The sequence below is a fragment of the Achroia grisella genome, unplaced genomic scaffold (genome assembly GCF_030625045.1).
Source record: "Achroia grisella isolate CSIRO2021 unplaced genomic scaffold, CSIRO_AGI_Agris_v1 utg770, whole genome shotgun sequence".
NCBI classification, from domain to species: domain Eukaryota; kingdom Metazoa; phylum Arthropoda; class Insecta; order Lepidoptera; family Pyralidae; genus Achroia; species Achroia grisella.
Genome location: NW_026713016.1, coordinates 1,996,066 through 2,947,273, shown reverse-complemented (window position 1 = coordinate 2,947,273; position 951,208 = coordinate 1,996,066). Strand labels below are relative to the sequence as shown.

The 951,208-nt window shown below is 32.4% G+C and overlaps 34 protein-coding genes and 1 long non-coding RNA gene across 42 annotated transcripts; 14 read left to right on the top strand and 21 right to left on the bottom strand.

Annotated features, from left to right (window-relative positions):
- Positions 1-26,439: 26,439 nt before the first annotated feature.
- On the top strand, positions 26,440-32,759 carry LOC131850545 (xaa-Pro aminopeptidase 1-like). The gene is made up of 10 exons (XM_059200797.1): positions 26,440-26,679; positions 27,032-27,238; positions 27,816-28,032; positions 28,178-28,439; positions 28,790-29,054; positions 29,548-29,752; positions 30,538-30,771; positions 31,170-31,241; positions 31,784-31,938; positions 32,490-32,759. The coding sequence occupies exons 1-10, from the start codon at positions 26,446-26,448 to the stop codon at positions 32,715-32,717; spliced, it is 2,079 nt and encodes a 692-aa protein (XP_059056780.1). The 5' UTR covers positions 26,440-26,445; the 3' UTR covers positions 32,718-32,759.
- Positions 32,760-38,302: 5,543 nt separating this feature from the next.
- On the bottom strand, positions 38,303-49,773 carry LOC131850485 (STAM-binding protein-like A). 2 transcript variants are annotated; one of them, XM_059200718.1, is made up of 10 exons: positions 49,703-49,773; positions 44,058-44,331; positions 43,154-43,421; positions 42,445-42,573; positions 41,991-42,127; positions 41,171-41,333; positions 40,520-40,657; positions 39,899-40,011; positions 39,418-39,520; positions 38,303-38,783 (listed from the first exon to the last, which is right to left on the bottom strand). In XM_059200718.1, the coding sequence occupies exons 2-10, from the start codon at positions 44,180-44,182 to the stop codon at positions 38,721-38,723; spliced, it is 1,239 nt and encodes a 412-aa protein (XP_059056701.1). In that variant the 5' UTR covers positions 44,183-44,331; positions 49,703-49,773; the 3' UTR covers positions 38,303-38,720. The 2 variants fall into 2 exon arrangements, with proteins under 2 accessions (XP_059056701.1, XP_059056700.1); XM_059200717.1 differs by lacking the exon at positions 49,703-49,773 and having other exon boundaries at positions 44,058-44,347.
- Positions 44,754-49,976, bottom strand: LOC131850574 (uncharacterized). The gene is made up of 3 exons (XM_059200857.1): positions 49,292-49,976; positions 45,897-47,818; positions 44,754-44,816 (listed from the first exon to the last, which is right to left on the bottom strand). Exons 1-3 carry the CDS (start codon positions 49,974-49,976, stop codon positions 44,754-44,756), a joined length of 2,670 nt encoding a protein of 889 aa, XP_059056840.1.
- Positions 49,977-52,591: 2,615 nt separating this feature from the next.
- LOC131850541 (uncharacterized) lies at positions 52,592-66,659 on the top strand. Its single transcript, XM_059200793.1, has 7 exons — positions 52,592-52,787; positions 54,304-54,358; positions 62,416-62,587; positions 63,171-63,307; positions 63,939-64,095; positions 65,197-65,263; positions 66,003-66,659. The coding sequence occupies exons 2-7, from the start codon at positions 54,319-54,321 to the stop codon at positions 66,006-66,008; spliced, it is 579 nt and encodes a 192-aa protein (XP_059056776.1). The 5' UTR covers positions 52,592-52,787; positions 54,304-54,318; the 3' UTR covers positions 66,009-66,659.
- A 1,457-nt stretch (positions 66,660-68,116) lies between these two features.
- LOC131850530 (CDGSH iron-sulfur domain-containing protein 2 homolog) lies at positions 68,117-72,155 on the bottom strand. Its single transcript, XM_059200779.1, has 3 exons — positions 71,942-72,155; positions 70,729-70,931; positions 68,117-68,512 (listed from the first exon to the last, which is right to left on the bottom strand). The coding sequence occupies exons 1-3, from the start codon at positions 72,036-72,038 to the stop codon at positions 68,414-68,416; spliced, it is 399 nt and encodes a 132-aa protein (XP_059056762.1). The 5' UTR covers positions 72,039-72,155; the 3' UTR covers positions 68,117-68,413.
- Positions 72,156-72,799: 644 nt separating this feature from the next.
- LOC131850573 (PH and SEC7 domain-containing protein) lies at positions 72,800-99,516 on the top strand. The gene is made up of 20 exons (XM_059200856.1): positions 72,800-73,126; positions 82,488-82,554; positions 84,505-84,558; positions 84,958-85,042; positions 87,791-88,060; positions 89,933-90,049; positions 90,937-91,054; positions 91,405-91,565; positions 92,048-92,155; positions 92,671-92,774; positions 93,291-93,661; positions 94,460-94,635; positions 95,099-95,292; positions 95,677-95,875; positions 96,438-96,637; positions 97,038-97,164; positions 97,645-97,746; positions 98,140-98,284; positions 98,648-98,770; positions 99,397-99,516. Exons 1-20 carry the CDS (start codon positions 72,992-72,994, stop codon positions 99,514-99,516), a joined length of 2,976 nt encoding a protein of 991 aa, XP_059056839.1. The 5' UTR covers positions 72,800-72,991.
- Positions 99,517-102,405: 2,889 nt separating this feature from the next.
- Positions 102,406-103,515, bottom strand: LOC131850471 (BRISC and BRCA1-A complex member 1-like). The gene is made up of 2 exons (XM_059200693.1): positions 103,342-103,515; positions 102,406-103,265 (listed from the first exon to the last, which is right to left on the bottom strand). Exons 1-2 carry the CDS (start codon positions 103,395-103,397, stop codon positions 102,482-102,484), a joined length of 840 nt encoding a protein of 279 aa, XP_059056676.1. The 5' UTR covers positions 103,398-103,515; the 3' UTR covers positions 102,406-102,481.
- Positions 103,516-103,669: 154 nt separating this feature from the next.
- Positions 103,670-107,541, top strand: LOC131850455 (RWD domain-containing protein 1). The gene is made up of 5 exons (XM_059200676.1): positions 103,670-103,917; positions 104,001-104,203; positions 104,384-104,527; positions 104,856-105,042; positions 105,879-107,541. Exons 1-5 carry the CDS (start codon positions 103,848-103,850, stop codon positions 105,989-105,991), a joined length of 717 nt encoding a protein of 238 aa, XP_059056659.1. The 5' UTR covers positions 103,670-103,847; the 3' UTR covers positions 105,992-107,541.
- Positions 107,542-107,552: 11 nt separating this feature from the next.
- Positions 107,553-151,755, bottom strand: LOC131850456 (tubby-related protein 4). The gene is made up of 15 exons (XM_059200677.1): positions 151,594-151,755; positions 137,917-138,081; positions 132,490-132,672; positions 121,082-121,255; positions 119,992-120,253; positions 118,296-118,396; positions 117,781-118,005; positions 116,738-116,954; positions 116,143-116,313; positions 115,298-115,419; positions 113,265-114,885; positions 112,168-112,378; positions 111,327-111,483; positions 110,634-110,852; positions 107,553-110,078 (listed from the first exon to the last, which is right to left on the bottom strand). Exons 1-15 carry the CDS (start codon positions 151,687-151,689, stop codon positions 109,962-109,964), a joined length of 4,041 nt encoding a protein of 1,346 aa, XP_059056660.1. The 5' UTR covers positions 151,690-151,755; the 3' UTR covers positions 107,553-109,961.
- A 1,163-nt stretch (positions 151,756-152,918) lies between these two features.
- LOC131850499 (DNA polymerase theta-like) lies at positions 152,919-162,785 on the bottom strand. The gene is made up of 9 exons (XM_059200732.1): positions 160,499-162,785; positions 160,291-160,415; positions 158,064-159,991; positions 157,276-157,459; positions 156,364-156,545; positions 155,885-156,054; positions 155,198-155,525; positions 154,514-154,778; positions 152,919-153,476 (listed from the first exon to the last, which is right to left on the bottom strand). The coding sequence occupies exons 1-9, from the start codon at positions 162,640-162,642 to the stop codon at positions 153,184-153,186; spliced, it is 5,619 nt and encodes a 1,872-aa protein (XP_059056715.1). The 5' UTR covers positions 162,643-162,785; the 3' UTR covers positions 152,919-153,183.
- Positions 162,786-163,534: 749 nt separating this feature from the next.
- On the bottom strand, positions 163,535-168,206 carry LOC131850501 (UPF0415 protein C7orf25 homolog; the record flags this gene model as incomplete). The annotated part of the gene is made up of 8 exons (XM_059200739.1): positions 163,535-163,767; positions 163,966-164,108; positions 164,627-164,761; positions 165,263-165,474; positions 165,894-166,057; positions 166,281-166,417; positions 167,554-167,737; positions 168,048-168,206. Coding segments are annotated over 8 exons (1,215 nt in total), but the record flags the coding sequence as incomplete, so codon positions are not given.
- A 630-nt stretch (positions 168,207-168,836) lies between these two features.
- On the top strand, positions 168,837-175,256 carry LOC131850439 (proliferation-associated protein 2G4). Its single transcript, XM_059200655.1, has 8 exons — positions 168,837-168,984; positions 169,180-169,414; positions 169,889-170,042; positions 170,398-170,619; positions 171,685-171,777; positions 172,505-172,618; positions 173,724-173,870; positions 174,230-175,256. The coding sequence occupies exons 1-8, from the start codon at positions 168,900-168,902 to the stop codon at positions 174,317-174,319; spliced, it is 1,140 nt and encodes a 379-aa protein (XP_059056638.1). The 5' UTR covers positions 168,837-168,899; the 3' UTR covers positions 174,320-175,256.
- Positions 175,257-176,022: 766 nt separating this feature from the next.
- On the bottom strand, positions 176,023-176,980 carry LOC131850547 (MICOS complex subunit MIC13 homolog QIL1). The gene is made up of 3 exons (XM_059200799.1): positions 176,850-176,980; positions 176,615-176,771; positions 176,023-176,319 (listed from the first exon to the last, which is right to left on the bottom strand). Exons 1-3 carry the CDS (start codon positions 176,855-176,857, stop codon positions 176,122-176,124), a joined length of 363 nt encoding a protein of 120 aa, XP_059056782.1. The 5' UTR covers positions 176,858-176,980; the 3' UTR covers positions 176,023-176,121.
- A 124-nt stretch (positions 176,981-177,104) lies between these two features.
- On the top strand, positions 177,105-179,919 carry LOC131850537 (uncharacterized). The gene is made up of 5 exons (XM_059200789.1): positions 177,105-177,752; positions 178,417-178,539; positions 178,633-178,779; positions 179,011-179,232; positions 179,622-179,919. Exons 1-5 carry the CDS (start codon positions 177,294-177,296, stop codon positions 179,892-179,894), a joined length of 1,224 nt encoding a protein of 407 aa, XP_059056772.1. The 5' UTR covers positions 177,105-177,293; the 3' UTR covers positions 179,895-179,919.
- Positions 179,920-180,069: 150 nt separating this feature from the next.
- Positions 180,070-193,432, bottom strand: LOC131850528 (DNA polymerase zeta catalytic subunit). 2 transcript variants are annotated; one of them, XM_059200777.1, is made up of 20 exons: positions 193,153-193,432; positions 192,920-193,041; positions 192,412-192,540; positions 191,866-191,960; positions 190,835-191,625; positions 190,436-190,616; positions 190,145-190,239; positions 188,951-190,062; positions 188,124-188,240; positions 187,149-187,833; positions 186,871-187,062; positions 186,345-186,465; positions 185,836-186,080; positions 185,441-185,601; positions 184,416-184,553; positions 183,893-184,030; positions 183,303-183,493; positions 181,213-181,437; positions 180,859-181,081; positions 180,070-180,496 (listed from the first exon to the last, which is right to left on the bottom strand). In XM_059200777.1, exons 1-20 carry the CDS (start codon positions 193,166-193,168, stop codon positions 180,335-180,337), a joined length of 5,139 nt encoding a protein of 1,712 aa, XP_059056760.1. In that variant the 5' UTR covers positions 193,169-193,432; the 3' UTR covers positions 180,070-180,334. The 2 variants fall into 2 exon arrangements, with proteins under 2 accessions (XP_059056760.1, XP_059056759.1); XM_059200776.1 differs by lacking the exons at positions 180,070-180,496; positions 180,859-181,081; positions 192,412-192,540; positions 192,920-193,041; positions 193,153-193,432 and having other exon boundaries at positions 181,345-181,481; positions 191,866-191,958.
- An 891-nt stretch (positions 193,433-194,323) lies between these two features.
- LOC131850450 (protein Lilipod) lies at positions 194,324-223,276 on the top strand. The gene is made up of 10 exons (XM_059200669.1): positions 194,324-194,692; positions 195,133-195,397; positions 196,448-196,675; positions 197,662-197,727; positions 208,341-208,493; positions 211,965-212,164; positions 217,238-217,399; positions 219,068-219,299; positions 219,804-219,960; positions 222,957-223,276. The coding sequence occupies exons 1-10, from the start codon at positions 194,630-194,632 to the stop codon at positions 223,105-223,107; spliced, it is 1,677 nt and encodes a 558-aa protein (XP_059056652.1). The 5' UTR covers positions 194,324-194,629; the 3' UTR covers positions 223,108-223,276.
- LOC131850452 (tetratricopeptide repeat protein 12-like) lies at positions 200,138-206,597 on the bottom strand. Its single transcript, XM_059200671.1, has 3 exons — positions 206,256-206,597; positions 204,077-204,322; positions 200,138-200,513 (listed from the first exon to the last, which is right to left on the bottom strand). Exons 1-3 carry the CDS (start codon positions 206,535-206,537, stop codon positions 200,304-200,306), a joined length of 738 nt encoding a protein of 245 aa, XP_059056654.1. The 5' UTR covers positions 206,538-206,597; the 3' UTR covers positions 200,138-200,303.
- Positions 223,277-223,320: 44 nt separating the features above from the next.
- On the bottom strand, positions 223,321-224,285 carry LOC131850451 (ribonuclease P protein subunit p30). Its single transcript, XM_059200670.1, has one exon. The coding sequence runs from the start codon at positions 224,170-224,172 to the stop codon at positions 223,393-223,395; it is 780 nt and encodes a 259-aa protein (XP_059056653.1). The 5' UTR covers positions 224,173-224,285; the 3' UTR covers positions 223,321-223,392.
- A 592-nt stretch (positions 224,286-224,877) lies between these two features.
- Positions 224,878-236,875, top strand: LOC131850436 (putative malate dehydrogenase 1B). The gene is made up of 6 exons (XM_059200650.1): positions 224,878-225,046; positions 225,242-225,798; positions 225,869-226,340; positions 234,578-234,698; positions 235,436-235,667; positions 236,650-236,875. Exons 1-6 carry the CDS (start codon positions 224,909-224,911, stop codon positions 236,651-236,653), a joined length of 1,524 nt encoding a protein of 507 aa, XP_059056633.1. The 5' UTR covers positions 224,878-224,908; the 3' UTR covers positions 236,654-236,875.
- On the top strand, positions 235,677-401,155 carry LOC131850435 (uncharacterized). Its single transcript, XM_059200649.1, has 15 exons — positions 235,677-236,176; positions 366,087-366,225; positions 382,276-382,397; positions 387,086-387,895; positions 387,972-388,112; positions 389,153-389,277; positions 390,076-390,204; positions 391,488-391,656; positions 392,159-392,322; positions 393,345-393,512; positions 394,338-394,540; positions 395,435-395,600; positions 397,315-397,448; positions 397,922-398,039; positions 398,122-401,155. The coding sequence occupies exons 1-15, from the start codon at positions 236,071-236,073 to the stop codon at positions 399,751-399,753; spliced, it is 4,326 nt and encodes a 1,441-aa protein (XP_059056632.1). The 5' UTR covers positions 235,677-236,070; the 3' UTR covers positions 399,754-401,155.
- Positions 401,156-402,698: 1,543 nt separating this feature from the next.
- Positions 402,699-410,066, top strand: LOC131850444 (uncharacterized). 2 transcript variants are annotated; one of them, XM_059200661.1, is made up of 7 exons: positions 402,699-402,937; positions 403,219-403,423; positions 404,327-404,400; positions 404,609-404,692; positions 405,534-405,644; positions 406,266-406,391; positions 406,587-410,066. In XM_059200661.1, exons 1-7 carry the CDS (start codon positions 402,767-402,769, stop codon positions 408,258-408,260), a joined length of 2,445 nt encoding a protein of 814 aa, XP_059056644.1. In that variant the 5' UTR covers positions 402,699-402,766; the 3' UTR covers positions 408,261-410,066. The 2 variants fall into 2 exon arrangements, with proteins under 2 accessions (XP_059056644.1, XP_059056643.1); XM_059200660.1 differs by having other exon boundaries at positions 405,534-405,650.
- LOC131850442 (contactin) lies at positions 408,701-415,611 on the bottom strand. The gene is made up of 3 exons (XM_059200659.1): positions 412,005-415,611; positions 411,741-411,926; positions 408,701-410,353 (listed from the first exon to the last, which is right to left on the bottom strand). Exons 1-3 carry the CDS (start codon positions 415,449-415,451, stop codon positions 410,042-410,044), a joined length of 3,945 nt encoding a protein of 1,314 aa, XP_059056642.1. The 5' UTR covers positions 415,452-415,611; the 3' UTR covers positions 408,701-410,041.
- A 1,556-nt stretch (positions 415,612-417,167) lies between these two features.
- LOC131850454 (uncharacterized) lies at positions 417,168-488,563 on the bottom strand. Of its 2 annotated transcripts, XM_059200674.1 has the most exons (9): positions 488,328-488,563; positions 480,438-480,490; positions 452,355-452,613; positions 434,792-434,870; positions 420,660-426,267; positions 420,409-420,575; positions 420,106-420,317; positions 419,779-419,969; positions 417,168-419,179 (listed from the first exon to the last, which is right to left on the bottom strand). In XM_059200674.1, exons 5-9 carry the CDS (start codon positions 426,237-426,239, stop codon positions 418,955-418,957), a joined length of 6,375 nt encoding a protein of 2,124 aa, XP_059056657.1. In that variant the 5' UTR covers positions 426,240-426,267; positions 434,792-434,870; positions 452,355-452,613; positions 480,438-480,490; positions 488,328-488,563; the 3' UTR covers positions 417,168-418,954. The 2 variants fall into 2 exon arrangements, with proteins under 2 accessions (XP_059056657.1, XP_059056658.1); XM_059200675.1 differs by lacking the exons at positions 480,438-480,490; positions 488,328-488,563 and adding an exon at positions 452,727-452,809.
- A 10,158-nt stretch (positions 488,564-498,721) lies between these two features.
- LOC131850466 (angiomotin-like protein 2) lies at positions 498,722-519,059 on the bottom strand. The gene is made up of 18 exons (XM_059200688.1): positions 518,967-519,059; positions 518,609-518,778; positions 516,272-516,441; positions 515,654-515,808; positions 515,024-515,231; positions 514,330-514,553; positions 513,195-513,375; positions 512,508-512,657; positions 511,996-512,104; positions 511,415-511,560; positions 510,956-511,095; positions 509,815-509,997; positions 509,214-509,348; positions 508,820-508,944; positions 508,047-508,220; positions 507,266-507,339; positions 502,652-502,867; positions 498,722-502,107 (listed from the first exon to the last, which is right to left on the bottom strand). Exons 2-18 carry the CDS (start codon positions 518,679-518,681, stop codon positions 501,850-501,852), a joined length of 2,721 nt encoding a protein of 906 aa, XP_059056671.1. The 5' UTR covers positions 518,682-518,778; positions 518,967-519,059; the 3' UTR covers positions 498,722-501,849.
- Positions 519,060-519,416: 357 nt separating this feature from the next.
- On the top strand, positions 519,417-521,546 carry LOC131850533 (rhodanese domain-containing protein CG4456-like). Its single transcript, XM_059200781.1, has 4 exons — positions 519,417-519,721; positions 520,253-520,444; positions 520,927-521,089; positions 521,227-521,546. Exons 1-4 carry the CDS (start codon positions 519,625-519,627, stop codon positions 521,276-521,278), a joined length of 504 nt encoding a protein of 167 aa, XP_059056764.1. The 5' UTR covers positions 519,417-519,624; the 3' UTR covers positions 521,279-521,546.
- Positions 521,547-522,702: 1,156 nt separating this feature from the next.
- On the bottom strand, positions 522,703-523,045 carry LOC131850552 (uncharacterized). Of its 2 annotated transcripts, none has more exons than XR_009357843.1 (2): positions 522,921-523,045; positions 522,703-522,844 (listed from the first exon to the last, which is right to left on the bottom strand). It is a non-coding gene; the product is annotated as an uncharacterized LOC131850552 (long non-coding RNA). The 2 variants fall into 2 exon arrangements; XR_009357844.1 differs by having other exon boundaries at positions 522,703-522,835.
- Positions 523,046-524,485: 1,440 nt separating this feature from the next.
- On the bottom strand, positions 524,486-526,032 carry LOC131850427 (peroxiredoxin-2). Its single transcript, XM_059200637.1, has 4 exons — positions 525,751-526,032; positions 525,558-525,675; positions 524,810-525,215; positions 524,486-524,630 (listed from the first exon to the last, which is right to left on the bottom strand). Exons 1-4 carry the CDS (start codon positions 525,920-525,922, stop codon positions 524,574-524,576), a joined length of 753 nt encoding a protein of 250 aa, XP_059056620.1. The 5' UTR covers positions 525,923-526,032; the 3' UTR covers positions 524,486-524,573.
- A 401-nt stretch (positions 526,033-526,433) lies between these two features.
- On the top strand, positions 526,434-571,765 carry LOC131850572 (histone-lysine N-methyltransferase 2C-like). Its single transcript, XM_059200855.1, has 52 exons — positions 526,434-526,495; positions 526,656-526,743; positions 527,443-527,653; positions 527,891-528,028; positions 528,226-528,573; positions 528,756-529,032; positions 529,117-529,231; positions 529,721-529,840; positions 530,365-530,537; positions 530,806-530,996; positions 532,620-532,753; positions 532,957-533,051; positions 533,148-533,403; positions 533,528-533,688; positions 533,896-534,139; positions 534,764-534,923; positions 535,243-535,565; positions 536,440-536,514; positions 537,035-537,271; positions 537,599-537,733; positions 538,134-538,312; positions 538,672-538,924; positions 539,656-539,810; positions 540,255-540,379; positions 540,956-541,107; positions 541,755-541,957; positions 548,067-548,202; positions 548,472-548,738; positions 549,188-549,313; positions 549,452-549,565; positions 549,919-550,025; positions 550,494-550,696; positions 551,047-551,281; positions 551,497-551,625; positions 552,346-552,462; positions 553,034-553,241; positions 554,153-554,256; positions 556,228-556,287; positions 557,919-558,425; positions 558,589-558,747; positions 558,825-559,889; positions 559,976-560,035; positions 560,113-560,206; positions 560,366-560,466; positions 560,720-566,554; positions 566,647-566,865; positions 567,331-567,486; positions 567,937-568,075; positions 568,533-568,911; positions 569,308-569,437; positions 570,001-570,183; positions 570,570-571,765. The coding sequence occupies exons 2-52, from the start codon at positions 526,656-526,658 to the stop codon at positions 570,660-570,662; spliced, it is 15,474 nt and encodes a 5,157-aa protein (XP_059056838.1). The 5' UTR covers positions 526,434-526,495; the 3' UTR covers positions 570,663-571,765.
- A 1,874-nt stretch (positions 571,766-573,639) lies between these two features.
- On the bottom strand, positions 573,640-578,557 carry LOC131850459 (GTP-binding protein SAR1b). Its single transcript, XM_059200680.1, has 5 exons — positions 578,382-578,557; positions 578,040-578,089; positions 577,406-577,525; positions 576,193-576,494; positions 573,640-575,724 (listed from the first exon to the last, which is right to left on the bottom strand). Exons 2-5 carry the CDS (start codon positions 578,080-578,082, stop codon positions 575,608-575,610), a joined length of 582 nt encoding a protein of 193 aa, XP_059056663.1. The 5' UTR covers positions 578,083-578,089; positions 578,382-578,557; the 3' UTR covers positions 573,640-575,607.
- An 801-nt stretch (positions 578,558-579,358) lies between these two features.
- LOC131850481 (small ribosomal subunit protein uS11) lies at positions 579,359-581,332 on the top strand. Its single transcript, XM_059200712.1, has 3 exons — positions 579,359-579,449; positions 579,627-579,871; positions 581,066-581,332. Exons 2-3 carry the CDS (start codon positions 579,635-579,637, stop codon positions 581,282-581,284), a joined length of 456 nt encoding a protein of 151 aa, XP_059056695.1. The 5' UTR covers positions 579,359-579,449; positions 579,627-579,634; the 3' UTR covers positions 581,285-581,332.
- A 547-nt stretch (positions 581,333-581,879) lies between these two features.
- LOC131850472 (cytosolic carboxypeptidase-like protein 5) lies at positions 581,880-603,216 on the bottom strand. Its single transcript, XM_059200694.1, has 18 exons — positions 602,703-603,216; positions 601,422-601,573; positions 600,919-601,044; positions 600,091-600,301; positions 599,284-599,405; positions 598,565-598,836; positions 598,087-598,180; positions 597,558-597,746; positions 595,787-596,037; positions 595,005-595,146; positions 591,094-591,186; positions 590,599-590,703; positions 589,838-589,997; positions 589,312-589,450; positions 588,581-588,809; positions 587,826-587,882; positions 586,569-586,706; positions 581,880-585,435 (listed from the first exon to the last, which is right to left on the bottom strand). The coding sequence occupies exons 1-18, from the start codon at positions 602,803-602,805 to the stop codon at positions 584,788-584,790; spliced, it is 3,231 nt and encodes a 1,076-aa protein (XP_059056677.1). The 5' UTR covers positions 602,806-603,216; the 3' UTR covers positions 581,880-584,787.
- Positions 603,217-606,885: 3,669 nt separating this feature from the next.
- LOC131850536 (uncharacterized) lies at positions 606,886-687,982 on the bottom strand. 3 transcript variants are annotated; one of them, XM_059200786.1, is made up of 7 exons: positions 687,614-687,982; positions 611,825-612,021; positions 610,908-611,036; positions 609,823-609,942; positions 608,265-608,427; positions 607,633-607,761; positions 606,886-607,210 (listed from the first exon to the last, which is right to left on the bottom strand). In XM_059200786.1, the coding sequence occupies exons 1-7, from the start codon at positions 687,682-687,684 to the stop codon at positions 606,967-606,969; spliced, it is 1,053 nt and encodes a 350-aa protein (XP_059056769.1). In that variant the 5' UTR covers positions 687,685-687,982; the 3' UTR covers positions 606,886-606,966. The 3 variants fall into 3 exon arrangements, with proteins under 3 accessions (XP_059056769.1, XP_059056771.1, XP_059056770.1); XM_059200788.1 differs by lacking the exon at positions 687,614-687,982 and adding an exon at positions 647,997-648,158; XM_059200787.1 differs by lacking the exon at positions 687,614-687,982 and adding an exon at positions 647,892-647,990.
- Positions 687,983-688,380: 398 nt separating this feature from the next.
- On the bottom strand, positions 688,381-689,438 carry LOC131850549 (uncharacterized). Its single transcript, XM_059200801.1, has 2 exons — positions 689,195-689,438; positions 688,381-688,563 (listed from the first exon to the last, which is right to left on the bottom strand). Exons 1-2 carry the CDS (start codon positions 689,369-689,371, stop codon positions 688,405-688,407), a joined length of 336 nt encoding a protein of 111 aa, XP_059056784.1. The 5' UTR covers positions 689,372-689,438; the 3' UTR covers positions 688,381-688,404.
- Positions 689,439-696,250: 6,812 nt separating this feature from the next.
- Positions 696,251-704,992, bottom strand: LOC131850469 (sorting nexin-4-like). Its single transcript, XM_059200691.1, has 10 exons — positions 704,807-704,992; positions 704,618-704,724; positions 703,439-703,577; positions 702,183-702,360; positions 701,488-701,626; positions 700,814-700,941; positions 700,025-700,187; positions 699,443-699,604; positions 698,217-698,331; positions 696,251-697,219 (listed from the first exon to the last, which is right to left on the bottom strand). The coding sequence occupies exons 1-10, from the start codon at positions 704,882-704,884 to the stop codon at positions 697,169-697,171; spliced, it is 1,260 nt and encodes a 419-aa protein (XP_059056674.1). The 5' UTR covers positions 704,885-704,992; the 3' UTR covers positions 696,251-697,168.
- A 104,416-nt stretch (positions 704,993-809,408) lies between these two features.
- LOC131850449 (tachykinin-like peptides receptor 99D) lies at positions 809,409-948,102 on the top strand. The gene is made up of 10 exons (XM_059200668.1): positions 809,409-809,484; positions 918,967-919,119; positions 919,547-919,700; positions 922,335-922,509; positions 927,524-927,679; positions 936,122-936,181; positions 941,589-941,739; positions 945,985-946,181; positions 946,608-946,747; positions 947,534-948,102. The coding sequence occupies exons 2-10, from the start codon at positions 918,985-918,987 to the stop codon at positions 947,590-947,592; spliced, it is 1,227 nt and encodes a 408-aa protein (XP_059056651.1). The 5' UTR covers positions 809,409-809,484; positions 918,967-918,984; the 3' UTR covers positions 947,593-948,102.
- The last annotated feature ends 3,106 nt before the right edge of the window (positions 948,103-951,208 follow it).

The following is a 951,208-nucleotide window of genomic DNA, read 5'->3' as shown; positions in this document are numbered from 1 at the left end:
AAACATTTGAAATATCAAATAACTCGTTAAATTGTCATTTATAATGTATGTAGAGAAATTTATGCTCATGAATTATAATACTGAGTATCTAGGTAATATTTTTTATATTGGCTCTAACATTATATTATCGATTGTAGTAGATTAACATGATTTTCATATAATCTCTATTGTGCATCGATAAAACAATTTAATGTCACTTTCCTTAATTACTAATAATATAATAACCGAACCAGTTGTTTAGTATAAATAGAAATTAAAGCTATTGTAATTTATTAACTTAATTTTTTATAACTTAGTATAAATATATATTTTATTTATATACCTATTTAATACACATACCGTCTTTATTGTATTAATTTCTAACAGATCTCGTATTTAAATTTTGAAACGTAAATATTTTGAAATGTATCATAATAATTTTATTTATAGAATACATATCTTTTTTGTATGAACTAGTTTATATGTGTATAACGTAGTATTTAGTATTACACTACTAATTAATAGGCACACATGCATTTTACCGGCCTATTACTTTAAAACAAAACAATTTGTGTTTGCAATTTGAATTTCTGTATAGTTTTGTATTTATATAGGAAGATTGTATAAAAAATTGTGGACCCTAACTTGAAGCCATGAAATGCTAATTAATAATTTTTTACAGCCAGTAATAGGTATAATAACAATGTTCTTTACTACAATGTGTAATTTTATTTAAACACTAGTGAAAAAAAACAATATTTTTTTAATTATTTTTGTTTTCTGCACCTGTTAATAAAGCATTACAGATTTATTTACATCGTACTATGATTTGGTGATAACAGAAATAGGCGCAATTAGTAAATAAAATATTAGGGTGATTCAAGATATTTGACGGTCCCTCATTATATTAGGAGTAGAGATATATCTGTAAATTATGTATATAATAGGAAGGTCCGACCGAATAAAGCTTAAATATTAATTATAAGTATTTACCGGCTAATCGCGTGAGTGCCTTTTCACGTAACACCCGTGGCGATGTATATGGGCATACAAGATAACTTTTACAGGTATAATTTATCTGCTGTGCCCATACGCTTCCCCGCTAGTAATTGGCGTTTGGTGTCTACCCGGTAATTAAACATGTGAAAAGGCATTAAGTCCATATAAAATGACTGCTTTAAAATAAATATTAGGGAAATATATAAATACCTGTTTTTTTTTATAATAACTAGATCTTTAGAGTAACGATTTTATAAACTATTACTATATTCCATCAATGAGTAGATGATTAGAGTTAAGCTTTTCACTGCTGCTGATTTATAGGTTTGACATGACCCTAGATTCAGAGGCAATATCGGAGCAGTAGTGGTGGAGATAGTAATAATTTGAAATCCTTAAAGGTAATATACCTAACGATTTGCATACACAAGGGGATCTAGTATATTAACCAAGGCACTCCCCACAAATTCAAAAATGATTTATTCACGTAGGATACTTTAGCCGCTTATGAACGTCAATTTTTTATATTATAATTTTTTCCAATTCTTTCAATTGAGAAGAACTGGCAAGATACTCAATTAAATTTCTTATTATAATTTTTACTAGATATTCAGTTTATTTACAATGTTTATTTATATAGGTGTCTATGTCTAACATTAAATGAAAATCCCCGTTCATGAACAACTTGCCATGCACGCTCGTCATTCAAGTAATCGTTTAGTGAGTAATAGGCAATAACTGCTATTCACCCTGATTGTAGGGTCTTGTATAGACCGTTTCACATCATTCGTAGCTAATACCGAATTCTCGGTCGGGCCTTGCCTAATAGTCATAGACAGTAAATATTCTAGATAGGTATAGGGTTTCTGTGTGTAGTAATATTGTTATTTTTAAACTAATATAAATATGTGAGCGAGAGTGCGTCTGTTGAATGTGTTTGTTTTTATAAATTATTATCATGTATCGAATACTGCCACTTAGGGTTTATAACAAATTAATATTGTTTGGCTTTTATATATATATGTATATATAATACCTCATGGAACTTGTATCTTTCTAAGCCTCAACAATATCCGATAATCATCACATATTTTTATGAATTTGCTTTAAAAGACGGAGAATTAAGTCAAACTTCATTTATCTTTGACGGTTGATGTAGTAGAATTAGAAGTTGTATGTTCTTGAATTTACAAATGTAAATCTTGCTCTGTAATCTTTTTCACTGTGTGATATGTGGATATTTAGTACATTATTATTTGTTTTTATAATAATAAGTTGAGCTGAAAATTTGTTATATTTATCCATAAGTTATTTTCCCTTTTATTATTGACCAATATTTTCAAATTCGTATTCCTTTTTTTTCTCTATTCCATTATCTTTTACTTAAACTTTATGTGATATATCTAAAGAAAATAATACTTTTCAATGTAATGTAACAATATTAAGCAAATTCTCTTTCTACTTAAATATCCTCAATCTTTTACTAATAGGTATCTCTACCAATAATCGTATTACATATTAAGGAATGTCCTCTTCTCCCATTTAATACATATTTATAAAGATCACTCTATCAGTATTCTTTGCATCCCAATTTGTCTCTCACTGAAGCACACGGCACACCTAACTATTCACTTCAATATGAAACGGCCATTATATATATAGAATCCATTATTTTATACAGCCATAAAAATAATCTTTTGTCACACGAGATACATGTACTTAACTGAATTAAAAACATTTTTACTTGTTATTAGCGCATAATTTAGCCAAAAATAGAAAGTAGACGTTAAGTGCATGTTTCTCGTTGTTATTTAAAGTCTTTGTTCCATTTATGAGATATTTTTGGTGACTCGATTTCTATCACAGTCAAACTCTTAATAAATCATATCAATATAACATCATTCTCTTCAAAATCAACAGGAATATCACACAAATGGGATCATATCCCGAATTGTTACTGAATATGTACTGCCTGTTATGTAATTTATGTATGGAGTTGTAGTATTTTTAAATGAATAATGTACATTTTTCAGTTATTAATAAAACATGTTTACAAAATTATCTCTTTTATTGTCGTTTTCCTAAGTTTACCGATCTATTATTACATGGTTGAAGTTTTGATTTTATTATTATAATAATAATTGTGTGTATTATTATAATGCATAATCATTAGGGTATGAAATAAGTGTAGTGTTGATATAAAAATGATAACTTCATTTGTAATAAAACAATAAGTTTAAGGCTTCTAAACCATAAACATATGATAAATTTTCCTAACCTAACGTAATAGATAACGTATTCTACGTGGATATAATAAAATAAATATACCTTCACGTCTTATCCAAAATAGAATAGGTAAATGCAAGGGGCCATTCACCACTGTCGATGAGACGACGTGATGAAAGCAATACTTGACATGCCTACATATACTCGCTGAATATGTTTAATTACAACATGACAAGGAATGAGCCAATCATCTCGCCTGTAGTTTGATTTATTATCTGTCCTTCATCATTGGAAAGCAAGACAGAAATATAAATTTACACACAAAGTTTTGCTTGGTGTCGACCAGTTTTTGTATTCATATAAAATCTTAAACGTATTACCAACAATTTATTTGCAAGCACCATACAAGCTTCTTTCTTGTTCTTCTTGTGATAAGTCTGCTGACCCAATGAGTGGTAAAATAAAATATTTTCAGAAGTGCTTATATTAAATTTATTTGAATAAATACTAGTTCTATTTCACAGATGTATAAAAATGGTACAAAATAATAAGTTTGTAAATACATCAATTACCTATAATTATTACCAATTCACCATGGTAATGATGCATTCCAACATTTACAAAGAAAACTTTATGGGTACATTACTCGCCTATTTCGGACTAGTGGATGGCCTATAAAGGGGGTGGCGAAGGGTAACAAAGCCCATAACCGTCGGGTAAATGTCGCGACTTGATTGTCTCTGGACTAACATTTGCGTCGGGCCATCCAATTAGGGGCCAAATGGGTGGCCTCGTTGTGTTTGCATAGCTCTGAACCCCAAACCTTGAGAGATGATGGCTTGATAAAATAAACCCCCTCAGACTCTCTCGGTCTGCCTGGAAATCTTTTAATACCAACTAAGTAACTATCTGAAGCATGTTAGTACGAGGTACCTAAGTAGGTACTATAATTCTAGAACTAGAACCTGTTATAAAACTTTTATAATAATTGAAATCAATTGTTCTTTTTTTACTAAATGTCCTTTTTCAAAAACGGCGTCTGTCTATAGATGTTATATAGATATATAAATAGACTATCTGATCCTAACAACTTCATCTACATTCTACATAGCAAATTAGACGCCGTTTTTGAGAAATTTTCATTCACGCTCTACTTCTATTGTCGTGGTGTATTTTATATAGCCTTCCACGAAATTGGCTATCGAACATCAGCCAACATTAAAAGATTTTTTAATGTGAAATTCTACCAAACAAACAAGATTTTCAGATTTACAATATTTAGATATAGTCTAGATATACCTACATAAAGCTAACAGCTCGAATTAACTTTTTTAATAAGAACTCTCACTACTGCATCCTAACATTAAAAATTTTAATCATTGAAAACATTACAGGCGCTTACTTAATCCTAATAGTGTTGAAAACTGTCAGTTAAAGTTATTTTGTTTATCTGTCATTTACTTACTATTGTATCAGCTACTGCGGGCCGTGAGCGAGTGCGAGCCTTATTAACTGCGGCAAAGTATGGTTTTTTTCACCTATTTCCATTAACTCTTACGTCACGTTACATTTCCGTAAATAGTTATAATTATAGAAGTTCCGACATAACCGTAAATACATACAGATCAATACAAACAATCATATTCATGAATACAAATGTTTGTAACGTGCGAAACATTGAATAGAATAGAATAGAAAATCATTTATTCAATTAAACCTAATGTAAGCACTTTTGAATAGTCATAACAATTTTTTTATCTACTGCTCGTTAGGAAAACTGTCTCATTACAAGAAGAACGAGCAAGAAACTTGTGTGTTGCTCTTTTAAATAATCCTTTACGATACAATACAAGGCGAAACGTGTGAATACAAACTACCAACCAGCACTAGTCTATTTGGATCAAATATAAATATACAATAAGATTAAATCAGTCGTCGTGATAAGAGCAGACCAGTCCCTACAGGCAGCACTTGTTCACGAGTATGACGGATGAGCCAGCCATCACTGCGCTCGCCCATCGGAAATAAAGCGGTGAGCAAAACCACTAGATCACCAAGGCCGTCAAATTTAAGTATCCATATGTAATATCGTCTTCTTTCATAAATTAAATGAATACGGGCTTACCTACTTAAATAAATGAGTGCTCTCATACTGGTAACTTTAAAAATTCCTGTAATATATTTATCAAACTATTTTAGATTATTTACCCTACTAGGATAGCCTTGCTGCCGCTAATTGCTAGTTTTTATAGCCTGCTATATTTAGCAAATTTTTACAACTAGAATGCTACCAATGTTTAACTACATTAAACTGTGATTCGATCGGGTAAATTACAACTGCCATAGTTAACGCGATCAATGGTTGACTCGCTGAACACCTTAATTTTCCTTTCGAGGGAAACAAATATTGTTTCAATTAGTAAAACCAAGATACTTTCTTTATAGGCGGGACGCTCCCTGTCCCCATTTTGCGGCACACCACTAAAGGGTGGTGGGGTTGTAAGGGGCGCTGAAAGCCATGGGGCGGCTTCAGTCAGCGCTGAAATAGTTGCACCACCATCGAAGTGACGAACGCGGCACGCGCCACAACCACTCACGGTGCATGCCGGAGGAAATTCATGCAAACTTTTACTTTGAATTCATTAAGAAAACAACCATATTACTGTGTAATGAAAGTTCTCTTTTAAATTACTTTATTATATACCTACTAAATCGAATTTATCAGATATTTACCGATAGCTATTAACGAATTTTTCGCGAATATGACATGAATTAACGAAAGGATATCAATATCCGCGATAACTAATGTGACGTTTGTTGAGAAACAATAAAAGTAATAAAAGCAATATTTGTGAGTTAAAGAGCCACCCAATATCCAAGCATGACAGTTACGAATTGTTTGCAGATGTTCACTTTGGCGATATTTATTACTGGTAAGTAAGTAAACGTTATTCTATTTATCGTGATATGTTTTATATGTTACGAGATTGAATAATATAGAAGATAATTTATGTGATAAGCAAATATTATTGAGATAGATATTTGTTTATTTTTGTAACATTATCCTCTATGATACGTTTGGCCGGCCCGGCCAGATTTCAAAATGACGTCCAACATAACTTTATTTCATTTTGTAGTGGTAATTTTTTTCTGTTATGTAAAAATTGAAACTATTATTAATTTATGTGTGGCCTCAATGTAGCTATTACAGCAATTCTTTTATGAATTATAGCGAGGATTCAACGTAAAGTGGTCCGAAACCCTACATTACTATAAATCGGCTCAAATATCCTGATTACTGATAAAATCAATACCAATATTTTTTTATCTACTGTGTAGGTATTATATATATATTTTTTTATACCACAAAGGTATTAAGCATATGGGCCATATGGATGTTACCTTAGCCTATGGATGCCTGAAACAGTACAAACGTATTTTATTCTAAGTAATAAACCCAGATTTTATATATGACTTGACGATTAATGATTATTTCAAATACCACATATAAACTTAACAAAATATTAATTTTTAATACATATATTTTATTAATATACATATATTACATTGTACCTTTCTTCTTCTTCTTCCTTTCCTTTCTAACTTTATAATAATATATTTTGGCATTATTTATACAGTTTATAAAAAAAATATTTTAAAAAGTAGAATAGAAACCTATGTACCAAGAGTAGACATTCATAATTTGGCGCCATCAAATCATCAATTTGTATAACAAAGCAGCGCGATCGCGTTGCTTTTGGGTCACTTCCGCGGGAGTTGGGTGGTGAATTTCCGATACATTCGTACCGCAACATAAAAGTTATTTCAATTTTATCAAAAATATTCCAAAACCTTAATCTTGAAATGATAGACAAAATACGTCTCTGTTCATAGTCAAAAGTCCGACGGTAAGCAGAGCTTGGGTTATGGGTACTAGACAACTGATGTAAATACTTAGATGCATTGTTTTCTAAGTACATATATAATATACGTAGAAGTAAGATAACACCCAGACCGATAAAAACAATTATACTCATGAATACAAGTGTTTGCACCGTGCGAGGAATCGAACCGCGACCATCGGAAGTATAGCGGTGTACTAAATCGCTAGACCACAGAATTCTTCAAATAAAAAAAAACATTAAATAAGTCTGTAGTTTATAGATTCTTAAGTCCATAAGTACCTTATATAGCTCTTGGCATAGCGGTTTAAACGCTGTCTTGTCATCGACTGGTTGCGGATTAGAGCCCCGTATAATAGAAATAGGAATATTCAGGTATGATTAAATGTTCTGGCACTTTTTTAAATAAAACACGAAAGTAAGTTTAAAGAAAGAAAAGTTTTAAGAAAAAGTAAGTTTTAACTCTATACAAAACTAAAAATAATAGTGGTAAAATAGCTCGTCAGAATCAGACCTTTTTAGGCATTCAAAATATTTTTTTTTTTAATATTGACGTAAAATTATATACTACGTCATAACTAGATAAAAAAAAACCATCAATAACGATAACAGTCGAGGCCAATCTAAACCTCATTTAAAGAAAAAATATAGAAGCCTTATTCTTGAAATTGTTATAGCGCACGTTAAAAAAAATTCATGAACAATCCTTGTAAGAAACACCAGTTAAAGTTCCCACAATACAACCTGCGAGTGTGAATGATGCGTCCTAGGGATTAAAAAGGGACAGAAGAGATCCTGAGGGCTCGTTGGGTGCGAGCGTGAGAAATATGGGATGCTGATATTCCTTAGTCATCAGGGTAACATAAAGTGTAGTAAGTTTAAAATGAGGCTGAACTTTTTTATATTGGACTATACGCTTGTTGCGAGATAATACTGAGAAGTTGGCGCCTTATTGGATTCGTGGTACCGACACACTCTTTCTTTACCTTTCAGTTTCCATAATAACGTAGTCAAACAGTAGTGAGAATAGTTTTTCCATGTGTATACTTTAGTAATAGGATGTATATGTGTATACCGATAAAATAATAAAGAATTTTAGGGCTTTTTGTGGAAGAAATACGGTTTATGTTAGCAATTGATCTTTTAATTTGGGCCATTTCAAAGGTCATGACAGCACCTAATTTTCACACTTCATAGTTATGGCCTAGCCTAACGATTGGAAAAAAGCAAGCTATTTCAGTTATATTGTAGGAGCGTAAAGCAAGTCATAACGCACACGAATGCCCTAGGCGCGGCGGCACTCCCCTGACATTTATCCGTAGCCCATAAAAAGAAATATCTACCAGGGAAGCATCACATCGAAGGCTCACTTTGTAAAGGCCTCGCCGCGCCCTACATGGCGCCTGTTCGCCCGTTCCGCTCCGCCGGCGTCCCACTAACCTGTTTCACGACTTTACCTGTGGCTTTACCTCTTTTACTCATTGTATCTGTCCTGCTCTGCAGACAGAATAAAACTTGGGAGTTTTTTATTTTTCATTCAGCTTTTACCCCGCCCATAGCCCGATAGTAGACAACTCCGATTGGTATGATACAAGGTACAAAAATATGTGTACATATATATTCTAATTATTTATTATGTCACATAAAAGTAACAAAAAACTAACTATTTTGAATAAGTAATATTATATGTACTACTAGCTGTTCCCACGACTTAGTCCGCGCGGAATTTTTTTTTCTAAAATAAAAGTAGCCTAAGTTAAGTACTTCTTATTTAATAAGCTACCTGCCAAATTCAGAGATTAGCCGGAACAAACAGATCGACAAACAGACAAACAAAAATTGTAAATAATGTTATATTTGTGTATGTACCGTATTTACATTTATACGCATATAATAGTAAAAAACTGTTATTTGAATATTACAAACAGACACTCCACACATTTTATTTATATGTAAAAATGAAAAAATCAAACATAATACATGTAAAATATTTAGCAGTATAGTATTTCAGAACCGATATGATTTTGAAACCTTCAAGAAAATATCTTATTCCAACTTAAAGGCCTGCACGCTCTTGCAATTCCCTTGGGTGCTCATGGGCGGCTATAATCACTACAAGTTTGTTTGTCCCCTATGATATAATAAAAAATACAGCAGTATGTATTGTGTCATATTCGTAATACAACTTTGTCTTTAATTTCTGAATGTGCTGGAATAAAATACCGAAGCCCCATTATAATATTAAGACCATTTTTTTATGGAGAAAGAGAATGTCCTCGAAAATTAGGCTTTCTCAAATTTAATATTAACAACTTAAGTAAAATAATATCTAAGAACAATCACTACGAGTTATTCATGATGCTGTGATTCAATACCATCAGATGGGCCGTCATTTTGTTTGTCATACCAATTACATAAACAAATGTCTAATTAGGAAACAATTGAGATCATATTGTATATGTATATATACATATGTACATATTGTTCGTATACAACGAGATTTCATATACCTGCATGTTCTTTGAAAAAAACTTATTGATTTAAATAATCATTTAATTAAAATCTCTAGAATAAAAGTAGCCTAATTTACTCCTTATAAAATTAACTATCAGCGAGTGAAAATCCAGTAATTATCGGTTTCAGAGATTAGCGAGAGCAAACAGACAGACAAAAAATGTTTTAATCATTTTTTTTATGTTAATACTTTCTTATACATTTAGTGAAAAGCTGTTAATTTGAAATTACAAGGAGATACAATTTTATTTATAATTTTGTCAGAAATAAATCAGGACCGGTGAGCGAGTATTCTTGGTTATGACGTAATTATGGCTGGTTGGTTGATCTATATATAAAATCTGTCGACTGTAATCTGCGCCGAGGTAACCCTTCACTAATAAAGACAATGGGAGGTCATTTATCACCCCACCCCCGAGCCATGGGCCGCACGCATCACCTGAAACCATGACTGACCTCGTTTTGTTGGCTATATTTTATTCAAATTGTGACTTGTTGTTGACCTATCAAAAACTGTACATTTGCAAGTTCTCATACAGTAATGCAGAGCAGGGATGTTATCGGATATCCGATATAAACAAATATTCGTAACCGTAACCGAATCCGAAATAAAATTATCCGAAGTTTCGAATAATATTGGACAAGGGCGGAGCCTAATTGAGACACGTTACGTAACTATGTTATAATTTAATTGTATTTTACTTTTGAAATTCCTTAAAAAATTAATGTCCGTAACCGAAAATATCCAAAACTAACGGATGATCCGAAATAATGTAATATCCGCACATACGGATATTACATTATTATATGTATGATATACCGTATCCGGTATAATAATCATTACTACATACGAAATCTATCCGCATCCGAAATTTCATATCCATAACATACCTGATGTAGAGTCGAAATGGATAATGCTCGCTTATGCACACTAGTTTCGAAATTCAATCATAATTAGGTAATTTAAATTATTAGTTTGAACATTATTAAGATTCTATTGTCAATGACTATAGACAAATAATACTAAAGACAAACAATATCTATTCTCATTTTGACCACATACTTTAACAATAAACAAGAGTATATATGCGTGTGTGTGCCAAATACACGGTAGTGAATTTACTTATCATTTCATTTGGTATTTCGGTATAACATGCGAATTCAATACTAATTATTTTAAATATTGCCAATCAAATCGTAATAGATTTTTTTACCTACTACATAATAATAATACCCCTGGACAATTCAGAAGCGCCAATCTAATCCCAAAGTAAAACAAGCGTTATGGGTACTAGACAACTAAATATCTACTTGGATCTTTTAAATACACCCATAATATACATAGATAAGCCCAGACATCATACTCATGAATACAAATTTTTCTAGGCCACATACTTTTATAGTTCATATATCATATTTTTCGAATTTTATTATATATTTTCGTATACAGAACATTTTAATGTCGAATAAAGATTATGACAGACAACAACACAAATGTTTGTACCATGCGATATGTCGAACTCACGACCATAGCCAGTAAAGCTAAGTGCTAAACCATTCGACCACCGGGCGAAGGCCTACCATAGATAGTATACATATATGAATCTCGTGACGCAAGTGATAATGTAGCATATCGCCGCACCCCGCATACAATCAGGCGGTCTGCTACAAAATAACTCCAAATTTCGAGTTTTCGACTGTTCAAACGTTTATAATGGTATAATATGCATAATATAGTTCTACATTATATACATTTTATATACATGTTCTGATTGATTTTTAATATAATAACTAGGTACTTCATTTCACTGTTAAGTGTGGACTATCACTCAATCAGTAAAATACTTATTTTCCGCTATATCCGCGAGAATCTAGGTATTTAAGTAATTACAATAAATTAAAAATGAAAATAGAAATATATAGTTTATATTTATTAGTTTACACTATTATTATATTATAATAAGAAAAAAATTCAGTAATGGAATTCATGACACTGAATTCTTGTATTATTATTATTATATATGTATAGATATATGTAATACTACAAAAATCATCCTTTTTTGTACTAACATCCTTTATTATACTAACATCTAAATACCACTTCTGTAATTGGGCCTCAGCACTAAATAATAATTATTTATTTATTTCTCCTCACAAACATGATAGAATGCATATATTTACTATTAGTGTCAATAAATACATTATATGTATTAGGTATATACCTACTATGATATCGTAAAGACTCAAAGTCTAAAAGTCTAAAGTCTAACTCAATGGCTAAAAAAAGTGAAAAGCATTAGTCATAAAATAGAATACAATTTTATGTCTAAACTTTGTATACACAAAAAATAGGAATTGTAATTATTTATACCTCTATTGTTGTTAATTATTATAACAGTCCTTATTGTATGGCGAATATGAAATGTTACATATTCAACTGATATTGGCAAGTCATTTATTTTTTTGCCAAATGTATATATTTTTAATTCAATAAAATCATACAAAGCAGGGATGATGACTCAGACTATCGACGTCAATGTCCGACAGCACCGAACAACCGACTGTTCGTCCTCGCTTACTTACGTAGCGCCCCGATCAAATGCAAAAGACGGGTGCGATGCGATGGGTGAATGCACTGTTGCACATGCACCGCCACCGCCTCAGTTATCTGAGTGCCTGGTACCGTGGCCGCGTCAATGGGCCTGCTGCGCTGGCCACTTGGCAACCAGACAAACAAACAGACTGTCCGGTTAAAATACCCACTCGACCAGTACAATCTTCCCTTTTTATTTGTGGAATATTATGGACAAATATAGTGCCTAAATTTTCTTTGTTTTATTGCATTTCTTTTTATACTATAGTTGAAATGATTTCATTATAATTATATTAACAAAGAAAATTACGGATCAATGACTTAACTTTACAATGAATGTACATATATTCTGTACGTTTATCTTTCTTTATATTTCAAAATAGATGCATACAGAAAATATAAAAGGTATTTTATGGAGATTACAGGACCCATATTTCATTATTATTTATATTATTATTCCATAACTAGCTACTCATGATCATTGCAATTGTTCACGCATTCAGTGTAAGATTTTAAACTATCAGTTACGCCCTTCAGAACACAGTCAGATCAATCATATCACAATTACTAAATATTTTGAAAATTAATTGCTTCTATATCAGCAGAATTAGATTGCAAATAACAAAATTAATTTAACGGCAATTTTTTTCAATACATTGTAGAAACTAGAACCAGAACCGCAAGTTTTAAGTCATAATATTTCTTAGAAGTTGATAGATATTTTTACTAGTACACCATATTTTATGCGGTCCTAGTAACTTGAATTCAACAAGTTTAACCCTTTCGTCTCATGAACACTTAGGTATTTGACCTATGAAATTATTCAAATTTATTTTGTGTATTAAAATGAGGAGTGATGCTCCTCATTTTCATCACAGTTATCTATTATTGTAAATATTCATCACATTATTTCCATTTAGTATCATACTATTGTATATAATAATAGTATCTTTGATACTATTCAGTCTCAAAACATATGTTTTGATACTGGATAGTAACACAAAATACATCATATTCATCTCTAACTGAAATAACTATTTTCTCCTGCTCAGGTGTTCATGTATGAAGAACACAAACAAAGCAACAAGTTCAGGCTCTTATTCGAGAAACCTTCTACAGTTTATTGTTCACCAGTAGGCAGGCAACACCGTTTCCATAACGACACCCACGCGCGCGCATTTCTTCTCCGTCTCCGCCTACTCCCTTGCCCTTTGGTATACATATAGATACACGACACAACCTCGGTTGAAGCAATATTTTTTTGTACTGTTTTAACTTTATCTCCTTCATGAGGCCTTAGTTAAAGCAGATTGCAAACTTTCAGGAAGGAAAATAATAGACCTAAACTCACACATGTGAACGAATACATGTTGGTGTAAACTAAAATGCCCTAACAACAATATACATTCCACTTTATGAAAATATACACATATATTATAAGTCTTGAGATGACATTTTACGTCAAGTTCAACGCACTACAAAAACATTCATACCTGGATGTACCCAAAAACGTACCAAAATCGTTTATCCAAAATTTTCACATAGGTACATAATTTTATGTTCAAAGATATTCATTTTATTATTATTACATTACTGACTGTTTGTATTTTAACATAGTAAAGTTACCTTCGACGAGCTGTGTAGTCTCTTTAGTTAGGGACACGTGTAGAGTTACCGTTTAAATATTTGTGCGCCCTTGCTTGCTTCACACATGTGCCTACAGAATATGCTGCCCTGTTACTTCTTCGATCTAATTACGCATATCATTATGGGTTCGCTTTTTTTTAACAGCTGTGTTTAGTTAAGGAGATTACAGTTATTTAGTACTTGATTTATTATTTGATTTAAAAATTTAAATTATTCATGATTTGATTTTTAGAAATTTTTACCTATTATTTTTTCCTTTGGCAACACATAATACAGACTTCGTCTACTTATTGTATTATATAATGAGATCTGAGTAGAAGGAGATAAATCATTTTCCAAATTTCTAAGCGGATTGCTAACAAATTATTATATATAATTCTCAAAACATAAAAACAAATGAACACCATTTCATCATTATCTACTAACTTACTTACTTAACTTCGTACCTATATTATTAGTCTCATTCGAATCAATCGACAGTTCCAGACGACTCGTAGTACAGACGCATTAATTTCTTTGCAACTATATCAATTTTTTGCAAACTTTCCATTTTACCCGAATTACCTAGTCATATAATATCCATTACAAAAAGGTAAAAAAATATTTTTTATAGGTATCTAATGAATCCATTTGAAAAATTATCTTACCTAATGAAATCATATAATAAATTTCATTTAAAATAAATTGAGATCCATGTAAAGCTTCGTACGGTAAACCTCGAATTCATATTATGGAATATCGATTTCTGGTCAAGTTAACTTCAGGATATTCATGTAGCCTTGGTATTTTCCGAACGGTTCGACATTATCGGCAATCGCCGATAGCTCGTATCGACAACAGTCCCGTTCCCTCCCTCTCATACACGCAAGCAGTTTTTATTGAACACGTTAACTTGCCCTGCTCTTTCGAATTTAATTATTAGGAATGTACTTAATGCATACATATTATACGGTTGTGCTCTTAAGTGACTAAATGAATTAAAAAATTAATGTGAAAAGAGACAAAAATAAAATACCTACCCTATTTATATAAACTTATATATGATATACTAATTTATAATGGTCCACATAGTACACTTATTAATTCTTCTTAGTCCTTATAATAGGTGTCTAAGGCAGTGATTACTTTCTCAGTTTCTCAGTTTTTTCTTTTTAGTACATACCTCGAATTTAATATGTTTGATCACGCTGTTACCAACTCAAATTAAAACGATATTCAATTCATAATAATATAACATACTTAAGTACACATAACCTAAAAAACCGTTGTAATTAAATTCTGAATAAATATTTCAGGCGGAACATTACCATTTCTTTGTAATGTCAGAATACAAGTAGACAACAAGGAGACGACTAACGAATACTCTCTGCTCTAATCTATATAAAGATGGGTATGTGTGTGAGTGTAAATTAGTGCGAACTTTCGTACCACTTCCGAACCGGATATTGATTTTAAAGAGGAAGCCTACTAGCTAACGCCCCATCTTGCTGTTATCCTGGCATCCGCTGAAGTATTTCCGGTTTGTTTCAAGCAAAAATTACCAGATACCTACAGGAAAGATTCTTGGGTATATTTACAATAAGTAGATAGATATATTATAATGATGTAATGGAATGAGCTTAAAGTCAGGTCAGTCATAACCACATCACAGTATAACATTTGTTCTGTGGTTATAACTTAACCTATGGTCGCAAATCCATCAGGAATAAATACGATGTTTTCCATGATGACACACTGCTAACAATAGAGGCTCTAGTTCCGATTACTAACAATCCCAATGCATTTATATAAACACACGATTTATTCTATTACTTTATTACATATAGTCTATCCGAAATAAGTATATTTGAATTTGTGCACATGCTACAAATTAGTTTTTACACATATGATAAAAGAACAAATTGTTTTATTAAAATCAAGTATTGTAAACTTTAACTCTATTTACAGTTGACTCTATTTTATAGAAATAGGCTAGATATCTTTATTCAAATAAACTTAATATAAGTACTTTTAAATAGCATTATTGTATTTTACCATTCGTTCGTAACGCAAACTCATCACAATAAGAATAAGCAATACACTTGTGTGGTGCTCTTTTGAATAAATGTTATTTTAAATAAATACATATTTAACAAGTCTTCTACAAAAACATTACTTTTGAATCTTTTTTCAAGCAGATTTAAGACAGACCTGACAGTTTGTCATAAAACCTTACGCAAAATAAAATAAAATTTATGATGATTAGGCTCAAAATCCAATGAGAAAGTAGAGTGGGTGGCATTTAAATGGGCCAACACTACCGGCACCATCCGCCTTGCGTTGCCGGGAGGCGGACCGCAACGACACCACGCATAGAAGTACTAAGCTAACAGAACTGATGAAGAGTATAATGTAAATTATCTGACACACCCCGTTGCTTTTCAATCTATTGGGTATAGTAACATTATAAAGCTTGATTAAACGAGCTAATCTCAGGAAGTAGGCTGTTCTCAACCAATTTCGTGGTAAAACATACTATTAAATATTACTTCCCGTTTCCATTAATTAAAATCTATTTTTTAATGAGAACATAAATGAGACTTTTCATAGTTTTATCAATTAATAACACATTTTAGACAAATACACTTAAAAATATATGTTTATTTCAATATAATCTTCGACAATTATGTGATAAATTATGTTATCACAAAATTACGTAAAATTTTAGTTTTTTGTAATTTCAAAATTAAAATAGAATTAAATAAGTAGAACTTTCCTTATCATTTTTAAGTAATGTGACAATTTTATTTTAAAATCATCATCATCTTCTTGTTATAAAGCACAGATACATAAGCAAGCATTTTTTGCTTTACAGAAATACTTAAACTTTACAAAAATAAAATACACCCTTACCCTTATAGGTGACATATTTTTATTATTTTGATAATTGTATAAAATTATAATATTATTCTGCTATTCGCATATTTTAACAACATCTTTAGGTATATACTAAAAACAATGTAGCTTAATAGTGACCTAAGCCTCTACAAATAAAAAGTTCTAAAACCTAAACAGATTTTAGGATTGTATAAACTCCTCACTTTTAAGTAGCCAAACAGCTTGCTTTGTAAACTGTATTTCGAAATAGAGAGTAAATAATGACCGTGAAATTATGAAGTAGTGTGAAGTATGACGGTCACCTTATTTCTGAGGGATTTGACATATGACAGCAAAATTAAGTGGTATGAAGGCATGGTACCTTAGTTCTCCGAAATGGCAACTCCGAAATGATGTGTTCGATTTACATTTCATTACAATTTCAGATTCCCATTAAAGTTGCACAATAAAATAATAACATCTTTACCTACTAGGTATTATTAAAATAATATTTGATCATTTCCGTATTTATAAGTATCTTTTCAATTTTAGTATAAGTATATATATGCCTACTCTATACATAAATGATCTCTAAATAATACTACTAACTACTGTAACTAATACTCTACCTACTAAAAAATATGGCCATTAAGTCACTATAGTACCTACCTACTATCCAGTCACGTTGAGGTATAAAATTAAGTATATTTAGATATAGGTATGTCAAATAATCTATAGGTTACATCATTTTTTAATGATAATTTTTCCACTTCCTCCTTTATTTGTTTTTTTCCAATTTTTTCTAAGCTTTAAGCTTCTTTTCTTCTTTTTATTATCATTGAGCATAGCCAATTATTAACCGTCTCTACACGTCTTTAAAAACCTATAATTACGGGATTTTTAGTAATGTGGACTCATGAACCCATTACTAGCAATGTACCATGTCAGGTTGACCTCCACGCGGTTCTCTCTGGACACCATCGTGATAAATTCCTGGTGAATTTCCTGGTGAGTTCCAATTATTACTTTATTAATCATTTAAAAAACTTGGTCCTATACATTGACAAATATATGTGCGAATACAATTAATTACAGAATATATTAGCATTTTATGAATTATTAGTTTTGTTTTGTGATTTTTAAAAAATATTTCTTTTCAAATTCCCAAATTCTTAATTTAAATTAAAAACCAAATACAATAGAAATGCATCACAATTAGATTTCGATTTCGTTGAAAACGATATTATTTCTATTAGGTATGCCTTTGCTTTCTCTTTTGAATCTCAGTATAGGTATATTCAGAAGGGCCAGTCGGTGTGCGTAAGTTCTTGCGTAAGGTACTCTCTTCTGATTGGTTAAAGAGTCTCCGCCCAGTGCGTATCCGAACCTTGAAATTCGGCAGGCCCTTATAATGCCCTTTTTAACTCCTCAAGACTTTTGGATTCCTAGTAAACTGTGTTATATTATAAATAATTTAAAAGGGCTCTTCGATAATATTTATTTGACAACAAACAATAAATTTTATTGCACTTATAAATTCTCACTACAAATAAAATTGAGCAATATAAACGAATATACACGAACTAAAAGACCCAGAAAATGTCTTCTTAACAAACGATATCGAGTTTATGCCTCTAACATAAATGTAAGAATCTAATTAACAGTAATTAAAAATGTAAATCAGGGAACCCATCATAGGCCCTTTACGAAGGTGTAAATGACAAAAGGGATTCGTTGTAATAAGAAATAATGGGCATGTCACTCCCAATGACTTTGTATACCAGGAAAACATACTTATAGAGGAACTGACAGAAAGGGCCTTTTATCAATTATACCACGCAAGCAAGCAACCTTCGTAAATATACTACGACGGCTTACACACACACAAACAACTAAGGGTCGATTATAACTTATACATCCAAATAATAGGTAAAAAAGATAGTCAAGAAATTTAGATAAAATGACCAAACTTATCTACATTTAGCCTTAAAGGTCGACTGAATTGAAGAGAAGTTTGCACTTTGCGTATAAAATGACATGTGTAATTATTACAATGATTATTTTTATTTTTTTCACTCCGTGAAATTTGGGATAGATATTACAACTATAATGCCGTAACAAATAAACCAAGAACCGGACTTGAAGATTCCCTCTTACTTCTTTGGTTAGAAATCTTAAAAATACCATCTAAATTAAATGTAAATAATATATGCATTTAAAATCTTGAAACATTATATCGTAAGTATATGTAGAAGGACAAATCTAGATCTGGAAATTCAAACAGTACCTACGAATATCTTATATTTAGATTGACATTGAAATCTTACACTAGTTTCTTAATAATAAGACAAATTTGACATTTTAGCTATATTTTAAAGTCATGTCTGTCATTCACTATGCTAAATGGTAGCGAAGCAATGCATAATAATTTTAATACACCACATCCAAATAATAATTTCTAAGTTGAACATATTCCCATCAAGAATTCTTTTGAAAAAACTTTTAAGTGAAAGAAAGAAAGCACCAGATGAAGACGGAGAGAAAAGAAAATTACTTTCTTGGCACAAGATGGCCTCACTTGAATCTCAATTACTAGGGGAGCATAAAGTTCCAACAAGTTGAATGGAATGTCGCTGGTTAGGTTATTTACGAAGATGCGTGTAAAAGTTTCTATTCTAGTAATTTAAATATTATTTGAACAAAAATTTAGAAAATTAATGCTACTGATAAATTTATACATAGATATTCAAATACAAATCCAAATATCATGTATAAAAACGACAAGTAAAGATCACTCAGTAAAGGATCAATATTTTTTATTTTATAGATTCATAATCAGTCGCATAATATTATTTGTTATTTATCTAATCATGATGTGATAGTTGATTTGAAAAAGTAATAAGTACTATATCTACAATAAAAGTACGACTTGGCTAGGCATTACAGGTAAGTTGACTAATAAGTTCAAAAATATTCCGACTAGGTGAGAACTATTTTGAAGTTTTGAGTAACCATTTTGCAAAGAAAAAAAATATTTCTATTATTTTTCTTGACATTGAATCTTGAGTCGACAATATGTAAAAACCTCTTCAAAATTTTGCGTTTATAAAGGCGCGGCGGCGCGGGGCGCGGCGGCGCGGCGGAGCGAATTTAAATTTAAATAACTTATAGCTTAAGCCAATTTAAATAACTTATAGCATAGTTTTACTTAAAAATACGATCCAAATAATATTTCACACAATTTAGAATAAAGTGGAGGCAGGCAACATGTCCAACAGTAGAATCACATCAGATTAAGCTCGAGTAGAGAGCTAAGAACAATCCATTGTTTATTTTATGGGATAAAGTATTCGTAAAACCTGAAAATAATAAAAAAAAGTTGTTAAAAACTGTTAATATTTAAAACATTAATTATTACTTTCTTCTTTATGCATAAGTACCACTACTTCTATAATGCTCATTACATTATGAAATATAGGTGAGTTATCAGAATATGATGAATTAATCATATGAATATTCTAACACATTTTTAATATAATTTGAAAATATTTATTATAATAATTACCTAATAAACAAAATATTTTTATTCAACCAATCTGTTTTCATGTCCTTCCTTTAAACTCCCAACATACAAATGTGATACAATATAATCCCCTGTAACGAAAATTCAGCGTATTTTATACATATTATATGTGTATGTATGTATGTATGAAACACGTGTCAGAAAGGGTTGCACATGTGGGCTACATGAACCAGGAAATCATAGGGTGCAAAGAACTCGAATATCACATATGCGGACAGAGCGGGACGTACTGAATCTCCCCTTGTGAGCGTGGGGCTTGGGGTGACGTGTAGCCGTAGAGACAACGGTCGATTCATGAAATGTTAAAATGGGAGAATGTTATGACGCCGACACACCGTAATATTAATATACTCTTCTTATTTAATATTTACATATACCTATAAGTATCTTATACTTTTATAAAGAAAATACAAAAAAAAAATGTAGTAAATATCCATAATATGCCAACAGCAGCAGAATTTTAATATTGTTCATAATAAACTTAAGTATAAAAAAAATAACCAAATCCTTATTTTTTTATTTATTAAAGCTCCATTGATTTATAAATAATCTTGTTAATGTCACCTTTAAAGATATTATTATGTATATGCATAATAATTTTATGTATACCTATTAAAATTTATTTCATTATGTCATAACGACATAAGCACTGACTCGTAAAGATAAATTAAAAACCGATGACATTGTGTTAATTTGGTAAACCTCACATATCGACAATAATGAAAGACCATGACAGACAAATTGAAAACCTATGACACTTAGGCGATAGTCCAAAATGGAGTGAACAACAAATATGGGCCACCAGCCCGCCTGCTTTACCTGTCACAGCCCCAAGCCACGACAACGCAGTGACATGCGTCAAGCTCGAACATTGCACCAGAGTCGCAGCTCAACGAAGAGGTGCATCGCCCTTCAGCACCACCCACTATGGGACAAACATAACTAGACCCCTCGTTTTACAAAAGGTTACACAGCTTCGCGTTTTCTCCGACTTGCATTATGCATCGTGTGAAAGTGATGCACGCAGTTACAGTGATCAAAATATAGTGGCTGCTGATGTTTGAACAGCGATCTCTGTCCACAGAACACAGTTTCACTTATTTAACAAATACGCACACATGTACATATATAAATCTATACTACTAGTACAGATTAATATTATTTATAGATGTTGATTTATCTATAAAATATAATGTCTTCTTTCAGGTTTACATTTAATGACAATAAGGAGAATCTTTTATCAATTATTAAATGTATTTTGAGAATGTTTCTAGACTTGAAATCACTTTAACGAAAGTACGAACATTCATATTTTTTTAATCATAAAATTTAAGTATGGAATAAATTGCACATGTTGTAGTTTAAAAAGACAAAATGTAGGTTACTATAAAGTTTACTCTTGACTTACCACAATAGTTAAATCTTTATTTAAAATTTAAGCTTTTTGTGTTTTGTATTACTTTTAATACAAAACACAAAAAGCTTAAATTTTTTTTTAAACTTTTTTCTTTGCCTTTTGAAACTATCGTGGTATAATAATGTCTTTATGTAAACTTGCAAAATATAACTTGCTTAAAACAAAATATAATTACATATTCATACCTTTCGGGCATGGTATTTATCATTATTATGCCTACCGTCCAGATCGGCTAGCCACTTCAGTTTAAACTGCACTAGAACATATTGTAGTTACTAACGACTAACAATATTTATCTAAATACCTTCTCATATGCAATAGACACCTAATACATAGATCCATGATCGTTCACCTTCTGCGCATTTAGTTGCTCCTAGTAGTTGTTTAGAAAAGAAATATATAAATTGTATGAATAATCTACGCGTAAATAAGGGCATCCAATAAGAAGAACTTTCGAACCATGTTAAATTGGCAAGCTGGTATTTGGAATCTGAAGCCGAAGGCGTTGTAAACCATCTAAAAATAATATAAATAATATAACCATATAAAAATTGTACAATTAAGTTTATTCTGAACATTCATCAATCACCAATTGCATTAATCGTATGTCATGATAGTAAGTACATTATCAGTGCTATTACTGGCCATAAGAAGTTTCAACATCGATAAAAACAATGTGATTAAGTATTCTCTAGTGTCTATAATTTCTTTATGACATTGACAAAAAATTTAAAAAATGTGGGTATGGTACATTGAGTAGAATTAAAATGGTAGTAAGGTAATAAAAATCATTACATATAAAAAATACCATAATTAATTTACTTAATAAATAGGGATGAATAAAACAATCTTGGTGTTTCAAAAGTAAAAAAAATCAGAGATTATGTTAGCAGTCGTGAACCATAACTAGGCTCACAGGATTTGCTAAGAACACATTTATAAAAGATAATCAAAATCAAAGCCTTTTTAATTCATGTTGAAATAATAAGATCGTCCAACCAATCATCAATCTTCCACTTTTTATAAAAAAAACTCTGTTTAATATTAAATACGTCTAATTTTTTAGTCAAATAAAAGAGTTTACTAAAAAAGATCAAACTTGAAACACAATCGGTAGATACAATAGTATACAATACGCCGCGCTAGCTCGAACTTTTTATTTCTTTTGCCTGTCTGTGTCCCTGCCTCTGACGTAGTCGGAGCCGCTCGAGCCACTATTACAATGTTACCCCCACATAAATATTGCTGTAGTCGTTTCAAAAGCTTTATCTCCACACGACCCATATATTCCTGGTATAAAAAGGGGGCAAACCATTGTTCTCACGCACACGCACTTTTTTCTTGTTTTGTTTGACAATTTCATCAGTTGTTTGTTATTTGAATAGATAGATGTGTTGTACATGTTATATGATTTCTAATACATAATAGAAATAAAACATTATGTTTTCAAAAATTAACATATTAGTTATTTATGGAATTTATTTTAAGAAATATATATATAGGTAAAATTGTTTTTTAATTTTAATAGAGTTTTTTTTTATACTCATGCAAGTAAAGGTTTTTTAAAGATGCTAGTTTCGTCTGTTTCTTTCCGCTATGCAATGGATTTTTATACGGTTTTCACTGTCATTATGAATATTTCTTCTAGATTAATATGTATATAATATATGCATATAGACTATGTCGCATATATTGGCACATTCGTGCAAAGCCTGGACACTTGCATTAACACTCAACGTTTTATTGTACTATAATAATTTTATTTTATTTAAATCTTATTCGTTACATAATAATTTAATGAATCCTTTTTCTACAGTCTATAATAATATTATAAAGTGGAAAGACTACATTTTTATATTATTGGATAACTCAAAAAAACTTGATTAACTTAAAAAAATATTTATTTTCATATGTAATTAAATTATACAATACAAATTTTTACATACTACAATGACTAATAATTTAACATAAGTAATGTTACTAGTGGGCGGAAACAAACTGCTAGTTTTAATATTTTATTTATACTATAATTTTCACCAAAGATGTTAACAGATATATTATATTTGTATTTTTATCTCATCAATGGTAGGATATTTCTTACCGCGGCAACAATTATATGTTAATAATACGAGTTGCAATTACCACTGATGAGATGCGTGTACAGTCGGTGCATATTGTACTCGGTGTAGGTGACCAAGTGAACGGCTGATGCCATTGCACTCTGCGTGCGTTTGCCTTTATCCTTGAATTGTCCTTGCTCAGGACAATGCGTCATAATCAGTCTCTGTTATTATATGTTGCCCTAGTAACTCGCAGGATATTTCGTCCCTTTGGGAATACGGGATTCTGGTAAGGGATACCTACAGACTGGATCATGTTGACTAACATTGACATTTATTTATCCTTACGCCTTTAGATAACTTGGTTTCACTTGATAAATAAATGAGTTATGAAAATGACTGCTGCCCGCCACTTCGTACGCGTTATATTATGAAATTATGTATTTCTTCTTTGTGAAAATTTCAGCATTTTGTCGAGCATTATCAGTCAGTACAATGTAACTTTATTTAATATTTAATTTATTATTGTACTAAGAATTAATTGTACGTTTTATACGTACATATACTTTAAGTTAATAATAATATCTTTCATATTAATAGTATATTGTTCAGCAATAACACGCAAATCTCTAGCCGATACAAACACTCATACTCATGAATACAAAATGGTTACATCGGCGAGAAATCGAGCCCGTGACCATCGGAAGTAAGGCTTTGTACTAAACTACTACACCACTGAGGCCGTCATATATGTATTAATAGGAATTATTACCGTTTTTTTTTTCTATTTGTCATGAACTTCGGCAATGTCATTGGTATTGGGCCGACGACAGACCTGTAGCTACGTGTACATATAAAGTCTGATATCACACATATATTTTCTTTAATATGTGGATTACGTTTGTGTAACAGTTTTATTTTAGCACCAATGAGTCTGTTACAAAAATATTTTTACAAGAGTTCACATTATTGCGCAGTTGTACGATGCCTCGGAATTACCTTCATAAATATTAAACACTAGTTTGGAGTAAGTAATCAGAGATATAATGTTTATATACTGAAATAAAAATATGAGTTTAAATAACGAATAATAACCAAAAATCTGATGTCCAATCTGTACCTATGTGAAATGTGAAGTCTACTTGGCCTTTGCTGAAGCATATATCGGTAGACAAACTTATGTGTAATACTAATAATTCATAGTAGGGAATATATATACAACTACTATACAATACATACATATCTATACACTGCAGGTATAGTTGTAAGTTATAAAAGTGTTTTGTTATTATATATGTACTTAATTCAAAAGACAAATTAAGAAAATGTGGTAGTGACATCACATATATAAAAAAATGTTTATTCTTTCTTATAGTGCGGAAATATATATAAAAGTGTTTCTATTAAACTGTAAAATCACGAAACACACACAAACAAAGCCATATGGATTTGGAAACGCGGGGTTGTTTTGTTTCTTTTTAACTTGGTTCAGAGACTATCGATATCATCGCTTCAAGCTTATGTTAGCCTAATAACATCCTGCGTCATATCGACCATTTCGGAGTAACAAATTACCACATTATCCAGGTTTCTCTCTCATCCTTCCAATTTAGCGTCAGTCGAGTCTGGGGGTGTGGTAAAATGTTTGATGCAAAAGCGGCTAAGGACTAAACACACTCCTAACAATTTCTGAAGTCCTGCTAGTTGTTGACGTCATTCCAATAGAACCCACATCCCTTGGGTACCTCTCGGACATTGAACTTGCACATTTGTTTCACATTACTTCACCCCAGTTTGGTTCTCTACATTATATTTCAAATTTTATATTATATTATTAATCATTTAATTTCGAAATCAATAAATAGTTGCTGTAAATGTAGGTAGATAAATATTGTAAGTACAAATTATTTAAATAATTTGTCTGTTAATATATTTTATAATATTTATCGTAACACATCATCCCTCCTTTATACTTTTATTGTAAAAAGGTGAACTGTCAGTAGGGAAACGCCCCTCGGTGCGACTAAAAGCTCTTCAAGGAATACGTAGTGGGAGGGTGATATTGTATCCCTTGTTATCCCTTTCACACTCGCACAAGAGTGTACAGTGCAAGCTTTTGAAAGCTCGTTCAACCTCTTTAGACGTATTGCTCCCCTGGTACATTCCCGCGCCACAAACGCTGTTGTCGCTAGCCGCTTTCTTTTTCTGATATAACTTTTATATAGGTATAGGTCTGTAAAAGAGAAGGGACGATATTCCTTAATTCACACATGCAATACAGTATTATACTACAGTGTTCAAGCAAGCGGATATTACTGGTTACTTTTGTATGTGAGTTTATGCAATGTAATGCTTGTAAATTAGGAAGTAACAGAAAAGTTGTGTAACAAATATCATTGAAATTATATTTATACGCTACCTAAAATCTTACTTAAATAAACAATTTTGCGATTATGGATGGAAGGACGGTTGGGTGTTTTTCTCTTTCACGCAAATACTACTGAACGGATTATGATGAAACTTAATCGTAATATAGTGTATTCATTAGAATATATAAAAATTGTGCGAAATAGATATCAACTAAGTGAAGTAAAGTGTAGACGAAATTGCGTGGGTCAGCTAGTAATTTATAATACATGTCGCCTATTTCAGCATGTGTCGGGTTACAAATGACGCCGTCAACGTTATCGACGACTACACCATCGTCACGATTGATGACGCCAGCTCTCACCACCAGAGCGACCAACGTTGACATGCCATCATTGGCACCGGCGATGTGCTCGGACGCAACCAGCACCACCACTCCCCTCGGCAGGCTGCGTAGCGCTATGAGAAATAAAAGCTACACACAAATGAACCTTTTCTTTGATGCTTTCCTTATTTTCTACAGTGATGAACATTTGGTAAGTAAAGTTTATTATATTTAAAAATCGTAGCTACTTGCTTAGCAGCAGGCATAGGTAGTTAATTCTTCTACACGTTATATAAAATTTAGACTCTTTTTCAAGAGAAATTACCCGACGAATCTAATAAAATTGCTATGGTCTAAAAATTACTCTTTTATTCATAAAAAAGTCTGTAACGAAATATGTTTTCTTACTGGCTTTCATAGATGGATTATATTGGTAAAGATAATACACACATTAAAAATAGAGAGGTTTACTAGATCGCCCTCAGAAATCTTCAAATTAATGTAATCGATCAAATAAAGATTATTTCTATTTCTAGTAATACTAATAGCATGTTCTATCATAGAGTGAAGAGCCATCAACCGAGGAGCGTCGGTTAGAATACTTCAGTGGTTGGGACGGCGCGGGAACAGCAGCGGTACTCAGCGATGGCGGTGCAGCTGTGTGGGTATCGAGCGGCGACCTGCGGAGGGCGCGTGCTACACTATCATGCGCCTGGGAAGTGCTAGATGGTGACGATGTTAATCAACCAACCATTCCTGAATGGATTGCGGTAAGTAATGCATACATAAGTCTAAAACAAAAGTCAGGCTACCGTCAAAGAATTACAGAAAAAATGCAAATCCTACACCTATAGAAAGTATACACACAAGCAGTGCTGTAACAAAATGTTTTAAAATACTTATAACATATGCTCTATAAAATAATGAATGAAAAGCTTTCATTAATTTTCTTAACAGAAAATACAGTTGTATAAATTTGCATTAATTATGATCGAAAGGATAAATTTGCATCTGGTTGATTTTGAGTTGCAGTTGATTTCAAAGTAATATAGACGAAGTATATTGATGGCCTCGGTGGTCTAGTGGTTTAGCGTATCGCTTTATTTTCTAATGGTTTCGGGATCGATTCCTCACACGATACAGACATTTTTATTCATAAGTATATTTGTACCAGTCTGGGTGTTTTCTGGGTGTATTGTGTATATATTTACAAAAAATATGTATATACATATATATGTATTTATATCAGGTGTCTAGTACCCATAACGCAATCTCTGCTTCACTTGCGACTAAATGGTGCTGTGTGAATTGACCTGAGATATTTATTATTATTATTATTTGCCCCAGGAGCGTCTAGCCCGTTCAGGCCGCATCGGAGCAGACGCGCGTTTAACATCTGTCAAGGAATGGCAAGCACTGTCCACAGACTTACAGCAAATAGGTCTACAGCTGTTCCATACACCTACTATGCTGGACCAAATATGGAATGAGGAACTAGACCCCGCACGTAGACGTCCAGACTTTTCCAAGATCGTTGCTGTACTACATAAACCCGATTATACAGGTAGAGCTCTTTTATATTTTTTTAAAACTGTTTTCGTTTCATTTGAAGATTACTCTCCCCATTCACAATATAATAAACTTACAAAATTTATTGAATTTCTTATGTATTTGGATGTCATGGAAAATCTTTCTACATTCGTCTTTAGGAGTGACATGGCGAGACAAAGTGTCTACGGTTCGAAACGAGCTCCGTGCTATTGGTGCAGATGCAATGGTGGTAACATCGTTGGATGAAGTCGCATGGTTGCTCAACATTCGCGGAAAGGACTTGCCGTACGCACCCCTCTTGAAAGCTTTCGTGATAGTTAGCACAAGGGATGTAAGAGTATACGCTCCGCCTGGAAAATTGTCCATGCCCGTCCGGGAAGCTCTGGCGGTTTACAATTGTTTCAACAATAACTGTACTAGGTAAGTTGTATGCCATATCTCGTTGATTTTAATACCTCTAACAATAAGTACTTAGATGCGAGTTAGATACATATTCTTACTCTCTCTATTTTGGATTCTATGAAAACTAATTTATTTTTGGGTCTCCAGTCCAACAAGTCTTTAATTAAACGGAGTTGAGTTGATACCCGAAGGATATTCAAATATCTAACTTGAATATTACTCTTGAAGTTACCTTCTTAATTTGTAAATTATAAGTAACATTCGTTCAGAATTTACCCCTCATTTGTCTGTAAAACGATAAATTATTAAAACATACCTATATTATAATAGATTTTAATTTGTTTATTTATATTATTTTTTCCACTTAGGGTAAACGACTATACAAATATTTACTCCGATTTACGAAGAGCCACAGAGAGTAAAATTCTGATACCTGCATCAGGCACCTTCCAGCGAGGCGCTTCAGCCGCCATCGCTCAAAGCGTTCCTCAAACCAAACGTATGTTCTTGCTGTCACCGATTATTTACTTGAAAGCTCAAAAAAATGAGGCCGAGAGTAATGGTATGAAGAAGGCGCATTTGCGAGATGCTGTGGCTATGTGCACGTTGCTTAGCTATCTTGAGGGACGGCGTGTGAGTATTGTACCGTTTTAAAAATTTACTAGTCATACTTTCGGATTTAGAAAAGAAGTTGTTTGATGTTATCCGAACTAATTTTTTGATGATACTTTTTGCTTCAGAAAGGCTAGAGCCGTAGCCCAATAATTTCAAAATAAATGAATGTTGTCTATGCCCATGAAAGATATTATATGAACAAAACTATTATTGGTGACAGAGCCCGAAATAATTAAGTATTAGTAGAAGTTTTATTTGTTTATCTGTCTTATTGTCCTAATCTCCGAAAACGATTTGATCGATTTGGGTGGAGAATAATAGGAAAAATGTTTGTTTTATTTTTATCGGTTAACAAACACTTATGTTTTTTTACATATTATTAACATTTTAATTTACATTTTTGTTTAGTTTGCATCAAAGATGTGACGTGTGATCATGATCATAGATCATAGATCAAGATTAAGCAGATATAAATGTTATCCTTATACGAATTTCACATTTCTTATTGTAGGGTTCATCACAATCCGAGATGTCGATCTCCAAGACTGTGGAAGTTACACGTGAAACGCAGGCGGGGTTCGTAGGCCTATCGATGAAGACTCGTGTAGCGTTTGGACCTAACGGTGCGGACCCATACTACGTCCCCACCATACTCACAAATAGACGTGTATTCTCCAATTCTACGCTGATTATACGCTCCGGAGGACAATACGATGGTACGAATTTCATTAATATGTTACCTAGATGGAATATCCAGATGCAGGACATTAGCGTCTCTTTCAGAATACTTGCTAGGCAAAGGGATAGATATAATGCAATTTATGAAGAGAAGGAACCATGCCAGCTGTATGGCCGCACAAAATGGTTGTGAAGAAATCTAGAACGGATGAATTGAAATGGATATTGCGATCACTTATTTAAAATCGTTTGTATGGTGTATGTTCGTATGCTATACCTACTTGACATTACCTTCTTACTAATTTCATCTGCATGCAAAATAGCAATCTGAGTATAGTTGTTCACTCTGGATCTACGATGATCATTTATATATTTCGTAATTACCTGTATTTTATACGTTTGTGCACGTTAGTCTCAGAAACAAATGTTAAATAACACACCAGTGAAACCGATTTCACTGATGTATTATTTAACATTTGTTTCACTCCAATTGGTCCAATTGGTTCACTAAAAAAATAAGATTGATAAGTAAACCTAATGTATAATATTGTATTCAGATCAACACTTATAAAACTACGAAGTCACCGATCAATGTAGTAATAGTTAATAAAACATACAATCTTTCTTAATGTTGTATACATTTCTTGATATTCCATGGGAACGTGGCATACGCTATAATTGATTGATAGCGAATATAGCGGTTTAGACACCGCTTTCCTTCCAATGGTTGCGGGTTCGATTCCTTCCACGCTACGAACATTTGCATTGATGAGTATGATTGATTATTCTATTTTTAGTTTAAGTAGCTTGGTATATCTTTCAGAGGGCACGACCGTAGTAACCCGTACCCTACATTATGGTAAGCCGTCAAGAGACGAGACGAAGTCGTACACGACAGTGCTGCGCTCGCTGGCTGCGCTATCCACGCTGCAGTCGCCGGCCTCACTGCCGGCTGCTCACGCCGACCCAGTCGCTAGAGCCCCATTGTGGGCTTATAAACAGGACTACCCTCATCCTACCGGGCATGGCGTTGGAGCAGCGCTTAACCGGCATGAGGGTAACTATTGTAATTTTTTTTTATATATTATAGCGGAATTTAAAACTAAGCAGAGTTTGTCAAAATTAAAATATTCTAATTCATGTAGGTCTATCACCGATTCTTATGATATGTGAAAACAGCAGTCAATGCTTTCGAGAAAAATTGACTGGAAACACAGCTCTTATTCTTTTCAAATAAGCATGTATATGTTTATAAAAAAAAACAGATTCATTTTTAAATTCAAATTTGGGAGAATATAGTGACCACCAGCATATGCTATTGCAATTCTGCCAAAAGAAAAAACCTAGTTCAATGAGTAACCGTAACCCGGACAGACCAGCACAAGCAGCATCCGTTCACGAGTTTGTATTATGTATAATGTTATTTTGACTTTACTACTTATATTTTATTTTCAGATCCCGTAGTTATAGATTATAGACAAGACGTCATCCTGCACCCATTCCGAGAGGGTTATTATATTACTGTTGGTAAGTATGTAGCTCTCAGCATTTTTAAGATCCTATACAAACATCCCTGCCCATCTATCAAAGGATAGTCACATTTTGACAGATTATTTATATACACGAATAATTAAATTGTAAGCATTAAACTATGGTTTATTTATGTTAAAATAATTTAACATGAATATAAAATACCTACTTAGTAAATTTGTATAACACTTTTACAGTTCGTTCAAGGAAGATCATTGTATAAATTTATAAATTTTATATTTTTCTTAATGAAATGGAACGGTCTATTAGGCGGTTGGGACCTTTAAACTGTCGTAATAATGTCAAATAAAAGGCGAAACCCTGTGTCTGAGGTCCTTCTATTAATTACATCACAACTTAAGGGGGGCACAACGACATTGCGCGGGAGAAGCGGGAGTGGAGTGGGTCAATTGTTCTTTTTTGTTTCTCATGTTATTATAATAGCCATATAAGTTATAAGCGGTCAGTGTCAGCCAGCAGTCCGTTCAAAGATGGCTCAACAACAATTAAGATGTATATATCACTATTTTTGTCCACAGAACCGGGTTGGTATGAAGGAATGAAGTTTGGCGTGCAGTTAGGCAACGTTCTAGAAGTGATTTCTAAACCCAGCGGATACATAGGGTTCCGTGAGGCAACATTGTTGCCTTTTGAGCCAAAACTTATTGACAAAAATATGTTAACAGATTATGAGGTAACTCCACATTTTGTTATCAGTTGATTTATACATAATGATTTTAGAAATAGAGTACCTAGTTCGGTATTACCTAACTTTTATTATTATACCTCTATACATATAGATACTGTACCTACAATACAACATATATTTGACAATCCATCTTCAGTGTAAGTTAAATTTTCATTTTCTCAAACTTATTTCGTGCATTAAACGTAACTTGTATTATTAACATTTTGGACTGAATCTAATTTTAAACCAATATTTTAGTTTCGTTCAGATACGTAGAAAAATTGGGAGAAATTATAGATACAAAATCATTAGGTAGGTATCATATTCCTGAGTAGTTATTACCTATTTGAATTTGGTGATTTATCGTCGATTGCTATATTCGGTACATAGCAATCTAATAAAATAAACCTACTTACAATATTATTTAGGAAGGCAAAGTGATTCAAAATTTCTTTCATGTCAATTTGCTCTATAGTGGCAAGGACCAATTTAATGCCAGGATATTTAATATACTTAAATATAATCTTTATAACTGATGCTATTATGTTTAAATTTAGATAAACTGGTTGAACTCTTACAACGACCGGATAAGGAAAATAGTGGGACCAGAGCTCCAGGCGCAAGGACTCACCGATGTATATTACTGGATGTCTAATAAGACTGTGCCCATACAACTGCCATCTAAAATCAAGAAACTCAACGTGAATTGTGCATCATCAAATAGTTTTAAACAAGTATTGGCAATAATAATTTTTAACTTCGTATTTGTTATAGCAATTATTTAAAAGTTTAACCAAATGTAAACGTACCTATCTTAGTAAATAGGACACCCGTTTAAAATAGTGCTTAGTATAGAAACCGTTGGTTGGTCTAAACAAATAGATTTAACAAAATTATAATAATAGGTACCTATATCGACGCTTTGAGTGATTAATAATAATTAATAATTACTTATTTTTTAAGCTAATGTAATTATTTACTGGAATGGATAATAAGCTGATGGAAAATGGTTGACTAGATACATACTTATGAATAGCACCACAGAAGACACAAAGTAGGTACATTGTGACATCTGCAGAGCTTCTAATGTGTTACCTTTCGTGATACCTTACCTTACCGTACCTTGTGTAACCTCCATACCATGTATAATTCAGTTGCCATCATAATTAAGTTATAATTTGAAGTCAATTTAGCTTAAGTAGATATAAATAAGTATAGGTGCATACCTGCTAACTTTTATAGCTGTGTATAGTTAAATAGCTATGCATATTAAGAACTGGATTAAGTAGATGCTTAGAATAGTTGGGTACCTACCAGTGCTGCCAGAAAGCTAGCTATATTCTTTGTGGCTATCCGAAATGGTGCCTATTGCCGGTTATATATAAACAAATTTATCATGCCTGTAGCTGTCATATTCATTTAGTAGTCGTGGTGGCTAAATTATAATTAATATTTATTACATTTCGTGAAATATTGAAATTTTATCCTTACTAATTTAATAATACCTACTAAAAATGGCCTTAAAATATAGGCAATTATGATAAGGTTAGATGACACAAATTGTAAATCTTTATATAGATATGTACGAGTATAAAATGAAGTTGCTTCCGCTGTCTGTTCGCTTAGATCTTTTAAACTACGCAACGGTTTTTAATGCAGTTTTTAGCAATAGATAGAGTGATTCAAGACGAAGATTTATAAGTATAATACATGTACCTACACCCGTATGAAGTAGGGGCGGGTAGCAAGTGAAGAGTACAATTTCTGTTTAAGAACAAGCCTTAGTCCGTTCCTGATCTAGAAATTCTTTGACAACGTGATTACTAAGATATCTATTAAATTCTGAATGTAAAAAAATATCACGTTTTGTTGTTATTTAATGATATTATTTATTAGCATTTAAGCATATCAAGCACCGAGTGCCTTATTTGAATAGTAGTCTGTATAATTGCTTTCAATATAGATATTCATACTAAATTAAGTTATGGAAAGATATAGCTTTTATGAAAGGTAAGAGAACATAAGACACTTGTATATAAGAGCTGTTAGTCAATTATGAAGCTTGAAACGTCGTTGTAGTAGATACCTAAATTAATCATAATATTCATATAAATTAATATAGTAGGTATATTATTAAGTGCATAATGAATTAAATTATTTATTTGCGTAATTTTAGTACAGTAAGTTGTTAAGTAAAATTTTATTGATCTCCAATATTTACCAGTACCTAAGTAGTTAGGACTGCACTAGTTCAATTAAATAATTTACCTAATGTGTAGATGAAAATTAGGACATGGTAGATAATGATTAGGTATAAATACAATTCAGCATTGATCAGCGTTGTATCAGATGGATCGTATACTTGTATTTAGTATAAAAAAATATAAGTATAATGATTTTGAATTAACTGCCATAATATATATAAGTAGCTACTTTATCTGCCATTGCCAACAAATTCTTGTTTTTGATAGAAATATAGACTCATTTAAAGGTAATATTCTATTATATAATATGTGGAATGATTTGCTTAATTTTTTTAATTTAATAAACAATTAATTAGTATCTAATGTGTCACGAGAAGTGGATGAATGTATTTCAACAAAATTGTAAACAAATAATGCAGAAATATGATTAGTAAGATTGATTATGCCTGTAGGTATCTAAATGTTTATCTTATATTCATAAAAACCTCGCCTTGACTTTTTTAAAGTATGGATGTATATGGAATAGGCAGAGCACTCGTCTACGCTAACAGAATACGCAGGCGAACAATCCTCAGAGTATAACAGATTGAGCCTGAGTCGATAGCCCGTTAGTCGTCGTCGGCTAGCCCATCGAGGCGATTACACCCGGATATTTTATAAAAAAAATATTTCAAGCCGGTTCATAGCTAGTAATGAGGCCAATACATTATACAAAATGGTTTCAAGATAATCCATAGCCAGCATTGAGTCGAATAGTTTTCATTAATCCTCCCTCCGCTACTATTAGCGGTACATCACCTTTAAAATTATGAAGATAGCTCGAAAGAAAAATAGCAAAAAAAATTTATTGAGCTATTTGATCCTTTTCTTATTTCTTCCTCTACTGCTAAAATAGTTTTATGTGAAGAGTTTTTGTAAGTATATTATATTAAATACCTATTTTAAATATTTTCTCGACACACATTTTAGTATATAAAATAAACAACATACCTATATATATTGTGCTAAATGATTGTTTTAATAAATTGTCATAAATAATAAGTAATCAATTGTGGATGTGTTCAGAAACTATCTATGTGGTTACCGACGCATATGTCGTTGGATATAGAGATACTATGCTATATTCACATATCACACTGTTAAATGTTTAATTAATAAAAGATAATATAATAAATGAAACTAATCTTGAATTTAATAGACTTTTATTCACATTGGTCCGTATTAGTAATTAATCGTACAAACATGAGACCCAGACGTTATTCGTAATACAAATATTGCACACTGATTCACATTTAAAGTAGGACTATAGGTCATCCCAAATAATATAGTCTACAAAAAAAACTTGTAGGGGCCGTAAACATATTTAAATTTTATTACACAAGATACTTTTTTTCCTTTTCTCATAGCTTATAGGCTTATAGTCGTTAAAGGGTCACATTTGTGATGTAACAAAACAATGATATCTTATGAAAATGTATTAGATATAATTTTTCGACATTAGTTTTTTTTAATACTAAAATTATTACCGGTACTAAATTAAACGTGTCACTTTGTGGAAGCAGCCCACCCACCCCCCCCTGCCCCGCCTTTCACCTCTCTCAGTATAAAGTGTGGCCTGGTTTATGGTGATGGCATTTAATCGACAAAATATATATAGTAACGTGGTTATTTTATATTCAATTTAAGCCAAAACTACTGTCTTCTATAGAAGTAAAAAAATACATAGAAGAGATGTAATTATACTCTAAACTTTACTCGAATTACAAAAGCTTCAGCCTTACCAAAGTAGAAAACAGCATGCTAACAGCCGCTCGCGTTTGTTAGCCTAACTAGACGCCCTAAGTCTTTACCGCCTATGATTACTAATAATTATTAATATAATATTGATTTGACTTCTCAGTACAGGGGATCTTATATGACCAAATAACCACGATGTATCCACCATAACAGAATGGTTCCTGGTACTTGCAAAACTTTAATTTATAAAAACTTACGAAAACCTGTTTAGTAAAATTGAATTTAACAATGTACTTATAGAAATATCCTATAGAGTTAATTTTGCAATTCAACATCTAGAGAGTGGCATTTAGATGATACATGAATGTGCAAGTTCTACTAAATCATTTCATATAATCTGCCGATGAAATGATCCCAATCTGTTAATATCTCATATAAAATATCTATATCAAGATGACAAATCACAAAATGGTCATTTTTAATCCCCAGCCTAAAATTCACATGTGAAAACTATACGTACCATCTTCTATTTATAAAAGGAATAACAAATCATATATTATAATAATTAAACAACATAATTATTATTTACTACACAAATGGCACATAAATGTTTCTTGTATTTATAATATCAGTGTGCAAATACCCGTGCAAAAAAGCAAAGCATTAGGTGTGATGAATAAAATTTACATTCATTTTAAGTATGACAGTTAAAAATTACATTAAAAAATCTTTTTATAAGAACATTCCTTTTACTTGGATGTTTTATTAATGTCTTATTATGTTTGCCATGGTTTTATCAAAGACAACCAAATCTTTTAATTTAGAACAGACAGTTTAAAGGATTTTTCACATATATGTCTACCTAAGATGTTAATTTGTATTATTGTTTGGTACATACATGCGTTTTGATTGATTTTCTGTTACTTTATTTATTAGGCTGAAGACTCTTTAATTATTAAAAAGTTGTTACAGCTAGCATGTGTTAAGGATGTTAAAATATATATTTTTTTTACCAATTGACCGATAACTTTCCATATGTCTTTAAAAACCATAATCGGTCTACTCACGATAACAAAAACACATTGTAAATATTCTAACGACTAAACAGTCAACGCAGAAATCATTCTTGTTGTCTCCATAATTACATTACAAATAAATATAATATTATCATATAACATGTGTATAAGCTAAAACTTTTACAATTGCAACAAATTATTTATGTTATAAAATATGTTATGTTCGTTAAACGAAATTGAATAATTAACAGATATTATAATTATTTTAATTATAATTCCATTGAATTTACAAAGACAGAAGAAAATTTTGCATCATCCATAACGTATGGAACTATGTAATAATACATAAATAAAGACCGTGCAATTCAAAATTTACAAATTGTTTTTACTAAATACATATAATTACGTAATACCTATTAGAAAACAAAAACCAGCTTGGCATTCCCGAAACTGCTGTCATCCTAATCATCTAGAGATCGCTACATACACACAAATTTCATCTCCTAATGTAGAAAATATCAAGACATACCAATAGCATGGTACTACATTTTCGCGTTTACAACACTGACCTTACCTCAAGCAAACAAAACTTTAATAAAATTACAATATTCGAACAACAGTTATATTAAAGCATCAGTCTTCGGCTGTGATTCACAGTAAATACATCATATCACACATATATCCTTATATCTCTAACATATATATATTTCCATACATAATTTTCACAAATACATATAAGCAGTGTGCTTTTTGCAGTATATAAGACCTTAACGTATAAAGTGGTTGTGGTTGTAAACGAAGTAGGTAATATGAATGTTGATTCAGTCTACAGAGGCAATATATCCATAAGAGATATACTATCATATATGTATGTATTTAAACGGCGTTGTCATGGCTTGTTGGGGCTAAACCTGATAGTGTAATCATCATTCTATACGGTCACATATTATTCGATTTGTCAGTGTATTAACTCTCGTTCGATTGGCCTATTTGATCGTTATGCTTCGCCCTCTTTGGAAATGCGCCAATCGGAACAGGTCTGCCTACGTATTTATACGTGCAATAATTCAAACATCTAATTACAAGATTTAACAAGTACATAAACCAATTTTTCTTTCTTATACAACGTTTAACAAAATTAATACAAAGGATAAAATTATAGGATCAGAAATGATATTATATTTTAGCAACGCATAAGTTGTAATACGGGTTACAAACACCCGTTATATATATATATATATATATATTATATAGACGATGCTTACCACTTACTTTCAAGTGGAACAACAATATTATTACTATTCCAATTATATAAAAAAACAGTGTTTTCTTAACTTCAGATTACAGATGTTAAATCGATATCAGTTGTACTAATACCTTATGAATTCGTATATATGGTTTTTCAAAATTATGTATTTTCAAAAGTTATACCTATGGCTTTGTAGCTCATTTAAAATAATTACACCAAAATATGTAATATAACAAAAAATATACTTTTTCATGTAATTAGAATAGCAAACAAGGTGACATTCATGAGTAAGAAATAATTCTGTTGTTATCAAAAATTGTTATTAAAAAATTGCGAAGTCCTAAAAAATCAATTTGGTGTCTTGACTAAAAAATGACTTGTATTAATTTTGCTACCGTTGTACAAAACCTAAAAATATGCATACAAATTTATGATAGAATTATTCAACTAAAACTAATTTGTCTCCCAAACACGATATTAAGTAGAAATTCACGAAGTGAAATACGAAATGAAATATGAGTAGATATATTCATAATAAGCGCTGCAGTGTGATGTATACCAACTAAAATTGTTATTTTGGGTTCACCTCCTGAGATCCACCATTTCCACGGATGCTGAGTTTTCCAAGCGTATATGTTTAACATCCTGTAATACAATACATAAATTATTACAACGGTCACCTACTTATACAGCCTAGATATAGTCTATACGAATAGACTAGCTATGACAAACCGTAAAAATCACTACAGTATTGTTTTCTTGCAATTTACATCAGTGATAACTTAAAAAATTCACAATCACTCTTTTATTAAAATTGATTTTAATAACATAATACATAATCTAGTCGTTTTTGTATGAAATTACTTTTATGGTTATAATAATATACTTTTATACCAAAGCATACACTGGAATTACTTTTAAATAAAATCAAAACATCTGTTAAATCATATTTACTGAGCAAAGCTCACTAAAAGATTACTTGAAAGACGAACGTGCATGGCAACAGTTGTTCCAACATAAGTAAACAACAATGTAAATCAATAGGATTTTTTTTTCAAAAAAGATGTTCAATTTACTTTCTTGCCAGTTCTTCTCAATTGAATCTGTATACTGAATTGGAATGTAGGGAAAAAATTATAATACAAAAATATTTTACGTTCGTAAACGCCTAAAATGTCCTACATGAATAAATGAATTTTTATTTAATTTGAAACAAAAATATATAATGTTTGTGTTGCTTTTATAAAAATTAAACAACAATATATAATGTTATATTTACATAAAACAACGGCGGGTCGTTGGGATGTGGGTGGAAGCCAGTTTGCCTACAGTTCGATATAAAGTCCATCCCATAGTCGGGTGTCAGCGCGAAATAGCCAGTTCTGAAAAATAAAAGAAAACAAATTTAAATTATTCACCCATAGATTTATGATTAATAATTAAAATATCATCTAACAAATTCAATAACTCTTTTTTAATCATGAGTCTATTGTTTAATATTTTACTTCCTTTATCTTTCTCGCTTACATTCTATCTCTGTCTCTCTCTCTATCCCTTTCACACATTATTCTATCCAATCCCACAGGTTTGGCGCGTGTATATCAGGATAAATAATATCTTATGATTTAATGCAAGATATAATGTTCATAATGTAATTTAGTACACGAAATTATATAATATTAAACCGCAATTGAGTAAAAACATCTTTAAAATTCATAAATATTTAGAATTTTAATGAAATATTAAATATTCATACATACTCATTATACTTTGGTGCGCACACAATTGCAATTGCTTCGGGCATCATAAGCTGATATGAACACTGTGTGTGGAGGTCCACCGATGAAAGGAAAGCGGTCTGAGTTGGGTGAGTCTGCACATAAAGATAAAAATATATTCACATTAATAATGTTTCTAAAATTAATTTCATTTACTCCAATACGATATTTTATAAAACTATATCTGCCATACAGTTTTGATAGCTTATTCAGTTTAAAAGAACTGACAAAAAGTCAAAAGGTTTATTTTTAATTAGGTACATTAAAGGAATTGACACGTCACATCATTGCCTGCCTTGATCGTTAAGGTACAATGTTAAGTTTTAATGTAATTCTATCAGTTCTCTAGTATCTATGGGCTGTACCAGGATTATATTTATGTATTTATTCAATAAAATTGCAAAGCAAACATATATATAGTTTAATTTTCTAGGAAACAAACAGTTGACAATTATCAGTGACGCGAGCAGCTTTGCATGCGCGCTCCCTATACCTGTTTATATGAATACTCATAACACAAACTTTCTTTGACTTGGGTAGATGGCGTTGTGTGAATTGTCTAAAAATATAATTATTATTATAATTTTTATATTTAATACTTACATGTATCCAACCTAGAGTGATGAGGTTATGTTGGTCCTGATAGTGGAAAATCTCTTCTTCATTGTTAGTGCTACAAGAATCTGGTGTGCCTGTTTGTTTTGGAACAATAACATGAGTGATCTTCAGTTGGTCTCGCTCCTGTAACAGTTAAAAATGTAATATAAATTCTGTACTCTAAAATTATAATAGTGAAGCATCATCCATCGATGTATACACAGTAACAATTACATAAAACATGAACAAACCATGGGGAGGTTTAGTTACGTATTATTGCATTACGCCACAAAAAACTAAGGCAATGATGATGCTTACTCAATGTAATAACCATTCACTGACATGGAGAATATATGTTTGTAAAGGTGTAATTAAGTAAAAGGAGCCTCTGAGTCAAATAATGTCGAAAATGATGATGATGACATTTTTTTGATTGAGAAATTAATTTATAGTATGCCAAAAAAACATTTTAACAAACTGTAAATCCCTAAGAAGAAATAAATCCATAGTGGGCAACATCAAAGTTTAACCCAGAGAAAGTTATTGGAGGCATGTGGTTAACATCATTAACTTCTCCCAAATAGGTCATATCTTTAAAAAATTCAAGTTAAAAGTATTTAGAGCCGACGAGCTTAAATGAATAGAGTATGAACTGACCAGTTTCCCAGCTAGTATGCCACAGGTTTCAACATTACGCGCTGTATTCGCAGAAGCCAGCTGCAGGAAGCGAGTAAGCAGCGCCGCTGGCACCAATACAGGACGCATGCGTTGTGACGCCGACAGCGGTGGAAGTGTCGGCTCCGGACCGAAGCCGCCCTCGCTGCATGAAAAGCAATAAATATTACCTCCGCATGAGCAATGGCAAGAGATAGAGATAAGAGAATTATGGAAAATCGTGGAAAATAGCAAGATCGCCACCGTCAAGAGCATGGCTCTAATTCTATATTCTTATTCATTCCTAATGAATGAATGAATGTATCAATAATGGAATTAAATATGTTCATGAGACATCTATTTCAGTGTTGCACAAAGTTTGACAAAACTCTTTACATAAGCTGAAACCTGTAAATGTATTATAACAACAAGTAGGTTACTCTCATTCTTTGCGATGTGACTGCGTTCTGAATGAGTGGTAGAATAACAAATATATGACTATTTAAAATAAATAGCCTTTACACGTACGCTCTTTCACGGGAATCTGCTTTCACGCAGGAACGAATGTATGTAGACATAGAGAACCGAGAAAGACCACGCGCGTCGCCAGTTATAAGTGCTTTGTCGCCTTTTTATAATAAGTAATATTGCAAAACCACCTGACTATAGAGAAAATACATACTTAAACTGTAAGTTTATTTAAAGAAGTATTTCTATTAGAATTGCACTTCATTAAATGTGGCGCGAAAAACAAGCAAAATGAAAGTTTCATTTTTCCACTTATTTCTAAAATATACGAGTTGATATAAAAATAAATGTTTACATAAGTGTCTTGGGCGGTATGAGTGGTGGTACGGCCCGGTAGTGGTGTGATGGTGCGCGAGGTGGCTCCGCCGCGAAGTCGTCTGGATATAGTACGCCGTCCATCGGGGGCGCAGAGGGACTTACTGCCCATTCCTCCTGCACAATATGGATATTGATAAAGTTAGGAAGAGATTTTTTAAAATAAGTTATATATAAATGCAGGCTCTTGCAATATTTTAAAATACTGCTTTATTTTATATATAACAGAACCAGTATTCTATCACATCTCCTTGAAAGTGATTTATTTATCTTACTAATATTATAAACGCGAAATCTTGTGAGTATGGATGGATGGATGTTTGTTACTCTTTCGGCTGAAAGATGACTGCATGCAACAGAAATGCTGAATTATTATAATTATAAACATCTTGTGCAATATGCATGAATAGAATAGTATGGTAGTTAGTTTATACCGCATGTAATAAATGTGGTGTGTTGGGTTGTCCATCTCGCCTGTTCTCATCAGCCTGTAGACGCTCTGCCAACTTGGCGTCATCATGTTCCTGTTTTCTCCTTTCCTCTTCTGCTTTACGTCTTTTACCCTGACACATAAAATTTATATGACTAATGTCAATGAATTAAAAGTATTTATTAGTATAGTATGTGGACTAACAACCTCATTGCTAACAATGTACAATATCAGAGTGACCTCCACACGGGTCCCCCCAGAAACCATAGTGGTAAATAGCCATTTTCCAAGATGGCCTGACTAACCTCACCTCATTCTTATATAAAATAAGAATGAGGTGAGGTTAGTTAGGCCCTCCTCCACTGTTGCCCCACCAGCATAAACTATTAGAGCAAGCATGTGTATCATTCCATTATAATCCATAAAAAAAATATATCAAGTATAAATCTTTTCCAACAGAAGTCTTGGAGACAACAGAGACAGAACAGAGTCTAGGACACATGGTGGTAATGTGTCCGTAGGTGTTTGTTATTGATTAGCCAGTTTAAATACTATTCTTAGAACTGATTTTATTTCACTATGAAAGGAATTAAGTTTCATATTCTACTTGACTTTTGCTTGGTATACCAATTACAATTTTAGAATATAACTGTATTACTAGTACATAATCACTGCATTTTAATAACAATGAAAATGTATTTCAAAGTTCTTACCTCATCTTCTCTATACTGTGCATGTTCTGCAGTGTAGTGATTTAATAGTTTTTGTTTAAGTTTCTCTGCTTTTGGTACAACCTCTTTTAACATGGTTTGATTGACAGCTTTCACTTGTGCAGGTACAGTGCCATACTCTGGGTGCTTGCGGATTTTCTCCAAGAACAGTGTCATATACTTCATATACAAAATGTATGCATTTTCATAACTCCCTTCTTCGAGGTAGACATTGGCCATTCTCACCATTTCCAGGCCTGATCGGAAATATCTATAAAATTGAGGAATCACTATAGAGTCATTTATTAATACAATCCCTTAGAATCCTAACATGATATATTAATTTATTACATATCAATTAGTTACAACCATGGAAAAACATTAAGGTACATAAAGACAAAAAATCACAGAACAACACAGTGACACAAATTAAATTCTTATAAGTTTCTATGTTTACAAACCAGTAATTCTAACATGTAGCGCTACATAGCAATACAACATTACTAGCAAATATATTATGTCCAAAGAACTACAGCTTTTGTAATTGAATTCTTATTCTCATTTATGAGTATTAAAAAAACTTGCAATGACAAAACTGTTAGTAACCACATTGAATTGTGAATTCGGTAACTAAAATAACTATTACATATACCAATTTTTTTTAATGTTTGGGTAGAAGGTTCGGATAATGTAATACACAATGATGTGATGTTGTGGTGTTGTGTATGTATATAGGCGACAGTTACCGCTTACTATTAGGTGGGTGATAGGCTAGTTTGAAATTGGAATAACATAAAAATCGTTATACAATGCAACTTAATATAATAATATACTAAATATAATGAACTGTGTGAGTCACTAGTATGCAAGGTTAGAAGTATGTTATATTACACAATGTTTACTATACCTTCTTGGAGGAATGTTTGGATCAACATCCACCATGGTTCCATAATTTGCTAATTGCTTTACTCTCACAGCAGGTTCTAAAGATGCCAGGTCTAGTGTCTGCTTCGTTTTTTTCTCAGTCGACATAATAATGATATACACTCGGATCAATTAACAGAGTAATTTCTAGTAATACACAAAATACGAATATCTTTACTGATAATTCAATATTGTCCTCTGATAATTCAATATTGTAATCTGTATTTGTTAATTTATTATGAAGAATATTGAAGAATCTAATATGATAATTTATGACATAAATAAATAATAAGAGAATGAAATTGAGTGAATGACTCACAGATGCTCACAGACTACTTATAGAACTACGGATTGAATGTTATCTAGTGTTGAGAACTGGGAGTGAAATTTCTTGGAACAACTGTCAAATTCAAATCAAACGTCAGCTGTTAAAATACATCGAAGAGTTCTTACACAAAAATCTATATAAACATTACTAACATCACAGATAATATTACATCTAAATGGAATTTTGATTTTGTGTGTGTGAACATCACATTTTGACTCATTAAGCTACTAATTAGTAAGAAGATATCGAATTTACAAATGTCAATTGGACATTTTGCATATAGTATTTAAAGTGACCCCGTGGAGGTCGATCCGGGTGCTATGGAAGATAGAGGTAGACGTAAAATGTCGTCTAAGTAGGTACCTCAGTCTCTTCTATTTCAACCACCAAGCGGCTTGCTTCGTAAGCTGTATTCTGTTAAATTTCAATTTAATCGAATCAACAAGATAAAAGGTATGACATCTTAATTATCTGAAATGGCAATGAATGAGTGGTGTCACGAGTATCATATAATAAAGTGATGTTCAATATTCTGTTAAACTACTAGCAATGAAGTTGTTCCAGTGGTGATGATAGGATAATAATGAAATCAGATCAAGTTACGCACCGCACCATCCCAAATCTAGCAGAAAATATCACTTAGACTTACTTAATAGAGTTCCTATTCATATAAAATAATCCCCTATCAAGATTTAGGCTAATGGATCATAATTTATTTAATGGTAATAAACTTTCCATTCACTGTTTTTCTGTAATGTTAAACAAACTGACGGTAAATGTCAACCATGGCCTATACACATGAATAACACTATGGATATCAAGAGGTCAAATTACGCCCTTGACTGGACTAGTCAATATTAACATGCTTCTATAGTACTTTATACACTATAATTTCACTACCATATCTCATCCTTCACCAGAACCAGCTTAAAAGGCAAGCTGCTGAGAAGTAGATAAGACAGATGTGCCCACGTAGATGACTTTGCCTTTGAGTCTTAATAGACTCAGTCCCGAGTACTAGACGACCGTCGGTTCCGTAGTTGAATTTCGAAACTTGTACTATTTCTTTTGTTTTTATGTACCACAGTGGTGGCAATCAAGCATATGACCTTTGTGAGGGTAAACAAACAAGTTATACACACCGAAACCCCAGGGTATCACGTGTGCGTTAATAACTTTTAATATACCCTTACAAACAGCTATTATTAATTAGGTATCTATACTTTTAGGTACAGACGACACATTATATATAAACATATTACAATAATATTATAATTAATAAAGGTTAGTATATTCTCACAAACAACATTTGCAAAATAATTCACAGCATATATAAAAACAAATAATCGTTGGACACCAAATACAAATAGTGACCATGAACATGAAAAAGTGGACAACATTTTCATAGATCCTATACCAATTTAAGAAACATGGGTACTTCGATGGGCATAATCGATATATCCAGAACCAAGGTCGCCGTCTAAGGGTATGTACGTATAAATTCTCACATTCCACACCATCACCCCAAGCTGCAGTTTCTGCATCACTCACAGCCTTTTTGAAATCACGACCGAAAGTCTGGCATAGATAACATAGTCTACTTCTAAATGACGGTCGACAGCATTTGTCTTTTTTCTTTTTATTAACTTTGCAGTGTTGTAAATACCGTACTGCGTCAGGATTAAAAGACTTTTGCGTTTTCTTATGAAAATACGGACGACGATAAGATGGTACGGGTTGGTAATGTAAATTTGAATTGGGCTTTATGATATTGCATTTGCTGGACCGATTGAGTTTCTTAGCATTTATAGAGCTAGTTTCTTTAGGTACAAGTTTAGAAATTAGCTCTCGCTTAGAAGTGGTTTTATTTGTAGATGATTTTACAGAAGTTTCTGCAACTGTAGTCGTATTAGCGGGAGGATTTTCATCATTACAATCAAATTGTAATGGTCTTGCATCCAGTTTGCCAGAAATGTTACAAATTTCTTTTTTATGTTCAATTTTCGTTTTACGTTTAATATTTCGCAATGAAGGTGTACGTGAACACTCACATAGGCTTTGCTGACGACTTATTTTAGTGTTGTTTTGTCCCTTCTGAACTGAAGTTGTACATTGATCAAATTTCACAAACTTTTTATTTCTGGGCTTAGGTGGACATTGACAACTCTTTACGTGTTGAACAACTTCTGTTCGACATGAGAAGTTATGGTCGCCTGATCCGACTATTGGTTTTATTACCCATCCTTTGTCATCTTCATATTGCAAAGTATACCTTTTATTTGGATTTGGGCGTAAATTCGGTTGATATGGTAAGCGCGAACATGAATACGATTTTTTCGGAATGATCTTTTTAATATTGCATTTATGTATTGACTCCGAATATTCATCACAGAGCTGTTGGCCGTTATTTAACGAAGAAACAATGGAGTGACCCTTCTTTTCCACAGTGTCTATTACTACATTTAGATAATTATTTTTACATTGATTTAGAAACTGCACGACATATTTTTTTAAATTCGGAGTACACAGACAGTCTTGCTTATACTCCGTTTTTTCTAATGTTGTGCAATTAGGTCTCATTAAATAATTTATCAACCAAGACAATAATATAGCGACAATACATGGAGACCATACTATAAAAGTAATAATAATTATTAAATATTTGAATGCTATTTTTGAAGTGGAAAAACAACGTGTTATGTTAGATTTACTATAAGAACACTTCGTTTCACGTGTATTGTACAAGTTTGGATAATTTATTTGAGTGGAATTCAGTAAAATGCTACTTTTAACTGCGATTGCATCACATGAGTTACATTTAGTATTGGATTGAATTAATTTTTCTAGTACTTGCCGATCTTTAGATTCATAATGTTCGCAAACACACGAGTGTCTTCCACCATTCTGATTGTATTTTTGTTTGTTATTAGATTGGAGACACCCCACTAAGTTATAATGGCTGCTACACGTATTATATGTTATATCAGCTTCAGACTTACTTTTTCTTAATTTGTCTAAAAGAGAACTTTTGTAACCGTGGCAATTGATGCAGTCTGCTTTCTTTTTCTTCCTTCTGACTTTAGTAAAGCGGTAGTTATTACTGTAAGTCTGACACAATAGATTTGGATTAACTTTACGAAAATTACTTTGGAAACTCAATATGCTACATGGTGATTTTGTTTCATTGCCCGATTCGTGCTTATTATTTTTCATTGTTAAACTCGGTGTTTGACGAGAATAGAGAATATTAATGTTGTTATTCCTTCGACATTTTTGATGTTGTTTCTTAACTTTGGGTCGAAGTGTACTTTTTTTATTATTATAATTATTTCTAGTCAGACACAACTTAGAAAAATTATCAATACATAATTGTTTCTTTAATATTGTTTTGTTATTGGAACGTTTTAGGGGCTTACCTGAAAAAAAAGACAAGAATGTATTCGAAATAGTACTGTAACCAGACGTTCCATATCGAGATACCTCTTGGTCGTTTCTCATATATACCTGTTAGCGACTTTTGTGTTTCTTGCAATTTAGTACACGTACAATCATTATGCTCTGAAATAAATTTATCAACGCATGATATTCTTTTGTTGTCAACGTCTCTGTTTTGATCTTTCGTTACAATTTTATTATTTGAATATCTATGAACTGACATTAACCTCATCATGTTACGTCCTGTCGGTTTCTTTTGGTATATACCTAGCTTATGCTTTTCAACACCTCGCTTAGCACACGTGCAATCATCATGCCCTTCAATAAACTTATCAACGCAACATATTGGTTTGTCCTTAGTGACACTCATATTATTCGTTTTAACATCAACTGCTAAACAACTTTTATTTTGAGTATCTTCAAATTTTAGCACGCGTAATCGATGGGTGTTCATTTCTCCAGAAGTATTCACGCACTGTGTTATGATAAACGTTCTCTATTTATGAATTCTGTTTCTATATATACCTTTAGGTAATTTTTGTAAATAAAAGTGGTCGTCTTATTCATTAGTATATATGTATAATGTTAAAAAATAACTTAAAAATAACGTACATAAATAAATATAAAAAATAAAGATAAGAAATTGACATAATATATAATATGTCAAATAAAGATATAAACAAAGACTCATAGACAGTTCTCTACAGACTATGTAGAAAAAGTAAGTCTGTCATTCTCCTTTCCTCTTCCTGTTCGAAAGAATTTAGTCCTGAATACCGTATTACTCCCAAACTATTGTCATGATTTTTTAAAATAAAATTCTATTTAATTAATTGTCTTTAGTATAATATATATAAAGTTTTTGTAATTTACATTACTGCTAAATTAATAGACTAAGCACACTAAGTACGTAGCACTATACTAGTAGAGGATGATAAAGTGAGCATGGAGTCAGATCAGTTAGCCCATATTAGCCAATGACAATTTACCGCGATGGTTTCGAAGAGGAACCGCGTAGAGGTCAACCTGACATGGTACTTACCTACCTTGGGGTTATCATCCAATATATATTTGTACCGAGTTTAAATATAATACAATAACATATAATTGTATGTTAACAATCTATGAATCATAGTAAACGTATTATTGGTATGATAACAAATTGTTCTCGAGATAATAGAGAGTCGGTATTTATAGAAATATAACTGACTTACCCATTTACCTTCATACATAATTACCTAGATAAACGTAGGCCAATGTTCCCAACGGAATAATAATAATTCTCGTATTTACCTGTGCGCCTTCACTAAAATATATTATGTACAGTTAAAGCCGCTATAAAACAATATTTAAAATATACATACCTATTTGTAATTGCTAATCAGAAAAGCAGACACAACACAAACATTTGCATAATTCCAAGCATAATAGACACGGTATCCAAAACAATATACCGGTTAGAAACAATAGCACATGACCGAGATTTTTCCATTGATGCAGAGCACTCAGATAGTGAGGGTAGAACTGCGGCCAGCGATGATAGATCCACGGCTGGGGTGTCTTTCGAAGCGACATCAAGTAACAATCGCCGGCCGCCCCAGATAACTTGCTCCTACGCATATCTGACTGTTTATGACATCTACAAGGATGTATTGGGAACATTATTTTAAAAAGTGACTCATTTGGGTGTCTTTTGACAGATTTACAACCACATGGACCTCGAAATATGCTGTTAAAGCATGACTCTGATTTATTTTTAAGAACACGGTTTCGTCCAGGTTTAATTGAACTACATGTACACGGATATTTCAATAGCTCGCTAATATGCAAATGGGGATGTTTCAGGGATAACATAGAATCTTTACAAGTAGATGCTTTCCTTTTTTCTTTAGTGTACGACTTGCTTGTTTTGCATTTATTGTTTTTATCTCTTTCTTCATCTGCATCAAGTAGTGATTTCTTTTTTGATCTTGCTAATTCTGCTTCTGCTTTCCCTCTGTGATTTTTACATTTCAGTAACCTCTCCTTTCTAGATAATTCTTTTTCCTTCAGATTCAAAACAAATTTCTTTCTAGTTAATTTATTAAGTTTGCGAATCAAATTGTTGAAATTGTTTTTAGAAAAGTAACACCTCAACATTATTATGTGGATTCTGTATAACAAAGTTCCTGTAAATTGTTACCTAACAATGTTTTTTTCACATCCTTTATTATGATTTTACAATTTTTTTTTAGTTTTCATATTTTATTCCATTACAATTTTATTGAAACAACAAAGATCTGAGTTTCAAGCATGTTTTATTTTACTTTTGACACCCATAGAAAAAGGCAAACCATAAATAACTACATTATTTACTAAAGCCATAGGTTCAATATATTAGTTTGTACCATAGGCGTTCGTTGTCGCGAAATTGGAAATTGAACCTAACCTGATACGTTCGTAGCAATTTTAACAATACCTTACCCCACCCCAGCCATAAACTAGATTTTAAAAGTTATAATACTTTTTCCTAATCAATACAAATTCATTCGCGGTTTTTCAAATTAATTGAAATAAAAAGTACGGTAGGTACTACGGAATGTAGGAAGTCTATATTAAATAAGATGCATATTCCAGAAATATCATCAACCAATTGTATTTAACTTTAGGATCCAGCAGCTTACCCAGCAAGGGCGAGCGATATGTGAACTTTTTGACGGTATTACCGGGTCGCGTTACCATTCTACCGGTACTTATTGACCCCACTTCTATTCTTCTATCTACGTTCTTTGGGAAATATAGATAAAAAAATTATAGATAGGACGTACTACCTATAATACCACATCCAACTTGCTTTTCATCCATCTCCGGTCAGGTCACCGGCACTGAGTCCTAGTCCTACAGGGTTAGAATGCCTGAACCGTAAACCCTAATTACATCTTGTCGCATACTGATTATTGCTATACTACAAGTCCATTACTGGTTCTGACTGACACTACAGCAAATGCTATGACTATTGAAAGGGCATTGGATATCAAAGTAAATTAATTTAGAATTCTGTCGTCTGTTTGGCATTATAAGGAATCTGAGCAAATAAGTATAACTCGGTGTAGGCTAAAGAAAAAAAGCGATCCAGTATTAACAAAGGAATATAAAAGCAAAGTTTAATAATCAAGTCCCAAGACAAGCAGAGCTTGTGGTATGACAACTGATGTAAATCTTAGATACATTTTTTGTAACTACATACATAATATAGATAGAAAATACCCGGACTGATACAACAATCATACTCACGAATTCAAAAATGTTTCTACCGTATAAGAACTCGAACCCGCGATCATCAGAACTTAAGCAGTGTTTTAAACCACTACACTACCGAGGCCGAAAATTATATAACGCAGTTTATTATTTTCAAAATATCTGATAAATAGGAACCGTCGCTTATATAAATGAACAGCACCAAGGGCATCATACATCATTCCACGCCAATGGATGCCATTCCGAAGGACTTAAGTATTATGCTTTCATCCCCAATAATGTTGCTATCATATCCCACCCTTTAAACAAACTTTGAGCGCCTAAAATAAGTGAGATAGTGGTCCAGACTACTTTATAGAAAGTCTACTTCGATAAAATTAGTACTAGTTACGTGGGTATATGTTGCTAACAATTCTAATATCTAATTACATCATCTCAATTTCCGAATTGTAAAGGATCATTACAGGTTAAAACTGTTGAATTTGGTGTGCAAATGTTGAATGGATTTATAGAAAATCGTAAAGTTATTTTTTTAAATGAGCAATAAATAGTAGATAATGTCTACCATTTATTGTACTCAGGTATTTGTATTTTAATTGTGTGTATACAATTAAAATAAAAACACACCAGTACAGTATTATTACATTAAGAGTACATATATGTATTAGTAATGTAATGATCTGCCTGCCTTTTAACATAATTAATAAAATTAGCAGTGTGCATTACTGCATACTAAATGTCCCTAAGTGTAGTGCTTGAGAAGCAGGCTTAGTTGGAATATCAAGTTTTAAAGTATTAAGATCAGTTCAGGGTGATGTTTAATTACAATTGGTAGGTATTGGTAGAATTGGATGGTAGAGTTAAAAATATTTTTTTTTAATATTAATAAAAAAATTATGGCGTTCTTAAGTAGAAAAAATAGTCGGTATGAACAAATGATATTTCAAAATAAATTCTACTTTGATGACCATTTGAAACAAATAAGAACATATGTACATAAACAAATTGAGACTTGAAAGACATTGAGCTATCGTTTTCTATACTTCTCAAATAAAAAAAAAATATATATCCGTTTTATTATTCTTTTGTTGTATGATAAAGAATACTTCACATGTTATTATAATCAATATTTTTTTTTATAACTACATAATAGTATACCCTGTTAGACACGCCATTAGTTCACAAACAAAAACGACTAAAACCGTAACAAAATTGGTAGAGAACAACCCGAAAGTCTTTTAGATTAAAAGATTATTTAAAATTGGCTTATAACAAACAAACAATTTTCGTATTGACCATTTTCAATATCAGTTCATTTTGGACAACTTTACTTTATTGATATGTTACTTTACTTTACTTTACTATATTATTATATTGATATGTACCTATATATTGTTCAAAAATATATAAACTTGACAATCTTCAAAATATGAATTTCATTTAGTAGTGAACCGGGCCTGATTCGGCATCAGTACCGCATCCAACAGTGGACTTCCTGCATCAGTGAGGTCAGCGGCTCGCCGATGTCAAGCGTCGCGGTCTCCGCGAGTGCGCTAGCGCAGAATACCGCACGTCGCGACACTGGCCGCACGAGAGCGCTGCGTACCTCAAGTCGGCCACCGCACATACATCGCAACAAAAAGTTATTAAAACCAGTGTACATTAAGTGTCTGGACGTGCAAACCACCCACCGGATTAAAACTTCAGGATCAGGTATTTTATACTGCCTTTTGTGAATGCACGGGAACTGGTTTTCTAGTTTTACATCGCGAAAGTGTTTGAATCGTGCCTAGTGGTTATACCTGAGTTTCAAGAAAGCATGCCTACTGTATTTACATTCTAAAATGAGTATTTAAGTTGCCAATTCATGTACTTAGTTATTTTATAAGAGGTATATCATTCTTAAGTTAAGCTAATGAATTATTATACTATAAAATACTGCACTGCAGTTACTTCGGCATGTTTTTTTATTAACAATTATAGTCCACAATTCTTTTTTTTTTTACTGTATTTATTTGCTTCGAAAGATTTATGGATGTAGATAAAATCATATCGCTGAGGATTTGTTTTATATTGAGGTAACTACAATGCGATTCGACTAGACATAAAACACATAAAACAATGTTTGCATTGAATTGTGAGAAATTACCCAGTACCGACCATGGATTTTTTCTATACCGAAACTCAATGCCTAGGCAACTAGGTAAGTTTTCGTAATCAGCGATAAATAAGTCAATGACCGTTTATGCCTAGATTACTAAATTGATTGTTAATGCTTTGCTTTCTTATCAAGCTGCTGTGACATTTACTTAGATAAGGATATAAAGGTATAGGTCAACTGTACATATGCTGTTATTTTAAATAAAAAAATAATTGTATCTTACTCTTAGTATTCTTTCCAAATAATTTGACAGTATTTTACGCTTTTAATATTTAGTAGGTTCAGAGAAGGGTTTAGTACCTATCTGTGCTACTTTATTAGCCTGATCTAGGCTTCTTTAATATAATAATAATTGATTGGGATAAATTAACATACAATTTTTATCCTAAATAAATAGATAGTTCCCATAGCTTCCGACAAAATATGAATGAGGCAATTGTGTCAAATTATTCATTGTTTTTTAACAACAATATAAGACCATTATATCATATCTAGATATTCGATTCTATACTAGATTATTTTAATTGGTTGAAACATTGATTATTTATAGACATATAATTCTATAGTCCAGACACCAGTAGATCTTTAATGGTAGAGCATCATTGCGTAGCTACTGTTTTACTCATTAGGACCCATGATTGCAACAAATCACGATCTCTCTTCTCTATTATATCTTTACTTTGCCATTTGGGTCCTAATAATTATGTTTGGTTAACAATTATTAAAGTCAGAGAACACAGTAGTTCTCAGTAAAGACAGAGAAAACAATTTCTTAATATTTATAATATAAAAAATATCCAAGTATAAAAATCGATATTGCTTGAACACTAAATATAAATGAGTGTAATACCTACTGTATTACACTCATTTAAATTTAGTGTTTAATACTTTTGTTTATTATTGCTTATCTACTCGTAAGCATAAGGTGACATTATAGAACATACGAGTTTTATAGACCGTGATAAAATCATGCTATTATTACTTATATTATTATTAGTGAAAACACAAGTGTAAATACATAATGGACTCTCCATGAATAATTAATTATAAGTAAGATGTTTATTACAGGACTAGACTTCAGAAATGGCGCTCTACCAGTCATGTTTATTTCTCACAGTTTTAGGTAAGTTAAAAACAATATTATCTAAATTATTACATAATACTAATTTTTTTAGTGTTTGTATGGAACATAATTAACTAAATGGGTTTCTCAAATAGTTTAATAGTGACTATATAGTATTATGCCGTACGCATAGGTACTATCTTGTCTGATCTGATCCGGCACTGATTTTGATCATAAATGTAGCTTCAAAACTGAAAAATTTTCTAAGTAAATAAATGTTTGTAGGTAATCTTGAGTTGAGCCGGTCTATTCTGGAAACTAAGTTCAATAACATACACCACATTTTATACTTATTTCGAAAATTATTTTAAATTTTAGTGCTAGATTATTTTTAAGGTATTAATTTCATATTACATGTACAATGTAAGAACTAACACATATTTATTATCGTTTTATTTATATAGTCTTGATTACATTTTGAAATCTATATTGAGTTTAGATTCCAGAGTAGAGCCGCAGACCCTGGAAAAGCGATTGTTTATATTTTTCAGAATACCTGATTTCTACGTATAATGAATACACAAAGGGGTTATAGTGATAGTTCAATACAAATTATCTCAATTCATTATTATCGTCTTCTGAGAACTGCTACTTACGTGGGCGTGATTCACTGTTATTCCACTAAAATAAGTATATTTACATCCGGACATCAGTCGGAGCAATACTATAAGATTTAAATTTATTCATACAAAAAATCATATAGTAATATTCCTTTTATGTGAAACAACTATACCTCTGTGACTCTACCGTCTGTCGTATTCGTAAACAGAATAGTGTAATGTAAATTTACATAATGATTCATGGCTTGTCGATGGCCGTGAATGAGTGACGATTTAATCTTACCCATTTACCTTATTGTTGAGATCTTTCTTCATACTAGGTAGTTTCATATTTTTACACATACATTTTTGAAGTACCTACAGCAACCATGAAATTGACGAGATTATTCATGATGGGTATAAATGGCCCAACGGAAGATATCGTGGTTATGTCTTGGTAAATTATTTATTTATTTATTTATTTAACTTTAATGCACACAATATAAAATATAGTATAGTACATTTGGCGGACTTAACACCATGCGGCATTTTCTACCAGTCAACCATTGGTGGTGCAGAGAATAATTGTTGGCGGTGCAAAATTATAAACATAAACAAAATGCAACAAAATATAAATATATATACAATATATATATATACTTAAGACATACAATAATATATAACATAAATATATACAAATATGATACCTATATACACAAATACACACATATATATGCAATAAACTTAAATATATACCAAATAGTCTGACAGTCACAGAACTAAAGAGAGTTAAATGGAAAAAAAGTGAATTCAGAGAAGAGAGAAAGTTATAAATTCAAATAATATTCCCGTAGTTTACATAATTATACTAGAATATCTCCAAACTATCTTCACTGGTGCTCTGCCAGTGTATCTATCATACCATTATGTGCTAATTCATTTTAATTAATCAATATATACATATAAATAATCAGTAGGAACTATACCATCAAAAATCATTTTTGTATGTTCCTTGAACAACCTAAAAGTTCTTGACTATTTTTTGTTAACGTATGTACACCATTTCCTTCTCATCCATTATAAAAAAAACATGTAATTGTAGACCGATAGGTCAAACAGGTCATAATGGTTTGAGTTTTCAATTCTTAATCCTGAACATGTTACACTTAGTTCAATTCATACGTGACTTGCCTCGCATAAACTCGTTCCCACTGTGTAAATATAACTTGATATTGCGAGTTATGTTTATACAAGGAACAAGTTATACTGTCTCTATAAGTGAATCAAGAATCGATATATAACAAATTACTTCCAGAAATCTCAGCGTCGATTATGACCATCACTTCATTTTTAAAATAATAGATCATCCATGTGAATTTAGTTAATTTTGGTCATAGAAACTACAATCAATGTTCTTCTTGAAAGAGAATAAACTAAATACAGAGAATACTTTAAAGAACAGATACTTAAAGAGTAATTTAAAAAAATATTCATTCAAGACGAACATTCACTAAAGTTTATACACTTTAAGATAATTAATCTTCAGTGTCCTACTGTACATAAAATATATGTTCATATCTATGACTTCAACCGTTTAATTATTTGATGATGATTTAGCCAGTACTTGGAATAAATAAAATATTAATGAAAAGTTGTCAATTCGTGCAAATATAATAGCTAAAAATTTAAATAGGTATACAATTAATTCTACATGATAGTAGCTATAGAGGAAAGGGTCGGGTCAAACTTCGTTGTCAGAATAAGGCAAGACTATCTATCTCTCCTTTTCAGTGAACAGTAATACCAAATACAGTCCCTGCATCCAATTACTGCACTCTCTGGCTAACATTTATCCACCCACAAAGGAAATAAATTCCTAATTTAGAGATTGGAAATGCAATATTTTTGTTAGGTACATATTATTTCTAAAACCTTTTGCTAATTAACTGAGTGAACTTTTTGCGCGGATGCAACTGTAAATAAATTTTATATATAAACAACAAGCGGATAAATTACGAAACTTTAATCGACTGTGAGTCAGTCGATTCCGAAACTTAAGCATTTTTTTGTCAAATAACTGTACCCGCAGCTAATAGCCAAGTTCTGACTCAATAAAAATACCAAGAAACAGAAACGAATGCAAAAAAACTAAAAAATATACATAACAGAGAAGGATGAAGTGATTAAATCGTGTAATGTGATGGGAACTTTTTTATAGAAACGTGCATGAGGTCATAAGTTTAGAGGTCAATATTTTTTAACATATCTAAAATATTGATGTAAAAACGATCATTCTAATGTTATTGTATTGTAAAGTTATTACCAATTATAAAAGAGAGATATAAAACGGACTATCCGATACGCTCCGATTTTCAACAAAAAAACAAACTCGGCATTGTTCAGTTACATAATTAATTCTGAAACTTTGTGATTTGTTTATCTAACATATTTTTATTATATCAGGACTTAAGATCCAGAACACAAAATTGTATTTAGTACGAAGGTGCCTATTATAGAAACTTCAAAAAGTCAAACACATATTTACCTATAGAAATAGGAACTTATTAGTTTTTAAAACCTATACATCATATCTGTTCTGAAGTAATGTAATTTAATTCGATTTAATTAGACAATAAAAGTAAATAAAAACTACAGGTGTAGGTACTAGTCTGACTCGCAACTATTATTTACTGGTTATTATTTCACTTTTAAAAGCTACATTATCCACGACAAGTGTGGTATATTCATAGCGCCCGACTTGTTCCAAATTGGTTAAGTGCCTTGTTATCTTTTTAATACTGGTCGTCCCAATGTGACTGGACTACGTATATCGACATATCACTTTATATGTATAGACATTCCGTAGACAATTTTTTTTATCCTATGCTCAATTCTATAAAATTATAAATATCTTTTTATAATTTTATAGAATTGAGCCTATGCTCAATTCTATAAAATAGGAATTAGATAAAAAAAGGAAAATAGATGTCTTCAAATGCCACATTGCACCAATCATAACAGCGTTTGCATTATCTTAGATTATTTAGAGTTGCGCTATCTGTAGAAATTAAAAAATAATCTCTTTGTACACATTTATCAGAATAGTATTAATTCCTAAAGTGAAGTAAAAATACCGGTTACAAGATAGTATACAGCATCTGATAATTCTCCAAAGCATCTAACCTTGAGAATAATGATATTTGTTAAATTCGTACCACTGCTCTTACTGTAGTACCTAACCTAACCTAACCTAACCGAAAAACTGGCTGTTCTACAGTTACCTAGATACCCAAGGTAACATTTCTTATACCCCTGTGGCACACAGATTGTAAACTATTAAAATATAGGAATAAGTAATGTACCACAATGAGCAAACTGACGTGACCTCATGCTCATCTTATTATTCACCACTGGTGCCACCATTGATGCAGGAGCACCGTTCCATGATCCTTCATTAAAAAACATAGGCTATTTCACACGAGCACGGCCACAGGATACACCCCGTGCCTGATATAATGAAGTCAAACTCAAACTTAAGTTTATTTATTAACATAGCACCATTCGGCGTCTTGTATACGTCATATTTTTATTACTATCCCTACCATCTAGTTCTGCTAGCTGCGTTTAGTTATATGCGTTAACCGTGAGAAGAACTGGCAAGAAACTTAACTGGTGCATTTTTTTATGTTATTATTATTTTAGTAGTCAGTTTTGTACAATCTTTAAATATTATATGTTATTTAGATAATGTATGAGTATATGTCTAACATATTTTATTGTGCCACTGATAAGGGAATATGACATAGTTATACTGAATGATTATTAGTAAGTACTACAAACTACCTATAAGCACTGTACTTTGACAAACAAATACAATGAACCTATAAATACATCAAATAAACAGTACAAGGCTCTGAAGCAACTCTATAAACTGATTGAACACGGAAACCCTGCAGGCAGAACTCTTCCGGTATCGTAGCAGCCAACCAGGGTTACCAACTTTATATCACTTCTAAAAATCTAATGAAATCTCAATTTAGCTTTTAAACCTCATACTTATTCTTAAATACAGTATTTGACTGATTTTCGTAGATCAAAATCGGAGTGTTTACGATTTTGATCAAAGATGATATGAGAGTTAAAATAACCTCGCATGAATATCGTGTTGTACTAGAAGGACGGGTGGCATCCCTGCAGCCATCGCCTCTATAAATCGACATAAATTCCCTGCTCTAAGTAAATAAGAGATAATTCAATGTTGAAGAATACAACACCACGGAAAATACCTGACATTGTTTAGTAATGTTTACGGCCATTACTGATACCATGCCTATTCTGAGTGCTTGGCGACCAATTAGATAGCACTAATGAGTAGCGTCGCTCTGAGAATCATGATCTCACTGTTATATAGTGCCTATACATATACAAATAATGAATCTATTACATACAGAAGACAATTTCATCTTTCTTGTGTTTATGTAAATCCACTGTATTATATGTAATTACTACTCGTACAGGATGCTGGTAATTTTTATTCCTTGGTGGGTGCATTGTACCTGTAATACTCGCCAAGAGCAAGTACTTTATAAATAAATAATACTTTTACTTTTTAAACCGCGTTTATTAAATATATCTATAAATAACCCTGGACAATTAACACAGCGCCATCTAGTCCCACAGTAAGCAGAGCATGTGTTGTGGGTACTAGACAACAAATATCAATACCTAATTTTTCTTTTATAAATATATACGTAATTACATAGAAAATACCCAAGCTGACACACAATTATACTCGTGAATACAAATGTTTGCACCGTGCGAGGAATCGAACCCGCAACCATCGGATGCAAAGCGTTGTGCTAAACCGCTAGACCACCGAAACCGTAAAATATGTCTAGGTATAGGTACAGGTATAGGTATAGGTATAAACAATAATGTTAAGAGATATTTAATGAGGTAAATACTAGCAACTGCATCTCACAATATAAACAGTGGAATGCTATGAATATACCAGTCTATGTTGCTTACTCACTGATAATGTCGCCAACTATTGGTAAAATGTTTTTTATTAGTAATTTTGTTCCTTTTCGTAAACCGGATACGCAGGAAAAGAGCCTACGTATCATATGCGCCCCAGCCAGGTGCAAACTTAAGTTTTGCTGTTCATTTTGTTTTATACGTTGCAGACTGTCAATATCAAATTAGTTTATTTTTTAAATATATTAATATTCAAATTACTATTTGAAATGAATAAAAACTTCCTCTAATTAATAATTTATCTTGCCACAACTTTCACTGGAAATTATGAGGCTAGCAGGCTATCTCCATGCCAATCAATGAGTACGAAAAATGACTCATTCGCCTCCAAGCATATTCATATAACTACAAAATCAACTTCGGTTTGTATTCGTTCATCTGAGAACTGGTTTTAAACAGTTAAGCATATATTAGCTTAAAGTTACGCCTGACCCACTAATTGAAGTGTGTTAACGCAGACCGACGATAATGTTTGCATTTCGATAAGTTCTTAAGCTGCTGCAGTTCGAAGCCTACATGTTAATAGTTGGTAAATATAAAAATTGGGCTGGGTGATAACGGCTTTTCAATAGCCCACGCACGGTGCCGTTAAACCATACATTATATTATGTCACAGTGAGAATATTTTAAGCGTTTATTCATTATAGTTTATGCATATGACATTCAGAACAATTTTGTATACCCATACTGTACCTATTTGCATAAGTAAAATATGATTTCCATGTCTACAACAATGAGAAACTATTAAAATAAAAAAGCAATTTGTTTTTTCCAAACACTTAACTGTTATTGGGTGTTAGTATGTTCCGTATAGATAGATATGATGTTAAATCGAATTCTTACAAATCACACGCAATTACATTTATATAAATGTAAACAATAAATGTGTACGCGCTAGAATTGTACTATTTCTCATTTACATTTCATATTTGACCAAAAGTCAGTTCACATTTAGTAATGAAGAACGCTGTGCGTACTCATTTTACATTTTAATATCAGTTTTAATTATTACTATCTTTATTATTATTACTTATTAGTATATTTTTATAGTTTCGATACAAACCGAAAATTGGTCCTTCGAGCCGGAACGAAAAGGTTCTAAGCTCAGAATCAGTGTGATTCTTCATCGGGAACAAAACACTGATTTTCAGATTCAAATGTATTTAATTTATTACTCTAATCTAAATATTATAGAATAGCTACATAATTTTATGTAACGAACACGAAAGACCTAGTCTGTTTATGTATGTATGTAAGGTACATATCAGTAAGTATTAGTAAACAGGTGTAAATTTTTGTACATAGGTACTGGTATAATTAACACAACTCCATTAATAGTAATCTACGAGAGGTACGCTAATTTTTAATTTATTTATTTTTGTCATAAAAGTACATATAGAAGATGGTAATATTTAATAGATAATTATTGAAGTTATCTCGTTCTCACTTTTTGCTTTACAGATATGCAATTATTCTAGTGTTTTATGTGTACCTTTATCCTGCCATTTCAGGCAGCTGCAAAAACTGCTTGTTTCTAAGCTTTATTTTGGTTGAGGATATTATTATCACGGTGGCATAATATCTTAGTACTCCGGAATAGCAATGATTGAGATGTTACTGGTGCTCTTCATGTTTATGTGTATTTAAATTAAATAAATATAAAATATCTATTGTCTTTGGGTTACGCACTCTCTTTTGTCTTTTTGTTTCTGTCTTTATGTTGAGTCAGATATATAATATTCCGTAGACTTTTGTAATAAAAAAAATGAGAAAGTATATGTATATAGGCAACAGTTGTAATTGTTACAACTTACCACCAGGTTATCCGTCAGCGACAGGTTGAAATTCCGGTTACAAAAAAATATAAATTGCTACTATTACAAACATAAGGTCAGCTTAGTTCTTTAGTTTAGTCGACCAAACGGTCTGGCATTTCGTGATCAGAATCTTGGATTATGGATTATTAATTTTAGGATAGTAATGTTATAATTTAATGGACCTAGTCTCGTTTCAAATGTAATAAATAACTTATCGAAATGGACATACGTCCAACTAATAAATACTTATTAGTTTAATATATACCTACTTACATTATTACATCAGCAAAAATATCATTCTCAGATCATCGACCGCGCTCATGTTTATTTTTAATTTTATTTCAATTAAATTCCAAGAATATCTGCTACGAATACGTGGTGATAGTGCCAAATTCCAGGCCCACATATATTATTGTCTATTTTAGTAATTTTATTTGTCTTCGTTAGTACGTAATAGATAAATAACTTGAATGTGGAAACTGAAAGTATATTTTTTACCTTTATGTAGACACCATACATTCTAATGACTATAACATTACCAATAGGTATTAGGTATCACATTTTGTAACATAAAAAAAGGATACAATCTAAAATCCAAACATCAAGATCATAATACAAATTACATAATATACCAGAAATACTCCTAAGTTGTTTACTGTTACAGGTATTGGACTATGCCACAGCCAGAGCACAGACACACTGGATACTACAAGATTAGAAGAGAACACTCTTCCCAGTCTGGGGAAAGAAATAGAAGACAACAGCCGATACAAAACACTCGAAGCGAACGCCACGCTTTGGAAGCTTCTTGTAAACGACAAACAAGGAGTTAGCAAGTATGAATATTGATTTTATATTACGAAACAGGTTTTAATGAGCTTGATGGAAGCTTCTTAAACGTTTACTTTAAGAAGCTTTGCAGAGACAAGAAGTTTGTTATATAGTATATTTTTACATATACAACGAAACTATAATTTGAGGTAAATCAGTGCATAATTTTACATTTATTTCTATTCAACAAAGTACCTACACTTTGTTTCTATTATCTTACTTTTTAACGTAACTACACAGGTACTATAATGAATGACGACGTTGCATTCTGTCACAAGGAAAATTCTGATTAGAATAGTTAATTTATAAAAATGTAATTTGTAATATTTTTAATAAATAATCCCACAATGTGCGTTGTATACTATATCGGTCTTTATTAATATCGTATGCAATATGGGATATTGAATACTAGGTTTCTACTTTTCTTTATTCTGTAAATAAAATTCTATATATTTAATTTCTTTACCATCAAATTTAAACCACAATAACATAGTACAATTCTAATATACTGAAAATTGGGTAGTCCTACTGATAAATAAATAAATTATAATCTCTAAAAGTAACGATCATTATTATAATTTTCGTCAGGTCGGAAGTATTCGATATGCTACATTCCCGAGATGAAAACCAGGATCACATAGACCTGCCTGTATTTCCAGAAGACAATGAAGAGTCAAGAGCAGATGTATCTGTAAGACCCGATTCTCAGGTTGAACTTTTACAAGGTAAAAATAATTGTTCTTTTGTTATTTCCAAGTATATCGTAAATTCTGAAAGATTCATTTATAGATTTCTTATTTCAAAGGTGACAGTTTTGTAAATGTAGTTTGTGTTCCCTGTTTTCCCAGGACGTATCCTTGTTTTTGTAGTGTATCTATAGGCACTAGGACGTCTTGAATTTGAAGATATTAAAGAACTTCCTGGATTTTTAAATTTTAGTATTTACGCGGCACTTTTGAATTCTAGTATCCCGTATAATTTTATTCAAATACGATTATTACTTGAATTTCATTTCGGCTATTTTCCCTACATTTTATTATAAATATTTCAACTCTATTAAAGCGTGCTGTTTTTTTAACTTTATATACTGTTTTCTTTTAATTTGGGGTAGGCAACCATTTCGATACAAGAATAGTCGAAGGTGATTGAACTGGATAATTTTCACCAAGAAACAAAGTGGAAATCCAACAGTAATGAATCACGTGACTGCGCAGTTTGAAGATTTTCAAATACATTTTCAGTTTTGCAATTAGTTTCTTTTAGAAAGTTGTATTAAATTTGTTCTTCATTCGTAAATACTAGCACTGACTTATTATTATGCCAAACTTGTATACATATCGTTGTATTTGCTTCCAGCTGATGCGGCAACAGTTCGCAAAGACTCAATGGGGGCTCGATACACGGCATGGAGAGGTGAGCCTTTCGGTAAAGCTGCAGGGATCATGGTTGTGATCACGTGCAGTATCGTATGCCTCGGATACACAGGCCTAATAGTTTGGAGGAGAATATATCTGTAAGTAGATTATGAACTAATACAAATTAACCCCATCTGTACTAAATTACAAACACTATCCGAAGTATCAATTTATATGCATATATATGCTGGTAGTCACATTTTCCCTAATTTAGTTTAATTGATTTGTATTTGTTATCGCTGTATTAAACTGTATTTTTTTAATCATGTACACTTACATACTAATTAGTATGAGGGCAGAGTTTGTTGTCGTATCTTTTTTTTTAGCTAGCTTGCTTTATCCACCCTCTCTGCTATGCTCTATTAATTCATGTCTTTGATTTGTAGGTACATGAAATTAAAATAGAAAATATTAAAATCCTACTGACTACTATCCGAATCCCGCTGCCCGCGTTGTACACATCCTGTTATTAGCTGACAATGTAATTTTCTTTATGTAATTGTAATGTAAATGAAAGAATATTTAAATTGTTATTTTATACTTTATAATATTAGACACAACATAAAAAATAAAATCTTTCCTCTTCATAATATTTTATTCGTGTGTACTAAGCACATGAATGAAAAATATGATTTTATCCGACTCGAAGGCTCATAAACAACTTGTAAATAGACGGGCCACGAGTGCGTCTCATAATGTAGTAAACTCGAAATAAAGCATTATGGCTTCCAAGTTTATTGTGAAGCCCTCATTGTGTTGGGTAACCTGATATATGCGCTCCAGGGGACCGCTGCGTAGGAAGCGGTCAGCTGTCACGGAAACTGCGCCTAATGTATAATGAATTTACGTCGGAGAACTTGCACTGAGCGGAACAAAGAATTAACGGCATATATGTTTAGGGAACTCAACTTTTGTTAATTTTGTAGATATATCACTTCCAATAGACCCACACAAACATAAACAAAGTTAAACTACCATCTTTTTACGATAGGGCCTAATAGTGTACATGTTTGTTTATTGGAATAATTTGACTCAAATGGGTTATTAATAATATCATGAATTAGTATTAAATATCTAGAGTATTTTTGATTAAGGTCAGTAATAAGTCAGAAATTTATTTATTTATTTTATTAGGTACCTACACTAATTTGTGTATTAATAATATTAACCTATATAATTTCGAATTAATCCTGTTTCAGAAAAAGAAATGGACTCAAGCATGAATTGCTCAGAAATGAAGAAAACATTGCTGAAACACGAATTGAAGTAAGCACGTAAAGTAAAATTTTCTTTAGCAGGTAATGGAACAAATTGGACACAGTCGAATTTCATTGGAAATTGGTTAAGTAGTTACGAAATATCATGAAGTTACGAAGTACCGTGAAGAAATATCATCATAATAATAATGTTTAGACTAGGATTGTGTAGTTCGCGAACTAATGTTTTGAAAGAGTGCTGCTAGAGATGTGGTACGCAAACCAGTTTGAAATAATACTCATAATCCTAATCTTGGTACAATAAGCTACTGACTTTCTTTGACTAAAATTTGTAGCAAACGACTTGTTCTAGAGTTGCGAACTAAATTGAGCAATCCCACTTGCGAACTATTATGTTCAAGACTAGTTAGGTCTTATCGCATTCAGTATTACTTTCTGTACCTACCTATATGTTTTTGTGGTACGCACTATAAATATCCCAAACTGACACTGACCGCTTGACAAAGGACATAATAATATTAAACCAGGATAGTTCACACAGTGCCATCTAGTCCCTAACTAAGCTAGACTGGGTACTAAACAACTAATACAACTATTTAAATACACACATGATATACATAGAAACAACTAGAGAATTTTATTTAAATAGATGATAATGGAATATTATAACCGTCTACGCTAACGGTTTACGCTGACTTGTTCATTTTATCATTCTTCACCAGTGGAAGATGATAAGATGTAGTATGTGCTAAGCCCGTCAAATAACATATTTGTATTTTTCATTTCAGTTGTGAGAACTTCCGCCGCTCCTGTTATGCTTCAAGTAACGTGGTTACTTCGACGAAGGGACACGAATGAGATAGCTCTTCGTTCTACGTGAAATACGTAAAATCTACAGAAGTATTTACTTCAGTATATTTTAAATTATATTACATTGATCATTAATAAACAAGATGAAACTGACAAAACTTCAGCCAATCCGTAAATTAAATGACAATATTCATTCATTACAAATATAATCAGATTATTTTAAATTATTATTTAAGTACTAACTGCAATTAGTAGATACTAGTATATACCCGCGACTCCGTCTGTAAGAGCGAGAGCTATTGAGTAACTGGAAAAAGTAGAATATAACTTCTGCAACAAATATCGTTACTTTTATATTTATATTATAATTTTAGTAATAAGGTTTAAAAACAGTTTATTATTGATCAATGATAATAATGTGACAGCCAGATATATAATTTGGACTGTTTTATAAATTCTGCTGTCATTGTTGTGGTATTCTAATATAAATGATTTTAGATGATTGATATATGATAATCATTAGTCTACGAACAAGTTATATTTCGTTTCAAGCGCGACCAACTAAAGACTGAATTTATTAGATTTCCTACACAATAGAATTATGAAAAGAACGTGGAGGTCCATAGGTTCACTATTTACCAAAAACCCCTTTCCCCACCAAGTAATAATTAATAATCAGTTTTTGGTATTTTTTTTTCATGTCCGTATCTTGCAATCGGCTCATCAAGCCTTTAACAGATTTGTTGTAGGAATCTGTTGACGAGAGAGAATTGCACCTATAGTGAGGAAACTGTCTCATTTTACTTTACTATTTTTCTTTTGCTTTAGTGTATAAAATCCCAAGCATGATGTCTTTAGGCCTTCTGTAGTTCAATGGGTCACGTCGTGCTGTTGCAAGGATGTTAGTAAGCACCCCTATACGTTCTCTGTATGTTCTTGTTCTGTGGTATATTTTTTTCTCTGTTTGTTCTCAGATCGGTTCTGTGCTGTTTTGAGTTTTTGGTCTTATGGTTTTGCTATGTATCTATTCTTAATTTGTTCTTCAACATTAAGTGAGTTAATAGGAAGCGTTTAAATTCATAACAAAAATGTTGTCAAGAAATACTCCTTCAATTATAATGTACCAGTCTTGTGTGATACACACTCATAAATATGATTAATTCACGATCTGACAAATATAGCATAATAGTCGTACAATGTGTGTTAAATATAATAAATAAATGAATCACAGTTAAATGTTGTGCCATAATAGATAGCCAAACTGCCAGGGCCATTAGTTAATCACATGTAACTAAGTATCATCGTATAGTGGCGTCACAATAAATTATGTTTGTCACTGTATTCACCCCGTAACTTGAACATTTTTATTATAATGATGTAAAATCACATTTGAAAAGAGTACAAAACTTTAGAGTAACAGCTTGCTTGGTAGATACTAAAAGGAATCAATTAATTGCTTAGTACATAACTAAAAATCAATTTAAATTAAGAGTACAGATTTGTGTATGATATTTTATAAGACTACGATGAAAGAAAATATATTTATATCGTAACATATATATGCCGAGGTAGAATTTATAGTTCTATTAAAAATAGTTATAAAAATGTTAATTGTAATAAAGGGGCGCCACTAGACCGATAACATTTTATTACAGATTAATAATTTATTAATCTAAATTGATATTTTTTGTGTGTAAATTTTGATTGGCATGTTGAATGTTATTTATTTATATTTTAAAGTCAAACATGTCTGTGATGTGATAACATAAGGAACCAATATTTGGTAAATAAATCTATAAGTAATATAAAAGCCTTTTCATTTTACCATATTGTAGTGGTATTAACGACACGATTCCTTTTTTTATATATAAGTAACTCGCTATTTAGTCAGGTTAACCGTTAATAGATAAGATAATATTACATAGTTTTAAGTCTAAGTCTAAGTAAAGTCTTCTGTGATACAATCTGTATGTTAAATTTCATTAAAATTCTTTCAACAAACAAACATAGGTACACACTATTAATACTGTTATGAGTTTGACAAACATTTGAAATCCCATGATATAAAAGAAAACAGTTATGTTGGTAACAATCCAAAAATTTATTGCATAAGTACGTAATAAAATCAAATACTATTTCATCACTGATTTAACTACAAAATTGTAAGGTCATAATAACATTAAAAAAATAACGCGAAATAATACAATTAATATTAAATCACACTTTACAAACACTTGAGCTTAAAAAACAATTGCTGCAAGTTACAAAGTAACATTACATTTAAACAACATTTAAAATGCATATTTTTACCATATTCCAACAATTTACGCTAATTAGTATGATCACATTGTTATCACTATTGTCGTTGTTCTGTGAAACTGGCATGGGATTACTTGGTCTCTTTCTCCTTGTGTCGCACGACGACTGGGCCGGTGTTGTCGCCGGTGATTTTATTGAGGAGACCGTGTGCTCCGTCGCAGTAAGGCCACTGTAAAATACACACATACATTACATTATGTTGGACACTATTTTCAGCGTTTGCCCTCCCGTTTGGGACGTAGTGCGTTTAGTACATACTCATATAAGAATAATAAAAAACTTAGACAATTCACACAAAAAAATATCAAATCTATCTATCTATCACCCAAACTATGCTAAACTTGTGCTAGACGTTTTCGCTAAACAACTGTATGCTTATGTTCAAAACCATTTTATTTTATCCGCCACAGCTTCGCATGGGTGTTCACTGTTCATGTATTATACATATAAACCTTCCACTTGAATCACTCTGTCTGATAAAAACTTCATTAAAATCCATTGCGTAGTTAAAAGTCTACAGTTAAGCGAACAGAGTGCTGTAGCGACTTTTTTTTAATTCTATGTATATCCAGTCCCAACCTAAGCCGTGCTTGTAGTTTAGACGACCGATGGAATACTAAAACACATTTTTTTTAATAAACACATACATAATTTACACAGTAAAGATGACAAGAATACATATAGAAATACTCATAAAGATCGGAATAACAACAGAGTTATCACTGTGCCAAGATCAGTTGAGACTTAAATAGTCAATAGTTTTATCGTAATTCATCGGATTCAATTCCCGCCCTTTCGTTCAAAGTTGGTTAAATACACCGCTAAGCCATAACGCGGTTAATGGAATATATAATAATATAAATACATCTCAAATTAACATCATTGTCTGTTTAATTAGTATATATATAGGTTGTGTCTACATGTAAATAATGCAGATAAGCACAAGTAACTGCTGAAGAGTATTTGTTATATTATTGTCTAATTTACAAAGCAATCAGTAAACGAGGCTGAGTTAAATAATATATAAATAATAACAAATAAAATTTTAATGTTTGTATGTGTTGCCAAACTATTTATTCAATTTTAATGAAACTAGTCAATTCTTTATCACATATGTACCTGGGCAACACCTGAAAGTCAGTGTTTTACAGCTTGAGCCAATAATACAGAAGTCTTTTTTGCATATAGGTGATGCACAAACACTATTTGTACATTTTGGTACCTATATTTTGCTTTAATAATGTACCTTGTGTGTATGCCCTTTAAAACAAAAAAAGTTTTTATCTATCAATTCATTAATTTTTCATCATTGTTATTTCAGAGTTTAGTTATAGTAATTAACTTAGGCATGTATGTAGTATTTGTAATGTCACCGGTATTTGTGACAAACAGATATCACAAATATATTAAATTAAATAATACCTACAGATTTGTTATAGTAACATTGCATTTTATTATAGACTAATTTATACTACAAAACTAGTTTCGCAATGTAACAGGGTTCATGAAACCAAATCTGAAAGTATTCCTTGTGGTTGGCAATATTGGCGAAATCATAAGTGCAGCAATACATTATGTAATTAATTGCATAATATAATAATATTCCTATATTATTTTATATTTTAAAAATAAGATTTATATTGGCCATAAAAAATAATAAATATATTTCCAAATATACAGACCATAAATATGCCAGTAAACCAAAACTTAATTTTAATAAGAGTCATATATTGGTGCAATGTGGGTCACAAGTTTCGTAATATTTTCTTGTTTCCCCTGTTGTGTTTTATATATTGTTGTTCACCTCTAAGTTTAGAGATTTCTATTTTAGGTTTCTAAACCATGTAGTCTATATTAGAGACAAATAACATACAATTTATGCAGTTTTTTATGTAATTTATGTCATGCTCTTCTTATATATATATACAAAAGTTATTAGTATTCATCATCATCATCATTCAAGAATACTGTAATTTTTATTTTGCTTTTTAAATAATTAAATTTAGAAACTACTGTATGACAATTTGTTGCCTACATAATTTTTCATAACATGCTAACTCATGTTTGTTATCACTATTTGGTTTTAGTGTTATCATTTATCTTACAAACAGTATTTTATTTCTGATGTGGTGATAAGTATAATATTATATAATTGAACAAAATCCAACACAAAACTTAGTTTGTTGAATAAAAACAAAAATTGAAATCTTTTGGAATATCTAAATTAATCAAAACAGATTATCAAAAATAATGTTATTTCATAATTATGATAAGAAGGAATCATTATGTTTATTGTAATTAGTTTATTAAATAATATTGTGATAATGACACATACTTAATAAATAAATAAAAATTTCATTATGACAGTTATAAAAAAATACATACATTTTTACTCCTCCAACATCTGCAAAGTACAGCTTTTTCTGTGATATCTTCAATGTCAATAAAATCAACCACTTTATTGATATCCTTTCTAATACTTGGGTTGATCTGACCAGCTTCCCTCGATTTCTTTATAGTCTGATATGAGACATATGAAATGCCACCAACTGCAATTGTAGGAGGCAGCAAAGCAATCCAGTCACGCACTGTAAATAAGTTAGAAATTATTATTACTGTTACCTTACTACATGACGCTGACAATTATCATTAATGATACTTATCAACCAGTAAAATTATCATAATCATGTGACATAAATTTATATGGTGCTTAATATTTATAAATGGAGTATAAAAACCTACATAATACTATGTTCCTATACATATATGTTTCACTCCTAAAATTAAAATAAAACATCTTAGACAGCAAAACTCACTGATGGCATCAGACTATTAATATTTATTTTGAAAAAACATTTAGAAATGATATAGCATAAATCAATTTCTAGATGTAAACTTTGTTTAATAATTTATGTAATCTTTCAATAATATATCTACATCTAAATATAATATGTTTACAATATTTATTGATAAGGTAAGAATACTATACTGTAGTAAGATCACAAATTTGTATGCTTTCATTGCAGAAGCCAGTGAAACATATTATTTATTCTAAACTCTTTGTTACACAACCTTCACAAAAAAAGAATTTGTATTTAAAAGCAATGGTAAATTAAGGATTTGAGCATACATAAATAAATTTGGAAATGCCACCATACAAATTTCTTGGGCATTTCCTGAGGAGAAACAACAGACATGTTTTATATTCATTGAATATAAATGTAGTTAACAATAACATAGCCAAGAATAAGAAAGTTACATATTCAAAAATAAATAAGAATAGTGAGATTTATAAATAGTAAAGAACAGAAAAGATAGACAACCATTTGGTAGTATATTTGTTAAAGTAATCAATAATACAATTGTTTATTCCGACACTTAACTACCTTTTTACATTGCACGAAGAGGACAAAATTGTTACAGGAAAGTGTGCCACTATAAATTCAAGGCTATTTTACAATAAACTACCTAACATGCTAAAATTACTATTGGACATTTCACCATCAACAGTTGCGTATAGTAGTCATAAAGATTATATAAAAGTATATTTGTGAGAATTCATCTACAAGGTGGTTGGTGTATTTAATGCAGTTCATACCTCCCAATTGGAACCAGCCTCCAAAAGTATCAGGGATGGGTAAACTAGATAAATAATTGGGAATAGTATTTTTTACTAAGTTGGATATTATATACATTTTCACTTATAAAAAATAAAAATTACAAGTAAATAAAAGTAGACAGAGTAACTTATAAAAATAAGTTTAAAAGATAATACGTAGCAGCCTTTTAAGACAGTACCACAAACTAAGGAAAAGTAGGAATAGACAAAATTAAGAACAGATAAATCAGTGTGACCAGAATTACACCTGTGATTAAGCGCAATTACTGAATTATATGCTAAATTCAGATATTTTTGAATGTTGCATTTTATCAGGCGAAAAGGCTTATTACACTATCACAATATTATCCTTATCATAACACAATTTTAATTGTAACAGTTATTTGAAGCAAAAGGTATCCAAATTATATTGCTTTCATAACTATATTATTTGATACCTACTATTAAAACGAACATTTTTACGGTATTATTTGATTAGTTATTGAATACACCTATACAAAACACACTTAGACATACTGTAGACTTGATACTAATGCAATTCAAATTGCTTAATTTCTATATTAAAATAATATTGTGTGTGAAAGGAACAGAATCACTTCGAGCTTAGATTTCACATGAACTTACGATTTGACAAATTGTTAGATAAGTGAAAATATACTTTATCATTTACGATTAAGCTTTAAATTTCTATTATTAACCATTGTAACTTGTAACCGAACAAATTTCCATACATTCAAATTGTCGTGACACTGATGACAGGTGCGCCTCTAAGGTTTAACAGATTGGTCACAGAGTACTATAGCTACCTTTCTTTACCTTCTTTTCTCTTAATTTTATTAATCATGGACATCGGCGAATTCGTTTCGCTTTTGGTTGAATATGCTGACTTTTTTTTCGTGCATTCCTATTAAGAATCTTTTCGTTTTTTATAGTAACTATTATTCACTGTAATCCTTCCGCGAATTTTCATAGACGTGTTTCTAATGAAATCCTTCAGAAGTTCCTAATCAATGCTGCTGTTCTCTGAATATGGCTGACGAAAGACTAGTGGTCTTAAAACGTAGTGACAATTTGGGATTCGGATTCTCTTTGCTGGGTGAAGCCGGTTTGCCACACATTATATACGAAATCGAAGAAAACTCTCCGGCAGCTCGTAGTGGCGAGGTAAGCTGGATTTGACTATATCCTTACATATTATTAGCTGTTTAAAATATAAACAAATTAGACATACCTTCAGGGTTTTAGACTTCCCTTTGAATGTTATAAGTGCACTATTTATTTTAATGGTACTACTGTGCTACTGTCGTATTAGACAGTAGTTTATTGTTAAAATTATATTTTTTATATGTAAATTTAATTATATTAAATAAAATATTGCTAATAAATAAATTTAAAATATAATAGGCAGTATTAATATATCCAAATAGCTTAAATATGTTTTATTATGTTATTGAAATATAGCAGTAACCCAAACAAAGATTATATTGAGAAAATTTAAAGTTTAAAGTAATATAGAATCTTTTATATTGATAATATTCCTTAAGTTTATAATCAGGCAAACTGTTTCTTATGACATATAGTTTGTATGTTTATTATTAATTTATGACAATTTAAGTATAACTTCTCACACTTTTCTATTAATTTATAGTTAGCATATTTATATACTAATATTTGTTTAAAAACATTCAGCTATAAAAACATTCTAAGATTGTTTACTGGACCTAGTTTACATGGGGCAATACACAATTTTAAATATGAATTTAATGTTTTTTTTAAAGTTGTTTCAGCTGTCAATTTGACTTTATTTTTAATTTTTATATATGTTTTATGTGTGTTACCTAAGACCTTTTCTAAATGTTAAACAATTTATTTATATTTTTTTTATTTGTGATGCTTCTCGTGTAGTCCCATATAAATTTTATAAAAGATCTGTCTAATTGTTTATAAATACAATCATCAATAATGCAATTAAAGTCACGTTTCTATATATATTATTTATTTATGTGAAATTACCACTTTTTTAGTCAATCACAGAACTATGTTTTCATAAGTACATATGTTTTGATATTTGTAAAAAAATGTTTCTTAATATCTGTTCTCTACAAAATTATGTTTTAACAAGCGATATGGAATATATATACAAAGTGTCATTGAATATGGATTATATAAATTTTGTCATCTGTGAAACATATGAAGGAAATTGAAACATTTAATTTAAGCAATGTGCATTATTATAATAATAAGAAAATATCTGCAGTAGTTTTTATAAGAATATTTTTTAATTAACTACATTCATAATTATTATATTCTGGAAAGTAACAGAGAATGTATACTTCAGTATTATTCTTACAAAAGTGGTATTCTTGAAGACAAATATATTTTCAATTGCAGGGTTTTCATTTTCATATTTAATTATGTATTTGTTAGGGATTATGTGACAAATTAAGATCACTCGCAATTCTCATGCTATTAAAATATGTGTAAAAATAATATAATACAATTGAAATACTAAAAATGCCTGAGTTTTATGATCTGATATAGGTTAAATTAATGTCTTGAATATTATTGCTCATGCTGATCGAGTTTTTCATATCACTTATTGTAACCACAGACTATTTCGTCCTGTATCTATTAATTGCACTTGGAGTTTATCCTTACAGTATAAAACAAAGTAAATGCTGCTGTCTACACACTTCGATCTTTTAAATTATGCAACAGATTTTAATTCAGTTTTCAGCAATACATACAGAGTGATTCAAAAAGAAAGTTAACATGTATAAATATGTATATTATGGTACAGAATGGCAGAGAAATTTAAGAATTAGTTTATTAAAGCTGCCAGCCAAGCAGCCAAATTATAGAATGTTCTTAAAATTATTGGGATTGCTTCATTGTATATCGGAACTAGAGATTATTAGTGTTGGCCTCAAATTTACTGACCACAGTGATATATTATCAAACTTACAGAAGTCCTAATAAGACTGTTATATGTTTAGTTAGCATATTATTTGTGAACTTATTATTTCATCAACCTGATGTTTATTTTAATAATGTCCTAATTATTAATTCTGTCCATAATATATATTTATACACGCTTATGTGTTATGGCTTGCCTTTATTTCAGTAGTCACTTTCGCTCCACGCATATTCATGGATTCATTCAAGCGATGATCGCCCGTCGCGTCTATGAAACTATGGCATCAATTTCTTCACAACGTATACCTAGATGTTATCTACTATTCATTATAAAGGATTATAAAATTCAATGACACTCACGTTTGTCAATGATTCACGTTGAAAACCATGCTCGTTAGTAAATTTATCTTCGGTCTTACTACCTAATACTTACGGTAAACATTAAGTAATCCTAAGATAAGCTGAATTACCCTATAATGATATTTTTAACTTAGGAACGCGTATTTACTACATGTTTTTTATAAAGACGCCGGTCACATCACGGCTTTGACTGAGAACGAGTATATAACACAATTACAAATAGTTATTACCCTTAATTACCCGTGTATTTAAAGCGTATGTGGATTTTAGACGAAAAAAAGTATCATCAACATCTAAAGCCATACAATTACATATAGGTACATAAAAAAAAAATAATGATCATAGATATATATGAGATATGGGAAAAAGACTATCATAGAGAGATTTTATCAATGTAATTGAACCGAAGACAATGATTTTTAGAATATTAGTCGGTGCATTTTACGCACTAATCTCGGAAATCTCTTACTAATACAGATTTGAACTGTAAGTTCTCTTAAAAATTTGTAATAATTTAATTCCAGTAGACAAAATATATTCGGCTACAAAGTCGGGATCATCTTGTTTATCATATGATTGTGTGCATAATAAAAATATATTTAACCTGTTTAACTTATGCCCGTTTATGATATTGCGTAACATATATTTTCTTCACATATATACTTTTTTATTTAACTTTTAATTCACTGAACTCAAGAATATAATAAATAGAAAGCGTCAGAAACACTCTGATTATTGTACAATGAATAGAATTCGCATGTTTGTACTAAATAATTAACTGCGACCACTTAGTCTAAATTCAAACAATCTTCAAGACTCGAATCTGAGAATGATCGCTATGTAAGCACCCACTTTCGCTGTATATCAGCTGAATGCACTTACATCATGTTCAGTCTACATGTCGCCCCGCATCACCACGCAACTTACAATGAATGCTATGTAGATGACGGTGTATTTCAAACGATACATCTCATTACATATTCGATGTTTGTTTGTATGTATAACGTTTACATAACATGTTAGTTCACATATTAACCATGAACTCTTCTACATGTACTTAGTAAGTCAGTAGGTTGGTACGGTTTTTTTTTTGAGGGATGATAATGGAATGGTGCACCCGCCTGCGCTAACGGTTTACGCTGGCGGGGCACCAGTGGAGGATGATAAGATGAGCATGAGGTCAGGTCAGTTAGCCCATCGTGCAAATTCGTCAGGAATTTAACACGATGGTTTCCAGGGGGAACCGCGTGGAGGTCGACCTGACATGGTACATTGCTAGCAATGGGGTTATCAATCCACATTACTGGCAATCCCCTTCCCCCCAGGTTGGTACGGTTAAGAAGACGGCCTTGGTGGTGTCCTGGTTACGTACTGCAAGTTCTTCCAATGGGCGCGGGTTCGATTCTTGCAAGAACTGGTTTAAACTAAATCCGAAGTAATTTTTCCGTACACTAACATTGTTAGTCTACTCATTTAATGTCTAGTCTAAAGCTATATATATAGTTATAATGAAGTGATGTACACTTGGTTGCTTCTTTCTGTCCTCTCCAGAGATGTCCCAATCGGGATGTTAGTTGCATTCCGGCTATTTGATAACCGACCGGCAGTATCCCACCATAATACATACACCGGTTGCTGATTAAACCCCATTATTATCTTAGTTACAATTCGCTTACAGATTTCGCTAGTCCTTAAACAAATCCAAACTCTCAAGATTTCAAAATTACTGTTCAATATACTATTTGTTATGATTTACTAGAAACAAAACATTGTTTTCAAGGAGAATGACTCCAGATAATACAAATCTACATTGTGTATGCATTCAGTCGTGTTTTTTGATAAATGTCGATTCATTTTAATGGACTTTCGTACTTTTACGTCACCTTTATTTTAAACTGCAAAATGAATATTACCTCGTGGTAATTGTAATTTATGAGTCACTTGTCGTACAATTGACGGCTGTTATTGCATGTAACAAGTACTGTACTGTGCCCGTACAAATATTTGGGTATAAATTCCTTTGTAATTAATGAAGGCAGCTTATTAGAAACTACAACTATTTTCCTGTTCCTAAAGAACGTATAAAATAATTCACTATTATGACTGGTATCCTCAATTTTTCATCCAGTTCGGTTGTTATATACGATTTAGCCTATTTTAATATATTTTTAGAAAACAGATACTATATTAGATTATATATCATATTAGACACCTATATTTATGTTTTTGCGTATATTACTAATAGGAATGATACATATTTGAATTTCTTTTGATTTCGTAGAATTTTTTTTGTTAGGTCTATTTGGAAGTATAAATCATTCTCTGACAAACAAAGAATTAACATTTACTGTTAATATTTTACTGTAACTTTAGTCTACAAAAAAACTGTTTAATACTACCGTGCAAGGCAACAATGCCGTATGCTGCGTTATGAAAAATGAGTGAGAGTGAATATCAAAGCAGGTGATAATGCTGAGTGCTGTGACTTTGCGACAGGTCGGTAAGGTGTGAGTAACGCTTGTATTGTTGCATGCGTTGATGAGCTTTTTTTATGTAATTGGAAACAACCTAACGACTCACCTGATGAAGTGTAACCGGTAATGAACTAGACATCGCATTACTATACGATACCCTTTAATACCCGTATTAGTAAGTCGTCACGCCTCTTACTTATCCTTTATTTTCACTGACTCATTGCACCCTACAACATATCGAAACCAAACAAGCTGCTTGCCAACTGAAATAGGAAAAAAGGGGTACCTATCCATTTGTAGGTTTCATGCTAGTTGCGATTTTTTTTTTTGTAAATAATAATTATTTGATAATAAGCCGCAATTCTGGTGCATTAAATCCGCCTTTTGTACTGTTTTATTAGCTAGTAGCTACGCCACGGCTTCGCACGGATGTACATGTATTATATATATAAACTTTTATCGTGAATCACTCTTATCTATTGCTAAAAACTGTATTAAAATACTTTGCATAGTTTAAAAGATCTAAGCGAATACTATGTAAATATATGGATTAAAAATAATAATGATGGTTCAGCAGAACCATTAGGTACACTGCTTGATGCAACAATATTTGTATAGAATGTGTGAAAAAAAATCCTTGCAAATAATAATTTGATATACATCGATTACGCTTCATCGAAGTACGTTGGTCGTAAATTCTTAATGCACTGCGATAAACAAATAATGAAGATGTCGACCTTGGTTGTGATCCTGAAATAAATCTAAGCGAAGAAGAAAGTAGACTAAAAACGTGTAGGTGGCACGCTGTGGGTGGACACGGTGTGACTGGCTGGCGCCTTCGCACCACAGCAATGGCGCCTCATGCATTATTCTAAAGAAAAATAACTACTTTTGTTTCGTTAGTCAGCTTTGAACCTTTCGGTAATAAAAACTAACAAAATATTACCCTAGAGCTGATTTGATGATAGTTATATTTCTATTTTCTCACCAACCGCATTATGTTTTTGATAACAAATCAAGTTGCATACATTGAAATCGCTGTTTATGTCCATCTACCTATTAGATATTGAGAGCGATATGGTCTAAGAAAGGACTAGTGGCCTTTCTTACACCAAAATGGTTGTGATATGAAATCTGAACGAAATAAAAAAAAATGTTTCAATATATATATCCGACTGATGGAAACACCAATAACAAACCAAACTACTCCGAGAAATAGCGGTAGGCTGCACCTGCCACATTGGATTCAAATAGACACGGCGAAAATGACAATGTGTTTGCGTTCATCTCGACGTCGATAGTTCAGGTCATCTCTGCCGACCCCATCTGGGATAACAGTCGTGAGGGTAGGTACAAGTATATGTGGTATGTGGACTATTAGGTATATAGCATGCTATGATCACTAGATATTTACAAAGTAACACACCCGACCATGGCGCCCGTTATTTATGTATCAGGCCCAATCGCTAAACCTATTTCTTCAATTTAGTTAATTGCAATTAAGAAAGTGAGGCGCCCTATACAGTTTATTAGATTATTATGTCCACACTAAGTATATGAATATGAACTTCTAGTTAAGTTTATATTATGAGATTTATGGTAATTATAATTGAGAACGTCGTAGCATGGTGGTTGACTACCCTGACTTACACTCAAGAAGTGAGTTAAAAGCAAACCGACACAAAAAAAAAGGTTTGTGTGTCACTTTATATTTCTGACTGACCTCAGGTGTAGTAAACACCTATATCAAACTAAAAACTCTGATATTGGCGGTTCGCCCCCTGCCTAATTCAACAAAATGTACGCATAGGTACAAGTGTTCCATTCACCACAACTCACACAATACCTCTGATTACCTCATCTGATGGACTATCTATATATTACGTACATTACGGAGAAGAAGGGAGGGGAGGGGCAGTGTGACATCAATCACAACGTGACAAGGTCTCGACAGTGTGACATCGTATAGCAGTGGTTGAAAAGTCACATACTTCGTATAAAAAGCATGAAATCTAGGCTCTTCCCACCCTCGTCGATGAAATTTTAGATTTTGCGACATCACATTTAAATGTTACGAGTAGTAACAGAATACGAAATTTTAATTATTAAAATGTACTCTAAAAATGCTATGTAAAATGTGACAAGGGAATAATTATTTAGAGTAATTATTAGAAATTATTGTGACGTAAAATGTACAACGTAGGATGGTCCTAACTGTCGTGACGGTATGTTGTTTTATCATAATTATATTCCATCGCAATACATCTCGAACTGTCATGTAACTGATGAGTATATAACTACAATGTATGTTCAATCACGTGGAAAAATCTTCTACTGCTACATACAGCCGTTTACATAATTTTACAATATAACACAAGGAGCTACAAGCAGTAGCTATACTCTCGTACGATATGCGCGGTTAATATCTAAAGTTATGAATCATAATGTGACACTTACGACCAACATAAAATGTATAAGGGTTAATCGTTGGGGTTGTAACTAAGGTGTAAAATGTCGACGAAAAGGCTTACGTGCGTTTAAATCAATTTGTTCTAATAAGTATCACACTAGTACAGTACACTATGCTTATTTGATAATGCTATAAATCTTGTTATTGCCTAATGGTGAAACAAGAAGACAACCATTGTAAAATCTATGTAGAGTATTTTTATTACGACTGCCGCTGTAACACAGTGGTAAAGAGCTATAAGTACTTCCCATAGTAAATATAACCCCGGGTTTCATTCTCGGTTGGTGCAATTTTTCAGTCTGTTAAGTATGGGCGGTGTTTTTATTAATGTCGCTGTGTGATAGAGAATAAATAAATAGATCATTATACACTTTATAACAGAAATTCTACACGAATTGCCAACTTATTATAGTAGTAAAAATTAAAAATAAATTTATAAAAGTAGTACATTTTCTTGTATATTTAAAAAATAGTTGTATGTGTTTATAATAAGTTCATTGAGTGAAGTGATTGTTGATTAAGTAATTATAATATCTATTTTGTTTCTGTCTACAAAGATTTTTCAATCATTAGTCGTAGTCTAAAAATAATAAACCTATACGTCAATAAGTGGGTCGTAACCGTAACGAACTAATTCATATTTCCGCTGCGCCCTTCTGTCGGGGTTTGATCTAATTTATCTCCTAAGCTCAATCCATTAGCGGTCCCTCCGGCTTCTGTCCTGTGATAACAAGTTGACAGTAGCAGGCGGTCGCTCGTCTCCACCGCACTCGTTTACAGTTCACCAACAGTTTACAATACTTTGTGTAAATAAAGCGACATTTCTATTGAATTGTGTCGCGTTTGGACGCAGTCATATAATATTTACAACATATACATTTGTGGATTCCCACAGAATACACGTGTGTACTCGTTACACAAGTGACCGTTGTCAAGAAGTACGTAGTAACGAGTTTACTCTGATATTTTTCAAAAACCAGTTATCTATAACGTGCCTCAGTGAATCATAGGCTGCAGCGCGAGGATGTAGTGATTCTGATTAGCTAGTGGTATCTCTAATATTATTGTGATCAGCGAGCGGCTACTTTGCAGAAAGCAACAGTGGTGTATAATATTTTGACACGACCAAAGGCACGGCAAATGTACGGCAAACATTCGTTCAATTAAAAATTTAAAGTGTTTATATTTGGTGGACTTTACACACTAGATGGGAGTGTCTTTAATAGAATATGATTGATCCTAATAAACGTAGTAATGACAAATCGAATCGTGAATAATTGTGTTTTAAACACAAAATATCAATGTTTCTGGAAACATTGTTTCTGACCCTTACGACTTTGTTAGGTATAATATATAAATTTAAATAATATTAAAAATGATATTAATTTACCATGTTCTATATGATGTTTTAATACTGATTTAAAATCAAATACCACATAATGCGTATGTATTAAATACAAAGTTTTTCCTTAACTTATGATAATTACAACGTTGTCCATTTAACTGATTACATTATGAATACTGGTATATAAATGTATTTTATCAATTTTATTTGTAATTTTTAAAGGAATCTAGTAGTGTATTTTATGTGATTCTTGTGGTCTTAAACATCAATTCTACACCCTAAATTGATGTTTAAGACCGCAAGAATCACGTAAAAGTTTGCCAAAAGTGTCACTAAAAGACGTGAGCAGCATGTAACTTTTGTAGAGTGAATTTCTGAACTGTTTACAAGTCGTAATGGTGAATTACGACACGCCGTCATGCCTCTCTTTCCCCTTTTACAATTTTTGTTTTATCGCGATATATATACTTTTATTTGAAAACAGTAATATTTGAGTTTTGGTATGTTCTTCTCTATTAAATAAATATATAATAAATTCACTTTACTTTTGTACTTCATTCGATTATGATAAATTCATACTTAAAAATACTGCTAAAGTCATTGAAATTAACTTAGAATCAGTCAGTATATGTATAGTCTCGAATAACGTATAAAGAGAGTTTTAGTATGTATGAATAAAATTATAGTTTTGCATAAATGTTGATCCATATTGCCTACTAGTATCACACGGGTGCACTAATATAGAAAACTGTCACGCGATTTTGAGGTTTTAAATCCAAATTTTTTTAATATTTTCATTTACACAGACAAAATAAGAATTAACCAAATAGGTGCAAGCGTTCGGATGTGATAATCTTACCTACATATAGTCTAAGATTTGTATTTATGTTCATAATAGCGTATTCAATCACACATTGATTAACAATATACCTATTATTATTATACGGTGGTCAATTGCAGGTTGAGGCGGGAGACGTATTGCTCAAGGTCAATGGGACTGATGTAAACCGGTTCACTACCCGAGAAGGTAAAGAATTTGCTATTTATCACCCACATGCTACTTATTTATCTACAATGCTTTTATTATACAATAAAATGATGTACTTAAACGCACACATTTTTATGTGCTATCAAACACCTCCTGGCTTCTGTTTAGCTGTTTTCGTATTGTTCTGATTGTGCTCAGTGTTACCAGGTTATTTTAGTTTACACCGAATCCCTTGATTTATCTCACATATTGCATACTACATATATGTTTTTTTGCAAGTGAAATAATTGTCACGTGATGTTATATGGCTTGTTATGTTATGATCTATACATATAAATAAAATTGAAGTGTCTGCTTGTAATATTGAAATAACCATTTTTTCCTACTTGCATAAGAATATAAATACGGTGCATACACCAAAATAACATTTCTTACATTATTTGTCTGTCTGTTTGTTCCGATTTTGACGGGACTTTTATTGGCAGATAGCTGATGTAATAAGGAGTAACTTGGCTACTTTTATTTTACAAAAACTCCTTTATTTTAGACAAGGTAAATTCTACGCAGACGAAGTCGCGAGTGCAGCCAGCCTTATTTATAAAGCTTTCCTAGATAATTGGGCTATCCAACACTAAATATTTTTATAAATTCGAATCAGTAATCTTGATATTACCCGTTAAACAAAATGAACAAAGTCTTCAGCTTTATAATATCGGTTTAGATTTAACAAGTATAAGGTCTTGAATGTAAATTATTTTTGGTTGAATTTATTTTTGCACTATTTATATCTTATAGTAATACATCTATCACTTAAACTCACATCCGAAAAATCGCTACTAAATAGGTTTTACCTTAAATTTAAAGGAAATTGCTGGTTGGAACTCTGTATTCTTAAGAATGAAAAGAATCGGGTACTGTGTAACTGTGCTACCATTTGTGAAGTAGGTCACCTAATTTTTTAATGAAGGGCCACTGTGACAATAATAATGATATGCATGTTCATGAATTGGTTACTCGCTTTAACTATATTAGAATTGTATTCGATTATGAAAACATCAAACGCGGCCGTTAACTGTGACGTTATTAACACTAATTCAATGATCGCGTTATAGCCGCCCCAACACCGACACGTAGAAGTAGAAACAGGGTTGCCAATCATTAAACATTTAGTCTCATACGATGAAATAAATTAAATAACAAAATCTCGTATATTAACTTAAATATAACTACTCTGATGTAAATCATAGTATTTTTGACCGGTTTTCGTTGGTCAAAAGATTTTGACTCGTACGAACTTGTACGAGGGTGAAAATATCCTCGTAACGAATGTCAAAATCTCGTATTTGTACAAGGCTCCTCGTACGGTTGACATCCCTGAGTAGAAATGTAGCTTGCCGACACGCAACCTCGCAATTCATTTTTGATGCTAGTACAAGTCTGCTTACTGCTTTACAATCAGAAAATAACCTCTTTATTGTCGATGCCAAAATTGATTTCCGACAACGTGTAATCAAGATGCTATCTTCAAAGTAAATATACAAATGATTCGCTACTGTAGCAATCCTTCGCTGTTTTGTTAGTTGTAGTCGATAAAAATGTTTAACATAGGAATAGCTATAGTTTATTATACTTATTTAATATTTGTTTTACCTATGCAGACTTTGTAAAAAATCGTCTGCGTGGGTAAGTACCCACGTAGAATGAAAAGGTAAGACTTAGGTCAGTCTTACCTATTTCAAACGCCAAGCAGCTTGATTTATAAGCTGTGTTTTGGTTAAAGGGTGCAAATATGACAGTGAAATTACACGATATGGATAATATCATCATAATATCATAATACGTTAGTCTACCGGAACTCAAACGCATACGTATCCGTGGTTCTTGACATAAGCGACGGTTACCGCTTACCATGACAATTGCCAGATTATGTACATTCTGTTTACATAAGAAAATAGTTATGTTATCAATTATTATGATTGATTGTTCCAGTTTTAAAATGCTTACGACTGTCATCGGATCCTGTCACTTTAAGACTGAAAAAGGGTGAGTTCTATTTAAAAATATCTTTTTGAGATATGGCCACACGTCAGTTATTCAGTTGAACTGTACCAGTACATTCAGGGGTTGGAATGTGGCGTGGCGGCTGCAAGTAATAAAATTCGTTTATCCCCGAGTGATTTGGTCGAGTTTGCGAAGTAAGCCGCCACAAATAAGAATTGCTATACGCGCGGTAATTTTATAGGTGACTCTCGGGATCTGGGTTAGGATAACCCTCGTTCACAGTGGCTTTGTTCCTTTAATAATCTAATCTCCCGCAATGTAACGTGTAGAAATTGACCCCGTGTAAGTTACAACGGCTACGTACTGTCCAAACTTAGTTAAAATATTTTCTAATAAATACATAACTTTATTGAGATGAATAGTATTGTGTTAATGTTTCAGACCCACAAATAAAAGCGAGCATACGGCGGTACCTCTCAGCAGCGGCGGAGCGACGGACCAGTCTACCACGTGTCAACCACGACAAGTGAGTATTATTATTAACCTACATTTTTCCACTGCTGGGCACAGGTCTCCCTCATTAAAAAATAAGAAGATAAAAAAGATGACGTAATCAGATCATAGCGAACTCACGACAAATTAGCCACGACGTCCATGTGTTTAGGACGTTGCCAACTACACGGCTTGTTGTTCCCATTACTAACAATCCCCTCCCCCCAGCTCTGTTTAGTTAGCCATTGAATATCTTATCTACACTTGAATGTAATAATTGTTTACAAAACCTTTACAAGTACTTTGTCACCAGTGCTTACACAGAACTGTATAAAATTACTCGGCGCGTTATAAAGTATTAATTAATCGATTCATTGTGTCGAACAACCCCTTTTCAATTTAAACCACAGCTAGTGTTTACCAATGAATCGCTCTGATATTTCTATGTAAATACCGTACGGCCCTCGAGTAACGACAACTCGTCAATAAAATGCTCATTTCCCCTACATCCCTTTCCGCTTTCCTGGCTGACAAATTTGTGAAGTTTCCGTCGATACATTATTTTGTAATAAAAGTTAACAGTACTATTCGGGTTACGAACACTGATTAGACTATTTGCTTTAAAAAAAAAAATGTACCAGCATTTTTTTTTTCAGTCACTCTATTCTCCCAAATTTGAATTTAAAAAGAAATCTGTATTATTGTAAACATATACAACATTTATTTGAAAAGAATACGAGCTGAGTTTCTTGTCTCAAAATTGACGGTAGATTTGACATATCATAAGAGTCTGTAATATACCTACATGAATGAAGATATTTTGAATTTGAATTAAACTATCTGATTCTGTGCAGCATGTTTAATTATAACTCGTTGTTCATATGCAATAGGAAGCTAACCCTCGGCTGCTTGACAGCTGATTTCCGGCAGCGATAACAGTTCACCAAAACCATATGTGTCCCGTCTGGGGCTAGCGGCACCCCCGTACTTTTCTAACACGCAACTGGCAGGGGGTTGCCCGACGTAATTAGTGATGTGCATTAAACCAGCCGCGGTTGTTTTATTGCTAGATACCGAGAACATTCTGATATTCTATATTAAAATGTAGGCGTATATTTCATCTTTATCAGGGGCGTTGCTTATATAAACACGTTGATAGTTCTACTTCTCGTGTGCGTACAGTGATGATTGTGGTGGTCATTTTATTACAATTTAATAATAATAACAATCTGTATATTGATATGTAAAACACAAACTTTATACCCTTTTTGCGAAAATTGCGCCGACGGAGGGGTACGAAATTTTACACACTTAGTTTATATAGACAAAGACCAAAGAATATGTGTTTGTGTAATTTTTCACAATTACACAAGGTAGTATGTGTTTGACACACATGCATATAGGTATATACTCTTTTGTTTTGTTATTCTTAATTAACTAATTTGACCACAGAGTTTACCAAAAACTCTGTGGTTAAATTTGTTAATTAAGAATAAATCAATATTATTTGGCTATAGTCTTACTGATTTGTTATGTTCGAATTTCGACCACTGGCGATACTGGTATAAAAATTTTATTTGTAAAAGATTTTGAGTAGATATATGTAACATGTTATAATTTAAAAATTTACATGAACAAATTGAAGACACGGGGGTTAATTGGTTAATGTAATTAGAATTGCTAGCATAGAGGTATTCAGTAGTTTACAATTATAAATATATTGTGCATAATGAAGGGTGTCCAGTGGAGTACTCGAGTACTATAGCGGTCCCCGAATTCGGAAGCACTTTAAAACTAACGACATTACATGATTAATTCTTGTAAAAAATATATAATGCTGACAATATTATCTGTGTGCACAAAGAATGAGTGCATGGATTTCTATGTTCATTGTCGCATGCCCCCTACTTAATGTTTATTTATTAAAAATAATATTTATTCAAGAGAGCATAAGCGCAATTTTGATACTCATTATTCTTGTGATGAATATGCGTTTCGAATAAGAAGTTGAAAAAAAATGTCTATTCAAAGTGCTTATATTAACATTATTTAAAGAAAAATTATTTGTATTATGTTCTATTCTAACAAATTGCATACATAGAGTTCATTAATTAATTTAATACAACTGCTTAAATAGAATCTTTGTTGCAAAACTTTATAGCTCTATTTGTATGTATTGAGCATAAGTTGTACACTTGTAAATAATAATTGTACAGGAAAATTGTATACCGCAATTTTATATATTAGATATTGATAGTAATGTGGTGACGCGTAGGAAACTTTTTACTTATATATCTATAAATGTATATAATAAAAATGTAACTGATCGCTGTCTGTACATGCACAATATGCCAAACACTATTATTAGGAGACTGTTTTAACAAAATAATACTCAAATGAATTATTGTTACAATAATTAGACGGCATCGGTGGTCTAGCGGTTTAGCACACCCCCTTACTTCCTATGATCGCGAGTTCGTTTCCTCCCACGGTACAAACATTTGTATTCATGAGTATGATTCTTCATATCAGTCTGGGTGTTTTCTATATATAATATGTATGTCTTTACAAAAGAAAATATCTATGTATTCATATCAGTTGTCTAGTACCCAAAGCATGCTCTAGGTACCTTAACTTGGGACTAGATGGCGCCGTATGATTGTCCTGAGAAATTATTATTATTAATTGCCTGTTTATCTGTCTATTTGTGTGATATCACAGATACGAAATCGGCTTCAGCTAGTACATAAATGTATTAATGCATATTATTTTAATTCAACAGATCTAGTTCACCGCCATCGAGTAACTCCAACAGCAACAGCAACAGCAACAGTAACTCGTCGAGCAACTCGTCAAGCAACGGATCGGGCGTTCAGTCCGGCGACAGCTGCGAGGCGCTACTGACTGAGGAACGGACGCCGCGGCGGCCCCGCATCGTCCAGCCTAAGTTCGAGGCCTACATGATGACCGGGGACCTCATGCTCAACCTGTCACGTATCGAACACCCGCACCACAATCATCATGCGCCTACACACCGTACACATTATCACAGGTAATGACTGATCATTTTTATTTGTAAGATGTTATGCTATTTTTGAAGTGTGAAATAATAATAACTAGCTTACCCGCGCAGCTTCGTCTGCATCACACTTACTTAACATGTTTAATTATATTTTGCCCAATTTACAATCTTTTTACATTATAGCCTATGTACTATTCTGATGAATATAGCTTATATGTATTGTAAAGTTTCATTAAAAACCGTTTAGTAGTTTTTGCGTGAAAGAGTAACAAACATCCATCTAACCATCAATCCATCCATCCATACTCACAAACATTCAAGTTTATAATATTAGTAAGATAAGTACATTCACACAGCGCCATCTAGTCCCAAGCTATGCAGAGCTTTTATTATGGTCAGTAGACAACTAATTTCAAAACATAAAACTTTTTTTTTTGTAACTACATACATAATACATAATAATCACCCAAACCACTGCAAACAATAAAATTCTTTAATACAAATGTTTGTACCGAACCAGTTTGGAATCGGACCCGCGACCATTAAAGCGGTGTGCCGAACCGCACCGAGGCCGTCACACCATTGTGGAATAGCAGGACACGGGAGACATTACGTCTTAGTTACTTCCCAGAAGTACTAACTCTATCTAAGCTGTGTTTCCTGTTATAACAGTGAAATTATAGAGTATGATGATCATCATAACACTAACTTATTCTAAGCTGTATTTCGTGTTATAACTTTTGTGTAATTATAGAATATTATGATCATCATAATGCCTTAGTCGTCAAATAGTAAGCAAAAGCGGTACCACAGACGTCAAATAATGCTATTAGGGGTGCTATTTATATTATAGGCGGCGGTTGCCAATTTCGATCAGATATAACACCAGCTTGTTTGCAGTTCATGTTAGAATTTTTTTTAAATTAAGGGACCTTTATACTATCTAAAAATACATGCCAGTACCATTGTACCATAAAACTAATTACTCCATTACCTCACCAGTGAACAAATTTCCTTAGCCGCACTATCTGAAGGATCTGCTAAAACTGTTTGTATGGCACCAATATCCAATATATTTATATTTTGGTATTCCAACTAGATACAAAAGATTTGGTTCGGTTACAACAATTTAATTGCTCCTTCTTTCCTTAGTCTCCCAATCTTTATTGAGTGTCCATTTGGACCGAATTGGTATGGTTTCTTTCAGTCTCAACCCAACCTGTCCTTGGTCTATTCTGTGCTTTTTAAGTCTACGGTTTTAATGATTTCAGTAGTTTTTAAATTCGCCACTAATCTGTATAATAAATATTGTTTATGGAGGTTTCAATTTTTCATGACTAATGAAAATTTAAATAGGTGTCATCCAGATGATAAATATAATTCATATACATAAACATAATGTAATTCCTTTGTATCTAAAATAAATATGACGCGTTACTTACGTATACACAATTAAAAGACATATATTGTATTTAATATTATAATATCCCTAGACAATGCATACAGTGTCATCTCTATAACGACTGCAAAATGAGGTATGTGTGAATAGTTCTATTCATTTTCAATACAAAATATACGCCCGATCACGTGGTGTGGTTCTTTTTTTCAAAGGATAATAATAGAATGGTGCACTCGCCTGCTCTAACGGTATACGCTGGCGGAGCACCAGTGGAGGATGATGACTTTGAGATCAGGTCAGTTAGCTCTTCGTGTCAAATTCACCAGAAATTTGACATGATGGTTTCCAGGAGGAACCGCGTGGAGCTAAAGCTGACATGGTACATTGCTAGCAATGGGGTTATTAATCTACATTACTAACAATTCTCTTGCCCTTGCCCTTTCTCTTGCCACGTGGTGTGGTCCGTGTGGGTCGACCCTTAGTGGATAGTAACGTATGCGTAGATACAACTCGACTCCGGCTTCGCCGAGTGATGGCCGCGCGTGCGGGCGAGCCGAGCTTGCTCAGCGGCACAACTCCTCGCCAGACACCGGCCTCGTCGGCGAACACGCCGCTAAGATGTACGCTCACTTACCTATATGTATAGGCATTAGCATGTGCTTATATACGTTTATCATGACAATTTTCAATTGTAAATTGTCTTGCCATTTCTAATTTAAGTCAGTAAATTAGAAGACTAAGAAAAGTGAAATTTTTTTATAGACTCTCACGAAATTCAAATTTTATTTCGATTATACTAAAAATTAAATCAAATAAAGTTAAATCTCTTCTTTTAAATTTTTTTTTTCATAGTCGTTTACAATTACACATATCATATAAACGAGATATTTACAATAATAATAATTCTTAAAAATATATAATACGTACAATAGACCTTCGTCTTAGATGGCCTTATTAAATCTTTATTGCACGTCAGCTTTTGAACAATAAAAATCGTTTGGGAGTTATTTTAAGTTATAAATGCACATTTTTATTTTACTTATTTATGCAAAAAATAAATGCTTTAGTTTTAACAAAATATATATACGAAACAAAACAAAACGGATGACACCTCTATGTGACGAATATGTTATACCTTCTATGACTATTGCTAGCACTTTAGTTTTGTCGTTGCTTATATCCGACCAGAAACCTGTCTAATGCATGCTCTGTCTAATATAGTGCATGCTGTATTCTGCTTTAATTAGTGAAATTTCTTGGTGCTATGATTTAAGATTATCGTCCATGTTGCGCGGACTCAGAGACCCTAAAGGTCCGAACACCGTCATGGCATGTAGAGCCTTGTATTACGACGTACTTCTAAATGCATTACAATAGCCCGTCACTTAAGTGTATTGTAGAATGCAAGTGAGGCAGAATAGCGCGGCTCTGCCCTGAACACCGCTTTCCTGAGTAGAAACGAATCCCCGCTGATTGTACATGTAGACACATGTCAATATTTTTTCAGGTTTATATCTCAGCCAGCGTCTCCAGCCGGTGGCGGGACAGCATCCTCAGGCGAGATATCGTCTTCGGGACGGCCGTCGCACACTGTACGTACCTCGCGATCTGAAGATCATTTACAGGTACTTGTATTCATTACTTATGTGTCATATAGGAGATATACATTATCAGATATCGAGTTCAAATGTTACCTTCGAAATGAAGGATAATTATTATAAATATTTGTACGGCTGACGGGTTTAATCGTAAGTCATACAAGGTATTGTAAACCTTTCTAATGATTTCACCTGTCACTTTGATTATACATTTTTGGTGTATGTCTTTGTATTAAACAGTTGAATACCTCTGAATGTAACACATTTAATAAAAATTACATAACAGTGAGACATTTAAAAAAATATATTTGATATAAATTATATACACTTTTTTCTTGTATAATTCAATCTAACACCTGAACTGTTGTTTGTCACAGCAGCTATATGAGCCAAGAAAGTTTCAGAAGGAGTCCTCGTTAAGTGCAGTTGCAGTGGAGATGGAAGAGGATGTGACGTCATCGCTAAACACGTTACTAGACGCGCGGCCGGATTCTGCCACGCCCGCCCCTCGGTCAGAATCTGAAACTGAGCGAGACAGGTATGTAATATTGTTCGCGTGTTCATCTTATACCTACACATATTTCCCTTAGTATACATTAATATTTATTTCCATACTTCATCGAGTGTGTAAAGAAATACAATTACAGTTGCGAAATTTCTTTCTACAAGTTTGATTTTAATTTCAATAATTGTAAATTATATAAGGAACTGGTACCAATAACACAGGTTTATACTTAGTTTAAGTACCAGGGATGTAAATAAATTTTAAGTCTATTTAAGACCACAGTTGTAATGGTATTTTGTTGTTATGTTATGTAATTATGTAAAAAAATTATGTATTTGCGCATCGTACAAGCTCTGCGTGGTTTGGGACTAGATATTTATTTAATTCAGGCTACTAATTGCCCATATTTTAAATACCTTATAGACTAAGACACATATGAGATAATAATAAATATCTGATATCGCTGTGTACCTTGTAAATAGTTATTTATTTATTTAATATAGCAAATGTCGCAGGATTGTGTGGACGTACAACGCACCCGTGTCGTCTTCAGCAGAACGGGCCTGCAACGGTTCCGCCCCTACTTCCAACTCCACCTCTATATCAGACGGCATATCGCAAAGGCATGTTTTTATATTTATATATAAGTCATGTACATGTAGTGTAATTAGGGAGAATTCTGTAGAATAAAAAATAAGTTATTAAAATGACTACTAGATTTTATGGAATCCGAAGTGATCCTATAAAATAGTAAAAGGCATTCACACACGTTTGTTCTCGCTGTCTGTCGCACTAAATCGCTCTTGCACGTTCCGATCGATCCCCGTTTTAAACAGGGGTCGAAATTTGAACGCCCAGAGCCGTGGTTCAAACCCCTAGTAGTGCTCTCAAAACTTAGTCGTATCCGTCTATTAGGAGTTGGCCTTCAGCCGCTCCTGAAGTCGTTGCACAGTTTGGAGGGGATTTATATATGAGGTCCACATTACTAACAATTCCCTTCCCCCCGGCTTGGAGTGTCATCTGTACTCGCCCCCTATGTTCCGGTTAAGCTGTAAAGGATAACAGTATCACAGTAATCCGACAAAAACCAAACTGAAAGAATGTGTCGTGCACAGACAACTAATTTTTTTTAATGCAGGTCGTCGTCGCCCGCGTCGCCGACGTCGATGTCGTCGTCGGTGATGTCGTCCCGCGCCACGCCGCCCCACCGCCCGCCGCCGCACCCCCACCGACCCCTTAATGGTCAGATACTACTTACTAATTATAACCATCACCCTTGTGTTCAGAGCTGGAACAAGCTATTCCCGATTTATCTCGGTTTTATAGATCATAGAAATATAAATAATCTTTGTCAGATAGAAGCACTTTTTAATTGTCACATATTATTGATTCCGAACGCAGTCTCATCACTAGAAGAATGAGTAACTTGCGTGTTGCACTTAATTCATCTTACATACTACCCTGTGTTCTAGCAGCATGTACATAGATAGATCTATATAGCGTGTTTCGCTTATACAGAATTTTATACTGAGCGAGTGTACATCTATCAAATATATGTGCTATAAACCAATGCTTGTCGACTATGGTAGAAATGCCTAGACATTTTCGGGCAGAGCTTATTACAATATTTTAAAAATAACATGTTTTTCATACAAGTACAGTAATAGTTTTTTTATGTTGTATTATTTATTAATATTTCTATATTTATACCTTTATAATATTTTTCTCTATGTATTAATAAAACACATCATCTTACAGGAGACATGAGCCTTTCAGAAGCTGTATCCAACATATCTAGTCCAGACTATCAAGACCAAGACGACATGTTCGAGACTGGTCGAGACTGTCCCCGCATGGAGCTCTCAGACCCTTCAGACTCAGACTCAACTATCCTAGTCTCAGAACCTTGTCACAAACGAGTGAAATCCAACTCTTCGTATTCGAATGAGCACGGAAGTGATGTCACGTTGAACGGTGACCACAACACCGACTATAGAATAGTAATACAAGTGAAAGGACCGGACAAACAGAACGCCAATGCTAATGAAAATGTAAATAATAATAATAATAATTATACACAGAATGGAAAGGAGAATGGCCATAATTCACCAGAGAATCAAGGATACCAGGTCAGTTCCTTTATTTAAGTACTGCATTTGTAATATGTATGTGTATGTTTTTTACTACTATTCAATTTAATGATGACCCTTAATTAGGATTGCATAATATAGCCTAATTGGAGCGATGAGTCAAAGATAGTTTCAACATTTTGTGTGCTTGTTTCACACTATTGATAGTTATTTAAATATAAATTTCGTGGACTAATTCTAGTATATGAAGTATGTAGATGGACAATTGTTTGTAAAATCTTACAAAACATTTTCAATTGTATGATTTCATTCCATTCAACAGGTTGGTGTTGACCGATATTACATATCAAAGTTACTTCGACATTATCCTTTCTTTTTGTATGTCAAGCCTCCGTATCCTATAATTTTGCTGCCTAACTATGTAATAGAGATGCTGCATGACGGCAGAAATAGGTGAGACGCACACAGACAAACTTTATTGTAACAGGAGCTTTTTTTGTTAATGCATTGGTGCATCTGCCTTCGCTGATGGCACCAGTGGAGGATGATAAGATAAGATGAGTATATGAGGTTAGGTTACTTTTCCCATCATGACAAATTTAACATGATAGTTTTCCGCGTGGATGTCAACCTGACAGTACGTTGGTAGCAACAGGGTTGTTAATTACATTACTTACAATCCATTTGTTTTATTACGCAGGTGTGTCTGTGTGTGTAGTATATTTATACATGCTCCTAATTTAATTAATTCTATTTTTTACATAACAAATAGAATTGACGTTAATGTCAATAATATTTGCTAAAGTAATGTAAAAAATATCTGCTTCCTATGGGCAGGAGCTGAATAGCGGCTCAGACGGCGGCTCGGACGAGGGTTCCGATGGTGACTCCCTACACTCGTTCCACTACAGTCCGAAGGCTGTGGACATTCCTTCCGCTGAGCGACTTGCAAAACGTCTTTACCACCTCGACGGCTTCAAGAAGTCAGATGTTTCCAGACATTTGAGTAAAAAGTGAGTTTAATTTTCATTTCATAATAGTATTGCCCGGTTAATTTATACCATAGATATCCCATCTGAAGATGTTTTTTATCTATTCTCAGTTTTATTCAATAGATATAGTATAGTTTTATACAGTTCGTTACATTGTTAATTTTGCAGTTAAATAAGATATTAATATATAATAGTATTCAATTCCAATATAAATATTATAGCTATAATTGGAATTCAACCCTAATTTTTTAATAGCGATTTTAATTTATAAGGCAAAACAACGTTTGCGGGGTCAGATAGTCTTATCTTATTAATATTATAAATACGAATGTTTGTGAGTAGGGATGTTTGTTACTATTTCACGCAGAAATTACTGAACGGATTTTGTTGAAGCTATATTTTTTATTGAAATTGAAGGCGGGTGAAACCGCGGTCACAGCTGGTATTATATATATAATAAGACGTGTGCGGTGGTGTTCGTCAGCAACGAGTTCAGCCGCGCGGTGGCGGAGGAGTACGTGCGTCACTTCTCGTTCGGGGGCGCGACGCTGGACGCGGCGCTGCGCGCGTTTCTGGCCAAGTTCGCGCTCAGCGGCGAGACGCAGGAGCGCGAGCGCGTGCTCGTGCACTTCTCGCGGCGGTACCTCGAGTGCAACCCGGGCTCCTTCCGCTCGCAAGGTACCTCCCGTACAATATGCTCAGTTTTTTATTTTAAATAATGGTTTCCTCTTATATTTAAAATCGTGTCACAATGATCGTTACCATACTCATCCGAAACGGATTAACCGATTTTTATGAAATTTTATATGTATATTCTGTAGGTCTGAGAATCGGCTACTATCTATTCTTCATACCCCTAAGTGATAAGGGTCGTCCACCCCTAACATTATTTTTTTATTTTTTGGGCGATTTTATTTATAATGTGGCATTAAAAATAAATGCAACACCAAATTTTCACCCTTCTACCGTCAACCCCTATTTTTTAAAAGCGATTTTAGTTTGTATAGCATAGCAAGGTTTGCGGGGTGAGCTAGTTTCATGTAAATATGTATCGTTGTACAGACGCGGTGCATACGTTGACGTGCGCGATCATGTTGCTGAACACGGACCTGCACGGCGGCGGCGCGGGCGCGTTCCGGCGGATGGCCTGCGCGGAGTTCATCGACAACCTCGCGGACCTCAACGACGGCGGCAACTTCCCGCGGGACACCCTCAAACACCTCTACCAAGCCATCCGCACGCAGCCGCTACAGTGGGCACTGTTAGTACGCACTCTGCACTACACCACATACCGATTATGTTTTGGTGACATTTTTTTATTTTGACAATTCACACTGCGCCGTCTAATCCCAAGTTAAGCTTGTTAAAGCCTGGGTACTATAACTGATACAAATACATAGAATTTCGTAAATATATACTTATTATATATAGAAAACACTCAGACCGATACAAATAATCATACTTATGAATACAAATACCGTGCGAGAAATCGAACCCGCGACCATCTGAAGTAAGGCGGTGTGCTAAACCGCTAGACCGCCGAGGCCGATAATTGTTGGTATAATGTGTGGTGAGGACGTCATATAAAATGATAAAAAAGTTGTGAATATATAGGTATTATAAGAGAGTTGCACGCTATACTTGACTTACACTTGTTTAAAAGAACAGCACGCAAGTTTCTCACTCGTTCTTCATGTGATGAGTCGATGAGACAGCTTTCCGAATGAGTGGTAGATGAAAAAAAACTATGACTATAAAAATGTTTATTTTAATGAATGATTTTCTACTGCACTGTATAAGTGATCATACCGTGGCCGTTCCAGCGACACGGACACGAGCACGGAGGCGAACGCATCCGGCGGGCCGGACGGGGCGGCGGGCGGCGCGGGGCCGGCGGGCGCGGCGGGGGGCGCGGCGCGCGGCGGGAACCCGTTCCTGGACGTGCCCGACCAGAGCCGCGCCGTCGAGTACAAGAAGGGCTACGTCATGCGCAAGTGCTGCGTCGACGCCAACGGCAAGAAGAGTCAGTACCACCTCTCATTCTATTTTATAGTGATCACTGGCTGACCTATATATTATTTTACTAAATGCATTATTTCTGGATAGGACTAACGTCCTAAACAATAGCCTACGATCTATTTTCAAACCTACCCGAACCGGAGGGACAGAAATGTACCATGTCAGGTCGACCTCCACATAGTTGTTCCTGGAAGCCATCGTGGTTAATTTCTGGTTATTTAATCACAATGGTCAAACTAACCTGACCTCATGCCCATCTTATCATCCTCCGCTGGTGCTCCGCCAGCGTAAACCGTTAGCGCAGGCGGGAGCACCATTTGGTAAATTGAGATATATAATAGACCGTAGGCTATTTTTAGCGCGTTATTAGTCCACATTACTAACCGTCCCCTCTCCTCCATCAGCACCATTCGGGCGGCGCGGCTGGAAAATGTTCTACTGCACGCTACGAGACTTGGTGTTGTTCCTACACAAGGACGAGCACGGGTTCAGGCGGAGTCAGATGTCGGACAATCTACACAACGCTATAAGGTAATATACTTGTACTCGTATATACATTGAATATATATTCTTAATATAATTAAACACATATATTGTACCTAATGATTATTATTAGGATATATTTAACTAGATGTTAATTGTGACTTCATCTGCTATTTTTGAGGCCCTTGTGAACTTCCTGTTAAATTTCAATAAAATTTGTTCAGCCATTTTGTTGTGAAAACGCAACAAATGAAGAGACAAACAAACATTTTCATATTTATCATATTAGTAAAGTATAGATGAAAAATTGAGGCTAAGTCACCGTCATTCTATCGCATATCTACACCCAATGAATGATTGCTTAATATTAGATAGTGATTTAATTTAACTACGATACATTAGATTATGTTATTTATATAGTATGTACAATAATACAACACTAATATCAAAATTCTTAGCAACTATAATGACAAGTTGTTGATCTCCAATGATATAAGGAGTTAACCAAGAACCTTTATATATTTTCAGAATACATCACGCGTTAGCAACTAAAGCGACTGATTACACCAAAAAGCAACACGTCTTCAGATTGCAAACTGCTGATCAAGCTGAATACTTATTTCAAACAAGGTAAGGATATCCATTGGCGCAAATATGTAATGTATAAAACAAGTTCGATTAACGGTGAAATTATCTTAATGTATGTATATAACATATACTAAACATATTGAACATCTACTAAGTCCAAAAAATATATAAAAAAGATTCATATATTTTTTCTGCAGTAGATAGATAACGCGAAAACTAAAGAATTCATTTTAATGAAACTCTATAATAATATTACTTTTACATCAGATAACATATAAATTTCACGCGAGTAGCGGATATAACTGCGTACTCAACTAGTGTATATGTAATAATTAACAATTTTTTAGGGTTTGCAAATTATGTATATTGGACACTCTTTTAACAGCGTAAAGTGAATGGTTTTAAAATAACGCATGTCGGTTTGTGTGTGTGCAGCGACTCAAAGGAGTTGTGCTCGTGGGTGGAGACGATCAACTTCGTGTGCGCGGCGTACTCGGCGCCGCCGCTGGCCGGCGCGGTGGGCTCGCAGCGCAAGTTCCAGCGTCCGCTACTGCCCTGCACACACACCAAGCTCAACATGGTACACGCACGACTCACTCCGCATCCCACACACCACATCCCATACCCCATACACCACAACAGTGGCGGACTAAGACTAAAGCGGGCGGCTAGGTTGTCTAGGCCATAAACCGCCTTTGCCACAGCACCACACTTCCCACCAGTACCACCACTCCCTGTAATGTATTCGAAAGACGGACTTATTACTATCATTAATTTAAACAAAATATATGAACATAGAGATGACATTTACTGATTTTTCATTTGATATTTACAGTTTTTTTAAGATTTTTTCAAGCATATCTATAGTTTTGCTCTATGCTGAGGTTGGCCTTACACTAGTTGTGTAGAGTAGTCTGTACAAGTTGTATTTAAATGTGCGCAGCGCGACCAGTTGAGCGAGCACGAGGAACGCGCCGCGCGGCTCGAGGAGGAGTTGGCGGCGCTGAGGCATGCACGAGACCCTGCGCCCGCAGCCAGGGATAAGGACCACTACCTCGCGCACGAGGTCAGCCCCCTTTTTATTACGAGTTCAAATACTGCCTAGAAAACCGCCAGCCTATTTGAAGGGGTACGGATTGTTACTGTGGGATTCTTACCCATTAAAACTCCTAGGGGTTCCACTCACGCCGATTAATCGTCGACGTCCCCGGATCGATTTCGCATTCGGCCGAGTTGTGCGAGGTCAAGACGGACGGCCAAGCACATGAGTAATTGTAACTTTCCATTAGCATTTCACAGGATTTGCCATGCCTCCATATCCGGTAATTATACAGTGAGATGAGAATTATAGAGTATGGTTTACAAAATGTATCTCGATGATACAAGACTGATAACAAATGAGCTTGAATGTTTCTAAAATTAAGATAATAACTGAATAGCTGATCGATGGTGACATGCATAAATTTATTGGTAATCTCAAAAAATAATTACTCAATTTAAAAAAAAACTATACAAAAATTAGCAGCGAGTACTTTGAGCGGTATTTTTTTTTTATTTTACATCCCTATTACGTAAAACACCCCAAAGTGGGTATTTTGAGCAAAAAACAAGTCTCGACTTGTGCCGTTTTGTTTGCAACAAACATGTGCTCAAATGTTTGGTCGAACTTTATCTATTGGTGTGTTGGCGCAGGTGAAGCGGTACCGCACGTACGCATGCGCGATGCGGGCTCGCGCGGGAGGCGCGGGCGCGGAGGAGGCGGCGCCCGCGCTGCCCGAACGCGTGGCCGACAGGCCCGCGCCGCCGCCCTGACGCGCCATGGCGGTGTTCGCCGCCTGCGTCCTGTGACCGTGCCTCCGCCTGCGCCGCCCCCGCGCGCCCGCGCCCGGCCCCCGGTAGTGGCGGAGGAGGCGGCGCCCGTGTCTAGGCGGTGTTCATCCTCGACGACCGCCGGGCGCCGCGTTCCCCTCGGCCGGCGTCGGAGCCGTACCGACTGCGGAGCGTTTATCGTATCGATTTTAAACCGACACGATGACGAGTTCCACGTTTCATTTAGTGTAAAAACAGTTTCGGTTCCATCGAAACGATAGATCCCTCCGCGCGAGGTCGTTAGTTTTCTTTAGATATAAGGAAATTAGTCTTAGTGCAGACCGGCGAAGATCGGAGGCGGTCCCTACGGAAATCGAGCGTGTCTTTCGCTGTCGCTTCGAGACCGATGCTGAGACACGAGTTACATTCCTTCGAGTTGAAATGTTCACGAGTTCAGGCAGCTCCGCGATTTGGCGGCGGTGTGCTTTACTAATTAGACACTATTAGGTATGTGTTAAAATTAAAAATTTTAATATTGAATCATCTAGTCTTGTCTTCCTTGCGATATACATATTTCCGATGGATATTCAATGATCACGTCATCAGTTTACCTATTTTATTATGAAAATGCATCATACTTTATATATTGTAGTGGTCAAACTGCGAAGTTCGTGGAGTGTGGGGATGCGAGTCTTATACTGTAATACTCAAAAAGTTTACTTAGTTTTGTATCGTGTTGCAAAATTATTTACTTGGCCTTGGTGTTTTAACGAATTTACATTATTTGATATTATTAAAATCAAAACTATTGTGATGGAGATGCATTTTGATAGATGATGGATTCTAAAAAAAATATGTAAAAATGTGTGTATGTAAGGAATCATGGTCACTGTAATGTGATGCCAGGACAATCTGGCGATTATACGCTTTAATTATTCTCTTTTATAATCACGTACATTGGCTTCATGTTGTAATAAAATCATTACCATTCCATTTATCCGTATTTTCTTAGATTACGAGCGAGGGAGTGCTGGCTAGGTTTAGGTGTTGAGAGTGGCGTTGGAAGTTTTTGACTCATTTTATATAGTTTGAAAACACCTAAATTATTACAATATTGTAAATACATTTTAAAGAGACTGATATAAGTGAAGTTATTTATTTTGTTTGTAAATCCGCCAGTGTCAAATATTAGATGTCGATAGTAAATGATAATTCATTACAATAGGATCTCAGGTGTAATAATTACAGCTCTAAAAGGGAATGTGCCAGATGTATGTCAGAGATATGACGTGGAATGTTGGCCCAAATGGTCGTTTGGATATTATATAACTAAAGCTGTTAATCTTTCTAGATATTTCAATTTGATTATGATCAATGAATTTTGTGCTGGGATCTTAGCTGTTGTAAGAAATCGAACAAGTTTTTGTTCAAATTCATCTTCAATATTATTACACACAATACATTAATTAATTAGATACCCTCATGTTTCAATTATAAAAAAATAGCAATAAGAAACCAAGAAATGTCCTTACACCATTAAATGTTGTAGTATCATAGTATAGCTATTATTGATTTTTGTAGATCACCGACAACTGGACAGCTTACATAATAATAATAAAGTCTTATTTATTTGAACTGTACTTATTTGTGATAGTGTTGCATTATAATAACTGGATGTGATAAAATTGAATACAAATATAGTGTATACAAGTCGCAAATTGTAATGTACTATACAAACAGCATGCAGCTCATATAGTTTTAATGCGATTTCAGAAATGTTATGGTGAATACTTTATTTGTTAATACATTTTGTCGATACAGAAACTATATATTTTTCATCATTTGCTTACATGTTTTGTATAATCTTTTGAATTAAGTAATAGTTGAAATCCATTAAAGGATGCAGCTTACTTTCAAAGCTATTGCATGGATATAATTAACACCGTCATTTAATGGCTATTTTTAAATTATTCTACTTGACATTCAACATTATTGATATAAACAAATTGATTTTAGATGCAATCCTAATCATTGTACTGTACATATAATATTTATATGAATTTATTTACATTGTTACTTACATTTTTTAAATCAATGAAGTATATGACTTGATGAGTTTTGTTTTATATAAAATGTGTGGGCCTTTAAAGTTATTTCAGCTTTTTTATATAGTAATCATTTATTGTCTGAGAATAAACCATGTTTTTACTGTAACTTATAACTTTACACTATTCATAGAATGTTTAGTTGGTGTTCTAGAGCCATTTATTATTTTTTGTATTTGTTTATATTCTGTGTATAAGATTAATGAAATTTTCTTTAAAAAAATAAGCTGAGCAAGACAATTGAATGTTTTAGGTATTGAAGCTTCTGGTCTATGAATGTACTATTGTGCTCAATTTGTTATCAATGTTAGGGAACATGTCTGGATTGTGGTTGTACATATGTCTATTTTTTCATAATCTGCATGTTATCATTCATAGCACTCCTATATACTAAATGTAGAACAGACACAAAATTATTTTAAAAATTAATCACTATTAATAAGTACAGAATCAAAAGTTGGCTGTGCCGAAAGTATATACTGTATTATAATTTTAATTCTTAAAAGATATTAGATATTGGGATTGTTATAGATAGAAATTTCGACATAAATAGACTTGAACACCTCCAACTGGGTCACTGAGGTAGGAACAACAACCACTATATTCTGCCTTCACAATATAAATAGGCCAGATGTGACAGTGCCCTAGAATAATGTAATCCAGGAGAGTACATAATATGTTGTTTATAACTATTAAAATACCAATATATATATTGATATATATATAGTAGCATTAGATTTTTTTTGTACCAATCGTAACCCCTTTTGAGAGCTGAATAAATACAACAAACTATATAATGTTTTATTCATATATTATTAAGGTACTTAATTAACTTACTAACACTTTCAATAATATTATTGTTTTCATGAAGTTCTATGACCAAAACTATAATTGGTTTGTTTCTGCAGAACTCGTTGTAAGGGATGTGCAAGCAGCTTTGCAGCACAATCATGGATCTTAGTGGCATTCCTTGATACTTCATAAACATATGAATATCCATTGTCTAGGTTTTGCAAACAATCATATATCTCTGCGCATTTGTAAAGTGAACATTCTTCTTCATGTGTTAATAATATATCAATATAAAAATACAACTGTTTCTTTAAAAAGATAAAGTATGAGTCATCTTGAGGTATCACTGGTATGCAATTAGAACGTCCATATAAAATAATCATTCGCAATACAAATGGAGGTGGTATTATACAATCATCCTGTTTGTATTCTGGAATATCATCAACTTTTTGTTTTAATATTTGGAAAATCTTTTTGAAATCAAAATTTTCTGTAGTACTTTCCTCTGCATTAATATAATCAATCATATTTATAATATCCTTCACATTATTAGTGAAGTTTTGTATCCAACATGGTTCTGTATCTTTCATAATCAATAAAGCAAACTCAGTTTTATGGTTGATAGCATGTTTTGAATGTATGAAAAAGTCGAGTATTCGTTTCATCATATTAATTGGTGTGAATGTAGTCCCATCTGCTAATCTATACAGAGAAGTATTGTCATCATAACAAGTATCCAAACAAATAATAATCCGTTCTGGTATGTTAATATTTGGTACATTCGGCTTCTCAAAATTGGCTAAAACTTGTCGCTGTAGATCAGTGAAATCATCAGTACTTTTGGAGGGTAAAGACCTGTAAAATAAAGTGTTAATGTTTGATTTAAGGATTGGAAAGTTAGGATAAATTAAAAGAACAACAATAAACATACCCCAAGTCAGATTGGATAGCTGATTGCGAAGTATTCGAGACCTCTGGCAGGTCCATTTTAAGTATTTTTATATATATTTATACAGTAGTAATCGCACTCAAAAAATAAAAAACATAATTATCTAACAAAAAAATATTATTATTCAATATTTTCAGCGGTTGACAAACTGGAGAGCACAGATCAGAAAGATAGATATAATATAATATATAGACTAACGGTGACAAATAATTCGCCTATCAATTTTATACAGTGTGAGACTGACAGATTTCATTCAGTTGTGACATTGAACATCAATGTCAATATTACTGAATTGTCAAATATACCGCACTGATTGAAAATCCGCATTGACATTTTTTTTGTTATAAAAAAGGAATTAAATGAAATTTATATTATAATCAATTTCTACATGATATTTCTAACCAAAAAATACAGTTCCAACGAAGTGGTCGAAATAAATAAATGCAACGGTAATTAGATTTTTAGAAAAGCGATTTTTTATCGAAGCAATGGATTATAACTACGAACAGAGTAGTGAAGTAGAAGCCTTGGATTCCATATATTATGGGGACATGCAGAGTAAGTTTATAACATATTTTATTTATGACACTACAGACGTTAAAATTTTTTGATATTATCTTGTTAACATAATGTTATTTCAGTTTTAGAAATAGAGCCAATTCACAAATTTAGTATACCTATCAAGTCTGAAACCTTTGATGAAGGAGAAGGCCTGTCTTGTCAGCTTGTGTTTACATATACACCGAAGTATCCCGATGAGCTACCTATTATAGAAATAGACAATGACGAAAATTTAGATAGTGTGGTTGATAAAAACGAGCTTCTAGCGCATTTAACTGAACAGGTGAGTAATATTTTTTTTTTATTACTGAAATGGCAAACAAGCCTGCCGCTCACCTGATGGTATGTGTGGCGATATAACCGTAGCCTATATGCATGAACAGAACCATAGACAATTCCGTTTTACATAATATGCTAATAATTAAAGTATTGTTACTTATACTAATATTGTTATAAATTCCAGGGCAAAGAGAATCTAGGTATGGTGATGGTATTCACACTGGTATCAGCTGGTCAAGAGTGGCTCAATGTTAAATGGGATAGCATTAAAAAGGATAGAGAAGAAAAGGTGCTTGCAAAATTAAAGGCTGATGAAGAAGCAGAACTGGTGAGTTGGATATAAGTAAAATTATATTAATTTTTTTATTTATGTAACTAGTATAGCAAACTGCCACCTAGTAGTAAGTGGTAAACATGTATATATACAGTACCATGGTTATGATGGCCAAGGTAGCCCTTATGCATTGCATTCAGTGGAGCTAATGTGTCATTACACTGTACCCTTTAATGTCACTGCTATTTTTCAACTGAAACATATCAACAAATCAAGCTGCTAGGTGGCTGAAATTAGTGAAGAAAATAGAGTAAGTAAAAAGTGTACATATATTTTGTAAACAATTCCCAATGTAAAATTTCTGATTTGTTTCACATTACAGAAAAGGTTTGAAGGCACTAGAGTCACAGTAGAATCCTTCTTAGCGTGGCGAAAGCAATTTGAGATTGACATGGGTATTCCAGCTAAAAGGGAGAAGGAAGCTAAAGATAAGAATAAATTAACAGGCAAAGAATTATTCTTGAGAGACACAACACTCAATGAATCAGATTTGCAATTCCTTGATGATGGTAATTATAATTATTTTAGAATAGTCTAGGGTTTTATCACATTGCCTAGAGTAATCAAACCTGATACCAATGGAAGTATTCTCAGTCTTTAGATTTGATTTCTCACACTATGCAACCATTTGTTACTTACATACTTATTGAAACTAACTATAAAAATATTGTGGATTATATTACTCATTACTCTCCTGTGATGAAATATATGTTAATAAAACAAGTGAATGCAAGAACAGATGCGGGACTGGCCATCTAATAATTACCATTTCAACTATGCTCAGTACAATATAGATTTTCAAATAATCTGTTTACTACAACAATAATGATTAATAATATCTCTAACTATTCAATTTGACATAACAGTCCTGAGGATATTTATGTATATAAATTCATTCTCAAGTACTCATTGGCTTCACACCATGTAACAGGAATATGGGAAAGGTACTATTAATAATGTGGACTAATGTCATGGCTAGTAATGTATGGTATATTACTCGCATCATTGCGTTTAGTCAAATTTACCTACTCGTAAATGTGGTTCCCCCTGGAAAGGAGATAAATTTCACCACACTGGGCTAACTGACCCGACCTCATGATCATCTTATCATCCTCCATTGGTGGTCCGCCATAGAATTCCGTTAGCGCGCAGGCAGTGCACCATTCCATTATCATTCATTGAAAAAAATATAGCTGCATAAATTTATTAATACTTTAAATTTATTTTTTATCATTTTCAACAGTGAATCATTCAATTCCGTCAATTAGTGGACCAAAAATAAAAAAATAAAATTATATAAATTCAAAATGTACTATGCTCGAAACCCTGGTTTTATAAATTTCAGGTGATGCAGTTAAGGTTGACGAATCTCTATTCCAAGACCTGGATGACTTAGAAATATCTGATGAAGATGATGAAGATTATGTGCCAGGCCAAAGTGGCAGTGATAGTGATTAGCAAACGGCATTACGCTCCCATTGAGAGTGAAGTGATATCATGTAAGGACATTGGTGGCTTAATAGTGGACTATTTAAGTATTATAAGTTATTGTTTTCAATAAAAGACATGTTTGTCTGGAGAATATTATTTTTATTTACACTTTGTCATTACAGTAGGTATATACATTTGACAAGTGATAAATACTATAAATGAAAAAGCAATAGTAATTATTATAATAGTTATTGGTACAGATATTGTTGGAAAGATATACTATTTGGATAATTAATATAAATAAGAAATTTGTAATTATTAAGACTTCAAACATCTTACTTGTTTTACAAATATGTATAACTTATTATAATACTTGTAAAAAAAGTATAACTACAATAAAATTGAATCAATCGATAATAAAACGAATTTCAATAAAATTTTATAATGATTACATGAATATTTTACTCAAAGTTAGTGATAATGTTTATGATTTAAGAACAACTTTCTCTATGCCAACATTACAGTTTAAAGTTTCAACACTTTCAACCAATGATTGTGATTAGGGTCTAGATTATGTAAGGATCTTATAGACAATACTCAATTGCGAGAAACATTTGCAATTTAACTCGCATCTGTAACTCAACCATATGAGTTGCAGATACCTTTTTGAATCTGTAGGAATGCACATATCCATCAATTTTTATCTGTTACAATTGAGAATTGTAAGCAACTTCATTACATAATTAGGGCCTAGGTGCAAACACGTACATACAATAGATTATGTAAACGAGATTTTGTGATGTTAAAAAAATATTTTCAAAAAGCACAACCTTGGTACTGGTCAGTTGAATATTATAATTGAGTTTTTGTCTTGTTACAGAAACATTACAATTAATTCTATATAAATAATGATACATCCAACCAAAGTATGTTTTATAACTGGTTTGAAAAAGATGCATATAATTATTTATGTCTCTTGTTTAATCGGTTGCATTATCTTTTGAACTTCGTTTGTTACATTTTATAGATGTTTTTAGTTTGAAATTAATATGGTTATGTAAAAGTAAATGTTTCCATCAATTTCTGCATCAACGGCATCTACAACATTCAATCAACAAAACAGGAAACTATGACACTGAGCAAACAAAACAAACTCACCTTACAATTTTTACCACGTCACTTAAGATAACTCAAACATTATAACCAATATATTATCACAAAATATATTTACAATGTGCAGTCTTAAATCAATGATTGATAAATAATAATCTAGTAATATATTTAATAATAATAATTAACCACAGATATGTATGTTTCAATAAAACAAAATTATTAATGTGCAATGGCAAACAAATGTAAATCAGCCTTTTTATTGATTGATGCAGGCCTTGCCTGACAAAGAATAGTTTTTAAGTGTCTACATATGACTCTAAAATCGGAATCGATATCAGAAATTGGTGAGAAGCGTTCTACATCGTCAGGTATAATAATGATTACGCCTAGCCTATACATGAGATCAAGTAAGCGATCTAGGACACTCCCTACATTCATAAGACATTGCCAGCAATTTTAGAGTCATGTGTTTTAAGAACGAACGCTATCGAAATCTCGCAACTTCTGCGTTATGTGACTATTTTCAATATTTATGAATGAGCACAAATGATTTGGTGGTGATAATTACAACGTTACGGGACTGTTAGTAACTGGAATAGTGACTGTTGCTATCAACGTATCACGTCAAATGAGACTCCACGCGGTCCTCCCTACAAATCCCATTGTGCCTAATCGCTGACACCAATAAACTGACTTCACGGTCATCCTGTCAGCCACTGGTGGTTTGCCAGCGTACGTCGTTAAACCGGCAAAAGCACTATTATCAACTATTAAAAAACTACAACGTTAATCATGCAATGTTGCCATTATTAACAAAAAAATAGTTTTTTATAAGTAATATATTCACTTCTTCATTGATACATTAAAAGCGATTAGCTATATAGAGGTGATGTTATGCCTAACAGGTTCTATTTTCATAAATACTGAAAATGTATCGTTTTTGATAATGCATAATTTACGTGATTCCAACAGTGAAGATATTAAGGTGCTTACATATCTGCATAACCTGGATATAAAGATAAAGTGAACATTCAGAATACAACAAGCGAATGTTTATTTTATACCTTCTAAAAATTAAGTTAATCCTGGTATAATTAAAGATAATTAACGATTATATTATTCATGTCAACTTTATCCACTTTTCAGTTGCATATGTACAAAACAAATATTATTTCTATCTTTTAACATTTATCAAGCATATCTGTAAGCACCTTAAGTATTTACAATAAGTCACTTTAATAATTTTGAATAAAATTTAATAAAATGTCCTATGCAACAGGCATGATAATAGTACATACAACATTATGATTTTAAACAGTAATAAAGTAAGCAAGGGACTGTTATGATATAAAAAACGTTTACACATAGTAATTTGAATTTCTATAGAAAAATTTGTAGAGAAAAATAAAAATCATTCCAATACAGTAAGAGTATGCGTAAACATAGGCCGACATTTAGCAAATTAATTCATACAGGGACAACATATATTTTCTTAATAATCAAAATAAAACATTTTATATTCATATGTAATAGAGAAAACAACAAACATGGTGTATATGAATAATTCAGTGCATAACATTTATAAACAGATCAACTAATAATTATTTAATTGATGAAACTAAACAGATACAACAAGTCACTCTAGTGGCCTTTACATAATGTTACAATTTCACTTCACTTCAACACTGATTAACAAATACTGAGTGTTTTAAACAACGTCAAATATAGGCCAATAGACGGATACTATATTTGGGTACAAACGGAAAATCTAATATTAAGCCTTAGGAGTAGGAGGATATTGCCAGTAATGGACACCAGTGGCCGCATTGCTAACAATGAAAGAAATGTACTATGTCAGCTCAATATCCACGCGGTTCCCCTGGAAACCGTCGATAACTCTTAGTAAATTCACTACGATGAGCTAACTGATCTGACTATACGCATCCAATCCTCCAATGGTGCTCCGCCAGCATATGTCGTTAGCGCAGGCGGGTGCACTATTCTATAATCACCCAATAAAACAAAAATAAGCCATACATGTAGATACCTATTTGCCTGCAATATCTGTAGCTATATAGATGGATCGGTAATGTACTAAATATTGTTTTATTATTCTTCAATTGGTTGGTTGTATCTATGGTGATTTTAGTCAAAATATAATCAATGAAACCAATTTAACACAGACATGACAAATATTTACTATTCAATTCAGAATTTAAATTTGATTTTGTACCTAATGTATTGTTTTGCATAAATTAGTCTATGGGCATTATAAGACACGTTTCTTTATCTGTGCTGATGGTCCCAATGTCTTCGAAAATATATTTCGTACTATCGGCATTGAGACAATGAATTTGATACTTTACATAGTTACCTATCTAATTGTAAGCTTGTGTAAAAAATATTTTATGGATGGGTTTGCTCGCTGATCAATACGATTATGATTTACAACCTACTGACCTGCACGGAGCGTCAAGAAGCATTTGCCAAAAGTGGACATCTTTCTATTGCATTCTAAACGAATATATACCCGGAATCTATCCACATCTATAGGTTGCTACAGGAATCTAACTTAATTGTCTACAATCTAGCTTCGTGCCAGCCAGTTGGTCAAAACCCAATCACTATAACGGTACTTGTCAAGCTTATATATTACAGTGTAGGCATGTGTTACAGGAATTTACTATTGCCAGCAAGCAGTCTGAAAATATCAAAACCGACTATAATGAACCGTAACTATTTAAAGAATTAGACCTAGATCGAGGCGGTACCTCGGATATAATCAAAAGTCGATATTCAAATAGAAAAATGATATTTTCCGACTGGCTCGCATCGCCTACAAGAACCGCACGCTATTGTCGACTATGAGCTAGAAGGATGGTGCTCATTTGAGTCTCTGCGTCACATTAGCTAGAGCGACGGCGAAGGCCTGCAACGCCGAGAATGGATACTGGAAGTCAAGAGTGTAAGCGTTCCCATCGATACGCCCGAACTGCATCACCTAAAAATATAATTATATTAAATTAAATCAAAGCGTTTACTCATGTAGAACTATTTAGCCGGTTATGAACGTAAATTTTTTTGTAATATAATTTTTTCCCTACCGTCCAGTTCAGTATACAGATTCAATTGAGAAGAACTAGCAAAAAACTCAACTTAAACGAATGTACTATTTTAAAAAAAAGATATTTTATATACATTATTTACTTCTGCAGGTACATTCATATGTAGTTAAGGTTCTGGAATTCATCGAAAGGCCGACAAAAATTGAAATCTGACTGATAAAAAAAATATTATGTGACAATTTATATTTCTGACTGACTCCACGGATGATAACACAGAGAAGCTACTACAGCCGCTGCTGCCATCATGAATTAATATGTCGTGCGAAATGTGTCATTTCAAGTTTTACGTTCACAACAATGTCGGAAGTTAATAATGTTTCCAACTTGTTTTTTTTTACATAAAAAGATTAGTAATATAAATATTTTCAGAAATAAAATGTAGTACGATTATAGGTAAATTGACTTGCTGCTTATAGGACCTTGATATTTACCTGTTTACCATGATATTCTATTTGGAAGTTCTTGGCGGATTCCTGCGTGACCCGACCACCGAAATCAAGTTGGTACACTTGGCTGTTCTCGTTCCACATGGGCGCTTTGTTGTGCATGACGAGTTGCCGCCGCGAGTGCGGGCTGCTGCGGCCGTCGCCGGCGCCCGCGCCCGCCGCCGCCCCCGTCACCGTCACCCCTGTTGTCCCCGCGCGTTTTAACTGCAACCATACTCCCAGCTTGAGGATCTTATACTCTATTCATTTAGAAGAATTTATAGGGCAAAAATACACTGGTACGTGGCAGTCAATTATAAGAGTTTAACCGTACATGTACGCTTAATTTGGATAAATGTTCGCTGTTAATTCAAAATATTTATACCAAAGTGTAGTACGACATAAGCGAAATATAAAACGAACTAACTATGAGTTATTTACACATATCATTTTTTTTAAATATTTCTGCCTATAGGTCTATTCTGGCATTTATTTTTGTATTATTATTTTAAATGTAATCTTAAATGTCCTAACTTAACTCACGTACCTAATACTAAACATCACTGTATACAATTCAAAAATATAAATAGGTGCAAAATGAAGGAATGCAATGTAACTGTAGTAAATTACAGGGTAGAATGTCTACATAGTTCCGCACCTTAATTGCATTTACATATTAAAATAATTATTATATCATACCTTATTTCTAAGTTGAGCCTTCTGGAAACTCTCCAGGTCTCTATAATTTTTGCTATTAACTTCGTTGTATCCACTGCCATTCGAGTATTCGTCGTCGGAGCTTTCCGATGGTTTCTTGTTCCTTCTACGATTTAATAGTGGCGAGTTGAGCAGTTGGCTGAAACGAATTGTAATAGAGCTCATATTTTGTTGCATATTTATTGGTTTGGTGTTTTCTACGTATCTATATTATGTTTGTGTTTACAAAAATGAAATGTATTGAAGTATTTTAACAGTTTTCTATTACCCATAATACCAGCTCTGCTTAGCTTGGACTAGATGGCGCTGTGTGAATTATAGTAAAAAAAACCTTTAACAATGCGTGGAGTGTCTTCTTTGTCGATTCCTCAAGGCTGTGAGTCGTGAACACCAGGAATGCTTCTTCCAACCAAAATTCTCCAAATGGTGGAATATAGAGGTAAGATTACAGAAAACACCTAGACCGATACAAACAATTATATTCATGAATACGAATGTATATGTCGTGCGAGGAATCAAACCTACGACCATTGGATGTAAGGCGGTGTGCTAAACCGCTAAACCAACAAGGCCGTCATATTAGATGCACTATAATTAGTAAACTTTATATAGTATAAAACGAAGTTTTATACTATATAAAGTTTACGCTTGCTCTGTCTGATCGCTTAGAATGCGTATTTTAAACTACGCAACGCATTTTAATGCAGTTTTTAGCAACAGACAAAGGATTGAAGATGAAAACTTATATATATGATACATATACACCCGTGTAAAGCCGGGGCGAGTATCTAGATAAGTATCAATAAAGGGAAACTGAGTTTACCGTATAGGGGAGGCGGAGGAGTATCTGGTGCGGCGTGGCGTGGCGGGTGTCGGTACAGGAGCAGCACTGCGTGCGGGACGAGGCGACGCCGGCGCAGAGCTGCTCTCCCGCGCGTCTGCCGCGCCCCGCGCACCCCGCGCCTCCGCCGCCCTCGCCCCGCGCCGCGACGACCGCGACGCCAGCAGCCGCAGCGCCAGCTGCTCCAGCGAACCTGTGCAGCGACAACATCCGTCTTACGCAATCTGTGAGACGCGTGAGTACCTATACCTATTTCATGCCTACATTGTCATTAGAGTCTACGATATACTTGGCGGATATATCCATTAAAATCGTTCGTTAGTGAGATCGTACATACACCCCTCTCTACCTCTATAGATATGAAACTAAAGGGACGAGTAGAGGGACCTAGGTGATCTATATCTATAGACCCACAAAATCACCACGGACGATTTATATGAACTATAGTATTTATGTGTTTACTTCATGCAAGGTTTTATTATATGTATTTATTCGAAGCGCTTAGGCGTGTTTGGAATTGCAGGGGTTTATCAAAAATTTGAGTGACGTGGCAAGTCCTAGGCGACACTAATATTTATGTCCAGTGCCTCGTGAATAGTAACAGCATTCGAATTAAATATAGATGTGGTCAACTAAATAAACTTTAATATACTTAATAAATACCGAACTCCATATCAAGAATAATTTTGAAAAAAAATAATAGAAAATCCATAATATAATGAGAACTCATGCTTTCTATGATGTTTTGGATCTTAAATTGAACAATGGTATATATATATTTCCTATTTAGTTGACAATACCTATATTTTATGTACTAAACCAATAGATCTGCTAAAAATAGGATAAGTGCAAATCGTGTATTGTACCTGCATACGTCGTGGAAGTCATCGCTTGCGGGTCATGCGGGTAGCGTGCGAATTCTATCTACCAACTCTCGAGCTGACTCTACAGCACATACCTTCACTCGGCGAAGTCATAGAATCGCATCGAGCAAAGATCGAAGTCGGGTACTGCGTCGTCGGCGAAGTACGCCAGAACGAGTCGCAGGCGAGAGCGAAGCATCTACTCATAGTACTAACTATAATACTTGCTGTAGTCGGAGTCGGTGTCGGCGGCGCGACGCGAGGCAGGCTCGGGCGCAGGGCCGGCGCGCGGCCCGCACGCTCCGCCCGGCTCGCGGCGCCCGCCCTCCTCGGTACTCACGCCGCCGTTGTCCTCGCCCCCTGTGCTCGTACAACGGCTGCTCGAATTCACCGACGTTGCCTCCCTCTGGCTAGTCGACTCGGCTTTCAGATGTTTGGTGCTCTTCTCCGCGGCAGCCGACATTTCGGTGGAGTCGAGACTTTTTGACTTCCCGCACTTCTTTAGGCTCGGGGTTCTCGTATTCTCGACCTGTTTTATATCTGTCGTTCGATGGTGTCGTCTAGGCCGGCGTTGCCGCTTGTTATTGACTAGAATGAGACGGCGAGGCGGCTCGCCTCTCAATGCGGTCAGGCTGACCTGAGCGTGCAGAACTTGAGGATCGACTAAATCTAAATACCCAACGCTACAACTTCGCGTCATAGTATCGTACACTGGCAGGTTGGCACAAACTGGACTGATTGGCACCACCGTGGTCGTTCTTTGCACTCTCACTTCTTTACTTCTTTCGGTTATGTTAGTAATTGTCGTATCTACAGGGGTCTCCTCATCTATAAACTTTAGATCCTCTCCCTTTTGAAGATTCTTTAATGTTTCTGTTCTTCTGGTCATCGCGTCCGGATGCACTTCGTGTTCGTAGTTTTTAGTACATAGTGACTTTAATATTCTAGTGTTCATATCGTAAGATACGGATTCACCTCTGCTACATATGTTTTTCCGTAACTTCGATAGACAATTGTCCGTGACATGGGAATCGCATTTCTTTATGGTGACTTGTCTACTCGGTTCTAAACTTAAATTTAAACTAAACGACTGCTGCTCTATGTTGGAGAGATTCCCTTTAAGAGACACGTTGTCTCCTCGGACACCGTAGTCGGCCCTGCCTCCACAAAAGTCGCCACGGCCACCGCACGTAACCGTTTGCGGGGAAGGCCTTTCAAAGATTATGTCAGTTGGAGCCACTGCGTTCTTCGGCGACTGCAAAGTGGGAACAGAGCTCTCGCACCTAAGCGGGGAAATGGCGTGTCGGTTGGGCACGCTGGCGTTGTTCATCCTACGATCAGCCGCCTGCGTTGTGTGCCGCACGGGCGTCGAGTAAACGTTCTCGGGAACGTTATTCATTGTGTCGCTAGTATCAATGTAAGGGAACTCGTCATAAGACTCAGCCCTCGCTAAGGAGGGACTGTTTGTATTGTTATTGTTAGATGAGTACGTGTCATTTTGATTTATAATGTTATTAGAATTATTTATTCTCTCATTGAGTGTTACCTTTCTTCGAATATTATTATTGGTGTGTGACGGAGAACTATTAGAGTCATTAGAATGGAATACTTCCTCTTCATCTTCAGAAAATATGTTTGGATTAAAATTGGGATCGGGTCCGACTGGATAATCATCACGAAGCTCAGTGATCATGAGAGTCATCTGTCGCGGCTGGAGGTGAAGTAATGATGTTTTGTACGTAACTTGGCCCAAATTAGCTGGCACATTTTTAGCGAGGCCATGCATTTTAAATTTAGTGCCCCAAATATTTGAGGTAACTTCTACTAAGCGCACATCCTGTAAAACAATTGTTATTATGAAGGATTAATTTGTAACGATAATAAACATAGAACAAAGTAAGCAAAATATAATAATACATATACTATAATGAAAGCCATTGATGAAAGGTGAGAAAGAACGAATAAGAAAACATGTTTAATCGATACACGTAACAGTAAGCAATAATAATAACACAAAATAAATATAAACACAGTTGGAGCTAATGGTTATTATCGAAAAGGTCACGTATGCCGTGACGAAGTGTCATGATCCTAGTATTCTGTGGATACCTTCATATTATATAAACACAATATCTGTAATAAATTCTCTGCTAATAAATATCAGTGTGAATATTTAAAGCTGGAGTTTGGAGAATTATTTTTCGTATAATTATGTGGAATTGTTTTTACGAATCGTAAAAGGTGCATACCTCTGGCAATGAGTCAATATAAGCCAGTTCGTCGGGCGTGTCATCCTTTTCGCTCGAATTTCGTACCTTTCTCCTCTCTCGGGCACGTCTACGTCGCTGCAACCTCGGTGATCCAGAACAACCTGGAATGAATAAACAAGATTATGTCGATGTTCGAAGTAATTATGAGCGCAATGTACACGATAAGTACACAAATAAAGCCTAAAACACCTGGACTCAAGTCTTGTCTATGTATAAATTAGCTATTCGTCGGCTATGTTAGGTATCTATTAAATTAAAAAGAGCGATCATACGCGATATGAATAGTGGGATGAACGGCCCGACCCGCCCGTACCAAATTATGGTAGATAAACAATAATAGCCAGATTTTAATTTAATAAAAAGAATCCTTTATACTTTCAAACCAACTTAACCAATACAACAATACAGTCGAAATACGCACGAATACACATGTATGTAGTTTGAGAAACTAGTAAATCTTAGGATGATAATGGAACGGTGCACCCGCCGGTGCTAATGGATTACGGTGAATCGATTTGACCTGGTATATTACCAGTAATCGTACCATTATTCCTCAACACTAACACTACTTTTCCCTTAAGGTGTCATTGTCTTTTTCGGACTACCTACTCTAATGTTTTTGGCCGCAGCTGGCCTTTACAGCTTCACCATAGTCAAGAAAGGATTTACGAAGCGGTTGAAGGCCTACTCCCGCCTGATGGATACGAATTTAGTCTGAGGACACCGCTAGGGGTTCGAACCTCGGCTCAGGTCGTTGTAATTTCAATCCCCGTTTGAATCGGATGGGAGGGGATTGTCGAACCTGCTGGTAGTGTTTAACTCACCCTCCTCCCTGTCGGTATCGGAAGACGAGGAGTGCGCGGGTGGCGGGCGCGGGGCTCGGCGAGCGGCACGTGGTGAGGCGGCGACGCCCGCGCTGCTACTGCTGCTGCTGGCGGCGCCACTGCTGCTACTGCCGCTGCTGCTCTCGCGGACCACCAGCTTGCTTACTCCCTCTATGTTACATAAAGTAGGCATCATTGTGTAAGTTTAAGAGAATATATGTATCTGAAGCTCCTCTATAGATCATTTGACAATAATAATAAACATCTCGTAATCATATATAGCGTATTTCCGTAACGTTTATATTGGAAATGAAGTCTGTAACAGTTATCTATGCTATCTCTCTTTTGCTACGGCTGTGTATAACGGATTACAAATGTTCCGAGGTGGAGATGAATAAACTATCTTACTCAAATTTTTTTTAAGATTGACTATATTATTTTTATAGACACTTTGTGCGTAGTTGCTGTACAATTTACGACAGTAGCCTAGTTATTAGTTGCATTCGTTAACTCGCTGCAATTTACATTCAAGTCGAGGACCTTTGCTACTAGCAAAATTACTTACTTTCCTTGCTGTCTCTTATCTACTAGTTACCTTCGGCTTGGGGGTCGAATATAACGAACTCGGGCCTGATCTTGCTGGTGCGGCGGCCCTTGAGGAGAGGGACTAGACCGCCGAGATGCTCAAGGTAGAGCGTGTAGGCGCCGGCCTCCTCGTCGTCATGGCGCAACATAGTGCAGTGCAGGCGACCTCCCGCTGCTGGAGGTCTGGATACGAACCGCCGCAGTTCACTACTCTCCGGCACTGTGCACTGTTCAGACATATACAGATATTTTTTAAACCTTTTAATAATCTACAGTAACTTTTAAATTTGGTTTTCTATTATTTTATTTATCTTATATATAAAATTCTCGTGTCACAGTTTTCGTTTCCATACTCCTCCGAAACGGCTTGACCGATTCTCATGAAATTTTGTGAGCGTATTGAGTAGGTCTGAGAATCGGCCAACATCTATTTTTCATCCCCCTAAATGTTAGGGGTAGTCCACCCCTGAATTTTTTTTTTATTTTAATGAACAACAACGTTTTCCGGGACAACTAGTATAATATAATTGCTCAAAATTATTAAATACGAGTATATGCTATCAAGTTAATAAACGCTTAGTTACGTTACTAGTCACATACTATATACAACGTACTTACGTTCAAGTCGTGCAATCTCCTGAAGATATATCGAATTTTCTTATATTTACTGTTACCCGTAACGGAACGGGAGTAATTGAAAACCAGTGATTTATAGTTAGTTTTTATTTAATGTGTATGCATTTATTTCTGTTGTACAAATATTATTTTTCATATAGATGAAAATAGTAATGTTACGAGTAAATTATGGATGCATTTTGATATTACCTCATCTAGGCCGTGTATTACTAATTGAACATTACTATACTAGCTGGCCCGCGCAATTTCATCTGCGTCACACTTACATGACAATTATTTTATATTTGAATGATATATAGTTTCATCACAATGCGTTCAGTAGTCTTTGCGTGAAAGAGTAACAAACATCCATCCATACTTACAAACTTTCGGGTTTATATTTTTAAATAAGATAACATTGATAACATAATGGGGTACCCGTATAGTGTGAGCGAAGAGATTGGCGAGCGCAGGCTGCAAGCGCGGCGGGAGCGGCAGCAACGCAGCGAGGCGCGGCTCTCGCAACGCCTGTGCGGCCCGCACCCGCGCCAACAGCTGTAGCGGCGCCACCACGCGCCACACGCGCGCCGTGCACACCGCGCCGCCCACGCCCACGAACAGCCGCCGCGCCGCATGCCCCCACGTCAGCGCTGACACGCGTGCCTGAACACGACACAAGTCTTTCACAAACACACGACACCATCCTCGCCGGCGTAGACGATAACCCCGATCACATCGTCCAGTGATTACACTGGACGATGCGCTCTACACCCGTCAAGGTCTAACTTCTAACAAATCAAGGATAAAATTTTGACGCAATAGCCTAGGTCAATAAAATTACTTTAATCCAAAACGTTTACTAATCGAATACAATGAAGGACTCGCGGGTCTAGGTACTGATTACTTTCATAAATCTTCTCTTAAAATTACGTTCTCATATTATTAATACTGACCTGTGTGTATGGTATTGGCACAGTGTAAATAAGAACTCCGGTGTCCGAGTAGAATTTGACGACGTTCTTGTATGGAGGCGAATCAGGAAACTCTTCTCCTTCTGTTAAAACACACGAATTTATGATTATCAATATGGTAGATAAAATACAATGTCTACATTGAAACTAGTAGTTTTTCAGACTTGACGTAATGACAATTGTAGTATATATAGTTTTTAGCTTCCTATTTAAATATAATACAATAATATTTGCTATTTTAAGTAGGGACAAGTATCTTCGTTTTTTCAACATTTTTGAAGAATCTTTTTCAGAATGCATTATGATATGGTATGGTAGAAGCTACCACATGTTCGAATGTATTCCAGCGTGTATAGATAAGGTTTAAAGCAACTTCGTCTAAAAATATGTATGTGACGCATTGTTTAGTCGTAGTAGTATTGAACAAGTAACAAGTCATGATGATCAATACACAATACATTCATCACATAGCGACCTTGTTACAATCATAAAAAGAGAGATGAATATCTGACGGTAGAACCATCAGTACACATTGTTTGAAAAATCATAGCATTATTTACATCTGGGGAGCTTCACTGTAAAAAAAAATATCGTTGAACTGTATTACATTTATAATTATTTTTTAAAACAAATCAAATATATTTTTATGATATTAAGTTCCAATGTTATCTCAGAATACATTGTGAAAAATATAGTGAATTCATTGACTCGACGAAGTAGTTTAGTTAGTAGACACTTATTTTATAAGGAAATTTCTAATGAAAATAATAGATTTTGTAGTCATCAGTATTCAGTATTGACAGATCATCTTATATAACTGAAATTGTCGATTAATTTATAACGATAACTTTCAAATTGAATTTAACCGTCTCCGTTTACAGTGGTACGTGCAATGCTGTGGAGGATTATACAGCATTTATTAACTTGCGAAGAAAGGTATTCCTAAGATAGGCATCAATATAAACAAAACACGTGAATGCTGCAAGTTTTATGAGCCAAGGGTCTCGTATAAAAGCCAGCACGAGCTATATAAAACACTATTGTAACGTAGCTGTTTTACATTCGGCAGGGAGCCGCCGCGACGCTGATGTCCTGAAACTATAAACTTTCATAGGTCGTAAATTCCTCGACGGATTGAAAAGGAAACGTCGCCTGCATGTCGTTTATCAAGCATTGTAATAGAAACTCCCATTGTATCTATTTTCCACACTTTTCAAAGAAAGCACTTATACGAAACCTGTCTCATAATGATAAAAGGATTATCTATTTACCTATTCGTACTCTTCCTATTCAGAGACTGGAAGTGTGGGATTTTGAACAAGGTATAATAGAGTTTTAATGACTGCAATATGTCCTTAGGTACCACAATGTTATATATAGAAATTGTGTTACAATAAGTGTGCAAAGAAACCTGAAAATTGAAAGAAGGTACCTACAAGTAGATTAGAAACTTGTGGCCTCAAATTTTAATCGTGATAAAATTAGTATGGCGCCTATCAGGAATATGTCGTTTCGATTGCAAAAGATTATTAATAATGATAAGTATTACTGGAGTGGAAACCGAATAATAAATAGTCATAATTATATCATCATCACCATTCACAATTGTCATCATTCAGATTTTTAATAAATTGATTTCCGTATTTTTAATAAATTGATTTTCTTCATTCTCACTCACCAGGTACTAAGGTGCCAGCAACAGCTAGAAGTTCCCGCGAATTTGCCCATTCCATGGCTAGTGTGTTCCCTCTTAAGCCAGTATGCACCCGTATTGGACTGACGTCGTCGTGTCCTCGTAAGAGTACGATTTCCCCATTCCCTAAGGCGACGGCCAAAACGTGTCCTCCATTGGTGTCAGTGATTTCCTCGCCTTCTTCCATCTTGAACTTTTCGCATGACCACGCCATTGATGTAATGCCGCCCTCGGCAACAAGTTGCACCTGTTAATTTATGGAGCCCCATAAAGTTATATTGTAATGATTGCAAACGAATAAATAGTCACATAAATAAAGTACTTTTTTATACGATTAGCATGGTAAACTCGTGAACTGCCTGCTATAATGTGTTAGTCTATAAGTAAAGACAATAGGTGGACTTCATTGTTTGATGATACACAATATGTTGGCGGATTCACGCAGACGACTTTCCATACTCTAAAATACTTCACCTAGTTCCTATAGATTCCTATAGATTATATGAAGACTACCTGATCGATTGTAAATCCATCAATCGAATTGTAAGTATTAAAACTTTGCCATCGTCGGGGCATCGTCGCTTAAAGATTTGGAGAGTTTAACAATTATTTATGAATCAGATAACCGGGTTAGTTATACCGTACTTTAATTGAACGTCTGAAAGTTCAGGATAATCTGTCTATCATTAACGGAGAAGATTTATTGTCAGTCTGGCCTCTACAAAATTAATCTGAAATACCTACAGGGGAGCGCTGGAATAAGCAGATTAAAATAGACTTTAGAATTATAACGGTCGTAGGTACAGGTCGACCGGAAGCCTAAAAATCTGCTGTATCCCTAGGAATCTTACTTATTGTCACGTTGCCGAGGGTGGATACAGAATATATAAATAATTTTCATAATATTAAAGATATTTACATTAAATGTTACAAGATTTCTTGCGTTTATGAAACAAAGTAAATATCTCCGATATAATACCCAATGAGCCGATATAATAATAATATAGGTTTTGAAGATATCATTAAATCACATAACTACGTCCTATAAGAGATAACAATTCTTTGACAATGTTACCTGCGAAACCATCGCGCCATGAACGTCCATCACCACCAGTTGTGCGGAGGCGGTGCCGAGGTATACTTGGTTGTCATCTGGAGTCCAACAGCCGCAGGTGATACGTGCGTCCAGAGATAACATCGATGACCAGTATCGCTGACCAGCTACAGAGCCCACGAGAACGAAACCATCCTGAGAAAAATGTTATTCAATAAATTACAATATGTACTACTTGGATAAGATTGGCATTGTCTACTTGTACAGAATTTTGAATCTGCATTAAATTTCGTATATTTCGAAATTAAAGTGCTAAAATAACAAGTCGTTAGTACGGTTTTTTGTAACTGGAAAGGAAAACAGCTAACGGCCAATGGTAAGTGGCAAGTGGCCTATTAAGCGCCCATGATGTTCATCATGCGTTTCTATTTTGGAGGACAAGGATATTGTATCCGTATTTTTTGTCGTTTGTCTGTCTCTTGAGAATATGATTCTTGATTTATTAAAATCGCAAATCAAAGTTTAAGTTTTGGTGATAAAACGGGGATATAAATAACAGAAATGTTGCATAGTACCTGCCTTGATTAGCATACACCTTACGATATCAAACCTCGCCAAAGATCAATGATATAAACTACGTACCTACGTACGTACTTACGTAAACTACCTGATAGTTAGTGTAATATATCAGAAATAGTACGTTATTCCGTGGGGTTGTGTAAAAGTAGGTAATAGACGTAATTATATTTTACTACGTAGATAGCTAGGGTGACGACTTCAAATTACCGTGTGCTCTACTTTCCATTTACAATACGGAAGTCACCGGTTCCCTCGTTATAACTATCATGTCCTTGGTTCAGAGACTTCACCTTAATTAATAGTACTGAAATGTTGAAAATAGCTGTTACCTAAATGTTACGCACGTGTACACTAGTATATAAATATATCAAGTATGTAAATTTATATATAAAATGAATATTTGGGGCTCTTTTTTTTCTAATAGAGTATCGCCTTTATTTCGATTAAAAAGAACGAATATATTTTAAATACATTTTACTAATTATAATATAAAAAGTAAATCCAACCTAAGAGTCATTGGTGGGGGGATTGTCAGTAATGTGTCAGTTATTATGTATAATGTTAGTCGATCTCCTCCTTTGTAAACCACTGTGGTTAAAGCCTGGCTAATTCGCCACGAGAGAATACTTGACTTCACGTTTGAATGCGCACCAGCGCAGGATGGTAGGAATATCATCCGCCATTGCTACCCCGAAAGCATTCGCCCGTTAACACTGACTGGCGCTTAGTTTAATTATTTAAATATGGAATGGTGAATGAATAAAAAGGTAACCAATTAAAAATAACAGTCAGCTACACCTAAATTACCGTGTGTGGAAGAAACGTATGAAGAAAGACTGCTCTGATGTATTCTTGAAATAGAGTTATAGTCTTGTTCTCCTCTTTTTTGAATGCGTATAATGTATACAACATTATTCTCATTCAAAGAGGGACATATTTCCGTCATATTTGTGCAGATATTGTTCAATTTCAAGGTCTAACTCCTAAACTAAGTAATGAAACAGCAAAACTTATTAATGAGAGCCAAAGCAGTCTTGCTACCTTTAGCTGCATACTAATATCCAGGAGTTCATAACGTGGAGCAACGCTTCGGGTACCTACGTCAGGGATGCCAACCGTCCCGCGTTTATGCGCAGACTGTCTGAGGGAGGGAGAGGGGGGAATCGCCGGACACCTGAGTTAAATCAGCGTGTGCATCGGTAAACGATGTGTAGGGTTAACCAAAGTTCACCAGGGACACTTTGGGGGCAGGGGGTGACGTGCAGAGCGTATTCCCTGCACACCTAGATGTGAGGACCTTTCGATGAGTACATGCCTCGCAGGTTTTAGTTAGTAATAATCCCGCAGTTCCCATCGATTCCTAAACCGGTGGGGCACTATGAACATTTTTCTGAAGTAAACTAAAATATAGGGATGCCAAGTATCAAGGACCATCGTACAAAAACGAGATTTTTACCCTCATATAAGATTTCACAACATGTCGACGAAGGTAAATCGGTCAACGTAGGTACTATGTTGACTTGATGTGGTTAATTGGAAAGCCAAGTTGAGCTATATTTTATCAGATTTTTATTTCTTACAAGATTAAGTGTTTTAAGATTGGCAACCCTGACGTACGTAGAAAGTTATGAGCAAGTCTCGAGCACCCGACTTAGCTAAACAAAAGCCTGTCTCATTTACGCAGTCGTAAATCTCACTGCGTATAACTAGTACACTTTGGTACAGTGCAGTAGCGGACGGCTTTTGCCATAATTAAGAAAACTATCCTATAAAATAAGGGTTTTTAAAATGAATCGATTATTTATTTATAACATATATTACATTACTACACTTTAGGGAGTCAACTTATTATTTGGTCTTAACAAAATTCAACCATAACCATTAAAAACTAAAATGTACCAATTCAGTTCCTTGTGCAGTAACGGTAATGATGAAAATATTAAAATGCGTAAGCGACAAAAAAGTAATTATTTCCACTTTATGCCACTATGTGTATACTGTAATTACAAATGGGTATTTTTTTTATATCAGCAAAATTTAAACAAATTTTCTCTAATCTTATTCTTTCGTTGTAAATAGCAACAAAAACTAGACTGGATAAATGATCTCAAAAAGTTTAGTGAAAGAATAATATATGAGTCCTATAACGGGTGAGTGGTCTGAAAAAAACAAAGGTTTTATAAGCAGCTATCAATCAGGCCATGCCAATAACAGGACATAAATCTATACGCTGTCCTGTCAGAAAGATTTCATCCCTTTTAACTAAAGGGTGTTGTCCGTCATCGCACATTGATGACATAATAAATTGGATCGGATCCCAAACCGCTCTGAATTATAATGATATTTAGCTAATGTGACAGCCAGATCGAATATGTTTTTCTTCACGTAGACGTAAATAATTGGATTCAAATATTTATCACTTGGTATATATTGTAATATGTCGACCACGGTGGTCTTGCGGTTTAGCACACCGACTTACTTCCGATGGTTGCAGGTTCGATTTCCCGCACGGTACAAGCATTTGTATTTATGAGTATGATTATTTGTATCTATCTGGGTATTTTTAGTATAATATGTATGTACCTATTTACGAAAAAAAAAATATGTATTTATATCAGTTGTCTTGTACTCATAACACAAGCTTCAGCTAGCTTAACTTGGGTCTAGATGGCGCTGTGTGAATTGTCCTGAGATTAGTATTATTGTTATTATTATCACTATAATGAAATGACAAACAAGACCAATCTGATGGTAAATGCTATGATAACCGTCGCCCTAGAACCAAAATATATTTTACAAAGCTAACTACCAGGCAGCTGAAATAAGATAGACTGAGGTACCCACAAACAACTTTTAACAATCAACCTTGGTATTATAATTAAATCTCATAAATTGTGAGATATCTACCATCTCAAATAAACATATCTGTCTGTGCTGTCTACATCTGTTTTAGCGACTTGAATGGAAGTAGTAACAATTTTATCAATACTCATATGTATTGCTAATCTCACCTATATTCCCCTATTCCTTGCAGATTAGATTCTTTACTCCCTTGCCAATATTGAAAACATAATCTCTTTTTATTAGCAAGAAGACAGCTAAACCCGGATAAACTCACGTTACACTTTGCTTTAGACTTTTGTTAGGTAGGTTTGGAGGTGTCTTTCTACTTCATTTCTACAAGTTACACACTTATAATATTTTCATTACTGTTATGACTTCTTTCTGCTAATAAAAAATACCAGACGGAAAACGGTTTCCTTCTCCTATACCTACTTACGACCATGAAAATTAAAATAAACGGTGATGATAAACTAATAGTGGTATGCTTGGGTATCTTGTAATTTCAGTGACGTGTGCCCTTCAGAGTATTCATACCAAATGTTGGTCAATTTTAAGAAACAATTCAGTAATACATTATTTATTTATTTGTGGTTTTTATTTATTTACTTAATATGATCAGACACGCTTATAAAGGGAACTAAAATACAGTTCCATATAAATAAACTGCTTCATATTTTGTTTCTATAATAACTACGTGTTTTATAATGGAGTAAAAATAGGCATAACAGAAGATTTATCAACATATGTAAATTAAGTGTAACAAACAAACGTATATTCCCATTTATAATATTAAGATGCGGATGACAATCTCAGTATAAACCTATCTACTTAATGATTGGGAGGTTATACCAATCCTTGAGCTCAGGAAAGTGGAAAATTAACTCTAAATTGCAAATGTTAACTACAACACTAAGCTTTAAACTTTGTGTTCGAGACAGAGGCTTACCTCGATATACTTAAATGCTACGAACAATAGAAATAGGGAAAATACTGTTGCTAACCTGAATTAAAATCAGTACTCGTAAAATTAACTAAGAGCCGTAAACTGCGCCCCGTAAAAGGCGTTACACAAAAGCGAATACCTATAAGGTTAACATTGAAGATGTTGTAGACATTTATAATGTTGGGTACACAGTAATACGCCTTCAAGACTCGTAACCTACGGCGCACCCATGTATTACATGAATAAGTACCCAGTGTGTTTGTGTATAAAAACGTCACGTAGAGTCTCATTGGTGAGTGTTAGCAAATAGGTTTTTTTTTGCTCCAACCATTTGATAAACTATGGTCACGAAATTGTACGATATAATATCTATATGAGAGACATCGTTAACACATTCTGATTTAATAAAAACCTTACCAATATTAATAGAGTCACAATCGTATAAAATATCTTCAAATAGACTGAGTTTATTCAAAATATACCATTGGCCAATTAGTTCGCATTTAGTTGGTATACTCTGATCTCTCGGAGATGCGCCAATCTGAATCATCATCAGAACCTTAGCCGTATTCGGGAAAACTGATCCCTAACTGACTGTATATCAGCGGCCTATGCGTACATATTTTATTGTCGATTTACGATATATACCTACTTGCACAGAAAGAAAATGTTATGCTTAACCTAAATACTAGGGGAAGAGAGAGCATTGACAGTAATTAGGATATTCCTAGTAAGTTAGGAGTATTTCAGGCTCATTCTTTTAATCTTCACTGTTTTCCCACTGCGCATATCATTACATCGTCATCGCTCAATTATCATCCATAAAAAATCTACCAAAGGTTTCCTGCAATAATAGTAATTTTTACGTATATATTGATAATACGAATATATTACAGGTACTGTATTTGTCATTGTCTCTACTTTGTCAAATAACTATGTTGTCACATTTTATCTTATCCCCTCCGATCGATCCCCCGTCCAATTCAAACGGGGATCGAAATTACGACGGCCTGAGCCGAGGTTCGAACCCCTAGTGGTGCCCTCAGACTAAAGTCGTATCCGTCGGGCAGGAGTTGGCCTTCAGCCGCTCCATAAGTCCTTCCGCGGGTTTGGAGTGCCATCTGCACTCGCCGGTGAAGTTACAGCTTCACCAGACGTTATGGCCAGCTACGGCCAACAGCATTAGAGTAGTCCGAAAAAAAAAAAATTTATCTTATAAAGTATACTACAAAAGCTTTCATTTTGTGAATATGTTTCAGTCTTGTACATAAAATGTCGAAATCAAAAAATAACAGGATGGGATAGCCAGAAAAAATATATTAGACATTCTGCATTTATTTTTGCAATTTAACATTGTTGTGTTAGGCTTCTTCTATGTATTGCAAAAATAGAATGTATTATATAATCACATGAAAATACATGAATACTTAATACCAAATGTTTCTAATTATTTTTGAAAATACCATCCTATTTTCAAAAATAATTAGAAACATTTGGTTAACTTTTGGTCTTAAACAGCGAAGGCGGTCTAGAAACGACTGGCAAACCTTATATATGTTTACTAACAAATAAGTATAAGTCGATTAATAAGGAGAATTTATCCTGTCCCTAAAGTGAATTCCAAGTAACGAAATTATCGATATCACAAAATTTGTTCAAAAACACTTAAAATGTTATACAAATTCTCCGCAAAGTTGCAAGATTAAAGACTGTACAATTTTCTACAATAAGCATTTTACTCAAAACATAGTCGAATTTTAACTGGGTACACCGTAATGTAAAAAGTTGTATAATAAAAAACTGCTAGTATAACAACAATTGCCTTAAAGTAAAACTTACTTAATGTTACTTAATTTAAAAATACAGTATACGTTTCTAACATTTCACTTCTACCTATCATGACTATTTATATAAAATTTTTGTTTCATATAAATAAGTTATGCTAATTTATTTAGTGAATAGTCAAAGTATACATCAAAGAAAGGTTAATTAAACAATCGCGGGAATGTCCCAAATTTAAGTAAAGTCTCAATTAAATTATGTATTCATATCATTAGTCTTAAACAAACATGGTGACAAAAAGTAAATACATCTTACGTGCTTGCTGATAATAAACATTAAACAGTACAGTTTACACGATTCAGGTTGTTTATCTTTGAGGAGTAGACAGACGGTTTGAAATCCATATGGCTGGGACAACAGGAATATGTCATATCAAGTATTTATATAAATACCTGCCTATTGATAGTGACGAGTATAAGACATATAAAATCAAGAAATATAAAATAAAAGTGGATAACTACTTTCCCCAACTACAGTTACTTATTTTTGTTCATGAAGTATAGGTGTTGTGGACTTCGTAGTATATTGCTGGCCACTTAAAAGCTACTTTATTACCTTTAAAAAGTATTGTACAAATTTGATTTGTTAATTTTGTAACATAAGAAAATATATGATTTTATTTTACTCTTTTTTTTGCATCGATTTGTTTTATAGAGTAGATGCAATAGCTTTCTGCACATAAAGAACCGACATACAAACAATACACTAATACAATGTTAAATAATTACAAACATGTTAAAAAATACGCTGATGTTTAGACAGAATTTCTCTTGGTTTTGGATTTTTCCTTTGTTTTTTCTTTGTTCTTCCACTTATTTAAGAAAATTGAGTCAATTGATGAGGACAACTTACTACAATCCACGGTAATAATTATGTTATCTGTGGTAATACCTTGTGGCGAGGAAACAAACCACACCCAACCCACCTGTCAGACAAAACGTAATTAAAAACCCCTAAAAATTCACATTTTTATATTACTTAAATAAATGTTTTAATCCAAATTACATCCAGACAAAGCTTTAATAATAAATCAGTCAGATCTGTCAGAGTTGCTCACGAAGATCATATCTTATAAACTTCTGCTAAATCATTTTCAAGCAATCAAATATAAGTAGGTATAAACCTACACGTGTACAACCTACAGGTATATAAGACAAAGTAAATAACAAAGCGTATTTCAATAGAGATTTCCCTCAGATTGCCTTATGAATATTTAAGTAATACACTGAAATAATTATAAACAAAATGCTTGTTAATTTCTAAAGGTACTGTACATACGAGTAAATATATTTTGATACAAGCTGTTATCCGCGACTTAGTTCGCGTGAAATTTAAATATTTCATTTCTGTAAAATAAATACCATTTCTAAAATAAAAGTAGCCTACGTTACTATAAGCTGTCTGCGAGTTAAAGGCCCGTCAAAATCAGTCAAGCCGTGTCAGCATCAAATTAGCAGGAACACATATTTTTTTTCAATTACATATATTTTTATGTATGTAGCGTATATACTTTCATATACCATTAGCGAAAAGCTATTTTCTGACGTGAACCCTCAATGAGAATGTTTTTGTTGGTGGTTAAAAGCTTTATCTACAAAAGGTTAGGAACAGACAGACGACAAGGAACTTGGTAGGAGGAAATTATTATGAGGGAAGTGGAATTAAAAACACTGCAGTTATAGAGGTGTTGGTAGAAACAGTACTTGCCCTGGAGACCGGGGTGTCTTCATTTAAAGACTGAACAGATCAGAATGGTATAATCCAGTGATACAATATTAATAAGTTCTTAAATAATATACCAGTTAGATAATCTTCCAGGATGTCTGTAAGAAATTGCTTATAGCGATAAGACCGCGTTTTATTATTTATTTTCTATTTACGGTTTAAAATGTATTTACATCTAAACATAGTACAGTATACACTAAGTTTTTTTAAAGGTGCGCTACGCTACTATTGCTAAAGGTTTAAGCTAGCGAAACACTAATGGATGATGATAGGATGAGCATGAGGTCAGGGCAGTCAGCCCATCGTGACAAATTAAACAGGAATTTCTCACGATGGTTTCCAGGGGAAACCATTGTTACAATCCTTTTTTTCCCCAGGATAGACTAAATAATAATACCAGAAGTCAGCAGGTATGTTCATTATTTATATTTGGAATGGTGCCAATGTTCTTTACTTAGCGTGGACCTAAAAATGTTTAAATGTTAACCGCTACCTTTTCAGGTAGCCAATTCTGTTTAGTCTAGATAAAACAGTCGAAAGCGCGGTATTGTTTAAATGCCGAGAAAGGTCCGCGGACAGGCAGTAACTTATCCATGCCCGTGCCAACTCCATTGCGGCCAACTCTTATGCAAACAAGACTGTATATGCCTGTTCATAAATAATATATTTATTTCTCTTTTTACCCGCAACAGAACGTTTGGAACGTGATGTTTGTTTTATTTACAGTCACTAATAAGTGTTCATGAGTAAGCATTCCTAAAATGGGTATACACTCATGTACCTACTAATATTATAAATGCGACATATATCTGTTTGTTTGTTCCATTTTTATGTTTGATATGAATATAATATTAATAAGTCTTATTAATATTATAAACGCTAAAGTTAGTGAGTATGAATTGTTAGATGTATGGAAAGAATTTTGTTACTCTTTAACGCACAAACTACTTAACGCATTCTGATGAAATTTACAGTAGTATATGTAGACCATGCAATTTATATCCCATGTGTTATTCTTATACATCAGAATAACACATGGGCTATAAATAACATGGGGGTGAAACTGCAGGCACAGCTAGTAAATTATATTTGAACTCATCAAAAGTAAACATAGTTCCGGGTAACATGTAATATACTACTAATATATACCTAGTTCTCTTCATATATTATAAATATAGTATTGTTTATGCATAAGTATAAATTCTGAAGATTCTTTACAAGCTTATTATCTTGTCTTCAAGAATTCTGAAATGTCACATAAATTTTAGTTCAATCATAGACTAATAAGTCTTATATTATTGTATTCCTTGATGTTTAATTATAAACATCTAAATATGCTCGATTTAAAACTATCCAGTTGTCACGTCAAATAAAAAAAGTTATATTCAGTTATACTTGGCTACACACAACTGTGCAGATTAACTAATTAGCTGAGTTGTTAGGAATGCAGAAAGGAAACTGCTTAGTTTCCTGCACTTATATCCGACTATGGTTAATTGATAATGGCAGCACCCTGCATATGTTGCTGTTGCAGACCCATTTTCTGCTCCATTACCGTATTTCCGGCGAATGGTAGCGATAACATCGGCAAACCTTAAATGAAATGGGTTGACATAAAACGAACAATTATATATACCTATTAAAACCATTTATACACATTTCTCAGATTTAATGAATTAATATAGAATTAAATTTCGACTTATTAAATCCATCATAGCCACGTACACCTAATGAAATATATATATTGTTCATGTTTTGCGAAGATTCGGAAACTATATAATAATTAGTCTTTCTATGGTTACAATAAATAGAAGTAGAGGGAAAGATACATATATGTTTTGATGTTTTTACATTGCATATTAAAACCAGTCAATCAATCAAAGTATCTTTATTCAAGTAGATCTATTAGAGACTCTTATGATATGTCAAATCTACCGTCAGTTTGAAATGCTTTCGAGATGAGAAGAACTGACAAGAAACTCAGGTCGTGTTCTTTTCAATATATAATACAGATTCATTTTTAAATTCAAATTTGGGAGAAAAGTAACTCTATTCTCCCAAATTTTCTGCGATGGTATTTTAGTCTCACATATATATTTCAGTCCTCAAGCAGCTAGCTTTGTAGGCTGTGTGGAAACATAAGAATGAGCGAGAAACATTACATAGAATATGGAGACATTATTATGTTTTATCGGCATTTCATTATAATTATTATTGCCTACATGAAACGGTTACAGAATTCTAAAACAGAAAATAAAAATAAAATGGAGAACGTGTAATCAAAACGTGGTGAGGAGAGGCCAAATCAAGAGTACCCACAACCGACGAGCATTGCATGCATAACGAATATATGAATATGGAGGAAACAAGGGAAATGTGTCAGCACGGATACCGATTTTTTGCCGGTATTTTTTTTAGTCTCAGCAGTTTTTGATTAGTTATATAAGCTTAGATAATCATTTTTTCGCTTTTTTTATACCACATCTTCTGACATTGCATTCGTATAATTTGGAGAACTATACCAGTACACATTTATTATATCCACCCAAATCTATCTTATAATTTAAGTTAAACACATTGTTCCGAATATTTAACAATATCACATGTTGATATTTGAATATCCAAAGTAAGAGGAAGTAATGATTTACAGTTAAAGTTTTTATACTTATATATTCCTGGTTTTTTTTAATATTTTTCTGATACTTTTTCCCATCCATTGTCGCACGTCCAGTCCATTCTTGTGCTCGATTTTAAGAAAATTCTCGTACAGAAAATGATTAAGTATTACAACATTGTAATTACTTTGAATATAATAATAATTATTTCATAGAGCTGCACATACACATACACTGCTGCGGAGGGTCATGTAAGTACTTTCTGCGGCAAATACATTGTATTCAATTGAATAAGACTTTCGGATGAAATCGAAACAATTGCCATGGACAAACATAGTTATTGAACTAAATTCACGTACACCTAATTATAAAAATATCGAAGTCACTATGATCTTCAGCGTGACCTTAAGTTATTCATGAGATAATATTCTAACAACCATTATAAAATACATTACCATTACCATAAACAAGTATATAATGATTCAAGAATATGTTGCTTATGGTATCCTATCGTGTTTATTGAAGTTAAAGCAGATTTAGTGCTTCATGTACCTTCCTACACTTCCGAGTATAACCCTTTTACACAATGTTAATTAATTAGATTATACTCCCACTCAAGTCAGATAAAATTGTTTAAGTATGTATCGTATTTTGGGCATTATACTCGTATTACACGGTTAACTAACAACAAACTAACTGACAACAGTACCAGTCAGTCATTCATTAATTACTGCTGTTTCTTCTGATTTCAGTAATAAACAGCAGCATTATTATATTCTTCTAATATATAAAATTCTCGTGTCACAGTGTTAGTTGCCATATTTTTCAAAACGATTTTGATGCATACTCTAATAAATATTATTATAACGTGGGGTACTAACCTGGTAACAGATAAGGGCCATCCGCCCATCATGTGACCATGAGAAGTGCGTGACTGGCGTGCTTCTGTCGTTGATCAATTCGATGCTCCATCTGCCCTCGTACTTGATCCACACGAAAATAACCCCAGAACTGTCACAAGATGCCAACTTTTGGTACGGCTCGTTCCATTTCACCAAAATAACCTATAAAGAAATATAGTCTTAAGTACTTATTATGTAAAATATATTCAGACATGAGACATTCTGAAGATAGATAACACGTATTCTCATTATTCCCGAAAGGAATAGAACGACGGGTTAAAAATTTGTGAAGAGAATTTTAAACGAAAGTTCAAGATATGCTATGATTAGTGTCTTTCACCTGGGTGCTGCACCAGCTATATAATATAACACTTTAGTTAGAATTGTATATATAAGTAAAAGTAATTTAAGTTTATGGATTGGCCCTTCCATATTTCATAATCATTATCATAACAACCCATTGACCCGTAACTTTAATACACGAACCCATAAAAGCCTCCTTATACCTTAAACCTTATAAATTAGCCCATTATAAGACATATACGAATCTGAAACATATTCATAAAAGTACCTATCTTAATCATGTAGGTATATTACAGACAATTACGTAAATAAGTCGAATCAATCTACCGTCAGTTCGAATCGCGAAAAACTAACAAGAAAGTCTGCTCTTACTATTTCCAATTGTATTACTTTATTTATTATATGCATAATTCGAACGCACCCACTTAATTTATCGAAATAGGGGAGGGTATACTAATAATATAACAAGACATCTGTTTGGAACTAAGGGATGGTTAGTAGACATTCCGTGACCTCGTCCCCATTGTTAAGTGTCCCCCGGGCCCGAGAAAGGCTTCATATATGAACCATTTATTTAAGACAAAAGGTTCATAATAGGCGTTATAACGCAAATTTCAATACAAATCAACACTGAAACATACTGATATAATATAAAAAAGGTTGCTTTAAAAATTTATAATAATAACCCAGAACAATTCGCACAGCGCCTTCTAGTCCAATAATAAGCCATTTTTACATTGATTACATTAATTTAATGCTTACATACAATTTTGTAAGTACACAATGTGTACTAAATACCTATAAACCTAAATATAGAAAACATCATATCACTACAAATGTTTGTTTGTATGTTACGAGAATCCAAACCAGACTTTTGGAAGTAAAGTAAAGAGGCAAGAAGAAAAACATTTTTACTATTTCAGTAACAAATAAGTTGCAAGAACGACTAGAACACGCCTCAATAGTTGTTAAAATAAAATGCAAAAGTTCTGTCTGAGTGATTAATCATACATAGTTGAACTGACACTGCTGGAGTTATAAATATTAAAAGAAATTTTGAAAGTCAATCCATTGTATACACAAGATAAAATATATTCACATATTTTAATTTTGTAATTTGTAGATATTGTTAATAATATTCTTATTGAGTTATTGTGCCTTGGTGGTTATCATAATTTATTATTAATTTCGTTCATGTTTAAAATTCATATACAGATACTCGTATAACAATCATAATCTACTTGTACCACAGATAACATAATCTTATTATAAACGCGAATCTCACGCGTTTGTGAGTATGGATGGATGTTTGTGACTATTACACACAAAAACTACTGAACGGATTTTGATGAAACTTTACATTAATATAGCTTATACATCAGAATAACACATAGGCTATAATTTAAAAGATATTATGTAAATTGGGCGTAACTAGTTTGGGTCAGCTAGTATTACATACATGTACTTAATTTACTAAGATAAAAATCATTATTTACTCATGTCAATAATATTAAAGTAATTTAAAAAATTTTATCGTTATCCCAGAAATGGCGTATACAAAGTCGAGAGTACATTTAGTTGTAAAATTAAAATATGTTAATGACCTACTCAAAAGACTTTCAAGAAGAGCATATCGTAAGAAAAGGTATAAAATGAAATATTTTTTAGTAATTTGCTACGCTCTTATTCTTTGGGCAGCAGTAAAAACAAGTTACGTGTGAATTTAATTAAAACCCCTATCTCATTTGCTTTAGAAGCCGGTTTCTGCGACAGACACCTCTTTTGTATAAAAACATTTTGGCACGAAACTCTAAAAATTAATTGTCGTAATATTAGTTACAACATTCAGTATTACACTTTAGGAACAAGAACAAACATTCAACTAATATTAAGTGAATACAAAAATAAATAATGTGATAGTTAATGAAAATTATGGATGAATGATTGAAATTGTGAATAGAATAGAATAGAAAATCATTTATTCAAATAAACTTACATTGAAGCACTTTTGAGTAGTCATAACATTTTTTTTTTAATCTATCGCTCATTCGGAATGCTGTCTCATCACAAGAAGAACAAGCAAGAAACTTGTGTGTTGCTCTAATAAATAATTTAGTCTTACTTACAATTTAAGTTTAAGTGTGTGAATACAAACCACCGATTAGCACTAATTCAATGAAATAATAAAATAGAAAAAACATTCAATATATAACAACTGGTTAAACAATTAATAAGAGAAAATAAGTCATAGTGATTAGAGCAGACCAGTCCACACAAGCAGCACCCGTTCACGAGTATGACGGATGAGCCAGCCACCATTGCGCTCGACCATATTTTAGGGAGCCCAATGACCCGGCCCACCACGCCGCCACAAGTCTGGACATTTTAGTGAGCATGACTACTCAAAACACCAGACCACGTCATAGCTACTCACTATTGCCATCTGATGGTTATAGTATTCACATTTCACATAAGAATGCATGCGGCAATCAATACAAAAACCGCTACGCTTTCATATTTCTAAAATAATTGAATCAAGAAAGCAATGAGATAAACAAATTATAACGTTGTATGCTAATAAACTAATTATTTACTTGATATTTTGTCGTCTATGAACTCGTCTATCCTGTAATAGGCTTTCTTAATAATAATAACCCGTTTAACATTAGTTACAGCGCCATCAATAGGTACCGAAGTTAAGCAGTGCTAGTGTTATGGGTCCTAGATAACAGATATAAATACGTAACTATATACTGTATTCATAATAATAATACATAGGAAACACCCAAATCAATACAAAGAATCATACTCATGATTACAAATGTTTACTGGTCGAGGAAACGAAACCGCGACCATCGGAATTAAGTCGGGGTGCTCAACTGCTAGACCACCGCAGGCCGAATGGAATTCGTTAACGTTTCCGGCAAGAACTGCTGGATCGATCCGAATGATATTTGGTACATAATTAGATCGTCTCCTAAAATTATGGCTAGGATCTTTTGTACCTGAATCCATGCAAGTAAGGCTACGGGTTACAGACTAAATAGTGAAGGCGACATCAGGTGTGCCGTCAGATTGTTTGTCATTCCTAATACATTAAAAAATATAACTAGTAGTATATAAAGTGCCATTTAAACTTTGACTGTCGAATTAGGTAATAGCATAAAATAGAAGTCATTGGAACTAAAATTATCTATGTTTTAATTACATAGTTTATTTTAGTTCTAAGGACTTCATTCAATGTAAACAATAGTTTATCTCTTGGTATGTTTTAATATTTTTGTAATGTCATAAATAAATATAATATAAAAGATATCATACAATACCCAGCGCTTGTTATTGCATTCCGAGCGTTCTGAACAACAACTTACACTCACTTAAACATAACACTTGGGACGCAGAGGCATCCTCCATGAAATAAAAGAGGGTCTATAAATAATAACGAAACACGCTAGAGACCTGGCCGTTTTTATAGAATAATAACATGTATGCGTTTCACATATGTCATAATTATATAAAATCGCTTATACAAATTCACCGAAGAACTGGCTATATGATCCAGGGCCATTAACCTGCCTGAAAATTAAAAAAACTGAATGAAATAAAGAAAAAATATTCTTATAAACATTACAATAACTTTTTTCAAATTGAAACAGTAATAAAAAATAAGAACTACCTATAAACAAAGGGTTGGCATATAAAACCGGAGTGTTTTACATTCAATTAAAACACTCGTATAATATTGTACAGAGCTAACGTGAGGCGACCGAGGGTTGCGGTAAAATATTGTTATTTTTCTCGCTTAAGGCATTAAATAATACATGGTACGGAGCCGAGTAATGCCTATTATAAAAAAACTTTATTAAGTTATAAAAGTAGCATAACTTTGCCTGATTGTTATTGCCGGCTATGATCGTTGTTTAGTTACAAATATAAAAAAACTACAACTATAAATATTCTGACGACTGCAATTTTATACGCGGCATTATAAAATATTGTTATTATAATTAATGTAATACTTGATACGTCAATATTTTGCTAAGAATTGTCTTCTCGCTGATTATTTTGTATTAGTTTGTAATTATTAACTTAACTGCATGGCTTAGGACTAGATGATGCTGTCGGTAATTGTCGCGAGAAATTATTCTTACATTACTGAAATTAAATTAAAATAATATAAAGTATATCTAATGCAAATAATTTCATTTAAATAGGAATATTTTATTTACACTTTGATAGTAGGTATACTATGAAATTCAATCGAGCTTGTAAAATACAGACTTATGCGGTTTATTGCCAAGTAAGGTTACGAAAATTTGATTACGGTCGTTTCCAATACTGTGTACAATTTTGCGCTACGGAGCTTGGAAGTCGAGTTTATTGTTATTGTACCGAAGAACGGCATCGTTTCAAATACTAGCTTCTGTGCGGTAAGGCACAAGCAAGAAAATCAAATAGTAGAAACTTAGCAAGTTGCTCCTAAGAATATAATATGCTAAAAGATACTTACCTCAATCACAGAACAGTACTCTATAAACGATAGATAAAGTACTGTTCTGTGATAGCTACGAATATTATAAAGCAGAAAGATTTAATTTTTTACTGGTTTGAATGGAACGCGGAGAACGCCGAGGGGCATATCTAGTAATAAGATATACCTACATATTTAATATAGGTAGGTACAATATTTATTAACCAGAAAAAGTTACTTCGAATACCATTCCACATAAAAATCTTTTTAGGAATTTAATTTTGTAGGTTTTAGAGTAGATTCAGCGTTACATGAAATTATCTTTACGTTATCATTTATTTAATTATAGTAACAATAATATTGAACTATATAATCATCTTCAGTCAGAGAATCATAAGACACGTGTTATGACTATATCTTATGTATGTAAAATCAAGGCAAAAGGACCGCAAATGCGGGCACTATTCGGAACATTCTAAACTACATCGTAATAGGGTCTCCACATTAATCAACACTCCGCTTTAGATGTTGTGACAGTAACTACTCACAACATCTAAAGCGAGAATGACGATGTCCTCAAACATCGTCATTCTCTTGCCTACTTAAAACGTAAATACTTAGCTGGTACATACATCAGATCTATGTCCACGCAGGTTGTAGTTGGTGCGTAGCGGCAGTTCATGAGGGCGACGTGCATGCGAAGACGTGAACGTAACGCCAACCACACCGCGCACATTACCAGTTGCCAGCCATCCTTCCTGGTAATAGTTGTTGCGATTCAGCTTCCAACCCTCCTCCTATAGAAATAAATAGCATTTTGAATCGCATTGCTTATGTATTTGTGTAGACCTTGACATTTGTGCTCAAAGACTTTACTGTTTTGTAAATTAGGCGTTTTATACACGATTGTGTTTTGTTTAACAAGGAGGACGAGAAGGCGGAACATTGTAGAGATATACAACATTCATTGTAGAGAATGTTAGGAATAGCAATCTGGGATCAATTAATCAAAAAAAGATTAAGTTGGCGAAAACAATATCCAAATATATTATGAATCGATTTATCAAACTTCGATCAGAATTATTCAAAAACAATTCTTTCCTCAAAGAATAGTACAGTACCGGTATTAGTATTAATATTTAGGTAGCTAGTAGTACCATAGTATTTTGTACAAAATGTATACAAATAGGTTTACCATATCTTTAGTGCCTACAGTATACAAACTCTACTTAGTTTGGAAAATATTACGCTACGAGCTATGTCAGGGTTTATTATACTGGAATCGAGGTCTGAGTTTACCGATTATAAATGTATTTACAGTAAAATATGTATAGCTTGACATTATTATTAAAAATATAACAAATCTGAATTAAATACGCTTATGATAGTTTCTATGAAATTAGCTAAATGTTAGCTGCTAATTATTAGTTGTATATAAATTTTATATTTCTCAGATGTTAATGAAAGTTACAAGTTGTAGGTATATACTTAAATTCGTTCTTCTTTTCAAACTGGATAGACATAATTACATATTATTGTACATATATTTTTTTATTTAATACTAACCCGCCTCGACTTCGCACGAGTGTACCCACATGTATTATACATATAAAACGTAATAATGTATAGAAATTTTGCACGCCTGTATGCAAGCTGTATGTATTCAACATTGTACATAACATTCAATAATGTAAGACCTACTTGTAACTCTGCAAACAAATAAATAAAAAAATCTCTTAAATCATTCTATCTATTGCTAAAAACTGCATTAAAATCCATTGCCTAGTTTAAAAGCTCTCAGCTAAGCTAACAGACAGCCGACGCCACTTTGAAAGCTCGTATTATGATGACTATGACGAAATTTATATCGTCGATATATGTTAGCATTTGTTTTAAATCGTATAAAATATATATATATTATAAAAACATGTTATACATACAGATATCACTACATTTCTCAACGTTGTAGGTATAATAGTAAATAAATACTACGCAATGCTACGCGTGTAGAGCAATACTACAATAACAACTAAACTATACCCGCCCGTGTACATTAAATAAACAATTTACTTACACGGAAACTTTACTCCCAAGTGTAATTCAAACAATTTATAGGTACAAGGGGAAATGTGCAATCAACAAACTTAATAAAACAAGTCTAACTGACTAGAAATGACGCCGGTCCGGAGATCGAAATCGAAATTGCCAATTAGTCAGATCAGTATTTCCATTATTCGTTTATCGACGCCCATTTATTAATAGTGATGACTTGTCACTAAACATCCAGGATTAAATGTCGAATCCGATCAACAGGTTGTAAGGAAAAAGTCTTCGATTACGCGAACAGTTGGCCCTTATCTGACAATATATAATAGTTGTTATATCTACTTTCTTCCTCTCGTACATACCTATACAAGGGAAAAGCATTGTCGATAGTCCTTATCTGATCTGGAGTGCAGTAATTTTAACGTTGCTATGTAAGTGTGTATCTATCTTTGTTGCATCGCAGCTCTTCAACAGATGGACCGATTTTGAGAAGTTTTCTTTTTAAGTTTTCTAGTATGCATAATATGCATACTATCTTACTAATATTATAAACGCGAAAGTTTATGAGCATGGATGGATGTTTGTTACTCTATCCCGCAAAAAACTACTGAACGGATTATGATAAAACTGTACAGTAATATAGCTTATAAATCAGAATAACAAATAGACTACGATCTAAAAAGTTACTATTTTGGTTGGGCGGAATATAATGATAAATGTCAAGTAAGTGGGATACAGAAGAAGTTGCGCGGGTCAGCTAGTATAATATAATATATTTACATATACATTTGTACACAGATGTTCTTACATTCGTAAAAATATAATGCGCGATAATGTAAGTGGGTAAATGGCCGAAATTTGGAGTAAGGCGATCGAAGCGTTATTTTCTCCAACTTTATTAGGAGCCTTGGCTATTCTCTACTACAATTACATTAAAGTGGGACGGACAGTACAGATGGACGAAATACAATTACAGCGTGGGTGGTTACGATCACAGAACGGTATGTACGGTCGTAGTATGAGAAGGAATTTAATTAAATTATAAGATTACATTCTAAATATAGCTCATGTATTTCAATCACTCAATCAATTTTGTTGATTGAGTGATTGGATAACAGACAGTATAAAGGGCTAACCTTTCTGCTTACGTCAAGTTAGACATTCTAAATATTACTCTTCTGAGTGACCTCTTTTCATCTACATATAATAGCCATTTCAGCCGCCAAGCAGTCTCTGTTGATTGAAAATAAGATAAGGCAGTGAAATTACAGGATAAGAACAGGTGACAGGTGAGAGGACATCTTGGTCCACCGGAATGGTAACATATAAGTGGGCGTCGCATGATAACATGATGTCCATAGTGCTGTTCATGTATATAAGCGATAGTTTCCACATACCATTAGTTGGGCCGTCACCATGTTTGCCATTCTAATTACAATACAAAATCTCTAACGGTATATACAGTGTGTGCCAAATCCAAGCCTAAAAGCCATGTAACTGTTTTTTTCCCTATTTGACACTATACCTATAGAGTATATCACATAGTTATAATATCTATGTGTTATTCTGATATATAAACTATATTAGTGTAAAGTTTTATTAAAAAGAACTAATATAGTAGGTATTACTCAAAAGAACAACAAAGATCCCTTTGTCCATCCAAACATACTTTCCCCTTTAATAAATAATTAATAAGATTAGTAGGATTAGTTTGGTATTTCAGTAGTATACAAAAGAACAAAATCACGCTTGCATGCAACCCGGCTGCGACCCGAAATGTTGAGAGTTTAAATACCGGCCAGGTAGTAAAAAAGTTGCGTTGTATGTCAATTTACATTTTTGACTACGTTGGATTCTGTATAACCCACGAAGTATGGACTTGTTGTACCCTCCTCCGCTTGATCCCCCGTCCAATTCAAACGGGAATCGATATTACAATGGCCTGAGCCGAAGTTTGAACCCCTAGTGGTGCCCTCAAACTAAAGTCGTATCCGTCAGGCGGGAGTTGGCCTTCCGGTGAAGCTGTAAAGGCCAGCTGCGGCCAACAGCATTAGAGTAGTCCGAAAAAAAAACGTGTTGTACACACTATAATGCCGGCAATCTCCAACGTCTGACCTGACTCTACTCATATAACTCATCGACGTCTCTACATGGAAGATATACGAAAAAAACTATTATTAAAGAACTTTATTTTTTACTTTATGCTAATACTAATGTTAACGGACGAACATTAATCCGTTTATAAGCAAAAAAAGTATAAAAGAATAAATTCGCGGGCAACGCGGGCAACTTCAACTAGTAAGAGTATATAATAAATATGATCTAAAGATAACAAATGAGACCATATTTTGAAACATGACTCGGTTAGACCTCTTTGTAGTAATATATGAAAGCTCAGCGAAAATTAGGTGCTTCAATTTCTATTGAAGCTGAGACTCGTCATTACCAAAAATAATAATAGAACAAAAGCATTTTACATTCTTTTGTTAACTGTTCGTTTCATAAAATACAAAGATTATGTAGTACAAATACAGTGTAAATACGAATACGAATTTTCCTTTTAGTATTTTTTATAATAGCTCTATATATATATATATATATATATATATATATATATATATAAATATCCCCTTGGGCACTTTGTGGCTCAGACGTGCCGTATAGGTAGTTTTTTGTTGATCCTTTTTCACTTGTTGATCCGGAGGCCTTTTGTTGATCTAATGCCAGCTGACGATATATAAATGTTGATCCTTTTTGAGCCACAACTGTCACGACGAGTAATAATAATAATTAAGCGATTTATACACGATTTTATACAAATCCACCTTTTTGGCATTCGACCACTTCTTGATCCAATTCAAACGGGCCAATCAGGGTGCAGCATTTGCCAAGGGCTTCCTCATTGGCACGTTTGGACTACTACATTATGGCTACAGTAACTTAATAATGTCTAGCTAGTATTTCAAGAATAATAGTCTATCTAATCTAAATATTTATAGAAATCAGTCTAGAGGAACGTGACTCCAGATCAAACCTCAATACTTGTTATTTTTTGGACGGGAATTTTTCCTTTAGTAACAACGTTACTGAGCGAATGAAGAGAAGACGTAACGGCGGATCCAGGGGGAGCGTCATGGAGGTCTTGGGAGTCATGGGGGCGTCATGACTCTCCCCCCTTACCCCAGGACTTAGGTAGACCACTAATTGAACTAAAAAATAATGAAACAGCAAATTTTTTTGCACGATCGGAGTGTTGGTGCAGTAGTATTAATTATAATTAAACATTGTTACTTAAAATATAACAGTTAAAGTACTATAACACTAAAAGCAAAATAGGTATTTTCAAAATACTTTTTCAAAATAAATTACCCTTTGAGTTTTTGTCCAAACCTCAGATATTTTATTTATTTTAGGTATATCAATCATTACATAGTATAGTATAGTATAAAACAAAGTCGCTGTCGCATCTAACAAGTACATAAATAAAGAAAGAAGACTTTTTGGCTCTGAATATATTTCAAAAATCAATTACTTGTGTTAATCAATTTATATACTCTTTCTTATTTCATAGTACTTGTTTTGATCCGAGTATATACAGATACCGTAACGGTCTATTAATTATGAATTTATTATACCTAACCTAGATATTCTATTTTGATGAAACTCCGTGTAGTAGTAGTATCCGATAAGGGTATGCGAACCCTAAGTATTATTTCAAAATGACCAGTAACTTTGAATTTTGAATTTTGATTTTAATAAGCCTTTGAATCAACTTACCAAACGGACGCTCAAGGTTCGATTCCCGCCACCGATTTTTTTTGTTATTTTTTTTTTGTCTTTATTCTAATTTTAAATTAACTATTTTAATAATTAAATGAATTTAATCGAACAAAACGTTGTTAAGTATTCAATTAATTTTAATTTACATTACCTATTGTACTTTCTAAATTGTAAAGCAGCTAACAATTATAGTAAGATCTTATAAATAACTAACACAACAAGTAAAATATTTTAAATGTATTTTCTTTATTATTACAAATATTTTTTATGCATAATATAATAGTTAATATCACTTACAATTAATTTAATACTTAACAACGATTTTATCGATTAAATTCATTTAAATATAACCCATAAATGTATAAATATTATATATAAATAAATACATAATGATCTGATAATCAAATTATAAGTACAGTCTCAAATTGAAAGTAAGAAAAACAGAAAATATAGAGAGAACTATAGGGATATAACAGAAAGATGTGAAAAATGGAGAAGGACAGTAAAAAAGTTACAAATTTAAATAAATTTGCCGCAATTTCTGTTTAAATGAATTTATTACATTATTATATATATTAGGCATACGACTAGCCTTATGACTGTTACTTTTTTTTTAATCTATACATCTATACATGTAAATAAAATTGGAGTGTCTGTTTGCAATATTGAAATAACCGTTTTTACTACTTGCATATGAATATAAATACGGTACATACACCAAAATAACATATTTTACAAGTTTTGTCTGTCTGTCTGTCTGTTTGTTCCGGCTAATCTCTGAAATAGCTGGACCGATTTTGACGGGACTTTTTTTGGCAAGTAGCTGATGTAATAAGGATTAACTTACGCTACTGTTATTTTAGAAAAATAAAATAAAATTTCACGCGGACGAAGTCGCTGGGGCCAGCTAGTCTATAGATATACCGAGATTTAATATTTAAGTTGCTATTATGTTGTTGACAAAATTTTACTGTAATGTTACTATTACGTTATCCTACACAATTTGTATTATTTTGGATGAAAAAAAAAAAAAATAAATAATAATCTATACATATAAATAAAATTGGAGTGTCTGTTTGTAATATTGAAATAACCGTTTTTTACTACATGCATATGAATATATATAAGGTACATATACCAAAATAACAATTTTTATAATTTTTGTCTGTCTGTCTGTCGGTCTGTTTGTTCCGGCTAATCTCTGAAATGGCTGGACCGATTTTGACGGTACTTTTTTTTGGCAGGTAGCTGATTTATAAGGAGTAACTTAGGTTACTTTTATTTTAGAAAAATAAAGTTTAATTCCACGCGGACGAAGTCGCGGGAACAGCTTGTTTTTAATAAAAACGGTTTATTTCATAGAAAAAACATCTTTTTTGTGGTACTTGAGAATGTTGAAGCCTGTTGTTTGTATTATTGAAATAACCGTTTTTTACTACTTGCATATGAATATAAATACGGTACATACACCAAAATAACATATTTTACAATTTTTGTCCGTCTGTCTGTTTGTTCCAGCTAATCTCTGAAATGGCTGGACCGATTTTGACGGGACTTTTTTTGGCAGGTAGCCGATGTAATAAGGAGTAACTTAGGCTACTTTTATTTTAGAAAAATAAAGTTAAAAACCACGTGGACGAAGTCGCGGGAACAGCTACTGTATAATATATTAGAGATACCAACGTGTTTTTTTATTGATGACTAGCTGTACACGGGATTTCGTCCGTGTGGAATTTCACTTTATTTTTATAAAATATAAGAAGTTAAATTCCACGCGGACGAAGTCGCGTGTACAGCTAGTTGTCGGTAGTCTAGCGATTTAGCTAGCACACCGCTTTGATTCCTGCTTGGTGGTCGAGGGTTCGATTCCTCGCACGCTGCAAACATTTGTATTCATGAGTATGATTGTTTGTAACGGTCTGGGTGTTTTCTATGTATAGATAATATATATGTATTTACGACAAAAAATCTTTGTATTTATATCAGTTGTCTAGTACCCATAACATAATCTTCAGCTAGCTTAACTTGGGTCTAGACGAAGCTGTGTGAATTGTCTTGAGATTACTATTATTACTATAATAAATCTTTTCAAATCAGCCGATGTTTATTTTTGCCATAATACGTGCTGTTACCATGTGATAATATTACGTACTTATTACTGTTTTAAATGTGATGCGTTCATTATTTGTATTTCCTTTGAATTAAAGACAAATGTATATATATATATACATTTATATAAACTTGCACACTTAGTTGATCCAGCCACGATCCGTAGATATTGCTGATTCCACTGTCTCTCTCTCTTTCTACCACTATAACGGTAGCGTGGCGGAACGGCAACATGTTGCCGTTCCGCGTTCTACCACTATCTTTGTATTCTAGTATGCGATGTTGCCGTTCCGGCCGAGACCATGCGTTGTTGCCAAATGTATTCGTCGATAGTAGTAGATACTCGATATATATTTTTTCAACAATTTCTTGCAATAGTGAATCCGTATCGGCAAAATTTTTTAAATGCACAAAGATTTTTTGGCTCTGAATATATTTAAAAATCATTTACTTGTGTGTTGATGAATTTATATACTAGTAAATGAAGTACCTAATACTTGTTTTGATTTGAATAGGTAGCGATATTATGAATTTATTATACGTAATCTAAAGATTTTGACGAAATAAAAGTAATTAGTTATCTGTTAACCTTGACTTCATGCTGGCACCAGTATTATCAGATGATGAACATACTCTTCGAAAACTTACAGCAGAAATATCGTGTTTGGACTCATTAGATAGGTCTCGATGAATAGAGTTTAAAAAACTTAAAATAAATGGTAAATTAGAAATAATGTATAAATACCACTTACGTAAAATTCAACCACTTTAAACTTAATAATAATAATAATTAGGAAAAGAGAAAAGCTATACATGCACTGAAAGTAATTGATGCCTTCCACACAATATTTTCAGTATTAAACAACTCTGTTTGTTCAGTAAAAGTGTAAATACACTGGTAACCTTTAATCATATTTTATATGCAAACATTACATATACAAACCCTAAAGTTTTATTTCAGAATAGCCAGCAGTTTTCAAGAAATAAGTCTTTGAAATTGTACGTGTAACTTATATATATACTAGTTTTTTCACCATAACAAACAACACCAATATGGCCTAGTTAGTAGTTTACCTGTGTACCAATTAATAATAATAGTAATCTCAGGACAATTCACACAGCTTCATCTAGGCCCAAGTTAAGCTAGCTGAAGATTATGTTATGGGTACCAGACAACTGATATAAATACAAAGATTTTTTTCGTAAATACATATATATTATCTATACATAGAAAACACCCAGACCGTTACAAACAATCCTACTCATGAATACAAATGTTTGCAGCGTGCGAGGAATCGAACCCTCGACCACCAAGCAGGAATCAAAGCAGTGTGCTAAATCGCTAGACTACCGACAACTAGCTGTACACGCGACTTCGTCCGCGTGGAATTTAACTTCTTATATTTTAGAAAAATAAAGTGAAATTCCACACGGACGAAATCCCGTGTACAGCTAGTCATCAATAAAAAAACACGTTGGTATCTCTAATATATTATACAGTAGCTGTTCCCGCGACTTCGTCCACGTGGTTTTTAACTTTATTTTTCTAAAATAAAAGTAGCCTAAGTTACTCCTTATTACATCAGCTACCTGCCAAAAAAAGTCCCGTCAAAATCGGTCCAGCCATTACAGAGATTAGCTGGAACAAACAGACAGACGGACAAAAATTGTAAAATATGTTATTTTGGTGTATGTACCGTATTTATATTCATATGCAAGTAGTAAAAAACGGTTATTTCAATATTACAAACAACAGGCTTCAACATTCTCAAGTACCACAAAAAAGATGTTTTTTCTATCAAATAAACCGTTTTTATTAAAAACAAGCTGTCCCCGCGACTTCGTCCGCGTGGAATTTAACTTTATTTTTCTAAAATAAAAGTAACCTAAGTTACTCCTTGTAAATCAGCTACCTGCCAAAAAAAGTACCGTCAAAATCGGTCCAGCCATTTCAGAGATTAGCCGGAACAAACAGACCGACAGACAGACAGACAAAAATTATAAAAATTGTTATTTTGGTATATGTACCTTATATATATTCATATGCATGTAGTAAAAAACGGTTATTTCAGTATTACAAACAGACACTCCAATTTTATTTATATGTATAGATGTATAGATTATTATTTATTTATTTATTTATTCATCCAAAATAATACAAATTGTGTAGGATAACGTAATAGTAATATTACAGTAAAATTTTGTCAACAACATAATAGCAACTTAAATATTAAATCTCGGTATATCTATAGACTAGCTGGCCCCAGCGACTTCGTCCGCGTGAAATTTTATTTTATTTTTCTAAAATAACAGTAGCGTAAGTTACTCCTTATTACATCAGCTACTTGCCAAAAAAAGTCCCGTCAAAATCGGTCCAGCTATTTCAGAGATTAGCCGGAACAAACAGACGGACAGACAAAACTTGTAAAATATGTTATTTTGGTGTATGTACCGTATTTATATTCATATGCAGGTAGTAAAAAACGGTTATTTCAATATTACAAACAGACACTCCAATTTTATTTACATGTATAGATGTATAGATTAAAAAAAAAGTAACAGTCATAAGGCTAGTCGTATGCCTAATATATATAATAATGTAATAAATTCATTTAAACAGAAATTGCGGGAACATTATTTAAATTTGTAACTTTTTTACTGTCCTCCTTTTTTCACATCTTTCTGTTATATCCCTATAGTTCTCTCTATATTTTCTGTTTTTCTTACTTTCAATTTGAGACTGTACTTATAATTTGATTATCGGATCATTATGTATTTATTTATACATTTATGGGTTATATATTTATGTATGTATATTGTTATTTTTTTATAGAAATGTATATTTTGCTTATCTTTATTATCTTTATGAATCTTTTTTTGACATTTCTTATTTATATTAGTGCACCGCCAATAATCTTTCGCTGCACCACTCATGGTTGCCTGGTAAATAACGCGGCAAGATATTAAGTCCGCCACATGTACAATTTTTTTTGTGCATTAAAGTTAAATAAATAAAAAAAATACAATACTGTTTAATGAAAATGCGTATTGTCTAGTGCTTTGAGATGTATCAAAATAAGGTCAACAAAAAAGTCCGTGATGGTATATGTCTATCTCTCAAGGATAACCAACAATAACCATTTTTTATCTTTTACATTTTACGGGAATTTTTTTTATCGTATGTTTCCCTTAAAATCATGTAAACTATGCTATTATGTCATAATCTAAAGAAATAATAATATTTTATAGTGAAATATCCACTATAAAATACCAAAAAGTAGCAATGTAATTCGTTACGCGCGAATCAGGTGTTATAAGGTCAAAGGTCGGTGCACCCCGCGTATTTGATAAATCTAAAGCTTCTCTGGATGTCTTTAAGAGAAAATGGCAGTATGTACGTGTATATGTCACACAAGTCCTTAAGTGATAAGTTTTTCAAATGTACAATATAGAATAAATATTTTTAAGTACAGTACTTACGTACATTAATATAATACCTACTTTTTACTTGTATCTATTGTTATCAAAATTAAATTATAAGTTCTTAACTTGACCACGACTATGTGACCCTCTCTTGGCGCCAAAACGAGTGAAAAAATGAACAGCATACGACGACGACGCAGTACCTATAGAGTGGAGCAACTGCTTATTCAGTTTTATTCAACTATTTAGTCCCTCCACCGTTACAATGAATGGAGGCGGATATTACAATGTACGTAGCATTGCGAATATAAAATATCTAGATTAGGTATAATAAATTCATAATTCATAGGCCGTTACGGTATCAGAGCCAAAAAGTCTTCTTTCTTTGTTTATGTACTGTTAGATGCGACAGCGACTTTGTTTTTATATTACTATGTAATGATTGATATACCTAAAATAAATAAAATATCTGAGGTTTGGACAAAAATTCAAAAGGTACTTTATTTTGAAAAAGTATTTTGAAAATACCTATTTTGCATTTAGTATTTGAAATACAAAAACAAAACTATTATTGTTTTTAGAGTGACATTTCTATGAATTCACTGTCGATAGCGAGCGGTGGGATGGAAAAAGATAACCGTTTATAAATATATAATAAATAGCCCTGGACAATTAACACAGACTGATACTGAACTGATATAGATATTTTTATTTTGTAAATACATATATAATATACATATAAAACACCCAGACCGATGAAAACAATCGATGACCGATGAGTACAATTGTTTGCACCGTGCGAGAAATCGAACCCGCGACCATCGGATGTAAAGCGGTGTGACCACCGAGGCAGTCGAAATATATAAATAATCCTATGAATTTAATTTATTCTAATTTGTTTGTGTGCGCGGGGTGCGGTGTACGGTGCTCCCCCTTGCCTCCACCGTTGCTGGAGCTTGCATGTATGGAGCATTGCGAATATAAAATATCTAGATTAGTAAATTCATAATTGATAGACCGTTACGGTATCTATATATATTCGGATTAAAATAAGTATCGCAGTAAGGACCAGTATAAAAAGTGATCAACATAATTAATTGATTTTTGAAATATATATACAGAGCCAAAAAGTCTTTGTGTATTCAAAAAATATCTAATTTGTTTGTGTGCGCGGGGTGCGGTGTACGGTGCAGGGGGGACCCTGCCTCCACCGTTGCTGGAGCTTGCATGTATGGAGCATTGCGAATATAAAATATCTACATTAGTAAATTAATAAATTCATAATTGATAGACCGTTACGGTATCTATATATATTCGGATGTAAATAAGTATCGCAGTAAGGACGAGTATATAAAGTGATCAACATAATTAATTGATTTTTGGAATATATTCAGAGCCAAAAAGTCTTTGTGTATACCAAAAATTTAGCCGTTCGGAGCCATTCAGTCACGAATTATTAGTAAAAAAAGTGTCGAGTATATCGTACTATCGACGAATATATATGGCCACATCGCAAAATAGAATGCGACGTTGCCATACCGCCTGAGATATACGCGATAGAGGTCAAGTTATTCAGTGCAAAAGGTGGAATCGGCAAGTGTTTAGGTTGTGGCGTGATCAACAAAGTGCCCAAAGAGGTGTTTATATATGTATATATATATATAACTTATTGTATACGAATATTGCTACAATGTTCGCTCAAAATGTGGCCAAATGACTGTGCTCAAAGTGCGAAATGTCTGTATTTTCTAATATAGCATCCCTGATACACTTGCGCATATTATTTTTCAGTTATTATATTTACTAATGTAGATACGTCAGCAAATAATAAAATCATATGTGCTCCGACTGCCTAGGAAGACTATGTGCAAAGTAGTCTGTGTACATCTGTTTCACCTATTTCAGCCATCACGCAGCTTATAGGCAGTGAAATTATTAGGCACTGAGGGACGACCCCTTAGTATACCTACTTCGTAATGACTACTATGATAGTTAGGCTTTTTGTAATTCCTTCGAGTAGGAAATTATCATACCAACATTTTTAATGTAAAAGTGTGTTTTTATGATTGTTATGTTTCAAAACTAAACGACGAAGATTATATCATGAGGACAGACATAGGTTATCTGTTATACCAAAAAGCAGATAAAGTTGCGGGTAACAGCTAATTATAAATATTTTATATACCTACATTATTTTTAATACCTACAAGCTAGATTTACTACCTATTAGAATAAAAATTCTATAATCATAGATCCATTATAAACTTTGCTGTAAATACATTATAAACAGGAAAATTGTTGAGAATTTTCCACAATATTGAATCACCGGGGTCCCATTTAAACTGTTGGGAATCCATAGGAAACAAAAGCGTCAGTAGGTGGTAAGCTTTGAATAGAAATGTAAATAAATAGGTCAAAAGCCGTGGACACGAAGGAAGGTTAATTGAATGGGGGTCTCTAGTTCTCTGGCCCTCACTTCGTCGCTGTAACATAGATTACAATTGCCGAGTTTCCACCGTCCATCCACAAGTCTTTCTAGCCAAAGTACGGCCCGCACAAAATTGCTTTCTTTCTACGTCGCAGAGAAATGGAAACTTAATGCACTGTAATAATGCGCCGCAATTACGCCTGACGTGACTTTGATGATACTGTAATCTATTCGCGTTTTACCAAAACTGTTGCGGTTTCTGAATAAAACGTAATTACTAGGTGGATTAGTCAGAACGATTGTATTTGGAATGTAATTACCTAATAAGTTTTCCATTAATATTTGTCTATATATTTAGGTACTTTATTAACCTATTACTGTCTAAATGACTGAAGTTTACAGAATATTAAATTGTAATTTGTATTAAAGCTTTATATTAAGCTAAAAAGAAATTAAACAAGCAAGTCATGTACGTTCAGTAGGTATACCACTTTAAATAAGTGATAACAAAAATAAGCCTCACCTCCGGCAACTCATCTGGCACCTTCCCCATCCACGACAGCGACAATATTGTGCAGTCGCATTTAGCGTTCACGTTCCTCTCAAAATGTAGATGCATTTTCGATGTTTCTATTAACACTTAAAAGTAAATTCGATACATCGTTAAGATGTAGTCACGCGCGCGGTTGCGACGTCCGTACAAGTTCTAGATTTAACGTAAACATTGTACAAAAACTAAAGATGATGCATTTAAGGACTGGACGCGATATTTCATTTATGTGGTTGTGTGATATGAGTCGTAGACCGGACGGGTGCGCGTCTCTGGGCACTCCGTTAACTTGACGGAGGGTGACAACCGAAGGGCCTTCAGCCGTCGCCAGTCGGCGCAGGTATTGATTACGCGCAGGGGGTGCCGCGCAGAACCTGCGACCTCTGTCGCTATGAGCAAAGTTACGGAAAAGCGGAAAATCCAATGGGGAAATACGCGGAGATGGCGCTGAGATGCTTACCTCCATTGTTTTTATATACCACTAAGAACAATAACTAAAGCAGGTAATTGCTATATAGTGCTTTAGTTATTGTTCGCAGCTGCTGACTAGCATTTCATATATTCAGGTTTTACCTATTATATTATATTAATTTTATTGTTTTTCTTTATTAGAAATGTATATATCTTATTACTTTAATGTAAACACCCAACATTAAAGTAAGTTAAAATATTGTCTCCCACGTAAAAACGTGGGACATTATTGACATAAGGGTTACAAGCCACATGAGATAAAAATCTCATGTGGCTTGTAACCCTTATGTCAATAAATGTCTTAGAGTTCTATTAAAATACAATCCCAAGTAAACAGTAGGCATTTTTTTTAATTCGATAAATATTGCTCTGGATAGTTAAAGTCGTATTTTACGTGATTTTGTTTTGACTATTTCCCGATACTGTCTGTATTATTTCATTCTAATTCCCCAAAATAATATCCAGAATATTATGATACTCGTGTGATATAACTTATATAAATAAAAAAAAAACTGATTTTAGAGTCGACGGCTCGGTGTTTTGGCAGTTTAGTACACCGTTTTACTACCGATGGTAGCAGTTTAAATTCATCGTCAGTCTGGGTATTTTCTATGTATATTTTGTATGTATTTACAGAAAAAATAAATCTATAAATTTCTTTCACTAGTTTAGTGCCCATATTACAAGCTCAGCTCATATCTTAGTTGGATTAGATGGCGCTGTGTCAATTGTCCTGAGATATTAATTATTTTTTATAGGGCACTGAAATTGCTTCACTCAACTTTATAGCAAGTTCTATGCGAAAATGCCGCTGTATTTAATTTATTCGATGTTTCAAAAGAACAGTACAAATCTGGATGAGATTGAAATAAACAGTGCAGAGAAGACTTGTCGCTCTATGGAAATACACAAATAAAAACTATAAAAATTCCAAGATCATAATAACTTTATTCATAATAGTAGACAAAACCAATAAAATATCACAAGAGTAGGAATTAAAATATCACAGGATAACAATTCATATACAAGTTCATACGTGTTATAACATTGTATGACGGTCTAAAATGCTATTACACCATACAAAAATATGTTTTAGTTTCCTTTTACTTCCTCCAGAGAACCCCATGTATATCCACATTTAACTTTAACTGGTAAAGGAACTTTTAAATGTACTGTCTGCTCCATAACCTCTCTTATCAAAGTGATAAACGACGCCTTTGCTGATTCGGGTACTTCATATATAAGTTCATCATGCATTTGTAGAATAAGGCGTGGCTTGGTTATACTTCCGTTAGTTCTATTGTCTATGGCGCACATGGCAGCTTTCGCGATATCAGCAGCTGAGCCTTGTATGGTGGTGTTTACAGCTTGACGTTCCGCTGCAGCTGTTTGAAATATAATTTAGAATAATTAATTATAAAGTGCTAATATTGGATTTAAGGATACGAATATAGGAATATAGATTGTTTCAAAATTCCTTTTTATTTTTTTGCAACTGAAATGTGCAAGTGACGGTCCTGATAGAAATCAATAGAATAGCAACCATCACCTATATACATGAACAGTTAAAATAAAACAAAATGACCAAAAAGAAAAATCCACTAATATGTCATTAGGTCTTAGGTTAGGTTAAGCCTCGTTTAGCGGTAAATATTGTAATGCCCATAATATAGATAAGTTTATTTGAAGTAAATTTTCTGTCTATAGGGCTCAAATCCAGTCCATAAAATAAATAATCCAGTTAAAGTTGTTCCCGCGGGAATTGATGCCGGGCTAAAGGGGCGCGCCCTGAGGCCCCAACATACATCCTCGTAGGGGTGTGCGAAAGACTTGTGTACGTCTGTCGTGTCCGTTGCCGTTCCGAATGACGAAGGTGTCATCACTCCTTAATTTGGACGTCACTAATTGTCTTTTCACTGTATGTAACCGACAGGATAAAAACTAACATATTTTAATTACATAATACTATAATTATGATATAACTAATGAGGAAAATGTTAAGAACAGTCCTCTTTAAAAAATAAAAATTAAATAGGTACATACAGTCAGTAATAGAACATTCGACTCCTTCCAATTCATGTACATCTATCAGATCCTTCATTTATTGAAACCAAAAGCAAACTTTATTACTAATAATAATTATTAAACTATATTATTAGATTAATAGAGATAATATTAAACTATACATATTTTAGACAATAATAAATTATTAGTCCTTTATATAAAATGGCCGGATCACTGTAAACATACCTTGCGGAAGGGAAGGAAGGGGACTCTTAGTATTGTTACTACTAGAACGACCTCAACGCAGCCCCCCTTGGAAACCATCGTGGTACCCAGTCAGCGAAAACTATTAGCGCAGTGGGTATACCACATCATTTATAGAAAAACATACCTTACATAATATTAAAGAATAACTTACATTTCTTATGAACAAAGTGGCTGTTGATATCAGGTAGGAATCTCTGGCGCTTCATCAAAGTCTTTACGTATCCATTCCTCCTACAGTCGTTGATAACGGACTGCGTGAACGCTCGCACGCTCGGGTACGTCTTGTAGAACGAGTCCATAAACATGGCTGCTTCTAACTCAGTCACGTCAAGGTGTTGCGCGAGCGTCCTGTTCCCCATACCATATAATATCCCATAGCAAAGTTGTTTCGCCTTCTGTCGGAGGTCATCATCTACCTAATAACATATAATCCGTGCTTATAAACAGACACATTACTTTTTTACAGCATAGAGGGACTCAACGACCTTTCAGCACAACCAATGGTAAGTATCCGCAGCAACGAAGGAATTGCAGGTGAATTAACGGACTTTCAGGGATATATGATATCTCAGCATTTTCTTGAAGGTCAAAATCGACCGGTAAGGAAATACACAATGTAGTTTTAAGTGGCAAAAAGTTTTTTGAAAAATGCACCATGGAGGATCACCATTCCATCCAAGCGATCAGGGTGGTATTATAGTTTCTAGCTGGTTGCATGATCATGGAATTCAGAAGCTGGTATCAATCTGAACACTCTCCATGACATGTACGGTAAAAAACGTACAAAGATGGAATAATTAATGGAATAACTTACTTTAAAATTCATTTACTTTACCTCTTTCTCGGGCAAATTACTCCAAGATGCAGCAATCGACTTGAAAACGTCCACATCTGAATTCATTATGTTCATGAGTACGGGGTCCCCACTGTAGTGAGTCAATATTCTCATTTCCAACTGACAGTAATCAGCCGACACCAGCAAATGTCCTGGCGCAGCCCTGAATATGTTCCTACAGTTGAACTCCATGACGTCATCGGTGTTCGTTTCGTTTGTTGCCAAATATTTGACGGGTATTGTGAAAGTGCGCGGTACATTCTGCAAGTTCGGTTCGTGCATGCTGACTCGACCAGTACACGTGAACATTGTGTATGAAGGGTTTATTCTGGGAAATAGTATTATTTTTAGGATCATTGTAAAAAGATATAATAGAAATTTATAAGTGCAGTATATAGAGCACTCTATATACGTCCGTATTGAACGAACTATATATATCTTCTATACAAATAAATAAAATTGCAGTGTCTGTTTGCTATTTCAAATTAACGGTAGTTATATAAAAAATATAAAAAAGAATTCTCTTTGTCTGTCAGTTTGTTCTTGCTCTGAAACGGCTGGAAAAAATATTGCGAATATATTTGAATAAAGATAAAAAATATTCAGGGCTTGTATCTGTACAGGATTGAAAATATATTGAATATCAGTGATGCCCTAGAGATACGTTTGGGAAATAACAATGATTACCTATCGCCCGCGCTGTATATGCATGCTCTCTGTGTGAGTGGGTACAATGTTTTCGTCAATATAGAGTTCAGTTTCCTCCAATATATTACAATGCTTGATATTGGAGTATTGTGCGATGTAAGCACGCATTTCTTTGTGCTCACCTTACGACCCTTATATATTCCTAGAACCTAAAATAAAAAGAGAAATAGATATTAGAAAGAATTGTTAAATTAATTAAACATACGTCAAAAATCACTTATAATTAGAGAAAACTAATCTAAACAGCGCCTGAATTGCATATTTTCTAAACAAAATTAAAAATACAAGCATGTTTTTTAAATTTTAATGGTATTTATAAAAACTTAAGATGCAATATTTACGAATTAAAGATTTTGCTATATTTAATTCGTAAATTTTGCATGTAACCGTTATAATGACTAAATACTAATACATAGTAAATTAAATATAACAACTAAACATAATATAACTTATCATACCTTTGCAACATCTTTGGATGAATTAAAATTGAAATGATATCCACTAATTTTATATGCTTTCTTTTGAAGTGTTTCTTGAGAGTTTTTTACATCAATCAGCAGCTGCGAAGCAAGATCCTTATCCACGGTCAGTCCGTGAAACTCACAACTTGACAATATCCTTAAAACTTGTGTTTCTAAGCCTATTTGAAAAATGTGTTATTTGTAATCCATACTTCTACACTAATATCATAAGAAGAAGTGTCTTTCTGTCTATTTGCTACTTTTTCACGACTGAACAGCTATCGGGTCTTAATGTTTGACGTGAAGATAGATTATATCACTAGACGTTGGAAAAACACAAAAACACAAAAAAGAAGAGGAAATCGCGATTAACAGTAAGTATACTATGTTTAAAGTTTTATATCAATGCATAAAGATAAATAAGCCTTTCTTTTTTAGTGCTGTTAATATCAATAAATTATTGTTTTACCTGTTTTATTTTTTGCTTAAATTTAAATGTAAATAATATTTATCATATATCATAGACATTTATCATAGACGACAAACTGCGCTGACATTAAATAATGATATAAAGGTAAGGCGATGATGATGATGATGATGATGATGATGATGATGATGATGATTATGATGATGATGATGATGATGATAATGATAATTACATAATTTATCACCACTACTCGATTCTCAATTTAAAAACCTGCTAAACCATGCAAATGACATCAAAGTAACATCAGATCGGTTCTTAAGGAATGCACTGGTGAAACTATCAGTTAGTCGTAATGTGGTCATCGAAAAAAATTGATTGATTGACATAAAATAAAATTTTGGAATTAAACAAAAATTCGCTTCCGCATAATAACTCTTAATTCGATTAAATATATCTAATTAGAAGTTAAAAAAGGTACTAACAAAGTGTTTCTTTTATTGTATCATACTGCTGCAGTAAGATTTTTTCCTGCTTTTCTGCAACTGTCCACACACACCATGCGCGAACACAAGCCTCTTCAAATGTGTCTAACTTATTAAATTTCTTCTCAATGCCATTAATTTTTATTGAAATATTCGACAAGTCTACATTACAATATTTCTTTGTCTGTAATATACAACATTTATTACTGAAACGGCCATAGAAAATGTAATACACACAGAAAAAAAAAAAGTGGTACCTAATACACACACAGTTACAACTGTTATACTAGATAGGGTACTCAGTATACATATATACATCCAATGTAGCAGGTGATAAGGCTACGGCTGTCTCTCGAATTATTTTTTTGTTTTATATTGGTGTTTCCTTCACAGTACGAGATAGTGATAAAAAATTCGTACAAAACGTCGCGCCGATAGGTCTTATCTGAATAAATATTTTTCAGTTCAAACAAAGTAGAATCTAAAATAATTATTTACAGGTACGTAAAGATTCTAATCGTGTCATATAGCATTAGGGGTTTTGTGACTGCCTTTAGAAATCCTCGTACTTGACGTAACTTTTATTACCAATTTATATTAGAAGTACAAAACAAACATTTAACAGCAGAACGACTGCTGACAACGCTGGCACAGATATTAGGAACAATACGACACATATAGTGACTTGAGATGACTGCGAACAGGGATAAAAGGAAGACAAAAACATATTACGTCGACCTCAAATAAGTAAATGGGTAAGGAAGAAGCAGATGATGACAGTAACTTACCAAGTATATAATGTCCGGAATCTTCTCATCGCTATTGGATAGCCATTCAAATAAACTAACATCAACTCGGGGTAAGATAAGGTCGACATGGAAATACTTTTTCACATGCATATAAATATGTCTTAAAGACATAACTTTCAACCTGAGTAATGGATTTTGAAACCAATGACTTAATTTTTGTTTAAGCATATTATCCAGAAACGTTAAATCCAATAACACACATTCATGACCAAAACAGATAGATATTACTTGTGCATCTTGTATTATAGTATTGACTGCTTTATCATTATCATTAGCCTTTCGGTCCTTCAAAACCCTAGATCCGATCACTTCATTCTTAGTTGTGTTTGCATAAATACGTACATAAACGGAAGCATCCTTCAAAGTCGTCAAGACATCTACATTATCTACAATATCCTTTCCTCTCAATACGACATAATCAAATTTAAAATTTTCAAGTACAACTGTACACTTCATTGATTGGCCACTCAATTTTAAAGCACATAAGTTTAAAATATTTTCTATCTTGAAGTTTGAATGGCATTTATCGCCGTCAGTTTTTAATTTCTTCGCTGGTTGTATATTATTGCTAATAAAGTCTGCTTGCCGTTTAATTGGAGTAATAGAAACGTTTCTAATCGAAGTCTCGCTAACTTCTACGGTACTTGGCACCTCTTCAGATTCATTGAATGCAACTTCTAATTCGTTTTCACTCATTTTATTTTCATCATCATAAATCAATTTTATATCTTCATCTGATTCTATTTCAATGATAGTCGATTTGAATGCATTTAGTAAAGTATTTGATTCTATATTGATATAATCTGAGGTTGTTTCTACTTTTTTTAATTTTGACATTTGTTCTGTTGACTCTTTATCAAACAATTTACTTGATATAGATTCAAGTTGTAAACTTTCTTCAAAAAGACTGGAGTTATCACCGTCTGATGAAAATAAACTAATATCATTTGCCGGTGACTTTTTTAAAGAGACAATTTCGGCAATTAAAGTTTTATCTTCTGAATCACCAAAACTTAAATTAGGAGATTGTATATTGATTTGTGAAAGTAGCTTAGTGCCATTTTCAGGTTCAGTAAAATAAAGAGAATCCCAGGTAAGGTCGTCTTTGGCTATCGTCGATAAACTGTAATTTGTTGTCACTTTAGAACGCTCAATGTCCTGTATAACTGTAATTGCATTGTCTGAAATATTACCATTGTTACTTATTAGGAAAATTTCATTATTATTAATTAACTTAGAAATTACATTTACATTGTTTTTTTCTTCTAATTCAATTGATTTAGATGTTGTAGTACTATGCTTATCTTCATCGTTTATATTTATCGATGAGACCTGCAGATTATTACTACCATTTAGTTTTTGTGATAAATATTCATTCGTAGCAGATATCAAAGGTTTAATTTTGTTGCTGAGATTTGGTTCAATACAATTGTGCCTCTCGTCTGTATCTGTTGTTTGGGAAACATTTATTTTTTTCATACTACTATCTTCCCATTTGATTTCAGCGACGCCTATTTCAAGTTTTAAATATTTTCTAGCTTCCAAAATAAGATTTTCAGCAGCTTCTTTAGCTGTCATTCCACAACAACCAGTAATCCAAATATTTCGTATTTTATTACGTTTCCTTATATCATCATGGTAGTCTCCCTCTCTTTCCTTAGAACTCTGAAATGGTACTGACTTGTGAAGAGCATTTTCTATTGCATTAATACCAGCAGACGCAATACTGGCAATTGTCTCATAACCAGAATCAAATAAAGTCCGAGCTCTAACGCCATTCAAAGTAGACAACTTCATTAATTCCACTAATTCTGAATGTATTCCAAAATGTAAGCGATCTTGAAACTGAGTTATCAGCATTTCCATGTTCTTCCAACCCAACTGACGACAAAATGCCGTAACCATACCTATAATACAAAAAAAGTTGTGTTTTTCTATGTATGTCTTGTACTCTAATATGCCTTTGCCTACGCCTAACTTTCACTTTTGCACTTTCATGCGTTTATGATTTATAATAATGTGACATACATTATGGTGATTGTTTATGTCATTAAGGCTTAACATTGGGTAGGCTTTTTATTACGGGCAATCATTATATGAAAGTCGGAATATGGACAGACCAAGGCGTTTTTACTTTTTTATTCATGCTAGTTCATAATATTATACATCATGAACTGTTACAAAAGATTCAAAAGGTTTTAATTACCTGCAAATGTCGCTGCTGCTTGTTGTAGACTTTGTAAAAATCCTCGTGCACATTGAAATTTAGCAGCTACTTCTGACAGAGGTATTTCACTTACTAAATCTTGTAAAGCCAGAGCTGTATAAAATCTAGTAACATAAATATATATTTTGTATTAAGATCTTTAAATTATAAGACAAAATATATTATAAGAAATATACTTTATTATTACCTTTTGTGAATGTTCATTTTATTCTGTATATTATTTAGTTTATTATTACCTCTGAGGCATCGAATAATAAAGCTTTCTTGTACTCCAACCAATTCCCCTACTCTTTTCATAGATCTTGTCAAAGATTCCCATAATGTCAGTAAATGCAGCCAGTCTATATTACCCCATTGACTGCTCACACTGTATGGTGTTACTAAATATATAAGATGAAGGTCTGTTTCCAACACCAAGCATTGACGAGCTTTTTGTAATTCACAAAATAATGACAACCCATCATTAGGTGCCATTGATGATGAAAGACATGCCTTCCCCAGCGGAGTAGCAGCATAATGATTATCTTCACCATCAGCTTGGACCCTTACCAATTCATAATTTACCAATTGATCTAATGTACTATTTAATAAAATATTTTGAGATAAAGATTTGTTTTGCTGTACAAAAAGTAAAGTGCACTTAGAATACAAATCTAATTCATCCTTTGTACTAACTACTTGACTAGCTATCATTTCAAGAACCGCTCTCATATACTTGTCTTCAGTATCAATACAACTCAGAACGGGATCTAAGGCCCCCATCATCAATTCAAATCCTATGTTCTTTTCAGCTTCAGTGCATATCAATATGCTTTCACCTTTTGTATCTCTGCCCATTCTCCCTGCTCTTCCAATCATCTGCTTATATGTTAATATATTTATTGGTTGTCTCTGAAAAACTGGTGATCTAACAATAACTTTTCTAGCAGGTAAATTGACGCCAGAACTTAATGTAGATGTAGCCACTAAAACTCTTATTGCCCCAGACTTAAATCCACCTTCTATTATATCTCTCTCATCGAAAGTAAGACCAGCATGATGATATGCAACACCGAAAGATATAGTAGTCTTCAGAATTTTATCTATACCCACTGAACAGTTTTTCAACTGTTCTAACACTTCCAAAATACTGTCTGTGTTTAATTGTTTCCGTAAAATTAATCCCATATCAACACCACTACAACCGAGTTTGTAAAATGATGATGCTATGCTTTGTGCTAAATTTTCACATCTATTTTTTGTCATACAGAAAATGAGAACTGAACATCCATCTTTTATTGTGTTCAGACAGATTTCTAAAACATTATCACTTTCTCCAGTTGCAGTATCTTTATCCATAATGTTGACTACCTTACCAGTTTTGTCAAACAGTTTAGTTCCAATCAAACAATATTCATCTAATGGTATTGGTCGGAATTCTGTGATAAATAACTCAGCATCCAACCAATTAGCTAATATTTTTAAATTAGGTAATGTAGCAGACATACCAATAATCTGTATAGAAACATCCAACTTTAAACATACAAATTTAATTTTGGTTAAAAGTAGCTCTAAAATATATCCTCTATGAGGGTCTCCTAATAAATGCAGCTCATCAACTACAACAGCACCTAATTCTGATATATTTCCATCATCCAAGAGCTTGTTTATTATACTATTTGCTTTTTCTATTGTGCAGATTGCAACATGGACTGCCTGTAAACCACCTGGGGGTGATTGCGAACCCATAAAGCCTTCCACTCGTATGCCAGAGCTAGACAATATATCTTGCAAGTAAAACATTTTCTCTCTTACTATAGACACAAAAGGTAATATAATAATTACTTTTTTCTGTCGCTCCAGAACAGTTTTAATAGTTAAAATCTCAGCAACAAGAGTTTTGCCAGCAGATGTTGGGGCTGAATACACTAAATTATTACAATGTAACAAAACTTTTGGATTTCCTAAACATTCTACTTGCCAATCAAACATTTCAATAATTTGTCTCTCCTCATACTTCTGTGCAATTGCAAGAGGTAAACCCCAGTCTTTTAAGTTCTTGCTTATTTTTGTACCTGTTTTACACTGTGACAGACTATCTCTGCTACGAGTACTGGCGTCCAGCACGGACCCTGTAGCCTGAGAGACATCATTAGTCTTTATTTTCTTTGATAAAGAAGTTTTTCTAGTTTCTTTAGGCGTGTAGAAATTTTCTTCAGTTACATATTCCTTTACAGTGTTTAGTGTAAATTGTAATGAGAACGATGTTTCGAAGTCGTTCTCCAAGAATCCAACATTTTCAGCTATGAATTGTGAGTCGATTACCTCTTTAACACTGCTAACTTTCTCCATATTATTATACCCTTTTCAACTTTATAAAATCTTTAAAGACATGATTATTGTAAAACTCAAGAACATCAAGAGAACTGATTTCTTATTCCTATTCTATAATGTCCTATTGAAAACATAATAATAATATTTACAAATCAATTCGAAAGTTTGTTTATTCAAAATTTAAAATTCAATGTACAGGCACAATATTACAATAACAGCTGTACAATAATATGTCAGTGTCACTTTCATGAGTTGACATTGAAGTTAGCTGTATGCACAGTTCCCTTTGCCTTTCCGTCACAGGATAAACAGAACAAAAAAAGATGACATTGAAGTTACAATTATCATCGATAAAAATTGCTTTTTAAAAAACGTTTTATTATACACTGGCTACTCGCCCCGGCTTCACCCGGGTGTACATGTATTATATATATAAACCTTCCACTTGAATCACTCGTATCTATTTGAAAAAACTGTTTCATAGTTTTAAAGATTTAAGCAAACGGACGGACAGACAGCGACAGCGACTTTGTTTTATACTATATAATGATAATTTTCTCTAAAAGTCTACATTTCAAGCGGATGAATATTTTTCATTTGAATTCTCAACTTTTAATAACTCATCATCTGGATTTCTTTATCCATTTCAATAACTATAACTATTCATATGTGTACTAATTACTACACTCTGACATTATTATGGCATATTGGTATTGTTAGAGTGTAACAGGGGGAGTGCAACTTCAAATGTCCATTCTCTTGCCCATGATAATATACTATACTTGCTCTTGCACATGCCATTCGCTTTGCTCCTCTACTCAACTCTTAATTAATATTGAAAAGGAATCTCGGTGATATGAAAACATATTATTTGATATAAATTAAAATAACATCATTTCAACATTTTCTATTATATATTTAAAATGTATAATAATCACAGCATTAGTTATACCTATTATTATATAAATTAATCAATCAAAATCAGATTCAAAGATGTCACCAATTGTGGTAATTAATTACTTTTAAATTAAAAAAAAATGCAGTAGTAATAGCTCCAACGGGTCATAATATTCCAGTGGCAGTGGCTTCTTTACTTTCTGTGAGTGCTCTAGACTCGTGTATAAATGCGGCATACGTCACACCCTTGAGAAAAAAACATTTTAATTAGATCAACTCATTCATATTAATAATATTACAAAATAGAAGGTTCTATTATTTTGATAGATATGATACGATAAACAAATTATAATAATACTAGCTGTACCCGCGGAATCACCCGCGTGAAAATTATAACTAAAAACTTTGTAATCACAAACTACACATTGTTTAATTAAAGATTACCTGCTGCCGGGCCGCTCTAACAAAACCTTCATTTGCCGACACTGTAAGAGCCTTCATTCTATGTCCAAAATTAAATACAATCTTTGATCTTAAACGAACATGACCCCTTACTTTAAGATTCCTTCTTGGGTAATCATCATCACCTGTGGATAAAATATACCAATAAATATTTTGTTATTGCAGTAAAAAATAGTGTATAAAAACAACTGCCTTAGACACCTCAGAGGAATATTAAATGATAAGTTACTCTGCCAAATTCAATTTTATATAGTAAAAAGCCCATTATACAACAATATGCTTTTTTATATTATTTATTTTGCTTTTATGTATAAATATAAAGTGGTGCACCCACCTTCTTACTACACTAATGGTACTCAAACAAGGAACTGGGACAAATAAGGCTGAAGTCAGATCAGTTAAACCATTGTAGCAAATTCCTCAGGAATTAACTATGATTGTTTTCCAGGAGAGGGCTAGAATGACATGACATACTAAATTACTAGAGGTTCTAGTCCCCATTACTCTCCCTCCCTCCGCATATACTGTCCAAGAAATGTAGTGTATATAATGTCTTTTGGAGTGGATATAATTCAAATAAATAATATCTTTGTGACATTAACATACAAAGGAAGCATTTCTTATCAATTTCAACTATACTTACCACCAAAATCATCTGGAATCACTTTAATAATTTCCTTTAATTCTTCTGTCCTTTTCTTTTCCATTGGTCCACCCAAAGTGTCAACAATCTTTTGAAAATCATCCCAAGCTGTAGTACAACAAATTAATATCTTTCCTGGATATAAAATAAAATTATATTAATATCATAAGTTTAAAATGAAAGTATGGTTATTATTTAAGTATCCATTTCTCCTAGTTCCACAGTTAACAGTGTATTTTATTGATTGTGCAAAAATATTACTTCAGAGTCTTAGGCATGCAATGAATCTGGTATCAGATAAATTGAGTAATAATATTTTCTTTCTTTGATATGTCCTTTTGTTATAAACTGGAAAACTGTAGTTACAGAAACATACATTGGCAAACCACCTGATGGTAAGTAGTAACCATCACCTATATAAATATATTATCAGCTCCGTGGACATAACATTGTCCATAGTACCACTTGTGCTGTCATTCTAATTGACTAAAATGCTGCCAAATTGCAATTTCACTGCCTTATATCATCCCTTCAACTAAAATAAAGATCACAAAGCCACTTGTCGGTTGTAATAGGCAAGATTGAGGTACCCACACAGATTACATTTTACAAGGTATTTATACAAACCAAAATTACCTTCAAAGAATTTATCCAAAACAGGTTTCACAGGCCTGTCTGCTTCCCATGCAGACTGCTGCGTTAGTACATCTTGTTTAAAAACATATTTGCAATGACCATTGGTCATGTTGCTGACATATGCCATCATAGCAGTGACATCAAGGTTCAGTGTTGTAATCTCTGAGTGTTCTTCTATGCATTGTTCTATGTCATGCAGTACTATTTCCTGACTGATTAGAATAAAATAAATTTTATTCAAAATTAGGTGTACATCAAACAGGATTAAGTCTATTATTTTTACCCAAGTTATTCTCTATATTCATCTTTCTATACATATTTTATTGTGTTAATTATATTTATGTTCTCTATGTTCAAGTGATCTCCCAGTCATACACGTCCATCACCTAATCACTAGAACAATAACTCATTGACTGTTTTGAGAACTCACAATATATTTATTTAGTGCACAAAAAAGAATAGCTTTCAGTGCATTAGAACAATGTAACTCATGCCCATATCATTCAGGTTTAACAAGTATTTTAAAGTGACAGTCTAACAGTTATATTAGAGAATATTCACCTCATGCTAAGAAGTTTTAGATAAATAACATACAAGTAAAAAAGGACACTATCACTAATACAATAATTACCTTTTACATACAGTTTCTTCATCAGTATCTTCAGACTCCCATGAATCATCACAGTCCTCAATGGGATTTGAATCAGGCAAGATATTTCCTTTGACTATAACCCCTACAGCCTTCAGCTTATTAGCTAGATTTTGTTCTATACCACTCATAAATTCAAATATTACCTGTAATTTTTTTAAATTACTCAATTACAAATATATAACAACTAAATATAAGTTTTTTTTAGTTATTACTTGATATTTTAATGAATCAATCAACTAGAATTATTTTTTTTAAACTTGATACACATTTAATGTCTTAAATGAATAAGTCATGCAGAAGAAAAAGTAAGCATGTAAGAACTAGGTAGTTCATATTATATTACTTTTATTTAAAGCTAAGACATACCTTTGGTGACTGATACATACATGGATATAGTTTAGCACACTCTAAATAATCATCAGCCTGATCAAGAATAGATCTTGCTCCATATGATGCATTACCAGTACTCAATGCCGTGAGGGATTTTGGATTTCGTGCTATTACTGCAATCAAATATGTCAAATATGTTCAGTAGCAAATTAGAATGTTTGTATGCTTATAATTCAATATTTTATTACTTTTATTATTTCCATAGCATAATGTCTTATGGCATACTGCTGTGGGGTAAAGCAGCCGATATAAATACTATTTGTTTTACAAAAGAGAGCCATACGTTCTATTTATGGTATGGGTTCGAGAGAGTCATTACGTCAGTGCTTTAAAGACTCAAATATCCTCACAGTTACTTCACAATACATTTATGAAAATATTATGTATACCAGGAAGAACTTAGAGAGTTTTAAAAAGACTGTACAAGTAGAAACTTACGCAATATAAATAAGCTTATTTTACCTAAATGCCGTCTGCACAAAATCAGTAATTCATTCTATGGTAATTGCATAAGATTTTATAATAAACTGCCAGAATCTGCATTAAATCTGACAGAGAGGCAATTCAAATCTTATATTAAACAATTTTTATGTAAGAAAGCCTATTACAGGATAGACGAATTCATAGATGACAACATATCAAGTAAATAATTAGTTTATTAGCATACAACGTTATAATTTTATTTTTTCATTGCTTTCTTGATTTAATTGATTGATTTATAGAAATATGAAAGCGTAGCGGTTTTTGTATTAATTGCCGCATGCATTCTTATGTAAAATGTGAATACTATAACTATCAGATGGCAATTGTGAGCAGCTTTGATGTGGTCTAGTGTTTTGAGTAGTCATGCTCACTAAAATGTCCAGACTTGTGGCGGCGTGGTGGGCCGGGTCATTGGGCTCCCTAAAATATGGTCGAGCGCAGTGATGGCTGGCTCATCCGTCATACTCGTGAACGGGTGCTGCTTGTAGGGACTGGTCTGCTCTAATCACTATGACTGATTTCCAAACAGGCATTGCACATGTAATAGTTCTCCTTCTCTTTGTGTATATTATATATGCATTCTCTTTTCCATGTGAAAGCAGATTCACATATGTAAGTACATATATAAAAGCAGCTATATGGTAGAACATATTGTACACATTGTCTAGACATATATTCAATTAATACTATTTGAGTCAGACAACATTGGTTCTAATTCATACAAGAGATCAAATATATTAACTTGGTCCTTTCTTAACTTAGTTACCTTTAGTCCATATCTTGCCATCTTCACTAATGATATCAATAACTAATTTATTATTATCATCTATGTGAAATATTTTGCACACAGCTACAACTCCTGGTCTCATGGTACACTCCACCATGGCACCCAGATGCCGCAAATTGGAACATGATAGTTGTTCAATTTTAACTTTCTTTGATTTCTGTAACTAAAAAAAAGGTATAAATATTTTTAAGGAACATACAAATAAAAATAAATTACTTTATAGACAAATTTTACACTAATTGGTCAAATGAATTCTTGAATAAGTCGTGAATAAAAGAATGATGATGAAATCAAGTCAGTTGGCCCACTAAGGAAAATACACTAGAAATTTACCACTATGTAAATAGAACAAAGAACTCTACTTGTTTCTACAAAACAAAACAAGTTCTCAAGTAGTGACAAACTTTACTTCACAATATTTTAATCCACAAAAGCTATAACTATTATAGTTTTTTATTGTCATTTAGTGTCACCTTTTTTAAGAACTCTACTTCTTGCCGGATTTTTCTTTGTAATTTCATAACTCCATCTAAGTGTTGCACCAAATTCAGTTTTGAGATTAAACTCTCGCCAAATTTTATTTTTTCATCTAGCATGCCTAAAAGATCTCCGCAAGACATTTCTATTGCATTTATAAATCACAGTACAAAATATAGACGTGGTTTTAGATTTTGTTTTATATGTATTTAAAATTTCGGGACAAATATGTTGACAACAAGCAGGAAAAAAGACTATTTTCTTGTTTTATACAGACTATAAAAGTAACACAGACTCATTACAATTAATTTGTAATGTCAAAATATTCTGGGATAAGGTTAAAATTATTACTTGCCAATCTTAAAATTGTCACTACGTGCTTAGAACGCAAAAACTAAAAGAACTCGCATTTGGCTCAATTAATTTTTTCTACCTCTTTCTACATATCAATTAAGTAAGAGAGTAATGTGTATTAACGCTATGTACACGATATAAGCTATAATTCAATCAATTTTGGATAGAAAGAAAGAAAATTCATATATTTCCTTATGTCAAAATATCATACATAATTATAATACCAAAAATTCGATATACGATTGGCATGTATTAAGAGCATCTAGCGTACGAAAAAGGCACTAAGTAAATAATCACTACGAAGCCCACAAAAGAATATTTAGTCGGAAAGCGAAGTTCACACCCCATGCACTTATCTGGTTTAGTAATTAGTTCAGTAAAACGGATATTCCGGATTTGCCCGCCATTTTTAGTGATTTGTCGTCGTGGTCACGTGACTGACATTTGATTAACCAATCACTATACAGTAACTGGCCAAACCACGATTTTGAGAAATGGCCGACGATAAAGAACTCGAAAAAACCATTGCAGAAGACTTGGTTGTGACCAAGTACAAGCTTGCAGGACAAATTGTCAATCGTAAGTTTATCTCCAAACGTTGTTACATGTTTAAACATGTGGAACTTCTCTCAGCATAAGTATATTAAATGCTATCTTTGGTATGGACGCGTGTCATCGCCATGCGGTGTCCTAAGGTTTACAAAGAGTCCCTAGCTGTCTGGTTTGATTATTATTATATATATCAGCAACTATATAATGTAATTTCTTTTGCAGGTGTCCTGGAACAAGTGATCGCAAAATGTGTTCCCGATGCTTCAGCACGAGAGATTTGCGAGTTCGGTGATAAGCTTATCCTGGAAGAAACGTCTAAAGTTTTTAAAAAAGAGAAGGACTCCAAGAAGGGTATTGCGTTCTCGACATGTGTATCAGTTAACAACTGTATATGTCATTTCTCACCCATTCCTAGTGAATCTGACTACATTCTAAAACAAGGTGATCTTGCCAAGATGTGAGTAAAATCAGTACTGTAAGCCCTAATTCTAATACAGTTACCAATTTCTACTAGCTATGCACGCCGTAACAACTTCAGACAATAATTTTGTCATTTGCTCAAATTGTGATAATGAGTCTTATGAAAATTCACAATAAGATGTTAAATTTAGAACACCTTGACATGAGCCAATTTATAAAAATATATTATTTATATATTATTCAAATATATTTCTTAATACAACAGTGTATTTGAAAAATTATTAAATCTTGTTTGTACTTAATACTTATTCTTATTGAATTTTATTCTTTATTCCACTAGAAACATTCAATTGGCTATTTATAGAATACCATATGTTTATTTTATGATATATTTAATACATATACATTAGTGAAATTGTCAATCTTAGAAATTAGTTATTATTGTATGGTATAATATTCTAATGTATAAAATTAGCATGTGTTTAATAATGTATGTCAATTCTTTTTACAGCGACCTAGGTGCACACATAGATGGGTTCATTGCTGTTGTGGCGCACACAGTTGCGGTGGGTGGTGCAGAGGTGACAGGTCGAGCAGCTGATGTACTTTTGGCTGCACATCTGGCAAGTGAAGCAGCCTTAAGACTGCTTCGGCCTGGCAATGAGGTATCTTTTGTTAGAAATGTTAATTAGTGTTATTTGTTATGTTAGAATAAACTTTTATTAAGTATTATATAGTCAAATTATATAATACAACAAAGTGTATCTAGTCATCTCTCCTCTACCCAATGGTAGGAATAATACCAAATAGGAAGAGATTGGTTATGTGATAAGACCATCTTTTGTATCTTACAACTCTAATTTATGTTCCTTCTTATTTATTTGTAGGTCATTAAAGAGGTAATAAATAAGTAATAAAGCTACTAATAATTTATAGTACATTATTTTTATTCTGTACTATATCTAGAGTACAGAATCACTAATGTGCTAATTGATGTGTTAATTTTCTCTTTTATTTTAGAACTATGCTATCACTGATGTTGTTCAAAAAATTAGTGCTGAATATGGTTGTAAACCAGTAGAGGGAATGCTATCACACCAACTAAAGCAATTCCGAATTGATGGTGAAAAGAGTATAATACAGAATCCATCGGAGGCCCAGCGCAAGGAACACGAGAAAGCCACTTTAGAAACCTATGAAGTGTATGCTATGGATGTTCTTATTTCCACTGGAGAGGGTGTGGTAAGTTATAACTTACATAAGAAAAGGCCATATCAATTAACAGAATTACTGATGTCTAGAATTCTCTAATGTTCATTTTTTTTTAATACACAATTTCTTTAATATATGTATTTATAAAAGTTTGTAGAATATGACCATATAACACCAAAGAATTTCTAAAATTGTTATGGGAATAGTAGATTGATACAGAAAAGTAATTAAAGACATTAAATAATTCATAAATTAAGAGAAACTACATTTTTAATGTGTTGTAGCTTCATTGTTTTGACTTGAAAAGATTACCATAGTTTGTTCCTATACATTACAAGTGACTCAATGCCTGGCATCAACAATATACATAACATATGGCTTTAATTATTGTAAACAGTATGCAGAAATGGGGCCTTCGAATAGCTAAGTAACTCATAAATTTTACTCTCTCTATTAATACTACTGTAGATAAGTTTGTAACTATAAGTTAGCAATAAATATACAGATAAAAATAATACAGTATAATTTGATAAAGTATTTAAAATATATAGTGATATTTGATAGCATGAAGGTTCTTCATTGCAGTATAAATTATTATTGTAATATAATATTGTAGACTCGGCCTTACATTGACAGTGAGTGTCTGTTAGTGGTGGGTCATGGACAATTTTACAGTGGATGCAACAAGACTGTTTACCATCTATGGTGAACTAGTCTAACATGCTGTATAATTTTCGACTAGTTTATGTTGTCGTCGAAATGACTATTTCTACACATAAAAGACTAGTAAAGTAAATGAAAGAAAACATTGTTTACCAGAGTGATCATCTCAATCAGCTCTTATAGATAATCTATAAGAGCTGATCGAGATGTATATTTTTACGCACTTCTAAATGCCCTGAATTCTTTCCAGATTGCTTTCTTTATAACTTCTCTGGCAGTACTCAGGGAATAGTATTCCAGTAAAACTCTGAACTAATATGTTCATTTAACGTATTGGTTTATTGAAAGTTACTGACAAAACTGTTCTTTTATTTAATGGATGTACTCAAAGAAAATAAATTTAAATAAGTTTATCAGAATTCATTATTTTAGGGGCGAGAAATGGACACTAGGTGTACAATATATAAAAAAACTGATGAAATATATCAATTGAAACTCAAGGCATCCAGAATGTTCTACAGTGAGGTTTGTTCAAAATTATGTGTTTATTAAAGTTTGTTTTTTTGCTTATAAATTATTATTTACCCAGTTTTCTTTTATAGTACATAATTATTGCTATATAAAGCAGTACTGTTTTGAAATCTGGGAATAGCATTGTGATGTGTTTGAACCACCATACACATATTGTATGTGTTGGTATAGATCATTACTACACTTAATACATCTTTTAATTGACATATTGGTAGAAACTTCTATGGGGCAAATATTTGAATTTCGCACTAACAATCTTAAAATTTTATTGTGTTTTTAAGATTACAAAAACAATGTTTCTGCAGAAAATGAATTTTAATAATTAATTATTTTAGTTATAGGAAACTAGCAATTTATTATATATTAAGTCTGGTAGGACTGCAGGTGTCACTGTTAGTACAAGTAATGCAATTCAATTGTTTAATAACTGATATAATAAACTGCTTGAACACAGTTCATGATTATGTCATAACTGTAGTGAAAGTCTATTTTCTGGTTGAGCATATTTATTCCCTATGACCTTTTTTTATTACAGTTTCATGAAACTTGTTGTGTTCTAATATATAACCTGTATTTAATAGTTCTTGCTAGAAAGAGTAACATCCAACCATACTTTTTTTTTTTTAACTTTCTCCTTCATTATGTTAGTAAGATTTTCTTTGTTCTAGAAATTTTATTCCGATAATTTTTCTGTGTTATTAAAAATTGTTAATCATTTCAGGTTCGTAACAAGCATGGTTCAATGCCATTCAACTTACGCAGTTTCGATAAGGAGACCAGCGCTAGGCTGGGCGTCGTTGAGTGTGTCAACCACAAACTCATTGAACCTTTCCAGGTATTGTAGATTATTTACAATAGTTCTTTATATTTTAGATTGTTTTGTTCCCTCAATTTATACTGCTTTCTATGTGTATATAATTTATCTGTCTGTCCTTTTGTAATTTATATTTAGATTTCTTCAGCAGTTTAGTAATGAAAGCTAACAATCTATGCTTTTACATTTATAATTTATAGTATGTTTCTAAATAAATACATTTTTGATGGTCAGTACAAGTGGTCATCAAAAAGTAATTTTAACTTTTATAGTGAAAATTGTTATACAAAATAAGTCTACCTCTGCACATAACACATGGCATTTGGCAAAGTCCCTACTAATTGACATGTAACATCTTTTGGTCAGGTAGATTCATTATCAATACTATACTAGTACGTCATGTTCATTGGCGACAGGATTTATTTCCGCGTACGATGTTGTTGCCATCATGTAATCTATATATAAAGCCAATCTTTTTACAATGTAAAGAGGGATCTATTTGAATCAACTGACAAATCCCCAACAAAAGTTGTGCTTTTGCAATATATTAATATAATAAGGTTATCTTATCATTGTGTTTGTATCGTATCATTTGGGGTCAGGTTTATCCTGTCGCACTTTGACACGTTGGAATTCATTTTGTGCTCTTTTCTTTATTTGGGAATTAATTAAATTATATATAATATAGACTATATAGACAGAAGACTAAAGTGGTTAACTTTAGTCTTCTGTCTACTTCTGGTTTCATAAATGGTACCCCATAGTCTCACAATTTAAATGTTGAACCCGGTTAGTGTCTCACTGGTCACACCACCCTTATAAAGTGACATATTAAAATTACACACTATGCTTGTAGAGTGACATTAAAAGTAGTATAGTATGTATCTTACTGGAAGCTGTCTCTTACAATGAACAATGAGGATCATATTATTGATAGTCAGTTACAAGGTGTCATACAACAAAATATTGAAATGATACTCCATAATGAAATAAAAAATATATGACTTAGAATTATGTAATAATGTTCATAGTCTTAATATATACCTTAATTCCTTAAGGTCATAAAAGTTACTTATGATAAAATATGATATTTCTAACATAATTATATTTTTTATATTTTATCCAGGTCCTGTATGAACGTACTGGGGAGCTTGTGGCACAGTTCAAATTTACAGTGCTGCTCTTACCTAGTGGCACCCATCGTATCACCGGCTTGCCTTTTGACAAGAGCCAATGTAAAACTGAACGTAGCATAAAGGACCCTGAACTAAATGTAAGATTCTATTTTCTCTGTTCACATGGCATGTAGTTACATCCCTGTTTAATTTCATAATACTCTATGTATGGAGTGTTTTGGACAAGCGCAGGGTATATTATAAGTCTTTTTTTGAGCCAATTTGTTTTATTTACACTTTGGTTTGAATAATCACGACATTATTTTATATTAATCTGAATTTTGTGTGTATTGATAACATTTTCGGAATTCAGCCATTTAAAATAATTATAAGGCATTAGAATGTTGGTTAATCCGTTTATCAGTCACAGTGGCATGGTACAGAAATTACTTGTTGTCTAATTGAAGTATAGATGCTATTTAAAACCAATATGAATGGTGTATGTGTAATTTTCCAGTCTCTTCTCAACTCATCCGCAAAGTCAAATAAGAAGAAGAAAAAGAAAACTGGTGCTGAGGAACCAATGGAAGTTGAAACTGTTGCCTAGCAACTAGCTTATCAACCGAACCTGGAACGAAATAATTAAAAATTACAGCTTTCCTCAGCCACAGACTTAACATTCAAATTCAGCAATATTATATACTAATTTCAAGCAAGCCATTAAAAACATTTTGTGAGCATAGTAAATTAAACTTGTACATGAGATGAAATCTTTTAGTAATATTGTGAACATCCTTACGAAGTTATAAATAATGTCAAGTTACTGCCTTCTTATGCTAGTTTATTATTGAAAATTGTTGAAAGATTCCATGTCATAAACAATTTCTTTTTGTATCCCATTGACATTATATAGTGATTTGTAATAGCATAGAAAAGTTGTTATATATTTAAGTGTTTACATCTCAAAATCATAACAGCATTCCCTGTTGTAGATTCAAATAATGTGTAAATTCCTTGATGATATAAGTCATAGACACAGTATTTTCTAAGCATTTCCCTAGTGACGTTGAAATTTCTAAAGATTGTGATGTGCACAAAATTGGTTGCGTGTAATATACGATCTCGATGTGTTGACTACTTCTGTAACTGCACACTTGTGTTTTTGAGAAACCTGAAAAGGCCAATTTTGTAGATATAATTGACTTTACACTGATTAATTTTTTTAATATTCTGCATTTTATGGAAATAAATTTTAGTAAATGGGGCTAAACTTTCAGGTTCTTCAATAACAACTATAAATGTTTATTTATGTATAATCAACTGCACAACTTATACATTGTTATCTACTGTATATTAAAATTTTATCGACAATTGAATTTCATCAGCATAACTATGTAGGAAATCTGCAAATAATTTCATCCATTTGATGAAATATTTGTTGTGCATGTGATTATATATGTAATAGGAAGAGATGTAAAATATGTGACACTGTGAGACTAAAAAATAAATCAAACTGTGCCACGAATTGTGGTTTTTGTAATAATTTCTTTTATTTTTATTGAAATTCCTCATTTAAGTTGTGCTTACAACTTCATCTACATACCAAATATTTTTATTAGGTTTAATTTCAGGACTCAATTCCTTATGATGTTAAGGGAGTAACAGATATGACTTCAATATCATTAGGTGTTTCAGAGTATTATCAAGATTATTTACGTATCATTAAAGAACTGGTGGTACTAGGATTTGTTTCCTATGAGGACAAGGCAACTCTATAACCCTAATTACTGCCTTCAGACATGATTACAATATATTTATTTGTATGTGCTGTTATAAAAATGACAGTAAAGGTTTTGACTGTTCATACCACATACAAATGGACAATGTTAACAACGGACTTTAAAAAAAAATCAGGTGAGTGCCAGATACCAATTGAAATAATACTGAGAATATTGAACTGGACCATGGGAAAAAAATAGTACAAAAATCTTGGCATTCTTAAGCTGCATAGTTCGGCAAAAATATTTTTTAATTTTATTATGTATGCTGCAGGAAAAAGTTCTTAATATTTAAGTATCTTTTACATAATGGTAAATTAGTTGGGAAATAACTATTGCTTTTCAATTCTTTTGGATGTTGTTCTGATTAAGGTTAAACAAAAATATTTAAAAGATTGAATGTTTAATTTCAGTTGAAATTCTCCCGTAACTAAATTAAAACCGAATATCTATGGCATATTGCATCTTTCCATCTTTACATTATTATACAGTAAAAATATTTTTAAACTATGAAGTTCAATATATTTAACCAATTCCTAAAATAAAAACTATGCAGTGTTTATAATTTTAATAACCAATAACAGTAATTATACATACTATGAATAAATAAATACAATTTGTCTAAATCATCTCATTTTGCTTTCTCTTGATTGGGACTAGTGCTGGGCTCAACAGCTAGTGATGATGATATCAGGTTGTATGTCTTAGTTGCTGCATTGCTAGTATGTGTTGGAAGATCCACTAGAAATTGGAATGTTGTTTTCACTCCACAGTTCCAATAATACTTGAATAAATATGATATTCTATCATTTGAAGGAAGTGGCGGCAACTGAAACAATCAATATTTTTATGTTTCTTAATATAAAATTATAGAATTTCTAGGTACTTTTGTTTGTCTAAATGTATTATTATATTTTGTGATAAAGTATTCATTGCCAGTACAACAATCTATATTTATATGTTAAAATATAATTTAATCTTTCCCATCATAATTTAATCTGCAATTTAAAATGGAAATGGAAAGGAATTATACCTTTATAATATAATAAACTATATTAACATGTGACATTGTGTGATATCATGACAAACAAAATAAAGTAAAAACTTATGGGCTTATATTTTACCTCATAGGGAATTTGCTTCTTAAGTTCGCCAACATATGGGGAAACGCCTTTCTCAAGATCTTCATACAATGCTGTAGTTGTAGAACTATCCTTCCAAATGCCTTTATCAACCGTGTAATAAACAGCAGAGCCCAATATAGCAGACTTTAACCCAAACCTAAAATAAGAGGACAACTTAGTTAACACTTCTCTAGGTTAATGTAAAGAATGGACTTTTTTATAAAACCAAACTTACTTCAACATTATTGAAGCTTATTAAACATTAATTCAGCGTATAATTTCGTTTTGTTTATTTATTTATTTTTCAAATTACGTAATTTTTCAAATAACCTATAACAAAAGTGAGCAAGAAATGAAAAATCGGTACAAATTATTTTATGAGATGACATGACATGATATGACATTGACAATGACAAATACAATAGACTATGAAATACAAAAGGAGTTAAAATCTGTATTGTTTTGTATCATGTTATTTGACTTAATTCAAATGTGATTTTTATTGCTTTGTTGTTTATATTTGTATTGAAATTTTTAAAATAAAATAATATATTATCGGCTACAGTGCTTAGTTACTTGGTCATTTAAAATAATAATTATTGAATCTGTCCGTAACTTCCAACTTTTTATTTAGTAATAACTCGGATTCACAGTAGAAATTTATTATTTAGAATTCACAATGATGACAATGAATGAATTAGACGAAGTTATTTCGAAGTGTCTATTACAAAAACTTTCAAAAAATGTCGAACAAAGTGAGAACCACGTCGAATATAAACTTAGAGAAGATATGCTAGCCTCTCAATTTAATACAATATTAAAATATATAAATGATGAGTCTGAATCAGAAATAGCACCAGACATGTTGTCACAACTTTTAATTTTAGATCTTGAATTACAAAGTATTGGCCCCTGGTTCTGTGAATTAAGTAAGGAGTGTTCGGAAAAGTTAAACAACCTATTTGAAAATTTATACACTTTTAAATTAAGTACTGTATTGCAACATTTGGATGTTGATGATGCTCAGTTAGTATTTGATATTTGTTTCGAGGATTTACATACAAAATTAACATTGGAGGATTTTAAAAAGTATCCTGCACTACATGACGTGTATTGTTCAATTGTACAACACATACCGGTATACCATTTATATATTTCATTGAGCAATATGTTGTGTTTGCATTTATAGAAAACAGTATTAATATTTAATCATATTACAATTTATTCTAAGCTCCGTGGCAGGCCTTGGACTGTGAATGGCAAAAATTATAATGATTCTTTACTATAATCTTATAGAATTTAAAATTTATTAGTAATAAGGATGTGTAAATGACAAGGTTCAGAACTTGTATTGTTATATTTTATCCTTGCAGATTTGTTACTATAATGGCTGGACTAATTTGAAAATGGAATATGATACTAAGTTAGACCTTCATGTATACTGTACTAATATATATAATATAATACTTTGTGTCCAAATAAATTATGTCAACAACTTAAATAATAGCAGTAAATAATTAAGTTAATGCCCACCAATTATTAATAATTTTTGAGTATTTATTATAAAATCCACATCATGAAAATGAATACAAGTCTTTTTTTCATATTATGACTTGCTGCCCACATTGATAACATGTATTATATATATAAACCTTCCATTGGAATCACTGTACCTATAGCTTAAAATTGCATTAAAGTCTGTTGCTTAGTTTAAAATCTAAGTGCTCAGCCTACCAGAGCTACTTCGTTTTATACAATATAATATATAAATATTACTTAATATAAATATTTGTTTTTTGCAGGAATACAATGTTGTTATAAATCCAATGAAAATAATGCCAATTTGTTTACTTCTAATTGATGACTACATTGTCAATAATAAATTAAAAGGTTTAAAAAGCTGTTTAATTATATTAAAATGTTTGGTAAGTATTCCTGTCACACTAAATTTGTTAAAATATATATTTATTGAACCAATTTCTCTTACTTGTTAAACTTATTTTACATTTTTCTTACAGACTGCCCAGAACTTTCAAGGTGGCAATTATTATGAAGTTATTTATGGAAGCCTTAACAAAATCACACTTGATAAAGAGATTGATGTGACTAAACTTACTTTGGAATGTTTATTACAGTTGATGAAAATATTGCCACCAGAAATTAAGGTACATTTGTTTAGACTTTTTAAATTTATGTTTACTTTGTTGGATACCCTTCTCTGCTGAAATTAGAAGGGAAGGTAGAAAGGACTAAGTTTCAAAATTAAATACTATGTATAATGTTATTTTCAATACACTTCATATTCTATGAATGCATAATAATATTTTTTATTTTTTCATCTATAAGTCATGAGAATATTTATATTAGTAATGTGTATAAATATAGTATTTTATTAGGTAAAAAAATTAGATGATATATTCAAGAGAGGACTTGATCAAATTAACACAGAAGCCAACTTGTATAGAAAAGCAGCTTGGTTCAATTTCACAACAAATTTGATTGAAATGCAAGGAGTTAACTGTGTGGATCAGAAAATATTAAAATCAATCCTTTGCGATAATATAGACATGTGTTGCAATGAGGCTGTTGGAGAGATACTATTATCTGATGTATTAGAAGTAAGTTCCTACATTGTTACTACTTATTATCCAATTTTATTTATTAATATAACTTTAATATACCTATGGCCGACTTAACACCTTGCGGTGTTATCTACCAGTCAACCACGAGTGGTGGAGAGAAAGATTGATAGCGGTGCACTAATACAAATGAGACATGTAAAAAATATACATAATTAAATAAATATGTATAAGGTGAAATTTATAAAGTAATACATATATAAATAAATACTTAATGACCTGACAATCAATTTATAAGTACAGCCTCAAATTGGAAAATTTTTATGATTCAATGATATCATCAAACAATGTGTGTATCATATATGTATGTATTTAATTCTTCTCTAACCAATTCCAGTGAAATTTTGTGTATACATTGTTATTTTCAGTGTCTGGAAACGTGGATAAAATATTGTTGGTGCATCTGGAGATTTTCGAGTGATCAGAAAATTTTATCCACTTTATTGAAATTACTCTATGTATCATCTGGGGATGAACAGAAAGCTTCAAAGATACGAATAGTGATCATTACACTTGTTTGTTTATGCACAAAGGAGGAACAAAGAATTATATATAAAAATATAGAAGATGCAACACAGCAAATAAACAAACCAGAATTTGTTAGTAGTCTAGAAATAATAAAAAATAGTGTTTGTATATAATAAATTTATTCATTATTATTATTAATACAAAAATATATAATTTAATAACAATATTTTTTTATAAAATATTGAGCTTGATTATTAATTATCGTTAAAACTGCCTCACAATTGAATGAAATCATAATTTTATCAAACAATAAAATATGTACATTAACTTACTTAATATTAAACTGATGAAATTACCACAGATTATATGCTGAGAAAAGGCAATACTTCATATTCAACATAATTATATAAAATGTTAAACTTCTAAAAGCAATACATACATATTTAGTTTTGTCTTGCAATGTTATCAGTAAGTAAAAGTGTGTCTATAGCTTGTCTCAATTATTTTTGACATGATTCTTATTTTGACACTTTAGGACAGTAATAAACTATCTCCATTGTTCTTAAAAAATACTAATTTGTAGTGGAAAAGTTAATATTAAGACCTCACTAGATCAAAAATCTAAACTTCCATTGTTGAACTGAGATGGTAAGTGTGTGACCACATCCTTTATATCCGCGAATTTTTCTTGTGCAGTCAATCGTCGCCACAACACAGGACACTCAGTGTTCTCGCAGTGGAAGGACTGAGAGTGACCGCAACAAGAATTGCATATCTATAAAAAATTAATATAATTAGGATCGCCTGTAGATATAAATAACCCATGGATTCACGATCGTGTAATTGTCATGGACCTATAACTTATTAAATTACACATTTTTCAATGTATGAATACAAATAAAATAATTAATAATAACTGAACAAGCTCAAAGCTTGTGTAGTTATTATTAATTATTGTTATACTAACCTTTCAATTGAAGTATATTTTACAATGCAAGCTGTAGCTGCTGCTTGCAGCTAAGATAAGTGAGACTGAACTTTTTGTACAAAATCACTGGTTTAACACTGCATATGGGGATCGGCCTACTGCATTTGTGTTCATACGAGAGGCCTATTAAATCGAATCATGACACTAACCAATGTGCAATAGTGTAGATGCGCATGCGCGGTGGCCAGACGCGCTGCGAGCGCAGCGGAGGTGGGTCCCCCGGGGCCCGAGTGCGCACACATCGAGCACAGAGCACGTGCGGCGCGCGCACCGCACACCGCACATCGCCGCCGCCACATGTAGCGTGCGATACCGTCGGGGGCCACTCGTCTGCTAGCCTGTGCCACCCGGCTGTACCCTAGTTCTGCCCACCTGATTATATAATTCCTGCTTTAAACTCCTACTAGACCTAGCGTAAATACGTCAATACGTTATAATTTAATTATGGTCGAAGAACTTCGACCACTGAACGTCAAGTACAAGAACTTGTAAAAAAAATGTACCACTTGAAGACGTCGACGCCGAGCAGCGAGAGGCAGCGGTGCAGCGGCGGCAGCAGCACGCGCGCGGCGTAGTACGCGGTGCGGGCGGGCGCGGGCCGCCGCCGCAGGTCGCGGGGGCTGCGGGCGCTCCGCCACAGCGGCTCGTCGGGGGCGCCGCCCGTCACCGCCCACGACACGCGCCATCCGCGCGGAGGAACCGCACGCGGATCCGACGCCGCCACGCGCCTGCGTATACGCATCACTTCAATATATGCGATTTTTTCACGTAACTGAAATGGCGGTAAGTGGTAACCGGCGAATATATACGTGTGGGATTAGATATGCATGGCGAGGAACGTTGCGTGAAATGGGAACATAGATGTGTGCAAGAAAGAGAGGAGAAAGTGAAAGGGAGAAAGACAAGAAGTAATGAAGCACATTTTCTATCTTATTAATATTATAAACGCGAAAATATGCGATGGTGTTTGTTAGTCTTTCAGGCAAAAAGTATTGAACGTATTTTGATTCAACTTTACAGTAATATAGCTATAATATCATCACAATAAGATACATATAGGCTGTAATTTTACGCGGGTGAAACCGCGGGCACAGCCAGTGTATTGTAAGATGTAGATCTTAGGGATACATACATAAGATAATAATTAATAAGAACATTAATGATATACTTGTACATTGCTTTTATCGTATCCTTTTTTTATTATTTTAATAATGAATAATCTATATGATTACATAATTTATCATACTAATATTATGAAGAGGAAAAGTTTGTTTGTTTGTTTATATTGAATAGGCTCCGAAACTACGTGACCGATTTGAAAAATTCTTTCACCATTAGAAAGCTACACTACACTACACTACTACACTTCGTGAGTTTCATAGGCTATATTATATTTCCAAAAAAGTTAGGGATCCTTACCAAATCTCCAATAATGTAACCCAAGGTGTAAAAAATTGCACAAAAAATATCTAACACCGCATGCGCTGCGAAAACTATTGATGATAGAAAAAAAATTATGTACTACAACTTTGCAGAGCACATCATTATCTATAAAAAGTGTCGCGACGGCATGTGTCTATCTATCACAGTTACGTCACAATAAATGTTTTTTTTATTTATAAATTTAATTGAAGCGCCGCCGCTAGAAAAGTATCTTTATTTTATTATCTTGGTATTAATCCTTATCAAAATAAATTACCTCATATTAACGACTGCTTCAATACCTGTATATAACTTTTTGAATTTTTCCATTCGGACATTCCATTCGAAAAATATCACGTATGTGTGTACAATGTAATGTAATAGAAAAAAACCTACTCCTCTGTTAGCTATAAACCAAATGCGATGTAGGGGCGTCACTGGGGTACGGGTACACAGGTAGGAGGATACTTGCTAAGATAATACAATCGGGGTAGATAGCGATAGCACTTTCATTTGATGTGATCTAGGGCGAAATCAACGAAATATGATCTACGAAATAATCTATTATTCAAAAAGTAGACAGACAAATAAAAAATTACAGCGTGACTAATATCGAAAACGCAGTTCATTATCCACAGGAATTTTTACTAAACCCTTTTGGACTACTACCATACGATTTGTGGTCATAAATCTGAATTTGAAAAATTCTGATAAAAAGCATGATCCAATCATGATTTTTTTAAATGTAAACCCATCAGAGACTCCTTACTAAGGAATTGAACAACAATTTTTGTAGTGACCATTACCACTGGCACGGACCACGGCAGCCGGGCAACTAGCTCATATACCAAGAATATCGATGATCCCAACTGATCTGCAAATACCATTTAAATGGCTTCAATTTCCGATTAACATATCTTCTATGTAATAGACCTAAGTATGTTTTGATCTTAAAAAAAAACGCGGATTTTGATGCGTTTTTGTTTAAAAGACAAAATAGATAGAGTGACTCAAGAGGAAGGTTTAGGATATATAACGTCCCACTACTGAACATGGATCTTTAAACGACCGATAACCTACATATTCTATGTCCACGCGGGCGGATATCTAGTAAATAAATAAGTATATAATTTTTGTGACATTAACAAAATATTGTATATAATGGTTTTACTTAGCGATCTCATTTGGCGGCGCGGTGGCCCCGGGCCTGTAGCCGGCCTGCCCGTGGTACTCCCGGGTGAAGAACAACTCGTGTAGTGGCAGCGTGCCGCTCGCCAGCCGCGACAGTGTCGATACCACGATACTCTTCACACGCGACATGTCGCCGCTATCGAACAACTCGCATAGTGATTGTTGCAGCAGCTGCGTGTAATTAAACAACCATAATCGCAGATTTAACATATCATAGGAGACTGTAATAGACCTACATGAATAAAAATATTTTGAAATTGAATTTGAATAAACTCAATATCGATTAGGACATTTTTTGGCATAAAAAGAATGTAAGAAGAAAATATTGTCAAAACATGTTAGATTCTTATATATACATTATTTATATTATTATTATTAACAACCGGTGTTAAAACACGGTTAATATTATAAATAATGTATATTACACACAAAAGTAAAAAAAAAAACTATAGTTAAATATGTAAAATAATACCTAATACAATTTTAAAAAGAAAAAGCTACTCCAAACTACATATATATAATGTTATAAATAAAAGAATATAAGGAAGAAGCAGATAATGATATACTCACTTTGACACCGGCTGGACATCCATCCCTGCGTACCGTTTCTATCCCTTTAGCCTCAAACACAGGCTTCTCTTGATCGGGATTCTCGTACATATATCCCACGTAACGCTTTTTCGTTTGCAAGATACACGGTTGGTACACCTTTAAAGGACAATACCAAGCAATATATTAATAATAATGAACAAACAGACATTGGCTGATTTTGTAGAAGCTTGTATTATTTATACTAAAATATATAAAGTGAAACAAAAATGGTCCCTATGCAATTACTTCCAGACTACTATATATATAAATCTATATATCTAATATATATCTTTGTATGTAGTATTTTATTATGTATACTATTATACATATACCTATATCATACATTATTTAATAATTTTATAAAGTAAACCTCCTTCGAGTACCTCCGCACTTCCTAAGGTTGTCTGGTAGAGAATGCTATTAGCATAAAGTCCGTCTATTATACAAAAATTTATTAATAAATTATTTAAATATAAAAAAGTATAACGCTGTTATAACTTACCTTTTCTAGCTTAAGTACAACTGGTGACGGGTTGTCAGCTGTGACAGCGTCTGCTATCTGTTGTCCGAGCGCGAACGCCTCAGCACGCGTCCCTCCCGGTACAAGCACGAACATCGAGTCCGTATCGCCATAGATAACCTGTATTGTGTATAAACAAATAAAAATAATAATATCCATGGGCAATTCAACAACGTCATCTAGTGGGACTAGCTAAATACTTATGATTTATATATTTTTTGTACATACATACATAATAACACATAGAAAACACTCAGACTGATACAAACAGTCATACTCATGAATACAAATGTTTGTACCGTGCAAGGACTCAAACCCGTGACCATCGGAATTAAAGCGGTGGTGTTATCGTGTATATTATATATCTAATTTAAAAATATTATTTTAATTAATGTATATCAGTTGTCAAGTACTTATATGTGCTGCTACACCGACCACGACGATGTACCTGTCCCGTCTACATTACGCCACTAAGGACAGGACATTGTCGATTATATTCTTACCAAGAGTAACCTGACATTGATGGTAACGTAGCTGAAGTCGAGTCACAACGCGAGTTTCAAAGCGTTTGTGGCCCTGGTCCCCACCGACTTGCTGCCCACCTTCATGAAAGAGGACTACTGGCCGAAAGGTGTGGTATATCGGCGCTACCGTGGCAGATTGCCGTCTTCAGTGCCGTGATCACACAGACAATATCATTGTATTAGTTTTTAAATATTATATTATATGTATGTTAGTCTATAAGGTATTTATAATATGGGCCTAGTTGCCTGAAATAAATGAATAAATAAATAAAATGTAACACAAGCTCTGTATAAATTCGAAACAGAAACTGCCTTATTATTAACTTTTCAAGGCAAAAGGCTAAACGGATCATAATGAAATCTAATATCAAGATTGTACCGCAAGGACAAACGAAGGCTATCTTTAATTTAATAAAAAACAGACGATGGCGCGGGTAACAGTTGTTAAGCATTCATAATAATAATAAAATTGTTCATACATACCTTGGCATTCCACTGCTTATTGTCGCGAACCAGCTTTATAGCTCGTTCTAAGGTCTCCCTGCCCTTAGAGACGACACTGTCTCCCACCTCCACGCATGGCATACGGCCGCTGAAGTTAGCCGCTGTATATCCATATGTTACGTTTGCTATTAGTTTCAAACCTAAAATATCCACAACAACAATAAAATTAGAACTAGGTAATCGAGGAGAGAGGGAACTATTTATTAAAACAGGTGTTGACATGTTTGGTGACAAAATACCCAAAATCAATTTAGATCTTTTAAAAAAATGTACTTAATGTTGGTAAAAAATATATATTTAGGAGCTTAGGTTCATAATAGTGAACATGTTGGCTCTGACATAGCTTATCAAATTGAAATAATTATCAAACTTACCCAGCTGCCTCGAATGCATAGCCTTTTTGATTGCCTCATCTGTCTGCACCTTCATATTTTTCTTAACGGCTTGCCTAGCAGCTAGAATTCTTCTTAAGAGTGCTGGTAGAACTCCGCGACGGACAGATGTCTTCACGAAACCAACACCAACCGGAGACCAGTGCACTAGGCCGTTCTTTATTAAGGTTTCTAGCTTTGTTTTCGGTATCCGTAAACGCCATGCGCCGAATTCGTAAGCGGAATCACTGGAGAAATGACGTTCAATTAATAATAATAACTCTGGACAATTCACATAACACCATCTAGTTCCAAGGTTGTGTTATGGATACTAGACAACTAATAGAAATACTGAGATATATATTTTTAATACATACATGATATACATGGAAAATAACCAAACCGATTCATGAACGTTTGTACCGTGCGAGGAATCGAAACCGCGACCATTGGAATTGTAATAATAATGTAGTAATTGTAATATAAACATAAAAGGAATATAAAAAACATACCCATTTATATTCTGAACACGGCCGATGCAAGTAGAGAAACAATAGTTGTAAGCAATCATCATCGAAGGGTACAGACTTTGGAAGTCCAGTACAATAACAGGATCAGAGTAGAAGCGAGATTCTGTAAAAAAAATTGATAAATACAAATGAGGTAAATAGGCATAGAATCTATCCGATAGTGTAGCCTATGTCATCTATAAGACGGGGGCACTATATGCAGGGGTATGTATTGCCAACAATGTAGAAAGGTTTAAGAAAGTGTTATAATTTAGATTAAAATCAAACATAAAGATAAACAAGTCTCATTAATCTTAAGTGGAACTATATTGTAGCTATATTATTCATATTTAAAAAAGTGTAATTATGAGTGATTGATGTCTAAAAGAATGTAGTGGAAGTATGAGACTAATGTTATAAGAATAGCAATGCATTTTTTTACACTTTTTTTACAGATTAAGAAAATTAAACAAAAAAATTTTGTAATAAATATCTGTAATATTATATAAAATTGTTTTATAGTACATACCTGGTTCAAATATAAGTGGTAGACATTCAGGTGCTCGCATACTGGCCCTCTGTTTGACTGTCGGCGATAGCGCTATGAGGTTCAAGGGACGAGCGGCGCGCAACATTAATGACTCCACTCGGAATTGAGAACCGCGGGAAAGCACCTCCCACCATTGCAGGCCAAAAAGCCGAGCAAGCTCAGATGTGCGGTCTAGTAAACAATAATAAACAAAATCAATTTACATTATAGAGCTCTTATACAACTAAAGGAAAAAAAGAATTAATGTAAATACTCACTTATTATGTCTAATTTCTCTAACATTCGAACAGTACCAGACAATCTCGTCATATAATATTCTACTGTTATCCATCTAAGTATCCTAGATTCTTCATTCCACCACGCCGCTAATTGAGCAAAGCTAAACTCGGGTACTCTTTCATTCAGTACTTGGTACATACAATTCTCAAAACTGTAGCTAGAAAGCGCTAGCTCATGACGAAACAAGCGCCAAACATTGAATGTAATCCTCCCAATTATTTTTCCTTCGAAATCCTTATCTTCACTCCTCCATCGTTTTTGCCTGTATTTCGCTGTTATTCTAGATATTTCTCTGACCATTTCCATTCCTAAAACTTGAGCTCTCTCCAATATAAAACCCCAAGATTTCATATCTATCTCATACCCACACATTATATCGGGGTCATGTTTCTTTACTAATTCAATAAGCTTATTAAGAATATCATTTTCACTATTTACATATGTTATATTAGCCTTGAAAATACATCTATCTAATAAATTTGGTGGTGGTGTATTATCAACGACTATTATTTCTGTGGTCGATTTGACAAGTGAATGGTCTGCAGGACAATCATTTGTGACCATTATGAATATTGCTTGTATAGTGTCTACTGATGGATCAGGATGTAAATCACCTCTTACAGTTGTGAATACTTCAGTGAGCATCAGAGTAAGGAAATTCACCTGGGTAAAACAACACATACTTCTGCTTAACATACAAAACTATATTTTTTATTAACTGTATCATATATTAATTAACTACAAAATAAATAGCATTAGTGTTGGAAGCGTTGAATGATTAATATTTTAGAGAGGTTGTTATCAAATCCGTTTATATTAAAATATTTTTTATTAACTTCATAAATTATCTTTATATGTTGTTAACAATTTCTAAGCCATTGAGTAGCAAAGATTCAAGTGTAATTTTTATATATTTTAATTATAACTCAAGTATATTAATTTTAGTAACTTACTTCCACTGATGGGCTATCTAAAATACTATCACTTTGAGTTTCGTTGGTTCCAAAACATAAGAAGGAGCCATTGGGTTGCATTGTCACTTGGAGACTATTGATTTCATTCAGCTTTTCCTGCAATGATATTTTGTTTTGAATAAATGTAACTACTAAACTTAGATTCTTTTGACAGTAAAAATCAATGAATGTATGTAACATTGAAAGGTAATAAATATAAAATTTTTTTTCTTACTATTTCTCATAACTACATTGTTATACCTCACCGGCGCCCCCGGGCGTCCCTCCGATCGATCCCCCGTCCAATTCAAACGGGGATCGAAATTACGACGGCTTGAGCCGAGGTTCGAACCCCTAGTGGTGCCCTCAGACTAAAGTCGTATCCGTCAAGCAGGAGTTGGCCTTCAGCCGCTCCATAAGTCCTTCCGCGGGTTTGGAGTGCCATCTGCACTCGCCCCCTAACGTCCGGTGAAGCAGTAAAGGCCAACTGCGGCCAACAGCATTAGAGTAGTCCGTTGTTATATACAAAAATTGTTATATGTTACCTAATGTAAAAAAAAATAAGTAATATATTCCATAAAATTCATATTTTCTTACGCACAAAGGGTTTTTTATTCAATAGGGAGTTTATTTGCTTACATTACTTATATTTTTAGTAAACATTATATGACACGGATTTATCTCGTGACTTCATAGTACTATTGTCATGATTAGTCAGTTTGCTAGCTTTTTGAAAGAATGGAATGTACATGCAAATTTTGTTTATAATTGTTAATATTCCTGTAATATATTTTTCAGAAGAAATAGGTAAGCAAATTTATATCTACCTTATCACACTCTAAGCTAACATTAGTATTAATTGTATCTTCGTGTAGTCCTATTATTTGGGAATTATCTATCTCGTCCAAATTTTTAGCTACATGAACATTTTGAATTGTGTGCTTTTTAAGCTCTTCTTGTTTTTGGTTTTGTATCCATTTCATAACTTGGCTCCTTGTTGGTGGCGTTTTTAAAGGTTCTAATATAGTTGCCTTATTTCCAGCTAACAATAATTTTAGAGCTTCAGGTTTGGAAGACTCCTCAGACATGTCATTCGTCTGTAAAAATAACATATGGCGCCATTCCTCTATGCTCGTAGTATCAAGCACTCTATCGTAGGGTTTCTGGTCTCTAGCTACCTTGCTATGTAACTTTATTATCATTTGGCCAATTTCAACTCTATCGCCAACATCTTTGGGATCTGAGTAGTATGGTTGAGGATGTTTTACTTTAGGAATGCTATACTTTTCAAGACTAGACACAACATGTTTCATTGTAGGTGGTCTTATTTTTGGGGTCAATATAATACAATTATTATCTTTCGATTCACTTGTTCTAGAATATCCCTTAATATCATAACGATCGGAAATTATTTCATTATGCTTTTTTATAACATTTTCAACAGATATATTAATACTTTCTTCGGACACATCAAAAAATTTTGAAGTGTCATAAAAACTTATAAATCCGACATTATTGTCATCAGGAGAGGATTCGAAAGATTTATTAACAGAGATATCTTTAATATTTTGCACTGATGAGGATCCAGCTGCAGGTATAAAATTATTTTGCATGTCATAAAAATCAGCAGCTTCTTGTTTTATTGATATTTTGTTAACAAGTTCTGCAATAGATCCAGTTTCTATTTTATATTTAACATCTTCCTCTTTAGCATCCACTTCAGAATTTTCTAACTTGGTTTCAAGTTCTGATTTTATTGATTGTTTAAGATGCACACTACATATATTATGTACAGGTTCCTGTGAATCATTAATCTCCGCTATATCATTCACATCTAAGGAAGGATTTCCTTTATGATCATTTTTGTCACGATTTTTCTTAGGGCGTGATAATCCAAGTTTCATTGATCTCATTTTTCTTTTTCTTACTTTTTTAACATCTAAAAAATTTTAAAATGTTTTTAAGCACATGCTTCTCACAAATCCAATATAGTTTTTTTTTTATTTAAATAACACACTTACGATCATCATCGCATGTTCCATCAAGTTGTGGAATATCTGCACCATCCCAAAATGAATCATTCCATTCAGTTGAATTTTCTTCACTAGTATCACTGCTGTAAACAATATTAAAAATCTGTTGTAACATAACAAATTATTGAAATTTAAGTAAAATGTCTTAGCTTTACATAATATCATATAATACGAAAACAGTTCAGAACTGATAAATGTATATTTCAATTTACTGATTATTATTAAAAGAAAAACCTTATAATTAGTGATTATTAGTCAATAAAAATGAGATTGATTTACTTTTTAAATAATTGTGTAAGTACAGCTTCTTCATCAAATATTTGTGAATATTCAAAATCATCTAATTCAGCCTCTACATCTTTGTTAGATTCTGCTGGAGTTTGTATCACACTGTCTTCATCCTTCACATTATCATCCATATCTTGTAACATGTCTACTAGATCTAAATCTTCATTGTTTACTGTAATCAATAAATTTATTTTAGAACTAGACAAAAAATACATATCTAACAAATATATATAACAGAGTCCACCATTAATTGCTTCTTTATTTTGAAATATTTCCTTTGTATTTTTATTTTATTATAGACACTACAATTTATTTATTTTGTTACAATTTACATATTTATTCCATGTATCTTACTTTTATAATTAAATAATTAACTATTTATTTACTTACATAATACCTGACTATAATGCAAACTACAATTCAAAGCAACATCTTCATCAACAATGGTTTCATCCAAGTCTACTGTGAGAGTTTCATCCAAGCTTCCCCTTAAAGTCTCATTAAAACTAATAGCAACCTGGTTCTGAGGTAAATGTATACTCACATCCACTGCATCGATAAATTGTGAACCTTCTAAACTTTCAGCTGGATAATATATTTTTTCTGATTCTGTATGAACTTCATGCTCAGTTTGCACAGGTTTATCTATATCACCAGTCATTTTAATTAAACACATTTGCTGGTATTTATAGTGTGATTCAGTCTCGTCTGAGCCAATTCTGGCTTGAGACAAAGATTTTGAGGCTATAGATATATTTAATTGTTTTCGTCTTTCATTCTCTTGATTCCATACTTCTTCAAGTCCAGGATTTTCTATTCCATCTCCTTTACCTATTCTTTGTCTGTTAATAATATGAGAAGCAACACAGTCTGCTTCATAAAAACATATGCTTTCAGGTTTCAAAGACCCATCATCAACACTCTGTACTGGTTCATTACTACTTTGTGATAATCCTGATTTACGAAATTTTACATTTTGTAAATCAATATAGCTCATACCAAAAAGATTGAAATCAATAAAAAATTGGAGAGTGAAGTTAAGATGGGACTCATGTGGTTGTAACACATGTCCAAGTATAGCTCCATTACTACAGAGTTCAACAGCTTGTTTAATCAAATTAGGACTGTACAAAAAAATCTTGAGATATAAATGGTTTTTGTCATGGAATCCATAAAATGGTCTGAAAATAAAATGTAATAAGTATAATACTGCCTTTTCCGAATGTACTTGAATTTCCTTACCATATAGCATAGAATATAGATAAATTTGTGGGTATGTATATTTCTATGACTACACTGGATTCAATCAATTATGAATGGTTACCATAGACACCATGTCTGTGTGTAAAAGATACCATGTCAAACCCTTAAGATGTAAATTGATTATGCTTATTTTAAAAAATTAATGTAAATTTACTTACAATCCTTTAACCATTGATATTCTGTATACATGTTGGTTTGTTGATGTTGCCTGTTTTAATGCAATGTTTAAAGCTTTATCCAAGCTGGCCGCAATCTGAAAATATATTTTACAACATTGATTCAAACTTAAAAATCCTTTTTTCTTGCATCACAAAAATAGTCTGTTTATTTAGTGGGTCACATATAATATAAAGATAAAGAAGCCTCTCTGCACTTTGCATTACTTTTTTTTGTCTTTGTTACATATGTTAGTTGTTTCAAATTTTACAATATACAATTTTTATTTTTACTATTATAAGTACACAATCATTCATTATTTTGATTTAAATATGTATTTTATTAATTATATTATATCCCGCAATACACATTGTCCTTTAGCAAATGCCTTCTCTAATTTTTTCCAATGTACTCTATTTTGGGCTGGCTTTCTCCAATAGTGCCCCTATTGGGCTGTTAGCTGTACAGTTGAACATTACATATAGTTTATAATTATTATAATAAGAAGGATTAAAGGATAAAATTTATAAACATAAAAAAGTACATACCTGATAGAGTAACTGAGGTTCAGGATTTGTTGATGGGCATGGTACATAGAAGTATGGGAACACACCATGCACATGAATACATGCTTTATAACCATCTGATGCAGGACCAAATATCCTCAGAATCGGAACCTATAAAAAATAAATAACTTTGGACAATTAACACAGCACCATCCATTCCCACGGTAAGCAGAGCTTGTGTTATGAGTACTAGAATGCTTATATAAATAATTAGATACTTTTTTGTAGATACATACATAATATATACAGAAACACTCAGACTGTCACAAACAATCATACTCAAGAATGCAAATGTTTGCACTATACAAGGAATAGAGCATGTGAACCATTATAAAAGTGTGGCATAGGGTATATATAAACAATACATACAATATTCGCAAAGTTATGAGCACCAGAGCGAAAATGTATATGTTATTGTTTTAGTTATTCTATGTTCAAATAAGGAAAATGTTTTTATAAAATTAGTTTACAGTTATGAACAAGTTAATACCTGTTTTATGTCAGCTCCTCTGAAGTCTGAATAAATAACGTCAAGGTTTGGATCAGGTCTAGTCAGATAATGATCACAAACAGCTATACGAACAGAAAAATCTGCTTTTGGTAGATTTGTAGCTGTAAAAAATAACGTATATGTATCATTGTTTACCACATTAATTTTAAAAATATTTTACTGATAACAAGAATGTAGCGACTAAGAACATCGGTAGTATGATAATTACTTACAGCTTGAGTGGCTCATAATAGTTTATTATTGTAAGAAAACCTGTCTGTATTGTTTTGGAACTAACTTATTAAATTCCCTTTGAAAACTATGAAAAAAGTTAAAAATACCGCAAACTCGCAAAGCAAAATCTGTGAAATATAAATATTTTCTCTATAGTACACTCATTAGTCTATTTTCATTTTCATTATTTCTTGGATATAAATTTGAACAAATATGACAGATTTGAGAGCTTTTAGTGAATTACGCGAAAAAATTACGTGCTTATTACGGCATAGGTATTAATAATGAGACTGTTTATATTTTTTTTATTAGTCGGCCTGTCAGAAAGAAATTTCGATAATTTTTAACTCCTTTATAAGAACAGAAATTTTAAGGCTTGCAACCCCGCAGGTATGTCACTAACGTCATCCCATTGTCCTAATCACACCTGTCTTAATCACAATTCAATTAGGTATTTCAAAATGGAAGAAATATCGATATGTCGATATTTATTTTAAATCTTTATGAAATCTATTAGCCTACTAATCGATATAACACAGTGTCTATGAATTTTAAGATATACTATTTTTATATGTTTCTCGAATAGCTAATTGAATTTTTTATAGATACGGAGTAGTTACAAAATATTATCACCTTACAGTCCTTAAGTGAATTGTCAAACAGAGCGTTACACTTTGGTAAACTGTTTAACTTATTTTGCACTAACTCCAAAATATATGAATTCCCACGACTTCGATCTAATTTTGCTGGTGTTGGAATTGGCATTTTAAAAAAACTAATATTGTAAAAGTTAAATCATTGATAAATGGTGTACTGTACATATTTGTATTATAATCATTTCACATAATTACCTATGTTCATGACAACTGGCTACTTACAGACAAGACAGACACGTTCCCCATTTCACATATAAAATATTCTCACCTCACTCGCCTTATACAGCTCTGTTCTATATATATATATATTTTTTTTTTTAAGATAATCTATTGTTAATATTATTCTTTTCAATATACCAATTATTAGTTGAGGGTCTATTTTATTTATATATTTATTGTTACCGACCCCACAGATATATCGAATTATTGGAGTATAAACGAGTATCGATGAGTGTACGTCGTTATGTCAAAGCAGATTGATTTATCGACATTTTTACAAGCCTAGTATAAAGTAATTTATTTTGTATTGTGATTAAATTTGGTGTTGTCGTGTTCGTGTTTCTTTGAAAAAAATCTATCTGTTGAGTTTCTCGTATTAATATAAATTTGTAATGATTTAAAAACCTAAAAGTAAAGGTTTTGTAAAATGAATACAATGTAATTTAGTTTGGTTCATATTGTGTTAACAGAGTCAGTGTTAAGTGATCGTTCCATTTGTAATATTATGAATTTGTCGGAAAAATGAAGTGTTACTCTAACGTGGAAGCTTTAGAAGAAAATTCAATAACAATTAAGAGATAATTTCTCTGTCATATGGACGATGGATGATGAAGAAGCGGATTTACGGGAGCAGATATTTCATAACAATGTCAGAGAGCAGATTGTGAGTTTATCTTTTTTCTTCATTTAATATAAATAAAAAAATAACTATTGCACTCTTTGTTGTGTGTCGGGTCTATTGTCTAGACAATGTTTCGGGACCTCGTAATATTCATACAATATTTCACATTGTTTGTACAAGTTATGAACATTAAACATTTTTTTCTTATTTTCAATTGAATTGGTACTTAACTGTCGAAATGAATATTTCAACCTGTTGTGTATCTTATAAACTTAAAAACACTAAAAGTTATTATATATTTTTTATATTATACAGTTATTAACTGACATTTAAAAACATCAGATGTACTTAAAAGGTGAAATTGAAATAATTACTGAATTATTTACTACCTCAAAATTTCAATTAGTTCCAAAATTCTAAGTGTCAATTTCTGTATTTAAATTATGAATTATTCTTGTGGTAAATATAATGAATTCTTTTAGATTTTCCTGCTACTCTTCATTTTACTTTACCTCTTCTCATTTATGGTGATTGAGAAGTTTAGACAGCGTGATAGTGAGGACTGTCTTACAGCAGATGAAGATGAGGTGAAGGTTTACCGCATAAGCCTGTGGCTGTGCACTTTTGCTCTAGCCGTATCACTGGGATCAGCACTATTGCTGCCTGTGTCAATAGTCAGTAATGAAGTGCTGTTACTATACCCGAATAGTTATTATGTGAAGTGGCTTAACAGTTCATTGATACAAGGTAATTCATATTTATTTCATTACATACTTATTTATAATAAGCTGAAATATACAACACTCTGTCCTCACTAATTTATTTGGTATATAAATGGTTATTAAGTATTATTCATTACTAGATACATTAATATTACTTAATTACTTCAAAACTATCACAGATATCCATTACTATAAATATTTACTATGTTTATGTTATAATAATTATCAATATAAACTAAAGTAATATCTCAAATAATAAGACAGATCTAACTAATTATAATAAAAACTGTCTAACAGCATTTATCATATTTAATGGAATTCAAAGGCTTATTTTCTTTATGTAGTAATAATTAAATGTTTTAATAAAGATATGTACTAAGAAATGTGAAATAATTACACATTATATAAAAAATTAACTTCTGTAATATAAATTTTCCAATTAAATAACAGAAATGTATTTATTTGATGCAGCATGGCAAATTGGTTACAGCTCTGCAAACAAACCTCTGCCAACAGAGCAATTGTATGCAGAAGTGTGAAATCACTGATGTTTAAATTCAATGGCATCTATATGTTTGAGTGCAGAGACACATGCACTTTCCTATGAAATATGTTAAGACAAGATTTCTCACAGATATTTTTAAATTTATTTATTATATATACTTATGAACATAATGATGAATAAAGCCTATTGTTAACAATTATTGGAGAGACAGCCTAGTTTTACCTGTTCAGACAAGGAATTATCAATAATATAAATATGTTACACATATATACTATTTTAATGCTGTTATTGGTTTTAAGATAGAAATTGATTAATAAAAATATTAACATAAAAAAATGGACCAGTTGAGTTTCATGTCAATTCTTTTCAACTGAAGTAGCTAGGCAATCCAGTTGGTAAGAACAGTAATAAAAAGTTATCATGCAAAAGTGTGCCAAAATTATAACCAAAACCAAGCTCAAAACAAATTACATATATTGTCTTGTGTATGTCTCCATGTCAACATTATGATGAATATGTGTAGAATCCTTATGTGTGCTACATAACTAATAATGGTTTTTTTTGTTACAGGCCTATGGAATCATGTGTTTCTATTCTCAAATCTGTCAATGTTTGTATTCCTGCCTTTTGCATATCTATTTTCCGAGTCATCCGGTTTCCCTGGATGCAGGGGGCTAAGAGGACGAGTGTATGAGACATTTATTGTCTTGGCTTTACTCGGTGTGGCCATGTTAGGCCTGGCTTATGTAATCTCAGCATGGTTGAAAGGAGACCGCTCCAGTATTGATGCTTTACTTAGTAAGTAATATTGTATATCATAATATTATTTACATTATGTGCCAGATTTATTTAATAAGATAAAAAAGTATATGACATATACTGTTAACCACTGACTTCGTATAAAGTGATTTCCATGGAACTGATCTTTCTCAGCAACAACATCGCTTTGCAGGCTGTATTCTGTTTACAACATAAAAGTACACTATACATAAAAATGGGAGAATAATAAATAAATTTGAAGATTAATAAAGAAGAAGTATTTGCGTCACTCGCGACTTTCTTTTTATACAAAGTTAAGCCTATGTCTGTCGTCTAATACATATAGAATTTATAATATTAGAGTTATAGCAAGACATTGAACAATGTATTATCAGTAGTCAATTGTGCGTGAAGAGGAGCGTAATAGGTTTGTTTGTAAGTCAATGTTAGTAGGGTGTGGTCTTTAGGCGCCTGGGCGCAGGAAGTGACAGTTTTACAATAGTAGTTTTTGATATTGATAGTAGTTAGCCTCCTGGTTTTTATTTGTACTATATCAAGCACCTGGACCTTTGTGAAAACTAATTATGTTCAATTGTAACAGATACATGATAATTTCGAACGGCCTATGGTCTAGCGATGTAGCAGACTGCCTTATTTCCGATAGTCGCAAGTTCGATTCCTCGCACTATACAAATATTTGTATTTATGAGTATTATTTTGTATACCTGAATTTTGCATTGCGAAATGTATTTTTGTATTATTTACTTACATTACGTCAACATCGGTTTCGCGGTGGTAAATGATTAAAACTGTATAATGGCCTATTTTTAAATCGGTCTAGTCCGTATCGGATAATTGGTAGTAGAAATAAAATACCTACGCAGGAGTACAAAATCTACCTCTATTGGGAAAGTTCCCTCCTAACGTATCCCGGAAATTATATAAAGATTTTAAGGAAGGATTATGGCATAATGATAAAAGTTTATTAGTTTAATGGTATCTAACTTATTCTTTTTTGTTGACAGATCTGTGGACATATTTACCTTTCCTGTATTCGTGCGTGTCATTCGTTGGTGTTCTGATGCTGCTAGGTAAGTCCGTGTGTACAGAGTGTTAAGTGTTAAGTTAGAGAATAATTTGTGGTCTCTACTATATGGTAATAATATGACATGATGCTACAAATCAGCTTTAAATTTTCAAATTATAGAGTCTCAAGCTGGTAACGAAAGATACACTGTTTTTAGAAATTATAACCTGGGGATAGGCAGTTATTATCCGCGGAAGTTATTCTAACGCGACCTCGTGAGTCGTGACTTCGCCAATGGCTGTTGTAGGTTCATAGTGCGGTTTTTAGTGGGTTCACCGCCTAATCACCGGCGTCACCGGCGAGGGAACGGTCCTTAGAATATTTTTTCCACACGATTAAAAAAAGGCATTATCAAATGTCAATGTTGAGGAGAAACCAATACTTGACATACCAACATTTCTGCTGGGTATATTGGAATGCAACGTGGCAGGGGGCGAGCCTAATGCCGGTTATTGCTTAATGTCTGAACTAAGACTGCATACAAACGATATAATGTGAGATATACGCAAATAATTTATGATAGATTATATATTTATCAGTTAATCCTATCAGTATCTGATATTAAACAGACATCATAATCGATGTTTTAAAATATAATACAAACAGCGAACTAACATTGTTTATATTTCTTAAGAGTTCGTATATTAAAACTAAGAAAATAATAGAGTTTAATATGCATGCACTTATATTCTATAATATTACAACCGACGCGACGGTATTTTAATTAATTTACGCGAAAGCGAAATCTGCTCCAGAAATGATTCTATTTATGGTTCAGAACTGCATAGAACTCCGTTCAGTGGTTTCCGAGATTATCACAAATATACAGACAGTCGCGGCGGTATCTTTGTTTTATAATGTGTATAGTACTTAAATAGCTATAAAATGCACTTGCCGTTTGGCAAAAAACATTGCGTAGGTATCATTAGAGGCCTTCTGTTGGTCAACGACCTTTGTTAGTGCAGTTATAGTATCTATCTATCGCCTTCCTAGTAGGTACTAAGTAGAAAACTGTTAATCTCAGATAAAGTCCAAGTCGAAAGCATTTGTTATCTACTGTTGGATATAATTTTATGTTTGACTAGATGTGCTTACGAATTCGTACACAAGTTATACTGACCTTGACCAATTAAAGAAAAAAAGATTCTAGCTTCAAACATGCCTAATTTCTATACAAACTTTCATCTCCTCTTTATTTTAATCCCTTAAGGGTAACATATTTACAAACTTTATACGTCATATTTATTTATATTTAATCAACAGCCTAAAAATAAGTTTAAAGCTTCTAACATTAAAAATGACGATACTTCCATACAAATATTTATCTCCCATTTCGATCCCTTACAACTCTTTTCTCGCATTAAAAAGTAGCCTGTGTCCTTTCTCAGTTTCTGTTCTATGTGTGTACCAAGTTTCATTTAAATCGGTTCAGTAGTTTTGGCTTAAAAGCGAGACAGACAGACAGAGTTACTTTCGCATTTATATTATTAGTAAATATTAGTAAGGCTGTAATTGGAATGGCAAACTAGCTAATGGCCAACCTGATAGTAAACGGTAACTCATGCTTTGCGATTCAAGAGTACTATCATATCATGCCTTTATATATAGTATAATTTCATTGAGTTCTACAATGCTTCAATAAATTTTAAGATTCCGTCGTGGTTTAGTAATAGTAGTGATTTTCTATTTATGTCTACATGATTATTTTATTCTGTAATTTGTTCAACCTTTGTACCTTCAGACATTGACGGCGTTATCTCAATTATTAAATTATTATAGATTCTGTTTTTATGTTTATTTATCATTTCACGGGAAAATTTATGTATTTATTTCTTTTTTTCTATTAGTCTGTTAACATACACTCAATTGTTACATTTTAATAATATATTTACGTTATATTTAATATTTATTCCCGTGTTATGTATCGTAATGTAAATTGATATCATGTATAACGGTTCTAATAACAAGATCTCAGATCGTCACGGTCTTAGTAACAAGACCACCAAGTAGTGATTAGGATCTTAACTCAAAGACCCTAAAGGGCTGAACGCCGACATGACATGTAGAGCCTTGTATGGATTGAATAGTGCGGTTCAAACACCGCGTTCTCGAATAGAAACGGACCCTATAGAATATATAGGATTGAGATTAGAAATAAAACATTTTGTATGACTTCTAATTTATAACGCAGTATTTTTTCAAAATCAAGAAATAAAACTATGTTTTTGTCTACAAAAGTATAATTAAGAAATAAATGAAGGTTGCATAATTAAACTTATTAATTATGCAAATTCTGCAAAGCGCATGCAATCCATTATTAATATGAATCATAAACGAAACTGTAAACTAAAAACATACATATATTTGTCGGTGGATAACAAATAAAATCTTAAAAAACTGGGCGAAGAGTTTTTTAGAAATACCAGATGTAATGAATTTTGCCTTTTTATTACCATATTTTTCGTTCTTTGTTGTATGCAACATAATGCTGACTGTACCAATTTCTGTGTTAATAAAAAGTGCTAGTTCTGTCTTTCATCTGCATGCGTTCTTAAATCAAATATCATCTTTACCGATTAGTTATTCATTATTATCCTCTTCAATTTCTTGTTTCTTATCAAGAAAGTATTCGATAAGGTCCTGGTGTTGCGGGAACGTCTCCTCTAATTCTTTTTTGCAGTGCTCAAACTGCTCTATTTCGTCTAATTCCTTATATGCCTTTGTTTTATATAAGCGGGCTTTGAAGCTCTTCTCATTAAGACGCAAGGCAAGATCACAGTCGGAAAATACCTGAAACACAATTTTCTTAACTTAGTGCATGACTTGTTTGAGTATATTTGATATCGGAGAATATGATGACCTTTATTAAAATGTTTTAGGTTTTCTACGGCGTTGTACGTAACGTATCCATTTTATGATGCTAACGTGATGATGATGGAACAGTAAAGGATGGTGAGCAGGAAATACGCATGACTGCAATCAATTTATTTTATTAATATACAATTTTAACATCTACTTTTCTAAATAGTATTATGTTTAATGGAATCCCCCCCACCGGTGTTCATGGATAACAATTAAACGTCATTGGATAATGCGCTATAATTAATCAACTAATTAAATAAAATTTATTTTCTATCTTATAATTAGTGACATAGGGTATTTACTTCGATATCATATATTAGATTAATTGTAATCTCCATTATATCTTTACGTACCTAATATTTATATAGATACGTATATAATTAATCAAAGATAACATTGCTAATTTCCCTGGAGGTGCATACAATAAAGCCAAATTAAAGATAGCCATGATAAATTTCCATTTCGTAATTGACGTCATTACTAAAAACTAATTTACATTCTTAAGTCCTCATTGATATACGTACATTGACATTGTAATCGGAATTGACAAATCGTTTACTGGTAATTGCCTCGGAAAGTGAGATTTTGTCTGGTTAGTCAACGGAACAATCCGCTTTCTTTTACCGATGTTGTCTCAAAAGCACTAGTTTACCACGAGGCGACATTGCCTTGTCTAGAACTTGTAAGGTGTCGTAGTTTTCCGCAATTCGTAATTGATATTTATGATAGTGTCATCACGATTTTTATACTACAGTCATCTTCGGTAACATTAAATACACACTAAACTTTATTAAAATAATGTTTGTTCTACTTTATTTATGTGGGTACCATCTAAATATAAGCTTGTGGATGTGTATAAAGCCTTTCGAATACTTAAATTTACCATTCGATAACAGTAACTGATTTGGTTATATTCATAACCATAAGTCCATATGGTGTATGATATGATATAATTTTGAATTAACATAAGTGTTCCGTCTCTAAATATTCGTATTAATTTTTAAAAAGTTTTATTTCATTAGCTGCTTGTCCTCAATACAAGTGATCAATTTATAATTATGAATACGCACTTTAATCAATTATTTTCTAACACGAATAGAAACCAATATTTTAATATAACTAATGGTAAAGTAACTGTTGCTAGATTAAATGAAAATAACTCATTTATACAAAATAGGTGGCAAGTAATAAAATTTAAAGCATTTGAAGGTCAATTTGATCAATAAATGTTATCAAACTAAACGATATCAGTTGCTTGTTCCGTGTAATATTTTACTGTGTCGACATACATATTATGTATACTTTGCATTTACCATCTACAACTTCATCTAAATTAATGTAGTCTATCTAGCGCCGTTAAAACATTAAACATGGTGATCTAATATGACCTGCGAAATGACTTTTGTTACAATTGAATAGGTATGAAATTGAAATCGCACAGAATAGATGACAATTGAATATATATGACTATATTAAATGACCATCATCATCATAACAAAAAATTTCCACTGTAGTATGCTGTACTATTCTAAGGTACCACCATACTTGATATGATAGGAAGTGGTGACAATTTGTCTTCCCTATTATTAATATATGCCTATTCTCTTTCTTGTGTATTTATATTAGACCCTAATAAATTAGTGCTAGTCGGTAGTTTGTATTCACACGTTTCTACTTAAAATTGTGAACGATAATTTAAAAGAGCAACACATAAGTTTCTTGCTCATTCTTCTTGTGATGAGACAGTTTTCAGAAAGAGCGGTAGATTAAAAAAAAATTGTGATGACTATTCAAAAGTGCTTAAATTAAGTTTATTTGAATAAAGCATATTCGATTCTATGCATCTCATGTTGGTAGAGTCGGTTTTCCTTATTCTTCCTTTTATATAATAAATTATTTTCCTTGATTATAATAAATAATCCATCATCTTATAATCGTATATACTCGTATTATATCCTCAAATAGCTTTATTAAAGTAATAAAATATATATACTATTTGACAAAAATTATGTGGTCATGATCTTACTTTTATTTGGGTTCGATCGCGTCATAGTCATCCTACTGATAGCGAATCATTAGAGAGGTCACGCTCCTATACCCCACAATGATGATATGATAGAATGATTGTATCAAGGTCCTGTTCAATTTTGCCATTCTGAGCAACATAGAGACAGAAAATTCTTAAAGTCAGTTATAAAGCATATTGAAAGTGTTTCTCTATCTTGTGGGGTTATTAAACAGATAATATAAACGACAATTAATGTTTCTAATCTATTTATGGATATATCAAGTATTTTTAAATTGTATAACGTTATCGAAATGTATCAATAACTAACATAATTTAATAAATTTAAATTTGAATTAATATTTTAAAAAATATATGCATATTAAACTTATGCGATCTCAATAGAAAATATAATATATTTTAAATCTAGCGTATGACACACATTGTGTTGCTATTTAGGTTTCAAAACACTTAAGGTGTAAGCGTGTAGCGTGCAAATTTTTCAACGACTCAATAAACTATAGTTGACACACATAAAAGTACTGTTTGTCTATTGACACTTTATTATATAGACTCAGATAACGCGTTCAAACAGTCAACAAGCGCTCAACGATGCAGAAAGAGGACCTTGACCATAAATAAAGTACCTACTCTCTGTAGGAATGTTACATAGAGCTGGTACAGACTGACTGACTGATCTCAGAATGTTCTAAATGCATAGAGTTACAAATTTGAAATTTTGAATATGGAATTCTATAATGGTGAAGGTACCTACTGTGAAAGAGTTTCTCGAAATTCCGTGGACGCACGTGATAATGGATTCCGCTGTTAACATCGTGGTAAATGGCTATTTATTCTAGTATAGTTGTTCCTATAGATTTCAATGTCATGTATAGTAGGTATTGTCGATGTTTTGTTAAGTGAACAGGTGACTATTATATGTATTTACAAGAATTATTAAATGGACACTAGTGCTGGATGTGTTGTTTGTTTGGGATAGGATAATAATGAATAAAAATTCTAACATATAATCGATCTGCATGTTCTTGTACAGCTTTAGTTCTTGTATATTACTTTACTATTCTTGTCTAGATTAGTCCGATAGCTCAATTGACTTCCGATCAGTTACGGTTTGATGATTTTAATGCATTCTCACATATTCTCACTTATACCTCTGCATTTTAAAGTTTATTTTCAAATTGTACTCTACATCATCCTTTTGAAGGCATGGAAATATTGTTGGTTAATTAGTCATCTCAAGGGCACCCTTGTCATAACACCGGTAGTATGGAAAATATTAAGGTGCCAAATGGAGTATTCATTTTAAATCTAAATTTTAGTATGCTATGATTACGGTCGGATTACAGGATTCATTTGACATTATATATATGCTTAGTGTGTTCTTTTGTACTTATAGTTTCTGTGCGCATTAAACATTTTTTATTATTTTTAATATATTATTATTACTGTTATTATAGTCACTTACCTTTTTAAAATTTCCCAACTTGATATTCGTTAGAGCTCGGTCACAATACAACATAGGGTTATCCCTGACTTGGTCTATCGCGCGGTTGTAGCAAGAGAGAGCTCTATCATATTCACCTCTGCGGAAAGCTTTTATAGCTTGGGTATTTAGTGTATCGGCTTTTTCGCGCCGGATTTTACGATCCAGAGCCCTTTTTTCAGCGTCTTTGCTCATTTCGGCCATCCACGAATCTTTGTCGATCTCATTCTAAAAAACACAACGAACTAATGTTTTTATAGCTATATATGAGATTTAATGAACATCGTAGATTTTCGTCTTTCGCGACAATTACGGTGTAGCGTCTCGTTCTGCTGCGGATGCAGTCAATTATCTCGAAAGGCGAAAACGTGCTACGAATAAATAGCACTAATGCAAAAAGGACTTTGTTTTAAAAATATTAAAGACGGATCTCCTATGAATAAATATTCGATGCCAATACCGTTTTAAAATCTTAATGACGTTAAATCTGTGGTGACTCTAATGTGACTGTATGGTATCACTAATACGCTAATATATTTGTTTGATTCAGATGGCATGTACAAAGGAAATAAAAATCTTTATTAAAATTGTAATATGAATATGTAGGTTGGACATGTGTATCATAAACTTGGAACAGAACCAAGTAACGTTTTTGTCTTTCAAGTAATCAAAATTCATACAGTATCTACCTATTCTAAAAATATTTGCTAAGTAATATAACAATATTTATGATAGAATCATAAAATTTAAGCAATTTGTCATTATAAAAGATCTGTGTAGAGAATTATCATGTATATTAACTATACTTTTATATTAAATTCGAGAATTACACAAAAATAGGATAGTACATGAGAAAATAAAGCTGTGGACAACTAAGAAGTGTCTACACCTTGTAAAATCTAATATATATTACTGTGTTTGAGTTCAAGAATATACTCAAAATTACCTAGAGGAATAGTTGTACTAATGCCATAGACTGTGTATGCCACCAAGACACTTTATTTTGGGTTAGTGTAATTTATAAAAACCAAAAAGGTCAACAAAGCTTAAGTGCGGCCTGTGGTATTTAAAGCCATAGACTGCGATGGGCAGTTACCAAAATACATTATGTATGTTTTATTGTTCTCTTTAATTAAACGTGTGTTTTGCAATGTAAAAACCTATACTGCCGTTAAATGTATATTTTCCTAACAGATTCGCCTTTTTGTGGCATTATCAATTGCATACACACACATTGTTGTGCTATCAATGTTATATACCTATTTACTTCTGTCTGTATAACACTGATGCGTTCAACTGACAGTCAAAAATAAAATGGGTGTACTCCGGAATTTTAATGGGATTGAAAAATTAAGCCTCTTTTATGCAATCGGAGCGCTTTGGAAGTCATGAACGCAATTTTCCAAATGGCTGGCAAATTGAGGTCGGGTGTCAAAAAAGTGTTAATATTTAATTGCGAATATTTAAATCAATGTCATAAAATACTTGCTAAATAAAAGCCGTATGTTGCTTTGTCGGTGATATAACATTCTTTAGCAATGTTACGTGCGTTCGTCAACGCAAATAGAAAGAACAACAAATATAGGTGAACATGAGCGAGATGTTTATTTATAGAGGAACGGGAGCCAAATTGCTTTCACTGATAAAGTGATGATAGTATAGAACAGTGTACACGGCCGTCATTGTATTTATAACTTAAACAATGAGTGTACTCAATCTATGCCGTTGTAGATCATTATTATGCGCGTTATTGCATTTTATTTGGCATTTGATCCATGACGAGTATGTAAAACATGTCTCATTAATATAGGGCTCCCAGTATGACCTACTTATATAGTGATTGTTGTAATCGGTGTTAGAGATTACGTAGTTAAATAGTTATTAAGGGCAGTACTACAAATATTGGTTCTCACTAATAGCACAAATTGATTTGAACAATGCAGTCATTCACGGCAATAAATCTACTACGCCGCAGTCTGCAGATCGAGCATAAAACAGAAATATGCGCAGTAATGTTTATATATTGTGTCGTTTGATTCACGTCAATGGGTACCTACATTATTTATATAATATTCATTATTCTAATCGTATATTAGTTGAAGGTCAATAGATCTTAATTTAACTGGACACTTCTGCATAACAATGCATGTTAATTGCTCACCGCATCTTTATTTTCAATAAACCGGAAAGCTTTGTCATTTATCACTGTCCGGTCGTTCTTTACTTTTAATTGCACATCTTCGTCTATGATTATTTTTCCTTCGAGATATTGGTCTGCTAGATTCTTCGCCGCCTCAGCTTTTTCCTTATCACCGCTGGCCAAATCTTTCACTATATTGGAAACGTCGCCGATTCTTTTCATAAAATTGTTCCATTCTTCATTTAATTCAATTTGGTTATGATCTTTCAAGGCAGGGTTTGACAGTATGCTTCTTAGACTCATGTTGAATATTGAATATTACGATAAATATTATTGAGTATATTGGCAGTGACAGAATGTTTGTTTACTAATTCCTGAAGTATTGATGTAACGGTGTTCATAGCAACCGTTGTCAACATTTTGAATTATTCGGTTTTATAACCATACTTCTTAACATAAAGTTCTGTAATATATTTTATTAAGTAATTTATAACAATGATGAATTTTGGATTTAAAGATTTATTAAAAATATTTTTATAATTTAGTATTTCTATATCTTGTTTGTTATTTAATTAATAAATAGTCGTTTATAATATACCATTCGGTTTAATCATATGAATAATTTTCTCACGATAAATTGTCGTAAACTCTATATTTAAAGAGAAAAAATATATATTCTACAGTTTCTTCGTCGTATCTTTCATAGAGCCCTTACAAAAATAAAAGACGACCCCTCGAAATTAAAGTAGGGGAATACAAGGCCGGCTCGTTTCAAGTATTTCTCACACGTAGTGCGAAATAATAAATTCTTTTGTCATTGAAATATAATTATTATTGTACTGTATATTTGGGGTGTATTTTTATTTACAATATCTTACGATAGTTGACGGCAACAGCTCCGTTAATGCAGAATTTATCGTTGTATTGTGTAAACCGATATTTTTTACTGAGGTAGAGATTGTAAAAAGGTATATGCGTGGGTTACTATCTCACTCATTTCAGCGGCCAAACAGCTTGCTTCGTAAGCTGTGTTCCGTAGAAGAGGAACAAGGCAGTGAAATTACAGGATGTGGAGACATGACATCTATCTTCATGATAATAAAATTATATATATACATATATAGACGATGGTTACCACTTACAATCAGGTGGGCTGTCAATTATTTTTACCATTACAGTTACATAAAGAGTACAATAACCTACCGATCGTAAATGAATTATATTAAACACTACGTACATATTTATTCCTTGACTTTTGGTAATGCGTTTTATCGTTGGTATTTAAACTATATGCAATAGTTCTATTTCATAGAGTACATAAATACATAGGTCTTAGGTGCATTGAATTTGGCAAGGAATGTTTTTATACATGCTTAGTAGTTAGTTAGTGTAATCGGGTATCATCATAAAACCAATCAAACCCACCAAAAATAGACACTAAACAATGTTTCACAATGTCTTGTCTGGATTGCATCTATAATACTGCACTAACATGTACCTACTGCAAGCAAAGTATAATTAAATTATCAAAGTAATTTAGTAAATAGATTTCGTGGCGTGACGTAACGTGAACGTCCATTCAATCACGTCAAGGAACTGAATTTTCCATGAGATCGGAAATATTTGTCTTATAGATAGAGTAAAAATAATAATGACATATTTAACCTTGTGTGTGTGCCTTTTCCCATGTCTGTCCTTCAACCGTTTTCTGTTTTTAACCAATGGTTTTTTGGTATAGAATGCTATGTGGCATTACGCTCGCAATTTGTAATGTATAAAAAAAACGTATTAGGGTCACTAAAAACCGATTAAAATAATATATATACTACTGGTCATTTCTTGATTCAAATTTATATGAGACCCACATGAGAATACCAACATAGATATAAAAAAAGATACATCTAAATTGGTACACGTAGAAAGAAGTTCCGAACTAACACACATAAAAAAAGTACAAATAATTGAGGGCCTCGTTCTTTTTTTAAAATTTCGGTTGAAAAAATGACTTATCTTAAGTGTGTAGTTTGGATTGTATCTATACACATATATTTTTGAGTTTCAACTATGTTTATTTGATGCATGTTAATAAAAAGTATATTGTTTCAGTGTTCACACCACTTGGATTCGTCCGTTTGTTTGGTGTGGTGGGTGGTGTTCTGGTGAAACCACAATTCCTGAGAGATCTCAACGAGGAGTACTATATGTATTCGTTTGAAGAGGATACGATAAAGCGGCGGATAAATAATGCTGTTTCTACAGGTATGACCGTATTAAATAAAAAATAAATATTCGTGCTTTTGATATTCATAAAAGCACTTTTTATTTATTTATTTTATATTATTATTTAAAAAAAAAAATAATAATAAAATAGTATTTATTATAATCTCATATGTATGTTACTTTAATGTGGGCTATAAGTAGTCTGAATAAAACAAAGAAATTAAATAATCCTGGACAATTCACACAGCACTATCTAGTCCCAAACTAAACAGAGCTTGTGTTATGGATACTAGACGACTGATGGAAAGGCATACCTATTTTTTTGTAAATATATTAATTATATACATAGAAAACGCCTAAACTAATACAAACGATTATATCCATCAATACAAATGTTTGTAAATGCTAGACCACCGAGGCCGATAATATTTATTAGTATAGATTAAAATAACTCTCTTTGCTCGATAATATATTTATAGTCTACATATATTGTAAATGTACTGTTTATTACACAATATTTTTGTCTATAGTCTATGGCAGAAGTGCGCTTGATTGAACAATTGTCGACGCCGCATTATTTGCGTAGGTGTGCGTAAATTTACAAGGATCACACTCTAGGTTATTAGAGTAAGGTTTTTTACTTGAGTATAATTGTATTTAAATGAAGAAATATAGGATTTTGTGATAATATGACCAAACCTAGTTCACATATACCATTTCATTAATTCATATTACATTAGAATAAATCAACTATTACTGTTATTATATTATCTATACTAATATTATTAATTCTAATGTGTCTATCTGACTAAACGGCTAAAGGGATCTTAAGAAATGTTATATGAGGAATCTATCCTTATATAAAATTTCTTAAGATCCCTACAACACGAGGACAGACAACATATTTTATCTTAACGAAAGAAAACAAAGTCGCAAGTAACAGCTGACTGACTGTTATTAAGTTAATTATAATGAATATACACAGATTAGAAACTTAAATATAAATAGAGTCTTAAATTATAAAACCATTTGAAACTTTCCGACTGCAATTATTATTATTATGTGATACTTCCTATTACGTGACTCTAATGACCTTAAATCAGCTAACGTTGTAGATTTTACGTGACGGATGTGGTCTTAGTCAATATCGTAAGATGCTAAGTTAAAAATTCTGTACACATTTTGTTTGTTTTTTATATGAATAATGATGGAATAGTACACCTGCCTGTGCTGACGGTATACGCTGACGAGGCACTGAAGGATGACAGGATGAGCACGAGGTCTGACCTGATATGACCTCGTGCTCATCCTGTCATCCTTAGCTGTTACTGTTAGCCCATCGTAGGGATTCATCAGGAATTAAGTGCGATGGTTTTCAAAGGGGACCGCGTGAAGGTCAATATTTATAAATAGTTTATTCTTTTCACTTTTTCACACATTCAAACTTTCGCCCGCTTCTGCATGACTGTCAGTTTGGTTAGCTTCAGTTGAGAAGAATTAGTAAGAAACTAAAGGTATTTAAAATATCAAAAATCCTTTGTCTAAACAAGTGACGCCATGCAAGGTCGTTTATGAAATTATTATTTACAGCGTAATAAAGTTGAGCTTTATTCAATAAGAATTTATTAATAAAAAAATTGTAAATGGCCGATTTGACATGCTGCATTGTTAGCAAAACTATGCCGAAAGACAGGTAGAATACTCATGAATCTGAATCACTTAGTAATAAACGAAGTGGAAATCTGAAAATAAATTTTGAACTTCCATACTAAATTGATCATGTGACCACCATATATGAAGGTTTTAAAAAGAATACTATAATATGTCACTATTTTTGGATTAGTTTTACACCATTTACAACTTCGTCGAAAAATAAATCGCCCTGTATTCTCTTGTATAGTTTTTCGAGCTGTACTTACTTGGGAGGATGTTATCTTGCATACTCTCTTCCCAAGCCTCGTCCTTTAAGGCTATTATGTCTGAAATAAGTGATGATGACATATCTTACCTTTCTTTCATCACCGCACAGAGAGATATGACGTACAATGGCATGCCGACAAATATCACCAGCGGCGTACATGTGTTTTTAATCCCACGCACCTATATTATTCGTTGGTGTAAGTAAATAGTGTGAAAGTCTATTGTCATGAAGTACCAACTGATTGGAAATGTTAGTAATATTAATCATGTTTCAGTGATCCCTATATTACTATATAGTGTGAAGTTTATAGAACTGTTTGTTATAAAATCAGAGGTATATAGTTATCTATGTAATTTAGGTCTTAATAATATGTAGTGTAGTAGGTACAGATTCAATTGACAAGTAGTAGCAACTCTTTTGTTATTTTTTCAAATATGCAGAAAGAATATTCATAAAAAGTCAGGTAAAATCCTCTTGACACTGAACCAATTTTGGAGAGAACATAATGGAGATCTAAAAGTAAATTCAGACTTTTTCATACTACATTGATATCGTGACCACGCCAGTTTATACTAGTATGAAACCACTGAAAGCCAGTAATAATATATACTTAAGTATATATTATTACTTATTATATACTTTCAGTTTGGTATATAAAATTTATGCTTTTTTTTCATTTATTTATCATCTAATTACATACGTATATTATTAGTACAAAAACGTACAATGTCTATTATTACAATTTGTTAAAGGAGTTCAATTCATCAGATAATTATGCAGGCCAAGTTCGAATACTACTGTCTTATCATATTGAAAGTCAAGTGACATCGTATTCTAACGAATTGTGGGACTGTTTGTAGATTTTATACGAATATTGTAGAAATTTCTAGAATAGAATTGTTACGTTACACGACTTGCATTCTTAAAGTACCTATATCGAAATGTACTAGAATTTCCGGTTATACTGCTACTGATTCATTAGGTTGTGTACATGATTTGGAAATCCATTGCATACATTTTAATCCTTACTCCTTACTAATATTATTATTGCTAAAGTAACTTTGTCTGTTACTTATATTATAAATGCGATAGTCTATCTGTCTGTCGCGCGTTTGATGTCAAAACTACTGAATCGATTTAAATAAAATTTGTTACACAGATAGTCTAGACCCTGCGAAAGGACATAGACTTCAGTTTAATTTTACACCCGTGATACCACTCATGCTCTCTGTTGCCATTCAGAGGACTAAGATGTCATGATTCTTATCCTGTAATTTTAAAATGGTTTCTTATGATATATATAATAATCATGATAATGCATAATTGCAGTTCTGGTCTATTCTATACGGAAAACAGGAAAACAATCGCTATAAATTCCTGGTCAATTTGCCACGATGAGCCAACTGGTCATGCTCACATTATCATCCTCCACTGGTGCCTCGCCAGCGTAAACCGTCAGCGCAGGCAGCGGAGCACCATTCCATTAAAGATCTGTTTTATTTTATTTAATATAAAACAGATTTTTTACATATAAATTCCTTATTATATAAAGAGCTGTATCGACTTATGTCCCATATTTTGTTCAACAGGTGTTGGGTACATAACCCCCGAGCCCATGTACCCTGACCGCGGGGATATTTCGTTTCCCGTGGACGCTGACACGTCCCTTTTAAAAGACGTGAGCGATTCAGTACTGCAGGGCAAGGAGACACCTTTGCTGCGGTTGAGAAATGGAGCGCTGCAGGCCGGACTTACGGACAGGTTGGCGAGGGTCGTCACTTTAAGAAAGGTCAGTTATAAATCCAGGTAGACTATGTACAAAATCTGTTTCACCTATTTTTTAAGGATGAATATAGAATTTGTGCACTCTTCTAAGTTAATGATATACGCTCGCGGGGCACCGGTAGACAATAATAGTATGAGCGTGAAGTGAGAACAGTTAGCCCATCATGATTTACCACAATTGTTTTCTGGAGGGAAGGTCAAACTGACATGTACATGGCTAACATGGGACCACTAGTTCCCATTATTGACAATTCTCTCCTTTCCAAAAAAGATTCGTCCTTCTAAAAGGACTTTATACAAAGTCATATGCGAAGTTACCTCTATCTCACTTATTTCACCTGCTACTTATCGTGATGTTCTGACGTGAAGATAATAGTTTAGTTTATAACATAGAATATTGACGCTTTTCAAATAACTAGTGGTCGTGATGGTCGAAATTCGTTCATAATCAATTTAAATTATTATTATATATTGTTTATTGTCAAGACTATACTTCTATGCATGTGTGCGTCAAATATAATAAAACTATAACATTCTGCTCTCAGTATAAATGTGTGTGCGAAAATTAATACTCCTCCATCCGCACAATCTTCATAAAAAAACGGTACAAAATTTTTGTTTTACGTATTAATACAGTGTTTCTTACGAAACTTTAAATTCTACTAAGACCGTATATGACCGCATGTTCGATTCTATAAATGCTTGTTATTGTACAATCAATTAAGGCGGACGCTTTCGTAATTTTTAATCATAACATATCTAACATATAGGAGTGTCTTATGTACAAGATCGTTGGCACATTTCGTGCAGTGTGATTAATTATTCCACGCGGCAATCTTGGCATTACTTTCCGTTTCATGTGGCTAGCGCACATAAACATTAGACTATACTAATATTATAAGTATAGAATAGAAATATCTCTTTTGAAACACTCTATCCTGTGGAGATAAAAACCATCGATCCTAATGTCCTTCAATTGTTGTCTCTCGCGGATCTAATTTGTCGGTTTCTCTGTCTGTTACCTTATCACGGCTATAGACTCTATAAAAAAATATGGCATAAAAATCGTACAATAGAACGAATAATAAAACGCTCTAATTGAATTTGACATGAAGACGGATTCTTATCACGAGGTCATATGTAGTTGCTATCTAAGGTTATATGTATAGGCTATCTTTTATCTAAAAAAAAAAGGCAGATTAAGTCGCGGGTAACACCTAGTTGCAGATAAATCAGAAGTATAACTTGTCATTTAAGTACAGTGTATGTTTATATTAGCATTAAGACCGTATCAATATAGAAATGTTTGTTATATCAATGATGTGTTGTATATGCAAATAGAGATAACGTTTTCGTTTAAGTTAATTTAGTTACGCTCTGAAAACTAGCGATAAGTTGTATTGTATAAATATTTTAAAATATTCACGTTACTTACGGTAACGTGTTTATACATTTATTCCCTTCATTTGATAATAGCATAGATTAAAAAAATTATATAATAATAAACCAAATTCAGCATCACTTTCTAAGATTGTTATTTTTTTTATTATAAACGCGTTTGCGCTTGGACTTTCCTCAACTGATATAAAATTATAGCAATACCTAGGATGTAGCGCTATAGACGTAAGAATTTTATTCACCATAGACTTGATGAATCCGGGCTTGTTTTTCTCTGGAAACACGGAAGCTGGAAGTGTGTTCAATTCTTTAGCAGTGCGTATTAGAATGTATGTATACTCCCAGTCCAGTCCCAAACGTCTATATTTCAATCACCTGTAACAATTATTACTTATGTCAGGTGTAATACGCAATAACTGCTACAATATAGGTACCTACACACCATGTTTTCCCCTTAATTATTAAAGGAAAAACATGGTGTCACAATATGAAAACATTATGCTCCTATTTCGATTAAAGGGAAAACCTAAACAAATGTATATAGGTAAGTAAGTTTTAAAGTATTAAATGTGTATAATGACATATGATAGCTATATGAGATAGTGTACAATAAAATATACTGAACAATTTTTTTAAATGTTAAATTCAATGACGAAAGTCAAATTCGAATTAAAGAATAAAATAATTTCTTTGTAAGAAAATGTCTAGTCTAATCCAATAATCTTTAAATTGTTTACATTGATAATCAATTGCCTTTTTGAATGCTCTGCTGCCACTCATCAAATCATAAACTAGTTACTTTTCTTAGATAGATAGAATATTCTAAAGAATCTATCTAAGTTGCAATATATAGTAAGCACACAAATACATATTAGTTACACATGTATAATTTCAAGAAGGCGGCCTTATTTGCTGAAAGCAATTTTCAATCAATTTTCTTAGCACTTGTTTTCTGAATATAGGTACCGTGACCTTGCACGTAATATGAACGTATTTGCGTGCACCCACATGCCTGCTTCTTGTCGTCATCTCTTTCCTGATAACAATAATGTTATTTTAAAATAAACACGCGAGAGTAGGCCAATAAACTGAGCTGACGACATTTCACACGTTTAACAGAAAAGCGTGCCGTACCAACGTCAATAGTGTTCCGTAGTTAGTTAACAATATTTGTTTTAAAAATACACTTTTTTTCTTTCGCGTAACAATTCCATAAATCATGATCTATAGTATAAATGAATAACTATTATTTGCCTATCTACTACCAATTTCACATCTTTTTATATTCTTGAATTTACTTAACGTTTTAATTATATACGTCCTGATTATTTAAAGTACTGACTGACTTTCTTATTGATTTACATGGTTTAGTATTAGTTACATTTTAAAATAATAGTACAAAACAAACTAGCTAGATTGGTTCCATATCGATATTAAGATGATACTCAACATTAGTGAATTGGTAAATATGTAGTCTATTGTTAATTGTACACAATAAGAATATTATTATCATTATTATTATCTTATATATAAAAATCCCGTGTCACAATGTTAGTTACCATACTCCTCCCAAACGGCTTGACCGATTTTTATGAAATTTTATATGTATATTCTGTAGGTCTGAGAATCGGCTACTATCTATTCTTCATACCCCTAAGTGATAAGGGTTGTCCACCCCTAACATTATTTTTTTATTTTTTGGGCGATTTTATTTATAATGTGGCATTAAAAATAAATGCAACACCAAATTTTCACCCTTCTACCGTCAACCCCTATTTTATTATAGCGTTATTAATTTATATGGCAAAACAACGTTTGCCGGGATAGCTAGTATAGTATAAAACAAAGTCGCTGTAGCTGTCTCTCCTTCCCTATGTATGCTTAAATCTTTATAACTATGCAATGAATTTTGATGTGGTTATTTTAATAGATAGAGTGATTCAAGAGGAAGGTTTATATATATAATACGTGTGCACACCCGTGCGAAGCCGGAGGGAGCAGGTATATAATATTCTTGTATATAATATTCTATATACGTATATATATTATAGTTTAAAAATGGCATAGCAGCATTGGAAGATCTGAAATATCGTGGATTAGGTCAATGTCTATTTTTGTACTATCAATTGATTATGCAATTACGCTCTCAAGACCACGTTTGACCTTTCCGATTCGTATTAAGTCATTATCTATATTGGAATTAAAATCATTACATACTTACGTAGATTGCTACCTAAAAAATATTTTGTGTCGCCCACATATTCTCAAGACAGTAATCAAAGCATAGAAATAATCATTATTTAAGTAAATTAAATATAAACGCTTTTGAACAGTCATAAATATTTTTTTTATTATACGTCTCATTCGGAAAGTACGAAACTTGCGTGATACTCTTTTAAACAAATGTTGTTCTTTATTACATATTTAAAATTTGGTGTCAATACAAACTTCCAAATAGCAAGATTGAAAAAAGAAATGAAATAATCCTTTTACGCTGTTAAAAAATTGGTACCTACTTAGCGTACGTAGCGAATTAATTGATTCTTTACGTCAACATAATAATTAATTATAAATATTTAATTAATATAAATAAAAGTCTACAATTGATGTATTATATAGTATTCATCAAGAATATAATTTACGTGTTTTAATTTAAATCCTTTAATGCCGTTAATCCTTTAATAAGGTTAGGATTAACTGTGTATTAAACATATTAACATGTTTACAAATATTCAAATTTATAATATTATTATAAATACTAACAACCCGCTCCGTCTTCGTACAAGTACAATTATTGTTATCTTATTTTAGGAGTATCAAGTAATTTAAGAGTTTATACGTTATACAAATAAAAATTTATACCCTCTCTTTATTTTCTTCTCCTTACAACCTTATTCGGTATAGATTTACTACTATAGAAATTTAATTTAATGTGTCGTATTACTGATTATCAATTTTTATTATTGTTATTATAAAAGGGATTTATAAAGGTGATAATAGAGTAGAGCATTTATTTGCACTTACGGTTTACGCTGGCGGGGGTCTACGTTATATTGTCTATGAGTTTCTTGTCAGTTCTTTTCAGCTCGAAATCACACAGATATGACGGTAGATTTCAGATATCATAAGAATCTGTAATAGACCTACACGGGTAAAGATATTTTGATTTGATATGTATTTTATTTGATACGTATGCATTTATATATTTCTATGCGTTGTTCAATACCATTTTTATTTGTATGGTTAATTTTGGACTAAATAACACTTTGTGAAATTATATATTAACTATTATAATTATAAATCAATTATGAAATATTGTTTGCGCTAGAAAAATTCTTTTGAGGTTGGTTAGGAGGAAGGCTTTATCACCTCATGCTATGACTAAGTACTCAGAAATAAAAAAAATATTAGTTGTTAATATTGTAATGAAGATCAACAAGCTGACATTAATTAATATCAATATTATAAAGATGTAGAGGCGCCTATGTCCAGCAGTGGGCTAACGATGATGATAAAGATATTTTTGCATGTCGAATAGACTGAATATTAGGGCTACGAACAACAAATACAAGTATAATTACCACATTCATTGTAATACTAATTTCATTTCAAAAACAGGGGAAAATTGATACAGAATAAGCTGCGCGTGTCATATAGTTATTATTATATGCTTTTTCAGGAGGTTGAGAGTCAAAGGAAGACGTCGTCCCTGCAACGCAACGTGGTGTACCCTCTGGCGATGCTCCTGCTGCTAGCACTCACCACCATCACGGTGCTAATGGTGCTGCAGAATATTCTAGAACTGTTGATTGGAATTAAAGCGTTGCCACTTAGCACACGGGTGAGTATCGCATACAGAAACATTTATCAAGTTTCCCTTATTAATCGGGTCTTAATGTGAATAAACTTGTGGTCGTGGCTAGTGCAACCTAGTCGTATCGTTGAGAGACATAAATATTTACCATAAAATTATTCGTGTTAAGACCCAATTATTCGAGTAACTGTTTTTATAATGTGTACTAAACGCGAAAGTTTAAAAATTAGTTACCCTTAATTGTTAATTTGTTGTTTGTACTTCTTTATTGACGACCTCGGTGGTCTAGTGGTCTAGCACACCGTTTTACGACCGATGGTCGCGGGTTCGATTCCTCGCACGGCACAAAAATTTGTTTGTCATGAGTATGATTGTTTGTATCGGTCTGGGTGTTTTCTATGTATAATATGTATGTATTTACAAAAAAAAAAATATAAAGTATATGTATCAGTTATCTAGTACCCATGTACTACAAATTATACATAGAAAACACCCAGACCGATACAACACAAGCTTTAGCTAGCTTAATTTGGGTCTAGATGGCGCTGTGTGAATTGTCCTGAGATTATTATTTATTGTATAGTATAAATGTGGGATATAAGATATAGACTTAAGAAATTTCCACTCTAATTAAGGTATTTTATCTAATCCATCTTTCAGTGCTTCAGAGAAATTATACTTTAATTTCTCTGAAGCACTGAAAGATGGATTAAAATATTTTAAAATAATTATTGTAATTTAGTAATATTTTTAATTAAGTAAAAACTTTTAGTTTTATTAATGAAGTCATTTTATTAGTTTATTTACTAAATAACATTAGTATTCAATACCAATAATAAATCAATGTATTTGGTCATGACTGATGTCATTACTGCAAAATCGAATAGAATCTTTTACTACGCTCTCTGAATCCGGTAGTAGAGACGCCGATAGCCACGAAGCGGATTTTAGTACTATCAAACTGCAATGCGATAAAATTTATATCAAATATATCTTGTTTATGTATTTACATGGCGACGGTTAGGACTTAACATAAGGGTCATTACGATATCGCTATATGTTAGCGTCAGTGGAGAATAATAGGATGTGCATGATGTTAGAGCACTTTACCCCATCGTGACGAATTCACCAGAAATTTAGGTGTATCAAATGTACCAAATCAGGCCAAACGTGGAGGTTGGCCTGACTTGGTACATTGCTAGCTATGGGACTACTAGTTCCTATTGTAACAGAACAGGGACTGTTCTGTCCCGGGGGGAAAGGGGATTGCTAGTAATGTAGTAAATAACCCCATTGCTAGTAATGTACCATGTCAGGTTGACCTCCACGCGGTTCCCCCTGGAAACCATCGTGGTAAATTGCTATTTGCCAAATTGAACTATCTGAGCTGACTTTATGCTCATTTTATCAGCCTCCACTGGAGCCCTGCTAGCGTAAACCATTAGCGCAGGCCGGTGCATCATTCCATTATCATCCATTAAAAAAAATGTACCATGTCAGGTGCACCTCTTATGACCTCTTGAGCATAAAGTCAGGTTAGTTAACCCCATCATGATAAAGTTCGGTGGGAACCGCGTGGTGGTCAACTTGACACGGTGCATTTCTAGCAGTGGGGTTATTTACTACATTACTAGCAATCCACATTACTAATAATCCCCTTCCCTCATTAAAATAACGTTGTACCTTGGGCCATAGCAATTCTCCCTGGGCATCGCATCGCTATCGAAGCTGGGGTGGGCAGGAGCGACCCTGGAAGCGGGGCTGATCCTGTACCTGTCGGCGGCATCGCTCACAGGGCTGAGTGCGCCCATACGCGCTGCCAGATTATTGCCGCGCGCGCGCCGCACGCCTCTTGCGCGCATCATCGCACTCTGCGCGCTCCTACTCATGCACTCCACCGCACAGCCGCTCCTCGTCAAGATATTAGGTTTGTTGTTTTTTATATGTTAAGACGCTGAGAGGTATCTAATGAAATTACAGTTATAAAACTAGCTGTTTACCACCGAATTAATCTGCTTTTTTGATATGCAAAGAAATAAACAGTTACAATATTACAGTCCCAATATATCTTCACGTGAAATTTTGAGGATCTGTTCAGTCGTTTATTCGTGAAAAGGTAACAAACAGTTTCGCATTTATAATATACTAATATTATGTACTACTGATATATGTTTAGTAAGAAAAAGTAATCAACTCTAGTTAAGTATACAACATTTCAATTAAAGGATCCCAGATCCAAATATCATTTTTAATGTATTTATTAAATTTGTAACGTGTGGTGATCAAACATACAGTATTCAAATTGTGAATCTGTTTTTTTTTATTTGGTTGAACAACAAATAAACTGTGTATACCTAAACAATCTATTGCAATTGGATATGTGTTTCCATCAACGTTGCGTATATTTAAAACATTATCTATATTTTGATAGGTATAACAAATTTCGATTTACTGGGCGAGTTCGGCCGCATCGAGTGGCTGGGCAGCTTCAAGTTGGTGGTGGTGTACAACGCCACGTTTGCCGCGACCGTCACGCTCTGTCTCGTCAGCAAGTTCACGGCTAGCGTCCGCCGCGAACTGTACAACAGGTTGGTCGAAAACGTCAACACAGTCGCGCATTGCGTGTCTTTCCTCAATAACTGAGTACGCAACGGTAAACTGTCGATCTGCCAAATATATATGCTCAATTGTAACAAATGTCTTTGTTCGATCGTATGTTACGATATTACAAGTTCAGTTGTTATCAGTGGACGTCGGGACAAGGACATTACATGCGATAATATGGATACAACTTAATTAAGAACAATATTTTGACATTAGGATATCATTAAACTTGACATTGACATTAAAATTAAAAAAATAGCAATATCTAAATATTATGCATTTATTAGGTTTAAATTAAAAGTAGATAGGTACGTAGTTTTTTAGGTTTCCAATAATAATATCATAAATATATTTACGTAGTTAAAATGTCTATATATAATAATCTTTAAAAATAATTCAGTATTATTACTTGTAACTATCAATTATGAATATATATATTGTTTCATAATTTTACACATTTACCTATTAATTGCTGAATATAACCTTTGCTAATTAAAATAATATACCGTCATATACCCATGACCTAGCCGCCTCTTACTTAATCCTGGAGGTGAAAGGAGTAGTGGAGTACTAACAGTCTTGCTATTAGCTGTTTCATTAATAATAAACTGTATATGCACCATAAATTTATGATGAGATTGATAAACATTTAAGTTAGTACTAGCAACGTCATATCAATTCAACAATAATGTGTGTTAATTTTAAAGGTGTATCCATAGTATTTACATGTCATATTCTTGCCCAGCTGAACTCAGAGTAACATAATAATAGAAACAATATTAAGTTTCTATCCTATTCTCTGTGTCAGTCTTGATATAAAGTCATTGTATAAGGCAAATGAGCCTTAAATACTTATTTTACACTATACAAGTAATTGTAAAAGTATTATTTACGTTATTTCTTGCAGATTAGAATGAATTCTACGAATGAATGGGATGTATGAACTTTACATATGTTTTTATATGAATAAGTTATTACAAAATGTATGTTAGTAATACAGTGTGTGTAACAGATCATTAAATATTTAAGGCTGAGGTAAAACAAGTATTAGGTATCTTACGTTGCCCATAACTTTTCATATATTTAGTTATTTTTAGCGTTTACATAATGAGAACTGAATAAACTGAATAAATAACTATTTGGTTCTTTTGTTTGCTAATGTACAATATTTGGCAGATTCAGTTACTTCATATGTGTCATGAATTAAAAATTAGTGATATGAATTCATAAAAAAATGAAATGATAGATGGTACAGTTAACAGCAATAAATTAGAATTGTATACTGTAAAAGAATTGTCAACATTTACTATTTTAAAAATAAGGGTTGAATACCAATAATAATTTGTTTACAAGTACATATTGGATTTCTATAGTGGCCTAGTTTACAAGCTGCTGGAATTGTAGTTATTTTTATAAATTGAATTCAAGTAATAATATGTAAAATTATTATTTACCATAATGTACTTATGTGGTATCTTTGTTATTGTTATTAATTTATATATTTAACAATTTTACTTTTATCGTAAAAGTATAATAAAAATAGTAAAAACAAAAATTTGTTAATATAAATATAATAAAATTGTAATCAAATTAGAATAATACAGAATGCATTTATATTGTTTCCCTTATTAGTTATAATTATTAATTATTATTTATCAATTGACAATTCCTAATTGTTGTGTCATAAAAATAATGTTATGTATTAGTGAAGGTTCTTGAGGAAAGACTCATTATCATTAGAGATAAAATTTAAATTATTTTACGACTAATGAGACTGAATTTGTTAATGTTACTATTAGGATCAAAATATTATTTATTTTATTAATTGTATGAGATTGGTAATTTTAATTCGAAATAGTTTGTATTTGAGAAAACCAAATGCCATGACATTAATTCTTGTGATGTCCTATTGTAAACATATTGTGAATTTCAAATGACAAAACCACATTTGTTTTTACCTGTATCTATTATTGAGGCACAGATAACATATTACTATGAAATATAAAATGGTAAATGTATAGTAGTAATACAAGCAACATGATTATAGTTGTTGATGATCTTATTTCACCACAAAAGACATAGCAAGACTGTTTTTAACCTAAAATAATGTAGAGGTAGAAGAATATTGTATGTATGGTGTTCATTAGAGTTCCAGTTCGACCTGCATTTATGAGAACAAACTGCAATCCATTTGTTCTTTGTGGTTTGAGGCTAATTTACTTATTTTCTAGTCGTAATAGTTCTCATACAGTTTTGTAACTCATTTTATGGGATTTGAATATTATATGTATTCAAAATTAATGAACAATTAACTGTTTATAATAAATTCGTCTGCTATCATTACTAATGTGCACATAACACTATTTCTATTATAAACATGCATGTAGGTCTGTTAGAATGTTCTACTTAATATATAGTTTTCTTAGAGATGTTAATATGGTTGGCCATATGGTGCTATCGGTGACATATTATATCATGACAGTTAGGTTAGATACAATGTATGATGTATAAATATGTTCTGATTAGTACCTAGACCTAAAATGTAGGTATGGCTTGTATTCTGTGTGAATATTTTGTTTGTGAGCGAAAAATTATTCTGTGTGCGGATTTTATACATTTTATATTAACTTGTACTAAATGTTGAGATTGCATTTGAAATAATATATATAAAAATTCAATCAGAGCTTTTTATTTCTATCCTTCACATGTAAATCATACTATGTTTTTTTATAATGTTATGAAGATTAGACTACACATTATTTGCACGAAAGCAAAACATATTTTTTTTATTGTCTTTTGTATATAATAAAACATGCTTCAAATGTTAGTACAGCTTGCCTTTTCATCATCAGCTTACTAATTACATTGCTTGTTTAACTTTTGTTTTATTCTATTATAATTCCACAAACCTGTATTCAGTCTCATTAGTATTTAAATGAGTATTATTTAATATGTTAATAATTTTATTTTTTCCATTTAGATTCAAGTGGATAATGGATGTTTTCGTAATTGAAGATAAGACTCCAGTAAATGTATCACTCATAGGCGGCAGAGCATCAGTTGAGAAAATACTTAATGGTGAGAAGACAGAACACAAAGACAAGATAGAGCAGCATTTAAAATCAGAATAAGGTAGCATCTAAATATCTCAATGGTGACATAAGACAAATATTGTGATAATGATGTATTATGGTTATGTATATTTGTAAGTGCCCATTTTAATTAATAATGATGCCATTTTTTAAAAGTGCCTTTGTGAATGGCTACATATTACATATAATAAAATGTATATAAAGTAATTATTGCCAGTTTTTTATCTGTGATTTTCATTTTGTATGTTTTTTATCATAAGTAAATATTTATATTAATGTAATGAATTAGTTTTTATATTTAAATAAATAATAAAAAGTGATTTATTATTTAGATATTTTATTGTCACATTCTTTTATTTCAATATAGTGTTTACCACTTCGCCTCCCCATTGATTTAAGGATTAAACTTCTAGCATTGTTCCTTAATACCTCCAGGCTTTCATTACTATTCAAACCCAAAAGAAATCCTATATTAATGACATCATGAACATGTCGAACATGGATAGGGTTGTCAGCACCACTACTTATAATTATATTTTTTGATTTGCCAATAGCATGATACATGTGTGCTGTACTGATTATATTCTTCCTAGAAGTTGCATCACGGATAGCCGGTGAGTACATGAGTTCAAAGAATATACCTCTTTCTGTAGCCTGTCTGTACAACTTACGGTTTATTTTGAAAGGTATTTTACTTTCTGGTTGAAAAGTGATTATATCAATGTCCATAGTGCCACATGCATACTGAAATGCTTGTAATGTTTTTGGTATCACAGCAATAATATCGTACTTTTTCAGATTCTCTGACTGATTCATCTTATGAGATATACTTGAGTCCGAAAACTCGAGTGTCAATCTTTGGAGAATGTTCAATTTTGTGTTGTCTTGTATATCTTTTGGGATGTCAATAGGCGAAGGTATAGAATCTTTCTTTTCTTTCAAGTCTCCTTTTTTTCTCTTTTTCTTAGGTTCGTCACTAGTTTCTTCCACAACAGTATTTATTGCTATTGTATTATATTCCAGTTTTTGTATCGTATCTAATTTAGAAAGTTCATAAGTATTATTTACAGATAAATCGCAAAATCCCCAATTACGACAAGCCATGATAATTACATTAATTTTGTATTATAACTAAAGTTTTTAAACTAAACAACAGTAATTAAAAGAAATAACCATAAAATTGCAATAAAATACAAACGTGAGTATATTGACAAGCAACAACAGCCGGTGTTATTTGGATTGACAGCTACATATGTTGACATTGACATCACTCGACTTTACGGCTTGACAGTTCGTTCAAAAACAATTTGTTTTAACTTCGTACATATAAAGACATCGATTATTCAACCACTCGATTGTTGGTTTAATAGTAGTTATTCGTAAAAATTATTCAGTGATTCATTGAAAGTTGAAATATAACTGCAACTTTAAATTTTTAAATAATAAGAATGCTTAAATAATCTTACGTGTGCTGGTTATATTTTTAACCTTTTATTATATTTTTAGAATACGATTACTTAGTGTAATTAGCTTAGTAATTAAATTTAAGTTTAGCAAAATTAGCTGTAGTAACGAAATCGTTGATTACATCTATGATAACCTTCTAATTTTGTTTTAAATGAATACTAAAAAGGAGCAAACATGTAGAGTGTTTTGAACTAATAAACCAAATTTAATACTCTGTGATAAAATGGCATTAGAAATGACTAAAAAACGACGATTAATGTATGAATGTGAAAAAAACTGTCATTTTAAATGGCCACGTTCACCTTCTCTCAAGTTTTTTATAAATGATTATTATAAATAATATCGAAATATATTTTTAACAATTAGAACTAAAATGGTTGTACGAATTATAATTGCTGGAGAGTCGCAGTGTATTATATTTGCGGAAGTTTGTTTAGTAGCTGACCATCTCAAAAAAAATCTACCAAACTTTTGTTATGAACGTATAGAAAAACCTATATTGGAATGGAACGTAAGTAATAATATTTTGTGCTCAATTTGTTTTAAATCGATAGTTAAATACCTACCCGTACATGTATTTAGTTTCACTATAAACTGATGTCGTCACTCTGGTTACAATTTTTTATTGAAATCTATTGGACCGACATTGTCTAATATTTTGTCATTACAATTATTGTATTAATACTTTATGTAAAATTGTGTATAGATGTGGTTGTGCAAGATAAATCAAAAAAATAAATGGCATCATAAAGGATCCCCTTTGATCTGGAAAGAGTTGTTTTCTAAAGGTAGTAAACCACACTATATAGGTGGATCTTCAGAATTTCTTGATTACTGTCATTCTTATTATAAATTTGATGTTTTGCTTGCTTCGGAAAAAATTGAAACCTTAATAAAGAGTTATAAATCATATCAGACAAAATTAAAAAGTGATAGAAAGAGTGTTAAGCGTATTTTAGAGACCACAGAAGAAATTAGAGAGCAGCCTAAAACAAATTTTGTGGTATGTATATCAGGGGCTAGATATCCTTTAACTATGCATTTAATATCAGGACTATTAGATATGTCTCAAGGAGAAAAAACTATTTATAAAATTTATATATACGATGAAGAATGTACTAAAGGTTTTATGGAATTCATAGAGCAAGAATGCAGTTACATTAGTACTAATCATCCTGGAAAAGTTGTTAAATACATAGAAAAAGTTGGCGTAGCTTTAACTCATTCGGATTTATTTATCATTTTGGATCATGTACCATTTCAGTAAGTATTGTGGAATTATTTATTATAAAATAGTTCTTTAATCAAAAAGTTAATAGATATAATTTCACAGGGTAGAATCGTCTATTGGAGATTGGATTCAAGCCAATAAGAAACTAATGGAAAATATGGCATTGAAAATAAACGCTTCTGCTTCACAAAAAATGTGCATTCTTCTACCTAATTTAGGTCCAGCGTGTTATAATGCTACAGTTTTAATGAATTCAGTTACTTATATAAATAAAAACAATATTGTTGTGGCAACATCTGACCTTGGATTGGAAATATCATCAATACTAGCAGAAATAGCTGAAGTTTCAATGAGAACTATTTTTTGTCCACCCGTTTGGGGATTTGTGGGTATTAACCATTTAGTGGATATTAGAACAACTGTTCATAAGTATGACTCTTTTACACCATACGATAGATATATAAAAGTAAAGAAATCTAGTTTGACCATCGGTTCGCTTACACCAGAAATGCGCACAATGCAATATTTGGTGCATTTTGATAAGTCTCTATGGATAAAACACGTTGAAAAAAAGGTCAGTTTTATTTTAATGGATAAACAGTGTTCCGGACCACCGCTTAAAGATTATGTATAGTCATAGATTGTAGAAATTGTTCCGGACCACCGCTTAAAGATTATGTATAGTCATAGATTGTAGAAATAAGTCGATTAGATATAGCAAATTTATACATAGTACAATTGTTACATAGTAACACCTTAAGAATAATAGATTTGATAGGGATAAGTTTATAGAGATTTAAGTACTTTATGTTATTATTTACGAAAATGCTTGGATATATAGGATAAGATGACAAATAAATGATTATAATGGTTGTGGTTTCAATCCCCTAAAAATAAATAGGTCGGCAAATAGAAACAGAATAGAATATAGTATAAAAAATAGATCCCAAAATACATAGGGATCTTTTTATAGTATCATTTCATTTATAGATATGTAATAATAATTGTAATGTGCGTTGCGCGGCAGCATTCGTTCGACTGACGCGCGACCTCACTCTCCCGCGCTATATATATATGAGGGGGAAGGGGAGCGAGGTCATATAAAAGGCACGATCCGCGAAATCGCGAATTATTCCTAAACCGCACGTCACGCAGCGCACACATCATAATAAAAATGTAAATTAAAGATGATATTGTCGTTTGATGCACAAATTGTAAGCATAAATTATAAGATTGTTAAAATATAATAAAAATTGTATAAAGGGGTGAGGAGAATAGGGCGGCCAAGGGTCCGCTGGCTAGTAGCAAAAAATCGTATATAAGTAGCGTCCAAAAGCGCTACAATTCATAGCGAATCTGACCTCAGAATAGCGAAATTGATCTCTGAATAGCGAAATAGATCTCAGAATAGCGAATCTGACCTCGATTAGCGAATAGCGAACTCGACTTCTGAATAGAGAAATCAACCACTGAAGAAATTCTCCTCGCCTCTGCATTCTGAACCACAAGAACCGTTTTCTCATTTACTGCCCGTCCATCATCGCCATCGTCAAGCATAGTCGTCACAACCCTTTTCACGCATCGTGTCATCGCATCGTGTCACCGTCGCATCAGCATCGTGTAAACGTCCTTCTCAGGACGAATCATCGTGGTGCCTATAAAGAGGCACCTGGTCCTTCACCCGCAACGCGCCCGCGGCGTTGATTGAGGCCCTTCAGGTAGGGAGTGCTTTGAAAAGGGCACTCTCTCACCTCGAGGAGGATAGATTGACGTCCGGGCGTACCAGCGACTCGGTGCCTGCCGACGCGCCTTCCGACTCCCGGGGGCAGCGGCCAGCACATCTGCTGGTCCTTCGAGCCGGATCAAGAAGAATAGAAGATGCCCGTCACACGAAGCAGAACTGGCAAAATGCAAGAGGAGAAGACAGAAGAGCATCAAACAGATGCAGAACAGGTCCCAGACCCACCGCGGAGGGAAAACCCGTTCCCTATTCGACATAGCATACCGCCGAGGTCGCCACAAGGGACACAAGACGTCGAAGAAACCGTCGTTCAACAAACAACGGCGCGATCACAGCTCTCCGATAGAGAAAAGGAGAGACGGCAACAAATCGCTATCGCCCGAGAAGAGGTCATTCGCTATCGATTACAGTTGGCGGAGGCCAAGCTAGCCCGACTGGAAGCCTTCGGAGAAGAAGACGAAGAACCGTCGGAACCAGCATCGCAAGACGGCCACAATAGGGTCGTCGAATGGCTCGGGCAGCAGTCCGAGCCACCACCACCTCCACCAGAAGCACCACCGAATCCACCGAAGAGGCCCACACCGGCGAGAATAGAGGAGCCGCTTCGGGGTACCATAGAAACTCACCAACGATTGGCACCCACAGACACCATTCAAGTTGGTGATCTCGCAACTGCAGTAACCGAAATCGTCAGGGCGACTACATCGTCGCTAGCGGCCGTCGCGCCGCACCCACAAGCGTCAACGTCGGGTCCCCTAGCAGCACAGTATAGAGGGGAACTCACACCGTTCTACGGGGCGCATACAGATTGGCTGGCCTTCAAGGCAGCCTACGAAGAATCTGCGGGGTATCTAACGCCGTCGCAGAACATAGAAAGGCTCCGGAGAGCCTTACGAGGGGAGGCTAGGTCAGCAATGAAGAGCCTCCTAATAGCAAACACGCCGGCCGAAGAGATCATGCACGAGTTGGAGCTCACCTTCGGTCGACCGAACAACATAGCAGAAGTCGAAATAGCAAAGCTGCGGAGTCTTCCACCACCGAAGGACACACCGGGGGAGTTCTGCAGATTCGCCACAGCCGTCAAGAATAGCATCGTGTCATTGAAGACGTTGAAGAAGATCAACTTCCTATACAACCCGGAAGTGGCGAAGTTATTAATAGAAAAACTACCGCCGAACATTCGACATAGGTGGTATGTTTACTGCCAGCAGCAAGCCCACGAAGACGTACCGGATTTAGTACAGTACTACAACTTCGTGAAGATAGAAGCTGAAATTTATAGCGTAAGCGCCGAACCCATGAAGATAGCAAGCATGGACGACAAACCGAAGCCGTCGGAAAGTCGTCGTGTTCAAATCCGTCCGCAGCGAACACATACAGCGAGCAAGACGGACAGCCCACCCCGCCACAAGCCAACGTGTCCCGTGTGCAAATCAAATTCGCACACGGCGGCGCAACAGTGTGAAAAATTCAAGAAAGAAAATAGCTACGGGCGTTGGGAAATAGCGAAGGCGCAACGTCTGTGTTTCCGATGCCTACAATATCGAACACAGACACATAACTGCAAGACTAAGACTTGCGGAATAGATGACTGCCCACGTATGCATCACAAATTGTTGCACTACAGGGCAACGAGCGAGACACAGAAGACAGAGACAGCAACAGTATCGACAGGCGTCTCGCTCACACGTTCACCGCGCAGTTATCTCAAAATACTGCCGGTGAAAATAGTCGGACCTCGGGCCAGCATCGACACTTTCGCCCTCCTCGACGATGGATCTACCGTCACCCTCATAGATGAGGAAATAGCCACAAGAGTCGGCGCGGAGGGGCCGACAGAACCACTGAAAATAGAAGCACTGGCCGGCGCAACGGTTCGAACAAATAGTTCGAGACGCGTAACTCTAACGTTATGCGGACCAGAAGAGGAGTATGAGATCTCCGCCAGGACAATGAAGGGACTCAAACTCGCCAAACAACAAATAGAAGAAAAGGATATCCGACGATGTCAACACCTGGCTGGCATCAAGAAGATACTGTGTTACCACGACGCCACACCAACGATCCTCATCGGCCAAGACAATTGGGAACTGTTACTGGCCATAGAAGTTCGCCGAGGATCTTCGTCACAACCAGTCGCATCGAAAACTCCGCTCGGATGGGTGCTGCATGGAGCGTCCACTCGCAGTCTCGGCCATCAAGTCCACCATGTATATCATATACGTGAGGGGGCCGAGGATAGAATAGAAGAGGAATTGAGAAGATATTTCTCTATAGAATCACTAGGCGTGCTGCCAAGAAAGACACGCGCCGACCCTCAAGAGCGAGCACTACAGATACTACAGAAGAAGTCTCGCGCTCTGCCAGATGGGGGATATAGTACATCGCTACTGTGGAAAACAGATAAAGTCGAGTTGCCGAACAACTACGATGCGGCGCTCAACAGGCTGTACAGCACAGAGAAGAAAATAGATAGGAATCCACAGCTGAAAGAAGAATACGAGCGACAAATAGCGCTCCTAATAGAAAAAGGCTACGCAGAAGAAGCCGCCACCACCCCATCGGACGCCCGCACCTGGTATCTTCCGCACTTTCCCGTGCTTCATCCAGCTAAGCCGGGGAAAGTTCGTCCAGTCTTCGATGCAGCCGCTCGCGCCAGGGGGACGTCACTCAACGATCATCTGCTGACCGGTCCGGACTTGCTTCAATCGTTACCAGGGGTGTTAATGCGATTCAGACAACATCCAATAGCCGTCGCCGCAGATATAGAAGAAATGTTTCTACGAATAGAAATCAACGAGGAAGATAGAGATGTCCTGCGGTTCCTGTGGCGACAACACCGGCGGGAGGGACCACCCCGCGAATATAGAATGAAGGCAGTGATCTTCGGCGCCGCCTGCTCACCGTGCATCGCTTTGTACATCAAGAACCACAACGCAGAACAACACAAGGAACAATATCCAAGAGCAGCCGACGCAATTATCCATAACCACTATATGGATGATTACCTTCAAAGTTTCCAAACGGAGGAAGAAGCTATGAAAATCACCCATGAAGTTGACACCGTACATAGGAAAGCAAAATTCCATTTAAGGAAGTGGACATCGAACAGCCCACAACTACAAGAAAAATACAACAGCACAAGAATAGAAGATAGGACCGTCTCCATAGATAGAGCCGACAAAGAAGAGAAAATATTAGGCCTCACATGGAGGCCCGCCACGGACACATTGGGCTTCAACTTAAATATGGCCCGAATTCCGCAAGAGATAGTCAACGGAAGTCGCACACCGACGAAGAGAGAAGCCCTCCGGACGGTCATGTCTCTCTTCGACCCACTAGGATTAGCATCACCCGTCACCGTGCAAGCGAAAGGCATTTTACAAGAAACATGGCGAATCGGCATCGGTTGGGACGAGAAATTGCCTGAGAAGTTAGCCGAAGACTGGACGAAGTGGACACAGCACTTAGTCAATTTACGCCATATCAACGTGCCACGATGTCACCCGGAGCTGAGCAGCGCGTCATCCAGGGAACTGCACACATTCGTAGACGCAAGCGAGAACGCCTACGCCGCCGCCGTGTATTGGAGAGTGCAAGACAAGGACGGCAACATTCACGTGACACTCGCCATAGCCAAGGCGCGAGTTTCACCTCTGAAGATAGTATCTATACCAAGACTCGAGTTGCAAGCCGCTGTCCTGGGTTGCCGGTTAGCACGTACGGCTACAGAAGAATACCAGATTAAACCGGACCGTCGATACTTCTGGAGCGATTCAAGAACAGTATTAGCGTGGTTAAGGGCTGGTCCACGCACATTCAAACCATTCGTGGCGCATAGAGTCGCGGAAATAGAAGAAGAAACGAAAGCGAACGAATGGAAATGGGTACCTACGCGTCACAACGTGGCCGATGACGCAACTCGAGGAGTGCCCACGGATTTCGACACGGAACATCGATGGTTCACCGGACCCCAGTTCCTGTACAGGCCGCGGGAAGAGTGGCCCGGGCAGGATGAGTCTGGTGGCAGGGCAACAGACACCGGAGAAGAACGCACGCACATGGTATACACAGGCGATAGCAACACAATAGACAGCGGCGTACTCCCTGACATCACACGCTTCACGTCATGGCTGCGACTACTACGAGCCACAGCACGCGTGTTGCAGTTCATCGACCGGTTACGCGAAGCGGTCGAAAATAGAAAAAACACCGCCTCACAAAACGCTGTACATTATAGGCGCACAGCGCGCAATATAGAGAAGGACCCGGCGTGGAATAAGAAGACAGCTCGCAAAATAGTACGGACAGCGCCGAGGTTCGACAATAGTGAAGAAAGAAATTTCATCAAATTAACTGCGGAATATATACAGCGCGCGGAACAATTGTGGATACGGGCCGCGCAACAAGAATCGTTCAAGAACGAAATAGAAACACTCCGCGGTAAAGGGACAGTCGATAACAATAGCCGACTGAAACCACTAGCGGTGATCGAAGAAGACGGTTATATCAAGTTGAAATCAAGAATAGCAGCAGTCGTCGATGTTACAGACAGCATGAAGAAACCGATAGTCCTGGATGGGAATCATCGATATACCCAGTTGTACCTGGACTGGGTGCATAGAACGCATCACCACGCCGGAGTCGAGTTGGTGATGAACGAAGCTCGACAGCATTATTGGATACTTCGAGCGAGACCGACAATCCGCAGCATCGTCAAGCGATGTCAACTGTGCCGACTACGACGCGCAACAGCATCGATCCCGCCCACCGGAGACCATCCGGTCAGCCGACTCGCCCATCACCAGAGGCCGTTCACATACACAGGCGTGGACTTCTTCGGGCCTCTTAGTGTCACCGTGGGGCGACAACACCACAAACGCTACGTCGCGTTGTTCACATGCTTGACAACGCGAGCAGTACATTTAGAGTTAACCACCTCATTGTCTACAGACTCCGCAATATCCGCACTCAGGCGGATGATGGCCCGACGAGGGAAGCCAACCGAGATCTGGTCCGACAATGGGACCAACTTCCACGGCGCAGACGCAGAGCTACGTCGCGCCGCCATAGAAGCAAGTCGCGAAGACGCGGCTAATCATCGTATACGCTGGCGGTTCATCAGCCCCAGCGCACCATTCATGGGCGGAGCGTGGGAACGTCTCGTCCGCTCCGTGAAAACAGCATTAGCCGCCACACTGCATGAGCGGCACCCTTCGGAAGAAACATTAGTTACACTGTTGTGTGAGGCGGAATATACCGTGAATAGCCGTCCGCTCACACATGTGTCAACTGAACCGGACGACGAGGAAGCCCTCACGCCTAACCACTTTCTACTGGGAGGATCGGGCAAAGTGCAAACTCCGGGAAGCTTTGAAGACACCGATATCGATAGCCGGAGTCACTGGAAGAGAGCGCAGCGGCTAGCAGACCACTTCTGGAGCCGATGGCTCCGGGAGTACCTACCGGAACTTCAACACCGGCGGGAGCCCCGCGGCACGGGGCAACCTCTGCGCATCGGAGACTTAGTCCTGATCGTCGACTCCAATCTCCCGCGCAACACATGGCCGCGCGGGAGAGTAATAGCAGTGTTTCCCGGCCCAGACGGCGTCATCCGAGTGGCCGACATCCAGACCAAGAATGGCGTGCTGAGGAGGCCAACCAAACGACTCGTGGTCCTGCCAACGGGAGTTGCTGATAGTGAAGAGCGGGCTCCGGAACCAGACAAGGCTCCTGCAGCGCCCTCGACGACCGCTGCAGCGGCGGGAGAATAATGTTCCGGACCACCGCTTAAAGATTATGTATAGTCATAGATTGTAGAAATTGTTCCGGACCACCGCTTAAAGATTATGTATAGTCATAGATTGTAGAAATAAGTCGATTAGATATAGCAAATTTATACATAGTACAATTGTTACATAGTAACACCTTAAGAATAATAGATTTGATAGGGATAAGTTTATAGAGATTTAAGTACTTTATGTTATTATTTACGAAAATGCTTGGATATATAGGATAAGATGACAAATAAATGATTATAATGGTTGTGGTTTCAATCCCCTAAAAATAAATAGGTCGGCAAATAGAAACAGAATAGAATATAGTATAAAAAATAGATCCCAAAATACATAGGGATCTTTTTATAGTATCATTTCATTTATAGATATGTAATAATAATTGTAATGTGCGTTGCGCGGCAGCATTCGTTCGACTGACGCGCGACCTCACTCTCCCGCGCTATATATATATGAGGGGGAAGGGGAGCGAGGTCATATAAAAGGCACGATCCGCGAAATCGCGAATTATTCCTAAACCGCACGTCACGCAGCGCACACATCATAATAAAAATGTAAATTAAAGATGATATTGTCGTTTGATGCACAAATTGTAAGCATAAATTATAAGATTGTTAAAATATAATAAAAATTGTATAAAGGGGTGAGGAGAATAGGGCGGCCAAGGGTCCGCTGGCTAGTAGCAAAAAATCGTATATAAGTAGCGTCCAAAAGCGCTACAATTCATAGCGAATCTGACCTCAGAATAGCGAAATTGATCTCTGAATAGCGAAATAGATCTCAGAATAGCGAATCTGACCTCGATTAGCGAATAGCGAACTCGACTTCTGAATAGAGAAATCAACCACTGAAGAAATTCTCCTCGCCTCTGCATTCTGAACCACAAGAACCGTTTTCTCATTTACTGCCCGTCCATCATCGCCATCGTCAAGCATAGTCGTCACAACCCTTTTCACGCATCGTGTCATCGCATCGTGTCACCGTCGCATCAGCATCGTGTAAACGTCCTTCTCAGGACGAATCATCGTGGTGCCTATAAAGAGGCACCTGGTCCTTCACCCGCAACGCGCCCGCGGCGTTGATTGAGGCCCTTCAGGTAGGGAGTGCTTTGAAAAGGGCACTCTCTCACCTCGAGGAGGATAGATTGACGTCCGGGCGTACCAGCGACTCGGTGCCTGCCGACGCGCCTTCCGACTCCCGGGGGCAGCGGCCAGCACAAACAGTTAAGATATCGTGTCAAAAGAATTCTGATTTCTTTTCTTTCGGTAATTTCAGGCAAAAATGACGGAAGATAAAATTTCTATAAATAAAGCCATATCTGTTTTGGAACTAATTAAATTATGGCTATTTAATAGCAATGATTCTTGTATCATTAATTTAGGTATTCGATGTAATGGTACGTTATTTCAATATTTTACATATAATAATAAGCCAGGATAATTAACGCCATCCAGTCCGAAAATAATTACAGCTTGTTCTATTTGTTAAAATGGATCGTGATAGAGAACGATATGATGATGGTCAGCAACAAACTAATATGTAATGGGTCATGCTGTTAAAAAAATTAATTTAACTCTACTGTTATTAAATCATCGATAGAGTATCTAAACATAGCTTTTGTAAATACATACTTAATGTACATAGAAATTGCTCAGACCGATACAAAACATTTACACTCATAATTTTTAAATCTTTCGGGAAATCGGTCCCACGATTACCGAGAGTAAGGCAGTGTGTTAAACCGCTAAACTAACGAGGCTGCCGAGTTATACATATTTTTAGAATGTAGATGTCAAGGTTATCCCAACCCGATAAAGAACGGTATGTCTTATGTAATTTTAAATTTAAAAAATATTTAATCATATAGGATATTTTAGTCACTTATAGAAGTCAAGGTTTTTGTATTCATTTTTTTTATTACCGTACCATGACATTAATTAATATTATATATCTCTGTAACACAGTAGAATATTAGGAGACAAAATTAACTTTCGTTAATCTAACCTGCTTCTATTGTATTATTTGAGGGTAAGGTGGTAACGATGCTTTCTATATTCCGGAGTTAAATATGTATAAGATGTTTGTAGCAGATATGGTCATATAGGCTAATATTAATATATTGCATGTTTACAGGTTCATTTGGTTTAACATTTAGTGGTGCATTTTCACAACCTGCTCACTTTGTAAATGGAGAATGGACTCCAGCATCTAATTACATATTACCCAAAGATCCGCAAATGAACATAAAATATTTACAGCAAATGGCCGAAATTGTGATGAAAATGAATAAAAATGAATTACCTAAACTTATTCCATATTTTCCATGCACTTGTAAGAAAAAATATTATAAGAAAAAAGGAGTTTGGTGATTTTTTTTCGATATATTACAATATTCGATAACTTTTAAATCGATACAATTTCATTCGATTCCTCCATTTCTGAACGTTCTCATAACATCAATGAACTACCTCTAGTACTGAACGAGAACGAGACGTCAAAGGTATATTTTCGTTCGTGTTTTGTGGAAGAATGTTATGACGTGCAACTGCTGTCTTTGTTTCAATAACAATCGCCTAGTTTTACGTTTTATTTAGGAATATCACTAAGAATGTGATACATTGCTTTCTTAATGCAGAAATACACTAGTATTACGATATGAATTTTTCCAAAGCATGATTGTGCCAATAGCAGTTGTTAGCATAGTTAGGTGTTCATATTGGTTAAGTTGTGTGAATGTTGTGCCAATAATGAGATAGTGTAGTGTTGTGATGTGGTTGTGGGACATGTGGGGCGTCCTGTGGGCCATGGAGGCCGTGGCGCTGCTGGTGGCGGTGGTGGCGTCACCCCTGGAGCCTACGCCACCGTATCCGCAAGGTGAGAGGAGAAGAACCTTCCCACCTACGTCGCTTACTAACATTGCATGAACCAAGCATGCCTTTTTTATTACTTTTAAGTATTATTTTCTTTTTATTATAAACAATTCTAATTACAAACTTATTTTATATATGTTGTTTATTTTCTTTCATTTACTTCTTAGTAGGCAAATGTTATTGTTATGTTAAAATTATAATTTTAAACAGGTTACAGTAATATGTAAATAAATTTAAAAGTTAATAGAATTACTTAACACCTAAAATATTTGTTATTTTATTTCATTTTGTACATAAATAATTTGAGATTCTGTAATAGACAAGAATTTGCTGAAGATCAAATTTTCAATTTATTTGCAAGTGTATGCACTATTATTATATTTGGCTATTATTTCATGATTTTTCATAGTTTTGTGTAGTGTTTAATGTATTTTCTCCTAATTATTGGTAATATTTTAAATTATTGTTCTTGTTTAGGTAGTACTTTAAAAGAGAAGTACAAAAAAATTTAGAGAGAATGTTAAAAAGAAGAACATTGCTTATACTTAAATACAACATTAATTAAATGAATATCTTGCAAATATTAAGTTGATCTGTGGATAAATTTTTCAATAAGTATCGTAACATCATGTCCTCAAATTACACAGGAGTAATTTTTAACTGTCCAAAGTTTGTTATGATTAAAGTATGATGTGATGTAATAATAGACGAATTCTGAGAGTTTGTGATGTTTTATTTAATGTTTTTAATATTACTTAATCTTGAATGAGTAATTTTTAATGAATTCGGTATTCAAATACATTATATTAACACAGGACACTTTTATATTAATACTAATTCATATATACAGTTAAGTACATACAATATTTTACTAAACTTTTAGCTGATGTACTGAAATTACCAATATGCAATAACAGAGAGTGGCGAAGATGTAGTATCTATTATGTTACAAAATATGGAAACCAAAACATAATTTAATATTTATCCAACAGTTTAGTTACTTAGTCATGTAATTTATTTTTGACCTATTACCTAGTACAGCCTGAAGTTTAATTTCAGAATGAGTTAAATTTACTTAATATATTAAAGATATATATATATATATATATACATCTTTAACATATTGAAAATTCTGTGCAACTTCCATTGCACTTTGGTATTCTAAATAGGTATAGAATATTGGACTTTACTCAATAAATACTCTTCAATTATTTTAATTTATTGAATTTAGACATTCAATAAATTAAAATAAATGAAGAACATTTTATAAGGACCAGAAGAGAATATTATTCTTGTATGAAATACTCATTATATATACATATAGTGAATAGTTCAGTGTTGATTATTTACATTTGGTGAATATAGTGAGAGAAACCTAAAACTTAAAATTTTTGTTTTGCCTTCAAAAGTAATTTAAATGCTTCTGGGTACTAGGAATATAATAAATAATACTAGGAATATATAAATGTCATCTTAGTCTTGAGTGTGAGGTGTGTTGGTTTTTAAGAAAGCTTATTTGAGCAAATTTTCACTTTTATGTCAGTGGAGTTCAATCTTGTCATATTAAATAGCTGAAAATATAATATTAATAAAACCATATATGTTATTAGAGAAATATAAACTCATTTATTGGAACTAATTGAATGAAAAAACCAGTAAAGAACAATTTAACATAAATTCTCATATTAAATTCTATTTCTGTCTGTGTATTGTACTGCAAAATTTCTATTGCAGTAATTGTCAACAGCCTCATTATTGTATGTTGTGTGGTTTCCTACATGGATGCTATTATTAAACATCTGGTTTCTTCTGAGAGAGTACTCTTTCACAGATTATGATAGATATAGGTAAATTCAATATGACAGTAACATATTTAAATCTTATATAACTTTTTTAAAAACTTATGATGTGTGTAAACTTAAACTTTCTCATCTATTACTGGGCACTGTGACATCAAATATTAGGTTCTTAAGATATCTCAAATTAGTGTAGTAAGAGTGCGGGCCCGTTTAATGACGGGCGATCGCCTTATTCCGGCCGAAGGTCGTCGCAAATCCCCACAAATTGCTCTGAGAGACGATAATCTGGCAGCTATTGGAGGGTTGCGGCCGTGGGGGGTACCCTTCCGAATATCTAGTCCGCGCATTAGTTTCTGTTACGGCGGATTGCTCTCGTTCGCTTTAAATCGATTTAGGCGCGTATTCTCGGATTTATTTTAATTTTTCTATTGATAGTGTTAGTATTACATTTTTAATTTGCGTGACAACAGATATTCAAAGTAAACTATTTTTTTAACAGTAAGAATGAAATAGTAAATCACTATTTCGGTTAGATAAGAAATGTAGATTTTACCAGAGGTAGACTTTGCAAAAAGTCGTCTGCGTGTGTATGCAATCTCACCTATTTCAACCTGCAAATAACTTGCTTTGTAAGTTATGCTCCGTTGTAGGGCGGAAGATGGCAGTGATATTACAACGTAAACGCCATGATATCCTAACCCTTGGAATGGCAACGCATCAGTCGTATCACGGGCGTCTCATTATAATGTGTTGTCCGTGGTGCTGTTCATGGATATAAGGTTACCACTCACCATTAGTTGAGCTGTTGTCATTCCTATTAGATAAAAAAGTATTACGAAAAACATTTATTAATACCACAGATAATATAATATTACATATTAATACTTATGTATACCTAATCTATACATATAAATAAAATTGGAGTGTCTGTTTGTAATATGAAAATAACAGTTTTTTTACTACATGCATATGAATATAAATACGGTACATACACCAAACAAACATTTTTTTAAATTTTTGTCTGTCTGTTTGTTCCGGCTAATCTCTGAAATGGCTGAACCGATTTTGACGGGACCTTTTTTGGCAGGTAGCTGAAGAAATAAGGAGTAACTTAGGCTACTTTTATTTTAGATAAATTCTTTTATTTTAGAAAAACAAAGTTTAATTCCACGCGGACGAAGTCGCGGGAACAGGTGGTATTCAAATAAAGACGAAACCGAAACCGAACCGTAGGTCGCAACTATGATATGTCCAAACAAATCCAAATGGATATTAACCTTAACGATGCGTCCGTACCCCATCTATGGTTAGTTACTGATTCTTCTATATCCGGCAATTTCTGGGTTTGACGTAGCATACGGGTAGACTAACAGCTTTGCGTTTACCCGTGAATAAAGAGGCTCTATAGTACATTTATTTGTAACCATAGAGCCTCTATTTACATATACATATACATATGTTATATATTTTATATGATTATGAACAACATCTATCTTAATTCTCAACGTGATGAAAGATTAAGTTCGGAAATTGGAGTACAGTTTAGACACAAAAATATGCAAACATCTATACATATAAATAAAATTAGATAGTCTGTTTGTACCTGAGTAACCGTTTTTGTCTGTCTGTCTGTCGGTCTGTTTGTTACGGTTAATCTCTGAAATGGCATGACCTATTATGACGGGATTTTTATTGGCAGGTAGCTGACGTAATAAGAATTAACTTAGGCTACTTTTATTTTAGAAAAAATAAAGTTAAATTCCACGCGGACAAAATCGCGGGAACAGCTAGTTACATATAAATCTTTATTACTCAGATTTACACAATGACATTGGTACAGACGGACAATATTCTATATTACACAAAATAATTTAACTTAATAGTGTTTCAATTAGAAATTTGTATAGCCACGAGTTGCAGACAGTAAAAAGAAGTGAGGGTCGGCAGACGGACAATATTCTACATTACACAAAATAATTTAACTTAATAGTGTTTCAATTAGAAATTTGTATAGCCACGAGTTGCAGACAGCAAAAAGAAGTGAGGGTCGGCATTCCCATAAAAATTATTCATGTTCTCGTCCCATTTTCTCGCGCCTCAGGACTTTTAAGACACGTGTTTCTGTGGCGCGAGTTAACTAATGAATGTTGTATAAGCGGGTCGGTCGGTCACACGTTCGTGGCTAGCTGGTTGTACTCTGGTAGTTTGTAATTAATCTCTTTGTACATCAGTGGACCGGGATTAAAGTGTAGGTAACGTTATCAACGAGGCAATGTTTGAATAAATGAAAGGTTTATGTAGATATAATTTTTAATTATAGCAGTAGTGTTTTATGCATTTAAGTTTCTCAAAATCCTTGATTTTTAGGGCAAAATGTGTTACAACTATCAAAAGAAATTCTATTGATAAAAAGTTATGCATTTTAGTTCACCATTAAAAGGGACACAATAATTTTATTGACACAATAAAGAATTTCCTACACAATTGGCTAAAGCCCAAAATTACAATTCTGTTTAATGAAAAAAATACAGTCAAATTAATAAATTCTTCCATGCTAAAGTTGGTTAATAAAGTACATAGAGGTCTCGACCAAAGTAAAAGTTCCAACAACAAGCTATTGCAGATATATTGCGTCAAATGTTTCTGAATTGTGATGTGGCTTACGCTCGCCATTCTCCGAAGGAAATAAACATTAGTTGCATAACAAGCGGTCGTCTCGGCATCCGTCTAACGGGACTGTGGCCAGTTGCGATCAGGGGGGTTAAAAAACCACTTTAAATGAATCCTATTAGGATTAATTTTATTTGACCCCTTGTGAATGTACTTATTATGCCTGCATTACAATTAATATATTGCCTCTAGAAAAGTATTAAACCTAATGGATTTTTTAGGTAAGTAGACTTTGGCATTTCTAAATAGAAGTGCCAAATAAAAATTTGCATATACCTATGTAAATTGCGTTTAATTTCAAGGACAAGTTATGGCAGTTCTCTGGAATGGCAACACATAAGGGGTACATCGAACATAAAAATACCCATAATCAAAAGGATGATTTGATATGTCCGTTGTACTGTTCATGTATTATAGGCGACGGTTACCACCTACTATCAGTAAGATAGTATCTGTGCTAGACACAAAAATAACAGGTATATAAAAAAATAGGAGACCTGTAATCTCCTAAACGACACTTTGTGCCATACAAGCGCATAATCCTCATGCTATCGATGACTACTATGGTTTATATTGGATATTTGCGTTGAATCAATAATTTCATTGATCCTTTGTTGATAAAATCCCACGATACTTCCTAGTTTCATAATTGGTTATCACGAACTAGCAATGTTCATAGGCCGTCTGTTGATAGGACGCGTCGTGCGGTCATGACCGAGCAGCGCCATACCGTAGCAGATCCGTGGAATACAATGTCGCTGATTGAAGTAATGATGGCAAAACTTTTAAAATTGCAAAGGTAATTGTAATGAAATGAACTTCAAACTGGTATTTATTATTACGTCAGAGCATATTCTTTAATCGAGACACTGCAAAACAAAATATTCTAGACATAAATTATAAATTTTGGTCTAGTGCCTTTATTATTATTTTTTTATAACACAGGGAACAAACGAGCATGCGGCTCACCTGATGGTAAGTGATTACCGCCGCCCATGAGCACCCGCAACACCAGGGGAATTGCAAGTACGTTGTCGGCCTTTTAAAAAGGAATAAGCTCTTTTCTTGAAGGTTTCAATATCGTATCGGTTCGGAAATACCATTGCTGATTGGTGATTCCACATTGTGGAATTACCTTCCAGCAATGGTATTTATTATGTATCGTTGTTACTAATTCTTTTTTAAACAGATTAAAATCTATAATTTTGCAATTATGTACCGACTATAAAAGTTGCATCTGCAACTCTCAAATAGTTCTTAGATAGATCAAAGATACAGACCACCTTTAATAGCATGATAAAAGATAACTCAAAAACTACTGGCCAGACCTTCATAAAATTTATATTGAAATATGCGGCAAGCGCTTGCTGTTAAATAATAAAAAAAAAGTTAAAATCGGTTCACGCGGTAAACAGTTCTGAAGTAACACCAAAAAAATTTTTGGCAAAATTTCCTCTTTTATTCGGAGGAAAATCGTGGATCCTCGATGGGTTCTTGATATTTTAATTTGTTACAATCGATTATTAAGTATACGCTTATAACAGCGCAGATATTCACAAAAAAGGCACTTATAACGTTTTTGGAAAATTCAGAATAAGCTGCGCTTAGTAAAGGGGACTAATGACATGGCAAACAAATGTACCTTGTCAAGTCGATGTCGAATGTCTTCCCTGGAAAATATCGTGATTAATTTCTAGTGAATTTCTCGTGATGGGTTAACTGACCTGACTATCCTGTTATCATCCACTAATGACCTGCCAGCGTGTAGTGTTTGCGTGGGCGGGTGCAATATGCCATTATCCTAAAAATGAACTAAATACAGACTTTTCAGAATACGTAACGTAATAAGTGATAGTGATGATTTAATATTTTGACCCTAATGAATTAGTGATAGTTGGTAATCTGTATTCACACATTTTAACTTATTAATGTAGAGTTACAACATTTATTTAAAAGAGCAACACGCAAGTTCCTTGCTTGTTCTTCTTGTGAGACAGTATTCCGAATGAGCGCTAGATTAAAACAAGAAATAGGTTTATGTGAATAAAGAATTTTCTATTCTATTACTCTATAATGATAATTTTGTGCTGATTTTGTCTAATACTCATGTCAGATAAAGTGAAATTGTTGGACCAACTAATGCCACAGCTAGTACTTTAGCATTGTTATGTGCTCGTATTGTTGCATGTCCCTCCAAAATTGAATCGTAATTCGTGCAGTACGGAAGGCGCCGACCGCGATTCCTGTTTATGACCGCGCGTCCATGGAACTGGTTTGGGGGGCAATCACGAATCTCATTACATGCTAATTGATCGCCCGCGCTGCTGGGGTTTGTTAATTATCATTACCAATTAGCTAATTTACATTTACAAAGTGCATTACAATGTTTCAAGTTACATATTTATTAGATTAAAAAGCACTGACTACAGAATAAACCACTTCTGATGAAGGTATTGTTAGAAGCCATTTGTGTAAAAAAACATAAATGCTAGTTTTTCTTCATTGTGTTACGTCACTATCTGCGTCTTTCCTTAGAATCCCATCAGCCGATTCGTAAAACAGTAACAAGCAGACTTACCTACATTCTGATTTATAATATTAATAATAATAATAGTGAATAATAACAGTAAATCAAAAGCATAACAATATTAATATTTATCAGTTTATTTGTATCTAGTTGTATATAAATATTACAAACAACTTACTAGAATATTACTTAAGGCTAATTATTCATCAATGGAATGTTCTCTGTAGACACGCCATGGAATAACTAACTGAAAACGGAATGTCTCTACAAAGTTTTAGCATTCCTTTGTGACAATTCAGATGCACCTAGAATATTTTAGTTTCGGTATCAATTAAATACTATTTATTAGCAGAAATAGTTTAGTAGTACCTAGCTAACTAAAAGCATACTGTTTATCCAGGTAATCGTTCCTAGACGAAATAGTTTTAAAGTACTTGGTCTTCCGCTTCTGGATTCGACCATTTGTTTTGCATAGAACACGTATTATATTGTATTATCTTTATATATAAAAATTACGTGTTACGTTGTTTTTCCGCGATGGACTCCTAAACTACTGAACCTATTCCAAATATGACACACACAATTTGCACATTGTGTGCAATTTGATTCAACTTGAAACATAGGATAGCTTACATCTCAATTAATATTATTAGTCGCAATATTATTTTATTCAAGAACCTTAGCCACAGCAACGCGTGGCGGGTCTGCTAGTTGTATTATAAATTGTTGCATGTGAGCTTAGTGACTAACTACCGCAACTTACATCCAAAAGGTAGTAAATTGATCTCGCTCAATTCGATGATATTAACATACAAAATACATAAATAAAATAAGCCTAACAAAATGAGTAAAATAAAATACATGTACATACACAAAAAAAATATGTAACTAAATATGCTATCAACCATTATTCTGGTTGACATTTTGTCTCATATCAATTTTGTCAGAATAGATACTTATGATATATTTTGCCGCATAAAATATTAAATACTTATATCGATTATATTTTTTTAATAGAATCGTTTAGTGTTCGGCCTTTATTAATTTTGTCATTATTTATTTTTTGTGGGACAAAATCTTAATTTATAAAGGTATTGGGGCTTTGATGGTCAGTGGGTGGATAACGCCGTTACATCGAGTTTTTATGTAGTGCCCGAGTGCGGCGACTGGTTAGACTCGATTTCGAAAATATTCTATTATAGGTAGGTACGTAATACAACATGGTACAGCGTTATTAACTAGTAACCTGTTGCCTGTGGCCATGCGTAATATGAGATTCTCTGTTACGAATCCTGTTACTGGTATATAGTATTTATACCTGTTATAAATACTTATGCATATATATGCAATTTTTGGAAATACATACATAGAAAACATCCAGACCGATATAAACAATCATACTAATAAATACAAATGTTTGTATCGTGCAAGGATCGAACCCGCCACCATCGAAAGTAAAGCGGTATGCTAAACTACTAAACCACCAAGGCCGTCAAATATGCATATATAGTCAAGCATGCGTGTACTTAATAAATAAGTCGTTAAACACTAAAAAATAAAAAGTGTGTTGATAACAAAATGTCGCTTACGTATACTAAAGCAGTTTAGTTATTGTTCTTAGCATAAGCATGGTACAAAAAAACAAAAAAATAACGTGTCACTTACTCTTTTGACATTACACTAAATTAAGAATAAAAATATTGACAAGAAAAAGGTAATTAAAACGTTGCGTAGTAACTTCTTATATCTTAACAACACTGAGTAAGGAATCACAAACCTATATAATTATAATAAATTTGTCTATTTTAATGTACTACTTCATTTCGTAATTACGTCACATATGTCATATATTTTTAGACATGAATAAATTTGAATTATAAATATGTTTAACGTTAAATATACCAAACACATTACTCTAAATAGACTATGGATGAGAACATTTCTGTGTAGCAATTAAGTCGTAGGCTGCTAGATCCTGTAATACATGCTGTTATATGAATGTCTAGGTAATTAGTCCAAGAGCTGACGCAAACCTCTGAATAGCGTTCGTCTACAACAGTTATGAATGGTAAATTGAACTGCAGTACTCACTTAGGTATCTACTCTGTGCACTCAACGTTGAAATGTCTACATTCTATTGATATTACATATTCAGAAGTTTTGATACGTTATTGAATTGCTACGAATATGGATTGGCATTCATCATCTTGAACAACAAATACTTGGAAATAGACTAGTTTTGGATCTACTTATGTGTAAACAGAAATAGCAGACGGGCAGGGTGTATTTTTTATGTATTTGTCATTCATTCACTGTTATTATTTATCAATTCTGACGTTAAATTGCCAAAACAAAGATTTTTAACTTCGATTGAACACGAACACAATGTCATTGTAAGGGACTATTAATGGAAGGACAAATAAAAATGAGTTAAAATTGTTATTTAATGTTATTGCAGCATAAAGAATTTCATTCGTTTGATGTTGGCTGGGCTTTGTTCGTACTAACGAGCTTTGCAAGGCGCTCGCCGTGTGATCTGAACGAGCGTTAAAAGCTGCACGTGTACGGGATTCTAGAATGAACGCTAAATTTTGTTTTCATCTTAATACAGGTACGGTCGACAGCGGCATTCGCTTGTACATCATGATGCTTATTCCCTTGGGATAAGGTTTAGATGAAAAGCATTATCCCAATTTTCTTCCTTGTTTCGTCCTTGTGACAACATCAAAGTTCAGTATTAAATATGTTTCAATCAACAACGAGCAGCCGCCATATTGTACTGCTTGAAAATATATTTAGTAAACGATCTATACCAAGTAATAAGATAGTAGATGGGTAGTTTCAAATTAGAAATTTAGATCATTTACGTATATCTCCCATGATGATGCATACTATGTGTTATAAGTATAGGTTTTATATTAGTTTAGTTAAGATATATTTTGTATGTTGTTTAATAGAAGATGTTATATAAGGTAAAATAGATGACACTATAGAGCTATGATATGTAGCCTTTGATTTCCACGCACCCCTAATGTCGAGAATCAGTAACATAATTCCGCACTCAGACACCTGCCTCGTATCGCTTATTAAATACTTGTGTACCGGAACACAACATTCCCATTTAGCTGCGTCTATATGGAAACAATAACATATTGGAGAGACAGATCCGTTCAGAAGCATAGGACGTGTAATTTCATACGATTACATATTACGTAACTGTAACAATAAATTTTAAATTCAGAACAATAGTAGAACAATTCTCTATTACATATTACGTAAATGTTAAATTTAGAGCATCATAAGATATGATCGTACATTTCTTGTTGGAAATCATAGATTCAACAATAATTAGTTAAGGATCGTCACTTTTTGATAATTATTATATTTTCTTCAGAGTTTACTTCCTAAAAACTAATTAGTTTTAAATAATTTTTAAGTTTGCTAAACCACGCTTAAAGTTATATTTATAAATACATTGTTTCATAATCTGCTTATCACTTCCGTATCGTGATGACAAATACCTAAAAATATTAACTAAATACTGGAATATTATGTTACTTCCATACGAGCTTTATTAGTAGTATTTTGTTTATACACATAGATCTAACTTCTTACTCAAATATATTCTTGTACACATACCAAATCTATTTAATTTATAAGTGAGGGTGATTTTATTGGTTTTTTTTTTGTTGCCGTACTCGGGACTTGAGAATTAATTTCGAAGTCGTAACCTAGTTTTTTGAACTGTCCTTCAACCTTCCATTCCTGACTTAAAAAAAAACAGTTTAGTATTCCTGTAAAAAACGTGTCCATTCTAATGACGATTGTTTATTGTAACTACCAGAATAACATAAATTTATATACATAACAAATCTATTTAATTTATGTGAGAACGATTTTTTTGTTTTTTTTTTGCCGTACTTTGGATTGGAGGATTATTTCGAAATCGCTACCTTCCATTTACAGAAGACTTTAAAATTAAAAAGCATACTAGTGTTCTTGGCAGAACCGTATGAACTCTAATGACGATTATTTGTTGTGTCTGCCATAATAAGGTTACATTTACAACACAATTATCAATGATGCGAGCATTACGAAAGGTTTTGTCGCTAGTGATTGTATTAGAAGCTTGACCTCGAGGCTTTATCTAGCATTAAGGCTGCATATGTACAATGAGCTCCGAGAAACTGATGAAGGCGAAGGTGATCAAGGGTCTCACAATAAGTGTTGATTTACTTAAGCGCATTTATTTAGAATTACCTTGATTAAGAACCTAATTCGAAGTGATATTACTAACGGCATTACCATCGGGTAAAACCGTTTAATGCTTGCTAAATAGAATTAAAGATAAAATAATTTAGTTCTAAATTATGCAAATTTTGTGTATTGAGTACCTACTAGATAAATATATCTAAATATCGATTTCCTAAATTGAAGTATGCTATGCTATACATTGAAGTATGCCTAAAATAATACAAACAGGTACCTACTATCTACTCAGAGAAACAAGTTTTAATGAATATATTAGCGTAACATATAATTAGACAACAGTTTATAAAAATAAAGCGTTAATAGCATCAAAATATAGAGTATATGGAACCAACACAGGACTTAATATTATATCAATTGAAAAGATCGTTATGCTCGGTTCAAAATTAACGAAAATATAAGAGTAACATACACAAAAATAAATCTGAAATCTACCAGTTTCTTAATATCGTTTGAACACTTGGTTACGTGGTAGGAAATGTTATAATCAGAACAGCATTCATATGATTGATGGTCAGATGGCGTGGACGTTAAACTATAAAGATAAAGATTTAATAGTCCTCTGAGGGTTTTCAATAACTGCTAGTTTCACTATTATTATAAAATACTTATTACATTGGCTTGGTTAAAATCTTGCGTTTGTTGTTGTCATGGGTAGAGTATCTAATTTAACAGTCAGACACACACACACACACACACATGAAATAAATAACCCTAGAAGAGATTTCAATAATATATTTTTTAATTATAGCCTATGTGTTATTCTGATGTATAAGCTATATTACTGTAAAGTTCCATAAAAACATATTCAGATGTATTTGCGTGAATGAGTAACAAACATCCATCCTTACAAACTTTCGCGTTTATAATATTAGTATGATGTACCTAAGGATGGTTATCGTATATTATTAGTTTATATATATATATATATATATATTAGTTTTAACTTACCTGTCTCCAAGTTTTTTCTGTACTTAATTACGAAATTTTGTAGTTTTCTGTAATAGAACCTTAAATCATAAGATGTCACGCTTAGAAACTACTATCGAAAGTACTCGTAAAGGTCATGATGTTTCAGATCAATGTTCTAGCATCGATGCGAAACAGTTTTACTTATTATTTCGACTATCTCCCTCTATGTTCCGTGTTCATTTCCGTTGAATTCATGTGACGTTATAATGCCCATCACGTGCACGTCATGTAGCCGCTTCTTGACTCTTGAATGAAATGTCCTTTTATGAAAATACTTCTTCAGAGACAGTGACATATATATGTATATATACGTACGAGCTTCTGTTGACGTTATACGCTGTTATTTCTATCTATTGTAATCTTTTGTATGTAATTGGAGTGTCAAAGAAATTTACGGTCTACCATGGTGATTAGTATTTTATTTTATTGAGGGTTTTGGGCTATTGTTATGTGTTAAGACTTGTGACACTGCGACCTGCATAGATCTATTGTGCTCGCCCTTTTTCAAAGTACGCTACCTAGATCCGTCTGGGACAAGAATTGAAGGATATTCTTAGGAGCGATGGTTTTTCAGGATAAAGTGTATACTTTCCAAAGGAGATGTTTCGTTTCTGCATGAGTAGACTACCACCACATAGGATGTGTAGAAGCGTTTCTTCTACTTGGCAAAATCAAAAGATTGTCATTATGCTCAGGATAGTAAGTAGTAACCGTTATCGATATACATGAACAGCCTCACGTATTTTAGTATTGGTGATCTACATTCACTTTTTTATATAACAAGCCTGACCTTTTGCGAGTACTTTCGATGGTAAGCGTAACGTCTTATAATTTAAGGTTTTATTATGAAAAACTACAAAATATCCGATTTCATAATTAAATTGGTACAGAAACAAGTTGGAGGCAGGTAAACTAAACTGAACTCTATTGATAGCAAAATTTACAGTGCAAAATTTACGAATATTGAATAACTATACAAATATTACACAATGAAATTCGGTACTTATTCGTGTTACATATTTTATGAAGAGTATTAAAATATTCATAATTTGCCTCTCCCACAGATAACTATACAGCGTTGTCTATGTTTTTTTTTATTTTACCTTTGTGAAGGAAAACATTGATGGGTTTCCCCATCATGTGAATCACGCGTAGAGACTTGAATGCCCTATAAATGGTAAGCTTGCAATATTAAACACAACTCACTAGTACATTCTGTATTCTAACTTTATTACTATTGTAGGTATTGACATATCACAAAGTGTTATTCATTTCCAAACAAAAGAAAGCCTTACTTCAGACGACCCAATTAGTAACAATCCAATATGTGGAGGTAACCGAATCGATTTCAAAGAGAATGATCAAAACTGACGGATAATTACGGATTGTTGGCTAGGTAATCCCTGTATTTTTTCCAAAAACTTTTGCTTTATTATTGTTGGCGACAGACCTTTTATAATTCTTTCTTATTTTGAATCATGTTATATGTATATATATAGAAATATATATAATTTTTTACTTTTATGTTTTTGTTTCTGTCTATGGTTGTGTCAAATATACCTATTCTACAGTTAAGAATTGGTGAGTTAGTTATTTATTTTAAAATAAATACGACTTTCTATCATTGCCAGCCATGTTAATTATGAAAGAAATAAAAAAATGAGCGCCCTTAATTTAATTTTAGATATTTCTTATTATTTAACATCTTCATTCAAAAAGGTTCAATGTTTATTTTTGTGATTAAATTATAATTCGTTGTTGTAATGCTCACACTTCCTTGTTCTAAGTACGTATATATTATTATGACTTCTGTTTTAGTACAAGTAATCAATGATGTTGAATTACATCTTCAAGGTTTCATTAAATTGTTGAATTTGTTTTTTACCTGCAACAACTGCCTACTTATAAAAAAAACTTTAAATTACTATTTTGGAATGATAAGCGATCTTGTTTTTTAATAATTATTTTGCTTGATTATTTTACTATTCTTAAACATAGTAGTAGTTACTTGGTCAGTAAAAGATATTGACGTCCTCGGTCGTCTAACGGTTTACGTTTAACGGCACATAACTATAATTTCCATGGTTGCAGGTTCGATTCTTCGCATGGTAAAAATATTTGTATTAATGAGTATGATAGTATCGGTCTTGGTGTTTACTATGTATATTATAATGTTGTTGTTGTTGTTGTTATTATATTATATGTGTTTACAAAATAAAATGTATCTAAGTATTTATATTAGTTATCTCGTACCCATAAAACAAACTCTGCTGATCTTGGGACTAGATGGCGCTGTGTGAATTGTTCATGGATATTATTATTTACTGACTTTTACCCTGATAAAAATACTTCCGTGCTTTGTAATTTCACATAGATGACATACGCGATGCTATTTGCCCTTTTATGGCATTATCAAAGGATTAAATCAGATTGCTTATTTAGATTTTTACATTTACACATTTTGATAATGGATGAAGCGAGTTGGGTCTCTATATTTACATAGACAAGGAACAATAACAAATAACAATAATAGCACAGAACACCATCTATTATCGGTCTAAGCTTAGCTGAACTTGTGTTATTACTAAATGACTTGTGTGGTACTAAACGACTGATAGAAATACTAAAATATATTTTTCTGTAAAGGCATATTTATTTTTATTAAATCACAAAAACGATAAATATCTAGCGGCGTAACACTGGCAGTTTGTTAGTGCCTCATTGTTTAGACGTGGGTGTATAGCAGGGCGTAATTAAATTCTGATCACTATCTGTGCGAACTCGCATATTTTGTTTTTGTTTATGGCAACCATAGAGTGGTTTTTGGCGGCCTACCGCTCGCAGGTATATTTATGGAGGTTAGTTCTAATATGATTTTTGAATTAATTAAAAATTATATACCGACACGACTGATTCCAGGTGGGACAGCCAGGCATTGCCAACTTTCGTCATTCTATTCGGCTACGATGCTTTTACAGATTTAATAATGAGTAAATATATTGACGACAGTCACTGTAACAGTAATCACAGACAGGGTAAATTTTTGGAATACTACTATTGTTGTGAATACAATACTGGACATGGCTCCATTTGCTTTCAACCGGCTTAGAATTCTTAGAATACTAATACTTCTATTAGTGATGAATTCGCTTGATTATATCAGATTATACCCAGCGGCGCTCCTTGCGTGAAATTCAGCTCTTGTAACTCACGGCTAAATTAAAATCGGTGAAGTATTGCTTAGTTATTACATTACCAACAAAATCAACAATTTTCCTTTATAATATTAAATTGTATTTTCCTCATACTATGATAATAGTTAGATTGGAGACCAATGTCACTGATATACAAAACCGGCTTATGTAGATTATAATATACTTAATTGGCAAAGCAATTGATTCTCTTTTATTCACAGAATAATTGTAATGTAAAGGGATCAATAAACTTTCATTTCAATGCTAACAATAACTTCAGTAAATTAAATACGTATATAAAACTTATTGTAAAGAAGCGTTATTTACATTTTCCTGGGTGTATTGAATGAGAGTTTCATTGGAATAATCGGCTCGCTATAAACGATTTCACTAGCAAGGAAAATAATAATCATAATATTTGTGATTTCGCTATACATGAGGCGTAATAGGAAGCGATCTTAGGAGCTCCCCAACACTGCTGCAATTATTGCCCCTGAATTCGAGCCATGTGTAGGCAGTCAAATAAAAAAATCGCGGCTATTTTAAAATGCGAAGGTAAATACTTAATTTTAATAAGTACTTGCTATTAGTAACAAGCAAAACCACTTGGTTGGGTAGAGTAGAAATTAATTTTAAAGATGTGAGTAAATTCATCTCCATTAGCAGAGGTGGGTGGAAAATAATCCACTCTTCCTCAGCAGTAATAGTAGGTATTAGTTAAACAGGCACTAACATTACCTGACTAGTGCTTTAGTGGTGCATATTACTCAATAGCTAGGTCCGCAACTTGGTACCCATACAAAATTTTTGTTTGTAAACGGTTTGGAACAAAGACTAAATTTTAATATTACCATAATACACTAGTGAATATCACAGCTAAATCAGTTAAGCCGTTACTGAGATTAGCGCGCACAAATTGACAGACAAATAGACAAAAACTATCAATCGTTGGTTTGGGTTTTTACATAGTCAATGTCCAGACAAAGATGCTCTGCCAAGCCTCGAAAATATACATATTTATATTTCAGTATTTTTACTTGGAGACTATCACCAATTCCATGATGTTTCATGGAGTTGGTGATAGACAGTACAATCAAGTACGATATCTAACAGATATGATTTTTGCATTCTCTAAACTCATAATTAGATGTGGATTTTGTCTCGGTAGCTGTTGTTCCAATTATTTAAGACTGATTTATTAAATACTCATAGACCAGCAAATGAATTATGCGATTTCTCTTTAATTCCTTGATTCTCTAATTGATTTTCTATACCAATTTAGCTATATCTTTATTGTTTATGACCCCAATTGGTTATTTGAAATTTTTAAATATATTTATAGACGTTCACTACTTATACTATTTACAAGACTTCTTCATTCCACTACAGATTGATCATATTAATTGATGTGGACAACTCTATGCGAGATACAAACCAAACTTAAATAAGAAGTAAATAGCAAAATTTTGGGTTATATTTATAAAATATTTGTACATACTTTAAAACAAAGTTCTGTCGCTGTCTGTAAAAAGATCTTAATTTCCAAGATCGAAAAGAAGATAGTTTAAAAGATATTTAATCTTTTAAATTACAATAGATTTACTATAATAGGTTTATATATCTATAATACATGTACACCATTATGAAGCCGGGGCGGGACAGCTAGTTTGTTAATAAATTGCCAAACAATACTAGACACTACTACAACTACAGTAGTATGAGTATGTCAATCAATACTTTTCAGTAAATAGTAATCAATGTGAATTATTAATATTGTAACTTTTTCCAGTATAGTAAACTATATATTTTATTTCCATTACATCATGTTATTTGAAATAATGGAAGTATATTTAAATTGCATTTTAGGTTCACTTCAAAAAGTTATGTATACATATTTTATAATCATGTATAAGGTATGTATGTAATATTTATTCTTTATTTATTATGTACCTGTATGTATATATTATGTGTCTATGTATGTGTGTGTATACCTTTGTCCTATATGGATATTATTACCAAACTTAGAACAGGTTGAACTAACTCCTTTGAAACTGTCAAGGCTTTTCGAAATGCTAAAGTTGAGTAGATGGTTACTTAAGCATAGGGTCATCTTAAATTACTGTACCCACGGTATTTACGTTTAGTCGATGGTTACGATGGAAAAGATTAGTCCAATCAAATTAATACAGTGTCTGGGGATGCTGGGTACATAATAAAAATTTGCTAAGACATTTTTCCTTTAATATTTCATCATCGCACCAAATTAATTTTTGTAGGCGAAGCTATAAATATTGAACTTCAATATATAATAAATAATAAAAAAAACTAGTTTAGGAAGCTATTAACTATGCTTGGAATTATGATGATAAGATAAATAGTTATTTCATTTAGTTAAATAGTTTGAGTGCCATTCTGACTTGACTTACAACTCTTGCTTCATTCAACCTCGTATTTTGCTTATACGCACCAGTTGTAATCCAACGTATTAACAAACTGCTTCACTATTCGATGGTTGCGGATACTATTTCCGAACAATGCATACTAATAGTTATAAATATGTCCGATTATAGCGATAAAGATGCTTCTCTAAATTAATTAAGTATGTAGAATTCATCGTCTATTTGCAGTATTTTTGAGGTTATTGTAAGTCGTCGAATTTCTAGCCTTCAATACAGACTTTATTCCACTTTAAGTAACATTCTTTAGTGTGCTGATTTTTCTGTATCGACTATTATATATGAAGATATTGTTATATAATTGCAAATTTCATAGAACAAGGCGAACTTATTTTTGAATCGGTCAAGGTTTTTTGAAATGTTAAAGTTGAGTAGTTACGTATAAAAACAAAATGCACGATGAATATAAAGTGTATTTATTTTAGAAGGATTAATGAAGTCATCGATTGAGCATGTACAATAACGTCATAGTGGTGTTACCGGTTGTTGGCCTGTACTATACTTAGAAGAAAATTATTAAGGCGGACATGCAATTCCTTTAGTGTTGCGGATGTTAATGGGCACTAGTAATCACTTACCATCAGGTATACGATATATAAAAAAAGCTAAATTATAACTGGTAGAGGTAGTCTGTGACCTGTAACCTACTGATGGGTTTGTAACAAATCGTAGTCCTCGATGCATACAAAACACATTGAAATTAAAGAAGGAAGGAAGCGTTGCAATATATCTCTTTCCATTATTAATTAACGCTGTTCATTTGCTGGAGATCTCTATAAATAACTTGTACGACATTTTTAGTTACATAGATAAATCGTTTATTTGATCGTTACAATGTAGTCTTTGTCCAGCAGTGGTAATAGGGTTTATGTGAAAACTACCGAAATATATACACAGTTGTTTATGACATGACTGTAAATGTTCTTTTATTGTTTTTTCATTGCCACAATAATACTTTCTTACTGATTCAATGCTGGTAATAAGTCCTTGACTACAAGAGGCGGATTCTCATAAATACTTAGTTTATTACTTGTGTTATTACTATATTTTTGCTCTTGTTTTTATACTCCCTTACTATTGTATGGTGATTTAATCTTCAATTATAATAATTGAAATGGAAAACTTGTATAAATGGTATAAAATACAATAGATACAACAATAAGCTGAAGATAAAAGACCAGAAGAATATCTACCAAATGGGGATCAAGGGAGTAGGTCAGATGTCGAGTGTCAAAGCAAGCCATCCATTTCTATTCCGGAGGACTAAGATCTTATTCTTCATGCCCTATAACTTTGCTGCTTTTTATGACCCTCAAACTAAAAATCGCACTACAAACAAGGCGGCTGGCTGAAATGAGCAAGAGATGCAGAAGCAGATGACTCTATGAATCATACTGGTTGTACAGTATAAATTCGAAAGAAAATTGAGAACGAGAGAGCAAAAGATAGCACACAAAATCAGAGACAAAATATAATATATATGTTTATATAGTACTAGCTACCCACCCCGGCTTCGCATGGGTGTACATGTATTATACATATACACCATCCTCTTGAATCACTCTATGTATTAAAAAAAACCGCTTAAAAATTCGTTGCGTACCTAGTTTTAAAGATTTAAGCATACATAGGGACGGACAGACAGCGACAGCAACTTTGTTTTATACTATTATATATGATTAACAAAGTCGCCGCCGCTGTCTGTTCGCCTATATCTATTAAATTAGGCAACTGATTTTAATATCATTCTCAGCAATAGATAGAGTGATTCAAGTGGAAGGTTTATATGTATAATATATGCGTGTTATAGTATAGAACAAGCCGAGAAATTCAAGCATTTGTAATGCATCAGTGCGAAGCCGGGACGAGTCACTGGTATAAAATAGTTTACAACAATCGTACTCTGCTTACAATGACGAGTTTAGAGTCTCCATAATTTTATTTATATTTACAATATACGAGTGCTCATAATCTCTCATCAATTCCAGGGCAGTATGTTTGCCATTCACATTGGCTTAAAAAGTACACCGAGAGTAAAAACTAAATGCAATTATTTATTTAACAAGCACTCAGTATGTAGGCGTCGAAAATAAATTGGGTATCCGTAGTAACAGCAAACAAAGCGACATGAAACATAATTCAACGTAACCATTTAAGGCAAACGAGATTAAATAACTGTATACCTGCAGAGATCCATTAAAACTGACCATTTAACTTATACAAAATAATTTGGACATGGCCATTGTAGTTTTAGCGGTACTTGCTGTTATAATAAACGATCTAAAACTTATTATGCTTTCTATTAACTGTAAAAAAATGTTGATACCTAAACTAATTTGTTTCGATTTTTCCTTGACAATTTGGCTTCATTGCATTTCTACATTTTGTGATCAGGAATCATATATTTTGTGTTTACTTATTATCTTAGTATTTCTTCCTCTTTCCCTTTGATTCCCTCTATATTACTAAGTATGTTTGTTTCACAAGACATTCATACATATATGTCGTTACGCCTGTGACCCATTGAGGTAGCCAGAGACAATTTAAGGCGAAATGATTCGATTTAATCACCGTTTGTTTTCTCTATATCAATTAATCTAATTATATTTATATGGCATATATTTATATGGCATAACTTAAGGCGGTTATACACATGGTAGTGTTATAACATGCCATGATACAACTCTGCTTAGCTTGGAACTAGATGTCTCCGTGTGGGTTATTGTTTATTATTATTTATTTGAAATATTACTTGATTTAATGGGAATGTAATGGGTTTTAAGGTACAGTATGATATTAATGTAAGGCAGGTTCACATTGTGTGCGTAGCTTATTGGATTTAGCATTACCGAGGCTTCCATATGACTTAAATCTCTCATAATATGTATCTACCCTTGTTACTAGCCACGTATGGCTGTTAACATTACATTATGTAAGCAAATCTGTTAGACAGTGACTTAATGGTTTAGTTTAGTGTAGTACCACATTTTATACCGAAATGTAGCGGGTTCAAGTCTAACAACCGTCATAAAACTTTGTGTGTAAATTTATATTTCTGTTGACTCTCCGGCGATAAAAAGGCTGATAATAAACTAATTTAATAAGAAAGACGGCTATGAACTCTTCCTCTGTTTTTATAAGACTGTCTAGTCAGTATAAGACTTATCGAAACATAGTTCACTCTTAAAAAATAATTATAAAACTAATTCATTAGTACTTTTCAGTTTATTATTATACAATACGCAATAAAACATTGATGTTTACCACAGCAGTGTGCTTTAAATGTCTAGGATCATAGCTAAGGTTGTGAGAGTGCAGACTATACCAGTTTTCCTACAAAGGTCAACTGCGCGTCACGACAAGATGTAAAAGGTCGTGAATATGTTGTGATTGTTAATATCGCTAAATAAAATAACACATCAATATTAGTTGAGTAAATATATTTATCAACAAAAGTACATTTTACTGAATAAAAAATACTACTACTAATTAACTACTAATTTGAAACACGGAAATAAACTTTAACGATTCCCTTAGAAATGACACATCCGATATTTTTAGTTTTAGGAAAGTATTGCGAAATATATTTCACAAATTTGTTACTAGTATTATTTTTATTTGATAATTTACAACATGTAGTTATTATCATTATTTTTTCACGATTCCTCAACATATATGTAGTTGGTAGTATAGTGATAACAAGGACGGGCTTACACCATATTACCAAGACTACAAATTTCGTTATTTATATTATTATTACTGAGAGGATTATTATTATATTGATTTAGATAATAATTTTGGTATTTAAATTCGACCGATAGTTATTGTTAAGGATAAATAATAAAGCTTTTCTTTATGGTATTTGTTCTAAATAAGTAACTATCTCCTAGCATGGATATAAACGTGTTCTTAACGCTTTATTTTCTTTAAATACTTTAATGTGATTTCTTTTTCAATTACAGGTATGTTTAAAATTCAAGAAATATTTACATTCATATTCATCACTTCCGCTGCAAAATTACCAAAAATGTAAGTACAATTTTATACAAAAAAATCTTACATGTAGAGGATGACATTAAAACAATTGGCGGAAAATGTCAATAATTTAAGTAGTAAATAAGTTAAATTCAGTAACAATAATGGCGAATCCACATAGATTTTATCCTCAATGATTGTTTCCACAATAATTGGAATACCTGTATGAAAACCTCGTTAGCCGTAATGCCTCGAGACACTCGTTGTTATTTCAAGTAACTATTAAAGTTGTTTCGTGTTCTAGAGTCGTCCTAATTGAAATACGAATGAAATATTTCAACGTAGATAGCATTTCACCGGACCCATTTGGGGCGGTCGTAATTTCAGGGAACCATTTTGGTAGGTTTTTACTCGCGCGATATTTCGAAGGCAATCGTATAATTACTCAATTAATTTTGAAGCATTCGAGTAGCGTTTGTGTGAGGGTTTAGTTTGTTTGCTCTGTTGCATAACTGGTTATTACCTTGCTCTTGTTTGTAGTACTGTTCTCACAGCTTTACAACACGCCCAAAGAAAAACAACTGTGGGAAAATTCGATGTAAAGATACAGTAAACATATGGCTCGCACGGCTCCGCCCTCATATTACGGTGCGCTTGCCAATAAAATTAAATCTTAATATACGTTTTGTAAATAGAAAAATAATGTAATTACCATTCAAAACAATCATGGAAGCAAGTCGTGAATGACGTGCGTAGGGAATACTCAAGTTTAAACGAAAATTTTGAACAAAAGTAATTATTTGTTCTGAAATTGCGGTGAGCGTGCCCGCAGCCGTACCCTACCGCTGACAACCTAATTGTTTAAGGAAACAGCTTTCAATTATAATGTGTCACGAATTCCGTTCGGATTACAATTGCAGTCTAAAAACCTACAACGCATCTAAATTACAGAATTGGAGACTAGAAACGGCTGAAAGGGGATAGAATAATGCCCTCTCGCGGTTTTGTCCCTCCTGCTTCGTGGAAATTTGGCATTTTAATTGTCTCATTAAAGTCCTATTAATTTGTTTCCTTGTAATTGTATAGCCGGGAATGGGTTGCCTGTCTTCATTTAATACACAAAGGCTATTTTGCTGTCAAGTTTCGTGTCTACAGAAGTGTATAATTTTCACCAATTTTCCTTCGTCCAATTCTTAACCGGCTTCTTTGGATAAGTTTTATATTATATTTTGAAGTAGACTATAAATTGTTTTATTTTGAAATAAAGTGTATGCAGTTATAACTCTGTTACAATATATTTAACTGCCCTCTGTTTTATTAGTTCAATGACATGAAAATGATTCAGAATAATTACACCTACTTGCACAATATTGTTTCATTTTGCCGATACAAGTTCATTCATCTGTATTTTTTCGTCTTGAATGTAACGAAGCATTTTTGTTTCCGTGGCGTGTGGGTGTTTCAAGTTGATCATCATTAACTGTTGTGAGACAATTCGACGTGCGTGAATCACCGATCGTTAACCTATTTCCGCCCACTCGTGTTATTGCGAATGTATAGGAAAACTTATGGTGTGCATAAATGTAAAGAGTTTACGTTGGTTGACTATTGTGTTGAGGGTACTGACCCATCTCGTTGTTTTCGACTTGTAACTCGGTTAGTACATATCCAATAGCCCAATGCTTGTGACAAATAACTTTTGTGATTTTTTTCAATCGTACTCTATTGTTATTTAAATTATTCTGTCACTTATTCACTACATATTTTATTTTTGCCGCTGAAACCAGCTTACAATACTGAATTTACTGCTGATTTTCGTAATTTTAATAAGTGAATAGATATTGTAATTCATTGAATTTATTATAATAATAATATAATACTGGCTGTTGCCGAGATTTTGCCGCGTGAAATTTATCTTATTATTTTATTAAAACTAAATTTCTAAAATAAAATGATACTCCTTTGCACCTAATAACGTTAGCTCCCGGCGAGTGAAAGTCTTGTCAAAATCGTTTCAGCTGTAATAGAGATTAGCAGAAACAGACAGACAAAAATATTGAAATTTATTTTTGATTTAAACTTTATTTATATATATATATTACACTTCTGTTTTATTTATATGTATAGATAGTAATATTAATAAATATTATAAATAGGTTAACAAATAGTTATAAGTTTTTACAAAGGATTACTTTAAATTACTATACTCTGCGTTAAAGCACTGTGCAGATGACAGGCCCTAAATTACTATATTTATAGGTCATTTGCGAAGGTTCGCTGTATTCAACAACAACAACAACAAACAATTAATTGTGGGGAAATGTTAATTATGACTACTACATTGACTCTGATTCCAAATTCTAACTACAATCAGTTTAATTTCAGTTGCTGAAAAATGAGCAAAAATCGCTAAATGTACATATTTAAAAAAGGGTAACAACGCTTGATAACTGTTTGTTCAATTTTATTAATATTATAAACGCAAGAGATTGTGAGTATGGGTGGATAGACGGATGTTTATTACTCTTTCAAGCAAAACCTACTGAACGGATTGTGATGAAACTACAGTAATATAGCATCAGAATGTAAATGAACAAATAAGCTATAAATTTCATGCAGGTGAAACACGCGGGCACAGCCAGTTAAGTTATATAACACAGCTGGTATTCTATGCTATAGACAGGAATACAAACATAACCTAAAAGCATTTCTTTATAGACTTATCACATTACTATGTGAAATATATCTTGTATTTGAATGGAGCTCGTTAAATTTAAACCCCTCCAGTTACATACATGTAATTGATATATCATTCCAGTGTGTATAAGTAAAGGGTTATGTTGCTATGTTAACAATATTGTTAGTACCATAAATACATTTTGTATTTTCTATTAAGGGAAGCTGATTGAAATTATACATATTATCATTACAGCATAATGTTGTATTATTAAAAAATCTAAGTGAACAGACAGCGAGAGCGTTCATTTTATAATATCTAAAGGATATTTTTAAACTACGCAACGAATTTTAAGTTTTTAGCAATAAATACAGTTGAATCACTATTCAAGAGGAAGGTACACGTATGTATATAATACTAGCTACTCGTGTGTATCTTAATAATGTAATGTTTCACGAGCTAACTATATCCTACGGCACTCTCCGTATGGAATACACAATATGATATGCAATAATAATGTAACTTTGTCTATATCAAAAATTTTTTTTAAATCAGTCACTACTTTTTTTTATTACCTACATCTAATCTTTTTTCTGTATAATATTAGAATACAAACAGTTCTTGTAATACGCCAAGTAGAACAGCTCTTTCCCTCCGATGTTCGCAGGTTCGATTCCCCGCACAGTACATTTCTATTCATGAGTAACATTGTATTAACATTTATATTGGTCTGGGTGTTTTCTATATCTATTATGTGTGTATTTACAAAGAAAATGTATCTAAGTATCTATCAATTGTCTAGTAGCTATTACATTAGCTCTGCTTAGCTTGGGACTAGACTGTCCAGGGACATTATTGTTATTCGTCGTACATTCAACCCACCTGAAAAGACGGAATAACACCAAAGAAATCTACAGCGACATTATCGAACCAAACAAATACATATTATTCCGTTCGTAAGTACTATAGCAAATTGGCTTTTATGGGATATAACTTTTTGTAACCGTCGTATACCCCTTTATTAAATACTATTGGAGCGGATCAATCGTTCCCTTTATGAGACCATAAGGAGTAACGTCCGTAATGTCCCAGGATATAAGTGGATCATAGGGGATTGGCTACGGCACAGCTATAATTTACCCTGACCTTTGTTGTAAAATTACTTTGCTGACTTTATTACAACGAAAACTATTTTCTTAGATGAATGCTGCCGCAGAAATTGCTATGTAAACATTTTCCAGTTACATACATTTGCACATACTTGTTTAATTTTTAACGTTGACGACTTACCTGATGCAATGATAGGAAGGAGATCAAACGAAAATTTTGTACAAAGTTGTTATATCAGGTTCGCTGCTTCATAGCAGATAGTGTTGGGGTAAAACTTACAGTTATTACTTTGCTATTAAGCAGTTTTTTGACATTGCACTAGCTATCTCATCTTTAAGTCTAAAACCCGACAATGATGATGAAAAATGCTTTATCGCGGCAGATATTTTGATGTATTTTGCCAAATTATGTATTAAGTGGACAAAATGTTTAAATCCTATAGGTATGTTGTCCCTGAGTGATTTTTAAATAGTATTATTGAAACTACATTATTATAGCGAATTGAATTTTCGTTCGCGAACAGGCGTATTCCTGACAAAGTAGATTAAATGTACCTATACTTTTAGATGTAATCTAAATGGATGAATAGGGTTGACATTTAAAATATCTCCTGGGACAAGTTCACGTTCGATTTTTAAATTAATTACAGATGTCTCTAGTGTCGCATCGGGCGACAGTTATTTAATAAATTATCGTGTAGGTAGGGATGTTCTGATACAGCTCGATACTGAGGACTTTTGTCTTTGAATCAATCTTCCTATACTTACTCGATATTGAAAAAACTAGTAGCGAATTGAGAGACATCGATATTTTGAGTAAAAAGGTTTCCATATCTGATGACCTAAAAAACGACATTCGAAACACAAAATGACTGGGAATGAGATATAAGTATGTACCTATGTTCTAAGGATACTCTTGAGTTAAAGTTTTTGTTATTCATATATGATCTGGCCTCTTATGCAAATCATATTTTTTTATTACTATCCTTACAGTTCGGCTAGCTACTTCAGTTGAGAAGAACTGGCAAGAAAGTCAACTGATTTTCTTTTCTCTCAACATTTTTTTGATGTTATTATGTTTTTAACAAATTTAACAGTTTAGTACTATAAAAAGTGATTTCAGTTCTCATTAAAGCATGAGTAAGTATCGCAACATCCCTACGTGGAGTTGCCAACACATATTTTCTGAAGGTGAATGAGGTCAATCGTAAGTTTGTCTCTGTATTTTATTTATTGTTGTCAATATAAATTCTTACTACATAGGGCAGTAATAAATACAATAGTAGTAGGTTATAAAATCAAATTCTCTTTTGTAGCTTTCGATTTCTTTAGTAAAATTCATTTGAAATAGGTTTTTCTATAGAAAAGCTAATAAGTAACAATGTTGGATATATGCAATGTCAGCTGCATGAGCAATACGATGTATCCATGGTCTAACTAGTTCCACTTTATAGTTTCTAGACATTGATGAAGGCTGAATATTTTGAGCTATCTGCATATATACATACATCATTGCCTTGTCTTAATTTCATTATTTGAGCATTGCATATTTGAGCATTTTGGCATAGTATGCCATCTTCCATTGAAGATTCCGTCCCTATCGGCCGTTACATCTGGGCTTTTATGCATACATATTTCACACTGTCCATCGATCTTTTTCGGTCAACCTCTCCCTATACATGGACTATAACTATAACACTAAAACTTTTACTATAGGTATACTAATATTGTAAATGGGGAAATGTCTGTTGTATATTTATCTATCTGTATGTTTGCTAGATTTTCGTCACTAAACGCCTGATCAGATTTTAAAATTTGATGTGAAAGGAAATATACTTCCTTTTATTTGATCAAAGTAGCCGAAGTTACGGGTAACTGCTAGTTTTGTATGTAACTATAAAATAACGTATTTTCAACTACTTTCTATGGAAATGGTTGTGTCACCGTTAGGTACACTTTTTTCCCAGGTCCGTCCCGTTTATAACACTAAGCCCGGCCAATATTATCCGTTTCACTAAATTTATTCCCTTCTATCGGATTTCCTCTACGAAGTCATATTGAATATTTATGAAGCGAACTTTTGTTGCCTACTGCTTTTTAAGCAATATCTTTGCTTTGGATAATTTATTAGTCAGGATATTATAAAACGAAATTGCAGCGAGACTTTATTAATTTTGCAAATACTTAAATATAAATCCGTGTGTTTGACTGTCTGCTTAGTTCATGATAATCTGTGAGTGTTGATTAAATTTGATACAAATGGGAAAATCATGAAATCTGGGGTGCTGCATAGTTTCTGCGAAAAAAAAAATATATCTCTTGAAATTATAATTATATTTGGCCAATATTGTCTTGTTATATTTTCATCACCTTGATAGCATATGTTAATTAATACTTTACAACACTTAATACCTTACGACAAATTTAAATAGACTCTTCAATATATTATGTTGAAGTTTCTTTATAAGGAATCTCGAGATCTTTGTGGAAAATTCCCTGGTTTCGTAATTATAGCACCAGCCTTCTAGGGCAATTCACTCGCGCGTAAGTTTTACTCTTGTGTTTTCAGGCGAATGGTGTCGAATTTCATGAGAAAAGTTTCTAGTTTAAAGCAGTTTTTATCTTCTTATTATAATTAATCACTGGGGCGTAGTAACTTTAAAGGACAAAAGGCAACATTTTTTATCTATATCACTTGTATAGTTGATAGATTATCTTTAGTTATTCATGTAGTTCAATATTAACTAACCTTAGTATGTCCATAAATGTAGTGTATAACTTAATTGTCATAGTTCTTTTGACAAACCCTGTCTCGGTGTATCATCAGCATACCAAATATGAATATCAACCTTGATGTTACTATTAATAATACTGTGTATTTATTGGTTGTAATCACCAAACATCGTTTTCTTTTATACATACCAGTCTTTTGTTATTATAATTTCAAGTTACAGTTACCTAGAAGTTTTAATAATAAAAGAAGCAATATCTCATAAATAACAGTTTATGTGTGAGATATCGCTTCTGTTATGTGTAATATTTAAAAGAGAGAAATTGACATTAATTCATTGAAATATATTTAAGGACTACATCCATTGCATATAAAAAGTATATGTTTACAGCTGATGCTGTTCAAGCTGTTGTTATTTTGTAGGTATTCTTGTGAATATGTAAAACAAACTAGCAACCCACCCCGGCTTCTCACACCGTATTCAGAGCATATTCTCTAATTGCTATTGATAAACGAATCAAAACCTAGTGCACTATTTAGAGATTAGACCTCATATTCAATCGTCATTTAGTAGCTATTCGGAAAATTGTGTCAGAGACACAGGGGAACTGAGGCAGATTTTGTACATCACCTACTTCAGCTACCAAATATTTTGTAAACTGTGGTTTGGTTCACGGGAGAGATGAGGCAGAAAAATTACAGGATACGTAAGAGTAACATCTTAGTTCTCAGAAATCACCTCACGGGCTTCATAATAACACTAAATGCATATCAATGTACATGTGTATGGTACTTACATAAAAAAATAACAAAATTGTTCTATTTGTTCTTGTTGATTTTTGAAACGGCTAGACTGATTTTGACGGGCTTTACATTACATTAGTCTTCCAAATTTTATTTAAATAAAAAAAGTCACACGTCAGTAACGGCGAGTAACAGCTAGTAAAAAAAATAGCACAATATTGTATTGAGTGTATTAATGTGTTTTATCAGTGTTACAATTTATTTCTGAATCATTGAAAATACCTTCACATATCATTCCAAACGGTCGCTCAGTTCGTTTACCAGTCCATCATTCACCGTTATTACATACGTACATATATATATGTATATACCATAGATCATAATGCATGAATGGATTGTTAGGTGAACTGCGTCGCACGCTCTACAAATTGTGCCACAAGTAATGACAACACTGCTGCCGTAATCATATGTGCATTATATGATATTATTTAATACTAGCTGTGCTAGCGGTTTCATCTGTATGACTTATATACCTTGTGTCTTATTCTGTACAAGCTATATTACTGTAAATTTTCATCTAAATCCGTTTAGTAGTTTTTGCGCAAAAGTGTAATAAACATCCATCCATTTTTTAAACCATACTTACAAACTTTCGCTTTTTTGTTATATGTTCGATTTTAAATTATAACAAAAAATATATGAATAGGTACAGTTGAAGTTAGTTAAAGTTCTGCACAATAAAAGCATAAAAAGATAGGTAAGATCCGAAACTGTACCATGTAGCAAGCGAATAAATAAATAATTATTATTTATTATTATAAAATAACCAAGGTACTATTATATGTATGTATGTATGTAGCACTGTAATAATTTGTGCAAATACCCAATACGTTTCTGTTTTATTATCTACTTCACTTCTGTTTCACACAAATCAGTTAACGCAGGTAATTCTAGTGGTGTATATGATGCTCATAATGGTCTCAAACTCAATTGTTCGTGAACAGTTAAATGTTCCCGTAACATCCGTGTAATGTGCCGCGTCGTCATTTTTACTACGGCATCGTGTCGTGCGAGGCGACGCGCGATACGACCGCGACATTCTCACGCGATCGACATTATAAATTAATCGATCGGATGTTTCGATGAAATTATGGGAGAGCAAATGGTATCAGAATAAGAATTATTATGAAAGTGTAGGGATGTTACATTCTCATTATATATCGATTTCGTGTCGCGTTTCCATAATAATCCATAAAAATGGAGATTTATCTTAATTACATCGATTTTTTTGGGCCTCACGGCCTCAGATTTTGATGTTTTTTTTGTAACCATTTGATTTTATTTTTTTATTACTTGGTTCGTTATTAAATTAATTTACACAAATAAAATCGATATCTCTTTGAAAAATCTATTTTTATATAATTCACATCTCTATGAAAGTGTAAATTACACTTGCATGCTGGAAAGTGTAAATTACAGTTACTCGTACTCGACTCTACTCTGCTATTATCAATTATTATTGATAGCAAAAAATACGTGTGTTACTACTCCATTTTCTTACTTCAACAGAAAGTTGTAATTCACATCGTAATTATCTAAACACAAAGTCCCCCAGAGTGAATCCCTAATTTCCCAACATCTGCATTTTAATTCATAACATCCTTGTTCCAGGTGCTTACGTACGCGGTATGTAAAAGGTCGCAAAGCTTTGTCGCGTTTAAAAGCGACTTAATGAAACTCGGCAAGGTGGCGTTTCTATCCAAATCCCCCCTTTAACTGGAACTCGTCGAGGGCAGGTTTAGGAGGATTTCCTTCTTCGACTTTGTAACACTTTCATGCCGAGATTACGTCAGACTCGCAGCCCCGAATTATTTCAGTTTATTTAAAAGGTACAATAGTAATGCCTTATTTAACTGTTTATTCAGGTTTCAGGTAGCAATTATTTATACTTATATAAATTTCTAATTGAAATGCTAATTAATGGTCTCTTTGTGTTGTGTTGAATTAATTCACTGTAGTTTACCTAGTTTACATAAATACAAAATTACAGCCGTTTGCAGTTTATGTTTCGGTATTGATATATTTATATTAATGGCTCTTATGACGCAAGATTCAATTTACTATAGCATTTCTTGTTACATTTATATTTTGTAATTTAAGAACATAGTTTTTCGTGGCACGTGAGAGTTTTCTTACTTTGGTACTGTTAAAAAATCCATCAACAATTGCTTGTAAAAGAAGTAACATTTTTATTTGTATTTTTTTCTGATTAAATATATTCTATTCTGTTGTCTTAGAAGTTACTGTAACAAATATTTTTGTATTCGCCTTAAAGCAGTCATCGCGCGCCTCCGCGAACATCCTTGTTGTACTGTGACGCCTATACGTTATTGCCCTCTGTGCATGACGCACTTTTTAAACTTTTATAAAAAAAAATATAAACATTTTAAACACCTTATTTCCTTTGTAGAACAATTTATAAAATTATTATAAAAGTTTAGTTTTTCTTAATATAAAATTATTATGAAATTACATCATACATCATCCTTAAGAAACTCAGTCAATAAAATCCTCATAAATAATCAAAGACAATTCACACACCGCCATCTAGTCCCAAGCTAAGCAGAGCTTGTGTTATGGGTACTAGACAACTGATATTAGTACTTAGATATTTTTTTGGTAAATATACATAGAAAACACCCAGACCGATAGAAATAATATTCATGAATACAAATATTTGCACCGTGCGAGGAATCGAACCCGCAACCATCGAAAGTAAAGCGGTGTGCTAGAAAGCTAGACGACCGAGGCCGTCAAATATACTTAATGAATTCAAAATGTATACGTACATCATGTATTTAACAAATATACTATATCGGTATACAATCTAAGTCACAGACATCATTAAGATACGTAATAAGTACGTACTCATCGAGATTTTTAGAGAAGCTGTTTATATCCGTAGTCCATATGAGCGCATATACGCGGAACCAATTATCGTTCTATCATGTTCGATACGCGTACAATCCACTTTTGATTGCTGTGGCCAATGTTTAATTATTACGATACAATTAAATTTCGGTAACAGAAAATGCTGATCAAAATGGATACTGATATACGTATGTAAGTCATGTCGAACCATTGAGCTATTCTAATAAACGTCTTGAATAATCTTACTAAAAATATACATCTAATATATATGCTAATATTGTTAGTTATTACGATAGAATACTTTGTATGTGTGTATTAATTTTTCGTTATAGTCAAAATGTAATATAACTCTTTTCGTAGTACGGAAGATTATTCTTGTAGCGTACAGTAATATGTAATAGACAGCTAATAGTGTTTTCAGTTTTTAGTATACAGATAGTTTCAAAGTGTTTTTGAAAAACCTTTTTATATTTAAGTTATGTTTTGTGTACAACTGTCCATTACCCGCGACTTCTTCAATCATAAAATTACTCAATTATAAAATTTCTAAAATAAAAGTAGCCTAATTTACTCCTTATAAGTTTTTAGGAGTTTCACATGCAGCTACTCCCGTCTAAATCGGTCCAACCGTTTTACAGATTTACAAAAACAAACAGACAGACAAAAGTTTTTAAAATTATGTTTTTGATGTAAGTACCGATATATAGTTTCATATGCATTTAGGGAAAATCTGAAATTACAAACAGACAATTTCTTGCTATTGTACACAATTATGCAGTCTCTTAATTTGTGTGCTTGTTTTTTCAAATAATTAGATTTCAGAAATGTACGTTTTCGAAATATCAATTCAGCTTACAGGATAGGCGGAGAGATAAGTGTCATTGTCCTTTTGACTCTTTGATTATAATATGTGATGATACTGTATACTTATATTTGTATATGACATTATGGCGAGGTTTATTTGTTATTCTCGTTCGCCACTCTTGCTGTAAAATGAGTGGTAGTGTGTATGTACTGGACTTAAGTGTATGCAGATACAAGTTAAATATTTACTCTGTGTATATAAGTAGACAGCGGTTAATACAAACACGTACGAGAGCCAATGTTTTTAGAGATAGAAAATAATTTTTCGTCTCAATGCTTGTTAGCACAATCTCCATTGTATTACGAGTGAAAATTTGTTTTTGTTAAATAAATATGCATATTATTATTATTTTGATAATAAATAAGTACTCAGATATATGGATATTCGAGATACAAACAAAATGTTTGCTTTTGTTTGAAATTAACACGAACATTGTACTATAAATTAGGAGGAAGGAATAATAGTGATAGAATATCTATAAATATTTAGAGTCAAGAGAATTTTGCCATGCAGATAAAATAATTAAAATTAACTTAGTACTACAAATTAGGTGGAAGGATTAATAGTGATAAATTAGCCATAAAATAATTATTAGTCATTAAAGAGTTTTGGTATACAAAAAAATGTAACGTTAACGTGTTCCAGATATATTTATATATTTTTTATCACCTGTGTCAAATTTTTTTCTGGTGTGTAAATTTAGTCCTTACATTGTATAGTACGTTGTTGTTTTTTTTTACACCACGTAGGTGGCAAACAAGCAAACGGCCCATCTGATGGTAAGCGGTTACCGTTGCCTATGAACGCCCGAAACACCAGGGGTGTCACATGCGCGTTGCCGACCCTCAAGAAACCTTAATATACCCTTCTTGAAAAACCCCATGCTGTAGTCTCTCGAGAAAATCTCGGCAGGTAGTTCATTCCACAATCTAAGTTTACGTTGTAAAGATTGATGTGTGTTTATAATACACATTTTATTTTTCGGGAAAATAACACAGAAAAGGACTTATTCCTTTACCATATTAAAGTAGTTACAATTAAAAACATTATTGACTGCATTTTGTGTAATAACATTATTTTTTGTTTCAGGTAAACTATCTACATTAGATCATATCCCATGATCTGACGGCTTCGGTGGTCTAGCAGAGTAACACACTACCTTACTTCCGGTAGTGTAAGGTAGTGCAGGTTTTATTCCTCGCACGGTACAAATATTTCTATTAATGAGTATGATTTCTCGTGTCAGTCTGGGTATTTTATATGTATATTCTGGAGATATTTAAAAAAATGTATATATGTATTTCTATCAGTAGTCTAGTACCTATAACACAATCTTACTTAACCTGGGACTAGATGGCGCTGTGGGAATTATCAAAAATATTACCGAACACATACACATATTTTGTAATATATCCTCTAAATTTTATTTTGTACTAGATATTTATTAACAAAAACACACCACCGCATTGTGTATTCCAACTTGACATGTTTTTTATCGAAGTGTCAAGAAGTTTAATAATTCAACGAAATGGTTATATAGGAAATTTATTACCGTCTTCGAAATAACGTTTTTATTACAATAAACAGACGGTTTGTCATTTACTTTTTAAGGGTGGAGTAATAAAGAGGACATAATAAAATGTTGACCTCGGTGGCGCAGTGGTTTAGCATGCTTACTTCTGATGGTCATGTATGCGTTCTCCACGTTAGAACATATATTTATTTATAATGGTCATTTTAACACTGTTCATGCTTTGTTTAGTTTGAGACTAGATGGTGAAGTCCGAGTCGTCCAGGGATATTCATTATTTATTTACCTACGTTTTAACATCACTTCAATAATACGTGAAGCAACAACTTTGTACCCTTTTTACGATATTTGCGCGGATGGAGGAGTATGAAATTTCGCACAATTTAGTTTAATATATTTTATATAGAGAAAGACTGCAGAATGTAAATTTTGAATTATGCATAAATTTACATTAAATCAATAATAAAAACATGACACACTTTACCGTGTATTTGACACATAGACGAATATAGAAGTATATAATCATCAGTTGGACTCGTCCACTCTTCTTTCTCTATTAAACTTTAATACGAGATTTAGATTACACAACCGTAATTTATAACACCTTCTATCATCAGGTTTACTCAAATAATACTTCATATTATAACCCGATAGTTCGAATGTGTCGCCAATACAATGAAATTCTTGTCTCGAATAGAAATATAGATTGTCATTCAACACTGGTCCAGTTCCGGAGACAATTAAATTTCCACCGTAAAGAGACAAATTACATTTAATATTGTACCAATTTTTTTTTTTTTAATATAAATAAAATTCTATTTACATGATAATTCATTGCATTACGTAGTTATATATTATTTTCTATTAAGTTTACTTTTCATTATATATCCTTATCTAGCTATCTAGTGTATATTGAATGCGTCTATATAATTTAGCTTTTAGGCATACATAGTGTTGGATTACAATCCAGTTTTGTACCGAACTACACGCTCCTAATTATATTATTATATTGATTTTAATCTGTTTTGTATGCTAATTAATAAATAAATATGCTTTGACAATAGAATCTTAATAATTGTTCAAATTTATAATTTTAATTAATTATGGCCGAATATCGAGCATAAGGCGACCACTAGTTATTTAAAGATTATATAAAGTAAAGCGCATTAATTTGTTTATCAGGTGGTAATATTTGTTTTGTGGTTAATCATTTGATAATTACAGCCAGGGAACAATAACAGAGGAAAGTCTTCGCAACACGCTTATAAATCTGTTACTACGTGAATTACGAGTATAGACTTACCTTACCTTACTTACCTTACCTTATTCCAAAACCGTGACGCACTTGACTGGTTTTTATTATTTAGCATTCTCCCCTGCGGGATCTTAGGATGGGATACCTATCTTCCGCAAACTTTTTTGTTTAAAATTCTTTAGGCATACTTCGTTTGCGAAGGACGTAAAGCCTGAGATGGTTTTATGTATTTACCGTAGAAATATTAAAGACGGCTTTGAACTGGCGATGTTCGGATTGGATTGTGATGCGTAGCAATATTGAAATGAGATATTAACTCTCAAACTCCGGTAACTGCAATTTGGTAAATCGAATTTTCCATTGATTATACGAAAACTTTATGTTAAGCCGTTGTATAATTTTTTTAATAAAACTTTCTTGTGCGAGCCTATTTTTAAATCTTCTTCAATGTATTTTTTAATTCTATAATGGACCTTGTGATTGACAAACATAATGACCTTGTTATACATTTCATAAGAAGTCTATTTTATAGGGAAATGTTTATTGTATGTAAATAGAAATATATTGAGAATTGTTAAGTAAATAATTAACAAACAAATTAAACTTCCGACCGGTCGGGTAGATTTAGCAAAACGACACGTGGTGGGGAGGTTAGTTTGCTACTTTACTGGCTTGTAGATTTGTGTTTGTTTGTGTGTATATTTGTGAAAATGGACGACCACAACTGCCATCTGGGATCCAACAGCCAGTGGCAAATCATATTTGGTTTGTGAATTGTGTTTAATGTCACTGCCATAAGGCCCGAAAGTAGTTTACATTTATTTTTTTATTATATAATTTTTTGCAAATAGCAGAACGGATGGATTAGAACAAACAAAAATTAATCAAAAAAACTTGTGTAAGCTATACTGTGCATGTGCTTTTAATGGATAATACCTTGTTTAAACGTGTGTTTTTAACACTTCAAATCTAATATATTAGATGAGGATGAAATCGGCCAGGCCAGTGAGCCCATTGATGCAAATTCATTAGAAATTAGATGTAAGTGTGAAGGTCGGCCTAACGGCTCACAAAGCTACCAACGGAGCCATCAGATGTCATTAATAACAATTCTCTACAAACACACTATGTGTATATATCAACCGAAAACCCTATTACATTGATACTCAAACTTAATTGACACTACAGTCAATTACGTTGTATTGTTATTGACCGTGCCGAAGATATCTCATTGAAAATCGTTGTAAAGACGGCATCCAATCGGTATTCCAATAATGTACGTACTGTTAACGTTAATCAGTCCACGATGCTAGACACTTTAATGAGATTTCTTTTAGGAAACAAGTTTAAGGTACCCCGTCCCTGTCCCGCCCGGGTTTTATTGTGCGATCAGTTTTATTGAGTGACAAAGTTTTTATTGTACAAAGTTTACGCCATGAGTTTCCTGTGCCACCCGTTTGCAATTATCTGTGTCGATTTTCTTGTTAAACTTTAAAATGTTTCTTTGATAACTGTGTCTGGTTTTAGATTGAATACTGAATATGTTTGCGTTTCTTATTAGCAAACACATGTGTTACAAACCTATTTCGATACTCTTTTTTTTATTAATAATGGGATTCCGCTTAGTCTTACCTCATCTGATGGTAAATGATGGCAAGACCTAGGATGTAGCGCGCTTACCCAGAAGATATCTATTCACCATAGACTTGAAGAATCCGGGGTAGTATTTCTCCGGGAACACAAAAGCACACTTTCAGTGTTCCACTCTTTGGCAGTGCGCATTAGGAAAGACGATGCGAACCGCTCAGTGCGAATGTGCGGAATTTCCGTATTTCCAATTTATACTAAGATTTTACTACAATTTTGAGTAAAAGATTAACAGATTTAAAGGTAATAAAATTTGAGATATAAATAAATAATACTAATGCCTCGGTAATATAATGGTTTAGCCTTCCTTCCGACGGTTGCGGGTTCGATTCACCGTACGGTACAAACATTTATTATATTCATGAGTATGATTCATCAGCACCCAGACTGGTATTATCTATGTATTTACATAGAGAATATAAATAGAAAATAGGCTAATTATCGAAGGTTCAATTGAGGGCAACCGTTCTCGGGGTCGATCACCAACACGATGGACGACCTTTTAAAAACGGCTACACAGCAGCCCATTATACAATGTTCTCGTACAGCCAAAAACCATATCTCTGTTACCAAGGAGGACAACGAAGAGATACCGTCATGCCACGATCACTCTGTCAAGAGTTTTGGAAGTAGAGACTTATGGAAGTAGAGAAGTATTTACGAAAAAAAAGTATTAATGTAACCATAACACAAGCTCTGCTTATCTTGGGACTTTTTTTTATGGATGACAATAGAATAGTGCACTCACCTGCGTTAACGGTTGACGCTGGTTACGCTAGCACCAGTGGAGGATGATAAGATGAACATGAGGTCAGGTCAGTTAGCCTATCGTGATATATTTAGCAGAAATTTATCACGATGGTTTCCAGGGGGAACCGCGTGGAGGCCAACCTGACATGGTACTTTGCTAGTCGGGGTCATGAGTCCACATTACTAACAATCCCCTTCCCCCCTATCTTGGGACTTGATGAATTGGTCTGAGATATTATATTATTTATATAGTCTTGTAGAAGAGAAGCAAAACAATAATATTAGGTGGGTAGTTGGCTAATGTAATAGCAATTGTACTCAGGAGCTTACCAATCATTCTTTTATACATCGTCCTATTATTTTATTACTCTTTTTTCTATCACTTTTTGACTTTATAGTGAGCCCTTTTGAGAGGAATTTAGACATATATTTATTATTATGATTTTTTTCTGAATAATAGTATATTCATCTCGCTTCAGTCACAGCAATCATTAACAGAAGTGTCTTAACAGCTTAATTTTCTGATGTGACAATGAATGAGTGCTATAGAATAGTAGTAAAAATACTCTTGCAAGTTTTATGTTGTGTGTTAAAAAGTCACTAAATGTGTAGATAGAGAAATGAGTTCGCATAACGAGTTTATTTCAATACGGTTATTATTAATAGCAAAATAATTAATATCCATAATGAGAAATGTTTGTCCCTGCGAATCATTTTATTCATTAACGAGGAGGCATAATTGGAAAATAATTAGTAATTACGAGTAACGTTTTATGAAGCAGTCATCTGAAAAGAACTTCGTTATATGAACCGTAGGATTTTCTATTAGGTACTTATGTATATAGAACAGAGTGAAATAAAAATCGAATATGGAAAGAAGATGAACTTCTTTATAATAAGCTAAAACTAGTTTTGATACGTTGTCTTTATACCTGATATAGCGTTTATCCATTACAATTAATATATAGTAAATTAATGATGAATTATAATAAATAATGTTACTTTTCAAAGAGTATATACGTGAATAGTTAAATACGTTAGATGAACAGATGATGAGATTATGAATGGAAATCAACTTTACAGCTGTATGTAAATTTTTAGCCTGATAATTAAGCACCGAAATGGCCAATTTAATTTGGATTTAGAAATCTAAGAATTTAAGAATTTAGAATTCTAGATATTATAATGAAAATAATTCCCACAGTGAAAAGAAGGATTATACTATACTATATGATCCTTCTGCTACTCTAATGAGTAGGATTCAATATTTAAATAAAATAAATAAATCTGTGTCTGTTTCTGCCTAAATGTATATCTATTATAATCTTAACTTTTTTATATACAATTTGAAGTCATTCCAAATCATATTTAATAAAGTTGAAACCAAGATATGATGTTGCGTGACAGCTATGAATGCTCGGTAAAATTGATATTGATAAAATGTACTACTTTTATTTTTCCGCTATAATTATTTTGTTAAATCAACACAAAGTACCGTAATTAAATTATATTAAATTGAATTAAATCTGTGTAACGAAGCGCTTTGGTACATTAAGATTGCGTTTACAATAAACGCGAAAGTCATAAACATTCCAATAAAACAATGTTAGTCGAGTCGAGACCCCTCAAATTCCATATCTCTGTTACGCAGGATATTCTGAAGCGGTGCGGGTGGTCATGATAAACAGTCGGCAGTTAATTTCTCTCGTAATCTGAACAACGTTATGATTGGAGCATTGGAGCAGAGCGCTGTTGTCGCCGAAGTGCCGTTCTTATTTATTGCCACTCGTGCTGCCTGTTTGCCTTTATTTCGAATTCCAACCCGATGCCTGACGTTAAGCGAATATCTCCTCAGTAAACACGTTACATTTATTGTTTTCTACAATATTGCGACTTCGTTTCCTAATCGAATTATCGAGGTTTACTCTAGTAATGTTAATGTGGGGATTGAATATGGAACGTAATAATAATTGTAAGAAGGAGAAGATCGTGGAAAATCTCAATATAGGTACTTAATGTGTTCAAAATCTTATTCAGCACCATATATTAAACTCCGTCGGACGGTCGTATTAATTTATTCCATTTTATTATCAACCTTACTGTTACAATACTTTTAATTAATTTTGTATGTCTTCTTGCATGGTTTACAACGATTCCTTAACTCCTGTCGGTCCTACCTCCATAAGTTCGTGTCTCAAGACTTCTACCATCATACGTTTCTATAAAGCCCTATACAAACCAGCACAAAAAATGAATGTGAAATACATAAGCTGATTTTATATTATTTAGTATTAACATTAATACTAAAAACAGTGTTACTACCGAAGCTATTCAGTTTACTTTACTTCTTTAATTCAGTCACATAAACTATATGTAAGTACCATACCGTACTGAACTGTGGCGGTGAAAATACACAGAGCAGATATTATATTACAACAAATCGTGGTATAAACACCTGAGGACCCCACAGTAAACACACAAGTATTTATTCACAAGTCATTCTCGTTATGTCAACTTGTATACATAACTTGTACACTTTTGTACAGTTCGTTTTCGTCGAGTTGTACAATGGTGCGGATGAAGGCGCAGTCTTCCGTGCCAACTCGTTAGGGACTACTTCCAGCTCGGTGAGCTCCCGAGCCTTGTGTTTATTTCACTTCCAACTATAAGATGGGAAGAACAAATCTGGTTTATTTGTATGAACACGTTTGTTCGTCAAAGCGTTACCTTCATATATATATTCTTTCATCTATATATAGTGATGGCTGGCTCACCCGTTGTAGTCGTGAACGGGTGTTGCTTGTAGGGACGGGTCTGCTCTAATCACTATGTCTGATTTATTTTGTACACATGTAACAATTTATTTAATATAATGACTGTTGCTATTTGACAATCATAAAAATGTAAAGTTTATCAACATTTGTTAAAAAGAACTACACGCAAGTTACTTGCTCGTGCTTCTTCGACTAAGTGGCAGAATATAAAAATAATGTCTATTTAAAATCGATTATATTATGTTTGTTGAATAAAGATAATTTCGTTTTCTATTTTCTGTTTTTGATATAATTTATATTATAACAGCCGTTGGCTTAAAGCATATTATTTCTTAGTGAAAGCTTCTTGTTAAACTTATGATGTAAATATAATTTATATTTAAACTTCATAAAAGGACAATTTGTTTGAAATGATTGAAAATGCTTAATAATAGGAAATTTCATGTTGAACAAATTTTCCGGGAAACTCAGGTTAAAGGGTATGTTCTTTGTTCGTAGTCGGTAATTTAGCATTACACGCGTCAGTTGTTTAAATTATTTCTTCAATATCCAGTGTGTAGAATTTTCTCGTCCCCTGTACCTGCTGTTTTTATTTGTTTTCGTAATGGAAATCATTTTCTAAACTAGAATTTTTTTTCGTATATTTTTTGCCGAGGTAGACTTTGTCCGAAGTTGTATTTGCCCTCTGTCTCATCTATTGTAGCCTTTAGTAGGACGTGTTTTAGTATTATGTAATAAAAATGGATAGTAAGCTAGTGAATAATGAAAAATACTAATGCTATAATCTATAATAACTTTATAAAGAGAGGGAAAGAGAGGATTTAGTTACGAGAAATGTAAACTTGGGAACTACTGCACCGATTAGGAATTCCTTCACTGTTTGAAAGGTACATAATTCCAGAGTGACATAGACTATATTTTAACATTTACAAAATTCACAAAGTTACGAGCATCAGAGTTAAGCCGGTCCAGCTACTAGTTTAATACAATTTATTATTAGTTTATTTCTTTACCCAGAGATGCAGCAAAATAGGACGGTTAACTAAAATCAAAGCATGAAGCCAGTCCCCGAGGACTGTTGTAGTACAAATTGGGTTAAAAGACAAGAGGACGTCGCCACACTACCCTTTGGAGGGAAGTCTTTGGAAATCCTATTTACTATAGCCATTAAAGATTCGCATCTGATGTACGTATTGTTAATTGTGTATGTTTTTCAGTATTTGGAACATGTATTATGCAACATATGATTCTAACTACTCTATTTTGGATAACAGCCGTGAACGTTGTATAAATTGTAAGCTATGTCAGTTAGTTAAATTGTAACATTAAAACAATAATACTAAGTAATTGTATTTGGCAAATATTATATTTACATTATAGATATATTATCAAGCCTCGGCTTATGAAGTAATATATAAATATAAAATATATTTAAAGCAAATATTCTAATTCTCTGACTTGGTAGAGCTCGACTTATATTAAGGTCCCTTCAGAACCAGACTAATGTGATTTTCTAATATACTAATATTAAGTCATTTGGAAATTCATTCTTAATGGAAATCTATGTATTAGGATTATATATAAAGAAAGTTATGTTTGAAATTTCAAGTATCTAGTTCTAGGCTTAGACCGTGTGTTGTTAATACATTTAATTATTCTCACAAGCTAACTACGAGTTTTTTATATAAGTATTTGTGTAACATATCACAAATAATATAATCACTGAAAGTGCTTTGTTCATTACACTCGTCTACTGTTTTCAGTTATTTTAAATAGCTTTTAAACAATTAGTCTACTTCTGTCGTAATAAATAGAATCGAAACAACTCTTACTACTTTACGGCATTTAAACGACATAGTATAAACAAATCATAATACAGAGAGAATAAAGGTTTTTCCATAATTTTGACTCAGTAAATAACCAAATACATTAAAAACATACACACATTCTATGTATATTTTTTTATGTAATAAATAAATATATAAGTCAGGTCTTATCCTAATATGGAACTATAGTGGGTTGTTATGGATTATGAAAAGACCAAATTGTTTATGTATACATAATTCCCTTTTAATCACTTGATCTAATATTTCGTCATAAATAACTTATCTACGATATCGAGATTGGATACAAAACAAATTGCTTACATTTTATTTCTCATGCATATCCTAGCATAATAATATTAATGCTAGGATTGTGGATTATTTTGTAGAATGTTGTTAATTCTTTGTTATTTTGACAAAACGAATATACTCTTCATTTTGTGAAAACATATTTGCTTACCTTAGCTTTGCGTGGGTCTAACTGTTTTCATAGACAATTTCTTATTTCCGTACGATTGTACAAATATTCAAAATAAACAATATAAAAAATAGGAGCAGCCATGATGCGTTAACATATTGAATTTTATTTATATATAAAGAATATTTCTTATGCCTGATTAGCTTGTTGTCGTTATGAAATGCGTTATTCGTAGCACTCTAGTCCCCTTCTGTACAAAAATAAGAGCAGGTAGTAGGTATATTTTTATAAATCCCCTGAAAGGTGCCTCTGGGGCGGATTTACGTGGCCCTATGTTCCCACTTTACTTAAACACTTTGCCGTTGAACGGGATCGCTACGAAAATGGCCCCAAACCGTTATTTTAGTCACTTTAATGCCGACTGTGTGTGACACCGAACTTTTTTAATAAAACTTTATTTTATAAATAGTAACTATATCTTATAGTACTGTAATACATATATCATAGTATATATCTCATATTACTTGTAGATAATGCAGCGATTTATAGGTGAAATAATAATTTCAAAATTGGTTCGGAATTTTGTAGAGTTGACCTCCAATATTCATTAAAAATGAAATGTAAAAATATGAATCTCTGAATGTGTTGCTAAGCGCAAATCTCGAGAACAGCTGAACCAATTTCGCTAATCCTTTTTTTCGAATATTCCTTGAAGTATTAGAAGTATAAGAAGTACAAGGTTGGTTTTTACGGAGAGAAAAAGTATAAAAATTGCCTGAAAGTCTAATGTGAACACGTTTCTATACACCCAAACAAACGATTCGTAATAATACTAAATAGTTAAATTGAACTTTAATACCATACCATAAAGTTCAAGTATTAGTGGAGAGGTTCCGGTTATATATATATACATGCGTGTTATAGTATAGAACAAGCCGAAAAATTCAAAGATTTGTAATCCATCCGTGCGAATCTAGGGCGGGTCTCTAGTGCATATTAAAATGCTTGTATAGCCCATGCGAAGTAAAAAAGGCTTAGTATAGAAAAAATACAGGTCCCAAATAAGGAGCTAATAAAACTCTAGAGTCTAAGACAGCATATATGTTAGTTAATCCTCTATGCAAAATGAGAATTAATCGTCAATCATCAATTTAGTGATATCAAGCTAAACACAATCCTCAAACTTCGAAGACACGATCTGAACCATATGCGTGACGTGACATGAATAATCAAATTAGGTTATACAATTTACATGATGATGATGTTTGAATAACTAATAAGTTTCCCACATATATACATGCACAGAGTAGTATATACCGAGGGACTTTTACTATATATTTCTTACTATTTTAAAAATAAATTTTTAATAATACACATTTTTATATAAGGTACATAGCGGAAACAAATACTTGTTTAGCAAGAAATGTAGTAGTCGATTTAGAATTGACTTACTATCTATACATTTAAATAAAATTGGAGTTTTACCAATGCAGACTTTATAAAATGTCTTCTATGTACTACCAGTATCACCTATTTATTTCAGCTTATTTTTAACTTGCTTTGTAAGTTGTGTTTCGATTGTAGGGTGTAATTACAAGATAAGTAGTACGATATCGATGTAGATGTAGATGTAGGTTGGACTCCATTTTCCGCAATTGGCCTCTCATTCGGGCCGTTGTGCGTGTAGAGCCAGGCTACTAACGTAGCCAGCCAAGCTCCTCCCAGAAGCGCAGAAGTCTCCTGGTGTCTTCGCAGGCTTCTCGGAGCGACCTCACCGTTCCGAGGATTTGTTTTCGTTGTGTGGTCACTGCTTCGCACTCCAGGATTACGTGAGCGGCCGTTTCCTCGGCTACAAAGCAGCCCCGGCATAGGGGACTGTCTGTAGCACCTATTTTGTACATATGTCTGTTTAAGGGACAGTGGCCCAAGTAGTACGATATCTTCGTCATCTGGAATGGCAACACTTGAGTGGTATCATTGGTGTCACCTAATAACGTAATGTCTGTAGTGCTGTTCATGAATATAGATAATAGTTTTTTTTAATTGGGAAGTTTGGGCAATTGTTCGTTGCTTAGACCAGTAGCTCTGCGTCTTACATACCTGTATTGTGCTCGCCCTTTTTTAGAGTTCGTTACCTTGAACCGTCAGGGACAAGAATTGAAAGATATTCTTAGAAGCTATAGTTTTTATACACTCAGGATAGAGTGTAAACTTTCCAAATGAGATATTTAACAGTTACCACTTACCATTGAGTGGGCCGTCAGTTCGTTTACCGTTCGAAATACATAAAAATAAAATGTTTGTTTCTAAATTCTGAGTATATGATATCAGTATGGTAACTATTTTTCATTTATAATTGAAATCACAGCTGCGGTTAATTTTATACACTTAATTATTCATGTCAGAATAGTAACATAAAATCACGTAAACCGTGTTATCTATTGATTTATCACATCAATCAAATTAACCTTAACTTCTATTAACGTTTAAATAAATAAATAAATTCATAGTTGCTGAATTACATCTGCTTGTGTTGTTACCTTTTGTTGATTTTTTATTAAATCTTTATTAATTAGCTCTTACACTGTTTCTTCTTATAATTTGTGTTTGGTTTTTGTAAATTTACCTTAAATGAAGAACTAAATAGAAAAATAGAATTATGAGAAGAACTTAAGAACTGATACTGAATACCTACATGTTATTAGTTCTTATACTATTTCTAGACTCGTATGTTTATGACCTAATATAACATACTGAAGTTAAACGTTATACGTTGCTCCTGGGAGATAGCTTTCTTAAAATCGAGCCTTTTAGGGATTTTAGTATTATTATGAAGAGTTAGTTCATTTAATATTACATACTCACAGGGTTTCAATATTGCCGGTCTAATATCTTTTCAATGGCAAAAAATGCGTCGGTGTGACAGGAACTAGTCGCTCACAACGACCTCATAAAGGCGAACTAAACACTGGTTCGTTACTTTCATTGCCGAAGTTCGCCACTCTCTCATGTAATACCGGGGTTTAAATTGAACTGTTTATGTATTACGCGGATATTCACCATTCGGGGCAACGCTGTTAGGTCTCCACCGTGAATTATGTGTAGTGTTATTTAAGATTTATGGGGACATCTTATTGCTAACGATTGTATGGACGTGAGATGACGCGCGTGGCGCTCGCCGAAAATTGATCTTGGCTATAAATCTTACACTATTAAATCAATGTTTGTAACATAATCCAACACACAATCGCACGACTTGAAAATACATATATATCGTATTATGTTTGTCTTATATCTAACTTATTTAATTTGTACATATAATAAACTTATTGAGTAAAAGCCTGTTACGATTGTTCTAAACAATTACTTAGGCGAAATCTACAAAGTAATACAAGGCATATGACTTATTTTGATTATTATGATTTAGTTATTTAGGTACAGAATTGTGAGTATACTAAATATGTTACACATATGTATATTTAACTATTTTAAAAGAGTGATTTGTACAAAAAATCTGTTAAATTTATTGACAATTCTGAATTAAAGTAGTGCTTTTATATGCTAAGATGGCGGTAAATAAAGCACACGGTCTTTCTGATGGTAAAGTTATCGTAGCCGATGGATGCCTGCAACACCAGGGCTGTCACATGCGAATTGCCGACCCTTAAGAAACCTTAATATAAACTTCTTGAAAAACCCTATGCTGTAGTCTCTCGACAAAACCTCGACAGATAGTTCATTCCACTAAACTAGATATAGAAACAACAATAGGTATAATAGTAAAAAAATAAAAAGTAAAATATAGGTAATATTGTAATATTTCATTAAATTATTTTTAAATCAGACACAATAAAGTTACAATATTTGGAGTTAGATAAAATTGCCTTGTCTTAATTTTTATCTTGGTTTAATCAGGCATGTCCTTCGTAAACTAGTAGGTTTAGTGATTGAAGCCTAAAATTATTTTGGTCTTGTTTTCTTTAAATAAATATCTATATTTTCTACATTGTAGTAAATTCGTATTATTACATGCATCGGTGAAATAAATTATTAAAACAATGTAAAAACAATTATCTAACACGCGAGTACACCTTTACTTTCGCTCGTAATTATAATTTTCCAGTCAAGGTTGCCTTGAGACCGATTTGCGTACATTCCCGGTGCAATAACGTTGGTGACCAGACTTTCTCTCGTCACGGCAGACTGGACGCATTGCTTGCTACTAATACCTCCAGTAGCTTCAGTCAATGACTTTTGTTTTTATAAAACAACAACGTGAGTAAATACACAGGCAATCATATAGATACTGTTACCAAAGTACACATGGATTGCTGAAGAATTAACAAACGGTTTACATCCCTCAAGTTAATAACTAGAATTTCGCATATACTCGTAAAAATGTTGTCTTCACTAATTGTACAATAATTTTAGCTATTTCTTTTAAAATACATAGGATTTCCTGTTCTGTTGATTCCATATTAATGTCATATATAATATAAACTTAAATACAATAGTATGTTTTTCGTGTATATAGAGATTATATATTTCTTATTGTTATGAATACATTAATTTATCTCAACCTTGTTTTCTTTGTCTATGATAAAACGTGTACTATTTAGTTGATGATAATGATAATGACTTAGTTATCTTAACTAAGATAATTTTTTGACATTTTCAAAATATAATTATGATGTTTCTAAAATTACCTAAAATACTATTAAATTTATCTTCAGGATAAGTATGCTCTATCTTTTTTTTTAGTTTTTGTACTTTCTATTAGGTGATGTAATATCAACTACGTGCCCGTTTAATGACAAAAATTGATTAGTCGTCATAGTTGAATAAAATTTTTAACATTTTTACGCACGTTTGCACACAGTTACAATCTACTGAAGTGTGTATGTATCTACTCTACCTAGGATTGTAAGTTACTGTAGACGTATTGCGTATTCATTGCGGTACACTCGCCTTTGATATGCGTGTTGATCTACTATAATTTACATGAGTTCCAACCGCTTTTTCACACTAACTCTATGTATATTGATAATTTCAACTCACTGTGTTTGTTGTAACTTCAACAAATCATTGTTTAAGATAAATTAATGAGAATTGGAATGTAGTTACAACTTTTATTTATCGCATTATTTATAAATAGAATCTTTGTGTAACAGTAATAAGCTAAGTCTTTAGCGCTGTGTCAATTATCCTGAGATATTATTTATTATTGTTTATGATGTAAATTAATACATGTTAAGGATTAATTACAGAATGAACGGGATCGTACTACACTTTATTTTATTATGACTGCTCATAATTTACCATTTACCTGCTGCTCGTCTTGTTTACTCTTGATCATAGCAGATGCAACACTGCTGAAATATCTCATTCTCAATCAGTAACTCAATAGTACTAATAAAACCTGTCAAATTAAGAAATTGTTTTTTTCTCTGCTGTTGATGCCTTAACGGTTTAAGCAGTCATCATTGCCAATAATTTAGTCAGTCACTATTTTCGTACAATAGTGATTAAGTACGATTTATGATAGAAATGTGGACACAATGAACAAGACTTACTGATAACTAAACAATACCATCCTAGTCTGGACGGTGATAAAAAAAATATCATACACTATTGTAACGTGTTGGGGTTTATAACATGGAATTACAGTTAAACCCATTAACCGAAATTTAGTAATTCATCACGCATGTGACCTCTTTTGCAAGGTGTCCCAAAGATAATTTAGGCGTGTTCCCGACTACTTTAGGGCCAAAGTGTTGCGAAATTGACCCGCTGACGGCCCTTCGGGAAAAAGGCCCATTTCGGGGTCACCGAACATTTTTGCCTTGTATCCTCGTGAATATTATAAAGGCTAACCGCATTTCACACGTTCTGGGAACAGTAAAAACATTCAGATCCACCTAGGGTAAGCTTTATTGCGACGTATGTTTTTTTGTTTACTCTCGTTAATAATTTCAGCGAGGTACTGATTTGTATTCCGGCTTTTTGATTCGCGTTTCTGTTGACGCTCACACCTATTTTGTTTTTATCGTTTATTCGTCCCACGTAGATAGTATGCATTCAATTTTTTAATAAGATACCGAAGGATTTATGTCCGTTAATAAATTTACATATATATTGGGCACTTTACGTCCATTTTCTCAAAAAAACGACCGACCGATGTAATAAAGGCTATTGCAAAGATGCTATGGAGCCTACATCGTGATTCGATGCAAGATGGAGAAGACTGTCAGTAATGACATGTCGTTTCATTTCAACGAAATCGGATCGGAGAAACAGTTGTTACTGCCTTAAAATCTATCAGTATCTGTGAAAAGACAACAAAGTTCGATTCATTCTGAAAAAAAATACCTTGAACGGTTAAACTTCTTCGCAAACTAACATTACTTTAACATTTAACAGATGGTTTGGTCTTCTACTTTTATAATAATTTGACTCCAAATCTAACAAAACCATACAAACGAATGAATCTTATTGCGCGTTATTTATCGACTACAGTCTACTACGTATTGATTTTCATTTCTTATTCCATACGTAAGCTTTTCCTGGAATGGGAATATTTTTTCTTAATCTGCGCCGTTATCATTATTGAGACATAAATAAACTGTGGTGTATATAATACTGATTGATGATTTTTATTTCATTTTACTTTTGTTTACAGGATCAGTATTACCCCTATGTACATGATTGATAGGTATTACATCTAGTTTATCGCGCCTCTAACACCGACAGTTGTTCTTTAGTATTAAGAGGCCTCGGTGATCTAGCGGTTTAGCACACCGTCTTCTCATTCTATTCTATTCGCGGATTAGATTCCTCACATGATACAAACATTTGTATTAAATATTAGGACTCTTTTTATTGGTGTGGTTGTTTAGTACGCACATCACAAGTTCTACTTGGAACTAGATGGCGCTATCATTTGTCCTGAGTTACTACTATGACTACAGGTGTATGATTATTACATGATTGTAATAATAATAATTTATATTTACAACGTCAAAATTAATGTATTTTCTGTCAAATGATGTAAATACTTAGAACGTTTTTGAAAATATTACCGATAAATGTTTATAAATTCATTGAATTTATCTCATTTTGTTTCATGAAAGCAAAGCTTTATGTTTACTTAGATAAAGCACTGCTACGGGCTTTTTTTATGTATGAATGACAATTATATTTTATCACGCAAATTTTTCTTTTTGTTCAAGATTATTCACCTGTATCTTTAAGGAAACGTTCATTGCAAAGGATGTACAGTAATCAGGTTATTGCGAAATATTTATTAGCTTCCTCGCAGCTCCCTTCGCAAGCGCCATATATCTTGGTAGAAAACATGTTTGGTCCGATAGTAATGTTGGCGAAGGGAATTTTTGTATCCAATTTTATTGTTGCTTACAATCGGAATGCTCCAAAATTTTTGTCTTTTTCTCTCTTGCGCATTTGTACATAAACATGAAAGGGTCATATTATGGGGGACTACTTTGATTGGGCACGTATTTTTGTAGACTGCCTTGGTAGGGCAACAGTTTTATTAGCTCAGTGATCTGGCTTTATGAGTCATGTTTACTGTAATAAACTCGTTCATTCCCTTCGAAATGAGCTTCTGTATTGAAACTTATGTATTGCCAATATGCGGCCCGGTGATATTGACATAAAATAACGTTTTATTTGTCCCGTTTAAATTTTATGCTGTGCCAATCGGGAATTCAATTAGAATGAATGGTTCGGATGAAGCTGTTGCTTTATTTTTCATTGTCATAAATTTTCATATATAGGGCAACGAATCATTGCTGCGATCGATAAATTATTTTAAAATATACGATGAAAGCATTTTTTCAATAATACTTTTATGAAACCGCATATTTAATTTGAATACCGAAATGTGTTGAATAATTTTTTTTTACGGTATAGTTTATTTGAATACCCTTTACATAACTGTAGCCATTAAATGGACAATTTACTCTTGATATGATAATTGCATGTTTATGGAAATACCAAAACAAGAATCTTAAATTCAACATAAAGTAACTAAATAAAAACGATAATTAGCTAAATGACCTATTTTTTAAAAACTAATCAATAAGTTCTTATCTACTTTATTGTAACAAAAATATATAGTAAATAAATTATAAATATTAATTAATTATAATATATTGAAATTTATAAATATTTTAGAGTATGTTTATAAATTTATAAATTTATATAATTTGGCAGAATATATGTTCTGCCAAATACACAAGACACCTTTTTAATGGAAAATAAAGTTTCTCATTCCATTTTTAATTTTATGCAATCTACGTCATGGACATCGGATAAGATTACTATACTGTGTACCTCAAGCTTTCTGGATATGTAGAAGTTGAGTAGATATAGGTATATCATTCACAGTTATTACTACATCAAATGTTTAATAATTCTGTATTACGTATTCATATATCTAATATATACAAATTTAACTTAAGCCCTATTCAACCTTTCGATCATGATCCGATCCTCAATTTCCTCCCGTCAAACGCATTTCTCTGAATATTAATTTGTAGTCGGGTTACCCTGTCACTCATATGTCTAAGGAAGTGTCGCTGCGTGTCTTGCCTGTGGCCAAACAGGGTCCCGCCAGTTACTAAGGTCGATGTCCTTGTGGACGGCTAGCTGCCTCAATTAATCAGAAGTGTGCGATAGATACTATGGCTACACGTATGGCGTCCGAAATTTCGAAAATAGAACGACAATTTATAGACGATCTTAATGTGTTTCGAAAATAGAATTACAAATTAAATTCTATAATAAGGTATTCTATTTTTGAATTTTGATTAAATTTTAATTCGGTTAGCGGTTAATTTCTTTAAATTTTGATTAAGTTTATTCACTTTCGAAACGAAAAACGAAAATAGCATTCGTTTATGAAATTGAACTTTGCCTTTTACGCGTTTTATTTTAAGTGGATGACGCGTGAACATATGTTGTTACCTATTCAATATTATTAACCGTAATGATTTTTGCTACAAATACTATTAATGTGGGTGTAAGGATGTCTACATTTATTTCATATCTTCATGCGTAGATCAATTGAAGAATTTATTTAATGAAAATTTGAAAGAAATTTAGCTGATGAACGAGATGTGATGTGATGAACGAAAAATCACCAAATCATGAATACAAATGTATGCACCGTGCGAGAAATCGAACCCGCGAATACTGGAAGTAGTTACTTAGCGGCTAGTACATCGCTCTACTATACCGCTAATCCACCGAAGCTATCAATTGTTGTTGTTACAGTAGTTTTATCATATTTTTGAGTTTATAAAAAGAGTTGTTGTATAGTCTCACAAATAAAATAATCATCACATTAAAGTCTTTCGAGTCCTTTTTTAAAGTAAATTTAAACGCTGGTCTCTCTTGACTTGGCCCAATCTTATCCCTCGTCAGGTACCACATGACTGATGGTCACATCGACGTGATCAAGAGTCCCACCGATGCCGACCACAACAACGCCACTGTTAATGCGTCTATGTATTAATCAACAATTAATTTGCCTCATTTAGTTCCATTGTATTCTGTATTACAACCGCTATTAGACGTTCTGTATATATAGTATCTGTCTGTGTGAGTCTATATATATCTGTGTTTATTAGTCAAAGTTCAACTTTTTTTTATCAGCAAACAAGTTTAAATTATAGGACAAGAGACTAGACATCTTTTCTAGACATCTCATTCTTTCTATTCCAATAAGCATGAGTCGTATCACAGACATGATAACGTGATGTCCGTGGACTGTTCATGTATATTAATGATAATTGCTGGGCGGGAGAGGATTACCAGTAATGTGGACTGATAAAGTCATTGCTAACAATGTCCGGTAGACCTCCACGCGGTCTCTCCTGGAAATCATTGTAGTAAATTCCTGATAATCCGCTACGATGTGTTTATCATTCTCCACTAGTGCCCCGCTTACTCTAGTGTAAACCGGTAGCGCTGGTTGGTGCTGGACTCCATTATTATTAAAAAAAAAAGCCACTTACCATCAGGTGACTAGTTTGTTTGTTATTCCCGTTACGTAAAATAAAAAAAAGTAAAGGGATTTATAAAGCGAGACTGTATAACAAAACAGCTCATTCCTAGCTATTGTCACCACCAGCATATAATGAGAGTACTTGTACACAAGTGGTGTAGATGATTACTTACTGTACACTATTATTCTCACTTAAGGTTTCTAAAGCATACTGCAACTATTAATTTATATTTTTATTATTTATATTTATCTACTATATAACCGTGTTTTTGTATGTTAATACGCATAAATTGTTTTATTATATAACTAGTGGCCCGCCACGTTTTAGCAATAACTTAACAATATATAAATTTTACACACATATACATCCTTCGATATTGCTGTCTTGTATAAAAGTGTAGTACATTACTTTGCTTTCTTGTCAATAATATCCACAGCATACGCGATTTTTAGGTATTTTTCACACTTTGGGTTATATTTTCGAAGTTTTCATACGGATCTCTAAAGTTTTTGGAAATCTATTGCCTATATTCTTCATAGTATAGAATTTTGATGGTAAAATATTTTTTTAAATTGGTCTAGATATTTCGCAGCCTATTCAATACAAACAAATTAAACCTTACCTCTTTATAATAAAATAGACAACATTGTTCTTCTGATTTTCGTTTTTATATTAAGTAATTCATAATCTTAGATTACAAGTGGCATCACTACATCTACTATAAAATATGAAATACATGTATTTATACCCGGACACCTATAAGATGTGAACATGCCCTTAATGCCTATTTGCATACGGTTGGATTGGTTGCATTAAAAACACAGGTGTTATATGTTTATATAAACATAGGTACAAGAATAACGAGCGCCAGCTAAAAGTCCATTTATAAAGCGCTCCGAATCGGTGTGCAGTCAAGCATGAAACGCAGAACAGCTAAGCGTAAAAGATAAACCAGATAGGAGAGAAAGGGTACGAAATTCTCATACCTATCTATACCTGGAAATGAGATAAGTACGTTGTTGCCATGAGACTGGTTTGGCTTCATCAAATTCACATCACTTTATATTAATGTCACTCTTTTATTCGTGTTGTCATGATCGTACATGTTATGAAGTAATTTTCTTGGTATTTAAGTAATGGTATGAAACCAATAGTAATAATAACCCAGAAATACACATCTCATATAGTCCCAAGCTAAGCAGAGCTTATGTAACGGATATTAGATATAAATACATTGTTTTACAAACAATCATACATCATATGGATACAAAATGTTTACACCGTCCGAAGAATCAAACCCGCGACCATCGGAAGTAAAGTGAGGCTGCTTAAATTATAATAAAATATAGTGACATACACATACACAGGTTGCAAGAAACCAAGCTGCTTGGTGGTAGACAGAGGTATTCATGCAGACGATTTTAAACAAATTATACCTCAGTAAACATTCTACGGAAGGTTTATTGAAATAACAAATAATAATAATGCTAGTTGGTAATTTGTATTCATACATTTCAAGTTAAAAATGAAAAGTTTCAACAATTATTCAAAGGAGGAACATGGTATGTTTCTTGCTCTTTTTCTTGAGATGAGACATCTTTCCGAATGAACGGTAGATTAACAAAAAGATACCTATGCTCAAAAGTGATTAAATTTAAGTTTATTTGAATAAATTGTATATTTATAATTGCATATGCATGTACAATAAATTTACCTATAATAAATTAACAATATCTGGACTCTGTTTGAAGAGTGTAGCAATTTAGAAGATGATTCCATTCCATATTTTTACAATAGTCAAATAATTTATATTCTATTCTACTTCTTTTTTAACCTTACTTGAAGGTACCAAAATTACTTTCTATATGTAGCAATAGATATAAAAATACTATTAAATTGTTTTAAAAATACAATTTATTTGTTTGGAAAGGTAATTTGTTCTAATGTCTGAGCAGTTGCCAGGCGTACGGGGAGCCTGCGACCTGACGAACTGACGAAATGCGAAAATTATGCGGGCACTGGTCGTTGACATAAACGTCTCCTCTACGAGTCACTGCTGTAGTCAGCGTTCATGTATATAGATGTTTCTAGAAGAATAAAATACAAGATATCTATTGTAAAATACGGTCTCAGTGGTCTAATGTTTTAGGATACCGCCTTTCTACCGATGGTCGTGGGTTCGATTCCTCGCACAATGCAGATATTTACGTATATGATTGCTTCTATTGCTCTAGGTGATTTCCATGTATATTATGTATGTATTTACGTAAAATATTATTCTTTGCTCGGTGCAAACATTTATATTCATGAGTATGATTGTTTCTATTGGTCTAAGTGTGTTCTATGTATATTATGTATCTGCTTAGTTTGGTACTAGATGGCGCTACGTGAAAGTGAGAGTTATTATTATACGTACTAAAAGCTTTCTCGTGGCGTAGATGCTAAATAGTCTTCGTTGAGCGCATCTACTGAACTATTAAAACTGTGAGTATCAAAAGTTCCCTTAAACTCTGAAGTCCGCCGGACTTGAAGTGGTTTGAAAAGATATTAGGTTTTATCTCTATATTACTTATACTGTAGAATATTGAAGATTATGAGCAGACTTAACAATTTTCGTAATTGGTAAGGAAGGAGGTTGGGAAGGCGAATGATAATTCCAGAGTTCGGAAATAGACATCTTCTTTATTACAGAAGATTATGAATTACATGGTATTCTATACACTACTTAAGAAAGCAGTCTTTATAACATATACCTATGTGGAGATCGTAAGAAATTATTTTAAACTTGGAAATTCATCTATTATCTAAACGTAAATTATATTTATTTTATCGAATTAGATGTTATTTTGTGGAAGTCCATTCATTTACTAGATGGATTTATCTATATATTTTTAATTCCACTACTATTGCCATGAGTTAGATCACAAATATTCACGACTCGATGGATTTATATTATTTTTCCGAGCTGTACCCGAACTCTATTTAACTCCTGATGATGCTTCGTTCAGAGGCGGAACACGTGTCGCGATATGGATGTAGACTCAATAACGGTCGGAATTTGATCGCCACTGGAGAAGGTCGTAGCGCTGGTCAGGTTTCCACACCGAATATTTGTAGTCTCACACATGTTAATTGCAGCGGAATTAAACAAAATAATAAAGTGAAATGGACTTCCGCAAAATAACACCTAATTCGATTAAATATACACAAATATTCAGTGTGGAAACCTGACCACTACTAAAAGCATCACATTAGTATTTAAATTCAGACTGATATTTGATCGACCGACGCCCATATTGTAACACGTGTTTCGCCTTTGAACAAGGCATCATCAGGCAATGAATAGAGATCGGATATAGTTTGGAAGTCTAGTGTTAACTGTACGGCGACTAGACTACGGATGTAAATTATATTTGTAAATCGAAATTCAAGAATCGAGAAGTATAGTTGTTGTTGTTGTAAATAGTAGTATGTAAAGGTAGAAGGTAGAAGTAAAGAGTATCTTAATATCCTGTTAATATAAAAACACTAGCTACTCGCCCCGGCTTCGCACGGGTGTACATGTATTATATATATAAACCATCCTCTTGAATCATTCTATCTATTAAAAAACCACTTCAAAATCCATTGCATAGTTTTAAAGATAGGCATACATAGAGACGGATAGACGGCGCCAGCGACTTTGTTTTATACTATGTAATGATAATGATACATTGTATTCTTATTTCCTCGATATCTATATTAAAGCGATATAATTTTGTAGTTTAACGAGATACTGTAAGATTAATGAGTACGGAGGTATAACACCATTTACAAGTACATTAAGAAAGCAACGGATGAATGGTAGCAATGACGTCATAGGTCGATATGATATCCAATATGTGACAATTTCCATCAGGTGGGCTGATACCTTATTTGTCATTTTAGTTGATAAAATCATAAAAAAGTAATTGTAATGATATAATGCTTATGTGTCAGAGAATGATGCGACATTCTAATGCATTACTTTAAGAAGGTGACGTATCACGCCGCTGGAGGTAGGTTTTACCCGTTTTTCTTGAACTTAGACACACGAAACATAGAACACTTATTTATCGTGATTAATGACCGCTTTGCTACCTGCAATAAATCTCTCAGACAATTCTATAAAGATAAGAAACGGCCCAGTATCGATTGGGCTCAAATATGTCGGGGAGTGAATTTTAAAACAAACTTTTGCTCGGTGGCTTTATGTTTTACGGTCTAGCTTATAGTCTCATAGTTATGTATTAAGGTACTTTTCTGTTTTATAGTTATATAGAGTACTTATATACGGTGACAATATTTGGAGAATACATTATTTATGTAGGCCCAATCCATATATGTTTGTGTCATATAAAATTGCTCACCTCTTTGTAAAGTTTCTTGACCAAAAAGTTCAGCAACAATGTATTTTTACCATATTATTTATTCACATAACTGTCTAATATCCATTAAAAGGTCACAATTCCACAAAGTGATACATTTTATCGATTCACAAGGTTTCGTAAGTACTTGAGGTGGTTAGCGCAACTTTGGCAGCTTCTATTTATGATCTAAAGTTAGTTAAGCTGTAAGTAAGGCCGGCTGAAGGATAAAACTCGAGCTATGCTGTATAACAGTCTGAAAACTCGTGTTACATTCTTACTTCCATACTAAAAGTTATCGTGGAGTGTAACATCTCATTATACTTAGAGCTGTTAACATGGATACGCGCACCGCTTTTATGTTCCAACTTTCTTTCTCTTTTACTGCTTTTTTATACTGGTGCAAAGAACGGTTATATGTTCGCATGAAATAAAAGTAATGGATTTCATTAAATCACCGTATGTCACCGAAGTGCGCCTATATGGAATACAAGGGACGCACCCCGGTTTCTAACAATTGCGATTGTTATAGATCTCATTTCTTAAAGTAAAATCCAACCCATATTACTCTCTGATTATGTAGCTTTATACGCTAATTATAAAACAAGTTAAGTATTGCGTTCATTAATTATAAAAATAAATTTTATTTATTATTTAGCAGTGTTGTCAGATTTTGCTCTACACGAATAGATATTTTTAGCTACATGTCTTTTTAACATACCTCTACATAAAATATATTTCTACATAACCGTCTAAATCAGCAGTCAACTTCATAACTAACTACGTAGTCGATTTTTGAACTTGATTGTATGTAAGGAACGGATGAGAATGAATGAATGGGTCGCAAAGAGAAGATCAGATATATTTTAAAAGTACCTACTCCTTGTTACTTAGGTTGCATTCTAGAAATGTTGTCTAGTGTATTTTGATTTTTTTTTTTATATAAGAGTATATTGTAATGACAGACGTCTATAGCCATTTTATTGTATGAAAATCTTCACACCCACATTAATTAACAGAGTTGTCTCTTAATAAGTATTGTAATTTGAAATAGATATGATCCTCTTCCAAATAATGGTCCACAGAAAGTGAAACTTAAAGTATTCTGTAATAATTTATAATACACCATCAATATTTTCTTATTTCTCTGCTGTCTAAAGTAGGTATGGAATACCCATTGTATTAAGTATCTATTTCCTTTGTGGTACTGCTCGATACTTGCTCAATTGTGTTGTTTGTGTAAACAAACAATCTCTCCGCGATATTCTCTACTACTGCCTCCAATTTTTACATTCCATTTTATTGAACGAAAATATTTTAATTCTTTCTATTATCATAAAAAGTATGAACGAATATAGAGCATAAGTTTTAATTCATATAATTAAAGTATTTTATAACCAATATTTAAGGCTTTTTTTAATGGTTTTGTGTATATGTCGAATTAGATATAATGATGCGTGAAGTAGAACAAAGAAAAGGAGAGAGGTTGTGAAAGACAAAAGAAGTGAGTAGAAAATGAAACCACTGTATCTAGACGAAAGATTGAATGGAGGACTATTAAAATAAGAAAATGAATATTATTTGCTGCCACTAAATCTTTTACATAATCTCATATATAGCATATGTTTCTGGAATAATGCAGCTTTAACAGTAAATTTTTCAATTCGGTACAGTGGTTCTGTAGTTTAATTTCATCATAGAATAATGCACTGTTTCTCTTTATAATAAGTATTAGTATAAATAGAATTCTAGACACGAATACCTACTTATATATGAATTATCATTAGTAATTCATGAGCTATGTTTTACCTAGCAAGGGCAAAAACCTCGATATAATTTATAGTTTCATATTTTACAACAGCATTATTTCAGACATATCTACCTAATTTGTTATAGACGCTTTCAAGATGAAGGAGCAAGATTGAGCGAAATAAATTGCTCATAACAAATTACCCAATATTTACTATGTTAGTGTATTTTGACATAGACAGGGGGAGATTTTGACTGAAAAATTTGATTTATTGTTGATGATAAATAATTACACATATTTAATGACCATGCTGTAAATATTATTATTATTGTAATTGTTATATCTAAGGACTAAAACAAGACAACAGTAGGGCTGCCACAATCTGCTGCGACAGGTCGTACATAATAACATATGGAGAGTTAAATAAATTATGTAATATTAATAACTAGGAATTTAAGCAATATATCAACAATCGCCTTTCCTATAGCCCTATTAATACTTTTTAAAACAAATTAGCTTTTTTGAAATGGAATAATAAGCTTCAGTATTTGAATTTCTTTAATTCCTTCTGTGTCTACTGGGTTTTCGAATGTGAATGCATTTCATCAGATTTAATATAAAGAATTTCACCACATACAAAGTTATTTTACATATATTAAATGCAATGCTGTGACAGTGCAAATCTTCTACAAGTACATGCTAAAATGTTATCTTTATGTATATTATTTATATGAAAAACAGGAGTCAATAGTGGTGTTACTCTAGCAATTAATTCCAGTAATGATAACAATGTTGTCCTTGATGTGTCCAAGGATACTGACCACATACCAGCCTGTCACGATTTAAGTCAGCGGTCGCGGTTGACAGTGCATAATGATCATATGCGGGCGGTGTTGTGGTCACAAGGAATTTGGTATTCACATTAAACTCACTGGCCAATTCCGAACACGAGTGGTTATGTAATTTAACTAAATTACAAGACGTGACAACCACGTTAATAGAACATTCCTGAGTATGTACTGAGGTGAGTTAGAAATATAGATCATTTAAGTTTGTATAATGATGAAATAAGATGGTAGACTAATGAAAATTAAAAATATACTTTAAGTAATATGATGAAGTTGGTGATGATGATGACTTACATTCTGCTTAATTCATTATTTGCTGAGTATTTGTAAAAAGTTGTCTCACCTATTTCAGCCGTCAGCAGTTTGTAACATGTGTTTCGGTTGAGTTTTGAGAAAAGGCAGTAAAATTAGGTAATGTATGAACGGTATGACGGGCTTCACATAATAATTGATGTCTGTCCATGTATTTTCCACTTTGTATCAGGTGGGCGTGGCTACTAGTTATTTTTCCGTTCTGATTGCATTAAAAAAATATTAATTCGGTACAATTCTGTTTAAGTATTTAAGGGAATAATTTAAGTACAGTAGTAGTTAGAAAATAAACATCTCGTTCTATTTTACAGTCTTAATAAATGACAAGAACATTCTTATGACTAGATGTCGTTTTTCATTGCGGTTTTATATCAATCAGCAGATATGGCTTCTGGTCCAAGACAATCCAGATTATCGGGGCGGGTCTTAACGAGCAAAAAGGAAAAGAGCTCGTGTCGTTTTTCATAGAGATAGACATAGAATAGTTCGTGCTAGTTTGATCGGTTCATACGAAAGCTTTATATCATTATATAGTATGTTTTAACTCTGATCTTACGGAAAATAAGTTTTATTATATCGAGTAGTGAACAATACAATGACTTGAACAATTACGGTATAATTTGATAGATTAACTTTGGAATGTGTAAAATGTTAGATAGTATGCTATTTGCTTGCTCTCATTTCATGAAATACAATAATATACGAAAATAGAAATAGCGTATATGTTATTAGTATATTTGTTTGAATGTTAAAGTTTTTTATTCCTGCTCAGTCACTCTCGGTTTTGGCAAGATCTTCTTAAATTACTCTTTATATTCTTAGTAGATATTGAAACAAATTTCATTTTCGTATCTGAACATGATGACTTGTAATTATATGCTCAAGTTTTTCATGCCTAGAACATAAAATGGCTATATCTTATTAATTACTAGGTGACACGCGCAACTTCGTCTGCACTTACACTTACTTGAAATTTATCATTATATTTCGCACACATTACATATATTCTTAAATTATGGCCTAAATTAAGCTATATTACTGTAAAGTTTCATCAAAATACGTTCTGTAGTTTTTGCGCGAAAGAGTATCAACCATCCATCTATCAATTCATATTTACAAACTTTCGCGTTAATAATAATAGTAAGAAAGACTAATATATAATAATATCTTAATAATAATAACTAATATATATAATTATTTGCTAGGATTGCATTGCATTGCATACGACCATTAGGTCGTATTGACTAGTATTCTTGTTCTCTTTTACTTTACTCTTCTGCAATCTCTCCAGACTCGGATCTTGCTCATTCAGTTTGAGTGGTTTTAAAATAATTACAGCAAACGCTTTCCGGATTATTTTTAATATGGGTGCGGTGAGTGAAATTGTAGTAAATGAACGTGCCTCGTTGGACGCTAATAGATTTCTACTGCTGCCATGTAACAACTGTAAAATATTATTTTGTTACGGATACGTTTAGTTTAAAGCCACGTTAGCATTTCTAAAACATTAGTCTAAGTCATTAATAACTATATATTTACCGTGTTTTCGGCAGCATAAAGTAATTATTGATTTTTCTCATGAAAAATACTAAATTTGTGGATTATTTACCGAATTCTGAAACATTGTCTCTGGTTCATATAGGTTATTAAAATATAACGAACAATGATGATGATAGTTTTAATACCGTTATTAAAATATGCAATTTATTAGAAATCTTGTAACCACCTAATTACATTTCTGAAGAAAACTTGGGCAGTAAACAACGCTTTTTATACGTATACTTTTATTAAACTTACGTTTATTACAGGCGAGGTGTTAAGTTGTTGAAAAATCTTGTTTCTAACGGATGCTTATGTTTAAAATAAAACTAAGATTCTTTTAGTATTCTAGAATTAATAATTTTATCTGTGTTAGTCAGTACGGTCAATGTTTTACTAAGTATGTGTAACCTTTAAGATTAAACTTAATTATCAAGATATCAGCGTATACAATATTGTATAGGCAGTTCAAGTAACTTGAACTTAAATATGAGCAGGTAATATTACTTGTAAGATTTCAGCACTTCGCTTAATTTTGTGGGCGACTGTTTCTAGTTCAACGATTGTTGTTTAAACACCTGTTTTGTACTACTGCGGGCGTAGGCAGCTTGGAATGTTTTTCTGAGAGTTATTAAATTACACCTTCCGGGCTTTGCGTTTGGTGTAATTGTTTTGAGGACTTAAGGATATTTTTAATATTCGTATAAATATTATATAAGTATTGTAAACTTAATTTGAAGTTACTTATTATTAAGAAAAAATATTAAGAAGAAAAAAATGAAGAAAAGATATTAAGAAAAAAAATTATTAAAACATAGGAATATAATTTTCGTACCATTAAGAAATTAGGAAAATGTGTGTATGTAAATTGAATAAGTTTTATCATATTGCATGTGCCTATGTACATATACATGACTTGGAGGATCTATTGATTCATGTTTCAAGTATTTTACTAATCAGTTTTAATATTTGTTTCAGGTAATTATAGTTGATATGACAATGAAACATTCATCATCAAACAATAGAGGTAAAATGTTAAATTATTATTACTGACCTAGTTGAAAATAATAATGGGTTCTAAAGGTAATAATCATGTCATTTAATATCAATATAATATGTAGCCATGCCGTGGTGTGGACAATACTTTTTATGTTAGACCAGCATGCATGATTTGATAATTAAGCGATTAAACATGTACATACGTGCAATAGATGGCGTTAAAACAAAACAACTTGTATCATTGTGTATCCCACGTTGGGCGCCACGTTGCTATACAGAGGTTAGGGCAGTGTTTCCCAACCTTTTTAGTGCCATGCTCCATTGCTTTTCTAAAATTCTCATGCCCTATGTAACATACAACATATACAAAAAAATTGTTCACTAAGAAATTAAACAATCGATTTGAGGAAGGAACTACAAATTTTTTTTAATAAGAATTTTTAATTTTAATAATAAAAGTTAATGAAACAGTAAGTAAATTTTCAAAAGATAACGAACAAATTAATTCTGTTTCATATAATTCTAATATAATACATTTTCGAACAATCCTTAACAATCGAATTGCCCCCCTATGGGACTTATGCCCCACGTTGGTAAACACTGCGCTAGAGACATCTAACAAATTGGTTATGCACTATGTTTGCGCGAATAAATCCAACGCCGTGCCGTCGCGTCGTCGCCACTGCCACGTGCGTCCCTCCGATCAATATCGACACACAACCATCTTCTTATTGAATTTTAATGAGCTACACCAACTTAAATAACTCAGCATGAATTCTCAAAATGCGTTAAAACTCCCGCCTGTCAAGAGCGAAAGTTTTCGCGCGTCTTAAATACTTTTAATACGTCTTTTAACTGTCAGCACGGTTGCCGGAGTTCAAGCTTATCTAACATGCTTACACTGTTAATGGAATTGTATGAGAAATTGCGTTGTTCTAAGTTTCAAAGTTGATAGAGGTCCCAGTAATTGTTATTTGCTCAGCTTGTTCCATGTTTAGTGACGTGCTTATTACTAAAAGTACACGTATTGTTTTTTTCTTTTTATTTATTTTAAATCAGGTATTGTAATATTATTTATATAACAATATTGGCACATATTATATGTAACTTAAACACTAATATATATAGAAAATAATAAATAGTGTAAAGTATATGAAAATTTATTCAATAGAGACTTGTTATATCGGGCATGATAGTAAAAAGGTTAAAATGAACCAAGGTACCTACTATAAGAAGTTACATGTAAAGAATTTGCTTGGGTTCCTCACTCCTCACTCACTTCAAATTTGGACCAGTTTGAATGTTTTAGTGCATACATTATGTAATGTATTCACAAATACTAGACCGAATCTGAAGATTTCTTCTTAATGGAAAGATTTTACTTTAATGTTCATATTTATTATTTTTCAAGACACATGTCAGTTTGGTTGAGAAGGAATTATTAAAGTTTTCTCTTTTGGAGGAGAACTTTGATAACAGATATTATACATATTTTTAATTTGGAATTGTAATCACAAACAGAATGGATGTTTGTATTAAAAAAAACCTTCATATTAGGCTTGTACCCGTCTACTTTCCGTTCACGTCGTCGTTCCCTTTTATGGGGTTCTTACCCGCTATATCTCTTTCGTTTGAATGCGTTTCATGGTCATCTAGCTATCGGTTTTATAATCATTAAATTCCAAAGCTCTTTGCTGCATTATTACTACGCTATTCAGTTTACATTGTATTATAATGATTATAAAAATCCATATCTTAAACTATTACTATATTATTATTAATTATTAGTCGTATTTAGTATTTTGTTAAAATTTATGTGCGGTTAGCAATTTCTATTAAGTATTTTCTGTGTTCAGCAACTAAGTAATATTTAATATAATTCATAAATAAAATCCTAATGGAATACTGCTAGTGAATTGTTTGACGCCACATAGTAAACTGTTGTCTACTCCAGATATTTTAATTTTAAATTATTATGTGCATAACATTTTGAGTAAATAATCTAGAATAATAATGAAGTATTTCGACTTCATCAGTTTGTAACGTGGTTAATAGTCTAGAAAGTTTGTATCTTTTAATATTTTTTGATAGAATATTTTTAAGTATAATTTTAAAATTAAATTGTATATAAAGTATTTTTATGGTTCGTCACCCTCAGTTTTAGCCGTTTATAAGTATAAGTCACTGGAATGCACCGAAGCGAATGAGGCTGTACGGTGACACCTTTGTATGCGTTGCCGTAATTTTTTAAGAACCCATACTTCCCTGTTAGGCGTACCTAATTATATGAAAAGATAAATAAATAAAATTATCGAAAAAAAAAAACTTTTAAAAATGTTGAACTTTTAATATTTTGTATTATGCTACTAGGTAAGAGTGATTAATCTCGTAGAAATATTCGATGTTCTGTATTGTTAATAACTATTTAAGTAACACATAGGATTATAAAAAGCTTGAATTAACAGTAACAGTATGTGTAGGTACAAAGACTAAATGACAAAAGATTAAGTGACAAATAATTCTGTTAATTTTTGTTGTTTCTATTCGTCTGTCCTGTTGTTTGACTAATCTCTTACAACCTTTTTGTTGTAAGAGATTAGTCAAACAACAGGACGTAATAGGAATGACGTAATAGTAAAATGAAAGACAAAAGTTATTAAACGGATAAAAAATGACTGTATATGACCAAAACATATCTGACCATTTCGTACACTGGTTTCATAAGCGGAAAACATTTGTCGGAGCATGGAACGAAATCTACTGCAATTTGTATAACTTTACATCAAATACTCGTGCACATTCACCGTCATTGCTACAACATATCCTTTTTGTTTTGGCGATATGCTATGCTCTTTAAGTTCCTTAAAAAGTTACACAAAACATACATACTCGTACTACCTCAATCTCACCTATTTTAGCCGCCATGCAACTTGATTTGTAAGATTTATCACAGTTGAATGGTGAGACAAGGCAGTAAAATTACGGGCATAAGAGGCATGACATCTCAATGCTTTGAAATGGCAACGAAGGAGTGGTATCTCGGGTTGCACTTGATAACGTGATGTCCGTAGTGCTGTTCTTGTAAATAGGTGACAGTTGCCTCTTTCCAGTAGAATAAAATATGACTATTCATAGGTGCCTCTATTGAGTTTATTTCTATTCTAATCTTTCCACCAGACTTTCCACGCAGTCATCGTATTTTCCATTCTACTTAGATATAAAAAAGTACTATATTGATGATTCTATAGGTTTATCTGTAAGATTTTCTCATGCGAAAAATAGTTCAAATATCTCAACACCAATCCAATCACATGTAACATTTTTTTTTGCACAATAACCCAAACGTAAATACTTTTCTTTGCTTAGAAAGTTTCGCCGACAGTTGGGCTTGTTTACGAACAAAGAGCAAAGTTCGACGAGCAAACTAAAACTGGTGACGCATTAGGACTTTTTCTTGGTCTCGTGGGCTTCTTGTGTGTTCTTCAATTTGTCAGAAACAACAGTTGGACTCCATAGTTTATCTGATAACAGTCCTAATGAAGATTGGGAGGCAAACGAAATAATAAGAACGATAAATAAATGTGAGTGGCGTGGTCTAGTGATTTGCTAATCCTACATTGCATTTCGTGAGCAAAAAAAAGCACTATGTATGAATTTGTATTTTATACTGATTGTGCGGTGATGGTGAAGTTGATAGCAAATTGAATTTATAGAGAGATAGTGGTACGCTCGCTCGTACCATGTAAAGTTAATATTGGAATCCAACATGTCAAGGGGATGTGGAATAACTACCATAAAGTGAGTGAGCATGTAAATGTTGCATTCCCCGATATCGAAAGTCACAGTATATTTCTCTACCTCATGATATAACTGTTGTCAGATATATTATATATATAGTAATAAATTCGAAAGTGTGTCTATCTATTACCTGCAAAAGGCCTGAACGGATCTTAAAGAATTTTAGAAATAATTAACCTGTATTCCGAGGACGAACATAGGCTATCTTTTATCCCAAAAAATCTGTTGTCGCGGAAAAAAATTGCTATTATTATAAATGTGTAAGTTCTAATCGGAAGGAGTTGCTGTAATTTTAATATGCAACGTTCAATGGGTTATTTGTCTACATAACAATCACTCCCGAGGGTGCAGGGGGCGCGAGTTTCGTTTGGTTACTATTCTAAAAACGTAATATTACAAAGAGCAATGTTCCGGCCAACCCTTTTTTGTGCGGAGCCCGCATTTTTCAGTGGCGAACGAATGGAACGCAATCTGTATAACTCGCACTTGTTCTTCACGTTCACTTCCACTAGACTTAAACATTGTCGCTAGACTGCGTTCCGGACACATTCCATTATTAGACCACCGACGGCTTCGGTGGTCTAGCGGTTTAGCACACAATCTGCGAAGATAGGAAGTACAGCTACTTTCTATGGTCGCAGGTTCGATTCCTCGCACGGTGCAAAATTTGCATTCATGAATATGATTGTTTATATAGGTCTGGGTGTTTTATATGTATATTATGTATTTATAAAAAATATATATATTTATATCAGTTGTCTAGTACCCATGACACAAGCTCTGCTTACCGTGGGACTAGATGGCGCTGTGTAAATTGTCCAGGTTTATTTATTATTATTATTATCTATTAAATAAATTTGCTTATTTAGTGAAATAAGTCATATCCCTTAATTATGAAGTTTGAGAGATTGAGTTTTGAGTTTTGCATCATATTTTGATGGAATGTGTTCGTAATGCGTCTAAACGAGAAATATTATCCAAGCTCTAAAGTTAAATAGTAATAATAAAGTTAGACATAGGAGTGAGTATTCCATGAAATATTGGCAGAGTCAGCTTCCGATGCAGCCATGCTGTTATTCTGGATCACTTTAGTTTAAGTTTTTAAGTTGCTTTTTATTTAATTTATAAAATTAAAATCCCAAAAAAAAGGATTGTCGCTTCTAACGCTATAATAGTATATAAATGTAGGTTTTTTATACGATATATATTTTTTATAATCTCTAATAAATTTCCACAACAAACTTACCTTCAAGACTCTTAACCTAGTTAGAGAAATTTATCAATTATCGATGTTGTGGTGAACATTGCACATTTCGTTAGATATTTTTGAATTCTAAGCAGTAGTAGTAGGCTAACTCACAAAACAACTACAAACCACACAAAAAATCACAATAACAAAAAACATCCCCAAATAAAACTCTAGGTCTTAAGTTAGGCTTAATTGTAAATATTGGTTTGTTCTTTTTATGTAATTTGTACGGTATTAATTTTAAGAATTTTCGCTAATAATAGGCTACTCGCTCAGTCCTCCGGAGGTTATTGCCCCCGGAGTTGATGTGGATTCGGCGCTCCTAGGGGAGTGCCGAAATCTCTATATCAAGGTTTAGTTCACCGGAGAGTCCGCCAGAAGTATGAATTGACACAAAGTTTTTTAGTGTTGGCCAGATTTTAACTCTTGGGTATATTTCTGAGTAGTAAACTAGGTGCAACGAATTAACGCAAGTATTTGCATCTTAAATATTGTGTTAAATGTTTACAACAACATCCCTTTTTTACAGTATCTCTGACTACCCCATCTGGGGTAACAGCCATGACGGTATATTTTGTTTTCTTTGTATTAAATAAAAAAATATTGACACCAAATTTACAAATTTACTGTCATATTCTCTTAAACTATTTCGTTCAAATTCAAAATATCTTTATTCATGTACAGACTCTTACGATATGTCAAATCTATCGTCAGTTCGGAATGATTTCGAGATGAGAAGAACTTACTAGAAACTCAGCTCGTATTCTTTTCAAAACAATATTTTTATTTATATATCTACATCACAAAGTTCCTTACAATATAGAGAATTTATCACTAAACACCTATACGTTTACAAAGTGTATAAAAGATTTGCGTATTTGGTAAAAGAACATCAAATACACCAGCCACAATGAGTAACATTTAAAAGGGTTTATGATAGAAAAGCCGACCTACAGAACAATAAGACCCTGAAAGAGCCTCCGTTTAGGACTTTATTGTTCTGAGTTCAAACAAAAGTTGTAGATGTACATATTGTGTAATATCCATGTTTGCGTAATAATTGAACACCTCCTTAACTCAGTTTTTCGTCTTTTTAGTGTAACTGAAATGGCAGATAAGCTTAGACTCACCTGATGGAAAGTGGTAACAAACATTGAACAGCTCTTCTTGACGTAGCACCTGTAGTTAGGCAGTTCATGCGTTGTCGTGTCGATGTGGTGCTCAATAATTTTAGTGCTATTACTACTCTTCAGACCAAAACACAGCTTACAAAGAAAACTTTTGTTTATGTAATGGGAATGGCAAACACTCTTACGACCCACCTGACGGTAAATAGTAACTATCGCCGATAGGGGGAAGGAGATTGCTAATAATGTACTTACATAGTAAATATAGCACATTGGCTAGGCGGAGCGACGACATGCGTAGGGTTGCGGATAATAACTGAAAGACAAGGTCTGAAGATCGTGTCTAGTGGCTTTTTTTTTAATTACATATTGCCAATATATTTTTTCTTTTATGTACTGATAATCCCATTGTTTGCCATGTACTATGTTAGGTTGACCTGTATGCGATGCCACCTGGAAACCATCATAATAAACTCCTGATGAATTTGTCTCGATGCTTGCTTTTGGCAAGTGCCCCACTAGTATCCACTATGCCCCGCGTATACCTATCGTTAGCGCAGAAGTGTGCACCCTTCCATTATCATCTATAAATAATATTACCTATATATGAATATCACTACGGATACGTTATGATCACGTTATCATGTGACTTCCGTGGTACCACTCATATGTTGCCAATCCAAAAAACTAAGATGCCTTTTATCCTGTCACTTCACTGCCTAATCACACTCTACAACCAAAATATATTATAACTAATAATTATATTAACATACAACAAAGCAAGCTATTCAACGGAAAAATATGCGAGAGACACACCCACGCGGACTTACAAAGTCTACCTCAGTTTTGCATTTAAGGTACAAATTTATTTTCTAAAGCAATTTATTGCAATAGATAAAGTAGGCTTTGATTTCTACGCGCTTCGAGACCTACCAGTGACATTGATGTACTTTCCACTTCGGTCGCACTCTGTTAGGTAATTGATTAATATACTTTATTTATCGACGACCTCGGTAGTCTAGCGGGGTTAAACACACCGCTTTACGTCGAATAGTCGAGGGTTCGTTTCTTCGCACGGTACAAACAGTTGTATTCATGAGTATGATTGTTTGAATAGATCTGGGTGTTCTCTATGTATAATATGTATATATTTACAAAAAAATATATGTATTTATATCATTTGTCTAGTACCCATAATACAAGCTCTGCTTACCTTTACCATATTATTATTATTTATACTATATTATATATATAAGTACATGTTTGACAGCTTCAATGGTCTAGCAGTTTAGTACTTACACTACGCTATATCCAATGGTCGTGGGTTTGAGTCCTCGCATGATACAAACATTTGTATTCATAAGTATGATTGCATTAGTTTGAGTGTATATAGATGTACATTGTGCATTTACACCTAAAAATGTATTACATTCTTTCTATCAGTTTTTTAATACCTATAACACAAGCTCTACATAGTTTGGAACTAGATGGCGTCGTGTGAGTTATCCTGATTAATTTTCAAATTTCAAAATAGAACAATTTGTTTAATTGCTGATTAATATACATATGCTCTTTTCCAGGATCACATTTAAGCTCCGTTAATTAAGGAATTTAGCTGGAAAGCAATGTATTGTAGCACTGCGGCTGTGTGAAGTGGTTGAATAAGTAAGTCTGCGTGGGAGAAGATTATTTTACGCGTTATTGTGAAGCCGTATTGAACTTGAGAATCCGGTGAGGTCATAAGGTTCGACGCCCGCTTCGCAGCATCATGCTGATTTGCATGTTTCCAACGTGATTTCATGCTCTCCTTGTTTCTTTGTACGCTCAATTCTTTCATAGAATCGTGACGAACCGAATTCGTTGCATTACGACGATAAGTTCTTGCGGTACGCTCTTCGGAATATCGACCTTCATGAATGTAGCTGAGGGTGCATTTTTACGTCATATTTTATACACACAAAAAATATTCCAGTACGACTATAATACCCGATAGGGTAGTCGGAGGCATTGTTGGTTATCAACGTCCTAACCAACACAATGCTTGACATTCTCCGATCAAACCTGAAAAGGAGACGACCTTCTTCTTATTCGTATATTCTTATTGCTATCGCTGTATCGCAGATTAACTTTTGGTTCCTTTTCGGTGTTTACATCACCGGAAACTAATTGTATGTCTAAATTCACAAAAAGTTTTTAGTGATTCGAACTCACGACCGTCTATTTGTAAATTACTAATCGTTAATGATTACAATACGCACGTTTGTAGTTACTTAGTGTGCAGTTAAGAATAAAGATTAATAACACCCCTAGATAATTAACACAGCGCCATCTAGTGTCAAAACATAAAAAGAATGATGGGCGAGCTCCCAGGTACAATTGCTATTACATTAGCCTACTACTCACCTACCACTATTGTTTTATATATGACAATATAATAATATTACACGTCAGAACAATCCATCTAGTCCCAAGCTAAACAGAACTTGTATTATGGGTATAAGAGAACTGATACATATGTATTAAGATACATTTTTATAATACAAACCATCATACTCGTAAATGCAAATGTTATCGTGCGAGGAATTGAACCCGCGACCATCGATCGGAAGTAAAGCGGTGTGCTAAACCGCTAGACCATTGAGGCCGCCGAGTTAAGAATAAAATAAGTGGAATATAAACGAGTGACCTTTTGATAAAGAATTAGGATCGTGTGATTTAAGAAAAAAACTATTACATACGATACATTCGAGTAGTGTGGTTGACGGAGTGGAACGCCCTGGGATCGTGTTCGCGGTTGCTGCACTATCGCCTGATTGAACCCGTCGGGTGTGAGGGAAGGGGATTGTTAGTGATGTGGACAAATGACCCCATTGCTAGCAATGTACCATGTCAGTTTGACCTCCACGTGGTTACCCCTGGTAACCATAGTGATAAATTTATGTTTAAATTACCACGTTGGGTTGTCCTGATTTTATACTCATCTTATCATCCTCCACTGGTGCTCCGCCTCTTAAAGTAACTCTGTCTGTCTGTCTCACTTTCACGCTAAACCACTGAACTGATTTAAATGAAAAGGGCATAGACTACTTTTTAATGCGAAAAAAGGGTTTTAAGAAGTTGAAAGGGGATATGAATGTTTGAATGGAACTATTGGCATTTTTACAGCTAGAGGCTTAAAACTTATTATTTAGGCTATTGATTCAAAATAAATAAAGAAAAGGGTTGTAAGGGTTGAAAGAGGAGATAAAGGGTTGTATGGACGTATTCGTTGTTGGATCGTAATATAGGGTAGTTAACAATTAGACCACGACGCTCTCCTTCGATCTTACTTATAATGTAGTATTTATATACTTTGTAAAAGTTTATTTCCTAAGCCGGGGTTTTCTTGTTCGCGCCTTTTTTGTACTTTCATCTATTTTAGTAAGGGATTTATCCATTAAATCGACCAGTGGAAAGAAACAATATTTATTTATTTATTTATTTATTAAAGGAAAACCAAGGCTATTCAAGTACATCTTAAATAAAGTCAATATATATGTCACAGTAAGCCACTGACAGGCTTTCACTAATAACAATAGACTAATTCTTAAAAAGTTTTACATCACTACGTATAAAGGCATTATAAAGTTAACAGAGAATATGAAATTAATTAACAAGAGTACAGTAACAAATAGTAAATTTATAGAAATATATACATATCCATGATTTTCAATAATAATTAATTGTTATTTAAAGAAGGGCTCACTTAGTTGGTGTCTCGTTGATTTAATATTATTAAAAAATAGATCTATATTAACTGTTTTAGATAGTTTATTAAAATTGTTGCTAGCTCGCCAGAGAAATGAATTCTGCTTATAGTTCGATGACACTAGGGGAACAGATAGAAGAGGATTGTGCCTTGTTGATACTCGTGGTACATTAATGGATAATTTACCCAGGAGATTCGGGCAAATATTTATATATAACGTCGTAAATCTTTGGAAGATTGAAATTTTGCATAATATAAGAAAATCTACTTCAGGTGCTTTATTTTTATCCTCAGTCCCAAATGTTAACACAACAAACATTACATAACTTAGTCAAAATATTAGATATTGTAAGTAGTCTAAGAAACGCTACTATTATTACTATTAGTTATAATATTATATATTAATATTATAACTAACTGACAAACATATACAATGGTTTACAGTTTATATAATATTTTCAATTGCAGCTATTCCTATTGGCCGTAGCGTCATCATATATATATGTATTGCCTTCCTAGATAAATGGGCTAGCTAGCTATAAGATTTTTAGTACTTTTCTATATTATTAATATATCATAAATAAGTATATCAATACCATATTTAAATAAATATTAGCAGTAAGATATATCTACTGGTAAAATATATGTATACCAGTAGATATATCTTATGGTATATGCATGTGTATTAAAAAAAGTAAGAACTCAATAATAACAAATGTTGGAAAATAAATATTAAAATTTTAACTTTAAAGTGGATTAGCCAAAATTTTATTATTAAGTGTACGACATTTACACATTTGTGTAAAACGGCCAACTCGACTACTATCTCTCGCATACACTTGAAAAATGTTTTTAATAAAACCAAATTGCAGGAATAAATTCGTTGCTCTCCTGCGGTCTACACACCAACCTATCTCCACCGTATACGCTGTGCTGCCACGCATAAAATTTCCTAATTACAATCCTTAATAAATCAACGTCGATGCACTGTATGATGTTCCAAAGCTCGTTCAACGTGGACAGAATGATAATAATTATTAAAAATAAACACAACGCCATCTAGTCAACAAGAAGGAGAGTTTTTAGTATGGATACTAAATAACTAATAGACATGCTTAATAATGGATATATCGTGAAGGGTATATTCATAATGCTTATGAAATTAAACCGCTTTTATCAAGAAACAAAATGGAGGTGATATATAAAAAAAATTGCTCTCAGCGTACACACATTCTTTATGGTTAATCCTGTATAACATAACACCCAATACATACAAAGGATTATAATGTGCGGGCATCGAATCTGCGACCATTTGAACAAAGAACAGCGTACTAAACCGTTGACGGTTGTCAACCACGCTGAGGCAATTTTATTTCACTTACCGCCCAACCGAATCAATCTACCAAATACGATTTATTCTATTGTCGCGCTGAAAACTGCTATCGTTGTTATTTTCGAGAAAAAGAGGGGAACGTTGAACGGCTCGTGAAACGCAAATTTTGCTGAATTTCGTTATTATTATTTGGCACCGGTAAAGATCCCCGATAACGCGATGGGGGGATGTTGTGAAAAATCTAATAAAACGGAGTGTGCGAAATGGTGAGATTGGAAATATCGCTTAATGCGCCGCGGGAGGACAGATGCGAAAATTATTTCTGACATCACGCTGACAGATTGAACGACTTCATTTGTATATCCAATTTTTCCACACTTAAATATTACAGAGGTTTGAAAAATTACTATGTATAATATATTTTTTAATATCTCTAGTCTAATCATCTCTATTGCTGACATACTGGCCACATACTTTTATAGTTCATATATTTTTTAATATTAAGAATTTTGTTATATGTATATTTATGTATACTGTCGAATAAATATTGTGACAGACAACAACAAATTCTATATATACGTTTTATCACTTACTGTTCCATTAAACGATATATTCTACTGCAGATGAGCATTTGAGAAAGATATAGTTTTCAATCTAATACCTATATGTTGAAGTCTAACGTATACAAACGTTAGACTGAGTGAGTCTAGAGACTTTTTTTAATATAGCCTTTAAAATGTTGTAATAAAAGGAACAACGTCACATATAAATACATGAAGTTAAGCTAAACATCTTGTAATCATATTGAGTGAGTAAAAAATAAAGTTTTAATTTCCTACATTTTACACAATGTAGGTCGTTGTGTAAAAAGTTGGAATAAAACTCTCTTCGTGGAAAATATTTCTATGCAGACACGATACATTTTTAAACTTGATTATGAGTTTTAATTTACTTTCAGTATTTTTCTTTTCATTTATTTTTCTAGCATTCCCGGGAGCACAAACTCTTTTACGGCTGAACTGCATAAAATACTCTAATTTGCAGTGCAATTTAGTTTTATGTAATTAAATGTTTAATACAATTATTATACGTGTTATTTATGAAATGTTGACACTTTTATAAAAATAAAAATAATGTAGAGGTATTCCACATATCGCGTTCAATTACATTGTATGGATTTGTATGGATATATTTTTGTAAGTCTTTGATTAGATGACTGGATGGCCAAGCATCTACTCAAAACACTTACAAAAATTTATCATACATATAAAGATGACATATACATGCGTTTTAAAGGTATATGTAAAAATAAAATAAGATATTATGTGATGTCATGTCAAAACGTATTTTTTCCGTGTTGGTAATGCAGATTTTTAAAATATAATGTTAATGGGGTTTCTAGTTCAGAGAATTCAATTTTATAATATGTCATAAGAAAAATTAATGTTTAACTGTATTAAATCCTTTTTAATATAGTAAGTAATGTAATATATATTTAATTCTTCAGTTACCTATCAAAATCTTACAGAATTGAAAATATCAAACAGCGTCCACAAAAAATATATTCGAATTGAAAACCTCTTTGAAATAAACTTAAAAAGATGAAAATATTACTTTTATATTTTATGTGTCATCCCTCAAAATGTAACTGTGAATCATGAGGGACGGCACTTTCGCAACCCTCCCAAAACCCACCCTCGAGTTTAATTAATTGTTCCATTTCTCATGTATTTGAAGTCACTTTATACTTAACAATCCATATTATATGATTTCATTTCGTGGTAAGTATCACAATTTTAATTAGTTATCGTTTCCATATTATTTTAGTCACTATTATTTCATGGAACTCGGGTATTCAATTTTGTGTTAACATTTTAAATATTAAACTGTCTAAGACTACTGCGGGATATCTCTAGGGTACATTACATATGACAGATGCTGTGCAGAGCAAAGAAAGATTCGCTGGGGGTTCATAAAAGCCTCTCACTGTACCTCGTATTACTCTGAATATATTAGAGCGATATATCAGGTTGCGAGGTTTATACAATGAAAAAATCGTTAACTTTCAAACCAATATGACCACTGTACTATTTAATAAATATAAACTAAATAAAGTAACTAGAATTTATTATTATTGATGTTATTAATCGGGTCTTAATGTTAACATAAAGAATGTTATGGTAAATAACCACTTACGACGTTTTGACTAGATTGCAGTAGCCGTGGTCACGAGGTGACGTATCATGTCAATGTTGGTAGGTGTCAGTAGTTTATTCAAATAAAGTCACTAAATTGAGTGTAATTATGGTAACTTTTATATTGACAATATCCTTACTTTACATCTACAAAACCACGAAACAGATTTTTATACGGTTTTCTCAATTACTTCGAGAACTTGTTTCTGAAGAGGTGCGTATAATACAAGGCATCTCATATGCGTATATATAGTTATACGTCCTTCATCATATATAGAATACAACGCGTGCGCAGAACAGGCAAGTCGTTAGTGTTATTCATAAAATATGCTACAATATATATATATATTTTATATTTATAACTTCAATACACTTTAACTGCCGCCACAGTATTTTTGCACATCTTTTTTATGTTTGTCTCTTTTACGTGCAGTCACCTTAAAACCACATGAACTGAGATAGCGTTTTCAGACGATAAACCTGCAGAAATGCTACTTCAATTCGTCTCGGAGGGTGACGACTGCAGTCAGATTTCTTGTAATAAAGCGGACACAAAGTAAGAGTTCATGCAATAGTGAAGATGTGAAATATGAGAATAGAAATAGAATAAAAAGATGACTGTACTCAGAATATACATATATTATAATAATATATCTTCACGGTGGACTGGTCTTCATCCCAGACGGAGTAATCAAAACAACTATTGATATCGTATGAATTATTTAGCATGGTAGAAGGCAACCAACCGGGCATATACGACATCTCGAATTTATTTAGTTTCTTATCGGTGTTGTCTCTACTGGAAAGTCTATTAGACATATAAAGTGTCACCCACAGTCTTGTCCGGCCAGATCCGAACACACGGTCTATGAAATCTAAAGACTGCGTCTCGGCCTAGTGGTTGTTACACCTAGCAAACACTAGGCCAAGACGCTGTCTATTGAATTTACGATTGATTAATAAAAGAAAATAGTATATAAATGGAATATAAACCAAAACAACCTTCACGTCATTTCGTCTGTTAGAATAATGCGGTTGACAGGCATACAAATAAATAAAACGTAGGTCATTTACGAAGGCGCACTGTATGGCATAAAACGATTGTGGGAAAATGTCAATTATGTCTATCGGATTCACCCTGACTCCAAAAAAAATATTACTAAACTAGCTGAGCCCGACCTTTGGTATTTGAAATACATCAGTTTATAACTTATATTGTTTATAAACCAAACGGAATAAAACAAACATGTAATTTTAAATTGTACTTATTACTTAAAATTTAATGTTTGTCTTATAAGCATCTGTTAATGAAAACTACATCCAAATGGGTTAAGCCATTTCTGAGATTTGTGCGCACAAACAGATGCAAACCGACAAAAATTGTAAGTCATTGTTGTGGATTCGACTACGTTTCCATTCCCTCAAAAATAGTCTTTCCCATATATGTTCTATACATAAAGATCGATATATTTTTGATACTAAAAATGTTGAAATATCAGTTGTCATAAGCCTGACTCAGTGACCACTGAGAAAGTACTCACTTTTAATGGTGACATGATACCTGACAGTTAGTCATCACGCTCTATTTCCATTGGGAACCTATTGTGTGCCTTGTTTTATTAAGTACAACAAATTTGGTTACAATGACGGAAAATTGGTTAATAGGTGATTGTCACTATTATTTGCTCTGATTGAAGAGTTATTGGCTATTTAGGTTCATCCGGAATTGTAACAATTGTTTTCCATAGAAAGCGGCTGCTGTATCCATAAATGTATTACAAAAGTTGACTCTGTTTGTTTGTTATATTTTCACGATTATATAACTGATATAAAAAAAACTTAAACTTATTGTGAATAAATTATACGTTGTACTACTAGAGAGGATATTGGCTGGCTATTATTTCAAAATAAGTTGAAGTCGCGTTTCACAGCTAGTTTTTTTATAAATAAAATAAAAATACTAAACTTCATCATACGCACGACTTTGTCTATATATTTTAGATATATGATAGCCCTATAGTAATATATAGTACTTTTCACTGATACACTGTACATTCATGCTAAATTTCATTACGATCTGTTCAGTCGTTTAGTCATGAAAGGGTAAAACAGGCAGACAAACTTTCGCATTTAGAATATTACTTAGTATGGATGTTCATTTATATTATCCTTGATATAAGTACTTGTACAAATAAATTCGCTATATATTTCTTTGTATTCAGATTATCATTTTCAAATTTGTACAAATCGGTTGTACATATTTATGAGGGATAACTTTCTCCAGATAAGAATATTCGGGGTGAATACCTGAACTTTGAATATATTCCCATCTCTTATATGCATACTTTGTAAAAAAATCTCTCACCAACGCGAGAGCATAAAATTGCCAATGGTTCCCCGGCGTCCTCCGGCTATTTCGGGTCTCGCAAACTTCACTCCCTTATAAAACTTGCATCAGGCAACTGTTCAGTGTTTGGCTATCGATTTGTTTAATTGAATAGTTTTGAATTACTCCGCTTGCAACTTCGGTGGCCCAAGTTTATGATTGTGAAAGGAGTTGCTTTTACAAATAGATCGAATGAACGACCCGAGATGGGTCCCTTTGGGGATCTCCAATTCAAAACTTTGTTGCGTATGTACGTACATGATACATTTTTAATGATAGTTCTGCGCCATAGTTAATGAATATTATACTGCTGTTGGCCCTGATTTTCCCTCCCGGGTAATGTAAATGTTGTGATTTATACAGTACGCTGACACAGTTTTTAACTGAAAATTTTGAAGGTTCTTATATAATTTACATTAACTATACTGATTTTATAGAAAACGTGGATTTTGTAAGGTTTTTGTGATTGTATAGAGAATAATCTCTGGAACCCAAATAGCTCCTAATAAAAATCTTTCACCATATAATTGGTACTAGATAGATATAGATTAATATGTTATGTAGCGGTTATTTTTATATTTTAACAAAGTGTTCTGCAGTTTAACAAGTTATTGAATTCTAACTATCTTTATTAACTCTTATTAAATAAATAAAAAATATGTTAATGTAGGCAGTCGATATAAATAAATGAATAAAATCAGATAAAAAAGTACTTTTATCAACCTGTATCAAAAATAACTTTCAAAACAAGTGAAGCTTTTTTGTTTGAGATTGTTTAATAAAATTCTAATTACTGATATTAATTCATTGTGAGTATATACGGAGGTGAAACTATTATAGTATCGTTAATCCTTTCATGTTGATGGGGTTATGTAATATTATTAGTCTTTATCGTAGATTTCGCATAGAGAAATTCTCTAGTTTCAGAATTAGTTTCTTGAAGTTTGATTAGTTATTATTAAAACAAAACTAGTTTCATAATCTCAATTTGGTTGATCTTTGACTTCGGTGACAATAAACACGTACCTACTTCGGATTGTCTCTTATCAAACCTAATATTAACCTAAGTTTTAAAGTTCAATATAAGTATCTGAATATAAAATATGAATTAGAAAACTTTTACCTAAAACTAAAATTCACCATTTTACAAAAACAAATACATTCTACAAATCCATTTTAACTATTAGGAGTGTGAGTGTATTCTTCAAATTATAAAAATGGCTCTCAAAAAATAACAGGAAAGAATTTACTAGATGAAATAGGTTTATTAGAAGTTTTTTTATGAAAAATAAATACCTAAAATAATAAATAATGTACTATGTGGTAGTTTACTTTTATATTCAAGTAAAAAACATTGTCAAAATTTCAATGACGGTTAATAATAAAAGAACTAAATAATATACAAATGTTTGATTCGTATGAGTGTCGAACCCGTGAACATCTGGAGTAAGACGGTGTGCTAAATCACTAAACCATCGAGGCAGTCAAATTTTACAGTTATACAGTTTTTACATTTATATATTTCTTTATTCACGACTTCACATAGTCGGTTAGCAACTACGTTTATTGTCATTAAAAATGTCACGATTTTTATATATCATATGTTGCTAATTAATATATGTGCGATACATAAATGATTATCAGGTTGTTCACATACACTCTCACGCGTGTTGGACCGCCGGCATTGTTCCGGGAAGCGAGTTGAACGCACCTTAATTTATGCAGTGGACTTACTTCCTTCATCCGTTTTATATAGAAAAAGTATTGTTGCGCGCTAAACGTTGGTCTAACGAACGGTCAAACCCGTTTATCACGCAAAAACTTATAAAAGGTCATCACTATGCAGGCTTTAACGAAAAATGTATTAATACCAATATTAGAAATGCGAAAGTTTGTCTGAATGTCTGTTTTTGTTGTTAACGAATAAACTATAGTTTATATAAAAGGAATTTATCTTGATTGTTTCAAAGATGACCGCGTGTACTCCGATATGATAGGGTACATTACTAGCAATGGACCACTAGTCCCCATTAATAACAATCCCCTCCCGTTCCCCTTCGTGTTATACCTCTGTAAGTACTTGTTCTCATCAATCATGCGATATTGACGTGCAAACAATACAATATATGTTATGTAATACCCACTCGTGTCTTATTATCGTGACTTGAAATATTCAGTGAAAGGTAAATTAATAATAAGATCTAATTATGGATAACGATCATTTTCTATTTGATGAGCTATGTACATTGTTATTCTATTATAAATTCTACAGATATAAAAATATTGTAAATAACAAATTGTGTTGTAAGTCGTAGCGTTATTAATATTATGAGAACGAACTCGTTCGACTACTACAACTACTATTATATGAAAAATTCTTTTACCTCAATATACCTATTCATTGTTATCTTGGAAACTGCTCAACTCTGACAATTTTAATTATAATTACATACATATATTTGATATTGCTTTCCATTTAAAATGTAGACAATTGTAAAAAAAGTTGTGAAACAGCGTTCAAAGCTTGGACGCTTCGATATTGCATTTATTTACAAGAGCAAAACGTAAATAGAAATATAAATAGAAATAAAGAATATTTCTATTTATGTTTCTAAATATGAAGAAGATTTAGGAGAACCGTTTAATTCACATTGAACAATATGCCATTTGTTGTTTGGTGGTGATTAGAAATTTGTAATATGAAACCATAAAACATCATCCAGTTGAATACAATTATCGATTCCAATCAGGTATTCTATATCTGTATGATTATAAAAAAGAAAGTTGTTCGTACACAGCGATTCATTATTCTATAAGCCCCAGGCTGAGATACGAGGATTTATGGTTGTCAAAATTGCCCTATTGACACCGTGACGTCATCAATTCGGTGGCAATATCGATGTGACACGTCTGCACTCGACGGGATCCGTGTGATGAATGAGTTTTTGCGAGGCGACAACCTTCCGTCAAACATATGTGACCCACTTCGTATAAAATACTTATGTGGCAACTTTCAAATCACTTTACGTAAGCTACACTCAACTTTGTAATGCTGAGACTTTGCTGAAAATAGACAAGGATGTGGCAAGCAATCCTTTTTTTACATGTTCAATATCTTTTAACATAAACCAGACTTATATTGTACTAGTTTTTATATGTGCCGGCTACTGTCTAGAGCCCTCGCAAAGACGTGCCCGCGCAGGCACAAAAGAAATTGATAATCTTTACATAGTATAAAACAATGTCGCCGCCGCTGTCTGTTCGCTTATATCTATTAAATTACTCAACAGATTTTATTGTAGTTTTCAACAATAGATGGAGTGACTCAAAGGAAGGTCTATGTGTATATATTTAATACATGGGTATAGTTTATAGAACTAGCCAAGAAATTCAAAGATTTTTAATGCATCCGTGCGAAGCCGGGACTATTTGCTTTATAAAGTGCAAGTTTTGTTGCTATTATGAATCCTTAATGAGGACAGTTAATGAAATACTTCATATTTACAGTACTGAGTAGTAAGACTGAGTTACATAGCGTATTTTCGGATAAACAAAACCTTCAACTTCTACTTTAATATCAATATGAATATAATTTTCAAATAAATTGTTTCACATTTTTATAGATATAAAATAGCATTGAGCTGCCTCTTTCATATTTATCTTTACAAATTATTACCAATAAGGGTTTAGATATAGCCCAATTTCTTATAAGAGGTCTTATATTAGTAGTTTATTGTGAGTCGACTCCAGAAATAGACCCTTCCGACATTGCAATACTCATAAGATACGAACGATACTTACGATGAATACCAATTGAATACTTGTTAGTAACTCATGGTATATAGCCAGCTAAGTATAAATAATATTCCATCAAAGGAGAGAAAGACTCTTACTAATAGCGTAAACACGTAACTTTGAATCAGAAGACGGGTTTTAATCTAAGAATAATATGTACAACATTTATTTGAAAAGAATACGAGTTTCTAGTCAGTTCTTCTCATCTCTAAATCATTCTGAATTGACGGTAGATTTGACATATCATAGAGTCTGTAATAGACCTACATGAATAAAGATATTTTGAATTTGAATTGTTTCGATTCAGAAATATATTAGCAGTCACAGGGGACTCAGATTGTTAGTCACATGGAAAGAGCAAGGAGCAGGCCGTGCACCTATACAATTATTTTTTAAGACAAAGAATAGCCAATGTCTGTCCTCGTAATGCAGTCTATTTTCATGTCAAACATTAAAATTCATTCATCCGTGTAGTTGTGAAAATGTTACATTCCAATAGAGAGATATATCTTCGCACTTATAATATTTGTATGAATTATTCAAAATATACAACTGGAATTCTAAGTCTGTTACTGAATGCTGTTTTAGTACATACCTATGTACATGCTGCAAGACCAGGGACGAAATAAACCATTATTACATTTGATGAAAAAAACATTAGTGTTTTATATATTTTTTGCATCAAATGATTAATCATTTCATATTTCTTTTCGTTTTATACACACAATACAGGTACTGCCGCAACACCAAATAATAGGATAAAGGCAAAGTAGTAATATCATTGCTTTACCTTTTTCCTATTATGTATAAAATTATTTATAATTGGATTATCTAATAGTCTAATTGGATATATATTGTCTAACTATCGACTTCATTTGCTTTTCTATTAAGATAAAAGACAATCTATATCCGTCCTTGTAATATAGTATATATTCATATCATATATAAAATAGTTCCATCAGAAGTTTAGTTGTATTCTTCTTCTTTGGGTTAAATGGCAACTAAATATATTTTCCCTGGAAAACAAGAAGCGTTTTGCTGTGTTAAGATTGAAAACGAACAGTCAGACACATTATCGAATATGTAACATTAGAATGAAATCGCTGTCGCTGTCTCTCCCTATGTATGCTTAATTTTTAAAAACTACGCAACGGATTTTGAAGCAGTTTTTTTTAATAGATAGATTCAAGGGGAAGGTTTATATATATAATACATGTACACCCGTGCGAAGTCGGGGCGAGTAGCTAGTATATATATAATATAAAATAGATGCAAAACGATCCCTAAACAAGACGAATGCTTTATTTTACGCGATCTTTGAATGCGAAGTAAATAAGGCAATAAATTGTTTGTAGGTTGAGATCGAAGGCACGAGGTGGGTCGTATTGCGAGTTGCATTTTATTGGTTCAGTCCTGAGGGGCGACAGAGAGGGTCCGCCGGGTTCAATCTTCTCTACAAAGTAAATATGACAAAGAGAATGCGATTCGGATTCAGAAACTTGTACAGTCCGACTAAATTGTGTTGGTTAGCGGTTTAAGTGTTGTGACTTGTGATTCATTGATAACTTAAAAATGAAATATATTGTTCTTGTCGTGTATCGTGATTTTGTTTTTGTTTATTGCAGATATATGTACCTGAGTTTTCCTATAATCTAACTATTTCTTATTTAGTACGCGTATTTCATATATATGATATTAGTATATTAGTATCGATAAACTAAGTTTTCGTCTGCTTTTTTGGATATTATTATCTCTGCTCTTTGTGGTGCAATATATCTTTACGTAAAATTTCATTCAATTCAGCCATTTAGTTGTGATAAAGTAACAACTGTTTATTACTTTATCAGTATAGTATTATTCATATGTATAGACAGACAGACACGTTTCGAATTTATAATAACACTAAATATATTTTTATTAAGTATTAAGTATATTTCTGCGGAATGGATGGATAAATATTTCCAGGGTTTGGAGAATTTATAACTACTGCTGTAGATCAATCTTAGAGAACAAACAAATACTTACAATAACTATTTACTAATATACTATTTTATTTGTTTCAGGTAATTCCTAGGATGCATAGAAAACCTAGAATTCAATCGAGGTGACGGTTGCTTAAAATTATTGATATTAAATAAACACTTGTAATTTGTCTAAATTACGTAGGCTAAATTAAAGACATTATTTATTAGTATATTTTAATATAATTGAAAAGATGAATAAGCTGCTGAGCTGCCCTGATGGTAAGTGGAAACCATCGCACATTTAATGAACAGAACCGTGGCATAATTGACGTAGTAAGATTATGTAGAATTTTATTATTTTTATTATCAATCACTTTTTAACGTTTAGTATAATAATTACAATTTTTAGTCCCAAAATTTCACAAGAAATATTCTTCAAATTTATTGGTGTTAATAGTATTTGTTGTAATATATAACGAATATATTGTACAATAGCATTACAATATCGGTGTAAATAATTATATGCTTGGAATTGGAATAATTGCCTGGAGAGTTTTACAATAACTTTACTGCCGAATTTAAATTGGTATTATTGGAAAATTAGCCATAGTACTATTGTTAGTAAATGTCTCCCTGTTTGTTATCTTTTCACGACTAAACGACTGAACGGATTTTAATTAAATTTTACCTAGAGATAGATTGTACCTCGAAACGAAATTTATTATCTGAAAATAATTTGCGCAGGAGTAAAATGGGGGATTAAAAATAAAATCCGTCGAATTTGCTGGTATATGCTAGTAAAATAAATGTCGTTTCCTAGTCAAATAGTACATAATTTATTTATTTAAAAGAACAACACGTAAGTTTCTTGCTCATTCTTTTTGTAATGAGTCTGCGCTCCGAATGCCGATGGAATCCTCATGGATGATAATGGAATGGTGCACCTTCCTGCACTAACGGTTTACGCTAGCGGGGCACCAGTGGAGTATGATAAGATGAGCATGATGAGTTAGCCCATCATGGTACATTCACCATGAATTTATCATGATGGTTTCTAAGGGTACTACATAGAGGTCAACCTAACATTCTAAATTTCTAGCAATGGGGTTATTAATTACATTGGTAACAACCCTCTTACCCTTGACTTGTGGAATAAAAAATATGACTCTTATAAAGTGCTTAGAGTAAGTTTATTGGAATAAAGATTATTTTCATTTCTATGTCATTAGCCCAATATAAGCCATTATTTAATAATCAATTATTATTGTTAAGACAGATATAAAAATAAAATCCATTCACTCTCCTTTCGTCCTTTGACTACACAACGCTAATCAATCAATCATTCACTCACCCAACTTTCAGCTGAACTCAAATAAAACATTCATCAATTAAATTACGTCCCAAATATTGTTGCTTAATCCTAAACTAATATTAGATATAAATAAATGATACTTACATTAACGGTCTAGGTGGTCTGGTGGTTTTGCACATCGCCATCTTCGGATAATTGCGGGTTCGAATTCTCGATCGTTCTCATATGTGTTCATGAGTATGAAAGTATTTTTTTTTATTGAGCGATTTTGGGCTATTGTCAGGTGTAAAGACCTGTATAGATCTATTGTGCTCTCCCTTATTCACAGTTCGCTACCTAGACCCTTGAGGAACAAGAACTGAAGGATATTCTTAGGAGCGATGGTGTTTATATCCTCAGGATAGATGGTTTTTATATCCTCAGGATTCCAGGTAAAACAATAATAGTAAAAGCTCTCCTTAGTTTCGGACTAGATGGTTCTGTATAAATTGTCCTGGGTTTTTATTACTATTGCTATTATCAATTTCCTATGCCTTTTCAACTAATATCGTCTGGTATATACCTTATTTAAGTTATCTCTTTACGTTTACTGACTTATTATTCGTACTTTCCATACGTAGATAGAAATATTACTATTTCCTTTTACTTTACCGTCATAATAAATGTGTGCCCTTCTATATTAGAAATTACTAAGTAAACAAAGTAACGCTTTATAGTTAAGTATTCTGTGTGTAATATTACTTTAGTTGTAATTACCTGGAAAACCTTTGCCAGTGAAACGTAGAGTATTATTGCAAAAGAGAATGAATATCGTTTAAATAGCGTTATACGAAATATACAGTTTTAATGTAATATTGTGCAAAGTTAGTTCATTAACATGTTTCATGTAATTGAAATGCTCCATCTGATGAAAATAACCCTGGTATATATAATATACATGTACCTTATAGACATCATAACATAAATTGCGACCTTTTATAGGTTCTTATTTCTAATGACTAATTCTGATAAAAACATATTCTTAGATTCTATTTCATATAATTGATATGACAAACAAACTGACAGTTTGATGGCAACCGTCGCTATGTACTTGAACATGAATGACATTACTGACGTCACAAAATGTATTATGACGCCCGTTGTACATGTCTGAAGATTAATTTCTGAAGCTTTCGTAACCTGTAATTTTACTGCCGCATTTTACTAGTCAGAGGTACCCACGCAGAATGTTTTATAGAAAGTCGCCTTCTGGTAAATACGTTGTATGTTGACATGCTGCCGTTGGTAGGTAGGTGGATGTGACGATGATTACCACTTATGACCAGGAGGGCCGTCAGCTTCTTTGCCAGTACAAGTATATAGATGAAATGTATATATTTATTCGATATAAGACATAACCAAAATAATGGAATAAAGGCAAGGCAATGATGATTTTCGATGTAGGAAAAGTAAAAGAAATTGATGTACAAGTACAGAAACTAATAAAGGAACTGATAACACCGTTCTCTTTTATATACGATGCGAAAAGTACAAAAAGCATTGACGTTATTCGAATGACCCAATTATCGAACAAGATTTCCAACATTCCCAACACTTTCTCGCGACAGATTTTCGCCGCAAATTCCACAAATTCCCGGTAACATGCAGCGATTGGCATCCCAGCTGAAATTGTCTGTCCACCCTGTGTTGAGTACAGAAAAATGGGCCAACAAAATCAGTTCGGGGATATCTCCGGCGCGTGATTGATGTAGCGGCCCCGCCGGCTTAATTGCGAGCCTCCATCATTTATATTGTTGTCGTTTAATCACGACCAGTGGCCGGCGGTCGGATCACTCGTTTAGATCTTGCTGAACGCTTGTATTCTTGCAATTGAGCTGAAGAACTAATGTTTCATGAGTGTGTTGGGCAAAAAATTTTCATTACTAACAGTTTTTTTTGTTTTTGGCGAGTCAATCCACCTGTTGGAAGGTGGTAATTATTACCTATAGCTACACAGACGAGAAAAATACTATAAATTAATTGGGTTTAGAGTTGACTACACATTTTATGTTCCGAGTTTGACTTACGTCACTTGCTTAAATTTCATGGTACATGGTATATGTCTAATTAATATCATTGGAATTTATAGCGAGTAACATGTCAGTATTTATAACACAAGCCTAGAGAAATGTGTATAAAACAGAACAGAACAGTGTGTATAAAATTTTATCTTTACATAAAATAATCCTCTTCCAATTTTCACTTGTTTCCTCTAGTGTATGTAGTGTATGTGTTATTTCTGGATTAAAATATTGTGCAATAAGCGGTTTAATACTATTAGTATATTCATTCAGATAACCTTTAGGAATCTAAATACAAGTGTACACTACACATACCTGTATGTAATATTTTAATAGAATATATGTATATAAAGTGTATTACATTATTATTATATTCCTGCATTAATATGTATTACATTATCTTTCATTCAATACAGTTTCTATAATCATGTAGAGGTATATTTATAAATGCCCCGTAATAATTAACGCGTGAACTCATTAGAAAGAATAAAATCGGATTTCAAGTTCAGTAGACACGCAGCGGGCCGCGGGTCTACTAACCTCAGAAGTCGTAACACAAACAAGTAATTAATTATTCAATATCAACGCCATATTAATATTTTCACCCTTTAGGGACTTCGTAAAATGAAGCCATTTTGCATGTTTATTATACGTAACGCTGTATTGTAAGGTATTTGTTTAGGACGGGCCTTTATTCTGAGAGATTAGGCCAGGTGGGTAATTATTAACGTCCCAGCGGTCTCCTTTATTTTATATCTTTTTTTATATAGTTTTATATGAATGAATAAGTTAACAGAAATTGATGTGATAATAAATACATTTTTACGAGTTTTCGTCCTACCAAATTAATTTGAACAACATTTTATCAAGAATGTATTCTAGGTATATAATATTATTTTTATCTCTTGCGTACATTGTGTTTTGAAAACTTATTGGATTTTTGTTTCTTCATTTTGTTATCTTAGTATTGAGACAATTTTATCGAATATAAATGTTTTTTAGTTTGTTTAACGTTTGCGCACATTATTTTGTAATCTTATTATTGAACAATGGAATTTTGTTTTTCCTTTTGCTCCCAAGCTTCTTCCAGAACTTAATATGACGCATGTAATTGCGTTCTCATTGGTGTCAGCCATGATCCGTTTTCCTGTTTGTATCGGTATTTATAATCTTTGTACCCTTTTAAGCCGGTCCGTGTCTGGGTCGGGTCATGAGAAAATAATAACATTACTGGCTGGAAGGGAGGCCTGTGAGTTCGTCCGCGTGGAACCAGTTATACCTAATCTATTCCCGTGGAAATTTCCGTGGGAAATACAGCCTATAATACAACGGAGTAAAGTAGTTTCTTATTAGAAATTATACTTTATTGTAGTGCGAGAGAAACAAGAACGAAATACGTCTATATATAATTTTAAAACATTTACTTCCAGTTGTAACAGCCATTAAGTATTCTTTAAAAACGAAATTAATAATGTTGAACATGGAACGTAGAACGTAGAGCTGCGATTGTTTTGTTGTTTTCTAAAAAGAGATTTCATTATAAATTTATTAATTCCAAGAATATTTTTTTCTAACATTATGCTGTAATTATTCCTTAAGTAAGCAACATTCATTTTCAATTTAATTTGCTATACAGCTGACGAGGGGTTGTTAAGTCCTTAAAATTTACATATCTGGTGTTGATCGCAATGAATGATTCTTGTTCTATTCGTATTGTTTGCGTATATAGGTCATTACTTTTTTGTATATGTATTTATTATTTTTGATTCGTGATTTTTTACGTATATTCATCATAGAGATTTAAACATTCGTAACTAGTATGTTATTGTCTGAAAACTGCACCAGTGAAATTTCTTGCTGGTATTTCTTGGCTAATACCGAAAATATGGAAAATTCTCATATAATTATAGTGGTTAGGTATATTAAATTTATTTGAATAACTAGTAGTGCACTCGTATAAATTTATAGATTATCGACGATAATGAAATGACAAAATTAAATATAATCATATATGACGAATTAAAAATTAATAAGATAAAAATATTAATTTACTCCTACTCCTTTCATTTTTCTAACATGTTCTATAAAATAAATTATTTTTGCGTCAAATTTTAACATTCAAACGATTTTCGCCTCGTTACGATTTTATTATATGTAAAGGCAAAGAAGATTACTTCTATTTCTATTTTGACATTCATAACAGGTTTATAGTACACAATTATGATTCATTACATAATATATAATATACCATAATTGTACAAAGAGAAAAGTTTACGGTTTGAAGTTCTACTTAATTAATGAATCCACCCACATACTTACACTAATATTATATAATAGTATGTTCTAAACTCAGTTCCTTTGTATGTAAGCAATGGAATTTTGAGTGATTTTCGTTCATGATGTATTAAAATAAGATTTAATACATTTATATGAATAATAAAAATTGTTTAAATATCTTAAAGAAAATTAAAAAACTGTTTATACAAATCTAAACGGAGTAGTAGGTACATTTATTACTATAAAATGACAAAACGGAGTTAGGTGCTCGCACATTACTCAAACTTATATAGTATTGTATTATATTTGCGAATAATAAGATTTTCGCGAACATATGTTGTAGGGGGATTTTAGTTTATAATATAAATACGTATACATAGTTATAGTGGATACGCACTTTATAGTCAGGCTGATGCACTCGCACATATATATGTTTACCGTGAGCCTGCTGTACCGCACCTCTTATGATTATTATTGGATTCATGATTTAGTTTATAAACATAAAATTACAATTTGTAATTTGGAAGGTGTGGTCAGTTTAGCAATAACACTGCATCGTAGTGAAGGGAGGCAGATTGTATAACAAAGGACAGGGGGGGGTAGATTGTATGACAAGGATAAGTTACCTTTTTTCTCAAAAATAATACCAATGAGGATGAATGTTTGTACGGACAAACCAATGGGAAACACCTAGTTATGATGTACTACAATTTATTAAACGTGAATCTAGTAGCAGCACTGAATCTACGCGTGGCTCAATTTAAATAATTGCCGTAATTCAGCAACCTCTTGCTGTTTAGGTTTTAACATAATCACAGACTGCATATGCATTAAGTGGACAAAGTGTCGACGGCAATGATTTTCTAATTTCAACTTACACTTTATAGAGTGAATAGGTATTATTTGAGCTTGCGTGTAACAGCTTAGACCACATCATCACTTAACATCAGGTGAGATTGCGGTCAAACGCGCTCAAATTATGATATAAAAAAAAAAAAAAACTTTATTTCCTTGTAATTTACTGCGACACGTATTACCTTGTATTTTTGCGTATTTTTCAACTAAACTTCGCACGCGACTTCACGCGTCAATGTTGACTTAATCAACCTCTGTATTGTCTTTACAAACCAATATATTTATTTGTAATAAAAATCTCTCTCTCAGTCATTTCACCACTATATGTTTTTCGTAAGAAAAAATTGCCTATAACTATCTCCAACGTCTCATCTATCTCTATACCAAAATTTATCATAAATGTTTCAGCGGTTTAGGTGGTAATTTAGCATTTGTAATTTTAATTAGAATGTTAATCGCTTATTATATCTTCTTACAGGCAAAAGAATATTTAAAATCAGTGAAATGTTTTTAAGCATTACCTAACATACATTACTATATACTACCTACATTAGTAAACTTAAATCTTTAGTATCTGTAATATTATTATAGAGAAATTATTTTCTAATTTGAAATCATGAAGGTATATTTAATTTTAAATATACAACTTAGTCCGTAATATAAAGAAGGAGCACTTGTTATAATTTAATTTAAAAACACTTAATCTATTTTTAGTCAACATAAGTTTTTTAAAGCAAATCCAATTTCAACCATATTAAAAAATATAGGTTACGATACAGTTAGACAAACATTTTAAATGTTTCAAACTTAGAACAATTATATCTTGTATTATATAAAGAAAACATGTGCACGTTAATGATTTTTAGTTCTGGACCCTGTTCCATCAAGTTTAAACAGTGTAGTGAGATATTAGTCCTGAATGACAACGAAACAAATATTTATAAATTCTCAAATCAATTTGATATCGTTATCAATTCTAACTGAATCGTTTTAATAACTTTATTTTTTAATAAATTTCTTGCTAATTCGCTCGTATTTCAACATCTAGATATATTTATTGTTTATAATGAAGAATTAAAAAAGATAGTTAAATGAACATTTTCTTATCAGATATTATTATATTTTCTTATTAGATATTATTACAGTTTATAAAGTGATATTTCCTATGAAATATAGGCCGATGATCTGGTATATTTTATTTGGTGTACATTTTTTTTACCTACATTTTTTTTAATGCACTGTCCATATAGATCTCTGTTTGCCCAATGGTTGACTGGGAGAAAATACCTCATGGTGTTAAGTCCGCCATATGCATCTATATTTATGTATTTGGCGCATAAAAGATTTAATAAATAAATAATAAATGATCTAAAAAAAATTATAAATCAAACTCCCTACGTCTTGACAAATATAAAAAAGTAAGTAATAAGTTTTAATTTATTGTAGTTCATAAAGTCAAATATCAAGTCTTGCATGTAAACTAAAAGCACTAAAGCCTTCAAGCATAATGAAAGCTACGTTTTACAGAGTCGACGGGGGGCAAATAGACTTCACTCCGTCTAAGGAAACAATATCTATATTAAATAGACACTCCAAGACAGAGTAACGGTCTTTATAGTACAAAATCTGATTAAACTGAGATTATCTTAATTTGAAATATCTACCTTCATTCGTTTGTTACGTTGATATACTTCTACGTAAAAAGTTAAATATTTCACAGATTTCATTATGTAGATAAACAAAACTCGAAAAGCAAAATTACATATTTTCAACCAATAAAACCACGCATCATTACTATACAAAGATTTTTGTTTTTGTTTTATTGATAGTCGTTTTTTTATGTTATCAAATACCAAATAAGGCCCAGCTGATGGTAAGATGTATCTGTAGCCTAAGCCATGACATCGTGTTATCATGTAAATATATATATATTGGATATGTATTTAAAATATCATGCCCGTGATAATTGATGACTAAGATGCTATGTCTCCTATCTCATGTAATTTCACCGAATATGACCAAAACATAGCTTACAAAGCAAGCTGTTCGGCGACTGAAATAGGTGAGACTGAAGTACCCACCCAGACGAATATTATACAAAGTCTACTTTGGGTTACCTGTTTAGATTCATGAATTAGACCCAAAAGTGAGCTCTAGTTACATATTTTTTAAAACTGTATTGAATATTTTGAAGTAATACTATAGTAAACTACTCTACCAGATTGAAGGAATGGTCACCCATAAAACATTAGTTTTTAATACCCAGTGGTCATAAATTATGTAAAATAAGCTCTAGTATAATGTATAATGTTTCAAATTGCTTTAGCATCGAGACGAGCGGGTGTGCCATGTCACTCCGTACCATACATATGAGCTTGTATGCAAATCTGCAAAGTCAGTTATTTAAATTAAATTTACATAATTCAGTAAAGAAAAAGCTTTCACATTACCCTGGATTCCAGGGATCACGCCACTTGATTTTATTTACGTTGTAAGCTCGTTCGAAAAAGCTCGTTATCTATTTTACTGAATAAAGTTGTATTAACAAGATAATGCAAATAGTATTTGGTAAAAGTGAACATTGTAATAAATTTAATGTAAATATTATATAGATTATTCGATATACAGATGTATAAAGAAATATTTTATATTGTATTCATATCTTGCACGAGAAAATTGGAATTCATAACATAAACGTTATAATATCTAATAAATAATATCATCGTAAGAAGTATTATATAAAATAATATGAGTCTTGAAATATATTAATATTTGGTTTTTCTCATTGTGCCTTATATTATCAATATGTTGTTGTCTGCGCGTAATTTTGTGACAACATTCGAATTAAGTATTACATGACATATATTACATTGTCATTGTATATTAAAAAGTATGCTATAAAAAATTACACATATTTGTTAGTTTCAAATAATCCTGAATGAAATCTCAATTAATATTTTCTTAACGAAATATTTTTTTTGTCTACAATAGATTTTTTTTATTTCCTCCTATAATAGTTTGCATTGCCATTGAATATTGGCTGTATTATATAAGAATAAAAAACAATTTAGAGATAATCATACATAATTATATCCACACCATAGTTACATATTATTCTGCGATATAAAAAATATTTAGAATTAATTACTATATTAGTATCAATATAAAAATATATCACTTGTACAGTGATAATCACGAATTATGTTCTTTTGTGTTCCTTAATTAACTAATTTCGGTAATAAAACACAGATTAGTTGTACAAATCCATATAAGATAAGTCGCAATTCCATAGACTATTCATATTATTGGACCGTATTCATAGAGGAAGCTATTCCCTCTACAATATCAGATCTAATGGGTATTTTATTTAATGTATCATTGTCCATGACATCTTTTATATATGGTTGGGAAATGTAATGCAGTCATGTTAACAGATTTCCTTTCATACTCACGCTTCTGTACTCATACATATACCATAAATATTACATTTAGTAGAAAGAAAGAAGAGGCGCATGAAAAAGATTAATGGATGTTGACACCTCTATTATTTATTTTTTATTTGGCTATATATAATTCTAACAACTGACTATTAACACAGCGACATCTAGGCTTAAACTAAGTAGATCTAGTATTATAAGTACTAGGTATATGTTATAACACCTATATGTAATCTAATTAATTAATTTATCACACATATTTTCGTGGAGCAAGAAAAGCGGGGAAAAAACAAATTGTCAAAATAAATAAAAGGTAAATAAGGACATGGACATTCAGTCTATGACAAAAAAGCCGTAATAAAAAAAAGTACTGTAAGTACTTCCCAAAAATTCCGCTGCCTAGCTTGGGCCTAGATTGCGTTATGTACATTGTCGTGAATCATTATTATTATTATAAATAGATAACACCTAGTTTTGTATACAAATTTTACACTTAAATGTTTTTGGAGTGCGAGAATCGAACTTACAACATTCGGATATAAGGCAGTGTTATATGTAACCGCGAGACAACGGAAGACGTATAATTTTGTAGATATCATTTATTCCTCGAGAGTGGTTTTATTAATGTTAAGATAACTAGTGGATTCGCTTAATATGACAGTTTTAACTAATTTAACAGTCTAAAATTTTAAATTAAAATAATAAAAATATTTCTTGTATATTGGTATTTTTTGTAAACGTTTTCATTAATGACACTTTGACCTATTTCAAGTTATTATGAATTTGAAACGCATAACATAAAACATAGTTTCGTTTGTTTGACTGGAATTTTTAAGTAATAACTCGAGTAAAATTTTGTTCTATTCAGTGCAAAATGTTTCCACTGAATTATGAAATTTATTATTTTTCTGCAATATTCAAATGACATCTCAATTACTTACTCATTATTAACAATTTGTAATGATCTGTAATTATATTATTTTACGTTTATAAGCAAATAATTAATAATATGATTGCGAATACAGGATCTCTAATGCGAGATATGCATGAAGTATGAGCAAAAACATTAAATTAATTATTAATTTGTGAAACAATTTAGGGTTAAATAATCTTAAAGAATACATATTATGAAAATCCTTTAAACAAATTCCTATTAACCTACTGATGGCAATTTGTTTGGCAATTCAGATTATTTTAGTCCTTATTTAATATAAAAAAACAATCCTTAATAGACGGATAGTAATTTATTATTATATATATAAGTATAGCTAATCTGTATTTTTTAAATTAGAATTATAATTTTGATCATTCTTAATTTAAATGACCACAGCTCTTCTACTTTTTTCTTATTTGCCAGTACATTTTTAGATACCAATTAATGTACAAGGAAACACTTATTTTTTAAATTTCGTAACTGAGTACTTTCTGTACTCAGTTTTAGACAAAAGAAAACGCAATGCGGCATTGAGCGAGGTCTGGCGTACTGCTGTCATACGAGGTTTGATTCAATATTTGTTTAAAGAACCCTGGGATCGTTCACTTTCAACGAATGTTCTTACATGACGTCAGAAATCGTAGGACTTATTTTCGTATTTTATAAATCGTAACTATTGTGTACCTAATATTTGCGTATAAAAGGAATAATATTATGGGAAAGGGTTTTACAGAATCTCTAAGGAGTTTTATGTGTTCGAATAATAATTTAAAAGTACTGTCCCTTATATTTGTTATCAAATACGGAGCTCAGGAGCTACGCGTCCTTCTTCGTGTATTTCTTTGACATCCCTTAGGAGCTTCGGGGCTCTCCGGGGATAATGGAATCCTGGGCCTCTAAAATTACGCTCACCGACGATCAGCTATTCATGAAATACTCTTATGATAAGTGTCGTAAAGCAGTTGAACGATAGGCAAACACTTAAAATGGGATTTTCAACAAATAATATTGAATAATAATGTTTATCTGATTTCGTTATGTGGTGATGGAGTAGCAATACAACGTGTTTTCATGACCTCTCCTTTTCGTGGCCACAATGTCATGTAACAACGAAACCAAAGCACATACGTCTTTGTATGTCCAAGGGATGGAAAACTTGAAATAAAATACTATACCAATCCATCTGGACAACATAGTAACGTTGACTAAAATTGTCTATTTATGAGGAGACCTGTGTCCAATAGCCGTGTAATAAGATGCTACGATAATGTATGTGTTAATATTGTCTGGCGGAGTAGAGTAAAAAACATTCAAAGTATAGGGTTATATTTATATCAACGGAAGTCTTTACTTATTATGAAGATTAGGTAAAATATGCTATGATGATCTTGGACTAAAAAATATAGTATACGATATAATGACAATGATATATGAATATATGAATCCCATCCTCATTGGTGCTAAATATGTACCAATTCACAGTATTATTGGGAATATCTAGAAATAAAGAAAAATCTTGTTGCTACTCAATATAATAACTAACAAATAATAAATACGCATTTACCTTAGACATATGCAATTTTTATATTCATATATATTTTCTATTGCTACTCCTACATACATTACAACTATTGGTAATAACGCACTAACATCTAATGTATTCGAAATATAAACATCTACTTCAATTTTGACCTCTGCATCTCTGTTGTAAGGTCGTATATGTACTTTGTTGAGCGTTTGTTGTTGTTGTTATGTTGGTCACAATAGAACATTTTAGTGGCCCTGCATCAGTTTATTTAGGACTGGACGTAACCTCCCGAAGTATTGGGAGCGTGATTGGGCACACAAGTGGGCTGTATTTATTGTGTACATAAATCTTTAAGAAAAAGGTAAATATAGATAGCTGAAGATGCTATATTTTCGCTCAGATGAGTTGGGTCATTTCGATACATAAGTCGCACTTTTTATTGTTTTTGGTTGACCTCAAGGTTATGTGTCTATTGTTTTGACATTAATCTATATCCATATGAATATCATCGGGTCATTTAGTCTTTAATATTTAATTATTTTTATTAGTTGTTCTGGCAACAAGATACGTAAGACTGCTACACAAATTATTGTCTCTAATGAATTGAACGTCAACGTAGCTTAACGACATGAGACCATAAAGTAACATAACAACCTCATTATACAGTCCACATACAATATAAAAAAAAACACTAAGGAGATAAATATTACTAGAATGTAAAACATAAGTATTTATACCTACCAAATAATCCACCGAACTATTTGAATATAGCGATCAAGCTGTCGAAATTCCTGTACGTAAAATACCAATATTGCTCTAAGGAATTCATCCCTGGGATGTTGAATTATACCTATTCGGTTGTAAATTAATTACGAATCACCTCCATTTACATGTACACAAACCGCCAATATTAAGGTAGATGTTGACCGCTCGCAAGTCTCACCCCCACAAACTTTCCCTGTTCTGAAATAGTTACACTGAACAATTCCACTGAATATAGCAGACAGAGTAAAATTAATTTCGGGAATAAATAAGTTTCTTAAATAAAGCTAGAGCATTTATAGCAGTGTAGAAATAAATTAAATATACCTAATTACATTATACAATGATCGAAGAAATTAAATAAATAGTAGAAAATACATATAACTACACGTGTATCATTAGACATTCGATAATGCATCTCTATTGTTGAAAAAGGTGTGTTGGTATTATTATACCTAAAACTATTTTGTTATACTATTATTAGTTTAGGAACATACAATACTGAAAGACACTGAATTGACTTTTAAGAATTAATCAGTAATAGGTTCAAACGATGTAGGAGGAAATAATTATATCTATAAATAGAGCCTAATTTCTGGTCACTTCGTGTCGACTAAATCTACGCTCTGATTGATGGCAGATTTGACTTATCGTAAGTGTATGTAATAGGCCTGAATAAAAACATATTGTATTTTAAAACTTATCAATAGTAGACAGAAATGAAATATAAGTCTCATATGCAGTTAACTATAAAATGTATCGTAAAATAGCAGTTTTATAAAAGCGTATTGTACCTTTATTAACTGTACTCGCATATTTCTAGGTGAAATATTTCATCTACTAAGACAGAAGATACATTATAGTCTTTTCTCTGTAGCATAAATCATTTGTACGTGAAAACTCGGGTTGGAAATCTCATCTAGCAGTTTAGTAAAGAACTCACTACGAAATGTACTATACACATCGTTACGACTGTTATACCAGGTGGAGCAGTCAGAGGCATTGATAACTGTCGATTTTGTGGTGAATACAATATTTGACATGCTCACACTTGTATCTCGGATTAATTTTGGTTTGATATCAATATTTGCTTCACCGGAGATTTAATCAGAATATAAATTGACACAAAGTATTTTTTGGTGCAGCTAGATTTGAACTGACGCTCTCTTGGGTAAGTAATTTAGTGGAGTAAACCACTAAGCAACGACGCTCTCAAACGAAATGTTCTGTATGCGATTAACTGACGACGTTCTCGCAGAGTGCTCCAATTTCCCAATATCCGTATTAAGTTCTTAAACGAATTCTGTTGTGTACACTAACTGGATAAAAAAAACAAAAGGGCAACTCGTGACATAATGTTACGAGCTATTTGATGACAAAGTGCCGATAGCTTTATCATCGTAAGTGCCTTAATTTTGTACATGCGAAACTGAGATGAAAATTAGTCAAAATATTTTTGCGAAATCCAAATTGAGTTTAAGTTGAGAATGTTATTATACTTATTCAATATTCTTAACTATAAATGAGTAGAGAGATATAAATCTTTCTTTCTGAAAGGTAATGAAAGACTTTTTACATATATTTTTATATTCATATTTTTGAAATGAAATATAAATATTAGACTTGCGATTTAATGCCCATTTTCATGGAAATATGTTTCTAACTATATTTTTAACGATATCTAAAATTAACTTTGAAGTAACAAAAATATTTCAAAGTTGTTTTTAAATATCTTTAGTTTGGGTAACTTCTACATGCAAGTTACGGTGACTTGCATGCATAAGAGACAGATGTCTATGAATGTCTCAAAAGTTTTAGATTTTGCGAGACATCTTGTACCAATAAATAGGTAACGCCTCCATTAACAAATTGGTTAGAGTTATGATGCTTGAGATAACCTCAAGCATCATAACTCGAAACAATTTGATTTGGCTTTCATATAAAAACAAAAAAACATCTTAATAATATTATAAACGCGAAAGTTTGTGAGTATGGATGTTTTTTACTCTTACATGTAAAAACTACTGAATGGATTTTGATGAAACTTTACAGTAATATAACTTATGCATCAGAATAACATATAGGCTATATTTTTTATTGGAATTAAACACAGGTGAAACCACGGGCACAGCTAGTAAATAATATAGCTTTAAATCGGCATCTACTTACTTTAGCTCCTTTCGTTCTGTTCCCAGATGAATCTAAAGAAAATAATATTTTCTTAATGTTTCACATACTTTTGTGATTTACATAATTATCATAAATTATTGAAGGTTTTTTAATTATAGAATATTTTCTTTATCTCTATGAACCACTAAAGTGTCTCAGGAATTTCTATCTGTTTCAATAAAAATAAGTACAATTTAAAAAAGTTCTGCATTATTCATATAATAAGTTTTAATAAAATACTAGTTATATTATTCTTCACAAAATACTGGAATAAAGTCTATTCGCGTATAACTGTATATTTCCAACTAGTTATAGTAACATAAGTAAATCAAAGATATGCTAAAAATGTTCAGCTTACAGTAGACTTGGAATTTTTCATATGCTAACTTTCCGCCGACACAAGTAGATACTGAATTCGTTCGTTTATTTGTTTTATTTTGTCCCAAAAGTTGCCGTATTCTCCTACAACTTTGCACGATCAAGGACTTTGTGAAACTCTTTGCGATCCTCGAATTTTTCCTCAACAGATTTTTTTATAACTATTGAAATTAAAACCTTTTATAGTATGTAATTACATGTAGTTATTTATAGCAGATGAGGAAAACTTACAAAAATGTACTATATTCTGTATCTATATAATATGACATTATTGTGAAACACTACTACCTACTCGTCGGTTTCTTTGTTTAGCGATATTCTCAAAATTACAGAACGGATTTTTATCCTTCAATAGAGTGATTTCTGAGTAAGGTTTAGGTGTACAATTCATTGTTTTTATGGAAATTTAATAAAATGCTAGTGTAAAGCTAGGGCGTGTCTCTATTTAATATTTCATTATGCTTTTTTCCTTAGAAATTTAACACACTTTTTAAAAAAAAACATAACAATGCCAACGAAAAATTAGTATATTTTATATATAATAAATGTCACAGATTAATAATAATATACTATTTATTGTTTTAGGGAACTTAATATTATAAGTAATACTTAATATGTTGCTAAAGTATAAAAATGAAGACTCATATCAGATCTTCTAGTCTACTAATTATAGTTACTGTGCACTTTCGTCTTGTTACGTTTAAAACACTACAGTATCATTACCTACTTGCTGGCTTTAGTTTTTTTATGAGCAGGTCAGTGTACCGTGGGAACTTCATATTTTATGTACGTTCATTTGTGTTTTGTTACGCTCGCAATTAAGTTATTGTGTAATTAGCACAGTTCTCGTGGAAAACGCGCATTTAGTGCTATTATAATACGTAAAAAGACAATGCTTTCTAGTCACAAAATACTTCTGTTATATAATAAGAGATTAATTGTAAAAACAATACTACTGTAGGTATATTTAGTAGGTATTATTATTCTGTTTTTCTTGTCTTTGCATTATAAATATACTGTAATACAAATAAATATGATAAGCAGGAATCTAACTTCATGAAACAAATGCAAAAAATCCATAGAGACAGAAAGAAAAAAGATGTAAATGTAACATTACAAGTTAAGATTACATTTATTTATTGTAAATAAAGATGATTCATGAATTTTATAAATTCATACACTTTCACCTAACAGATACTAATGAGAAATAATCAATAATTAGCGTAGTTCGAGTTTCTAGCGTAAAGCGAAAATTAATTTAATGAAGTATTGATAATGTGTCATAAGTTGCTAGAACTAAATTTTATAATATATGTATATATTCGTCTTTAAAACCAACCAACAAAATTTAAGTGTAAGTAAAAAACAAATTGTCTATCGGATGTAAAAATAATGATCATCATAATAACGTAATACTATATGTACAACCTATATTAGTCTGGAATAATGTACTATTAAACTATGAAAGTTGGTGTTGTAGTTTTGTATTTTAGTTTGCTAATAATAAAATCTATTATCTCTCATTATAGCGTATAAATATCATAAAATGAAATTTCTGTCTTTTGTCCAATTAAGAACATAGAAAGTTTTTGGTAAAAGTTTAAATAATTCCACAAATTACCTCTTAAGGTATGTGATATTTATAGATTAGGTCGTCAAACGTTACCTCCTTGTTTATTGTATTATTTTTATAATTTTATGAACCCGTAATATTTCCTTTAAGGTACAATAAACATTTTTGTTCATTCATGTATATTCTTTTTTAAGCATCATCAAAGGTTTATTTATGGCTTTTATTGTAAATTAGCCTTTGATAATGCCGTATAAGGTGTACCCAGTCAGTTATTAAATATTTAACAATCAATTGTGGAGAATATTTCTCCACAACGTGTGTTTTTACATTGAGTATTTGTTATGGATGCTACTGTTGTAATTATTTGCCTTTAAACACATTTATATTTATATTTATGTGATTTAAATTATACTCAATGTCAATGTCAAAGAAAGAAGATGAGAATCTCAAACAGACAGGTTTTGCATCGGTAATTTATATTTTTGTTAATAATGGATCAATTATTTTGGTAAATAAGGTTATATGTTCGTTAATTGTAAATCCACATTGATGATTATCTTTTTAACCAAAGATTCCTTTATCTAAATATCGTAAGCAATCCTAAGAGGCCGACAATACACCTGTAATTCTTCTGGTGTTACAAGAGTTCATAAGTAATAGTAATCACTTACCATCAAGTGAACCGCAAGTTCATCCCCTAGGGTTTAGACTATAAAAATATACTACCACGTTGAGCTCATGCTAGTTTTATTACTATTGAAATTATTATTTTGCTTCGCAATGCTAGCTTCTTGGTACTAGTCAGCCCTGATTATTATAACTCTTTATTTAGTTATTGAAGTAAATATCATTACATAGTATAAAACAAAGTCGCTGTCGCTGTCTGTTCGTCCCTGTGTATGCTTAAATCGTTAAAATTACGCAACGATTTAAGCATACACAGATATACATTTATACATATACGGATTTTGATGTGTTTTTTTAATAGTTAAAGTGATTTTAGAGACGATCTATATCTTATTTGACTATAATAAATTTATATAATAAACTAAATCGCCTTCGACTATCTCTGCACTCCCTAATGTTGGCTGATAGAGAATGCTATTAGCAATAAACCTGCCTATTGTACAAAATTCAATAAAGTTTAAATAAATAATGCTATTTGCTTGTATTAATATAAATATTAAGAAACTAAAGTTAAATAACAATTTCAGAAATCAGTAACAGAAAAGTTTCTTGCCTTTATTTTTGTTTAAAACTGCATTCCGAATGACAGTAAAATAAAAATAGACTATTAAAAATTACTTATACATATTAAGATATAGAAATAGAAAAAACAAAATTCTACAAATTCACAAAACAACCACTTCATAAACTCGATTCAAAAGTGTTAGTCGTCGACCGACGTGATCCTGAAAGTTTGAGTAGGTGGCTCTAAACGGTCCCATTCCTTTTAAGGTTTATGCAAGGAACGGAACAAATCGAGTAAGTGGAGTTCCTGGTAGCAATCCAAGCAGAGCGGATCAGCCGGTCATGCCTCACGATTGCACTGAGTGGCAAATCGAGTTGAGCCCAGTTTGTTTTTTGTCTAACTACTCTTTGAACTACAACCATTCAGGGTGGCATTTATGTGTACTAGTTTTGTCCTTGTGTGTGTTTGTGCGCGACTATAATCTCTATAGCTCTATAATAAATAAAACATAAAACATCTATAATACGCTATCAATTATTTTATAAATGAAATTAATTTAGTAGTTGGTGGAGTATAGAAAAAATATTCACAAATATATCAATAAAACTAACGTAGTCATTGATAGAACTTTATTTCTCGTATATTTATATATTTATTCATGTTGCATTGCACAATTATGGTATAATAAATTTACACACATTAATATGCAGGTTGTTAGGTATATGTATAGTAACGTTATATATATATAACGTTGAAGAGGGGCGGACTTTATATATTTATATGAAGATGCTAATATGAAGATGATAACATTTGCTGTGTTCCGCGACTTCGTCTGGCTTTTTTTGAGATAATAAGAGCCAAGTTAAATCTTTATTAAAGAAATTATTTTAACTCTAATACTAAAATAACAATTTTATTTGTTATATTACTTTACTTTTGTGACATAAAAATTAACCAATAATGGTATTAATCTGAAAATCAACCGTGAATTTTGTCTTCAAAATATAAAAATATATTTTCTTGTTACGTAATAAAACGTGCATACAAAAAGAATGGCCTCGTGGTGCAGCGGTAGACACGTTGCTTTGCGTAACTGTGATAGAATTCTTGTTCGATTCTCTGTTAACTTTAGAAATGTACATTTTTTATATATCAACTATAAATATACAATTTGTATTTATTTTTTATGTCATAATAGAATTGTGCACACGCCAGCGCTAATAGTTTATGCTTATTTATACGAGTAAGACTCTTGTGGCCAATTTATTAAGAATTGTTGATGTAGTAGTCGGTCCTGACATAGTAGAATACTACCAATGGTAACAGTCACAGGAGGGTGGATTGTTAGTAATATTTGATAATCCATCTTCTACAATTTATAGGTACGTAACGTACGTAAATAAAATAATGAAACTGCAAAACAGTGTTTATTGGGTTACGTTTGGATTCATGTCGTAATTCTTGGTTATCCTTACAAGAGTACTAGGCAATTACTATTTTATTTATTTATTTAACTTTAATGCACGTAATACAGAGGTAAAAGTATATATGGCGGACTTAACACCTTGTGGCATTTTCTACCAGGCAACCATAAGTGGTGCAGAGATAAGTTGTCTCATCTCTGTCTCTGTTAATACTCAAATAAACTATTATCTATATATAATGTAAGAAACATTAAATGCATATAAATGTCTCTATAAAAATAAAATAGAACCCAGTTGAAGTAATTAAAATTGTGTTTTACGCGCAGGGTAAGTGTTTCTTGTGTTTTTTATCTTTAGTTCTATGGGAGGAGTATGTCGTTAAGAGGTTGGCTATCCGACCGTGCCGCAGCATGTGTTTACTGCGGGATCCGTAAACGATGCTTTTACGATTCCACCAACCGTCTCTGCAAACGTTCTCGTCCATAAAAACTGTATACAAGTATCGTGAACGGGTAATTAATCCACAGCGGATGTGTCGAGTTCTGTGGTACTCGTTCATGCCTTGAGCAGAGTTGCCGTCCTTAAAGTACTTAGCCTTGTACTAAGAAATAAAAATCTAATGAAATACATTACCTTAAACATACTTATTTACTTACATACTCATTAGGCTTTCTAATCTATCTACAGATCGTCAAAATCTCGTATTTGAAAGATGATCCTCATATGGTCGGCATCTCCAAGAGGGCCATTCGCTCCATATATTTAGTATGGGTTCCAGGGAGCCTTTACGAGAGTGCTTTAAGGAATCAAATATCCTCACCGTTGCTTCTCAATACATTTATGAATGGCAGGAAGAATATAGACAATTTCAAAAGAGTGAATGCACTAATATAAGCTTACGTAACAATAACAAACTGATTTTACCTAAATGTCGTTTGGGTAAATTTAGTAATTCGTTTCATGGCAATTGCGTAAGGAGACTCTAGTATTATATTGTAAAACAAATAAATAAGTACTAGAGTCTGTTATAAATCTGCCAGAAAAAAGATTTAAATGTCAAATAAAACACACTATAGAAAAACTTGAAATCCATAGCACTGACTATTTTATCTGATTACACTAATGAGTGCGTAGCGATTTCTATGTTGATTATTGCATCCCTCTTACTTGTTATACTGTAATTATTATATAAAAAAACATCTATTCCAAGAAGCAACACACAAGTTTCTTGCTCATTCTTCTTGTGATGAATCTGCATTCCGAATGAGTGGTAGAATATATACTACAAAATATGACTATTCAAAAGTGCTTGTAATGAGTTTATTTGAATAAAGATTATTTCTATTTCTATTTATTTGTTGATTTACCTTTTTTTCAACATGACGGTCAAGTCTTCACCAAAATTATCCATTCGCCGGAGGAGGTTAGTGGGGAGTGTGGATGTCTTATCCACTAAAAATCGCATAATATGATGATATGAGATACCACTGCCAGAGTTATGGAGCTATTTTAGCATTTTATAACGATTCGCAGCATCTTTTACGTACCTATTTTGTATGTACTTGGAATAGTAAAAACCATAACGAAAAATAGTAACCGTGGGCGAACTGACGTAACTTCAGTCACATCTTATTGTCCTCCACTGATGCCCTACAAGTTTGTGCTGTTAGCGCAGGCTAAAGCACCATTCATTATCAGAATAAAACCAAAAAAATCAATAACTAATTAACTCTTTTATTGAACTCGAAATATGATAATAATACCTTGGTAGAGTATAATTCTAAAGTACTTACAAAAAGGTGTAAAACAGCGCAATCCAATGTCATTGGATCTGAATTAAACTTTATAATCTGAATTAGTTTCCAAAATAGACTACTACTATTAGCCTTGATATGTCCTTCAATTGCACTGCCATAACAAAGTGTTACATTCTATATTTTTAGTTGTCGATTTTAAACACTTTGACCTTGAAATATTTTAAAGGAAATCGTGTTTTCCTTTCCTCGGATATTAGACATATTTCCTATTTACACACTTCCTTACTAATACATTGCTTATGTGTATGATGTACGAGTACCTGATAGTACAGTCTTGATTACTGAACATATTTGTGTATTAAACTTTGTAAAAAAATCACATTTTATATTTTTTGAGTTGGTTGACATGCAAATACATACAACCCTTAATATTATTTTTAGTTATGACCCTTAATTGTGCATAGAGATACATGAAACCACTGGTTTAACGCTATATACAATATTTACAAACAACTTTGGTATACCAATATGAATATTTATATTATAATATGTTTGTCGCTTTATCATAAGTTCTGACATGTATAGTCTACTTAATATATGTGTGTACGAAATAATAATACTCTTTATTTAAATACTAAACAAGTAAAGTATAATGAAATAACATTTAAAATTTTAATATTATTTCTATTTATCAAATAAGTGTATCAAGAAAAACTTTTAATGAGTGATTACTATTTCTGCTCTCGAAATTCATTCCCTAAGTACATGGTACATACAATAGTTCATTTAATTAATTTCATTCGTTGTCTTATTATTATTTAATACATTAAATGTCATCATAAAAATAATTTTATATTAATTACAAAATTACCAACACCAACTGTTCTTGTATCTACAAAGGCATATAATTAACAGAGTAAAGTTGTTAAGTACTCAAAGGGAAAATTGTTTCAATAACATGGGAAATTTTAATTAATAACTTTCTAATTCTACTTTACGGCGAGGAAGACAATTTACTAACACATTTCATGGTGTTTGTGTTCTATAATATAAGTAGAGGTATACCACATGTGCCATTTTATTAATCCGTTTCCATGAGAATTCTCAACAACCCTTTATTATTTCTGGCATGTGAAAAATTTGAGATATAGAAGTTCTATCGTACTGGAGGTTTTTAATGATTATACAATTATGTGTTACACGTGTCTAATGTTATAAAGACTCAAATTTGATTATAATGAGAAATTCTTTCACGACTTGGAAGGTACAATATTACAGAGTTACATAGGCTATTTGTTATGTTAATATATACAATACTTACAAACTTATGAGCACCTCAACGAAGCCGCGACGGTTTACTAGTATCTATAGAATCATTAGTAACAAAAGTCACTACTTTTATTACTTCATATTATGACACAAGGTATATACCAATCCTTAAACTTGTTACCCTTAAACCGTACATAAAATAAACGCGCAAATTATAGTTCAAGTATTTGCTTGCAGTACAGTCGCCTAGGTAAAATGACTATATATTACCACACCCAGATTGAAAGGGGGAAGGGTTGGAGACTAAAGAGCATCTTTGCAATGACATTACCATTTCAGGTCGATTTCCACGCCGTCTTTCCTGGAACCCATATTTGTTAATACACTATGTTACTCATGAATTTACTGTGATGACGTATCTAACCTTAATTTATGCTTACCTTATTACTCTCTACTGGTACACTGCCAGCGGAAGGTGCACAAAGCCATTTTTATCCATTAAAAATACTCCTATGATTTATTTTCTTTTCACAAACAATATCTACCTATATATATAGTAATATCATTACCTACCATACCAATATCATTTTATTGCTACTTCAGTAATCAGGACCTCTTACATCTTTATAAATTAAGTCTACAAAGTATATATTTACACCAAGTATAATATTTTTCCAATCTTCAACGATTTATTATTGGGACCACATATACGAGAGCGTAGGCTAAGAATAAATCGCTCTTTTTCCCTCGACCAATATATCATATTAATCCATGCATACAATTTGCTGATGAATTTCAAGGTTTATTTACGTGCTGTAAAGTTCATTATTATACGGCGTTCAATTAACATGCTATGCATTACAAAGATTATTAACAAGAAATATAGAAGTATAATTTGCTATTCATTAAACCTCATTAATAAAAAACGTCTAGGTTTATAAACCAATTCTAGCTATATGATTATTTTGGACAGTTCTTCGATTATTTGACGGATTACTTGTTATTGTACGGAAGTCCATTTCACTACTTAATGGTGAAAAATAATACTAATTAATAATATTGTCTAATTCCACTACCATTAGCTTGGATAAGAATTTAACTAAATAATTGTGACCTCTAGCTGAATTAAGCAAAATAATCAGTAAGTAAAAAATTAACATACCACTAGTTCATCTTAGTTTGGGACATGATGTTAATTGTCCAATGTTAATATTATTAATTTATGAAAAGTTCATTTCATTTCATTTCATAACTCTATAAATATAATTTCATAAATTACCACAGTCGAATCCAAATTATTTCACTGTAATGTACTCTAGGATAAATCTATGTGGCCATCTTTATAGGTCAAAGTCATGTGCTGGCATTCATCCAACTTCCGACCAAGGACAAGAGACTATACATTGTAAGGACACGGCCTGTTCTCAATCCACCATTTGGCTTACTACCAAGGTGTATAAAGAAATGGTCACGTCTCAATACGAGGTCAAGGTTGAGAAAGCCTCGGGTCAATACTATATTTATGTAAATTAACACGACTACGACAAATTTCTCTTTAAAGTGGCGCATGTTCTAGAAATATTTGATGTAAAAGAATTCTAATAATAATATACGTCACGGCTATAATTGGAGATGGTTTTTTTATATGCATGATAATAAATTGTACACCATTCTGGTACTTGCAGTAAAGCCGGAGAGGAACCAGTGGAGAATGATTGAATAATCACGATGATTTCCAAATGGACCGAATGGAGGTCGACCTAAAATGAATGCCATGGTACATTGATAGGAATGAGGCAATTAGTCCCCATTATTAAACATCCCCACTTTAGACGGGGTAGTCAATGAGATTACCAACTGTTGATGTAACTTAACGTTTAACATAATAGTTGACATGCCCACATTTCGCGGTAAGCCTGTATTTGAATTTAACGTGTCAAGAGCGAGCATACCGCTGTTTCTACTACCAGAGAGTCAGTTGGAAGTATACATTTACACACAAAGCAATTTAGCATTTAGAACTTTAGGTCTAAGTCTGGTTCATAAACCAAAATGACACAACGACAAGGTAAGTTTAATAAATATTATCTTGATCTTTTTGGTATCAATAACAGTCATAGAAAGTAAAAGACCCCGACCGTTACATTACCCAAATTTTTCATAATTGTACTGCTACTACGGTAATTTCCACTGTAATTATGTAGCCTATTAAGAATATTTATACAATCTCACAATATTTGTATTATTATAAATTTAACATAAACAATTACATAGTTATAGTTCGTAACTTTACAAAAATTTTGTTGCATGCTTCGGTACAGTACCGAGCATGCAACAAAATTTTTGTAATTAAGGGCTTTTCATGATTATAAATATAAGAATGAAATTATTTAGTTTACAGATTTCCAATTTATTTATATATTAAAACTTTAATGGACAAATTAAGGTGCATATAGTGAATATAATATTTTATTACTATTTATATAATATCGTAAACATAAAAATGCAATGACGAATTGGTTACTAGGGGATTAAAGAACAAATATTATAACATGAAAGACAAGGAAACTCTAATAAATTATCTAACCAGTATGGTCACACACACACATTATTTAGGCTTTTAGATACTTATCTTTTGGAGGGAGACATATCCAACAGTGGGACGAAAAATAATGCAACGTTATACCTCCTTTTCTTTGGCAGACAGAAAGATAAAAAGTGAACAAATATATAATTCAGTATATTAACTATTCGTTTATTAAGGCAATTGGTTAAAAAACATATAATTAGTATTTATACAACAGGATCTTTTGACGTATGAGAATATGAGAACGTCAGCACCTGTCTACAGTTAATAATAAAGTAAATAAATATACATATACATTTTAAGCGCGGATATATGTATTAAGAAACTGATAAAATATTACATGGAATTATGTGTGACGCCGAAAGTATTTATATAATTTTCGTAACCAATCGTATAAGTACATAATAATTTAATTTAATCTGTTTACTAAAATGTAATAAATTGTGTGAGTTAAATTATAAAAACGTTTTTCATTTACAGTTAATTGAAACAAGTCCTTACGTTTCCACTTAAAATGCATTAAATGAGTGTTTATTGAGAAAATCTTATAAAACCGTTTAATGTGGAGGTCGAGTTTCCATGCCGCTCGTATAATTGGCGCAGGTGGTAAAGCTGGGGATCTCATCGCCAGCGAGGTGTCACCGTTCCAATTTCCTGGCATCCCCTCTCCCCCCACTCTGCAACCCTTCGGTTTTTATTGGATTTTTTCGTAATATTCCTCATTGCGTACGAACGACCGAATTGAAGTTGCTCGAATTACCCGTTACGCGCGGATGGGCCGTGAATCGATGACATCTTAGATTTTTTGTACTTGTTAAATTAAGTAATATCCTTATTCCCTTATTTATAAAAATGTTAAATGTCGAATAATTTTTCTTTAGCTATTAATCTGGTTTGTTCTTTCATTATGAGTCATTTTCTTAATTTAAAAGAATTGTTCAACATTCTAAATATTAAAAGTTATGTATAAGATTGTTAAATGTTCATAAACGAGTTATTTTTCAGTTATAAATATTGTATTTAATTTCATTCTTCCTGATTTAATTCACCTGATATGTAAATAAGCAGATAAGCCCTTCAACACAGTCTTCCATCAAATTTTCCCAATAACAATCAAATTACGAGGTTCCACCTCATCTAATCACTCTCCAAGGGCATTCCACATGAGTTACAATTTCATCTGCTGCGTGCAGATTTCGATTACATTTTCTTTATAAAAATCCAAATAAATGTTTTTCTACGAACATTCATCCCGTATTGTAATCGTAATTTCCAATTGAGTTACCATTGTTCGGGATTTATAATCTTCAAATTGACAGTATAATGATACTTAATTGTTAATTGTAAAACAAAACAAAATAGACTCTCTTAACTATTAGGTTTTCGTTATTTGTAATACAAATTAGGAAAGACAGATACAGGCACTGTAGTACCGCTTACTGTCAGGTGGGCCATCAGTTTTCTTTGCCATTTCAACACAATCAGAAAAACGAACCATTTTAATTTGACTTCAAACGTGACAAAATTAACATTAGACCGAAAAAATGAATCATTAAAATGAATTAAAACTTAGCAAATATAAAATATGCACACCTTCATTTGTTCGTTCAAATTATACTGACGAATTGAATATATCCAATATGAAATCTGTTGAAAATGTACAAATACCAGGCGTACTATAAAACAATCGTTGGCGTCAGCTCATACATTACACCACTTATTTGCTTTAAGAGATTTTCTTAAAAGCCTTCCTTGTCTTTTACCATCTGCGTGCCATAATGCCATTGATACGGAGAGCATCGTAAATGTTAATGATCCGTCGTCATTTCCAGTGCCTCGTTCAAGTATGTGCTGAGAGCTTAATTACTTGAGAATGAGTAATTGCTATTTTAAGGAAAGTTTTAGTCGTTATCATCCCCCGCATACGTGTTAGGCGTCTTTCATGAGATTAGCTCAAACAATTAACTTGAATCTAGTGATAAATCTATCTTATTTAAATGATAATAGACTATACCATAATTGACTCTCTTATTCTTTAGATTTGTATTGTTTTTGGATTCCATACTTTTCTGTAAACGGAGGAGTAAAGAAAATGACCGCTCATCTAATAAAGTACGTGGTCCATCCATCTAGGATGTACATATGTACTCCTACATGAACAGAGTCATGGATCACGTCACTGTGATGTTCATCAGCTCATCATTCCTGAAGAAAAGGTATTTTACCTACGTATGCATTTACGCATATCGATCCAATCGTCGTAATTGTGATATTTGAAACAAACAAGGTTGATAAATATTCTAACAAACCATGGACTTGTCTTCGTTAAACTCACTCGATATTTATCACTCGTAAATACCGAAAGCTACCCAAAGCCTAATTTAACAGCGTCCTTGCAACGCATCCATCTACGTCACGGGAACCTGTTGTCAGATCATAAATTTAACAATATTTTTAAACAAACCTGAAGGGGCGCGTATTGAATCTACATAAACCACTTCCCTTCAAGGAAGATGAATGAAGTGAGTTATTGCTGTGGCTTTATCAGCGTCACCTGTTTTTGATTAAAGTTCACTCTAGAAGGCACTTTGCTTAGAAAATGTATTACAAGAATTTTGCGTTAGTGTTAATATGCTTTTCTAAACGCTTTTTATAATACTCGAATATTCAAAAACATTGAACGTGTAAACATAAACTTTGTAGGTCTAACTAACCTAAAAAGTTTTGGTACATAACTTGACCTAAGTTTAGTGTCAATTTTATTGAGAGTGTTGTATCCCTCTGGGGGACTACACTGAATTTCCAATTTCCTACAAAAGTAAACATACTATAATTTTTTTGCTAGAGTTGGGCTTCGAACCGGTTATATTTCTTTTCTGTAAAGTATAAAAAATAATTAACATTCCCGAAATTGAATTACGAAATTACGATTAAAATCGTAAGTATATTACAATGGTTTTAATTAATGTACAATTAAAATTTTGCATTTTAGAGGTATTTTCATTAAATAAATGCTAATTTTTTAGGCCTGGGGCCACTGGCTTCGTGTGTATGATATTATGTCTCTAATTAAAATTTTATTTATGTTTTTCAACTTTTGAAGAGTTTTCTACATTACAGAAACATTTAAATATTAAGTTAATAATTATAGGTTTAAATAGTTAAGAATCATCATTCAAGATGAACAATAAAACCAAATTTATCATGATACACCGTTTTTGCGAATTATCATTGTTGTCTGTAAAGAAACGATGGCCTTGCGTCATTGATAATGGCGGAAGGTGCTCAAAGGACAATGAGGGCCGCGGTCCGATAATCTTGCAAATGAGTAATGTCCCATCCCGTCCCGTCCCGTCCCGTCCCATCCCGTCCTCGTCTCGTCTACGTCCCGCTGTCGGCCGGCCCGAGCTGAATAATTTATGTTGCCAATCAAGTTGAAAGCGGTGAGCGTTGAGTACTCATCCGGTATTATGAATCTTATGCACGATGTTTAATTTCGTATCACATTAGGTACAATAAATGCTGACATGTGGACATGGGTAATTTGAAATGGAACGATTGCATTCATTCGTTTAGCTACGTAGACTTTGATACATTTGAAGATATGACATTAAAATTACAGGATGCCGGTCCTTCAGAATGGCAACGTACAGAGAAACGTCACCTGGTTTCCCATCCCAATAAATATAAGAAAGAAAAAGCTCAGAACTCCACATCCAGACGATTTTGTAGTCTCTCTCTACCGCTACAACTAGTATCAGTGACTAAAGTTATCTCAGTATCACAGACATATAAGACTAATAAAATATACCTATATATGTACCGAATGTTGAAATTCCCATATTTTTTTATATTACACAATGAGGTAAAAACTCATGTTTTTATTTCATTATGATTTTATATCATTATGTAGCATATACATGAAAAATTGGATAATGTGAAAACTAAAACTTATATTCAGGATAGATACTACGTAGATAGAATGCAATAAACGGCAGCTGGCGCTGAAAGAGAAGCGTAACTTAACCGGATTATACAGAAACTTCGAGAGCATAATAATTTTATGAACCTTATGCTTGCATGTCGAACATCCTTCCTTTTCTCTTCGTGTTTGCATTTAATTTAACTCCCAACTCAGTTGGCTTACTTTACACCATTTAGTTTTATTTAGTTTACTAATTTCACGAAAGAACTTTAGGTTGATAACGATTTATTGTATCATTACATTTTGTCATTAAAATAAGAAAAAATAAAATCATTATACACTTCGTGCAAAGTCATCTGCTTGGGCACCTCTGTCTCATCTCAAAGATGAGATAAGACTGGAATTGTAACGCATAAGCGGGGCCATAAGATGACTTAAGAGTCACAATATCATGTGACCGTGATTATAATATTCGTGGTAATTTTTGTGTTTTGAAAATTAAAGCTTCAAAAATAACGAAGTATATTCTGACTGCAATAAATGAGTGCTAGTTGATAGTTTGTATTTAGTATTTTAACTTAAAAATTTAAAATGCGACTACTTTATTTAAAAAGCAACACGCAAGTTTCAAAGACAACTTTCCGAATGATCGGTAGATTAAAGAAATAAGTAAGACTATTCAGAGGTATTTAAATGTAAGTTTATTTGAATTAATATTTTTTTATTATACTCTATAAATATCGCCTTCATTGTACGATATTAGTTTTTTTATTATGTGTAATATACTTTTTACATTGTTTGGTTTCACAAGATTATGTGTTATGATGTAATTAAACTTACAAGTTAATAACTTCATAACACAACATGTAATAAATTACACCTAAAGTAGAAAACAATGAAATACAATTTTGGATGTGGAATATTTCAACTACTAAGTTCATAATATACATTTACAACACCTTCATTCGTCTGACCGAGGTACCAATGTTGATATGTATCCATTTCTATGCCAAATACAATGTGTATGGTAAATTTGATTGACGGTTAGTTAAACTGTTAAAACCCGAAGAAATAAGTTTAACTGTCTTTATTTTAACATAGTCACTTTAGAATATAATTTTTTTTATTATAGACAAGAGTGTAGATTCTACAAAGAATTCAATCTAATAATCTAATAATCCAATGAGAAACATACAACTTGCACAGAAAGACTGTAGCGAAGCGAATTAGTAACATTAATGTCTTGTCATAGAGTTCACTATCAATAGAGTTAGATCTTTAAAGTATACCAGGCATCAATAAAACTCCAATTTTCAATAAACTCTAATAAATTGTGGAGACCTTTGGAATGCAGACGGAAATATTCTCGTATTTGCTCTATTAAAAAGAAGCACTTCGTGTATGGGTATTCCCGGGCGCAGATAGATTTAATATAGATGCCGCTACTGCCTTTAGTACTTGAATCTATATGAAAAGCGAGTACCCCATATTTATATAAAGGAGCCAGATTCGATATGCTTCAATAATTCTGAGTGCATATTACGCCGTCAATTTTTCACCAATTGCAATTATTTTATTATTCATCTATATGACTATTGCCACTTATATAATACATATCACAGTCTCAAGTCTACATATATCAGTCGGTTTTCTATTACAGCTAAATAAAAAAATATTTATGTGCGATAAATTATGGTAATGATTTCATTACAATGTGATTATTACTACTCCTTATGTTGTTTAAGAAATTAATATTTTTTAGTACTTTGGATGGTGTTGGACTTGTTTAGTTATGTATATCAAACCACATTCGTCATAAATTTCATAAAAAAAACTGGTAAAGATTTTGATGGTGTTTAAGTGGTCACTTCATATTTATTACGGAAAAATCCTTCCTTATAGATGTCAAATTAATTTAGAAGTTTATTTGTTTCATCTCAGAATCTCTACAGCTCTCTTGAGCTAATTAGTTTAATCGTAGTCTTCATGGCATTTAATATACCCGTAATCTTTGAGATAGATAAGACTATCATACTTATTAATAGGTCTTTTTATTGCATCAACAACGGCGTTGAAAGTCACAATCTACAATTAAAGGAAGAATCTGGTATCATTGTTTTCTATTAATTATTTATGTTGTAACATTACTATGCTAATGAATGCAAGGCTCGAGCTGGCGGTAATAATATAGTGATTCGACATCGGTGTGCGGCCATACGCCAAAATTACTGATCTGAAACTGATACGCTATCTGGGAATATGTACGCTCAAATATTCATTTATTCGAAATAGATACATTATTTATTTCCACGAAAATAAAGGTTTATGTTGCGTAATATTTTGTACTCATGTCTGTGAATAAAACGTGAACAGTTAAATGTGAAATATACTAGCATGTACAACATACATGTATTGGGATGGAACTGACTTCTGTCATACATCTAACGCTAGTGTCAAACCCAGGACTATATAAAATTTTTAAGTCTAATTTGCATAATAAAGGTTATTTAATATTATTATTACTATTTATATATTTAAGCAATCTCTTACAATCTTTACTTAGAAGATATGAATAAAGAGTAAGTGCACCACTTGGTGTAAAGAACAACAATTAAAAAATTGTATTGATGTATAGTGTTGTTTGTAGATCAATACAAACATGGTGGTTGTTATATATGCGTACAAATAAAATATGTCAATATATTTATATCAGTTGTCTAATACACATAATACTATACAAGCTCTGCTTAGCTTGGAACTAGATAGCGCTGTATGAATTATCCTAGGTTTATTATTATCCATTTTTTTTGTAAAATAATAAAGTTGGATAAATATTTTAATGGTAACATTAAAAAAGTATCCTAGACTATAAGATATATAAAATTATCTTGTTTTATATTTTAATTACAGAATAAACAATAAAATTTACATATTAATATATAAAAGTTTCTCAATAATAAGTAGTTAAAAACATATAACGGGATCCCGTTATCACCAACTTAAGTCCGGATCTATAAAAACTATCGCTACGTAGAGAAAGTCAACCATATAGAGGTACTCGCCGTTATATGGTATTCAATAGCTATGTTTACAAAACACAATCTCATTTATATAATTCGACCTTATAACCGACTAAACTGCATACATAACATCCAGTGCGTGAACAGCGTGAATGATACCTTGATCTCATCAAAACCAACTCATTCGTGCTATCTACTTGGACCTTATTTATTAAACAATAGAGGCGGAGTTCGCAAAATTTAAGATTAACTTAACTTTGTGCATAATTAGCAAACGTAACGAAAGCGTTTCATTCACTATTTGACGCCAGTTGCGTAGTTTCGGCTAATGTGGCTAAGGAATACTAAATAATTAGCAAACACTATGTAACACGGACATCTATTATGTATACTCCATTTATTTAATAATGAACATGGTCTTTACATGGTCTTGACATCCTAGACAGTAGATTAACTGCGGTCTGATATCCTTAATTGCATTTGTTTTGGATTTTTTAGTATATCTCATTTGGAAAATAGATAAAAAATGTAAGGAAATGTGTATTGATTGGCCATATTTAATCCGTATCAAACGTGAAATGAAGAAAATACCGAAATTATTAATTTCTTTAGTTTGAATATTATTATTATATAAAACCATATTGCCTATTGTTCACTAGTCACTAAATAAAGGTAAAATGTGACTTAGTGAAATTTAAATCTAAATTAAATATTTGAGATGTCGATTGAAATGGCATATAGTAATATTTGAGGTAATAGTACTATTTGAACTCATCTGATATGCTTAATATAGGAAAACACACCTGAGTATAATTGAGTCATTAACTTCTCACTCATTTACCTTCTAAGGACACATTTGGGCAGGGCCAAAAATCTGGGTCACGCAGCATCGTAAAATTTAAAGACCACTTTCTTGTTACTGTGACTGTATACGACGTTTTTTTATATTTAAATAAATAAAATAAATATGTGAATGTAGTAAAATGAAAATGTCATACTTATATGTAATTGTGTTTATTCGGGTTTTGTTCTGCTGCATTTTTCTTTTTACTAATTTAAATCTTTCTAATTAATAATTTAATTGGAAAGTAAATCATACAGTATATTATATAAATACTGCATATATATTGAACGGTTGTCAAGCGGTTCAGTAAACCGCCATATTTCCGATGGCCGCAGGTGCGATTCCTCGCACGATATAAACATTTGTATTAATAACTAGAATTGATTATATTTATCTAGGTGTTTCCTATTTATATTATATATGTATTTACAAGAAAAATATATTTAAGTATTTATATCAGTTGTCTAGTACCTATAATACTCGCTCCGATTGGCTTGGGACTAGATGACACAGTGTGAATTATCCAGGATATTTTATTATTAGTTATTGTCTTAAATTAAAGTTATTATTAAGTTTTTCATGTACTACGTATTTCAGAGGAACTAAAGTTTCTAAATGTATAAATGATATTAAAAATACAATACGAGAGACTGGCTGGTGTGGACGCACGTTTACATCGTCGTAAATTGTTTCCTAGAATAAATAATGTTTCTTATCTTTATACCTTTATTGTAAGTGCCTTTTTATTTTTGTCTCAGAAAGTGTAATTTGGTTGTGTGCCATCAAAGGTTTTGCTTTGTGCCAGTCATTTGTTCTGCCCCACTTTCCTTAAACCTCGTGAATAAATCTCAACATCATGTTTTTTATTCAATATTATCATTTCATATTATTGTCATTATAAAAATTAAATTATTGTTTGAACCGACAGCTTAAGGGTGGTGAAAATTTATTTTATATGAGATATCTTTGTCAAAACTGATTTCTTTGGATGATTATTATTTTAGCAATAAATTTTTTATCTTATTATTTAGCACTCTTACTCAACTTATTATTTAGGAACTCTTTGTAATGGCTGCATCAATTACGATATTGTTTAGCATATATGTACGTAATATTTGAAATATAGGACAACGCTACATTTGTACCCGATAATCAATAATAAGTATATATTCTAATGTTTTTATTTTATTTTTGTTAACTTATTTTCACTCATGTGCCGCCTACTTCATTTTTAGTAATACTCTCTATCATGTTTTTTGTCTGGAAGAGATTGCGTTAGCGATAAGGCCACCTTTTGTAGCTTCTTCTTTCTTTAATGTATTCTTATATTTTTCAATGTATCTATTTTTAAAATTGATGCATTATAAATAAAAATTAAATATATAAATCAATACAGTTATGAGGAAACATGGATAGAACCAAATGAATACTAAATAAATTTCTACTTATTTTTCAGTTTACCTGTACATTCAAAGTTATTACATATTTACATATTCTGTGTGTATTTAATTTTGCGGCCACATGCAACAACCAAAGCAGAGCAAAACAGACGTAGCTTATTCTATTTACACGGTTCCCTGAAACAAATTCAACATACGTAGAATCGAATCACTAATTAAAATACCGACGTTTAAATATTTATTTGCAGCGTAAGAGTTTATTTAGACTCGGTCGAAATTCACATACGATTGGTAAACTTATACATTATTTTATGTATTTATAAAAACTTGTTTGTTTTGTAAAATACATTTACACACTATCTGCTTAATAATTCATTCACTTCTCTCTACTTATTAGATAATTACATAACTATATAACATTGTTTTGTCTTACATTATTAGTGTATTTAAGTTTCTGTACTGAGTTGTAAAATATTTGCCAATATTTTTTTTATTAAGTATGTAAATATCTAATTGCAGAATTAATATATTACAGATATTGACTAACATTTATTAATTACTTTTATGGATGTAAGATTATTATTTAAAATTTCTATAGATATGTATTCTAATTCTAATCAAATAGAATTAAGTCCAATGTGTTTATCATATAGTATATGTAGCATACAACAGTGATTACTGATCGACATTATTCATATTGTAAGTACGTACCTAAACACTTGAGTATTTAATGAAACAGTGTACCTTCTCAATTATATTATTGAAGGAGAGAAAACTTTTACAGTTACAGCTTAATAACCATGATTTTAACGATAAACCGCATAACCTAATAGATTTCATTCACGTGAGCGAACTATAATTTTTTTTGCATTAACATTCGTCAGCAGTTTACAATGGATTTTCTTTACTTTGTTCATTCAACTGTACGTAACAGTAGCGAATTCATTTCTGAAGTGTTTCAAAGAGATCCAACAAAAATATTTTGTTGGTTGTCGTCGCGGACGAATAGAGGCGTCGTTCAAACAAAAGTAAAAGGGAAAGAAGACAAGGAATTGTAGCGATATCTATCTGGCGGACACGATGAATAAACAACAGATGTTTATGTCACTTTCCCTGAAGGGACCGAAGGGCCTGTGTGCATGGCTCGAATTTATAAATAATCAATTTCACTATACTTTATTTACATAGCCGCGTTCTATTTTAAGATTATTTCTTACGATATTCCCTTTCCAGTTTCTTTGATAGACATTGTATTCTTGAAACTCAATGCCAATTGAGAATTAAACGTCTGTATTTCGTCTTGTATATTCTTATAAATAGTATCAATTTAATTTCATCAAATCTATTAACAACGATAAGTTATCTCTTGTCTATTACCTACTCTTTATAGTTGATTTTACTTAGAGTACTTAAATTGGCGCGTTTTGATTATCACATTACTATGAAGAACTATAATAATCGGACTGTATCCGCTTACATCATAACTTGAAACAATGTCAGCCTCCAGTGTCTAAAACAATAGCCTTCGGACATGTCTATTGTCTAAATAACGTTCAAGAGTCACTCTTAAGTAAAGAATCTCTAGTTCTACAGTATGTTCTTCACAACATGCCAATATTGGCAACTTATTTGATTGATTTCCTATATTTTATTATGTACTTATATCATGTCTATTGTTGTCACCTCATCACCTCACAGGGTTGAATAGAAGAGAAAAACATATTACGCCGACCCCAAATAAATGGGATAAGGAAGAAGCAGATGATGATGATGATGTAGTCATCTCATTAAATCCGTAAAGTGGAAGAATACAGTTATCGTTGAGGAGGTCCAGGCTAGTCTATAGATTATATAAAGATATCAGATAGATTTTCTATGATACATACCACAATTATTCGTTTCATATTATAGATCAAACCTCAGTCCGAGTTCGTAATAATTATATTACAAATATAATACTATGTTTTGTCGTAAATGAATTTTTCTTTATAGTTTCCATAATATTACAACCAAACTCATTCCCGTTAACTTGTGGACTATTGAGAAACTGGAAAGTTTCCAATTTAGTTTAAATAATAAACTGCACAATTACTACACAAGATGACTACGAAACTTTAAATTTTAGGTTAGCGCAGAGTGCCATTTTATGAAAATTTAAAGAGCCAAACTTTAGTAAATGATGGAATAAAGTTCGTCAGTGTTATGAGACTTTCAGCTTGTTGAAGATTGCCGTGTATGATATCAATATTAGATTTACTAGTTCTCGCCCAAGGGCAACGGAAAATATGGACGTAATAAAGAATAATCTAATAGAGAAATATATTGCAGACAATAAGGAAAAGGAAAGAACCGAAATACAGTCCGTAACAAACAGGTCGTTTATCTTGTGAACCAGATGTAGGACTGTGAAATACAAAATCGAGGAAGATAGAGAAGTTGGGATATCCTAAAGTTTTAGCCATAAAGTATAGAATTAAGAATTGTCAGTAATGTAAACAAACCAATTAATTGTAATTATCTATGTATGTATGTATGTATATATATATATATATATATATATATATTGTATTTAACGAAGTAGATTTTCTACAAGCGCGTATGTTTGTCTTTGTAACCTGGTTTGTGTTAACACAGAAGTCACTTTAGGATGTTCTTGGTGATGTTCATGAATATAGTATTATTACTATCAATCCAGTGGGTTGACAGCCTGCTTGCCACTTAATTACATAAAAAATTGTAAATATGTTAACAAACATGAGTTCCCTTTGTCTATTATTACCCAATGTCTGAGTATTATTCCATTCAGTTAAAAATAAAATGTTTGAATTGAGAACAGCTGTTCGTTGAAAGGCTTTGTTAAATATGTATTTTGATACTACAACTGATTAAATAACAATCAGAAATCAAGACAAGAACTCCTGACGTTTAATAGGATTCGTATAAATGATAGGTATTGAATTTCGGCCTACTCATACCGATCGATTGTACAACCGAAGGACTTTTGTAACTTTATTCATCTTTCCGATATTACCGACACAATTGTTAACATTATATTGTCGATTCAAGTTTATTTATAACATACTAGCTATGCCCGCGACTTCGTGAGCGTGGACTCGACTTTGATAACATTTTTAGTTATCCAAGCTTAAAGGCTTAAAGATACTTTTGCGTTCATAATTTGAGCAAGAGTACGGAGAAAGTTCAAATAACATTAAATTATACTCGAATAGGTTGATTCATGTAGACAATAACTATACATAAAAACGTCCATTCGTATTTCATCAAATAACTTCCCGAGAATTTTCCAGTTAAGAGGTGATTTTGAAATTTCGCGGATTTTAAAAGCTTCATAAACCAGCTGAACACTCAATAAGCAATAAAACCGTCGTGCTGGGAATCTCGTCAATAATTCATCACCTACTTATTCTTAAAAGGATTCATAATTTTCTATTCATTTTATTAATGGTTGTTAAAGGCTATCCCTGCGAAATGTTTGATTAAATATAAGTTGGTGTAATAAAGTTATAAAGAGGTAATGAGATTCGATATAACCTGTACCGTCATTTCTTTACGGTTTTCGAATATCGACATTTAGAAAAATATACGTAGTATTATAACTATGGGCATGGTATATAATTTTTTAACGTATTCGTTCATATAGTCTGTCTATTTTCATTGGAATTTCTTAATTTTTGTGATATACAAACTACTGAATACTGTTCTATATCCTTTATTCTTTAAATTTATATACCCATAACAGTGTGCGTACTTCAAATAATTATATAGATATATCCGCGCATTAAATTTAATAAATAATACATAAACATTTTTTTTTTCATTGACTATGAAATGTAGGTATTTAATTTTTAATTAATTAAAAGAAAAATTCTCTTACATTGCTTACTGTCACAATGATAAATTATTTATTTATGCAAATTTTTCAATCAAATCCTATACATAAAAAATGCAGATGTTACAGTTCCTATAAGGTCAAAAACTAAGGGAGCTGTATCGCATTGCATTAAGGTTTATATAAATACGATAAATAACAAATAGCTACAAGTCTGCCATAGCTGAACATTAATAGACTCGGCATTGGATGAAATTTCATGAGACAAAAATATTAGTCTAGTAGTCTCCCTAAAATGGTTATACTAGCCGTTGAAATTTACTTTTTTTTTAATTTCAATAGGGAAGACAGTTTTACGTTGTCCATCTAATGAAATCCAGTGTTAGGTATACATAAAATAAGTGCAAGGCTAACACTAGCCTTATAGCATATCTACTATAAGGCTAGTGATATTCTTAAAAAAGTCGAAATGCACAGTCGAGAGTGAGTGTGTTTAGTCGTATCTATCGAGTGTTTCCAGTAGTAGTGGTAACAACATCACTAGAAACAGACTAAGAAACTCGCTGTCTTAGACAGATTAGACTGCTCTTGATAATTGTTTACACCCACCGCCATCTCCAGTCTACCCGTAACCAGGCCATTTTTAAACGTGTCGAATTATCGAGAGCTCTTAAATATTGTCATGATAAGTATCTCATTGTTATAACGTGTACAATAATAAAAATTACATTGCATATATTATTCTTATATTATGTTTGAATGAATTCTAAAACCGTCGAACCCTCTTTATATTCTTTAGTTCCGGAAGTTGCAGCATCTAATAGAATATCCATTTATACCGAGCCGTTGCTACTCGGCTACCGCCACTATTGTAATAAGATTTTCTTTGTCTCCTCACGTCTGTATGAAAACAGTAACACGACTAGAAAATGGGGAAACCCAATGAACTGGCAAAGACCATAATATTCTTTATGTGGATATATATTTAGCTTTCCTATTTTCGAGCTCCGTTCGTTACGTCCATTGACATAAGACTCCATTACTTTTTGACATTATTTTGTTGTTGAGCACCATGGTATAACTAATCTGAGTACAATGATTTGCTGTAATATTTATAAAAGGAATTCGATATTGGAAATTACGTGTCGATATTTATGACTACATGACAAGTAAATAGATACAAGACAATCGAAAAATAATTTGGTAAATCGAATAGAATTTACGTATCTCGTATCGTAACGATATAATGATAAAATTATAACTAAAAATATTTCGAACAATTATTTCCTAAAACTCACATAGCAAATGAATGTGACGCATTTAATACCCGAATATTCTTTTTCAACGTCACATAAAACAAACCATTTTAAATATTAATCAGGGCTTATTAAATTCAAAAAGTACGGCATGACGACACGACGTCAGGAAGTCTTTGAGGAATTAATGTAAAAGCAATTTTCTTCTGTCTGCGACAAACCAAAGGGACAAGCAGACCGCATATTGTATTAATCCCAGCCACTAATCTAAAATACGGCGCAGCGTGCTGACTGGGCACCATCTCTTTTCTCAAAGTCAGCACCGCAGCTAATAAGCATCCGAGCGGCCTTCATTAAGCCAAGCCATGAAAGAGAGCTATTGATTTTGTTCAACTCGTCTTATAAAGGTAAATTTGCCTCGAACGTCGTTTAGTGAGCTTTCAAAAGAAACCAACGCTGTCGCAATTTCATTGTACTGTACCGTCCGTCCTTCAGTTAACGGCTATTAATAATGTTCAAAAAAGTATAGTTGAATCTATACAAGGTAGGTATTGCTTGCGTTATATTAAATGGCCCTATTTTTTTTGAAATAATTATTGATGTTTGTATTCGAATTGATGTAGTATTCTATACAAATGGTGGGATTTGTTTTATTAAATATAACATTAAACAATATTTACAATTAACTTAATAATTGTATGCCAAACAGGAGAATAGCTTTATGCGCATAAACACTGGTATATAGTAAATAGATGCTGAAATTAGTGCAAGTACACAAATATAATAACAAGCACTACCGAGTACTTTGTACCGTGCAAGGAATCGAAACTACGACCATTAGAAAGACCATCGAGGCCTAATATTCTTGTTTATTTCTGTATTTCGTCTTAATAGCTTTGTTACATTTCTTTGTTCGACTTCTACAGTAATTACTTTTTTACAAATTGTTTGAATTCAAATAAAGAAGTAAACCAAAATCACCAGCGGAAAATTCAGTGGCATCACAAACATTAGTACAAACTGCGCTATCTCAAAGTACAATAAAACGTTTCGTTCAATATCCAAAGACTCTTTACGACCGGGTACGAAATGGCTAGGACCGTTAAAGGGTAGTTTTAGAAACCTAATAGGTATTTACAAAAAAAATGTACTGGGGTAAATTCTTTTTTATTTTTTAAAGTTTTGTTTAAGTATATAAAGGTACTTAATTATAGAGTATTGAATTAAATTTTTCAATGCAGATTTGCAATGAAGCACTTTTGGAAATTTTTTTAATATCGATTCGTTTGAAATATAAATGACTATTTACAAAAATAACATACCTATTTATATATTCTATCAGTTCTAATATCCATGCTTCATTCGCATTGTTCGGATCGAGATCGTGCGCTGTGTTTTAAAATTAAATTTTCAACCAGAATATTCCCGTATTAAAGAATCTTTTCTCATTCTTCCACATTTTATTAAAATTTTATTTAATATACAAAAATGTAAGCAATCTTCGGAGCAGAAAATTATTCTCATTTTTGTTACTGTTCAAATATTTACTCGCTTAAGTTTTAGAACACAAAATATGAAAGGGTCACGTCGGCCCGCGCTGACGTCGCTACCACGTCCATCGGCAAATGGCGCGAAAAATTATACACTCAGGATCCACTAAGGTTCCGTAGTACACGAGCGCGTCGTAACTCACAAGTTTGCAAGTCTACGACTACTTTTCGCAATATGTGTTGTACACAATTGCAAGGCACGTCTGATATTTACTAATGTGTCAATGTGACGCCATTATTGTGTAAACATTTCTCCGTTTTATCTCGCTTCGCAATATAATTCCGAGATTTCTCTGTTGGTTTTAGTTACACTATCATTTTTCGAATGTTCTGTACCACATTAAAAGTAGGTAGTGGTAATGCTATAAGGAATTCCTATATATAGAGTAACATTACATTTTACAGGAGTTGGCACCTTTTTAAGAATTATACCAAATTTGTATCTATGCAAACAATTACTTAACAAAATTTGTTACATAGATTCATGGTATAAAAAAATATTTCGTGTTGTAATGCAGGCCTGTACCTAAGTAACAATATTGGTGATCTTTCTTCGTAAGCAAAACGGAATTAAGGAACTCTTAATTCGGTTTTGCTTTATAATTTATAGAAAAAAATGTAACGTATCTAAACAAAAAAGTCTAGGGGGTATTCGCCTGTCCGTAATCAACAAATTATGAATGTCTGTATTTTCTTTAGAATATTTTATTGTACAGGGCTAAAAATAATCTATACAGATTGTTTGAAAAATTAATTTGCGCGTTCATAACAAAATCGAATTGACATATGTAGATACTTGTATTTTTTTTTTACGTACGTTGTAGTAGTTCACGTGCCTAATGTTTTATGTAGTACTAGCTATGCCTGTGGCTTCATCCGCGTAAAATTTATAGCCTATATGTTATTCTGATGTGTAAGCTATAATACAGTAAAGTTATATTACAGCAAAATCCAGCAAAAGAAAGAGTCAAAATAAACATCCATTCATCGCATTTATAATATTAATAATAAAATGTAAAAGTACTTCACAAATAAATCTATGAATATATTAGTGAGAATAATTAAATATGCACGTTTCTGTTTTAAACTTTTTTCATGATTGTTTACAATTGTACACATTATGGTATATAAACGATACTTTTAATAATTTTATTTATGAGCCTTCGATAACTTCAGATCTCTATTAGAACTGTATATGTGATATGTGCTCCTTAATTTTGCGAAACGTCGAATACCTATAGGTTACTAACCATCTAACGTGCTACTAAATCGGCATAGCAACCCTAATCTAGACTAACTCTCCCGATTTCTAGACGCTTCGAAATCCAAGGATGTTCCCTGAGGTCGACTCACTGGAAATATATGGCCCCTGATTTTCCAATTAGGTACAACTTGAAGCTCATATTTCCGTTTCGGATGGTAAATTGCCACTTCAGAGTTTAGATGTTTGATATCGCCGGTGGTAACGGTTATTTGCTTCAAGTTTGGTGCTCCCGTTTCCTATTATTATGACGTACTTAAATATAATTTAGGAATAAATAAAGAAGTATTAATATTTAGGAAAGAGTTTGTATTTGGAATGTAATATGATTAAGTATAAAATCTTAACAATAAGCGGCATATTTCAAATTGAATTATGGTTCTTTTTGAGTGATTAATTTTATTAATTACAGTTGTATTATATTCATGTGTTTATTCATTATGTTTAACCATTAGACTATAGTTGGAGTATTTTTTTAATAGAATTTAAAAATATTACCGATATTTTCATTTTGCTTATATTTCCATCAAATGAAAAGAGAGGTATAATTAAATTTACAATATGTCGCTTATTGTTATAATTTTATACTTTATCACATTATATTCCAATTATAAACTCTTTCCTAAATATGAATACTTCTTTATTTATTACTTATTGTTATGATTTTTATCATTAATGCGTACTCAGTGTTATTAATTATTGCCTAATGCGTTCTTCATAACACCAACAATTTTTTCTACCAACGATGCTCTCTCCATTTTGAAGTATAACTTATTTACAGGTTTATTAACATGAAATTGTCCGTTTGTTTAATAACAGAGTTATTAGTCATCAATCAAACTCATTAATTTATCTAACTTTAGCATAACAAAAATATTAATTAAAATATACCGAGGGCTGTATTTTAACGATATTTTTATGCAAATCACCCGATCTCACCTGCCATTCCACCGATGGATCCCCAATGAATCCATTTATAAAATAATTTATGTATACTCCGAAATCGCGAAAAGTTGAATTTTAATGAACCATTAAATTGTTTTTCAGTAAGTTCAGCTTATGGTTCAGTACCTGTGTAAAAAATATGACAGTCATTTATATCTTAATAGTTATTTTAATAAGAATAATAAAGATTAATACACATTATTTGCCTAACTTTAATTACGAACCCCTTTATTTGTTCTTCCAACTGTAATAATGTTAGATTATGCTTGTTTAGTTGTATATCGGAGATCTACCGGAAAATTTGGACGTCTATTCTCAATACTGACTTTATTTATTTATTTATATAACTTCAATGCACAAAATACCACGGTAAAAGTACATATGGCAAATGCCTTAAGGCATACATATTGTTGTTCTTATTGATTATATTTGCACAGACTACAATTTTTCTCTGCACAACCTGTGGTTGAAAAAAGTATATACGACACATGAAAACACATGCATATACATACACCAATACATATAATATAAATATATATAAATCAAATATACCGTATACATACCTTTAACTTACGTTAAACTTTACTGTTATTTCAATATAGTTTTTACTGACATTAACGTTAGGGGGCCAGTCAGCACTGTGTGAAAAGTTATCAGACATCCATAACCGCAAATATGAGTGAATACACATAATACCACTGCAACATAATATTTCAATGCACTTCATTGTTAGCGAAAAATAAATTGGAAAGCTGCGATGCCATCACCAATCACAATATACTCGTATGTACGATACTGGCTGTATATAATTTAATGGCCCATAATGATTGTGGTTTATTGCTATGAATATGGACAAAATAATTTTATTAAATTGCCACTCACCAACATTGTTTTAATATAACAGTTGTGGTTATTCAATATGGAAGTACATACAAATCCATACTCTATTATGAATCGTATGTACTTTTAATCCCATAGGATACTTATACATATATATGTATATCAATAGTTGACATCGCAGAAAAGCTTTGAGAGCAAATTATTACGTTTACAGAGACTATTTGGTAATCTTTAAAGATAAAGTACTTACAAAACTTTTTTTATATAGCAATCGTAAACAAGTTAACGACCTACTTTATGGTAAGCGTTAACCGGCGCCTATATACATATATGAGCACTACGGGTTTCACGTTATCATGTGATACCCAAATTGTATTATCGAAATTAATAGCACAGAATACACATATTTTATACAACGGCAATGGCAAAACAGACATCTGATGGAAAGAAGCAGCGCCACTGGCATCACATCATTATGAGACATCTATGTTACCCTCATGCATTGCCATTCGTATTCATAATTACAAGTATATAATCACATAAATATATGATTCTCTAATATCCTCAGAATTGAGTCAACTCATTGCATGACAGATTTCTTAATAATTTTCTGTAAGCAAATACAAAACTTAATTCTTTTGTTATACCAAGTAGGTGTCAAACAAGCATTCGGCACATATAATAGTAAACGATTACCGTAGCCTATGGACGACTGAAACGCTGTCACGTGCGCGTTGCCAACCCTAAACATTTTCGATAGAAGAACTAATCTAAGATAGGGACACGGCTTGGTTTTGAAGTTAGCGGTATCTATATGTAAAATTAGAAACAAATAACAATGTTACAATATTACATATGTAATGCTTTCATACTCAATAATTTCACTGTCATATCTTTTAATCATATACTGAATGGACTATAATTTGTCTGCAGGGTTGTCGCTGACGCCGTTCGTAAGACATTGGCAGTCGGTGGCGTATGAACCGCTCAGCCAACACCGGCACCGCCGCGCCGCGCCCCACCAGCCGCCGTCCTCAGAACCGCTTCGACTGTCCTTTCGAGCCCACAACAGGTAAGTTCACCTAAAACTTCTAGCTACCTATTTACTTAAAAATCTGGAGGTCACAATTGTAAAGCCGAATAAACAATTAATTGCTATTGTTTAAAACCTTATGACTGAAAGTATACGTTTCCATTTCTGATGTAAGTTAAACGTAACTAATGTGGAGGTTACTTTTATTTTATTAAAATCATCTCTTATCTATACATATCGAAACACGGCTGTCTGTATGGTTTGTTTAATTTTTATAAACTGTTTACGCAATGGATTTTAATGCAGTTTTCAAATATGATTCAATAGGAAGGTTTATATGTATAATACATCCATATTATAATACAAAAAGCCGAGAAATTGTTATTGTCAGTCAGATTGAAACTCACAACAATTATGGTTTGTAAATCGGGGCCCAAACCACACCCAAGTTATACCATAAACCAATAAACTTCCATATAGTTGCATTCGTCACGAATGAGTTTAGTAGTACCGAACGTGCACCAGACTAATCCATTTGTATAAATTGAAAGTGGTATTGATAGTAAGCGTGCTGAGCCACCGTTGCGGTCCCCTCCATTCGCTTAATTAAAAAGTTGGCGATCGGGTCGAATGGCTATTCATGTTTCCTTTATGACTGTGTTTATACTGCATTGAATCGATGTAGTGCATTACAGATGTATGAAAGGACATTGTATGAGTTACTGGTGTGTATTCACATAGTAACTTATATTAACGGCCAACTGAGTCCGCGTAAACTGTGATTAGAATAAATAAGACACAAAGATTTTAGTGCTTTAATGAAGATTTTTTTTTGTTTATTTTATAAATGTAAGGTAATTTTAGATGTTATGGATTCATGAGGTCTTTAATGCACTTTAAGATGCATAATATTATAGTAATTAGTGGTAAACGTGGTAACATAAATACTACAAAGTTTGTAATAAAATAGCCTTAAACAATATGAATTAATGTTTGTTAATCTAAATAAATAAAAAAAAATTACTACAATGCATTAGTAAAAACCCCATTCAAATCGAGTCAATTATTTCTGAAATTAGCGTTCGCAAACAGGTTAAAATTCTAACAGTTATTAGGTTTTGTTCTGTTACGTTGATCTATAAGTGTGTAGTACTACAATGATAGTATTCCTCATATAGCTTCCATGTACAAACTACAGTCATTTTTATTATTTGTATCGATTTAAACCGGTTAAGATGTTTGAAACCTAAAATAACTCGAATCGTAATTTAAACCCGCAGTTCATCAACTACGTTTAATTTGTATATGAAATAATATATTAGTATATATTATGTATAAAATAATATTTACCTACTGTATGCACAAATAAACAAGTTCTCCTCTTGCGCTCTCTAAAAAGGAGGTTATCACGCGATCATTCATTGATCAACAAGCAAGGAAGTGAGCAATTCACGCTGATGATTGTTAACAACATAACAAGTGAAGCAATAAGTGTCATTGGCGGCCATGATTGCAGCACGTCTCCATGGGGGAATCTAGGATAAATAGAGCTCCACATATCTAACTGTAGTTGTATAACTAACTATAGTTAGAATTGAACATATCGCATTGAGAATGCACTACTACTTAACGTTAGGGATGTTAATTCACTATCAAATATACATATATTAATTTACTTATGCATTTTCCGTGTTTGTGATTTCATAAATATCTTTGAGAACTACATTAGAATACATATATTATGTTTAGAATAGAATAGAAAATAATTTACACAAATAAACTTAAAATTTAAAACACTTTTAAATAGTCCTCACTTATTGTTTAATAAATATATATATATATATATATATATATGACGTAAGTTGGACTATGTATATATATATATATATGTATAGTCAGACTGTAATACGTCGTTGCATAGATACATCAGTTTCACCTATTTTAGGCAGGTTGTAGAATGCAGATTAGACAGTGAAACTACGGAATAAGAGGCCTGACATATTAGTCCTCTGGAGTAACAAGTGGCATCGCGGGTGATATGATCGTAACACACGTACATGTATAATTGTATAGGCAACGATTTCGGTTATCATCAAGTAGCTGTTTGTCATTCCATTTACAATTAAAAAATATTAAGTACTTATTTACATAAAGTATATTTAAATATTTCTGTATCATCTATTTGATACCAATAAAAGCTTTGATTAGTTTGTGATTTTTTTGTGAATAATAGTGGAATGGTGCACCCGCCTGCGCTAACGGTTTACGCTGGCGGTGCACCAGTGGAGGATGACAAGATGAGTATGAGATCAGGTCAGTTAGCCCATCGTGGTAAATTCGCCATGAATTTATCACGATGGTTTCCAGGGGGAACCGCATGGAGGTCAACCTGACATGGTGCATTGCTAGTAATGGGGTCATGAGTCCACATTACTAACAATCCCCTTCCCCCCTAGTTTGGGATTAATTGGCGCCGTGTGAATTACCTTTTTTTTTGTCTTCTATCCTTTATCTACATTCATTATGTAGTCTAGCGGCTTAGCTTATGCTATCCAGTCCATTAGAAGGGTTATTCTTAACTAACGATAGTCGCAGGTTCTAATCTTTGCACTGTACGAACATTTGTATTCATGAGTTTGTTTGTTTGTATTGGTCTGGGTGTTGTCTATGAGTATTATGTTAAAAGAAGTTATTATATTAGTTCTCTAATACCCATAATGGAGGCTCAGCTTAGCTTGGAACTTGATAGAGCTGTGTGAATAGTTGAAGGTTATTATTATTTATTTAACGATGTCGTTAGCATTATGTTCTCTTAACAAGTAACAAAGAGACCTGGGATGAAAATGTGTAAAATTAATTTAATGTAATAAATTGTAAACTTTGGCCAACATTTGAACCAGGTTTACTTTAATTAATATCGTGAAAAATGTAATGTGAAAATATTCATATATTTTCACATTGCATTTTTCACGATAATAAAACTTTGTTTTATTATACATAATCCGTGTTCAATTCAAGGCAAATATCGTTTATTCCGTTTTCCACCTATAATGCATCCCGAATTTCCAGCTGCGGAGAATTGTTGTTATTTATGTCTACATATTTTAAAAATATTTCAATTCTATGTAATAACTTTAATTTTTTTATTTAAAACATGATCACGTATTATGTTTTGTATATTTCAGGGAATAGTTATTGCATTGAATTATTCTCTGGTGTCTGTTTATAAGAGAAAAAGTAAAATCTTATAATGCAAGTTAACTTACCATACATTTAATTAAAAGTCAATGTTCTTTCAATGATTTGTTTTTACGCAATCATAGCACATGACACTTTATATTAGTTTTGATTTTTTAAATTATATTGCTAACCGGGACTCAGTAGTCAGCATGGCTAGTGCAACCTATAGTCGAAAATGTATTGCTAGGCTTATAATCATTGATTTGAAACTGTTGATGGATATCGAAATTTTGGGCTCCCTTTGGGTATAATAAATGGATCCTTGTAATCAATCATGCTACCCTCTACATTATTAACTACTTACAACGGTGTTATAGTATCAGATAACCGAGATTGCAATTGTCCTAATGGATGTTAATATCAGTTGTTAAAGTATATAAAATTAAGAGTTGTCTTGTATTTAAATGGTATCTTGCTAGAATATTTATTTAAATATTTTTTCTTATGTAATTGTAACAGCTACCAATCTGATAATCCTCCCCATATTAAGTAGCAAGAATGGTCTAATTCGAACCCTTGCACGGTGCAAACATTTGTATTCATGAGTATGATTGTTTGTATCGGTTGGTTCTTACTACATATATATTACAAAACGTATATATATGTAGTAAGAGAGGATGCGGAGAGGAAAGATGTATTTATAACATTTGTTTAGTACGCAATTAACAAACTCAGTTTAGCTTAAGACTATTATTAGTATTATCATCATATATTGATATTTCTGAGAAATCGGTAAGCTTCAGTGTCCTATAATTTCACAGCTTACACAGAAATAAGAACTATGTATTTTTTAAGCAAGATATATTGTACAATACATCAATTACGTAGAAAAACAGCCTGGAAACTTTTATGACGCAAGTTATGCTAATGAAAGTGGGAAGCCAAGAAAATGTTTATTTTAAATGTGATGGTTATGGCAAGAAACCAAAAAGTAAGTGTAACTTTTTAAGTTACACGTAATTACCTGTATTTTCTATACTTTTATGATTATATAATGTTATGAAAATGAGATGTATTTACGTATTATAAATAATAATAGCCCAAAGACATTCACACAAGGACATCTAGTTCCGAGCTAAGCAGAGCTTGTATTATGGGTACTAGACAAGTGATATATATACTTAAATATATATATTTTAAATACATATATAATATATACAAAAATACCTAAACCAATATAACAATACAACAATCCTACTTAAGAATATAAAATGTTTGTATTAAGCGAGGTACTGAACACGCGAGCATCAGAAGTAAACCGGTGTGCTAAACCTTGCTGCTGATGCTAAACCAGCTAGATCATCCAGATCATTATCTATGCATACTATACTGTAGTAGTATAATTAATTTGGAAGAGATTTGTTTCCTCCTACGGATAACATCTTAATATGCAAATTCATTTAATTTCCGCAAACAACTATTTTAATTAGTAATCAAAATCAATTACAAAGTAAATTTCCATTAGAAATTGAACACAACAACAAGATCCAAACTGCTGATTGTCTTGCCAAAACGGTTTTGTTCGAAAACGTGTCCCATACAATTTGAGTTTGAATGTAGGTACGTAGATATATTAATATGAAACAGCTTCATAACTTCTGCGAACTTGCTTATGAATACTGAATATAATTAGGTTTAATATCTGCAAAGACCACATTTGTAATCAATCTAAACATTCGTAATTAACCGCATTTATAGTGAACAGTTACAGATATTGAAATTCTTTGACGAGTGAATTTACTTAATTAATAGTAGGTATTTATTTATTTGAGATATATCTACAAAGTGTACATACATAATACACATACTGTAACGACTCTTATGGGGTAGTTAAAGTCATTGTCAGCTGTCGATTTTGTGGTGAACGCAACACTTATAATATGGTATACTCACTTTATTAATCTTTATTACTTTAGGAACCTGTGTCCATTTTTGGTACATCAGTCCTATCGTACCTTAATTAAACTTCGTACTTTAATGCAATCAAAAAACATTATATAGTCAACAAAGCAAAAAAAAAGAAAAGCTTAGACAATACAAGAAATAGTGGCCCTTTAAATCAAATCATTTGTTTTGGATTCAAATACCCACCCACATTTTGCTGGGTATATTTGAATACAAAAATACTTATAATAATTCAATATTAAAAATACTTAGACTTTGTTCAATTGTATTTATTTTGATATGAGTTTTATTATACTTGAATTGAACATTAAACTAGGCGTAGCTTGTTTTGATTCACCGTAATAATCATTTTATGAAGAATTTTTACTGTATCTTATATCTCAATATCTTCAGATTGCAATTTTTTTAGGATTACATAAAGTAGATTACTACCTAAAAATATGGAGTATTTTTATCTTATCTGCCGGGTGGATAAATTTAATATCATAATTGCTTTATTTTCAGCAGTATTTTTAGCATAAATTGTGAAAAAACATTGTTATAAATTACTAAATATTAAATATGATATGGATGCCATATAACTTGAAAATTCAATTAAAATTTCCGATAAGTGGTAATAAATAACGCAATATATAGTAAGCTACGGGCGTGCGCCGAACTCGTAGCAGTTGCCTACGACGTAGAACCACTGTTCGATTATTTATTGTTATTTCTATATTGTTAGATGAAAATTTCATTTTGTATATCATGACAAATTTTATTCTTACTCAAATAAATTTATATATATAAAATTCTCGACGCACAGTGCATTTTATATGTATACTCAGGTCTGAGAATAAGTTGTTTTCTACCCTTTATACTCCTATGTGATAAGACCCACGCTAAATTGTTTTTTTAACTTTTCATAAAAAATTCATGCTACCCTAAATTATGATATTGTATATTAATAGCGATAGTAACTTATATGGCTAAAATACATATATTTGCCGGATCAGCTGGTACAGTTATATATAATACATTGAGCGGGAGTTGACCCTAAAACCATCGGGTTAGGAGACAATTTTTTCGGACTATTCTAATGTTGGCAGCAGCTGGCCTTTACATCCTCACCGAACTAAAATGACGCAAGGATGAGGGAGGGGGCACTAATCTAGCTAAGGAGCTTTCTTTCTTCGAAAGATATGTCTGGTCATCATTGGACCAGTCTACATTTTCTAATTTCTAATAAAAAAAAAATCCTATCCATAGATGTTTGTATCTGTGTATAACAAAAGCTGTTGTTCATATTTTCATACGTATAAATACCGAAAAAGAGATGGATGGACTGTATAAAAGATGATATGGTGAGAAAAAGAATAAATATCAAGATGACTGCGAACAGAGATGAATGGAAGATAAAAACATATTACGCCGACCCCAAATAAATGGGATATGGAAGAAGCAGATGATGATGATGATGATGATGAAAAGCCTATAAGACATAATTTGTGTTAAATTTTTCGGTATTGTATTTTTTAATAAAAATACCTGTTCACATTTTAAGTGTACTTAAATTTACCACTACTGCGTTTTTAGTGATATATACATACCTCGTCTGTACAGACTGTCTTCCCGTCTTTCATGAATATAGGTTTAGCCGTTTAAAGCTAAACAGTCAGAAATACTCACATTAACATTTATAATATTAGTATATCCATACTTATCTAGTACACAGTATATACTTATCAAAGTGTATGTATCTACATCACATATACATCAAATTAGAACAAAAATAGCTACACGACTGAGGTGTTTAATTCAAATTACGCCACGTATGTTACATCAAAGAGATTAATGTGATACACTCCGTGTAATATAATAAATTACGAACAGAACAAACCGCCACAAGTTCCACTAAACTGGCTATATTTAATGTTATAACTTTGTTACTGCTTACGGTGAACATGTAGATATATATTGTAGTATATTATTAAAGATATAACACACATATAATCATATATCATGTTATTAGTTAACGATCTTCAGCAATCCAATTTATCTGATTCGATGTTATGTCATTATTAATAATGAAATCATATATTTCTCCAGAACACATCAAAAGGAGATTTTGAAATACTTTTTACATATATTTTTATGCTTTTATTTCGATCTTACGAATGGGATACTGAGAGACTTCTGCCTGCGAAGACCTTAGTCTAAGGACTATCTCATGTATCTCGTTTTTCATACCTAAGGGTATGAAAAACGAGAGATACATGTATACGTGTGGGATACATTACATTTTGTAACTACTAAATATGATTAGTTACCTAGTTTGTCTGTACTAATCTTATAAAAAGATATTTTTTCTATTTTGTATATCTGTTAGTAAAGAATAAAAAAATATCCGATAATAATCATTTTTTAATCTATAGAAATCTATATTATATTCGATTGATGAGCTGGTACTCTATAAACATATAAAAAGGCACTGTGAATTCTGTGAGAAATTTACGAAAATCTTATTCCAATGATCAATCTATATTTATACCAATCAGCTGTCAAAACTAAGCCGGGTCGTCTTATCTCAAGGGCCTTGTAGTTCAGTTCACTTAAGATTGTATAGTACATCCACATGTTGTTCAAGTTTTATACCTACTGCGTTTATTTTGCCGCCTTTCAGATTTACTAATATATATATGAATATATATAGAAGCGGTCAAAATGAAATTGTAAATGTAAATGCAAATGAATTAGCAGTGCAATGATAACAAATAAATAATTAATAATTAATATTGTAATGAAATGACGTTTAGCATGTATTATTTTTTTATTTTGTTTTACTTAAAACAATACCGTTTCAACTTGTTTTTATAATTGTACTTGTTGTCAAGTAACTGAAGCTGGAAGGAAGCTACTAGCTGTCTTAATAATGTCACTCGATTGAAAATTTTATCCGCTGTTATAAATGTTAACAACTTTACAATTCAATTCTGAGCATACCTTCATCATAGGAACAAACAACATATACTAACAGAGCACCTAATCTCGAGAGCTCAGGACCTGAGTAAGATTAAAATTTTAATGCAGAAATGAGAATCCCCACGGGAGCGTGCTTGCTTCAATTTTTATAACGAAGGGTGACGCCCCGTTTCATTTGTGGATTATTCAAATTTCAATTCAGTTATATTCGATTTTCACTGACTTCAATACATAATTTAATATAACTGATTTGATATACCCGTAGTTCCATTTCTGTTTAGTCGATTCCTGTTGATGGTAGATGGTTTTGTTTTATTTCTATTTGCGTTCTGTAAAAGTTATATACCTACTTACGAAATTAAAATAAATATAGTTATTATTATATAATGAGTACATATTTTATTTGAAATGAAAAATATATACTAATTATTATATAATAACTACATAATATGTTTTAAGATATTTTACGCGATACTTAAATACAAATTAAGTATCGCAATCATTCACATTGCAGAATAGAATAGGTTGAAGTAGAATGATAAGGAACGCCTCTTGTTAGCATTAAGTTCGCCTTCTGTACCATGTTTTCTTCGGCGAATTATTTTTCCAACTTCTGCAATAAATAAATATTTCTTTATTGCAGATTATGGCTTAATACAGCATATATGTTTAATTAATTATTATATAGTTAAATAGAAAACATCAGTACGAATAATCGTAATGATGACTACAAATGTTTGGGCCGTGCGAAGATTCGAACCCGTGAAAATCCGAATTAAGGCAATGTACTAAAGAGTCTAGAGGCCGCCGCCACGTTGCCTAGACTACCGAGGTGGTCGATGGGTGATAACAATTTTTAATTACAGAAAATCTACTAAACTAAATTACAATTCTATTCAACGAATCTTTATGCATTATATTACTTCGACCGGGTGATAGCACCCGGATTCCAGAATCACATAGACTTATATGTAGGTATAAGCCTATGTTAATGTGGAATAATGTACTTTTCTGACACAGAAAGAATTTCACAAATCGGTGCAGTGGTTCCAGAGATTATTTTTCTTTAAAAAAATCCGCTCTCTATTCTTGTAATGTTGGTATAGATAATAAAATATGTATGTAGGTAGTTAATCATTCCAATCATATCGATCCTGTTTCAATTACTTCATAAACAAACGACCCGACTAATTTATTTAATTTGTTATGACACTATGCATATGATTACACGCAGAATACTATATTTATAGTAATTAATGATAATGAGCACATAACATAATATCTTCCTTTCTGGTTTATACAATGGAACGTTTATAGGTTTTCGATGATTAATAAAATCAATCATAACTTAATTAAATATTGTTTCAAATTTATTATGGTTCTCAACAATCTATTCACGTCCTTAATTATTATATAACATTTATATTGGTTGTAAAAGTTAATTTTGTTAAGTGAAACAAAACTCGTGAAGTAATTAAAGATGAATAAAGATTACTAAATGGAATAATATTTCTAATTTCTACAGTAAATCGGAACTCATGATAATCTAAGGAATTAGACGGGAACATGCAACTGACCACAAGGTTAATTGTGTTTTGTAATATCCACTAAAAGTCGTCCCAACTTACAAAGCCACCGGCTTTCAAAACCAACTAAACTGTCGCCGTTTGAAGTCTGACCAAACCAAAGATTAGCGCAGATCCGTTTCCAATACTTTACGTTATATTTCACGGAGTCAAAACAACTAAATATTTCTTCTCTATTCGTTCACGACTGTTGGATTATTGTTAACTGTCGAAGTCGAGTTGTTCCCGGCCCCATAACCCCGGCACTATGACGGCGAGGAGGAATTCCGTGGGTTTTTCATATGGTTGGGAGTTCGGCAGTAAACGCTCATTCAACCACAAATGCGTCCGAAACTCCATGATACATTTCCCCAACTAAAAAAGTATTATCTCACAAACAACGTTACAATCAGGCAAAGGTCATATATATCACATGTACATTTACTAATAAACAATATATGTTGTAATAAGAGTCCTCCATAATATTAGGCAGTTGACAAATATCATTTCTAATTCTTTAGTCTTTTCATTACCTTTTATTTGCTACTTTACTCACTTCACTTTAGAGGAAAGCCATTATAATTATATTTCTTCGTACTTCTATTTTAATTTTTGCCTATTAGTGATATTTATGAGGTAGACGTATTCTTCCCTCGAGACTTCGATGGGCCTTATCTATAGTTTTTAGTCTCTTATAGTTTTTATTTAATAAACAACAACCAGTCGTACAGACCTCAATTTATATAATCGACAGATTTCTCCAGAGTTTGATAAAATTCACGAAATTCAATTGCGAACATTTATTGCGTTATCCATTAAACTTTTCTTCCGTAGAATTGTGGTATATATTTTCTCTGATCACCCAGAATGTGTTTGGGGAATTGATCAAGGGGTACCTCGTGGTACAGTCGACTTCATAATTTATTAATTGACAGTCTATTAATGGTAGTCTGTTTTATGTTAGAATCAAAGATACAATATTTCCGTAATTCCGATGGTTGCCAGTTCGATTCTTGAAGGATACAAACTTTTGTGATCATTTATACGTTTATGCAGGTACTGATCTAGATGATAAATATGTATATTATGTATATACATTGAAAAAAAAATATTTCTATCCTTTGTTTAGGTGCCTAAGCGTAAGTTTTGATTTGTTCGAAACTATTATATATGCCGCTGTGTGAGTTGTCTTATTGCATAATAAAGCAAAGGTCTTCAAAAGATACAAAATCCGCGAGATACAATCTTACATCCATGCACAAAAAAGCAGTCATCATCATTAAAAATTAAGCATCATTAAATTTTTTAATTCCATATATAAAACTGCTTTTTTGGACAGAAATTTAAAAAAATCTATTGAAACATCCATTCCATATAGAAATCTCCAATGTTCGTGATCTACACACACTACTTAACTACATTTGATTAAGTAAACATTCCATACTGCAAACTCAATCTTTGCTTAATCTCAATTATGTAACACACAGGTACTCGGAACTTTAGTTTGTCAGCACTTAGTATTCCAGGTGTTTAAGAACATTAAATGTCAATATACATAAACCGCATGCTAGAAGTTTCTTGCTGTTCTAATACATATGAAATGCTTTAGAATTACCGCACCTCGGGATATAAGCTTCAACAGATCTAGATTCATTGCAACGTTCACAACATTAATTAGTCCGCAAGTCGTCTGTGGTAGGGATGTTGCACTCAGAGTAAAAAATCTAAAATTTTTGCGACATAACAATCGATGACATAAAGAACGATTTAGAATAAAATATTTTTCAATAATCCTTTTACTTACATGAAAAATAGGCTGGAAAAAACACAGGAACAGTAATGGATTTTTCAGTACATCTGTCATAAAAATGTGCACAGAAATTATATCATTAGAACTTAAATGCTTGCAATCATTTGTGTAAAACGCAATTTACGAGAATCTTCTATCCACGGAAACTTATTGGTGTTGAATAGCCTCGTTTTGATAGTGTCGGTAGAGATTACATATAATATAAGTGAGTAATAAATATACCTTCGTGACTATAATTTTAAATGCTACCTCATTTAAAATTTAACCGTATTATGAACTGTGGACAATGGTCGAACTCCACACGTGGCATCACAGGAAAGTTAGAAATATACATAATTTTTGGATGTTATCCCGAAAATACGACATTTAAAGTCTATATGTATAGATCGTAAACTGAACACGTATGGTGGCAGGATGATAATGTTTTTTTTTCAAATAGCAATATTATTTGTTACATTTATTTAACCAAGTACCATATTAAATAGTGTACTGTAGAGAATACCAAGCACTAATGAAGTGTACTTCCGGTCTGTAGTTCTAAAAACAATATGTTAGCTACCTTTTTGACAGAAAATATATTAAAAATATAACTAACAGCTGACGCACAGTACTGCAGTAATTTATCTGTATGACCCCAAAGCGAGCATCACGGGATCAAGTTGTTTGTTGCCAGAAATGAATAATGGCTTTTGGAAATTGCGTTCGCTAATAACTTCTTACGGAGTTTTCAGTTTTGATCTACTCTCGCAAATAAGGATGGACGAGCTCAGATGTGGAACGACTTTGTGATAAAGTTTAACGTAATTTCACCAGTCGCTTTGCTTTGATTTAGTGTGTTGATTAATCACTGCCGCTTTACTGTCAAAGCGCAAGTTAATGTGCATGTTCTGAATTTGTTGATGAGGAATAAAGATTATTACATTTTGAAGTAAATACAAATATTAGAACAAAAATATACATCATTATAATTATGTAGTTTAGGGATGATCCATATACCTACATCAATTGTTAGTTGAAAATGTCGATATTTTAATATCCATGTCAAGTTTTCAATAATATCGACAGAAAAGCTAATTGGAACCGTAAAATTGAAAACAATAAAGCAAATTGTTTAACCTATCTTGATCATACGATTACGATACGATTATACGATTATGAATATTAGGGATGATCTATATTTGAAAAATATCGATGTTGACAAGTTAATAGATCGATTATTAACTTGTCAACATCGATATTTTTCAAATATAGATCATCCCTAACATTCATATCATTAAAAGCATAATTTCTGAAATAAGTATGATTGAAGTGAACGTTGAGTGTGCAAGCTGCGAAATTAGATGAGAAATCAAGTACAGTACGTTCCGTCTTACCTGCTTACCTATTTATTTATATTATTATAATTATAATGGAAATGTACATTAATTATTAGCTTAGTAAATAGTATGTAATTGTAACTATCTTATTTTATCTATTATTTTATTTTAATAATAGAAATTGACCAATGTTAGAACTACGTCGCCACTTACAAATGTTATTCGACTGAATCAGGGGGTTAAAAAGCCCTTGCCAAGTTTAATAGGCCTTTCGCGCTGTGAACGTAATTGACTACATCATCATTAATCGGCGGGTTATACAAAGCAAATCCTGTTATGATTCGTGTAAAGCGATGTTTTGATAGCCCAGATTTTAAATTTATAGATAATGTTTACATCAACATACATCTATTCTTTTATGCCCGTATTTGCATCTATTTATGCATGTGCATACTTGTTTCTAACTTTGTCCTTATAAATATAAGGACGAAGATCAACCTATAGTCAATTTATTTTTATTGTTATATAGGCTTAATACAGATACTTATGATAAATAAAATCCATCGTTAATTACGAATATAGTGTTACACTAGAAGAACTAACAAGAAATTCTACTCTATGTTAACTTAACTTTTCAATGGAGATTTAGGTCTTGATCAACGTTTTGATTATAATATTACAGACAAACTCTTAAATTTAATGAATACAGTAACCAATACTACACAATAATTTAATCAAAAACCATAATTTTAGATAAAGACTCTTATGAGATTATAAAGTAGGTAGGTAATAATTTTATGCACCGAATTGTTAAGTAAAGTTCTTCTTAGCTCTGCCCCTCTATACCAAATATAAGACCTTATAAACTTTGCTTATTAATATTTATAGAACCCCGAGTTAAACGTTACTTGGAAGGTATTCGAAGTTAATTTCGCGGGAACCAAGCCGCATTACTCAGGTAATTAATTCGTTAATCACATCAGAAATCCGGTCGGCAAACAATGAGAGTAGATCTGACGAAATCTCAATGTGCTCTACCCACTCATCAATGAAAAAGTACTACCCATGCTCAATTCACTGTTCTCTATTTTGCATGATCTTTCGCAATAATTGTACCTTGTTTAATTCTATTTTATGTGTTACTTGCTGAGCTGAGCAACGTAGCTCTCTTGTTCAGTAACATAGGCACTGCATTGATATATTGCCGTAGCCACAAGGTTAATTCCTCTGAATTAGAAGCAGAAGTTATTGTGTCAAGTTAAAGACCAATAACTAATCAAACTTATTGGGAGAGACTGTTTTAGACTCGAAATTAGATAAAGAATTACCAAACCAATAAAAGATATGTGTTGCTTTCACCACGACATTTCAGCATCAGATGGGCTAGCCAGAACTAGCCCATCTGAGATTATTGTTGGCAAGAAATTGTTGAACAATAGCTTTGATTCCGCATACAGCTCCTATTATTTTTAGAGGCGTACAAAAATAATTAAAGCGAGAGAAATAACAAAAAAACATTGTTAAATTAAACAAACTTGTGTCATTAACTGTTCTCATAAACAAAGTTACGTAGCAAAGACAAGTTGTTGGGTTAAATGGAATCAAGGAACCAACAAGCAACGTAAGTTTTGCTATAACGAAGTTTGATCAGACAAACAGGAGCGACATTCGGCTATCTGTCTACGTAACATCATTATATACCGCTCGTTAGTGTCGCTTCTGACGTGCAATCCTCGACAATTGTAAACGCTTTATGAAGTTACAAACTTGTGGCGTTGAAAGATTTGAAATTGTTAGATCATAGTGGCTATTATACATATTATGCCGCTAGCTAAGTCAGCAATGTTAAGTTTTTATTGGTGTAGCCTACGCTAATATTTTCGCTGGTGGGACACCAGTGCAATATAAAAGGATAAATAAGAAGTCAGATCAGAATACCTATAGTGGCGAATTGACCAGACTAACCACGATGTTTGTCTAATTATTTAATAACTTAATTTTAATTATGTATTACACCAAACAGGTAATAAAATAATTATATTTAACAGAGTAATGATGTACAAAATGGCGGAATTTCTTCCAGACAATCTTTGGAAAGAGAAAAAACACTGACCGTAGTAGGTGGCGTATTAATAGAATAGCAATAATATATAAACAGAAAAATATTACAAATGTTTAATAGGAAATAACACACAGTATACTATATATAAAATATATATACACATGTTTTCTAGGGTAAAATGTGTGAAACTCGGTCTTACAGGACCTGGGTACACATTACTACCCATTGAATCGCTAGCCCTTATTACTGACAAGCTCTTCAACCTTCCAAGTGATGTAGGGTTAATTTCACTACACCAATGGGGTAGTGGCTCTTTACTTTCCAACTAACTGTACAATTTTACCATAAGGATATAATAAAAAGGCTTAGATACGGTTGTACGTAGACAGTTTAAATTTTACGATGATGATGCACGTAGGTAATATAAGACATGCGTATATAACATGAACAGTAATAACGTACGGTGATATATAAAAGCGTATAAAATATTTGATATTATATAAAATCTAGTTTTGTATATTACAATAAAACCAAATAAGCAATATAAAATATAGATGTGTAAAAAATTCTAAATAACTACTCCATTACTTAAAGACTTCGACTTTCTTGAACAACCCTTAATAATTCTAACATATTATTAGAAGTTAATGTAAAAAATATAACTCGGAAAATAAACAATCCAATCGAGATGTAATTGCAAAGATTTCACTAATAATATTCTTCTATATGATATTCGATATGTAAGTAAACTACAGTTTTATAGGTATGTACGTACCACCCGAACGGTGGTATTAAAATGTGGCGCGGCGACGTAATGGCTAATAAATCAGAGGTGTAATGCTAATATATTGCTGCCACGTGACTTTTAATGTATTTAGTTAGGCAACTTCGCTTGAAGGATCTACATTGTGCCCGCGCCGGCTATTTTTAACGAATCTCGCACCCCGTGCCCTTTTAATAGCGGTTTGTAAAGCTTCATAATTATGGTTGTGAGTACAGTATAGTGGAGGAAATAAATTGTTAGTGATGCACGACTTCATTATCATCTTATACAGTAACTTAAATTAATTTGTTAGAAATTCAGGAGTTTTTTTTTTCTCTAACCTTAGCTCTCTCGAAAAATTAAAAATTTTGTACGTTTTTTTATGATTAAGTAACAGCTTAATGCAAATAACCAGTGCTATAATTCTCGTAGATGATATTTTATTAAATGTTATTGTTTTTTTAAAGGGACTTCAAGTTGGTGCTGAGACCGGATCCAAGTTCAGTGTTCGCGGATGGCGTCCAATTCCACTCGTCCGCCGGCCAGATGGACTACAATACTGGTCAAGTATACTCGGGCAAGTTGGAAGGTAAGCTAAAAAATATTTACAATAACCTTTCTTTTAATAAATGAAATGGCAGTCATGCAGAAGGCCACTTAAACAGCACCATGGAGATCACGTTATCATATGAAGCCTGTGATACCACTCATGTAGCGGCATTCCGAAGGACTGAGATGTTATATTTCCATATTCTGTAATTTCACATCCTTATCTAACACTTCATCAGAAACACTTACAAAGCTAACTGCTTGGCGGGTGAAATAGGTCAGACAGGATACCCACGCAGACTTTTACAAAGTCTATTTCGATGTAAAAGGTTGAGAAACTTCATAATCTTTTGGTATAAGTATGTCATCACATAATCGCTTCACGGCATCAGATAAGAGTCCATTATGCAATTAAGTCATTCAACCAAAGGCATATTACAATGTCACAATTGAGTTAATTGTTAGTTTCTAAAATTCTTTACATGTGTGTTTACAATGACACATTAACACACTTTAGAATACAAATAGAAAAATAGTAAGAATACGTTTTACCAACAAGCAGTCGTCATAAGCTTATTTAAAAAATAATTGTTACTTATTTTCAAATCCATTAGACCCCAACAATAACTTCACACGTGCGATACCAGCGCGAACTGCTAGTATTTATTAAATATGAACCAATATAGCTACCAGAAAAACATACGTTGTTAGGAGTCTGAGTAGGAACATGGCCGAATCTTTACAAAGGTAAAGTGAAGTGTCAGCTTTGTAATGAGGAACTGTCGCAAGGCGAGTCACGTGCGGTGCGGCTCGTTTGTGCCAATTCATGCCGCTTCCTTCATGCATGACGTGAACGCTGTCCAAATGTTACATTCGGCTTCTCTACATAATCATGCTCTACCTATTTTCTGCCGCCCTGACATTATTTCCGAGTCACTTCCCGGCATTGCTCTTGGAGATCTCATCGAATACTCATTATGTATGATTCTTCCATACAAACTCATTTGTAAACTCTGACGTTGAATATATTACAAGTTTTTATGAGTTACATGATATACTCATGTAGGGCGTTGAGAACCTTATTGAAGCTTCGTGTTCTTGAAATTGAAGCTGATCTTTGTCCATCTATGATATTGTTATAAAGAAAAAGAATTAATTTTGTTAGGGCGAAAATAAACTCATGTATTGTTTTAACGTTACCTACGTTAAAAACGGGTAATAAAGCTCATGTATCAGAAATTGCTTTGTTAGGAGCACCCAAGCGAAGCCAGGTCATGAAACGAGTTTTTTTATTACAGACAACACAGTTTGATATTTAGATTTATGGTTAAAAAGCTTTACTTATTTTATACATAATGGACTTGAGGATTCTATCTAACTTATTCTATTTTTATAAAGGTCTTGACGGTCCGTCAGTCATATCATCTAGCTTCCGTTTAAAATGTATAAGGGTAAAAGGTCCACTAAGTGCCGACCCTTGGAAGCACTACTTAGAATATCTACAGCGTGTGATCGCATCTCACATCAGATACAATCTCAACGAATACGAAATCATCAAAAACCTTGTCTGAGAAAGGATAGGCGTTCTTTCAAGTATACCATAGAATCTGTGATCAAACATACCGTGCACAAAGAAATGTTGAGGACATTTGCTTCAATATCTTTTATTGTTATTTTATTTAGTTATTTGCCAAGCTTTTATGTAATACTAACAAAAATACATTTTTGCTAGTATTTGACTCATTAGTTACTGGAATAAATAAATATTTTATTCTAATATATTATTAATAACTATTCTATTTATAAAGGCCTTCCTGTAAAATGTAAACGTTAATTAGAAAGTAAGTAATGACTCATTTATTAAGGTATAAACCTTTCATGAGAAATAATTATTTAAGATTTCTTTGAAAACTTAATGTGGATTAAAAAAAAAATACCTTCATGACTACTAATCCAGATGGGATATAATCAGAGGTATTGTAATTATCTGCGTCGTGCGTCGTCATTATATTTGAATTTTACAACAAGGTATCTAGCCACTGTCACTCGGATTAATTTTGTTTGTTATCTACGTTTCCATCACCGGAGAGTGAAATTACACGCTAAATTTTCTGTGTCTAGGTTAGAAATTGGAATCCAAGTCGAGGTAGAAGGCTGTAGATAGTAGGCTGGGACGCCCTCAAATCAGAGATTTTCAGATAATGTATTTCGCCAATTATCGTTACAGCAGTTCCCCGCGATATGCTTTGTTTGAGTCATTCCATTAATTATCCGGCGGGCTGCTGAAATTAAATTGTTTTCTTTAAACGGCTTACTCCTTTGTGCTGGTTTTCTTTTAATTATAAGTAAGAGTCAACCCTATAATTGCTTTCTTGATAATAACTTCTACGTTCCCGCTCCCGTTGACCTGAATGAACGTTTTCTTCGCATTGGATTTTCTCTGTTCGTAAACAAAAACTAATAAATAACTTTATTTGCGTTGCAAACCGACTTTACAGGTCATTGAGTTTAAGTTTATTTTTAATATACCTTTGATGTTATATCTTTATTGAGTACCTATAAACATTTATTGAAGACAATATGGACTGCCAATCTGCAATTAGTTCACTGTAAGTAGGTCCTGTAAAGATAAAATAATAAGTAGGTATCTATATTGTAAAGGTCGACACGAGTAGTAACAATACTACTACAATATAAATTTTCTTCAGCTTGATGACCACTTTTCAGTAAAATAGAATGAATTTACATCGAATGATAAATTAGAGTAATTATAATATTATAAAATAGAATGGAAACTATATATTCCATAACTATAACTAAAATAGCTGTTTAACTACAACGTTTGCATTGTGAACAGCATGTTTATCATATTAGTAATAAAAAAACATAATTTAACAATGACTATGTAGGTATTTTTTGTCGGTTAACACAGCTCTGAAGGACGTAGAACGTGTCTCTGATAAAACGGAAGGATAACAGTCCTTAGGGACTTAGTGATATAAGAATATTAGGCAATCAGTAATGAGATCTGTTATCGTTAACGTGGCATTCCATGACACGACACCTTCAGCAGATTGTAAGCAGTTATTGTGTAATAGTTAATTTAACTGCTTTGTTTTGCTTGTATCACCCGGTTCCCGCGGCTCCAAAGCTTTTGTTTCTTAATTATAGCCTCACTTTACTTGGCACAGTGTTATTGAAAACAAATCTCTTCTCACAATGACAAAACGGCATTCTAAAGACTGGTATTATGTAGATTTTTTCGGTCACTATTGTTAGTTCATTAAAATAGCTGTTGTAATGAAGTACAAAAAAAGGTAGGTATATATTTATTCTATTCTATATTATTATGCAGAGGTAAGTTTAAATTGGGTTCTAAAGACCGATTCGTTACCGTGCAGCTAAAACTACAGAAATACTTAATTTGAATATAAATTAATAGAAAGGAATGAAAAGGAATTTAATTTTTTCAATGTCCGATTCTAACGAGACACACAAAAATGTACAATTTATGGATAAAATAAATCCTGTTTAGTTTATATGCAGTTTAATATAAATAAAAATAATAACGTCCTAATTAATTCATGGAAACAAAAACATTGATAGGAACCAAAACGCGTATATGATATATAACATTGAGCAGTACTTCTCTCTTGAATATAATATTACTTTATATGAACAGTTTACAACTCTGCGTTTATTTTCCACGTCGATGAGACAAGCAATTAAACATGAGCCCAAGAAAGTTGTACATTCTGCGACTAAGTTAATGAAACGGATTTATGTGCCGAGACCCATCTGGAACGACGGTGACAAAGTGAATTTTGATGAAATTACTTCAAAAGTTTAATGGAGTAGGTACACTTCTTTAGGCTTTGTTTACTAATAATATCATTGAAAGCTAGACAGCTTCAATCTTATTTTTGATAGTTTCATAATCAAAATATTTTCCTAGAATTTTTTTTTTACTTTTTAGTATATTGTCAACTTTGTACGCTGAGTAAATATTTTAAATGATAATGGGAGATGTTGATTTCGCCAAATTACACATGGCCATTACTGAAATCTTTCGCTTAATGTTGATTCAACCAAGCGTTTGGAGAGCAGAAGCGACTTTGATGTTACCTGCCTTTGCAGTCAAAGACTTCGGAGACATCAAACCTCTTTAAATTTATTTCTCCCCGCACCTTTCATTAATGCCATGTTTAACACAGGCGATTTTTTCCTTTTATCAGAAAATTAATGAAAAGAAAGGTGGCGGGTTAGGTAATTACCGTTATTTATGAGCGGTTTTCCCCGCCTTCGACTGCAAGTTGTGATTTTAATTCACAGTCGGAAAAGCTCTTTGCACCTTGAATTAGTTAACATAAAATATCGCGGACCATTTATACTGCATGCCAACTTTGTTTGTAAGTCAAACGGATCCAAATGTAAGGTAGCTTCGTGATTAAATGAATTTATAACGCCAATTTGATGGAGGACCTCCGTAGCACAGTAGAAATCAGGTTTCTTCATTTAATTCAACGTAACTAAAGTTCTGGATTCTCAGTGAAGCCACATTAGAAACTTTGATATTTATATGAAAGAAGGCGAGTTTTCTGAATTATGCTCCCGGGTGGTCTCGTCTAGTATTCAGAATATTCTTTAGTTTTACCGAGCAAGCAAAATTACTTTGTAAGCAAAATATATATTTTTTTTATATTAACTCTGATTCTTTTGTTGTTTTAGATGATGACTCGTCTCACGTGTATGGCGTTATTACATCTGATGGCCTTTTCGATGGCACAATTTGGACACCAACTGAAGAATATTACATCGAGCCATTGTCACGATACAATGTGGATCATCCTTCGATGCATAGCGTCATCTATCGGAGATCTGACGTAGATGATCCGCAAAATAGCGATGCAATGCCTTGCGCCTCACACCTCCTCCACACTAAAAGAACGACGGGCCACAAAGGCGAATTATTTAATTTCACCGATAATCGCAATTTAGAAAATCTAACTCAAAATAATTACAGTGAAGACTTGCGTAGTGAAATAAACAGACGCAAAAAGCGTTGGCTCCCTGAAGATGAAATGCAAGATGATGAGCCAAAGAAGAATCCCGAATTACCTTTAGATTTAGATTTTCCGTACACGAGTAATAGCGATCCATTTGACAAGTTCAGCACAAGGAAACCGAAAACAAAAGTTGACAAAAGCAACCTTATAACTAAAGTTCGACTCGATTCTGAAGAATCTAGACCAAAGCCAAAGACACATGTAGAAGTGATAAAAACGAAAGCAGGTGTTGTAACAGTTAGTAAAGATATAGTTAAAAAGGAACCAGTAGGGTATACGGTGCTATCAGCCAATGGAACTGATGACGGGCGGCATGTTAATAAACGAGCTACAGTAGATCCAAGAAAGACCACGTGCCTTGTTTATTTACAAGCAGATCACATGTTCTTTCAGCGTTATGGATCAGAAGAAGCTTGCATAGAAGTTATGACTCGTCATGTACAAAAAGTCAATGCAATTTATAAAGTAACGGGTAGGTATCTATTAATTTAGCCTTCCAAATTGAATTAAACTTTGCATTGAGTTTTAAACATAAATATTTTTTGTAGATTTCAATCAAGATGGAAAACCAGATAATATAACGTTTATGATCAAAAGAATAAAAGTTCATACTCTAGACGCACTGAAGGATCCAGCTTATCGGTTTCCTAATAACTATGGCGTGGAAAAATATTTAGAACTTTTTTCAGGTGAGCAATCAGTATTTTTGTTAGCGATTTTCTCTAAAGCCAGTTAGTATTATAAACATTTTCCGGTCCCTAAGATGTTCAATGTAATTCCAGAAATAAGATTTATCATTTCCGCAAGTAGTGATTTCCTGTCCTCAATTATTACATCATAGCAGTTTCACAACAGATTATCTGTAAAATTATTTGTCAAAATATTTTCAATTTCTTACCAAAACATATTATAGACATGCTTGTACATAGACAGAGTGTTACAGTTGCAATAGATATAATTTTTAATATTCAAAAACATTGTCACACTTTCCGCAGAGTTTTGTAATTGATTAATTGTACAAACAATTAATCAATTACAAAACTCTGAATTGATTTAAACAGAGAAATTTTGCAATTTTGAAAATTTTGCTCTTACCCCATGAGGTTTTTTAGAGTTATATAACAATACATTGCCCAACCCCTTAATAGGTGTCAGAAGTTATAACAATAATAAAAGAAAATGGTCTTGTAGTCCCCATGAGAACTTTTGGCAAAAAAAATTGTGCCGTTCTGTACAAATTATAAACAGTTTCTATAATTTGTACGAATTCCTTGCTTGTGTACATTACCTTTTATGTATTTTATAACTCTCTCTATTTAACTGTAGCGTATAAAGTAGCACATTTGAAATGATCAAGAGTGGATATTATATGTAATTAAGATTCTAATCCAGGTCTTAACACAAAACTGATTCTTAATCATTTTTGTCCACTAATTCACATATAATACAAGTTAAATTATGCGAATATCATTTCAATTTCGATCATCATACATATTTTTATGATAGTACTATCCATATATTTTAAGATACCGACGGCAATTAGCCCCATGACTATAGTAGAACATTGAAAAGAATCTGAAATAATGTAGATAGTCAAATCCAAATCTTTTGCTAAGTTTAACTGCTTTTCCGTCACACATTCGCTTTGGTTAGAATAAAACTTTGTATAAAGTTTAATAAAATGTTCTTTGTGAAGATAAACATTACACCGTCGTATTTATGTACGCAGAGGAAGACTACGACGCCTTCTGTTTGGCGTATATGTTTACGTACCGGGACTTCGAAATGGGCACATTGGGATTAGCGTGGACGGGTGATCTGAAAAATGCAGGCGGCGTGTGTGAAAAAAATGGGGTAAGTAGCGTAACTGCGTGTAGCACCTGTAGGGTAATAAATGTGACATACGTGTTATAGCTTTTTGCAACTAGAGTGACAAACAAGCATTACATATTATAGCAAGTGTCAATCGTTGCTTGTACATTATGAACTAAGTATATCACGTCATCATGTGACTTCATGAATACGTCTAATGCGTTGACTTTCCGAAGGACTAAGGTGTCATACCTATGTACCTATTACAGGGATAATTTGAGGATTCAGTTTTAAGATAAATATAAATATAATGAAATTCAATTGCATTTTTTGTGAATCTATTACGGAATATCTACCTAATTCTGAATTGAACCAATGTCAATAATAATTTTATTCAATAAAAATACCCTAATTAGTGTCATAATAATAACATCCAACTCTAGATTAAATGAGGTTTTTTTATGCTATAAGATTATATCAAGTCTCCAGAGGATATTGTGTATACAAACTTAAAACATAAAGTTTGTTTTATTCGTCTCTGAAAATTGTGTAGTGTAATAAATATTAAGATAGTCAGTAGTACTGGTTGGAAAAAGCATTTCTGGTGGTCACGACCCTCAGCCCTGAGGAATTGACAAAGAAGAAGTTTTAGAAAATATTATTACTCTATAATATCTAAATGGATTTCTTGAACAAAGTCAGTGAGTATGTATTGTATCTTATTCTATATATAAAATATTACAATCTAGTCATAAAACTAAACTGCTGTTAGTTAGTACCCAAAATGCGACACATCTGATGTTTGTTTTGTACTAACCAATGTATAATGTCTGCCGACAGCACTACCGTGGTAGCATGAAGTCACTGAACACTGGCATCGTGACATTGTTGAACTACGGCAAACACGTGCCGCCCGCAGTGTCGCACGTTACACTCGCCCACGAGATCGGACATAACTTTGGCTCCCCGGTAAGTTTTCATTAATCCATATACAGTTTCCAATATTTGCTAGATGTTTGCTACATTCATCATCTGCTATCACTTTAGTTGGGGTCGGTGTAATAATAGTTTTTTTATTCCATTCCATTATAATTCTCAAGATCTTGAAGAAAATTATAAAACCCTTATGTACCTAACTAAAAATATATATTATACTGTACACATAATAATAGTTAAAAAAGTATTAAACCCAAATGCTTAAATATTTTCAGTACCTTTCAATATACTTAGTGTTAAAAAAATATTTTCACACTACTCCAATAACTATATGTAAAGAGGTCTAAATTTTCTATATTATTGCACAATACCAATTTAAACATCTTGTCAAAACTAACTGATCCAATTTCTAAGTTGGAGTCTTAAAAATAGAATCACTGCTTGAGGCTGAATATTAAAGGAAAACTCAATTTACCCAGTCAAAGTTATCAGATCAAATACGCCTATACCTATATACTGAGTTGGAGCACAAAAGAGATAATAATCTAAATAGTTAGCTATGTAAATGTAATGAGAAAATGAAAGAAAGGACAATCTTATTTAAGAATCAATCACTACACTCGTAATCTAAGTCGAGCTAATTTATTTATTAAAATCTCAATCCCAATCTCGCTACATTATTTTTCGTGTTAGTTAATGTAAAATTTTACTTATTTTAAAACTTTAACCACATTTTTGTATTTATAATTTAAACATCAGAATTAGGCATTACCTAAAACACAGGTTTCATTATATTATTCTAATCAAAGATAAGAGAATATTCCATTATTCTAACGTTCTAATTTACTCTTATTTAATTACTCAACCGGTTGGTTGTGTATCAATATTTGAATTCTAATGAATTAGTACTATTTGATATTCACACATTTCAACTTAAATATGTGAAGTTACAATAATTATTAAAAGAGCAACACGCAAGTTTCTTGCTCGTTCTTCATGTGATGAGACTGGAATGCTGTCTGGAATCAACGGTCAGAAAAAAATAAATTGACTAAGTTAGTATGACTTTACAAAAGTGTTTATAATAAGCTTTTTGAATAAATAGTTATCTATTCTATTAATTTGAATTTAAAGTAAAAATAAAAAAGGTAAAGTAAAAATAAAAAAGGTAAGGTAAAGTAAACTTTACCTTTATTATCACACTTGCTGACTTTATTTTATTCAGTATTCAAAGAAGATTAAAGATTGAAAGAAATTCCAAGAAGTCTCTCAAAATAACCATAACATACACCTAATGTTCTAATTTTTGTCATTAGCACGACCCTGAAGTGTGTACCCCGTTCGGTGAAGACGGTAATTATATAATGTTCGCGCGCGCCACCAGCGGCGACCGAAAGAACAACAATAAGTTTTCACCGTGCTCGCTCAGAGCAATCGACCCGGTACTGAACAATAAGGCCAGATCATCCAAAGGTTGCTTTACAGGTTAGTAGGAAACTATCAGTTTTACATATTATGATAAGATTTCATTCTTCAAAGATTTTGCATATGCAGTTAATGAAAAGCTGTTAATTTGAAAGTAAAAATAATCACTTCAATTGGTACTTACATCTAATATAATTACAATCGTAAGTACAGAACATAATATCGTAATAGTATGGACTAATGTCATTAATCAGAAAGTGTATCTGATCGACTATTTGATACCTTTTCGCGATTAAACGGAATGGATCTTAATTAAATTTGATATAAAATTGGGCATTACGATGACGAACTATCTTTTATTTCAAAAATAATCTAGAGAAGGTGGAATAGAGGGTGAAACTTTGTACGGCTACCGTTAACAGCAAGTATTATTAAGTAACGGTGGTCCGCCTGCTAAGTTTTCAGTGTTGCATTGACTAGTAGACTTGTCTGAGAGATGGCCGAGGTTTAACTGATTAAGCATTTATAACTGGATTAACTTGAGGCGTTTCTTTTTCTACAGAACCACAGCCAGCAATCTGCGGTAACGGTGTGGTAGAAGAAGGCGAGGAGTGTGATTGCGGTTGGGCGTCCGAATGCACGGATGTATGTTGCCGCCCGCAGGCCGCCCGCCCGCACTATAAGCCCTGCACGCTCACAGAGCACAGCGTTTGCAGCCCCAGCCAGGTATGTAATCGTAGTTTAATCTATTTTTCATAAGATACCATCATACCTATACTCTTTGTAGTTGTAGAGGTTTGTTTTATATGTTGATAGAAAGTAATCAAGTATACAAATGTATCATATAGTATATATATGATACATTTGTATTTTGTCGTCGTCGTCGATCTCTTATTGTATTAATTTACTGGTAAAGGCTATAACAGAATAGCAGAGAGAGTAGACTCATTGCCCCCTCTGAGTTATAGACCGTTTTGTCTCCTTCATTACTTTTAAATTTTATTATTGTATGGGCAACAATTGTATCAGTTATTGTTTGAGACAAATAAAGATTGTGGAATTAAATCCTTTTATTTATTGAATAAAAAAATCTAAAATAAAAGTAGAGTATATATCTTCTTATAACATTAATTATTTGATAGTGAAAGTCAAACAAAATGGGTCAACCGTTTTAAAGATTACCAAGAACAGAAAGACAATAATTATTCAATATATTTTTTATATAAATATCGTATATAATTTCATATGCATTTAGTGAAAAGCTGTTAATTTGAATTACAAACAGACACTTCAATTTCAGTATAGCCGTTGTTAGCAGCATGTTTTATAGATTATATTCCAGTTTAGAGATAGGATGGGGAAATTACGGAATACAAGGATCAGAGATTATACCGTTTGCTATACAGTGAAATCTTTGCAGAGATTAACCTTTCTTAATAATGAATACTAAGTAATTTATGACAAATATTACGTTTTTATTTATTATATTTAAATTTCTTGACTCTTGACTTGAAAGACCCAATGTTGTAAGAGGTAGGAAAAATAGACGCCGGTAGAGAGTTCCACTCCTTAGCTGCTCCCATAAGGAAAGATGATACAAAACGGTTCGTTCATGCAGCAGGGATGTCAACAGTGTATGGGTGCGCGCACTCTACATCTTGTTGTACGTTGACGATAAGTATTTTTACAGTTACATAAATAATATACGGCAGATCTATTAATAAAATATGATGACTTGGACTCCACAGGGCCCGTGCTGTACGGCGTCATGTACACTCAAGTTTGGCGACAAATGCCGTTCGGACAATGGCTGTCGGGACGCGGCTCACTGCGATGGCAAACGTGCCGCCTGCCCCGCCAGCAGGCACAAGCCCAACCGCACGCGCTGTGACAAGGAGCTCGTCTGTTATATGGGAGTACGTATACCAAATTGTAGAATTAATCACACGATATACTAGTGGAAATTATGCGTACTAGTTGTCGCCCAGTGTTCGAAATTCAACCATAATAAAATTATAAGTTTCAACATTTTAATGTGTATTTTTTTTAAATTCATTGTTTGTAAGAATCTAATAGTACTCAATGCTCCGTACATACCTCGAAAGCATATAGTTTTCCGATCGGTCCCTAAACACACTCAAACTTGAATGAAAAATTCAGTTGCCTGAAGGTTCGAACTCCTAGTGGTGCCATTAGATCTAGACTAAAATCTTAACTGTCAAGAGTTGATCTTCAGCCGCTTCATAAGTTCCTCCGCGTGTTTGGAGTGCATCCTGCAGTCGCCCCCATTTTTGGAAGCTGTGGTGCCTACACTTGTAATATTTCTTTCAACACTCTGCACCCTATCATTTGTTTATGTCTGCACACAAATTAGATTAAAGTTCAATGTAAAATAGTCCACATTACGACACCGCGTTGTACACTCAACACGGAGTGTTATGTGAACTGTTTCGTTACTAATAAGCCACGTAGCACACTATCAAATAAATTTACTAATGTAATCAATTATTACATCTGTAATAATTAACTACATTAGTAAGTAGATAGTGATCTATCGACTACTATACTACTGGAAATAAATAAATAAAATAGCGATACCTCATTACATCATATATAACGCTACAGTGGTAAGGTGATAACCACTGCGCTACACTCTAAAGGCCAGCTACGGCCAACAGAATCATAACAATTCGATAAATAATCGTATAAAAATATATATTTTAATATACAATATAATTTAGGAATGCACTGGATCTATATGCCTCGCGTACGGTCTGGAGTCGTGCCAGTGCGCGCCAAGGAAAGACGACGCACGGTCAGCGTGCGAGTTGTGCTGCCGCAAACCTGGAGGTCCCTGCCTTTCCTCTTTCCAATGGAATACGCCGCCATACGATGTGCCAGATATGTATGCCAAGCCTGGCACGCCGTGTAATGATTATAATGGGTAAGATGCATTTATTGACCTATATATGAAATATATTTTCTTTTTTATTTCATTAGGAAAAAATTTTTTTATAAACAATAATAATAACCCACGACAATTCACATCCATCTAGTTCTAAACTAAGCAGATCTTGTACTATGAAGTCTATATAAATTAAAGATTTTTTTTGTAAATACATAATTAATATATGATGTAGGTATATAGAGAACATCCAACCAAACAATGTTAATCATAAATAGTAGGTAATGTTTGTATTGTGAGAAAATTGAGCCCGAGACCATCGGAAGTAAAGTGGTGTGCTAAACCGCTACAACCGAAATCGTCAAGTTTCAAATATTTTTCTTATAAACGAGTAACAAATTTTTTTTTCAAATAATTTATTAACGATGAATAGAGTTATCACAACCGAAATTCTACTATAGTAATTCTTAATGTAAAAATTTTTCACGCGAGCCTCAAAATTGGAAATAATGTCTGAATATTCAAATTCGTATTATAAACTTGCCGTTACGGCTGTTATCCCGGAATTATCCCATAGTTAAAGGCATTATCGTTTATCGACTTCATGGTGAACGAAACACAAACGAAATTCTACTATAAGATTTCTTAATGTAAAAATGTTTCCTCAACGAGCCTCTAAATTGGAAATAATTTCTGAATATCCAAATTCATATTATAAACTTACCGTTACGGCTGTTATCCCGGAATTATCCCATAGTTAGAGGCATTATCGTTTATCGACTTCATGGTGAACGAAACACTTCACGTACTCACATATTTCTGCGTATTGTTTAATCCAGCGTAGCAGGAGACGTTCAAATTCGTAATGAACATCCAGGTCTTTATTGTTGACTGTACATTAAAAATAATTTAATTTATTTCAAAATGTTCTAGTTACTGCGACGTATTCCAACGATGCCGCGAAGTAGACCCATCAGGTCCGCTGGCGACACTCCGCAAGCTGCTGCTTTCGGATGAGAGTATCGCCGGCTTCAAGCGCTGGATGCTGCGCCACTGGTATGCTGTGCTGCTGATACTGCTCGCTGTCATTGTTCTATTGGTAAGTTTCAGAAGTAATAATATAGCTTCACGATGGATATTCGAATTGTTATCTGAAATAATTAGCTGGAAAGATAAAGTAAAAAATGAAGAAGTACTGCGTAGGGTGTAAGGAAAGACGTATTGGATACTATTGAAGATAATGGAGGGGAAATATTGGGACACTTGGGGCCCTATTTATGGGATGTATGGGGAAGACCAAGACACGGTTATACCAAAGAAATTAAAAGACAAAATTGAAATATACAGATCGTGGAAAGTTGCAAGGGCGCCACCGACAAGAGCGTGACTCTTAAATTATAAATGAATGAATGACTGTTATCTCGTATGGGGTTGTCAGAGTCATTATCGATGTATTAGTAAACGCAAGGCTGGATCAAAAATACCGAGCATATTTACCATATATTTGTTTCTACGGCCTACTTCTATTAAATTATTTATAGGTAATATATTCTACAGCCTACCACTGTTTCTCGGATTAGTATCGTGATTGTGGTCTTTCCACGAAGAGTCAGTCAATAATATAAATCGACATAACGTTTTTGCTCATGACTTGAAGCATCAAGTCCAGCACACTTTGTTCAACTACTAGTAGTTAAACAAAGTGTGCTGGACTACCGATGATCTTGGTTTCTATTATCCTTAGAATGTAACCCTTTATTATTACAAAACAGATTCCGAACTTAATTCAACGTTCTTGAGTTTATGTGTTTTAGTAGGTAGACAATTATTTGAACCATATTTTGCAATAAGTTCATATAACCCAAAATATAAAAATAAATCCGAATGTGATGTTTCTATACCTACATGCATTAATTTATTGGATTTATGTTATATAATGGTACATATTATATTTCTTTTTTCTGTAGCGATGCTGTATAGTTCTTGACAGATCAATTGAAATTGACACTAAAAGTTAGTGTTACGTAATAATTTTCAGTGTTACAAGGTAATCATGAATAAATAGGCTAAGTAGTAGGCTATTGTAGTGCTAGAAATTATATACACTTTTTTATGAAAGCTGTGTTAAAAGCTCCTCCCTTATTTACTGAACAGACCAAAGAAGGTATAGTCTGTTCAGTATAAGATTAAGTAATAATGTTTGAGTGTGTTATGTATGCTATTACATGATATTTTTTATCAGTAAGGATGCTATATATGCTATTTCATTATTTTTTTAGCCATCATTACGAATGACGAAGAAGACAGATCACACTTATGAAGATGTTATTCACATAATATTATTATTTTCATTATAATTTGTGATATGTTATGTAGATAATATTATGTATATCTGGCCAGAGAGTAACATATTTAATTTAAAGTTACAAGAGAGCATTGATAGCTATGGCACAGGTGTAATACTTAGTTTAGGTTATCTGGGTTCTCCACATTGAGTTACGAGTATTCAACTTTCTATCATTTTATTACTCAGTGTTAGATACACTAGGTAGAAAGTGTATAACTACTGTACTATTAGTATAGTACAGTTACTACTATTAGTACTACTAATGATAGAAAGGTAAATTATATATTTTGTTTTACTTACATATGTTCTAATTTATATTGTATGTACAAATAAATAACTTTATTATTAATATTTACGACGAATCGTCCCACTTAGAAAGGATTCTCTGAATTATCCAATCATAGAAGTACATGAATTTACGTATATTAAACTTACAGTCGAATATATATAGCATTTATTGTTCCAGTTTGCAAGCACCCGTTTCCTGGGCCGACATGGTAAAAAATTGAAGTCTGTGACCATTATCCACTCGTCCACAACAGAAACCGTCCGTCTCCCCGATACCAATGACCAAGGTCTGATCGTGCATACGGCTGTCAGGTAAGACCAAATATTTAATTATCATCACTGTGGTAAGTAGGTCTTGTTAAGTGATAGAGAAAAAAGTGTTGAACCGAACGACCATATATATGTATATAATAAGCTTATACAGGTACGGTATCAGTATAAGCTTATTATTACTACTTCTGTACTTATTGCTATACCTGTATGAAGCTTATTATTTGCTGATTTTATGTTTTTAATTAATAAATTTGGATAAACATCAGGTTAAATGACAATATATCTAATTATATTGATATTTGTTCGAGCAAATATGTAATTTATAAAAAACATGGCACTGTTTGTGAGAACTGATGCTTGAAGGTACTGAAGGTTAAAATTAAATTATAATAGCTATGATCAATATGCAAAATAAAATTAACACCAATACTGATACTCCTTAATGCAGTGGCATTCTAGAATTTATTATGGCTATCTATCTATCTTACTTGGAACAATACGCTTTGTTACAGATCTAAACTTCCTCTTAAGAAAAAAGTCGCCTTGCGGACAAGAGCATATCGCAATAAGAAGGAACTTAAGAAACAAGGAGACAAGGCATCGCCATCTCACATTATTAATAAGAAGAGGGTAAGAAAATATTTTAATTTATACTTTCTTCTACTCAATCATTTTCTAAATCCATTAATTATTTATTATGTTTTATTTTTAGAAACCAAGTGCACAGCCAAAACTAGAGGAAAATCATAAAGTCGCAAAAGAAAATACAGCAATCGTTACGAATGCGGAAGGAAAATCTCCTAAACATATAATTTTATCGAAACATAAAGGCAAGGTTAAGAAACGCAAAACGAAAATGAAGAAAGAAACAATTGACTATAGTTCTATGCAGAAACATCCCTCGTCACCCACTAAAGATACTGAGGCTTTAACAAAAGTACAAAAATGGCTTTTGAGTTCGCCGCAACCCACAGTTATACCTAAATCCAAATCAATACCATTAGGCCTTACAGAAAGATCACACGCAAATAGACAAGTTCAAAAAGGGACACGAAAAACTAGACCATCCAAGAGTGCGAGTAATCTCCTTTCTGGAGAAAAAGCCCGACTACAAGTAGTGTTTAAACCTCCATTTAGATTTAGTGTCAAAATATGCAAAAGCGACAAAACAAAGATTGTTCTTGATAAATCATCAAAACCCGACGTAGACAGAAAACGCCATGAAGCTATACAACAGCAAACTTGTTCTGCTGATGTACCGAAGTCAAATCCATCCAACAATAAAACAAGTGTACCGAAGCATTCAAATTCTACGAGAATTGTAGAAAACATTACGAGTGGTCCTAAAATTGAGAAAGCCCAAAGCAAAGAAAAAGTAGATCATGGGTATGCCAATTTGTTACCTAGAAGTGCCAGTGATTGTAAATTAATGAAAAAAGTATCCGATACGAAGATTCGTAATGGGCACAAAAAGAGCAACTCAGTGGGACAAAAGAATGAAACCACAGAAAGTCGTCAGAATCTCATATCTCATGAGGACTTCGACAACGCTCACGTGTACGAGAATATACTTTTATCTCAAGATGCGTTTGTCCCAAAGAGTTGTAGCATGCCACGGCGGCAGACCAGCGTCGGTATATCGAGACAGAGTAGTTACGGTCACCTGCCTCGTGCTCAAATCCGCCCACATAGACATAGTACAAACAATTTGAGCCGGTCTAGGAATAACAGCAATAGTGAACTCGAGCATTTCTATAGCGTTATAGAATCGTTGCGAGGAAATAATAAAAATGACGCAAACAAATGTAACACTAATTCAAGTAATTCTTCGGGCAGTAGTCGTCATGAAGGAGCTCTAAAAGGCGGTTCTATCTCTCGTCCAATGAACCAAGGAAGCAGAACGCGACAGAACAGTCTAGTCGATAAACCATCACGTTCTAGTCCTGTCGAAGCCAGTAACAAATTAAAAAGACAGTTAAGCGAAAAAGAACTGGATAAATCGCTTGTTGATGGTGCGGTAAGGGGCTTCCAGTTAGTTGTGGGGAAAGATAAGTTAAAACGACAACTTAGTGACAATGAGTTGTGTAAATCTCGTGTACATATGGCGATGCCAATGTCGGCGGGCGCTGAGCCGCGTCAACCTTTCTGTTGGAATAAACGCGCCAGTTTAGACTGTGAAGCGTCGCTGCCGGTTGCCCCGCGCGCCAGTAACCAGCGAGCCAGCAAGAAACGAACAACGTACACGTTCGGCGAACTCAAGAACACCGTCCCCAACGCTTCGGACTCACCGCCAGGCGACGAACTCATCTCTCCAGAAGAGTTCTTAAATATTATCGATAATTGAAACATTCCAATTAAATGATAACTTTGTAAAGTTATTTATATGAACAATGATTATGTGTATATTAGATATCCGCAAGATGTAACATGTCGGCTCGTGTAAATATTGTAATTTGCTTTTAATATTAGAATGTATCCAGCCACTGAAACAGGCCATTGCTCAGTCTTTAAAAGTACATACCTAATAATAGTTATAAGATGTAAGTAATAAATCTCAAGTCTTATGAATTATATGTAATTATTTAATACTTTAGTTCGACTTTATTATGGTGATGTACAGTTTAGTTACAATAATAGCATATTTTACGGAACTGTCTCGATATCGCACAATCATATCCTGATATCTATTTTTCCGACGGAATATACATTAAGAAAATATTTAACGATAAAACACGTGGTCGTAGGTTTATAGTCGTGTAATGGTGAGATGGGGGTGACAGAGGCGCAGAGAGGGGCTGGCAATGGTCTGGTTTCACTGAACGATCTCTATAAATGAATCTCTATTTTTTCTACATGCTATGTATTGTACAAATTTACTCATACCTGTGTAAAGTGTTCATATAAGATTATGTTATACTTTACCCCATCGATATGTATACTGAAGTATATGAACGCTTGGAAAATCAATAGAAAGGATATCTCAATACCGCTCAGTAAGCACCCAGCAAGCTAAATTTCAAATCAGGATCAAATTCAAATCGCCGTAAGTAAATAACACATGCATATTGGAGTATTATATATATTACCAGTATATATTCTTCAAATTTACATATCGATGGTTTCTATAATTTCTATAAATACGTATTATTTTTTATTTTTAAGTTTAACATTTTTTTAGATGGTTGTCAATTAAAAAGTCAATCGGTCAACTTATCGAACAAAAGTACATCATATTAAGAAAAAATCTACTAATATGGTTAATTATGTATAGTTGAATATAATGATTTCAACATAAATAAAAAATAAAGCATAAAAGTAAAAATATTTTTACTAGCTTCATGGCCATCTTGAATAAATTCGCAACTTCTTTAATCTAATCTGTGATCCGTACGGTACGGTGAGGTACGTTTTTTAACGTTACGATGATGTACCTAATTAAAAAAATAGTATTTAAATGTGGAATATGCATATTTTGCACAGACTTACTCTTGTTCTTATTATAAATAGGTGTATATCTGGTAATTAATTTAATTACGTTTTCTGTTACTGAAATTGATTATTATATTAACATTTTTATCTATCTGACATCTTATATTTCAACTATACAAAAATTAATATAAATAAAAACTTTAACGTTGTCTTATCAATAAATATTTTTCTATCATTTTATTGGATTTAACACTAACATACAATAAAAAATATTTAAGTAAAATTAACTCCATAACGCTGTACGTATGTTAATTAAATGAAATGATAATTTTACTAAATAATTTGTGTTCTGCAATATCTGGGATAGAGTTTTTTTATTCAATTTATTAGTGTGACAATATAGTAGTGCATATAGTAATAATTACCAATAAACTAAATAATTGTTAATACGCTGTCTAGGTGTTAGGTACAAAAAGAATTTATATTTTGTTCCCGCCTAAAAATGTCTTTGTGATACCTACCGTTTTATTTAGAAAAAATAAGTGTACTATGGTTTTATTAACATTAATTCGAAAGGTGTATATTTCATTTCAAGTTAATTTAATACATCTGTCTATCAATATTTCTGTCTCAGATATTAAAAGGAATGTGTTCCAGTATTTTATGACTCGTGCGAATGTATCGCAAAAGCTTTCCGGCTGTGGCACAGCGTTTATGAGCTTTGTCGTAGGGAGGTAAGGGTAAAAACATAAAAAGCTATTGTATAGAAACTCATTTCTAAAACAATACTAAAAGTATTGGAGGTGTTACAAATTTGTATTTTATGAGGAATATCTACCTACTGCTTGCAAGATTAAACGCATTTATCTGTAAATAAAAGTTGTGGGTAGCTATAATCTCACTTCGAAGTTTTATTTGTACGTAGAGCTATTAAAATTCTTCCTTGTACTTTGTACTATATTGACTTGAATACGTGTTATTTATGTATTTCAAAATAAATGTGATTAGATTCTATCTATTGAACTATAAAATGGTTTTGTAGTTTATAAAATATTAATTGATTAATTATATTAGATTTTACAGGATGTCTGAAAGAAACTCTTCAACACTTGAAATATTAATTTTAAAAGATTAAACTTTTCAATACTAACTATAGACTCCGACTATGATCTTACTGTATTAGTTCAAAGTGCCTTATGAACAAATCACTGCATTCCTAGTTACATTCCAAAACTGATATTAAATTTGTAATTTTAAGTATGTAAAATTCGTTAACTGTATGTGTGTCTGTCTTATAATTTTTAATAATTTATTCCTTTATGACTAAATTATTCTGGCGAATATGATCTGATGAATATCGTACGTATACCTACAGTAGTAGCAGAAACACCATTCCTCTGTACTTAATTAGTCTGTGATAGAATATGTTTTTACAGTAAAAAATATCTGTTATTCTCTATTCTTATACCTTAGTTTAATTATTCTATTTTTCTGTTACTCTAATAAGATGAATACAAATTTGTAATAAATTCATTTTCTAACAATTTACTATGTTTTTTCTGAATTTTTTAATAATTAAAACATTCCAAAACACAACTCATTTTATTTTTCAGTAGTAAGTGACGTCCTATTGTGATAAATATATTACAAACATGTATAATTATTAATACAAAGATTATTATTAAATATTAAAAATATTAACTAACTTAACTAAGAGATAAAAAATAATGCAACAATTTTTCCACTTTTTATATCTATATCAAGTCTGCGGATAGAACTTATTTAATTTTTAAAAAGATTTCTGCAAATTATTTCAGCATTCATTTGTTTAGTTGGACTGTCACTCACAGTTGTAAACCTGTCATGCTTCATTTGCATAGACGAGTTCATGAATTACATGTGTATGTTTAAGATATATATTTCCTGGAATGGCCCCAATACGATATAGTCTGCATTATGAGGATTATTCTGAACATTTAATGTCGAGATTTGGAAAACTTTTGCAAATGCAGTCGATGGTGGATATGACACTTATGTGTAGCTCACACACTCTACGTGTTCACAAAGCAGTTCTCGCTGCAAGTAGTGCTTATTTCCAGGTAAATATATTCCAGATATATACTTAATTAAATTAATTTTATAATTACATAAGAAGTTGAGGTATAAAATGTTAACTTAATTACTGGTTGCCACAGCATGCGTAAATGTTTACAGAAGTTTACTAACGATTTTTCATATATTTTTTTATAGTTAATTTTTATTATAAATAAATAATAATTATAAATATGTGTATTTAAAATGACAATGCCGCTAACAAAGCTATTTAGAATCACAAACTTTAATTTCTATATCTATATACCATTTATACCATTTTCACCAGGAAGTACTGCAAAAACAAAGTGGAGAGCCACTAATAATATTAAAAATGCGGTTTAGTGTATTGAAGTGTTTGGTCGAATTTATGTATTGCGGCAAAACACAGTGCTTGGAGGAGAATTTAGACGAGTTAGTCTCTGCGGCGCAGTTTCTAAAAATCAAAGGTCTCTCTAAAGTGACCAAGGAAGGTCTTGGTATATCAAATACTGGTTAGTATTGTCTATTTAATTTATTGTTGTGTAAATTAATTAGAAGAGAGGCGATACGTTTCAGAGTGTGTGAGAGGGAGAGAAAGAAAATGTAATTTTTAATTAATGATAATGGAATGCTGTAGTGGTATGCTTTATTTCACCGGAAATTAACCACGATGGTTTCCAATGTGGAGATTGACCTGAGATATTGCTAAGTGTACTATTTTTTTTTTATTGAAGGGTATTTGGGTTTGGGTTTGAAAGGGTTCGGTGTTAGCACTGTGACCTGTATAGATCTATTGTGCGCGCCCTTTCAAAGTTCGCTACCTAGACCGATAATTGAGCGATGGAATGATAAATTTTATCTCCTCTGGATAGAATGCATACTTTCCAAAGAAGATATTTCGTTTATGCATGAGCTGCCTACAACCACATAGGACGTGTAGTGACTTCTCTCTTTAGCTTGGCAAAATCTAAACATTGTTGTTAAATGTACAAAGTGGTCTTAAAGTTCCCCCCTGAAAGAATTTGGTTTGAAAATGAAATAAATGTACCTTCCTGAGTACAGTACCCAGGAATCCTCAAAGATGCCATGATGACGTAGACTCGTAATTCAGTATACATACTGCGGAACTAATGTAACGTCTCAAATAACACCGGGAAAGTGTCGTAGGTAATTTCTGGTGAATCTACCACGATGGACTAACTGACCTAACTTTATTTTCATCCTTTCATCCTTTATTGGTGATACGGTAGCGTATATTATCCGATGCGCTAATTCACGTTAATGCAACAACGTTATATTGATTATACTATTAAGTATGTTTAGTAGAATGAGGTGAGCAGTATGACTGATTTTAGAATGAATCTAACTAACAATTACAAATAATATAATGACTCTTTCGTATCATTCCATTTTAGATGAACTACCAATTTTCACTCCGCCAGTAGTGATAAACAGACCTCCACAGTCATTTATCGATTTACATACACAGGTATTGTATTTTCACGGTACTTTAGGTATCTTGTAATACCTATAGGCAGAGACAGCATAGCACTATGTAATATTTTATTGTCTGTGACAATACTAAAATTAAATTCTTTCATATACAATAATTATTCAGTTATTGCTAATAATTGATTAATAAAATTTACTGTATATAATAAGTATGTACCTACTTAGTGAATTGATTTTTTTGTAAGGACTCCGACCCGAAACCCCCACAGCCTCTACCCCCGACGACATGTACAAACCAACCCGTAGACTCAATGGGATGTCCTAACAAGGTAATTAAAAAAATTACTTATGTAATGTTGGAATTGCTATATGAAATTGGTAAAAATGTCTGTATTCTGTACTGGAACTATGAAAGCAGAAGCTTTCATAGTTCCTCCAATCGAAAAGAATTTCGATTTAGTCAATAAAATTTCAAAAACGTTTTAATCAAATTAAATTATTAATACGGATTTAATTAAAATAGTAAAATCGTGAAAAATACCATCTGCATGTTTCAAAATTTCACATAATACGTATGTAGATTTATTTGGGTACTTTCGTCATTTGTTTTGTAGTCAATAGATGGCGTCTCCGAATGTACATTAACTCGAAGTCGCGGGCGCCATTATTCTACTATAAAATATTGGTTAAGCTATTATTAGAAATCAAGCCATAAAACTCTAAAAAATTTCGTAATTTTTATAGATCAGGATAAATCTATTTTCAGAAATCTAATACTTTATCACCCATACTTCTATACTGATACCTCAGCTAATATTGTTAATACGAGTGTCTATATTTTCTCGACTAAACGCTTTAATTAAATTTAACACGATTAATTTATTTAACATAGGCTAATTCAAGAATAAATTTTTCGATACATTGTAATAATATTTAATTTTAGTTTCTAATATAACAGTTGTTTGATTGTTTATGCTTAATTTAATTATCTTAGTAAATAATTATTTTGAATAACAATTTGGTTGATGGTAATTTGACATCATATTTTATGTACCTATAATAACAAAATAAAATTATTTAATTACTTTCATCCCATGAAATGTAGATGAAATCGCGGTTAACTAGTTTACTGTAAGTCTGAAAATTCGATAACGGTGGTCATATTCGTAGGATATGGTGGTGCGTATTCCATTCGATATCGAAAATGGTAACAATGCGTCATCCGGTGCAGACTATCCTGAGGGACCGAGAGCCAGCAAACCGAGGCGTGGCCGCCCTAGCGTAAGGGTCAGTTTACGAAATCTAAGTAAAATACATTATGATTATTATAAAACAATAAATTTGCTTTCATCTTCATAAAAGTGAAGCTTGTAAAGTAATAGGCGTAATAGCTAATGTACCTACAATTATTAATAAAAAATATAGAAATGCTTTTCAACCACACTATTGTAAGAGTTTCTCAATTCGACTACTAGGAATCCATACGTTAAAAGAAATTTTAAATAGATTACCTTTGAATAGTATCTTTTTTATTCTACCACTCTTGAATGCAGATTTTACCAAAAAAGGAGTAACATGACCGTCGTTTTTTTAATAAATGTTGTATAACTTTATATTAATAATATTTTGTATTAATAAAAGCGCTATTTTATAAGAGTGAATTATTAAACATAAACGTTTAACAAAATAAAGCATTCAGATTAGACCAGTCCTTACAAGTAGTACCTACCCATTCACGAGTAACAGAAAAAGATTGACAAAGAGGAAAAACGGTATTATTGTAACAATATAACTATGTAAACAAAAGACACAAAAGATCATAGAAAACGTATTCATAGACAATTTCATTAATTAATTGACAATTCGTCATAGAATTGTTCTGTTATCTTGATTATATTTTAGCAACGATCAGGCTGGGATAACTCTGGAGTATTGGGACGGGCCGCAGAACGCGCACTTCTCCGTCGGGAGCAGGATTCACGGAAAGCCATACATCATCTTAAACATTTACAAAACAGGCACATGCAGGTGAATTTACCATATATCTCATTTCATACCTTATTCTTTAAAGCGTACAAAAATCCAAGTGGCAAAACCTATAATATCACTTACTCTATTTGTATAAACAGTCTACATATCTGAACCATATTTATTCCAGACTAAATATCTCCCTGTACCTGCATTGTGCCAATCAGTAAGTAAAACACAATCATATCATTTCAGGATTTTATGGATAGAGTATCGTTATCTCAGGCAGTCAGCAGCATTTGTGGCCCTGAAACGTCCACATCGAACAACTACATGAATCTTGAAAACGATCTTATATACATGGACCAAGCGGTTTCCTCTAATGTTCTCGATCCTTCTATTGGCTATAATAAAGACCCTATAGGAACCGATACAATAACTTCAAGTTACTCGACTACTCCAACATGTAGCTCTACAAATGATACTACTAATAATGGCATTAGCAGTGCTATGTCACAATATGTTAACGCCCTCAAAAATGCGGGACTACCAACAGATCTACCAATATTGTTCGAATCTGGAGACGGATCGTACATCAATGTTAATGAACAAGTGCTTCTAGATATGGTTCAAAGTAGTGAGATACAATATGAAGTAATAGAACAGCCAAACATAATAGAAAAAGTTGTAGATCCGAGTGAAATCAAGAGCATTGATGATCTCTCTAAATCAATAGAAAGAGGTGAAATGCTTCTGAACTCAAAATGTTATCCCTCGACACCTATAATAACTAAAGAAACTGAACAATTTAGTCATGAAGACGCTATTAATAGTTTAAATGCTATATTACCTGACAATTTGGAGTCATTCACTGAACAACAAAGCTATGTAGTTATGGATCCTCGTCTTCAAGACAATAATAGCTCAATAGAAACAGTGAATACTAATGATTTTTCATGTATTGATGGTGACATGCAGTTCTTCACCAAATCTATGAGTGACGATATAAAAAAATATTATGAAGATGAACAGCTAAATAGCACGACAGATGCTGAGCAACTGTGTCCCACAAGCACAAGCTTAGATACCAACTTTAGCATTTCCTTATTAGATTCAAAAACCAATCATTTGAATGAACAATATAATCCTGATTTAAGAAGAAATGATGATTGTTATGACTTTGCTTTGCAGCTGCCACAATCTACTGATTTTAAAGATGATGCATTAGACTGCCTAATGTCTACGCCGAAGGAAACAGATGTTGACGGTACAACTTTTGACAGTAATAATCAACAGGAATGTGCTATAAATTCACAGGAAAGAGATGAAATTATAAAAGATTTAATGAATATAGAAGATACCCTGGCGCAAAATAATGGCCTTAATGATATAAATAAAATCAATATCGATTCTAACATTAAAGATTACAATTGCAGGTCCTTGAATACTACTATGGAATTTGAATCTGACAATTTAACTGCAACGAAGAGAAAAACGGATGTAGACATTAATGCTAGTGGTATAGATTGGCATAATATTGATATTGACAATAAGAGCTATGAAAATCAAATAGAAAATATTAATAAAAATCATGAAACCATTAAAAATATTGAGAATATTTCCCCAGTAGTTGAAAATACTGTAATCGACTTGACCAAGTCTATCAACGACAATTCGGATCAATGGAGCGGTATAGAAAATAAATCAAATAATATAATGGGAAAGGAAATTGAGCAACCAGATACGGTTGAAACCATTAGTTCAACTTTGGAAGATGATATCCCATTCGCAGTGGGATTACTGCCATTGAAACAAACGCAGCCTGTAGAAGGCAATAGTTTACTAAAGAGGAAAAATTCCGTCAATACAGAGTTATTTGACAAATTAGATGCAAAATGTTTAAAGCGGAAGGTTAAATATAAAAATTAATAAGTAAGATCGATTACATTTATTTCCGTTTATTTTGTCATAAATTTATATAATAGTCATAAGTTTGTTCCTTATAATAAATTAGATTCTATAATTGTATTTATTATTTCTACTGGTCGCCCAATGGTCGAAATTCGACCATAATTAGGAACTTAAATTATGAATAGTTTGAACATAATTAAGATTCTATCGTCAAAAATTATAGACAAAGAATATTAAAGACATACAGTCAAATACATGGTAGTATGTTTTTTTTATTTTACTAACTAATGTATATTTTATGCGTTTCTTAAAACAATAGTTTTCTGCACTGAATGTGTGCGAAATTAGGAATAAAAACTCCTCCATACGCCCAATTTTCGTAAAAAAGGGTATAAAGTATTTTTCACGCACCAATATATATATATATATATATATCATTATAAATAAAACAATATAAATCAGCTGTCATTCGAGTGATACATTTTATTGAAAACAGTTGCTTACGTACAAAATTTCAACATCCATAAGGCAATTTATTTAGTTTGTTTACAACAACAATGTCTCTAATGAAATTTATTGCTTTTGTACTATGTATATACACACTGGTTGATATAGCTTACATACTATTCAGATCAAGAAAATGGCTCGGATTGATGGTACTATACAATAAACAATAACCTGAGATTCATTTTATTTTAAAGTAATATCTAAAACATTTGTGATATTGATAATCCTAATAAATATAAGGACTATATCGGGCGTTATGTGAAAAGCCCATACACTAAAAACTATTCTATATTAATTCTGTGCCTCTAGTGAGAAGTGAATTACTTCAAAATTGCTAATTATCGAGCCAATTTTTTTAAAAAATATAGTACTTTTACTATTCGGAAACACAAATAATTGCCGTTAATATTTTTCCACTCTTTCGAAATAATTTGTTAAAATAAGAAATGTATAACTCATTATGTGAAAGTGGTTCCATTGAAGAGAAACCATTTATTGCGAATTGAAATTGTGACTTATATCTTTCATTATTAGAAAATAATAAAAAATGTAATAATACAATAAAAACAACCTTGCAGTGTGTTTAAGAAATTTGTCACATTTGGCACTTTTTAATTTTCTAAAATACTGACCTATTTCGAATTACGACTTTTTTTTCGCAAATATTTTGTTAATTTTTAGTCTTTTACATAGTTGCTTTTTATTTGTGTTTTTAAAGATATAGTTACGTTTCTTAGACCTTTCGAAAAAGATAATTTTTATTATTTAAAGTAGCCTAAAAAAGAAAGACATTATAAAGCAATTTCTCACTAGAATCATAGAATATATCAAAATGCTTATTCGTATTCTTAAATTACTTATTGTCAATAAAGACATAATAATAATATAATTACAATATAAAAAATATAAAATTTATAAATATAAGTAGAATACTCTTAACTATAAATTGTAAATAAAAAATAAAGCTGCTCGTGCAATCCATCAAAAGCAATATATAACTATTATTATAAACATTGTTTCAACATTTGTATTCTTGACACCTAAATAAATTGTGATAAATATAGGTAATATTTATTAAATAGCTAGTATTGTTATTGATGAAATTAAAAAGAATAGACAATAAATATAATAGAAAATTAACAAGATAAATAATGGCCGGATTGTATCACAACCTAAAATAATCATAAGATATATAAAAAAGTGGAATGTAAATTTTGTAAAGTGCTTAGTAATCTTGAAACAATAATATCTGACGACAGTAAAAATCACTAATCTAATGCTTATAGCAAACATCACGTGAAAATGCAATCATAAGAATATACAATCACTGACACAAACACGAGTATTCCTACTGCTATTCCCTTACGTCTGTCTGCAGAGCCCTTAACATAAAAACCATAGGCGTCACTGTGGTAATCTCCCATTTGGAATCTGATAGCGGGCGAAGACATTCTTCCATCACCTCCATTTGAGTAGGCCAGGACGCGAAGATTGTAAGTCTTGCCTGGAGTCAGGTTAGTGACATAGGCCTCCAATTTGTGTTCCACTGCCACATGCGTGTCATTTGCAGTACTCATGTCCTGGTCAATTTCCCATACTCTCACCTGAAAACATATTATGTTGATATTACAACGCTGAAAAAATAAGCAAATCTAGTAATATTTGCTATCTTTAATATGTAATCTATAAAAAGATTTAAGGAGCTCGCCAATACACAAGTAGCAGGAGTACAATGCAGTATTATCCATAAATAAATCGTAATAATACTGGACAACGCCGAACAAACAACGTTCAATAATCTCATGATGGTGTTGGAGGCATGGACCACAGCTACAATAGAAGGAAAAATAGCTCCAAGGATCGTAAGTGTCGATGCTATGAGGGTTGGTGACCCGACATGACCGCACCGACATGACATGACACGACCGCAGTCCTGGATGGGTTGCCAAAGCCTCGGAACACCATCAATTGAAAAAACCTACACTACCACACATATACTTAATATATTTTTGTGGAAAAGGTGAAAGAAAGTAGAAAAAGAAAATGCAAAAGGGCATGGACTCTATGGAAAGCTAGAGCGTAATATAAAAAAACGGTACGGGCGTTTTCTATATTTATGATCATATGAGGACTTAAAAAGCAGATATTTAAGTATTAGAGTTCCGGCTTAGGTTGCTTAGTTATTTAGGCTATTTTTTTTATTCTACATCAACCACATGCTACGAGTATATAATGGAGAATATACCCAATATACGGTTTCAATGAGTCTGGTAGGATGAAGAACCAAGAAAACTGTCTGGCAATTTAGGAAACTCAGTTTAATACTTCTCTCAATAATATATATAAAGTTCAGCTTTATTAAAATGACGTAAGTTTATTTATAAAATAGTATAGTTAGGTTAGGGGGGTACGGCGGGGGGTTGGAACAACACTGTGTCTGGCAATGAGCAGCGCAAGTTATAATAATGCTACGAACAATGAAAATATGGAGTTTCTTAAAATAACGAATTTGATATAAAATTTTTTACACCTTTGTTACCTGTTACCTGCCAAAGGAACCACGATCCAGGTTTCATGTTTGGGAATCTTTCTTACCTGTGTTGGGGACACACATACAAGAACTTTCACGTTTACTAATAAGACGTATGAGATCAAAAACACCAATTAGATAAAATATTCTAATTTATTCTTTATTTCTTGCTGTAACGCTGGCTGGGCACCAGTGGAGGACAATAAAATGAGTATGAAGTCAGATGAATTAGCTCATTACGACGAATTCACCAGGAATTTATCATTATAGTTTCCAGGGGTACCCGCGTGGAGGTTAACTTGACGTGGTACCTTCCTAGAAATAAAGTTATTAATATCCCCTTCCCCCCCAATTTCCTATGTTAATGGACAAGGTTTTTAATTTTGTAAATAAGTATTCATTCCTTACAAAGGGTTTTCAAAGGAATCAAACCATTGCTAAAATTATTAAAATAATATTACCTTATAACCAATTAATGGTTCTTCTTCGGTAGTGGGTTGCACATATCGCCATACAACGCGCACTGTACTTGGATTCACGGCCCAAACGTTCACAGACGCTGGGGGCTTTTGTGGAGCCTTCCGGAACGTTCGCTCGAGGTAACGCTCACTCTCAGGTCCTTCGCCCGCAGAATTGAATGCCATTACCTAAAAATAACATTTTATTTATTAATTGGATAAGCACAGTTAAATTCAAATTAATAATTTCAATTCGATTGTATTTACCTTCACAAAGTAATAAGTATCAGGTTGTAATCCGACTATAAGAGCCCAGTTACGCGTTGTTCTAGACAAATAATAGATACATTCTTCTTCTTTGTTGGCTTGTTTCCAGTATTTCAATCGGTGACCTATTAATTTGCCACGTAGCCTATCGCGTGACTGATCAATAGGATTCCAAGTTACATTCAAAGCCGTGGAGTTGTAAGACAAAGCGTAAACTTGTTGCGGTGCAACTTGCGGCATGTCTTCGGCAGAATATATCATTACGACATCACTTTCAGGTCCAGTACCCATGTCATTAATTGCTTGAACCTTAACTTCATATGGTGTAAAGAAATATGTCAACGAAATATGAACGACATGCATTCCAACATTACCATATTCTTTGAGCAGTAGAGATTGAAATTCCACTTCTGCACCTTTACGACGCCAGAATATTTTGTAATGAATGCCAGGACCATTTTGGAATTTCAATGGTAAGGGTGTCCACGTTATTGTAAGATCACCAATCTTGCCACCACCACCTCCGACATTGGATGGAGCTTGATAAGGTTTATCAGCCAACGTTGAGAACTGTGGACTTGGTGCTGATGGCTGACCTTCTCCTAAAGCATTTACAGCTTGAACCCTAAATTCATATACGGACCATGGTAAGAGAGCTGCAGATACGGTTGCACGTTTTCGACCATTATTTCTGTCTATTTCATTAACGTTCGGAACATTGTCGCTAATTACAACCCACGTGGAATTCCACTGAGTGCGACCTGTGACGACATAACTCATGATTGGCCGCCCGTTTGAATTACTGTCTGTCCATTCAAATGACACTGAGGACCTCTGAATGTTTAATATTTGCAAACCTCCTGGAGGTCCTGGCGGTCCTTCTACACGTATCTGTGTGCGGGACGAAATTCGACCTATTGCTGACTTCACTATACATTCGTATTCACCAACGTCTGATAAGCTTACATTATAAATTGTAAGTTCGCCGCCATCCATTTGAATTCGTTTATCTGCATAGTAATCTGATGGATCCCTGATACGAATTCCATTATGATTCCACAAAAATGCGGTGTCTAATATAGGATCAATGTCGGCACTACAATGCAAAAATATTACTTGATTAACTTGACTTGTTATTCGCGGCGGAAGTCGATCTATGAACCTTGGTGTTCGCAATACTATTAGTCGGCCGCGACTTTCATCTGTGCCATATTGATTTTTTGCAACACAAGTATAAACACCCTCATCATCTCTAGAAAGCTGGCGTATAATCAAATTACCAGTTTCAGTTATAAATCTTTTACCACCTGCTCCTATCACTATGTTGTCCTTTTTCCAAATAAATTTCGCTTTAGGTGCAGCTTCAGGATTGCATCTAAGAGTGACATTGCCACCTTCAGAGCCATAAGTTTCTGACTCAAGCGGTTTTTTTTTAAAAGAGGGCTTCAAGGATAGAACTCGAAGTTGTCCTGTCGAATATCTGGCTCTTAATTGATTTTTTGCTTCACATTGATACATACCTGGATCTCTCTGAGGATCCAAATACTTGATTATTAGTACATTGTCTTGAATCACATAACGATCTCTATCTTCACTTTCTAGAGTATTCATAGAGAGCTTCTTTCCATTCTTCCACCATGTATAGTTAACATCAGGGATGCCAAAAGCTTCACAATTCCAATGCAATTCACCCATATTGTCAACATGTTTATCAGACAGAGGGATAGTAAAATTAGGTTCAGCTTGAACTTTTAAAATGACAGAATTTTGTATGCGAGCCCTGTCATTTTTCACATCACAAATATATTCACCTTCATCCTCTACACCAACATTAGGAATTGTTATAACACGGTCAAAATTGCTGAAACTTGCTTTCCTTGGCATTGGACCATTCTTTCTTGTCCAGTTATAAGATGGCACAGGGTACCCAAAAGACACACACTCCAACCGAACTTCTTGACCGACGGTGGGTGCTTCTGGGAAAACTTTAGGGAAGTTATTTGGAAATTTCAGATGCTGGTAGTCCGAATGTGGATAAACAAAAAGATTAAAAAATGGACCATTTCGACCATTATCAGAAACCTTGCTCATTACATTACAACTGTAATTGCCTCTATCGATTGTTTCTAAGGCAGAGAAATAAAGGCCACCATCATAAGACACAAAGACTCTTTTATCTTCCTCAACAAGATTAGGGAAGTAATCACGAGCCCACAAAAAGTTTACTGAAGGATAATAGGAAGGAGGATCGCAAAACATTACTTTACCCCAGTATTGATTTCCATTTTCAACTGGTCTTTTTTGGTTAAATTCTCTAATAAAACCAAAGGATAAACGAACAGACTCTGAACGTATTGTACCATACTTATTTGTAGCAGTGCAGTGATATTTAGAATTATCTGTGTCTGCATTTAAATTATATATCATCAAAGTACCTCCACTAAGTATAAATCTAGTATCATTCAAAGGATCTATTTCTGTATAGACAGGGCTGTCTACTTGATAATCTTCTCTGTACCATTTGTATTCAGGTGCTGGATATCCACCAGCAATGCAGACTAATTGAACATGATGATTTCTCATAGGGTCACATATAGTGTCCACTGGTTCTGTTATAAAATATGGACCCCTTGGTATCCTCTCTGGATCAAATGTTTCCAAACCATAAGTAAACGACCTCTCCTCTTCAAGCAGATACCGCAACCTTTCAGTTTGTCCTTCACATATAAAATGAGTATATTGAATGCCATCCACAGCTAATAAGCCCCAACGGTGTGCTTCTTCAGAAAAATGATATACTAAATAATCCCGAGGAATCAAATTGTAGCTTGTATAAAGAGATTCACGATCTTCAAAGAAAGCATTCTCTAAACCAGTCAACTGTGACCCATCGCCATCATTAGCCCAGTACCCTGGAGATTGCTGGTGCCCCGCTATATACCAGTCTCCACGTTGAGGATCTATCCTTGTCAACACAGTAAGTATGAAACCATGTTCTTCTGGGCTATTCACAGCAGCCAAGTCAGCTTCGTAAGCTTGGCATATCTTTCGTGCTTCATTTCGAGGGCGACTTGGTGATTTGGTAAATCGGTAGCACGACTCTCTATAACGGAACCAATGTGGTGGACATCTGTACCTCTCTTCATAATCCAGGCCGGCGTAATAACCGGCACTATCCTGAGGATCAACCTCGTTGATGTCATCGCCGTAAAAGTCGTGGTTATATCCGTCCGACGATTGATAGAACGAGCTCTGTGACTGACCATAATCGTTTGCATTGATTGGAAAACTGCCATAGGGCACCTGAACATTTGGTCTATAAGATGTTCCGTTCTGATTAAGAACTTCCGGCTTCTGTTGCTGCTGATAATTAGTGGTATATGTATTTTGTTCCAATGTTTGAGTCCTCACTAAACTGGTAAAGGCGAACAATATTAAATACTTCATTTTGAATAACAAATAGTTTTCTAAATTATATTTAAACTGTAAAGTACAAAGAGTTGAGATATTTGTTCAACATATTGTGAATAGAATTAATTTATAAAATCTGTTCAGATTTAAAAACAAAAATACCAAGCCTCGCCCCAACACCAACACCGTAAACCAAATACAGTGTTGCCAGAGCACCAATTTGCTTTACCTCCAAACTTTGTTCAAAATGCAGGATAAAAAAAATTAAAAAAGTTTGTTTTACCAATCTTTATAGAACGTGACCATTTTCCAACTTACTACTGTCCTAGTATTAATGTGACATAAACCCTAAACATTTATTTTCCCCACTGCAATAAAATCCCCCAATTTTTAAGGGTAACCACCCAAACTGACAGCACTGATTAAAAGTGATGCGAATGGAGATAAGTCAGTCTTTCAATGTTTAATCAAATCAATCTGTCGTCATTCCACTACGTACATTTTTTTTTGATATTATGTTTTACGGCTCTGTATATAAGCTCCTTTTTAGCCCAACTTTAACAAGTACGTTTATCAATATACATAACTTAACTGTACAACTACTATTACAACCTAAAATTAAAAAGCTTAATAAATATAATATAGTAACTAAAATATATTATTAAAAGGGGTCCCTTTAGGCAAAGTTCCAAAGATATTGCCAGCGTTCCCTCTTTGAATAGCTAGACCAAGGAACATAATAATCTAAAGAGAGCTAGACTAATTATTTGTCCTTTGTAGCTGCGATCGTTTATCAATTATCAATGTTGCCAGATAAATTAAATGAGTGTTTTTTATTATGTATGGATATATTAGATTAGATACGCAGTAGAATAAGAATACAAAAAATATGACTTACGTCGTTTTTTCCATAGAACAAATTTAGTCCGCATTATTCGACTAGATGGAGCATGCACACCTTTTGAGTTGTATATTCTTTGGTACACACCGTTCAAAATTAGGAATGAATGATTTTTCACAAATTGTGGTTAGAAATAAAAAAGATTGTACATATAACACAAAATTTAAATTAATTAAAATGTATTAACAATTTTTTTACGATTATTCTTTGCTAATTTTAATTTATTGAACTTTCACATAATTTCATTCTGACGGGGCGAAGTCCGCCGGGTCTTTTAGTTTATGTAGGAATGCAAATTAATTTTGTTTTTTCATATTTCTTAATTTAAGTTTATTTTCAATATATTAAGCCTGTAAAGCATATAAAATCAGAGCTTTACGAAGGCATTGCGATCATAGGAAGCGTTGATTCCAAAATATCGATTGTTTAAACGTGGCGTGTTGGTTTCCATATGAAGTCTTAATTAGGACATCTAAAATGATATACATATATTGTTATCTTGTGCTCCCGGGATTTTAAAACACATTTGGAATGAGACTATTTCTTTTTTTATATAATTGGAATCTCTAACAAACTGACAGCCCACTTAATGGTAAGTTGTAACTGTCGCCTATATACATGAACAGCTAATGCAATCAAGTTATTGTTTCTATCAAAAAAGTAGGTGTTTGGTTTGAGTATCACCTATATTTCTTCACTTCTGTGCGTCGCGGATTTTTTTCTTACTCATCCATTCTACATCCAATATCATTATAGGTAGATCCAATACATCTTAGACATCCATATCTAGATATAGGCTTATAATACGGGAACTTACTAGTATTAAATAAAATACGTACTTCAATGACCACATTTTTTATTTTCATAGTTATCAACAAGAAATATGTGTCAATAATTATAATAATACTTATACAGTAGGTACTGCTATAACAGACAGGAGTTACACAACATATTCATTCTGTGAGTATACACGCTGTATATTCCGTCGGTTCCATTTATTTTCAATAATTTCATACGATTTTCCGTACGCAAGATAATCCTCCTAATAATAAATCATCACAGATTAATCATGTACTTCTTCGTTTCTGATTTTCAATGTTAAATAAATAGGGCGGAACATGATCATATCCTATACAGTATAAAATGTCTACCATTCATTTATACAATGTTCCAAAATAGATACATTAATGTATATTGGATATAATAGTCGTGTATCAAACTAAATATCGATTAATGATATATCTGTACTCTATTGGTAGGTAGCACTTTACTGTCAATATTCAAAAAGTTACATAAGTATATGTAGCTTCAAAATAAGTTAAAAAATAATTTGTTTAATTTCCATTATTTACAATGTTAATATAAAATTGCGATATGCATTTAATAATGTATTTCAATAAATTTTCCTAATTTCTTACAAGTAAATATATATAAAAACGTAACTTTATTTCAAGAAAAATAATATTTTTACAGAAATAAACATAATTTGCAAACGATATTAGCAAACATAACAATGAACAAAAATTTGCATATGTAAAGTAGACGAATACTAGCATAATCTCAAAATAAATGATAAGTTTAATATTATATATATATATCCATTTATAAATCATTTTCTCGTCAATAAAGTTGTCAAGTGATGTATCGATGAAATAATTAATTAATAGCACTGGAAATTCTTCCGGTTCCTTCATTTTTAGGGAAAAATTTAATACATTTAATTGCATACGATGCACATTGCACTTACTCACACTAGATGCTTTAAGTACCTACAGCAATCGTGCTAAGGCTTGGTCCAACCCTGTGACTGATACTTTCACCCCCCATATACTCATATAAATTCATCTACACATGTTCGATACACGCACGTATACTATTGCACACATAGTTTAAGATTATGCTAATGACTTAAATTAGGATGTGGTAACTATATCTCTTATTTTTATCTACCAATAATTATTAATATTATACTAAAATTGTTGCCGTAGCAATTTGATATAACTATTTATTTATCTAATTCATTAAACCGTACACCAACGTTAAATAGCACCCATGAGAATATTATACATTTAAAGCAATATATATATACGCAAAAACGCTCAATGAACTATTTACAATATTTACATACCTACGTTGTTCGATAGAGGTATAGTCGAAAAGTTGAAAATATAAATCTCTCACTCTTGTCTATGGTGGAGTGTCAAGATTATGTAATGGCTGCCTTAACATAAACAGTCTCATGAAACGAATATTTATTACATTGTTCTTATATGAGATACATCTTGTTTAGATTACATTAATCAGTCGATCTAGATGAAGATCTCGTTGTTGAGCCATCCTCAATTGCCACATCCGTATACTAATACGAATCATGGTCATAATGCTGTCAGCATTATATTCATACCAGTGTGTCCATTTTATGATAGAATTATCCGTCATACACTATTATGTAAATCTACAGTCAATGTTATATTGACAATCACAATTGTTTAAATCCATGATCATTAACATAATTTATAAAAGCTCGATTTATAGTTTCCTTAAAATAATAATAACAAAACATAATGAAATTTGTAATCTGACCATTACTTTCAGTTTGTGGATATTTTCGATAAATAATGGCGAAATAAAATTAGTGTCAGCTGACAAGAATTGTTTCTATCTTGAGCAGTTGCCTAAGTTTATCGGTTACTCTGACAAGTGATACTTTAGAAGCGCGCACGTTGACTTTCTCTCCAGCGCATAGAAGTTGATGACATTGTGCTCTCTCCAAAAACTCCTGAGTACGAATCTCCCGCAGAAGTTCCTTCGGAGAACCAGATCCACAGTGTATTTGTTTCAGTAGGCTGTCCTTTGATTTGATCTGAAATATAAAATATTACTCATAAACATCTTACTAACGTTATAAATGCGAAAGTTTGAGGGTATGGATCACTCTTTCTCACTAAAACTATTGAACGGATTTGTTTAAGTGATCAGAATAATAAATTTTACGTGGATGTAACCGCGGGCATAATTACATAAATAGCAGACAAATAACAGACCATATTCTAGATTAACTCGCAACGACACGGGATTTCTGAAGTCTCTCTCCAGATAATTCTTACAAATTCAACCAACATTTAGTAACAACTTACGAAAGAAAACGGTTTGCTCCGCAGATATAATCCGCAATCAGGACATAAGAGCCAAGTCACGCCAAGATATGTTCTACATAGCTCGAATAACTAATAAATCATGGAGATGGTTTCTAGTGGCGAATTGGTACAAGTAAATGGATTAGTGGCGTTCTAAGTTACTATACTTTTATCCTATTATTTCACTGCAACTTACAAATCAAACTATTTGCCGGCTAAAATGGAGGAACTGAGGAGTACACACAATACACGACTTTTAAAAATAAGTGTAATCTTGGTAGAGATGATTATTTATTACTATATAAAAAATATTATAGTTCATTACCTGTAATACATTTGTAACATCCTGCAACAGACACCACAAGCCGTCACATGGCTGCCCAGTACCCGTTCTCAGAGTGTAAAATGGAGGAAGTGGGGCCTCCGTACATTGTATTTCTATAGTAGAATCAGGTGGTGGCGGAGGAGAAGCAGGTGGAGGTGAAGATAGCGAGTCACAGCCAATTTCTTCAAGATCTGGAAATAATATTTTTTAAGGAATTTATAGTATCTATCACTTATATGCATGAAGAGCACAAACTACTTGTGTATAATATTCATCAGTGCACACTAACTTACAGTATTATTCTATTAATTTATTTTGATAACTTACCAATAATGTCGGCTGGGTGTGGAAACCTCCAGGGCTCGACTGCTAGGCCCTGTACATCAGCAACATACAGCTTAATAAGTCTCGCTGATTGCCCTTCAGCTAATTCTTCCGGTGTCTGACCAGCATACGTTACGAGTAAAGGATCAGCGCCATATGACAAAAGAAGTCTTATCACTTCCACATGACAGTTCTCAGATGCTTCATGAAGTGGTCTGCAAATATATTATTACAGCATAAATACAACTTCGGTTTATTATGTGCTTATGATCCTAAAAACAACGTTAATACAGGTTTTACTTATACCTTATACCGCCCTGTGCTGCTGCAGATACATTTGCTCCATATTGCAGTAGTAGGCGTGCTATTCTGACGTGACCCTTAGCAGATGCAACGTGAAGTGGGGTGAAGCCTGCATTATCCTTAGCTGATGGGTCAGTTGACATTTTCTCCAGGCAATAGGCCACGCAATCCTAAAATATTTAAGTAAAAATAATAACAGTGATTACCTAATCATCTAAAATAAAAAGCCACAAACAATTTAAGTTGAAAATTACCGTGTATCCGAGTTTAGCAGCACGATGAAGATGTGTTTCTCCGATACTCTTGTTAATAATCCAGCTCTTTATTTCTTTATGAATATCATGAACAGATTCAGGACTTGGTTTCACTGCGGGTCGGCGTATCCTGTTAGTATTAGCATCCGTGTCCTCTCTGCGTATTATTTTTTTCTTCTTACGTATGTAATCAAACCCTGAACTGAATTTCCGCCTACCAAATAATCGTTTCAAACGTCTTTTCCCATCATTTATTGATAAAGAACTACTTTCTTCTTTTGATTTATCTTTATCAAGGTTAGGTCCGCTTTGCTTTTTATGTTTAAGAGAAATATCTTTAATTCGTTTATTTGGTAAAGATTTCATTAGACTATTTCTTTTCTTAAGGCGAAGTAGTCTACCTTTAGCGTCATTTCTTTTAAGTGATTTTGTGCTTCTAAGGCCGTCTCTTATTGAGCTTGATCTTCGCTTCAGTTTGTCCTTCAATATCTTTTTAGATTTAAATTTAGTCTTGGCTTCTGGTTCTTTTGGTTCTTGTTTTATCTCTATCACTTGTTCTTCTGTACTTTCGTGCGTTTCAATGCACTCATTTTCTCTACAAGAAGATGGTGGTGCAGAGGCTGGTCTTTCGTCACCAAATACTTCTTTAATTGTAGCCCTTTGTTTCAGTACTCTACTTTCAGTTCTAGTCCTAGACTTTAAAACGACTGGTGCAAATTCCTCTGTAGCACCAATTAAACCATCTGTATTTTTTATGAAAGCATTCCTAAATGCTGTGACCGTTTCTTTTCTAAAAGCACCTAAATAATATATATCTTCCATTAATTTTTCCTTTTTGGCACTGAGACTGTTTTTATTTCCATTTTTTACCAGTCCTAAACTAGGTGTCGGCAACAATTCACTCGTATTTGAATTCTTCGGTATTACTTTTGGGGTTCTTTCGTCCTTATCTTTAGATTTCTTTTTAGAATCATCTTTTTTACCACATTTTTGAATTAACACATCTACAATAGAACTACCTTTGTTTTTCGCTTTTGAAGTAGAAAATACGGTAGATGTTGAAGCTTCGGAATCGTAATGCAGTTTCTGTGGTGCAGAACAACTGGAATTTGAATCTAAGTCACTATCCAGAGTGAGCTTATCTGGACGTCTTGAATACAAGTCATCAGTAGCCGCCGATGGTGCTGAGGATGGAGCCGGAGATAGTGGGGCCGGATCAAGATCTGGAAGAGACGTAGTTCCTCGAGAAAATAATGGCCCTGATCCTTTCAAAAATGGACCACCAGACCGTCCTCTCGGTATAGCAATAAGCCTTGTAGGCATTCGTAGAGAACGTTTATATCTGTACAATTCCTCTTCCCAGCCCGGATGAAAATCAGAACCATCACCAAAGCCGGGCTTACGTATTGGAGTGGAATTATTACTTGCATTACCATTATCTTGTTTCTTTAGAGGAGATAATTTAATAGGAGATTTAACACCAAGTGCAGCTCTACTTTCTTCAGATTTTATGCTTTTTCGTATGCGTAGACGACTTGCTACACTTAAATCATCATCGTCATCACTATCTGATGTAGATTCACTATTTTGTTTTAGATTTTTATTATTGTCGATAGACAAAGATTTTCCTTTTATTCGTGACGTCTGTTTAATTAATTTACCTTTGTGTTGCTTTTCTTCTTTATCTTTTGACAAGGAATCGATCGACTTTCTATTATTCTTATTGACATCGACATCGCAACATTCTAGCTTCACGTAGGCTGATTTCTCAGATAAATCTTTAAGTAACTGATATTTAAGTCGATCATTTTGTTCCTTGTCTTTTAATAATTTGCTTTTAATAAGAGGTTCGTCGTCATCGGTAGATTCAAGTTCTTCTTTAATAATAGGTTTAGTTGTATCTTTTTCTTTTGCTTCCTTTTTAACAGTAACTGAAATTAATGTGGTAGAGTCATTTTTTTCGGATTTCATTTTCATCTTTCTAGATTTGGTTTGTTTATCGTTATCTTTACTGGCCTTCTTGTCATTCTTGAATTTTTCATTCTTATTTTCTTTTTGTTTAAGAGTATCATGCTTTTCTTTGGATATCTCTTTCTGTTCATTTTCTGAGTCCAGTTTGTTCTGAGAAACCTTCTCTTTACAATTTTGCATTATCGAAGATGATGGTTCAGTTTCATTTATTTCATATTCATCTACAGGCTCTTGTTTAATAACAACACTAGGAACTAATTCTGCTACATCTTTTTCACCTTGAATTTCTGAAGACGTCGTGGCTTCTGCAGATTGTGATTTCTTAGGTGTCTCAGTTTTATCTTCTTGTTCAAACTCCGCAGTTTCAAACCGTTTTCGTTGAGATTTCTTTTTGTGGCACCCAGTTTTCAATTGTTCCATAAAGTTGTCACATGTACTAGCCCAATCTAAATCTTCAATGGGTTCACCACTTTGAGTCACCTCGGATTCTAGGTTTTCTAAAATAGTTTCTGTTTTTATAGGTATTTCTGCATCCTTCTCTATTTCATCTATATTCATTGGTTCCGTTTTAACTTCGGGTAGAACAATATCGGTCACATTTTCACTCTTTATTACAGATTCTAGTCGAAGGTTATCTTCTCTAATTTGATTGAATAGGTGTTGTTTCTGAGATTTTGGGAGCAACTTTACTTTTTCATGCTTAGTAGGTACATCAAGTATTCTTTCAGGTTTTACATTGCTTTCCTGAGATGGTGGCATTACTTTCAATTCGGCTTTAGTTCTTATTCGTGACGCGACATCATACTCTGGCGATTTACTCTTTACCTCAGCATTATCCAATTTACTATAATCAGAATCTTGTTGTATAGAATCTACAGCTTTTGGCATTTGAATGTGGCTACCTAGGTTAGAAATATGACTTTGAATTTGTTTTGGTAAATCTTTATTAATTGGTTCATTATCATTATCTTTCGTAAGATCAGTTATTTCTATCACAGTGTCATCTCCATCGTCAATAACAATGAGATCAGGTGTATTTCTCGATTGCCTAGTTGGCTCTATGCCTCCTGATTGCTTTGTTTCTAAACTGTTTCTCAATATACTCAATACCCTTTTATCAGCAGGCACGCCATTTTGTAAATCCAAATGATTTGGATACAGGTCTCTATGACTCGGAATTTTTTGTATAACATGATGACGACTATTGCTAGATAGATTTCTGTCATGATAATGAGGGTGATAATCGGTTGTCTCTCGACTTGGGAGATCTGTAGGATAAGAATTGTTGGGATATCTATGATTAACGTGAGAATGCTGTTCACGATAAGGGTTTACAATAGGCCTCTTGTGTTCATTTTGATAAGCCTCAAATTGTTTATGACTGCTATAACTGTACACGGGTCGACTCATTAATTCATGCTGTTCTCGATCTGACTGACTCATACGTTCTATTCGACCGTTTGAAGTCCAAGTTTCATAACGTACTATCTTTTCCGGAATGTTGTTCACTATAGGACCTGCAGGACGTTTTCTCTCTTCTATTATAAAATGTCGGTCATCCCTTATTCTATTCTCAAGATGACGTTGATCATTACTTGGTCTTGTAAGATCTATTCTAGGAACATGATCAGTTCTATTCAGTGGACCGTTATATTTACTACGTTCTGAATAAATTGGATGTGGAGATTCTACAGAATAAGATTCAGGGGCCGGACGTCTTGTGTCATAGGCACCATTATATACTGCTTGGTGTGTAGACTGCACTGTGTGTGCACTGAAACTATGAGTAGATCGCTCTCTATATTGCGTGAAATTAGGAGCAAAGTCTACTTTATGACTGGCAACGTAACTTCCACTAGGAATATTTTGTCGATTATTCAATGCTGGTCGTGGTTGCAATGATAATGTTTTATTCTCTATTGATGGTGAATCGATTATATCGTCTTGAGTTGTTGATGAATCAGCAGAGTTTTTAACAGTTTTTACAGATAAATCTAGAGGAGACTCCCGTTTTTGTTTAACTGGATTCATTTGATTAACTTGTACATTTGTTGTATGAGGGGAGTCGCGCTTATGCTTAGTCTGATTCATTTGATTCACTAATGAAGTTACAGATACTGTCATACGCGCCTGCTGATTAGGGTATCCAGGCTTTGCCGTCGATCGAGCAGGTGATGTTTGAATGGGACTAGATGTTGGATATTCATAGTTAGTTTTTGGGGCTGCCGCTGGACGGTATGAAGATCTTGGTTGCACCGAGGAGTTTTGCGCGGTGGGCACCGATGCACTAGATGCATATCTTGATGTTGAAGTTGATGGAATAGGATAAGAAAAGGCTCCCCTTGAATGCGTATTCTCAATATTTCTGCTTGAAGTTGGATAATCAACCCGTGATGGTAAACGTGCTGTATCATGTGTATGGGATTGTGCTGGTACCGGAACACGATCAGATGCTCTCGAACCATAATGCTGATTTATTGTATCAACAGCAGCCTGTTTATACTGAGCCGCATGATGTGGTTCTACACGATGATTTTGAAGCGGCTGAAGAGTAGTTGAAATCGGCCGATATCCAGGATAGGCTTGTTGAGGATCATATTTTTGAGCAGGTACTGATGGATGTCTGTCATAATGTGACGATGTCCTACTATAAGGTGAGGGTTCACGACGATGCTGGAGATGAGGAGAATATATAGGGGTTGTGCGAACATCCAGCCTCTGGGATGGCGCCGTTTGTGGATGGTGTATTGGTGGAACCCGATCATTATGTAAAGGTGGTGGTTGTGCTGAAGGCATAGTATAACGCTGAGCAGGAGGACTATGCGTGGCAGTTTCACGCAGTCTTGTAGCGTTATGATGGGGCATGGAATTTGACAACCTCGCATATGTTTGTGGACTATGCCGTGCAGGCGGCATCGATGGTTGCGGTGAAGCAACCGGTGGACCATGTGAACTTCTCCCTGTGTCAGGTAAATTCGACTCATAAGGATATCGAACATATGGTTCTGGAGGTCGAGATGTGGTATAAGGATCTGGCGGGCGACCAGGTGCAAATTGATCAGGTGGCCTAGCCGTTGGCGTGGGTACTCGGTGCGCTGGTGGTCTATACTGTGTAGGAGCCTCAAGAGTCTCTGGTACTGGAGGGGGCGGTAAAGCTGCTGATGGAGGTCGAGACGGAGATTGGCAATGCACAGCAGGAGCGGGTGCGGGTGACGGTAGTGTGCACTGTGGTTTTCGAATGAAATGTGAAGGTGGCGAAAGTGTGGCTATTGGTTCCTCTTCGTCTTCGACTTCTGGCATTTCACGTCGTTTTTCGGCCGCCTCTCGCATTACTGTGGCTTTATGGATAATATGCGGCAATGGTTCCGATGGCGGTCTGGGTGGGATTGCAATAGCCATCTGCGACGGAGTGGACGGTGGAGCAGCAGCAGCGGAAGGCGGTCGTGATGAATGTGCAGGAGCGCCAGACTGAGCCGGTGCCCCCTCTTCTAGCATTGGGGTGCCAGCCGGCCAGACGCTCTGACCGGAACCTTCCGCCTGCGCCTGTTTCGGTACTCCCATGAAGTACTGGCGCATCCCTTCCATTACATTGTCGAAGCTGACATCCATACTACGAGCCCCAGTATCTACTGAATACCTGAAACAACAGTTTGTTATTAGTTAAAAAATGCGACTTATTTAGTTAAATTACAATTTTTATTATCTTATACGATTAACAGAAACAGATTCCACAGTCTAAACTCGTATCTCTGTAGAGATAATGATATCATGATATCCTTGACCTCGCGTTATCTCAATACTAAATAATGTAGTGAAATAAATATATAATAAATATGAAAATAAAAACAATCAGAAATAATGATTTTAAACACTATCGCTCTTTTGGGAGATACAGAAGATAATAAATAATTCCACGTTTTCTCTTTAACACTGATGCTTATATGATTTTTACATTATCAAATATAATGGCGGTCCATATTCACACTATGGACCGCCTGAGTGTGACGTCAGGCTGTATATACCTGACGTCGTAGTCATAAACCCCGACTAAAATTGTAGAGGTAAATTATTTTATTTATAACAAGCTGTCACCCGCGACTTGGTTAGAATATAACATTACCTATCAGAGATTATGAAGAACAAACCAAAATTATTAATAATATATTTATCATGTAAGTACTGTACTTTGATATGCATTTGATGAAAAGCTGTTTGCACTTAAATTTTATTTATTTGTTTAGATTTTGGTAATCAGAACAGTCGAAATCACAAATGTATAACCACTTTAGTATTCTATTTTAATAACGCTGCATTAAGACAATTTGTAAAAATGTTTGAACATAGCAATAATGTTATTGTGACAAAGTGCTAAGTGTTTACACATCAGAGCACAAGAACGCCGATTGTCGAAGGTGGTCTGGTGGGGTCAATATCCGGCGGCTGCCCTTGAGCGTACTTCGACCCTAAACACGAGTATACTGTACTGTACTACAGTATGCTACTACACCGGCACATTACAAACAACAATAAAAAACAACGTGAAACTTCCGCGTGCTTTTATAACAAATAAAATAACGTTGCTAAAAAGTTTGTTCACCTTTTAATCAATAGTAAATTGACCACATTTGAAATTAATACTGAATTAATCATTATAACTGTTGCAAATAAGTAATGTGTGCTTAATGCAGACTTAATACTGGCCCGTCATCTATATCAAACGATCGAATTCAAAATGACTATTATATTGACTAATGGCGTGGTTTTTAAAAAGATCAATCATAGTTTCTCAGGTATCCCCTTTTTAAATTAATATATTTATTATTGTATTGAGTAGTTTAGTCAAATTAAAAAAAATATTAATATTTAAGTACTTAGTATGAAGTTTTTATGATTATAATTCTTCCATAATCATGGTTTCTGGCGAATTCACTACAATAGGCTAACTAAATATCTCGCCAGGTTATACCGTTCGACGTTTACGGCACCAGGCGAGATTCATATTCCATATTCAACCATCTAAACAAATTAAATAAACACTGAGTTCATATGCATTTTGAATAATGGACCTGTCAATAAGGATATGTGTAACTGCATTTGGTTTGAAGCTTACCATATACTCGTACAAACTCACAAAATTCGCACTATCTCTTTCCGATACAGTGTAAATTTATTTACGTTAGTAAACACTGCACCGTGTAGGCAGTGCCCTCCCGCCCTATACCGCGGAACTTTGCCTGTCTCCGAAGCAACAGCCACCCTCAACCCTCTATCGATCACAAGCTCTAACGGTCGACGGCCCTGGTGGTGAGCATTATTGCGTTTCGTCCTTATTTATTTATTTATTTTAGAAACAATTACAGCTGTCTGTAATTTCCTAATAGGTAATATTTATTTATTATTACTAATGGTCGCCCAGTTGTCGAAATTCAACCGTAATTAATTTAATATTCAATAAGACTATAAATAAATAATATGAACGACAAATAATATTACTCTATTTACAATACAAAGTCTGTGGTCACATTTTAACAATGAACAAAAGAGTATATAAGGTTGGGTGTGGTAAATACATGGTATGGTCAAATACAAAACTTACCTATTTGAGGCCATGGTGTTATAAAATCTGATTCTATATATTTTTTTTTAATTTTGTGGTTTTTTATAATTGATAATGTAGGTTAACAAGAATGGCACAATAACCAATTAATATTAAAAGGTGATTCGAAAGCGTTTGATTTGAATGAATATTCACCGGAGAACAGACATTGCTCCCTCGTAGTTATGTACAGTCAGCTCTGTTAATACATCAAGGAATAACTTTATTAATATAATGTTGGTGTCTTCTGATGAACGTCTAATGATCTATACGCATTTCATCAAAATCCGTTCAGTAGTTTTCGCGTGAAAAGTAACAAACATACATCCATACTCACAAACTTTCGTGTTTATAATATTAATTTTAGCATTTAAAGGTGCCATATTGATGTGAACCATTGATGAACATGTACTCTTTCACTAAGTTACTCGTTTCATAAAAAAGGATTTATCCTAACTGACAATTTATTTAAAAATAGAATAACGTCTTATTTGAAACGATGATTGGTTCATCCGTCACGCTCGTGAATGGGTGCTGCTCTATTGAATACCACGAATTTGTTTTGATAAGTATTTTTTGTCTTATTTTTAGTTCGTGCTGTTTACGGAACATTTTATATTGTAATTTTTTTTTAATGTGTTAGAACTGATTTTTGTTTATTAGTACAATCGTAAAAAAATACTATACAAACGTTGTTTTCTCGCAATTATTTGTTAGTAAATGTTTATATTAAGTTTTACAATTGTTATTCCATTATTATGAGAGTACTTATTTGATTAACAACATTGTACATTTACAAGACTATGATCAGAAGTAATAATTCCATTCATGATGCTACATTTAATACGAGGCAGACTGTACCTTAGTAGTGTCATATAAATAATTATTCATGTATTGCCGTGAACTATGTAAATATCCAGTTGAAAATAAACTTGTCTTGTCGTGTCTAGTTTCGCAGAAATATATAATTGCATCAAACATAAAAGATTATTAATTCAACTGCATTGTGCTTGTGTGTTTGTGTACATTTTTTTTGTTTCAAATTGAAACAGTAGTCATGTTAGACACACACGAGCCTAAGATGAAAAAGGACATAACGTATCTTTTATCTCGTTCAGACGATAGTAGTTACGCGCAGTTGCCTAATTGATATGACGATACTGACTAATTAACTAAATAAACCGTAGACTTTGTAAGTAGTGTTCCGGTTTGTAGAGTAACTACTAGATATAGAGGCATGTTATCTCAGTAACTACTCAGTCATACTCAGTGATTTTGGGCTATGACCGCTAGAGTGAATGTGCAATAAAAAAATAAACATAAGAATTATAAAAAAATAAGTAACAAAGGAGCTAAAAATTGAACCGTTCGATGGGAGAATTTTATAAATACTGTCAAACTATATATGATGGTAGTAAGATTATACGGATGTATATAGAAGCAAACAATAAAATAACATATTCCGGAGAGATGGCTTATCAACAAATGTGTGAAGAAACACTGTACTCGCATCATCATTACAAATAACGACGGAAGTCACATTGTAACCACATAGCGGGGTGCGATCGTCGTATTATTAGAACACGTCGCTTCCAAGACTATTTGGCAATGTTCCCGTTGTAACAAGTGCTTATTGTTTCATGTGAATTACGCTGTACATTAGCTTCGGCTGTCCTCGTATGACGACTTAAGATAATATTACAATTACTATATTATATATTAATTTATATATGTAAAAATCTTATAAAAATTATAATTTTGGCTGCCATATTTCTCAAAAACTGCTTAATCAATTTTATTTAAATTATATATATATGTATACTCGGTAGGTCTGAGAACAGATTGTCATGTATTTTTGATACTCTTAAGTGATAAGGATCGTCCCTAAAATATATTATTTATTTATTACTTAACCATTTTTTTTAATATGTAACATTAAAAATACATACATCCTAAATTTCACCCTTCACCAACAACAACACCCTTTTTAATAGCTATAATAATTGATATGACAAAACAACGTTTGTGTCAACTGGCTTACATATAAAAATATGTAGCTCAAACATCTGACACGGGTTCACACTCAAACACTGACGGGTTTTTTTTAATGTTAATGGAATGGTGAATCCGCCTGCGCTAACGGTTTACGCTGGCGGGACACCAGTGGAGGATGATAAGATGAGCATGAGGTCAGGTCAGTTAGCACATTGTGACAAATTCACCAAGAATTTATCACGATGATTTCCAGGTCAACCTGACATAGTACATTGCTAGCAATGGGTATTTACTCCACATTACCAACGATCACCTTTCCGCCCAAGCTGACGGGTTACCTGATGGTAAGTGCAATATCGCCTATATACATAAATAGCCATCAGACCTCATGTGTTGCCATTCCGGAAGACCTAGGTGTCATACCTTCGGACCCTGCAAATTCACTACCTCACCATTCAAACGGAACCCAACAAGGTAAAAAGTTATTACAAGTATTTACTTGTAGTTGAAAAAGTCATGTTTCATTATGCTATTGTACGTATGAAATTATATTAATCTGTTGGGTCCATTAATCACGTCTAACTCCCCTCCCTCTCCAACAGCCAAAACCACGTGTATTTTAGTACTTAGATGTGAGTTATTAACGTGTAACAGAATTGTCGTGTCGCCGAATACTATCAGAAATGTTTTCAATTCTATAGCATGAAACTCTGCCTGGTGAGTCCTGATGAGATTGCGTGAAGCTGTGATGCCTGATAGAACTAATGTAAGGAAAAACTACTACAGACAGTAAACGGTGGGCAGTCAGCTGTAAATAGATGTGATAACCGCAGTTGTGAAAATCTAAAGCTATAACGTAGACCACAATCTAAATTAATATTTAATATAACTGTAATTTACAATGCGTTTATAAATAACTAAGCATTGAGGAAAATCTCACGACAATACATTTTAATTATATAGAAATAAATGTGACTACGATAGAAGCATAAAACTCCAATTACAATATAAATAAAACTGTTTATCAAAAATAAAAAAATATGAATGTATGTTGTATGGGTATTTGTATTGTTAATACAAATAGAACAGTCCGTCTGTCTATTACTTTTTCATACCACTAAACCAATTGTGATTATTTTTGTTCTTTATAACAAAAATAATCACAATTGGTTTAGTGGTACAGATTTTTATTGAGAAAATAAAATTGAAATATTGAATAAAACTTAAGTATTTATCAATTCTCAAGTAAGGAATATAAAACTAATAATAATGGTACTTTTGACTATAAACAAATACCTAAGTAGACACTTTTATGTATATCAAAATATGTATAAGTAGTCGAAAACATCAACTAGTGTAATATAAATACGAAGTTATTCTTGTTCGTTCGCATGTTCCGACTATATAACCTTTTTTGACCTTGGCGTGGCGAGCTGATAACGTAAAGTTTTTTTTAAATTGAATATTAAACAACATACGATTCAATTTTATTATCTTATAGCAAACTTTAATTATTTTAATATATGTTCCGGGTATGTCAACATGTTTATAAGACGTAAATGTAGCCTACTCTGAGGTACCTAAGTATTCTGTACTTCTAGCGTAATGAAGTTATACATCATACAACGAAACAAGTCTACGTTATACTACTAATAATTATTATCGAAATCAGTCTATTAAAAACGTGACAGACATAATATACGATCAGTAGATATACAGATTTAATCAATATTGATATAATATTCAGCAAAAGCTATTTCTGCATTTATAATAATCAACACAAACTAAACGGAAGTTTCTACCGTCTTAGACCATATTGTGGAATCACCTTTCAGCAATGGTATTTTTGAACCGATACGATATTGAAACTATCAAGAGCTTATGCATTCTCAAGTGGCTGACAACATAATTGTAATTCACCTGATGTTGTGAGTGCTTATGGATGGCGATAATCAGGGGGCTTCCCTGATGGTACGAGACGCTCGTTTTATAAAAAAAAAACACTGTACAAAGTCGTATAGTAGTAAGTTGCCGCTAATTCAGTCGCCAAGCAACTTGCTTCAGTTGTAGCTGCGTTTCGGTCGAAATTCGATCGGGCATATAAAGCAAAGTAATTACATTATTATTATATATAAATACAAATTATCCGTTTTTTTTCTATACTAGGTTTTTGGAACATTTCTACCTGATTGTAATTGTTTCCGTTTCCAACTATGTTTGATAAAGACCAGCGAACTGTTCTAGATAATATGTTTATATACAACGAGTAATAATAGGTAACCAATTAATCATATTACGGAAATCGGTACGATACGTTAATAGATATCTTATCAAATAAATGTTGTAATGTTTTTCTTCTCTAATTAACCTAAATGTTATTCTTTTAGGATAAATGTATATGTATTTACATATATATTATTTTAACATAATAAAGCTCATATAGACATAGATCATACAGTCCGTACAATGTACGTATTCTAGTTTTTGTGTAGGGACTGTAGTAAAAGTAAACATATAATTAATAATAATGTGTAGTAAAGAGCATTTTATATCCATACTCTGGAGTAGTATCTTGTACTTCCGATGTTCAAGGAGTTCGTCCTTGTCCTTACATGGCGACCCTGCCAGCAGCTTTAAGATAATATCGTCAAAGTTTAGCAAATTAACTTTTGAGAACGCAGTTCGACTGTATGTACTAGTAGGTAGGCTGTCAGATTACCCAAATCGTTGTCTGAAATATCACCGTCATACAAAATACCGAGTATTCCAGTACTTATGAATACTTGTATCTTTTATGTAAATTAGTTTCGTTGTTTATATCGTACATAACAGTTGGCTAAACTGTTATAAGGCCCGATAAATACGGCACCCACGGAATATGTTTTATAAAATTTAGAAGGACATAAGTAGTTTAAATCAACTTTTACCTCGGACAACCAAAATATCCCGGCTCGCGCATGCCGCGTGTAAAATCTAGTTTTAAATAAGTAGAATAGAATGATTTTTTTCTATGTAACTGATATAACTTTCAACGTATTGTAAGGATAGTTATTTAGTTATTTGAGTATGTCAGCAAAATATACTAACTATGAAGCCAACTGTACTTATTAATATGACCGTTTGGAACTCGAATAATTATGACAACCACGGCAGCGGTGTTGCGTGTAACTACATATTTATGTTAACTAAAATTGCATGTATGCACCGATGCATTGCAATATGCAATTACGTACTGCACTTTCCGTTACTATAAGTGTATCTATGGACGACGCGACTTCGTACCCGATTGATAGAGCCTATCGGTTCGGTTTATTTCTGTTTAATATGGAAATGTATAGCTTGAAAATTAGGAGTCGCATTACTAAACTATTTATTGAGTTCAAACTTTGCTCAAAGCCTTTTTCGGTAGTCTTGCCCCTAGGTAACAGAGAGATGGGATCATGGGACCCGCTATAGAGTTGGGCGTCGGAGTCACTGTGGACTGTCACTTGATCCCGTAACTTCGGCATATAGCGTTGGATGAGGGACATCTCGGAGTTTTTAATGAGTAGGAGACTTACTGTAGCCGTTTTCTTTTACTTTCTCCAAGTTAAAAAAATCTAACCATCGAATGCGAGATACGTACTAGGAACTAACTAAAACAGTTCTTCTACAAGTAACGAGCTACAAAAAAAAAACATAAATGAATCCTTTACGCAAGAGATAAGTATCTCTTAGTGTGAATCTGAAAATAAATTTTAATGGATACCTGCGTCATAACAGGAAGCCAATATACATATTTAAACTATCAGGTTTGTAGCCCGAGTTGTGATGTACGTTGATTGAACAATCTGTTCAATCAACTAGTCAAGGCTCTTTATAAGTGTTAGATGGTTACTAGGTTATATCACGTAACTATATATAGTTATGTTACCTTTACAAACTTAAGTTCAAACTACTCTAGACTTTATAGTAGAAATGTTACTGTTAAAATAAAATCAAGGCAAATGCAAGAATGGCGGCCTAAACTAGTGGTGATTTACTCTCGAAACTTATTCCGAAACAGTGATATTGAATTGTGCCGTGTCTAACATTTTTATACTTTTGAATTGGGTACTTATATATTCCATTTAACTATAACCAATTTATTCAGTTTAGTTTTTATTACTTTTCAAAAAATTTGCCGAAAATTTAATTGAATTTAAATGGATATTAATATACAAATACCGAACCAACAATACTACCAGTCTAAGTTGGCGAGTATTCTGGACAAGTTATCCTTTATTTCGAGTAGAAAAAAAAAATATACATCCCTACTTACATATATAAATAAACAGATTAATCTATCGCCTACGTCCGGGAGGGAGACCCCGGATGTGCTATAAGCTCTTATTCTTCTAAACACTACCGGCATTAGGTAGATACTATAGCCTATAGTAATAAGGATCATTTTCCTTACAGCTGCAGTGTTAGTGATTCTAGGTTAGAATCAATTGCAAATTATTTCAGCCCTGAGTTATCCCGCTATGGCCGTATTCCCGTTATCCAGAGTAAAGGTTATTCAAGAAGTCAATAAATAAGGGTTACTTACTTTTGATACAGCTATCCTGCTTGATGTGAATGGCAGTCCGTAGTTGGGTTCATGACTACGGCTTTAGTCCCTCCCTGACCTGAAATAAAGAAAAAAAAAAGCATGTAAGAAAACACTCTACGTATCCTACACTTCGTGATTTTCTATCATAATTTTGTAACGTATATTCTTCACAATACTATATGTGTATCTTGCACTAATATTTTATAGCTATGTAGGAAAGCGCAATGCACACTGAACATCAGTGTGTATCGCGCGTGCGTACAGCGTCTCGCTTTGCTCTGTATAGGACGCGCTGTACTGACCCTGAAGAAAACTTCCTTGTCATGTCGAAATAGTTAATTGTCGCGAAAGGCGAAAATATAGATCCAATTATCGAATTATTGTAATTGCGATACTGAACCATACAAATATATACTTTATACATACGTATTATATGGTGATGCCACATATAAAAATAATATTTTCGTATTCCTTTAAAAATATAATTTCAAATGATCAGTTTCGTATACATAACATGGTTAAACTAAGGGTTTGTTTTCAACTAGCGTCTAGCCCTACATAATGTAAAGAGACATAAAAAGAAAAAAAATCATGTTTGATTTTTTATATCATGTGAAAACGCCACGCAGTCTGTTCAGATTAAATATTTAGTTACTTATATAAATGATATTAAGATACAATCTAGTCTTCGAGGATGGTTGGTAACCCTAACACAAATATACACGGACATTGACCCAAATCCGGCGTCCGTTGACAAACGATTCAGCACATTATGCGGTTTGACTTTTAAATCGTTTTCGATGAATAAAAATATACAATAGACATGACACGGTATCATTCTTGTGTTGTGGATGTTTACATTCGATTAGATTATTATTATTGTGATATGTGTCATTGATAGGTATATAATATATAGAATACCCAGGTCCATTTGACACGCATACTTGTATTATATATATAAACATGTGAAAGGTGAAGATTTTGTACACGATATTAGTTATTTTATTTACTAACTAGCTACCCCTACACTACTACACATCCTCTTCGATCGATTCCTCGTCCAATTCAAACGGGGATCGATATTATGACGGCCTGAGCCGAGATTCGAACCACCAGCGATGCCCTCACACTAGTCGTATCCGTCAGGCGGGAGTAGGCCTACAACCGCTCCATAAGTTATGGAGCGGTTGAAGGCCTACATAAGTCCTTCCGCGGGTTTGGAGTGTCATCTGCTCTCCCCCCTATCTGGTGAAGCTGTACAGGCCAGCTGCGGTCAACAGTATTAGAGTAGTCCGAAAAAAAAACTACTAGTAGTTGTCATGTATAAACGAAATAACTCTTTTGGAAAGTATACACTACATCCTGAGGAGGTAAAAACCATCGCTCCTAAGAATATCTTTCAATTCTTGTCCTTGATGGGACTAGGTAGTGAATTTTGAAAAAGGGCGAGTACAATAGATCTATGTAGGTCGCAGTGTTACAGGTCTTAACACCCGAAAATAGGGGGAAAGGGATTGTTAGTAATGTGGACTCGGTTACTAGCAACGTACCATGTCAGGTTGACCTCCTAGCAGTTCCCCCTGGAAACCATCGTGATAAATTTCTGCTAAATATGTCACGAGGGGCTAACTGACCTGACCTCATGTTTATCTTATCATCCTCCACTTGTGCATACCATTATCATTCATAAAAAAAACACCTGACAATAGCCCAAAACCCTCAATAAAAAAAATACCTCGCCACGCTTCGGTTGTAGATGTATTTATTATACACATAAACCTTCCTCTTGAGTCACTCGATCTATTGCTATTCTCTATCTATAAACTGTATTAACATCTATTGCGAACAGACAGCGGAAGCGACTTCATTTTCTACTATGTAATGATATGAAATAGGATGAGTTAATCCATATCCATAGTAATATTGTAAATGAGAAAGTATCAGGCTGCCTTTACCTTTTTAAGGTTGAACGAATCTCAAAGAAGCTTAGGAATAACATAGATTGTATTATAAGGATGGATACAAGACATAGCCTAGACTTTCTTTGATCTTAAATAAAGCAGAAATCGCAGGTAACATACAGTACTACAAATGTGTAATTGGTACTATATGTTTTTTTCTGTTATATTTCATATTGTATCTGTTATATTGTATTTGTCTATTACATTTCATGCCTAAAAGGATCTGTCACTAGATTTTTAATCTAAAAAAAACTCCAGGGGCCTCTCTCAATCTACCCCACCAGTAATAAAGCGTGAAGATAGATGGAAAAATATACACGATATGCGATCAATCAAGCGACCGAGACCAAGCTCACCGAGAGAAAACAATTTTCGTCAACACACATAAATAAAGCAGCTCAATGTGTGCTCAATGTATTCAAACTATATTTACGCACACCACTACGCTCACAGCTGTGTCGGGTCATTGCCCCCGCGGGCTGCGCGAAACAAGGTGAATCGTAATGTACGGAGCCTGTACCTACTTTTTGTCAACTGAGATATATAATAAGTACGTTTAAGTATAACTTGTCTTATTTTGTAACTTGAATCAAAAGATGAGATCACTCTTATTTGGTACTTGTATTGAAAATAATTTTTGTTATATAATACTTACTATAGCAAAAACTTTGCACCCCTTTTCACTGAAACTTTGCGGACGGAGGAATACGAAATTTGACTCAGTTAAAATTTGTATAGAGCAGCAGTGTTAAAAGCATTTTATTATAGTAATGCTTAAAAATGCTTCAATATATTAAATAAAACGTCGCAGATACATTCATACACACATTTGATTACCTTTCGAACACTCGGCGAATACTAGTCGAATTAAACTAAGGTAAGAGTAATCATTAAAACTATTTAGCAGTTGTAAAAAGAAACAGCCAGGAATGTCGTGCACGCGAAGAATTACATGGGTTTTGTTTTGGTCAAGCGTAGTAGGGATATTATCATATTACTTCTTAAATGCTTAAGCATTTCTTATAAAAATATACTTAATAAGTATTTAAGCAATTAAGACTTATAAAACATTTTTGTATTACTGGAATGACAAATTAGACGTAGGAGTACTATATTTGCTCTGCCTATAAAAAATAAGAACTACTTAATTTAATTTATACCTTTGGGAACATTCCTAAAACACATTCTTTTGTTTTTCTCAACTTTTTATTAAAATAAATAAAACATGTAAGTACTTACTGAGGGTCCAGCGTCTGGTCGCTGGATCTTGTATCACTATTTATTTCGACGTTGATATTCACTAGATATTTCGACGTCGTTGTAAACGTCGAAAGCTATCTAATAATAAATTATCATTGTAAATATCTCGTTTATGAAATATTTACAATTGTGAATAACCGTGAATACAGTTTAAAATAAAAAAATCTGTCCTATTTAAAAAATTTCACAATTAACAACCTAAAAACACTGGGGCTAGAGATTTAAAATTTGTGTGTATTGCAGGGATTTCCTGAATTTCTTACAAGTATAGGCGATTAGAGCATGGGCTCCACCGACAAGAGGGTGGCTCCTACATAATTAATGAATGAATAGGGTTCATGGAAGCGAAACAGTACAATGCATATGAAACTACTTTCGAACTTACCAGTATGTAAGTTCGAAAGTAGTTTCATATGCATTAAAGACCACGTATACAAAGTAAAGCGAATTATCGGATTTAAGATTAGTAGGTACGGTACAATACCATATAATTATTCTCCATTCAATTCAGTATTCAGTTGTAGATAATTTTCAAAACGGAACCGTATATTTCGTTACTTCTTGCTGCATTATTCGATCGATATTACAACGACCTATTTATTTCTCAATACTACTACAACACAGTGTATTATTTGTTTAAATATAATTTCACAGGAAGTTTTATGTAATAAAATTTAGATGAATCAAATTCAGTGAACTCAGTATCCAAGGGATATCCCCTAAGTGAATAATTAGTATTATGACAATGGGTTACGCAAAATCCCATTGAAGCTTTTGTTGTATGTATGACTGCACCATTCTATGGAACTAATTATCATGTTATCGATGTATTCACTGAAACTCAAAGATGGCACATCTTATAATACTAATTAAAACAGTAAGAAAACAGAATTTAAAGTATTCGGCTAGAATTTGACGTTCGGAATGATGCTAGTATAAAGTTGCGAGTTTTTTGATAAAATTCATTTTAGCACTCTTTGCAAAGGATCCTTGGTTACACCCAACTTTTACCTTTTTTATGGATGGAACAGCTAAAAGTCGACACCCACCTAATGGAAAATGGCAACCAACGCCTTTAGACAACATAACTACGGATATTATAAAATCGCTGTGGTACTGCGGGCGATCCGATTTCTGATTTCTTTACCTGTAGTTTCACTGCCATATCTTAATTGCCCTTTAAACTAGAAAGCAGCTTACTGCTTAGCGGAATAAATCCTATGATTGACTGGTAGAAATTGCCGCTAGTATAAAGTCCGCCAAATGTACCATTACTATTTGTATATACAAAATGAGTTCTATATATAATAGAGAGAGAGTTATGAGCACATAGGAGAATCCATGTATGTTATTCTCATTGGAACTATATTATCCCAGTAGGTACATATGTGCCCAGAACTTGAATACCAGTAGATATTAGGAAATACTCAATATAATGCCAATAATATATCATTCAACGCGCAGCTAATTTAGCATGCAGTGTATATTTGAGTAGCGTCACCGGTAAATGCGCGGGCGCGCCTGTGGCCCACATTGCGTTCTATTTTCTGTTCGGTGCGCGCTAACGCCCTCTATAATTAGATCTGCATTGTTTATGAACGGCGACCGACTAACATCAAACGATTAATGTATAACTTTCCGTATTATTTCCTTGTTATCACATTCGTCCATTAATCTATGGTGCATGTTTAATCTGTGTACAGAAACTGTTTGATTTTCATCGACAATGTTAAGATGACTAAATAGTTTTTACTATGTACAATATTGTAAACGTATTGCTTTTTTTATTAAATATAACAAACTGTTACATATATGTAAAACTCTAACAAAGGTTTAGAGTTTTACATATATGTAACAGTAAAAAGTGCAAAGAACAGATCGTAATCAAAACCAGTCTCCGTGATTGTCGTACAAACCCCTGAATTTATATCGCAAACAGAAAAATAATTATACGAAAATATTATAATCTCAGTATTTTAAGCCAAAACTGATGATTGTGATATCATCATCTCAATTTATATCTGAAATTGATAAATACTCATACGAAGACATGTCACTAATTTAATTATCTGTACACTTTATAATATTAGTACTATTTAAAGCCAAAACTGATACGCTTGTGATTATACTGACCACAAACGTCGACAGTAACGTTTTGCATTGTTACCAATGACATTTCTGTCTCTCCATTCGAATTCTGCTGCTGTCTTCGAAACCAAAAAAGAATTGAACATGCGTGATGCATGATAACCTTGAAGAGCGAAAGATATACGCGTGTCGTGCATGAATTGGTGAAGAACTGATTGACACAAATACCCACCACATTGACTATCTGAAGAAACTACTAACGAATTTAAAAAAAATATACAAATTTCGTAACACATATCATATAGAAATATACTATCTAAAAAATATATCTGGAAAAATACCGTGCTTGGAAGTTAAATAAAATACCAAAGTATTTTACTGACAATAATTTGTTAATTCTAAAGCGAAAGGAAATTTTTAAACTAGAAATTCGGTAGGAACATGCAGTAAAATCAAAGTGGCCGATTTTGTCCGTCGAGTAAGAATCGCTTAGATGCCTACTTGAAGTTCAAATCTAAAATTCGAGTTCATTTTTAAATAATTCAATTTAATGATTGACTACGAAATATTACTCAATCATCATATTATATGAGTACGAAATATTAATGATAATTTGTAATATAATAATCACTGTATTAATACTTACAATAACTCAGCTTATTAATTCTAACCATGTATGATACTTACATATTTATAATGTGTATTGTGTGGGTGCGTTTTATAGAACACACACATAGTAGTATTTACAGTGCAACATGTCAATATTGTAACAGTGCTTAGTGCAAAACCATTTTCAATAGTGACAAATAAATAAATTAATTTTTCGCAAGCTTCTTAAATTGTATGAAGAAAAAGTCAAAAAGTTTAAAATTTGTCCGTGGCATTATAGCTCTCCAAATGGACTATTTTTAATGCAGATTACTGTTTAAAAGTTGACGTGATGTAGATGTTTCTAAGCAATAATTTATAACATTCGATAATAAGACCTATCTTGATTATCTAAGACTACAAATTTTCGGGTTGTCGAAGAGATTTTATAGAATACTTGATGTATTCAAATATGGCGTTAGGAATAATGCATTAGGAAACCGGAGAGAATAAGATTATAACCACATTAAAGAAATAGAACGGATTAAAATGCCTGCAGGTTTATTTTTGGATTGTAACAACTAGAACTCGTCTATTTGGAATGTCTCCAACGTTTTACTTAAGATAACTAGGTACTTATTCGTTTGCAGTGTCAAATTGTGATTTAAAAACAAGTTTGTTTCTATTTCTATGGACTGTTACTTTAACTAATTTTATTTAGATTATGTATAGTTATAGATACTACGAAGAAGGAATATTTGATTACAAAAATTGTTGAAAAGATTCAGAGATCGAAGAGAATAGGAAGATTATCGCACCTTCGCGTACGAATCATATGTAATTCTAAAATGTATGCAAAGAAACGAAGCTGTGTTCATATAATAAACAATATACTTATGTATATTAAAATATATTAAAATACATTAAAATATACATAAGTAATTATTCATATTTAAATTCTCCATTCAAAAGTTCATAGTTAATGTCAATAGATATAGATATTATCAGTCATCGAAATAGCTACCGTAATATTATTATGTCAATTAAATTAACCTTTAGGAAAGTAATCACGACGTTTGTTAGGCCATCGTGACACGCGAGCATGTTGTTTTCCTTCACCGGTTATTTGTGTGTTAGTGGGTCATGCCTGCGAGCCGACTCTGTTCAAACAACTTATAGACTCGTACACACACAAATAATAATCCGATTAAACACAAACTAATATATACACGATTACGGTTTCAATTGTTTCCACATATAAAAATTAATTGCATGCCGTAGCAAACTATTTGCATGAAAGAAGTTCCAAAAATCGTACAGAAAAGTGAAAATTTGTGTTTTAAATATCTCTATAAAACTACTTACTGTAATAAAAATATTTGGGCTCATTTTCTATTAAACTGTATGTTATCAGCCCTTTCTCTTTTTATTTTCAATTAACCTGTGTAAGAATTAAAAAAACTTTGCATAATTAACGTTTACACGCTGCCACAGTTAGACGTTTAACGAAATATGCTAAAGTCGACATTTAAAATAAATATAAATTTAAAACTCGACTTCTACTCAAGAGTAATATAAATTTAAAATTCAACTTCTACTCAAGAGTAACGATATGGTAATATAAAGTAAATGGGCATATTATTTATTTATGCCTGTTATACAAACTCTTAAAGTGAATTAGTGCTTTGATAGCATTAATTCACTTTAAGAGCATTCAACGACTAAATAAGATGACTTAGGTGGTCATAGAAGAACTAAACTCTTTTATCAACTAATGCTCCAAAATGCTAGTTTAGGCCGCCTACGCTTTGTTGGGCGTAGGCGGCCTAAACAAGAACATTACGAAGAGAATAAAACTGAAAAGATATTTTTACATTCAGAAATTATTGGACTAAACATTTCTGACGTGGATTGACTTCGCGAAATTACGCAAAAGTTCGGTGTGTTGTCAGTAAACTATTGACATTGTACTGTTAACTGCAGTAGGAAGTTAATAAATGGTTAGAGCTCTGAGTTAGTTACTCCGCCTTGTAATAGAATTTGAAATAAGGCTATCGGGGGAACAATTAAGCTGATTTTGCCACGAGGCCACACAGATAACTTCAAAATTGAACAACAAGAACGACGTGATACTGTATAAAAGCCGTCCTTTACAAACAGCTTTAGAAAAAAAAGTCTATATAATACATATAATTAAATTAAATTATCTATAGAAAAATAAAAGTGACTAGGGGTTGGGTACATCAAAAAATTTATAAAAAAACGGAACTGTATAGTCTAAAACCTAGATGGGTTTAAAAGAACAAATGTAAATAATTAGGCCAGATAATTATTTACAAATACAGCGGTCACGTGCGAGACCCAGACCTATATCATAATACAGCTGGCTGCCTACATTGTTGTGCATCTACTACGTTATTGTGCATCAGTTTAATGCAAACACTAATCAACTATGGGCGTTTTCACATGGCAGCAAACATATCATATAATTATGAGCGGTTTAACGAACACACTTACTTTCCAATTATTACGGATTCGATCCACGCCCTATATAAAACTTTTATATTATTTTTATATCTAACTGGAATATCCTAACAATTATGCAGTAAAGAGGCATGATACCTGTGTCGTACAATATAGTGCCTCATTTCCGCATAATTGTTAATAACCCATGACAATCCACAGCGATCTATAGTTTCAAGCTTAGCAGAACTTTATACTTACTTGACTTAAATAGATTTTTTTATAAATATACACTTAGAAAACACCCAATCCAACAATCACACTCATGAATACAAATGTTTGTACTGTGCTCGAACCCGCGTTCTACGAAAGTAAAGCGATGTGCTAAACCGATAGACAGTGGTCTATCGGTTTAGCACATCGCTTTACTTTATTTTCTGTTGACAACATCAGTGGATGTTGTCAACAGAAAATAAAATGTATCATATCATACCTATGACTTATCAGCAGAACACGGTTTATAAAGTAAACTGCTTAGCTGGTGAAAATACGTGAATCAGAGGCACACAAAATAACTTTGTACAATCTAACCTCGGTAATCAAATTTGGGTGTTTTCTGTCCATATAACGGCCTATGTGGTCTAGCAGTTTAGCACACTGCCTTACTTCCGATGGCTGCAGGTTTCTCGCTCTCTTCTGTTCTCTCGTATATATAATTATTTATATCAGTAGTTTAGTACTTATAGTAGAAACTTTGTATATATTTGAAAGAAAAGCGTGATATTCATATTTATTATTCACTATAGCATAAATAAATATAACAATTTATAATTTGATTAGCTGTCATTTCCCGCACACGATCGATTACGTAATATGATACGGTGGCTATCAAATTGCTACAACTTTGTTTAGATATTAGACTATCGTTTACAAATGTTTTCATAATAAAATGATTGTCATTCGATACATATGACTAAATACTTGTATATTTATAATAACAGTTAATTAGTCTTCTTATTTTCTTTGCAAATTTTTGTATTGTCAAAAAACCCAGGAATCTCCAAAGAAACATTTTGTAATGCGTATTCTTTATTTAAATAAAACAGATTAAGAACTCTTCAAGTAAAACGGAATCAATTTAAATGCGATTAAATAATAATAATAATAATAACAGGTTAATCTTTAATCATATAACAATTTGAAGGTCATCAAAGTATTTAATTAATTTGACGATCTCAATTGCTTTTTAGCCCATCACCTTCCGAAGGTCTAAGGTTTCATTCATTGCACAATACAAACACTTGTATTCATGAGTATGAGTGTTTGTGTTTGACTGATATTATTAATATATTATGTATATATTTATAAAAAAATGCACCCATAAAACGAGATCTGCTTAGGTTGCGACTAGACAGCGTGTAAATTGTAGGGTTCTTCTAAAAAGAACAGAAATCGTGTAGGTAATGTATTAAAGTTCAAGGTCTTGCCATTTTTCCGTGGATTCAGTTCATCGATCCGTCAGACCTTGACCTTCGCTTCACGGTCTACATATTTTTAGAAGTAGGTATCCGAAACTGCATAAATTCATATTAACTACTATAGATTTCATCTCGAAACTACGTCAGACGTAAAATTATCGGGAATTTGAAGAAACACGGCTATAATAAAATAGCTGCTGTGCCTGTGGTTTTGTTCGCATAGCATAAAAATATACGATATTTGATTTAAATTTCATTAATGATTTACGTATTAGTATATATTACATTTATAATAAATTAAATATGTATTAATTTGCAGTATGGCAAATATTTTAATCGCCTACCCTAATGACAAAATATTCTGCAACATGATTACATTACATAATGTATATTATGTAACACAAGGCGAGTTAGCAAGTGACATTGAACCAAAAATAATATTATTAAAATTTAAATTTTGTTTTTGTAAATCGTTGTGTGACGTTTTTGGCGCACCATATAAAAGCGGCTCCATCGTAATTTTGTATTAGGTATAAATATATATTAAAAACAAAATACAGACTTAGCTAACTTAGTTTTCAGTGTATTTAACAAACATTAATTCAATCCGTGGCATCATTCTAGGGAACAATTTATAGCGTCGTTTTCTTAACAATTGCCACTACTTAGAATAAAATAACGAAAAAAACGTGCAGCAGAATAATGTACAAAATATATGCGTATATTATGTATATGTACAAAATACGAAACTTTTTTTGTTTCTTTCTGCTCATAAAGTTAACATCACTTAATAAGATCCAAAAGATCTTAATGATTCTTTCATTACATAGTGCAATAATACGAAGTTTAGATTATTGCACTATCCTCTAGTAACTAAACAAAACAGATATACATCACTATAAATAGAGAAAGTGCGAAAGAGAAGAATCAAACAAAAAAAAAAAGAATTTAGTTGACAATAGGCCATTTTAACAACATACACTGAAATTACAACTTGCTCATACGAAATTCCACATAAATATCTAAAGCAAATATAGGAGAGTATGAGACAATGTCCAAAACGAAGATCACTGTCATGTTTGTGGTAAAAGAATCGCACATATTACACTATATGAATAACATTAGATTATGGTACAGCGTGCATTTGCGTTCGAATGTAACAGCCAGTTGTGCAAACGACGGCGAGACGGGTTGGTTCCAGATTAGTAGGCCAATGTCGCAGCCCACAGCCACTGTAGCCCTCTTCCGAACTTTGTAGCGGACGAGCCTTATAAGAGGAAACGAGGGGATTACACAAACTGATATTTTCTGATAATATCCGTAACATTACCATTGCAATAATTGCAAAATTATATGTTAAAGATAGTCGTAAATATGACGCATTGATGGTCCATCAGGTTGGCACACAGCTTTACTTACGATGGTTGCAGACTTGGTTCCTTGCCCGATAATAACATTTTTTTGTAAGTACTTATGTATGTATAAAGAAAATGTATAGAAGTATGTATTTCTATCGTTATGTATGTATTTATATAGTTGTTTAGAACCACTATGGGTTCAAGCTGTGCTTTGTTAATTGGATTATTATTATAATATTCTATTACATTTTCAAGCAATTTAAGGAGACTGTGGAGATTACGTTTTTCAAATAAAATATTTTAATATATCAGCATACCAAATGGGCGATTGCAGACCTTACTGTAACACAGTATGTTTTTAGCTCTTTGCTAGTCAGTTTACCCCGAAAGTCACGAGTTATCGTTATGTAGAAAGGTATAAAACACATAATTCCCTACGTAAGTGATGTTCGGTTATTCTACAGTCATTATTATAAGGAGGAAAGGTTGTTAGTAATGGTGTCCCCATGTGATCCCATTGGTAGCAATGTACCATGTTAGGTCAACCTCCAACGTTCACATTGGGAACTATCCTGGTTAATTTCTGATTGTTTAATCACAAAGGACAAACTGACCTGACTACATGCTAATCTTATCCAATCTCCACTGGTGCCCTGTCAGCGCATACAGTTAGTATAAAAGGGTTGTTCGATTATCATCCATAAAAAAGAGTAATAAAAGGAAAGAAAGAAGTAATTCCAATTCTATTTTCGAGAAATATTTGAACATGTGCACAAACACCGGATTCTCTGTTAAATGACAGCAAAAAACATATGATTCATGCGGGGCCCGAGGCGTGCCGATCAGCAAAACCTAATGACACTTCCACGAAAGATTTGATATCATATTTACAGGGATACAAGAATGTTACGACGCTATGTAGGTATGTACTTATTTATATAATGTTTGTTAACGATGTTATTGAGTAATTACGAGATTATAACGTCATTTTATAGTAAGTAGGTAGGTACTTATATTCAATTACGTCGTCGAACTATACAATAATTAATCACCATTCTTATATTGTCCAGTTTACTGAGTGTTCTGTTACATCAATTCATCAATATGTTATCACATAGCTCGCCAGAACCACATGGATTACATCCATTGACTCCCTGCACTATTTTTGAGGTCTACACTCATTTCTGAGGTGAACCTTTACATCATATTTCTATGTACTCAGTCTCCTTAGAAACTTACTTCTACGTCGGTTTTAACAATATTTAGTTATAACTCGCTAAGAAACTTGAGAGGCACTCGAATCGGAATATTTTTGTTCCATATGGGATGTATGCGTCACATATGCATCACACTTTCGTTTACGGACTTCGTGGAATTTTGGAGCAAAAGAAAAGAAAGAGGTATTTATATAAAAAAAACTTCATAACATAATTAGCATAAAGTAACATCTTACGGTAAAAATAAATTTCAAATTATTATTATCGATTCATAAAATCGCTGAATATAAAACTATCTGATTTATTTATTATGAAGCTCTCTATTTCGCTCTACATGTCGTTCGCTCGTGCACCCTACTGAGCGACTTATTTTCTCGGCGCTGTTTCTAATTATACAAAACACAAGTATCTATCTACATAAACACACGCAAATCACAAGGACAATCACGACACGTGTGCGTTGATAAATTTAATTTATCGTAATTGAACAGTGTACAACTACGCGGAAATGGAGGTGAAAGTGGGGTGAAAGCGGCGCGCGCAACGTTTACCTAATCACGGCGGCGGCGCGGGCGCAGCGCGGGCGGCCCGCGGGACGTTACATCAGCGGCCCAACAAATGTGAAAGTCAATGTTATACTCGATGACTGTTGCTGAGACACGCTGCCAGCACCATGGAATTCGCATCGTTTTACATACCGTTAGTAATTTGACATTCGAGAGCCATACCGCCGAAGTTTACTTTGGTTATCTGTGTCACTGTAGCGCTATCTAAAAGTTGTGCGACTGTGATATGGCATACTTAAAACCTTAGATGTATTACCATAAACAAGTGGATTATGTAAGGCGATAAAATCGTATAGAATGCGAATATTAACAAAATAAACAATTGTGGTTGGCGGTGGTTGTGGCTTGCGAAATCGAGCGTGCTAGAGAAAGTGTTCAGTTATTAGTGTCGCCATTGTTCCTGATAGTGGGTATCTAAGTGGGTCGGCGGAGACGTTAACTAGTGCAAACTGGCCATATCTGTATGCGCATTGTTTGTTTATATTACGACTAGATATATATATACACCTACATATTTTATTCAAGAACTATAGTGATTTAGAATCATCACTCGCATAAGATCAAATACATAGAACATTTAAGTCAGTAACTTACTTCTCTGTTCTGTCTTCAAATACTATATAATAAGCAGACATTTTTTAAAGACGTATCACCCTTAGCATTGCTATAATTTGTTGTAAGTTGATTGGCCACCATTGGCGGTGAATCTTTTAGTATTTATTCTTTATTTCATACACAGTACTACATCGTACATACGTACTATGAGTGAGTAGTACGGTCGCCGTTTCATTTATCTACTTGACGACATTACCACATGTTTCGTTCATAGTTACAATCTTTATGTAAATAATATACTTATTGAAGTCACGATTCATATTATATTTTTACAACATTTACAAGTGTATTAAGTATACCTATATCGTTAACAGACAGATAAATGAGTATTGTGGTTTACGTTCAAACAGTTTTGAATGAATTATTATAAGCAATTAATAGTATTGCTATTATTTATACATTACGTACATTATATACCGCCTAAGTATTCTTAGAAAACGAAATATACCTACTTCAGACTAAATCAACAAAACATTAAGTGCTCCAATAATTTCATTTATCAATATCCTTGATCCAAAATAGATTTGATAAAACTGGCTGACTTCTATAGGAGCATCCCTATCAGTACTGTTTGACTTATAGATATATAGGCATCCACTTCACTACTGATTACAAAATGTAATTGTTATACTTTATAAATTGTCCTAGTTCTTGCTAATATTAATAAGAAGAAAGTCCTTGTCTTAGATACCTAAACGGAGTAACAGTATTAAGAATTATTTTTTGGTGATAGAGCTAAATGACCTAAGTGTAATAATTTATATTTATAATAATGTCTAAACTGTGACGATTTTCATTAATTTCGTATAATTATAGAATTTAACTTTTTCTTTTTAAATATCAGCTTTCAAATGACAGTACATATGCAGTATATAATTTGAACTGTCCATATTATAGATGTATACGCAAATGTAATACCGATAATGACAGTTTTGTGTTAAAATTATTAAGGCAAACTTTTATTCTAATTATCCTATTAATCTAAGTGCCACCTACTGTAGCCCAAATATCTGTTTAACATCTATTCTAAGCACGTTGTTAGACTAGAGATGAGAAAATACTTTTCATTTTATATTTCGCAATAACACATTCTCTTTCTTATTGGGAGTAAGAAACGTTAATCATATTAGAGTATACATACGTCTGAAATCAAGTATATTTTAGCAAAATAATTTTACCAAAATTAACTAGTAATTTAATAAATGCCTTATAAATCTACTTATTTGTCAAGAAACAGATAATGTAATCTAGACAAACATAATTTTAATAACCTGTCATGAAGGTTTCTTCAGGGTCACTGCAGCTTTGGATATCTTAGTTGATTAGAACAGAAAGGTTACATTTTTTACAATATGTAGATTACTATCTAGTCATCGAAGCAAAATTCTAAAGAATTTCTGACAACAAAAATTCATACATGTACACATGTATGGATTTTTGTTGCCAGAAATTTCCAAGGTGGTTAAAGGAAATGTATTTTTGTATTGTAAATATAGAGCACCTATTTCTTTCTTCCCAAGGCATATAAGACGAAGATATTCACTCTTCAAAATTGTGGTTATTATTATATTAAACCTTTTCAAACTTATGTCTCCAGTGTGATGCAAGAAACGTGTTTTGTACACGTTTTGTTGACTCGAGAAAATTATAAAAATGTCTAGATAAAAAAATACAATAGGTTTTTATAATGTCCATACATATTGCAGCCGATGGCTATTATCCCGACCGCATTAGAATTTTTTAAAAAATAAGCTGAATTGTGTAGTTTCGTGAGAACAAATTATTCGTGCCATGTCTAAAATTTAGCATTCAAAAGCCATTTATATTAATAGCGACTGATCTAACGTTCAAACAGACTAACGAGGTTCTTCCTCATAGTAGTGGTGGCACACAGTGGTCGAAATGCGATAAGATAAGTTTCCACATTATCTATGATAAAGATAGATACAATTTTCAAATAATTGTGTATCTTGTGAAGTTTACAATCATTTACGTCACTTTATTGAGACATGATTCAATCGGCTTTATAGTACTCGTGTATATAATATTTTTAAATCGAAATTTTTAAAAATCAAGTTGATTTTTAGGATCAAATATTCTGAATATATAGATATTAATTTGTTGTAAAATTATCTCCAGGTTGAAATAAACTATTGTTAATAATTTACTATTGTGACCGAGACTCGTGATGCACGGTGTCAGGCCGAGCTAGCCTAGGAGGAAACGCAGACCGCCCGCGAATCTGCCTTGACCCACTTCTCGGTGTGTAGGTAGATAGCGACTTCACAGCACAGAGCCACACAATTGCGACGAATTATTATTTCGTCGTGGTACCCACTTTGTATAAAGTCACCTGCATGCATGTTTCCACCAGGCAGGCCGATAATTTTTGTGCTATTCTTACTTCCAACCAAATCCCCTTTAAGTATGACAATTTGTTTGGGGAAAAATTTAATTAGGGTTTATTGCTTTAATATTCAAACACAAATTAAGAGGAAAACGTTTGTAACTACGTCACACAATCCAATTTGAGGAAGGAAGTCAATAAAGCTAATTATTATGAGCAGTTACAAACTTCTTATCTTTGGATGGTTAATATCGCATGCTAAGACACTGAATTTTAACATGAAATGATGCGCCAATGGTATTCTCTGGCAGGACACCAGTTGAGGATGAAAAAATGAGCATGTTACCATCTTGGCGAAATGACTTCGATGGTATCACACCACGTTGATCTGACATTACTAGCAACAGTCACTATTTTCTCCATTACTAAAAATTAAATCCCACCTAGAGAGATGCTAACGATCTTGAAAATGTTCAAATTATATGAGCAAAAATGCTGTAATTTTAACAGTATACATACAGATTTACGTCTATAAGAGGCATATGTTCATCGCTGGGCGTCAAATGGGGTGCAGCTGAAATGATGATGATGGCACGCTGTCAACGTGCGTGACAAGGAATAGGAATAGCACAGCGTACGCGCAACTAAATTAATTTACTTCCATTAATAAACAATGATTATTAAAGTGAAAATTTTCCCTCGTCGCGCCGCTCGCCGTATAAATAATATTCATTTTGATATCGGGAACACAAAGTGTCAACCGTGTTCTAAATTTAGTGAACTTGCACACGAGGTCGTGATGCGCGTCAGGCAGTACGAGAAGATGGCGCCCGTATATTTGCGATCTCGATATCTCATTAGTTTTCGAACCTTGCTCAACAATTCACAATGAGCAATTCAATTAGATACAGAGGGAATAGAGCAAGAAGGCCAACAGTATCCAAACGTTATGAAAACACGAGAATGTGCGAATTTATTTATCAATGTGCATGCACCTGATTGCTTACAATTACTTACCGATAATTATTCACTTACATATAGAAACTTAGGAAATGTATGAATTTGGGCAATAGTATTTAATCTTTATTTTTAATAGTATCGTTTATTTATATTATGCAAAGATATGATAATAAAGTGTTGTCGCACTATGGAATGTTACTTTAGAAATAAGCAGCGAAATACTTACAATGTCGACGGAAACTGTGTATCGAAAGTAACTTATTTAATAAATAGGATTTATACTAAATACTATATTACAATTCTTGGGTTCCTCATATGCTTTAAACTGTTACTTTTTCTGTAGCATTATATTTAGTATTATTTATACTAACTCGATATCCAGCGAAAAATATATTTATATTGTTTTCATTGTAGGCATTTTCTTAGTTACTAGTTGGCTCGAATTCAATATAAACATAATATTGAACATCTGTTACTGACCTAAATACCAGGTACTGCTCCTAATTCTATGAAATTTCACTAAAGGTATGTAAACTGGTATTAATAAAAACACTAATGATGTTATTCCGAAGTAACATGATAACATTTCGATACACTTATTCTGTTGTTTATTAAAATCAAAGATAGCTAAATTTAAAGAAATAAATTAGTTTACTTACAATTGCCATTTGCTCCTAGTGATCCAAGTAAATAAAAATCCAATAAATGACACAAATCACTTGTTTATAGCGCATAACAGTTGCAGAGTAATTTGCAGAGTAGGTACACTTCACTTTTTAAAATAAAAACTTCACTCTAATCCAATTTTATCGTTACACGCACACACACGGCAAATATACACAATCTATTTAGTTTCTTCTTTATTACATAAAACTTCACACACCGTATCTGGGTTCACACCCAGTTCCAAGTAGGTACCTGTAACAAGACAAAGCGGTAGTGAGTATAAGATTTTAAAATGTACTCTTTAAAACTTTTATGTGGTCTTGAATGTTGAACGCAGTGATAACACTCTATTAAAAAACACTTACTATATTAGAAGACTTAAATTTCCACAAAATGAAGTATGACGTAAAGAAGAGAGAGCGTCAGCAACAAACGGCGTGAGAACAGACCGCCGACTAAACGCTGACTGGCTGGTGCAATGGGGGGAATACGGGGAGGGGAGAACAGACGGAGGACAGAGCGAGGGAGGGGGAACGTCTGGCCGACTGGTTGGTCGACCTATTGGCTTGGCACACACGCACACAACAAGCAATATCACAAGATTGTAGTGTTGTAGGCTGTTTTTGTGCTCCATGAATGTGCTTACGAGGTTTGTCGACTGTCGTAAAACTGAGAGAAGTTTAAAGATCTCTAAGTACTTTTGTTCGTTTGACTTCTTTATTTTTCAAGTTGGCAAATTAAAAGTTAAAAATTACTCAAATCGCGCAGCAGTAATCGGTTAGTACGCAACCTTCAGGAGTTCTCATGGCCACGCGTTCGAGCGTAAAGGTCGCATCTTGCTGTTACTACAGAGTACAGCTTAACAATGCTTGTCGAATTGCGCATGACCAGCGATCACTTATTAGAACATAAAACGTTGAAAAAAATATTTTACCAACAAAGTGTCAAATTTTACATACGTATCATTGATGCATTTATAAATAGACCTATATTTAGTTAATTGCATATATTGACATGGACTATCTATTGCTCAAATTTATAAAGAACGAGTAATCTTACAACAAGGCAAGACATTTTATTTTTTAATGACAAGACAATAATGATATATATCATAACTCAAAAAATAACCTAGAATTAGGTCCAGCATGAAAAAATACAACCTTATAAAAAAAGAAGAATGAGTATAAGCATGTTTCTTCAGTGTGATTTTTCGAGTGAGAGGTAACCATGGATACAGAACAAAATATAAGGATAAGGATGAAAATAAATTTGAAATGATAATGAGAACCATTTCACGATCAGTTTTATAAATATATAGGTTAGGTACCTACGTACCTACTACATCCTACACACATCCGTACGATACGTATTGCTCATTCGATCCGCTACATTGGAGATATATAAAAATAAATACGTGGATTATCTTCGCGGGGGTAACGCACTTGTTTTGGTTCATATTCTCTCTCGCTCGCTCTCGCCATTTGGAATGTTATGTATCCTTTACATTTTAACACCGAATGATTCGCAGGTTTTTATTTTTAATAGCGACCGTATAATGTATTGGCCAAGCTGAACGGCCGCCGTTAGAATTACAAGTGTTGCAGAATTTGAATGACCATTTGTGAAGGTGTTCTGTTAGTACCTATATTGAGACAAAATATGCAGGATTGGTTTAATTCAAGATATTTAAAAATATATTTATTTTAACAACTGCAATGCAACAAAATTGTCTTCTTTTACTAGAATGGAATCTACTAGCAAAGTATTTAAAACAGTATATAGTAAAGTAGGTGAAATTTTCAAGTTGTTTCTATAACTTATGAATTTTGTCCTTATTTATATAACTACATATTTTCAACCAGCAATAGTAAAAAGCAGATTTAGGACTTAACCGTTTCTGACTCCTAAATGTAGAAGTCATAAAATCACGGAACAACGTTCGCACAAGTACCTATAAAAAAAAGTAAGAAATATTGTTTGAAACATTTTTTAATTTTTTTAGGCATTAAGAAACGTCTTAATTTTCTTAATCAGGTAAAAACGTGTTATGGTTTTGCATTAGCGGGCAAAAACGACAACACGTCTGCAAATTGCAAAACTGCGATTACAAGGTTGTACCGAGGTGACTCTAAGTTGCCATGAACAAGGATGCCAACCGTGTGAGGTTCCCCGTACTGGTACAAGATTTTTGATCCTCGGTACGACGTTCGTGGATTCATTCTCGTACAAATTCACCATCACATTACCCGCCAGAAACTAAAATACCATCTTGATCATCATCATTCACCGTGAGTTTTTACAGAAACATTATGCCATGCACAACTACATTGTGGATCATCATTCAGCAATGGTATTTTCTAACCAATACGATATTCAAAACTTCAAGAAAAGATGTTATTCCTTCTCAAAAGGCCGACAACGCAATTGCTATTTCCGCAGTGTTTCGGGTGTTCATGGGGATGGTCATCACTGACCACCAGGTGAGCCGCAATCTCGTAATAAAAATATTTACAAGATTTTAACCTAGGTAAGTTAATAAATAAATCTTCATTGCAGACAGTTTTATTTATTGATATGCCAGGTTTTGACTGAGGTTCTTCATACTATAAGGTTGGCAACCCTGATCATGAGTACGAATTGTGACGAACTTCATTAGCAACCTGACAGCCGCTCATCAGTGACGCTCTCAATGGTACATTCTATATTTTTTTCGCAGTGTAACACGACACACCAGACCAATGCGGTAAGCGCGGTCACACGTCGAACCGAAGTCGTCGCTGGGACCTGTTCTAGAGAAAGTGCCATTTCCAACTGATTACTTTCCAAGTGATTGCCGGCTTTTGGATTGCCGACACTACCGTTACGTTTTCGCTTAACTGGGTCAACTCACGCATATGGTTCTTCGTAGGTCCATTTAGCAACTGTTTTCACTTGTTTCGGTCAATTACATAAATTATTACGACGTTCTACGATGATCGATTTTTTTAGCCAAAGTAATTTATGGATTTATTTTTAAATTAACCTTAGTCAACTTAGTGAAATGTTACAAAACAAGTGAAATATTAAAAATAATGTAAGATTTTTCATAGTGTGCATACAGGTTATTTAATGTGTTAATTGTTATATTATATAATAACTCGGCCGGTCGTTACTAATTGGCAATAATAAAGTAATTATATAACATAAATAAAATTATGCACTTTTATAAACATCTCGCATTCCACAGTAATTATATATTTTGTTCTCTTTAAGCAAAAACCATTTTATACTGGTATCAGTTTCTCACTTAGTGTTGTCTGGTACCGTACCAGGAATGCCAACTGTACAAGAATCCTCGTAAAGGGCGAGATTGTTATCCTTCGTTACAAGGATGATTTAGTTCTGTTACCGAATAAATATTCATGTAGATCTTCGGTCTCAAAATTAAATATGTATAACATTATACAATAAAATGTTTACGACCGTTGAACATTTCACAACAAAGTTGGAGAAGCACGCAAGTGGAAAACAAGTTGTTTTTATATCTTGCAAGATTATTGCTACTTATTCAGAAAGTTATAAAGTACGGAATACAACTTTGCAGTTATTCAACGGTCAGGAAAAATAACTATCTTCAATGTAACTATATGAACTCTGAGAAACGACTTACAGTAATCGAATTAACATTAAGTTGCTGCGAAGTCGACCGTCGCGGTACGGAACTTGATTTAATTACATTACACGGACCACATGCATACTCGTAGATACAAGTATCTTTAGAAATGTGGTCTGTATATATATATGTCAATATTTTATTCCAATACTAGCTATTGGAGGTCATTATATCTCGATGATCATATTTACGCGTCACAAGTTTTACATAATAAGAAAAGGATTTCCAGAGTAACCGTTGGTTTTGTATTGAGTTTTCTTTTCCCTTGTACAGTCGATACTGTCTTTTTGTTTTTGTGATTACCTCCATACCTCTATATTGTGGTGCCTAACATAGTTTATTCTTACGCATTACCTCTCAGTGAAACTCCATTAGCCCTACAAAAACTTCTGCTTTATTAAATTGCAACTGAAGTCAATATATAAATAGCATATTATAATGTCAGTAAAAAAATAAATCCGTCAGTGCTCATTTAGTACTCATTATATCTGCAAGAATAGTTCTTGCACTAAGTCCTAGTTACTAATTAGTTATTTCATAAATTTACGAGTAAAAGTTCAAGAAAATGCTTCAACTTCTGTACAAAGTTTCCTGAGTTCGTTATGCAGTCATAAACGTATAATTCAATAGATCTTATTGAATTATTGAAGATGACTCGAGTAAGGAGACATACCAACAAAAAGAAAATCGCATGAAATCGGTACATTAGTCTAGGACCTATATTGCCACAGACACATCAAACTTGTAACACTTATCTTTTTACATCGGGGGTTAAAAAGTAAAAAGAAAACAGAAAACACTTTCAAATAAACCTGAATAGCAAGTAAACAAAATAAAACATCATTATGTGCAAATAGTTTGCGGCCGAGTCAACAACATGACACACGGTGCTCGCACCATGTCTTGACCGACTCTGAACCCGAGTTCATAGACATCTGGCCCACGTTTGTACAATGTAGTGTTTAGTGTGAGTTGACACTGTTGTTAGGGTGATTTTAGGAGTACATAATAATAACCCTCCATCTAGTCCCGAGCTAAGTAGAGCCAGTATTATGGGTAAGAGACAACTGATATAATACTTAAATAAATATTGTTGAAAATAAATATATAGTACTAGTGCCTGCGGTTTTACCCGCGTGAGATTTATAGCCTATATGTTATTCTGATGTATAAGCTATATGACTGTAAAGTTTCATCAAAAATTCGTCCAGTAGTTTTTGCGGGAAAGAGTAACAAACATCCAACCATAGTCACAAACTTTCGCATTGTGAATATTACTTTTTTATGTACATATACTCGAGAGAATCCGGGTCACTTAAAAAAACCTATAAATCTCGGTTGAAATGTAAAATTAAATATGTATAGGTAAAGTGGTAGGATATTGCAAGCTACGTACTATGTCAGGTGGACCTCGACGCGGTTCCCCTGGATAATATTGTGATAAGTTCTAGTGAATTAGACACGATGGGCTAACTGACCTGGCCACATGCTTATCTTATCAACCTCCACTGGTATCCCGTCAGCGTAAACCGTTAGCGCAGGTGGGTACACCAATCCGTAATCAAACATTAAAAAAACGTAGTAGGCCATGCTACTGCCGTCTCTCGGATTAATTTTGATTTGCTGTCAGTATTTTCGACACCGAAGATTCATTCAGAAATATAAAATGACACAAGTTTTTTTTGTGCGGTTCGAATTCGAACTTCTTTTGACTGACGTTGATACCTATTGAAGTTTGAATGATTTACGCTTTACATGTTGTATAGTTATTCATCATTTTTAATTATAATATTTATATAATTAATAGATACGTACATTGTACTGGTCTAGTCTTCACGCACAACGGCCCAAATGAGAGGCCAATTGCGGAAAATGGAGTCCAACCTGGTCTAGTCTAGCTTTCCGATGTTTATCGTAAGATATAATTTTACGTAATTTCCTACGCGCATATATACAAAGTATAGACCAGTGATTCTCAACCTTTTTTGACCTGGGACCTTTTGATTTACTTCTTGTTAGTGAAAAAGATTCAAGAACACTATTGATCTATAAATAATATTTAATCATTAGTAATATTTAAACAAGCATACGTTTAACTGCCCGAACATGTTATATTATGATGCCGATTACTTGCCGCCTTTTTGGCTACCCGCATTTATTTTATTCACTAACAATACGAAGCCCTTATAACTGAACTATAACACGGTTAGCTATAAAGGTTTTATAGAAATCATCATAACTTTATGCACTTTAGCGGTCCAACTCGGTCCGTAGGTGGTCTTCGGACCACTGGTTGGGAACCACTGGTATAGACCATCAAATTACTGTGATATAAAAGAAAAAGAGCGGTCGGTCTGGTAATGGTATTCGTTGCCGTTATGCGAAGCGGTCGGCGCTCCCGTGCCGCTACGTGAAGCGCCCGCGCATGCCTGCTGTTGCAATATAAAACATTCAAAGCAAAAACGCTAATTTCTGCAAATAGTTTTTAAAAATTGTTACTTTTTCTTATCTCCCTTTAAATCAAAAGTAGCCTTTCTGTAGCCAATAGTAAAGGCGAGAAAATTTCATAAAATAAAAACAAGCTATTATTTCTTGTATCAATGTACAGATATTATTTTGAGGACTCAATAAACAAAAACTGAATAATTGTCGTTAAAAGGTAACTAAAATGCTAAAAGATACGTCATACGTAATTATATTAATCCATTTAACTTACTCGTAGGTACACAATTACGTCACGACACTAGTACCAGCCTTACTAGTTCCTTGTTGTATGAACATTACTGATAACTTAAAACATTTTTACGTCCCTGTTACGTGTTTTTACTAACACATTATTATCGGTAGGTACAAGGTTAAATAGATTATTTTAAGTACAAAGAAAATTAAAAGAAATGTTATACTTAGTTATATCACCTGCAATTATTGTATGCTATAACTACATCACGACTTTAGTGGGTACTATTGCTGTGTTGACAAAATTGTTGTTGTTACAAGGTAAAAAACTGTTTATTTTGTAGTATTTGTTTTATGCACGTGCACGACCCTACTTAATCTGTTTAATGCAAATAATACATATTTATTATTATCTAATAGACTGTTTAGTAACATTTTAAATAGAGACCTATTCAAAACAATAAAGTAAAATCACGAATCTGTTCCTTTATGACTTCGGTTAAGTAAATGCAGAATTAATTATCGATTGTAGCGTACTTAATGACTTTGAGATAATACATATTACGACGTATCTCATAAGTATAGGATGAATCCGCAGAGTAAATAAATAATATGGAAATTATAAAGGCGAAATATATGTACATTGTACATATATTTCGCCTTTATATGTACAATGTACATATATTTGGTATACTTACAATGTACTTACATGCCTACAGAGTCAAAAAATCATACAAATAATATTTTTCTAAATGCGTAATTTTTAATACGATGCCTTCTGTTCAGAAAATACAATTCATTAACAAAACTCCAATATAATATTTGTTACTTGAATGCATATTGATGACAATGTCATAGGTCAGAGATAAAAAATATAGAGCACATGTTTGCTCGAACCGTTGGTCTTGAACAGCCGGCGTACAATTATGGAGTCTTAAGTATTTATTTAATTAAATCTGATTAATAGTCACAATTATCAGCGTTTGTGACAATGTACGTGATAATTTATATACATAATAAGCTAAAGGTTAAATCTTGATGCGCCGATATTACTTTACTTGGAATTACTACAGATAAGAGAATATTACATTGCATTAGTGAAAATAAGGCACTGTCTCGTGGAATTCGTCTATATCTTTATTTCGGAAATGTTCTGTTCTAAAAGTTCGAAGTAGAAGTTGTTGAAAACATACTTATAAAAAGTCTACTACCTGCAAACCTAATACAGACACACAGTCGTGTATTTACGTATGTTCGTATAGTTAAACTCATTACATTTTTTGTTCCCCTTTTTTGTATACTAAAGAATATACCTAATATCTTATGACACAATACACCTAATCTAGTGTAGATTAGGTATATTTTAGATGAAGAAATTGTCGTACCTATCCATTTTTTAATTGATGTTAATGGAATGGTGCAACCGCCTTCGCTAACGGTTTAATCTGGCGGGGCACCAATGGAGGATGATAAAATGAGCATCAGGTCATGTGAGTCAGCCCATCGTAACAAATTCACCAAAAAAATGTCAGGATGGTTTCCAAGAGGACCTGCGTGGAGGTAGTCCACATTACTAACAATCCCCTTTCCCCCTGCTATACATTTATGTGCACAGTTGGCATTCCGTGTTGCTTATCAGGTCAGTTATCATGCGATTCTTCCTGGAAATCATTGTGAATAATGTTTGGGCAATTCATCACTATGAGTTAACTGACCTGACTTCATACTAATATCTTCATATCGTCCTCTTCTGGTACAGCGTATACCGTTAGCGCAGGCGGATGTACCATTATGGAATGGATCACTAGATAGATTTATAAATTAAAAAATATACATCAATTTAGATATGGTAGTAAAGATCATTTACTAATTATATTATCTGTCATTAAGCGTGGTGCCTACGTCATTAATAATCACGCTATTTATTAAAGTTCACGACAAATGAATAGTAAATATGTGTTATCTGTGCAGCAAACGACGTTCAACGACTTTGCCTTATCTGTCGGTGACTGAATAAATTGTTATTGAAATAAAACCATTACAAATATTAGCCTTTAGACTGATTTCAACACGGGATAAGATGATATGTTGTATGTATAGTACATAGAATGCTATTTTTTTTGTTTACTTTGTGTTATGACGATTATTCAGTTTCTTTCTGGGGTAAGTGTACTCGTAATTAAAAAAAATACTATGTTTAAACACTGTTTAAAATAAATAGAGATTAATTGCGACTTTGTCTACATTATTTAAACTAAAACATAGCATATGATCGTTCTCGTGACACAATCTATCTTCATGTTTCATTAAGATCGATTTGTTGTAAAAATATAACAAACAAACAGACTGACACACAGACACACTTTCGAATTAGTATAGATAAATATTTCTCAAAAACAAAAATTTTGTCGGATTTATAAATGGTGGTTCTCCTTGAAAACCAACGTGGTAAATTGTCATTTGCCAAGATGGGCTAACTGCACGCTCATTTTATCATCCACCATTGGTGCCCCGCCAACGTAAACCTTTAGGGCAGGGGATTGAATCATTCCAATATCATACATTAGATTTAGAAAAAAATTGTATGTATAATTATAATAATCTCAGGGCAATTCACTTCAGCGCCATCTAGATCGAAGTTAAGATAGCTAAAAGTTGTCTTATGGGTACTAGACAAATATTTTTTTTCCTAATAACATACATATTATACATAGAAAATATACAGACCGCCACAAATAATCATACTCAAGGATACAAATGTTTGTGGCGTACAAGGAATCAAACCCGCGACCATCAGAAGTAAGGCGGTGTGTTACCGCTAGACCACAGAGGCCGTCAAAAATGTATGATTCGGATGAGTTAAGGTGCAGCAAGAACTCACCGACGCCGTTGAGCGCTAATGTCGACAGTGTTCACGTCGCCCTGACCTTGTTACTCTCATGGACGCCACAACTGGGTCACTGGGTCGATTCATTTTTGCGTTATTTCGCATTACGCAAATCTAGACAGACTGCTTCATTCACTTCAGTTCTCTTAAATATCAACAGTCAATCATTAAGCTGAAGAGTAAAAATATTCAAAGAGAACTTCAAGATTCAAACTTATATTATAAATGTAAAAGCGTGTCTGTTTGTTTGTTAAGTTTTTACGACTAAATGGCGGAATGGATCATGGATCAATATCATTTATTCTTTTCGGACATATTAGCCACTTATGAACTTTTTGTAAATAATATTTTTCCCTACCGTCCAGTTAGAGATCTACAGATGTACAGTATACAGATTCTTAAGACGTGAAAACACACGATAGAAGATACCACTAGGAAGCATATTAGCTACTTTTTATCTCAAAAAAAGCAGTTGTAAATTTTATATAACACTTAGTTTAATATAAACAGATAAATTTTACAGATACAAGCTGTCAGCTATCACTTCGTCTGCACAAACTTTTATAACCTTTTTCACATCTTCCAGATTATTTTTAATAGACTATGTCCACCTTGTTATACAAATAACATTATGTTAAATTTCATTTATATCCACTCAGACTCTTAAACTTTGAAACACACACTCGTACATTAGTATATTACATAGGAATTTCGTACTTTAATAACGGGATTTTCCTCTCTTGGTGTTATTAAAATATTTTAGACATTCAAATACATAATTAAACAAAAAAATTTGCCAGAATATTGGACAGTAATTTTTTTCTTTATTCGTGTTTCAATCTCTTTTTTCGTAGAGTTTAGTAAAGTTCATTTTAGATGGGTTGAGAACACGGATCAGTTAAGACACAGTCGCAGTTACTATCGTACTTCAGCTGTAAATTAGTAGTCTAATTACCACACAAGAAACTACGTAAATAAGTTACGTGATTATGTATACAATAGATTAATAAATTTCATTTAATAAAGTCAAGTGTAAATATTTTATAAATCAAGTACACAGTGCATTTGTAAATGTGACTAATAACATTGCGTCTATTGGTTCCATTATAAGATTCCTGTTTGAACCTTTGGAGCGGAATTCAGAAAAATAAAATTGTAAACAATTTTTTCTATCGGAATACGTCCTTTCTTCACGATTATAGTCACCAATGCCGAGTCGCAGGTAGTCCCCCTTTTCCCCTGTTCGCTCAGAGACAGTTTAGTTTTTTTAGGTGAAAAAAAAACTCACTTTGTCTGAATCTTTTGTACTGTTTCTACCTACTTTCTATAACTTACGCCTGCTTTATACTATGTCTGTAGAATAAAAAAGGTTTATACTACTTCTGAAGACGCATTGAAGTCCAAGAATGCAGAACCACTAAAATAAGAACTGTGGTGTAAGATTCAGAAGTGGCAAATTCGGAAGAATCAGTAACCAAATTCAGCGCAAAAATGTTGGCAAGAAAATATTGAAATCGATTAATCTAAATCTTTGTTGGCAGGTACTTAATGCCAGTACACACGACTGTCTAATTGGAATTCTTCCAATAGGTCAGTTGACAGTCGAATTGAAATTAAGTTTACTGACATGTGTATGTCTTAATTATTCATCTTTCTACATTTACGCCACAGCTTTAATGGAGTAGGCAGGGATAGTACTTCTTATAACTTGTATGTATATATACATATATATATATGTATATAGTTTTATTAATAGTCTTATTCCATTTTATTTACTCAAGCCATGTATTATATAACATATAAATAACTATTTATTATAATAAAGATCTTATTGTATCATATAATAATTATTATACAAGTGTTCAGGTATATTACCGAATTATATTAAATATTGTACTGAAATGTATTAATACACATAACGGTATTCATATTCATTTAATAAATATGCAATGTATTGTTTTTAATTATAAAATAAATATAAACGTCTACTTCAAATAATGGGATAAAGTATTTATTTCAATTGTGTTGAAGTAGTCATTTAAATATAACAAAATACATAAAAGAATAATAATATTGTTCTACTATTCCAATCTGATTAATCTAGGTACTTACGTACACATGTCAATAGATAGCTGGATGGTATAGTTATTGTAAAGAGCGACAAATCAAAGCTATTCATCACAATTTTTTGTCGGTCTGTCTGTAAGGCTGCAGATGTTGCGCAACTGAACTCGCACAATATCTATGTAATGACACGCCAGCTCGCTACGAAACATCAACAATGGGCCACATGACTTTGTCATTGTAAATTATTTGACACTTGCTATACTGGTTTCGGTGTAGGGGTCCTTTTTGACCTTTTGAGCCGAGAACCCCGAAATGTGTAAGGGCGTAAAATATTTTACCTGCTTCAAGAAATGGCCTACGATCAAACGGAAACGGTAGATAAGTATAGTGTCCGACTGCACTTTGTTTCGTCTAGTTTTGACTTAAAGTTGTTTCGGTAGTAAATTGGATGAAACCGACATTAACATTGTTTACAATAATTTCTTAAATTAGATTATCAATATCGATCAATAAATTTGAGGTTATATATTAACCTCAAATTTATTGAATTAAAAAATATTTTGATCAATAAATCTCTTTGGTTGTTATAAAATAGGTACCTACAATGTGTAAGTAAAAACAATATTTGTACAAATAAAAACAAAAAAGAGCTAAACCCTTTCGATGAAAACATCATTCACTTCAGACAGAATTAATGAATATTCGTTAAATCGTGACATCGTAACATAACCTGATTAGAGAACATTCTTTTTGAAGTAGTGTAAAAAATATAAAAGACAACAGACCTGACTCCAATAAATTTGTAAGATACCCTGCGTGTATTAAATAATCAAAAAAACTGGTAATAAGGGAAAAGGGTATCGCTAAAGAAACTGTGAAGGGGGATAATCGAGCATATAAACGCGATTCGAAATAAGCCGGGGTGCGCGCTGACAAATAATAATAACTCGTACCGATTAAGGAGAGTCATCGACCTTCGAAAAATCTGACCTGCGCTGCGCCACAAGGTTGCCAACACGCCGCGCCGCGCCGCGTCAGCCGCTTTGCCGCTTCACTCCAATAATATTTTAACTATTTCGGGCTTCCTCTTTCTGATTACAGATAGTCGAAATTCCTTGATAGCTGAGAGAACACAAGTACAAGTGCAAGACCTAACATCATACCTACAACATACAACTGAGTAAGTTTATATAGTTCTAGAAGAATTCGATTACTTCGCGAAATGAATTTTAGCACAAAGACCTTGAATATCGTTCACTGCCACCTAAGTAACAATGTAGTGTCTGTCCAAAAACTAAATCTGATCTGACACATACATAAAGATATGTTTTATGACAGTAAACTGAGGATAGCCTCTTATTACGAAAAGTTTTGTAAAGAATAAAGTACAAAATTCATCACATTGAAATTAATCAATTTGAAGTTCATTTACAACATACAATTGTACATGTATAAAATTCATCAAATTGAAATCAATCTTTTGGTAGTCTTCTTTGGAAAATATATATAATAGGAGTACGGTAAACAACAACAAGCACGTTCAGTGGTGGCGAGTGAAGAACAAGGGTTCGCTTGTGTAGTTCAAGTCGACCTTCAAATTCATAGAATGGGTAAATCCAGACGTTAGCATAAACAATTACCGACATTCTCACAAGCGTATGAAATGTTATCGTCCATTCGCTTTTCACCGATAATATATACGTACTAATTTGCGACCGATTATGTTTTATTTTTACCTACTAAATATATACATACCTATATACTACTTGTTTTTCTTTCAATCAGTGACCTCTACGTACAGAATTGGCGAATCCAAGGCGATGTATAATTATCGAAACAACCCGTTCTTCTTGAAATTGCAAGTAGGTTGGTATCGATAAATTAGTTTGCTCAGAGAATGTCAATAAACTTAGCAAATAATTATACTTGTTAATGGAAGTTAAGTATGAAGAATTTCAATTTACGGTCGGTAGGAAGGTCTTGTGGGGAATTGTTTTTTTTATCTAAATTGTGAAATAGTCTGAGAACAACATATCATACATCATATACATAGTATAAAGCTATCAGAGCTAGGTTTACTACAGTGTATGCTCAGAAATCATATGGATATAAAGTTAATAGCTAGGTTTTCTATCGTGTATGTGTACCTCTAACATGGGTAACTCTATCTCAACAAATACTACCGCTAGCAGCTTGCTATGCAAACTTAATTCCGGTTTGAAGGACTACTTACGTCTCAATGTATTTTGAGATATACTTAATGTCATTCATATATTACCGTTACCACTTTCCATCAGATGTGGTATCAACTGTGTTTACCATTACAGTGAAAAAAAGAATCTTTCTTTTCAGATAAGCAAATACTTTCAATATGATTTGAATATTGGTATTTAACAAATTGTGTAACCAACTAAACGGGTGTGTCAGTACTGTCAACATTCGAAGTAAATACACGTGGTTTGTTTAGTTTTATTCGCACTAATATTACCAAGTCACCAGTAAACAGGGCACCGTGACCACCTCTCCAATTTTCCTGTTTAAATATGTGAACGAGATTTCTTGGGCCGCAACGAAACTCACATAATCACTAATATTAACATTGTTACTACAAATTTAAGGCTTGTTTATCAGTGGCCCTTAATTTACTTTACATTTAACCAGTAAATTTAAAAGTAATATTTTATATATCTGCCATTTATGATATTAACCTTTGGTTTATTTCAATAAGTGGTCAAATATCAATCTTTAATTGAACTAAGTATACACTAAAATGTAAAACAATATTTTCGCGTCTAAGGTAGAAGTAATAACAGTCCATCATTTGCCTCGTTAAATAGAAGTAAAAGACATTATTTAAAACTCTCATACATTTGTTTATTGATTAAATTCACTACTTCAGATTTGGTAGTTAAAATAGTACACGCAGCCCATAATCATATAGATTACTACAACTCTAATTAATTAATTTGTGGTGGATAGAAAAATAACTGATGTGTGATACCGATATTATAAGGAAATGTATCTTTCGATAAATAATAAATCGAATAACTCTAACGCATTCTACGCTGACTTCGGTACATCCATAGTTTGAAATAGGATTGATATACGAAAACAAATGAAAGGAGCGAGGCGAGGAGGAACAGCATGGATTTTTTGATCGATAGGAGCCAGATAATAGCTGCTCGTCTAACCCCTGAGGCCCTGAGGCGGGTTAGTGTCCATGATGAATTTTCCCCATGTAAAAAAAAGTATTATATACCTGTACACGTGATGACGGTCCATCTACAGCTACCAACATCATATCTCTAAGGGGCCATTCATAAATTACCTACACGTCACACCAACTTCGTATTTTTTTACCGATCCCTCCGTCTTTCACAGTTGGTCACATTTATGACACTGCCCCTGCACTGACACTTTCCTGGTCTGGTGCTATATTTTAAATTTTTAACTATTACAATTAATAGTTCAAAATTCATGTTTTACTAGTCATATTATAAATATTATATTTTCAAATACTTTTTTACACTATGTCGATGCCGTATTAATAGGTATATGACTTGATTTTTTGGCCCCTAAGAATATTCTAAGATTATATACATTGATGACTTTGAGAGATTTCATTAAATAAATCGATATGACATCGATCGTATTAAAGTGAAAGTTGTATTACCAACAGGATGTAGACGCAATGTTAATTAGCACATACTATATGTATCGTGGTACATGGTATTGTGAATAAGGTCGACAGAGGTGAACATCCCCTCAAGGAGAACCGTTGACCCCCGATCATATTCATGCGTAGTTGTACAGAGGCACGGTTGGGACGGAAATCTTGTACCTATCTACTTTTGCCAATATCACGACATGGCAACCCGCCTTCTCCAATGGAATCGAATGAAGTTATTTACAATATGTGTATATCAAACTAATTGTGTACGTGATGTAACGTAATGATTTTTTATGAAGACGAAACTGGTTTGATCGTTATTCATTGCATTTACAATATTAAATGTCATATAGGCAAACACTTATCTTCTAATAATACACATTTTAAATTTTTTATGAAAATGGAACAGAAAGAAACAGAATGGAAAGAAATAAAGAGATATAAAAATAAGAAAAAGAATCTATAGGAACATATTAAAATAAGATGTATATGAGAAGAACGCAAAGAAAGCTAAAGAAATCATAGAATTATTCGCTTAAGAATCTAAACCACTTATTGGTAATTTGCAACCAGGTGAGTACTTATAGCAAATCCTATTGCTTTGATTCTGATAAAGCAAAGTATAGCAACAATATTGATTGGGGTAACTAAACGAAGCGAAAGTCGATGACCTACACGAACCGAATGTGTACAGTGTGTATTGATTAAATGTATATTAAGAAAAGTGTATATATATGATAGGTGTTTTTCATTAGATCGATAAATTGTTCTAGAATAATCCCCTATCTTTACATAGTATATAACAAAGTCGCTCCCGCTATATGTTGAGTACGCAACGGATTTTAATGCAACTTTCAGTAATAGATAATGTCATTCAAGAGGAAGGTTTATATGTATAGTATATGTACATCCGTACGAATCCGGGCCGGTAACAAGTATAAGTTATAAAATGTAGTCTCATAGATAATAATCACACAGGTGTAGAACTTAATTTAGTTCCCATGTTTCAGATATGGTGTTCCTCACGCTTTTGACCAGTAAATGAATATTTACGCAATCTACCCTAAATGATTTGTAATTCGTATAGTATGTACAATCATTATTATTATTACAGAAAATGACGTAGGTGCTAGCATTCCGTCATTCATACGTTTCTTGCTAGCAAGACGAAGACTAGTATCGAGGAATAAAGTGTTTGCTCCTAGTGTCAGAGATAGCAATATGTGTAATCTTATCAAGCCGAAACACAACATAAGCGTTGTCGTTTCGACGTAGAAATACGTGCCTATGATACAAACATACTTCAGCGCTTAGATAAATAGAAATAGGGTTCCTGCACCATATTATTCACATGAGCAGGTAAACAGGCGAAACACAAAAAACTTTCCTAGAAGTTATCATAATATTCCCTACACACACATACACATGTATATGTGTGTGTAGGGAATGTTATTATTACAATGTATTGGATAAAAAAGGGACTCCGGCCCAACTAATAGATAAAGTAGTGATCACACTACAATCATGTGCGTAATATATTTGTTTAAAACTATACAGAAATGATCGCGACTTCCGCATTGATATGTCAACTCTGCATTCGATTGATGTTACATTGAAATTAAAACTAAATTGATGTCAGGGTCGTACAGTCGACGTGTAGTCTATAAATTTTCACGCTACGAGTAATAAATAAACTTCGAGTAGCTTGAACAATAGCTTTGTAAGCAATAGCTTTAAAACAGCTGGTACATATACATAAAAATATTTAACGTGAGTGAGATGTTAGTTAATCATGTTAATATTTTAAATTCGACAGTGTGTCTATTTGTTTGTAACTTTTTCTGAAACGGCTGAAAGAATCATACTTTTATCCCAAAAAATCAGATTATGTCGCGAGTACTAACAGCTAGTCAAATATACAAAGTAAAATTTTATTCAAAAAATATGTTCTAAATTTGTATTGTATATATACACTTATTACCAGCGCGATATCTTCGCAAAAAGTTAATAAAACTTGAAGATTTTGCAATACATAGAATTATCTTCGTTGTGGAGCCACAAAAAACCTGTCGCGATAGAAACTGAAATTTTAACTAATTATAATAATTATATTTTCATTGAACGTACTTACTGGTGCAGTAATTAAATGTAACCTACAACCACGACAAGATCACGCCTTGAACTTTATAATTGAGCCGATAGATAGATATTTAATTAGCTTGGATACTACAATTAATTGCTCTCGATCATAATACAGACAAACAATCTTCAATACCAAACAAACAGAACTGCACGAAGTGGCTTTTCAAATCCGGATATCAATGCCGACGGCTGTATCTTTGCATCCTACATGCTAACTAATAAAAAAATAAAAGCAATATATCATAAAAATAACGTGTATAAACATTTTCGAGGGACAAATAATAACCCATTTGAGGATTGATCATTTTGGAATTGCTAATTAAATTATATTTTTAAAAAATATGGATTTTTGCATCCTGCGTTCAAATAGCAAAAATCATTATTGCGCATCATAGAGAAATGATGGCGAAAATCAGAATCACAGAGAAACAAAACGTGTGATAAAATAAACAATAGATAGATACTAGATAGATGGTTATAGCACACGTACCGACACAGGTACTATCATAGACTATTTTTGGCAACGTTTCCTTCCTATTGACCTCGTAAAATGTTGACTGCGTATAAATTTAAATTCAGCTTGCGATTTATGAGAGTACAGAACGGGGTTATTTTAATTAACTGTGTCGAGCAATTTATTATAATAATAAAAAGATGAAGAGTCTTAAAATACTTATTGTTATTATATTAATGTTATGTTATACCTTTTGTTATTTTGTAAGTTCAGAGAAGTTAAGTATGGTTATTGCTTGATTTATATCATCCTCTTAAAGGGTGCTAAATAGAGAACAAGATATCTATTATTGCATGCTAAATCTTATTCATGTTTCTTGATGTAAATTATTTAAAATTTTAGCATAACAACAACAAACAGCCATATGCCCATAACTGGTTTCCTATTAACTTAAATTCAGAATTTATTCCAGGTTGTAAATATGTTAATAATAACCAATTAAATAGATGAATAAAATAAAATGAATAGTGAATAAATATTACAATGAGACACAAGGGTTCTAAAAATGACCCTTGTGGGACGCTTAATGTTACAAAATATATTATAAATTAAATATTACTATTTTGATACTATTATGAAGTGTACTAAGTATCCTAAGTTCATGATACAACAAATGTTATAAAGATTTTCTTCTATGTAGCTAGAAGGTCATCACTTATATCTAATCTAGGCCCTGCTTTATCAGTTTGGAAAGAAACATTTACAGTACAAAAAGGGTATGGGAAAATATTGAACTAATAATCCACGCCATATGGGCCATGATATAACAACTAGAACTCGATAAGATATTTAGATACATGTAATGTATGTAACTATTTTCGTATCCTCTTTAGACGTGTGATTATGTGATGTACGATAAGAGTGGTATCCTCGAATTTATACTAGTTCGCGGTTACGAAAAAATATTAAAAAAAGGTATGTTTGAAAAAAAAACAAAACATAATTATATTATACCTACATGATTTTTTCTGGGCATCAGATGCATGATGCGTCAGTACAGAGAATATGAGAATTAGACCGCCTTCGCCCGGTCGCGATAAACAAACCAAGGTAGCACTAACTCTACTCTTTCTTTTAAATCTTTTCTTTTATTCTGTTTCTTCTATAAAACTACGATCTACAGTAATTTAAAACTCAAACTCTATTAAGTCGGGCAGTTTCAATCAGGTCCATATAGTTATATATAAAGCGAGCAATCTTTCAAAATTTTGAAAAATATTCTATTTTATTTTCAATTTCATCATTTATGCAATTGCAGTACTTATTTACGAGCACACATCTTTCATTTTAATATGACAATAACTAAGTAGTTCGTATAAGCTCGCTGTACTCTCGCCCGTCAGTAAGCACGCAGACAGATTTATCAAAGTCAATAATGACCAGTCAATGACATACGAGTAGATTTAAGCAATGTCAAAGTAGGGCAAATTTTGCAAATAAATGAAATGAACTAACTTCACTTAACACGAATTCAGTAGAGTTTAGTTCATTTTGTCATTAAAGAAAGATTAGTTAGCAAAGATAAACAATTAGGACTATTAGATAATAACTACTGTAAGTAAGCGAACTTTACGCTCGGAAACAAATTTGGACAAAGTCGATCGTCCATGTATCGAAAGCGTAAATTAATTATGCTTAGCCGAAATACAATAACCTGATTAAAATTTTGACTTTGATAGTATAAATAGAAGAAACCATCAACAAAATCAGGTCACAATTATGGGTGTTCCTCATATCTATAAGGAAATTACTTAATGTACGAGTACACAAGATGGTATTATTAGATAACAATAAACAAAAACGAGTTCGAAATAGAATGCAACCTCCTTCCTTTTAAAGTTATTATTTTGTAAAATGAATAACGTATTTATCTCCTTTCTCGTCTAGTTTAACAGCATTCACCATTAGTGAAGGTTTCTAAGTGAATATGCACATACAAACTAATCAAAAAGCGATTTGTGACCCTAACCAATGACTGTGAACAAAAATACTAGAAATTTTCCGCTATGTTGTATGGTATGGTTACGAAATGGTTTGCGAAAGCGTTAGTTGCGTTGAAGGAGCGCGGATTTTTGACACAACACCGCCTAGCCGTGGCCTTCTCTCACAATGTCCCGACCCAACTAGGGTTGTCTAGCGTATTAAATATAAATTAACTTCTTAATTATATCACCGAAATGAAATCGTAAGGATACAAGCAATTTTTAATCAAATGCCCTATGTGTAGGATTGATATTTTAAAAGACAATAATAATATAATATTTGTAGTCGCATTTCCAATTTAATATGCCATACAAAAAGTTCATATACACACAGACAACATTAATACTTACATAATACAAGTAATTGTTATGAAACCTTAATTAAATTTATCACAAATGTTCAGGGTTGAGGTATTTTTAAATGTAATATTAATGAAGTTATTTTTTGACAACCTTGAGTCATGCATAAATAACTGTATATGCCTTGACAGCAATATTTACTGTAATATTTTAAATGGTGCAAAACTCTCTACTGCTGTCCTGATATTTCTACTTCCGTACGAATGTTTCTGTTTATTTTATTTTAAATTTTGATTTGGATCAAATATTCCTCTCAATCCGCTAAAATAAATAATCGACTCAATTAAGACATAGTATTGGTGGGGAGAGATGGTTGGTATTATTAGAAGTAGATATTTAACACAATAAGTCTAGTTGTACAAGAAGTTAAACAAAAGATTACTAACATACTATAAAGAAACGGATAACCAAAAGCAGGACTCTATCTAGTATACATTAAGTATTCCAACAGGAAGTTAGTCCAGGGTACGAATCAATATATAAAATAATAACTTTAAATTTTACACAAACGGGAATAAAAAATGGTGTAACGTTTTTACATTACTTAGTATTTATAAATATTTATACCTTAATATAGCTTCGTGGGTAACTATGTTATGCAAATTTGATAATTCACGCATTAACATAATTGAGGTAGGATTTATATTCCGTACTAGACGTGATGTAGCCTGAGTTAGAGATGACCATCGTATTGGCTAGGTGTCTAAAAAAATTACGTTTCCATGTGAACACATTTTAATTTGCGATGCACAATACAAATAATAAATTACGTTTAAAAGTAAAAAAACTTATAATAAAGTATGAATTTAGCAGTGTTATTACAATGCTCGATAGATACTACGGTAGCACGATACAACGATGATGCAAATGAATCAAAAGCAATTTATAAATGTTCGCAAACATTGCTTAGACTGGCAAGAAAAACAGACGCGATTATTTCATACATATGTCTCAGAATAACAGCAATGTACGCCGGGGAGCCGAAATTAAGGCCGGAAGCCATAAAGAAAAGACGAGTATTATCCACTTGTCCCGACCAGTCGTGAATTAATGATGGATACCAGCCTTATAAAGCCGCTTCTGGCTTGCTAACATGTACTTGGAACGTCAATTATGTAGATTTGCGACGTGATAATTGCGATTAAGCTCAGATGCTCAACCCTTAGCTCGGCCAGGCTTAATTGTATCGTATAGGCAAATTACATGTAAGTAACTATGCACGCGATATTTATTACTGCAAGGAATGTAATTCTACAAGGTTCGAGAGGTAAATGCAGCATCCCGGCGTAAACTAGATAGAAATGGCGGTAAGCTACACATAGCTCATGGTTTGTCCGGGAACAGGTTCGAGCAAGCGGGTGCAGGGGCGGAGACGGGGGCTGTCCGGGCCCCAGACGAGGGACGTCATTGACCTGCGCCCTCCGCGCGCCGTGCCTCTGACGCGACACCCGCGCCAACCGTAACTTTATTGTATTGTTGCATCGCAAATCAAATTCGGTGTTCGCGGCGACGTTTTTGTCAGCATTTCAGCATTATGTTCCGAAGTAAATGAACAAATTCTCAGAGGAAATTTAATAGGTGCGAGACTGTAAACTATACGTTACTTGATATGTATGGGTTTTACGCAACTATAGTCTAGGTACCTATATTATTGAGAATACTGGGATTGATAAAGACAACATTTGCTTACATCATTGTGAATATATTAACCAGAAAGTAATAAACACCTACACTAATACTGAATTAATGACTAATGTTTCATTGATGGAGACTACAATGAATACTTATATAATAATATCAGTGGCACTCAATGAGCAAATAGCCATTATTATTGCTAAAAGTTTTAGATATTGGTATCGAGAATTCATAGTTTTGCAAACGTTTTAAAAAACAAAACTGTGTTTTCAAAATAGTTTAATGTGGGTAAAAATATATATACATGTTAAAATGAAATAATGCGTTTAGAAAAGCATAGATTTTCATATATTTACTCATTGTGTTTAATTAATATAATCAGTGCTAATATAAAAAATGCTTTCAAGACATTGTTGTCATTTGTATAATTAAATGTTATTTTTCCAAGCAAATATATTATTATTGTAAATTAAACAAAATAAGTAAATTAAAAATAGCAAAAGCATAATACTATTTATTTATGTATGAAGTTTGTCATATCTCTGTATTATCGATTTTTTTTAATCGATAACTCTCTCTACTTTATTGATATTTAAAACCAGTTGTGAACAGTTTTTCATTATTTTTATTAAGTATAGCATTTCCGTTGAAAAAAGTATTATTATTTTTTATTTACATTTAAAAAATCGATTACATAAAAAAAATATCGAGTTAAAAATACAATCTGCCTACATACAGATCTACTAAAATACTGGTAAGATTAAAATCTTTAAAAAAAGAGAGAAATCGACCCTAACTCGAATACCATAAAGTTTATTTTCCATTAATATCATAGCAGTTTGTTTTTAATTGTATGACTCTGTGGTATGATGTTTAACCAAATGCAAGGAGTATCATTAAACAATATTTTAATGTAACAAACAAATACATTTCATACATGTCAAAAATATTTTTAATGAAATACTTACATTTTTTCATACATTTCATGTGTGTGTGTGAAAAATATCTTTGATCCATACATTTATTACATATTTCACTATTTCAAAAATGAAATGACAATGACATTTTTTCAAACCTCTCATACATTTCAAAAATTATATTTTAATGTACTCATCTTCTTTCATACATTTCATACATTTCAAAAATGAACTTTTTATGTAGGCATACATTTCTTTCGGCATCTCATACATTTCAAAAATTATATTTTAATGTAGGTACATACAAAGCCCCTTCAAAAATTATATTTTAATAAAAATTTCTTTCATACATTTCATACATGTCAAAAATTATCTTTTAATGTAGGACAGAGTTATTTTTTCATTCTTTTATTTATTTAGTCAAAAATGACTCTTTTATGTAGGACTTTGTTTTCATAGTTCTCATACTTTCAAAAATGACGATGTGGTCCATTTCTTTCATACTTTTCATACATGTCAAAAATTATCTTTTTGTAGGTCCCTTCTTTCATACTTTTTTCCTATACATTTCCTACATTTCAAAAATTATCTTTTAATGTAGGTGCATACATTCCACACATCTCGCCCCACGTTATCCATTTCAAAAAGTATAATGTAGGTACATAACACCCCTGGGGTCGAGCCCCCATATTTGGAAACATAAAAATAATGCCAAAAATATTAGATGAATATATTTTTAATACTATTGTTATAGTTTGTTTTTTAATCCCGGAGACTAAATTGACAGGTTGAAATGTCAAATTTTCAAATAATGTTACCTACCACCCCAGCGGGATAGTGGTGTACCTGCGATACCGATTTGTTCAATCGAAAACTTTTATTTTAAGAAATTAGTTTTAAAGCTTAATATGACGTTTCCATAACAGAATTTTATAATTTATTATTTTCGCAGCATTAATTTTTGTCGTTTCCGTACAAATAGTAATTTTACAGTATTAATCTACAAACCAACATTTTTTCAATACTTTTTCTTAAAAAGTACAATCAGATAAATAATTTAAAAATAGTTTCATAATATATGACACAACGAAAAGGTCATTTGTTTTATAAAAAACGCAGTTAGTCTTTATTTTAGTGAAAAATAAGAAAATTCTATTTTGATACAACAACCATATATTTATAAATACCTATACTTTATTAATTTTGTGTTAATGCTTTTTAAATAAACACCATTATTTCTGTATAACCTACAAAAATGGGTAAATAATTAAATTTCGGATAGTGCCACACCACAACATTATTTAAAAAATGCAAATACTTGGCAACTTGTGTGTAATAATAAAATATGAAGAAATTGTGATTGTTATTAAGTTTTTTTTTAATAAGTTCGTCAGAACAGAGAAACAACATTTAACATTTATTACTATTTGACATTGGATATTGACTTTAATTTTTGTAATTTATATTGTAAAACTTTAAGTTGGGCTAAAAAGGACTTGTACCCAGAGCCGTAAAACAAATTAATAAAAAAAATGCCAAATTTGTCTCGCAATCGGCCAATTTCAGGTTTAAAGAAACAACACATACACACGATTGTGTTTAATTAATATAGTAAATAAAAAGTGCCAAAACAAATAATTGTTATTTTAAGCAAACATTCAAAATAAATTAACAAAACATATAACTTTTAAGGTTTATTCTCTGTAAACCTCTTTGTTTTAAGCTCTCTCTACGTCCATGCTTTATCCGAACATCTTTCCCATTCTTGAAAAAAGTATTTATTTTTTTCACTTTAAAAAGAAAACATAAAAAAAAATTCACTTAAAAATACAATCTGCCTACATACAGATCTACTAAAATACTACTCACCATCTTTACGATTGTTAGCTAGTGATATGAAAAGATGGCGAGTGCAGTTTGTTTGTCAGTGTCATTAGAATTTAACGAAATACTCCATAATTCGAATTTTGCGGATATAGTATGTTGTCGACTCGAAATAAATATTTTTTATGTTTTGTTATTCACATAAGGTTTCGTTCGAGTCTACCGTACCCCTTGACGGAATTATTAATATAGATATGATTAGGTCTTATATGAGATTTATTTATATGTTTTCCGAGAAGTAAACAATAAAAATACACATCTAATCTAATATGAAGATATATTTTTTGTTTATAATGCTTAAACTTAAAAAATACTCAACCGAATTTATAAATTCCTTCACCTATGCATGCATTCTGCATTATCAGAAAGTTATATGGCTTAGATTGTAATATAAAAAGTGCGATGTTTACAATAATTCCAACTATGTGAAGCCGGGCCGAGTCGGTAAGAAAATACGAAAATCAGAGACTTAAACAAAAAGTTTTGTAAAACTAGTAGGGTCCGACTAGACGGGGCGAAACGAGAAAAATTCCGAGTCGCACAACATCGAGACCAGTAAGAATTTACTGGGTCAAGTTCATTATTGAGGAATAAATAGCTAGGAAAGGTGAGGCCGCCTTTTTATAAGCGACTTCGGTCTTACTCAGGTAAATTTTAAACTGTTTTAAAAGTGAAAGTGTAAAGCTATTACAGAGAATCAATATTATACTACGTAGCTACAGAATATAAAATTGTATACCAATACAAGGCGGAAGGAGATTGTTAGTAATATGGAGGACTAGTAACCCCATTCATCCAGGGGGGATTCATTATGTAGACGTCGACCTGACGTAGTACATTGCTAACGATGGGGTTACTAAACTACCCTGATTAATTTTAGATCAATTTGTCATGATGACCAGACCTGACATCAAAAAAAATATATAACCCAAGTGAAAGATTAACTTTTACTTTTATTTAAATAATTTTTAGTTCAGTTCCAGCAATCCACCTTTATAAATATAAAAAATATGGGTAACATTAAGTATGTTATCAAAATGAGATTGATTTCATTTATGAGGTGACCTATATTGAATTATAATGATAATACATTAATAGATAGTTATTATTGTTTGCGTAACGTACTAAGGATATTTTTTTGATGTAGTCATTAACAAGTAAACTGATTTACCTAAGTTAGTTTTCCCATCACTGTCCTTCAACCACTTTCTGCTTTTATGCAATCGTTAGCTGGTAGAGACTGCCATGGGGCATTGAGCTCATAAATTGTACACATATTTTAAATAGTAGTATTGTAATCTATAACGTTTAAATACATTATATATTAGAATACTACCACTTTTATTAATTGTTATTTATATTATTACATAAATTAAACCAAATCTTGTTAATATACTTAACAGATACTTATCCAATCAACAGAATCATTTTATAAGGTTACAAAAATAGATAGAATATATAAATAATAGGACAGGTGTAAACGCTATACTGCATCGCTGCAATGCGTTTTGTGCGGTCTATTAATATTTTATTAAGCCAGGTGTTAGGTAAGTACATACAGGAAAGTAATACTAGTTGCGGCTTAAAAGCGGGTGTAGTGTGGCTTCGGCTCTTCTTCTTTAGGGTCTAAACCCAATCTTGATTTATCTAATTCACCTTTGTACTGTTCTCATCAAACGTAATGAAGACTAAATTGGAATAATCGATAACTATACGTATAATTTGTAAAAATCACGCTATCTTTCTACATGTTACTTTTATTGAGTTCCTCATATAATAATGACCGTTCGCGTCAAATTTAAAACAGTATATGAGCGATAACTATTAATTATTTCATTGAACACGGAATATGAATTTAATGTATTGCTAGATCAAGAGTGTTAAAAGGTACAAAATGGTACAATCCAGTAACATTGATTGGAATTAATTTTCAGATTAGTCCGGCTGTAGGCGAGATAGATGTGGCTTTATTCCACGATGATTCTTAAGACTGCATTTTCCTTACCCCTCTCCATTCAAAAGGTTTTGTCCATAAGATAAGGCAACTAATATCAACACTTCAGACTAATCAGATTTTCTTTGAATAATTTTGTTTTAAAATTAAAGGTAACTGAAAATTCGCTTTTCACCAATAAAACATTTAGCTCATTCGCATGAGCAATCCAATACCTACAGTATAACATTGTTCGTGCTTGGGTTAGGGATATGCAAGGATCTCTCTGAATAGAAAACGAATGAATGCTAAAGAATACCAACATCGTAATTTTACTGTGTAGACTCACTCCACGTGTTAAGTTTAACGCCAACTTGGATAAGGGTGGCCGATACATACGTATTGTAATATTTTCAAAATAAGGATCATTTATTTGCATTCCCCGAAATGCCTTTAATTTAAAGTTACAATAACTTGACCCTTTAAAATAAAGGAAAATTATTACAAATAAAAGGGTTGTGTAAACCCACTAGTTTATTTATTATAATTTCTACTCATATATGCGTAGGCACATTTCTGTCAATATTAATGGTGGGCGCCCATTCTCTCTCATATTAAATTATTAAAACACATGAGTTGCGCACAGCTAAGTTCATTGTGAGCCGTAACTTAGAATAAAAATAAACCATAAGATACCTAATGTATATGCTTATACCGTTAAAGTGATGTGCAAATCGATAGAATTCTTAATATAAGTATTCTTAATATAAATATAATGGTTTTAAATTGTTTCTATTTCTGTTTCCTGTTTTATTTGTTTTAATGTTCAAAACTGGAATCCAGTTTTACTGACATCTTCCTTTTAGATAACTGGAATATTATTTGTATAAACCACAGACTTACAATAATGTTATTAACGTTATACAATAACTTAAAACGTAAAAAAAATCTATTTTAATATAGTAGGTAGATAAAAGAAGTAGCTCGCAATATTCGAACCAATTTTTTGCTTTATTGTGCGCACTCAATTTTACTAATTTCGTAGTAAAATTGCTAATCACAACGGGATACAACTTCAATTGCCCAAACCGAATAAAATTGACAAGATTGTAGGAGGTCTATAATAATCATTTGGTCTAGCAAGGCTTCAGGATGAGAACCAATTTGAGAACATACAATATACCTATTACATATAAACATAGAAACAATTGGTCTTGTTTCAAGTTTTGGCTAGCAACACTGTATGAAAATAACACTGAATCTAATGTATTTTTAAAACAAAGCCTTATTACTACAATCTTCATTACAATAGACCAATGACTATTACGAGGTCAGTGAAATAAATATTCTATTATAATGAAAACTATATTTGGTCATTATTTTTCTGTTTCTCTAGACAAAAGCCATACCCAGCGACTTATTTTTGATGTATTATTAAATTTTTTAGTATTTTCTGCGTTATATTTTTTATCTTAGTTAGTCTTATCAAGCCGATGTAATGCTTACATATAATTAGTACTATAAATTCGAAGGTCAGCCCATCTATCAGTCTCAAGGAGAATGAATATATGAGTCACTAAAAAACTTTATGTACTCGGAGACTTAGAAATTATACAAGTATTTTCTAGCAGATACTCGTCCATTATTTTGCATAACCCGTATCCTATAGAAATTTCTAATGCCTAGTTTATAGTCTGGTTTTAGACATTATATAATACTACATAATAATTATGCAATAGGTTGATAATAGAACTTACTTTGTTGTTAATTACACAGCGATGTTACATCTCGTTTGCTTTGATCCTTGGCCCTGTAACAAACGATAATCATTTGTCATTTATATTTAATTACAGCGGTTTTGCCCGCGTCTGTATTCTTCAGGTTCCGCGATTTTCCTAAACTCCTTTGTTAGTGAATTCGTTCCACGCGAAAGCTCTAATATTGAAAGTTTACACTTTATGGTTTAAAGATTGTGCGATAAGTCACTGAGATTGAGAGACATTCTGACTTATAATACTACACCTATATCTTGAATTATATACATAAACGTAGAGATTATTTTTGATGGTTCACTATTCACATAGATTTATCAAATATATAACACGTAAAAGTTTATTAAAGGAAAATATGAGTAATTTTTGTTTAATATACCCATTAATAGAAATGGAAATATGTCTCACATAATTAATAAATACCTAATTAAGTATGTTAAATTGTAATGGAATCACTGTTCTAATATAGAGATCATATAAACGAGATTTGCGTGACGTCAAGTTAGACGAAGCGTAACAATAGGCGTGCCAATTCCTCAATGAGCAGCGCAAGCGCCGACGCTCACGACATGGCCGTCCGTGTTCTGTCGACAAGATGGCGGGTGGTGAAAGTGGACGGTGACCGCAGAACCGTTTGCTCGGTAAATCTTTAGCACTACACAACCTGTTTTAAAATTAAGTTAAAATACGTATTGCATCCATAGTGGCATGAAGTAATGTAGGTACCTAAGCGTAATTCATCAAAGATTTCCTGACTGATATTAACACCCGTATCTTGAGGATATTGAAACACGTTCCTACGTTTTTTTAATCTTTTCTTATTGTATTTCATTCCGTAATTATGTTTACTACTCTTTTACTTTTCTCAAGCAATAAAATATATATATTCAGGTTAGAAATTCCTAACCTGTAAATTTGAAGACATAAGAAAAACTAAATATATGCCTAAGTTATTTTGATCGATGATTAGTATTCGACGGTGCATGTTGAACGTCCATCACTACTAAAACTGTAAGACTGCCATATATTTTTTGAACAATGACCCTGATCGACGCTATTGAGGCCACGGAATGGTTTTGCAACTGCGCGCACCCGGAAGTAGAAGTGCGTTCGAAATTCTCTATGAGATTACATAATCATTTATATATTATAAAACAAATTCAATAGTCTATTATTATGTCACGAAATTTTAACAAAATCATAATTTTCATTAGGAAACATACATTATAATTGTTAATTTTAAATAAGTTAAGAATAATAACAAGGCATAGAACTAGATCACGTCAAGCGAAACATAACTCGATTGCTCGTTCCCATCGTAACCAAGAGTAGATTGAAATTAATAAAGTTAGGAGCCAAGAGTGAGAAGCGAAGGCTGTGCCATGTAGGTGTACTGATCTTACCCACATCAAAGGCCATAATTAAGTTTGTGAAGACATTATTTGTTCACCATCCCGATGAGTTTTGTTATAATACTGCGAGATCCCTAAAATTAGTTATTGATTTCCGCCATGTGTTCTGTTTAAAGAGAAACACGTTAGTAATAAATTATAATGAATAATAAAATTTACACAACATAATTATTTTTCCTATTTTCACCCTCCATAGGGTTTATCAAAGACAAAATTAGTATTTATGAGACTGAAAATTTTCCCAAAGCAAAAGCGAAATGGACAAACTTTCATACAAATTCCGCCGTCACGTGATCAAATAAGAATTGAACATTTATTATCACATTCCCACTTTGGGGAAACTTTTCTATGTTTTATGAGTATTTCAACTGGTTTTAAGGTTTGTAAACCCTTTATAACTAAATTGTTTCAGTGGGTCACCTACTTTTTCTTCACTAAAAGTTTCGATCTCCCAGGTTGTCTATTAGAGATTGCTTTAAGCGATAAAGCCGCCTTTTGTTTAGCACTTTTATGTAAAGTTCTTATTTTGCAAATAGTTTTCTGTGCTCAATAAATAGTTAAATTATTATTATTACTAGTAGTGACATCCACGTGGATGTAGAGCCTGCTACACGTTCCGTACGCAACGCTAGTGTTACATTAAAAAGGAGTCAGTAGGAACTAGCCAGTCAGATGTTTTACTTACTCGTCTTCGTTTGTCGAAACTCCTCTGCCACTAAGGAATCAATTCGAATATCTAGTCTTACATATTTTATATCCTATAAATTAAAGTACATAACATAAATAAAACACACTCACACACAGACTATGTTAAGGTTGTATCTTTTTTATTTTATTTATATGTTTTCAAAACAAAAAGGGTTATTGCGTAGTCTTAGACATGTGTTAATAACCCATTCTCCAGCTGCACCGGAAGATCTAGATTCATGATTCGAGAGCAACTATAAACTTCAAACTAATTTTACGATACAATGTAACATCCAGAATCGCGACTCGCGAATTACATCGCGTAAATCAGACGGACTGACAGCGCTCTCGGGTGAATTGTGAATCATGGACGCGTGTAAGGCAATCTTGGTCAATTACCGAACGGGTAACCTTGTAGTTGTGAGGATGTGAGTGTGACGTCACCGGCCAAGATGTAACGACGACTGTTTCCTCCCACAACGACGTGTTAATTAACAATCGTTTGTGATTTGTCAATGTTTAGTTAAAGAAGTTTAAATCGAGTGACAATGTCACGTATCTCAAATAATCTACAATCGAAACGATGAAAGATTTGGGAACGGTGATCTCGAGTCCCGATAGTAGTGTAGATCCATCTCTCATCTCCATCTATAATGGAGAAACTACTTCAAATTGCTCTTCAATTGGCATGCAATAAATAGAGTTCCTGAAAAAAGAACATTTCTTAGGTCTAAGGTTCTTAGGTTGTAACTATCCTTTAGTTGACATCTCCTTGAATTCAAGAACATTTAATTCCAAGGTTCCAGAAATTACTAATAAGTTCATGAAAGGAGGCTTGCAATATGTGGCTGTGATGAACGATGAATGACTGTAATGGTGATAATAAAACCATAATGAAATTCATCAATGTAGACTTTCTGTCTTTGGATAAGAGCGACAAAAATATTAATATCTCTCGAATCAATTTGCACAACATCACCCACGTGGTACTCAAATGATTTAATTGCCAGAGCTATTTCTAGAAACTCTCTCTAAGTAATTATTATTATATATATAGGGGTTCATAATTGAAAGTATACGTAGAACATTACAAATCCCCACTAGACCAATGTTTTTGCAATAATATTACATAAATCACTCTCAAGATTGGCCTTTGATCGAAAAATAAGAAGATTATTATAATTGGCATGCGAAAACTCATGTCGAATAAGTACCTATCTATACTCTCAAAAAAACATAAAGATTTGTTTCAAAAATATTTCATTTGAAATACAGAATAATATTGATATAATGATTTCTTTATTGTTGTTTTTTTTTATTAATTTTCTTTTTCTAGTTTAGTCGTAGGCGGATATCTTATTTTATAAAATTGTTATCATCTACTGTACTAAGTACGTAAGTACAGGCTACATGAACTCTTATATTTATACCGACTTTTATGACTTGCATAAATCACAATCATTAATGGGTAGTTCAGAAAGAGAGAATGAAAAATGTAGAGACATTACATTTTTTCATTCTCGCTTTAATAATAAACTTTAATAAAAATATTTTTGTTTTATATGTCAACGGTGTAACCAACCGTCACCAAGTTAAGGCTGAATGACGAAATTCCTAATGAAATTCACGGTTAAGCTATTTATCCAATTAATCAATATATGTATATATGTATATATATCTCATGTATGCAAAGGAAGTCGAAGCAAAAGCTAGTAGATATTTAAAATGTATTATACATTTCATTGATCTTGTAGCGAAAACATACATGTACGTATACTCGTACATAACTACATATTATATATAGATATATGCATACATAAGTATATAACGAAATAATAAAATATGTATTAATTATTAGCGCAAGTGCAATGAGTGATAAATGTAGGTTTGTTTACCAATGAACTATACCTATATCGCATATGTCTTACATAAATACATAGAATACCTTGATATTCAAAGATTACGTCATTTCACGTAACATTTATAAATACCTACTTATTTATATTTAATAAACTTATTTGTGTATAAGTACATAGTATGAATGTATCACTAAAGATGTAAGACTATTGTAAATTACTGTAATTACTGTCAATAACTGAATCCTAAATTATTTCAGTTCATCGACGCGTTGAGACAAATAAATTTATCAACTACGAACGTAAGCAGTACCTAGTTATTTTTAGACTTAACATTCATAACAATGATAAACCCATATTCCTCCCTCGGGTAATAACCCGCTATGGTTAACATATTAACAATATAGAACAAAAGTGATATTTCATACATAGTATAGTTAGAAATCGTAAATGGAAAAGAATCAAAAAATGTCCGATAACCCTTCGATCTTTCGCCGTTTATATTGACGATATGCGCAACCATAGAGACAAAGTCGGGGTCATTAACCTCGGCTATCAGCTGACGACATCGGCCCAACCGCGGGGAAATTATCTTTCACGCTATATTTCGGTCGCGCGCTGCCAACGCCCTTATTACAAAGACCGATTGCCGAATTACGAATAAAAGATCGTTTTGATCGATGATAGTCATTGTGGCAAAAATAAGGAAGCCATCTCCAACAATATGATTGCACAAATCAACTTAGATAGCCTAAAATTAGATGTTCCTCGAATATAAATATATTTGACGAATAATTTTAAATAAAAATGTTACATTTTCTTTTTAGATATATATGAAAGTAAATATAATTAGCTTGGTGATTTTTGTCAAGTACATAGATTTACAAGTACTTAGTTACTAATTGTAATATCTCTATTTTCTATCGAAATATTTCCTTTTGAAAGTATACATTCTATCCTGAGGAGATAAAAACCATCTCTTCTAAGAATATCCTTCAATTCTTTTCCGTTACGGGTCTAGGTAGCGAACATTGTAAAAGTGCGAGCACAATAGATCTATGCAGGTCACAGGGTTACAGGTCTTAGCACCTGACAATAGCCCAAAACCCCTAATAAAAAAAACTATTTGTACTAATGAGTCATTAATCAAAAACGCTTCAAGTGTTTAACTTCTATTTCAAGGATAAGACAGTAGATAAAACTAATCTGTCATGTTAATTACGGTGATATACTTAGAAATAGCTACTTCCAACCAACATTTTTTTTAAAGTTCTCTAAGTGATTTGATAATTCATTTAGACAGCCTTTCAAAGTATACATGACCTGCTATTAAATATAATAGTTTTATAAATATGTCTTTAAATATTTAATTTTTTTGTCTTGGCATGTTGTTTTTTTCTTATTGTCAGCATACATTTCTATGCTTATTTATTAATAGTCTTTGTAACTATTATTATGTATATATATACTGTTATATATATAGGTACTCATAATGGTGGACTAGGTAGGTAGTCGTTCATATTGTATGCAACTAGTTCTGAATGTCTATTCTTGTGTTATGGATTTCCGATAATACCTCAATTACCTAGTTTTACCCTTTCTATAAATTATTTTGCTATTTGATCAAACCGTTTCACAGTAAGTTGGCATTTAGCTTAGGAAACGTAGGTATTAGATATAGATTACATTATTTATTTATATTTGTAAACTTACTAATATTATAAATGCGAAAATTTGTGTGTATGGATGGATGTTTGTTAGTCTTTCAGGTAAAACTTACTGAACGGATTTATATGAAACTTTATAGTAATATAGCTTATACATCAGAATAACATATAGGCTATAAATTTAATGCGAGTGAAACCGCGGGAACTTCTAGTATTACATAAATAGTAGAGCTCTATCAATTAATTTCGCCAAAGATTTATAGATTAGAGATGTCCAAATGAAAATATAATAAAACTCTGAAGCAATAACCATTTTCTCCTTCATTAGGCGCTTGCGGTATGTCCAAGCTTCATAATTTGGAATTTTATATTATGCAAATTAACTCGATAATAATTTAACCTAATATGTTTAACATCTTAATTTTGTTATATTTCTATCACATTTATAAAACGTTTGTTACAAAATATTTTAAAGATTTTTTACTGCATTTCTCGTTCTGCATTCGACATTTTTAAATACGAAAGTATTGGTGTACCTAATTATCTGCTTTATAAAATTTCCTCGTTTATAATATATTCCCCCAATTGCTCGCTCGCTTTCATTCACCGCTGATGTACCATACTCCATTTTATTCTTACATATTATTCAATTTTTAATGGTGTCAATAACAATTGCATTTAAATTTTATCGATTAGGTACAAGACTGTTTTCGCTTTCGTTTTGTAAATAAAATATGACTGTTGTACTTATTGAAGATAATAGGTATTTAAAAAATAAGCGTGTTGATAATGAAGATAGTTGTTTGTTGTGTATGCAGTCAGGTAGAGCGCGCAAATATCGCGACCTACTTAGTTGGCAGCTCCATCGCCTCCGCGCGTCGCATGGCATCACGATTGCTAAAAATAGCACCAATGTTGAGAAAGCACCACTCTGTGACAGTCTGCTTGTCTTAACCGAGAAATTGAATATTGGGCATGTATTATCTCATGACTGAATCAGTGGTTCAAAAAACTGATATGAAAAGCATCTAAAACCAATGGATAGTTTTAAGCATTGCCAAGTTTACAAACCGACATGTTACGAAACAAACTATTATTTTAGGTTCTCTAGAGATCGCCTTTCTATTTTTTAAACTGGTACTGTATGTTCAATTCTTAGGCCATATCATATTTTTACTCATCTATATATACCTACATAAAACTGAATTGCTGTTCTGAAATAGTTGAATTGTGTAAGTCTCGCTAAAACTCTAGAACGGCTGAACCGATTTGGCTAATTTTAGTCTTAAAATTTCCGCGAAGCCCAGGGAAGGTTTAAATGGTGATAAAATATGAATTTTTTTTTATGTAAAATAGTAAAAACAACAATTTTATTTGCATACAAACTGTTCGTACCTGTCATACAGAGTTCATTCAGAAATTTATTGCTGATGATTACGCTATACCTTAAGTTTTCGATCATATTAGAATTCTCTCGTCTTTACATTGTATAAATAGTAAAAACAACTGCATAAAATCGTGAGATCTGCCGGCTGCCGGTGACCCAACGCTCGTCTACAGATGTCGAAATTTTTCAAGTGGCCACATTCATTAAAAACCAGTCCTCGTAGGCCTTGAAGCACTTGGCTACTTGCCACGCCCATGTAGACTTGCTGGAGCGCATTATATCACTATCACAGTCCATAAACACTTCCTAAGTAAAAAATAATTACTTAACAAAGTCGTAACATGCAGAATATACAAATTACAGATTGCCCTAGACAGACCGAGAGACTACAGCATCGTAGGTTTAAATATTTTCATATATAATAATAAACAAAGGCCAGATGTTCAACATTTGATGACTGAGGTGTAATAAAGTTGCGTATCGGTGCTTCCGCGTACGTAGCCGCTTTTATCAAGATCGTGTGACATTGAAATACGTTAACCGCTAAGATTTCCTTAGTTTTGAACAATTGTCAATAGGCGCAGTATTCTAAGGTTTGGACACCGCTATTTCGGCTTAAATCGCATTAAAATAAATTAAACTAAGTCTGTGAACAAGCGGCGAGCGCGACGTCAGCTAACGGTATCGAGGTAGATATGATTCTTTCGGGCACCGTTTGGTTTACTGGCACTTGAGTCGATTAAACCTCATGAATTATAATAATGGCACTTATATACGAGAAAATGGTTTCATCATAATCACAACACCGCAATCCGGTTTTTGTCCACGTATGCGATCGCTCTCATTGTAGGAGTCTCGACATTTACCTCACGAGAATCGGAGGGACGACGCCAACTCAGGCACGACGTAGCGCGACCAGCCACACTACACTATTAAGATACAGCACTACACCATTTGTGGCCACGCATGTGACTCCGGATTAAAGCGTTTTAGCAGTTTATAAAAATATTTTCTACAGTTGATAAGTTTATTCTAGAGAACACACGAATTAAGAGACGGATAAAACCACGATAACATTGAAAAAACAAGCACTCACGACGACAGCTCGAGGTGAACTGACTAAGTACGTACACGTACGTACTGGCCCCGGGCGGGTTGAGGGGGAGTGAGGTTCTGTTCTCTCTCGCATGCCTCTCGCAATTGCTATCGAGTAGGGGACGCGAAGATGGCCGATGAACTCCGAAATCGACCGAGGAAGATCCGCTAATCCCGCTACGGTATCATGGGATATAGGAGGGGGTACACCGTGGCGCACGTGGTCGTGCACTGCACTTGCCACCCATCCTCAGAGTATTTAGTTGTAACAGATTGTAAAGAAACAATATGTGCAGTGTCCATCAAGTAATGTGCATTAGATTTTCAACACTGAGGACATCGTATAGAATTGTTAACTTAAATTGCTTTAAATCACATAATTATGTAATAGCCATAGTAACTACTTTTGTTACCATTTTGATTGTCGTAAAAAATCGAATGTAAACTAAATCCTCTTAAACAATAGAGTGTTTAAGAGGATTTAGTTTACATTATTATAAGTACTTATTTAATATTCTAAATAAGTACTTATTTACTATTGTAAACCAAATAAAGTTTAGGTATATAGGTTTCATAATAATAATTCATTATTCGCCTAAAACAATTAGTATTCACATTATAAATTCCACCGTTATGATGAGAATCGCATGCAACAAAAAATAGCAAAGTTTCTCTACGTCCACTTTTTGCGTGGTTCACGCTTGATTCGCGTTCCGCATAGGGATATTAACCTTACTTGCTTACCATAATTTTCCCTTAGTGAGATAGAGTCCGTTGTATATTGTTGCCTCATTCTTTGTTAAGCAACTAAATCGCTGCAGTTCAAAGATTCTTTCGACTTTCTTCGCTGTCTCACCGGGTTCGCACAACTTTCCGAGGCTTATTGTTCCTCACTCACCTGAGAACAGGTTGTTTTTGTTTCCGGATTTTCTTTACACAGTTTAGTAAATACTTATGAATCTGGCTGATTAATGTAATAATAACTCGTGTAATATGTATGCAGATTATTGCAGTGGTTATTATCGAATGATATCAATGTCATTAAAATTGCGAGGAATGCTGACATTTGTATTTGTATTAAGTAACCTTGTGTAGACATTATTATACACACATATTTAATGTAAAGACTTTTTTTTAAATAAAAGTGATAATAAATATTTTTACACAAAATTGAACACTTAACGACATACCGAACTTATTATATAGTACTTTCTTTATTATTTTGAGACCATTTAAATAGTTTTACTAGAATAACCTAAATTCAAATATGCATAGTACGCAGAACTATTTTTTTTAATTTACTAACAAAGTATGATATATTTTTATTATCTAATTACTACGGAATCCTTAAAAGCAAACATAATGAAAATTGTCAAACAGTCTCTATTAATTTTAATAATCAAATTCATATACGTATAGGTTTACCTAATATGATATAACATTATGTTTAGTTTCGATGTCAAGGTGAAATATTTAAACGTATAATAACTTAATTATTATGGTTTTATCTATAGTGTGGTTTTATTTTTAACCGATTTAAAAGAAAGGCATGTTCTTAATTTCATTTTTTTTTTTAGGAAAGACGATGATTCCTTGTCCCATGTAATGTAATGTCCCTTATAAATCAATATCTGGCCTGTTCTTAAGTTATCCTTAATAATACGATTATAGTGTTTTTAGTGGATGATAATGGAATGGTTCACCCGCCTGTACTTACGGTTTACGCTAGCGGGGCACCAGTGGAGCATCCAGCAGTCCATTGTGACAAATTCACCGGAAATATTATCACGATGGTTTTCAGTCCACATTATAAGAAATGCGCTTCCTTCTGATAATTATGTTGGCCCTGTGTATCACCACAAGGAGACACGAAGAATATTAAACGGGATGTGTTATGAATTTATCTACCGTTTCTTTAGTAAATCGAGTATCAAACTTAGACATCGGTGTTATTGTTATTCAAGTCGTTACGTGGGAATCTGTTTTTATTACTACCATGTCAATGTTGCACGTAGGTATACATAATAGAAAGTAGACCTCTTTATATTTTATTTTTTTCTGGAAAGGTGTCTACACTTCTTAAAAGCCTATACCTAGTAATATAATAATAGAAATATCGTCATAATACAAGTATGGAGTGGAAACAAATAATAAATCTTGGAGTACTAAAATTCTAATATTATTCTTAGGTTTGCATATTACTCTCTGCACAGTCAGTAACAAAACACCTGCAGCACTATTAATGTATATTATTATTCCTTTCTATTAAGACTTACAGAAGTATTTAAACATTAAACATCTAGTAAGTATAGTAATATAAGAGAACGGAGCGGAACATGTACTACGAAAACCTGTGTTACAGTTTTACGCCCTCGACTCGGCTCGTCGGAAATCAGATAGTTCATGGAAGAAATTTATTATTATACATATAGTAATATGCATAATAATAAATTTTATTAAATATATGCCACATATATTATTATATACATACATATAATCTGAAATATCTGGCAGAGACACTACTGTCTCCTATCACATCTTTTGTTCAGTGATACCTAAATGTTTTTTTTGGTTGATTATTGAATGATGATCATATGAGCATAAGGTCAGGTCAGTTGGCCCATCGTGACAAATTCACTAGGAATTTATCACGATAGTTTCCAGGTTGTATCGCGTGGAGGTCAACCTGACATCTAAATGTATAGATCCCAGAACGTTGCGACTTTAGCGCATTCGGTCGTATTTTTTAGGTTCTACTTTGTGCAGGATGATGAGCACAAAGGACAAGAGAGTGGACTGCAATGGGGAATGGATTAAATATTACCACCGCTGTACCGAGTATCGGCAATGATTGAAGAACGAGCGGCGGCTGCGTGCGTTGCTGTGTTGCAATGCGTTGTGAAAGCTGATACTGCTGGAATTGGGTTAGCATAGCATTGCGCGGCCACTCTCGAGAGATAAGTCCATGAGATGACACTTTTTATTATTGGTAACATATTAGAATGGAAGGCATCTATAGCTCAATTCATTCATAGACATGACGGCATGTTTTAATTTTTTATGTAGTAAAATAATTAAACTATTTACTATAGGGTTATACGGATGTAATTCGATGTAAGATGTAAATCGAAAACCATGTGAAATACTCGTGAAACTTAAGCTTTCACTAAACAAAGTATAGATATATGTAAATAAAGAACTTTTTACCTTAAATAGATCACATGTCCCGCATCCGATTTGATTATTTGATTATTTTAAAAATTACTTTTTAAAGAAATTTGTTCAGTTTCATGAATACCTGTTATCATCGTCTATCGGCTTGATATTATAACGTACTATTAACCCAGTGTAATTATCTATAAATTGAATATATTCAATTAGGTATTAAATACATTCCTTATTGCTATTGTAATAATTTTCTAATTTATTTACGGTTTCTGTTTACCATATTTACAAAACACTAAGTAATTGACTGTGTTCAGAAACTCGAAACGTGGTTAGAATACATTGGAGAATACTCGAATGTGTCAACAATGGTTACATAAACCACGTATTGGAAAAACAGCTATCTGGAGATCGAAATTGTTATTCTAGCCCGCTAGGCGCGACACGGCTTTGACCTGTTCGAAATTGGGTCAAGAGGAATCGATCTATCTTCGCCTTAAATCAGTATACCTTCTGAATTATATAACCGGGCAGACGGACAGCAGACTAACATAATATATATACAAATAACAGATTGCGATAATTGTATAATATCTTTTGCTTTCACTACATAGACTTGGTTGCTTATGATATTGTAACAATATTTATAAGTGTTATAAAAACAAGTATTCTACTAAGTGAGTCTGCGAATATTTTTAGAGAGCTTAATTATGAATATGAAAACCTCTTGTTAGAAGTGGGTAAAAAAGATCCCATCTGATAGAAAATTTCAATTGTTGTTATTAGACATAAACGTACTTTTACTACTAATGAAAATTATATGGAGGGGGGGGAGGCCCCTCCATATTATTTTAAGCAGTCAGGTCAGTCAGAAGCATGAGGTCAGGTCACTTAATCCATAGTGACAAAATCACTAGGAATCTATCATGATGGTTTCCAAGTGGAAACGCTTGAAGGTCGACCTAACTTGGTACATAACTAGTTATGGAGTCAGCAATCAACATTATTAACCACCCCCTTCCCCTCGTACCAGGGTATTACACTACTACATCATACAGCTTATAAACCAAGCTGCTTGGCAACTGATATAAGTGAGACAGACGTGTCTACGGAAACGACTTTATACAAAGTATATCTCGGTAAAGATAACGGATACATGAGAAATAGCGCGTCGTTGCCACCTAGTGAAAGTTGGTCAGAGAAACTGTTACTGTACCTGACCGGCTCTATCTCAGATTAATTACGAAAAATGTTACGAAACGTTAACTCAATTAAGATGGAATGCGAAAAATTTGAGATGACTGGATTATACACATAATCGTATAGCAACAAATTATTTATCTGACTGTACAATAAAGGATGATACGTATTACTGATGAGACTGTAAGAGTATGTACTAAAATAAACTCTTTTCGGGTGCTTGTTATGATTTTTTGTATTGATTTGGGGTTGTGTACTATATATGAGTGGGATTATCGGGAAAATCTTATCTACTCCTTAATTAAAGACTAGATAAGCTAAGTTTACGAGTCAATTTAAGATCTCAGGGCCTAATTTTATGCTTCAGAGAAATATGCTTTGTGTACCTTTAGATTCGATATGATTTCGTACTATGTATCAATGAAATAAGCTGTTGTATCTCGTAATTAGTTTGATCGTTTCTAATAAAAAAAACGGTTTAGGTTCACCAAATACCCAAAATATAGATAAAATTACTCGATTCGGTTGTTTTTTGTGTTCCCAGCTATTCATGGTAGATGGATGATAATGATCTAATGGATTTTGATTGATGGAAAAAGTAGCTACAGACTGTCCTACCCTTATGACTTGACCTATACGTACTCGTGTAACGTGTACGGCGACAAGTCGCTTTATTGATTTTGTCTGAAGTAATTTCGACACATGACTTACATTATGGTAAAAATAGCTAGCACATTTATATAATACTAGCTGTGCCCTCGGTTTCATCTGCATTAAATTTCTAGCATATATGTTATTGTAATGTATAAGCTACATTACTGTAAAGTTTCATCAAAATCCGTTCAGTAGTTTTTGTGTGAAAGGGTAACAAACATCCATCCATAGTCACAAACTTTCGCGTTTGTAATATTAATAATAATAATATGATATGTTAATTAGTATCTACTTATTAACTCTTACTTAGACATTGACAAGCGAAGAATAGGTCTATATGGGTATCTAACGGTTAATTTATATTCTCAATTGTTATAAGTCAGTTACACCTACAGAACAAATACATATAATCTAGGAGTATATATCGTATATACTCCTATATCTATATATAAGTTTCTATTGGCATATTATAAACGTATTTTGTCATGAAAAAGGCTTTTAGATATATCATCTAATTATTGCATTTGCATTTATTTAAACAATAATGGTTATACCCATTTATGGTACATTATATGGTTTTATTATTTAGTTTTTGTACGTACCTACTAATTATCTATAATAAACTAATCCCAACCAATAGATGTGACATAGTTTACAAAGAAAGCGAGGTGAGAAAGAGAAGAGAGGGAAGTACTTCTCCATTGCACTGCCATATCTGACACTACCACCGAGACAGAGATTCTCAATCAGCACTTTGACCTTCGCCACAGCACAGAGTTAGGATACTTCGTCTCTAATATCTTAATTTGTTAATATTACCTGATACCTGTCCATGTTGCGTGTGGTATGAACCATTAATATTGTCGTGTTGGAATCGCAAAAAAAGCGTTGGGAACCGGTTTGGTAGCACTAGCGGACGGGGGCCATTCAACGAACCGCTTGTGATTTCTACAGGCTGGGTTACCAAACAGAAATAAGGAAATACCGGATAAAATATTACTTTCACCAACCACTCTAAACTAAAACTAATTTAATTTTCACAGACTTCATACAAAGAAGGAGGTCCTTAATTTTACTGTTTTAATTTTTCTCTACATTTTTTTTTATCTACAGACTTTATCTACATGTGCCTTCACGACTGTTATGCCAAATGTCAGATTGTTGGGTTTTGGTGTCGGTCAGACTCGAACTATAATTTTTGCGATCTAGGTCAAAGTATAAACCACTAGTCCACGACGCTCTTTACCCATCTGTATACATTTAGTTAACTTTTTAAATTCTTTAAATTGAACATAATACATAAGTTTATGTATATAACTCAATTCTCTATGTTATAAAGAGAGTATAAAAAATTGTGTAATAAAGAGCATTGAAATCTCCGAAACCATTATCCCTATTTCAATATGATATGATTTAATACAGACGAAATCGGGGTGTAGTATAGTACGTCACTCGATAAAGAATCGATTAATATTTCAAAAAATTGTACCCATATATGTCTCAGTTATCAGTCGTACCACGAACTATAAACTATCAATGACATCTTCCGATCTGTAAATCGGTGATATCTTATCTGTTCATCGAAATCCAATGGGCGAGGCGATCTGTCAAATAAAAAAATAAACACCATACATAGATAAAACATATGTTTACTGCTTGAACAGTAAGAAATGTTATTTTATAAATAAAATGTCCTGATAACTTCGTATCCACCGAAAATGTATGTCAAACATTGTCTTGGTGTACGGAGGAATAGTTTTAGTATTAGAAAATACTAGCAATGTACCGTATTAGGTCGACCTGCACGCGGTCCCCCTTATGAATTGGTAAATTCATCGCGATAGTCATAATCAGTAAGTTTCGCTTCGCTAAGCTGTTATGAAATCTGAAAGGTTAGAAAGGTAAAACGATTTTTAAAAAAATATTTTAAACTCCCGCCTGCGCCTGTCCAAATTGAACACGGGTGTAGTGAACTAGGTAATAACTAGAAAAATCATACCAAATCTTTATTTAACGTCATTATCATTGAACCCATGCAAGAAACTAAATAACTGAACGTTTAATGTGTCAGTTCTGTAAATGATTAACAATTTTTAACAAAAATTTTATCTTTTATTATTGATGTTTTAGGGTTATTGTTAGGTGTTAAGACCTATAACATTACAACCTGCATAAATTTATTGTGTTCACGTTAAGTTCGCTACCTAGACCCGCCAGAGACAAAAACAAAGATTTTCTTAGGGGCGATGGTTGTTATCTCCTCAGGATATAGTTTATACTTTCCAAAGGAGTTATTTCGTTTATGCATGAGTGGGCTACAACTACATAGGATGTGAAGTGACGTTTTCTCTTCTGTTTGGCAAAGAGTTACTTTACGAATTCTCCTATTCTTTTGATAATTGATTTTAGTTACGTAAGTAAGAGTACCTGAATTAACAGCCATGTGTCATCTAGGAGGAAGTCGCTTATCTTAATTAGACAGTTTTAAGGAAGTAGGGTCATCAGAGGCAGACTGTAAAGTCTGCATTGATACCTCAATCTTGCCTATATCAGTTGCCAAGCGGCTTTGTTTGTAAGCTGTGTATCAATAGTATACATAATTAGGCTGTAAAATTACAAGTTAAGACGCATGATTATATAGTTCACAGGAATGCAACGGATGATACCACTCATCACGGGTGTCAATTGATAACCTGATGTACATAGTTCATGTATGTAGGTATATATTTATAGTTGACGGTTATCGTTCACAAACAGCTAGGTAGTCAGTATGATTTCCATTACAATTCTATAAAATAGGAAAGTATGCAATATTAAACTCATAACTCTTTTATCCAAAAGAAAGTCGGGTTAGGCGCTCGAGGTCACCGCGCCGCGGCGCCCCACTCACGCAGACTCGCGGTCTCCGAGACAAGGTCAAGGACTTTGTGAACCTTACTCTTTTAATTTGTTACCAACAAGCAATAACAAAAACAATGTGGACTAACAAATATATAGGTACAGGTCGTATAATCATTATTATTATACGTGAAGTAAAAACTTTGCACGAACCCTTACTTAGAGACTATACTGAGAAGGAGTACATAATGCTAATATTTTCATAAAAAATACATTAAATTAATAAAAAAAAAATATTGCACACAATACCATTTATTTGACACACACATGTCTGTATGTGTGTATGCGTATATACATATTTTTCTGATTATTTGTTATTATTCGTTCAAAGATCTTTTGTACTTTTAATAATGGTCGAATTTCCTATAATTATTTTCCTAGTTGGGTATCACTAGTGAGGCATCTAGCTTCGCTATTACAGTTGAAATGGACTTAGGTGGCCTAGATTTCATAGTTTTTACATGAATTTTGTGACTGCAACAACACGTCATCGATCCCCCCCCCCTCTCCTCTTAACTTGTGGCGTAATTTATGAATGACCCTTTGACCTGAGGTATGACCTATTTTGTATTCATTTCACGACGGCCTTATAGTCTAGAGGTTTAGCACACTGCATTATTTAAAACGGCCGCTGAGTCGATTTCCAGCACGATGCAAACATTATACTCCCAGATCAACTTATATGTATTTACAAAACAAAATATATTTAATACCCATGACACAAGCTCTACTTGTCTTGAGACTTGATGCCACTATGTAAATTGTCCAGGGTTATTATTATTATTTATTATTTTACACGTTTGATCATACCTGTTTCACATGATTATACAAATGTACTCTTTTTCTCAGTTTGAATTGTGTGCTGACCAATAATAATAAATTTATTCTAATATACGTATAATAGTATACAAATAAATATATAAAAATTGTATACACCATTGTTATATATACAAATGTCTGGTAATTTAGGAAACTCAGTTTTTCAATAATATATATAAATTTCAGTTTATTAAAATGAATTGTGTGCTGACCAACTAATAATAATGCTAATATGAAAATATGGAGTTTCTTAAAATTTTGATATGAAATTTTTTAATATACGTTTCATAATTCTTACCTGTGTTGGGGACACACATGCAAGAACTTTCACGTTTACTAAAATGACGTATGTCTGGCATAAGGGCTCTTGGAATATAAGTACACTTATACATATGCTTTCGATTTGCAGAAGCTTATATGAAACTGTCAAATATTAACTATCTATTTGTGAACCCATTGTTAACAACATACTGTCCGTTACCCCTAAAAACAATAATTATAAATTCCAGGCCTGACCTCATGCTCTATAATCCTCTACTGTCGCCTCAGACAGCATAAACCGTTAGCGCAGGCGGGTGCGCCATTCCATTATCATCAAAAAACCTATCTACTTGTATATATAACCCTCAAACAAAAAGAAAGAAACAAATTTATAGTTACATGATTAAGACGGTGCTACTGTAACAATAACTCTATAGGAAAAGTAATAAAACATCGATGTAAACAATTTATGATTTATTTGCAGTTAGTATAGGTAAATAAAAGTGGAATGAAAGCTATTTCTTAAAAAAAACATTAAAATTTAATTATCATAGATGAATTGAGTTGGTACGGAATTTACAGATGTTTCTTTCCGTTGCTATTAACTCAGATAAGACAATATAACACACTTTTAGAGAGTCCATTCCCAATGTTGTATCCCGGGCTGTTTTTTGTAGAATTATAAATGTGGACCCGAAATAATGTTAAGACAGATGGACGATCCTATATGCAGGTACTAAATATATGGTGTAACGTACCAAAATCAATGTTGCCAATATGAAACAGTAATGTCAAATTGAAATAAGTTGTAATAAATTAAAAAATATGTATTCTAATGCTAGTATAGATCTACTGGTAGATAGGTATAAATATTCCATAAACTAATTAATCAGTACCGATGTTTTTAACAATTAGTTATGATGTGTGTAAAGTTGACACCGATTTAAAGTAAAAACCAGCATAAAAACATTGGCAGAATTCCATTTTTTATAAAATATAAGGAGTGAATTTTAGAAATAAGAGTACAAAAGTAACAGTAAGTTGCTTGACCTATAATTATAAAACTTTAAAATTCAAGTTCTGTAACCAAAATTGCGAAAATATCTATCCGTATTATCTTATTTTGATACCATGTTTCCCACCTTTGTCAAGTATTCATATAATATAAATATCGACGTAATCGCTTAGAGTAATTTTTTTTTTTATTTTTTGCAATCTTGCAAATTCCGCTAAATGCGGGATTTACGTAATTAGTCCTGGGACATTACGGGATTGTAATTATGTCACGGGTTTGGATTACCTACTTGGTATTATACAAAACAAGTGCCTATTAAATCTACATAAATTTATGCTGATTACATTACAAACAGTAAATTAAATAAAGTAGGCTGCGTACTAATTAATTGAGACACAGTTATATACAATCGTTCATTAAAACTAATTAGGAAATAGATGTTCGAATACGTAACAATCTGTGATTTATGTTGACACTATATATGTCCACACATATATGTATATATATACCTATATAAGTTTAGATACATGAACAGACTAACTTATAGTACCATAACCCGTGCACGAGTATGACGGTCAAAATTTAAGTAGCTATCATTACTTATCATTACATTAAAGTTCGACGCACCTTGATGCCTTTTTTGTCATAATATTCACAATGGTGTGATGTCAGTCAGCATCCCACAGATAATCGAACATAAAATTGAAACAATTCCTTTTAAGTTTCGTTTATATATTTACATTAGTTACTAAAGAAAATTTTATATACTTGGGTTACTAAACTCATATTAATTTTTCATTGTATTTCGAATATACGGGCTGGGCACATCTGACTGTTAAAGCTCAACATTTTTGTATGTCCACGAGCGGTCACAAAGTAAGTATGGACCGCTAAGTTTATGTAAATATCCGTATGCCATAGAGAAATGTTATTGATAATACGAATGATATCGTCCACGTGTGAACATAGATATTTCTCATGTTACTCCACAAAGTACAGCCCTGATCATCAAAGATTATGAAGATCCAGGCGTGTCAATCCATCTCAAAACTTCTTTCACATCTGTACATTCATTTTTAGTATCGATTGTTATACAGTTTCATTTTCTGTTGGTACGTAACTATATATAATTATTATATGTAGATACTACGCCTACGTACAATGACCTTTAAAGGACCTGTCCACATAATTATTCTAAATAATAATATTTAGATATTATGTAATAATCAGAGTCTTTAATGTATTTTTGCACGAACATTATGAAGACGCTCTTAGGCAACTAATAGGTCGATGTAAAAATATTAATACGACATATTCCAAGAAAAAAAAATTGTACATTAAAAATTAATGATGAAGATGAATAACCAACAACAATGTAATGACTTCAGGGAAAGCACTTTTGTATATTGGATGAGATATACATAATACAAAGACAATTAAAATATAAATTTGATATGTCGGTTATACTATCCGACATATCAAATTAGCGTTATAGATATTTTTGATGTAGTCTGAATGACTTGATTTTTAATCACCATTATACGTTGGTCACACGTCAAGGACGTTAAAATACGTACCTAATTTGCTAAGTACGTGGGGTACTACTTAAAGATAAAGACGTATTTATATTAAAATATACATGCGCGTTTGGAATCGTATTGCCAGTGAAAAAAATGTCCATACTGTTATGAATAACTTTAATAAATCGTAACTAAATTACATCGCTTAGTATATTCCAAAAAAAAAAACAAGTATACAGATGAGCCTAGATAAAAATAATGCTTCTTTCTATGCAATAACTTTTTGATGCCTACCCATTGCTCCGTTTATTTCATCGCTGTTATCAAATAAATTATGCCTGATTGTCACCTTAGTAGTACCGTAAAAAATATTTATTATTATATAAGTACCTATATTAAAAAAGGAGACAACCAGACAAATTACCAATATACCCGATACCACCGTAATACGAACAATTTCTTTTCGAAATTGATGCAACGGTCGTCAAGATAGAAGCTATGTTGTATGATCTGAGTCACATAAAGTCTATATAAATAAATCTTGAACAAATACCACGTCCGTACATTAAATAGAAATATTTGCTATATCGAATGAAAAATAAACGCCGTTCACTCTTGACATAGTACTAGAGCCCGACGCCCACGACGAGTCAGCTCATCGCTGTATAACAAAAAAGCTTACTCACATTTATTTTAAATTACATAATTAATTACGCAATTATTTAATTGCTTACTTAATAATTATTTAAGTGTGTTACATTCAATTTATACGCGAGTAAATGCTCTTACATTTTATTATCTATTCCCTTGCTCTCCCAAATCATAGTGATTATTTGCTCAATGATTGTCCCTATAATTCGGCAATATAGACATGCTAAATTAGTTTCATGAATGGCAGTACCACATTTATGTTTTTTTATGTTGAGTAAGTTCAATTGTCGGGGTCGATAAAGGCTACTGTTATAACTCAGACCAACTTTACACCTGTATTATTTACCTTACGTCATATAACACAAATTTGTTCTATAAACATTCTTGTAAGTTGTAACTTATTGTTTCTTCGCATACTTTATGTTAAGATAATTACGCATGTTTTACTCTCGTATTGTCGTAAGTAAAACTGACTCAAAGGTAGATTTGATTGAGATCAGTATTGAGTTAGTATAGTGCGAATGATTCGTGTTTATTAGTCACATTTGTTCCCTATGTGCCGTGAACATACATAATAGAGGAAACTAACCATCATAGTACTTTCAATTACCGTTACAAATAATTTAATTTCAGTATAGCATGGCATCTTAAGATGACTAGAAATAATTAATTAAATAACTTATTACTTCTTAATTACTATATTTGTTGATATTACGTTACTTCTGTATACTTTTGAGGTCTTGGATATATATTTTTTAGTTACGCAAAGCATGTATTATATCCGAGTTGATGTGCGGTAAAATATTTAAATATGTAAGCATTATTTATTTTAGTAGGTATATACTTATTTTAATTACAAAGTATAATAACGTACTTCGTAAGAAACACCTACATTAAAAAAGTAGGTGACTAAAATTATTATTTATTTAAGCTATTCTTGTTAATTTGTCACAACCGCATCGTATAGATTTTCATAACTGTGTCTATGCCTATAATAGACATAAAACTCGAATTTCGAATTCCTCGTAAAGTAACGAATGCATTTTCAAAATAGGAAGCATGTTTGTTTTTCAAAATTTTTCCGAATTTAAAGTCATTTTCTTTCCGAATTTAAAATTGAATCCGATAATGATGTGTTCGTTTATTATCTTTCCCAGATTCGGCCGACCGTCGTCTTGCCGCCGCGTATACAGCCAACTTAGACGGTGACGGTAGACTAGAATCACGAGGGCGGACGAGAGATTCTCTCGACTCGGCCGCCGGTAAGGATGCGGAGGTCGGGACAGATGGTAATTTTCGAACTGTATCGTATGGTAGAGGCGAACTACGAGACGCGCTCGATGCTATGGAACCAGATCCATCAGAGTCCTGGAAAAAGAAGATTTACTTCTTACCCTTTATATTATCTAACACTGACCGCGATCGGTTTCTTTTTGTTTATGAACCTAATTGGAGAGGCATACAAGCTGATGGTAAGCGGTAATCTTCGCCTACATACACGAATAGCACCCACGGACTCGCAACGAAAAAATAATAACAAAAAGATTTATTTTTTATCTTTTTTGTTGTTTTATTTGTCAATCTCTAAAAGGAGATAAGCATTGTCATTTTTTTCATTAAGGTGTAGGGGCTATTGTCAGGTGATTAGATCTATAGTACTGCGACCTGCATACATCTATTGTTCTGGCCCTTTTTCCGAGTTCGCATTATCATTTATGGTAGTTGTGTTCTTTAAACAAAATTGAGAATTGTATGGGCGCTGTGTTATCTTTTATCTGCCTTCAGCTTGTAGGTCATTCCAATATCATAAAAGTTCAATATGTCCTTCCTAGACGATAGAAAATATGACACACGGCTACAACAAAATGTTACTTTCCTTAATTCTATTTATGAAACATTGAACTTCATTCACCTTCCTAGTATCTCTATGGTCCAATCTGTCGTATCTGGTGTTCCTCGCAGACGGTTTCCTCGGCGGGCGCGGCAGAGCTGACGGCGGTGGTGGCAGACTGGAGGACCTGGTCTGTTGGGACGCTCGACCCTGACGCTCAAGAAGTAACGCCTCTTCTCCGCGACCGCCACCGCGGGCACTCACCGTACTCAGTCCGGGGAAGCAACAGAAACCACGCTACGAAAAAACATTACATGCATAGATAAGTACCTACCATTAGGTATAAAAGCACAAATTTATTATATTAGATATTGTATATTTCGCGTATACTTTTTTATAATGTAGGTAAGGTATTACCTTAAATATTTATTACAGAACTCACGTAATACCTATATAAATATCATACCTTATAATACTTTGCATGTTTATGTTTATATTTACCTACATGTTTATGCTCAGGTAGTTTGAAATAAAAACCAACAATTAAGAATTTAATTTACGTAGTCTCAAAAGCTTTGTATTTTATATAGACATATTGCATTATATATACATGCATATTGCATTTCTGACCGGATCCTTTATAGGAAGCCGTCGAGATTTATACTATTAAAATTAAAATTTTCGGAATTCAAATTTATATGTTCATACAAACATATATAAGTACCGATAAACAAACATAGATACACTTTTAACATGTTAACAATAGTCAAACACATCACTTGTGTGGACATACTTTATTTTCTAATTAGGTCCCACAGTGAACAACCTGAGCGCATAACAACTCATGTTTACTTTGCAAGCAGTAATAATGTAAAACAGGTGTTGAGCAACACGACACGACACTTTGTTATCGAGTTAATGAACTGACATGACACAAAAGAACAATCAAACGTGAATAATTCTTACCTCATCATGGAAACAATTCGGCGATTCCGAAGAAAGTTCAAACATTACCGCTGCATTATAAATGTAAAAGTGTAATGAAAACAGGCCGTTTCTTGAATTAATTTCACTTGTTATGTGTTTTCTATCAGCATAAAGTTATTATATTATTTTAATTCGACGCAGTTTTTGGCGACGCTTGGATTCGAACTCACGACCTATAGTCGTGAGTTCGAATAGAATAACTACTAGCGAAAAAGAACAACAAAAACAAAGTTTAGTTTTTATCCTGTTTGCTAAGTGCTGCATTCCATAAATAGTATATTACAGTACTAGTAATGCAAAATGTGTGACTCGATTAGAAGACAAATAAGTCTCACTCAACACTCAATCTCAAACAAAATATTTCTGTGTAGTTTTGTTTTACTTTCTATTGTATGGTAACGTGTCATGCCTGTTGTTAAAGGCGTCCATAGAATTCTATTTACCATGAGATTGGCCGTATGCTTAATTTTCAACACTGATTTAAAAAAACAGTTCCTGTCATGGAATTGTTTTACCACATTGCTAGTTTTGTATACCACCGTCTCGACGAACATACTTGGCCAAACTAGATAGTCTTATTTAAGTTATAACATTCCAATTACTCGGAAGTCAAAATGAAGTGCTTGAGAAATGGACTTCATTTTTATTCCAAAAATAATTCTAATTGTCATTGGAAAATTCTATTCCAGTTTCTAAATTCCTAACACACAATCCATTTCGTGATTTAGGGTAATAAATCCTCGTTTTCGGCGCCGTAATCTAACGCGATCTCCATTTGGCATTTCAAGTCAATGTGGTTTTTAATATATACGGACGTGTCTTTATTTCAGACTAAACATACAAAATTTTTCACACGTGTTTCCATCAAAATAAAGCTTATTTCACTGGTTCACTAAATAACGGAGGTCGTAACACACACTCTAGAAATTCTTTGAAGTATAATTCTAAGCTTTATTATAGTTACGTTATAACACTCCAAACAAAAACAAACAATAAAGATTATTTTCCAAATTGGATTATTTAAAAAATATCGTTCTTCTTTACAACGGTTATAGACGCTATTTAAGTACTTGTATACTTCATGTTTAAAACGGTGTCCATCTTTCTACTGGGGTCATTTGTCAATCACGCTATGCGATATAGTTAGGATAAGCATTAAAACCACATCAAACAAAACATTTATTTTATTCTAAACATGCTTCTAAAAATATGTCAGAAATACATCGAAATACATCATAAGAAATATAAGTGGTATGTATACAACTCCTTAAAACACTTCTTAAAATAATTATAGTAGTTTTCGAATATCAATATTAATTCCATATCGAGTCACAAAATACAAAATATATTTTTTATAGTTTATTGTCTATACTCCAATTTAAACAATCGACACCGTAATTGTGACTTTACTCGATGTAAAGTTAGAATAGGCACCATATATTGTTCAACAATAGAATTTAACAATAAACCTTAACACAAAAATAAGATTTTTATGTAGCTGCAGAATGGAAGGAGACCAAGAGACGAAATATATGTCCTCAGATCAATTTTTGACCGATACACTTATGTATATAGTACAGTATATACTAAGACATAAAAACAATTACAAAAATATAATTAAGCTTGTTGTACCCATGTACACAAAAGGCACTATGTTACAAAACTTAGCCATTATAAAACGAGTTTTTATGATATAAGAGTCCAATAACAATTTTATAACTAACTTTGGCATACTTTTGTGACCAATGCCTCATCTTGATGTGTATTCTTTATAATAAGTTAATTTTATTCGGTAAACACGTTTGGTATCCATAAAAAAATATATAACATTCGTACTATTAAATATGCGAACATTAATTTAATGAGAAAAATTATGTTTGATTTATTCATCCGGTTTTTTTTGTCATTAAAGTTTTTATGCATTATATCTATAAAATATTTGCTTGTACATACATTTACAACACGTTGTATTTTAACTTAACCATAACCACGTTTATATGGACGAGTTTGGAGCTAACTTTTATATTTATTCTTAAGAGGACTAGGACGATATTAGTGGAGCATATAAACAAACTATTGGAGATTCTTACTGGATGCTACTTATACAACTATGATTGGCACCAAAGCACTCACCGTTAACTATTAAAAAAAAACGCTAAGGCACATTTTTCATACAAATATCGATAACTAATAATAAGTGACAGATTGATCAAAGACTAAACAGTTTCATTCGCTGATCATTAATTCTGAAGGGTAAATTTCTTTCTAAAATATTTTCTATAACTTTATTCAATTTAAAATATGAAAAAAATATACAACAATAAATCATGTCGCGATAGGAAGGTATTCGCGGCTTGGGAAATAATCCACAATTCTACATATTAGGTGGAACCCAATATTTCAGTGCTTTTCAAATATAAAAATTAATCGAAACAGCATCATTTTCGTCTTGGTCAATCTGTCACTTACATGTATGCTATTTTATGTATTAATTATTATACAACACAAGTTTACACAGTCTGTACATCTGTGCATGTAATTTGTGTACTTATTTTGAGTACACGCAATAATAAGACCAAATGCCTACTGATAGAACACAAGTTTATTTATACGTGTATTAGATATCAACTACTATTGTTAGAAAGCTTAAGGTTAGGCAAAAATCACTTCAAAACAATCTAAAATCACACAAAACACATATAAAAGCGTTGTTGTGATAATTTGTACATTGCCGAAGGAATGTTATATGGAAAACGGACTGTTGTACCTTTTGGAATGTTTTATTCATATCGTAGCGCGTGACATCGTTATTTCGTAAACTTTTATGTTTTTAGAAAACAGTAAAATTATCGTGATTCGTTTTGACCTATGATTACCTATTCCAAATTAAATGTTAAATTAAAAAAAACAACAAAAATATAAAGAATGACATATTAAAGTCGATGCTATGATAACATTTTGACACAATAAAATATTATATTTCTATTTTCTTTCGAGATTAATATTGTTTATTGATTATTTCGAAATTCATTGAAACAATATCTCAATTTCAACCCATATATTAGATACACAATGATCTTCGACCGCAATAACCGTCTAATTTTTTAAGATATTTTAGTTCAGTGTGATGCAAGAGAAGTACTGACGTACGTCTGAACATTGCCTAACCAATACAGGAGTACTACTTGTACTACACGACAGAGTGAAAGCTTTTCAGCCAGTGCTATTTAGATAGTAGCTCTTTGGAGTGCTAATATTTTTTGCATCGTTGAATCATAGACTTGTTCACCAGATATAATTCCAAATCAAGGTATTTTGAATTTAATGACCAAATTCATATTGTGTACTGCTTAGCATATCTGTTACACAATGCACACTCAAGCAATTACATTTGTAAAGTATGTCTGGCTGGTACACTTTTGTTTAGCACCAGCATTTGTTCAAATTTTGAACACAATGGAAAGATGTTCAAATATGTGTTCAAACATTTGAAGCTCTGACGCTGAGATTATATATCTCTGTCCTATATACCTTTCCAGATAGAGCTGGTGCTCAAGCTTACACTCTGCATGTAATCTGTGGTACAAAATGAATGTGATACTTCGCTTAGATGATAATTGCGTGTGGTTCGTATGGGGCACGGCATGTCGTGATGGGTCAGTAGTAGGATGCATGCGGGCGCTGGTCAGTGGGCAGGTAACAACTCACTGCTGGCACGGACGGCCGCTCCAACGCCGCCAGCTGCTCGTCCAGACGCAGAGACGTACTATCGAATCCGCAACCTGCTACGTCGTTAGTTATTATTAATATTAATAATAATAATATAAAAAGATAAGTCTATCGCCCCACCAAAGGGAGAATACTAAAAAATATATTGCAAAATAACAATGATAATAATATCTCAGGACAATTCACTAACTTCAGCTAAGCAGAGCTTGTGTTATGAGTTTTAGATAACTGATATGAACACATAGACACATTTTTTTGTTAATACATAGAAAACACTCAGACCGATACAAACACTCATGAATATAAATGTTTGTATCATGCGAGGAATCGAACCCGTGACCATCGGAAATAAAACGGTGTGCAAGACCGCTAGACCACCGAGCCCCCCATTAATATATCATAATACCCTACAAATATTAATAACAATTAACCTATTTACAAACATATTACACTATTTTATCACATTCTTTCAAATAGAGGACAACATAGTTATATAGCTAAAGCCGGTTTATTAGCTACTTAATACTTAAGTATTTTGAATGTAAATTTATTGCAAGTTATGTACAGGTATTATATTTATTGTGTTATGCTTGCAATATTTTTTTTGCTCAAAGAAAGCTGCATATCAAGGTCATTGAAGACTTTGTATTGCTAATTAATGGTAACAGATACTCAAAGTTCAAACAGTTTTGTTTGTACCAATATTAGGTGCCGTGTTAAAAATAATAACACATTTTGAACCAAATGAGTAACTACTGACCGCTGGAGTTGTCGTTGTGCGGCGAGTAGTTGCGGCGCGCGAGATGTCTGTAGCGGCCCGCCACGCTGCCGCCGCTCACACCGCTCACTCCGCTCACAGCGCTCACGCCGCTCACTCCGCTCACACCGCTCACTCCTTCCGCGCTCGAGAACGACGCGCCCGACGACAGGCCCACTGATAACACATATACTTAAATAAAATAGATTAAATGACCTATCACGTATCAACACGCTGTTTGTACACGGAAGATAAGAAGAACTATTAAGATGGACAATATCAACGTAACTTAAAGTAAAACACATATTTTTAGAATATTCGTTTGTTCATATATATATAAGCGCTATTCTCAGTAACGGCTTAACCAATTTGATCACGGTTTACCCTAATATATTGTGATAATCTGCACTTAATATTTTGTGTTTCTTTTATTCCAATTACTTTACAAATACTTTAACTGTTATCCCGATACCACAGGTACAAAATTGCAGAAACTACTGTTTAAATTAATTCCCAATGTCCATTTGGTACATTTATCTACTAGATGTAGCTGCGCGCAGTTTCGTCCGCGTGAAATTTATAGCCTACGAGTATGTGTTATTCTGATGTATAAGTTATATTACGGTAAAGTTTCATTAAAAAGCATTCAATAGTTTTTGCGTAAAGTAACAAACATCCATCCATCCATCCATTCTCAAACTTCCGCCTTTATAATATTAGTAAGAAGTAACATTGGAGTAATGTCGTAAGTTACACATATCAAAATTTACGAGTACCCAGTTCTTCCCGGCTGGAGTTGTTCCTTAGTGAAGCACCGCTGTCGTAGGCCGCGCTGGTATGTTTCTGCAGCACTTTTATCATAGCGTCACGTTCTGCTACCTTCGACTCCAGCTCCTTCACTCTGATGATAAAATTAGTCGAGAGCATTCACTACAAGTGTAAATTAATAAATATCTTTTTGTAATATGTATAAGACAAAAATAGTTATTATTCTTATTAGTATAATTATTCTTAGGAGATAAATATGGATATCGCGGACTTATTTATCGATCTTTTGAAGATATAAAATTCCATACATTAATTTAGTCTACCTAGTAAGGTTTGCCCTCGTTTGCAACATAAGTGCACAAACTTTTATATTTATTACCACATAATCGACAAATCAAATACCTGCTTTCCAAATCAGCGACCTTCTTTTGTGCGGAGTGTAACTCGTCCATGTGTCTTATCTTCTCGTTGCGAGCCTCCGCCATCAATCGTTCGGATTCCGCAGACGTCTTTTCCAAAGCCGCAATTTTTGCATCTCTAAAAAAATAATAAATTACCATCCAGATCAGTATTTAAATTCAATTGAGAAGAAATGGCAAAAACCTAATACTATTGTTTTTTAAAAGCCAGTTTATTTAAATTGTAAACTTATATAGGAGTTTATGTATAACATTAATTGATAATCCCATACATGAAATACTATTGGAATTTGTCATTTATGTTTTAGTATTATAAATTATTTCCACTTCACTCTTATAGTGAGAGTACGTATGTATAGGGGGAAGATGTTTGTTAGGGGATGTACCTTATCAGGTTGACCGTCACATGTTTCACTCCGGAAACTATCGTGATAAATTCATGGTGATGTTACTATGATGGGCTAATTGACCAGACCTCATGCTCATCTTATCATCCTCCACTGGAGCCCGCCAACGTTAGCGCAAACCGTTAGCACAGGCGGGTGCACCATTCCATTATCATCCATTACTATGCATGTACATACTTGGGTATGGAGGCTGCGGAGACAGCGGCCTGGCGAAGTGCCGCTTCCTCGAGATACCGTTGTTCCCACTTGGCGCATTCTCCTTCGAGCGCCAGCAGCCGTTCGTCTCTCTCGCGCACCAGCCGCCGTAGCTCAGCCTCGCCGCCACCGGCCCCGCTAACGCCACATGTGCATTCCCGCTTCCTGACCACCAGAACGACCCATATAGTGACAATAATCCTTGGACAATTTTCTGTATACAAAACATTTGTATATATAACTGGAATGATAAATAAGCTGACTCCCAGCTTTTGCAAAGTAGTCTATAGGATGATACGGACATCATGTCTTCATGTAAAGACAAATGCGGAATGGCAACGCATGAGTGGTTTATGGGCATAACGTGTGTTATAACGTCCATAGTTCTGTTTACTATCAGGTGGGGCGTTAGCTTGCCTGCCATTGCAATTATATATAAAAAAATCATTACGAAATATTGATTGCCCACAATAAAATTGTTTATAAATAATCAAAATATCTTTTAAGTTTTATCATTATCAATCTTCACGTCAGATCAGAAACAGAGAGAATCGGGAGTGACACTGACTCGTTATGTTCTTACACAGATTTTTTTCTTATACGCATGTTAATTCATAAACATAGAGACATTATCCAGCCTGAACTGAATGGTAACAAAAAACTTATTCCTGGAAACATATTTAAGCACAACTTACCGGGTTCAATTGTGAATCTAAATCATCCAGGGATCCACTTAAACACATACAAAATTTTAATTAAAATCGGTTGCCAATTAGGAGACCAGATTGAAAAAATATATATGTATAAAATTATTTTAAATACTGGATCAGGCCAGTTTAACAAAACACGTTTTCATCTAATACTGACCACATTGGATACTTTTGTTCTCAAATACATATGATTTTAATATGTCATATTTAAAAAGTGAAATTCAGTAATTCTTTTATTTTATAACTAGCTACCCGCCCGAGTTTCGTATGGTTGTAGACATACATATATAAACCTTCCTCTTGAATCACTCTATATATTGCTAAAAATGGCACTAAAATCCTAAGAGAACAGAGAGCGGAAGCGACTTCGTTTTATACTATATAAAGTTAAAGATTATACCCAGTTTCCATACCTTAAGGTTTGCAACTCCTTCTCTAACTGTGCACGAAGTTTCCTCTCGGTATGTTCCCGCCTGTCGGAAGCTTGTTGCAGCGACGCCAGCGCCCTCTGTAGACCCATCACGCGCTCCACGTAGCCACTTGCATGGCGACACTGTGACATGATAAATACGAAAACAATAAAATGTCAATCATTTAATCAATTAGTTACCGGTGTGATGTTTACACACCAAGTAACATGTTGAGGGGACCGCGTTTATTCTTAAAAACTCAACCTTGATCGATTTTTTTTAGTTGAAAACCATGGCGACCCGAGGTACGACTTTCGATCAAATTTTGATCTCAAGCCGTCGTCGGAGGAGTCGTTACAAAGATTGCAAATTTGATCTCTACGATCGCTCCACGCTTCGTGCTCTCCGCTCAATTATAACATTCAGATTAACCAGTTAATATCGTCTTAAGTATATAATAACCTCTTCTTCGAGCCTGACGACGTTCGCCTGTGCGTTAGTAAGCGCCGTGTCCAAAATATCAATGTGAGTGCGTTGCTCTTGCAGCGTGGCGCGCTGGGCCGCCATTTCGATCTCTTGGCGTTCTTTGGCGCAAGCGAGCTCTTTATCTGCAAATATCAATATTAATTACTACACACAAAAAATTAAAAAAAAAAACCTCTGGACAATTCACACAACAACAGCTAGTCTCAAGGTAAGCAGAGCTTGTGTAACGGGCACTAGACAACTGATATAAATACTTAGATACTTTTTTGGAAATACACTTATAACATACATAGGAAACACGCAGATCATAATCATGAAAAACAATAACTGTTATGAATACAAACGTTTGTACCGTGCGATGAATCGATCCCGTCTCCATCGGAAATAAAGCAGTGTGCTAAACCCCTAGATCACCAAAGGTCATCATATGTATTATGTATATCTGTTGTGTTTACTGCATACAGTTTGTGACAAGGAGATTTCTTCATCAGGGGGCAGTTAAGACGTTTGTATTGTAATTTAAACAAATAAAGTTAAATGTGAAAATAATAACATACTCTGTGTGATGAGTTGAGCAATGAGCATTTCTCTGTTCTGTAGTTCTTTGCGGAGGGCCTCGGCGCTAGTGTCAGACTCGGTGCGTACTCCTTGCGACAAAAAGTCCACCTATGAAATGTAAAGGTTTCAATGTTAATAAAATACATATGTCGAGAATATCCGAAGTAATAACTTTGAACAGCGAAGTTACATATTATTTTTTATAATGGCAACAGAGTAAAAAAAGACGATACAGGTACATTTATAGAAGTCCAAAATTAATTGAATGAGTTGTTTGTTTTTTTTTTGTTTGGTTTTCAATTGTGGAACGTTTAAAAGAACTTAGAGCTTTTAAAAGTTATGATGTGTTCGATGCATTATAATTTTAATCACTTGTATACTGTTATTATTTTAATTTTGCAAATTTATAATTAGTTTAGGTTTATAGCTTATTGGTATATTATATAATTATAATCTTTTGACAATATAAATAATGTGTATTAAATACAAAAGTTTAAAAATAACATACTACCTGTTGTTTGAGTGCTCTGTTGAGTTCCTGCAGACGGCGACAGTCTGCTTGTAGCCGCACCCGAGCCGTCCGCTCCAGCCGCTCCCGGCGCTCACACGAGCCCACCAGGTCCTCGTGGGCGGTGCGCACTTTTTCAACCTCTTCTTCTAGCTATAGGTGATACGATAGATTATAATATATTTGCATACAGGCATACCAGATGTTATTGTTTACCCTGTGGAAAAAATATAGCATAATAATAGGATATGATTCAATTGGCCTTGTTTAAAAAAAATCTTACATGACTAACAAATAAACTAATAAAAATACATATAAATGTATGACAACTATTTTATTATTTCAATAATTATTAAAACAAATAAATTTTATTAAAACATTTATTTAATTTTAGCATATAATTTTTATGAAATCCAGACTTTACCTTTTACTAGCAACTTTAACTTTTACTACTGAATAAATGTATTATGTGACTATGTACTAAAAAAGTTAACTCTGACTAAATATAACCCCATTGCAAGCAATAGGGTTTTAGCTAGTAATGTACCATGTCAGGGTGACCTCCACGCGGCTCAGTGAAACTAGCGTGATAAATTCCTAGTGAATTTAACACGATAGACTAACTGACCTGATATCAGGTCAGGCTCAATACAAAAGTCCGTAGTATTCGGTGAGAATATGCCGCGTTACCTTGGTGGTCTTGGCGACGCGCTCGCAGGCGTCTACGAGCTGCCGCTTGAGCTGGTGGTTCTCTGCGGCGAGCGCGTCCAGCACGGCCGTGAACGCATCCTCCGCCTCCTCCAGCTCGGCCTCCCCGCCGCTGCACCAGCCGCTCGACTCAGACCCGCCAGGCACCGCGCGAACCCCCACGCTGAACATACAAATGATGATGTCAAAATGAAATGGCTAACATGTTAACGGCCCACCTGATGGTAATAGTAATATAAATATACATGAACAGCATTCGAACATCATATAATTATATTACGAGCGTCATATTATACATCTTATGATGTGACGCCCATATATACGCTAAGATGTCATGCCTCTAATCCTGTAATTTCACTACCTTAACTAACCGTTCGACCGATACACATCTTATAAAGCACGCCGCTTGGTAACTGAAAAGGGTAAGTTACACATGCAAATTAGAATATAGGAATATAAGTTATAATATTTCATTGCTTACTGACGATTCATATTGGATTTTAAGGAATGATGAAAACCTATTGTGTGGTTGACATATGTTTAAAAACAGACAGATTAACACAGCATCATAGTACTCATAGAAAGTGATTTTCGATTCATCATTGTTGGTTTGGAATATTTGGCAATATTTGGTTGATATTTTGATGGCTTTACGTACTTTTTAAAGAGACTTCAATAAGACCACGTCATTAGTGATATAAATCTGCTATGTGGAAAGCAGAACATCGGGGGGGAGAAGGCATTATCAGTAATGTGGACTTAATAACCCATTACTAGCAATGTACTATGTCAGGTTAACCTCCACGCGGTTCCCCCTGGTAACCATCGTGATAAAATTTTGGTGAATTTGTCACGATGGGCTAACTGACTTGACCTCATATTCATCTTATCATCCTCCAGTGGTGCCTCGCCAGCGCAGGCGGATGCACTATTTCATTATAATCCTTATAAAAAAAAATCAAAACATTGAGGTAATTTTATCTTTTCATTTTTATCAAATATTCATTAGTAATGGTTGTTTTTCTCTATATTCTCTCTATATTCTTTCTAATCCTATTCCTATTTGCAATCAGAATTACTTAAAATAAATAAAAATACTAAATTTACAAAATCTAACCTCGTTAAATCGGGTTGTGATCTTGACAAATTCAGTTTCTCTTTGCTAAGTTTAGTTTTGGAGCCTTTGTTCTTCAACTTTCTGGAATCATCCCTAGGAATGGGTGCACGAGGGGATGGTGGCGGGGTGCGACCACGTGGGCTAGGAGACTGGGTCACCTCTTTAGCAAGATGCTTCAAAACAGACGACTGATTGAGAAAGTCATCGGGAATTTCTGTTATTTCCTGTTTAAATAAAGACAATTTAAATATATTTACTGTGGTTATTAGTAATGGGGACTAGTGAACCCATTGCTAGCAATTGACATGGTGTAATAATCCAGCCCATGATCTTCCCTAACATTGATAATTTCTTCTTAATGTCTTTTTTCTGGTATTTATCTTTCAAAATTCATCTGCAATCCATTATCAGTGATATAAGAAATATATAAATATGTATTGTACTATGGTTTTGTAAGTAGGTACCTACTTACAAAAACAAAAAATCCTTTCCATAGAATCAATGTTTTTCTATTGCAATATATTAATTTATATATGTGTACAACTTTAATTAATCATTATTCAAACAAACAACATACACACGGGTATAAGTTTTGAAGTATTTGATTAAATCTTTAGTATATATAAACATGTAAGTAACATATGTATTGTAGTATATATTTTATACATATGTTACTATAGAACTTTAAAATTACCTGAACTCCATGATCAGGAGGGCTGGTATAGATTCTCTGGCCTCCGATGTCGATATAATTCGCTGTTGTTGTAACTGACTGCTCTTTATGTACTTTAGGCAATGGTATTCCACTTGGTTTCTTGCTAACTTCACTCTTCTTCAATGTGTGGTATGGAGAAGACTGTGTAGCTGGATGCTTCACTTCGCTACTGGTTCGCTCATGTTCTCTGTTAATTAATGTATGTAATGAATTTTGTGAGTACATTATCAAGTAATTCTATCAGAGATATGAAATCAGTTTAAGTTTAGTAGTAGTATATTTTATAAAAATAAAAATAACAACTAAACACATTTATCTGAAGAAATTACGTATTAAATCTACATTAACATTTTGAAAATATGATTGATTTTTGTGTGTAATAAAATATACAAGACCAATTAAAAAAAGGGTCATCTACATATAGAACCAACATTATCACAATAATAGACACAATACAATGCAGTCAGCACCGTGGGCTGAAGCTAGTGCTGTATTTTTAACATGTTTATTCTATTTATATTATTATTTTCATTTTTTTTATATACAGGGTCTAAAGGAGATAATTTCACCTATATCATGAAATTTAATAATTAAACTGTATAAAATTACCTGATAGGCGTTGGTCTCGGCGGCCACGAGTCATCTTGATTGTGGATAATAAGCGTGTTGTATGATGACGAGGAAACATCCAAGGAACTTCTGTTGCTGTTCCCACCCCCCACAGAGTCTTTCAAGGAATTGCGATTGCTGCCTGGCACACTCTCCTATCAAAAAATGCTATATATTATATACACGTGAAATATATGCTTACTCTATCAAAAATAATAATAATCTGGTGAACTTAAAAACAATATATAATCATGAGATATTACCTAAATCTGATGTTACTCTATACCAAATAATTATTTACTACAACCCTTGTAAAAATGTTACACAGAGATCTAAAGCAGATATCAATACTTATAATGATATAAAATCATTACTAAAGGGAATATAATTAACACAACCCATTATTAAACCATAAAAAATACAAATCGTTATATGTTATTACTATATGACTAATATCATAGATGTTTAATTTGTAACATTATTTTATTTATAACTCTTTATTGCACCAACATTAAGATTATACAAAATTAAATCATTTAAAATAAAACTAATTACAAGGCAGTCTTATCGTAATGCAATCTCTTCTAGACAAACATATATTATTTATAACATACACACCTTAAGTGAGTTTCTGTTGTTGTTATTTGTCTGACTTTGGTTCTCTTGTCCTTGGGGTTCAACACGAGCTGTGTGTCGGACTACATAACGCTCCTCTCGTGACAAGTTCTCATTTGATGTTGATACATCTGTTTCACTGCCTGACAGACTTTGCGGAAAGCCACTTGGCACTAATTTTGAAAAAATACATGACATCATTAAGGCAGAAATGAAATATACATTCACATTATTATAATCTTATAACTCACTACATAAATAACGTTTTTTTTTAATACTTAATGTACACATTGCTCACAAATATGGCAGTGGAACTCAAAATATTTTATTATGAGTTTAACTTATAAGTAACAAAAATATTATGAGAGTCTTTGCCAGCAGTGTTTTTCAACTCAATATGAATGAGATATTTACAACTAATTGTAAATTTTATTTTAATAATAATCTATTTAACAGTGCTTCAATGTAAGTTTATTTTAAATAAATGATTTTCTATTCTATTCTATTCTGATCAATTAGAACACTAGCATATTGGGAGGCACGGGATTATTAGTAACATAGATAAATAAACCCATTGCTAGCAATGAACCATGTCAAGTTGACCTCCATGCGGTTCCCCCTGCAAACCATCATGGCAAATTCTTGGTGAATTTGCCACAATGGGATAACTCACCTGACCTCATACTCATCCACTGGTACCCACCAGCATATACCATTAACATGAGCAAGTGCTCCATTAGTGCAAATAAAAAACAGTAGCACATAGCATCTAAATTTATAAAAACACAGTTCAGAAATATGACATTTAATAATATTTCTCCATAGAAGTAGACTTTGTATTATAATTGTTGTTAACTGTGTTGGATCAAATTTATATCTTCTATTTCAGTCAACAAGCAGCTTGCTTTGAAAGATCTATTATGGTTGAAAGTAGTACATTGTAGTCCTCAATAAAGGCAATGTCAGAACAATCATGAACTGCTGAGATATATGGTAGGTGATACAATATCTTTTAAATATTTAATGTAATGTAACTGATAATTTAATGTAAACACTCATTATATATGTATGGCAAATCAAAATAAAACCTGAGAAACCAAAATCCCATCTTATGACAAGAAAATTTTGCCAGCAACATGAGCATAATGATTTGTCAAGATGATATTCTTATCTATATCAGTAGGTTAATGATAGCTTGTAAATTTTAAATAAACATAATATATTGCAACATTAGTAAATAGTGCCTACATCAGTCTCCATGATTTTATAATATAATTAAGAAATTTCAGGTGCAAAATTATAAGTAAGAGTTGTGTTTAGCTATTTTAAATTACATTTAATATTGTGGTAAAATATAGGGTAAGAATAAAATGTCCTTACATCTGCATATTATTGTGCTTATTTTGTAAGTGTTATTATTAAAATAAATATTTATTTATATACTCTTTATTGCACCAGATAAATTACAGGAATCATAATTGACAGAGTAATAGGGTACAAAAGGCGGCCATATCGCTTATGCAATATCTTCCAGATAACCTTTGGGTATTAGAGAAAGACAAAAAGGTGGTAGGTGGCTCAAGAATAGAATGATAAAATATAATAATAACATTACAAAGTAATAATAATGAACATAATAATAATTTATTATGTTAATAAAATACTGTGTACATATTTTAAATAGTGCCAGATTAGTAAAAGTTGCAAAATCTATGGGTTCCATATAATAAAGGAACCTACACACTTAGTACATAATACACCAATAAATCATTACATTATTTAAAAAATTTTTACTAGTCTAAACTTAATATAAGATTAGTCATCAGTAAGTTTTATTTTAGACTCACACAATTTGCTACACGCCTGGCTTATACCAGCACTGATTATATAAAATTATATATACATAATATTAAAATTTTGGAATTCAGATATCAAATAAAAGAAATATATTCAATCAAAATATAATTTTACAAATAATAGTCATGTTAATATTTTGGTATTTTAATTCTTACAAGGCAAGTACCATTACCAAAGTTTTTGTTTATATTTTAGCATTTGGTATCATATGTATAATAATATCATATATACAATTGTGATATTATAATTTGTAATTGAAAACAGTTTTTTAAACAAGTAATTGTTGTTTGCTTAGTCCTTATGTTAAGTTGATTAAACAATAGTACTGAAAACCACAAATACCTATGAATTGTACGGTCTTTATTAAGTAGAATGGCAAACAAGGGCAAATATTGCAAAACAATGAATCATAGCAAAGGAATTTAATTGCATTTATACTTATATAAACTACTAATACTAATATCTACCAGATAAGTAACTCACCTGTTTGTTTTTGTGTTCTCTGTATATTGTTGGTAAATGAGAGAAATCTCCCAGTCGGTCGCATCGAACCCATGCTTTTGGTGAACTACAATGACAGATTTCAACGTGATATCATTTCACACAGAATAATAAGACATAGTATGTACTCCTATACGTTATGCATGTAACATCTGAAAGCAAAATACGTAAGCTATGTTATTTAGACTGTTATTGTAAGTATATTGAGACGGAATAAAATAAAAATAAGTCATAGGCACGAGAATGTCATGACAAAAAGTCTGAAAGAAATAAACATTGATTAAAAACCTTGTTCATATTCACAATATTTTAACCGAAAGTGCTACAAAAACATGCTTACAATGTATTAGGAGTCAACATATATAACCGTAATAATTCAATTTAATTTACAAATACATTTTGAGTAAAGCTGTAATTTGTAATGTAAAATAATTATAGGTACTATTTCTATTAAGAATTCGGATTGACTTAGATTGACAGTGATTGATTGAAGAAAAGGCCAGTGTTGCAAACTCAATTAAAATAGACAACATGACAAACTACGCGTTATAATAAAATAAACAATGTTATTTATTTATTAGTGTACCTGTTGCTCTATTTGCTGTTTTTTAGATTTAAGGTCTAAGCGACTTTAAATTTATTTATACATTAGAACCAATTATAATTATCGAATATATTTAATATTAATCGACATTTCTTAGAGAAATAGATTATTTCTGTCCAACCACTCTTTGTGACATATCAAGAACATTTTCAGATTTGACATTTTTGTAGACATCTTCTCATCTTTCTGATCTTTGATCGTTGTTAAATTAAAATGAAATCGTTTGAACTGTGATTAAAATTAAATTTATTATATTGAAATTAATTCAAGCGTCATTACTATTAATTTGTGAACAATAAGATTTTTGTTCCTATTACTGATATTAATAATAGAAAATCTTTACCGCAAAACAAATATTTTAGTGCAAAATTAGTAAATAATAATTTGGGAGACAATGTTGTCAAGAATCTTTATTAGAACCATTCCACTTACAATAAACATGGTCAGTGCTGTGACTAAAAATTCAAAAAGTTTGCGAAAACTGCCAATATGTAAGTATTTTTATATCACTAGACTTACCCAATTGGATAAAACAAACATTAAATTTTAAGTGAAAACCGTACCCGAATCTATCCTCAGCTTATCATCAATCTTAAGCTGTATCTGTGATGTGCACTGACAAAAAATTTAATATTAAGTATTGTTGTAAGTTCTATGTTTCTAAAAATCCCCTGAGTTTCTCATATATGTTTCGTGTATAAATAGCAATAGTTATTATTTTTGTATAATAAAATAAGTATATATTTCAAACCCTTTATATTTTATCATTGTACTGATATATGTTGTTATATCTGTCTTTTTGGGAAGTACAGCATATTGATAAGAAAGATCATATACTTTGTACAAAAGGGAGTGTAAAGTATTAACAACTAGATATAGATGACAGTCTATGGATAAGTTGTTTACACCTAAGTAAATACATTTTAACACTTTTTTAATTAAGATTAAAATGATAAATATAGAAATAGAGATAAATAACATTATCCTTATCAATATATAATCATTATTGCTTACATCACCAGATTGTACACTCAGTAATAACACAATAAACAAGTATCGGATGTATTCGGTACATGTAAATCCTGAAGAGATGATTGTGGATTATGAATATGTGAAAAATGCAACAGAACTTAATAATGTACTAATAGTTGATGTAAGAGAACCAGATGAGATTAAAGAGCATGGCAAAATACCCAACAGCATTAATATTCCATGTAAGTTTTACATTTTTGTTATTTACAACAATTTTAACTTGTTAGATTGTAAAATCAGTATCAGTCTTTCAAGACAAAAATATACTTGTGAGATTCAGATTAATTTTTATTAAAATGTATCTTCAAATCAAATGTATCTATGTATAATATGTATGTATATATGAAAAACAATTATCTATGTATTATTATTTAATTAATTATCTATTATTAATAATTATGAATTATCTAGGACCCATAACACAAGCTTTAGCTAGCTTATCCTGGGTCTAGATGGCGCTGTGTGAATTGTCCTGAGATTATTATTATATATAAACCTTAAATTTTAATGAAGCACAAATACTTTTAGAAATAATAAAATCTTCTATAGAATATCAAATATTACTGAAGTTTTAATTAATAACTGTTATTATTCATAAAAAAATATTTAATATGTAATTAGTTTAGTATGTATAGTATAATTTGTGTACTTGATGCAATTACAGTGGGCAATGTGTCAACAGTTCTAAGTGCTATGTCAGAAAACGACTTTGCACAGACATACAATAGGCCTAAACCATCTGAGAACACCCAAATAATTTTCTATTGTATGATTGGAAAGAGGTCTGGCATGGCACAACAGAATGCCTTGGATTTAGGATACAAAAAGTAAGTATATTTTTTCTAATATAATTAAAATGTCAGTTAAATAAGAAGGTAAAAAATAGAATATTCTTCATTCTATATTGTGATTAAAGTATTATACTGGTCAAAATATAATATTGAATCATTATTAACCTTTTCAGTGTCAAAAATTACCTCGGCAGTTGGACAGAATGGGCAAATAAAGGAAAATAGGACTCTTATACAGTAAAATATTTGTGTAGTGTATTGTTGGTGCTGTAATAAATAATCTAGTCGACTTCATTAAAATATTATATTTTTCTCAAAATTTAATTTAGTTAATATTTTTTTTATAAGTATATACCCTTTACATAATGTTAACACCTGTTTAAATTAAATCATGATGGATTAAAAGATAATTTATACAAGATGAAAAGAATAACAATTGAAAATATTTAACATTATTATGACAAAATCACAGAAAATCCCTGCTAAATCTGGCTGCTGCTGAAGCACTCATTTCTAATGTCCCCATAGACAAAGAATATATAAAACAAAAATAATAATTGGTAATATTCTTATACATAGAAATGTAACATGGTGTCAAAATACTGCTTTCTATTACCACTTTTCGACATTTGAAGGCTGAATTTTTATATATCCAGATAAAAATTCATTTAATTTTGTTTACTGGACCAATCATTCCAACTTCCAAGATATGTCTTAGAGCTGTAATAAAAAATATTACATTTTAATTAATATTTGTCATCACCACCCACAATTTTTGGATCCAATAGTTGAAAATTTTATTAGCTAGTTTTTGGTAACCATTTTCTTAAAATCTTTACTATCTGTAAGAATAAATAATAAATATTGAAATTACATGGTATATTAATACTGGATGGAATCTTTCCAGTATTATTTACTTCATCTGAATGTAATTTGATCCTCATTTTCACTTTTCTTAAAATTTTTACTATCTGTAAGATGTCTTATGTAAATTATTAGTTTAACTTTCATTCAGCACTATAAATTGCTTTACAAAAAAGCATAGTATAAAATTACTTGTATGACAAACAGCAATCTGATCATATGTCTATCCTGCTGCTCATGTATACATGAAGATGAATGCCACTTAGCATCAGGTGTACTGTCAGCTTGGTTGCCATTCAGTTCAGTTCAACAATTACCAATAGCACATTATTTCCTATATTTTGATGTTTGTGCAATATATACCAAACCAAACAGATAATATAAAATAGTGTGAATAATAAAGTTATATTCAATTCAGAAGAAAAAAGTTACTATGAACAATTATTATTACATTACAACTTATATTAAAATTATAAGAGTTTATTCATTTGATTTTAAAGTAAAATATGGTGTTATTTTACTTTAAAATCAAATGAATAGGTCCCACAGTGTCAACTGGTCCTGAGCCAAGTAGTTTAGTGTTTTTTATTAGATGATAAATGGTACACCCAATAACTGTTTATGCTGTGGGGCACTCATGGAGGATGATGAGTATGAGCTACAATACTTTTATCCTATAAAAAATACGAACATAAACAAATAGAAATTAGTATCCAATAAAGAAAATATATCAGAAATCGAAGTAATGTAAAATAATTAAAGTAAAAAATACTACTACAATACAAACTAAGTTATTTCTGGCAGTAGTAAGTCGTGCTGTTGGTCGTAATGATTTCAATGCAACTCGAAAGAGTATTTCCGAACAAAGTACAAACATCATGCAGTTTCGTAATTACCCTTCACCAAACAACCTAAAATCTAAATAAGCTCTTACAAAAATACACAATAGTTCGAGACACGATAACATAACAAAATATGTACATAGATTCTTATAATTACATACTTTGAACTTGACAATACAAGAGGATACAATTATTATTGAAATAATTCTATACTTTTTGAAAAAAGAATAATGAAAAAAAATATAATCTAATCTAATATTTTTAGAAAACCAATTCAAACATTTTATTTCATATATACCTATATATTTCTGATGGTAATGACAATTTGACATTGAAAGATTTTAAGGTCGTTATGTTAAATAGATTGCTTCTCTATGGTAGGTATAACTAAATAAAACTTAAAATTAAATTTCAATAATTATAATCAATCTCCCTTTCAATGCTGTAGAAAGATAGTGGTATAGCTGCGACACCTATTTATTTAATTGTAAAAATTAATTTTGAAATATTAGTATGTATTATATATACTGTATGTACAACGACCACAATAAGACATTTTTTTGCGGTTCCCGTACCTACATATAGTATTAAGCAGCTAAAGATTTTAAATAGGTGTATGGTTTATGAAATATGGACACCGTTACGAAGGTCATTTTTTTTTTATTTTATAAAAAAAGGTGTTTGTTTTAGCGAAATAATCTGCGCTGTGGTACAACTCAGTTATACTACAAGATAAATGCTGAGAGGCAGTCTTATTCAGCGTTACCAATAAGTTTTTAGGTAATAAGAATACTGTTGTAATTCTGAATTGTTAATAAATATGTCAATTACAAAAAACCTTATATTTCATATATTCATTAATACATATACTTTGTTGTAGTTGTGTGCTAATGCTTATGATTTAAACATCGGCAAATTATTTTTGAGTAACATGTTAAAATGAGTAATTAATATTAATTTCCGATAGTGCCACATGCTTATTTAAAAAATACAAAAAGCTGTCAACAGGTAATGTTACTTTAGACTACGATATAAAAAAAACAGACATACTTACAGTAACATGAGAAAAGTAATTATATTTGAATAAAATTAAATACTTACATTTTTGTTTATGTTCTCATTATTTCCAATGAATTAATATCTGAAGTGGGGGATTGTTAGTAATTAATGAGGAATATAAAAATAAACTGTATAGAAAACTTCTAGTGATTTATTAAAAAAATATATAACAATAGAAATAATTCACAATTAAAAAAAAATTTGTAAAAAGTATAACATACTATTTACTTAATATGTATTAAGTACCTCTTTATTTAAACAGCTAGGTATACTTAGGCAATATAGGATTCATGCTACTTTATTATACATATAAAAAATCATTGTTAACTTTCACTGAGCAATTATACACAAAATAATTATTACTATACAAAATAAATGGATATAATAATATATAATAGAATGGCATAGTATGAATAGTGATGTATTATATCAGTCTTAATCATTTTCCTTTTAACTGAGTAGGAGTATTTATTTATTATCTATATTATATGTGACCCATTTTACTACAAAAATAGTACTAATCCCATAAGTATATTTAAAAGTTATCCAAACATTTAGTGACTAAATGGAAGAAAATAGTAAATACTTAGGTCATATGAACTTGTATTTACATGTAAAAATATTTTCTTAACTTTTACAATAACTATACATGATCCTTATATAGTCAAATATTATTATTTATGCTAATACTTATAATGATGTTAATTTGTTCATTTTATTTCTTTCTTTAGTCTTCTAAATTGGAAATATTATTTTTAATTAAATGATACTTTTTCAAAATATTTTTTCTTCTCATTTGGATTTGGTATAATCTGAAAGAAAACGATAATATAACATTAAAATTATAATCAAGATGATCATGGCTAGTAAAAACCCGGTTATCATCAGTTCAGTACTTGTTATTTTTTAAATTGAATACTTATATAGTTATAAAAGTACAGAACTGTTTTAATAAATTAATTTCTGACTTTCATTATTAGAATCTACTTACAGTATCTTGGCCCGGTTTCCAACCAGCTGGGCACACTTCACCATGCTTATCAGTGTATTGGAATGCTTGAACTAGCCGAAGAGTTTCATCAACTGATCTACCAACTGGCAAATCATTCATTGTAATCTGCCTTAAAACACCCTTGTCATCAATAATAAATAATCCTCTCAAGGTGTGCCCCAAGTCTTCCAAATAGACACCATAATCTTTTGCAATTGAGTGAGTCAAATCACTTAGAAGTGGAATGTTAATTTTTCCAAGACCTCCTTCTTTACGTGGAGTATTAATCCATGCTAAATGGGTAAAATGTGAGTCAACTGAACATGCTACCACTTCTGTATTAATCTTTCTGAACTCTTCAATCCTTTCAGAAAATGCTAATATTTCTGTTGGACATACAAAGGTGCTGAAAAAGATTATTTTGTAATCCATTAACACACTAGTTCCATTTGTTTTTCTGAGAATTAAGTTATTTTTAAATAAAGGTTTAATGTTTATGCATTTACAACACAACAATCAGGCTTATGTTTTTATTAGTTTCCATGAACCAACTATTGAAAAATTTTATATACAAATTCATAGCTGATGTGGTTTAGTAGTTCAAATATAGGTGATCTAAAAACTATCATTGATTTCATTAAAGTTGGTTAATTAATTTAGATTAACCACTATTTATTAATTAGACAAACATAGTGACAAGATTATTATATGTATATATATTAGTAGTTTATTTATAATAGGTACTTACAAATCTAAAGGGTAAAAGAAGAATACTAAATATTTTCCTTTGAAACTTGTTAAAGAAAGTTGCTTAAATTCTCCATCTATGACAGCAGTTGTTTCCCATTCCGGTGCCGGCTTTGATACTGTATATAATATAGAAATTCATTATTTATTATTAACATATAAAAAACACTTTAATTCCTTAGATAAATACTCACTCATTGCCTTCGTAAATTGTAATTTATGGTCAACCTTTCTTGCACCGCCGGGAAAAACATTGCCGCTACCAAAGGAATAACATGATTCGCTATCAAATAGAGATGAGTTACAAATATTACACGTACTTAACACGAAAACTAACGCTATAAAATTATATCTCATGTGCTGCATGATGTGGTGACCACAAATTATTGTTATTGTTAACTAAAAATTATTAAAATTGTTTCCGATTAAAGAAAATTGAAAAAATAACTGAACAACACGTCAGCGGTCAGGGGTAGCAAAACCAAAGACAAATACATAACAATACAGATCACTATGTAGATCATAGAGTTATGCCTTAAGTAGTCCAATACATAAAGTACTCTGTTCCGTAGAGATGCGCAAATTTTAGACAGAAAATTCGGAAATTTTCGTGATCTCATAATTATGTACTGTGAAATTCTTAATTTAATTTATCTTAAATAGAAGATAAATAATAATGAGAATTTTTATTTCTGAGTGTATTGTGTCTCGATTGTATTTCAATACATAGACAGTATTATTATCGATTGTATTATTTTAAATGTCTTTGCTTAGACTGTTCGCATCACTAGTTATTGTACGCTTCTTTTGCAGTGAAATGCTGTATTATTTTCTTGTATTTCTGTTTTAATGTAGTTTATTAAAAAAATGTGTTTACGTTTTGTATTAAATTTCATTTATTAATTTTGACACGGGTTAAGTCCATCGCAAACTCTTGCGGTAAGTTTTAAAAGTAAACTTTGTAATCCACTTGTCGTTCACTATGGCGGTCTTCATTTACATTATTCCTATCCTGTCGTAAATAATTTCGTCATAACCAATAAAGTATAGAATTCAGTGTGTTTTTTAAATTTATTGTGACTTTATGTTCGTTTTTTAGATGGACGTACCAGATGAAGGTGTTTTGGATGTAGACTTATTGGGTGACGATGGTTCAGAGGATGAAAGTGAAGCACAACCCTCTTCAGGTACGCGAGCGCCAAAATTGGGAGTCTAATGTGCATAATTCCACTACCAAACTTTATTGTTACCACATTACTTAATTTTGATATAAGTAAACCTTTCAATGGTCTTGACACTCATATAAATATCTATGCCATAATTGACCATTGGCAAAACTACTGGTTACATATTTAGAAAAACCTTATATCTTCATCTAAATATCTTCTTTTGTCTAATACACAAAGTAGAGATAAATAGTTAAAAAAGGTATAATTGTACAGTACTCAGGATTAGTTAACATAGAAAGCTGTTTATTGCATTTTTATCTTTGATTCACTAATATTAATATAATAAAGCCCGCATTGTATGAATTCCAAGCGAAGTATAACAGATTTATTTAATTTCCCATTTAACATAGTTTTGTTTACAATGTTTTTATACAAAACCGTGAAGTCACTTCAGCAGTTTAGTGATTTAGTGTGTGTAGTTATTGAATTGTGATGAATTGAGTATCTAACTGACTATCACTCCTCTGGATCTTCTCCATATTGAGAGTGTCAAATTTTTAATTTGTATTATTAATTAGAATTTATATCATAATATAAAATAAGAAGTTCTATGTATTTGTAAATAGAACAGTTTTTTTATAGTTACTGATTTTGTGATGATAGTGAAAATTATCGTTATTATACAACTGTAACTTTAGTTTGTTATTAACTTTTTAGACTTTTATCCTGGGCCGGGATCAACCCCAACTTCCTGTGCATCATCACCTCGTGGAGAAGAACCGGCTTCTCCACATGCAGTGGTATCACAACCATCATTTTTCCACCAACAACCATATACACGACCATTTTTCACATCTGGCCGAAGGGGACCTGGTAGACCTCGAAAAGATGGCCCTAAGTTGACACGAGAGGGCAAAGTTGTTAGAAGGTAAGAACTATATTGAACATATTCTAAGGAATATCCAATGTCTCTGTATTTTAGAATTACTACAAAAATAGTTTTTAGTGAATGTTTTTGTACAAATTGATACAAATTTTGTTGTATTTATGAGTAAACACATTTTATGGATTATTAATGACTATACTGTTATTAAACAGTCTAAATTGTTCAAATTACATTCTGATAGGATTGATTTGGTTATGTATCTAAAATTATTATTTACAGATATAGAGGTAATCCTGGTTCTCTTAGGGGTGCTAAGAGACATAGAGGCAGTAGAGAAGATACACTAGATGATGTTATGGATGAGGATGATTTCACCATGCCTGCACCTGAAGAACCACCCTACACCCCAGAAAAATGGTATGAAATGAATTTAAAATTTTTGTGTAACACTTTGTAAGAACAGTATTTTAGCCTTATAATCTATTTGGGCTTTTTTAGACCCATTTTATTTTAATTGACAAAAACATCATTCAGTGCTATCAAATATAGATATTGTATTGAGTTTTCTGTGCAATTTATGTAAATGAATTTGCATAAACTTTAAACAATTTCAGGCCAGGCAAAGTATGCGCCCTTTGCAATCTCAGCGAACGTAGTCAACTGGGACAAGGAGAGATGAGGCAAATCTTATGTAATATTGAAGGGTCCGGCGGCAGCACCCCGGGGGCCGGGTCGGGTGGCGCCACGCCCACCGGGGCGGCGCCACCTGCCGGCCCCGCCCTCACCCCGTCTCCCTCCCCCTCCGCCTTAGTGCCCGGTGTACCGGGCGCGGCCCCGCACCCCGTGTCCGCGCCCTCCCCGCACCACACGCTGGGCTCGCCACCGCCCGACCTGCTGGACCCCAACCAGCAGCAATTGGCGTTACCCCTCAGCAGGCGACAGAAAGCCTTTAATAAGTGCAAGTGAGTCTTTCTAAATTTCGTATTCATAAGTATCACAGTTTATTTTAGTAATCACAGGACTAGATAATATGTACTCACTGTTTTTCTATCAATTATATCTCAGATTATTGAATTCTTTTTCATATGTTGTAAATTGTTTTTACTTATTGTAGCAAATGATATGATTTTATTTATTATTTTAGGACACCACTATTCAATACAGAGCACACAGACGAGTTATCAATAATAGGCCATCAAGAAGTTCTAGAGTTACCAGCAGTAGTGACGTCTGGTGCTTTCTACCTGCATCGCTGCTGCCTTGACTTCAGTCCACCATTTCAGGACCAGGTGGCCTTAGCTGGAAATATAGTAGATGAAAAGGAAACATTGGAGGACACAAGAATTAAAGGAATTGTTAATAATGCATTGTCAAGAAAATGTGCCTTTTGTTCAAGACATGGTGCTAGTATTCCTTGTAAAGTAAGTTTTATAGTTTTAGTTGAAAATTTAATGAAATTGCATTTACTATTTTTCTATGAAATTATACAAATTATTTTTCAACAGGGGAGTTGCAACAAGTTCTTTCACTTACCGTGTGTATTGGCTTCAGGAGGTTTCATGGATTTTCCAAACAAATTTTCTTTCTGCAAAGACCATCTATATCAAGTAACACTAAATTGTAAGTTTAAAATTTAAAATTTATCATGCTAATATAGAGATAGCCTTAGCTTCAAACACATAAATATGTACAGTTTTTATGTGTATTTAAGCTCTGAGTATGTATTCAACACATACTACTTAGTAGTATGTGTCAATCAAACTGGATATTGAATTTAATACTCATTTATAATTTTCATGTACATATAAAGTGTATTTCTTTGCAAAACATGTCTGCCAAGTACACTTTTATTTTTATTTATTTCTTTATTGACTATAGAATATTTCATAATTTAACAGAAACATTTACTATGAGTTCAAATAGGTGCAATCAATATTGATTAGATATATGTTATTAATTATTTTGTACATCAGTTTCTGAGTCAAAATATTCTTTAGGCAAAACTGCCTCCTCCAGAGTTTTCCATGTGTTTCTATCTTACCAATTGGGGCCAGAAAATTGTGTAGTAATATAACGTGTTAATTGTGTACCTATGGACACTGTGTGCAGGTGCTACAGACATGGAGTGTCGCACATGCCGCACGGTGGGCGACCTCGCTAACCTGATGACGTGCGTCGTGTGCGGCGCGCATCACCACGGAACCTGCGTCGGCCTCGCGCAGCTGCCAGGTCAGTATGCGCTCCTCTCTCTGAATCCTGCTATATCCTTAACCTGTTTGTAGGATTGTCACAATAGATATGCATATTATGTGTGTCAAGATCTGTGAGTGGAAATAGTGAGCGATACATGCAGTGAGTTTCTTTTTCGAACTATTCTAATGCTTTTAACGCAGATGGCATTCCAAACCTGTTTAAGGACATATTGAGTGGTAGTGACTCCTGCCTAATGGATACGATATCAGTCTGAGGACACCGCTATAGATTCTAATCTAGGCTCAGGCCGTCGTAATATCGATCCCCATTTGAATCGGAGTGGCGATAAATTGACGACGAGACACGACGGGGGGCGCCGGTGCTTAGTGCATGGTTAATAGCACTGTGTAGTTGAGATCGTCGTCTTCACGGGGGAGGACGGTGTCGTGTTTGTGTGATATATCGGTAGGGCCGCAACGGATGCACCCGAAGGAAGCTTAGCTGCCGTTATGGGTTCGGCGGAATGCGTGCAGTGAGTATTAAGGCATCGGTATGTGCAGGCGTGCGTGCGGGCTGGGCGTGCCGCTCGTGCCGCGCGTGCCAGGTGTGCCGCGCGGACGTCGCCGGCGCGGAGTGGCGCGCGGTCACCTGCGAGCAGTGCGACAAGCTCTACCACGCCACCTGTCTGCGCCCAGTCATGGCCACCGTGCCCAAGTACGGCTGGAAGTGCAAGGTCAGTAGACATTTCCCCAAAAGAATATGACTAATAATTTCATTTATTGACAAGACTTGAGATAAAAAGGTTAGATACATAAAGGAAATTATGAATCAATTGAATAGTGACATTAATAGTTATGAGGCTACAGAACACAATACAGTATTCTAAACAAATATTCTAAACAATAATAAATAAAATTAATTATTTATGCTTAGTATTTTAGTGACAAGCCATGTAAAAGTATGAGCTCATGCATGATAGAGACGTGTACGTTGTTGTGTAGTGCTGCCGCGTGTGCTCGGACTGCGGCGCGCGTTCCCCGGGCGCGGGCCCGTCGTCGCGCTGGCACGCGCACTACACGGTGTGCGACTCGTGCTACCAGCAGCGCAACAAGGGCTCCTGCTGCCCGCTGTGTCGCCGCGCCTACCGCGCCGCCGCCTACCGCGACATGATCCGCTGCACGCTCTGCAAGAGGTACCGCCCACTCCACTCTCACACTCCCCCACGTGCAGACAGCCTGCACGCGCACTACACGGTGTGCGACTCGTGCTACCAGCAGCGCAACAAGGGCTCCTGCTGCCCGCTGTGTCGCCGCGCCTACCGCGCCGCCGCCTACCGCGACATGATCCGCTGCACGCTCTGCAAGAGGTACCGCCCACTCCACTCTCACACTCCCCCACGTGCAGACAGCCTGCACGCGCACTACACGGTGTGCGACTCGTGCTACCAGCAGCGCAACAAGGGCTCCTGCTGCCCGCTGTGTCGCCGCGCCTACCGCGCCGCCGCCTACCGCGACATGATCCGCTGCACGCTCTGCAAGAGGTACCGCCCACTCCACTCTCACACTCCCCCACGTGCAGACAGCCTGCACGCGCACTACACGGTGTGCGACTCGTGCTACCAGCAGCGCAACAAGGGCTCCTGCTGCCCGCTGTGTCGCCGCGCCTACCGCGCCGCCGCCTACCGCGACATGATCCGCTGCACGCTCTGCAAGAGGTACCGCCCACTCCACTCTCACACTCCCCCACGTGCAGACAGCCTGCACGCGCACTACACGGTGTGCGACTCGTGCTACCAGCAGCGCAACAAGGGCTCCTGCTGCCCGCTGTGTCGCCGCGCCTACCGCGCCGCCGCCTACCGCGACATGATCCGCTGCACGCTCTGCAAGAGGTACCGCCCACTCCACTCTCACACTCCCCCACGTGCAGACAGCCTGCACGCGCACTACACGGTGTGCGACTCGTGCTACCAGCAGCGCAACAAGGGCTCCTGCTGCCCGCTGTGTCGCCGCGCCTACCGCGCCGCCGCCTACCGCGACATGATCCGCTGCACGCTCTGCAAGAGGTACCGCCCACTCCACTCTCACACTCCCCCACGTGCAGACAGCCTGCACGCGCACTTCGTACTGTAGTGGCTTGGTATAGGTAGTAACAATACCACTATTCATTTATTACTATATTACAGATTATATGAACAACTTACTAGGGTTTGTACTATGTAAGTCGAATACAGTGAGTGAGACGGCAATACAAGTGCGCTCCCGTTCGCACTGAGGTTATAAATATAAGCGAGCGAAGCGAGGTGGTCGCGTTGCGCTAGCAGTTTTTTTTTTTTGTGGATGATAATGGAATACTACACCCGCCTGCGCTAACGGTTTACGCTGACGGGGCACCAGTGGAGGATGATTAGATGAGCATGAGGTCAGGTCAGTTAGCCCATCGTGACAAATTCACCAGGAATTTAACTCGATGGTTTCCAGGGGGAACCGCGTGGAGGTCGACCTGACAAGGTACATTGCTAGCAATGGGGTTATAAATCTACACTATATACAATCTACTAACGATCCCCTTTCCCCCCTGCGCTAGCAGTTAGTGCGCAGCGGTATTGTACAAATCATGCTACAGTAATCATCATTTATATACCATTATTTCTTATCAAACTGCTCAGGACAAGTATACTGAAGAAGATGTTCATCATTAGATTAATTATAAACTGTTACATTATGTAAATAGTATCTAGTATTATCTGTTCACTGCAGAACAACATGTAAATTATTAGTGTAAACGAGAGGTTTTAAATTATAATTAATATTAACAGGTATGTCCACGGCACATGTGATCCTGATGCGGAACCGCAACAATATAAACTGAAGAAGGAACAGAATCCTAGTTATGAATACAGTTGTCCATCATGCAAGAGTCACATGCAATTAGCCGGTACTAAAAGTGGATGTAAGCCTTTTTTTAATTCAGTTAGATAATTAGTTTAAAATTTGGTTCAACTAAAAAAAAACAACTTTAGCGATTGATAAATAGTAATTAATTGTTCAAAACCTTGTAATAATAAACTGCCTCTTAATCATTACGATATCAATAAGCCTTTTTGTTTTATTTAATCATATTTTATCTTAATGTTATAATTTCTTTTCATACAGCATTTGATGATGAAAACACAGCATCAACATCGCAGGATTCATCATTTGGTGACGAAAATTCACAGGAACAAGATCCCCTTGCCATAGAATCCAAGGTATGAATATTTTAAATGATGAGGATATAAATAAATATATATATGTATATATTGATTTTCTGATCTATGATACTAAATGAATAAACATTTTTACAGCCGGATGTGGGTCTTGGTAAAGGCAAACCATACACAGTATCGTCTAAAATAGCTAAGAAAAAAATTGGCGGATATAAATTAAAGGGTGGATTTCCACCAGCCGGAAAATTGGGCTTCCAGAAACGTCAACGGTCTGTTTTGGACTTTGGTCGAAAGAGGGGGTCTAAACCTAAGATGAGGGGTGTTTTTGGTGTACCTGGGTTGGGTCTCCAAAGACCACAGGCTCCTGACAACAAGGCGTCGGAAGATGATCCAGGTAATTACATAATTCACTTTAAAATCAATGGAAGAGAGTGGATTTTGACAATATTTAATTAAATTAAACTACATTGACGGAAGATTGGCTGCTAACAAAAATTTAATTTTCTATTATATTTCAGGATTGGAAAATAAATTAGTATTGTGTTCAAGTAAAGACAAGTTCGTGTTGACTCAAGATTTATGCGTAATGTGCGGCGCTGTAGGAACTGACTCAGAAGGTTGTCTCATATCGTGCGCACAGTGTGGACAGACTTACCATCCTTATTGCGTCAACATAAAGGTTTGTTTGTAAAAAGTGTTTATTTTTAATTATATTATAAATGTAAACTTTATTTGACTTTTCTTATTTTTTTTGTTTCTGTCGTAAATAACTAAACTGCGACTGAATAAACATTTTTTCTCCATTCTTTCTTACGAGGTTCCTTTCGGTCATATGACTTTTTGCTGGCATTTGAAAATTTGTTTAACGTCACTCGATGGCCGGCAGGTGTCGCAAGTGATCGTGACGCTGGGCTGGCGGTGCCTGGACTGCACGGTGTGCGAGGGGTGCGGCAACCGCGGCGACGACACGCTGCTGCTGCTGTGCGACGACTGCGACACCACGTGGCACACCTACTGCGCGCGCCCCCCCCTCGCGGACGTGCCGCGCGGCGCCTGGCGCTGCGAGCGCTGCCGCCGCTGCCTCGTGTGCGGCACGCGCAACACCGCCTCCTGGTGCGACAACTACACCGGTACGTGCGCCCTCACGTCTCCACCGGTGCGACCACTGCGACACCACGTGGCACACGTACTGCGCCTGGCGCTGCGAGCGCTGCCGCCGCTGCCTCGTGTGCGGCACGCGCAACACCGCCTCCTGGTGCGACAACTACACCGGTACGTGCGCCCTCACGTCTCCACCGGTGCGACCACTGCGACACCACGTGGCACACGTACTGCGCCTGGCGTTGCCTCGTGTGCGACACTCAAGTGTTTGTTGTTCTTTAAACTTTGAAATCATGCTCAAATACCATTTGACTAAAAAGCCGTCTGCGTAAGTATCCCAGTCTGTTCTATTTCAGCTATAATGCAGCTTGCTATGAGAGCCGTTTTTCGGATGTAAGGTGCAGATTTATCAGTCATATTGCAGGAAAAGAAAATTGCATTTTAGTCCTCTAAAATAACAATACATGAGTGGTATCGCAGATATCTCATAATAATGAGATGTCCATAGTAGTGGTCATGTATGACGACCCTTGCCATTTACCTCTAATTACATAAAAAAAAAATATAGAAATTTATATCTATGCTACACTTTACAACTTCTAACTCCCTTTTTTTTTGTTACGAAAATAGTAATTGATCATTACTTTATGCAGAGTGTGGTCCGTGTGCGTCACTGGTGATGTGCTGCGTGTGTTCGGAACCGTACTCGGATGGGGAGTTGATCATCCAGTGTGAGCCCTGCAGCCGCTGGCTACACGCTTCCTGTGACTCCATCCGTACAGAGTCCGACGCCGAGACCTGCTGTCGGGCCGGGTAAGTTACCTATTAATGTAACTAGAATAGTAAACTAGTTATACGCCTATACTGGGTGAGTCTTAATGTAATAGGAAGTCAAAAGGCAGGTAGAATAGAATTTTATTCTTCAAGAAATGAAGCGAATATCTGAAAATACTAAATAAAAAATGTTTAATTTGGTAATAATTTGAGTAGCACAATTTTTATTTAATTCTATTTAATTATGAAATATATGTTAATTATTTCGATCATAGTTGACTACAGCTTATATGTAGGATATCTTAAAATTCGGTTCGCCCTATTATACAAAACAATAAATGGTTGAATGGTTGCTTAGGTATAAGTGCGTACTGTGTCGCGGGCGCGAGGTGCCACCACCGCACGTGGCTCGGGCGCTGGAGCCGGCGGCGTCGGTACCGGGGGCGGGGGCGGGGGCGGGGCCGGGCGGGCCCGCGGGCGCGGCCGGGCTCGGCCCGGGGGCGGGGCCCCGCGCGCGAGCCACGCCCCTCTCGCTGGGGCTGGGCGGCGAGTACTACGTGGACGACGTGTGCCTCTCACAGCGCGGCGCGCACCACATGAAGCAGCTCGAGGCGGACATGGGCATCACGCACACGCGCCGCAAACGCCGCTTCAAGAACGACAACCCGGAGAAGGACGCCGGTGTGTATGCTCGTAATACTAGCTTATTTATTAGCTCTTCTACTTATAAGCTGCCTTTACACTTGCGCGGGAAAAACGGGTCGGCAGTGATTGCATTTAATTGTTTGTTGTGTTCACTCTGTCGTGCCGCTAAGATTGCGAGTATGTTTCCTGTGATTTTACTTTCTTTTAGAATCTTATTTTCAAAAGACACTTTTAAGATCTGTAACTTATAAATAACTGTATAATTAAGTCTTTTCAGATATCTGCCGTTTGGCAATGATAATTAATAAATACAAAAAGGCGCTAAAGCACGCATGATTGAAGGACGTAGGAATGTGCAAGCAGGCGTTGCTTTCGCGCTATTTCACGTTTTCTTTGTTTACATCTGCATACTCTTTCATGCATGAAAGCCGATTCGCGCGTAAAAGAGCGTACATGTAAAGGCAGCTATAGTCTTAATTAGGACAATCTTAGAAATATTTAAAAATTTTTTTTTACTTACAAGAATAATAATTTTTAATGATATATTAAAGTTCCATCATGAAGTTACACATTAGGTGCGTTTATTACAAGCTCCATCAATATTCATGATTCTATATAGTTTAATTAACAGCAAAATATGAAGCTAAAACTTATACATCATTTTACAAAACAATTAAAATAAACATATACTTAACAGGTGATAAAATAACTAATTTCACCTATCCAAATATCAAATTATATACAGCAATTTTGAAAAGAATTGTACTGAATGCCTATGATATAATATATATAACAAAATACCTTCCATCCCATCATCACAAAGTCAGTCATAGTCACCAATATCTAATGGAAGTTTTTTGTGTTTGCCGCTGTCATAATGGATTAGAAATAATGGCATCTATTGAAACAGTGGTACAGAATGCAGACGTCGAGATGGGGGACGACTCGAAGCCGGACAGCACCGCTGAAGTCAAAGAAGAACCTGGTATGTATATTATCAGTTAATTAATATACATGTAGTTGGAAATAATAGACCGGATGACTTTGTTTATCCTGTGGGAAAAAGTGAGATTTAAGGAGATATGATTTTTTTTATGATACTATCAGTCTTTCAGAATGTAATAAGAGGATTAATAATAAAATAGTGGCTACACTAACTTTTCTCTAACGGCAATAAGTTCATCTGGTATACGTTGTATGCTTTGTTTACTATATACATTGTTTGCCATTTATTGTAGTAATTAATACGAGTACATTTAAAAGTTACTCAATTCTATCTTTTATATTTTATAATATTATGGTTAATGAAACCTTAATTATTCATACCACAGTACAAGATACAATAATCAATAATAATTAAAATATCTTTATTCATGTAGGTCTATTACAGACTTATGATATGTCAAATCTACCGTCAGCTTAGAGTTAGATTTATTTTAGATTTTCATTAATGTTACACAATTGACTGTGTATTATATCCCTTAGAGTGTACAATTGTCATTTAGGTGTGTCAGCCAACGCTAATTTTAAAGAAGGGTCGCTATGGAGCGTGGCTAACGATGGCCCGCCACCTGAAGGCTTCACAGTATACACCACCGAGTCTGGACTGACAGTACTTCGGCGTAAGAGGCAGAGGAACTTAAACAAGCTCGGTATCGGCGGGTTTGTTGTGCGACAGAGACAGACAACCGCGAAAGCGCAGGCCGAGGAAGATAAAGAAGGAGATGGACAACCCTCTGGAGGTATTAATGTTACTTTAGTTCGTATTTTATACATCAATGTATTTTTTCTGTAGTGTATTTTGATTGTTGGTACATTTTTTTTTCCTTTTAAATACTGCATAATTGGCAATCTGCTTTCATATACAATAGTCCAATCTGTTGGCTCTTTGATACATTTTTATTCATATAAAACCAAGTTATATATATTATTTATTAAAAAAAAAAATGTTTTGACTATTGTGGACACAGAAGACATATCACCAATTACTATTACTTTAAACTAACTCTTTTGAATTTTGAATATTAATATGAAAAGTTAACTATAATTAAAGTCATCCTTTTTTATAGAATCGCCGAGTAACAAGCGAAAACCGCGTAGAAAGCCGCGCTCTAAATTGATGGAACAGTTTCCCTCATATATGCAGGAAGCATTCTTCGGCAAGGAATTACTAGAGCCTACCAAACCTGCTGTTAGCTCCACAGGTTAGTGTCTAAACTTTATGTAAAATAAAATATAATAAATAATCATAGGGGATTAGGTTGATCTTTTATACTTGATGGATGTATTGTCAATTGTCGACATTGAATATAAGGAACGCTGATGATGTCACTAGGTATAATTGAATCTGGCGGAGTGTGGTCTCTTAAAGATGTTGCCATATGATAAAAAAAAAGTATACTTATATTAGAATCAAACGTACAAGGGACTGTAATCTGTAGTTGTCTTTTGGATTAATTTGGTTTATTTTTATCACTGGCTAGGAAGAGTAACTAGTGATGTTTTTGTGCCGACCAAATTCGAATTCAGGACGTTTCAAAGACCAGATGTAGTAAACTATTAAGCCTCGACAATAAAGCTATTAATCTAATCTTGTTTATGAAGGAAATCCGTCTGAGAGTCCCGGTGGATCTGTTCGCCCGGTCACCCCTGAAGGCTACCGAGAGTTGCGCGACTTCAAAATAGATCCAGATAATTCTGACATCTCGGATGGAGAGGAGGTGCTGACAGCGCTGACCACTTACAATGATAACGACCAATCATATTTTATTACACTTAATTCGGTAAGAAAAATAAACTATGCATATTTAATTAAGCAATTTTAAGTATCTTTATTTTTATTGTGTTCATAATTAATTTTATTTAGAAAGTTTTTGTCACATTCATTTAAATTCAATAAACAGTTCAAAAGAATTATTATTATGAATAATAGAAATATTTTAAATTTATGTTTCAATTTTTATGCTATATACCTATATATGAATATTTAAGTACCTGTGCTATAATGCGTTCACTCCACTACTTGAGTACTTCGCGTTTCAATCTATACTTTAGATGTTCATATATACACTTAATTTTATATATTAAGTCTACAACATAACTCTAATTCTCCAACCAATATGAATTATAATACTCTGTACAGGATGAAATAGAGTTGCTAAACTCATTAAAGCCGAAAGAAGAAAGAGACGAGTCGAGTTACAGCGGCGAGGGTGCGGTGAAAGTGAAGACGGAGCTGGAGGATGGAGGGTTGAAGCACACGGAGGACTCGACGGCGCTGAAGAACGCGATACTCGGACCCCAGGCCGACGACGGCGCCCCGCCCCCGGCCCCGCCCCCGGCCCCGGCCCCGGCCCCGCCCCCCGCACCGCCCAGCGCAGGCGCGCTCAGCAGCGGTCAGTACCACCTAACTAACCATATTATACATATTTATCCCTCTTTTTATTCATTGATCATAATTGGGTCCACACTAACGGCTTACGCTGACAGACCACCATTTCAGGATAAGGTGGACATGAGGTCAGGTCAGTTAGCCAATCGTGACAAATTCATCAGTGATTTATGGGAACCATGAGGGTTAACCTGACATGGCTTATTGCTAGCAATAGGATCACGAATTCATATTACTAACAATCCCATTCCCCCCCTATTTACTCCTCAGTGTCATAACTACTTACACCCATGGTTTTGGCATGTTTAGTATCATGAAAATATCTCGAATGTTTTAGAAAACAGTTTAATATATAAATTACATTTATTAAAATAGATTATTATGAGTAGCTTTATTACATAAATATACAAGAAGATAGGTGGTTCTACTGAGAATAGCATTATCTGCCACTGAACTTTTAACACATACTCATAGTCTTCTACTAATTGCAAAAAAAAAGACAAATAATAGTGAATATGGTGGATATTCACTTTTATTGTGAATATTCTTAAAAAAATATTTCTAAACAACATATCTAAAAGAACAACGTACAGTTTTCTTGCTTGATCTTCTTGTGATGATTCTGCATTCTGAATGAGTAGTAGAATAAAATGACATGACTATTCATAAGTGCTTATATTAAGTTTATTTCTATTTCTATAACACTTTACGAAGTTATACTATGTTTGTGTACAGAGACGGGCGGTTCATCGCAGTCAACAATATCGCCAAAAGACGACTTGTCGCTACTGGCGGTGAGTCTGGACGCGATGGTGCGCGAATCTCTACCTGATATGGACTCCACGGACGTTGACGAGATGTTCAAGGGCGTACTGACTGACGATTCACAGGTATAACATATATTAATATCGTAAAAGAGCACTGTGCTGTGAATTAATAAAAAATTACGGAATTCTTGGATTCCATTATAAGAGAGTCGTGTGTGTGTGGACATAAAAATAATACTAAATATAGAGTTTCTTGTATTCCTTTAAAAGGGATATGTCTGTACCTTAAAATAAAAAACTTCTTGTGCTTCTTACTAAGGTAAATAAATAGATTTTAGATTTTTGACTATTCACTGTAATCTTATAAATGGCTTAATGAATTCACTGCTATAATAACATAATAATAAATCACTGATATATTGTAACAGGCTTCCTGTAACATTTACAAAATATCTTCATTTTAATCAGTTCACAAACAAAATAGTTATTTCCTGACAGACTAGTGGCAACAATATCAATTGAGCAGGATTTATATATTTATATTAACTTTATACTATTGTAATTTAGGAATCACAAGAGTCCTCAGTGTCGTACGTGAACTCAATAGGCGGTACACCATATTCCCAGCAGCGACAGCAGCTGCAGAGTCCTATGGAATATGCTTCGCCTTACCATACAGAATATGGTAGCAGGTAAATAAATAATAATGCTATTTAATGTCAAAGTAGTGCTTTATAGAAATTATGTATAATACAACATCTTGGTAATATATCATTATGAAAACTACTACTATTATTATAAAATCTGTAACAAATTATTTCTGGAAACCATAATTAATAACTAAAATTCTAAAAAATGAATGATGAACGATATTGCGTATACAAGGGTTAGTCGGCAAGGGTATAAAAGTACCCATGTAATTAATAATTTTTTTCTACAATTTTACTTGAAACTATATGTATTTTTCGAGATAATTGGCTTTCAAGTTGTTGATTGAAAATGTAATAATGTAGGTCAGCTATAACATCAGTTGTCATCCGCTTTTTCGTAATAGAAAAATATGTAACGACATTGGTAGTTTTTATGAATTAAAGACGGAGGCGTGCTTTTTTTGTTACAAATAAAGTTTGGTTACAAGTAGGGGACTTGATTATTATAATTTTTGTATAAAAAATAATATTAACCACTACCAGAAATAATATCACGTGGTATCAATACAAATACTAGTAATACGAATCGAAAGTCTAATTGTATTTGAAAACAAATAGCAGCAACAGTGCGCTGAGCCCGCTGTTCCCGGAGTGCGGCGCCGCGCCGCCCGCCGCGGCCGCCGCGCCCGCCGCCGCGTGGGCCGACCAGCCCGCCGCGCCGCCGCCCTCCTACAACCAGCGCAGCGCAGACAAGATGCGCGCAGACGAGAGTGAGTACACACACACAACACCACTACTCACTACTCACTACTCACTGCTCACTACTCACTACTCACTACTCACTACTCACTACTCACTGCTCACTACTCACTACTCACTACTCACTACTCACTACTCACTACTCACTGCTCACTGCTCACTGCTCACTACTCACTACTCACTTAAACAGTGTATAAAACCTCATTTAAAAAGTTTATAAATAGTAGCAATAATTACTTACTGACTACTGACTGCTGACTATGTCTATAAACCCATGTTGAATTTATATAGTGCAAATGTTACACCGACGAACTCTCGCCACCGTTGAGATCAAATAGTTAGCAATGCAAGTGCAATAGGGTTTTTTTTGCTTTAACTAGTCCATGAAAATTTTTATTTTATAAACAAGTTATAAATTATGGATTAATACAGTGCAGTAGTGGAGTCAAAATGTTATTGATTTAATTTAATATGGTATATCATAGTATACATGTGTATACTATGATATATATCATAGATCACATGGACTATCTCTTATTCAACTAGCTTAAAAAGACGAACTTGCGGGTGACGGGTAGCATACTTTAAAATATACAATAAAAGTATCTCTATCATTTATGAACAAAAATTACACATAGTTTATACTGTTCTCTAATAGGCTTAGGCTCAGCGGCGACCATATCAGCCGTACTGTACGCGAACACCAACCACCCAGAGTGGAAAACTGAGTACCCTAATTGGGTGGACCGTTGCAAGCAGATCCTTAAGAAGTGGCGTGCTCTGCCTTCCGAACAGAAAACGCCATATCTGCAACGTGCGAGAGACAACAGAAGCGCCATCCGCATGAAGAAAGCTCAGCAGGTATGTCGCTTTGAGTTTGTACAATGTGGTGTGTGCTAACCCAACTCACTTACCACTGTGTTTCCTCTGTGTGTCTTTTACACTATCGAGTGCATACCGTTTCCTATAACCCTAAAGGTATACTTTCTCAATAAAATGTGGATTCAAGTTGTATTCTATATTGACATGTGTCATAATAACTCCTTACTTTGTGCATTGTCACATGATGCGTACAACAGCGGAGATTTTGAACATTGCTCAATGAAAGCGAGTGAAAGTCAATGAAATAAATCGTATTTCTTTCACTCCCAATCGTTTTAGTGATTATACCATGCTATAATGCACGGAGTATCCGAACTTTGGTTGTTCAATACTAAACTCTGCTGTTTTTATTTGGTATACACTCGAATTTGGAATAGTATTTAGCTACTGGATACACAAACTGCTAAGAATTTAAATAGATATGTAAGTATTGACGCTGTACCCAGTTGAGAAGTTCCGTGCATGAACTGACGCATCTCGGGGTGCGAAGTCAGCTTGGCGGCCACACTCACGCCTGTCACTCCATACTGCACTTATACTGGTACCACACGACTATATACATACAGAGTGAAAACTTCAGTCAGCAGCTCTATGTGAAATTCTGTAGTAAGTGCAATATAATAATAATATTGTCGATGTTACAGTTGAAACCTAATGGTGGCGTTCTAAAAAACCTTTCTAGATAGAGCCACTACTCGAGTTGACACTCTGCAATTTGTGTAGTCTGTGCCGTGCAATCAAGCTCGCCATGATGCGCTCACTTGGGTACACGGCTTTAGGTTGCGCTATATTAGGTGTATTTATATATATAAATAAACATTTACAAGACAAACGTGTCTGGCTTCTATGGTCACGCATAAGATTTTAATTTATATATAGCATTGAAATTAAATTTTGTTTCATATTAATTTGAAGACTTTTCTTATTATTATTGACTTGGTATAATATGCAAAATAATTCTACAAGAAACTGTGTCTGAGTACTGTGATTAGCATAGAATAATGCTGAATGATTTTGTTGTTGACTGGGATGTTTCCATAGTTAAGACTCGTTTTTATTATTGTATTTGTTATTGAGCTGTTATAACATTATATAGGACTACATGCTTAAATACATTGTTTTGATTTTATCAAGAAGAGAACCAGTGTCACAAATGGTAAAACTAATATGTATATGAACTGTGGATCATATTATGATGTAACCAGTAATATAAATAAATATCAAATATAGTTTCTATAATTCTGTTCTGTTATAGTTTATTGAGGCACATAAGGGAATGAGTGTCTGTCTTATGATCTTATTCGATTTCAAGTACTCTAATGTAGTAATAAATCGTTTTGTAGATCAAAAGTTAGAATCAAGAATACATGCAGTATATTCTCTGTCATCATAAGATTTTATATGACGTAAATTTATAAATATAATAAAATTATATAACTAATTTCGTAATGAAATGTATTACACTATCATATATATAGAGAATCGTAGCTAAATCAATAGTTAGTTTAAATATTCGTACAATTTATTTTAAAATTGCAATTTATGGCGTAGTGTAACCAATGTATTTAAACTTTAGAATAATATATATAATATAGTCATGATACATGTAAATCGATAATTAGATGAATGCAAATCGTATGACAACTAATACTATTAAATGTATAAAAAAGACACCTTTCCTGCTTCGAACATTATTTCAGACTATAGAGAATATAAGATAGATTTAGATAATTAAATGGTATTAATTTGAAAACATAAAATATAGCATGTAATGTATTAGAATATTATGTGTACTGTATTAGAACATAGATGCGTATGTTATTCCGGGGTAGTACCCAAAATTAATAAGGTGGTCGAGTACCACTCGTTACCGATCGCTGCCCGCGGCCCGAGAAACTCGTGAAGCGCGGCCAGCGGGCGGCGCGGTACTAAGCAATGTTGCGGCGCGACAGAGCTCGGGCGCCGCCGGAGACGCGGACGGCGCGGCCGTAACTGCCGGACCGGCCGGACCGGCGGTCGTCGCGGCGGTAGTGAGCCCGGCGCCCGGGCCGGCGGCGCCGGCCGGCGGCGCGGCGGCGGCGGCGGCGACCGGACCGGCGAGCGCGGCCGGCGGCGGGGTGCGCGCGCCCAACGTGACGGTGACGGCGGGCGGGCTCCTGGAGGCGGACGCGCACATCCGCGTGCTGACGCCGTCAGAGATCATGCGCACGCTGCCGCGCCTCAAGCACGACCGACACACGGTACCGCGACCGCCGCGCCCGCAACACGCCGCGCACTCGCATACACACACACACACACACACACATACTATATTTATATTAATACTAGCTACCCGCTCCGACTTAACACGGTTTATACATATAATCCTTCCTCTTGTATCACTCTCTATTGGTAAAAACTGCATAGTTTTAAAGATTAAACAAAAAGTAAGCGTCTTCATTTTATATGACGTAAAGAAAAGGAACCTTTTTAGGAAAAATTCTTGGACGGTGGAATGGTTCGCACACTCATAGTTTGTACAGAGGAGTGCAGTTAGCTAATATTTTATAAATAGGCTTAGAAATACATTAAATCAATAAAAAACATTACAGACACTGACATGTATTTGACACAACACACGCATATATACTGTTTTATTGTTGATGGTCAATATCTTTTAATATTTGTTATTACCTATGCTAGTATAGTTTATTATATGTACGCTGAAGGAATAATATTATTTTCACCCCATTTACCGTCAAAGCACATCACTATTGCGTTAGAAAGAAAATTCAAAGATAACCTAGTCCCTCGACCAGGCTAATCATTAAATCACTTAATATATTTTTTAAAAAAATAATTTGAAAACAGTTTACACTGTTTGGAAAATTAATAAAAAAGTATAATTATATTTTAGAATTATAAATAGAATGGAATGTACAAGAACAGCACCATAAAATATAGGCATACACAAATAGAAAATATATATGTTAATTATATTACGTTGTAATTTATCTGTATCTATTGTAATACCAATACAAAAAACAAACACATATGTCCTACTACAAACAAACAAATAGACACATTATATTACAATCAATATACAGGATTACCTGTAACATTAAGTGTGTATGCGAGTTATTCGACAATTGTTGGGTGATCGCGCGATTCGCACCTCGCGGTCCGATGCACCTCGGTTCAATTTCAAATCATTCCAAATTTAGTCAGTTATCACCCAACAAATTTTGGCTGTTAAATGGCATTGTAAGCTGTGTGATTATTTTGTTACATTTTCTTTTAGCTTTTTATTAATTTGAATGAGGACTCCCGAATAAAGCGAAACGCCTCCCGGACTCGCGTCCTCTGTTTCCGTAATGTTACATTTTTTATTTACGCTTTGCCTTGGTAGTGTTGGCTATAACATGGACGCAATGGTGGCTGGTTGTGGTGCTAACAGTTCTAACATAGTACGACGTTGTGTATACTGTTCATTTGCAATGTTGCGCTCGTGTGTACAAAGCTTTATCATGTAGTGTTTAAGTTTGTTGGTAATATGTAATATGATATAAGATATATCGTGCAGACTAATTGATAAGGAATTTGTATCTAGGAATTGTTTTTCACTATGTTGTTTTTATTTACATACCCGTTTATACAAAATGTACAAATATGTCTGCGTAGTAAGCGGCATTTTTCCATCTTTATATTAAAATAGTGATGTAATTAACTTACAAAAAGAAGTACACTATTCGAGTAAGAGTTTTTGTATAGCGAATATGTTGTACAATTTCTGAGTATGCTATTACTTTTATGAAATATAGGTAGGTATATTCGATACCGACTTGTTTTACTGTTTACTGTTTTATTCATAAAAATGCTTGACACATTCTAAATTTGGCTACAGCATTTAAACTCTTCTTTCAATCCTTAATTAGAAAGGGACAAGAACGCGTTATTAGTTGAAATGCGTTCTTATAGGTGATATATATATTTTTTATGAATTCATCTAATAGTTGATATTTTACGAACTTTTTGGATGTTTAAGAACATCAGCAAGAAGTAATGATTCTAATTCTTTACAAATTTGTAAATACAAATAATTATGCGTACATATAGTTCTTTCTAACACTTCACAAAAAAATCTAAAAACTAATACTGAACCCGTGCTTGATTTCTAATAAAAACAAAAGTAAAAATTGAATAGAATCAAATTTGTATATAAAACACATGTAGTAATTTTAAAAATTAAAACAAAATCATATTCAGTGGAAATAGTATGTAATATTAATTAGTATAGATTGCCTGCACAGTTACCGCATGTTCAATAGTTTGAAGCCGTTGAAAATAGTAGCAAATTTACAAATAACAAACATTTAGTTGAATAGTAGTTTCTTGTTTTATAGAGTTCTCCTTTCACATATTTTATTATACTTTTTAAATTGAATTAGAATCGATTATCAATTACAAGCGGGATTTTAAAAGGGATTAGATCACAAATTTTCAATCAGTATGATCTAATCAATCTCTTCAATCTGCGGCTGTCATCCGTTCATTTTGGTCACTCATATCAATCATATGATTCGTACGCGTAAGTCATTTAATTAATGGAATCAGACTGATTCATCTGTATAAAGTGAATGATCGAAATGCAAAAGAATTCATTCATCGATCAATTGAACTGGTCAACGACCAGTTCAATTCGATATGCGAATAGTTAAAAAGATCAAATCTACTAAAGTAATATTACTTATATAATTAAATCCATACAAAGTAATAATCACCTCTAAACTTTCCTATTTTCTGTACGTAGTTGTTCCAAATCGTTCTATTTTTGTCAACTGTCGTTTCGGAATGGCGTAGATTAAGATCACTGGCTTAACACTACTTTCGTAGCATGGATTTTATGTTATAAATTCTTGTAAAATATTAAACAACAATTCTTTTTAATTTTAATAACAATTCCTTAAATTAATAATAATTATTTTACTAAATATTCTTTCTATATTAATATTCACGTCACTTTTTTTAAATTGATTCTTCATTACATATTTTTTATAATAATAATAAATATATTTATTATGGCATGGCCCAATTGTTAGTGACATTTTATTTCTAATCTAATATTCGTATATAACAATCGTAATATAATTAAAGTTACCTAAACCTCTGCTTAAGAAACACACCAACGATGTGTTCTATTATATTATTGGTGTTTGCAGTTTTATCACGATGTTCTTTATGTTGTGATACAAATTACCTATATGATCAATATAAAGTTAAAAAAAGATTAATTCAGATGCCTAAATGAAATGTACGATACACTAAACGTCGAATGTTAAGATACTTTTCTAAAGAGCTTTTATACATCGCGTTATAATTTAATAAATTTGATCTTGGTTCATTTAATAATATTTCTATAATATTCTTCAGTGACAACTTCATTTAAACTGTTTCCATTAAATTATTCCATTGTGCTGACTTTGGGTGATTGGGTGGTTGTTGTATCAACTGTTAATATAGGACCTTATTACGGTAGTTATTATTTTTGATGTTCCATCTAAGCATCAGGAAATACTTAATTTATCGAAAAAAAATACCTGCCTACAGTGGGGCAGTTGTATTTTATATTATCTGCCATATTATTTTTTCTACTACGATAGTGGCAAACAAGCATACGGTCCATCTGAGGGTAAACAGTTACAGTAGCCTATGGACACTTTAAACATCAGGCGTAACTGCGCTGATAAGCTGATGCTTAGTTGGAACATCAAAATAACATCTTACGTAATAAGCTATAGTTGTTATTATAAAAGTATATTTAAGATAATAATTGTATTTACGACTGTTGTAATTAAATAAAAAATACCTTTTTAATGAAACGAGAGCTCTATAAGATATTTAAGACCCACTGCTGGGTATGGTACGTCTCTATAGACGGAGGATATTGTCCTATTATTACCAACTGGTCCATCAGCGCGGTACTATTTTATTACTAGTTATCCTTTTAGAAATTTTGGGGATACAAAGGAGTGGTGACGTATATACTCACTGCGTTACTAAATGCCAACAACATATGCAAAATACTAACTCACAATGGCGATCGGTGTAGGAACAAGAGCGAGCATGCGGACAGCAGCGGAGCGCTCGAGAGGCCGAACAGGAGCGCCAGTGGAAACATCTACAACAGCAGCGACAGCAGCAGACGCAGCAGCAGCAGCAAATCATACACGACCAAAGGATACAAGGTACCTGCATACTATCAACGATTCTTCGTTCTACAATCATGATTTTTTTATTCTGGATAGGACTATTCATTACCCTGCAAAGTAGATTAAAAAGCTGAACACTTGAGAGGAATGCGAACAGTACTGTTTTGCAAAGTATTTGTAAACGATAGGTATGTATGATTCAATATATTTAATTATAATTTTTAGATGATATATAAAGATATACTTATATGTAAGTACATCTAAGTAAATTGACAAGTATTATTGGATCGCGATGGGTGTACGAGCATTTATATTCAACTCGAAAGCAGCGATGCAGCGGCTGCGGGCGCCGGACGGCAGCTCGCCGCCGGGCGGGGCCGCGCCGGGGGCGGCGGGGGCGGCGGGGGCGGTGGGGGCGGCGGGGGCGGCGGTGGCCGCTGCAGCCGCTGAAGCGCCTCGCAGCGCATTCCCCGCCCAGCGGTTCCCGATGCATTACGCCAACGCCAACGAGGACATCAATCGGCAGCTGCGCGATTTGCTACAAAGACACCCGGATAAAATGTGGTCACCGCGTACGTACACATGACTCTCAAATCGATGCCGAAATTACTGTTATTGAAATTCATTTGTTAGGTTATTATATACTTTTGTGGAATAGAGTATATAAACGTTGTTTTTGACATCGTAGTCATCGTACATTTATATTGTTCTAGTATATTGTGTTACATATCCAATATAATACTGGCTCTAATTTTTTTAATAGTTCGTAATGGAATTGTGCACTAGCTTACGCTAACCATTTACGCTGGCGTGGCATCAGTGGAGGATGATAACATGAGCAAGAGGTCCGGTCAGTCAGCTCGTCGTGACAAATTCGTGATGGTTTCCATGGAGAGCTATGTTGAGGTCAACCTGACAATTGCTAGCAATGGGGTGATCAGTCCACATTACTAACAATCCCCTTTCTCCCATACTGGATCTGATTACTATATATTTTACAGTAGTATTTTATTCATCACAGAATCTGCGTCCGATGATGGTGGTGTTCAAGGTGTGAGCTTAGAAGGTCAGCAGTTCCGCCACCCGCTTCCGGTTGGCTTGCGGCCACGAACACCCCTTCAGCCCGGCCAGAGGCCTGACCATCAGCGTAAGTTCTTTTTTGTTTGTCTTCAATACTTAAGACTACTACAATTTTTTTTGGTTGTACTTCAATCACCATTGTGGTGGTGACAGGACAGGTGGCACAGGTTTAACAGATTGCCTTAATTTGTACTATTTATTGCAGTGATTATGCAACAACGACTCATTGCAACTGAGAATAGTCAAATGCAACAGACCATAGTGAATACAACTCAACAAATCGTAGAGCAAAAGACAAATATCGGACCCCAAGGAAATGGTGAGAATTAACTAATTTACATTTTAATTAGAATGGTTCTTAGCACAATATGTATTACATTTTGCTTGATGATTTAAGAGATTGGTGTGATTGTAACGCATTTATTGTTTACTAAATATCTTTTTTTTCTCCACAATCGTTCTTCAAGTTGAATGAAGACATAATCAACTTGTTTTTAGGGTGGAGTATAATAAAATGGAACTTGTCAATTATGAGAAGTAGTACTAGCAAGATACCTTGCTTCCCGGTGCTAAATCTCTAGACAGTTTCAAACATTATAACTGTGCTTATTGTTTAAAGAGAAAATGTGTTTGTTTTTATTGTACTCCTATGTATTTAATTTTTTTTTGTAGCTCATGGAAGTGACCACAAGCAGGATACTGGTCAAGAGCACGGAACTGATGAGATGGATATGGGAGATATGGAGAAACTCGAACAGGATACAGGGAATATTGGCGAGGTACAGAGATGATATTATGCATGTGTAGTAATTATCTTAGGTAGTTCTTACTTATTTATCACACGAAATACCTAACCTACTACCTCTTTTTTAGACTACTGATATTTATTGGCGATTAGGAAATTATAATATTCGAGAGTAAAGACAAATAGAGAAGTGAACCAGAAATCAAATCGAAATCTAAGTTTCTAACCAATTTAGTCAAAGTTTGTTATTTCGATGAAAAACAATTTGGGAATTTCTGAATAAAGTAATAAGCTAAATTGAAAGTAGTTGTAAAAATGTACTGATACTATATTTACATGCAACTTGTTCTGTTCATTATTTAATCCTATACTTTAGTATAACAACATTTTTTTAAATGTTACAATAATATTGAAATTGGTTAATTGATTTTGAAGGTTGATAGTTACGCAAGTGTTGCGGGAGTTTAGTATAAATACTCTTATTATGTGGTTGTGTATGTAGGTTGATAACATCTTGACCGGTCTTGGCGGCGAGGATGATGAAGAACTGCTGGAGTCATTGACAGCGGAGATCGGCGAGCAGTTTAATATCCTGGAGTACGCGGATCCAGAACTGGCCGCGCTTAATGATGCCGAGCATCTGCTCGATGGACTGGAGCTCGCTGAAGACAACATGCCCGAGCGACACGCCAAGCGGGAACCAGAGTTAGTATTACTACTATTGTTATTAACATTTATTTTTAGGATTCCGGAACAATACGATATAACGGAAACCATACAGTGTTTGATTGGCTGTCCGTTTTAAGTAGACAACTCCATAATACAAAAACTACTATCGATTTTTAATTTATATACACAGGCACATACTGTTGCCGAAATTTTATTAAAAAAGGAGAATATAAAAATAATAATTTTTCATTGACAGGGTTTCGTAACATATATTGAAAATTTTAGGCATTTTTATTTATATAAAGTCAACATAGAGAACAAATCTGCTGTAAGCATTTTATGCTATTGTTTTCTCACTATTATAGATGATACTTTAATTTGTCTAGGGACGAGGCTGAACACAAACCTGATATTAAAATGAATACTGATTTACATAAATCTGTAAAGAATATTGAGATAACAAAGACGGAGATGAAAGCAGAGTTACAAGAGGTGAAGGCTGAAGGTCAGGATCTAAAGCCAGATGGTACACCAATGGGTGCAGTCGGCCAGATTTTCTGCAGAACAGATTCTGATGGAGTGCAGAGGGTCATTACACAAAATCAGCAAATGACGTTACAGGTTGGTTTCAACTAATTTTGCCATTGTGGCGAATATATGCTTTGTGTAATGTAATACTTTTTATCAATCATAATCGTGGTCCTTCGTACCGGATATTACCCGTAATATTTATAATTTCTTATGTATATAGATTTGTGTTGTTTGAACGAATTCTGGTCATTGTCACTCTCTATCAGATAAGCCGCTGGCTTATTTGGCATTTCAAATTTCCGCAGACGGCGATACAATCGATAAAGGCGGAAGTGAAGTTAGAGGGCGAGGATAAAGGCGAAGCATGGCGCGGTTCACCCGCGCGTCTTCCTGTGTTTGCGTCCGCCCCCTCGCGCATGTCCCTGCCTTTGCCGGTATGTACACAGAAACTAAACATAAACAGAATCATTTTTGCACTATTAAAATAACTCAATAAGATCTCAAATACGACTTTCCAGTGGGGAAGGGCATTTTTAGTTATGTGGACTAATAACCCTATTGCTTGCCATGTAACATGTGAGGTTGATACGGTTCTGGAAACCATCGTGATAAATTCGTTGTGAATTTAACATGATGGCCTAAGTGATCTGACCTCATGGATTTTTATCATCTTCCACTGGTGCCTGGTCAACGTAAACCCTTAGCGCAGGCGGGTGCACTATTCTAGTATCATCCATAGAAAAATGCCACTTTTCCTGATTAGTGGTATAGAGTAGAAGTAATTTTTTATCTTGATAATTCTTGTTCGTAGAAATTCTATAAGCAGATTTTTTTAACGGATGATAATGATATCCACCCGAATGCACTGGCGGTATGAGCTGGAGACACTGATGGGGATGATGTCAGATTTGTTAAACCATCGTGCTGAATGCACTAGAAATTAACCGTGATGGTTTCCAAGTTAGACAGCGTTCACATTCAACCCCAAATTATAACTAATATGGTCATTAGTTTCTATTACTAAAAATCCTTTTCCTCTCTATAAATAGATTATTTTGATAAAAAAGATCATATAGTTCATTGACTGCTTTGCATCTAGTATAAACAAAAGCCATAATGGCAACGATAATATGACTTTGTTTTTAACACAACAGCAGGGTTTGGGCCAGCGGCCAATACAGTTTGGACAGGCAGGCCAGCAGGTGATGACTCAACAAGTGGTGCAGCGACCGCAAGTGCAATTCACATCACAACATATGCACTTTGGACAGGTACAGACTGTACAGTAATAACATATATGTAATGTACAATTAATCTGTGATGTATTTATGAAATCAAACTAAAATACCCTCATTCTTCTGGGTGTATTGATACTCTACTCGCTGATCTGTAATGGTTATTAAAATCTGGCAATTCTTTTGTGGACGTCCGCGCTACAGGGGGTCAGTGCAGGGTCCAATTTCTAATCAACTTTATAGTATTTGTATGTTTCAAAATAAATATAAAAAGTAAAGTTATCTCATTTTCTTTAAGTAATAATTAGTAACCTTAGATAATTAATACAGCGCCATCTAGTTCTACGGTAAGCAGATCTCGTGTTATGGGCACTAGACAACTGATATTAATACATACCTACATAATAGCATAGAAAACACTCAGACCGATACAAACAATCATAGTCATGAATGGAAATATTAGCACAATTTCAAATATTTGCGTGCGAGGAATCGAACCCGCGACCGCCGGAAGTAAAGCGGCGTACTAAACCGCCGGACCACCGAGGCCGTCGATACAAAATATTTAAACTATTTACAATAACGAAACGCGACTCGATGCGGTCAGGGCGCGGCGGCCAACCCGGCGAACGCCGTGAGCGCGGTGAACGCAGTGAACACGCAGAGCATCGTGAACGCGATGACGGCGCAGGTGAACGCCGCGCTGGCGGCCGGCCGCGCCATCGCGCCCGGCACCAGGCTCGTCGGCGCGGACGGCGCCGTCGGCGTCGTGAGGCACGACCGCTCCGTCACGCTCGCGTCGCTGCCGCACTCGGGTACTATGCCACCTCTTTTTATTTTTGTTCGATCTTTCCCGTCTCAGGGAAAGGCTCACTGCCGTACTCGGGTCCCACTGAGACTCGTGGGAGCGGACGGCGCACTGGGCGTAGTGCGACATGACCGCTCCGTCATGCTCGAATCACTACCGCACTCTACCCGAGTGCGGTAGTGATTCGAGCATGACGTGACTATACAACCTCTTTTTATTTTTGTTTGATCTTTCCCGTCTCAGGGAAAGGTTCACTACCGCACTTGGGTACGTCACCTTTTCTTTGGTTCCGTTTTTCCCGCCTCACTTGGCAACTTAGCCCATATAGCCATTAAGCATTTACACGTATGCTCTTTGAATAGATCATGCAAGAAAAAATGTGTATGTAACTGTTGATGAAGATAACGAGAAAGAAGCGCGCGCCGCCAGCCAGCGCATGCTTCAATCGTGCGTGTAAATCAGATTATCATTGCTAAATGGCGGATATCTGAAAAATATAATTATAGAGTTATTGCTAATTTATAAAACTTAAACCCGTATCCGGTAAATAAAATCTATGCAATTAAAATAAAATTTTAAAAGAAAGTGATACGATATGATTCATATACGCAAACACGCATGAAACTAGTTGAATTGGTTCGCTATAAGTACATAGAAAAATAATTATATGAGGTTTCGCTACTTAATTTATTTGTGTCGTGTAATATCTAGGTAAGAGTATACATGTGTAACAATTAAACTACATAAGTAAGTTTATTTTATAGTAAACTACATGGCATATTATTAGTAACGCGTACACTCAACCTGGGGTCATAACGTGGACTAACTTTATACTGAAGTTAATTCAAATTATGTGGACATGTAAACAAATGGAAGGGTGCCATTGCGAGGGATATAAGGGTGTGGTTCGTGTTGCAGCGGGCGTGGGCGCGAGCCGCGCGCCGCCGCCGCCGCCGTACCCGGGCACGCTGCGGGCCGCCGGGCCCCCGCACGCCGCGCCCCCGCCGCCCCCCTACCCGCAGGTGAGTCCCCACAGCCCCCGTCGACCTCCTCCTACCTACTACTACCCGGTCATGTCTACATGTCGCTTGTAAACACGGCGTCACTCTCATATTTCAGAATCTTTCGACACTAGCAAAAGTCTAATATTATTTGTAAACATAGTAAAAGCTACAAAATACTCTGCAACGAGAATAAAGATAAATTTCTACAAATTGAGCACGCTACCCACACATTTGAACCTAAACATTTTGGTATAAGAACCGACACGTGTTTTGTGACACAAACGTTTGTTCCAACTTTGAAACACATGATCAACTTCAAGTACCACTTTCATCAAGATTTTATGAACATTTCCATATTTGAGCTACATCTGGCGCCGAATTTACAAGTGACGAAATATATTACCAATAAAGTCAATAAACTATGTCTATAAAGATCCATTCTAGCACAATTAAATAGAAAATTAAATATAGACTTACCTCTACATACAGAGACACGTGTATTTTCAAGGTAACTTCGACGATTATTTGTACACGAATTGGACAGTACAGTGTATCAGTGGTATCAATAAAAAAATAAACTATAACAACTGCTTGCTTACACGAGTTTACTCGACATATAAGCAAGCAGTAGAACTTCAGTGTATAAATATAGTCATAAAAGATACAAAAACAATCTGAATGCTAACTGAATATCAGATACTTATGATACTGAAACACTTACCCCAAATACAAAGTGGAAGTATGAATATAAATTTTGAATAATTATACTAAACTGATCACAGTTTAATAAAATATTTACCAATTTGCTTCTTTGAGACATTTGTTTGTATCATTTATATATATATATACTACTATGACTTTCGTCTAAATACCCTGTATATACTGTAATATAATGAACAAAAAGAAAATGTCTATGATTATTGCTCAAATAGTTATTTTATTACTTCATCGTACGAAGTCGCCTTGAATACACCACATCTTTTCAACTTTTTACAAATAAATCGACCTAATATTGTAGTAATCTAGTCATAAATATTACTAGAACTTACAAATTAATAATTATACTAATATGCCGATAAGACTTAATACCATTTTAATTACTATTAGTACATCTTGGAGGATTTTTGGATACATTGTCGTGCATGCAGTAATATTTTTTGAAATCTACGTGTTTTTTTGTGTGAAATTGTTTCGACTCCCGCTACATGCGTCGAAACAAATTCAACAGCTTTAAGTGTATGCAGTAAAAGCTTTGGTTCAAAGTTTAGTGCCGCTATTTGTTGTTCATTTGGAACTATAGAATGAATATCGACCCTAAATATGAACCATTAATAATGATGTTCATAATTCGCTTAGTTTTTTATCGCATCGCAGACAATGTGAAGTTATTTGCGTTACCATATCCAGAGCAATATTAATTTATCTACGCGTTGGTGGCGGTTCGTTACGAATGTAAATACATATCAAAATCAAACAGATCGCTTGATTCATTCGGTCGGTTGAGCTTAGAAGACTAATATTGCATGGGTATAATGTAAATCCGCTTAAAATTCACACGAGCTTCATTGGAAAACTTATTATTTGTTTGTAAAATTTCCACAACGAAAGTCACACAAATGAAGATACCTAAGAATCTAGTTTCAAAGAACTTTTTGTATTGTAAATTGTTGTTTTAGATACTATAAATAATGGCTTAGTCTGAACATGGAATCGTAAAACTTGAGTACGGTTCATGCGTCGATCGACTTGGTAATGAAATTTAGACTTCAATATAAATCGAATATTTCGTATTGAACTAACATTATAGTCTGATACGACGGTTTTCATTTTGGTACTCGTGGGACATTTGAAATTGTACAAATAAAAACATATTGTAAGTAATCGTAAGCTCGTGTGTATGGAAGGTGGACGCGTGTAGGCTGAATGTCGACGGTGGAGTACAGGCGTGTTGTTTGCATGTCGGTGATTGATGGTTGTTGGCGCGGGCAGGCGTTTGACGCGGCGGACGCGTGGGGCGACTGGCTACACCGCCGCCCGCTGCTGCTGCAGGTCAGACATCGCATCCCCACCACCACTACCACCACTACCTTTGTAGTACCACCTGCACCTCTACCACTACCGCGCTAGCTTCCTACCTATATTTCAGTATGCAATCTAGATACAATCATTGTTATAAAAGGTTGCCTTGTGGCAAATAATATATATATATATATATATTATGTAGGAAATCGAGGGCTAGTCACAATTTATAGAACACACGAAGCCACTGACAGCCTATCACAAATAACAACAGAATAATTGTGTTAAATTCGACATCATTACATACAAAGGCAACACAAATTGAGATTATGAAGTTAGGAAAAGTACAAGATTTCGTACGGCTCGAAGGACCAATATTGGGATCCTATTTGTCGGAGATGAATAAGCTAGTGTGGACTGTACAAACTGGTATAATTTAACTATCACCATATTTAAATCATAATACGTTATAATTAGAGGGGAACGTTAGACATATGGTGTACTGTACAGTGAAAGTAAGTCGATGCGGGGCGCCGTTCCCCGGCCGAGCCCAGTCGTTCAAGGCCACACCACAATTATAAAAATACACTAAAAGATTTATTTATTTTATTGACATCTCAAATTACATATCCAGTTATAGGTATATTAACTATTATTCCAATTCTCCTCTACCTTTGCAGTCTTTCCTTTCCGCATCCTAACTTTTAGGTCTATTATAGAGTATGACAGGCCATGTCACCGCTGGCCACTAGGTCTGTTTGCTTTTAACTTTGCTTGTTAGCTCGTCGCACGCATGCCTAATGACTAACCATTGAACCTTTTCAGCATCCTTCCTAACACAACACTAACTCTAGGTGTAGGTATTACATTGAGCATTAGACAATGATAAATATTCAATTATGGCCTCCATGCCGTATAGAGGAAATGTTGACATCTCGCCTGTCTCATCTTGACTGTTCGGTGGAGGGGATTCATCTTCATGGTTATGGATTATTAGGAAGTGTTAGGCTGACAACAGAAGTATATGTTGATTCATATACTATATATAGATTTTCTGATTCGTGACCATGTTGTTGTATATCTCTAAAAGATATATAACAGTTTTAAGCCCATTAATGATTATTTCGCCACATTTGCATTTCAATTTTAATCAGGTAGTACTTAATATAGTTTAAGAACTGTAAAGCTTATAGTGTAGTGTATATTTTATTAAACTTTCGATGTCTACTAGATCAAATATAATACAAACTTACTGATAAATTATGTACAGTTCATACCAGACTTTTATAATAGTGATGAGTAAATTTCAATTGATTTATTGCTATACAACAACATACACTTGTTTTAGTTATCTTTCAGCACCTTGTTGTAGTTTTACTTATTGTTAATGAGCTCTTCAAATAGTATTGCACCCATTTATTATTTCAATTAATTACTATCTTTAAATCGTAACGTAGTGAGCTGTTGATAATTTGAGTCACAATACTTCTCGTAGTGCACAAATTATCTTCACTTTCGAAAACCGCTGTAGCGTCGTATATTTTTAATCGCTTATTCTACGTGCGACGCTGGCGTAGATAGTAAAACTTCTCCAAGAAATTATTACTTCATTCTTCATAATTACTTCGTCAAAGATGAGACCGGTAAAAGGGATTAAGTAGCTCCTAGCAAATCCTTCGTTGTCGCAACTCAAAAAACGAATCAGTGCGCCCTTTTGGACGATCATCATATTCGCAGTAGAATACGAATCGCCAGGTCAAGGGTGGCGCGCGACGTCGCCTAGGCGGCGACGTGAAAAAGCTAAATTTAACCATCAGAACGTAAATCAGGAGCAACCGTTGCTTCTGGAGGAGCTCCTGGAGCAGGAGAAGCGCGAACAGGAGCGCGAAGGCGGCGAGTGGGTGGGCGCGGGGGCGGCGGGCGCGGGCGGGGGGGCGGGCGGGCCCGGGCCCGGCGCCGCGCCGCCGCCCGCCGCGCCGCCCGCCGTGCCGCTGTACGCCGCCGCGCCGCCGCCGCAGCCGCCCGCGCCGCCCGACCGCGCGCTCACCGACGCCGACCACCACGCGCGCCTCGCCTACGAGCACTGGCTCAAGCAGTTCAACGCCTACGCCGCCGGCCAGCAGGCCTACTACGAGGCCGAGGTGCAGAAGCTCCGCAAGATGCGCAAGGTGAGTCGCAGTAGACGCTTTCGTGTTCGTGAGCTTGTAGTGGTAGCGCGGTGCCGTCCTCCTCTCTCGCAGGTGCCACCGTCCCGCGGCCTCCTCCGAGCCGCCCATCGCCCCCGCGACGCTCACTCGATTTGCGGTTTCATCTGAGCTATCGACCTTCCAGTCGCTGAACAGCAAGCAGCGTCAGCTGCGGAAGTCCGGCAACGAGCTCCTGCCTGCCGACGCGGCCGAGCTGCAGCGAGTGTCGTCGGAGCAGCAGGCGCTTCAGAAGCATCTGGACGCCGCACGGAAACAGGCTCGCCAGCATGGCACGCTTATGCAGGTTCGGTTTATTATACATTATTATATTACCTTTGTGTAACAACGTAGACGACTTGTGACCATATTTTTTTTGTGCAGGAATACGAGACAAAGCAGCGACAACAAAATCCTCAAATGGCTCAACAGACTGTAATAAATCAATCGCAACAGATCGCCACGAATCAAACTTTGTTCTCGCCTAATCAGGGCATCACGCAAGCGACTCAAATGCAGCAACAGACTATTAACCGGCCCATGCAGCTGGGGCTCCAGGGTGCCACGATTCAGCAACAGCAGACCCTGATACGTACACAACAGACGGTACTGAGCGCGGACGGTCAACCGATGACTCAGCAGAGGATCGGGCTAGTGACGTCGCCGCTGAATGCTCAGGGGCGAATACTTCAGGGGCGCACTCTGGTGATCGAGCAGGGCGGCGCGGCGCCGCAGCAGCTGGTGCGGCAGGTGGGCGTGGAGCGCGCGGGCGGCGGGCTGGTGCAGTTCGGCGCGCAGCTGACGGCGCGCGCCGCCGGCCCGCCCGCGCCCCGCGCGCCCCCCGCGCGGCCCGCCATGTCGCCGCTGCACGTGCAGTCGCCGCACGCGCACTCACCCTTGCACCCACTCGCGCCGCAGTCCCCACTCCATCACCTCACCTCTCCCATGCAGTCGCCGCTGCACTCCCAGCAGTCTCCCCTTCATCACACCTCCCAATCTCCCTTGCATCCCTCCACGCAGTCCCCGCTCCATACGCAGCAGTCCCCGTTGCACTCGCAGCACTCGCCGATGCACGTGCAGCAGACTAACTTACCGCAGCAGTCGCCGATGCATCCCCAACAGTCGCCGATGCATCCCCAGCAGTCGCCGATGCATCCGCAGCAATCGCCGATGCATCCGCAGCAGTCGCCGTTGCACCCGCAACAGAGTCCGATGCATCAGCAGTCGCCCCTTCACCAGCAACAGAATCAGATTCAGACGCAACATTCCCCGATGCATCCGCAGCAGAGCCCGATGCATTCGCAACACTCGCCACTACATTTACAACAGTCGCCTATGCACACGCAACAGTCGCCGATACAGACGTCTATGTCGCCGCAACATTTCCTGCAGCAGTTGCAAGCTCAAAGAACTAGTCCTCAGTTACCTACACCTAGTCGTAGTCCTCAGGTTAGTATACTACTACAAATAACACTATAGCGAAATGTAATAATAATTTAGACAAGAAGTATAAGTTCATACAATTCTTGTTTCAGATTTATCAACAGTCACAAATTCAAAGCCCTATATCGTCGCAATCGCCGCAACTACAAAACGTAAATATTAATATGAATTACTACAATTACTATTTAATCGGTGGGTGTAATATTAACATTTGTCTTTTGATTGATAGGCTGATTATACAACGGGGAGATTCTCGAGGCCGGCGCCGGGTTGTTCTCCTTTACCGACAAGATTTGCTAGACAACAACAACATCATCAACAAGGTAAGAATATTAATTGTAATAAATTTCATGAGTGAATTTTCTATCAAACTTGTTAATTTAGAAGTTTTGTTGTATCTTAGCTAAATTTTAAATTAAAACATCTTTTTTTAACGTATTTGTTTTATCTAAATACTTATTGTGTAGTTTTCGACTTTGCAGGTATGAGAGTGGGCGTACCGTTTGGTAGTAGGCAACAGACGTCACCTTTGGGCAGCCCTCAACCTCTGCCCTCACCAGGAAATCCGGCGAATGAGATGGCCGTGAGTAATATTTACGAAAATAAAATTTAACAAACCACATGTGAAATGTAAATTAAGCATATGTTAGGTAGTACATTTGGTTTATTTAACACTTTTCTCTTGACATGCAATAAATTATATCTTTATTTACAATGGTAATGCAGTGAATAACGTAGTAAAATTGTACTATTATATATTTTACACTTCAAAGTATTATTGAATCGCTTCTTCTTCGACTTCTTAAACTTCGATGGACTCTTATTCAATTTTACAGCGTCAACAGATGTTGCAACGTCAACAATACAGTCCTATGGGCGGCGCGCCCTCATCGCCGTCGCTGAGTCGGTCGCCGCACGTGGCGCGCACGCCCACCCCGTCCGCGTCGCCCGCCGCCTCCCCCGCGCCCTCGCTGGACGGCGGCGGCGGACACCTGGGACACCACGTGGCGCCCATCCCGCCCGGCTACCGCTACTGCAAGCCGGGGCTGCACGGAGGCGCGCCCGTGTGGCCGCCGCGCGACGACGAGCGCCGCCGCCCGCACATCAACAAGGTCTCCATCCTCAAGCGCCGCACGCCGCCCCGCTCGCGCTTCACCGGCAAAACGCCCGCGCCCACGGACGACCGCTCCGACGACCTCGCCGACGCCGACCGACGCAAGTACGTCCTCTACGCCTCCGAAGACTATTCCGCGCAGGCCGACGCCGCGCGCGGCTCCTCCGACCACGACGACGACGACGACGACGAGGTAGAGGAGTTCGTCGAGCACCTCGACGACGACGATATCGTTCTCGTAGAGCCCGGCACGATCTCGCCCGAGGAGCGCATCGCGACCGAGGAAGACTTCGAGGAGCTGATCGACAGCGGCAAACCTGAGGACGAGGAGGAGGAGGGCCCGCCGCCTACTTCGACTCGCACGGAGACCGCGACTAAAACGGTGGCCGTGATCAGTCTGTCGACGGGCAAGCAGCAATATAAAATAGTAAACCCGTCGTCTAGCTCAACTTTACCGCGATTGCCGGTTCTCAGTGCTACAGTACTGTCACCACATTCCAATGCTAAGATACTAAATGAAGTGTCTCAGGCTACCGTCGCTTCTGTTTCGATAGCGAATCAGACAATATCTGTACCAGTTCTAAAGAACCTTTCCGTTCCCCTAGCAAATGTAAATGCGAGTGGTGTCGCGAAGACTCATATCAAGAAAGTTCCTCTCAATTTGGGTAACTCTCCTCTAGCCATTAACATGTCATCGACGCCATCGCTTTCAAAAGCGACCAGCTCGGTAATAAGTGTAATATCATCTAATGTGCCCAAAGTAGCTAATATTAACCCTGTAATTACTCTGGCTACATCAAATACAGTTGCGAGCACATCTCGAGTACCCGTTTCTATATTGACGCAACATCAGGTAAAACAGAAAATAGTTAAAACGATAGAGAAACCAATGGGACTCTCGTCTCTGTCTAATACGAAGCTTTCTAGTCTGTCTGTCACACACGACGCTACTCTTCCAGCGAAAATATTCCAAGATGAAGCCGCATCGCCTGATAGTACAGTCACATCTGAAAGTAATTCGGACAAGGACCTATCAAATCCAATAACTCTACCTACTCATCATCTTGCGGCCATTACACCTCAGAGCATATCTCATGATCAAAGGCCCTCACCCATAATCAAGGAAACAAATAAAGATATAGACATAGAAACCGAAATAAGCCAGCAAACTGAGTTACCACATACATTATGTATAACTGATCGTACACCATTGTTACTAGGTAAGGCAGATATTAAAAGTCCAGATCCAGTACCAGAAAAAATTCCAGATAATATTATGGAGGGTGATGATGAGGATAAACCGGAGGACAATATTCCAAATAACTTGTTATTGTCTTACAATAAGTCGATATCAGAACCTGCAAGTCAACAGAATACACAGCCTATAGAAAATAAATCAGAAGAGGGTGTGGTGAAAACTATTAAAGCAATTGCTAATCAAACTAAGGAGATGGTGATAGACTCAAATATGCAAATAACATCGGACATGGCGCAGGAGTCCGTTCAAATATCCATACCATCGCCGACGCCATCACAAGAAAGATATTTGAATGACATTACAATGCAAGAACATCAAGAGACTGTAGAAGGTAATTCTAAGCATGTTGAAACATTTGAAGATATGCTTTGTATGTTGGAAAATATAACTGATGAACCTAAAACATACGGGGTTAAGCAGCCGAATCCAAAAGTTACAAATGCCAATGTTCAGAATACAAATACAAATGCACCTGCAAAACTGGATATCAAAGAAAGCCAGGATCAGTTGACTTTCCCAAAAAGGGAACCTGACAGACTTAGTTTACAGTCGGCAACTGTGCCCCAACTATCCCCTTTGTCTCAACCATCTGAATTGACTTCTAATATGGCAAATGTATCGCAACAGTTGCGCACTATCATGTCTTCGATAAACACTAACGCGTCAAAAGTGGATAATCAAGTTGGATCCCCAGTAATAAGAAAGAACAGTGATGCAACTACACCAACTCAAGTTAATTTTGAAAATTTGCTACCTTCATCAAAAGTAGAAGTGGCAGCGTCAAGGCCCTCGCCTGTGCAAAGAATCGAAAAGCCTATTACATCTTTAAGTAGTTCGGATAACAATATTCCTTTGAGTGTTGCCCAAATGATTGGCTCTCGTATTAATACATTGTCAAGTTTAGGTCAAATGAGAAAATCCCCTACAGTCTCTCCCATTAACTCCCCAGTGAGTATTCAAAATCCTCTAATGAAATCACCTGCTCAGTCTCCTTTGATAGGAAATCAAACTTTTGTTTCTAGCGAAGATTCCAATCCAACTTCTGTTGCATCACAGATGATACAAATGCCAGCATTATCAAAAATCCATAGCAGCACTCCTCCGACTATAATACATCAGAATATAACAAGTATTACGACAAGTGTGAGTAGTTTCCCTAAAAATCAAGCGTTGCCAACCAGTATATTGGGCCATACATTATTGCAACCGACGAGACAAATTAGTACAAGCAATATATCTTTTAATCAACAAAGCATTAGCTCCAGCCAACCACCGGCTCTTGTAATGACATCTCGACCTTTGATAGGCAACAAAGAACCTGCACCTAATGTCACAGTTAGAACTCATAGTATAGTAAGTCCAGGAATTAATTCTATGCAAGCGAAACCTCCTGGTACTATTAATTTTATGCCGACATCTAAATTACATACACAACTGACATCGCCATTGAAAAGATCCAAGTCGACGGATGAACCTAAGACTGATCTCATTGTGGGTCATATACAACCTACAAAGAGACACAGCGTAGAATCTGTTGTGGTTAAATCGGAACCAATGGAGACCGACGACCCTAGTACTTCTACTGTGGCTACAGATGTTACAGGAAACAAAATCATTCAGCAGAGTGCTGCAAGTCAAAGAAATGAGGAATCTCAGAACGTTTTATTAAAGCAACTATTACAGACTACTACAACAGCGGCTACAGTGGTCCCGCAACGTACAATGACTATTCAGCGAACTGCCCCAGCATTGGGCACAATACCGTCATTAGAAGCACAGTTGGCGAGACCTTCCATACCCCCGCCTACATTGGCGCTCACACAAGAAGTTGAATTACCTAAGAACTCACCTCGCCATATAACAACGGTTAATTCGCCATTCACTCCTCGACCAATACAAACATCCATACCAACTTCTTCTATATCACCTTTGATCCAAACATCTACACAATCATTAATGGATATACGTAAACCTCCTATGAAAATAATGACTAAAGAAGAAACTACGCCATTACCTGAAAGTTCACCAACTATGAAATCAATGCAAATGTATCCCATGAGTATAGAAAATCAACAGCTTCAACAGGCCATCAAAAAAGAAATAGCACCACCGTTACAGAGCCCTGTGCATAGACCTTTCACGCCTATGGATGTCAAAAAAGAACTAATCGATGAGAGTTCTCAACAGTCCGCTACATCAGGAGTTTCTACTGCCTCTGACCAAGGGAAAATGGATCAACCGCTGAAGGAAGAATTTCCAGAGAGTGTTACTATGGATTCTACTTTGGAAGCCAATGCCCCTGAAACACCATCTGAAGCTAAGAAACGGAAAAGGCGAGAATATCAACAAAAGAAAAGAAAACAAATGCAAATGAATATGAAAGCTGCAGCGGAGAATAATTTAAACTCAGCTAACGCTAAAAAGAAGCCACGGAAGGGTTCACGTTACGAAGAAGATTACGATACGTTTATTGATAGTTTAATGACGCAATTACGTCTGTTGCCGCCGATGCAAATTCAAGAACCATCCCTAACAACAAATTTCGCAGTTTGTCCCCTGTTTGGTTCAGGCGACTTGACTAAATTGAAAAGTAAAGACTACGATATTTTAAAAGGAGATTTAACTGGAGATTTTGGCAATGCAAAGATTCCAAATGTAGCAGATTACTACAACACAAAACCATTTGGAGATGAGGAACCATTACCAGAGAAACCAGCGACATCAACTCAAAGAGGTTTTTATGATCAAGAGTTTCAGCCTATTATGTTTGATGATGACCCCGAAGATAAAAAGTTGGACTTTATTTGCAAAGAACGTGATACCGATACCCCAGATACTATAGTTAGTTGCTCCAGTCCCGAATGTATGGATATCGAACCGGCGAATCGGTTTCCTGGTCTCAGGCTTATTGATGATGATGAGGAAGATGAAGACAGTGATTCTGCTTCAGGTCGAATATCACCCATTATTCCTATAATTGCGCCTGTACCGATCAGAGTAAAACCAGTTTCTTTATATCACTTAAAAGATGAAGATGAAGTCCAGAAACCTTTGAAGACTCTCGACAGCGATTCTGTAGTCAAAACAAAGATGATTGACTCTCCGGGCAGCACAGAGAGTAATGAAAATGTTACTGTTACATTAACACTAACTTCTGGCGCAGCGGAAGATATACTCGGCGTACTCAAAGAACTTGCTGGTATTTTGCATATACCACCGCCCACATCATACCAGATTATTGAAAGAACTGCAACACCACCCTCACATAAGTTAGGACTTTACAGATCTAAAGGTAAAGATGGTAAAGAGGGTACACCTATTGACATACAGAGTATACTAAATGGAGCTGCTAAATTCTGCAGGCATTGTGATGTAGTTATATTAGACTCAGTGGTAAGAGCTAAGGCTTCCGAATTTCCCCTGCTATCTGCCAACAAGGGTAATGCTGGAGAAATTTTATGTGATAGTGACTCGGAATTGTTCTTCTGTAGCCCTCAGTGCTACGAGAGGTTTGCTTGGAGACCAACTAATATTATTCTTGACGGAAAATCAAAGGCCGCTGTCAAAGAAGATAATAAATCTGACGTCGAAACTAATTTATCAAAAGACCGAGATGATTTCGATACTGCCTCAACCGAGAGCATGGAAACGGATGATCTCGATATTAAACCTGATATAAAAGACGAAAAAATGGACTTGTCTTTTATAGATTCATTGGACAACGATGAATTAATGAAGGAAGTTGGTGATGACGTATCCGTTTTAGACGAAGACTTGAAGAGTGTAGAACAGGACGATAAAAGCAATCAGGGCGTCGAAAGAGAAAAATATAGAGGAGTGAGATATAAGGCCTGGTCTCCAGGCTGCATCGGTCCGCCAGCTAAATACAAACGGCCCACAGACAGAGAGCTCACCGAATTGGTATTCCGAACAGGTGTGGCTATAATGCCTGTAACTAACGAGGATTCCCGACGCTGTGAATTATGTGGTATTCAAGGCGACGGCGTAGCCGATGGTGTCTCAAGACTATTGAATTGTGATGTAGACAGATGGGTTCATCTTAATTGTGCACTATGGTCGGACGGCGTTTATGAAACTGTTAGCGGTGCATTGATGAACGTTGAAACCGCTCTCGCAAACGGGTCCAGCGCGACGTGTGTCGTTTGCAAGAGACTGGGGGCGACAGTCCGTTGCTTCAAGGTGCGATGCAGCAGTGTTTACCATCTCGGATGTGCGGTGAAGGATAGCTGCGTTTTCTACAAGAACAAAACATCTTATTGCGCGTCGCATGCTCCCAAGGTGAGTGAATCGATATATTGTATTTATTTCTACCTTTCGCAAATGAGAGAGCGGAAAATTACAGTCTTATTTATTTAATAATTTTATTGTAGAATGAGAAAGATAACGAGTTAACGACTCTAAGCGTACAACGGCGCGTGTATGTATCGCGCGACGAGCAGCGTCAGGTGGCATCTGTGATGCTGCACTCGGACACCAACCATCTCATCCGCGTGGGAGGCCTCATCTTCCTCAGCCCGGGACATCTGTTGCCGCACCAGTTGGCTGCATTCCACACGCCTAATTATATATATCCTATTGGGTACAAAATTGTGAGTATAGTTTATTTGTTTATTTTGTGAGCTTATATTACTAAGAATAGTGTCATGTTTCCATGATTATACTTATTATGTAAACTCTTCTCCATACAAAGTGATTCGATAAACTTTCCCATTTATAACACCATTTAGGACTAGATGACTTAAAGATCTCACAGAATATTCGTAATTAGAAGAAAAATTTTACTTTCTGTATTTTATCAATTAATTTTGTAAGGGGTCATACATAAATTAGATTTTGAGATTTCAATTTTAGTATTAAATCACATCAGGATTAACATATCACAAGATATGACATGGAAGGCGCTAACAATTACTGAACTTTTCGTGACTTAATGTTTTATGTGAGTGTTTTACATATACCCGAATAATAGCAGATTATTACCAATATTTTAGGCTTATTGATTATTTCACTGTTATCGAATAGAGGTTGTGTATAACGTCGGTGGTGCTGCACAGGTGCGGTTCTACTGGTCGCGGGCGCGCGCCAACAGCCGCTGCCGGTACGTGTGCTGGATCTCGGAGGAGGCGGGTAGACCGCGCTTCCACGTGCGCGCGCAGGACGAGCCCGGCGACGAGGCCAGCGCCGCCACCCCGCGCGCCGCCTGGGCCGCGGTAAGTCTCCTCCACATCTCGACATCTCGCTCCCAACTACAAACAAACAGGCGGCCTCTACTATCCACCGCATGTAAGAGCTGTGATATCTGCGACTTCTCGACGACTCGCTCATACCAACTAACTAACAATATGAAATTCAAATTGTTGTTCAAATGTTTATGTTGACAGTTAATTCAAAAAGATTTGCTAGGTACGTAGTGAATACTCTCAACGCTAGCGCTAAACATAGCTTTAAGTATATAAAGTTTGATCAAAATATTTTTATATTACCATTCCGTGTCATAGCATTTTTTAAATTTTAGAAGGTTAGTAAATTCTATGTTTACCGTTTTAGTCATTAGTTTTATTAATAGTTGTTCCAGTAGTATTGGAATAATTATTAATAATAATATTTCACAGCTCATTGTATTATCGAAAACCAGCTTTACAATGTGATAACTGTTGTAGGTATTAGACGCGGTCGCAGCGCTTCGGGATGGACGCGGAGAAGAAGGCGTCCTTAAGTTATGGCCGAATTATGTGACTGGAGAAGATCTTTTCGGGCTCACGGAGCCAGCTGTCGTAAGGGTACTCGAAAGCTTGCCTGGTACGTTGAAAAAGACGGATATTTAAGATTTTTTCAATTTAAAATATCTACTTACCTACCCGCCTACACGTAGTAGACTGTAGTGCTGTTTAAATAGGTGTAAAAGCGACGATTGCCGTTTCATTTGGATTAACATTGACAATACGATTTCATCTGGTGAGCCAAACAGAGACAGAGTAGAAGTTCTTGAAGTTACTTTAAAGATATCATAGATCGGGCTCATTGGTTCTTTACAGAGCGTATACAGCGCACATATGTCTATATGCGTCTCTCCAACCATTGAAGATTTTTTTTCTCTTAATTTTTAGCTGCGATTTTGGTATATCTGTTTATATATTTTCTTGTTTTATAATTTTATACCATATATATTATATTTCTGAGATATAAAGTTAGTAAAGTTCACCTACAACGACCGATGGTAGAGTCAGTCGAGTACAGCGAGTGGTGCGCGTTGCAGGCATCGAGACGCTGACGGACTACCGGTTCAAGTTCGGGCGGTCGGCGCTGCTGGAGGGCGGGCTGGCGGTGAACCCGTCGGGCTGCGCGCGCTGCGAGGCGCGGCCCGTGCGTGCCTGGCGCCGCCCCGCGCGCTCGCTCGTCCCGGCCACGCCCGCGCCCGCCTCCCACGCGTCCCACGCGTCCCACTCGTCCCACTCGTCCCACTCGTCCTATTCGTCCCACCCGGCCCTCGCGTCCCTCGCGCCCGCGCCCGGCCCGGACCACTCCACTTCCAGCGCGGCCAGCGCCTGCCCCTACACCAAGCAGTTCGTGCACACGAAGAGCAGCCAGTACAAGAAGATGAAGTCCGAGTGGCGCAACAACGTCTACCTCGCCAGGTGATCACGCTGTTACTCTACAACAATAACTGCCTAATACATTTTTATTTCAAAACTAATGATAACCTAAACATCATATCCCACATAATAGAAGTAGACATTTATGCAATATTAAAATGGTAATAATGGTTTCTCCATAAAAATAGCAGAAATACCAAAATGACATTGTTGAAAGTACAAGTAAAGCATACTTGTATTTTCAACAAATGTGATTGTTGTAAAATATTATTTGTCGTTCTTGTATATAGGCATATTAACAAATATAAAATAACTTTTTTTATATGTTTCATTTATTAAAACTCTAATCACGAAACAGACTGCCAAATATGGTACTCATCGGTATGCACAAAACGGCATCGAAGAAGCTTCTGTAACTAAAACTTTTTATTGTTTCAGATCAAAAATCCAAGGTTTAGGATTATACGCAGCGCGTGACATTGAGAAACATACCATGGTAATCGAATACATCGGAGAAATTATACGTTCGGAATTATCGGAGATACGGGAAAAGAAATACGAAGCAAAGGTTAGTTTGTCACATAATGCATATTAAACTCAATTCATCATATGAATTCTTTTGAAAATAAATCCTTGAACATTTTTATATTGGCTATATTACAATTTTACACTCTATTATGTGTTTCGTTAACAATTTCCTAATAATTTCTACTTAAAATCTGAACTTAAATGATGGGTTAGGTTTCTTTTAAATGAACAATTCAAATTTTAAAAATAGATGTGTTCATAGAGGGCATAAGAAAATTAAGTTTTTTGTGTCATGCCTGACCATAGTTATAATAGATATTTCTTCGAGATATGTCATTGTTTACAATGCCTTGCTATACAATAACTGGGCGGGTGTTTCTTTGTTGGCGTTGAATAGAATAGAGGCATCTATATAGTCCGACTGGACGAGAGGCGCGTGATGGTGGTGGGCGGGAGTTGAGGTGGCTTAACTATTTTAATTTACTAAGGTGGGGCATGGCACAAAAAAGGGTGGGAAACACTGCTATGATAGAAATAATTTCTGTGAGATGTATTATTCTGTAACAATGAGTAGACGATTGTTTCTTTTATGGTGTTGAACAGAATCGAGGCATCTACATGTTCCGTCTGGACGAGCGGCGCGTGGTGGATGCGACGCTGAGCGGCGGGCTGGCGCGGTACATCAACCACTCGTGCCAGCCCAACTGCCAGGCGGAGACCGTCGAGGTCGACCGCAACTTGCGCATCATCATTTTCGCCAAACGGAGAATCTCGCGCGGCGAGGAGGTACACATACCACGCCACTATATAATGCTTCGAATTAAATAAAATACTATGAAATACACTCGTTTTCGCCTATTTATAAATTACAGAGGAAAATACAAAAATTGTTGTATTAATATTAACATCTATATAGTATATAGAAAAAATAAATATCATACATGCATACTTTTGTTTCAGTTTGAATCTCTGTTAACTAGTTAATGGGATAAAATTAATAGTTAGCTGTTCTGTTAATTCTTTATTAGTATTATTGTAGATTTTTTTTTATGTAAAATATTTTGGGGCTTGTTTGTGGAAACCTGATCAAGATAGCCAGCTTGACGCTAAGCTTACAGATATAGGTATATTTCCTTCTGTAGAATTAATTTATAACTATTTTATAATTACAGCTGGCTTATGACTACAAATTTGATATAGAAGACGACGCCCACAAGATAATGTGTATGTGCGGCGCTCCCAACTGCCGCAAATGGATGAACTAATCTAAAAAGTCAACGAGACGAGACAGGAACTAATTGTATTGTGTGATGCAACCCAGTCCAGGTGTATCGCTAGTGAACAAAATATATTATAAATGGGTCGGTTATAGTGGAGGAAAGGCTATGATACCTAGTTTTATGTACCAAAGTGATCTTCAATATAATAAGCAAATTAATATTTTAGATGAACTTAACAGATTTCACTGCGTTAAGCGGCGTGTGATTTATCTATCAATAAGACAATATCAAAAGTTTTACTGATGATTCCCTTAAACTATTTCTATTTAGTAAGTATAAATATAATAGATGAAACATTTTTGTAAATAATATTGAAAATATATAAATCATTGTTGTTACTCGATTTTAATGTTTTAGATGTGGATGTTTCCGAGACTACTGTTTAGGTAATAGTTTTTAATAATATATTATCTATGTTTTTTAGCATTTGTTTTTCGTTCAATGTTTCTGATTTTGTATAAAATATAATCGTGACTATTCTAAATTATTGTTATACAAATTTGTATTCACACAATTATGTGACTATCAAAAACTATCAAAAATCACAACACTGATGAAATGTTAGGTTAAGTTACCAAATAGATGAGTTTGCATTTAGTACGCGTAGCACTAGAGATGTAAACAGTACCTACATGATGCCACGTTGTGCCTGATCCGTTTTGTATGTGTGTATTTGTAGCGTAGCTTAGATCTACGGAACACCACAGCGCGCCTTCGGTCGACGAACGTGATTGTATGATAGTGTATAGGTAGTTGTTGGTGTGCGATTCCATACAAGCAACTGTTCTATTGTAGTTTGTTAGTATTGAAATGAATTCTACTTGAAAGCTGTGACTAACATTAATTAAGTATTTGACGACATGGTGGTTCTTGCTGAGTTTAGTTTAGATAATATTTTTTTTAATATATCTCGAATGACTGTTTTATTTTATTTTCTAATCTTATTTCATGAAACTAAATTAGTATACACATTCTTGAGGTATGGGGGAGGGGGAGTTTCTCAATCCGAATATTCTGTCGTTTTCATAAAAATCTACTTGAGGACTACTCTCATTATTATTGTAACTTAATATATTGCAATGATATGTGGAAATAATGGAAAGATTGTATGTATTTTAATAATATGAAAGTATGGAATCGTAAGTAAAATGTAGGTAGTGTAATTTATTGAATAAAACTAACAAATAGTCCCAAATGTGATATTACCTCACATAAAGCGCGTGAACTTACATTATGTAGTGGCCATTGTAGACTACGACTAGTAAGACTTATTTATATGGAAAGTGTAATGTACCTAAAGGTTTGGTGCACGCATATCTACATTGGTGCACGCAACGGATGTATTAGAAGAATTTACATAATGCTAAACGTGACACGTGCATGTAGAATAATTGTAACACATGGTACACACGGCAGCAATTTTGAGCGAGATCGAGAGACGGCACAAGTGCATTTGTAAAGGTTTTGTGGTACGCACGGTACCGTTTTCTGTTTGTTCATATATGATGTTATACCCTCTTTCACTCTACATTTAATAAAACCATTGTTTAGCAAAATCAGCGATTTACACTAACTTTTAATTAATTAAATTAAAACTAATATGTGATATAATATATGATAGAAATATAATACGTTGCCGTCAACCAAATATGCCGCAGTGTGTACGATGGATAATATATGAAGAGTTTGTGTAATATTGATAGCACAAGGAATTTTTGTTATAGGTATTCGCAGGTTGCCATCTACCAATGTTATGAATTCATGCAATTTATTTTTAAGTGTTAATGTGCAATATCATATCTTGCTGATAGTATGTAAATAAACCAATTGCAGAGTTAATTAAGGATCGTGATTGAGCGGTTGTATGTATGTTTTAATGCATTGTTTATAACTGAAGTTTATCATTTTCTTCAATCAATTTATTTATTAAAGCATTCCCATTGCACTCAAATTGACTCAATTATTTTCACAAAAAAAGAATTTTTAAATGGTGTTATTTGTAAAATTATTACTTTAGAAATATTCTATACATTAGTATTTTTATTGCATTATTTTCCTATCATTAAAATTTTAATTAGTATACACTCTTTTATTTCTTGACTTTGGCGCAATATGTAATAAATGTATTTTATATTTGCACAGGTCGTGATTCACTACGACAAGCTATTTTAAACTTCTGGCAACATTTACAGTATATGAAGTCGTCTATGGTCAGTTATACTACTACTGATACATAAATCTGAACTACAACTCTTTACACAGCGCGTCTTAAATCTAGGACAGCTTGTGTTATAAGTACTAGACAACTGTTAAAGTACATACATTTCTTTTATAAATACGTACCGACATACACATTTATATAGAAAATACCCAGACCAATACAAACAGTTGTAATGTACGAGGAATCGAACACGCGACTATCGGAAGAAAAGCAGTGTGGTAAAGCTTGATCACCGAGGCCGTCAAATATTGTATAGTGGTGTAATTCTTTTGCGAGGTAAGTGGTTGCGTTTAGAAGCACTTGAGTGCTTTGTTTATCCAGGTTGTAATATTAATATTTTGTATTGTATGTAATCCAGGTTTTCAGTTCCTGGTGGGCACATGGTAATGTAGGTTGGTAGGTAGTACGATATTATATTACCGCACCAACTTATTAGATCGATATATTCTCTGGATTTATTGGTAAGTGAACTAATTGCGATTATTTATTTGCCAGTTGAAAATTTAGCCAAATTAATTTAGGTACTATTGATAATATTTATTGCCAATATTCATGGTCTATGTATAATGAGACTATATTTAAAACCACCGCCGATAATTCTGCATCTAAATACTATTTCCCTTTTATATTTATATAAATTTATGGATTAAACATCTATAAATTTATATAAATACAATAAATTTAAATAAGACTTATCCTTGTGTTGTTCCATTTTAAATAAAACAATAATATTTTATTTCGTATAAATTTTATTACAAATCTTGTTTTCTGGACTTAACTGCAAATAATATACCCAAAAACATTGTCTAGAAGAGCTGGTGAGCCAGCAGATGTTGATCGCGACAAATTACTGGAAACGGCTCGTCTTTATATAAAATGGCTATATTTTAAAACTATATGTCGTACAAAACACGTACAACTGAAAACTATAGTATCTATAACATAAGTTTCACCTGAACAATCCTGAACCTGAATAATTAAACATGTAATAATCGTCATACATACATATATCAGTCTCTTTCTTAACCGACTGACCGTGAATGACGATTTTTGTCATAACGTTATTTCATTATAAACTTTCTGGAACATTTTTGGTTGGGCTTGCCAAAGAAAAATATTCGAGAAATTTCTATCGGGTTGTAATGTCCATATTGTGATGTCTACTAATGAGTTTCTATATATTTTCGTTTGTGCTTAGAAATGCAGCTCTTCCAACTTAAATTAAAAGAATTCTGTTTTTTTTGTTACACATAAGAGCCAGACGAGCGTAAAATTCCGCGTACTGGTACTTTTGTGCAAAATAGAATAGAAGGAATTACATTGCACACAGTCCACATGCGGCGGAACAGATGACAACATTGTCTTCAGCGTAAAAGTCACTCGGTAGGCTTTGATTGGAAGAAACTCAACTTCTCGACATTTTATATTCAAATTCAAACTCTATTACAATGTAAAATCATTTCATTATCGATCTACCACAAAGTAGACTAGCCGCTCCGAACCCCACACACTATTTAAACAATCCGCAAAATATAATCAAATGATTGAAATAATTTACAGAAATATAACTCGTCGTTACAATTAAATATACATACAACGCAGTGAGCAGTATTTGATAAATAATTCAGGTCAAAATTATCACTCAATACAGTTGGAATGAGAGTAACAATATTAATAATATTTAAAATTTGAATTTAATTACATCTTATAATAACACTCCGGCTCCGCAATGAGCCTGAGCTGATTAGGAGAAATATTGTCTATTATGAACTGCAACAAATCAGCATTTAAATTGCACAAAATTGCAACTGTGGTGTAATGTGTGTTGACCATGGAAACTATACATACAATGCTTCGCACCATTAGCTTATTTATATAGACACAAATTTATATTGTTTCATAAACACAAAGAACGTACAGGAGGAGAAGCGTTCAGTTCTTTACATACTACGTAAATTGAAAGGTTATCATTTAACAGCCAAACAAATAATCACTGAACAACTAAGAACTATTTGTTATTATAGCTGAAATATATTTTAAACCGCAATACGTGTCTCGCTAACTAGTAATGTTTATTGTAATATGGGTACTAAATAGTACATTTAAATCTGCTTTGTACTATAATGTATGTACGAAAATTCATAATTAGTCGGAATGTCCCACATTTAATAAAACTACAGAAAAAGTATATAAAAATAAGAATACAGTATGCCAAGGTAATACAGGTGAGATTCACCTCTTAGAAATACGAAATACTAAATATAAGGACAGGACAGCGAAATTAAAAACGTCAGATTACTAGTTAGCGAGTGAGGCAGCTTACAGACGGGCGCATTTCGAACTTCACACAATTAGGTAAACGTAGCTACTTGGATATCACCACCATTGAAACGATACCAAAAATAAAAAAGACTGCATCTCTATATAGGTGTTAAGTACACCTATTGATGCTACAAACATCAACTGTTACCTTCACAATCAATTGTAAAGTATAAAACTGTTAGTTAATTAACTTACTAATGAACTAAAATAGTTACAGCAATTCATCACACCTTCACAACGCAGTGTTCATTATGTAGAGTATTGATACAGTACTCGAGTTGGATAACAAATAATTTTCCGGATCCCAATATAGGCAGCTACGTTTGGACATTATCAGAAAAGCATACGAGTATAAGCTAGCCCGAGTGCGGTGTGTTGGCGATGAGTTCAGTCGATGTACTGGGCGAGCCAACGGAATCCTTCGCCGTAACCCTGTCGCTTCAGTACTGAGCACATGAACAGTTCCAGCGGCCGTCCAGGCAGCTCTGATCTGGATACTTTGCCCTGAAACCAATGATTGATGACAATTTTAGGATCAGGAGCACCCCCGATTTAGTCAGGCAGAGAGCAAGCGTGCGCAATCGCCAGTAATTGCTTTTTCTATTTTTTGTGTTCACTCCCCGCGTGATTCATATCAATTCACTTTGTTTCATAATTTTATTTTATATTACACAAATTTTTCGGTCGAATCTAAATCATTTTGCATGGATAATTAATTATTATAGAAAGACGTCAAACATGCACGATTGAAGAACGCGGGAAATGCGTGTGCGTTGTTTCTGGGTCTCTTTGTCTGACTTTACATGTACTCTTTTGCCTGTAAACGAGCGTACGTATAAGGCAGCTCATAACTCAAATAAATAATGGCATTAAAAGAATGTGTTAAATATTAATTCTAATCTAATTATTGTAGATTGTAAGCATCTGTCGAGATGTGGCCACATCAGACATATTTTAGACACAGTTCCTTACCTTTCCAGTGGTTTGTTGATAAAGGTTGAAGAACTGGCGGAGCTCGTCCTCGCTGGCCGCGCCGGGTTTGTCGATCTTATTGCCGAGTATGAGTACGGGACAGTTGCTGAGTGTTTCGTCTGTGAGTAATGAGTCCAGCTCGGCCTTGGACTCGGGCAGACGCGCGCGGTCGCACGCGTCCACCAAGAAAACGATCGCGTCCACGGCGGGGAAGTAGTCACGCCACACGCGCCGCGCCTGCTGATGTCCGCCCAGGTCGAACGTTGTGAAGCGCATACTGCCTATTGAGAGCTCTTCAGAAGCTGCAAAAGTTACAAGTTATTTTAGTTTACAATTGTGAACTAAATAATAAGCAACATAATGTCACAAGAATAATTAAAAACAAAGGTATTGTATAAATTATATTGTTTAATTTAACAATAAATAAATTGATAGTGATAAGAACATGCATGTTCATCTCTTTAGGATAGAGATGTTAAAAGGCTAGACCATGTATCTAAACAGATGACATGGCTATGTCATAATCTTAAATTGTATAAATATCAATATAAAGCAAATATGTGTAAATATATGTAAGTATAAGTATATATATAAATGTTATACAGAAAATGGTTTGAACATTTTTTTATTATGAATGGGTTTTGATCTTGGTTTTAATTCATCTGATGTGAAATTATGACCTAGATAGTATGTAGGGTGCTTGTCATCAATTGAATGAAAATTTGTTCTTTTTTAAGTTGTTATTAATTAATTTTAAAAGGTATATTTTAAAACTGTATTTTCTTTAATATGCTACTTTATTGTCATCTGCTAGATACAGATATGTGGCAATATATGTTATAACATGTATGAGAATGTTTAGTAAGTAAATTTGTTGTGAGATAAAGTATGGCTGACAGATAAAAGAGTCTTCATAATCATATACATGGCAATGATGTGAGTATTGAAGTAGTAGGGATGTAGATGATGTAATTATTGCATAAATTTTTGATAGTGGACATGAGTCCTTCCTTTCCACAGATTTTTTTCAAATTTACCCAGTAATTAGCATAGCAACTTATGCTATTTTGTTATCAATTATATCAATTATAAGTATATGAGCAATATAATGTGGACAACTACAGCAATAGTGACTACAACACAGAATGTTTTTGAAAGACATATAAATGAGATACAGCTTGTTACATGTTTTGTATACAATTAAACAACTCACTAGGATGTAGTGTGGGTACATGTTGCGCAAGTCTGTCATCCTTTAGCATATGCAGGAGTGTTGTTTTGCCAGCATTGTCCAGACCCAAGAACAGTAGTTTGCCAGATTTTTTCCACAAACCTGGTAATAAAACAATTTTAATAATATGTATTTCTCAGTTAAAACACATAATAATACATTAATTGTCTATGGTTTATGCATTTTATTTTATTTTACACACACTTTAAATTTAATATATTTTATCTGATATGACAATATGTAATATGTTAAAATAATAAAAATAATCAATTCCATTTATATTGTCCTAACACATCACATGTATACATATTGAAAAGCTTGCATTAATATTAATATCAATATTAGCTGCATGTAATATACAGTAGTAGTTGATAGTGCTTAGCATAATATTACTTATTCAATCTCACCAACTTGTTACTGCACAGCAATGCCTCAAAATATTATTTAATTTTTATAGTATGAATTTAAATCAAATTACGAAATTTATACACTCACTCAATATACATAAAAAGTGTAAGTGTTCAAGGTTAGGCAATTAATGTTTTTTGTGATTGAAATTATTTGTATTAAAAATAATATGATAATTGTAACCAACCAAACCAACCAACCAACTCACCAAGGAATCCGAGGACACCAGTAAACCAGTCTAAAATAAACATATTGAATCTGGAACAAATAAAATTGTATTACTTCAGAGCATTACCTGCATCTTGACCATATTCTAAGATGAGTAATGACTTGCCTAAATCATTGTTATCTATTGCGTAGTATATACGGTAGACAAAAAGTTCAAACGTTTAATTGAAAAGTGCATTTATACACAAGTCACGGATTAGTTACGAACGATTAAAATATAGTGAAAAATTCTAATGAATTAAGTAACATGAATGACAGAACGTAATTCTTGTATAAGAATCATCAAAGATGAACAACAATAAATTACAAACGTAATACTCACTTAATAAAATTGAACTAGATTAATTAATACTAAAGGATGTATATCACAATACTTCACACTTATTTGCAATATGTTATGTTGCTAAAACCGACGATTTTTTTAGTTTTTATAGAAATTTATTGCAATGTGAACATGAATCTGTTGGCAATGAATGACGTACGCGACTCAGTTTTGCCAACTCTGTTTCGTGTTTTCGGGCTAAATCACTCTAATAGAAAGCAATATTTGTCTATGCGTATATTGTTATCTCAAATAACATGACAATATTTTCACTGCGCTTATGCGTTCTTTTTCATTAAAAATTTTCTACTCAAGTAAGTGTTCATCTTTAACCACATATAGACCCCATAAAGAGGTTTTGGTTCAACTTTAAATATAAAATATATTTAAAGTTGAACCAAAACTGTTTTATCCTTTTTTTACAGATTTATTAGAAGCCTTTATTTGTGAAATATTAAGATTATATCTGACTACTTATTAAGTGTTCAATTTTCCTTGCAAATGAAAATATTAAAATTAAGACTATAAACATATTCAAATTGTGTTCAACTGTTCAATGATGAGAAAAAAGATTACAATTCACCTAGAAACAGATAAGTTGGCAACATTACTGCGACTTCCGGAAATTGTCATAACATAGTGACACGGACTACGTTCGGATACGTTGATTTGAGCTACTTTGCAAATACAAAATGTGGAATTATTTTGTTATTTATATCTCGCATTCTTAAATTCTTAACTTAAGCTCACGGCCATATTACGTGCAGTTAATATATTCTGAATTAGAGGTGCCGGGACAAACTAAGTAATAATTTCTTAATAGATGACACGGCTCTGTCTTATTATATAAATGAACTCTTTATTGCACTTGTGATTTAAAATGTTACATTATTATAAAAATGTAAAAATATATTTCAGTTCATATTTATCAACAACAAAGTATATTAGAGTCATTTCTAACATAATCGACGAATTGCCATTTGTAAAAAAGAAGTTACCTATGTAAACACCAAGTTCCTCTATATCTTTCTACTTCTTTTTGGTTTTGACAGATTTCAAATACCATAGGTATCTCAAAATTTGTTAATAAATTCATAATATCTTGTATTATTAATAGAAATATTATATTGTATCATAGAAGTATAACGAAAGCGATAACTGTAACATTAAATCATAATCATAACTGTGTTGATTGCCCTGATTTTTTAAGGTTAAATAAGTGTTAAAAACTGACATTGTTTTCAGGCTAAACCATGGCCCCTAGGAAAAACAAAGTTGCGAAAGAGGAGGCACAGGTCACCCTCGGTCCCCAACATTTAGCTGGTGAGACTGTGTTTGGGGTCGCTCATATCTTTGCCTCATTCAATGACACATTCGTACATGTCACCGATTTATCTGGCCGGGAAACCATTGCTAGGGTTACTGGTGGCATGAAGGTTAAAGCTGACCGTGATGAGGCATCGCCCTACGCAGCTATGTTGGCCGCACAGGTTAGCTTCAAATTTCTTTAAATCATAATAACAATTATTTTTAGGTTATGTTTGGAAGCAATAAGTATAGTACACGGGTAATGGTTTTCGTTGGGACTATTTGGTGTCTATGTCTGGACCAAGTGGATTCAGCTAACTATATTATATAGATTTACATCCTAATCGAATAATCACTACCTATGTTTCACAATTGCCTGGGAAACTTCTGGTTGCAGTTTTTATACATATTACACAAAAATGAATATCATAAATATTTTCCATATTAATAGAGAATAAAGCTTATTAATTAACATCAAAATGTTATGAACAATATATATTTTTTTAATTTTATATATATAATTTTTTATTATTTATTTTACATTAGCTATTACCTGCAAATTAAACTGTTTATTTAAATAAGTAAATTTTTTATAATAAAAGTATTCTTGTCATAATCATTCCAGCCACTTCAGATTACCAAGAACGAACAGACATACGAACAAAAATCTTTAATTAAGTACTATATACTAATTCATATGCATTTAGAGAACAGCTGTTAATTTGAAATTACAAAGAGACACTTCAGTTTTATTTATTTGTATTGATGTAAGAAAATAAATAAATTGAGTAAAATCAACTGTAGGCTTTGTAACAAATAAATTAATACAAGAATTAATAATAGTTATTATATTACAGATTATTTTACAACTCCATACCCATGGTATTCCAAATAACAGTAGCTATACAAATACACAAAAATAATGGAAGAGTTTCACAATACATTATTGAAAACTACACCCAATTTGGTTAAGTTGTGTCTGAGATTAGGACACAAGGACAGACAAACAAAAATTATAACATTGTTATAGATTCTATTAGTCCACCAAATTTGGTTATTGTCATATATCTTAAATATGGAATATGTGACTTTTGTATAAAATATGTATGCATAGTCCTAAAATTTTCAGAATCTCTGTGTCTATGTTTGTGGTAATCTTAAGAACTATTGAATGTATTTGGATGTGGTTTGCATTAATCTACAGAGTAATTTCTGAAGATGATTTTGTATGTAATGTAATGACATACCCGTCTGAGTCTGGAGCGGATTGAAAGTGTAATACGAGAAATGAATGTCTAATCATAATACATTTTAGCAATTTTAATGAAAAGACCATTGTTATGCATATATATATATATATTAAAATGTAATTACAGGATGTTGCAGAGAAGTGCAAAACCCTTGGAATCACTGCTCTGCACATAAAACTGCGTGCTACTGGCGGTAACAAGACAAAAACTCCTGGCCCTGGTGCCCAGTCTGCTCTCCGTGCCCTCGCTCGTTCAAGCATGAAGATTGGCCGTATTGAGGATGTCACACCTGTTCCATCAGATTCCACTCGCAGGAAGGGTGGTAGACGTGGTCGCAGGTTGTAATCTGGTAGTTTAAGTTCACTGTTTGCTTTCAATAAAAAGTTAACAGTACTCTAATGTTTTATTTCTATTCCCTGAATATGGCTCTGCCACTTCTATATCAGTTTAGGTTGGTGAAGTTAATAAACAGAGATTCTGATATACCTCGAGGAGTATTACTTAAATGTAATGTATATTATGTACATACATTACATTTAAGTAATTTGTAGCCTTACCTAAGAAATTACTTAAATGTTGAACAGTATTTTACTAAGACTGCCACTTGTATAGGTCCTCTGTCTACTATGAATTTCGGTGGTCTAAGTTTCTGGGCGTGTACTATGTATGGGCATTAAAAATAAAAAAAAGTAAAATTAATTATCCTGACTCTTTAAAATATTGATATTAATATGAGTCTATTTTAGTGATGAATCAAAGCATGCTAAGTATGACTTCCACCACATATTACCATATCTACTGCACTGCTATTTTTTTTAATAGCGAATACTGGTTTCACTTCATAGTCACACTGACTGATTTTTTTTAAATAATCTGCATCATTTAGGGTATTAGAATTAATTAAACGACATATTTTGGTGAGAACATCGTATGTTTTTATTTTTATCATATATTATTATTTGAGATAAATAAATAGTTACTATTTTAATAACACTATGTTTTTCTACAACAAACAATTCTTATGATACATATAATTCTGAATTTAGAAAGATGCAATGTAAACGAGTGTTATTTTATTTTATATAAATTCAAATTACAAACATGTTACAAATGTATTAAAAGAAATATTGCACTACTATTGGACTGTCTTATGTACCGACATGGATACATAGAAGAGCATAGATTCTATGTGAAGATAAGGAACTGTCCACACGCGTTTGTTAATCTGCGCAGTGCCCGTGCAGAAGTGACAAATTATGCAATGTCTAAAAACATTTAATAGCCTGAACAAGTGTATCTATCGCTGCTGCATTCATGAGTAAGGCCAAGAAGTTAGAAGTTGCTGGCCGCATGTCAAGTACCGATATATTCGTTTGCCACTTGTATAGGTCCTCGTGTCTGTACCAAAGATATGTTCGACACCACTTACACGCCAAAAACATTATGGCAGTCTTGTACATACTGTTATTTAAAGCCTTTTTACATATATGCAAATCAGAAATATACGACTATAATATATATGATTAAATTGTTAAAGAAATTAAATTCATTAGCAATTACTTATGTAGTGATTAAAAAAAATATTCAAATGGAATTATCTAGTTACGGGCGACCTGACGGAAACAGATCACCGTTGTCTACAAATATGAAGAACATCCTGGATATTATAGGACACCCAAGATGCCTACTCTATATTCCTTGTTTGTTCTAAGAACAAATAGTCAATCTTTCATATCTATTAAATTCACTAGTATATATATAGATATATAGCGCTAAAACAATGAAATATTATAATATAATACATCTCCCGGCCCACTGTAAATATGAACACATTTCAACACGTCACTTCTACGTTATGAAAGCGTTAATTTACTATGATGCTACAACATGTATGCTACAGTGCAATCAAAAAAAAGTAAAGAGTTAGTAATTGGAATAAATTGCATCTTGCCCAGACTCGTTCTAACGCAATATGTGTGGACATGTTACAAAAAAAAAACAATAACAATATTGATACGGCTCAACAAGTGTTCCTGTTGTAATATTATTTACTAATTATAATATAAAGCTATTTTATATTGGTAAGTTGGAAGGGTATACCAATCTGAATTTCAGTAGTATTAATGAAATAGTACAACTCTTCCCAAGGAATATAATGCAAATATAACAATATCCCTGGACAATTCTTATAGTGCCATCTAATTCCAAGCTAAACAAAGCTAGTGTTATGGGTACTAGTATTTTATGTAAAAACATACATAATATTCATAGAAAACACCTAGACCGATACAAACTATATTCATGAATACAATTTTTTGTACCGTGCGAAGAATCAAACCCACGACTACCGGAAGTAAAGTGGTGTAGTTTAGCACACTAGCACACAGGTAGTCTACAGCTTTCGTCGAAATATGAATAGGACTTAAATATAAAATAGTGTATCAGTAATTGTTAAAAAATATATTGTCATATTTTGACTATGTTCCCAAGAGAAAGCGATTCATTTCTATTTGGTACCATTGAGTTCTCGGTCAGTATACCATTACCAACTTATCCTGATAAAGTTTCCAGAAAATACAATTAACACAGAAATATGTGCATTTATAATATACTCGACACGTTTGTACACGCGTTTTGCTAAATTTCACAAATTTATGAGATCATATAATATAGAAAGGTTGCTCCTGGAGCTACTATACACAACTACAATTTCATTACACTTTACAATTTACCACAAAATTTTACATTTTCTATGTTTATGTCTTTTAAAACATTATTTTACACAATTGTATATTTTTATATGAAAATTGTTATTCAAATTACAAAAGTTAAATATACAAAAAAGTTTATGCTACAATTACCATAAAAATTATGCTAGGGGAGAACACAATAATTTTTACATATTTCAGTCAAGTAATAACATTGGGTCAACAAAATATCCTAAGCTGCAATATTAAATTCATTACGAATTATATTAACTATACAATACGTTAAAAACAAAAACGGTTAATAAGTACTTAACATGTTTTGTCGGATTCTTATCTCGGAAAACATAATTTACATAACAGAAATTAAACGTGTATATCTTCTAACGTGGTGGTAAACATCAAATAGAGTGCAGCAAACGTTTCAGTGCTCAAATTTTATCAATACATTTAATTTTTACAAAATTGCGAATGCTATTTTATGGCATAACGACAATATCCTGAGTGGTCACTGGACGTTACAAATCATTACAAAACAATTCAATACAATGTTCTTGTTTCAAGTCGAGGAATAATAAAATATTATTCAAATCAAATACAATCGGAACAAGACTCGAAATGTTTATGAAACTGAAAGCTATCTTTCTAATTACAAAATAAAGTTTTACAATGTATTAAGGTACAAACATTAATATACACTATATTGTGGAATTTGTTACGAACGAACACGAGCACAGGTATATTGTTTTATATATATTCAATATATATTAACACAGAGTATCGAAAAAGCTGTATAATCTGTACCGGTATTTACAAGTACAGAGGACTACATATGTATAGAGTGTAAGCTTGAGGAACAGCTCAATCTGGGAAGCGGTGTTAGCAAACAAAAGCATGAACAATACGAAAAAATACTTTGAATTTCACCACTTCTAAGGACAAACTGTGATGTCTGCAGTATTGTTAATACTTGTGTTCAACTATACAACAGTCCTAGAAAGTTTTCACTCTATATATATATGTAATCTGTGTTAACAAGGCACCAGAGAACAAACTAGATACTGATTGAAGCAATCATGCAGTCACTCCGACTAGATCCCGCTAGACGTGGTGCTCGGGTGCAGGTCTAGCGCGTGGTTTGCGCTACAAGCCCGTCTTTAACCTTATTTTCTTGAGGTGGGAGGGCGATGGGTTGGGGAAGGGTCTTCGTTTGCCGGCCAGTGGAAGTGGCTCCGGGCGCGGGTGCAATGCTGTCCCGCCTTCGACGTCCTCCCACACGCCCACGAGATCATCAGAGGAGGACGACACGCCCGCTCGGACAGCGCGTGTCGCACGACTAACTCGTCCGCGAGCTCCCCGCGAAAAACTACGTTTACTCAGTTTCGTAGACACCAGCGATGTCCTCGGACTCTCTGAGTCGTCCGCAGACCGCCTGCTAAGTTTCGCCTTCACCACCCCCCCGACTTGAGTCTTACTCGAATTCGGTTTCCGAACGGCAAGTACATTTCTTCGTTTCGTCGATAACGTCTTCGGTTTCGGCTCGTTCTCTGTTAGATACCGGGTGCGGGATGTTTTGATCGGTTCGTTTTTCTTTAGGTACTTCATGTTCATGATGATATCGTGACCGGACCGCTGCGCGAGTATTGGCGGACTGCGTTTACGCTCCGAGTCCGTTTTTGCGCCGGCATAGGTGTTCTCTTTGCGTTCGTCGATCACTTTGCCTTTAGAGCGCGCGAAAAGTGGCACCCGTGTAGGAGATGAAGTCTTAGGCCGTAATCGTGACATGGTGAGCTGAAAACACAATTATACCATGTAGATCTCATGAATATAAGTTAAACGTTACGATGACAACTTTTTGAAATTCTAATGCAGTCTTACAACCACTCCCATTAGTAAAGTAACAGTATGATGTTATAATAACTGAATTCGGACAACACGACTCACTTTGATAATTTCCTTACCCCAAAACATTACGTACTTATATGGCTGGTGTTTTATTTAGTAGTTTAACACTGAAAATTAAAGAGGAGCAGTTACGACAAATAAAGCAAAAAAAAATATCAATCAATGGTTTTAGCAAAGGAAATAAAAAAAACATGCGATTTAGGACACTTAGTACACGTAAGCAAATATATATTTAGTGGTGCTATTTATTTGTATTATTTTCTCAACTTATGCTTAATTTGCTGCTTTAGAGAATTTAAATTTCGTAATAAATATTGCCCGCTGTATTAAAATTAATATAAAATAGAGTACTACTATCCTCATTATGAACAAACCCCTACCGCCCTAGATATACTTGTTGTAGCAATTGTAATATAGGAAGGGATGGGAGCAGCGAAGCGATCAAGGCAGCGCGTGAAGTAACGGGAGTTAGAAGCGGATGAAGTAGACTAATTCTAGACTAATTTTCCCAACTTTTATGTGCCATGCCCCACCTTAACATTTCTAAAATTCTTATGCTCTTATTATATTATATTCTATAAAATTATGTATATTACATAATTCTTAATATTTAAAGATTGTTTACTTTAGAAAATTAAATAATAGGTTTTAGAAAGAAATCACTGTGAAATTGTTAACGAAACAAAGTAAGTAAATTTACAAAACAATGAAATATTGTAAATCTAATTTCAAAAAACTATAATAAAAATATATCTATATTAATTTATTATTCTTCTTATTATTGTGATAAAACAATTATTTAAGGATTTGCTTTTTTCGTTAAATTAGACATCGAAATTTAGTATTGCAGCTAAATAGGCCGGAGCGAAAGTGTTAAACTCATGTCAAGTCCATGTTCGAATTGCTCCCCCCTTTAACAATCAAATTGGCTTCCTGTGAGGCGTGGGCCCTACATTGAGAAACACTGATGTAGAGGGTAGCGGAAGTAGCAGGAAGTAACAGGAAGTAGTGGGAAGTACCTGTGGGCGCAGAGTGCGTGTGTGCGCGCGCAGCCAGTCTCGCAGCGCGGGCAGCGAGCGGTGGTCGGAGGCGGGCAGACGCGAGTTGGGGTGGAGGCCCGTCAGGTCCAGGATCGACGCGCCCAGCGACCGCCCCACCTGCACCACACCACACACCGATATCACAACTCCGTCCAACACAACTTTTACCCCCGTGTAACTTTTTTTATGTAATGTTTACATAGTATAAAATGAATTCGCTTCCGTAGTGTGTTCGCTTAGATCTTTCAAACTACGTAACGGATTTTAATGTAGCTTTTAACAATAGATAATCATTCAAGAGGACTGTTTATGTGTATAATACACGTACACTCTTGCGAAGTCGGGGCGACTGGCTAGTAGATGATAATGGAAACATTGCACCCGTCTGCGCGTTGGCTGGAATATGTACCCACATAGACGATGCATATAATACATTAATATTATATACACTATGTTACAAAATTGATGCGTCGATTAACTGAGAAAAAACCTTCCATCGTGTTTATTGTATACATATGTACATTTTTATAACATGACATTGATGACATGACAATGGAATGGTGCACCCGTTTACGCTAACGGTATACATTAGCCGGGCACCAGTGGTAGATAAAAAGATGTGTATGAGGACAGGTCAGTTAGCCCATCGTGGTAAATTATTGTTGAATTTTCCACGATGGGCTAACAGTACTTAAAAGTTTCTCATGTAACAGAAAATGTATATTTCAAACGTTTCTATACTTTATTAATGTAAATGCACAATTAAAATCATGGACTTCGAGGAATGTTTGAAAGTGAGTTTAGATGTAAGTGCGTGTTCTAGCCGACTGTGGGACGAGCAGATTAAAAAAACGCATTAATGCACAATGCATCATACAAAATGAGAAGTTTATTTTTGTTTCTTAGAAAATTATGTTTAACTTAAGAATAATAAGCGGCCTATGGTATAATACCTAACATACTACATGTATACTGTATTATATAAATATATACACTGACAGTTTAACAAAGTTCTACATAGATTAATAAGAGTAATCAGATGGGACAGTTCCACTTCATAAAGCATTGTATAGTTGGAATTTTTTTTTTATCCGTACAATGCGAATAATAAATATTCTGGAGATTTTAGAAGGTATATACAAGCGTCATATATATGTATATATATATTGTATAAGTACGCAATAAAGCTTACAAGCAAATGAACTAAGTTAAAAGTGAACAAGGTTTCAAACAAACCTTCTTAGGGTCTATATCTTCAAAAACCTCCAGATTCTTTGCACGACTCATTCTTACCTGAAACGTTGATCACTCCTATGTAAACACTTTCACTGTTACATAAATAATATGTACATAATCAAATTTGTTCAAACATGTCATTTCTATAACATTGAATCTACATTTCTAATATCTAATAAATAGATTACTATCTGCTATTCAAACAATGCCTACAATTATGAAAATTATTTGTAAAAAGGATAAGGTAAATTATAATAAGTTTTATTACTTTCAAACATATTTAAAAAAAAAGTTTGGTTATTTTATTGGTTTCAATCCTGAGAAGAAATATACATTTACTATTAACATTGTGTTAAAAATTTGTTTTATTGACTATTATTTGAATTTTGACTTGAACTACAAGTTTCAAGTTTATATTGTTTATTCCATTTCTCGTTTCAGAAGTCTAATTAACGGTAATTTGACATGTCTCTTATATTTGGCTGAGCCGAGATGACATGGAGATTCAGAATATATTGAAGACAATAGAAACTTATAAATGTATATTTGAGTACGTAATATCAACTTTTGAATACACGTGAACTGTGAACAATAATTTGACGAATATATATGAGATTAGACAATGGCTGTAGGGGTAGAGTCCTTTTGCCATTCCCTGACACCGAAAAATAAAAAAAAATTGGCTGAGATATGACTAGTGGAAATCCGCTACTGCTAAACGCATGTGTGCACGCACACACCTGGAACGGGTTTACCTCCTCGTAAATGTGAGGCGTGTACTTGGGCGGCAGAATGGTGGCGGCGGCGGAAGCGGAAGCGGGCGCGGGCGCGGACGCGGCTACGTCTCGGAGTGCGGGCGGCAGCACGTTGACGAGGCGGCCCGTGTTGTAGTTGCACTCGAGCGTGTACGAGCGGACGAGGCCGGTTGCCTTCAGTACAGCCACGCGACCTGAACCTTCTCGAGACATGCCGTCACGGCGGTCCCTAGTGTGCAAAATCATGTTGTAGCACTTATTTATATAAATAATCTTTCTTCAAATATACTTAATATATGCATTTCTGAAGACACATTTTTAAACATGCAACAAACAGGATAGATATCACTACGCACACAATCAGATAATATTGTCAGCGCTATGGATTTTAAGTTAGTTTTACTACTAAAACATTATTGTAAATGACAATAATGTTTTAGTAGAAAAACTACAGTATGAGATAAACTGATAAACTCTTCAATTTTATAATATGCTCTTTTTTGACGAAGACAGTGTTTTATAAGACTTTTTTCTGATAGATTTAAGACAGACTGGAATTTAAGTAAAATATGTAATATCTGAATAGTATGAAAAACTAGTAATAGTTCATTGGTTTTCATAAATAATGTTTAAGGATCTATAGTGGGAATATATTACAGTAGCCAACCATCAGGTGGACCGTAAATTTAATGTACGTTGTATGATTTAGGTTCCTGCTCTTTAGTACTCACTTGAGGTACATGTTCCGCTCGGTGAAGTTGCACGAGGAGAAGTGGAAGTGCAGGTTGTTGAGCGACATGATGCGTGGCAGCAGCATGCACTCCACAGAGGTGTCCAGGTCCTCGAAGTGGTTGCCGTACATGAATATACCTATATACACATATTCATGAGTATGAATGTATGCATTATTCTTGGTATATTAATAAATAGTTAAGTATTTCTATCTGCTATTTAGTATTTTAGGGTCGGCAACGCGCACGTGACACTTTCGACCACTTAGTCATAATCATTAGCGACAAGACTGTCTTTTGTTTAGCACATTTAAAGAGTTATTTTATTATTTTTATATACTAGCTGTGCCCTCAGTTTCACCCGCGTTAAATTTCAAGATAAAATATAGCATATGTGCTATTCTTATGCATATTAGTGTAAAGTTTCATCAAAATCTGTTCAGTAGTTTTTGCATGGAAGAGTAACAAATATCCATACTTACAAACTTTCTCATTTATAATATTATATATATTAAGATTAAAGTACCTTTCTTGGAGGCGTGTCCATGTAGATCAATGTACAAAAACAGTCCGGATTCCGGGTCTTTGGGTGCAGTGGGTCTTGTGGTCACGACCGGGACCGGTGGCTTCTTTTTCACTTGTTTGTTTATTGGGGGCTTTAGTTTCTCATCCTTCGGTGCAATTGGCTGTTAGAATAAAAAAACCTTAATCTATAGTATCCGAGATAGAGCCTATTTCGTCAATCATTTCCTATCGGCCACAAATTTTTAAAACGGTTATTGTTAGTATAGTTGTTTAATTGAGCCTAGTGAAAATCAGCTGCGGATTCGAGACCCACGTTCAGGAATACAAAACTCACAAACCGGAAACTCAGCTGGAATTCACTGAGTTTCATAATACAATACTATAACATTGCATATATAAAAAATGTGTATATGAATGTTAGTACGCTATTGTGTGCGAGTGTGTGCGAATATGCGGTAATGTGTGTGAGTGTGTGTATGTGTGAAACAATCAATTGTTAAACTCAAGTGTATATAAAGACGCCAATTATAGCGTCTTTATATGTACTTGAAAGTTTAATAATCCATCGATTGGTCGATTTGTTGGAATGAGATCGTCGTTTTCTATATTAGAGAGAGAATAATTGACGAATTTAAGCTATGGGTTGCGGACTAGTAGTTTCATCATTGGATTGCTACACTTAACGCACTACTTTAGTTGATCTTATGAGTTGTGTAATGTTAAATATGTACAATAATTAAGAAACAGGGGGTCGTTTCTTACCGCGCGTGGTGGTGAGGCCGGCCGTGCGGGCTCCTCCGGGTGCGCATCACCGCTGTCGCCGGCTGACACCGCCACACTCGCCGTCTGCAGGCCCGAACTCACCTTCTGTAAAAAAAATTTAGATGGCTTATAAATGTGTAATCCATTCTGGGTTGTAATGAAATAAAACATATATGTCCAGCCGGGGATAAAACATATATAATGCAATCTAGGTATCAAATTTAATTAACATGAGTTCAGACGTTTTATAGTGAAAAAGTAATAAATAGACAGCCAGAAATTTCGATCACATTTATAATATTAGAAAGGACTAGGTTACGTCTTAGAAAACTTTTCCTAAAAAACGACGTCTTTTTAAAGTCCGCAATTAAAATTAATTGCTTAATAGTATTTTTTCTTCACTCGAATTTGCAGAGATATCAAGGATAGTCGTTTTATGAATGCGTTTTATGCTAGAACTAATTTAAAAGATCAAATAAGTAAATTATAGCTTACAATTTCTTCATTACATTCTGTAATAACGTATTTCTTGAAGCAATTAGTGCAGAAATACATAGCATCTTTCTCCGGTGTCTCGGTAGGTTGAAACTGGAAAGGAATAATTATTATTTTAATAATGTACATTATATATTGCCAAGAATATATGTTTCCTGGGAGTTGTGCCTTTCAAATATGATTTATTCTATAATCACATTCTCTAATCATATTAAAGTTAGTTCTTTAGGCGGAGGTGGTGGTGGCAGTGGAAAGGGTAGAGTGAGAAAGGGACAGAAATATTGAGCAGAAACGATAGATCTAGGCACTATATTCTCATAAAGCGGAAACGGAAATGCTACTTAACAGAAATGTTTTATTAGATTTCGAATTACGATCAAGTTGTACAATATAAAATACAATATTTTAAAAATAGTTACATTTAGTCAATTTTGTAATAATTGTCAATACCTCTTCTAATTTGAGGGAGGGCACCAGGTTTTTTGCCTGCTATGTAACGTCTTTTGTTATGTCACTAAGTATTATGTATATATTATTATACCACCACCAATTCCACTTGGTATAATATCCCATCAAAAACATAAATGTGAAATGATAGCCGAGTTTAATATTATGATATATGGCTTGATTGTTGACTTCTACGACAAAAGAGATGAGATCTAAATGGGTGCCAAGTTCAATGGTCTGTCCTGAAATGTATTTATAACAATATAAAATATCATTTCTTCTTATAACTTAGGATAATATACTGTAGCCTAAGGTCTAACTTGGCCAGTTCTCATATACCAATTATTACTTTCGATTGCTAGTTACTATTAATATTAAAATAGGAACCGACAAGTAACATGTTTAGAACTTGCGAAGGCTACAGTATATTTCGTATATGAAAACTAGCCAAGTTAGACCTTAGGCTACAGTATATTATCCTAAGTTATAAGAAGAAATGATATTTTATATTGTTATAAATACATTTCAGGACAGACCATTGAACTTGGCACCCATTTAGATCTCATCTCTTTTGTCGTAGAAGTCAACAATCAAGCCATATATCATAATATTAAACTCGGCTATCATTTCACATTTATGTTTTTGATGGGATATCATTACTTTTTGTACATAAATTATACGAGGTACTTATTTATAACTAAATTAATACCAAATTATTTTTGATAAATTAATGTATTTTCGTATATTTACGGGGTATAATTGTCTTTTTTTTGTGTTATTTTCTATATTTTCTTGTAACTTTTAAATGTTCAAGTGCAATGCCAATTCAGTATCAGGAATTTTTGGGCAAATCGGGGCGGTATAACGTCCACAGATGGTTGTACTCTACAATAGAGCTCTCGTGACTTGGATCTAAATGGTTAAGACGTACTCCATCTAAGGTTTTAACTCTGAAGAGTCCAACGTAAACCTGCCCTTTATTAAATATAGAGGAGGCTATGTTGAGAAGAGGACTGCCAAAACTAAGGCCTTGTGATTTGTGGATAGTAATAGCATATGTTAAGCAAATACGGAATTGTTCTCTATCAACATATACATTATTTAATATCTGAAACTTCGTATTGACACGTTATAGTTCGTAAAGACGATTATGTAACAAATTGACTGTTATCTATTGAATTCTCAAGAAAACAATTTGTTACCAATAAGTTCTCATTCTCGAGTTAACTGTACAGTCCTACTTATAACTATACTAAAATTGTTATTAATTTTTGGTTTAAACTATTGTCTATACCATACGTATTTACTAAAATAATGTAATAATAATATAATCACAAATATATAAGTATAATTTAAGAAAGCTATAAATTTCGTAGCATAAATCGCAACCTTATAGGTTAGATATCCAGAAACAAAACATTGAGTTTTATCGCACCGCTCCCACACGGCGCCACCGCGGCGCCCTATACCGAAATGCCTATTATTTAATAATTATTTATAAAAATAATGATTTTACACTATCGATGTGCGCTAAATATTGAAACAATAATTAATACCAAATCTCAGTTAATAACATAATAAATACGAAATTCGACTATACTCCTAGTTATAAGTACGAGTATATTTTAGACAGAATCTAAATTATAGCAACTAGTGTTTACCGCTCAATGCAATATTTGAAGTTTGCTAGTTATCGACACTGATGTGAAGGGGTCAACGTAAATTGGTAATGATCGACGTTTTCATACAATATTACTTTCCGTCCAGTACAAGATGAGATTTTTCGCCAGGGATCAATGTCAATTGGTGGCTATCGACGTTTTCATAGAATTTTAGAATTCGTCCAGTATAAGTTGAAATAGAATCAATTAAAGTGAAAAATTGTAGTAAAATGATAACAATTTACCAGTTTCAGATTTTTTCCTTTATATTCACCTAATTACCTATCTGCATACCAAATTTGAACTTCCTAGGTCATCTGGAAGTGGGTTATAATTTTGATCTATAGTTGATCAGTGATAAAAATGACGATTTTTGGACATTAATATCTAAATAACCGTTTGAGATATGTTTATGAAATTTGGAACACATATTTATCTCGCAAGTCTCAATATATGAACCAAATTTGACAGGTTTGTGTGAAAGAGTTTTTGAGTTATGAGGGGGTCAAAAGTGGCTCCAAATGGTTCGTGTAAATATACACACGGTGCTGCAAGCCAGTTTACTTGAAACTCGGCTTGACACGCTGCCGCGTGTCTAGATATTAGAGTTGTATTGTTGAATTGTTGTTATAACATAAGCTAAAGATTCAATATACTGTGATGGGTGATTTCTAACTTTGCAATGATCGGTATTTCTATCGGTTAATGATAACAGGAAGTATGTATATCAAAATAATTCAACAGCTACCTACATGGAAAACATTTAGATACAAAAATATAAATATACATCCTTAAATTTTAATTGAGACTTTCTCTATACTTTGTTAGTTTTATAAAGTTACAGGGAATTGTTAAAATTATAAATATAAAAGTTATAGATAGTCTTTGCAACAACAAGTTGTTTCAGTAATAGCTCCTTCAGTTTTCATATAAACTAAAGTACTTGCGCAGTCTATCTACATTACAGTCGTCACTAATAGGTACTACAATGTACACATACTTCGTTCACATCTAACTGTTGTCTCTGGTGCTCTCTATACTCCTCTATGGTATGATGGGTAGGACTCTGGGAGCGTATCTGGATAGGATGTGGAATGTTACAAAGTTAAAAAAAATAGGAAGAAAGAAAAATACTCAGTGCCTAGAAACAATTGATACAAATATTTTTTTTCATGGGCTTATTACTATCTGGCTACATAATTAAACATTAAGTAGTATATTTGTTGGTTTCTTGTCTTAGTATGCTTGGTATGTGCATGTCACATACCAAGCATACTATGGCTTATTACTATCTGGCTACATAATTAAACATTAAGTAGTATATTTGTTGGTTTCTTGTCTTAGTATGCTTGGTATGTGCATGTCACATACCAAGCATACTATGGCTTATTACTATCTGACTACATAATTAAACATTAAGTAGTATATTTGTTGGTTTCTTGTCATAGTATGCTTGGTATGTGCATGTCACGTACATCATACTTTATTTTTATTTATTTGATTAGGTCCTGAGGCATTTTGCGTTTTAGTCTGCGATAAGTTTAGCTCACTTTCATCAGACTTTGCTAAGTGGTTAACAAAAAATTAAATATAAAGAGTAAAAATAAATACAATCAGCTTTTAGCATGTTCCATGCGAACATGCCGCTGGTTTTCTGGGCTCCAATAAATAGGAACAGAGAGTAATCACAGATGTAACCTAGACACACAAGAGACTATTACTGACCAAATATCTCCTTTGGAAAGTTTACACTCTATATAGTTTATACTCTATTATAATAAAAACATAAAAATAACTACTAACCAAAGCAGCGCTGTAACCGGGCACCATCTTGGTGATGCCGGGTATGGTGTCCTCGAGCTTTGAGACCGCTTGCCTGCAATCCTGACACCATCCGATCCGTAAATTTGACAGTCGAGACTCTTTACCGCCTATTGAACTATCCCTGTAAAAACATATTTCATATGTACACACGATGATATATTGTGATTCTATACCTAAAGTGACATATGTTGGCACCTAGTAAAGCTAATATATATGTGGAAATTATCAAAATTATTTTGCAAAAATAACAACTACAACTACTAAATAGAGTAAACTCACGGCCAAGTACCATAGGTTCATTTGTATATTTTTAATTTTATATATTTAGACAATTTTCCATTTATGCAAGACGTCAAATATATACTACAATTTAATTATTGGTATTAAAAAAGGGTAATAGTTAAAGAAGTTAAATATTTAGATTTAAATAAAAAAAATCTGTTTATTTATTACGGAACAAAAATTATTCTTATAAATATATCTCATAAATCAAATATACAAATGCCTTATAACAATAATGACCATAAATTCAGGACTTTTCATACTGCGCTATCTAGTCATGATCTAAGGACGATAGACAACCCCGACTGTAATACTTAAACACATTTTTTTTGGAAATACAATCATACTCATGAATACAAATGTTTGCATCCAAGAAATCGAACTCGCGACTATCATAAGTAAGGCAATGTGCTAAATCGCTAGACCACCGAGGCCGTCACTGCTTATATAAATTAATCACAATTTCTCACGTAACATACCCAGCTACAGAAGTGCTTGATTCCATCAACAGACTGATACTATTCTTGAGCGTGTCCCGTAAAGGTCTGAGCGGGTTGGAACCCTGGAGTTTCAGTTCATCGCTGGTGCTCAAGTGGACGTTGGAGCCGAGGCATGAGCGCAGAACTGAGTCCTTGAGCAGTGAACTTGTCTCCGTAATGTTGGAGTTTGACGGTTTTATCAAAGTATCACTTGTCTGCGACGGCACCTCTTGGAGTTTCATGTCATATACCTGTTACGTATTCAAACATGATATTTGTATATGAAATGAAATTAATATTTATTGTTAAAAATGTTGTGGTACATCATATGTGGTTTTTAAAGTCTTTATTACTAATTACACACATTTTGTCGTTTCTAACATGCAACAGTCAAAACAAATGTAAAATTTGCTTATTCTTTTTGTATCTCATTAACGGAACCTAGATTATTTACAATATGCGCATGTTAATTATTTATAAATGAAATATTTGTATATTATGTCAATTATTTTTATTTTATAAAATCCCAGAATACAGAGTAGTGTTTATATGTATTTAATTCTGTAAATTTATTATTAGGTAGTGATATTACAGGATAACAGGCATGACATCTTAGTCTTCTGAAAAGGTAAGCATGAGTAGTATCATGTGTTACATGATAACGTCCGTAGTGCTGTTCCTGTATAAAGGCGGTGGTTACTGGTTACCATTGGTGGTGGTGAGCTATAAGTTTGTTTGCCATTCTACTCATATTAAAAACATATGACATAAAGAATAATATTCAGCCATGTAAAAGGCTATTAAGTTAAGATTTAAATATATGTGTAAATCTTCATCATTTTATAATATTGTATTTACCTAAAATATTTTGTTTATTTCATACTTATAGGTTTAAGGCGAAACAGGTGTAATATATGTACAGGACCTAGAGTTAAATGAATTGGATGTGGGCGTATAATATCGCAGTGCATGTAAGCGCATGTAGGTTTTAGATAACAAAAATACTTGAACTTAACAATGTTATGAGTGGAAACTGCCGCCGCGATAACTATTGACATGCCAGATTAGAGGCGCTTAACATCACATATAATCAGACTAAATTAATTAAAAAGCATATCCACCGACAAGAGCGTGACTCTTTATTTATAATTGAACTAGCTGACACCGCCACCGTTGTTTTGCTATATAAATTAATCAGTTATCGAAGAGAGTAGAAAATTATTAAAGTACTACTAATAATAGGGGTTGATGATAGAAGGGTGAAAAGTTAGGGTTGTATGTATATTGATTTTTGTGATTCAGCATTAAAAATGTTAATGACGAATCACAAAAATATAAATAAAATATTTTGTCCAAAAAATATAGTATTTTTAAACGATGACTTCATCACTTGAGGTTATGAAAAATTGTTTACGTCCTATTGTCAGATCTACTGAATATATACATAAAATTTCATTAGATTCAGTAAACCTGTTTCGGAAGAATTTTGATACAAGAAATTTATATATTAGAAGATGAAATTTAACAATAGTTTAACTTCTTTTCTATAATTTCGTGGTAGTCACTTTACTAAATTAAATACCTACTACATTAAAAATACTACCTTTCGGTTTGAATGAAGGTATATTTCAATGATTAGCTTGGATATTTTTCGTAATAAGGAGTACAAAGTGTTTGCTTTACATTATATTATAACCGAATATAGGTATAACACCCGAAAAACATTGCCCTTAATTTTTGTAGTCGGGTAAAAATAATAAAGTAAACTAACCTGTTCGGCGAGGTGTGCCGTGTCTCCGCTCAGAGTCTTTGCTTCTTTTCTAGAGGTGTCAGTAACGGATGGCTGCTTGATGGTGGTCGTGCATTTGACACTAACTGATTTCGCAGACTTCTCACGCTTGTATTCGTTGGCTTTGAACGCTGACGTCATCGAGCCTTTCTTCTTTTTAGAGTCCAGTAACTAATGAGTAAGGGTGCTTTTTTAATAATTATGTCAGTCGTTTTCTTATTAACTTGACTTTTTATTTGTTACACAATGAAGCGTTTATACATCGTAACAAATTATATGCCAAACGATTTTGTTCATCGCACTGAAATATCTGCCATAGTAGATACATAAAGGGATTCGATATTGACATCGAAATAAAAAAAAAGTCGTACTTTCCATAATATGATATGATTGTAATCCTTTTTTTACAGTGTAAAAAGATATAGATAAAAGAAAAATAATGAGTTAAATACATACATATATAATTAAAACTTAGTACAAACCACGATATAAATCTGTATAAATTTTATACCTCAGCGCTCTCGCTAATGTTCTGGATACTGCGCGACGTAAAGCTTTTAGTGTCTTCACAGATGTCTTCTTTTTCACAGCCAAAATGGTAGTACCTGTAATTAGATTTATGTATCAACATTATTTCTTATGGACGAGAATTATTCCTTCGAATATTCTGCAGCTGGTTTTTACAGCTACACCGACCGATAGGCGAGGGCAGATGGCACTCCAAACCTGCGGAAGGACTTATAGTGCGGCTGAAGGCTAACTCCTGCCTGACGGACACGAATTTAGTCTGTGGTCACAGTTAGGGGTTTGAACCTGACTCCGGCTGTCGTAATTTTGATCCCCGTTTGAATTGGACGGGGGTCGATCGAATTGGCGCTTCTCCGGCTCCATGTCCTTATATACTTCCGCCTCTTTTCACGAAATCATTACTACAGTTTACAAGAATGAGAACGACGTTAGATAGTATAAAATTATTACTATATACCAACCTAATAAGTGCCCTTGATGCGTACACAGTAGGATGATAGACCAGTGAAGGGTTCAAATAAACGCGGTTTAAATTAACTCCTCTGGTATCTGTTCTGTAGTGACCTCTGGCAACACCGTCAGGGTTTAGAAACGGGATCATTTTGAACACATAGTTTTTGCGCAGCTGTATAGCGACAGGGTCATGTCGTAACAGCAGCAAGTTGAGGAAACCATTAAAGACAAAGCTTGATGGTGTTTCTCCAGGGTGTACCCGAGCCGATATAAAAATAACCTATGATTAAAGAAAAAAAATGTTTTAGCTAGAATTTAAAGACCACTGGAAGAAGTAATAATAAAATATTTAAAAACAGCAATATAAGCTAGAACTTATATTATATTTATATACTTTACTAGCTGTTCCCGCGAATTCGTCCGCGTGGAATTTAACTAAAATAAAGGATTTTTTCTAAAATAAAAGTAGCCTAAGTTACTCCTTATACATTTATTCCATTTCAGAGATTAGCCGGAACAAACAGACAGACAAAAATTGTAAAAAATGTTATTTTAGTGTATGTACCGTATTTATATTCATATGCATGTAGTAAAAAACAGTTATTTCAATATTACAAACCGACACTCCAATTTTATGTATAGATTAACTGTAGACAATCTAGAACACAACAAAAAAATGAAGTATAGAAAAAGGGTATAAAAGATGTTTATCTGTTTAATAAGTAACCTTTTTATTTAAAAATTTAAATGGTCTCTCTTGATTATCTGGAAACAAATTTTTTAGTCTCTCTTCTCTTTCTGTTGTTATTCCATGATGTGAAGTTATTGTCAATAAATCCACACGCCGTCCTGTAAATTAAGAACATTACAATAAAAATATTATACCTTTCCCTAAGTCTTTTAAATTTTATCTTAATACAAGCTAATATTATAAATTCAAAACTATGTTTGTCTATTTATTACATCTTTACGGCTGAACGGATCATAATGAATTTTAACATGAAAATAGATTGTATCACAAGGATCATTTATCTCCAAAATTTATCAGGAAATTTATAGGAGGTCAAAGTTTGTGCGGTTGAAATTGCGGGTAATATCTTATAAGCAGAATGTGAGCAAACAAAAACAAGAACCTTGGCGTTATTTTGCATTGTATTGATATTACAATATCAATTGTGTAGAATATGTTGCTCAAATGGCTCTGTAACACTGTAAATAATCTCATTTACAGTGTTCTTATTTTTTCCCACAAAAATTTTGTGGGAAAAAATAATAATATTATTATCATTATTATTAAAAAAAATAATTTAGTGACAATAATAAAAAAATCACAATTTATTTTCTTGTATATATATTTTCGTTTCTTGTATTTATACACATGTTTAACTCTAATCTATAGATACTTTATTACAACATACCGTTATTATATAACATAGAAGAAACTAAAGTGTTATTTGGTATGTAAAACCTGTCCTAGCTAAATGACCAAAAAAATACATCTAGCAAGGCTTTATTCAATAAAATGGCATCTTACCTTCGAGAGAATATATAAGACATTCTCTGCAATAGTATATTTCGTCAGGCGACTGTGGCTGTGGCACCGGCAACATCTTCAGATCTATTGAATTCAGAGCTATCTGCAGCTCCGCAAAGGAGAACGGGTAAGTAAAAGCGAAGAACGTTGTGGCTTTCAGATTATCCGATGTTCGGTATTTGAAGCTCAGGGTGAAGGTGTTATCATCCGTCTGGACCACAAAATATATTATTATTCAGATATATATTTAATAAAAAATAAAAAATAATGTAACCAACTTTATTGACTATTACATATAACAATACTAGTTTAGGACAATTCATACAGTGCAATTCAGCTTGAGATACAAGCTGAATTGCGCTGTATGAGTTTTCTAACAAAACGGATTGCTACGGCTTGTACTATAAATACTAAATAATTTATAAAAATATGTACTTAAATACGTTTTTTTTTGTAATTATATAATCAATATGAAATATAATTATTGCGTTTACTTGTCTGGATATTTTTTACACTTCAATCAAAACATACAACAATCATACTCGTAAATACAAATGTTGGTATCATGAGAGAATGACGTTATGTTATGTCCTGTTTATATATGGCGATCCCTGTGGTCTAACAGTTAAGCACACCGCTTTACTTCCGAATGTCGTGAGTTCTATTCTTCACACTGTACAAACATTTATATTCATGAGTATGAAGGTTTGACGGTCTGGGTGTTTTCATAACACAAGTTCTGCTTAGCTTGGGACTAAATGGCGCTGTCTGAATTGTCTTTTTGTTGTTATTATTATTATATATTTAATGGAATTTAGAATTACATACTGAGTGTACTGGACGATCCCTGATTCGCTCCCACTGAGGCTTCCCAGGAAGCGTGCGCGTTACAGGCGCCATGCCCTGGTTGTACATTTTTCCTTGTTTGTTTAGGTTTATTAAGTTAAGTCGTACCTGAAACAAATTTTTTTGTTAGTACACTGTACCATTCCCATACTGTAAAATATGAAAGACTATATAGTAACTTCAAAAAACATTTAAATATAATTGTAAGTATTACTTATGTAAGTAATATACTTATATATAATTCTCTCGAACATTTGAATAATGTCTCCTATATGTTATTATAACTTTCAAGTGATTGAGTGAAGTGAGGTAGTCTACACAGAAATTAATTGTGATAATGGTGGCAAGTGTGGTACCTATAAATATTACTGTTATAGTTATAGTATACACATAATACCTGTGTGAAGTGAATTTCAGTTGTTTTCTTTGTTATATGTAATTGGTCAAAGCAACCATTATCAAACACAGACTGTTCAAATACTCACCAGTACACCAGGCTCACTGGCTTGTATACCAAAGTAGAACCAAGTTCGGTTGCCATTTTCAAACTCAGTGCCTGCGCAATCTGGTCGGGTCCATAAATTAAATTCGTAATCGGGTATCTCAGTTGCATTGGTCTTGGGGTTCAAACTGGGAGCTGGAATTATTTTTAATATTAATAAGAATAAAAGATTTTGTATTGTAAACTAATATTACTTTAAATTAATTCATTCTTCAATTCAAAATAGCCTTGTAAATACAAAATACAAATTTTTCCTTATATTAATTTTTATATCAATTTAAAACACAAAGAAACCTATGATTTATTTATGCTATTATTTTTCATCTTTGTTTTTTATGAATTACATTTTTTTAATATTCTTTTAATATTGAAAGTATTAAATAGAAAAATATCAGTTACTGAGTTATATTAACCAACTTTTAGTTATATGTTTATTATTCTGAGTATATATTTGGCACCTTAACTGCTCAATTGTCATAGAACTTGGCAAACATTTTACATTCTGGTCAATCAATATATAACTGAATTATACATATAATACAAATACACATCAAATTAAATAAAAGTTAAATATTTTACATGCCAATCAACTATTACGCCCATTAAACTTAGATACTTAGATATACAATGTTTGTAATGTATAATTTTAGTAATTGTTCAATAACAACCTACATTAGGTTAAATATGCATTATGTCATTAATAGTTGGAATAAGCAATAATAAAAAAAGAACAATTACTCTATTTCTATTATTATAAAAGTTTATAGTAATAATTAGACTGAGACTGAGGTGTTACATAAATAATAGAGCATGGTTTCATACATAAACATATGTAATTTGTTATAAACATGCAATTACTGTAATAGGAAGTTTCAATAATGTCAGAACCAAATCTCTTTACTTTAAAATACCATCATAAATAACTTAACAATACAATAGAGTAAATTACCAATCAGATTCTCATTAGAAGTATAATTCAACTTACTGACAGCATATTAAATGTATATAATTCTTATATGTTATATTACAATTTCTAAACTGTATGTGGACTTAATTTTATTTATTTTAATGAAATAAGATTTCAATATTAGGAGGTTATATAAAATAGAAATTTCAATAGTTACTCCTACTTATTACTAATGTTTCTTATGTCACAGGATTATAGAGTAAATAATGAATATGTAAACAACATTACATCTATTGTAATTAATATTTGGATGTTGAATAACAATGGAATATGGAAAAAATAAGTATATGGACTCACCTATAAGTTCTGTTGGCACCCGTTCGACATGCCCAAGGTTCCCCGAATCAAAATTATGAATGAAATAAAATCCATCGGACTCTATAATATTATTTTGATCCATAACGAATAATTATTTATTGGACTACATCATATAAAAAATTACAAAGTCACAAATGTTTGCAAGGCGTATGGCGTACATTCACTTTAGCAATTTATACATAAAATCAACCAATTGAAAATACATATTGCAAATTTCAAAATGACACTAAAAACACGGAGGCTACACTGTTTTTCTAAACAAAATTATGTAATTTTGTTGACATCGATTGACGGATAACAGCTGATTTGTTTTATTGGTGATCTTTTTATAATATGTTGGAGCACCACAACAATAATAGAGTAAAATAATAAGTTAAAAAATATAGTTTATTTTTACAAATAGTTTTGAAGTATAACACATTTAATTATTATTAGTATTCACTTTTTATTTAGAAATTAGAAAGACTTCATTCCATTATGAAATTTTATTCAAGATGGCTGCCGCACGTACTAGATTTGTTCCATACCATAGACTATATTCAGTCATTGATCGCTGCAAGATTGCATAGGTTTATTTATATAACTTTGTTAGTAACAGTTCTAATAGCAACAAATTCAATCGATCGTTTGAGAATTTCTATAATAAACTATTTGACGGTTTTTTTTATACCACGATAGTGGCGAAGAGGCATACTGCCCATCTGGACATACCATTACCGCATCCTATGTTATTCCGTTCGGAATGGCAATTCTGAAATGGTCTGTAGATAATAACAAAATACAATTCGGAAAATAATCAGATTATAATCTAAAATTATTCTGTATGAAATAAAACATAAATTTCCGGATTGAAAATTAATAATAATTACTAAACCCAGTTTCTTAGTTCAAACTATTGCAATAGCGATTTAATTCGCTTTATATGTATATATTACGATTACCAAATGGTGCATAATCGTAAATCATATCATATCATATCGTTCATAATTTCAATCTACTGAAATAAAAATTATTTACTAGACCATTAGGTATTAACCAAACCTCATGGAGATATTCAAATTATTAAATTTGAAGCCGATTTGTAAGTGAAGATCGAACACTGATTCATTACCTACTATGCCTAAATGTTATAATTAGTCCAGCGTAAACCGTTAGCGCAGGTGAGACTACCATTCCATTATCAACCCTCAAAAAAAATGTTATAATTCACTGCTATAACATTGACTCAATATAAAGAAAGAACTCTCAGAAAAACTAATTTTATGCAGTGTAATCTGTTTTCGTCTGTGCTGTTTCAAAAGCCAACACCCAATAATGCTACTAGGAGTGCCCTTCCCAACAATTGCCATTTTAATGAGAATCGTAAAACTGCAGATTGTTCTTTTTTCTGCGTGTATCACTTATAATTGTTAAAAATAAACAACGACCAAACTGCGACTCGACACTAACACTAGACTTACAAATTATATTCGAATTTTATTCAATGCCTCATGATGCCTCGTTCGGACGCGAAAACTTTCGCAAAACTAGGTGTTAGTTCGATAAAATATATCTATATCAAATAATTTTTAGCGATAGTGTTCCTCATTAAGAATACTGCCTAAATTCAATACTTTAGGTGATATTATATCTAGAAATTAATTAATTAGATGATAGATGGCTAATTACAATGAACTAATATTAATGAGGTTTTCCTGGTACCAAAGGTCCGAAGGTAGATATATACCTACCTCGGACCTTTGCTGCTTAGACTCGTTTATAGACGTATGTTTTGCTACAGTTATAGTATCTTAGTTAACTTTCTGTTGTAAGCAGTTATGGAAGAGGGTTGTAAAAAAAAAAATAACTATATATCAACTCAAATCTGTATTTTCATTTCATCCTTAAAATTATAACAATATTAAATAAGCTTAATTTAGGTATATAATAGATTATTTAGGCGTGGCACTTAACTATTGATTATAAAAAATTACGTTCCTTACATTTTAAATTATCTTGGCCAATAAATGCCTTCATCACATAACTTATAAATTGATAAAGACTTATTTAGTACCAATCTCTAGCTACATGGACTAAATATACGTTTATCTACACCTTGCTTTCTTCCTAATTGTCTTTTCTGAGCACGAAGTTAACGAATGTGATAATAATATATACCTAGGTCGTATCCGGAATCAACTTTAGAATTCGCCGTAATACATTTTGTATTCTGGTTAGTCTATTAAAAGTAATGACACACCATTTTCAATTATATTATTACGATTAGGTGTTTTATATTTTAAGGGAGACGGCGGATCAAACAGTGTGTGCATATTGAACTGTTTGATAGGGAAAAAAATTATACAATAAATTAAAATTGTACGAGTGATTAAAATGTCGTACATCAATAAATGTATTCTAAATTTGAAAAATTTTAAATACAGAAAATACAGAACATATCAGTTATAAGACAACAAAACGTTGATTCTGCCTAATATAAAAAGTTAAGTTGTACTTAATTACAACGAATTCTACAAGTTGACTCAAAGATAGCTAAGCTTATTTCACAATTTATTCATGGACGTGATCGATTGTACCTAATATTTTGGCATCTTCTTTTGGCTCCTTCACCAAAAAATATTAAAAAACGAACAGGTTTTTTTAAAGAAATTTGATAATTACGATTGCTTGTAATGCGGAAATAGGACAATGCTAAATAAACAAAATATCACATTTGGGGCCTAAATCTAGGGTATGTGTTTTGTATGTACTCTTAGTAATATATACTTACACTAAAATTACAAATACAAATGTATGTAATGGACAATTTTCTACAACAATATTAAATTTAAGGAACGTTTTCCTACTGAGCCAAAATTATTACAACGTTTTCACTACTACATTACATTTAAATATGAGTTTCGTTAATACAATACATTAATGTTAATGTGAAAATAATATGATGCAGACCAACACGACTAGAATGCCTGTGTGAGCATTACAACAATGTGACAAGCTTGAAGTAAAACCCGAACGCTGTACTATATATGCCCTAATTTATTTAAGAAAAATAAAGACAATAAATAGTTTACATGCACCGCACACACACACTTAGTTCTATATCTACCTATTATAACTGGAAAATTCGTGCGTAGCATATCCCAAATGGGTGAGAGAGACGTGCGGGAAAGAGTTGGTAGCGAGTTTGTCTACGCATACACTATACGCACTCCGCACGCCTATCATGTACCAGAAGTGCTGCCCGCGAATTTGGTCGAAATAGTTATCATTATCTAACACGCAATCGTCCACATGGAATTTCCATAAACTATAGAAAATGTATGGACGATTTCCATAATCTCTCAATGTAGAATAAAATTAACAATATGTTATAAAGTTACACATTACCATCTCAGTAATCCGAACACAACATTTGGCGCAACGTATTGCTTACAGTAAACGAAATTATGATTTCTAAAATAAGTGTGTTTAGAAAGTATTCGCACAGAGTTCATGACAAGCAATGATAAAATTTGAATCGCTATTCTCTAAATCTGTCTAATAAACTAATATTTAATTTTGATATACATAGCCAAATAATTATAACACGAACCATAATGAATTACATTTGGTTTTAGTCACAACTATTTTTTTTAATTCATGGCGATTCATATAATAATACTTTCGTTAAATTATAAAATTGAAATTTTAGTTTCAGAGATAGCTTTAGAGACTGGCGCATTAGAATTTACACCAACGACAATGATATGACAGGCTGCAATTAAATGCAGAACAAAAATGAATAACATATTCCGTATGCTATAGCATGGCATGTATGACAGTTGACATTTCAACATTTTCAACAGTAAAACAACTGCAATCAATCAACTGTTTTGTGGATAATTTTTATATTTTGCTTCACTGTCACCCTTAGCATGTTGTAACTTACGGAGTACATGTTGTATAATTAATTAAATTATATCAGTTCTGTTACAAACAATGATTTCCGATAGTCGGATATATTCGTGTTCAAAGAGGTGAGCGATAGCGGAAGACGAATGTGATCGTTTGAGCAGATATCAAAAGCATTTAACGTGAATCTAAATTCAATGTACATGGTATAATTTGTCGATTTGTACACACGGTGAAAACCTTCCATTTGTATCTGTGGTCACATTCTGAATTTCTGTCGCCAAATATTTAAATAGCTCACTTTGAACTTTTATGTCACTAATAGTCTAATGTCTAAATCACTTTCGACGTGTTAACCTTTGCCCTCGTTGGGTATGGTTATAGAGACCGTACTAGGTCTGGCCGGTCTGTCTGAGACTAGACTGTGCACACTAGGGTTGATGGGAGCACTCCTCGATATTTCATCGGCGGTAGTGAGTTTGCATTCGACGACACGATAATTGCAAGTGGGCGAGCCGCAGTCGAAGTCAGGGCGAGACACTGAGTTCGGGATGTTGGTATCGTAATTTTTCGATTCTTCCTTGAATGGTGGACAGCTAAAACAATAATGTTTATTACATTTTTAACCATAAATAACATGTAATTTACAACTAAATGTATTCTGACCAAGACAGACCAAAGAAAACACCAGTGTAAAATTGAAGCTTGTAACTTATTTGTGAGATACGAGTACATATCTTAATGGTTGTATTTTTTTAAACATTCACCACAAACATGATGCTGACGATTATTACTAAATCGTCGCTTATATACATGACAAGTACCTTGCTTATTATGTCATCATGTAATAACGTAAATTTCTCGTAATTCAAGATAGAAGGGTAATGATCCGTCAAATGAAATATTTATGATGCAATAAATAAATTAGGTGATACAGTGGCTAAATAGAACTTTTTATAAAATCTAGGTCTGTTGAGTTAGTGTTTTTTAGAGATAATTTAAATAATCTACTATTTACCTTAGTGGTGGTGGTGTAGGAGATCTTGACAACGGAAAGCTGGCTACTTCCCTGGATATGGCCAAGGATTTAATAGATCCGAATGTTTGTTCAGGACTTAGTGGAGCTCCTAATATCGATGCCATTCCTCTACAATAAAAAAGGAAGAAAAGATCAGTAAACGGGAATTAAGCTTGATTATAGTAAATTTATTACAGGCTTTAGAATAATAGATGGCCCGCATCATTCAGAGAGATAACTATTGCCTATAGACATGCACATTAATGACAACATTAAGATGGCCATAAGCCCTCATGCATTGCATGAATAAGTAGTTAATCTTTCTAATAATATAAATATTAACGTTTGTGACTTTTTTTTAATGGATGGATGGATGTTTGTTACTCTTTCACGCAAAAACTATATGAGAGATTATAATGAAATTTGATAAGTAGATAGATAATATCTTAGATTCAACGATGGACTAACTAGACCTGACTGCAAGCTCATCCTACAATCCTTCATTGGTGCCCCGGTGGAGGCACTGTTAGCGCGGACTATTCCATTATTGCTTATAAAAAAATGTTCCAGGTTATTTTTTGCACGGTTTCGCGAGAGTAGGTGGTGTACAAACAGGTTACTGATAAACTTACACAACAGAATCCGATGGCACTAAGAAAGGCAAGGGAGGAGGGCACGGTGCATCAGCTCGTGCCGGTGACGCTGGTTCGGTAGATCGTGGACAGCGGGGCGACTCGCCCTCCTCAATCATTCCCAACCAGCTTCGTAACCGACGCCAGAGACCTAACGGGCTGCCTGGAATGTCATAAACAGATACCGTATTTTAGTGATTGATTGATTAAACCGTCCAATGATCGTTTAGTTAACAGTGAGAGTTCTGAACAATGACGTATTGTTCTTGGGGTGAGAGTGATATGTGTTCAGATGATTTAGTGCGAATGAGAGTTTCCCTCATCTTTTTTTATTGTTCATGTCGACTTGTCGATTCAAAGTCACTTTTGTAATTCATTATTTAATATATTAGTACAATTATTATATTATTATATTAGTACAAAGATTCAATGAACACTCGTATTTATGAGTTATAGAGGTCAAAGTTTTTAACTAGGTATTGACTCACATTAAAATATTTATTCATTTTCAAAGGAATATAATTCAAAATTTAATTGTAAAAGTAAAATGAATCATTTATTCAGAATTGTAGAGTTCTAGAGATTTCAATTTGACAAACAACATAAAAAGAAAATGATAAAAGTGTTTCATTTCGTATTTTTAGCGAGACGTTCAGATTGGCATTTGAAACTCATAGTTTGTAACTCACTTGCAGAGTGACACGGTAAGTTTGTATTTTTGGCTAACACACAAATTTCGTAGAAAGATACGCAGCTCTCCGGCGTAAGTATTTCGTTCGAGGACTTATCTTTTTATTCATAAAGTCACGTTGGTGTCTATGTACATATGATTTGAATCATCATTGAACCTAAGTGTTGTGGTAACTTTGTAAACGAAAAAATCAAATCAAATTTGGTTTACTATACATATGTCATGGTTGATTTTAAAATTTTAAGTATTAACTAGAATACATTTACGTCTAAACATAAAAACGGAGTTTTGCATTGTAATGTATAGATTCGAATATAGGGACTAGATCTGTAACCTAGATTAATGTTTAGTTAGAATGTGTTTCGGATGAACAAATCAGCCACATCTTCTTTTCATAGTTTGAGTCTTCATGTAAAAAATATTCCAAACAACTATCGATAATGGTATGTTTAGTCATGCTAAATTCAAAACCATTTACATATACATATTGATGGCTTCAAACTAGAGCCACAGATGCTCATACTGCAACTCTGTCTCACTCCAACGAGAATTGAAAGTATAATACTGCGAGCTGAGAATCGAAAGCAAAATCCTAAAACTAAAGTAATCAGTTAAGCAAGACTTGTCCTTCAAGCGCTCAGTCCTTCTTTATGTCCTTCCACGAGTTTGTTTCTGCACTCCCAGAGAAGCTGTATATATATATCCCTATTTTCGTGAAGCAGTAAAAGCCAGCTGCGGCCAGCAGTATTAGAATAGTTCAAAAAGAAATGCTCTTGGAAATGTGTATTAATTATGTCTTTAGAACAGTGTGTTCGAACTTGTATACATAGTTATGTAGAAAATTTTATAATATAAATATATACTTACGAGAAAATTTTCTGCTGCTTTGTGGACTAAGTGGATAGAAGTCTCCATGGATGGGACAATGGAATGCCAGTCTGCGTTGCCGGCGCTGAGCGGCACGCATTAATATACACAACACTACGCCTGTAATGAATTAAAAAAATGAATTAATTGCTTGAACTTTAAACCGACCATAATGTTAACTACATTGTAATGCAAATTTATTCGTTTTTATGGTTGATATATGTATTCGGTAGTTTACAATAATTATCTGGTTAATTGAACTAGGCTCAATTACGAGCACTAGACGTAGAATTACAATACGATATTGTACAGTACTAAATTGGTAATAAGGGAGTATGGAACATTACATTGCTGATAAATTAATTTTTAATTACGTACTCTTTAAATGTGACCATATAAAGAACTAATTTGGAATTATCTAAAATTATTATTGCATTTTATGTACCTAAATCCTTGGTGCCTATTTATTGAATAAGTTTACTTTGATTCCAGAATTGCATTACATACTCATAGAAATATGAATTGTAGATAGAAATAGAAATGTGTAATGTTTAATTGATAATCCGGTCCCAAATGGACTATGCTCCGCCCACAAATTCGGAAATAACTTTTTCCAGTAACCGATGACGTATGTTATAGTGGTATATATTTCTGACTGCTGTTTCTAATGATTTTGTATTCTTTTTAACACTGATTTCAGATTGAACAAAAACGACTTCAATCGGAGCAGAATTATTATGTTTTAAAGATCTAAGATGATCATAAACTGTTAGATTTTTATTGAACACCATGTATATTACAGTAGATATTACACCTTCCGACTAAGCTGTTTTGCCTTCCAACCCTGCAACCTTCCAATCTCAGGACCATATCTCAACCTCCAAATCAGTACATAGCTTGTAAAGTAAGATGCTAGTTGTAGGTTTAGATAGAGATCGAGTTACCTACATAAACGTCTCACAGTCTCCGTCTTGTTAAAAAATACCTAAAAAAAAGTTGGTTCAGAATCAAAGACATGATGTACCTGCGAAAAATAGTTACATTAAAAACCTCCTACACTTTGAAGTCGGTTGAAAATAACTTACCGGCAATAGTCATAAGGGCTCCAGCAACGATGCAAACGGGGCCAAGCACCCTAGAGTTGCCGGTGAACGCGATCCTCTCTTCATAATGATGTGGCTCTTCATTCTCTCCACAACCGCGATATGAAGCAGCTGAAATAAAACAACCGTTAATTTTGATGCTTATCTACGAGTCAGTTCATGGTAAGCCCGTTGCATACACGCACATAAACATTATACAATATCTTTGCCAATTATTTTACAGAGTATCATAATATATTTTAAGTTGGTCGAGTAAACGACTTCGAAGTATTGTCTATATTCCTTACTTAAACAGTACATTTTGATAGGTATATCTTTTATATACATAATTAATCAGTATATATATTATTTAGAAAAAATTGTATTTATTAAACTTCAAAACGAAGTTTTTTTTAGAAAGTTAAACATTACTTATATGCATTTTATTTACTCGTACGTAAAATATGGGTAAAATGACAATGACTGTGACTTGAGTATTGAACTTCCAATTTCTTCTTCCTTTAAATGTTTATAGTCTGGATTTTTGAACGTATGTATATTACTTTTTAAATATGTAGCTCTGGAAATAACTTTTACAGAGAATACTGCGATAGACTTTATAAAAATTCGTTTTTGGAGGTATCTCAGTCTTAACTATTTCAGTCGCCAAGCAGTTTGCTCTGGAAGATGTGTTTTGGTTGATAGGTTGAGATAACGCAGTGAAATTATAGGACAATTAGCATTACTCTTAGTCCTCCGGAACAGGAACTCATGAATGGTATCACAGGTGTCCCATCGCGATATTCGTGATGCTGTTCATAAATATAGGTGACGGTTACCACTGATTGTCAGGTGGGTTTTCAGCTTGTTTGCTATACCAATTTCCATAAAAACAAATTAGGAATGTCATTGCGTCTTACCTGTGAGCACACAGCCTACAAGCATGAAGAGGAAGCCGAAAATAGGTAGCACAATCTGGCAGTTCGCGGCGACGACCACTCCAGCGACTGCCAGTCCGCCTTCTACCTTCTCCACTCTTAACCTCGATATGGCTGGTGGACATCTAGGTTTGCCCACCGGCGCACGTACTAAAGGCTCGCCTGGAGGTGAAGTGGTCCTGTAGACAAGGAAATTAATCTATAAATTATTAATATCCGACTGTTATTACGCATGTGCAAGTTTGCAGAGATATTTGTTACAAATAAATCGCTATTATGATTTAAATTAAATAGTGTATACGTATATAGATACGTCACAGCATAGACAATCATACTATCTGTCTTCTTACACGTCTATAAATTTAGATAAGGTAAAATAAACATTTATTGTCTATAACTGTTTTACAACACTTATTATGGAATTGACCAGTTTATCCATTTCGGACGTACAATATGAAATTAAAATATACAATCACATCAAACAACTAAATTACAATAATAAAAATAAAAAACCACAACAATTCACAATACACTCCTTTCCACTAAGATGATAATCAATGGTTTAGGGTTCTTTTAAATTGTCTAGCAACCAGTGACTTGATGCATTCAGGCAAATGATTAAATACTTTTATTCCACTTATAAAGGTACCTACGTACCTTTACTATGCATATAACTAGAAGATTTCACAGTACAGATGTCATATTTATATTGTGATCTTAAATAATCCCTCATTTCACTCCTTTTACAAAAACGATCCTTATTTTCTTTCACAAATAAAGCTATTTCAAATATGTATATGTACATGTCAATGTAAAAAATTTAAAATCCTTAAACACATTTCTCAATGAGTCATATCTATTGACATTATATTTTCTATGAAGACATTTTTTTAAGTATATTTATCTATAAAGGTATATATATCGTCGTAGTAATAAATTACTGATATTAAATGTGTGAAGTTTGTAACTTAATAACATTTAAGTCGTTGGCCAGATATGAACAAAACTTGGCAGTCAAGTAGATCTATACTGTTTATATATCCTAATTATGAGTATACCTATATCCAATATCGCTAGATATCTTAATGAATATTACTGACAATGATATATTTTATTGGAGTTTATAATATTTTCACATAAATCACGAGTGACAATATAATTCATCTTTACAGGAACTGAAATATTCAAGAAAGTTATTTTAGTTGACAACAAGAGATAGTTATTATCATTTGTCATGACAATGCATGATCAGACGTAGGTAATTCTTATGATAGTAGTTATCAGTCAATAAACTGTTATTATTAATAATAGATACATAATAATAGTTCGAAGTAAGAGAGCAAAAATATAAAACCTATTTGTTATTCGTTGTGACAGTAAACTCAAATAGGTAAACCGGATATATAATACAGGAGATAATATTTCAATATCTTCCATTTCCAATTAAAAATCTTGATCCCTATGAATATTGTCGTTTAATTTGAAAAAAGAAAATTTCAATGTCAATATTGCATTTTTGTTCAACCGGCCAAGTCGTAAAGAAGTTTTTCTTCGCATTTTTGGCAAAAGCATTGAATGCTCTATTACATGTTATTTAAAAAAACATACCTACTGTGATTATTATAAATTGACAACATAAGAATTACTATAATACAACTGTAAATGTATACTGGCACAGTTGCCTATTTCCCGTGTGCCGTTTTTGGTCTCAGACGTAAAAATGGAGACAAAGTTGAAACAGTATTTTAGATACAATTACTTAAAGGGTATTATTATTTTTGTCAAAACGATACCATTTGAAACATACAAAGAATAATGACTAACTACTATTGCTAGAGTCGAATAAAATACAACTGACTCTAGTTTGTTTGTATATGTAGAACCATTGCTGGAGACGCGCGACTAGTGTCTCCCCATAACAGAATGATTTAGTCTGCTATTAGCACGCATAGTCATATCGTAACTTAGTTCGACCGAGATTATATAGTATATGAATACATTCTATTTTCCTGGTCTAGGAAACTTAGAGCTAACTTTTTTTTGAGTAGTATATCTATGATATCTTTTGACTGTTTTTTTCCTAGCGGTGATAGAGTGACAAAAAGTAACAATCTTGAAGCTTTGTCAAGTTATTTTAAAGTTTTTATAATCCTACTGTTATTTTCCGGGAATACTTACTGTATTTAAACAAACAAATAAACCCTTCGTTTTTTATATTAGTACAGATTATAAAAACGTTACTTAGTTGAAGGTGAATACATTGTAGGCTGTCACTCGCACCCAAACGTTTATAGCGTATTTCTAGGCACGTGGTAGTAAACGTGCTTAGATCTGCCATTTATTTGGTGACGTATTTTTGGCATTACCTATGGTTAATAAATAAAATATACATTTATACATACGCATTACATTTTTGGCGTTGCTTTAATTTAATATTTACATTTAAAAGAAAAATGAAGATCACACTTTGTTAAGATTGGTGCAAACCAGACTTTTTACCCGCTTTTACTCTTTTACTTTACTCTCCCCTATTTATACCTAATTTTTGGTTTTAATCTACTATACAAATACAGTCACCATGGTATAAATCAATTTAATTTAATTTTAATTAAAATAATAACAATATATATTATTAATATAAATGAGTTATTATACTTAGGCAGAATATAATCAAATTGATAATTTTCCAAATTAATTTCTTTATATAGACACTTTATATAGATTTGTTATTGATTTTGTGTTCAATCACCCGACATGATGTCATAAAACTACTAAAATATGTATCCCACTAACTTATCTATTATTCTTATTGCCTCCCAAATTCTGTTCGGCTATTAGCCACCTCCGTTCATTAAAACATTATTTTGTCTCTTTAATTGGCGCCTTCAGAAAAAGAAGCTAATAATAGTACATATAATTATGGCTGAATAATTAATAAAGTAATCCAGCTGACTTAAGGACAAATTTGGCTTCATTATATACCACAAAACTTATAGGTATTCAAAACTTAACTCAAATATTATCTGTAAAAGGCAACATTATTATATTGCCTAAAACTTTGGTGGTTATTTTTAAATTAAGTATATTGATTTATTTCTGTATTTATAAAACAGTGGCTAGATGCGCCTTCGTCTGGGTGTTCATAACTTTATGACTTTTGTATATGTTAATAGTAATATTTGGAATAAATTGGAATAAAGTATCTTTCAAACAGTGAAAGAATTTCACAAATCGATGATTTTCTTAATAAAGTGAACTATACATATAATATTATTCTTGCTCATCTGTAGACATAACACTATTTAAATTTTACTAATATAAAAGGGGCATATATTATAATATAACACTACTACTAATTTGTTTCATAATTTATTTTCTCGTGCGAAATATAGTGCTAATATGCCGGTTATCCTTAAGGTTTTGTCAATTAAGGATTAATAATCGAGGTTATCTACATCAGCTATGAGACACGATTGTCCTAATTGAGAATACAATGGCACCGTAGGAAGCTCATATTATAATGCCACATCCTTTATTCCTACGTCAATAGCATAGCTTATGAAAGTATCTTTGTTCTTAAATATTAATGAGTTACTTTGTAGAGTTCGGTACAAATGGAGTCGCAAGTAACTCTACAATTCTGGGACGCTTTTCGTATTGCTGGATTCTACTCACGTCATTGATATAACAGAGAACGAATGTAATTTGTTACTCTTCCTTTTCGCCTTTAGAACGTTCTAGTATTCGACTATGATAATCAGGTATAATGCACTAGCGCAAGATGAATAAAAACTTAGTTATTAATATTCTCGTTTTGTACAAAAGAGAGATTTATTTAGGATATTAATAAATAATAATGGGACCGATTAAAAAGATGAGATTTAAATTGAATGCGAGATTAATAAAAATAAAATCCACTAATAGTCCGCAAATATAAGAAAATTTTCGTGTGTTCTGGGTTTAAAGATAGATTGCAAAGATTACAAGTATATTTTCTTTCAATTCCTTCTACGTTTTTAGTCTTTGTTACGTGAAATAACGAGGGCAAGAGAAAAATATTTTCTCATTCAAACCTGGTCAAACATTTATCATTTATGCAAAAAGTTCCATAGACAAGGAGAAATATTTAAGTGAGTGCCTCAGAGCGTTCTTTTGTTTGTTTACTGATGAATTTTTGAAGTTAATGATGACAGAGTTACTGAGAAATTTCTTGTGTGATTTACCTACTTACTTAGTAAACATTAAAATATTTAATGTCACGGTCTATATAAGGGGTTACTATAATATAAATACTTTTTTATGGATATTAAACGATGATAAATGAATTAATAAAATATAGGTTTCGCTACTGAAATACTTATCGATTACTTATTCAGTCAGACTAATAGTAGATAATTTAATAGAATAGCGCAGCGGTAAATGTCTAATATAATTAAAAAAAAACATAAATAAGATAATCTTTCATAATATTCAATTTAAATTAAAAACATCAATTTCGATGCTATTGTATACAACAATTTCTATTTAGTTGTTGTAAATAGAGTGAATACACAGAGAAAAAATAAAGAGTTAAATTACGCAAGTATTCGATTCGGGCAATTTCTCAATACGAACCTATATATTAGGACTCGGTACATATAATGTAAAAAATGTATATTATCATTCTTATACATTTCATTAAATCATTTACCAACTCTAGTAGATATATTTCGTTGCATTGTTTATTGTAGAGAAGCATCTGTCGTCTAACATAAATCAAGCCAATGTGTCGTAGCTGACATGTGGACACTGTGTTCACATCAACATAATGATGAAAATTGATCGTTGTGTACAGTATACATTGTATGAGTCAAAATCATAAAGTTGAAAAGGAGAAAGTTGACATTTGATATGACAGTACTTTTGTACCGTCCGTTATAATCAGTTTTTAAATAGGCGTTAGACACAACAATAACGATTCTTTTTAAAAATGTATAACTTTTTATTTGTAAACATGTTTATCATTGCGTAATGTATAGAATAGTTTTTAAAAATTAAATAGACTATTAACTTTACTTCATTAATTAATCACTATACTATGTAGAAAAATAAAACAGTCATTGCCTTATTTTTATTTTGAGGGAGTGTGGTCAGCTGTGATTAACTGTGTATCTTATTGACCAACTCACCTGCAGCTTTTTAGTGGGTTTTAGTCAAAAAGAAATGAACTTGCATTGATCATAGTTAAATCGATACGAAATGTGAGAGATACACTAATCCCAAAAACGAAATGAAGCTAAGGAAAAATATATTAATGATAATTTATTTATTGTAAATATCAGAACAAAAATTTGCTGCGTAGTACATTTCTACACTCATCGGCCACATGAAATTACTGATTCAAATGAAATTGCATTTTATTTCGTAACAGTAAAACTGGTTTTAGATTGCCATGGGAAATACACGAGAGCACTCCAATCGAGGTACAGAAATAAACAAGGGTGTTAGGAAGTTGAGAGTTTTCTCGTTAATCCATATCGGCCGGTGTCCGGCAAAAAATAGGCGGGTGTAACGGTGGTTCCGGTCCGTCGGCGATTTACCGTAGTTTCCGATCCACTGACCGCGGACAAATCTGCTACTCATTGTACACCGAATGTAATCGACATTCGTCATTGTGAGCACCATTTAATGCACTTCGTATCAACGAAATGATGGCAATTTTGCTCGAATATTAGTATTGTAATATTTATAATTACGGATTTATGAAACATGTACCCGAACAGTGCTTCATTGTCCGTATCTCATTTCATAGTATCAAAATGAAAGTGAATATCAATTTCACGCTAATTAAATAAAAAAATAACCTAAATGGTTTTACTAGTTTTTAACATCGAGTTTGTCCGTATAGTAAGTTGATTTGACAGGAATAAAACGTAGGTAATGTCATTTTCAATCAGATATACATATATTTATAAATATCTCTGTCGACCCCTTAGATTTGATTAGCCTCGGTTTAATTACTAGGTCAACAATCTAATAAATTCAGTAAAGAATTAGACAAATAAAAAATGATGAAGAAAATTATTGTATACAAATTGTTATACATAGTCATATTAGTACAATAAAAATTTGAACTAATTAATCTCTAATCGATCTATAATTAATCTATCAGCCGACCAACTCTCACGTTTTAATACTTGGAGTTTATTACGTACAATATACGTAATAGATTTATTATGAGTATATTAAAGCCGACCGTGTTATGTCTACACCAACACACGCGATGGTTTATTTCTAGTAGTTTATTCTCGTAGTAGAGGGGGGGCAATTTACTGTCATTAGCCCCAGTACAGACACACACCAAATCGAAAATAGACATCTCCCCACACAATTACATGAGAACAGAACGATTCTCGTATCCTGTTTTCACTACATTGACAACGGTTTAAGGCCAAAACTGTGCCAAAAATATAAAAAAGTAAAAAGAAATTATCTTGTCTGAGGGCACAAGTATGACGCATGACGCACTTGGCGCAAATCACATTTGTTTCGCGTGAGAGTTCTAAATAATAGTTGTTAGTTTTTTTTTTCACGTCTTCAAAGATGTAATGGACGGTTTATGTATCTTTTAAAATTATATCTTTGTAATGTTTCGTTGTTATGTTATACGTTACGCGTCTTTGTATATTACTTTTTTTGACGTCTTGATAGTTCTATATACGGTACTGATAGTGGTTTAGTATTTTGTGACCTTAGTAAAAGTGTAGGTCAAACTAGTATGTTTACGGAAATGCTTCTTACGCTAACAAAAAGACCACCTGAAGAGAGGTAGCAAACTTTAACAATATCAAAAAATATGTTGTACTCATATTTTGTTCGTTACTTCTTTCATTAAAAACAGTAACAAGGTACAAACAAAACAAATGTATAGTTCCATTCATTGTTTTATAAATGTTATAATAATAAGAAAACTATAAAAGTAAATTTTATGTCAAAACGCGTTTTCTAATCTTGTGATACGGCGATAGTAAAACAAAATTTCAATAATGTAATAGTAATTATTTGACGATAATCAAAATGACCCACATCCATACTGGTACTGGAGAATTTATTTGATTGGTTCACAAAATATAAAAATACAAGCGGCCCCTTAACGCGGCAGTCGCCCGGTCCTGGCTGTATGAGGTATTTCCTGATTAACTTCATCCTCACTCGTGGATATTATTACACTCGTCAACACAATTACCTACAGTGGATGCTAATTTTAGCATGTAAATATTGTACTTATTGTATATCTTCTCGACGAATTCGAGTACGTCACCTTGAAGTACAAATGAATGTGCAGCTATCAATATTATATGCCACATCACAACTTTCCTATGTAATAGTATGTAATATTATGTTATCTGTGGTAATAGTATGTACCTATTAGTTTCATTCTCGCCCACCTAAACGTATATGACCTTAATTGTTCCCCTTTTAAACTTATCCTGAAACATTACACAGGACAGCGCTTGCTAAGCATACAGTGACATAAGGGCAAAAACTATAGTGTTTATGTTTTATTTTTTATTTTGTTTTACTTAGGTAACAATATTTTGATATGGTCTCTGAATAGTACAGTCTTCGCAAAATCTAAATATAAAAACAAGTAGTGAATTGTAAAAAAATAATAGGTAACTAGCCTAAAAATTAATATCCGGGGAAAGAGACGGATCACAAACAAATTACAGGTATTATATAATTAAGAATGAAGATAAAATATATCGCAGTGTATTATAAATATTTAAGTGAAACACTAAATTACGACCCAAATGACCCTTGATCGTGGTGAAGGTTGAAATTACCATTACAAAGTAATTGCAAACTTCAATACTTGTGATCTTTGATAAGAAATATTTTGTCTATTAAATTTTATAGATACATCAATCTTACAGATGAAGATAAGAGAACAAACGAATTTAATATAAAATTTATAAAACGACAATCTTTTTTTCTATGTTACTGACATGGCAATCAAGCAGACTGTAAAAACCTGGTGGAAAGTGGTAACCGTCGAATATGTATACTTGAATGGCATGATTTAAGAATATGTTATTCCTGATTTCTAAGATGTCATACCTCAAACCAAAATATAGATGACAAAGAAAGCTGATTAGCAACAGAAATAGATCAGAAATAATTAGGCTACCTCTAGTAGGTATATGTGCAGATTACAAACATTTAGTTGATTGACCACCACCAGTAGATTTCCATGACTTTCCCTATTCGTAATAAATCCTCAACTGTAATTATGTTTACGCCCATACTATGAGATGATGATGAGACGTGTGTCGTAGTTAGAATATAGAGTTCTTCAGAGCGTCAAGAAACTGTCAAGTTCTGATTTTTTTATTAAGTATTTTACGGCCTTGGAAATTTCCTTTCAGCCAAACAATTACATCGTACAAGCTGATTCTAATGTTGCCGTGTTTAGGGATAAAATACGTAGGTATTTATATTGTAATAGGACTTAATATTATTCCACCCAAAAAATCTTGGTTTAAAATAATGGATTTTATTCTTATATTCTTTTTTATAAATTACATACAATATTAGAATTGGATTTGTATTAACAGTAGTCCCTAAATTACTAGGTTAGACCTATACCTTGGGAATGCGGATGCCAAAGATGTGTATATTATGTACACATTCAAATTTCACACAGAACAAAGACTTGATTCATTTGACTACGTAATTTATATGCTTTTACTCTGTCATTACTCTACGGCACAGATATGGAAGTGGTCAAATCATCAGTACTTGTACTTAATGAAATAAGTCAACAAATTATTGTCAATTCATTCCAAACGGAAAACAACTGCCGGTTTATACAGATTTCTCTTTCCGATCGGAACTTGCCGTCTGAATATAAATAAGCTATTGGAGAGGCAGATTATAAATATGCACGCAACTACAGATTCACAGATGCAGCTATGAATAAAGAGTTTGCATGATGCAACAGTGATATTTAAAAAAAAGATTCTTTTATCTAGTATTTAGAGTTTAATGTCGCTATTTCATATTAATTTCTTAAATTTGTAACACTTTCGTATACATTTTTAATATTTTGATTAACAGCCGAATATTGTTATAATAAATGTACCTACAGACTAACGGTGATAGAATGTAGATATAGTGGAAATTGCAATAGTAAATCCTTTTCATAAGAGACTCAAAAATGATTTCATTATTGTAGTGATATGTTCCAATAGACAGTTGAGGTAACCGATTTTATTACAGGATTTGAGAAAGCTTTATTGAAAGTGTAATATGGGCATATTTTTTAAATAATTTGAAATCCCTACAAATAAGTGTTGCTGTATGTCAGGTGTAATTTTTTTTATGTATTTAGAATATGAAACAAGTTGACGTCCCATCTGATAGTAAGCGGTATATGTCGACTATCATGAACCGTACTACGGATATCACGTTATCATGTTACACTCGTAACATCCATGCATTGCTATTCTAGAGGACTAAGATTTATACCTCTTATCCTGTAATATCACTGCCAATGAATCATCTCAGTCTTAATAATATTACAAACGCAAAAGTTTGTGAGTTGTTGGATGTTTGTTACTCTTTGACTCAAAACTACTGAATGGATTTTGATGAAATTTTATAGCTTATACATCAGAATAACATATAGGTTATAAATTTCACGCGGGTGAAATCGCGGGCACAGCGACTATATTATAAAGAATAGGTGGCTTGATGGCTGAAATAGGGGTGATCGAGGTTTTTACAGTCTAATTCAGACGACATTTTACAGTCTACTTCGGCGGTGTTTATGTATTATAGTTTGTATTGAATATAAACAAAACGTTGTTTCCAAGTCTCACGGGCACAACGGAAGCAAGCTCGGCTGGGTGGAAACGGGTCTGGGTTCAGTGTCCTCTGTGTCCCGTTCCACCTCAGGTACCTATGCCGTGATAGTCAGTGACTCGTTCACTGTCTGAGAAAATTATACATGCGCTGTATTTTAAAATTAATTTTATAAACTATCGACCAGCCTTTGCTTCGGATGGATGATCAGTGTTTAATTACCTATATGTATGTTATATATTATGCAAAATTGGTATAAAAATTGCTGCAATTTTAAGAACAATAGCAGTCATTATATTATTGCTATTTCGTTTTTAAGTGAATCTGTCTATAATATCATTATGTTAATACGTAAAACCAAAACTTTGTACCTCTCTTTACGAAAATTGCGCGGCGTATGAAATATCTCACACTTATATTTTATGCTAATATTTTTTACTTTTTTATAATGCATAAAAAATTTCTTAAATCAATAAAAAAATCAACACACACTATTTGATCACACCATCTATTTGACACACACACGTATGTATACTCTTTTGTTTAATTGTAATAACAATAAATAAAAAAAAGATCTTAAAGCCAGCAATAGCTGTTTCAAATATCTCTTATTTGATTTTTTTATTATGGTCCAATTTTGACCACTATGCGATCACTAGTATTTCTAGTTATGTAGATTTTTATTAGTATGTACTACAAAAATAAATGTTAAATAAAAGCTTCAGAAAATTCTTTATAGCAGGGATCTTTATCTATGTATATGAAATAACCTTGGCGGTTTATTGGGCACCGGGTTATTGTGTGAACCAGTTACACGCACAAAGGGTAGGTACGAGTCTGAAATAGGTGGCTAATGTGCCAGCCAGAGAAATAGGTCCGCCTACAAAAATGGAAAAACCGTTCTGATGTCGTCCAAGGTTATAATAAGTCGTCACGAATACCAATTAACAAAGTTTTTGTGCACGTTAAAAATATATTTTTATTTTTAATAAGAAGAAATAATTTTATCACTATATCTATTGTAGTTGCAATAATCTTAAATCAAATCCAAGGTAAAAAACAGAATCATGTGTATTTTGAAACTTGTGTTTCGTGTTGTTAAATGTAAATAAATTTTCGCGTAAAATTGTGAATTACGGTACCAGGAGGCATTAGCTCCGAAATATTTAATTTATTCACAGGCTATGGCTGGAAGCTACGCTTTCAGATATAGCTTTTAGACACAGTCTACGTGTAGGTAGAAAGGTTATACCCATTAGCGAACCGTAAGTCTTAATGTAATTTACTTTTGGTTTGCTTTCTTTCGATGTTGTACAATTTTATTTCACTGTATTCGAAAGAAAGAAAGGCCAAATTAAATTGAATGAATCTTATGTCTAATCATTGGTATGATATACCTCTAAATATAGTAGTATAATGTATATGTATAATACATAGGTACTTTTTCTAAATAACAGAACGGATTTTGATAAGGTTTTCACTATCATTTAGATGCATATCATTTTATACGGTCTTTGTCATATACACTGTGGACCTATCTATGCGAAGTAAGGATTGCTAATATAAAAAAGAAAAAAATAAGTAGGTATTTATAAACGATTTTCCAGTAGATAGAAAACCAATAGCGACATTTTTAGTATATACAGTTTTCATCGACTTTGTTAGTAAATAATATACTGACGACCAAAATAATATCCTTGGGACAGAATCAACAAAATTGAAAATAGTAACAAATAGGGGGTCTTTGACCGACCTTTCATTCCAAATATCCGGTAGGCAATATCTGCTATTCTTCTAAATGACTCAAACATAAAGCTCAGGAAGTTATTTATTTTGTTCTCTCAACAAAAGAAATACGATATTACCCCTTAACCGTTCTTAAATATGAAAACCAAGTTAGTAAATATACACAGGTTTATAGCTACTAGTATGTCACTAATTCAGTTTACCTGGTTACGTTTAAGTTGATTGGTTCACAAATAATACATACACGACCGAAGTTGTGGTTAAATTGAGGTAAGTGGACACATAACTGTGTTTACTTACGGTGATATATGGTGCAGTCGATCAATATCATAATTGAATTGAGTTTGAAATGGAACTATAATATATTACGGCGTCGGTGGTTTAGCGGTTCAGCACACCACTTTACTTCCGATGGTCGCGGGTTCTATTCCTCGCACGGTGCAAACATTTGCATTCATGAATATGATTGTGTAAATATTTACAAAAAAACATATCTATTTACATTTATATAAGTTGTCTAGTACCCATAACACAAGCTCTGCTTGCCGTGGGACTAGAAGCGTTGTGTTAATTGCAGGGTTATTTATTTATTTATATATATCAAGGATCCAATTGTACGAGAATATAGATAAATAGAATCCTAGTACAGGCACGAATTTTTTAGTTTTCGGTACGAGGACGTCGTCTTCCTTATACAAGTTTGTATGAAATTGTGTCTATTACCTACGGAAATTAGTCAAAATACAATAACGTACAAGATTCTAAAGACAAATAGAATTAATGTACGAGATTTTATTACATTTTTTGTACGAGGTTCAGAGTTTTAGTGTTGGCAACCCTGGTATTAATGGGTTAGTCGTAAAGAGTAAGTGATGCCTGTGATAGTATTAAAGAAAGTGAACAATTTTTCCAAAGAATATAGTGAAATATTTAAAATAGTTTATGTAAACTGATTCATTTAGTACAAAAAGTTCAAAATTTCCGCTCACGAAAATAAAATACATATATAATAGACAACCTAATACATATATAATTATAATAAATAAGACACAGCGGTAACAATTGGCGGTCTTATCGCTAAATAGCGGTCACTTACGAGCAACTTTAGGATGGAGAGGAGTGATTAGACTTTAGAGTCTGGTCGAGGTATAACAATAATTATTAGTAAAGGTTGAAGGTCATTTTGTGTGTATTTATAAATACATTTAAATTACATATTATACACAGGCATAATTTCATGAGTATAGTTGGCTTTCTGCCTGATATACTCTAAGTCAAACCTCGAATAACGCATACTTTCTGATGTAGGCTGTGTATCTTGTCAAACTAACAAACAGTATTTATGGGTAATATTTGTATAAAAATATTCCTAATATTACTGTGACAAAGTATCTATCTACATATTATACTAAGAATGACACTTGGAAGATTCAGTTGATTCATCTGGTGCCAAGTTTTCTAAAGGACTTCGACCCGTTTCTCGACGCATGTACACTGTACACATAGTCATATATATGTATATACATAAGATCTAATAAATTAATACATTTTAATACGTACATTTATTAAAGTGATGCAGCTGTCTACGCACTATATTAAACAATTATCTTTTTATAGGTTTATTTGTTTGGCACAAATTTTTATTCATTTGTTTACACTGTATTTCTATGTATAATACATAGTGTTACTAATAAAAACTGATTCAGAAGAGGCAAGTTGAGTACAATAAATGTATAATTTATAGTAAGTAGTTTCTGTAAAATAAATTATTGCCTCATTTTAAATAAAAGCTCAGAATAAGCTAAAAACCAAATTAGTTATTTTTATGTATATAAATTATATACATATATACCTTAACCCCTTACTAAGTGACTAATAGTAGATATCTACTATTAGTCACTTAGTAAGGGGTTAATGTATAGAGCTATGCTCACGGTTTCAGCCACGTGAAATTTATAGCCTAAGTATTATTCCGATGCATAATATATATTATTATAAAGTTTTATTAAAATCCATTCAGTAGTTATTGTGTGAAAGAGTAACAAACATCCATTCATACTCATAAATTTATAGCATTAGTAGACTAGTGGCTGACTTCGCCCAGGTTTTCCTAACTTTGTCAGTTTATATATATTAACATAATATAGAGACAACGTCAATATAGAATAACGTAGATCTCAAACAGTAAGATATTTTCTTAAATCAGTGCAATGATCTCGGAGTTTACTATTATCATAACAAAATTCGCTCGCTCCGTAATAAAAGGTATAAAAGAATTATTTAACACTATAGGTATAACTGGTTGATTGTTAAATAAATCATTGTTAAGACATCTTAACTTGTCGGAGTACGAAGATAAGACTAATTAAGATTTAATATAAGGGCTGACCTATTTCTGCAAACGGTAAATTAAACTATGTTTGCCAAGTTTTCCCCTCCAAATGTTGGCTTTTGTTAAGTTTGGTTATTATATGTATTACGATGATAATATTCATTTTATGATTGTCTTGACTACATCAGAAATATTTATATATATTATTCAAGAAACTACTTCACTGTAATTTTTATTTGAGTTACAAAGAACAACTACTATAAATAAAAAATATGGTATTACATTGTTGTATAAGAATATTAATCCAAGAGACTACGGTAGACTGCCCCCTGCTACGTTGGATTCAGTTTTGGGTTTCACAATTATGTCGACAACTGATACCCCACCCGGGATAGAAGGCCCGGTATTTTTTGTTATACAAAAAATTTAAAAGGTACTAAATGTCTATGGAAATATTGTAAGTAAAATTTTTATATTTGACTACTTATTCTACTATACAAAGAATGAACATCGTAATACTTTTTATTGTTGTTATGATCTGAAAATATGACCCTAATCAACTACCCTATATTATATAGTTAAGTTAAAAAATACTGAGACTTGCTGGTCTAATATCACGAATTAAAACACTTACGAGTATTTTACAGTTTCATAGTAAATACAGTAACATTTTTTTAAATGGCCATTCTTAATTTAGAGTTGGCAATACCGACATCTAATAACTTTTTATGGTATAGAGTTTAGGCTTGGCACACATTTTCTACATGTTAATGGTTTAATAGGATTCAATGTTGCAACGTAGCTGTTATAAAAATCTTGTTATCAAAAGAAAATGGGTCGCGATATTCGTGTAATGGGAATGAGATGAAACATTTTTCCTGTTCTTTAGATAAATATACTTGTGAATGTTGAAATTAAAACACGAAAAGCGCACAAATAGATAGTAGGTGGTGGAGTAGCGGCTTTGCAATGTTTCGCTTACTAATGGGTTCAACATACATTTGTATTAAAAAGTGTGACTATATTGGTTTCGGGTTTTTACTATGTATAATATAAATGTAACAACAACAAAATTACAGAATAAGAGGCATGGCATCTTAGTTCTCTGGAATGGCAATGGTGGTATCACGAGTATAACATGTTGACGTGATGTAATGTGATTGTTACAGCTTACCATCAGATGGCCTGTGCACAAGCTTATCATTATAGTTATTAAAAATATATATATTATTACGTACCTATTTGTATATTAAACCTGTTGTTGTACCCCTGGAACAAACTCTGTTGAGTTTGCATTTACATTTATGATTTAGTGATGAGATGTTATATATAATAATACAGTTATCACTACTGCCTATGCCTATAATAAACTGTTTAAAAAGAAAATTATTTATTAAAAAGAATAGATGCATTGTAAACTATCAACTTCCTAGTGCAACGCTTGATATATTTACTGTATTACAGAATAATTAAGAGATGTGTAACATAATTGTAGAAGTCATTCCAAATCTTATCTATATCTAAATATTATAAAAATGTTAGAGAGATCCTAGTTTACTATTTTCTTTTTGTGTATTAATTGTGTACAATTTAAAGGAATTTTATTTATATTTTGCATGTCATTGCACCCCCAAAGGACATGGTATTATCCTTTAATTGGACATCTTTTGTACTGTGTTTTGATTAAATAAAGAAATTAATATTAATATTATATTCTGGTAAAGATTATATAATATCGACGTCACATATTTCTCACGTCAACAGTACAGTACAGTCACATTCTTTTTTCAAATACAATAAATTCACATAATAAATATGACATGCACGATCAGTGATCATACAGGTACTTACACCCGCTAATAAGACAAAAGTCCACGTTCATGAATTTCGATTAAGATTGTCATAGCGGCGTCGCCTCTTTACGATTTGCATGCACGTGCTTCTTATATGCATATTTAGGTATGCGCGTTACCTCAACACGCGTATTGGATCTAATGAATAATTAGTCGGGTTATGCATATTGTGTCCATTTAATTTTATTGTTAAATTGGGGCACAGCTTACTTTAAATGGATTTTGAACTTACAGACGGAAATATGTATATATTTCTTCATGTAATTGGAATGGCAAACAAGCTGACGTATCACCTGATGGTGCGAACACCACTGTCGACATCACGTTATCATGTGACACGCGTGATAATATTGCATGCGTTGTCATTCCAGATAAACCGCTAGATCGCCAAGGTCGTAGGATGATTAAGTTAACAGTATTTTAATTTAATCAAAATCGCTATACAGACATACATACTATCTAGGTACTACTCTTGTTGGTTAACAAGATATGTATAACATTTTTTTTAAATTGCATTTATGACTATAGTAATGTTACGTACATAAAATACAGAAATAAACGCTTCCTTCATTTTGTACTTAATTCTGCTTACAATGTTATAAATACTTAGTAAATTATTTTTTTCCTGTCATTGTTTCCTAATGAGTAAAGCGCGATAAAAAATAACGGTAGATATTATGTTGTTGTTTGACTGTTAATTATAATAACATAATATAGGATACTTAGAGATTTATAGTACTAATAGTAGCAACGTAGATACCAATGTTGTGTTTTGATAAAACCGTTCACGTACTGTATCAATTTCTGATGGAAACGGGCACTATTTGCTAATCAATACACTGAAAACAATCCATATTAAAACGGGACACCGCGGGAGCATGTTTCCCAACACATTGGATATAAATATTCATAACAATGTGTTGTATTCACCACAATATCGACAGTTAATGAACGACTCTGATAACTCCATTGAATATTACAGTCACGAGATTTTCTTTTTTATTGAATACTATTATGAATTCTTGTTCTTGCTTGATATAATTTAAAAAAAACACAATATTTTCTTTAATTAATAATTTCGAAACGATACAAAGATTGTGAACGTTTCACAATAATTGTTCGAAGTACAATCGCGGTGTATTCAACTCGCACGTTAATTACGTATTTCTTTTAATTAAGTCGCATTCAAAGAAGTTTTTTTTCTATTTGAATATGTAAGAACAACATAACAAAGATGCGCAAGGTGAATACTGTCGATGTAACTGCACGAAGTGTACCTATCCATCAACATAAATGGTCCCACATCCCACCTTAATAACAACTTCCGTTTCATTAAAATGATGACAATGTCAGTTGACGGTGTACAATTGACATTGTCACGATATATATACAAGTATGTGTAACTTGTGAGTACTTATTGTGTACACAAGTGGGGCGGCGGTATTAGAAGAGTATCATTATGTAAATCCTTCAATTTCTAGTTCTCTTTTCTTAAAATATAAATATACATATATACAGCGAGAGAGACGGATGGCATCCGGGTTCTCTTGCGTTCATATATTTTGTCTTCTATTAGGAGTTCCGTTTACTCTACTACGGTTGATATTCTGTATAGCAAAGGTTACAAATGTAATTCTTGCTTTTTTTTACAAAATGATTATGAATTCGTTAATATTAATTACTATAAAGATTATGAGCTGTAATCATGAAGAAATGAAAATAAAGTAATTCATTAAAATTACAAAATAAGTTCCAGAAAAGAGAATCAGATTAAGAACACTTTTTTAAAGTAGGTTGAAAATACCATCGTGTCTAATTAAGAATCCAATAGTTAACCATTATGATACCATAATGGTATGTAGTCAGGTGTGCCTAGTTAGGTACGCATTCCAATTATAGGGAGTTACTTAATAGTACTTTGGAGTTCGACGAATATACCGACTAAGTTAGTCGGTATATTCGGCGAACTCCAGTAGTATTGTTACTTTATAATTAAATATGCATTATTGACCCTTACGATTATGTACCTATTGTATATAAATAACATATTCATCTTCATCATAGAAACGTATCAGACTGATACAAACAATCATACTCATGAATGAGAATATTTGTACCGTGCTAGGAATCGAACTCGCGACAATCGTAAGTAAAGCAGTGTGAACCGCTAGACCACCATGGCCGTCATAGACATTAAACTATGATGTCATATTTAATGTATGAGTTGGCTCTTATAAGTTGAATTATTACGATATCATGTGAAATGGTGGATAAAATATATGAAATGACAAGTAAAAAAGGTCTGAGACGTGACGCATTCTAAGAGAAACAAACTCTATTACATGCGTACCAACTCACTTATAAAAATTAAAAAAGATAGAATATAAAATACAATTTATACTTACTTTGCATTATACCAACTTACACTAAAACAAATGCTCAAAGTGCAAAAAGGCATCCTTTTTGCTAAAAGTAATATACTGAGAAATTCACGTAATTATAGTGTAAAGTAACGGATATTGTAATGTTACTTATTTAGGAGTTCATAAACGCTTTTACGTGTATATTTTATTTATATAATTATTTATTTATGAGAAATAACTATAAGTATTTAATTACTACACGTAATAAAAGTGATATAAAAATAAAGACAATAATAAAGAAATATTAACATACGACTGCATATTGAATTGAGTTGTTGTATTTTAATACAAATTCTTTAGTTACGGTACTCGTAGATTTACATCTATGAACTATGAATGTAGATTTATGAATTACAACGCTGATGTATGTTTATATATTCTGAGTAAATTACGACTTCAATACAGACAAGAATAAGTATATATGTTTATTGTAGAAATATTATGTAATAAATATATAATTAGGTTTTCAATTCAAATCGATAAAATTTTTGTGTGATAATATTATTATTAATGTTTAAATAATATACATGATATTATTTAAGAGCATATATAAACATTGCGGAAAAAATTGTGCAAAATGAAACATCTACTGTTTAGTTAGTAGGAAAAAGTTGTATATGTGGAGTAGAATAAGTTTCTTAGATCTCACTATTTACAAGAAATCATGTTGTGTTCAGTATTAAAAATAAATTGAAAGATTCTATAAATTATTTCTATGTAAATGTTTGTGTATAAAGTGTACGAACAACGAGAGTTTATTGATAGCAATTCCGTAATACGATTTTGCCGAAGTCTCATAAAAAACTACAAAACTCAATAATAGTGGACGGCGAATCAAATACGTATCGGAATCGCATAAATCGACGGGAGGGAATAAGGATTGTCGGGTTGAGGGTGGTGGGAAAACTTTGAGTTACGAGGATTTATTGGCGTGTCGGCTTATATAGCATAAACAAAACGTGTGAAGTGGAAAGATAATAAACACGAGGAAAAGATGACGACTATTACAATTCAGATTTTTCGCTTCCCCTTATTTATTCACTAGATGTCCATATTCTATGTAATAAAAGTTCTTTTTCAGTTCTTTTAGGTTATACAGGCTCTTTCAAACTTGTGTGCGGCCTTTTGCTCTATTTTTAGCGTCTTGGCATCAGCTTGGGATTTAGCAGCTTATTATTTGTTACTATGTACAACATGTATAGCTTTACGACTGTTATCCAAGATGAGATTGTCAGGTATGGTGAAGTGTCGACGTAATGGTGAGTACAATACAAGTCACGCCCATATTTCGCTGGGTAAATTTTATTATAGCATGGCAGTCTCTCGGGATAATTAGGTTTTTTATCAACGTTTTCATTACCGAGTAATCAGAAATATAAATTGTCATAAGAAGGTATTCTTCTTGCTTTCAACCAGATTTGAACCAACAATCTATGTGTATATAGGTTTATTACTATGTACCTGTATGTATATTATAACAACAGAAAATTGGGTTCAATGACCTCTTTCGGCTACCATAAAAAGATAATAGATAAAACTGTTTATACTATGTTGTACATAGAAAAAAATCCAACTAAACCTGTTTGGCATGTTAATTCTCGCTAAATACTAGTCTAATATTGCTGTTCATAGACTTTGGAAGTCCTACTAGTGCCAGGGTCTCGGTCGTTCGTACCTACTTAGGTAGTCGAGGTTGTTTGTGTAGGTTTACATTTTATATTCTAATTTGTATGCGTGGCGAAATGACAGTGTAGGAGAAAGACAAAATTTCGGAGACATACCTATCTACCTATATACTACTATGCTATTAGTTGTATGAAAGTAGATTCCGGTTACTCATTGGGCCTATATTATGGGCTTATTAAAATATCACAATATGTATAGATATAAATATATGTTGTGTTATTTTAAGCCGGCTATGAGTATCAGAGAGTTAATATAATATATACTCTTCCTGTATTTAAGTGTTGTAGGATGTTATATGTGACATATATAATTATCATGCTGATGAATTTTGGAAAACGGACATTGCAATATATATATGTATTATTAAAACGGGAATTTATTAACATATTTTTGTTATGTTAAATACTAAATTTCGTGTAAAACACGTATAATGACGTTAGTTTATGCCGTCATTCAGTCCTAAGGCCTCTTACGGCCTAGGTACCTATTATTATGTTAAAGAAAGGATGTAATAATATACTCTGCCATTGACACTGTTTGACAATATGACAAAAGAAAAGCAATGGGTATCTCACGTAATATGCGGATAGCTGTAATATTTTATTGTATTATAAATAACTGAATTATTAGTTTAATCATGTCTTTAGTCAATCTAAGTAACTAGTGTTGTTTTTTTCACTAGATTTGGACAAAATTTTAAAGTAAGTAAAATAATGTATGTTGGAACATATAAATGATAAATAAAGTATTGAATTCAAAAATATATGTAAACAGGAAGAATTTTCGTAATAGAAATATTTTCGGTAATCTTACAATAATTTTGAGATGGGATCATCTTGTTCATCTGCGCGAAGGTCCCGCTACATCACGTAACAAACACGAGACTCGGCAAACCATTAATATAGCAGAAAGCTTACTCATTCCGCAATCGGCAATTTCGCTCAGGGCCAGAGTTGTCGTGATTTGGCCTTATATACCCTCCTACTACCTAATAAATTACTGAGCGATCACGATACTATGATATCAAGAAATCTAGTCTACACAAAGAGCTATAAATTTCTTGAAGTAAAATGTATAATTACTAAAGATGACTAAAGTTTCCAATCGATCGATCGGCCAACAATTCAAGCATCAAATCTTTGCCTTTACTTTATTATTTTATATAATTAAAATGAACTCAAATCAATATAAGTATTTTTAACTTAACAAACTAATAATTATTATAACAAAAATAAGTTTAGAATCAATAATTCAAAATTGTCTTAATCGTGTTTCAAAATTATATATATATATATATGCGTAGATATTTATCAATATAAATCATATATCCCACGGTAAATTAGTTATGTAGCCCTGTCACCATGCCACCCTTTTGCTTGCTATAAAATAATATTATTTTACAAGCATTACAAAATACATAATAGTATATTTCATCAAATAACTATAATATTTTAATATACCTTAAAAAAAGTTAATTTCTTTCAATTAGATGCCAACTAGTAATCTGTGATAGTAGCAGAGTCACGAGTAGAAATGTGTAGGCATTTTTGTAGATAACCATAAATAAAGAGGTAGCTGACATGTAATGATTGGAGCTATCAATAACTTTCCATAGTAACAAAGTACTCAATAAAATATTTATATAAAAATCTCGTGACTGAACATGCCCAGGTGAATTACGCAAAATTTTATCACCAATTTATGAGATGACGATCTTTTACTACGTACCTTTGTGATAATGCTATATGTCTACATACTCATTTAGGTAGGCACGAAGGAGCAATTCTAAACTATAAATAAACATGATTATATACAAAGGAATGCAAGTTAGTATGTGTATTGAATGCTTCCAATAATGCATATAATAATCTTTACTTAGTATAAAATGAAGTCGTTTCCGTTGTCTGTTCGTTTAGATATTTTAGACTCCGCAACAGATGTTAATGCAGTTTTTAGCAATAGATAGAGTGATTCAAGAGGAAGGTTTATATATAATATATGTATACCTGTGCGAAGCCGGGGCGAGTAGAAAATAAAACAAAAATGACTTGGATCTCTCCTTAAATCTCTGTATAAATGTATAAATTCCTTTGTTTTCTTATATATACCCTAAGCCTAAGAAAAAAACTATGAAAAATTTCAATGGGTACGGGAAGGCCTTGTCATTGGGAAGTAGCATTATAATTGCATGAATAGAAGATATCACCATACTGTGTATAGGTATAATTCAATAAGTCGTATATAGATTATAAATAACAAAAAATAGATTATCTTTATCGTTTAAAAATAATTTAAGGACCCAAATCGATGAAATATACAGCTATTGTTGCCGACTTTAATACCTTCAAAAGTTTTGATTGCATGTTTTATGTTCACCAAAACAGCGTGTAGTTTGAATGAGCAAATGTCGCTTAAACACGTATATGTGGTTGATGTTTAACATTATTTAATAAACTTTATTTTGTAAACAATATATATATATTTTGATTCGATAATTCGATTTTATAGTTTTAGTTATTCTCACCGATATACATAGTTTCCAATTAAACTGTGAATTAAACACATTTTTTTTTAATTTAGAAATGCACTCAGACAACTTGATTGTTCTATTGATTATAGTTCTATTGGATGTTATTTTTTAACATTCCCTGATATGTAGTAACACGTTTATAAATAACATCATGTGATATTATAAATACCTTGGTGATTAATACGAACAATATAATAAAATGACCATATATACTATTGTTTTAAGACTCCATTCAGTTGCGACCTATTTACAAGTAGATTTGAAAAATAATGTAATATTTTTAAAATCCCTTGGTGACTTCATATTTATACATTTGGAATCTGGCTTACCTAAGTGCTCTAAAAGTGGTCAATTCGTTTTGAGACAATTGCGCTTATTAATTAAAAGACAAGTGTATTGTATGTATTGAAACTTATGTATTGAAAATACATACGTTGGAGACGTTTTTGAGGTTAGTTAATCTGTACATCTATACAAATAAATAAAATAGAAGTGTCTGTTTGTAATTTTAAATTAACAGCTTTTCAATAAATGCGTATGAAAGTACATGTGGTACAAAAAACATTCAAAATATTCTCTGTTAAGAGTGATTTTGACGGGACTTTCAGTTGGAGAAAGGTAATGTCACGCGAACGAAGTCGCGGGTTATATCTAGTCATTATGATGTTTGTTCCTAAGTTTTAGTAGATACGCGTAAACACTAAATGTTTAGTTTAAAATTCTGTTGGAATGTCTGTAAAAACATAAGTACTGGCGACATCTCAAGGCAGATGTGATAACAGCGTCCCGTCTCACATTTTTCTCGTCACATTCGCAAACTGAAAGAACACCTGTCCAACAATAAATCTTGGCCAAATATGTATATTTAGACTGTCACTGTAGTCAGTCGTGAGACGTGTTTAAAGTCCGGCCATGTTTTTATTGCCGTCAAAAAGAAGAGAGGCTTCAATTCGATTGCATTTTTTGTTTGTTTTTATTTGGTACCTTGGTTTTACATATATCAATAAGAAATAACTGTTTATTGTTGTAAATAAAATAACAAAGCACAATACCTTCTAAATCATTAATGTTATTGTTTAAATTGATCTATAGCAAGATTAATTGATTTTTGAAGATTTAATATTGATTATTTATTATTGAAAAAGTGATTTTGTTAATTTGCGAGTATTCTATTAGAGTTATATACTGTATAAATATAATAAGTATTTCTAAATATATTCATGTCTGTATCTATGAATAGCAATTAATAGAAGATATATATCATATAATATATGTAAATTGGTAAAAAAATATGTACCTAATTAGTGTAGGTATACCTTGTAATTTTTAGTCGAAAACCAAAAGGAGGGTTGTTAAAACGCCGGTAGTTTTTTGTGTGTATGTTACGCGATATTACAGAAGCCATAATGTAGACTCCACTTGTTTACCTGTCAAGTTCCGCATAATACGACGTTTTATGTAGCAGTAGCGTGCTATAGGAATAGTGTAGACTAAGCTTCTTTTCAAATTAGCTGGTTTGCGTGGAAGCCGTGACCTGACTTTGTTGAAGGTCAGGACCGTGGCAGTTGGCGATGTGGTAGACAGGGGTTGAAAACTAAAGAAACTTTTCTAAGTTTCAGTTAAAAATAACATTATTATGTATTATTAATGTATATTTTAGTTAGTAATCATTCTGCGTTTTATATCCCAAATATTAATTATCGGTATAAAGCGATTTAAAAATAATATTCAATATTTTAGTGTATCGTCAGTATATCACTTAGATCGTGGAATGAAGTATCTGCCGATTTTCTTTCTAGAGACTAAAGCATGGGGTTTTTCAAAAATAAAGGTTTCTTAAGGGTCGGCAGCGCGTATGTGACATCCCTGGTGTTTCGGGCTTCAATGTGCATTAGGTACAGTAACCATTTACTATCCGATCGGCCGTATGCTTGTTTGCTATCATTGTAGTATAAAAAACGGAAATCGAACAAAACTTAACGCTAATTACTATTTTTACTATATTTCTTACTATGTGGATTATTATTATTATTATAATTTTAATATGTAATGTATTAATGATAAATATTTTTTAATTTACAAGCTAATATTAGATTATGATTTATATGAAACAATAACGTTTTTGTGATATATTTACATAAAATGTTATTAATGACACGAAATACAATATTATATTAAAAAAAGACGTCCTTAATTTAATTATTTCATAACACACTCACAAAATAAAAACTTGTTACTGACGTGTAGTATGTCAGTAACAAGTTTTTATTTCACAAACACGTGTAAGTAGGGTATATTTTATGATTCACAATACGGCCTATAACATTTTAGAACCTCAAAGAGTACCTAATAGTTTTTATTAATAACAAGAAACCATAATATGAATGGGGTCACAAATTAAAATTAGATGCCCCAGATTACATCCGCAGTTTATTTAGATATAAAGCTGATGTTTTAACTCACACTTTTTATAAACGTGTCTCCACCTATATGCGAAGTGTAGGTAGCATTCTATTTGTCACTGAATGAAGAAATAAAATAATGATGAATTTGCAAAATTATTTGGATATTATAATAAATTGTTAACTTAAAATTTTCTTTATTAGCAATATTTTATCATGGAAGGCATGAAGGCAAAGTACAGAAGTAAGATGATATGAAATTTTAATTAAACCTATAAATATTTATTATAATTAAACATTTCTAAACATTAAATTAAAAGAAAACATGTAATTTTGCATTACCGTCAAAATAAATACAGTGTATGTATATCTTATTGTAAATATTATAGTTGTTTCATCGTTAATACAAAATGACATGTTAAACTACCAAGTTGCATGTAGTTCGAAATAGGTATGTTCTTTGTCAGTTATTTCGGTTTTATAATGTTAGTACCAGTTGTGAATTTCCAATATAAGTAGCAATTACTGAACTGTTGGAAGAAAGCTGTGTTTATAGAGGTAATAATTATCAAAGCCGTAGCTAATAAAATGTTAATTTAAATTCACAACACGAAGTTCAGGGGCGTTGGTTTTGCAAGGATAGACATTTTGCAGAACTAAATGCACGCGAAAATATACCTGTAAATAGGTATTTTCTCTAGCTTTACTTTATGGCATACTTACAGCTAGACATGCAATTTAATTGATGACTACAAAGCATGAGAAAAAACAACGGAAATTATTAATTTATCAAACCAGTCTATAAATATTTTTAAGCCATATCGTATTGTTACCTTTCTGCCTTGCTTCATACTTGTACTTCTTCATCATGGATTTGTACATTAATTATAATTTGTGATTGAAAGGAAACTAATCTGGTGTCGTAACAACAGATTCTACTTGCTAACTTATTATAGTAAAACATAACTACTAATTTAAAAATTAGTCATAATAGATATCAGTTCATAATTCATTTAGTTATTTGTTAAACTCTGATTATAATCTTAAGACTTATGTAAGTTAAAGTAGTAGCGTACTCAGTTATACATTAGCAAATATAATTTCAATCTTATCAACAATACAACAAAAAGCGGTAATAAAACAAAAATCCTCGTAATGTTATCCAAAAGTAAAATCTGGTTTGAAATTAACTCGCGACCATCGCGTGACATTATTTTATGGTTCCTGAGCCGTATCTTTTAGGAGGACAGTGTCTTAAAGTAACCGTGTAGGCACAGACAATTGCAACATACAGCCTTATGTAATGCACCCGTTTACACTGCAGGTCGTAATAATAAATAACACGGGCACAACAGACAATCTATCACTAAGCTAGACTAATAGATTGTAACAACTTTCACAACATTAAACTTAGCTTCTAAGCTCCTCAAGAAACAGACTGAGCGATCGTTGAACTCAAGGGTGATGAAATTTTAATGGTGTATTTAAAAAGTTCCCTATACGCTTTTCAAACGCACCATCAAAATTTTAGATGGATTTTTAAGCTATTTTTATGAAGTTAGAGTGGCACATCTGATGGAAAGTGATAATAGTCACTTATAAAGAGGTTGTAAGTTGTACCATGGATATCTAGCACATGGCTAGTTTCTGAAGACTAAATTTTTGTCTATTGTTTTTTATTTTATTATGACATCTATCTCTGTCCTTAAGAAAGTTAAGAGTCTCAGTTGAGATAGAAGCGGTCCGATATGATTATCCCCTTAGGAACAGAACATAATGAATTAATATTTGTTCACTGTGGACTTATGAATATTACAAAGATATTCGACGATGAAAAATGTCTTCATAGACAAAAAAGACGACGCGATTGGGGTCGATGCAAAAACAGGTTCATCGAACTTTTAAACGAAGAAGCTTTTTTTCTATTGCCATTTTTGTAACTGTAATATATTAGAACACGTTGTACCTATAAAAACATTTTAAACACGAATGTTTTTATTCACATGTATAGTAAAATAGTTTACCTTTTTTTAAGCTGAAATAAAATAGATATTACATCAGTAGAAAGGTCGTATTCATCGGAAAGCTGTTCCTTCACTTTGAGAAAGGCTCCGAGTAGCAGGTGTCAAAGGAAATTCGATATCAATAGAACGGTAGAAAGGTAAGCAAAATGTGATGGCACAGTTTTGTGACTGGGAAGATTACTTATTCGCAATGCAGTCGTGAATTTTAAGATCCGTAACGTACGAAACGTTGTTTTATTGGGTGTTAAAATTGAGTCGTAAATTAACAGAAAGAAATGCAGTTGCGCTATTAAAATGTTATCGGGTATTAAATTTGGGTTTATTTTAGTACTTTGTCTGCACATTTTCGGGCAGATAAATTATATTCAAGATATAAACAGCCTTGGACAAGATTATACAGCGCCATCTAGTTTCAAACTAAGCAGAGAGTGCATCGTGTATAATAGAAAAGAATACTAAATTTAAAATACAAATATGTTTCTTTGTGTTTTTAATATTATGTCATAAGTACAGAATAAATCCTCAGATCAATTCAATAAGATTGTACTCATGAATACAAAGTTAGGTTATCAAAACTCCACTCTTAGAGTAATGTTAGTGATTGATTTTTAATTAATTCACTATTTACAATTGTTCACTTTTAAAATAAGAATAATAACAATTTGTAAGTGCAAAACTAAATATTCTAAAAACTTTCGGGTAGCTTGACAACTAACGGTGTTTTAGTTAACATAATACAAAGTTTGCCCATATTTCGCCAGGTAAATTTATATTTGAGTCTGACAGATAAGGGACAAACCTGTTGTCGTGCGTCGTACTGTCTCACGTATTGAATAATTAAGTTCTGTTAATAGTACTTTTGGAAGATTTCTGGAGGAATTTAAAATTGGACACATTTTAAATAATTAATATATAATTTGTGCTACAGTAATGTGCTAATAAGTAACATATAATAATATTAATTATTATATTACATTTACTAAAAAAATATTACATATGATACAAAAACAATGACATAAGTTCAGTTGCCAGTACGACGTCTCTGACTTTCAGGTAAGGGAGTGTGTATTGTGAGTGTAATTAGGATAATGAAAATGATACTATGATTTTTAGTTTTATCGATTATAGTACATTTTCTCTGGGTAATTGTTAGCACCTGATGAATAGTTTTTAAAGAGGGAAACATATTTTGTATTTTGTTTATAAAAACATAAAGAAGTTAACTTAAGTTACTTTCATTTTGAAGGTTTATTTTTGTATGCATTTGACTGTTTTCCTATAAAAACCTATGTCGTTTGCGACTGTGAGTAGTTTTGCTATGAAAACCTAATAAACAAATACACCTACAAAAACATACTGACCACCGTTGTAGTGAGCAGTTAACCTAGTTTTCTCGTGTTACGAGTTGTTTCAGCACAAGATTTTTACCACTTTCAATCATCATGTCGGCCGGGCCAATAGAGCAAGTAAACATTTACACAATTTGCTCGTAAGATCAGTGCGTCATATAGGTACTTCCGATACACGTATGACCGTTAGATGAACTCTGCTAAATTGGTTAACCGTACTACAGACGTTGCTCTGATTTAACGGTGTAATTTACATTTTAATTAACATGACTAGATGATTGACCTTTTTTTACGAATGTTATCAACCTATAATTAGGTAAGTCATCCTTGCTTATAAAACAAACTTACAATAAAACATACTTTTATATAAATTTCTATACATAATACATTTTTATATAAACCACAGGAGTAAAACAAAGAAACATGGAAGGTAATTATTTCTAAATTTAAACAAAATGATTTTAAGTGTGTGTGAAAAGGAGTGCCTTTAATAAATATTACAAGTTATACATTGTGTTCTGTTAACTGTACACAAAAATTCTTCTTGGAGAATAATGAGTTATTTCATTATTCTCCAAGAAGAATTATTGTGTAGATATTACAGCATTATTAACTTACTAGTAAATTTCTACTAGTGAATAGTTTCTATTATTTGTATGTACTATGGTATGTTACTACTATGGTTGTTTTGTTTTATATGTTATTAGGGTACAATATTGGGGTCGGAAGTTCAATCACAAAAAATAAATTTAAATAAAAAAGTTATGTATGTTTTGTACAAACGAAACCATATACATCTTTTTTTGTTGAATATAAACAACAATACATACAAAGAACATAATAAGGTCAGGTTAAAAAAAGTGATCACAACTGTTTAAATAACATTACAGCTGGTATCCATAACATTTACTGTGGTCAAAAATAAACTGTGTTAGTTATTTATCTAACTAGAATGACCATATGATTACATATTAATATGCATATATATATTATATATATACATCAATATTAGCCTTTTCAGTTGTTTATAGGCCATATTATTGAATACAAATAAGTCTATAAGACAAAATAACAGTAACAAGGAATGGGTCCGATTGGATATTTTATTTTATAGTGTCCCAAAACTGCTTTCAATAAACTTTAGCTATCATCTGGCATACATAACTGTATTGTAGAGTCATTCTTAACTTTACATGTACATTTATTACAATCGCATATGATAATATAAGTTTATTAAAATTTGACTACCTATAAAAAGATTAAAAGGTATAAAATATATACTTACATTAAATACCTCCAAATCTTATTTAATCTTTTAAGCTTCTTAAAAGTCAACGATCTCTTTAGTTCAAAACATAATAAGCTTTGAAGCGAAAGTTATGCAATTATATACAAAATTCTCAATGATAAAAGACTAAACTTTTAAAGCTTATCTTGATTAATGGACGTAATTAAAAATATATATTATTTAGTATACCGCTGCAAAGGTTATTATTATTTTCAATATATATTTGCCAAATAAAAAGAGTATTTTTAAGAATAATGTCATGCCAAAATTTTTTTTGCCGCATAATATACAAATTTTACTAATGATTCTAGGTAATATTATATTATCTGTGATTCTAGTGTAATCGAGTTTAAGTTGCCATTGACATGAAAGACGATTCTATTTATAAACTAAGGATTTTATTTATAAGATAAGGAAAGAATTGTATACCCAAAACAAACGACCGAGGCTTAAGAGTAGGTGTTTGAATGTGGAGCAAGATTGATGATAGATGTAGAGCAAGCAGTTGAAAAGAAACATACGGCATTATATGGTGCATATCTATAGGTCATCAATAAATAAACTAGTATTATATAGTAATCTCTTTGCATACGAATAAAACTATTCAGAATGTTTTTCCTTAAGTGTAATACATGTACATATACAAAATAAAATTCTTAAAAATATACTGATTTGAAAATACGAATGTATATTTACAGGTATTTTTTTTGTTAATGAAACTGGTAAAACACAAGATTATGTAAACGTGACTACAAACAATCTGACGGCTTATCTAAAGTCAAATAATAATCTATGTATGTATACATAAACAGCATCATCGACATCAGACTATGTGACGCTTGTGGTATCTATTCTCGTTGTGTTGCGATACTTTTAATCAAAATAATTATAATTGGGTATGTATGTTATGTTCGTACTATTCAGAAATATCTAATCAAAACATGTGCGCACACTTGAATACTGTAATACTTATAGTTATATAAAATTACAACGTAACACTGATTTATACAACACAATTGTAAGTGCTTGGAGCAAACTTATAGAATACCACCGTCTGCTATTGATGGTAACATTTCATAGGAGAGTTTATTTAGGCCCCTAATGGAATCTTAACACTGGCAGTCCAATATAACTACAAGGTTTCGTAAGATAGTTCTTATATGTGTAAACAAGTGAAGTAGACTTTTCATATGCCTTCCCGTTCGTTTTTCCGATTTAAAATATCTGACCCAGTTTTGAAGCAGTTGTTGGCATCGAATCTCGATGAAATATGTATGTATGTGAGTCCATTGACCATGCCGTGTTATTGTGGTGGATTGAGGATGGTGTCGGAATCTGATCTTTGTTATGACCATGTTCTTTGTTATTGCAAATCAATCCTATTGCATTTATGTCCTAGGATTATTCGTAATAACTTTTGGGAGATACGTCCATCGAATTTTTTCTATACACATATTTATAGAAAAGGAATAAAAAAAATATTTATGTAGTTCTCTAAATACTAAAGTTTATTGACATTTTACAACGACAATGTGCATATTGAAATGTATTGTTTACCGTTTTAAACTTACAGTTTTATTTGGAAGAACAATGCCGTACGCAGTTTACCTAGTTCCGACGTTCTTTGTGTATTTAGGATGGGCCTTGAAATGAGGCTAAGCAGAATAAATACGTTTTCACTTTAACTGAAGATTCAATTGAACAATATACCTACAATATCCGGTAGGAATAATACCTAATAGATTTAGATTATCATGTATACGGATATATATTTATCATTTATATGGTATACTATCAGAGCATGTATGTACGTTATAATAATAATAGGACTAGCAGACGCTTATCATAGAGACGTATTTTATTTAATCGGTTTTTGTTTCATATATGATATCTCAATTAATTTATATGTATACAAAAAATGCAATAATCATAATAAGTAAGAGTAACTCTCAAAGTAAGAAATGCAAATAAATATATGGAAAAGGTTAATGAAGCCATTGAAAAGACACATCTATCTGATAGCATGGCTTAAAAGAGGACGTGGTTTTAATCAATAGCTGCATATTCTTTTAGTTAGTCCTTCGAGCCGGATTTAAATCATCGACCAATGAATTCATGTACGGTGCCACCATATAGAGGATGAGTAGAGAGAGAGGGAGCTAGAAGCCCAATTATCAAATATATAGTAATGGATGAATTTATTTCAAGTACCAATATAAACAATGTCGTTATCTATAATTGTCACAAAATTAAAAAAAAACGTAGAATTAATAAATCTTTAGATAAGGAGAGAGTTGATAAGAAAGTGACTATCATTTTTGTATAATCACTTTGTGTCATAATAATAACATGTAAGAAAGAATCTAGACATAAAATCCAATCTTAAGCAACGTTACGCTAGGAACATAAAACGTTGACAATTCAATCATCGGTGTCAAAATAATGACATGGTTATCGGTCATACATCTTATACCATCTACAACAAGGTTTCTTGAGAAATTCTAACAACAGACATTAAATTATATACTAATATAAAAGTTTCAATTTTGTGTCTGCGGTCTTTTGCCATGTGCCGGGAAACTGAGTTTGTAATTTGTGGTATGTGTGAAGAGTGTAAAATATCGATTAGGTAGTTTTATTATTTCATTAATTAGTTATTTAATAGTATTAATCCTTTACATCATCTCCTCTATGAACTCCTCTATTTATAAATATATTGTACAGGTATTGATATGTACATAATGTTTATAATTATAAATACATATATATGGTCGCATAAATATATATTTTTTTTAATAGTTTATTTTGGTAAATTGCAAATCTGTTTGGCCTATAGTTGACTGGGAGAAAATGTCCCTTTGTATTAAGTTCGTCATGTGCACCTTCATTTGTTTATTTGGATTGAAGTTTTAATAAATAAATAATTTAAAAATTTTGTGGTTTACTGACACAAAACAGTCACTGTCATCCTAATTAGGATAATCAGATTTAAAGTTAAAGTAAACTGAAATATTATCTAAATATATAGCTAGCATATGAATAACTTGAAAACATAATTATGTCAACATATGTGACATAATTATAATGTGGTTTTGGTTGGTCTCTAATTAACAGATTATAACGATGAACTTCATCACATCAAAGGCCTAAATAAGTGTATATTAATTAAGGGGAGTGGTCATTAATGATAATGTTATTGGGTCGTTTCATTATGTTGTACATTACTCGTTTTGACTTATGTCCTGGTGCTCTATGAATAAGTAAGTATAAGCACCATTAGAATATTAAAGAGGAATGTGTTAAGGAAGACACATAATGTTGTATAATAACGTCTGCAAATATATGACATTACATTACTGTTATTCATCAAAACGTCAAAATACTGAAAAACTTATTCTATTAATTTAAACTGTATTTTCCTTATCTATCAAGTTGTTATCTTAATTCGAAATGATTAAACTTTAAAATAAAGTTTAAATATGTTTGTAAGATATTTTAGATTTTCATAATTAAGACATAAGAAGGTATACTAATACAACTAAAGTCAAAGGTTTTATTTTGTGAAAGTCAAAAGATCTATCAAGAATAAGACAATAACTTGATAGATCGATAATAAAAATTCATTCACCAGGAAGACAAATTATCAGCGACAGATTAACTATATTCCCAGTGGGTAACGCCGAGGGATATAGCTAGGTATTTCATAAAATTCTGTTTAGTGTTTTGTATGTGTATCTTGTATCGTACTAATTTCTCTGCTATAACTTTAGCCTGGTAATGTTATGACTATCTGATTATCGCTTCGCACGGTACTATAAATTTTATAGTTTATTGTTATGATAAAACTTTACAGTTTCTACGCTCTATCAATAATGACTACGCTGTAATCTGAAATGTCAATAATTAACTATCGTAGGATAGTACTTAAAAACTCTAAATTATATATTTTATAGAACGTTAAGCTTTGTATTATATAAAGGAACATCATGAAAATATGATTACTGGATGCTATTACTCAGCACCTGAAATTATTGCCTCATTTCGTTCTTTATGAAGGAAGAATATCGAGGCGAAAATAATTATTTTCTTACCCGAAACAAGAGATCCAAACTAATTTACCCAATAATCCAATAATAAATACATAATCCAAATACTGTCTATCAATAAACAAATGATGTGTATAAGTAATAATGGATTTAGATTGAAAGAACAAAGAGAAGGTAGCAAAGCATCAGATACCTACTCTTAGGTTCTGATTATAAAAGAACTAGCTACTCACACCGGCTTCGCACGGGTATACATGTATTATACATATAAACTAATCCTCTAGAATCACTCCATCTATTAAAAAAAACCGCATCGAAGATCGTAGTTTTAAAGATTTAAGCATGCATAGGGACGGACAGACAGCGACAGCGACTTTGTTTTATACTATCTTATCTTTGTTCTATAATATAAATCAATTGAAAAATTACAAGATCCATCAATGAAGGAATGAAATCTTCGCGTCTACCTTAGACGCGAAGATTTCATTCCTATACTTCTGTAATATTTTCTGTCAAGTAGCCTAGAATGTATAGTTTTAAAACATCGTAATTTATAAACATCATAGTATTCCGGCGCGATTTAATTCAAATAGTATCGAATAGCTGACAATTATATTCCATGACATTTCCCCTTTAACAACGTTAACGAAGGATTGTGTTCTAGTAAATGTAATCCAGTATTCTATAATATGCATATGAATTTGAATCTACTGTATTTATAAAAAGGTACCATTTGTGTTCTTTTGAATTTTGATTCCATATATTGGATCGAATATTAGCCAAAATATTAGTGGCTTAACAAAATGGATATATAAATTAACCAGGTATTATAGGAAGAGTGGAAAGATGTGTACTTAAAAAAACTATTTTAAGTATATTGTATAAATCTACATGAAGTAATATAATTTTCACTTTGTGATATGAGTAAATGGATCAATGAGAAGCTTGACTTAACTTAGGCTGTGTCAGCATAAACTTCAACAGATTTATGGATCCCTAAATAATGTCACTATGTGGTTCCTGATTTATCTTTATTGGATAGGGATTTAAATTGTCTTTGGCGTGATAAGATAAATAAGTGATCGATTTATTTGCATTGTTTGTTGTATATTTACTAAGATTGCAATATTTCGTTGTATGGCAACTATACCAATTATATTATGCATTATCAGAGTCATTCTCAGGTTATGGAAACTTACTGTGTGTATAATAGGTACATAAGATAAGTGCTTACTAAAATCTGTATTATTATTGCTAATCATAGTCGCTTTATTTACTTATATTTTATTTTCGTTTATATTTTTATGCATCCGTAAAGGAAATACCTATAATATATATTAATTTAACGTGGTCATTATTTACGTCAAATAGCAAAAAATAATGCGAGATTAAAATGTTTCATTCATATCTTTAAGTTTTAGATATTTTAACATTGTCACAATTACCTAAAAAACAAAACAAAGCGTTATACAGTTTGATATTGAGTTTATTTAAGTGGACTTTGGGATTTAAGTATTTAAAAACAAATATTTTAGTGAGTATATAGAGCTGCGAAAGGTTTCTATATCTAAAATATAGTAATCTAACAACATATTTAACATATGTTTTATCATTTTCCATTTCACTTAAAAACTTGCTAAGATAAAAGGTGAATAATACCGGAATTTTATTACTTTATATGAAATATAAACTCTAGATCTGGTGTAAAATTATATATAAGTAGCCCGAAATAAAATTAATTCATTCTAGATAATGTTTCGGCACAGTGAAAGTTTAATCAATTTCACATTTATAACTCCTATATTAGGATTGTGGTCTGATTGAAGACTACAGTTTTGTATATACTTAGAGAAGTATATACAAAACTGTAGTCTTCAATGAGTTTTTATTATAATACAAAAAGCAAGAGTGCTTTTTGTATTATTATAATAACTCATTTTTAAATTAAATAAAAATATTTAGGACATTTTAGGCATATGGACTAGAATGCCTAAAATGCCTAAGATTCAATTGAGAAGATCTGGCAAACTCTACTTTCTTTTTTTTAAAGCCAGTTTATTTATATTGTTTATTTATTTCTGTGTCTATGTATAATATAAACGAAATCATTAAAAGTATCCGAGTGTTATGTAGACGAGAAATTGTGATATAACATAAGCAAATACCACTTATATAATAAGTTTGTAGAGATTTAAAAGCTCTACTCTTTGGCTCTACATAAGCCGTGAGTTAGATGATCACTACGAGTGTTTCTGTAATGATTATTATTTATTTGATAAATACAAATAATTTATATATACACAATATAAGTAAAGGACATTAAAATTACTACTTAATCTACTACTTTGCTAAAAAAGATATTTATCTACGTATTGGATAGTAATTTGTTATTCATAGCCAAAAAATACATAAGCATTGACAAGAAAAAACTAGACAAATATTTATGAATCTATCAACTTAACACCTAATAGATAAGGTAAGGGCTTTCTATTCTAGTTAAGTGCAGATCGTGAAGTGATCTCACCAAACCGGTTGACCCTTCATGCCGGCAGTCCGTTCATGCGAGAGTGAGAGCAGCGCACGCAAGTGCATCGCACCCTCTCAGCTACGCGCTTCGATAAACGCATACCATTTGTTATTGCAGCAAATTTCACCGGTCATCTTCTGGAGTCAAGCACACCACATGTTCCAAATACAAATACAACACACCAAACGTCCACGTCAAGTAACACTACGGCACGTACCGCCTACGGCCGCTACTAGCGAACGACTAACCGAGTAACCGAGCCAACGAGCTCTACCCATCTCGCCACGGAAAAATAAACGGGATGGTGCGCAGTGTGTATACGGCTTAAACAAATAAGCTACGATGGAGTATATACTTTAATACAGTCACGATAGAGTGCATGTTTGAAACTGTTGTGATGATATAAGCCGATTTGGATTGTTTTAATGCGAGCAATTGTTGGCTACAGCCCGCTAGATGCAGTGGAAAAGAAAGTAGGCGCATTTCCCCGAGTTGGATGCTGTAAGCTGCGGCCACCTATACGAAATGCGGTCAGTGTCGCTAGTAATTCAAGATTTAGTATGCCTATTGTGCCGTCGTAGAAGTCGGTCGGGTTTCATCGATTTTAGGGCTGTAGGTATCTCAGCAGTCTAGTGTGATATGAGTCATTAATCTGATTAACATAAATCAATTACTTGCTTGAGTAATAGTAATTCGCTGATATGTGATGGGCAGTTCATCGTATATCTTGAAATATTAACAATTGTTGTGATAACGTACCTGTGAACAAAATAAAAACTTAATTAATAAACAGAACAGTAATACAAATATACTATACTCGGTTCATTAAATATTGGTGTGGGTCACATGCATACAGATCATTATATAGGCAAATATAAGGTTGGTGAACCTTGGCAGGTGTCTAATACTATGTAATATTATGTTATCTGTGCTAATACTGTGGTATTTAATAAGATATTTGAGTATAAAAAAATGACAATTCGTTGGTAATCAACGAAAATTTAGTTTTACTTTAAAAAAGGCAAAGTAAGTCATAATTGTATAGTATATATATTAAAAATTACAGTTGTATATATCATCATATAGTGTAGTATTTTGTAACTGAATCAAAGGCGATGTTTTTTTTCTCAAATTGTCTACTTTGCCATTAACGATTCACATTAAAATGGCTAGAATGATTATAACGCACAATTTTAAACTATGGGCCATAATACAAGCTACAGAAAGGTTTAGCTCTCATAATAGTTATTTTTATTTTTATTAAAGCATATCATAGAATAGAACATTAAATTTCACATGATAATAAATAAGATAAAAAAATAACAATTAACGGCTCAATAATAAAAGGGTCTTGTTCCTCAATTATACATACATAGAACCGAAATACCGAATGCGGGTACAGTCAGTACAGTGACGGTCTACAATAACAAAAGATCCCGAAAAACAAGAGAGCTCAATGGCGCATGGCGGCGTAAGTCAACCCGTATTTTATCTGTGGTATCAGCAACTTCTTTTATGTTACAAGGCCTTCAGTAGTCAGCAAAACCATAAGTGGAGCACATTGAGAATAGGCTTAAATGAGGGGACACAAGTACGTGTAAGCCAGGACATGGTGTAACTTTTTTATGGATTTGGAATGTTAAATAAGATTACCGTCCATTTGATTGAGAGTAGTAAGCGTCGTCTATATACGTTAATATGACAACTAATGTTATCAAATACAATGACAATCGTAATATTTCTAAGCATTGTTATTTTCTCACTACGACTGATTAACTCTAATTTAGTTACTCAATTAGTTGGTTGTGAATTTTGACTCTAATAAAATAATGCTAGTTGGTAGTTTGTATCCACATATTTCATCTTATAAATGTAAGTTGCAACTACATTATTTAAAAGAGCAACACGCAAGTTGCCTCTTCTTCATGTGATGAGACAATGTTCAGTATCAGCGGTAGATTAAAAAAAATGAGAGATGACTATGCAAAAGTGTTTTAGTTTATTTGAATAAATATATTTTTATTCTATTCTATTCATTGCTTGGGTAGTGTTGTTAATAAGGTTTCCATTAAAGTTTATTTGGTAGGGTCACTTAAACATCTTTGTATTCTTAAGAAAAATTGCTGATAAGTTGATATATCGACGATTATCACGCCAGCCACATACGTTGTGTATAGTATTTTTTTCTTCTAGAGAATGTAGTAATAGTAAATTTATATATTAAAAAATATCTTCTCTTCTCTCGGAAAGAAATAGTACCTACTACAGCGGCATTATGTATGCATATTAAGTAATAACTATATAAAACTAGTTGTTTCGTCTGCGTAAAACAGTGACCTTGAGCAAATAATAAAAAATATATATTAATAATCTATAAAAAAGTTTCATCGTTCTAGCTTCAAAAATGAAATTTCCATACATAATTCCATACAATTCAATCAACAGCCAAAAACTAAGTTTCAAACTACTAATACTTAAAATGAAGATACTTCCATACATACCATACATACATTACATCTCCCCTTTCAACCCCTTATAACCCTTTTTCTTGTTTTTTTTAATGCTACTTATATTAGTGTCATCATGTACCAATGATAAGATGTCGCTATACTGTAACCATTTATGGCTGAGTCCTGTGGCGGTAGGTACTGATATTTTCTCAACAGCCTAAAAAATGGGTTTCAAGTTTCTAGCTTTAAAAAATGACAATACATGCATACAACATTTTAACTCCTCTTTTGACCCTTACAACCCATTTTCGTTAATTATATTTAATCAATACGCAAAAAAATAAGATTGAAACTTATTTTAAAAAATTCCCCTTTCAGTCTCTTATAACCCTTTTTAGCATTAAAAAGTAACCTATGTCCTATCTCAAGATCTAGACTTTAAATTTCATTTAAATCAGTTCAGAAGTTTTGGCTTTTAAGACAGACAGACAGAGTCACTTTCACTTTCATAATATTAGTAAGGTATTTATTAAATAAACTGACCCAAAAAAGCGTAAGAAAAAAGCTTTATCGTTCTAGCTTCAAATATGACGAATTTCCATAAAAACTTTTATCTGCTATTTTATTTTACCCCTTGAATGGTGACAATATGATATTTACAAATTTAAATGTCATATTTATTTATATTTAATAAACAGTTTGAACATTTCTTTAAATTCTTTTGAAAATTTGTGGTCCAGTTGGCCAATAACATAATAAAACTTTGTTAAATCAAAATAATAGATGTGATATTCTAAATTGCAAACTATCCCTCTACTTGCGCGAACCATATCTCTGACTCCACTGGCCAGAATGGAGAAACGCGTATTCCGAACCTGAATAGCTCGGATGGAACGGTAGATGTTGTTTCTTCCAAGGAAATGTTGTTCATATGTATTGACAACTTTTTTAATATTATATGTTGTTTTATTCTTCAAAAATATTAATAATATGTTCTTACGCTCTTGTCCAAGAGCAGGGTATCAGTTATAGGCTATATTATATTTATGTATTTATAAAATAAAATTGCAGAGCAAACGTTTATTCATTTAAATTCATTGACAATAATCAGTTGCGCGCGCAACGCATGCGCGCTGCTTATACAAATGACATATATGTTTATTTATGACATATGAGCGTATCTAGTACAATACTGGTGTAATTCAGAAATTAAAAATTTTTGAAAATAGACTTAATAACACAATTATAAAGTATTTCCAAAATATCTAATTTTTTAGTTAAGCCATTATTATAATAAGTGTGTATTCAACCGCATAAAGATAACCTTGCATTACCATTTTCAACCCCTTACAACCCTTTTTCGCATTAAAAAGTAGCCTATGTCCTTCCTCGGCGTCTAGACTATATGGGTACCAAATTTCATTTAAATCAGTTCAGTAGTTTTGGCGTGAAAGCGAGACAGACAGACAGACAGACAGAGTTACTTTCGCATTTATAATATAGTAAGGATAAAGTCGGTAAATTAAATTCATACAATTTAATTGATCATCTATTTATAATTTATGACTTTTTTCACAGACTAACAATTCACATCATAATTATTGTGTGAGCAATACTGTAATAAACGTATGTTAAAAGAGAAGTTAGAAATTATAATAAAAATTTCTAACCTAAATCTAATACATAAAAAAATATTATAATAGTTTAATAGGCTTTTGGTGTGCGTTAAAACACCATAACATCGGCTAAAGTAGACCATTAACCTGGTTATATAACGACTTAGTAAACAAATAAAAGACTTGTATTGTTCATACTATATACATTCTTATCCATATTTTGTCATAGTATTTATTTTTATAAAGCATGATTCAGAAATATTTCGAGTTAAAATATACAATACGACGATGTTCTAAAAACATGGTTTCATAGAGTTATATATTACAGCATAGTAAGCTTGTTATGATTTTATTTAACAATTTAAAATTCAAGGATCTTTACAATGTACATTGTATGTTTAGTTTAGTATTCATTGAAAAAAAAACTCATTAGAACTTTTTTTACTTGCATGAATTATGTGAAATGCAGGTATATTTTCTTCATTGTTCAACTTATTCTTTTTGTTAATTTGATCCCGCTATTTTTTTTACTATAGAAGACGTGTCTTATAGAAAAATATTAATGTTATTTGGCTTTTTATAGAATAAATTTTGCACATAATTCGCGGTACTAAAACACGAGTTTTAGATAATTTTATAATATAGTAAATTTATTGTTTAGAAAAAATACTACATCAATATTATAGGTACAGTTATATCATATTTTTTTACAACTATAACTTATATTCCTTGGAAATAGATCTCGTATATTCCTTAACAGTGCCTTAACTATCTCATTGTTATTGTAGAACGCAGAATTGTACTCTACAATCTTCAGTAGTCATCTTATAGATGGTCACAGATGTCAAAGTCTGCATTCTGCATGTCAGGTTCATTGTACTACCTACATGTGCATCCTATATGCAGCTGCTGCAATGCAGGTGAAACTTTCCGACAAACAAATTAATAATTTTTACTAATAGTGTGATGACAAGAAAAAATGTAGGTAGAACTCTAACCTATACTTCATTTTCTGATCATCTGCTATACACAAAATGAACGAATGACGTTGTAAACGATATAGCTGTATCATTTACTGTGTATTTTATTCTATGTCTAACAAGCTAATACGATGAATACGCCACGACCTTACTCGATTTTTTTCGGATAAATGATAACCTATATCCGTTCAAGTGACGACAAATTGTCGTTTATGTTGTTGTTTAAGTCAAATTTTATTTAAATCGATTCAGTTGTTTAATTGTAACAAACAGACGTACACGTACATACAGCTAGGCTGACACACTTTCCTAATTATAATTAGTATGAATTTACTGGTTTGTCTTATACAGTAACTGTATTTAGACATAATACTCTTGGATTAGGGGAAAGGAAATTGATAGTAATAAGACTATTGACCTCATTCCAACAAACCATGTGAGTCAACCTCCTCGCAATCTCGCACAGTTAATTCTTGGTGATTTTATCGCGATAGTTAACTGTCTGATTTTATAAAAGAATGCAGCTTTATATATTATAGATAAAGGAAGAAGCCCAATGTCCTTATAGCTGCCTCGCCAGCGTATAGTATTAGAATAACATTAACAACAGCATTATTAATGAAACAAAAAAGATAAATGAACTTTCTATATTAATAAACAATTGATAGAAAATGAAATCCTTATTTGACAGCCTCGGTAGTCTAGGGGTTTAGCATATCGACTTACTTTCGATGGCTGCCGGTTTGATTCCTCAGACTGTGCATTTGTAGTCATGAGTTAGATTGTTTGTGTCGGTTTTGTTGTGTATATTATGTACATATTTAAAAAAAAGTGTATTTAGGGATTTATATTACTTGTCTAGTGCTCATAATGTATGTATATAAACTCTGCTTGGTTTGAGACTAGACGGCGCTGTGTGAATTGTCTTGGGTTAATATTATCACTATTATTATTTCCCTTCTGATATTAAAAATATGAACGGTAAGATAGTTAGATCTAAGCTTCAACTTATTATAAAATTTGGCATATAGTATGGAGAAACATATTGTTTCGGTCAATAACTATTCATCCGTTCACGCATACAAATTCTCAGGCAGAATATTACATATATATAATGGAAAAAACATTCGATATAGACATTGATAATATTAGCTTACCTTTGCATCGGCTTGCGCTAATGCTAGCGTGGCACAAGTTAAGGATGATATAGTAAGTATGAAGTCATGTTCCTTTATCTTTTGTGGTGAATTCATCAGGAATTAATCGTGATGATTTCGAGGAGAATTGGTTGGAGGTAAGTAGGTAGTAGTTACATGGTACTTTGCTAGCAATGGGGTCACTCATCCCATTAATAATAATCCCTTCCTTTTCATGTAAAGACGTACTCACATGTTTAGTTTAATGTAAGCATGACAAGTGACGTTTATCTGCAACACATGGCTGTAGTGCATTAGACATGGGTCGTATCGGATGACCACACACGTGTATGTTACTACATTCATATGTGAAAATGAGGCGTATTCAATCTACTTAGCTGGGTATTACTTTTTATTAAAACGAATTTAATGGAATGGTGTATTTTCACGGCCAGGATGAGTATGTAGTATGGTCAGTTAGTTTAGCAAGTGATTTCATTAGAAATTTACTGCGTTGGCAGATCGCCCAGACATTACATCGCTCATTAAGATCACTAATTATCAAATCAAATTATTTTATCTGCAGAATACTATATTTATAGGTATATACAATATTAAATATAATGTCTAGTGTATTCAGCCTGCATACAGGCGTGAAAATTTTTATATATTATTATATTTATGTTATTCTAATTCATAAATAATTAACATATCATTGAAATTACTAACGATACTAACGGTACCATCTCACCACCGCTGGTTATCTTTATATCGAACTTACCAACCTATTGCCGTCTCTGGGAATCAATTTTTGTATATTTTTTTGTCAATTTTTCTATAACAATAAAAACAAAAATATAAATTTACAAAATGGCTTTTTGGTGTCTGTTAAATTCGAACACACAAACGTTGGCTGTAAGACGGGGTAGTAAACAAGGTACAGCATTCTCTGACAAAAGCTGTTTTTATTATTTTATGTATCTAAGACCAGTTTGTTTCTTAAATTCCATCTAAACAATAAATATTTAGTAAATAAAAATAATATGCAAAAGAGTCTTAAACCGTCGAGTTATTTTCCAGATCAGCGGTCCGATGTCGGTGACATTTGTGTGGAAAATTGCGAATATGGCGACTGTTACTACATTCTATTATATATTAAATATATAGGCCTATATATATGTATGTCCAAGACACGAGAATTTCTGAGGTAGAATATGTACAAACTCGTCAGCGTGGGTATCTCTGACTAACATGCTTTTGTGCTAGTTTTGTAAGATACGTTTCGGTTGATGGAGTTGTGGCACTAAAATTATGTTACAGAAGCATGACATCATAGTAATGTCTATCTAATGGAAATGTTTCGGATGTGAAGTCCCTTCTACTCTTTATGCACTTATTTAGGCTTTGGTTAACAAATAATCTGACTACCTGAGAATCGCAAATTTTACATATATATAATATATGAACATGTTAAGTACGTGGACACCTTATTCTTTGCCATTTCCGAGAATAAATGTTTTATTTCTGATGTATGTTGTAATGTCTCAATAAAATTCAATTATCGTTGTTACTCTACTTTATACAGTTTCTAAAATATTCAGTACGATAATATGACTACTGTAAAGTAATTAATATTTATTAAGTTATATTTGTAACACTATTAATCACAAGTAAGATATTAGGCAATTTTAAAAAACAAATTGTCGATAGTGACGTAGAAAATAATGAAGAAACTATATGTATATCATTATCTAGCATGTGAAAAGAAACATCTGGCGTAACTCATACAGAACACCACTAAAACCAAAATATAGAATACTTCGTTTCCTAAATTATAGCCAGTGATAATTGTACTCATTTATTGTGGAACGCTACTGGCCCACATAAAGTAACACTTGTTTCTGGTTTACTTTATTATTTACTTTAAATGCTCTACTTTAGATGACGTATTAATCTGGGGTTATCAATGTAGGTGGTATAAATTAGTGTTTTTATCATTTAGTAAATTAACACTGAGAGCGTCATGGGTTTACTATCCAACTTCGATCACAAAGGTCATGAGTTCAAATATAAATAGACATAATCTTTATTTAAATAAACTTAATATAAGAACGTTTGCATAGTTATATACTATATTTCTTTTATTCTACCACTTATTAGGAACGAAGATTAATTACAAAAAGAACGAGCAAGAAACTTGTGTGCTGCTCTTTTAAAGAAATGTTGTAGATATAGAATTATATTTTTAAGTTTGTGTGTGTGAATACAAAACTGCCAAATAGCAAAATTGACAAAAGTAAATAATTCGTTACTTGAGTAACAAAATAAATCAGTCATAGCAGCATCCGTTCGCCAGTATATAAATAAGATCAATACAAAAAGAGAGGTTCTGTGTCAAATTAATTTTTAACTGACTCTCTGGTGATGGAAACATCGATAATAAATGCAATTAAATCGAGAGACGACAGTTGGCTCGTCATGCTACGTTGGACTCCATTTTATTAAATATTGGAGACAACGTCAAGAATGATCGAAGGTTCGGAAATTGAAATACTGTCTGTCCACAAGTTTGTGGATGCTCTACATACACAGACAATATAAAACTATTATTTCAGCTTTCAGCTATATTTATACACAAAACAATATTATGTTGTTGCTAAAGAATTTAAAAAAAGATAAGAAAAAAAGATTTCTTGGTATTGCCGGAAAAGTCAAATATACAAGATGTATTTTGCTACTAAACTTTAGTATGTTTATATACTGTGATATATAGCCGCAAGAATGGTAGAGCTCTGTTATTTATGTTTTTTAGGTTCTTTATTAGGTTTGTTAGTGCAATTCTTATTACTAGTGGCCTAGTGGCCTGGTAATCATACCAATCGCAATCAAATTCGATCATAATTCATTAACATTTTAAATTGAATATTACTACGTTAGTAAAAGAAATGTTAATGAAATGTATATGTGTGTGTCTCGAGCCCACGTTAAGTTTTTGTTTCACCTATTATTATCTAAAACATATGGATGTAGATTTTGACTAATTCATAATAATATACTTGTAAATGAGAGCGGATTGCAGGTACTGGTCCCTGCTTCGATCATTCTGATTTATTTTATTACGTAAATAACCACATATACAAATAAATATTAAATATTTTGACTCCTAATAATTCTTTCTATTTGGCATTTCGTATTCAGTCTCTAAAAATTGAGTAAATATTGCATATGTATACAATATCGTAGCGGAACAGAACTAAATCCAAGTAGTTTTGTCATTTTCCTTAGTTCAATTTGCATTATAAATGATATAGAATGAAAATACTATATTACATGTGAGTATAAAACGATTATTGAAATTTTCATAGTGACTGCAATGCCTGAAGTTTATATTGAGGGTTCCTGTATCAGTATATCGAAACCCATCAACCTTTTATGTAAATCAATCGACAAGACGTTTCACTGCACAAGTGAGTTGAATAAACATAAACAACGTCTTATAAACAGAATATTCATAAAAAAAAGTGTGAACAGATCTTTAGTACGGACCATCTTTATATACTTCCGGGAAGAGCAATAAAAAATATAATCTTTAGTACAGATTCTGTGCAAAGTTGGACTTTATTAATTAAAAAGATATAGTATATATACTGTATTAATGAGTATATAATTGGATCTTATGTGTATAAATTATGTTGTAAAATTACCATGTAGCTATGTTTGTTAATTTTAATGCGTCGCTTTCTATGTAATTTCTCAGTTTGCCTTATAGTGTAGTTACCAGTTAACTAGAGACGCGGTTAGGTGGTAAGTTCGGCATATGTACATTTATATAGTCTATTTGTACACTGAAGTTTAAATAAATAAATATTTTAGTACTAAGATACTCTTAAAAGCATACTTTCATTAGAGATACGTGTTTTGACTTCCGTTTCCAATACAACAGTGATGAATACTCCAATTCTATATTTACAATTTCCAGAATCACGTTACCGACTACTGACAATGAGTCAAAAGTTCTTGTCTAAAATTTATTTTTATTTAATTCAAAATTCGTTTTCGTTATAGTCTAAATAATTAATATTTTTTACCTATACAGTACTGTTATCTACAGAAAGAAAATAACTAACCTGAGCCTACTTTGTATATTATTATACTAATATTATAACACTGGCCTAGACTTGGCATTTAATTACGAGTTTTCCTTTTCTAGCCATTATTATATTATTCTATTGTATTTACAAATCTTAATTTTCTTTGCTCACTAAAATAAATATAAATCTCTCAAAACAAAAAAAATAATAATTAGAAATCCTCATAGGTAATATAAATAATTTAATTCTGTACATAATTTCCCTAAAATGTATACTTATTCCAAAAAACGTAATATTTACCTAATGAGAGCGTGTATACATCGCAATTTCGTAATCTCGTCTCACTAATGAGCGCCTCTTTGAGATCCGGGAGTAATGATATTACGAAATGCGGCAACTGGGAGCTTCGTTTTAAATTACTTTACACGTACACATTGCATTGCATCCTCTATGTAATAAACAAACTGAAGTATTACCTAGATAATATAAAACGCTGGAAATTGCAGTACCTAAGCCATTATGCGGAATATAAAATACGGGTGTCTACAATAAACTATGGTCTGCTCTAATCACTACGACTGATTTAATCTTATTGTGTATTTAATATTTGATCCTAATAAATTAGTGCTAGTTGGAAGTTTGTATTCACACGTTTCGACTTAAAAATGTAATGTTACAAAGATTATTTAAAAGAGCAATACTCAAGTTTCTTGCTCATTCTTTTTGTGATGAGACAGCTTTCAAAATGTGCGGTAGATTAAAAGAAGAATAACTATGACTACTCAAAAGTGCTTAAATTAAGTTTATTTGAATAAAGAAAAGATTATGTATTCTATTCCATATAAAAGTAAATGTTGGTTTGTTGTCTCTTTAGGTGCCAAAGTAAAGATTCCGATAATAAACACCAACGGGATCGCCATACGAGAGAGCACCTATATAAAGAAGAAGATGCACATCGCATTACAGTAAGTCTGAATAACAATACAGTTGATGCTGAATAAGGAAAAGCTTTGAAAGGAATTTGGAAATTCTAATGAATAATAATAGTTAATAACAGGAAAGAAGAAGAAAAATAGAATTATAATGCAACATTGCCTTCAAAATCCCATCTTTAGATATTGTATTGATGAGATTTTGTTAATTCACTCCCGAGGCATATTTCGAAGTCCAGAAAACTACTTGCTACTTGGTAAGAGATCTGGCAAGAAAATAGTCACTACTAGAACTCTCGGGTTTAGTTAGTCAAATGAAGTTGATATTGTAGATTACCTACTTGTTTTTATAGAGCGTTTCTGTGAAGAGAATATTTTCCTATGTACGAGTATTAATAACGAACTCGCCTTGTAGCATAGATTTAGTATTTTCATAAATTTGCGCTTTTAGTCTGTACTTCCTGTATTGAATCATTTGTTTCTGCTATATATCGCTAGTTAATATATTATGTAAAATATAAAACAATCAAGACGGTATTTAAAGATTGATTAAAAAGTAACTTCAATAAATGAGGTTAGTAATAGAAATATCGAAATATTAGGTCAAAAAGGAATTAAGAAATGTCTAAGCACTGAATAAATAATCAAGGTATTTGCGTATTTATTTTAATGTTATAGTTAGTTTCATTTAAATATGTTGTAGTAGTGGTACCTAACGAAGTAATATAAACATGCAAGAAAAGAACATCCAAACGTGTAAATTTTAGTAAGACTTTCCCTTTCCCTAGCAATGGGACACGTATGAATATTGTCTTACTGCTGAATAATAAACATCTCTTAAAACTGCAGAAAAAAAAACTATTATTAGTAAAACTTACGAAATGGTTTCGTACACTAATCTCTGAATTTCCGTTTGTTATTCTTAATCTATTCAGTTATATCTACCTTGCAAGTATAACAGATGAATTATCAACCCAATTTGTAATTTTGTATGACATTTTTATTACGTTAATCATCCCATTTAGACTCAGCAATATGAATCAAATCTTCAAATCAAAACATTTTTAATATGATGATTCAAGGCAATTTAGTGAGTTGAAATAAATATAAAATATCAGTGGAATTCCGGACTTTCGCATTGATTTGCACTTCAGGAATAATCTGGTAATAAATTTTCTTCAGGTTTCAGGTTCAACAACCTCTGGTTGTGTCACGTCGACTATCTATTTATATCCCAGGAACCGACTGTTTGTGTCGAAACAGATTAGAAGTTATGGAGACGAGGTGTTCTGAATATGAAAGATAGTGTAAATACAAACATGCCGTATATATATAGGTAAAAGATTTAAGTTTAACAGGGTCTTTAAACTTATGTACTTACAAAATGGGTAGATTCGGTATAGAAAATATTGACTTTTGTATGTTACAACCTGTATAAAAAACATTCAAGGAATTGTGATGATTGACTCTTTTATAATCGGTCCTGATTGAATGTTGAAGACTAACAAGTCTTTGAGGCGATGAATAAAACGTTGTTTTCATATACTGACTACTTGTATATCCCCGAAAGGTAACTGTAGGAGATCGTTTCTCTTGTCTTTGGCTTCGTTGCTAGTGTGTTATCGTTTATTCTTTCCTAAGGTTGTCTGGAAGATATTGCATTATACGAGTATATGTAGGCAGATAGACCCACTCCTGTAATTGCTTTTATTACAAAGAGCAGGTCCATTTATATATATTGTCTACCTTATAATGCTATGTTACTAGAATGATATTATAAGTAAATTTTCTTTTATATTGATTTCCTGTCTCTGCATACTGACTTCTCTGAGAGTCTAAAAAAACTATGTTAAATATAAATTAACACAAAGTTTTTTTTGGTGTTGGTTAGATGAACTTACGACCTACATTAGTAAACAAATTATCAAAGTATATATGCTATGTCGTCTATTCGAGGTCTATTTTTTGGGATACATTATATAAATTACGCAACAGCGAGTGTTTCAACAGCGTGCCTAGTTTAATGAGGGCTTTCTCTCGGAAGTAAATATTTTCATACGGATTACACGCTTATCTTTTCCTAGAGGCGAGTTACATAAGAAGAAATTTATGTTATCTGTATAATGACACTATCTAGTAATATTTCAGAACTTTATAAATATTTTTAATATTTAAATGAGTTTTTGTCAATATATTTTTTTAAAAGAAACTATTGAGAAAACTGAATCTGTGTGCTTCTATTTTGCTTTCTTCTGCATGTATACTATGGCATTGATTGAATAACGATATATCGTCAAGTATGCTATCTAAGCTGGGGTAGTCAAAGCCATTGTCAATCGACGACATAGTGGTGAACCCTACACACGACTCTCATGTCGATCTCATTTGGCTAGGAATATTTGAATTAACATACCAGGCAGCGTGCCTACCGCTGTCTATCGGATTAATTTCGGTTTATTGAAAATAATGGTTCACAGGGAAGTCAGTTAGTGAATATATTAATAACTGAAGCCAAAACTGTGGGTTATTTTTTGCGAAAATTATACCGATGGAGACGTGCGAAATTTGAAGATATATATATATATATATATTTGAGAAAGAGATATATATGTATATTCTTAATAGAATGATTAACATTAATAATTAAATACTATTCACACAGCCATTTGTTTGATATACGTATGAATATATGTATTTCATGTTTAACAGTATAACAATATCATGAAAGTTTTAAAATGTGTAAATATAAAATGCGTAACTTTAAACCAAAGTAGATCAAACAACCTTACTCCATTTCCGTAAGTCTATAAATTTGATGGATTCACCCCAGAATGATAGCAGTGGGTTTTTGGATAACCTATAATTTACAGAGATTAGTTACACCAACGAAATATACATTGTGTTTTTGATTGAAACTTTTTATTCATAAAGTAATTGTTGAAAACTGTAAATAATATGTAAAGCAGTGAGTGACTTTATTTTTAGACTCTGTAATCTTGGCTGTATTATCTATTGTTTAGATTTTAGTGTTGTCAAACCATATGTTCGAGTTTATTATGATATTGTAAAGCCAATCAAGCTGACGACTGGTTTGCGCTGAGCTGGTAAGCGATAGATGGTCCCTGTATATAGAGGAATAGCACAACGGATATCATTCCAGAGTACTAAGACGTTATACGTTTTCTCCTTTAATTTCACTGCCTAATCGTATCCTTGGTCTATATAAAGCTAATTAAAGACAAAATTGGAGCACCCTAAAACTGAAACACAGCAGCACGCTTTGTAAGCAAAGCAAGCTGCTTAGCGGCTCAGAGAGGTGAGACAGAGGTACCTGTAAGTTTTTACAGTCTACCTCTGGAGAACAGGCAAGTCCTTAGTAACTAGTTAGCTATAATAAAGGCCGTCCGTTACCTCAGAATTTTAATTAGTAAACAGTCACCAAATTACTTAGTAACTGTAGGTTATATGTATAGAATTATGTTACTTTTTTGTGAGATGTTAGTAGATACGATGGTAAATTCTAGACAAGTGGTATACCAAACCGTTGACAGTTATTCGATGAATAGTCTCCGCGTTATCGATTCGATTCGTTCACCCCATATATTAACATACTTTGATGAATTTGTTTATTATTCATAAAATTATTGATTGGGTAACTACGTAAATTATCTTCTTCGAATAACGCTGTAATATTTAATGCCGACACAATAGCTGCTAATATTAAATGTAAATATTTATAACATCTTTTCTAGTATAGAAGTATATTTATTTTTCAGCTTACTTATGAATGCTGGTAGACGAATTTTATAAATGTAAGCATATAGCTGTTATATCGAATAGTATAGTTGAATGATTAGGTTATCAAAAGTAAAACAAGATATGTCATGGTACTTCTTAAAAATAGGAGTTATTTAAAAAGTTAAGTACCTATAAATAAACGAGGCGTAATATCTAAAGACAATCGTTTCCACAGAAAATTATATTTGTCAACCCGGAAATGTCACGTGTATTTAAATAAATAGGGTTGAATTTTAAATAGAACCGATAATTATTAATTTACTCAACAGAGACCTACGTCAAAAGTATACCACAATTAACTATATATATATTCTGTAGTTATTTTTGGTATATTCTGATTTTATATGTTAGGTATTAAAATAGCTATAAATTCTTTGAAATGTAAAGTAACTTCTCCATACTTGATATTTCTTTGATAGCGTCCGAGTTATATCCAATTTTTTTTCATGAAATCGTTGGTTGATTGTTAAAAGCCGTTTGCGTGGATATAAACCACTGCACTCTCAATGCTTTATAGGTTTCGGTTGTTGGATGCGATTGTGAAGTGAAATTATAGGATAAGAGGCATGATATTTTAGTCTTCTAGAATGGCAAGCCATCTGGAGTATCATGGGTGCCACATGATAACGTGATCTCCGTTTATGAATATCGGCCATGGTTACAGCAATCATAGTGGCCCTTCACCTACTTTGTCATTGCAATTACATAAAAAATTCATCTTCTTTATGACGTCAGTTGAAAATATTGCAGTTTCACAGTTCCTCGTTTTAAAAACCCCTTATATCAAATAACAGATAATCAGAGCTGATACAGAGAAGGTAATCTATAGCTACTATCTATACCAATATTATAATGAGGAAAAATAGATTGTAAGTTTATTTGTAATGGAAGAATCGAAAAATATCATGAATTTTCTTTTATTGAAAAAGAAAATTTCACAATTTAAATCTTGCCACTACGTTATTAGTAAGTAATATAAGTACATTTTACGAGGAGATGCGCTGCGAGGCATACTTAGTTATTTTATAAATTACTCGATAAATGGAAAATAAATACAACTTTATATATAAGATTTGTGTTCTTTAAAAATACATTTTGGTTACATACAGAGAGAAGGCTGAGCTAATGTGGTGAAATAGGTAATCCAGTAACAATCTACTCCACTTCAAACACTTTTGGACTGAAGAAAATCTGGCGGGCAACGGCGCTCCATTCAACTAATATTTAAATTATAATATTGGATATTGCGGTTAACGGTATCTTTGAAATCTGAATCATATCACCATTATGATTTTCAGCGCAACGTAAATTGGTAATACGCCAAATTGTGGAGGAGTCATTGATAATGTGAACCGTACAGCGATACAGAGCGTCACGTTCTTAGAAACTGATGCCTAATTTTGTAATGGAGGACAAGGAAATATACTGAAGAACTATAAGCGTAATTTCAAATATAGCAACACTACGTTTTATAAGTATTTGGGATAGTAAACAAGCTAAAACACCCTACTTGATGTTATAACAAGTAAGTATCTATAGATACTTACTTGTTATAATTGGTCTATTGTAACCATTGAGTATCAAAAATGTGTTAAGTATTTCTTAAATTATATAACATTGAATGTTCTGCTCTGTTTGGGATGTAGATGGCGCTGTGTCATATGGTCCCATTTATTTATTTAGACTTACAGGTATAATGTAATTGTTATGGAGTGTTAATGATGTGTATTCATAATAGTGGTATTGTTATTAACATTAAACAATTTATATAATTATATTCAATAATGTTTTCCGGATAAAATATGCATGTGATTGAATCATTTACCTAAAGACAACTAAATAATAAGTAATTTCTTTCAAAATCTCGTAGTAGGGTTTGCTCTATTATCCTGTTTAATTACCCTGATTATAAGACCTCGGGAGTGCACTCTTATAAAAAACATAAAATATAAAAAATCGGTTCAAAATTTACGAAGATCGATCAATGAGCATAACTGTAATATATAAAAAAATACATAACGAAAGAACACAGACCATTTTTCCTATTTTGGAAATAGCTAACAAATAAATGAATATTCCACTCAAAGTCAGGTAAACGTTGCTTGAAAGCAAAATATTCACATAAATGATTTCATACAAAGCCCTTTCTCAGTTAAAGTGTTATTGTTTGTGCGACTTTCTTGTGCAAAATGTAAAGCGACATGTTTGTACACACACACATTATAATTTTTGACAAGTTTTACATCTTGATTGTTGTTGCCTCTAAACGTAAAGCGTTTCGCTCTGATTTACTAATGGCCTTTTTATGATAACACGCACGCTAAGTCGTTTCTTTCTGATTAACAGAAATAAAAATGTACAGGTTTCTAACTACATCACTTAGTAATATAAAACCTATTTCGTAAATTAAATTGTCTATAACTTGTGTGTCTATGCCTTTTTTATTAAATGAAAGTTCAATTTAATTTAATTTAATTTAAGGGTATTCTCGAGAGAGAGGATGTACCAGTGATAGAAGTTATCATCAAGTGACATGTCAGATCCGTTAGCTCCTGACGAATTCACTAGGAATTATAATAATTCATCCAATTTCCAGGGGAATCGCATGGAGTTTGACCTGATATAGACATTGCTAGCGATGGGGTAGCTGGTCGTAATATTAACAATCTCCCCTCTACACTGTTCTGTGACTTTTCATTTGTTAACTTAAGTGTTATAACATATAATTATCACAACTATAATATGATGGGATTTTCAAGATTTACTGCGGTATAACACAAGATCCGCAAATTGACAAAAAATCAACTTAACTTCAAAGAAAAACTCTTTTATTTATTAAGAATCAATTATTTTTTTTTCGCAATTACAAGAGGTATATCATTAATTTTATATCCGTGATTTTTTGCATAAACACATTTAAGTAGGTATATGTTTTATTATTCTAAAATATGTTTATTAGTGCAATTTAATATTTATTTATATGGATCATCTCATCCCATCATTCATATTGGTTGTATTCAGAATAAATAAATTAATTCTGAATTTATAAAAAAATATATATAGTGAAATAATTTCTGTTTTCATTACTGTTTAAATTTACTAAAATTATAAACGTGAAAGATTATGTGCATAAATGGAAAGATGGATAGGTGGATGTTTGTTACTCTCTCGTGCAAAACCTACTTAACAGATTTTGAGGAAACTTTATAGAAATATAGCTTATATATAACACATAGGCTATAATTTAGAAAGATATTGAGCAAATTGGGCGAAATAGAATGATAAATGTCAAATAAGTTTTATACAGACAGGGGAGCGCAGGTCAGCTAGTAGCTCTATATTTCTGACTTCATCTGTGATTACAGATGTGAGGTTCTTTTTTAATATATATCCCTCTTGGAATTGTGGAAAAAAATAAGTTGCTCTGTCTCTCGAATATTTCTGCTATCAAGCAGTTGCTTTGTGTATAAAGTATTACTATATATATAAAGTTTTTTGTAAAGCATGTACCTTAGTGGTTAGGAATGAACCATGTTCATGTATATAGGCAATGGTTTTACCATCAGTTGTAACGCAAGCTTGCTATTTCAGTTATATAAAAAAAAATTTTTAGCTTCGTTATAATTAGTTTTTAAGTTTAAGTTTTGAAGAGCGACTAACGAGATGTGCAAGTACCGTATTATCGTTAACCGCGCGGCCTCCGCAATGCGTGAAACATCATTGCGCATTGCGATGAAAATTAATATACAAATGTATATTAAAAATAACTCTATTACCACTACACAATACAATAAATAATTAGACACGTAATAAACATAATGTGAAGACACAAAGTGGGCTTATTGCCAGTAATTGTTCTAGACGGTCTTACGGTGCTAGTTTTAGAAGCCTTTAATAAAATAATTATACAATATGTTTAATTTAGTTCTATTTTTATACTACTCTTTATCTCAACTGGAGTAAAGGCCACCAGCTCCTAAATAATTTAACTAATATTACGTGCCCACATGACGTTCATTAGGTTAAGATTTCTTGCCTCAACCCTGTAATTTCACAACTATATAATAACTTCACTTGAAATTCAGCTTATAAAGAAACTATTATACGGCTGGCTGAAATGGGTGAGACAAAGTAACTGCGTAGACGACTTTTTGTACAATGTCTGCTTCGCTTTAATTTATAGTACACTAGCTGATCCGCGCAACATCGTCTGTATTACATTTATTTGATATTTATCATTATATTGCGCCAAACATACAGAATATCTTTTTAAAATATACCCTATGTGTTATTCTGATAAGCAATATTGTTGTAAAGTTTCTTCAAAATCCGTTCAGTAGTCTTTGCGTGAAGGGTTAATAAATATCCTTCCATCTATTCATACTCACAAGCTTTCGCGTATATAATATTAGTAAGATAAGAGGACTTCTTATTTGAATCCCGCTTCAAAAAGAGTGGTTCTAAATTTGAATGCATTGTTTTTAAAAAGAAAAGCGATTTCTTCAGAAGTATTGAACCAATATTGTTAATTTTTGAAAACCAGCAGCATGAACGTATGCTATTTTGGTGATTTATATGTTTTATAGATTTAATTTGAAGGTTGTTTCTTAAATAGTAGTATATTTTTATATCTATACTTTATTCTGTACAAGCATACACTCTTTACTCAGGATTTCATAGAGGCAAATGATGCTGTCGTTTGACTACTATGAGGATATGTTTGAGAATGAGCTTACTTTTGTACCTACAAACGTACAATACAATATACATTCTGTGCCAACGATGAGTATGTTTATGACAGTTAATCAAAGTTAGCTTAAAAAGGTCAAAGTCGTCATAAGTGTTTACGTGCGAACTTTGCGTTGTGCACATATATAAAATATTTGTTATCGTGAATCGTAAATATGGAGGAATTGTGTTTATTATATTACGCAATAACCTAGTTTAGGATACTCGCTATTATTAGACGTGAGGTTGTAACCCTAGATAGAATATCTATCACTTATAACAACAAAAACGTTGTATCCATTGTTCTAACATGTAATATTCTCTTGTCTGTGTTTCTGACCAATAAACTTAGCTTTGTATCAAAGAATATTTTAAATAAAGAAGTTTGTTGTATTATAAAACAGGGCATAATCTTGTTTATGGTTTTAACAAGCTGGTATTACTTGAAATTAACAACGTATTATCAAGCATACCTGATGAAAATGTTCACTGGATAATCAAACCGTAAATATAATTTATTCTTTTATAGTCTTTTCAATCACATTACGGTCGTACAATGTGTTGTTACTGTTGCTGAGGAATATCTTTATAGAAAATAATTTTAAATGTTATACTTTTTAATTCCACTAATGTGTCTAATAATACTCTTTACCACAACATAAAACCTTATCAATTGCTTATTATTAACGTATTTATTAAATAATCTTTTATGGGCATTTTCAGTACTTAATTTGTATAATTAGTTACTTCCTTATTCTTGGGGTATTTCATTTATAACACACAGTTTTCATATCCAACCAATATGAAAACTGTGTATTATCTATAAATGTAAAATATGTCTTTTTAGCTTATTTGTTACCATTCCACGACTGTATGGATTTTTATTATATTTAACAAAAATGTTCAATAAAACCATTGTTAGTTACTGTAGTGTATTTACAATAGCAAATAGCCATCACAAAAACAAAATTATTCACTTTTAAAATCGAACAGAGAACTATGATATTGTTTTGTTTCTATTTTTTCTTGCTGCTTTCTGTAAAATTATGTACACATTCTAGTTTCATAAATAAATATATGAAGTGTGCAAATGATTTAACAGTTATTCATATTATTAAAATTACAACATGCATTATTTCTCCACAAAAACACAGTGTTTTTTGCGTATGCCACTTTCGTATAAATAAATAAAAATGGTTTAAAACAAAATAGTTCAATAATTGAAGTATGTTTTTATTATTATTAAATAAGAGGCAACAATAAACAAAGTAATGTTTGTTGAGGGAAAACAAGCAACAATATTTGTTTTTATACCAATCAATAGCATACGATGTAGATACTTACTTAAGACGAGAATGTAATGCTTTGAAAGGGGTAGTAATACGTGGCTGATAATATAATAAGGGAATTTCTTTCCCTCTATTTGCCAATATAGGAAACATTGAACTTGTAACCTTCAGCGAGTACATCCAATAAGACGAGAAAATGGCGACATTAAGTCGAGGATTAATTTAATTCTTGCTATCTTACTAAGTTCAAATTGTTACTTTTGTCTTACTTTATTTAAGTGGTATTGAGCTGGGACCTGCGACCTGTGATTTAAATTAGTTTTGTATTGCAGGTTTAAATGGTTCGATAAATGATAATAATGTTGGTACTTTATAGCTTTTAAATTAAATTTAATAGAGTTAAATTTAGTGAACTTCTTTCTAAATAAATATATTTTCTATTCCTAGTATAATAAATAAAAAGTGAATACTTATCTTTCAAATGATTTAAAACTGCAATGATGATCTTCAGCATCTGCTTTATATGTGTAGTTTGTATGTATATATGTTATAAGTCTGTATGTAGTATTTTATTATGTATACTCTTATACTTATACCTTTTTAATATATTGTCTTTAAATATGTCAACCACCGTTGAGTCTCTCTGCACTTCCTAAGGTTGGGTGATATAGAATCCCAATAGCATTAAACCAATCTATTGTTCAAAACATAATAAAGTTTACATACTAACTAAAATTAAATTTATTATTTTTGCGTACAACTTATTCCGATCTATACAAAATTATTACTCTATCGAAATCTGGCCGAAGTTTCAATTTATATTATTTTAAATAATGCTAAGTATGATGTGATGATTAGTTTAAATCTGTTTTAATGAAACTAGTGTATTTATTACTACCATTAATGAATACTATCGCTGATTTAATTATATTTAGGGTTGACCTTCCTGAATACTTAACCCCGTACATCGCAACATTTGATAATAATGTATGAAATGTTAAATAATAATGTACTTATCTACTTATTACTGTAGATTGTTATAATAGTTACTTTTTAATTAGAATAAAATACAATTATTGTTTATAATTTATCATGTTTGATTGATGGTTGAACATATATTCTTATTATTTCATTGTAATAATAATATTTTGCTGTAAAGTAATATAAATATTCTACAAACTTGAGTTCTAAAATAGCATTATCATGCTATTATATCTCATTTATATAATTTATACATATAATATTTTATGAAATAAGAAATTTATTTATGGTTTAATAATTTATGTCAGGATAATATATTATATATTCGCTATAATTTTCTATCGATATATTTTAATTATTTATTTATTTATTCATTTTGAATATGTGTTAATTTCGTCCAGCACTCTAACAGCTAGTTGCCAATATAATGATAAGAATAATAAGACTCGACAATTTACACAGCGCCATCTAGTCCCAAGCTAAGCAGAGCTTGTGGTATGGGTATACCACAAGCTCTGCTTAGCTTGGGATAGATAACTGATATAAATGCTTAGATATTTTCTTTGCAACTACATACATTGCAAATACCTAGACCCATACATACAACAATCATACTCATGAATACAATGTCACGGCACACACATTGTGGAAGAATCGTACCCGCGACCATCGGGAGAAAAGCGGTGTACTAAACTGAATCATCGAGGCCGTTAATATATTAACATTAGTTACTATTTATTAGTACTGTCTAGTGAATTAGTTGCTGTATTATGTATTATCAACTACAATTTTTGTATATTAAGGTTGACACACCTAAACCATCGGTTTTCTCAATTAGTCTATTAACTACTGTCATAAAAAAGTTGACATTGTAATTAAAAAGGTAATTCGTTTTGAATATACAAGGATGTTTTATCAGAATATTAGCGTAATTGAAACATAATACTCATTAATGTTGGAGATTAAAATACCCAATAACTGGAGTAGCATAGATCTATATATCTTCAACATCCATTTTAACATCCACGAATGGCAATGAATCACGGGCGTTGCATGATAACGAAATGTTTGTAAGTAGTGCTGTTCATACATATAGGCAACGATTATCAGTTACCTTGAGGTAAGTTAGTAGGTTAATCAAGTTTTCTATGTAAATAATTGCGTTAGAAATTACTGTAGTATTTTTTTTGATTAGAAATATTGTAATTTATTACCAAGTTTATAAGATTTTACTAGGCCATCTGATACGGGAAGTGATGAAGTGATAGTTTATGTATAGAATGATTTATACAGGACTTGGGAAAGTTTCCGTTTCGAAGTTTAGACTCGCATCTTGGGATCTCGACGGGGCTGCGGTCTTTGCGTTTACTGACTAAGTTTTAAATGGTTACAGTAAAATTTTGGACAATGATTAGAGTAAAATTTCGGAAATCGTTATTTGCTCGAGATGAAGTTTTAATCCGTAATAATTTTTTTTAATCCGTTTAATCGTTTTACGCTAATTAATCTAAAGTAGTTTAAAATTATTACTCTTATAATTGAATTTAAAATCACTACATTTACATCTATACATCATCATGTAATGTAGTCTACCACTATTAACACTTAACAATATTCTTATTAGATGTTAGTAGTGTGGAGTACAGATTGATGCAAGCAGCGCTGCAACGGCGACGTGATTAACAAATTCAATTCTTTAATGATCACTTTGAATCGGATATTTAATCTTCCAGGTTTTGATAGGATAGATTGAGAACTTGAAATGGTTTTTTTGGTGTATGCTGGTGTATGTCATCAATTACACAAAATTTATCAGCAATGTTTTCCATAGGGACCTAATCATCATTAACAGCAATGAGGGAACTAATCCCCCCCCCCCCCCCCAAATTGAACTAATAATGACGCCCGAGATTGATCAATACTTCATAAAACAGTTGAGGTGAAAAGATAATACAATAATAAGCTTGATGGAAACAAGGAAAAGTAAACTGTAAATAATTTCAAACATTGAAATTGCATAAAAACTTTGAAGAGTTTTATGTTGAACGTCATACTATCATCCCTACTACTCTTTCTCTATCACTGTTAAGTATACAAGTTGACAAGTAAGTGTCAAGCATAGAGTACATAATTGCATCAGTTGTTGATACAAGAGATAGGAGTGACGTCACAAAGTAGTGCGTTGTTAAATCGAAATTTGAATTCACAATTCAAATTGACTTTCAAATTTACAACACTGATAATATGTTAACTATTGTTTCCGTAGAATCTAATAAGAAGACAATTTAATTTTAAATTAATACTATTTGTAAACTATTTCTTTTAAACAGGTAGGTTATTTAATTCCATCATCAACCATTTTATACTTGTTAATTTGATTATAAATAAGGAAAATTTTACTTACAATACAAAACTGAACAGAACAGATGATAAATAAATGCAGAGATAAAAAATATACAAACAACAGAAAGTCTACATCTACCTATTTTTATATTATTCATTCATGCGTCAACATCATAATACCTCCATTAAATATTAATGGTAACAGTTACTTAACATAGACCAACATTTAATTACTAAGTAAATAAATGTTGGACTAGTCCCCAATATGTCAAAAGTAGGTAAAGTAAGGCAATTTCAACCCTGTCAAATGATCTCGTAAGTTACACAATTTCTCCCGTATTTTATATACGTTTAAAACACTACCTCGCAACGACCTACTTCCAGTCAGGTTGTTTATATTGACTCAACCCAATTTGCTCTCGCCATGTTCTTGATAACTAGCACCTTAGAAAACATTCGACAAAGAAAGTACAACCATTTCTCAAATGCTTTATACTTTAACTTAAACTGAATGAAAAGTTCACAATTTGCAAGGAACCCTTAGAAATTTCTAGTCAAACTTTAATTATGTGAATTCTAACACGATGTTTACATCTCCTAGCATCTTTCCACGCAGGTAATAATTATTATTATACAGGTACTTTATATGTAATAAAGGAATATATGTATATATGATATATGTATCAATATGATACAATATATGTTTCTATATTAGGAGATATTACAGCACTGAAACATTCCATTCAATTTCATCATTAAAAAAAAGAAGCTAGTTCCCGATATTTTATCAAATATTTTTAATCAGTACAGATAACTTAAGATACAAAAGGAATAGATAAATTGTATTAAGAATAATAGGACATATAATTTTTATTAATTGGTTCAGTCGTTTAGTCGTGAAAAGTTAACTAAGTAAGATACAGATAAGATATTAGTAAGGATTATTGGCCGGTTTGAAGACTAAATTATCAGATCTCAAGCTCAATTATATTATTCATTACAGTGTTGAATACTGAAATACACTTTTCATAAGGTCAGCTTACTTGATATCGTAAGATGTAAAAAATATAGACCGTAAACTGGCTGCGTACTTGCAAAATACTTGTTTATAAATTTACACTCCAGTCCGCTATTTCACTCAAATAGGACAGCCCCGTCCACTTCATAGTTGAAGCATTGGACATGTTCGCGGGCTGCTTAAATCTCGGCCATTTCTCTGAAACTTCGGATGGGTATGACACTTCCATTATTTTGTTGGAGAGAAGCAATTAAAAGTGTTGTCTCTTGATTTTAACGCTGCGCTCGAGATTTCTGGCATATTCGTCACTCACTTTTCACATACATTTTGACAAGTTTAGGAAATTGTAGAATATTCTAGTAGTTCTGTCTGTATTATAAGTCGTGGGGTATAAAAGATTCAGTAATGTAAATTGTAACTTAATATTTTTTTTTATGTAATTGGTTACCGTATTTTGAATGGTAATGGAATAGTGTACGCGCCTGCGTTAACGGTTTACGCTGGCGGGGCACCAGTGGAAGAAAATAAGATGAGCATGAGGTCACGTCAATTAGCCAGTCGTGGCAAATTCACTATGAAGTTATCACGATGGCTTCCAGGGGAAACCAAGTGGAGGTCTATCTGACATGGTACATTGCATTGGGGTTATTAGTCCACATTATTGACAATCTCCTTCCCCTGAGATGGTTACCGTCGCCTATATACATGCAAAGCACTACAATCATCACGTTATGGTATTAGATCCCTGATACCTTTCATCGTTGCTATTTCAGAGGATAAAGATGTCATGCCTTGTATATTGTAATTTCAGACTACAAGTAAAAATATTTGTAATCCTTTATTTATTTCGATGATTCTTTTTATAGTAGGAAAGAAAGAATTTTACAATCAAATATATTGGACACGTAACAAATGTTGAACATAAAAGACCTTATTACTTATAAAGGGTTGTGCCATCCATTTGTTTATAAGGGTGCGACAAAACACAAGAGTCCATTTATCACTTTATTTTTATGCGTGACCTTTAAAGCTTTATATGTTTCGTAAATAAAATATTATATTAAAAAATCTTATACTTGCATTAAATTAAGTGGACATACACCCTGGAGTTCTATTTTATTATGATGTAACAATAGGTAATTTATTTTATGGAATAATGGAAAATTATCTGTGCGTTCTTTTATTTCTCTCGATCCTAATGTTGCCTGGAAGAGATTGCTATTTAGCGATAAGGCAGTCCATTGTTACCTTTGCCTTGCTTCTTGTAATGTTGTTTTTATCTTATCTACGTAATGTTTTATGTAACTGTATTTTTCTTTGAGAGCAACAATAAAGATATATTATACATACAATGGTCAATGTAGTCATTTCATACAATTTCGATAATTATAAAAGTTATTATGTATTTTAAAATTGGAACACTAAAGAACCATTTAATAATTCGATATGGATTTTTTTATTTAAAATATAATATGTTTATTTATATAAAACAATTAATTAAAAATATTCAATGAAATAGCGATTTTTTTACAGCTGTATCCGCTGCTTTTAATGCTGTTGTTATGTAAATATGTTAAATGTACCAAAAATAAGAGAATTTTGTTTGTGGCACTAAATAACTTTAAAATTAACTGTGCAACAAATTGTTTTAGTATGACATTAGTAATTGTATATAATATGTAGATTAATTTAAAGATTTTGACTTGTTGTGCGCCGTCTCGCTTAGAATAAGAAAATTATATATTTTTTAAACTATTACAAGTTATATTTTAAAGGCGATGCTGATTTATATAATATCATGTTAATTGCTCTGTGGTAGGCATATATAATAAGCATAAACAAATATTATATCTATGTATGTAATAAAAATAGAGAATACTCAGTGAATCGACTACAAAATAAAGAAAAAGGTAGGTTTGGCTGTATGATCGTGTATGTTCACTTTTCCATTTGTGAATAAAATATATTACAACAAATTCTGGTTTTTATATTTAACAATATCTCAAGTAGACAAGTAGACGAATATATCTAGAATGATTATATCTTATCTAATGACATAATTGATAAAAAATCTTCAAGGTGTTCGTCTAGATATGTTTGTAGTAGGTATATAAAAAGTAGTTTGTTGTTTTAATTAAACACGCATAGTGATCGAGATATTGTATGGATCGTATCCCAGTACAGTAGAGCAGACGACAAAGAGCTAATTAATATGCAAATACTAAGTCATTGACACGGGATAGGGTCATGTTTCTCACTGACACTACTTATCATAACATTAATAAATATCACATTATATTCATACTGAGTACATGTGACGCTAAGCATATGAATGTGCAAGTTGTTGTTGAATATACTATACCCATAGGTAACTAATTAGGGGCCATCGAGAAATGACGTTACACCAAATTCAGTAAATTTAACTAATCCTGTCCCACCTGTCACATTAGTAAACCTAAACACGAAATGTTAACTATAGTTAACATTTCGTGTTCGTCCTTGAAAAAACAAGCATATTTATTTACATTATTTAGTTAGCATCTTGGAGCACTTGCACATGGGCCAGACTTTTACTTTAACAGCTGTAATATATTTTTTAGCTACAGAATTTTGTCGTCTCTTTTTTAAGAGTTAATTTCTTTATTAGAAAGAAAGAGACACAAAAACCTCTTTTCCAGAGGGAATAAATTAATTTATAGGTATATTTGTGTCTATACATGTAAATTAAATACATATATTTGTGTATATCTACATATTTGATTTATATGTTACTCGCTATTGTAACTATAGGTACTTATATTTAAGTTAGCAATAATAAGCCAGTAAATTAATAACTGCATTGTTCAAGAAATTGGATTCCTTTTTAAATATTTATCTACAGTACTATTATAGTTCCTTATAATAGTACTGGTACTAGATGAAAACGATATACATATGTTGTCGACTCGTAATCAATATTTTTTATGTTTTGTTATTCACATAAGGTTTCGTTCGAGTCTACCGTATCCCTTGACGAAATTATTAATATAGATTTGTGAGTTTAGATCTTCTGGATAATCTCCGATAATACTGAACCAATTTTGAAAATTCTTTTAGTTTTGGATATCCCATTTTTAGCCCAATTGGAAGTTTATAGTCAATAACATCACGTTACGAGACAATTGAAACGGAACTGCAAGGTATAAGAAATAAATATTGTTGACTTGTTCATCATTTACATATAAATAAAATTGAAGTGTCTGTTTGTAATACTGAAATAACCGTTTTTTACTACATACATACGAATATAAATACGGTATATACACCAAAATAACATTTTTTACAATTTTTATCTGTCTGTCTGTTTTTTATTTTGTGGCGGCTAATCTCTGAAATGGCCTGACCTATTTTGACGGGACTCTTATTGGCAGGTTGCTGATGTAATAAGGAATAACTTAGGCTACTTTTATTTTAGAAAAATAAAGTTAAATTCCGCGCGAACGAAGTCGCGGGTGCAGCTAGTGTTTATATATATAGTAAATTTAAATATAATAACGTCTTTTTTGCGTTTTTCAGTTACTAATCTTTGGATGCACTGACCTGAGGGCAGACCTACACACTGACCTTCCTAAAGCGAAATGCTATTCATATCTAAATGCACTCCACTTTTGTCTCCGTAAACTTTAAAGGTTGACGTTCAAAACTCCCACGCAATCTATCAGCCCCTCATATTTTATAACATATAATCAACGCCTCCTTACTTGAATGTGTGTATGGATTAAATTAATGTATGTATGAGTAATATCAATTAGATTTTGAAAGTTACGTAGTCTAGTGAAGTCCCGCGTTCGAATCTGGCAGACAACAAAAACATTGTGTGTTAATTTATGTTTTCGATTAACCTTTTTGTAATAAAAATATCGAAAAACAACTTCAACCAAAACTGTTAGCAATACCTCTGACTACTCTATAAAGAACAACTGTCCTCAAAGGTTTACCAACTGTCAAAATCTTTCTATCGCATAAGGATTTTGATTATTGGATTTTTGGTATTTTTTTCATACGTTGGGTTAGATTTTAGAATAGAATTTTTCAAATCGGTCCGGTAGTTTTGGAGCCTTTTCAATGGACACACAAACGATTAAATCTTTCCTCTACATAATATTAGTATAGAACTACACTTCTATATTAAATATTGGTTTCTAATCTTGATCGCCAATTTTGATCGCTTATACATAAGTATTATTAACATTGATTATTTATGTATCTACAAGAGTGTAACAGTATTGTAATACATATACTGTTACCCATTTTAGTTGTAATTCTAGAACGCACGTATTGAGTTACTTTGGTTTGTGGTTGTGGTTGTCACTGTACTGTATATGTAGAACATAAAACTCATAAGTTTTTAATCATTTAAATTTTAAAATAAATATAAAATGTTTTTTTTTAATTTAATGTTTTCAATATGTTTTTGTATTTCGCGACAGATGTAGAAAATATTAATGTAAATATAAACTTTTCCTACATCATTGCTTCGCCTTTGTCCCTTTCTTTGGGGTCAGCGCAGTATGTCATCTTCTTCCAATGATCAGCTTCGGCAGCCATACCCGACTCTCTTACTTTGCTCTCCTTTTATATATATCATCTTTCACGCAATTCATCCAGCTTTTTGTTTGGTTGTCTTCTCCCTTTTCATTAATTGAGGTAAAGGTAGGACACATACGACACATAATGTTTCAAGTTAAATATATATATAAAACATGTTATTATACTTTAAGAATCACTTAGCCAAGCTTACCAAAAGTGGACTATAAAAAGTCATCATTGTGAGAACCCTAGTATTACATATTTCATCCGCCTAGTAGCTCACTTTGTAAGCTGTATTTCGGTTGAAGGACAGATAAGGAAATGCAATTACACGGTATAGAGGCATGACATAGTACTCCTCCGGCATGAAGGCGTAACATAACAGCGTGATGTTGGAGATGCTGTTCATATTGACGACAGTTCCTACTGAACTACATAAATACTAAATAAGGAGGCCATCTTATTATTATAACACAAAAGCTATACATTTTAACCAGGTGAAACGCACAGCTAGTATTAAATAAATAGTTTAGTATCATAGTTAGTCACTGATAGTTTTTTAAGGCTGAAAATCATGTGTAAGTAGCAATAACCAGGCTATGTCGATCACATAACACTTTTCGATAAAGATTTACAATCAACATCAAAACAAACAAAACCCGAATATATCGTTCTACTTTAACTTGTCACAAGCGTCAACAACCCCTGCCGATGGCCTGACCCAAAACCAGATCATTAGGGACGGTAATCATTATAAACCCATAAACACCAGGATTACGGTATTTGCGCTGAGATGAACGAGATAAACATAGTTTTATGTCGATTTTACCAAGTGTAATTCAGGTTAGTCCCTTTATTATTAGTGGGGATTTTATCAGATATCCTAATATCAATGCTATGTCATTGTTTACTGTTGTAAAAGGGGATTAATCCTATTTACACAATCCTCATTTTGAGAGATAGTACAACAGATTAAATAGATGTCGCAATGTAAACAAGTACATACCTTGCATGTCAAGTACATAACTGGCTCAAATTTAGTACTCTCTATAGAGTTTTGATGATATAAAAAGTTATGGATTTTTATTTATTTTATGGCTATTTTTTTATTTATTGACAATTTATCACTATGGTTTTCAGACGGACCGTTTGGAGGTCAACCTGACCATACATTGTTAGCGATGGAATATTGAACATGTATTATTGTGACATGTAACGAAATTTATTATAGAACACATAAAAATACTTTATTGTCGTTATATATACTACATAGCTTTATAATATAGCGGCAATAAAAATTAAAACCAACAAACTATAATATTTATGTATATACATTCTGTAATAAAGTAGATATATTTCCTAAAAAAGAATTAATAATGTATCCTAAAATTTTGTTCGGATAATATTAAAATTGTTAGGATAATATTAAAATCAGTTTCCTTTCAGATTCAGTTTCGTTGAAATTGCTTTTTCGTTCAACGTTCTCAATAACATATTTTAGTGAGAAATTCTTTATATTTATCTTTTTATGATATGTAACCTCTTTTAGATTGTAATAACCTAATGTGGCGGGAAATGGAAAGCTCATTGAACCCGTATAGGAGACCGCGGGTACGTGACCGGAGTATAAAGCCCTCAATTTATTTTGCCAAAATATCTTCGAGTTTATAGACATTGAGTTACCTATACTTTTTTTAAAACGTAATTGAGCTTTGATAATAGTAAATTAATATAAGGCTAAAAAAGAAGCCTTAAAATCCTTTAAAACATTTAGAACAGACTCATTTTAGAATTCGATTTAGGAATTAATTTTGTATTGCTATTACTAACAATTCTTTCAAAGAGAATATAATCCAATAAAATATTTAAGAGCTGCCATTAGAAGTTTAAAAGTTAAAGTTCTACCTACAACTTTATCATCACATCAACATCATGTATGTTTTTCAGTTATTATTGTAAATGTTCCATAGATAATTTCTTACACATAATAGTAGATTAACGATTTATCGCTATGATGTTAGTGATTGGAATAGTAAATGTATTTTTAATTCCCTTAAATGTTAACCCGACTAACCTAATAAACATGCAAATTTATATATTAAATTTAAACATTATAAATTAAATCGCGTTGTTCTTTCAAACCCAGAACTTTAAGAACTTTAGCACTTTAAAAGCTCATTAATTCAGTTTGTTCTCTCAGTAATATTCAATGTAATAACCACCTCGCTTCTAAAGACATATATCTTTCACGAAAATTTTTGTTTTATTATAAAACATCTTGACCTCTGCTCACAGAATATCTATATATCTATCTACCTATACCAACAAAAATAAGTCAGAAATTTATCAGATAAGGCACAGTCAAATACAGAATTGTGAATTTACGGGTTTAGTATGCAGGATCATTTGCCAAGAGCCCAAATCTCCGCGAAGACAGTAATTACAATAAGATAGGGATCTTTTGTTGTAAAGTCGCTGACAAACCCGGGTCAAGGCCGCATCAGATGGGCTTCAGGCCCGAAATTCCTTGGAAGATGTTTTCAGTTAATACAAATTAAATTTATTTTCGACCGACAACAAAAAGTTGGAAGAGGGTTCCTAATTCGATTGTATTTCCCGTGAATATGAATGACTATCATTCCTTTTTTAATCAAAAGGCTAAAGGGCACTTTTTTTCAAATATTTTTTAGAAAACTGAGAAATAATGCACAACTTACAAGTCATGAATGAACGCAATACAAACTTAACACTATATAATAAATAAATAAATTTAATATAAGACTTATAAGTGTAGTGAAATATTACAATCGATTTAAAAAATAGTTAACCTGATTAAATCTCTTACTTAGATATATACATATTATCTGAAAATTATGCAAATATATTTACTTAAACAAAAAAATAGGATATGTATATTGTAGATATTGTTTACTGGCAGTTATATCAGAATAGATTACTTATATGTACATATATTATCATTACATACCGTTGACGTGGATAAACAAATGAATAAAATATACTTATTTATTTTTAGAACTATGCCTACCTAAATATAAGATGATATCTTGACAGCATTGGTGATTACGGTTTGGCACACCACCTTACTTCCGATGGAAGGAATCGAACCTGAGACCAGGTTCGATTCCTCGCACAATGCAAATGTACGATTGTTCGTTTTAATCTGGTTGTACTTTAAGGATATTATATATTTTAAATGTAAGTAATTTTAACAGTTGTCTAGTACACGTAACATAAGATCTGCTTAGCTTGGAACTCGACGGCACCGTGAGAATTGTCCAGAAACATTATTAAATCTTTGTACTGTATATGTATGTATATATAAAAATACTACTATCAGTATGTTCCTAATATATTTTACCTTCATTATTGTAATACATACTTGAAGGTGCAAATAAATCAAGACCAGTGTTAATATTGCGTCACGCACGGAAGGCCTGCCGCTCCTTACCCGTATATTGTCTTTGTTTAATATTTTACTTCCTTTTCTTTTGTTGTTATTTACCGTATATAAACATTAAACACCTATGTCTGATTTATCTTTATTTTACTGCTTCTCTCTGTAATTATCTATAAATATAAACCAAATTTCTATAAATACTGTACTATATTAAGTCATCTGACTTAAATAGCGGTCCTTTAAGAGATTTTCATCGATTTAATTTAATCAGTTGCCTAGTGCATACAATGTAATGTTAACACTGCATTTATTAAATACTAGACCTATTTTATTTTTAAATAACCGTTAATTAATAAAAATCGTTATATTACATTAACATCTGTTCAGCCGTTTAGCAGTGAAAAGAAAAACAGAAAGATAGACACACGTTAGCATATATATATTAATAAAAATAATAGCATATGTTGACTATTATTATATTGACAGTTTCTTGACTAGACTACTCTGTAACAGAAAAGTAAACTTTAAGCAACACCAACAAGGTCTTACAACATTAAAATTGTACCATGTAGTCAGATGGGCCCAGAAAATTTATGGACCTTCTGATGAAATGTGAAAGGGACCGAAGTTTTTAACAATGAGTTGGGATTAGGTCCAAGCTATAGGTGATTGTTCTTTGTGATTCCGGGAGATTTGCAACAACATGGATTACTGTTAAAACGATAATAACTGTCATAGATAAGTCTTATCATATCATACAACAAAAGTGCCACGGGCATAAGTAAGGTGTGGTATAGACATAAATCATATGCCACTTGATATGTTTCATTTATTTAGGTACTTTTACAGCCATGTCATATTTTAGTACTTTAATACAATACTGCAGTTGTGACTATGTATTCTTATTTACCGTAGGTAGGTGATAGGTGATTTTTTTTTCATGGATGATAATGTTGGATCCTCCTACGCTAACGGTTTACGCTGGCGGGGCACTAGTGGAAGATAATAAGATCAGCCTGAGGTCAGGTCAGTTTGCCATTGTGATTAAATAACCAGGAATTAACCACGATGGTTTCTAGGGGGAACATGGTACATTGCTAGCAATGGGGACACTGGACCCCATTACTAATAATCCCCTTCACCCGGTATATAGACTTAACAATAGAACAGGTAAGGACCTGTTCTAAGAGAAAGGTGGTACTGTATTATATAAATAAGCGGTATTTATTGTTATTTTAGCATTCTTATCGTTGCCATCTTTACGCAAAGGTTGTCTGGATGCGATTGCATACCGATAACACTGCTTTGCATTTGTTCACTTAAATTGTTTATTTAAATATTTATCTGTAGCTAGTAAAATAAATAACTAAATATGAGACTAATACATAGATGTATAATTTAATGACTGACAAGGATGACAAGTAAACTAGCTTTTATGTATATGTTTCTTGCATTAATACTAGAAAAACATACACATGTAACACAAAGAGATAACAGACAAACCCCTACCTTTTATATGAGTGTGCATTTTATTTGTTGTTGTGCATGTATTTTGTTCAATAATGAAAGTAGGCGAAGAGGTTATTTTTATGTACTTCAAAACGAGCTGACGCTACAGAAGTAGTTCTGTCTTAACTATAAATTTTAATTCGCAATTAAATTTTTTATGTTAAGCGCAACTTTTTAAATTTATTTTTCATTAGTAAGGTACTAATGAAAAATAAATTTAAAAAGTTGCGCTTTCTTTCATTAGTACCTTCTCCTGATAATAATAAACACAATAGGAAATAAAAAGGATTAGCGAAATCGGACCAAGAAAAATAGGGATTCATTTTTATATATATAGTTATAGACAAAAAATAGTGTTTTAAAAGTATACATAAAAATAAAAAGCTTTGTGAACCGTATAGGGAAATAAAATTGAACTACAATGGATGTCGGGCTATACTCCAGTGGGAGTAGAAGTTAATAAAATGCAAATTTATTGTTTTCCCGAGATCACTAGGGAGTAAATTTTTTATATATTGGACAAGTTGAATAAAAGTTAGAAACAAACTCTCTCTCTGTCTATTTTCTCTCTATATTTTATACCAGCGTTACTTTATATAATATTTAATAACAAACATTTGTATATGTGTCCTATTACTCAGAACATTCATACAATTTTGATAAAACTTTGGGATGAAGGTAGGTACTATTAAGTAAACTACTATTGAACAGAGAAATCAATATGGATCAATCTATATGAACGAAGTCACGGCAAACTATTACTAACTACTATTAAAAGTATTGCAAGTATATTTAGTAAATTCATGTATTCATTTAATTCATGCTGGCTATTAATATTAGTTACGATTGTAGGCATTTTATTATTACTATTAGGCCCTCCTAAAGTCCAAAGTATGCCTTTATGTTAATAATTTATACCTTTTTTATCCTTGAAATGTAAACAACAAGCACGCGCTCCTGCTTCATAACAAACTGATAACAATATCGACGTTTTATTATTATTTCTCTATTATTAAAATATACCTACCTATCTATAGACACGCAATTATCTATAATACACAGTATAAATAATAATTACAAGAAATATAATGAAAAATATTAAATATAAGACGCAATTATTATAAATGTATCTATTTAGGTAGAGTCCTTGATGGATTAGGTGAATAAAATTTAATGTAAAGTATTATTATTTAATAATGATTAGATATATCCGTGACATAGATTTTTTTACATAATTGGAATGGCAAACAAGTCTCGTCCTTTTCTTTGCGAGTCCATACTGGACCGACTATTTTGCTAATGTCATCTTAGAATCTTTTATTCTGCTTACCTGTATTTATATAGTCGTAACGTGAGTACTATGCTGTTATTATTATTCGCATAGTTCCTTCTTCCTTTACTCTTATCATGTCCTTCTCCAATTCAGAAATTTGTAATTTATATACGCATTCATAAAATTTATTTTATGTTTAGTTTTACCCGATCTTTTCACATATTTTTTTATCTTGTATGATTTTTCTATCAATCCTCAGTATATACGTAGTGCATACTCAATAATATATATTTTGTGATATATGTTATTGGCGAGGCTTAGGCATGGCGCATGTTCCAGGTTTGCCAAAATAGATATGGGGTAGGGGCGGTTTGGCACGGTTAGGCTTGGCTCGGTGAGCGGTGGTAACATCTGGCAACGCGACTTTATAGCAATTAACTGTAATTTTCAAAATATTACATACCCTGCACTGTACAGTAGAGAATAATGTAATGTATATAGAATAACGTAACGTAATGTAATAATGTGTGTTTTATATATACTAACAAATAAAGTCCATTTTTAATTGTAATAATTTACTGATAATAGCGAAGAGGGTGCACTCACTGACCCCACTGTATTGTATACCGTTTTGTCTTGATTAATACCTTTTAATTTTTATTATAAACAGAATTGTGTAGTTTATTATTTCAGTCAAATAAGGATGATAATACCTATATCTTTTCTTATACCTGGTTTTCATACTTACTAATAAAATCGATGTGACTTAAGAGAATCTTTTTTTTTGTTTTTTAATGCCAACTAACCTTAATAAAATAAATAGCTATGCCCTAAGTGGCACGTTAGAGTATCTTTCTATGTTTTAAGTCTGTTTTTCTAAGATTGACCTATTTAATTGTTTGACCTTTAGTCTAGTACCTAGGTACAGTGTCACTTTCACAACTGACTGGTTGGCAGTATTCCAACATAAAATGCCATCAACTTTAAAAAAACTTAATTTAGAAATTTGATGTAAATGTCTAAATGTAAATTGTGAAGCATTAAGCGTAAAATAAAACAAAACTCCGGCTTTAATAAAATAGTCCTAAGTAAGTGCAATTTGTTTAAACTAAACGTATTGGTTTAGTTTATTAATAGTTAAGATATTCTTTGTAAATGTACAATATAGAAATACTGTAAAACTTTTACATATTCAAAATGTAGTTGTACTTATATAGCATATTTCAAATTGTGGGTTCAAAAATTAAAAATTATAATATATGTAGATATATAAAATAACTTTATAGACATTCCATATAAATAAAAATAAAGATGCTGTTTTTTAACAAGTAATTTTTTTAATGAATAAGAAGGAGAGCTTGCCATTGTTGCGTTGAAACATACTTCAGATTCAGAATTCAACAACTGCTAAGTTCTTAATATATTACAATGTCATGTTAATAAGTAAGGGAGGAATATATTTGTCAGGGGACTGTCAATGACGGTAATAATGATGTTTATGACGATTGTGCTAATCATGAAACTTGTTTAATAGATAAAACCATAATTCTTACTAATTTTATATCGAGGTCAACTCTGAGTCGCCTCTTGCCTCAATTTCAGTCACTAAGCAGCTTGGTTTGTAAGCTGTATTTCGGTTGAAGACTGCGATATGACTAATTACATGATATACAGGAATGATACAGTGATGATATACACACTCACCATTAGGTGGGCTATCAGGTTTGGCGAGGTTTATCATTCCGTTTCATAACAAAGAAGGATTCTGCTAGTTTATTTATTAGATACCACTTGGTCAGCAGCCGCGGTGCAGGCTCGGGTGTATTCGATGGACACTTGAGTTTGATCAGCGTAGGCATTGAATCCATTATTTACCCTTGGTTGCATGATGGTTAGGACTATACGGAGTTCGACAGGGAGGCATTAGGGTTTAGAGGTGGAGTTTAGCGGCTATTCCCTGCACGCCTAAATAAAAGGTCGATAAGAACCATGTTGATGGTCTTGCAGAATGGGAAAGAGATGGCCACAACGTTATGTTCAAGGAGGAATAGCCGTTAGGCTTTTGGCCAGATAGAATGCGGCAGACCTTATGGCCCCTAAATATCTCCTCTTCGAAGAAGATTTTCCTTACGTAAAGAAAAGGTTCACTTGGTGCCTTTACGACTCAAGAAATTGTTATAAAAAATAACATATATATAAGGCCTTCGTTCTTTTATATACCAGTCAATACACCCACCGATACTCTAGTCAACTGGATGAAGTCACGACTAAAAGTTGGTTTAGTAATTTAGTATTTGATCTCTACTGAATCTGCATTGTGAATATGGCCGTAAATCATATAAATAGCCTATATAATAAAGAGTTAAAACGCTAAAACAAAGCGTCTTCAGTATAATTATAGGTACTTATAAAGTATATTTTATATTATCATAAAATTGTTTCCACAAATAGATATCTCTATTACAAATACAAGATATACATGTACCTACATTTAAATGCAAAACAAGTAATATATACCTTTGTTTAATGGCTTAAGAATAAACAGGTTGTAAACTACCGCAGCCATGCAACTAGGAAACATGCACGCTCATGTAGGAATATTTACGAGTAGCGTGTGATTATCACCTTATTTGGTTTGACTACATGTCATATGTGTCACAAAAGGTACATTGTGAGCTGACTTTCTTGTCAGTTCTTCTCAGCTCGAAAGCACTCTGAACTTACGGTAAGTTTGACATATCATAAGAGTCTGTAAAGTGAGTGAATAAAAATATTTTGATTTGATTTGTAAAACGTTGTCTACATGGTAGCTCAGTCTCATCTTCAGCGGCTAAGCAGCTTCCCTTATAAGCTATATCGGTGGTAGGATGTAATTAGGTAGTGAAATTACAGGATAGGCATGACTTCTTAGTCCACTGAAATGGCAATGCATAAGTGGTATCACTGGTGTCAAGTTATAACGTGGTCATCGTAGTCCTGTTCATGTACACAGGCTACAGTTATCACTGTATGGGCCGTCAGCTGGTTTGTATTTTCTAATTACATAACCAAAAATCGTATATAAACTTAACAAAAAAGAAAATACAAATAGTATTTACTCAGAATTGAGATTTTTTATAAAAAATGTCAGCATATATAACGACCAAATTAAATTTTATCTTTGATTTGTTACATCTATTTAAAATACATTATTATATGTATGTAATAACGTACATAAATTATTACTTGTTTAGCATATATAAACACAATAGCAATGTAGATTATAAGAATATAATATATACTCGAATATTTAAGTGTGGATTCTGATGGATAGGTACATAGTTCGGTTTTTATTATTTTAAACCATCAGGTAAAGTTTACGTGTATTTTCAACAGCCTGTTTAAAAATAGAAAATATTTATAGTTGATGCTATTAATAGTCTACATTTACCCCACGTCAATTTTAATGTTAAAATTATAAAGGATGTTTTACAAGACATAGAATTGAACGCCTTATAGGTAATATTACCAGTCTCAATTTATATATAATTAAACATTAGTAAAAACTATTTCTATTTATATAATGACCTATAGTTTATCAATACTTACCCCATGTCTCGGTGTTCTAAGGAATTGTTCGAAGAGCGGGGCACCAGCGGACGGTAGCTAGATCGTGTCATCGTGGTAGTAGCAGTTGAGAAACGATATATTCAAGTCGCGATACATTCACGTATCATCACATAATTATTATCACACATTAATTGAGCAAACAGCACGGCTGACGGCCGACGGAGCAATACGACAACTGATTAGCATTGTTTGAAACTATCAATATCAGCCGGTGGCTTATTGAGATAACGTATCTATTTACATCGAGGACGAATAGTATATATTGACAGCGCTGTTAATGTACAAAACGATAACAACAACATTAGTCAAACTTATTTACCGCTATACAGATACTCATTGAATGAGCCGATCAATAATGTAAAGCTGGGGTGAAAGCTCTCGGAGTAAACCACGCCTCGCGGGCCGGTTCCGCGGGCTTTTGTATCGTACATGGTGGCGGTATCTAGCGGACAATTGCAGGACTAAAATAATGAATATCAGCTGAGAGATGGCGATACATTGCTCTCAAATAAACGGATGTTTTTAATTGAATAAATAAATATAAATTAATCTTTATTGAAGTAATTTCGTACACAATTTCTTAATAGTAATATTTTTTTAATTTTACCTCACGCTATATTACAAGGCATATAAAAATATATTAATTTTAAGATTAAATATATGAAATAAATTAACATTCAGTTATTACAAATACCTATACATTCGAATTTTACTACTTTGTAATAATTTATCGCTATTGCTTTAATATTTTTAAATATATTAAATAGTCGTTATATAGTTTTCTTGTCTTCCTCTATTTGCGGTACATCCTCAGTTTTGTTTTCTGAATTTTCTTTCGCTTTCTCCTCTTCTTCTTTCATGTATTCTTCGAGATCTTTTTCTGCATTTTTCAAGTCTTCTTCTGTTATATTCAAGTCTGGGAAACGCTTCTGTAAATATTCAATGTAAACTCTATGTTGCTTTATTATAAGAATAAATAGATGCCTAACGTAAATCAGACTAAATACATTATGGTTTGCTTTTTTAAAGTAAGCTAGTACTAGAAATTTCTTTGTTACACTCTTTTTTCAATTTTGCCGGTTAACTTCCTTACTTCTAAATAAAGTACTTGTTCCATTTGAATAGGCATTTAGAATGGAAGATTCTAAATGCCTATTCAAATGGAACAAGTAAACAACATACATTTATAAGAACTGTAACGAAAAGGGGTAATATACTTAGGTGCTGTATAATACACAGAAACATTTTTTTTAGTTATTCCGACCAAATTGGTAATAATGTCTCATACTATAAAGAATTTCAAATTTAACTAGAGATATATTTGAAAAGTAGTATCTTATTGCACGATAAGTAAATTTTTATATACCTATTCTAACAGTAAAACGAATTTAATACAAATATAAATTGCAGAGGTCAATTACAATACAAAGAGGTGCCAATGTTATCTGTTTACCCCTCTTTGTATACTATAACTGCTCAATTAATTGAAAGAGAAAGAAAGGACGATAAAAGTCGCGAAGTAGCAATGTTATAAAATTTGTAATGACAGTAATGACTCGCCTGAAGTTCCTGCAACGTGTGTTGTATGTTCTCCTGCTGTGCCCTTAATCTTCTTGGCAGCATAAATACCGTGTTGAACAGCCTCAGCATCAACCAAAGCATTACAGTTAGGACGCCATATAATAACATCGCTTTACCCATAGCCCAGTAGTCGACACTTACTTGCTGGTTCTTCATATTGAAATCTTTATTTGTTTAAGTCGTGCTAATGTTTATGATTACTTTAAACTAGATTTGTGCTTGGTTGGCGTGCTCAGTTTCATAGTAGTTAACGAAAGTTATGACAAGCTGTATGTGTAAGCGAATGTGATATGAGTGACCCATTTCCTATCGATTCTACGTTGACGTGGCTCACCGAATTATTAATATTGCAGGAGTATTCAACTGTGTCATTGGTTGCTGTATACTTATTTACACTATATGGTTGAACTAACTATAAATATATATTATTTATATATACGTATTTTATTATTACATTTATATATTATGTTTAACTTTATCATGTCTGTGTCTCCTTTTCTTATACTTATAATGTAGTCTAAGCAATAATATGATTATTACTCTTCATTCAATATTTAATAGCATTCGATTTACATACCATGTAGGTATATGTATAATACGAAAGATTATATAAATAAAAATTAGGTTGTAACCACAACTTGATTCATTGCAATGATCTATAGTCACTACGCAACGTGTCTCGTCTATATTCTGGAGAAACAATGCAGAATCTTCTGGAGAATAAATAATTTTTATTCTAATACAAACTTCTCCAATACTGATGAGTGAATATGAACGAATGACGTACTAAAACAGAGTTCTTACATTACCATTCACATTTTTTATATCACGATGATGGTAATTAAGCATACGGCTCATCTGACAGTAAATGGGTACTTTGTTTTGTTTTACAAATGTTAATCTCACTGAAATATAAAATAACGAATGCTAAATTAGACCACTAATATACAGCATTGGTTTCAATCGAGAAGGCGGACTCCTTAAGCACAAAGTAATTTTTTCGTCTAAAGACGACCTGATGGTAAGTGATTACCGCCACCCATGAGCACCTGCCGCAACACCAGGAGAATAGCAAAAGCGTTGTCGACCTTTTAAGAAGGAATAAGCTCTTTTCTTGAAGGTTATAATATTGTATCGGCTCGGAAATACCTTTGTTGGAAGGTGATTCTTCTAAAGAAGTCTAATGTAAACTTCTTCAGTCTTATGCAAACTTCATCAGTTTAATACAAACTTGAATAGTTCAAAGATTTGTCCACTTATATTAAAAATCCAAGTACAGAGTAAGTAATAGTAGAAACCTTTGTTTAATAGTGTAAATATCAAGCAATGTTATGAACGCATGGAATCAATAAATCAATATGGTTTGCTGGTCGGTAATTAACTAATGCGCTCGTGTGACAATTGAAATGAATACAGCCGAGGCAACGAGATATCTTCATATTTTGCATGTACGCAAAGACAATCATGTGTATAATGATAAGATGGGATAATGTTTATGAAGTATTATGTATATAAATAGGAAGGTATTATTTATTTTTTGTACGAAGAATGGAGTGACGTCATAAGTTGTATGTCGGTCAATATTTTAGACGAGCTTATAGTATGGGAGGGAGTTACTAACATCGACTGTTGTATTTTAAGTACGCTATTGCATGAAATTATTAATTTTTTGGCTGCTATATTAAGAATTGGTATATTTTGCATTCGCCTGCCATTTTTGTCTATTACAATTTTATGTGTAGGTATATTGATATTTTTTATAATCAATTATTCAGAATTATTCTCTTTTTTATAAGTAATTTGTTATTTTGTTCTGTTATTTGTATTCTTTATTGCACAATAAGAAGTATATATAGCGAGCTTAATGCCATATGGCATTCTCTATCAATCCCTCTATGGTTGTAGTATTTTTTATAGTTAATATGAAATGATTCTATAATAACTTATTTTTTCAAGTAATATATCTAAAATACGAATAATGCTGAGTTGTGAAATTGACTTATATTTATGTAAATAATATTTTGCAATATTACAAAGTGCAATGGGACAAGGTACAAAAGTATATATGTACATGTTAATGCAGATTAGTGTACATTAATTAGCAAAATGGCAAAAAAACTATAAAGAAATCAGCCTCTTAAACTACAAAAACAGTAGTACCTCACACTGTACATATATTCTGGGCTGACTCAGCTGATGCTGTGAGTGTAACGTCTACACGTACGCTGCTCAGCGCTGATTTTCAATCAATATAAGATTAATTTGACATAAGTAATCTTAGTAAAGTAGATTAGTAAATAGATTTCATTTTAGTGGAATATATACAACCACGAAGAGCGGTGTATTCTGTAGTCCTTAATAAAAAAGAAATAATTACAAAAATCTGATAAAACTACCTATTGTGTTATTAAAACTGATAGCAGAAAGGTACTCCGTTAACTTGTCTAGTACGCTTAACACAAGCTCTACTTAACTAGGAACTAGATAGTGCGGTATGAGATATTAGAATACAACTTTGTCATACAACGTAGTTGCATTAATAAGTAACATTTAGTACTTTGTACCCGCTATTTAAAGCAAGTACATAATCATCTAGTTATCTGCTTGTTTAGATTGATGTGTTACTGAAAGTGACATGTTTAGAGCTGTCGAGAATATAAATGAAACGTTGGTTGTGACTAGAATTACGCATACTGATTAAAATGTAATTATCAAGGCATCAAATAAGACTACTTCAGACGAAATATAATTTTAATATAGTAATATTAATATTGCAGGGCAATGGTAATTCACAGTGACATTTAGTCTTAAACTAAGCTTGTGGTATGGGTACTAGACAGTGATATAAATATATACATACATTTTTTGTAATACATACCTAATAATATATAAAGAAACATACAGACACAGACATACAATCATACTGATAAATACAAATGTTTGTACGGTGCGAGGAAAAGAACCCGCGACCATGGGAGTAAGGCGGTATTATAAACGGCTAGACCACCGAAGCCGACATATAGACAATAATACATTTTTTATATAAACATATGATTTTGACTGAGCTGGACTATGTAAAGTTTAAGGGTCGGCAACGCGCATGTGACACCTCTGGTGTTTCAGGCGTCCATAGGCTATGGTAACCGTTTACCATCAGATGCGCCGTATGCTTGTTTGCCACCTACGTGGTAAAAAAAAAGTTTTATTAGTTTAAGTACTATATATCTTCCAGCCGCCAAGCAGCTTGTTTTGTATACTATGTTTTATTTTCAAGGTTTGATAATGCAGTGAAATTATGGGCTAAGAGGCATGACATGCTAGTTTCCCGGAATGGCAACACATGAGTAGTATCACGGGCGTCACATGATAACGTGATTTTCAATCCGGTGAGCCGTCAGCTTACCTACCTTGTTGTTTGCTCCTAGCTCGATCGTCTTCTGCAGCACATCCAGGTCCAAGGTAGATAAACACATATGTATATACACGCCAATATACTTTAATATACGGGATTTTAATATTTCTTAGAATTCCGCGCGCGCATTCCGTTCGGCAAGCTTAGGTATTTGTTTGTAATGTCAGGAAACAGAGGGTACTAAAGAAATAAAGTTGGTGTTATTAAAGAAAACTCAATAAGATAATAATAAACGCCACGACGTCACCGTAGGTGCGTTTGTCACAGACTACCTAGACAAGATTATCATGCAATGGTCGTGGAGAACTTTATCTTAAACCTATATTTAGCTACAGTCTGTTTTTTTAATCCCGGAGACAAATTTGACGTTTCCGATGTTGCCAGGTATTTGCATTTTTTAAATAGGGTAGTGGCACTATCGGAAATTACTATTAATTATCCATTTTTATAGTTCAGAGTATCAGAAATAATGTGTGAGTGTTTATATAAAACACATTAACACAAAATTAAAAAAGTCTAAAGACTTTTTATTTTTCACTATAATAAAGACTACCTGCCTTTTTTATAAAACAAGTGACCTTTTATAGTATCATATATCATAAAACAAACACCTATTCAAAATATTATGCTTAAAGAAAAAAAATGTTGGTTTGTAGCTTAATACTGTAAAAATGATTATTTGTACGGAAACGACAAAAATGTATTTTTATGTTGCATAATACAACGAAAGTAATGGAAACACTAGTATATATACGTTAATTTTAAAATTCTGTTGTGGAAACGTCTTACCTTACGCGTCTTTAAAGATTTAAAACTAATGTGTTAAAATAAAAGTTTCCGATTAAACAAATTGGTATCGCAGGTACTCTAATACGTGGAGTATTGGAGTACCTGCGATATAGGTGGTAACATTATTTCAAAATTTGACATTTGCACCTGTCAATTTAGTCTGGGATTAAAAAACAGACTAAGAATATTTTTCTTCAACTTGGTATCGGATGATACTTCCATACCCTACATTTGCTTTGATATCGATGTTTCTATTACCAGAGAGACAGTCAGAAATATGAATGATTAAGTTCACCTCACACATACAGGAAAGCTTTATAAAACACAACTCTAAATAATAATAGGAATTTTGCATAAGTCGCCAATCAAGATGTAGTAATCCCTTAATATAATATTTTTTTCTCAGCGGAGGCACTTCTTAACCTCGGCGGATTATACAAAGTTAATCCTATTACTTATGCATTGCAAATCCCATCAAGCTTCCAGCAAAATGGCAAATCAAACACCTTTTCTACGTGTCTACCATAGTTTAAAAAAGGAAATTCTTTTAATCTGTAGATACTACTACTGTACTGGGGAAAAGGGATTGTTAGCAATGGTGCACAGTAGTACCATTGCTAACAATTTACCATGTCAAGCTGATGTCCACGTGGTCCCCCAAGGAAACCATCGTGGTTAAATCCTAGTGAATTCGTTACGATGGGCTAACTCCATCTATCATCCTCCAATGGTGCCCCACTAGCGTAATACGTTAGCGCAGGCGGGTGCATCATTTCATTACCATCCATAAAAAAACTACTACTGTACTATTTATTTGTAGATGTGCATATACAGGGATAATTCTAAGTTTATACCAAACTGAGAAGACGTAAAGAGGAAATTAAAAATATTAAATACTATATCATATGGAGTATGCATAGATTTTGTAGTATGAGATAATGAATGTAATAAAACTAAATATTGATAAAAAGTATTGATATTTATTGGAAACTACAATTCTCTTAAATATTTATAATAAACGCGAAATAAATCAACAAATAAATATAATTCAACGCAATTGAATTAGCTAAGGAATAAAATATATTAGAATATTCTATGTTCTACACATTTATAATTTATGTTACATAGTTTTGCTACATTCAGTTGGTCTTGAAATCACAGTTGAGTATTAAATAATTTAAGAGACATTTTGCATAAATCGAAGTTCAAAAGAATACATTAAATAGTTGCTCTAACAAACTATAATCTAAACATAGCGACTAACCTACAATTTCTTTGAAACTAGCGAGTATGTATATGCTTATAGCAGATAGCTTTTTATTAGGATTTCTATTCTTATACTGTAACGTTTTGTTTAATTATTGCAGGTCAGTCGCCAGCTTAATAAATACATACAACAAATTATGTGTCGCCTTCAGTATAATAAGAAATATTAAGATCGAAACTTTTTGTAACCTAAATGATTTTCACTTTAATTTTAACTTTTTAATATTTTATTTTTTAAAGAAGATATTAAAAAATATATATTTTAAAGTTTCATTTTCATCATCTCTGGTTTAACTTTACGATATGTCGACAAAATAAGCAATTTTATAGCGACACAAACTCTGTTGCATACCTACACTTAAATTTAAACTTAAATGGTGAATTTTTAGAATGTATATTACTAATAGGCAGTTAGAAATAGTATCTTGAACACACAAAGGATCATTATAAGTATAGTCTAAGGCTGGCTGGCCTAAAACATACGGAATATCTTATATTGACTAATGGGTTTTTCATGTATTTGGAATGGCTAAAAATCTGAGGGTTCACTGGAAAGAACAACTACAAACGAAGCCAATATACATGAATAGCAACATGGGCATCATATCATCGGCGTGATGACGCCCGTGATACTCCTCATGTGTTGCCATTCCAGAGGCATAAGAAGCTAAGCCTCCGTACCGCGTATTAATATTTGGATGGGTTTTTTCCAGCTGTGTAAGGCCAAAGGCCTAAACACTGCTGAGAATCGTAAGTCTAGCTTTATACCTATAATTTGATAATTATGAGCCAATAGTAAAAGTAACTGGAAATAAAATAATAGTTATTCAAGAATGTATATAATATTAAGAAATACGACGAGGATAATACCTAAAAATTTGCCTCGTGAAATTTTCTAATCTTTACTAATATTATAACTGCGAAAGTAACTCTGTCATCTGTCTGTCGCGCGTTCACGGCAAAACTTCTGAACTGATTTAAATGAAATTTGGATCACAGATAGTTCTAAGAAAGAAGATTGGCTACTTTTTATGCGAAAAAAGAATTGAAAGGGATTGAAAGTGGAGATGAAAGGTAATATGGAGGTAACGTCATTTTTAAAGCTAGGAGAGATTATTAAATATTATATGCTATTTAAGGTCACTATTCCACGCGGATAAAGCGGTCACAGCTATTTTATTATATACCACAGTGGTACGAAAGCATACGGCCCATCTGATGGTAAACGGTTGCGTAGCGTATGAACGAGTGAAACAACAGGGATATTATGTGCTCGTTACCGACTCTTCAGAAACTATATTCTTGTAGGAAAAAAAATAAAGTGCATCCAAAAAAAAAATACTGATAATTAATTATAATTCAACTAAAATTAATCATTATAGTTTTTTTAGTAAGATATGAATATGAAGACATGGCACGAGGTCCTTTATAGTGGGGTATCGTAACTCTCACAATAGACTCCTCAAGGCATATCTTGTTAAAAAACTAACTATGAGACTCCTATGAGCCTCGCAGTACCCGCTCGACACACTCGGGGCTGGTGGTCATTATTGTAATAATAAATTACAAAAATGAGCATATCTAAATAGTCTTCCGAGAAGTCGTGGCAAACAACCTCGTTCGTTGATATTAAATATATGTTGTTGTAACGAAATATGCAGGTGATAGAACGGGAAAGCAATATCTAGCGTCTCTTTCTTTTTCGTGAGTACGATTTATTTGTTGTCTGTTATCCAGACACTTTCTCTGTCAATTTACGGCGGCTTTTAGATTTCAATAACAAAAGGTATCTTAATTTATAATACTATGACATTTAAATACAAACTATATTATATTTGTCACTTAATGAGAGACACGAACAGTTTTAATGCGTGACGAAATAGTACCTCATTGGAATGCATAGCTTTCATGCTTTAATGGAATATTTTATAATATTTCCTTTGCGGAGGAAATATAAGAAATTAAATTTTATAACATGTAGTATAAAGAAAAAGGGTTCAATGTTAAACGATAACAAGATTTATTACCGTTCTAATTCTAATTAACGGATTTGTTCTTTCAAATGATATATTTTATGAACTTCATACTACCTATAAAGAATTTTAAATAAAATGAATATTTAATCATCATTTAGTAGTTACTAATATTATGTCTCACCTACAAATAAACTCTATACATATTTTCTTCAAAATTTACATTAGTAAAGACAAACCGTCTTACTGATAAAAACTAGTCTTATACAAACCCATTTTAATTTAAACCGTTTTATCCTTTTCTCACAAAATAGGAAAGAAACTCATAAGAAATAGACAAAAAGTTTCATATAGCTATTATAGGTTTATTAGACTTATAGTTTTTATGAACAAGAAGGTAAAATGTTTTTATAATCCCTACCTAACTACAAGTGGGACAGATACAAAAGTACTAAAATCTAGTTTTCTAGTAAGCTACAGAGATATTTGGTAAAGCCCGAGGGCGAGCTATGTTCAGGGCATGTTTTGTAGACATTCTTTGATTTGCGTCCACGCTTGCAAGTTCTGGAAGAATATAAAAATTATGTTACAATAGTTAAGTAGTGTACGAGTTTCTGTAGACATTCTAACCGTGTTTCATTAGAAAAAGGGTTGCTTTTTCTCTAAAGTGCATTTTTTGTATGTAGCACAGTTATGGTTAAGGTAATATAACTACAAGGTAGGACGGTACTAGGTTAAAACACTGAGTAATTGTCCTGACGTGAGGTATATATTGTAAAAAGTCGTCTGCTTGGATACATTTATTTATATCACCTCATCAATTTCAGCAGCCAAGCAGCTTTGTAAGTTGTGTTTCGCTTGAAAGACGAGAAAAGCCAGTGCAATTACTTGGTATCTTCTTCATTCGGAATGACAAAGAATGTGTAGTATCGCAGGCGTATCCGTAGTATTATTCGTGAATATAACTAACCGTGGCGTCGCCACTTACCATCAGGTGTGTCGTTAGTTGGCCATTCCAATTATATTAAAAAGTATTGAAATCGTAATATCATTACATAGTATAAAACTAAGTCGCTGTCTGTCCGTCCCTATGTATGCTTAAATCTTTAAAACTACGCAACGGATTTTGAAGCGGTTTTTTTCAATAGATAGAGTGATTAAAGAGGAAAGTTTATATGTATAATACATGTACACCCGGGCGAAGCCGGGGCGACTAGCTAGTTTATTTATATAAATAAATAAATATTTCGATTTCAATCATTTTTTTACCACTCTTTATGCGCCAGATTACAGGAATCAAATTTAACAAAGCGGCCTTATCGCTTATGCAATCTCGTACAGATTACCTTCGGGTAGTGACGAAAAGACGAAAGTAATACATCATACTTGTGTATACTTATAAGTAAAGGTAAAAGTGCCTTTTTCAAACCATCAATAAAATTTAGCAATTATGGATAATATATACTTTGCAATTGGGCTGGACGACGCTACTTTTTATCAAGTCCATTGATTGTAACAACTCAAAAGAGCAAAGATTTCAGTTAGATACTAATGTTCTTACCTTTTTGGCAGCTTTCACTTGTAACGTGATGAATCCGACTAGTGATTCGTGAAGGTCTTTGTCTTTTTGTTTTTGGAAATGTTCAATTTCAAGTAGCGCCTTCTTGTTGAATTCTCTGTAAAAAAAATATAAATATATATGTCAATGACAGCCGTTGCTCAATGACCTAGATTAATATTTAAAAAGCCTTAGATGAGAGACCTTAGATGTAAAAAATGCTATGTCGAATAATTTGAAGGTCCAGATTACAGTATGCGAAAAATTTAACATTTATGTTAAACATGATTATATATCTTTACATACTAAGTGACATAAACAGATTGGAAATGCGTTGATTAAGAATACAATTACGAGTGAAACACAATGGCATTCATTATTTCGTAATCGTGCTGAATATATTGTAAAAGATAAGGTGTCCTAATGTATTACAATTTATACAATACGATTACGTGTGTGAAGGTCTTATTTTGCATCAAACATGGTGTTTTTTAAATGTTATTGAGTCATTTTTTGAATACAATTCATGAATGTTATTATTATATTTTTGTTTAAATGAAATATTATGAACGATTTTAATGATTCATCCAAAACCAAATAATGAAATATTCTTTCTCAGGTGCATTTAGTAAAAATTTGTAAGTTGGCAAACCTATAACGGAGAATGATCAACTCACTTTTACATGTGTGGTAGGGACCTTATTTTTTCAATTTGTACTTTACTACGTCAGTTAGCAAGATGATTCCTTCTATAGGTATAACACGATTTATTTAGGTTTGGAAAATCTGATATAGTCAGAAGGTTAAATTATTTTTAAGTTAGATATAATGAATAGCGATGACACTTAGAGTTGTGCTGCTAGAAACGTTCACAAACAAATGAGTCACTGCACCATATGCCCATCTGAGTGCAGCGGTGGTCTACTTGTTTACCACACTTGAACAATGCAAACCTTTATAGTCATGAGTATGATTGTTTGTATCGGTCTGGGCGTTTTCTATATAAATTAAGTAAGAATTTACAAAAAGAAAATATTTAAGCATCTCTGTCAATTGTCCAGTATCCATAAAAAGATTTGCTTAGCTTGGTACTACATGGAGCTGTGTGAATTATACAGGGTTATTTTTATATTAAATTATTTTGTACACGTAAAAACAGAAAATTCAATTAAGGCAAGTATATGTTATTTTTATATATGAATATACATTGCATAATAGAAGGTACTGACTGTAGCGCGGCTCGCGCGTGGTGTATGGCGTGAGTGTCGGCGGCGAGCTTGGCGTCGAGCGCGCGCGTGGCCACGTCCCGCGCGAGGTCGGGCTCCGTGGTCCCGAACAGACGCGACATCAGTGAACCCTTGCCCGCCGCCGCCCGCGACCGCTCCGCCACCCTGACACACATAACCTGCTTTTACGTACGCTCTTTCACGCAGGATAAAATGTTCAGATCTATATTTACGTGAATGAGTGTATATGTAATGGCAACCTTTGTCTATATACAAAGGCTGCCTTTACATATACGCACTTTCACGCCGGAAAGAATGTGCATGTAAATGTAGACGATAGCTGGTTTTACACTTGTGTTCTTTCATGTGCGAATAGGCTCTTAGATACATTTCGCACATTCTTTCCAGGAGTAATCAGAAGTGTGCGCGATTTCGAGCGGGATATCCTGCGTGCGTAAGAGAAAAAAAAAGAAAGACTGCTAACACAAAGAATAATGCGGGATATGATTGGATGCTAACTGCCATGGAAATCGTAACACTTCAACTAGTCGGCTAATCGAGGGTAAATTGTAAAAATTATCATACCTGTTATTTAATGTATCGTGTGCATTTTCAAGCGCTTGCTGCAGCGCTTCATGGTTACTGCACAGCTGCTGCAGTGCCGCTGCATAGAACAGGTACTCTTTCAGTTGATCAGCCAGTTGTTCTTCATCTTCTGCTAGCGAATCTATACTGTCTGCTATTGAATCTGAAAATATTATTAACAAAATTACAATTGATAAAGACGAATTTAGCATTCCATGGATTCAATGTGTGAGAGACGGACCCATTGTGCGGCAGAGAGGCCCCTTTGCCGACCTATGTCAACACTAATCTTCACCGCTCGTGTTTCTCTCCCTGCCTAGCCAAATATGGTAGAAGCCTGCTAGTGTAACTTTAGATACACGTTCTATTATAGAACTTACTGCAGTTCTAGAAAGGCCAAGATCTTTTAGAAGTTTGTGGAGAGATTACGATGTCTTACCCCTCGCTTCTACTTCAATCACATAGAAATTAGCACATGCCCACTTTTAGCCAATTCATTTATTAGTTATTAATAATTAGCATTTGTTTTCATTGCATGGTCTTTAGGTATATTTGTTTCCAATGGGGCTGAGCTCTACCAGTATTACACATTTAGTTTTGTTCGTATTTTTGTTTTGCTTTTTATTAAAAAAACAATACAGTAATATCTTATATTCTAAAGAATTGTATCATATAAATGTTTACATACTCATACAGCAAAGAATCATATTGTAATTTTTCATCATGTCGTGGTGGTTGTTTAAACCTACTAAGATCATTCATAGTAAAATATAATATTAATCTACATACCGAAGTAATGGCCAGCCTTCTGTAATCCATCACCCATATCTTTCTCAATAACACTCCATTCACTGAATAATTTCCCATAACTGGCATGAAGTTTACATAGAGCATAGCTTTTCTCTATTATTTTTGATCTGTAAATGAGAAAGACCGATTTTATTTATAATTTTTTACTTATTTATTGCATTATCTTGACTTTTCTTTCGATCTTATCGTTATGAAACAGGTTAACTAGGGGCCATCCATTATTTCATAATGCAAACGTAAAGTGGAGGGATGCGGGCTGTAATGGTGGGTACAGATACTTGAAGTATTGCATAGGTATTATACACAGAGATCAAGTAAGTAATAAGAATTGCTCGAAATTGTCTGGATGATTATAAGCGAAAATAACAAATTTGAGATGGTAAATCTGTGAAAAAATGCTGCTTCTTACTAATATTAAACCAAAGGTTTGTTTATTACGTAAGAGACGTGCATATTGTCATAACAATAAGAAGGACGTAGACTACCTATTTCTTTAGTTATGATGACCCTACGAAATTAGTTTTTAGGTATAATAATAATGTTTCCAATTTTTATGTTATATTATATTATGTTACACGTTACTTGGTACCTAAACTAAATATAAACCTGTATTTTAGATACCAGTTTAAAGATACAATATGACTGTTATTTACCTAGTATATAGAAAATTTCCTAAGCTTGTCTCCAATTGTTTACCATAATTTTTTACACTCTCTATTTCAGGATCAGGCTTCTTCAGTCTGATGGAAACTGATAATGATTTTAACTTGTTTTCTGCATGTAATTTATAACCTGAAAATAACATAAGTTTAATAATGTATATATTATAACTTTAAACACATAAATCAGAAACATAAAATAAAAATGCTGTATAATATAGAAAAAAAATATGTTTTTTGCAGTAAAATGTGCTAGATAATTTTGCGTTTGAAGACTACATAATAATATTCTTTTACAGAATTTGTAAAGGATGTGTTGTATAACTATAATCGTGTATGTCATTAAAACAATGACACACAATTATTGTTTGTGTGTCATCTTTATTCTCATCCTTATGATAGTGAAGCTCTTTATAAAAAAAACTTATATGGAGGGTACTTAAATATAATTAGTCTATATAAGCAACAATATATGTAAGTGTAGTGTATTGAACATAGACTACTTAAGTGTAGTATAGTAACCTACTCTGTATTGTTTTGGCTATCTCATAGTAAACATGTGATTAATTAGAGACTGGTTTAATTTATAATAATAAGTATTCACATTGATTCTTAAGTGTAGGTGTGTAGAGCGTGTTCTATAATAGGATGGTTGTCAAAAGTTATGACTGAAATGAATTATTGCATACCACTGTCAGTAATAGTTTCTCGCCACCCATGTTCCTGTTGCAGGAAGCTGATGAACTGATCATCGAAGCAGAGCCTCGGGTGGGAAGCAACTCGCATTAAGAAGTTCTCGAGACCTGCCCGCCGGCGCTCCACAAACTCTGGATCTGTTGTATCCGATTTGCGCCAAGCATACAAAATCTGCATAAAAACAAATATACTTAAATATATAATAAAAGTATAAATATCATTAAATACTGTTATTGTAATAAGTAATACTAAGGAAGTACTTATTAATATTATATAATTATTATAATTTCAAAACAATACATTAATATTGCATATCTCTGTTTTGTTTTGTTTTGTACAAAAAATAGTACTCAAATATTATATTAACTTATTTAAATAAAGTTTATTTATTTGTAACTCTTTATTGAGCAGTAAATTTAAAATAACAGGATATAACAATCTTAAGAAGTTGTACAATGGCGGACTTACGGACTATATATATATATCAAATGAATGATTTGAATTGAAAAAAAAACACATTACATATAACTATAATATGTAATTGTAATATTAGTATTTAATTGTAAGTTTATTTTTAATTTATTTGAATAGTAATGTAGTCGTAGGGACTCTAGGGTCTGAAACCACTCTCTAGATATAGCAACAAGTAGTTTTATAGAAACACATTTTAGGTTATTAAGTGTTTACAAAAACACAAGCGTTTACAAAATCATGTAATATGATCAGAAAAGCATATAACAAATAAACTTATCAAATATGTGTACAGAGTGACTTCAATTATTATACATATGTAAATTCTGATAAACATCAATCTTCCATATAAGATGGTACGGAAAAAAGGAAAAGGTAATAACAGTATGTGCCTATGCTCACAGACTTGCTCAATTTTAGGCACTTTTTTTGTAGACAGACATCTCCATAGACTGCATTACATTTATCATAGCTTTGTTCATATTGATTATTCAGGGTTGGCACTGCATAACAATATTTTAAGAAGGAAGCTGTTAAATATAATAAGATTGATATGGAGACGAAATATTGATTGTTATTATTTTTTAGAACACTGCAAACAGTTGTTGACTGCAAATTTAGTACTGAGTTACAAGAAAGCCTATGTTGATACAATCTTGATGTGAAAATACATTAAGATCCATTGTCTTTTTGTTATAAAAAGTTGACAGTGAGAAGACAGATAGAGAGATATACTTTTGCAATTAGATTATTAGTATGAATAGAATATAATAATCACCCTTTTTTCAGGTAGTGGTGGTATAACAACATGTGGATATGTGACTTGAAGATAATCATGTATCTGCTCAAATTCTGTGTATCGTCTCCATATTGTGCTGATTTTGGACTGCACCAACTTGTAATCAGGATCAGTGACTCTGAAATAGAAGGGACATATATTATTTTTTGTTAAACCTACAATGAGAAATACTGGCAGTTTTATATATTCTTTTATCTGTATTTAAAATATGTTTTTACATACAATTTGTTTTATATACTTCTGTTAATGGTATATGGAAAACAATTATGTAAATATCTCTAAAGTAAATAAAATTATAACAGCCTTTATAGCTGTATTTATTTATTTATTTAAAACTTTATTGATTTTGTACAATAGGCGGGCTTAATGCAAATAGCATTTTTTACCAGCCAATTGGTTTTAATAAATTAAATATAATTATATTAAATAGGTATGCTTATAAATTATCATGTAATCAGTTAATTAACTACAGTGTAGACAAATCAACTGATTACATGATAATTTATATTTAAATGAAAAATAATAATTTATGTTTAGAATACTACATAAATGATTAAATATATTTTTATTAATATATTCCACATCCACATCTTGTCTTCTAAAATAGATCTCCTCTAGAGGCTTTCATAATTTTCTGTCTTTGGTGTACTTCCCAAAGCAGATCCATTTATTTTCAGTTGTATTCCTTCTTATTTTTAATTCAGCAATAGTTTTATAAATATATCCAGCAGAATACATACTCCAATTTAAGAATAGTGGCTATATCAAGATGGTGAAGGAAAGTTTTGGACAGAGGAGAATGGAATCTATTGGAGGAGGCCTATGTCTTAGGACAAGTTCATAAAGCAATGTAAAGCATTAATTTAAACATAAACAAATACAATTAATACATGTTGAATCATTGTATAAAATCAGAACAAAGGCTTTTACAATTATTATTATTTTATATATACAATTTCCGTCTATCATATGGAATGGTAAATATCCTTAGAGGACATAAAATGAAGAAATATGATTTAATAACAATTAGTACCTACAGTTATAATTACATGAGAGTAAAGCAAGCAACCACCGACATACAATCATACAATGAAATAGCGTTAATTGACCTACAATTGCGGTGTAATTTATTATGGAAACATTACAATGATGACTTACTTGAGATCGATTAGATAGACTGTGTAATGATCTCGTACATGTAGAGTGCCATTTGCACGCTTCTCAGACTCCACAATTGATATATCTACGTGTTTCAGCAACGTGTCCTAAAAGAAAATACATAAAAGTTCACATATCGACAATAAACACGTTGAATGTAGGCGTTGTGCTAATGAAACCATCACAAACTTGGCTCTCGAAGTCTTCTAATGATTCTATCACACTTGGAGATCTTGATGGCTTGATAGGCGAATTTTCTGTGGACATTTTACTAGTTAACAAAGGAATTTTCACTAGCAGTTACTATTTTAATGACAATAAAATTAGTGATTAAATATTATTCAAATACTAATAATACTATTCATGATTTTTAGGTGTAATTGGCCGATATAATACTGTATGGTGACAGAACGATTGCAAACGTCGCCAATGTCAGTTTTGACATTATGCAGTCAGTCATGATAAAAGATGTCAGTTCAGTTTCAATACGAAATATTAAAAATACTCTGTGAAGAGACAGAATCGAAGGTAGAAGTTATATTTTTTTGCTGTGTACTGCATTGACTGAATGTTTTGAGATTTTGTACCTGTGATAAAAGTTCTTTAGTATTTCATATACACCATCAAAATTTTCCCCTTTTCCTCTTTTTAATATAGGAAACAATTCCAATACAGCTACATTACATAATCATATTTTATAGCATAAACAAAAAGCTACAAAATATGTGAGACAAGGTTTGTCGAAAATAGGAAGCCCCTTTTCATATAAGACTCTGTAATTAAAAGACTTACTTAATCTAAAATTTTATCCGCCAGCCGCAGGTTCTTGTATTTATTAAAACTTTCAAAGTAAAATCTGTTTATTAAAAAATAAATTAAGGTAACAAAATACGCTGTCACAACATAGGCTGCCGAATGTGTCGTGACTGTTGTTATTCCAATATTTTAAACGACATATTACCTACATTTACAGGGTTAGGGGCAATGACATTTTAGTCCTTTGGAAAGGCAAGATATGACTGGTGACATATTGCATGCGTTACTTGATGATTATCTCCTATATGAACGCATATCTGATGGTATGTAGATATATACCTTCAGGTGCGCGTTCAGCTCGTTGTCATTACTTTCATAAAAAAAATGTATCGGTATTGGATTTATGTAACAGAGTTATAATAAGGGTACATTACATTATGCTATACATACTGGAAATCATAGAGGTTTATTTCTGATGAATTCGTCTGACTGACCTGATGGACTTCAACCACAAGTGGTGATCCGCGGATGTAGAAAGTATAACATGATGGCATAATCCATAGAAATGCCTACCTACAAGGGAGGAAGGATTATTAGTAATGTGGACTGATGACCCTGATGCCAACAATGTACCTAGTTTACCATGGAGGACCCACGTGGTTCTCCTTGGAACCCATCATGATAAAGACCTGGTAAATTTATTACGATGGGATGATTTGACCTCATGCTCGTCGTTGCATCCTCCACTGGTGCTCCGCCAGCGTAAACTGTTAGCGCAGTGTGCCTTTACATTATTATTCATAAAAAACAACCTACCTATTTCAGTCTATGTCCCTAAATCGGTACTTATTGCAATTATACTTACTTATTTAATATTAAAAACTGCTTACCATTTGTCTCGCCAGGGTGTAATTATCATCGTATTTAAGTTGTAACAAAAAGCGGTGACGCAAATATTCAACTCATTACTCACTACAATGTGATAAACGATGTGGAATTGTGAACCGATGGCGGCACGCGCGACGCGACGCCATCAACAGCATAGCTTTGCTTGGCGGGAAATGAGAAATCATTGTTCAAATAAGTGCTTTCTGACATGTAATCATTTTAATATACGTAGTCGAGTGGGATCACGTATACATTCTGTTTTGGCTGTTGTTTTGTCCACATGGATTTGCTAACGATTCGTGCGAGGGAAAATGTGGATAGGCACTCAATTAGGGAAGTAGATTACAGCTTTAGTTTGTCTAATTAGTATCAGTTGGGCAAATGGAATAAAGAGTAAGCTATAGGATTAAAAATAAATTAGGTATCTAGTTACCTACTTTGTGTTTTTGTGATTATATGATAGATATGTATACCTAACCTACTTATACGGAAGTATGTTAATATTTATAAACCTGTACTGTAATTGAAATTGAGGGAGAATTTAGACAAATTGGTCTTAACTTACGCTCTGCTTAAATTAAGTGTATAGGTTTAAAAACTTTATTCTGAGGAATAGATAACAGGGCAGTAAGTGGGTTTGATAGTACAGGCATTTTTATTGAGATCTGATGTTTGTCATCATCATTTTTGTAGGTGACTTATCACTGTTTATTAAGATTTTAGTAAACTTATTTCTAGTTTGAAATATATACATATATATATAAGGTATAAATCATGTCTTAGAACTCTCACTTGACCGGTATATATGTAGATATTATATAATATTAATATAAATCCCAAATGGACACGTCGACAGTGGCGGTCGCTACGAACGTCAGTAGATCGCTTGACATACAAAATCCTCATCCATATTCATCATCCAATTTCTGCTGGGATTAATGTTACACTCAGGTTTGGTATACCATAATTCCATTTATGTAGTTGGACCTTTACATTATAGTTAATTAGTGGCTAAATTTTGATTGGTTCTTGTTTATGGTAAAAATATAGTTGTGATATTTTATACTATGTAGAGTATATAAATCCTTATTAAAATTTTTACAAATTTTAATAATGTAAATACTAAATAATTAATATATAACAATCAATTTATGTATAATATAAACATAAATTGCTTGTTAATTATTAATTGTTTGTTAACCTGTTGTTGGTTTAGCAACACAACAAATTTTATAATAATTATAGATAATAATAATAACTCAATACAATTCACACAGAATATAAAGTATTCGTAACCCAATGGATACAAATACTTTAATTTTTTGGTAAACACATCCGTAATATAGTTAGAAAATACCCAGACCGACACAAACAAGACTCATGAATACAAATGTTTGCCACGGTGCAAACATTTGTATTTATCATTCAAGGAATCGATACCCGCGACCATAGGAACTAAAACGACTTCTTGAAACAATAGACCATCAAGGCCGTCAGACAAAGATTTTATCAGGCACCTCAGGCATCAGAACTGCAAGATTTCGTTACCATTTTTCAGTAAGCTTATTTGTAATTAACAATATCATAGTTATAAAAAACGTACTTAAGTTGATTTTTTTTCTAAATAAAATCAAAGATTTCGTGTAGGTATATTTTAATTCCTACAATTTTATTCATAATACCTACTCGTTTACCGTTTTTAATGAGGATCCAGATGAAATAATACTTTACAAAGAACACGAGAATAGCGAAACGAAAGATTATTTTAAGGTTCAATGAGTTTTAAAAGGTAAAAACCATTCTATGTGGACTTTGTTTCCAGTTGTTTTTCTTGGCCATTGGCTTATGTTTATTTAGCTCCAAGGGTTTGTACTGTATTCCCGTGTAAGTTTGAAGAAAAGGCGCAAACAAATGCGAAATGAACATAACTTTGAGGAAGTTGATGAGTGCTCAAAAAATCGATATGGGATGGAGAAGTGCAAATATTTCTCTAAACTTTGAACCAATTCTCAACATCTATATTTATATAACTGTGGTGTCAAACAGGCATACGGCCCATCTGATGGTATATGGTTATCGTAGATACCTGAAAAGAACGTCTACCTAGATCTCACTTATTTTTGGTTTTCAAGGATGAGATGTAACAGTGGAATTACATATATATACGCATAATACCTTAGTATATACTGAGCCTATTACTTACGAAACGATTCCTTAAATGACAAACGTGCATGGCGATAGTTGTTCATGCACGGGATTTTAATTTATGATAAACATATACATCTACGTAAGCAGTTTATTTACTTTTTCAGTAAAAAAACTGGCTACAAATAAAAAGAAATACACTTGAGTTTCTTGCAAGTTCTTCTCAATTAAATATATATTGAACTGTACGGAAGGGAAAAATATTAATTACAAAAAACTTGACATTTATAAGCGGCTAAAATGTCCTATATGACTAAATGACTTTTGAAATGTAATTAGAATTTGTCACACGGGGATGAAATGCTGTTCATATATACATATATGAGATGTCACCAGGTCAGTTTGTTTGCCATTCTAGTTACATATAAATAATTTCCATTGCATATTACTGCTTTGTAAACATTTGCGTATTTGAAGTACCGATTACTGATTACTATATGACTCTGTTTTGCTTAGGTAAAGATAGCTTCATTATTAATAGTAACATAATCTTTATTCCACATAGTTGGCGCCGCAGGGTAGAGATAGCCATACATAGTTATCATCATGGGGGACTTTAACGCAAAATTGGGCAAACGAAGCGGTGACTAAGATAAGTTCTGTCCATAGAGACCTTGCGTACCCCCACACCCAAATGCCATAGGAATACTTTAAATCGAAATTCCGTTCCGATCTACTTGGCAGTAGTTAGCATACAGTATACATAATATAAAGATATTTATTTCGTTAATCTAAAAATTCAGTAATACCAATGTGAAAGTTATATACTTTTAGATTTTATGATTGTTAGTGCGAATGACCTAAAGATAGATCCTTTTTTGTAGGTGATAATTGATTAATTTCATCGAGATTAATTAGTTATTGTAGAAAGTTTTCATAGTAGAATATTCTGTATGCAGAGCGCAAAGGGATATACAGTTTTAACATCTTCGATCTATATCATAACACAGGGTATATCTACTTTTTCAGTTGAATAAAAGCGCAGAGAGAAAGTAAATAATCATAAACTCAAAACTGCCTTTGACAAATGGATTTGTTCTATTTCGTGCTTGAGAATTTTATTGGATTCCCTGCTAGCTCTTTGTATTTGATTGTTTGTCTGTGAAGCTGATTGGATTCTAGGTTGGCAATTAAATTCATCTCTGTGCTTATGACAGACTTATTTAAATGTCGGTATAAAACGTTTTCGAGTAATTAGTGTTTGTGATTCTATGTTCCGTAATGTTTTAAAATATTTTTTATCATAGGACTTAATATATATTTTAATATTAAGTCATTGCATTCATTGGTAGGTTTTAAAATTTTATACATATATAACAATACATATGTATACAATGTATACAAATAATGACAGAAAAGAAAAAAAATATGTAACCCTAGCAGGGCTGATACGTTTTCTTTTAATGAATTATGAAATATTTCATAATGTAGGATTTATTGTATGGATGAATATAGAAGAGTGCACCCCCTTACGCTAACAGTAGGTATACGTTAGCGAGTTCTAGTGGAGGACAATAAAATGAGATTAAAATCATGCTTGTTAATGTAGCAGATACTATAGAAAATATTTTTGAGACAACAAAAATATTTCCTCAATTCAGAGACTTTATGGAGCCGGGAGATTTTAAAAACGAATTGCTTTTCCGAGAGGATAACGGAATCCTGGGATTTGACAACAATATGATGGCCTCTATGGTCTAGTGGCTAGAACACCGAAATATCTAGTTACAATGATTGCGGTTACGATTTTCTCAAGTTATACGTATTATCTCTGTTTTATGTGTGTAGGCCAATTTTACGATTGTAATTAGTGAATTTATGATAGTTATATTTAACATTCAGTAAGACTATATAATATTAATCTATTCTTAATTTCACCATAGACTTTAAAATAAACATAGGAATATACATATATGCGCGTGAATGTCAAATACATGGTAGTGAGAGTAATGTTTTTTTTTATTGATTAAATGTATTTTATATGCACAATTTAAAAAAAATATTAACAAGTTGCGAAATTTCATACTTCTTCGTCCGCGCAATTTTCGTAAAAAGGTTTACAAAGTTTTTGCTTCTCGTATTAATATGTAGATATCTGCAACATTTGACAGTTTTAGTTATAAATATAAATTTTTGATTTACTTTTGGAACTATCAGATATTGTACAGGCAAGTACATAATTGATTCACAATACTAGAACTTTTAGTCTGTTTTTATGTCTCTGGTATAGTAATGTATCAGTGGTATAGTAATAGTAATAATATAATATAACTCTGTATATTAATATATACATAGAAAACACCCAGATCGATATAAAAATCGTGCGAGGAATCGAACCCGGGATCATTGGATGTAAAGAGGTGTGCTGAACCGCTACACCATCGAGGCAGTCAATGCTTACATGTTTACATGTATATCCATATATATTGCTTATCTGGTCTATTCAATTATGTACATTTCAAGCAATATATCTATTATTTACGTATATTTATATTATATCTAATTGTATATTAGGGGTCATTCAAAATACGTCATATATTATAGAGGAGGTAGGGTGTTGAGAAATTTGAGATCATGTGAAAACCTAAATTTTATGACCTCAAATTTCGAAATCTATTAGTATCAAATCAGGGACGATGGTAGATTGGTAGAAAATGTGATCAAGCATTATATTTGCCATGTACCTGTTCTATGTTTGTATGCAGAAAAATACCTAAATACATAAAGGTCCATATTTTACCATATTTCCATGGAAATAGGGAGGCAACGGGTTGCAGGTGGATAAAGTCAGATATTTGGTAATAAAGGATGCATAAACTCAGTATAATTAATTAAAGACAATTAAAATTATTATACCTGATGTTTTGTCACTTTTTGTTCAAATAATTTGAAAGGAAAAATGATGAAATTTTAACAATTGTCTCATTTTCTTGGAAGATACAATCTCTGTCTAAAAGTTTGTCCTTACTTCGACAGCCGTCGCTACGACAACTGATGCCACTGACGCGTAATTTCCTTTAGCGTTTGTTGGCAATACGCTGCTTGGTATGTTAGAAACTTTTTATTTTGCTTCAAAATGATAGGAAAATTGTTTAATTACGAGCTTTTTAATAACATTATACAAATATAAATTTAATATATTGCTGTCTCATCCTATCTCGTGGGGTTTCTATTATCGAGTATTTTTTAATAATTTTTTTGTGAATTTATCACGATGGTTTCCAAGTGGAACTACGTGGAGGTCACGCGGAAAACTACTAAATTACTACCTAACAATCCCCTTTCGCCCATATTACTCTTAATGTAATTAGTATGTAATTAGTTATATTCTATTTCATAACCGAGTTCTAATATGAAGAAAACTGTCATTTATTGCATCAGATTATAAAATATGTACGCTTATATTGTTGTTTGCCAATCACTATATATAGATATAAATATAACTATGTATAAATGCATTATCATAGAACACATAATTTTACCATACCTTTTCATTACTAGGATATCATAACAGACGTCTAAAGGAATAAAGCACATATTAGCACAAGAAATGAAATAGCCAACCAGCGTGGTAATGTTAGGATAATATATTCCTCTGGTAGGGAGAGGTTCACGTCCTACATGGGTTATTAATGGGTTGTTACGGTAAACCCCTTTCGCACATTTCCAAAATACCATCTACTGTATGTTTATTTATCTAAAATGTATCAACTGACTAACAAAAGGAAACTTCCAATTAGACTGAATTTTTATAAAATAAAATTACCTATGTGTTTTTGCTAAATATAGAGATTTTTATATATAAATTGATTTGTTATAAATTATTATGTCCCTTACTAACATTTTTTAATTATACGTATAACAAAAATAATTAAAGAAGGGCCTATTAAAAATCAGCACTGTAGTACATATAGCTTTTTTCTATAGTATAGCTTAGTCTACAAAATGCATACAGAGTGGGAGTTACTTTCTGTATGTAATATTATGTTGTCTGTGGTTTTACTAAAATACGTTTTAACTTTGTAAGTTAAAAAATATTATCAACGCTACAAAGTAATACTCAATATTGGTCTCTTATTTTTTATTATTGTTTGAAATCCACAAAACGTTATTGCGTTAATTTACGTTAAAAACATAAATAAAAAGTATTGCATTCTACTTAAACTGTGATGGAAACGCTCCAAAAAATTTGGCACTTAAAGTAGATGCAGTTGTACCATGTATTCACATCCATTAATGAGATCATCCATGGTGGTTTGTGGGTCAACGGGTCACTGGTCCGTAGTCGTAATGTTGGCCACAAGGCAACTGCGGACAAAACATTTAAATCAACATTAAGAGTGTATCTGACAATAATATTCTATTTTATTGCCTTTCGTGGTAATAAATACGTTTTCATTGCCTAAATAAAACAAGCTAGAAATGTATGGCAAATATTTGTAATATGTAATTATTTTACATTTATAATTTTTATCTATTTAAAAGGAGAGCATCTATTATTTATCAGTCTATAAAACGCCTTGGATAATAAGACGCATCTAAAATTTGTAAATAATTTATAACGCTTTAACTTTAAAACGTCGACTTGGCGATGAATGTAACAATTTCGCTGAGCATGCTCATATTTTTAATTCAATATAGCATTGGTGAAACTACCGCTATCTCTCGGTTTAATATGATAAGTGTCAGTTTTTTTCTATCACCAGGCTACACAGAAATAATTTAACTGAGTAGATAAATCGCTGTCTTTGGAGCTGATAAATGGAAGTAGTAGAGGACGGGGGATTGTTAGCAGTGGGGAAAATAACGTACCAAATCAGTTCGATGATGTCCCCTTGGAAATCGTAATTTCCTGCAGATTTTGTCGCGCTGTGCTGACCGACTGACCGGAATTCATGCTCATCCTATCATCCTGTTCCGGTGCTCCGCCAGCATAAATCTTAACTCAAGCTTGGGCCATTCTGTATTCTTTATAACAAAAAAAAAATAGGTTGGAAACCACTCTGTACCTGGCCCTGTTTATAGTTGATTTGCTATTGATTCGTACCTACACTTTTATATCTCTGTTAACATTCGCACCTTTACAGATAACTATTTAAGTTGTGCAAAGTCAGTCTACGTTATTTCGCGTCGTATGTACGCGTTAGTAATAAACCACATAGCATATTATGAAATCATACTATTTCTATTACTAATGTAGTTTAATTATTACTCACTATGTATATACAAAATAAACAAATAAATTAAGTAACGACCTCATCGCATCCTATATATGCCGTTACAGTGGCGAGGTGATAGCCATCGCGTTAAAATTATGATGATTAATAGATTAATTACTGTTAATATTATCTACCGCTAAAAAATAAAGCGTCCTGTTTCCTATTTAGCTATTTTCGTATCATTGCATTGGATGTAGGATGTAATTGTGGTCGTTAAAACCACGCAAACGTTAGGTCAATACGACTAATTGGTATTGTAACCCGCTCCGTCGGGTGTGTTGGTTCCAATATTGCTGTTTGGTATCCAAACACACACACCTAAATGTAATATCTGTATCCCTATTAAATTTTAGGAACAGTTAGCCTTTAATTGGAATACGTTTAATGACATGTTTACAGAACATTGTCACCAGCTTACGTTTTTAAATGAATAATATTAACAAAAAATGTCAACAGTGAATACAATATGATTGAAAAATTAAAGGTAAATTTTATTATTAACTAATAATGTAACACGTACATAATAAATACACAAATAACAATAATTGTAATATATCAGAAAGTTATTCATATATATTAATAGTATTATTAAATTCTTATTGTTGATATATTTAATATTGTATGTAATGATAGTTTTTACATAAATAAAAATAAAGAAAAGTGAAGTTATAGTTTTCTAAAAACACACAATATTAGATATTCTAAAAAAAAGTTACAAAAATTTCTGCAAAAAGAGTGCAATAATACATTTTATGGATGTTTTCAATCTACATCAAAAATTTCAATAATTAATTCATAAATCAAATAATAGATTAGATAGATGCTTTCTTTAGTGCACTCGTTTGATCATGAACACGTGTGTAAAATCGCAGTCATCACTAGTGTAGGTATAGATACGAGGTTATACCTCGTTACTATTATATTATTACAATAATGACCAATATGTGACAGAATAGTCTTGAATCTCAAAATGTTTACTAGAGTAAACAAAATTCTAGGCTCTATTTAATTTAATTTATCTCTTGTCTTTTAGTTAAGTTCCGTTGGTTAGTAAAAATGGTGACCGTTTTTCATTGCGATCCGACGTGATAGGACAAAACTTTAATTAAAGGCCTCTCTTCTTGGCTGTTTTTCAGCATTATATAGGTAGATTAGATTTTTACCGATTGCTCCCATAAATCTTATAATATTATGGTAGATTATATTCAGAGTATCATTTTCTTAGTATATACCTACAATAATATATATTTTACTAATCATTGCATTTAACAACTTTACGGATTTAAGTAAGATTCACATTAAAGAATAGATTTTTAGATTAATGTACTAAAGCCTAAATTAATTACCCCAAAGCCTAGTTTATTATTGATGTTATACGTAATTAGTCAGTCTTTCCAGATGTTTTACTTGCATCGCACGAGTGTACGTATATTATACATATAAATCTTCATCTTGAATCACTATATCTATTGCTAAAAATTACAATAAAATCCGTTGCGTAGTTTAAATGATATAAGCGAACAGATAGCGGAAGTGACTTCATTTTATACTATGTGAAGATGTACATATATTTATATACACCATATACTTCATACATTCTTTTTAAGTTCACGGTGAGTCTACGTAAGTATGTATAAATATAATATACATACTTTAAAGGAGGCTCAACATGGACTTAAAACAAAAGTTTATCCTTAAAGGTTATGTTTAAAAGTAGAAAAGTCGAGAAAAAATAATATTTTATTTAACAAATCAATATTTCTCAGTTTTTCTATATTATATCAGGCATAATTTATTCAGGAAGTATACTCAATTCTAAATTCTTTATACGATATTTATATTTTTTAGTTAAAATTTATTTACAGTTTTCAATATGTATTTTTTTTTAATCTATCATATTTTATTCGAACAATTGTTGTATTAAATTGTTAAACTTTTTATTCAATATCTATAGGTAAATATCCCAAGTTATCTTGATGCTATTTATGTAAATGTTCTGGGTGTATTTAATCACCATACGACCTTTGCTTCCCTTTCAGTTGAGGAATCGGCCGAGGGTCACGGCAACATTTGGCGTGACGGGTACGAAACTATTAGGAATTTCTTTAACATCTGTGGTTACAGTTTTTCATCGTCAAGTCTTTTAACATAACCTACAAAGCGATTTTGTTATGCACATACTACTAAAGTAATATTAAAGTTTGATAGATATAATATTAGGAATGCTCAAAAGTAAATATATAGAGAACGAGAATATGAACATATTCTCTAATGAAGAAGACGTAAGAAATATGGCGGGTGAACCATTCGTTTTATTAACGAACAATTTTTTTTTTCTTACTAGCTATAAGTTATATAATATATACAAGTATTTATTATATATTTTATAATATAGGTATATATGTTATATATCATATAATATATAATATATATAAGTATTTCCCCCTATTTTAAGTTATCAGATTTTTGGAAATAAAAGATCCTTCGTAGCCGTCTAATTTCCGTTTAATAGTCGTCGTAATGCCGTGTAAAAGAAAAAACTTGGGGGACCAAGTTTTTTCTTTTACACGACTTTTTTTATGAAATTTGACCAGATGAAGGAGTTGAAACTTCGCACTCTTATAGTTTATATAGATAAAGAGTGCAGAATATACATTTTTTAAAAGTATGTGTAAAAAGTATATTTTATCGATAAATGTACTCTGCTGTTAATTAATTATGGTCGAATTTCGAATACTGGAAGACCACTAGTAATAATAGTTACATCGGAATAAGTCAACTCTTTATATACGATACCATCCCTGAGAATTGAGGTGTCATGATATTGTACAGAGTAATTTCACTGGTATTTTTCGCCTGTTATCCGAAATTTATTTTAGTTTACAAAGCAAACAGGTGGGTGGCTGAAATTGATAAAACAAAGGTGAACAGACGATTCTGTATAAAGCTACCACGGTCTACGTAAACGTGTAGATAATGGCTGAAGTTTATAATATGCGTAAATTCTTTTTTATACAACAATTTTAGAAAATGCGGTCCAGAGAGAGCTATTCTATTATCAAATTACCTAAGACTTCGAAAGTTTCGAAAGTCAGTTTAACGAATGGTCAGAGGGAAAATTAATTATTTAACGAGTTCAGCGTTAAAAGTATTATGAAGGGTCTAGCTCTCGGCTGATGTTTACGTGAGATAAACGTCCTACCAGTTCGTCCGGTCATCTATTTTATTACACGAAGATATAAACTATTACTCATTATAACGATGAATCTTATTAAACCTAGAGCTTTGCCTTAATTAAAATTAATTAAACTATCTGTGTCCGTGGTTTCACCTGCTTGAAACTTTTAGCCTATGTGTTACACTGATGTATAAGCTATATTGATGTTAGGTTTTATTAAAATCCATTCAGCAGTTTTTGCGTCAAAGAGCAACAAACATCCATCCATCTATTCCCACTGACAAACTTTTGTGTTTAATCCACTTTTATGAATAATACTTTATTCCTAATAAAATGGCAATCTTACCCTAATTCCGCGAAGCGTTATTTAATTATAACCAAAATACATGAAGAGGTAAACAATTTTTGTCTTGTTACGATTTTGTAATATTATTAACTGTAAAAATATAATAAAAAACAGATAAAGATGTTCTTGGATTTCCTTCACATTAAGAGTATTTTTATCCGTGTGTTTCCTTAAAATAAAAGTTACGGACGATCTTCAACTATGTAACGTGGGTGGAAGGTTCAATGTATTCAATTTCTTGAAGGCACTGGGCGTTGAAAACATAATATATTACATAAGTCTAATGCCTCTAGACATTTTATTTTGCTTTCGGCAAATTTTCGACTTTTCTACTACTACTACTACTACTTTTACTTTCTTTTCTGTAATTAACAGATTTCAACCAATTTCAGCGGCTTGCTTTGTAACATGCGTTTTATTTGCAGATTGAGATAAGGCAGTAAGAAAAAAATAAAAAGAAATAGGCACTCTGCAGAATTTTCCTAGGTAGAGGCTGCAGTTTAGCGAAATCATTATCATTATTTATTCCGTTTTTTTTATATATACATTTGTCTCTTATTCGATTAAACTTAAAATAACATTAAACTATAGTACAATTTATATTCAAAGTTTTTATTATATACTTTTAAACACTTCCCACGTAATACACCGCACAGGCAGTCGTCATCTTTATTGCTTTTTTTTATTATTTTTCCACATACCTTTAAATGGGTTGGAGCTGAAAATCAGAGTTTGCTTTTCTGACCAATCTCACACGCTGAGATTGTGGATTTTTTGTATTGGTGCGAAAAATCTTGTTAATATTATATCGAACTATGTATCCACCTTTATAGGAGTGTAATTGTGAGTAATGATATGACGATTTATATAAAATTATAGGATATATAGGCATGTTCTCTGCATGTGTACATATTACACGCGTTACATGATAACGTGATATCCGTGGTGCTGTTCATGTATATAGGGGACCATTCCATTTAGTATCAGGTACACAGTAAGATTGTTCGCATTTCTAGTTTAAAAAAAAATCAAGATCGGAGAGATTTACGTGGTGGAGGAAAAGTTTTTCCATTACCAACAGTCACTCGCTACATCGTCTACAGATAATTGATAATTCTAGTAGTCTATCTTAGATTTCTATTATAAAATGATTGTCCAAACAAACGCAACGATAATCTATATCATGCAAAGATCTACCTTCATACAAAATTTATTCAGCAGTTTAGGTGCGAAAATTCAATAAATAACCAAACACAGTTTGCTTTATACTACTAGTACTCTAGTAGTATAAAGTGAAATTGTGTTTCTAGGTACTTTATAATACTAGTTGTAGCTCTCTCGCCTTATTTTTAGTGTTCAGAAATGCCTATAGGTATATATTTCCGTGATATAATATCGACACGTTAAATTCAATTACTATCACTTCAGATGTTTAGTCCTAAAAAGGTAATAAACAGTATGTGTTTATTATTAAAGCCACAAAATATTAGTATGGATGAGTGTGGATAAGACTCATTTACGTATAATATAATACGCTTCACATAAATACCTACTTTACACACATTTTGCGGGGACATTTTACGAATTGGAACGATCAGAAACAACTTTGTTCTTAAAGTTTCGGAGTACTCAAAATTCTTAAAAGTTAGTGAAGCCGCAATTCTGTTTCAGAATATTTTCGCTAACAGACGGCAGTTAGCAAGCTTTATATCTGCTTGTGAATAAAATAACATATATGGAGTTTAAAACGTTTCTAAAACGTTTCAAAACATATAATATGAAGAGAAAAACATTGTAAGTACTGCTTTTAAGTAGGTTGCATGAACAAGTGCTATGTATAGATAGTTGATATGGAAAGATAAAATAGAAGTATAATAAAAAATATTTCGACTAAGATCTCATTATCTCTCCCTATAGCTTATCTTTTTTTCTGATACCTTCCAATAGGTATGTAGTATACGAGTTTAAGTGTAAATTTATATATTTATACTTATAACTAGACATTCCCGCGACTTCGTCCGCGTGTAATTTAACTTTATTTTTCTAAAATAAAAGTAGCCTAAGTTACTCCTTATTACATCAGCTACCTGCAAAAAAAGTACCGTCAAAATCGGTCCAGGCATTTCAGAAATTAGCCGGAACGAACAGACAGACAGACAAAAATTGTAAAAATGTTATTTTGGTGTATGTACATTATATATTCATATGCATGTAGCATAAAACAATGTAAAAAACATGTAAAAACGGTTATTTCAAAATTACAAACAGACACTCCAATTTTTTTTATATATATGTCTATTTATTAATTTAATTACAATCTTTTCTGTGTACTTTAGTTCTCTCTTACAGGCTGTCTATAAGAAATTGCTTATATCAATAATACTACCATTTTATTACTTACAGGTTTTCTTATTGTATTTATTCTCTGTGCACAATAAAGAGTTTATTACTATTATTATATATTTCACAAAACAAATATACATTGTTTACTTTTCGATGCTGCTTTATATGCTGAATAAAAGTAGAATGTATTATTTGTTACTGATTTAATCCCACTGAAGTGAAATCAACCACAAGTGAGATTATTTACATTATTTATAAAATAAAACTCAACTGAGTGAAATGCATAATCATCCTGATTCTGATCATTTAAATTTGTCAGAAACGAATACATAATAGTCTGTGTTTATATTGTAGCACAGAGTAGATACTGTTTGTAACGATTTATACTTATAATTCGCCTGCTATTTTTTTATATAAAGATAGCTATAAATATAAAATATATATAATATAAATATAAAAAAATATATCACTTGTATTCTATTCAAGTGGTATTACACAATTAAGTATTCTATTTAAGGTATTAATACAATTTTATATTAATATTTATATAAGTATATAATTCGTCCAATTAACTTACTCATGTATTATTTTAGTGTTGTTAACCTTTATTATATATAAACAAATGCTGTTTCTGGTGAGACACCCTTTTAGACACTTATTATTTTTAGTTTTTATATTTTCTTCATTGTTCTTTTATATTTTAATATTCACGTCAAATTTCGTTCAGATATTTAGTTCCGAAAAGGCAACAACGAGACAAAGTAGATACACTTAGACTTTTAATATTAGTACGTACATATAGTTATATAATATTAGTAGTATACCTACTAGTGACTCGCCCTGGCTTCGTCCTGGTGGCCATAATTGTTTGTTTTTATATATATGTGTGTATTATGGGACAATACAGAGTCTATGTCACTGTGAAATAATATAACTTTCAAACAGTGCAAGAATTATTGTCTAATGTGTATAGTGACTCCAGACATACATGTCTTATAATAAAATTAGCTTTTTTGAACTTAATTAAAAACAATAAAATTCAAGGATGAAATCTTTAGAGAAAAGTGTAATACTCTACTCCTTTACTTATAAAACTCTATAAGATACTCGTAACTCGTCAAACAGCGACGAATAATTAATGTACAAAGCCTTTTTGTTTTAATTTGATATTTTATTGATAATAAAAGATACGTACTAAAAGAGTGTTATTTATTGTTTAAATTAATTAATTAATTATGCAGACAATTATTTATCATCACAACATCATCTGAGAGTTTTTGATTAATTTTTAATTGCAGATCAGTTATTAATTTTGTGATATATCTGGTAACACCAATTTTATTTTGAAATCTCATTTATTGTTTGATATTCCAGTTATCAAGAAAGACTGTAGGATATATAATACCATGCTATGATCAATAGGAGCAGAGCTGTAATGAAAAATATTATATAAATGCGGCAAATGTGATGCCGACAAAGTTCCGCCAGTCAGCTAGTGTATAATTAAATATACACTAGCTGACTACTACGACTACGAGATAAACACTGTTGACTTGTCTCTTTGTATGTTAAGGTTTTATGTAAAAACGGCTGAGGTTTTTACAGAAGTTCTAGAAAACATTTAATAACAATAGTATTTTATATAGGAATGGACAACCCTTATCACTTAGGTGTATAAAAAATAGATGGCAGCCGATTCTGGGACCTGAATATACATATAATACAATATATAAAATTTCGTAAAAATCGGTCAAGCCGTTTTGAAAGAGTAAGGTAACTATTTTATTTATTTTAATTTGTTTGGGATACCAACAGTTTCAGATTGTAGTATATATTTAAGTACATAGATATGAATTAATAATAGTAAAACCAATACAGATATCCACAACTAACACTCTAATATATAAACTTCTCGTGTCACAGAGAATTTTATATATTAGAAGAAGATAGAATGTACTATACATTCTTAACAAGAATAAACACTTCAATATCTTGACAATCTATTTATACTTCAAAATCTTCGTAATCCAAGTCTTTTTCTGTATTTTATTTTACCTATATACATACAAAATAAATCAATAACAATGACGATGTTGTATGATTATTCTACGTTATCGATTATATAATATAATATTTACATGTTTTTGAAAGAAACGGTTGTATCAATTAGTTGTTAATTTTATTATAGTGATAGAAATGCAGTATCCAAATGTTAGTTTGAAGCATTATTCTTGATTAGACGGAGCTACTGTTGCTTCCTGTAAGTCAGGTCACGTTTCCAATTTAAATTTAGACGTCGGATTTCTACCATCAAAAAGATATTTGGTGCGATTCGTTGCGATTTCACATTAACTTTTGTCAAAGCAGTCGTTATTAATACGTAGTAAGCATCAAGTCCAAATAATTTTCTTTCGATTCAATACACAGAGACTACTATGTAAATGGCAAAGCATATGTTTGCTTGTTTATTTGTTCACAACTATACGGATAAACGAATCATAATGAAATACGTGAAGCTAGTATTATACAAAGACAGAGATAGGCCATCTATTATAAAACGAAATAGCAAACATAGTTCAGCAATTTGTAGCAAACCAGCGGTTTGCTGCAAGGCTTTATACATAAATATCATGTAACAATATTTGTCCTAGAAAAACTACTTATCAAATTTTTTATGGAATTGGCGTGTTGTGTAATTTGTTGCAATTAAAAATAGGATAAGGTTTTTTTGAACTTCATTTTTTATGCAGTAGGAATGGCATAATTCCTACTGCATAAAAAATTGATAGAAAGCGAAAAGCGTAATTCATTAATTCACGTCATTGGACTCGTATGATAGCACTCATACGAAGCGATTCCAGATGACTAATGTCATGCCTCTTATCCTTGTAAATAATCCTCAGTATTAGAACTACAGAAACGGGTCAACAAGTTTTACCTCCACAATAATTGTTAAATATCCCATTTTTAATATTATCTCAATATTAATTGGTTAATTTTAATAATGTAAGTATAACTCTTTCATGTCATTCTGTTGCCTATAGTCCATATTAAAAAAGTAAAATAACTTTGCCATAAAACACGGAAAAAATAAAAGATTCAAAGATATAACAAGAGAGAAATATTTATTAGATATATTATCATATTATTTAAATGTATAAATAGTATTGTGATACAAAATGTTTTAGAATATGAAAGAAATTATTCTCTAATAAATTAATAAGTAACAAAAACGTTTTATTACTACAGTGATATTATTCATATTTTTAAAAGAAAATACCCTATTAAAAATATTAAAAATTCCTACGAAACCATTTACTACAATATTTTGTAACTGTCTTTTAAATTAAGATAAAAGCTAAAAGTGAGTAAAAAGGACAAAACAGCTCAATAGTTAAAGTTTATTAGACATTTGGCGTTGTTATAAAACGGCATATTTCTTAAGACTTAATAGTAGAGTTTCGGTATGATTTATTAACTTAGGCAATTTATTGTTAAAGTTCGTTTCTTTATTAAATACTAAGAACCTCTTGGCAACATAACGGCCTTTAATCAAACGACACGAAATGTGCTATTTGCTTTATTATTTACAACGCTGAACGGTCTAACGTTCAGCGTTGTATAAAGTCTGCTATAAAGGTACCTCTATCTCACTTAGTTCTGCTGCTTAGCAACTTATTTCAGCTTCGAAGCCGATATGGCAGTTATATGGTAAAGATTATACCTTAGTCACCTGCAATGACAACACATGCATGGGTAACACATGGATGTCAGAGGGTAAGGAATTATTAGTAATGTGGACTAACCACATTACTAGCAATGTACCATGTCAGGTTGATCTCCACAGTTCCCCTTGGAAACCATCATGGTAAATTGTTATTTGCCAAAATGTGCTGACTGACCTGATTTCATGCTCATCTTATAATCCTCCACTGGTGCCCTTCCAGCGTAAACCGTTAGCGCAGGCGGTTGTATAGTTCCATTGTCATCAATAAAAAACACATGTATGTTCATGTGTTATATATATATATATTCCACTAGATCGGGCAATAGCTCTTTCGATTTACACGAAAATGTATAAGATGAATAAAGACTATTTTTTACTTCTTTCCCAGTCAACTAAGTATATCCTATAATATATCACGCAGGCTTAGTTGCGAGTACAGATAGTACAAAATAGGTTCAGATTTTCCAAACATTTCCAGACATCGGCGACGTTATGTCTCGTAGAAGAAGCTAAGTACCTCATTCACGAAATATGAGCCCCGAAACCAAAACAATTTATTTGATGTTTCCAATGCATTTAAGAGAGGTTGCCTTTCGGATGAAAAATTGTTTTTCATCCGAACGCTTGAGTACACCAGTGTTAGCCGTAAAAGTATTATTTTTTGAAAAATCCTTAAAGCCTATAAAAAACGAATCTTCCTTAATTAGTTTTAAGAACAAGTAATATATAGTAATGGTAGTGACTTGTAGGGCATAACGCTCTTTTGGTTTAAGTTGCCAGTTTCATACAGGCGAGATGCTACCATGTTTGCCATTCCAGTGACAAAAAAAAAACTCAATAGGAAGTTAGTAACTAAATAGTTAATTATGATGAATCCTAGTTGGTAATGGTTTATAATACACACGGTTCCCGCCCTTGCTTCGCACAGGTGTACATGTATTATCCATATGAACCTTCCTCTTGAGTCACTCTATCTATTGCTAAAAACTGGATTAAAATTCGTTGCGGCTTTATTATGTATATATTACATTATGTACAGAAAATGATTAACTATACAATTTTTGTTATGTTAAGTTTTGAATTTTACTTCTCTATTTATAGGTATACTTACAAAATATTAGGTGGTATTTTATTTTATTGATTCTTATTAATTTACATTATGTAGACTTTGGTTATCATTGTACGAATTGCTATTTAATAAATTTATCTATTTATTTAAAATAGCAACACGTAAGTTTCTCGCTCGTTCTTCTTATGATGAGTTTACTTTCCGAATGAGAGTAGAAATTATAAATATAACTATTTAAAAGTGTAGGTATGTATATATTTATTTCTAATAAATGTTATATAATAAATAAATAAATAATTTCAGTTAATTTAGCAAACTGTTCATGAATAATATCTAAATCGGATACAATTTGGGAAATAAACAAAATGGTATCAGTCGGCAGGATTAATGCTCACTCATCGATATATCGGCGGAGTATATATAGCGACGTAAAAATCGACACTTGAAATATTGTATCAGATATTGGTCGTGTGGTGTGAAAAAATATCCGTTTCCAGGTTAAAAGCCGTCATGCACACCGTCGTGTAACGATGAGCATATTATTTCAATATTTTGTATCTGACTAATATTATCTGCCTGAAAATAGATTTAAGTGTCGTATAAAACACTTCCTTTGTAAAATATGTTGTTATAAAATTGAAGACTTCGTTAACGATATATGTTTTTGTAGAAAAACTAAAAATTCATAGCGCTGATATTATAATCTGTTTGCACTGTGTAAAATGAGTGTATCTATTTCTATGTTGATTATAATATGACCTCTTTTTTGATTTCTATTGTTAATTATTTTATCTATTTCTTAATCAAGTATCATTCAAGAATACTTTTTACAGGAAATCATGACCCCAAAAAATTTTTTTGATATTCTAATTTTTATATTTTTTTCTTCTGTCCTAAATAGGTATGCAAGGTTTAACAAATGGAATTTATTATAAAATATTTTGTTTGCTTCAACTAACAACATTTAAATATAAATAAAGTTATAACAAAATAGTGTTATTCCAAATGTATCGTTACGGTTCGATGTAATTGAAGATACATATATGGAGTGGCAATCTTTTCCGTCCGGTTTATGGCCGATGAAAAATCACGAACGCACGACATTTTGTGGATATAAGCCTATTCCCTGACCCTTTTACGACAGAGATATTGAACAATGGCAATATTATGACTTGAATTTACATACAAAATGAACTTTATTACCCATGTAAGAGCCGTAGCTCAGCGTTTAATACATAATTAATAATAATTATTTAGTAATTTTGCACCTCTGTTTGTTTCACCTTTGGACAAGTGCAATTTTATAAACGAACGAAGCTCGATCTTCGTTTGAGTTTCATAACTAAGTTCTGCAATTATGTTTTTTCACTACTTACAATATTTGATACAAAATCAACTTAAAGCGACAAAAATAAATGACGTTATCAAAGTAGATATAGGGTGTCGTGGTTTAGTGGTACTACCCGGACTGAAATTAATAGGTCATGAGTTTGAACACCAAAAAGTTTGTGTGCCAATTTATATTTCTAGCTGATTCTCCAGTTACATGTTGGCAGTAGGTTCGCCCTCATCCACGTTGATTTAAACTATGCCTAACGAAGTGCTGTGTCCAACAGGACGTTAACAGTTGTCAGCGCCTCTGATTACACTATCAGGGATAATAATTGTAACGATTTGTTATTTTTATATTGGTATCAAAATAGTTCTACATACCATTTCTTGGTACCACATGTAAATTTTACATCAATAGGTAATCTCAATTAACTTCCCTTTTATTGGTCCTATTGTGTGAACATTTCTATATCAATTTTAGTCATTGAGGTAAGAATTTAAAGTATTATCTTCCAATTGCTATACCCTTTAGAGTTAAACATTAGTGCTTTTTTACTATGCTTTGTTACTTATATAAATAGTTAAATAAAGTTAACTATTTATATAAAACTAAACTGTGTATGTAAGACTATACTAGTGACCCCATTGTTAGTAATAGATTATGCCAGATCGACCTCCACGCAGTACCATCATGGTAGATTTCAGGCGAATTCGTCACTATGGGCTTACATACCTGACTTCATGCTCACTCTAACATCCTATACCGTGACTCCGAAAGCGTATACCGTTGCGGATTCCATTATCATTCATTAATAAAAAAGGTATTATATTATCAAGATTTAAATGTAAATAGAATGTTCGAGAAAAATTGTCCAAAGCAGTCTCTGACGATCTTTTTATACTTACTTGATTGATTTTCGATATACCTACCGATAAATTGATCAACTGGATAAGGTATTTTGCTGTTTTGTCCTATTTATTTAAAAACTTTTTGCCCATTAGTCATAATCGATATTGATACGTAACTGTAAATTGTATATCTATAAAAGAATGTGAATTCTTATTTTTAAATAATGTCTAAACTAAAATAGGCGACTGAGGTATTCACAGTGACAATTTTGTACAAAGCCTAGTAAGGAGCTTTTCAAACAGAGTTATTATTATTAAAAAAAACTTAGTAATAATTGTATGGGTATATTTATATCACTCACAATTAGCGCTCACAATAAAGTCAAAAGTGACAAGTAAGACTGATGCAGGCAGCTTAAACATTTATGAATTTTGTTTGTCATATTAATGTTTGGATGTTTTCTATTGACATATTTAACGTATGTATTTCCAAGAAATGTTGTTTTGTACCTATAACACAGACTGTCCTTAGCTTGGGACTAGATAAATATGTGTGAATTCTCCATGTTATGATATTATAAATAAAAAATCTAAATCTTAATTTAAATTTTTGTACCTTACCTTTTAGTTATTATTAGACTCTTGTCGAACAAGAGTCGAGTAACCGACTCTTGTCGAAAACCTCTTTGGCAAGGAGTACTAAATTTTTATTATTATTCAGATATTTTTCTTATATTATTATATCTATATAGACCTATATAGTTATATCTTAATCGATATTAGGCATATGAAGCATTAATATATGACTTGACTTCTAATAAAGCATTGCAACTGTCCCCCCAGATGTCATTCGCGTTCATTATGTTCCTTGTCAGAGTGTAATCAGGATAGAACACTGACATAATCTGTTATATAACTAAGGTCGCTCATACATTGTGCAACTAATTGTAGAGTAGTATTTTTTTATGGCACAGGAGCCAAACGACGTTGTGGATCACCTGATGGTAAGTGGTTATTATTAGATCTGCATCATGTAGTTCGTCATTGTCACATGTATTTATTCTACTGTCGAGCCTGACAATCGTCATAACAGTTTAATGGTATTCTGTTGGCGAGGAAGGGGATTTTTAGTTATATGGCCTTATAATCCCATTACTAGCAACATGCCCACGCTATCCGGTTAATCTCTGTGCTTCCATTAGATAACAATATTAATAAATTTCTAGCAAATTTGCCAACGATCTTGGCAGTAGCAAGTGGCAGCTTTGGCTAGTATGTTTTATTTTGAGCTTTTTTCTAACACTGGCGTATTGTGCTCGTTTTCTTGTTGTTTTTTAAGATATTCTGGGAGTAAAACTTTCTGATTTAAGTAATATTCTTATACTCGTATAAATATTTTCTGTTTTCTGATTATTATCATCAAGGTAAAAAACCATCCAATCAGAATAAAGACGGAAATTCCGTCTTTATTTTGTGTAATATATGTATGCCCGATATAATGATGATTGATTGTGCCATTGTCAGAAGAGATACTATTTTATTTTAATAACACTAAAGGTAAGTACAATCCTCAATAAAAAACACCACAAAAGAAATAATGGTTTATTAAGTTGAGTTTGATTATTTGTTTAAAATTATTACTTTGACATATTTAAGCTTAATAAGATAGTTTTTTATTCGATAGATAATAGTTACTTATTTATTCGTATAGAACTGTGGGAGCCCTTTGTCCTATTCAGGAGATTTAGGAAAAAAGCTGATTAGGTCAAGACTATCCTATTGTATGTATCGTATTATATAAATGCTTAGTATTTAGGATTTAATTCGGTCTCGGATAAAGTCTATTTTGTGAAGAAATTATTGAGAGTTCAGTCTCCTATTGTGTAGTTTGCCAGTTGTGATGTAATGAGGCATTGTATGAGATACACTTCAACTCCCTAAGGTATTATGTTAGGACGGAAAATCATCTACAAAAGATGTACTTCTGCCGAATTTTTCGTATCTATCCCCAGACACAGACAAACAGGTAGTATATTTATTTGCACATTTGTGTTATCTCACAGAACATTGGTTCTCACATTGCAGTACCAGTGTATTAAAACACAAGAATATTTACCTTAATAGGTAACTAAATATAATTATTTAGGTAGTAGGGTCACCTTATAGTTTATGGATATATTTTAAATAATATCCGCCCGTAGTTTAACCCGCTTTAATTAGTCTGATGCATAAGCTATATTACTGTAAAGTTTCATCAAAATCCATTCAGTGAAAAGTGAAAGAGTCACAAATATCCATACTCACAAATTTTCGCGTTTATAATATTATTAAGATTATAGTTTTATAATTTATTTATGGTAAAATGTATGTGATTATTGTACTGACTTCTAAATACTTTATACTAGTAATATGTGTGGGAGTTCTTGAACCAGTCTCCGCATCCAGAACGACTAGAACAGTATCATCACAAAAAAACAATGGGTAATATGAACGGTTCTATTTTAAATGTGGATAAAGGAATATATAAACCGCCAGATAATCTCATTGTAGCTCTAATATGTTGTTTACTTTAAGAAATAATTCTAGTTCCGCTGAATTGCGTTCTGTTCACGTTGTATTATAACTTTCCCCTAAGTCTGATTCTGTTTATTAATCACAACGCGTCTTATTGTATATTGTATCCCGTTGTTTCACTGCAATATATTAGATACTGTTCCTGTTTCCGTATATCCAGCGATTACGTAGCGTAGAAATAATTTTTGCACGTCGACGTTAGTATTATACTTTTAATCATTTTAACGGAAATAAATGAATACACGTTGACAACATAAGAAGCAACATATGTAGGAACAAGAATATTGTGATTTTATTAGCAGTGTTTAGTGTTGTATTTGTTATTTATACTGTCTTATATAACTTTTTTGATTGACCTTTTAGCGCAATGTTAGTCTTTTGACTCGGTTTGTGTGAAATTTAGTGAGTTAGGTTAGGTTAGGTTGTAGAAAATATATATATTTACTTTACTTGTATAGAAAGGCTCCGGTCTTTTGTCTAAAAAAATAACAAATTTTAATTTCAGCCAATCATATACCCACGTAGACCATTTTATACAAAATGTACCTCTGGTGAATTCTGGTTTACCTCAACTACTGTCAATACTGCGCACTTCATAAAATTCAATGCGAATACCCGTAAAAAGAGTAAGCATAAGTTATCTACAAGCGTGCTAATTCTTCATAACATGTCATTCCACCCTTTCCAAATCTTAAATCCTTCATAATATAATCTATTTTCATTTCAAATTTTATTAAGATATTCATATATATAATAAATTGCTGAACGGAGCCATCTAAATGCAAAAAATATCAAACAGATGTTTTACATTTATAATGATACTTACCTGCGACGTCGTCTGCTTAAGAACAACACAAAGCGTACAAGGAGCCAATCTACAAAGTCTCAAAATCTATATTCACTTTACCATTTAGTGATTCTAAGTTCTAATTGTTATTATGTTTAATTTCTTTACCACTCTATAGTCAAGCTTTAGCTTAAGTAAAGCATTATTTTTCCGCCTTTCAGTTTTATACCGCCTTTACTAGCGAAGTACTAATACCCTAACCCAAGGGGGCTTTATATTTTCTGCGATAATAAGTATTTCCCAGGCGATTCGGCCAGTCAGTTATTATGAACAATATCTTAGTTTATATTTTTTCTACTTATATATGCTACTCGGTACCTACTCGTAAATCTATTGTAATAAATGAGTAACTTCCCATGTATGCATTCATATCAAGTAGGTATTACTATGAGAAGGCAAAGGTATGTAGGTACATATATTTCTAAAATACTCCCTCTGATGAATCTCCCGTACAATTTTAACAGAAATAGAAATAACGAGGGCTTGTGGTTGGAACGCCTACAGGTGACCCCTCAGAGTAAAGTCGTATTTGTCAGGCAGAAATAGTTCTTCAGCAGCTCCATAAGTTCTTCCGCGGTTCATCTGTACTCGCCCATGGTATTCAGAATAACAATAGTTTATAACCTTTTTGGTTGTTAATCGACTAAAGTGAAATAAACATTAAAAGTTAAGTGAAGCTTAACACAATATATAGTGAAAATCGCACCCAAATCGGTTAATACATTTTCGAAATTAAATGCTGTCTATGCGTTTAATTCCATATTTTACAATACCCAAAAGCGTCCTACGTCTGTAAGCTTGTTAAGACTATATAAGATTTAAAATTTATATCTGCCATATTGACTGTTTAGCTCCTACAGTACGTCTGCTAAAAAGTATTTTATAGTATAATAAGTCCTTGCAGTCAATAACTCATTAAGCCTTTTTTGAATAAATATTTTTTTTCTTTTTGTTTTATGCTTTCCGGGATTTTGTTATATATTAGAATAGCTCGGTAGTAGCACAGATAATATAATATTACATAACATTCTTGCCCTAAACATTGCTATTTTGAATTTCGAGAGTGCTAGTTAACTTTTTAGCTTATTATTATTTTTTAATTTAAAATACGATTCAGTTTAGCGGTTCAGTTGCGGAAACAATCTTAATTTTACTACGGCTTGCAACTGTAACTATAAAATAGATTATGCAAAGGTTTCAATTGTGATCAAAGATAATATTATTATGTCAATGTGTCAAAGATAATATTCTCAACTGTAGACTTCATCTTACATAAGAGACCGCAAATAATTGCATTATAGCGGTCATTCCTGTGGTCTACGAAGAATCTGGGTCAACATTCTGCACTTGATGTACCTATTATAAATATTTATTTTATAGTAAATTATATCGTGAATAAAAGAAAAATAGTAATACTTGTTGAAGAAAACTTAGTACTCTGTAAACGATTATTTAGTCGACGACCTTGTATGGCATTAGTTGTTCAGACAAGGGATTTTATATTTTAAATATGTTAGACATGTAGGTACATTACTTAAATGCTATATAAAATTTAAATATTAAAACTGACTAAAATAACAGTAATAAAGTAAAAAATGTACTAGTCGAGTTTCTTGCCAGTTGTTCTCAACTGAATTAGCTAGTAGTACTTGGCGACTAACGACAGTGATACAAAATATGACTTGCACAATAGGGCTATGTTAATAAATAATTTTAAGTTTGAGTTTGATATAGCTCAAGATACCAAACTCGACCAGAGGTAAAGGCTGGCCACCCGCCACTTCTTGCAACAACATCAAGAAGCAGATGGACAAGTATAACCTTCCTACATAGACAACCCAGAACAGAGTTCTCTGTCGGAGATGTACAGGCTGACCCGACAACTGGGAAAATGGGTTGGACAGAGAGAGAGAAAAAAGTTTGAGTTTGATATTACATATTTTATATAAATTCAATTAATTTTATACAAATTAAAAAATCTAATATGTATGCATAGACAAAGTTTAGCGGGTCGGGAGAAACTAAGTTAATCTGCTTAATCCTATTACAAGGTTTATTAAACTATAAGTAACACATTCAATAATATTTTAGGATTTTCTCGAAATAATTAATAAAGCATTGGGATATTTCCAGGAATTTAATGTTATAGTTTCAATAATTATTTTACCACTACTGACTTATTAAGTAGACATAAGTCGAAAATTTATATTAAGTAGTAATATAATTGTTACAATTAATTATAAACGTAATAAAATTTAGTTACGCATATATTATAAAATTTGTGTAATCATCACATATTATTTGTGTATCACGAAATCATACGATACCTATGGTATCTCTCATGCATTGCCATTTCTATAGAATAAGATATCATGCTTCCGTAACTAGTAATTTTACCAAATTTCCTTCATTTTTATACTCGTTTGGTGCTGCTTGTAGAGACTGGCCTGCTCTGGTAACTATAGGGGATCTATTTTGTTATAAAAGTATTTATTTACTTTGCTATTCGGCAGTATGTATTAACACAAAACTTTAAAAATGGAATCCTGAACAACTTTTATTTAAAACAGCAACATGCAAGTTTCTTGGTCATTCTTTTTGTGATGAGTCTGCGTTCCTAAAAAGGCTCATTTCGTTTTGTTTTTAGCATCCTTGTCATTATTATTTAAGTAATTTTTTTTTATTTTATTAGCCTAATGTAATATAAGTAACGTCATAACATAGTAATAAATGTATTTTAGAATTATATATACTCGGAGGAGGGTGTCGATATTCGTAACTCAGTTTTATATTTGTGTGAAATATATCCAAATAATGTCATCATTCTTCAGTAATTTCTACACGTTTCTGTTTCAAAAATAAATAAAATATTGTTAAATCTTTAACTCTAACGAGATTATTCTCAATTTAACGAATTAGGTTTAACAATTTTAACTTTCATTTTACGTAGCAAAGTTTAAAAACTGCAAGAACTTGGAACAGCTGCCTGTCTGGATTAAAATAGTTGTTACATTTATTTAACCCCTCGTTTAATCCTTATTTAATAAGGGTCTAATTATGCAATTTCCAGGAAACAACTTACCTCGAGTTCAATTTTAATAAAACAAAGCATTTTAACCGACTTTCAAATGAAGCAAGTTCACAGTTCCACTATTTTTTGTATGATATGCAATATATTCACTATTTCAACCATAAACACGTTAACCACGACGTCAATAATTGCTACTGATTACCTCATCTGGAATTGAAGCCGTGATGTTATAGTATTGTTTAGTTTAAAGAATTTAAACTACGTTGGTAAAATTAAAATTAAATTATATTTATTTATATTTAATAGACAACTTAAAATTTCGTTAAACGTGAGAATAGACTGAAGTGTTTGTAATATATTTTTATCACGTTTGTGGTATTTAAGCATACGGCCTATCTGATGATAAACAGTAAGCTACTGTGGCCTAAGAACGTCTGAAATACTAAGGGTGTCTCCCTGACAACCCTTACGAAACCTTCATACACTTCTTGATAATATTTCAATGTGATAATTTTATAAACATGAAAGCTCAACATGATCTGTGTATATATATAATATTAATGCCAGCTTATAACAGTCTTTATGAAATATGAAGTTGAAACAGAAATTTAAGTAATGTTTTAATAAACATTAATTACAAAATATAATTTCATTATTATGAATGTTGCGAACATTGTTTAGGTACGTTGGTATAAAGTACAGTTCCTACTTACGTAAGTATATACGATTTTATATACCCGCTAGAGAAACGTCTACTATTTTTATACCAAGATTGGCGACCCGACCCGGCTTCGCACTAATTGTAAAATTTGTACACGAACTTCGAAATTGATGTCCTTTATAAATGTCTTAATATGTCTTCTGAAGTGTACCGTGTGTACATCTGTAGTGTATGTATAAGGATTTTTTTTGGTATATTATTTTAACACGTTGATTATATTATCGTCGTTTTTACATGTATATTTAATGTTTTACAAAATATTCTGTGCATATGTCTGTCAGTGATAATGCAGGAATCTAATGGTATAATAGTTTTTCAATTCGGTCCATTAATAGTGGTCTATTTAATGCAAACAAACACAAATGTCAAATGATTTTCCTTTATAGTGATATTAGTACTGATGAAAACTATTGACTTTAATTCAAGTAACAAATACCATGCACTGATTTCGACTAGCGAACTGCAAATATTATATAACTTTTTAAATATTTAATACTTATTAATAGGGATGTATAAACTTAGAAACATTATTTACCATGAGCACTAACGATTCTAAATTTAAATACTAACTCTTAGTCACTTCCTCTTAGGTGGCTATGATAAAAGTCCGTGATATTCAGAATTAAATTATTAAAATATTATCTCAGTAAAATCAGGGCGCCTAAAATTCGATTAGCCTCTAAATTCTAGACGTAAATGGGTACAATCATTTATAATGTGTGAAGTGTCATTTAAAAATATATTACAGCATTTTGTCACGAATATGATCGAAGAAAAACCAATTACCTACACAAAACCGATTTGCGTCATGGAGCAATAATTATCTGATGAAATCGCAAAGGGATGAAGCCTACCTTTCTTCATTTAACATTAATATGTTTTGTGGGTTAAGTGTGTGGCGTAGAATGACTTTCTTCAAATTGAAGTAATCGCTGGCAAATTACTTTTTCGAGATTTCCCTAAACGAATCGTTTGAAACAGCCATTTCGTGTTTGCGCCACGTGATTGAAGTCTAAGCCTGAGTGAAACCGAAAAATTAGCCGTTGTATTGTTTTGTTTTGTTAAGTGGTAAGTAGAATTAATGTACTTTAACAGTACTTATCGATTGACGGTCTCGGTGGTTTAACGGTTTAGCACAATGTGTTACTTCCGCTGGTCACGTGTTCCAATCTCTTAATATACGTATAAGTTAATAAGTTTTCTATATGTTTTATGGATATATTTACAAAATGTATTTAAATATATCTATCAGCTGTTTAGTACCCATAGTCCAAGTTCGGCTGAGAATGAGTCGAGATAGTGCTTTGTAAATTTCGTTAGGTTTTTATTATATTTTTTATAAAGGCGGCCTTTGGAAAGAGAGTATGATTAAAAATAAAGTAGGCGGCACATGATTGGAAATAAAGTAATAAAAAACTAGTAAAAGTAATTTATATACACTTATGCAAATGAATAAAATTTGTGCATATTGTAAAGAACAGATCCTGTTGATTTCACTGAATGTAAGGATTTTCAGATGGACTACCAGCTAGTGTACCAATAGAATAGGTGAGGTCTAGATTGTGAGTATAGATGTTATATTATTATTATAAGATTTTTATCACTTAACGAAGAAACAATTGATTTAATTTTAAATGTGGACAGGGGGGACATCATATTCATTTGTCTGGGATATTAATCAAGACAGTGGGGACAGTGAGTACATTCTCTTTGCTATTCTGTTATAGCCTTTATCAGTACTTACATCATTACTATAGTAAAAGATCATAGATGATGATAGCACTAAAGTTTAAAATTATCCCTTATAGATAAATTAATTAAACATAAAACAAAACAATTGAATAAGACTAAAATATACTCATACAAACAGACTTGACCTGATACTTAGAAACTGAAGATATATTTTTGTTACAATATTATCGATACAATGCATTGAAAAATATATTTATGAAAGCTTTATTTATTTTTCCCAATACTTATAAGATCTTAGTACTTTTAAAGTTCCTACAACAACTCCCATAAGTAACTGAATATTTCCTTTAGACATGTTTCATAATAGAATTCAATATATTATGAACCGCTCCAACTCCACTGTTTACAAGTAACTTAAATAGTTTACTAAATAGATAAGTGCCCGTAATGGACTTGAGTAAGTTTTGATGTGAAGTCGAGTCTAAGTTCCAGTTGGGTTTTAGGTACTAACTTGTTGTTATGTTGCATATTTTAATGTATGGAGGATATTGAATTTAAAACTCGTTCGATATCTTTTATAATGATTATAAAAGCACATTAACTAACTGCAGTTCCATATTTCTAACAATCTTTGCAAGAATCTGGCATGAAATGATCTTCGATCACATTATCAGGTTTACACCGGACGGCTCGTGCTGACGATATTGTTCGATTGCCTAATTTTCAAATTCTTCTATCTCTTATCAGAAATATACGGGGATTAAACAAACTGAGAGATACTGTTATATAGACCATTACAATGTCTATATTAAGTACCTGTGTATAAGAGTATACACCGTACGATAATATATAGAGAATAACAATTATTATGTTGCACAACGATTTCTCCCACTGTATAAACAAATTACTATAGATAGATAGGGGTACAAAACACAGTATAGAGTGTACAAAGGGATAAAATGGATTTTGATGGATTTTGACACAGAATTACTCTATATCTGTATTCTCCTTTATGTCCTTTCCTATGTAGCCTAGCCTGTAGAAGTCGCCCGTGTGGACCTGCAGCTACCTATCTTAGCCACCAAGCAGTTTACTTTGTATGTAAGCTGTGTCCCTGTTGAACGGTGAAATCAGGTAGTCAATAACAGTGATGTGTTCTGATTGTTAAAATCAATAAAAATCAATTCCAATTACAGCTCTACATTATTGTTGTTTATGATATTCACAGTGTGCGCCATAATCTCTATTTTACTTGTGGATATAATATCCTACATGTTAGCTTCAATACATAAAGAACACTCGGTGGACTAATTTGTTACTTACATTTCATTCATTTAAAACCATAGTGAGTCACGTGATGTTGGTGGCGATTGGTCACGATTATGTCGCCACCAATAGTAATAGAAATTAAGAGGCCGGGAACAAGGAGGGAGCACTGCTCTCTCTTTGTTCGAGGCGACCGAGCCGACCAGACGTGAATGTACAGCGACGCAATTTATTTGGAGTGTAATTTGAAAAAGGAATAAATTAAAAGTACTGCTGCATCGACGTATCATTTCTGAAACTTCCCAATATAACGTATATTGGGATAGACTAGAATGTTAGGGATATTTATGGGATAGTTAGAATAGAATAGACTCATGACACAGTAGGTTACATATATGTTATACTATATTTTTGACGATAGAAGACCTTTGACTCCATTTACTGAATTCGTTTCCTTCAAAATACAATTCATTATTAGTAAAGGTATTTTCGTTTAATGGCCGTGTCGAAGCGGCCCGTCCTAATTGCGTCGAAAGCACTTAAAATCCGTGACGCCTAAATACAGAGCACTAACGGCAAAATTTGCAAAGTTACATTTTTAGCAAAATGGCGAAACATGTAAATTGAGGGAATTAGAAACACCTTTTTACCGTAGGAGCTAACTGATCGGCTAATGTAATCCTGAGATATACATGATTAAATGATTTTGAATATATGACAGAACCATCTAGTATATAAATAGTCTTAGACTATAAATAAAATTTAAAGATATTTTTTATAAATTCCTTTGTAAAATACATTGAATAGTACTTAGCATACAAATAGTTTTTTGCATTTTAAGTATAACAACTTAGTAGACGTCAAATGGTTACTTAAGCACTTTCTTTATGTAGATTTAAAAAATATCCTACTCAGAGACTGCTAATTCATGTTATGTAGAGATACTAAGAAGAAAAGCCTGTTTTAGAACTTAAACATGTTATTCTATGTATGTTCGTTATGAACTATTAACATAGAATAACTTGTTTAGGTTCTAAAATAGGTTTTTTTTCTTCTTAGAATACCTACATCTCTACATAATTGATCGGAACCTCATATTAAGTATAATTGTGCAATATGTGAAAATAAATAACTAGTAGTTTCTGTTATCTGTGGTACTAACTAATATATGTAAGTTTACGAGTATTTCTACTCATCCTTATAAGTTACATAAATAAAAAGTACAATTAGAATAATATTGCTATATCTGTAAATTATACGAATATGTTAAACATTTTGTATATTAACATATTATAAACTATACAGAAAAACATTTGTTTTTTACTTGCCTAAGTAAATATGAACATGACAGATTGAGATTCGAAATTTAAAATTTGACGAATTATTATATATTATAAGATATTTTCTAAAATTACAATGGTACGGGGTTCAGCTCGGGGAGAGGTGTGGTCAACTGCTTGTAATAACATATGGGGATTTATGATAATAGGGGTATAAAGTAGGGAATAAGAAAAATGAGCTTGGAATATTGTGATAGAGTAAGTGTGTATATGAATACATAATAATACTATTAATAAGAAGACTATGTTTTTCCGCCTGTGATGTACTTTTTCAAGCTCCTGTTAATGACGATAGACTGTTAAGAAGAACGCTGTATAAAAAGTAATTCTGAATAATGATAAAATAATGAAAATATCATGAGATAAGTTAATTTGCCTTCCATGAATATTCTTCTATTCACGTCAGAAGTGAGTCAACCCGCGTTCCGCGTGACATGGGACTAAATAAAATTAATTCGCAATTTGTGTACTTTACAAAACTTTTCGAACACTGTGTGCTCGCGTGAGATACCACCAATTAATGTTTTGTTAAATTGTTCTAAAATTATATAACAAGACCTAAAGTTTATTTTTATAATTCGCAGCAATTTTATTTATTTATGCCATTGGAAATGCTAATTAAAGACAAAATCAACATTTGTTATCATCCGTGTCGTATCAACATTTAAAGAGCATGATGATCATGGAAAGTGATGATGAAAGTGAATGATGAATTGGAAATGAAAACAAGCTAACGACCTACCTGATGGCGAGCGGTAATAGTCGCGTACATACATGCATGAACAACACTACGGGTATCACGTTATCATGACACCCGTGATATCATTCATACGTTGCTAAACCAGAGAACTAAGATGCCATGTCTCGTATTTTGTAATTTCACTGCCTAATTGCACCCTACAATGGAAATACAGTTTACAAAAGCAGCTTGGCGGCTGAAATAGGTGAGAATCAGGTACTCATGCAGATGATTTTACAGTCTACCTCTGGTAACATATTCGCTATCCACAATATGTAAGTCCACCTTTGTCCACAATGTCTCTAAATTTTATTATTAATGTAGGTATATGTAATCTGTTATCTGTGTCATGAAATATATATATATATATATATATATATACATGCTAAAGATAGTAAGAAATAAACGTCCAGATATTAAATAATCATAATACACAATGGCGCTTTTAAACAAAACATTGTCACATTTGTCAATTGTTCATTAAGAGTTCTCCTAAGTATACATATATTTCTTTTTTCCTTTAACAAAGCCTGAGTATAGTATTACAATTATCACGTGGGCAGTACCAACAAATTTAAGCAGACACAAGCTAGACGGAGCAATGAACTCCATTAAGTTGCGTAGGCTGCTTTATCTATATATTAATATACATAGTTTTGTACGTGTATTTGACATTTAAGTCCTCCTAAATTACTGGACTGATTTGAATGATACTTTGTCTGTATATTTAAATAGTTTACTGGATTGTTTGTAAAAACAATTGAATTGTAAGCTCTGTTTTTTAAGCAGGATGATATCTGCCGTGTGCGCTATACACTTATAATAATAGAGTTTAGTAACTCATTGAAATGATTTCATAAGTAAATAGTTTATATTGCCTAAATGACATGGATTAAGACAAAACTTTGAAAATAATTTGTTTAAAGAGATTTGTGCAAGCGAAATTTACGGTTTTCGGTAGTAGAAATTAGAGGAACCCGTCGACATATGACTCAGCGCTACGTAGTTTAATATTAAGGAGAACTTAGTACTCTGAATATTTTATAAGATGCATTTCATTCCACCTTAGTCTGTCGAAATTGCCACGTAAGAGGGGTATCAAAGATGTTATTTACTTGGTTCATTTCATGTTTATAGGCGAATGTCACTTGGTTTATGGTGGACAGGTATAACAAAAAATCAGAGATAAGTCCAACATTACTCTCCATCTTTTCAAACTATGCATATAATACAAGTATTAAAAAAAATGATTTTTTTTCAATGTAAGTACGTATTTCGTAATTGAATCGTTCTCTTATTATTACTTCAATTTGAGTTTCTTTTGATACTAATTGGCGTAATTATAAATAGAATGTAATATTCATTCTAGCTAATTATCCTAAGTAGACACAACAAGTTGATACATCTGTAAACAGCGACGTCTTCAATATATAAATTCAAAACGAGTATTCCGACTGATTTATTTATGTATAGAGGATATATATTCTCCTAGATCGGAGTAGATATTTTATATTTATACTACATAAATAACATTATCACTAAAGTTAAATTGATGACGGAATCTTCATAGTAATACATAAAACTAGAAATAGGAAGTCGAGATACCCCTGAAAATTTTTACAGCTTTAGTATATTACAATATTCATTGAAGCGTTATGTTTGGCAGATGCAATCATATGTAAGTATTAAAATTACCGAAAAGCGAATAAAGGTAACATGTAATGTGTATGTCTGTAAGCCGAATATACTATAAGGCGATAGGAGTCGCAGTTAAAACTAGTATGTTGGGTAAAACTTAAAGAAAAATAAGCAATCATAAATAAAAAACGACATGGTCAAATTTAGTAATGGTTCATAAGTTAAATCTATTATCTTTGCTCTATTTACCATAAATTATTCAAAACGAGGTTTTCTTCAATATGCTGACAATCTTATTTGCATAATTATTTTGATAGAGGGGAAGTGGACGGGAAGATTGAAAATAAAATGTTGCTATGGAATTTTAAGACAAAAACATCGGATTTTTATTACCTATCAAAATAAGATGTTTACAATATAGTGATTATTTTTTTACAGATTTGACTGATGGTCTATAACTCGAATTAAAAAAAAATGTTCCGATAACATTTTAGGAAATCTAGTTTTATTTTTATTAGTTCTTACGCATGTAATACTTACATAGTACATTGCAAGCAATGGTTGGCACCATTACTAATACTCCTCTTCCTCCTATAAATGTCATTTATCACAACTCCACGTACTTAAGTTCAAGTTGATCTTGTCGCTTTTCAACAAAAATTGTGATCAGTGATACAAATCTTTTGTTAAGTAAATAGAATAGTAAAGGCTTTTTTATATGTTAATGAGTTTCCACGATAGCGGAAATTATACACAGGATCTAAGCATTGGGTAAAGGAAACGAATAAAAATTCATCAGAATTCAGAGGCATCGGTTTTTCTCGAATAACATTTACAGAATTCCGCATTCATGTAACAGTAGATAAAATCCTTCAAGTTTTCTCCACAGTATTTATTCCTGTGCTTAATAATGGTACATAAATTTACAAAACTTTAAATGACTGGCATTATAGATTTTTTTTACGAAATTTGTATAGAAAAGTTTCTTCAATTCTTTGTATTTCATTTCAGATTTTCTAAAAAATGTATTCCAATGTACATACTTAATCTCGTATATAGATATGCATCGATAACACATAATATGCATTATATTTTACGTATATATATCTGAAATATTACACTATTCCAGTGGTGAATTTTCCAAATAAAATATTTATTACATACGTACAAAATTACTAAATAAAATAAAATAGACTGTCGCTTGTAATATTAGTGTAGATTTATTTTCTGCAAGACTTTTTATCGGCTCTTCTACTACATTACGTACGTTAACATTGTAGGTTAGTACTACGATGAAATATCTTACATATAGTGAATAATAGGTTTTGTACACAAACTGAATTAAAACTGCAAATTATTATATTAATATAGAACCATACGGTCTCTTATGCACATAATTATTTTATCAATATCCCTGCTGACCATTTCGACTACCTTCTTTAGTTGAGGAGAACTGGCAAGAAAACTGGTTCATTTTTAGTAATTTTCAATTTTCAAACATTGCTTTTACATGGAACCTATATGTAAATATATGGCAATTTCATAATTTCTTTAAGTTGTGTGACTATACATATATGAAAATGTCTATATACTGCACATAATATGGTTTGTCATATAAATTAAAATATAGTTCCAAGTTCTACTATTTCTGTAAATTATATATAATTAATTTTAAAGTCAGAAAGTATCAAATATAAAGGTCAAAATTTACAAATTATTCCCTATTCAATTTATACAATATATTTAAAATACTAATTTTATTTTCAAGATCTAATTAGAAGGAAATAGAGCCAATTAGAAGAATATATAATATATATTAGGTCCAACTTAATCGAAAGTTTAAAATAAAAACGCCTGTGTAACATGGTATTAGTAACTAGTCTGAAATCTCGACTGAATTCTAAAAAAATAGTTATTAAGGTGATTAAATTACAACAAGATATTTTTCTTATTCACTCTAGCAATTTCTTTAGATATTGCTATAAAGTGTCACGTCTGTGATGTTTTTTAAGTATAAAACTTTGCAATAATAAATCTGTATCAATTGTTTGCTTAATAAGAAAGGGATGAATCCGAAGCGCTAAGTACAGGATCTCTAATGACAAATTGATAAAAGGTTCGAGCAGTCGACCGCTGTCCCTTCACCAACATGTTGCGTGCGAACTGTTTTCAAACATGGTATAGCATCATTAACCCCTTTAGAATACTGTCAAGGGATTACTTTGTACTATCTCTAGATATGTACAGGGTACATATATATATATATATATATACAGAATGATAATAAATAATACTAATAACCTAAGACAATTTTCACAGCGCAATCTAGTTCCAAGCTAAACAGAGCTTGTGTTTTGTTTATTAAATAGTTGACAGAAATACTTAATTTGTTTTTATAAATACATATGGTAGGTAAGTAGTACCATCAGAAGTAAGACGATGTTTTAATCCGCTGCATCACCGAGAATGTGTTGTAGTAGTATATTCAATACTAAAAATTAGATAAATGAATAGAGAGACGAATAAAATTTATAAATTAATTATTTGTGTTAGTTATTTTATTTGTTTGTCTATCTATTAAGAATAATTAGCATCACAGTTTCGTATCAAAATTATTTTATTCCTAGTAATGCTACAATAGATTATTTTATAAATTTTGCCCATAATAATTATACTTTTCAACAATTATTGCATAGCCAAAAAATATTGGGCGTCCTGTTTTCATTATCTCGTCATTTCCTCTTTTTGAAAATAATAACATTTTCTAAATTTCAACGACAAAATGGGTTTCTTAGTGGCCAGTATTGCCGAACGATCATTACTCTGGGAAGTAAGAGGGTGTTACAAACTTTTATACAGAGTTCGGAATACGAAACAGGTATAAATATATCGATCATTACGTTGTTCTCTAGACTATACGATTGTATTCGCATGACACCTTTTAATGGATATATGATGCACCCGCCTGTACATAGTATGCGCTGGCGGAACGCCAGTGAAAGCTGATAGGGAAAGATGAGGATGAAGTTAGCCCATCTTGGTGAATTCGTTAGGAATTAAATGGGATAGTTGCCAGAGTGGCCTCCATTAATTATATATTCATTTACGAAAATTTTCATTTATGATTAAGTAACAGCATTCGAGAGATGTTGTTCATTCCAAAGGTTAATTATTAAAAGTACGCTTCTAATCTTAACTTCGCTTTTTGGTACGATATTGTAATTGGTTGATAGTTTTTTTTGTTATTAGAATGGAATTCGGTAGCTGATGGATTTGATATTAAGTGGCTGCCATCCCCTATATACATAATCAACATGAATATATAATAATGTCGTGTGACACATTTTATACCCCCTTGGAATTCCATTCACGATAACGAAGTTGCCATATCTGTGTACCTTATTATAGTATTTAATGGCATATTCAGATATGAAAGTTGAGCCCTTCATACATAGCTTACAATACTTTGTAGCGGCGAATAACGCGTAATCGAGACCTAGCTATCTGAATTGACGAATTCTTACAAAGTTTACCTTAGTAAATTAAAACACATTTGTTATTTTAGAATCATAGAATATGTATTAACAACTTGTGTAACAATGTACTATACTGGTCGGGTACCAGTGATGGGTGATTATGAATTTAAGAACCCCGAGCATATACAGTTGCATTTATTAGAAACTAACCAAGATGGCCTCCAGGAGAACAGTGTGGAGGTCAACCTGAGGTCGAAATGGTACATTGCCAGCATTACTAACAATTCTCTCCCCGCGATATCTATAGTCATAGAGACAGTTAATAATGATGAAGAAGACTTTCAAGCCTCACTAGGAGTAGGTATAAAGTGACCGAGTAACTGCTATTGTTTGCACTAAGCCACTGAGTAATATCCGTTATTAATAATATTCCATGCGGCATTTTCTTAAAGAGACGACCAACTACTAGATTCGTTAATAAATCAGTCTGTTCGTTGAGAAAAGAAAATTTATATATAATTTGTCTATCTGTCTGTTATCGAATTGTCTATATGTGAATCAATTTGAATATATTTTTGGTATATAGATTATAGCTAATCTAGGAACATAGGCTATTTTTGTTGCGAATCAAATTTGAATGCGCGTATGGGCGATGAAAAATTGTATGAGAAAATAATTAAACTCTTTTTATGTAATGTGTACATAATTATGTACACATTACATAAAAAGAGTTTAATTATGATAAATCTTAATATATACTTAAGAATTAATTAATTATAATCATGTTTATGAAGTTGATTATAATTCTATTTTAACTGGTCAAGTTAATTCTTGGAGGTTTTTTTTATTTTTTTGTTGTTATTCGTCCGTGTCCACAGCATCCTTATTATTAATATTATAAATGCGAAGAGACATAGTTATTTCCAGTCTCAGTATCATCAGTCTACCTGTCTGTCTGTCTATCTCACTTTCACGCCAAAACTACTAATTTGGTACACATGATATAGTCTTGACCCTGAGAAAGGACATAGGCTACATTTTAATACAACAAAAAGTAGTAAGGGGTTGAAAAAGGAGATAAAAGTTGGTGTGGAAGTATCGTCATTTTTAAAGCTAGATGCTTGAAACTTCTTTTTTAAGCTGTTGTTTAAATGCATATAAAGTAGAAGGGTTGAAAGGGGTTGAAAGGGATTGAAAGGGGAGATGAAAGATATAACTAGAACAATGAAACTTTTTGTTTTAGCTATTTAAGTTAGATTATTGATTTTTTTTTCTTTATTTGGTCATTAATAAATGCGGTCGAAGTCGGGGGCACAGCTAGTATATATTTTAGCACACAGCTTATATAATTAGGCTAAGTAAGACGAAGAGTTAATTGTACCGCTAACACTTAGCTTCTACAACTCGACATGGATGAAATCAAGTTGATTGATGCAGATGCTTAAGAAGGGTAGGCTTAGAATAACAAATTATTTAGCAGTCTGGGCTAGCCTGGTGGTCGATAAAACGTGGTAACTAGTGTCTGACTGAATTTAGGTTTTATAAACGAAGTTAAATTTCAGATCTGATAATGTGAAATTGATGCTTTTATATGAATGAATGTGTGGATATTTATTTATTTCTCCACAAATTTAAACATAAAGTACATGTTTTTTTAAGGTTCTGTTTATTTTCAAATCCACATATTATGTGGATGAATAATTTAGAATTTTATAAAAAGTTTCTGTATAACTTGTCTTGTATAAGTATATCTTATCTACTTGACCAAGATAGATTTTGTAGAAATTTCAGTCTCACCTATTTCAGCCGCTTTGAGGCTTCAGCCGGTTTTACTTAAAATAATATATTTTTAATTAAATATAAAGAAGGTGAAATAATAACGCCATGGAATGCTGTCTTCTATAAATTTTTGTTATACATATATATTATTATTGTCGGCCTCGGTGGTCTAGTGGCCTAGCACACCGCCTTATTTGCGATGGTCGTAGGTTCAATTCCTCGCACGGCACAAACATTTTGTATTCATGAGTATGATTATTTCTATCGGTTTGGGTGTTGGGTGTTTTCTGTATACAATATGTATATATTTATGAAAAAAATACATATCTATGTATTTGCATCAGTTATAGTAGTATAACACACGTAACACAAGCTTTAGCTAGCTTGACTTGAGTCTAGATAGCGCTGTGTGAATTGCCCTGAGATTATTGTAATAATTGTTAATTGGGCACTGTTAAAGATGCACCTTTCAGGGCCGAATGGATAAGTAACCTGCGTGTACTGTGACATTGGTTATATATTATATTAAAATATACAAAACTGTCAAAGTTATGAGCACCGCGCAACACCGGGGAGGGTTACTTGTATTAAAATAATTTGGACACTTGTATTTTAGTCACGGTAGGTACTTATTAATTCCATTTACTGACGTAATAGAAACTCCAATATAGCGCTGAAATCAACTGATACTAAAAGTTTGATCAAACTTCAGTGGGTATTCATCTTACCTACTCTATTGTAAGCAACAATAAGTGCATTACTATGTTTCGGTCTGACAACTAAAGTAGTGAGTGCTATTTCTGATACAAGTAGTATTAACATGTCTTAACGAGTGATAATGTCTCCATAGGCATAGACAACGTAAGTAACATAGACAATCTCGATTTATATGAAAATTAAACGTGTAGCTACAAATCTAGTTGTATTGAATAGTTTTCTAGACATTGGTGATTTCATAGACACAGATGTTAAGACTATTAAGCAGTATTTTTATTAATATCCTTTTTTTTTAATATAATTGCAACTGTGTAAAGTCTCAGGGCCGTCGCTAGACGTTTCTAGTTCGAAATTTAAAATTAAAGTAGGTATATCAGTAAAATTTAATACGCTATAATTAATGAAATTATTAATCTGAGAATAAGTCCGAGAGTGTATCAATATATTTTTTAATTAATCGTAATGGTCGACATGGTAAGACGATAACAAAAAAAAAGCAGTACTTGATTGAACGAAAAATAAGGCACAATTGAATATAAATAATACTTAAATAATAAGCACTCAGACCAAATGAATTTTTTATAATAGTAAAAATGGGTATTTTCCACGGACACGAAATTACTTGTCATTTAATATAAACTAGCTGACCCGGCGAACTTTGTTCCGCCTTAATGGCAATAAATAAGCAGATTTTTTTTTTAATTGGAAAAAATACAAACAAAATTAAATACCTACATTAATCATTCATAATTATTTCTGTATTTTAGTACATAGGTTGCTCTTCGTTTAAGTACCTTGTGATACACGACATTTTTTGTTTTATTATCAGGCGCAAAAACAGACAACGCAGATGGTCTTCCGACCCGTGACATGCAACGTATAATTGACCATGGGAAAAACATGAATGTTATAGATTTAAACCACAAACTTTTAAGGATTGGCCTTGTGATTTGTTGATGGTCATATATATCGGAAATAAGTCTTTTAAATTCAAACGGCATATCGGTTGGGATCATCGGTATCTTCGGAATGAGAACTTCCTCACCTTTGAATTTTCCTATCATTATCGTAGCGTAAATTACATTGTTCATCAATTTTCTAACCACCAAACGCGTACTGTTGCACAGTTTTGGTTGGTTTATGTTTCGAAGCATGATTACTACGGAGCCAACCTTTAGGCGTAAATTATGGGGTGGTAAGCCAAGCACGTCCAAAGAGTTTAAAAATTCATTTGTATAGTTGGTGGCTTCATCTTCATTAGTACGAATGGGCAATGGCACTATCATTACATTATAATTGTTAATTATTTATTTAATAGAAATAGTTTTATTATTGATTTCTTACAAATATAAAATTGTCATCCATACGTCATTACATTGCTGTCATTATACGTCAATTACATAGCTGTCATTTGCGTTTTGTTATTCCAAGTCTGATTCTTTTTTGTTATACCACGTTTTATAGTGACTGACGTTTCATGTCAAGTCACACGGGAATGCTGTCGAACGGGATAAAAAGTCCTATGTCCTTCTCCAGACTCTAAACTACCTCCCTGCCAATTTTCAGCTAAATCGGTTCAGCCGTTCTTGAGTTATAAGTGGAGTAACTAACACGACTTTCTTTTATATATATAGATGTTAAGGAACTTTCACGCCTTTTTTAATAAACAGATGTAACAATCCCCTTTGTATTCATTTACTTATTATTATTATCTAGAAAAAAAAAATACTATTGAAATTCATTTTCGTATATAAAATTTTATAAAGACTACGACCTACCCGCGTAACTACGTCTACATCACACTTGACATTTGTCATTTCGTTCAATTTACATAATACCTATATTTTAAAATTATACTATGTGTTATTTTGATGAATAAGCTATATTACTGAAAGGTGTGATCAAATTATGTTCAGTAGTTTTTGTATGAAAGAGTAACAAACATCTATTCATCCATACTCACAAACTTTCAAGTTTATAATATTAGTTAGAGTAATATATATATATATATCCATAACTGTTTGTTTATTAGGTAACAAATAAACAAATAATTATGGATAGTAAATTATGGATTCTACAGCCGGAGGTTGTAAAAAAATCCAACCTTTTTCTTAACTTAAATTTATTAATATAAAATAATAATTACAATGCTTATAGTTCGATGTTAGAACAGAATATGATTGATTTATATAATTCTATAAAAATGAAATGTAACTATAGGCATGACGCGATATGGCGTGATGCTCATTGCTGATCAAGCATTTGGTGCCGCGTGCAATGTTTATTGGGGACAGTGCAAATGCAGCAGTCCTTCTATACTAGGCTTGCGTAACACCTCCCCTCGTAGAACAGCGACTATTGAAGACGTTTGTCGTAAATTGAGCTGGGGGTTGCTCTGGGTTAACTCTCCTTGTTTCAGGAACAGTGTAGATTCCTTCCATTTCCATATGGTTGACTGGATGAGCTTGCCTGGTGTTGAGGTATTTTATGCGGAATTTATAATATGTAATGCCACAAGCAAGTACGCAAGCACTTACTAGTATTGCATATATCGGTATAGTCGTATGATATATACCGCTGTTATTTTCTGTCTGCAGTGTCAATGGAGGTGCTATTGACATTTCTCATATTTGTTTCATGCAGGTGATCCAGTTTGATCGATATATGAATGCGGGTTTCAGGGTTTTGTAAAGGTCTTGTCCGCAGGATAAATGTCTTTTCGTTGGAGTTGGAAAACTCACACTGTAGTGCCTATTGTTGAGTTTCTCGTAAGCTAATTTTGTTAGTGAAACAGTAATGGGGTTGCATGTGCGGTCCCGCTGCTGCGTGGTGATGAGCCTCTTGGGGTGATTGATTCTGCATATTGCTGGGTGCGCCGCATAAGTACCATCTGCTCGTCTTCGGACATTCTGTCTCTATGTATTTAAAATCTTTCTCATGAAGAACAAGGAACGGATGGGGTGGTGATAAGATCTCGTGGTGATTATTGGATATTATACATAATTTATACATATCATACGTAAAAGGATAGATGATGGGAACTTTATATATTATTTTATTATCTATATAATATGAACCTAACTTAATTATACCATATATTTCTCTAGTACTAAATCTATTACTACTTTATCTGTACCATATATAGTAGTTAAGTTATTAATCATAGTGCGGATTGTATACGAATCTAAAACAGAATGGTGCATAGTAGAAGTTTTTATAAAAGCTATTATAGTTAATTATAGTTATCGCTTACTATATCTATAATTTGAGATAAATGGGCATATTTTACTAAATCATAGTCTCTTGTGGCTTCGTTTCTTTTATCTTACCTACTAAAATGTCTATCTTATTCTGATTTGTTACTATATTAATGATTTTAGAATACTATCCAATCTTTATAACATGTGCATTTTCAGATACTATTTTATTTTCATTATCTTGGAGAGATTTTATTACCTCGTTATAGTGAATACTGATAGCATTACCTGTCCAACGAGTCCTCTTTTCGATAAACTAATACGTTGCTAAGCTTACTTTTCAAGTAATTCATGTGAGGTTCAAATATTAAATTCAGATGACTATTTTATTTTCATTTCTGTAAAATCTTGGAGAGATTTTATTTTGACCTCGTTATACTTTTTACTTATTGACCAGGATGATCGTCCTGAAACAATTGGGCGCTTTTAGGGACTTTTTTTAATCTAGATTTAGCTACAGGACCACGTTTTTTCTTAGTATAAATATGTATAGGAAGGTCTGCCATTACAACGTCTTGTGTGTAACGGGGCACTAACTTTTGTCGGGAAGCAAAAGGATTTTTTACAAAAATCTGTTGTTCTGGTGAATACTGAAGTTCAGTTTCACGATCCTTATTATGATTTTCAGTAATATTTTGACGGGAGGAATTACAGAGTTCATGAACTGAGTTATATACTAATTTCATTTTATCTTTATGGTTATTCATATATTGCTGTAATAAATGAGTTGAGAGATCTATATCAAATGGATCTCGAGGATCAAAATGGCCAGTTATAATTTCAATCGGTTTACACTTTGTAAAACTATGTATACTACTATTGTAAGCCAGAAGGGCATATGGCATAAGATTTATTACCGATTCAGATTTATTATTTATTTTTAATATACGAAGGTGCTCTAGAATAGTTGAATGGAATCTTTCTACGATACCATTCTCATTCGGTGTATGAGGAGCTATTCTGTGGTGTTGAATTTTATGAACCCTGACGAATTCTGATATAAGTTGGTTGGTGAATTCCGGTCCATTATCAGTAACTATGGTTAGAGGTACGCCATGATGTGTACAAAAGTTTAACAACCCTTGCACGACACTGATGGCTGTGCCATCCCTTAAGTGGTAAGCTTGCGCATACTTAGAAAAAGCATCTACTATAGTTAGAAATTTCTCACTCTGTATAGTTAATAAATCTAAATGAACTAATTCTAATGGTCTTGTGCCTGGTGGAACAATTCTGAACTGTTGTTTGATGGGATTGCGGTCATATTTTGCTTGACCACAAACTGTGCATTCGTTAATAAATTTAGTAATCTGTTCACGCATTTTCGGCCAATAATACTTATGAGATAGAGCTAAATGACATTCGTTAATGCCACGGTGATTCGTCTTTCCATCATGGTACTTATTAATGATCTCCTGTTGCCTCAGATATTCTCGTACATTTTCAACTTCTTTTTTTGTTAATAAAATATTCATAGATGAATTTTTAAATGTTTTTTGTATAATAGGTACTATAGTGTACATATCTAGAAATGGATTTATAAGTAAACCTGTCTTAATTTTTGGATGAACATATTCTTTTATAGCATTAATGATGTCTTCTTCGAGATTAGATTTAGATATTTGTATTGATATACGTGTATGAGTATCGAAAGGTTTTGTTAAAATCGGTCTGCCTTTAATATCGCCTACGATGTTTAGAATTAACTGTTTCGTGAATTTATTTAATGGTTCGTCTGTTATCGGTATTTCTAAAATTGGATTTTCGTTGTCAGTATGCACAGTAACAGTATTAGAATTACTTGTAACATCCGCGACGGTTAATGTTCTTGATTCGTCTACGGTTGGTGCATTATCAGAGGGATTAACTATAATAGACATAAGTTCGTCGTTATGCACTTCAATTCGTGAAAGCGCATCGGCGTTTGTATTCTGTTTACCTTGTTTGTAAACTACTGTAAAATCGTACTCACTCAATTTTAATCGCCATCTGGTAAGACGCGAATTGGGCTCTTTGAGACTCATAACCCACTGGAGTGGTTTATGATCCGTTATAATTTTGAATTTCCTGCCAAACAAGTATGGTCTAAAATACTTTGTTGCCCAAACTATAGCTAAAAGTTCTTTCTCAATAGTGCTATAATTAAGCTCGCTAGAATTGAGTGTTCTGGACGCATATGCAATAGGTTTGTCAGAACCTATTTGTCCTTGAGATAATACTGCACCGATAGCGACGTTAGATGCGTCGGTTGTTAACAAAAACTCTTTATCAAAATTTGGATATTGTAAAATAGGATCATTAGTTAATAGTTTCTTACAATGATTAAAACAGTTAATATAAGTCTGATCTAATGTTATTTTTGAACCCTTTTTTAGACATTGAGTTAACGGTTTAGTGAGGCGTGCGAAATCTGGTATGAATTTTCTATAATATCCTAGAAGGCCAAGAAAACGTTTGATTTCAGTTGTAGTTTTAGGTAAGGGGTAATTCTCAATAGCGTGGATTTTATTAGGGTTAGGCTTCACTCCTTCACTACATATAACATGTCCCAAAAACTCAGTCTCTAATTTTAAAAATTCAGACTTATCCATTTGTATCTTAAAGTTGGATTCTCTTAATTTAGTGAATACTTTTTCTAAATTTAGGATATGTTCCTGTAGTGAGGTACTGTATACTATTATGTCATCTAAATATACGAGACATATGTCATTTTGAAGGTCTTTCAACAAGTTATCCATAACTCGTTGAAAAGTTGATGGTGAATTTTTAAGACCCATTGGCATTCTTAAAAATTCGTAATGACCGTTCTCTACATTAAAAGCAGTTTTGTGAATATCCTCTGAACTCATTTCTACCTGATAGAATCCACTAGCTAAATCTAAAGTAGTGAAGTACTGACACCTTCCAAGTTTGTCTAAAACATCTGTTATATTAGGTATGGGGTATTTGTCATCAATCGTTTTCTCATTAACCTTTCTAAAATCAACGACAAGACGCCACTTGACTTTCCCTGATGCATCCGCCTTTTTGGGTACTATCCAAATCGGTGAACACCATGCAGAGTCAGATGGTCTTATGATATTTTGTTCAAGCATCTTATGAATCTGGTCTCTAACCTCTTGTCGATGAACATATGGATATCTATAACTTTTTGTGTGTACTGGAACTTCATCTGTAGTTTTTATCTTATGTTTGATCTTGTTGGTGAATGTAAGTGGTTCGCCCTCAAGATAAAACACATCAGCATAGTTTGCACATAATTGTTGTAAATTAATTCTTTCTTCCTCATTTAAGTGATCTGTACGGAGGCGAGATAATACGTCTTTAGCACGATCAGATAAAGTTTCAGTATTTTCACATTCATGGTTAAATATTTCAGCTTCAATTGGTCGATCCATTGAAAAGACAATATCATTACGCGTAGTGTTACTTAACTCGACCCAAGCTCTATTATTAACTACTTTTGTTACGCAATCGGAAATTAAACAGTTACAAATAATTTGATTTTCAATTAGTACATCGCCATCCTTGGTATTTACTGGTAATCTAACTAATTTTGAAGAGTTTGCTGGTATAATCTCTTCATAGAGATTTACGTTACGTGAATCATACATCTGTATAGGTATCTGCGTATTACGAGTGATTAGTAATTTATTTTTAAATCAATATTTGAATCCCATATGTCAAGCAAATCAAAGCCTAATAATCCATCGAAATAATGGTGAAATTTGTATATGAAAAATTTTATATTATCATTTTCGTTAAATTCTGGGAAACAAGGCAAGTTAATAGAGTAATCATTTTTACTGGTAGCATGTACATTTGTTACTTCAAATGGTTCGTAATTAAGAGGAATGTGACTGAAATACTTTTGTACAGCTTCTGGACTGATGAAAGATTGATTTGCTCCCGTATCAATTAAAAATTTAAGAGGTGGATTACTAATCTGAATATACCCTAATTGTCTTTGTATATGGAAATTTAACTCTATTTTGGTTTTTCTGATGTTATAGCTTCCTGAAAATTTGAATTGTCCTGCACATTTGATGCTTGTTCAACCTCTTCCACTACCGGCATATCGGTATTGAAATCTTGTTCGGTGTTAAAGTAATAATCATTATATTGGTCGTAATTATAACAGTTTTCATATTCGTATTCCGGATAATAATAAATGTCACTATAATTATCGGTATATGCGGGATAAAATTCGTTGAAACGCTTCGCGTGTTTTAAAATAGTTACTAGGCGGCGGGTTCCCGAATTTTCGCCAGTCATGTCCATAAGGAGGTAAAACTTTAGGGACATACGTGCTAACACCACTCATTGGGCGCGGCGAGTTGTTAAAATTAAACTGTTGAGGCGGCTGCCTGTTAGGAAGACGGAAGACGTTACTTTGAGGGTTATAGTTTGGTGGGGGTGCGCGCATAATTTGTTGAGTACGAGTGGGACCTCGTGGTGGCAATCCGTGTGGTGGTACATTATGTTTCCACCCTTGGTTTGGTTGCGGTTGAGTTGTAGATTGCCGTGTATTGAAACCCTGTTGTCTAGACGGTCCCGGCATATTGAAAGGAATGGATTTCGGTATAAAGTTATTTAGGGGTAAGTTATGCGAATTATGAGCTTGTTGCCAATCCTTTTTTTGTACGGTATTTTCATAGCGCTGTTGCATATATAAGGTATTGAGCTCCTCTTGAACAAATTCAAGGGCTCTTTCTATGGTTTCAGGGCGCATACAGCGTATCCTGTAACCCAAGGGGTCTTTTAAACCACGTAAGTACGCTTGAAGAGTAAGCTTTTTATAAAGCGCGCGTTTAGCCTTATAGTTGTTTGAATTGATTCGTGAAGTGATATGTATGTCATTAAGGTGCTGTATAAATTTTGACAACGCTCGTAGAATTCCTGGGGGGTGCTAGAACCTTGCGTCTGTACAGATAAGTCACTATATAAAGCTGTTTCATCATATATATTTTTTAATTAATCGATGATCGGCGAAATTATTGATTAATGCACTCCTAATACCCTGCCAATTTTCTGGTAACCCGTTAGAATTAATAAGTCTAGCAGCTTGTCCCGCAATCTTATTTAAGATTCCGTTAAATAACGCTAAATTAGCTAGTTCATTGCCCGGTTCAGTATTACAGTGTGTTAAAACTAACTGGTCACAAATATTAATAAATCTTGTTAAAATATGTGGATTGCCGTCGATGTTAACCTAAGGGACTTATATATGGTATCGATGTCGCTGCTATTCATTTCTATATGTAAATTTCTATGTTGGTCTAAAATATTTATTCTACTGTTACTTGACTTACTACTACCTATCCTAATATTCCGTGATTCTCTAGGATGAAAAATCTTGGATACTTAAAATTACACATATAAAATAATATTAAAATATATTAAAGTATGGGAAGTAAGGACTGAGAAAGATTCTAAGTACTTACTGCATATTACTCGAACGTAGAGCGGTACAGGCGGATCTTGATACACTTTCGAATTTTTGAATAACTCCACTGTAGAAATCCCGTAGAATGAATACTCAAATATATATATATATATATTTTTATGAGTATCCTGTACTGCGCCAATTATGGATTCTACAGCCGGAGGTTGTAAAAAAAATCCAACCTATTTCTTAACTTAAATTTATTAATATAAAATAATAATTACAATGCTTATAGTTCGATGTTAGAACAGAATATGATTGATTTATATAATTCTATAAAAATGAAATGTAACTATAGGCATGACGCGATATGGCGTGATGCTCATTGCTGATCAAGCATTTGGTGCCGCGTTATATTTTATTGGGGACAGTGCAATATTTCTATACTATCCATAATTGTTTGTTTATTTGTTACCTTTTCACACGTAAACAGCTTTTTATCTCGTGGGTGGTAATAAGATATTGTGCTGGCATGTTCCTTTTAGTTTACTCTATTACACAATATGCTATTTATGTATAAAAATAAAACAATCCTCCTAATTTATCTATAACATAGATGGCAAATTAAAACATATTAACATAATACGACTATAAAATAATAGTCATAGGCGATCTTTTATATCAATAAAGTAGACAAAATCAGAAAGTCAGAGGAAATAGCCATTTCAATATAAAAACATCAACATACATAAAAACTTAAATAGGTATATTGCAGTTTTATATTGTCACATTTATAATATTAGTATTGATAACTAGATGTGTAGCAAAAACTCTTATCTATTAATTATATTACTAATTGTAGTATATTAACAATAAATAATAAAGAGATATTCTCTTTCGGCCATTTTTCACTCTTGATTTAGATAAAAAAATCCACTAGGCCACTATTTTTCATTCACACCTTACTTCGCCGCAATTCATTTCCATAATTCTTTCGATTCACAGAAGAGCCCCGCACACTATACAGCTCTGAAAATATGATAAATGATAGCGGAAAATCTAAGTAATGTGTTCTTCTGGTTTCAAATAGAATAAGATAAATAAACGAGGTTATTATTCCAGATGGAGCAGTCAGATGCATCATGCACTGTGATCTGTCATAATCATTAACGAATTTTAATTCTGTTTGGGTAATGACTGGTGTTTTGTTTTTTGTTTGACTTAAATGTAATTGCTTATGCTGGTGGTAATCGATTGCGCACTGTTTTAAATATTGATCTGTATTTATAATCTATATTATTCTATAGAGAATAATATGAATATAATAATAATTATATAGATTATTGTGTATTATCATCATGTATTTGTACATTTCTCTCATTTGAAAAAAGCAGAGTTTCATGTCAGTTCTACTCGAATCATTATTATATATCATGTATCACGAAAATGTTTGTTTTATTTCAATTGACTGATTTTTACTGAAAGAAATAAGGTTGGGTTAAGATTGAATTATTCACAATACTAAATACACAGAATAATTTATTTCTTATTCTTATTTTACGCTTCAGTTTCAATTTGTGTACTAGTTATTCAATTGGTAGAAAAAATCTTTATTCGTCATCAGTTCTGAATTCTACGAAACATGGACATCTCGTATATTGATTCTCTATGTCTTGAAGTATGTTCATTCATTCATAATTTTAAACCTACCCTTTTGTTGGTCAAGTGCTTGCCTATTAGGGAACATTACTGCGATTTAGAGTCAATAAATCAAATGAAGCGTGTTATATCAGTGAAATTATAGGAACCGGACAAACTTTGAGGTGAACCATCATCTTGTTGTTGTCATTCCAACACAACTGTACGTAAGCAGATTTTACATTTAAAAATGCAGTTTTTTATAGTTTTTTAATGCGTTATATTATACATTGCTCGTTTATTTTAATGATTCTAATCGACATAACTCTTTTTTCACCTAATTTATACTAATATTATAAATACAATTGTGTGTTTATCTGTCTGTTTGTTAGATAACTTTTCAAGTGCTTATCATAATAATATATTGTATCACGAAAACGGACAGAGGCTATCTTCTTTCTAAAAGAAGCTTTAATTTAGTTATAATCTGTTTGCACTGAGAAAGAAGTATTATGCAAAAAAAAAAATTTATATTAATTACCTACATTAGAAATTGTAATCAATTGATTTTTAGTATTGTGAGAAAAATAAGAAACGTCGTGCTCAATCGTGTTTAGCTTAGCTACAAAAATATATTTGTCTAATGCTCACATAATCCACATTTATTGCTTCCCTGCGTTGGTCACAGTGGGACCATAAGCCTTGCGGGGTTGACAGTCCACTTTGTCCACTTATCAAGTTACCGCACATCTGCACTTCGTTGTTGTAAATTTACAATGCTCTTGGCGAATATAATATATATCTTGATGCTACAACTACTGTACACGATTTACTAAGTTACTATTAATAATAATCCCAGGAAAATGTACAGCACCATTTAGACCTAAGTCCAGCAGAGCTTGTATTATGGGAGATAGACAACTGATATAAATACTTAAAGACATTTTTTATGGAAATACATACACAACATTAATATAAAATACTCAGACCAAACCAACCAATAAATAAATAGTCATACACTTGAATACAAATGTTTGTACTATACAAGGAATTGCATCCGCGACCATCGTCGTCAGTCATCGTCGTCGACAGTCGAGCCCGTACATATAAGTAATATACTTGAGTAGAATTATACTTGTAGTGTTTTTTTATTTATAATACGTAGGTGGCAAACAAGGATACGGCCCATCAGATGGTAAACGGTTACCATAGCCCATGGACGCCTGAAACAGGGGTATCACATCACGTGCGCGTTGCTGACCCTTGCCGATGTTGTAGTCAAAATTTACATTAACTGTACTCACTAAAAATTTCAAGAATGGAAAGTACAACATTTGTTTAAAAGAATGATAGGCAAGTTATTTTCTTATTCTAGTTTCCGAATGAGTGTTAGATTAAATACAATTTAATAGTGTCTCGACTTCGTGTGTATAGGTGTTTTCAACACCGGAGAATTAGTTTGAAACTTAAATTAATATAAAAAGTTACTGATGTCGACCAGATCACACGGTCTTTAAAGTCTAAGGATTGGGGTACTAGACCACTAGTTCTTAATGCCTTCTAAAAAAGAGGTACCTATATGTAATTTTTCTTTAATGACCACTCAGCAAATGTAAGTTTAACAACTTTTGTGATTTACTTACATTTCAGCGCGTATTACTCACTTTCTAAATAAAATTCCTCAAGAATTACGAAGTGATTCTATACGTGACGTACCCAGTCGGGGCGATTTAATGACGTCATTTGTTCAACCCGAGGTGATAATGGAGGCCGTAAATAAAAAGTTTGCAAAAACACAACATTATCACCGCACAAAGACTGCAAATTATATTTGTCCATTAGTGATATCATAATTTTCAGTGTATATACAAAACTTGAGCAATATTTTTAAACTTGCATTTAGACGTTATGTGTATAAAAATATATATTCAAAGAAAGTAGATCGACCTACTTTAAAAGAAGTAATTTCTCAATTTTTTTTATATTTTCTATTAATGTTTCTATAAGACGATATTATCCATGCTTATTATAATAACGAGATTGCTTGTAGTGATTAGACTGCCTTTTGAAATACTCTTTCTGCTTTGAAATGCAAATTTCCTTTTTTGTTTTTTTCCTGAGCACAATAAAAATATATTACTTATTAAGGAGGTTACGTTATATGTATTTTTATTCGATTGTAAATTAAAAGTACGTTATCAATCATGAAACATAATTAGGGAGAGGTTATTTAATACTTAGGTCTGATATAATAACTTTTCAAGGATTGAAAAATGATATCATTGTCATGCGTAATGTCGTCTGCATTTCAGTTTTACATATTTCAGCCGCTAAGCAGTTTGCGTTGTAAATTATATTTAAGTTGTGAGGTGGGAAAATGAGTGAAATTACAGGACAACACTACAAGCTGAATAAGGCGATGGCGAAATTAGGCCTTCATTAACATCAATCTGCAGATTTTCCAAGCAGGAAACGCCACTACACATCCTATGTGGTTGTAGCCCACTCATATATAAACAAAATATCTCCTTTGGAAAATATACATTAGATCCTGAATAGAATAGAATAGAAAATTATTTATTCAAATAAACTTAATTTAAGCACTTTTGAATAGTCATAGTTATCATTATTTTAATCTAATGCTCATTCGGAGGCTGTCTCATCACAAGAAGAACGAGCAAGATCTTGCATGTTGCTCTTTTAGATAAGTAATTTTACATTTCCAATTCGAAACGTGCGAATAAAAACCACCAACTAGCACTAATTTATACTAATTATTTTGCTTCAGATATTAAGTACACAATAGGATTAAAACAGTCTGAGGAGATAAAAACCATGGCTTCTAACAATGTTCTTCAATTCTTGTCGTTCACGGGTCTAAGTAGCGAACTTTGAATAAGGTCGAGCTCAATAGATCTATACAGGTCTCAGTATTACAGTGCACCTGAAAATAACCCAAACTCCCCAATAAAAAAATATAATAAGACAACAGGTTTTGTACGCTAATAAATAAATAAATATATGTATACAGGCGACGTTTAACTCTTGCTATCAGCTTGTTAGCAACGACTAAGCTTTTTCCGGACTTGAATATTGCAATAAACATTTACTTTGAAGTGCTTACTCGTATGTGAAAAGATTTGTCAACAAAGTGATGCATTATATATATGAAAGAAGATTCATTGAAAGCATTGCATGTGAAGCGAGTAAGCCGATTCGGAAGGATAAGAATTAAATTGAACTATTTTGTAGAATGCGCTTCAGCGTGCACCTGCCCAACGACGGTACAGTCTGCTGGAAAAATAACCACACGATAGTAATTAAAAGTTTCAAATCATGATTTGTACTGTAGTAGTAATATTGATATTATATAATCTATGTTCTATAATTAAGTCAGTGTAAAAAGACAAATGATACAAGCTGTCATTAGTAGGACGGCATTGAAAAAATGTTAAGAGAAGAGTGCGTATCGACTATTGTACGTAAGATAAACATAATAAATTGTTAATCACTAAATTGTTACTATTATTTGTCTAATAATACATGTACAGTACTTGCTGTAATAAGTATGCATTTTATACTACAACTAGCTACCCGCTCTGGCTTTACAAGTGTTTATATGTATTATACATATAAATATTCCTCTTGAATCAATCTATATATTGCTAAAAATTGCATTATAATGTGACCAACATTGTAAAGGTATTAGAGAAATAAGTCGAATTAAATTAGCAAACACTTGGCCTTCAAAATGCTTGATTTCAACTTTGTTTATTTGACGGTCTCGATCGTCTAACGGTTTAGGACATCGGCTTACATTCGCTGGTCGCGGATTCAATTCCTCATATACTACAAACATTTGTATTGATTAGTATAATTGTTTAGATTGGTCTTGGTTGTACTCGTATATACGTATATGTATTTTCAAAATAATGTATATATTTTTTACATCAGTTGTCTAGTACCCATAACACAATCTGTACTTAGCTTGGGACTAGAATACTTTAAAATTGCGTGGTCGACTGTACTCAAATGAATACACTCAATCTCCGCATTTCTTGTACAGAAATGTAAGTATTGTGTAGTGCAGGCACAGAGTGCGGATTCAAATATTGACAGGAAGAAGGGAATTGCAGTATGTTTACCACTTTATAGAAATAAATAGAAATAATCTTTATTCAAATAAACTCATTACAAGCACTTTTGAATAGTCATATTTTGATTCTACCACTCATTCGGAATGCAGATTTATCACAAGAAGAACGAGCAAGAAACTTGTGTGTTGCTCTTTTTAATAGATGTTTTTTTTTTATATAAATAATTACAGTATAACAAGTAAGAGGCATGCGATAATCAACATAGAAATCGCTACGCACTCATTATTAGTGTAATTAGATAATATTGTCAGTGCTATGGATTTAAAGTTTTTCTATAAAAACATTATTATCGTTAAGGAATTCATCAATTTTATAGTAAGCTTTTTTGCAAAGAAACTGTTTTATTTGACATTTAAATCTTTTTTCTGGCAGATTTATAACAGACTCTGGTATTTTATTGTAAAACCTTACGCAATTTCCATAAAACGAATTACTAACTTTAGCCAAACGACATTTAGGTAAAATCAGTTTGTTATTGTTACGTAAGCTTTTATTGGTGCAATCACTAACTCTTTTGAAACTGTCTATATTTTTCCTGGTATAGATGATATTTTCATAAATGTATTGAGAAGCAACGGTGAGGATATTTGATTCCTTAAAACACTCTCGCAATGACTCCCTGGAACCCATACCATAAATGGAGCGACAGGCCCTCTTTTGTGAACTAAATATTGTATTTATATCAGCTGCTTTGCCCCATAACAAAATACCATACGACATAATGCTATGGAAATAGCTAAAATAGACAAGTTTAGCCGTTGCCACGTCTGTTAATTGTCTAATTCTTCTTACCGCATAAGCGGCAGAACTAAGTCGACTCGCCAATTTAACAATATGAGCACCCCATTGCAACTTGGAATCTAATGTGATACCTAAAAATACAGTTTCGTCAACAAAATTGATAGGTTTATTGTCCAATACGATTTTTGAATCTACTGGCCTTACATTGGGGAGAGTAAATTTGATACATTTAGTTTTATTTGCATTTAGTAGCATATTATTAGCAGTAAACCATTTCAAAACATAAGAGAGAGCACCATTTACTTCGTCCATATCATCAATATGTCGATTGACTTTGAATACTAATGAAGTATCATCAGCAAACAGAACTATGTCAGCTATCTTTTCTACCATATAAGGAAGATCGTTTATGTAAACTAAAAATAAGAAAGGACCTAGAATAGAGCCCTGAGGAACACCCATTTTAATACTAGTTCCCTTAGACTTTACACCATTTATTTCAACAACTTGCATTCTATTATTTAGATAGGATTTCATCATGCTTAGTGCTTCATATCTAATACCGTAATGTTCTAGTTTGAGCAAGAGTGTTTCATGATCAACGCAATCAAATGCTTTTGAAAGGTCACAGAATACACCGATAGCATCCTGAGACCTCTCCCAACAGTCAAAAATGTGTTTCATTAAAGCTACACCAGCGTCAGTAGTTGATTTACCGGCTGTGAAACCAAATTGCTGACTGTGAAGCAGTCTATTTATTTTAAAGTGTTGAAGCATTTGATGGAGCATAATTTTTTCAAACACTTTACTTAGTACTGGTAAAATAGAAATGGGCCTATAATTACCTACTTCAGTTTTATCCCCTGACTTATAAAGTGGAGTTATTTTACTATGTTTCATTAAATTGGGAAAAACAGCGTCAAAAATACAGGCAGATAAAATCTATCTCCAGTCATACAAAAGTTTGTAACAAATTTGTTACTATCAAAAAATAAAAAGTCATTATGACGACATGTCATATTATAAATTAAATTATTAATATAATATATGAACTTATTTTGTTCAATAGTCAGAGAACGACAGTAAGGAAATGCACATAAAATTATTTTACCTATGCCCAGCTCAGCAATATTAAGCAAAGAGTTTACAAGTTTAATGATATGACTTTTTTTTACATATAAACAGTTGCCTAAAGCAATGACTAATGTGGTTAACTTATCATACCTACCATTAACCACCTTATTTAAAATATTAGGTAATGAAGTACCAGGAAGACAATTATTTATGACATGTTGAGATAGACTTTCTGATAATGAACGGCCCAGACCCTTACCATATTCATCTGAATAAATAATTGTCCTTCGTACTGGTGCAACATTACAATTATCAGTTTTTACAGACAAGTTATAATTGAGTAAATTTGAACAAGGAGTGATTGACTCAGTCAAGACTGATGTGATTGACTTATTGTTATTTCCATTAGGGCTATATTGACAAGATTTAGGAGATTCAGGTGTCTCACAACAACATTTCTCTGTCAATGAGTGAACCGCTCCATGTTGTAATTTCCCAACTCTATTAATTTATCCAGTGATTTACTATAGTTATTAATTTCATGTTGAGCACACTCATATTTATTTGTTAAATTATATAATAAAGATTCTAACTCTTAAATTTTACTCTTTAATTTAATTTGTTCCAAATCTTTATCATGTAAATTTGTTTTACAATTTTGAAGTTCTTGTAACAGGTCTAATTTTTGTCTTCTAATATTTATAGATTTTAAACATTTAGTATGAGTTCTCACTAACTTTTCTGACTTTTTAATAAATTTGTTTATTTTTATATATTTTTTTAATTTATTGACACTATTAAATTGACTAGTACAACTATTTGACCTGGGAGTATTTGTTAAATCTATGGTCACCAACGGCTGAGTAGACTTTTGATCACAAGTGACATTTAACAATTCTGTATACAGATCTAAGGTGTTATTATAGCTACTCACCCGTTTGTGTTCCAATATAGATTCACTATGTGCTTGAGCTTCCTCAAGGTGTCTCTCGAGGTGAGTGATACGCTGTAAATTTGACTCATATGTGTCCCTGCAGTGATCATATTGATTAACAATTTCCTGAAGTCTATCCCTGTCAACGCGTAGGTCTTCACAGAATACATTAATGTTTACAAGTTCCCCCTTCAGGGCCACATATTTGTCAAATAGAGATTTCATCTCTATTTCACTATCATCCCGTTCCTGTAACAATACTTTATTCAAGTCTTGGGTTTTCTTTAATTCAACGAGTGCCACCTTAAGTTTAGCATCAAGACCACAGGCTCTTCGGGACATCATTATTAAATAGTGAGCTGAGTAATAAATTTAAATATAAAGGAACTTAATGGAATTTAGAACTTGTGCTATTTCCTTACAATATAATTTATTTATAAATATATAATACCTATGTAATATGTAAGTAATGTTAGTAAATATGTTAATTATAAATAACAATACTAAAGATTATTATTTGTAAGAACTTACAGTTAGTACTTACAATAATATTTGGTTAGTGGGTAATTTTTTTTTCCTCGACGCACAACTTGAATTCACTTTTAAAGTTACCACAATATTAACAGGTAACACAAAATAAGTAATGATAAAGGAATGTTATAATAATTTAAATTGAATTACGCGATAACATATACAAGATTGAAGTAAATAGAAGTTTATTACGAACTTTGACAGTTGACCGGTAGGAAATATTTGTGTCGATTTTTGTACACAAATACTATATAAAAATGAACACAAACAACAATCGATGCTTTTTATAGCTTAAACTCACTAAATATATCAATTACACTAAAAAAATCGAGTAATAAATTAGATAAAAGTATTTAATTATTACGGCCAGCTGACAAAGACAGTTATCGGTAATGTTGCCAGTCGAGAAAAAAAATTATAATAAATATATAAATAATATTTATATTGTGTTTGTTGCTAAAACTGTTCAAATTATTTGGGATTTATTTATTATATTATTTGATGTGTTTTAGTTCTGAAGCCTGAGATTAGGTAGTGAAATTACAGGTTGTATAGACATGACATCATAGTCTTCCGGTTGGCGATACATAAGAGGTATATCACGGGTATGTTACGTGATGACGTGATGACTTTAGTTGTATGTAAATGCGTCGTATTATATGTAGATGCGTTGGCTACCACTTATAATCAGATGGACCATCAGCTTAATTAACATTTCAATTATATAAAATTTATTCCAAAGTATGTATAATATATTCATTGTGTCACTTTGTACAAAGTTGTATGCACAGGTATTTCTATCTTACTTAATTACGCCACCTATAGCTTACATTGCAAGCCGCTGTAGGAAGGATGCTATATGAAATAACAGGATACGAAGTTCTAACTTAGAGCAAGAACAGCAATATGTACGTGGTAATGAGCATACCACACAATACCATTAGCCTCTTATGATTTTTATTAGACTACAAAAGAAATTGTTCAAAGTAGTTAATTAGAAAATTATTTATTAACTATCTGACAAGCTCAACTTCATCTAGCGTCATATGCATCACGGGTTCCCCGTTTTTGCATCATTGCAGCCCGGCTCCTATTGCTTTTACCGTAATGTTATATAGGTTATAACATTCCTTGATAAATCTACATTGTAACACTAATATAATTTTCAAAATCGATTTAGTAAAACCTCACAAACTATACCTCACAATCCTCTTTATAATTAGTCTGAATTTTCAGTCATTATGAAAATTAATTATTCTGAATATTCTAGTATAAAACAAGATAATATTGTAAGTTACATAAATGGATCTTACAAAACGCAAAAAGAGCCTAAAAGGGTTTCATAAAATATTATATAAGTTCAAGTAGCTCTTTGGAGATATTAATTATTCAACCATAAAGATTCCCATTGAAGAATATTTTCTCTATAGTCATAAATATTATATTTTTTATATACAAAAAATATTCTTCATATATTTTTATAATTTAATAGTAAGCAGTTTATTTTGAATGAAGTATAGTGTAATAAAACAATTATATTGTTTGACATGTTTTAGTCGAGGAACTTTTATTCAGAATTAATTAAAGGCGATCAGTAATTTTTTTCTTTTTCATTTATTCTCATCTAGTTCTAAACTTAGTAGTTAGTATACTATCTTATAATCTATGTCAGGTCTAGAAAAACTAATTGTATGTATTTTATACGATGAGAGAACTGAATCCGCGACCATTCCTATTTTATCAAGTAAAATATATGTATATGCAGTTATTATATCAGCTTATATCCATATGTGCGTTTTTTTTAGTGGATAAAAATGGTAGAGTTCATCTAACTGCGGTACTGGTATGCTGCAGGCACTACTGGAAAATACGAGAAGTATGAAGTTATATTAGATAGTCCATCGTGGAAATTTGACTTCGGTTTCAAAGTAGAACTGAGAGGGTGTCGGTCTGATTTACCTACATTAAATGGAGTCAGTACTAACAATCCTTTCATATAGCGATTTATACGTGACTATAACGAAAACATGACTATGGAAATTCTGCCAAAGTCGGCGTTTTATTAAAAAGGCGAAAAAATTCAAATTTTATGCACGTGAATCCGTTCGGACAGACATAATGAATCCGCTCTGCTTCCCTTGACTCGTTGAATAAAGCTTTGACGTAGGTTCTGACCTTCAAACCTTATCATAGTACTTTTAAATTATATGTATAACATGTATATTTGGAGATAGGAGAGAGTTATGTTTTGTTAATTTTACAGAAATGGAAATGATACTCAATATACTAAGATACGAGTACCTATATTAAATTTAATCACCATTGTGTAACTATACTAATTATAAATCGTCATATAATCATCAGTCGCCTGAATACTATACTAATTATAAACTAATAGAAATCTTTGCACTAAATTACCACCTGTTTTATCTAAGAGAATAACAGCAGAATTTTTTATATAATCTCTTGCATTTGCAGTTTTATATTTAAGAGGATAAGGTAGAAAACTTTATATAATTTAGCCGGAGAGTTTCTGGATAAAAAGTATTACATTAACTACAAATACTTTTTATCCATTGTTAGGTATGTAGTTATATATCTGAGGTAGATACTCTAGATCAGTAATGTATGGTGGGAAACTTTTCATCTGTCGCTTTGTAATTTTATCATTAGAAATTGTTTGTAAAGACTATTGTAGAAATATCTGCTTTCTGTCATATTTAGGGAGTTGGCGCAGATAAGCTTGGTTTATGTAAAATTGCTTCAAAACTAAAGGTGTTTACTAACTACTAATGCCCGATCGCAGTAAACCATCAGGTGAGTCATCAGAGTTATTATTTATTTCAAAAGATTGTATAAATATCTTGTTAATTTCCTTGTCCAATTTTCTTAAATACGTCATCGTGAAATATTATATAGTCTTTTGTTTTATTCTACCAATAATATTTTTTACACACTATCTACTAGTCAAATAAGTAAGCTTTTCATATAATATACTTGTGGTCTTACATTGTATAACAATAGTACAATTATATCAATTAATAGGTAGATACTAATTGCATAGCTAATGGTGAGATGGAATTTCGCAAAATAGCATGCAATTTAATTAACTCGTCGCAGAATCCTCAGCCTAATCTGTTGAATTAACAGGCTAAAGAAGTCGCGGGTTGGGGGTAGTTTACATATATGTCACATTTAATAACAAAATGAATGAAGTCAATATAAAAATATTAGGATTTTAACTTTAAAGTATTAATTTTAAAGTAGAATTTCCAAACATTTGTTTTTACGATATGTCTGTACACAGCCGACGTGCACTTTTCATAGTGGGAGGCATTTGGAGCACAAAGGTGATGCTTGGGTGTGAATTAAAAATGCGGACAACAATACGACGCCGCGACGCTGGGAGTTCTTTTTGTGAATATCACAGCTCATTTTTACTCGCTACTACTTCTTTAATGTTCCACTTAAAACATGACAATGTTCTACTGGCGCTTTTTATTACTAAGTAGTTAATGTCTTTATTATACATCTAATTTATACGATACATACACGGCCATAGTTACAAATAAAAAGTAGAAAGATGTATCGGATATAGCTCTTTTAATTAGTAAAGATTCTATATATCCAACCAAGAAACTTACTTGTATATTAAAAAAAATATTATACCCCTTTTTTTAAATCATGCGGACGGAGGAGTAAGAAATTTAGTACGTTAAGAAATAACAAGTCGCAGATTTATTCTTTATATATATGTACAAGGAATACAGATTGCTTATATATTTTTAAAAGTATGCATAAAAACTATATTAATTCAATAAAAAAACACAAACCATTCTATTTTGTTTAATTGTTATTGTTAGTTCAAAGATCTTTTTGTATTTTTTATATAGTAGAATTTCGACCACGGATAACCACTCGTTATTATAACTAGCAGAGAATAAAATCAGGGTATTGAACTTTTGAGCATCTGCGGTAAGCCGCTAGTAAATGTATTTTAATGAACAATCTGTAGACGGTAGACGGAGATAGTTTAATGCAATGCCAGTGCGCTGTTTCACGGCTCCATCAATCTTGTCGCCGTGTCTTGTACCGCAATTTCCTGTCACCGCCGCCCAGGATTTTTACACCTCATCGCTTCTTATTCGTCTACATGACGAATAGCTTTTAAAAACTTCTTTATATTTATGTTTTTTAATTCTTCTTTTACAGTTCTTTGACCGCGTACAGCGTACGTTCACTGGTTCATTTCAAAGATGTTAGCGATCGAATATTCAATTTTAATAATAAGTTTCGACCTTCTAATTAAAACTTTAGCTCTATATAATATAAGTTTAGACCACAGAGAAGAGAACTTCTTTGTTCTATGGTACAGACAAGAGATTAAAAATCATAATTTGCCAATTAAAAACGTATGTGTAGATTCATAATGAATTTTCTAAGTATGTGTGTTAGGTACACATGCACTTAGAAAATTCAGCATATCTAAAAATACCGCGGAATTATAAAAACTAAAGCATTCCTTTTTTGAAAAATAGAATAATAGAATTACGGTTAATGACTCATTTCTAAAAAGATATAATAGTGTTATTTTGATATTTTTCAACCTGTGGATACATATCACTATATATTATTTCCTTTTAAAACCATCTGGGTGATTCACACCAAGCCCTAACCATAATCCGAAATATACACACAAGGGGCCATAATTTCAAGCAGCCCACATAAAGCCTTTGGCTAATGCGTTTCCCTTTACAGAGCAAACTAACGGCTACGAACAAGGTCCAACAAAACTGCGCTGTAACGCGATTAGTTCAGATAATAATGGGGTTGCCACATTATTATTCGTTTCGTGAATCACGTCATGTTAAATATACATACCTAATACTATAAAAAATCTATTATTTAATATTTATGGAAAACTACTTATCATTTAAACAAAATAATATCAAAAGTACCAAATTTACCTATAAAAGTAAATATTTTTTTGTGCACGATTATTTACCTGTAATGATGTAGATTTTTAAAATGTATTATTTGAGAAAGATGGAAAAATATAGTTGTAAAGATAAAATAAGAAAATAGATGAGGAAAATATTGGGACACTTGATACGGCACGAAGAACCTATGAATATTATCATTGAAATAAAATTAGAAGGACTGAAAGGAAGGGGAAAACCAAGACACATCAAGCAGATTAAGGACAAAGTTGAAGAGGTATCGTATCAACATTTAAAGAGAATAAAGGAAGATCATTGGAAGTAGCAATAGCTCTATTGACAGGAGCGCGGCTCTTAAAGTATGAATGAACGAATTATTGACTATATCTATACATATAAATAAAATTGGAGTGTCTGTTTATAATATTAAAATAAACGGTTTTTACAACATGCATATGAATATTAATACGTACATACACTAAAATAATTTTTTTACCATTTTTGTCTGTCTGTCTGTCTGTTCCAGCTAATCTCTGAAATGGCCGACCCGATTTTGATGAGACTTTTTTTGGCAGGTAGCTGATGTAATATTGAGTAACTTAGGCTACTTTTATTTTACAAAAATTCTTTTGCTGTGAGTATATGTCTTGAACTGCAGACATATGCTCCATACTTAATACTAGCTCTAGTGACCCATACATCCAATCTAAGCTGAAAGATTCAGATCTTTCAGCTTTCAACATTTGACCTTAATATTGATTTTGATTTTTAAGGCCTTTCGTAATAATTTAATTGTATTTTTTATTTAGTTGTTAAAACACGGATTGATATATTATACAAACTTTATTCGCCTCGAATTAATCATGTAACTTTTCCTAACAAAAGCAAAATTAGATTAAATTGGATAGGGTTAAAAGGTTGGGACTAAAATATATTAATAACAGATGCTATCATTCATACATAATGTTGTTAGTTTCTCAACTAACTTTCCTTTATCCGTAAAATAGTTAAGTCTTTTATTATATTATAGTACAATACCTAAATTTGTTGTATACGATATAATTTCGATTGACATAATCGAAATTAAATTATGTATGTAAAAAAAGAATATAATATCAAACTGACTCGACTAGGTGTTATAGGTAAACAGTCTACCTAAATCTATACATATAATGAAAATATAACTGATTACTGTTTGTATATAATATATATATGAAACTATTATTTAAGGATTCCATCAATGTAATAGTAGAAACCAAAAACAGTTTGTATGTCTCCATGTATTTGTATACAATATATATTTCGCAGTGAAGTATCTTATTCACTAATTTAGGACGCGTTAATTTAGATTTCACTAATTACTAGTTAAGGTTGTTTTATTTGTATTGTTATTCCAAATACAAAATTTTCTTACGGCCTCGCAGGCTAGTCTTGGTAGGGTTTAGTACAATCCATTTGGTGAGAGTACTTCGATTTCAGACACAAGCTGATTGTTTCCATCGGCCTGGAAAGGTGTTCGCATTTAAGACGCGTCCCCAGTATGTTTATTATGTATATATTAAAAAAAACATGCAGCAAAAACAGTAAGATATTTATATCAGTTGTCAACTAGTCGACCACGGTTTTGATGCATCTGCCAGACAAAAAACTAGCGACCCATTTGCATAATCCCTTTATTCCGTGGGGCTTTCGAGATGATGCCACCATCGTGTTAATTGTCCAACGCCTCACCCTTGCTCTCGATGGCAAGAGCCCAGCGGTGTGTGAAAAAAAAGATCACCAGTTGAGATTATGGCGAAATCATATTATTTATAATTGAAAATTATTACAGCTCCATAAGGCGACGTTTTATATTATGGGTTTGACCTAACAAAGACAATAGAAACCTATCTAAGATATACGGGACAACAGATCAGGAGCACACTTCTTTAGCACCAAAGCCGGTATATATATATATTGACGTTGTAAACGGATATTTTTATAGAGTTACCACACCATGATGGTAGTAGGTATGGTGTTCCCAGCGTCTAAAATGGAATTTGAGGCAAAAAGAGCGCACAACAAATCGGCCTTCTCTTTTGCACTATGTGCCAAGTTATCATCCGGCTTCCGTAGTGGTGGAAACGACTGACTAAAATTACAGGCAGCCTTAGCAAACAAAGTTAAACATGACGGGCTGATATAATATATTATGACGAATAAATACCAATTTTATAAAAATTTATTGTAAAAAATTGTTGGAACGAGCTTTGGTCCATAAAGCAGTTTCTTTAGCCTGTCTTTTCTGTTATTTAAACCACGGTTTTTTCGCCCCTAGCAACAATAGATTTTTTTAATATACCCGCATTATTTATTTTATCTTCTGATCTAAAGCAGCTGCTTCCATGGGTACGACGCGTAAAATTCTCGCAATCTGTCCCAATCTGCTGACTTATAATGCCACATGCGACGTCGACCAGGTGTTCGGTGTGTGGCAGGTTGTGTGCACTGTACTTGGGATCGAATAAGACAGTGATCCGAAGAACCAAGAGGCGCTTCCACGGTGACTAATATTATATTCCAGTAATATTTTTCTCGTTGGAGAATGAACCAGTTGTGAGAATCCATAGGCCAGGGCAAACTCGTGAGCAGTTCTCCCCGCATGGTCAGTGATTCGAGAACGGAGCCACTCGGTGTGATGGGCATTAAAGTCTCCAAGTATCACTAAATTCGCGGAGGGATATTGCTCGAGAACTTTATCAGACGTGATTTGAAGGTGCTCAAACAGACGAGTCGTGTCCTCGTCACCGCTATGAGACCTGTATAGGCATGCGTAGATACCGGTGTACTCACCCTGATCTACGCGTACCCATAAAATACAGGTCTTTTTTTTCTAGGCCAAGAAGGCGGCGACAACAAATATCTCCCGGACATACAAACATACCCCAGCTCGACGCACAAATTTGTGCTCAAGTGTATACCCGGAAACGTATCAGCGGACAGTTATCTGTGTCTCCGTAAGGAACAGAAGGGTCGGCTTGGCGGTCTCGAGATGATGGTGGACCGCATTGATGTTTCCGTGTAGTCCCCTGATGTTACAGAAATCCATATTAATAGTGGATAGGGGTGCCGCTGATTTAATGCGATTCCTTTTCTTTTTTCTGGCCATTTGGGTATTGTTTTTTTTTTAAGGTTGAAGGGGAATGATCGCGCTGGTATTAGAAAGGACAAAGTATGTGTCAATGTACCCCAGTATTGCACAGGTTTGGCAATTTGGTGGCACAGCGGCCGGAAGGGCCCCCGGTCCCCCCACTGGTGTAGCAGCCGGGTCCACTCCGGTCTCCTTCTCCGGCACGACTACTACACCAGGGATTATGCGCAGGCGGTTCAGCCTCCCAGGGCGGAGATTATGTAATCCCTGGGTTCGGGAACCCAACAACCTGTGGGCGGCCAGCGGTTAGCCGTTTCACCGGGTCTCCCTGAACGCTGCGCCACCACGTCGCGCCTATGCAATCCCGCGGCACTGTTGAACACACAGGTCCTCCAATACCAGCACAACCAGTCCCCACGGGGCTCTGGTCACCTTACACACCACAGGAACACAGTGCTGTCGCAAGTACAACACTATTTGGCTGTGGTTTTCTGCTTAGTTTTTACGCCAGTTCGGGCCGCCCCAAGTATATATACATCAAGCTGTGCCCTCCCAAATTATTATGTATATAAAAAAAGCATATAATATCAAACTGACTAGACTAGATGTTATAGGTAAACAGTTTACCTAAATCTATACATATAATGAAAATATAACTGATTACTGTTTGTATATAATATATATATGAAACTATTATTTAAGGATTCCATCAATGTAATAGTAGAAACCAAAAACAGTTTGTATGTCTCTGTATTTGTATGCTATATATTAGTAATATCTTAACTAATTTAGGCGTTAATTTAGATTTCACTAATTACTAGTTAAGGTTGTTTTATTTGTATTGTTATTCCAAATACAAAATTTGACGGCCTCGGTAGTCTAGCGGTTTAGTACACCATTTTACTTCATGAGCATGATTGTTTCCATCGGCCTGGGTATTTTCTATGTTTATTATGTATATATTAAAAAAAAACTAAATATTTATATCAGTTGTCTAGTACCCGTAATACAAGCTTTATTTACCGTGGGGCTAGATGACCATGTGTTAATTGTCCAGAGTTATTTAAAAAAAATACCACAGATGCGAAATCATAATATTTATAATTGAAAATTATTACAGCATAAGGCGACGTTTTATATTAGGTCCTAACAAAGACAATAGAAACCTATCTAGATATACACAACAGATCGGTAGGCACGTATATATATATATTGCGCCTTGTAAAATAATTTTTAGAGATGGAGGTTCCAATGCGGGAAATGGAATTGCGCTCTGCAAATACGAGTACTGTACTCCGGATCGGTTAGGAAAGGAAACAGCTAGCAAACAAAGTTAAACATAGCTCTGATATAATATATTATACAATAAATACCAATTTTATAAAAATTTATTGTAAAAAATTAGAAGACCTTTATAAAACCTCTTTTAGTTATTTCTGTTTGCAAATAATATTTTTTTAATATACCTCATTATTTATTTTATCTATCTAAGGCTCACATATTTCGTGGTAAATGAAGATTGGATGAACTACTACAATTCACAATAACAGTATTGAAGAGTCCTGAAATCGATATTGAGTTTAGACTCTAGAGTGGATCTGGTGACGGTTAACTGACTGTATACCAACCTAATACGTAAAAAATAATGTTTAACGTATACTCGCTAACTCACTATAAATATACTAGCTATCCCGGAAAACGTTGTTTTGCCTTAAAATAAAAAAAAAATGTAGGGGTGGACTACCCCTAACATTTAGGGGGATGAAAAATAGATGTTGGCCGATTCTCAGACCTACTCAATACGCTCACGAAATTTCATGAGAATCGGTCAAGGTGTTTCAGAGGAGTATGGGAACGAAAACTGTGACACGAGAATTTTATGTATAAGTATAATGTAATATTAAATAATTGTATAATTAAAGCCTTTGGTTATACGCAATAGTTTTTTATTTATATATATCAACTAATGATTCATATTATAAATACCTTATAGACTAACATAAATATGAAATAATAATATAAATATACATAAATAATCTGTGTGGTCACGGCATGTACGACGGCATTCAGCCACTGTGTTTGTTAATAGAGGAGACAACACAATATGACGATGTATTAGAACTATATATAGAAACTGGTATATTAGCCAACGTATGAATTGTTTTCGGTCTAAAATTGTCGTCGGTTAAAGTAGCAGTGCCTCCTTAGTATCCATTATTTATAACTGTGGCCATAATTTAAATGTAAGTACATTACAAATTACTCGGCCCTCTGTGACCTCTGTAAGTCTACCCATATAATCCAATTTTGGGGCTTGAACACGGCATGTTATATCCCCCGAGGAAGAGAAAATATTAGCGAAGTAAAGGTATCTGAAAAATGGCTGCAGCATTAGTCACAATCAGTACCCTGACTTCACTCACAGTGATGCGTGACTAACACATTTATATTACTAAGCTTAGTTTTATTCTAATATTATTTTACATGACTAGCTATAGAGCATCGTAGCGTAGTGGTTTGCTACCCTGAATTACTTGTAAGAGGTTGTAAGTTCAAAACTTACCTGTCAAAAAGAAACTTTGTGTATATATTTATATTTCTGACATACTATCTATATGAAAGTAAAATGGAACAAATCAAACCAAAAATTCGTTTGATATCGATCTTTTCTTGTCATTTATTTTTATTCTAACATGGCAGGGGGTGAGCATACCACCGTCTCTAGGATTAATTTTTGGTATATAGAACTTATTTCATTTAGTATTTCACGATTATTGTTTCAACTTCGTCCGGAAATCTTCTTCAGGGTGAGTACGCCTCGTCCGTTACAGTTTGTTATCGCGAAGGAAAACATAGTAAGTCCATTAAATTCCAGTAAATAATCATAAAATATTCGTTACTTCTTAACTTTTGCTTTATGATATTACTAGCTTTTGTCTGCGGCTTCGCTCACCTTAATTTATCCCCTTAGGGGTGGAATTTATCAAAATCCTTTCTTAGGGGATGCCTACGTCATAGTAGGATTTAGCCATGCAAAGTCTCAGCCCGATCGGTTTAAAATTGAGAATATACAAACTTTCATCCCCTATTTATCCCCTTGGGGGTAGAATTAATCAAAATCCTTTCTTAGCGGATGCCTACGTCATAACATCTACCTGCATGCCAAATTTCAGCCCGATCCGTCTAGTGGTTTGGTCTGTGCGTTGATAGATCACTATGTCACCTTTGAGTTAAAATATTATTTTGGTATAAATGTGCGTAACCAAGGCGACCATATCGTGTAAAATACATAGTCTCTTATAGACAAAGAAATATTTACTTTTAAAAGTCACAAACAACTCATTCAATTATCTATTGACTACTGAAAACAGCCATTGTAAATATTTATAGCCTATTTCACTTTATTTTATGGATAAAGTGCTGTAAAAACGATTTTAAAACTAGAGTGAAATGATTTTTTGCAGTATTTTTCCCGTAACGTATTCTCAAATACATTCGAAATTCAAATAAAAGCATCGGACCTTTTTAATATATGTTGACAACGATTTACTGCTCTGAACTGGCTGTAGGGAGATTTCGTGCAGTATATTTTCGGCGATGTTAATGCTGTCTGTACGTGCTTTTAGGTCGACTTTGGGAGCCAATTGTACTGTAACAAATCAATATGGGACTGTCAGGGACAGCTACTTTAATGACTTATAGATAGACATAATAGTAATATATACAGGTCACGTCTAGTATGTTTTTATGTACTTCAGAATTCAAACAAAATTCTAAATTAACACTCAATTTCAAAATAAGTATTTTGTTTGAATTTTAATATTAAGTTCAAAGTTAACATATAAATTCAAACAGAATCCTTATACCTCATATAAGATTGTATTAGATACTTAGACTGTTCTATTTCGTTTCTATTTATTTGGTTGTCATTTGTATAGATTATTCTTATGATAATTCCTTGGTTTTTCTTTATTCTATATAATTTGGTATTTTCATGAATCGAACTGAATTTGGAATGCATTAAGGTGGTAAATTTCAAATTCTGTTTTATGAGGAATTTACATATATATAATATATGTAAATATGATGACGTACATACAGACAGATATACCTACACGATGGTTATGTCTAGACTGATGCATTGCCCAAATGGGGTAGACAGATGCATTGTCAACTGTCGATGTTCCTGTGAATGCAACAATTGAATCCTACATTTCACTCAGTATGTTTTGTATCTAAGGTGGCAGGTGGTAATTCTACCGCCGTCTTACAGATTATTGTTTGGTTTAATAATGGTATTTCCTTCACTTAATCCATATATAGATATAGTTTGTTTAATAATACTAATATCACAGGAAAACTCAAACTGCGCCTTCTAGTCCCTAGCTAAGCACAGCTAGCTAGCGTACTAGACAACTTATAAAAATACTTAAATTTATTACTTTTGTAAATACATGTAGACAAGACCTAGACAGATATAAATAATCATACTCATAAATTGAAATATATATACTGTATGAGGTATTGAACCCGCGACCATCGGAAGTAAAGCAGTATGCTAAACTGCTAGACCGCGAGGTCGGCCGTTATATTTATAATATCGTCTAACTTTGTCCAGGCTTACATTAAGTTTATACAATAGGCTAATGGTGTGTTCCATATTTTATCTAAGTATAGCTGAAAGCCTGGAATGACGTTTGTTTCGACATTGAGCGATAGTTACAATAGAAGCTCATTGTTTCATTTTAATATGATACCTTGGAACTTTCTAGAGAGATAGAAGAATCAGTTGCAACGAGAAAATCTCTAGTTATATCTTATTGTGAATTGTTTTAATCTTAAAAGCAGAATATCTGTAGCTGGATAAATTTACTGCAATAAAACTGTTTTGTTGTTAATACACGATACATCTAAATGCCAAATTTGATAATGTTTATGTTTTTAGTCTTTAAATAGTATAAAGCAAAGACGCCTCCGCTGTCTGTTCTAGTTTAAGTTTATACCTATCTTTAAATTATGCAACGGATTTTAATGCATAATCAGGAATAGATAGAGTGATTCAAGAGGAAGGTTTATATATGTAATATAGGTGTGTTATAGTATAAAACGAGCCGTGAAATTCAAAGATTTGTAAAACATCCGTGCGAAGCCGGTATGGGTAGCTAGTAATATATATACATAAAATGTTTCAATTATACTTTCTGGAAGAAATAATCGAAATTGTTTGAAAAGACGTGAAAACCGCATCAAATACATACCATAATAAAAAAAATTATACAAAATACCGTATGATAGATCGGGTTGGATAGTCGGAGTCATTTTCAATTGTCGCCGTTATGGTTATACGAAATAGAACTCTTACGAAATATAGGTCAAATGCCTATATTTCGTAAGAGGGGGCAAGCTTACTGCCGTCTCTTGGTTTAATTTTTACTTTTGTTATAGGTGTTTTCTTTGCCAAAGATTAAGTCATATGTAAGTCAAGGAATAAATAAATTGAAATAGGTATAATGTTTTTTCTTGGAATATCTGCTAGATATGAACTCGCGATCTTTTCGTTGTAAATCATGCTATGGCTACGCCGCTCTCATACAGTAACAGTGATTTGGAATTTATTATTACAATTTACAACATATTTATATATTTTAGTACTAAATGTATTTTTTATCTAATTAAGTACATAAATCAGAGCACAGATGCTGGCTATCAAATAGACATTAAGAGAAATGTTTAGAACGACTACCGATTTGTAACTCGAGAGTTACGCTGGACTACAATACAAATCCGATGTCATTACTTACCATTAAATATACATTTACAATTTAAATTAAATAAAATAAGATTGAGTGCCCACGTAACATGTTAGATGCAAAATAATGAAATGTAGTATTGTCAAGTTTTCAATATCTAGGTAGACATTGTAAAAACTCTCTCACCTATATCAGTTTATTAGTCGAGACTCGAGACAAAGGTAACAAACATATAAATAGAAACACTTTCACATTTAGAATATTAGAATTAGGAGAATGATGACATGATGACATGACATCCCAGTACTCCGGAATGACAGCGCACGAGACTATTAACACATGAAGTCAGCTCGTTTGCCAAGTACACAAAAAAATCAATAGTATTATATATTATTTGAAGTAGGAATATAAATAGTAACTTTAGGTATATGATATTACTTAGAGTATACGAGTAATTTTATGCTGGATGCCTGTAGGCTATGTTATTTGTCTCACAAACCTATGTTACATTATGCTTCATTCAAAACACGTCTCGTAACAATGTTTCATCGTTTATCTCTCATATTCTAGTTGTTTGTCACACTGTATGTGTTTTTCTAAAAAGTTAACTCTATCTTACAAACCACAAATTAATCTTTTATACTTTTGGATACTTTTAGACAGTCCTATCTTTGGTAAGATATAACCAAAGTTTTCTTACAAGCAAAGTTTCGTCAGTTTATTATTATCTACGAGTAAACCCTTTTTTTGGTATCTCAATCATTCTACACCCACTGATTTCAGCCAGATTACTGTGTTTCGCTCTATATATTGTAGAAAATCCAGATTGGAAAAAAGATTTTCTCACTTTGATTGAGTTATTTTTGTACATATTTTACAATAATACCTACTCATGGATCAATAGGATACGCTTGTAATGGGTCAGTAAAATAAAATAATAAAATTTTGATCACGAAATTTCTTTTGTAGAACTGTGAATTGCTCTAAAGTCATTTTACTAGTCGTCAATGAAAATTACTTAATTACAAAATATTTTACTAATACTATTCTATAGATCATACCGTACCTAGTGGTAAGTGGCAATCTGGTCGAAATATAAGTGGATACATGGACAGATGAAAAGTTATCACAGCAGCACTGCTATGATAGTGACCATCACTTTGATTGCCTTAAAAGTATTGCATTCTCCACCTTTAAGTCTCTGGATTATTTAGTGAAAGTACTAACTAGAAGAGAGTTCAATATTTTTAATAATTTTGTAAGAGGTAATATTATTGAGGATCTTTTGGTACGAGCACATATAAATCGAAAAAATCGCTAGAACAATCATCCTAAATGATTTTTATGGAATAAATTAAATATTATAATTTAAATCAGATTACGAACACTAACCATTGGTGCTATTGGGAAGATGTCGACAAGAAAAAAAGAAACGATGACGAAAACAAATTTTCACTGTTTATAGTTGTATCATGGTATATCTCGTTTATATAATGTGTGCAATTATAAATTGATAATAGGTGCGTTTAAAATAATGAAAATTTCCATCAATGATATCTGCAGAGTTATCATTGATGGAAATTTTAATAGTGAATGTTTTTATGTTAAACTGAACATAATATTTTATTGTTGTAGCCTGTTTAAAACACGGCAGTTATAAATCTACTTTCAACAAAAATTTTATTTTAACAATACTATATGGCCACTGCAATTTACAGTGTTTTAAACTTCTTTCACAGTTATTTACAATTACACACATTATATAAACGAGATATACCGTGATACAAATATAAACAGTCAAAATTTGTGGACAGTAGTCGTAATTTACTATCATTTGCGACGCAAATCAATATGTATGCTTCGTGCAAAATCGTAACACCTCAGTGTCATTAATTTTAGCCGCACAACAGCTTGCAACAGGAACTGTTTTTCGTTTGAACTTGATGTTTATGGTATTGTTAATATCTATACGCAACAGTTGCCACTTGCCATCAGTTAATAAGTTAGATTATTTGCGATTCCATTTCATAAAACAATATGGAGAAAAACTGTAGACGAAATAATATTTAAATTTTCAACATAAATATAAGTTAGGAAAGCATATTCGATAAATTGTAAATATGAAACTTGGTATATTTATTTTTAGAATCTATTTACCTTGCTTATCTGAAATTGTTTTCAATATTGCCTTGTAAAAGAAAATGGGACGTAAATTATATGAAGGTGAAGGGTATATAATTTACAGAATCCGCTCACCGGAATATGAGTTACTCCATGCCATCTTAGTGCGTTGCTTTCAAATTTATTTATTTAAACTTTATTTACCAATAAAATGTTATACATACTCTACCTAATCATATTATTGGGAATATATATTTTAGAAATGCGAGGAATGAGAAAATTTTATATTTGAATACACTTTATCTTACTGTATTAGACTTTCAATAGGTATAGATAGATTGACCTCGGTGGTCTATCGGTTTAATACGCCGCATTACATCTGATAGTGGCGAGTTTGATTCCTCGCACGCTATGTATATTATGTATGTAGTCTAGTACCCATAATAAAAGTTTTGCTTAGCTTGGAACCAGATGGCGCTCTGTGAATTGTTCAACAATTCACAGGGTTATTGCAATTTTTATTCCACTGGATGCAAAATGGCAAACGTTGCTTACAGGCATAAGCAGCATCACGGGCTTTTAGAAATATATTTTGAAATTCCATTTGTGTGAATGTGGTAGCCCTCATACATTCATTGAATAACAAATAATTCCTTTACCATTACATTGTAATTATACAATTTAACATTTGCCATGTACCGTCTGCTTTGGTTATTATCTTCTCAATATTTAAATAAGCAATACATTGTTTTGTTTCTTTACAATTTCTTTGTGGTAAATTGTAATTTGCGTGGGACATTTCGATTTCGGTGCTGAGCTAATTTCCGAGAGAGTTGTTATTTTAATTAATTATTACCATAATAGTGTCTAAAACAATCCAATGATATCAATTTATCTCAAAATATAAAAATAAAAAATACATCGAAATTACGTAAAAAATTCGCTGTTGAAATTCATGCCAAAACTTGTTGTTTGTAATTTCAATATTAGCGTACATATAAAAACTAAAAACATAGTAACATTTTAAAAGGGCAGTCTCATTGAGTCCTCTTTTTGAAATAGATTAAAAAGGATTTAATTCTCAATATAATTGATTTATTACTGTTAATTGCTTTAATTTGTTTTTAATAAAAAGAACTTTGTAATATAATGGATTTTGTTGGAATTCGAGTACCTAAAAGTGATCTTGATTACGTATTTCAAAGTGATTGAGTTCAATAACAAGTATAATACGAGTACAATACAGTTAAATCCACTCAATAGCTTAGAGAGCTATTGAGCTGTTAGGCATTCTGAGATCGAAACTATACTTTATAATATAATTGGTTGACCATTTATAACAGATGACCATGTATAACCCATTTTAACAGATTAGCAAGATAAATATATACACAATTGTGGAAGATAGTGCTAATTAAGTTCATCAGCAGAATATAATAACAAACATATTTTTCAAGAGTTTGAAAGGCAAACAAGTTGATGGGTGACGGGAAAGTGGGAAAAATTATAATATATATATATATATAACATGTTATATATATTTTACATAAACTATACGTTATGTATTGTAGTATGTTTTTAAAATTTCTTAAATAAAGAAGCAAAACTGTGTAAGTTAAAAGGAGTGTGCAATTAAATTATTATATAGGTTCAGTATTAGGTCTTCAGTATTTGTTCTGTTTCTATTGTGTCTCCCACCTAAGAGTGATAGAAATATTTTCAATCTCTAAACAATTACGGCAAAATTTGCAGTAATTATTTACGTTCCGCAAAACTCGGTTTATAGATGTTACTTTTACGAAAAAAGTGACTTTGTAAAAATTAATTTTTTCGTTATTCTGGAAATTCTTTATAATTCCAATATCTTCTACATTTTTTCAAATATTTATACTATCGTAGCTTATTCATATGAATGAGCTAAAGATCGGTCCTTTTTTGGTGAAAACAAAGTTTTTCTGTTACGAGTATTTCTAAAATAGAACTTCTGAATGTTATATAACATTAATATTAGCTACCTTATCCCATGGACAAACTTTCATCTACTTTAATTAGTCATTGAAGAAAATGTTTTTGACATGCTTGTATGATTTTTTTGTATAGAGTCGAGTCAAGGACATGCAGCCCAAAACTAAAACTACAGCAACAATCTACAAACTTATTCTAGTAATTGTAACTTTTTTATTGTAGAGCAGGACCAATCAATAAATATTGTTTTTTACCTGCGAGAAAGAAATCACGGCTCTCCTAGGCGTAAAATTTATAATTTAATAAGCACTGTAGAGTATAATATCCGTTTAGGTTCTTAAAAAAGTTTTAATTTTTTTTTATATGATCCTAAGTAAACCTGGCAACTTGAAGAAGCTGTTGAGACATTTGTTAGTCGTTAGTAAGTATAAGTGCTGTACAGTCGAACGTAACCTACGTTTTTGAACATTGTTTGGTACATATACCATAGTGCCCTATTTCTTCTGACTTAGGCATATGATAAAGTATAGATAAAGTTTATTTATAATTTTTAATACATTAGTCATTTACTTTTCTAGAAGTGACAATTTTTGTTTAATACCTACGAGAAATACAAAAGGTAAAAGTATATTTTTTGGATTGCAGAAAGTGCAGCGTGACAGTTTAGCTATGCCTAAAACCATGGTGGAACGGTAAAACCATGTGTAAATGGGTTCGTTGGATTTTAAATAGAATAAATATTTACTCAATATCTTTGCTAATTAAGAATACATTCGAGAATTGTTATTTATAAGTAGTCTCAATACTAAGATATTCAGAGAGTATGTCATATTATTGAGAATCCTTATAACCTGATATATCTATTTTTATTTATTTCTGACTGTACATTGTAGAATTCAGTTTACTTAGAATCTACTTTATAAACAGAATTTGTTATTTTTCACGAGTTTAGTCTCGTGCCTGTAATACAATAGAATATTTAAATTCTGTTGACAAACAATGAAGCAAAGGAAAAAATATTAATTTAGTCTATCTAGATTTCAAAGAAAATTTTATGTACGTACTGATATATCACTAAATCAGTTTCTAGTGTACATTATTTTAAAAAGTGGTAATCAAGCACAGTTGGCTGGTATAGAAAATAACACATGGGTTACAGTTTTAAATAATAAAATAATAATTTTTTGTCCAAAAAATAAAATTACATTAAGGTAACCCCTATGTTTCTCATACATATAGAAGTCTCGGTAGGTCTGAGCATAAGTTGTCATCTATATCTACAATAAATGACAACTTATTCTCAGTGTACGTATAAAACTTCATCAAAATCCTTTAAGCATGGCAACAGTGTTAACTGGGATATGAGATTTTTTATGTAGGTATAGAAGATATTAGAAACGACAACCTCGTATTTGAAGTTGATAATATTACAGATTTGCTGTGAATAATGTTCTCAAGTGTGGTACGAATAAGTAATAGCTATAAACGTGTCACGAATAAAAGTATGATAAATAGCTAGTTGGAAACTTCTTTATTTTTCTGAGAAACATAGAAAGATTTTATATATAATGTAAGACATAAAAGAGACCTATAAATCACATAATAGGTCACTAAATAAGAGCTGGTGACAACAATTGTGTATAATATGTTTAGAATAATACAATTCAAAGTTTATTACTTGTATTATTTTTGTTACAGTTAATTCATAGTAATAATGAATTTATTGTTCAGCTCACAGATGATAAGTGGTCCTCGCCTACATATATATATAAACAGCAACTAGTGATGTCAGTGGAACCACTTGTGTATTTATTCTAGTACCCAATAATATCAGTAAATGCACTACAATATTTATTTTATTTATATAACTTTAATTCACAAAATTTCAAAGGATATATTAGCTATTGCGGAGTCAACACCATACGGTATTATCTACCAACCACGAGTGGTACCGAGAACAACAGTTGGCGGTGCAAATAAACGATATAATAGTCTATCTAAATAATCTATATTTTAACCTTATGTCAGCTGTATGTCACCTTTCCACCGCAATACAGGTTATAAAACAAAGAAGAAATTGGTAAGTACGAGGTGAGATATCGATGCGGTTGACTGTATACAGAGTCTACTAAAAAATAAATATATGCGTAGAAATTTGTCCACGCACTGAATGCACTTTTATTTTAATAATTCCAATTTTATACACTTTTTGGAGATATATACGAAACATACTTCGAATAACATCAAGACCAATACAAACAAACATACTTATTTATATAAATATGTATCCGTATAAAGATCGAACCCGGAACCATTGTAAGTTGAGATTGTATACTAAATTACTTCACCATGAAGTCATCAAATTACGCACAATGTATATACCTACACCGGATTAGAGGTCGGCACCTAAACGTTTTTATCGTTCTATTTTTGCCAGAATATAACATCTAACTATAGTTATAATCTCGGTTTAGTGAGTACAAAAACAAGGGTCCCTTCGACACGTCGCCGAAATAAGAAATGAGCGTTCCAACCCGAGGAGACCAAAAAAATCCATACCCCAAACTAAAGGCATCATCAATCAAACTAGAACAACGACGAGACCTTATATAAATCGTTGAACACCAGTTATTCAATCAAACACGGGTTTAAAAAAATGTCTATCTTTATCTATGTATCTATAAAGCTGGCGATATTTTCACCAGATTTCAAAAATAAATTTTTATACCGTTCTTTTGTTTGCCGGCGTGTACTAGCCTATTTTTTTTTGTGTATTTCTATTGATTTTTCATCTGAATCAAAAATATAGCTTCAGGGCTGTTATGATAGAGATATTGAGTGGATTACATATATAGTAGTAAATATAATTTACTTTCGTTCCGATCGCAGTTGCACGTTACATACAAACTGTTACTTAGCAACAATACTTATTTTAAATGTGATGGATTATATAATACTTTTTCTACTTAAATCAATGTGCCTAATATGTTATACTGTGGTAGCTGGTGGCTTGTAAATAGTCGATGTTATGGTGAATACTTAAATAAAAAATGAAATATTTCGCTGTGTATATTATAAATTAACGTATCAGAGACAACGGGAGAGTCTCTGAAATAATTTTTTGGTTCTTATCGGCGTTTCCTGCTCCAGAGAGTTAGTCAAATGGAAATAATCACAAAATATTTTTTTAGACCACAAATATTCAGTGCGGAAATCTGACCATCCCTACTGGAAGCTTTATGACCTTCTCCATTCATCATTATAAGCATTATTGGACCCACATTTCGACATGTGTTTAGCCTCTAAACCTCTACTATGGAAGTCTAGTTTTGAATATTCGGCAATCAAACTGCGACAGTCATGTATCATAAATCTTCAAGGAATGTAACATACTTATTTAATACAAAAAAAGAAACATTTGTGCAAATATTTAAAGTGCCTAAGCTTCTCTGTATAGAATGCGCGTCGTATCTAATCGATTAGGACTAAACTGACAGCCGACACCGACTGAGCCAAGCCTTACGTACATAATCTCGCAGGGAGACACCATATGTGCTCGGTGTGTCTATAAAATTTTGTATGTGTACAGTGTAACTGAATTAAGACAATAGTGCATTTCACATGAAAATGGTTTACACTTGTTTGTAGTGGTTTACATTGAGACATTTTGTCTGACTCTAAATAGGAAATAATTGGGAAGTGTAGGCTTGAAGATTGATAGATTGAGAAAAATATTAATTTAATAATTACGCATAAAACGGAGACACAAGATATTTACATAAGATAAGAATTGTATTTGGTAATATTTTGCGTTTGTGCACTCTAATCTCGAGATTAGCTTAACCGATTTGAGTGCGGTTTTCACTAATTTATTGTGGTAATCTTCATTTAATAAGTTACGTTTACTACTACTACAACTTACTATTTTATTGAAATCCTAAAACCTGAATATTATATATTTATAAATATATATAAATGCTTCCAAAAGGGATTATAAATTACCTCCATTTTTGTGTTCTATATTACCAAATATTGCTGTAAATTTGTGTCGATATACACTAATCTAGATATTGGCAGCCATATTTGAGCAAGACCTGTTTAATATTAATGAACTCTGCTTCTTAAATGTTTTATTACTATCGTTAACCCGAGTCAGGGATATTTAAGTGAATACTCTGTAAGAAATTGTCGTTGGCCGTTTAATAGTCTCATCCCAGTGAGAATTAGGAAACCTTTCTGAACTTTGAGCAAATAATCACAGCGCTACTGAATTAAATCGCAACAAATTGCATACAATGTGTAACCACAGAGGACCGTACCGTTCATACAGAGTGAAAGTTTTTGTGTCAATAGTAATTCTGGAAAGTTTTAGACATTACATAGGAACACGACAACAGTGCTTATTTCACATCATTACCATTTTCTACAACTACTGGCCGCTTACACACGAGGCAGAGACATTTCATACATAGTTCACCAATAATTCACCAATAAAATTTATCTCACGTTACTCACCATATACAGTTCTATTCTTTTCTATCTCTCTCTATTCAATGTAATCTTTCATTCAATACACACCAGCTGTTCCCGCGACTTCATCCGCGTGGGATTTAACTTTATTTTATCTAAAATAAAAGTAGCCTAAGTTACTCCTTATTACATCAGCTACTTGCCAAAAAATGTCTCGTCAAAATCGGTCCAGCCATTTCAGAGCCAGAACTAACTGACAGATTGACGGGCTGACAAAAATTGTAACAAATGTTATTTTGGTATATGTACCATATTTATATTCATATACATGTAGTAAAAAACAGTTATTTCAATATTACAAGCAGACACTCCAATTTTATTTATATGTATAGATTAATAACTATCTACCCAACAATCGTAGCCATACATAACTATAACTAACACACTATACGGACATTACGTCATATGTCACGCATATCCTGTAATTTCACTGTCATATCTCACCCTCAAACAAAGCACGTTTTATAAAGAAAGTTGCACAGCGGCTGAAATAAGTGAGACTGAGGTACCAACAAAAACACCGTACCGTACAAAGTATATAAAATAAAATAATCAATAGCAATTTAGAAAGATGGAAATATTGCGCATTTGTGCATTAGTAGATATTACCAGTAATAATAAATACATATATTTGAAGTTGTATAAGAAGCACTCAAGATATTTTAATAATTTATATAGCATTCCGTACATACTTACCACAGCTTCCGTTGTGAAGTTCAGCGCTGAGCGAGGAATTCCGTACATCTGAATATTTTCCTTTTGCTTGTATTATATTGTATATATTATGTACATACCTGCTTGTTCTTGTGACTCGGTCGAATAGCAGTTATTCTGTTATAGTACGTATTATTTCTTTTGTAGATACATATATTGATTTTCAATGTAATTGGAATGGCCGAGCAGACAGGCCATCTGATGATAGGAGGAAACTGCCTATAGGCGGCCCGCCCTGTGGTAATGTTACCACAGGCGTTATCAAGTACGTGTGTGTATGTCTGAGTTCTGTTCGTGTATATAGTATCTATTTACAAAAAAAAATATTCTATATATAATATGTATGTATTTACAAAAAAAAAAATATCTATGTATTTGTATCAGTTATATAGTACCCATAACACAAGCTTTAGCTAGCTTAACTTGGATCTAGATGGCGCTGTGTGAATTGTCCTAAGATTATTATTATTATTATATAGGCGGCCCGCCTATATACACGACCAGAACTCAGACATTGTCATACCACTTACCCTTTTATTTCACTATCTTATATCACCCACCTTGGCTGAAATAGACGAGTGATACAGAGGTACCCAAATGACATTTCACACTGTCTACCTGGACAAAAGCAGTTGCGTTTGTATGTACATTGCATTGCTAATCCAATGTATACCTTGTCGCTGGCGACCTCGGTAGTGTAGGAGTTTAGCACTGCCTTACTTCCGATGGTTGCGGGTTCGATCCCTCGCATGGTACAAACATTTGTATCACGAGTATGACTATGTGTATTTATCTGGGTATTTACTATATATTATGGATGTATTTAAGTAATTATATTTAATTCGATTGTTCATATCGATCGATCATAAACTGAACGTAGTTTTATATATCATTTTTGCTTTTTAACTAAGGCATACAAATTGAAACGAACAAAGCATATAAATTTTTCAATGCAAATTAATCCTTAGCCTGCTTTTCCGAAAATAAAACTATATATTCTTAAAGTACTATACAAAATTGGATAGCCTGGTATAACTGGCTTTGTGGCAATGAATAATTATATAACTGGCTTTGTGGTTTTGTTTCCTCTTTTTGTTCTGCAAACGATATATTTAAATAAATAGTAAATAATACACCCTGGGAAGGTTTATACCTGAGATTTAGTATAATTCTGTCCTAGTGAATGTATTTTCACAGTTATGTACAACTATGCATTCAAGAACATGGCAAGAAGAAACAGAGGCGATTCGTATTTCATTATATTGTAAAGTTGTAGATACTAAGTAAGTAGTATAAAACAATAAACAAGCAGTATACACTCAAATGTCATGCCTATCGAGAATCGCCATTATAATGCCATATTATTTTTGAAATCGCCTATTATTAAGCTGTAATAGCCATCTTCAACGGTGTATCTATGGTTGTTTAATAATAAATTCAGAAACGTAGATATTAGATGTATTCGACATAAATAAGAATGTCTAAGTTTTCGTTTTGTTGTTCCTCTCAGATACCTAACATACATTACATGTGTGTTACCTAAACAGCAAGTATGAATATTTAAATTTTATAATACCAAATATTACAGAGAGAGAACGGTATATTTTCCTACATTTTGGTAAGGAAACATGAACAGAAGGAACTCATAGCTCAAACATGACAATTATTGTATTGTTATACTTATTGATTTCAAGTTAGTTTGATATCTGGATGATATGATGATGATATTAGATATTTTGATATCCACGTACTGGACAACATGAAATAGAGCTGAAAATATTGAAAGTAAAATGGTTTCCACCATTTTTTTTGATCTCTTTTAAACGTTTTAATCGATTTCAGTTCGAACTAAACGCGATTAGCTTCTTTGGTGAAGTCTGGCCTGAGTCAACGTGTATACAGATTTTCTGCTCATAATAATTGTTTACATCCACCGTCATCTTCAATCGACCCGTGATAAAGACATTTGTAAGTCATAAATAATGTTATTATTCTCCGTCTTGTCCGTAAGTCTGCAGTAAAATTTTGATTTATATCTACAATATTAGAAGTGTTTCATTTATACAGTTATTAGAGGAAATGATTATATTGCATTTGTGGAGCGAGATTGGTATACATAAGGACTAGTAGCCTCATTGCACAATATTAGAGTAGATACATCGGCTCGATCTCCATGCAATCCATCATGATAAATCCCTCGGTAATGCGTGATGCCCTTCGTTGCTGCCCCGCCAGTGTAAGCCCCTAAGCAACCGGATGCACTTTTCCATTAGTAAACAATAAAATTAAACTAGGTTTACAACTGATTACTGAAAAACCTATCTACGTTCTTCGAACACTTGAAATGAAAGTTTTAAGTACATATAGAAAATGAATGATACCGTTTTTCACAAAGCAAGCAGCTTTTGAATTATTATTATAGATTATTAGTTTTATTGGTTACAAATCTGTAAGTAGGGAAATAGAGCGTCATTAAAATACCGATGAAATAAATGGGTCCCATTTGTAGAATTGCCCATAGAGGGATGGATCTATTCAATTCGGATAATATAGGACCGCTATTAATTTAGAATTTACGCAATAAGCTATACGATTAGTGTTACTGTGTGCAGGTTTACAGCGAGTGTGGTAACTGTAGAGATGAACAAACATACAAATATTTTTTTATGTAAGTACCATATATACTTTCATCTGCATTTAATGGAAAGCTATTAATTTGAAATTACAAACATAAATTTTATTTATTTGTATCGATAATGAAAACTATTAAAGAGGTTGTATTCTTTCCTCGCACACAAACTATTCAATTGAATGAAAATTAATTAATTGAAATAAAGGAAGGAGTTATATGATATATGAGATATATAAGAATTATACTTTTTCTATGTTCAATCTTAACGAATTTTCGATGTATATTTATATATATCATATTGATCCATATTTGCGTTTATTTTTTGTCTTACGTATTTAAAAATTCTTAGTTTTTCGATAAATTTCATGCGGGTGACCGTACAGGCACAGTCAGTATAGTTATATAAATAATAATTTAGGTACACACAACGTTAGTTATTGTAGGTACAGAACGTTAGGTACGTTTCCAGATGGTATAGTCAAAAACATTATCACAGGTGGATGCTGTGTCTTGATGAATGCTATCCACATATCGTTGGGTAGGCCTATTTAAGTCCTAAGTATCCTTACTTGCGTACCAACGTGACCTCACGACTCCGGAAATGGCGCCCGTAGGTACACCATGTGGTTTTTCAGTGGGTACGAATCGCATACACACCATCATCATCTGAATCTTTTTATCTGATTTACAAATTTACACTTTCGTATCTGAAAAGACTAAGTCGAGACGTGTGTATTTAAGTGTATTCATTCCGATATTTACGCTGTAGGTACGTAGACAGACGTAACTGTACAAGTACTAATTTAGAGTATTGGTAATTACATTCAATTGCAAATCCACTAAACTGTATAATGGAGCAATGTACCAGTTCTGAATGAATTTTCCAGTGTAATTACAGTTGTTACTTCGTATTTCGTCTTAATATTTAGTTTTACTTCATAGTTTCGCTGTTAAATCTGTTAATAAAAGACTTTTATGCCGGCCTCTCTGGTCTAGCCGTTTAGTACACCGCATTAGTTTCGATGGTCGCAGGTTTGATTCCTTGGACGATGCATGAATTCGTATTTAAGAGTATGATTGTTTGCATTGGTCTTGATGTACACATAATTGGAAAAAAATCTAATCTAAGTATTTATATCAGTAGTCCAGTACCAATAATACATGATGACGCTGTGTGACTTGTCTGATTTTATTATTATTATTTAGTAATAAACAAAATCCAGTAATTTAGTCATACTAATTTCATTTATTTATTTATTTATATACTGCATTTTTTGTCACCAGGAAAATTACATTAATAGAAAGTAATTAAAATAAACTAGATAAATACTATATTTTTCATTAATAAATTTATTACAATTGATGCTTTGGATTTAAAATGAGAAAAAACAAAATATATTATAGAAGAGAAAAAAATAATGCATAATAATAATAATGACAAATTAATAATAATGAATAACATAACATATATACATATATAAACAGTATACACCAATATTAATATTATATAGATTGTCAATCGTAATAACAAAAATCCTCTTTAACTGCATTTTTGTCTACCTATACCTACATCTTCTGGAAAACTCGAAAGATTTATTAAATTTTAACTAGATAAATACTATATTTTTCATTAATAAATTTATTACAATTGATGCTGCTAGATTTAAAATGATTAAATAAGACAATAATATATTATTATGCCACAGGTAGGAACAAATAATGCGGCCCTAATGAACTGGAAGTATGCCAAGTTTTACTGCCATCAGCTATTTTTATTTTGATATAAGTTTTATATTGCGTCACAATATTTATATACAAAATTAATATTTTTTATTGAGTTGTATGCAAGTCTATAATTCCATTCATACAAATATGGAGTATTTTAATAATACGTATATTTGCAGTTAATGATATTTTTAATTAATGATGTTTCATTGTAATGACTTTTTTATTTTAAAATATAGTTTTTCATCATGTTTACATAGTTCTTTTCGTCTTCTTTCTTTATGGATAGATATTGTATTTCGTTAGTAATGAAAATCTAGAAAAGAAATTTAACTTTGAAAACATACCATGGATAACTTCAAGGTTTATTATAAATTGTCATCAATTTTGTGAATTTATGTGTATGTAGAAATGTTCTCAGAACAGTATTTTATTAAATACGTTCAGTGGAATGTTTTGAATAATATATGGTCAAGCCGGGCGAAGCAAGTTTTGTATCTTTATGCAGAATTATTGTGTACTTTTACATACATATTAAATATTAGAGTAGAGTTACTTCATTTAGTTTTACTGTCAGAACTTACAGGGATATTTTTATTTTGATATAAGTATTTATATTGTTTACACAATTATTTTTAATTGATGAAGAAAATTAATATTTTTTATTGAGTTGTATGTTACTAAATTTAATTTTGTTTCTCTCAAATGTATAAAGTTCCTAATGACACCAAATATATAATAATAATTAGTTGTTATTTAAAAAATAAATATGATTGTTTCACTATGTAATTTTTTATATTACAGACCTTTAAAGATTAAGTACCCCATCTTGCCACCACCTCCCCTAAGGGAATTCTTTCTTCCTGGTGAGTGTTGTGTGTGTTTGACTTATTATGTTGTATATGTCAATTAAACTCCTTTTACATAAAATTTTTGTACAAAAATTAACATAACCTAAAAATAACATAGTTATAAATTCTTTTGTGTACAGCTACCGTGTATATCGATTTGTGGTATTTAATCCGGCCAAAGGTCCATCCGAGCCTCAACTAGACCTAAATCAGAGAGTATTAGATCGTCAATAGTTGTGTGTGTCAACATAGACCCTTCTTGTACAAAAGTTACCTTTCTGTGGTCGCGTCGCGGTTGCTTTTATATTTATAGAAGAACTAGCGCACGCCCTGGCATTGCTCGGTTCTATAATGTATATGTAAATATCATACATATATTATAAATATGAAAATATGTCTATCTGTCTATCTGTTCTTTCTACCTTTTCATGATTAAACGGCTTAACGTAAAGTAACATATAATGATAATTTATATAATCATAGTTATAGGTTATCTTTTATCTTAAATAAATATTTGGTAGGGGGTAAATAAAGGATAAAAATTTGTGTAGACGCAGTTGCATAAATCTTCCGGAAGAAATTCTCAAAATGATATTGAATACCGATACAAGAAAACCATACCCATTATATGTAGAAATAACTACAAAAACAGATAAATAGTGACTTAACAGACAATTTTAAAATTTGAGAAGTCTATGTGAAGAGTATACATATATATCATACAGGATTGTCTGTTTCTTCTGAGCCTCGAGGCTAAACTAGCATAATCCTAATATTAGTAAAAAAGTATTCATAATAATAATGTAAAATAGTTATCCACAAAGATGTTCATCGTTGATGTAGCCATCGTAATGTAAGTAACATTCGACGTGCCCATGTTTAACTTTAAGCACAGATAAGATATTATAATGTCACATACTTTTAGTCTAGTATGGTAGTCGAGTATGTTATAGTCTCTAAATTATTTAAATTAAATTTGTATGAACTATGATAAATAGAAAAATACTAATCGTATTGGAATACAGTATTCACAGTCCAGTCTTCAGTCTTAAAATATTTTAAAATCTGTGTAATAAATACTTTCACTATGATTACAGTCATTATTAATATATATAATAATAATATACATTTATTTAGCATATATTAAATTAAATTGGCAGCATATATATATACATACAAACACGTAGAGATAGATAGTACAGCCACGCCAGCATAGTAAGCAATATTATATGGTTTCAAAATTTAGATTTAAAGTATTTTAACACAAGTTTTCTTAATATATTTATTTCTGTATAAAAACTAGTACAGACAAACCGCTGTGCTATATATTATGTCTAATAAACAGAATTGTCATAATAATATAGGTATGTATTATACCTGTACATTATCTACATGATATAACTGGAGGGAAAATGAATACATGGAAAAATATTTGAGGACATGTATATTAGATGAAATTGGATTTCATTCGACGATGATTGGATCTAGGTATGTATGTAGGGTTATTATAGTACATGTTATAAATTTTTGAAGTGAATCTTCACTAATATAATATTGACATATATTTTTCGGAGATTTTACCAAGATTAGACTCTATAAAAAGACGTCTACGTGGATTAATCGGTCTCATATATTATAGCCGCTCAGCATCTTGCTTTTTAGACTTGATAGGGCTATGAAATTATGAGATTGCATCCTATTCCTCCCGAATGGAAACTTGATATATCCATCCATACACGGGCGTTCGATTATAACGTGATTTTTTTATATTGTTGTCTGCAGCTGCCTTTATAGCTTCATCGAACAATTGGGGGCGAGTGCAGATGCACTCCAAACTCAGCGAATGACTCATGGAGCTGCTGAAGGCCAACTCCAACCTGACGGTTACGACTTTAGTCTGAGGTCACCGCTAGAGGTTCTAATGTCAGCTCAGGCCGTAGTAATTACGATCCCCGTTTGTATCGGTGATCGAACGGAGGGGATGACCAGCAGCGTACTTTTTAGACTCGATAGGCCTGTGAAATTATGAAATTGCATTCTATTCCTTCGGATTTGAAACGTGTCACAGGCGTTCAACGATAACGATGTCCGTAGTGCTATTTCTTTATATAGGCGACGACCCCATTAGTTTGTTTCCATTACAATTACATTATGAAGAGTACGTCTTCACCTGAAGACATTCTTCAGGTAAAGGAAAATAATAATATATAAATGTTATAGTATCATATTTTGCTAAAATTCCAATATCGGGTAGTTACAACAACATTGTTTGAAATTGAATAGTTTAAAGAATATTGATTATTCTTGATATAAAGAGATCCAACAGGATTATGTCAACTTTGGAAAATACTTTATAATAAAGAGAATAGTGAATAGAGATTATTTATACGTCCCATTTTCACTCAAGAAATTGTAAGCTAGAGTAAAATGGAACAAGTGCAAAGTGTCCACAAAGTCTGTAAAGGTATTGAGGCGAGTAAATCGTTGAACTGTAACAACCGCTCAGTTCATCGAATTGCTCGCTTCAATAATACACTTCATATAGTTTTTATAAGTTCAAGAATTATGGTGTGATGGTTCGTTACGATGACTTCGTTCTAGGTAATGCGATAACTTAGAATTTGTATTTTATCGAATTAATTGTTATTTTGCGGAAATCCATTTCATTAATGGACTTGTCTTATATTGTTTACTTCCTCTACAGTTCCCATGTGTCCAACCACAAATATTGAGTCCGGAAAAATGAGCACCGATACTGAAAGTGTTATGTTATGTCACTAATGCGGAAAAATCTTAACGCTTGTAGTAGCGGTCGCCACATCCGGACTGAATATTGCTGGTCTTATACATATATGCTAATGGTAGCTGAATTGAACAAAATAATATCTACATAACTTGAAAACTTATTTATTATGTCTATTTACGAATATTAGCGGTTTATACTTTATTTATTTGTTATCAAGAACCAACTAGACTAGTGCTAGTTTATGTACTATATGTATTTTATGTTTTTCCTTTACCGGCCGATTAAAAATATATAAAACACACATACAACAGTAATAAAAAAACAAATAGGATCTTGTTTATTGTTTTAAAAATATACTTACTTTATTTAAGTATATAATTACGTAGTTCAGCAGTGGGACATGAATTGAATTATTAAAATTTTACAAATAAATTAATAAATATGGCGCTTTGATTTTTTTGTTGATATTAGTGTATTACTAGTAAATGGGAGATGGTATGAAGTGAAAGGCAAATGCAATAGTAGTGAATTCCCAAGTGCAGTGAAGCTCGACTAATCGTTGAAATATGTTCGCAATCTGATATTCAAGGACTTTCGGTCGACGATGCACGATTTACGAGTAGTGTTAACTTAAAAACATTTACAGTAATTAAAAAGTTTATTGTATTAATTTACTTTTTGTAGTTAGAACAATGTTAGAGCATATAGCAGTATACAGTTTTCTTTTTCATTCTCCTTGTGATGAGTTTGGGTTCCGAAAGAGTAGTGGAATAAAAATATAAGACTATTCAAAAGTGCTGATTAATATCAGCACTTTTGAATATTATAGTTTTGAATATATTCATACTATAATATTCGTTCATTCATTCTAATATTTATTGAATAAAAACTATTACTTGTTGACTTGGAAACCAACCATTAAATGTCATGTTTTTTAGTTCGTTGTCAAAAAAATAATATCTTTTAAACTAATTCTAACTAAAACTAAATCCAAAAGTTGTCTTTAGTCGGATAAATAAAACAAAAGTGTTCTTTTATACTTTTTATACTACTTTCATGCACAAAACTGCCATATGCCAATTATTTTTCACGCAATAAACCAAATCATCGGATATCGTTTTATAATGTTTTAACGCTTTGCCTTTATGATGAGTTTGGTGGATTGTTGTTGGGCTACGACATTCAAAGTTCTCAGATTCTATTTTAAGTAATTTAAACGAGTACTTGAAAGAGTACTCTAAAGAAAAAGAAAACCCGTGGAAAGTTTTTCAAGAGCTTTCCGTCTAATGATTTGTGGAAAGAATTATGTCAATTATACTTAACAACTTGAAAACATCTCCAATTTGTTGAGACCATGATTAATGCCCGCAGTAAAACTTCAATATTTAAAACTGAAAAAATATTATATTAGGATAATTATATTGAAGATATACTGAAGAATTTCTGTCTTACCTATCTCAGCCGCCAAACAACTGGATTGTAAGCTAATTTCGCATTTGAAAGGTGAGAAGGATGGATACGGAAGAATACGGAATGGTGAATCCCACAAAAAATCCTAACAACATAAGATTAACATACTGTCACGTCTGTTGTCGTAGATGAGGTAGTTCGAGATATTGTTCATTTCAAATATCATGTACTATGTATAAGTATGTACTTATAATGTACATTTACTTTGTACTTATGAGCGGTTAGTGTTTTTACAGTAGTTATACAGTTTTATTAAAATTATTAATTAAAATAATACTATATAGCGATTGTATTTATAAAACTGGTATTATTTAAGATTCGAATAATAGTTTTGAACCTGATTAAAGTCAAGGTAAATTAAAAATAATTTAATTTCACGAAGGAAATTCATAAAAGTGAAAATGAAATCCAAATTTTAACTTTTTGCTCCCAGTGACGTGATTGGTTCCGTAATTTCTACTTATTATTTTTTATGGCTTTTACTTAGCATCTAATGTTATCTAGCCAGTGTCTTGTAATTTTTTTTATTAAATTTGGTCTTTGATAGATTTATTATTTTTTGTATGGGCTTCGGGTATATTATTTTTAGAGAGAAACAATAAAGAGTAAAGTATTCTATTTTCGATAATTTAGAGAATCTATACGCGTTGTTGATGTTTTCTTAAACTAGTCGAATAAGATAGGATTACTATAATACATAATGAATTTGTAAAGAAGTTACGAACTGTCTATTTTTGAATACAAAACACTCTCACGCTAAAATTAGGTAATGAGTATATTTTTATGAAATATGGCACTTGTATCAACAGTATAACTCCCGATGTAAGAACAGTAACTCAGATAGTCAGTATTTTATATTAGCTTTCCATGAAACTAAGAATAACTTTAATAAAATGTTTAATAAAATTATATTATATATTTATTTATTATTTAAACATTAAACCGGTGCGTGACTACAACAATTTTCCAATTCGATATGTACCATTTAAGAATGATTATCCTATTTAAATCAAAATGAGACACGAGTTTCGTGTTACTAACCATTAGTTTTATCTTTTAATACGGTTACAAATAACATGACAAAGTCTGTAATGGCATCATTTGTTTTACATACAATGTAAACTTTCTATTTTTAGTATTTTCGTTGTTTTTACTGTGTTTGAACAAAAATAATTTAATGAGGTAACTTGGTAACGTATCGAATATAAATATATACTGAAATTATGTTAATATACCTATAAAATATTAGACCAATTATCTTGAAAAATGTTGTCTTCAGATCAAATCAAACTGTCTTTATTCATGTTAATGTCAGTTAGAATATGTAATATTTGCAAGGTAATATTATAATAAATACATATACAATATAAATACTTTTGGCTCTGTCATTTCTACTTTAATAGCCATAAAAACTAAAAATAGAAAGTTCTGGAAATAGCATTTATTAATATTTCTATATTTATTTAGTAGGTACTTGATTTTTTTTACAGCACAGGAGAGTTTTAATAATAGGTATATAGATTTACACTAACACTCGGTACTCAAAGTACTAACTAAACCAGAATGATTCAATTTAGTATCGTTTTCAAAATTAAAACGACTGAGAATCGAATGAGCAAAATGTTTTGTGCAAAGTTTAGCCCAAATCTTCCTCATCAAAAGCACATTATAACACGAAAACCACTTCCATTAAGTTTCAGTGGTTTACGAGATAAGCGAGGTGAGGGGTATCCTAAATATAGTATACCTACATATATCTTAATAAATGCTAATATAAGCACCTACATTATATGTTGCATATTATGTATATCACTATAGCTTTTGAGAGATTATATATTATTAATATTTTTTCGTACATATATATAGTATACTGTCTCTACAATAAAGGCAAACCTACTTTACTGTGATGAAATATAAAATTGGCTAATTTTTTAGGATGGATGTTATAGTGAGTCTTGATCACGGGTTGCCTGATGATGGCGGTTGTTTTGAGTAGACAAATCTTCAGCATCTATCAGTCCACTGCCAGACGTATGCTTCTAATAGACAGACTGACGGACATATTTATAAACTTTCAAATTTATTATATAATTTCGAAGTGGATATAGATTTACTGAAAGGGATATGTGTGATTACATGAAATGGATTATAGAATCGTTAAGTATAAAAATATAATAAAATACTATAGTTATTTGCTATATCATTGAATTAGAAACATCAATGACTAATATCTGACAGTACCTATTTATGTATATTCAAATTTCATATAAACAATTTCACTGGCTATATATAACTATTACTTAATTAATTTGACCGATAACGACTTTATTAATACCTTTATCTGTTGACACACTTGAATGAGCTATATTAACTGTTCCCTCCATGATGTCAATGGCAGTATACATGGTTTTCCTTGACATTTTCAGATTACAAAGAAATTGATACCTATTGAAACATACGTCACCTCTGTGCCACATAATAAGAGTAATTAGATCAATGGAAAATATATTTAATCACAGGGCAATAAGAGTCAAGAAAGGTAACTATTATATTAACTATAAATATAGTTATTGGTCTATAAATATGCGTCTTAATAAAATAGATTTTTTTTATATAAAGTAGTTTAAATACACGACCAGAGAGACAATTGTAAAGTTAATTTATCAAGAAGTATGAAATAAAACAGTAAAATTATAACTTCTCAAACGTTTAAAATTAATTCAATCCTGCTAACAATATTTATGAGGTTATAATTCAGAATGTATTTTTAGAGAGTTTTTATTCGTAGCTTCTTTTATACAGTATTCACTCTGAAATTATTGTCATTCTGTGTATTGCCTAAAATATATTAATTTTGTTCATATATTAATGTATGAGTAGGTGCCTAAATTCTCTCAGTCGCGTAATTCATCGTCCATCAAACAGACTGGAAGGGAATTATTATGACTTATTTAGGCAGTAGGTGTAGTCACGCTTGTCTGAATATAATATTTTATTTTATAGATCAAAATGTTGCCCTGTTAATTTCAAGAACTCGTATCGCATATTGACGTAAGCTGAAATTAAAATAAAAGACCTCTAGTATCGTCTTATTACTTTAGGTATTACAGAATTGGGAATTAGACTTATTATATAAAGAATCAAGAAGACCAGTACGCTGACGGTAAACAATAAAATATAGAAATTATGTTTTATTATTTTATGAGTCTTTCGCTAAGTAATAAGTCTTTGAGTAAGACGTGGTTTGTATTAAGGCTTATTGGTATAGGCACAGAATAAAATTGAATTATTCAACTAACAAGCCCAATTTTTGTAAACGATTTATTTCTTATATAACTGACATCATGTCATAATGATCACCGTATCTCTCATGCGTTGCCTTTCTAGAGGACTACCATGTTATGCCCCCATACCCTGTAATAAATCAAAATAATTTTCAGTAATAATTTCAGTCTTATTACTGTAAGGCATTTTGAAAAGCAAGCTGCTTGCTGACTGAAATAAAAGTACCCACGCAGAGAACTTTGTACAAAACTTATTTTTACTTTTCGCGTCTTGTACTAAACAGCACCTATCAATATTGACATTCGCTGATACTTCAGTCAGCTCCTGGCCTGTGGTCACTAACTGACTGGTGTAACAGCGTCTAGTGAAACGTAGTCTAAAGGTAAACCTTTATTTACCATTAAATTATTCCTATTAAAACCCGTTTAACTATATTTATGACTTTGTTGAAAGTCTTCCTTGGCGTTCACCGCAATATTTATATTTGATAAGGATGGAAAGGTACCTATATATGTATTTCAGAAATGATATCTCTTAATTTGTTACGCCTCGGCCAGACGTGAGTTTAATTACCTCTCTCCATCGTAAGGTTGCCTGGTCTTTATAATAATATATCCTATAAAACCTCTCATTGTTACCTCCCTTTGTGTCGTTTCATTAATATTTAGAATTTATTTATTTTCTCTTAATATACACTTTCTTGAGGTAAACAATATGGGGTGGATTATGCTTGATTACTACCCTCGTTAAACTGTACGAACCTATAATTAAGGTAAAATCAATAAAGAGGTTTATTATATTAATATTTTAATAATATCGACTAAACATTTTTTGTTTTTTATCTTGTGCGACTACGATGGCTACAATAGCTCATTTAAATCAATGTATTCATATTATTATTGTTGTTAACGAAACATTAGGTACAACTGAAATCGAAGCCGGAAAACTTAACAAAAAAGGGAATCTTTTTAAATAAGGAAGAATTTTTAAAAGTAACAATAACAAAATAGCAGAAAATTATAATTTTGTTATCAATCTAGACTAGTAATAATATGATTTTGTTTTAGAAGAAAAAAGTTTAAGTTCTATAAGTAAAATTGAAGATAAAGTCTTTATAATTAATTATTATTAAAACAGAAATATTATTACCTATTAGAATAAAAGCTATTATAATTAATAAAATTTAATTAAGACTATACTCAAAGCACATTAAATAGCAGCATACTAAGTTGATTCAGCGATTACTTTTCAGATGTATTCCTACGATCCCTTCCTTTACTATAAACCAAAATTTAATAACGATTTTCACTTTTAAATTAAATATTAATTCGAATTTATGGTGAAATGTTAATATTTATAGACGTTGTTGATCTTTGTTTAAACAGCTATAGAATTATTTTCAAATTGTCGTCACTAAATGTCGGTATTCAAGGAAGATTTCATTTGTGGATTGCTGAATTATTAATTCTTGAAATTTTAACTTACAAACGATGCCTGAGATATACTTTTGATTTTTACTAATGATTATACTTTAATTCAATTTTCTGAATCGGTAACAATTTATTCTCATCTTTCATACTTTAGACTTTGTATAATATAAAGCAATTATGTTATCTGTAATATAAAGTCGTTTGTCTGGGCACTTCCATCTTATCCTTAGTTGCATTCTTTGCAATCTGTGTTCCGCTTCATGAGATATTGCAGTGTAATTACAATCAGCGTACGCAAATATAATACTTTAGTGCTTGAGCACTATGAAAGTAGATACAATACTTACTTCAAAAGAGTTTCTTCTTGTGATGAATCTGCGTTCCAATTAACTGGTACAATAAAAAATATGACTTTTCAAAAGTGCTTGAATTGAGTTTATTTGAATAAAGATTATTTCTTTCTAAAATATATTTAAAAATAATTGTCTATCTATTGATCGGACATTCTCTCGCATATAGCTAATTTTATAAGGAGTAAATTAGGCTATTTTTGTAACAGTTGGTTCCAATTAAATAAAAAGTCTACCTTAAAATTTTATTCCAATTGTGCCACACATTATTATGTTAAACATAAAATATCGTTGTCTATAATCGTTATTCTGTGGCCGATCACCGTGATAACCTGCACGTGATCTGGGCTTTGATAAATCACTGCGTCCTCCCGCTCACTGATTTCCTCTCAAATAAACTTTGAGGAATATATCCATTTTTGACTTGCCTCTTTCAGTGGAATACGATCATAGGTTTTCATGTCTAATATTTCAATACATTCGATTTTATTCGCATACTTTATTTTAGTTAGATTACAGAAAGAGAGACACCTTTTAGCCTTAACTATAACAATGACATGGTGTGGGCAGTAGACGGATGAGTTTCATTACGCATTCAATGATGTAGGTATATGGTGTTACTAATGTCTTTTATGTTTACACAGATTTTAAACTAGCTGTGTTAAATTTATATAGCCTATGTGTTATTCTCATGTGTAGCTGTATTATTGTAAAGTTTCATTCAAATCCATTTAATAGCTTTTGCGTGAAAGAGTAACCAATATCCATCCATACTCACAAATTTTCACGTATATAAAATTAGTAAGATATATAAAAACAGATGTAACATTATAATATATATAGGAAGAATTAGATTATAAATTTTAGTGATATTAATGATATAAAAAAGATGCTTGTAGAATTTGAAATATCAAGTAATATCAAGTAATGAATGAGGAGGTATTAAGAACGGAAATGAAAAAGATTCCTATTGAAAATTATTGAGGATAGCAGGTAAAAGGCAAGATAACAATTTCTATTACGATTTGTGTAAAATGTCGTTTTTAGAATTCTAATTGCGATGTAGATTTCTTAAACATAAATGTAAGAGATGTAATGAAAGAAAATTTTGGGCGACCAAATAATAAAAGTGAATTATAATTATTATTATGATGTATTAGAAATGTGGTTAGTACTTTTTTTTTGTACAGGTAATTGGAATGGCCTACAAGCAGACCGACCACCTGATGGTAAGTAGTACCGTTCTCTATATATATATGAACAACACTACACCAAATTGGCATAAGGTGATGGTCATCTGATGATAACTGGTAATGTTGTATATATACATGAACAGCACTACGACACCACGACATCATGTTACGCCCGTAATAATCATGCCTTGCCATTCCAGAGCTCAAAGATATTATACAGCTTAACCTGTAATTTCCCTGCCTAATCTCACCCATCAACCATAATATTTCTTTAAAACAAAGCAGGAAGCTTGTTACAATATATACCTCGTTAATAAATCTATTTTAATATAAAAGTCGCAATTCGCATGGCAAAACGATTAAACTAAAAAAGCGATTATTAAACCTAAAAGCACTAAAGACAATAATGGCAAGATACCGGGAAGTTTCTATACTGAGCTTTCTGGGAGGAGCTTAGCTAACTACGTAAGTAGTCTCGGCTCTACACAAACAACTGTGCAAACAGTCTAAATATGGAAAACAAAGTCCAATGTAACTTTTATTTTTTAAGTTATAAAATTTGTATTCTGTAAAGCGGATGTTAAGCATTTTAAACATTTCACCATATTTTATGTAACTTTTCCTGCAACGTAGGACCGTCTTTAATTAGTTTAAAACGTGGTAGATGGCACCGACGTCATATTTAACAACGTTAAGCATAAAATTTTGCAAACTTATTGTACACCGTGGTGTACTTGGAAGCACGCTCGCCATGGTTGATATATTTACATACATAGTTCGAGTCCTGGTAGGAGTAATTTATTTAAACTCTGTAATAAGTTTATATAGTACAGTAAAAACTTTAACAATTTCCCATTTTATGTTCAATTGAATATATTTTTGTATGTATTCACATTAGTTAATTTCATTCTTAGCATCGTTTGTTTTTGTATTCTATAATTAATCGATTAAGAATTTTATTAAAAATAATTAATAAACTAAATATAAAATGATACGAAAGCGGAGTTAATACTAAAAGCACTCTCTAAAAGAAAACCTTTGAAATAAACAGTTAATTATTAATTGCTAAATATAATGACTAAATAAATAAACCTATTGTTTTTAATTATAAATTCGTACATATAACTATAATTATAATTATTGATGTAAAGTGTACAAATAAATAAATATTACGTGTGAATTAAACTTGTAATTCACACGCTACCGCTACTAGCACCAAATAAAGGAGATCTTGTACTTTGTATATTAAAGACTTAATAAATTTTTCTCTGCATTCAATCTGCACTATTAACCATGTTTCGAAGTAGCTCCAAAAACAATACATGAAGAGGCATATTACGATAAAGATAATCACACAATAACAACAACAAAACTAACAAAAGAATCACATAAAGGACTCTCAAATTTATAGTTTTGTTTTTGTTTTTCTGTAAAAAGTTTGCAATAATTGTAAATCATCTCATAATCCATCTGTAAAGTTAGTGAAATTCTCTCATAAGCCGTTAGTATATCAGGCGTTCATTTTTTCAAAAAATGATCATTAGCAAAACAAAAAAACTATTTTAGTTATTCTACCACAATTCTATACGAGTAGCATTTTTAAAGGGGTATTAAGAAAGTAGAAAAATGCAATGAAATATAATGCAATTTAAAGGACACAATTATATGACTGAATTCAGCATTATAGCGACAAAAATGATTCTACCATCATCAAAGTTCCTAGAACCTATTAATGAAAATGTAATTACCCTGCCCTAATATTTAACAGACATTTAATTTATTTATAATTCTGTGTGTACAGATTACGTTTCTTGTGTAATTACATTAATTTAACGAATTAACAAAGTTTTGAAATTTCAGTAATAAACATTTTATTCGAGTTCCGGTAGCTCACGTCTTTTTAATTACTGTAATTGAGGACAGATGGGCTTACAGCGTTACCTACCCAGGGTAGAAATGCACGAGTGGATATTAAAAACATTCTAGGTCAAAGTGTTACTCAGGTTTTTTTATGAATATTGTGTATTAGTTCCGGGTAGGATAATTGTAGGCAATTTAAAATTTTCTGGAAATAAATTGTAACCGATAATCTCGCTGATAATATAGTTATTTTATGATGAAATAATTTTAAATTTATTAATTATAAATGTAAATAGTTTTTTTCTGGTTTATTATATTTTTTTAGACATTGTATACCTATATTCTATTTTTGATTAGATGGTATCTCCATTAAATAATATTGGTTAGTCATAATTCACAAGGCAAAATCACAGAACGCTTTTGTTCATTTGATTTCGAGAATTTCAGAACGCTTTTGCTTTTGGTCTATGGTTTAGCACACCGTCATACCGCGTTCCGATAGTTGCGGGTATGTTTTCTTGCATGGTATAAACATTCGTAGTATGATTGTTTGTGTACTTGTATATGTCTAGTTCTTTTGTATGTATATTATGTATTATATTTATTTACTTTATGCATATAAAGTGCAGCTCTATTAATTTAATTTGTATGTATAGGTATTTTTTGGTTTATATCGATTTTTAATATACCATATATAAGCCATACGTAAGCGATAAGGCCGTTTCTTATTAATCACATTTATGCAAAATGTTATTTTAATATTTTTTTTAGTGCGTAATATACAGTTCTTATTATTATTATACTAATACATAAATCTTGGACTAATACTACTTAATAGTAATTCAGCTTTGCTCAGCTACTGCAGATGCTGTTTTGTCAGAATCATTATCCTGGTGAAATAATTTATCACTGTGGGTAAAAGAGAAAATAATTATGACTATTTCAAATGAATTCAAGCTACCGTGTGTATTTCCATTCCCAATATATACACGTTACTAATGAGTTACCAAGATTGAGCTAAGGTTTTCTAGGCAACCTCGTTAATATAATACTATTCATTAAGTGAATAGAGGGCGATATATCTTTATTACAGTTACTACCGGATTCCAGGAGAACATTTAATCCTGTGGCGGTCATTTTATTAATTCCACAAAGGAGACAATAACAAATAAACCCTTTTGAAAGTAAAACAGATACTTAAAACATTTTAAAAGCGAAATATTTTTAAAAGGTTATAAATAATGCGTCGGAATACTCTGTTTATTAAAAGAATACTGGCAGCTGAGATCAAGCGTTCTAAATTTGAACGTTATGTATTATTTTAAAATATTCGTTTTAATTCAAATATCTGAAGTTCTTCCGTCAGATGTTATGATTTAGTTAAGTGTAAATTTATTAAAAAGGTACCATATCCCAGGAACATGGATTTAAAAATAATTGCAAAAAACTGATGCTTAAGAAAGCTATATGATAAACGTATTTCTTATCTCATTCTAAATTATGATGTTCTAGGGATGTTAAACAGTTATTTTATTATAATAATTACATTGTCGAACTTGTAACACTGAAAAAGACTGTGTATGAAATGCAACAATACAAAAAGTAGGGAGCATTGCTCGGAGAACAAAACACTGATTTCAGTTACAACTTTCTTGGGGGTAATAATATATAAAAACGAGATCAAAGATAAAAATCGAGATCAAAGATAACGGTCTGTAAGTCATTTATTTAGAAAAGTATATCTATGCATTGTACTTTGAGTTATCACTAAGTATGACCTCAACGTCAGAACATCGTGGTCTAGTGGTTTCTACTCTACTTCGACCAAAAAAGTCTTGGGTTCAAATAGAGCCGACAACCAAATAAAAAAAAAGTTTGTATGTATATTTGTTATAGTTTACGTATATTTATATAGTTTGTAAGTATGTTTCCAAATAGAGCTCACAAACAAATTAAAAGTGAAATATAAGAAAAAAGTTATCAAAATAATGGTGGACACGCGGCCAGCAACAGTGTTCTTTATCAATGATGATGGAATGGTTAAGATGATAAGGTGAGAAAATCTATTATATTTATAATGGAACATATTCGCAATAATCCCAAAAACTACTGAACGTATATATTGTTTACTTTTATGCGGTTTTCATCCATCAACAGAGTGATAGGGAAAGGTTTAGTGTAAATATGTTTAAATACCAGTGCAAACATGGGCGGGTCGCTAGTCAATATATATTTAAAATTTAAATGTTTCTTATATACCCGAGATTTATATTATTATCTATGATTGATTCTGTTATCCATGGTTATAATGCTGCGTAATGTACAATCTCTATCAATTTCTTATAAATGATAATAGAATAGTGCTCCCGCCTGCGCTATCGGTTTACGCTGGCAGGCAGGATGATGAGATTTTTTTATACTACTATGGTGGTAAACAAACATACGGCCCATCTGATGGTAAATTGCTACCGTAGCCTACGGACGCCTGAAACACCAGGGGGATCACAGGCGCGTTGCCGACCATATAAAAAACCTTAATATGGTTAATCAGAAGGGTTTCTTGAACAACCCCATTCTATAGTCTCATGAGAAAACCTCGGTAGGAAGTTTATTCCACAACCTAAGTGTACGCGGATGTGTGCGGTGTAAGGTCAGATCAGGTTAGTGCATCATGGTAAATTCACCATGAAATTAACACGCTTGTAAAAAAGAAGAAGAGGTGAACCTGCCATGGTACATTGTTAGCAATGGAGTTATTAGTCCACATTACTAACCATCCCCTTCACCCTTCTGTCTAATATTGTCTTGTTCCAGACTACTAGACAGAGGCTAAGACCAAAAAAGTAGAATGCAAACTTTAACAATTTTTTAAATGAATGTAGAAATTCAAAGCAAAAAATGTCAAATTCAATCATCAATTTGTCATTGATGATGATGTCTTCCTATTGTCCTTCATCAGGGTCTACAATAAACAACATTAAATGCTGAGCTGTTTCCTTTCAACATTGTATATTTTGAAACGCTAGTGGTGTATAACAATAAACAGTTTAAAAATAACTGTGTGGCCATAAACGTGTGAAGATTACATCGAATTACATCGAATAAAGATAAACATTGTATAAATTACATTCAATTTATACTAATGTTGTAAAATGTGTAACTTTGGAAGTTTATGTACCTACTACCTACGTATGTAATATTAATAACTCTGGACAAGCGCTGTAGTAATACATATCTCTCTATCTTGCCACGTCGTCCTATACACAAGTTGTCGCATCTGGGACAATTCTAGCTGAAACACATACGAGACATTAACATTTTTGGTTAATTATCAAAAAACGTTCCAGTTATTTCGAGAAGAAATGTAAATTCTTAGAACTCTGTAAATAATGCTATATCTTCTTATTTTAATGTTTCGCACATACAAATATGGTTAACAGGTTTTAACACGAATAATTTACTGGAGAGAGACTGGAGTAACAGCGAATGTCAATCAGTAAATAAATAAACTAATATTCCCTGTTAATCTAGTCAGATTGTGACCACCAGTCCATAATGAATAATTTTATGGAAAATAAAGGTAGCACCTTTATTTTCCATAAAATTATTCATGTTAAAACCCATATAACTACGAGTATATTAATAATGCTATATTTCTTAGTTAATAATAATAGTATATTATAATTAAATAAATAAATAATGCCTAAATAATTATTTTGGACAGTTCATAGAGCTTAATTTAGTAACTAAGCAGGTATTGTGCTATTAGAACTAGTCAATTGATGATATTTCCTTAAATACTTGTTTTACACAAAAAACCTGCAGACTTATACAAAAACAGGCATTTATTAATACAAGTTTCAATGTTCGTATCCCGAGTCAATGAAAACGGCGAAAAAATCCCCTTTTTTACTAGAAGTGCAGACTGTGGAATGTTTGTGGAATGTTTGAGTATTGTAGTCGTTATTATCTTATCTGTGCTTACTGTATCGTCCATGTCTACGTCTGCCTAATCTCTGTTACTTATATGTACCTACTTATGAAAGTTTATCACTTTCACTAAGGAAAACAAAGTAGAAGTCTGCAAATAAATTTAAACATTTTTGCTTTATACTTTGTATTGAAAAGTTATTTAGTTCCATTAATAGAATAACTGTCATAATCTTTTCCATTGTAATTAACCTTTTATTAAACATTATCAGTTTTTTAAAGGGTTCCCAATTGAATTTTATTTATTCGCGCGCGATTTATTCTGAAACTGAATTCGCGAGAGAGCGCGGGTCAACAGTGTCAATCCGACAGTCCGCTTATGAACACGACTCGAGCGAACACCGCACCAACTCTAGTGCGTAACTGTGCACTAACACCATATAAAAGGAAAACCCCTTTACTTTAGTTTAATTTAGTTTATAATCATAAATTATGTGTTGAATAAATTAGTATAGCTACTTTAGAATTTGTGGTAAAAGTTATAAAAAGTTACAATGTGAAGTTGTGTTGTATGTAACTGTGAAATTACTTCTTTTAAATATAAAATGTTGAATATAAAAATAAATTTAAAATATTTGTATTTCTAAGTGTGTATCTTTATGAATTTCTGATAATATAAATATAGTTTAGATAGTATATAACATTTAAAAGTTTGTGAACTTCCTTTACAAATTGTGCTAAAAGTGAACTTAAACTAATTTATGTTGCTGAATTCAAGTACTAAGCTGAAGTGAGGTAAGTGGAACTTTATAGTTTACATATAGCACATAAATAAATATTGTTATACTTACAATTTAATGCATTTGTAGATTCTATTAATGCTTGCAAAAAATATCGAAGATACTAAAATAAACTTTAAATTCTACTTTTTAAATATAATTTTAATTCAAATAAATATATTCATACATAAAGAATTTTAATAGGTAATATGCTCTAGTAGTATAACATTTAATATTAAATAAAATATTAATATCTAAGCGGTATCTTCAAATTACGTTTAAATAGAATTAATATATATATATAAAATAATTGTTGTGATTTATTTCTACGCATAAATTTATTTTTTTAATACTTTGCGTAAAAATCATACGGAATGTATTCGTTTGCGTTTATTAAAACATTATTAATATCTGATTCCCTGTTTATTTAGATTGTTTTCTATTTTTATTATATATTTTGTTGATTTGGTAATTTTTTCTACTGATTAATGAACAACTGCTCTATAGCGTGTCTGCATCTACAGATAATTACGACACAATATTTTATAGTAATTTTCGATGTCCCAAACAAATTTTTTTTTTGTGACAATTGCGCTATAACTTAACAAAAGTATAAGATTATATTAGAGGAAATGTTTAATATAGCAAAAACTGCTTGACAGATACTTAATTACTAAAATAATGACAAAAAGCAGAGGTAAAGAAATGTAATATCAAAAATAAATCGTCCGGGCTTTGCTCGGATGTCGTGAGGAATAGTAGGCATTTCTAATATTTTTACAAACAAATATTATTATTATTATTATTATAATCAGTTTACTCAGTACTATGTAATTTATTCAGCATCATAGTACAGAGTAAAAATATAGAAAAGTAAAAACTAATATTTCGGTATGAGCTGTAAAGGTCTCCACTCAGGTGGTTCCGCGGTGTGTCACTGCAGCTCTGATTTTCAGTGGAGCCACTCGAAAAAAAGTTTTAGCATTCGTGATAATGATATTAGTGACTTTAAATATATAAAAAGAAGAGTGAGTTAAATGGATTAATTATAAGTATGTGTAATCAATGGAAGAAACATGTATAAGGATAAAGAAAAAGTAAAATAAATAAAATGTTAAGAAATTTTAGGATTAGATTAGATAACATTCTGTAGTTAAAAGAGTTTTTAAAATAAATCTGTTTAGTATTTTGTGAGTTTATCTATTACAAACAAAAAAATCTAACATTTTAATTATTCTTAAGTCATATTAATACTAAGGTGAGAACTGTGACATGTTCCATCAAAAAGAGTGTCAAATATGTAGCACCAAAGGTATGAAGAAAATGCACGGCACTGGATGAGTTTCCTCTTTGTGAATGCAAGTTTAAAGCCTCTTGTAGCTTTATGTCGTATATTTGTGTGGCAATTTTGATAAGGGCTTCTTTTTAAGTTTTCTTCAAAGATTTCTGTTGTAGGCGAGAAAGAAGTTGTAATTATGTATCAAGTAAAAAATATGTAAAGATACATTAATTTTCAAATCTTGCTATCTATATATATACATAAAAATTAAATACAATTAATTTTTAATGTCTTTCTTTCTCTCTCAAAATTAGGAAATTCTATGGAAATGATAAATCTTACGAATATTATAAACGCGAAAGTTTGTGAGTATGGATGGATAGGTAGATGGATGGAAGTTTGTTGCTGTTTCACGCAAACATATTTTGATGAAACTGTACAGTAATAAGGCTTATACATCATAATAACACATAGACCATAATTTTAAAATTATAGCTTATGTGTTATTATGATGTTATGTAAATTGGGCGAAATATAATGATAAATGTCAAGTAAATTTAATACAGATGAAGTTGCGTGGATAAGGCAGTAAAATGGTATACGACTTCTATACTTGGCTCTATATACATAGTTACATACATTTTTACTGAGCTAAACTTTACAGTAAGACGTCTAGGTACCTAGGTATCACCGTGTCACTGATTTCAAACGCCAAGCAGCTTACTTTATAAGAAGAGTGAGATAATTGTCTCACATATTTCAGAATTTAAACAGATTGATTTCTCAATATGTGTTTTAGTTAAAGGGTAACAATAAGACAATGGAATTAAAGAGGCATGTTGCATGCAACTTCTTAATCCTTCGAAATGGTAATAGTAAACCACAAATTCTTTGTTTTTTTTTATTCAAATTACTTAAATGAACTTAATAAATTTAATAAACTTAAGATTATATATACTTGAGACTATATCTATGATGATAATTCAACCACGGGCATCACATCATAACGTGTTGTCCGTATATACATTTATGTATATAGGCGACAGTTACCATTACCATTAGGTGGTCCGTCAACTTATTGGCAAATTCAATTGTATAAAAAATACGAGTTGGGAATTTTTGTCCCTTTTCAAGACTATCAATTACGATTCTGTGAATGCCACGCAAAGTAATTTCAATATGAATGAGTCTTAATTTTACAAAAGCGATCCAGTATCTAGCTGATCTTTTTATTTACTGGTCTCAATTCGTCTATCAATCAACTCCAAATTTGATTTTACGATGATGATGAATAAAATTTATAAATAAAGGGTTTTTTTATAAATAGAGATTTATGTAAAACTTTACATCATAACAGGTAATATAGGTTTACTATTTCTACTGTTTATAACTACCATGAAAATCCGTCGTTACACAAATATAAACCTAACACAATTCATTCACATTAAAACGGAAGTTAAATCCTAAAATTTTAATTAAACCGCACACAGCGTTTATACTACCATTGCTGTGACAGTGTTAGTTTGTGTTTATCCACATACTTCAAGGATACTCTAAAGCTATCACTTGACTTACTTACATTGCCGTACAATTATCAGCAAATTAAAAAAAAATATACAATATTTTCTTTACCAGGAATGATACACATACAATTAAACACATACAAAAAACAAACACATAAAACAAACTTGCCATCACGACTGATATTCTAGATGGGATAGTCAGAGACTGTCGATTTTGTGGAGAACTCAACACTTGATCTACCACACATTTCGCTGGTTATATTTGAATTTAACATGGCAGGGAGCAAGTTGGCGTCTCCACGAATTATTTTGTTTATATCGTTTTTTTACGCGAAGTACTTTCTCCAGCGATGGAAAAACAATGTCAAAAATAAGTCTAAAATATAAATAGAAAAACAAAGTCGTTTTGGTGATAGCTACATTGAACTCATAACGTCATAATTCTTCATTAATTCATCAAGATGGTATACAGGGGGAACAACGTTAAAGTCTATCTAAGGTACATTACCAGCAATGTGCAAATTAATACTAAATACTAAGAGGAATTATTACTAAGAGGAATTACTCTTTAATTTTATTATTAAAGCCAGATACGTATTAATTAATTAATAATATTGACTAGTTGCTTATTAGATGGCATTTGACAAACCACACTCTCCCCCGGGATTAGATAGCAACGTAAACTAATTTTAATTAACTTTCAAACGTACACGACGCTATCCGCGCCGTCGTCAATGCTTTTATATTACACTTGAATATTTTAATATCTGCTATTTCTATATTGACTTACTAATTAAACCAACTTTGAATTTGCTACTTTACTTTGAATATTGATTAGTTAAAGTTATTCATACATATACAACACTTTACGCCCCATGTGCATATAGGTTTTTTTGTCATTCTTACCGCCTAGTTAGGCTGGTAACTTCAGTTGGGAAGAACAGATAAGACACTTAATTATATACAAAATAATATACAAATATTATATAAATTTACGTCATCATCCACGAAAACCGTCGGTATCATTTACTAAATTCATATTTATAAATAATACCTGATATCTTATGGTTTTTAATTAGTTCAAACCAAATAAGGATTCAAAGAAATTTAGCACCGCATAGGTATAATACTTAAAAAGGTATAAAACATAAAACTCGATGGAATTTTCAGTATTCCAAAAAGATGGTTCGGTACTAAAATTAGTAATGAATTATTCGTTTATATTTGTGCCAGAAATGAAAACGCGTTATCAATTCATTTAATCTTAATGAGTCATATCATGTTTCGTTATTCAAACATTTGCTTGATCTATTAATATATTATAACAACCATATTGTATAATCCTAACTAATATTATAAATGTGAAAGTAACTCTGTCTGTCTGACTCACTTTTGCCCCAAAACTACGGAACCGAATTAAATTAAATTTGGGACACAGATAGTCTAGACTCTGGAAAAGGATGCAGGCTTAATTTTTAATGCAAAAAACGGTTGTAAGGACATGTTTATTTTTTAGGCTGTTGGTTGATTAAATATAAATAAATATGACATTCAAAGTTTGTATAGAAATTCATTATTTTTGTAACCGGAACGATGAATCTTTTTTGTCTTTTTTTGGTTCGATTATTAAATATTTTTTCTTTATTTGACCAAAGTCACTACTTCACACGGATGAAATCTCGGGCATAGCTAGCCTGACATAATTGGCTACAATATTTTAGAGTTGCTAACTCTTAGTTCTCGATTTTAGGCAATTGAGTAGAGAGAAATTAATCACTATAATCACGTTTCGATGGCAACATGTAATAACGTGTAATAAATAACTTGACTTATTAAAAAGTCTGTGCTGGTACTTCAGTCTCGCCTACTTCTGCCGCCAACCTATATTTTGATTTAAGAGTAAGATAGAGTCACGAAATTATATTAAAAGCATGATATCTTAATTTGGTACAATTTTATATTTTATTTATTAAATAGAAATGCATGTACTTATACTATTACGGGCGTCACATAACGTGATGTCTGTAGTACTATTCATTTATTACCAACGGTTACCATTTACCATCAGGTAAGCCGTCAGATTTAGTCAATTTAAATGAAGTACTGAACGGTCTACTGGTCGCCGCGACCGTTAAGGTTGTCAACGATAATGAATAGGTAAAAGCAAGCTTCGCTGATAATAAAATTTATTTTTCAAATTTCTATCGTCTTTGTATCTGTCGTATTCGTGTCTCGTCAATTGTTTTGTCTGTTCTAGTTATGTCTTATAAGCGGCCAGCAAGCAGTCCTTTCAAAGAGGCCACAACAAGTACATAAAAAAAAATATCAGGCTCAGCTTTGGCTGGCATTGATACTTATTTCAAAGGTTTCTTTCGTTTGTAATTTTCTGTCCTAGTGGACACACTAGTAAGATATTCATATCGCTTTGATACACCGCACTCTAAATTTACCACTAGCAGTAACATATCAATTTAATTTTACAGCAAAGTAATTACTGTAATCACTAGTATGCATGTTATTAAATTTGTGATAGATACGGAGCCAAAACTAACTTATTTTCGTGAATAAAATTATATTTTCGCATAAATATCAAATTAAAGTTTTTCAGATTTAGAATTATTCTCTAAATGTAATTTAGAATTGACTGTATTATGTTCTTATTTTATCGTCACAGGTACATAATATCATAAATTATAGACACATATAGAATAGTCTTTTCGATCTTATATTAAGCAACTAGAATAGAAACAAAAGGCTTTCAATAGAATCCCATTATGAGTCGTGTACTTATACAAATTGTCTTTCTAATTCTTAGTAAATACGTAGAACTTACGTGTAATTAAGTATATTTAGAAAAAATCTAAATTGAGACTTATTCAATAGACAGTAGGTATTTAATTACTTTTCCCGGCATTGGTCTCGAAATGATTTTCTATTTAACAATTCCTTGGAAACTTTTTGTTATTAGAATAAAAAAAAGCTTTATGAAAGCCTAGAGTGTTTTTATTCTAATGAAAAAAAGTTTATTCCAAAAGTAAAGATAGATCGAAGGAAATATTAAATGGAAAAGTTCTTATTCGATTTCATTAATTAGAAGTAAACAAATAAGTAGTTTAGATTTCATTTTAATAACTATCTAGATTAAAATAGATTTTGATAGTAAGTTAGGAATATAGAACAAAATTTTTTTTTTAATTAAATTAAAGATAATTTGATCCTGACACGGGTAATTCATTGGAATAGCAACCAATTATCTATGACAGGACGACATGATTTGTATTTGTGTGTATGATTGTTTGTATTGGTCTGGGTGTTACTAAGTTTATATATATATGCATTTACAAATAAAATGTATCTAAGTACTATCATCTTACAAAATTATAAATGTGAAAGTTTGTGAGTATGGATGAATGGATGGATGTTTGTTACTCTTTTACTCAAAAACTACTGAACGGATTTTGATAAAACTTTGCAGTAATCTTTTACATCAGAATAATGTATGCTACAAATTTTATGAGGGTGAAACCGCGGGCATAGATAGTTTTCTATAGTGTAATTATAGAAAACTATCTATGCCTTTTCTCAGCGTAGAATCGAAACACAGTTTACAAATCAAGCTATTTGGCCGCTGAAATTGCCGATACTGAGATACCCACGTAGATGAGTTTTACAAGCGTCTCAGTTAAAACTTTATTTAAAAGATTATTTATTTATATTCTTTATTACACCATAATAACAAAATAAATATTGAATATGGGTAAGAAAGGCGGTCTTATCGCGATCTCTTCAATTATGAATATTCTTTCAAAATTGAATTAATTGTCGCATCTAACCTCAATTTCTGCTATTTCCATTCTATTCAACATCTAAAATAGCTACGTAATACTTTCGTATTCATAAACTCGCAACACATTTTTCTCACGTAATAAACTCGTGTATCGAAGGTTAATCTTAAAAAAATTGCTTGTTTGATTTTATTTTAAAATCGAGAGCCAACCGCGGCGTAATATAAACATAGTTATGACTAAGAATAACATAGTGGCTGAATACACGACACACGGCGAGTAAAATAATATTATTAATAAAATAAAGTTGGTTTTTGAAAGAAAATATTATATCCGTAATTATAAAATTTATATAAACACGTTGTATATACGAGATTGCTTATGGCAACTACACGCCGCATATAAGATTTTGCTTATACCTTTTGTAAACAGACTCGTAGATATCTATTTTCATTTTAAAATTTAATACCAAGTTTCCTATATAATGTTCCTTTTGTGCTTTGTCTTACTCTGTAGCAAAGAATTCAAATATTGTATAAATATACCTCATATATTTTATATTTTATTAAAAATATAAAGGAATTATTAATATAACTACTACACTAGCTAAGCTCGAAACTGCGTGCCCTTGTATTCTAAACAATAATAGTTTGTAATGTAGTTGAAATGTATAGATATATATATTTATAATTTTTCATTTAGATAAATTACATTTACAGATATAAAATTATAACACAATAAAAATAAACTGTTAAGTAAAGAAGTTAAATCATTTACATATTACATTAGTGAGAAACCGTAATAAATCATACGATGAATCAATTTTATTTAGATAGAGACAGAAATATTGGGAATAATCAATAAACCTTTGTCGCTGAAAAATACATGCATTTTTAAAACGTTACATAGTATAAATACAAAGTCCAACACAACACGTCTGTTCATATATATGATATCTTTTAAATTATTTAACATTTTATTGCAGTTTTCAGCAATATATAGTTATGGATTTTTTAATGATTTTTTAAAAATAGATATATTAGATTTATATGTATATATACATGAATGTTATAATATAAAACAAGCCGGGATTTTGAAATTCAAAGATTTTAATGCATCCGTGCGAAATGTATAGATATATATATTTATAATTTTTCATTTAGATAAATTACATTTACAGGTTTTGTTATATTTTAAAATTATAAGCACAATAAAAATAAAGACCCAGAAAATGTTAGGTACGTAAAGAAGTTAAATCATTTACGAATAAGATGTTTAACGAATATCGAGGAGAGATAGGATCGTAATAAGACATGAAATAAACATACGGCCCGTCTGTCAATGTCAATCATGTATATTTAGCTATTTTCCATTACCAACATAAATATTGTAGGGTTCAATAATCAATAAACCTTTGTCTCCGTTTTCTGAAAAATACATGTTTACATTTTTAAAACACAATACATGTGTTATATGTATATACAAGCATAATTGTCAATAGAAACATCATATTCTGTAAGAATTAAGATATATTAAATAATTTTACGTAAAAACAGTACAAAATAAATATTAAATAAAAAATGTTTCAATCTTATTTCATAATTGTACCAACATATATATGAAATTTTATGAAACTTGTAAATACTCTACACATATGTATAACAATCTATACTAGTCGCCCCATGAAAAGACAAAATATATTGAGAAGATAAAGAAAACAAAAGAACCAGCAAACCAGCAATTAACAATTGAAGAATTAAGTTTATATTTTGATTTTCTATTATTGAGAATATATATACATATATTCTCTTCTTCTATATCTAAATATATATAAATCAAAGGTGACTGACATATATGTGTGTTTTATCTATCAACGTACAGCCCAAACCATTGGACGGATCGATATTAATTTATTTGTTTCTGAAATTTGGCATGCAGGTAGATGTTATAACATAGGCATCCGCTAAGAAAGGATTGTTGATTAATTCTACCCCCAAGAATTATATATTTCAAATATTTTATGAAATAGGGTATGAATGTTTGGATGTAACATTGTCAATTTTAAACCGATCGGGGCTGAGACTTTGCATGCATAAGAGAGAGGCTCAGATCGATGAATCTATGATGAAGTCTATGACGTAGGCATCCCCTAAGAAAGGGTTTTTTGATAACTTTTCCACCGCTACTATATGGTTGTATAAATTAACATATCACATTTATTATATAATACAAATTATTACACTGCACAAATATGTATATAATAGATGAATTAATCCGAATCAAATTATCTATATTAACCTAATAAATGCTGTTCGTAATTAAAATTCTCCCCCTTTCCGTCCCGAGCAATTATAATATATAAAAATTGTAAAAAGGGTTTTCTTCAGGTGAGTTTAGTGCATTCTAAAAGGAGATGATATATCTCTTTATATTGAAAAAACAAAAAATACTTACTTATTTTATTATAATTATGACGCATACTCGTATTAACCGAGTTAGATTGTAGTTGTATAACATGTATTATCCATGTAGGTACAATAAATTGCATCTTTGATAGAAACCCGCTGTTGTTCTTATCTTTACAAATAGATCAACAAAGTTTTATTTAAATATAACATATCATAACAGTTATTAACTAATAATCCTTATTTCCTCGAGTATTCTTGGTATTAAGGAAATTTATAAATTTTACATGCTATGTTTGTAATATAGCAATTATCAACATTATATATTCCATTGACCAATATTGTGGTGTTGATGGCATGTAAATTTTATTTATCGTACCCTCCAATGTCACATTATAGGGCTGAAAGGATACATCAATTAAGTTCTAGCGTTTGATATAAATTCAATTAAAACAGCCGAAGGGTCTGTGGAGGATGCTATTTAGTTTCAGATCTAAAGTCTCTCTAGATATGAATAATAATTGTGTCGTGAGTTATCCTGAATTCAGTTCGATTTGCCTTTGGCAACTATATCTTTTTCTATCTATCAAAAGTCGAAATGTAATGTTGATTTAATAATATAAACAAACTTGTTTATAGGACATAAAAATAATATTATCCAATAACAACAAACAAACACACACATATTACACTTACTTGGATTTGGCTCATAAATATAGTATATTCAACACAGCTTATCAAATCAGCTAATTATCTCGCAGTAATTGGTATATGACGAAAATATAAATAAATATAGTTACTACACATACACAACAATCCTCCGAACTAGACGATCACATATTATTATTTATATGGCCAAATGATTGAGTGTTCTCGTTTCTGATCTATATATTTAAATAATTATTATATTATCCAATTAATTAGAAGAAGAGGTTAAAATATTACCCAAAAATTTTATTAGGGAAAAGAGCGATCGTTACAAACTGATATAAATAATTTGATATTTTTTTGTAAATATTACATCTATAGATATAAATAAAATTGGAGTGTCTGTTTGTAATATTGAAATAACCGTTTTTTACTACCTGCATATGAATATAAATACGGTACATATACCAACGTAACATTTTTTCCAATTCTGTCTGTCTGTCTGTTTGTTCCGGCTAATCTCTGAAAAGGTTGGACCGATTTTGATGGGACTTTTTTGGCACGTAGCTGATGTAATTAGGAGTAATATAGGCTACTTTTATTTTAGAACAATAAAGTTAAATTCCACGCGGACTAAGTCGCGGGAACAGCTAGTATATAAAATACATAGAAAACACCTAGACCTATACAAACAATCAAGAATACAAATATTTACACCTTGCAAGGAATCGAACCCGCGACCATTAAAAGTAAAGCGGTGTGCTAAACCGCTAGACCACCGAGGCCGTCTAAAAAAACTAACAATAATAATATGTTCATTCATTCACACATTGATTCATTCGAGACACCCTAACTTGCTTAGTTTCTGCCCGTATGTGTGATAAACACCTCAAAAGCATAACAAAAAAACTGAAGCTGAGAAAATCAAACAAATAACTTGATACTGATTTATCACCGCGTCATCTAGACTGAGATGTTTGTACAACGGATAAAAATCACAAAAATAGAAACAAGTAGATAGATAGCACGAGTTCTAAAGTTAAGTTTATTATTTGTAATCATGTACTAGTACAATAAAAGAACTGCCTTTTCTGTATAATACCTGCCGAAATAACATAAAGTCATTCCCCAGGGGTTATTATCCCCCGAGTTGATGCCGGGGCAAAGGGGTTTGCCCTGAGGCCCCAACCTTTAACCCCTAGAGGATGCAGATGGTTTGTGTCTGTACTCAACTGACAGCTTTAATTCAACCATGTTTTATTAAAAGGGTGTTATATGGTAATAATTACAGCGTTCGAAGGAATTTCGCCTTAGTTCTCCGGAATGACAGTATATGAAAGATACAATGGGCATCACTATCACCATGTGATGTGGTCAAATGATGATGTTATTTTAGTGTTGTTCATGTATATTGGCGATGTTTGACATATACCATCAGACCATGGCCCGCAGTTTGTTTACCATTCAAGTTAAGATAAATAAAAAATATTAAACATAACATAAATATGTCGGTGTAGAATAAAGTAAGGACGACCTACAATGTGGTATGTCAAACAATATCGGAAGAAAGATTGGCCAAAACAGATATATAATGCAGAGGAAGGTTGCTGATACTAGAAGAAGCATCCGCTATCCTATCATGATTAGACAGATCGCTTACTAATGATGGAGAAGTAAAAGAGGTCCGAAACCAGTTGTTATCAAAACTAAATTATAATTGCATTATAGTCTACCTGATCTGTAAGAGATATGTGTCTATTTATGTTTTAACTATATACATAGTTGTAACATAAATATACCAATAAAAACATACACTTTTGAGACCACGATGATTGTGTTGTGCCAGGATTAATCTCACGGTCTGTAAGGGGAGGTAGTCATAATGTACTAAACAATATACTACATTATGTTTAGACAAGTTTTTGGAAATGTGAGTTACTCTAAATTTCATTTCTACATTTATGCGAAAAACATATCCTAAAATACTTTTACGTGTAAGGTCGATAGTGTAATTGCTAGTTAATAAGGACATTTCGTATAGTTATATCGAACCTCCAATATTAGTTCTGTAAATAGAACTAATATTGCAATATTACCAATTGCCGTTATATTTCTTTTAAACCGCCATCAGAATGAACACACATGTTTTGGCAACACTTCCGAAATTTGGTATATTCATTCTGAATCTCGTTTTTACATTCATGAAGAATGTTTTCCGATTGCAAACGCTGTTTTTATTGGCTTGAGATATACACATTGGATATTAGCCACCTGTCACGTGCGGGAACATATAAATATATATTGCTGAATTATTGAAGATCACGATGAGAAATATTCAAAGAAGTCTGTACAGGAGCATAATTCTCATATGTATATCATCTAAATCAGATTTATATTTAAGTAAAATATTACTAGTATTATTTCTTTAGTAAAAAAATACATATTAGAGAATATATGTAGATACATTTACATGGCACTTGAATAGGAGGTTCATGATGTACTATTTCATAGTCCATCCAAGATTATACTGTTAAACAATAAGAGATAATTTATATAGAAAGCTTAAACTAACTAGTAGTCTCGGTCCATGTAACTCAGTTATAAGGTAGTTTTCTGTAGATGAAATTAAATAAATAAAAATTATTTTAAAAATTATCTTGAAGAATCTTCATACCAAAAAAAAAAATTTTTCATATATAATGTTAGTTTTAATTTTAATTCCCACTAGAGCTAGAGTTTTTACAAAGTTGTTTGCTTGGTATTTCTACTCACTATTTCTACTAATAAGCAAGCCATGTTCCTGTTAAAAGTCTAAGATATGACAATAAACTTTGTTGGTTTTGGAGGCACTATTTCTTTATAGAGGGTTTTGGGCTGTTGTCATTTTCACCTACATAGATCTATTGTACTCGCCCTTTTTCAAAGTTCGCTACCTAGACCTATCAAGGACAAGAATTAAAAGATATTCTTAGAGCGATAATTTTAATTTCAGGATAGTGTGTATACTTCCATGGGAGATATTTATGTATGGGTGGGCTACGTACGCTAGTAGGATGTATAGTGGGGTTTCCTAAAACATCTGCGTGCCTTATAATGATTATAAACATACACGTACAATTTTACTAACCTTACTATTCGACTGTAGCACAAAATAAACTCCTTATGAAATTTGGAAATAACACTAATTATAATATCACTTATCTTTCGCGACAGCTCCTCGTAGTCAAAAGGACTGTTTGCATGATAAATATTAGTAGATAAAACTATAACCATACTGAATAAACTAGAACTAATGAAGGAAGGGACTGTACCGCCAGCTATGAGCAGGCGTATTAATCTCGATAATCCAAAATCGTGCGAACAATTCGTGGCCACAACTTTGATAATAGTACATACACTTAAACTAAACAGTGTTTCTAAGTTATTGAGTTACTCTATTTTAGTACTTCATGTATGATAATAGAACTTAATGGTGGTCACATTAGGATATCATCGTTCTGTCGCCAGTTTGCTTACCATAGAATAGCCACATGACAAAAAAAAACAATATTTTATGTTATTATTTAATTCGCCATCAGTGTTTTATTTCACGAGTTAAAATGTTTAATATTTGATGTCATTAACATTGAAACAGGAAATGGACATTCATAAAAGTCATACGAATTCTAATAAGAATTTATTCATATAGTTGAGTAAAACAAACTCAATATTTTAGAACCACAATATTGTCTTGAATGTCGATCATTTCTGTCCCGAATATTCTCGAAGTATTAGCATTCCATTTATGTACTTTGGTAGCTAGCTCTATTCCCCTTCCACTAAATACCCACCGCACAATATCCGTAACACAACATGGTAAACATTTAAGTAAATCAGCAAAGCAGTAAATAAACCTTTCATAATTCTAACCTATTTCTGGCGAAATCTGTGGTCTAGCTCCTAACTCACTGGCTCGTCTTGTTACGGTAGGTTCAATTCCTATACTTTAGATGAATATTTTATTTTATTCACATATTTAATGAAACACAATTAAAAGAATAAATACAAGAAAGTAACTATTTTATTGAAACATGTCTTCCTGTGAAAACTTTTGTGGTGATGACCACTATATGCTTTGGTTAGTTCACGTCTAGATGATGTCAAGACAGTTATTTAGAATTATGTATTGGTTTATTTGGTTCTCGAAAAATACGATTCAGTTTTTTTTAATAATAGAATAATTGAGAGAAGTAGAAGAGCTTGTAAAAGCTTGCTTTATTGTTGTGTGCTAGTATCACTATTGAAGTATCGAAGATACGAAACGAAATTAGGTCACTTAGGCAATAGTGGCAAATTCACAAAGAATTAACTACGATAATTTCCACGAGAACTTCAAAAGCATACCTCTATTTAAGAAGTATGTAAAAAAATCTTGCAATTTTCTAATTCATAATACCACAGATAACATAATATTGTAATACCGACTAATGTCTACTAGAAATATGAATTATATATTTATAACTATTATTATACATATAATAACAAATCTACTAAGAAGTACCTTTGATGGATTTAGTGTTGTGCGCCATTCTTTTTTATAATTATGGGTCCATTAGTAGAAATAGTATAGATAAGATGTAGAGCTTAACCTAATAAAATACCATCAGGCCAACTTCTACGTCATCTTTGAAAGTAATGTAGTTAAATCCTAGTTAATTCTTAGCAGTCAGTTAACTGATACGATTTTATTTTCGTCCTAACTTCCTTCATCGGAGCATTACTAGCGTGTACTATCAATGCTGGTATGGGTATTTTTTGTTTACTTAGGGGTTTGTACCATTATTTATTTATTATTACTCGGTGCTAAAGAAGTCTGTAGCTCTGCAATCTGTATTGATGAATTGCACTCTATTTTTTAGAGTTCGCTGTCTAGTCCCATCAGAGATAAGAATTGAAGGATATTCTTAGGAGCGATGGTTTTAGTCTCCTCAGAATAAAGTGTGTACTTTCCAAAGTATGCATAAAATTTTTTGAAGCCTGAGTGCCCACTCAGGCATAAACAAAATTTTTTAGAAGACATAAGAAGTGTAGTGGTTTTTTTATATTTGATAATGAAATGGTGCACCAAGTGGAGGATATCAAAATGAGCATGTGGTCAGGTCACTTAGCACATCGTGACAAATTGACCTGGAATCACTATGGTTTACAGGTGGAACTGCGTGGAGGTCAACCTGACATGGTATATTGCTAGCAATGGAATTATCAGTCCACATTATTAACAATCCCTTTGCCTCCCTGTGTAGTGGGGTTTCCTCTTCCATTTAACAAAATAGGAGTGGGGTTCGTTCAAGCTTTTTATAACGTATACCCAGTAGTTATAGTACAGGAAAAACATAAAATGGTAATAAATAATGACGCTTATTTAAGTGTAAGCGACTTTGCATTCATTAATTCGAACGTTCGAACTTGAATTGGAAATCCAATCGGCAACTGTAAAACTTGTTCGATTCGTGTCACGCCTGTGATTAATACAAGTTCAGTCATTTGCCTTCCACCCGTAGGCCATGTACTTACGCTGAATGGAACACTGATCATTTATTGGTGAAACTTGAGTAACCTACATTTTACATTAGTGGATTTTTCGTGTTATTTTTCAAGTACCGAACAGATATTTTTTTAATATCCCTGCACAATTTTTATCTAAAAAGCAGACGAAGTTACTTGTAACAAGTTTTAGGACTAGTTGCCCGTCCCGTCTTCGTCCGTGAGCTGATAACTATAAGAGTTTTATATATATTAACATAAATATATATCATATATTACTAGAATAATTCTTAACCTTATGAATAGATACTAGTGCCCAACTGGGCTATCAATCTATAAACGATAAGAGGATTACCTATTAGTAAAAGTAAAAATGGCCACATTGCTAGCAATGTAAGGCTATCCAAATAAATTCATAACAATGGACTTACAGACTTAACTTCTTCCTTCACAATTTGCAGATTTTTCAAAGCAAAGAGGAAACGCCACACATTCTTTGTGGTTGTAGCCCACTACATAAACGAAATATCTCCTTTGGAAAGTTACACTCTATCCTGAGGATATAAAAACTTCAATTCTTATACCTGACGGATAGCGAACTTTAAAAAAAGGCGAGCAGAATAGATCTATGCAGATCGCAGTGCTACGGGTCTTAACACTTGACAATAGTTCTCAAAACTCGAAACCCTCAATAAAAGAAAATAACTCTATCCTAATTCTTTCAATTACTGGTGTTCCGCCAGTGTTTACCATTAGTAGTGCGGGTACATTCTATATTAGTCCTTAAAAAAAGTCCAATCTTTAGGTATATTTATTTTACTGCAGCTTCTAACGGCATTTCAACGAACGAACGTACGTACGAACACTCTCATTCTACTCGGAAATAAAATCTAAACCATAAACAGTGATAATAACATCTCTTATGTAGATTGATTTTATTAATCCACTCTAGTTCTCAACACTCATAAAACACGGGTAAGTGTACATCAATCTTGATGTAATGTATAATGTTAGAGTGCATTCACACCGAGCGTATAGTGAGTACTCATTGTGTATAGTTAGTACTCATAATTCATTCTGAATCATGATGAGTACTATCTTAAAATAATTTACACACATGTACTCATTGTGATTAAGAATGCTGACAGACAGCATTTGCTGTCGTAGATTACTCTCACAGCACTGATATTTTTATTAATATATTAAACGTTACGATATATATGAAGTTAACTGTACATTTATATGTATACTGCAGTTGTTTCTAAAACAACTGCAAGCGTACACTGAGCAGTCGATTATTTTAAACATACTCGTAAATAGGGATTAGTTCTTTGATGGGAACCTATACATTTTATAGTGTCCTGTAAAAATATACCTAGGACATTCCCATAGAGTGAATAACGGATTCTCAGCTTCTACATGACTAAAACTCTAATACTAGCTACATAATTCACTGTCCCTAAATTACGTGATGTATGTTTTATATACCTATTATTGGAACACTTAATTCTAAATTGACACGTACTTCTATTGTTCACTTTTCATGGGCCTAACTATAATCTTTTTATATAGAATGTACATTATTCTTACTACAATTCCTTGTTTTTTTATCTCCTATACATGTATTTTGTTATGATCTACATAACTTAGATTTTGATGTTACTAAAAAATAATTGTAATGTCACTAGTATGTTAGAACCGTGATTAATTGAATTATATATCTCAATTAATCAACCTCAGTCATTCTAGGAAACTACTTATTTAAAATGTGTTGCAAAATAATGAAGTAGTACATATAAGTTTATATTGTCGTAGGCATAGTCTGTAGTTAGAAACGGGTCTTTTCTCATAAGCGGTGGATTTACACTAATATTACCACTAGACTTGATGTAAGGTTTTATTTCGTTTTCCTTCTGTATACATGTCTTTGTGTGATGTTCTCTTAGTCGCCTATTGTGATGTACTTGAGATAAAAAGATGCGGTCACTCGTTGTATTCTTATACCGTCACCAAGATACAAAAAGGATATCAGCTTTATCTTTTTTATATTTACATATAAAAAAGTTAATATATATATATATATCATAAAATGGTAAATTCATGACGGCGTAACAACCATATGTCTATGTGGGTTAAGTTTTAAAACGAAATTACAGCTAGAGGAATTAGCATGAAATTTAAATATTGGTCTTAAGCCTGTAGGCTTAAGAAACTAAGAAAAATGATTAATAGCGTGAAATAATTAATTTTGTGAGTATTGTAAATACAGATGGGGTATTTTAATATATAATTGAAATCAGTCAAGAGTATTTGTAGAATAAATTTTAATCACCGACAACAGGTTTTAACAATTTTAAATACTATATTCAGTGTATTCGGCTTGCAGAGGTGCAAATATTATCATTCATTTAAATTCAAATTGTGCAATCAATTATTTTGTATAAATATTACTTTATATTATTGTATTAAAGCACGTTCAAGTAATATAATAAAAAAATACTTTTATATATATTAATACCACCATATATGTAGATGTTTATTTATTGCTGGAGTTTGAATAGACGTTTCAATAGAAGTCGTGGTGAAGCATAAATAAAATACATACAGGTACTCTTAAAAATATTGGAAAGAAAAGTCGCTGTTTACGTCTATTTTTCTGCATACGTCCTCTAAACGATGCGAAGAATATTGATACCATTTACACTGTTACTTCGAAAATTTGTTCAGGAGGGTTTATATGTATAATACATGTAAATCATGGGATGTAACAAGAGTCACACTGAGAAGGGCACAGCTCTCATATTATAAACCTGAAAATAGTTATGTGACCTTCCTCCGTTGGATATATAATATTTGATGGCCATGGTGGTCTAGAGGTTTAGCGTACCGCCTTACTTCCAACGGTCGTGGGTTCAATTCCTCGCACGGCACAAACTTTTGTATTCGTATGATTGTTTGATGGCGCCGTGTGCGAATTGTCCTGATATTATATATTATTTAGTAGCTGTGTGACCTCCATCAGATGAATATTCTGTATACCTGTGCGAAATGGGGATGGACGATAAATGTTTTAAAAAAAAATTACTAACAAGTTTAATGTACTTTATTCTTGTGCAAATATTAATTCGCAAACAGATATTTGGCACAGACACCAAATGCCTTCGTTAATAATTACAAAATTCCAAAGGAACTGTAATTTAATACCGCTCTATGCTGAAAATGAAAATTTGCTTTGCCAATAATTTCGCTTTTGGCCACCACTTGGCTCCATTTACTACTTTCTTGGATTTAAAGCATACCATATTTTCTATGATTTTATGTAGGTTACTTGTAGTTGACTTTTTTATAATGATTTTGTTGGAACATCTTTGAGCTAAAATTTAACTGATTTTTTTTTTCGGTCTACTCTAATGCAGTTGGCCGCAGCTAGCCTTTACAGCATCACCGGACGTTAGGGGGCGAGTGCAGATGGCACTCCAAACCCGCGAAAGGACTTATGGAGCGGCTGAAGGCCAACTCCTGCCTGACGGATACGACTTTAGTCTGAGGGCACCATTAGGGGTTCAAACCTCGGCTCCGGCCGTCGTAATTTCGATCCCCGTTTGAATTGGACGGGGGATCGATCGGAGGGGGCATTTAACTGATGTCAATAATAAACTCTATTCAAGTTACGATTAGTACCTACATATATCGAAAACAACTTGTCTAAATTATTTACCAAATAATGGATTCATATTATTTTGTTTAATTCCACTACAGTTAGCATGTATGAGATCCCAAATATTCAGTGCGGAAACTTGACTACCGCTAGACTTTTGTTGCGGGGAAATACTTAATACGATGTTGTCGATTGAAACGATGTATATTACAGGTGATAAAAGACTGACTGAATCTAATCTATACAATATGTATAATAAAATTGATGTCTGTTTGTAATATTGAAATAACCGTACTACATGCATATGAATATAAATACGGTACATACACCATAATAACATTTTTTACAATTTTTGTCTGTCTGTATGTCTGTCACGTGTACAGCTAATTGTAAAAATATATATACTAAATGATAATAGAAAAATGCAAGGTGGGGTGACACGGCAGTGCTTAGTAGACAATATTGAATTTGTCTTACTAGGCATATTTAATTTCAATTAATATATTGACTTATCTACGTAACTGTGTCCCATAACTTTCTCTGATAGTTATCAAAAACAGACCGTTATAGAATTTGACCGAGGATTTGAATGTACGAGGCATCATCAGGCATTGAATAGAGTTCCAATATAGCTTGGAAGCGTAATGTTGACTGTTTGGCGACCAAATCGTGACTGACATTCGAGTGCTGCACTAATTATTTGTGATCTCACATATGCTAATTCTTACGGAATTAAACAAAATAATATAAACCCATTAAGTAGTGAAATGCACTTCCTCAAAATAAAGCCTAATTCGATAAAACATAAGGCATTTACACTCGATCATCTTCTATGAGGGAGTTAATCGACCATAAGTATTTACTGGTATAATTTATTACGTTTTTGTAACATTTATATTATTTTGACACTATATAAACGATATACATATACATACATATATACATATACCCTGATATTACTATATAAGAGCTTCCGATATTTCGACGCTGTTACAAAAGTCCTTGTATCGACATATCGGGATCTCTAGTGTACAATTATAAACGACCGTGAAAAAAGTTTAAAACGGTGTTTCTAATATTTTGTTCTCTTTGAAATCTATACTAAAATTATAAAAAGATAAAGTTTATGAGTTTGTGAGGTTGTAGAGGGTAATCTCTGGATCTATTGAAAGGATTTAGAAAATACTTTTGATATTAGATATGCCTTTCGTCGAGGAAGATTAATCCTTACTAATATTATAAATGCGAAAGTAACTCTGTCTGTCTGTCTGTCTGTCTGTCTCGCTTTCACGCCAAAACTACTGAACCGATTTATATGAAATTTAGTACGCAGATAGTCTAGACGCAGAGGAAGGACATAGGCTACTTTTTAATGCGTAAAAAGGGTTGTAAGGGGTTCAAAATGGAAATACAAGGTTATCTTTATGCGGTTGAATCCTTATTCGTCATCTTTTCATTTCACTAGCTAACAACCAATCAATACATCGCGTGCGTTTGCGCCATTCGCCATCTTTTCATTTCACTAGCTAACAACCAATCAACACATCGCGTGCGTTTGCGCCAATAAGGTATCCATCACAGAGAACAAAACTACAGATAACATAATGTAAAACGAAAGATCTTGCCGGAAACATGACGTTGACGTTTAGTGAAAATATTGTTTTTTGACACTTTTTTATGATAAAATCGTATATCGTGTATATGTGTTTTTTCTTTAAACCTGAAATTGGCCGATTGCGAGACAAATTTGGCGATTTTTTTTATTAATTTGTTTTACGGCTCTGGATACAAGCCCAGTTTAGCCCAACTTAAAGTTTTACAATATAAATTACAAAAATTAAAGTCAATGTCCAATGTTAAATAATAATAAATGTCAAATGTTGTTTCCCTGTTCTGACAAACTTAAAAAAAAAATTAATAACAATCACAATTTCTTCACATTTTATTATTACATTTTTTAAAGAATGTTGTGGTGTGGCACTATCCGAAATTAAATTATTTACCCATTTTTGTAGGTTATACAGAAATAATGTGTGGGTGTTTATTTAAAAAGCATTAACACAAAATTAATAAAATATAGGTATTAATAAATATATGGTTGTTGTATCAAAATAGAATTTTCTTATTTTTCACTAAAATAAAAACTAACTGCCTTTTTTATAAAATAAATGACCTTTTCATTGTGCCATATATTATGGAACTATTTAAATTATTTAGCTGATTGTAAGAAACAAAATGTTGGTTTGTAGATTAATACTGTAAAATTATTATTTGTACGGAAACGATAAAAATATATTTTTGTGCTGCGACAAAAACTAATATTATAAATGTGAAAGTAACTCTGTCTTTCTGTCTCGCTTTCACGCCAAAACTACTAAACCGATTTGAATGAAATTTGGTATACAGATAGTCTATTTGAGAACGGACATAGGCTACTTTTTAATGCGAAAAAAGGGTTGTAAGGGGTTAAAAGGGGGGATGAAAGATTGTATGGAAGAATCGTCATTTTTGAAGCTAGAATCTTGAAACTTATTTTTGAGACTGTTGATTAAATATAAATAAAAATGACATTCAATGTTTGTAAAAAATTACCCTTAAGGGGGTAAAATAAAATAGGGGATGCATGTTTTTATGTAAATTCGTCATTTTTGAAGCTAGAAGCTTAAACTTATTGTTGAGACTGTTGATTAAATATAAATACATTTGACATTCATTGTTTGTAAAAAAATTACCCTTAAGGGGGTAAAATAAAATAGGGGATGATAGTTATTATGTAAATTCGTAATTTTTGAAACTAGAACGATGAAACTATTTTCATTGGTTCTTTTGGGGTAGATTTTTAAATACCCCACTAATGTTATAACTGTGAAAGTAACTCTGTTTGTCTTTCTGTCAGTCTTACGCTCCAAAACAAAATAAAAATTTAAATGAAATTTGGTACACAGTTAGTTTACACCCGGACGAAGAATATAGGGTGCTTTTGAATGTGAAAAAAGGATTGTAAGGGGGTTGCAATGGTACGCTGTATGGAAGAATCGTCATTTTTTAAATTTAGAAGTTTGAGACTCATTTTTAGGCTGTTGTTTAAATATCAATAAATATGACATTCAATGTTTGTAAAATTTTTATTTTTTTCTTAGGGGGGGGTAGTAAAATAAAATAGAGAATGAAAGTTATTGTGGAAATTTGCTGTTTGTGTGGTTGTAGAAGCTAGAACGATTAAACTTTTTTCTTTATCTTTTTAGGGTTAGTTTATTAAATACCTTACTGATATTATAAATGTGAAAGTAACTTTGTCTGTTTGTCTCGCTTACACGAAAAAAAAACTGAACCGATTTAAATTGAAATTTGAAACAGACATAGATAGACTAGATCCTGAGAAAGGACATAGGTTACTTTTTAATGTGAAAAAGGGTTGCAAGAGGATTGAAAGGGTAGATCCAAGGTTATATAGATGTATCGTCATGTTTAAAGCTAGAAGCTTGAAATTTATTTTTTAGCCTATTGATTAAATATTTATTTTTACTTTTTATCATTTTTGAAGCTAAAACGATGAAACTTATTTATTTGACTTATATTGTGTTAAATATTTTTTCATTATTTACGCGGACGAAGTCGCGGGTACAGCTAGTTATAGAATATAACATTACGATACGACCAATAGGAGCGGAGTATCAACTGAAAATATAGAAAAAACGAAAAATAACCTAACTACATACATGATGTAATGTAGCAACAGTTACCTATCTAAAAGAACAGCACAATATCACTTCATCATATTTGATGGAAATATTCAGTAGACACATAGCAATAATTACAATTTAATCTAAATTTCATTACAGTCGCACGTAAGACATAGCTGTTTCTTAGTAACAATAACTAATTTTAAATGTAATAGATTATAATTTTTATCACAAGCAATGTGCTTAATTATATTACTGCCGTAGTAGTTTAGTATTATGTTAGCATTCATGAAGTCTCATCTCATTGTTCCATATTCAATTAAACAATATCTCAGGCTACCTAATCTGATATAAAAGCCACGCTGATTTTTATATGTATATTCAAATCAATAATCAATATACAACGCATAGAGGCCAATAGGCATGCCACACACGCGCCTAAAATGCTATTATTTGATAACAATACCTAAGCTGAATTATGATCTAGACGTGAACGCGATGATATCATTAACCATCGGTACGTGTGACATTCTAACATACCCAATAGGTTCTGACTCAATTTGTACGTACATACAATAACAAAACCTCAAAAAAATAGTTTAATAAAAAAAATTATAAGTCAACGATTTTTTGAGACAAAAAATAGTCTATGTCTATTCATATGATGCACGTGTGAATGCGTGATAGTATGTTGTATAAAACGAATGGATAGATGTAACCTCAATATAAAAATATGTCTATTTTCAAATATAGTAATTCATAGAAAGCATAAAAATAGGAAATTAACCGATTTGAGTAAAACATATTTGTCTGTACACACAAACATAGTCGTGATTTAAGCTAGTATTTGAATAAACATAGTTTATCTAACAAATTCAATGTTAGTGAAGACAAGTTAATGTTTTTCCAAACTCAGTATTTACCATGTTAGAATTGGTGTTTGGTAACAAAAATATACACAATTTATGAACAAATTGCGAAAAATATCACATCAACACTAAAACATTTTGTTTTGTATACAAAATTAACTGGTTAAAATATACTCATTTACATACGTATTAATTTTAAGACACATTATAAAACTTTTACGAGTATACCTACCATATGTTAGTGTAAACAGAAGTAAGTTAAGAATATGCAATATGGTCAGGTAAATAATTAATTATAATCTGAACAAGAGAAACTCGATTAAAAAATCAAATGTTTGTGGCGAGCGAGTAATCGAACTTGCGACCATCGGAAATAAGGCGATATGCTAAACTAACAAAAACAAAATTTATAAATATATACACTGAATTCATTTATATAAATGTTTATGTTGTAATTAGTCAATACATGCATAATGATTGTGTTGTATTTATTTATTTATTTATAATTGTACATGCATATACAATAAACTTACATATAATAAATCAACAATACAGACTCTGTTTAAAGAGTATAGTAATTTCGTAGATGACTCAATCCCAAAATGAAATATAATATTTGAGTCTGCTGTAGTGAATGCTTAACTCCTACAGTAGGTCTTCTAAAAATTATTTTATTGTAGCTTTTTCGGTCAGTAATTCTTTAAGCCTTTTTTTAAATAAATAAAATTTTATTTCCGGGATTTCGTTGGTTGTAATGTAATGCATGTAGAATAACATTATTAGACTACCAAGGCCATCAATATGAGATGACCTAAGACGCCTGCTCTTAATTTGTACTTTCGCTAACAACATGTATTGTCAATATAAATGGGCAAAGATCTATGACTTTTATACATCGTGTCTATTGACTGTCTTTGGCCTTTTTTTCTGTTAAAGAGCCCATTCGCTGAATAAATATTTGACTTTGTGGGAATACAAACCCGCAGCTACAAAGGAAGGTCGAATTTATACGCTTAAGTTCGTGTAACTCATATTATTTAATAGGTATTTTGTCTCAGAAAATACTAAAACATTTATATGACTCAAATGGACGAGTATAATATAGCTACGTTATATGCATTATCTGATTTAAAAAAAAATAAATTTAATAGTATTTGCCATTAACGATTCTATATTATGCGCCGCAAATCATTTAATATATAATTGCCGGTAATTCTTAATCAATTACAACTATTTATATACAACAATCACTCCGTTATTGATATTTTTTTTTATTTTTTTTAGTTTTGTCGTTTTACATATTTTAATTTAAGTTGACTTTATAAAAAAACCTCTGTCTCACCTATTTCAGCGACCGAGTAGCTTGCTTTATAGACTGTTCAGTAATAATATTACCAAGGACAATTTACATAGCGCCATCTAGCTAGGCAGAGTTATGGATTGTGTTATGGATACTAAACAACTTCTAGATATATTTAAATACAATTTTTTGTAAATGTGTGCGAGGAGTCGAATACGCGACCATCGGCCTTAAGGCGGTGTGTCGACCGAGGCCGTCAAGTGTTTTGCATAGATATTTAGATATTGCAGTGATTACAGGATACAGAGGCATCTTCATAGCAACCATGTAAGATGGCAAAGTAATGGTTTGGGTCCTGTTGAGACTGTCGGTTTATTTTTCATTCTAGTTACAAAAAATAAACTATATTGATTAACCAGCCAACCATTAGGTTGACCTCCACGGCATATTAGCCGCGATTGGATTGATCATGTTCTTCCTTTCATATTAATTGTACCTTGAGCTAACTATATCATGAGATAACAAAGGCGGAATCACCAGTTCATCATGTTGAACAACAAATATCCTAACAGTTTGTTCCGTATATTACAGAATTCATGAACAAAATTAGTACACAATAAATTGACACACACCCAACATAATGAAATACGATAGTAAAAATAACCCCACCCAACTCGATTAATAACTTCGCAGACCGGTGCCTACCTACACATGACACGTAAGTTATATCTTATTATGTCATCCATTCATTATTGTTCACGAAAAACTTTATTATACTCATATAAGTAAATATATAATAAAAATAAAAGTGATTGAAAAGAGGAACACGCAAGTTTCTTGCTCATTCGTCTTGTGATGAGACAGCTTTCCAAATAAGCGGTAGATTAAAAAAATGATAACTGTGATTATTCAAAGGTGCTTAAATTTAAGTTAATTTGAATAAATTTTTTCTATTATATACCTATCTATAACCCTGGACAATTCACACAGCGCCATCTAGACCAACGCTAAGCAGAGCTCGTGTTATGGATATTAGAAAACTGATATAAATAAATACATAGATACATTTTTTTTGTAAATACATGCATAATATACATAGAAAACATATATCAATAGTAATGTTTGTCAACAATATAATCAGCGACAGAGGCTTTAGTTATTAGAAAAGACTCAAATGCATTCTTAAATTTACGTATTTTAACAAGATATTTAATAAATTATGAATTCTTTTTTTTTTGTTGTATTTATGGCATTTCGAAGGAGTTCTTTTGTATTCAGTAGTTCCACGAATTCCATATCATTTAAGCACAAATAAACATAATTATAGTATGTAGGTTATGCAGAGCCTGGAAACTGCCTAAGTTGGGATGTCTCCTGTAGAAAGTTAGGAAGTGTTCTATACTCTCATCAGCTTCAGCTTTACTGAAATCAAATGTTTGCGTGGTTTATCAGCCAGCTACAATATTTACATATTATGCGGTTTACTCAGGCTATCTGTTCGAATGCAGAAATAATATTTAAAATGTATATTAAAATAATTATAATTATGCACAGATAAAAAATATAATAAGAACAACAGAAGTACAAAATTAATGAAAAAAGGTGCTCTTACGCTATAAGCAATTTCGTACAGACAATTATCTGATTTTGTACAGTTTAAAAATAATGTTGTGTCTTTATTTTTTTTCCTGGACTACTGGATAATTCCAAGTAATCGAAATAAGAAAAATATTATTCAATATATTTAAATATGTACTCTTCAAGATGACACAAAAGCTGTGCACGTCGCATCAACCATGCGAAGAACGAACATTATTTCATATATAAGTCAAGTATTAATAATAACTAGCTGTTATCTGAGTGGAAATATTTTTTTATTAAAATAATACAAATTTCTAAAACAAAATTGCCTAAGTTATTCCTTATAACATTTGCTATCACTTGTAAAAGTCTCGTCAAAAACCGTCTAATCGTTTTAGAGATAGTAAGAACAAACAAAGACACAAAAAAATGGTTTACTTTTTTAATGTAAGTACCGTATACACTTTTAAATACATTTAATGTTAATTGGAAATTACAAACAGATACTTCTATATTATTTATGTATTTAGACTCCTAGAGTTAGATACTAGAATTAAACATTACTAGCTGGAATTAATAAATCTGAAATAAATACAATGCGTTCTTAAAATTGAGATTCAACATACAGTCGGGCACATCCAACCCATCAAAAAGGTATTAAACAGACTCAAAGTCCACTAACATTATAGGATTTCCGTCGTTTAACCCTTACATCAAATCAAGCCCTTAATCCAATGCGAAACATTGTCGTCTCTCGTGATTAATTTCACTCGTCCCACAGCACCTACACTGGGCGCTAACGGAAACTATTATATAAAGTTATAAGTACCTACATCGATGGTGCCAGACCCTCGTTACAAAAGAGATGCCAAGGTATAATTCAGACATTTAGAAATGTCCACGTAAATTGCCGTGTACGTCCCCGCTCGGAACACTCTTTCAAATTGCTGAGTAAACACAAAAATACGCCGGTGGTGTTAATAAAGTGAACTCCTATTTGCGCTGGGCTCAATAGACAGAATTAACTGCTGCAATTTGTTATACAACCAACTTATACCCAGTACTCTCCGGCCTAATTAACTTTTTCCTGAGCTGTGTTTAAAAGGCTTAAATGAAAACTATTGCGGTATCTCGTAATTAACGTTTAGGTAATTTAGTACAATGAAATATTAACACTTATTTCATTTGGGTCACATCGTCGTAGCTAATAGTTAAGTCTAAAAATAACAAACAATACAACATTTATAAATATATACACTGAATTCATTTCTATAAATGTTTGTGTTGTAATACTGACTGATTCTACATGTACTGACTACATGTAGAAAAACAGAACAATACTCATTTATACTGTACTAGCTGTACCCGCGACTTCGTCCGCGTAAATAATGAAAAAATATTTAACTCAATTAACACAATATAAGTCAAATAAATAAGTTTCATCATTTTAGCTTAAAAAATGATAATAAATAAAAATAAATATTTAATCAATAGACTAAAAAATAAATTTCAAGCTTCTAGCTTTAAACATGACGATACATCTATATGACCTTGGACCTACCCTTTCAATCCTCTTGCAACCCTTTTTCACATTAAAAAGTAACCTATGTCCTTTCTCAGGATCTAGTCTATCTATGTCTGTTTCAAATTTCAATTTAAATCGGTTCAATATTTTTGGCGTGTAAGCGAGACAAACAGACAGACTAAGTTACTTTCACATGTATAATATCAGTAGGGTATTTAATAAACTAACTCTAAAAAGACAAAGAAAAAAGTTTAATCGTTCTAGCTTCCACAACCACACAAACAGCAAATTTCCACAATAACTTTCATTCCCTATTTTATTTTACTACCCCCCCTCCCCCTAAGAGTAAAAATTTTACAAACATTGTCTAAAAATGAGTCTCAAACTTCTAGTTTTAAAAAATGACGATTCTTCCATACAGCGTACCGTTGCAACCCCCTTACAATCCTTTTTTCACATTCAAAAGTACCCTATATTCTTTGTCCGGGTGTAAACTAACTGTGTACCAAATTTCATTTAAATTTTTATTTTGTTTTGGAGCGTAAGACTGACAGAAAGACAAACAGAGTTACTTTCACAGTTATAACATTAGTGGGGTATTTAAAAATCTACCCCAAAAGAACCAATGAAAATAGTTTCATCGTTCTAGTTTCAAAAATTACGAATTTACATAATAACTATCATCCCCTATTTTATTTTACCCCCTTAAGGGTAATTTTTTTACAAACAATGAATGTCATATTTATTTATATTTAATCCACAGTCTCAACAATAAGTTTCAAGCTTCTAGCTTTAAAAATGACGTGTTTACATAAAAACTTGCATCCCCTATTTTATTTTACCCCCTTAAGGGTTTTTTTTTAGAAACAATGAATGTCATATGTATTTATATTTAATCAACAGTCTCAACAATAAGTTTCAAGCTTCTAGCTTCAAATATGTCGAATTTACATAAAAATTTGCATCCCCTATTTTATTTTACCCCCTTAAGGGTAATTTTTTACAAACATTGAATGTCATTTTTATTTATATTTAATCAACAGCCTCAAAAATAAGTTTCAAGCTTCTAGCTTCAAAAATGACGATTCTTCCATACAATCTTTCACCCCCTTTTAACCCCTTACAACCCTTTTTTCGCATTAAAAAGTAGCCTATGTCCGTTCTCAGGGTCTAGACTATCTGTATACCAAATTTCATTCAAATCGGTTCAGTAGTTTTGGCGTGAAAGCGAGACAGACAGACAAAGTTACTTTCGCATTTATAATATTAGTTTTTGTCGCAGCACAAAAATATATTTTTATCGATTCCGTACAAATAGTAATTTTACAGTATTAATCTACAAACCAACATTTTGTTTCTTACAATCAGCTAAATAATTTAAATAGTTCCATAATATATGGCACAATGAAAAGGTCATTTATTTTATAAAAAAGACAGTTAGTTTTTTTTTGTGAAAAATAAGAAAATTCTATTTTGATACAACAACCATATATTTATTAATACCTATACTTTATTAATTTTGTGTTAATGCTTTTTAAATAAACACCCACACATTATTTCTGTATAACCTACAAAAATGGGTAAATAATTTAATTTCGGATAGTGCCACACCACAACATTCTTTAAAAAATGTAAATAATAGAATGTGAAGAAATTGTGATTGTCATTAAGTTTTTTTTTAATAAGTTCGTCAGAACAGAGAAACAACATTTGACATTTATTATTATTTGACATTGGACATTGACTTTAATTTTTGTAATTTATATTGTAAAACTTTAAGTTGGGCTAAACAGGACTTCTATCCAGAGCCGTAAAACAAATTAATAAAAAAAATGGCCAAATTTGTCTCGCAATCGGCCAATTTCAAGTTTAAAGAAAAAACACATACACACGATATACGATTTTATCATAAAAAAGTATCAAAAAACAATATTTTCGCTAAACGTCAACGTCATGTTTCCGGCAAGATCTTTCGTTTTACATTATGTTATCTGTGGTTTTGTTCTCTGTGATGGATACCTTATTGGCGCATACGCACGCGATGTTTTGATTGGTTGTTAGCTAGTGAAATGAAAAGATGGCGAATGGCGCAAAACCACACGAAGTGTTGATTGGTTGTTAGCTAGTGAAATGAAAAGATGACGAATAAGTATTCAACCGCATAAAGATAACCTTGTATTTCCATTTTGAACCCTTTACAACCCTTTTTACGCATTAAAAAGTAGCCTATGTCCTTCCTCGGCGTCTAGACTATCTGCGTACTAAATTCCATTTAAATCGGTTCAGTAGTTTTGGCGTCAAAGCGAGACAGACAGACAGACAGACAGACAGACAGACAGACAGACAGAGTTACTTTCGCATTTATAATATTAGTAAGGAAGTAAGGATATTTAATCAACAGTCTCAACAATAAGATTCAAGCTTCTAGTTTCAAAAATGACGTGTTTACATAAAAACTTGCATCCCCTATTTTATTTTACCCCCTTAAGGGTAATTTTTTTACAAAAAATGAATTTCATATGTATTTATATTTAATCAACAGTCTCAACAATAAGTTTAAGCTTCTAGCTTCAAAAATGACGAATTTACATAAAAACTTGCATCCCCTATTTTATTTTACGCCCTTAAGGGTAATTTTTTACAAACATTGAATGTCATTTTTATTTATATTTAATCAACAGTCTCAAAAATAAGTTTCAAGCTTCTAGCTTCAAAAATGACGATTCTTCCATACAATCTTTCATCCCCCCTTTTAACCCCTTACAACCCTTTTTCGCATTAAAAAGTAGCCTATGTCCGTTCTCAGGGTCTAGACTATCTGTATATCAAATTTCATTCAAATCGGTTCAGTAGTTTTGGCGTGAAAGCGAGACAGACAGACAGAGTTACTTTCACATTTATAATATTAGTTTTTGTCGCAGCGCAAAAATATATTTTTATCGTTTCCGTACAAATAATAATTTTACAGTATTAATCTACTATTATTTAATCTACAAACCAACATTTTGGTTCTTACAATCAGCTAAATAATTTAAATAGTTCCATAATATATGGCACAATGAAAGGTCATTTATTTTATAAAAAAGACAGTTAGTTTTTATTTTAGTGAAAAATAAGAAAATTCTATTTTGATACAACAACCATATATTTATTAATACCTATACTTTATTAATTTTGTGTTAATGCTTTTTAAATAAACACCCACACATTATTTCTGTATAACCTACAAAAATGGGTCTCTAATTTAATTTCGGATAGTGCCACACCACAACATTCTTTAAAAAATGTAAATAATAAAATTTGAAGAAAAATGTGATTGTTATTAAGTTTTTTTTTTAAGTTGTTTAGAACAGGGAAACAACGTTTGACATTTATTATTATGTAACATTGGACATTGACTTTAATTTTTGTAATTTATATTGTAAAACTTTAAGTTGGGCTAAACTGGGCTTGTATCCAGAGCCGTAAAACAAATTAATAAAAAAAATGGCCAAATTTGTCTCGCAATCGGCCAATTTCAGGTTTAAAGAAAAAACACATACACACGATATACGATTTTATAAAAAAGTGTCAAAAAACAATATTTTCACTAAACGTCAACGTCATGTTTCCGGCAAGATCTTTCGTTTTACATTATGTTATCTGTGGTTTTGTTCTCTGTGATGGATACCTTATTGGCGCAAACGCACGCGATGAGTTGATTGGTTGTTAGCTAGTGAAATGAAAAGATGGCGAATGGCGCAAACGCACGCGATGTGTTGATTGGTTGTTAGCTAGTGAAATGAAAAGATGACGAATAAGGATTCAACCGCATAAAGATAACCTTGTATTTCCATTTTGAACCCCTTACAACCCTTTTTACGCATTAAAAAGTAACCTATGTCCTTCCTCGGCGTCTAGACTATCTGCGTACTAAATTTCATTTAAATCGGTTCAGTAGTTTTGGCGTGAAAGCGAGACAGACAGACAGACAGACAGACAGACAGACAGAGTTACTTTCGCATTTATAATATTAGTAAGGATTTCTGTACGATGTATAAATGTACTGTACTGTGTATGTAATGAACGTTTTATAAAAAAAATATTTCTATCAGTTGTCTAGTACCCATTGTACTAATACATTTCTTAGTTTACGCCAAAGTACAGTGTAATAAATAGGTCCAAGAAAAAATATTTACCATGTGAAGCATAATGAACTTTAGTTAAATTTCAGCTCGAATTTAGTAAACTAAGATATAATTAAAATAGCATTAAGGATTTTAGTAATATTCATTTATCTACCCAAATAGTGCTGAGTAATTTAAAGGTTATTTATAATTAATACTGATAATAAATAAAAACGATTAGGAAACAATCAAATTCGGTTTCCTTTTGATAAATATTTTGTATAACATATACTTTCCTTGTTCAATTATGTTGTGAAATAAAGTTTACCTATATATTAATGATATTTTTTTCTCTTGCAGGTAACAAAAAAGCAGTTGTCTACGATTAATTTATAAGCTACTTTTGTCTACGCGGGGAAACTTCAGCGAAAGTGTAGGTAATCACCTTTAAAAAACAGCAAAGTTTGCGAATCACGACTGAAAGTTTGATCGTTTATATTTAGGTTAAAGAGATTTTGTTATCTTAAAAAAACGGGGATAAAGAAGCCGTGTGAAAACAGCTAGAAAATAAAATGAATTCATTATTCGCAAAATATAACTCGCGGCTATGTCCAACTGAAATATGATAAAGAATATTCCGTTGCATTGATCTTGGTCGTCAACTTGTACTAATTTTCGAATCTCTTGAGTCCAGTTACACAATTGATTTTAAACCATTCTAGTTTTGTAGCTTTATTTTGAAACGCAATCAAACTATTTATATCTGATTTAACCAATACCGGTAGTTTCATGGAATAGTTATGGAATATTGCTTACATACAAATTAAGACACCTAAAAGCGAAAACGGGACATTCAAATGTTGACCTGAATTGGTTTTAGGGTAGATCAGGGAGTACTTCCGATTCCGGGCACTAAGTTAAAACCTAAGTTGCTTATTATAGTTATAAATAATAAATTATAATAACCTGTTGCGGGTGAATGATACGATGTTGTTGGTCGAGACGGTGTATATTACAGATGGTAATAAACTGACAATATGTACATAGAAATAATGATCTTATATACTAAATAACAATAGGAAAATGTAAAGTGGGGTGACACAGTTTAGACACGGCAGTGCTTAGTAGACAATATTGAATTTGTCTTACTAGACATTATTAAATGCAATTATTATTTTGATGTATCTAGGTAACTGTGTCCCATATAACCCATAACAATTCCCTCAGCGCCATCTAATATCAAGTTAAGGCGAGCTTGTGTTATGATACCAGACAATTGTAAGCAGTACTTAAAAACATTTTTTTTGTAAATATATACATATAAATTACCCAGACGTATTGTTATTGTTTACATCGTGCGAGTAATCGAATCAGCGACCATTGGAAGTAAGGTGGTGTGCGAAACTGTTAGACCACCGAGGCCTTCAAATATGGATATAATAGTATGTGGCTAATACTGTTACGCCACTGTACCCTGTAATGTCACTAGCTTATCTCTCACGCTATTTCCTTCACAACGGAACAGGGCTTGCGAAGCGGCGTATTACAGCAGGAAGTAAACTTGTTGTTCTGGTTACTTATCTGGCGTGAATTCGGTTGAGGCAAAATTTAAGTTATACTAATACTTCGTAGTTATAGCAATAGAAGTAGCTAATTCAGAAAGTTATTTAATGTAACGCTAATTCATACTAATATTATAAATGTGGAATTGTATATTTTTGTCCATTTGTAACCATTTCACAACTAAATGTTACCCGTGACTTTGTCTGTACAAATATCCATCTTGAATGCACGTCTTCAAGATTATTTTTTAAACTAAAATATAGCATATATAGGTTGGTCTTGTGATAGAAATTGTCTTCATGTCAAATTTCATAATGATTTATTCAGCCGTTTCTTGGAGAAAATGTAATAAACAGACTGACACACCTATGCATTTATAATATTATTAATACTATCTGCCCCCCGGTCCAGTTGTTTTTCTTTAAGATACAGATGGCATATTTCAATTTAGCCCTGAAAAAATTACAAACTGATTGATATATACATTTTCGAATTTATAATATTAAAATGAGTTACGTACACACTAGTATGCATGAATATTTGGTTTGGTTGAAGGTTATTAGAAGGACTTTTTACAAATTTTACTGTTAAGCTGTATTACGCCTTGTAAAATGTGATATGCCATGTAAAAAAATAGTACTACCGCGTTAGCATAACTACCGCAGCTTCGACGGCGGCGGCGCCGCCCTGTAGGGCAGGTCACATCTCGTTGTTAGGGCAAGTTTGCGTGGGTGCCTTAATCTAACCTATTTCACCAAACTATTTGCTTTATAAGCTGAGTTTTGGTTATAGGATGCGCTTAGGTAGTAAAATTACAGGATAGGAAATATCATAGTATTCTGGATTAGCAACGCATTGTGTAATAATAATAATATTGTGATGTCCATAGATCTATATCATGTAAATTCTATTGTATGAGTATCATGTAAATTGGCAAATTAAATTACAAAAAAACGACCCCAATGTTTTGTTTATAATATATTTTGTTTAGTATAATTCTATCAGCGTTGTGGCCTAATTGTTTACTTTACGACTTCCACCCAAAAAATTGTTACTACAAATCTGAGCGTCACCAAAAAAATTTGTGTATCAATTTAAATTTTTGACTGTCTCTTCTATTTTTTTTATTATTCATCAATAAAGGAAATACAATAATAATAATCAAAAAAATACTACGAGAGGCAAAGATAGACATTCACCCAGCCACGTTGGATTTAAATATACCAAACGTAACATATAAACATAATTATCTAAAAGAAGTCTTAATAGCATTATTTGTATTATACCTACGCTGAAAATAGTATTATAACAAATAGTCAGTACAGATGTTAAGGCTTTCTAAGGTGCTATTATTTATATACTGCTTCAACTACATTTGATATTGTATTGTTGGAAACTGAAGCTGCTAAGAGTAATCTGAGTGCTATGGAATTTCACAATAGATGGAGAGAATAAATGGCTCTACTTTTGTAATGGTATTTTTCCTTCGTCTAAGCGACACTGTAAAATGTCTGTGCAGACGTAGTGTAATTTCAGGTATATTTTTTCAACACCATTGAAATAGAAATATTCTCATTTTGATGTCATTTATAGCATTTTTGCCTGTTTATTTATATTAGTTTACAAGTAACTAATAGAAATTTATATTACTTATTTATACCTTTCACCAAGCATACAATACGGCAAGAAGTCGGTACTTACTACAGATATATGAATATTATACTACAGGTTACAGACTACAGAGTCTGTAACCTGTAGTATAATATTCATATATATATATTTATAAATTTTGATATATGAGCTACAGAGCTCATATATCATCAAAATTTATAAAATTAATATAGCAAGAAAAAAATACTTTCGTTGTTGTTATAATACCCATTGGCTCAATGATAATCTTCATGTATTTTAATTTCCCCGGGGTTTTACATAAATAATTGACGAATATTGATATCGATCTAACAAGCCTTTGATCAAAGCGCTAATGGTTTATTGGTTCGAGGGCCTTTTATAAATATGTAGATTCAATATTCTTAAGTACTAACAATTAATTTAACAATATAACCTCTAAATTTCGCTGTAGGAATAAATGTAATAGTAGTAATATCTTTTCAGACGCTAGTCTCAAGTGTTAACTCTTACATAATATTATTTATTGTTTAAATAAGCTGATACAACTTTGATCAAAGCACTAATAATTTATTAGGACACTAGCTACCCACCCCGGTTTCGCACGGGTGTACATATATTATTATATATATCAACCTTTCTCTTGAATCACTCTGTCTATTAAAAAAAAACACTTCAAAATCCGTTGCGTAAGTTTAAAAATTTAAGCATACATACAGACGGACAGGCAGCGACTTTGTTTTATACAATGTAATGATATGCTCTTCTGGCTAATAATTATTTACAGCATATTGATATCTATACTAATATTCTAAAGTTAAAAATGGATTTTGCTATGAGAAAAGGAAATTCCGAAACCACTTTACGGATTTGAGAAATTCTTTCAAGTTAAGGTATGGTATTTTAAAGTAACAACTCATAAAGTTGTAACAAAATTTGTCGGTTAAGTCGGACTGAATTGTTTAGTACAACCACAGATAATATAATATTACATAGTACAACCATTGTACAAGCTCTGCTTAATTTACTACTATATAGTGCTGTGTGAACTGTTAAAAATAAAAAATAAAATTTTGTGCACCATAACATTTTTCTTAAGCTTGCAAAACTATAGCTAATCTTGCAAGCTTAAAAAATGGTTAGTATTGTTAATAACATATATACAATTATTTTTATCTAAAACTATAGTAATCAAAATATTTTCACATAATTATCATAGAAACAACTCTAATTACTTTTGACATGCTATTGTGAAACGAGATGTGTTACATTTGTGAATAAAATAATTTGTAATTTGAAACATCTTAAAAAAATCATAAATATTTGCCAAATATGTAACAGTCAACACTAGTCTTCCAAACAATATCTGTGCTCTATTAATTGTCTGATGATGCTTCGTTTAGAAACACGTCACTTAATATTGGTTTAAATAAAATAACCGTCTGATAAAATAAGGTATATGCATGCACCTAATCGATAAAATCTATAATATATATTTGTATTGCATTACTTTCATTTTATATATAGACACAGGCGAGTATGTTAGTACAGAAGAGTATGTTCAGGTATGACGACCGATAGAGAGCAGTGGAAGAGAATGACATACTGCACCGACCCCAAATAATGGGATAAAGGCAAGGCAATGATGATGACACAGGCATTGCTATGCTTACTAGGTCATCCCAATACTGTTAATCATTAATTATTTTTTTTAAACATTAAAAAACATTTTTCTTTTTTTCATCGATTAAAGTCCTCGGTGGTCTAGCGTTTAGCTCACTGCCTTACTTCTGATGATCGCGGGTTCGATTCTTCGCACGGCACAAACATTTGTATTCATGAATATGATTGTTTGTATCAGTATGGGCGCTTTCTATGTATAATATGTATGTATTTACGAAAATTAAATATATGTATTTGTAACAGTTATCTAGTACCCATAACACGCTTTAGCTAACTTAACTTGGGTCTATATGGCGCTGTGTGAATAGTCCAGAGATTAGTTATAGTTAAGTTCATTAAATACGTAGGAATTTATATTATAAAGTCCATCAGATTTGCCTGTTACGCCTGTATTTGTATAGGACAAAAGTTTCATGCAAATAAGATAATACATGCTTCAAGATCCTAAGACTAATTGTCGGTACTTGACATTGTATTGACATTGTAATGTAACTAATAACATATATGTAGGTTATAAAGACAACATTACAAAGAGAGAGCGAGACAAAGAATGTGTTTCATTTATATTGAGGTATTTTCGAGGAGAGCAATTCTTTCAATCTATCTTTTTGTTTAATGAATATGTAATAGCGATTGCACCACCTGCGTTAATGGAATGCGATGGCAGATCAGTGAAGAATGAATATGAATATGAGACTAGGACACTTAGACAAACTCTTCCAGAAATTAGTCACAATAGTTTCCAGGGGACACCGATCGACCTGACATGGTACATTGTCAGCAAGGGTCCACTAATCCCCATAAATAACAATGCCCTCCCTCCATACTTGCACTGTTTAAAATATACCTTATTACAGATTATCATAGGCTTTATATTAGATTAATATATACGTAACTCTAAAGTGATAAGTAATTAGACTCCGGTTGATCTACAAAATATACATTTTTCTTTATGTATAATTAGTAGTCCAGGCACTACTAATTATATATTTTTTTACAAAAATTTACATAGTAATATGTTATTTTACGTAAGAGTTCGTTTAATAAGAGAAAGTTGTTCATAGAATTTCTATTATTATATGTACGCTAATTTATACTGTGTTTATACTGTACATGAAAATTACTACAGTATATGTATATGCATAAAGTCATATTTTCTTTCTTATAAGTTAAATAACACATCTTATTAGTAAGTTCTGTTTAGTTGTATAAACTATAACTACTCAAGGTACACATACAAATCGTAACATCTTTCTGACATCGATGTAGGCAGATACAAGTAACCCTAATGTCTTCGACTTGTACGTACCAGCTCGTCGATTATGGGCACTTTTAATTTAGCTTTGACTAAACTTCATGCTCATCCTATCATACTTCATTGATGCCGTTAGCTCGTGCGATTTTTTAATAGATTTAATTATAACTTAATTTAATTCTTACCATTAAAAAATCGGCGCTGTGATATAACTTGGTTATACTACCGTATAAGGTTGGTAGGTAATGTAGGTTTTAACATTTATGCTACATATAGTCCAAACATTTTATAAACTCTATTGTTATTTATGTCATGCGAAATAAATGTCTTATTATTATTTACAACCCAAGGAATATATAACAAAAGTTTTCCGTTTGATACAGTACATTTATCATGGAGCTACAGAATCCGAAAAAGAACAATAAAAATTGCGATGGAATAATGCAATTTTTATTCGATAACAAAGTTTTATTGAAATATTGTACTTTTCTTTGGCGAATGGCAAAGAAATTTGGAAGTAATACACATGATTAAATTTGCTTTTCAATATGTGTCGACTGAATTGAAACTTATTTGGAGAATTTGTTTGCCAATTTTCGAATATAATATTATAAAAGTAGCCCAATATTGGAAAAAAATGGCATTGGCGAGCTATATTTTTATGAGTAACAACTATGGTATATTGATATTCCCCATTTTCATAATTTGATAATATAACATGGGGTTTCATAATTTGATATTATATTTCTATACAGGACCATACTTGTACTCGCATATTGCAGAAACATTGATAAATGCTGTAATAAAAAAATAAGTTATTTAAATAGATGATGTGGTCTTTAGATATGATTTCTTTTATTTTTTAATTCTATATGCTTAATTCAGTTAATTGTGAATTTTAACAATTATATTTTATATAGGGAATATCAATTATTATGCCTAATATTGTTATTAAATTTATAAATACCAGTATTATAACGGATTAATTGTCTATCTATATAATATTGATCTTTATTTGTACACTTTACATTTATTCTTAAGAGCGGTGTAATCTATTCAAATCAAATAATTTATCCGTTATTCGCAATTTTGTCTGCTCTTTTTTTGAGATAAAATATAACCAATATGTTTTCTTGTAATATCTAAGTTTTATCCACATACTGTTTGACGTGAAAATATATTATTTTCTCGTCAAATTTCATTACGAGCCGTTCATTCGTTTTATAAGTCAGGTAACAGACAGATAGGTGGGAAAAGAGGTATATATCTCTTGAGTAAGGTGCACATACCAGGAAGTTCTCTCTTCTCGACAATATAAAAGAACTCTTCTTAAGAGCAGAATGCTCCTTTCATCTCAGTCAAATTCTCACAAGACATGGATACACCAAGAGTGATAACTTTTAAAAGTACAATATCTCATACACTTTCTTATTAAAGACAATTCATCCTACCCATCTAATAAAGACAGTGAGCAAACATTTGAACATCTTTTCAGTAAGTGCTCTATTTTTGAAAGAGCCCGTTACGACCACGAAAAACTGTACCCAATGCGTAGAATTTACTCCCCTTACAAGTTGACCAGTATCATTACGGAGCCGGAAATTCTAGCTTCTTATGATATACTTGTTAGAACAATAATTCATAGGTTAAAATCGATAAATAATACGTAAGTATATAAATGCGCAATGCAAAAATATAATACAATATAGTTCTATACTTAGTTTATATTTATGTATATATTTATGGCCGTTGGGGCAGTAAAGAATCTCTGGAAGGCAATGGATGCGAGCAGCGCAAACCGAACGTCGTGGGGATCTTTCTGGGAGGCCATTATGAAGCAGTGGACGTCTTCCGGGCTGAAATGATGATATAATATATAAATAATATAAAAATGTGTATATATATATATATATATATATTATACACATCTTAGTGATACATAATTAGCTCTACGAAAATTTCCGCTGTATCAAATCTTTGTTTGACTATTAGACAATAACTTTAGTTTATTATTAGTTAGTATACTAACTAATAATAATGTCAGTAAAACAAATAAAAAACATAGACAGATAGGGACACCTTCCTATTAACCTTAGTGCTACGTAATACTAAAAATGATTTATTTATATATTTTCAATTGGGCTTACGAAAAAAAAAATTAGAAACAAAATATCTTCCATTAATAAATAAGCAGTTGATATGCCTCTGAATAAAATAAAATGTTCACAATAATGATCGGATATGAAAGGAAACTAGGCGTCAATATGCGAATTATACGATATTTCTTTTATGATTGATACCGTAATATCACGTGATTACATTAAAGGATGAAGGGAATACAATGATATCATATTTGTATGGAACGCAAAATCGAAACGTATATAGAAAAATGCTATTTGATTTTTTATTTGTATCTTATAATATGTTATTGAGATCTACGCCTAGTAGTACCTATATTACCCCATTTAGATGGAAAGATCATTAGATCCGAGATGAACATTTACAAAAAAAAAAATTAAATTTCATCTCTGAAAAAAAGCAATAAAAATTATTTAACTGTTTTTACAATGATGAAAACCTTTTAACCATCGCATTGCTCTAGAACCTAAGCGATGACGTACAGTTGGATTGTAGAAGTTTTCTTTAGACTCTACAGCATGTTAAGGATTTTTAAGAGCCGATAAAGCGCTCATGACGCCCCTGGTATTTCAGGCTTCATAGGCTACGGTAACCGTTTACCATCTGATGGCTGTATCTAGTACAGGGCTAGCGTCGTGGTATAAAAAAATATTACAGCCGTATTTGTATTGGTATTGTCAGTTTTATTATTGAAAGTCTGTGTATGGACCAAAATAATAGGTACTTTTTCGTGTAACTCACTATAATATTCCTGATTGTAACAAATAATGAAAGACATATATAGGTATATTAGTACACATAAAAAAGCCTATACACACAAATATTATAGGTATAGAGGCCGCTAACAATCCTTAATTTGATTTTTTTTTATAAAATTTCATTAACTATATTAGTCGTTAACACAACTATATTTTATAATTTAATATTTCAACTGTTATTTATTCACTTTGGACTTCTAGTGTCACTAACGTCGATCAGAATGGCATATAGGCTATACATTTCTCGCGAGTGAAATCGTGGGCACAGCTAGTATGTAATAAAGTTCATTAGGACTAGCGACCCGTTATGGTTTCGCATGAATGCATTACAAATCTTTGAATTTCTCAACATGTTCTATACCTAATACGTATGTATTACACATATAGACCTTCCTTTTCAATAACTCTTTCTATTTTTGAAAACTGCATTAAAATCCTTTGCGTAATTTAAAAGATATAACCGAACAGACGGCGGCGGGGATCTTTTTTTTCTCTTTATTTATTTAGAAGCTTAGCACAATAGTGAGCATGTTAGCTTCGTGTTGTCTTCTTAATCTATTACATAACATCTAAACTTTAAATTACTATAAAAACGAATCTTACCTACTTTTATCTACAAATTTATAAATTAATACCGATTCTTTTGATGCAGGTTCTGATAAAATACTCTGAAATATTCCTAAATTAATTTTGTTTAAATTTATTTTTTTTAGTAAGATTTGCCTTTCAGTGTTGTTCTTGACGCATTCCATCAACAAGCGGCGAGGACTTCGTTTTATATAATGTAAAGATTTTACGTTTTTAATTCACCATTATTTACTGGAATATAGGGCACTAACAAATGAATGCACGAACGGACGGACGGAATTGCATACCATGTTTAGAGATAAGGGTCGTGACGGACAGAAAGAGGGACAGAGATAAACGTTCCATTTATATATAGGTATACTGTTACAAATATAAAACAATAAATTACTTTGGGTCGCTAGTATTTTTTTTACATTTTTTATATAATAGCATCTGTGGGAAATCGTATGGTAACATACAATTTTCCACAGATGCCATTATTACCTCAAATAATTATTGAAAGTTTACACTTTATGTTACTCGCTGATGGTTAGCTTTCTTGGGATAGAGAAAATTGTTAGTAATGGAGAATTAAGTCCCCATAGCCAGGCGCCATGTCAGGTCGACTGGTAACCAGTAATTTCTTCTCATCCTGTTCACGTATACCGCTGATGCAGGCAGGTGCACATTTATATAATAATCTATACAAAAAGAAATACTTTTTTGAACGTTACTATTACTAAAATTAGTTAAGTTATTATTCGAAGTTAGCCATTGCAAACAAAAACTATACCATTTTTACTATATTATTAATCTAAGTATAGATAAAGTATTGTTATATAAATTTACAGTTTGCAGCTGTTAAAAATAAGGTTCTAACATGTAACGTAACATGTAAATAAAATATACATACATACAACCTTAAAGATATGCAATTATAATACATATGTAAGTATGCGTAATGTTTTCGTAGCTTGCGAAAATTTTTCCCCACAAACACAATGTACCCTGATTTCTAGTAAGAATAACTTTGTCCTCGATAAATGATATATATGTAAATGTTACGGAAATGCGACCATCGAAAGAGAACGAACGAGTAAACATAATATCGCATTTCAATCAACACGATTGAAATGCAAAAGATGTGTTCATCCGTATTTGGTTTTTATGACACGTTAAATATTTGATTGCACTACACAGAGATAAAAAAAAATATGATGATCGAATAATCGTACATGCAATGATATCGAAATTTTTTATTGTAATAATGTATAGGCATACGCAGTTTCAGGCGACCCTGAGAGTAGATCACACCATTGAATGCTTTAAAATAATTCAATTAAGGACTCATATTAATAAATAAAAGAGGCTGAATAGTCATAGAACATGAATAGTCTTAACTATTAAAATAATAGTTTAGAATGGAGGCTTATCAAACTGCTTAGCATTCCATGGATTCACGTGCGTGATGCGTGTGCCGCGTCCATCGTGTAGCAGAGAGGGAATCTCCCAGCAGTTTCCGGGACTTGTCACCTGGGTATGGGTTTAAGGGCCCCCCTTGCCGACGTACATCGTACCCTCACGTTTATCTCGCTGCCCAGCCGAATCTTGTAGTGTGTGTTTTAGATACATGTTCTAGTGTATATACAACCGTAGTTCTAAACAGGCCAAACAACTGTAACTAAAGGTCTTAGTGACTGAAAATAAAGATCGTAGAGCATCGTGCGTGAAAGAATAACCCAATCTACACATACATACATACTCACAAGCTTTATAATATTTTTGGTTCACTTGTATATGATAATATTTATATGAATGCAGGTGATAGTATAATAATCCCTTTATATATATATGTATAAAAAAAAATATATACCTATATGTATATATGTATAAAGGGATTATTATATGAATTCATATATTTTGTAGTAATAAATAAAGAGTACGAAGGAAAATCGTTGCAACTAGATTAATCTTTAGATATAAATAGATATTTCTATTTTATAATAAAATTGCTAGTATATTAATAACTTCTTAAACAAATTGTATTCGTTGTGGATAATTGGATAATATTAAAACCCCCCAAAAATTGAGTCTTACTGCGTTAAGCAAAGATTATTTTTCTTGTATTATTTTTAATAAAATTATTTTTTTCTTAAGAAATTGAGATAATATATACGAAATCTAATTTAGTGGGCTCTCATTGCGAATATTAACTTATATTAAAGCTTATTACAGTATATAAATGAACATGGAGAGTTTCAGTTTTATACTTAAGCCCCGTTAACTTACATATGTACCTTCTCGAAGTTTATAAAGTGGTCGTATCCCAAATCTGTGGCTTAAAAGAACATTTTCCTTATCCACCTCTATTGTAAATAATTTAGTGAAATTTTGATTAATTTAAAGCTATTCTCGGAATGACTGTATCAATGAGGTATAATTCAATTGTAAATTCTCAATTGGATCTATATACCGAACTGGACGGTAGGGAAAAAATTAAAATTAGAATGTAAAAATTTGACGTTCACAAGCGGCTAAAATGTCCTACACGAATAAATGATTTTTGAATTTGAATTTGAATTAAATATTATATGGAGAGATAAGTAGGAAGTTATAGTTGTAGTAAAAGAAATGTACATAGTCTTAGTTTAAATAGGATGGTTGTCTCATAAAATTCTAGTACCTACTTACCTCAAATATGAACCATTAGTTGGCCTCTGCAAGACAGGCCCAGTCTAGTATAGAAATGATATGGTGGTACATGGTAATGTGAACAGTGATACATTAATTATTATATTAAACATTTTAAATGATATATTAGTTTGTTAAATCATGGATATGGCTATGGCATTAAAGCTAAATATATATAACTCAAAGGTGACTGACTGACATAGTGAGCTATCAACACACAGCCCAAACCACTGAACGGATCGGGCTGAAATTTGGTATGCAGGTAGATGTTATGACGTAGGCATCCGCTAACAAAGGATTTTGATTAATTCTACCCCTAAGGGGATAAAATAGGGAATAAAAGTTTGTATGAAACTTTGACAATTTTAAACCGATCGGGCTGAGACTTTGCATGCATAAAGCTACTATGACGTAGGCATCCCCTAAGAAAGGATTTGGATAAATTCCACCCCTAAGGGGATAAATTAATGCGAGCAAAGCAGCGGGCTATCTACTTATTAAGCAATTATACTTAGGAAGCAATATTTATATTTATATTACATACAAAAACACATTATAAAATTGGTTAAATTAGTAATTTTCAATGCTTCATAATTTAGTTCCTTTCCTATTATTTTCATTTTTTATTAAATCTACATAAGAAATCATTTAAAGTTTCTTAATATTGAAATTATTTATATCAATGAAATCAATTAAAATATTTGTTTATATTATATTATTATAAACATTTATAACAATTCAAATCTACTAGTGCTACTAGCGTTATGTTAAAATAACTATAGTTATTGAATATAAAGTAATTACAAACTTACATCGTAAATTCGGTACAGTTTGCCCTTTACTCGACCATCAGAGTAGATGTAGTTACACTAGGTACTGAAAATGAAAGCTGTATAAAATAAGTATTCATAAATAATAATAATATCCTTTCACGATTATTATGACAACTGTGGTAGTCAGAGGTATTACCATCTGTTGATATCGTGGTAAACGCAATACCTCTAATGCCCTCCCCCCCCCCCCCCCCCCCCCCCACGTTTTATTTTTATTGAGTTCCCGATATTTCGGCAGTGTTTTAACCGCCATGATCACGGATAAACTGAAGAGCAGAGGGTAGAAGGTAAATAAATCGTTTATGGGATGGTAAGATCCCTAGATTTACTAATTATACTTATAAATAATGACCGCGTCAAACTTAAAACAGTGTATATTAGAAATTTGTATACCATGTCGTAGAAAGCAAATCTAACGCCATCTCCTGGTTGAAATTGATTTGATATAGGTAGGTGTTTCTATCATCGGAGATGTAGTGTCAGTTAAAAAGAGTTACAAATGCAAATCGATGCATATAATTTGTTGGACTTATTAGAGCACAGAACATTTAAGTGAAAGTCAGGCTAAAAAACCACTAGGCCATAAGGCTTTTTCAAATAAGTATTTTATGTACCTACAAAATTGAACAATATATTAAGTCGAAACAAATAATTAAAACAAACAATGGTATGTTATGATTCCTACCTACACATTCCATGGACGTCGATACACGTGGATATTACCAATCAGCGTCCACGTATAAAATTTATTAACAAAATTTCAAAAAAATTCCGATATTCCCTCCTGACCATTATCCGTTTATTTATATTGAAAAACAACTCTTATTTTTCTCTACATTATGCGTAAATAAAACCCGAGTATTTTTAACATAAAAAAATATTGAACCACCATAAATTCCTATAGAAGTGTTATTCGTTAATTGTTTTTATAGAATTTTATATATCTGTAATATTTTATACCCTTAATTTATTCGTTAAAATGAATTCCAAACCAATACTGCAATAACTCTAAAGTTTTAAAATTTGGGAAATCGACTCCAAAGGTTAAAGGGGTTTTTTTTTATCTTAATTTTAAAGAGGATACCTTTAAAATTAAAACTTCTAAAGTTTTAATCTTAAAGATATTTATAAAGATTAGAATTTATGGAAATTACGTCGCATTGGAGGGGTTTCGACAAAGTGTGACTTTTTATAATAAAGGGTTGTAGAGTGACAAATTTTGTATAATCATGAAATCTAGGACCTTTGTGAATTTTTTAATTTTTGGGAAATTCTAAATTTTGTGTCGCAAAATTTCTATTTTAGTGTCAGGTCACAAAGTTTTAACTATTAAAATGCGACCAGCTGTGACGGAACAAAAGGGAAAGGTTGGTTTAAACAACTGAAATTGATGTGACGTAGTTTGGAAATGACCTTAAAGTCAATTTCCAGAAATCTGTAAGTTTTTAGTTTACGCAGTATTTGTTGAAATTATCCTATGTTAATTCTGTATGTTGTTGTGTATGTTGTCCGAACAAATATAGTGTGTATTAGTACAAATATAGTGTGTATAGTGTGCTAGATATAATTTATATTATATTTAGCAATCCTATCTTAATAATATTATAAACGCAAAAGTTTGTGAGTATGGATGGATATTTGTTACTCTTTCACACAAAAACTACTGAACGGATTTTGATGAATTACAGTAATGTAATTTATACATCAGAATAACACATAGGCTATAAATTTTATGCGGATGAAACCGCGGGTACATCTAGGAATTAATAATTTTGTTAGCAGTGTTTCTGCTTTTATTAAGAGGCCTAATATTCTAACAGTATTTTATAAGCATGTGATACAATGACATTCAATTTATTCCAGTCAAATGTCGTTTAATCGTTAAAAAATTAATTAAAACGCACCATTCGGCGATACTGGAGGGCCGAGCGATAAATTAACTTTAACGGTTTGTTTAGGTACATTTGGTATAACGGTCCTTTAATCCTTTATTTAACTAGGCTTCTAGCCGTTCGCAGTGACTAATCAATTAGTTTAAATTGGCTGGGCCTATTCAAAAGTTTTATTAACTCAACATTGTCATTAAAAAAATCGTTCTTTTACTAACAGTATTGTCTGTAATAAAACAAAATTAAAATAATTCTTTAAAAAACTAAAAAAAATTGTTTTTATTATTCATTAACTACAGCTCCGGCTTCGCAGGGGTGTACATGTATTATGTAACATGTACATATAAACCTTCCTCTTAAATAACTCTATCCAATGCTAAAAACTGCATCCTGGATGCAGAAATGCATGAAATCCGTTGCGTAGTTTAAAAGATCTAAGCGAACAGACAGCGGCAGTGACTTTATTTTATATTATGTAATGATATAAAAAATAAGTTACGATTAATTGTAGATACATATTGATTAATACATAAAGTTTGACGAGTTGTACTGTACTGTTGTACTTTACATTGTAGATCTGTGATCACTTAACATTTTAAAAAGTAGTTAACTTTTTAAAATGTTAAGTCAGAACTTAATAGTTCTGAAGTCCCTAACAGACACGCTATTATTGCATTCAAGTTTTGCAAATATCTAATTATGTAAAGTAACTTTACTTAAGTACTTCGTGATCAACTTAAAATCACTGTCACAATAACACTTTTCCATCTTATTGTCATTCAGTATTGCATTCCAACAATTTGATGCTACATATACATCTTACTTTATATTTTCTATGAATATGTTATATGTATTATTTGTATGAATGATAGAAGTATCAGTTAGATCTACGTTAAACTAATATTATATACTATTATTAGTACGGAGATTGACATCTTAAGTTTCAAATACAATATTCATAAAATAATTGGAAATATCACTATTATTGTATATCCAGGAATATAAATATAATTTCCTATTGACTCCAAATAATCTGATATTTGTCCATTAACTTGAAAATTTATTATGTTTTTGCTAGATATTTCAAATAAAGAATTATTTTAAATAAGATATAATATAAATATTTCAAATGAGGAATTATTTTTAAATACAATTAATATACCTAAATAGACTTATTTGGATTCATAAATATATGCCATAATATTATACAAAATTAATAAATAAATATATTAATAAATAATAAATTAAGAATAATAGCAAATTATTATTTAAGTAATTCAATATTTATATATTAAAGAAATATATACTAGGACAAACAACCTAAAACTAAATACCTTAAAAAATATAATATAATACTAAAAACTAAATTGGTATTTCCGAGTATATAGAGAACTTTATGTAATCTAGCCTTTCTTTACGTCAGAAATACATGTACTTTATTTTGATATATTTTATATAATATGAACTATCATATTATATAAAATATATCAAAATAAAGTACATAAGTAATACTACTAAGTATAAACAGTATTATTATGTAGTGATTTCTTATAAATATTGTTTTATTAACGGAATAAAAATTGGTTGTTACGACTATCATAAGAAATTTCGGGATAAGAAAGATCAGGAGCGCGTGAATCAGCATAAAAACGTTGACCACACTTCCTTTCTGAAATAAATGTGGTGGGGCTATGGCGGTTGGTGGGAAGAAAGGACATTCTAAGGAGACACTTGGTGCATAACATTCATAAGGCGAATAAGTAACCGTCACCCAGCACAAGTGTAAACTGAACGCAATAATCACTTTAACCTTTAGTAAAAATTTGTATTTACAATGATCATACATTTGGAACATTTCCATTCATTTCTAGAAATGTACATATTAGAGAAAATTATTCCAGCAGAATGTAATAAGAATAATGTTGTATAGGTATATACACAAACATAGAATAGGAGTTCATTCGGTTCAATCTACTTCTGTGTTTGTTATTTACATCAAAATTTTACATGACTTCAAACAATGGAGAGGTTTAAAAGGAATTGAACTGCATTTCATAATTTGCTTAAAGGGTCTAAGATATTCTCCACCAAACCTGATTAAATTATATTGAAACAAATTAACTCCGCGCAGCCATTTTCTCGTGATGAGGTAACAAACACACGTTAAATCTAAAAGGGGTTTATTTCAATTTGTTACGCTTTATAGTAATTACTGGAATCTGAGAAATTCTAGCTGTAGACAGTTAGGATATTACAATTGTAATTTCACTTCCAGATGAAACAGAAGTAACATATAATCTTGTCACAATGACATGTCGGATAGTATTTCGGTAAGAGACACTAATTTTGTTTCTGACAAAGGTCACAAGGCTCTGAATACTTAAGTATTGTCTACACTAATATTATAGAGAGAAAACATTTGTATTTTTTTATATTTTGACGAGTGAACTCTAAAACTACTAAACGAATTTTTAAAATTCCATCACCGTCTGACTGTCCATGCGAAAAAAAGGTTACATACCTATAAAAATATTACGGCTCAAAAATTTAGATCACTACTAAAACTTTAATACTAGTGTTATCAAAACTCTGTCTTATTAGATGATAAAACTAGTGGATCATTGACATAACTTTTAGGTTATGTGAATTTTTTTCCACATTGGATTTTTTTCAGTGGTTACTATGGTAACAATTCAAGTATATATTTTACAAAAATGATACTGTAATCGGTAAATTCACGCAGTCATCAGTAGAAAATGGCTTTATAATCTATTTCTGTGACTTTAATAAAATGACATTAACTTTACTACTTACATAGTATTATTGTAATTAATAAGTAACCCAAGCAAAAACTATGATGTGTATAAAGTATTCGAATTATAAAATTATACATTATCATATATTTATTTGTGATCTCTCCTGATATGGGATAATCAGGTAGGTATAAGTAGGTAATGATATTTATAATGTTAGTATGGATTAGCTTACTATCAATAAATACCATATGGTCACAGTTTTGGGTTTTATTTATATCGAGTTTTATTTCATTTGCACTAATTAAATAAAATCCAAAGAGTGTTTAGTTCTTCTATACGAAGCTCAGTGCTCGGGCCATAGACTGATTAGCGAAAATGTTTCTTAGGAACAAAATGTGACAAACTCGTATTCATACTCAGTCACAATTGTTTTATGTTACTAGTATGACGAAGAAATTAACATACTTCATGGTAAGTGGTATCATGTTCTGTATACATGTACAGCACCACGGATAACATCATCATCTGACACTGTGGACTTCATGCATTGCCAATTCCGAGTACTACGATGTTATAAAAACTTGTTAAAATATATGACTGCTATATCCTTTCCTTTCTTACTAAACCAAGAGTAACGAACAAATTTTGATCTGTACCTACAATTCATCGTAGAATCCGTATTTGGAATATATTTATTCGGAAAATATAATATCTAGTTGGAAGTGCGTTTGTCACATTTGCCTGTGACAGTTCTTCAACTTATGTTCTTTGAATGGAGAAGTTGTTTAATAAATATTATTTATCAATTTCCCCAAGTTCAATAAACCATTTGAGACTAAAGTTTCTTAGTAGCCGAATAAAGGGGTATAAATATTTTCTGAGGGAAATCGAGTAGTATATATCTACTTAATCGAAGATTTTGTTTCACAGAATAATCGATTGTAATCGTAACAATATTATTAAGAAACGGATACAAAAGTAAACCATACCGTTGCAAACAGTGTTATCAATATATATATTTTAAATTAAGTAAAATAGTTGAAAAGGTTCGAATGGATATTTGTACTTTGAATTCTAATTTATCTATAACTTCAGAAAAATAAGGTGTACAAAATAACTAAAAGATTCTTAATGAAATCAAGCTCAGTGCTCGGGCCATAACTGATTAGGAATAATAATGAAGAACCGATTACATTGTTTTTAAATTTCTACTAATTTCATCTTGTTACAACAAATACGATTTCAAAAATACAAAATGATTTTGAAGGCCTTCGTTACTGAATAAGTTAGTTGTTTTAATCAGTTGTATAGTATTAAAAGTATTGTTATATAGTTTTTATGAAATATCGACTTCTACAAAATAAAGCATTAAAATTAATTTTAATGCTTTTTAGAAATAAAATAACGGTCTATAGACCAAGAACCATATATTCTGAATATTTTATACCTACAATATTATTATATTCAATGTATCGATTCAAGCGATTGAAAGTGATTGATTACGCGTTTTTACCTGTTGCGTCAGAGTAGACACGATTTGTTTTCTTATATCTTGCGTCATTGCAAGAATTGTATTATTTTTTATATATAGAAAAAAGATTTTCTTTACGTGAATACTTTATATGTCGATGTGGTATGAGAAATAGAAAATATTGACAAGGTAAGCATCCTAAGAATAATAAATAAGTCAATAAAAATGAATATGTGAATCTGCAAAGCATCTCTTTTGTCAGAGGCCAATACTTGCAATGAAAAATTAATACTTAATTTGCCTATCTTACTTTATAGATAATTAAGTAAGAATGTTTCCAGATAAATTAATATGTTAGGTACATTTTAGAAGTATAATAAACTCAAAAAAAAAGAATAATAAACACGTTTCAATGTTATCTCTCTGTTTTTAATTTGTCATAGTCTATATAAATAAGTATCGTATTCAAAAATATTTGTCTATTCTATTATTATTGAATATTTTATTATAATTTGTAAGACACAAACATAAAATAAAATCATGACATACTATTAAAATATTAGTAGACAGATATTCTTAATCAATAGACAAAAAAGTTGACCAAAATCCTGAATGGATTTTTTCGATCGATTATATCGATTTTTCGACAGACATAGATTATTGTTTATTGGTTATTGTAATAAACCAATAACATAGACTGATTTCAATGCGCGCAGTGTCGCGAAATGTGTATACACTAGTAGTTCTTTAATTTCAGTAATTTAGGTACTCAGGAGAACAACAATAAATTGCAAGTGTCTTTCATTACTTTTATTGCAGATTCGAGGACTGAGACGTTACTTGTAGCGAGATTAAGAATCGCTAATTAAAAGCTTAGTACCGTATTACTCTTACCAGCTAGCATTGTATCTCATTGAGCTATCAAAGCTACTGAAGGCTATCAAAAACTACTATCATATGGTTACAATTAAAAGTTTTAAGGTTATAATGATAATAAAATGCGGTGATGGTTACTCGGATTGTAACTAAGTAAACTTCACTTGAAACTGGCAAAGTTGTTAATCTATATAAAATCTAAATCATAATTGTCTCTTGTTTCTTCTACTACCAGCTGACCTATGCAATAACCGCGCTTTTATAACCGCCTCATTCAAATTTAAAACAGCATATATGTAAATTGGAACTGGTGATTTATTTGTTACTTAAATAAATGTTCCAGGTGGGCTTTGTCAGTGGCATTGTCAACTGTGACGTGATCTCCCGGTGGACGTAATACTTGACGTAACACTCGACATCCACGTTTGGTTTCAAATGTGTTCAGTGAAATGTGAACATATTTGAATCCTACGCAGCTGACACGAGCTTACCGCCGTTTCTCTGACAGTTAAAAATATGAATGATATTTCATGGTTTTATGGTGTTGATCAGATTTGAACATTGAAAAAAGCGGCTAATATATATAATAATATATAAGAGTATTTCACACAGCACCATCTAGTCCCACGCTAAGCAGAGCTTCTTGATAGGGGTACTAGACAACAAAAACAAATACATGGATACATTTTTCAGTAGATTTAGTTCCTAATTTACACGCTTCTTAAATTCTACACACTTCAATCAAGTGTATATTATTTTGTGTTATTACTATGACAAACAGGTTACTGTCTATTTAAAAAAAAGTAGTAATCATCATCTGTATACACGAACACCACCACTATCTTGGGTATTACATAACACATTGTGACGTATGTCACGTCTTGGAAAAGATATAGTACAGAGTTGTTCAAATCTCTTTCCCGAAAGTCACCTACCATTTTCTATAAGATGAGTAGATATTTCCAATTTACGTAATGGAAATTATTTTATTTTATTTTATTTTATTTATTTAGGAAGATTAACGGTGTAATTTTACATGTTACTTGTCATATCAAATTGTCCTATGCGAATTAATAATCTTCGCCAATAGTATTACTAGATTAAATTTTCATTATCCAATTTTAACATATCGAAGTAATAAATAAAAGAGATTTTCCTTCCAATACATCCACATTTAATTATAATATTTTCAGTATCCTCGAAAACCTAGTCAGTATTGATAAATTAAATTAATTTGGATCAAAGCACTCGTAATACTTATGTAATGACCCGGAAGGGTTTTTATCAATACTTACTGTATATTTCTCAATATTTTGTACATGTAATAAACAAAAATTATTGTTTAAGAACAACCATAAATCAAATACTAACCAAAAAGACAAAATACTAACCAAGTAATCATAAGTTAAATTAATTTATATTACTCATATTTGAATTATTATTATTCTAAAGTAATCATCATCTGCTTCCTCCTTATCCCATTTATTTGTGGTCAGCGTAATATGTTTTTCTCTTCCATTCATCCCTGTTCGCAGTCATCTCATCATTTAGTCCTATTCTTACCATATCATCTTTCACACAGTCCATCCTTTGTTTTTCGACCTTCTTCTGCCCTTATAACTATCAACATTCATATGTAACACCTTCCTTAAAATATTATCTTCATTCTTCCGCATTACATCCCCATACCACGACAGATGATTACTCTAAAGCACTCGTAATACTTATTTAATAAGGTTTTCCATAAAGGCTTCTTTATTAACACTTTATAACACCAAACATGTATACAAGAATTACACTGAAAAGAGTCATTGATGTACAAAAATCTTATCTCTCAAGCAATATCACCCAGACAACATTTGCGTAGAAAAAAGACAGAAAGTGGTAGGTGGCGCATAAATGGAATACTAAAACATATATACAGATAATAATGAAAGCAAAATAATATTATATAGAGATGTTTATACAAAATTATCGTTTTAAGCGTTTCAGAACAAACACCAGAAATCAATGACAAAATAAATGTACAAAATATCTGATTCATGAGAAGTAAAGAAATAGAGAAATAATCTTTATTCAAATAAACTTCTATTTCCATTATAAAAAATTAAGATCAGAAAATTTGGGTTCATTTAGTATCTTTATAAATATGTATAAAATGTACTTAATTGTATTTTTTTTACAACGAAAAGCATCGGCCTTTGTGAATATTCAGCTTTGATGTACATTAAATAATCAGACATGGACAAAGTTGAAAGCCTCATATACTGAAACATAAATGAAATGATAACACTTTTCTGTAACTTTGATGGTTTTTATTCAGAAAATAAACCAGAACGGTAACTAAATAATTGTTCATTCACTCATAATTTAAGAGCCGCGCTCTGGTCGGTGGAGCTCTTACCACTTCCACGATTTTCTATGAATCTCTTTAGTAGTCCATACGACACGACTCCAACTTTTTTCTGCGTGTTTCATTCGTTGAACTTCTCTCTCAACAGAGTCTACAGAGTCTGTAGTTACTTCCTGCAATGACATCTATGTGTCTGGCTCTATTAGGATTTTTGTCGTCAGATTAGTCCACAACTCCAAATACGTACATCTATTTATATTCTATTGTAACTATGTATTTTATACGCTATAAAATATTAACGACTAGATTTGTAAAGACACAACTTGATTACCGTGATACTAAAACAATATTACATTGTTTACAGCCCAAAAGATTTTAGATACAGCAAAAGTATAAAAATACAAAAATGGCAAACATACTGTAGTTCCGTGTATAATAAAAAAATATCTCATTTACACCTAATTCCATACAGAGTGTTTAACGTCAACATAAAATCCTATCCGACAATAAAATGTAATTATTTTCGTTTACGCAAAACGTATGGTGTAAAACCAAGAGCGGGGCGGATGTCGTAAATGCTTAATACACGCTAGCTGTAAAATTGCAATGCACATAATAATTTTAGCACCTGGTTTTGACGCGAGTGGCCAGCGGTTTGCGGATATCCAAGTTATATTACGTTATATGAGCCATCAAATTAATATTTTAAACATTAATATCTTCCTTTTTACTACAAGTAAACATGTTGAGTTTCACCATGCTCTGTTCCGTCAAGGTTTATATCTTAATTCTGTTTTATCGCCGCAACATTCAAGGTAGTGGAGCAGTAAAAGCGTTAGTGGCGTTCTGACCTATAGGTAAGAACAAATATTCATCAAACTGACAAATAAATAAGCAACATTTCATCCGCTTCTAACTTATTACTTGTACTATAATAAATATATCTTAAGAATTACAGCGTTGTTGAATATGATAGAGACACGTCTATAAAAAGCTTGGTGCTAATTTTATCTGTTTATTACCTTATAAGTAAAACTACATTTTCCAGTCATATCATATACACAACTTTATTTCTCCGGCAGTCGGGAATAATCTAATTGTATTATTTCATAATTTTGTTATAGAAATAGTAAATTCGAGATATGAAATCTCTCATCATGAATCGTCTGGTTTCCTTAATAGATTGAAATTCGCTGACGTGAGAAATTAATCTAACATATTTTATTTTGAGTATAAATAAAAATCAAGTTGTAATAACAATAAGGATAATGGATATATTAATAATTCATTTATAATATATATAGTAACGGTTTGTATGAAATAAACTATAAAAAATTACAAATTGTTCTGTTTTTTATTGTTCTAGCTGTTATAGACAAAGTTTTTCAGTTTCTTACAATGTTTTAGCCCTTCAGTTGAATATTGTTCAGTCAATTCTATATTTACATAGATTAAGTCTCATTTTCCTAATTACTACAATCATGCAAATCCAGGGCAGGGAGCTAGTTCAAAATAAACAGCAACTTAACAATATGGAAATATGGATGCAGAAGTCCGCGTACTTCTAGTGCTCGAAGCCGCCTGCAGAATATTGGTGCAAAAGCTCTTATCAGTAGAATTTCCCCAGAGTTCGCATTAATGAAATGACCTCGTTATAATAATAATGTTTATGTAATATACAATTGAATTAACATGCTAACTAATATCGTCATGATAAATACGTATGATTCTATATCGGCCGTCATTTTCCTCTTAGATAGTCTAAATAATTATAATGGCTGGACAAATAAAATAAAAATAAACTGCATTAATATTATATATATGGAAAATTGTCCTTATTGATAAAATATTAAAATCCATTTTTGTTTAGTTAATAATTAGTTTATATGATACAGTTTAGTTAATACTCAAGTACTCGATACTATAAGTGATAATGTAAACACGAATAAAATAAAAAAAATAAAATACAATTAGGTACTTGTGGGAGTTATTTTTTTGTATTATTTAGATATTTACACTGAATGTGTTAGACGTGACTTAGTTAACATTTTTTGAGATAAAAAGTAGCCTATATCCGTCGTAGTGAAATATTTTTTGTACATGATAAATTTCATTCGAAGTTATGTTTAGCCGTTTAGTCATGAAAAAGAAGACAGTGAGACAAAAACAATTTCAGATTTATAACATTGGGATGGATATGAGTATCGTCTTATATTACCTGAAGGGTAATAACAAAAGGCAGAAGTCATAGTTTTAAATAATTTTAAAATAGATAAAATTGCAAATGTCCTGAAGTAAAAAAAAGACTGAGATGTTCTCGAATATTCCAGAATATCATTTGAAAGTTCTTAATAAAATGTAAATAACACATAATTACCTCCTTAATATAGTATGTGTACGTTACTAACTAACATCGTGATATCGTAGTGTTGTTTATGTCTATAGTTATTAGTTGGCACTTTCCATCAGATGAGTTCCCAGTTTGCTATTCCTATTACATAAAAAATCACATTTTTGTATTGTTATATGCTCATTCATCAGATAAAATTCAATTTATACCCCATTTTCTGTACAGAAATCTTCCCCAAATATGACGACGCGAAGAAGACGCTGTAAGTGAACTTGTTATTGAAAATTTAACGAGATATAAGCTTTGTCTTTCGAATTTTGATACCAATTAACAACTCCATTGTAGAGCAGAGCAAAGCACTTTCCCTGTAGCAACGGGCTCTTAAGTTTTCATTTGAACGTTTCTTCCTGCAAAATTAAATAAGTATGTCCAATTTTCTTACACAACACACTACAATACTGACATATTCGATCGCTAATTAACAAAGTTATTGTAGTCAAATTGATATCATTACAGCATTAATTTTAAATAATTTGAGTCATGAATAATTATTCATTCATTCAATTTCCCTCAGTTTTGTCATAATTTTCTTTTAAATAAAGCAGGCAACCGAGATTAAATCTATCATTATCCATAAAAAATACTTTTTTTTTTCTAGCATTGGATTAAAATAGCTTGCGACGCATCTGATGATAAATAATGGTACATGATCTAATATTGCGAGTGCCCATCACGAATGGGTACCCGTAACACTATAGGAATTGTATGTGAGTTACCGGCCTTTGAACCAGTAATAAGTTTCTATATCTTGTCGGTTTAGAAATACCATTGCTCGAAAGCGATTCCACTAGTAGTTGTGCGTGAAATAATGTTTCTATAAAACGCACTGTGGACGATCACAATTCATGTTGGTTATCAGAATGGTATTTTGTGGCGGGTTGTACAATGATAGATATGACTATATTAGTTTAGCCCGGTATAAATAGGTCCGGTTGAAATAGGTTACTAGTATACAATAACTTATATAAAAAAAAATTCTCAGATTTACCCACGTTACAATCTCATGCAATATTGACTCGTATGTCAATATAAATTACGTCGTATATAAATCATCTATCAATTATGTCGAAAAAGCATCAATCTTAACATCCTTATAAGTAAGTTACTAGCGGACCCCGCAAACTTTGTTTTGCCAAATAAATTAGAATCGCTGATAAAAAATAGAGGTTGATGATATAAGGGTGAAAATTTAGAGTTGTATGTATTTTTTAATGACAAATTATAAAAAAAATAAAAGTACAAAATTGACCAAAAATAGAAAAAATTGTTAGAGGGGACAACCCCTATCAATTAGGGGTTTGAAAAATAGATAGTAACTGATTCACAGACTTACTGCAATAAATAATATGCATATAAAATTTTATAAGAATCGGTCAAGACGTTTTCGAGGCGTATAGAGGTAACTTACATTGTGACGACAATTTTATATGATGAATAAGATGAATGAATAACACTATTTTCATATAAAATATTAAAAGTGGTTTTATTTATAATATAGCAAAAATATTATTATAAGTCTGTTAATTTATTTTCTTCAATGATACTGATACTATAACCAAAAATTCTATATTTTGTTTAGTAAATAAATTGTTATACTCCTCGTTCCCATGCCGGGGGCCAAAACATTGGTACGCCAACGAAAATGGATGCTATCGGTTGGTATTAATATACCGTTTTCGAAGAAAGAATTATTATTCATCGAAGTAAACCAATAAAATCTCGTATATTACTAACACTCAATTTGGCTTTCAAACCTCTTAAATCATCGTTTTTTGTAACTCATGTCCTTGCACCGTTAATTAAAAATCTCATACTTGTACCACAGATAACATAATATTACATACTTGTACGAATATTCTCATACGGTTGGCATCCTTGCCTAATAGTACACAATGCAAGATCATTTTATGCAAGACCATAACCCGATATTGAGTGCCCGTTAGAATATGTTTATTCATAAGAAAGTCTGGATTTTTTTGGACGCTTTACGGAAAACTCTTTGTGATTTCAGTTACTTGCAATTTTATTCAAATTAATATATTAATATATTTTTCTTTTAATTTCCTATCTCGTAAATATAAAAGGAAATATGATATCGCATATATTTTATATGCATGCATATAAGTAGGTCAACAAGTCGTATTGCTATTAAAATTTTTATCATTAAAATGTAATATAATATGATACATTATACAATACTATATAATTCATTAATCAAGTATGATAATCAGAATTCTAAATTGACTTCAAAAAGAAAGTAATTCTCTACTATTATTTGAGATTTCACTCCTTATTTTAAAGCTCGTTGAAAATATACAGTTTATCAACACTTCTTTAAAAGAGCAACAGGCAAATGTCTTGTGCATTCTTCTTTACTAAATCTGCATTCAGAATAAGCGGAAAAAAGAGAGAGAAAAAAAACATTCTATTCAAAAGTGATAAGTTTATTTGAATAAAGATTATTTCCATTTCTAAAAAATCTATGATGTGAATCCACGATCACAGTTATTCGTTACAACCCATTCACAGACATATTCATCACTGGCGATCGGTCGTTTATTCTAACAAAATGTGTTTATTTATATTCATGATTTTTCACGATTTGTGTCTATGTATACACTCACAAAAATTTACGCTCTGTATTGCAAACAATAACAATTCGTTTGTTATAATTCACGATTCAACCAATGTGGCTTTACATTCTCGAATAGACAAGCCGTTCAAAAATTGCTATTCCCAACAATAAAATTTCACGTTTTATTGAATGCTCAATGGATAATCCAAATATATTTGTTTTATTAACTTCTGTACATATTCGATAATTAAAAATTATGTCTCAAGTATTATTTACCATGGTCACATTGTTATAAATTATATTTTATCTGTATCTTACTAATTTATACCCGCGACCTCGACTCCGGAACTTTTTTAAAATAATTAGAATGGGAAATAACCTAAAGGCCCAACTGATAGGTAACAGAATGTAAATGTAACCTATGTAACCTACTAAGATAAGATTTAAGAAATTGTAACTAACACTATTCCGAAAATATATAAATTATTATATATTTTTTTGGATGATTATAGAATAATGAGCCGCCAGAGCTAACGGATTACGCTGGCACGGCACCAGTGGTGGGTGATAAGATGAACATGAGGTTATTTCACAACGACAATTTAACATTGAAATAAAAAAGTATTAAGTTTAACACGTAAAATAATTTTGTCGCTGTAGTACGGATTTCCGCTAGTAGCGGACATAAATTTCATTTGATTGATTGAACCCTGTTGTTTGTAAAAATCATGGAAATCGCTTGTTTGTTGATTTACAGTTTATTGACTAAATATCGATAAAATCAAAATATTTATAGTTAATGTAAATGTAAATGTAAAGTAGACTTTGACTTTTAAAACTCTGCCTTTTTATATAGTTAAATTAAGAGTAGGTAGTAGAAAAACTATCAAGAATACATTAAAACTACATCGCCAATGTGATAAAAAGAGTGCTACAATGGCGGTTAACATAAACAAAGTAATTATGAAACTCTGTTTTCAAATCAGTTAAAAACTCCATCTTATAGTATCGCTCACTTCCTTCGACACCTGTCAGATAATTAAGAAAATGTTTAATCTTCGTCCGCCATTGTTTTCTTTCTTTATTAATTTCCTTCTCAAATAAAAGGATTTTGCGCAGATAAGGATGTAATTAATTAAATTTTCCCCTATATTATTTCATGTAATTTTGCTGTTAAAACTTTCATTGACGCGCTATACAATGTTTACATTATATAAAAATGTTCAGAAATAAAATAATTTTCAAATTCCGAACAATGTAAACACATGATGTTAGTCCTTACTCAAGAAAATTAAACAGAGCATCAAATTAAACAACGGTGATTCTTTGCACATTTTTATACCTACTTATTAATAATGGCAAACAAACCACCTGACGGAAAGTGTCTAAGACTGAAATTGGGCAACACAGTTTTAAATTAATATCTTTATTAATCTCTTATCATCTTTTTTAACTCACGTAACGGTCACTCAATAGTATTAATCGTATTAAATTTTCAACTTCTATTTCTTTTTTACTTAGAGACTCTCTACTCTAGAGAGAGAGGTATCTACCTGGCTCTATGCCAGGTAGATACCCATCTACCTGGATGAGGTAGATGGGTACTGCCGGACTCGTGCAGGCTAAAACCCCTACAGTGTTTTTGTAAGAATTACGGGAATGCGCGAGCAATCTTCCTCTACTCTGACGACGCCGATCCGCCTGAGACCCTTTCTCATCATTGTGTTGCTACAAATGTGAGGCACGTACCTCTCGAGGGCAAGGCGGCAACCACCCCTGGCCCTGGCGGACTTAGGGGGCATCTTGAATCGTTCTCAGCCTTACATATCTCCGATCCGGATGACCAGAGGGGGAGATTTCTCGTTCCATCTACGTTTCATCTTTCTTTGTCATCACAGCCTCACAAAACAAGAGTACCGCAGATCAAGACCCCTCGTTGCTTACCATCTCACTCATTTTTTCAACTTATATCTGTATCTTTAGATCTTTATTCAATATAATAATGAGCCGACCCAACTTTTCACGGATGTATTACAAATCTTTGTATTCCGCAGCTTTTCTGTACTATAACAAATAAATATTAAACATATAAACTTTCCTCTTTTTAAAATTACTTTATCCATTGCATTAAAATAAAAGAAAACTGCATTAAAATGCATATATAATGTAAAGTTTAAAATATCAAAGCATACAAACTGCGGCGGCGACTTTGTTTTATTCTTTTTATTTACTTTTATTTTACTTTAGATGTTTAATTTTGCTATTTGGTAGCTGTATTACCGTGGTATTGTAAAATGATTTGTGATCATAATTGATTAGATGTATGTTCTCTATCTACATCAGTACACAATACCTAGATGCAGATATTCATTGATAGATCAGAATAATATGAATTATTCTAATCCTATGATCATTTTATCCCATTGTTTTTACCAGATTATTGACGGAGTGACTTGCTAAGTCAATGCATCGTCTCATTTATCCGTTGAAAAGCTCACAAAAGGCCGTAACTATTAACTTGTGTTATCGAAGCACAGATTTATCGCTCCGGTGTCACAGCGAACGTATACAAATGATCTATCGATCAAGTGATATGTCCCCACTCGTCCCATCCACGTCATTGAACATGACTTGGAAGATTTATAAAACTCTTACTGAGCAACCGGATGCCACTTTTTAATTAATATATTCCTATTTCAAGCATAAATATTCCGTAAGTACATATATATACTTTATTGTAATTCAAAATTACCAAATTATAGCTGTTAATACCATATGGTTTTTTTTCCCTCGTAATGCTTTAATTGCAAGAAAACTCCCAACATAGCAAAATAAAAGTTTGATAGATATATAGAATGAATAAATAAATAGTAAAAATAAGTAAAAATTACATACAGAATATATATTTTTAAATTAATAAAATAACGTTGAATGCGTATAAACAAGATAAATATTTAGAATAATCGATATTTCTAAGAATTGAGACGTCCTTCCTTATTTCCTTTTTAAAGATGTTTTTGTCATTTAGTCGCTTAAGGTTTAAATTATGGCACATTTTTGTACGTTTATGTTTATACAGAAGTTGCTTTTACATTTTTAAATTACGTAAATAAATAATAACCCATGAATTTTAGTCAACAACTTCTTGCTTACAAATAAACAGAGCTTGTACTATCAGTACCTACTAGATATGTAAGTAAGTAATTTATTGGCATTATAGACAGACATAAATAAATAAAGAACCTACAGTGATATTCAGGCAGCGCTGTAATATGCCTTTTCTCAGTAGACATGCAATTTTTATTACTAAACCTAACAAATACATTTTTATTTAATATTTAACAATTCAAAATTATTGTTATCAATATTACAATAATTATTCTTATTATCACTTCATTTTTATTCACAATTAAAATAATCGTCTCTGTCGTCATCGTCGTCTGTATGTAATGTATTTATAAATTTCAAATTAAGTACATTATATTTTTCTAATGTACGTTTAGACTTAAAAATGTAAAGTTACAACGATTATTTTAAAGAGAAACACGCAAGTTTCTTGCTCATTCTTCTTGTAATGGGACAACTTTCCGAATGAGCGGTAAATTAAAAGAAGGATAAATATGACTATTCAATAGTACTTAAATTAAGTTTATTTAAATACAGGATTATCTATTCTATTCTGTTCTATGATGTATTTAATTTCAGTTTTATAAATACATTTAAGATATACATAGCATAAAGTTTTAAGAGTTTTAAAAGAGTATTCATCAATTCAGCGCAGCTGAGATTTGAGCTAAGATACTGCATCATAATATCCTTTCATCCTTACAGCTCTTAGAGTTTAACGATGAAAGTCTTAAAACTTTTAAGATACGTGCAGTTTGGAAATCTACTCCGTGAGAGGAATCACAATAAGCATGTTCAAATTAACTTAGAAGACAGACAGAGATAACTAATTATAAGTATGTGAAAATAGTTAATATTTTTTTCATGATAATGGAATATAATGGAGTATGTCTTATTTCTAAGTGTTCACTCAATAAATTCCATTTTCATCTGTTCATCTTCACGGAGACGTCTCTGCAGAGAATCTGCAACAGTGAGAATTCTTTGACATTGCATTATATAATTAAAACCCAAATTGGGTTATAAAGTACAATGAAATTCATTGGATAAATAATATGGTAGCATATGCTACCGGCATTAACTTTACACTCTCAAATAGTGTATAGTTATATAATATAACACTACACAGATCAAATAAAAACTGAAAGTCATTTTCATAGAGTACTGAGAACTAGAACTCTATTCTCTGAAAATCAATACCTAATAGAAAGTTAATTGGCTGGTATCAAGCGTTGGAATAAGCAAGTTAATTGAAAAGATAGGTACTCTACAAGTTATTCATTTACGACCACTAGATACACAAGCCTTTTCCTCGATATGTACATAAAAAAGATGTAAAACATTAATGACTTCTATAAAAAAATAGTAGTAATTGAATTCTATATTCATACAAGATTCAATTATGGATGGTCTATTACATATTCAGAAGGAAAGATTATTGATAAAGATAATTAAATATATGAATTTATTGGGAATCTAATACGGAGAATAGTTATTAAAATTTACGCAATATGATTTTGTAAAACAAATTATGTTTCACAAGAATTACATGGCCAATATTTTTAGTTTTTTTAAACTAAATCAATTTAAAAATAATTTAATCATGTGGTCATTTTAGATGGTTGTGGACATCAAGATTTTGCATTAATATTTTTTCCAGTACCAGTGTTCAGTTCAGTATATAGATTCGATTGAGAAAAAAGGGCAAGAAAAGCACTTGCTAGACTAACTAGCTTTTAAAAAAAATTGCAGTTTTTTTTTAAAAGCTAGTTTGTCTACAATCATTACTTATATATATGTACATATATATACGTATTTTATATTTATCATTGAATCAAAATCCCGTACACGAACAACCAGGTGCAGGTGGCAACTGTCGTCAAGAACACGAATATCACGTTATAATGTTACGCCCGATGCATCTCTAACTAGTTGCCATTATGTATAAATGTGTAATGCCTGTACTGTAATTTCACTGCCATATCTCATCCATCAACCGAAACAGCTTAAAGAGCAAGCAGTTATGAAAGTATGTATATGATATAAAGGTGATGTATGTACATAATGTAAATTATACTACGCAATCAATGAATATTTAATCTATTCTACAAATAGACTGATACCTTTTGTTAACATATCTAGTTAAGACAATATTAATTAAGGTAAATATTTCATAAATTTTCTCTTGAGAACAATTGTCAAATACAAGGATTCTTACTACGAACTACCAATAAAAATGAAAGCGAAATTTTTGTACAGATTTCGAGGAAATTTCAAAATTGCTTACCACAAATATTGAAAATAATATCTACCACACGTGTCGGATACGCAAACTGTATACTGATCATGAAAATATCCACACAGTTGGAAGTATAATAAAGTTAATAAAAATAAGTAGCGAAATTTTCCTTGAGAAATAAAATATTTAGGTTTTGGTTCGAGACTTCCAAAAGACCACACGGCCACATATAAATAATACGGTTAACCCGATTGGTAATTTTGTACTTTTTCCTTTATACTGTGAATGTGATTTCCTTCTTTTTATTGCTTATATATTATAACAAAAAATATTATTTATTAATACACAAATAAATGTGAAAACCGGTGCATAGACCTATCGGTCTTAACATAGTCAATTATAGGATATAAAGACATTTATGTAGCCACTGAAAAATAATTATACAAACATATATTACATTATTTACTAAAGTAAATATATTTATACGAAAAGATATATAGCGATAAATAAATTATATAGAGATAATAAAATCTGAGCCGTGAAGGTGACTGTTGGCGTACGTCAGCCCCTTAAACCTACACCCGTGTCATAAGTCCCGGGAACTCCTCTGTTCCCGAACGGTGAATCCATGGAATGCTAAGTTCGTCTCTATATTATAATAAACAATTGTATAGCAAAGACCTTATTGCTGATAACATTTGTATTATAAACTAAAGGCAAGCTACGAAAATACTAAGCTAAAGTATGCCCTACTAAGCTTGGTTCTGCTATGTAATATTATATTATCTGTGGTTCTGCTGTGTGGTAAACTAATGCACAAATACCACAGATTAGAGAAATAATAATACCGCCGCACGAATAAAACGTGTTAAATAATAGCGGCATCTGCATTGTTATATGTCAAGCGGGCTATTGCCAAATGAATGACTCTAACATAATTAATGTCATGTGACTTTCAGTTGTTATCCATTTTAAAGTTCGATGCGACTAATTAAATTTTGCATGAAAAGAGTGACGATAATTTTGAATGAAATACGGGATTTGCAAATAATTTGCATTTACACGTTCCTACTTTACGTGGACTTTAACATTAAACGTTTTGTATAAACATCTAGATTTATGATCTTAGTCGTATTTGGTATATAATTATAATAATAATCTCAGGAAAATTTACACAGCGCCATGTAGACTCAAGTTAAGCTAGCTAAAGCTTATGGTATAGGTACTAGACAACTGATACAAATACACAGATTTTTTTGCGTAAATACATACATATTATTATAGATAGAAAACACGCAGACCGATACAAACAACAACTCATGAATACAAATATTTGTGCCGTGCGAGGAATCGATCCTACAACCATCGGAAGTATGGCGGTGTACAAAACCGCTAGACCTCCGAGGCCGTTAAATTGTATTTACTCGTTTAGCAAAATTTTCAATAATTCTTTTTACGTAATTAATTTTGACGTGTTTGTGTACAGGGTAACGCAATTTTTTTTTTCGAATAATTCGATTGTTTCTAAAGGGTCGGCAACGCGCACGTGACTATCGCCAGTATGCCTGTTTGCCACAATCGTATTAAAAATAATTTACTATTCAAATAGCGAATGAATTTCTCAATTTAGTACAGAGGTTCAAAGAAGTTTATATTTTTTTTTTTTTTTTTTTTTGGAGGGTTGATAATGGAATGGTGCACCAACGGTTTACGCTGGCGGGGCACCAGTGGAGGATTATGAACATGAGGTCAGGTCAGTTAGCCCATCGTGCAAATTCACCAGGAATTTAACATGTTGGGTTCCAGGGGAACCGCGTGGAGGTCGACCTGACATGGTACATTGCTAGCAATGGGGTTATCAATCCACATTACTAACAATCGCCTTCCCCCAGAAGTTTATATTACTCATAACAAAATCCGCTTTCTCTTTCTATAATATTAGAAAGATTATAGTTCTCCTCAATTCATAATCTTTGCTCTATTATAATTAGTCAAACATATTACTCTATATTTTACCACAAAGGCTTTGAACTAATAAATTATTATACTCTGAATATTCGTAATTCATGTTTACATATTATATTGAATTAGAATTCATGTAGCCATTATAATTTTGAACCTAATTTAAAAATGAGGAGATTCGCAATTTGTTTGTATTTTTTATACGTTACGGTCTGTTTGCTTATTCTGAACTGAATATGATGACGTGACGTCATGGTGCTGTTCATGCATATATGTAAGCGACAGTTGCCACCTCATATGGGGTTGGCCGTCAGTTTATTTGCTATTCTCGTAAAATAAACAAAAATGAAATCTATAGGGTTTACTTTTGTGACGGTTTCATGGAAATTTCATAATAAATGTAGTAAATTTTTGGTATCCCATCGGTAGGTTCAGTTCAAAGCGCTTACAAAATACACTGCTTGGTGGCTGAAATAGGTGAGACAGATACCCACGCAAATTACTTTTTACAGAGATTATGTCGATAAAATTTTTGTATTTAGTCCAGTGATTATTAGGCTATGTAAATTGTCTGCGGTGACAATTCAATTATGCTAATAACCAATATGGAAAGTTGTTTACTTTCATGAAACATGATGTTTGACCTAGAAATTTCATTGTGAATTTTCTACTGTATGTAAGCACAATATTATATTACGTATGCCTAAATTAAATATTCCTCCAAGCACATACGTATTCATTACTCATGTTAATACTCGTAATAATACATAATATATATATATATATATATATATATATATATTTAGAGACAATGTGAACAAAGGTGGACTTATCTCTAGAAGAAATCATACAGTGTATATCAAATATAGATGTGTATATCAATAACATTATTTATATATATACTCTACACTGGTGTAGCTAATAATCTTATTCGATTTTTTTAATGAGCGAGAAGTTTACAATTTATTTGCGTAACCGAATACGTTGTGACCTTCTCTTTCATCCAGAATTTGTCTGCGTGTTTGACAACTTTCTAAATATCGTCGAAAAAGAAACAAAATAAATAAAATCACTTTTACCATATATTAGTATCTGAATTAACAGTTATCATAACACTTATGATTTATCTTTCATATCTTTAGATTTTACACAATTTGTAATTCGTTTTTTATTAAGTAGATTTTGTCGTTTTTTTTTAGTACAAAAAACTAATATATATATATATATATATTATATATATATACATATACCTACATATTAACAGTCTTTCCAAGCTGTTATTCGTTATGAAGTATGGTGAAATATGGTAAAAATCCGATGAAATATGGTATTAAAATTACAGGGCACGAAGACATGTATTAGCCCTGTAATGGGGGAACACGTGGAGCGTATCACGTGTCTCGTGTGCGCGTCCTGTCCATGATGACGTGAATCTGTGGCGCCATTCATTTCTATAGGCGATGATAGCCACTAGCCATCATTTTGTTTGTATCTGTTTTACATAGAAAAAGAACATAGTAACGAAGACCTACAATGACGACCAGTTCAATAACTTACAAACTGTCGCTTCAGATTGGAAATTCATTGGTATTATCGGTCATTTTGAATGTAATCGCAATATGAATGGCTAATGTAAACTGAATAGAATCGAAATTGCACCTATATCTCTCAGCCAACCGGACTGAGTAGCGATTCCAATTTCATCACCGACTGAATTAATGCTATCAGCTGGCTGGCAAATTCTTTTAACGTCAATCTCTCTTTGAACATTTCCCAGATATATTACATTTACTTGAAAATAACAGGATAAATTCGTTTTCTTTTTAGCCTTAATACAATAACGCATTTTACCTTTCTATATATTTGAAGAGATTGAAAAAAAATCTTGGAATGCAATACTTATCTTCCCCGTCGAGAAGTTATCTTTGTTCTTTTATTTTTTATTCGTTTAAGATATATTTTGCTCTTATTTACCTAGCGTAAAGAATGAATATGTTATCTTAAATTTCCCTTTTGGACCATAATCATACAGACGGTTTTTCTCAGTTGTACTGTTTTTTTTTATTAGAAAAATATTTTCTACAACAATATATTTAACAAATTATTATCTGATTACATTCTATTTAGTTAAATAAAAATGATGGGAAAAGTTTATTATAAAAGCAACACGAGAGCATACAAACTATTATAGTGAATTGACAGAATCTCCGCTGTTCTGGTGTCGGTTGTAGAATACCTTCTCATTTTTAAAAGTCCTTGTTAAATATATAAATCAACGCCCACGGGAATCGTGTCACAAATTACTTTGCCTTTAAAATTATATACCAACTCCTATTTTAATGCTGGAAATATTATCTCACAATCGTGAAACTGTGGACAGAGGAAAAATGTCAAGTAAAGTAATGCGGAGATATCAGCGAGGCGACTAATTTAACTATTTTTCTAACCTTTGCCGACTTTCCATTTTCTAGGGATTCTCTTATTAGATTTTAACGTTATTAATATACTTTTACCGAACTTAGTGGTATTTCAGCGAGGTAAACTTTACAAAAAGTCGTATGCTTATATATCTTTTATTAACTTAAAGTTTATACCTAGTTTGATTTTCTTTTTGTTATGTTTCCGGTCAATTGTAATTCCAATAATTGTAAATTGTAAGTGAAGGGAACTAACTCCCTTCTCTTACAATTTACAATTATTGGAATAATTAATATAATTTACTTTATTAAATGTAATCATGTAATTAATTATATTTATTAAATTCAATTAATATCATACTTAATTAAATAAAGTAAATAAATTCAATATATTTATTTAAACTAAGTAGATTAAGAAGACCTAACCGAAGAACTAAGACCTGTATTATAAGTACAGGTTGGTACTAAAGTTTCTACTTAGTTTATGTACCTGAAAACAATGTAAAATATAAATATTTGATGAAATCAAGTTATTGTTAATATGTCTGCCTACATATTTCAGATGCCAAGCAATTTGCTTTGTAAGCTGTGTTTCGCTATTGATAAATCTATTAGGACGGTATTCCATAAAAAGTATAACAATAATCTCAGGACAATTCACACAGCGCCATCTAGACACAAATTAAGCTACTAACGTTTATTCATAGTTATTTTTTCGTAAATATATACATATTATACACACAAGACACTCAGACGGACACAAAAAATCATACTCATGAATACAAATGTTTACGCCCTGCGAGAAATCGAACCTGCGACCATCGGAAGTAAGGCGTTATGTTAAACCGCTAGGCCACCGAGGCCGACCTTAGATTGTACTTAATATTAACGTAGATAAACGTAAAGAGAGAGGACGACCGAAAAAAAGATGTATAGATTTTAATAAAGATGATATACAAGGATAGTAAACGCAGATATTACGGTAGATAGGGATCAGTGAAAGAATATAACATACTTCGCCAACTCTAAATAATGGGGTGAAGGCAAGGCAATTACGATTATTGTCAATGATTTTTATAACCTATTTTATTAAAACCTGTATTGCCTTAATAATTAAAATAAAAAGTTTGTTTTTCAAGTTCTTCTATTTATGCTTCAATAATTTTAATACACAGCCAAATATGAGAGTGCTTTGCAATAAATAATTTAGTCGTTTATGTAAAATCTTTGCCGTTACTCATTCAATGAAGATATTAAATTCGAATTATTTACATAATGCTATTGCCATGAATTTTTCATACTGGCTACTCATCTGAATGTGTATTCTGTAAAAATTCTGATTTATGACGGTTATAAGAACTAGATCTGTCTATAGTCAGCAAAAAAAATATATTGGTAGGTATGCTTATATTTCATTGAATATTTAAATAAAGGATTTTTCGATTCATGTTATGTGGTACGTAATTTCTTTGACTTGAACTTATTATTATTATGCATATCTTGTCATCCTCTACTGGTGCTTTAAACTGCTAGATCAGGCAAATACACAATTCCACTATTATACATAAAAGAACTATTTCGACTTAGACGAAAAGGTTGCGAGTTCAAATCTAATCAACACAAAAATGAAACTTTTTGTATTACTGTTAATTTACATATAAAATATGTCTAACTCTCTAGTGACAGGTCTCTGTCTGGAGTCTTCCAATAACAAAGAAAATAAATAAAAAATTTCTCTTCCTCGTGTCAAGAGAATATCTTGTGGCATTATTCATTGTCCGTAGAATATATTAACTAAATAATATTATAAGTCGTATAATGTAATATTTTTAAATCATCTATTACTTGTTCCCTGCACATATAAAATGTTAGAGAAAGCTCAAGAAGACGATGCTGATCATTTGTATCATTTCAGGCTTGCAAATATTCTTTTCAATGTAACCGCTGTACATAATCCCACCTTATGGTTTTGTGAGCTGCCAAATTCTAAACATATTCCGATTCTAGCCCAAATATTTCACCGTATCTCAGCCTCTTTTGTTACAAACACATCGCCTCAATATTTGCACTTCAAGGGTAAACGTATTAAGGGAATCGAATTCTATACGAGAGCGTTTCCAGTTGTACAAAGTCACAATGGCACTTGTAAAAAATTCATGCCTTGCCTCAAATTTCTGTGCCACAGGAAGGTGAACTTTATGTATCTATGTTATAGTCTATGAATGATTTTAGATATCAGAAGTAGGCTTTATACAAAGACGTCTGTGTGTGTCTCTGCCTCGCATATTTCAGCAGCCAAGCAGTTTGCTTTGTAAAAGGTTTCCGTTGAAGGAGTATATAAGACTGAAATTATAGAATAAGAGGCATGATATCATATATGTCCTCCAGAATGTCAACCCTTGAGTGGTATCACAGGTTTCAAATCATGATGGCGTATTTCAATTGGAGGGTGAAATAGGGCTGTTAAACTACATGGTATACCATAACACGTTTCATAGTTACATGATATCTATTATACTGTTCATGTATATATGCGATGGTTGATGGCGACTCAGCGTGCTAAGCTTCTTTACTATTCCAATTACCTAAAGAACATCCGTTTGTCTTTATCTAAAGTAATATTATAACATGGAAAAGTTTGGTTTGATTCCTTGCTTGTAATATATACTTCAAAAATGATTTAGGTACCAATGATTTAGTTACTTCAACTATTTTAAATGTAGCATTGAATGGAATATTTTGTATCCAAAGAACATCTTTGGATACATTTGGTTACTAATTACGAGTATATTTACGATTAGCTAATTTTACGGGCATAGAATTGACATCCTTCGAATATGCTAGTCTGTGTTCGCAATTGCTGTAATATAATATAATTATATTGTAGATTTCTCAAACCCTATAAATGTCGAGTAGATGTAACTTTTTGTATAATTAATTTATTATCTCCAAGAGGTTATCTTGTATCAAATATTTGTGGTCTTACTTTGTTGGAAACCAATGTCCCAACACAAATGTTCCCAGTGCGGGGAAACTTATTTACACTTGTCACAACTTTGTTGCGAAACCATCTTGGATACAAATGTCCCCAGTGTGGACGATCCGAGCACTGTTATTATTTTCTGAATCTATAAATTTAAAATTTATTTCCGTAGAAAGACAAGTTTAACTGTGACCAAACAGTATATATTATGTATATGTATGCATATATTATGAATATATGCATACATCTTAATGTTTAATTGTTATAATAATATCTAAATGCAATGGTGGTCAAAAAATGTTTTCTTTCTATATATTGGCTTGGCGACAGATTATTCTACTAAATTATTTCATAATTATGATATTGCTTCAACCTCATTTATTGGAATCTTAAGTTAATTCGTACTGGTAAAAACTCTAAGTCGGTCTCAAAATAAAGAACTGGCATTAGCAATAGATAATTTCGTCCATTGCTAACAATGTATTCTATATCCTGTCAAATTATAATATTTCGTAAAGCACACACTTATAAAATTATCTCAAAATTTTCAAATTTATGAAATTTTACTTAAGAATAGATTTTCCAAAATATTAGACACCGATATATTCACCACTGTTTGTTGTATCATATTCTGATGTAAAACTTAGGCTCCACCTTCACAGGAACATATTTGTTACTGGCATGAAAAACAATGTGTTTCCCAATAAATTAAAATAAATTTGTTTTTCAAGGTGCCTCCACTCCTGTGTGTTTTGTATTTGTAAATATAAATTGTATTATATATATATATATATATGTTAATTCCCGGTGAACTTGGCATTTTAGTGTACTAAAGTACAATATATTGGCGTTAATAATGGCCATTATTAACAAACCTTTTTCTAAACTCAACGAAAATACGTTCAATCATTGAAATAAAATTAAGACTGAAATAGCTATAAAAATCATATATAGGTACACACCTCAAAATTTTCAAATTCATGAAATTTTACTTCAGAGTAAAATATTTTGTAGTAGTAGTAGTAGTAGGTACTAATATTTTGGAAAATATTTCAAAATATTAGACACCGATATATTCACCACTGTTTGTTGTATCATTTATTTTTGTTTTTTACTGCTATTCTCTGAAAAAATTAGAAACGTTAATTCCCGGGAACTGGATTATTAACAAACCTTTTTCTAAACTCAACGATACGTTCAATCATGAGACTACATTTATTTTAGAAATGTTTCTTTATTTTTATACAAAAAAGTTAAATTCCACGGGGACGAAGATGCGGGTTACAGTTAGTTTGAAGTAAAATAACTTCTATGTAATAATATCCAATTTTACACTTAAATGTTAAAATTTATACGCTTGATATAAACAGATTTAGACAGCATTATTAATATAGTTAAACGAGTAAACCCCGTTTAACAGGAATAATTTTATGGCAAATAAAAGTATTTACCTCTCTCAGATTTTGTAAGGACCATCTTTTCCATAACTTCTTATATTGTAAGCAAAGTATTTTGAAAATAAAATTATTTGTAACTTCTATACAAACAGCCGTTTTCACCAAAGCAGTGACCAAAATTCGGTTTACTTTTACTACTTTTAGCCTCTGCTAATATATAGAATTTTTTTATACAACGAGTTTTGGAGGTCGTGCAAATTGGGTAAACCTTGTTTGTGTATGGGACGAGTGTTATATGCTAAGCATGTTTTCTGCCATATACATATTTGTCAGTAATACAAGCAGTTAATTTGGGTACGATATCGCAAACGCCCTCCGGCTGTGCCCTACCAATACTTCCGGCAACTGAAATTCCATTTACGGATACGGTCTCCGTATAAAATACAGAAATATAAAGGATCCTTTTAAATATACTTGAACAGTACATTTTAAAGGCTCCTGTATATTTTTATGTACCTTTTTGGTAGATAATTGTTTTGTGTCATCTCTTCCTACATATAGTAAAATAGTGATGACACGAAAAATAAACGTTTGACTGTTCACAGAATGAAATTTTCACAGAATGCGTCTTATATCTTAAATATAGTCAACATATATGTAGGCTAGACAAATAAGAAATGTATCTCTAAATGAATTAAGAACATATTTTATGAATTATTTCAGTGCGCCATCCACAACTTAATAGTCTAGTAATAAAATAACCAAGGGGGCCGTAAAAATGTTCTCTTAATTATTATAATAATCTATCTTAATTTGGAGACAATGTATATATTATGTTTGACTTATTTAGTTTCAGTTTTTATTTTTATTTTGTCTTTTCTTAATTTTGTTAGGTATTTGCAATTCTGTGACCAATACACCACTTCCTATGTCACGCTGTTTTCGGTTGATTGAAAGAGATCTCTTTTAGAGATAAATCCTCCTTTGGTAACAAAATTTGTAACAAGTGTTTAAAATCTTGTATATAAAATAAATTAATAATATATAGTAATCATACTCATGAATACAAATGTTTGAACCGTGCAAGGACGATCCCGCGGACATCGGAAGTAAGACAGTGTGCTATACCTATAGACCACCGAGGCCGTCATAAAAAAATAGAAACGATGTTGAGTGTTGAGTTTAGTACCCTACAAAAACGAATAATCTCCTGAGTTATACAGAATCTGTTTATGCAGTTTTCGAGCAACTTCAAACGAGGGGACGAAATATGCAAATATTTTTTGAGTCTGCCACCTCCATACTAATTTATCGTCATGTGCTTCTGTGGAAAGTTAAAATATTATTATTATATTTCAACATATATTTTTAAAGAAAAGTTTAATAAAGAAATTACGTCTACTTAAAACGCTACTTTAAAAAAATATTGAGTTCGGTAGACTTTATTATAAGTATAACTTTCAACTATTTTTATTACACTACTATTATTACATTTTTACTACTATTATTACATTATGAAATATGGCAATGAAATTACAGGATTCGAACGAGCATAATGCAACATGAAATTTCGTCTGCATCACACAACACGTTTTCCCCGTTTTTGAAACATTTTATTTCCAGCTTCATTTCTATTGGTCATAGCGTGACTTTATTTAGCCAATAACATTAACAAATATAGATATTTTATTTTATTTATAATGCTGTTAATGTACTCGTATATAGGCGGCGATTATCATTCACTTTCCAATATAGATGCATAAAAAAGCGAGGAAATGTTTGACCAAATATTGGGAACACTTGCATAAACTTTCCAATTTTCGTCTCGTTTTTCTTACTGCTTATATTTATTTACGTCATTGATTAATTGGCATATCGTATTGAGTTATACGTTTTCTTACTAAATACCAGTGAATAGTTTTTGGCGCGATTCCAATATTCGCACCTTGTTTAATTTTGTTTGTTTATTCTGTGTGCAAATTAAATCATTCTGAATCCAGCACGTAACAGACGTTTGATTTGTTTTATTTATTTGAATATTATTTTAAAATGAACATCTGTTAATTTAGAAATGGCATGTTTATCATTACTAACCGGCCGTTGATTTAATTAAGAAAAATATTCAACTGACATAAAGTACTATTTGAGTTGATATTTTATTATTTGATTATTGAATTCATGTACAACACAAATATTTTACACATTCATAGGTATGTCTGCTCATATCAAAAATATATTTATATGTTACTAACCCCGTAACCCCGCTGTTTTTTTTTTTCTTCGTTTATTCAGATGACGCTAACCCAGTTGACCCAGATTATTACCCAAAGTAAATAAATATTTGTTAATTTTACTATTTTCATTACATTTTAACACAATTTATAGCGTGTAGTATGAATAATGGTATAAAAAGATATTAATTTTTAAGATAACGTTATGGTCACAATTATTATAAATTTATTGGCATCAAACCTATAAATTTATCATAATAATTAAACTATAAAATTGTTGGCTTGTATTAAAATGACGTGTTGTATTAAAAAAAAATGGTGATACTAACAATATGTTGAAAAAAATATGATTGTTACAGCCTATGCTGTAAATACTATAAATAAATAAATATACGTAGTGGAGTAAATTGAAACAGTCATGCTCGCTTTAAAGTTCTAACTTGTGGCGGCGTGGTAGGCCAGGTTAATGTGCTCCCTCTAATATGGTTGAGTGCAATGATGGCTGGCTCATCCGTCATACACGTGAACGAGTGCTGCTTGTGGGGAGTGGTCTGTTCTGTTTTACGAACACTAATTAGATTATTTGCTTTTGAAATAGCATATGCTGGTGGTCACTCTATTCTTCCAAATTTGAATTTAAAAATGAATCTGTATTATTGTAAACATGTACAACATTTATTTGAAAAGAATACGAGTTGCGATTCTTCTAAGTTCTTCTCATCTCGAAATCACTCCGGTAGATTGACATATTATAAGAGTCTGATCTACATAAATAAATATATTTTGATTTTGATTGATTTTGATTTTGAATGATTATCTTTTTATGTAATTGGAATGCTTCACCTGATAGTGAGCGGTAATCATGTACAACAACAACAACCATACACGTTTCTCATTTAAATAAAACGTAGGGAAGATGATAATGTCAAATAAAAAATAAATTATTTGTCCCGTCTGGATCACGATAATATTACAGGGATCATGACGTCATAAACTCAGATAATAATTCAAAACAAGCTTACTGTACAGCGTGTTTATAATACATGAGGATCCTAAAGGAAAATCCAAAGTAAGACGTGGTGCTTAACGGACACCCATTTATGTCAATTTTATTGAGGAACCTAAGCCAGGTGAGACGTAGTAATCTTTTGAGGATGAAAATGAACAAAATGGGAAATAAAAATTCTTTACATATTGCTACGGTTTACGTCAAAACTAAGAGGGGTTTTAATAACGATAATTACTTTTATGGAATATTTCGAATTCGATTACATTCAGCCTCAAAATTAATTATATCAAATGTTTTTTAAAGTTTAGTTACGCAATAAATTTCTGAACGCAGCCTATTTGACAGATATTAGTGTTTGTATGGGAAAATAAAATTGTTGTTTTTACTATTTTACATGCAATTTCTTCATATTTTATCACCATTTAAACCTTCCCTGGACTTCCACGAATATTTCAAGACTAAAATTAGCCAAATCGGTTCAACCGTTCGCGAGTTTTAGCGACACTAACAAATAGCATTTCATTTTTATATATATAGACATGTGTTCATGAAGGTAGAATTTGTACAAACTCGTATAGGTACTTCTATCCTATGACGGCCTTGGTGGATTAGCGATTTAGCACACCACCTTACTTCCAATGGTCGCGGGTTCGAAACTTCGCGCGGTACTACGTGACGGTACATTCAATTGTATTAATGAGTATGATTGTAATATTATTAATAGTATTATGATTTGACAAATTAATTGTTTAATAGGTTAATTATAAATAATGTTAACAAAGTACTTAGTTCATGTATAGACAGTTGTCAATTATAAAAATCAGGTGAGTCTCATCTTTCTTACAATTTGTGTAAATAAAATACCTCTACCACTTAATATTATGTTATCTATGCTAGTATTAATGATTTATTTATCCAATTCCATAGAATAGAGTCTGTACATAGTTAAGTCTGTATATTACACAGGCAGATTAAAAATGAGGTCACTTTTATAATAATTTTAAAAGAATATTAATAAAAACATAGGTAAGTAATTTATATTTATAAATAATGAATTCTATAAAATTATGGTTTCTTATTTTGGATCCTTTGTCATTTAAAAACTAAGAAAGTTGCACGAATAGTGAATTTGTCTATCGAGTGTATTTATGAAAAAGGTGGTCAAATGTCATAAAAATAGCGAACAAAATATTAATTAGTATATACTTTATCAAATTAAAATTCGGTTTTCCAGTCGTGGGATTAGAACTTTGTCTCTTTAAGCCGTGTAATTTGAGTTTGGATCTTGTTGAGAACCGGTTATGCGTAGGCACTTAGCGGAACGAATGTTTTAGTACTTGTAAAACTTTTCTTTCCTTTTCCCGGTGTGGCTAATTAGGTGACAAAAAATATATTCTCGCTTATGAAGAAACGACACAATATAGTAGAGTAGCCTCAAAATATCGTATAACTTTCATATTTCTACAAAAAGCTGTAATACTAAATACTTGTAGAGTAAACTGCAAATATTTGTCTTGCGTTTAAAAAATCTTCAGCTTCATTTCTTTTATAGTTGTCATTGTTTGGTAATTTTCACTCGCAATGACAAGTCTATCACCCATCTAAGATATATATATAAAGAATAATAATAAAAAAAATTAAGTATACAAAAGATAAAAATAATAAACAATAATTCTATTTAATGCTAACAATAATAAGATGTACAAAATATGTATAATGATTGGCAATAGAGTCTGCACGACTCAGCTATTGCTGGGTTGATAGGCGCCCAGTGTTAGTTTTCAGTTTGTATCTATGCGGATGTACCTAACCACATGTGTTGGACATTCACACCATAATATAACGAAATAAAATTTTACTATACATAACAACATACTATATAGTAGTTATTATTTATATACCTATTTAGGTGCCTATGCACTTAGTGGATATTTTCAGTACTTGAGAAACTTACTTAGGTCAATTTTGTACAAAGTTGTTTCCGTGAATAACACTTGATTACTTTAAGCACAGCTTCTAGCAATAACCCCCTTCTGACTTCGTCTGATTTTGAATACAAAAGATAGTTTATATCCTCATAATATAGTATATCTTCAACAGTTTAGACTTGATAAGATAACAAATATCACTTTCGCATATAATATAGAATAGAAAATACAAATAAACTTAAAACTTTTAAATAGTCGTACTTTTTATACTCTACCACTTATTCGAAAAGGTAAAGAAAAAGAAGAACATATAAGAAACAACCGTGTTGCTTATTTAAGTAAATGTTTGTAACTTTACATTTTTATATGTGATTAGCAACTATCAAATATCACGAATTTTATATTAATAATGTGTATCTACTTTTTGCTCAAATTAAAAAGCCTATCCCAATATTTTAAAATGAAAACAAGTTTAATATCTCCTTTATAGTGTTCTCTGCAGCAAATGCCCATACGAAAATTATTTCTTCAGTTTCCTAAGTTCGGAACCGTTTAAAAGCAGCCCAATGTCGCCTCGAAAGCAAAGTTCATAGGATACTAAAACTTTTTTATTCAATCTAACGACCCTGTGACTTTCAACTCGTTAAATGACAATATTGTTTGTAACTGCGCTGTTGTGTCCTTTGATCTAAGATGAAAATGTCTGTTTTAAGAAAACAAGTGTGAGAAACTGATTTATAGAGAAGCTGACATAAAAATTAGGAACACGCCTCTGAAAGACGTGTTTGATAATAAATTACCAGCAGTGGAAATGAAACTAAGGCAATAACACCATAGATATACATTAATTTATATGAAAATAATACATATGTCTTATATGTATCTGAAATAACAAACAAGATTGTGAATAACAACCATCTTGTTTGTTATCGTCAGCAACGCGCACGTGGTTCCGTTAGTATTTCAGGCGTCCAAAGCTTACAAGAACGTTTAACGTTAGATGGGCCTATGCTTGATTTGATTGCCAGTTATTGCCCTTTTTTCTATGACAGCCATGCCAGTCAGTCCGTATACCGATTAGCATACTGGACATCTAAAATTTTATACATCCGTACTCTGAAATTTCGCACTCATATTCAACCACAGCTTATAAAGAAACTGTATTATATTGATAAACATGTGACATATATTAAATTTCAGAAGACATAAAAATAAGAGATTTGTCTCTTAATAACCTGTTTTTATACCATAATAATAATTACTAATTAAATAACGATTTGATGTCCGCGGTAGTCGAGCGCACATCTCCTTACATCCATTGATTGCGAACCCTATTCCTCAACAAACAAAATATAATATCTATACATCTATACATATAAATAAAATTGGAGTGTCTGTTTGTAATATTGAAATAACCGTTTTTTACTACATGCATATGAATATTAATACGGTACATATACCAAAATATTTTTTTTTACAATTTTTGTCTGTCTGTTTGTTCCGGCTAATATCTGAAATGGCTGGACCTATTTTGACGGGACTTTTTGGCAGGTAGCTGATGTAATAAGGAGTAACTTAGGCTACTATTATTTTAGAAACATTCTTGTATTTCGCTACAGCTTGTATTAAATATAATTTGTATTCATTGCTATAATTATCTGTGCTGATCTAGATGTTTTCTATTAAAGTATTTATTATAAAAAATGTAATTAAGTGTTTGTATCATTTACTGAGCATCCATAATACAAGCTCAACTTAGCCTGTGATTAGATAGCGCTATGTGAATTGTCCAGGGTTGTTTTTATTAAGTGTAGACAAAGCCGCGTGAAATATATATTGCAATATAACATATTCAGATAATGCTTACATTCTGACGACTCCAAATTTTCCGTAATTAATTCAGAGACAGAGATTAACGAAATCTGTACCACAAAGTTTGAGTTGAATTGGGAAGTTGTACAAGCGCTTATCAAACATAGGCCTATTACAAATGTATGTTCATATTGTTCCTGAGTAACGTTAAACAACAATTACTCTTCTTGGAAGCCATAGAGGATCATTATTCAAAACTAGAGTCCCACCCCGGCATCAGCCGGCACAGCTGTACGCACTAATGAAGAGAATGATACTAATTATTTTCGTTATAATATGAACGTATTAAGATAAAAACTGATCACTACATATATTAATATGTATACTTATTAGTACATTGATTTGACAGATTGCAGATTGTCTTTCATATGGAAACATGAAAATTCTCTACACTACTTAGTGAAAATGGGTTTTATTACTATAAAAAAGTATTACAGTTTTTAGCATGATAACTAAAGTGACTGTCCTTCAGATCAGATGTGCCAATGAATATGAATATCACGCACTAATTATGTATTCCTAAGGACTAAGGTACCTTGCCTCTCTAGTCTATACCAGTCCTTCCAATCAAATCATTGCTTTTAAAACTAGTTTCATAACCGAAAATAAAGAAATAATAACTAAAAGAATTAATACCTCCGCAAAATATGGTATTCTTTATAAAGATATTTATATATTATATATATAAATATACACGACCTCGGCTGTCTAGCGGTTTAGCTTACTTCCGGTTGTATTCAAACATTTGTATTCGTGACTATGATGTCTGTGTATGTACTATATATGTTAATATATATTACAGATAAACCCGCAAATGTTGTTTTGCCATATAAATTAAAATTGCTATTAAATAATAGGGGTTGGTGAAAATTTAGGTTTGTATGTATTTTAATGCCACATTATAGATAAATAATAAATAAACATTTTGTTAAAAAAATGTTAGGGGTGAATGACTCTTATGACATAGTGGTATAAGAGTATAATAGATAGTAGGCGATTCTCAGACCTACTAAATATCCATATAAAATTTCATAAATTTCATAAAAATCGGTCAAGCCGCCTCGGAAGAGTATGGTAAGTAACTAACATTGTGACATGAGAATTTTATATATAAGACGCATGTATTTACAAAAAAAAATGCGTCTAAGCAGACAGTTCATACAAAGCCATAGATGGCTCTGTTATTAGATAACATCAGTTGTATTAAATGAATCTGAAAGAAAGTAAGAAAAAAGAAGGATAGGTCTAGGGTCTATCATCACAATCTGTGTAATCTGTCTAGGGTTATTATTATAGATATGGTTATTATTATATATTATACTCGTAGTTTAAAGATATTTACGTGTTATACTCCGTTATTGTTCAGTATTATAAAATTCCTATGCTTTGAACTTCAGAAAGCACTTATAGCGTTTTCACGCATACATCCCGTTGTTAATATAAACATTATGAAATAATAAGCAAACGTGAATATCGTTAATATCAAAGATTGTGTATAAATTACATAATCTGTTGAACCAGTTTTATAGCAAAATACTTTACGAGACTAGTCGAACCGTATATATAAAAATAAACGTAGGTATATATTAAAAGGATTAAGTATGTTAAAATGGCGTTACATCAAAGGAATAAAGAGCAGACAATAAGAGCTAGAAAAGTGTACGAGCCTCAGGCTAACAAATAATGTTATACGAAACACGACCTAATTGCAAACTGAAACTGTTTTATTCTATGGACGTGTGAATTAAGGAGTGCTACCATTTTTGATGGATATTTAAAAAATGCTAGCTCTTATTAATGAAAACGACATAAAAAGTTTGTTAGGGCGTTTGTAGCTCTTTCATGCAAAAACTATTGAATAGATCATTATTTTTAAAAAATGCTGACATCAAAGAGCATATCGTTAGTTAAAAGGTTTTGTATAAATCCAAATCTGTCTGACTATCTATGAGAGATAGTAGGTGTGTTGAACTTCATCAAACGTATGTAAAGCGTCGTAGTAAGAGGTTCATGGAGTCTAGGTGATGCATCTAATTTGCATCGCAAACCTGAATTCCGATTCCCTGTACTGTGCCCCATAATCAGATTCTGTCATCTCACTGGGACTACTCTATATTGGAACATAATAATGATTTTGGCTTTCATTTTCTGATGGGTCGGCTGTTTGATCTCAACCGTCCTTAGGCATGCGTTGGAGTACGATAATACCATCATCAATAAAGGAGTAGCAGATTTGAAGGAAAGTAATTTAAAAAGAAAAAAGATATGCGAAAGAATTTATGAGCAGAAGAGTGAAGGGTTAGATAGATACTGCAGTAAAGAGATTGCAACTCTACAATTAATTGCCGATACTCCTATACATATGATAAAGATATCCATTAATGCATGAAATCTGACTAATTATGAAACAAAATAATAAATATTATAAAAACTGCTGACATCGTATCTTTTTATACCATTTTAGGATTTTTTTACATGATATTTACTATTTCAAGTAGGTATGTGGGTATCGCAATTCAACAGTGCATACATTCTGTTTGGCACAGTAAATACTGCTTTATTTACAATCCGTCTGCTCTGTAAAGATATTTGAGCTATATACAGTTTATATACAGCTCAAATATGTTTACTTGAAACTAGCTCTTGCTAATGATTTCGTCTACTTTTTAAACCCCGACGCAAAAAGAGGGGTGTTATAAGTTTGATGAGTCTGTGCGTCTCTTTGTAACATCGTAGCTAATAAGCAAATAGATAGATTGTGATATGATATAGTTTTTCGTTATATGGTCATGGTTTTTTTATGGATAATCCATAAAAAAACCTAATGCAATAGTTTCCACCGTGCCCGTGCCGTTGGTACCCCACCAATGAAGATTGAGAAAATGAACTTAAAGTCAGGTCAGTTATCCTGGCAAATTCACCAGGAATTTATCACAATGTTTTCCAGGGGAAACCGCTTGAAGGCCGACCTTACATGGTACTTCGTTAGTAATGGGGTTAATAAACCACTTTACTGATAATCGCTTTACCTCCTATAGTGCTTAGTTACAATCAGGATAGGATAACAGTTAGGCTATCACACATAGCATATCTGTTATCTTGAATAATTATACCAAGAACAGCTGCTTAGTAACCAAAAGGTGACATACAACCACAAAAGTAAACAGACACACATTCGCATTTATAATATTAGTCTCGATTGTGTTACCTATACTTATATTTAGTTACAACTGAAATAAAATAATGAAACAGAAATGTCTGCAAATACAAAAGCTATTTATTTGGTTTTTATGAATTCCCTTTCAGACAACTTAGCGTATCTATTTGTAGGTAAGTACATACCTGTCTAAACAATATATTTTTTGTAATAATGAAGAATTATTCTTATTCCAATATCTTATAAAAATTGCTACATTTTTTTATCAGCAAAATAGTGTCTTTATTTTAGTATATTTGACAAACGAGCTTGCACGGCTCACCTGATGGTAAGTGATTACGCCGCCCATGAGAACCCGCAACACCAGGGGAATACAAGTGCGTTGCGTGCCTTTAAATAAGGAATAAGCTCTATTCTTGAAGGTTATAATATCGTATCGGAAATACTATTGCTGGAAAGTGATTCCACAGTGTGGTTTTGCGTGGCAAGAAAATTCTAGAAAAACGCACGGTGGAGAACCGCCATTCATTCGGACGATCAGGAGGTTATTTTAGTTTAATTTATACTAGCTATGCCCACGGCTTCACCCGCGTTAAATTTTAATAAAAAATATAGCTTATATGTTATTCTGATGCATAAGCTATACCTATTACGTAAAGTTTCATCAAAATTCGTTCAGAAGATTTTGTGTGGATAAGTAATAAATATCCATACTGTTCACAAACTTTCGGGATTATAATATTATTAAGATATGCTCACCTAGACGTCAGAAAGATAATGCTTGTGATTACCCCATCTCAGATATTAATGACATCAAGAAAAGTACCAAAGTATTATTAAGTACGCCACCAAATTAATATTTAATTGAAATTTAACCGCTGTTTATCTTTGTGCTAAAATAATGAGGCGTAATTTTACGAGAACAGCGATTAATTAATGACGTATTAACCCAAAATATCAACAACTTAATAATTTGATTAAAATTGCTTCTATTAATTAGGCCGTCTTATTATATTTATGCATATGTATTAATGTATCACTTCCGGTTTATCGAGAGTAGTACGGCACAAGATGGCGGCTTACGAACAGTGACTTGGACTAAAAGGAATTATGCGAGCAGCTAACGAACTGAACGGACGAGTTGTGCGCGTGTCTAATACGTATGTACCATCTATACATATAAATAAAATTGGAGTGTCTGTTTGTAATATTGAAATAACCAAAATTGTTCTGTTTGTTCCGGCTAATCTCTGAAATGGCTGGACTGATTTTGCGGGACTTTTTTGGCAGATACCTGATGTAATAAGGAGTAACTTAGGCTACTAGAAAAATAAAGTTAATACTTTTAAATTAGAAATATAAAGTTAAATTCCACGCGGACGAAGTAACGGGAACAGCTAGTATTTACATAATTAAATGATAAACTACAGGCAGGCCACAATACATATTTTCGCGGAGCAAAAAACCTTCAGTCTACGGGAAAAAAAAAAATATATATATATGTACATACATAGACCGAAGGAAAATACCCTTTTTTGCGTTTTATTTGTATTGTCCATTAATTTGTTACTGTATAATGCAAATAAAATCATATTCTATCTATCTATTAATTTATTGTACAAATTAAAATATAAACATACCCATCTACATAGTAATTATATATAATAAACGTAGTCAAAGCTTACATGAATTATTAATTCAGGTTGCGTCTATGCGTCAGACCGTGATACCTTTTGCGATCAACATGCCACCATGTTTATTTAGTTCTTGTATGTCTTGTATTTTATATTTATTAGCTGACAACCGCAACTTTATTTGCATCACACTTACTTGACATTTATCATTTATTTCCTAACATAATATATTTTTAAATTATGGCCTATATGTTATTCTGATGTATAAGCTTTATTATTGTAAAGTTTCATTAAAATCCCTACAGTAGTTTTTGCGTGAAAATAAATCCATGCTTACGAACTTTCGCGTTTGTAATATTAATTAATAATAATGAATGTTAACCAAGCTGCCAGCAACAAGAGCCTTTTCAAAACAATATACCATTTAAAGTGGTTTAAAAAGGTATGGAGTTGTCAATTAAAGTCACTATAACCACATTATCATACCGCTTTACGTCCGATGGTCATGGGTTCGCTTCCTCGCATGGCACAAACACTTGTATTCATGAGAATGATTGTTTGTATCGGTTTTGGTGTTTTCTATATATAATATATATGTATTTCTGAAAAACAATAAAATATCTACGTATTTATATCAGTTGTCTAGTACTATAGGTACACAAGCTTTAGCTAGCTTTAGCTTGGGTATAGATGGCACTGTGTGAATTGTCCTGAGATGATTATTATTATGGTCATCAAACATTATGAGTTAGAATAGTTAGTTTCATTGCCTTCTTTCAGTGATACTTCCCCAGGACGTTTCGTATTACATGACTCTAAGTATCATTTTACGTGAGGTATGTTTCTAAGTGTCTCAACCTGTTAAAACTTTGTGATATTATATTTTTATATTTCATATATTGTATAATAGTAAAAATTTCAAATATTTTTCGTAAATTCTTTATAGCAATATTACCTATTATATAACTTAAATATATGATTTTGTCCTTTTAATAATATTTGTACTTGTCGTATTATATATGTAATAGAATGTATAATCTTTACATATATAGTAAAAAAGAAATTGATTTGTAATTCAAATGAACAGTTTTTCACTAAATGCATTTACGGTATTTACATAAAAAAGAATTATAAAATTGTTTATCTGTCTGTTTGTTCATGCTAGCCTTTGAAACAATAGGACCTATTTTGACGTAACTTTCAGTCGCAGTTAGCTATTGTTAGGATTAACTTAGACTACTGATATATTAGATATTATAGAAATATTATTTATTTTCTTAAATTCCACGCCAACAAAGTCTAGGTTAACAGCTAGTCATAAATACAGTCGATTTGAAATCAAAATAAATTGCGTCATTGAAGATCACAACCCTTACTAACAAGCATTTTTATTATAAAATTTTTATAATTTTCTCTTTAGAAAATGTATTTAACCCTTCTAGTATAATTTCCGGGCATACTAAAGTACACAATAAATTTTAAATGAAGTTGTTATTTACGTACTTTATACAATAAGTATCTGTGAACGCGGTTTAACACGCTTGAAATTAGACTATGTATTATTTTGATGTATAAGCTATATTACTGTAAAGTTTTATCAAAATCCGTTCAGTAGTTTTTGAAAGAATAAAACTATCATCCATCCATACTCACAAACTTACGCGTTTATAATATTAGTGAGGTTTTTGATAAATCTTATAACAATTGTTTCTTGTATGTTGAGATGGGACTTTTAAATTCAAATGGAGATGAAATGGAGTGGATATATGCGGTATTCTTACTTCGTTGCCGCGCAGAATGGCAAAGTAGGTATACATAAATACATGGCATTAATTGTATGAAGTGTTCGCAATTTTACTCTCGGCAGTAATTTCTCGTTACTTAAAAGCCTACGAATGTCCCCTGATGGTAATTCCTATTTGCCCTAATGCTACTTAAATTGGAGAAAAATCTCAACAACAACAAAGAAAATCTGTTCGAGATTGCTTTTAAAGCGGAGATTAATAAAATTCAGTGTAATCATATAGATGATTCTATTAAAAAATTTGGTAAGTGCCCGCATAATTAATTTGTCATCTCAATATTAAAGTTAATAAATATACAAACTAGCTGATCCCGCGGTATCACCTGTATATTTATATCTTAGGTATTATTCTGGTATATAAGCCATAGTTCTGTAAAGTTTCATAAAAATCCGTTGAGTAGTTTTTGTGAAAAAGAATAACAAATATCCATCCATACTCACAAACTTTCGCGTTTATAATAATATAAAAATAAAATCTATCGAAGTATTTATATCAGTTGTCTAGTACCCATAACACAAGCTCTGCTTACCATAGGACTAGATGGTGCTATGTGCATTGTTCAAGGTTGTTATTATTATTGCCACTTACTTGAAAATCATATTAACTATATAGTTCAACCCAGGCAAAGTCGAAGTGGGCACAGGTTTACGATAATATATAATTACTGGTAGAATGAATGAATGTAGTTAATGTGGCACTACCACCACAAAATTGCCATTCGTTCTCTTCATCTAGCTTCCAATAAAGCTCAATTTACATTCAGAAACTAGATCCACATTATATCTTTGATCCGTTTTGTATTCAAATCCAACGTGGCGAGCACCTAACTCTCTCAGATTAATTTGGACTCTTATTGGTTTTTCCGGTGGGTCAGAAAGAAATAGACACGAAGTTTTTGGTACCTACGCTTTAAATAAACTAATCCACGACAGAAACAGTGTATTTACGAGCACCTATTAATTATATCTATACAAATAAATAAAATTAAAGCGCTTGTTTGGAATTTCAAATTAACAGCATTGCACAAAATTTTTGTCTATTTGTTCGTCTCTACAGCTACCATATTCACTGCAAATAAATTTATATTAATTTAATTTATTTTATTCTACTATTACCTAATCTCTGAAACGATTGGACTCATTTTGACGGGACTTTCACTCGCAGATAGGTAACATTATAAGAAGTAACTTAGACTACTTTTAATAGAAATATTATTAATTATAATTCCATGCAGACTATGTCGCAGTTAACAGAACTATACTAAAATTATACATTCAAAATTATATATATCTGTCTACATGTTACCTTTTCACAAGTAAACGGCTGAACTGATTTCAATGAAATTTCAAATGAAGGTAGTTTTTTTTAATGGATAGTATTGGATTTGTGCACCCACCTGCGCTAAAGGTATATGCTGGGTACTAGTGGAGGATGGCAGGGTAAACATGAGGTCAGGTCAGTTAGCCCGTAATGGCAACTACCAGAAATTTAACATGAAGGTTTTCAAGAGGAAATACCTCCATTGCTACCGCGTTACTAACAATTCCATTCCACCCATGAAGATATAAGAATAAAGATACCGTATGTCCTAAAGATATAGGGTAACATTTATCTCTAAAATCAGTCAATGTTGCGGATAAATAGCTACTAAATAAGAAGTTACAGGATAAGAAGCATCTTAGTACTCTGAAATGGCAAAGCATGTGGCGTCACGTGATAACGTGATAACCGTAATACTTTTTATGTATATAAGCGGCGATTACTATCAACTTGTATGGGATTGCAGTTTCATAAAAGGTATATGAGAAACGTTTTGCATCACTTGAAGTTACAAACTACTTACATAATACTTATTTATTTCTTTTAACCGCATTCAATAAATAAGTACTTACATTTAATTGTTTTTGGCATAACACCAAGATAACAAGAACGTATTTTCTCTATTTTGCAGTGGAAATGAATTCTACAAACATCCAACTATTTAATTTGTTTTTAACTAGCCGATGCCCGCCGTTTCATCTACTCAAAATTAATAGGTTAAGTGGTCTAATAATATGAAGAGTTTTATATTGAGACATGTTTGAATCCCCATACAAAATTTCAACCATATTTCATCCACATCCCTATGATCTTGTAATATGAATAAGAGCCTAAACCAGTACTCACGATGGTATCTAATCTTTGCGTCAAGTTAAGATTCTGTTCAAGAGTACAAATACGCAGATAGACAGTCACACTTTTTCACTTATAGTTTCAATACTCTATACATAATGTACCTAAAAGATAATGGAAGAATTTCTAAAGTTGCTGCAGGGGTTCTCGATTTCACTTTGCTCATAACAAAATCCGGTCTCTCTCTTTATAATATTATTGTAGTGCAGACTGCGCATACTCCTTAATGTGACATACATTATGGAAGGTCTATGAAGCTATACGTACAGCGGAAAAAATAACGGAAATGTAATTTATTCTTACTTCTACATAAGTACACAGACAAGAATTCACGCGAATATAATCCCTGAAAAATTGGCGGTGCAAATAGGCGGTGCAAATTTTTATGTAATATATTACTATTATCAATGATCAGACTATTATGTTTATTATATTATTTATATGCTTTATTGAACACTAAAATATGGTACAAAAAGTGGACTTAATGCCTAATAGTATTCTTTCCCAGTTAACTTTGGGATAAGAAGAGATATCTACTTGATTGCGCGTACAATAATAAAGAATTATAATAACAAAATACACATAAATACGTACATACATTAATACAATTAACCTACTTTTTAATACAATAATTATGTATACATACATATTATATATTCATTTGTATATATATCCTACCTTTATAATAAATCAGCGTTATAAATATACGTTTTTTTTTATTGATTGCCCTATTTCTTTTTTTAATGTAATGAAATTAAAAATAAAACTAGTTTTAATGTAGGTATTGTTGTGATGATAATAAAATGATAAAATATTTTATAAATTATATAGGCGCGGTCAATGACATTTTTTTATGATAAATAAAAATTAGTAAATCAGAAATAAACAGTACACTGTATTCTGTTGTTTGTTTTACTTCTAAGAATACATTAACATTAATGAAAACTTTATTGAATTAGAATTAGAGTAGATACTTTTAGTAGGTACACAAAATAATTTATGTATTCTTTATTTAAATTGGATTCTAAATAACGAAAATATTTATTATATTTATATAAATAATAAATATTTTTAAACAAACTTTAAACTTATCTGTGCGTAAACATTTTGACAGTTTACTCATTACTATTTTTAAAATTTCAAATACACACTTTTTTTTTTGTCCCCGGCGATATGTGTTACCATTAACCATTAAATTCGAGCTTGCTGGTTACTAAAAAAAATCTAGAGACCAACTAGATTAATATGTACTTTTATCTGTCTTTATGACATACTTTTTAAATTCGAAATTCAAAGAAATATTTGTATGTAATAAGAACATTTGTGGCCGTTAACTATGTTGGAAAAAATATCTTCAACGTCAAAGAAACCAATATAGAACATCATTAACGCCGCAATTTGTACACTTGTAGTAAAATTTATTAGGACACCATTACCTAGAAGTCTAATGACGCACATCGTTGGGTCTTCATATATTACATTACAAGCCACATTCGTGTTAACAACGCTCTGGACACGCGACTACAACCTTCAATAACTTAAACAACATTAATATGACAGAACTGTTTATAATAACCATAAATTACCACATTGTGAAGTCCATTGTCTATATTGACTTATAATATCCCATAAATAGTTCAAAGGTACATATGTGTTTAAAACATTCTTGTTTGTTAAAATTTAAAATCAGAATTACTCACTTATCCTTTAAATGAAAGGCAAAGGAAACTGTGTCCATACAGCCATTGATGTACTTACTTAATTTTAATTGACACATTCACTTTCGATTCTCGATTTAACTAAGCGAGTAAACTAATATGTCTGGATACAGATTAAAATCAGATTTTTGTTTAAATTTAATATTTCAAAACTATCTAACTAACTAACTCAAAAATTCTTTCAATTACAGAATTTTTTTTTAATAGTTGTTTCCTATATTGCGCCTGTGCGAATTAAGGCATTACTAGTTCTGTAAAACATTAATTCGAGTTGTTTTTATGGTTCTTAATAATAAATCAGTAAATAAGATTTCTAAATTATTCGGCGAAAGGAGTGTGAAAGAGGTTTCACGTTAGATTCTAAATATAAAGAATTAAAAAAACAAAATAAAGGCCACGTTATGTATTGCAGTCACTACCACATCGACAGTTGATAATGCTTCTAACTACCCCGTCTGGGATAACAGACGTAATGGTGTGTGATGTTGTTCTAAATAATTGAAACTTTTAAATAAGCCGGCGTAAGACCATAAAAAGAGTATTGTTTTACATTTGTATAAATAATTCTGTAGAATAATAAAAATATGTTTCCTATTCAGAGCTTTACATCAAAGTTCGGGGAATCTGTAACAGTCTTCAAAACAATTTATTTCATTTTCGAACAAGTTGTAACCAAAAAAATCACTTTCATCTTCGTTTACTTAATCTTATAAAACAAAGTGCAAATCGTGTCTTATCAGTCGCTTAGTTTACTTTACGCCTCACTCCTGCAGTGTCCAAAATCCATTAGATAAATAACGCTTGGATAGTTCACTGAAGGGACTCCTTTAATCGATTCCCCATCCAATTCAAACAGGGACTGAAATTACGACAGCCTGAGCCGAGGTTTGACGCCCTAGCGGTGATCTCAGACTAAAATCGTATGTGTCAAGCAGGAGTTGGCCTTCAGCTGCTCCAAAAATCCTTCCGGATTTAGAGTGTCATCTGCACTCGCCCCCTTTTGTGTGGTGAAGCTGGATAGGCCAGCTGCGGCTAAATGCATTAGTATAGTTCGAAAAAAAATAACTAAAGGGGATTCGTGGGGTGGGTTCATTAAAACATTGAAGATTTTAACAATACCTAAACAGTCGGGAAATACTACACCTCTTCAGAATACCGACGTTTAGTATTATCCCGTTTCATCTGGTGACTTGAGATCCCAGGCGGCCACCCCTCTCCCCCCCCCCTCCCTTTCCTAATTCCTCTCCATAACCCCCAAACTTGCAATACCCCTGATATTGCTGATACTCATGGATGGCGGTAATCACTTACCATAAGGTATACCGCAAGCTACCTTGTACGTTACGAAAAACCCTCGCAGACAACTTTTTAGAAATTGTAATTAGTAAAAAATAGGTACAATATTGAGATTCTAAGTCCATTTCCATCCTTAGCAGCTAGTCAGCCGCTTATTGCCGGACAAAATAAAGTAAAATATTTTTCAGCCCAATGATTATTTGTCTTTGAAATTTCTATTACCATTTTACTACAGACATACACCTTCTGAAGAATAATTAATTCAGTTAATATAATTCAATAATTTACTGCCTGTACGTTTGAATAATGCGTGATTATATAACAATTAACAGTTTACAAACGGTTGTGTTAAAATAATGTAATTCTGCAATCAATAAGATTGAATCGTGTTGTGAATAATTGACTTCACTATTTAATCATTCCATTGTCGTATGCGACTACAATTGTAGACACGTTTAATAAATTATTGTAGCTGATTGATTAATTCTTTTGTTTTACTAGCTGACTGGCTCACACTGCGCACAATATCCAAAAAATCCGTAATTGATGTAATAACTATAGGACGAGGAGGAGCATGTATAGTAACTATAGGAAGAAACTGTATTTATTTTCTCAAAATTATACATTACTAAGTAAAATATCTACCTGTGAAACTATTGACCCAATTAATGTCATAAAATTAGTTACTTTTTGTCATTGTAAATTCAACTTTACTATACTACTACTTTAGACTAGAAATGTAATATTCAAACAGGATATAAAATTAAAATTTATGTGTTAAATTGTAATAATAGAGCAAGTAGATACGAAACTAAATCCGAGCGTCAATATTATTAAATTTGAGCCCTAACCCAACCGTTCTTTGAGCTGTTTTGGAATCATTTAGGATTATAGAATCCCATTTCTATAAATAGACCGTTTGCGTTTGTTTACAAATGATCCGGTAACTGTTAAAGTAGAGAGCTAAACCAAACGAGCACATGTATCCATCAAATAGATCCAGCTTATTCCTAAGATGTAGGTGTTACCTTCAGTTGGATTTCGATTCTAGAAACTGAATAGACAAATGAAATTTAACTTGTATCATCATAAAAAACTGAGGTGAAAATCGTGTGGATCATTCGGTGAGACTTTAAAAATGAAATTGAATAGAATCAATTCAGTTTACGAGCGGAACGATCTACAATGAATACAAGCGATGAGTCCGAACTATTATGTCTTGTCCTAAAGTGATATTTATGTGCGATTTTAACTGCACCGAGATAATATTGGTCTCGAACACGACGTCGTTAAGTGTTTATTGATATTGCGACAGATATAAAGGCATCCGTCATCATTGTGCAAAGACAGTAACTTAAAGGTAAAACCACGGTAAACTTTGTTAAAAGTCAAATCCAAATAAAAGACTATACCTCTCTCTCATAGTACAAAGATGCGTTAGTTACCACTTACCATGAGATGGTCCGTCATTTTTTTACTTTTTAATTAAATATTAAATAAAAAAAGGATTTTATGTTATTATGTTAATTCGGGATGAATGGCAAAAATAATCACCCAAATATGTATAATGTTATCAAAAATTTAATGACATACAAAAAGCAGTGTAATTGAATATCTCCTTATTTCAATATCGGTTCAAAAGATAATGAATAGATGATAATTAATTCACGTCGCTCAATATTATAAATGGTAATATATGGATTTGAATAAGTAATGACAGAAAATGAGAGTCTTTAAAAAAGTCCAAAAGTAGCAGAGGCGTCGCTTTGTCCAGCACATAATAAAATATAAGCTCTGAATTCACCAATAATATCCTGAAATTCCAGTACCTTAGCTGAATATTAAAATTACAATTATATAAAAACTCAATATTCAATTATATTTTGTCCAGAAATATATTTCTCGGGAAATTTATTATATGAATAAGTAAATATTAAATAAAATACGATCAATGACTTCGTGTGAAAAAACGTGTTTAAAAGGTCTTATATAGGAATACTTTTTGCCACTTTAAAAACTCGTACCCCTCTAAAATGTGTAAAATTATTTGCTATATTTTAAAAGGCTCTTTGAGACAGATTATTTGACTCCAGTATGTAGCTTTTCATCTACCACATGTTGTACTTCACAAAGTCTAAAGAAAACGTACGAGAGATAATAACATATTTAAAACTTACCAAGTATTGTTACTTTTATACCTAGTTCTTCTTTAAATATACGAAATGATACTAATCATATATAAAAAAATAACATTATTAAAAATGTACATTCTCTACACGATCAAGGATGTAGTTAGAGTCCTCAATTGTCTGGGGTACACTTTACGCGTTATCTCTATGGCAACTATTTCTGCAGCTAAGCCGCATGTTTTTTAACCTGTATTTCGGTTGGTTTTGTGAAATAAAATATAGCAGTTATTACAAGTTACTATACTACGTCACTTCAGTCCTCATAAATCTCAATACGTAGTACTACCACAATCGTCACACGATTGCCACTTGTGTAGAGAAAACGCCATGTTAAAGAAGTAATTTCAATTGGTACCACTAATTACAATTAGGTTTAGGCGCAGACAACATAGTTGAGGTGTTTACTATTCAGAACAAACAAACAACCCATCTTCTCCAAGATCCAACAGCTAAGTTTGCCAGTCTATCAAATTGTTTCTGTTTGTCGAAACCTTCTTTGTGGTAGATGCAGCGATTATACCAAATAGCTCTCATTTATTTGATGGCTTCAATAAGAGAGAGATGGAAGCGTGATGAGCTGTGGTTATTAGTACTTCAGTTGCTCCAAGAAATAAAGCTTTTGTATAAAACGGTCATTAGAAAATCCAAGGCAGACGATTCGTCTCAATTGCAAACTTGATTGCAAATCTTAATTGATTCAATTTTAATTTGAAACCTTTTTTCTATCAAATAGAAGGAGGTTTTCCATCAGTTTTATTTTTATTTGTTTTGTTTATCGCAATCTTCGTCAATTCTAAATTTGAATATTCATTTATTAAGAGAAATATCTTTAGCTATTAATAATAATTATATTATTAAAGATATGTGAAAGAATGTATACATAATTTTATCGTATGCTAATTAATTTATGCTTATGTTTTATTTTGCTTTTTCTAAGAAATCTATAATATCAATAAGTTTATCTAATCTCAGATAAAGATAGTTAAAATAATGTAGTCTGCTTTGGAATGGCAAATCTTTTCATCTAAAAGTTCTAACTTTTTCCAATGTGAACCAGGTTTCATTCAGTAGGTTTGAATTTATACTAAAAACCCTCTGCGCCTGAGTGCTAAATTAAATTGAAAATTATCCACAGCAAACTGAGAAGGTATTTAATAGTACTGCGAATTCGCTCCTAGAACTAAAAATTAAATATTCAACCGTTTGTTGTATTGCTTTCTATCTACTATTTTTTTTATAGATAGGTACAAGGAAACAACTGACTAAGCTGCTTCTAACACATTTTTTTTATCAGATAGGGGACCAACGAGCATGCGGCTCATCTGATGGTAAGTGATTACCGCCTCCCATGAATACACCAGGGGAATTGCATGTCGGCCTTTTAAGAAGTAATGAGCTCTTTTCTTAAAGGTTTCAATATCGTGATATCATAATAATGTCAAAATGCGTGCTTTTATAATGTATATAAAATGTTTTCAGATATATGTAGAATATTAAAATATGTTCACACAACAAGAATTTAAGTATAACGAATAAATAAATATATAAAACGATATAAATAAAATCTGTGTTTTTACGAGAGTCAAACCGTTCCTTATTGCGTCCAATGGAATTTATCATGCTTATTGGAATTACCAGAGATATTGAATTGAAGATAATAACGACAGCCACCCAGCCACTGCTGTGTTGGAATTCACTTCACAGATCTATCGATTTATGAGGAATGGACGGCGGAATAAGTTGTCCATGCGAATTTAATGATAGGGACAACTTTTTTGTTGTACGAATCGAATACGAATGAATAGAAATTACTAGAACGTAATGAAGTGAAAGTAGTGTAGTATACATTATTTTGTTTTATCTGTAATGTAATTTATTTGAAATAAATAAAAGTAATTAAAGATTGTCTCTAGAGAAGTCAAATATAAATAAAATATAACAACAAATACAAGCAACTCCGTACCACAAATAAAGTCACTTAAAGTTTGAGAAAATTAGTGTGGAATGAATGAATACAGAGTATTTTGATTAAATAAAAAATATCCAAATCGGTTTAGATTTTATACGTTATCAAAATAATATTTAAGTTTATCTCCGATAAAATGTATTATACAATAGTAGTTTCTTAAATCAAAATGTCAGGTACCAGACTGCAATTGGGATTTACTTTGAAAACAATTAAAACTGATTTACACTTAAAGATGTTTTATATTTATTAGACTTTTATGCAGGAGAAAAAATATTTATATTAACATTTTACCAATTAATTATGTTATACAATAAATTTTATTGTTTTTATAGTATTTTTATTACTTAAATCAACATTGATGTAGATATAAAACCGTTAGCCTATATATATAATTTTCAATTGTATCAGATTACAATTGATCTACTTGCAATTTTATAGAGATAATTTGAGAATTACAGTTGCAAGCTAAGTTATACAATTCGCAATTGCAATTGTAAAATGGTCCTTACCTAAAATTGTAGAATTTAATCTGTTGGAAATACGAATTGTTAGTTACAAAATCACACAATAATTAAGCTCCGAATCTCCGCAATTGTACTCTCCCACAATACTGTATTTAAAATAACATAATAACGTAATATTTGTCATTGAAGTCTTGCTTCTTGTTTATTAATATTTAAATTACAAATCGTCATTAATAAATATCTTTTGATGTACAAACAAACAAATAAATAGATAATTTCTCATTTCTAATCTCAATAGCGGAATACAAATAACCAAAAGTTTTAATTGTAATACTGCAGAAACAAGTCAAACACAACAATAATAATTATAAGCTATTGTTTTATTTATTTTTCGAAAGACAATTACTTCCATTAAACGATATGCTTTATCGACCTATTTGGATTACGAACGTGTATTTAATTAAGTAATGATAGTTACGAATAGAAAATATTTTTATATATCAAACGTTGTTTTGCAATATAAATTGAATACTAATATCTCTATTAAAAATTAGAGGTTGGAGGAAATTATAATTTAATTTAATAGTAGTAATTTTTAGGATGGATCACCCTAAAACTTACTACATCATTTAGAAAAATGTCACTTACGGTACATACCCGTCAAACATTATATTCTCAGATGATCAGATAGATCAAACAGTTTCGGAAGAGTTTGGTTAGAAACACTGTGTCACGAGAATTGTATATAATAGATTATAAATTATTTATTTATAATCAATTTACACGAAATCATTGCTATAAAATGTTTAATTTATTTTGCATAAAAATTTTGTACTATTTTAATAAACATTATGATGATTGATGATAGAGATCATAGTAAATTAGAAGGTAATAAGGAAACTATGTTACACTATGTTTACTATACTGACTTATCCCATACTGACTCATAGACCATAAAATATTGAATCTGGCGAACATCAATAAATTAAGTAGTAACAATTTTGACTAAGTAATATTGCCTGTAACTACCGCATTTGGATTTATATACGCGACTATTTTTAGCAACTAACGCTTAGATACAAACTCGATGTTTTCGTATTATATACAGTTACGTTGCCTTCAACAAATATTCACTTTCAGGCAATTAGTAGGGACGTTCGTCAAGCCAAACAAATGAAAAACGTATTATTTTTGCATTACCATGTGAATGGCGGAGCCATGCAAATTCAGAGTTGTTTTATTTTCTGTAAGTTCTTGTAAATAATAACGAAACAACATTCAGATGACATTAACAAGTACATATAATTGGACAATATACAATAATTCTATAACTAAACCATGGCAGGGATACAAATTTACTTAGTGTAAAGTTCTAAACTTTTGTACCTTGTCACAATAATAAGTAATTGGAAATAACAGTCTTACTTTTAATTTTTATAGTTATGTAACTATAACAAAGTACTAAAGGTTGTACATATGTAATAGATACTAATGTTTTCTTACTAACGGATGTAAATACTTATTTATGAGCATTATGCGCGCCTTACTGCGGACTGATTATTGCACAAGATGGAATTTACAATAAAATATGTGATATAATGTGTAATTGCTGGGAAAGGAGGCAACAATTTAAGTAGATAAGGAAGAATTATATTGTATGTTGGACTTCATTTTCCGCAATCACATTCTCATCTTGGCCGTTGTGCGTGTAGAGCCTAGACTACTAGAGTAGCCAGCACTCCCAAAAGCTCAAAAGTCTCCTGGTGTCTTCACAGGTTGAGAGATAGATAAGAAGGCATAATATTACATTAAAAAAAGTATAAATAAAACATATCGGATAAGGAGGTGAAGCGGAGGTATCTGATGTATTTGACGAGGTACTGAGAGTTCTATGAGGAAAAATACAGAGATAAAAGAAAATGCGATTAATACGACAGCGATATATAATAGAATGTTACAAAAAGTATATGTCAAAAAAATATGAGTATAAAACATAAAAATAATATAAAAATCTATAAAGGAGTTCGCTACATAGGCATGATATATTAAAAAAAATGGGTAAATAAAAAATATAATGGCAAATGTAATTGCCAATTCTGTGTGATTGAGTGATGACTAAGTGATGCCTCCTTACCCTGTAATTTCACATCATATCCCATATTTTATTGCTAACCTTATGAAAAAGTAAATATTGTATGAATATCACGACTGACGACACATAAATATAATATTTAGTGTGCGAAAAAGGATTTCCATTAGGTTTGACGTACTGAGTTTGAATTACATTTGTTTTGATGGATCACGGCTGATGCTGATCCGCTCTACCGGTTTCTGGAAACGAATTCAATCCGATCACGTTGAATTACCCCCTTTTGCACCTTTTTATATTTTTTTTTATTTTATACAAAATAAAAAGTATGATTATTTCCGTCAAACACAATTCAATTCCATAAGACAATAGGGGATGATCTAATAAACGTAACAAAGTCTGTGCAGGTCCTGTGTCATTCGCTCATACGCTTATATATAAATGTTTGTACTGTGCGAGGATACAAAACCGTGACCATCTGAAGCAAAGGCGGAAAGGAAGGCGGTGTGCTTTGAATTTGAGAAACCGTTTGACCATCGAGGCCGCCAAAGCTTTCGGTTTTGGTATCGGTTACGTTTCAGAAGAACAATAAAATATTGTTAAGAATTAAAATTGACATTGAAATTAGAATTGAAAGAACAGATCAGTGTGATCATGGAGTTTAAAGCCTACTTATGTTAAATCTACAAAGATTAAGAAAGCAATAAGATTTTCTTAATTGATGTTTCTGAATTCTTAAATGATTTTCTGAATTGAAATTTATGGACAACCATTTTGAATTCAGTAAACAAGTGGACGTGTCACTGAAAAAACAGATTTGATTTTCGTATAAATGGATTTAATACAAGCTATGCCTACGACTTCGCTATCTTTATTCACAATATCTCGCACGAGAGAGGTAAATACTTACCATGAAATAATTTGTGTTCAGACCCGGTTAACAATATAAATAACTGGTCATAATTATTGTTTTTCTTTGGACAATCTAGAGACAGTTGTAGAAAAAACTGCTGGCACCTACCGACATTGATATCGCTGTTACTACAGTTATCTCGGACCACAGTTAATGCGACCTAATAGAAACATCGATAGAGGTAAATACTTTTATTTACCATAAAATTACATGTTTAGATCCGGTAAACAATAAAAATAATGTGTATTAAATGTGGAAGTCTAAAAATAACTAATTATAACCAGTTTTTTTTAGTATCTACTAAAGTAAAAAAGTAAATTGTTTTTTCCTATTATCGGGCCCACTAAGTATAAAACGTCCCAAAATACAGTATCGTTTCACTGTCGAATCGTTTGTCTTCATTAATTATGTTTCTACTTCAGAAAGTCTACGTTGTTCCTGAGACAATTAAACTTCAAACTTTATCGATTATCATACACTAGTTGTTATCTGCGACTTCGTATACTTCGGAAAGGTAACCCATATCCATAAAATATATACGGTTTTAAATTTGACTTGGTCATTATTTATACCTATAATTAGTCAAAAACACGGATTTGACAACTCAATAAAAATAAAACGTGGTTAGGTTCCCGTGATTTTTACTAATTATATGTAAGATAATGTCTTCTCAATACTTCAAATAAAAAATTGTGATCGGTTAAGGTGTTTGGTCCTAAAAGGGTAACACACAGACAAGAAAATATCTTTTTATGTTTATAATACTAGAATGGATTGAGTGTCTCGTGCCCGAGTGATTTTGGATGGTGGTGGTAATTTCTAATCTGGTCTAATATATTGCAAGCCAAATTAATGGGATATAAGGCGGTAAGCTCATCTCCTGGCAAGTTAGATACAAATAACAAGTCATCATATCGTTGACAGTTGACAAAACCTATAACTATCTAACCCCGAAGCTACTAACTTACTAAAATCTTACTAGCTGACCCCGAAAACGTTATTTTGGTATATAAATTAAAATGTCTATTAATAAATGGGGTTGATGGTAGAAGGTGGACGGTAAAAATTTTAGGTTGTATGTGTTTTTAATGCCATATTACAAAAACGAAAAATAAAGATGGTCCAATGCTTGGTTAAATAGAAATAAAAAAATGTTAGGGGTGGACAAGCCATATCATTTAGGGGTATGTAAATCCGATTCTCAAACCTACTGAATATCCATATAAAACTTCATAAAAATCGGTCAAACCGTTTCGGCGGAATATGTATGATAAATAACATTGTGACACGAGAATATAAGATTGTATTGTGAATTTATATATTATTATTAAAAAAATATTCGTTGTGTGTGGAAATCTGTTATTATGGGCTGCAAATATGTTATTTACATATGATGTATTTTATCGTTTGTTGTTATTTTGCGGAAATCCATTTCTTTACTTAATGTTACCTACATTCGGTGGTCTGATTTCCGCACTGAATATTTATGCTCACAGTAGCGGAATTAAACAAAATACTATAAATCCATTAAGTATACATATAATATGATGAACATTCATAAATCATTAATAATAAAATAAACATATTTACGTGATGTAGATAAGATATTATGATCGAATGAAATAAATCTTTCAACTTATTTATAATTAATTACCGATTCCTGTCCGCGTGTTTACAATCATTCATTGAAAATTTATTGATAGACGTAATAGTCATTGTTTTTGTTGCTTCTATTAATCATTTCTCTCAATCTAGCTGAAAAAAATGGCACAAGTTTTGTTTTTTTTTTCATACGCGCCTGAACTTTACCGAAAGTACAATTTATTCATGATGATTCAATTTATTTATTGATGGATTCGTTATCATTTCTCTTGAGCATTTTATATTCTTAGTGTAGGTTTATACCTAACACAGATATGTGTTACTATTTATACTTATAATTTAGTGTATATGTATTACACTACACTAGTAACCCGGTCATGTTTCATATGGAAAACATTTTATCCATTTTTTTCATTAGTAGGTACTATATTTTTTATATATATATATATATATATATATATATATATAAAGATTGGACATAAGAATTTCCTTTACAGACATTTTCATTATATAACACAATATTAAATCATCATCATCTGTATATTATTCTAAAGTATAAACTATATATGTAATCAACAGCGTAATAAATAAGTTTTAAGCTTCAAGCTTTAAAGATAATACTTCCATGCAACCTTATATCTCTCCCCTTTCAACCTCTTACAGCCTTTATTTGCATTAAAAAGCCTATGTCCCTTCTCAGCTTTTATCGGAGTATCGGAGTTTCATTTAAATCGGTTCACTAGTCGTGACAGCGCGACAGACAGAGTTACTTTTACGGTTATAATATTAGTAAAGATTACTTATAGGTACTAAACATCAAATGTTAATATCTTAATTATGGTCGTTTGTTATTGAGAAATTATTTATTGCGTAACAAAGGTAGGTAACGGCCAATAAAATCTTCCTTTATGTTAACATTCAATCGGCCCTCGAGGCAGATTAAGAGAACATCGCCTACAATAATCACGTCTTGCAATTGTTATTGCTCGTTATTTATATAACTGAATAATATTGGATCTTCTATTATGATCTTGTAGATCTTTTTATTTATAGATGACTAGAAAAACCGATTGTCAAATTAATTAAAGTTTACTTGTATAAATTGTTCTATTGTTAAGGTTTTTAAACTCTTTAATAGAGGCATTGGAGTCGATTAGATGATTGCCTTCTTTAATTTATAATCCAATAATACTATATAAACATTTATAATAGTTAATAGAATTACATCTTTCAATTGTTATTGGTCGTTATTTATATATATAACTAAACATATATAACTAAACAATATTGGATGTTATATATATGTTATGATCTTGTAGATAAGGATCTACAAGATCATAATAGAACATCCAATCCATACATCCTTTTATGTATAGGTGAGTAGAAAAACCAACTGTTCAATTAATTAAAATTAACGTATAAATTGTTCGATTGTTACGGTTATTAAACTCTTTAATAGAGGCATTGGATTCGACTGATTGATTGCATCCTTTAATTTATATCCCAATAATACTACATGAACATTTTTTTAACAGTTAATATGTAACACAAAAAGTATTTATTAGAATTTATTATTATTAATTATTATACTATAGTATATTTTTGAATTATTATAACCCATGTAAAAGATGTCGGTTTTTTACGTGAAATCATTAAAAATTTTTCATTATTAGAAAAATGTTAAACCGATATAATATTTAACATTAAAAGAAAAAAGTGAATAATATTAACAAATTGACTTTAAAAAATAATTATTTAACAAAATTAATTTGCCAAGTAATTTTGCTAAAAAACTAAAATGTAATTTTTTTTATATCAATTTATGCATAAAGTCCTGAGGATCATTCTTATATCAAAAGTTGTTAAATTTAACATTGTATAAATATTTTGAAACTATGAAATAACATTTCAGAGCTGTGTGGATTAGAGAGCTCAAATATAAGTATGATTTAAAATGATATATCGAACTTGTTGGATCCTAACAAGTAGCGTGACTTCACAACATTAAGCAATGACAGGTATGCCAACTCGCGCGTCCAAATAGTAGCCAGGGTTGCCAACTTTGAAACACAGTCTCATAATGAAGCTAGTACATTAGCTCAATTTGGCTCACTAATATGGACATAATAGTTTTTTTTGTCTTTCATTTATTTCGCCGTTTTTTTTATATATGTATATATTTGGATTTATGAATTCTTAGGCTCCTACTGCGATTTTATACAGGAAATGTTTTTAATAGAAGTTTTCACAGTAGGATATATATATATTATTCATATTCGCATAATTTATACATTATTATTTATAGTATTATTTATACATATATATTATAAATAAAATATTATATTAATGTATATAATAGATTTAATATTTAAGAGCTTACGCATGTATGCAGTGTACACTTATGTAATGTTGATCTGTTTCAACTTATTACCAATAGTTTTAGCTAGGGCATCATAAGAAGCAGAAGTTTCCGACTTTTTAATGATTCTCGTCATATTATAAGGGAACTCAATGTCATACAGATGGTTTACATTGATTAAAGTACATATGAAGATAAAAATATCCATACACAAAGACTAAATCTCGGTAGGTATTTGTACAGGAGTCCTCGAACGGTTGGCAGCCCTGATAGCAACAATCCACTAATTCACGTCAACTAGATCGGTATTATGTTTGCCCACATATTTAGGCGAGTGGGATGCGGCATGGCACACCCCGCCAGCCACCATTTCATTATCGGCTCGAATTTCAGCCATTAGGTATCGATCCACGATTTTAGGGATCGAAATTCTATTGTATTCTTTTGTAAATATGTAACCTATATGAATAGCGGAAATTGCGATATTAATATTTAATGAACTCAGGTATTTATAGTATATACAGTAGAAAAAGACATAAGAATTGATACATTTATAGAGGGCGAAAGGTACCTATTGATAATACTAGAACTGAATATTTTACCTAAAGAAGAACAGTGGAAAATAGGTTTTAAAATCTTCATACAAAAGTACAATAATGCATGGATTGACACTTTTCTTTTAATATTTCTATACAATACATCTTTTTATACATAATTATATAAATCTTCATCTTCGATCACTCTATTTATTGCTGAAAATTGCATTAAACTCCGTAGCATAGTAAAAAGATCTAAGCGGGCATACGTGACAAGATGTGGGCGATTTTTTTAACAATGTAAAGATAAATGTATGAGCTTCCTTGATTAATTTGGTCGTGGTATTTAATAATAGTCAAACAAAAAAATATATACTCTTAATATAAATATAACATGGAGAAAAACATCACCTATAAAAATCGAAGAATAATATTAGTAAATAATGAATCATCATTGCCTTGCCTGTATCCCATTATTTGGGCGCAGTGTCTTCTTCTTCCACTGATCCCTGTCATATCTGAGCTTACTCTCCTTTTATATATATCATCTTTTACATAAGTCACCCATCTCTTTTTTGGCCGTCCACTCCCTTTCCATTCATCCAGGAGTAAATAATAAATATTTAAAAATATAACTAAGACACCTTTGAGAGGGAATTAATATCAATACCTTAAAAGGAACACATCACGACCATACCTATACCTCGTTTCTCAAATATTTGCAAAGCGCAATATATTACCAGTAAGGTAATATCTGAAAAGACGGTAACCGTATGTACATATGTGTACTTACCTGTGTACTCCAAACCTTTACGAATAAGGATTTCCTTTGATGAAGCGACTCGCTGTCGCCTTGGCATCAACGTCAATGTTTAATTACTTCGACTCAGTTTTCCGTACAAAGTTTTTTGGTACATTTATCGTAAACAGATTATTCAGAGCGGTTCGTTCCAAATTTATGAGAAAGTATTGACTGTACTGCATAAGACATTTAAAATAATTCGAAATAAATTAAAAAAACGATAGTAAACTTCATTACATAGTATAAAACAAAGTCGCTGTTGCTGTCTGTCTGTCCCTATGTATTGTTAAATCTTTAAAATTACGTAATGGATTTGGAAGCTGTTTTTTTAATAGATAGAGTAATTCAAGAGGAAGGTTTATATGTATAGGTAATACATGTACACCCGTGCGAAACCGGGGCGAGAATTCCAGAGTAGTTATGTAGTGTTACAGTCATTAGTATATTTGAATTTTACTTTTCCCTATATACCCATAGTTTAATTGCAAATAGAGAAGCAATGAATATCGAGAACACTGTTTTTAAACAAAATTAATACATGCAAAACTGTCATCAGTAAATAATTCTGAGTGAAATGAGTATTTGAGGGATAGACAATTAAAGTTTTTCCATGTTTAATAAAAAATCAAAGATGTATTATACTTAAATGAATAATAATATCTTTGGACAGTTCAAACAAAGCCATCCAGTCCCAAACTAGTCATGGGTTTTAGACAACTGACATAAATTCTTATATCCATTTTCTTTTCTATAAAAAAATACTCAAACCGATACAAACAATAATACTCAAGAATACAAATGTTTGTACCGTGCGAGTAATCAAACCCAAAACGGACGAGTGCAGGTTTTTTTGATCATTTTTTTTGAATTTTTTTGAAAATACAATTATTTTAAATGATAGCTGGCCCATCCGTCATACTCGTAAACGATTCTACTTGTGGGGACTGGTCTATTCGGGTTACAAACATTGATTAGACTATTTAATTTTGACAAAATTGCAATATCAAATCACTCTATTCTCTCAAATTTTAATTTAAAATTGAATCTGTATTATTGTAAACATGTACTATTTGAAAAAATACGTGTTTTTAGTTAATTCTAGGCTATCAAGCACTCCGAACTAACGGTAGATTTGACATTCTATAGGAGTCTGTAATAGATCTACACGAATAAAGATATTTTGATTTGATTTTTTAATGTAAACTATAAGTCGACTCTTTACTAAGTATCTTAGAATCTAATAGAAGTTAGTTATGCTGAACCTTCGTTTTATAAGCAATTTTTGTATATTTTACTGAGCGATAGTCATAAGTTAAATTGACACTCAAAGTTTTGTTGTAAACCAGAATCAGATACGTGTACCATGTACAGAGAATATTAACAAGGGTGACAACTTTAGCTTGGCTCTATGTTCAACGTAATATGTTGAAACGGTGATATATGATGATGGATTATATAACCTAAAAGTCTGAAAGGCCTTTCGTTTGTGAATTCTGAATATTTAGAAGGTTAACTTGAATGATTATACCAGTCTAGAGGGAATTGAGAAGTAGTAAACAATAATATTTTTTATAAATCTCCGAATGTACCTTTTTTCCATACTAATATTATAATTTTGATAGTTTGTCTGCACATATGTTACATTTTCACGACTAAACGACGAGTAAACAAATAAACAGATCTTAATGAAACTTTTATTGACAATATATTTTACTGTATCTCAAGGGCTGATAAAGATTATAAATATATATATATATATATATATAATATACATTTAGTTTTTACAGAAAGTAGACCTAAAATTTAAAAACAAAACTTTTTGTAAATATTCTAATAAAATTTCGATTTCCGGGAACGAAACCATACACAGAAATTGTGCTTATCGGCCAGCGGCCAGATAAAGTAAGCAAGGAGTAAGTAGGGAGGTACCATATGTCATTAATATTACTAAAAAGGGTATCGTAATCTCGTATTCACATTAAAGGATAAATACAGTACTACGTACTAGATAGTTTTCATCGTTGTGTAAAAAGAATATTATCGAAAATAGAAAGGAAATGAGTATATGAGAACATATGTATGTACTTCGAGTAGAAGGGTCGGGTTCAAGAATTTTACTATTTCTAAAAACAAGTATTATTATTTTCTTAGATACATATTGACTACAGTATTTAAATATTGTCATAAAAATGTATTTATATATTATTTTAAGGAAATTATTAGAAGATTATATTATTATTATTCAATTTTAGTCAATGAAACTAAGTAGACAATGTACTGAAAATCGTATTTCCATCTACATGTCCTAAAATACATGTCACTTTTAAATATGATTTGATTAGATTATATTATATTATTAAGTCCACACAAATATTTAATAAATACCACAGGTAATTAGAGAGATGCCATTAAATAGGTTTAAATCAGAACTACATGAATGGCTCATGGAAAAATGCTGTTACTCTGCGAGAGTGAATGAACATAGAATGTTCTCATGATTATTTTGTAATGTAAGAAGAATTGTAAAGAAAACAATGTTCAAGTAAAAAAATTATCTAGTCTTACAAAAAGAATTACATAACATGTGATGCCAGTTTTATATACTGTCATTGCCACTACGTATCATATACTATAGACATGTGATATACACTGCCAGCACTATCTTGTCTATATATACTGTCATGGCCATATCCTGATATATACTGTCATGGCCAGAGGACTACGATATCCTGTCTCTATATACACTGTCATTGCCAGAGGACTACGATATCCTATAGTTTCACTGCTTCGTCTCACCCGTCAACCGTAAAATATTTTACAAAACCAGCTGCTTGACGAATAATAAGTGAGACAGAAGTATCCACGTTGATAACTTTACAGATACAGTCAACCTCGCCAAAAATCTTTTTTAATCCATGTAAAAATAACATTGTTTTCAACACTAAGTTGTTAAGATTTTATACCTAGCTTCAAAGGAATACCTTTAGGATACCTTATGGGACATGAGTGGTGCTTTTGGCGTTGTAGCTTTTCTATTCAGTAACAACTTATTCAAGATTCTTGACATTTAGCATTCACAATAGAAAAAAGTACTCCTTATTTCACGATTTATCTAGGTCTCAATATTTTTACGAACGTTAAAAATATACCTATCGATTACGTTAGAAGTAAAAGCAAATATTGTATTGACATCACGTCATGTTGACAACACGTAGGCTTTAGGTACTTGGTTATATACATATGATATTACACGCGCCGCGTATAATAATTGTGGTTATATTCTACAAAAATCCGACAATCGAACGTGCGCTATCACGTTATTATGAGATAAAACTGTATATATATTATAGAACTGTAACACAGAAGCCAAAATACCTGGCTTACTCCTGGAAACCAATACGATGGTATATAGTATATTTACAAGTTATTTACCATGATAATATTTAGTAAACAGCTCCTGATATTTCAACGGTGTTCAACGATCAAATGGAGATGCTGGTGAATGTAATTATTACGAGCAGACTATCCTGCCCGGTTTTTTAGTCTTTTTCTATATACACTGTCACTACTACTACTGGAAAAACTACTTGATAGTCGTGATAAATCAACTGTATTATTTCTACTTTTCGATGCATACCTAATTTAAAACTTATTTTTAAGGTATACCTAACAATATGACCTTTTTATTTCGGACTAAAACAATTATCATCAAACTTATTAAAAATATAACATCAGCCTACTCTCAACTTCATCCAAGTTTAGCAATATTCATATATAGCCTAAGGCTATAATAATGTCTAAAATAATGAAAAGGTAGCTAAGGAATTTTTAAAATGAAATTGTGATTTTTTTATTAATCTACTAGACGAATGTAGTCGTCATTCGCATATTCTACTTTAAAAATCTTGTTTATGAATCTCAACTATAAGTAAATCCTACCAGTTGCATATATACCTTCCTCTTGAATCGTAGTTTTCGGCAATAGATAGCTATTGCCGAAAACTCCATTATCCATTAATTAGTCTAAGCGTAGAGACTTAGTCTTTGTAGGGTCCTAAGCTTTTAATGAAATACTTATATATGGACTACAACTTTGTATAATTCGAATATGTATTGTGTAATACATAGAACGAATTAAATATAATAATGATCGCACGAGTCGTTCTCGGTGGTGAATATGGGCGGCCGGTTCGGTGTTATTCGCATTCCCCTCGAACCGCGCCATTGCTTGCGAACTGCAGTCTGCGAGCCGACGATGTACAAACAACATGTGAAGATAGTTTGTATTGTTCTCAGGTGTAACCTCATGCTACGATGCTGGACGAGATCACCCCGACCGCGGTGTCCAACAGGTCTACGCCGTACTTCACCGATCTGCACAACGTTTACGTCACCTTTTATGACGAAATCAACAAAGTGTACATCAACGACACACAAAATGGCACTGAGGTGAGAAATCATATTTAACTTTAAGTAAGATATATGAAGAAATGAGTATATTTAAATTAACTCTAAAATTTACATTTATAGTGTACAAACTAACCTCGCAAATGTTGTAAAATCGCTATTAAAAATAGGTCACATTATAAAAAAAAATAAAAAAAAGTCCACATGATAAAATAAAATTTTAGGCTGGACAATCCTTATCATATAGGGGTATGAAAAATAGATAGTAACCGATTCTGAGACGTACTGAATATGCATATAAAATTTCATAAAAATGATACCAAGACGTTTCGGTGGAATATGGTAACTAGCATTTTGACACGAGAATTGTATATAAATAAATATAAGACATAATTGTTGATTGTGTATTAAGATAGAGCAAAATATAAAGATCTGTTTCTACTTTCTAACAGGAACTTTTCTTTCGCAGTCATACCAGTCATTCATTTTGCCGTGGTGGCGCCAGGTGCTATGGACGGTGCTGTTCGCAGCCATGGTGGTGGTGGCCACCGTGGGAAACCTAGTCGTCATATGGATAGTTCTAGCTAACAAGAGGATGCGAAGTGTCACCAATTATTTTCTAGGTTTGTATCAATTTCAGAGGAGCTACCTCCATTTAGTTTGTGAAATTAACTACCTGCCGAGGTTTTCCCGGAAACCTACAGCATGGAGTTTTTCTAGAAGGATATACTAAGGTTTCTTAAGGGTCTGCAACGCGCACGTGTCACCCCTGGTGTTTCAGGCATCTATAGGCTACGATAACCGTTTATCATCAGATGGGCCCTATGCTTGTTTGCCACCTATGTAGAATAAAAGGAAATCTTATATTTCGGGTCAGCCGTTCGTAAATAGGGGAAACTAGTGTTCTGCCAAACTATAAGATCTATGAACTATAAGAACTATAGATTTCTGAATCTCATCTGATTGAGAGCTAATACGGTCTGTATTAGCTCTCAATCACGAGGAGATTCAGAAATATAACCCAGTTATGATAATGTGACAAATATAAAGCATGGGTGGTGTAGCGGTTAGCTCATACTCTGCGAATAAGCAAAAAGCAACTAACTACACTATAAACTTACACTTTAGAATTTATTATAATGAAAAGTATCGCTATAGAAATTGAAATCCAGATGAAAAAGATGTTAAAAAATTTAAGGTTATGGGCCCAAATTTCAATTTAAATCGGTTCAGTAATTTTGGCGTGTAATAACTTATCTATAGCTATTCCCTATTTTATTTTACTACCCCCCCCACCCCCCAAAAATTTTATAAACATTGAATGTCATATTTATTGATATTTAAACAACAACCTAAAAATATTTATAAAAAAATATAATACATATATATAAATTATAGTTTGAACAGCAAATAAATTCTTAACATTGTTTAGGTCTCATGTAATATGACAAATTTGTGTTCTGATATATAAAAATATTAATAGAATGCTTGACGTACTGTGAAAAATGATCTAAAGTCAATCACAGCACGTGCTATTTATTCAACTATAAAAAAATTCCTAGTGTCTGATAAAGTGATCTAATATACGCCTAAATGACCAATATTTAGAATGTCTAGAGAGTTTGATGATCACTATTATTTTAACTTGTCAAATTGTATTTACACTTCAATAAGTACAAAAGTATAATGTATAACTACGAGTGGGTATATTCCACCTATGGAGTAAGCTTTTAAGAAGAAAGAAGAAAAAGAAAAGAAGAAAGAAATAATTCTTAAACTTCTATAAAAAGGTTCGAACCGTTACAATATTAAATTAGAATTAATTGTATGCTGCATAAACCTGTTAGTTGTATAGTTTTTTATAATTATAATAAATAATTAATATAAATAAATAAGACAGGAAAATCTTCCATTTATAATATTAGTCTATTATAAGAAATTTGGCAAGTCTAACATAGGTCTCCAAACAACCGCTAGAATGATGCTCTGGCCCGAACTTTCATTTGTTCCGTCGTTACAAAAACCTTTGAAACTTTGAATGAAAAGTGACGTCACGCGAATAATTGGAATTAAAACTTTGTCACTTCCCAATGGACCGTGATGAGTCACGAACTCTGTCTACTGCTATATTAAACACGCTCAACAAACCACAGAATACTAATATTGAAAGTATTAGGTGCAAAACCTAAAATAAATCATTTTATTTTAGGTTTTGCACCTAATACTTTAATCTCATGATTAAAAAAAATAGTAATGATCATAATATGGGTACAAATTATGATCGTTATAAGCAAAGTTTGTATTATGGGTAATAGACAACTGATAGAAATACTTAAAGACGTTTTTTAAATACATATTATATATATACTTACTGACAATCATACTTATGAACACAAATGTTTGTACCGTACGAGGAAATGAACATACGACCATCGGAAGAGAGGCGAGGTGCAAAACCGATAGACCGGCGAGGCCTTCGTGTCTTTTTATAATGAAACGACTCATTTGTTTATTCTAAAAAGCTGTTAATTTGAAATTCCAGACACTTCATTTTTATTTATTTCTATAGGTACATTAAATAAAGTAATAAATTAATAAAGTAAAAACATATGCATACCACATAAGTATAAAAACTTAAAAAGTGGGTACTACTTAATAAATGTTAGACTACTTAATAAATAATAAAAGCAATGTATAGTATAATTTCATATTAAGACCAGAGATATGCATTGTATAAAGTCGTCTGCGTCTACTCTAATAACCCTCTTTCTCACATATTTCAGCCGCCAAGCAGCTTGATTTATAAGATGTGTTTCTTGATTTGTATGATGATTAAATAGCACGATCGAAACACAGACTTATCACACGAAGAATGAGTAAGAAAATTGCGTAAAAAAAGTAACTCGTAAATAAATGTTATACAGAAATATTTTTTTAGGAATTTTATATGAATATGTACCGCCATATGCTATGTTAAGCTATGTTAACATAAATAGATGAATAGTAAATTCATAAATAGATGAATAACCGAGTACTGAAAATGGTTGAGATAAAGTAGTGATATTACGGGGTACGGAGGCAGGACATCTTAAGTTCTTCAGAATGATAACGCATTAATGGTATATATGCTAAGGTTGCCTCTTACTCAGGTGAACCTTATCTTAGGTAATTAACATTTCAATTCCATAAAAGTAAAAAGTAACTTATTTTATAGGCTTTTAAGTCTATTTTACATATTTCTTTTGTTTTGTCCACAGTCAACCTGTCCGTGGCAGACGCAATGGTGTCAACCCTAAACGTGACGTTTAATTTCACGTACATGCTCTATTCGGATTGGCCGTTTGGACACTTCTACTGCAAGTTCTGTCAATTTATAGCTGTGCTTAGCATATCGGCATCAGTGTTCACTCTCATGGCTATAAGTATAGACAGGTGAGTTTACAAGTGTATATATTTCGTTCAACAAATAAATAATCCAGTGTTAATCAAATTAGTATTTAAATTACGTAGCTGAAGCAAATATTAATATAAGTTTACCGTAAAAACAACCAATTAAAAGTTGGTAAAGATATCGCGTAGGTAAATATATTTTTATAGCATAGAGAACAAACGAGCTTGCCGCTCACCAGATGGAAAGTGATTACCGCCGCCCTTGAGTACCCACAACATCAGGGGAATTGCAAGTGCATTGCCGGCCTTTTAAGAATGAATAAGCTCTTTTCTTAAAGGTTTCACTATCGTATTTTCTGGAGAAACGCACGGTGGAGAACCGCCATTTATCCAGTCGATCAGGAAGTTATTTTATGCTAGTGCGATGGTGAAATTCAGCAGCTAGTATTAATTCGAACAATTCTTCAAAAGAATCGCCGTGATATCGGCGGTAGAAAATGTGTATAAGTAATATTACATGTGTGTAGTTAATATTTATAACATAACTATATAAAAATGTATAGATGTTTTCCATGTTTGTAACATAATCAGATTTAAATCACAGAAAGGATCTCAATGAAATTTGTAAGATATCTAAAGCATAGTGTTAATAAATAGGATATACTTTATATAGATTGACGTGAATAAAACCACAGCGATACCATTAATTCATTAATATTAACTTCTATAAAGTCATAAGGAGATAAATATAATAAATATCATACAGACTTTCAGCTTTATTAACATAAGTAATAATTTATATAGTCAACGTTTAATATAACATCAGCATACACATTTAACCCCTATTTTATCCTTTTTGGAGCAAAAATCCTTCCAACGGGCATCTACATCGTAAAATAAAATTTTTCGCCAATATTCCCGTTTATAGCTTCAGCGGTTTCAGCTCGGCGCAGATGAATGTGGCAACATCACTCTTCTATACACATAGTTGTATATTTTGGGAAAGATTATCTAAATAACAAATTGGGGTATCGTAATTCTACCCATCTAAATTTACAAACAGAAATAAATACCCGACCGCCTCTACATTTACTACTACATAAACAATTTATATTATTTGCATTTTGCAATCCTATGTGTTGAGTTTTTGAATATAATTTTATTAACTTAAAAAAATAAAATGATGTAGGTCTATACTTTTTGCACCAATCACAATCTTTATGATTATATCTTATTAATATTATAAACGCGAAAGTTTGTAAGTATGGAAGAACAGACGGATGTTTGTTACTCTTGCACGCAAAACTATAGAACGGATTTTGAAGAAACTTTAGAGTAATATAGCTTTTACTTCAAAATAACACATAGGCTATAAATTTCATGTGGGCACAGCTAGTATAAAGATAAATATTCTTTTAAAGTAACATTTTTCCAAAAAATCATCGTAATAATTTCAGTGGTAGTAGTTTGTATCAGTTACATAAAAACTTGGTACCTAACGTAGTAGTTACGCGTAATTAAAAGAATAATAATTCAAAAATTTGTAAAACAATAATTCTCTAAACTAAAAATGAAATACCGACAATGGGATTTCTATACGATACGTTTATAATGATGCTGACTGCGGTTTTCTTATAATTACATATAATTATTATTCGATATTTATTTACCTGTACCTTCTGTAAGAGATTGCAATAATATCTTTTTTTTTTCTTTGTACTCAATAAAGAGTTATTACTATTTATTGAATATTCCAGTATCTTAACATTAACAATCGTTGCGATACAAAGGTTGATATTCATCTTAAATTTAATATACTGTTACAACCTTTATTCGAAAATGCCTTCATGCCTACTATTACGGTACAGTGGTCATCGCTTCAAATGAGTATGTATATAAAAAACACATACATATGTACAGGGGCGGATCTACCTATGAGCTTTATGGTCTGCAGCCCTGGGCCCCGTGGATACAAAGGGCCCTCAGACCCCACTGAAAATAATAGGCGATATTTAAATTAAAAAATCTATAATATTAAAAAATCTAACATAAGGTTGATAACCTGAGATTAATCAACCCATGGGTGTGCGCGTCTATGGAACGGAATGGGGAATTCACTGTCGCTTCTTTCTGGTCTGTATATTTTTTTAGTTGAGTAATATAATTGGGTAGGCTCTAAGTTTTAGCCAAGGGATCCACAAATTCACGATCCACCCCTGCATATGTACCTATATATTATCGCCATTTTTTTCTTACTTCTTATAGTTTTTATCTTATTAACACTATATTAATAATATATACTTTAATTCATTAACCAACCTTAGTACGTTTTACTTCATTTGTTTTTTATATTATTTTTCAAGAGTAATAAAGAAAAATTGTAACCCACTGACGAATCGTGGCGCCATCTAGTTCAAAACTAAACACAGACTGTAATATAAGTACTGGACATGATACCCCTTAGATACTTACACTATCTCTTCACCATTAGATGGACAATATGATGTGCAAACAGCACATAGTATATTAAATTATCAAAAGGTATAAGGCAAAATAACATTGAAAATAAATAAAATAGTGTATAATTTTTATTATACATATTGCGTTGCATTTATAACTACATTGAAATACCATTTTATATTGTGTTATTATATAAAAAAATTGTGTATTTAATAAAAAAAGTTTCAGTTTCTTTTGTGGCATCTGCGATACAATTGGAGTATTTACAAGCTTTTGTTTTTATTGGTCCAATGTTTACTACCATTGTACACTGACTCACTGTGGCAGTAAACAATCCACTTGTATATTTTTTATGTGAAATAACAAACAGCCTGATTGAATTATTAATGACTAATTTTGCCATCAGGTGAGCATGATGGTAAAATTAGTCATTAATAATCCAAGCAAAAATCCAGGGCCGACGAAGACCGAGCATGCCCCGCACGTCATGGCTAAAGAACTTAAGACGGTGGTTCATTACCACCAGATCCCTGTTCAGAACAGCGGTGGGTAAAGTTAGGATCACCATTATGTTTGCCAACCGCCAGTAGAAGATGGCACATAAAGAAGAAGAAGATGATAAAAGCCAACCGTGACCTATATGGGTATATACATGAAGAGCATCACGGTCTTCATCATGTGACACCTTTCGTACCCATCATACATTCTGAAGACCCTAAGATGTCGTGCCTGCATACCCTGTAATTTCACTGCCAAATATCACCTTTTAACCAAAATAGAAAAATAAAATTATTGGAATTAATGATGTTTCTAAATTTAGTCGATGAATTTTACTCTTAATATTAGATAATCGACGATTGAAATATAAATACTTATATACAAATATCTCATTTATTTATATAACATAAACTATATGTTATGAAATCTGTGCTCTAAAAACAAATATTTTTCACCACAATGAAAAATCGGAAAAAAAATTAATAAAATAAAACTGATTTGCGTAACTGACTACAAACGTGCTAAAAGAATAAACGACTTTTGAATTTAAAATTGACCGAAATAGCAAAAATAAACATGAAAACTAAAATTAAAATATGCAAGGATCATCAAAATCGTTTCTGATATTGTGACAGTATCGCGTAATATACAATTTAAAAATAATATCAGAATTGAAAACTACATTCATTTTTAAAATAACTTAGAAATACACATAACGAGTGTACTGCGAAGCCTGAAATGATAATAACTCAGTTTATTACTTGGTCTGAGAGTGAAAAACATTAATACTCTACTATAATCAAAGGTAACAGGGATATTTTCTCATAAAAATGAGTATAAGGAAAAGGTTTTTTTCAGGAGTCCGTAAATGGCACGTGACGTTATGTTATATGTGTCCTTAAATACAATCATTTACCATCAGGCAAGCTATTTGCTTGATATATTAAAATTAATTACCTACCATTTTTTCCGTAAATACAAATAGTCGTACTCATGAAGACAAAAGTTTGTGACGTACAAGGAATCGAACCCGCGACCATAGGAAATAAGACGGTGTGCTAAACCGCAAGACCACTGAGGCCATCAATAAAGGAATATATAAAAGTAACTGACTCGATTACATATCATAATTACTGTTAAATTTGGAAAGAATGGCTAACTACAAGGACTTAAATCTCATACGTATAATATTTCACTGGACTGACCATCGCTAGATATACTGTTGTTAGCGCTGTTAGAAATACATATTTATTATTGTCCCTAAAAAATGTAAGTTGGTATTTCTTCCTTTAATAATATGGCACGGAATTATTAGATCTCCAACCCTATTCTATTCTTAGGTACCTATACATCTTTTTACCAATAAATTACTAGGAATTTTTCCAATAAAACTTTGTATAAGAGTGCATTATCTGTTCTTGGGGTTGAGTCGAAATTGAACCCTTTTCATATAAGATTATAAATAGATTCGCTTACCTACGTCAACATTATTTTTATCCACTTTAAAAGAAGAAGCCCCTGAATTCGTAATTGAAAGAATTGTGACCTAGTGGTTACCTATTAGAACTATTATTTAAACTTAACACCCGAAAGTTCAAATCAGGCCACAAGTAAAAAAAAATTAGTATGAACTAATATTTTTTACATTTGCTCTCCGATCATGAAAATATCCATAAACAAACTATAACATACCCTCCCCGATCCCTGTCCTATGTAAGAACCTAGTACCTAAACACCTCAGAAGGAAATTTATTCCATAATCTGATATACGTGGGAGGAACTCGTCATTTTCAGGTACTCGTCATTCACGTAATTTTCAGGGTGTGAATGTGAATTCCATGTCTATGGCGAGAGGTATAATGGTAGAAAGTACATAACAACATACGAAAGTACATTTTTACTCATCATCTTCTGCTATTCCTTATCCCATATTGTTTGAGGTCGGCATATTATAGTTTTTTTTTTCGATTCATCCAAGTTCGCAGTCATCTTATTGACGTATCAAATCATTTTTAACATAGTCCATCTCTGTTTCGCCGATCGTCTGTCCTTATAACAATTGGAGATTTTTAGTATATCACTAATATTTTTTTGGCAGGTATGTGGCTATAATGAGTCCACTGCGACCACGTCTCGGCAAGCGAGCAACACTAGGTATTGCAGCGGCTATCTGGGCAGGTAGCTCTGTGATCAGCAGCCCCAACCTCATATATTTCACCACAGAAACAACCACACTGCCAGATGGAAACACCAGGTAACATAGAAACGATATCTTTTACGCTTAAAAAATATGATAATCTACTACTATTACTCTACCAAGTAGATAGAGTAATAGTAAATACTAACTAGAATGCTTGTACCATTCAAATATACTAACTCGAAGTAAGTAGGTAGTTACGATATATACTGTATTTATTTTAATTATTCATCCAGATCCTTTTATGTTATTAAACACATTAACTTAAAAACTATTACAACATATATACACAAACGTATTTGTTTAAAATACTTTTAGGTATTTTTATCTGAATTCATTATTTTTTTCAATTACATTAGTTATTACTTAAATATTTTATTATATTGTCATCATTAGTAATAACCAATTAAATTTCCACTGTGGGACACTGATTATAAAACTTAAACTGCTACAACCACTATGGCCAGGCGACATAAAGCGTCTTCCATGCATGCTTGCCTTCTGTTACACTCTCGAGTATATATTTTTTATGTATTTTTACGTTATGATAACAAATATTCTTCATACAAATTTCTAAAAATGATCACCTGAGGTACAGGTATAATATATGTTATATGATTTAAACATGTTATATAAAGATCATTCAAGATATATAACGATTCAATTCGTAACTATTAGTCAGCACTGTAGATCATTCTGTGAACTCAATAAATTTAGGCTTCCAAGAAATTACTCTCAAAATTAATAGCCAGTAGGTATCGTTTAAACTGCGAGAGAAATGGTCCTTTTCGCTTTGGTGCACAAACAGACAAACCTAACACAAACGGGTAAAAGTCAACCTCGCTTTATCTTCGTGAATTTCACTGTTTACAAACGCTTCCTCATCTGTTAAGTCAAATACAACTAATCCTAACTTTATTACATAAACTGCCAACTTCAAACTCGTTAGTGGTCAACCAATAATTTAAGGTTCCCAGGAATAATAAGTTAACAGTAATAATAATAACCTTAGACGATTCACACAGCTCCGTCTTCTCTCAAGCTAAGCATACATATATACACTATAAATAGGAAAACACCCAGACCAATACAAACAATTCCACTCACGCATCGTACAAGAAATCGAACCCATAATCATCGGAAGTAAGGTGATATGCTAAATCGCCGAAACACCGTTACCGTCAATTTGTCACATAATTTCAAGTTAATACCAAAGTTTTTCATCTTCACTGTATTTAGAACTACATTTAAAAAATAATAATTCATATTTGAGCTGCACTGCTAAATTCTTAAGAATTAGTAAAACTCGTTATAATATAAAAAAATATTTCATTAATATCACAATACAATACTTTTAATATAATTTTTCATTCAGTCCATAGTTCCTTTTGTGTTATTTAACTTTATTTTTAAATTGGTTTGCATAATAAAAATGTGCATGAACTATTCACAGTAATTCAAGTACAATAACTAATTTAAACTATCGCTATGAATAATATCAAACTAGTTTTAATATTATAGGTTATTTACCTACCAGTAGCATGTGCTACTGCTAATCTAATACTAGACAAATATATGCTATGAGCTATAGGGAATAACGATTTTTAAATCACCTTCATTGTCTATAAAAGTCATTGACACAACTTATATAAATAGAAACCATCCCGTATAATAATCTCTATTTAAAACATTATTTTTAAGCAGTTTTGCATAGTCATTTTGTAGTTAAACTACTACATTTGGAATGCAAATTCAACTACGCAGAATGACTAACAAAATTTTGCTGGTACTGTTTTCAGTCAAAAGTTATACAAGTTCACATGTTTATGATTTTGTACGACTACAAACGAAACAACATATTAGACATACTAATTATTAAAATCAATCAGTCATATCGACTATATCAACCCAATCATGTGACTAATCCAATCTAATAGAACTAATGGGATGTATCCAGTCAAGTTCATTATTACAAATTTAAATAAGAAAAGAACCTCTAATATTTAATTCTAACGCTAAGATTTTTTTTAAATTCAGTTGTGTCTTATCTGTTTTTCTAAGTCTATAGAAGACGGATGGTGCAAGGAAAAAAACGCTAAAAACGTGAAACACTAACATTAACTACACTAACTACATGAAAGAAATATATTACTTATATAATTTAATTTATTACAATTTTCTTTACGGGATATGTTCCGTTGGGACATGGCAGTGAACTTATAAGATTCAAAAGCACGTTACAAAAAAAAATACAATATATTCTATGATGCTCGTGATGTAAATAGGCTATATATAGGCGATATCACTTCATCAGGGTGTTTTGTCAGCTTGTTTTTCATTCCAATATCATAAAATGTAACCTGCAATTTAGTCTAGAAAGACCTCTAAAAGGACCACATCGTTTACTATAAGACGTATAATATTTTGTGTAGACAAATGGTTGTTTGTAAAATAAAACCCGTGCTAAGAGGCTAAAATACTTTGGGGGCAAGCGTAAAACTTTTACGACTGCATCGTTAGGATGTTATCGTCCAGCTTCTATATACCAGGTTATTGTTCGACCAATATCTGCTTTAAAAGTGAACATTCAGGTTTCTGGTTGCTCGCCATACTACAAAGGTACGCCAAGGAGCCCTAATGTTATAACACCTTTTATTTTCATAAGATTATGCAAGTATAAACTCTAGATAATTAATTTCTTATTGTAATAGAAATAGAAGTAATATTATTGAAATAAACTTAAAATGAACACTTGAAAATTCACATTTTTTTATTCTACCACCCATTCGGAAGCAACAAATGAAATGAACAAGAAACTTGTGTTACTCTTTCAATAAATGTTATTCAGCTTTATATTTTTAAGATTTTCTGTAAATACAAACTGCCTAATAGTAAAAGTGATAGACAGGATAATGCAATTTTTTCTTGTATGTACAAATACTTTCATAACTTTGAATAACACACACAGTGCTGTGTATTCCCAAATTAAACATAACTTGTAATATAACGACTCATTATATAAATAGTATTTTTAATAATTTAGATAGAGATAGAGTATATTAATAGAGGTTTATTTTAATTTGTTTTTATAGCACGAAGATGGCTCTCAAGCCCATCTGATGGGAAATGGTTACCGTAGTCTATGAACGCCTGAAACAGCAGTGATGTTACGCGGTGTCGACCCTTAAGAAACTGGATATTGTATATAATCGTATGCATAGTTACTTTTGTGGTACTTGTTTCAACTTCTTTGTAAGCTGAGTGAGACATGGTAGTGAAATTATCTACATTGCATAAAATCTTAGTTCTTCGGATTAACAACGCATGAAGGGTACTGTCGTCTATCGTCAATTGATGACGTAACTGGCATGGTCTCTTCAAATATATAGCCGACAATTACCACTTACCATCAAGTAGATCGTCAGCTTGTTTAGCACTCTTTAATCATTCATGTTTTAAGAGCCACGCTCTTGCAGGTAGAGCTCTTGACACAATTCTATTTACACACCAAAATCTTATTAATATTATACAAACAATATTATATAAACAAAAGTTTGTAATTATGTATGGATAGATGGATTTTTGGTTGTTACTTTTTCACGCAAAAACTACTGAATGGACCTTGATGAAACGTTACAATAATATAGCTTATACATCGTAATAACACATAGCCTATAAATTTCATACGGAAGAAACCACAGCTAAAAAATGCTCTGACCAAAACAAACGGAAAAAATCATGAAAATAAATTCTTGTATCGAATCTACCATCTGTAAGTGAATCGATATGATAAACAGGTAGACCATAGACAATAAACTCAAGGCAGATAATATAAGAGTTCGTTGGATATTAAAATGTAGAAATAGAAATAATCTTTATTCAAATAAACTCATTCTATATGCACTTTTGAATATCATATTTTGACCTAGGTCAATATTTTAATGCCTTCATCGCGTTAGTGAGCAAGAAACTTGTGTGTTGCTTTAACTTTCAGATATATTTTATATTCTGACCGACAATCAACATAGAAATCGCTGCATATTATTAGTATTATCGATTGAAGTATTATTTAGAACCTACAAAAACATTATTATCGTTAACGAATTCTTCAATTTTATAGTAAACCCAGTAAAAATGTTTTATAAAAATCTTTTTGTTGCCCATTTATAACAGATGGTATTTTATTTATAAAACATACATTTCCATAAAACGAATTATTTATTTATATTTTCTAAAATCAGTTTGTTATTGTTACTTTTTAAAAAATATTATAAGTATGATGTCTTTTTTTTTAATAATTGATGTATATAATACATGTCATATTTATACTTAACAAGTACATATATTAATGTACAAATGGCCCTATTTTCCGTAAAATTATTGTTATATCAGCTGACCTGCGCAAACAAAATACCATACGACATAATCAAACCTAAAGTAACAGTTATCATTATATTTCATTCAATTTAAGTAATATTTTTTAAAATTATAGTTTATGTGTTATTTTGATGTAATCTAAGTTATATTAGAAATACAGTATCATCAAAATCCGTTCATTGTCCAACATGATTTTTGAATCTGAAACATTGGTAGTAAATTTGATACATTTATTTTATCCATCCATAGTAACATATTTTCCGTAAATATTTTAAAACATAAGAAAGAGCATTTACTACGTCCAAATCATCAATATTCGATTGACTTTAAAAATGAAGTATCATCAGCAAACAGAACTATGTCAGCTATCTTTTCTACCATATAAGGAAGATCATTTTTATAGCGAAAATAATGGTTAATTACCTGAGGAACATCATTTTTACTGTCATTCACTTTATTAATTTCGACAACTTGCATTCTATTATTTAGATAGAGATTTCATCATGCTTTGTATTCATATCTAATACCGTTATGTTCACACTCAAAATATATAACGCAATCAAATGCTTTTAAAGATACAAAATACACCGATGCATCCTGAATATCCCAAGAATCAAATATATATTTAATGAGAACTACACCGGCATCAGTAGTTGATTTACCGGCCGTGAAACCAAATTGTCGACTATGAAGCAGTTTATTTACTTTAAAGTGTTGCAGCATTTGATTGAGCATAATTTTTTCAAACACTTTACTCAATACTGGTAAGATAGATATAGGTATAATTACCTACCACAGTTTTTCTCCTGACTTAAAGAGTGGAGTTATTTTGCTATGTTTCATTAAATTGGGAAAAACACCATCAGAAATACATTGTTGGATATTAAAATGTCCAAAGAAATTCCGATTGCAAACAAAGAATTCTATATGCAGGTGGTTTGGTTATCTATGACCTAGGTCCAATATTTTACGCCTCTCGCGTTAGTGCGAATGGACTTTAACTTTCAGATATATTTTATATTCTGACCGTGTAGACAGCTGTGCATATTATTAGTATTACTCGATTGAAGTATTATAGAACCTATTAACGATACAAGCAAGACTGTAAACCCAGTAAAAATGTAATAAAAACTTTATGTTGCCCAACAATGTAATTTTATTTATAAAACATACATTTCGTGAAAGTTATTTATTTATATTTTCTAGGTTCTTATTATTGTCTTTTTAAAAAATATTATAAGTATGATGTGTCTTTTTTTTTTAATAATTGATGTCTCATAATACATGTCATATTTATACTTAACAAGTACATATATTATGTACAAATTTCCTATTTTCCGAAATTTATTGTTAACTAGCTGACCTGCGCAACTTCGTCTGCTTCAAACCTACTTAACAGTTATCATTATATTTCATTCAATTTAAGTAATATTTTTTAAAATTATAGTTTATGTGTTATTTTGATGTATAAGTTATATTAGTGTAAAGTTTCATCAAAATCCGTTCACTAGTTTTTGCGTGAAACAGTAACAAACATCCATCCATCCATCCATACTCACAATCTTTCGGGTTTATATTGTTAGTAACATAGTAACATTGTACATAGACAATATTCCTAAATCTTTAAAAATCAGCAGTAGTGCTTCGTAATAAGTCTTCTTTGATTAGGGATGACTTTTTATAGCGCCATTAATGGTTAATTACCTACTCGATCATTTTTACTGTCATTCACTTTATTAAGGAAAACTAGGGCGGTCTGCAGTGACAGAGATCCCTGTATTACAGTAGTAATGAGATCGTTATTTTACACACTCAAGATATATACTCAAATGATGGTAATGTTATAAAGATGGAATATAATATAAATAAAAATAGAAATAACGATAATAGAAGCACTTTCGCATAGACTTTTTTTTACTCTAACACTTATTCGGATTGCTAGTTTAGCACAAGAAGATTAAGTATTAAGTAACTTGCCTGTTGCTCAGGGACTTCCGTATTGATGTTTTGTGTTACATAAACTAAAAAAATACTGGAACCATTTTTAAAAATTCTTACACCTCTACAAAGCTATGTTATCAGCGAGTAATATGATCTATATTTTAGTAAAAAAAAATAGTTTACTCTAATTGCACTACTGTGAAATCGAGGCGGGTCACGAGCCCATACCGCATATAACATAATATTACTGACTATTGGCAATGCTTAAATGCAATCTAATACAGATAAATATGAAATTTAGTAAACTTATAGGAATACCTTTTCTAGACCCATTATTTCATTCTTAATAATTTTATTTTAAACAGATTATGTTTATGAAAAAATAGATTTGTATTTTGAATGTTTGCACAATCACGAAGAATTACAATACCGATACCAATGACGCCATCTATATCGTATTCGTTCCAAGCAAAAAAATCCGTTATTGAATGATGCCCTACTGCCTAACCATAGCATACTAATATTATAAAGACGAATGATTTAATTTTTTGTATTGAATCAAAAAATATTTGTCTGGTTTTTTATAAATAATTTCACATATAGAAAGTTATTTCATCATATTCAGTACAAATTATTATAACATACACAGCCAGTATATACATCTAATAGTAACATAGATAAAATATTCCTGCCTATGCGTATAGAAGATACAGTAGTAATAATATAGAAAATATACAGGTATTAATACGATTCCGGGTTTTGGAGTGAATCACAAAAACATACACTAACTCACTAACTACTTAGAACAGACACGCATTTAAATAAAGTAAATTATGCCGTAATTGAATCTACTTTATGTTTCTGTTTCAACGTAAATAAAACCCAATTTATATTACGAAATGACTCGTTTCGTTTTTTTTATGTAATTGGAATGCTAAACAAGCTTACTTACCTGGTGGTAAATGGTAAGCCTCGATTATATATACATGAACAGCACGATGGTCACGCGTCATCATGTGACACTCGTGGTATATCTCAGACATTGTCGTTCCGGAAGACTACGATGTTACGCCGTCATGTTCTGCAATTTCACTGGCTTATTGCCTCATCTTTCAATCAAGGTGTTAAGAAACTAAAATAAGTGAGACTGAGATACTCTTTAAGACGACTTTTTACAAAGTCTACCGCCGCGGCGCCGTATAAAATTATTCAAGGAAAGTAAATAAATATCTTTATTTTCTCCAGCGTAAGTTTAAGTTGAAAACTTCCTATCCGATATGGTAATTACGCCATTCTATTTAACTATAAAATGGAATTTAAATTCCATTAAACTCAGCCAGTCCATTAATTTATTAAAATACTGCAATGTTGTACATACAATCATTCTGTGCACTTAACTAAATGAAAGTTAACTACATTGTTCAGTAAAAGTTTAGAAGTACTTAATTGCAACATATGTACCCAGAGCGACATTGTTGAAAATTAAACTAATCACCTAACTAAATGAACGATGTTCGGGAAATGTTTGTTTGTTAAATTAAGAGATACTATTTTACTTATGAAGATTGCTAATAGACAGAAAATTTATTATAGGAATTGCGAAATTTATGCTAGTAGCGCAGTCTACCTCTCAACGTTTAAGATATAGTGATTATCTAGTATTGCTGAATAGAAGAATTACTATTAAACATTTTACATTCTAAATACATATTTAAGGAATTCATCAATCGAGCTGTCACCCGTGAGCTCTTCTGTATTTTTTTAGATAAACCTATGTACGCCCTCGTCATGCCATATAGAAAAATAAAAAAAACAGGCATAGATTTTCGCAATTATAATACATATTATGATGATAACTTTAAAGCTTATCTATAAGAATAATCATCTGTAATCCTACAGAAACATCTGACGGATGACATACAAAATAATAAGAAAAATATTTTATTATCAAGGAATAGTATAACACATACACATTAAATATATGTGTGTGTATATACAAATAAAATAAATTACTATATGTGTAATATATTACTAAAGATCTAAAATATTCATTTAAAATATTTTTAAATGGTTATAAATTATTTTGTACTCTCGCTTTCCATTGTAGGTATTCACTGTTTTTCAAAAAACTTTTGCTCTGAGTTATCTTTGTATGATAATTACATTTAATTCTCTTTTCAGACGAGTTTGCTTCCCAGAGTGGCCTGATGGAATAACGACGAGATCTCAACTTGAGTACATGTGAGTAATTTGTCTTCCTAAAAATATATCTAAATATTTTAAACGCAGATTGTCAAAAATACTCAACATTAAGCCACCAAGCTACATTCTAAACACTTGTCGCAATATGGGTGTAGATTAAATCATTGTCGGAATTTGATTATTAATAGAGGAGGTTGTAAAGCTTCCAGTGGCAGTGCTATAAAGAGTAACTTTGCAGCATCTATACATGTAAATAAAATTGGAATGTCTGCTTGTAATATTGAAATAACCGTTTTTACTACATGCATTCATATGCATATAAATAGGGTACATACACCAAAATAACATTATTTACAATTTTTGTCTATCTGTCTGTCAGCCTGTATGTTTCATCTAATCTCTGAAATAGCTGGTCCGATTTTGACGAGACTTTTATTGGCAGGTAGCTGATGTAATAGGGAGTAAACTTAGGCTATTTCGATTTTAGAAAAATAAACTTAAATTCCACGCGGACGAAGACGCGGGCACAGCTAGTAATAAATATAACTCAAAGATTTACTAAAATATTTTAATTTTCGAAAGTATTCGCCATTTCATTTCTTCGATATAGATTATTATATTATTTTCTGAGAATCAAATAGATATTAAATGGAAATTTCTTCAAATTGATGACATTTAATTAACAATATCTATCTTTTTATTGTGTTAGTGAAAGTCTCTTTCGAATGTCTAATCAGTAACCTTGTTTTGTAATATCATTAAATATATTCTTATATTTATATACTGAAAAAAAAAATATTTCAGCACTAAGCCCACCTTGATATATTTATACACATATGTATAGTATATATACATATTGTACTAGTCTTAAAACGAAACTATACTTTATTTGTATTAGTAAATAAAGTATATCTTATGTACATATATTTTCGTTTAAGTTTCGATCTCATCACATCCGAAAATCAGTCTGCAGACGTAAATTTAGATATTCAGCGATCGAGATACCAGTTTATAACCCATTGGTCTATATAACTTGGCTCTGCAGTTTTTTTAATAATTTATCTTTGCATGCTACGTCACTCATATCACGTGATAAAAAAGTTATATGCTCAGCCATCAAAAATGGCGCGTTTCGAGTAAATTTTAACTTAGATTATATGTCGTAAAGTTACGGTCGCAGATAGAATACGTAATATTCAAATTATAACAACGCACCTTTTTATAATCCTAACAACTAATTTGTATGTGTTTTGTGTATTGTGTGTTTTGCACTACCCAAAGATTGTCTGGAAGAGATTGCTTTAAGACCGATTTTTGTATATCTATATGTACACGACCTTTGTGGTCTAGCACACCGCTTTACTTCCGATGGTCGCGGGGTCGATTCCTCGCACGGCACAAACACTTGTATTCAACAGTATGTTTAATTAATATAATTATTGTCTGTATCGGTCTGGGTATTTTATAATAATATATATAATATATTAAGTATGTATTTAGAAAAAATAAAATATCTAAGTATTTATGTCAGATGTTTAGTACCCATAAAACAAGCTCTGCATATCGTGGGACTAGATGGCGCTATGTTAATTGTCCAGGATTATTTATTTATTATATCGCTTGTCTCTGTAATTCTTGTGTAACAAGAAATACATATTCAAGAGACATATATATGCAACAAAGAGTTTACAAATAAATAAATATATGATATGTACATCTACTTTATGATTATAATTGCGAAAGTGTGACTGCCCGTCCATTTAAATGAATGTTAGAAAATAAGTAAAAAAATCTAAATATAAATGTGAGAAGATATATTGTATCACGAGTGTAGATGTGCTATTATTATTTGTATATAAACACTAATCAATTATAAAACTTATATTATAGCATAATGATCCAAAACAATTTATCATCCATCGCGCCATCTAGTCCCAAACAAAGTAGTGAGTTATGACAAAATTATTCATTTTCTCACATTAATTCAAGATTTCAGACTTTTAATATTATCTTGCAATATCTTGTAGACATTTTACACTAAAACATACATAAAAACACTAAAGTGCAACATCAAAATCATTTTTAATTTGGTGATGATTTCTGCATACGACAATTTTTTACTATTATATTCTTTATTTTTAGATTTTTATTGTTTACGTAAAAAACACCTTTAATTGTGAACAGCATTATTCACAATCTAGAATATACTATAACGGTAATTGTAACTATAAAGAATTGCTATTTTTAATTAATACTACTGAGTGTCATGTCTCCATAGCCACTACTTCACTGTCGTATGAGCTGTATGCTTGCAAAAACACGAATAATATGACATCTACTTATATAGTCTCCTCAAGTCCTCTACCAAGAGTTGAAGAGTCTTTTAAAAAGAATACTGTTCTGTACTCCTGAAGATAGTCTTCTAGGGCCGTCCTACCATAATGTAATAATTGGGTTATTGCGTATTCATCTATCCGTATAATGATAAAGATTAATAATATTTATATGTTTGTTTATAATAGATAAACTTATAAAATACTTGACCGATTTTAATATTTTTTTTACATATAAATAGCTACAGTATTGGCTTCTAAAATAGGCTATATTCTAAATACGCAGGGCAGTAGGATACAACTAGTACTGTATAAAATTTATTTGTTTTAATTTATATTCACAACTTATTATATTTTTTATTTATACTGTTTTGTAATTGTTTTTTTATAATTGACGCGGTCTTTATTTATAATATTAAATATAGTAAAAATCAATAAAAATAAAACGTGGTAAGATGCCGTGATTTTTACAAATTATACGTATATTTTATTTATTTACTTATGATAAACTAAATGACATTCATTCTTCATCTCATGGGAAATGATACAATGTATGGGACACAAATTGCACCACATACAGATGTAAGACGCTGGGATCTGTGCATCCAACGATGATGACAATGAATAGAGCAATAGAATATATATAACAAAAACATACAATATATAAAAACATGCTAAGTCGGCCGTATGGTAGAGAAAATGTATATAAACAAAACGGTGTAAAAAAATGAACACTGTTTTGATATTCAAAATAGTGTTCATATAAATATTTAAAAACACAAATGTACCAACTAGCAACCCGATTGTAAGCACTCTTGTACATATTCCCTATTCACAGAGTCTTAGATTGCAATTCTCCAAGAATAGAGCAGCAGAAAGAGTATAACATTCCTTAGTAGTTCGCAATATGAATGACGATGCGAATCCCTTGGACCGAATCTATTGTATTTGAGCGACGTTAGGATGGATCCCGTGCATTCAAAGTGTTTACTACATATAAAGTTCTAATAGTATACAGACATTGAGCGGATTTTATTGCGAAGAAATTAAATCATGAACCACTACACTGACTTATAATTATTTCACTATTTAAAAGATGCATTATTCCAAAGTGACGTAGACTATATGTAATATTAATTCTACCAAATGTCACAAATTTATAGTACGTAGTAGGGTATGTATAATAAAATAATGTACATGTATTTTTGATGTATAAAATTCGCCTCAAAAAGTACAGTAAAATATAATAAATTCATAATATGAATTAGAAAATAGAGAACGAACTAAAAACCGTTTGCAGGGAAATTTAAATTTTATTATTAAAGCACCACAAAGTAACGAGTGAACTCAAATTTTGTATTTATATATCCACTGCAATATCTACTGTTTTTTTTACATAGGTAACTGTACTGACAAACAAGCTGACGACTCTGATGGTAAATGGTAACCGTCACTTGCACATACAAGTATTATGAATAGGAACAGGACATGGATATTCATCATGTGACTTCCATGGCACCACCTATATGTTGCCATTCCGAAGATATAAGATATTATGACTCTTATTCTGTAATTTAAATGCCTTATCTCATCTTTCTACCGAAACACAGCTTAAAAATCTGCTTGAAAAAGATGAGATGTCTACGCAAATGTCCTCTTCTTATTGACGCAAAGTCTACTTCGCTAAACTGTGATCAGAACATAAATAAATGGATTACAATAAAAAGTAAATATTTTACGCGTGTACAAAGTATAAAATAAAACTGTAATATATTTTATATAAGTAATAACTAATTAGATAGCATAAATAAAAATTATACTACAAAAAGTAAACATTTTACGCATTGTTTGCAATAACTTTTTAGCTTTCTTATTTTTGGAGAAAGTATTAGGATGTTAAAAATAGTAGCTATTATATACATTACAATAAAAAGTAAATATTTTACGCGTGAACAAAGTATAAAATAAAACTGTAATATATTTTATATAAGTAATAACTAATTAGATAGCATAAATAAAAATTATACTACAAAAAGTAAACATTTTACGCATTGTTTGCAATAACTTTTTAGCTTTCTTATTTTTGGAGAAAGTATTAGGATGTTAAAAATAGTAGCTATTATTACCTGAAATTTTCGTATACACACGTGTGATATATTAAGGTAATAACTTCCCTCGTAAAGGTCGGCTTCTTAGTTACGCATACATCAGGCCCCCCTTTGTTTTGTTTCAGAAACAAATAATGGCACATTCGTCTCAAATTAGCTTTATAAGGTCAAGCATGAGTGAAGTCACTTCAATCAAGTGAGGCTCAGCTGAACATTTTATCGGAATTTTGTAAATCGAATGTGTATATGTGCTTCAATTTTCTTGATCTACGGCTTTTATCGTTACTGTGAACGGAATTTTTCCATTACTTATAAAAAAAGACAAGATGCTCTTAATTTTGTCTTTGACTTTGATTGGCTGACATCCTGAATCAACTGGAAGTAATAAAATGCTTTCTGAATGTTATTGAACTAACGTCTGAATTTGTAACTCTTTTGTTTGTAAATCGATACGAATAAACACTATATTATGTAATCACACATTAGTGAAAACCGCATCCAAATAAGATTATCTGTTACGGCTAAACAGTTTCTATGATTAGCACGAACAAACGCAGATAAAAAATCAAGACAAAAATTCTTAGAATCCTATAATAATATATTTACCGTATATCTTCCATGAACAAGCAGTGATTGTAAAACATTTTTATTATATATATAGACAGACAGATTAAATACTACAGAAATATTTTATCTTAATTTTATAAAATTTACGTATATAGTATAATTTTTTTTTCCGTCTATGCTAAAGGTTTACGCTGGCGGGCCACCAGTGATGAGCATGAGGTCAGGTCAGTTAACCCATCGAGACAAATTCACTAGGAATTTATCACGATGGTTTCTAGGGGGAACCGCGTGGAGGTCAATCTGATATGGTATATTCTAGAAATTAGATCATCGGTTCACAATACCACCAATTACCTCCCCCCCCATATAACTACATTATCGTAAATATTAAACTATTGTTACATTATGGTGATATTATATTATTATTCCCATTTTCAGATATAATGTCGCTTTTATGGTGTTAACGTACTTCCTGCCGATAATATCGATGACCTTCACGTACGCGAGAGTAGGGGTCGAGCTGTGGGGGTCACAATCTATCGGCGAATGTACCCAACGACAATTGGACAACGTGAAAAGCAAACGAAGGGTATGTAATAGATATATTTACTTACCTTAGATATAACAGTGTAATGGCTTAGTGGTTAAGATACTCGACTTAGATCTTAAGGTTGTGAGTTCCTTACCTAGTGACTGAAAATTTATGGTATTAAGTTCTATGTATGACTTTATTTTTTATACCAATAGTGGCAATAACCAATTCAAGCATACGATCTATCCGATGGCAAATGGTTATAGCCTACGGACTCTTATAACACCAGTGGTATTACGTACGCGTTGCTAATCCTTAAAGTGTGACTAACTTTTTAGTTATGGAAGACTGATATGTAATTTAATTTCTCAGATTAAGACTACATGTCCTCCACTCCTCTGCATACAAATAGCGCTCGTATAAAAAGTTTCTACAATCACTAATTAAACTCGATGATATTTTATACATAGGATAAGGCGACTAATATCAATATTTCACACTAATAAGATTTTCTTTAAACAAATATAACGTAGCTGAACAACTCAATATTCGCTTAAAAATAAGAGGACCTATTTTTAACTTATTCTATATTAACAATCTAAGATAGTATAAAATTTTCATAAAATGCAATACATTGGAATAATATTGAATTTTCAGAATAACTGAAAAAAATATATTTATTGTAACAATAGAGTTAGCCGAGTAGGATGGAACGTAAATATTTACGGCAAAATTTCGATGGAAAATATTACTCTCGCGCTTGGGTGAGGGTAGACGCAAGGTCTCTGAATAGAGATAGAACGAACACTGAAGAATCATCATCATCATCATTATCGCAGGAATGTACATTGTAATTTTATCCAATGCCTTCCCGTGACCAGACGTCGGTCCACCTTGCTGGAGGCCTTCCCAGTCCTTTTTTTACCCCCAACGGCCATCTGTCCTACGACTATGTGTATTGCCACTTCAAAGTCGCAATTCTTCGGGCTATGTCACTGGTTCTTCTGCGGATTGTATTCAAAATAACTTTTGCCAGTGAAAAATAACCCAGTGGATATGGTAAATGTTGCTTCTGACGTCAACTTTACATGACGTGACGTAATGAAGGAATAGTTTAAGGAAATTAGATCTTATGTTGTAACATCTTAGGTTCAAAATATCTTATGTTATAATATGTTATCTTACGTATAATACGATGTTTTGGACGAAAGAAAAGGTTTAGGAAAAAGTAATGTATATCGCATTGGGTAAACGATCATTAATTAAGACAAATCTCGCACAATGCACACCGAAGAGATATATGGGATTGGCAGTTAGACTATGATTGTGGTGATTAATGATTGCGTGAGATGCGAACATGATAGTTCGAAAATGAACCTTACGTATATAACAACGTATATAACATGGCTGGAATATCAACAGACATTTGTTGATGATATGATCAAGGATGATCATTCAGAGATAGATTCATTTGATTAACCACCTTGCTTTCATCCAGATACTAGTTCACCTAGTGGTCGCAGGGTCTATGGCCGGGCAATACAAATATTTGTCTTCATGAGTATGATTGTTTAAGTATTTTATATGTATGTATTTACAAAAAAGTTAATTATTTATAGCGGTTGTCTAAAAACCACAACACAAGCTCTGCTTAGCTTGAGACTAGATGATACTGCTTATATTGTCTATAATATTATTTATGAAATCCCGACATTTCGTCGTTGTTATGAACATCATGCTCACGGGTTATATATCTAATACGTACAACTGTAAAAAAAATCTTTTTATTTTTTATTATATCTATGTAACTACAAATTGTATTATCTATTTATTTTTCTTTATAGAACAATGGTGGCTGTTCTGTTTAGTACCTAAATCTTTAGACACAGTATTAGCACTTTATCATTTTACTGCTAAAATTCACTTCAAACCATAATACAGCATGCAAGCGAACTGCTTGACGCCAAAATTAATAGGTCCCCATGCACATGACATCTATTTCGCCCAATATACGAATCCAACACAGCATGGGACGGGTCTACCGCTGTCTCTATGATTAACTAACTCTACAAATGGTATTAAATATTACAGAGATATTATCATTCGTCATACTTGTGTACGGGTGCTTAACACTTATTAGACTATTTGCTTTTGCAATAACATATACTGGTAGTTACACGATTCTCCCAAATTTTAATTAATTAAAAAAATAATCTCTATTTACAACATTTATTTAAAAGAATTGCTTGTCAGTTCTTCTCATCCCGAAATCATTCTATTCTATTCTATTCTTTTAAATTCGATATAATAATCATGGACTGATAGATTTGTCAGATTAATGGATGTTAGTGTAAGTAAAAGGAACTTACGAGTATGAATAATAATAGGTCTTACAAAGACCATGGCCTTCCATAGTCCACAGACTTTAATTAATACCATTTCGTAATATTATTTTATCATAATAACAAATCCAAATAACCATCTGATAGCAGTTTTCGAAGCAAATACTCTTCATAACAAATGGACTTAATTAAGTGTCATTATATAAAATCTCAAATAATTACGTTGACGGAATTATCTGAAATTAGGTAATTAATCCAATTCATCGGGTCCTTTTGGGGATAAGATCTTAATAATGTACTCTATTAGTAAAGACGATTTCTTTTAAAAGTTGTGACTTTTAATATGGAATTTATATAGTACGTGTATTATAAGATAGAATGCTATACTGAGAACATGAATATTTTTCAAGAAAAATTCAAGTTACAATTACAAAAATCCATATAAAATATATTATATAGATACATTACTTCAAGACACAATCACAAAAATTAATTGAAAATAAATTAGGCAGGGGTAATTTATTTTTAATTGATTTTTGTGGTTGTATCTTGAAGCAATGTATCTATATAATATATTTTATTTAAATTTTACCTACGTTTCAGATTGTTACTACTTATATACTCCGTTTTTATAACTACTTCTACTATTTTGCAATTAAGTAGTTATAAATACAGGTAGAGAGGATTTGATTTTTTTTAATGTAATGATTAAACTAAAATATCACTTAGACGATTTCAAACAAAATTTTACCTACAGAGAGCAATTATAAGCTGTAGACTGTATTTTATTTGCAAGAAAACAAATATTTCTATAATAATTGTCGATGGGATACTTAACATCGAATAATTGTAGAGTCTTTAAATTATTTTAATAATAAGTAATCGAATTTAGTAATCACTATCAAATTTGTATAAAGGGTTCGATCAATTATGAGGGCATAGACATAGATTAAATAATAATTCTATTATTCTGGTCTACTACATACAAGTGGACCAATCCTGATGCAGTTTATAGTACAAATGATTTAGTAATAGTTCATATTGCTTTCTGTGCACAACATAATTACTCTGCATAGACTTGACTGTTGGTTAGGCTTACAGCTTACTACCACTTGGCTTATTATACAAACTAGAGTGATTTACTGTAATTCTGCACAGTCATTACATCATGAATCTCTAAGTGACGTGTATGCGGTCGAGCATTACACACGTGTATTTAACGGCATACTCACATTTGATTAATTAAACATGCGCAGTATGACGAAAGCAGAGTGTGATCTTCTTGAATTATTCTCACACATCAATTATACTTTATTAAACAGCTCTATCTGTTTTATTAAGTTAACGAACCATTTTTAAGTACTTAGTTAAATTCTATTATGTCTCTATGTAAATACTCGTATTTTGTAGTCGTTCTTCCTATTTGTCTTGTTCTTTTGCATGTGACAGAATTGTTTTGTACATACATTATCCGATTTTGTTAATTTATATATTTAAATGTGTATATATTTAATGTAGTTGTATATATTTATATATCTATGTATATATTTTAAATGGCATATAGAATATATACATTGTGATAATAATGAATTTTCATAATAATGCGTAATATAATCATTTTTGTCAAGTGAAAATATCTTTCATGTATGTAAATATTCCGTTATTATTAAAGGTAAATTTACACAATTTACCTTTAATATCAAAACAGATGTTGCCACTTCCGTCACAATATGCCTTAGTAGAAACTATTAACGATCAATAAACTGCCACAATCTCAAATTACACCTATCAAATCGTAACAATTTAATTAAGAAATTATCAAGACCTACATGCAGTGAAGAATATTTTGTACATACAATACACAAATATTTAATAATTTTATTGTTCTAATATTTATACAGAATATAATGTTATATATATATCCACATCCACTCTACATATTTTCTTTTATTTGTCGCAGGTTGTGAAAATGATGATAGTTGTGGTTGTCATATTTGCGGTGTGCTGGCTGCCATTCCACGTGTACTTCGTGGTCACATCATACTACCCCGACGTAGTGAACTACCCTCACATACAAGAAATATACCTCGGCTTCTACTGGCTAGCAATGAGCAACTCTATGTACAACCCCATCATATACTGCTGGATGAATTCCAAGTATGGCTTTTAAATATTTTATATTTCATAAGTTTATGAATTCAATGCATAAATATGACTATATTTGATTGATTATTAAATGAATAATTAAAAAAATATATAACAGTAAATACTAATTGAGTATTTTGCCATTTATTCTTAACTTAAATTAAGCATCGTTGAATTTGGACAGTAGAAGAAAAATTAACAAGTAAAAATTTCGTATCGACTTGAATTTAATGTAAATACAAAAATAAAAATGCAATTCTGTGTTTTTTTACAAACTAAAGGAGCTCTTTATATTTATAGCGTACAATATTGGTAGGTTTTTTTAAACAATAACATACAAGCTGACTTCTGATACTAAATAGTATCCGCTATCGAGATAAATATCCAACGGACATATGTCATCATTAAAATATATTATTCTATTAAATGATTTGTCAGGTTTAGACGAGGCTTCAAACAATTCTTCTGGTGCTGTGGTGCTTTGGGCGGCGGTGGACTCAGTAGACATAGGCCTTTTGGCACCGATCGCCTCGACAGATCCGTCCGATCGCTCTCACCTAGCAGAAAAAATGGTACCAGTAAGTTGCCATTAGGCATCTATGTTGTACATTCAAATTGTATATATCTGTCTTAAAAACAATATAACAACGTATTAGAGCTGCATTGTAAGTAGCATTATAACAATAACAAATTAAAAATACCTAGTGGCCAATAGATGTTAGCTTTCTGTAACTTCAATTTAAAACTGCTTGATTACTTTAGTTTTTTCCTTATTTAATAACCTTTAGCGATCTTTTGTTCTAATGTAGCTTCTTTTGGCCTATTTTTTGTTTTATAAAAACCTTTACCTATAGTAGGTAAGCATACTGTGATGTAATATCGTGACTCGAAGATTTGTGCAAAATTATCGACGGGAACTATTCTTCTTCGTAGGTATATTCAAGGTGACTACCAAAACGACAAAATTCATGAAAAAACCACCCGGGTCTCCCCATTTGCTGCATGCAAATAAAATACACAAGTAGGAGATATTCTGGGTCATTTACGAACTGTCATGTGGTAATTTGATTTTATCGATGTTATGTAAAACAAATATTCGTGGCACTACCTGAATTGGCTTGGTTCATTCCGTAGTTAGGCTCTACATTTTCCCAGGTAGTATTTTGTTTAACAAGTAGAGATTGTTTCCTAACCCTATTCCTTAGCCTGGCGCTTCAAGCTATTCTCTGGGTTATGGACAGCAATAAGCAGGTCATGCAAACGCTTTATAGCATTACATACAACTACCGCTAAATACCGGATTCGCATGCTCATGACGCCGTCTAAATTCAATGCAATTTAACGCGTTTGTTTTAAACCGACAGGCACAATACGGATCTCGATGCACAGCACGTACAACAATACTTTGATGACCAGCACCTGACAAAGACGAGGCGCGTCTGGACCGCACAACGAGTGTGCCGGAAATGATGCGCATGCTAACGTGGAACGTACGTGGATATGACGCGGGTGTCGGCCCCCGCGCGCGGTTCTCACTCCGCACGACCTGTATGCTTGAACTCATTAGCTGAATAGAAGCCTAGGGTTTCTATAATATACGTTAATTTTCAAATTTCAGAATTGTTCTAAATGATATATTTTTTATTATTTTTAATATCTGGGGCGTGATTAATATTCTGCCATAAATGTAACAACGATTGACATTGTATAATTTCTTAAATAATATTATGTTCATTCAATTGAGGACCAAAGGACTTTATTTGCATAAACATGTGTTTTATTCCACCAAGTTATTACTTCAATGTGATTATGAATTAGTTCTATCGCGTATTTCATGTAAATAAAGCTTTTTTATAAGAAGTAGTTGTAAAGGCTTATGAGCTTATTCAAATTACTGTACTCTTGACGTAAAATGTGATCAATAGTAATAATAGTAAGAGAAATTAAAAACATATATATATGTATTAAATTATATATATATATATGTACTATATTATATATATATATATATATATATGCTACTTATATATATATATATATATATATATATATATATATATATATATATGTACTAGGTTATTTCATATAAACTATTTTAGTTTTGTATACGTTTCGTTTTAATGCTGCTGACACTTGATGAAATTTAAATGTACATATTTAATGTATTACCTACTATAATCTTGGATATTATTTATCTTATGTACCATTTTCTACTATTTTTTAGTTTGTGGTAATATACGCAAAACCATATTATTGTTGTTTTTAACTATGATTATATGTACTTAAAAACTATTCTAAATTTAATTAGGTAGGTAAATGGGTGCTCGTATGTAAATTTGTGGGAATTTTATAAGAGTTGTTAAAATAATACTATTGTCATCTCTAATTAATTAAAAATATAACGTTATACATATACTCAATTATTACATTTTTGTAAACCACTAATTTTAATAATTTATTTGATTATTACAGTGATAAATGATAAAATATCTCTATTGTGAATTAGTTGTTTGGAAAATTATTTTAAAAACAATTTTTATATCTTATTTTAACTTCCTGTCTTTTCTTTCTTCATTATCTGTATGTACATTAACAGATTACGTATTGTAAAAAGGACTTAAATTTCCAGCAATGAACCTTGACTAAATAAGAATAAATTTAAATAAATTATATATATACTGATGATTATTTATTTTATAACATATATTCAATACTGTGTATATTTAACAAAAACGAAATTGAAACGAAATAACATACTTAATCAATAATTAAATGGCTATAAGCTCTCAAACAAGGAATAATAATAATAATCTCAGGACAATTCCCACAGCGCCATGTAGATCCAAGTTAAGCTAGCTAAAACTTTTGTTATGGGTACTAGATAACTGATACAAATACATAGATATTTGTTTTTCATAAATACTTACATATTATACATAGAAAACACCCAAACCGACACAAACAAACATACTCATGAATGTATGTGCCGTGCGAGGAATCGGATCCGCGACCATCGGACGTAAAGCGGTTTGCTAAACCACTGGACCACCGAGGTCGTCAAACAGGAATACTCAATAAATATGTAGGTGATGATAGTAGAATTTCAATTACAATGAGGTGATAGTGCATGCTAAACAAGGTGATGATTCAATCATTACGTAAACCCTAATGATTGAATACAACAAATGTTACTGCGATTTTAGAACATAAGGTATTTGACTCTTGGCTAAAATGTTACTGTAATATTGTAAATATTTTTTTATATCTCACTATCTTGTTAAAAAATCTTGAATGTTAGTGTACGGTCTTAATTTATTGAGGTAGACAAAATAATGTATATCTAAGGCTTATTTTCATCTACACTTTAGTACAATCTTTTTAATAGCTGTCCCGATAGACATTATCCCCGCTCATTGAATGAGCGATATGTCAAAGGGCTTTTCAGAAAATTTTCAATATAGTGCGCAATTTTGCGAATCTTCTACAAATTCTTAGAAAACAATGTATATAATCGTTTCATTTGTTTTCTAGTCATGACACGGCCAAGAGAATAAGGATTACTTTTTATATATGTATATAGATTATTCTTCAATTCCTTTTCTTCTTAATTCAATTGTTATATAAGTTACTTTTGTCCCGATAAATCCTGGTCACTACAAACCCTAGTAAAAAAACTTACCTTATTACCTGAGTTAGATTTACTACATCGAAGGTATACCTTATTAGTCTTTCGGAATTGCAACTAGTGCTATTCATGTTAGACGACGATAAATAATGATTAGATTACCAGTCAGGTTGTTTGACATTCTGTATCATAAAAAACTATTTACTTACGTTGTATAAGTCTAACTTATTCATTTTGTTTTTCATAAAAACCACAGCGATTATGCTAATATTGTTAATTTAATAGTCATTATATTTTATAATTAACTATATTTGTACATAAATTAATTTGTCTGCATATAAGTTGCAAATACGTGTCATAGTAATTGTAAATACTGGATCTGTAAATATAAATATAATACTATTTTTATGTCAATAAAAAAATATAGTACCTAGGTTATTATTTATTAAGAAAGCTGTATGTAATTTGAGATTAAAGAATTAAAATTATATTGTAGTATTATTTAATTGTTTGATAGTACGTATTGTATTGATAGGTACGTATATACTTTATGGCTGGCCTGTAAAACTTTCACCGAACGATAGGGAGCTAGTGCAGATGACAATGCAAACACGCGGAAGGACGTATTGGGCGGCTGAAGGTCAACTTCTGCCTGACTAATATGACTTTAGTCTGATTTTAGACCTCTAGGGATTCGAACATCGGCTCAAGTCGTCGTAATTTCAATCGCCGTTGTAATTAGCCGGGGTATCGATCGGAGGAGAGTGCTCCCGCCTAGTGTAGAATGATAGCATCAGCATCAGCAACAGCAAGTCACTTCGGCTCATCGTGGCTAATTCACCACGAAATAGCAACAGCAGTGACCAAATGGAGGTCGAACTTCAATAGTACATTACAAACAATATATCCACTGGTACTCGCTACTAACATTCTTGGTAGTCTTGCTATAGTATGTCAAATTGTAAATATAACTAATGTTATTAAATATATTTTTATTTATGGATTTGGCAAACAAGCTGAAGACTTTTTTAGTAAGAGTCGCGTCGCGTGTGTACACGAACAACATAAATAGATTTGAAAATAGACCATCATCATCATCTGCTTCATCCTTATCCCATTTATTTGGGTTCGGCGTAATGTTTTTCTCTTCCATTCATCTCTGTTCGCAGTCATCCCGTTATTTACTCCCTTTGTCAACATATCATCTTTCACACAGTCCATCCATCTCTTTTTCGGTCTTCCTCTACCCTTATAACCATCCACATTCATATGTAACACCGTCTTTAGGATATGATCTTTATTCCTACGCATTACATGTCCATACCACGATAGACGATTACTCTTTAACTTCTCCGACATCGGTGCCACTTTCATACTTCCTCTGAGGTAATTCATTCTTTATCTTATTTGAAAA

Bases quoted from the DNA above. Each gene is read 5' to 3' on its own strand.
- LOC131850454 (XM_059200674.1), bottom strand. From the start codon at position 426,239: ATGGATGTCAGCTTCGACAATGTAATGGAAGGGATGCGCCAGTACTTC. The intron at 420,318-420,408 runs GTATAAGTAAAA...ATATATTTGCAG, and splicing joins GCAGCACAGGGCGGTATAAG to ACCACTTCATGAAGCATCTG. The intron at 419,180-419,778 runs GTAATGAACTAT...TTTATATTTCAG, and splicing joins ATGTTACAAATGTATTACAG to ATCAAATCAAAGGACAGCCT.
- LOC131850528 (XM_059200777.1), bottom strand. The intron at 190,617-190,834 runs GTAAGTAAATAA...TATTGATTACAG, and splicing joins GCATTATAGTCAGGTATTAT to TAAACAATGAAGATTTAGAT. The intron at 181,438-183,302 runs GTAAAACCATTA...GCGTATACGCAG, and splicing joins CCGCCAAATGAGATCGCTAA to GCGCGTGGCGGCGTCGGATC.
- LOC131850450 (XM_059200669.1), top strand. From the start codon at position 194,630: ATGGATGATGAAGAAGCGGATTTACGGGAGCAGATATTTCATAACAAT. The intron at 194,693-195,132 runs GTGAGTTTATCT...GAATTCTTTTAG, and splicing joins ACAATGTCAGAGAGCAGATT to ATTTTCCTGCTACTCTTCAT. The intron at 219,961-222,956 runs GTTGGTCGAAAA...TTTTCCATTTAG, and splicing joins CGCCGCGAACTGTACAACAG to ATTCAAGTGGATAATGGATG.
- LOC131850481 (XM_059200712.1), top strand. From the start codon at position 579,635: ATGGCCCCTAGGAAAAACAAAGTTGCGAAAGAGGAGGCACAGGTCACC. The intron at 579,872-581,065 runs GTTAGCTTCAAA...ATGTAATTACAG, and splicing joins CAGCTATGTTGGCCGCACAG to GATGTTGCAGAGAAGTGCAA.
- LOC131850549 (XM_059200801.1), bottom strand. From the start codon at position 689,371: ATGAAGAACCAGCAAGTAAGTGTCGACTACTGGGCTATGGGTAAAGCG. The intron at 688,564-689,194 runs GCGAGTCATTAC...GAATATTTACAG, and splicing joins ACACGTTGCAGGAACTTCAG to AAGCGTTTCCCAGACTTGAA.
- LOC131850469 (XM_059200691.1), bottom strand. From the start codon at position 704,884: ATGTCCACAGAAAATTCGCCTATCAAGCCATCAAGATCTCCAAGTGTG. The intron at 700,188-700,813 runs GTATGTAGATTA...TAATATTTTCAG, and splicing joins GAAGGCTGGCCATTACTTCG to ATTCAATAGCAGACAGTATA. The intron at 698,332-699,442 runs GTCAGTACCTTC...TTTTTTTTACAG, and splicing joins CACGCGCGAGCCGCGCTACA to AGAATTCAACAAGAAGGCGC.
- LOC131850466 (XM_059200688.1), bottom strand. From the start codon at position 518,681: ATGGGTTCGATGCGACCGACTGGGAGATTTCTCTCATTTACCAACAAT. The intron at 512,658-513,194 runs GTAACGCGGCAT...TATCACCTATAG, and splicing joins GCGTCGCCAAGACCACCAAG to CTAGAAGAAGAGGTTGAAAA. The intron at 509,998-510,955 runs GTATGGAAACTG...TCTGGTGGTCAG, and splicing joins AAGGAGTTGCAAACCTTAAG to GAAGCGGGAATGCACATGTG.
- LOC131850459 (XM_059200680.1), bottom strand. From the start codon at position 578,082: ATGTTTATTTTAGACTGGTTTACTGGTGTCCTCGGATTCCTTG. The intron at 576,495-577,405 runs GTGAGTTGTTTA...TAACTTTTGCAG, and splicing joins TGTACCCACACTACATCCTA to CTTCTGAAGAGCTCTCAATA. The intron at 575,725-576,192 runs GTAAGGAACTGT...CATTGGTTTCAG, and splicing joins ATCAACAAACCACTGGAAAG to GGCAAAGTATCCAGATCAGA.
- LOC131850530 (XM_059200779.1), bottom strand. From the start codon at position 72,038: ATGTATATAATATCCAACTTAGTAAAAAATACTATTCCCAATTATTTA. The intron at 70,932-71,941 runs GTATGAACTGCA...ACTTATTTACAG, and splicing joins AGGCTGGTTCCAATTGGGAG to TGCGTGACTGGATTGCTTTG. The intron at 68,513-70,728 runs GTATGTATTTTT...TGTATTTTACAG, and splicing joins GATGTTGGAGGAGTAAAAAT to TGGCCTTACTGCGACGGAGC.
- LOC131850536 (XM_059200786.1), bottom strand. From the start codon at position 687,684: ATGACACGATCTAGCTACCGTCCGCTGGTGCCCCGCTCTTCGAACAAT. The intron at 608,428-609,822 runs GTAAGTATATAT...ATGACATTCCAG, and splicing joins AAGCAGCAGAAAATTTTCTC to GCAGCCCGTTAGGTCTCTGG. The intron at 607,211-607,632 runs GTAAATAGTAGA...TTATTGTTTTAG, and splicing joins CCTACACCACCACCACTAAG to CTGTCCACCATTCAAGGAAG.
- LOC131850545 (XM_059200797.1), top strand. From the start codon at position 26,446: ATGACGCCGTCAACGTTATCGACGACTACACCATCGTCACGATTGATG. The intron at 29,753-30,537 runs GTACGAATTTCA...TATATCTTTCAG, and splicing joins CTCCGGAGGACAATACGATG to AGGGCACGACCGTAGTAACC. The intron at 31,242-31,783 runs GTAAGTATGTAG...TTTTGTCCACAG, and splicing joins GGGTTATTATATTACTGTTG to AACCGGGTTGGTATGAAGGA.
- LOC131850452 (XM_059200671.1), bottom strand. From the start codon at position 206,537: ATGAGTCTAAGAAGCATACTGTCAAACCCTGCCTTGAAAGATCATAAC. The intron at 204,323-206,255 runs GTGAGCAATTAA...TGTGTTTTTTAG, and splicing joins TTATTGAAAATAAAGATGCG to AATGAGATCGACAAAGATTC. The intron at 200,514-204,076 runs GTAAGTGACTAT...ATTGTGTTTCAG, and splicing joins AGTTGGGAAATTTTAAAAAG to GTATTTTCCGACTGTGATCT.
- LOC131850451 (XM_059200670.1), bottom strand. From the start codon at position 224,172: ATGGCTTGTCGTAATTGGGGATTTTGCGATTTATCTGTAAATAATACT.
- LOC131850471 (XM_059200693.1), bottom strand. From the start codon at position 103,397: ATGGACCTGCCAGAGGTCTCGAATACTTCGCAATCAGCTATCCAATCT. The intron at 103,266-103,341 runs GTATGTTTATTG...TTTATTTTACAG, and splicing joins GCTATCCAATCTGACTTGGG to GTCTTTACCCTCCAAAAGTA.
- LOC131850499 (XM_059200732.1), bottom strand. From the start codon at position 162,642: ATGGAGAAAGTTAGCAGTGTTAAAGAGGTAATCGACTCACAATTCATA. The intron at 156,546-157,275 runs GTTAGTACCTTT...TTTTTCAAATAG, and splicing joins TACAATAAAAGAAACACTTT to GCTTAGAAACACAAGTTTTA. The intron at 155,526-155,884 runs GTAATCATTGTT...ACTATTTCCCAG, and splicing joins ATATACAGCGCGGGCGATAG to AATAAACCCTTCATACACAA.
- LOC131850573 (XM_059200856.1), top strand. From the start codon at position 72,992: ATGGCTGACGAAAGACTAGTGGTCTTAAAACGTAGTGACAATTTGGGA. The intron at 92,775-93,290 runs GTCAGATACTAC...ATCATCTTACAG, and splicing joins CCCCCACCGACCCCTTAATG to GAGACATGAGCCTTTCAGAA. The intron at 97,747-98,139 runs GTAAGGATATCC...GTGTGTGTGCAG, and splicing joins GAATACTTATTTCAAACAAG to CGACTCAAAGGAGTTGTGCT.
- LOC131850444 (XM_059200660.1), top strand. From the start codon at position 402,767: ATGGCCCCAATACGATATAGTCTGCATTATGAGGATTATTCTGAACAT. The intron at 403,424-404,326 runs GTTAGTATTGTC...ATTCCATTTTAG, and splicing joins TCTTGGTATATCAAATACTG to ATGAACTACCAATTTTCACT. The intron at 405,651-406,265 runs GTCAGTTTACGA...ATTATATTTTAG, and splicing joins GTGGCCGCCCTAGCGTAAGG to CAACGATCAGGCTGGGATAA.
- LOC131850485 (XM_059200718.1), bottom strand. From the start codon at position 44,182: ATGTCGACTGAGAAAAAAACGAAGCAGACACTAGACCTGGCATCTTTA. The intron at 42,574-43,153 runs GTAAGAACTTTG...TTTATGTGTCAG, and splicing joins CACAGTATAGAGAAGATGAG to GGTAAAAGACGTAAAGCAGA. The intron at 38,784-39,417 runs GTAAATATAACA...ATTGTATTACAG, and splicing joins ACGACCCGCCGTTGTTTTAT to GATGTTAAACATATACGCTT.
- LOC131850472 (XM_059200694.1), bottom strand. From the start codon at position 602,805: ATGGATCAAAATAATATTATAGAGTCCGATGGATTTTATTTCATTCAT. The intron at 601,045-601,421 runs GTGAGTATTTGA...AATTTGTTTCAG, and splicing joins CCAGTGAGCCTGGTGTACTG to GTACGACTTAACTTAATAAA. The intron at 598,181-598,564 runs GTTGGTATATAG...ATCTAATTACAG, and splicing joins GCATCAAGGGCACTTATTAG to GTACTACCATTTTGGCTGTG.
- LOC131850442 (XM_059200659.1), bottom strand. From the start codon at position 415,451: ATGAAGTATTTAATATTGTTCGCCTTTACCAGTTTAGTGAGGACTCAA. The intron at 411,927-412,004 runs GTAAATACAATC...TGTTATTTTTAG, and splicing joins ATACTTATTACTTTGTGAAG to GTAATGGCATTCAATTCTGC. The intron at 410,354-411,740 runs GTAATATTATTT...ATATGTTTTCAG, and splicing joins AACCATTAATTGGTTATAAG to GTGAGAGTATGGGAAATTGA.
- LOC131850449 (XM_059200668.1), top strand. From the start codon at position 918,985: ATGCTGGACGAGATCACCCCGACCGCGGTGTCCAACAGGTCTACGCCG. The intron at 927,680-936,121 runs GTAACATAGAAA...TTCTCTTTTCAG, and splicing joins CTGCCAGATGGAAACACCAG to ACGAGTTTGCTTCCCAGAGT. The intron at 936,182-941,588 runs GTGAGTAATTTG...TCCCATTTTCAG, and splicing joins AGATCTCAACTTGAGTACAT to ATATAATGTCGCTTTTATGG.
- LOC131850541 (XM_059200793.1), top strand. From the start codon at position 54,319: ATGGCGCTCTACCAGTCATGTTTATTTCTCACAGTTTTAG. The intron at 62,588-63,170 runs GTATGAATATTG...AATTTTCGTCAG, and splicing joins GACAAACAAGGAGTTAGCAA to GTCGGAAGTATTCGATATGC. The intron at 63,308-63,938 runs GTAAAAATAATT...ATTTGCTTCCAG, and splicing joins TCAGGTTGAACTTTTACAAG to CTGATGCGGCAACAGTTCGC.
- LOC131850533 (XM_059200781.1), top strand. From the start codon at position 519,625: ATGTTGTCAAGAATCTTTATTAGAACCATTCCACTTACAATAAACATG. The intron at 519,722-520,252 runs GTAAGTATTTTT...TTACATCACCAG, and splicing joins TTTGCGAAAACTGCCAATAT to ATTGTACACTCAGTAATAAC. The intron at 520,445-520,926 runs GTAAGTTTTACA...ATGCAATTACAG, and splicing joins CAACAGCATTAATATTCCAT to TGGGCAATGTGTCAACAGTT.
- LOC131850455 (XM_059200676.1), top strand. From the start codon at position 103,848: ATGGATTATAACTACGAACAGAGTAGTGAAGTAGAAGCCTTGGATTCC. The intron at 103,918-104,000 runs GTAAGTTTATAA...ATGTTATTTCAG, and splicing joins ATATTATGGGGACATGCAGA to TTTTAGAAATAGAGCCAATT. The intron at 105,043-105,878 runs GTAATTATAATT...TATAAATTTCAG, and splicing joins TTTGCAATTCCTTGATGATG to GTGATGCAGTTAAGGTTGAC.
- LOC131850572 (XM_059200855.1), top strand. From the start codon at position 526,656: ATGGACGTACCAGATGAAGGTGTTTTGGATGTAGACTTATTGGGTGAC. The intron at 534,140-534,763 runs GTACGTGCGCCC...TACTTTATGCAG, and splicing joins CTGGTGCGACAACTACACCG to AGTGTGGTCCGTGTGCGTCA. The intron at 548,203-548,471 runs GTACCTGCATAC...TGGGTGTACGAG, and splicing joins ACACGACCAAAGGATACAAG to CATTTATATTCAACTCGAAA.
- LOC131850456 (XM_059200677.1), bottom strand. From the start codon at position 151,689: ATGCATCTACATTTTGAGAGGAACGTGAACGCTAAATGCGACTGCACA. The intron at 116,955-117,780 runs GTACCCCATTAT...ATGTCTGAACAG, and splicing joins TCTTCGCTCACACTATACGG to TGCACAGTGCCGGAGAGTAG. The intron at 112,379-113,264 runs GTTAGTACTATG...GTCGCTGCACAG, and splicing joins CGACTACAGCAAGTATTATA to GTTCGCTGGAGCAGCTGGCG.
- LOC131850547 (XM_059200799.1), bottom strand. The intron at 176,320-176,614 runs GTAAAATATAAG...TGATTGTTTCAG, and splicing joins AGAAGCAAATTCCCTATGAG to TTGCCGCCACTTCCTTCAAA.
- LOC131850435 (XM_059200649.1), top strand. From the start codon at position 236,071: ATGTGGTTGTGGGACATGTGGGGCGTCCTGTGGGCCATGGAGGCCGTG. The intron at 366,226-382,275 runs GTAAGTTCACCT...GTTTTTTTAAAG, and splicing joins TCCTTTCGAGCCCACAACAG to GGACTTCAAGTTGGTGCTGA. The intron at 392,323-393,344 runs GTATGTAATCGT...TGGACTCCACAG, and splicing joins GCGTTTGCAGCCCCAGCCAG to GGCCCGTGCTGTACGGCGTC.
- LOC131850427 (XM_059200637.1), bottom strand. From the start codon at position 525,922: ATGCAGCACATGAGATATAATTTTATAGCGTTAGTTTTCGTGTTAAGT. The intron at 525,676-525,750 runs GTGAGTATTTAT...TATTATATACAG, and splicing joins ACAATTTACGAAGGCAATGA to TATCAAAGCCGGCACCGGAA. The intron at 525,216-525,557 runs GTAAGTACCTAT...AATCTTTTTCAG, and splicing joins TTCTTTTACCCTTTAGATTT to CACCTTTGTATGTCCAACAG.
- LOC131850537 (XM_059200789.1), top strand. From the start codon at position 177,294: ATGATGACAATGAATGAATTAGACGAAGTTATTTCGAAGTGTCTATTA. The intron at 177,753-178,416 runs GTATACCATTTA...TGTTTTTTGCAG, and splicing joins CAATTGTACAACACATACCG to GAATACAATGTTGTTATAAA. The intron at 178,780-179,010 runs GTACATTTGTTT...GTATTTTATTAG, and splicing joins TATTGCCACCAGAAATTAAG to GTAAAAAAATTAGATGATAT.
- LOC131850574 (XM_059200857.1), bottom strand. From the start codon at position 49,976: ATGTTGAGGTGTTACTTTTCTAAAAACAATTTCAACAATTTGATTCGC. The intron at 47,819-49,291 runs GTATATTGTTTT...CTTTTTTTTCAG, and splicing joins TGTGCTATTGTTTCTAACCG to GTAAGCCCCTAAAACGTTCC. The intron at 44,817-45,896 runs GTACATACCCTT...GAAATTTAACAG, and splicing joins TGGAATGTGAGAATTTATAC to AATACAGCTTACGAAGCAAG.
- LOC131850436 (XM_059200650.1), top strand. From the start codon at position 224,909: ATGGTTGTACGAATTATAATTGCTGGAGAGTCGCAGTGTATTATATTT. The intron at 225,799-225,868 runs GTAAGTATTGTG...ATAATTTCACAG, and splicing joins TTGGATCATGTACCATTTCA to GGTAGAATCGTCTATTGGAG. The intron at 226,341-234,577 runs GTCAGTTTTATT...CGGTAATTTCAG, and splicing joins TAAAACACGTTGAAAAAAAG to GCAAAAATGACGGAAGATAA.
- LOC131850439 (XM_059200655.1), top strand. From the start codon at position 168,900: ATGGCCGACGATAAAGAACTCGAAAAAACCATTGCAGAAGACTTGGTT. The intron at 168,985-169,179 runs GTAAGTTTATCT...TTTCTTTTGCAG, and splicing joins TGCAGGACAAATTGTCAATC to GTGTCCTGGAACAAGTGATC. The intron at 172,619-173,723 runs GTATTGTAGATT...TATTTTATCCAG, and splicing joins AACTCATTGAACCTTTCCAG to GTCCTGTATGAACGTACTGG.